Source organism: Podarcis raffonei, chromosome 10 (genome assembly GCF_027172205.1).
Source record: "Podarcis raffonei isolate rPodRaf1 chromosome 10, rPodRaf1.pri, whole genome shotgun sequence".
Lineage (NCBI taxonomy): Eukaryota > Metazoa > Chordata > Lepidosauria > Squamata > Lacertidae > Podarcis > Podarcis raffonei.
The window spans coordinates 58892032-59993373 of record NC_070611.1 but is presented as its reverse complement, the minus strand read 5'-3'; the positions used below and the strand labels follow the sequence as shown (position 1 = coordinate 59993373).

At 41.6% G+C, this 1101342-nt stretch overlaps 12 protein-coding genes and 7 long non-coding RNA genes across 87 annotated transcripts; 12 read left to right on the top strand and 7 right to left on the bottom strand.

The window, feature by feature from the left end:
* Positions 1 to 8903: 8903 nt before the first annotated feature.
* Positions 8904 to 196123, top strand: MICAL3 (microtubule associated monooxygenase, calponin and LIM domain containing 3). 13 transcript variants are annotated; one of them, XM_053405208.1, is made up of 44 exons: positions 8904 to 9272; positions 86304 to 86692; positions 89136 to 89343; positions 90285 to 90401; positions 90662 to 90763; positions 92281 to 92436; positions 94778 to 94878; positions 96108 to 96365; positions 97664 to 97779; positions 100009 to 100135; positions 101275 to 101368; positions 101771 to 101918; positions 102603 to 102799; positions 103428 to 103540; positions 103870 to 103932; positions 104741 to 104914; positions 106413 to 106505; positions 111190 to 111288; positions 114489 to 114545; positions 116335 to 116448; positions 117702 to 117809; positions 121478 to 121585; positions 122321 to 122507; positions 124229 to 124317; positions 125132 to 125219; positions 142443 to 142638; positions 145119 to 145354; positions 148570 to 148659; positions 150119 to 150256; positions 153881 to 153943; positions 156304 to 156396; positions 156991 to 157122; positions 158269 to 158360; positions 160932 to 162789; positions 164643 to 164737; positions 168781 to 168831; positions 171506 to 171613; positions 172744 to 172837; positions 177872 to 177922; positions 188215 to 188280; positions 188410 to 188460; positions 191162 to 191261; positions 191855 to 191928; positions 192022 to 196123. In XM_053405208.1, the coding sequence occupies exons 2-44, from the start codon at positions 86429 to 86431 to the stop codon at positions 192204 to 192206; spliced, it is 6954 nt and encodes a 2317-aa protein (XP_053261183.1). In that variant the 5' UTR covers positions 8904 to 9272; positions 86304 to 86428; the 3' UTR covers positions 192207 to 196123. The 13 variants fall into 13 exon arrangements, with proteins under 13 accessions (XP_053261183.1, XP_053261187.1, XP_053261188.1 ...); XM_053405210.1 differs by lacking the exon at positions 8904 to 9272 and adding an exon at positions 23990 to 24170; XM_053405209.1 differs by lacking the exon at positions 8904 to 9272 and adding an exon at positions 24318 to 24372.
* A 4929-nt stretch (positions 196124 to 201052) lies between these two features.
* BID (BH3 interacting domain death agonist) lies at positions 201053 to 214172 on the top strand. 3 transcript variants are annotated; one of them, XM_053406220.1, is made up of 6 exons: positions 201053 to 201195; positions 209198 to 209256; positions 210265 to 210451; positions 211325 to 211473; positions 213055 to 213290; positions 214126 to 214172. In XM_053406220.1, exons 2-5 carry the CDS (start codon positions 209248 to 209250, stop codon positions 213274 to 213276), a joined length of 567 nt encoding a protein of 188 aa, XP_053262195.1. In that variant the 5' UTR covers positions 201053 to 201195; positions 209198 to 209247; the 3' UTR covers positions 213277 to 213290; positions 214126 to 214172. The 3 variants fall into 3 exon arrangements, with proteins under 3 accessions (XP_053262195.1, XP_053262194.1, XP_053262196.1); XM_053406219.1 differs by having other exon boundaries at positions 209194 to 209256; XM_053406221.1 differs by having other exon boundaries at positions 201058 to 201195; positions 209194 to 209256; positions 213055 to 213267; positions 214124 to 214172.
* Positions 214173 to 216030: 1858 nt separating this feature from the next.
* Positions 216031 to 217395, bottom strand: LOC128422333 (uncharacterized). The gene is made up of 2 exons (XR_008332479.1): positions 216975 to 217395; positions 216031 to 216942 (listed from the first exon to the last, which is right to left on the bottom strand). It is a non-coding gene; the product is annotated as an uncharacterized LOC128422333 (long non-coding RNA).
* Positions 217396 to 220512: 3117 nt separating this feature from the next.
* Positions 220513 to 251271, bottom strand: BCL2L13 (BCL2 like 13). 4 transcript variants are annotated; one of them, XM_053406206.1, is made up of 7 exons: positions 251016 to 251271; positions 245312 to 245491; positions 239987 to 240094; positions 238284 to 238440; positions 233817 to 233886; positions 229827 to 229970; positions 220513 to 222835 (listed from the first exon to the last, which is right to left on the bottom strand). In XM_053406206.1, the coding sequence occupies exons 2-7, from the start codon at positions 245430 to 245432 to the stop codon at positions 222023 to 222025; spliced, it is 1413 nt and encodes a 470-aa protein (XP_053262181.1). In that variant the 5' UTR covers positions 245433 to 245491; positions 251016 to 251271; the 3' UTR covers positions 220513 to 222022. The 4 variants fall into 4 exon arrangements, with proteins under 4 accessions (XP_053262181.1, XP_053262184.1, XP_053262183.1 ...); XM_053406209.1 differs by lacking the exon at positions 251016 to 251271 and adding an exon at positions 250864 to 250967; XM_053406208.1 differs by lacking the exon at positions 251016 to 251271 and adding an exon at positions 250069 to 250857.
* A 3150-nt stretch (positions 251272 to 254421) lies between these two features.
* On the top strand, positions 254422 to 268639 carry ATP6V1E1 (ATPase H+ transporting V1 subunit E1). Its single transcript, XM_053406218.1, has 9 exons — positions 254422 to 254600; positions 260495 to 260560; positions 261294 to 261403; positions 262021 to 262087; positions 263900 to 263989; positions 264602 to 264670; positions 265567 to 265661; positions 267207 to 267294; positions 268032 to 268639. Exons 1-9 carry the CDS (start codon positions 254568 to 254570, stop codon positions 268092 to 268094), a joined length of 681 nt encoding a protein of 226 aa, XP_053262193.1. The 5' UTR covers positions 254422 to 254567; the 3' UTR covers positions 268095 to 268639.
* A 2137-nt stretch (positions 268640 to 270776) lies between these two features.
* SLC25A18 (solute carrier family 25 member 18) lies at positions 270777 to 288040 on the bottom strand. Of its 6 annotated transcripts, none has more exons than XM_053406213.1 (12): positions 286880 to 288040; positions 285848 to 286010; positions 284924 to 285072; positions 282564 to 282693; positions 280680 to 280802; positions 279862 to 279917; positions 277586 to 277676; positions 275836 to 275954; positions 274734 to 274926; positions 273298 to 273452; positions 272171 to 272246; positions 270777 to 271239 (listed from the first exon to the last, which is right to left on the bottom strand). In XM_053406213.1, exons 4-12 carry the CDS (start codon positions 282584 to 282586, stop codon positions 271098 to 271100), a joined length of 978 nt encoding a protein of 325 aa, XP_053262188.1. In that variant the 5' UTR covers positions 282587 to 282693; positions 284924 to 285072; positions 285848 to 286010; positions 286880 to 288040; the 3' UTR covers positions 270777 to 271097. The 6 variants fall into 6 exon arrangements, with proteins under 6 accessions (XP_053262188.1, XP_053262187.1, XP_053262191.1 ...); XM_053406212.1 differs by having other exon boundaries at positions 282564 to 282690; XM_053406216.1 differs by lacking the exon at positions 280680 to 280802 and having other exon boundaries at positions 282564 to 282690.
* A 5375-nt stretch (positions 288041 to 293415) lies between these two features.
* LOC128422327 (chromatin remodeling regulator CECR2) lies at positions 293416 to 417272 on the bottom strand. The gene is made up of 19 exons (XM_053406204.1): positions 416485 to 417272; positions 348417 to 348511; positions 332680 to 332863; positions 329854 to 329987; positions 329084 to 329188; positions 328463 to 328512; positions 327460 to 327629; positions 325876 to 325953; positions 309347 to 309503; positions 308635 to 308764; positions 308076 to 308113; positions 307881 to 307972; positions 307594 to 307720; positions 305243 to 305658; positions 303486 to 303614; positions 301654 to 302461; positions 299427 to 300834; positions 298004 to 298109; positions 293416 to 296323 (listed from the first exon to the last, which is right to left on the bottom strand). The coding sequence occupies exons 1-19, from the start codon at positions 416737 to 416739 to the stop codon at positions 296318 to 296320; spliced, it is 4488 nt and encodes a 1495-aa protein (XP_053262179.1). The 5' UTR covers positions 416740 to 417272; the 3' UTR covers positions 293416 to 296317.
* On the top strand, positions 351388 to 384736 carry LOC128422335 (uncharacterized). Its single transcript, XR_008332482.1, has 3 exons — positions 351388 to 351495; positions 352554 to 352692; positions 384517 to 384736. It is a non-coding gene; the product is annotated as an uncharacterized LOC128422335 (long non-coding RNA).
* A 336-nt stretch (positions 417273 to 417608) lies between the features above and the next one.
* Positions 417609 to 425662, top strand: LOC128422334 (uncharacterized). 2 transcript variants are annotated; one of them, XR_008332480.1, is made up of 2 exons: positions 417609 to 417903; positions 423972 to 425662. It is a non-coding gene; the product is annotated as an uncharacterized LOC128422334 (long non-coding RNA). The 2 variants fall into 2 exon arrangements; XR_008332481.1 differs by lacking the exon at positions 417609 to 417903 and adding an exon at positions 421041 to 421129.
* Positions 425663 to 432232: 6570 nt separating this feature from the next.
* Positions 432233 to 436058, top strand: LOC128422336 (uncharacterized). The gene is made up of 2 exons (XR_008332483.1): positions 432233 to 433235; positions 435687 to 436058. It is a non-coding gene; the product is annotated as an uncharacterized LOC128422336 (long non-coding RNA).
* A 7538-nt stretch (positions 436059 to 443596) lies between these two features.
* Positions 443597 to 470162, top strand: ADA2 (adenosine deaminase 2). Its single transcript, XM_053406205.1, has 10 exons — positions 443597 to 443711; positions 451274 to 451602; positions 453923 to 454148; positions 458208 to 458418; positions 460702 to 460829; positions 462758 to 462848; positions 463813 to 463921; positions 467133 to 467290; positions 468349 to 468551; positions 469622 to 470162. Exons 2-10 carry the CDS (start codon positions 451290 to 451292, stop codon positions 469716 to 469718), a joined length of 1536 nt encoding a protein of 511 aa, XP_053262180.1. The 5' UTR covers positions 443597 to 443711; positions 451274 to 451289; the 3' UTR covers positions 469719 to 470162.
* A 2842-nt stretch (positions 470163 to 473004) lies between these two features.
* Positions 473005 to 490089, top strand: HDHD5 (haloacid dehalogenase like hydrolase domain containing 5). 2 transcript variants are annotated; one of them, XM_053404772.1, is made up of 8 exons: positions 473005 to 473094; positions 482858 to 483064; positions 484074 to 484186; positions 485104 to 485197; positions 486033 to 486066; positions 487086 to 487260; positions 489151 to 489339; positions 489628 to 490089. In XM_053404772.1, the coding sequence occupies exons 1-8, from the start codon at positions 473065 to 473067 to the stop codon at positions 489986 to 489988; spliced, it is 1203 nt and encodes a 400-aa protein (XP_053260747.1). In that variant the 5' UTR covers positions 473005 to 473064; the 3' UTR covers positions 489989 to 490089. The 2 variants fall into 2 exon arrangements, with proteins under 2 accessions (XP_053260747.1, XP_053260746.1); XM_053404771.1 differs by lacking the exon at positions 473005 to 473094 and adding an exon at positions 480295 to 480490.
* Positions 490090 to 491978: 1889 nt separating this feature from the next.
* LOC128421687 (uncharacterized) lies at positions 491979 to 495897 on the bottom strand. Its single transcript, XR_008332364.1, has 2 exons — positions 495215 to 495897; positions 491979 to 493446 (listed from the first exon to the last, which is right to left on the bottom strand). It is a non-coding gene; the product is annotated as an uncharacterized LOC128421687 (long non-coding RNA).
* Positions 495898 to 496193: 296 nt separating this feature from the next.
* On the top strand, positions 496194 to 499813 carry TMEM121B (transmembrane protein 121B). Its single transcript, XM_053404770.1, has one exon. The coding sequence runs from the start codon at positions 497186 to 497188 to the stop codon at positions 498752 to 498754; it is 1569 nt and encodes a 522-aa protein (XP_053260745.1). The 5' UTR covers positions 496194 to 497185; the 3' UTR covers positions 498755 to 499813.
* Positions 499814 to 506713: 6900 nt separating this feature from the next.
* On the bottom strand, positions 506714 to 529311 carry IL17RA (interleukin 17 receptor A). Its single transcript, XM_053405834.1, has 13 exons — positions 529283 to 529311; positions 528980 to 529169; positions 522166 to 522190; positions 520596 to 520742; positions 519186 to 519313; positions 515399 to 515525; positions 513544 to 513591; positions 513299 to 513459; positions 512638 to 512715; positions 511811 to 511913; positions 510492 to 510593; positions 509596 to 509637; positions 506714 to 508864 (listed from the first exon to the last, which is right to left on the bottom strand). The coding sequence occupies exons 2-13, from the start codon at positions 529100 to 529102 to the stop codon at positions 507429 to 507431; spliced, it is 2520 nt and encodes an 839-aa protein (XP_053261809.1). The 5' UTR covers positions 529103 to 529169; positions 529283 to 529311; the 3' UTR covers positions 506714 to 507428.
* LOC128422172 (uncharacterized) lies at positions 529268 to 539305 on the top strand. Its single transcript, XR_008332440.1, has 3 exons — positions 529268 to 529732; positions 531774 to 531848; positions 538837 to 539305. It is a non-coding gene; the product is annotated as an uncharacterized LOC128422172 (long non-coding RNA).
* An 11094-nt stretch (positions 539306 to 550399) lies between these two features.
* Positions 550400 to 1073331, bottom strand: CACNA1C (calcium voltage-gated channel subunit alpha1 C). Of its 39 annotated transcripts, none has more exons than XM_053405792.1 (51): positions 1072848 to 1073331; positions 954552 to 954873; positions 949972 to 950077; positions 762493 to 762632; positions 751039 to 751178; positions 732549 to 732707; positions 728467 to 728663; positions 709823 to 709926; positions 706887 to 707059; positions 692870 to 692944; positions 686293 to 686383; positions 679485 to 679511; positions 677269 to 677429; positions 675677 to 675902; positions 673438 to 673645; positions 671323 to 671443; positions 668970 to 669084; positions 667831 to 667951; positions 667641 to 667710; positions 653855 to 653987; positions 650888 to 651017; positions 645725 to 645784; positions 645524 to 645583; positions 641910 to 642016; positions 637513 to 637600; positions 636493 to 636600; positions 633012 to 633064; positions 632762 to 632908; positions 632082 to 632283; positions 628785 to 628943; positions 627613 to 627723; positions 614024 to 614107; positions 613412 to 613495; positions 589517 to 589549; positions 585835 to 585963; positions 580996 to 581061; positions 574920 to 575011; positions 574137 to 574305; positions 573640 to 573767; positions 571253 to 571349; positions 569284 to 569386; positions 564845 to 564946; positions 564056 to 564183; positions 560245 to 560379; positions 558711 to 559063; positions 557938 to 557970; positions 556035 to 556166; positions 555607 to 555704; positions 554516 to 554619; positions 553576 to 553899; positions 550400 to 552430 (listed from the first exon to the last, which is right to left on the bottom strand). In XM_053405792.1, the coding sequence occupies exons 1-51, from the start codon at positions 1072984 to 1072986 to the stop codon at positions 552134 to 552136; spliced, it is 6744 nt and encodes a 2247-aa protein (XP_053261767.1). In that variant the 5' UTR covers positions 1072987 to 1073331; the 3' UTR covers positions 550400 to 552133. The 39 variants fall into 39 exon arrangements, with proteins under 39 accessions (XP_053261767.1, XP_053261766.1, XP_053261775.1 ...); XM_053405791.1 differs by lacking the exon at positions 709823 to 709926 and adding an exon at positions 710317 to 710420 and having other exon boundaries at positions 1072848 to 1073329; XM_053405800.1 differs by lacking the exons at positions 709823 to 709926; positions 1072848 to 1073331 and adding exons at positions 710317 to 710420; positions 1015938 to 1016752.
* LOC128422173 (uncharacterized) lies at positions 656507 to 677353 on the top strand. Of its 2 annotated transcripts, XR_008332441.1 has the most exons (6): positions 656507 to 656764; positions 668019 to 668092; positions 669019 to 669209; positions 671061 to 671133; positions 672208 to 672305; positions 677257 to 677353. It is a non-coding gene; the product is annotated as an uncharacterized LOC128422173 (long non-coding RNA). The 2 variants fall into 2 exon arrangements; XR_008332442.1 differs by lacking the exon at positions 668019 to 668092.
* Positions 1061170 to 1097596, top strand: DCP1B (decapping mRNA 1B). Of its 6 annotated transcripts, none has more exons than XM_053405840.1 (10): positions 1061170 to 1061384; positions 1063682 to 1063722; positions 1065744 to 1065871; positions 1066837 to 1066955; positions 1078349 to 1078415; positions 1082243 to 1082378; positions 1085079 to 1085207; positions 1087526 to 1088371; positions 1095238 to 1095483; positions 1096212 to 1097596. In XM_053405840.1, exons 4-10 carry the CDS (start codon positions 1066910 to 1066912, stop codon positions 1096290 to 1096292), a joined length of 1551 nt encoding a protein of 516 aa, XP_053261815.1. In that variant the 5' UTR covers positions 1061170 to 1061384; positions 1063682 to 1063722; positions 1065744 to 1065871; positions 1066837 to 1066909; the 3' UTR covers positions 1096293 to 1097596. The 6 variants fall into 6 exon arrangements, with proteins under 6 accessions (XP_053261815.1, XP_053261812.1, XP_053261811.1 ...); XM_053405837.1 differs by lacking the exon at positions 1066837 to 1066955 and adding an exon at positions 1062996 to 1063134; XM_053405836.1 differs by lacking the exon at positions 1066837 to 1066955 and adding an exon at positions 1062996 to 1063134 and having other exon boundaries at positions 1061170 to 1061388.
* The last annotated feature ends 3746 nt before the right edge of the window (positions 1097597 to 1101342 follow it).

Here is a 1101342-nt window from a genome sequence, read left to right as displayed (position 1 = left end):
CACGGACCGCAACCCAAAAACGTGCAACACGCAGCGTTCGTAACCCAAGGTATGCCTGTACGACCCCCGTGAAAGCTATTAATGAGATACAAGCTTCCATCTCCTGGTCCAGAAGGTGTATTTACACATTTAACAATAACTTTCTTTTCTCTGGCCCCAGGCATCAAATCCATATTAAGATTTAGTGAAATTCTAACAATGTCTACTCAGTAGTACTGAATTCAACGGGGCTTACTTTCAGGTAAGTTAGGGGTTAGGATTGCAACCTTGGTGTGCCATATGTATAATACTTGAGCTCAGCAAGGAAGATACTGTCTCCTTTGCTCGTTGTTCAACTTATTAGAGATTATTTTATTTTAGGCATCTATATACCACTTTTATAAGGGACGCAGGTGGCACTGTGGGTAAAAGCCTCAGCGCCTAGGGCTTGCCGATCGAAAGATCGGCTGTTCGAATCCCCGCAGCGGGGTGCGCTCCCGTTGTTCGGTCCCAGCGCCTGCCAACCTAGCAGTTCGAAAGCACCCCTGGGTGCAAGTAGATAAATAGGGACCGCTTACCAGCGGGAAGGTAAACGGCGTTTCCGTGTGCGGCTCTGGCTCGCCAGAGCAGCGATGTCACGCTGCCACGTAACCCGGAAGTGTCTCCGGACAGCGCTGGCCCCCGGCCTCTTGAGTGAGATGGGCGCACAACCCTAGAGTCTGTCAAGACTGGCCCGTATGGGCAGGGGTACCTTTACCTTTATACCACTTTTATCTTCCAAAGTGCTCAAGGTGGTGTACAATGCTTCTCCTCTCTATTTCCTCCTCACAACAACCCTATGAGGTAGGTTAGGCTGAGAGGCAGTGACTGGCCCAAGGTCACCCAATGAGCTTCATGGCTGGAGCAAATGTTGTAAGTAATCTTATTTAAATGGCTTCAGGAAACTGCAATGAAGCATTTGCTTGCCAGATTTGAATCTGTGTAACAAATGTGAACTTACACACTTCCCTGTACCCCTTCCCACCAACCCTACAGATAGCTCTTTCTGTTGCCAGCTGTTCCTGAGGATTTCCTCTCAGGAAAAAGGACTTCCACTTTCTACACATCTCATAGAGAATGTATGTGAGCATTCTTCTTTGGCGATCACTTGTAACCAAGTAAGATTGTCTTCCATGAACACAGTCTTAACAGTGAGTCTATAAGTGACTGTGGAGGCCAATTCTGGATCCACACGTCCTTCCACAGAGGGGATATACGTTTCCGGGTGGGAGTTGATCACGGTGGGGGTTTTCCAAACGTGCCTTCCTCTTAGCTCGTTTCTCCTTTTTGCCCTGCGTTTGTGCTTCTTCAAAGCCCATGACACCTTTGGTAAAGGCTGTTCTCCAATTGGAGCGCTCGAAGGCCAGTGTTTCCCAGTTGTCAGTGCTTTATACCCAGGCATCCCCAACCTTCGGCCCTCCAGATGTTTTGGACTACAATTCCCATCATCCCTGACCACTGGTCCTATTAGCTAGGGATCATGGGAGTTGTATGCCAAAACATCTGGAGGGCCGCAGGTTGGGGATGCCTGTTTATACCACTTTTTAATTATTTGCATTGAGAGCATCTTTAAACTGCTTTTGTTTATCCACTGGTATTTCGCTTTCCATTCTTAAGTTGGGAATAGAGTAGTTGCTTTGGAAGATGATAATCAGGCATCTGAACATGACCAGTCCAATGAAGTTGATGTTGAAGAATCATTGCTTCGACACTGGTGATCTTTGCTTCTTCCAGTAGACTCACATTTGTTTGTCTGTCTTCCCAAGTGATGTGTAAAAATTTTTTGAGACATCTTTGAGTGAATCTTTCAAGGAGTTGGAGATGGCGTTTATACCGTATTTTTCGCACGATTGGACGCACCGGACCATAGGGCGCACCTAGTTTTTTTGGGGGGAAATAAAGGGGAAAAAAATTCCCTTTATTTCCCCCCCAAAAGCAGGTCAGGGAAACCGAACCAGGTCGAGGAACAGCGGGATAGTGGCGCTGCGCCTCCCTGCTGTCCCCCGAGCTTGTGGGGCTGGCTGATGTCTGCCTGGCGCGAGGGGCGCTCTGCTTCAGGGTGCCTCACCCGCCGGGCGGCAGGCTGCTATCCGCAGCGTGGGGAGCCCTGCGGGGAACTCCTGCAAGGCTCCCCACGCTGCGGATGTGTTCCCGAAGCGCCGGGCGCTCTGCTTTCAGGGCACCCGACGCTCCAGGAAACAGGCTGCTATCCGCAGCGTGGGGAGCCCTGCGGGGAACTCCTGCAAGGGTCCCCACGCTGCGGATGTGTTCCCGAAGTGCCGGGCGCTCTGCTTTCAGGGCGCCCGACGCTCCGGGAAGCAGGCTGCTATCCGCAGCCTAGACACGGCAAGCGGAGCGCTAATCCCGAAGCTTGGGGCTGCGGAGCTCAGCGCGCCCCAAGCTTCTGGGTGCCGGCAAGGTCTAGACGGCTAGCGGAGACCTTGCCGGCACCCAGAAGCTTGGGGTGCGCTGAGCTCCGCACGCCCCAAGCTTCGGGATTAATGCAGCGCTCCGCTAGCCGTGGGAGAGCTGGGTCTCCCACAGCTAGCGGATAGCTTCCTGAAGCCTGGAGAGCGAGAGGGGTCGGTGCGCACCGACCCCTCTCACTCTCCAGGCTTCAGCGAAAGCCTGCATTCGCTCCATAGGACGCACACACATTTTCCCTTGCTTTTTAGGAGGGAAAAAGTGCGTCCTATGGTGCGAAAAATACGGTAAGTGGTCCATGTTTCACAAGTGTAGAGTAAAGTTGGTGATAGAAGCATTTTGGTTTCCCTGAGAATGTCCTGGTCCTCAAATACTCTGTGCTTCAATCAGGAGAAAGCTGCGCTCGCAGAGCTCAAGCAGTGCTGGAGATCCTATTAAGCGGGATTGCTTCCAAACTACTCCTAAGGACCATCTGCTTTCAGAGTTCCCTGATAACATCGAGGAACACTGGACAAAGCTAAAAACATCCATTATTGCAGCCTGTGAACAAACTATTGGATACCAAACCAAGAAACACCAGGACTGATTTGATGAGAATGACAGTGAGATTCAACGGATGATCAACAAGAAAAGGAAGACCTTTCAGATCTGGCAAAGAGATAGAAACTACGCCACTAAGGAAAAAAACCTATGCAAAAGCTGAAGTGCAAAGGGAAAAAATCCTATAGTATGTGAAAAGGGGAAAAAATGAAACTGGTTTCTACAGGCCTTGAAAGATACCCAATATCGGTAATAAATGCCCTGCTTCGGCTTTATTTTGCATCCAGAATAGCTGTCAGGATTACTTCATGCTGAGAGAGTTCAGCTCCCCCTGTTTTTTGTCATTATGCTGAGGCACAGACGGTCTCCACCTGTTGTTGGTCACCAAAGTGCAGATTCTGAAAACAGATACCTGCAGTAAAACTGGAACCTGAGCCTGGCAGCAGGAGGGAAATACTCTTAATTAGTATTGGGCAAGAGACCTTTTCATTTTGCAGCTTTCAAGCAGTTTTAAAAGATACTTTGCAATGCCAATGGAAGAGCAGGCCTTGAAAACTTCATCCATTGAGGTATTTCTAGGATCCCATCCAGTTGTTTAGTAAAAATAAAATTCTGGGCATTAATATATGAGGCTGCAATCCTATACACATTTACCTGGGACTAACTCCCACTGAACTAAATGGGGCTTACTTCTGAGTACAAATGTCTATGATTGCCCTGTTAAATTCCATTTCTTTCTCTGAGTCTTTATGGCTGTGAGCAAGTCAATTTAGCCCATCCTATTTATTTATCATTTGCACATCAAGTAGTTCTGGTGCTTGATAAATAATAATGAGACTTGCAGGACACTTGGCAAACTTTTGAGTAGTATTAAATGTACTCTGACCTGATTTTCTGGTACAAGCCCCTGATAAATTACAGCCCTTATTTTGCCAGTTGGGAAGCTTTTTGTTTCAACTCAGGTTGAATTGCTATAGTTGTCTGTTTGCAGGCTCCATCCCCAGCAATCAAATCTCTGGAAGTAACATATTAGACAAGGGCATGGATTACTATTCTTGTTTACAGCATATGTAAATATGATGCACACATGAGCGCTAGCCATGCAAACCATTGAGAAGCCCCACTGTGTCCACCAAGCCTTATTTGCACAGGTAAATATGCACAGGAATGCAGCTTACCATATTGTGTCAGCACACAGCTTGTCATTTCAGACACTGCAGCTGGTGAGATTCACCACGAACTACTCACAGCATTTATTATAAGGCCATTATAATTTTCTAGTGAATCTTTACCTAAAAAGACAACTGTCTTGTTTGCTCTTAAATCAGTGTAGACTGGGCTCTTGCAAAGCCCAATACAGTATATACGAGCAGGCAGAGAAGCATCTCCAGGCAAACAGCCAAACTATGTATGTATGTCTTGCAGACGTGTGACATTCTCCTGGTTTTTATTTATGTTTTAATTAAACTCTCACAAGTTAGAGAGGTTCATTGCACCCCTGCCCTGCTTATGGGTTTCCCACAGGTATCTGATTGGTCACTATGACAGAGAAGATAGTAAAGCCGTCTTTTTTAGCAGAACAACTGCTAACCGGGAAAGAGTTTAATAAGCAAGCACCAACAGATATTCCACAACTGAAGTTCCCAGAAGTTGCCTTTTGCAGCTTTCATAATGCACCAGGAGAATGTTACACTGGAGGACAACTTGCAATATTTACTTTATCCCTGAGTGTTTCTGATGCGATAACAGAAATGTTCAAAGTGTTCCAAAGAGTGCCTATTTTCATGTGTGATAGCTTGGATGATACTACATTTATCATTCTAATTAGCCAGACCAGATGAACTTGGCAACAGTGCTTTTTCCATATTTCGGGGAAATTTGAGGCTCCTGAGCTTGGTGCTGATTCAGCATCCCTTTAGAACTGGCCCTTCAAATTGCCTTCCAGGAAAAAAAGACCTTTTAAGCAGTACCAATACATGCAGATGGCGGTACAGATAGTGCCAACATTCCTGGATAACACAGCAGCATAACAAAGAGCTGGTTGTCCGGCCTATTGCCTTGCCTGCCACATCTCTCCTTGCTAGAGAGGGTGAGAACTCATTCCCTCCCTCACAGCAGACAGTTCTTGCAGCAAGAGCAAGAGCACTCAGCCCTGGCCAAACTCTGTTGGGGATGGAGGCTCTTGGCAGCTGGGTCTGATCCAGGCTTCTGCCTTTTGTTTCAGGGCATTTTCTCTCTTGGCACAGCTCAGAGGCTCTCAATGTTGTGCTTCAAGAGTCACGTGGTGAAATATTTGTACAGCTGTATGACGCTAGAGAGACACATCGGAGAGAAGAGATTGTCTCCTATTATTTAGCAGTACAAATCAGTGTTAACCCAAAGCAGAGCTCGCCTGTGCAGCCTCTCTGTACAAATCCAAAGCATCTCTGGCCCAACTGTTTACTGCACTCACCCATCCTCCCAGCGGAGCAAACGGTCACACATCTTGATGTCGTTATGGCCAGGCTAGTTCCAACATTAATAGTTCGGGAGCATCATCTTGCCTTTCCAGGCTTACTGACTCATTTAAGGTGGGCCCCAGGCAAGGGCAGCCTGAGAAATTATGCAGACTGGCTCAGGAGTGGAAGCTACTGTGAAAGTAGGGATTTGCAAGCACCCTGATGCTCAAGCCCCAAAAGGGTCAAACTTTTGTGAGCATTTGCAAAGGTTTAAGAAAGATACTTGAGGTGTCTGCAACCTTCCCTGGCAGCCTTCCCTTTCCCAACCTGAACAACTTCTATAAAGCATGGGATTCCCCTGTGTTTGCTGATACTTCTCTCTTTTGTATGGGTGGTGCAGTTTTGGCTGCATGAGGATTGGCAGTCACCCACCCAGCCAAATCACTACTGTACAGTCTTCAGAGAGGAGCTGGAAGGAGGGGGCAGAAAAAGGTCCTCCTTTCCTTCCACTTTGCAGTTTTAATCTGAAATCTTAGGCGCAGTACTGTGCCCAGAGTTCAGAAACTGCTCATGCTAATGAAATTCCCTGCTGCAAAATGTGCCTAGAATAATGGGAGTGCTTGAAACTGAAGCACCTTGTATTTTATGTGTTCCTAAATGTGTAGCTTCGGAGCATACAGGAAAAAAACCCGCTTGGTGATCTTCCCACGCACCTTCTTCAGAGTGACCCTAGGAGCCAATCCTCACCTCCGTTGACTCTGATTAGCTCCAATCAGCACAAAGGGTGAGAAGACTTCTCAGTGGCTAAAAAGCTCCCCTTTCCTGCTGATTGGGCAACTCTAGGACACTGAAGACAGGGTCCTTGCTGCAGAAATAGTAATGGGCCACTACACCTCTGGCTCCCTCTTCCACTGAGCTATGAGCTTTACAAACTGAGCTGTGCTGAGCCAGTGTGGTGTAGTGGTTAAGAGCGGTAGTCACCTAATCTGGGGAACCGGGTTCGCGTCTCTGCTCCTCCACATGCAGCTGCTGGGTGACCTTGGGCCAGTCACACTTCTTTGAAGTCTCTCAGCCCCACTTACCTCACAGAGTGTTTGTTGTGGGGGAAGAAGGGAAAGGAGATTGTTAGCCGCTTTGAGACTCCTGAAGGGGAGTGAAAGGCGGGATATCAAATCCAAACTCTTCTTCTTCTTCTTCTTTACCCTGATTCAGATTAAGCCCCCAGCATTTCGTTTTCTCCATGTGGGCAGAAGCTGAGGAAGCAGCAGAGGACTTGAGGAAGCAAGAAATATATATATATATATTTGGAAGCACCCCTGCTTTTCTGCTCTGTGGCTGCAAACACCTCTATATATGCACACATTTTCTCTCTGCTGCTGGCAAAGAGCCAGCCGCTTCAGTGATGCTTCTGCTCCTTCAGCCACCACAACCTTTTGCTTGGGAAATCGTGCTGATGAGGCAGTTGATGAGAATGTTGCCGGCCATTAGCGGCTGTCACTTTTATGTCCTCCTTTGTGAGTGACGGGGCAGATGAGGCCTCTTGATCCCATTAGCCACCTCCGCAAGGTCCTTGGGCCTGCTAAGGAGCTGTTGCTGCCAAGAAAACATCCACAGAGTGGTGGTGCATGTGGGAGGGAGCCACAGGCACCAGGCACCTGCTGGAGAACCCTGAGCATTTCTGGAGGCCCAAAGTGGTTCTAGGGACCATTGCAGAGCAACAAACCCCATGCTTGCTACTGCATGTACCACAAACAGAGCCGCAAGCAACCTTGGCTCTCCAATCAGTGTACGTGTATGTGATCAAGCGTACTTCCAAACACCTGTGGTTTTTTTAAATGATGTTATGAGTTTGGCTCGCCATAATCTCTACATTCAGAATCTGAGCGAACTCATACATTTATGAAGTAAGCAAAGTTTGGTTAATTAAAAAACTAAGCCAAGTGGTGTTGCTTTCAGTTTAGGACAGGGATCAGCAAAGTTTACCTCGCCTGGGCCAGTTCACTTCAGTGGAGGTCCCTCCATGGGCTGGATTGCACAGGCGCATGATCATGCGCGTCTGCGATTTCTGGCGTCTGCGTCGACACAATTTCTGTTTTGTTTTTTTTTTAATTTTTTATTAAAGGTTTTTTTTATAACAACAAAAACAAAACAAAACAATACAATACAATAAACACAACAAAAAAACAAAAAAACAAGTACAATTTCAGATCTTATTTTCTTGTACCTTACTTCCCCGACTTCCTCATGCCTCCCTTTTCTGTATTCCAATTTCTAATCATTTATTCAGCAAATCTTCCCTTATTTTAACTTAGTTTGATCTTACTTATTCTCCTTATCTTATCCATTACCAATAGTAACCATTTATTTTCTAATCCAACATCATTTTAACTTTCATTAATTTTATAATATTTCTTTAAATAGTCCTTAAATTTTTTCCATTCTTCTTCCGCTGCTTCTCTTCCCTGGTTTCGGATTCTGCTCGTCATCTCTGCCGTCGACACAATTTCTGGGGTCTGTGTCTGCGCAGACATAATTTCCAGCGTCTGAGCATGCACAGACGCGATTTCCGGCACCACAGAAGCGAGTTGCCACACTGTGTCGGTTTAGTGCAGCTCGCGGGGACTCACCGAGGCAGCTCAGTTTGGGGGTGGCTCGTGGGCCGGTTAAATGACCCCCAGGGGCTGCTTGTGGCCCGCGGGCCTTAGGTTGCCTACCCCTGGTTTAGGATCACAATCTCAGGCAGCTTCACATAGCTAGCTGGGGATAAGCCAAGCCCTTAATGAGACGAAAGGTGTTGATGGCCCATCTAAGAGGAATCCTTGGGCCTGGGCAGACAGAGGTTGCCAAGGTGATGGTGTGAGGTGACAGGAAAAGAGTGTCTTTAGGAAGGTGTGCTGGGAACATGACGGGGGATCAATGAGAGATGCCCCCAATCTTCCCTTTCTGTGACACACTGAGTGACATTTTGGAGTCATTTTGGATTCCGGCACCGTGCATGCATGCACAATCACATGTCTTTTGGACATGCATCAATTGGCCATTTCCTGTACTCAGAACAGAACAGAGAAGTAAGCCTCACTTATTTCTGTGGCTAATAGCCAAGTAACTGTGCATAGGATTGCTGCCTTATATTATTAATGTGTTAATAATACAGTAGTTCCTCTGCTCTGATGGGGATCTCCTCTCGCCCAGAAATATTTAGATTTATATTCTCAGATACCTGCAACATTCTCACAAAGAAAATGGAGAATTCGCTCAGGGTTCTGCCTGGTTTTCTGCATATCAAATGATAGTGGGTGCTCCAGAACCTCGAAAATAGGACACCTGGTATGAGGGGGGAAAGTAATTTATAGGGATTCATTTTTTTTAAAAAAAAGGATGTATGTCAATGGAAAGGTCTCTGGTGCCTTCCAAAAGGATGCTCAGCACATAATTTCTGTCCTACCTTTGCATCTGCGTTATTCTACCACAGGGGACTACATCTTGGTTGTCATGACAACAGTGACGGAATGGCAGCCTGCTGCATCATCGCACCATCTCCACAAGATGCTATGGTGAGATGCTCTGGGAGAAGCTTACCAAAGGAGATGCACGTCAAAAATACCGTTTCCCTTTCACCTCGATTTTCAGCATGCTTCACACCCACAAATAGAAGTGAAGGAAGGAAATGGTACCTGTAGGTTTTCACAAAAGGAACCTTTGCAGTGCTGGAGCCTGAGGACAAAAGGGCAATAGGGGAATTTATGGTTCTGGAGATTCACCAAGTCAGAGGTTGTTAACAATTGTGAGTGCTCTGCTTACTGACAAGGATTTTAACCTCTGAGAAAAAGAAATAGATTTCATCACTGTTCTGTGAGTATTGACCATATCACATGTATTTTGAAGCTGAAAATGTTTAATTGTCTTGTTCCATGTGTTGGTGACCTTAGAGGGAAAATAATTGGGCATAACGCCTTTTGTTGGAGGGATTCTGTGAATACACTGTAAGGGGCGGGTCAGGGCATACAGTCAGTGTTGTAAACAGAAGCTAGAGGTCTACGCTGGAGTTGGTTTGATAATGATAATTGACACTTACATGTGCATTGTGGTTTGCAGAGTTTCATAAGTAAATGTATGTTTTTTGGAGCTTGTATACAATCCACATTCAGCAGTGGATGAGAAAACATTAAAAAGGGAAGAGGTCTTGCAGGGACGGTCACTAGTTTTATGTGTGTGTATGTGTACACACACACACACACACACATGCATGATGCCTTAAATACTAATTTAAACTGAGACAGGTCCCTGCCCTAAGAACTTTGCAATCTAAATTTCAAGTAAACAGGGGACAGAGAGAGACAAAGGCAGCTATAACAGGGGAAATATTACGTATACACAAATGTGGTTATGGGGCAATGCAGTCCTGTGCATGCTTATTCAGAAACAGGTTCCATTGTGCTTAACAGGGCTTACTGTATAGTAAATGTGTTTAGGTTAAGGCCGCGATGCAAAACAAACTTATTAGGAGTAAGTCCTATTGCATACAGAGTAAACATGCAAATTATTGCAGTGTTGGGCTTAGTTTTCTTTATGCTGTGAGGACTAAAGACCACAGCTCTCCATTCCAGGGAAAGTTCGCTTCTGGAGCCCTGATGAGAGCAGACCCCAGCCCTAGGGGGTTTGCAGCAGTGTGTATACCAGACTCCAAAGTGTACTGGTGTCCACGCATCCAGCCTCAACTGTATGCATTTTATTTCCTTGGTGTCCTTTGAGATCAAAGAGACTGAAGCACAAAGGGTTGCAGTTGCTTCATACCAGCATGATAATGTTACAGTGAGCCTCAAGTGACTTGTGCCTTACAGACCCAGAGATGCCAGCATGGATCTATGCCAACTGTTCCTAGGAGGAGCACACTCAGTTCTTCTCATGTGCATATACACACACACATGCACAGAGAGAGGCATGGACTTGTAGCATGCACAGGCTCCAAAGTGATAGCACACCTGCTAAGAATTGTACTACCAGAGTTCAGTACAAAATGGGAGAGAGGTACAGGAGGGTAGACCAACCTTTGTACCATGGCTGGGCCTGGGGTGCTCTCCCTTCTGTGCTTAAGCAGTTGTGCCACGACCTTTTGTTCCATTTCAACACCCCTGGGTCATCTTCACTAAATGGATAGCTTATGTACTGAATTCTTTACCAAGGATGCGGTGATGTCCCGTGGCTGATGAGATGGCTTTAAAAAGAAGTTTGACCCATTGCTGAAGGATAGGTCTGTCAGTGGCTGTTAGATGCAAGAGCTAAATACATCCAGAGATAAGATGCCACTGGATACTAGTTGTTGAGAAGGGCTTGTTGCCTTCATGACATTCCTTTGGGTTCCCTGGAAGCATCTAGCTGTCCACTGTGAGAAATACGATACTGGACTTGCTAGATGGACCAATGGCCTGGCCCAGCTGTTATCACTTGATTAGGCAGGGTGGTGTTGCCCTGCCACCATCTGGAGGGCCTTCTTGTCCCTAACAGCTGTGCATGAAGGATGTTGCCCAACCCACTGGGAAGTAAAGGGAAAACACTGCGATCCAAAGCAGGATATGTCTATTTCCTGCCTGCAGTGGCTATGAAACTTGGAGCAAAGCTCATTGTGTATCATAATGTGAATTCTGAAAGACAGGAGGAGTTTTACATGTTTTACGCCTCGCATGTCTTCTTTGGAAGCAGTCTGACATGCAGGTGAGCTTTTTGACATTACATTTGTGCACTTTTTAAGGGGAAAGGTGTGCGAATAGTAAAACACAGTCAAGGCCTTCAAAGCAACGTGGGAAATATTCCAGCCCAAATAGTGTTGTGAAATGTCGTGACAGCGTCTGGCAGCAGCTCTCCAGCGTAAGGCAGATTTATTCCCATCACCTGCTATCTGGAGATGCCAGGGATTGAATGCATGCAAAACAGGTGTTCTGCCAGCAAGCTGTAGTCCCTTACTTCAGGTACAATTGCTGGCAGGTGATCATTCTAATTTTTGTGCCTTGAAAATGTTTACCTGCTACAAATCAAGGCACAAGAGCAAGTCAGGTGGCTGTTTTGTGGTCAGGTGGCAATCCTCCAAACGATATTCTCCCCGCACCCCCCCCCATATAACTCCAGAATAGCATAGCAAAAAAAAAAAACAGGACCTTTTCCCAATGAACTTAGAATCTTAATTGTAGAAGGCAAGGAGATACAAAGAGAAGACAGAGCCAAGGGTTGACTGTGAGCGAATGAGTATATATGCACCCATATATACATACACATATAAACACTGAAATATTTCATTTTCTTTGCGTGGTTTCCTCCCTCAAAAAAATTGTTAATAGATGCCCTTCACCAAATTTGGTTCCAAGGTGATTTGCAAAATATGCAGTGAAATCCTAAACGAGTTTGCTTAAAAATAAGCTGCATTGTATGAAATGGTTCTTTCTGCCTGGTATGTGTGTTTAGGGCCGCATCCCAAATATGCAGCAAAATAAAACTTTTTAAAAAATCAGATAACGAAACAGAGATTCTCAACTCATGGATGGACCATGTTTGATTCCATGACAGCTGAAAACCTCAGTGTTTGGCACAGATGAGACCTCAGATCAGCAAGGGAAAAAGGGGGTTGGCTAGCTCAACCCAGTCCATGGACAAAAGGGAAATGTATGCACATAACTCCTGTCAATGCTAATGGGAGTCACGAGATGAAATTCCCTAAGCACCAAGAGCCAAAGCCGCCCCCTCAATGTGCAAGCAGCATAAAGACGTGTCTGTGTGTGTGTTGGCATGGCCGAGGGCCTAATGTGGAAGAATAATAGACATCAGAAATGGACATGAATTATTTGTTCATCTTGCCCATCCCCATGGAAATTGCTCCAGAATTATTCTCTGCTTTGTGTTTTTGGGGAGTCCTGCCCGCTCAGTATTTAAACAAACATACATACAAAGCTGATCTTTCCCCAGTCTCTTTTTAGACAGCTCAGCAAATCCAGGCAACAGATACTCTTGCAAGTCAGTTCTTATTGAATCCAAGTCTCTTCTTGCATCATTCCCCAGCCCTGTTTGTTTTATTCATCACATCTTGTTTCCTGCTGTTCCAACCAAGGAGCTTAGCACAATGCACAAGGGGCTATGCCATTGTCTCATCACACCATGGCTGCTAGATAGCTTAGGCTGGCACAAGGCCATCCAGAGAACTTCAGCAGGGATCAGAACTTGTGTTCCAAGACTAACACTGTATCAATCCTATACACATTTACTTAAGCACCATTGAACTCAATGGGGCCTACTGCCGAATGGGTATGACAAGGGTTACGCTGTTATTGTAGCATAAGCTCTTGTGGACTAGAATCCCCTTCATCAGAATGCTATGTTAATTAAAGTGACCGTTTGCAGCAGCATTAATTGAAATGCAGAAAAAGAAAAAAACATGACTGTACTTTTCTAATTTTATATCTGCCAGCTGCAGATAACACTGCGTGCATCTGATGAAGGGGACTGTAGTTCACAAAAGCTTATGCTGAATGTATTGGTTTTTACGATACAGCATATATTTATGCAACAAGCACAAGGCTCTTTATCTGTTATTGCTGAATGTGTTTTGAGTCACACAGCTTCTATAATAAGTACAAGCAAGTACACTGTGGGACTGAGCTTCTGTTAAACATTCTTCCATTCTAAACAGAAGGAAACTGTTGTGTTCAGTTTACTAACATGCCCTGCTTCAGAAGAAGCCAGTGCTGTCCAAGTTACTGCCGGCTACAATTAATATAATGTACAACCATATTCAGCAATGTGTATTGGTGGTCGGTGCACATTAGGTGTGTTACATGATTGAGTGTGCTTATTCTCCTCCATGGAATTTGGAAGTACTTACAGTTTGTGACTTCTAATTTCCAGAACCAGAAACCCTTTTCTGTATTAAAGCAACCTTATTCAGCTTCTACAGGGATCCTATTTATTGGCTCCTTCTTAAAAGGGGTGGAGTCTTCCTAACCCCTTGGTGAGTCCCCACCCCCTTAGAGAGTAGCAGCTTGTATGGATCAATTAAAAGGGCAAAAGGAAGGAGTTCCCCTCCCCTTAGGAAGTTTGAGTGTGCTAGTTTTGATAACTAAAATAGCAGGGGTTGCCTTTACATATTTTTATGTTAGTAGTTTTAGACTTTTTCCTTTCCTACAGGTAATGAGAATAAGAATTTGAATCCAAGTTGTAAAAAGAAAAATATATGAGAAGAGTATTTATTGCAAATCAGCATCTGTTTCACCCCAAAGGATATGTTTCAAAGGTAGATTCTTTTCGCTTAAAAAAAGGTAAACAAAAACAATGTTTGCTTTTCCTGCTTGTATTTCTGAAGCGGTGGTGGTATTATTCTGTGGTTATTGATTGTCTTGTTTGCCACTGATAATATATTTTGGCTCGGCATTGTATAATTTAGCTATCTAGGTTTTGTATCTTTAACTTGAGGTTGATTCAAGGGTTGGTATGCTTTTGCTGTGGCCCTACACAGCAGTAGGGGCTAGTGGACCTGCAGCAATGAGGCAGTGGACACACACACTGAGGAAAGAGGAGTCCATGGAGGGGGTCTTGTATTGGACCCTCCAAAATCTGGAACTTTAGGTAGTTAAATTTTAATTTTGTTTTTGGACCGATGGTCTGTGATAAAGGATGTGTTCTTCTGTTGTTTGTTTCTCTGGCTTCTGTATGCTTTATATCCTTTAGTGCAGCTCCTGTATATAGTACGTTCTCTTTCTGTCTTTCTGGTGGCAACACAACTCATCTGACCATATATTTTTTATTGCTTGCTAGAAGTTAACCTTGTGCTCTTTCAAAATGGGCAGCATTCATGCAAATCTTTAATGCAGAAAGGGAGCAAGTTTGCAATCATTTCCCCCTGCCGCATTCGTTAGACAGTCAAATTGGGAATAATCTTTCCTGGCTATAACACACCAAGTATTGTTCTGCTAGTTGGATCAAAACTGCCGGGTTGCACAAAAGAAGTATTCTACACAGGACTTTAACAGTTATGCTAAGGAGTTCTCTTTCCATCATGGTGGGCTGTAAGAGAGAAGTGTTATGTGTAATAGGTTGGAGTGGGTGGGGAAAGGGAGAGTGGCTATTTGAAGGGAAGGGTAATGGGTCAAATTGAACCTCTTTTGTGTTGGGTTGAAATCTAACACAGAATTGAGATTTAATTTTTCCACACATAAGAAATTCAAAACTGTTAAAGCTAAGAAAATGTTGACCTAAATGGTCTTAAATGCTAAACTGAATTTAGACCTGAAGCATTCTTGCTGCAGAAACTGGAGATATTTGATGCTAAAAATAAAATTAAAATCCAGTTCTGTTGACGTATCAGATGTGTACAGTTGTCGTGCTTTGTGTCAACTTCTCCTCTTCCTTTTTCTCTACAAAGGTAATCTTAGTCAGGGGGGATTCCTTATTGTAGTCTGGGGCATGCATCCTACAATTTAATCATTCAGTATTTTCCTGTTATTGAACATGAATTAGGGTATGATGAGTCACTGTATTTGTAACAAAGAAAGATTTATCACAGAAAGCTATTTTAAGGCCTCACTCACTTAAAAAAAACAACAACCCAGAAAAAAGCTATGTGTCTGCCAGTTTCAGAAGTCTTATTCCAGGGAGACAAAATGTTTAAAATATATTTCCATGATCATCTAATGTTATAAAATCCATCAGGTAGTGATTGGTGCAATCTGCTGTGCCTCTACCTAAACCTAACTAAAAAGTCTAAACCCCATTATCTGTACACACACACACACACATTTTGGGAGTGGAGAGTACAAACTTCTTTGGTTCAAAATTATGTAATTATTTTAGAGAGAGCCATTAGTCAAGAGAGCTCCCTGCCTTGAACTTAAAATCCAAAATTTGACAAAGAAGAAACAAGGGGAAGGAAGAGTAAACAATGAAAAGCATGCAGTTATTTTAATAGCATATACTTATGATACTTATGCTTGGTTACAGGCTTAATGTCCTGGGACCTGGGGGGCTGTGACAAAGGTTTGTTTTGCCTCTCCCTCCTAGAAAGAATACATATAAGAACTTGGTAACTAAGAATTTTCCCCATCTCCCTCCCAATCATTTTTGTTTTCCTGCAAACCTGAGTGTTTTAGTTTATTGTATTGCTTTGAACCGTATTGGTTTTTAAGATTATAGATTGCTGTGTGGGTGCCTTTGCTCAGAGAAGTGACCCTTCAGTCCACAAGACAAGTGTGCAACAAGCCTGACATCCACAGTGAGAAACTGGGTCCTCCCTTAAAGAGGGCACGTATTGCAGTGAGACCTGGAAACTGACACCCTGTGTTGTGGGTGGGTACAATTGGTCAGCCACAACACCCGATTGGTAGGTCCCTCGTAGCTGGGTGCAATCTGGACAATGGGATGCAGTCCAAATGGTTCAAGGGACCTATTTATACCCATGCACGTAACCCAGAGCTTCCTCTTTCGGTGCATGCATTCGGAACACCCACCCACCTCTCCCTATTTTTAGGGCTTTGCGCTTGACCTTGCTATGCTATTCCTGCATGGCAGGAATTTCCCCCACTTGGCTGATTGGCTGTTGCCATTTGGGTTTCGCCTGCCGCATAGCAAATTGTCACAACTTGTAAGGTTGCGGATAGGCTCTGGTTCAGGTGATAGGGATGGGAGAATGCTCTCGCCATCCCTATGTGAATGGAATTTCATTAAAGGAATCCAGGGACCCAATGGTTTGGTCAACCCCTGAGAGGGGGTTGTGCCCGTCCCTGAATCCAGGGGAACATTTGGGTGGCAGAGAGAGCCTGTTCCCGGCTTTCCGCTTATCCAGGTGTTCACCCTTGGCTGACCTATGCTGGAACCCTGGGTCAGCGCTACCTGCATGGCAGGGAGCTAGTCGAACCAGAGCCTATGCAACCATTCACTTTCTGTAATCAATACAGTTGTGGCCTAAATTCTGCCAAAAAGAAAAACTAAAATTTGAGTCAAGTGTGAATTTATTTAGGGGGATGGTTTCTGGGTCTGAACACGCAAAAATGGGTACTAGTGATCTGTTATGGCAATGTGATGGCTTGAGATAATGGGTGGGTATGGAACAGAAAGGTTGAGGGTGGCAATTAACACGGGAAAACAAGAAAATAAAACGTTAAATTATAATAGGAATTTAGTGTTTTGGTATAGTGTGCTGTATATTTCTTCACTTTTCTGGCTTTTAAAAAATTCATCTTTTGAAGTGTAGTAGCAGTGAGAAGGCTGAGCAGTGGGGAAACAGCCTAGAATGTAGGTATTATTCTTAATGTTCTTCTCTGTTTACTTTGGCGTGGTCCAGTCTATAGAGATGTTTCAATAGTAGTTAAGTACAAGGCCCCAATAATTCACCTCTACAACCTCCTCCTTGTCAAGGGCAACCTTCATAGGCCTCCTTCATTTGGCCGGCAGCAGGGGTCAGCAAACTTTTTCAGCAGGGGGCTGGTCTACTGTCCCTCAGACCTTGTGGGGGGCCGGACAATATTTTGAAAAAAATTAATGAATGAATTCCTATGCCCCACAAATAACCCAGAGATGCATTTTAAATAAAAGGAAACATTCTACTCATGTAAAAACATGCTGATTCCCAGACTGTCTGCGGGCCAGATTTAGAAGGCGATTGGGCCGGATTCGGCTCCCAGGCCTTAGCTTGCCTACCCATGGCCTACAATTAGTCAGCTACAGCTGGTTGTTCCTCAGACAGAATGATAATGCCTTGGTGATAGCTTCTTCTTTCCCTTCCTGTTTTAAAAATATAAAGGTGCCCTTATAGAGTTTTTAAATTAATAGATATTCCCTTATATTGGACAGTTGTCAGCAACCTATAGTGTACAGAGACATGCCCTAACATGTCACATGCGGCTGCTAGAGGCGGTAGCTTAAAACTCTTATGAGGAGGTTCTGTGGAATCTTAAAACTGTGTTTTCCTAATTCCTGTTTACCTTTATTTCTGGGTCCAGGGATGTTATACTTGTCCTTGCTTCCTTTTAATTACACACATGGAAACTCTTAATATTTAAGTTGATATCTGGAAATAACGGGGATTTATTGTTTTGCTGAAATTCCACACTTCCTCCAGAAATGTGGCATACAACGTTGCATTGTCAAAGATGCAACTCCAGATTTTTGTTTTCTCCTTTGGTTCTATGGATTAACCTTCCTATTATTCCAGTAAAGTACCTGTAGGGAACTGACATCGGAGCCAGGAGTGGAGGCAAGGCTCCCAAGCGATGCCGGAGAAGGGCCCAGCAGGGAGAGAGGGGACTCATCGGCTGGGGAAGGAAATCAGCGTAACACCAGGGATAAAGGGGGGCGGATGGGGGAATCGGTGAGGGGGCTCCAGGACTCTTCGCCGGAGACCAGCGGGGAGAGCACAGGTCCTCCGCTACCCACACCCACCCTGCGCAGAAGACTTCCGCGCAGGGAAAGTAGGCGTAGACTTGGCGTCAAAGAACTTCTTTGCTGGAAGAAGTTCAAGAAACGCCCACTGACGGATTCTGCTAGCGACTGAAACAGCCACGAAGTGAAGGGCTGTCCAGCCAGGAAAAGGTTTAACCAGGCAACCTCGCCAAGAGTGGCGGCAACTTACGCACGAGCAACCCCATATAACCATTACAGTACCATATAGTAATTAATGTCAATATTTGATTGGGCTTCAGAAGCTGACAATGCTGCTAACTCGCGTTCTAATTTATTTATTTATTTATTTATTTTTTACAAATATGGACACTTGCCCTTCAGAATTAAGAGCTGCCCTGTCAAATGTGACCAGCTTCAAAAGGAAGTTTATGATAGTAGATGACAAGAGAGGGCTTTCCCAAATAACTCTGTAAGTGTTTGCCATCAAAGGATCCCTTGTTATTGCTAACACAATGATGCATTATGCTGGGTGTTTAGAATTTGACAGCAGTGCTCCCCCCCCCCCCGTAGTAAGTTTGCATCACTTATGAACTTGGCTACTGTTCTTCCAATTCTGTGTATCTCTTGCTGTATGTTGTTGTTTACTGTAGTGAGACAAGTCAAGGGAGCTGAATGAGGACACCATGTTGCCAGTCCTGTTGAACTTGGAATAGGTTGTGTGGATGCAACTGCTAACAGCTTTGGTTTTAATTACATAGTTTGTGTAAAATATTTCTTGGTGGTAGTAGGCAGTGGATTATATTAATCACTCCTTGTGTTCTGACAAATTCCAGAAGAACAGCCTAGTTAGGACATAGCAGCTCATGCCACAATAAAGCATAAGCTGTGTAGGGATGATAACATTAAGAACTATGGCAGAATTATGTATATCTATAATGTACATACACAAATGCTCTCCTCTAGTGCTCTTACTGCTCAGCAACTAGATACCTCTGGGCCAAATCCTTACCTCTTAAGGAACATCAGTGGGCCCAGTATACAGGAAGGGTCTAGTAGTTGTTTGGCAACATGGGTTGGGTTGCAGTGTACTCTGAAGAATAGTGCTGGTGGAAAACCTAATCCTCCGTCACATTCTCAAAATGACCTCTCTACAATTTTTATATTATTATTTTCTTGATACTTTTTATCCTGACAAAGTGCTCAAAGGGCATACAGTGTCAGGCTTCGTGGAATTGGCTTCCTCTCCTGTGGCAGTAAATGAGCAGATCAAACGAAAGGGAATTCTTACCAGTTAGTTTCTTTAATAAACACGGCGAAGGACAAAAGAAAGCATCTAAACAGAGTGGTGGTGCTCCCAATTAAGGTCACTCCTCGCTCCATTCCTTTTAATCCATGTCACTCCTACATTTTGTAATCCGTGTTTGTACCCTCTGCACTTTCTGTTCTGACGCTTTCTGAGCTCTCCGAGACTTTGGGGAAGGGGTGTGTGTGGATACTATCCAGAGACTGTGAATCTGTTAACTCACTCTCTCCTAGTGTTTCTTCTGCAAGATGTTCCCCATCCAGTATTTCCCAGCTTCTGCCTTCTGAACTGTGCCCCTCTGCAAACCACTGCTCCAAATCTATACTGTCCTCCTGCTCCTGGGAAGATTCAGGATCAGGAGGAGGGGGTGGCTCCCACCATTCTTCCTCAGTGTAGCCCACCTCAGCACCGTCCCTGACATACAGTGGTGCAGCAAATTGGAAGGGAGACTGCGTGTTGAGATTCCTGCATGGCAGGGGCTGGACTAGATGAACCCTGTGAGTTAGGTAAGGCTGGGATAGTGGTGGGCCCAAGGTAAACCAATGTGCTTTATGGTTGAACTGGGGATTTGGAGTTGGGTTTCCATAGGCCTAGTCCAATACCCTAACCAGTACCTCACACTGAGCTTTAGACCAGGGTTTCCCATTTGAGATGGTTCAAAATTACTGAAACCCGCCAAAATAATAATAATAATAAATAAATTTATTATTTATTTAAAAAATAAATAAATAAATAAATAAATAAATAAAATAGTAGTATGGTGCCAAAGCGAGTCACAAAACAATGGCAGTTTTTCACAATCATCTGGCAGTTAATTAAGATCATAGTCTACTAATTAACTTGCCTTCCTTTGGAAGTTACAAAATTCTTTGCTGTAGGGTTTTCCTTGTGACAAAGAGTTCCAAAGCCCTGTGACTCATGCTAAGTACAGGCACTTATTGTAGAGAAAGGTGGGGAACCGCTGACTCACAGGCCAGACTTGGCCCACTAGGCATTGTCACTTGGCTTGCAAAGCTGTTTGGGGCAAGCCACACTCGCCCCGATGTCAGACATGATGTCAGGTGTTGACAGGTAAGAGCAGAGCTCCAAAGAAACAATCAGAAGCTTAAAGTGAGCTGCTGAATTTTCCTTTGTTATTAATTAATTATATTTCCTTCAATACTTTCTCTGGCACTTTCCCCTGAGAACTTCCTCCCCTCTTCCAAACTTCTGCCCACTTTTGTTCAGCAACCAAGGAGTTGCTGCTAAGGGCATTGGTCCAACCAAACAGCTATGGCAGGGCTTGGGACAGGCAAGTGAGGTGTATATGTGAAGCCCTCGAAAAATGGGGGTAGGTGGGACATTTCACCCCAGGCTTTCGCATCTCTAGTGAGGAGGCCCTGGGCAGGCTGTGGCACTGATATCCATCTGAAAGTGGCACAATTCTCACTCGTGGGTCCTGGCTCACTATTTGAGAAACAGCCTTAGACCATTCTAAGAGATGCAACATTACATGGGCTTCACTGATAGATTGGGTTAAAGATATTAGATTTTGTTGTATGAAAAGGGAATGCAGGGGGGAAATGTGCATCATATTTTATTGTAGATTTGGCCAGGGCCTCCCTTGTACTATAATGCAACGTCACAGTATCTATGGAAATTCAGACAAAATGTTGATGTGAATAATCCTGCTGTAGGATTAAAACCAGAGAATAAAGTCCTCTTCAAAGAGCTTGACTGGAGTGTAAGGTTCCTCTAGACTTTAATTGTCAGCTTCAGGCTGACATTTGCTGTGGTTTCTTATTCCTCTAGTGGGAATTGCTTTGGCCATTATTAGCACTTTATTATGATTGCTGATAGGCTGGGGAGGAGGGTGGGCATGTTGGAACAAAGCCCTGCTTCCATAGCTGTGGCAGTACAAAGCTTGCATCTCTCATTCAGTAATGCGAGCATCTGCTTTTGAAAGCATTATTAATTTTTTATTTGGTCTCCCCCCGCCCCCCATGTGTGATTTCCATCTTTTTTCTCCAGCGCTAGTCTTTTAAACAATCTGGCATTTCACAGCAGGGGGTCAAGAACTTGAAGGCTAACCCCCTTAATCCTGGGATTAATTACACAATTATGCAGCAGTCTAGTCACAAACGACTTAAACTGGAGTATAGTAGGAGTTAAGCTAATTTAGTACCACTCTGAGAAAGAATTGAAGCACTGGTCTATAAAGTACAATTGTGCTTAAAGGCTGCTGGTGGCATCCTCTGGGTAATTGCTTTGTGTAAAGACTATAATATGCAGAATAGCTTGCCATGACTGTGTGGAAAACATCTGTACCCCTATGACCAATAGGAACTTCTGTTGGTGTCATTAGATTGCTCATGCAATGTAAACAAGTCATATGGCAAGACACTCTACTTACAACGGCTGTGACACAACAAGGGGAGATATGGCCACATGCAGGGTCCCCCTTCCCGCCATGGCTTCCATGTGGCAGTTCTAGAGTATAGACTTGCCATAGAAGGTGAGAGAGAGAAATAAGACACCTGTTTTAATTCCCACTCTGGGGAAACAAGATTTTAAATTTTATTTCTTGATTTCATTTTTAAACCACCCCTCATCAAGCCAGTGATCCTAGTACAGAATGCATCAAATACAAAATCAAACTAATAATACAACAAATCCAGTAAAAACATTAAAAGCAGTGGGCACAAGTACTCCTCTTGCTTAATTCAAAAGTCAGTTTCCTAACACGCGAAAAATCTACACAATTAAAAAACTGGCTAAAGAGATAAAGTTTTAATTGGCACTAAAAGCCCTCCAGTGCTGTGTTCTAGATTTTTCTCTTTACCCCCCCCCCCATGTTCAATTTACTGTTCCTTTAGTCTAGCAGACTTTCAGTTTTCTGAAGGGTTAAGAAACATTAAGTGGTGCGTTTTTAAAAAATTAACTTTAAGGTACAGGTTTATTTTTGATTACAAATATTGACAGCATGGGATTCCAAAGGGGTCACAGCTGTAGCTCTGAAAGCTGTACCTCCACTTCAGCTAATTGCAGACCCCATTTCTCTTCTGTTTCTCTGTCTACCGTGACTAGCTAGAGAGCATGCCAGTTAGGTACCAGGCTAAGTTCTGGTGTATAAAGCCCTATATAGCCTGGAATACTAGGATGCCGAAAACCTATAAAGAGGTCCATTCTACACAGTGTAGGAATCGGGCCTTGTGGCACCTACTCTTGAGAATTGCTTCACCTTGAATATTAGACAAGGTGCCATCTCTGTTTCTGGCACCCGCCAGATCTTCCCCTTTAAACAAGCCTTTTGAGTTGACATCTTTCCTGGTCTACATCTGTACTGTATTGGAATTGTTTTTAAGAATGCTTTGTTTTGTCACTTGTTGTTTGCTGCCCTGGGTATTTTGGGAGGAAGTATAACTAAATAACTAACCAACCAACCTTCCAAATGTGGCATTGCATACCACAGGATGTAGAGGAGTTCCCAACTATCAAGGCACATTACTGTACTTTGGAAAAATCTCTAGTACAGTAGTCCTAATCAGTTCAGTTCCTCTCATAACACTACTATTTTAATGCTTTAGCTGTGTCAAGCACACATATTGGCAGCTGCCTGAGGCTGTCACCTCACCTTACCTCATGGGTTTGCCAGCCCTGTTAACTAGTGTACCATATCTGGGCTTTTCGCATGGAACTCTTCAGATTTTTTTTTTTTGGGGGGGGGGAGGCATCTAACACAGAATGATCAACCCCTGCAAAACTACATTTCCCATAGTCCCTTGGAGAAAGAAAGCTGACTTCTAGGTTTGTTTTTCCTGTAACACCTCTGTGGAAACGAGCTGCTTGCAAGTTACCACAGTAAGGCAGCAGTCCTATGCTTCTTGAGGAGTAAACTTCTTTGGGATTTGCTTTTGAATGTGTGCACAGGATCGGGCCGCAAGAGGAACTAATGCACCAGCGTAAACGGGGTGGGGGGAGGGTGAGCGAGACTCTTTAGCTGTTTGTATATTGAGAACTCTTTCAAAGCCGTGTTAGTCTGTAGCAGCAGTCAACAGGAGTCTTACGGCACATGAAAGACGGGAAGATTTATTGTAACGTAGGCTTTTGCGAATAACGCTTCATGTACAGTATCTGATTAAGCGGCTTCTAGTGCACACAAGCTTAAGGTAGAATAAAGCTGCAATCCCATTCACACGAAAACTTGATGGAACTCAAACCCAGGGAACTCAGGGCTTTGCTTCTGAAAAGACCGGTATAGCATTGCACACTGGAAGCATTTAGCTTTCGAAGTGCTACAACATTCTCTCTTTCTCTCTGTGTGTATATATATGTTTTGACCCTAATTTCTAACGTTCCCCCCCCCCCGAAGCGCGGTGGTTCAAGGGCACTGCGTATATTCGAAAATCCTTCCTTAAACTTTTAGCCGTTCCTGATACAAAGCGCCCAACGGCTCTCGCAAGCAGAGCCGTTGCCGGCGCAATAATTCCGAGCCCGCTTCCTACAGCCGCCGCCTCTCCTACTCCCTCTTGTGCTTTTTTGGCTGGTGTTGCTGTACTGTATTGAAATGGCATTGAAAATTATTGGATAGCTGGAGGTCAAGGTTGCTCTCTTCCCACGTAAGAGGCTGTGACGTGAACAGGGTGTGTGCTGCTTTCTCTCTTTCTTTCTCCCTCTCCCCCCTTTTCTTTCCTCTCCTCCTTTCCTTGGGACTCCTCCAGACACCTGAACCGCCCTCCTCCGTTAGCCTCTGCCGCTTTAAATGCATTGCGCCTTGGCCCTGCTGCAGTCCCTTGAGCGGCTTCCCATTGGCCGCTTTGCTTCGCGTCTCCGCGCGGCGGCCAACCGCCGCCTTTGCTTTTTGTATCACAATTCGGACCGCACCACCGCCTCTCCCGGCGGAGGGGTGTGCGAGCGGACGCGACCAACCCCGAGACGCCGCTCCCTGTCCCCATTGGCCGCCGTTGGCTAATTCCCGCTCCATAAACCTCGGAGCGGAGCGGCGCGCGTGCTTCTTTAAGAAGCGGGGAGGACGAGCTGGCCCCGTCCGCGTCCCTCGTGCCCAGCAGCAGCAGCGGGCAACGGCTGCCAAGGTGTGTGCGAGCCTGTCGCTGTTCCTTCCCTCGCCTGCCCGGCGAGGAGAGAGCCTGGAGCGCGTGCAACGCGGAGCGCAGCCGGCCGGAGACCAGAAGCCCCAGGGAACCGGGCGACGGTGCAGCGGGGCTCGCCCTGTGGCTTAACGCGCGCTGCGCGAACTTCTTCTTCCCCCAGCAAGCGGGCACCGGTCATGAGCAAGTACGGGAGGCTGCAATGCACCGGCCGGAGGGAAGGAGGGGGGCAGATCGTTTTCCCGCGGCTGGATTCCAGCTCCAGGGTTGAGGATCGGGGCTGGCGGAATAGTGGGGAGGGGTCTCTGCCGGGCTGGCTGTCGCTTTTTCTGCACCGAATTCCCAGGGATCGAGGGCTTTAGTGGGGTGGCCTGCTCCTCCATTGTTGGGGAAGGTGATGCCTTTGGGAAGGGTGTTTTCTGCATGAAGGTTTCTGGTTCTGCTGGCTGCAGAAGAGCGTGGTTGCCGCTCTTTTTTTAAGGGAGGGGACGCGGAGGCGGTTTATTGGGGTTCCTTTTTTACAAAAGAAAGAAATGGGAGCAAGGAATCCTCTTCTCCCCACAACCTTAGATAATAGCAGGAGGAGCGCCCTCCTCAGTTCTGCTCAGAGCAGAGAGCTTCCCTGCTGTGATGTGTGTTGCTGCGGGTAAAGGGGGGGGAGGAGTGGGTTTTTAGGACGTTCGTGCATTCTCTATTATGAAAACATTCCTCCGCTCTCTGCATTAATTAATGCAAAAAAAACCCACCCGCAGTCTTTTGGGATTCCCTACGTGTGCGATCAATAAAAGTGGACCGGAAACCTCTGCTTCACACACAGAGTATCGGAGACAAGCCAATCCTTTCCGTAGTGTCGGGATAGTATTGCGTATCACTGGTAGCTGGCAGATAAAGAGTAACAGATCCGCATTAACACCGCGGCAAAACATGTGTCTGATTGCCCTGCCTAAAGCGCAACGGCAAAGCCGAAGCCCTGATCTAGGCACGTCTCCAAGCGTGTCCTGTGTTTGAGGATTGTGTGGGATAAGATGCATATGCAGAAATTCTCAGCCTTTTGTGCCTGACTGCTTTCCATGTACTGGCATTCACCAGCATGGGAAGGGCTCTGATGTACTTAGTAAGGAGTGTTGGATTTCTAAAACGAGCCAGCTTTAAGCTTGCCAGATTGTTGCACTTCTTCTCTGCAAAAGCTCTAAATCTGGGTTTTGCAAAGGCTGGTTATGGGATACTCTGACTGTCTTCAAAGGCAGTTTCAATCTCTGTTACTTACTATACGTTCTTTGTGGATGAACCGTGGGGTCGGGTGCATCAGAAGTTTCCTGGGCAATGAACTCTTCTTGAAACTGAACCCTAATATTTTGCCGTCCAGGCTTGGAGGGACAAGATTAGGCCATTTAGTGGTCTCAAGGGCAAATTGGTCTTGAAGAAATCCTGTTCAAGTGAGCTCTTTGTCTGAGAGATTTGACAGAGGTGCAGAGTTTTGAAACAGGGCCCTGTGCTATTGGTGAAGAGCTTCGTCTGGTACCAAGGGGATGTTATTCAGCAAGAGCAACCCTTTGTTATTTTATCTGTGCAAAATGTGCGAACATTTCTAAAGTCCCAAAGGCTGCAGAAAACCCTTGTTGGTTACTTGTGTGGATAAAGCCAAGGTGTATTTGAATGGGAGGAAATAATCACTTGTAGACCATATATCAGCCACAGCATAGTGGAAGATGTGTTTGGGGAAGATTAATCTCTCCCCCCCCCCCCTTTGAGGAAAAGTTCTATGTGTGCCCTTTACTTGGGAGCACAGCAAGTCAGAGAAGAAGGGAAGCAGATTTTTAGAACTGGAAAGAGGCAAGCTTTTTGTAACTTCTTGTAGGTGAATTTATTTTTGCATGGCTGCTTGATGGGGTTGTATTGTTTCGAATGAAGTAAGGATTTATAAGGAATGACATTTGTTGAATTTGTAAACAATAAAACTTCCCTTATCTGGTGTATGCTCCCCTTCCCCGATTGTTGAGTGTACTGTGTTCCACTATTTACTCCAGACAGTTTTATATTGCACAGAAACACTTTTGTGTGGGACTAGGCATGCATGTGTCCACGTGCTATATTTCAAACAGTTAATATTTGGAAGATAATCTTATTTGCCTTGCATATCTTGTCTAGATGTGTTTACAGGAGGTATCTTACGATGCCCTTCATTCTGGGCAGAGAACAATGCAACCAGTTATGATTGATTGCCTTTTTACAGAGTCTAATGTGATAGCTATCCATTAACTATGGGAGAGACAGAAGGGACAGATCCTTGCCAATTCTATTGTGTGGGAAACTACAAAGAGATATTAGTACTGAAAGCAGTGAATTATGCCAAATACCTACTTAAATCCTGGAGTGTGCCAGATGAATTTTCAAGCACTGTCTTGTTTTGGAACTGCTACATCTAGGGGTTTTATGGTTAAAATTCAGATTGGGGGCGGGGCTAGGTTTTTCTCTATCTCTCTCTGCGGAATTTGAGGTTCTGAGATCTCCATACTATGAGGGTTGTCAATCAGTGTGTTCTAGTTGGGATTGACTGTTTCAAGATGTAATTTGGTTATGTATGGAAAAATGCAGTTTTACAAAGGTGCCTATCCCTAACCCCATAATGTATAGCTAGATTTACCAGGTGCTCTGTAATCTCCGAAACGACTTTAGGCTCCTGCTGCACTCCTATGAATGAAAGAGCAACCTGAGGGAATTCAGGAAGCCTGGTAGAAGCACTGGGTGGTATTCAACTAAGTTTTACTCAGGGTAGACTTCTTGAATTTATTGAACTGAATTTAGGCATCTTCATTAATTTCAGTGCATCTACACAGCAAAACTTGGTGAAATAGCAACCATTGTTCTTTGTGTACCCTGTGCTTTCCTCACCATACAGTCTTTACTCAGTGAAGACATCTGAAAATGCTCTCCATTCTGAGTGACCTTGAGACAGTCACTATCTCTCAGTGTAAACTACCTCACAGGGTTGTTGTGTGTTTATGTTGACTGCAAGACCAAACCATTTATGCTTCGTTGAGGGCAAGATGAAAAATTTAGTTAAGTGCACCTGTTACATATATATGGGCCCATTCACACATGTAATATTACCATGCTGGTGGGCTATTAATAGGTGGCATTCTAACATTAACACATTCATGGGCCAGTGTGTACAGTAAGTGTGTGCATGCAGAAAATTTACACAGGTCAGGGCTTTCACCTTCACTTGCATCCATGGAGGTTCATGGGAATTTTTCCGGCATGGAAGAGTAAACCACTGAAATGGGGGATCAGGTGGATTTCTTTTTTAAAAAATGAGAAGAGGAATGTCTGCTATACATGTTGTCACTTACCTCAGGTTTCACAAATGCTAGAAACAAAAGTTGGGAATTGGAGTTATGGTTCATCTGGAGTGGATCTGCCTCCCCCCCCCCCCCAATTTTACATTGGGCCCAACTCTTATGCACTGAATGTAAAACAGGAGTGAGTGTTTAGGATTTGTCAAATAGAAGCAACTGATTGTATGGGCATAACAATCTTTCATGGTCTTTTGGAAGTCATACTACCAGATCTCATAGAGGGCATGTTTACTGTTAAATAGAACACCTTTCTGCATAGGCAGAATTGGGAAGGCCCAATGCTTTCTCATTTCTGTCAGTAACAATTCTCATCTATTGTAGTTGTGTTTGTATTTTAAATTGTTGCAACCTGTCCTGACACCTTAGGGTGAAAGGCAGGTAATAAATTAAATTAAATTAATGGTGATAATAATAATGTTGAAGACATCATTCCTCCTTCCTGGACTTGTAGCTGCCAGCTGCAATGAAGGCTGTGAAGCAGGGATAGTGAAAGAAAGGAAGTAGTAATTTATTTTAATTACTTTTGTTTCCTGCTCTTTCTCCAGTGGCATTTTAGCCTCATGGCATCCCTGGAAGTGAGGTTAGGAAGAGAGTTTTTTCATCCAATGGTACCCTTTACATCTGAGCAGGGATATTTGAATCCAGGATTCTCATATCCAGGTCAGCACCTAGCTACAGTACAACATGGTGGTTTTGTGGCTGTTTTCGTTTCCTCCCGCAAGTGTGGGCTCACGCTGTTAAATGCTTTTCTATACGAAAACATTCTGTATGTACAGAAAAGTGGCAGGCTGGGAAGAGGGGTACCTTCTTCCTCATATGCTACTTGTCTATATGCAGGGGATGTTCAGTCACTTGTGGTGTGAAGTGATAAAATCTAGAAAATCGGGTCCTCCCTTAAAGAGGGCACGTATTGCGGTGAGACCTGGAAAACCGACACCCTGTGTTGTGGGTGGGTACGATTGGTCAGCCACAACACCCGATTGGTAGGTCCCTCGAAACTGGGTGCAATCTGGCCAATGGGAAACAGTCCAAACAGTTCGAGGGACCTATTTATGCCCATGCACGTGACCCAGAGCTTCCTCTTCTAGCACGTGCACTCGGAACACCCGCCCACCTTTCCCTACTTTTAGGGCTTTGCGCTTGACCTTGCTATGCCATTGTGTATTGTCTGTCATTGGGACAGGGGCATGGCAGGAATCCACTTGGCTGATTGGCTGTTGTCATTTGCATTTTGCCTGCCGCGTAGCAAATTGTCACAACTTGTAAGGTTGCGGATGGGCTCTGGTTCAGGTGATAGGGATGGGAGAACGCTCTCGCCATCCCTATTGGAAGGGTATTCCATTAAAGGAATCCAGGGACTCGATGGTTTGGTCAGCCCCTAAGAGGAGATTGTGCCTGTGCCTGAGTCGAGGGCGACATTTGGGTGGTGGAGTTAGCCCGTTCCCAGCTTTCTGCTTATTCAGGTGTTCACCCTTGGCTGACCTATGCTGGAACCCTGGGTCAGCGCTACCTGCATGGCAGGAAGCTAGTCGAACAGAGCCTATGCAACCAGTCACTTTCTGTAATCAATAAAGTTGTGGCCTAAATTCTGCCAAAATCCAAAACCAAAATTTGAGTCAAGTGTGAATTTATTTAGGGGGAAGGTTTCTGGGTCTGAACACGCAATAGGTTTAACCACCTGCTGATCATAAGAACTAGGCCCAAAGAGACAGCTTGAGGTAGCCAAAACAGTTTCCTTTGTAAAAGAACAGCTGTTAGGTCTAGCAGGTTGCAGCCTACTGGATTTCCTTTCCACTTGAGATATGCCTAGCAAGAAACTTGGGAGGTTGCTATTAATAGATTGCAGGGGGAGTTGTTCTGCTGCACAACACCTGTAGGGACATTGATTCTGCATTCTGTCTTTCTGGGCAGGAGCACATTTAAAGGGCATTTGAAGAATGGAGGGTTAAACTCCCCTCTTAACATGCAGGGGGAAGGGGTCTCGTTCACTTACAGCCCAACCCTTTGCATGTTTTGTCCAGAAGGAAATCCCACCATGTTCAATTATTCTTGCTTCCAAGTAAGTGTACAGTGGTACCTCTGGTTGCGAATGGGATCCGTTCCGGAGGCCCGTTCGCAACATGAAAAGAGTGCAAACCTCAGTGGCGCGTCTGCATATGCGCGGGTTGCAATTTGCCACTTCTGCGCTCGCGCATTATGTCATTTTTTGCGCTTCTGCGCATGTGCGAGCAGCGAAACCCAGAAGTAACCCTTTCTGGTACTTCCGGGTCGCCGCGGGATGTAACCTGAAAGAACGTAACATGAAGCAAAGGTAACATGAGGTATGACTGTACAGTGGTACCTCGGGATGCAAACGGGATCCGTTCCGGAGCCCCGTTCACATCCTGAATGGAACGTAGGGTGCGTCGGTGCATGCACGGGTCGCGTTTTGCTGCTTCCGTGCATGGGCGTGATGTCATTTTGAGCATCTGCGCATGTGCGAGCGGCGAAAGCCGGAAGTAACGCGCTCCGTTACTTCCGGGTTGCCGCAGAGTGCAACCCAAAAGCGCTCAACCTGAAGCACATTCAACCCGAGGTATGACTGTACTGTACATAGAATTGGAACTCATGCTTCCCTTGCTGGCACACTCTTCTTTACAACCCACATTACAGATACACTTAAATGTTGTGGTTTCAAGCTGCAGCAAGCAGGCAACTGTCTGGTTATATGGACGTCATAAAAGTAATTTCAGACTTTCCATTGTAAAATCTGGGCATAGAATAGCTGGAGGGTGAAGATGTCATTAGTAAATACGTACTTTTACCTAGGCACACATATGTGTTTTGTGTTAATTACGTTAATCCTCTCAATCTGTTCTTCAGGATTTTAATCAGGTATGTCCTGGCTCCTAGGTCTTAGCCAAAGTGTTTAGTGTGAACTTGTGCACAGATACCTGAGCATAGCTTCTGGGCATGTAGCTTTAATTTTAAACATTATGCCCCTCCAGTGTATCAGTTCTCTTACTCTTCTGATGAAGGTTGCAACTCTTAGCTCATTCAATTAATAGATGGCATCTTACCATGAATATGGAACAATTTTCTCCCGTTTTCCTGCCCCATGAGACTATAAAATGAGTTTATCTAACCCAAGGATAATAAACTCTGCCTCCTATTTCCCGAGGTTTATTGATAATATATAAAGACCTGTAGCTAGTTATTTGACAAGTTATTGCTAGTCGGTAAGTGATCTGTTTTCTATTTTATTTATTAAGAAAATATATACCCCCCCCCCATCCTTCCATTGCTCTGGGTGGCTTATAACGGTAACACCAAGCAATGGTACAAGGCTGGCATAGGCAAACTCGGCCCTCCAGATGTTTTGGGACTACATCTCCCATCATCCCTAGCTAACAGGACCAATGGTCAGGGATGGTGGGAGTTGTAGTCCCAAAACATCTGGAGATTACCAGAAAAAGTGAAAACAGGGGTAGATGGATTTCATGAGGTCAGGTGTTCTATAAAATAAATATAAGATGTTCTATAATCTGGCCACAGAGGAGGCCTTTTCTCACAGCTTCTTACTCTGCCTGTGTTCAAATGTCTATTTAGACTGTTCTTTTTCCTAGTTTTTCTCCCCATTCCTCCAGTTTTCTTAGCTAATGCTCTGCTGCTTCCCTCTCCTTTCCTAGACATTTCAGTCAGTTGTGCCTCTCTCTAGAACAGGGATGGAGAACTTGTGGCCCTGCTGATGTTGTTGGACTCCAACTCCCAGAAGCCCCAGCCATCATGGCCAGGGATGATGGGAGTTGTAGTCCAGCAACATATGATCTCCATCCCTACTGTAGAAAAAATGACTCCTCTACCTGCCCACCCCTTCTTCTGTGACAGTTGGGCAGCTCCGTCAAAAACTTTGAGGCTTCTACATAGATTTTTTCATAGACATGGTCAATGTTGTTTATCTGCGGTAGTGATTACAGAACTATGCGTTGGAAAGAAGCCACTGACTTCACTAACATAAGAATGCTGCTGATTATGGTTTAGGTAACATGGCAGATGTAACCACTGTCTGGAACGAAATTTGTGAACAAGTCCTGAATAGTTACTCAATTAGAAAAGCAAGTGAGAAGACGGTATCTGACACAGACTTAAGGTTAATCACCAGCCAACCACAGTTCTTAAGAAAAGAAGGTTATTGAATCTCTATGAATTTTTTCAGCTTCCAAGCTAATCTCGACACTAAAATGGTGAACATCTGGAGACTTAGCTTTATATTAGCTGGCTTTGTTAGTCTTAAACATGAAAATCAATGCTTTGACTCACTGTTGGCTCCTTTTGCTTTTCACCTACTTCTGCATAGCTGCTAAGAGTTGCAAAATGTCAACACGCACACTCGTTACGAATCTCTCCCTTAGGGTTCAAAATGTAAGGTTAAAATAGTAGGCACTATGGGGTCTTACATAATCAAGGCACTTGTTTTCAAAAGCTAAATGTGGAACAGAATAGGAGTTGGCAGAGTCTCCTTCAAACAGTATATAAATCAGCTGGGTTCAGTGATGGATCTAAAGGTTCTTCGTACTTCAAAGTAAGTTTGTGGAAAATTACACTGCTTCAGGAGTGCAGATTCAATCCTTGTGCTAATATTTCTGTGTTGGTTTTGAAGATGCATAGACATTGAAATATATTTACTTTCTCTTAAGATAGTAACCAATGTAACTAGGTACAATAGAATCACCTTATTTGGATATTTTGGGCCAAGTTCGGTTGAAGGCATGAGGTCAGGAAGTGCTTACAAAACCTTTTCTTGATCAGGTCCCTGTGTCCGTACACTCCTCTCATAATTAGCAACTGTAGGAGCAGAAATATCCACCGTATTATGTAAGATTTGTTTGTCATAACACACTTGACTCATTGTTTTGGAGAATTTATGGCTATAGTGGTGTCATTCTAATAGGTTTTGGCGATTGTTTGTAAACACTGCAAAAAAAAAAGCTAAATTATATGGATTAATCACATTTGTTAGACAGTTCTGACAAATGCTTTATGCTTTGGAATTGTTTATGGAGAGGGAATATTGTCAAGAAAAAGGTTATACAGAATTTATTTTTGAATTAGGGTTTGCATTCAAGCTTACTTGTAAATACCAGCTTTTCACTTCCTTCTTAATATGGGTCTATAATTTTAGGTGATGTGCATCTTGGCATAACTCAGTGAATTCAGCAGGACTTTTATCCTTGCTTTATGTGGCTTTCAAATATTCTACTGCATGCATAATCTGGAAAACATTAATGTTTAGTACAGTATATGAGTATTCTTTAGGCTGCACTTTGAAATTATATTTTACACTCATCTGCCACACCATCTGCCTACAATTTTCTTGGCTAATATAGGACACTGGAACTGTAGAAGAAAATTTGATTGTTGACCAGAGGTATGCGAGGTAGACACCCTGAACATCTGCACAGATTTCAAGCTTCCTTTAAGAAAGGAGAGTGTTACTTGACTGCTGCTCTGTATAGAGATAAGCTCAGAAGAAGAAAAGCACAAAACCTGCAATTATGTTGAACATTGGCTCTTAGCCTTGTGGGCAGTAGTGAGCCTATCAAAATACAGGCTTATGTTGATTTGGGAGATCTTCTAGAAGTACAGCAGAAATAAGCAATGAAGATACTCATTAAGATTCAGAGCTGCAAAAACAAGTGATGGAGTATATGTCAGTGGGTGCTTCACTGCTATCTTCTTTCTTTTTCTACAATTGTTTATGCAAAAGTGTCTGAACATGAAAGCGTGAGGAAGGGACTCTGGGGATTCTGCTTGCAGCAAGGTCTGTGTCACTAATGAGTTTAGGATTTACATGAAAAATATTTTCTCTTTCCCTTCCAGTTGCTGCTGAGGACAATCTGTAAGTGCATGTGTTAGACCCTCCCCACTTACATAATATAGACTTCTGTATATAAAAATGATCAGATTTATATTTTGCCTTTTTCTTTTCTGCCATTCCAAACTGTTTGGTTCTTCCCCTGGCAAACCAGTTCAGAGAGACATCTAATGTTGAAAAGTCTATTAAAATAACCACATGGACTTAAGCAAATTGCCTTTCCAGGTGGAAATGTCACCTGTGGAAGACCCTCTGGCTTTGATTTTGATGGGACTCCAGGGGAGAGGGAGTTGGTGTGGAGCAGCGGTTAGTGGGCTCAACTAGGAAGCTGCTCGGGGTGAGGAAGAGAAATGTGGAACCGAAGCTGAGCCAGAGTCAAAATCTCTGTACAGAACCCAAATGAACTGTCACCAACTCAACAGTGTGACGATTGTGTTGTTCTTAAAAAGCTGCTCTTGCGTACCTGGGCGTGTGAAAATTAATGGCAACAGGGAACTGCGTACCAATTTTATTTAAGGTGATCGACAATGAACTGAATTGATTTCTAGCAGGGATCTCTTCCAGCCCTACATGGAGTTGCTGGGGATTGGAATTTGGGACTTTCTCCATGCAAAGCAGATGCTGTACCAGTGAACTACTGCCCCTCCTTGATTCAGTGCGATTTACTGCTGTGTAAGTGTAGGATTGCAATCTGAGACAAGTTGCCCGTAAAATACATTGGTAGGGAAAATTAGAATGTTTTGTGGTGGGGTCTTTTCGCACAATAGCATCCTCAGTTGTTGTTTTTTAAGTGCAAATTCACCCTGTTTATCTGCTGAATATGAATGCTCTGGTTTCTGTTTCTGAGGATGGATCCATTGAGTTCCAAATCTATAGAATTCAGAATTGAGATAGCTCAGTCAGTAGAGCATGAGACTCTTAACCTCAGGGTTGTTTGTTCAAGCCACACATTGGGCAAAAGATTCCTGCATTGCAGGGGGTTGGACTAGATGACCCTCGTGGTCCCTTCCAACTCTACAATTCTATGGTTCTGTGATTAAAAAGGCATGAAGTTTAACCGAAGCAGTTCAGAACTGCAGGTTTAGAACTCCAAGTTTAGAGCAGGGAGTGTGCTTATTTCTGAGAATGCACCAGTCTTCTCTCAGCCAGTAAGAGATCCCATCTGGCTCTCGGTGCCAAAATCTTGGGACTGATGAGGACAGCAGCACTTCAATTTCTTCATTAGCTGTAGAGGGAGCTCCATGGGGAGATACTACTTGAAATGAGTAGTGGGTGACAGCCTGTACCTCTGAGTTCTTCTTACTAATGGGAAAGTCAGAGGTGCGGAGGTGACTGTCTGAGAACAAGGAGGTTTGGAGCTGCAAAGATTTAAAATAAAAGCGGCAGAATTTGCCTGAGGGTGACTTTCATGCAGCACAGAGGATGAGTTAGCACTGTATTCAAATTCACTTAACACAAATGAGCTAGCTTTTTCTGTACTCTTGTATATTTTAAGTCCACAAAAGTTACTAACATACAATGTTTTTACTAGCCTAAGAGATTAGCAGCCTGTGTTTTCTTGCTAGCCATGAGAAAGGGAAGTCTTGGCAGGCTAGTTAAAACCCTGGGTTGTATCCTGTGAAGCTATCCTGTCTGCACAAGGCCTTTGCTTGTGCAATGGAACTTCCTTTCAATCCCCAAGCTTCTGGGGCAGATTTGGGGAGTGCAGGAAGGAGGGAAAGGCTCTGTTGCACTTGTACGAATAGACACCTTCATTGGGAACAACCCTTTTGTCTTTTATCAAACGGGATGACAGAGAAGGAATAGAGCTGAATGATAGTTTTTCCTCTCTCCAAAGACAGCAAGTAAACCAGGAGAACTGCCTGAGCTGGTGGTTGTTGTTTAGTCGTGTCCGACTCTTCGTGACCCCATGGACCAGAGCACGCCAGGCACTCCTGTCTTCCACTGCCTCCCACAGTTTGGTCAAGCTCATGCTGGTAGCTTTGAGAACACTATCCAACCATCTTGTCCTCTGTCGTCCCCTTCTCCTTGTGCCCTCCATCTTTCCCAACATCAGGGTCTTTTCTAGGGAGTCTTCTCTTCTCATGAGGTGGCCAAAGTATTGGAGCCTCAGCTTCAGGATCTGTCCTTCTAGTGAGCACTCAGGGCTGATTTCCTTAAGAATGGATAGGTTTGATCTTCTTGCAGTCCATGGGACTCTCAAGAGTCTCCTCCAGCACCATAATTCAAAAGCATCAATTCTTTGGCGATCAGCCTTCTTTATGGTCCAGCTCTCACTTCCATACATCACTACTGGGAAAACCATAGCTTTAACTATACGGACCTTTGTTGGCAAAGTGATGTATCTGCTTTTTAAGATGCTGTCTAGGTTTGTCATGGCTTCTAGGCTGGTTGTGAGATATATTCAGGAGAAGGCTAAGGAGTAAAGCTTACAGCTATCTGGAGTCCCTAAGACTCCATAGTGCTTTGTATACCTCCTTCCAGCAACTCCTGCAGCCAAACTGGTGCCAGACATATTGCTCTGCTTTCCTTTGGACCACGTCAGTGAAGCTGAGAGAGGGGTCTTGTCATCTGGGCAGCCCAGGACCTCCATACACACTGCTCAGGGTTGCACCCCAGGAAGGTCACTTTGGTGCTGCTAACACAGTGCTTTGACTTCACCTTCGGAGGCACACTCTATTGAGACAGACGGATGCCAACAACAACAAGCCTAGTTGCTAATACAAGGCTGCGTTATTACCTTCTAATCATTTGTGTTAAGCTCACAGCTGAAGTCACTATAAAAGAGTGGATTTTCTCCAGTGCCTTCAGTGCATGCCTGTGGCTGCAAACTTACACACACTTGCTTGGGAAATAATCCCTCTGAAACCAGTGGGACTTGGTTCTGACTGTAAGCATGCGTAAGATTAGGTTGAATGTGTGGGAAAGGATTTCTGATCTTTGTGAGTGATTGAATGTCTGGAACTGACTGCTAGCTTGTTTAGATAGCATTAATGCAGTGTTTAATGATATGGTCATCATGGGTATAATATCAGAAGAACAGAAAGTCCCCATGATGTAAAACCTTTTAGTATCCCAGTACAGCCAGTAGGCAATCTGTGTGTATTGCAGGTCACAGGTACAAAGTACAAAATTTGGTATCCTGAGAATGTATATATATTAAAAAGAAAGCAGTTTGCTTATGATTTCAGTGGCAGAATGTGGGCAATTCTAATTGAAATCCCTAAAGCAGGTTGGTATCTAGGAATTCAAAATATTTTCCCAGCACTGTCTGGGAGAGGCTCCTTTGACTTTGCTTAGCACAATGGCTAATCTATACAGATTTATTAGAGACTCCATGTGAATGAGCAATAGGATCACTCTCTGCCTTAGAATAAATGTGCATTTCCTTCCAGGTGAACGGCATGAAGTGAGTTCTAATTGAATTCACTAGTATATTTCCTGAAGTGGGTTTAACCTGGATTAACCAAAATAGCTAGTCTGTTGTACTGTATGACCAGGAGACGAGTTCTGTTTGCTTTGAAATGCTGTTCTCAGCTGTAATCTGCATGGACAGTGTCATTCAAGGCCTTTGTTCTGTGTGGGAGGGTTATTCTGGCAAAATGTGTCATCTTGTGGGAGATGGTTCAGCCCCAAAGGGGATGACTTTGGATTGTGTTAGGTAGGGAAATATGAGGAAATTGGATCCCCCCTTTTTATGCTGTTGATGTCCAGTGTGTAGATAGAACAGCCTTCTCAAAAGAGCTTCTCTTCCTGACTTTTGCTGCTTCAGCTCTACATAGCTCTCTCCTTACAGTAACAATCTTTGTTACTCATTTTTTTGGCTATTGAATTTCATCACCCACACATTTTAAATGTGTTAAAAGATATTTATAGTGAAGTCGCTCAACAATATAGTAGAAAAGTTGTTGCAGTGGAATGCAGGCTGTGGCTTTCCGAACAGAAACAAGGAACCAGTAGCATCCAGAAGGTCAGTTCTGATTATTTTGCCTTTAAATCTCTGGAAGGGAAAAAGTTCAATTCAACTCACCCACCTGCCCATTGAATGGGAGGGAAGGAAATAAAGTAAGAAGGTGGGAGACAGGGATTTTTGTTGTTGAGGTTGAGCTGGTTTGTGAATGACCTTCACAATTTGGATAAACATTCTCCTTACTGGTGTGTGCAGGAATTTGTTGTGTGATATTGAAAAACTTTTACTGGTTTGTTTAATTGGAGTTTCACAATAGAAACACTTCTTTTTTTATTTTCATTTGAGGTGGTTTATTTTACAGTATTCATTTTATTATTAATCTTTAAATCTAAGCTTCCCTGAGTATCATTTTATAGGGTTGAAGGATACCAGTTTTTTAAATCACAAATGCTAATTTTTTTTTGCGCATAGGAGGACCAAAGTTTCTGTATTTCAAAAGTTCTCCACACCTGTAGTATGAATAAAGTAGATGTGTTTACATTTGAGATACTTCATCCTGGATACAAAATTTATGGTTTGGCAGCATCTAGTATTTGTAGGGGGTGTTGAGGACTGAGGTGACAGGGGGTGTAACTTTGGGTTTGGAAGTTTTTAAGGTGGTGCTATGTGAGGGCAGGAACTGTATGCAGAATGACAGTTTTACAAACCAATTAGAAGCATAATTCATATTCCTCTGCACTCTCCCCCGCCCCCATTGCTGATCATTGAGCAGAACCTTTCTGTAATCATTTGGACTCCCCCCCCCCAAATATATGAATTATGAGGTTCAACAACCTTTGTGGCTTTTTAAATCTGATATTCCTGGAGCAGAAGTAAAAACAGGGAAAACAAGTTCCACCAAATAGGTCTTTTAAACATTTAATCTTCATTTATCTGTAAAGCATGTCTTCAAGAAAGAGTAAGCTGCGTTGTTCTAAATATAATTTTAGATACAGATGCCTTTTTAATTGTCCTTTAATTCCTAATTGAAACAAATTGGATAGTTTTTAATTGCTCAGTTCAACACATAGTCTGGACTAGTCAGACATCCTAAACTAAGTGATTGCTTCAATGTCAGTGTAAACTCCAGGTTGGAATTTTGTATTGCAAGTTCATGCTTCAGGTAAATTGAGTATGATTTCATTGCAAACAGTGAATATTGCTTGTTTGAGCGTACAAAGAAGCATGTTAGGCCTTTTAAATCTCTATCAGTCGCTGAACTAACACTGAGTGATCTGTCTTGTATGATATTTGTTTTATATACAGGCCCTTTTCTATACATTTGTTGCTTGTGGGCTTTAAAATAAAAATAATGGTTTGTTTGTGCCATTCTGAGTAATTGCAGTGCTACTTGGTTTACAGTGGTTTACAGTGGTTATGTGGCAGGGAGAGAACGTGTGTGAATTCATCTTTGTTGCCAGCAGCCAGGTTAATGGAGGATGTTATCTAATTGTGTTCCTGGCTTCAGACAAGCCAATTCAGGTTTGGCTCTGGTGGGAAGAGGGCTGGGGATAATGGAGCCCTGCTTGGAAGCGTGTATATGTCCTTAAAATATGCATTTGAAACCCATTGTGTAGGGGTGGGAGCGCCATTTGGGGAGGGATTATGAATTAAGACCCCCCACAGCATTTCTGTTCTTGAATGCCCCACCAGAAGCAGTTTTTCTTAAAAAAGCCATCAGGTCTTCATTACATGCAGTTGTACAGAACACATTGCTTGCACCTGAGAAAGAAACAAGACCAAGTGAGTTGACCTGCCTGCTATGTGATTCTGGGGGGAAATTAATCATACCCCATGCACAATGTTTGGTAAATGGGTGAGATGCAGAACAATTGAGTACTATCATCGCAGAACCAGGATTGGTTCCAGTACATGGTTGAATGTGTACCGGTGGCAAAGTCAAGATTTGCTGTTATGCAATATGTGCCGTGATCTTCGATGTTAGTCTCCTTGCTTAAAACAAAAACTCAATACTGACTTCATAGGGTTAAGGCAGGAATAAAGAGTCCGGACTTCTAGTATGCAATTCCCACTTAGCCTCTCTTGATTCTTTGGCTTGCTCTCAGTTTCATCTGTTTTCCTTTTATGGTGACAGGACTGCCAACATTTTATCTCCTCACTTGTCCCCTTGCCCTCTTAGCACATCACAAAGGCTTTCTTATCACTTCAATAGGTGCAGACTGCTCTGAATGTTGAGTGTGCTAGTTTTGCAGCATGTCTGTGTGCTGATACCATAATATGGGACTGTAGGTGCTGCCTGATCATCTGGGGTACTCTAGCTTTCCAGACCTGGGATCCACTTTTAGTCCAAATACGCACTTGGAGATCCACTTCTTCGTCATTTATCTTGTCTGGTAGTGCTACTCTTGAGACCCAACCTAGGTTCCAGCCCACCAGTTGAAGGTTGGTGCTGTAGGTAAACATACACAATGAACGTAGAACATGAACAAAGCAGCTCAGCTTGGTTGAGGAATAAGGCAGTTGTTGCTCTTGCTCCTTAGTTGGCAAAAATGGATATCTGAGCATCATCAGTTGTAGTTTGTTGACAACTAATGGATAGCATTAAAGGAGCTTTGGTGTCGATTTGACAGGAGCGGGTGCCAGGAGCAGGTTATCAGTAGCTTACATGGCTTTGGTGAAGTTAATTTTTTTATAAGAAACAAGACAGCTCAGGAAGCTAGGCCTAGAGGGTACAGCCTTCACACAGCTCCCGAAGTCTCCCTCTGTTCCTTTCCAGGCAATCTGAGGCTCCTTTGTCTTGCCCGTCTTTGCTCTGCCTATTTCATGCCTCTCCTTGTTCTGGGAGTCATGATCACTTGGTGTTAAAGGTAAAGGAACGCCTGACCATTAGGTCCAGTCATGACCAACTCTGGGGTTATGGCGCTCATCTTGCTTTATTGGCCGAGGGAGCCGGTGTACAGCTCATGTGGCCAGCATGACTAAGCCGCTTTTGGCGAACCAGAGCAGCGCATGGAAACGCCGTTTACCTTCCCACCAGAGCGGTACCTATTTATCTACTTGCACTTTGACGTGCTTTCGAACTGCTAGGTTGGCAGGAGCTGGGACTGAGCATCGGGCGCTCACCCCGTCGCGGGGATTCGAACCGCCAACCTTCTGATCGGCAAGTCCTAGGCTCTGTGGTTTAACCCACAGCGCCACCCGCGTCCCTCCACTCAGTGTTGTCCCCCCACTAATTCCCGGGGTTTGAGCTGCCTTTCCTTGGGGGTTCCCTAACTGCTGCCTCACACCGCTTCTCTGTATCCAGCCAGTCCATGACATCTATACATCAGATCAAGTTTTCTTCTGCAGTAAAGTGAGTTTGGTGGGTTCGCCTGTTCTTTCTTGCTGTTTCAGGACAGAGCTTCATCGGGCTGTAAATGTTTCTTTCCATTGTTTGCAAAAAACGCTCCTAGAAACAAGCAAACAAAATTCCTTTTGTGGCATTTCCTTGTTTTTCACAAACTGACCATCCTTAAGTCACCTGATAACACAGCATTGCCAGGACCAGATAAAGAGAGTGTAGTCTTCTATGGATTTGTGTTTAGTATCCACGTTGTGTGTGTGCTTTTTTTTTAAAAAAAATGCAACCTATTCTGTGCAGGCCTTTGTTACTGGATAAGAATGGTGTCTTTTTTTAAAAAAAATAACAACTGACCTCTGGCTTTCTAAAACATATATTTCAGTAGTTATTGTGAAATAAATAGTTGCATGATATCTTGAAGAAATTCCATTAGGAGCTCAGTTTTTTAGAATATGAATTCTTTATTTTTTTAAAGTGTTGTTGTTGCTTACCTTTTGACTTTCCTTTGCTTTCTGAAAGCATATGAAGTACCATGATAACAAAAGCAGTGTTGGGATTGCTACCCTGCAATGTTAATTGAGCCCAAGAGTAATGTGCTACAGGAGCAAAATTTGCAGTGCAAAACCGGTACTCAGATTGCAATAACATATGCTGGAAATGATTATAAACGGTGGTTTTTCACTTAAATATTGTAAGACATTTTTCAAGTCTCTTATGCATTGTCGTAAGAGCAATTTGGGGCAACCATTGTTCTCATTTTGCAGACATGGAAGAGTTACTTGTTCAAAACCACCCGCTGAGTTAATAGCTGAGGTTGGGATTTGAACCCAAGCCTCTGTCCACAAGATAACCTTGGCTGGATTTACACCCAGACATATTCATCTAAACTAATCTGGAGTAATCTGAGCCTTAGCCACAGCCATCTGTGGGGAAGTGGTTGCCTAGTAAAAGGTCTGTGGTTTGCTCTTCTTAAATACCCCACTCCCTGCCAATAATAGTTCCAGTTCTTCATCTGACCCTTGTTGTGTTTTGCCATTTAAGTTACATTTATGAAATTAAAGTAAATTGTCTGCAGTTACATTAGATAAACCTAGCAAACTGGTCGAAATGTGAGCTGCATGCAGTTGGTATTCCTCACTGTACAGCATGGCAGACCTACCCCACCCCACCCCCGCTCTGTGGATCTACTTTTTGTAGCCTACAGTATAGGCAGTGCTTTTTTATGGGGGGACGCAGGGGTACACATACCCCTAAACATTTTGTGAATCTAAGTTTGACCTCATTGAGGGGCAGTATTTCAATATGAGTAGGAAAATGAGAGTGCCCCTAAACTTTTTTTTAGGAAAAAAAAGCATTGGCTATAGGCAGTGCCATAATTATGCCAATCACTTGCATATTGCTCTTGAGTGTTAAAAGCACTTCATGTGTCACTCTGTAGGTAATCCTTGCAACAACTCTGGAAAGTTAGTAGTATCCTCATACAGTGGTACCTCGGGTTAAGTACTTAATTCGTTCCGGAGGTCGTTTCTTAACCTGAAACTGTTCTTAACCTGAAGCACCACTTTAGCTAATGGGGCCTCCTGCTGCCGCCTCGCCGCCAGAGCACGATTTCTGTTCTCATCCTGAAGCAAAGTTCTTAACCCGAGGTACTATTTCTGGGTTAGCAGAGTCTGTAACCTGAAGCGTATGTAACCTGAAGCGTATGTAACCCGAGGTACCACTGTATTTTGAGGATCTGAGGCTTAGGGAATAGTTTTGTCTAAGAACACCTTGTGAGTCAAGGCAAGATTTGAACTGTGGACATCCTGATTTCATAAACCAGCTCAAGGGAGTCTTGTTTGAAATCACAGAACAATGATGTGCATTAAGCTTCTGGGGACTCTTTAAATCATGTCCTGTTGTCTAGTATGTCTGTTGCTAGTGTACAGGGTTCCTGGTTTGTCACTGCTGAACTGCAATTTAGAATTCAGGATTTATACTAAGTGCCGGTCTGGGTACATGGAAGAACCAGTTTGCAGGGGCATTATGCAAGTTCCATGCTCTCTGCCTTTGTCCCCCCCCCCCTTTTTTTAAAAGGCACTATAATGACCTACCTTTATAGGAGTCATGTAGAGATGATGAAGTCAAGTGATAAATGATTAACACACTTCTGTTTACCTGTGATCAGGGGCTTTGGCTTTTTACAGTCTGCTGCTGTCAAGGTGGATTGTAACACAAGTGGCTGAAAGGTAGCTTTTCAAAATGACCATTTCATTGTGTTGTGTGTAATTGGTTCTAAAAAACTGTTTATTGCCTTCCCAGGCAATAAAGGTTAAATATTTAGGGATTTAAATACTTGAAAAGGAAGCTGGAGTCTCTTAGAAAAGCAGTTTTTGACTATAGTCAGAGTAACTGGTTTCTAAAAGTTAAATGGCTCTTTCTCCCGTCTATTTTTTAAAACTAATTATAGAATTCGTTTACTAGTAGTTCAAGTGTTTAGCATTAAATATTATGTGAAAGCCTGGCAGGCTATACTTTATTAAGGGAGTTTGTCAAAGTGATTTGTCAGTTTCTTTTTCTCTTTGATTTTTGTAATTTTTAAAAAATGAACTAAATCAGTTTGCAATGTTAAATTTTGTGGGCACTACCTAATGAGATGTCAGTTTAGATGGGAACTGAGCAGGATGTCCAGGGGCTCCCACAAAAACATTTAAAAGGCCATAGAATGTTAAATCAGCCAAAGGCTTGGTTATAGATAGAGAAAAGTTTTTGCCTTGCACCTAAAGATATGATGATGTATGTGTAATACTACCTTGTTCATTACTGGGTCATTCAGAAGCCTTCCTTCCCGGCATGTCTCTCTGCTAGGAGATTAAGAGTTGGCTCAGATTTGGGAGAGGGCCACTTTGGTGCTAACATCCAAATCATAGAACTTTCTCCAAAACATCTTTACTTGGCACCTTTTTTGCTCTTGTTTTTTAGGTGCACAGCAAAGACCATCTGGTCCTTTCACACTTTTTGTAGTATGGAGTTCCTTTTACAGTGGTATGTCAGGTTAAGAACTTAATTCGTTCCGGAGGTCCGTTCTTAACCTGAAGCTGTTCTTAACCTGAAGCACCACTTTAGCTAATGGGGCCTCCTGCTGCTGCTGCACCACCGCTGCACGATTTCTGTTCTCATCCTGAAGCAAAGTTCTTAACCCGAGGTAATATTTCTGGGTTAGCAGAGTCTGTAACCTGAAGCGTATGTAACCCGAGGTCCCACTGTAATTGCCTTCATTCTCTTTATTTGGGCTTTTAATTCCTGCCTCTGATGTTTTGCCATGTTGATTTTATTAAATTTTAGTATGTAACCTTGTAAATCACCTTGAAGTTATCTGGCTAAAGGTGTGATGGAAATGCCATAAGTTAACAGAACTCTGTTTTTATCCCTATCTATTTTAAACAGTAGGCTAATCTCCCTCTGGCAGTCTGATAACGGGATATAAACCTCTGCTGTTATGCTCAAGTGTACATCATTGCCTTCTCCACTTCACACAGAGAGTCCTCTTGCATTCTGTCCTAGGATGCAGTGGCTAGGATAGCACTTCTTCTGAACTGAAGGTGCGACTTGATTCATACTTTAAACACTGCAATTTAAAAATAACACAGTCAGCCCAGTTTTTCACAATAGAATGCATCCCTCCAGCACCATAAGGCAAGTAACCCCAGCTGTTAATATTTAGTGAAGAATCCGTTCAGTGTTCTATCAGACAAATGTTGGAAACTGGAGAACTGAAGCACATTAAGTACATTGGAACACTTGAGCTAGTTTGTTAAAAGGATTACCCAGCACTTGCAAATCTTAAGAACTAGAATAAAGCAAACTGTATGGATATATTATTACTTAAATCATTTATTCCTTTTGGATGTGTGCAGAACATTTGCCTCTTCAGGGTGAGTAGTTTGTTATCCTAGTATCTGTATGTTTGTTTCTGAAATCAAAGCTAGAATTGGACATCTTCTGGTGTAGTGTACATTCTGTCGACATAGAATAAAGTTGCAGGCTGCTTAATCTAGTACCTCGTTCATCAGAAGGTGGTGGATTATCCTTCTTCGTAGGTTTATAAACAGAGGTTTGATGGCCAGTGTTCAAGGTTTCCTTAGCTGTGATCCTGCATTGAAGGGGGTTGGGCTAGATGACCCTTTAGCATCAATTCCAGCTCTGCCATTTTATGATTCTATACAGCTCTGCAGAAGAATAGTGGGTTTGCCCAATCTCTCCCTGCCACCATCAAATAAACTGAGCAACAGAAGAAAAAACTTGGATAAATACTAGTTGGAAGCTTTTGATCCCCCTCCTTCACCACTGTTAGTGTGAGAGCGCTAGCTTCAGTACAGGACATAGAAATGAGACATCTCAAGACTTTAACTTCGTTGCTGAGGTGTTATGGCTTATTCATGAAACATTCCAACTGCTGAACAACTCTACCACCACCAAATATGTTGGGGCACTCGGGCTAGAGACAGAAGGAAGTAGGCAGCACTAGTTGGATTTAACAGTAAACTATGGTTTAGGGTTACAGTGGTACCTCTGGTTACGAACTTAATTCGTTCTGGAGGTCTGTTCTTTCTTAACCTGAAACCGTTCTTAACCTGAGGTACCACTTTAGCTAATGGGGCCTCCCGCTGCCGCCGTGCGATTTCTGTTCTCATCCTGAGGTAAAGTTCTTAACCCGAAGTACTACTTCCGGGTTAGCGGGGTCTGTAACCTGAAGTGTTTGTAACCTGAGGTATTTGTAACCCGAGGTACCACTGTATATGCACAAGTCTTGAACTCGTGCATCCTTCCCTCTCCTCCAGAATGGCAATGAGGAGGAGGTTTGATGCTTGTGCTTCTGTTTTTTTGAAAATGCAGTTCTTAATTTGCTCCAGTGGGTAAGAGCATAATGACCAAACAGGACTCCTCGTTTTCATTTTTAATTCACCATGGTTTATTATATTGTCTGAACCTAGACACATTGTGGCTAATCTTAACTACAGTTTGGGTAAAGGTGAGGAACCTCTGGTTTTCCAGGTGTTTGATTCCAGCTCCCATCATGGGCAATGGTCAGCCCAGCCATGTCCAAGAGGACACAGGTTCTTCACTCCCAGCTTAGAAATATCTTTACTTTTTTTGACCTTTGTTGCTGTCAGCTAGAACCAGATTGAGGCTCGGAGCCTTCAAGCATCCAGCAAGTAAACATAATCAAAGAGCCCTTTCATTTGGCCTGTTTTAAATTTAAACTTAGACTCTAATCTGGTCATATCTTGGATGCAAATAGGTTAGCAAATTTGGCTGTGATGTGGATGGAATTCATTTTAAGCTCTCCAAAGTAACCACACTCTGAACGTATACTGCTAGACTGTGGTATCTTAAAGGAACACAATTGTCTTCTCAACTTGGTAAACAAAGACTTGGCCTGAGGGATTGTCAAGAGCTAGACAGTAACTGCAACCTGGGGGTGGAGGGCTCAGACATTTGATTGCCCTTCAGTTAGGGACAAATGGGAATGCAACAAAATAATGCAGTGTGAAATACTGAATCAAGATACGAGCCAGCCATGCCAGCTTTTAGTATATCCCATTTCCTTCCATCCCTCCAGAGTTTTGTGTTTCTTCTGTTCTAGCAATCACTGAGCATGCTCAGACACCATTGGACTATTTGTGGTGGGGTACTCTCCCCCACTAAATTTTCAGCAAATCATGGGGTTTGATTATATGGTACATTCTTGTCAAGACACATTATACTGTTGAAGAAGTGTAGTTGCTGTGGGAAAAGAGAGTACCCTTCATACCCCCACTGTAGAAAACATTATGTTGGGCTACACATCCTTAGTCTGACCCATTAGGGTGATTCTTGACATTTTATCCTTACCCATCTCTGTTTCATTGCTAGCAGCCATCTGCTGTTGATAGGCGTTCCACATGCAAACCTGTTGCCTTTCATATAGCCTTTTTGCTTCTCTCTGTTCTTACCCTATGAACTGAGTTGAATGGTCATGGCTTCTATTATGTGGGGGATTATTAAATATTATTAGTCTCTACTTAAACAATTAAAATTTAGGTAGGTAGTCAGCTTATTATGGCTTGCAACTGTCACCCAGTAAATACAACCAGCAAGATAACAGTGTACCTCGCAACTTACAAGTGAGTTATTGTGTTATATAATATTCTAATTTACTTGAATTATTTAACTCTGCAGATATGTAATTTGCATGTTTTATTTAGCTTCCTTCTTACTGCAGGAAAGCTCTACCTAGTTACTATCTGGTCCCTGAGCTTGTAGCCGAATCAGTTGCCAATATTTCCAGGCTTTGCACCATCACCATGAGGTTTGGAAACATATTTTTAAGTATGAATGACAGCACAGTGTTTGGGGGTTCCATATATGGTTACCAACTGTAGGCTTGGAAGCCATGATCAGTACTTAGTGTATAATCACAGCTACTGGTATTTCAACTCTGTTATTTAGTACCTCTGTGGTGGGAAAGAGCCATAGCTCAGTGGTAGACCATGTGGCTTGCAATGAAAAGCGGCCCAGGGTCACTCCCTGGTAGCTTTACTCTGAAGATCCACTGCCAGGGATCCACTTGGATGCAAACTGTTTTTGTGCACTGATCCTATCCCAGTCTCTTTCAACTTGTGGAGAGTTGCAGTCAGAAGGAACCTGTCTACTTAAACTGTAGGCCAGAAGCAGCAGAACAGCATTTCAGAACTTCACAGTAAAAAAGGTGTCCAGAAAGTGCTTTAGCTTCTCTTTGCCTGAAAACGATTTTTTCAAATGAACGCTGGTATAATTACTCATAACAAAATATTGTAAAAGTGTTTTTGTGCTGAATCATGAGTACAGTGCTACCTCAGGTTACAGACGCTTCAGGTTACAGACTCCGCTAACCCAGAAATATTACCTCAGGTTAAGAACTTTGCTTCAGGATGAGAACAGAAATTGCGTGGCGGCAGCAGGAGGTCCCATTAGCTAAAGTGGTACCTCAGGTTAAGAACAGTTTCAGGTTAAGAACAGACCTCCAGAAAGAATTCAGTTCTTAACCCGAGGTACCACTGTAGACAATCCCAGCTCTCTTCCTCCATGTAGGTGGATCAGTTGCATATGTAGTTTAAGCAATAGAAGCTGGAGCAAGAGATTTAGTTCTCTACATAGGTTGGAATATGTTAAGAAGGTCTAATCTGCCCTGCATATTTCCTGTGTGGAAGGAATGGCTTAATTTAGTGTGCTGGGTTTAAAAGGAGATAGCCAGATGAAAGAAAATGCTTCTGTTGAGAAATATTGCACAAGCATGATTTTAGGAAGTATCCAGCCAACTTCAAGTGTCTCCAAGTTTACTATACAGTAATCCTGGGTACTGTTTATTCTCTGTTCAAGTTGGTTTTTCTTTTCCTTGCTGAAAAAAATGCTTTGGTGCTTTATACAGAGGCAGGTGGGGGTTTGCTTATAAGTAAACTTGTATAGGTTTTGTAGGTTCTGTTAAAAAGACTGAAAGATGGAATTGCTTGGAAATGCAGATGCTACATGGATCAAAGGGGTCCTTTTGAAGTTTCTGCATGGCATCTGAGATGAAAGAGATTTTGATTGTGCTGCTGCTTTTTTCTGTCCTCTGTAGAGCTGCTGCAATTTCCTTTTAGTTTATGAAAATGTTAAATGATTTGCCGAAGGATATTTGTAGTAGCAGTTGGAAATGGGGCACACAGTTGTAGCTTTCTTTTTTACTTGCGTAAACCAAAATTGCCATCTTTGTTCGCATCATAAACATACAGTTAATGGCTGACATTTTTTGGCACTTAGCACGATTAACACACTGAGACAGAATTTAGTTTGCCAGTATGTCACAGCACTGTTAAAAATTCAGTAATAAAGTTGTGTCATTCCTGATAGTATTTGGAAGCTGCAGAAAGAAGCATGTTCAGGATTTGAAATGGTTTGTAGGTTGAGGAGTTTGTAGGCTGAAATTTTTAGGTGTAGCAGGGCCAGTCCACTTTTCAGACAAAGCACCTGGCTCCAAAGGTGTTTTCATTCCTAGCACCTGTTCTTTGGGCTAAGTGAAATTTTGCAGAGAAGCACTGCTGTAATTAATTCAGAAAAGGTGCTGTGGCTCAGCCAGCCTGGAAATGATGATACCATTTGTCCTCGTTGTCTTGCTTCTTCAGCCTGTATTTGTGAGATCAGGCTGAAACTGCTTTGTGAGTAGGGAAGCCATTCTGCACATGCTCAGAGGCACATATTCCAGGTCTCATATTTTGTGTTTAAAGCTAATTATGGTGCCAGACTCTGGCACAAACGAAGCCCTGTGAGATTAAAGCACTGGTGGGAATGTGAAGAATGACTTTCCCTTTTGTGCTGGTCATCCCTGGGGTTAGCAGGAAGGGTTGAAATGGCAGAAGAATAGATTTCTGTGCATTTTTCTCTGGTATTTCTCTCTCTCTACATATAGAGTGGCTTTCTGTGCCCCAGCGATCTCCCTCCACATGGGCTATTATCCTGCTTTTGTAAAAAGCTGTTTTTCCATTCAGATTTCTTTCCTATTGACTCCTTTTTATGTAGGTAAAGTTGGAAGACATTGACTGGTTAAAAGGTTCATAGTGAACAACAATTTGAATTTAAGTTGTCTTGATCTGTTCCAAGTACTTTAGCCCATTGATGCGAAAAACTTTTGGGACAGCATGCCAGAATGCTATAGTTGGACTGTAGCACAGCGGTGCAGACTTCCCTTCATTTATTCAGCCTCTTGTGCCTTGGGGTGGCTTTGCTTCTATATTACAGATTGGTGGACCAGACAGGTGTATTAGTTTGATCCTTTCATAGCTAGACCCATAGGGCCTACCTGTTCCTGCCTAAGGTTGACACGAAATCAAGGTGCCTTGCGGTGCCACAGGTTGACCACCCATGCTTTAACCACTGTAGTCCTCTGGGTGCATGCCTAATGCTGCCATCTTTTCCCCCTCCTCATTCTATTCCAGGATCTGAAAATACAAATCTGCACAGCTAATGGGGATAAAATTCAGACAAGTACACTGTCTAGTGTATTCCATAATTTTCTTTTGCTTTGCAATCTTTGGAACATTTTGGGTGTCAGAGGTTGTATGCCTGTGTAAGAAAACAAATTAAAAAATAATTCAGACTGTTTCAACATACAGGCAACTGGGCTTAATATAAACAAATAAAACACAACCACCGTGTTAATTTGAACTGTGCCCTATCAGTTTGGATATTCTTTTTTGTGTACTCTTTTAAAATAACTCCGGAAGCTTTGCTTGCTTGCTGCTGTTTAGCTAGCTAGCTAGTTCACGAGTTGTGGAGATCTGAACAACTGGAACCTTTTGAATGGAAGTATAGCTTACCCCTTTAATGTTAGTTCTTTGAAGACTGTTGTTGGGCAAAGTGTGGTGGTTATCTGGCTTGCTAATGCTGAAAAAGAGCAGCAGCCTGGCATACGCCCCAAACATCTGCTGCTTTGCATCTCACTCATTAGTGTGTGTGTGTGTGTATTGGGCGGTCGCCATTTTTGGAGGAGACACAAAGCTTGTCTCTGTGTCAGGAAGATAACTCCAGGGTTGGGTGTTTTATGAGGAGTGTTTTCTTCTGTTGCTGGCTGCCGCTACCCTGTTTGGAGCTGGTGGTTGTTGCAGGACTGATAATGCACACAAGGAGCTCATTCTTTGGGCAAAAGATGTCTGCTGCCTGACTAGGCACTGATGGTTTTGCAAAGAGGGTGTCCTCCCTTTATCTCTCTTATTAAGCGCAGTTTGTTGGTTTGGACAAAATAACAAACTGGTAAACTAAAGCAGAGGTGAACGTTTCCAAAGTTCTCCTCATGGCAATGCTGGAGGAAGAAGTGGCCAAGCTTGAGGCTTTGGTGTGGTTTGCTCCAGCTCGTTCACATTGTGCTAAATTATGGTTAGTGCAGGGATTGGGACCTTGTGCCCTCCAGCTCTCCTCAGCCCCAGGAGTGATCGGAATTGAGCCACAGGCTTCCTGTCTCCAGTTCAGAATGATGCCCAAAGGTGGCCGTGTGAATCTTCACTCCTATGAGCTAGTAACATGATTTAAATTTAATGTAAGATGCTAAGTTCTGTTGTGAAATTGCATGCTGGCATGGCATGATTACTGATAATACAGTCTTGGCTTCAAGTCCATTGTCTTTAGATGGTTGGATCTGTTTAAATAACAGACAGTGCTAGGTTTTTGTTCTCCCGTAGGGCTTGTAGCAATTCTATAGATACAATTTGAGGTGCATTGCAGTAAAAGTTCACTCTGTGGAGTCTGTCTTGCACTTTGCTCAAACTGGCTACAGTACAGATCTGATGAATAAATCTGCAACTGGAGCACCAGCACCCAGTTGTTCATACAGTGAAACTACCTTCTCTGCCAAGGATTATGTAGTGGCACAATTGTGGTGCCAGCTTCGCAGAGAGATTATTAGTTGACAGAAGAGAACACTAAACTTTTCTGCTTCCAGTAATAAGGCAGCATTGCAAGATAGCATGGAAATAATTCCAGAGAGGAATTGGAAAGTTTGGGTGTTTTTTCTTTCTGTTCAGGCGCTTAATTGGCGGTCTGGGTTGGGATGCTGTGTCTCTCTGCAACTTCCCTGACTGTTCATCCCTGCGTACGGCATTTCCTCTCTGTTGCTGAGACCATATCCTGTGGGTTGCTGCCAAATGTTCTTGACAGTTGCATCCTCTTCAGTGATTCAGGAGACAAAGGGATAAAGCTTCCCAGAGAGGGAGATGTAGGGAGCAGAAGAGTGTTTGCTAAAACAGAAATCTTGCTGTTAGCAGCACATTTATAGCCCCCAAATGGAAATTTTTAGAGGAACTGGATGTGGATTTATAGTATCAAACTGCTTGAAGAATAGCAGTTGCAGGGAAAATTGAACAAATGAGGATTATAAAGGGCGGGGGGCAGACTGGAGGTTTTGCCTGCCATTCCAGCATTATTTTAATTCATTCACAAATTGAGCTGGCATACTTTATCCTCCATCATCTGCAGCTTTAGAGATATGGATCTCATAACAAGTGTTTATCAGTGATAGTTCTTTCTTTTCTTTTTTCAGAATTATGCTTGTTACAAGTCCTGTCACCTTTCGCTTACTATGTGATATTGTGATACCAGAAAGACAGAAATATGTATGTTGTTCTTACTGGAACTATGGGTAACAAAATATGTCTTCTGATGTACTGTACCCAAGAACTGTAAGACTTGAACTTCTGTTTTATTTTACTTTTGTTATTTAATGGTGCTTTATTAGTGTAAATTATACTATGAAAATGAAATTATACATAAAGAAAATATTGCTGTTAGTCCATACTTAAATTGCTTCCTTCCAGAATTTAGACTAGAGATGTGTGCTTTCAAAACATTTACCTCCCATCCCCCTTGCAGATAAGTTTATGAAAGTTACCAGCCCACAGATATGTTCTGCTAGCCCAAGTGCCATCTTAATTATTTGTGACCCTTTGACAGCTAGGGTTGTGTGTGTGTGTGTGTGTGTGTGTGTGTGTGTGTGTGTGTGTATCAATTATTTTCTCCACTTTACAAAAGCTTTCCTCTTTTGTAAACAATTGTAACTTTTCCCAGATTTTAACCAGCAAGGCCATTTCCACCCCTAGGATCTGAAACTTGACATTGAGCAATCCTTCTCTTCTACCAAACCTTGTCCATATAGCTCGCTTCTCTGAGCATCCATATGCATTGGCTTCAAAACAGAACGGGCAGCCTTCCTGCCTGAGGAAACACCTTGACATAAGGAATCCTGTAGCAGTCAATTTGGAGGTAGTAGCTGCGTGGGAGGGAGCATATTCACTGGGTGGGGGAAATTGCAGCTACTCATCTGCATATTTAAGCCAAAACTTTATATCTTCATCAAGTCCCAGCCGTGAAGACACGTGTCCTTTTCTGCATTATTCTAACAATTTGCTTAAAGGTGTAAATTAGTTGCAGTCCTTGCTATAGTTCTAATGTTGTGACCCTTGACGTACAAACTGCAAAGATCATATTTTCTGATTACATTAATCCATTGCAGACATGTATGTTCCTGCTATCCACAGGGAAATTTCTTTTCTTTTAAAAAAAACCCCACCTTTAAATTGTAAATTCTTGGCTTCCAACACATCCTGTAGCAGCACACTCCATACTCTAATTGCATGTGGTGTGAGCAAAGTATTTCCTTTCTATCAGTTTTAGAATCCCCATATGGAGAAACCATGACATCCAAGAGAGTGAGGCTATGTTTGTGGGGCTTTTAAGTTGCTCTGCTAGTGCTTGAATAAATGGAGCAGATAAAATGTTTTCCTTTAAAAGTGCCTTTCAGTGTGCAGTAAAAAGAGCAATGAATGTGGGATCCAAATGTTGATTATTTCTGCAGCAGTATTTTTTATGATACAGAGGGTTTCATAATTCTCAGCTAAATTTTCCTTTTAACTAGGGACAAAGTACTTTGTTCAAGGCAAGTAGCACATTAAACCACACATTAAACATACTAAATCTGCTTCTGCTGATACAAATGGAATTAATTTTTTTCACTCCTGTGATGTGGAGTCACCCTTCCCAGGGGTATGTCTCTTTAAGGCCGACAATTTATCTCATTTCCCATTTCTTCCAACTGGGGGTGTCACATATCTTCCCCAGTATTTTGAATCCAGAAATCAAGACGCTTAATGCAAGATGCTCTCTAAGCAAGGAAGCTGAGCAACTTCTGTGTCTATTAATACATTGTTTTCTGCTGCTAGCAATGTGCTCTGGTCACTTTCAGTTTTGTTTCATAACCACCCCATGAAGTCAGGTAGACCCAAAGATAGTAACCGTCTGAACTTCATGACTGAACAGGAGTTTCAACCTAGGCCTTCCCCCATTTAGGGCTGGGTGCTATATTGATATATCATTCAAAACCACTTTGAAGTCCATATCATAATAGTTTCATAATTTTTGACCTGGCAATAAATCGTGAATCATGATGTGTGTTAGGGCTGGGCAATATATCACCCCAAACTAGTTTGAAGTCCATATCATGGCATCAGTTTCCTAAGTTTTTGACCTGGCACTATATCGAGAATCGTGTGTGTGTGTGTGTGTGTGCGCGTGCGCTATGCAAAAATCACAATGTGGGAAAAACCATGAAGCCAACCAATGCTTCTCTTGATTCCTGCAGCCCCTGTTAACTCTGCAGGCTCTGCTCTTCCTGCCTCTAGGAGGGAACAGCGAATCACAAGAGCAGGCGCCTGCAAAAATCACGATGTGGGAAAAACTGTCAAACCAGCCACTGCCTCTATATAGTTCCATCCTTACTGCAGGCATCATGATAAATTGGTATATTGTGATGTTTAGCTGCTGATATATCACAATGTTGAAGACCAGATATCACCCAATCCCACCCCATTCCAGGTTAGTGCTGTGTCTTCTAAACCACATGTTGCATGTTATAGTGTGGCATATTCTGGGAACCATGAATCTGTCTCATATGCCTCTGTCCTACTGACTTCTGCATTCAGCATCTTAGGGAAAGTAGTCTGGGGAGCTTTATGCAGGCCTAGATCTGCTTAGCAATGTCATGACCCTCTCCTCTGCCCCGCCCTCACCAGTCACTTGTTGAGGACTATAGATTGCGGTTCTTGCCCAGAGAGCTTACACTCCTGTGTGCTAAGTAAAGTTGATTTAAGATACCGTTAAGAAGAAACAACTAGTTTTAAGACTGCATTTCTTCACTCCAGGTAGGGAACCACTATCTCTCCATATTTAAAATGATAAAAAACATATTTCCACCTGGCTTTAGTGTATTGTAGCTCAGAGAAAACTCCCCACGTAATGGCATATGATGAAAAGAAAAAGATTGGGACTTGGCCGAACCTGTTTGTGTTGGAAATGTCGCTGTGTTTCCGTGTCCAACTTTCCAAGCTGCCAGTGTGAGTAATGCAAAAGTGAGATGGGTGGATTTTTACATAAACATCTGGTCCTGGAAGCATATGGGGATTGGTACTCAAAGCAGTTAAAGATAATGCGGCACTTTGCAAGCCCTGACGCAGACTGGGATGAGAGTGCAAAGTATTCTCCGGAGAGAGAGAGAGTTGTACAGCCTTTATTCAGCCCTACTTAAATAAGCTATGTCGCATTATCCCTGATACAGTTGTGTTTCTTGTTTTGCCTGAGATGGGTAAGATATGGCTTAATAAAGTAGGTTTCCTATAGCAGAGTAAAAATGGAAGCCTTGGTATATTTATATTAGCAGCAGTTGCCCATTCTTCATTCACATTCATTCTGAAAATGTGTGCCATGAGAGAGCTTTAGTGTGGCTAGAGAAATATATTCAAAATTAAAGTCTCTTGTGAGCCTTTTTATCCACTTGGTTGCAGAGGAGGTTGCACACTGCATCCCTGCATGATGTGGCTACTTTTGCCTTGCTTCTATAATAGGCAGTCTTTGCTGGAAGCAAAATTCTATTTTGCATGTGCATTAGGTATGACTAGGGACTGCAGGGTTTCAACAGGGACTGCCCTGAGACTGGAGAGCTTGATGAGGAGCACAAGTACTTGTCCTATCTGTCAACCAGGAGACTAAGGTCTTCAGGGTTATCTGTGTGTGTATGTGGTGTGTGTGGTGTGTGTGTGTGTGTGTGTGTGTGTACAGACACACACAATCTGTGGTAAGTCTCCTTGGGATCATTCGGTCAAAATAAATCCTATAAATTTTCTAAATAAACTTTTAGATTAAATGAAACTACCTGTTCACAGTTGAGACATGCTCAGAACAGGGACTCTTTCAAACTGTGTGCCTCAGCTACTGGAGAAATGCTGAGGGAGAGCTTTTTCTATATGGACTGCTGATATCTGAGACTTAAAAAGAAACACCAGAAATTCAGTCCTGTTTCTCATCTGTCCACACAGAAAAATATATTTTGGATGTCCTGCATTCTGTTTGGAGAAATGGTCATTAGATTCTTTGTTCAAACTTGTTGTCAGCATCTCTGTTCAGAAAAGTTGGTGTGGAGGTTGCTATGCATTTTACGGCCTTTCCAACAGGTACTGGGCAGCTTCTCCAAGCTGGTGCCTGGAGAACTACAACTCCCATCAGCCCCAGCCAGCACAGCTGTCTGCAGGGCACCAGTTTGGGGAAGGCTGCTGTAGATGCGAGAGAAAGAAGAACGTGGCAGTCCATCCTAGATGAAAATCTGGTGGCTTCTGGCTGATTTCTGCAAGTGCATTTATATGAAACAGATCTCAGGCACGTCTGCCTATGTAAGGAATGTTGGCTTGAATAATAAGGCTGTGATCTAGAGAGCTGCATGGGTTAGTTTCTGCATACAGCATGGCTCTGAACTTGCTGCTGTGTGTGCTGCACTGCTTGACAAACTGCTGTTGAAATGAGGGAGTTTTATTTGTATGCCACCTTCCAAGAAATTCAAGGCACCATACAGCATTCCCTTCCCATTCCCCATTGTGTCCTTGTAACAATCCTGCAAGGTAGGTGGGTGCAAGAGGAGGAGGAGGAGTTTGGATTTGATATCCTGCTTTATCACTACCCTAAGGAGTCTCAAAGCGGCTAACAATCTCCTTTCCCTTCCTCCCCCACAACAAACACTCTGTGAGGTGAGTGGGGCTGAGAGACTTCAGAGAAGTGTGACTGGCCCAAGGTCACCCAGCAGCTGCATGTGGAGGAGCGGAGACGCGAACCAGGTTCACCAGATTACGAGTCTAGCACTCTTAACCACTACACCACACTGGCTCCCAGTCAACGTCATGGCTTGAGTGGTGATTTAAACCTGGGTCTCAACCAGCGGTGTGGGCTGCTGCATTTAGAGTTGAGGAAGATACAAAGAAAATAAGCGGATTGTGTGAAAAACCATGCTGCAGAGGTATACAGGGTTCTGGGGATTACATCCCAAAGGGGCCCCTGTAGAATATGATGGCATCACTTAATCAAGTGCCACAGCCTAGAATCTCCCTGATAGTTGTGTGACAGGAGAGAGCCCATGTGGTGCCACTGTCTGCTGTAAAAGATCATTCAGGAGACTGTTAGGTTATCACCTTGTATGGTTGAACAATTTGGTCACCTGCATGCCTTCTCTAGGTGATCACCAACATTTGGACCTGAATGGCTGAGGTGTCTAAGTTCTTCTCGTCACCTCTTCCTTCCCTCTTCATGCATTGCAAAAGCACCCTAAATGCTGTGGGTGAGCGACGGAAAGAAACACAGGGTGAGGCCACCATGGCTTGTCCTGGCCACACAACCTTTGCTGACTTTCAGTGACACTTTGGCTGCTTAATAACCCAACAGATGAATGAGCCTTTCACCCCCCCCCTTTTCACTTTAATTTCCTGGCTTGTTTGGAAGCTGTTAAACAAAGTTTCCCAGTTGGGGAGGTGGGAACACTATAGCTGGTTGATTTGTCTCCTCCTGCACGGTGACAGGTGAAAGGCCTAGATGTGCCGCCGCTCATTCGTAGTTTGACTTAACCTGAGATACAATTGTCCAAACCTGCCCAATCTGGATCTTTGAATTCATCACAGAATTACATGGGTCATAGTATCATAGAATTGTGGAGTTGGAAACAGTGTTAGAAACGGAGATATGAAAGCTAGGAGCTAAATGGCACCTTAAACCTAGGTTATGGGCACAACAACAGAATGTGTAGGCACGCTTTTTTTATAACAAGAATACAAAGCTGAAAATTAATGAACTGCAGCTAAAATATTATGTTCATTTTTCACATGGTCTAGTCCTTCTCCTGCCCACCCCCCTAATATTCTTAAGAGGGTCTCATCTCCAGTCTTCAGAGTGTAGCTGGAAGTGGGAAGGCAGAAAAAGGTCCTCCTTTCCTTCCACTCCGTAGTTTTAATCTGAAATCTTAGGCGCAGTACTGTGCCCAGAGTTCAGAAACTGCCCGCGTTAATGAAATTCCCTGTCGCAAAATGCGCCTAGAACAGTGGGAATTTCAAACATTGGTTGGAAGGGATCCTGATGATGCCTTAAACATTGGTTTTGTGCCTTCTTCCAGGTAGGCTGAACTACGAGTGTGTAGGTTATGGGAATCAGATGTATCACAGGAGTGCCTCCCAAGATACCTCCATGCAGATGGATCTCAAGATAAAAATATCTTTCATTCCTTTTTTCCTTGCTCCAGTCCCTTCCTCCCTCACCAAACATAATATTAGGGTGCTGACAGCAATTGATTGTCTCCTTGCCTGTTTTAGCATATTGATTTCAAGTCCCTCACCCCAGACCGAGAGCCTAAAAGTATTTCAGTTGAAAAATGTGGAAGTATGTTAGCCTACAGTTTTTGTCCTGTCAAAGTTTGTAACGTAGCTGCTCTGCAGAAAGCAAAATGAGTGTTTTGTTTGTTCTTGAAGGGATCTTTCATTGAGGCAATCAGTACGATAAGCTTAGAATGCTATTAAAAAGTTGCTTCTCTGCTGCCCTTTTTCAGTATGAGTAATCTTTCCATTTACTTTTTGTACAGGAGTGTCAGTGCCAAAGTACATAGCATACCCATATAGCAGTCTTCATGGTCCTGACGTCTTCTGGATGGGTTGCACAATGATGGGCTTTTTGTTTTTCATTTTGAATGTTGTTGTTTTCTTTTACCAGGCTCAACATTACCTACTGTTGTTCTCTGTCCCTTTTAAGAAACAGCTTTGTTCCATCACCACACTTTGCACTTAAATTTCGTCCCAGCACTTGTTGCTGATATATACATTAATAACTGGGTTGTGGGGGAGGGGAAATAACAATGTATTGTTAACCGCTGATGTGATGTTTTTACATTCTGCTGTAGAGGGAGATACAGGGCCTGAAATGTAGAGTTATTTTGCAGGTGGGTCCTATTCCAAAGTGTTTGAAACCCTGCCATATAGCATGCATGCATGCAAGAGAAATATTTTCCTACGCAAAGGTAGCAAGTCTGTGTAGGAAAATAGGAGTTGCTTGTATTGGCTGCCTGCATGCACTCAGAGGCAAGAAACATGCCGCTTGCACATTAAGTACACTTGTATTTTCCTGTGTGAAGATTATATCTAGAGCTCCTGTATCAATCAGGGAGCTGAACAAGAGATTTGACCTGCTCGCAAACCATATGTTTAAAGCACCACCCCCAAATATGGGAACTGTAGTTTAAGGGTTTGGGGAATTGTAGCTTTTTGAGGAAGGAATCAGTTTCAAGGATTCTTTGTGCTTTAAATGCATGGTGTGTATGCAGCCTTATAAAAAGCCCTCTTCCAACTCATATGATTCCATGTATAGCAGGCATAGGCAAACTCAGCCCTCCAGATATTTTGAGACTACAATTCCCATCATCCCTGGCCACTCGTCCTGTTAGCTAGGGATCATGGGAGTTGTAGGCCAAAAACATCTGGAGGGCTGAGTTTGCCTATGCCTGATGTATAGGATAGCAGTACTGTGTGCAGGTGTCACAGGAAGCTATCTTATGCCGAGTTAGACCACTGGCTCATCTAGCTCTGCATTGGCTACACTGACTGGTTCCAGCTCTCTGGGGTTTCAGCCAGGGGTTTCTCCCGACCTTAACTGCGATGTCAGGCCTTGAATATGAAACCTTCTGCATGCACAATGTGCTCTTTAATTTTACCTTTTCTTCCTTTTGGCTTACCCTTCTGGTCAGTCTAACCCAGTGTTGCCTGTCTCTAGGGCAGGGGCAGCTACTCTGCAGCCCTCCAGATGTTGCTGGACCACAACTTGAATCATCCCATGCTGACTAGACCTGATGGGTGATGAGTTTCAGGCAGGAATCTTAAAACCTTTGTTGGATTGGCCCAAGAGCTTAAAAACCTAATATGGGAGGAGATCCTGCATCTGTAGTTTCCCTCTGCTTTCCTTTGTTTTCAAGACTGGTCTTGGGGCAAGACAAACTAGGGGCTAGAGGTCCTGTGCATTGAGAGAGGCCTTTGGTGTAGGAAAGGTGAAGGAGCTTGCAGCAGCTTCTACTGAGCTAATGTCTCTCTCTGCTATGTAATAGTTGTGGAGGCCCGTTGAGAGAATCCGTTAGATACCCAGGGCAGGGCATGAGTGGAGTGTGCAGCAGTAAAGTTCTAAAAGCAACTGGTGAGTTGCTTCCACCCCGCCCCACTGCCAATAATTTTCAATGTGATTTGGCCGCCCAGAAATAGTCAGCTGTGCCAAGGCAGAAGCTCGGAGGCCTCTGTTGCTTTGGCTACTGTGCTCATATACTTAGCCTGAAATCCTGGCCCTCTTCCAGTCAGCAAAACTATGGAGGATGAGGTGACACCATTCTCCATCCTGCCCCCATTCCTGCCTTATTGTTTGGGATTTGTTCGAGCATAACATGAAATTAGGTTGCATTAGCCTGGCTCAGCCTCTGTAAACAATATTTGCTCTGTCGCTTCCCTTTTGTGGGCTCCCCTCTTCACCATCCTTTGCTTTCCCCTCCTCCTCCATGTATTGCGAATCTAGTTGAGATGGCTCCATTCATTCCACCCCAGTCACAAAAGGAATGCAGGTTAATGATTTCTGAAGTAATGAACTTTGAGGGTGGAAATGAGGTGGAAGTGGGAACTGGAGGCTGGTACTTTGAGATTTGGTTTGCCTTCCACATTACTGATCTAGTGTGCATGAGATATTCTTCTACTCTTGCAGAAACGAGGCATTTTGAAAAGCTGTAGTAGGCTCAGAGGTTTATCTCAGTAGGTTTTGAACTTTCTGCTTTCATGGGTTGCTGTTTCCATTAACGTGCCTGCCACAAAACCACTGCTCATTACAAAAGATTCTAGCTGTACATAGGAATATAGGAAGCTGCCTTATACTGAATCAGACCATTGATCCATCCACCTTAGTCCACACTGACGGGCAGCTGCTCTCTCCCTGTCCTACCCAGGGGTGCTGAGAATTGAACTTTGAATGTACGTAGAGATAGTTTCTGCATGTAAAGTTCTGTGTTTTGGAATGGTCTGAGTAAGTGTTCCACGCACTTGTACTTACTTGACATTTGACTGCCGGGAAAGTGTTTCATTCTCTGCTTTTCAGCAAACATACAATCACTGGGCTATCTTTAGTCAGCTTGTGGCTTAACTTTACCTCAGGGGAGACAGAACATTGCAAGTGGTTTATATTTTCCTGTGAGGAACACACTCCTCGAAGAAAGTAACTCATCTCTCTCATTCATCATCGCAACCACTTAGCGCAGGAAAAAAAGAGCATTGTTCAGTCAGCTGATGTTTGCTTAAAAAAAATCATCTGGAATGGTAGGCTACGTGGATGTTTGGCTGAGTAAGAGTCGGAAATGAAACTTCGGTGGCTTAAGTATTTTGTTGACTTATTTTCCTTCCTTTTACAGCATCGTGTCCCACCTTCTTTCAAGTTGATGCTCCTGATATATAAGCAGAAAATGTAGTTCATGACTGACCAGAAACGAGACCTTGGCATCATAGTGAATAGCTCAGTGTAGATGTTGACCAGGATGCTGGACTAGATGGGCCATTGGTCTGATCCAGCAGGCTCCTCTTACGTTTTTATGTTCTTAGAGACATAACAGTATCCAAACTGCAAATAATAACAAAGAAAAACCAGTCAAAGAAAGCACAGAATCAGACTCTCATCCACAGGCCATCTTGTTAATTCAGGAGGCCTTCTAGGACTTAGTTTATTTCTAGGCCTTTTGTTTACTTCTGCCTTTTGAACACACCTTGGGTTGTCATTAGTGAGTTTCAAAAGCTTGCTGGGAGTGCTCATATTTACCACACCAATTCCAATTGTATCATTCACCCATCACCAGTACTGGTTCACAGCTTACTTTCATTAGCCCCTATGCTACTTTAGTTTATATCAAGAAGAATACAATAAATAAGTCTCTGAATCCTCATGTTTTTAATTTTAATATGCAGAACATTTGTTTCCCCTGGTTTGTGTTACTTTAAACAAAGAGATGACAAAGGTTGAGTTGCTTGCCCTTCTGAATTTTTCATATCAAAATGTCTGAAATGTCCTTGAGGCAAAAAAAAATCTGACAATCTACTTGCACACATCATACTGAGATCTATCTGTCTGTAAGATGAATGGTATTGAATTATAGCTCTTTGGGTGAAAGAACTTGCTGCATTTTATCTAAAGATCAAATCCCATGAGTCCGATAATGATTTAAACCTCCTTTGTATTGAATAAAGCCTGTAGCTTAACAAGTATAGATCTGAAGCCAAAGTCTTACAGATTCAAAATTTAGTTTTGAACAAAACTGAAGGCCCTGCTTCCATTTAATCAAAGTTTTTATATAAAAAAGGCCCATGCTGTAGAAAAATGCCCCACTTCTGGAATATAGCTTTGGGCTGTTGCAGACACTGCGAGAATTCATGTCCATGCAGCAGATTTATTTAGTGTGCAACTATTAAGTGTTTTTATCTACTCATTGGCATCTTACTTGGAATGATGCAGGTAGTTCAGGTTTGTACGATTAGACATCCAACTGCTGATGTCTCTGAAATGTATATTTTGCTCACCCCTCATAGTGGCTTGCAGTGAAGCTCTCTCATACTTCCATCCTGTTAGAGTTCCTTCCTTTCTGTCCCCCCCCTCCTCCTTTGTTTTTTAAAGGTTTGTTTTCCTCTTTCTACCCAGGTTCTAAACAATTGTGAAAGTATTTTATTTGATAAAAATAAAAATTTTAAAAACCTCTTCTGGTTGTATGGCTTGATCTGAGAACAAACCAATAAGACAGAGATGTCCAGACTTTTTTCAAAGAGGGCCAGATTTGATGACGGGCCAACCAAAGTTGTTGACGTTTTTTGGCTTGAAGTTGTTGATCTTTTTTAAGGATTTTACCTCAGGAAATAAACTGCCACAGGGGCCGGATCAGACCCTGAAATGGACTTTGGACATGCCTGCAATAAGACTTCTACACTCTCTGTGTGTGTCATGTGCATATGTGCATGTATGTCTTGCTCTCTAAAATCAGAAATTACTTTCACTTACTTTCCAGAACAGTAACTGGGTTGCTCTCCTGCACTAAAAATAAAAATTTAAACCCTCTGTTTACTTATGTGAGAGTAATCCTATCAAGCACAGTTGAGATTACTTGTGAGTTGAACTTCATAGGATTGAGAGTTCTGCTCTGAGGCAGCTGTGATGAAAATTGAAACAGGGGGTGATCTTTATTCCAGATTAGTCAACCCAGATCGGTTTTGTCTCTGACTCCGCTCACCATTGACTCTACTGACTACTAGCATGCAGCTCATGACAGATTACTCATGAGGGCATGCAGGACTCAATAGAGGAAGGATTGGCCATCCCTAGTTTGCATCCTAAAACCTGTTGGGAACATTATCACAGCCCAACAAAGCATTTCTTAATAGGAAGTTCTTAATCCAGAAGCCTCCCTGGGCAAGGAATTATACGACCAGATTTGTAGAACAGTATCTCTGTTAAGATAAGACAGGCATCCACCCTCTGTACTTTGTGGAAACAATTGAAGACATTTTTGTTTTTTCAAGCTTTTCCAGCTGTGTGGAAAGGTCTCTGCCTTAGGTGTTTATTTTTGTATTGTTTTAAAACCTATAATTAGATTTTGTACTATTAAAAAAAAGTTTTTAGTGTTTTTAGTGTATGTTTGTAAATCACCTTGAGGCTCACGTGAAAGGTGATTCCTAAATTAAGATAATAAATAACAAATACAAGTAACAGACAGTGCCACAACTGTGCATCTATAAGTATCTATTGAATTCTAGTGCCGGGGGTACCCAAAGCAGGTACCTGGCTTAAGGTACAGTGAGAGAGCTGGAAGCAAAAGGACTATTTTTTCAAGAAAGAGGTAGTGACTGGAATATTTACCCTTAACTTTGGGTTCTCGTAATGATGCAGCATGGCTTTTTATGCCCTTTGCCAGAAGTATACAGCTAAAACTGACTTCCCAACAGCTGTTTCGGTAGCTAAGCTGACACCTCCCCTTTTCCATTCCATCACAGTAGGTGGTAAAGCAGCCTTTTGCAGTAAAACCGCATGGTTCTCTTTAACAGCATCCCCCTCCCCACCCTAATCTAATAGATGCATTTAGAGGCCAAACTGGAAACGACATAGTAAGCAAACACATCAGTTCTCACTCCCCATTGCTTTGCCCAGGACCACAGTTGGCTTGGACAGAAATGACTCCTTCTATATTTATCTTTGGTAGTAGGGGCTTATAAGTGGGAGGGGGGAATTCTTGGCAGGAAGTACAGCCCTATCCCCCAGCCCACCCGTAACAGGGCTGTGTATTGTTGTCTGCTTCTTCCCCCTCTCTGGAAAATGATGTCACTGATGCCCTGATCAGCCCTTTATGGCTATTGTCCAAGGGTCATTAAGGAGGCAGGGCACACTGTTTGTTTGCATTCTCCAGCTCCCTCTTTTGAGTTGAGAGTGGTGAGCTTTGACTCTTCTTAACTTAGGCAGAGATAAGACTAATTCTTTCCAACTCAAAGGCCCATTATTTAGAATCGAGATTGTTATTAATTTCATTTCTATACTTCTTTATCTTCATGCTTTGATTAGTTGCTTTCTGTCTTACCAAAGAATAGAGATTGGAGGGAGCAATTCAGTTGATAACTTATTTAGAGACGCGCTTAATTTTCACTTCCTAAATCAATATGTGAACTGAAATGCAGCCGTTGGCATCTATCTGTCTCGGAAGACAATGGAGGAGTGCACTTTTGCAGGTGAAGACTACTGTGACTGTAGAGACGGATGCAGGAGAGACATGTTTTGTTGCAGCTGGGGCTGATGAAATTTGCACATGTCTGAATTTTGCAATGCCATTCTTCAGCCATGTGTACAAAGGTGAACTTAACTAGAGTAAAATCATCCTCAAATGGCATATATTGGTGAAAGTAGCATTAGAGAAAATGTTTTGTCAAAATATATATAAGGCAAAAAATGTGTTCAAATATGTATATTAGAAGAAATTGACACTAAAAATGTCCACGAGGACTTAAGAAAATCGGAGACTGATGTGGAAAAGCAAACTTAATATTGGAAGAAAGGGAAATGGAGATGAATCAAAATGGACAGATTCACCCATAATTAGGATAGTCAGTTCTGAAAGGGCTGCAAGAATTAATCCACTAAGTACATGAAACTCTTAACTCTTGCTGAAACTCCAATTTACTGTAAGCTGTATTCTTCGTTTGGGTAATTCTCTTTGACCCTTGTTGATTGTTCCATTGTTCTGAGAAGCTTAGGGTGGCGGCAGGACAACACATTATCTGTATCAGCCCCTAAGTTTTTGAACTCCTTCCTCACAGAGGTGTGTCTGGCAGCATCTTCCTTCTACATCTTTGCAGGACTGCTGAAGACACACACACCTCTTTTGATGCCTGTTTGCCTGTGGGTCCCTGTTCTGAGAGAATAGAAGTTGTCAGAAGAGTTCCTCACCCAGAAGTCTCAGTTACACTGGCAAAACAGGGATTGAGCTGGGAGGCACCTGAATCCAAGATTCCTGTTTAGATTTCAGCCCCACCCAGGTCTGCTTTTAGATTTATTTTAATTTACAGCATTTGGCAAGTGTAACAAAGTGGGTGTTTCTGTGTAGTAAACTCGTAAACGTAAATATATAATTTATATAAATATAAATCTGGCTAAATTAAGCTAATTCAGAGATGCGAGCATGCTGTGTGTTGCTTTTAAAAGACAGAACAACCATATAAACTAGTAGGGAAGTAAGTGCCCTGAATATTCAATATCAACCTCAGGTTCCTTTTTTTGATTTTCAAGTACTGTTTGTACTTATCACTAAATAGAACTTCACATGGGGGCTGGTATGTTTTGCCTTGTAGGGCCAAGAGCGGGAGGGGGGGCAATTTTAATCAGAGAAAATGACAAAGGTCAAAGGTCCCAAACCAAATCTCCACTCCCCGAGACTGCTATTAATAATTGAAAAAGAACTAACACTGGAGATCTGTGTTCACAGATCCCCCACATCATGCCTTTAAATCTTCATGAAACAGGTAGCTGGTCTGCTCTCCAATAATTTTGCTATTTACAGCAATTGGAATGCAGAACTGCGGTTAGTGGGACTTTTGTAATAAAGTTGCATTATAATTTAACAGACGTTACCCTTATATTTTACAATATTTCCCCCCTGAGAGGCCTAGTCTTACTACGCATGATTGGTATGTATAAATATATTTATAGTATATCTTCACTGTCCATTTCTAGTCTATGAACCTTCAATTTATGGTGTGTATGTGCGCTTGTTTGTGAGCAGCCCTGCTCATCCTACCTTTTCCTATTTAAGTTAAAAGCTTCCAAAATTGGCACAAACTCTGGATACATGCCAGAGTTTTCCTCTTGTCGCTTCAAGATTTCCTCATGCAAAAGAAATGATGCATGACCTAAATATTTCCTTTGTTTTATTCAGTAATCTGACATTGCATATCTTTTAGAGCAGGCTTCAATTATGCTTGGTTGGTCTGGACGAGGGAGAGTGCTTGCTAACTCCCTCATCGGAAGCTGAAAAGAAAACAGGAGCTGGCTGTAGAAACTCAGAGCAGATTAGATGTAAATTGCCAACTGCAATTGAAAGTCTCTGCATTTAGGAAAGAAGACCTGCTTTTAAGTTGGCAATGTTCACAAAACGTTTTGCTGTGTTCTTCTTTGCCTGTTTTTCCTCTCTCCTTTTGGACTTGACATTACTGCTCCCATGTGAAGACTTCTGAAAACTTATTCCACATAGTGGCCACGTCATGCTGATGTGTAGGATGGGTACATGAAATCACCTCTCCACATGGATATTCCTTGTGTCCAAGCTTGGCGGTCCTTTCAGTAGAAAAGATCTTAAGCAATATATTGTTCTTTGGTTCTAATCAGTGGCCTTTTTTTTTTAACCAATACCTTATCAGCGGTGACTCTATCCAGTCTAGACCTGTTAATATGGAGACATCATAGAAACAAATGTTCCCTAACACTTGCTTACTGTAGTAGTCAATCAAGGCACAATTTATTGCTTAATTTTCTTGGAAGGTCCACTGTGGGAAGGGTGTGGCGTTCGATTATAAAGTGGCCTGGTGACAAGTTCTGCATGAACACTTTCTCCAGATTTTGAGGGGCAACTAATTGAGCAACTTTGGAGACAGGCAGCACTTCAGTTACTGACCAATGCAGTTGTTTCTGATTTTGTAGGTTTGATCAGAGGATGCTTACAATCACCATGCCATTCTTTTATTTGGGAACTTGTCCTCTTCCTATTTTTTTTTAAAAAAACCAAGTTCCTCCATTTTTGCATTAGTTGATTTAGGCACCAGCATAACCACGTGATGTTGATCACTGCAGCAGGCTTTTTGGCGTACGTACTGGCCTCATAATTCCACTACATTTCCACTATAGTTTTCTGCACAAGACTAGTAAACATGTAATGGAACTGAAAGCATGCTATCTATGTATGGTGATGCTTGGTCTTTTTCAAGGGGAGTGTTTGTTCTGTTTACCTTGATTTGCGAAAGCCAATGTGTTCTCCCCCTCGACCCCCTGGCATGCTTCATAAATTACTTTTAAATCTTATTGTTCTCTACTATCCTGATTGATTTGTTGTCCTGTTTTAAAACTTTATGTAGACCTTTGACTGTAAAGCTGCTTGCTACTATGCAGGGTGCACAGATCATTTGAAAGCAGAATATGGGATGTTCTTTGAAAAATAAAGATGATTGTACTTTAGCTTTTAATAGTTGCTACTGTTGCATGATTACATTGCATGATTACCTTGTGTGGTTCAGGCTCTGCTTTTGCAGAACAAACCTAATTTCTGAGGCACTAATTCATATCCAGTCTTGATCGATGATCACTAAAAGAAACCATTGGCTGTTGCTGATAAAGTTGCAAAACTAGTTTTTGCTTTGTTCCTCCCAAAACATGAAATGCTCTCTGAACATGTATAATTTGTAATTTACTACTATCTGTGTTTGTATGAATGTTTCCTCCTTTCTTTCTTATTTGTTTGTTTCATAAAACGTTCATAGTGCTTGATAGTTGTTGGTTGTTTGGGGTTTGTTTTTTTAAAAAAATAAAAAACGCCTCAAAATAGTTTACAAAACAAAGTTCTGTTCCTAAGTGCTTCAGGTTGGGTTCCTGTGGTCTTGGTTATTTCCCCTGAGGATTTCAGTTCAGTCCTTGTAACAAATGTACCTCAAAATACTCCCTTTATAAACCTCCCTTTATAACCAACTGGACCTATTTATAATTGTTTTACAGATTGGTGTAAGCATTTCCACGTGTTCCAGCAGCTGCCCACCATACTTCCTCCCCAAGAGTTGTTTATTTGTGTAGAAAAAGGCTATACTACTCTTCAGTAAAAATTCCCATGGTGGCACACATTAAAATAATAAAAACAGTAAATATATATGCCAGGCTACAGGAATCAAATGGCACAAGAAGCAGTTAAGATATAGCCGCATATAAATTCACAACTTAAGTTTCATGCTGAGATGCTCTGGCAGGCTTTCTGGGTGATGGCTGTACCAAGTAACACCAAGATGAATTTTTAGGGGGAACGTCTTTCTTAATTCCCCAAATGCCCATGATATAGCATCACTCCAGGGTTAAACATGGCACCTCCCCCAGGCCCAGAAGGGTACTCATTACATTGGAGCACCTGGTTTTTTAATTTTTGATTTTTAATTAAAAAGGGGAGGTTAGGGCATGCAGGTTGGTAATGACAACAACAACAACAACTTATTTATTATTTGTACCCCGCCCATCTGGCTGGGTTTCCCCAGCCACTCTGGGCAGCTTCCAACAAAACACTAAAATACAATAACCTATTAAACATTAAAAGCTCCCCTAAACAGGGCTGCCTTCAGATGTCTTCTAAAAGTTTGGTAGTTGTTTTTCTCTTTGACATCTGGTGGGAGGGCGTTCCACAGGGTGGGTGCCACTACTGAGAAGGCCCTCTGCCTGGTGCATTAAAATACATTAAAATGTCATGCATTAAAAACTTCTCTAAACAGGGCTGCCTTCAGATGTCTTCTGAATGTCAGGTAGTTGTTTATCTCTTTGACATCTGGTGGGAGGACATTGCATAGGGCGGGCGCCACTACTGAGAAGGCCCTCTGCCTGGTTCCTTGTAACCTCACTTCTTGTAGTGAGGGAACCGCCAGAAGGCCCTTGGCGCTGGTCCTCAGTGTCTGGGCTGAACGATGGGGGTGGAGATGCTCCTTCAAGTATACTGGGCCCAAGACCTTTTAGGGCTTTAAAGATCAGCACCAACACTTTGAATTGTGCTCGAAAACATACTGGGAGCCAATGTAGGTCTTGCAGGAGCGGTGTTATGTGGTCTCGGCGGCTGCTCCCAGTCACCAGTGTCAGTGGTAGGCTGTGCAGGGGCCTTGAGGGTATCTGGTGCTGATGCCAGACCTGCTAAAGCAAATGTGGAAGCTGACCAGGGACTGACTGAGATACTTCAGTAACCTAGTGTCAGTGTTGGTGACGGAGGCAAATGAAACTTGATCTACTCACCTGTTCCCATTTGTATCAATTTTCTTTGCGCAGCAGGTTGCTATATGGCCTGGTATTTATTGGTGTAGCAGTTAAGGGGTTTACAATTTTGCAGTAAGTGCAGTAATTTTAGAAAGTCTTTGCAACAGATCAGTTCAATGGAAGAACATTGTAAGGAGGTGGAGAAAGGGAGTTGTTTACAGCTGCTTACTTCTTATCAACCAAAAAGCACCATAGATGTTTATACTTTCCAGAAGGGAAGCTGCATTAGTCTGTTTCTGCTGCTGCTGCTTAGATTTTTTAAAAGTGTGTTCTTGCTTGGATTTTCATTTTAGTACAGGCAGTTCCCTTTCTCAGTGAAATAGTTTCATTGGCATACACATAACTTGAATAAAGAGATTAATACAAACTTCTGCACAATTACTTTTTGTGTTCCTTTACTGTCCAGAATTCCCCAAATCAGTATTTTGTTAGTAAGTCCCAACGGGCGTTCCCTGACAAGTCCATCTTAATGTGTTTTTAGAAATTCTCTTCTCATTTGAAATGTGGAGGTGTGTGTTGAAAACTTTTAATTACTAAAGTTTGTCTCCTTGCCGGTATGTGTAGCATAACTAGCTTATTAATAGAGTTCTTTACACCTCCCTGGTAGGAAAGGGGGAAAGGTAGAGTCTAGAGGCTAAATTGTGCTTAAATGGACAGTGCATGGTCCATTCTCAGAGATTTTACTGTTCGTTCATTTCATTGCAAGTGATCAATACAGCAGACCTGATTCCCGAGAGGGCACTTGCTCAGCCTGAAAAACAGAGGTGAACTTCAAATGGTGCTAAAGAGTTGTCAGTTTCTGGTTATGGCTAATGTTTTCAAGTTTGCTATTGTTGGCATTCATCTGACTCGAGAGGCAATGGAGTGCATCTCCAAGGGTGAAGTCAAACTGCTGCATTAGCAGCACTAAAGTGGGGCACAAGTCTGGGGAGTGTGTGTTGGGGTCCTGGACTGCCCAGACAATGACCCCGCTTTTGGCCTTGCTGATGTGGTCCAAAGGTAAGCAAAGCAATATGCTTGACACCAGCTTGATTTCAGGTGATCTTTTAATATTTGTTGCTGTAAGATCAGTAACATCTATATGTTTCAATTCCATTTCTGTTGTATAATGATGGGAGCAAGTGCTTGAAACAATGGAACAAAATATACCCAGCCTTCATTGGTCTTCTAATGTTCCTATTTTTAAAGCACTCACAATCTATTACGTACAGAAATAAATTAGAGTGCTTCTGCAAATAAATAAAACAAGACTTGCCTCTTTGACTTTGGATCTGAAATATGGTGCTTCCCTTTTGCCAATTCCCCCCCCCCGGCCCCCGCCGTCACACATTAACCAAGACCCCAAGAGCAACTAAGGTGTCACTGGCCCTTTGTGCTCCACCACTTTGCACAGAACAGCCAAGGTAGTAAGAAATAACATGATGGAATCCATCATTTGCATGCCCCACACTTAATGGGGCGAAGGGGGTCTTACCATGAGTGCATTGCCAAAGAACTGACACTAGGTAGTGGCTCCATGAATGACTTGCAGCCTAGTATACATTTGGGAGAGAAGAATTGCCTATTTTCTTGAATCCCTCCTTCCTTTTTCTTCAGGCCTCTACATAATCAGTCATCAGCCGTACAGCATGCAGGGAACTCGGTGTACAGATGAAACATTTCACTTCTGTGTTATACTGCCCACAGCATAACAAACCTTTGCCCTCGGGTATGTTTCACACTAACAAGTAGGGAATTACACTACAGCACAATCTGGTTTTGAACTATTTAAAGCACTGAAGTGTTTTGGTTTTTTTTTGCTTGATTGCTGAATTACTGTTTGCTCTGGTTCTTCTACCAGGAACTGCTTTCTAAATTATGGGTGGACTCCCTGTTATGGCTGATGATTCTTTCGCTGTTGAGGCTAGTAACAACCCCTTCGGTCTAATGGTCTGGAAGGTTACTTGAGTGCAGGAAGTCACATCTCTTACACAGACTCATTCCATGCTTAATTTCTCATTCTAAGTGATAGCCTGTACTTGGTGATAGGGTGTGTTTTGCATTCCTGGCATAACTAGGTAAAACAGGTCTTGGGAACCTGTGGCCCTGTTGTTGGACTCCCAACGAGGGCATCAAGGTTTCCCACCCTTGAGTTAAAAAGATCAGGTAGCAGATGATGGGGAAGATTAGGAAAACGTTAGGAAGAAATTTTCAATGGCAAGAGCTTTTTGACAGTGGAGCAGTCCACCTCGGAAGGCGGTGTGGACTCTTCTTCATTGGTGGTTTTCAAACAGAGATTGGATGGTCGTTTGTTAAGGATGGTCTGTCATTTCTGCATCATAGGGACTTGGACTAGACGATCCTTTGGGTCCCTTTCAAATCTACAATACAGTGGTACCTCGGGTTAAGTACTTAATTCGTTCCGGAGGTCTGTTCTTAACCTGAAACTGTTCTTAACTTGAAGCACCACTTTAGCCAATGGGGCCTCCTGCTGCCGCCAGAGCCCGATTTCTGTTCTCATCCTGAAACAAAGTTCTTAACCTGAAGCACTGTTTCTGGGTTAGCGGAGTCTGTAACCTGAAGCGTATGTAACCCGAGGTGCCACTGTACTGATTCTATGACTTCTTGAGAGAAAAAGGAGCTTCTTGTGTTCCATACCATGTGTGTGTGTGTATTGCACTTTGGAAGGGAGGCATGTAGAAAAACAGGAAACTTGCCATAAAATAGGGAAGGCCTCATGCTGTCTGGACATACATTCTAGGCACTGGACTGCTTCAGTGGTTCCTGCTAGTATTTATATATTTATTTATATATTTACTTTATTTAATTTATTACATTTCTGCAGTTCTCTTCATCCAAGGATCACAGAAATGCTTATAGTTCAAAAACACAAAAATATATAACATAGTAACAAACAACACACACATACACACCCCAGTTTAGAAGGGCATACTGTCTTTGCCTGGCACCTCAAAATATGTAACAAAGGTGCCAGGCGAGTTTCTTGAGGATAGCACTTGACAAGCAGGAAGTTGCCACTTGTGTTGCTATGCTCTGGACCTCTCATGGAGGTTGTCTTTGTGTTTTGCCGCCGCTGCCCAAGCAACTCTGCTCAAAAGCAGAATTTCCTGATTTGTGAGCATTTGAACCCGCATTATACCGAAACAGACTACTGGCCTATCTGACTTAATTTTTTCTGCTCTAATTAGCAACAGCTTATCATGGTCTCAGGAAGAGGTTTTTTCCCATGTACTTGAGATCCTTTAGTTGGAATTGCCAGGATTGAACCTGGAATCTCTTGTATGCAAAACAGTAACTCTCTTACGGTGCTGTGGGTTTTCCTCAGCTTGAGTAGGGTTGTTTGCAATGTAGACAGCCACAAAAGACCTCTGTATAGAAGGGAGTTCCAAAGAGTGGAAAAGAACGAAAGTCTCCTTTGTCTTCTCTGTCTTCTTCCATGTATTTTTACACACAAATGGTTAGTAGTACATATTTCAACTTTACAGTATGTTTACATTTTTTAAAGGAATGACAGTGTTCTAAGTTTGTTTGTTTACTGGTACCTGTCTTTCCTTGATACCCAAGAGCTATAGCATATAAGCTTGTTAATAGTCTTGAATTGCTTTTTCACGAACCTGCTGACTCAAATCTTTTTAGAGTTCACTGTAGCTGGTTGCTTTTTCTTCTTAGTCTTCCATGGGCATTTGGGCAGGCAGGTTAGTCACTTGAAAAATGTGACATGAACCAGTCTCTAACAGATGTCACCCTAAGCTTAAAGAACTAGCCGGCACACTGAAGCACAGGCATCTTGAGCCAAATGCGGTGCTGATTAGACAACAGAGTAATCCCCTACAAAATGATTGCACTGCCAGCAAATAAAATCTTGTGGTTTTACATCCACTTTTCTTCTTAAACTGCTCTTAATCACATCTTTTGAATTTGTGGCCCTGGAAGCGTGTATATCTGCTACGTTCAATCCCTTACGCTGGCTTTGCCCATGATGTCGATGTGGACCAGATATTCTTCAGCTTCTCCAGGCGCTGTCATGTTAGAGCGCTAGTCCTGGTTCCTTGTGCTGAACTTCGCTTACCTCTGATGTAATGTGCCTCTTTTAGGATGTGTTTGACTTCCCAATATTTAATCCAGAGGACTTAAGACCAGCCCTCAGATTTTCCTATTTGCACTAACTACCAAAGCATGTTGGCGTGGCATGCTGCCAGTTCATGCCAGCCTTTTGCTGCTCCAACTGACGCGTTGCTGAGCTGTGGCCCAACCTGGAGACAGGCTAGCGGTGGGTGTTAATGAATTGCATTCACTTTTTCTTTTTTCACTTTCAAGAAGGAACTAAAGATAGGGGGGTACATGGTGTAAGCTGGAAGCTGCCTCTCTGTGCTACATACTTTGTTCTAGCTGCCGTGAGGCATTTTGAGAGGTGGAGGGGTTTGTGTTTTGTCCATGTCAATTCATGGATCATCAGCTCGTCTGCAAGAACGACTGGTACTTTTGGCATAATGCAGCTGTGGAAGCTTATTTACTTTGGCTTTGAAAATGGTTTGGCGCAGCCTTCCTTATGCGAAACCTGCTTTGCTCAGAACAGAATCCAGTACAGCAGTTTGCTTTCATTTCCCCCTCACCATTTATTTTTTAGCAATTCCTAACTCTCGTGGTTATCAAGAAATCTTTAAAATGTGCTGGGAATGTGTATAAAGGGGAGGCTTTGGGATAAGGGTTGTTTGCCCAAGTATTCTGCTTTGTCTCCCTAGGGTTCCTCAGTTATCCTTGCTCTGTTCTAAACGGACTTCTTATCTCCTTCCATCAACTCATGCAGTTTCTCTCCATTGTCAATTTCACGTAAAGGTGCTAAATATTGCAACTTGAACAGAGTACGTTCGTTTTAAGGCAGGGTTGAGGAACCAGATGACCTCCAGGTATCAGCTCTCAAGGTATTGTTGGGCTCCCAACTCCCTTCAGCCCCAGCCAACATGTCTAATGTCAGAGGCCATGGAAGTTGTAGTTCAGCTACACCTGCAGGACCACAGTTGCCTACCCCTAGTTTAAGCCAAATTAACTGGTATTTCCCTTGGTATAGAACTAGGTTTTTTATTCTGAAAGCACATGGATCTTAATCGGGCATTTTGAAGCTCCACTAAAGAGAAGATTCATGGTGTGACTGTGTAAGTCTGACAGGCCCATGGTGCCCTCCCCCCGCCATCTTAGCCCTCCGAAGCTCAAGGCAAGTCTACCCAGCTGCGCCCCACATCCTCTGCACAGGCCTGAAGAGGGATAAGGGTCTTTGGTCATCTGGAAACTGAACTGGGCAGCGACCAGAGGGAAGTTGCAAAGCGCTATCATATTTTACATCTTACTAGGAAGCAGATGTTGCTTTAAAACTCTTGGTCCACAACACTCAGATCACTTCCACCAATTCCTTTCACAGCCTCTGGAGCAACCTTCTTCAGCCTTGAGTCCCCAGATGTCGTTGGACTACAACTCCCATCATACCTGACCACTGGGGCCGCTAGCTAGGGTGATGGGAGATGTAGTCCAACATTTGGGTTGAGAAAGGCTGCTGTGGAGTGTAGCAGAACCTTGAGCACATGACTGCTGATGCCTCTGGAAGTGGTGGGTGAGGCATTTCTTGAGAGGCTACATTGCCTTGGAGGACACCGCCAATCGCATCCACATGCCACCAATGCCACTGCCTTTTGATAAAACTGATTTCTTAGGAGGACTTTACTTGATCCATGTACTGAACTTGGTATCCTTTTTGGCTTGAGACATTTCCACATACTTGGTGTCTTCAGGCAAATTGCTTTACTAAATGCTAGTTCCAGCCTCAAGTGGGAGTCAGGTGTCCAACCAGAGAGGGGAGCGTGCTGCCCAGTTGCTATTTTTAAGTGCTTGAACAGTGCACAAACGCTGTTCGCTTGGAAGATGGAAGCTCACCCCTGAAGGCAGAAGCTCCGGTCCTAACCAGCTGTTTGTGCTGCAGAATCCAGGTCATTGGTCCTGTAGAGAGCTGCTTGCTTGAGACTCTTTGCCCAGGAAACAGAAATTGCCCAGTCCCTGCCATCCTTCATGGGAAAGCAATTTGTTTAGCTTAGCTGTGCTAACAAAAGTTTTATAATCTCCTTCTGAATGGGGAATGTTGGTACAGCATCCACCTAACAGGAGCAGGCTTTGTTTTCTGGAGCTGGTGGTTTCTCCCATCACTAAGGAGATATGGTAAGGTGTGGTTGGTTAGGGTGTGAAGCTTCTAATGGGACAGTGTGGGAAGTCTAGCTAATTTGTTTCTAATTGCTTTGCTTCTGGTTTAAATTATGTGGTATGGCATGTTAGTTTTCGAAGAGTAATGGAAACTGGGATCGGTTGAAGTTTAGAGAACTGGTCTGGTGTAGCTTGTATTTAGGAATTCAAAACTGGAGTGAAAGGGTGTTATTTCTTCACAGAGTATGGAAATGAACAAACAAAAAACCACAGTGCCTTCAGGATCCATTTTTCAAGATCACTTAATGTAGGTTGCAGTATGAATTCTAATCCATAAGAAGTTCTTTTTAAAAAAATAAGGAATGAAGAAATGGTAGTTTTCAAGATCAGTGCAGAATGCAAGGGTGTGATCCTTGTTGCATGTGCAGCTGGGGATGCACATTTTGGCAGATGTGCTGTACTTGTTTTCCATAGATCTTGCCTCTCCGTAATTAGACTAATCAGCTGGCTTCAGGCAAATCGGTATCTGTTGACCTCAGCCCCCACCAGTTGCAGTATTGGATTAAAACAGACTAGTTGGACAGGGTTGCTGCTTTTGTTGTTAGGATTAAATATGTGTTCTGAGCGCTCTGAAATGTTCTCTCTATGCCATCTTCAGTGAATGTAGCCACCCCATTTCAATCATGCAGTTCTAGATCCCTTGACAACGCAAGAACCAGCCGTGTCATCCTGTCCTTAGAACCTTTTTGCCCAAATTAAAAGATGTGCCCTAATTTCTGACCTGTTATTTATGAGCACAGTTGTCTAGTTCACAGTGTGCTGGATGCAGCTGGGCTGTCTTCATCCTTCATACTCTGATGTTGCTGTTATGCTGGCAAAATCAACAACTTGCAGATTTGTGTATGTATGTGCTGCCGCCCTCTACTGGATGGAATCACATTCATTAAAGCATTTGGTGCCTTCCTTTCAACTCTTGACATATATATAATTTTTTACAGTAGCACCCAGGAGTTACGATAGAATTATGTATCTTTGAGGAGTGGGCATAAAGAAGTGACAGAATAACTTGTTGCAAGAGCAAAGGCTGTAATACATAGGCAATAGAAGAAAATGTCAGAATCAGTCCAAGGTGACAGCAGAAAAGTTAGGCTTCTTGTGGATGTAGTAGAAAAGTTCTCAGACAAGAACACCAGACCCTTGTTTCCTAATTTTCATCCCCATTAGAACATGATTCCTGTCTAGCTTGGGTGTCGTCATGCTATTTCTTTTAAAAAGCTCCATTGTTTGGCTTATGTTGCTCTGCATTTCTGCAGTGGGTAAGCTGTGTGATAACCAGTTTTATGGGCAAAGATAAGAAAAGTGGCTTTTGGAAGCTGGATATGTGAGTTGACTGTAATGCTGATTTGCAGTGGAACTGAATTCAACAGTTATTTCTGCTTTGGGAATTCAGAGAGGTGGTTCTTGGGGAAGAGCCATAACTCAGTGGTAGAGCTCATTCATGTTTTGCATTCAGAATACCCTGGGTTTGGTCCCCATGTCTTATGTCTGGGATTTTTTATTTTTTATTTTGCCACTAATCAGATCTCTCTGAGATTGAAAGGAAATAAAACAGTCTATTTCCAGGATGAGGATTTGTTGAATGAGCACTTGCCTGCAGTACTGTATATCAGAAAAACACATTTAAATGGCATGCATTTCACTGTGTTTAGATCTGTTGCTGCTCTGCCCCGTGCCAAAATACAGCAGGGAAATGTACAAAGTTCGAAATACATAGAACAATATCATCCGTTGTGTTCAGACAGCACCTTTGATCCAGGTGAGGATGACTTCAGCCTTATCTGGACCACATCATATTATAGTTAGTGGTCTCTGCCAAGATGAGGATGTGAGAGAGACAGGGTTGTGCTAGGGAGTAATTGAAACAGTACTTAGCTTTTACTCTGTTGTGGTTGAGAGATATGATTTTAAAATACCCATTGTGATTGATATATATACGGACGTCTTGACTCCAGTCTAGTGTATCTATGGTGTCTAAGCCAAAGCTGTGCTGAAGCAGATTATTGGCAAGTCTTCTAGTCTGCCAGACATACCTCTGAGCATTTTCTCGTTCTCTGGTGTTGATTCTTCAGGTTTTTTAATTTCTGCTGCTCCACCTGCAATAGAGCGTTTCTCTCATGTATCAATTTCTACAGACACAGCAGGCGCTGCAACTCTCCAATGGTTTGATTTGACTCTCAAAGGCACACTCTTTCATTGTCTCTTAAGACAGACAAGTGCCAACAACAGGTGGCTACAACAGCCGGGTAAATAAGCCCCCACATTTACTAGCCTTCCAAAATAATTACTAGCCTGCTGAGGGCTGGCAGAGGAGGAACTAGCAGCTTGCTTGGTTTTCTATATTGGCCTCAGAGGAGGAACTGCGTGTTCCATTGCTCTATCACCAGCCTGCTCACTCGGGTGTGTGATGTTCCATCTGCCTGCAGCTCTTGGTTCCTGTGGTCACCAGGTTCGTGCTTAAATACAAGTCTATAAGTTCCTTATAGACACCCCCTGATAAGCTTCTTCCCCATGGGACTCGGGAAGAAGCTCCCCTTCCCCCAAGTTTGCAATTCAAATTACATAATTCTGTAATGGCATTATGCTTGAGACATTTCCCTCCCCCCTCCATTAGCAGCAGAGGGTATGTTTGCTCGAGAGGCAGCAAAATGGAAAATCGTTTCTTGAATTGTGTTTACCATATGGTGATATATATTATTTTTGCTGAGACAGCAAACCTATCTGGGCTGTACCATTGCAAACTTCAGACGAGGGCTTGCATTTTGGAATTTTTCTGATAGGCCAGCATGGGTACTTATACTTCTTGTAGAATCTGAATACTTCTCTATTTGAAAAAATAAAATAAAATCCCTGCATATAGATCAAGTGGTGGACAACATGGTGTCCCTAGGCATTGTTGGGCTGCAACTTTCATGGTGTCTGACCATTTGCCATGGTGCCTGGGGTGGACGAGGTTATACATTTCCCATATTTGGCATAAGGCACCCGGATGACAGATGAGATTCAATTAAAACGTTCCTAGTTTACAGCTTAGTTCTTTGCCTACTCCACTGTTAAGAGTTTCAGACTCAGGGCCAAACCTGGCATTTGGTATACTGTTGGGTGCTGACTTTTTTTCTGTATTTATTTTTGGTTTCCTAACTGATTCCCATCTGTTCTTATAAGGCAACGTCCAGCAGCAAGAGATGTCCGAACCCTCAGGCAGCTTTTTCCATTCTTTTTGGATGGATCAGTGCACTCTTTGAGCACGCTGTGGTTATGACTACTTAATACATGACTCACTCGAGCCGGTGAAAGTGAGCCCTAAAGCACAAAATACACAGGAGGGTTGGTCAAGTTCACCTGCTCTCCGCAGAACTGGAGGGAAAACTTGACACACAGCCCAGGTTTTGATGTTCCTTCTGCATAAATGGAACAAGCATAAGCCGGCCACACCTGTGTTGTCAGCCTGTTTTTAACTGGACATAAACTACAGGAACTTCACATATCTTTGCCATCCAAGAGCTCGGAAAAGCTGCCAAATTGGCATCTTGGTTGCATCTGTGGAGGTAATGAGTTGCTGAGGAAAGACGCTCACTTTTCACTTCATTCCTCAGATTCCCTGCTTTTTTTTCCAATGATGCTGGCTGGCCAAGTCACACATGCTGAAAACCACATGGGATATTGGCTTAGAATGGAGTGATGAACCTTTATCTCTTATCAAGGGCCATATTCCCATAACCTGCAGGAGGGTTGCATGCCAGTGGTCTGTGGGGCTGAAGTAAAAAGGGGGCAGTGAGAGCCAAAAGTAAGTGGGGCACCCCTTCTCTCCCATCTTTCTCCAATTTCTCTGCTTTCCCCCTTTCCCCTTCTTGTTACCAACATGAAATTAAGATGAGGGATACAGGCATAGAATAACACAAACCTTTCGGTTTAGGACACTGAATTTAGGCCAGCTCTTGTGTCCTCTTAAAGTAGGAGGTGGGGGTCCTTTTGAGGAATTCTAAGTCCATAGCGAGCAATTACCAAGTCGTTAACAACCACTTTATCTGTTGTTTTTTTGGTTTGTTTGTTTTTGCTGCAGGTCACATTTTTAGTTAAACAGTTGGGCATGCTCAGACATTGCTTTTCTCCTATGGGTGTTCCCTGTTGGGAAGTGTCCCACTTTCTCCCCAAGTTCAGGTACAGAACACTGGTATCATCAGTTCTCCATTATTCTTAGATTAAATTGTCCTGAAGCTGAGAGCCAGGATCTTTGCAAAAACAGGGATTTCTCACCCCTTTATTCTTTATTCCTAAGTCTTATTCTTAAGACACATTGACTCTGAATGCTGGCAAACTTCATGAGCTGTGTGTGTGCATGCAATTAAGCTTTCTCTGCCAGGCTGCTACATTTTGCCACCCATGACTATGTGTGTGTGTATGTTTTAAACTGTGTGTTCCTTTTTCTACCCTGGTAATTATAGGTGGTGCATCTACCGTATTTGCTTTGTGTAATTCACAAAGCTGTCATAGAGATGGCATTGGATGTGGAAAAATATAGCCCTTCTCTTCTTGGTAACCCTGGGGCCTTGCCCTGTGCAAGTAGACACCAACTGGAAAATTTGTGTAGCTTGGCGCCTACTAACACACACCACTGGATGTAAAATGACATTTCAGCAGCTATCCAAAGCAAGATGAATGATGTGGGTTAGATTGGTAGAAGGTTGACAGTGTGGATGTTTTTGCCTTGCTATGGAGCAAATGGATGGGGGCCATCCTTTTGATCCCTGCCAGCTTCTGTTAAATTACCTCACTTGAATACTATGGGCCTGTTAGGCTGCTGCTATGCCCTGGGATAGAAACAGTCCAGCCCACACTGCTAAGACCTGAGTGTTGATCCTGTTGCCTTTTAGTGGGGTTTTCACACCTTATGCAGCAGCAATCTAAGCCTGCTATGAAGTCTACACTAAACGGGGAACCACAACCAACCTCAACTCCCTAAGAAGAATGCCTGCATGATCTCTGTATTTGTGTTTCACATGTTTGTATTCATGCTTCACATGCTTAGGTGTGTAAGCATGTTAGGTCTGCATCTGTGGACATAATGGGTGAAGAGACCCTCTATTCTTGAGTTGGAGTTGGGGGGGAAGCAGCACTCTGCAGTTTTGTTACAGTTGTTGGCATTTGTCTTTCTCGAGAGAGAACGGGGTGCTCCTCTGGCGGTCAAGTCAAACTGCTAGAGAACCACAGTGCCTTCCACGGCTGCAGAGACCGGGAACTCTTAACTGCTGCCTCCCATTTTGTTTTTGCTGAAGTCCCCAGTGGAAACCCCAATATCTTTCTCATGAGTTTGTTTTGTTGGGCTCCTAGTTCTGATTTGATACCACTTCCCCATATCTCGGCCCCATAAAGCATTTGTGCAATGATCTTTTACATGTAGATCTTGATGGCTGGGTTGATTATCTGCCCTTCCAGTGGGAGAACCTGTATAGCTGTCCAGTAGAGCGGGCAGATAATAGCTTGATTGCATCCAGATGGGGTTTCCATGAAACAGTGGCGTAGCTAGCTGTTCGGTGTGCATGCCCTGCGCCTGGGGGTGGGGCAAGCTGAGGCAGGGTGTGCTGCACGAAACCTTCAAGAAGTCTTCCCACCACTTCCCCCTCAGCTGTAGGGTGGCTGAGGGGGAGGCAGCGGGCAGATGCAAGCCCCACGCTGCCATTTCCCCATGCCGCAGGCCCCATAGTAAGTGCCGCCCCCCCCCCCCCGCGGTGTGGCGCCCAATGAGCCCCTCCCCAGCTATGCCTCTGCCATGAAAGCTTTTCATTAATAAGTAATCCTAGGTATTTAAATCCATGTATTTGCTTGAGTGTATGACCATCTAATGTCTACTTGGACTGAGTCAGCATTGACTGCCTCAAGACAAAAACATGCAAGGTCCTGCTGGCTGAAAGGCACAGGCAGGGAAAGCAATACCTTGGAAACTTGGCAGGCACCTCTGCCTTCCCTTGTAGTTCTCTGGCTTGCTGCCTCCAGAATTCAAGAGCTTTAGGGGTCCAAATATTCCCGGCAGGAGTTAGTGGATGGAAATCACTGAAGCTCCAAGCAGAAGGAAGTTTTGAATGCTGTTAATGTGGCTGTGCCTCTGCCCCCTTTCCCCTGTGTCAGGAAGAGGATTGCACCCACCTACTTTTTAATGTTGCACCCCTGCTGTTAAGAGGCATCCTAAGATTGAGGCAGCGCATGTAAACGATTGCATCACACAAAGACTGAAAGCTCTACAATACAAGCAAGGGTTTCTTGTGGCACCTCACAGGCTAGCAGATTTATTTATGGCAGGAGCTTTTGTAGACTAGATCCCACTTCAACAAATGCCTGAATTGTTATCCTTGGGTGAGCAGATAAATCTGCAGGCCCACAAGTTCATTGTAGACGGTTGTAAACGGTGGGGTCAAAAGGCCATGCACTCGATTCCTGGAGATGACATGGCTCTTGGATTTTCTTTGTTTTAAACTCCCTTCCCCTAGTTCCCCAGACACTACATAAGATTCTCTTGCGGCATTCCTGTGTCTGGCAAAGTGGAAAAACAAGAGGAGGACATTCGATGAGCTAAGTTTAGCTTCAGCCTTGCTCCGTGGACCTCTGCTGGCACTAAACCGTAGTGTGTTCTTTGCTTTATGCTCTCTGTTGCTATAAAAAGCATTTTGTCAGCAACTGAGGGGGGCGCAAGTGTAACTTGATACACTGAAGTGATTTGGGGATATGTACAGAGAGTCTCGCTGGGAGGACACAAGGCTCTGTGTGCAGGTAGAATGTCTTCAGAGGGCGCTGTCTTTATTCTAGAGTGGCTGATCAGGGAATAATGACTGGTCACTCACTACTTACGTTCGCCGGTCATTTCTCCTGAAAGAGTAATGTTGCCTTTAGCCCAAATCAGCAGCATGAGTGGGAAAAATGACTCTCACACTTGTGATGGTGCTAATGTTGCTCACATTGTGTCACTTTTACCATCGTTGTATATGTTGTGATGCAGAATAATATACAAAAGAGACAGGTCATTTTTCTCAAAAATGCATTAACATCTGCCCAAAGTGGTACTTCAGACCATAATGAATAAAGAAGCCACCCATTAAAAAACGTGGGAGGTGTTCAACACTAGTCCTGCTCAGAGTAGACCCACTGAAATTAATGAACCTAAGTTATGTCCATTAATTTCAATAGGTCTGCTTTGAGCAGGACCAGTGTTGAATGCCACCACTTGAGTTAATTGCCCTTCACAACCTTTATTTGCATCTGTTTTTGAGGCTAGATTTACCATGGTCATTCAGACTACTCTTAATTCTTTTGTCAATGGTTCATACATGATAGCAGCCACCATACGGTAACCGTGGAGAGTGCGCAGGGCTGCCTCTGGGCTTCTGGTTAGGTCCATGGAAGTGCTATTTGTGTTGATTGTTTCTCTGTGCCAGCCTTTCTCAAGCTAGTGCCCTCCAGCTGTGCTGGCTGGGGCTGATGGGAGTTGTAGTCCAAAACACTGGGAGGTCATCATGTCTGCTGTATGCAGATAGTGTCCATAGGGCAACAGGTTGCTGTGGTGATGGTGACCCTGTTTTGATCCATCACTGTGTAAACTGCAGCATGGAATGGTGGTATTTCACACAAATAGGGCTTCCTTCTGAGTCAGCCTGTCTGTTCCCCCTACGCCTTGGGTAGAGATTTTATGGCGCCTGTCATCCTGTGTGAATGTGCCCTTATCGTATAAGTAAGCCCCAAGGGGAGATGCCTGCTTATTGCTTCAACTCCTAAATAATGTCACTTGACATAGTGTTGGCAAATGTGCAACAAGCAAAACACTCCAGAGAGAACTGACACATTGGAATGGCAAGAAGCATAATTTGTGAAGATTTGCCTTGGCTTACTCACTGCCAGGGGGTGAGAAAACAAGAATATGAAGTTGAATTTGAGTTAAAGCCATATCTCCATTCCAGCAAAAATGCATTTTATTTTTAAAAATTATATTAGCTTGTAGGAGCTGTGCCACTTAGAAGCATACTTTCTATCTATCTTCCTTTTTATCTAGAGATTGGATGTGTTGCTCTGGTGTGGATAGGAATATCAGCCTATGGTAGCAAAGACAAGGCCTGCTAATGGAGGTAGATGGATGTGTCGGCCGATGAAAACAGTTGCTCTGGAATGCTGGTCCTATTTATGGTGTTGTAATATGATAAGTGTGACATCCAGATTTCAGCGTTTTACTTATTTAAATAAGTCTTTTAATTCCAAACCATCACACTTGGGGAGGAAACCTCCATTCTTATTTGGGCAAATTGTGCATGAAACTCCTCCTGGTAACAAGATTGTGACCCTTTATATCGGATACAATCCTCTCTGCAAAACCTAAGGGTAGGCAACCAGTTCCATGTGGTTTGACAATTGGAGCAGAATGCAGTGGTCAGGGTGCTGGCTGGGCACATATTACACCACATCTTACAGACCAACACTGGTTGCCCAGTTCAAGGTGCATATATTGACACTGAAAACTCTAAAGGATTTGGGCCCCAGATATCTCAAGGACTTCTGCCTCGCACATAGTTTTGCCTGAGTGTTGACAGGGGAGGCCCTGCTGCCAAGTTCAAGAGAGGATCTTTTCTGTGGTGGCTTTCAGATGGTAGAATGCCTAGGTGCAGCTGGCATTGTCACTGTTCAAAGTTGGGTGAAGATTTACTTTTTTTGCACAGGCCTTTAGGGATGAAATGTATTACATGGCTATTGTACTCAGCAGTATGTAACCTACCTCGGGACCACGTGGTGAAGGGTGGCCTATAATTTCCTTTGAATAAGTAATCCTCCTACTATCTGTGAAGGGCATTAAATCATTCTCTCCCCTGATTATTGCAAGTTCTACTCATAGTTTCTGATTTCTGAGACTTACATTCACTTTCAGTTATATCTTTGCAGCCTTCAGGACTTAGGAACATAAGAAGACCCTGCCAGGTCAGGCCAGTGGTCCATCTAGCCCAGCATCCTCTTCCCACAGTGGCCAACCAGATGCGTGTGGGAAGCCCTCTAGGAGGACCCGAATGCAAGAGCTCTTTCCTCTCTTAGAGTTTTTAGCACCTGGTATTCAGAAGCATTCCTGCCTCTTGACTGTGGAGGTAGAACATAGCCAATCATGGCTAGTAGCCATTGACCTTTATCTATGTGAATTTGTCTAATCCTCTTCTTAAGTTGTTCCAAGTTGGTGGACATCACTGCCTGTTGTGGGAGGAAATTCCATAGTTTAACTGTGCAATTCTTACATTTTAAAAATATAAATACAAGTAATTCTCTTGGGTCATGATGTACATGGTATATTCATACCCCTGCCCATTGTGAATAGCCGCCTTTGTAGTTGGGTCACTAGGCCATGGCGTATTAGTTTTGGCAACATACCTGAAGAGTTCTCTCTTCAGTAGTTCTCTTCTTATGTGTATTCTTTGTCCTTCTCCAGGTGCTGTAGCTTGTGTTGAATGAGTGTTAAATCAGTGGTGTGCCAACATTCCCATCTTATTAAATCTGAGCACTACTGCGTTCCTGGGGCATTGTGCTTGTTGGTTTCACATTACAATTATGAGATTTATTTATTTTTAATCTCTGCTTTAAGGCCTACTAGTCTTCTCTGTTCCATAGAAAACTGAAAGGGCATAGGGATGTATCGTGTCTTGTGATACACTGGGAATTTACTCGGTCTTAAACACTTGTAAACAGATAAAATTAATTGTTTATCAGCTTTCTTAGCATAAACGATCCCTTTTTTTGCTGGGGGAGGTGTCAAAGAATACTACATGTTTTGAATGTTTTTGTGGGCTTGGAGTTCGGAGTGGGAATGGGATTGCTTTAATGACTTGTGCTGAAACCCCAGAGTCGTCTGCAACTGGACTAACTGTCAGGGGTCCTTTACCTGTACCTTTTTATTGTGTAACTATTATTGCACATTGTTTTATTTCAGAGCCATTTTGCAGGGTAGACCTCAATGGCAAACTTGCCCACATCAGAGCCATTTGGGGCCCTGGATAGGACAAAGCCGACCCCATGGGCTCTGTCTCCAGCATTTGCTTTATAGAGTCTGATGATTCTTAACCAGATGTTCCCTTGATAGGGAAATTAACTATGAGCTCACTTATGGATCCTTGTAGGAAAACTGTTCAATTTTCACTCCTAAGCTGAATTTGCATGATAAAATCTTGGCTTATTAAAACAGAATATGAGCAAGCTTTCTTCTGTACTTGGTTCATTTGCCCCTGCTTTGTTTCTCTCTTCACGTGAGTGGAGAAACAAGCCAGGAAGCCAAAGTTAATTATACCCTCCCATTGTATGGAAATTAGGTTTTTGTTTTGGGGCTGTATAAATAATAATAATAATAATAATAATAATAATAATAATAATAATAATAATAATAATGTTTATACCTGCCCACCTGGCTGGATTTCCCCAGCCACTCTGGGTGGCTTCCAGCACATATAAAAACATAATAAAACCTCACAGATTAAAAACTTCCTGATACTGGGGAGCCTCCATGGATACGATACAAAAGGCTTCCTGATTCAGACAGTCTTCTTCCATGAGTTGGAAGGCAACAGAAATAGCAACAAGGGACAGTGGAGCTTGGCCACTTGACCCCCAAGACCCCTTTTGCTTTTCACCCTTGTTACACAGAAAATGTTAAACCTTTCACCCTTTCAGAGTAATTGAGAGGGGGGGGAATGCTGTTAGACTGTGAGCACAGAGGATTATAGCTAACCCTTTATGGTTTTGAAGATAGGCTTGAAAAGTTGTATGGATAATGGATTGTGAAACCCAGGAATGGGGCCTCAGTGGTTGTTCAGTTCCATGGAGCTCTCTGCATCGGACCGAGTTAAGCAGATCTATGTCAACTGGCATAAGCTGCCCCACTATTTACATGCCATTGACATGTGTTTGTGTGGATTCACTGACCTGTCTTTTGCTTTTCTAGGTTAATAATGTATGTGGATTAAAACAAGCGACTGTTGATGAGTGAAATAGCTGACAAGAAGGCAGGCAGACTGGAAGGGGGCAGCTGCCAATGCGCCAAGGAGGGCCAGTGGCTCAGCTGGAAGCATGGAGGAAAGGAGTAATGAGAAGATGAACCAGGCCCATGTCCTCTTTGACCGATTTGTCCAGGCCTCGACCTGCAAAGGGACTCTCAAAGCCTTCCAGGAGCTCTGCGATTTTCTAGAGCTGAAGCCCAAAGACTATCGTACTTTCTACCACAAGCTCAAGTCCAAGCTTAATTACTGGAAAGCCAAAGCCCTTTGGGCCAAGTTGGATAAGAGAGGCTGCCACAAGGACTACAAGAAGGGGAAAGTATGCGCCAACACGAAGGTGGGCATTGACAAGCAGGGTTGCATTAGGTTTACCTGTACAGTATATATGAAAATGGCCTTTAGCTGTGTGCAGTTACATGTAGATGAGCCTGTGATGCTGGCTAGTATTTTCCATGTGGCTCTTGCTGTTTATCCCTGCTAAGCTGAACAATAATCTCAATGCAATGTGCAGCTGGGCTACACAGAGTGCTGCAGCTGGTACGATTATACTACATGTTTAAGCAAGATTACTTGTTGCTTTGTGTGGAAGTCTTAGGAATCCCCTCCTAAAACATTATCACTAAAAAATTACAACCATCATTTAAAACCTACAGAAAATTAAAACTGCAATACAATAGACTAAAGCAAATTAGAACTCATACAGACTTTTAAAACACCTGGGTAGGCTTTTCTAAATAAGAATGCCTTTAGCAGGTGCTGCAGAGAGTATAGTGAAGGCACCTGCCTGATATAAAAAAACTGATTCTGATCCTCATGAAAAACTCTTCAAGTTCAAATGACCAGATTTTATTTATGAAAAGTATAAACTTCAGTTAGAATCTATTTAAATTTCCAGTTAGTTTCTTAAAATTGCTGATCACCTTGTTCTAAAAGTCCCGATTTTGTCAGCTAAAATCGCCTGCTAACCCTTGGTGGTTTTTCAAAACAAACAGATACCACCAATAAATAATCTACTTAAAACTTGTATTTAGCAGTATGATGTAAGGCTGGGAAGCTGCTGGCAGCTGTGTTTAGTTGGGCTGTTTCATCTGCAGAAACGGCATGTTCCCAAAGATCAACACTGTTCACAGTGTGCTTTGCAGCCTCCATCTCTTGTTAACACTGCCTGTGCTTCATCTTTGTTACCCTGGCTTTGACCTTATCTTTTCTGTCCTGGCTGTTTGGTGGCTTAGCGATATCGCTTCCTAATATAATTCTTGGAGTAGGCAAGAATTCCCATTGCAGCTTCTGAGTGATTTCCCCATTTGCTATGCCAGTGACAGGATTCCAACAGTCACCAGCACTCAGTTGTTACTTGTGTGAATATTCATTTGTATTCTGCTCTTCCTCCAAAGGTCTTGGGGATGAACATGTGGGTGTTCTGGTTTTGTTGGTTTGTTGGTTTTGTTTCGTATCATTCTTGCAACACTGTGAGCTAGGTGAGGACAGAGGGACTTACAGTGGGCAACCCACTTAGTCTGCAAATGCAACTGAAAGAGGAGGTAGACCTTTGAGGCAGTTGTACCATTTCAGGTTGCATGCACAGATCACATTTCTTAATACTTCGCTTTATGAAAATTTGCTGTAAATAGAAACTAGCACAGTAGGGAATGAAGTTGGCATAGAATCTCTGCAGGTGCAGCGACATGACTATCTTCCCCTCCCAAACACAGCTCAGAATGTGGGCATGGATTCCAGAGTGGCCGTTCATGGAAGTTACTGTGGCTTCTTGATGGTGTCAGGAACTATAGCAGCAGCTTAGTGCAGGCATCCCCAACCTTCAGCCCTCCAGATGTTTTGGACTACAATTCCCATCATCCCTGACCACTGGTCCTGTTAGCTAGGGATCATGGGAGTTGTAGGCCAAAACATCTGGAGGGCTGCAGGTTGGGGATGCCTGGCTTGGTGTTTGTCTGCAACTGGGAAATCCAGTTTCAAATCCCCACTCAGCCATTAAGCTCACAAAGTGCGCTTCCCCTACTTTGCAGGGTTGTTTTGAGGATAAAGTGAAGGGACTGTGTACACACCAGCTTCAGCACCTAGAGGAAAAGTGGGGTGTACATGTAATGGCATTTTAATAAATCTGATTTGGGAATGGAGGGGAATTAGAAAGTGAACTTATTCTGAGATTTGAGCAGAACTTTGGTAGAGGTCTTACTCAGAACATGAGATAGTTTTAATTGGAGGTGGCAGGGGTTGAATTTGTGGCCTTCTGCACGCAGAGTGCATGCTCCACCCCTGAGTCATGCCCCTGTCCAAATATTATGATAGTGGAGTCAAATGCTGAAGTGGAGGAACTATTATGCGTAGGGAATCCAAGCACTGCTTTTGCTGAATCCTGTGTAGACAAAAGCTGCTTTGGAAAACTGTAAGCTGGTTTGTGTGTATTTTCTAAGGCATACCACCATGCAGGTAACCTGATTTGGTTCTGCGGAACCATTTCATATTAGGAAAAGACTGAAAACTTGACGTTGCCTGACACAAATCTGAAGTGATTCCTGATGAGGAAGGCTGGCTTTGTGTCACTCCTGTGTATTTCCACTGAAATTGTGGTGATCGTCCTATAGCCAGAAGTGTAGAAAGTGCACTTGAGTATCTTTCAATGTCTTCCTGGTTTTTGTTGCATTTCAGTGAACAAAGGCCATATAAACCTCCCCACCCCACCCCCGTCCAGACTTGGAAGTTTGAATTTTGAAATCATCTTTATACAACGACATGTAAAACTGTTGCCTCTCTTGCAGTGTCTCATCATTGGGGCTGGACCCTGCGGCCTTCGAACAGCCATTGACCTATCCTTTCTAGGAGCAAAGGTGGTGGTGATAGAAAAGCGTGATGCCTTCTCCCGCAACAATGTTCTGCATCTGTGGCCATTTACCATACATGACTTGCGGGGCCTTGGCGCCAAAAAATTCTATGGCAAATTCTGTGCAGGAGCCATCGACCATATCAGTAAGTGGTACCATTCTTGGTTATCACAAATTATATATATATCCTTAGATGGGGCTGAGGAGGGTGGTGTGTGTGTGTCTGAGATGGCTGCGATCCAGATAATTTTGACATAGAAAATTACTTGTCCGCCACAATAATATTTATTAGCTTTCTCATATTTAGGTTTGGGGTGGAGGAAGGAAGGGGGCTAGAGGTGAGGGAGCAACATGTCTCCTGCCAGATAGTGAGTTCTCCTTCTATAGCCCTTTAGATCCTTTCATGCACTTGTATTCTCAGAAATTCCACTGAGTTAATTCAGGCATACTTCCAAGAAAATCTGCATAGGATTTCTGTCCTTGAATTTTTTAATGTATTGATACAGCAGCAACTAATGTATGTAGCTGTACACAGATAACACATGTAAGTTCATTAAGAGCAGCAGCCTGTCTTTGTTGACAGATAATAATCACGAGTCTCTAGCAAACAGGTGGGTAGTTACTTGCATGGCTGTATAAATTGCCACAAGGTGAGTTGTTTTTTTCAATTGCTCCCTGTGGGGAGAGGTACTATTGCCACATGAGAGAAGAAATGTTTTAATGAGTCTCCCTGGTAAAAAAGCAGATAATACTAGATTGAGTACATTCAGCAAAGAAGTTCACCATAGCAAAATAATAGTTCTTCCTGTCTGATTTCTTATCCACTTTCTTTTTTACAGTCTCATTTGATCACTATCCAGACACTTTAATCTTTAGAGTTCCGCTGCTGATAGTCATCCGGGAGGGATCTAGGGTTGCTTTCAGTCACTTCATTGACTATTGGATTATATTTTTAGGTTACAAAGCTCTTTTGAGGGGATTGATGGTAACATTAGTGGCAGGCCTTGGTAATGCGTTAGTGCCAATCAGCAGGTTTCGTGTTAAGCACTTCTTGTCACTTTCATTGTCTGTCCCTCTGTCTTGCAGGTATTCGTCAGCTCCAGCTGATACTCTTGAAAGTCTCCTTAATCCTGGGTGTAGAGATCCATGTCAATGTGGAATTCCAGGGGCTGCTGTATCCTCCTGAGGACCAGGAGAATGAGAGTAAGTAGAGTTGGGATGAGCGGCAGGATCTGGAAGAGTAAAGATGAAGGCGTGTATTGTTCTGCTGGTGGCGTCTGAGAGCTGGTTCTTGCATTGTCATAGTGTCACGGGCTGCTTCAGTAATGCAAGTAATGGGGAAACCCCCGGGGGAGGCAAGTTAAGGCGCAATTAACTTTCCACACCAGTTTTGCTAGGCTCGGTGAAATGTTATCTGGTATCGTTGTGCTAAAATGTTATTAACATGCAGAATTTATTCATAGGAATAGGTTGGCGTGCACAAGTTCACCCGAAAACGCATCCTGTGTCGGAATACGAGTTTGATGTGATCATTGGAGGAGATGGAAGGAGGAACACATTGGAAGGTAGTTGTTACTGGTGTTTATAGCAGCGTGGAGTCAGCACCTCTAGTTTCTGCTCAGCTATGCACCCCCAACCACTGTCTTGCAAGTCTTCCAGGGGGACACATTATTGAAATAAATTATGTTGGATGTGGGGACCATGGTTGAGTGATGGAACGTGCACTTTTTATGCAGAAGCAGAGCTGGTCCAAAACCTTTTGCTGCCTGAGGCAGAGCAGCTAATGCTGCCCCTCGCTAATACCAGGTGCATAATACCCAAGAGTAGTCCAGTTGCTTGGCCACCTGAGGCAGGCAGTCCCACAAGCAGTTCTAAATATACTACAATAATGACACATTAAGTGATGAACAATTTGCTGCCCTTTCATGTCACCCCAAAATCATCTGCCTTAGGTGGCTGCCTCATCCTGTCTAATGAGAGGGCCGGCCCTATACAGAAGATGCCAGATTCCAGGACTGGAAAATATCTCTCCTCTTGACATCTCTTGAGAGCTGTTTTCAGTCCGCGTAGATGGCACTGGCTACATGGACTACTGGTTTGATTCAGTATAAGGAAGTGTTGTGTGTTCATGTGTGCTAAGTTGCTAGACCTGGATCATCCGGCTTGCCTTGTTTATGCTCTGGTGGAGCATTTTCATACTCAGCAGCTCCTAACCAGTCAAACTGCTGAAAAATACACTTTCACTCCCCGGACAAGATTTTTTTTTGGGGGGGGGGATTTGACCTAAGGAAGCTCCTGCCAACCAATGCTCCTGCCACCGTAAATTTGTTAATCTGTAAGATGCCTCTGTGATTTTTGTCTGTTGCAGCAGAAGCACAGCTTGGCTACTTTGATCAAGTTACCTCTTAATCACACTGGCCATGCAACAAGGTGTATCATACATTGTATTACGCCACGGGAAAAGAGTTTTATTTCACGGTTGCACCCAGTCAGAGATAGAGGGAAGACAGGGAGTGGAACCATCCTCCTCCTCATGCAGGCAGAGGATCCCCTTGCTTGTTCACGGTATTCCCACTGTACTAAGTTACTACTTGGTACATTTTCTGCAACTATAGTGGGGGAAAGTAACATAGGAAGCAACTTTGAGGACATACATTACATAGTTAGTAGGTGCTTTAGTTGAGATTCCTACATTGCAGGGGGCTGGACTAGATCACCCTCAGGCCTCCCTTCCAACTATACATTTTTATGGTTCTATACCCAGAATGGACTGTGAAAGGCCCATATACAAGTTTTATTGCACGCTTAGTGAAACGAATGTATCTGCCCCTAATTATAAGAAATACGTTAGATAGACTACTGTAGGTGCTGACTCTGGTGAATGAAACAACTCAGTCTTTGGGCAGCTGAGTAAAAGTCCAGGTCTCTTGTTTTAATCCAGTTTTTTCTACTACTCCATGCGGCTGCTGCTTCCATTGTCAACACTTCCATTATCAAGACACTCCTGAGCCTATTTAATTGGCACTTTTGTTGTCGCAGTGAGACCTTTGAACCGCATGCCTTTTTTTGTTGTCCCTTATAGGGTTTCGACGAAAAGAATTCCGTGGCAAGCTGGCAATTGCCATTACGGCAAACTTCATCAACCGCAATACAACAGCGGAAGCCAAAGTTGAAGAGATAAGTGGTGTGGCCTTTATATTCAACCAGAAATTCTTCCAGGATCTACGAGAAGCTACAGGTTTGTAGAAGTAGTCCAAAGACGAAAAAGGGGCATTTTCAATATGCATATTTGATCTCTTCACTTTTCACGATTTCTTTGTACTACTTGGAGGATGGCTGCTCGCCATTCGTGGTGCCACAAGGAACACGTGGGATTGTTTCAGTTGCCCAGTTTATAGAGCAGATAGTGTGGTTTCTGAGTCTTGGCTTATGTTCTCTGCCTGTTAAAGGGTGAAACAACAGTGGATTCCTATGGTATGTTTTCATTATGCTTGATTCTCATGACAATCTCGTTTCGATTTTGATACACTCTATGTGGGGCCATAATGCTTAAGTAACTACAGCGGTGATGTGCAGCCACTTAGGAGCTATGTTACCTGCATGTTTCCTAACTAGCATCGTAGCAACCCACTTGATGGAACACTTCAGGTGTTCTCTCCCAGTATGGGAACTTGCTCAATTACAAATTATTACAACTTATTACTAAACTGAAAACTATGGAAAGACCTGGTCTGAATAGAGATATTGGATTCTTGTCTCATTACACATGCTAAAGCTATTTTTGGTCATCTGCATACTGTCCCTTGCTTTTTCCTGAAGGACTAATTACAGTCGTTAACAGTTATCAACAGGTTTACCATACCCATTGAGCCAATCACCAATCTCTTACTACCCTTCTGAGAAAAACCCCACCCCACCCTCCCACTATATAAGGGTCTGGTGACTTCTATTTCAGTGTATCTGAAGAAGTGTGCATGCACACGAAAGCTTACCCAGAACAAACTTACCATATTTTTTGCACCATAACACTCACTTTTTTCCTCCTAGAAAGTAAGGGGAAATGTCTGTGCGTGTTATGGAGCGAATGCCTACGGATGGCGGGGGGATCTGCTGCAGTCGTGAGCAAAGGTTCCATGGTTCCCCTTCCTTCCCTCCTCCGTGGCTTGCTTTGAAACAGCAAAGCGGGAGAAGAGCCGCTGAGTGGGGAGGAGAGAGGGACAGAGAGCCTGCTTGCTTTAAAGGAGCAAAGCGGGAGAGGAGAGGAGCCGCTTACACGAGTCCGGAGCTGTTTTTTTCAGTGAGCCGGGGAGGAGGGAGAGAACCGCTAGCTAAATAGCAGCAAAGTTTTTCGCAAGCAGGCTCTCTGTACCTCTCTCCTCCCCACTCAGCTGGCTTAATAGCAGCAAAGTTTTTCAGCGAGACGGGGAGGAGGGAGAGAAGCAGAGCCTTTAAAGGAACAAAGCGGGAGCAGAGAGGAGCCTTCTCCTCTTATACCCCTCTTCTGCATTATTAACAGCATCCTTCTCCACCTACCCCATGCGTGTTCCTTGTCCCTTGAGTGCTTTTCCTTCCCTCCCCACTTAAAACGTGGTTACAAAGCACGGATCCACATGGATCCTCAGGATTTTTGCATTGGGCTACCCCAAACTCACCGTCAGATCACATGTCTGTGGCCACAGCGTGGACCACAAAAATCATACATACTGTTTTGTTTAGAATATTTTTTTCTTGTTTTCCTCCTCTAAAAACTATGTGTGTGCTATGGTCAGGTGCGTGTTATAGAGCGAAAAATACAGTAGTTGGTCTCTAAGGTGCGACTGGACTATTTATTAATTTTTTAGTATGGAAACAGCTGTGACAACTGCAGCCACCCCCACAGTGCTGTATGTACATGTAAAGTGGGTCTCTGCTTCGTGTTGTCTTGTGGGACGGTTTTCACTGTTTAGTTCCTTGTTGCCAAGGCTTCTGGAAAGGCCATTCACCCAGGACTACTTCTTCACTTAACAACTTGCAAGTTATGGGCTACATCTGTTTGCAGTGGGGGTTTAAGGGGTACTCAAGCATACGCAGCACTGGCACCACTGTTGTTGTTGTTGTTGTTAATAAGTGTGGCACTTACTGTAACAACTTCATGGTCAGTACCTGCACCTATTTTTCTAGAAAAAAAGCCCTGTCTGTTTGGATCAAAAGCATCATATGCCTTGCAGTCTGCTTGGCAGAAGTTTGCATCTTGGGCCTTTAGAGTTTCCATATCAACTAGATCTGTGTAATGGCATCACTCCCCTTCCCTTTTCCAGGCATTGTGCTGTTCTTATACCCCAATTATACCCCAGTTTTGGCACCAGCTCCAGGAAGAAGCTTGTTTCTTTTTCTTATTGGGCACCTTGTTGTAGCATGGGGAGTATCTTGTAGTCTGGGACTGGTTTTTCCCTATAGGTGTCTTCCTTAGACCATCTTACAAGGACATATAAGTTGAGATCACCGGGAGGGCCCCTTGCAATACATTCTGTATTCTGCCACATGCTCTTGTATTTACCCCTCCACTGCTTGATTCTGTGTCTGTTTTTCTTCCAACTTAGGCATTGATCTGGAGAACATTGTCTACTACAAAGATGACACCCACTACTTTGTTATGACTGCCAAAAAGCAGAGCTTACTGGAAAAAGGAGTGATATTGCATGTGAGTGTGCTGTTAAGTCTCTTTGAAACCTTTGTACACTGTGTGGAGTGCAGCACCATCATTCAAGCACTTTAAAGTTTGCTAACAATTCTGCTGACTTGCTGTTGGTTGTCACATCAATCTTCGAGGACAGGGTTTGACTCAGATTATTGATAGCGTCAATTTAAAGCAAAGAGGCCATTAGATTATTAAATGGGAAACTGACAAATAATGCAGTGGTCCAAGTGCCCCCAGAAGCAGTCACCAAAATTCCAAGAGCTAATTGCACCTTTTATAAATATGACCTTGAGTAATCTTGAAAGACAAGCATGATTGGTATCTTTAATTCTCAGTAGTGGCAGAGTTTGCTCTTGTGTTCTGACATATTTGTTTCACCACTGTAACTGAACTGACTCAGTAAATGAGCTGCTGGGAGCTGCTGTTTTGTGCATAAACATCTATCCACGAAAAATACATCTATGCTATTTGATATAAAGTGTGGCAGCAAAGGGTTGTTTTTAAACCACCAGAATTTAGATTGAGCAGTTGTCTTAGTACATATTGTTGTGTGAATAAGATGCTATGGAGCTGAAAATAAGTATTCCTTCCCGTTATTTTATTTAAAGTATTTTTTATCCTGATTTTCAGCTTCCCAGAGTGGCTTACAGCAATCAATAAGATGGTCCCAGTTCTCAGGCTTACAGTCTAAAGCACATAACACAATATTGTGGGGGAAGGGGGGGGATACGAACTTGGGATCTACTACTTGTTGAGTTATGAAGCTCTTACAAGTGTTATTTTTGGCAGGGACGGGTAGAGCAAGTTCCCTTCTGCTCCTTGGTCAACAGAAGTGGCCAGGTTCATCTCCGCCTTGCCATGATGTTCTTCCTAGGAGGCCAGGGGAGCATCTTCCCTGTGATCTTTATTCTCCTGGCTGATGGCAGAGGCCCAGGACATCTGCAATGGAAAAGTTCGCCATTTCACCGATGTACCAAAGTTCACCTTGAATATTGGCACACTGCGCTGAAAACTTGTCCACCTGCACAATTTTTCAACAAAGTCTGATTGTTATGCTTGGCTCTCCTGCTGAGGAAGTTAGAACAACTTAGAAGTGGTTCCTAGGGGGCTTGCTGTCTAGGCAGCTAGCTGGCAATGCCAGGCCTGTTTGGTTTCAGTGCTAGGGTTGCCTTATATGCCCTCAGAGCATTGCACAATCCCTGATCCTTTCTCTCTCTTTTATGGTCTTGCAGGACTATGCAGATACAGAGCTCCTTCTTTCACGGGAGAATGTGGATCAGGAAGCCTTGCTCAATTACGCCAGGGAAGCAGCTGACTTCTCAACCAATCAGCAACTGCCATCGCTGGACTTCGCTATCAACCACTATGGGCAGCCCGATGTGGCCATGTTTGACTTCACATGCATGTATGCCTCAGAGAACGCAGCCATGGTTCGAGAAGTAAATGGCCACCAGTTGCTAGTGGCATTGGTTGGGGACAGTCTATTAGAGGTTTGTTTCTTTTACATGGGTTGTTTCTTGTTTCAAATGGCTTTGTTTTTATTTACTTTCCCATCACAGATGTTCAGGGCGGTCAACAACGTTTTGTATTATTAATGTAATATCACTGATGTGCACAGCACTTTGCAACAGAAAGAGAAGTCCTTGCCCTCAAGACCTCACAATCAAATATGTAGTTGTTTCCGTGTTTGTTGAGGGGATTACCATTGAACAGAGCAGAAAAAATAATCTGGAGGAAAAAATAAATAGGTGGAGAAAAACGGAATTTGAAAACAATGGGTTATTTCAAACACTGTTGCTTAGCTGATGCTCTGTATCTGCTTCAGAGAGTTTGGGAGCCCTCCACTTCGGGATGCAGAGGCTGTAGGCAGGAGGGGAAATCACAGAAAGTTGCTCGCCTCCTATCCACTGACGGAGGGAGGCATCACCATCAGCTGTGTGACACCACTGGAGAAAATCCAACTCAGAGCAGACCCATTGAAATTAATGATGCTAACTTAGACATGTCCCTTAACTTTGGTGGGTCTACTCTGTAGGACTCGTGTTGAATACCACCCAGTGATCTTGTGGGGCAGGGGACTGTGCATAAAGAATAATCACTTTTTTTCTGTAAATGTGTGGAGGACAATCAAAAAGCAGCTTTCATCACTATCTAGTTCATTTGAATAGAGGTGGACTATTAATTGCTCTCTATCAACACACTGCTTTTTCTCCAGAATCCACATCAATTAAACAAACATATACTGAATAAATTTTAAAAATAACTTGCATGATGAAAGGAGGTGAGCCTTCTCACAGTTCAGAACGTTTTGATGCATGCTAGTGTTGCTTCTTTTGCAGCTCTCGTGCCTCTGGCTTCACATGGAAGTAGTGGAGTGTTGTTGTAGGTCTTACATATATATGCACATCCAGACGTGGGTGTGACTTGCAGGAGTGTCCTTGTGACTTGAAAAACGCAACATGCAAAAGAGACCAGATGAGAAACTGCTGGAAGTGCTCTGCTATGACTTAAAAAGAAGCGTGGTTTATAGAGCCTGTAATTGGGTAGCAAACAACAATTAGCAGTCTGTAATTGACTTAAATGGCATATCTGGCTTTGGAAAGCTACTGTGGCAGCTCAGGGGATAAGGGTGCATTGGAATTATTACATGTTGCTCCTACAGAGGCTTGGAGGGAGTCCGGGTCTTAAGGCAACATTGCAATATGTCGGCTTCTCCAGCTTTCTTAGGGAACTTATTCTCATCTTCTTCCTCCCCCCTCCCCCATTGCTTCTTGGTGGTTGCTTCTAGCCATTCTGGCCAATGGGAACTGGAATTGCCAGGGGCTTCCTTGCCGCCATGGATTCTGCCTGGATGGTACGAAGCTGGTCTCTGGGAACAAGTCCTTTGGAGGTTCTGGCAGAGAGGTAAAGAAATTTCTGTGTGTTTGGTGGTGGTGGGTAGAGAACAAACATGAATTCTCTCCAGATGAGAGAGTGGCCTGGTTCACATGTCACCTTAAACTGTAATTCCCTGCAGGCTACTGTACTGCAAATGAAATAAGCCAGAGTGTGGCTTGTTGTGTATCCCAAACACGGGCTTGTTTTCCCCAAAACAGGCCACAAGCAGTAGTCAAGTTTAGTTCTTGGTTTACGACTCATGGCTTGTTTGCAACAAGCAAACTTTGAGCCCTCATTCGGATGACATGGCAAGCTGGACGCTGGTTTGCTTCACCTGTGCAGCAGTAGCAGGAGTTAATAGAGGGGAAGCATTCAGGGAACTTCTGAGTATTGCAAACTAGCATGCTGCTTGTTCACATTAAACCACAGTTCGTTTTAAACTAGGGTTTAATGTGACATGCAAACTGGGCCATAATATAGAAGTGTCTGTGGCTCCTTAATATACCTGCAGAAATCATGTGATTTTTATGCAAGCACGAACCAACCTTAATTCTGCACCTTTTTTGTCCGATTGCATTTCAGTTTCCCCACTCTTTTTTGCTGTGCTTTTCTTTGTGTGTTTATCTGCTGAATTTGTGTAATTCCACCCAGACACATTAGGAAGTTTTTCTTTGTGTGCAGAATCAGGTTTAATGGTCATGTGGAGCAGTTTTCATACCATTGTCTTCCTGCAAGCAACACAGGGTTTTTTAAGTGGGATTATGTACACTTGCAATGGTTTTACAAGAGAGATTAGATGGAGAGAGAGAGAGACACCTGTCCAGTTGGACTCTCACTGCAGTCCTGTGCGTGTCTGCTCAGAAATAAGCCCCGGTGAGTACCTTGACACTTGCTCTGGGGTTAAGTGTGTTTAGAATTGCAGTCTTGGAGAATATAGGGATTTCATCCCACGTCTGATATTGGTGCTCTAATCACTAGTCCTCATTTCCTGAGTGAATAAGCATGAGGAGCCATGAACCAGGGACATTGTAAAAATTTATCCAAGCAACTTGCAGGAAGGTTCTCCTTAATGAGATGCAACCTTTCATGTGGGGATAGTGGGAAGAACTAGGGAGGAGAACACTAATTCAAGTGTAATTAGTAAATATAAGATTGAGGTCCAGACTCATCTTTTGCCAGCTTCTTCCAGTATTCTAAGGACAGATCAGTTGACAAATGAGCACTTCTGGGCCTACCTACCTTAAAAGGCTTTGAAGCCAAGCAGCAATGTAATTAAGATGAAAATTGTTCTTCTGAGTTCAAAATTGTTCTTTTCTGAGTCACATTTCATTCCTTATGCCGTTGCATAACAGCATTGTTAACCTCTGGTGTCATGCCCTGGCACAGGCAAAGGTTGTGGTAGAAGTTTACTTCATACACACACGAGAGAGACAAGTGAAATTGTAACAAATTAAACAGATGTTATCGTGCTAATCGCTAATTCCTTTATTCTCTGTCTAACCTTCTCATAAACTGTCCCCCCTCACTGCTCACCCTCACTCTTAATTCTCTCAACTCACTCTCCTAACTGATTTTTTCCAACTGCCTTTGAATGCTGCCATTACTCATCAGTCGGCTCCTCCTAGCATTCCAAAAATGCTCAGGCATTGCACAGGCCCCAAATATTGCATGGCAGGGTGAAGTTCATCAGGTAGCTGGGTTTGCTTTGTTTTGTTTGTTACTGCATGGCAAGGCTCCAGCGAATAGGTGCATCTGTCGAAGGCTTTCCACATACTTGTGGTCAGGCAAACACAGATTAGGTGAATCAGAAACCCCGGCTGCTTTTGTACTATCCTACTTAAAACGAGGTAAATATTTCTGGTTCTTTTAATTGAATGGAAAAAGTGAGTCTTGAGTTTCTGGGCTCAGGCCAACCGTGTCATAAGGGATTGCTTGAAACCTAAATATAATCAGTTAAATGACAGAGTGCCTTGAAATATTTACAGAAAGGACATCACATTTACAAATCAGTTAAAATGAACAGAGCGCCACACTTTTAGCTTTTCACATGTGCATGGGACAGTTAGGTATTGTCCTAAGCAGCAACAAATGATAACTGTTTGCCATAGATGGCAAAGAGAAACAATTGCTAAGTGGGGTGAAATAATTTTGTTCAGTGATGACTGCTGGAAAAGGCGTTGACTGGGCAACGTTTTATGTCATTGAAGGCACTCTTTTACGTCACCGGTACTAATGCCATTGTCTTCTTTCTCCTAGGGAGAGCATCTATAGATTATTGCCTCAGACCACCCCTGAGAATGTGAGCAAAAACTTTAGCCAGTACTGCATTGACCCTGTCACACGGTATCCAAACATCAATGTCAACTTCCTGCGACCAGCCCAGGTAATTGCTTTAATCCTGGGCTCTTCCAGTGTGCTTAAATGCACTTTGAGTCCCGTGTCTCCTTGATGTGGCTGTCTTTATCTCTTCTTGTCTGTGTACTGTACCTTGAGTCAGATGTAAGAGGAATTGTTGGGAAGAGCAGGCTGCTCATGGTTTGGAATGGGTGAAAGGTGGGAGCGGGTGTCTGATCTGAAATATGCGATGGTAGGGCATGGGACTCCAATCTCTCTGTGTAGAATTGCATCTCATTTTTTTAAATTGCTAAGTTGAAAAGGAGATGGCTTTAAGTCTTTGAGGATAGTGAAACAAGTAGATTTTATCTGTCTATCCATCTGTATATCATTAATCAACAGACAGGACGAGTGGAGCAGGCAGAAATCCATTGTCCAAAGTTACCCTAACTTTGTAACTTAGTATTCATTTATTTTACATATTTATATTTATTTATTTATTGCTTTTTTGGATTGCGGAGAAGAACAAAATACAAAGCCAGTATAAAACAAAATCAATATACAACATGAAAGTAATGAATCATAGAATAGAATCATAGAGTTGGAAGAGACCACAAGGGCCATCGAGTCCAACCCCCTGCCAAGCAAGAAACACCATCAGAGCACTCCTGACATATGGTTGTCAAGCCTCTGCTTAAAGACCTCCAAAGAAGGAGACTCCACCACACTCCTTGGCAGCAAATTCCACTGTCGAACAGCTCTTACTGTCAGGAAGTTCTTCCTAATGTTTAGGTGGAATCTTCTTTCTTGTAGTTTGAAAGCATTGCTCCGTGTCCGCTTCTCTAATGGCTACAAGACAGAAGCTTGCCATGAAATAGAAGTTATACAGCCTTTGAATCCCATCAGGGATGTTGATTTCTTTCGTTCTCTCTCTCTCTCTATCTTAAAGGATGTTGATTTCTGCATTTTGTTGGGTATATTTTAAAATTAGGGTGTTGAAGCTGGGGCTGAAGTTTGACTCCAGCATTTGGAAGGCTACAGGGTGCTCATCCCTGCTGTCATGAGAGTGACTATTCTGCAGATACTTACATAGTTCACTCGCACCTGGGTCATTCAAGGAATGCTTAACTTTTTTGCATTCTTCTTTGAAGCTTGAGATAATAATCAAATCTTTTTGAACTGGTGCAGGTACGTCATTTGTATGATACAGGAGACTTGAAAGACATTCACCTGGAAATAGAGAATTTGGTGAACTCCAGGACACCAAAGTTGTCGCGGAATGGTAAGCTCCCAGTCTTCCCCGTTCCTTTTGTAGCACTTTCTTCTCTCCCCTCTCATGAGTTTCAAAACCACAGTCTATGTCAGTGGCAATCAGAAGTCAGGTTCTCAGATGATACATTTTAGAAGAGTATTGCCTGGATATTTTCTTAAAAGCCACGTTCAGTGTCCCTTAGTGACTTCAAAGTCCCTTTGACAACTCGCAGTCTTTGATAAACACAAGCTGTATTATTCAACTTTTGTGTACAGGCATGATAATGGAAAATGTTATTGGAAGTTGTGTGTATGTGTATGGTAGAAGGATATATTCCTTTTTACTTCATCAGGACGCTTTTTATCTATTTATTCTGGACAACAGTGCTGAGCACCTGGAACAACAGTTGCATATCTGTGTGTTTGTATTTAGAGTCGGTGGCTCGCTCTAGCAAACTCCTGGGCTGGTGTCAGAGGCAGACGGATGGATATGCCGGTGTAAACGTAACAGATCTTACAATGTCTTGGAAGAGCGGCCTAGCGCTGTGTGCCATTATCCACCGATATCGCCCTGACCTCATGTAAGAAACTGAATGTTAAGTTGAAGAGGGCATCCTGACGCTAGATGGTCTGAATGGTGTGGGGGTCGGGAGAGGAGTAAGAATTGGTGGATGAGGCCAATGACCCATCTAGTCAGCATTCTCTTGTCATAGTGGCCAACCAGATGCACAGCGGAAGCCTGCAAGCAGGAAACGAGCAAAGATCACTCCCCTCCAGAAGGAAACTGCTTCCAGCTATGGAGGCAAAGCATAGCCCTCATGGCCAGTAGCTGTTGATAGCCTCGTCCTCCATAGAAATGAGAGGGGATAATGAGATAAGATCTGGAGGCTGCTAGTGGGAGGATTTTGTAGTTTCCTAATGGGTCGGCAGTTCGAATCCCCGCAACGGGGTGAGCTCCCATTTCTCGGTCCCTGCTCCTGCCCACCTAGCCGTTCGAAAGCACGTCAAAGTGCAAGTAGATAAATAGGTACTCCGGCGGGAAGGTAAACGGCGTTTCCGTGTGCTGCTCTGGTTTGCCAGAAGCGGCTTAGTCATGCTGGCCACATGACCCGGAAGCTGTACACTGGCTCCCTCAGCCAATAAAGTGAGATGAGCGCCGAAACCGTCGGCCACGACTGGACGTAATGGTCAGGGGTCCCTTTACCTTTAATGATTAGTGGGTATAGAGAAATTAACCTTTAGGCAACACATTTTCTTCCCTCCAGAGACTTTGACTCTCTAGATGAACACAATGTAGAGAAGAATAACCAGCTGGCATTTGACGTTGCTGAGAAAGAGTTTGGGATCTCTCCCATCATGACTGGCAAAGATATGGCATCAGTTGGTGAACCAGACAAGCTGTCCATGGTCATGTATCTCACCCAGTTCTACGAAATGTTCAAGGACTCCCTTCCTTCTGGTGGTAAGAAAACTAGGATATATCTGCTAGAAATAGTTCTTGAACGCTGTATGCCAAGCTGGGGATTTTTTCTTTCTTTCAGGGGCCATTGACTCATTAGTGGTGGGCAATCTACAGCTACACACAGTTATTAATTTATTGATTCATTGTGCGTTTTTAATTGTATTACAAATGCCACAAATATTTAAAAATTGTAACGCCTAGGAAGGCATTTGGGGTGTTTGCTGCTTCCTGAAGCTCCAGGTAAGGATCCAGCAGCAATGTTGTAATCTATCCCTGAAGTGGAGATGAAGAAACATGCCTTCTCCTCCTATTGGGAATATTTATGATGGAACAGAGAAAGCAGATAGGGAAAGGTTGTATGCCTCTCCTAAAAAGAGTTCTGAACAACTTTAAGCAAAAATATCTTAAATGGTCAGTCCTTTTCTAGAACGGATAAGAGATTGAATAAAATATTGATTTGGGTGTTTTGCGGCATAAAGTTTAGGCAAAGAAAAAGTGAGAGGGCAGAGAGAAAAAGAAGGATATAGAATGCTAATGCTCTTATATGAGAAGAAATGGAACTCTCTTTAGGGTGTTTAGTCTCAGATTTTGCTATGTCTCAACTAATCGTATTTGTTTCTGCTCACAGATAACCTGGAACTGAATGCAGAAGAAAAAGCTGCATTAATTGCTACTGCTAAATCTCCAATCTCCTTCTTCAGTAAATTGGGGCAGAGCATCTCTCGGAAACGGACACCAAAGGTAGCCACAGTTGCTTTGGGAATAAATTTATAGAAAGAGTGCTTATGTTTATGGCCAGTTCAGGGACACCCTGATCCACCTTGAGATGCTTTGTTGATGGTGTCATCTAACTTGGAAACATGGGAACCTTCCCCAAATCACTTGTAATTCTGGTTACACAGAGATAATGCGTACCCTTAGGACATGCCATCAGCTATTCAGGCACCTGCTTATTTTAGATGAGAAGGTTAGGTATGACTTTGACTTAAAATGCAAAGTAGATTTATTATAGGCATTACTATAGGCTGAGAAAATATGGGCTCAGTGTTTTTTCCCCTTTCTCTGCCCAGGATAAAAAGGAGAAGGACCTGGATGGTGCAGGAAAGAGGAGGAAGACAAGCCAGTCAGAAGATGTAAGTAAGAGAGTAATCTGTTTTGTTTTGTTTTCCGTTTTGCCTTCCTCTTCACAGGAGGTTCCTTCCAAAAGCAACTGTTCAATTTTCTGTGTGCAAGGGAGGGGATTCAGTCATGTGACCCCGCCTCTATTTTAGCTCAGAAACATGCCCCCCTCCAGGTGTTTGTAAAACCAAATCATCTGCCCAAACTGTCAGAGAGGTGTAATTGTTTTGAATACAAAAGGCTCTGATTATGGTCACTGTTTTGCTTACTGCAAGATGTTTCCAGCTAAACCTGAGCAATGTTGCTTTGATATGTTTGGAGGTGAGCTTTCAGGAATATATGAAGATATGCAGTGCATCCTGATAGAGAGATGTACAGTACATTAGCATTTGTGATCTTGAGTAATGGGATTTTCCTCTTTGAATTCCTCTTAGTACTATGGCATGCAGGGGAGGGAGTCAATTAGCTCAGATGGGCAAGTTCCGGTTAGCTTTACTGAACTTTTGGAACTCTCGGGACCTCTGGCAAATGTCTTTCCCATCTTTCAGCTCGAAGATGGAGATTGAACCTGGGGACCTCCTGCATGCAAAGATTGTGCTGTATCACTGAGCTATGGCCCCTTCCTTCTGTTTATCTTAATTTCATTACACATTCTCATAGCAGGAACAATTTAGCAGGTAGATGGGCATATAGTGAGCAGGGTAAACCGGCGAGAAGGAAGATGTTTTTTGAAAATTAGGAGTGATGCACAAAATTGGAGATACGCGGAAAGTGGCTCTGGAAAGGGAATCCATTAGTGTATAATCCATTTCAATTTGCCAGGAGGACTCTTCCCGAAGCTACCGAGAAGAGAGGCCCACTCTGGTGAGCGCCCTGACAGAGAGGAGAATTGATGCCGCCATTGGGAATCAGAATAAAGTGAAGTCCATGGCAACACAGCTGCTGGCCAAATTTGAGGAGAATGCCCCCGCACAGTCCACAGGCATCCGGAGACAGGTAGGAAGAGGCTTTCCAGCTTGAATGTCATTTGCATCTCAGCTAAATGGCTTAGCTAGCAGGATGTTTTGCGTTTTTCTGGCAGGGAGAATCTGGAGGCTTGTTGGCTTTGACCAGGGTACCTCCTTGTTCTCAAATAAGTCATATAGGTGAAACATCTTAAGGATAGAGAGGCAACTCCATCCTTGGTAATTACTGTTCTTGCACTTATGGGTTTTGTACTATTTTGATAGAGGGCAGCTTTTCTAACGCAAAGAGCTGCTTGCATGTTGCTCCATCTTTGCCCCAAGGATTAGAACGGTTCTTCAATTCTGGAGGTTTAATCAGGCTTTCGATTCATGCAGATTTCTGCGTGACGATACTGTTGGCTTCTGCCACCCCCATTGGTTCATATGCATGTTTTATGCCCCATCCTGGGAAATGCAGCTACATGAGTTGTGTGTGTCAAGTGAGTCATCTATGAGCTAATCTTTGGTGCGTTGCCATCAGTTGAACATATGAGAAAAGGCTCCCCATCGTTTGCCCTGTGAATCACTCCATACATAACCAGATTTCCTGTTTAGGAAAGCAGATCCTCCTAGCTGGAGTGCTGCACTCGTCACCTTGGCACCCCGTGTAATTTTAACCTGCTTGAGCGTAGCTGGGAAAGTTAAATAATAAAATAAATCTGCGAGCATAGAAAATCCGTTTTATAATATACTGCAAGCGGAATCATGTTTTCACTTGCAATTCTGTCATAGGAATGTCTTCAGGGCGAGGGAGTACACATGGACTAAACCAAATTCATATCGCTGAGGCAAGCATGCTGTCCTGCATATCCCAGGAGAAGATCCAAAACACCAAATGGGCCATAGGAAAACTTTTTTCTGTCACTTTAATATGGCGTTTTCTGAGTGTGAAAGTAAAAGAAAGCGAAGAGGCTTTCAAAAAGAATGTTTTAGCCCTCTAGCAAAGTGCCTGTTCTTTTACCCCTCCTTAAATTGTGTCCATTTCGGTTCTTCAGGAAGGTGGGTAGAAAAACCCATAAAAGCCTAGCAGTAGAGAATCCTTCCTGAAGCCAATTATCTCGGTTAAGATGCAAGATTTTGGAGCCTTATCCATCCCGGTTTGAGAATGAATGTGCAGCTGCTTCACTCTCAATTCTTGAAAGAATTCCAGGAATTTTTGGTTCTCTAATAGTTTAAACCCCTTTCAGCTGCAACCTAACATTATTAAAATAAACCATTCCAAAATAAATAAAATGCAGCCCTCTATATCTTAAGTTCGCATCTTCCTTTTTTCTTTACTTTTCTCCATTTTCATACGATTTTATTTGCCAACTAATTTTTCCTTACTCCGTTGTTTTTTTTCTTCTTCTCCTAAATGTCTGTCTGCTGACCACCCTATCCCAACATTTACCTCATCCCCTTGTGGGTTTCTTTGTGAGTTTCGTTTTGCGTTTGGTGTTAATGCCCTCTGTGGCCTCCATCCTGCTTATTCTATGACCTGCATGCAACAGTCTGCCCAGCCTTATCAAGACCGTGCTCTCACCCAGCCAGCCTACCGACAGCGAGAGCAGGGCCGCTTTGCCCCCATGCCTCAGTGGAAACAGGTAAAACGAAACCGAATGAATGACTGTGATGCTCAATCCATGTAAGCTACCACCCCATTGGCTGCTGCTTTTCCATACCAAATTTCCAGGTTATTCCTGTGGACTGGCACTGTTTTAAAAGGGAAATCCTGTATGTAATTTGACAGTAGGTGTGGCTCACATTAAAGGGCTATGTCATTTTTTCACTGTCTCCCTGTTCCTGACCATTGGTGAATATTTGAGCAGAAGTTGTGCTTGCTTGTCCAGCTAGGGGCTTACTCTTGTAAATGAGCCTTAGGAAACTCAGTCTATGTTTGCTTACCTGTTAATTTGTGTAATCCAGATTTGATTTCTGGAGGGTTCAAGAGCGGGTTGAGTAATCAGTTAGTGTGTTTCGACAACATTGTTCTGGTATCCATGAAGATCACTCAAAGGGGAGATCCTAAACATTGGAAAACAGAATGGGAGAATCAGCCATTTGTCTGAAGTAAGAGATAGAGAAGAGAGATGTTCCTTGTTATTATACTGTACCTCCTCTGCTTGTGATTTCTCACTGGCTCATATTAGCAGGTTGAGGTCATTGTGTACTGATCACATTTGTTACTGCCTATGATAGAACCCTGAACTATCCATTTTCATTGAAACTGGTAAGGCTTTTGTCATTCTTGCCATGGACTTTGGTCTTCATCTTCAGAGGCATTGCTTTCTTTGAAATAACTATTCCACTTGTAACAGACAAGATATTGACAGCTGTTTTTGTATTTAATTTTTAAAAGCTCTAATATTCTCCATCCCTCTCAACTGAGGGATTTTATTTTACTTTTTAAATTGGAATTGAATGGTAGTGTCAGTAAAAAAACCACACCAATCCAACCCAAGTTTGCCTGATTGGAATAGATAATTTAGGAAACAGATTTTATCACCTTCTGCTCTGGCTTGTGGTTGCTATACTAGCATTATTTAAAACATATTTTGTATATAGATTCTTTGTAATGTAATGATGGCAGGGCTTTCTCATCCCATGATGCATTAGCATGAGCAAATAGAAATCATTTCAGAAAATAAATGCAGGAATAGCTTGTGCGTCAATACGCTTTTTGTAAATACTCTTTCTATATTCAAGAGATCTGAAAAAGGGATGATTGACAGTGATACAGCTTCTGATATTATTTCCTCCCTTCAAATGTGCTTAACACATAAGATGGAAGAAGGGGTAGAAATGAATTAAGGTCACCAGCCTGCAACTCCAGTAAGCTCATGTTGCTGACCATTTTCTTTTCATCCATCATCATCTGCTATTCATCGCACTCCATTCCATGGAGTGTCCACAAATATGCTTTTACTTTGGCTGGCCACCATTGGGCCAGAAGACACAGGCCTCCACCCTTTTCTGGCTAAAGTTGTGCATGCCTTTTGAAGGCAGTGGAGGTGAGGGCACTTCATCCAAGCCAGTTAGATACTTTTGAATGTAGCAGAGATTCAGCTCAAGCTGTCCAGTAACTAGGAAACATGAGCTGGGTTCAGTACCATGAACCACGGAAATTATTTGCTGGAAAATAGATTTTTCAAAAGGGCAGGATGACTTTCTATTTAGCATGTCATTAAAATCTAAGACTCTTGCAACAGTCCCATGCATGTTTAATTGGTTGTATTGAACTGAACTGTTCTTACTGCCAAGTAGGTACACCTAAGATCACAAACCTACATCCACATAACCCATACACATGTGACTTTCTACTTTCTGTTTGTCTAGACTGGTATTTTCCAGACTTGTCTTTTTGGCCTAAATTCATAGCCATAGCCTAGATTCAAATTTTCATAGCTTCACTGGGATATTGTTATCCACATAAATCCCATGGTTATTACTATTGTATTTGATGAGAGAGTGCTTTTGGCCTTGCCAGAGATTTTAGGGTATAGGCAAACCTGCTTTGGCTGGGCATGTTCTTGAGGCATTTCACTCTTGCCTGATTTTCCAAGTGCAGTTAATTTGGGTACATTCTGTTAAGATTCTTCAGGCTTTTTTGAAGGCAGATAGACGGGTTTTTCCAAACTTCAGTTTAAGACACTTAGATGTGGTGAATCAAATCCAACAATTCAGATGGAAAGCACCTGTCTCTCTTGCCTAGAAGGTTCCAGCATGTCAGATGTAGCATCCTATGTTTTCTTTCTTGAGAAGACATGGCAGAACTGGTATTTAAGAATTCTAGGAGACACTTGAATGAAAACATGGTCCGGGTCGTAGGGAAAGATGTGGCCGGCAAACCCTGTTCTCTCTTGCTTTCCATCTGACCCTGATTTTTGCACCTGATGAACTGGCCCCTCAGTTTGCTACTGTTTATACAGGTAACCAGCTTGATCCATGAGTCCTGTTTACCCCCATTGATTTAAGAAATGCAGTCAAGTGTGTTCACTGCCTCTGTACTAGTTCCTGTTGCCTAATTTTTCTTTTAGCGCTACAGAGAAAGTATACAGCACAATGAGAAGTACCTGCACAATGCAAAGTGGCTCTGGAAAGTCATGGGTATGTGCATTAAGGAAGGGACTCTTAAAATAATTCCTGAGTCAATGTGTTTTTTTGTTTTTACTGCTCCACCAACACTTAGGTCAACACATCCACCGTTTTTTGCAAGAAAATATCCATGATATCCATGATCATGCTACGAGTTGTTAAGCTCTTAAAGAAATGGGATTGAATTACCTGCAGGAGTTATGTGCATGATTATAAAATATCCTTGCCTCTGATGGTTACTCTTTGAGGATTTCTTGATTGGTGTCTTATTAAAAAGAGCTGAATCTGCTGTGCTGCTAGAGGTCGTGGAAACCCATGCTATTACGTGCCATAGGAATAATTGTGTCTTTTTGTTAATTCCAATGAACTTCATCTCATTCTCTTAACTTCATCATTCATTTGCATAGTGACATCACTTGAGGGTGTGTGTGTGTGTGTGTAAAACAAAGGAAGCTTGTGAAACTGGAAGTTGCTTGTTTGAAGTCTGGGGTCAGAGGGTGGTAAGATCAAGGTGTTGTTGTCAAGGAATATATCTGTCTCGGGTTTTTCTTGGAAGGATATATGGATATGCAGTAAACACACTCTTTTTGGTAATGATAACACCCAAAGATCCATTTGAGTTGAAGTGACCAGAGCCAGCCATTGAGATGGAATAGAACTATGCCAGCCAACCTGTTTCTGTCAAGTGGAATCTTCCTCCATTTTATACTTACTAATGTGAGCATCATTTACTACGGGCCTTTTCTGAACTCAGAAATGCATCCTACTTGAAGATGGAATACAATGTTCTAATTATAGGAAGGCCAGCAGGTGTGACTGCCACCTTAACGAAAAAACAACGAACATTATTCTCTTAGCTAATTTTTTTTTAGAAGGCTATATGAGGTGGACATGATCTGGCTAAAATTGGTGGGAGACAGTCAATGACGTCCTGGATTTTATTAAGGGTCCGCATTAGCTTTCTGCTTTCCCCTCAATTTGAGCAGGGATGGAAAACATTCCTAATGTGCCTTATGGATGTTGACAGCTCTTGACCTGCAGGAACAATACACAAATCTTTCCCTTTAGGCTTTAGATTTACCAGAGTTAAAAGTGCTTAAGATTCATCTTTTAAGAAGGGCTTTTGGATTTGCATAGCAAAAAAATCAAAAAATCCAAAGTGGACCAATATTTTCAAAATAAGGAACATTAGTGGTGGTGGTGTTTATATACTGCTTTTTGAAATAGAGCACCACCACCCCGGGAGGGCATTTTATACAACAAAATACACAGTCAAGTGCAATTTTAAAAATCACTGCACTTTGGCTTTTGGCTGGACTAGAAGGGGGTACCAACCCCCAACCCCCAGTACACATAAATATGAGCACCAGGAATGAACGAAGATTTGCACATTTTTGTTATGTTAACATTTAGCTTCCAGCATTTAATTTGCAGCAAATAAAAGTTTGGTACAATTTCTTTATTTTATGCCCTGCACCTTTTGGTGTGTGTTACATTTGAAAGGAATAGGATATTCTGTAGCTCAACAGCAGCTGCATAAAAAATGCCCTTTTTAGACATGGGCCAATTTGATGCCTTTGATATTCCAAACAGAACTACTTATATTTGAATCCCTGTTACCTGAATTTCATTTATATATGCCTCATGTCACCTGTTGGTTGAGCCATTCAGATAAATGAGGCCAGCTATGCTTGTAGTGACACGGGGACTTCAAATGACATTGTCCACCTCATGAGGAAATGCAGCTCACTTGCATTGATGCGCAACAATGCTGGTTCCTAGTTGTCAACTGAGAAAGATCAACATCCTCCGCACGATGCATTTCTGAGGCCTTGCTCACATACAGACACAGTGGTAGTGGTAAAATTATTCCTGGACAACTTTAGATAGGCAGCCATATGGTTGAATGAAAAATTCCCTGCTCCTATGCCAGCTTTCTGTTAGGCTGTGCTACTTGGTAGTACTTAGTTTTTGTGTGTGCTGAGGGACCATTCAGAGCCCTTCCACTCCCGGGTAACCTGAACTGGTATAATCCAGAGAGAATTTTAATATTTCATCTGCTGTTTGGGGAAACTTTAGTCTGTGGCCTTGCCACAACTAATAACCATCATCATTGACCATGTTTCTTCTTGTTCTATTATTATTATTATTATTATTATTATTCTCTTTTTTCTCCCTTGTTTGTAAACAAAGATGAGGAAAAAGGAGCGTTCTCGGACCTGCCCCAAAAAAGTGATCATGCTCTCTTCTTCCTCCATTTACACTTCCTCTCCATCGTACCCCAGTCAGCAGGTGATTTCATTCTGCATGCTCTGTCCTCCTTTCCCTCTCTTCCTGCTTCCACAAGTAGACCACATACCCTTTCTGTTTTGAGTTTTCTCCTAAAACTGAATAGTGTCAGCAGACCTCTTGATCTTCCCTTCCCCCAAACCAGTAACACAAGCAAACCCAGAATTCCTTTTATCATTGTTTGATTTAAGGTAACCCCAGAGTCGGTCATGACTGGACCTAATGGTCAGGGGTCCCTTTACCTTTTACCTTTACACATATAACTTCTTACATTCTGTTGTTATGGTTACGTTGTGTAGTAGGTTGGTGTACCAAACAAAAACCTGGGATCTTAGTAAAGGTTGCTGTTGATAGCGCCCAGTTGTTATACTGGATGCTGTAAGAGGAGTGACACACTGGTTTCTGGATCTAAAATGAGCAGTCTAGGTGGCCTTCAGCTTGGTTTTGCATTGCAATGAGAAGAGAAGCATAATGTATTGCTTCTGTGGGCTTCCCATTCATTGCTGAGATTACAGGCACATCCTTTATCCATCTGTTTATTTGAAGTACTTGCATGTTACCTTTCAGAGAAAAGCCACTCACTCCCAAGGCGGCTTACAAAAGATATTTCAGGACAATTTAGCGGTTTAGGATATTTTCTCTCCCCTGCCCCCATTAAATACCACTGAAAGGGGTGTCCTATCTCAGGATCAGAGCTTATCCTGGACCTTCCTTTCACTCTAATGAAAATAAGAGAGATAATGTGCCTAAACCCGCCCTCTCTGGCCTGTTCTAATACAACTCTCATTACCCAAGACCGTTGGCCATGTTGGGTAGGGTTGATGGAAGTTGGGGGTCCAACAACATCCTCAGGGCACCAGACTGGAAATGTTAGCTTTGAAGCAGATTCTTAAATTTGGCCTGTGATGTGGGAACTGCTGCAACGCTTCTCCCACAGCACCAGGGTGACTTTGTTTAACTATGTCAAATAAAGGGGTCGTGCAGACATCCTGCGATTTGCTAGAATGTAAACCCATTAATGGGACGTGGGTGGCGCTGTGGGTTAAACCACAGAGCCTAGGACTTGCCGATCAGAAGGTCGGTGGTTCAAATCCCCGCGACGGGGTGAGCTTCCGTTGCTCGGTCCCTGCTCCTGCCCACCTAGCAGTTTGAAAGCACATCAAAGTGCAGGTAGATAAATAGGTACCGCTCCAGCAGGAAGGTAAACAGCGTTTCCGTGCGCTGCTCTGGTTTGCCAGAAGTGGCTTAGTCATGCTGGCCACATGACCCGGAAGCTGTACGCCGGCTCCCTCGGCCAATAAAGCGAGATGAGTGCTGCAACCCCAGAGTTGGCCACAACTGGACCTAATGGTCCGGGGTCCCTTTACCTTTAAAAGCAGTCATGAGGATTTACACAGATTCATGGGGGTTATGGATCTTTCAAAATGTGTAGATCTATCAGCAATTAGCTGTAATTTGAAATACCGTATCAGTTGAAAGTCCTGTTGACTTCAGGGGTCCCTTTACCTTTAATTTAAACCCATTGATGTACCTACATTACTTAGAAGTTGGGTGAGGCCAGGGTGCTCCCCACTTCATGAGAATGACAAGGAATTCCAAAACATAGCCCCCCAAAGTCCTCCAGGTTTTACCAATTCTAGCCTGCTGCGGTTTCCCTTACTTTCCTAGTGTGTTGTGCTGCTCTTACTTACCTCCACCAACTGACCATAGTACCACTAATCAGCATGGCAGTCGTCTAGAATGCCTGGGCCCAGCTGTGTTACCTGGCTTTGGGACCTTGGGAAGCCTCCCCCATTTCCAGGTCACCCTCCCTCACTGACGTTGCTAAAACATTCCTCCAAAGTAGTTTATTGTTGAATGCTTTGTTCAAATCAGGCACCCCAGTTACATGATTGTGTAAAAAATGTGGGGGCCTTGAGTCAATTTATAATAAATGGTTTTATTTGAGTTTTTATAATAAAATTAGATAACAGTGCAAAATACACTGATACAATACGGGGCAGTCGTACAGTTCATCTCAACATCAATTACATATTTTATTGGTATCGCGCCATGTTGAATGTTCCGTTAGTGCAAGCATTGCAACTTGCCGAGAAGAATAATTCCTTCTCTCTTCTCCTCCCCAGCGTGCTACTGTTGGGGTTCTCCTGGCCCCCACTCCTTAGCCAATTTCAGGGGGAGCAGGGGGTGGAGAGGAGGGGAAACCCATTGCACAAGGGGAAGTCCTTGTGCAGGACATTCACTAACTGGGTTGTTTTGTTAGGTGAATCATGGTACATATTTTACCCCAGGAGTTCCCTCCATAATGTCAGGGCCAAAATAGTATTAGTCACAAAGGCACACTTATTCTGATGTCCGCAACGTAGAAAATGATTTACTTACAGTTGGAAAAACTGGGTCAGCTTCTCTTGCTTGATTTGCAAGAAGAGTTAGCTTCTAAATGGGAAACTTACCACTCAGTCTTGTAAACTATTTGTTTTTAAGGTGTTTTATATTTCATATATAGTTGCATTGACTCACAAAACTGGAAAGTTGCAGGACACACACACACACACCTATTTTGTCTTATGAAGTATGAGCAGGTTTGTGAGTTTCTGGGAGCTACATTTTTATAAAACTATACCTGTGTGAATAGAGGATAATCAAAGCTGCCTCCAGATGTCTGCATTCTTGGGGCAGGGATTACAGTCTGTCTTATCGTAGGATACCACTGTGGATTTCGCAGGCCAGGGAGCCTTGTTTCTTGTTCACGTTGAGGGGAGCCCAGGCTCTTCAAAATAACCTTTGAATTAAAAACAGACTTGGTGATTACTTAAGCTCAATGGACATATCTCACTTTGCCTCTAAAGTTCTCTAAAGTTTATTCCTCATATTACTTTTAAAACTAAACTAGGATTTTCCAAGGAACAATTTATGGTTTCTTGGGAGCATTTCCTTCTTCTGCCACCACCACGTGTATCACTGTGTGGATATTTATTGCTGTTGTCACCATTTACTAACACAGTTTGTATAAAGTATTCTTTTTAACTGCTCTGCACAAAACCTCTTTCTTCACAGCAGCCACATGATCTTTGCAAACCTCCTATGGCTTTTCCAGGACTGTGGTTTTAATGTTTCTCTTGTAGGGTGACTCCTAACTGAATGATGCTATCTTTCTGTGAGTGTGTATGTGGGATTTGTCAAGGTCATTATTTTGCCTGCAGGCAAACAGGGAACCTCATGGAGAACCAGCTGGAGAGCAGAGTCCCAGACAGCAGCGGGTAAAATAGCATGAGCAAAAGCAGCATGAAGAGGGTGTGTGCACTCTTGGGAGAATGTGCAAGCTGGGGGTGGGTAGGAGAAGGCTGGAGAGCTATTCATATGCCAGCATAATACTAATAGCCAGGCTCTACTGAAAATGCTTCGTAAAAATAGTGGTTTTGTGTCTGTGTGGCCTTTGCAGAATTACTTGCTTGACAGGCTTTTGATCACTTTGAGCATCATGCAGTATGTTTTGTTTTTTTCTGTTGGGCACATATTAGCACTTTGAATTTGGCATTCCCCATTTTTCTCTATAATAGGAGATACTATAGTGGAGTAGAAAGGGCCTGCTGATGTGTCGGAAAATATCTATCCATCTATCCGAATCATTATTACCTCGTTCTTCAGCCAAAAAAGCTCCCAGAGCAGCTTACAGATCAATAAAAAGCTAGACAGTCCTAGCCCTCAGGCTCACACTTTAAAAGGAATGACACAAAATGAAAAAGGGATGGGGTAGAAAGAGGAAAACAAGACAATGCAGGAACCAGTTCTTTGTTAGTTCTTTTTGTAAATAATAAAACTATTGTTAGTTCCTGTGGAACACCCTTCCATCCGATGTCAAGGAGATAAAGAACTACACAACTTTTAGAAGACATCTGAAGGCAGCCCTGTATTGGGAAGTTTTTGTTGTTTGGCGTTTTATCGTGGTTTTTTGTGGGCTGGAAACTGTCCAGAGTGGTTGGACAGCCCGATGGGTGGAGTAATAATAATAATAATAATAATAATAATAATAATAGCTGGGATAGAAACAGTTCACATAGCCTGATGGAATGCACAAATAAATCTTCATGACAGTAGGGAGAAAGGGACATTTTTAAGCACCCCTCCACAAAAGCATACAAAACTAAATTAACTGGAATAAGCTTGGACCAATGTAGAACATACAAGGAAAGAGAATGAATTGACATAATAAAGGCATGGATCGATGCTGCAGTCTGCCTGCTCAATATATTTCTAAAAGCTGCTCATCACAGAAAATAATTTTGAAAAGGAACCCTACACAATACAGTTTTGAGGATACTGAGAATTTTGTGCTAAACATCACTAGCCCCTCAGAGAATTATGCCTTTGCCATGACCCTTTCCCTTCCATGACCCTTCTCTTCACCACTAGCTTGGTATTGCATCTAGTCTCCAAAACAACCAGGTTAAAAAGTTGGAGCGAGGGAAGTGAGGAAGGAAAACCCAGAGGTTTTGTCCCTGTGTCGATATTGCATCTGCCTGGCTTCCCTGCCTCTATTCACTCCCTACCTCTCAGTAGTGTGCGTCACTACAGACAGCAAGTGCCCTTCTCCAGATCCCTGTGACACACCTGTATTTCACAGCAACTAAACTATGATGCTGCTTTGGCGGCACAATCTTGGCTCCTTTTCCTGCTGCTGTAGGATTCATAAACCACAGCTTCCAAAGGTCACAGCACCTCTGCATGCCTACTGAGCAGTAAACCTATTTAAATCCGTGACTTCCAGAGTAGACCTAATTTGGATTCGGCTACCGTAAATGGTTTGTGTTGTATGTATGTCACATCTGCGGTGTGTGTGTGTGTGTGTGCAACCTTCATCCAAAGGATTTTGAGCTCTTGTTCCCCTCCTTACCCCTTGTCCCACTTTTTTTTTAATGCACAAGCATTTAATTAACTGCCTCTGACCTTATTTTCAGCTTTGTTTCTTTTCCTACTGCCATGCTCTTTCCATGAATATTTTTTCCCCTGTGCTCTCTTGTTCATTTTCCCTCACTCATTATTCTGCAGAGACCTCACCAGTTCTTTTCAGATGACCGTGTGCCAGAGCGCACGCTTACCATTGAGCAGAGGGCAAGCCAGCTGGCTGCCCTCCTGGAGCAAAGGCCCGCAACCAGGCATCAGGTGACTGCCTTCCTGTCTGTCTGGCACTTTGTGTCTGCTTGCCGTTCCGTAGAATGGGAAATGAAAGGTTGCTTGGGCTGTAACATGGCTGGCATCAGATGTCCTGTTTTAATGGCTGATGAGTACACTATCACATTGTAGCAGAACACTTTCAAGCACTCTAGGGTAAAACAACAAGATCCAAACTCATTATTCCGTCTTTCCTGTTAACTTACTATTCCTGCTTGCTGAATCAACACTTAATCTTGCATAGATGCATCTAGCACTAATAAAAGATGTGTGGCATATGTGGGGAGGGAGCTCCTAACTTAAAGGGGCTTTTGAGAGTTTGCACTTCCATAGAGTAGGGTAGAATCTGTATAGAAAGACTCTGCTAGATTCAAGAAGTGTTGGTGGAGCATTGCTTAGCCAGTCTGGAGAAGAAGAGGGTCTGCGGTACGTAACTAGGTTTCAGAAGCAAGGTTCTATAAAATTAGCTTGCTGAAGAGTAACCCAAAACAAATGAAACCAGGAAGTTAACTAACCCCAGAACAGCCTTTATATATAAACCAAATGGGCTTTGAAAACTTGTTTATTTCTTTAAGCAATATACACATTCTTTCTATATGTGCTCTAATTTTTAAACATGTATGTCAGTGCCAATATTCAATCATATATCATCAGTTGCTGATCAGAATTTATTTTCTGACCCTGTGTGGGCTGTTATAATGTATTTCATCTCGTTAAACTCTGGAAGGTCTAATATCAATTGCTTTTAGTCATTTTGCCAAACAAAATATTGATGGGGTAAAAAGAGACTATTGAATGCAAGCACATGCATTTTGACATATGTCTTGCTTAACAGTCTTGCAGTCACTTTTACCTTGCAGAAATTTTAGAAAGTTGTTTCTTTCAACCTTCTTACTAGGAATTTTTGGTATTGCTTCATGATTGGAATAGAATTCCTTGTATTTTATTCAGGAACCATCTAGCTCACAGTTCTTTATAAATCCATTCATTTCTAAAACTTGAAAGACAGGCATCAGGAAGGTCATTCACAGCTGAAATTAGTACATGGATTTGGTGTTCCACCATTCCCCCAAATATCAATGTTCTGAACTTTGGCTGGGGAGTTTAAAAGTGGTAGAGCATGCCCACAGTTTTCCTACGTCACTTGCAAGCTACAAGATCTCTGCTGCCTGTCTCACCCGCCCCTTCCCAAAAGCTCCTATTTTGAAATGCCGTCTTCTGACTTTCTCATCTTTATTTTGTAGCCAGAGATTGAGCGATCTCGTCGATCTGTTGTTGAGCAGTGGGAGCTCTCCCGCAACCTCCGCTCTTCCAGTCGCCCTTCTTCTCCCTCTTCTGACTCCCTCAGACAGGTAGCATGGTGTGGGGCTTGAGGCTGCACCCGGTTGCACATCTTGGGCCTATTCCATCTCCTGCCACTTGAGAATGCCGCACTGGATAAAGCTAGGCTAATAAGTTCTCTTTGCCTTGGGCGTGGCTGAGCTTAGCCTGTGTGCCTGCAGAAAGGCTTGGGATTCCTCTCTATCCTGGTTATTCCAAGGCTTGTGAGTTTGGAAATGGTGCCTATCCTTTACACCTCAGAGTTACTGATTGTCTGGTAGGAGAGAGAGCAATGGCTAGCAAACGTTTCACAAAGAATATTGTATGTCTCATCCAGAACTGGCTTGTTCTGCCTTCAGATAAATAAAGACATACCCTGGAATGCACTCACCCAGTTGTCCGAATCACCAAGCCATAGTTTGATCATCAGAAGTCCTTTGTGGGCTGAAATGCTTCTTCCTCTGCTTTCTCCTGCATCTTCCTTGGGCTTCTTCACTTCAGTTTCATTTCCTCAGTAGCTATATCTTGGTTTTATTATAATGTTTTGAACAGGTGCTGCCATAATCACTTCTCACTATAATTCGTTCTCAAGTTGGCAATTAAAGCCAAGTTCAAATTGTGGTTTGAGTCACTCAAATGAAAACAAAATTAGGCTAGCAGTAATTATGACCTGCTAGTTTAACCATGGCTTCCCAGTATATCTTTTGCTATGCGGGGAAGGGAAGTGGAATAATGCAGACTGCTACTGACCACCAAACCATGGTGATGTTGGAACTGGACCATTGTGTCAAACGGCCATTTCTGACTACTAAGGATCCACCAATAAGGCTTCATTGTTGCCAAGAGTGGGATTCACTGTGTTGTCTGTCTCTTAACAGCTGTTTCTAGCACTGGATTTTCTGTGGCCATTGAACATCTACATGATGAATAAATGCTTGTTTGCTGCTTCACTTTGAGGATGTGATTCAAACCACTATATTGCTTTGTGTGTCTTCTAATATAACAGATTAGTTGTGGTTTGATTTTTGAACAGCGTAGTGAATACTGAAATGCTTGCTGCTTGCCTCATCTAGATTAAGGTTTAAGGGATTTCTGATTGTTCTATAGGAAGAGCTATACTGTATTGGTCATTGTGTCACTAAATGTTGTCTAATTCTTCAAGATGGGCATGGGGAATGTGGACACCTGTCTGTTGTAGAACTAATATTTCATTTTAAACAATGTAGTCTTGCTCTGAGAATTCTGTAGGGTTTTTATGGGAGAGGTGGATTAGATTCAAATCGATGTTAGGCAAATGTAATAATCTTTAGCATGGGCAAGAAGCACAATCCTTTAGAGCAGATAGTCCCCTCTGTCTGCTTGTAGAGTGGGGAAGAGAAGGACTCACCAACCAAGGCCTTCCCTTCAAAAGAAAACTTGTGGATGACAATAGACCTGTTTCTGACAAAGCAACCACATTGCCTCTCATTTGGTTTCCCATATTGTCCCCTCTACTCATACATAAACAAGACCTAGGGTAGAAATAGGCTAAAAATTCTCACAATTGTTGGAAATAGGTCATGGAATCCCCCAAAGATCTGTATTGGGACAGTCTATGAGGAAGTCTGTAGCTGAAGAGATTTGTTTTGCACACAGTCCACACACAAAATAAAAAAATAGAAGAGGCTGTCTTAGAGACAATAAGACTGTGTAACTTGCCCACAAATGATCTGGAAGTGATCAGTGAAAGCCAACTTTGCAGATGGCACCAATTTATAGAGCATGATGAAAACCTGAGCAGACTGTGAAGAGTTCCAAAAGAACATCTCCAAATGAGGTGAAGGGGCAAAAAATGTGCTAATAAGTGTAAAGTGATATATATTGGAACAAAACATTCCAATGCTGATTGAGTCTAAACTGGCTGAAACTGTCCAAGAATGACAACTTGGAGCTGCGGTGGAGAGCTCAGTCAAAACTTGGTGCAGCAGCTGTGGAAAGACAAATTCCAATATGGTAGAGATGGATAAGTGGTGCAGAAGAGGCACCAAAATACCAGTCAAGAAGTTAGGAGGGCATTCCAGGCAAGGCTTGTATGTTTGGGGTCTTTTAATTTAGAGAAGAACTACTAAGGGAGACACAATATAGGGTTATAAGGTTATTATATACTTTTCAATATCTACATGGCTTCTAAGTGGTTTACAAAACATTAAAACCAGTTGCACAACCTTGTTGAAATACAGAATAATAAAGAACGTACCATAATTGAAATACACAATAAATCCATCCCATTAAAATGTTAAAATAGAAACATGTGATTAAAATATGGAATAAAACTATCGCATTAAAACCCCACAGCAATTAAAACAGGAGACTTGGGTCAAGAGATGAAAGCAATGCCTGTATAAACAGGTGTGCCTTCAGAAGCTGGTAGAATACCAATACAGATGTGGAATGCACTGCCCCAACACCTGTGCCATCAATAATACATGATGCGGGGAAAATGAGGGAATGTTTTTCCCTCTCACAAAACTAGAACTCACTTAATGAAATTGTCAGTAACAGATGAAATAAAGCATTTTTTTCACACAATATGTAATAAACTTATGGAATTCACTGGTGTCATAAGATGTGGTAGTCAATGGCTCAGATTGGTTTTTTTAGTGACTTGTTCATTTTTTAATTAAATTTATATATCACACATCATACGAAGATCACAGGACAGTTTACAACATAAAAACACAAAATGCATAACACAATCATAATAAAAACAACAAACACACACCACCTTTAAAAGGCCATAGGTTGTTTAACAGAAGGCCTGGTTGAAGAGAAATGTTTTTGCCTAGGTCTAAAAGCAGTCATGGACGCGGGTGGTGCTGTGGGTTAAACCACAGAGCCTAGGACTTGCCGATCAGAAGGTCGGCGGTTCGAATCCCCGCGACGGGGTGAGCTCCCGTTGCTCGGTCCCTTCTCCTGCCCACCTAGCAGTTCGAAAGCACGTCAGAGTGCAAGTAGATAAATAGGTACTGCTCCGGCGGGAAGGTAAATGGCGTTTCCGTGCGCTGAAGTGACATAGTCATGCTGGCCACATGACCTGGAAACCGTACGTCAGCTCCCTCAGCCAATAAAGCGAGATGAGCACTGCAACCCCAGAGTCGGCCACGACTGGACCTAATGGTCAGGGGTCCCTTTACCTTTAAACACAGTCATGAGAATTTACACAGATTCATGGGGGTTATGGATCTTTCAAAATGTGTAGATCTATCGGCAATTAGCTGCAATTTGAAATACCATATCAGTTGAGAGTCCTGTTGACTTCAGGCCCTTCAGGCTGCCAATCTAGAGATAAGCATGGTGTTTGGAAAGAACATGGCAGCTGTTATGGGAAACCTTTGTGGGAGATGGGGTTAGAAACACCTTTCATCTCCAATGACTATCTGGCAAAAGAAAGTCTCTGACCAGGGTCTTAGAGTGGCTGATTACAAACTGCTAATAATTTTATTTAGTGCTGCCCACACCAATGGTTTCTGAGATCACTTGTTTTGCTGGTGCCACACACGCTTGTGTTGTCCACTGTCTTGGCATGGTTTCACCCCTTTCTGCACCTTTTTTGCCATTTTTTTCTTTCGTAGTTTTCATCCTGAATTTATACTGTTTCTCTTTTCCCTCATTTTCCCCATCCATCTTACCTCCCCCCACCCTCATTACCTTCATCTGGTAGAAGTATATAAAGATGTATACAGGTGGCGTGAGCTCATTGGCTGAGCAAATAGCCAATCAGCTTCAAAGGAAAGACCAACCCAAAACCCTTCTAGACAAGAAGGAACTGGTAAGAGAATGATGTTCAGAAGGTGATGAGTATTTGTGATTAGAAGTTAGACAGCTCTTCCTTAGATCCTCAGTAATATGGAGCCTTTAGTTTTCCCTCAGTGTTTAGTTAAAGGTAGCTGATGTAAGCACTTCCTTGCCTGTTCCTCCACTTCCCTTTGTGGGTTCTTGAATTCTTGCTGTAAAGAAAATGGATAGTACTCAAAAGATCTGTGGCTGAAAGCTTTGGTGTCTTTGGAGTAAATGTGTGGAGATATCATTTGACAGTGGTTGTTTGGAGCTTAACTTCAGTGGTAATGTGGGAGGAGGATTATTACTATCATAATAGTGTGACCATTTTCACAATTCGTTAGTTGTGTACACCTGGTGTCTCTAATCAACTTTGTGAGGTATGTCATCATTATACCCATTTTAGAGGCAGGATGTGTGGGAAAGCTAAAGCTGAGAGAATTAAAGAATTTTTAGATCCTTCAGTTCTTCCATATTCCGCCAGACTCTTTATTTTCAGGTGGTTGGATGCTACACCTTACGGAGTGAGTTCCTTGGCTGACCTTTTCTTCCTCATGTTGGGGCCTTGGAATTATCCCTAGGTGCCTGCTTAGTGTTTTTGCTGAAACGTCCTCTGTTTCCCATTGAAGGATTCCAAAACAATCTAATGAATACATATGGCACGACAGTGGAAGTAAAAGTAAGCTTGTGACTCAGTCTAGACCTTTCCTTGTTCTTGCTGCTTTAGGGTTCCTTGAAAAAAGAATTCCCTCCGAATGTGGGAGGCAGTGATGTCTGCTACTTCTGCCACAAGCGTGTCTACGTGATGGAAAGACTGAGCGCTGAAGGCAAATTCTTCCACCGCAGCTGCTTCAAATGCGAATACTGTGCTACAACCCTGCGCTTGTCCTCTTATGCCTATGACCTGGTGGATGGTAAGTGAAGTTTACCTTTGTCAGCATCACCCTTGAGCCAGTGTCACCAACTGGACTCATCCACTCAGCCCCGACTGGGCTAGGCGAGCTGGGTAGCACTTCCAGGGACCACCTTCTGCACAGGAACAGGTCAAAGTGCTGTGGACTCACAGCTTAGAGTTGTGAGCACCGGATTCAATTCCACAAGAAGATAGTCGTCGCACAGCAGAGTATAGCAGAGTCTAGCAGAGCATATAAACGACTCGGAGAGCAGCTCTGTAGAATATCTTCTTTATTCTATAACTACAACTATAATACACATCTATATACAGAGCTAAATAGGTCTAAGCATAAATGAATGCTGCACTGCACTGAGTGTCTGCAGCTGCTCTTAGCAGCAACCTTATCTATACACACGATCTCTAACACTCAGTCTCTCTCTCTCTCTCTCTCCGACACACTGACTGACTGACTCTTTGATGTGGTGCTGGAGCAGAATAAGTAGAGAGCAGAACATGCCTCCTCCTCTCTGGAGAATCACCAGACTCATCAGGAGATTCTTGGATATGGGAGGGGTGAAATCTCCTCAACCTTTTGCCTTAGGAGGGGATGGGCAAGAGCTTCAACTGATGGGTTGCATTCAGCAAAATTGTTGTGCAGGTGACTTCTACTTGCATAACATAACTTCCCTTCCTCCTCCTCCTCCTTCCCCCCACTTGTGTCCCCATACCCAAATCTTCTCTGGGGGTTCCCACAGGCTTCTGGGACAGAGGTTTTTTTGGGGGGGGGAACTCAGGGAGTAGAAGAAGGAGAGGGAGTTCCATTGTGCAAGCAGAAGTCATTGAGATCACAACATGACTTTTATTGGATTCAGCCCTTTGACTTAGATATAACCTTCAGGATTCCATATATCTTTAGTATGCTCAGGAAATTATTACATCACTGTTTGGCCCACTTCAGATACATCATCCAAAATTATTATTGTGCAAGAGGTATTTGTAGAAACTAAAACGCACATTGTAAATACTGCAGTCTGAAGCTGTTTGAACTGGGAGTTGAACTCCTCTCCATGCTCAGGATTTTGTGTGCTGCCAGAGATTATGGAAAACTCCGAGTTATGGAAGCCATTACTCTTGCATTTGCACTCATGGCTAGACAACTGCAGCATCATGTAAACAGGGCTCTCCTTGAATACTGTTTAGAAGGTTCAGCAACACTTTGGAAGTTCTTGCAACATCATACCACTGGCTATTTGCATCTGTGAGATGATAACTTTTGAATATTTGTAGTTAGAAATCACCTGGGTGACCATAGTACATAGATTTCTGTTTGGATTGGTCAATTCTTGGTAAGCAGTGGTCTGTTTGGAGTTAATGCCCAGCCCTTTCCTCTTTGCATTCATTCTTGCCTTTTCCACAGCACTTCTGCCAGATTTCCATGTGATGCAGCCTTTGTTCCTCATACAGTGCTGCTTTGTGTGCGATACCACGCAAGTTCCCCTGGGATGTTCTGGCTATTGGTTGGGTGCTGGGTAAATGGCTATCAGGCACCCTATGGAAAATCCATTTGTTTTCAGGAAAGGAGGAAATTAACGTGAATGAAATCTTTGAGGCATAATTGTCTCCATGTATTTTGTATGTGACAGGGCAGAGGAGATACAGAGGAACTGTGGCATTGCACAGCATTACCAGACTGTAGTTTTTGTCTTTCTCATTACCATTTTCCCCTTGCTCTGTTTGCAGGAAAATTCTACTGCAAGCCTCACTACTGTTACAGACTTTCAGGTTATGCACAGAGGAAGAGACCGGCAGTGGGCCCTCTGTCAGGAAAGGTAGGCTGTTTCCTTGCATTTCCCAGATGAGACTGCTTTGCCATTTTATGTTGGGAAGTGGCTTTGGGTTGTTTGGAAAAGGGAGAGCAGTGTTGCAGAATCTTTCTGAATCCTATGTGCATTGATCTTGCCTACCTTTATTAGCTGTAAACTCTTAAACAGAACACATAATGGAAACTTTTTATCAGTTGTTGTTTTTATAAATTTGTTGGCTTACCAAAACCAAGACAACAGCATGTCTGGAGAGAGAAGATGAAAAGCTGTGCCAGTGGTGTGCAAATAGGCACGTCGCCATTCATATTTACTTCTGTCTATCCAAAATCCAATTTATGGTGTTGGATAATAAAAATACCCAAAGAGTGGGAATTTAAGAATTAAAACATGGATATGCATTAAAGTAAATCCTGGCTTGAGAATATATGTAATAGCTGATCTACTGGACAACGATTACATTTACAAAGTAACATGAAATAATTTTACTTATGCAGTTAATTTTTTGGCAGTTGGTTTTATGGCAAGTAGTTCTTCAAGGCAATACTATGGAAAAACGATACGTGTGATACTATTATTTTTTGTTAAAATCAGCTAACCCCAGGCATGCCCTCCATATGGCTTTACTTGAAGAAGCAGTTAGATAAATAACAAAGATATACTGAGAATGTGTGTCCAGATCTGGAATATGCCTGAATAAACTAGGGTTATTGTTTCTCCTGGATCTAAAACCATAAAACCACCTTTTGTCTGTTTGCATTTGCTCACTTTTAAATTACATAAATGTAATAACTGCATCCTTCCTTGCCTGTTTCCCCCCCAGGACAGCAAAGGGACCCAGCAGGACAACATGGCGGCTGACGGTGCAGGACGTGCAAACTCCATCTCAACTTCGTCAGAGAGGACTCCAGGTAGCTCTGCTTCCTTGTTTGGCAGGGTGATGCAGTACTCGCTCCACCTCTTTGACAGAGTTAGGGTGGCAAGCCAGCTCCTGCAAAACACAGTTTCCTCAGTTGGGCAACACGTAGCTCAAAATCCTTTGGACTCCTTTTTCATGTGCCAGCTGATGGCTTTTGGAGTCCCCTTTATCTATGTCCAGTCAGAGGTTCTTGTGCAGATAATGGGGGAGTTTTTATCAGCACTAGGATATTAATACAGTAATAACAACTTTTGTAACACTGTGTAACGTGTGCAGGAGGAAATTAGGGGTTATGTGGTGGTGGGGTTACATTATGGTTTGTAAGACAAAGCTGCTGTTCTGAATGCTGTCCAGGTAAACACAGACACCCAGTTCAAGATTTCTTGGGTAGGTTCAAATAAATTAAAAATTGCTAGTCATACCCAGAACAGACCAATTGAAATTAATGGACACGACTAACTTAGCTTAATTAATTTCATCAGGTCTACTCTGAGTAGAACGTAGCTGGATGCAACCCTTAGTCTGCAAAATCTACATTGCTGAGCGAATTAAATTTGGCATTAGCATGGTATGAAGAAGTCCATTGACTGGATTTCTGTGTTCACCTGCAAAACTATCTTCTAGTTCCCACTGACATGGTGTCTGAATAGCAAAACATCAAAACCTTGTTGATACATTTTGAACCATGCCTGCTATACATTCCTTGTTGTCTTTCACAGCCTTTAACTCTGGGTGATCTTGGTGTTGGCAGGTTGTGGAAATTTCTCCCAAAATATATGCTTTGCTGTTCTGGACTGGGGCTGACAAACCAAGCTGTATGCTGTTGAGGGCATTCTGGTTAATCTTAAACTTGATTCCTGTCTCTGTGTGAGAGTGAGTGATAGACTCAATTTGTGCCACAAACTCTTGTTTGTACGGACTTTTACTTTGACCTTTTGGTGATTAAATTTGAATCACACTTGATAAGAGGCCAGACTGGATTCTAGTTGTGGAATCTTCCAAGCCAAACAGGTTTAGATTTTATTTTTTTATGTAGAATTAAATTATATAGCCGTAGTCGTGCGTAGGAACTAAACCGTTGCTCTTCCATTGGCTAAACGTTTCGAAATAGTATGAAAAAATCCAATTGAAGGATCATTCAAGATACGTTTTTTCATTTATTTATTTTTAGTTGTGTGCACTCAATAGCATTGTACAGTTTCTGTATTTGTGTGACATTTCCCACCCAGAAGCAAAATGAAAGAGATTTAAGATTTAGGTAAGCTCTGAAAAACATTTTGTATTAAGCAAGTCTTTCAAATGTGAAAACACAGCTTCTTGTAACTATTGGATAGGAGTCATTTGGCTGTGGAAACAAAGAGTTCTGGAATTTTGCACTGATTAAATTGCTTGATCAGAGATTGGATGTGGTTGTTCAGATAACTTTTAAGAGTTCAGACTCTGAATACTGCTTATGTTGAGCTTCTGCCTCTGTTGTCTTGAGACTGATAATCTTGCAGAAGTTGATTGCAGTTGGAGTTGCCAACTTGGTCTAGCATATTTCACCAGCTCTTTACCTTGTTAATTTCAGTTTAGCAATAATTATTCTTGGCCTAATATTGTAGTGAAACCTGTCCTACATTCCCTGCAAGCCATCTAACTTTTAGTTCTAGTTCCCTGCTGGCCAGGGCAAAAAGCAGACAATTTTTGGCTCTCTGCTGAGTTCAAAATTAACTTGAATGTATAAGTTTGCTAATCACTCAAAGAATATGGGAAATTAATGTGTATTTTCATAGGAGGCTGCTGGAGGAATCTCTATATGTTTAAAGTTTAAGATCAGGACTCTTTCATGTGTCTTTGTTTACATATACCTATTTATGTGTCTATAGATATTGTAATCTCTACAAAGTAGAATCCAGCAATAATGAATTGAATAATTAATTCTGGCCTTTGTGTTATATAAGCACCATGAACTATGATAATAGTTAAAGACAGTGCTGGGGGAAAATATTTCAAATAATCAGAAGCCAGCATTTTATGTGTTCAGAGCTGATAAAAACGTTTCAGTCCCTAAATTCCAGCTGAAGTATCCTAATCAGAGAAGTTTCAGACTTTGGCAGTCCTCTGCGAGGCTGGTCTGTCCTCATGCAAACTCTGAATTGCCATTGAGGTAGAGATATAATTCTATTAACTGCATGTTTCGGACACTGGAATTCATGCAGAGATTGGCATTTCATAATGTGGAAAATGATGGTGATTTGAAAAGGGGGAAAAGTGATTTTAATAGAATGTAATTGGATGGTAGTGGGGGAAGCAGAGAAGTGCAGTCTTGGAACGAATAGAAATCTGCACCTCCCATTGACCTGTGTTCATGGTCAGCAGCCCATTCCAAGCTGACCCTTGGTTCCCGTGGAATAGGTAAATGCATGCTAGTGGAGCCGTGCTTACTCTATTTGCATGTTTCAAACAAATCTGCAATCAGTATTTGCTTGGTTACTATGAAATTTTATGTCGCCTCCCTTCCCTACTTGTTGGCTAACTTGAATAGTAGAGAAGAGAGCTCTTCTGTACTGAGGCATTAGAATAATGGTCAGAAAACAATAAGCACTTTTTATTGTGAGATAATTTTGCTCTCTGGCATGTGTGGCTTTCATTATAGGTGTTTTGTGACTCCCCCTATTCTGTTACAAAGGGGGAAGTTAACTGATCTCAAAGCTCAGTATTTAGCCATTAGGGTAGGCCAAATCTTCTCTTGATGTCCACCTCCTGGTCTGCCCAGGAGTGTGTGCGGCACATGTGAGTGCTTTAAGTGAGTTAGCTTTTGATGTTTGCTGCTATCCGGTTACACTTCTTGCACACTGTCTCCCAAACGTGCAACCCTTTCTGCTGGTGCAGGGGTGGTGAAAGCTGTGACAGGCGCTTTCTTGTGCTGAACTCTGGCATGCTTCTGGCAAACTCTGTATTACGCCTTTTTCTTGTACTGTCTTCCTGGGATTTTGTGTCAAGCACTCTCTGCATTTGCCTTTGTGACACAATGCTGCTGGTGCCAATAAAAGGAGTGGGGGTGGGAAAAAATCCCTTGCTTTTCAATGGTTGTATTCTGTAATAGTTGTATGTCTCTTGTATTTTGGAATGTTTTACAGTGAGTGTCATTTTTTATACATGTCTTTTTTTTTTAACACGGAAGTATTGTTCTTTCTGCACTTCGTTGTAAATGTCTGTAAAATATTTTTGAATGTATTAATCCTCCTGTGGGTCCAGTGGGCTTGGAACAGTCTCTTTGCATTTTGCCCTTACAATTTTATATAAAGGCGGTTGGTTTTCACTCAATAACTTTTAGGGGTAATGAAATTAAGGTAATTCACCATGAGCTAGGTCACTGGAATGTTACACACATAGTCAAAAGCATTCTAATTAAAAAAAGAAAAGAAAAGAAATATAGGAAATTGAGAGAATTTGTACTAATATTCTCCTTTGAAAGAGGGGAAGTAAATAGTATTATCAGTGGAGTATATCTGTCCTTAACGGTATATTCCAGTGAAGTAAGCTAATTGCACTATAGTGAGGTGGCTGGAATGTGGCAAGTAATCATGAAATACTAGGACTTAAATATGACCTTTTTTCAGACTAACAGTCAAATCTTGGAACACATAGTTGCTGTTTTTAGTGGAGGCCAGCACTTCACTATGGAATTTGCAGCATTTCACATGGACAGAAAGTTGGGTTGTAGGACTTCAGTTGCTCTTTCATATACTTGAAGGAGCTTTTGATGGGTTTCTAGTAGCATGCACCCATATCTGCAGAATGCAAGCTGAATTTGCTTGTGTATTTGTTTTTAAAACACGGGAAGAGGAAGAGAGGGTGTAATCTTTGATCAGTGATTAGAGGTGCTCTATGCTCTTCTTTTATCAGTGATTAGAGGAGCTGCATCTTCTATCCCCTTTGATGCCATTTTGGCAGACTCTTCTTTCCTACATAAAAAGGTGTATCAGTAAATTTGTCCCTTTCCTCAATAGAGCACTGAATAATTTTGTTTAAAAAAACAACAGAAATTATATTGTTGGTTGTAACAAACTTATTGTTGAATCCTGAAACTGCATTGGTTCATCCAATGTATACCAATGAGAAGCAGGAATTGCCATGGAATTGCACAGGGAGAAGTTAAGACATATTTCTGTGGGCCATGATTCAGTATAAGCATGGTTAAGCTCTGTGTTAAATTGTGCTAATGGTAATGTTACAACAACATACCTGCAGTATAGAATCAGTGAAGAATGTCCGTATATATGTAATTTAATAAGATTATATAATGTCTCCTGGACACAAATTTTAAAATATTAGCATACTACCTTTAGTCTCAACAAACCGTGATCTGAATGAATATAATTCTTTATTTTTTGACATAATAACTAGTGTATAAGTATTTTTTTGATTCAGCATATGCTTTACAAACTATAAATTGTGCTAAACTTGATCTCAGTTAATATAGTTCCTTAAATTATTATTAGCTGTCACCCTGGTTTAAAAATGCACTTGATAGGTAATGCAAAATTCACTTGCCCCAAATTTGGCATGAACTCTGCCACTACTCAAACAGCACCAATTTCTGTTTTAACAGAACATGTTCTTTACAGAATTAATCGTAGGTTAGCAAACATTTGGGCTGATGTGATACAATTTTCCACCTGTGACAGAATACTTTTTAGGAAGTCTAGAGACGGTCTTGGTAACCTTGCACAATGAAGGCAGCATTTGAGAAGTTTTTTTGAAATGTTTTTTGAAATGTTGCTTGGTTTTTACTGTGTCCACTGCAGCAAGATAGCAACCATTTTTTTAAAAACTCTGCAGGCCAATCAAAACTGTGTGCAGTGGATTCTGAACAAGTAGGAATAAGGATACAGTTCTTTTTCTAAATGTTACTGTGGACCTGAAGCTGGGTAGAACAGTGGGACTCCAGGATTTATGCCACATTATGTGCAGAGAGACCCAAGCAAGGTCTGTCTCTTCAAAGAGGTTAGGATTATTTTATATATTAAAGCAGCCACCTGGAGTTTGATGGCTGCTCCACAAGAGGCCCTAATCAGCATTAATTGCACAATAATAGATTGGCTCTATTGTGTAGTCTGTAAACAGTGTTTCCATGCGCTCTGGCTTCTGACACAGTGTTCCGCTGTGCCAGAAGCGGTTTAGTCATCTCCTGTACAGAATACCAGTGTATGGTTGCATTTCTTGTGGCCTGCACTGAACTACCATAATGTATGGAATCACTTTTAGTATGAAATCAAAGGTCCCGTGTAGCTGGAAGTTAACTGTTAAGCATGCATGTTGAATGGCTGAAGATAGTGTCCCTACCCTGTGAAAAATAGCCTTCCAGAGCTTAGCTTGGAAGCTTTCTTGAGAGACTGTTCCTAGACCCCGTTGCATTCCCCTTCAGTGTTCTTACTAGGTTTTTATGGTGGGATTGATGTGGAGGAAAGAATGTGTGCAACCACAGGGCACATGAGGAGTCTGGACATGGTACATCAAGGGAAAACGATGCACATAGGAAAATGCAGTGTTATGTGCTTTCAAAGTGAACATTACTTTTGAATAGCTACAGGGAAGAAATGAAATGTAAAATTTATACAATTGTTGGGGATCCACCATAAAATCCTGTTGAGAACACTTTTTTCCTGGGAGAGATGAAATTCCTTTCTCTTGTCCTTTCATCCCTTCTCAAACCTTGTAGATCATAGTGACTTGTATTGTTATTTGTGTATATATGCTTTTCTTGAGGGATGATGTGAGTTATTCTGAGTATTTTCTTAAACAGAATGCAATATTACTTGTGTGTCAGCGAAAAATACCTTAAATCTCGTAAGAAATGGGTTTTGTTTTTTCCCCTCCCAGCAATTAAACTGGGGTGTGCTTAAATGCCCCCTATTTTGAAATGCAAAATCCGAGGGGAAAAACATCCCCTGCTTTGAGATTTAAGCTGTGGCTCAGGGAAGAATGGGAAATGTGCTCTGAAAAGCCTCACATCTCAAACTTGAGATGTTGTACCCTTTTTTATTTTTGTTTTCTTGCCCTTACTGTGGTGGTGCAGAGTGTGCATTTGTGTTCAAATTCTGTAACTTTGGAACTCTTGTTGCTGTGAAAACAATACGTTTTTGTGCAAATGTTACCTCTTCACGTTAAAAAGGGAATAAATTCCAAACAATCTTTCTGAGGTTTCAAAAGTTTCTGAGTTTTTCTTTTCTACTCCATTGTTTATCTCCTTTGATTCAAGCCTAAAGAGGTGGGGGATGAAGACTTCCTGGAGATGGAGTTTCTGCAGTTGGAGTTGGTCCATTAGATTGAAATTAAGTGTTGGCTAGTGCTAAGAAAAATATACTTTAGAGTAAGATTTGGCAGGACAAGGATTTGCTTAACATAATTCAGAGCTTGCATTTCCAGTTTATGGTTCTATAGTATGCATGGAGCCCCGAGGCAATAAGATGCCTTAAAGTAATACATTGGTTCTTCTTAGAGGAAAAATGAGAACTTTGACCAGCAGCCAAAAATTTGTCCAGTGATTTCAAGTCAATATATAAAATTCAGCCTCTGTCCCTGTTCTCTTCGACTCCTTGCACCCTGCTTCCCAATATCATGTCTTTAGGTCCCTTGCCTGCTGCCAACAACACATGTATTTTCCTGTCATCAAGGCCCAAGATTGAGAGGTTTTTTCCTACGGTAACTATCTCTCTCTTTTCTGCTAAAGTGCATTGCTGCTAATATTCTCATTGTTGCTAACAACATTCTTCTAAACAATCAGAATGTTTATGAACATCCTATTACCTCACAAGCTCAGCAAGTTTCTTACAGGAGAAGGTAGTGATAGCTGCTCATGCTCTAGCCCTCATACTGAGAAACAGAACCTAGTATGTAACTATACAGAAAGGGACAATCTTTATTCTAAATAAATGGAGCAAGGATAGCAAACGTGGTACAATCCAGATATTGTTGCACTACGACTCGCAGTATTTTTGACCAATGGTCATGCTGGCTGGGGCTATTGGGGGTTAGAGTCTTAACAATATCAGGAAGACACTGTTGGCTAACCCTGAACTCCATCAAAGGTGTGGAGCAGATTTAACCTCTTCCTCGGTGTTCCCTGAGTGAACCCCCTTAATTCTAAATAAGTATGTAAGAGCCATTCACTGCTATTGAGAGAAGTAAAGCACTGCACTAAGGGAGCCAAACTTGTCTTCCACTATTGATATCTAATGAGCTGTTCCTCTAAAACTGGGGTTTTTCATGCAAGCCAAGTGTGGATTTGTGCACAAAGTACACAACAATGTTTGTGCATGCACATGTACACAAATACACAATCCTTCCAGTGCACAAGCCCTCCCGTCATACTACTAAAGAGCTGGGACATGGAGACAGGTGAAAGAGAACGCAAACTGTTAAATCCATATCAAAAAAGTTTCCAGGGGTTTATTTTCAACTTTAAGAATATCCCACAGAAATAAATATGCATCCACTGTATTTTATTAATACCTGATCAATGAGAATGATGTGTAGCCCTCTTGCTTGTGGTATATTTCTAATGTTGCTTCTGTTCTGAATCTGTTGTCCCACCTTTATTCTACAAAACAGATAATAATTTTATCACGGTGGCAACACTTTCTATTTCTCAAACATGGCAAGGCTGCCGGAGTTCAGGAATGAACTGGTTTTGGCAGTAGTCAGCTTTGGAAGGGGTTTCTTTAAAATATTATTGGTTCAGCTCACTCTTGAGACAGTGGGAGAATTTCATAGTCCTAGTTTTTCTTTGCAAATTTGCAAACTAATTAAATGAACACTGGAAATCTTTTCTCTTTGTCATGCACTCCTTGCCATTGAAAGTAATAGCAATAAAAGGCACGTGGGAGGCCTTGAGAACACTGAACTCCTAAAACACCTCTGGTCCTGGATGGTAAAATAGTTTGCACCTTGAATAAATAGCATTACTTTGCCAAATGCTACAGAAGCCAGCAATAAAGCCAGATGCTTTCTTCCTTCACTTCATCTGAAGTGCCAGAGCACAATTTCTGTTCTCATCCTGAAGCAAAGTTCTTAACCCGAGGTACTATTTCTGGGTTAGCAGAGTCTGTAACTTGAAGCGTATGTAACCTGAAGCGTATGTAACCCGAGGTACCACTGTAATCCTTTTCCTCGGAGCTGCATCCCTTGCTGCCACCATAAAATTTGAAATACAAACACCACTTTCTCACCTCCTTAATGTGCTCTTCTGCAGTAAAGTGTGCAAGGAGCCCTATACATTCAAATCAAAATGCACCCCACCATGAGGCAATGGCTTTATTTTATGTTTATAACATACTTCTCCTGCTTTGACGACATTTCGAAACACCTCGCCAGAAATATCAGCTTCACCTAAAATAAAATGCAACCCAAAACCCACCATGAAACATGCAAAACGAGGATAAATAAAATCAGCAGCGTGAGCAAAGCACGTATTAGCCGCAAGTAACCTCTACCTCATCTGCAAACCCCCTGAAATAAAAGTTTTTACAGAATAGCAAGAGATCAAGAGTCAGGGGGCCAAATGAACATCTGGGAAAGAGAATTCCAAAGTCTGACTTCAGTGGCCCTTCCCTACATACACACCCATCTAACCTCAGAAAAACATATATGAAGCTGCCTCATACTGAGTCAGACCATTCTTAGCTCCATCTAGCTCAGAATTTTCTGGCAATGCTACTGTATGGTTGTGGATGGGGGTCTTTCCCAATCTTACATATAAATGCCAAGGATTGAACTTGTAACCTTCTGTATGCCAGAGCTATGGCTGAGCCTATGGCCTCTCTGAAAAGGCAGCAGGACACAGAGCTTGGGACTCAGCTGAAGACCTAAGTGAGAAAGTAGGTTTCATATGTGCAAAGGCAGTTCTTAATGTATCTTCCACCCCAGGTCATGTAAGGTTTCTAATGCACTTGGAATTGGGTTTATGTAAGGTTTATCAGCACTTGGAATTGGGCCCAGAAGCAATTATAGAGCCAGTTAAGTTAGTTTTGGAGTCCACATTCCTCCTATAGACAAGGCTGTTTTGATAACCTGCGCCAGTATCAAAAATACATCCTGTGAATTAATACAGCAAAATGAATTAATACAGTGAATTAAAACAACGAAGAAACAGCCATAGATAAAGATTGTATTTATCTAGATTATAGCAACTTCCCCGTGTTTCTAGTTTGTTACAAGTATGTGTGTGAACAGTCATATATGTACTGTAGTTAATGAAGTAACACACACACACAGTCTCAAGGATATAGATATGTATTATGGTGCAGTATATTTACTTTAAACTCTTTTAATATTTTAAAAAACTCATAAATATAAATATAAAATATAACTCAATATAAATATAAATATAAAAAAAAACTCAGTATCATAAAAAACGGATGCAAACATATAAACAGCAAAACAGTGCTAATGGCTTCCACTTCTCATAGTCTACTGAGGCTAAAAGGCTTGTGCCTGTGACTAGGCCAGAGGGTGAGAGCTGAACCAGCATAAGGTAGTTGCTAGGCAACTGGTGACATTCATTCTCTAGTACTCCTCCCATGCTTTGTAAACAGGCCTTGTGCGAAACCGTTTTGGGGAGACAAGGAATAGATAGGATAAGATGGGGCAGAATGTAAAGGTTGCCAAGTACCTGGATATTTTTTTTTTTAAATCTGGTGTCTAGAAACTCAACTCATCAATTTAAAGGTACAGACACTAGATTTCAAACTCTGCTTAAAGTAACTAATTGACTCTGCAATCCTACATACATTTAACTGGGAATGAGCCAGATTTGACTCAGTGGAACTTACTTCTGAGTAGACGTACATAGGGCTAAGCCGTTAGTATTACAACTGCTGAATGCCCTTCTGAATGCCAGAAGTTGAGACTTTTGACACACCTTTCTCCATCTGGGGTAAGTGATAATGTAAACCAGGGGCATCCATTTTATTCTGTTGAGCATGGCCTCTCATTCTGCAAAGGTTGGTCTGCAGGGGCCAGAGAGGTGTATAGCCACACACAGGAGCCAGGATGAATAATATAATTGCTGTCTTCTAGCACAGCGGTGGGCAGAATTATCTACTGGTAGATCTCTGGGTAATTTCAATCCGATCTTACTTCAACAACAAAAATGCTACCCCCTGCTAAATTATACTGGTGAAATGAAGGAACTGTGTTGCAGGAGAGGGGATACTTTTGGGTGGAACGACTTATGACTCAGTCCAATTCTATCATCATCACTATCATTTTATGTTATTAGGAAGTATTTACCAAAATAAAAGCAATTACTGGAGAAAACATCTCTAAATGTCCAGAGTCTATGCAGCTCAGTCTTTTCATGGGAGAAAATATTAACTTACAGCTCAAACCTCTAATAAGTTCTCTTTTACTAGCATAGCAGACAGACTCATAATAACGAGATACTGGAAAAACTGACTAACAAAATAAAATTGTACAAGGTTTGAAGCTCAAAGACTCATTTGCAACTGAATGGTACAGCTTTGTTATGTACATGTCTCCCCTCGCATTATAAAACCTTCCAGTTAACATAAATTATTTATCACCTTCTATACAAATGGTAGTCTGGAATAAGAACTTATTATGTCATTTGGATGTTATTTTGCACGTATTGCCTATACACCATCTTCTGGACTCAGTCCAGTTCAAAACAAATTCCTGGGTTCAACATTTTTATTACAGTATTATTTTATTTTAGTGTATATATTTCACACGAGGCTTGGTGGATCTTGGGGTTCAAATAAAAATACAAAATATATAATGCAAGCCTGACATCAGCCTACCCCTAGCAAATAGGGGACTTTATGGTAGTCAAAGAGAGGATGATGACATAGCAAAGCAGTGCTGCACATAGACCCTCTTCAGATGTTCCTAAAATCTATCCATGTGGTGATGTGTGTGCTTCCCCTCCACAAACACCTACTTACACTGAGTGGGAAGAAGAATTTCAGGAGAATTGTAAGTGTATTCAACTAAATGTGGTTGTTCCTCATTGTGATCAGGAACCCTGTGCCATCAGGATTCCCAATCACAGGGGCACAGTGGGATAAGGCCGCTGCCTGTAGCCCCTTTACCAAGAATGGAGGACTTGTGGCTCTCCAAATGATGTTAGACTACACCTTCCACTATCCATTACCACTGGGGCTAATGCGAGTTGTAGTACAACGAAATCTGGAGGCCACAAGTTCTCCTTCCCTGCACTACACAGATAGGCTTCAAGAAGACCCGAATAAGACTTACGTGAAACGCACATGGCATCTCACATGTTCTGACAATCTTGCTCCTGGATGATTCTGTGGGTACCTGAAAATAAAAGTGGTGTTTGTGTACACTAGGGGTTGGGGGACATTTTTCAGCCCAAGTGTTACTTATCCTTCTAGTCAACCTTCTGCAAGTTACATGCCGGTGACCGGTGGAATCAGAAGCAAAAATGGACAGAATAATTTTAACTAGACTAGGCAGCTAGACTGGTGACTGGGAGTGGCTGCCGAAACCATATAACACCAGTCCTGAAAGATCTACATTGGCTCCTAGTACGTTTCCGAGCACAATTCAAAGTGTTGGTGTTGACCTTTAAAGCTCTAAACAGCCTCGGCCCAGTATACCTGAAGGAGCGTCTCCACCCGCATCATTCTGCCCAGACACTGAGGTCCAGCTCCAAGGGCCTTCTGGTGGTTCCCTCACTGCGAGATGTGAGGTTACAGGGAACCAGGCAAAGGGCCTTCATGGTGGTGGTGCCCACCCTGTGGAATACCCTCCCACCAGATGTCAAGGAAATAAACAACTATCTGACTTTTAGAAGACATCTGAAGGCAGTCCTATTTAGGGAAGTTTTTAATGTGTGATATTTTATTCTGTTTTTAATCTGTTGGCAGCTGCCCAGAGTGGCTGGGGAAACCCAGCCAGATGGGCAGGGTATAAATAAACAACAACAACAACAACTTGGCACAGTAGTGTAGTTTTACACACATCAAACACTCTTCTTCTCCATCCAGGCAAATGAGTCATTTTTAGAGTTTAACATACCAGCCAGGTAAAAACATCCAAGAAAATTAAGTGAGTTACAGGTGTGGTCCAGGGTGGGGGGGAGGAGGAGGAGGAGAGAATGACTGGAGAAGAGATGGTAGGCTGGTTAGAGTTCCAAGAGCTAGAGCCAGGCCCAAACTTCCCACCCCTGGTATACACTTACTATCTCTTTGTATTGTACCTTCGTTGGGATTTGGCTCAGTTTTTTGAAATCACAAGATGATGAAGGTGACCTTTCTCAACAAAGCTTTGTTGATTTTTATGGAATTCAATATTTTCTGGATGCCTCTGGCAACCTTACAGAATAGAATTGTGCACACTGATATTTACTTAGCTGCTATGTGTTTAAAAAGTACAATGTATTCCTGACATCTATTGACCTTTTTTAAAAAAAAGAATGCCTTATGTATTCTAATTAATCAAGGGATTGGAAGCTTCTATAATGCTTCTGATGTAAATGCAGCCATTGATAGTTTTATTTGGCAGCGGCCCTGATTGAATGCATTAGATTGGACACTCGTTGAAGCCAATGACTTGAAAGCAACATAACTTGACTGGAGTTTATCAGGTTATGATTTAGGAACACATGTGGCTCCTTTGCTAGATCATTGGTCCCTTTTGCTTAGCACTGTCTCCTCTGACAGCATCTCTTCATGGTCACAGGCAAAAAACTTTCCCATCTCACCTGCTTTCTGATCCTGTAACTGAGGATGCCAGAGATTGACCCTGGAACCATCTGCATGTGAAGCATGTGTTTTATCACAGTTGTAGTCCTTGTCAGCCATGGTAGAAACTGAAAAATGCTAGCCAGTTATGTTTTGAGAGGAAGGAATGGGGGAACAATCATATTGTTAATTGATGATTACAGCCAAGCAATGGATCACCAAGGAAAAATATGAAAGTTCCCTCTAACCCAAAGTATTTGTCCCCATCCCAATGGGTGGAAAGTAGTCAATACCAGAATTGTTTAGCACAGAACTGAACAATTTACTTCCAGCAAAACCTTTTGGGCTTCAAAGTATATGGGGAAATGAACAGTGCTTGTAAAATATTGGATTCCAGAGGTGGGACTGAGAAGGATGCCCTGTGGTCAGTATTGTGGGGCTTCCGTTCCTGCGCCCAGCAGCACAAACAAATAATTCAAAAGAAGGCAATATATGCAAACTAATTGTGTTTGTGCATTGTTTTGCTCAGCATGGTACAAAATGGTCCTTTTTTAAAATCCCTGATAGGTCTGATGTGGGGAAAATATCTAAGAAAATTCATTTAAGAATTCTCTTAATAGCTTTTCTTGCATTCCTGTGACCAATCTTCTATCAAACACAGTGGCCTGGTCTGAAGCTGCAAAGATGCAGTTTGACCTGTTCACTTTGCAGTTCTGTGGTTAGATTCTTTGTGGGCTTGTTCTCTCTCTACTAAGGCTTGTCTCAGTGGCTTCCACGTCAGATACCAAATGCTGATTTCTACTTCTGAGTCCCAGACTATAATGTATTCCCAGATTCCAAATATAATGGCTAAAAGATTGAGCTGTGAAAAAGAATGTCCCTGATTCCACCATGCAAGCCGCTACCTTTTCAGATCTAGCCCCTACCCCACCTCCATGTCAACAATATATAGATAACACTGGCATTTGTTGTAAGGATTACAGAATGGCTAGGGTTAAAAGAAAGAAACACTTCAACCAAGCATGGGAAGTCTTATGAGATCTACTTTAAAACCCCCCTGAAATGCTGAGTTCTGTCAACTGGAGCCAGGCACAAAATAATCACTGAAGGGCAGAGCTAGAAACAAAATGGCAGAGCCAATTACCTACTTACCCACCCCAGACACTGGGGTAATTTGCATATGCAATTGACAATATACTTCTGAGTACAGGTCAGGGATTCTACTTGCCACCTCTAATTGCTGTGGGGTGGGAACTTTTTGCTGTGGTTATTGAACAACTGGGAGTCATAAGCTCTTGCTGATCTACAGCAAATTATCCAGTATTCCTCTTCCTACACTGTCGAAAACCATGTAGACTTCATTGTTTTTTTAAACAGCAATTTTTTTTGCCATATTGCAAATTGCTTTTGAGTTTATTGTGTTTCACATTCTACTGCTGTTTGTGAACACAGGTAAAGTCTACTTGGTATTGACAAAATTAGCTTCTCCGCCCTTAAGATCCTGGACAAAGTACATGAGGCCTCTAACACCGACTTCCCTAACCTGGCACTCTCCAGCTATTTTGGACTACAACTCCCGTCAGCTTCAGCCAGCATAAAGTGTAGTATAAATGCTTATGTATGTTCAGAGTTTCTGCCCATCCTAATCCACGCACCTCACAGAAGCAGTAGTTGCTGAGTAGCTTCCTACCCTCACTGCAGAACCATTGCAAAGGAGGCAACAACCTAGTCAGTCCCTGATTTGTTTTGTCAAAATTGCAATGGGGAATGATGGTTGACTTTATGGGCGGGGGTGGTGTTCAGACAAATAGCTGTCAGTTTGCTTAATTTTTTAAAACGTCACAGAAAATGGAGACTATTTTAGGAACATTCTATACAAGGGAAAAAGCCAAAGGACACGTCAGAGGAGTGATGTTATCTCTGTCCCTGGCATTCCTTCTACCAAGAAGTTGGCTCGGTCAAGGATTGAAATAAATAAATCTTCTGTCAGCTTTCACAAAACAGCTAAGCGGGCTGCACACTTATGAAAAACAGCTCCTTTTGGTTGATCTGTGTACTGCTCATCGCCAAATGCTTCCAAAACATAGAACTGTTGAGGAATAAAACACTTGTCTATTTAAGGATGTTTACATCTTACAACCTGATTTTTTTAACCACCATATTAGCACATTTACCCATAAAATAACGCAGCAGGATAATAGAACTTTTATGTGACGCATCTGTGTGCAATACTGGTGTAGTAGTGGTACTGTATCTGCTTGACTTTAATAGTAAATATGGCAATTATTTAACTTCCTCTGGTGGTGGGTGGATGGCTGGATGGATAGTGAGGTTGTATACTGAATACTTTTTCATATAAAACTACTAAATACTGTCTTCTCAGTTTGCCTTTGCATCAACCCTGATAGGATGATTGCTGTTGTAACTTGCCCAGAGTGCAAAATGTAGTCACTGGTATAAGACACATATAAATCTGTTTTACAACTAATCAGATTGTTTGGTCCATCTAGGCCAGAGTTGCCCACTCAAACTAGCAGGATCTCTCCCAAGTTATTGGGCCTTTCAGAAATCTGTTACAGTGATCCTTTTAACTGGACATGTAGATTAAAACTGGAATCTTCAGCAAGCACAGCATATGTTCTACCAGTGAGCTATGCCCTTCCCATTGAGTGTGTCACACTTTTAAACCATAAATGTCTTTTGGAATCAACTACACTATTCAGTATTCAAAGATTTATGTAAATCATAACTGGGTTATTTGGTATATGTTTGTTGTGGTAACAGAGCCTGAGTAAGATATAAGTGTCTACTGTGTTGACATCAAAAATAAATTCATATATTATGAAATTATTTTTTAACACACACAAAAATAGCCATATATTATAATATAAAAAGATCAACGTACAGACTAAGCCATCTTAAACAATCATGTTACCATATTATAGAAATGTGATCCTAACTATAAGTATTTAACTCCAGTTATCAACAGTTAAACTTACCTTTATCATATGAACATTAACAGGACTATTTATCCAGTTTGTTTCTAAAATTAACCTCATTTCTTGCTAACCATCGTTGTGTTATGAATGTCTTAAACTTGAACTAATTATTGCTTCTTCCTGGAATGGTAAAAATACTCCAGTAACTACATATCCTGCCAACAGTCCCCTTTTTATGTGCTCTGGAAACAGGCACATAATTGCAGTGGGGTCATTGCAGTGCAATACAGTTTTGCCTAACACTTAACAAAATCTTGTATCATGTCCTATGCCTGTTGTCTTCCTGCTCTGAATTTTATAGTCCTGTTGCTAGAAACATGGAACAGATCAAAACAGAAGCAGTTGTTAAAATTTATATGCTAGTGCAAATGTGAACTTGGTCATTATGCAGTCTGTTTTGAAATGTCACATTAATATTAAGCCCCTGAAAATTTGGGGACAGGAGTCGATATTCACTGACTTTTAAATCTTGGTTCTGCATCACCCAATGCTCTTTCATTACCCAAAATTCATTTTGCATTTGCTGTGTAAGCCAAGATTGATAGACCACATTTCCAGACTAGGCCTCCTGGTTCTATAAGTTTGTGGTTGGGAGATGACAAAACTCGATTTTGGCAGAGTCTAGTTACGGTGATGGTGGTTTTTATCATCGTTATGAGAGGTGGTGGACTCTCCTTTCTTAGAGTTTTTTAAAGCAGAGGTTAGATTACTATCTATCATGTATGATCTAGTTGAGATTCCTGCATAGTAGGGGGTTGGACTAGATGACTCTCATGGTCCCTTATAATTCTGCAGTTCTATGGTGCTATGATTTTATTATTATTTACCCTTCATAGCTCTGGTCCAAATACCTAAGAAAATGGAGAAAAATATGAATAAGCTTTAATCGGTCATCTTTTTCATAGTCAGGGTAGTTAATGGATTCACTCAGTAATCTGTTTAGAGTTGAAAAGGGGATTCTGATCCATGTTAATAAGTGAGAAATGAGGGAAGAAGTGATAGCAGTTCCGTATTTATTATCCCAAACCAATGAGCATAAACATGTATATGTATGCAACAGACTGAGATGGGAGAACAGACTTGTATACCATTTTTGAATGCTCCCCTAGGTTTAAAAAATACAGCAACAACAATTGAACTCTAGTAGGAAGAAATGTAGCATAGCAAAGAAAGGGGTTCTTCTTCAGTTTTCTCCTTGGAGGTGGTTGCTCTACCCATCAGTCCCCTCACTGGGCAACATGTGTAAGTTAAGCCTACACCTCTTACGTTGCATTACTTGTCAATATAAAGTAGACATTTTCCAGAAACAAAGCAGAAATTCCCTCTTATTAGTTCTTTTTCAAACCCTGCTTTTTAGTAGCAGTTTTCATGGTCAAATCTCTTATTAGGAGAATCAACCAGAATCAAATTTGGCTCATTGATGGAAACAAATACAATGCTTTCACAGTCCGGATCAATGTTCATAATGCTCTTTTCCCCCTGTTATTTTTTGTTCCCCAGTTCCCAGTGTAAATGGCGTAGAGGAACCCAGCATTGCAAAGAGACTGCGTGGCACACCAGAGCGGATTGAACTGGAGAATTACCGTCTCTCGGTACAACGGGAAGAGGAGTTGGAAGAAGTCCCTGAGGAGACCTTGGCAGAGCACAACCTGAGCAGCGTGCTAGACAAAGGAACAGAAGAGGATGTACCCAGCAGGTTATTTTTCTTTTTCAAAAAGCCTTAATTTATTTAAAATATGACTTGGCTGCCTTTCTAAAGAATGCCTGTTCAAGGTGGCTTGAAAAAGCAGAAGTTTTAAAAAATGTCAATAATACAAAAAGGCTTAGAGTTTCCCCCTTTAAAACCAATAAGGTTTGTATCAAATGCAGTACAACGCTGAATAAGGTTTCTCACATGCGCAACAGAATTTTCTCCCCTCTTTTCTCCACCTGCATATGCCGTATGCCCTCTCCAAATCTACTCTGGAGGGTTGGGGGAACCCCTAGAACAGATTTATGGGGTGCAGAGGAAAGAGGGGAGGAAGTCCCATTGCGCTAGGGTTGCCATATTTCAAAAAGTGAAAATCTGGACACAAAAGTTGTTGAGCTTTTTCTTTTCCTTTTTTGGCAGAGTTGTTCAGTTTGGTTTTTTTTGCCAGAGTTTCTGAGGAACTTTTAATGAAATTCAGAAAAATCTGCACTTCCAACATAGGCTGCCATATATCCAGATTTTCACGGACGTTTCAGCGATTTCCTGCCCAAATGCTGTTTAAGAGAGCCGAATACCGGCTATTGTCTGGGAAATTCTGGAGGTATGGCCGCCCTACATTGCGCAAGCAGGAATTCTTGTGCTTATGGGGCACTTACCACTACATTAGACAGAAGCCGAAACATTCTCAGCCAACTAGTTAAAATACATTTCACAGTTCTAACAACCACAAGCCAAGCCAAAAAGCACTAAGCAGGAATAGGCCAGTTAGAGAACAGATGACTTTCAAGCGTTTTGAAAAACTTGAAGTAAAACTTGCAGTAATACAGAACCAAAAAAAGTTACTATTGAAATAACAACCATATCCTTGCAAAACAATCATATAAGACAAATTGCATCATAAGCCAGTTTACAGGCCAAAGTTTGCTTGAAGGTGCCCAGTCCTGAGAGATGTGACTGGCTGGGCCTTGTTCTCTCCCCCTCCATCCACTGCAAGTAGAAAAGGGGAATATGATTTTTAGCTGAAGAATGACACAAAGGGAAACTTTAGTTTATCTTTTTTAAAGGCATTTACAGATCATCTTTCTGGACAAAGTCCTCTCAAGGTGGAAAAGGGTTAAGCAGCTTCACCTCACTTTTCTTCCACTTGAACACAGCTTGCACTAGGATCCTTTCTGCTTTAAAAGAAATATTTTAGAAGAAAGAACCTGAATTCCACTTTTTTTGTAATTTGAGCATGCGTTCTGCACTTTGACAGGGAGTTGCATATTATTTTTAAGTGTCAGTAAACATAAAACTGATTTTTTTTCTTCTTCCAACAAAGCAAAGCCAACATTCCTCCTTGAGAGCCTAGCTATCTGTCAGGCAATGTACTAAAATAAAAAGCTGTTTTTAAAAAATAATTCTTAACGCAAATGTTAGGAAAAACACATTCTTAGGAGTTGAGAAAATCACAACGAACATTTCTTTGTCTAGATAAAATTCCCCAAAGGATTATGCTTTTCTGAAGTTTGCCCATAATTTCACTTAACAGCCTTGTTTTAAAGTCGTGAAAAACCTGTTCCCCCATCTTTTGTGAAAATAGATGGCTAAGCAACAAATGGAAGGTTTCGCAGTTTGTGTGAATAAAGACAGAATCCCACTGTTATTCTTAATTGTAACAGAAGTAACAACATTTTTTCCCAGGAACAAACAAAACAAAAACGAGATAAATTTAGTGTATACTTTTGCTGCTACAGTTCTAAGTGATATGAGTTGGAGATATGTACCTCGTAATCTTTTCAAATATTTTTTGTACTGGAGAATTTCCTGCTGGATTTTGTCCAATAAAAATGGATAGGGGGAAAGGGTAAAACATATGACAAAGAAAAGAAGGGTGAATTCCTGTTGATTTAGCCTCCAGGAGAGGAGGAGCTTGCTTTTCTAAGAGGAATATGTAACAGGCCTATAAAGATTAAATGTTGTTTTCTTCTTCTAATGGGATCATTCCTCAGTAAGGCGTGTGCTGAAATGAAAGAGGCTGTCATTCCATTGATGCTGGTTGTGTCTGAGTGGTTACCTTCCTCTCATGACTGGCTCTTTTTGACTTTTTGGAATAAGGGACCACAGAGACCTCAAACTGGCTTCAAACTGGGAGTGGGGAATATAACCCCTTGACAATTGGCATGTAGGTTGTGTTTCAGTGCTAAATTCTGATTCAATTCTGTTTTGAATGGCCGTGATCTGTCATAGTCAAGAGCAGGGGTGGGGAACATCTGGCAATGGTTGTGGAAAAGTGGCCTCATGGACTCGCTTGCAGGCCAAGATTGGTCTATGGGCCGAAAGTTCCCCACTCCTGGAATAGATGGACAAATATTCTGACCTGGTTTGAGGCAGTTTGTTTTGTTTTGTTGGCTATGATTATTTTAAAACAATCATCTGCTTGTACGCACAGGGGAAAAAACCCTGTTGAAGTATCATCTACTAACTTTCCTGATTTTCCTCTGCAGTAGTTCAGAATCTGAGATGGAAGAAGAAGAGGAGGAGGAGGAAGAACAGCCACAGCAGCCCACTTCTGACCTGGGTGGTGTGCCTTGGAAAGAGGCTGTGCGGATACATGCCATGCTGAAGGGCAAGAGTGAGGAAGAGCTGGACACAGAGAAAAATCATGACAATGAACCAGAGGAGGAAGAGGAAGAAGAGGAGGAGGAGGAGGGGGAAGAAGAGGAAGAAGTCTCTAGTGAAGGTTAGTAGATAGTTTCAATTGCTTCTCATGATATGGATTCGGATATGTATATTAATTTTATTTTTTCAATGCTATTCAATTTATATCTTGCCATTGATCTTGAAGGAGCCCAGGCTGGCATATTGATTACAGATTGCCATCATACAGAATAGATAATCAAATATAAAGCGCATCTCCCATTTCTTTTGGAAAACTTGGGAGTCAGTGCAAAGACTACGAACCTGCTGGAGACTCATGTTTACGGACTACTGGGAAGTCCCATGAAAAAGCTTTAGAAGAAGCATTTGGGGCCAAGGTGGTGGTCTTCATCAAGTTGGCAGTTATTAAATTTGTATTTTCTCTAACCTATCTTGCTCTCTCTCTCTTTGGTTTTCATCTCTGTAACACTGTTCCAGGTTTTCATTTTTCAGTCTGCAAATTTACGTCTGGGAATCAACATAGAATTGGAAGGAACCCCAAGGGTCATCCGGCCCAGCCCCCTGCAATGCAGGAATTTCAGCTAGATCGTACATGACAGATTGCCATCCAACCTCTGTTTAAACACCTCCAAGGAATAACAGTCCACCACCTCTTGTGAGAGTCTATTCCACTGTCGAACAGCTCTTAACTGTCAGAAAGATCTTCCTGATGTTTAGTCAAAATCTCCTTTCTTGTAACTTGAATCCATTGGTTCAGGTCCTGTCCTCCTGAGGAGAAGAAAACAAGCTTGCTCCATCCTCCATGTGACAGCCCTTTGGATATTTGAAGATGGTTATCATATCTCCTCTCAGTCTCTCTTTAGCAAGCTAAACATACCACATTTCCTCAATCGTTCCTTATAAGGCTTGGTTTCCAGACCCTTGATCACCTTAGTCACCATTTTCTGCACACGTTCCAACTTGTCAATATCCTTCTTAAATTGTGGTGCCTAGAACTGGGCACGGTATTTCAGGTGTGATCTGACCAAAGCAGAATAGAGCAGGACTAGTGACTTCCCTTGATCGGGGCACTGTGCTTCTGTTGATGCAGCCTAGAATAGAAGTAGCTTTCTTCCTTTTTTGCTGCTGCATGTTGACTCCTACGAAACTTGTGGTCTACTAAAACCCCTAGATCCTTTTCACATGTAGTATTTGCAATTCAGGTATCGCCTATCTTACATTTGTGCACCTGGATCTTCCTGCCCAGGTGTAGAACTTTACATTTGTCCCTGCTGAAATTCATTTTGTTAGTTTTGGCCCAGTTCTGCAATCTGTTGAGGTCATCTGGAATCCCCATTCTGTCTTCTGCAGCATTGGCTGCCCCTCCCAGTTTGGTGTCATCTGCAAATTGGATGAGTATCTCCTCCATACCTACATCCAAGTCATTCATAAAGATATTGAACAACACTGGGCCCAAGACAGAACTTTGCAGCATCCCAGTTGTCACATGTTGCATTCAGGTTTAAAATAGAGTTATAATTTGAGGAGCCGGTTCAACAGGCAGGTACTCCTCCATAACAAAAGGCTTGGGGAAGAGCCAAAGCTTAATTGTACAATGCACGTTTTGCATGCAAAAACACTCTGGGCTCAATCCCCGGCAGTTTTGGGTAGGGCTGGGTGAGACCTGACTGAAACCCTGGAGAGCTACCACCAGACAATGTAGGCTATACTGAGCTAGATGGATAAATGCTCTATAGGTGGCTTTTTATGATCCTACATGATGGCAGCTGATCAAAGGTCCATTGCCAGGGTTACAGAAGTTACAGAAGTAATGAAAGATTGATTTGCCTGCAGGCCAAGGAAGTAGTTCAGTAGCAGGGTGAAGAGGCAAGTCAGGGCTGGAACTGTGATTCAGTAAATAGGTTAAGTGAAAAGTTTGGCATGCTGCTGTGGCTGTTGGTGATGAAATGTTTAGAGGCAGTATTTATTTGGCTTGGATGTGTTTGCATAGGTTTAGAGTCCGTCACAGCTCAGAACTAGGAGCCAGCAGCAAAGGCCTGTGAACAGCAGAAAGGTTAGACAAAGCTTTGCTTCCAGACCAGAAGGACCCCTGCTTTTAGTTATATAGGGGTCTGCACTTGAATCAAAGATTGGATTTTTTTCCTCCTCAGCTCCTTTATGACTGCTTAAGACATGGATTAATTGGGGGTGGAAAACCACATGTCTGAACTAGGGATTACCACCTAAGGTAGTTGGGAAATAAAGAGTGAGTCACAAAAAGTGTTATGTGTAGATATTCATGCTTGCATCTAATGGGAGCAGTTCTGCATTAACTGCTTAAGGGAGTATCAGTTACAGATCAGAACAGGCAGGTGTCTCAGTTATTGAAAGGTTTGGGAACCATAAATCTGCATAATATTCAGTCTTTAGGGATTTATAGGGTGTTAGCATTTTAAATTACTTTTGAGGATTGTTTGTGGAGATAGAAAGCCTTGCTGCTCAAGTCACTTTTTTGTCGTGGTGGCTGGTACCTGATCAGTTTCATCAGACATATATCTTTGGGGGGTGGGGCTCTTCCAAATGAGGAGTCCAGCTTTCAAAATGGGCCTCCTTTGCCAGAGAACTCACACATCTCTTGCAGCACCTGTTTAAGAACAAAGTGCCTTTTCAGTAAAGGCCATTGATGAGTTAAAGACAACAGAGATCAAGGCAGCTTCAATTGTGCTATTAAACAGACCAAGGAACTTGCTGTTGGAGCTATCACTACAAAATATTTCTGTACCTGAATATTGTAAAGTTGCATCTTGGAGACAGATAATCTGGCACCTTCTGCTTCAAGCAGGCTTACAAATGTGAAGTTCTCAGAATTCCTTTACCACCAGCTCACTTAAATTTGCACGTCAGAAAGAAATTTAGTTGATGAATGCCTTGGAACAGAAGAGCACTTTCAAGCATGATTTTTTTTTCTGAACAGATATTGCTTTTTGGCAAGGAAATTACTTGTAACCCTATATACAGCTGTGATTAATTTATATATACCTGTCATGAAGAAGGAAAGAGTTTTTTGCAACAAGCACACACAACAAAGTAGACAGGTGTTCATCATATGGGGCGCTGTTCCTACACATTGCATTTAATTCTGTACACGTAAGTGAAATCTGTGTAAGGTTTCTTATAGGCGAAGCAGTCCTGAACCTTTCTGGATTTCCCTAAAACATCACTGTGTTCTTTCTGATTCTCTGTCCTTCTCTTTTTCTTTGTTCTGCTCTAATTTCTGTATCAATGCTATTTGTTGATGTGTGACTCCCCCTGCTGTAGAGGGAGAGTATTACCCTTGGGAGAGAGAACTTCAGCAAGGCCTCTGGCTTCAACGTCTCTCAAATGAAGAGGACACGGGTACATTTAAAGGTACCCTCACATTGTCATCACCTCCCCTAAAGAGGGGGGCATTTTACAAAGAGCAGGCTTCACATGAAGCAACATATTATTTTTTAAAGTTGTTTCACCAAATTGGTTGTAATTGAGAATTACTGTTAGCTTCCAGATAAGGAGCGAACAAAACCTGTAAATTTACAGCTCATATTCTGTTTGTTTGCTTTCTTGCCTCAAATACAATATCTCTGTGTCTGATTAAAGACTTCTGTGATCAAAGAGAGGGTGCCTCTGCCCATCTTCTGTTCCTATTTCTGCTTTGATTCTCTGGGAAGAGAGGTCAAGCCTGTGAAGGGTGCTGAGATGCCTACTTTATCTCATGAACCATATTTCTTTTGTTCCTTTTTTGCAGAATACATGATACACTGAAACAAAAAGCTTCAGTGCTTTATATGCAGTTTCAGTTATTATTGTACAAATCGGGTAAAGGACACAGGAGTAATGACTGTTAACAAGGCCAATTAGCTGCCCTCAGATAAAAATCTGTAACACACACACACACAAATTCCCATCGGAGAAATGTTCATTTAAGGTCTCTTAAATGGCCAAGTGAAATTGGGAATGGTGAAATGCATTCAGAATAAGAAGGTACAGTTTGGGATGATAGGGTGAGGCCTGCTCTTTGGAAGCCTTGCTAGGTTTCTATAAATTTCCCTTCTACTCTCAATTCTTGCTGGTTGAAACTCACCCTTCTAACTCCTAATGCTGTGTGATGTGGTATAAACACTAACTCTACTTACCCAAGGACTTGCATCAAGGGGACTTGACAGCACGAGGTGCCACGTGGCCACCAGGATTCATCACTCACTTCTGAACAGCATTTTTCCTTCCACAGTTCAGTTTTATAACTCAATTTGTGTCAAATTAGAAAGGCATTAATTAAAAATAGGACAGTCATGTTACTTTTTGAAATGCTTTTGTCTGGAAAAGAAGGGGAACACAGAAGTCACTTTTTATATATAAATCATTCTGTAATGTCATCTTCCTGGGTTTTCTTAGTATTAAGCAAAGAATGCTAAAAAGTACAGGTTTGTGTACTTTTTCTGTGCACATGGATACCCAGTTACTAGCAGACTGTGACTTTTTCCTATAATAATACTTAAAAGGAAAACTTAGAGATGGTGACTTCTTCATTAATAAAAGGCATCATTGAACCATTTTTGGCATGAAGTGGAATTTCCAAACTGCAATCCTGTCTGTGCATGTGTGGGAGAGGGCGAGTGAGTCTGGAGGGGAGCATATGCATGCATGATGCTGAATTTTACCTGTCTTCTTTTGCCAGCTGATCTCAGCAAGTAACTACTTTCATTTTTCCCTCCCTTTCCCTGCATTTCTTTCCTATTGTGTGTGCTCCTTTTCCTTCCCTCTCTTTTTCCTCCCTTTTATCCCTTGCCACTCCATCAACATGATCCACCATTGGCCTCTTGTCTGCTAGCTGGAAACCTGAGGCTGCAGCAGATAGTAAATCCGATTGATCCACTGGAGATCTTGGCAGATGTGCATTGGACACACATCCGTCAGAAAGAGGAGGAGGAAAAACTGGGCCCTACTTCTAAGTCCTCCACCTCCAGAGGTAAACGTGTCTGCTGCGTTGACCCCTTACATCACAAGGACATTTGTTCCCTATTGATTGTATCTCCAGAAAGGACAACTCTCGAATGTCTTAATGTCACTTTTAGCAATGTTCATTTCAGGTTGGTCTCTGTTTGTTGTTGCTTACAAAAGGGAATCTTCCAGGCTTACATCCCTGGTTACATTTACGTTCTGATGCTCTCCTACTTATAAGGATCTAATTGTAGCAGGAGAAAGTTCTGAATACAGGACTTGATAGACCCTTGGCATGGTTTAGCAGGAGGTCTTAGCGGAATTTTATTTAACTCTGAAAACAAATTGTTATTCTTTGTGTCCACAACTTAGAGCTGTGTGGATCCCAAATTTTGTCTAAAAGCAGGAAGCGCCAATTTTCTTAAGATAGTACAATGTTCTCTGGATTAAATTTGGCAGCTCCTTTTGTGACAATACAGTTGGTATCTAATACGGTTTTGCTTAACATTAGGTAGGAAGGAGAAGAGTAACCCTACTAGGTGCTAAGTGCCCTACTAGGCTCCAGGTACAGAGGGGGATTTGAGAGCAGGAATTGTCTTGGTTTCCTCTTTCAACCAGCTTCAATATGAGCAGAAGTGTCTTAATCTTAAAGTAGATGGAAGATAACAAGGGTGATTCCACCCTTGCTGAGGCTGAGTGGAAGAGAGGCTCGTGGCACTTCCTGCTGTGTCTTACTTTCCCCTGTGCTTAACAAGGATATCATAGCCACAGATGGTCCTCTCTCTGAGAAGCTTGTTCAAGGAAGTTTTGGCACCTAGGCTTAGGAAGTGGCTTTTAACGAGCCTGGAAATATGCCATGGAATGGTGAAAAAGTATGAGAACAGAATTGCAATGATTGATGTCTGTTAGTATGCCTATGTGGGGTATAGTGGAAGGCAGTCCTTTGAGCAGGCCTTTACGTGTTCTGGGCTTCCTAAAGGAGATAGAAGCAGTTCTATACTAGTGAGAGCTTGTGGTGGCGGCTAATGCAAGACAGAAATGTGAAAGCAAGTAAGTCCCTAAATATCAGGAGCAGAGAGGTGTAGAAAGTTACATAGAAAGGCTAATCCATTTTAAAAAAAAGCCTCAGTACTGTGGAGACCTCAGTTGGAATTTGGGATCCAGAGTAGAGTAACAAGAACGATGAATGGCTTAGAAGCCAAATTATGTCTGGAGAATCTGAAAGAGTTGAGTATATTCGTTGTGAAGAGGAAAGTATTACTTTTGCATTTATTTAAATATATTTATATCTACTGCATGACTGAGAAATGTTTGAAGAAGAATAGAGAATGCAGTGCTAAATAATTAAGTTTCAAGAAGGTTGCTCTTTCTTAAACGTTAGGGGAAATTCCCTAAGTATAAGACAAATATTGCCTATGACAGTTCTGGATTCTTCTTCCTTGGATAATTTCTTTTAAAAGCTGAAACTGAATGCTTTTAAGTATCTTGCCTGTAGCTAAAGAGGTGTTGCTCAATGCTCCTTCTTCTATGCAGGATTTGCGGGGAAATCCATACAAAGCATTCTCTGTGGGCCTCGTTAACCAGAAAAAAGCAGGGCATGGAAACTTGAACATTCTCTTGCGTTGCCTCTGACTTTCTGTGCGAAGTAAACCTGTTGCTGTTGAGATAGTGGGCCCTTTCCTATGCTCAGAGCTCCCAGGAAATGCCTGCCTTTGCCATTGCCTGGAGCTGATGTTTGTTATGTCATTCCAGGTCTGTGTTGATAAGGTACTTCCCATAAAGTAATTCCTTTGCACAATAACTGTGCAGCTTGTTACTTTCCTCTTGCAGTGGGTTCCAGACTTCTCTCTAGGTAATTCTTCAGCTGCAGGGATTCATCATGTGCCTAGTATTCAGATAGCAGTATATTGCTGCTACAAAGCTGTCAGGGTCTGTAGTCCGTTTAGGTTCAGTTTTGGTTATATTCTCCAAATGATTTGCAGTGTCTCGTCTTCCCTGTAATATAGAACTAACTTTTAATGGATGTTCTGTGTTTGATTAATATTGAAAATAAATTCTAAGTAGAGCAGGTCATGTGGACACTCTTTGCAAGAGAAAGGTTATCTTTTCACTCTACACACATTTCAGATGTCAGGAAATGCCTAACCTTCAACCTCTGGCTGCATAATTTTCCCAGCCAGAATTCTCCTGTTTTTTGGAAGCCTCACATAGGTGCTGTTAGTTTTCAGCCATGCCTTTCATCATCTAACTACATATTCGATCTGTCTGTCTCAGGAAGTCTCAAACTTTTTTTATAGCAAACCTCTTTAGGTCAAGGGAATTGTTCTTTCCTGGTTCTAAAGTTACAGGGCCAAAACTGAGAAGGCCCAGTCCCAAACACTGAGATCTTATTTTTCAAAGTAAAATAAAATTAAAAATTGAACTTGGAATGCCAGTAAATCTCGGGACCTAGGAAATTTTATAACAGAAGTAGATGTTTGTTTTTGCTTTATTCCACATGAGTGTGTTACATAATCTTTCACTGGTGACCTAGAATCTGAATCTGTGTGCCCTTCTTGGAATCTTCTGAGTTTTCTTTCCTCTTATCCTATTCACCATCTTGATTTTTAAGCTGCTTTTCTGTCCACAGATTAGTATAAAAGCACTCTTCCTTGTCACATAAATAACAAATACAAGATAATGGTGAAAAGAGACTAGGGCTTGCTGAAGGAGTACCATACAGAAGATGTTAAATTAGACATAAAGTCACTCCTTTGTATTGTCTACAGTTCTACAGGAAAGGCTTTGTCAGGTGTGAGAAGTAAGAACCTGATGACTTTGAAGGGCTATTAGGAAATAGGGAACAGCACTCTGGGTAATGCAGGCATCAAATGAGTCTGTAACAGATGAGCTTGGCAGAAGACACAGAGAACTGAAGAGCCTTTGGTGTAAGGACACTGTTCTAAACCCAACAGTTAGGCATACATAAACACAATGAAATCCTTGAGTTTAAGTAAGCCAAACTCTGTGCTGGACTTAGACCATTGACTACCTGACTGCACCTGGCACCCTCTAGCTACAAGTCCCACAAACACTGGCCATTTGCCACTGTGATGGAGCTGGTGGAAGTTGTAATCCAAAATATTTGAAGGCACCAGTTTGGGAAAAGCTGATACAGCACTTCACACACTTTAATGCATTAAATGTGTGGGAATTGAAGAATCAGTTCAACCATCCAAAGGGAGGCGGGGACATAATACATATAGGGAAAGGGATACATTTTGCAGGACTGTTGTGATTTGAATGAAAAGAAATGGCCAGCAGTAGTCTAAGTGAGGCTTGATTGATCCAGAGGTTGGACAAGGATTCATCTGCTATCAGAAACGAACATCTTTGCACCACCTTTCCTTGCAGGTGGGTAGCAAAAACCACTGCAGCAATTACTCATGTTTCAAGGATTCATGCTTCATCTTTCTCCCCCCACCCCCCCGCCTTTTGGAGCGGGGGACAACGACTTTTGAGTCTGGTCTTCCCTGTGTTTGGTGTCTCCTTGGTCTGTCTGCACTTCTTGAAGTTTCCCTCCCTTGATGTTTCCGTTTCAGATGTTTTCACCTTCAAAGTATTTGTTTCGTTGCTTTGAAATTTATTATTATTTTATTTTATTTTAATTCAGCATCGGACCTTCCCTCCATACGCCACGAGGCAGTGCAGGCGTGGCTGGAAGCAGTCCCAGGAGGTAGTTTTGCTGATGTTCTGTTTTACAGCTCACAAGTAACCCTGCTGGTGCTCCCACCTGCCCGGAATTTTAGTGTTCCAGCTGCTGGCCCTTTTTTAACCATGGAGCTATCTGTGCCTTTGGTGCTACTGCATGCTGGGTTGGGGAGGAAGGAGAAGGGAGGAGGCTGCATGTCTCACTGAGATGGTTAATTCTTGCATGAACTAGGCTTCCACCTTAACCTCTCCCAAGGCAGGCCAAACAAAAAAGAGGTCCGGGTGTATTATGAAGGAACTGCAGCTGTTGTTGAGGAGGAAACAGATTTTTCATTTGTGCAGTAGGAAATTAGGACCAATTTAAATCTAACGTTTCTTGTATGTGGCACTTCAAAGAAGCTATGCAGATGCCTCTATGTTTTGAAGGTTGTTTTATGCAAATAATAATAATAAGGCCATTTATATAGAACTATATAGCATTATACAGCAAAGGGTTCAAGTTACTTCACATTTTTCTATCATTAATCTTTTTCTCATTAATCCTGTAAAATAGGTTAAGATTATTCCCACATTGTAGATGTCAGCTCATTTTAAGAGATGATAGCTTGCCTTATAGCTTCCTCTGAATTCATAGCAGAGGTGACATTTGGAATAGAGCCATTTTCTTCACAGCCACTATGCTACAATAGCCCATGTGCATATGGCAGACATGAGCAGTGTGTAGTCCCAGGCACCTGGCTGGAAGATATCACAGCGACTTGGAAGCATCATGTTTACAGCGGCCCCTAGTTGTGAATTTCTAAGTTCTTCTATTCCTGAGAGAGACCTGGGCACCCCCTGAATTTTGCATCATTTCAAAGAGGAGAAAATGCTTTAACAAACCGAAGCTTGTTGTAACCCTAAAATCTGAGAGAAAGGTGGAATATGTTAGCTGTTCTTGCCAGACCATCTTCTGGATCAGGGGTAGCCAACATGGCACTCTCCAGATGTTGTGGCCATTTAGCATGCTGCCTGGGACTGAAGGAAGCTGCAGTCTAAAACATCTGGAAAATGCCCTACTCCCCCCCCTGCACTTATTATTCAGAATAACCCCCGTCACTGAGGGCATTTTAGGAAAGAAGAACCAGGTTTTTACAAGCTAGAAACTTAATTTTGCATAATAGAAAAGTGATGACTTGAGATTTGGCACCTGAGTTTTGCATGAATGTAGTTAGTGCATTTCTAAAACCTTTTGCTTCTGACAGCAGAGCTTACAGGACGGCTGCATACCGCCTTACCCAGTTGTGGCTGCTGACCAACTTGGACAAAATGTTGGCTCCATTCGTTTCTGGCTATAGTAGTGCATAGCTCACAAATTTTGGTGTGACAGCTTTTATCCCTTTGCACTTCATCTTTAACTGCCTAGTGTGTGTAAATGCATACTTGTACAATAACTGTGAATAGGTACGTCTTTCCACCACACCAATATATGTTTGCACCAACGTGTTCCCAATTTGTATCTCCATTAAACATGTCACTGACTTCTGAGGTCTTTATTTTTATTCTGCGAATCGGCCTGAGATTATTATGTGAACTGCCCTTAGACCTCCGGGCATAAGGCGGTATATAAATTCAATAAATAAATAAAATCAGTATATCTTGATAATGTTAACAGGGCAGTCATGGGAAATTGCATGATAGCTTGGGCAATTACAAAAATTCATTTTTTAAAGAGGCTGTTCCAAAATGTTGCATCACTTAGCGCCAATTCTTTTCGTCTCTGAGATGCTATATTCCAGCTTACCCAACCAGTGGTTGCTTTGGATAGTTGCACAGACCAGCCAAAGTCTGGTAAACATATGCCAGATATAACTGTGCTTTGAAACTACTGCTTTGCAAGACAAAATGCACCCAACAGAAAACAAATCTGGTGTCATAGACTTTCAAATATGATATAAGAGGTCACCCAGGCGATTTCAGGGCAGAGATGGGTAAAGTGAACCTATTAAAAGTATCTGTGAGCTGAGCTACATGATCAGTAGTGTAATATAGTGCAAGTCATGGTTGCCTTTACCATTTCAAATGCAAACAGGTTTGAATGCTTCCATGTTTTCTTTAGGTTTTTTTTAAAAAAATGTTCTATATAGTTTTCTCTCTGACATGCTAGGTTTAATATGCAACGTGTGGTTTTATGGGGGCAGCATACAAACATACAGCACACCTCACTTTTAACTAGTCGTATAGTTCAGCAAAGTCTGCATCACATGATATTACTGTTTCTGGTGCTTAGATCTTCACACACAAAAGTGGACTTCTGAAGAGACCACAGTACAACTTAGAACTTGAACTTACATGGATCTGTTTTCTTCCCTACCCCCGTTTCTTTATGTATCATATTTATTCTAGCCCTATGTGAGGAGAACGACTATGAAGATGAGGCAGGCACCGAGCCTGCAGAAGCTATTGAAGATGGGGACACAGGTGCAGAGTTGGATGATGGTATGGGACCATGAACTCCCTAGTGTGTCGTCAGACATAGTTTCTGTAGTACAAAGTCATGTCTCAAACGGGTGCAGTGGTGGTATTTTGTGCAAGACTTAGCAAACCCCAAAACCTTTGAGCTCAGAGCATGTGCTGTTTTAGCAGCATGTGAATATGTGTGGAGACGGTTGTAATTACAATTGTAATGTTTTATTCATTTGAGGATTAGCGGTGCTCAAGAAAGCTTCTGAAATGAGTGGAGAGAACCTATTGCTATCAATATTGACCTAGAGCTAGCCATATGCTAAATGGGTATACAAAAGTAATAAAGGATATGTTAATTATTCAGAGAATGTGCCAAGTCCTCCGCCAGCAGATTGTTTTAATGGGGGGCCATTTTGAGAATCAGATACAGAAGGTGAGCCAGCCACCCTCCGTCCATCTGATTGCCTTCAAATCTTACTGTCACAGCCACCATTTCCCTTCACTCATCTCTCTTGACTCTGGGTTGGCAAGGTGAAATCTTACCACAAAGACACTCTAGATTTGCATGTCAGATCCTTTAGTTTTTGTTCTTCTTCTCCTTTCCTTGCAAAAAACAATGGGGAGCAGATGACATCCCATCTGATGCAGAAGCAGAGTGCCGCTTGCATCAAGAAGAGGCAGAAGAACTGGAGCTGAAAGTCTCTGAAAAAGAAGAAGCAGAAGAAGAAGAGACAGCTGCCCCTTCTGTTGAGACAGAAGGTACCAAAATTTAATCATCAAGTCTGACACCCCAAGCAGTTTTGAGCAGTCTGCACTGCAGGCAGTACAGTATTCTCACACAATACATGGTTCTCATTATCATTAAGTAAATCTGTGGCCAAATTGCCAGAGAACATTTCCTGCTCAGGGAATGCTTGCAGGTGGCTGCCATGAAGGTGTACACATGGAAAATGTTGTGTCAGGTTATGGGAATGATAGTCTTGCTTAAGTCTAGGCTGCTTTTTTAAAACCTGATTGGTCAAAAGCCCTAAAAGAAGAAGAATAAAAGGCCAAGGAATAATACTTGACATCTGACATTTTTATGGCAGCTGATCTTACTTGGATATTCAGGCTTCATAAGGGCGTACTAGCTGGAGCTATGTTCATATTGGGGAGTCTTCTCAGTATGGGATACCTCTGTGGTGCTAGTTTCAGTGGCTTCCTTTTGGCTCTATAGAAGGAGGACTCCACGACTTACAGCCAACCATCTTAGACTGGCATGAGTCTTGTGGAAGCTGCTTCTGCTGTCTTGCCTTTGGGGTTTGTTAGTATCTTCCCTGGAAACGAAGGTTTCTCTTGTCATCTTCTGGCTTAATTTCCATCCTGCCCTTCCAGAATTTATGGAATTTGCTAATGCAAAATGTAGTGGTGACCACTAGCTTACGTAGCTTTGAAGCAATTAGGCAAATGCATGGAAGACAGGGATATCAATGACTATAAGCTACAATTAGTCTCTGAATCCTTCTTGTCCACTTCTCAGAGGCATCTCAGAGGCCACTATGGGAAGCAGAATAGACTAGGATTGACCTTGTGTCTGGTCCAACTACCCTTTACTGCTAAACATATTTCTTTTTGACCTGTAATGAGCCACACCTCTACAAGCAGTGTAATATTTTAGCATCTAAAGCTACAATCCTGTCCATACCTATTTGTGAGTAATCTCCACTCATTTTAATAGTACTTGCTGCCAAGTAATATGCATCACATCAGGTTGCACCGATCATAGCACTGTGAGTGTCTTGTATGGTAGTGTTCAAGTTAAGTACCAAGTTGACTATCTGGCAATAAGCAAAGAGGCGGCGGTAAACTCAGTGCACTTCATTTGGTTTAAAATAGTTATGGACTTTTTTGTTGGTTTTCCTTCAGACCCTTGCAAGCTCTGTCTGCCTGATCAGTCACCGTGTGAGAGGACTGCTCTGCCTACTCCAGCTGAAAACCACAAGGAAGAAGAAAAAGAAGTAAGAAAAGGGATTGTGATTTTCTTAATAGCTAATGGTTGCGTACCCAGCTGAGTAAAATGTTAAAAGAGAAACTTGATCATAACCCCTGATTCCATACACAAAATATTTGTAAGCTTATTTTAAATTTTTATTTTAATATTTATAATAGATTGGCTTGCAACATAAATGCACGTGGAAGTGCTTCTCTCATTGAAACAGGACCGGCAAATAATTGGTTTGGAATCTCTGTATAAAAACAAGTTCTAAACATTCTGCCATGAATATGCTTAGAACAAAAATTGGTGAAGAATAAATGGGAATGCATTTTAAGAAATTAATTGAGATAGCTGAAGCCACTGAATTTGTGAGAGTGCTGCCTACGTTATATTTGGTACTTGGGGGGAAAAATCCAGAATACAAAACAGAGACATCATTTGTGAACACTGTACTTTTGTACAAATAGTGGCTTTTAATAACAATATTTATTATTCATAAAGTTGCTCAGCAGTCTAAAGCATATTTCAAAAATCAAGACAGGCCCTTCCCACACACTTAGAGTCCTAGGAACACAAACCTACCTATGGAGAAGGTGTGATCTCATTCCTGTTGGTGCTCTCATTTTTGCTGTTTTTGCAAGCAAAGCCCACAGTGCATCCATATAGTATTCTGTAAGGACACAGTACATATGCATTTAGAAAACACTACTCTTCATTTGATTCACAAAAAATTATTTATTGAAATATTTATGTCCCATCCATCAGCTAAATGTCTATAGAACAACAGAAAATACACATCTTTCAAATGACTGCCCCGTCCCCACTGTAAATGCCTGAGTAAATAAAATCATTTTAAGCTAATGAAAGAAGGTCCAGTGCAAGACAAGAGGCCAGCTGGGACACCATCACAGAGAAGGCTCTCGCGTCATGGGTACAATTTGTGAGGCCGCTGACACCTTAGGTGAAGCCATGTTTTACTTTTGTACCTCATGCTCTGGAGTTTTCTTAGCTTTTTGAAAAGCTGATTTACTTTGGACATTAAGAAACAGCTTGCTAGTATCAAGCAGTACTTTTAATTGGCTATATTCTGTGACAAGCGGGGTGGGCGGTGGCAGAATGAGACTTTCTCCTTATTCTTTCCCATAGATTTGTAGGTAAAAGACTCATTTCCCAGAATCTTCTTTACTTCAGTCTGTTGCAGGACAATTTTCCAACTTATTCAGAGCTGAGTCAGTCATTCCTTAAGGATGTGTCAGAAGTCACCCAACAATCATCTTTGCTGGCACTTCGTGTGACTTGAACTAGTGTTATGAAATACAATCCATGTGCCTTGTGGTTTTTTTTAGCACAACTTAAATGCTTAAATTCAAAAAAATACAGAACAAGAATGACAATCGTTAGTGACACAATGTCCAAAAAGTACACAGTGATCTAAATAGATATAAAAGTAATGCTGTCATAATGCCTGAAGAAGGAATAACTCATATTGGCTAGTACTGTAGTCCTTATTCATGGTCCTTATTCACCAGCTGTCTGTCTGTTCTGCCCTTAGATCTGCATCATATTACTGAATCTGTTGAGAGCTAGGGTTGTGAATTAAATTCTGACAGTGGAAAGTACCCAATGTTGCATGGGAATTCTTAGAAACAAAATCCACCCTGATATGTATAACTGGAAAATGTGATTTGTTACAAGGGCTGTGTATGCTCCCCAGTCCTGCCCCAAATCAATTCAGGAGGCTGGGTTAATATTTTGGTTCTTTTAGATCCTATGCAACTTGGACAGGGAAGGAGAAATTGTTTCTTCTTTCTTGCTCCCCCAACTGCACTGCAGAATGCAGAAGGGTTCAGTCTTGCTGGGTTTTCCTTCACCAGCGTGCTTCTTGCTAGGTACAGATCACTGTAGTCAGCGGAACTTCACCCTTGGTGGACGACTAGTGTATGTGCCAGGTCTGTTTGCCACCTTCCCCCTCCCATGTCAATGCCCCCAACGTGTCTTAGCTCAGTTTAGACCCAGGCGTCCCTGCTGCCAGCGCCACCACCAACGATGCCACACCACTTTACTCTATTACTCTTACTCAGCTATTGTTGCTGTTGCCACCACCAGTATATTGCTGGCAGCGGCTGCCTGAGCTGGACCCACATCACTACCACCCCCACAAACAAACTTCTGCATCAGCCATCACCATGGGGGCAATAACCAAGTATGAGAAACCAACCTGCAACATGGGGACAGTTCTTCTGTCCTCCTCTCCCCCACGGTTAGGTTCTCTTCCCGCTTAGGACCTTTGCAGTCTTGGCCACCCATTTTTCAATCCTGCTTGGGTCTACTTGCCCAGTACTTTCCCTGTAGGTGACACACTGGCAATCCAGATCCCTGCAGCCAGCAATATTGCATCCTCTGGCCAGTGCCTCATATGAGGAGAGTGTGCACTCTAGAATATTTTCCAGAATTGCTCGTAACAATCTAGGGGTCTGTGGCAAACATGGAGCAGCTGGTATATGTACAAAGTTTGGAACTCCTTGGTCTAGAACCTGCTGATGGGTGTTTTGTTCCATTGATGATGCTCTGTGTTTTATATCTGTCTGTGTAGGACTCAAAGGAGCTTCTTGCAACAGCGCCCTGCAAAGATGAATCCCCCGATGTACGGTTTTTCCCTGAACCGTTCCTCCCAGGAGAGGAGGCGCAAGTCAAGATCTGTGATGACCAAAAAGTCCAAAGCCCACCTGTACCACTCTCTCCAATACGGTCCCAGCCAGTTGCAATGCCTGAGACCATCACACCAACATCACCTGTGAAATCGCAGCCAGCAACTCCTGCAGCACCTGCATCTCCACCTGCCACCCCCTTGCCTATTTGTTCACAGCCTTTACCCTCTGGTGAAGCATCCATTCAATCTCCAGGGGAACCTGTGTGTTTCCAACCAGTCCCAGCCTTAACCTCCACTCCTTTGGCCAAGCTTGCCCTAAAAAATCAAGATGGAGAGATGGAAAAATTGGGGAGCCCTACCACAGCAGAAGAAGCTTTGAAAAGGAATAATCTTGTGGAGGAGTTCTGGATGAAGAGTGCTGAAATCCGGAGGAGTTTGGGTCTCACCCCTGTGAACAGAAGCAGGGGACCAGAGCCAAGCTTTACCATTTCCCCCCTTGAGTCTGCCCCCCTGAAAACATACACCCCTGAGCGTATTTCAGAAGAGAAGGGGATCCACATTGTAAAACCTCAGTCAGCCCCAAAGAAGCCAGTCACAGCGAAGCTAGACAGTGAGCAGTTTTCTTTGCTGACTCCAAAATCCCCATCAGAGAGAGAGCTGAAAAATTTGAGTGATGTTAAGAGAGAGCTGTCCAGCAGTTCTGGACTGGGTCTTCAGGGCAGTTCATCAAACATGAGAACATTGGCCAGCCAGAGTTTCAACACTTCTGATTCCACCATGCTCACTCCTCCATCCAGCCCTCCGCCTCCACCACCTCAAAACGAAGAGCCAGCAACACTGCGGAGAAAAAGGCACCAGGCAACTTGGCAGAACGAGGCTGAGTCTAAGCCGGCTTCTATGCAAACACCTCACCCGCCACCGGCAGCGAATGAAAGGATCCGGCCGGCCAGGGAGCCATCCCAGCCCTCCAGAGAGGAGGTACGGAAATCATTTGTGGAGAGTGTGGATGAGATACCATTTGCCGATGACGTGGAGGACACTTACGATGAGAGGACTGAGGATTCGAGCATCCATGAAAAATATTACACGCCCCCCAGTAGACCGAGGCCAGAGAAGTCTCTTCACCTACATTTTGTTAAAGAGAATGGTGGGCCACCATCAATGGAAGGGGGGAGCCAGCAAATGAGAGGCCTCCCTCAAGTCTCTGCAGAAGCGAAGGAGCTAGCAGAGGAAAGAATGAGAGCCAGAGAGAAGTCCATCAAGAGCCAGGCCTTACGCGATGCCATGGCTAAGCAGCTATGCAAGATGAAAGAGCTGGAGATGGCCAATGCTGCTGGTGCTGCCAAGTTGCACAAGGCATCTACCATGCCTTCGAAGACCAAAGAGCTGTATTTTGAATCCCAGAAGCATTTGGGTATGAAAGCTGGCGAAGGCCCCACGCTGAAACACGAGGCTAGTAGTGACAGGTTCTTTTCACCCTTTGCAGACACCAGTGGGCGTGATGGGTCAGTCACATCCTCAGAAGGCTCTGGAGGGAAGAGTAAGAAAAGGACTTCTCTCTTCTCCCCCCGCAAGAACAAAAAGGAGAAGAAGTCCAAGAATGACAGCAAGCTCTCTGACAAATCCAGCAGTGCGGCTGAGGAAGCCACGAAGCCCAAATCACTGTGGAAGTCTGTGTTCTCTGGCTATAAGAAAGACAAGAAGAAAAAGACAGATGACAAATCCTGCCCTAGTACACCTTCCAGTGGGGCCACAGTGGATTCTGGGAAGCATAAGGCGTCTCCAATAGTTAGAGCAGCAGGTATAGTGTTACTGACTGCATTCTTTAGTGTACCTGAAAATCTTTTGCAAATTTCTTCCATGCACAGAATATGAGCCCAAGAGATATTTGAGCAATGTAACCTGTGATTTGGGAGGTGATTAAGGGGGGAAGGAAGAGATAAGCATAAAAAAGCAGAAGAGGAACAAGGAAAGCATGAAAAAATAGTATTTTACAAAAGCATGGGATTTCTAGTTTTAGCTTGAGGAATAGGAATATGTGTTCCTCTGGATGTTCATGTGCCACAGTTCCAAGCAGTCATGGATGGTATCTGGCGAACAACACACCACACGTTCCCTTTGAAGTGATGTATGCAAGGCACATGTATATTTTCTGTGGGTGCTTTCAGGGACTCCTTCAATTCTTGCAACCTCTTTCTCTTTTAAAAATGAAATTGTTGAAACAGCTTTCTTGTGGGAGGCCGGATTGGGGGGGCAGTTGCTCTGATGATGATTGAGAATTAGCCCCCTACTCCTAAGCAGCATATTCACAGACATGCACATTTGGGGGAGGGGTACACAGCTACCCAGTGGTATCGCTGTTCCCTGCCTAACTGGGAGCAGCTGTTTTATCCAAGTGCCCCAAATGGGCTACAAAAGATCCCATGCGTGGCCTAGTTTTGTGAGGCATGACTGGACACATCCATGAGTTTCCATTTTGCTGCAACACCCAGACTCTGGGGATATTTGTATCAGCAGCAGTGTTAGGCTTGATGTATGAGTCATCGCTTTCTCCCCCCAGTTCCCATCTCAAGCCTGGTGAAGTCAGTATGAACAGTCTGCTTCATTGTCAACCAGGCTTGGGAGTTTAGGATTAGATGCATCTGGTTCTGTGCCCTGCTCTTATTTTAAGCCACTTGGACAAATCCGTTTGAAGGATAGTGTTCTGAGTGATCTGATGGTTTTCTTTCTCATATATTGTCTGACTCAGTTTATAACTTTTAAAATAGCAGGTTGATTATCTGGAGAATAAGTAATAAAGGTGCCTCAGACGAAATCAGAAATATTCAGCAACTTGCAGCTTGAGGCCCAGCTCATAAACTTCCATTCCAGTTGCAATAGTATTGGCCTAATTGGTAGCATACCTTCCAGATAACTTGCTTGGCATGGAAAGAATAAGTCCCAGCTGTTCTTCAAGGAACATCTACACTGCTTTTTGAAGAAAAGTATTGAAGAAGTATAAATCAAGGCATCTGAGAAAGTTACTACTGGAGGTGCAAAAAGGCCACACTCTTAGATCTTCCGCAGATTATTATAATTAATACCAGCAGCACGCTATCTCTTTCCCATGTCATAGAAGAGGAGGGATGTAGTCTTACTGTAGGTAAAACAGGGACAGATAAACCTGGTGTGTATTTGCTTTCTTCCACCGAACTCATAGATGCATAAACACACACTCCTTTTTATCTTCACAACAACAACCCTGTGAGATAGGCTAGGTGAGTACCTCAAGGTCACCCAGTGAACTTCATGACCAAGTGAGGATTTGAACCTGAGTCTCCCCAGTTCCTGCCCAACACTGTAACCACTGCACCACCATGGCTCTCAGTGACGTGGTTAGAAATAAATTAGTAGGGACCAGGGAGGAGAAATGTGTCCTTCAACATTAAAGAAATTGAGCACACAGATGTCAAAGAACATCATTAAAAATGGGGAGGGGGAATCACAAACGGCCAGGGCATTGCTCCGGAAGAAAGGGGTAGCTGCTCTAGTCAATGTAGCACAGTGGGTGGCATGTTCTTTTTTTCAGACTTCAAGAGACTCATCATCTAAGTTCATTATGATGCCAGCTGCTCCTCTGGCTGTGTCATCTGATTTGTTTCTTTACCATCGCAGATTTGCAACTACGTCGACACTTAAGCTTCTCTGAGGACTCTGACCTCTCCAACGATGACGTCTTAGAGCGCTCTTCACAGAGATCCAAGCGAGAGGTAAGATTAAACTGGGTGGGAAATGTTGAGCTAGCTGTGCTCTTTCATAGCCAAGATAAATAATAAAACCTTAGGAAAGCTGAAGTGATTAATGTTTCATATTTCCTATTAATTTATTTATCTGGGCTGGAAGAAACCTGCAGACAAAAGCCCACTTTTGGATATATCTGGGATTATACTGTAAAAACTCAGTGTTTATGAAGAACATTGCTTTTCACATCTATTAATAACTATATATGGTATCTACACAGGTCAAATGATCTGCCTATCTATACAAACACACTTTTAGCAAATGTAGGAACTGTGACATGCATATTTAGCACACTGACCACTTAATTGCTTTATATCAGTTGTCCATTGGGGTATAGAACAAACATTGATCCAGAAATATAGGTCCTCCTGAGGAATCCTCATGTATGGCCTGAAATGCTGGATCTCTTTCCTAAATGATTCCACTGGCTATGTCTCAACCTCAGTTGTGTGATCTGTAGCATCAGTTTATCATCTCACATTGCTCCTGTTGAGAAAGAGATGCAGCTTGCAAAGCTGGTATGTTTGTTCCAGTTGTTGTTCCTTCGATGTGTACTGGGAATGGCTTGTGCGGTTTACACCTCATGACAAACATATCACTGGTTTAGGACTCAGTTTCCAAGCTTTATGGGAAAGTCACTACCTCATCAAAGAGGTGCTAAGTTCCTTGCACTGTTCAGTTTTATGACAGTGAAGAACGCCCTACAAGCGCTGTTTCAAATGGCAAGATGGAGGTCTTATTTGCAAGTATGATTATTTGCATGTCGAGCAAATAATCTATAGTTCTTCCGGCTAAAAGATCTGCTTGTGAGTAAGCACTCCAACTGGCCACTTTTATCTTGGATGATAAATTACAGCTCAGGCAGCTGTCCAAGGATGATGATGTAAGCTTGTAAATGTGACTATCTTTCATACTCAGACGCTGAGTTTCTTCCCATGTTTAACATACCTATATTTGAGCTGTTGTTTTTTATTGGACCCTTCCCTGCCCCCCAACTTCCCAAATGCTTGCCTTCAGGATTTTCCTGGCAGGTTCCACATTACATCTGGGATGCAAAGGAATGAGGAGGTACCTGGGGATGCTGGAAACAGCATCATGGGAGAGGGTAGTAGTAACAATGTGGTGGGTTCTGATAAGTCATGAAGCAGTTACTTATTCATGTCTGCATAGACCAGATGTTGTGGGATTCCCACTTCTACCTTCCCCAGCCAACATAGGCAATAGACAGGGAGGGTGGGAGTTGCAGCCCAGCAACATCTGTAGGGCCTTGGTACCCAATCCCTAGCTTAGAGTCCTGAAGCTGCCTTAATGTTCATATAGCTGCTTAGCAGGGATTGGTTAGCACTTCTACCACATCTGATTCACACAGGTGGCCAACATGTGATGAAGAGTGAGAATTACTTCACCTCTAAATAGCCATTGGAGTGCTTAATGGTTGTTTTGTTGTGTATTTTGAATATTGCAGACATTCCAGGTATCTTAATCAACAGCAAAGAACTGTTATTAATATGCATTGAGAGTTGCATCAAGAAGGAATATGTACTGAAAGAGTAGAAGTAATTGGTCATTTTACCAATCTTGACTCCTCCAGTTACATGAATGAAAGGATGGTTAAACATTCCATGGACTAACTAATCCTCTCCAGTTCTGATATTGAGCTGGGATGCATAAAACAAAGCAGCTCCCTTACCTCAGTAGAGAGATCAGGAGCAGGCTGCAGGATTGTTGTGTCAGTGACAATACATGGCTTGACTTCAGTGAAGGAGAGAGGGGAGCAGCTGTGAGGAAGAAATACACAATTGCAGTCTGTTCCCCATTGCTTAGTTGTAGTTCATAGAGCCACCTTTGCTCTTCACTGCCCCAGTGTGATGTCTTCCATGCTGGTGAGTTGTGAGAACAGAAATGGCAGGGTGTTGTGGGATGGTCTTAATTTGATTACTAATCTGGAATACAAGGGCATGGTCTTGTGTGTACCTCCTGAGCCAGTATTTTCTTCTTTCTGCTACATGACCGATCATGAACTGCTTATAGACCAAAACCCAGCAGCTAGCGCTCTTGTTGCAATACCATATCCTCTTCCCAAAGGTTGCCTGTTTGATGTGGTTTACTGTAATGTTTGCGATTAGCTCTTTAGTTTTGTCTGCTGTCTAACACTAGAAGCAGCTTCTAAATAAATGCTGGTATAGCTTGCTGTGGGATATGTGCTTCTTGGAGCTTTGGTCAGTGTATGTGTGTATGTGCTGATGTTGTAAAATATTTGATATACTTAGTATCTGACTGTTTGTTCAAGAGTATATTTCCTTCTCTGGTAGCCTGCTGAAGGCTGAGGTTTTGTCTAAAGCAGGGGTCCGCAACTGTCATAGCTGTTATGGTTATAGAGGACCCCTCCTAGTTACAAAACAGATCAACCTTTGGCCTGATCCATCAGGCTTTTCTTATGCTCTTATGCTAAGGGGGATGTTTGACACTGTGGGTGTCACATTGGAGGTCTCAAAGTCTAAACTCTGGTTGCACTTCAGTTTTCCCTTTGTGTTTATGCATTTATTTAATGAAGATTAAGTGCACTATGAAAGTACTGAAAGGCAGAGTGACATGTGTGTTTTTAAGCAATTCAATAAAAGATACTATGCAACTGCAAAAAAAAACACCAAAAAAAAACCTGGGCACAAAATTCAGTGTTCTGAAAAATCACATTTCATTTAAAAAAGAGTCACATTTATAGCCTATGAAACAGAGATGGGGAAACTCTGGTTTACTAGCTGCTGCTGGACACCATTCATCCCTGTCCTTTGGCTGAGCTGCCTGGGACTGATGGGAGTTGTAGTCCAACAATTTCTGGAGGGCTGTAGTTCCCCCATTCCTGCTATAACACTTCTGAGATGGGTAATGCCTTGGGGAGGAGCAAGGTTTTCCAGGGTAATTGACCGGGCTTCAGTGGCCTGTTTGGCTCTTTGCCCTGCACAACTAAGCAAAGCAGCACCATGTTCAAATTTTCATTTGCAAAATTGTTTAACTGAGTGCTTTCCAGTGAAAACAGGGTGGAAGGATGCCTAGGTGCCCTGTGGAAAACCATAACGTCTGTAAAGGTAAATCTCAATTCAAGTAGAAGATTGGCGTCAGAATTGAATGCCAGACTAGGCATTCATACACAGTTTCATTAGACAAGAAATAGTTATGTGACTATTCCTCGGGGAAGAAGCACAGATACACATATGGGGGGTGGGTATGATCAGCTGCTGTCTCCCATGTGAACTCTGTCACTGCCATAGTTGTCTTTAAACTCCTTCCTTCCACTATTCCTTCTGAATAGTGACAGAAGCTTTGCAGAACCCTTTTCTTCCAATCCACCTGCATTGCAAACTTCCATTTGCTTCTGCCTTGGCCCAGGCAAGGATGCAAGCAACAGAAGAGTGAAACAAGGAGAGGGCTCTGTGTAATCCTCTTTTTACTGTTCATGCAGGAACCAAAGGAGTTAAGCTTCTGCATGCATTTAAGCTTATGATAGTGAATCAGTAGGCTGAGCAACAGTAATAACGTCTCTTAATTAAAAACAGCTGCTTTGTTGCTATGTTGTACCTAAATTGGTCTGGCCTGGACTTCCACAAGTTGTGATCTCCCAAGCTGAACAGTGCTCCCAAGCCATGTATATTAGTGCACCAAGAGTTTGATGAACCAAACTCTTTCTGTTGCCTGTGACTACCAAAATGGGCAGTGGGGGTTGGGTAGGGGGTACGGTTGTACATCTGACAGGCTACAATACATGGCTTGTAGGTTGCATTTGGGTTTGGGTCACAGGCAGTGCAGGCCTGGTCAAGTATTTGTTTCCTGATTCTGAAGCATTCACCCTCATACATAGTGCCATGTTGCACTTCGAGCAACCTTTATGTTTGTTACTGTTCATTTTGTTTTCAGCGTATTAATGTTTAACTGACTGTGCTCCATTTTATGTGTGTGGGTTTTATTATTTATTTATTTTTGCCTTTGCCATTCCTTCCCCCTCCCCCTTTTAAAGTCGATTTACGTCCCACACGCCTTGGCATTCAAGAGATCATACGCATCAAAGGTAGTGTCTCCATTCTCATTGACTGGCCACAGTTGCATGCATTCCCATCATTAACCTTCCAGAACTATAGTCTATGTCCCATCTCCCTGCCTTTGTTTGTACTAATGTAATTCCTGACTGTGCATGTATGAAATGGTTAAAAAAAATAAGGGCAACCTGATCAAGGAAATGTCAAATCCTAAAACTTCGTGCTCACTTGAAATGCATGCAGTATGTGCATCAAGGATCAACCAGAGAGAGAAAACCTCTTGATCTTGGTTTGTTGCTTTTTAAAAAGGTTTTAAAGGGTATTTTGCTGGACATATTAGGTACTTACTTATATCTGGTATAAATTGAAATTATTTTACTTTATTATTTATTGCATTTTTATTCTGCTCATCCTCCAAGGAGATCAAGGTGGCTTACAAGATTTCCCCATTTTATCCTCACAACAACCCTGATAGGTAGGGTAAGCTGAGAGGAAGAGATCAGCTGAAGGTCACCCAGTGAGCTGAATGGAGATTTGAGCTTGGATCTCCCCAATTGTAGTCCTCTGCTCTAATCACCATGCCACACAGTAGCCTTGGCCATTATAATTTATTGATATGTTTCTGTACACTCCATATAAGTCACTGTAAAAATATAAGTATACACATAGGTAGAGTGCACAAAACAAGCATCATTTTAATAATAATAATAACAACAACAACTTTTGCAAATACTTGTGTTCATTCCCACCGTTCTCCAAATCATTTGGTTAATTCTGAATTATTGATGAAAGCTGGTTCCAAATTGCAGCCCAAGTAACATATTGTTTTAGGGGGTATCACAATATCACCTCAGTTGCCCCTCTTCCCATTCTAAGCACATTCACATCAGTGGTTGTAATTGGTTTTGTACCTGTTCCATTTCCCTAAGGAACTCTTGAGTTCTATGTGAGTATGACCTAGATATGTCAAACTGACTTCTCAGCAAGCTACAGTTCTCATGATTCTTGGGAGAAACAAGTATCAAGTTTGTTGTGCAGCGATGCCTTCCAACTCTGCTCACAGGTTATATTCTCATGTTACCATTTTGTGTGTCGAAATCTACACATCTATGAAGGCGTGCGCATTGTAATGTGAGAGTTGTCATCCAGGTGTGTTTTCTTCTTTTGGCCTAGTATATGCTTCAACTTCTTGATGCATACATTGGGCCAAATGGGAAAGAAATGTGCAAGCATTCTCATCTTAGGAAATGGAGGTTTTCCTGCTGAAGTGTGGATTTTAACATATAAAAATGTAATATGAGAAGTAGCACTTGATTTGAGGTTGCAGTCATGAATAAGAAAACACTGAAAGAGGCAATTCACGGATTTGCTTTTCTCAGGGCAAACACATCACTTTTACACATTCTGTGGCCAAATACTTACATAAGCTAGCAGTGAAACTGTTAGGTATGGGCTTAGTGGGGATCCAAAGTGATCTTCCTGTGATTTAGCATCTTTTTAGCACTAATAAACTCTGGTAATGCTAATGACTTCCAATCTCTAATCTGACCAGGATTTCAGCCACCCAAATCTTGTTGACTTGATTTTTTAAAATGGCATGAAGGTAATAGGGGATGCTGGGATATTTGCGTCAATGGAGGGCTTCTCTGAATTGTCAAGGGAGGATGATATGTTAGGAAAACACATGCTCCACACATCTTGTTACAACATAGATGTGAATTTTCAGCCCCAAAGCAACTCTGTAAGGTGCATGTTTATCTTGAAACTAGTTGTGTATATTAATGATTTTGACAAGATGTTTAAAAGACACTGGAGCATGTGTCCATAAAACTGGAAGACATAGGCAGCTTATAACCCCATAGAGCTAGTTCACACCACAAATTTATAGTTAAGTTGTATGATCAGCAGGCCCATGTGACACAACTGCTACTTGACCATTTAAGACTGCTGTTAGGGTGCTCTCACAGTTGTATGCTTGCCTAGAATGTTTTTATGTTAGCTGGAAGGATATTTGCATAGCTTTCCTCATCGCATTCTAGTTTTGTATGTGCTAAGAATTGACTTTTTAATATGGAATTCATATCGCCATTATTCCCAATTGCAGGTTGAAGTGATTACATAGGCCTTTAGTGCATTACATAGGCCTTTAGATCATGAGTTTCCTTTATTGTTGCATTGAAAATGCAGGTTGAGTGGTTCCATGCCCTGCTGATTAAGTGATTGGGAGGAGTTGCAAATATGGTAGAAGTTGCAGCCTGGACTCATGGGAGCACAAGGAAATAGGCAGCATACCATGTGCTATAATATACAACGAACTCTTAGCCTACTTCGTAAGATGATTTGGTCATGGGTTTATTTTTTTTACTTTGCCTAGGTCAAAAAGTAATACAATAGGCTCCCTTCTTTGTAAGAAAGTTGATGAAATCAGGGACACCTCCTATCTTTAGGGCAAGCCACAAGGAGAATTGAAGAGGATGCAGCTGTAACTGGAAGCTCTCTGTTAAATCACTGCTTTGCACCTGATTCATGCCTTTCTTTCACACCTTACTTCTGCACCAAGGCCCACGCACTGCACTGTTAGCACTCAAATTGACAGTTTGCCCACTGAGAAGAAAGCCCAGCAAGTAGCACCTTCTGTTCCTACTTATTGAGGCTGACAGTTTTGTTGTAAGGGACTGAAATGCATTCCTCTCTTTATTGCTGCAGAAAGCATACACGGAGGATGAGCTCAACGCCAAACTGACCAGGCGGGTGCAGAAAGCTGCTCGCCGTCAAGCCAAGCAGGAGGAGCTGAAGAGGTTACACAGGGCTCAGGTAAAGCCATAATTTTCATCCATAATTTCCAGGAAGAAAAAATCATGAGCCTTTAAGAAGATAACCTTCTTTGTGCACATCTTTGCAGTGTGCATCAGAAAACTGCATGTCTCAAGGAAGGTCACATTACATTGACCTGTCTGGTGGTATTATCCTGATGTTTTCCCATAATTTAACTGCACTTCCTACATGTAAGGTTTGACAATGGTACATATTACTCTCTTGTTGCTGCCTGAAGTGCTGCTTTTGTAAGACACCTGTATGAGCAGCTGCAAGCAATATACTTATGTACACTTCTGCCTTGTACGGATCCAAAACAGTAACTGGAGAATGTGTGACTTACCAATATCCTGAAGACACTTCACACAGCAGCACAAACAAAAAGGCATATCCCGGCCCTGAGGAGCTTTCAGTCTAGATTTTGACCAAATGGAGACAAAGGAGAGGAAGGTGGACCCTGGGGCAAGAGGAAGAATATACACAAATTCATACTACTCAAATATAGTAGGGGGTTATGGTTAAGAGATGTTGTGGAAGAAAGATTCCAAAATTATTTGAAGGTATTTTTGGGAAAGGTGTGTGAGTACTTCCCACGTATCTAGGGCTTGTCCACACTTTGCTTGTCCCATGCCTAGAAAGCATGAGTCTGAGAAGTTTTCTGTTTGCCCCGCTGCTTGCCGCATGAAAACCTACTCTTTGGCACTGAATCGGAGCAAAGTCAATCCATGGGAAACCTGATTGACGTTTGCTCTGATTCAGTGCTAAAGAGTAGATTTCCCTGTGGGAAAGCAAATGTGTAGACGAGCCCCTGGTCCCCATAGTGTCCACACACTGGATACTTCACCCACCATTTTTAAGGACACATGGAAAGCATGTTGCCAAACCAGGTACTTGGGGGGGGGGGAATTCCCAGATGGGCCACTGTTTGGAAAACATCAGTGCTCTCTTTTCCCCCAGGAGTTGATCGTCAGTTACAAAACCTTAAGGCCCCTCTGGTTTTTGCTTCTGGAACAGCTCTTAGGTGGCGCTGGTCTGCTTTGGAAGCACTGGAGATTCTTGAAATTAGTATCCTGCCATTTGAACACAGGAGAATGAGGACCTATGTGTCTGTTTTCCCTCTTTTCCCATAGATTATCCAACGACAGCTGGAGCAAGTAGAAGAGAAGCAAAGGCAGCTGGAGGAGAGGGGAGTCGCTGTTGAGAAGGCTCTTAGGGGAGAAGCAGGTACCTTCCAGTCTTCCATCTTGTGTTTTTCTTTTTTTATTACATTTTTATGCAAAGATTCATAACAACCTGTGTGCTAGCTATACAGACTGGTCCCTTCCTAAGCTGCAAGTTCTTTTATTAAATTATCTTTTTAAACAAATGAATTAAAATTCATCATTTCCCTTCTCTATCAGATCTTGGGCTTCTCTGCCTGTGAAGCTACCTAAATGGCAAGATCCCTTAGCTGGGTTTCATTTGCTCTGAAAATACGTCTCACTTCTTCAGGACAAAGTTTTGTCCAATTATTAGTTGCATTTTGCAAAAAGGTGGTAATGCATATAGGTTACCCATCTGCTAGCTTTCCTTTAGGAAATAAAACTTGGTTGTGGCAAGGAAGCCTCCACTTTGCCCAGCAAAATGAAAAAGAGAAGAGAATAATTGATATAAGTTTGTGTTTTTTAATTCACTGTGCCTTGAAACAGCATTAGCACCCTCATAAGGGACCATCACAGAACAGCCCCAGCAAGTACCACATGCTCTCTGCAAAATCATGCACAGCTTCAAGGCGTGTGGAACAGAAGTTCAATACAACATGTGAAACAGTTGTCATCGTCATCTGCTGTTAATGGAATGAACCTCTACACTTGATGGCCTGGTCTAATGAATGGTACTTGGAATTAACATAGATGAAAGACATTAAGAGCAGAACTAGATGTTACTGCACACACAGGATTGCTACTGAAAACCCAAAACTCTGCATGTAGTCTTCTGCCCACACACCCTTCTTAATGCCCAGTGAAATTTGCTATGCAACGTGATGTTGTCACTCTTGACTTTCCCTGCCTCCCTCCATCTTCATTGGGTGCCGAGGTGAGAGAATTCACTGCAAGATATTGCATGGTGAGTTTCACTAGACCTTACGAGGGAGGATGAAGTATTAATGAGAATACTGTTTTACCTGTAGCCCTGTGTCTGCCATAATGTCTAGTTTATCCATGGGAGAGAACATAGTTAGATGATGATTTCCTCACTTGACATATTCTACCACTCCTTCCTTGAGAAACGAGTAGAGGCAAACACACAAAGACCCAGGTTATTTCACATGATCCATTTACCAGAGGTGTAAGAGGCAACCTGCTTGGTGAAAATGAATTTAACTTAATTTTGAGATATGTAAAGACGAGTAACCTTTTGTTATACTGGCCTTAAGTTTGGGAGGGAAATGTAACTAAATTGACTTTCCTCAAAACAGCCTGGAAGAATTGTTTTTCTGCTTTGTTTGAAGCTTGGATTGACACACTGAAATTTCCAATAGGAATGCGGTAGGATTATCAGTGACTGGACAATCAGTGCACTAAGAACAGATACTACCTGAACATTACACTTAATTATTACAATGTATTTCTTTTTATTGGGCAGGGGTACCTTTACCTTTTTATTTCTTTTTATTACGATGTATATCCTGCCCTGTTCTGAAATCTCCTGGTAAATAACAGCCTATTTGAGACAGATTTAACAATATCAAAGGCAACACAGGATGAATTAAATTTTAATCCCTTGTTTGCTGTCCTTGACCACCAAATGCCACCCCAGTTACAGGAGACTTTCCCTACCTGTGTTAGATACCCAGGTTTTGGCAAATCTTAAAAGATTAGGAATTCCATAATTGTGGATTAGCCCTCGGGAAGTCTCATGTCCTTATAGTTGAAAATTACTTTGCAGAGAGTGGCCTACAGTGATCTTGGCAGCTGCAAGGGAGCCCCAGGGAGGGAACTCTGTGGGACTCAATCTCTTTAAGATTGAAACCAGCAACATCTAGTGCACCACAATCACAAACTGAGCATCATACCTTCTCCTTGTTTTCAAAGGCAGTCTTCCCTAAAGCTACATATAGATATTAATATTTTTGAGTTAATGAGTACATTTTGATAGTGCCATCACCACTAGCTGCCCAAACTTACGGTACTTATTTTATCCTGCAGTTGACTCTGGTTTAAAATGCTTTTTTCAGGCTTTCAGAGTCATTCTTGTTGCATCAGAGAGAATTTGATTGCCTCCAACTTGAAAGGGAGAGAATCTATAGAGAATATGTTTTGGTAGGACTGCAGAGTGCAGCTTTTTGCTAGTGGTAAATCACAGCATCAGCTGGGGCCAAATCATGTACTCAGTCGAACTTAATCCCTGGAATACTTTTACAACTATTTAAATATTGTTGTTTAAATTGTTTCATAAAATGAATGCAGGTATATAGTTTTAAAAGAATAGAAAGAATTATGCACCTCTACATTCAACAGTCTACAGCCATCTCAAACTCTTTTTTTGTCACCTGACATTCATTTCCTTGTCCCCCGGCATCCTTATAGGTGGTGTCATCAGAATTTGAGGAGCTTTGCAAACAACTGAGGGCTTTACTTGCCACACTTCATGGGCAGTGGTGGTGCTTTGGCAAGCAGACAATTATTAGAGATGGCTTTAGATATCTAAAATGTGATGGGGAAGTGGAGAGGGAGAGACAAATGAAAAGGTTGGCTTATTTTGGGGGCTCACAGGTGTGCCTATGAGTATTAATAATTGCCTTTTGAATTCAGGATTTATAGCTGAAAGATGTCCATATTCAGTAATCCCATGAAAAATGGACTGTTAATGGGATAATGTTTCATGAGATGAGAGAATTTTTAATTTTTTAGATTTTCATGTGCCTTAAAACCTCTTTTTCCTTACACACCTTCAATATCAGCAGTAACTTATTTCTGTATACTGTCCAAACAACCTTGACTGCCTTATGCAGTGTATATAGTATTGGCCAAACTGATATGCCTTGCAGACTACAATTACAAAGCCTTATTCTCTTAATGGCTAGTAACAGGTTTGCTGGAAAAGGAGCTTCTGCTTTGGTAATGCAGATGGGAAGAGAACACCTTCCCCAAACTACCCATTCTTTATTGTTAAAACAGCTTCCTTGTGTATGAGTTAATTAGAATTTTGTGTCCATTTCACGCAAGACTTATTCTACATTGATACTGCTTCTATTGTTAGGAGCATTGCATGCACACTTTAACATGGGACAAATACACAAAAGCTCTCCTACTATGTGCACTTGTGGTGAAACAGACATGGTATGTGCTTATCATGTTGTAATAAACACACAGCATACATGCCCTTGCCGTATGTAGACATTGTGTTTACATAGGAAGTGATTTTCTGCCTGGAGCACTTTTGTACACTTTCTATGCTACTTTATATATTGAAAACTGAAGTTCATCTTATTGTGTGATGTGTCAAGGGAACATACTTTGTGCATTCCATAAACAGCCCAATGCACTTTGGTATTCCAGGCAGAAAATCCAAGTACAGTCGTACCTTGGAAGTCGAATGGAATCTGTTCCAGAAGTCTGTACAACTTCCAAAACATTTGGAAACCAACTTGCAGCTGCTGATTGGCTGCAGGAAGCTCCTGCAGCCAATCAGAAGCTGTGGAAGCCCCATCAGACGTTTGGATTCCAAAAGAACGTTTGCAAACCGGAACAATCACTTCTGAGTTTGCGGCATTCGGGAGCCAAAACGTCTGAGTTCCAGGGCATTCAGGATCCAAGGTACGACTGTGGTGCCCTTTACTACTTGGTAGTAATAATAATTAATTATAGTTCGGTGGCCTTTAATGGTGTTCCCCAAAATATCTGGCACCTGAGGCCAACTGTCTCAGCTTGCATAACAGAAGGTCCAAACCTATCTTGACCCAAGTGAAATTTTTGAGCATTGGACCAACTCTGACACCAATTTTCTTGAGTCTGTCATGTTGCTTCCTTCTTAGGGGTTGAAACTAAAGTAACAATTGACATTTTATTTCTGATTAGAAATAAATTAATTTGAAAAGTGTCATCCTGGAAACACAAGGAAACCCTTTATGATGAGCAGTTCAGAGGATTTAAGTCTTCCATACATATTTTTGTTCTCTTGAGTTAAGTGACCCTAAAGTCTGTTGCATACATCATTATGCTTTAAGAAGGCTCTTCATAGTTTACCAGAATGTATAAAGATTTCCAAATGTTATATACTCCCAGCAGACATTGACATGATTATTAGGCATACTGGATGCCCTATTTAAACTGGAGGGGTTTTCGTTTGGGTCAGAATGGAGACTCTTTGTAGAACATAGTTATTTTAGGGGAAGAACCCTTACATTCTGCAGAAGGGGCATGGCAACTGCTTAGTTTTTCTTAGCTATATGGTGTTGAGTTCCTTGCCCAAATCCACACACCCCCGGCCCATGTGGCCATTTCATGTTTCCTACTTCTCACAACACATCCTATAAAACAGTATCTGCCATTTATGGAAAGTGATTGCAGGAATGTAGATGTGTGAGAAAAGTTACCAAAGAATTGCCTATGCCCTTAGCCTTCCCAAGGCCAATCTTACATGCAAGATCCCAGATTCCATTGGGCTTGTTTATGGATTTACCCCGTAGGTGAAAAAACTTACCAAAAAGAAGCTGCAAGAGTGAAGACCCTAGTACATTTCTGGTTGCTTAGCCAACACAAAACGATGTAGCTGAATAAAAAGGATGAAATGAGAAGACCCAGCCCAACTCCTTTCCCTGCTTTCTTGAATGGAGATGTATCTTTCCCCAAATTCCCTCCCTACTGGAGAATGTTTGTGGGTCCTTCCTTAATGTCCCCCAAAATAACAGTGCAGTGTCTCATCTTGAAACAAACCAGTATAGGTGACAAATCCTCATACAGAATCCAGCCTGCTCTCCTTCTCTGCCTGGAAATCCATGCCTGCCTGTCCTCCCTGCCTATTTACCAGGGAATACTTTATCCTCCCCCTGTCTTTACAGTATATACCGTATATATGTATGTGTATATATTTATTATAGAGTTGCATGATTTCTTGTTTCTTCTGTTTCTGTCTCTCTCTTTCCCTGTCTTGCTTCTCTTATGTATGCAATTTCTCTTACAGAGTGCTTTGAATCCTGGGCAGGGAGTGGGGAGGGCTAGCAGGGGTGGGTACTTGAACCAATAACTCTCTCTCTTCACCGATTCCTTGTTGTAGACTATTGGGGAGAGTCTTATTACAGTGACCTCATCGACTTGCACCTGGGTGGTATGTATGGCAGAACCTCTTTGCTGGCACTAACCCTGCTGACACCTGCTCCCGCCACCCTCTCCCTCCACCTACTTCTTTCCATCCCTGGCTCCTCACAAGCAATGAGAAGAAACCAGTCTTGCACCTAATTGATTGGCTAGGGCACAACCCCTTTTCCAGCTCGGAGGAGAACTAGCAGTCCTTAATGAGCAGTGTTTTGGAAACGTAGAATCTCACAACTGCAGAGTTGGCAGGAATCCTGCTCACAGCCTTCCCAGGGTGGGCTCGCACCACCAGCTGTCTAGTTAACAGTCAGGTGCACAATTGGGCAATGTCACATGAAGTCTAGGCTTTTTGCAAAACACCCCAGTGACAGGGGGCGGTGGGAATGGTTTCCATTGTGGTTTCCTGTAGGAAAACAACCAGGAATGAAAGTGGAAGAGATGTGCAGAAGTGCAGAGAATTTATTTCTCATCACTTTTTGAATATTAAACCCCTTCTCAAGGGTTGATTTTTTTACTCTTTTTTCCACCAGGATAAACCTCTGCACCAACTTAAAATAACCTTTCCTGAGAAAGAATTTTAATACTCAAAATTTGTTCGGCAACAAATTGTCTTTTGTACGCATTTTGAATTTTTTCCTTTTTTATTCTGGGATTCACTGGAGGCCTGATCCAAAGTGTCACGTGCTGAGTTCTGTGCATGCACAGGGGACTCTCTTCTAAGCTGGGTGCCTTCTTTTTCCTCCAACACAATAATACTGGAGAAACCATTTCTGAAACATGGAGGTAAAAAACCCTGAGTCATCTCCTCCTCCTCTCTCCGTTGGTGACACTTAAGAATTTTAGTCCATGAAAGGTTATGCCATAAAAATGTGTTGGTATTTAAGGTGGCGCAAGACTATGTTTTTGCCGCAGTGTACTAATTTGACTATCCTTCTGGCATTTAAAAATGTGTAGTGCCACATTATTGCAGTCTTGTGGCAGCCAATGCAATGGAGGGGGACAAGGAAGTGCAATATTATATGTTGCATGTTTTTAATTTCTAAGCATTACAGGGCATCCAGGAAGAGGAGAAAGAGAGACGTGGGATTGCTGCTCTTGCCAGTGGTCAGTGTTTGCTGTGAAAAGTAGTTGTAGCTTGAATGTAGTTTCAGGTGGTGGTGCTGTAATGAAAAACAGAGGGACCTCTGGGGTACATGTACAAGACTTTAGCTAAAGGAGCTCTCTGGATCATGGCCTCTTTTCAAACTTCATCATTTAACCTGGGGTAGCTAACCTTTGAGATGTTGTTGAACTACAGCTCTCATTAGCCCTGACTGTTGGCCGTGCTGTTTGGGACTGATTGAGGGCCATAGGTTAGCCACCTCCAGTTTAGACCCTAAACTTAGTTGTGCTATGCATTTTGTTGATAAGTAAATCCAAACTATTGATTAGATTTTCTTCCCAAAGATAATCTAGCACTTACTTATTTTATTCTCCCTCAAGGATTGTTCCCAACCCTCAAATCAGTGACAGCTGCCCCCTCAACACACTTTGTTACACTTTATAAGGACTATATTTTCTTTTGTACAGATTATCACACTTAATCCGCACTGCCAAATTACAATTTGAGTGCTAGAGTTCCTACAACTGGATGGGTGGCCAGGAGAGTACACAAATGTTGCACATGCCCTGTCATTTCTGAAATTAAAAAAGAGTTTGAACAAGCCCTCAGATGGTATTCACAGGCTCTTTCTCTTTCCTTGTGTAAAGTTCATCCTTAAAGATCACCCCAACATGATATAGTTCCTATTCTTTTATCTTTTTTGTCTTTCTTCCCCCCACCCTCATGTATAGTGACTTTTTTATGAATAACACCCCCCACTCTGCAGTAATATCACAACTTTAGCACAGGCCAGCACAAATTGTGTCCCATCAAGCTCACTGGTCATGTACTATGACATTGCAGGTACTTGATAGCCTTCCTGTTTTTGCAATCTGGGGCAAAACAAAACATCAGATGTTGCTTGAAACCCTGGTGGGCTACATTTGACATGGTGGGTTACCAGTCATGCAGGACTGATTCAACACATCTTTGGTACTACAGCTGTTTTCCAAGGTGTCTTAAATTCTGGTCCTTCCTCCTTGGGAGTTGGTGACAGAAGGATGTATTGCCAAGTCTCCTTAAGGTGACTTTTGTATATCACTAATGTTTTTGAGGGGACGCGGGTGGCGCTGTGGGTAAAACCTCAGTGCCTAGGACTTGCCGATCGGATGGTCGGCGGTTCGAATCCCCGCAGCAGGGTGAGCCCCCGTCGTTCGGTCCCAGCTCCTACCCACCTAGCAGTTCGAAAGCAACCTTAAGTGCAAGTAGATAAATAGGTACCGCTTTATAGCGGGAACGTAAACGGCGTTTCCGTGTGCTGCGCTGGTGCAGGCTCGCCAGAGCAGCTTCGTCACGCTGGCCACGTGACCCGGAAGTGTCTTCGGACAGCGCTGGCCCCCGGCCTCTTAAGCGAGATGGGCGCGCAACCCCAGAGTCGGTCACGACTGGCCCGTACGGGCAGGGGTACCTTTACCTTAATGTTTTTGAACTATTGCTGCGTCACTTCCATAAAAATCAAGCAAGCTACCCGTGTTCTTCAGACTGGCAGTTTGCAGGTTAAGGAGATCAGCAGTGTTTTGTGGTTTCAACCCTCATAGTTTAGAAATAGGTAAGTGGTAGCCCAGGAAGTTATAGGCCCCCAGGAATTTCCCAACCTGGCCCTATCATAGTCCCAAATCTCAAAGGGTCCCCCTTTCATTATTTTGCACCTTTCCTCCATGCAAAGGAGACATAGACCCTTTCTTCCCCATTGTGAGCAGCAAAATGCTCTGCCAGTTTTCTCCCTCCATACTTCAGCAGCCAAATACAGAGGTCAGTTTGGAGAGTTAAGTGCCTGAGGTCCTCGGCCACCAAACTATTTCTTGTTTTAACATGTTGTGGGAGATAACAGAAAGATTCAGGTCCTTTCTCCATGCCTCCACTCACCTGGAGTCAATCAGTGGGTGGAGCAAATGCTGTTGGCTCTCCAGCCCTGGCTCAAAGCAAAATGACACATCCCTGCTAGAAAGAGTTGCTGGCTCCTCTCTGGAGACCAGTGCTCTGCCTATGTGGGGTTTCTTTCCAAGTGTGCCGCTAGGGGGCATTGTGTGCCCACAGACAGAGCTGTAAAAGGGTTAATGCAAAGTTACACCTAACAGGTCCTGCTCCTAGCTGATGCAGCTCCCACACTTCCTTCTCCTCCCCCCCTTCCCTTCCTAATTCCCTCTTGAAGGCAGCAGTCTTGTCATTTTTGCTAACAGTGGCTTTAAAAAGTAGTCATTGGAGTCATTTAAAGGGACACTGTCGTTTTTCACGTTAACTAACCTCACTTTCTGTCATAAAGAACTAGCATAAGTAAATTAATAAATCTCATTTGCTTCTCACGATTATATCCTTTTGTTCCCTACATTTCCTGTTTGGATAAATGTGCGCAATATTAGCCATGGTTACTTCTTCCCTACACTTTTGGGGTTTTAAAGGCATTTTTTTTTTCTAGTTTCAACTCCAGCCCAGATAGCGGTAATAATTCACAATTCCAAATGGAAGATCATTATTATTTTAATCTGTCTTGATTTCTTTCTTTCTTTTTTAATCCCCAGCAGAAAACTTCACTACTTGGCAGTATCCCTTTAAATAAAATGCAGTGTTGTGTGCAGAAAAAGACACACGTGGCTTTGTAGTGTTAGTTCTTTTTATACTCCTCTGTGACTGGTGTTTGTTCAGTACTTCCTCACAGGGCTGCCAGAGTGCTCAAGAGTCACTGTAGCATAGGGGCTAAGAGGCTGAACTGTGAGCTAGGGAATCCCTGGTTCAAACCTCACCTCTGCTGTTCTCACTGAGCCACCTTGGGGAAGTATGGGCTTAATAATGGCTGCCTTAAATGGTTGCATATAATACGTTTCTATGCCTGTTGTAATAGATATAATAGGATGATTGGTTTGAATAGCCAAGGCACTTCACAAAGCACCGTATAAATGCTAAAATTTATATATACTTCTAAAGGCGCTGACAGAAAGTCCTCTCCTTCCTCTTGCCAGTAAATGTAACCAATGGGTCTCAACCTGAATTGACTTCTGCATTCACAATGGGTTCTGCTCAAGATAAAGGAGGAAACATGTTCCAACCACGTTCTTGCTATTCCCTGGGCATATGTTCCTTTGTGAACTGGCTACTAAATGCTCTTGCTTTGATACGAGAGAGATTCAGTGTGCAGATGTATTCTTACGACCCCTACAGAAACAGTTGCTGTATATGGCAGAGATATATGCCACACCCGTGAATGCCTGCGCATGTTCTTGTATGGCATATGCATGGCCTAAGAAATGCTCAGCAGTCATGGCTCAATCACCTGGTGAGTACAGGAGAAGGATGTTGTGCTGAGAAGGGGCTCAGTTCAGGCATTTCCTTCTCATCACTTTAGGTGTTCAGTGCCAGCAGCAATTTCGGGTGCTGGCATGAAGGTGTCTCCCATTATTCTTGGTTTGGACTCTAATATCCATAATTGGAAGTGAAATTCCAGTGGTTTACATTCAGGGCTATCGGTGCTAAGCTCCAAACCCTTTGGTCAGACTCATACTCCAGCTGGGTCAGTGGGTTAGATGGAGGCAGATTGCACAATAAAGGCCAGCCATGGCGTCACCAGACCCTAGCAAGGGGAGTCCGGAAAGCTGTGCCAGGATCAAACCAAGGTCAGAAGGGATCCGTCTAGTCTAAAAGTAATCCAGGACAGCATTGGTAAGCTTGGGGTCCAGGGTTCAGCGACTGATGAGCTCTAAGAAGGAAGCAGGGGGAGGCAAATGAGTCAGGTTCAGAAGTAAGGAGCTAGATGGTGGATTGTCTTCAACAAGCAACAGACTCCAACTGAAGCCTGATATAGCCTGGACTCCCAAACCATGCCATCATCAGCTTCAGGTGCTTAAGTCTGCTGTAAGAGCCTTTGCTCTTGAGTTTTGTTAGTTACAATGAGCCTTTGACTCAATAATTACACAGCAACACTGCACTCCCAAGTGTGCATTCTCTCACTGACTAGCTGCCTGGGCTGGATCTTCTGGCCCCAATGTCTTTGAAGCCTGAGGGGTTGATTCAGCCTCCCCCTTTGACTTTGCCTGGGCTTCTCTGCCAGGGGTGGCTCAGGAACACACTGCAAGGTCCTTTCAGCATCCCCTAGTAGTAAGCCTAGGCAGAGGCCTTCTGGTATACCAGGGGCTTCAGAACTGTTATTATAGAGGTGGGGGAAAATATTTCACCTTGGGTCAACGATCAGGAGGTCTTGATGATATTGGGTTGAATGCATGTTGTTTTTATCCTTAGCTTGTACAGCAAATTAATTTTTAATTTTATTGTGTAATAGTAAAATGTATCCAGTATCCAGAATCTTTTTGGATGTCTCTAAGTGATATTGGAATAATTATTTTTAAGCACTAGCAAACCAGGGCAAAAGAAGGCAGTGGTGTAGCCAACAGTATCAAGGAGTATAGAGGCAGTACTGGTCTCTTGGCATGTAAGGAGTCAGTTCCAAGGACTCTGTAGCAGGTGGAAAACATGGTTATCAGCATTTGATGCCAATGCCAGGCTTATGGCTGAGTAATCCTGCACTGGAAGAAAGGGGAGATATAATTGATTATAAAACAGAGTTGATCAGAGATGGAGGGGCAGGTCTGACAGATGTTCACAAGAGAGATGTTCAGACTAAAATGCAGAGAGTCAAACACGGCTCAAATAGAAATTTATACTTCCCCACTTCTCTCTCGATTCACCTTACCCAGATGGGCGGGGTACAAATAAATTATTATTATTATTATTATTATTATTATTATTATTATTATTATTATTCAATGGTTCAGCAGTCACCCTTGCTTCAGTTCCCTGACTTGACTTTTTTGCCTGGTGATGCATAATGCAGGACACCCTTCTCCAGCTCTTGAGTGAATTCTTGAGTTTTGGAACATCTGATGCCAAGCTTAAGTGATCATATGATGCCATTATGCATGCTGATTTGAATACATCACACTTATTGGCTGATTATAAATATCCAGTGAAAAGGAGGGAAGGGGTGTTTCATATTTATTATATATCGCATACGGTATCATATGCAGAAGACTAACTGCAGGCAAATGTATGGAATTTGGGTTTGTATCCAGTGTTAGCATCCAGTGCACATATGTGTGCATGCATTTGTACAGTGGGTTTATCTGTTTTAAAGTTATTTTAGTGCTGTAATAATCTAGGGTTACCATATTTCAAAAACCAGGAGCTGGTTACAAAAATGCCAAAACAACGTGGTGTCCATGAAATCCAGACATATGGAACCCTACAATAATCCACTGTAAGCTGTAGATGTACCTGTACCTAGTGCTTAAACAAAAGGGAGACATTTATAGTAATAAAGTAACATCTTTGGGTCTCATGCGTCTTACTGTTAACTTTTTTTGCAATAGTAATACAGTTGTACCTTGGATCCCAAACACCCTGGAACTCAGATGTTTTGGCTTCCGAATGCCACAAACCTGGAAGTGATTGTTTCGAATGTTCTTTTGGAACCCAAATGTCCGACAGGGGTTCCGCAACTTCTGATTGGCTGCAGGAGCTTCCTGCAGCCAATCAGAAGCTGCACTTTGGTTTTGGAAGTTGAACAGACTTCTAGAATGGATTCCATTCAACTTCCAAGATACAACTGTAGTTCAGTTAATGCAAGATGACTGTGCATTGCATCAGAACTTAGGCACCTGTACTTCCAAGCAAACATGCATAGAACTGGATTCCAAGATTCACTTAGCTTGGGCGTGTTTGGGAAACATAAACTAAATAATGATCTTTTGCTGGATGTATTCTTTGTGTTGGAACTCTGCAAGTATCTGAGCTACATAAGATCTATTTCAGTTCATGTCCTAAGCAAAACAAAAAGGATGGTGTGATCATGTTCAAGTTTGATGCCTTGCTGCATGGTACTTGAAGGCATTTCTTGACCAAACCCAAAGTGAGTTGAGTTGCCGCTTGATCCTAGTTGGCCTAGCAAAAAGTTGATCAGGATCAGTCTAGTTTTTCAATAAGATATGTATTTCATAAATTGCTGCAGGCTTTTAAATAGTCTCTCACTAGTCAGTTACCAGTGGTGAATCATCATCTGTTGGCGATGGGAGCTTTTATAAATTGTTAGACATTTTGTTCTGAGTGTACTTTCAGGCGGTCTGTGTGCTACACATAACTTGCTAATATAGGCATTTGCTGACGAGCAATAGAAATGTTTGCTGTCTAGTAGCCTTTGTGATCTTTTTTTGCTTTAAGTTCAGTGATGCGGAGAAAGGATTTATTCATTTATATTACTGAATTATCTGTATACATAATGGACTATTCAACACATCTTTACTAATCAGATGCTATGAATATTCTCTGAGGATTATCCACGGAGTTGGATAAGACATTCTATTAATGGTCCAGCTTCTGCTGCAGGTACTGTTGGGAAAAACATTGTAGCTATTGGATATAGGTTTATTGACAATAGTAGCAAGAGGCCTGCCTATGTGGTGGAATAAGCCCAAGAATCTCCACCCTCCATAGTTGATATTTCAGTCTGCCTTATCTCTTGAAACCCGTCTCTGCTTACCCCCTTATCAGACTCTGAGAGCAAGGGTATCCTGTGGTTCCAACTGACGTAGTTACACCATAGATGGAGGGGATTGTCGGAAGGCTCCATGGAGACACTTAAGATATTATGTCAAACCATGGTTTGCACTAGCAGTGGTTTTGCCTCCAAGCTTAATTTACTCTTATCTCACCTTCCCTGGAAATCTTCAGGTGAGAGCCCATGCAATGGCATTCAAAAGTGTGAGGTGGTTTGTGCTTGCATAGAGGTACTGTTATGTGAACTGGCATCTGCATGTGGGGCAGGAATGGGAAACCTGTGGCCTTCCAGATCTTGTGGGATTACACATCCCATCAGCCCTAGCTAGCATGTGTAGTGGTCAGGAGTAATGGGAATTGCAGCCCAACATCATCTGGCGGGCCACAAGTTCCCACCACTCATTCGGGATCTGTATCACTGAGTGTGGCAGCTAGAACTAGGCTGCTGCAACCATGGAAGTGGTAGTAGCTCCATATATAGCCTTGATACACACTGAATCTGCATAGAAGCCTGGTCTAGTAGCAGCCCAGTACGCCAGTTCAAAGCAAAACATAAAGGTCATCTTAACCTTAATTATGACTGAGGAAGAACTTCAGCAGATGCGAGAATATTCAGATAGTATTTCCCTTGGTGTACAGCTTGACTGTGCATTTTAGAACCATTTAATCCAAGCACCCCACTTGTATTCTTGTATTTTTTACACATACTAAGAATGGAATACATATCTATCCAAGACTAGGCCTTGAAGGAGACCTGTGTAGTAAAACCAAAGCACCATTGCATTGCCACTTTAAAGAAAAACCTGTGTGCATTGTTACACTACATGGATTTTCATGGATCTCTTTCCCAAAAATACTTTTAAGGCATTCAATTTGTTGGTTGTTTGGTTTTTTGGGTAGTGGGGGGGGAGAGAGAAAAGTTGTCTGGGGATACTATGGAATATCTTCAAACAAGATGAGTCTTCATGTACAGATGGGCACCATGTAACATGTATATGTGATGTACTTTTAACCCTTTTCACACTGAGTATACATGTTTCTTCCTGTTGAGAGATTCACATTGCTCATTCACACACTATTTGCAAACTGATGTGCCTCCTCCCTTTTAACTTTGGTCTGTCCTGTGTGTTACTGCTCTAGTTCTGTGATGGTCCCTTCTAAAAGCTGTTCCCTTCCCAGACCTTATCTTCGTAAATGAGAACTGAGGCTTTCCCTCTCCATTATATGTGCATGTAGATCTGATTCCAGTGGGTTATGAATGTCCTCTTTTTTATAAATTCAGTCGCTCCTTATTACACAGTGGCATTTTTCTTTCACTTCCATTCTACTCACAGATTAGTCAATGGGCCACAGGTCTTTTTGTAATATATAGATCACTGGGGGTTAACAAAGCACCATGGACTGCACTACTCAAGCCCCAATGATCAGCTGGTTGCTGGGGCTTCTGTACACAGCAGCACCCAGATCCTCATCCCTATTCTGTAAGATTATTCATCTCTTTTTGTATAATCTACCGCAATAATTCCCAAACCGAGGAATTCATTGGATAATTGATGGTTCCCATAAGTGCCAACCCATAGGAAGAGGCTATTCTCTGCATCAGAGTGTGTAAGTTTAAGAAGTATTCCTCCCATTTTATTATTTTTTAAAACAAACTACCTCTTTTATCAGAAATTTGGGAAATGTTAATTTACTGTGTTATATCTAATTAATTGCCACATACTCAAACTTCTCCCCCCCATCAAACAAACAAACATATCAGTGGGGCATAGTCCTCAACTTTCTGTCTACCCTTGATATTGGCAGGGCCAGAAATACAAACTATGCATGAATATGTGTAAAATACCGGTCAAGGCTTTGGTTAGACCCATGATAGGGGAACATTTGGCCTTCCAGAAGTTGCTGGACTACAGCTCTCATCACCCTGACTGTTGGCCATGTTGACTGGGGTGAATGAGAATCCAAAAACCTTTGGGTCAGGGGGACAACAGTTTCTGTATCCCTGGTTTAGTCTAGGTTTGTTTGCCCATCATAGGCAGTCATTCCTGTTTTGTGCCATGATCTGCCTTTGTTTACTAAACACATAATACTTGCCACTGTCAACCCACTTCCTTGGACAATGTCAAAAAAACCCCACATGGAATGTGCCAAGCTAATTTTAAAGATGGCCTTTTAAAACCTATTTGCTCTCCTGGTCTTTTAGAAACTTAATGTTCTCCACCCTCCTCTTAGTGCTTTTATCTCTTAACTGCACCACGTGACCTGGAGGGTGAAAAGTCACCAAGCACAAGAAATGTCAAATGCTGGCATTTCTCCATTATCCCAGTAACTTTGTGGCCCACACTGTTCCCCTCCCAGTGCCACAGTCTGCTCTTCTCCATTATTCGTGTTGACAAAGGATGTTCCATCTGTAGACTGTTCCCCTTGTTTCTGCTTCTCCATTTCTTGTATTATTATTTTCTTTTCTACTTCTTCTTGTTGTTTCCTTTCTTTCTCACTCTTGTGCTTTTTTGTCCTTTTGCTTGTCTGTTTATTTTCACCCTGTTTCTCCTCCTCTCTTCCTCTCCACTTCCAACTTCCTCTTCCCTTCCTTTCTTCCTCTCCCATCTTTGGTTCTATTGAAGTTGAGCCCAATGCCGGGACACCACGCCGTAGACCTCTCTCCTTCTGCCCTTGCTGTGCCCATGAAGGTAATGTAATTTCTTGCATCCCCTCCATTCCGTTCCCAAACTGCCATTGGATTGGTGTAGAGACACTAGTGAGCTAGCAACAATATCAAGTGGCTCACCGCCAAACTCTTCTTTCCTTCAATCTCAAAGAAACCCTCTATAACAACCTTGTTATGAAGTGTGTCTGGCAGGATCGTAAAGGTACAGTATCCTTTTATCAGCTGTGCATTGTGGGGATAAGGATAGTCTTGAAGTTTATTGGCGCAATTGATCAGAAATGACTGAGGTGGCATCAGTTTCATGCCTTAAGGGTTCTGTTTGGCATGTTGGATGATCTTGCAGGGGAGTGGGGTGTGAGTCTACTTCCTTTAAAAAAAAAATACACATGGGTTAAAGGCATACTGTCTTTTGTAATGACTGGTTTCCCCAACAACCCTTGACTTTGAAAAGGCACCCTCCTGATCTGCCATAATCGAGACTGGTCTCCTGCAGTCCGTATCTTGCTAAGCATCTTCTTTATCCCAAGTGGAACCAGATTCCCACTGAAGTGTTTCCGTTTCCCAAGGCATGGGGGAAAAGGGGTGGAATGTGACCGCCATGTATAACTTCGGCTAACCACTCTCTCTGCTTTTCATGGTGTGCTTTCATCAAGTGTTCATCTTTCCTCCCCACCCCTGCCTCTCCCTCTGCTCATTGGCTGTCTAAAAATAATAATAATAAATATATCTACATCCCACAAATGAACAAAAGTTTCCATAGGTCAGTGTTGACATGTATTTGGCTGTTTTGTGCAGAAGTTTCTTTTCTGATTATCCTCACAGTGGAAAGGGTGGGGAGATTCCCCAGTGCTTCTCATGGCTCCAATGCACTGGGCATCTGCATGTGTAAGCTGCTTCTCTCTTTCCACCATGGCTATGAGGGCACCTTGTGCAGAGATGCTCAGAGAGGCTTAATTGGGACCAAGCAATGGATAGGTATAGCCATCCACAGCCATGATTGGCTAGGGTGAGATTTTCGTACTGTGTATGTTTGCTTCTTGTGTTGTGGAGCTGTGTTGGTGGTTTTGGAAGAGGAGGAGAATTCTCGTTACCTGAGAATAAGTGGTAGGATCAGGGCCACCAAGAACCTCTGGACCACTTTGTTTTCTTGACTGTGATGGGAAATAATGTCTTGCTGCATAAAGGCATCCTCAGTTACAAATGACGCATTAGTCAGTGCCATCCAATACTGACAAGCACTACCAGGAACAGATAATAATGCTTTGGTAGCTGGATCTGACTTGGTAGCTGACCATCCCCATTCTAGAGTGTCTCCATAACCCCATAAGAGTCTGCCTTTTTTAATAATTAGAATAGTGTCTAATACAAACATTTTGCCATTTGCACATAAGTAGGCACAAATTTTGCATCATATTTTCCTTAGACTAGATGTTCCCTTTAGTTTTATATGAGATGAGAACTCATCTATGGTGTGGATGAGAAACAGGAGTTAACCCTGTGGTGGTCTGCAACTTGACTGTGTTCTTTCCATATACCAGTTTCCTAAACTATCAACACCTCTGAAAGGATGGTAAAATCTGATAGGTACAGGAAACAGCTAGAATCCCTCTGGGCCTACAGTGGTTAGGCCAAGACCCTGATCATCTGGAGCACATAAACAGGGCTTCACTTGCTTCCAAACTGATTTTTAGGATCTGAATCCAAACAGCTACCCATAAAGAGCTGCATATTTCATTACTAGATATGGGTTGTGGATGTAGCTCTCTAAAAAAACATAAAATGGCTATGCTGTTTATTTCATATCAGGCTTTGCTACTGGGTCTACTAGCTTGGTTTTCATTGATTAAGCTTTTATTGAAAAACAGTCATACCTTGGGTTGTGAGCACTGCGGGTTGCGTGTTTTCGGGTTGCGGACGGCGCCAAACCCGGAAGTACCGGAGCGGGTTACTTCCAGGTTTCAGTGCATGCACAGAAGTGCTGAATTGCTTTACATGCGTGCGCAGATGCGGCATTGTGGGTTGCAAACGTGCCTCCCGCACAGATCACGTTCACAACCCGAGGTATGACTATACCTGGGAAGGTACCATGCTTCCTCTTCCTTTTTATGTGAACAGATTTTCTTCTTGTGCTTTTCTACCATGAACTAGTGGTCTTGAGCTGGTGAACTTCAACTGATTGAACCTGTATTTATGCCACACATTATGTGTTTTTTGTTTAAGTGAGGGATCTCTAGCAGACACATTGAGGCAGATCTGCCTGGTGTGACTGATAAAGCCAAGAGGAAGGGAAATTATTGATAGCAGTGATCAGGAACTGGTTGCTTTCAGTCATTAAGTTAATGCAGGTGGCTTGAAAAGGAGAGAGCACAGCATGTAAGACTACAATACTGGTAGGAGCCAGAATCAACTCTGAAACAGTCCACCAAGGAACTGTTCACTAATCGCTCTATAGTTATATGTAAAGTGGACAAATGGGTGTTGAGTAAGGTGTGAGTGAGAAAACATGGCTTGAAACAGGTAGGCTTTGTTGGAAAGTGTTGGAAAGTGTCAGACCTATGTTTGAAAGTGTCCAAATTGAAAAGGACAACAGAAGAAAAATACTGAAAAGTGACTGTAATTATGGCTATTGGTTTGGCGGGAGATGTGATGGGGAAGGTAGATTCAGGGCACATGGATCCAGTGGGGGGTTTTTTTTGTTTCTTTTACTGGAGGTGACCCTCCTTCCTGTGTGCCATAGACAAACTAAACAAGCAGATCTGACAAGAGTGCTCTGGCAGCATCTAGCTCAGCTTTCTTTGCACATTTTGCCCCACTCCCATTTTTGTTCCTGCCTGCCTGCCTGCTGGATTTATGGAAATGGCGGGAATCTTTCTCCAAGCTGACCTAAACTGTTCTCTTGGCAGGCATGGGGAAGAAGGACGACCCCAAGCTGATGCAGGAGTGGTTCAAGCTGGTGCAAGAGAAGAATGCCTTAGTGCGCTATGAGTCGGAGCTCATGATATTGTGAGTAAGGAGAGAGATTTCTGCATGCTTGGTCCACGCAGAGAAGGGGAAAGACGAGGCAACTATCCCCAGGCAGAGATATGTTATGGAACCTGTTTCTGTCTTCACCTTTGCTGTGATGACAATGTACAGATGGGAATCCTGTTGCTCTGGAGACCCATAGGCGCCCCAAGTAAAATAAAATTTTGTAAGATTGATGATCTGCTGCTGAGACCTGGTTCTCTTAGCATTTCCTTCGCATTCATGATTCCAAATAAGGTCAATGTAAGAAGGAAGATCTTGTCCCTTGCAGCTCAGCCCTGATGTGCAGTGGGCAGTAGGGGCCAGATGGAGTGACTTGGCATTTTCCTGTTACTTTCTCATCTGCCTTTGTGACCATTCCACAACATGGGTTTAGGTGAAAAACCAACATGTATGTTCATCAAAGGAGGTTGTTCTGAACAAGGTTCTTAGTACAACTGAAGGGTTGCCTTACAATCAGTACTGAAAGGGAACACTTTACTACCTGAGCATGTTAGATTTTTAAGCCAGTAGCTTAGACTGCTGCTGAAACAACCCAAACCAGACATTTGCCTATTCTTCTCTCCTTGCAGCGCTCGGGAGTTGGAGCTGGAGGACAGGCAAAGCCGACTACAGCAAGAACTTCGGGAGAGGATGGCAGTGGAAGGTAAGTCTCATCGACGTACTCTGGTTCCCAGTAGAAAGCCCCAGCTACTTCCTTGGCTAGTTTGACAAGCCTGCTTGCCCCTTTCTTTCCTAGATCACCTAAAGACAGATGAAGAGTTGTCAGAAGAGAAAAGGATCCTGAATGAAATGCTAGAGGTGGTGGAACAGAGAGATTCTCTTGTGGCCCTCCTCGAAGAGCAGCGACTCCGGGAGAAGGAAGAAGACAAGGACCTAGAGGCAGTCATGCTGTCCAAGGGATTCAACTTAAACTGGTCCTGAGCTTAGCAGCGCACTCGTCTGCCGATCTGCGTTGTCCAGTTGGCATGTGCCAAGTTGGCTGGAGCTGCCTGGATGGAGGAGATACCTTGGCATAGAAACCTCTTGAGGGTTCTTGCAGCGCCTGAGTGCTTCTTCCTGAGAGGGGGTTGGATCAAAAAGTGCTGAGGCCTGTATGAGGCCTGCAAACCCCAAGCCTGAGGTGGTCAGCTGAGGTTGTGTGCCTTCCTCAAGGACCTGTGCAAAGAGGCCATTGAGTTTTTGCGATCTCTGAGAGAGGCTAAAAAATGAGATGAAAACATTTTATTAAAAAAAAAAATACACCACAACTTTAACCAATTCAGGTGGGCCGTAGCTTGTCCGTTTCATATTTACTTAGCTGGTTGTGTTCTTGTTTTTGTTTTGAAATACAAAGGCGAGAAGTGGCTACTCTCTTCTGAAGCATCACCCTGCAGCAGCCCACGGGAGAGCAAACCACTCTGTACCCCAGAGCACACTGTCTGTATGTTTAAGGTTCTCCTCACCAAAGAAGCCTGAAGCTGCCATTATTGTCTGGGTATGGAGGAACCCTGAATTCAGAGAGGACTGGAGACTTGGAAGGCTGGCTGACATGAAATACTTGCCCTGTGTGGTTTCTACAGAAGATACAGGCTCCAGGGGACTAGCTCTCTTTGCTGCAGCCTCCACAAGTTGCCATTGTTCTAAGAGGGGAAGAGTGTGTAATCCACCCCCTTTCTGCCATGCAGTGCTCTGGACTGAAAGTCACAGTTTTTCCTGTCTCCATTGACAGTAGACTCCTCTGTTGTGAACCTTGTGACAATTTTGACACTGGAAAGTGCTGATTTTGAAAATGGGTTACTTATGAAGCAGTTTGCAGGAGCTCTTGGATGAAACCCCTTGCTTCGAATCCCCCAAGAATGGACTCTCAATGGGTTTTTGTTTTTTGCGTATATATCTATATAGATATATATATCTTTATTATTTTTTGCACGTTGGAAATGAAGCAAAAGACCTACCCGGGCCCTTTAGTCACTTTAGACCCTTTAATGTCTATTAACTTATTTTTTAATACTTGAAAGATTTGGGTTTTATACCTTTTTAAGAAGTGAGCAAATGTTTGAGTGGTGAATCTGTGTGCCTGCTGCATTCCCCAACCTTTTTCTTTTGTTGTTCTTATTTTTAATTTGCTGTTCTCCCTTTCCCTGTACCTATTTATTAGAGTTCTATTAATGCTGTTACAGTTACACGCTACTTTTGATGTGGAGAGGAGATGCTTTTATGTACTTTGGACTTTTCCCTGCACCACGTTGAGGGGCAACCCTAGGAAATATGCAGGCAGGGTTCCCAGGTAGGGTGTCTTCTCAATTAAGCTGCATCCTCACAAAGAGAGCTCACAAAGCTGAGCGGTGATGGCAGACTTTGCTCCTGCACTCCATATCCTCTGTTCCTGAATGGCAAACCTGTGCTTATTTTAACTACTGCTGTTTAAGGTTTTTGTACTTATAATTGTGGCATTGCCACTTTACCCCATGTATTTAAAAAAAACCCACACATGCTGGCTCTGTAAAAATCTGCCTCCCAATGGAAGGATTAGCACAAGCCCCACTGGTTTTGTCCTAGGCCTTCATTCAGTTGGCTCAGAAAAAGGTCTTACAGTGCAGTAGCAAATAGGAAATAACACAGAATAGACTCTTGTCTATAACCAGCTGAGAGGTTCCATAAGCACACCATGTCTTTCACAATAACTTTCTCAAAAGTGCCGACCTGCCACATACAGAATTTTCCATTCGCATTTTTTAGCTCCAGTTGGGCTTAGTTTAAAGAAAGAAAGCTGTAGTTCTAGTCTCCAAACAAAGTGCAGATTATTTTTTTAATGAACTTTTTTTTAGGGAAGCAGTCGTCCCAAGAAATAGGCATGTCCTTTAAAGCAGCCACCATCTTATCTCTGGGTTTCAAAACAGGAAATGCTGTGTTTTCAAAACAGGAAAGCTAGAGAGAGAAAATGGGGAAAGGTTTTAAAACACCCATCCACTTCCTTGTTTAATAAAATGTCAGTACTGATGACGCTGAACAGAAAGCTGTTGAAACAACAGCATGTGTTGAAATGTAGTGTCAGAAGATTTTGTGCCAAAGGGGTACCATGCCTGGCATTTGTTGAATATTAAGATATTGAAAGATTGTGATGCTACACTGGCAAAATTGATACCACATATAGTCCCAGAACAAGCAGGACTTGTGTGTTAATGGTTCATGAGACTTTGGGGGGAGGTGTTCACTAGGAATGGTGTTTATTTGTAGCTTTCAAAACAGAGGGGACTAATCTCTGGCTTTCCTAATATTACTGGACTACAATTCTCATAATCCCTGGCTACTGAGCATGCTGGATGGGGCTGATGGGAGTCCAACGGGAGTAAAAGGTTAGCCACCCCTAATTGAGGAAGAAAAAGAACATATAACTTCAGTTGTCTCAGACATCTTTGACATCCATAGAGACCAACAGGGGAGTGTATGGCAAAATGGAAGTTAAGCTCCCCTTCGTTTAGGATGGAGCTAGAATTCAGTTGTTAAAATTTGGTGTCTAGCCACATGAAAGACTCAAATCAGAATTTGCATTATTTTGCTGTGCCTGGTGCAATTTATAATGGAACTGAGAAAATGGATTGTTCTGTAAAGTGGTCATAATTTAACTCACTTCTATCTGTTCTTTGAATTTTTCACTGTAGGAAAACGTTGACACGCTAAGCTTCTTCCTAAGCTGCCTATAGCTGCATGTGGAATGAGAGTAGAACAGTCTGTCTGAGAAAGTGGAAGGGAAAGTTCTTTCCAGCTCCAGTGCAGCTGTGTAGCTCTGCCTCTAGTTAGCCCAGACTTCTTTGGCGCAGCTAAGACTCCCTTGCAGAGAGAGGAGAGGGGTTTTAGAGCCCATGACAGCACCAGCAGCATTAATCATATTTCCTCTTCCACTCTTAACATTTCCTGTAATATGTTGTGTTGATTGTGCTTGATCCTGCTGTCAGTCAAGAGGTTTCTTTAAATGCAGTGTCTGGTCCTCCTTTTATGACACGGTGCTAATGCAGAAGTAACAAGCACACCTGCTGCATCCTCTGGGTTTTTAATCTGTTTTTTAAAATACATCCAGGTCAAAGGCATTTTAGAGCATCGACAAATATATCCAGAGTTGCATGACCCAGTAGCACAAATTCTTTTTATGGCCAAAAAAAAAAAGTTGACACCCTCCCCGCAAGGTTTTAAGAAAATGTATTTAACAGAATGTTTACATTTGGGCCCTGAGACGAAAGTGGTGTATTAGTTTTCCAACCTCATGTTTAAAAAAGAAAATGCTGTGATTGTTTGCAATAAAAATGTACCACGAAACAGTCTGTTTGATATGAAGAGGTAGAGGAGGGTATTTCTCTCTCGGTGCATGATAAGAGGACAGAAGGCTTCCAAAGAACTGCTGCCTTCAAGAGCACTAGCAGTGGCGCTTCATAAGCAAGGAAGGTAGATGAGAATGTCACTAAAACTATTGGAGGAAGGGATGTCATGTTTTGATGGCATTGCAGTAATTTAATTTTATACATACATACATATATATATATATATATATAAAGAAGTATGTATGTGAAACAACCCTGTCCCAAGGAACTGTGGTATCTTCCCCTTGGGACAGGTGGGAACTCTGATATTCAGACTGTTTTATTGTTGGCGTGTGTGCAGTGTAACAGGAAATTGTGTACCGTACCTGTTTTCATGTCTAAAACATCCCAACCCCTGTTCTACTTCCTATTTTTGGTTGCATTTCATTCTGTACGTTCTTATGCACACTTGCTTTGTTGGTGTTGAGAGTTTAGCACCTCAGGTCACCAACGTAACTAAAAAAAAATAAAAAAAAAATAAATAAAGTCATTAATTTTTTCTTACTTCATTGGAATTTGATTTTGCTTCACGGTTCCCGCCAACAGCAAATTGTTGGCGGCCCTATTCTGCACCATTTCCAGTTCTACACTATGCTTTTTGAGATGTACTAACCAGAGCAGTAAACACAGTTGTGTACAATGCTGCCATTTTGCTCCTGCAAGTCTTACACTTGTGCAACAGAACTTCCCCTTCTTCTCTCCCCTTAAAAATCTGTTCTAGGGGGTTGGCGGACCATCTGGAACAGTTTTCATTTAGGGGGGGCAGGGATAGGAGAGGAATTAGAAGTCCTATTGCATGAGCAGAATGTCAATAGCACCACTATAGCACAAACCCAGTATTACAAGTTTGAGAGCACCATAGACTTTTTATCAAGACACTATACCATATTGGCAATTTTATTTTCTATTGCTTTCCTAATTATCCACCACAACTCGTATGATGTGTTTCCAGTGTTTCATTGGTGGCTTAAGTTCTATAACATGGTGGACGTGTCATTTATATATATAATACCCCAAAGCAAAAGAGGATGTATCTCAAGATGCTGAAAAATTTGATTTTGTTTTCAGAGCAGCCCAACATGCTATGGCCAATTTTTTACTTAAAAGCTGCCTTCAGAGCATATCAAAACAAATATAATAAATCATGTAAATAGCATATACACGCAACTCCTGCTTAACCATCACAATGTGTCCCCTGGAAGTTGTTCACATAATGAACCCACAATTTCCATTATTTCTTATGGGAACACTTGTTAGCTATGTCTCTCCTCAACCCCATCCCTCTGTCCATGGTTTCTTCCTGAAATCACTACAGCCAATCAGCAAAAGAGAGACAAAGTAAAAACAAAAAAACCCAAACTGATTTGTCTGATTTCTCCTGCTCCCTGTTTTGTCTGATTCCCCCCCCCCCCGCTCTCTGATTTGTCCACTATCACTCCCCTCTTCCATAGTTGTTGCCTGAAAATGGCCACCACTGACCAGCACAGCAGAAACAACCAAGAAAGTAAGAAAGCCAGATATTCGGATAAGTGAATCTACGGAGCCAGGGCTTTTTTTCAGCTGGAACTCTCCAGAACTCAGTTTCCTGCACCTCAGTTGTGGAACCTACCCTTGGAATCCCTTCCGCTTGAATAGTGAAGTCCTTCCTCTTCCAACAAGCCTTTGAAGTTGAGATCTTTCACTGTCTGCATCTGTACTGGAATGGGCTGTAAGATGTTTTTATGGCTTTATCGCTTGTTTTTGCTTCCCTGGTCTCTGGTAGGAAGGACAGAATAACTATTTAATAAATAAAATTAAAACATTGGCATATGCATATATATATATATATATATATATATATATATATATATATATATATATATGCATGCATTTATATACTGCCAGTTCAGGCAATATGACATTGGCACTAAGTATTGAAGGAGACCCAAGTTCAGATTCGTAGATAGATAGCCCTGATGCTTCCTGGGTGACCTTGAGACACAGCCTATGTGGCAGGGCAGTTGTGAGTACTGTTATCAGATAGGAGTTGGAGTGAAGCATACATACATAGTTCATAACTTCTCAGTTCAGACATGCTAAAAACAGCTGTCAGTTTCACTTTCTATTGCTAGGAAAGAGGAAGTTCAGAAGACAGAGTTGGGAAGATTTTGAAATGTATGAATCTGCAGTTCGAGTCTGCCGCATTCTCGCCCCACCCCTTTCTATTTCAAGCAAATGAACCCTTTGAACTACATGCTGATAAAACTGGCACAGTCCCTTGTCTTAAAGTTGCTATGTCACAGTGTTATGAAGAAGCATTCCTAAGAAGGAGCAGTTTTTATATTTTTATCATGATTTATTAAACTAGGGGGTATATTTGAAAGACCTACTTTTTCTCCTCAGCAGAGATAAGAAACCATTAGGGCAACTGCTTTGAATGCCAGATCTAGAACCTGCCTAAAAGGACTCATTCCCCCCCCCCGATCCTTTTATAATTACATATGCAGTATCGGGATGCTTTCAGATGGGGGCTTAATACTGCAAATTGTTCATTTAGATATCATAAATAAGTTGCTAGCAGCAGGGTTGTTGTTTTTTAACTTACTGGATTCCCCCATTCCCACCCTGGGAAGAGTAAATTCAGATTAAATGTGGGGGTGGGGAGTACAGGCTGTCATTTTGATGGCAGGTAGGCACTGCAAAAAACTTTATATGTCACTTTATTAGTTCTTCAGAAAAGGGGCTTCCTTTGATAAAAGCAGAAAGACAAGCAGAAACCTATTATCGGTAAGCGGAACTCTTTTCCTGCTTTTGTTTTCTGTCCCTGCCTTTGTTGCCTTGGGGTCCATCTTGCACTTCTTGCACACTTTGACAACTGTGACTTTAGAGAAGAGGTGGCAACTCTCTCTCCCCACCTCTCCAGAGGCACACAGCCATCGATAGCACCTTCGTTTTTTCATGTGCGGCAGTCTTGGGAACGCAGCATAACAACAGCACCACGAGACATAGTATGAGTCAGTGAGGAAAGCACCTCATTGCATTACTTTTTAAAGACGTTTCATTCTTTCAGTTGGGCAGAAACAGAGGATTCCCCCAGTGTCCCAGCTCACCTGTTCAGCAGGGGAATTCCCAAATTCTTCCCCACTGAGCCCACACCTGCCCGTCTTCAGGAAGGGGAAACGGCATTGGCTAAAACAGCTGAGCCCACAGCCAATGCACCCATTATAAGGAAGCACCAGACTCTCACTCTGCATGTGTTCTCTAGAGAACATCTGCAGGGCTTCTTCATTTCCTTAGCAATCACATGAACAGAGATCAGGTCTAACTTACTCCCGTCTGCACAGGGTTGCAAACTGAACAAACCAAATCAAATCTCTTATCTGCCATCAACTCAACAGGTCACTTTAAGCAATCTGCTTCTTCTCAGCCTCACAACGTATTTTGCTATTTTCCATGTACAATACCCAACTGGAGAGACATTTAAATCCTAGCTCCACATTGGTGATGCCAGTGTTGCCACTGTCACCTGAGAGCAGGAGGCTAGCCGAAGAAGAAGAAGAAGAGTTTGGACTTGATATCCCGCCTTTCACTCCCCTTAAGGAGCTTCAAAGCGGCTAACACTCTCCTTTCCCTTCCTCCCCCACAACAAACACTCTGTGAGGTGAGTGGGGCTGAGAGACTTCAGAGAAGTGTGACTAGCCCAAAGTCACCCAGCAGCTGCATGTGGAGGAGCAGAGACGCGAACCCAGTTCCCCAGATTACGAGTCCACCGCTCTGAGGATGCACAAGCAGATTTCACATACAGTGGTACCTCGGGTTACATATGCTTCATGTTACATACGCTTCAGGTTACACACTCCGCTAACCCAGAAATAGTGCTTCAGGTTAAGAACTTTGCTTCAGGTTGAGAACAGAAATCATGCTCCGGCGGCGGGAGGCCCCATTAGCTAAAGTGGTGCTTCAGGTTAAGTACAGTTTCAGATTAAGAGTGGCCCTCCAGAACAAATTAAGTACTTAACCCGAGGTACCACTGTACACTCCTTCCTTCCCTACCACTTCCTGCCTCCAAAACACCGGCTGCCTCATCCTTTTGCAGATTAGCACTCCCACCTTGCTTGCCTGCTGCAATGATTCAGGCAGTTTCATTGCAGTTTTTAGAACTGTTTTCAAACTAAGTTTCCAGAGCAGATAGCGTTAAATAAAGTATAAGGCATGGCAGGCCAACTTTGGGCATTTTTAAAGTAACTTGCTGCTACTTTGAAGTCTGTGGGTGACAGCTGTTGCATTAGAAGAGTTTCATTATTATTACCGTATGTCACACCTTGGAGGGAATGCCTCTTCCAATATATTGCTTTATGTGAACATTCATTTATTTTCAAAGTATTTATTTATGCCATTTTTATTCTGTCCATCAACTAAGTCCTTCAGGCAGTTTATAAAACTTATAAATCAATAAAATGCAATCCACTGACAAAAAGGGGGGAAGTTTACCCCACCCACCCAGTCATTAGCCATTTACTTCCTGTGCCCCCTCCAAGAAGCGGAAGATGGTATATGTGAGTCTCCTCCCCATTTTATCCTCACAACAGCCCTGTAAGGTAGGTTAGGCTGAAAGATGGCATCTGGCCCAAAGTCTTCAAGTTGGCTTCATGGCTTTGTGGGGATTTTAACCTGGGTCTCCTTAGGCCTAGTCTAACCCAGACTTCCCCATGTCTTGGTGCCCACTGGATGTTGCTGGACTACAGCTCCCATTCTCCTTGACCACTGGCCATGTTGGCTGCAGAGTCCAAAACTTTTGGATAGCGTCAAGTTCAGGAAGGCTGCTCTAACCATTACACCACACTGGCCATAACTGTGAGTGTGACACCTAAAAACGGGTATTCTGGCTCACCTCACCATTACTGCAATAAACTATGCAAACTGATGCAGAATTATCTGATTAATCATATGTTTGGTCATCTATTTATTTATTTTAAAAATTATATACCTCTGTATCATTTAAAAATATAGCAAGGCAGTTTACAACAATAAAACATAGAAACCGTTGGGAAGTTAAAAGCAGACATCAGTTAAGCACTGTGGAAGGACGGATTCTTAATTGACTGCAGAGGCCTGGCGGAGCAGGAAAGTTTTCAGCAGGCATTTAAAACTTGGCCCAGAAGTTCAAAGCTCCCGCGATCAGAAGGCTGCCTTGAAGCGCGTCATAGTCCGAATAACCCGGCGCATTGGACGGGAGGCGGCGGGCAAATCGCTTCTTGGAAAGCTTGTTCTCAGAAGCGCCGAGCAGCGCCTTGGCTGGACGTCGCTGAATCAGAAATGTGTAATCCCCGACGCCGCCCCGCTGCCAGCACTTCTTCTCTAGACCAAGGTACAACTCGTGGGAAAAGCCCGCTCGCGAAAAGGGCCCGTGCCGCTTTAAAAAGCGGGATTTGGAGGGGAGGAGCGCACCACGAAAAGCGGCGCGAGGAGGAAGTGAAGTCAGTCTCGCGGTGGCGAATCCGCTGCTCGGAGCGGAGCGGACGAAAAAAGAAAGAGAGCGAGCGAGCAAGCAGGCGGCGGGGCTGCGGGACCTGAGCTGGGCAGAGCCGCTTTGCATGGTGAGTGGCTTCGGAGAAGCGGGGTTTCCCGCCTCTCCCGCGCCCCGCTTTGGAGAGCCCCTCTTTCCCCGACGCGCGCGCGAGGGTGTGGTCGCAATGGGGGGCTTTGCTGGCGGCCGGTTGGCAGCGCCCCCTCCCTCACCCCCCACCCCTCGCCGAAAAATCTCCGGCCTCAAAAGAGAGTCAAAAATGCTTGGGAATGTTGAGAAGGCACTGACTGGAATCCCCCTCCTCCCCGCGCTTCCCCCACTAGTTCAGCCATAGGCGAGACCCGCTTGCTTGATGTTCTGGAGGCGCTTCCTCGTGGCTTTTCCCCCTCTCTCTGTGCGCAACCCAATTCTGTGGCAGTAGCATATAGTTGTTCCAAATGTTGCTCTTCGTTTTCAATAGCCGTGGCAAGACTATTAGCCCGCAGCTACGCTTGGAAAGTATTGCCGAAGGGAACGCGCCGTTTTCTTAAAGCATTCGCTCCTTGTCTAGTCTTCCCTTCCTGAGGGCTTTTGTGTGCGCGCTTTTGAGGGAGACTCCTCGAAGAGCCATGAAAAGACAGAGGACAGCCGATTAATTCTGTTTATTATTCTGTTTTTAGCATTGGGTGGGTGCGGTTGCTCTTTCTGGGTTTCCGCCTCGTGTTTTGTTGCGCGGTTTTCCTATTTTTACTCCCATTTGGAGGTATTTGCAGGACACGCGCACGTCCCAGGCAGACGTTGCCCAAAAAATTCCCCACTGGGGGTGTCCGGAAATAACCGTGGTTGTGAATGGTGGTCAGGGGTAGGGGAGGCCTCGGGGCGCCTTGTCGGCTCCTTGACTGGGCAGGCCGAGCTGGGGGAACAAGAGGCCTCTTTGGCTGCTTGCGAGATGCCCACAGTGGCATGTTCAGCCAGGACCTTGGGCTTTGGGGGCTCCCTTCATGGGGCAAAGTTCCCTGCTGCCAGTACCCCTCTCCCTGCAAGCATGCATGGAGCAGGAAAGTCAGCAGCCAGGAGATGCAGAAACAGCAGCTGCCGCAACTTGTTTACTTTCCTTGGTTGGGTCCAGAGGGAGAACCCTGTATGGCTGTGGTGCCCTGGCTGCATTTGCCAGATGCAGACAGGAGGATGTACTGCAGGTCCTGTAGATCTGGGGTCCCCAATCTTTCTAGCCCAAAAGCACTTTTGGAAATCTAAGAAACAGACATGAGCATGAAAAAAATACCCATTTCACATAAACTGCCAAAACAAGCAAAAACATTTGCACTGCCTCAAAATAAATAAAACCTCCCCCTTTAATATGTATTTATATATAAAATAGGGAGTTGCAGGGGGCCATGGCAAGTGCTATCAGGGGTGTCTTTTGGGTGCCCATGGGAACCCCAGCTCTAGACATCGTTGAACTGTATTTTTTTTACAATAATTTTTATTAGTTTCCAAATCCAAAATACACCTCATTATATCTATATCAAATCACAATACCAAATCAAATACCCAATTGTATAATTTTGGTGCCCCCACCCCCCGCGTGCTAGAATTACAGGGTTTTTAAAAAAAAAAACTGCTTCCAAAGTCTGTCTTAATCCAGTTGTTTTCCAATCGTAATTACTCTATAATCCATTCAGCAGCTGCAACGTTTATAACTTCTATTTGTATTAACACATTCAATAATTTATTAGTCCATAAATGAAGATCTATATCCTTTTGCTACTGCGTGTAGTAATTACTTGTCCATAATTTTTCTTCTTTCTTTGCCAAATGTTAATCCATTTGTCCAGAAAGTCCCATGTCGCTCCAGTTGTTCTCTCTCCTTTCTTTTCTCAATTGTAGTTGCAATATAAATACATCAGCCTAGAAATTAGGTTTTGTTTATATAACTTTTAAAAAAAATATTATTGTGGCAGGCAATGTGTGTGTGTAGGAAGAGCTTGAATATTGGAAGCACAGTTCATCTCAGGCATCCTCTCACCTTCTGTTCCCACCTGCCCCAGATTCCTAGTGGTGCAAGGCCACCTTGTATCATCAAGAGTGGAATGGGGTGAGACATTACATCACAATCACATTCCTGAATGCAGTGTTATACTTTACCCATAGGGTTGAATGGCAACAATTGACTCACTTTACCTTAGGATAAAATGGGACACAGCTGGAGGGAGGTGACACTGAGCTTTTTCTCCAAATCAAGCTTCATCTTAATGTTTAGGCCCAAGCTTGATCTTAATGTTCATGTCCTCAGTCACACCTAAATGTGACAACGTTGGGAACGAGCATTTCTGTAGCTAAAGTACCTCAGAGCCTGCCAAGATTACTGGGAGGCAAGGGAGTTCTAGGCATTTTCCCAGCTTCACTTGCTACCAATGCATGTGTCATATTCAGTCCCTGCTTCTCATAACAACAGCTGCAGAAGCCTCAGTGATGAATAGGTTTGTCAAGGAAATAGGAAGAGTGGCCCTGCAACTGCCTTTCTTTCCCATCCACCATAGAGGCCATAAGTGGTTGCTTGGGGTCTGAAGTGTGTGATATGGCGCTTGTTTCTCTAAAATGCAGGTAAGCAGCGTTAGGAAAGGATTTCTTCCACCTTGCTAATATTTTAAAGGGGTAAGTGCCGAAGAATACACACAAGTGTTTTGGACCTGATTCAGGTTGCATGTTTTCTACTTTTGTGTTACAATTTTGAACAGTGCTGAGTTTGCTCACTTTTCAGAGCGTGGTAATACTCTTGTATGCGTTCGGATTTGATAGTGGGTTTCACAGAAGTATAGCTTGCATGCAGAAGTACATCATTTTTGCAGCCAGTCTGCGGTGGAAGTATCCTCACTATATTTTGGTTGGAGGAAACCAGTAGTTTTCAGCAGAAGCCAGATTTTTACCACTTTGATAGTCTGGCCTTTGTATTAGTCACAAAGCCACATTTTCTTCCTCTACCCACCCCCCCACCCCCCAAAATTTTTTTAAAGCATGAAACAAACATGCACATAAGGCACTTGAAATAAAAAACCAATGTAGACAGCATGCCTGATGCACTAGAGAGGGAGCTGTTGTGTTTGATTTGGAGACTGTATGTTTCATTACAAGAGCAAATGTGAGGAAAATCGAGCTCACCCCTGCAGCAGAACCTCCTCACGTTTGCTCATGATTGGAGGAAATGGCCTCCTTTTCCAAAGTGAATTTGGGTCTAACTTCAACCTTGGAATATTATTCCTTTTATTAATAATAATCTTTTTGGCCAGTGACCCATTGAGTAAATTGAGAAGCCTCAATTATATTTCCCTTTTGCCACTGTGGTTGGAGGCAGGTGTGTCTTGCAAGAAGCTTCTTCTGGAGCCAGGGTGTGAGAATAGAGGCCATAACCCATAGGATAAGGTTGCCAGACGTCCCCGTTTCCCAGGGACAGTCCCCAGATTTACAAATCAGTCCCCATACAAAATCCGTTGAAGTCCCTGGATTCATTGGAAAAAATCTGGTAACCTTACCATAGGAACTTCGTGCTTGTGTGAATTATTTGCACACATGTGTGCTCCTGTTACCCTCTGAATATCTGGAGTCTCCTGTGGGTTTGGATAAGATTGGTCTCTGTGACATTTGGAACAGTGAGACTTTTTTCAGCATCTACTTTCTATATCTCTTATCTCTTTCTCCACCACCACCTATCTTTAGGTGCGCAGCTGACAATTAAACTACCTGAGGGAAAAAAGAAACGTTTTGCAAGTTGGCAACACGTGAGCTGTTCAGGCTGTCTGTCCACTGCGCAGACACCTCCCCGCATTTGGCAGGCTTCACTCAATGGTTCACATGGGTAGGTCTCTTTCCTGTGAGCAATTAACTCTGTGCTATTGAGCGTGTGAGTAGACACTGTGAATGTAATCATAAATGAAAACAACACTGCAAGCCCCCTAAATCACACTCTAGAGTCAGTGTTAGAAACTCATATATAAGGACCCAGGTGGGTCCTTAAACCAGGGTTACAGTTGCCAAAATGGAATGTTTAGTCCCACTTAGGGGCCAGATAGCTCAAAAGCATATTTTTCAATACAGTGGTACCTCGGGTTAAGTACTTAATTCGTTCTGGAGGTCCGTTCTTAACCTGAAACTGTTCTTAACCTGAAGCACCACTTTAGCTAATGGGGCGTCCTGCTGCTGCCACGCCATCGGAGCACGATTTCTGTTCTCATCCTGAAGCAAAGTTCTTAACCTGAAGCACTATTTCTGGGTTAGCGGAGTCTGTAACCTGAAGCGTATGTAACCCGAGGTACCACTGTACAACTCTTGGGTTCCTGGATTTCATTCTCATTGTGCAGATAAAATATCACTGACGGAATTCTACAGGATGTGTTGTTAGTGTGTGAAAACAGGCAAGATCCAAGGATCCTCAGACATGCGCCTCCAGATGGTGGAGACGTCAGACGCCATGCTGGCTCCTAGCTTCACTTGGTCACAAGTGACCGATACCCAGGTGAAAAATGAGCCTGGCATATGGGAAATTTGAAACTCTGCTAGAGGTGCAAGATAATTCCCACAAGCAACAGGAATAAAAAGGGCTCTTGTCAAACCTACATCCCAGATACTTAGCAGCTGGAAACGTGAACAGACAATGAGAACTGCTAAAAATAAAATAAAATAATCATACCCAACTAAAGGAATTAAGGGGTTTTATCACCAAAGACCTCATTCTTACTATTGGAGTTTGAGGTGAGCAAGCAATCAGTGTAAATAATTGCCCACAAAGCAAAAAAAATTAAAAGGGAGCACATCCAATATTAATAGATGCCAGCTAGTATTCTGCTTTTCATCTTGACCAAAAAAGTCCACCTAGAGAACTACTGTCATTCACTCCTGCTTCCGGAAGTACAATGTTTTGTGTTTCCTGGAACTTGGGAGCTGAGAATTTGATGTTGACAGCTACTTCCTTAATAAATATGACCTTTACAACATGAGTCATTTTTTTAGGTTGTTGACTTGAACATATGTTTTTTTCATGGCTGTGACGATGATATTATGATGACTGTTGTCCTTATATAATTGACACCCTTCATATCTTTACTTGGCGATTCAAGCGCGTACCAGAAAGTTTAGGGTGAGATTCACCTAATGTGTCCCATCAGCAGAAGCCCCCCCCCCCGCCCAGGATTTCTGCTTTCACAGTGGGACTTCTCCCCTCTCTCCTCTCCTTGCCCACCCCCTGAAATTACCGTATTCCATCTGACAGGCTGAACTGCTTGTGCTGATGGAACATTTCTCTTAAAATAGTGTTGAATTCTTTCCTGAGGTTTCAGCAGTTAAAGTAGTCGCCCTAGTGCAACAGGTCTACTTTTAAAAAAGGAAGTGACTTTTTGTGGTTAGGAAAGTGATGGAGCAGTGTAGTCAAAAGTATGGGATGAATGAATCAGTAATGCAAAGGCATTTATCTTCCCTTGCATTTTGAAAATTCAGTTTCTTTGGCATCTTTCTTTGGAGCCTTATATAAATTTGATTTCTGAGTGTTTATTGTGCCTTCTCTCCCCCCACAAAAAAGTTGGGGTTTTTTGTATCCCCTTGCCAATCTATGAATTACCGTATTTTTCGCCCTATAGGACACACTTTTCCCCCTCCAAAAATGAAGGGGAAATGTGTGTGCATCCTATGGGGCGAATGCAGGCTTTCGCTGAAGCCTGGAGAGCAAGAGGGGTCGGTGTGCACCGACCCCTCTCGCTCTCCAGGCTTCAGGAGAACCCCAGCGCCAGCCCCACAAGGTCAGGGGACAGAGGGAGGCGGAACGCCGCCATCCCGCTGTCTCCCGAAGTGGTTTGGAGGCTGATGGCGGGGAGACCCCACCGCCAGCCCCGCAAGCTCCGGGGACAGAGGGGAGGCGCAGCGCGTCTTCCCGCTGTCCCCGGACCTGATCTGAAGGCGGGCGGCAGGGAGAAGAGCGCTTCTCCCCGCTGCCTGCCCCACAAGCTCCGGGGACAGCTGGGAGGCGCAGCGCGTCTTCCTGCTGTCCCCGGACCTGGTCTGAAGGTGGGCTGCGGGGAGAAGAGCGCTTCTCCCCGCTGCCGGCCCCACAAGCGCCTGGGGGGGGGGGATTTTTTTTCTCTTTATTTCCCCCCCAAAAAACTTGGTGCGTCCTATGGGCCGGTGCGTCCTATGGGGCGAAAAATACGGTAAATACTTTGGTGTATTTTGCAACCTTTGCAACTAAAGCTATTTCACTTTCCCAGTTCTGACAAATGTCTGCACTGTTTTGTATTGGAAGTTTGGTGGCAATCCCTAGGTGGCACCAGTAAACATTGCAATCATTTTATAGTTCGGTTACAGAGGTTCTGTTATCTCCATTTAACCAATTAAGCTTTTTTCTCATACTCGACCAACATTTTCTCTGCACACATTGCATTCAGTATAGGATTGCTCCTAATTTTTGTACAACATAATACGTTTTGTGATTGCCCCCGCATGCAAAAATTAAAACAAACAGATTGCCCAAAGCTTTGAACTTTAAGGCTTCATTTAAAGTTCACTGCAGGCTCTGTGAAGCATAGAATCTACAATATTGCCACAGATTAATATATGCAGCCTGGGATTTGGACTGGGAACTCAGAGTAGGAGTAGGAGTAATAATTCATTTATAATAGCTTCCCCTGGAGTATCCCAAAGGGATTTACAGTATATTAAAAGCATGTATAAAACAGTCACACAGATTGCGTGGCAGCCATACCTTAGCCAACAGTCCTGCAGCTTGCTTTGCTTAAGGCAGGTGTGGAGAGGCTGTAGCCCTCCAGGTGATGTTGGTTTCCACCTCCCATCAAGCTCGGCCACCATGGCTGATAGTTGTGCATCAGGGCAGCCACTGGTCTCTTGCAGTAGGTGATAAGTGACACACCTCTCTCCTTGGCTTTTGACACCTGAGATGTATGCTTTTTGGACCCACCTTCTGTGGTTGTAAGTGGCTTTAAACTGTATTTAACATGGTGCTTTAGTTGTTGCAACCCAAGCTGGGACTTGGAGTGGTGGGCAGGCAAGTCATAAACTGGTTATAATAAGAAGAATACATTTCCAGTCGTTAGTGGATAATTGGAGCCTGAGCCGCAGACCGATACTTATTTCCTGTGGTTTTTATTGCCAAGTTAAAACAATTTGGTCTGCCTTAGTGATTTCCTATTCCTTTGAGGTTTCCCCTTTGGAGTTTATTGTTCAGCGTCCCCACTTCCTTCATACTCTGCTTTCATTCTCCTTGTCTGAGCTAGGCTTAATTGTGCTTAAACTGCTTAGGCAAAGAGCAGCAAGATTTGCAGCGGAGTGTGCAGGCAGACATTGAGGGATGGTAAAAGAAAAAAGAAAGTGCAATAATCCAGTGTGGAAGTTACCACCTACCTGGGTAGTAAATATACACAGGAATGCCCTGCATATATATTTAAATTAAATTCAAACAAACTTGAGTGTTTATTGGAAATTATTTTAATTTGAGTACATGGAAGTAGTTAAGCTAATGACAGCTTGACTGCAAGCATTGATTTTCATTGTTACAATTTAAGTGGGGAGAAAAGGAAAGCGCTGAGGCCTCCTAACACTAATTTTAGCTTGTGAAAAAGCTGTTTATTTCAGGCATAGGCAAACTTGGCTCTCCAGATGTTTTGAGACTACAACTCCCTAGCTAACAGGACCTGTGGCCAGGGATGATGGGAATTGTAATCCCAAAACATCTGTAGGGCCAAGTTTGCCTGTGGCTGGTTTATTTGTTACGTTGGCATACATCCCCAGCAGTAATCAACCTGAAAAAATAATTTTATGGATAATAATAATTCAAGGTATTTTCCATTAAAGAAATAAAACCCATTCATCATCAGTGAAAACACCAGCAGATATATGCAAATAAAATATCTTGAGAAGTTCTGACCTTTCCCCCAGTCCGCAGAAATATATAAAATTCTGGTGTGAAATAGCTGTCAAGGAGGCCTCTTCAGATGGTAATTGCTGGGCATATACTGGCCAGCTTGAGCTGCAGAGAGAGAATTTACCAAGAGATGAAAAGAAATCACATGCAATTCTTCTTTTGCAGGTAGAAGCCCTGTGATTTCCGAAGATTACGAGTAACCTGGCTTCAGCATCAACGATGGACCAGGTTGGATCAAAAATTATTTTCAAATAATTGTATCGTCTGAAGAAACGTTGAGTTGTTTGTCCAAGAAAAGTTATTTTTGAGTCACCTTTTCTAGAAGCCCCTACCCCCTTTCCCCCTAAAAGTGTTCAGCAGAACAAAGCTAGGAGCAGCCTGTGGCTCTCACTCACCCCTGAGCCATGTAGAGACATAGGGAATCCCTGCTTAGGAGTGGAGGTCCCCGTCTCTTCCAAGTTCTCAAAGTTTACAAATTGCTGCAGTGCACAAGCACAGATCCCATATGTTTAGATAAGTGTTTTCTTGTGGAAAGCACTGACCTTGTAAGGTAGCTCAGAATCACTTGAGAATTCAGTCCCGATAGCTGGCTTTGATTGTGCATGCACAACTAAGCGGGGCCATTTCCAGAAGAGTAGCTGTGTTAATCTGTTGCAACAAAAAACAGCAAAGAGGCTTGTGGCACCTTAAAAGACTGGCCGGTTTATTATGGCATAAGCTTCCACAGACATCGCCTGATGAAATGGACTGTAGTCCACGAAAACTAATGCTGGCACAAGGCTCAGTCAGGCTGGTCCTTAATCTCATTTTTCAGACATCAAGTGTGAATTAAAAGATGCCAAGATCACCTTATTAGCAATGGTGTGATGGTGATTCGAAGACAAGGGCAGAGTTGAAAAAGAAATGCACTACAACAGAGTTACAAAATAACTGCCCCTGGGACACAAGATACCATACTTGGCTCTCACTCTGGAGAGTTTGACAGTGCCTGGTATTTTTAGTATCTTAAGAGCTGCTAACTTCCCCTTTTTTGTATTTAAATATAAACTGATATTCTCCGGTTTCACAGGGTAAGATTATAGATATGCATAACCCCTGGATCAAGATGATAAATGATTTCATGCACTAGAACTGCTATTATAAATATTTTTAAATAAGCATTAAATGAAGTTGGCTGCATGCTTGTCTATCATAAATAATACCTGTTCTGTTTCTCTCTCCCCCCCCCCATTATAGGGTGATTATAATAGCCCCTTTCAGGAGGCACAGCTAACCAAGATTCTCCTCTACTCCTTCCTGGAGAAGTCTTCCGACTGTGCTTTTGCTTCAGAGCTTTGTGCTTTGAAAAACCAGTTGGTTTCAGAGCAGGACGATGATGACGAGCTTCAGACAGATGGCAACAGATTTGGGCAACCTGAGGACAGTAGGTATTTTATCTTGAGCAAACAAGATAAAATTTGTTTGTTTGTTTGTTTGATACCCTGGCTTTTCCCTCAGTGCAGGACCCAAGGCTGCTGACAGCATGAATTCAAACAGACAAAACTACAAATATGCAATAAATATAAATATTTTAAGAACAGTTAAATAAATAAAACTATTAAAAATAGCTCTGCTGACAGTTATGGCCATTTAAAAGCACACATGCAAAAACATACATTATTATCCTTTCTTTTCTGCAAGCAGCTCAGAGCAGTGTACCCCTTGCACACACAATTCTCTCAGTAGCCCTGTGATGTAGATTAGGCTGAGAGGCAGTGGCTGCCCTAAGGTTTCCTAGCAAGCTCTGTGGCAGGGATTTGAACCCTGGCCATAAATTCAGTGCTGTAACCACCATGCTACGGTGGACACTTGTAGCAAATCCTCTGTGCTGTCCTCCTCAGCTGTCTGTTTGGAACCTAACTTCAACCTTGGGCACATCCAGTGCATTTTTAAAACACATGACTTCCCCCAAAGAATCTAGGGAACTGTAGTTTGTAAAGGGCCCTGTGAGTGGGAAACTACGGTTCTCAGGATTCTTTCGGGGAAGTCCTGCTTTAAATGAGTGCTGGGTAGTGCTTTACCTATGTGGTGTGGATATGCCCCTTATTTATTTGAACAATTTATATACCACTTAGCTACAGTAGTCTTTCAGTGATTTTTTTCCCAAAGGTGCAATACAAAGAATAACAACCAGTTTTCACCAAAAAACGAAACATCAGTTAAAATGCCTGCTGGAATAAAAAAGCCTTCAGTAGGCCCTGGAAGTTCAGAGAGGAAGAGTGAGCAGAGAATTCCATTCTGTTTAATCTTTTTTCAGTCATATATCCAAATTCAGATGAAGAGGAAATTTTCCGGATTATTGGAGCTCAGCTGGCTGAAATCGGAGATCAGCTGGCTGCCGAGATTGACCCATCGCTCATACAGAATCTTGTGCGGCAGTTTATGGCGAAGAACATGTCCAAAGAGGTGATTGAGAGGAATGAAATCTAAGGCTTACTTCAGAGTTTCATCTACCATGATAAGTGAAATCCTAGATCCAAATAACTGCTGTGCGGTTTTTCTGGGAACCCTTGCAAAGTCCATGCTTCTGTTGCAGAGGTGACTTGGTGAATGGGATGTATAATAATTACTTCAGCTTTACTGTTGGGACTGAGGAACATAAAATTGGAGTTGGGAGAGAGAGTTCAGGCATGTTTTGCTGTGGATTCTCTTACAATCTCGTGAGCTAAAAGGCAGTGATTTCTACTTCAGGAACGCAGGGATATGTCTTCTTCTTGGACAGAGGACAACAAGGCATTCAGCTTCATTTCCATAGCTGAAATTTCTGTCCACCAGCAACAGGCTAGACTTGTAGTCTTGCAGCCAACTTAGCTGCAAAATTGGCATTGGGGCACAAGAGTGTTCCACGAAGCAGGCGAGTCCAAGGCTTGCTCCCACTGCTTCCCTTGGGGTGATTTTTTAAAAGTCCCTCCCCCTAAAAGATAGAATCATAGAATTATAGAGTTGGGAGGGACCATGAGGATATCTAGCCCAACCCCCTGCAAAGCAGGAATCTTTTTATCCAACATGGGGCTTGAATCTACATCCCTGAGATGAAAAGTCTCATGCTCTGCCAACTGAGCTATGTCACCAGACTTCCATTATTTATGTCAAGGGTGTTCTCATAAAAGCAGCCTCCCCATATGTGTGATGAAGCAGGCACAACCTTACAAACAGAACATCATTTTTCACTGGAGGAGAATCTTGATTCTATGACTGTAATCTGTAATAGTACTTCTGTTGTGGTGGGAGCATGTTTTAAAGAAAATTTAAAACATGGAAGAGGTACAGCCGTTGTTTTTTCATCTATTGGTGAAAATTGTTTTAAAGGGAATTACTTGTCCGTTAAGCAAAGGAGTGCCTACTAACTACGGATGTTGGAGGTGTGGAGCGAGCAAAGCAAAATTGACCCATGTTGTGGTTCATTTGGCCGGGGGCGGGGTTGGTTGTTTTCATTTATGTAGAAGGTGTATTTCCATTTTGATCTCCCCCACAATAAATTGTATTAGGTTACTCACCAGAAATATGGCTATAAATGGAGAAGGCTGCCATTATTTTAAAGTGGGTGGCCAATGCATGATTATAAAAAAGTAGAATGCAACTTAATGCCACTCAAGCTTCAGTGGTAAAGGCCTATAAACAGTTGACACCTGCAAATTATAATCTAAAAGTATTTTGTCTTCTTTGAGGAGTTACTTTGCTATTGACATATTATTGGATTGTTGAATTTTGAAATCCGTACATAAATGAACCCATGTATAATTTAGAAAAAAATTTTTTAATTAATCTATCGTTGGTGGATGTTAATGATTGTTACACTGATCTTTGATGTTTGGAACTATTGTAATATAAACAGCAAAGGAGCAAAACAAAGATCCGCCAAATGCCTTGCGGTGTGTGGGGACGAGGGGGAAGAGAAAATAGGTTTTATTTGTGAGGGATTGGAGTAGAGAGGAACAGAAGGGCAGCATTTCAAAGAGGTACATTTTTCCCCTCTCTGTTTTTTAGGCAATAACCAATCACCTGTCTCAAGTAGTGAAGGAAGTTGTGCGAAGGATGCCTTTGGAAATGGAGCAGGAGAGAGCCATGCTAGTGGTAGCTATGGTTTTAGCCAAAAAAGTAGCAAACACTGTGCCATCTCTTCTACAACAAGTGTTCAGCACAACCGTGAACTACATCAACCAGAACCTCCGTGATTATGTGAACAACTTGGAACCTGAGGTGATATAAAATAAAATCCAGATGTTGCTATTTAATTATCTCCATGCCCAGTGAATAATTCAGCCCTACTTTGGAAGCTAGGGGGAAAAGGAGTGGTTATTCAGGCCGTGTGAAATGTTATAGGAAAGGAGTTTGTTGGGTCCCTGATTTTACATCATGTGTGAATAGGATGCACAACGGGCCCATGCACAAGTGGTGCTGCTTGTGGCCAGAGACAAAACAATGGGGCATGACTTCTGTACAGTCTCCCCATCTTGCATCCTCACATGCAAGAGGCAGTCACTGCAGTTCAAGTGACACATTCCAGCCAGACAGAAGGACTTGAGGGTGCCCACGGGGGAAATCCTGAGGGCCTGAAGTTCCATATGTTTCCTCTGTTAGGATGAGGAAATTGAGCATTTTTTACTCTGTTTGGTGTGTTAGCCTTTCCAAGATCACCAAATTTTGGGGGCTTGCAAACCAGAGAAAACATTGTTAGCAACACACAGAGAGGCCCCTGAAGCTTGTTTCATCAACTGCAAGATTTCAGTTGTAGCAGGGAGGAGTCAGGGAAGGCTGCTGCAGGCACATGTGTGTCCAGAGATGCCATGTTGGCAGTATGTATTCTGACTTGTGAACCTGCCTTCAGTTGGACCCTAAAGGATGGGCTGGGGAAACCCAGCCAGATGGGCGGGGTATAAAGAATAAATTATTATTATTATTATTATTTTATTATTATTATTATTCATACATGCAGGGCATGTATGAAAAAAAAAGCCTTTTGGCGTTCACTTGTTTGGGAAATACCTAAATATGTGGACCATTGAATATAACTGTAGTGGACTGAACATAACTCCCTCTTTTCTTTCTCTTCTAGAGGTGAATGAAGGGAACACAACATGTCTACCTTTAAGAAATCTTTTTTTTTTTTTAAACCAGGAAACAGTTATAAGGAACTGTTTTAAGCTTTGCTTGCAATTTTTACCAATAGTAATTAGTTCCATTGTGCTGCTTACCTTGCTTTAAAGTATGAATTATGAATGACATTTTTTTTCTACTTGAAATACTTGGTCCTGCTCTACATCTCAGGAGGCAAGTGGCTATTTTTCTTGGGGTCATGGCGGGAGCAGTCCGTCATTCCTTGCAAATGACAAGCTTGGAGCAAAGGGTAGATGTTCTGTTCTGCCAGTTGCCAACTGGATTGGAGTGTTTGGGATCACTTATAAAACTACAAAGCCTTAATGAGCAATAGCAGGTGCTCCAACCCATCTAAGGACATCACTCTTGGGCATCAGTGAAAGGAATTGCACTAATGTGAAAAAAACCTTAGCTGGGGGAACAGTGCTGGCTATGTATGCTGCTATTGCCCCATGGTACCTAGCCTTGGAGCAGCTTCATCTTTCCAGTTGTCTTGGAAACTGGCTCTAAAGAGCCAGGTGTTGTCCAGTTTTTAGCAGATCATTGTTAATTCAAGTAGTTGATATATGTAGTTGTGTTGCTGTTTGTAAAATTTCAAAAATGAAAATTGTTTCCTGTTTTCTTTTTACATTAGGCAGCAAATTTTACAGCAGAGGTGGTTAACCTGTTGCCCTGGTAGCATGTGTTTCTGGACTCATCAGTGCCACCCAACAAGCCCAAATGAGTAGGAATGCTGTGGCCACAGGTCACCCACTCTTGCTTTAAACGAAGCTGCCTTGTGATGTCCAATAAAAATCCCTTAAGGTTGCTTGATTGGTGGGTTCTGCTCTGTCATGCAAGTGTTTTATTTGCACTTGGGAATTTCCAGCTCATAATAGATGAGGTAGCCCTGGGCTCTTTCTTTGTAAACTTGCCAGCTGTTGGTATCGCTTTATAAATCTCTTGACATAGTTGCAAGCGGGGGGGGGGGGTGTCTTTATGTGTGTGGATTGCTGGCCTTCTCCTTACACCACCAGCTAAATTTGAAAAGGTGTGTCCCCCCCACCCTATTGGACCACACCCTATAATTCTGAATAAAATGTTGATTCAGCATTAAGGGTTGAGAAAGTGTACACAGGGTGTATGTGGGAGTACTGCCTTAATAGTTCTCAATTTTAGCCAAATTTACTTGACTTGGAAAAAAGTAAAATGTAGTTCAACTATGGACTAATTTGGAATTTTGGAAATGTGTATTCCACATGAGGAGTTCCAAGAAGTCCAACAGTAAAACATGGCTCTTTTTATTAAGGAAAGGAAAGGTTAGCCTATGGAGCTAAAATTGCTTTTTTATTTCTTTCACTTCAGCTCTTTATGGCAGCACAGAAAGAATATTTTGAGAGCTGGGATTTTATGCTGACCCTTTCATTGTCAAAACTTGAGTGCTAGGGAATGTGGTTTTGATAAAATACTGAGATGAAAGGTTAAGATCTAAAAATTGATCCTGTATTCCTAATCCCTTTTCTTTCTAGTTGCAGTTCTTCTGTTTCAGAATTTAAAGGGAAGCCATTACCAGCAGCCAGAGTGTTAATATTGGTGTTAGAGGAAAAGTGGGTGGAATAACAGATGCAACTCCTGTGGCTCGAACACAGCTACCGTACTACAGAAAAATCAAAAGTTTTATACCACCACCCCTCCATCCAGACAAGCAAAAAGCATCATGTGACACTTTCCAGACTGGCAAAAGCAGTAGTGGGCATGTATGGGGCGGGGGTTAGAGCCTGAAAAGAGCCGTGTGTGTCAGATGGAGAGCTGTGCATGCCCATATTCAATCCTCAGGCCCACCAGCTTTCCCACACCCGCACTAAACAGAAGGAAATACCACACATCTTTTCTTCAAAACTGACTTTATTAAAGTGCAACTGAGGGCTAGGGGCATGGGTCTTACAACAAAGCGCCATCAGCAGAGGAAAAATAAACATACCCCTTCAATTTATAAACAGTAGATGAGGGAGCTGGTAACTCCTTTTTAACACTGGAAATAGCAAGTTTTTTTAATTCATCAAATGGCACAAAAGGCTTCAGACAGTAATTTTGAAAATGCTGTACTTGCATAAGGAATTAGAAAAATACAGTTCCTTGAACACTTAATGATTTGCATGTCACATCAGTATTTCAGAATGCAAATTTGCTTATTATTGAAAATCAACCAATTGTTTTAGGAATTCACTAGAAGCAAACACAATTTTTTTCTAAAACCTCTAGTTATAACTCAAATCCTCTATGCTTTTGTATGAACAGGATTGAAATAGGCTTTTAACCCATATGCTGATGAGTTGCTTTTACAGTTTTGGAGCTCTACAGAGGGGATAAATTGTGGTTTGTTATATAGCCTTTCGTTTATCTCATCTCTTTTGCTCTCACAATCAAAATCCACAATCTTTTAGAGTGCAACCAAGCTTCAATCTCTTCCAACATAACTTAAAGCATTATCAGAGGTAAAATAGGTTCTACTTAATGAGCAATGTCTGAAAGTCTGCATTGGTTTGTAACAGTTTACACTGCTAGGACACTTCCTAGACAAAATTTGCTTTAAGTCCTCATAATCAGTAGTTAGAGGGCATCACTTAAGGAATAACAATGCAATCAAACTCAGCTTTCTAGCTGTGGAAATAAAGAGTTCTGGGGGTTGATATATGAAGTATTACAAGTCAAACCCACACAAACCTGCTTTCCTTTAACCACAAATTAAGAGAAGTACTGCAGCAGCTGCAGGAATAGCCTCCCCCCTGTTGCAACTAGCTTCTGGGAAACATAGTTTTTCCAGTAGCTACTGCAGTTTTAGTATGCAGCATATCAAACATGTCTCCCTGAAGCTTCCCATCTGCTGCCAAACAAGATTGCTACAGCACCAGAAATCAGTGCAGGAGTGGGTGAGAGAGTTAGGGAATCAATTTTAGATTTACTGAGATAAAAGCCCAGCTACTTCCTGCTTTTGTTTTGTTCTTAAATAAGTAGCTGGGCTTATTTCAGCCAACTCTAATACAAGCCACAGGGAGCAACACACCTATCACCCCTAAGAGAGGTGGCCAAATTAGACTTAAGCTGCTGCTTCTTGCCTTGTTGCTTGCCTGGACAGGAAAGAGGTTTTCAATGGCAACCACCTGCCCATTGGATTTTTTTGGGGGGGGAGGCTGAGAGAGGATGGCAGCCACACTGTTGTCTGAATGTGCATTTGTGGCTTGGTTTGTATGGTACAGCAGTGGCGTAGCGTGGGGGGTGCAGGGGGGGCCGGCCGCACCGGGCACAACATCTGGGGGTTAGGGTTAGGGGGCGCAAATTACTTGCCTTGCCCCGGCTGCTGACAACCACGCTACGCCACTGTGGTACAGTCTAATAATTTTAGGTGTTCCAATGCAGAATTGTAGACCACCCTGCTCATAGATCGTACAGTATATAAATGGGTACCTCTAGGTGACACAATTTCACATGCAATACATTTCTAAAAGTCCACCTATATGCATGTTACTGCTAACACAATAACACATATGTTCATGATTTCTCCTAAATATTTTATTGTTTGCAGCTCCAAAAACCATATAGACTCCAGCCTGTTGCCTGTGCTATATGAACATTAACCCTGAGAGGTAGTTGCCAGAGTATAGAATGTTAGTTGTTAATTTATAAACAGACTAGCCCTTCTCTAGTGATGCTTCAAGAAAAGCTGTGAAATAACACTGCTTCAAAGCATCCATCTCACTGCTAAAAACAGACATTCATCTGAACCAACTAAATAAATGTATGACTATATATCACAGAATAAGAGAAATTATAGTATGAGACACCTTTACCAAGTCCTATTTCATCTTGAAGCCCTAATATCTTCAGGAAAAGACTACCCCCCCCACTTATTTCAGAAATCTACAGAAAATAGAACAGATTATTACTGGTCAATGGTTGAAAGTGGCAGTTCACAGTTCTACACCCTTTAATCTTTCATCTAACGTTCTTTTTAGCATTTTGAAACTAGCGAAATTAACAGGTGAAGAATACCAATCTACAGTTGCCCATTGTCTCTCTTGCCCACCCCCGGGCCAAACACATGACCTTAGTATTGGAAAAAGAAAAACAGTACCGGTTTATCCTAATTAATTTGTAGTGCCTGCTAGAAAAATGAGAATTTGTATTGGCAATAGCCCTAGCAGATAAGGACGGGGCTTATTTCAAAGCATGCATAACTCATATTTAAGAGGGTATGTAGTGGAGAAAGAAGAGTTTTGCAAATATTCACGCAGAGGAAACAACATCCATTTCAAACCATCAAATTTATTGAGAGCTATAGACCATTCCCATCTATTATCGGTTGAATTGGTCTAATACTAGTGCATCTCTAAATACTGAGAACCCAAAATGGTACTATTGAGCTATATATTGTCTTGCAACAATGCTAATATCTAATGACATAGCAGCTATGATTTATTTTACCTTCCTCCAGCATGGGAGGTTTTTCCCCAAAGGCTTTTGGAGCTATAGCTCAAGAATACTCACTATTGGACAATAGGGCTACAAAATAGAAAGCAGGCAAATATAAAAAAGGAAAACTGTTAAAGCCCACTGGAATACACTGAGGCACTTTATTCTGGAAAATGGGTAACAAAGACAGCACTAGAAAAAAGCATTGGAAATTACCTAACCAGCAACTCCCAACCTCCATGGCAAAGTTCCCATCCTGCTGAATCAAAAAGCAAAAATTCCCATATGGTTAGAGGACACTTCACATACAACATTTGTAGGTGTGCATGTAATGTGGGAAGATAACACCTTGTGTGCACAAACTATGTATTATACATGCATACTCACCAGGGAGGCGAGACTGGCAGTGGCTTCCTCTCAAATAGCCAACCGATAGTAAACCCAGGCTTTCTACCACAACGTGTGTAAGGATACTTCCTCCCAACTTCACAATCATTAGAGCCAAACCCTCATCAACTTGGCTACTGTGCTAAAACTACTGCTGACTGCAATTACTTTTGCCATCAGACATCCTGGATGCTCCAAACAATCAAGTGACCATTATAGTAAGATGGAAGACAGTTTTATGGTAAACAGGAATGCAGACTGTCATAGTGGCAACTATCACTCATTAAATGTAAATCAAAACTACACTGAATAAGGGCCTGCCCAGTGAAGTTTCAGGAGTAAATAGCAATTACAACAATATGAAATAAGTAATAATAAATTTGAGATTTTGAAAGGTGAATGGATTAAAGATGAAACTAGGCTAAAGCTCAAAGACTCTTAAGAGTGTCTTTCACCTCCTTACTTTCCCTTTAAATTGCATCTAATTAAGAGCCTAGGGCTTGCCGATTAGAAGGTCGGCAGTTCGAATCCCCACAACGGGATGAGCGCCCGTTCTTCGGTCCTAGTTCCTGCCTGCCTAGCAAGTAAAGTCAAAGTCAAAGTGCAAGTAAATAGGTACCACTCCGGCGGGAAGGTAAACGGTGTTTCCGTGCGCTGCTCTGGTTTGCCAGAAGCGGCTTAGTCATGCTGGCCACATGACCCAGAAGCTGTCTGCGGACAAATGCCGGCTCCCTTGGCCTACAGAGCGAGATGAGCGCCGCAACCCCACAGTCGTCCACGACTGGACCTAACGGTCAGAGGTACCTTTACTTTTACTTGCATCACATACACTGAGACCTGTAGCAATTTGCTACATAGTCTGTCTATGAATTCTAGGAATGGCTATAGGATGCTTCCTGTGGCAAAAGAGCATATTCTATTTACTATCACACCCCTAAAATGAATTGAAATTGTTGTTGTTTTTTTGTTAAGAAGCAATTGAGCCTTAAGAATTTTTGCAACAAAAAAATTCAACACAGGTCATAATGAATAGGCCACATGTTGCCAAGACACTGCCTCCAAAATGTAACGTGTTAACACAAGCACTGGAGAAGAAGAAAATCACCACTGCCACATGATGAGTATACATGTGTTAATTTGAGATGATGATTCTTTTATTTACAGAGAAGTTCTGTATTTACTTATGGAGAAGTTCAGCCTACAAATGTGGTGAAGGGAATCTTAGGAATTTCCTGATCATCTGTTCTGCAGAGGGTAACTGGAAAAGGCAGCTATGGCAAGGAACTAGAGAAAACCACTACTCAACACTTTCACATTCCTAAATAGCACTATAGTAAAGAGGTACCTGATTGCCAGACAGGTAATCATATCCAATTAGTACACCAGGAGAGGGGGGAGGGGTTCATTCGGCATCCTTTGGTTAGCAGAATAACAAGGGGGAAAGTTTGTATATGTCTACTATGGTGGAGCTTGGATATTTTAAAAAGTTTGAAAAAGGTCTTTTTTTTAAACTTTTGATTTATACACATCTCAGCAGCCCAAACAAGCTGCAGCAATCGCTTGAAGGACATGAGAGCTTCCACTCCATAGAGCCAGCAAACACCAACAGAGTAATATTTAAATTTTGTTTCCATCACACACACAGCACCAAACACTGATAAGACATATCTTATTTCATTCCTCTTGGGTAGAAATCATACCTGGCTGGATTAAAAATAAACTTTCCACAGGTAGCTATTATCTGGCAGGTTTACGTGACTTACTGGCTTTCAGGTCACCATTCACTCTACAGCCAAAACCAGGCAAACAACTGGGAGGGACAGCACAATGCTGCTTCGGTTGAACTACATGACTTCATTTCTTTGAAGACCTTGTGCTTGGCTTTTTATCAGTGGTCAAGGTCAATTTAAGGCTAAGCATCTTTCACTCTTGAATTTGTGCAAACACAACAGGGAAAAGATGTCCAAAGCAGGTGCTTATATTTTGACTTTGCAAGTGATGCCAGTTCAGCTTACAACTGCTGAACATTTCTCCTTTTTATTCATCAGAATGATAAAAGGGTCTCTTTGATAACTAAACAGATATAAAAAACAGGATGCATTAAAAGGGCAAAGGGAGAGGGAAAACACAAAAGTAGCAGAGATCAGATACACATGAGGGATCAAAGAATACGTCTTCCCACCAAACTCTTATAATTTCATCCCTGCATGGGAGACTATTGCTTTACCCACCCAACATTAAAGAGCTTTAAGAATTTCATTAAATATATATGAGGGGGTAGAAAAGGTATAAAGCAAAGAGGTACAGTGGTACCTCGGGTTACAGACGCTTCAGGTTACAGACTCCGATAACCCAGAAATAGTACCTCAGGTTAAGAACTTTGCTTCAGGATGAGAACAGAAATCGCGCAGCAGCGGCGCAGCGGGAGGCCCCATCAGCTAAAGTGGTACCTCAGGTTAAGAACAGTTTCAGGTTAAGAATGGACCTCCAGAAAGAAAGAAGTTCTTAACCCGAGGTACCACTGTATTGAAGAAGCACTAACCCACTGGGGTTTAAAAGAGATCTGGGAGGTCAAGAGGAGCTGTGCAATACCTGAGGAAGCCGAGACAAAAGAGCTACCAACCTCATGCTACACTGAGCCTCTCATTCAAGAGGTTAAAGGGGAACCAAGAAGCTGCAAGAGCAGCTTATGGAAGGGAAATCTCCAGGGATAACAACAAACTTTCCTTTTCCCCTGGAATGTTCTGTGCCGGTTTCCAGTGTATAAGCATCCCCATTTCTCAGTTATACATACATATTAAATGTGCAGGGGTTTTCAAAATGACACCCCTATATGTTAAACAGGAAGATCCGATACCAGTCCACTAAAAACATGATTGTCCCCAGGCTTAGCTTTATAGTGTACCCTTGCCCCATCACCCTTTTTGCTACATGAATTTCCCATTAACAGCAGGCACCACAACCCTCAGCCAATGCAACTAAGTGTAGATTCAGGCGCTACTTCCTTGAGGAGAGGCATTCACTACTTCTTCCTCAATGCTAGTGCTACACCTACTGCCACAGCTAGGATGGCCACTGCAGCTGCCCCACCATATAGTAGAATTGATTTGCCTTCTGGTAAGAGGATGGGTTTCTCCTCCCCAGCAGGAGTCTTCTCTTCCTTTTCTTCAGAATAGCTTCCCTTTCTGGCCTTTATTTCTTCTTCTGGAGGCAGTATTCTTTCAGGTTTGGGGGTAGCTTTTTCTTCTGACTGAGTTAATTGCTGGACAGGTTTACTCAAGGCTGGAGCTTCAGGTTCTGGCAGCAGCACCTCTTTCCCCTCTTTCTGGTGTTCCTTATGTGAAGGTGCAGAGGGGCCTGGCTTTTTAAGAGACACAATTTCAGCTTCTGGCTCCAGCAATGCAGTTGGAGGTTCTGGGGAAGCAGACTTTGCAGGGTCAGCCTGCAGGACCACTTCTGACACCACTGTTTCCTCAACCCCCTCTGGTATCTCCTCCTTTTCAACATGAACAATATCAGAGTTTGAAGAGTTATTTTCACTCCTTTCTTCCCCACCTCCATTGCTGTCCAAACTCTTCACTTCTTCAGGATCCATAGCCACTTGCTGCCAAGACTCAGGCCCCAACGAGACAGGTAAGCTCTCAGTATGCCAACTCTGACTAGCTGACAAAGAAACTGGCAAGCTCTCCGACTGCCAAGATGTTGTCACTGTAGGTGACTCAGGAGGGCTCACCTGGCCTGAGTTGTCACTAGTTAGGATGTAGATGTCATTGCTATCTTCGGCAATTATTCCGTGGTACTCCTCTTCTTCAGAATCCAAACTAAAAACAGTACCCTAGAAGAAAAATGCACATAATCAACAAAGTTAGCAGCACTTAATTTTACATGATACAACCACATTACAGAAGAATGGTAGCCTTAATTCAGAACGACCCAGAGAACGTATAATTGCTACATATAGTTGAACAGCCAATGGATACAACAGGTTTCCATCAGAGTGCAGTTGCATGCAATTATTGTGGGGGGCGGGGAGGCAACAAAACTTTAATATTTAAAGAGGTTTGCATATTGTCAAAACTAAGTATTGAACAGTAATTGTTTTCTGTCTGGTTTGAGACAAAAGTATTGTACTTGGATATGGGAAAGAGACCTGGATTCAGTTCTCTACTATTATGAAATTCTATGTGTGTGCATGCACACAAAAGTCAGGATCACTCACCCTAACCTATTTCCCAGGACTGTTATGAGCATAACACATGAATCTGATGTACATTATTTCACAATACACATGCAGTCAATCGGAAGCTGTGCCTTGGCTCCCGAACGTTTTGGAAGTTGAACGGACTTCCAGGACGGATTCCGTTTGACTTCCGAAGTACAACTGTAGTTCTGTAGCAATCTCTCACATACTCTATGGTGAGTGTTGATTCTATTAGGAAAGTGCCTCAACTGAAATTGTACTACATAGGAGTTACTTTTTTATTTCTAGAAATCTATTCCTCAGGAGTCACCCATACACATATCACAATTTCTTCATAACTTATAAAAATTCAAAGCCTATTTGAATTAATTGAACTTTTAAAAAAATAATAATAATCTGGTATCTGTATAGAGAGATAATGTTATAATACAAAGAATATTGAAGCATTGCTAACCAGAACCACTCAGGCATCCTTCAAGCAAAGCTCTCAGAGCTTCTGTTGATGGCTGCCTTTCACAACTATCCATCTGTGCTAATGGAATGTGGCACATGCAGAAAGCTGCATCAGGGGCTGGACTGCCGCCACACAGAAAGTAATTACTCAGTAAATCCCCATCCACCCTCTTTCCGTGCTGATCAAGCTGTCTCATGAGCTCAGGAGCTTTATGGTGAAGAGTACATGTTATTCTGCTATGAATTGTTCCCACTCCTCTGCCCTCTTCATAGCTCCAGGCTAGCTTGCACTATTCACCCTTGCTTCAGCACCACAGTCATGTAAAACAAAAATCAGAACACAGAGCACTATAATGCAGACAGGCCCTCCCATCAGATGTTTGTGATATTCTAATCAAGAATGACCCTGCATCAGAAAACCAAAGGAATATTGAGAAGAGATCTGCACAGGTAGCAGCAAAGAAGTTTTGCCAACAAAGATATTTTAGTAGGTTTTTTTTTTAAAAAACAACAACAAGTAGAGTATGTTTTAAAATAAATCAATACTAAGAAAGAATAAAAAATGTGTTAGGCACCAGAGGCCTAACTTCTGAAATATTAGTTCTAGAGAGTCGAGTTCAATTAATATTACTCCCAGTGTCATTCCGCTTATATTGTTTCATACAACTTAACCTTTTTGGCCCCGTATTTTACTTAATTGAGGACACAAAACTTGCCCAGAGAAGATCATTCTACAATTACTAAGTTTCTGCAAAAAATTTTGGCTAATTTTTGAAGACAGACACTCTGATGCAATTACCTAGGCAGTTTCATTAAATAATCTAGTATCTGAACTGAAAGATTATGCCCCAAGATGAATAACATTAAGCTGTGTGTACTACAAATGAGAACATTGTAAGTTGCCTTATAACAAGTCAGATCATTGGGTCCATCTTTCTTAGTACTGTTGACACTGACTCACTTTTACACGCAGAACATGTGCTCTACCACTGAGCTACAGCCCTTCCCCAACAATGAGTGAGGAATTCTCAGTTACATCTAGCCAGCAATACTACTCAAATAGATTTCTTAGCTTCATAAAGGAAAGTTGTTGTTACCTCCATTTCAGCACAAACTGCACCACAGGCTACAGAATCCTTTTATCTGTACCACATGATCCACAGAACAGGCTATTTTATGCCACTTGAGGTGTTATACTTAATCTTCGTACATCAACAGTGCTGTTCTTATCTGAAGGTCACACAAAGGTCTTCAGAGTGCAGTTTAACAGCTTTCAAATGTGCCAGGAATTTGTAGTTAAAAAAGAAATAATGGAAAAGATAGAGCCATGGAATATTAAGTAGCAATGAAGGAAAATACATCTTAGACAATCTCAAATTTGAGAGTGCAGGCTCCTGAAGAGGTTGGCTTTCCAGGCTTGGGGGTGGTGGGGAGAAGAATAGGTTAAGAGGCTGCTCCCCTAGGTGTCAGCTGAAGGAGTAGGAACAACCTCAATAAGAGGGAGAAATAGACACTATGGAAGGGGTTGAGACACAGAAGAGTGTAAGCGTGTGGGATAGGAGGCACCGAGGAAGGTGGGTGAAGCTGTCTCTAGTATGCAGTGAAGCAAGAGAGTGCTGAAGGTTATGGAGTCTTCTCTAAGCCCAACTTTATTTTGTCCTAATAGGATTCTTATGCTTTTCATTCACTGTCCTGAGACTCTGGACATAGGAACAGGTTACAAATATAAACAAATTTAAACTGCATATGCAGGATCCCAATGATTTGTTTTAGTATTTCAAAACAGTCAAGAGTAAAAATGCTAAGTAGCAGGTAGATCTAAAATTAATCAGTCACGCTACCCATGCTGCTAAAAACAAACACTTGCTCATTTCACTTAGAAAAGCATACAAAAAGACACAGGAACTCTCCTTCCAGGAGCAGTTAGTCTGTACAAGCAACACTAACCTATTAAATAGGACCTCCCCTTGTCAAATACAGTGTTATGTACTACATATTACAGTCCACAATATTCCATTTTCAAGCAGAGAGGAGAAACTAAGTCAAGAGGTAAGTCATCTAAAACAGGAATTGTTATCTGATACTGAAATCTGCAGTAGAATCCTTTATAAAAGTCAATAATGTCTCACAAGCCTACAAATCTCCAGCTAGCATTTATTGATATATCCCTTCCAGCAATTATTATTTTTAAATTACACCATCCATTATGTTATCCTGGATTCCATTATCTCACTTCTATAAGCAAGTGAAGTCTGAATAAAGGTACATTCTTTTACTCTCTTACAAAACGCACTCTCCAATGAAGCATGCTGCTATTTTAATACATTGCCTAAAGATTTCTCCCTTGTCATCCAGAGTCAAATCTTGGAATAAAGAACCAGACAATTTTGTTTTTTCACTGAAAGTATGCCACTATTAATAGTCTGAAGAACAAGATGCTTAGAGGTTTTACTACACTGAAGCAGAATATAATTTTGTTAAGCAAACAAACCTTGGTGCAAGATCCTGGTTGTCTTTCTAATAAGAATGAAATTATCAAGTTCAAAACGGAAATGAAGTTTGTTCTTATACCACTACCATCAGAGTATAAAACACAGCTACTTACCACCAACTTCAGTTTTAGAAACTGAACGACTACTTTACACTTCTAAAGACAACAACAATGCCAAGACTGAAAATAAAACCCAGAGTCAAGCACTAGGGGAAGTAGCCTGCTTTCCGTATCATTCTATAAACTCAATCACAATTGCAATGGCAAGGAAAGCAATACTTTAGACTTTAATTGTGCATTGCAGCTTCTAGTTCGCTTTTTACAAGTCAAATGGATGTGCAAGTTTCCAAAGGCACTTAATTATACTTTCATGCAGAGATTATTAAAGCAGAGCAAGCCACAAGCATGTAAACTGGTGACAAAGCAGAATAACAACTTTTAAGCAAAAATAGTTAGTCATCTCTATTCTTCTCAGATCTCCCACAAGTCCTTTTCAATGTGGATGAAACACTGGAAATTAGGACAAGGTTGACACTTTTAAAGCATAATTATACTACTTCAGTAGTAAAGTCTTACCCAAACTGACTGTTCTTACTCTGCACTTTTCCAAGAGAAGTTTCTGATGCAGCAGACACAGCAAACAGAGGGAGACTGAACAGAGAAAGGGGAGGGAGTATGCGCACTGCACATCAATTTGTTTGTGCCCTAATACAGCTTCAGGGCAAGCTGTAGAGCTAAGCTGCTGCCAAATTAGAATGAACGTTTTTTGTTTTGACCCAGTGGAAAACATGGAACCTTTCTGTGACTCTTCTGGTTTCCATCAACAATGTCTAGAGAGCAAGCTATGTCTACAAAAATGCTCAGAGCTAGATCTCTGCCTCTTATGATTAAAGAAGTACACTGCTACCTTGAAAATGAATTCAAAGCAAACCAATCTATTGCCTTACAAGAAGAGAAGTAAAGCAAAAGTATATATTCTGCATTGTTCTTATAATCCTTTTCAAGTTCAGTAACCAACAACATTGCATGACTCTGTTTCTTTTAGGTCAGAAGCTATTGCTTACATATGCAAAACTTTATGAGAACTTAGAAACTGCAACTGCATTTTGATTCTTCCTGATATTGAAATTACTACAAAAGCAGACTTAATGCAGATTTCACTGAAGAACGTTACTCGTTACTCACTGCTCACACTCAAAATGTGTGCAACACAACTTCTCATTAGAAAAGGAAAAGCAACATAGAAAAAATGTCTGGAAACCATCAGAACAATGAAAAGGAGGACATTACCTTTTTAAATGTGCTACATTTAACTTTTATAGTCTTGCAGCATAATCCTATGCAGGTCTATTTAGAAACAAGCCCAGCTGAGTTCTATGGGACTTATTCCCAGAACCAATCTTCTTCTTAAAGGTTGCCATTTCTGCAAAAATCCTCCAAATATCAGGAAATCTACTCTTGACTGACGTTCCATTACACAATGATGGCACTGGGTGATGAATCCAATATTAAGTTTCTATATATTCAGTTTGTAGTATCTTATTGCTCCAAGTGTGTTCCATGTTGCATGACTATTTTTTACTTCAGTCTAATTATTTTCCTAGTCTACAAAATAGCTCATTCGGTCTGGATTATTTCCACTTACTAAAGCTCCTGAGGTTGTACCGTTTTTGCCACTGCTTCCTCTGTAGAAAGACCTGATGTTTTCACAAAGCTCTAAATCTATAGAAAGACTATTTGTGACTTTCGTGCAAGGAATTGGGAGACCCTCATGACTTACTCTTTAATGACTAATGGAACACAGACAGTTAAGACACTCTTAACTAATCCATTCCTTGCCTCTGCTGGAGTAGATGAATATTTAAGTGATTTTAGTCTTTAAACAGCTTTTAAGCTATCTCCTACCCCCCAATACACATTGTTGTTTCTTCTTCCTTGGACAGGTTCACCATGACTGGAAATTTAGGAGGTCTAGCTTACACATTGGGATTAAGCAGCTCAGGGGCAGAACCACAGCTAATTCTCCAATTCTGCTGTACTACCATTAGTGAAGACCAGCAAGAACATTTGCTGTGCATTCTGAGCTTCCAAACAGAGCAATTAATTTGAAGTTTCCCTGTTCAAGTATTTAAACACGACCAAAAAGCATTGCTTAATGGTAGTACCATGTTTCAGGAAAACTTGAAATACTGCAGTCTCAGTTTCTTAAAACACAAATTTGTTAAACCAAATCAAAATAAGACTAGGTACCAGCCACAAAACTGAACCTTGTGCATAATGACATGAAGATCAAGATCAAAATACCCAAGATCTTACTCTTAACCACAGAGTAGTTAATCATGGCAACTTTTAATCAGTTTAAAAATTATCACCATTTCAATTCTTTCTTCACCTTTCCTGCACCATTTCAAAAATAGCTCTGCCCTGTTGGTTATGCAGCTTCTGTCAGTCCAATTTTATGCCTGGCTAGAGGTGAATAGATAAGTGCATGGTTCATGGAACTGCCAAGTCAACTACAAACAGTCACACAGTGAACATTCCCTCCCTCTTAGACACAGCTAGGCTGCTGTGTGTTTTCAGAAGCAACTATGCATTGTGACACGCATGTTTATAAAAGGCTTTACAGAAGTCGTTGAGGTATGGAACACAGTCTTCTGAGGGTACCAAAACATCAAAAGAAACAGGAGGGCACAATGCAAGAAGTTATCTACTGGCCAAAAACAAAAAATCTAAGACATTTCATTAAATCAAGGCCCAAAGCATAACCAGATGTAAGAGTCATTGTTTATTCTGCAGGAAGTGGAAGTCATAAAGGCATAATCTAAACACCAGCTCTTGCACCAGGCAAATATGCAATTTGTACAGTCAAGAAACATATTTATTCTTATGAGAAAATAAGGGCACAAAGGAGATGAGGGCGAGGGGAAAGCCCCTGGTAAAACCACTGTTTGCACCTTCCTAGTACACTTTACAAAATCAAAATATGAAATATATATAATTTTAAAGGTTATTAGTATGTTTTTGCTATTTAGATTTTCTAACCACTGAAAAGCTTTACTTTTAGAATAAAAACAACTTGGGAGTCATTTCACTAATCCCAGATTAATTCTGTTTAAATCTGGCAGTGTTCTATCTCCCAGAGAGGAATAATCTGTATGCTCACTGTGCTCCAGTTCAACTATCAAGTTGTAAGAAACAGATGGGAGGGAGGGGGCCTGGATATTCTTAGAGGGTTTCATTGTACCTTCAAAACACAATTTTCAAATAGCACTTTAAGTAGAACCCATTTTTTCTTAACCCATTTCACACAGGAATCTAGAGAAATACAACTTAAAGCACTCTGAGAAATTCAATAAAATTAAAGCAAGCTCAATCTAAATGCATAACCTGAATTTGTTCATGACTGTGAGGTAGCTCAAGTCTGCTGCCCCACGAAAACAGAACTAAACTCATATGAAGACCAATGCATTTTAATTAAGATCAATTTAAAAATAATGCTGTTACCTTTGTTCTTGTTCATTATCCTAAATAATATCTATATGTTCTGCTATGGACAAAAAAATCAACACTGCTTTCCTTTGAACCATTAGTAAATCTTAAATACAACTGTTGTACAGAGAGATGCACATATCTGTTCATCAACTCTGGAGGAAGATACAGTTGGACATTTAACTTCCTTACCCATCCACCTTGCTGGATGATATAGTCTGCAACATAGTCTTCCAGGTAGGTCACTCCAAAATTCAGCAGTGCCCCAAGTGGTTCTTTGCCCTGTCTTGTCAGTTCCATCAGGAATCGCTGAAGGATCACCAGAGGCACTAAAACCTTGGGAGTAAAGAGTGAAGAAAGGGTAGGCGAGGAAGAGACATGATCAGGAATTGCAGTAGTTTGGAAGAAAATCCTGCCACTGCGCCAAAGAGTGCTAAATACATTTATTGCGTAAGTACTTTAATTTTGCATGCATGGACATGAGATACAAGCATGGTGGGAGGGCAGCTTTGAAGGAGGCAACATTAAGCCCATATAAATATAAATATTAATAATCTTTTTCAAGTACTCAGTTAAGAAAGAGAATACATAGAACACAGAACCCTGGCCAAAAAGCAGATTAGTCAGTGGGTCAATCTAGTCTCAAGAATCAGGCAATGAGTTCTCAACTCATCATTCCCTACCTCTCACTACTTCTTGGGCAGGTAAATGAGTTGCTGCTACTGTTGCAGGGTCTCCACTGTTTAAAATGAACAGGCAGTCAGGATGGTAACAGCAGTTTGAAAGGGAGGAGAATAATGGACCTAGGTATCCCTTCTTCAAGTGACCCAATGTAAAGTGGACTGGAAAGTTTTGCTGCTGTGCAACATTATAATCTTCAAACACTCCATACAACACCAAGAAAAACAATTTCAGTATCAGCTTCAAGGACTTTCAAATGCAAAGAATGCATTACTGGCAACAGGGTAACATTCTGTACCTTCTTTAACAGTGACTTTTCAATTAAATCACCACTATCTGATCAAATTTCTGGAATTACCAAACAATACCACTCTCTATTTTTGACTTTATCCCAAAGAAGAGTCAATACTGATTTATCTTCTCTTGCAAGATATTCCAATAGACTTGAAAAGAAATTAGCTAGCACCTAAAAGGGTATTTTTATGTGAATATCTATGATGAGAGAAAGTCAATGCTGTCTTGGAGTCTTGAAGCTTCAACCCAGAGAGATCCACTTTACTCCAAATAAGCTCCCTAACATGAGTGGTAACTATGGCTCTCTCCCATAGGGCCACCAAGATACTAAGCCCTTTCATTATGGGCTTTTAGCAAGCATAGCACCAAGTGACAGTATCTTTTCCATTCAATCATAAAATAGAATTGGAACAATTAGTACCTGAAATAAATATCTGATGGGCTGAAAAGAATCTATTTGAAAACATTCATTAAAAACTAATTGATGTACTATATGTCTAACCCTTTAAGAACCTGGCAGCTTCTATGAGATTGAAATGTCTATGAGTGCTTCACAAGGAAAAAGATGGGCTTATTTCTGTTAACAGAAAACTGGATACAACTGGCTCCTTCTGTGCTATGCATTTAGAGTGAAACAGTCATGCTTTGTTCTCTCTGAATGCATTTGGAATCCATGTCTTCAGGAAAGTTGTCATCCTGTATACATTTACATGGGTGTAACCCCCATAGAATACCCCAGGGCTGACTTCTATGGAAATACACACCATGTTGGACTGTAACCGTGACCTGAAGGATTATAGGGAGAGGAAGGAAACCACAGCAACAACACTAAATGCTTGGCAAAGGGAGATCCATCTGGATATGGGACATGGATAAAGTTGTAAAAGTCTGTGCTGGGGTGGGAAGAAAAATGCTACTGAAAATGCAATTTGAGCACTAATAGAGATACACCCATCAGCCCCATTACTATACCAATGGAGAACCCTATCCCCTACAAAGGAAAGAATGAAAACCATCTGCATCTCTGCCTCCTCCTGCTCAGTCTGAGGTTTGTCTCTCACCCATACACCAAATTTCCTTTTCCTTAATGCAAAATGTCACGTTCAATTTCTGTTGTGGATGCTGTATAAAAGAATTATACAGTACTTACAAAAAATATAAAACATTCAGATAAAGTGCCTTCCTCACCTTCATCCTGTTCAGCAACAATAATTATTTCCCTTTCCCTTTGTCATTTGGACAAATTATATTTATACAAAAGAAGTTCAGAGCCACAAGAGCAGTTTGAGTTTCCTAGGCCAGGTTCCAAAGAACCGTAAACCAGTTCCATGAGTCCGAAAGTGCTTTCAGGCCCGATTTGTTTCCTTAAACAATAGCTCCCTATACCAAGTGACCTTATTTTGAAACTCAGGAGAGTTTGTAAGCTACTCTGATGTGTTACGGGTATCAGATGCTGAAAGTGAAAAATTCCACTGGACTAACACAACCCTTTCTGTGAGCCAAAGTATTTTTTTGGATTCCAGCTCTGGTATCAAAAAGTTGTAACTCAGTAGGAAAAGATTTTATCAGAATGAAGTGTTTTTTGTTGTTTTGAAAAAAGAGGAACATTTGCCACCTTCCAACTATAGCTGTTTTACTTCCTGTCAACCTAGAAGACACTCAATAAAAAAATCCAATCAACATTTGGTTTGCAAGAAAGCAAATGACATTTTTAGCTCCTTGAAGGTAAGTTCACAACTTTTTAAGATTTCTCATGGTGACCTTTGTATTCTCCTTTAGTTTATCAGTTTAGAAACTGTATAGGATGGAAGGATTCTTAATTCTTTTCATTTCCCTTCAAAATCCTCTGTTAAAGGGCAGGTTTTCAAGAAAAATAGCCACTGGGTAAAAGTGGTAATTCCAATAAAGATTGTTTTCAACGCAACCTGTTTTGCAAGCTTTATCTGCATCAGCAATCATATTGTTAGAGTATGTAGTCAAAAAGATGTTACAGAAAAGTCTATAAATTGCAGACACTGCATTTTCTAAAAAGACTGGTAGAGGTATGGTGTGATCACATTTGGAATACTGTGTACAGTTCTGGTCACCTCAAAAAGGATATTGTAGTATTAGAAAAGGTTCAGAAAAGAGCAACCAAAATGATCAAAGGGACGAAGCAACTCCCATATGAAGAAAGGTTGCAGCATTTTAGGACTTTTTAGTTAGAAAAAAGGTGACTACGGAGTGGTAAGACAGAAGTTTGTACAATTATCCATGGCATGGAGAAAGTGAGTAAAGAAATGTTTTTCTTCTTTTCTCCTAACACTAGAATGGACATCCAATAAAGCTGATCAAGAAGAGCAAGGGACCTTATACAGGAGGAAATGTTCTTGGAGTCAAGAGACAGCCAATAAAGTACATGGCACACTGGCATCACCCTAAAGTCTGCAGGCAACCATGTTGCAGTGTCAACTTCTTTCAGTGGAAGCCCAACATCAAGAACATGGCTTAAGCTGATCCCAGAGACCCAAAAAGACATGAAGATGAAAAGCCATTGTTTTCTAGGAAGGAATGTGGCCTAGCCTATCAGATGTAAACAGATAAAGTGCTCCAAGTCACTACTACTATTATTTGAGCTTTCAAAAGTAATTCTGCCTGTAAATCTGTCCTACAAGAGAGACCATGGTCACTCTCTATTCAAAGTAAAGCAAGTTTTGCCAGAAAGTAACTCAGATCCGCTATTATGAAAAGAAATTTGAATAACTAAATTCAGTATGTGCATATATTTGCTTATTTTATTTATTCTGGTTCTAATGATTATGGAAGAAAGTCCAATAAACAAAACTGAGGTATTACCCATCATCACTACCTGAAATGTTGCTCAGCCTCCCCTCTCATGATGTTTCGCTACATAGATGACACACAATCATACCACCAAATTCTAGCTCTTTATCACCAAAAAGGGCTAGAATTTTGCTTTTTTAAAAAGAGAAAGAGGAGAACCTCCATATACTGACTTTCTGTTTGCTGTTTGACTGCAGAATCATATTAAATATCATAGTAGTAATGTACCAACTACACTTACTCCTATACTTAAGTGCTAATAAAACCTGGAACATGCAGTACGGTACAGATGAGGCAGATAAAACAGAGTACTGATTCCTTAAATTGGCACAGGTCTATAATGGATATCTAGTCAATTCAAAGTGAGGGTGATTTGGCAAGTACCTTGCTCCATCCACTGGCATGAGCTGATGCTTCCTGTGTCCTCTCCTTGTATTCCTTGTAAGTTACTGGTCTGTACAAATAAAACCAGAACACAAGATTTTAAAAAGCAAAGCAAAGGCAAAACAAGAAGGCATAACTTCCTTTTCAACAGTTTCTGCACAGTCTTGAAATGGTAATAGTAACACAGAGAGATATGTCAATTCTAGTAATATTAGATTACAGAGTTGGTGAAATGATTTGTGCAATTTTTGTTGAATCAGCTCATGCAGACAACTGACAAAAAACTTAATACTAGAATACTACAACTGAACTCCTTGAGGAGTTGCCACCTTAGTACTACTTTTATTGTGGTCAGTGACTTCCATGGGATGGCTGCAAGCAGGAAACCTGTTGAGGCACAGCCAAAACCAGAGCCAGTGGTGTCTGAGCAGGGGCTTCCACTGCAACTGCAAGGCCCAATTTCTGTGGGGATGGCTCAGCAAGATATTTGCAGCTGAAGGGGAGAACTGGGAGTCCACTTAGAATGCACTCCCAATTGTTATTTTCAAATCTGAATTATTCTGCGTCATAAAATGTCAGGTGATTAACAGGTGGGCAAGATCTAGGTCTGGTCTGCTGACTGGATACTAAGATATAGTAACAATTCTTGCTTGCCCACCTACTGAACATGTGACTGAATGCAAAATCTGAGAGGAGAAACTCCCATTACTGTGTGTATATGTCACAATTCTATGTACACTTACCTGGAAGTAGCCCCACTAAACACATCTAAATAAGCACAGGATCAAGCTGCTTAAACTATGTAAGAGTGATATTACCTTTAAATCACAGTTAAGCTTAAGGATGTTTTAAAAGTAAAACATGCAGTATGCTGGTACATGGAGCAAAAATTGTGGTCAGTTTGTTCTTCCACTGCTTCTGGGAGCTAAGCCATGGTTTGGCATAGTGTTACCTCAAAACCCAGACTCAAGATTTGTCTCTCTCCATACAAACCACAGGCTGAAACCAAATGCTTGTGATTTGTTTGGGAAAAACAAACCATGAACCAGGGTTTGGGTACAACACTAAGCCAAAACATGGTTTAGGCCCCTGCAGTGCAGCAGAAGTGGGGAAGAAGTGAACTGGCCACTATTTTCACCCAGTGCATCACAGCCTAAAGTGACAGGTTAACCAGCTCATCCCAGGTGATTGGAAAGTTTCCATATGTATATGTATATATAGTTTTACCTCTAACATGCAGGTGGAGGACAGAAGTGAAATTTTTAGTCCTACATAGGACTAAATTGTTCCAGCACTGGCTGCATGAGATGCTACTGGATATATTTCCTTCTGATTGACCTTTGTATGTTGTTTTTCAACAAACAGAACACTCCATGCTTAGCAGGTTTTTTTCTCTAATCCGCATTTTCCTACTTCTTTCATGAGGATGTCCTGAGCAAGGGTTAAATGCATTTATTGAGTAGCTTAAGGACAGCTGGTCTGCTACATCTGTCTACTGTACTCAGTATACGAGGGCTGGAAACCTTCATATCACCATGTCCACAATATAAATGACTTACAGTTTCAATAGAAGACTATATTGCAGATTTTTGAAAGCATCTACATGTTCACAGAACAACCACGTGTATGACAATTAAATAACTTTCCCACATCATTTGGTATAGATTTTGATCAATCTGCTAGATAATTAAATTTACCAAATACAGAAGCTTCCACTTGTGCTGCAATTTCTTAACTCAAAGATCTTAAAAGAATCAAAACATCAGCGATGAGCTGCATGTGTAGAACAGCCATCACAAATCTAGCTCCAGAGACAGGTTTTTCACTCTCCAGCAGAAACCAAGAACAAACCTTGGTTACAACCCCCAGTTTGTTTGGAGAGAAACAAACCACAAGCCCAGGTTCAGACATAACAAGGTGCCAGACTCTGGCTCATTTCACAGCAGTATGTGCATTATAGTTATCTGGGAGCGAATCCTAGCTAAAAAGCAAAGTATAAACATAATAAAATAGTGGCCTGGGAGTTGGGCATTTTGATCCTTTTCACAATTGTTTTCTAATCTTTGAGACTTCCTTCTATCTCAATACTGCACATATAAGGCAATGTATAATTAAGAATCTATAACCCATCCATTCAAAATAACATCTAAAAGCCAACCTAACACAAATTACATTTAAGGCACAACTCCCAAATTCAGCACGTTTCAACAAATTGCTCTAAGGAAATGAAACACTTTCAGCTGACAACAAAACCTTTTTATTTAAGGCATCAGCTTGATCTTGGGAGGGAGCCAATAAAAAGTATTAAATTGGGACTGTTGCAAAAAAAAAAAAAACCCCAATGCTGAAAACAAACGCTTTCATACAACTTCAATCAAAGTCTCCATCTTTCTCCAAGCTATTGGGAACCAGTAAGTCATCTGTGGAAGTAGGTATGCATATAGCAAAAGCTATGCAATATAATAATTTAATAATAATTTATTATTTATACCCCACCCATCTGCCTGGGTTTCCCCAGCCACTCCTTGCATGCTGAGTAAAGATGGCTGGAAGACAGAAGTTCATGGCAGGTCTCCCTTCTCTAAGAGGAAGAGTCAGAGGTGTTGTTAAAGGAATTTAGATGAGAAAAGATATATTTATTATTAAGAATAATTCAATGGGGAATACAACAGAATGGGCTAAGAGAGAAAAACTATTAGCATAAATAAGTGAAGGTAGTAAAAAGAACCAGGGAGGAGGGATGAAAACAGCTGGCAGGTTTCAGAGCGGGGGGCGGGGATAAGATCTAACAAGGAGAAATGACAAGATGGATAAAAATACTATAGAGACACATGCAAGGGTGGGAGAGGAAAATATAAAGGAAAAAGCCTTCTCCACTTAGAACCTCTGGATCAGCAAATTCTTCCTAACTTGGGGGTCTGTCACAATACCTCAAGATCAAACATCTGTACTTAAGCTTGAGGAAAGCTGAGCTGTGGAAATCCTTGCCACAAGAAAAATACAGTGGGAAAGAATTTTGTAATTTCCAAATATGTATTAGGTATCTGTAGAAGGTGATGCCAGTAATTGCCTGCTGATTATGCCAAACTCTGCCTCCATCTATCACCATGTTATGACTGGCTCTGCCTCTGCACCATCTTTTTTGACTGGTGAGGCTCAGTAATTTTCACCCATGTCAAGTGGGCCCCGTGGGGAGAAAGTTGAGAACCCCTGATTTAGGCAAAGCAATCTTAAAGTGTTCCTGTGATTTTCTGTATCTTAACTTAAAATGAACAGAGCCTGATACTGGTAGAGATGTGTAATGAAGTCAAATTTATACCAAATGTTTGTGACAGTTTTAGAAGAAGAATAATTCAAGGAACTGCTTGTATACAGTATCTCAATACCTTTCAATATTGACTTATGTAAGAAGGGCTTATAAATACTGGCAAAAAGCTCTGTTTCCCTTTTTTACTCTGCAACTGCTTTTCTGAATGGTATGGACTGTCTACACAAGGAGAACTGTTGTAAATAAAGATGTGATAGTTTGTATTATTAACATGAATGGTTCAACTTTCAGATCAGGCATAGTAGAATATAGAAAGTTTTCTATTGTGTTTTATTTTCAAACTATAAAAAAGTTGCTTTTCACACCTGAACTTCTATACATTGCCACTACATGCAGCAGAGTGAGGTAAAAAGTGCTGGCTGTAATCAATATGGCAAAATCCTATGCAGCTTTACAATAGACAGGAACTGCCAAATTTATTAAGCTATTGTGGAATCAATTATCTTATCCCTCCGATACTTGTATTACTAACATAATCAAATGTCAGTACTTTTGTTTTATAATATACCAGCTCTACATATTCATTTGGAATAATTCAATGAAATGACCTACTCCCTATCTCATGTCAACATTGAGGGTCTACCCTGCTATATGGAAAAAAAAGCAGACTGACTTACATGAAACACGTGTCTGTGCTACCTCAACGCAATTTCTCTATTACTTCCTACTTGTCCCTCTTATTAAAGGCCAGAAGCGCTCCCACTATGAGAATGGGGAAGTAGTTCCAATAGCAGAAGTGCACCCAATATATGTTTGGCAACATCTGGGGTACCTAAAATATAGAGATATCAGTATTAGCCCCATGGCATTGTAGTACAGCATCCAGATTTTAAACACTTAGGAGGAAGGACTCTACCCTGACTACTGTCTAATAAGGAAAACATTCGGGCATTTACAGCTATCAGAATAAGCAGTGGCTTTGAAGGAAGTTGTTTTCATTGTAGTGTACTGATGTTCGTAAGTTTAAATGATGGGAAATTGTTAGCTCACTTCATATCAAGTGCATAATTAAGGAAGGAAAGTGAATCAGGTTTAGAAATAGTTGTGCCAAAATATAGTCAGATAATCAATATTACTGTATTTGTGAGAATTTTAAGAGCAAGTACCTTCCCTGCTGAGCAAAGCAAATGAGAACTCACTTGCTAAGTAGGGTCTCTAATGCCTTTTGAAGAGGTTCTTTCAATTCTTGGAATACTTTCTCTCCCAGATGAGCTAAGCAATCTTCTATTGAAGTCTCTGGGTTGGCAGGACTGAATACTGGAGATGTGTGGCAATCAAAGCCTGTGCTGGTAAAAGCTGAAATTAAAAAAGAGAGAGAGATTTCATACTGTTAGTGAAATTGAAATAAGTCATACTTGCAGCAGATCCACTGTAATCAATTGACTAACTTAATCAGTCATGACTAACTTAAGTCAACTGATTTCACTGGGTCTGCTCCAAATATGACTTAGCTGGTTAAGAACATAAGAGCTTGCTGCACCAGGCCAATTGCCCATCTAGTCCAGCATCCTGTTCTCAGAGTGGCCAACTAAATGCCTGTGTGAAACCTACAAGCAGAATTCAAAAACAAAAGGACTCTTTCCCTTCTGTTTTTCAGCAATTGGTAACTAGTACAATCTTACATTGTACCAGAGTGCCAATTAATAAGGTATATAATCCAAGATGTGTGCAGAGGAGGGCAGTCAAGATGTTCAAGGGTCTGGAAACCAAGCTTTATGAAAACGTTTGAGGGAGTTGGGTATATTTAGCCTGCAAGAGAGGAGACTGAGATAGCCATCTTCAAATATCTAAAGAGCTATCACATGGCTGATGGAGCAAGCTTATTTTCTTCTGCTCTGGAGGATAGGACCCATGCTAATGGATCAAGCTACAAGGAGATTCCGACTAAGTGCCATTAAGACAGGGGAACAGACTCCCTCAGGAGGTGATGGCCTCTACTTCTTTGAAGGTTTTTAACCAGAGGTTGGATGGCCATCTGTCATGGCTGCTTTAGCTGACATTCCTGCATTGTAAGCAGTTGGACTAAATTACCCTTGGGGGTCCCCTCCAACTCTACAGTTCTGTGATCCTATGATTAATATGTAGATGAGCCAAATATATCCCACTGCAATCACCAGGGCTTAAAAGTACACATTTATGATGTGCATAGCTCCTTTCAATATAATAATTATCAGGCTGGTGTAAAACAAAAGATAAAATCATCGATGCACTTAACTTGGCTGAACAATATTTAAATCAAGGATGAAGAGCCTGCATCTCTCCAAATGCTTTTGGACCCCCAAATCTCTTTAGTCCCACCTGGTATGGCCAGTAGTAAGGGATGATGAGATTGTAGTCCAACAACTGAAATAGGATCCCCATCCTTGCCTTTAGTGTATGATTAAAATTACAAATGCTGAGGTTAGAGAGAGGAATGCCCTAATACCCTTCCTGGTGGGACAGAAAATATAAAATAAACATTTCTAAGGTAGAATTTGCACTTAAGCATACAGAAACAATAAAAATAACTATTCTGTAATTTTGCACGAACATAATTATGTCTCATCTAAGGCAGCTATTGCAAAAAGAAAATAAAACTTCAATAGCAATCTTACTTAAGTTGGAACTGTGTATTTATTATATTGGGTTATAATACATCTTTCTGAAGAACCTGCACTAATCTTTGACTGCATTTTCCCTTTGAAAATACAGCTGTTTTCACTTACAGTTTGAAATGTGTATTACATTGGCTTATAATACATGAATTAATATTCCCTCTGAAAATATGGCTGTAGGAAAATTTAATTCTTGGAACATAACAACATAAGCAACCAAGAAAATAAGTCCACCAACTTGCACAGACCTTCCAAAATTTCTTCATCAAGACGTTTCAATTCTTCCTCAATTTCTGCTTTAACTTTCTCCAGGACTTCCTTATCTAAAGCTTGTGAGACCGCAGATGGATCAGTCACTGAAACAAGCAAAAAAGTTCAGCTAAAAAGGTAGATTCTTAGGATATGCATATAATGGCAGAGGAGCGACAAATATTCATCAATTACAAACACTTGCAGTTCTATCAAAGCAAAAGAACTTCCGTTCACTATAAAAATAAGTAGGAATTAGTGTTTATGGCACAAGAGCATCCAGGTCAATTTCTCACATAACAAATCCTTTCTAGTGAGTAAAAAATTCCCTAAGAAAAATAAACAAGGTTTCAATCCCATGCGCATTTAGCTAAGGCCCCCTCAGCATGGCAAATGAAAAGGGATGACAGAGTTGTGTTCAATGGGACTTACTTCTAAATAGACATATATATTAGTGCTATAAATTTGTATTTATGAAAGTGGAAGAAATTTGATAAAGAAAATGACTTTTCCCAACAAATATATGACATGCCGAATTGATGAAGTTCTAATCTCCCCAGCAGTATAAATTGCTGAGAGTGTTTCAACAGAAAGGCAGAAACATCCAAACATTAGTGATCCAGCATTACAAAACGTTAACACAGTCTCCTTGAAATGTAAGAATCTACTTTGTTCTAAACAGCAAAATCTGTTGAAAGAAAGTTGTCTTCTAATTTTGGAGATGTTTTCCTATACTTAGTGGCCTTGTTTGCATTTATCTATGGTTTAAACATGAATTTGTGTCCCCCGCCATGCAGGTCCCCACATGACTCCCCCACCCACCATATGGTGCCTGCATGGCTCAAACAAGCCATAGTATGGTTTGATATAGGATTCAAACCTAGACCATGTTCTGTTTCAAACAAACTACAAGAAGTAAGCCAGAAATAAACCAAAGTTACCACATGGTTTGCTTGAAGAAATTATTAAAGCAAGGTTTAAGGTAAACTGTGGCTTATTTTAATGTCCACACCATGCAAAAATGTTTGCAGGCCATTTGTTTAATTATTTCAGAACTCCACTTCAAGTTAATACATGAAAAAATGTTTTTCTTTCATTTTTATGGATGCTGGAGTTTTTGCTACTAGACTCACAAAACAAATAGTTTAATCAGACAAATAAAACTGTATGCACTCACTCCCTCTTCACTAGAGAAACCCAGATACTTAAGTGTCTTTATTTGAATACCATATTCTTCTAACAGATTTTAATATTGATATTACAGAATTTAGATGGCCTCTAATGAGCTTCTCTTCCCGTTTCCAGAAATGATTTTGTGGAATGTGACAGGAGAATTAGTATAGCACACACGTTACCACAGGGACAGATTCACTTGCTCAATTTATATGCCAAGAGTCAACCAAACTGACAAATCATGTGATGCTTAAGAGGCAAGCTTCCGGGACAACACATCCCTTCTCCCTACTCCTATAAGTATATCATGCCAATATATTTGTCCTTCAAGAAGAAATACATTTCCCCCTGCAAACGGAAGTTTTCTAACAGCCACATCTCATTTTACCCACTTGAAATTTTTTATTCCATTAACTCTTTTTGCCCCAGTTTTAGAAATGTTACTCCCCTCTTCCTAAAAAAATGGAGATGGAAAATTGAGAAATAAAAATTGCTGACTGCTCTCCAGGGCACTTAATTAGTTGCTGCTAGGGAGAGGAACAAACAATAACAGCAGTGGCAAGAGCAGTAAGTAGAATCAATTCTATTCCCTTTAAGTTATACCACACTTATCTGATCACATCAACTTGCAATTCCTGCTGTACTTGCACAAACAACGTATGAAAAAGCATAAACACCCCCGTGAACAACCACCAAAATGTCCTGTGTCCAAATGATGATATAGGATGGGATGAGACAAGAAATGATTCCTAGGTGTTGTTAGTGATGTGCCTCTGGAGTTCTGACCTGGAGGTAAGTAGGCTTCTATCAGAAGTACCACAATTATAAAATCACATTAAAGAAAGAGTTTCGTCTGGAAAGCAGAGAAACTTACTTTGACAGTTTAACTAGTTGTATAATACCTCCCATCAGGAAAGACTGAATTACAGTTACATAAAGAAAACTCAAATCTAGACTTCTCAGTTAAGGCTTGCCCTGCCCAAATGAGAAGGAATCCATTGAGAAGAGCACCTGTTTCCCACAGAACTTGAGTGATGGTGATCACTCATGGCAAGCTGTCATACTTGATAAGAAACCATGCTGAGAAAATGACTAGGAATTTCAATCCTTTAAAGTACACAGGAGTACTATTTAGATACCTAATGTTGTATCCTCAGTGCTTTCACATTCAACCATTCAGTATTGCCAATGAATAAAAAACAGCCACTATTCAGAGGCTCTAAAGGAGACAATACAGCAAATATTAACTGATTTGACAGACAACAACAGGAAACCTGTCTAATTCCTGACACTATTTAACTAAGTTATTCATAAATAGAAAAGTAGTTTTATCCTTCTCTTTATTTCCACAGCTCTTTGTAAATAATCAGAAGAAAACAATTTAAATGTCTGCCCCTTCCAGAGAAACAAAGCACAATATATTGTTCTCAAGTGATGATTTCTGGCTGGTCCAAAAGCAACACTGCCAGACTGTACAGGAAGCAAAATTCAGCTGTACTTTGTGGGCAGGGAAGGGAAGACATTGATGGTTTCTCAGAACAGTTCTCCTAAGCTCCACGGACTGCAAATTACTGTATTCTTGTTATTAGTGGTTCTGACAAGTACATTACGGGAAGGTATCTCAGTGGTAATCTGTAAAACAATGTGCCCCATTTCAACGGTATACAGTACTGTGAATAAAGCACAAAAGAGAATCATTTTCCTCTTATAGGATGGTAAAGGTAAAGGTAAAGGGACCCTGACCATTAGGTCCAGTCGTGACCGACTCTGGGATTGCGACGCTCATCTCGCTTTATTGGCCGAGGGAGCCGGTGTACAGCTTCCGGGTTATGTGGCCAGCATGACTAAGCCACTTCTGGCGAACCAGAGCAGCGCACAGAAACGCCGTTTACCTTCCCGCCGGAGCAGTACCTATTTATCTACTTGCACTTTGACGTGCTTTCGAACTGCTAGGTTGGCAGGAGCAGGGACCGAGCAAAGGGAGCTCACCCTGTCGCGGGGATTCGAACTGCCGACCTTCTGATCAGCAAGTCCTAGGCTCTGTGGTTTAACCCACAGCGCCACCCGCGTCCTTATAGGATAGTAGTGCATACTAATTTAAATAAAATATTTTCTTTACTAGATATAATATTGAATTGGAATAATACTGAATTTCCAGTGGTAATACAAAACCCCTTAATAGAACTGGGGAGTTCAAAACAAAGGCCACTACAATCAAGAACCCAAAACTGAATTCAGATTGAGACAAGAGGTTGATTGGAGATCTAAGGAACACTGGCTTTTGCCAGACTACACCAGCCCAAATCACACACTGCATCTGAAGAATCAGGTTCACAATTCGATAGTACTCCTAAATTAATATTGCCTTGCTCCCCTATGACTTTGTCAAAAAATCAAAGCGGATGCCAAAATGAATGAGTGTTTCGAGAGGCAACTGAAACGGTGGGGGAGGGGGGAGACTGGCTGTAAGGTGGATGTAATCAGTGCTGTATACAAACATTAGCACAGTGGAACCTCGGTTGTCAAACATAATCCATTCCGGAAGACTGTTCGACTTCCAAAACATTTGACAACTGAGGCTGTCGGAGAATTCAATTGAGAATTCAATTGAAAAAACAGAGAAACGAGCCTTGGCAGCCATTCCGAGGTGCATTCGAAAACAGAAGCATTCACTTCCAGGTTTTTGGTGTTTGGCTTCTGAAATGTTCGGCAGCTGAGATGTTTGAAAACCGAGGTTTGACTGTATTTGTAAAAGGTTAGAGAGTAAAAATATATTTTATCAAATTGAAGATGCAGAAAATCAACACTTGAACATTGAATTGGCAATGTTATAGTTACCTCAGAGAAACCTACTTATGTTTCAATTGCAGCCACTTCTTTGCGGCGCTGACTAGGGCAAACCTACTATTCAAGCTAAGTTGTTTTCCCCCACTGAATCAAAAATGCCCTGAGAATTTTATTACAGGGTAGAATGCAAATACCAACAAGACATAAGCAATAACTGTGAGGCGGCAGGTAAGCAACAAGCTCTCTGTGCTGCTTCTGCCACTGTTTGTTGACAGCTAATGGTAGAAGTTCTTCCAGCCTCAAAAAATACACATAGATCTCCTACACACAGAACTTGGGGACACAACTCAGAGGAAAAGAGAGAGGGTAGGCAATGACTTTATTCTGCTGGCCCACTTGTTTATAAATTGGGAGGCAAGCATATGTTACCATAAACCCCTTAAGTTCTAAACCTTAATTAAAATATTGCACAGAATGATATAGAAAGTGAACCAACTAACAATTAAAGAGCAAATAGATGCAAGTTATTTGGGGGGAATACTGAAATGATCCTAATATTTATATAGGAATCAGATTCCATTGAAAAAGTTATAATATCAAGAGTTTTCACACAGAAGTAATAGATCAATTATATAGTAGTGTACAGTGGTACCTCGGGTTACATACGCTTCAGGTTGCAGACTCCGCTAACCCAGAAATATTACCTCAGGTTAAGAACTTTGCTTCAGGATGAGAACAGAAATTGTGCTCCGGTGGCACGGCAGCAGCGGGAGGCCCCATTAGCTAAAGTGGGGCTTCAGGTTAAGAACAGTTTCAGATTTCCGGAACAAATTAAGTACGTAACCAGAGGTAGCACTGTATATAAAAAGCTAATAATTGGGACAAAGCTGGAAAAAGCTCTGGAAATTATTTTCCAGAGCAAATTGGTAGCTAAAAAGATGCTGAAGTTTAGTATTACTTAAAAATAAATTACTTGTATGATTTATTTTCTATTGTTAAAGCCAATTCTTGCTTTTACTGCAACCTACTTGACAAGTTAGGTGTGACCTGTGGACTTAACTACACTTATTTTGAGGATCAAAGACCAGTCTGAATGTGCATGAATTGTATCATACTAATCAGATTATTCAGAAAAGTTAAGTACACTGAAATAAAAACAATATCATTTAATAAGTTAAAAACTGTGTTATTTCATTATTCTCCAGAGCATGTTGTGTTTTTGGTGTGTTATTTTATCATTTGACAAAAAAAAACCAAAACCCCTCATGTGCATTCACATTTTTAAATATTAATAATACATAATACCAAATTGTTTACAATTGTATACAAGAGTACTGTGTACAAGAGTAGAATGAAAGCATTACCTTGAGTTGGCAGAGAGAGCTGCTCCTGAGGCTTTTCTTGTGACAAGAGACCCAAATAGCTGAGGACAACATACTTTGTTTCATAGTGAAAACCTACAGGCACAGTAGTAGAAGATGCCATTTGGTTGGCTTCCAATGCCCCACAGGATTATGAGCTATGTAATTTTCTCTGTTTAAGATCTGAAAAATGAAGAATCAAAATGAAAAAAACGTAATTAGAATCATATTCAGATTATGTACACACATGCAAGGCAGACAAAATACAAAATGCAATTGTGCCAGAACTTATCAGCACCGGCCAGACAGAGCATCATTTGAGAGGGTACATAGGTGGCAGGTTAAATCCATATCTCTTCCTCCCACTGAAAGTAGCCCATTGACAAGTTGCTTTTCAAACATCCCTATGGTATGTCAAACAACAGTTGCACAAACTACGGAAACACATAGCAGATGAAATAAATATTCTACTTCTTCCCCAGAGAGAAAGAAGAGGAAGATCCAGAACACTGCTACATAACTGTACTATATTCAAAATTACTAATGTTCAGAAATAATCATATCAGTAGTTCTTTTGAAAGTTTATGCACATTTCTGCAGGTTTATTTGATCATAGCAGAACTGAATTAATTCTGGTTGAATTCCCACAACGTCTTTAATTCAGTGACACTACTTTGGACTCACTGAGGGAAATTTAAATAGTAGCTCCCAGACAGTTTTTTAAAGAGATGTTTCAGAATTCAATGACAAACTAAAATGTGACTTCCCTCTTTTGTCATGTCAAATGCTCTTCAGAGACACTACTTGAAAACAATTGTTCAGATGCAGTCATCACTGCCATATCTTGTAGTGTAAAATTTAACAGATATAATTCATTCAGCGTCTCTATAAGTAAAAGGTAAAGCTGTTTATTGGGCAGCATCAGTTTCTAACATTTAGAATTAATTCATTTTTGTAAGTAGAACACTACCACTTTTAGACAACTCAGGAAGCCTCACCTCTTTTCATATTATTTAGTATACCTGGAATCCTTTGCAGGCTATTTCCCATGCCTGAAGCCCTTGCTGCGTAATTTTTTTAATAGCTATGAATCATGTTAAAAATAGCAAGGAAAAGATTTGAAAAAAACAATATTATTGTAGTTATGCAACAAATGTAACATCTTTTGCGGCAAAATGCTGTCAACTCCTACTGCATGCACCACTATACAGTGCTACCTTGGGTTACATACGCTTCAGGTTACATACACTTCAGGTTACAGACTCCACTAACCCAGAAATAGTAACTCAGGTTAAGAACTTTGCTTCAGGATGAGAACAGAAATCGTGTGGCGGCAGCGGGAGGCCCCATTAGCTAAAGTGGTGCTTCAGGTTAAGAACAGTTTCAGGTTAAGAACGGACCTCCAGAACAAATTAAGTTCTTAACCCGAGGTACCACTGTAATACTACTTCTGGGACGGAAGAACAGAATTACAGTAGATGTGGCAATGGGACTTGCCAATAGGCTACTTTCAGTGGGGGGAGGAGATAAGAATGTAGTCTGCCACCTATGTGCCCTCTCAAATGTTGCTCTGGCCAGGGCTGATAAGAAAACGGAAATGTAGTAAAACACAGTCAGTGTATATTCTGCAAAGTGCAAGAGAAAACCATAATGTTTAAAACAAGTTAATATACCCTTGAACTGGAAGAAGCAAGCACCTAAAACGTGTTTCTGGTACCTAAGAATTTGCAAGAGCCACAATAGGGTAGTATCTGAAATTGAATCAACTAAAATGTAATGAAGTAGTGGCACTTCATTTTAAATCCAAATGAAGATATTTTTCAACTGTGGCTTTTGGATTTCTGCTAAAAGATCAACAGGTATCTATGCTATTAAGAAGAATTTGCATTATATGTTCAGCCCTGACCTTAGACAAAGCAATTAAGATTGCTACCTCCCCATTTCAACCATGGAATCCATTCCAAGACATTGAAGTAAGCTAAGTAAAATTTACAATATATAAGTGAATTTTTGGGCAGCATCTCCTTGCACACCACATCAAACACTAAAATCTTTCATTATCCATTTGACTTTGAGCTGCTTGGAAAAATCGAGTCAGTCAGATGGGTATCTCCAGATGCTTGGAGTGATCCTAATCCACAAATGGATTACATATCAATTATACAGAAAAGCAATGGTTAACAATGAATAAACAGTTATAATCCTCTTATAAAAAGGGCTTTGCTATGTTTGCACTTACCACAAAAATATTTCAACCCCAAAGGAGTAACCATGTTAGTCTGTGATAGCAAAAGCAACTAAGAGTCTTGTGGCATCTTAAAGACTAGCAAATTTATGAAGGCATAAGCTTTCATAGGCTACAGTTCACTCCATTGGATACATGGAATGTTTTTCCAAGTTGGCAGGTATAATAAACATGGGTGTACTTGCTAACTTGGGATAGCATTCCATGCATCTGATGAAGTGGACTGTAGTTCCCAAAAGTTTATACCATAAACAAGTTTGTTGGTCTTTAAAGAGCCACAAGACTTTATTGTTTCATAAGAATTAAATCTGCCATGAAGCTTACTGATTAATCTTCAGCCAGTCTGTCTCTCAGACTGACCTACTGCACAGGGTTGTTGTATGGATTAAAAAAAGAGAACCATGTATGCCACTTAGGCTCCTTGGAAGAAAGGTGGAACACAAATGTAATAAAAAAAATTTATAAATATGTAATATGCAATTGCTTCAAAACTGTAATACTCTTAAGATTGTTTACATTTCACCATATAATTTTATAGATGTATAATTTGATTCAATTGGATTCAAGCACTGCTACTTACACTTTTAATGCTTTTTTATTGTCTAGAATATGGCTTATCAGAGACCCTGAAGCATTATGCAAGACTTCCTAAGACACAGCTTTGAAGTCTATTCTGTTTTACAATTAGGCAGAATATAAATCATCCAAATCATTCACCATAATTTTAAAAAGTCACAATAGCAAACTTAGTTTGCAACAAGTTGCCCCCTTTTGTGTACCTGTCACTGACATGGTTCACAATCCGGGTTCAATCCTCAATTCCAGGTGGAGCAGGGAGTGACCCCAGTCTGAAATCTGGAAAAGCTTCTGCTAGTTAATGTAGACAATAGCAAACTTGAAGGCTCAATGGCCTGACTCAGTATAAGGCAGTTTCCTACATTCCTAATATGAAAAAGCAGTGTTCTCAAAGTGTGTTTGATACCTGGGATGCCTGGGATAGCTAAGTTGGTAGAGCACGAGACTCTTAATCTCAGGGTTGTGGGTTTGAGCCCCCATTGGGCAAAAGATTCCTTCACTGCAGAGAGTTAGACTACATGACCCTCATGGTCCCTTCCAACTCTACAATTCTCTGGTGCAAAGAAACAAACCATAAGCCTGGATTTAGATGACAAGCCAGATCATGCCTTGTTTCCTCTGTCAGTGTGGCAGCAGCAGGAGCAGGGAAGGAACAAAGCTCTTGCTACTTCAGTAGCATGTGCTATCATACTGCTCTTCCACATTCAACAACAGCAGTTAAACTATGGTTCAGTCTGATGTGCAAAGAAGGCCAGTTCTCATCCATTTGAGTCTTCCAATCCAGAACTAAACCACATGATAGCTATTTAGCGTTGTGGCTTAACATGACTTACACACTTGACATTAGATTACAAAGTTAGTTTGATTAGGTGAGCTTTGAGCTTGTTGGGAATTTTCCACAAGGATATGTATATATTGAAAACACCTATTTCAAAAACAACTTATCTGCATTGCATATCTAGCTCCCCCCCCCCGTGCAGTTCACCTTCCAAATTTTATTTCATTTTAAAGTTTTACCTCTGCACACTACATATCAGGGAAAAATTATAGGCAGAAGTTTGTAAAATACTATCCATGTTTACTGGCAGCATTGCAGTAACTGACATTCAAGAATTACCTCATTTATCTATGAACATCTGGTTCTGTGGAATTTTGAAAATTGAAGTGTATCTATCATAGTTACACCATTTTCTCAAAAGACTGAAACAGTGGGGTGGGGTGGGGTGGTGGAACAAAAGCCTTAGTACTTTATCTGAGCTGTGGTTTTAGTTTAACTTTATACTGCCACAATAAACAAGAGACGCTTTCAATGGATTTAACTGAATTATCTCCCACGAAGGTTTCATGTTTTCCATACTTTGAACTCTCCTTTCCATACATCTAACCCGCATCAATTTAATAATGTTTCCATATGCCGTGAAAGTACATTTCTTAATATGAGCAATTAAAATGTTAAAGAATAAAAGTCCTATTTTCAAAGTCTCCCACACAAATGCAAAGTAAGCAGAAAGACTGAGCAAACCTCTGAGAACAATACTCTCAAGATAACTACAGTGATGAGCAATGTTAGAAGCACACCTAGCTAGGTATGTGTGGTGGTTGTTTTTTTTAAAAAATCAAAGCAAAATGTTGATCAACAATATCCATCCAAAAGAAATGTGTCACAACAGTACATATAAGCAAACATACCAATGAAAGATTATATCACTTTTCAGAAAGTTTCAGCAAGTGCAGACAACTCTGGAGTTCTAAGCAGGTACTGTACTGTACTTCTGAATGTGAAGGTTTGCCAGCTCACAAACAATAGCAGTAGACACTAAATTGGGCCAGGGTTTAAGCACAGCCTTCTCTTGTAAGGATAAATTTGAAAGAGCACCAAGCACCGGTGCTGCCTTCCCCCCTCCCATCATCACACCCATGCAAAGAACGCCATTCTTACCAACTGTTGAGGAAATGCAGCTGTAAAGCAGGGAGATGCTAGCGAGAAGAAAAAGCAGCACAAGTGCACGCAAGCACGAGCACGTTCACACACCCCTCCTCCTCCAGCAGCAGCAGCAGCAGCAATCAGCAGCAGCTCTCTCTGGGAGCAGAAGAGATCTGGCAGCTGACAGGGCACACCATTGTCAACAACGCTGACCCTGCTCAGTCCCCGGGAGGAGGGGCCTGTCCTTCAACCGCTTCAAACACAGGGAAGATAACCAGGATTTCACGCCACGCATGGGGGGGGGGCGCTCCTACTGACCGCCAACAGCCAACCTACATTTTTATAACTATTTAAAAGAGGGGGGTGGGGAGAGGGCTGGCACTGCATTCCCTGACCACCTTATTAAAAACTCGAGAGCGACGGGAAAGAACATGGGGAGAAACAACCCACACCACAAACACAACACGCAACACTCCCCCCACCTCAGCCGGTCCCCCCTTTCCTTGACGGGAGGAAGGGGAAATAGTTTGCCCTTCAAAAGAGAAACCGCCCGAAGGCGCAAGTGCCGGGAAAAGTCCCGCCTTTCACGCACGTGAACCGTGGATAAGGGACGCGGCTGAGGAGACCAAAGGCCATGAGGGAAACACCAACCTCAAGTAGGGGGCGGTGGGGAGCCTATAAAGCAGACTCTACACAGGACGAGGGTGGGGTGGGCAGAAACCACCACAGTGAATATTTTGTGTGTGTTTTAAAGGAGAAGCCAGGCGGTGGTAGGGAAGGGGTGGAAGAAGCGACCGCCTCCCCACCCACCTCATAAGGGGCTGCCGCCAACCGCCCGGAGCGCGCGCCCAAAGCAGGTCGCCCAACCGCCCACACGGTGACCTCGCGCGCGAGGAGACTGAGGCGCTCGGCTCTTTCCCCCTCCGCCCCGCCCCTCCGGAGTGTGTTTTTGTTTTGCTTACCCGAGTCTCACGAGGACGGCGGGGAAGAGCGCTGGGTCAAAGCCAAGAGGAATATGTCCGTGCCGCGGGGCCGCGTTAGGATATATACATGCACGCGCTTGGATGAAGGTTTATATATGTATATATGCGTGTTTGTGCAAATGTAGGTATATGCGTGCGTGTGTGTGCGCGCGCGCGCAACGCTTTTCCAGTCAGCCCTTAAATGAAAGCCTCCATCGCCGCCATGATAGAGGAGGGCAGAAAAAAAAAAGAGCAGCGGCTGTCGGAGGCCCGCCTCAGACGCTGCGGGCGTCGTGACGCCATCGCGACGGAACGGCGCCTGGGCGTGCTCGTTCGCTCCCAGCTCGGCCGCCTGTGCCGTCGCCGAGGCCTTTGAAATAGGAAAAAGGGTAGAGCGGTACACAACGTGGACTTCCGGTCAAAAAGCGAACGGTAGCAAACTCAATACAGTATACGATTTCCACTGGCAGGAACGAGCTGATTTCATGCTTATAGAATCTACTTCAATAGAAACCGCCCACCCCTCAAGTCCACCTGCTGGAGTCAGGTGCAAGTAAATAAATAGGTACCACTTCGGAGGGAAGGTTGACCAGAAGTGGCTTAGTCATGCTGGCCACATGATCCCAAAGCTGTACGCCGGCTTGCTCGGCCAGTAAAGCGAGATGGTCAGGGGTCCCTTTACTTTTACCTAAGCTTTAGCATAATTTGGCCCAGCCTGTTTTCTTTGTGTTTAATTCCCTTTGGGCCTCATTGTTTTCTTGTCTTTGTGCCTACACTGTTGATTGTTGCTAACCGAAGATTGAATTAATTACTTTTTAGTTAATAATAATAGGTCCACACATTCTTGAATTTACAGAGAGGCCTTGCACAAGTTACTTATCTCTCAGCATTAGTTTCTAATCAGTAACAGAATAATACCTAGTTATTTCAACAAGTAAAAGAGTCGGGACCACTCAAAACGTCACAAAACAGCAAGCAAGCTTCTGAATTTTGCATAAGTTATCATTTGACTGGAGGCTGAGCAATAGGGTTTGGGAGAGCTATCTTGTTGCTAAAGCTACAAAGTCTGCATCCACTCAGTCTTAAAATGTAGTGTGTGTAGGCGGAGATAGCAGACTTAATACGATTAGGCTCTTACAACACTATGCGGGTTTCATGTTACAGCTTGAGCTGCTGTGACAAAGAAAAAGACACATTGACTGACCCAACCCCTATTCCCATTTCTAGCCTAACCTCCAGCCTGTAATAGTGTTTCAGGGAGCAGACATGGAACTTGCAAATAACAACAACAACAACAACAACAATTTATTTATATCCCGCCCTCCCCAGCCAAAGCTGGGCTCAGAGCGGCTAACAACAGTAAAATAATACAGCTTTCTAAAATCAATTCATTATAAAACCATTTCAAATCAAATTGATGGCAACCATTGGGCTAGAGTTCTGTGAAGAAATTACCAAAGGCTGTGCCTTGGCCAAAGGCGTGGTGGAACAGCTCTGTCTTGCAGGCCCTGCAGAAAGATGTCAGGTCCTGCAAAGCCCTAGTCTCTTGTGACAGAGTGTTCCACCATGTCGGAGCCCCAGCCGAAAAAGCCCTGGCTCTGGTTGAGGCCAGCCTAACCTCTCTGTGGCCCGGGACCTCCAAGATGTTTTTGTTTGCAGACTGTAAGGTCCTCCGTGGGACATACCAGGAGAGTCAGTCCCGTAGGTACGAGGGTCCTAGGCTGTATAGGGCTTTAAAGGTTAAAATTACATGCTCAACCTAGGAATATGTTTTCCAAACCAGAACTGCAATCTGAATTGCTACACTTGAAAATCTACTCCTGGTTTTCTTTCAACAGCCTAATTAAGGAGTAAGCTCTTGCTGTTGCTGAAACGTTAAGGAATTAGAAACATTTGCTGGTCTACTGCAAATAATTCAGAGACCCATGAACAGAGTTCCACCCTACTTGTAAGCACTGTCAGACTCATCCCTGCCCTCAACTGCTGCCCTGGGCTTCTTTGGGAGGACTGACTGCTTTTAATTAAAGAGCTGATGTTGTAATGTTTTTATTGTAATTACTTGTATAGTTTAATTTATTTTTTATTGTTACACTCCACCCCAATTTCCACAGCAGTGCAAGATGCCAGGAGTCCAAGCACTTACCCAGAGTTTGTGTTCCCTCCAGAAATGAGGCACAGTGGAGACAGTGATGTTTTTTATGATACATGGTTTATTCATATGCACTGCTCAGGCTTGCAACCCAGAGTCACTTCAGTGCTGCAAACAACCTGAGTCTAGATGGATTGCTGCAGCCTCAGATTCCAAGAGACCCCAGACATTATGTCTGACCCCTCTCTGCAGCATAAAACAGATTAACTTCCTCCTGCTCTACTCCACACCTCACCCCACCCTGCAAAAGTGACTTACCTCTTTGCCCACTACAATTCTGCCCTTCCCTCCTGAACCACTGGCCTTTTGTCTCTGCTAACTGTCTCCTAATGGGTTAATGGCTAGACCAACTGTTTGGCACAGTTTAGTCAAACCATGAGGAATTAAAACTTTACTGAATTTAAGAATTATGGGCGACTTGCACCCACAAACACTGGTACCCCAAACTTATAACTATAGCGTTTATTTCTATTGGTGTTTGTTGTTTAATGATTATTTTTTCCTAGCTGTTCTTATTTTTATCTGTAAGCCGCCTTGAGTCGCTGTCAGGGAAAAAGGCAAAGTATTATTATTAACAACAATATACTGAATAAGTAATAAATATCACAGCTGTTTTAAGTATATAACATGGAACTACACTGCAGGCTTACTGCAATCCGTACTCTGCTACAGATCCTCACCCACTCACCCGAAAAAAACCCTTGCAATAAACGATGAAGTTGGTTACTAGTACTCAGTTTCTAATATTTGCGCGAAAGTTAGAAACCCAAGGAGAGCACTATTTGAGAAGTCCAAGCAGAAAACTCAATTGAGATATGGAACATGAAGCTTGCGTTGGCACTACTATTTTAAAATAATATTTTTTTTAAAAAACACCTCGAAATGAAACCTAAAAGTTAGAATGACAAAGCGCTACTCCCTTTCCTGACACCTTTCATTTCGAGGAGGCCTTCCTAACCATAAACGCAGGAACATGTCGGGGTTGCTCTACAAATTTCTCCGGGCGGTTCCTTAGGTGGCGATTTGGGAAACTCTTTGCTCAACGCGAGCCTGGAAGTTCTCTACACCAAGGCTGAGAAGGGGCACTCTATATTCTTTTATTTATCGCTGCGATAGCCGTGCCTTCAGAGCCGGGATACGAAACGTCATCACGCAAGCGCGGGCGCACTTGGCGGCGTCGGGACGGACCCTGCCTCCCCATTGGCGCATTGCCAGGGTAAGGGGCGGGGACACGGTGACGAAGAAAGGGTGGGCGGAGACTTGCGTCAGCTGCTGAGTGACCCGAACCGGATTTGATCCCATTCCCTTACAGCCTTCCAAGGAGCTCGGCCCGAGCGGACGCCTTGCCTTGCCTAGATTGTCCTGTCCGTCTGGGTCCGCTTTCTCCTCCGCTCGCTCTCACAATGGCGCTCAGCGATGACGACGTCAAGAAGCAGGTACTGTGAGACCCTCCTTATCAACCCCACGCGGCCTCTCCCTTCCCTCGCGGCCCTGAGCCCCCTGGGCCGGGCTGTCATGTGACGTGCGTCCTTTTCTCTAAGCCGTGGAAAAGGGAATTCAGCGGTTGAAATGATTGGGGCGGGGGCTCCTACTCCTAGGGAAATACCTTTTGCACCCTGAGAGTCTGAAGAGCCGCTCTGTGGATGGGTTGAGAGAATGTGTTAGGGACCTGGGTTTTGCTTTGCTTTCTGCATTCGTTTCTGTTCTCAAATAATTGCATCTTGTTTCCTTATGGTTAAGTGTTCTTTGGATACTGCCCTGCTGTATCTTAGGCAGTGAAACACTGGCTGGACGCGCTTTCCTTGGAGGTTTTTAAGCAGAGGTCGGATGGCCCTCTGTCATGTATGACCTCGTTGAGATTCCTGCATTGCAGGGGGGCTGGACTCGATGACCTGTGAGGTCCCTTCCAAGTCTACAATTCTGTGATTTCTAAGGGTAACGGGTTACCTGATTATTTTTTTCTTAAAAAAACCCAAATGTTTAATAGAGAGCCAGTGTGGTGTAGCGCTAAGTGTGCTTGGCCTGTGACCCGGTTCAAATCCTCACTCAGGCATGAAGCTGGTCACGGCCTAACCTACCCTCCTGGGGATGTCAAAAGGACAAAATTAGGAGGAGAGAGCCAGGTGTTCCACCTTGAGCTTCTTGGAGGAGAAGGTGGTAATACAACGGTAATCAATAAAACAATAACTGTTTGGCTTTGTCCTATGTATGCTCAGTTTCGGTGTTAACCCCTTCTACTCCTAAATCCCACTGGGAAAGTCTACCTTGACTTTCTTCTGAATCAACATGCATAGGCTGAAGCTGTAGAAGTGTACATGCATGACAATTTCAACACAATCCTTGTGAGGTTTTTTCAGAAGCAAGCTTCACTGTGTTCAATGAAACATCCTCCTAAACACCTTTTTGAATATCTGCCGTGTTATTTATGTGCACAGGAAAATAGTTAATGCGCTATAAAAAGGGGAAGAGATCCACTTTATAATCCAGTACCCCTGGCAGTAAGTGACCAGAGCAGGAAAGTCCTTTTGTACATTTACTTGGTAGTAAATTCCCACTTAGTTCATTGGGGTTTCTTCTCAAGTAAATTTGCATGAGGTTGGGCAGAATACCTGTTGAATTTGGGACTTCCAAGTAAATATGGTTACGACTGTGCTGCAATGGGATTTAACCTTGAAGCTGAAATTCATGTGTGTATTTTTTGTTGAGGGGGGCATGAGGTAAGAAGAAAAGCTTGTTACATTAGAAATGTTCACCACCTCATATGCAAGATTACATGGTTGTGTTCTCAATGAATAAACGTGAAAAGTTATCCCCTCCCCAGTTCTTTGTGCCCAAACACGAACACACTGTTGCACACATTTTGAGGTTTTTGAGATGTACTGAGAAGGTGCGGAAAGCTACTTTTTATTACCATGGTTATGGTTATCGCAGCATCATGTCCTACCTTGTCCTTGAGTATGTGTCCTTGAACCGAAGTGTTTGCAGTAAAAATGACTAAGTATATCTCAAGCAGTAGAGAGATGGAAAATGTTTGCTGTTCACAAACAGCAAACATTTGTACCCAAATGTTTGTACCCATTCCTATCTTCCTTTTTTTCCATATTCACAACTATCAATACATAGTGTTATTACCAGTGTAAGATTAATGGTTTGTTCATGGATAGGTTAGAAATGAGTGAGGATTTGCTGTTTAGTAGAAGATGCTCAATGCGGGGTTGCAAAATCATTTGTAAAGTAAAAATTGGCTGAGTTTGATGGGAGGATGACTATTGGGTGGAAAAGTTGGATATAAATGGATTTAGACAGGAAGCTAAAGTGTCTTACTATTGAATTAGACACAATAAAGGAAAGACAAATATTTGTATTTTAGCTATTTTTTAAATGGGCTTTGAGAGAGTCCAGCTAGAACCAATTTGTAGCCAAGGGTTCTTGTGGCATTAATGATAGACCTTGGGTGCTCACAAGCCATAATATGGTGCCACTGCTACTTGTTACTTGCACTTGTATACCAAGGGGCACTAAAAATGGGATAAAAAAATTTCTTTAAAAGACAAGCTTGCTTTGAAGTGTGACTGCTCAGCCATTGACCAAAGACATATAAATTCTCTGCTTATACTGCTTACTTCTGGACTATATGCCTATCAGTAAGACGTGTTTATCCCAACATGATGGTTTGATTGTAAACAGAGGATATCTTTTGGAACTCTCTTGTAAGAGGGCAGAGGAATGTTTCATCTTCAGACTATGTTAAACTAGAAGTGAGTGAAGTAAGCCTTGTAGCTTCATGTTTGAAATAATTTAGAAGAGAGAAGCAGGTGTGAAATTTATTATAAAGGGACAGCGGGGTTATTTTCACATTGTGTATGTGTGGGGAAAGATCTGGAAAAAACCATTATTAAGACTCACATTAACTGATGAAAATAGGAAGTTCTGGTCCCAGTAACTGAACCTTTGGAGCATGTGGAACTTGGGGATTTGTAACATTTAATTCTAATTGGTTCCTTTGAAGCACCTTCTAGTAATTATATTCTTATCATTGCTAATGTATTTTATCTATAGGAGTGACAATTAAACTTATGTTTGTTCAAGAACCTAAATGCATGACAGATACATTTCACTATTCAGTTGGGAACAAAGATTAGGAATACAGTGCAAGGCCTGAATGCTATTGGTTGGAAGGGGATCTTTTTCTTTTCTACTATATGAGTAAACTTGAAGTATCTTCCAAAAATTCCTAATACACATTTAAAAAACATTGTGGCTTTTTAAATACCAAATACCACTTTGAGGGCTTCTACAGAAAATTAATATTATTGATCTTCGGGAGTTTTATATATATATGAAAATAGCAGCAACACCCAGTTAAAATAGTCATTTTCCTGAAGGAACATTTGCACAATGGAATTTTTTGATATACAGTGCATGTGATTTGGCTGTCCTTTAGAGCTTGTCCTGTTGACTGTAAATAGTGCCCTTCCTAGTAGAACTGCCCTGAGCTAGGTTTGGGGTGGAATATTGTGCTGAACTCTGCATAGATCCAGCCAGTGCTGGTAAAACATTGTCCCCTCACAGCTGACAGGCAGAGTACATAAGTTTTACTTAGTCTTTAACACCCATGAGCTGAGTGAGCCTTTCTTCACATAAGTGACTACTGTATGCTTCTTACTGTTATTAAGAGGTTTACTTTGGGAGCAGGTCAATTTTTTGTTTGAGCCCAGATACCAGTTCTCCAGTATCTCAGGAAGAGAGCTTTCCCATCACCTATCTTCCAGCCAGAGATGTTGGATACCAGGGCTTCTCCAATGCCAGGAAAAGGGCCATAGCTCAGTGGTCATTGTATCACCACTGGAGACATACAGAAGTTTACAAACAGTGTTCAAAACTCCCATTGTTCTATGCACATTTTGTGACATGGAAGTTCATTAGCACAAGCAGTTTCTGAGCTCTGGGTCCAGTACTATGCCAAAGATTTCAGGTTAAAACTGCAGTATGGAAGGAAAGGAGGACCTTTTTCTGCCTCCCCACTTCCAGCTACTCTCCGAAGACTGGAGAAGGGACTCTCTTATGAATATTAGTGGGCAGGGGAAGGACTAGATCATGAGAAAAATGAACACAGTATTTTAGCTGCAGCTCATTCATTTTCAGCTTTGTACTCTTATAAAAAAAGCACGCCTAGAATTTCCATTATTGCACCCATAACCTAGGTTTAAGGTGCCATTTAGCTCCAAGCTTTCATATCTCAGTTTCTAACACTGTTTACAAATTATATGCTCTGCCACTGAGCTATGGTCTATTGCCTGGCATTGCACGCCCAGGATGAAAATTGAATATTATCCTACACATTTGGTAAAACTGCTTAACATCTTGAAGTAGAAATCCTTTGGTCCCCTGGAAGTAGAGTGATATTATGAAGTCTTTATAATACTAGAGCTCTGGGCCAGCCAATAAAGCTGAATGTTAGAAGATTGAGGGAAGAGAAAATAAAGCACTTCTTTGCCCAGTGCGTAAACTATGGAACTCAGTCCCACAAGAGGCAGTGATGGCTTGAATGGCTTTAAAAGAGGATAAACAGATCCATGGAGGATAAAGCTATTAAGTGTGGCAAGCTACGGGACGCGGGTGGGGCTGTGGGTTAAACCACAGAGCCTAGGACTTGCCGATCAAAAGGTTGGCGGTTTGAATCCCCGCGACGGGGTGAGCTCCTGTTGCTCAGTCCCAGCTCCTGCCAACCTAGCATTTCGAAAGCACGTCAAAGTGCAAGTAGATAAATGGGCGTTTCTGTGCGCTGCTCTGGTTCGCCAGAAGCAGCTTAGTCATGCTGGCCACATGACCCGGAAGCTGTACGCCGGCTCCCTCGGCCAATAAAGCGAGATGAGCGCTGCAACCCCAGAGTCGTCCGCGACTGGACCTAATCGTCAGGGGTCCCTTTACCTTTACCTTTACCATGGCTATGTTCCACCTCCACTGTCAGGCAGTGCATAGCAGTTACTGTGAATTGCAAGTGGACAGAGTGCTGTTGCTCTCTGGTTCTGGTTTGTTTGTTACAGGTATGTGCAACCTTTCATCCATGGAGCTCAAGGTAGCACACACAATTATCCTTCTCCCAGTTTTATCCTCACAACAACCCTGTGAGTTAAGTTAGGATTTAGGATGAAAGTCAGTGACTGGTCCAAGGTCACCCAATGAGCTTTATGGCCAAGTGGGTATTTAAACCCCCATTTCCAAAGTTCTCCTCCAGCACTCTAACCACTACACTACACTGGCTCTCAGGCTTTCAGTAAACATCTGGCTTGCCACTGTGAGAACAGGATGCTGGACCAGATGGGGCCATTGGGTTGACCCAGACAGGCACTTGTGATCTGCACGCATTAACCACAAATCATCCAGCAGAGAGTTGCACTGAGATAAATGGAGATTGAACACACCTAACCATATACAGCTTTATCATCATCATCTTTTATAACATTTGCACAGGGGTACCTGTCCCGTGTCCCTACACCATTTGTATTTTGAATGTGTTTAACTTCATAAGGGTTTGAATATTTGTCCATGAGCACAATGTCCCATAATGTACTTATGAAATCCAAGCTTCAAAAAGATTTGCATTTAAAGTTGTCTATTTCTTTGCTATCACTAATCTAGATGCAGTTAATAAATGAAGGATTATATTTTTATTAATTGTATTCTTAATATGAGGAGTAAAATAAGTTAAAGGGCTAGTTTTGGTTTGGGTTGTAGTGGCTGTCCTCTCATCTGATTATTTGAAAGATTTCCCCCCGAAAGGGAATAATTTGTGGGCAAAAACCACCACATGTATATTAGAGAACCAAGGAAATTTCATTGCCGCCAGCAGAGTTTGGATGTATTGTGGTTAATTTTATTAAGTCTCAAAAAAGTGGCATCAATCGGGGGGGGGGAGGACTCACACCTTCTATACTACATGGTATCCTTTTATTGACTATGTTAGGACAGTTGAATGTGGTATTCACCCTTCATTGAAACATGAAGTCCTTCATTTGACGGCCTACACTGGAACATTTAAGATCACAACTATCAGCTGATATTTTTCTTTCTTTCCCAAACAACTGTTAAGCTCTGTATTCCGTTTGTGGGTATGTTCTGTTAACTGAAACTAAGAATTGGTAAACAATTTTTTTAAAAAAACAATTTTTTTTAAAAAACGAGCTTGAATATTTGGAAGTTCATTTTTCAGTCTTGGTGGCAAAAAAAACCACTTGTAACACATAGGTTGTGAGAAATCCTGGGTGTTGAAAAGCAGAAATGTTCCTGCAGGCTTTCATGGTAAATATAACTCTCCTTTCTGTTACAGATCAAGCACATGATGGCTTTCATTGAACAGGAAGCCAACGAGAAGGCAGAAGAAATAGATGCTAAGGTAAACAAAAAGTATCTGTATCATTCCTGCATGTGGAACTTCCATAAAAGATGTTGGCTTCTTTAGATAACTAAAAGCGCATTTGTGGCAAACTGAATGTTTGCCAGTCCTCCTCCTGAAATGTCTCAATGAGCCCTATGTGTGGATGCACAAATCTTTTTAACACTGTATCACCAACAAAGAAGGTGAGGGGTTATGGTTGGTGTCTAAAGTGAACATAAAAGCATGATCTGTGCATCTGTACTTGGATGTAAATCCCACTGAATTCAGTGGTGCTTCCTCCCAGGTAAGTGTGCATAGGATTGCAGCCTAACATTCCTCTCTAGTTTAGTAGTCTTGAATACAGAAATCAGTTTTCATGTATACATACTCTAGTAGTTAGAATTTAGTAAAAGTTTTAAAAGGGAACGGAAGTGTAGGATGCTGGGACCAAATTAAGTTTCAGTTGCCAATGAAGACATTCATTAGCTATGAGAGCAATAGATTTTTCCAAGATACCCCCATGTATAATACACCCCCTATTTTGGCAGACTCTGATTTAAGAAAATAGGGGGAGATCTATCCATGTAAAAGACACCCCCAAATTTTGGACATTATGGGTTTTTTGGGGGGGGGGACCTAGGCTTATGCATGGAAAAATACGGTAATTGGATTTTGCAGTGTTTTGCAAAACACCCTATTTTAGTAGAAAAAGCAGCATATATCCCAGATGGAGTCTTATTCTTCCTAACAGGCGGAAGAAGAATTCAACATTGAGAAAGGTCGTCTTGTTCAGACACAGAGACTGAAAATAATGGAATACTATGAAAAGAAAGAAAAACAAATTGAACAGCAGAAGAAAATGTAAGTAGTCTGCTGTGACCCTTAACTTATTCTTGGTTGCAAGTAGCCAACATGGTATGCAGTTCAACCAGAACTAGAGGAGAGGTAATTCCACAGACAACATGTCATTTCCTGAGGGAAGCAATGAGACCCTGAATAAGTTCTCCCCTCCTTAAATAAATAAATAAAATCCTGAAGGAAGAGTATGATGTGTTGATGAAAAGTACCTCTGTTCCAGCCACCTTAATTTCTGCATCCACTTGTGTCCCATCAAAATGAATTGCAGTCATGGTCCTGCGCACTGGTAAATTGTAATAAAAATTTAGTAAGTAGAGGTCTTTAATGTAAGAAACAATGCCACTCCATATAAAGTGATCTCAAATAAATAGCTGCATATTGCTGTTTAAGCAAAGATTTGTGTGTGATCATCTGAGTAAGTCTTGGTGGTGGGTTAACGAGATTCCAGAAGTGGACTGACATTATGAGAGTTGGGGAAAGGGTGTATACAAAGAGCTTTACTTTGGGCCTGTCTGGATCCAATAAGGGGTATGATGGGGGGGGAGTGTGTAATAAATGACTGCTGGTTAGACTGTCTGAAGCTTATGGCACTCAGTTCTGTTTTTCCATCTGACTTGCAGTCAGATGTCCAACCTGATGAATCAGGCAAGACTGAAGGTTCTCAAAGCAAGGGATGATCTGATTGCCGTAAGTATATACTTCCCTTTATAAAAGAATATAGATTCTTGCCATCTGTCTGACTCACAACTGGTGTTTTAAAAAAAGCAAAACTTTCAGGTTTCACTCTTGGGGCCTATTTGATGTAGAAAATACTTGGGTTTGGAACTTGTATGTTGTTGTAAGTCCATATATACTATAAATGGAAGGTAATACTGATCTTACTTTCTGCTATACTGGAGAATAAATAAGAAGTAAAGGATGCATCCTGCTTATTCTCTGCTTTCAGCCTGCTCATTGCTCCCCTCCCCCCCAGCTAGCATTTAACTCTTGCACAATACAACAGTGTGGGGAAAGAGAAAGTAATTGTACTCAGTGGCATGTTAATGGGGAGGAATTCCTCCTAAAATGGTAGAATGGGTGAGCCTGTTCTTGTTCTTAAGGTTGCACTACTTCAGGTGAGGGCTTATGTGAGTTAATGGTCCTCTGTACAGAGCAACCTCCTGAATACAGAAAATTAGCAAGTCAGGGGAAAGTTTCCATATTTTCTCTTGATGCATTAGTATTGTTTTTGCTGGATTCTGATTTTGTTTGATGTTTAATAAGGAACACTTCCAGCATTGCCTTCTTGCCTAATTCTGCTTTTAACAGGCATGACAGTATAAAACATAGTTACAAAACATTCCCCTTCTTTCTGCTGGTTATTCGGGTTAGAAATACATTGGCTTAAATTAAAAATGAGCTGGAGGGCTACAGTCAATGTGTGTGTCACTACAAAATGCCTTTTGCTCACTCCACAGTTAGGGGAGAGTGGTATAATGATACCCCATAAACAGAGCTCACTGCAGTAGAAATTTCATTGTTTAATTCCTGTTTCCCGTAACAATTCAGAATACTGTATCACTTTTTAGAGAGAAAGTTGTCCCTTTTGCAATTTGACTCTGATATAAGAATTGATTCTGGCAGGATGTGCTAACACTTGCTGTACTTGTTGTAGAGAGGTCTGGAGGAAATAGGCTAAGAAACATGAATTCTTTCACAATCAACTCAAATAGCTCAGTCACATGCTTGTGATGCATGAAACGCTCCAACTTCCTCTTTATATCATAACTTTATATTTGTACTAGATAAGTGACCAGGGTTGGAAGGAAATTTCAGGAATTCAGTCCAAAATGAAAAACTATAATATAGTGTTCAACTGTAGTATGACTGAATAACAGAACCCAGAACGGGTTCTGTAGAATAAAGTAAATTGACTGCAGTCTGGGATATATTACAATGGAAGGGAGCCTTATTCAAAATACTGGTATTGTTAGGTGCAGACCTAGACCCCCCATGGTGTCCTCAAATGCCCCCTTTTGCTTGCTTCTATATATGTGGGTGCTGCTCACTTATAGGGGGGGAAATAAATCACTATACTTGGGGACAAGATTTTTGTGCAGAATTACTTTTCCTCCACCCATGGCAGTGTGGCCTGGTCTCTGTCAGGTTTCTGCATATGCGTGTTGGACCAACGGTTGCACAGTCCTTTAGTCTTTCTATGAATCATAATGGTCATTTCACTAATGACTATATAAAATGGCCCTGTTACAAGTTAAATGTTCACAGTGGTAGTAAGACTTAATTTTTCCACCCCAGATTATGTTTAAAGGATTGTCTCTGGAAAGGCTATTTGTTGCTTGTGTTCTTAAAGCTGAGGGGTGCGTCAATTACAATTAAATGCCTTAACTGAACCTGTGCATTGGGAACTGGGGTTGGGGCAGAGGGAGTCTGCCTGAGGTTTGGTGTTTGACTGAAGGACATGGTGTGATCTTTTCTATCCGCATTTTTCTCTCATTGTAGGATTTGCTGAATGATGCCAAGCAGAGACTGGCTAAAGTAGTAAAGGATACTGGCAGGTACCAGAGTCTGTTGGATGGATTAGTTCTACAGGTAAACATATTCCATGCTTCCCACAGACACTTCCCTGTAAAATAACTTGCATCTTTATGGTCTCCTTTTAGTTGTGGATATAGACCTCTTAAATCCACACTATCAACTCTCCTTTGTATTTCTTAGGATGTTTCCCAGTTAAATTCCCTACCTCTGGTTTCTCTAAGCTTGAGACAGCACTCCAGCATGTATATAGTATGTAATCTACTTACTCCAATGTGACATGAAATGGTCAAGTTCTTATCTTCGCTAAAATTTCTACCTTTGCCACTTGTCTCCCTAAACGTGCTTGTATCCATTAAGTTCAGCAGAGAAAAACCACTTCCATTTCTCCATTCAGAATGTTAAACTGCTAAAGCAGAACTTTTTACATTTTGGGCCATCAACTCTGGAAGCTGTTACCCAGAGAGGCCTACCCAACCCAAGTTTTGTACTCCTTTTTGGCAAACCTTCCGCATTAGGCTAATTAAGTCCAGTATTGTGTGAATTTAAATTAAATATGTTTTAATTGTCCTGGGGTTTGTAAAGGTGTTCATTAAACTTAAGGGATTTGTCAACTCGGATTGTATAAATTTTGCAAGCCACATTAAGCTCTTGTTCTATTTTTAAAAGGGGTTTTATCAGTTACTTGAGCCTTCAATGACTGTCCGATGCCGGAAACAGGATCTTCAGTTGGTTAAGGTAAGTTGTGTTTTTTTACTAAATGGTCATAAAGTAGTGTCTGGTGGCTGATAAGCTCCTTGGTGTAAAACCACACAATAAATGTATAGTTAAAGTAGCGGGGGGGGGGGGACAGAACCCAAATTTGATCAGAGATGTGGCATGAGGTAGATGTGTTATCCCATACAGTTTTCCTGGTCTAAATAACTATTTTCCCTTCCCTACCTCTTTGGTTCTGCCACTGAGCTGTCACCCCTCCCTCCATGCACATCCAGTTTGTGCAGGGCCCTTGTCAACAACAGATGTACGCAATTTATCTGCATTGTTCTGCAAACTGAATAGCACACCCTCAAGGAAGTGCCTGAATTGCACATGGAAAGCTGCCTTTCATGTGCTGAATGAAACCACCTTGGTCCATCTAGCTCAGTTCCAATTCACTAGACTTGCAGTGAAACAACATGAGTTCTTCAATTGAAATCTGAATGTAATACCATAAGGGACAAATCAGAGCTTGTGTTCTACCAGCGATAGGCTTGCCATATTTCAAAATTCATGACACCCACAAAGTTGTTGAGCTCTTTTCAAAAACCCATCAAAATTGTTGAGCTTTTAATCTTTTGGAGCTGTTTCCACTGCTTTTTCAATCACCTTGCCATACATCCAGGTTTCCCCTCATATTTTACCAATTCAGCAAAATTCCCCCGATGTCATTTTTACACCCGAAAACCAGGACACGGCAGGAATTTTCCTGAAGTATGGCAAGCCTAACCAATGACCTGTGAGGGGCACGAATTCTTATGCAACCTGAGAAGCTAATGAAGTGGTGGTATTATTTTGGGACTGTAAATGGAATTGAGCAAATTATTATTTTCCTTTGTGAACATATAACATATATGTCCATATAAATCCTTTTTCAGGCTGCTGTCCAGAAGAGCATCCCAGTCTACAAAGCTACCACTAAAAAAGAAGTTGATATTCATATTGACCAAGAATCATTTCTCCCTGATGACATGTAAGAAAGATACACAACTGAAAAGGGGTTATTGGTACTACATAACATGGTAGAGGCAGAGTGTTATACATAGAACTTTCATGTGGAGAGCAGGGGTTAAAAATATAATAACTTTCTAACATCTAACAGTATACAGTCGACCCTCCAGATACAAACTTAATTTGTTCCGGGGGGTCCTTATGTACCCCGAAAAGTCCACAACATAAGGCGCCGCTTCTGTGTGTGGCGCGATAGAGCGCTTCTGCAATGCACGCGCAGCGAAACGCGGAAGTATACACATCCGGGTTTGCCGCGTTCACAACTCAAAGTTACGCTACCCGAAGGTAATGTAACCCAAGAGTCTGCTGTATAATGGAAATTAGCACTGTCACATGCTCAGTAACATATCCAATATATCATAAACCTTTCACATACACCCAGAAAACAGCAGATCATCCAGTTGTAGCTCCAAAAGGGATGGAATTTGATATTTCTTCATTATTGTGTTTTTAAAATGCCATCTTGTTCTATCACACCAGACTAATTGAAGAGCCAGTTCACTCAAAAGCTTCACAGTGCAGCAACAGATTAGGATGGGAGGACTACTTCTAGCTCCAAGGCTGGGATTGTTTAATAGTCCCCTCCCCCTTGGGCACGTTTATGCGGAAGTCCCATTGTACTCTATGGAATTTATTTTCAGGTAAATGTGTTAGTCTGTGATCTTATGTACACTATATCTTAATCTTGCTTCTCCGTAAGATGATCAGGAACCTAGGCTTTGTTAGAAACAAATATCCAAATGCCCCTAGCTACAACTGTCAAAGATCATTGTAAAACATGCATATTCATTAAAACTTTTCCTTACAAGTGAAAATTGTGAGGGAAATGTCTACCATGCTCTGATTTAACTTTGGTACAGACACCCATGCTCAAGCACAATTAGTGAGCTAGTGACTCATGGGCCACATCCATCCTCCCAAAGCAATTTTATTTGGCCCACTGGTGTTCCACTAAAATGTAACCAGGGTGCAGTGCACATTTTGCTTCATTTCCTGTTTTAAGTAAAAATAGCAATGAATTTTGTGTGTGTGTTTCACACAGTAATTGTATTGTGTCATGCATAGCCTGAAAAGGCAATGAACTGCTGTCAGCAGAGGATCTTGCAGAAAGCAATTAGTTTTTTAAGCAACCCTGTTGATGACTTGGAACTGCCTGATTACACACAGTCAAACCTATCAAGCGTTTACTCTTAGACGATGCTACAATTTATTAAAGATTATGATCCTCTCATTCTCCAGAATGGCCTTGCGCAGTGGTTCCAAAAATCCAGAAGTGGCTATTCTTGCCCGAGCATGTACAGAAAAAGATCCTAACATTTTAAAAAGACTATGAAGACACACTATGTAGGGGCACATGTTGTTGGATTGAATAAATTACAGTTGCAGTGAAATGTAAGGGTTGTTTAGGTGACACTGATTCATCCCTCTGTCACATGACTTAAAACAGTAGTTTTGTTGGTTTTGTGTCATTCAATTAGACATTGTTTATCTTGTTTGTGTCTTCTAGAGCTGGAGGTGTTGAAATCTATAACAATGACAATAAAATCAAGGTTTCCAATACTCTGGAAAGCCGGCTGGATCTAATCGCCCAGCAAGTAAGCCTGAGAAAAAGCTTCCATTTTCTCTCCAGCCCCACCATCCTTGAACCCCCAATTCCTTCCAATCTTAATATCCTTGGCAAATGATTTGTACACCACTAATTATTTTGATGTGTATCCCATCTTTCAATCCAATGATTCTCAAGGCATCTTACAGTAGTCCCAAGCCCCACACAACTCAGCAGCCTGTAAGCTCCTGGCTGATGCATGGGGGCCTCCCTTCACTTCTGCTGTCCTGGGGCAACTGGTAGTTGAATATTTCTGGCAGTGAGAGGGGAAGCAAGCTCCCTGCTCTTTCTCTCTGGCCATTCATTGATGCCACATCTTTGCCATCATGTTCTACCTGGAAGGCAGGGACTACAGTGTCCCAGTGGCCCCCTGGCCAATAGCGAAGGTCAGAATGTTTCCTTTCGGCTTTTCAGTCCCAGTGCAGCCCAGTGTGGCTACAGGTGCTTGCTCTGAGGTCATAGACTCATTTTGATGGTACCAGTCCTCATTACCAGCATTTTGTTGAAGGAGAGGATCATGCATCATGGGGAAGGGACTGCTTCCATTGGTATTGTGCAGTCTTGCACAGTTTGTGTGATGTGTCCCTCCAGCCCTTTATCTTGCCAGTTCAGGGCTGATGTCTGCGCCTGCAATATCGAACAAGGTGCTTGGTGCATGTTGCATTCCTGTTCTTCTGTGCCATTACCAAACACATTGTAACTGCTTCTCTTTTTTTCCTTCAACAGATGATGCCAGACATTCGAACGGCACTTTTTGGTGCCAACAGCAATAGGAAGTTCATGGACTAAATTTCTTCAAGTAACAGTGGAAATTATTCCACTGCCATAGTGAAGGGAATGCTGGAGCATCCCTAATAAAACAACACCCCTCTTAAAATGTAATACTCAGTGCTATATTGTGTTGCCCTGTGTATGTTCTTTGGTTAAGTTATACTTCTTTTTTTGCATACCTGCTATGCTTAGCCTGACTTGAAGAGAGGCTGGAAGACCTCTGTCCACAGAACAGTGGTATGTAAAACAGAAATTGAGACGTATAGGTCCCTTGAGACAGATTCCTTGGGGGTCGATCTCTGCTTTGACTACTTCCCTCAAAGCATGTCGCCAACCTGTGTTGTTTATCCATGGTTTCCTTATTTAAAAGCTGTCTGATATTATGTTAAATAGGGGGCATATGTTTCTTTTGAGGGCCACTGTAACTTATGCTAATTTGTTCAACCCCAGATTCTTGTTCTGTATATGTGGTTTCAGAAATTATATATATATATATGTATACACACACTTGACTTGTACACATGCACAGCGTATACATCATTAAAATAAAAAGGTGTGTGAAACGTTGTTTTTCCTTTGCTTCTGCTCCCAAAGGAATAAGTATGTATGGGGTTATCAAGCAACCATGTTACTGAGCTTTACAGCAACACCTTCCCTCCAAGTAGTTTCAGTTAGGGAGTGTAAAAAAAAAGAACTGAGAATCAATGGTACCATTTATCAGAAGGGAGTTTTAGACTCAAATTTAGTTCACTATAAAGTTGGAAGCTTCAAGATTGGTATTGGGGAAATAAACTATGCAAACTGTAAGCAATCTGATTTATTAAGAGACAAGCTGCTTTTTAAGGTCAGAAGCAGCCATTTTACCACCCTGCCAAGATTAACATATAACATTTTTTAATACTATCCTTTAACAGAGTTCCCTGGGTAGGTTGCAAAAAGTTATGTGGTCATGTTGTAGAAGGTAAGGCAGAACAGGAGTGTCAGCAGGTAGTAGCATGAGGGTTGGTAATTACAACTGGCTTTTTTTAGGGGTTCCAAGCATAACAAACCATAAATTCTACATTTTTTTAAAGCTATATCAGTCTAATGAAGCAAAACTACTTTATCTAAAATTTTATTTCTCCTTGCATCAAGGAACAGGTTTACAGTAAGATTCTTTTGTTTGAGGTTGGATGGGTACTACTTTTCTGCTAGTTTCTCCATGGAAAGGGGGTAGAAACTTGGTCTTGCTGGCCAATCAAAGCACCATTGCACACACCAACTAGGGTAATCCTTGGCCCCTTTTTGCTATTGCCACTTTTAGGGTTTTCTGTGCAGTGGTGAAAGCTACACATTCTAACCAAAAAATGAAGTCTCATATTATCAAGAACTGAGTGGAAGAGAGACATGGTGGTTGCTATTAACTATAGTAGTAGTGCTAAAGAACATAAAAGACCCTGTCTGATCAGACCTACCTAATTCAGCACCCTGTTCACACAGTGGCCAAATGCTTGTGGGGAAATGCAAGCAGGACCTGAGCACAAAAGCAGTCTCTCCTGTGGTTTCTAGCCATTGGTATTCAGAAATATACTGCCTCTGGACCTTGTGGTTATGAGTAAACAAGGGGGCGGGAAGCTTTTGTCAGCCCAAGAGCTGCATTCCTTTGGTAGTCACCTGAGAATCACATGGCAGAACTGGGTGAGGCTAGAGGCAACAGTAGGCAGAGCAATGGATGCAGTTCTCACCTTTGCACAGTAGACTGCATCTCAGCCATCAAAAAGACATTTCCACATGCAGTCCAGGCAAGCAGCGTTATCAAAGCTCAAAGACAATTTGCAGGCAGCAAGAGAACTTGGGAGGGCACAGACCATGACCAGTGAGAGGTGTGGTCTAGGAAAAGTCATATGGGCCAGAGACAGAGGCCTGGAAACTTCATTTGCTTTCTGTCTTCCATTTAAAGTAGGTGAGGAAGATGGTTCCTGACCATCCATTTGCATTGCTGAACAGTCACTAAGGTGCAGCATGCTTTAGGGTTAGGCAAACACAAATATTTCCTTTGTGTATGTATCTGTGTTGTCTAAACACAGCTCTGGGTTATATGCACAAACAGCAAATGGGAAAGTTCGTATCTCCCCCACCCACCTCAAGCTGAACAGCAGTTGGCAGACTGTCATCAGATGCTGTAACTAACACTATCCATTACAGATGCACAAGTGACTTAATAGAAACCTGCTGAGCTCAGATGGTCACATTAGAAACATAATACACAATTAAGAACGGCCATTCATTTATGTGTACAAATACATGCACTGGAAGAGAAGAGGGTGGCAATGATGAGACTGCTTCTAAAATGAAAGATCAGAAAGGGTTCTGTAGTGAAATGTATACAGCAGTGCAGGATCACCAAATAAAATGTACAGGAAAATATTTCCAGCATGAGATCAGGGCAGCAAGGGTGAAATTAATCTCCACTAAACTGCTATCCTTGATCCAACTTCAAAGCATTGAAGAAATGACATAAAAATATGAAGTCGTGATATTTATAAATGCACTTGTAATGGAGAAGAACAAGCATCAGGCAGCGCTGCGAAGGACCCCATAGATCCCTAGTAAAGTGTAAGCTTTGTAAGTAGATGGATCCAGATTCAATCTCTGGCCATACATACTGGAGAAAGAGCACCACTCCTGGTCTGCAGTGGTGTGTGATAGTCCTACTGTTAGATCAGCTTGAAAAGTGTTAGCCAACGTTTGGTGCAAGTAAGAAATGACACTTGCAATCCATTCCTTTTCATAGCACAACCTTTGGCATGTTAACTTTTAGGTCCCAGAAATCTGCCCAGTGCAGAGGATTGTTTTAGAAAATGAAGCAACGGCAAACCTGGAAGTGGTGTTTTTTAGGCCGTCTTCCTGGATAGTGATAGACTGGGTAGTTGTTCACAGCCATTCAAGTATTTACAGGGTGCTTCCATTTCTCTTCAAGTAGCTAGTGTCACAGAACTCTTGCAATCTTAATTCATGATCCAGTGTGTTTTAGAATGGGTACTACTTGAAATATTCCATGATATGTTCTCCAATGCCAATGAAATACATTCCTTGGGCTATGCCAAAGAGAGGAGCTATAACCAGTGCACGGCATCCTGCCCCTTTCATGAAGGCAGCAGGGCCCTCATGAATCCAGACCTTCCTGGAGAGAAGAGAAACAGAGTGGGTTGGTAAAACAGCTCCTGAAGTTATTGTTACTATCAATTAGAGGGGTTTTTTTTTCTATTTAGGGTTCTCTGAGTACAAGGCAAGGTGGCAGAGATGAGTCTCCTGATTACTTACATAGCTTCCTCTCAAGGCAGGAAGTGAGAGCTGCCTTCCCAAATCAAGTAACAGCTGGGGAGCTGGAGGCAAAGGTGGCCAGGACCACAGCATGAGAGGAAAAAGAAACCAAGATTTCCATCCAAAAGTCACTGAACCCCAACTCACCTCACCTCCAACCAGCACAGCCAAAGGTCAGAGATCTTGTGAGTTGCAGTCTAGCAACATAAAGAATCAGAGAGTTCCTCATCTCTGACACCCCACTTCTTTTTAAAGTTAAAAGCACCCAAGAGTAAGCTGTGTTTAACTTAATATGTCAGCAACAGCCACGGCAAGAATTGGGAACCGTCATATTTGTGTTCCGCTGCCCCTTGTGGTCAGTTACTCAGAGCTGCTGCCTTTGAATATTTATTTCCTTTGCTGGCTGCTCATTTTCAATGTCTTATTTAAATGCTGTTGCAAGGGGGGAAGCTAGCTTATACTCAGAAATACTATGTTTTTCCAGTATACAATGGGAAATCATGCATCAGCTTGCTCAGTTACCAGCTTTTTCCTTCTAAGAAAAATGAATGAAGCAGAAACTGGAAAGCCACAAAGTGGTGTAGAATGCTGCTTTTAAGGGTGCCAGCAACTCTACTCCATTCCATCCTCTGTGGGGTTCCTCCAAGCCTGCTGCCATCTTTCTCTTTTGAGTGGATGGTGCCATTTCAGAAAGATGTGACAACTTACATTGCAAAATGTACACTGCAGAACATTGTTAACATAGAGCAGTGACCTGAGTACCAGTAAAACAAGAGTTCAGGTCTGCTTACCTGGCACAGTCAACAATCCCATTGTAGGTGTCCTCTCCCAGTCCTTTCTTGAGAGTTTGAATTCGGGTCTTTAGAACTAAAACAAGCAGTAACTGATATAAATCTTTGCAAAGTTGCATGCTTTACAGACTTCTTAGTGCAAAATTGGGATTTTTATTTATTTGTTCATTTCATTCCTGGCATGAATACATGCTCCTGGTACTGGTCAGAAATGCAGTGTTGTTATCTCACATCGGTTCTTCATCAATCATCATTCATCACCATAATAGTAAACACATGGTGCCTCACTAAAGCACTTCACATATATAAGTTCTGTTGTCCTCACAACAGTGTTGCAGTATGAAAACATGGATTTGCCTAAGGGATGTACTATTTATTTTAAAATTTCTACATTTAAGCTTTCCTAGGCTATTCGGTGGTGTGACTTGAAGATTTCTAGCATATAAGCTTATCATTAATTTTTCAGTTTTTATGTTTTTTTTCATGGCAATCTTATCTGAAATAGATATATCAAAATAAATCTGTCCTTTCTCCAATGAGTTCATGGTTCTCCACTAGCAGTTGGTTAGATGAAGGGGCTGTGCCTTGTCCCAGGATCACCACTGAGCTTTCTATCCAAGCAGCAACTGAAACCCAGGTTCAACAGATGCGAGTCTGTTCACTGCATTAATATTGTTTCTCTAGTAAGGTTCACTTAATCATTAAGCTGCCCCAGCTAATCTGTTGGTCAGCGCTGTTCCAGACAAGGCTCGCTCATCATTGATTATAAGAAATAGCTCCCTCAATTTTCCTGGAATAAATAGTCTGCCTGATACAGTAAGTACTCTTAGTTGCTAACAGCCAGTTCATGTGGTTGGGTAAGAAAAAGCTTCTATATACTCATGTGCGAAGTGCAGATTATTTTGCAGAGAATGTAAAACATTATGGACAATGCAACTTAGAAAGCAGCCTTATAAGGAGCTTAATTAATCTTGGGTCTGCATTGGCAAGGTCTTAATAGTTCACTTGAAGCACTACTGCGGCCTCTTGGGAGGGAATAAAATTCATAAACACACACACACACACACACACACACACACGTAAGCAAAAGTCACTGCCTTTTGATAGTTGCACCATCTAATACCTACCATCCAATGGGGTCACGGCCACTGCAGCCACAGATCCTGCAATACAGCCAGAGATGAATGAATGGAAGAAGGAGGCTTTTTCATCAAGATTCGCCTGCCCCAGCTTGTTGATGTTGGCAAAAAGTGGGAAATATATAATAGAAAAGGGTACATCCCTGTTGAGAGTAGAAGTGAGACATTTTAGGTAAACAATACAATCAGCTAATCTCTTGTTGAAGCTGTTTTTCTCAACCAATTTTCACCTTCCCCTTTCACAGCTCAACTGTTCCTCCCATTTGGACTGCCATACTTATTACCCTTGCAGTTGTTACAGGCTTTTATGTTTTCACACAAGTGTACTTTCCCCACGGTTGCAATGTATCATGGAATTTTAAAACTTTAGGTTTGTGCTTACGTTTAGCTTTGATCCCAGCACTACCCTGAACAAACCCACCCTTGTGCAACTGAGAGCAAAGTCCCTATGTCCAGAGAACAGTCTGAAGATGTGACACATTCCAGCAGCTAAAACTATTTTATTTATTATCCCTATCATATTATCCCTATCAATTATATCAAGGCAGCTTACAACATAAAATACAGTATTATTTAACTCTAAATATCTGTAAAACATAATTAAAAGCATCAATAAAACATTAGTTGATACTGTTTGGTTAATATGAGAAAATCATATTGTGAATGCCTGTCCCTAAGGTATTTTGAGCACAAGTTGATGAGGACTTTGTGAATTAACACAAGATGTTGAACCTGGCCCACTAGCAAATTGGCAACCAGTGTCTCTCAGCAGTGGAGTAACATGTTGCTAGTAATCTGCCTCTGTGAGCAGTCTGGCTGCTGCATCCTGCATTAGATGAAGCTTCCAAAGCGGAAGCATCCTGACCTTTTATAAGTTGCTTGAGTGGGAGACCACCGGTGAATATAAAGTACTTTGAGGTCTTTGGTTAGTATATGGGTTAGCAACCCTTAGTTTCTTATACCCCACAATGAGGAAAAGGGGGCTGTAGACTCAATATAGATCATAGCAATTGCTTTGGATCCAGATTTCCATGCACAATATGAAGCTCCCACTAATTCTCTCCCACCCCTGGTTAGCTTTAAATGCTCAGGCAGCCATGTAAACAACCAGTAGGGACTTACGTGTGGAGCTCATGAGTATGGAGTTCCTGGATCCAAGTGATGGTTTAAAAGCAAAAGACCCTCCTTTAGAATGGGAAGTCAAGCCTTCTAGGACATGAAGGGCATTTATAGAAATTGAAGCATTCTTCTCTGCCTCTCCAGGTGCAGACCAACACTGAGAAGATATCTCCTTGTTCTGGGACCAGCACATCTCAGCCTGCCTTAGGTAGCCTGAATGCTAAATGTCCTTTCTCAAGACCTCTAGACTAAAGCAGCTTGCCATCCTATAATGAACAGGACGGAACAGTTCACTCTCTTCTAACCTGAGCAAGGTGGCTCCCAGCCCTTTATACAGGCCTGCAACTCCCTGGGTGCACAGGAGATCTCTGGCAATCATGAAAGCAGAGGGGCGTTTAGAGGCTGCTGTGGACCCAGCTGTGTAAGGCTGTCCTGGTGGTGAATGGGAGGTGGCAGCAGCTGGTCGATCCTGTCCCAAGGCCTTCTGCTGATGAGCAGCTAAAAGAAAACAAGCAATAAAACTCCTAACTTTCCATTGTCACTCCATGGGTTCCTTGCATTGCAGTCTCAGGAACATCATAGCACCCCATCTCCAGCAACAATTACCCCAATCCCAATATATTCTAGTACTACTACTGTGGGGGAGAACACCTCCAGTTTGGGGGCAATCTTGGCCCACCATGAGGTTCAAGTTGGTCCGTGAAGCCATTTTCCACAAACCATGGCTACCTGTCCATTAGCTGACATAACTGGCCAATGTCAGCAGATGAGTGGGATTCAATTCTGCCGGGGAATGCAGGGAATGTGCTGGTGAAACAGACCCTTGCAGCCAGCAGGATTGAACCCTTTGATCACCAGCTGGTGAGTGGAGGGTTCAATCCTGGTCAGTCTGGCTGTGCATCTCTGTTCCCCTAGTAGGAACAGGTGTTTGCAGCAAGAGCGTGGTGTGGAGCTGTTTGAAAGCACTTTTGCAAACAGTTCCACAATGCTCTTTAAATGTATGAAAACCATAGGTTTAAAGAGTCGTGTAGAGCTATCTGCAAAAGGGCATTTAAACTGCCCCACTCTGCACTTTGAAGTGCCAACAATTAGAGTTTCAAGCATAGCAGCAACAGGAGATAAGGGGAGATTAGGACCTAGCTCACTGGACAGAAAAGGTTCTCCACACCTATACTCTAAGTAACTCAGACATTAATTTGCTTATTTGCCCAGTAAAAGCACATTTTGGCAAGTAATCACTATTAGGCAACAGCAAAATATGGACAGAAGTATAACAGAGACAAGTAATGGGAATTAGGGGCTGTCTCTGAGAAATAGAGATAGTTGGAGTTCATTTAATTCAAGACTTTGCTTTCACCATCATTCCACACACGCCCCCCTAAAAAGGGGGGTGGAATGGGAACTTACCTAGCCGCCCAGCATCCTGGAGCTGGATTTTCAACATTTCCATTGGAGATGTGACCACTACCTGGCAAGTCCCAGCTCCACAGCCAGCAAGCATCTCTCTCACCAATGACAATTCTTTTCTGTCAAAAGAAGCATAGATGCAAAATAAATGCACTTCCACAACTATAGGCTTGCCAAACTATCATGAGAGTGGCATGGTCTGGGCTATTTCTGTGCCTTCCATAGAGTGAAGCTTTTCACAGCCTGGAGATCAACAGGGATCCACACTTCCACTCCCATGGTTAGCCCCAGCTTTTCTGTCTAGCTTGGAGATGGAGAGAGAGAGAAAGACCCAGCTGTGCAATGTGCTTTGCTGCCAAGGACAAAAAGGGGAAAGATACCCATTTATTCTCCAGCTCCTGTCAAGAGATAAAGGTTGAGCTGGTTCTTTTGATGGTGGGTGGCTGAAGTGCCTTGGCTTCCTGCCATCAGAATGGTGAGTCCTTGGGTGGAATTTAGTGTTGCACTGTGATAATCATTCCAACAGCACAAGCATTTTTGCTTGCCAGACAGAACAATCTTCTCCCATACTGTTCTGAGGGTTTTCCCGATCCTCCAGAGCAGATTTGGGTGACGCTTGAGTGGGTGGAGGAACTCCCATTGTGCTACCAGAACTCTTTACGATAATTTCTACTAGCACACCAGGTTAGTTGAATCCAGCCCCTAAAGTTTCACTGCAGGCCATTTTACAGAGGAACTCAGAGCACCTTGGGTGATTCGTACTAAGACAAGCCTCTGCTCCCCTCCCACAAGTCAGGGACAAAGGTTGCATTCTTATATATGTTCGGATGGGAGTAAGCCCTATTGAACACAGTGAAGCTCTCCTCTGTGTAAACATGCATAGGGTTGTACTGGAGAGGAATGGCAAGGACCTAGTAGTCAAAAGTTTTGGCCTGGCTACCGGGGCTAGATGAAATTAGTGGACCTGTGGAGATGAGCATTGTCTGCCAAAAGAAGTCACTGTTAAAGGTGCAAAAGCAGAAGCTCTATGAGACACAAACACACAAAATTATAACATCTTCCTCAAAGATCTTAGGATCCATGTGTAAATGTCTCCTCCTCTCTCTACAGGTACATAAGCCTCTTGGCTCACCTGAGATATGAGCTGTCTAAATTTCGTAGCCTGCAAGTACAGACTACACCAAAGAACACTGGCAGGAGTCAGGTAGCGGCTCTCCACTTTGAACAGTGAAAGTGGCTATTTTAGCTCAAGCCTGCTGTGCCTCTGTTAGTGGGAATTTCAGGAGTGAATACTGTCAGAGGAACACCGAGGGAGGACTACAGATTCATCACACACACACACACACACACACACACACACACACACACACGTGCCTCTACACTGCCACTGTGACCTAAAGCCAGGACATTGGTAGGAGGCTTACAAATTGACTGTGGTGTGATATACTAGAGGGTGGGGGGAATGGGCCCACTATCAGGATTTGATTATGTTAGGCTGACTGTTATTATTCTCATACTATTTATTTTCACATGCTGCTCGGATGGTGTTTAGCTTTAAAAAAATAAATCTATAATTTATTCATGATGAGATTCTGGTGTTTCATTGTATCCTCTGAACTGTTTTATAGGAGGACTTTTTGGTTTTGAAGAGCATCCCACAAATGGCAAAATGACAATAAAGAAAGATAGATGAATAGATCAATAATAAAAACAAAGAAACTGGAATTATTGAATGCTTTTTACCCCATACCCATCTTGGGAGAGAAACTGTCGGAAGAAATCATTGGCTGCCAACTTGATTGCTTTTTCAGGAGTGACAAGAGTCAGGTTTACAGCAGCCCCTGTGAGAAGATGGGAGAGGCAATAAGGCACCCAGTTTTATGGTACATTAATACATTACTCCTCTTGTAATATAATAATAATAATAATAATAATAATAATAATAATAATAATAATTTATTTATATCCCGCCCTCCCCAGCTGAAGTCAGGGTCAGGGTGGCTAACAACAATAAAATAATATGTACTAAACACACTCCTGCAGGGTTCCGGAAGGTAGCAAATTAAAATATTAATGATATCCCAATTAAAATGATATTAAACTGGATGAAACACTAGCACTAGAAATATTTCCCCAATTTAACATGGAGTGCCAAATGTCAGAAAAAGTTGCTTATAAAGTCTTGCAGTTTCCAGAAGACACTCCTTGCTCTCTGGACTTGGTGCATGAAAAATGAACTCCAGAGGGCACTGTTGGTCAATTTTAAAGATTGTGATGGGACAACAGGAAAATGGTAGTCTCTTAGCTAGTTAAACAAAAGTAACTGTGAAATACGAATTAATTTGTTACAGGATGCTCAGACATCCATTTTAGTGCCCTAATAGCCTCCTGTGAGAAATAACAGGAAATCTGGGTTTCTCAAAAAAGCACCCCTGAACTCTCCAAAAGTTCCTTTTTGATCCGTCACTGGCCACCTGAAATTGTGAAATCCAAGAGGGACTGTACCACCACAGGCGCCGGGTTGCCCCCAAGATTGGAGGGGCTGGCGCACATGTGACATCATACACGTGCCACACATCATGTGACCTCACACACATCTTCCAATGCCGTGCAGACTGGACCGGTGCGGCCTAGTGTTGGGAGGTGCTGTGGGGACCAGCATGGCCTGGTGCAAGGCCTAGCAGAAGCCTGCACTGGCTTGTGTAGTGTTGGGAGACACTGAGGGTACTGCCCTGGTCTGCACAGCATCTCTCAATACTGTGGGGACTGGTGCGGCCTAGCAGAAGGCTATCCATTTTTACACACACAGAGATTTGCAGTTCCTTGAAGTACAAAAAATATGCATTATGAGAATCCTCCCACATTTTATTAAAATATGCTCTCTCTTTTATTGGGTCTTATAAACAAGAATACATACATACATACAATACATACAAGTATACCAAGTTTTCTCATGTCATTTGTACATCACAAAAATAACATAATAAATGTGGAAAAATATCTACAACATATGTTTGATTATTAGTGGTCAATGTACAGGTTCATTAATTGGTTTAAACAAGAAAGAAAGAAAGAAAGAAAGAAAGAAAGAAAGAAAGAAAGAAAGAAAGAAAGAAAGGAAGGAAGGAAGGGAGGGAGGGAGGGAGGGAGGAATGGTGAGTGGGTTGCGGTCGGGTGGTTATGCTTCTATTCTTCTACTGGGGGGGTGTTGTGTCAGCATTACTTGTATGGGTTCTCTTACTATTCATATTAAGTAGTCGGTTGACAAAGCAGACGACACAGAGATTTCTCCAAGTGGTTCTTTATAGTAAGCTGGAACTGAACTGAACTGAACAGCAAACAGCTCAGCCGGCCTGCTTTTATAGGCAACCGGCTGTCAACATTGTAACAACAGCAACCCAGAGTTTCCCGCGTAAAGTAACTGACGTGGACCTGAGTGAAAACTATATACACAATACTCCTGGTGGCCAGGGTGAGTACTTCAATACATAACAATTCACTTGTCATATTTCCTTGGTGGTGAGAGAGGTTGAGGGTGGCTTAGGGTGTGGTTGGGTCATCTTTGGTTGGTTGTAGTGAGAGTTGTTTTTGTGTGTGAGTGGGGTATGAGTGTGTATTTTTTAATCAGGTTAGCCAGATTGATTCATATGCTGTTGGTGGACTCTTGTTGTCTTGTTGGGCTGTGTATGTGATAAAGGGGAACCAAAGAGGGGGGAAGGTGTCTTCCTCTATATTTCCCCATGTCACTTTCAGTTTAATGGTTAGTTTTTCTAATAAGGCTGTTTCCCATACTATTTGATACCATTGGTCCATGCTTACTCCTGACAGGTCTCTCCAGTGTCTGACTATGTTGTTAAATATGTTCTTCTGATACCAATATTTAAAATTTTATTTCAAACATCCCTCCCGATTATCTCTGTTGTTCAACTGAGATAATTTAAACAACAGCAAAAGCATTTTGCCCATTGCGCTTTGCCATTGCAGTTCAGACAAAAAGGATGACCTTTCCATTTTTATAAGCATTACCTCGATACACGCCAAAGAACCCCTCTGATTTAATTGTCTTCACCAAACAATCCCTCCTAGAATAAGAGAGGAATAGAGAGAAACAAGAGTTAGCAACATGTATTTCAAGACTGCGACTGACTTTTGTGACTCTGACCAGTTCCCCCAACTGTCTGATGTTCAGTAGGTGCTTACTTGGGGCACAGTGTTCTCAGCTATAGCACCAAAACTTTGGAACTCCTTTCCCAAATACATTTGCTCTCCCCAATCTCTGCTGGTCTTTGGGCAACAAGAAAAGGTGGTGGTGTTTTTCAGGACACTTTCTGAATTTAATTTGTGGTTGATATATTCCTGCTGCTTGGTTGGTTGTGACTACTGCATTTTATATTTGCAACAATTTTTAGCTACTTTTCAGAATGTAAATTAAAAATACCCAGAATACATATGTTTGAGTGAGTTCAAGCACCTCTTTTTCTAGAAAAATAGTAATTGTCATGTCCATACATTGCAATGGGTCTACTCTGAGAATTAGGGGTATGGGTAGAATGAGTAGAAAAGAGAAACCTTGGAAGGAGTTCAACCATCCCCAACTTCTTTCTTTCTTTCTTTGTTAAACTTATATCCCACCTTTTTCTTCCAAGAACTCAAGGTGGCATACATGATTATCTCCCTTCTCATTTAATCCCCACAATAACCCTGTGAGGTAGATTAGACTGAGAGGCAGTGAGGGTTCAAAGATACATCATTCAAAGCAGATTGGACTCTAATACCCATCTTAGAGCCTAATACCCCATGCCACACTACACATATCACACTAAACAAAGCCTTGCAAGACATACATTCCAGTGTAGATGGCTTGTCCTTGCTGGTTCTGGAGACGGGTTTTGGCCAAATCAATGGGGAAAACACAAGTCACCCCCACAAGTCCTGCTATACCTCCGTTGATTAACTTAGCTGGAAGGCTGTAAAGTATAAGATAAATTACAATGGTATTCATTGGTACAGGGATTCTAGCAGATTATTATTATTATTATTATTATTATTATTAGTCACCACCACACTTATACCCACCCTTTTCTCCAAGGAGCTCAAGGCAGCAGACATACATGCATACCCTGATAGCTTTCCACCACAGCTATACAGCCCTTGGTCCAAAAAGTTTCCCCACCCCTGGTTTAAAGCAATTCCATGAGCTGTGATAGGAGCCTCCGTGACCTTCACCTTTGTTATCTTCTCTTGTGCTCATCCTGGCCCTCACATTCAGTTGCAATGCACATAGGGGCTTTTTTTTTTTTAAGAACTTTGCTGGATCTGGTTCATCTAGTGCAGGATGAACAGCTGCTGAGTTGATGTGTGCAGGAAGCCAACAAAGAAGGCATGGAAACAACAGTCTATCCATATAGCTTCACACACACACACACACACCCTCTAGTCACTAGTTTTTAGAAGCAAACTTCTTCTGAACACGAAGGCTCCATTTAGCTACAAGCCATTCATAGACATAGCATTAATTTTTCTAAGCCTCTTTGAAAAGCCCCTAAACTAACACATATCACTGCATCTCATGGCAGCAGATTCTGTAAGCAAATTATGCCTTATGCCTTTTGTAAAGAAGTGTTTTTCCTATCTGTCTTGAATCAGCTTCCCTTCAACTTTCATTAGGTCACTTTAAGTACAGTAGTACCTTGGGTTACAGACGCTTCAGGTTACAGACGCTTCAGGTTACAGACTCCGCTAACCCAGAAACAGTACCTCGGGTTAAGAACTTTGCTTCAGGATGAGAACAGAAATTGTGCAGCGGTGGTACAGTGGCAGTGGGAGGCCCCATTAGCTAAAGTGGTGCTTCAGGTTAAGAACAGTTTCAGGTTAAGAACAGACCTTCAGAACGAATTAAGTTCTTAACCCGAGGTACCACTGTACTAGTAATGTGGACTAGCAGAGTCACTGTTTCTGCACCATGATTTCTGTTCATGCCCATAATCACAAGTAAACATTTTTGTCAGGACCAGAAGCATCAGGGCATCAAAATCATGCATAACGTAGAGAAAGTTTTCTTTCTTTCTTTCTTTCATCTCCTAATCTCATAATACACTAGAACCCATGATCATCCAATGAAGCTGAATAGTAGAATATTCAGGGAAGAGAAGAGGAAGGGCTTCCTCACACAGCAGCATAATTAAACTCTGGAAATCACTACCACAATATAAGGTGATGGCCACCAACTCAGACAACTTTAGAGGAGGATTAGACAACTGCAGGGAGGACAAGGTCTCCAATGGCTACTATTCGCAATGACTGTATACAGCCTCCAGGATCTACCAGTCACGGGGAAACAACAGCAGGGGAGGGCTATTGTCCTGATGTCCTGCCTATGGGCTTCCCATTGGCATCTAGCTGGCTAGTGTAAGCTAGACTGCTCTTTGATCTGATTCAGCAGGGCTCTTCTTAGGTTCCTAGTCAACATTGAAAGCATCAGGCTCACAGGGTACATGACATACACAAGCAGCAAGCTTAGAGATGGCTCTGGGCTATTTTACAACATGAACACTGAGCCAGGTTATTCAGCCTTTCAGGCAGAATTAAAACTAGCAAAAAATGTCTGAAAAATAGAGGACATTTTGCCTGTCCACCAGTTCTCACAGATAAGCTAAGCATCCTTTATATCACTGGAGCATAGAATTCCCCACTTTCAAAAGGCAAGGAGCAAAAAGGACAGGGCTGACCTAATCTTCTTCTTGTCCCTCATTGTTCCTTGGGGATGTTGTTTCTTGGTGACAGCAGCAGCTGCTTATGCTGCTGACACAGGAAAATTCTTTCAAATATCGAGGCGCATTCCTCTTTGTCTTTGTTCTGCTGGGGAAGAGAACACCATTAGTGTTTTGACATGCTGCTTACCAGGGGTATATTACAGGTAACAAATGACAGTGTCAGTTCTAAAACATAGAGGCAGTTTATCACTTAATCAGCTCCTGGAGAATAGTGAAGTCAGATGAATAGCTTCCCAGAGGCCACCAAACACAAAAGAGGGTTTTTTGTCTCAAATGCAACCCAACCTGGGCACTTTTAAGCCACTATTTTGTAAAAGAAGTGCCAAGGAAACGCCTACCATTCTGGACCCAGAGAGGCCAAAGAATCTCCAGAGGAGGAGAGAAGGGGATGTGGGCACATGCCTCACCAAGGGGGATGAGACAAGGGTTAGAGAACATTAACCAGACATTGCCCCCTGAAGTCTATAATACTGATCACAGAATTTGGTGTGGAAATGATGACTAAAATCACTAGGATATGCATAGAACTGTGACATAATTCTATTAATCTCTGAAGTGGGAAATTAGTGGGTACTGAAGGTACCAAAAAGTGAGGTTCTGGAGTTCCATGAAAGATTGCCCAGAAGTGTGCTGTGAGTGGGGAGTTGGCTTGGATGGACAAATAGGAACTACTGCAGATTATTTGTTAAGTATCTCATTCTTTGAGATCAGCAATAAAGAGATCAATGTTGCATCTCTGTGAAATTTAGAAGACTAACTGCTGAATCTGGGTCTTTTTCTGGCAGTGAGATGAGAGTAGGATAATCTTGTTGGCTTTACTTCACCTGAAGGCGGCAGCAAAAGACTTCTGAAATCCTGGAGGATGACAACAACAGGGAAGCATGAAAGGCATGACATGTTCAAACAATTTCCATGCTTTTGAAGGGGTTGGGAGTGTCTTGATGTTGCCTTAGCGGCTATCATTGAACAAAAGACTGTGTGCATTCATGGTCATCATTATGCTGTTTGTGTGTTATATAACTTACTTGCCCAGCCATGCCAAAAGAAGTCAAGCAACAATTTTTCAAGGCCAATGAGTCACATATAAACAATTAGTCATAGACAACCAGCTAGAATTATTTAATAATATTGTTGCTACAAAATATCTTTCTGGTTCAGCTTATTACCAAAATACTACTAGTGACTTTTGCTGTTAGTCATCATTCACATGCATGCACTAAATTTATTTTCTCACATTTATCCCATACTGTATTTCTTCCAAGGTGGTGCACATTTGGTTTTCAGGCTGACACCCATCCGCTTACTTACTCTCAGCAAGGTAGTGACCTCATGTGCCTTCAGACCTAACCCTGGGGCATATTTGCATGAGTTATACCACAAGTGCCAAAAGCAGCATCTGAAATGTGGTAGCAGTTTGCACAGATAGTGTCATTCCAGCATTCCACTCTAGAACAGGGGCTAACAACTCTCATATAAGCTAGCTAGGGTAAAGGTAAAGGTAAAGGGACCCCTGACCGTTAGGTCCAGTCACAGACGACTCTGGGGTTGCGGTGCTCATCTCACTTTACTGGCCAAGGGAGCCGGCGTACAGCTTCCAGGTCATGTGGCCAGTATGGCTAAGCCACCTCTGGCGAACCAGAGCAGCACATGGAAACACTGTTTACCTTCCCGCTGGAGCGATATCTATTTATCTACTTGCAGTTTGTGTTTTCGAACTGCTAGGTTGGCAGGAGCAGGGTAGAATATCATTTTTAAAAGAAAAGAAAAAGAAGAAACATATAGACCTTCCCTTCTTGCTGCTCTGATGTGCATTTAATGAAAGGAACAGTTGTAACCACAGGAACAATGGAAGGTGTGGCATAGGATAATCTTAGAATCATAGAATTGTAAAGTTGATAGCGACCCTAAGCATCATCTAGTATCCAATCCCCTGCAATGCAGGAATATGTAGCTGTCCCATTTGAACCTGCAACCTTGGTGTTATCAGCACTGTGCTCTAACCAACTAAGCTATCAGGAAGCTCACAAACAACACTACACATTTGAACCTTTGTCTCTAAATTACTGTGTGTGAGGCATGTAGGTCCCTGACAGTATAAGAACATCTTTGTAAGAAATAGCTAAACAGAACAAAATAATTTCTGTCCTTCATCTATAACTATTAGGAATCTGAAAGAAGTTCCTCCTCAGAGTTAGGACTTCATAAAGAAAAGCATGCATTGTAGACTGTCTCTGAAATATGAAGTTTTAGAATATATCCCTGTGAGTGAAACACATGCAAATTCAGAAGTCAGGAAAGATGGGAAGCTAGCTTACCTTCCTTATTTGCAAGCAGCCGGTTCCCTCCCTTCCTTCCTTCTCTCAGTTTTTAGCCTCTGACTCACATCTGGATTCCTCCAACAAGCAAACCCTATCCAATGTTTAAGGGGTGGTTCACAAATTCCCAGTGATTTTGTGTAAATACACTGTAAATGGGAGACGAAAAAACACACACATCTCTATGCCAGTTACTCATCAAGCCTCTCCTTTTTTGGGCCTGGCAAAGGAAGTGCCCCAAGCCCTACCCAGGAGAACAAGCACACCTTTAAAATGTGATTTTAACCTTAAAACCGGTTTTTAGACAAACACTGTTTGCATTTCAGCCTGCTTAGGCAAGTGCTGTTTCCACAAGTGCCCATGTAATTTTGCTGGTTGTTAACAGCAACACTTTCTTTGCTGTTAACTGGGGAAGTGAGGTATAATGGCAAAGCAGTGTTGCTGCTGACCCCTGACATCAGTCAATTAAAGTGTAACCTCAACTATGAACTCACTACACGGCCATAGGACAAGATAGTGTTTCCCAAAGCTCTGTTCTCTATTTTCATTGTAAGAATGACAACCCTGTGTCCTATGCTTCAGGAGGATTACTGAAACAACGTGCAAAAAGTTTAATTCCTGCCAGGGACAGCATTGCCCGCTGCTGTGGTGGCAGCGATGGCTGCAGCGCACTCCTTGGAGGCCGGATCAGCTGCCTTCCTGGCAGCCCCCCATGCCACCTCCACAATGGCCTCTTCGGAAAGAGGAGGCACTGCTGGTCTCCTCACACCCCTAGGGAAGAAATGGCAGCAGCTGCCCTCTGGGGTCTACTGGGCTCTGCACCCCACCCCCCTGCCCCATGGTGTCTGATTCCTACTTAAACCATCAGGCAAGGTTAATTTGATTCCCACCCACCCCTTGTTCTCAATATAGATCCTCATTCACCCCTTCTTCCCCAACCAAGAGTGGTGGTGCCATTTTGTGGTTCGCCTCAGGTGCCAAAATGTCTTCAGCCGGCCCAGATTCCTGCAGCAAGTTTTTCTTTGTGTGGAATAGCTAGGCCAAAATGCATTGAGCTTCAGGGATCCCACTTATCCAAGGGTGTATTCTTAACAACCAAAAAATATACACAAGTTCTATAAGGATAACCATGTTTGTTTTTACAGACTAAATACTAGCAAATCTACTGTCATGAAAGCTCGTGTGGTAAAACATTTAGTCACAGAATTCTTTGTGGTTTAGATGTCCTATTAATACTTAAGGGTATATATAAGATATTTTAACTACTTCCTTTCTGCTTTTACATAGATTCAGGGCCAAACTAGGCCAGAAATTAAATACTTTGAACCACTATCTACACTGGGAGGAAATTCCCTACTGCTGCCAATAGGGGATTTCCTACAAACCCAAATACTGGTTAAATCCCCCTCCACACCTGTTGTGTAGAAATTTTGTTTTCGTTTTTTCCCCTGTGTAATTTTTTTGCAATATGTGAGTCTCTAGTGTTGAATGTCAACATGCCACATTGAGATTTAAGTGGAAAATAATAATTAAAGCAAGCATCATGTCCCTTAAAATCCAGGACATTTCAGTCAAATTCCTAGGCAAACACAGGAGATTTGTAACAGGAGATTTGCTCCCTTTTCTTTCGTTGACACCCCACCCCCACTTCTGAAACACACTTTTCAGACACATTTCACTTCAGTTCATTCCTTCAGGAAACTCTAGGCCATCAATCCTGATGTTACCACAGGGAAATGTGTTTCTTGTGCAGTTTATGTCTCTGAGACATTTGCTCGAGGGCCATTGGTGTGTAGAGAAACAAGATATGCATTAATTTCCTCAATGATTTTACCTGGGGCAAAATGGACACTAATATGTTGCCTTCTGCTGTACTAAGTTTTGTTCTTCCTTCTGCACTGGTAGAGAAACAAACAAAACAAAAAAAAAGAAAAAGAAAAAGAAAGCAATACCTACCTCAGCAAGCTGGTGCTTTATGTTCAGTCATGTTCCAGTACATTCTGTTAGCCATCAGCCTTGCAAGACTCCAGATTATTTCTGGAATCCATTAATGTCTGTTGTTGCCAAACTTCTTAGATATCAGCAAACTAGGGGCCCTTCAGGCATAAATGACCTTTAGGCAACATCATCTGTTCCCTGCCTCAGTAGTAACCGTGGCAACTGAAATATGTAGAGGACAGGCAGCGGCCATGGCTATGAGGCTCTCCAGCAGTCTGTAGACTGGGGGTGGGGGTGGGGCCTGTTGGTCTGTGCAGATCCCTCCCTTTACCAAATGGTCAAATAGGAATGTTCCACTTATGTCTATCTGCACAGTGCTCTGTCCCCAGTGCCACCCCTTGCTTTCAATAGTGGGCCGGAAATTGCAGGGTCAAAGAGGCTGTAATTGTAGAACAGCCTAGCTTGTACGTTACATTCTTTACCATGTAATTGTAGAGTTGGAAGGTAGACTGGGGGTCAACTAGTCCAAGCCCTGGCAATGCAGCAGTATGCTATGGTTAGGTTGGTAGGAAAAGAGTGTGTAAAACCAAGACTCTTCTCTGCTGTCACTGAATTACTTTTTATTATATATGGGAAATATGTGACTAGGCCTTGAGCAATGCAGGTACAGCTCAGCTAAGTTCTCTTAATGTGATCCTGCAAAGGAGTGAGTGTGAAGTTTGAAATGCTCCAAGCAAAAACTTCCTTCCTGATATTTTGCCTTTTCTGACCTTGTAAATTGTGTTGTCAGTGCTTAATCCCACTGGTACACCCCCATGGATATTGAAGGAGGAATTAATATGTTTCAGTTTCAGGCAACATGTGAAATGTTCCCATCTCAGTTTTAGCATTAGGCACGGAAAGCTAAACCCTGATATTTAATTTAGGTCAATGAACAACTATTATTTTCTCCACAAATTGTTAAGATTTCAAGTGCATAGGGCAAGGGAATCCCCAGGCTTCCACTTGTGAATCCACCAAAGTTCCTAGTCTCTCAAGTACACATACACCTTCTCACCAATGATTGGTCTGAGGTCTGTTCAGGGGCTGATGATGCTGAATCAGAGATGAGTGATGCTTGTTGGTGTGGCCTGAAAGCATGCAGCTGCCTTAATCACTCCTTTAACAGGTCTGAAAGAGTAACCCCTTTGTAGAGGAGGGGCAGAGATGACAGCTCATTTTAGGCTACCAGTGCCTGATTTAAGCACATGACAAAACCTTCTGGTATCACACAACCTGGAAAGCAGATTTTGTATAAAAAACTTTAAAGGCGTTCTTTATTGAATGCACAGATACAGGGAAAGGCCAGATGTTGTCACGAGATCAATTTCCAGGCAGGGAGCAATTGGAACAGCAAAGTCTGAGTGAGGATGTCTATGAAATCTCTGGAAGCTCTTACTGCCCACATATGGAGAAATTCCAAAAAGGAGCCTGTATTAATATCTTCAAGTGGGACTGCTGCACTGGAGACACAGCGGGTCATTTGGAAAGGCTTCAGTTGCAAAATCTCACTTCTGGAAAATGACCCTGCTTGTTTCCCATGCCTTGAAGCCTGACATCAACTAAATAAAAGCGATTGATCTGATCTTCCAGCACTCCAGGCACAGAAGTACTGGTGCACTGACAAAAAGAGTTGTGAACTTTTTACAATCCGTAAGCACCCATAACTTGTTATGGAAAACAAAACGTTGGCAGAGAACATGTGGTTGCTGGCTGGGCTGGTGAAGGGGGAGTAGATGTTACTCCACCCAACAGGAAAGGTGGCACTTCTGCAGGCAACTATGTGCAAAACCAGAAATTACATTACAAGCTTCTGCCACCCTCTACATTGGTTCATGTATTCTTAAAGAATGGTGCTAGGACTCCCCTGACCTTGAAGTCTCTGCCCCCCCCCCATAATTTTAGACAGAAGGATGTTAGTTATGCTTTTTTCAGTGGTGAGAAAAGTGTGCTCTACTCATTTTCAACGGCTTTTATATATCCATTGCATACTTTCAGTATGCATTATGCTTACTGATTCGTACATTAAATGACATTATTGACCTCAGCCATGCCTATTTTTTATTGAAAAACCCATTTTGCTTTCTCTTACCCCTGCAAACTAGAAGTAAGCTAAAAACCTTAAAGCTGTCATTATTTATTTCATGGCGGAGGGGGGAGTTGAGACTAGTGACGTGTGCATTGCATCACAGCTGAAATGTGAGATCCTATGTGCTGAAGCATAGATCTTGATGCAGCGCTTGCTTGAAGGACACCAAATCTGACAAAAGAACATATACACACTCATCCTAGATTTTATTGTTCTGAATTCCCCCGTGTGGCTCAGTTGCTTGGCCCAGTTGCTTTAGTCACCTGGAGCTATTTGTTTTGCACATTCCTTGTTCATAGTTCCTTTCTGGATGCGGCAAACTATGATACAGATTATGTGGATCCATCTGCAACATGACTGATAAGTGGCAACTCATGGAGTTGGCATTTTGGTCTCTTCCAGCTTAATGACTCATCAGTCTTTTTCAATAGCATTTGTACAGGAAATTTGCTTCAGGTGGCAATATAGTGATTTTTTTTTCTAACTTAAATTCTTGTGCTGAATTAAGGATCCTACACAAGACACCAGAAGTGTAGTTCTACTCCATTCCATAATTATTATCACTAGACCTTCTAAATATCACAGAACAGAGAGTGGTAATCTATCTGTGTTTCAACAGGACTTTATCACTCAACTACCACCACTGATCAAATATGAATCATTCAGGATGAAAGACCTATAGCTCAGTGGTAGAGATTACAGCTTTGTATGTAAAAGAATATTAGGGAGCAGGTGAAGTAAAAATCCCTGTCTGAGACCTTGGACAGCTGTTGCCAGTCATATCAGCAGCATTGGGATATGTGGATGAATGGTCTAACTCAGTATGACGCAGCTTCCATGAGCAATTAGAGGTGAAGAAATACACACAGACCAAGACCAGCTACTATTTTAAGAACATACTTTATACAAAATAACAAATTCTTATGGAAATAAAATCTACAGATCTCCAAGGATCAAGCTTATTTTTTTAAAAAAGGATCCTTAAAAAAATTACCCAAACACAGAAAATTAAACTAACTATTGAGGTAACTGTCGCTCTCAGGGAATCGGTAGACCAAGACGAAATATACACAATATAAAAATAAATAGCATTCCCCTTTCCAGTATTGACCAGGAGAGTTCAAACCCAGCTCTTTGCAGCAGCAAAAGAGTAGAGGAAAGGATCCCTGATGCTGTGCTCCATGGGCAAGGAAAGTGATCAGGATTTTTTCAGGAGCAGTGGAAAAGGCAGCCAAGTGAGGTACCTGAGTCCCAGTTGGGGAAAATAGAAGAGCACACGAGGAGGAATTCACAGTCAGTCAGTCAGTCAGTCAGTCAGTCAGTCTTATATCAGGTGTTACCTCTCCAATTAACGGGCCCTCTTGACAGTAGCTTCCTGCCACACTAATAAGTTCAGTCTGCTATGGCGTGGAAGACTCATGCCGGCTCCCTTTCAAAACTAGTTGAGAAATTAATTTATCCAGCCAGACACTGCCATGTGCAGTCCAAACCATGTCAGATTCCTCCCAGAGTTTGTCAATAATATATTTTCACAGCTTGATGGTGAGAGGACACTTGCAGCCACAGCTCGTAGTCCTGTTGACCAGAAGATATTTCAGCTGTTTGACAGAGACCAGGATCCAGCTTGCAAGTCAAACATCAGACTTCATCCAGAGGAACGTTCTCTCTTCTCCTTTTGCCCCCAAATAGGCAAATTACATTCTTTACAATCTTAATTACAATAATACAGTCCCTCCCATCCCACCCACCAAATGACCCAGAAAACATTTCAGGAATGATGGAGATTGGCAAAAAATTGTCAAAGCTCAACCACTTCAAATTAAAAACCAAAAGTATTGTTAGAAATTCTCAGATCACTAAGAAATATATTCTCTAGCAACCAAGCCTGTTGTTTTGTGTCTCTAGTTAGAAAACTTCTTTCTTGCTGTCCTTCCTAACCATGGGGAAAATATCTCATTCTACTTAGACAAAATGCAGTAGTGCAGGAAAAAGGTGAGCAGTAGAAAAAAGTACTCAAACATTGAGCAAGATACGATTTTTGTATGTGTAAAATCAGGAGCCAGACTAAAAAACTAACTTCCTATTACTAACAGTAATTCAAGTTCCAGTCACTAGTCCCAATTTTTAGGCACCAGTGATCTCTGGATTTTTTTACTTCCCTGCAGTGGACTCCTATGATATACTTAACTTTTCTAACGGGGGAACCTGGAGAAAGCGCAATAACTGCTCTGCTTTTATTGCTAAATAGTCAGGCTGTAGTGTGCACTGAACTATTATGGAAGAACAAAGCATTAGTAGATGCCAGGATGCATAAAATCTGAACTATAACTTGCATTTATATCCAAAGGAGAATTCAGCACCATGACACATGGAAGCCCCTGTTCAATGTCAGTGAAGTCAGTTGCAGAGGGATTTAAATTCATTGTATAACAGTGACACCTTGTGGTCAGTAGAGAATGTGGCTAAACCCAAAGAATCACTGACATTAGTGGTAGCACTGATCACCTAGAGCTAAGAGGAATTCCCCACCAGGATTCATTGGATCCTTCAATGCTCTGACTACAGAAAGTATGCAGCAATTTGGCAGCTGTTAATATTGCAATAAGCACCTGGTATACTGCCAATGCTAAACAAGTACCTAGTAGAAATAGTTACACAGTTTGAAAATTTTCACAGAAATCCTGTAGATGCTTGCCGGAAGACATAGGAATTAAAAACAGGGCCTGCCAACTACATTTAGCTCCCCATTGATAACAGTCAATATTCCTACTGTGTTGTTGCTCATCAGCACCTGAACCTTATCAAAGAAACATTCACGTTATAGTAAAGCAAATTTCTGATATGTGTTAATCAGCAAGAACCTCTTTTGTTACTCTGTTGTCAGCCAAGTTATATTTTCGATTCCTCCAACCCAAACATTCATCAACAGCATCCAAAATTTTGTCTGGTCATTGTAGTTAGTCAAATTCTGTAGCTGACTGCCACTCACTCTGACTCTCCAATCTGGAGAGGGGCAAGATCATATTTCAGATGTGCCATGTTGTGGCGGTATTCTAACTTTGTGAAAAATCTTGCCACTTCAGAGTGCCTCTGAAACTCACATGGCTGCAAAGGTAACCCCTAGAGAAAATGGAAGGACTTGTGGCTAGATTTCTGAAGTCTCCAACCCCCAAAACTGAGTGGGAATGCAAGGGCAAGCCTCTCCACTCTCCTCCCATTTTGAGCTCAGCAACTTAAAAATATGCTCACCACTGGTAAGTGCATTTTGGAGCCCTGCTCACCACCATCTCCCACAATCAACCTTTGGAGTCTCTTTCAAAATCTCATCTGTTTCATTTCCACATTCATAACAGGATTAATTTAGGTCTGCTGCTGTCTGCTTCTATGTATCTATTCCTACTTGTTTTCAGAACACTTGACTATTTCAACATTATGAAATCTCACATCTGGCACTCCTCACTGTAAACATAGGCACCAGTATTGGAAAAGGTATGCCAGAATCAGTCCTTATTTTCTTAGGTATGTTTCCCTAACATATAGCAGTGAAGAAAAACATGTTCTTTAAAAAATATTTAATTCAGTGGTAAATGTGGGCACTAAAGGAGATGCTCCACACAATGCTTCAATTACTGGGGTGTGGGGGAGGAGAGGGGACCTTCTTATAGTTTATTATAGAATAGATTAGGAAATATTGCTTCAGGATAGCATGTGTCTGGCTGCTGGGAGGGAATAGAAGAGCAGCTGCATCTCACACAAAAGTGGAATCTATTCTCATGGAGAAAAGGCCTTATATAATCAGAGGCATCTTTGTTTTTCAGTCAACATACATATAGGATAATGTTACACTTAAATAAATGGGAAATAAACCACTTCCTTTCACTGAGAAAAAACCAGCATCTTGCATATTCTCCTCATACAAAGATACAAACTATGTTTTCTGGTTTCTAGGCCCTGTACATCATCTCCTGCTTCTAGTTGGGACATATGATGACATAAAGGAATGGCCAGAGAACTCTGTGATCAAATAGTGCTAACTTATTGATAAAGGCTATATTGGAATGCTACCAAATGAAGAAAGCACTGTGCACCGCCAGGGAGCCTACTGAACTGTCATGTCTGTCAGATCCTTATTTTCAGTTCCACCAACACATTGCCTTCACTCTCCAAACACAGGAAAATGCAAACCAACTTCAGATCTAGAACTGAGACATCAACTGAAATACACAACTACTTTTTACAATAGGCACACTATTGATGTACTGCTGATATTTTATGTTTTGTTTGAATTAGAAGTATTTCATATATCCAAGCACCGTAGCATTCACCAGTATCAGTAATACCTCTGTTTGAGGATCATAGACCATTATTGATAACGAGACACTATAAGGAGTAAAACAATTCATCCAACTAGGAGGATTTAATTACCAATATTGGTAATTAATACCAGTCAATAGTGGTTTTTTAATGCCTAGGTAATTATTTCAATGAAGGAAACTCACCCTCCCCAAAAAACTCATATATTATTTACATGATTAACATTTACCATTAACACTTCCTCTTTATTTTTAGTGTGTCTGCTTTAGGAAAGGATTTATTCTTCCCTTCCTGCTTCAGAGAGAAGTATGCAGGGGTCATTATGTGCCTCTTTAAAAAAGGTTTCTTCCACATGGAAGGCAGGGGTCCTGCAGGGCCAGAATGTGTGGCACCCCATCTGTATCTTAAACAGATACAGATGGGTAAAAGTGGGGAGGTTATTGCTTGAGATAGTTCTTTCATTACAAGAAGCACAAGCTTTGAAGCCCATTATCAGTCCATCTGCAGCTGTGCCACTCATCTATCTTAGCCATCCAAAAGGCTCACACACTTATTATTCAACCACTCATGCCAAAATTACGATAGAACAGGAACTGGGAAATAGCAAAAGCTTCCCATCAACTTTTAAAAGAAATAACACCACTATCCTATTACAATGCCTTCCTAGGAGCCACTAACATCCATATGTTTACAGATACTGAGTAGCAGTTTGTGGGGCTCTGCTAATCTTCTGGCTTCCCAGCAGCAGAGCTAATCTGCTGCTCCTGCCACCATAAATCACACTAAGTTCTCCACACCTCACACCTCCCCTCTCAGCAAGTGCCAGAGACCTGCTCTTGTTGGGAAACCAGGAGAGCAACAGAGTCCTACCCTCACCGGACATTACTGTAGATACTAGAAGCTATCTCATAACTCCAATGTGCTAATAAGCTCATGTAGATCATTTAAGCCCAACCTAACAAGCTCATTGCACACACAAGATTTCACATGCAATAACCTGCTTCACAGTTCTAATGAAAGTGTGCTCATTGCTCTCTAAAGTATATCTCACGACAAACCAGTGAATCTATAAGGTGCCACAACATTATTCTTTTGTTTGTTTGTTACACAGACTAAAATGACTATAGATTTGGAATGTATTCCTGATTTTTTGGGGGGAGGGAAGAGAATACTATGCTAACTTGTGGCCCACCAGATGTTGTTGGGACTACAGCTTCCACCATCCTTGAATGTTGGCCATGTTGACTGGGACTGATGGGAGGTAGTGGAACAACTTCTGCAAAGCCAGTAGCCAGCCACATCTGCTATACAAGGAATGGAAATTTTTCTTCTCTAGTTTATGAAGTTATCAGGCAACAGACTAGAAGAGATTAAAGGGAAGAGGCAGAAACTCAAGTAATATTTAGTGATAGACATAGGTAGAGCCCCTTTAAAGCTTGCACCATATCGTAACTGCTCTGCAATGAGGCTATGACTCTGGGCTAGAGTTCTATTTAAAAAAACACAACTAATATAAATTCATTCATGGGAGGGGGAAAATCAGTAGGGGAAATGTTGTTTGAAACAAAAAACTTAAGTTAAAAAAATTATTTCAGGGCCTAGGTGCCAGCGCCTGTTTCTTTTCTTTGAAAATGACTGTCCATGAGCTGTGTACTCTAATTGTATTAGGTTAGCTGGAACTGCCACTGGAGATGTGGCCGTGGTCCTTTTTTACTTGCTACTTGTACTAGACATGAGACTGAGAATAGATTTCTGGCTCACATGCTCCTTTCTCTGCTTTCCATGGGCACAGAGGAGCTCAAATAAACATGGAATTTTCCCTGTTCAGTCACTAACTTCTACACACAGTGAAACGAGGGAGTGAGCACTTAGGATATACATTGAAGCTCACTCCAGGCACAATCCAAGTAAACAAATGGGCAGACCTATGGCATCCATCAACAGAATATAGTAGTGCCTAGTAAAAATTTCCACACTCTGACTGAATGTGTGTCCAGGCCTGGCGAGAGCCACATACTTAAGACAAATCAGAGCGCCATATTATATTGTATTCTAGGTGCCACTGAAAGCATCACAGATGCTGCATAAGAAACCCTTCTGTAATATTCTCACAGGCTTTTGTCTCCGGTTCTAGCATCTTTAAAGAGATCTTTGAAAACATTGGCATTACATGTAACAACATTCTCTTTTCTTATCCCCATAATCTCAGCTTGGGTGTATGACAGGGTAACTATTATTCCCAGTCAGAAATGTTTGCGAAAAGGCTGCTACAATTCTAAACAAGATTTCCAAATTTCTGGAAATTCTAGTTTGCTGGTTTCCTAGTTCCAATAGTGGCAAGAACTAGCAGTGCATACAATTCAAGGGCAAGATTGGGGAACACTGATTTCTCCTGAGCAACACCTGTGGCCAGTTGCCAGGCAATGCCTTAGCCCCAGGTAACCAATAGGTGGTGTTGATTAAAAAAATCAGAAAAAACAATTATTTCCTGCATCTAACCCACTCCTGAAGGATTTCAATGTGACATGATTGTAAACATATTATGATCATCCCAGTGCTATGCCCACAACATTTGAGGCCTACCACTCCCACCCTAATAATGTACAATACATTCACCAACAGAAATATTTTTCTTTTAAAAGGCAACAGGTTAAAAAAAAATCTGTAAACTGGATTCCATTCCAAACACACATATTAATACAAGTACTTTCCATAGCCTCCTGTCTTTCACCCTGAAAAATATACCTGAGTTTTAGCAGTTCATGAAAGTTTCAAGCTCCTCAAACAGAGCCCCTTTAAACTCTTAAAGAAACCTAAGTCTCTGGTGAGAAATATGTCATTAGATCAAGTTGCTCCCTCTGTGTCATTGTGACAGTCCTATGAGGTGCTCTAATCCACCAGACCTTGGAAAGAGATGCTTCTGGGAAAGAAGATGAGTGTAGAAAGTATATTTCCCTTTGTCCTCATCCACTCATATGTGGCTCTTGTCTCCATCAAATCCTTCCAGCCTTAGACTAACTCTGAAAAGGGACAAACAAAAAAGTGATGATTATTTGTTTCAGAAGTAGTTTTCTAAATAAATAATAAAGATCAAGCTTTGACTAAGAGCTTCAACACTATATTAAATGTGTAGAAACCACAATTTTGGTTTTAAATAGAGGCTGTAAAAGGAGGGGGGAAATTGGGATAGCAACAAACAACTTTACTTCCTGGAGGAGGGACAGCAGATTTTCTTGGGGGGTGAGGGGGATGATCTTCTCCAGGACTGTGCAGTTTATTTATTTTTTTAAAATTTTTATATCATGCTTTTCACCATCTAGGTCTCAAATAGGTTTATAACAATAAAAAATGCAAAATTTAAAATTTAAAACATAAACATCACAAAATTAAAACCTCTGAAATTTAAAATATCAATTATTTAAACAAGAACATGAGAAAAAAATTAAAATACCAGAGAATCATTCATGAGGCAAAGTCCTCCTGAAGTAAGATGGTTTTAACAACACCTGAAACTCAGCAGGGAGGTGCCTGTCAGACTTCTAATTGGGAAAGAGTTCCATAGAGTTTGGCCAACAATATCAAAGGTGCAACTTCTTGGTGTGAGTCATGCTTCTGGTCCATGGGGGACCACTAGTGATTGGGATGTACAGAGAAAGGTGTTTCTTAAGGTATCTTAGACCAAAAACATTCATGTTTTGTGCACTAATACAAGAACCTTTACCTTGGCCTGGTAGCAGAGGAGAATCCAGTACAAGTCTTTCAACAATGGTATCAAGTGTAGGTGATCCATTCAAGGTAGGCAACATGGGGGGGGGGGGGGAGGGCAGGCAGATGGTGTGTGGGAAGAGTGGCTTAACTCTCCCTGCCCCTTCACTCACTCAATCCCAATCGTGCCAAATACCACCCCCCACTAAAAGCTGCTTTTCCTCCAAAGGGGAACTGTGACTGCTACTCGCACCATCTCCTCCTCCCCACAGCTATTTTTAAAAACAAACACACATGCACATGTAATGTATCATTATTCTGGCCACCAGGTGGCACAATATCAGAGCAGCCTAACAAGAAACTGATTTTACACCCTGTGAAAGCAAAGACTGAGAAATACACCGCAGTTATTTCATCAACCTAGGACAGAAATCATTTTTCATTTTTAGAAGGACTTAATAAACAGCCATGTCTAATGAATTAAGAGCAATAACTTGGTGTATTGGCCCAAAAGGAGTGCTGGAAATCCCCAGTTCAAATTTTGCTGCAGTCATGAACTTACTACATAGAAGGTTATGCTCTTCCACTTGCAGTTTTCTACCAACTGCAATAAGAAGATTGTAATGCATGCCTGACATAATAAGGTTGTTGTATGTATCACTGAGAAGGGCTTTGGTCCAATCCAAAATGCAATATGAATGCAGCATTGTTTGTTATTTGTTTGTTGTTGTTGCTGCTGCTGCTGTTGTTGTTAGCAGTTGGCTTAGTATGATTCCTTTCTTACCATCAAAAAAATCTAAGCCTAAGCAAAAGCGTGCACAATATTAAAGCAATCCCAAGAATAAATATCACTCACCAAATTATAATAAAAAGTATGGCCTGCCATTGGTTCTGCTTTCTCCCTTCCCACAAAAGCTACTAATACTCACATATTTCATGCATCATGGTGCAACACAAACATCATTCTCTATAATCTGTCCTTTATTTGTACTTACTTGATCCAGAGGCAATGCTGGTGTTTCTTGTGCTGGAGGGTCTTCCCGGGCTGGTGTTGTGGTAGGCACCTTTAGGAATGGGGCTTGTGGCTGGTGCATGTGCATTCTGGAATCATACACAATGGAAATGGCAACCTTAGCAATGGCATAAACACATAGTTTATGCAAAGACGTATGTTCCTACAATGGGAAATTCATTTGGTGGAGATTCACCATGGGTAGGCAAACTAAGGCCCGGGGGCCGGATCCGGCCCAATTGCCTTCTAAATCCGGCCCATGGACGGTCCGGGAATCAGCGTGTCTTTACATAAGTAAAATGTGTGCTTTTATTTAAAATGCATCTCTGGGTTATTTGTGGGGCATAGGAATTCATTCATTTCCCCCCAAAATTAAAGTCCGGCCCCTCTCAAGGTCTGAGGGACAGTGGACCGGCCCCCTGCTGAAAAAGTTTGCTGACCCCTGTGACATATACGGTTAGATCTACATCATATCCCAAATTCTCTGTATCTGATTTTATCTGGTTGCTGAACATAAATTAGATGTACGTCCCTTAACTGTCCTTCACTATAAAAAAGAGAGAACAATGAATTAATCTAAATTTTCCCGCACAAAATCTATGGAGAATAAGATTGGATAGTCTACAAAAAGAAGTGATGTTAGTATTGTAAGCAACCTTCAACCTTTACTACTTAATTGTTATCTCAATCAATATGAAGTAGATCAATAGCTTTTTCCCTAAAAAAAATACAAGAAACCTTATTGATAACTTCAACAAATGAAAATAAATTCATGGTTTAGTAGTATAATTCAGGAAAAACACTGCCCTAGGATCCACTGAGATGAAGGGTCAGCTATTCAATCAATCAATCAATCAATCAATCAATCAATCAATCAGAAAGTCAGTTCTCCCCTCTTCTACCCATGGTGTGTATGCACTGCCAGCTCCTGTTAACAACTGAACAAAAATATAAGGAACTAGAATTTCCATAAAACAGGAAATTCTGTGTGAGATTGCAGCAGTCACTTCTAAATAATTTCAGGTTGTCAGTAAGAGTAAAAACTTAAAATATGAGCCAAGATTGTGGGGACAAGAACTGTAAATGTTGCTCCATGTGATGTTAATGTGCTGGAAGATCTATATAAGGATACCAAAACTACGGATAAGGGCCTGTGAGGGCATTACAGGTATGGACAGAATCAAAACTATCAGATCAATCCCTTCTCTCATTGCAAGGTGACTTGTGAAGCTCTATCACACATGGTAGTGATGTGTACTGTTCATTGCTGCTCTTTAGAATCTCACCTTTATGACAGCAACTATCATTCAGCACTCTTCCCCACCCCCTGGCATTCTTCCCCCACCTCATTGTCCCATGAAGAACATTCTTCCCCCACCTCATTGTCCCATGAAGAACAGTCTTACCCTGCTGTTCTATACATATCTGGAGACAGTCCCCCCATGCCACCTCCACGTCCTGTCTGTTCCATCATTAAGGCCTGAAAGTGCCCCACATTCTCTTCCTGGCAGCGGTACAGAGGTCCCTCATGAGCAAGACCATTGGCTTGATTGGTGGCTGGAAGATGTGCTAAGTGAGCATTCACAGGGGACCCATAAGCTCTGGACTGGAAGTGACCGGTGGGATGTCGTGGTGCATAAGGTGACCCTGTCTGCAGCATGACACTGTGCGGTGGGAAAGCAGAGGGACCAAACCCAAGCCCAGAAGAACTCATGGGTGGTGGAGGTGAACTATACAGGTATTCTCCTGCTGCAACTGATCTTTGTCTCTTGGTGGCTGCATTGTGGTTGTCCAAATCAAGAAACTCTTTGGGACTCTCAGGCCTCTCTTGGGATTCATCCGTTTTCTCAGCCTCAGGTGGCAGCTCTTGCCCACTGCTGGGAACCTCTTTGGTGCTTGCCATGTCCATTCGGTTTGGGGAAGCCAAAGAAGTGGTAAGCACTTCACAGCCCTGCATGCCGCTGCCCATGGTTGCTCTGTCTGAGAAAGGAGGCCTGGCCAGAGGTGATGGACCAGGTGGATGACCAGTGGGACTGGACTGGGGAGGGAAAGGCCTCTGCCAGTCTGAATAGCCCTGTGGACAAGGATAGTAAGGAGGCTGCTGGTAGTGGTGATAGGAAGGAGGAGGTTGAGGCTGGTAAGGGTATGGCATGCCCTGGTGGGAACGGTAACGAGGGAAAACCCCATGGGGACTGTTACTAGGTTGAAAGCCTCGGGCAGAAAAATGTTGAGAATGGGCTACTGGGTGGGGTTTCCCTCCCATCATAGGATTAAATCCCTGCAGTCCTGGATTGATGTGATAGCGTGCTGCTGAATTTGGATATTCCAAATTGGGCATGTAGAGAGGGGCAAACTGGCCAGAGGTGCCTCCTGCCGGACTGCTACCCATGGCAGCAGGAGTATTGGTGCTCTGTCCCACGCAAGGCACAGTTGCTTCCAGCACGTTTTTCCCCCCAGTGCAACGTGACTTCTCCATTATATTAGCAGCCACTGTTTTCCCTTCAGTGCCAGTGGATGGTCCATCACCTACAGCACCATTTTCAGGCACAGGCCCTCTTTCTGTCGCTGTTACAATGTCCTGCGCACATCCTTGGGCTGCTGAACTTGTATAGTTACTCTCCGCTGACCATGTGCTCTTGCTCTGTGTTGCTTTTGGATCATTTTTAGTTCCAGAATCAACACCCTCCCCTTCCTGGGTCTGCCTGGAGCAATCCATTTGCAAGGGAAGCTTGGAATGAGGTAGCAGCTTGGGGTATGCCCCCTCTGGAAGGCCAATACACTGGGCTTTCTCTTCCACTCCTGGTGGAGGGTTCACTGTGCAAAATGAAGCAAAGAGAAGTTAAATCTTTTTCATCACATGAACTGACAACATCCAGAAAAATTACAGTGAACTCTAAGGTCCAGTATAGACATAATATTAACTTGGTTTTTACAAAATGGGAGTTTAGAGCACCCCTATAGTTATTTTTATCAGGCTTAGCAACAATAACATGCAATGCTGAGCCATGTTAAAAGGGAGTGGGACAATTTAGTGTGATTGAGCATGTGTGTCAGAAAGGAGTGTGTGATCCTGCAGCCTGCTCCCAATCTCTGAACCCAGTTAACATCACATTTACACAAGGCCTGAGTGAAACTCCACCACCTATTAACTTCACAATTTTAAGTACAGCAGGAACAGTGAAGAAATGTAAATGAAGTCAGTCCCCCCCCCCCCAGATTTGCTTCACAATTAAAATGGTGCTAGAAGAAGACTGTTAACATTCTACAAACATCACATAAACATGGGATGTGGAGACATGCTAACCATGATGCAGGTATGCAGCTCCGGTTAATTTCAAAGGGCTTGAATGGGGAAAACTTACAATATACTTGTATCAAAACAAATTCTTACTCCGCTGCTCTTAATGGTGTCCAATAAAATCTACTAGTCACTTTACTTTCTCCCATGGCCACCTATGTGTGGACATGCCATAGTAAAGTATCAAACAGACAGCCCCCCTAAAAACCCCATTCACCAATGACAACAGCAGTCCCTAACTCTTTACAGATCCTTGGGGCAAATGGACATAAATCAGTTGCTCAACTGATGAAGCCACCATATTTTGCCTTAGCAGATCAAGAACATGCAATTACCTTGGTTGTTCTCTGAATCAACTGTCTGGCTGGTGTCCTGAGAGTTCCCATTCCCTAAAACTGTTTTTGGAGGTTGAATGTTCATAGATGCCACATGGGCCAGTTGTGGAAATGGTCCAGGCAAGTGGGGGGGAGGAGGCTGACGGGGATGGTAAGGCACACCAGGTGGGCATACCCGGGAGGACAGCTGTTGCATGGCAATCATCTCTGGACTGTCCATCATGGAATCCCCACCTTGGGTTCCTCTTGGCATTTGTGTGGGAGGCCCAAATAATGAGGCTGGTAGCTGCTGCTGCATTCTCTGACCAGGGCCTTTTCCTGGTTGTCGGATATATCCTGAGGGTGGAGCTCCATGAGGTAGGAAATTGGATTGCTCAGTCCACTGATTAGGTGGCAAAGGTGGTCTCAGTACCTGAGGGTCCATCATGTGGCTCAACGCACGAGGCGGACCCATTGAGGGTCGCTTGTCTACTCCCAAGGTCATCTGGTTTACTGTATCATGGCTTCCATTCCACACAGCAGGATGTGCACGGTTTAGGTATTTATAGGGCCTGTAAACATGTCCAGGGGGAACCTCTGAGGTCTCTGTTTGTCTTGTAGGGGGTCCATTGTGCCTTGGAGAAGGGAATCCTTGCTGAAATTGTGCAGGGGAATACATACTGGCATCTGAGGGAGGACCTGTCATCCGACCAAGCTGAAGGGATCCAGGCTGTGGTCCTATTGTGGAGACGTGCATTGGTCCTGCACATACCTGCTTCTCTGGAGCAGGAAGCCGATGTCCTCTGGGATCATTCAATCCAACTGTAGGCTGTGGAAGGAAACATAATGAGGCAGGTTCAATGTGGACATAGGAAAATCAAAGTCATTAGTAACGGATCTATAACAGCAAGAATCGAGACTACACTTTAACCAAGAATCTAGAACATCATCATCATCATCATCATCATCATCATCATTATTATTATTATTATTATTATTACCCCTCCATCCATAGATCTCAGGGCAGTTCACAACATAAAAATACAAGAATAAAAAAAATATATAATAAAAACAAAAACACCCTCACCCCCTCCCACAACACATTTCAAAAGGTATCAGATTGATTACGTTCTCCTGGCACCTAAAGGTGTATAATGAAGCTGCAAGCTGAGCCTTCCTGGGGAGAGAATTTCACAAATGGGGAGCCTCCACAGAGAAGTCTGTTTTCATGTTACCACCCTCTGAACATCTCGCGGAGGAGGCACATGAAGAAGAGCATCTGATGATTATCATAGGATCTGGGTAAGTTCATCTGGAGAGAGGCGATCCTTGAGGTATTGCAGTCCTGAGCCATTTAAGGCATTATAGGTCAAAACCAACACTTTGAATTGGGCCCAGAAACTAAATGACAGCCAGCACAGTTGGGCCAGGATTGGTGCTATATGCTCAAACCATGTTGCCCCAGTGAGCAGCCTGGCTGCTGAATTCTGCCCCAATCAAAGTTTCTGAACCATCTTCGGAGGCAGCCCTATGTATAGCACATTGCAGTTATCTAACCTAGAGGGTACCAGAGCATAGAAACAATAGATGTTAGGTTATCCCTGCACAGATATGGGCACAGATGGTCCACCAGCTGAAGCTGATGGAAGGTACTCTGCATCACTGAGGCTACCTGAGGCTCAAGTGACAGCAAAAGATCCAGGAGTACCCCCAACCTGCCCCAACAGCAATAGTAATAAGACCATGAATAAGTAATTGTAATTTGTAAGACAGAATCAAGGTTTCCTTACTGCAGACTTGCATGCAGTTCTTAAATATGCAGGTGGCAGCTCCTTTCAGATTATGTTTCCTACCTGCATGACAAAGTGCTGATGCTGCTGACCTGGCTCACCAGGGTGTGGTTCTGGTACTCGTGGTGACCCATATGGTTTTGCTGGATCAGACCCATGCAAAGAGCCAAATGGTCCTGGCACTGCTGGTCTCTGTACAGGAAAACAAAAGTCACCTATGCAACTTAGTAGGAGATGGAATTTCTACAGTCACAAACTTCAGTCATTTCAGATTGAGGAGCCACCTTTCACTTTAAACTGCAAGATGAGGGAGACCCAGATTCATTACCTCACTCAGCTATGATGTTTTTGAAGTGACACTGAACCAATCACCCATTCTTAGCCAACAGAGCTGCATTGGTGAGATTTTTTAGAGAGAAAATTAAGAATGCTGCCCTTGAGGGATGGATGGGTAATGAAATAAATAATTACATTTTTAACAAAGCTAGTGTCATTGTTTCACAACAGCTTTCTAATCGGTTTTTCATAATTGGTATAAGTACCAATCTGTTTATTAATATCTTCTTTGTTGTTACCATAACATTAATGCCCTTAAAAGATTTTGCTCTTCTTCTTCTTCTTCTTCTTCTTCTTCTTCTTCTTCTTCTTCTTCTTCTTCTTCTAGTAAAATGCTCATTCTTAGTCAAGACCCATCCACTGAATATCAATGCACTAGTGAAGCTGATAAATTCACCAGTTAGGAGAACCAAATATGCCTGTGAGAGGAAGAGCATGCGTTTCTACTTCCTGCCTAGCCTCTTGTTTGTTCTCCTGGGAGGTAAATCTGATAGATAAATCATGTCACTGCCTCTGATTCTCCACAGATGCATCACAGCAGAAGCACACAGGCTGCACATAGCACTACAACAATCAAATTCACAAATGCTGGCAATTCTAATAAGAACAGTATTTTCACCACTTCCTACCCCTTTCCCTCCCACGATTTTAAATGGCAATAACCCAGCTTTCCCCTACTAAGCATGTACAGCAGATGCGGTCTGCAGCAGCTTTGCTGCAAACCTGGGAAGTCAAATGCAAATGTGAAATTTAACTAGCACAGCTATAAAACTCTGGAATTGTCTCTCTGGAACAGTTTTGAAAGAAACAAATCCTACTGTGGTTGAGTCAGGGCCAAGCAATTTTATGAATCCAACCTTAAGGTTATTTATTCCTGGGAACACTTGGTCGCTTTTGCTGAGGGTGTGATTGATTGCCACATTTGAGGTTGGGTAGGAAATTCCTCCCCCATCATATTAACCATTGACCCAGGAAAATCATTAGGGAGAGGCTGGGAAGTGTGCACTCTCCCTTGCTTGCGGAACCATCCGGAGCAAAATGCTCCATTGCCAAACTTTTGAATATACCACCTCTCCGACAGTGAGCATAATAATGCCTGTGAAGTGAGACTAAGAGGGAAGATGGCTGCACTAGATTTTTTCTTTCTTTTTCAAATTCTGATTCTATTAGTAGAAATTCAGACTTTCTTTGTAGTTAATTTTTTAAAAAAGTGGTTACATGGAAAACAATCCTTCCACACCTTTTATCTTCCAGACAAAGTCTAGCACCCCCCCACACATCTGGGTTCGTTCAAATCCAGTGTAAACTGCACCAAGGAGGAAGGAATAGGAGAAGGAAAGAAAACATGAAGTTTGTTATAAAAAGGGAAAGAGGTGTGTATTAGCTTGGATACTTAATGCTACTTCCTCCCATTTGCTGGTGTTCCTTTTGTAATTCCCGCCAAATAATATTTTTTCCAGTTGGTCCACTGGAGTGGGACTCACCATCTGCCCTGGATGGGATACACGGTTGGACATTCCACCATAGCTATGTGAGCTCAGGAAACCTCGGCCATTGGAAGAGGCCACTTCTCCAGAGGGATGAAGAGAACTACCACTTGGACCCTCGGCAGAGAAGAAGGAAGAAGAGGAAGAAGTAGGCACTCTATGTTTCGCCTTGTGAGGTGGAAGTTTTCCTCCATTTTGCACATGCTGTTGTCTCTTCCCAGGTCCTTCAGAGTCTCTGGATCGAGTCCAAACATTCCCTGTGCTGGAACGTATAGTCCGACGGCTTCTTTTCTCTCGCTTCCCATCTTCTCTGATCCAGAACTCATCATCTGTGTCCCCATCTTCTCCAGGGAAGTGCTTCATCATTGCCCGGTGGAAGCATCTTTCTAAGTTATAAGCCATTTTAGTGTATTCTGTGTTGAAAGAAGAAAATCAAAGAAAGTGAGTTTTATGGGTAGTTACATTTTTCCTCTGCTGAGAACTGCCCTTGGAATGTAGGTTATTCTCTCTCTCTGCTTTTACTATGTTTTTAAAAAGGAAATAAAATACAATCAGAGCTGGAAAACTGGAAGCTATAACATGGATTTCAATGCATCCCTTCAGTAACATTCCTTATTTTAAATTATCAATATAATGCAAACTGTAATACAGACAGATGCCTCTGTGGTGTGTTTATTAAACACATACAGTGGTACCTCTGGTTACGAACTTAATTCATTCCAGAGGTTCGTTCTTAACCTGAAGCAGTTCTTAACCTGAGGTACCACTTTAGCTAATGGGGCCTCCCGCTGCTGACGCGCAATTTCTGTTCTCATTCTGAGGTAAAGTTCTTAACCCGAGGTACTACTTCCGGGTTAGCGGAGTCTGTAAACCAAAGTGTTTGTAACCCGAGGTGTTTGTAACCCGAGGTACCACTGTAATGGGATGACTCCAGTTTCACATATCAAGTCTTGCATTGGGCATAGATGGTCTTAAAAATGAGTTAAAGTAAGTGTTCTGTTTGCTTCAGAAATGTCTGCAACTGGTAGACCCAAGTAAAAGAATGGAATTCAGCAGTGCCCCATGTCTGTCAGCTTGCCAGAAGGAATGATTCATCCTTCCATGTGCTGTTCTGGTGTTCTCCTAATACTCCCCAAGTCAACTGGGGGGCAGGGGGCAGTGTGAGGGGAAACCCTCAGACACAAGCAGAAGTCCTTGTGAAGGGCTTCCACCGACAGGGCTCTTTGAGTGAATACCATCCACAATATTTTAGTAAATGATTCATAATGTTGCCCAATAGTGTAAGGTCACCCAAATTCAGAAGACCACACTCATCTTTTTCTCTCTTTTTTAGTGTGCAGCTGCTACACAGAGCTTAATACAGAAATGCTAGCCACACAACTGGAACTCTGTACATGAAGGAACTATGCTTCAACTATATGCACATGACAATCCTACGGATTATGTCAACAGTTAAGCACATTTCTCTGGGCTTTGTGTACTGTTACATTTTGTGTCTGTGGGGAATCCAGCCTCTTTAACAAGGTTAGGATTCTGAGAGCCACTACTTTTTGAAAGATGATGCCTCTGGTCTAACAGTAGCACAGAATAGCATGAGGACATAAAGACTGTGGAAGGAAAGAAGATCATAAAAAGAGCAGTTTTTCCTAATGCCAGCTGATATAAATTCAGCTGACAGCACAGTTCCCAATCCTTTCCCTATAACTAACACTCCATGTTCCCCTGCTTATACAAGCTTATTAACTTTCTGCCACTCTAGTCCATGCTGCATAGTTGAATTAAATAATAATAATCTGACTCCTGCAAGCAGAATAGACTCTGCCAATTACACTGTTGTTGGCATCCATCTGTCTTGAGAGACAATGGAGTGCACCTCCTCTCTGGTGAGCAAGCCTGGGCAGTATGTATGGAGGTCCTGGGCTACCCAGACAACAATACCCCACTCTCAGCCCTGCTGATGTGGTCCAAAGGAAAGAAGAGCAATACTATAGGCACCAGCTTGGCTGCAGGAGTTGTTGGAAGGAGACATACAAGATGCCATCCAACAATCTTAGGAACTGGAATTGTGTCAGATTTACTCCTTAGTCTTTTCTTCTCCTGAAGATGTCCCATAAACCAATTTGTACATATTTTTCCTCAGGGTTTACTCCAGAAGCCTTTCATGTGAATGAATATAGCCACAAGGCACATTTATTTAATTTTTCAAATGTTTGTAGTGAATTAAGAATTACGGGCTTAACCTCTTCATCCATTTCCTGTCCAATCCAGCTATGGGAGGCTAGAAAAGACTTGGGCTGTTTTCCATGTATATGTACACAATAAATAGAACTCAGGTTCCAAATTCTTACCACTATTTTCACCGTTGTATTTAAGGCAGTTCCTGAACATGGTCTTCATGTCACCCACAAATTCCTCCTTGGTGTAGTATTGGCCTCCATTTAGCTTCTTCTCCATGCTAGATATATCCATGGGAGCCTGAAAAATACCCCAGTTTGCTTCAGGCTTACAGACCTTGAAAGCTACAATCATCCTTTTAAAAGATGTATTCTTATTCTGCCTGCTAAATTATGCAGATTCCATTGCATCAACTATGACACAATGTTCAGAATGCAAAAAAGGGCTTCATACTGCTTACCTTAACAATTTGGTAGTAATTTGGGGCATAGGATTCATCAACTGGCTCCAGGAATGGCCAGGAGTCCTTGTGAGCCTTCACTACATCGAGAACTGTCAGCAGCAAAAAGATGATAAACTGTTACACATACAAATGGATGCTAATACTTTAAAAACCAACCAACCTGCAAAGCTAGTGTCTGGAGTGGGGACTGACCTTTGTACATGGCAGTGAACTCATCATCCAATTCAAAACTGCAAAGAGGAAATGTAAAATTAATGCAAAGTTTCTCCAGCCTCATTTCCTCCCCAACTCTGTCTCTGGTATGTTATCCTTATCACTTAACGTTCAATTCCAGCAACTGCAATGCTTTACAAGGCCTGCATTCACACTCTTTTTAATACAAATTTTTTTTCCCCTTCCAGTAGCATCTTAAAGACCAACTAAGTTAGTTCTTGGTATGAGCTTTCGTGTGCATGCACACTTCTTCAGATACACAGAAGTGTGTATCTGAAGAAGTGTGCATGCACACGAAAGCTCATACCAAGAACTAACTTAGTTGGTCTTTAAGGTGCTACTGGAAGGGAAATTTTTTTTGTTTTGACTATGGCAGACCAACACGGCTACCTATCTGTAACTGGAACTCTTTTTAATGCCACAGAATATAATTCCTCCATAGCCTTTTCTCCGGCCATCACCATTAACAGTGACAATCAATTGTTTTGGGTGTGATTGTTTTTCTGTATTTATAGGCCACTCACTGCAATTTACTTACAGGTCCTTGGTCTTCCTCTCCTCCCTAGCAGGTGAACTGGGATCCAAGTGAGAAAGCTCTGGGGGAAGTTCCTTTCCCTGGGCAAGCAGCCATGCCCGCTCTTCTCGGAGCTTCCTCCTCTTGGCTCGTTCTGCAGATAGGGAAGGAAAACTGTTACGTTCTTGAGAAGTTTTCTTGCACAATGCCCAGGGTTTCAGGAGGTCATTCACACTCCTGTGTGTCACCAGTGGAATTAACATGGGGTTGGAGCAACTCCTCTTTGAGGAAAGGTTATAATGTTTGGACCTTTTTAGTTTAGAAAAGGTGAGAAAGTGAGGATATGATAAAAGTGTATAAAATTATGTGTGGTGCAGAGGAAGTAGGTAGAAAGATGTTTTGCTCTCTCTAATATTAGAACTGGAGTCATTCAATGAAACTAAATGGTTAGGGATTCGTGAAATACAAAAACATACTTCTTTATGCACTGCATGAAATTCACTGCCACAAAATGTAGAGATTAGACAAATACAAGCAGAATAAGGATATCAATGAAGCTACCAGCCATGACGACTATATTACTTCTGTCAGACTAAGACAAGCAATCATTGCCATTAAACAACTAAACAGAGTGACATGCTGGTGTACAATGCTTGTGAAGTGGATATCATGCATATAAAAATAAACTGTAGACCAAGAGCAACTAAAAAACCTTCCGTAAAGCTGATCCGCCTACCTTCCACTGCCTTGACTTTCTCCTCCATTTCTCGTTTCCTTTCTTCCTTCAACATTTGTTCTTGCTCCTTCTTCTGAACTGCCAGAAGGATTTGACGTTCCTCCTCCTCTTCCCGTCGTCTCTGCTTCTCCATTCTGCTGAGCACCACAGGAGTCACCTGCAAAAAGAAACACAACTATTTACTTATTATTTATTATATTTATATCCCATAATTTATGTCAGGTAGGTCAGACTGAGATACAGTGACTTGCCAAAAGTTAACCAGTGAGCTTCAAGGTTGAGTGGAACTTTGAAGACCAGCATCCACAGCCCTAGTCATTACAGCATACTGGGTTTCAGCTTATGATTGCCTTACATGAAATTATTGCAATAGCTGATATACCTTTGTAGCCCTTTTATAGCCTTTAGAAACAGACTTGACTCTGAATGAAAGATTGGATCATTTGTACATTTTTAAAACAAGATACTATCATCATAGGAAAGCACCTCCTGTAATTTTTCTCTTGGTCATATAAATGTACATCCACGTGATTAAATCAAGGCATAACTGCAGGAAATGTATTGTTTGTTTTCAGTGACTGCATTTCACATGTATGCAGCTTGATTTCAGAACATACAACCACATAAGAATGAATAGTCAGGGAAGGAACATGTGATAATTGCAAAAGGTGCATTAGATGCGCACACACTGTCACATAATGTATACTGGCCTGAAATGGGAAAATAAAGCTATTCTTTACAATGCCACTGCTGCAGCAAAGAAGAACCACCCCAATCCCAAGCATGAGTGCCTCTTTACCAGGCCAATCTTTGGGGGGGGGGGAACATATGTGCTCCCACCAAAAGATTGCCAGAATCTTGTTCAGAGTATGTAAATTATTTGATTGCCTTAAAAGAGCCACTTTATAAGAAGGTAACCATACCACAAGTTTTAGGATGGTCTTTTATCTTCTTTTGGAAAGTGCTTTGCCAAGAAAAGGGATTGGATGACATTTTTACAGCAAAAGGTATCTCTCCCCCCCCCCCGGATGTGTTGAACTTTCACAGAATGCTTCATGTCCCCGAAATGGCACCTTTTGTGTTGTGTGTGTGTGTGTGTGTGTGTGTGTGTGTGTGTGTGTGTGTATGAGCTCCAAGAAAATTCAGCACAGCCCTATTATTTATTTATTTAAAATGTTCTATATCTCACCTAACAATTCCAAGTAATTACTTATATTCTGAAAACTTGCTCTGTGCCTGTAACTTCAATCAAGATTTAAAAACCAGAAAAAAATCACAAGCATTAATTAAAACACTATGTAACTTCATAATATACTAAAAAAAAAAATAGCTAACATAAATTATCCCCCCCCCCAGTATTTCACATTAAAAGCATATTTAAAATCAATCCTTTCATCTTCTTCTTAAATATGTGAAGGTTCTGCTGGGCAGCTGGATCCAGAGGTCACAGCCACAACAGGAAAGTCACTCTTCTATCGTTATTTCCTGCCTAGATAGGATCACAATCAGGCCCTCTTCAGTAGATCTTAATGGCCATCTGCCCTTGGCCATTAACAGATTTCAAAGCATCAGAAGCTAACATGCAGTCAGTTTGTGTTGCAGAATTAGCCAGCTATGTTCTGGTCTTCTTGTTCATATTAGGAGTTGGCAGTTGCATTGTGTGCCAATATAGTTTTTAAGAGCCATCCTATATACTAGGAATGGCTTACCATTTTGTCCTGATGACCATTTCCACGTTTAGCTAATCCTCCACAGAACGCATGCCAGTAAGTGAGTGTGTTCACTCCACACTCTTGTACACACATTCACACACCACACAGGACAAACGTGTGCAAGACATGGGAAACACACACAGAGGAACAAAGCTCCCCTTTTCAGTTGATCCATATTGATTGGTCAATGAGAAGTTTTGCCTCTTTTCTGCTTATCAAATAACCACCCTGATGCATAATCAAATTGTTTAAACTTCATTGTTCACCCCAGCACTCTTTCTATTTTTTTAACTGGTAGGGTCTTGGGAGAGGGGAGATAGGGGTTAGCAAGCCCTGCTATGTAGGGAGCATCATGGAAATTGATTCTACAGACAAAGTTGATAGTTGCCAGAACTCTACAATGCAGGAAATGTTAGTGTTTGTATGCAGCAGAGGAAGTTAACTTTAGTTAAACGAATTCTTGCTTGGAGCACACCTTTAGTTGAAAGGCATTCAGACTGAGACATGGTTTAAATAAGAAAGCTTATTGTAAGGAAGTACATTCTAGTTGGAGAAACAAAGAAGCAAAGCTATGCTTGCCCCTTTGTTCCCTGAAGGAAAGCTTCGCTTCTGCATATGATGCTGCGCAAACCGTTCTAAGCTGAAACATTCCTAGAATGTTCAGTTCACATTGAGTTCGTACCTGACCTGTTCTTAATGCATAGTTGACCACATCTACGGATGAATGCTATATCAATCACTAGTAAAAGTTTAATATGGAGGTTTTCACGCCTGTCCAATTCTGTGTCCCCTTTCCCACCCTTTAATCTATTGGTGATTAATGCCTATATGCAACCTTTGCTTTGTACTTGTGTTAACCAATCAGCAATAAGCACATACGTGGCAATGCTGTAATATTCAATAAAAGAGGCTCCTCGAGACTTGCTCAGGAGATGCCTCCCAGATGACACTCGCTACCTGTCTGTCGTTATTTCAACCCAACAGTTCCCAGAAGATTGATCCAAGATGACCTCTTGCCTTGAGGTCCAAATAAAGTGTATGAGGAGGAGCAGGAAGTTGTAAATGAAATGCAATACCACTGTAAACATCAAAGAGATAGAGAGAAGTCAGCATAGATACAAAGGTACAGTACTACAGGGATAGACTGGGAAGCTGGAGGTCTCTTGCTCTATCTGTCTTAACCCATGCAAATCCCTCTCAGAAAGCTGAGATGCACCCAAACTTTTCTCCTGGTCTCCTGAGAATATAGGATCAGACAAACTAATTTAAATAAAACATAAACCAGAAACCTTGTTTCAATCCCATTTTTGGAGAGTGGGTTAAAAACCCAATATATATTGGACACAACATGTCTAGTGAGAATGTCAGTTTAGAATTTCAAAAGACAGCTTTAGCTTTTAGCTCAGTGCATGCTTCAGCTTTTTAGCCTAAAGAAAGTGGCATATACGGTAAGTCACTTTAGGGTGGCTGAATGACTGGATGACATTGGAGAATCCACATATCTTAGATTTAGAGGGTCATGATAATATTGGAAGCTGGCACACCTATGAAAAGGTGAAAGTACACAAAGGATTTACAAATCACATAATTAGGAAATATTTGTAGAGAGTATGGGATAAATACAAAAAATTATTGGAGATAAAAACACCACTTTGACTCTCATCATTGGAAGCCATGGTGGTAAAGAAAAAGAATATGATAGGTTGGACAACTTGTAGAAATTTATTAAAACAAGAGGGAGAAGAGTTTAAATTAAAATAATTTAATGATTTATCAGGAAAGTTAACAACATGGATACAATATCATTTGAATAAAGTATTTAAGAAAGATAGGAAACGAGGGTTTGGGGAACAAATATCACAACTGGAGAGAGGTCTATTGGAATGCAATGTTAAAGTGCTGTCTAAAACGTATAAGATATTACTGGAATGGGAGACAAAGGATGGGCAAGTAAAATCTTCAATGATACATTAGGCAATAGATATTGTTATAATATAGATATGGAAGTGTGGGAACGATTGTGGAATATGGATATAAAATTTACAGCATGCTATGGTTTAAGAGAAAACTACATGAAAAAGTTATATAAATGGTATCTAACACCGAGGAAACTGGCAAAAATGTATAACTCAAATAGAAAGAAGGTACAGTCGCACCTTGGTTAATGAACACCTTCCGAGTCGAACGTTTTGGCTCCTGAATGCCACAAACCCAGAAGTGAGTGTTCCGGTTTACAAACATTATTTGGAACCCAAACATCCGATGCGGCTTCCGCTCCTGCAGCCAATCAGAAGCCACGCCTTGGTTTCCAAACGTTTTGGAAGTCGAACAGACTTCTGGAATGGATTCTGTTCAACTTCCGAGGTACCACTGTACTTTCTATAATATGTGGTGGCCTTGTAGTAAGGTTAAATAAAGCTTACTGTGAAGCTTTTCTTCTGGGAATTATAGGGACAAAACTACCTAAACCGTATAGAAATTTATTCATGTATGCAACTACAGCAGCAAGAATGTTATTTGCCCAAAAATGGAAATAAGTCGTCCAGACAAAAGAAGAATGGATACAAAAACTTATGACTATGTAGAAATGGTGAAACTTACCAGAAAAATAATAAATTAAGATAACAGACTTTTTATAAAAGAATAGAAATGGTTTATTGAATATTTACAAACAAATTGTAAACATATAAGGTCATTGGCAGGATTACTGTAATAACCTGCAGTTTCATAAGAGTATATAATTGAAAGGACTTCCGGGTTAGCGCCATTGGCGAATGGCAGAGTTCCTCCGATCGGGGGAACGGGCTCCGTGGAAATTGGGTCTGCCCACCGCGGCGAAGGTGGGGACCCGCTAGAAATCCCAGGCGGACGGAGCCTGGGAACGTGGGGTTCAGCAGAGCACCAGGAGCGCCTCCCCTACTCGCGGGGAACCCCAATTTGGGGCTCCGGAGTGAAGTGGGGTGAGCAGCGCGGTGCTGCGAACTGATTGCTATTTTCACGGAGGGAAGCCGCACAGCCATCGCCGGAGAGCGCTGACTTTTTCCTGTTGACAATTGGACTCTAAACAAGTACCCGTGAGTAAAAACGGAAAATTGGATCAAGAAATACTTGAATTAGGCTCCGAAGCGGGAAGGTTCAAAACAGGAAGTCCGCCTCCCGCTTTTTGTAAATAGACTGATGCAAAAACCTTACAATCTAATAGCCTGGAAAGTTGTCTTATAGGTTGGAATTTCCTGCATTTACAACTAATAAAACCCCCTTGGAAGCAGGTGAAAAAGGGGGGGGGAATCTGACTGTTTAAGCCTGCAGGAGAGGGAGTAAAGGAAAATAAGTTTCCATCGCCTCAAACCTGGGAATGGGGTGTCAGGACAGAAATTGCCGGAGACGTCCATTGATTGTACGTGGAGCATTTTGACAGATAGTTAAAAAAGAGAACCAAACTGACTTCAGTGCTGCCTTCTGCATTTTAAAGAAACAAAGTATTTGAAAATTGAAAATTGAAAGTAACTTTCTTTTGTTGGACATGTTTCAAAAAGATGGATACAAATAGAAATTGTGTCCCCTAGAGGGAGCTTGTCAATTTGTTGCTGCAGTTTACTTGGGAGACCTCACAGCTGCGAGATTGGGATCGTGGGACCAGCCGTTTGACCTTGAATAGAAATGTGTGGGGAGGAAGTTTTGGTGTCTGCTTTTTGCAAGACAAATGCTTTGCTGGAGCAGTTGCATGAGAAGATGGGTTTGATGAAGAAGTTGGACTTGATGACTGCTGTAGCCAGTGAATATGGATTAACAGGAAACATAGAAATTATGCAGCGACCAACTCAGGAAATTGGTTCGACTGGGCAAGTGCAAGGGCAGATGAAGATGGAGGAGGCTGCGATCGCACCCCAAGCAACACAAATGGAGAGATCCGAAGCCCTGCAGGAGCATAAGCCGCTGTTTTGGAAGACTGAATTTGGAGTGGGCCTGGGAGAGCCTGGAGTTAAGGAGGCTCTTAACTTTGGGGGGACTTGGAAATATGCTGACAACTATTTTTTGGATAGTTACTTTTTGGATTACAATGATGATGGCAGGGAGTGGGACTGTGGGGAATGGGCTAGTCTGATGAAGGAAGATGGATATAACTATCGGTTGGAATCCCCCAGAGACCTACTCCTCAAGGAGAAAGGGAAGAAATTAAGAAAGAAACCAACAAAAGATAAACAAGAAGAAGAAAATATGCAGAAGAGGCATAGAAGAGACTTAAGGGCCTCGGACATAAGATCACCAGGTTGATGGACTGGATGGAATGGACAGTAAGGACTGACATAACCCGAGACCAGGAAGAAGGGACGTTAGATAAAAATTTTTTTTTAAAGCCTATAAAAGGAAAATTTTCTTTTTATTTTTGGAATTAGTGTAAAACTAATGAAATATTAGGGAAAATGTTGGAATGGAATTATCTGGCTTTAGTAGAAAGGATATAAGGAGTTATGCATAAATATGTTTTAAATTTTGAACATTAAGGTTTTCTTTTTATGGTAAGACAAGGTTAAATAAATCAAGGTAAATTGAATAACAGAATATGCCAAAAGATGGAAAGGATTTGTTGAGTTAACTAATAGGTTAGACTATCTAAATAAGAATTGAGAAAGACGGAAAGAATTTGCTGAAATAACGAATTAAATTAGAATACAAAAAGGGAGGTGTGAGGAGGTCAAAGAATTAAGCAAATGAAAAGATGTAATATGGGATTTGTCTTTTTTTCTTTTTATTTTTTTGTTGTTGTGATGTATTTGTTCCTTTTTTTCTTATTTTTTGTCCTTTTTCTTGTACTTTTGAAACTCTGAATAAATATAATTAAAAAAAAGAGTATATAATTGAAAGTAGATGAATATAAGTTAAGTTAATTTAGGAAATGATAAAAATAATTTTAAGGAACCGCAGTAAGGAAATCTTGTTTTGAAATGTTAAAATGACTGTAAAAGTATTGAAATGTATATAACTGAAAATCACAATTTTTTTTAAAAAAAAGACAAAGAGAAAGAAAGGGTGTGACAACTAATTTTTCAGTTTACACTTCAGTTTTCAAACTGAGGGGATCCAGGTCCTTTAGCTTAACTTCTGTTCCAGGAAAACTGGAAGCAAGCATTATTAAAAGCAGAATTACTAAGCACATAGAAGAATAAGTCTTGCTGAACCAGCAAGGGTAACATCTGTTTCACTAACCCTTTAGAATTCTTTGACAGTTTCATTAAGCATATGGAGGCAATCCAGATGACAAACTAACTTACCCCCCCCAAAAAAAAATCAGATAAAGTCCCTCAAAATGAAAAGGATTGAAAATAAAACTGACAGTATCATAATGCTGTTATGCAAATCCATGGTGTGACTTCAATTGGAATACTATGCACAGATTTGCTTGCCTCACCTCAGAAAGGATATCGCAGAGCTGGAAAAGGTTCAGAAAAGGGCAACCAAAATGACCAGAGGGCTGGAACAATTCCCAAATAAGGAAAGGTTACAACATCTGCACCTTTTAGTTTAGAAAAAAGTGAGCAAAAGGGAGGGGGGTATGATTATTTAAACCAGTTATGGTCCAGTAAGTATCTAAATGCCTCTATTAGTAGGACACACTTGAGACTTTACTGCAATGGCTTACAATTTTTGCTTATAGAATCATACTACTATTTCAGCTTATAAAGCCAATTATACTATTCACAACTACCAGATTATTGATATTTGCACCATCTGGCAACTTTTCTACCTCGTTTGTAAAGTTTCATGGCACAGATACATCTTAAATACCACAAGAAAGAAGAAGTTTATTGCTTCCTTCCCTCTATAGGTTATAAATTATCACTGAGGCCTACTGCTTGCTGAGGAGAGTAGCTGAACAATATAACACAATATAACAATCTGTTTATGGATTGCTGAGGAGAGTAAGCCTGTTTCTGGGTTCAGATGATAGAATGGTCCTCTACACAATAAATCCCTATATGCAGAACAGTGACCCCCTGGCTGGTCACTGGAACTCTCCCCAGGCCACAACCCCCAGTGCCTCTGCTTTACACCCAAAGTGTTTTGCCCTGGATGGGACTGTGCATTTGAACTTTGATAATGCCTCTTGCTTGTCTGGATGGAGGACAGAGACGGGTGTGAGTGTGCACAAGCAAGCCTACAGTACAAAGGTGACATGTTTGCCAGTGGTATATGTGGCCCCAGGAAGGTTGCCAAGAAGGGAATGCAGTCCTTAGGCTGGAAATGAATTCCCTGCCATGGCTATAGAAGAGCTTCTATAACTATAACCCTTCTCCCCAACAATGCCACTTTAGATGCCAGATGGAAATTCCCATGGTTGAATGAACCTTCTACAAAGAAAACTCGGTAAGTGGAAGGAACAGTCAGTCATGGGAACCTTTATCTGCAACCAGAAGTGGCATAGCCCAGATATAGGTTCACCACTGCATTGAAAACTGGGTCTTCAATGCAATCTATTTCCTGAGAATTAATGATCAGCTGGAGCCTCCTCACTGCCCTTCAGGCCTTAGCCCATCATTAATTCAGACAAAAGCCTGCACCTTAGCCATTATTGCTTCATTTTTTTTCACCTGCCTGCAAATGGGACCTGAGGGGGCACTGATAAATTGCTAGAAAGGCAAGCTAGCTTCCACCCTAGATACCCTAAGTGCCTCTATATTTGTGTTGTTACAGAAATGCTATTTAGTCATTTCCTTCAGTAATGCTTCCTTGGAGAATTGTCTGACATCATCTCCCATCCTTGCCACCAGCAACAACAATGCATTAAGCAAGGTCCCTAGGCCCCTGCTTTGTCCTTTAATAGAAGAATGCTACAGTTAGACAAGAGTAAAAAAATCATAAGACATGGGCTACTTTACAAAATGAAAGCAAGGCAGAGAACTGGATACAAACACCTGTTCCTCACATCAGAATGCAGGGTGTCCTTTGCGTGCAACCCAGCCCACCAAAGTGAGCTTGTGTATTTGAACTAGTGTTGCCAGTGTATCCAATTAATCCCAAGATAATAATTTAAAGAGAATCAGAACAATTAGACCTTTTATGTTATTTAGTCCATTTCATCTGACCACTCACAGGATTGTCCCTATAGAATTTATTCAGATACAATAGTGCCTGAATACTTATGCTTATGTGAGGATTAAAATACTAAAAGATAATCTCCCAAAATACACAAACTATTTAACTGATTTTTCTAGAGAGTTATTTACCAGGACTTTCATATTTTACTGACAGTTACGGAGCTAGTGTCAACAAATAAGAATTTCAAAGGGCAGTGTACATCTCTAACAACGCTCCAGCCCAAAATTCTACAGAAAAAACAAAAGTCAAAATTGGGAGCTAACTACATTATTCAATACAATCTGATTCTTTTGCTAACAATAAGTATTTCTCTTACAGAACTATTATACAGGTGGGTTTCTTTTATACAACTTACACACTTACCACTGAGCACCCTCTAGATCAGGGTTGCTAACCTGGTGCCCTGCTTTGGATTGCAACTCCCACCAGCCCCTGCCAGCATGGCCATGATCAGAGATGAAAGGTGTTGAGACCACAACATCAGGAAGGTACCATGTTGGCTATGTCCAAATAGTTTACGGCATGGCAGGCTTGGAGAGCGGGGGGCGGGGGGAATAAAACCTATGATTGGATTTATAGGGAAATATACTGTGAGTTCACTTTAGATATTATTTAATAAATGTTCTAATTCATGTATAGGTTAAATTGTATTTTTAAAAGTCTTTAAAAGTGTTGTATTCTGTCATTAGGCTACAGCATCCAATGCTAAATTAGAATGGGGGGGTAGGGCTGCATTCCATGAATATTTAATTCTACCACAAAATAAGCAGTTTTATTATGGGTGCTATAGAGAGATGAAGTGTTCCTCATGCAATTAAGACATGGTCTTCAGGCTGCAGAAGTGTGAGCCTCTATGTAGTGCAGATGGGCTGCAGTTTCAGTATCATTTCTTTGCTCAAAATAGGACTTCTTCCCTTGTCGTGGTACTGTCATCATGCACCAATCTGAGAGCAAAAATGGCCCTGAGGTTGCAGCTGTTTAGGGCCACAAACAGCAGCAGATTGTTGCAGAAAAATGGAAGTATGGGGGGAAATTAAGTTTGGGGAAAACATTTCAGATGGATGCCAGAGCCCCTTTTCATACAAAAAAATATGTGCTAGAGAGCTTTCTACTATATTCTAGTTAAAAAATGCAAGGTCTATTCACAAATGCTGTGTTATGTGTAGCTTTTTGCATAAACCCGTTTTGTTACCCCAAGCTAAATCAAAACCTATGCACACATAATTGCATTTGCAAAGATCCACCACATTGTTCTGCCTCCCTCCCTCTGCTAACTCTTCTCTGCCAAAATTTAATTTGTTATCTCTTAAGACTTTGGACCTGTCTTACTTTATTTTGTTTTGCAAACCATCATGAAAACCAATTATGTTATATGGGGATCCAAACCATTCACTTTTTAAAACTTAGTTTGCGCTCAGCTATAACTGAAGTTGTGTTGGTTCAAGCCAATGAAGGTTCAGGAACTGATTCAGTTCAGTTTAAGTCCCAGCACACCCCATTCCCAACAAAATGCCACAGAAAAACTTTTTTGAGGAAACAGAAAAATTGTTGGGTGATAAATTGTGTGAAAGTGAAAATGCCTTTGGAGTCATGAAAGCATGTCTGCTGCTTTGCTGAAGCACCACTCACATGCTTGCAGCAGAGGGCACTGTGGACTAATCAGAACAACAGACTCCAAGGACTTCTGCTCTCTGTTCTGATAGTCCCCCAAAAAGAAATTCTCTCTCAGAGTTCAACACAAGATGTGCAGTCCCACATGCCTTGGTCTTGCCTCAAACACAGCCCTTGCTCCTTCCTCTCTCCCCCTATGTGATACCTACTAGAATTTCTGCAGCTTCTTCTTAATGAAGGTGCTGCTCAGAAGGTTTTTTTAATGAGAAGCTAATCTGAACCACCTGTTTGAGAAATATTGCAAAGGATTAGAAGCCTACAGAGCAGTTACACATTTAAGCAGCATCTACATCCTTGGAACCAGACGGAAGGGGCAACTCTACAGATGCCATACATGGTCAGAAACAAAGAGATTTGTGTGCTCTGACTACAGTCTTAACAACTTCCCTGCATCATGTGCTGGAAAGCCTTCCAATTTAAAAAGAAACAAATACAATTCAATGAGACAAAACACTTGGCATTGTGTTTCCCTGGAAATGGGTATGTCCAGAGACTTGCATCCAGAATAACTGCTACCCCTCCCCTCCCTGCCTCCGCTCCTCAGGTGAAAAATTAAAAGAGACTTGGGAGCTTATGGGAGTGATGGAACACACTGGCCCATAGGCAGCAATTACCGTATTTTTCGCACGATTGGACGCACCGGACCATAGGACGCACGTAGTTTTCAGGGGGGGAAATCAAGGAAAAAATATGATTCCCCCCCCCCCAGCTCTGGGAGCAGTGGACAGGCTGCACGCAGCCTGTGCGCTACTCCAAGACCTTCTCCCTGCTTTTGCGGGAGGTGGCAGAATTCCCCCACCTCCCGCAAAAGCCCACAGGAGCCCCGCGTGACTCCTGCGGGCTTTTCGACCAGGAGGGAGAAGGGACTGAAACGGCCCGTCAGTCCCTTCTCCCTCCTTGGGGAAAAGCCCCCAAGAACCGCTCGCTCTTTAAAGGCTGTGCGGCTCCTGCGGGCTTTTCTAGGAGGTGGGGGAATTCCTAGAAAAGCCAGCAAAGCCGTGCAGCCCCTTTAAAGAGCGCACGGCTTTTGCCTGCTTTTGCGGGAGGTGGGGGAATTCCCCCATCTCCCGCAAAAGCCCGCAGGAGGGAGAAGGGACTGACTCGGCCAGTCAGTCCCTTCTCCCTCCTTGGGGAAAAGCCCCCAAGAGCCGCTCGCTCTTTAAAGGGTGCGCGGCTCCTGCGGGCTTTTCTAGGAGGTGGGGGAATTCCCCCACCTCCTAGAAAAGCCAGCAGAAGCCACGGAGCCCCTTTAAAGAGCGCCTGGCTTTTGCCTGCTTTTGCGGGAGGTGGGGGAATTCCCCCATCTCCCCCAAAAGCCCACAGGAGGGTTGGAGAGTAGCGGGAAGGTGTCGTACGCCTTCCCGCTGCCCCCCAATCTCTGGGGCTGGCGATGGGGGAAGCGCTTTTTTCCCCACCGCCAGCCTCGAAGCCGGGTTGGAGAGTAGCGGGAAGGCGTTGCGCGCCTTCCTGCTGCCCCCCATCCTCTGGGGCTGGCGATGGGGGAAGCCCTGCTTTCCCCACCGCCAGCCTCAAACCCGGGTTGGAGAGTAGCGGGAAGGCGTTGCGCGCCTTCCTGCTGCCCCCCATCCTCTGGGGCTGGCGATGGGGGAAGCGCTGCTTTCCCCACCGCCAGCCTCCAACCCGGGTTGGAGAGTAGCGGGAAGGCATCGCTGCCTTCCCGCTGCCCCCCAATCTCTGGGGCTGGCGATGGGGGAAGCGCTGCTTTCCCCACCGCCAGCCTCCAACCCGGGTTGGAGAGTAGCGGGAAGGCATCGCTGCCTTCCCGCTGCCCCCCAATCTCTGGGGCTGGCGATGGGGGAAGCGCTGCTTTCCCCACCGCCAGCCTCCAACCCGGGTTGGAGAGTAGCGGGAAGGCATCGCTGCCTTCCCGCTGCCCCCCAATCTCTGGGGCTGGCGATGGGGGAAGCGCTGCTTTCCCCACCGCCAGCCTCCAACCCGGGTTGGAGAGTAGCGGGAAGGCATCGCTGCCTTCCCGCTGCCCCCCAATCTCTGGGGCTGGCGATGGGGGAAGCGCTGCTTTCCCCACCGCCAGCCTCCAACCCGGGTTGGAGAGTAGCGGGAAGGCATCGCTGCCTTCCCGCTGCCCCCCAATCTCTGGGGCTGGCGATGGGGGAAGCGCTGCTTTCCCCACCGCCAGCCTCCAACCCGGGTTGGAGAGTAGCGGGAAGGCATCGCTGCCTTCCCGCTGCCCCCCAATCTCTGGGGCTGGCGATGGGGGAAGCGCTGCTTTCCCCACCGCCAGCCTCCAACCCGGGTTGGAGAGTAGCGGGAAGGCATCGCTGCCTTCCCGCTGCCCCCCAATCTCTGGGGCTGGCGATGGGGGAAGCGCTGCTTTCCCCACTGCCAGCCTCCAACCCGGGTTGGAGAGTAGCGGGAAGGCATCGCTGCCTTCCCGCTGCCCCCCAATCTCTGGGGCTGGCGATGGGGGAAGCGCTGCTTTCCCCACCGCCAGCCTCCAACCCGGGTTGGAGAGTAGCGGGAAGGCATCGCTGCCTTCCCGCTGCCCCCCAATCTCTGGGGCTGGCGATGGGGGAAGCGCTTTTTTCCCCACCGCCAGCCTCGAACCCGGGTTGGAGAGTAGCGGGAAGGCGTCGCACGCCTTCCTGCTGCCCCCCATCCTCTGGGGCTGGCGATGGGGGAAGCGCTGCTTTCCCCACCGCCAGCCTCGAAGCCGGGTTGGAGAGTAGCGGGAAGGCGTTGCGCGCCTTCCTGCTGCCCCCCATCCTCTGGGGCTGGCGATGGGGGAAGCGCTGCTTTCCCCACCGCCAGCCTCAAAGAGCAGACTCTCCTGGCTTCAGCGGAAGCAACGCAAAGCCTCCGGAGCGCAGGCTTCGGAGGCTTTGCCTTGCTATCGCTGAAGCCAGGGAGCCTGCATTCGCTCCATAGGACGCACACACATTTCCCCTTCATTTTTGGAGGGGAAAAAGTGCGTCCTATAGAGCGAAAAATACGGTAGCTTATGCTAAGCACCATAGGTCCTACAGCAAACCTCTTACTGATTAGCACCCATTTGTTTCTCTACATCCAAATTTGCAAAACTTTCCTGCCTGTACATAAATATGCACCTTCTTATTTCCTGGATGATGATTTTTGTTGTAGTACTTCTTGCACCTAAAAATGAAAATAATGCAGCAGTGCACACTCCACTCCTGGGGCTGCTCTGCTAAACAAGAGCAGGGGCTCCCAGGATGAAGAAGTGTCACTTTTTTCTCATTAATTAAGCTGAAAATATTAATACTCCTTGGCTCCACAATTGTCACAGGGTGTGCCAGCCAGTTCAAAGTTGATCTTTATTAGCAAAAACACAATCTCCATAGACCAGGCTGAGTGTCAGACCTAATGAGCACATCAGTGCATTCCCTATGGATCTTATTCTATGAAATTAGTTGCTGATACTAAAGGTTCCCTCCTCCCCACAGCTGTCTATGCCTCCTCCTCTGCAGGGCATTCCCCAAGCAACTGGAGACTGTGTCTACATGCAGCCAATTTCTCCTCCAACCTTTTCATGCCTCTCCTGGTTCTGGGTGACAGGGAGGGAGGGGAGCTTGTCACAGCAGGAGGGGGAGACACCCATGCCTCTTCACCAGCCTCTTGATCTCCCTCCTCCCATTCGCCAGCTCAGCTTCTGATTCTTGACTTCTCTCTGCCACAGACTCTCCTAGCTCACTAAGCCTTGTTAGCCTTTCAGCTTCCGACACCTCATCTCACCAGCTTTCTCCCTCTGACCAGTTTCATCATCAGTACATAACTATTCTTTCCTTTTCACTTCTGTATAGCAAGAAAGGCAAACGGCTACTTCAAATATGTACCGTATTTTTCGCTCTATAGGACGCACTTTTTCCCCTCCAAAAATGAAGGGGAAATGTGTGTGCGTCCTATGGAGCGAATGCAGGCTCCTTGGCTTCGCCGCGACGCGCCTGTCCTGGAAGCCGGAGGAGGAACAGAAGGGTCTCCTGTTCCTCCTCCCGCTTCGCAGCGACGCGCCTGTCCAGCGAAGCCGGAGGAGGAACAGAAGGGTCTCCTTCTGTTCCTTCTCCAGCTTCGCTGAAGGGCGCTGCACCTTCTCCCTCTCTGCGCAGCGCCTCTCCTGTGAAGGAGAGGCGCTGCGCAGAGAGAGAGAGAAGGCGCAGCGCCCCTTGAGCAACGCGCCTGTCCAGCGAAGCCGGAGGAGGAACAGAAGGGTCTCCTTCTGTTCCTTCTCCAGCTTCGCTGAAGGGCGCTGCCCCTTCTCCCTCTCTGTGCAGCGCCTCTCCTGTGAAGGAGGGGCACTGTGCCTTCTCTCTCTCTGTCTGTCCTGGCTTCTGCTTTAGCCCTGCGCAGCCTCTTTGGGCAGGGGGAGCCTTCATCCCGCTGCCCTGAAGAGGCTTGGCGCGGTTACCCCAGAAGCCAGAACAGCCACACGGTATCCCAGAAGCCAGATCCCTCTTGCTGTTCTGGCTTCTGGGGTTCAGAATAATTTTTTCTTGTTTTCCGCCTCCCAAAACTAGGTGCGCCCTATGGTCCGGTGCGCCCTATGGTGCGAAAAATACGGTAACTGCAATTTTCAGCAAGGCAAAAAACAACTTCAGGTATAACTTGGTGTGAAACACAGATTTTGGAACGCACTGATTTGTGGTGATATAGTTCAGGTGCTGACACTACGTACCATCTCATTTCCCAGATGTTGAAGTAATGGATGAGTCTGCCATTCAATGCTTTGAAATGCTTCAACAGAGACCTTTGTTTCTGGATTAGATTGAAGGCTGGAAGTTCTGTGCTGATGACAACCAGATGGCTATCTGGGAGGTAGGCATTTAGCCAAAAATTCTTTCCAACCCACCTCTATATTAAATGAAGACATTTCAAGAGCTTTATCTATATTTCAAAATTTCTTCATAACTGATAAAATGAAGTTGTCATCTATTTAAGAACAAATCTTGGCTTAACAGTAAGCTTTGTTTGAAGCAAAACAAACCACAATCACTGGTTTGGGCATAATGTTATGGCAGAGATCATGGCTTCCTGCTGCTACTCATGCTAGAGAAAGAGAATTGAAGCAAGAGCAATCTTCATGGTTCATGTCTGTGGAATGCCGTCTCCTAACATATTTTGTTGACACCAGACCTGATGGGTTTCACACAAGCTTTCAAAGACATTTTTATTTACTCAGACATTTGGTTGTTGACTGGAGGAAATTTTGGTCATGTTTATGCTTCTGCCATGTCAATTTGATTTATTGTGGTTTAATTTTTTATATTGCTTTATTTTAGGATTGTATTATATATTTTATGTTGTACCCCACTTTGGGATTGATTTTCATGCAGAATTGGTTATACATTACCTGAATAAGTAAAACTAATAATTAAGGTTACTATGATGTGCCAACTGTGTTATAGTATGTGTGATGAGCTTCCAGAAAGAAAACAAAGGTGCTGGCTGATGGCAATCAGGCATAAGTTTCCTTAAACGTAGGCCTGAGATCTGTATTGTATGTATAAATAATAAATATACCAATATATCCAAATGAAGTTGCCTTACCTGAAGTTCTGTTTCTATGACCTAATTTTCTACTTGTTACTGAGGTGAGCACATTCAGTGATAATGCTGATGGATGGCACTGTATAGCTAATTTGTGCTAACCTATTCTGCTATTAAAGGTAAGGTAAAGGACCCCTGTATGGTTAAGTCCAGTCAAAGGTGACTATGGGGTTGCGGTGCTCATCTCGCTTTCAGGCTGAGGGAGCCGGTGTTTGTCCAGAGACGGCTTTCTGGGTCATTTGGCCAGCATGACTAAACCGCTTCTGGTGCAACGGGACACCGTGACAGAAACCACCGTTTACCTTCCTGCTACAGCGGTATCTATTTATCTACTCGCACAGGTATGCTTTCAAACTGCTAGGTTGGCAGGAGCTGGGACAGAGCAATGGGAGCTCACTCCGTTGCGGGGATTCGAACTGCCGACCTTCCAATCGGCAAGCCCAAGAGGTTCAGTAGTTTAGACCACAGCGCCACCCGCGTCCTCTATTATGCTATTACATAACACATTACCTCTTGCCTTATTGGCTTTATGTGCTGACGATCAGACATCCACCTAGGAGAAAACTCCATTCGCTGCAGACGTTTCTCCTAAAAAGTGGTGAAAGAAATCAACATGGATCAGCATTGGTACAAAGGCTTCGTATTTGGATGTATGTCATTTATTAGTAACAATTTCTGTAATATTTTTCAATGTACAGAGCGCTTAGCAATTCATTTCTCATTTATCATCCCTCACAGATGAAGTCATAGAAGCTATATTAAGATACAAAATTACTCAAAGACCAGGCCTGGATAATGAATTACAGGAGTTGATTTTTCAAATGATATCAAGAACAAAAGCAAAGGAAACAAACAAACTACAAAAGACTGAGTGCTGCTGAGATTGACAAGTATCCTCCAGATTCAAATATCAAAGAATTAGAGTGCTGAAATGGACTAAAATACCATCCAATGCAACCTTCTGCCACAAAACAGGACCAATCAACCTTCTATTCACTAGTCCATCTCCCTACATTATTCTTCATAATGTTTTAAAACCAGAGAGTAAGTAATCTCACACATATGAGTCAAGCCAAATGCTGCAAATGAAAGGATACCGTATTTTTCGCCCTATAGGGCACACCGGCCCATAGGGCGCATCTAGTTTTCAGGGTGGGAAATCAAGGGGAAAATATGACACACACACCCCCGCAGCTCTGGGAGCAGCCTGTGCGCTACTCCAAGACCCTCTTCCTGCTTTTGCGGGAGGTGGCGGAATTCCCCCACCTCCCGCAAAAGCCCACAGGAGCTGCGCGCGACTCCTGCGGGCTTTTCGACCAGGAGGGAGGAGGGCGAAAAATACGGTACTTCCCCTTCCAGATCGCTGTCAATCTGAACTGAGGTAGTGAAGGGGATGGGGGGGGGAGAACATAGCTATCCACTACAATGCTCTTAAGAGAAATACAATTAAATTCTTCTCCATTCTACTCAATAGCCCACTTCTGAGCACAGAGATTACAAATTCTCCCAAAACTGAACAAAATGGTTCTTATCTACTGCAAAGAATGCACTTGGAACTCTACAGCAGTTCTAGATAGCCAAACTTCTTCACTTTCTCCCCTTGATTACTGGCTATCTGAATTTAACCATGGTACAATAATGCAATTTAGATCAATCTTCTGACTTTTATTTCATTGTGAAGAAAATCTCGAGCACATATTGTTAGCATATGCAGATGCCTCAAATATTCAATGAGTTCGTGTGAATGATCTAGAAGTCAAATGTTTTCTATTATACATTGTCCAGTTGCCTTTTTTCTCTACAACTATTGCCTCTCCAGCATTACCTATGTGTATCCTCCTTTTTTGCTCCACTAATTTGTGCATGTTTTAAAAAAAGAAACAGCAAAAAAAATCCAGATGTTACAAGGCACATAAGTATGTTTGAGGAAAATTTTATCATTTTTTCGAGGGGGGTGGGGGAATTCCAACAAAATAACTTTGGTTATCTGGTCACAGAATCTGGGCCCTATCATTTTCTTCTTCATATAAACAAAAAACAAACCTGCTCTCAACTCTTGAGGCTGTCTCAAATTATTCAAATACTCCTTCTTACCTTCTGTGCAATCATGTTGCAGATCTCTGGCAGGAAATCTTCACTCAGAAGCTTGTAAAGCTGCCTCTCTCTTAAAGATGTTCTCTCTCGGAAGCTCTCTGTGACCTGCTTCCACTCCTCTTCTGTCTGACATAGCAGCCACCATGTTCCATGACCTGGTCCTTGAGAACCTTTGATAAAATAAAATAAAAATGCTAAGCAATGAGAGCATAGGCACTAATATGACAGGTATCACATGACCTAACATGTACCAATAAGCCACAAGTAACACAAGTGTGTTCCTTCTGTATGAAGAATGGGGTGGTGGCTTCCTAGGACAGATGACCAAACATTCAAAAAGGAGAGATGATTAGTCATGAGAGACTTCAACTACACTGATATCTGTTTGAACCCAAACTCTGCCATGATATCATAGATATCATAAGGTCCAACAAATTCCTCCATTGCCTTGCTGACTATTTCATTTTCCAGAAGGTAGAAGAAGCAACAAAGGGATCATTTATTTTGGACCTGGTCCTCACCAACAGGAAGGAACTGATCAATGAGGCAGAAGTACTGCGAACCTTGGGAGAAAGTGGCCATCTCCTCTTGGGTTTCATTATACAGAGGCAAGGGAACGCTGAGTGTATTTACATATGCACTCTGCACTGATTTCAAAAGGCTTAAGAAACTACTGGATGAAATCCCATGGTTAGAAATACTCAAAGAGAAGAGAAGCCAAGAAGGGTGTGAGTTTCTTGCAGGTGAAATATGAAAAGCATAAATACAGACAATTCCAACAAGAAAGAAAAGTGGGAAGCATCTAAAGAAACCATTCAGACTCGACTGCCATTACTTTAAATACAGAGAGAACTGCACAAATGAAGTTCTAATTAATACAAGCAGGCCTCTTGTTCCCTATCTGTTTAGAATGAATTTGACAAAAGAGAAAGGATTATCAGGAAGCCCTCCATCCTGAAACACTGTATTTAAAAATTAACTATGGTCCATAATTTCCCCTTACCATTTCTCATCTGTGACTCACACACAAGTGCGTTTTCTTCTACCTTCTCTCTATGAGCAACAAATAAAATAAACAGTATTGTTAGGAAATGATATAGAATCATAGAATTGTATAGTTGTAGAGGTGGAAGGGACCACAAGGGCCATCTACTCCAACCCCCTGCAATGCAGGAATCTTTTGTCCAACATGGGGCTTGAACACACAACCCTGAGATTAGGAGTCTCATGCTGTACCGGCTAAGCTATAAAGCATATTTAAGCAAAGTAATACATTCACTGCTAGAATGAAACAAATACTGCCACTGAAATGTCACAGCACTTGGTAGATATTGATGTAGCTCAGTTTTAGCATTAGAAGGCAAATCATAGGCTACATAGGGTCATAAAGTTCAATTTGAATTCAGGTCCCCTTCAGAAGGCTTTATATTGAACAAGACCTGTTCACATTCATCCCCTGTTACTTATGCCACAACCTTTTCATCATCCCCTTCATTTTCATTACTGTCAACATTTAGATTGTAAGCTCCTCTACTCTGTAAAGCATCATGTACTCAGATGACACTACACAAACACATGCATTTGATTATCTTTGGTTAATATTTCAAACATGGCATTTCTTTACCTTAAGAGATTCTCCTCCAGTAGTTTCTTTCGTTTTGGAGGTCGCCCTCGTCTTTTTACTATTTTTCCAGGAATGTTTTGAGTGCTTGTCTGTATCCCACATCCCCTGGAACACATTGAAAAGTTACAGAATAGCTACAGAACATGATAGTAGCAGTTGGCAAGAGCAGGAGGGTAACAAGAGAGCAGTGACCATAAGAAGCACTGAAACAGCTGCTAGGAGTCAAGCTAGGAAAGACATTTGTTCTAAGGAGGGTAACAGAAGAGAAGGGCACAGCTACTTGGGAAATTAATTCAACAGTGGGCATGACTCTTTTTCCAGCAGGGAGTAAGTAAGTGTGGCAAAATGTGTCTCAAGTGGCAGAATTCTTAAGATCTGCAAGGCTGTACTTGGTTTTAGCTGCCCTATACAAGAACTACTCTGGTATAATGCCTAGAGTAGAATTTTCTCCAATTTCCAAGTACCATCTTTGTAATGGATTCCTTGTGAGACCTTGAAGCAGTCACTTTCTTAGCTTCACTTCCCAGCCTGTAAAATGGGAACAACAGCCGCCTATCTCAGAAGGCTTTTGAAGGGGCTTTTGAAGGCAAACAGAATAAAAACAAGAAAATACTCTGAAAACTCTGCATATTTTGTAATTAAGAGGAAATAAGTAAACTTGTTGATTTTGTAGCCCTTGCAGTGGTCCTCCAATCACTATTCCTTTCATAAATTTGCTCCTTTGTGGCACTCTCATCCACCTTCTCCTTGCTACAAAGGTAAGTTTGTACCTGTCTGAAGGCATTTCTCCATTTGGTTTCATGGGTTCCTCTTTGTACATACGAGTGCCGTAGAAATACCAGTAGAGGGCACCGTTGCCATCCTCACCCAGCGGTTCCACCCGAAGACTATCCGCATCCAAACCCTGTATTTGAAAGCAAATATACAAAAAGACAACGTTGGAAAACCAACCACCAACACTTGTCCACTAATATTGTTTAAAGTGCAGGCATTTCTGGGGTTCTAGACAGCATATAACGTGTTTGAAAAAATAAACCATCCTTTCTTGGCTAAATAGAAGTTCTTCATGGTCACTTCATTTTGACAATGCCCTCTTTTGTGCTCCTAACAAAGATGGACAAATAACACTGAGTAGCTTTTTATGCAGCATGAGACAATCATATAACAGTTTTGCACACAACATTTGATTCAACCAATATATCCAACTTCTGTTGATCCAGCACATTTTTCTGCTGTTCAGTATCACTGCTGCATTTGTTGAACCCATCTTAAAACCCTGACTGTACCCACCAGAGGTGGTGTACACAGTCAAACTTCATCTTGCCAAAAAATGGTCAGATGCGTCAATTCACTCTGAGATTTGTGCGCTACAAATATATTCACGAGAAAGGCTAATTAAAGCTTGCTAAAGCCAAACCCAAAGTGGCCTCTTATACCTTTCATAGCAAAACAGCAGGTGGCCTCTCCCTCCTCAAATGCCAAAATTCTAAAGTTCCACAAAGACCATACTTGGCTTCAGCTGCAAGCAGGTGCATCTTCTACCACAGTATTGCAGTAACAAGAGAAGTCACACCTGCTGAACGTCTCCCTTCAAGCAGCAATGAAAGGACCTTGTCTGATATAATGGTTGCCTGCACAACACTGTTCCGGGGATTATTTCTAAAGCGGCATTATGCATGAAACTGGTCATCCTTAAACTTTTTTGGGAAACAACCTGATTGCAACACTGAATTCCTGATAACTCTTGGTCATAGATACTTACTGAAAAAATGACATGAGATAATTTATTCCAGTGTAATGACATTCAAATGGATTAATTGAGTGGGATACTTATAAAAATGTTTTCACCTGTGGTTATGATGGTTGGCTGATAAACTCACCCTCTATCTGCGGTAACGAGCCATGTGGTGAGGCAGGCTTTACAGCTCCTCTACCACCTCACATATATGTACATTTCACACTGTGTTGCAAATCCACACTGGCTACATTCAGACAATCCTACAAACCACTGTTTGGATCATGGCTTAGTGTTGTACATGCTCATTTTGCGGGGGCAAAACTAGGCTTTATTTCACCCGTGTCAAAAACCCCAGTTTGGCCCCCCCCATTTGTGTGTGTGTACACACACACACACACACACACACACAGAGGGATCCTCAATGGTGCCCCTCTTGACGCTTCACCCAGGTCAAAAAACCCCCAGCTACATCTGATCTGACAAAGTGTGATTTTAGTCAGTCTCTCAGACCAGGATCAAACAACGGTTTCTGACATCACAATTTATAGAAAAAACTGGCTTATCATTTTAAAAGAAAAATAAATAAGCCTGCACATGGAGGAACACATTAATATAATGCTTATTTCACGATCCCCCAAATCATGGTCTGGATTTAGTCACTATGAGATTATAAGCAGACACCTCACAGTAAATGGCCATCCGTAAGCCTCAGCAATGTCAATAAAACATTTTAAAATATCAACAAATAGGTTACATACATTGAGTAACAGAAATGATACAATTTTGTTGAATGTGGCATCCTTAAAAAAAATACTTTACTGATAACCCTGAAAAATGGAAAGCAATGAAATCACAGATTGGATTTTGGCAAACTTAAATAGGCTTAAATAGGCTGGAAGGAGGGCGTAACCCTCCCTTTTGTAATTGTTATATATTGGAAATCAATAAAACTATATTTATTTTTAAAAGACAACAAGAAAAAGCATCTGGGCCAAATGCCCAGAAGCACTTTTCAAGAAAAGATATTAACTTTCCTTAAAATGCAATGCCTTCCTTACAGTTATTTTAATTATGATTAACACTTGCAACTTGAGGGCCACATTTTATGCAAAGAACAATAAAAATACCTAGCCTCTCTTAACTAGTAACACAACACAGCTGCTGTTGGCATTCACAATAACCACTGTATCTAACAAAGGCTGGGTTCTATGACCACATGCACATACCAATGCCTATTGACCAAGCATAGTAAGGGAACAGCCTCTCCAAAACAACTCAGATTTTACTACTACCTGTGGTTTTCAAAATTAGCAAATGCCTTGTGAAGACACTATGCAGAAGTGTGTGTAAATAACTCCCAACAACAACAAAAAAGGAACTAAAAATAAATTACAGCTAGAGACAGTATAGTGTTGCAAACGAAAAGTTCCCACGTGTTGATGCTTAGTCTGGCAATCAAACAACAACAAGGGAATGCATGAAGCTGTAGTCCAGAATACTTCCTACCTGACATTAATCTATTAAAACTCATATAGCTTCTCAATATTTCCACAACCACCAATGAGCCTTATTTAACACAGAACACTGATTCACTGAAAAAATACACACGAGGCATCAGTAAATCAAAGATACCAGAGAGCAATATCCAATTTCACACACTTGTTTCTTCAGGTTGTCCAGTTTGGGAAGACTAAAGACATCAAACAATCTAACAAATTAAGCCACCTTTTAAATGAGCTTAGTAACAAAAAGTGATATAGAATGTACCTATGAACACAAAGTGTTAACTTCTTAGTGGAAAGTGTGTACCATTCCACTTTCCAGTTCCCTATCCAACATCTGTCACCACCCAACACACCTTGAGTAGGTCAAAGACATCATCAGCATCAAGTCGGTAATCACAAAGGCGGTGCAGGATCTCCACACGAGTGCGCAAGGGTAGCTCTTGGAAAGTAGATTCTCGTAAGGGATTGGGCTTCCCTTCCTCCAGTTCCCAGCGATAGTTGATGATGTCTTCCAGGTAGCCATGAAATGTCTGAGATCTAATAAAAAGAATATATGTTCATAAAGTACCTTACACAACCTGATGAGGAATTCATCTTTAAATAGCTGACATATATAAAAATTCTGTTTTGGCAAACAGGCACTTCAAAACTGGTCCAGTTCCTTGCATGTGGTTAGGCTTACATGCTCTGCTCGTCTCACAAAACAATTTATATCAAATAGGACAATAGTTAGGAGTTATCCTTTCGTATAATTTTTTTTTACAATGATTTTTTAAAATAATGATTCCCATAAAGGCATACATGTAGAAAATTCTGTAAGATTGGTAAACATTTGTTGTTGTAAAAGAACAGCTTTTTTAAAAGTGGAACAAGGGTAATGGACTACATTTATCAGACTGCTAGAGTATTTATCCTTAAAAGAAGCAACTAAGAGAGGGTAGTCTAGCAGCCCCCATGAATTTTCCATTAATATATTGAATCAGAAAGTTTTATATGTAAATCAAATTTAAATCGAATTCAGCATTTATTGGCATAGTTTAGACAACAATGCCATAAAAGATAAATAAATAAAACATCCATAAAACATTGGCAATCCAGACATATAGTGTAGTGCTATATGTATCAGAACAGGAGTAGGAAACCTTTTTGGTCCAGCAAGTCACATCTTTATCTCCTTCCACCCTTTGGGCCAACTTTGACAAGTGGGCAGGGCCAGTCACTTGTTAATCATCTGACAGACACCTGACAAAGCTGGTCTGCAGGTATGGGGAAGATCAAAAGGCTTGCTCAACTTTGTGCTCATTGCTTCCCAAATACCCCCAAACCAGCTGATTATTGGGCATTTGAGAAGTACAGTGGTACCTCTGGTTACGTACTTAATTTGTTCTGGAGGTCCGTTCTTAACCTGAAACTGTTCTTAACCTGAAGCACCACTTTAGCTAATGGGGCCTCCCGCTGCTGCTGCGCTGCCGCCGCACAATTTCTGTTCTCATCCTGAAGCAAAGTTCTTAACCCGAGGTACTATTTCTGGGTTAGTGGAGTCTGTAACCTGAAGCGTATGTAACCCGAGGTACCACTGTACCGCATAATGGTCTGAGGAAACCCTGTGCTTGGCTTATGGTTATATGATGTGACATACAATGTCAGGTGAAGGCTTGCCCAAAACATCCAGCCAAGTCATGTCAGGCCAAATAAGTTGTTTTAAAATTTAAAAAACCCCATAATGTGTAATACTCTGTTTTAATATTAATGTTGTACTAATTGTTGTAACCAATCCTGGGAACTTGGGGTGAAGGTGGTTAATAAACTGTAACAACAACTGACTAGTTTTGTACCACACATTTACCCTACAGCTAACAGGTTACTGGTAATTAAGAATCCAGAGGAATAAATGAAATAAGCATGTTGGTGGTAGTAGGGTTTAGGTTTATTATTACAGAGAAGGCAAGAAAACACACCCTTCCTTCCATAATTTTTAATATGCTGCACACTGCTTGGTTTTTTTTAGTATTAGCAGTCTATAAAAATAATATAAATAAAAAAATTCTGAGATTTTTTCCCCCACTCAAACAATCTCAAGTAACTAAAAACTGAACCAAGTACAGTGGTAACTCTGGTTACAAACTTAATTCATTCCAGAGGTCCGTTCATAACCTGAAACTGTTCTTAACCTGAGGTACCACTTTAGCTAATGGGGCCTCCTGCTGCCACCGGCGCACAATTTCTGTTCTCATCCTGAGGTAAAGTTCTTAACCCAAGGTACTACTTCTGGGTTAGCGGAGTCTGTAACCCGAAGTGTTTGTAACCCAAGGTGTTTGTAACCCGAGACACCACTGTACAGTTATGTAAAGGAGACAGGTGAATTACATGATTACCTATGTAGTTAACCCAAAGAATTCAAAAAGTGTTTTATTTTCTTTGCATTTTCTTCCATCCTGCTAAGTATCATCACACCAAGAATGAAATTCTGGATATAATAGCTTTATAAGAAACAATTAAGAACATCTTCCCTTGAGGCAGCTCAGCAGATGTTCATACTTAGAATCTGATGTTCACTGTACTAGCATTTCCTCTCAACTAGAAACTTCCCTCAGCCCATTGCTCAGCCCTTAGAAACAATGCAAACCTTTTCGTCACAGAAAATGGCATGGTTCACTTGCGGATAGGGTTGGCAATAATTTTACTGATTCCCTGTGCCTTTAACAGCACCTTGATCTACAGACAGAAGCAGGCGACAATGTCCTTTCTCAAGGCATGAAAAGCTTGACAGATTTCTGCAGATCAAACTGCTGTTATAGACTAGACTTTTTGTGGAGGTTAGTTGGCAACCACATTTGCTGAACTCTGCATATCCTTCAGGATACTGCAGATATGCACCCTAAGTGATCCTGTAAGCTGTGGTGACAGTGTGGCTGCAGCAGTGGCTGTATTCATCAGGACTGGGCTGGGGGGTGAGGTTGTGGTGCAAGGCAATCACCACCAACCTGACCCATCCCCGTCTCATGCAACAGCACCAGCAGGACAGCATAGTGATGTCTGCCCCCTCTCACTATTGGCTATTTTTTGCTTTTTTAAGAAAGATCTTGGTACTTGGAGACTTAGTGAAACAGGAAAAAGACTTTTTTCAAAAATAATAATTTTGCAACAAAACAGGTAAAGCAAAAGATGTGTCTGGAGATAGAATTCTTTCAAGAAACAGTACATTTATATATATTAAATTCAGTGGATGTTACAAGCTTTTAAACAAGATGATAAATATGTAGCTAATATTTGCTTTGTTCCTTAATGAACTAATTGCAGAGATGTTATAGCTGAGGTGCTAATACTTTGGTTCTGAAACGAGTTGGTACTCTTTGTCAGTTTCCTTTCTATAAATCTCGCTTCTGAGGCTCCTCTATTAGTATAATAGACTATGCGATCACCACACCATTCCCAACTGGTTTCGGAATATTTGTCTCACTCTCTGGAAGATCTATCCCCTGCATACTTAATTTAGACCCAAGTAGAGTGTTCCCTTACAGCTCCACTTCTCCCTTCTCCAGTTCAGCTTTCCAGTTCTCACTTGTATGTATATTTGTAAATGACATTAGTCAGTGTCTTTTAATCTATCACCTAAGTTCAGAGACTTCCTTCTCTGGCTGTAGACATTTTCCACAGGGTGGGTGCTACACACAGTGTAGAGGCTATACCAGTGGCAGAACGTGTCTTCATAGTGCCTGAGGTGGGTGGCATGGGCACACCAAGGGCGCAGAGAGCAATGTGAGGAGGCTGCAACAGGGCAGGCATGCACCCTCCTTTCAATGAGTCTGATCGGATTGATTGGAAGGGCGTGTGACTTTTGTGTCCTCCTCATGTTGCCCTGCCACTGCCCTCCCAGAAAAATGTGCCCGGGGCCATCGCCCCAGCAGCCCCCCCCCCAGCGCTATGCCCCTGGGCTATACTCCTATCCAGCTGAATGCCAGGAAACCAATTTACACCTGCTCTCCACCCCCCACCAAGAGCTGCCTCCAGCAGTCTGGCTAGCTGTACCCACAGCCAATCAGAGTGAGTCTCCAGCGCAGTACTCTGGAAGCCACACCACTCGGGTGGAATTTGACAGCACAGCATCACCAAATCTCTGGTCTACCTGAGCTTTCTGCCACAATAGGTAATGCTCTCTCACTCACACACCACTGCTGCTAAATTGAGCACAACCCACAAGTTAAGAATATTGCAAATTGACAAGTAATTGACAAGTTCAACTGACAAGTCACCACCCCAAGGCCCCAAGTTATGCAAACTTAGAAATATCTGAAACATTAGTCTTGCTTCAGTCCTGTGGTACAAACAACCAGGACCAGACTATTTCGGCATTACACCTGAAAGCAGTTATGGCTGGAGATATAACTCTTAAGATTAAATATTCAAATTCAAAGTTCCATGTTTAGAATCTCCTTTAGCAAAATAAAATGTGGATTTAGAGTACTTAATTTTAAACCTTAGTACTAAATATAACAATCCATTTCTCTGTACCTGTTGGCAAGCAGCACAGATAACCAACTACAGTCCGTTCTTAACCTGAAACTGTTCTTAACCTGAAGTACCACTTTAGCTAATGGGGCCTCCCACTGCGCCGCCAGAGAATGATTTCTATTCTCATCCTGAAGCAAAGTTCTTAACCCGAGGTACTATTTCTGGGTTAGCAGAGTCTGTAACCTGAAGCGTATGTAACCCGAGGTACCACTGTACTGAACAAAGCACCACAAAAAAACCCAAACACCACAGACATGCTTGTGGAGTCAAACAATTACTTTTATGACTGGCTCACATATAAACATTCAATGATTTATCATTCCCTGAAACTGCTGACATCAACAATCCTATTAAGAGACTCCTGGCCCGGATTTCCTCCAAGTTCCAATCACTAAATGATTGATGACACACACCCCTCTCAGAAACCATTGACCATTTAGGATTATCATTAACATTCAGTAAGACTGTCATAATGGAAACCTAACTAAGAAATAATTCTTCAGCCTGTTTTGTTTGTTTTTCTCTGTCATAATTGAGAACTGGATTTGAAATGCATTATCTGAGCATATATTTTTTTTCCAGTTCTACATTAAGAACATGTTTGGAAAGAAGCAAAGTTTATCAAGTTGTGAACTGTTAGCTTGTGTTTGGGCTGATGAAAAGATTTATTTAAAAAAGAGTCTAGCTTTTAAAACTTAATTAAACACATGTTATAAAACCCATCAAGGGGCTTTTTTGAAGACTCTGAAGGGGGAAATATGAATTACTTTACAGTCTGGCACAACTTTTTGCTAATTTTTGACAGAAACTGAAAGAAAATCCATTATTAAGATGAATCAATCAAATCTGGTGCAAACTGAGTAGTGCATACTTCACAGCAGTAAGGTATTTCCAAGAATTTTTCACCAACATCAACCAATTGAAGAAGAGGTAACTGATTAAAACTTTAATTTTTAGAGCCAATTAACATATTTCACATTGTATGCCTAAAAATCACTATGTATGCATACCTAATATGTTTTCAGTGAGAGGGATCACATAGTAATTATAGGGATCCATGGTTGGCATCATTCCTTATGTATATATGCAATATCAAAAGTGTTTATACTGCTATGTAATGTGTGTGTGAATCTGCTTTGGCTGATCAATTAAAGCAGCCTCCCCCAACTTGGTGATAATTAGTACCACTTGAAACAGTGCCCTCAAGAGTTTCAGATACCCATCAACCCCAGCCAGCAAAGCTATGATCGATAGGCATTGTAATACAATATTTGTAAGGCACTAGGTTGTGAAAGGTTGAGTTAAACCTCCCAGTGCTAAACAATATGGTTGTTGAGAAACGAATAGAAATGGGTGTCCTCAGCAAATTATTAACACTTGAATCCTAATGAATCAGAGCATTTCAGACTGGCTAACAGGAGCAAAATTCATATGCTCCTTGTATGTGCAGCAGCAAATATCTGAGAATGTGTGTGTTGGGTGACATGATTGAAAATAGGCAAGAAAACCTCAGTGGTTGTTCTTTTCTTTTTTTCCATTTATTCTTGCTGTTGAAACAAACATATTGAGCCATGAAATTTCCCATTTCCGGAAGATGGCTAGGATTTGAGCATTTAATTCCCATTTCCCCCAGGGAGAAGAGTCTGTTGACTCAACCAATCATCTTGGGCATTTCAGTTTGACTTTTACATAAGTGGTTAAAACCAGAAGCTTCCGCCCTTCTGCCCCACATAAGCCGCAATGAGCCTCTGTTCTTAGCAGAGCACTCCAGGTTCTCTTGTCAATTTGTGTAGACTACCACTGAATGGTTGTTGCTTTGATTCAGGCTATAATGAGAACCTGAAATGGGAACCAGATGTTTGACAGAATTTCCAGCTACCCTCAAACTTCAACTTTATCTTTCCTTCTGTGGTAAGTCATTTTCCCAAACGAGCCTAACCATTTGCTTTCCCAAACAAATATTATTTTTTATCCTTGCTTTTGAATATCACTATTAAGATTTTTTAAGAAAGAAAGAAAGAAAGAAAGAAAGAAAGAAAGAAAGAAAGAAAGAAATTGCATTACACGAAAGCAATGGTGTAAATAAGCAGAAGCACCATGACTCTTTCATAAATTGATAGGGAGCGGGGCATCATACTGGAAGAAAAAGAGGGTTGTTCTTCACTTTGTTTACACTGTGAAAAGAAAGGCAAATACATTCAGGAATCTTGTAGAGGTTACCTGGCTAAAGCTATCAGCATTCTGGAAGAACGCTTGCTAGCTGACATTTTAAAAGTAAAACTGGCAAGACTATTTCTATTAAATAATTTCATACACAAGGCCTATTCTGAACACATTTATTTATTGACTTTAGAAAAGTTATTTCAATAAAATATTCCCAAGGTGGGGAAAAATAACAGTAATAAAATCAGTGAAAACAACTATCAAAGTAAGTAGGTATTTTCAACTGTAATGGCAAAGAAGCAATTGTAGTGTTGATAGATTCAGCAACTAAAACTACAACTACCCAGAAACTACAACTAATCCAGAATGCAGCAGCTAGACTGGTGACTGGGAGCGGCCGTCGAGACCACATAACACCGGTCTTGAAAGACCTACATTGGCTCCCAGTATGTTTCCAAGCACATTTCAAAGTGTTGGTGCTGACCTTTAAAGCCCTAAAAGGCCTAGGTCCAGTATACCCGAAGGAGCAGGGCCTTCTGGCAGTTCCCTCGCTTGAGAAGCCAAGTTACAGGGAACCAGGCAGAGGGCCTTCTTGGTAGCGGCACCCACCCTGTGGAACACCCTCCCACCAGATGTCAAAGAGAAAAACAACTACCAGACTTTTAGAAGACATCTGAAGGCAGCCCTGTTTAGGGAAGCTTTTAATGTTTAATAGACTATTGTATTTTAATATTCTGTTGGAAGCCACCCAGAGTGGCTGGGGAAACCCAGCCAGATGGGTGGGGTATAAATAATAAATTATTATTACTACTACTACTACTACTACTACTACTATTATTATTATTACTACTACTACTACTAAAAGCTAATCTGAATTTTTAAAAAAGTCTTCAAGGTTCACTTAAACTTGCCAAGTCTCTTGACAATGGTAACAGATTTCTTATGGGAGAAAAGTTCCATTATCTTAGAACTATAACAGAAAAAGTCCTATTCGGTGTTGGCACTTATTTTACGGTAATAGGCACTTGAAATAAATTGTTGCAACTGGATTGCAGTATGTGGAATGGGAAAAGGCACTCTATCAAGTATCCCAGCCACAGGCAGCATGGGATTTTAAAAGTACCAGCATGTTGAATTTGGCACTCAGTGGAGTTTACAAAGAGTTCTTGTAGCCCATATATGATATAACTATCTTGGCTGCTATATTCTGTAAGAGATGGGTTTTCCAAACCTTTCTCAAATGTGCCACACAGAGCACATAATAGTAGTGTAGGCTGAAGGTTACCAGAATGTGCGCCAACAGTCAAATCCCCCTCTTCAAGGGATTTGGCTGGCATATCCAAATTGACACAAGGTGCTTCTAGCCATTGCCACAACCTGTGAATTGAAGGAAGCCATTGTTTTGCGGGGAGCATGACTCCATCTAGAATTTCCAACACATAATAAAAAACTGGCATTTCCCAGCATAATAAGCTGTTTTGTATGGCTTAAACTTTGATTTTTATCTGCCCTAATGTTACTGACCCCAGACAAATGTTCAAGGATGAAAAACCTCCATAGCCGATTCAAGTAGAAAGGAGAAATAGCATCAAGTATCATCAGCATACTGCTGGCAACTCACTCCAAAATTTCGGACAATGTTCCCCAGCAATTTCATGCAATGGTGAACAGAACAGATCTCTGTGGGATCCGATGTGATCTAATGCAGACAGTCCTCCAAGCACCATTTTCTGAAACCTCCCAAAGACGTTGGAGTAGAAGAATACCATGGCTGATGGCATGGATAAAACTGCTGAGATCAGGGGAATTAAGATTACTACTTGCAAAGCATCATGTGAACAATGCTTTCAGAGGAGATATGTTTCTGTCCCCAAAGCTTTCAAAGTTAATTTGCACAGGAGAGATAATAAAGACTAGAATAACACGAAGGAATTCTTTTCAGTGCCTGCTAAAAACATTCTTATTTAGACAAGCCTACCCAGATGCTTAGAAAGTTGAGGGAATTTTAATCTGTTCTGGTATTTTAATTTTTGTATGCTTCTAAGTATGGTTGTAAATTTTTCTTGATTTCATTGTTTTACATTTTTGTAAACCACTTTGAGGCTTTTTACAATGAAATGGTGAGTGTACATAAGGTGTACATAAGGTAAGTGTAAACAGGGAAAGAACTGCGTGTTAAGTTCCACGTGGCAAAGCAGTAAAATGATTCCTAAAGAACTACCGTATTTTTCGCCCTATAGGACGCACTTTTCCCCCTCCAAAAATGAAGGGGAAATGTGTGTGCGTCCTATGGGACGAATGCAGGCTTTCGCTGAAGCTATCTGCTAGTTGTGGGAGACGCAGCTCTCCCACGGCTAGCGGAGAGCTTGCCTGCACCCAGAAGCTTGGGGCGCACTGAGCTCAGCACGCCCCAAGCTTCTGGGTGCCGGCAAGCCCTCCGCTAGCCATGGGAGAGCCGCGCGGCCTGTTCTGGGGGCTGGGGTCGGGGGTAGCTTGGGCTTCCCCCGCCCCAGCCCCGCACCTGGGGGGGAAATAATTTTTTTTCTTTATTTCCCCCCCCCCCAAAAAAAAACTAGGTGCGTCCTATGGGCCGGTGCGTCCTATGGGGCGAAAAATACGGTAAATGGAAGCGAGCAAGTGGGTGGGAAGCTGGGCTGGGAGAGAACATGCAAATTTGCAACCCTTCCCAATTTACCACCTAAACCAAAGGTCAGGCCAGCTAATGGGGGTCAGTGCTGACCATAGTTGAATAGATATGCAAACAAATTAATTTGACACCATTTTTTCCCAGTACCGGGGTAGCATGATTATCCATGCAGCATCATATGATTAGGGGTGGGGTCATTCTAGTGCACTCATAAATGTACTGAGTAGGGAGTAGTTGCTGTCCATAAAAAGACAAAACTGTTCACTGGCACTTACCTTTATAACAACCAAAAAAAAAGAAAAGCCTGCTTCCATAGGGATGTCTGCTTATATAGTTTCTTCTAGGCTGGGAGAGGGCAATCTAAGTTCAGGAAGATGAAAGGGCAAGATGTGTAATGTTTCTCTCTTTGCAGCAGAAGGGAGCATTTTTCCAGTGACACCCAAGGTCATTAATGCTTTATTCTAAATTACTTGGCAATATTTTCTTCACAAATGCAACTTGTCTAGAAATAAATGAAGACTATGGGGAGGAGTCTAATGTGTGTTTGGATGACCTCATTCAGACATCATTAGTAGGGTCAGAAGAAGCAAAGAGTGTATCAAGAGAAAGAGAAAAACCTACGGGATAACTAATGTTCTCTCCCCTACAGCAATCTATCTATCATGACTTGTCAAAAAAGGGCTTGTTTCTGATTAAGGTCAACCTAATCTGAGTTACAGCTGCAGGCCTGACCCCAGACAGCCACAACGGAGCTCTTTGCTTATCTTTACTGGGAGGAGGAAGTCCAAAGGAGAAGCCTTCTGGCTAGTTCTAACAGCTTGTGAACCTATGAAGAAGTTAAGTCAAGCAAGGTAATGCAGCATACTTTTTCCACTAAGGACCTGTGCCTATCTATAGTCAGCTCCCATAGACAGTGCAGAAAAGGAACCTTGTCTACTTTCCCTAGAAAGAATTATGGACAGTAAATTTACTAACTGCTATTAGCCATGGTAGCTATTATTCATATTCAAAAAAGTACAATACAGGCAACTCCCCACTTACATGGGGTTACATTCTGGCGCCTCACACATATGTAAAAACCTCATAAGTAGGGAGCAACCTCTGAAACCTCTGAATACCCTTCTTTGCCACTCTCTCTCTAATTCAATCAAAAATACTGTTGCAAAAATATCCCTAAGTGGAAATGAAGCTCTGGGGCCGGCAGGAAGCTGGAGGACACATATGAAAACGGCCACGGCTGCGCTACCGTGCGCATCAAGTGTTAGGCAGGGGGGCTAAGCAACCTAAGCAAAGCGCCACAGCACCGTCAGCCTCTTCTTGGCCCTCACTGAAATCCTATTTGGGCTCTGAGGAGGGTCTCCTCGTGAGCCACGGGGACTCTCCAGCTCTCTCCCTCCTTTTGAATTACCGTATTTTTCGCCCCATAGGGCACACCGGCCCATAGGGCGCACCTAGTTTTTTGGGGGGGGAAATAAAGAAAAAAATATATTTCCCCCCCAGGTGCAGGAACAGGCTGCTATCTGCAAGCCTAGGGAGCCCGGCGGGAACTCCCGCTGGTCTCCCCAGGCTTGCAGATATCTGCCCAAAGCCCGGGAGCACTGCTCAGCGTGCCCCAGGCTTCAGGATGCAGGCTGCTGCCCGCAAACCTTGGGAGCCCAGCGGGAAGTCGCGCCGGGCTCCCAAGGCTTGCGGAGAGCTTCCTGAAGCCTAGAGAGTGAGAGGGGAAAGCCTGCATTCGCCCCATGGGACGCACACATATTTCCCCTTCATTTTTGGAGGGGGGAAAAGTGCGTCCTATAGGGCGAAAAATATGGTGACTTATTTGATTTGATTATGTCTCGGTGCTGCACGTATACACAGTCACACGAGTCGATTGCGCGCAAGTGGGGGGATGCCTATATCTTGAAATATCAAGATGCTTTTAGCATTTTTATTGTAAGCTGCCTTCTGAAGAGGATTTGTCCTAAATTAATGTGGTTTCATTAAAAGAAAGAAAGAAAGAAAACAAAAGATGCTAAGCAACAGCAAGCTTGTGGGCCTCCTAGAGGCAGCTGGCTTGCCATTTTTGGAAACAGGGTGCTGTACTAGAATGACTTTTTGTCTGATCAAGCAGGATTATTCTTATGTGTGATTCCCAAGCCTGACTTAAATCTTGGGTAGGGACAAAAGCCTTGTGAGTAAGTTGTAAGTTATCAGCACTAGATGCAACACAAAAAACAAGAATTTCACATAAGATCATCGTGGTTTTTTTCAGCCACTTCATCATAACTTGGTTGGGTTTTCTCAAATATGAAGTTGTAAAATTGGGGCAAAAAATCTGTTAGGAAGATAATTTAACCTTTGCCTAAGTCCCATCTGTTTCACTGCAATGCTTGATTTGAAATTAATTTTTTGAGCAAAACCAGTTCTAGCAATGCAATCAGGAAGTGTTGTGCAATCTAGTGGCTTATGAAAAGTACTCAGCTCTTAAATAGTCCACTCGGGGGCATTTCTTACAACCCAGGTAAGAATTCTACATTCAAGTACAAAATATACATATATTGTACTATAAGTGTGCTTTTTCCTTCCATGCATATTCAAGCAGAGGGCAGGTATGTTCACAGTCACATCTCACAGGTTTCAGACACAAGACATATTTTATGAGAGTGCATGTATAGTTTGTGAGAAGTAATCCTTAAGTAAGGGAAGGTGCTAGATAGTTTAAGCCAAAAATAGATGCTTTAACTGAGATTCCTGCATTGCAGGGGGTTGGACTAGATGGCCCTCAGGGTCTCTTCCAACTCTACAATGCTATTATTCTAAGAACTATTCAGTTAGCAAGGTAAGAGGCACACTTAAAAATATTCCCCTCCCCCCATCTATTCTCAACTAGACTTTAGTAACTAAAATCTCACAGCCAAGCAAGTTAGCTGTTGATACAAGGACTCCAACAGCACTCCCACAGATAGAATTGGAATAAAGTTGAAACAGCACAAAATCCCTTGGGAAGCTGGGGGAATGGAGAGCCGATGGGAGCCGTCTAATCTAATAACAGATCACATCGCAGACACATGTACGAGCTTGACAGAAGCAAATGCAGCCACTTAACCTAGAGATGACAGCTGAAGCAGGCTAGTTTCACTGCTACCTAAAAGGAGGAGACTGGAAAGGAGGAAGAGCTGCAAGGTCATTGCTAAAGCACACAGCCCGAAGAGGCCTTGATTATATGGGACTGCTTTCCACACCCACAGCAGAAGTATCTGACAATAGGGAACTGCTTTATTTCTCAGCCACAATGATACTCTCACACTACATTCACCCTAAGAAAAACACTATTACAAGTAGAGGGCCAGACAAATGTCTTAAGTTCTAGAGCAGGGTGCTCCAAAACGCAGCCCAAGGCCTGCATATGACCCTCGAGGCCCTTTTTGGCTGCCTTCAGCAACATTTTATGCCCCCTCAGCCCTTGCGCTGCCTTCCCATAGCCGTTAATTGAGGCGCTGAGCTTTGGGAAGGAGGGGTGAGGGCTCTGCCAGGGCCCTAGTCCTCTTGCCTCCTTGGCTAAGACTAGGTAGCGCTTTTGCAGCTTTGAGGAGGAGGTACAAGGGCTCTAGTACTCTTCCAGAACTTTGTGTCTCCTTCCCAAAGCCCAGCACCTCGCTTAGCTGACTTTGGGAAAGCAGCATGAAGGCTGGAGGGAGCATCAAATTTTGGCCTCATCCACCCCTACACCGGCAATAAGGCAGTGTGCGGCCCACAGTTTCCATGTCAAAGTACTCTTGCAGCCCACTTGGTTTGAAAAGTTGAGCGTACAATGCTACTGAGGTGGAGTTTGAAAGAGAAGTGGGCACGAAGATGGTTACCCTCTTCTCTAGGCATGTGCCTAGCACATGGGCTCCCCGCTTGAGGGGAGTAGTACACCTTCAGAGCAGTTTCTTAATTCTAGAAGACTCTGAAATGCTGCTCTACCCAGGAGCAGATCTCATAAATGTGCCAGCATAGAGACCATGAAGAAGAAAGGACTGTTTGCCCCCCAGAGACAGGATGCATTACATTGGCCTCACTATATTAACTATATCCTGCCAATATCTATCTATCAATCCATTCATCCAGTCAGCCCACCGTCTAACAAAATTTATATACCATTTGAATGTCATAAAACCTCTATGTAGTTTTACAAGAAATATTAAAATTATGAATAAACGTTAAAAACAAGTAATTAAAACATTAAAAGATAATTAAAAGGAACAGTATACTAAAAAGAGATTAAAACACGTCAAAATCTATGTGTCTGGATAAGGTAAAGGTAAAGGGACCCCTGGATAGGCTTGCCTAAATAAGTTTTTAAGCAGGAACTGAAAAGGGTCCAGTGCCTGATGTCAATAGGATAAAAAGGATAAAACAATAAAATTATTGGTAAAAACAGTTAATCCTCCCTCTCTCTCATTCATAAAGTTTTTACAACTTTGGCCAAACCAAGCAGCCAGGATAGTGCCTGCTGAAATCTTTAATTGAGCCCTACTACTAGGCAAAGATAGCTCCAGCAAGAAAAGTCACACATATCTGTGACATTGTATTGTCATATTAGTCTCCGTGAGTGTGGAGCTTTTCTGTTTGCATTAAACAGAACAGAAGCTGAACAATAGTAGAACATTTTTAAATAGAGACAGGATAAGTAGGCATTTCACTTCTAACCACTAGGTAGTGGACATTTCTAAGGCACACTCTGTAGTAATCTTTTCAGACGCCTCAAAACGCTACCGGAAGAAAAAGTTGTTTCAGATTATAAAATACAGTTGCCTTGTGGTATACCCATTAAAAAGACTGTTTTAATCATCCTCACACATACACATACACTCTTTCTTTCTTTCTTTCTTTCTCTGTATAACAAAACAGGACAATTTTTAAAGCCAGAATCGGAAGGCTCCCAATGCCATGTGGCACAGACTTGACACATGTTTTCGCTTCAAGACAAATAAGCAAATTAACCCAAAGTACTTTTAAATTGTGCACCAGAATGGTTCTCAGCTAGGCCTCCATTTCTAAAATTACTTTAGAGTACATTATAATTAGCAGAAGTACTTTAATCATGCTGCATACAGAAAACAATAGCCAAGCAGTTCCAGCCCAGTCAACAATTTTTACATGCTGTGCAAGAAAATATAAATAAATAATGAGACACATGTTATAGATGTAAATCGCTACATAAAAATTAAACCATTCTCAGACGGGCAGACAGTATTTATGGCAGGGAAAGCAGACACAGTTAAGACACTGCCATGTTGATGAGAGCTCACACAGCCTTGGCTTAAAGTCTTTAGTGCAATCTTCTTGATTGAGCCCCCTTTATACTCCCAATTTCTGCCAGAAATTGCCCTTCAAAGGGGAGTGTGACTTAGAATATAGAGCCCTAGTCCCACACATTTGAGAATAACAACAAATCCTTGAATGGAAATTGCTGAGAACTCAGGGGTTTGAATGTTCTGGATGAACTGTTATTTTCTTTTCCTAAACCCCACGACCAAGTAAAATGCCCATCATCTTGGTTATTACCAATTCCATTTAGTGCTAAATTTCTGTCCCATGTTGCATAACAGGACATCGTGATGAAATGCATTCCATCTACCAGAAGCAGGTAGGCTATCAGCAAATGCACTAAGGGTCCTATACAATTACATTATTAAAGCCACAAGAAGAGGTGTCTGCTAGGCTTACCTAGGAAGAACACAGGAGCATAAGGAATTGACTTATGCACTGAGTCAGATTATTAGCCCATCTAGTTCAGTGTATGCACTGACTAGCAACAGCTCTCTTTGGACCTTCCCAAACATAGCACCTCTGTATGCAGCAGCGGACCATCCCATTTCGCCGCCCAAGGTGGCTTCACTTTGCCTCATGGGCAGGCAACCCTGAGCTCTGTATAACACTGCAAAATTTCACTGCATTCTAGAATAGTTACAAGTAAGCATCTAATGGGAACATTTTATCATGTACACAATGGCCATCAGTGTACTATTAGACATTTTACTTTTACTTTACTCATTTAACACATCTCTAAAGTCTTTCTAAAAGGGAAGCAAAGTGAAGAAGAAAATCAGGAGTCACAAATCACAGATCAGTGTGAATGCTGTGCTCTCTGGACCACGTTGTCCTCAAGCATCATTTAGGTGGTGGATGCATGTCTACGAAATTGTGGTTGAAGACAGGAGATGGCATATGCTTTGCATTAAATATTCATATTGATTTTAATTGATTTTAAATGCTTTATTTCTTATATTGTGTTTTTTTATTGCATTGCAATTTGAATTCTGTGGAATCCACAAAAGGTAAAAATAATAATAAAGTTGTCCACTAAGACCCTCAGCAATTTTCAAATAGTCTGTGAAGGGGTAAGTTTGGGAGCTACTGCTTTAGATCATCCGAAATGCCTATGTTTCACAACCTCTGTTTGTTTAAATGGAATTGCACAGTGCTTCAGTAACAGCCCTTGGATTTTCTCATGCAGGGTTTTAAGCAGGATCAAATGAGAGGTCCACATTTAACCAATCATACTAACAACATACAAATATTTGAGGCATAAATTATGAATCCGAATATGATAGTTGGGCTATGAATAAAATAGTAATAGCCACTTTAGAATAGAAAGCTGTTAGAATTCATTTGACACTTATTCAGGACTCAGGTTTGGCATCTATCTCTTCAGCACTCCACAGAAGTTGTATCACACCTCAACTGGGTTAATTCTCTTTATTTCAAAAAACATTTAAACCATGGAATGAGACTACTCACGTAATGTCACTGCGCTGGTAACAACCCTGAAGAAGACAGGCAATCAGATCACTGATGAACTCCACATCATCACTGTAAAGAGCTGCTTCAAGTTCCTAATGAGAGAAAGAACATTTAAAAACACTTCTCCAAAATCCTTTCCTTCCAGACTGGTGGTGGGAGCATTGAAAACATGTGATCTTACCAACAGTGAACTCTAGCAGAACAAATATAATTTGCATTGTTATCATTTGTATGGAATTTCCAGCATGCTAACTGCTTTATAATCTGTATTTCACTGTCCTGAAACAAATGGTATGTAGTTATTATTATTGATTTACACACAGAAACTGACACTATGCCCAAAGATAGCAAGAGTAAGGCAATTGTTGAGCTAGGAATGAAAAATGGCTTCCAGCTGAGTCTAAAATAACATGTGCAACATACTTTGGCAACAACTCCCCCCCCCCCCGCAGCTAACACTGGGTGGGTGGGTGATTAATAATTTGCATTATTATGTAGGCATGCCTATATCTGTTTCCATTTCCTGATCTTTAGATGTCTAAATTCACTGCAAAACAAAGAAACAAAAAACACCTGTAAGCAAAGGTTAAACAGCTCAAAACTTCATGGCCATCACTCCTGACACACCAGGCAGGGCACAACCTTGATGTAATCAATAAAGGTTCTTTTTTTGGGGGGGGGGCAAAATCACGCCTACCATGTGGCACTGTGGGCTGCAAAAAAGGCTCATTCTGCAGCTAGCACAGCATCCTCTGGTAGCCAGCTGATTGAGTTATTTTGGATGTTCCAGAGATTACAGACTCCCAGTATGACCAACTGGATATGCATTTTGAGGGTAAAGTTGTTCAGTTTTGGAGGATCATGACTCTGTACTTGTCGCAGCTCCAGCTGAAGTATCCACTGCTAATCTTGAAGATGTTCTGTGGGATCAGTTTCACCTTATACAATCAGCTGGTGTGGACAACGTGGTGGCAGTAGTGCATCCGGCTATGTGCCCCTTGACCTCTATCCCTTCTGGCTTTTTAAATCTAGCAGAGCAGGGCTGACTGGTTGAGGCCAGAGTGCAAAAATAGCTTTTGGGGGAAGGTGGTGGAAAGAACCATGGTAGGGCAGTACAAGCATTATTGGAGGATACAGATTGTTTAGATCCATTCCAATCTAGGTTCAGGCCTTGGCATGGAACTGAGTTGGCCCTTGTTGCCCTGATGGATGAACTCCGCAGAGTGCAGGACATGGGAAGTGCAACCTTGCTCTTGCTTACTGAACTCATTGGTTTTTGATAGCATCAACTATGGTATCCTCCTGAATCAGCTCTGGGAAATGGGAATTAGGGCACTCCTAGTAGAGCAGCAAATAAAACTTGATAAATGTAGCACTAAGCACATTATACAGTCTCATGGGGATCTGATTTTTAAAAAGCACAAGTTTCTAGTCCATTGTAAAGTCTGTAAAAATGTTCTTGAAACTGGATGGACTGAAGCCTCAGAGGAGCCCTCTGCTTCTATGAAAGATAAATTAACACGTGCTAGTTTACTGTTAATCTTCATTGCATGATCTTAGGTATGCACATTAAATATGGCACAGAGTACAGCCTGGTCCATTTCATTATGCTCTTATTTCCTGGTACATTTTGGGCAGCCAGCAAGTATTGGGATATATCCACATAAGCATAAATGGTTATGGGTCTGTGAGTAGGTCTTTCCAGATACAATTCAAAGAGTTAGCATACACAGTACACAAATAACAAAAACCTTTTCATGTTTAATTAATACAGTGGTACCTCTGGTTGCAAACTGGATTTGTTCTGGAGGCCCATTCGCAACATGAAAAGAACGCAACCTGCAGCGGCGCATCTTGCGCATGCGCAGGTTGCGATTTGGCATTTCTGCGCATGCGTGTGACGTCATTTTGCGCTTCTGCGCATGCACGAGTGGTGAAACCTGGAAGTAACCCTTTCCGGTACTTCTGGGTCGCCGCGGGACGTAACCTGAAAGAACGTAACCTGAAGCAAACGTAACATGAGGTATGACTGTACTCTTAAAATTTATTTATTTATTTCATTTATAGTCTTCCTTTCCTCCAGGGAGCTCAAAGCACTATACTATTTTTAATATATGGATCTTTGTTATTTGGTTATTGTGCCTCTTAGTTCTTTGAATATGCCAATTTCTTTTTCCTTTTAAGCATCAGTTGTATCAATTCAAACAGCTTTTTGAACATGGAAAACAATGTTTGGGTTAAAGAACAATTTGGAGTAGTATGTATGGGTGTGAGCGCTCTTCTATTACATATCCAAAGAATCAAACTTACAGTTTCTGCTGTACATAACTCACATACACTCCTAGTATGGGAAATGAGATAATATCTTTGTTGGATTAATTTCTATTGATAAAAGCATATGTTGAAGAAATGAGTTTTTAGGAAAATAAATATAATATTTAAACTTTCAAGCCCTAATGATGAAGGCCAATGTGGGACAGTAGCTAGCATGAGTGTTTAAAGCAGATGATAAAACCACTTATAGCAACCATTAATTTTCAGAGATTTGCTGGCAAATGAAGAAAGGAGCAGGATTCTCACTAGCTCTACTGCACAGTGCAGAGTCTTGAGATAGGGCAATAAGTGACTCTCCCTCCACATCCCCCTCAGTCCTTTGTTTTTCTCTTTTCTCCTTGAGCATTGAGCTGTGAGCACAGAAATCTGAACCTTGCCAAAATGCATTGGGGACAGAGCAAAAAGGAAACGGAGGAGGCAGCAAATCAGCACAGTGTGTGTACTGGACCGGTGGGAGGAGGTACAAAATGGAGACACACAGTTCCTCCTCCACCCCCTCTATACAGTCACAGAACACTGGACAGGAGAGAAAAGCCATATTCTCCCCCTCTCCAGCTGGCGTCACAGCTCATTAGGGAAAAGCCTGTTTAACATCTCTCCCTCCCCCCTCACGACTAAATCCCTTGGAGTCCTGCAATGGTCGTTGGGAAAACACACTCTGCATACAGCATGGATATCCACCTCACCAAGCAGCAGCAGCAGCCGCCGCCTGGAGAAGGGCAAGGATGGAGATAGGAAGAAGGTAGATACAGACCCCCAAGACACTAGGGTTGAGGAATCATGTAGAGCTCTGTTTTAGAAAACTTGTATTTTCTATAAGGCAAATATTCCCCTTGTTTAGACACCACCCAAGAGGAATCCCAATCAGATATAAACAGTTCGATAGTTGGCTGGAAATACTTAAGATCATCTGCTACACAATCAAGAAAACTTAAAAGACAATCAAATCAGACTGGATACACATGTTTGATCTAGAAAAGAAGAAGTTTGAAAGGCATTATTATTGAATTTCAAATATTTCTATCTGCACCATCATTTACTGAGTGTGTGGGGGAAATTAAAAGGAAGGTAAAGTTATTTTCCTTAATTTTAAAAAAGTTAACATATAAAAAGGGGGAAATTACAGTACAATTGAAAACAAATCTTAAGTATACAGTGGACCCTCTAGTTACGTACCGCTCTGGATACGAAACTTTTGGGTTACGAAAGCGGCAAACCCGGAAGTGTATACTTCCAGGTTTTGCCGTGCGCGCATGTGCAAAAGCGCTCTGTGTGCCCCGCGTGTGCACAGAAGCAGCACCTCTGCCTACGGACATTTTGGGTTGTGAACGGACCCCCAGAACGAATTTAATTCGTATCCAGAGGGTCCACTGTACATTGCAATGTCCTTAGAATTTAAATATTTAATGAAATAACAAAAATTCTTATTTAAATAGAATATAATCAGTTATTCCTTCGTATTTTGAATCAAGACAGTGTATCATACTATACTTAACATTTTAAAAATCTATTCACTAATTTCAAATCCTTCACTGAAAAAAGATGCCAAAATTTGTCTTCTGCACAATAAATACCTCTTAACATTTTCATAATTAGTCCTCTTATTCTAGTACCACATAAAACTATGCTTCTAATTCAGAGTGATTTTTGTATTTCACCCAGAGTCTCTTATAACAGGTCAACTTTTATATTAGAATACTATGCCATATGTTTTGTTTCTATTCCTTGATAATCAAAGTTTCTTTCAATACTGGGCCACTAACAAATGGGATATAGTCAATATCTTCCCCTTATTTTTAGAGCTGGCCTCAGAGGCTGTGTTGAGGACTCCCCGACTGCTGGCTCTGGGGAACTTCAAAATCTATGCCGAGGCAACTGGCTCTGAGGTGGCTCAAGACTGGATTCTTTTGATGGGGTTACACTCCCTCTGAAGGAGCAGGTACGTAACTTGGGGGTACTCCTGGATCCTCGACCGTTTGAGGCTCAGATGGCCTCAGAAGCTCGGAGTGTCTTCCATCAGCTTTAGCTGGTGGTCCAATGACACCCCCTATATGGGCAGGGATAGCCTAACTTCTGTTGACTAACTTCTGGTAATCTCTAGGTTTAATTACTGCAATGCGCTATACATAGGGCTGCCTCTGAAGATGGTTTGGAAACTTCAGTTGGTGCAGAATTTAGTGGCCAGGCAAGATGGTTTGAGTATATAATGCCAATTCTGACCCAATTGTACTGGCTGCCAATTAGTTTCCAGGCTCAATTCAAAGTGATGGTTTTGACCTATAAAACCTTAAACTGCTCAGGACTGCAGTACTTTTAGGACTGCCTCTCTCCATATGAACTGATCCATACACTGTGATAATCATCTGAGGCGTTTGTTTTTGTGCCTCTTCCATGAGAGGTCTGAAGGGTGGCAACATAAGAACAAGCCATTTCTGCAGTGGGTCTCTGTGGAATGCTCTCCCCAGGAAGCAGAGGCACCAAGCCTAGGGGGCACTGTAGGGCATCACTATGTAGTGAACTGAGCAGAACTCCCCTGAAATTTGAAATATCAAAGTCTACCCTTGCAGGGAGGCTCAGCTAGAACCTTCATTACATATCTTTAGGTAGCACGCAAAAATATTTTTCTATAACCGGACCTTTGGCTGATTAACAGCCTATGACCTTTTAAATGTGTTTGTGTAAGGGCGTTTACTGGTTTGTTTTTGTTTTATTATGTACTTTGCGTTGTCATTTTGCATTTTTATTTTGTGAACCATGCTGTGATCTTCAGATGAAGGGATGTATACAAATTTAATATTAACAATAAAGCAATAAGAAAGCTAATAGAGTTATCCCATACAGAATTCTGCTTCGTGGGATAGATGCCACAACTACATTGGTACAAAGCCATTTGTGGCATAAAAAGTCAGATGTATTTACCATCCCTGGAATCAGGGACTGTCCTGGTAATGAGGCCCACATGCTGCTCATGTACCGAGGGAGCCACTGAACTTGCAATCACAAGGATACACACTCAACAAACCCGGTTTCAATGTGTTCACCAAACAAAATGTTGCTTGAGTGCCTCTACTTCATCAACCCCACCCAGCAACAACCTTTGCTACTGGCATCCCTGCAAGACAGGGGTTCAAATACCCTCTTGCTGATCACCACCTGGCACACAAAGGGAAGGAAAGAGAAGACACACAGAACTGTACCCACATAGCTCTTTGGGCAGGACGTCTGCAGAGTGTACAGCACTGCTGAGGACAAGTTCAAAACCTTTCCATAGAAGAAAATACTCTTTTGGCAAGCAGCCAAAGAAAGGCAACATGGGAAGCCACAAGTCCTCCTTGACAGCAGCAGGTTAGAATTATAACTTCCAGTGGCGGGCTCCATAGGGTGTGGGAGTTAAGAAATAGGTGGTGGGAGTTTTGAGCTCCCCATTCACCTTTGGGGGGCCTGACAATACAGGTTCCAAGGAGAAGTTTCCTAACTATTAAAACACAGCACCAGAAAAGAAGCAGACACATCATGTGGCATTTATCTTCTCCCAGTCAAGGCTCAGTCATAGACGCCAGGAGCATATCAAAGCAGTTCCACCAGTGTGTATGTTGTGCCAGCAGTATGTCTCAGGTTTCGCCAGCAGCTTCTGACAGATTCTAAAGTACCTCAGCTGGGGAACTTAAGTATAGGGTTGTGCCCTAAGGGAGTGATTTTATTTATTTAAAATGTTCGTAACTTGTCTTTTAGGGCAAATGCCCTCACAAGTCAGCTTCCATAAGAAATTGAAATATAATTATAAACAAAAACAAAGATCACCATAAAAATATACAGCCATTAAAATCAACCACAGCTATAAAAACAGTATCAACCAGCATATAATTTAAAACCAGCTAAGCCATAAAACTATTGAAATCCCATTTAAACACCAAGACCATTCAAATGCTAGTAAATCATCATCATCATCATCAAAAGAATCACAGTCCTGTTTAAAAATAACAACAACCTGAAACAAAGAAATATTTACAGCCTGCCTGAAGGCCTGCAAAGAAGGAGTCATCTATGTCCCATTTGGGATCCACTATTTAACATACAATCTCTCTCATGCCTGCCAACCTAACTGATCTCACTGGCAGAACTCCAGGAAGGGCTTGCAAAACTGATCACAAAACACGAGCAGGCTGCTACAGGTGAAGGTGGTCCTTCAAATAACCTTGCCCTGCACTATTTAAGAGTCAGTACCAGCAGCTTTCAATTTGGACTGGAAATGCACCAGCAACCAGTATGACTCCTACCATGACCACCTCACCTCCAACGAAACTGGGTGGCTTTAATCTGTACCAGTTGAAGCCTTTGGATCATCTTTTTGAGCAGGTCCACGTAGAGCATATTTACTTATTTACTGAAAGCATTTTTATCCCAGTCCTCAGCCAAGAAAGGGCCTTATAAATGTCAATATTAAGGCGTTAACAGTAGTCTATCAGGGCCTTCACTACTGCATGGATAACCAAGAATGGATTACAGCTGGTGCGGCAGTCTAAACTGCCCTTGCCTCTGCCATCCTCAACCTTGCACTTCCACAGATAGCACTGAGCACTTCCGGCGGGAAGGTAAACAGCATTTCCATGTGCTGCTCTGGTTCGCCACATGACCTGGAAGCTGTACGCCGGCTCCTTCTGCCAATAAAGCGAGATGAGCGCCGCAACCCCAGAGTCGGTCACGACTGGACCTAATGGTCAGGGGTCCCTTTACCTTTACCTTATATCACCTTCACTTATGGTTTCATGTAGATGTTAAACAACTTATTAAACAATCTTGCAGTGGGTCAGCCTTATTTATTTAGAGCCAGCGTGGTGTAGTGGTTAAGAGCGGTAGACTCGTAATCTGGTGAACCGGGTTTGTGTCCCCGCTCCTCCACATACAGCTGCTGGGTGACCTTGAGTAGTCACACTTCTTTGAAGTCTCTCAGCCCCACTCACCTCGCAGAGTGTTTGTTGTGGGGGAGGAAGGGAAAGGAGATTGTTAGCCGCTTTGAGACTCCTAGGGGTAGCGATAAAGCGGGATATCAAATCCAAACTCTTCTTCTTCTTCTTCCTCTTTCGTGTCTTCTGGGGTTAAGCAATTCCAGTCCCTTGTATAAACCAACCCCCCAATTTGTAGTATGATCTCCAATTCCACCTGTCTTTCTTTTCTTGCATTTTTTCCCCAAAACCACTAGGATCTGTGTGTCATTCCCCTGTCACAGCTGCAGTTAAAGAAACTCTTCCCTAATTTCCCATCATCTTCACTTCTGTGAAGCCCTGTAGGCAATTGAACAGCAAAAGGGCTGTATATTGCCGACTTTCAATTAGATGCTCAAGTGCTTTATGGCTTCCTGAATTGAAAACCCTTCCACTGGAACCTCCACCCCCAATTCTGTATTTGAACTGCCTCTACAGTAAAGACAAAAGACTATACGGAGTTAGGAGTCAAAACACACACACACCCCTTCTCCCAAGCAACAGAAACCAAATCGACAGCTCTCTTCACAGAGATCGCTTTCTTGGCACTTCAATCATTAGGAATAGGAACGGTTAACTCTGAAGGAGTCAGACATTGTCCCCTTTGCTGCCACTTTCTCAAAGAAAAGGGAGAAGAGCTTTAGTAACACTTAACAATTTTCAATAGGACCAAATGATGATCCTTTGTACCCTTCCTGGATTCCTTATCACTTCAGCCAAGAGCTAAATATGAGTAAGGGAAGAAGAGGTCTGCTTCTCTTTGGGTTTGCTCTTAATGATACTGCTATTTCCAGACTTCACAGGTTTGGTCCCTCCCCCAACCTTTTTATAACTACATATGGGAGGCTGTTTGGAAAGCATTAGAACAAGGGGATAATGTTACAATGGTGGCTTAGCACAGGTGTGAAGTGATAGCTTTGTTACAAAGCAGAGGGTTATAAACTGAAAGCCACAAAGTAATTGTAGCATTTCTTTCACATTGGCCAGGCAAATCCAACAGTAACAGCAAACTGTCTCTGGCAAAAGAAAGGGGAAAAGCGAATATTGCCCCCTGTCATTAGAAATGGAAGGAATGGAAGGTTTGTGCTTGTACTCTTTTCCCAGCATGGTTGTCTCAATTTAATTGGGTACTGCAACTTTTAAAACAACAATCTTAACACTGCAACAGATGAAACAAAGCCTTGCCTATGTAAGCTAATGCTACATTAAATGTACTGATCTTTAAGATGCATGGGGCAGTTTGCTCTTTCAACCCTAATACTACAGGCAACTTATGACCATTAAAAAAAACCCTTGAGGGTTTTGTTCTTTAACATTGAGCTGCCTGAGGACCACTAAAAGGGGCATATTCAGTATCTACTATAACACTACCACAGGCAAGTCACAGTTTCTCCAAGGAAGCCATGTTTCAGGCTCACATGCTCCCTCCTCTCATCACGATTCCTCCTCCACGTACCCAATTTCTTCCCTCATTTTATTGGTTTGCAGTAACTAAGGCTTATTGTTATGTCTGAATGGTCAAACCATGGTTACTATAACTAAGTGAAGCATAGAGGTGAGAGTGTTTGACTAGGGCTGAGGAGAACTGGGTTCCAATCCCTGCTTAGCCATGAAATTCACTGAGTAATCTTGAGCCAGTCGCAATCTCTCAGCCTAACCTACTTCACAGGGTTGCAGTGAGAATAAAGTGGGAGGTGGATAACTATGCCTGTGAGCTTTATGGAGCAAACAAACATATAAATAAATAAATAAATAACAGAACTGGAATCCATGCTTTCATATCCAATGATATTTTTTATTTCACCTAAAATTTAATTTCACCTAAAGTTTTCTTTATACCTGATCAGAATATATTAAATATGTTGGTTCTGGTTTCCACTAGATTTCCAGTTCTGATTTGAAAACGAAGTATGGTTTGTGGTAACCATAGTTTTTGTAATTTAAATTGAACAAAAACCAAACAAACCTATAGTTACTGTGAGAAGACACCTGCCATTGGCTCAAGCCTCTGTCAGTATTTACAGGAAGCTTCCCTGGCAACCAAGACCAGGCTGGAGGGCATGCCTCCCCACTCAGTGTATATAGAAAAACAGAAACGGAAAAAGCTCTACAGTGTGTTGTGCTTTCAGCTGGAACACAGTCAGGCAAGGAAGAAGGTGACTTTTTCTGCCTCGGTTACAGATAACCCAAGTGCTGCAAGGCTAAGTAGGAGGTACTAACATCAATTCCCAGGGAGCCAAAGGGAAGGTTGCTGGAGGGAGGAAAGAAGCTGAAGTACTGCCTGTGTTAACTATGTACAGGGGGCAGCCTATGAGAAGGAAGGGAGGGGCATGGCAGAAGGAAGAAAAGGAGAGGCCATAGGAGGGTCCTCTGATGAGCCAGGCTCCTGAGTTCTGAGAACAAAGGATTCCCCAGGTCTACTCTATAGCAAGAGTGGCCTGACATTCTGAGAAACATGGGGGGGGGGCTGTTTGAGATTGAACGCCATCCCAATGCAAAGTGTATCCGTTACTATTACCAGGGAGGTGGGACAGCGCAAACCCAGGGAGCCAAAGGTAGGGACTCAAACCTCAAATTTGGCTAATACATCTAAACTGAACCACATTTAAACTGAACTACAGTGTGCTGAATGTCACTCCCTCAATTGCTGGATGTTGTTATCCAAGACAGGAAGTCTGAAGATAACTAGATTGGCGTGCATACACACATACACACACAATATCAGTATAGAGATTCAAACAGACATACAGAAACTAAAGAAAGGAGACTGCATCCCCTACTTCATTAATGATGAAAAGTGTTCCCAGACACTAGTGTGCCAAGAACTAGAGATATACCGGTAATATGGTAAGCACTACACTGCATTTAGAAGCAAAACTCTTGCACTAAGATAGCCCAAATTCTGCAACCTCTATAAAATATTCAAATCAATCACATGTCTGCATGGTTAATTCTGCTTTTGTTAAGCAGTAGGGAGGCATAAAAAGCTATGCAGGTCACTTTGGCTCTCTGGGCACTGTACAACTCCACTAGTACCTCTGAATACCCAGCAGTCAGTCTGACACAGCAGGACAGGAAGTAAGCTGGCTGCTTCTTTAATGGCTGACACTCATGAGTAGGCAGGCCAGGGCAGGTGGAAGCAACCATGGAGGTCCAAGAAGCAGACTGGAAGTTAGGTCGAACTTGGACAGAAGGTCCAGGGCTCACTGCTTCCTCTCCTCCATGTGTTGTGAGTGCTACATATGTACCTAGCATCTGGGGCTCAGCTACTCAAGGGAACCAAACAGCAGCTCAAACTGTGAAGGCAGCTGCTGAAGAGCAAAACTGCTACCCCATGACTCCCTACTCTCCTCTGGTAACACCACTGTGCTGAGAAGAAAGCAGCAGTGGATTTTCAGATTTGATAAGCCTTCCTGCCAGCACTGTGCCATGTACAATGCATTGCACCATGCCTGTACTGACTGCCTTACTAGGGCAATAGAGCAGCAACAAAATCTGTAGACTTCATTAGTATTTATGTATTTTCCCACACTTTATCTAAGAATATCAGAGCTGTATACACTGTGTCCTCATTCTTTATCCTCAGAGCAGACCTGTGAGATTTAGCAAGTTGTCTGCAATCACACTGAAATGTACCCGATGAGGAATCAAGCATCTGAGTTCCATGTTGAACCAACCCACAAGCTATATTTTGCTTACACCTACCATGCGCCATGAACAATCACATCTAGTATTCTCAAGCTATCCCTGTGACATGAATAGAGGGGGAAAATGTTTAAGCTACTCAACAATGACAGAAAAGGAAAAGGAAATAAATGTACCACAAGGAACATGGGCTTTGAAGAGTGACCCTCAGGAAAGCACTTCAATAAAAAGGAATTCCTCCACTTGCATCTTGCACCATAAATTAATGCAACCAGTGAGCCACAGCTGCCCATTTTACTCTGATGGCCTATACACATGTTGAGCAAACACCATGGAGGTTTGTAAAGTGATTTTTAAAAATCTAACAACTATTTCCAGCTTTTTCTCTGTATAAAACCTGTTTGCGTTAAACACAAATGTACTTTTTGCTCTCCCACTGCTTTTCCATACATTTAAATATATTTCACAACACATATCTCCCATTTCCTTTAGGTCTTAGAAAAGAGACATTTATTTAGTAGCAGAGTTTGAGAATCCTTGAGTTCAGTATCTCTATATTCTAGTCAGTTTGGTGTTACTGCTGTTAGCAGACAAAGCATCTGGAGGCCATGCTGCTCTCCCTCTGCAGCTAAGAGTCCCGCCCATCCCTTCAAATAATCCCTTTTCCTCTAAAGCAGAGTATATATCCTGCTTAACCCATGTCTGTTTTACTAACTGAAAGGGTATCAGTTCATGCTGCAAATGGGAGAGGATAGGAATAGCATATGCTTCCCACTGTGCACACTATGTTCAAGGTACGGTAACTGTGGCATTCCAGTAGGAAAACAGGTGAAGGCCATCAGAAACATACAGGGGAAGTTTGCTTTCTACCCAAAAAACAAAATGTGATCGTGAAGAAATAAATAAATTCGATATAATAAAGGTTTATAAAATAAACAGCTGATAAATGTACAATAGATATGAACTGAACTACATTCAGGTACAGTGAATTAACTATGCAATGTCCCTGTGCATATAGACTCCCTCCTCCATCTTACTGCAGGCCTTTATTTAGAGTTTTGCTGGATACATGTTTAATAAACTTCTTAATAAACTTGTTTAATAAACTTTACATTGACAACACTTGTGCACAGCCTGAGTGAGTCACTGAAGTTCAACATACAATACACCCACCACACTTTAAAATCCAACAAAAATTTGGAACAATATCTTCCTAGCTCCAAGCTTGAATTACCACCATGCCAGTGTGCATAAAGGAGCTATTGGTATGTATATAGGGGATGGAGTAACTCCACTTTGAGGGAAGGTTGCAGCATTTGAAACTGTTTGGAGAATGTGGCATTACACAAGTTTACAGAATAATGCATGGCAAAGTGGATACAGAAAAGTAAGTACAGTACTTCTTCATGCAGACCACAGTTAACTATGGAACTTGCCCCAAGGGGTGACAGTGGCAGCCACCAACTTAAAGGGCTTTAAAAGAGAATTAGACAAATTCTTGGAGGACAAGGCTATCAACAGTTGCTAGCCACAACTACTAGCTATGTTCTATCTTCATTGTCAGAGGCAGTTTGTATCTAAACACTAGTTGCTGGGAATCACAAGTGGGCAAAATACTCTTGTGCTCAAATCCTGCTTGCTGGTTTCCCATAGGTCAGTCACGGTGAGAACAGGATGCTGGATTAGATTGGCCACTGGCCGATCAGGCATGCTCTTCTTATGTTCTTATATAATAAAGGCTGAATGAATTGGAAGTTATTTTAAGTGGGTGCATAGCATTGGGAAGCCAGGACAACAGTACAGCCCCACCTGTGCCATCCCACCATCTGCTACCACCTACCTGCACCCTAATATCTTCTTTGGAGACCATTCTCAAGGTAACCACATCAAATGATATATGGCTGGTGGCTACCAGAAAAGGTTTTTCCCCCCAGAATGGCATCCTGATTGCAGAATGACCTCTCCAGAGATGCTTACCTGGCAACTATATTATACTCATTTTACTACCAGATGAAGACCTTTTAATTTTATTAGGCATCTTAAGATCATTAATAAATGTTTTGATGATACAGACTTTACTTAGTTAATAATGTAGTTGGTTTTATTCTGTATGTTTTTATGGTTTTTATTTTTAAGTTTTATTGTGAACAGCCTGCAGGATATTAATTTTATTATTTTTAAGTTTTATTGTGAACAGCCTGCAGGATGTTGTTAATTGGGCAGTGTAAAAAAAGATGCAAAAGCATCTGACCGGATTTAGCAAAATCTTGGGTGTATGTTAGAAAATCCTAGGTCATGTAGTCAAAAATACAAAGAATTAACCCACATTAACCCACATTCACACTGTTAAAAGAAATGCCCAGCATTCCAACCACCAAAAAGCAGGTACAAATTTGTGCATACAGTATTAGGGTGAGGTTCTCTGCAAAGAGAGTCAGCGTACACACATGCTGAGAATGTGTATACCTTCCAACAGGTAAACAAGTTCAGTGTTTTCAGTTACCCTGCTTTGCATAGCCCTTAAGTGAGTGCAATCACAGACTTACAAATAGCATCAGCAAGACTATCTGCTAACAAACCAGTTTGTTCTTGATGCTATTCCCAGAAGCATCATGGCTTTAGCTACATGCTAACTCAAGCTATACTGCAAAGAGATAAAAACAGAACAGCTGATCATACAATGTTGCCAACTTCTACATTAAGAGGCTTCCTGGTACCTACTGGGAGTTCTCTTAAGCCTTTAAGCCCATTGGCAACGTGGTGAACAGGCTGCAGCTCCAAAGCTAGGGGCTCAAAGCTATAATCCTATTTCAAAATGCCACCTCCCCGGCCAACAAGCAAAGAAATAGGACGAGGATACTCTCCATTTTAGGTACGGACTGGCTCTGGGCTGTGGCTTCCATCTCATGAGCATGGGGATGAAAGGCCAGGCATTAAAAACACCCTCATCTGAATTCAAATGCAGAAATTTATTCTCCAGAAACTCATTTCAACAGCCTACACCCAAACCAGTCTATATTAATCAATCAGCCAATTCAGCAGCCCTACTAGAACTTAAAGGTAAAGGAAAAGAACCCCTGACAGTTAAGTACAGTTACGAACGACTCTGGGGTTGCGGTGCTCATCTTGCTTTACTGGCCGAGGGAGCCAATGTTTGTCCACAGACAGTTTTTCTGGGTCATGTGGCCATCATGACTAAGCCGCTTCTGGCGAAACCAGAGCAGCGCACGAAACGCCGTTTACCTTCCCGCCGGAGCGGTACCTACCGTATTTTTCGCACGATAGGACACACCGGTCCATAGGACGCACCTAGATTTGGGGGGGGGGGGGAATAAAGGGGAAAAAATTTATCCCCCCCCGCCAGGCGCGGGGCTGGGGCGGGGGAAGCCCGAGCTTCCCCCTCCCCCAGAACGGGACCCAGAGCCATGCCGAAGCTGCGCACAGCTTTGGCATCGCTCTGGGAGCTTGCGGGGCTGGGGGAGGAGGAAGCCCTCCGCCAGCCTCCAAACCATGTCGGGAGACAGCGGGATGGCGCGCTGCGCCTCTCCCGCTGTCCCCCGAGTTTGCGGGGCTGGCGACGGGGAGGAGCAGGCTTCTCCCCGTCGCCAGCCTTCTAGCCAAGTCGGGGGACAGCAAGAAGGGCGCGCTGCGCCTCTCCCGCTGTCCCCCGAGTTTGCAGGGCTGGCGACGGGGAGGAGCAGGCTTCTCCCCCCCGCCAGCCTTCTAGCCAAGTCGGGGGACAGCAAGAAGGGCGCGCTGCGCCTCTCCCGCTGTCCCCCGAGTTTGCAGGGCTGGCGACGGGGAGGAGCAGGCTTCTCCCCCCCGCCACCCTTCTAGCCAAGTCGGGGGACAGCGGGAAGGGCGCGCTGCGCCTCTCCCGCTGTCCCCTGAGTTTGCAGGGCTGGCGACGGGGAGGAGCAGCCTTCTCCCCCCCGCCAGCCTTCTAGCCAAGTCGGGGGACAGCGGGAAGGGCGCGCTGCGCCTCTCCCGCTGTCCCCCGAGTTTGCAGGGCTGGCGACGGGGAGGAGCAGGCTTCTCCCCCCCGCCAGCCTTCTAGCCAAGTCGGGGGACAGCAAGAAGGGCGCGCTGCGCCTCTCCCGCTGTCCCCCGAGTTTGCAGGGCTGGCGACGGGGAGGAGCAGGCTTCTCCCCCCCGCCACCCTTCTAGCCAAGTCGGGGGACAGCGGGAAGGGCGCGCTGCGCCTCTCCCGCTGTCCCCTGAGTTTGCAGGGCTGGCGACGGGGAGGAGCAGGCTTCTCCCCCCCGCCAGCCTTCTAGCCAAGTCGGGGGACAGCGGGAAGGGCGCGCTGCGCCTCTCCCGCTGTCCCCCGAGTTTGCAGGGCTGGCGACGGGGAGGAGCAGGCTTCTCCCCCCCGCCAGCCTTCTAGCCAAGTCGGGGGAGAGCGGGAAGGGCGCGCTGCGCCTCTCCCGCTGTCCCCCGAGTTTGCGGGGCTGGCGACGGGGAGGAGCAGGCTTCTCCCCCCCGCCAGCCTTCTAGCCAAGTCGGGGGACAGCGGGAAGGGCGCGCTGCGCCTCTCCCGCTATCTCCCGAGTTTGCGGGGCTGGCGACGGGGAGGAGCCGGCTTCTCCCCCCCCCGCCAGCCTTCTAGCCAAGTTGGGGGACAGAGGGCGGGGCGCGCTGCGCCTCTCCCGCTGTCCCCCGAGTTTGCGGGGCTGGCGACGGGGAGGAGCCGGCTTCTCCCCCCCCCCCGCCAGCCTTCTAGCCAAGTCGGGGGACAGCGGGAAGGGTGCACTGCGCCTCTCCCTCTGTCCCCCGAGTTTGCGGGGCTAGGACGGGGAGGAGCCGGCTTCTCCCCCCCCCCAGCCTTCTAGCCAAGTCGGGGGACAGCGGGATGGCGGCGTTCCGCCTCCCCGCTGTTCCCCTGAGCTTGTGGGGCTGGCGGTGGGGCTCTCCTGAAGCCTGGAGAGCTAGAGGGGTCGGTGCGCACCGACCCCTCTCGCTCTCCAGGCTTCAGTGAAAGCCTGCATTCGCACCATAGGACGCACACACATTTCCCCTTCATTTTTTGGGGGGGAAAAGTGCGTCCTATAGTGCGAAAAATACGGTATTTATCTACTTGCACTTTGACGTGCTTTTGAACTGCTAGGTTGGCAGGAGCTGGGACCGAACAACGGGAGCTCACCCTGTCACAAGGATTCGAACTGCTGACCTTCCGATCCGCAAGCCCAAGGCTCAGTGATTTACACCACAGCACCACCCGCGTCCCTATTGGAACTTAAGGTTGAAATAAATATTCACCTATGACTAAAAATCTGTAGGTATATTTCATACATACCATTCATTGCAGGAATAGTAACCATTTTTATTCTGTTTGTTACCGTGCTAACCCCCAAGCAAATTTTGCCCCACCCCATTTCTGCTGACTTTGGTGGCAGAAGCAAAAAGAAAGCATTTAAAGTAGACATGGCATTGGGATAGGTGGAGCGATTTAAATCACTCTACCTAGCCCAGCATTCTTCCCTAGTATTCAGATCTATCGTCTGATAAGCAGAGAGGGGGCAATAACCCTCCCACACACCTGATCTTCATGGATCAGCTGAAGAGCAGCATTGTGCACCTGTATGTACACACATCTCTGCTATGACCCATACCTGTGTGTATTGTGTTTGACTATGCATGTGCACACACATATAGCGTGGGTAGCCCACTGCCGGCATGAACGTATTAGAGGGGGGTTTGTCAAGCGCTCCTAGTCAATACTTTCTGCTACTGCTTTTGTGCAGCTTTTTTGATCCTAGAAAATGTGGTCCCAACTAATCAAGAATCATGCAATCCAAGAATGGGGAAGCTGTGGCCCGCCAGGGGTGAACGAACTTCAATTCCATCAGCCCCAGATAGTGCGGCCAATAGTCAAACATAGTGAAAACTGTAGTCCAACGACATTTTAAGCACCATAGCTCCCCCCATCCTTGATATAATCAATGTGATATGTCACAATGCTATATAGCCTACTGCAAAGGTTCCCAAACGGTGGTCAGTAGACCACCAGTGGTACACAAGCTTCGTTCAGATGGTTCACAGCATATCAGTGAAGAACAGTCACAATTTGAATCTTGTGGAACTCAAATTGTAATTTTAAAAAAATACATTATAAAAATTAAAAGTAGCAACAAAAATGAAATTAAAAATAATAATTATCTAGCACAGTGCAATACAACTGCTACAAGAAGCAGAAAAATGTAAGTGCTCCATCAAGTCACTCAGCAATTTTCAAGTGGTCTGTGGGCGGAAAGGTTTGGGAACCACAAGAAAATTGAATTTGAGTACATGATGGCATAACAAAGAAAAGCAACAAAGGTGGTAACCAAGGCTTCCTAGATGAGCCACATGGGTGACCCCAGCCAGCTGGAGACTATGTACTAAGTGTGATATCATTATGCTATGTAGCAACTGAGTTTTGGTTCCCAGTTGTGAAAGAGCTGTACTGGCTGGCATCATGGCTTTGGTAGTGATGAGCAATAGCTAAAACAATGTTAAAGAAGCAATTGCTTTTTTTTTTAACAGAATAGAGTGAATGTAAAATCAATGTGCTGCAGAATTCACAAGAAATGTACAGGAATAGAGAGGAATAAAGATTTGTATCGAAAATGCCAAAGATATTTCAAGAGAACACCTCTAATTTATGTTACATATTAAGGCACAAAGCAAAACCTGAGTATTAAACTACAAAAGTAAAATTAACTTTTTATACATGCACAGCAGAATGTTCAGCTCCATTCAATAATTAAACTACATCAAGAAGATGAACAGTTAAGACTTTCAGACTTTGATAGAAACTATTCAAGCATCCTTTAGAGACTTGACATAGCTAGCTAATATTCCCAGGCTGGCCTCTTAATTCCAATTGGAATTCCACTTTTCCTTAGCTTTCCTGATGTCCACACAGTACTGCTTTGCTCCACTGAGCCGTCATCTTACACAGGATGCTAATAAAACAAAACCAAACAGGACCGAACACTGTTGCTTAGTGACCAGCACTGCTGCTTTCATGGCAGCTGACAGAAGAACCAGGGTCCTCACAGGAATTCACATTCCACTAATCACAGCTGGGAGAAAAAAGATGCTGGTAAGAAACAAGATTACAGTTTGGAAACTGTAATGTAAAACAAAATCCTACTGTAGACTTCAATAATAAAACTGTGCTATGTAGTTTGCAATATCAGTAGCAGGGCACTACTTCAAGTACAAAAATGCAAACAGACTTTAAGAGAGGAACGATAACTGAATGAAAGAGGCTTACAACTTGAGGGTGATTGTCTTGTTTGACTGCTTCCCTTACATTCAAAACAGGGCAGTCTAATAGGGCAGCAAGAGTACTTTTGACACAGAAACCGTGGACTGCACATTGCCTTATCGCACAGGATGTGGGGAGCAAGGCCAAAATATGACACCTGCTCACCCCCACCCCGGCTCTCAGAAAGTCTTCCCAAAGCTGGCTAAGCATGACACTGGACTCCTAGAGCCCTCTCACCTCCTTTCTAAAGCTGGGAAAGCACTAACTAGGCTTTGGGAAGGACGAAGGACTCTAGGACCCTATCAGAGCCCTCATGTCTGCTGCCCAAAGGACAGCACCTCACTTACCAGCTTTGGGAAGGCCCTGTGAGGGCTGTGGGCAGGAGTCATCAAATGTTGCCAAGGGCCACCAAAAATGGCCTTGAGGCCGCATGCAGTAATTGGGCCACATGATAACCCACCCTGGTTTAAAAGAAAATATCTGCAAACAAAAAACCCACACACACATCTGAGAGAAAGTTTCTAGCCTGGACATTTCCCTGCTGTGTTCATTTTCTATTTTCAAGGAATTGTTCGTGTAGTACAGAATTCAAAAATATTATGCCTTACATTGCAGCCTGAACTGGTTACTATCTCAAATAGTGGTAGCCGATGTGGTGCCCCTTCAAGTTGTTGTTGAACTCCAACTCTCATCACCCCTAGTTATTGGGCGTGCTGGCAGGGACTGATGAGAGCTGGAGTCCAACAACATTTGGAGGGCATTACATTAGTTACCACATTATTCTACCAGCATGCATAGACCAGGCCTAGCAGTTCCAAGAATTTCCCTCTACATGCCAACTGGATGCAGAAATTGTGACAGGATACAGAAGCAAGTGCGAGAATGTTCTAAGTTATGTAAGGGCAGCCTTCCAATTTCATCTACAAAAACATTAATAGTCTCAAACATTATCACTAGCTCATCCACCTAATCCTTAGTTAGTTATTTGTGATACATCAATAGCCTGGAAGAAGTCATTTCCCATTCACAGGAGCTTTCCTGCCTAGTCTCCTAGAGGAACTCTCAGGGTCTTCACCCTTACAGGAAGGGCTATTATCTTTTTTGAACAAGTTTATCAAATGAGCTTTAAGTGAATTAACACCATTCTTTAAAATGTTTCCAGAGACAAATATTATTCAGTCACAGTTCTGAGTAATTTTGCTTTTGCTAACTGAAGATTACTATGGTTAGAGACTCACTTGCTCCCCATCAGAAGTCATCTTTCTGACACCACCCTGTTCTGCTTTGTCCCAAGCACCCATGACTTATGTGTGTCTCATGCATCAGATCAAGTATTTCTTCAGATATTTTGTTGCCATGATAGCCAACGTTTTTCCCTGCCAAAGCTGCTATACCTTTAACAATTGGGTGACATGTGCTACTTCAACACGGGAAGCTTTCCTATGCATGCAGGTGTAGGGATGGTAAAAGCGTCACTTACTGAATCAACTCATCTAACAACTATTACAGGTGCATGAGTTTTGCTATAAAAATATGACTACCTGTCAGGGAACTGCCATCGGAGCTAGAGGCGGAGGCAAGGCTCCACAGCGATGCTGGAGAAGGGCACAGCAGGGAGAGAGGCAGCTCTTCGGCTGGGGAAGGAAATCAGCGTAACACCAGGGATAAAGGGGGGCCGATGGGGGAAGTGGAGAGGGGGCTCCAGGACTCCTCGCAGGAGACCAGCGAGGAGAGCACGGGTCCTCCACTGCCCACACCCACCCTGCGCAGAAGACTTCCACGCAGGGAGAGTAGGCGGCGACTTGGCGTCCAAGAACTTCTTTGCTGGAAGAGGTTCAAGAAATGCCCACTGACGGATTCTGCTAGCGACTGAAACCGCCACGAAGTGAAGGGCTGTCCGGACAGAAAAGGTTTAACCAGGCAACCTAGCCAGGAGTGGCGGCAACTTACGCACGAGCAACCCCTATAACCATTACATTACCCTAACGTAAACTGCTTGAAGGAAATGAGGTGGTGGTTGTGAAAATTACAAGAACTACATGGCACGTTCCTAACTACATGGATGAGTCTTCACTAGATAGAAAGTTTCCAGTTGACCATCACCATGCTCTTCACAGAAAAGAACCTTGTGCTGAAAAGGAATTTGTTTAACACACATGAGCATGTGAACTAAAATTTATAGTTCTGCTGAACATCTAAGTTTGTAACAGATGTATTGAAAATCACTTAGAATGTGGGCAATAGTGTATGAGGTTACAACAGGTGAGCTGCGTTATCTGAAACAGAAAACGGGAACATCCTGTTTAGAAACCAGAAAAAAATGAATCTGCACCAGACCTGTCTTCTTTCATGAATTTAGGAACACACAGGTGGCAAAATAGAATGATGGTTCATAATTTGTCAAAGAGCTTCATTGTATTGATACAAGAAGAACCTTTTTATTTTAGCTATCTAGGTTCATCAGAGAGCAGTTGTAAATGAAGCATTAATTACTATCAGACCTTGGAAACAAAGCATTATGTTGCCTTTGTTCATATGCCAATACCTCCTTTTAAGCTGGTTTGTGATATTATAATAAACACTATGCTTACATTTTCTGTTGCATATCCTGTTGTGAATGCCACTATATATGAATAAACAATAATATTGCTACCAATTACAAAACTACAAAAACAGTAGTACCCTTCCCTCAGTTTGGAAAAACTGATTATTGCCACATCTAATACAGCTTTGAGAGATGATAAAACTATTTTACCAATATTCATGTTACAAATTTCAGAAGAAGTGTTTGCTACAGTGCATTAAAGGCATTCAAATTTGGCATTGGTGATTCATATCCTAAGCAATGTCACTTCCAGGTCAGATGTGGAGCCACTTTATGTGAAGCTGCCTTTGAAGAGAGTTTAGAAGCTTCAATTGGTTCAAAATGTGGCTGCCAGAATTCTGACTAGAGCCGGTGGACTGTATCGCATTACACTGCTCTTTTACCAGCTACAATGGTTACTAGTTTGTTTCCAAGCTCAATCCAAGGTGCTTTTTTGACCTTTAGAGTCATAAATAGCTTGAGACCAGAGTATCTCAAGAATCTCCTTCTCCCATAGGAAGCTGCCCAAGCACTATGATCAATTTCTGAGGCCGTTTGTTAAGTCCAACAGCCCCTCCCCCATCCTTAGCTGTACAGTGAAGGGGCAAAAGAGGTGGCACTCAGAATTTGGAATAGCCTTCCAAGGCAGGTTTGCCTGACTTCAAACCTTGCTAAGCTTTGGGTAGATATCAAAGGCAGTTAAATGTCAGTAGGCTGCTCCAGTTGCTGCTTTTAAGATTTACTTGGGCTGGTTTGTTTTTGCTTTTTGTTTGTGCATTTTTTGCTATTTTCATGAAAATGTTAAACAATGGGGTGTGTATATTTAGCATAGGCATCCACTTAAATATTGGGGGGGGGGGACAAAGGAAATACTCAAAAACACATCCAATTAGCATCAGAGATCAGATCAATCATTTCTAGTATACCTGGTAGCTGAGCAATGGTTTGAGGCCTGATAGGTTCAGTCTCTGACACAGTATATTCCAGGTCTACCCCTCCATTGGTTCTCATGGGTAGACCTGGCATCCAAACATATTTGGTCCACTATTTAAACCTCATGTCTTTCTATTTCCTTTCATTTCCTCCAGCCTCAATTAATTGCACTACTGCTACAATTTCACAGCCTCCATCCCAATGTATTTCCCTAACCCCCCCCCCCAAAAAACCAGAAACCCAGTTAACAACACAGGACTACACTTCAGGATTGTCATACACTAATTCACCCAGTCCCTGAAGCAAAATGAATATAACAACACTGGGTTAGCGGGGCTGACATAATCCACACACACACTCGTGCTGTCGCCTGCAATATGGATATAATAGTCAGCCTATTTGCATTGCCATTAACAGAGTAAATTTTTAAAATATTGAGAAATTCAGAAGGAAGCCTTTTTTTTTTTGTATGAAGTAAGAGCACAGTTCAACAGATTGTGAGGTCCTATCTTTCCTGTTACCTCTTTTTTTGTTAATACACTACCCATTCCAAGCGTCACTAAAAAAGAAAGGGGGGTGTTAAAAGCAAACCAAATATCTATATAATGGGTGTTCCACTCTAGGGATTTGCACAAAAAAAAAAAAACTATTAAGTAAAAAAGATATATTTATTATAGAAAAAGAGACACACACTGTCTACAGTTGCCTGCTCCCTTGCTCTTTCTTTCTAGTAAGCTCATAAAGCAAATACAAAACAAAACAAAATCACCTCAGAGCAGGAAACACTCCTTATTGCTTCTCTGGTTACCAGAACATACTAAAAACTAGCCTCCAGGGAAACAGCTCTGCATATGCTCAGAACATATCTCATTTGATAGGGCTGGAATGGCCTCAATCCTCCCCAGTCAAAGTAGTCAATGTAGAGTGCCCTCATAACAAAAAAGGGAGCAGGAAGCTTCTCAAACGGGATAAAAGTTGACACATGTGATGGATCGCTTTAGCACAGCAATACAGGTGCCCGCACCCCTACACAGGGGTCTGCGTGGAACCAGTGCACACAGTGGATGTTGGCTATGGAAGCAAGGGCTGAGAAGTGTGCGCAGCAGAATTGATTGGCCAGTGAACAGAATATTGCCGGGGGGGGGCGGGCGGGGAGAGAAATGCATCCGCAAGTTATTCACAAGTTATTCACAAGTTATTCAAGTTATTCACAGAAGAATAAAATACATGTACAGGAAAGAGTGTGGTTTTGAAATGGGGGTTAAATTTACTTGACATTATCATTGGGAGGGTTGTGCTCCAGCAGCCCTACTAGGAGAGCCTCCACTGTGTAGAGCTGCCATACGTCCAGAATTTCCCAGATATAGCTGGGATTTGTCTGCCAAAAATAGCATCCGGGCGGAATTTTAAAAAATTGGTAAGCCAAGGATTGTGGTTTGTTCCTCCCAGCACAGCCAAAAGTGAGGGAGGGGCAAAGCAGGGACTTTAGAGCAATGTGCACCAGCACAATATTTATTTGCATTAATTCATAGTTAAAACATTAATTTTGGTTTAACACAGGAAATGGGAAACCCTTTTCAGCCTAATAACATTGGCCACATTCCCTTATGGTGAGTGGGCCCAGAGGCAAACACAGACAAAACAATGATTGCGTGGCGAGGCCCTGGGCCCCGCAACTCCCCCAGAAATAAACACACAGACACGCATATGTTGGGTTAATGGGATAAGTAAGGCCACAACTTTATTGGTTACAGATGTGAGAGGTTTGGCTTATGCAAACCTGACTCCTGCCCGTCTGCAGAAAGTCTCAACGGGTCAACCACAGATAGGGGGAGCCCTATGATATACATCAATTAAGACAGGGGGCCGGTCCACTGTCCCTCAGACCTTGTGGGGGGGGCTTTATTTTTTTGGGGGGGTGAACGAATTCCTGTGCTCCACAAATAACCCAGAGATGCATTTTAAATAAAAGGACACATTCTACTCATGTAAAAACACACTGATTCCTAGACTGTCCGCAGGCTGGATTTAGAAGGTGATTGGGCATGATCCGGCCCCCACACCTTAGTTTGCCTACCCATGAATTAAGAGCACCCCCAGGGTCACCGATGGGGTTGTGGCATGGCCCTAGCCTACACCCAAGCTTTGGACAGGAACCACACCCCTGGATCCCTTTAATGGGATACCCTTAACGTGGAGGGGCAGGCCAGAGGCAAGAACCGCCCCCTCATTACAAGGCTTACCCAATGCCTAACCTTACAAAGTTGTGATGATTGCTACTAGGTGGCGAAAAGCAAATGGCTAGTGTCAATTTGCCAAGTGGAACAATTCCTACCCGGCCCCAACAACCTGGCGACCGACATTAGTCATAGCAAGGCCACAGTCAAGCAACGCAAGCAAAGAGGGTGGGTGGGCTGGGTGATCGGACGAAAGGGGACGAATGGAGGCTGCCCCAAAGTTGTGCCGCTGTTTAAACAGCAGAAGGCCATGGTCCCCAGCTAACCTGACTGGTGACACGGCAGGGCGTCATACTGACATGGGCAGCATACTGACCTCCCACTGCCAGGTAACTGGGAGGTCCCGTAATCCCTCCCGCAATGCGGCCCCTTGGAAAAAGGGAGCTGTCATGTGAATGTTATCTTTATACAGTAGGCTAATTTCTATACACATTCATCCAAGCAAGCAAGCAAGAAGCCTCATCAGAGTTCAGAAACACTCTAACCTAGCAAAAAGACTCCAGGAGGGTGCAAAGCAGACCCTGAGGAGTGGGGTGTGACCAGGGAGAGGTATGTGTTCTACAGGCAAACAGAGTGGCCTGCAGGATAAAACTTGGCCTCTGGGCTTGAGGTTCTCTATCCCCAGTTCAACATGACAAGTGAATTTATGTTCATTTCAAATGGGAAACTTGATTTAAATTAATTATTTAAATCAGTCTTCGTCCTGGTAAATCAAAAAAACTAATTAAATCAGCTTGGTTTAAAATCAATCTACCACACTATCAAGAGGAAATTCTTATTAACCTTAATGCCACTCTAATGTTTATGGCCAACCAAGTAAAATTTGAAGTCTAGAAAAACAGGTTGTGGGGATTGAATAGACAGTTACCCTTCATTCCAGATTGCTTAATAATGATTGTGTCATTAGTTAGTTTCTAAGGTTAATAATGGAAAGGCAGCCAGATATTTTTAACAAGTACATAGCAATCATCATTGCAAAAGATTATTACACATATCTGCTCAAAAACAAGTCCCACTGAATTGAATAAGGGCTATTTCCAAGTAACTGATAAAGGATTGCAGTCAAAAACACAACAAACATACAAAGCATGATTTGGCTATTTTAGCTTGCATGGTTTTAGATCTTGGATGGGGAACCTATGGTTGTCACTATGTTATTGATCTGTAACTTCCATCATTCCTGACCAGTGACCATGCTGGCTAAGGCTCATGGAAGTCCTACAACATTGGTTCCCCATCCAGAGTTTAGGCCAATAGTTTGATGTAGTATGACATTCTTCAAATGTTTCTGTACATCTAGAGAAGAAAAATCAAGCAAGAAAATAGCAGATGCACTTTGTAGACAATATCATTTATTGTAAGATAAAGATCATTAACTGGCTTTAGATTTTATTTGACATTTTTGTCATTACTTCCCTCTAAGGAATTGTAAGAACTGCAGTTCTGTGATAGAAGATACCTAATAAAATTAGCCACAAGAAACCAGAGTTTCACTTCTTTTTCCTGAAGCTCAAACTCAAGAAAAACACACAGTGATGGAACAGCAAAATTCCTTAAACATCAACCCCAATGATCTGTTTGTAACTTTTATAGAGCCGGAGTTCAGGGGCCTTGTTCACACATGCATTAAAGCCATTTCCTACTACAACCATACCATGTGCGTCACTAAGCCATCTTGTCCCCACCTGTCTCATATTGAAAGAGCCATTCTTCACAGTATGCATTCTGATTTTCAGGTGAAATGAGGTCTGCTAGTTATTTCACTAAAGGAAAAAAAATTTCTTCCTGCAGCATTGCTGAAGAGAGCTGGAATATAGCCTGAACCACAGCATTAATTCTTAAAATATATATGCCCAACATTTCAGGCAAAAAGTGTCCTTCTGCACAAACATTAACACTCATCACTGACTACACTGTGGAGAAAGGGTGAAGAATTATCCACAACAGTAAAGAAACAGTTGCCACACACATTATAATGGGATAATAGGATGGGTCATTGCCTTCTTTTGCAAAAGCACATTGGCATGCTTTTGTTAGGATATTTCCGTTCCACCTTAAAAGGGAGCAGGATGTTTGTATAACAGCCTGCGTAAGTTCCTGTCTCACAGGATGTTTATGTTGTAAGTTCGTTTCGTTTTTGGCTGTTTTTGCCTGAGCAGTCGGAGGAGACGGTCATGATTTCTTTGTTCTGACCAATGCCTAATAAACTGTAAATATGCATGTTCTGCTCTCTGCTTGTGCAACTTCCTGCTGTGTGAATTCTGCTGATATAGTGTGCACTAAGCCTGAGGCTTAGTGTCGCTGAATTGCTGATATTGCCTGACTACGGGAGGTCGATGGATCGTCCGGCACCGAGCTTGGGGGCCAAGATGGACTTTATCTCCCTGGCAGTATCCCAACAACAGGTTATGGGCCCAGATTCATGGCACTTGCAGGAGAGTAAGACTGCGACAGACTGCTGAGGTATGTGTGGGAAAAGCGAAAGCAGAGGCTTTTCTGTTGCCGCGGCAGCCTCTTTGATGTCCGGCTGGCCTAATTGGCCTGGGAACCGAGCCAAGCAGGCTTCGTGATTTATGGGTGCCAAGATAAGGAGTCTCTGAAGTGAAGAAGACTCACGGCTGGCGTTAAGAGCTGGAATGGAGTTTTTCCAAGCCTCTGAAGCTGCTGAGTGTCCTAAATTAAATCGGGACAATTATGAGACCTGGGCAAGATGGTGTGAGGGTTTGCTGCGTCAGTTTGGAGTCTGGCATACTGTCAGTGAAGCCCCTCCAGTTCCTCTGACAGGGAGATGGAAGGCTCAGAATTCGAGAGCCATAGACGTAATAGTCTTGTCCGTCTCTCTGGAGGAAATTGCTACGCTAGCTGGCAACACGACTGCACGTCAGATGTGGAATGCTTTGAAGATAGCCCATCTGCCAGTCATCCCAGCCCAGAGTTTGACTGCGTCGGAGGTCCTGGCTGTTTCCCAGAATGCGAGTGAATGCAGAGATGCCGAGGGCACCGGTTGCAAGCTGCAGGGGGAGCTGACTGTGATGTCATCCCAGGCAGCATTCCAGCCTCCAGAGGGAGCCAAGGAGTCGGCAGCTGAGAGCTCTGTTTCTCGTGAGAACCAAGGTCAGAGCCTTTGCAGAGGCCGGAAGACCAGATGTAAACAGAGCAAGATGCTTGCAGGTGGCCAGGAGCGGGGGGGCAAGTTGCAACAGCCCACGCCAGTGGAAAACAAGGCTATGTTTGCTGGCACAGCTCCACCAAAGGCTAAAGGCACGTCTGATGGCCAGGAGCAGGGGGGCAAGTTGCAAAAGCCCTCGCCAGTGGAAAACACGGCTATGTTTGCTGGCACAGCTTCACCAAAGGCTAAAGGCAAGCTGCAAAAGCCCACGCTGGTGGAAAACAAGGTTTTGTTTGCCAGCAAATCTGCTTCGAAGGGGAAGGCCAGGTTTATTGTTGACTCTGCGGCCACGCGCCATCTCACCAAAGACCGCCATCTGTTCATCTCCTTCACACCTCAAGATGGAGAGGTCCAGCTGGCTGATGGAAGGACTTTGCAAGCTACAGGAGTTGGGACTGTGAAACTTGAAAGTCTGCATACTACGATTAGTAATGTTCTTTTTGTTCCAGGAGCTGTGGACAATTTGATAAGTGTACCACAGCTGACTGGGCGTGGTTTTGAGGTATCCTTCAAGAAGACTATCTGTGTCATCAGAAAAGGCAAAGAGGACATGTGGCATGCAAAGTTGATGGATGGTTTGTTCTGTCTAACTTATGATGACAATGCTGTTATGTCTAATGCTGATACTTGTTGTGTTGCACAAACTAACAAGGTTCTTCATGCAGGTTGCATTCATGATGCACATCGAAGGTTTTGTCACCTCTCTTGGCAAGCGCTAGCCAAGATGCCTGGGTTGGTTGAAGGTTTGGACATCAAACCTTGCAAATTTCACATGAAATGTGTATCTTGTGCAGAGAACAAGGTGAAGGTTGCTCCAAAAGGCAAGGAGTCTAGCAGGCAGGCTTCCAAACCCTACCAGCTAGTTCACGCAGACCTGGTAGGCCCTCTAGCGCCCTCTTTGGGAGGAGCAAGGTACTTCATGGTACTAATTGATTCTTTTTCCAGGTACATTCATGTGTTTATGCTCGAGCAGAAATCGCAAGCATTTCCTAAGTTCAAGGCATTCTGTGCTTGGTTGGAGAATGCTCATGGTAAACGTATTGGCTGTCTGTTTACTGATCGAGGCGGGGAGTTCACTTCTCAGCAGTTTGAAGCTTTCCTGACTGAGAAGGGAATCCAGCATGACTTGTCAACGCCTAGATCGCCATGGATGAATGGGCTTGCGGAGAGAGCAAATCAAACGTTGCTGCAAGGGATAAAAACCTTGTTGCATGATGCCAATCTCCCTGAGAAGTTTTGGGGGGAGGCTCTGGCGAATTTTGTTTATTCTTTTAACAGGAGACTGTCATCATCTATTGGCTGCACTCCCTATGAGAAGATGTTTGGTAAGAAACCTAATGTCAAACACATGAGAATCTTTGGTTCTGACATGTGGGTACACACCCCACAAAGCAACAAGCTTGGGAAGCGTGGGGCACATGGTTTGTTCATGGGGTACGAAAAAGGTGCATACAGGGTATGGATGACTAACTCTAATTCCATTAAGTTCACAAGGAGTGTTGAGTACGATCCTAAGTGGGGGGAAAATGTGGGAATTTTCCAGAGTTACCCAGAGGAGGATGAAGGTGATGTGAAGAAAGCAGATCATGCTGAGAAAGCTGAGGAAACTGAGGATGATGATGATGATGATGATCAGAGTTCGGATTCCAGTTCAGTGGGCGGCGCTGCTGCTGCTGTCAGTGACAGTGATGACACAGCAGACTACAAGAGCGCAAAGGCCTCAGTCAGACCATCTGATGAGTCTGACAATGAACTGGAAGAACCACTGTTCACCATTGGTCACTTTTCTCCTAAGAAGGAGGAGATGAGTCCAGAAGACTTGCGTCTGGTTCGCAGGTCTGAAAGGGCGACCAAAGGCAAACCTCCAAAGAGATTTGCTGATGAGTTTGCTAAGACGGCAACTGCTGTTCTTAGTAGCTCAGAGAAGGTGTGGGAACCTTCAAGCTTCAAAGAGGTCCAGGAGTTAACCTCTAAAGATGCTGAGCCTTGGCTTAATGCCATGAAGGCTGAAGTTGATTCCTTGAATAGGAACCAAACTTGGGAGCTGGTACCGGTAGTCCCAGGAATGAGACTGGTTGGCAGCAAATGGGTCTTCAAGGCCAAGACAGACCAGAATGGCAAGGTTGTCAGACACAAAGCCAGATTGGTTGCCAGAGGTTTTTCACAGGTACCAGGGCAGGATTACCACGAGACCTACTCACCCACGGTCAAATATGAGAGCATTCGGCTGATGCTCAAGATCGCTGCGGAGGAGAAACTGCGTGTTTCCCATCATGACATAAATACAGCTTTTTTGTACGGGATTTTGGGGGAGGAGCTGTACATGCTTCCACCTGACGGGATGCAGATACAGAAGGGAATGGTCTGTAAACTGCGGAAATCCTTATATGGTCTCAAGCAGAGTGCCAGGTGTTGGAACACAAAACTCACTGAAACGTTGCTTTCTCTAGGTTTTCACCAGGGCAAAGCTGATCCGTGTGTGTTTGTCAAGGAGGAGGGGCAAAACAAACTGTATTGTTTATGTTTTGTTGATGATCTTCTGATGTTTTGGAAGAATCAGGCTTTTTACCAAAGCACCCTAGCTCAGCTGAAGGAGCACTTTGACATGAAGGATCTTGGTGAGGTATCCAACTATCTTTCTCTGCAGGTGCAGAGGGACCAAGCAGGTAGTTTTCTGGTACACCAAACACAGAAAATTACTGATGTATTAACCAGGTTGAATTTGGTTGATGCAAACCCAGCAGACACACCGATGGTGACAGGTTACCAGGTAGACAGTACTGCTGAAGCGTTTTCTGACACAACGCTGTACAGATGCATTCTAGGCAAGTTGAATTTCATTGCTAGATGTTCGAGACCTGACATTGCTGTAAGCACTAACCTGCTTAGCAGACATGCTAACAATCCTACTGTTCAGGATTGGAAAGCTCTGAAGCGCATAGCCCGGTATTTGAAAGGGACTATGCACTACAGGCTGAGGTTCACCAGTCAGAAGACTGGAGGTCTTGAAATCTTTGCAGATGCAAGTTTTGGAAGTGACACCACGGATGGTACAAGCACTTCTGGAGTATGCTACATGTACAACCACTGCCTGTTTGACTGGTTGTGCAAAAAGCAGACAACAGTTAGCCTAAGTTCCTGTGAAGCAGAACTCAATGCTCTGTCATTTTCACTCATGGATTGTGAATGGTTGATGCAACTGTTTAAGGACATTGGGGTTTCTGTAAAATGTCCTATACAAGTGTATCAAGACAATAGATCTTGTTTGGCTTTGCTGAACTCGGAGAGTTGCAAGCAAAGGACCAAGTACTTGCAGATTAAGCTACATCGTGCAAGAGAGTGTATTCAGAAAGGACTCATTCAGGTGTCCTACATGCCAGGAAATGAAATTCCTGCTGATCTGTTGTCTAAGGTTGTTAACAGAGAACAACTGAAGGTTTACGCACAAAGGTTGCAATTGGGTTGAACCACAGGTACTACTGGTTACACGGAAAGGGGGAGGATGTTAGGATATTTCCGTTCCACCTTAAAAGGGAGCAGGATGTTTGTATAACAGCCTGCGTAAGTTCCTGTCTCACAGGATGTTTATGTTGTAAGTTCGTTTCGTTTTTGGCTGTTTTTGCCTGAGCAGTCGGAGGAGACGGTCATGATTTCTTTGTTCTGACCAATGCCTAATAAACTGTAAATATGCATGTTCTGCTCTCTGCTTGTGCAACTTCCTGCTGTGTGAATTCTGCTGATATAGTGTGCACTAAGCCTGAGGCTTAGTGTCGCTGAATTGCTGATATTGCCTGACTACGGGAGGTCGATGGATCGTCCGGCACCGAGCTTGGGGGCCAAGATGGACTTTATCTCCCTGGCAGTATCCCAACAGCTTTTACTAAATAGTGCTTCAAGTATGCTGTACAATACCTGAGTAGGAGGGAAAGCATGTTAATTTCCTCCTAGTTTTTCTTAAAATTACTGTAAGGATAGGCAACATAGGCACACACACACATACAGCATTTTATGCCAATGTATTACACACAGTCATGATTAAGAAACTAGAAGGCTGCATGATTCTTGCTCCTTCCTATTGCCCAGGATGAAACCTCTCCATCTTCTTCAACTGCAGTTTGTGCTTTTATCCCTCTTATAATGAACATAACATATCACTTTGGAAGCAAAGCAGGATTACCCTGGGGAAGCCCAGCCAGGTGGGCAGGGCATGCATGCATGCATAAATAAATAAATATTCAAAAATAGTATGATTGTTTTTACACATTTTTAAGTATGCAGAAGCATTAAAATTCTTTTTAAAAATAAGCTTCTTAATTTAAAAAATGTTGTCTGACCAGAACCTGTGAACTTAAGATGTGAGCAACTTTGCATATAACACTAAATCATTTTCAACCAGTGTGCCGTGACACCCTGGGGTGCAGTGGGCAACACTGGCCTCTGTCCCCCTTTCGTTCCCTCCCTCCTCTGATTTTCTCGCCTCTCAGAGGCTTGCACAGATGTTTATTGCAGTAGCCCTAGCTATAAGCTCAGCAGGCGAGTGGTGCCTCTGGGAGGCACCTCTCTATGGGAGAACTCACAAGGAGAGGGGAGAAGAGAGGGAGGGAACACTCTACAAGGGAGAATGTTCAAAGAAGGGTAAGTGTCTGCCAACACTGCAAGGGGTGACATATCTGGGCTCATGAGCCCCATAGTGGCGCTGCAGAAAGAATGTAGTTGGTTAAGCGAGCCGTGGACTCGAAAAGGTTGCAAACCTCTGATTTAGTAGTATGTTGACAGACTTCAGTATGCCTGAGCAAAGCATCACGTTCACATGCTCCCCTTCCCTCTTCCTACATGGCTGGAGGATTTCTGCTGAAATTACTCAATTTACATCAATGATCCCTAACTGGCACCCTTCATATGTTTTGAACTACAACTTGGGAAATAATGGATTGTTTAAATGACAGCTTGTTTATAAGACAGGATGTCAAACCAGGAGGATCCTGGTTTCCAAACATCTGCCTAGCATGACTAACTTTTCTGTGTGAGAAAACCCTGCAACTCTTTGCAAAGTTTTATTTATTTGCACAGATACTAAATTAGAAACGGCAGTTAAGGACTGTGATGAGCACTATCGGGAGACAAATGGGACTTTCAACAGCAGGCTGCAGTGTGAAATGTTACTGTTCTGGGTGCCAGACCACTAGCCATGCCCTCTTCAAGAAGACTCCATTCTATTTCCCTCTCCCTTTGTTTCCTGTAACACACACCCCCACCCCCAATAATCAATCAGCATTATATAGGCATAGAGCATGCTCAGTCTGCATTGGGCTGTTTTGGGTTTCTCCCCTTAAGATTTCTACAAATTTTCACAAACCAACTGATAGCTCCCTCTTGTGCATTGAAGGCTCAACCCTGAGAGAATAATTTCATACACAGGATGATGAAGCCAAACAAAATACATTAGGGCTTGTTCTTATTATGCCACAATGACTGCAGAGTGTTTACACAAAGTTCTGCCTGCCTCCTGTGGCAACTTTCCAGTTACTGTGGGGTAAACATATGCAACTGAATGAGGGGTAGCCATTGTGCACTGTAGCATAGTGCTCTTTTGAATGCATGCCGGGGTAAGTTACACCAGAGTGCCTTAATTTTCTTGGTTCTTTGAGCAAATCCTCACATAGAGACAAAGGGAGAAGCTGCTCCTTTAAAAGGGCTGCAAGAAAAAAGGAACAGATGTGAGGATGAGACTGAAGGGTCTGACCAAGGGCATGGAAAGACATGGCAGAGTAGACACAGGAAGAGCAGGATTTTGATGTCATGGCGACTAGGTGCACAAAATTTTGCCAAGAGACAGTTTGAGCAAATGTGAAATGAAAATATTTCTGAATGGCTCTTTGGAAAACAATATCTAGTTCTTCACAGGAATGGTGAAAAGAGGAAACAAACTGCAGATTTAGCACTGAAAACAGATTGTTCTGCTTTGATATGTAGCTGTACAGAAATGTCATAAATAAGAGAATACCAGCAAACTGTTCTTTTTTAAAGCATAAAAGGAAGCAACCAGTGTAAGCAAAAAGCAAATTGACATTGAGGAGAAAGTATGGTAGTGTGTAGTTAATGACTGGTATTCAGAGACCAAAGGTAAGAAGCATTTATAATGACAAAAAAATAGGTAATGGGTGCTCAGCTCCATCCCAAATATGTTTACCCAAACAACATGTGCTAATATCACTAGAACTGAAGCAAAACATTCCTTATAACGAACATAAATATGTTTCAGATTTTTATTCCTAGATTATTCACCGAGAAAATTTTCAGCATCCTGTCTCCTGAATTTAGGAGACAGAGGTTTAAGTTCCTAATGTAGCTCTGTTTCCTCTTCTTTCTGGTGTGGATCTTCACTCACTCCTTTTTTGATAGAGGGGGAAGGCACCATTTTGTGGTTCACCTCAGGTGCCAAAATGTCTTGGGCTGGCCCTGCAACCTATACATGTCTACTTTAAGTAAGTACCATTATGATCAGTGGGGATTACTTCTCAGTAAGTGTGGCCTTGGCTTCAATCTTATATACACTTACTTGAGGGAAGTCCTAATGAGCTCACTGGGATTGCACTACACATTACACATTTCTTCTCAAGCGCATGCAGCCCCACAAACATTGCAATAATTGAAACTGGAGATTGGATAAACCCAATCCCCTTTCTCTGCAAGAAAGGAGGAATTTAAGAGAATGTAGTTATTTTATTGTATGCCATGAATTACATTTAAATACTTTTATATTTCAAGTTTTTTTTATTCTTTATTCGGTTTATATACCACCATTTATCAGAAGATCCCAGGGTGGTGTACAACTTAAATTCTTCTTAACACCAGTTTGAAAGAAAAAGTCAATATAATCTCAGCCATCACAAAAGCCAAATAAAAGTTAGAAAACACACTCAAGTTTCATTCCCCACCCTGCCCATAGATGTTACAAGAAAATTACCCTTCTATCACTATCAATCTCTCCCTGCATTTACAGGGAAAGATTTGGAGTCATTAGGGTACACACCACATGGAAAGGCAACAAGCCCCTACAGGTATGGATAATACCCTGCATGAATGAGGTGCATATTCTAGCAGGTATGTCCAATAGGTGGATTGTGATCGACCGGTTGATGACAGCGGTGTCCCAGGTGGATCGTGGTAGTGATCGCCTTAGTGTTCTTTTTAGATCCCCCCAACAAAAAGCTCAACAACTTCTGGCAATGACAATTGGTAGATCACAACCGGTCTTTCTATACTGTGAGTAGATCTCAGTCTCTTGGGAGTTGGACGTGCCTGTTCTAAAGTGACTATTTCACAGAGGGCACAGGGGTTCTATTGCTAATGTTTCTCAGCAGATAACTCAATATGAAAAGGGTTCCTTGAAGTTAAGGAGTTCAAAGACCACTGCCATATATCTAAAGTTTCCATAACAGATTTCTGCCCTCTTGAACATATCCAATAAACAAGTTTCTGCATCCCCAGGTAAATGTGGAATAACTATCACCCCCAGTTCTGGTCTCACCTATCATTAATGGGAAACAGAGCAGCAACTCAATAAATAAAATGTTCTCGAGCACTGTTTTTCACTGCCCTAATGCTATAACAAAAAGCTTGAAACAAATGTGATAAAACAATGTACTATAAATCTGTCTCTCTAGCGTATTCCATTTATTATACTGGTTGAAAAACTGGACTTGGTTTCAGGCTATCTTGCAAAATTAGCAGCCTATCAAAATAGAGTTTTGGTGAGAACATTTTGAGAGTAACCACCAAATTCACTTCTTTCAGCACCATCCAATAAAAGAAATATTACAACCAAAATGGGAAGTCACCTCAAACTCCAGTCAGTGACCTACAAGTGTGTAAAACTAAGTCTGGCTAGCCTGTTAAAACAGATCACCAGAAGCTTCATTTGCAGAAACCCAGTGATGAAGCAGACTAAAGGCGGATTTGGTTGCATCCTAATTGGTACTGCTCCCTGCAACTGCTACACAGTAAATCAAAGTACTGGGGGTTTTGTTGTGCGGAACATTCTGCCTTTGGAAACCTTCCATGCCTGCTTTGAAATGCCTAAAACCCAGAGTTAGCAACATCATCCTGTAAAACCCTATGGGGGGGGGAGTGTCCTGTGGGTCCAATAGCAATTGCGTACGAGGAGAGATTGCATAAATAGCTGGTGTGTTCACTCTAGAGAGGCAGTGGAAAAGGGAGGAAGGGGAATTTGCAGTGTTGGGCCCCAGCTGTGAACTCCTCTTGTTTTTGTTTTAGGGTAATTAATGTTCCGTTGAATAGAGCCAGGCTATGGACTCCATTTCTGTAGCTTTTTTATTCTGAATTGGAAGCTTTATTGGTTGAGCTGAAAGCGGTGGTAAGAGAGATGTGCACTGCCTGCCACTGTGAGGGTTATGCAATTCTGTTTGTTCTCCTATATATCCAGATAGAAGGTGAGAAAGTAGGTTGGTGGAGCAGAAATATAGCCTCCCGTCTATAAATGGGAAATTAAACCCCAGACACAATCAGGAGAATAGTCAGGAGAAAACAGATTCATTTTCATTTCAGAGTACGATGTGGGAGAAATGATGGTGGGCTAAAACTAATTTGCAAACCCTTGTTCCAATGTGCAACCCTCTCAAGCTCCTATCACTACCTTCTCTCAACCCATCAACTTGCCACAATCTTCGAATTAGATACATTCCCCCTTGCGCTCCCAGACATCTCCATCTCCACAGTTCCTTGACAGAGCAATCATTTATCAAGTTGTTTCATGCATTCTTGGGGAGGGGGATCCAGGGGTGAGAGTTTTCTTCGTCCCTTTGTTGGAACTCCACAGGATCATCCCGAATAGTCTCCAGCCAACTGCTGAGAAATGCTGGACTTAAGGAGCAAATGTTAAAGGGGCTGCCTTTCATCTACTTGCTGATCCTGCTGCCTTTTTATTTTATTCTCCAGTGTAAAAAAGAAAAGAAAACTACACACACCATCATCATTCTGCATGCATGGTTTTGAAGGAGCTGCTATTATTTCTACCAATTGCTTCTGCAATAAGCCCTACTCATCCACCAAACATTTTAGAAACAGGGGTTGCCACTAGCAGTTCTCTCCTCCTCCAATTTCAGATATGGGACACTGGAAGGTCTGGCTCTAGCAATTCATGGGGAGTGCATACAAACTTTGAGGAGGAGGAGGAGGAGGAGGAGGAGGGGAAGAAGAAGAAGAAGAAGAAGCCTAATATGTTTATATAAATTACCTACATAAAATATAAAAACATTTTTCATTTCATTTTATTTAGTTTTGTTTAGCAAATGTTACATACTACTTGACTGCAGCAAAACCTCTATAGTTTACAAGAATTTAAATTATCAATAAAATTTAAGAGCAATTAGGAACATTTAAAAATGAGAGAGAGAGAGAGGGAGGGAGGGAGGGAGAGAGAGAGAGAGAGAGAGAGATATTGGTTTGAAAAGGACACTAACCATCAGTGGACTTTGGCCTGGATTTGAATTACAGATTCAATGGCAAGCTTCCAACAGCAAAACAAAAATAATCAGCAGTTTATTTCACAACATTATTATGGATAAGATATGTTAAATACTTTTACATGTGTGTGAGAGAGAACACACTCCTTTAAAGCAGATTGAGAGTAAGAAAGACTAGGCTTTAAGCATCATATTTCTATGTAAGAAAGAATACCACTGTTGTCAAAGTATGAATTCCAACCCAGGTAGAAACCTTTCAGGGGGGGGGCGGCCTGCTGCACATTCTATCTATTTGGGTAGATGAGAAATAGGAAGACATTTTATGGTACATTGGCATCTAGGCTGTATTGTAACTTACACTATAAACATCCTATTATCAATTTATAAAGTGCATTTCATGGTGACCCTTAGCAGAATCTTCTTAGTTGATTTTTACAAGAATATACTCCCTATATACACTTTGGCTCTGTCCACAGAGCAATCTCACCCAAGCCAATCCTTCTTTTCAGCTCCTACATTAGTATCACCAAGAATCTCTCTCTCACACACACATTTATTGTGTATGCTTTCTTCAACTTATGTGTCCACTATCAAACTATTTTTTTAAAAACCTACACCAATGCAACTAGCATCCTGCTCACTGAAAGATATGCAAGTGATACATATGGCACAACTTTCATTAATTCCTGATAAATTATTTTCAATTAAATTCTGAGTAAAACCTGCATTCAATGAGCATTCTCTATATTTCAGGAAAACTAGTCATCCTGACTAATTTCATTACTTACATCATTCTGAACAATCTGATATGCAAGAGTCAGGATGATAATCGGAGGACCGTCATTTCTACTTAAAGCCTTATCCATAGTATCTTCTTTACAGAGGAACTAGGTTTATCTGCAATCAGTGCTAAGAAGCCAGGCTTACAGGCCAGCCAAAAGAATAAGAAGCAAAACAATACCCTCCGGCCCTTAAGAACTGATTAAGTGGTCTCAAACTTCAACAGGCTGAAAATAAATCTTTTAACAGCACCCAATCAGGAACAGGATCATCAGTTTTGAAGCACCTTCTTGTAAATGTACTACAAGCTTTCAGCATAGCTCAATTTTATCACTGAAGCAGGCTGACTATGCAGCATACTAACTGACTCATACCTTTGATAGCACACATATACACACTCCCAGAGTTATTTTGCAACTTTAAAAAGTTTTCATTTTTAAGTTAAGGTGAAAGATGGACTGACAAAAGAGTAAATTAAATTTTAAAAGGCAGAGAGCTGCTCAGAAGCATGAGGAGAAAGTTAAGAACTTATAATTTAACCGCATTGACTATTTATATATATATATACTACATCTCTCACAGAAATTATGAGTGATATCCAACATTTGTCAATGGGTCTGTTACAAGTATGACTAATTTTGGAAATCACCTTGTGAAGCCCACCCAGCTTCAACTCAAGGGAAGATCCCACTATAGCTGCTTTTCAAATTATGTATTTGTTTTCACCCTAAATTACAGCTGGCCAGACACTAAGAAGTGCTAGACTCTGTCTAAAGGTAAAGGTAAAGGACCCCTGACAGTTAAGTCCAGTCGCGAACGACTCTGGGGTTGCGGCGCTCATCTCGCTTTACTGGCTGAGGGAGCCGCTGTTTGTCCGCAGACAGTTTTTCCGGGTCATGTGGCCAGCATGACTAAGCTGCTTCTAGCAAAACCAGAGCAGCGCACGGAAACGCCATTTACCTTCCTGCTGGAGCGGAACCTATTTATCTACTTGCATTTTGATGTGCTTTCAAACTGCTAGGTTGGCAGAAGCTGGGAGCGAGCAACAGGAGCTCACCCCGTTGCAGGGATTTAAACCGCTGACCTTCCGATCGGCAAGCCCTAGGCTCTGTGGTTTAGACCACAGCGCCACCTGCATCCCCTTAGACTCTGTCTACAAAACCCTTAATGTTCTGCATAATTAATATAGCAAGAACTATGAAATCCTTTCATCATTTATCATCTCATATGTGATCCATTTAAAAGCTAGATTGGTGTAGTGGCTAGTGTTGAGTTAGGACTTGGGATGCCAGGGCCCAAATTCTTGCTGAGCCATAAAACTCATCGGGTAACCTTGAGCTAATCACAGTCTTTCAGCATAACCTACCTCACAGGGTTGTTGTGAGGATAAAATGGGGAGGAAGAGAATCATGTGCATCACCTTGAGCTCCTTGCAGGAAAGGTGAGATAGAAATGAAATGAAATGAAATGAATAAATAAATAAATAAATAACTTGCATGGCCTTCCCCAAAAACATTTTTCTAACTGTGCATGGCCTGTACAGGTACATACTCGGGGATTAGTTTACCTTGTCACATAGAATTAGGAATATACCAAAGTTGTCAGCGTGCAGTGTGTAATGTATTAAGTACCATATATATTCGAGTATAAGCCGACTTTTTCAGCATATTTTTTATGCTGAAAAAGCCCCCCCGGCTTATACTCGAGTGAGGTGGGCGGTGGCAACGGCAGAACAAGCAGCCCGAAAGCAGCCCTTTGGGGCTGCTTGTTTTTCGTCCTCCGCTGCCGCCACCACCAGGTTTGTGGTGTGGTGAACCAGCTTTACTTGAGTCAATAAGTTTTCCCAATTTTTTGTGCTAAAATTAGGTCCCTTGGCTTATATTCGGGTCAGCTTATACTCGAGTATAAAGGTAAAGGAACCCCTGACCATTAGGTCCAGTCGCGGACGACTCTGGGGTTGCGGCGCTCATCTCGCTTTATTGGCTGAGGGAGCAGGCGTATGTATATAAATGCATCTGAATTGTGTGTTGCGCTATAAGTCAAGGCTGAACTTACCTTGTCCTATATTATTCATTGGGGACAATATCCTCTGGGTTTTGCTCAAATTCAAACTGCCTCTGTTAGGGTAATTAAGATTCAATGGAGGAACCATCTACCTTCTTTCAATACCTAATTTCCTCAACCTAATTCCCAGGCAAGTTTTCCTATAAGTAAAAAGCCATGGCTGCTATCTTAAATCTGAGCTAGCAACAGCTATGCTCAGTGAATTTAATGCTGTGCCTTCTACCAAAGAGGCAGAGAAGGGCTTCGATTTCTAAGTATACCTTGCTATGGATCTTCCGTAACTTAGCAAGTTAAACATTTCCTACCTATTACTTCATCTAAAGCATGTACTATTAAAACAAACTTTCCTTCTTTATTGCTTTGGGCTGTATCCAATGCTAGAGGCTCATTAAAATTAATGACCTTCACTAACTTAGGTCCGTTAATTTCAGTGGAACTACTCTAAGCAGAAGTTAGCGGGATACAGAAGTTAGTGGGAAGCTAACTATGTTAGTTCTTTTGGGTGGTATTCAACTAAGTTTTACTCAGAGTAAACCCACTGAAATTAATGGAACTAACTTAGCCATGCTCATGAATTTCAGTGGGTCTTCTCTAAGTAAACCTTAGGTGAATAACTTTATGCTATTTACATGTATTATAATAAATTTCAGGCAGTGTTCACACTAGTGGCTTGAAACCCTGTGAGGTTGGCCTTTTCTTTCTTGCATCTGCACACTTACAAAAGCTGTCTGAACTGTTCCCAGTACAATGGAACAGCAACATCTGTTCTCAAATCACAGGGAAGCCAGTTTCAGAAAAAAATACTTCAAAGAAAAATATTCTCTAAAAGCAACAGGGTAGATGCATTGTGGTGAATACCATGTGATATTGGTTTAAATAACCAGCAGTGACTGTGCTAGATCAACAGTAAACAGTAATGTGAACACACCATAACTTCTTAGTTAAATTAATTTGGCCTATCTAACCTACATTCATTCCTTCGTCCATATCACTAAAAAAAAATAAATCAGAAAAGGGTTTGGAGGTGGAGCATTATCCCTGTCAGACAGTAAGGTAGACTGTAGACTGCCTTGCCACACCTGAAACTGGTATTTGACTATGCACATGCCACTCCACCTGCAACACTAGCAAACTAGCTACGACTGATGGTTTATAAAAACAATTATGAGGTAAAAGCTCTGCAGATAGAGAATCCACTAAGGCTTCCTTAATGATTCTGCATAGTAGTAGCAGGGATGGATATCAGACCCACTAGGCAAACAGACCCACTACTGCCCCATAACATGATTATCCATCCCAGAAAGGGGGGTGGCAGCTCTTAAAAGTCATAAAAGTCATTCTCCTCATAGGAGTAACGGGGAGAAACCATAAGCTGCCCAGTTGCAGAAGTATCAAGCATATATTGCACCTCAGTCAGGTGGCTGTTCCGTGGGCTCCTAGTTGGAATAGGAGAACCCAGTGGGTGGGGTGTGATTCTGCTTCTCCATTGCATGTGGGTCTTTTTTCAATCCCTGAGCTGTGTGTGTGTGTGTGTGTGTGTGTGTGTGAGAGAGAGAGAGAGAGAGAGAGAGAGAGAGAGAGAGAGAGAGCTACATGCATGCATGTAAGCAAGAGATAGAAAAAGAATGTAATATAATGTGTTTAAATGTGAGTATAAATTTGAAATAAATGATCTCAACAATCATGACAGCTAGAATCTCTATAAAAAACACTCCTATTTTCAGGTATTCACAACATAACTGAGTTGGAGGTTCCCTCAAGCAGCTTTCAAATAAGATATTCCACACATAAGTTACTATTATCAATCCATAGTGGCAAGTCAAGATAAAAATACCAAATGGATTTAAGGGTACCAGCTCTTAATCAATTAAAAGTTTTTACAAAGTTTGCAAACATGTATGCTGCTACCCTTCTCTCTTTGGCAAGAGTACCACAATCTCAGGAACCCAATAACTCACAAACAATCCTCTTCCCCAAACCCACCTCAATTTGGTTTCCAGAACATTCTCCATTTCACTCAAAGCATGCCAGCTACTGAAGGGTTAATTTAATTAGCCCTGTGTGTGCTCAAGGAATTAAAAGCAACTTTATTTCATTATTAAATAGTCAATCAAGTAATCTCTGTATCTGATTAGGACTATAATGAAATGAAGTCTTCCAGGTCAAAGCTGTCATTCCAATCAGGAGGCAGCCCATTTTCAGGAAGGAAAAGCAGGCAGGGTTTTTATAAGCTCCAGCTTTGGATCAGGATGAAGGAACAAGGAGCAGACAAACTCACTTGTTTTCATAGCACATGTGTCTACATTACATTAATAATGGAACAGCATCAACACCACCCTTTTCCTCATTCCGCATAGATGTATCCTTTGCCCTTAACTGTTTGGCTACGTTTTGGGTGGTCCTACAAGACTAACTCCAGACCAAACCAACTGTATAAAAGTGTGTTCCACATTCTACAGATTGATGAGAACCCTGGACTGTAGAATACAGTGTTTGTCAACATAATATGGCACTTTCTGTGGAATCTTCCAAAGGAAAATATGGAGACCTTTTGCTAAAAGTTTACTAATCAATGTGAGATGGAGCAAACTCTAATTCAATATGGGTCAAAGTCCCTAGCTCCAGGGTATTACAAACCAATTGCAACCATAGAATCATAAATCTGTAGAGTTGGAAGGGATCCCAACAGCAATCTAGTCTAACACTCTGCAATGAGGGAACAAAAGCATCCATGACAGAAGGCCATTCAACCTGTGTTTTAAAAACCTCCAGTCCATCACCTTCCAAGAGAATCTGTTCCACTGCTGAACAGCACTTAATGTCAGAAAGTTCTTCCTGATGTTTAGTCAAAATCTCTCCTTTCAGGTAACTTGAAGCCATTGATTTGGGTACTAGCCTCTGGAGCGGGAGAAAACAAGCTTGCTCCATCTTCCATGTGTGATGGAAAAGTTTGTTTCCCCATGCCGGAAAATGGTTAGTGTATGGCAGCCTCTGATTGGCTGAGGTTCCAGGAGGGGGAGTTGAAAAGGAGATGATTTGGAGAGACAGTTAGTGAGTTTTGGAGGGAGTGTTGGGAGGAGGTTTTGGAGAAGGTTGGGATTGAGGTTGGGAGAATAGGTAGGAAGATAGGGAGTGAGAATTGGTTCTGGGTAGAAACATCCACTCTGAGTAAAATATCACAAGCTAGAGAAAGGAGTCTCTGAGCTTGGTGTGAAGGATGTGTAAGAGTAATTAGGCCAGGAATTACCACATTTTTCGCTCCATAAGACGAACCTGACCATAAGATGCACCTAGTTTTTAGAGGGGGAATGCAAGGAAAAAAATATTCTTTAAAGGGAGCACTGAGCAGAGCCTGTATGCATCCCAGGCTCTGCTCAGCGCTCCCTTTCACGAGCCGCGTGGAGCGTGTGTGCGGCGCTTGCAGGCTTTACCCCGAGGAGGGAGAAAGGCACTCTTTAAAGGGAGCACTGAGCAGAGCCTCCCGCCTGTCTTGGCTCCATAAGACGCACACACATTCCCCCTTACTTTTTAGGAGGGGGAAGTGCATCTTATAGAGCGAAAAATACGGTAAGTGGGAGGCTGAGGCTGAGACAAGAGAAGTAGAAGCTGTACAGTTTACTTAGGTCTCATCCCAGTCAGGAGGGGAGAGATTCTTTTAGTAAGAGAAGACTCCCAAACCAGTGAAACCTTGGGTCTATTACTTGGAGTACCTCAGGAGTAGGGTAGTCAAAGGGGTGTGTAACTGACAGAAAGTACCACCTTTAAGAACCAAAGTATTAAGTTAAGAACCAAAGTATTAAGTGTGAAACAACTGAGAAAACCTTGAAGTGAACTAACATTGTAAACTGAAGTATCCTAAGTTTTATCCACTCATGTCATAAAGTTCCTTGTTAAATAAAATAGTTATTGTTTATTAGAGCAAATCCTGCCTGAAACTCCTAATTATTAAGTTTTACCTCACGCAAGTCCCCCACAAGATAATCTGGGGTAGTATGCAGGAATTCATGGGATTGGTATTCAGTGAGTTGGGTGAACACTCTATTTTTAAGAGAGAGGATGGGCCCAACGGCACCAGGGGGGAAAGTGCCATTGCGCCATGTGACAGTTCTTCAGATATTTGAAGATGGCTTTCATATCTCCCTATCCTTGGTTTCCAGACCTTTTATCATCTTGGTTGCCCTCCTCTGCACACGTTTCAGCTTGTTGGTATCCTTCTTAAACTGTGGCACCCTGAACAGGATACAGTACACCAGGTGTGGTCTGACCAAGGCAGAAAAGAACGAGACTATTACTTCCCTTAATTGAGACACTATACTTCCGTTGCAGCCTAGAATAGCATTAGCTTTCTTTGCTGCTAAATCACACTGTTGACTTGTGTGAAGCTTGAGGTCTACGAAGACCCCTAGATCCTTTTCGTATGTATTACTGACAAACCAGGTGTCCCATCTTGTGCAGCTGGTTCTTCCTGTCCAAGTTTTGAACTTTACACTTGTCCCTATTGAAATTCATCTTGTTAGTTTTGGCCCACTTATTCAATCTGTTAATATCATATTGAATCCTGATTCTGTATTCTGAAGCAGTAGTTACCCCTCCCAGTTTGGTGTTATCTGCAGATTTGATAAGCTTCCCCTCAATTCCTTCTTCCAAGTTGTTTATAAAGACATTGAGCAACCACAGGCCCAGGGCAGAACTCTGTGGCACCCCACTTGTCACTTTTTTCCAGGATGATGAGGAACCGTTAGTGAGCACTCTTTGGGTCCAGCTACAAATCCACCTAACAGTGACCTTGTCCTGCCCACATTTTACCAGCTTCTCTGCAAGAATAGCATGGGGGACTTTATTGTTGTTGTTGTTGTTGTTGTTAATAATAATAATATTTCTCCAATCTCAATCTATGATAAAAAACTTAATAAATCATGGGCATTTGGAGCAGGGGAATCCCCACATACTTAAGGCAAACAAATGCATGCATAATTTGCCTAATTTATTCCAGTCACAGAATTGGAGTTGTCTAGGTGCAGAACTATAATCTACTATCTCATTCCTCCCTCTTCTTGCATAGCATAATTCCCAAACCTAGGGCGAAGCCAGTGAATAAACCTATTAAGTATATGGGGCATGACTGCCACCCATGTGGGAAAGGAGTTATACAAAGCCATTATAGCACTCAGAAGGAAGCCAGAAAACAGACCTCTCCACGCCCCCTGCCCCGCATGCCATTCGCTCTCTCATGTCATACAGTGTTATTTCCAGCCTGAGGGAAAGTGCAAATCAGCAGCTGTCACACTGAGGCAGGGTCTCAGTGTGCCCTCCTCCTCTGTCTTTCACCAGGGATTTTGGATCTAAATGACCCATTACAGTTTTAACACAGCTGCAAGAAGTGGGACACTTCTACACAGCATGACTGAGTGGTTGGGGGTGGGGAGCGGAGGAAGGGGAAGGGGAAGAAGAGAAAAAGACTACGCTTCATCTTCTCCGGAGACACTAGTTCTATACAGCTTATCTTGCTGACTGATATTTCCCAGCCTTGTCCCTAACATTTACATCAAAAAAGTAAATGTGATCAGTTCATGTAAACAGCTTAGGTTCCTAGTAATACTAGGTTATCAATCCATATTTTACAAACAGTATTTCTAAATAATGCCTCTCAACATCTCATGCCAAATACTTGGTGGGCCTCAATCCTAAAATCACTGACCCACAAGTCAGCCCCCAAAAGCTCAATAGTCTCGATCCAAATAACTCACTTCAAAAGCAGAAACCACTTCTGTTCACAAATCAGGGACAAGGGGCTACTATTTCCCCCCAAATGCAGCACCTGTGCCCCTCAACATCCAACAGTTCCTCAACTCTGATTTGCATTTTTAAGAGGGCATGGAAGGATTAGATGGGGGCAACAGCTCATGCAGCAGGAACTATGGTATTCGGATCCATGCCACATACCAGTGTTAAACTTCTTCCTCCACTACTGCTCAGAAATGTAGGGTGCTGAGGAGCAATTAACTCTGGGCTTAACTGCATGTTCGGAGGCTACAAATAACTGACTGTCCTTGCAGACTCAGGCCACATCATGCAAAGCTTTTAAGCAGCTAGCTATCACATAGCTAGGCTATTTGTCATGTGAATCCAACCAGCAATACGCTGAACAAGGCTAAATGAGATCTAAGGAAGCAACATTCTCATTAATTCAGAAAAGGAAATACACACACACTAATATTTCATCCCTTAAATTGTGCTATCCAAGTAGATGTTATTAAGTATATAGACTGACATAGCCTATTACTGATGTCTAAGAAATTCAAAAGACATCCATATTAGGACAGCACAATAAAAGCCATAAAATCACAGCTCAGTGTTAGTAAGTTCATCCTTCTCACTTACCAAAGCGTTTCATTTTCACATATCTATTATGGAAACAATGAGGATTAATCAGCAAAATTCTGTCCCTGAGGTCCTTCACACATGACCCTGATGTATGCGTTTGTGGGTCACAATATTGACAGAAGTGAACTATAAGCTGGTGTGCCTTTCTCACAACACACAGAACCTTCAATGGCCTGTTTTGCACATAACACTAAGCACGGTTTGTTTAACAAACCAAGTTAACCATGAGTTGTCTCAAAGATGACAAACCATGGCTTGTCTTTCCAAAATTGTATTTGTTTTCTAGCTGCTCTTACTTTGGGCCTTTGTAGCTTAGTGAGTGTCAGGGGTGGCGAAACCATGGCTAAGGAAGGGTGTTGGGAGACACACATAATGCCAAACCAAACCACCAAAGTTCATAAGCCAACAACAAACCTTGGCTTCAGATCATGGATTGTTGGCAATAAACAAAGAATACTTAAACTACTTGGCAAGAGTCTGCACATAACTCTAAGACAGAGTTTAATAAAGCATGACTTAGCAATATGCGTGAACCAAGCCGATACAAGCATTGACTAATAATAATAATAATTTTTTATTTATACCCCGCCCTCCCCAGCCAAGGCCGGGCTCAGAGCGGCTTACAAGCAATAATAAAAACAAGATGAATGATTACAACTTAAAAACAAAAATAAAATACAACATTAAAATAATGGAACATTAAAATATTAAAATGTAGCCTCATCGCAGGAGAAGGAAAAGAAAAAAGAGAGGGAGGGAGGGAGGGAATCAAATTGGCTCCAAGCCAAAGGCCAGGCGGAACAACTCTGTCTTACAGGCCCTGCGGAAAGAAATCAGATCCTGCAGGGCCCTGGTCTCATGAGGCAGAGCGTTCCACCAGGCCGGAGCCAGAGTTGAAAAGGCCCTGGCTCTGGTTGAAGCCAATCTAACTTCCTTAGGGCCTGGGACCACTAGGGTGTTGTTATTTATGGACCTTGAGGCTCTCCGTGGGGCATACCAGGAGAGGCGGTCCCATAGGTACGAGGGTCGTAGGCCGTGAAGGGCTTTAAAGGTCAAAAGCAGAACCTTAAATCTGATCCTGTACACCGGGAGCCAGTCCAGCTTGAAAAGCACTGGGTGAATATGCTCCCATGGCAGAGACCCCGTGAGGAGCCTCGCTGCAGCATTCTGTACCTGCTGGAGTTTCTGGGACAGCTTCAAGGGCAGCCCCGCGTAGAGCGAATTACAGTAGTCAAGCCTGGAGATGACCGTTGCATGGATCACTGTCGCCAGGTCGGGGCGGGAAAGGTAAGGGACCAACTGCTTGATGCGGCAAAGGTGGAAAAATGTTGCCTTGGCTGTTGCTGTAACTTGCGCCTCCATGGAAAGGGAGGAGTCAAGGATTACACCCAAACTCTTAACGGAAGGCAATGGCACTAATTGGGCCCCTGCAAGAGAAGGGAGTTGGCCTCTCATCCCCATGCCATCCCGACCTAGCCATAGGACCTCTGTCTTCGAAGGATTTAGTTTCAATCGGCTCCCACGAAACCATCCAGCCACAGCTTCCAAGCATCTGGTCAGTGTGTCTGGGGCCGAGTCGGTGTGGCCATCCATCAGCAGATAGAGCTGAGTGTCATCAGCATATTGGTGACAGCCCAGCCCAAAGCTCCGGATATTCTGGGCAAGGGGGCGCATAAAGATGTTAAAAAGCATCGGGGAGAGAATTGCGCCCTGCGGCACTCCACACACCAAGGAGTGGCGCGACGACATTTCCCTCCCTAGTGCCACCCTCTGTCCCCGACCAGAGATAAAAGAGCACAACCAGTTACGGGCTACACAAGTAAGCCTCAATGCATAATCCATCCACTATTAAAAAGGGGTGGTGGGCCTTGTATTATTATAAGACTTTTATGTGTAGTTAGAGAGACCATCAGCATTACACACCTGGCCTCTCTAAATAAACCTGTCCCCTCTGTATAGCACCCTCTATTCAGAAAGTTTACAAAAAAAACCTTAGCCTTCCTTGTAAAACAGCAACAAATACCACAAAGTAAGGCTCACAGTGCCTTTAGATTTCATACGCAAACTAGTCTGTCAACAAACACCTCTGTATTTCCTTCGATGAGTGGCAATGCTGTTTTATTCTCAGCTATGAAATTCAAGGGGACACGGGTGGCGCTGTGGATTACATCACAGAGCCTAGGACTTGCTGATCAGAAGGTTGGCGGTTCGAATCCCCGCAACGGGGTGAGCTTCCGTTGTTCGGTCCCTGCTCCTGCCAACCTAGCAGTTCGAAAGCACGTCAAAAGTGCAAGTAGATAAATAGGTACCACTCCGGTGGGAAGGTAAACGGCATTTCTGTGCGCTGCTCTGGTTTGCCAGAAGTGGCTTAGTCATGCTGGCGACATGACCCGGAAGCTGTACGCCGGCTCCCTCAGCAAGATGAGCGCCGCAACCCTAGAGTCGGTCACGACTGGACCTAATGGTCAGGGGTCCCTTTACCTTACCTTTACCTTTATGAAATTAAAATAGGCTATTTCATTATCAGCTTACCTAGTCTCAGACTTCCTATGTGTGGATATGCTAGAAGGCTAATTCACCATTTTTATTTTAGAAAACTTTTCAAAACACAAGTCTGCTTCTAGAGGGGAAGCAGGAAACAAATGTAACCAACAAATAAAAGTTACACTGCAAGGCTGGGAAAACAGTTGCCATTAATTCCTCTATTGTCTTTTAACAATATTCGCATAAGGAGGTAATGGGAAAACTACTGTAGATTATCTCTACTCATCAGACAATAGGCACAAATAAATGTGATACATGAATAAAACATGGAAGAGAGGCAACAGCATTTATTTCACACTCACAGACACCTTGGCACTACAAACGGATAACAGAGGAACTTCTATCACCTTTTCTTCAACACAGAGAGTTTGAGGGCCCATCCATGAACAAGATCAATAGCAAACAACTAACCTCATAGTTACAAACTTTGTGGATTTGTCTTTTGATTCATGTCTACTTTACAAGTATCAGAGACTAATTGGTGCTTTATAATATATATTTTATTCACACATATATACAGGCTGGCCATAGGTGGAGGTTTCACAGTTTAAACCAATTCAAACAGAAATTCTCTCCAATCCGGTTTCACTGGGGTGGGGTGGGTGCAGCAGCAGCATCCAGCCCCCAAGAAATCCTACAGCTCTGATCTTTTTCTCAGTGTAACCTTCAGCTTCTTCATAAACAGCTGGATAATATCTTCCTGTGCAGGGAGGGGGAAGCAAGGAAGAAAGACATATCCCCATCCAGGATGATGGGGATATGAGAACTGCTGGAGAAAGACATGCAAATAAAGCTAAATTATGATTTAGGATTACATTCAAACATGTTATTTGGCCAACCAAATATGAATTATCAGGTTTACAATGCCTCAAAGTATCGTCAATTAGCTAAGAACATGATCAACAGCAACCACTATTACACTGCTCCTCAATATGCAACTGGTACTAGCAATAGTAAAGCTGAGGACTTCAGACTGCATATTTAGAGACAAGGTACCACTAAAGCCAATGTGACAAAACAAAAAAACAAGTAAAAAATATACAACATTAGGAAATGAAAGACGGATACAAGAATCTTGGAAACAAAATGATTTATTCTTCTAAAGATTCCCACTATAGCTCCCAACAGCATAATTTATCCAATATATAAATTAAAAGATAATATGACACTAATACATTGTTACAACTGTCCATGAAGAAAACACATTTAAAAATAAGAGATCTCCAAGCTCCTTTGATCCTTTCCAAATGTCAATTATTTTAAATGTAAAACATCCTGCAATGCACTGCAATTAAAACAGACAAACCCAGATCATTAGTCTCAAGGTTTATTTAATTAACATTCAGCAGCACAAACAAACTACGGTTTCCTACTGATGTATGGGATTCCATCCTATCCAATTACTTGATTCTATATCCTGTTGCATAACTAAGGAATACCTAGATAACATAAAAGTAAATGAAAAAGGAACTCCTGAAAGTCTAATATTGTTCATCCTGGGAATACCAGGTAATACAAACAACAATACATCAAGTTAAAAATATTATGTTTTTTTAACCAACTTGTACCATTTATTTCTGGGAAAAACCAGATCTACACATATAGAAGAATAAGATGGTATAATGGTCTATCATATAGTCCTTGCCTGCACAATGTGACCAAAGCAAAATACACCACATCATGCATGTATGATGCCAAACCTTTAAGAACCTGCTGGTTGTGACAGTTCAGCAGGTAGCAAAAACAAGCATGATTTACAGCACCATCATGTACATATTATCAGCTTAGAAACAAGTCCCATCAAGCACAATGAAGCTTACTCTCAAGTAAGTGGGTATGGAATTGTAGCCTGATTCTTTAGGCTGTGTTAAGCTATTATAAGGCTGCTACTTTATCCCTTTCTTTTAGTAAACACATATCTTGTCCCAACCAAACCCTACACAAAGAATGGTCAAATACCAGAACAGCATACAGATCTGGACAGCCAGTGTAGCAAAAAATAATCAGAGATGAAGGAAAAACTTTAGTTTCCAGATGCCACAGACACTGTTGTCACAACTTTTTGGTTCATTGTGAAATGTTAACTATCTCCAACATTCTCATTTCCCTTACAAATTGAATTATTACATTGGGGGGGGGGGTCAGAGAAAAGATCTGCGCAATCTTGCAGGGTGTTTTTTTTTTAAAAAGAAACTTATTGGCCTTAACCTTGATTTTTCAATCAGAGCTTCTACATAGAATGGCCAAAAGCACATGCATTTTTACGGAGGTAATCTCTCTAACAAACATATACCCCTACAGTTTCTCAAGCTATGAAATCCAAAAAGAGACTACATTCTTCACTGTTTCTTATGCAACTGTTATACACAGGATACCATTAATTGTTCAGGTCATTCTGACAATTTGAAATAAAATCAACTCCTCAGTAGAATTCTAACTCTTCTTAAATCCAGTTGTTCCAAAGTACAATTTCTACCATATCTTGTTAAAGTAACTTTACTTTTGAAAAGTAAAACTGAATGAAAAATGCACAACTTCAGAATGGTGTTTGTATTCTGGCAACTTTGAGTAACAAACAAGATCCGGTAATAATCATCAATTTGCTTAGCAAGTGTTCTGTCTCTTTAAACAAGGGATTTAAGGAAAATGCCTAATTACAGAGGTACCCCACCTAGCATAATCTGCTAACTTACCCACTTTGCAAAGGAACCAAAAAGGAACTGGCCACAATAGAAAGGAGACTTGCTACAGTGAATAGATCTGTTAAATTAACACATTTTCTGTCAACCAAATCAGCTGCCTCTAGTGCCATTGTTACTGAAACAATGGAGACCCCAGGAATGGGCAGCCATTAAAAGGAACAAGTCTACTGAAAAGGATACACTCTAAGGCAAAGGGTTTGTGTGTTTAACTGGATTCTGTACTGTAGGGAAGAAGGCTAGGCTGCATTTGCATTGTTCTCACACTCAAAAGCAGATGCAAGTGATGGTGCTGTTAATGAGGAAATTAAAAAAAATTCTATCCTTCAAATGCCTTTTATAACAAAACTTTAAATCTGTATTTCTAATACAGTTATTGCTCGTTATTTGGCAGGTATTATTTCCTATTTTTTCAAAGCTATTTCCTCTTAACTATGAAAGCATCTAAAGACATCATGAAGGGTAGATTTCCCCCCTCCTCTATACCCCACCATACAGGGACTGAACAGATGCCAGGCGTGGAGTGGCACCAATACACAATGCCATGTGGGGAAGAAGAGAAAGCCTAAGTATTAGGCTTGCTCAGTACACAAAGTTGGACTGCTTTAACCCAATACATTATTTTTGCATTGAATTAGGGCTTGTCCAGAGTTTTGCTGCAGCAGTTGCTTAATGCTTATAATGGAACCAAAACACACACATCGTTTTGCTGAAAAATATTTCCACAAGTAATACTAATTCACAATATTACATTTTACATTTCAGCTTATTAAACTTGAGATTCTTTGCCATGGCTTGAATTTCATTCTGAAATTTGAGTAATGGCACCCATCATCTCTCCCTACCAAATCCAAAGAGTTTCCCCTCAGCCATTGCAGCTACTACTATTAAATTAAGACTCAGATTGAAAGGAAAACTCACCTCACAACAGTGCAGCACATAACACAGATATCATTTGTTTATTTGATATATTGCCCATCCTTCATTGTAAGTGCTTAAAAGTCTAAAAGCCTTAGGCCTGCAAATAATTGAAATGCCTCTTCCTTCCCTATCGGCCCTCCTAGGTGTTAAGGTTAGCAGAGGTGTAGTTTCACCTCCCTCAAAAGTTGTGGGGTGGCTCAGGAGAGGGCATGCCCTATGGCAGCCCCCTAAGCTGTGCAATTCCCTCCCAACAGAGGTGTGTCTGGGTTCTTTACTATACCATTTTCAATTAATGATGAAGACACACCACTTTTACCCTAACATAATGTGTGTTCTCAGGCCACACCCTACTACTGTGACTATTCTGTTTTAACTGTTTTAATTCTGCATTTTAAATTCTTGTAATGCACTCTGTGACTTGCTGCTGAAGGGCAGGTAATAAATAAATAATAATAATAAGATCCTAGGGTAGGTCACAACAATTTAAAAGACAACATTAAAAACAGTTTAAAACCAATTTCAATCATGATAGAGTATGCCCTAAAATGCATATATCTGAAATGTCAAAGGCCAGATAAAGAAACGCATCTTTAGCATAAAATGAAAACTGTATAATGAAGGTGTAATTTCACCTGTCATCTGAAAACAACTAATGTGGAGGTTTATTGTATTTGTTGTATAAGGAGGGAGTTCCATAAATGGGGTGCTGCCACAGAGAATGCCCTGTCTCATGTCACTATCTTGCCCGCCACACCAGCTGACAGGATCAGATATCAAGAAAAGTATCCAGGCACTAGGTCACTTGGGCTTTGTACTAGCAACTCCTTGAATTGGGCCTGGGAGCTTATTGGCAGCCAGACAATGAATGCTATGGGACTGAAATAATCTCCAAACACCACCTTCTGAAATCATCTCTCCAGACTGGTGTGGAAGAACTGAAAAACAGTACTTCTAAGCAAGTTCCATTGTGTTCAGCAGTGATTACTCCCTGATAAATGTGTGTTAAGATTGCAGCCACAAACACTTTTCCAAACAATGCAGATCAAACACATAACCCATCTCAGAATGCCATAAACTACTATCGTGTTCCACAATTGCACAAAATACTCCCAACTTAAAACAAGACTCACTACATTTTCTCTGCACCACTCACCACTCAGTTTGATTTCCCCACCAACACCACCACTCTCCTTTCCACCTAACCTATCTTCTCCTTCACAGAAACCTACTGTGATGGTGGGAAGACTCTTGGGTTTATATGTGAAAACCCAAGTTCATATCAATACTCAGCCAAGAGGAAAATATATAAAACAGTGGTTTTCAACCAGTGTGCCATGGTACCCTGGAGTGCCTTGAATGATGGTCAGGGGTGGCGCGGGCAAGAATGGCCTCTGTCCATCTTTCCTTCCCTCCCTCCTTTGATGCCCTCCTGCATCTCTGCCTCCCAAAGACTTGAGCAGCTTTTTATTGCAGCAGCCCCAGCTACAAGCTCTGTAGGCAAACAGTTTGTAAACTGCAGCTGGTGCAGAATTCTGTGGCTCAGATGCTCACAGGGGCAAAAATGTTTGAGCAAATTACACCGATCCTGGCCCAACTGCACTGGCTGCCAGTTAGTTTCCAGGCAAAATTCAAAGTGCTGGTTTTGACTATAAAGCCTTAAACAACTCAGGACCGCAAATACCACAAGGATCACCTCCCCTCATATGAACCAACTCGGACCCTGCAATAATCATCTGAGGTCCTTTTTGTGTGTGTCCACTTCATGAGAGGTCCGGAGAGTGTCAACATGAGAATGGGCTTTTTCTGCAGTGGCTCTCCATTGGTAGAATGCTCTCGCCAGGAGGCTCACCTGGTGTCTTCATTACAAATATTTAGGTGCCAGACGATAACATACCTCTGTAACCAGGACTCTGGCTGATTAAACAATCTGTTTGTGAGAGGGGAGTTACTGGTTTTGTTTTGTTATATATTTTGTATTTCCATTTTGCTTCTTTATGCTGTAAACCACACTGTGATCTTCGCTTGAAGGATGGTATACAAATAGATAATAAATAAAGCCTCCAGTCCAAACTGGCCACTACTCCAAGCACTTTCAATATAGGAAGATGGCGGAGAGCCCCTAAAAGTGGGCAGCATCATGGACGAAAGTGAAGTTAGTGTCTGCAATGTGTACATTCCCTTATTCCAATTCCCCCTGCCCCACCACACTTCTTCCATGCATCAAAGTGAGGGAATGGTAACTACCCATCTGTAAAACTGTGCCACTCAGGTTTTGAGCTAGATTAGAAGCTTGCTGTTCACCTTGCTCCAAACCTCAGTGATCTAAGCTCAGTATTATGGGGTGGAAATTTCCCAAATGTGTACTCTTGCACACATCTTGTACCAAGATATACATGGCCGACTTGGAACAATGCTACCTATATTTCTGTCCTCAGAGGCCTCTCCGCTACCTAACATCTTCATCATTTTAACCCATGGAAACCTGGCTCCTAAGAAATTCAATTAAATCTTAAATTTCTTCAACCCCATTATCAACCAAAGCCTAGATTAGACATTGGTAGAAGTTCACTTTCTAGCTATCACAGAGCAACTTATACCAAAAACCCATCAATCGCAACACATATCTGCATGCTTCCAGCTCCTTCTCCAGAGAGAACCACACAAATCCATCATCTACAGCCAAGCCCTATCATATAGCCATATTTGTTCCACTTCCTAATACAGATCCATGCCCAAATTATTTCTGTCAGACATACTTAAAACTACAATGCTTACCCATATAAAGAGATAGTTTGGCAAAACCAGACTGGTATCCAGGAATCATCTCCTTCAGGACATTTCCCAGGAGAGAGAGAGAGAGAGAGAGAGAGAGAGAGAGAGAGAACACCCCTCCTTGTTACTACCCCGTTAAAATATTTTCAAAATATCACCAGTGAACTACAGCCCAAATATGACAATAATAATAATAATAATAATAATAATAATAATAATAATAATAATAATTTATTATTTATACCCCGCCCATCTGGCTGGGCCTCCCCAGCCACTCTGGGCGGCTTCCATAAAAACCAAAAATACAGTAAAATATCACACGTTAAAAACTTCCCTGAACAGGGCTGCCTTAAGATGTCTTCTGAATGTCAGGTAGTTGTTTATCTCTTTGACATCTGCTGGAAGGGCGTTCCACAGGGCGGGCGCCACTACCGAGAAGGCCCTCTGCCTGGTTCCCTGTAGCTTTGCTTCTCGCAATGAGGGAACCGCCAGAAGGCCCTCGGCGCTGGACCTCAGCGTCCGGGCAGAATGATGGGGGTGGAGACGCTCCTTCAGGTATACTGGACCGAGGCCGTTTAGGGCTTTAAAGGTCAGCACCAACACTTTGAATTGTGCTCGGAAACGTACTGGGAGCCAATGTAGGTCTTTCAAGACCGGTGTTATATGGTCTCGGCAGCCGCCCCCAGTCACCAGTCTAGCTGCTGCATTCTGGATTAGTTGTAGTTTCCGAGTCACCTTCAAAGGTAGCCCCACGTAGAGCGCATTGCAGTAGTCCAAGCGGGAGATAACCAGAGCATGCACCACTCCGGCGAGACAGTCCGCAGGCAGATAGGGTCTCAGCCTACGTACCAGATGGAGCTGGTAAACAGCTGCCCTGGACACAGATTTGACCTATACTATCCTCACTATCCTCACTATCCTCACACAGGCTTTGGGTGCTAGGCATGTATGTTCTCTCTTACCACCAGCCTCCAGATAAAGGTTATTTACCAGCAAGAAGCCTATCTAACACCAACACAGACCCAAGTTGCAAACTCAGTGATGCAGCTGCTGCAAGCTCAATGATGCAGCTCTGTCCCTGCTACAAGACTAATATTATCAGGGGTTCATTCACCTTCTCATTCTCCAATGAGATATATGCCAACAGTGTCTTTCTGCTGCCAACACAGACACAAGCTTAACACAAAAATTGGTTTCCCAGAAACCAGTGGAAAAACATTTCATTAGCCTGGGCACTCTGCTGCTGACCTCAAATTTACCATAATTAAACAAAAAGAGGTAAATGGGAGGCACTAGTGTGAAGCTGTGGAATTAGATTTCATCAGCAGATTTGATTCCATTCAATTTGAACTTTACCAGAACTCTTTCTTCCCAAATACAAATATTACATTAGCACAGCAAAGAATGCTTAGCAGCAGAAGTCTCCTGCCCGTCCCACCTCCTCTTGCCAATTTCAGGCAAGATTGTGTCCATTTGGGGCAATATCACAACTGAAATTGATGCAATCCTGCCTGAAATCACCACATATGGTGGCAGCGCTTCTCCACCAGTGGCAGAAGTGGCAAGGCACACAGCGGAGGTAGGTGGTATCAGCAGGGGTAGGTATGATGCTGGTGGGGCAGCAGCAGCAGTGACAGCAGCAGGGCAGGGTGACTTTTCATTTTCATTTCAACCTGCAGTAGGTGCTTAGCCATTCCATTAGGTCAGGCATGTCCAACAGGTCGATCATTATCTACTGATTGATCAGGGGGCATCCCTGGTCGATCCTTGAACCCCCCGTTACTTTTCTAAGAAAAAAGGGGGGAAAGCTCAACAATTCTGGTCAGTCCTCCAATGACAATGGGTGGATCACTGCCAGATTTTTTTTACTGTGAGTAGATTGCAGTCTCTTGGGAGTTGGGCATGCCTGCATTAGGTTATAGGAGAGGGAGAGAGATGGGCCTGCAGTTCTCTATCAGCTCTGTTGAGAAACCAACAACTTATTGTAAGCCAGAGGGACAGAACTGTCTTATAACTGACATTTGATTTTTCAATGACTTTCAGAGCCATTTTCAGTTGAAGAGAGGAATAAAAATGCTTCAAATAAATAAATTTTATTATCACAGAGACTACTATTGTGAATGAGTGGCTTTATTCTTATCTTGCATACATTTGAGCTCTGCATAGAAATGTCATAGACACAATTTCATGGCCTTTTCACCCATTGTTTATACCCCCCCAATATATATGTCTGGCAACCAAGGATAACACTTTATGCTTCTGATAAACTCTAGTCCATGAAAGCATATGTCATAATAAATCTGTTCATATTGAAAGTGCTATAACTCTCTGTTGTTTATATTGACATAAGAACCATCAAAATGGTTGAGGATTGAAGTCGTACAAGCTGGAGAAAGAGTAGAATAGGCAAGAGCAATGGGTCAGCAAAGTTTTATGGTAAAAATATGCCGTGTTTCAATATTGATACTGGAGGGGACAGGTAGAAGGAACTAGTTGGGAAGGAGACATTACCACCAAAGGCAATCCACAAGTGATATTGTTTTCACTGGAGACCAAGACTTAACTTGTGTTCCCCAGAAGACAGACTGCTGACACAGTCTTGGATATCATTTCCAGTTTCTCAGCTAGATTAATAGGCTGTTCATATCTTTTCAATATTCTGGTACTTTGAAGTGTTCAGTTACTGGAGCTGCCTCAGAGATATACATATATGAAAAATAAATGTATATTATTGCACATGCAACTCCCTCATGTCCCACTGAACTTTTGACCTGGTCAATACTGAGCCACCTCCTCCCCTCCAAACCACAGCTGCGAAGTCTTGAAAAGAAGAACCCTGAGCCTTGTCAGGCAGCTGCCTCTGCTGAAGCCAGCATGGGGGCTTGGCTGTTCAACACTCTCTTCTCATAACAATGCCCAGAGCCTGGCCTGATGGATGCACTGCTTTATCTGAGCCAAACGGCTCTGTAAATCCACTCCCCTTCTTCAGCCTCTCATTACGCAATGATCCAAGAAAAAGAAAAAGAAACATCTGCTTCCCAGATTCTGAGGCATACAGCTGTTGGTGGCACCCCACATCTGGAAGCATCACTTTCTTCCAGTCTAGTAAGCACAAGGTTGTAGACTGACAATGAAAAAGAGAGTTCAGGTTGCAGTGCTGAAAATCAAAGTTTTTTTCAAGTAACTTCCATGAAGAGATCTATAAAAGTTCAGACCACAGTAAAGTTCTCTTCTGTTCTTTTAGCACCACTAATTACCCCAATTCAAGCAGAGCTTATAGGCTTGCATAGATTCAGGTCTGGTAAAAATTCCAAGTGCCCTGGATATTAAGGCACCTAAAAAATGGAAATATTTACTCAGTGCCATGCAAGGCCATCATTTAAAAATGTGATGTTGATATTCAGGCATTTGAAATATTTTACCAACTCTGTTAGACATTCCCATTATTTTGGCATGTACAGTTTTTAAAAATTCAGACGGAAAGTTTTTACACCAAATTCCAATTGCTTATGCACTACCAAGGATCTCTAGCTGATGTGAAATACAGAACTTTTGTGAAATACAGAATATTTCCTTCTCTTTAGGACTTGTTTTCTGAAGGACTGTAAGATCCCAGTGAACACCAAGCATATGGGCCACTCCAAGGTTTAGGATGGTGACATTCTAATACCTTCATTTCTCTTATTTATAAATAGCACTGGAAACAAATCAGTTTCTTGCACCATTACTCAATAATCTTCAACTAGCAGTTGTTCCACCCAACTATAGCAGAGATAGAGATGAGACTGCATGGCCCACTCCCATCAATTTCGCTAGGACCAATATTATTTGGTTCTCAGCTCCCAGGACTGACTCTTCTCTCTCACTGGCCACTGAAACAGTAATTTAAATGTGGATAATTTGTACTCTTTTTCTTTTGCAGCACATCTATTAGATTAAAAACTTGAAGGCAGAGGTTCTATTGTTTTCCTAACTTTGTACAACAACTGGCAAACTTTCTTTTTTTAAAAAAACAAACACCTCTCTGTTAAGTATTTGTTATGTTCTAGATTCTATGTTATTAAGCACTTTATAAATAGTAATAACACATTCTTTTCCCTTCTGACAGTACTCATCATTAGCATTATTTATTGATTAAAAAACACAAAACTGCACAATGGGGTGCAGTACAAATATGTTATATTATTTCTGGATCCAGATATGACTCAATGCCGGGCTGAAAACCATACATGGCAACTCTCACTATGAAGAGAGAACCTGGGAAATCATTAGCTAATTGTTTTGTGGACATATCAAAACTCAGGCTGACCTGGAAAAAGAAATGTGCATTGTGGGCCAAAAAAGGATCATGAAGGTTTCTCCAGCAATGTTAGCTAAAAGATAATGTCAAGTTCTTGCTTTTCTTGCTGCAGCTCATAGAGCTCAGGAAGCTTGGCCCTTAGAAACATCTGGGACTTGGCAAGGCCATTAACCAAATTAGGTTTGCAATAATGAGGCAGATATTGTCCATCATTTATTTTATTATTAATATTTAAAGGTATTAAGAAATCTTGTCATCTCATAAAACATCGGGGAAATGTACAGCAATACATACACTCACAACTTACACACATTTAACTTTTGTGCATTCAGGTTTATGAGCCTGGCCAAAAAAAGGGGGGGTTAAATGGCAGCGGAAAGGAGGTAGGCATTTGGGGGGGGCACTTTGGCAATCCCATCTGCCATTGCAGCCAGTGCATTTTGACTATACACAATTTTTGTTTTCGGTGCTATCCCCAGAACATAATCCCCAAATAAGTTGCATGCTTACTGTATGTAATCAATAAAAATGAGAATAATAAATAAAAACAGTACAAAATACGGTAATCATTAACTGATTTTAAACAGCTTGCATAGGCCTATCAGCAGTGAAAAATAAAAAATAAAGGGTCTTCAAGAGATACCTGAATGTCAAAGGCCAGGATGCTTGCCAAATCCCTACTGGAAGAGCATTCCATAGCATGGGACAGGTGACACTAAATGCCCAGCTTCTGGTTGAGACCAATCAGGCCTCTGTAACATGGAAGACAATTAACAGTGCTCCTCTGAATGATCTCAGTAATTGAACTGGGATAGAAAGGCTCTGGTGGTCCTTAAGGTATCCTGGACAAGTTGTTCAGGGCTTTATATATCAACACAATAACCTTGAACCTTGTGTGGTAGCTTTTGAGCAGCTAGTAAAGGTATGTTACCAGAGGTGGCCACCTGCCTCCATCAGCAATCTAGTCACTATCTAGTGAATTCTGTACTAGCTGGAGCTTCAGGCCCAGGCCAAAGGGCAGCCACACAGATTACATTACAGCCTCAAGGTTACCAATGCATGGACTATGATGACCAAGATATCCCAATCAAGATACAGCTGGCATACCAGACAAAGCTGGTAAAAGGCAGTCCTAGTCACTGGTCAGTTAGGCAGCTAATGACACATATGTATCCAGGAGTATCCACTCTTCAGAGGGAGTGCAACCTGAACAGGCTACTTACTGACCTATCTTCGAGACATGGGAAGCACAGAGTTTCTGCTTTCCCAAGAATGAAACTCAGTTTACTGGCCCTCATCTAATCTACCACTGCATTAAGGCACTGATCCAGAGCTTGCACAGCCTCTCCTGATCCAGATATTATGGAGAGACAGAGCTGTATGTCAGGCATAGACAAACTCGGCCCTCCAGATGTTTTGGGACTACAACTCCCATCAGCCCTAACCACTGGTCCTGTTAGCTAGGGCTGATGGGAGTTGTAGTTCCAAAACATCTGGCGGGCCGAGTTTGCCTATGCCTGCTGTATGTCATCAGTGTACTGATGGCACCATGCTTCAAAACCTTTAATGACCACCTTCATACAAATGCTAGAGAGCATTGCGGACAAAATGGTGCCCTGCAGAAACCCATCCCATACAGTTGATCTAGGAGTAGTCAATGGTATCAAAGGCCACTGAGAGATCAAGTAAGTATAATAGTGTCATTTGATATTGTTATCCATCAGGGTGATCAAATTTGATGCAGTTTCCAAACCAGGCCTAAAGACAAATATAAATAATCAGTGTCATCCAGAAGCACTTGCAGTTGCTCCACACATTCCTTTTCCACCTCCCTCCCAAAGGAGAATATATTTAATTTCTGACAAAAGAAATACATAGGGCTGCAATGTAAATTACATTGGTCAAATAATTTCAACTGAACACCTAATAAAGGTAAAGGTACCCCTGCCCGTACGGGCCAGTCTTGACAGACTCTAGGGTTGTGCGCTCATCTCACTCTATAGGCCGGGAGCCAGCGCTGTCCGCAGACACTTCCGGGTCACGTGGCCAGCGTGACGAAGCTACCCTGGCGAGGCAGAGCCACACACGGAAACGCCGTTTACCTTCCCGCTAGTAAGCGGTCCCTATTTATCTACTTGCACCCGGGGGTGCTTTCGAACTGCTAGGTTGGCAGGCGCTGGGACCGAGCAACAGGAGCGCACCCCGCCGCGGGGATTCGAACCGCCGACCATACGATCGGCAAGTCCTAGGAGCTGAGGTTTTACCCACAGCGCCACCCGCATTTTATAACAACTGTTAAACTAATGCCTCCCCTCTTGCTCGCTCTTCTAGTGATGATGTACATCCAGCAACTCAATTTCCTGTGTAACTCATACTGAAAGCAGAAGTAACTCCAAGCATGGCATTTGGAATACACAGTACATTATCTCTGTGTATCAACAGACAGAATATGAGGAGGAAAAGGAACAAACCCGGCCAAAATATATCCTTCCTTCCTGTTCGTTATTCTTGTTAATCAGCTTTTTATCCTCAACATGTACCTGTGCCCTGTTCTTCCTGGAAAGGGGGATCAGGATCTTGGCCGTGATTTTTAAAATAATAGTTTAAGTCTCTTCAACTACGTCAATAGTGATAATTACTGTCTATCGTTTTACAAGTCTATTGCCTAATCTTCAAGATGTATACTTCTAACAACATAAAAGTCAGAATTAATCCAATAAATTGTTGATGTGCCAAGGCATATGATAGTTTCAAGACTGCCATCCAGACTGAAGGGGCTAAAGCTTCAGTTAAAAGCACACTTACCAGGAAGTAAGTTTTACTGAATACAGAGAAGCTTACTCTTGAATAAAATGCACAGGATCAGACTGTCTGTAACACATGCTGCCTATGCTCTTTTGCATTTTCAGCACTGAAATTACCTAGAAGAGAAGGAATAATGGCTGTGCCAATAAGGGCCACAGAAATTTTCTGTCTATCTGCTGTATCAGAAATGCCAAAGTATCCACAAAGACAAGACTGTTAAGGAGTTTGTCATCTGAAAAACCGTAGAAGCAGAAACAGTCCAAGTTCAGGAGCAAGTGTATGTTACTCATTTGTGCTGCCCAAGCTCTATGTGAAGCTTCATTATTTTTTTAGCTGTGGCATCTGAAGCAAGGTGGTGAGGAACTGTTTCCATGGGGCCTGGAAAGACCATACGCATCCATCAGGCCTGCTGGTCCTGTGACAGGACCATCTTCCAGGTAAGTAGATGGGTTTGAGTGATGTCAGCTTCTGCCATTGACTCAATAAATTTACAGGGTTAAAACAAATGTGTTTCTTGTGTTTGTTACACAACACTGAAAAGACAGGCATCAACAGAAGGCTGAAATTCAAGTTACTAAAAAAAGAACATGGCAGACACAATTAGTAGTCTAGAGATGATTTTGTAGAATGGGTTCTTGCTCTTCCACACACACATCATCCCCTATTTCTGAGAATACAGTTTGACCTCAAGTATGACAAGCTTCAGGTAGAATGGGGACATATATCCTGTGCCCCAAGCCTGATGTGGTCATGGAACTGCCACTTAGATGGAGGCATAACTGCTGGTACTATGGACTGCCATTCAATGGAAAATCCATAGTGACACTAAGGTGGGTCCTCTAGGGGGGAAATCTGCATGTCAAAAGAGAAACAAAAGAAGAGGAGAATGCCAAAAACACTAAAGAGACCATCATGCTAAGCCTTTAGATATAAAGTGCTCAGAAATTATATGAACAAGATATGATGTGGAAACACCAAGATAAGACTGGATAGAATTATGAACTTTGTTTGGACTGAATGGGACTGATTTGGACATTAATGCAGTAATAAGAAGATGATCTGAATCCCCCTTTGGATCTTGAAGTATGGGTCCCCCCAACAAAATTTAAAATTTGGCTTTGTAATTTGGAATTTATACGATGTGATTTAATTTGATGTGATTGGCCAGTTAATAAAAATTATTTTTTTAAAAAAATAGATATAAAGTGCTCAGCATCCAAAGCTGGTGTAAATGGTTGGGTTATCACCCAAACATTGATCATTCTATTTAACTCTGCTTCTGTCTGTCAAATGTTCATAATCTCTTGTATTATAGAAATCTCTAAGGACCAATTCATATAACTGTGGCACCACAACAAATAGAAAAGCTACTGAACTCATGGATAGTTGCTGAACATAACAAATATACAAAGGACAAGTTCTGTTTCATCAATTCAGTGAGTGAATCCACTATCAGCTTCACATGTTCATTATGGTTAAGTCATTGGAGCTTACAAGTCCTTGTAAAGTGATAAAATGTTTGAGTATATAATCAATAAAATCACTCTTTGCCAATATTTTCAATGTCTTTAATAAACACCACATTTAATATAAATATTCCTATGAATAAAAAAGTGCTTCATTCAAATGTTGTTTAACATAAATGGGGTGGGGGAGAGATTTCAGAAAAAAGAGCTGTTTTTATTGACATCCCTCTTCCTATGATGGAGAAAATCATACAAATTGCTCTGTGCAAAATGCTTCTCTCCTGACACCTGTAGCCATAGTAGAGAGTTGCAAAAGGGGAAAGTGCTGTCCACAGCTGTAATCCCTGTGGTAGATTAAAACAATGCTGAAGATATTCCAGACTTTTTATCACTTTACTGGCCCTTTGTTCCTGTCCAACTATAGCACAAAAGTACAAATGGTTGCACCCTCAGCAGTCCATGTTGTGAAGGGTCACAAGAGATTCAATGTACAAGCAATGATGTCAAGTAGAAGCGTTGACATTTATTTTGTCAGCCTCCTTTCTGAAGTTTGAACCCATATGGGACTCCCATGTTTAGAGGGGAAATGGAATTCACCAACCTACCCTGCAGTGTTTCTCTGCCTTCCATCTATCTTTTTACCATCTGTCCTGTCTATAGATTTTCCAGGAAGGGGGGGGGGCTGCACATTCCCAAAAGGCTCTTCCTACCCCTTCCTACTCTTCCATTTCCCCCAGATGTGACCCCATTTAGAAGCCATTGCATAAAGTTTATGCAATTGTGCCTCTGTCTCACTTATTTTCAGCGATAACAAACTTCTATTTTATGTCCCACCAAAAAAAGAAAAGAGATTCTTATACCCTTTTTTACTTCTTGCCAAATAATAGTCTACTCTAAATGAACACGTTAAAAATATAGAGGGAGGAGTTTGGGGAGGGAAAATCAAACACAGCATGACACAAAATCAGAACTTCTTCCCCATCCCCCAAAAGAGGAGGCAGTTGCTCCTCCAGACCATATTAAATGTTTACATTTGACAAGCACCTTCTAGAAACTGAAGTCCAAACTCACTTTTGAAGCAAACCAGATGCTAATTTGGGCTTCCAAAGGTGAAAGGCTAGTGCAATTGCCCTTTATCATTGTAAATTCAAGATCTTTCCCCCTTGCTTCATGTGCTTGGCAAGAGAACCTCCTCTTGAGAGTCTACATCAATAGGTGGGGGAGGGGCCCTCTTTGATAAGGAACTCCATCACTGGGAGATCCTTCCTCCTTTCAAAAATTTAGCACTGCATAAAGGATTCTCTCCAAAATTAACATCCTTCAAAGAGTTTTAAGAATTCTCACATGCTGTTGAACTGAACATCTTTAGAAAGGTGGCTTGCTAACCTTTGAAAATCAGAGGCATCTCATTGCAATTCCTAACCCTCCTAGAATGAATCTAGCTAAAGGGAAGATTTAAAGACACATAAATATAATCTTGACGTGCCTCCTCCCATTTGTACCATTCACATCCAAAATATTCAGCACAGTACTGTGGTGACAATTATTCAAAATAATAGCAGGCACACTTAAGCACATTCGTAGGAAAGACCTGTGAATGTCTAACTGTTGGGCTGTGATTGGTGGTCAGTCACACCTACAAAATGTATTAGATCAGAAGATGGAATGCATTGTGAAAATTAGTCACAAGATTCTGCTACAGTGAATAGGTGTTAGTGGCAGTGCAAATTCATCCCAAATTTATATTGTGCTCCCTACAAAAGGATTTAGAAACTGAGTCACTAATAGTATATACCTCTTAAAGGGTTGCTTTCAACCAGCAATTCTCAAAATTTCAGTACAGAATTATGAATACATGCATGCTTCCGTCAGTAGGTTGCAGAATCGCATCCCCTGCCTTATAAATGGCCAGTGTCCAACAAGACACAGCAATTAACAACCTGAGGGCAAGTGACATTTTAAAAGGGGGAAAAAGTGAACAGATTCTTTATTATTCCTTCAGGGAGCAATGTAACTTATACTGATTTCTGTCTAGCTAGCTTCCACCCGGCTTTCCTCAAGTTTTCAGTCAAGAATGATACTTGTATAGGTCACAAAAGACCAAACTCCTCCTAGCACTGCCACCATTTTGAGTAGTGAATGTGTTTTCTATAATTACAAAGTGCTGTCCATTACATACATATTTTATAGAATCATAGAATCGTACAGGATCATCTAGTCCAACCACCTCTGATGCAAGAATCTCAACTAAAAGCATCCATGTCAGAGGGCCATCCAACTTCTGCTTAAAAATCAACAGTGAAGGAGTGTCCACCACCTTCTGAAGTATTATAATACTTAGTAGGTTAGTAAATGCTTCAGCTGATATGACAGTCTGCAATGTTAAAGTAGCAATATCCCAGTTTCTAATAGGCTTCTAAAGATCTTTACATGTCGACACACACATCCTTTTCATTTGTCTTCCAAATCCTGCATTGCAGTAATAATTGAACAGCAGTACCAACCCACCCTTTTAGACATCACACCCCAACTTCTTAATATTTCATTTTTGCAATTTCCCTTAGACTCTCTTAGACTGGAAATCAACCTCTGGTTCTTGGCAAGAACAGTCTTTGATGTACAGTTTAAAGTTTGAAAGAGCATCAGAGGCACCAAAGTTGTTACATCTGCTATAAACAGATGGCAAACCCCAGGTTTAATCACATTGGCCTAAGCTGCTTAGGATCTTGGGAGTATGAGCCAGAGCCTCTGGGAGGTCTGTTGTGGGTACAATCTCTCTTTCTCTTTCTCTCTCTCACTCACACACCCCGTTCTTCCATCTGATCTCATTAACCATATTTATTGAATTCTACAACACACCACAAGAAGGAGTAAGGTCACCGCCTCAAGTTGCTGCACTTTTATCTGTAACATTCAACACTGAAAAAGTACATAGAATTGTATTTTAAGGGTGTGCACTGAAACAAACGGGTGAGCAACTACTTCAAAAAACTCATTGTAATACTGAACTGATTGACAAAATACCCCAAATTCCAGAAAAGGGTCACTAAAAACTATAAAACTGAGAGACAAGTGTAGCTTTCTAATTGTAGCAATATAGTAGTATCAAAGTATTTTTCTGCCACTTGCATGATTATCCGTTTACTGAACCTGAGCCCTATGAACTAAGCAGATTTCCGAACTTTATTTGAATTAATTTAAACTTGCTGCCACTCTTTAAACAGAATAGATCCAAACTCCTGAGAATACTGAAAATGAGTGGAGAATGGGGGGGCTGAACACACACACACTCTTCTGGATTGTCACAAAGCTCAGAGCTCGATTGTCACAAAGCCCCAGGGCAGCATGTGGCACCTCCATCACAAGCAGGCAGAAGTAAAACTCCATTCTCTCCTACTCATCCTTTCCCTGAAGGGATAATGGCAGCAAAACAACAAACTCTTCCAAGCTATCAGTCAGGGCCACCAAAGGAGGGGGGAGGGAGAGGAAGGACAGAGATCAGCACTGTCCTTTCCTACGGGGACTGGGGGATCTAACAGTCTCTTTCCTTCCTCCCTTGACCAATATGGGAGCTTGGGGGAAGGAAGAGGGCAACAAAAGGGGTGTTTTTAGAATTAGGAACAGCCTCCCCCCAGTTTACTGGTGAGTAGGCGGGTAAAACAATACGTTCGAGGTAATAGACTGACGGAGCCCGTTTCGGTTTAGCAGTGTTTGTAGCAATTCAGATCGGTCTTGATTCAGTCCTCCACCGGTCTCGCACACTTCGGGTCCTGGTGGAACAGGCAAGGACAGATCCAGACCAACCCACCCACCCCTCATTCCTTGGATTTGCAAAGACTCTCCTAATCACGGCTGTTATCTCACTAGGGGAAAAGATTGTGAAGGCTGGTGTGGTCATCATCCCCATCCCCGCCACTCATTTGTTAGATACCCTCGAAACGTACAAAAATTAAGAGGTGAAAAACAAAACAAACATGTACTTTGTCGCAGTTCTCCATCTATGTGTAACGAATTCTGCCGCCACCCCTTGCCCTCCAGGAACTGCACGTCCTTCGATTCATCAATCGCTAAAAGTACTTTGGAGACCAAGCATGCATCAGCCATTTCAGTGCAACCGTGCATATTTACTCAGAAGTAAGTCCTACTAGTTTCAACGGGGCTTACTCCAAGATAAGTGAGAGAAGGGTGGCAAAGCCACCCAGGAAGAGTTAAGAGCATGATTGCCGGCACTTTTAAAAATGAAATTAATAATATATTTTTTTTTAAGAAATCCGGGAGAACGGGTGAAAACATTCAGCCAACATCCCTTTCTGGAGAAGGATCAATATCGAACTCGCCGAACAAAACTCTCTTGTCTTAAAAGAAAATTGGGCAGACAATAACAAGTAGGGGGTGGGCGGGTCGCAGTTGTTTTTTCTCCCTCTCTCTCTCTCTCTCTCTCTCTCTCTCACACACACACACACACACACACACACACAGCCCACTGACCCTAAAAGCCTTCCGGCTAAGGAGAGAGGGAGAGAAGGCAGGCAAAACAGAGGCGAGCGGAGTTATTGTCCCGTCCCATCCCTTCTCCTCCTCGAGGGGGAGGCGGGGCCGCCGGATCGATCGGCCGGTCCCATTTATCGACCGAGCGGGTCCCTCTCTCTTTTCCACTTCATCTTTTAATGTTATTATTATTATTATTATTTCGGAGCGCGACTCACCTCGATCTCGAAGTCGGGCAGTCGGAAAGCGGTCCTGAAGAGGGAGCAGAAGTGAGCGATGGCCGGCACTTCCCACCAAGAGCGCAGCTCGCTCAAGAGACCGGCCGCCGCCGCCGTCGCTGCCGCCGAAGTCCCCTCCGGATCTCCGCTCGCGGCTGCCGAAGCGGCAGAAGCAGCAGTAGCAGCCGCCGAGACCACCACCACTCCTCCTCCTCCTCCTCCGCCACCACAACCACCGTCCTCCTCCGGGCACATCGCCCCTTTCCCCAGCGCCCCTCAGAGACCGCTGCTTTGCCGGTGTCCGCCGCGAGAGAGACGGGGGTGGGTCTCCTCCTTTTCCTCCCCACCCCGACCGAAAGGACTCTCTTTTTTTCTCTCTCTCGCCCTCAGCCTCTCTCAGCAGCCGCAGCTGCCCCCTCCGCGCCGACTCCTCCGCATGGGGCTTGTCCGGGCTGGCGCCTCCTCAGCCGCCGCCTCCTGCTCCTCCTCCCTCGCTTGCTCGCGGGTCTCTAAGGCAGGCGGGGGCGGCGCTGCTGCTGGAGGCTGCCGCCACACGGACCCATCTTCCACCTTCACCTCAGGTCGCCGCTACTGCCCCGTCCATACAATGTATATTTATAGATATTATTTTATATATATATATTTAAAAGGAGGAGAAGAAACTGGGCTTCAACCAGCCGGGGAAACAGATGGGGCTTAGGAAGGGGGGGGAAAGGGCGCTGGGGGCGGGTGAGAGCGACTCGTGCGGACGCGATGCGAGGAGGGTGGCGACGACGGGGGGACGGTTGTCGAGCGCGCGACGGTGAGAGGCGGGGTCCGAAAGATAAGGAAGGCGTGTCTGCGCGAGCAGGGGGCGGGGTCTGGCCGGCAGGGCGCGCGGGGGAGGAGGAGCAGTATTTGTATGGAAGGAGGGATCAAACTCCTCTCATGCGTTGGGACAGAGGGGGGGGGGAGGCGGGAGTATAGCCCAGAGAGGCAGGAGGAGGAGCCTATGGGCGAACTTTTTAGGCGAGCGGAGGAGCCCGCGCGCGAGTCGTGGGAGGAAGGGGCGGAGCTTCGACAGCGAATCGTGTGGAGAAAATGGGCTTCTGGAGAGCCGTTAAAAGGCTGGTGAGCGCAAGTTAAAAAAAAAAAAACCGGGAGGAGGAGGAGCCGGCATTGGAAAGCTCTCCGCGCACGAGGCGTAGGCGGGGCTGCTCTTTATCATAACAACACCTTCGCCCCGCCTTTTTTCCTACGGGCAGCCAATTGGGGACCTCGCGCTGGGCGGGGCTCTTGATTAAAGCGTTCCCTGTGGCTGTGAGGAAAGAAGGGGGGGCTCTCTTTTTGTAGGCGAAGGAGGTTGGCGGAGGCGGGGTTTTCTCTCTTCGAAATTTAGTTACGCTCTGAGCACCGCAGTAGTTCAGAGCTGCTTACCCGGTGGGTTCTCTGCTGAAGGCGGGAGGGAGGCCCTGTTTTTTTTTGCATTCTCAGAGGATTTTGAGTCAGCAATTCAGTTAGTGGAGTTTTTATTTTATTTTTATTTCTCGGATTCCGTGAGATAATATATTTTTTTAGGGCTTCTTTCTGTGAAGATGTTTAGCCTTCGCAAATTATGCCTTGAGGTCTTTTTGTAACTTGGATGCTCAGCGATCCTGTTACTCAGTGGTTGTGATACCATTCTTCGCTTCCTTTTGTTTTGTTTTTTACTTGGTTATTGTTCATCTCTGATTTTTAGACGAACGAAACGTGAAATTATAAAAGGGTTAAAATGACTCTGCTACGCAGCCTGTGCTACAAAACTAAATTGCTTAGGCTTCAAGTGGTTTTATTTCCCAGATTGTGTATAGGATTTTAAGCCTCGACGCGTATGTAGTAACTGGTAGTGCGCAAGTCTTTGCGTGGCTAAAAGGAACGTCTTGCTGGGCGTATTTGATCCAAGGGTTTCCTTCTCTCTGCTTGGAGGCGGAGATTTCTGACAAATACTGTACTGCAAGGAGTAAATGGTGTGTGTATTGCAGTTTTGGCAAACTTGCCGTTCATATACAGGATTGATTTAGTATTCCTCACTGTTGTACTTTCAATTGGGGGAACTAGTTATAGGGGAGAGTGTCCCGTTTCCCCCACTTCAAAACGTGCTTGTGGTTTATAACCCATTTTTGGTGATTTCGAATACAGAACTCTAGGATTATAAATTTCTCTGCAGTCGTTACATGAAATCTTTGGGTTTACAGAGTTTAAATGGGAACTAAGCACACCCCTTTTTTTGAAAAAATCCAGAACAGAATTGGGAGTGATTAAAACCCGCTTGTTTATTTAAGTGAACGTCTTGGATTGTATCACTCAACTTTTAAACGTGAAAACAGTTCTTGTGTACTTGAAAACTAACAAATTTATTGTGGCGCAATTTAGTGTTTGCAGACTACAAGCCACTTCATCAGATATAAGAAATAAAGTTTCACTGTGTTTTTATGTTTTGTTTGCGGAAGAGTCTGAGCTCTGCCTTCTTTGTGGAGATGCTGCGTTGATGCTTCCTACTTCAAACTAGCAGCCTCTGTTAATGAATGTTTCTCTCCTGAAAGCTATTTACACTCCTCCATCAGGAAGTAATAATAATTCGTTGTAAACTAGCAGCTGTTTTCCAGCCAGAATGTGTTATCAAGTGGAAAATAAACTATAAACAAATCTGAGTTTCTAGAATTTTAGGAGTTTTCAGTTGTTGCTTCAAAACTTGTACAGTTATTTGTAGTTTACTTTAAAAACTTAAATTACTGACAATCCAGAAAAAAGTATGTCTGTTTCTCCATTGAACATCTGCATCTAGATCTCAGGCAGCTGCTCAGCTAGATATATTTATAACCGTTTTGAACAACCAACAAATCCTCAAACCTAACTGTACACACACACACACACACCTGGCGTTGTTGAAAGCAGTGTGAATAAAGAAAATATGAATTGGAATTTTAGAAAGCAAATCTGTGCAGAAAGTAAATTCGGTGTTATAGCAATCCAAAGCAGATACCGACCCCTCCATAAAGACAGAGGTTATACTGCTTAAGAAAGTACCACTTGTTACAAAAGGGCTAGACTAGCTTTTGTGCTCAATAATAATTTTACACTGTTGACACCTTTTTCAATTTAAGTGTTGGCTGTTGTTTTGAATAAGGCATTTCATTCATCTCCCATAAAAACACCAAAAAGAACAGACACCCCAAACCTTAGAATACAAAAGTTCCCAAAATAAATTCATTGCAAGAACAAGAAAACAGTCTGCTTTAAAATGTCCCAAGCCTGTGCAATAACACTGGATTTGGATAAGAGTTGATGGGCAGGTTTCTTCTGCTCTTCAAGAAGAGGAGTATCTAAGAATAATACTAAGATTAATACTTCTGCCTTCCAAAACAGAAGCAAAGTCATTGTCATAGCGATCTGATACTATACCATTGTTGATAGCACCACTGAAATCTGTGGAGTTTCACTTCCAAATTGAAGAGCATAAGTGCAACTTCACTGGGAGGAAGGATGGAATAAAAATAAATTGAATAATACTTAGAAGTATTGAATTCAGAGGGACTTAAATTCCTTGTAGGGGTGCATAATATTTCAGATGTAATCACTGAATGGACTGCATAATGCAGGAAGTGTCTTCCTCACACATTATGCAGTCTGATCCTACACAACTTTTTTAGTGAATAGCCACATTGTTTACATGCAACTTTTTCCAGGTTAGTATGCATAGATTTAAAGCTTGAGAATGGGAGAAAGCCCCATGGCTGTGCAGTTCAATGGGGCTTCCTTCATCAGGTTTGGTGGCATTCCTTTCCAAGCAAACCACTCCCTCTAATAAATAATTCAAGTGGTCAATGGAACACATTTTTTTTCTTAAGGAACCTAAGGGACAAACATTTCCTGGTCCCTCCTACACAAAATCCCCATTCAGTTATGAGCATGCTTAGTAGCCATGGTGTAATCTGGATCACATGGAAAAGAAAAATGGAAAATGAGGGACTAAACTGAGTGTCCTGGAAGAGGATGTAGTTAGCTGGAACCCTGAACAGGAGCTCTGTTGTGGATGTAAGAACTCTGGAATGCTAAAAATACTTCTGGTAATTTAAACTGTTATTCCAGAATTAAAATGAAATTGGAGTGCAGTTAAGTTAAAATTCAAGTTACTTACCAAAGCTGCATCTGACTGCCCTTTTAAACTGAGTAAGGAACTAGGAACAAACTTCAGCCTCATGAGAAGTCCCAGACTCTCCTCAGACTTCAATGTCACTTTTATTATATTAACAAATTTACTCTTGGAGTGAGAGCCAATGTGATGGTGAAATACATGAGCTACAACCTGAAAAGCTCCTGTTTCAAAGTTCATTTCAGCTGTCGGCAGCCTTAGAGAAGCTGGTTTTGTTTTTTAAAAAAAGTGTTGAGTCACACTTAATTTTGTTACAGGACACCAACTATAACATGTATTTCAAACAGCCAGGTTTTCAAGCAACACAGTGGCACCTCCAGTTATGAACTGAATTTGTTCCAGAGGTCCGTTCCTAACCTGAAAATGTTCTTAACCTGAGGCTAATGGGGCGCATCCCGGGGCAAAGTTCGCTACCAGGAGCACCTACTTCTGGGTTAGCGGAGCTCGTTACCTGAAGTGTTTGTAAGGAGGACGGTACGTAACCCAAGGTTCCACTGTATTTTCCTGTTCACAACTTCTGTATAAGTTGCATGGAAACCTGAGCACTTAAAACTTGTGTCATGTGTTTGGGCCATATTTTGTACTTTGGTATCTGTACCCAAGTACAAAAACTCTGAATCTGGTCCTCAGTATCCCCCAATGCCAGCTTACATTGTCTTTTTTTTGTATGTCTTTATTTAAAAAAAAAAGGAAACGTGAAATTGTAGCTCATTACATATGCTTCCTCATTTGTCATAGAAACTGTGAGTTCTAAGTGTCCTTTACTTCAGAACAATATTGTTCCTTGGGGCATAATTGCCCCTTATCTCATACACCAACATTTCACTTTATTGCCATAAGTGGTTCTTAAAGCAATATTACAAAATATTCACAAAATAAAATTGCATTCAGATACAGTACAGGAACTAGAATTCAATACAGTGTTTGAAACTTCCATTGTTCTAAGCGCATTTTGTGATAGGGAATTTCTGAATTCCAGGCATAGTACTACGCCTAAGATTTCAGATTAAAACTTCAGAGTGGAAGGAAAGGAGGACCTTTTTCTGCCCTCCTCCCTTCCAGCTACTCTCTGAAAACTGTATAAGAGACCCTCTTAAGAATATTAGGGGGGTGGGCAAGGGAAGGACTAGTCCATGTGAAAAATAAGCATAATATTTTAGCTGCAGTTCATTCATTTTCATTCCTGTTGTTAAAAAAAGTGTGCCTAGACATTCCATTGTTGTGCCCATAACCTAGGTTTAAAGTGCCATTTAGCTCCTAGCTTTCATATCTGTTTCTAACACTGATTGCATGGTGTCCAAAAAGAACCAGGATTTTTTTAGGTGGCATTTTCTGCCATCATCCTTGAATCATTCTAGGCACTGGCTCCCACCAAAGTTCTCTGTGGCAAAGGAGTGGGGCTGAGAAGCTGGAACTTGTTTCAGCCTATGATGGAAGCAGCCTTCCCTTGCTGGCAGTTGCCAGGTAACAGCTCCCACCAAGGTCCTCTGAGACTATTGAGTGTGGCTGAGCTAGCAACAGCCTTTTGGGGCAAGGAAGTGAACCTAAGCAGCTGGATCTTGCTCAGCCCCTGGTGGAAGCAATCTTCCCTTGCTGCTGCTTCCCTTCTTCATGTTATTGTATTGTACAATAAGTGATGATCAGAAGTAAACATTTTGAACTGTCTTCTATAGTGTTTAACAAATAGAACGTCATTATCCACCAAATTTAAGCACTTAGTGACTTCAGTTAACAATTTAAGCACATAACACCCAGTGAAATAAAAATGCTTAAATTTTGACTGGATCATGCCCATAGATGTTTTTCTTCTTAATGGTCACTACTTTTGTGGCTCAGTAATGTTGGCATCTACAACAGGTGAGCTTCTGTAGAAGAAAGTTTTGGCTTGACAGAGGAATCAGTATCTTATACTATCAAGCTTTGCAAATGCCAGAGAAATAGTATGTTGGATATCATGCGGAGATGGAATGAACTGGGAAATACAATTTTGGCAGTAACATTTAAAATAAAAAATGATGTGTACAAGTGAGACAGGAGCTCTTGTTTACCCCTTCTCATAACACAGGATTAAGAGGCCATCTACTGCTATTGAAAGGCAACAAATTTAAAATGATAAAAGGAAATACTTCACACAGTGCACAATTAACATGTGGAATTCATTATCCTAAGATATTGCTAAGGCCAAGAGTTTAGTAGGTTTGAAAAAAGGAGCAGACATTTATATGGCTATTGAGACCATCTGTGGCTACATTAGATGGGATGAAAAACATTTTTTTTTCTAAGGGATATAAAAATCCTCCTGCTTTAAGGCATAGAATAACAACTTACTGATGGTGGGGATTAGAGAGCAACTTCCCTTTTTGTGCAGGTTCTTTGGTAATTGTCCATTCTAGGATTTTATGCACTTTTCTTTGAATCATGTGGTCCTGGCAGCTGGCAGCAAAGGGATTCTAAATTAGCAGACCTACCATCCATCGTTATAGTGTTCCTAGTATGATGGGAATTACAAGGGCTGCTATACTGCTGTGGATAAACACTACTATGCGTACTGCGCTGTAACATAAGAGTAAATGACAGCATTCCTGAGACTCAAGTCTGGCTGACTTATAAATGTTACACCTCCAATAGAGATCCAGCAATTCTGCTCTCTTCTCAAAGTGTCCACTTCAATATATGCAGGGGGGTGGAGGTTATTATTTACCTGTAACCATTGTTGTGTTGTTTCTCCCCAATTATGCACATGATTTGCTTTTTTGAAAAACCCAGCCTGAGAGAGCTGATTCACATGCACACAAAATGTCAGGCTGAAATGATCATGTCCCTATTTGGAGAAACACTGACTGACATTCAGCTCTGCAATGGGAGGCAGCTGCTCTCTTGAGTATTGTATCAGCCTGTGCTGGATTAAACCAGCTCCAACTACAGTAAGCAAAGTGCACAGGAGGAGACTAAAGACAAGGGAATGATGGTTTATATGAGAAATCTCAAGATCTTTGGAATGTAGGTAAGCTCTCCTGGCAGTAATGCGTGGTGCAATCCTATGCATGCCTACTCAAAAATAAATCCTATTGCTTTAACAAGACTTGCTCATCAGTAACGTGTACCTAGGATTGCAGCCTTAAGAGTACTGTATTAAAAGCATTTCACCCTAAATTATCTGGTAATCCTTATTTCAATCTGAAAGGTAGGTTAGTTTCATTAGCTTTCCTGCTGCAATTTGGTGCTGGGGTGGAGGCTGAGGCAGAGCAAGTTGCTTGCCTGAGGTCACCTAGTAAATTCCTGTCGGAAGTAAAATTCACAATATCTTGTTTTACAGATCGATTTCTGTGATCATACCGGACCATCTCTCATCATCTACAGTAACTTCTTGTTGTTTAGTCGTGTCCAACTGTTCGTGAGCCCATGAACTAGAACACGCCAGGCACTATCTACAGTAATAGCAAACTGTATTTTAAGTGTATTTTGGCAGCATTTACTGGTACTCCTCTGTTACTAGTTTTTAACTTCCTCTCTGTAGGACTTCAGATCCATGGCTCAAAGTCCTGGGTAAGAATGCAAGTTATTGCCTGGCTCCTAAAAATAGATGGTCCCACATAAGCCTCCCTGGGGAGAGTATTCCACAAGAGGGAAGCCTGTAAGGGTCTATTCATGTTGCTACCCTCCTAACCGCTTGTGAATGGGGCACACAGGGAAGACCTCAGGTGATAATTTCATGGTTTGGGTCTTTTCGTATAGGGAGAGGTGGTTCTTGAAGTATTGGGGTCCTGAGCTGTGTTGGGCTTTATGGGTCAAAGCTAGCACTCTGAATTGAAGCTGGAAACTAATTGGAGGTCAGTGCAAATGCGGCCAGAATTGGTGTTACATGTTCAGACCACCCTGCCCTGGTCAACAATCTGGCTGCAGAATTCTGCACTAGCTGAGGTTTCCAATCTGTTTTCAGTGGCAGCCCCATGTACCACACATTTCAGTGATCCAGCCTAGAGGTCAGCGGAGCATAGGCAACAGAAGTTTGGTTATCCATACAAGGGTGCAGTTGAGCCACCAGTCAAAGCTGATTGAAAGCACTTCATGCCACTGAGGCTACTTCAGCCTCAATCAACAGTACTGCATCCAGAAGTACTGTCAAGCTGTATACATGATACTTCAGGGAGAGTAGGCCACAGCCCATCCATCCAGTCTAGGGAACCAGCTAGTAACAGTGTCTCAGTCTTGCTGGATTAATCTTCAGTTTATTGGCTCTCATCCAGTTCTTTACTAAGACAAGACACTCATCTTCCACATCTACTGCCACACCTGCAGATGTAAAATAGAAGTTTCCAAGGCAGTTTCGATGCCAAAACTAGGCCTAAGCCCTGATTGAACTGGATCTAGAAAAATTAGTTTCAACCAAGAGCCTGGATCTAGCCCACACTATCCACTCAAAACACATTCCCTAGTAAGGAAAGATTATCAATCAATCAGTAATTCATTAGATTTTCTGAATCCAGGGAGGGTTTTCCAAAGCAGTGTCTTACCACCACCACCACCTTTAAGTAGGCAGGGACCACCCCTTATCATGAGGAAGCATTAATCAGCTCCCTAGCCCAACTGTCCGTCCCCTGCTAGTTTTTATCAGTTATGAGGGACAAGGTTCATGGTCACAGGTGGTCGCCCATTCTGAACCAAGCACCTTGTCCACATCCCCAAGCCTTATTAACTGAAACACAAAGAGCACAACAAGGCTAGACAGTGTTCTAGGCACCTCTCAATAAAGACTAAGCATGCTTAGTGGCCATGGAAGATTGACAGACTGTTGTTGGTTAATTTGTTTATGTATGCAACAACGGCCGCACGGACTTTATTAGCACAATATTGGAAAGAAGAAGGTGTCCCAACTAAAGAAGACTGGCAAGTTAAACTAATGGAATATGCTGAAATGGCAAAATTGATGATGAAATTAAGAGGAAGAGATGACAATGGATTTAAGGAAAAATGGAAGATGTTTATTGCATATATACAGAAGCAATGTACACAGGTTAATACATTAGCAGGGTTTTAAGATTACTTGTAATTTTATTATGAATTGATAATAGGTGATTTAAATATGTTACAAATTTAACAATGGACATGCAGTATCTTGATAAATAATAGAACCAAGGAAGGGATTAGAGGGAAGTCAATTTGTTTTGTTTTTGCATTGTTGTTTATTTTTGTTATTTTTGGAAAATCAATAAAATGTTATTTAAAAAAAGACCGACTGTTGTTGTGGGTGGGAGTGGATAATGGGAGAGACACAGTGGAGTATTGTGGAAGAGGGTGTGGCTGCCTAGAAACTTCAACAGGAGCACTCTGCACTATGATGTTTTGTTGAAGGTCCCACTTGAGTTTACTATTTCCTTTTGAAAAGAGAAGTATTAACAGAAGTGCTTCTAATTGTGTTTATACACTGAAAATAAAAAAAACCTTAATAATAAAAAAGAACCACCAGAAGTGCTTCTGTGGCTGAGGTTTTGTGCTGATGTAGCAAATAAAATCTAGGAAATGTCTTTTTGTAACTGCTACAAATCAGGCTCCAAAGTAGAAAATGGTTTGTGAGTATTAGTAGTAAAGCTGTAGGTATAAATTAAAAGTAGGAAGCTTAGAGGGATTTTGGGTGGATTGTGTTTGTCTGATTCATGGTGAAAAGGGACTCAGCTCTGGTTCCATGGGGAAGAGTAGTGACTAATCTGTTTAATCATCTCCAGACTCTTCCTGGAATAGTCTTCTTTGTAATGAAGGAGTTGCAGGAAATCCAGGTCTTGTTAACCAAGCAAACAATTAATAGTGGCACTATGTTGGGCTACATGTTGCTAGTTTGATCTGGGTGCGTGGGAATCTCCTTAACTCTGCAACCCTCAACAATATATTTGCTTTGGTCATTTGCATATAATACTATCTCTATTTTATTGGGAGTGAGTCTCATTGAAATAACTGGAATTTACTTCTGAGTAAACATATAATTGGAGGTGTAAATTTATTTACAATGAATGTTGCCTTCCTTTGTCCCAACTCTTTAACCTTCCTCCTAATTTCTTACCCATCCTTCCAGGAAAGAAACTGTAGATTTGGGTGAGTCTGGCCATTGCAACAGAACAGCAGCTGATCTGGTCTCATAGAACACACTATCCGTTTCTTGTGTTGATGGAAAAAGAAGATGAGTAACAGGAAAGCAAAACTGGTTAATTTATATATATAAATCCATACATTTCAGTTGCAGCCTCTTGTTACATTTAAGGTAATGTTTTATTTTACAGTTAGCAGACAGAATTGAGCATTAGAATGTAAGTTGAAGTGCCCTAACAATTAACCTTCTAATTTAAAAGTAATGGCCACTAAATTATGGGGCATGTCTCCTTCTTCCTTCTCCCTGTAATGGTCCTTTGAAGATGATACTAGCCTGCTATGTGAACAAGCAATAAGGTGTAATTAATCCTTCTCTGAAAACGTAAATCAGAGCTTGGCCTAGGGGACGAGAATGGGTGGTGGCATAGCATTAAAGAAGTAAACTATCTGATGAAAATAATATCCAAACCTACTGTACTTCTGTCCACAAAATAATTATGGCTTATCTCTTGCCATAATGTGTGTGTGTTATGTGGGTGAGTAGTAGTAATAAACTAGTGGAGACCAACAAATGCTTGCGGTGCATGGAAAGATGGGGCATGAGGGAAATGGGGACACTGTGCTTGCACACCCAATTTTGGCATTTTCTCATTATAAATCATGTCCATGCATGTTTCTCCATTAGCCTTTCGCATACCTACAGTACATGCACACCTCCATAGGCAAAGAGTGCTCACACCTATTGACTCTTTCCTCAGTTTTATTCCGACTTTCCTTCCCCCCCCCCCACTCATCTCTAACTTTTTATTTGTTCTCCTGTTGTCCCAGCATCTCTCTTGCCGTTCCTCTTGTCTATCCCTGCCTAACCATCACTGTCTACTTCCTTCCAGGTTATGCTCACACTTTGCAAAAGTGCCTCCAAGATGTTTTCCGTGACCAATTTTAGAACTAATGTTAAAAGCTAGTGTGGGAATACTGGCTGGGGAAGCCTGTGAGATGCTTACAGTGGTAGCAGAAGTGAAAAGGGAGCTGTTTGGACAGAACAGCTGGCTAGCAAGTAACGTCCCCCCTTCTTCTTCAAACAGGCTCTCAAGAGTGTCCATGAGACCATCTGAGACCACCATCCTGCCTATGAGACGACCTATGCCTCTCAAAATGATCCACATTATTTGTGCAGTTTGGCAAGATATATAGCCAAAGTTTAAGCTTGGTAACTATGTGGCCAGTCCTGATACAGTGTATCTGAATATATTTCAACACAGAAATAAATGCAAATTAGTATTGTTTCCTCCAGCCCCTCTGGGAGGCAGAACAGTCTGGTGCAGCAACTTGAGGTACCAATTTGCTATGATCTTATTAAGTCACATAAACAGGGTTTGAGGCCTCCTGTCTAAATACTCAGACAGGAGGCCTCAAAGGAAAACGCGAGATAGTTGCAGGCAATGACTCGATAGATGACAGCCTTCATGCTCCACCATAACTACAGCGTTAACAGTAGGGTGTCTTTCTTTTGTGTACATGCTGTATTCCAATTCATGAGATCTAAAATTAATACCCTGGTCATCTATGGCAGTGTTATTTGCAGTGCAGTCTGCGGGTCACATAGTGAATTCTATTGCCTTTGTAGGGTGCATTTTTAAAAATCACCACACCTTCTGTTGAAAGTAATTAAATGACCCTAAATATCTTTACTTGATTCTTCTCTGTAGGGTAGAGTGGTGTCATTGTGATTTTTCTGTTCTCTTTCATCCAGACTGTGTTTTCCTTCGTTTTCTCCCTCCAGCATTACTCTCAGAGCAACACACATAATCTCTCTCACCATTCTTGGCTAGCTTTTAGCATCTCCTTTCTTCTCATCCCATGTATCTGCTACTCTGTGCAACAGTACAATAAAAAAAGTGCCCATGGCATCCAAATTTTGTCCCAACAGAAGCTGCATTTTGTACCCTGAGTACAATTAACAGATAAAATAATTAAAACAGCAATGCAATTAACCAGAAGAAGAAACCACAAGCAATTCAAATAAATTGTAAATACCGGTAAGTACGTACAATCAAAAACCAAATCCTTACCAAAAGCTCAAGTAAAGAGAGCAAACTGCCAAAAATATAACAAATGGAACCTGGTGAGCGTCCCTGAAGCCAATGTTCCATAAATATGGTGCATGCAGAGAAAAGCCCCCAGTCATGGTGGGAGAAGAGCCTCAGATTAAGATATTGGCCAGACATAGGCAAACTCGGCCATCCAGATGTTTTAAGACTACAACTCCCATCCTCCCTAGCTAATAGGACCAGTGGTCAGGGATGATGGGAGTTATAGTCCCAAAACATCTGGAGGGCCGAGTTTGCCTATGCCTGATCTTGGCTGTTGGGCAGGTTTGTGTGGATGAAGACAGTCTTCCAGATACTGTTGTCTCAGACTGGGACAAGGGTAGGTTTCCAGGTGTTATAGGGCTGACATCAGCCCTATCCTGCATTTCCAGTAATTAGGGCTGATGGAAACTAGTGCTGCAACATCTGGAAAACCATAGGTTTCCCATTGCTAATTTATTACTTGATAGGTCAAACTAGCACCTTGAATTATTTTGCAAAACAAATTGGAAGACAATGTAGATCTTAAAATACAAATTAAATATGCTTATCGGTGTGTATTGATAAATATGGCAGTCTGATTGCCATATTCAGAAACAGATACAGTTTCAAAAAATGCTACTTAATAGGTATTAATGCATAACGTTACCTGGGTGGTTATTCAAGAATGGAAAGTTATGCCAAAATTTCTTTCTAGAAGGAAATCCATCAGGCTCAAGAAAACAGATGTGCCTAAGTTATTTAAAATAACTTTCTCCATTTAAAATGCTCTAGGTGGCATGCTATTTTAAAATCAAAATAATACTAAAACAGGAAATACACAAAACTCTAAAAACAGTATGAAAAACCCAGAAATAACCTAAATTAAATAAAAATTCAAGAAAACAAGTTTTTCACCCGGTACCTAAATGTTAGCATAGGCACCAAGACTATGTTCCAGAGAAATGGTGTCACTATAGAAAAGGGCCTGTCTCTGGTTGCCACCCATGTAACTTCAGAAGGCAGGTTTGTATCATCACAAGCAAAGAATTATATACAGTGGTACCTCTGGTTACGTACTTAATTCGTTCCGGAGGTCTGTTCTTAACCTGAAACTGTTCTTAACCTGAAGCACCACTTTAGCTAATTGGGCCTCCCGCTACTGCTCCGCCACCGCCGCACAATTTCTGTTTTCATCCTGAAGCAAAGTTCTTAACCCAAGGTACTATTTCTGGGTTAGCAGAGTCTGTAACCTGAAGCGTATGTAACCCAAGGTACCACTGTAACATGAAACCTTAGTAGTGACTTCACAAAGAATAGCTGGAAAGACTGTGCCACAAGTGATGCTATCCCTGTAGTGAAATATCATCACACACTTCATCACCATAATGAATATTTTTTCTGAAATTAAAGTTGCCAACATGATATAGTAATGTACAAGAATACCTGTAACACTGCAAGGGTGTTACTGTTATGTTACCCCAACTGGCATGCATGGCCCATAAGTTCCCAGCATAGGCTTGCTGCCTCCTTTGAAAGACTATAGCTTCAGTTACTAATGACTGAGCATTGCATTGGTGGTCGTGGGGGGGAGGGGGGATAAACAGAGAAAGTGCTACATATGGAGTCAGAAGTTGTAAGACATTTCTCCCCCCCCCTTTTTTTTTGCAAGTGTATTGGGGTAGAGATTATAAGGTAGTTGGGTGTTTTTTTCATGTAACTAGACTCCCTCCTTTTTATTTTATATGCTTTTTAAAATCACAAATTGGCCTATACATGAAACACAAAGTTGTATCATGTATTTTGAATTTTTAAAATGTCTTAATTCCAGAAGGACAAGCTGCTTCCAGGTTAACATACAGTTATGTTCCTATAATACTCAGATATGCAAAACGGATGGCTGAAATTTGAAAAGAAGATGAAGGAAGTGAGAGTTTTTTTAGATCTGAGGCATAATGAACTCATAATCCATGCAATTTAGAACCAATTTAAAAAGCATTTATTCCTCATTACATTAATCTTGAAGTTAATCATATTGCAGAAAGGAGATGACCGTTATTCAGCAGGTAATGGTTAGTGATTATTAGGTAGCATCCTAGGAGTGCCATCCTAGTCAACTCACTTGAATAACTGTAGAATTAATATAGTACATTCTACCAAAGGCTGGCGTTTGAGAGGCCTTGCTCACTCCGAATTGTTTTGGGGTGTGGGTGTTGGGTACAATTAAATAGGACTTCCTAGTGAAGTTAAATAGACAATCCCCTTCTCTTATACTTAGGGATGGCTAACTTGTGACCCTCCAGATCTTGTCTGACTACAACAACCATCATCACTTTCCCCATATGAACCAACCTGGATCTTTCTTCATGTACCTCCTCTATAAGAGGTTGGCAACACAAGAAAGGGCCTTTTCTGCAGTGGCTCCTCGCTTGTGGAATACCCTCGCCAAGGAGGGTCACCTGGTGCCTTTAGGTGCAAGGCAAAAACAATCCTCTTCTCACAGGTCTTTGGCTAATTAAGACCTCCGGGGGGGGTTGTTTTTGATTATTATATGCATTTTTGTGTTTTATGTTGTAAACCACTCTGTGATCTTCAGATGAAGGGCAGTATAGAAATGTTAATCATCATCATCACTGACCACTGGCCTTGCTGGCTGGGAATAATGGAGGGCTTCAGATTCCTCAGAGCTATCTTACTGAAACACAGGAGGGTAAACGACTTTTATATGCTAACCCCTGCAGCAATACATATTTGCATCTTAAAACAAAACACAGGTGCAAATTTTATTCAGACTTACATTTTTAAAAATCAAGTAAAACTCATACAAGCAATCATTAAGAGGACAACTAGATGAGATGGCAGGAGATCCATAATCAGATCTCCTGCACTTTTCTAAAAGCTTAAAAGCAGCCGCAGAGACCAGGGAGCAAATCGGGTTGGGGTCATGAGGCTGAGGGGGAAGTGATTAACCCTTTTTCAAATGCTGTTTTTCTTCTCTAAATCCCCCACCCCTGAAGCTATTATTTGCTTCTCAGGGACAAACATGCAAGTACCATATGGGTCCATTGGATGTTGAAGAAGAATCCACCTACTCTTAGACTCCAATTTCACAGGCTATTTAGAAAAGATACTCTGTGCACTGCCTACCATCAGTTGAACCCTGGCAGGTTGGAACAAGGACCCATCTAATCCAACATCCTGTTTCCTACGTGACCTACTACAGTGGTACCTCAGGTTACATATGCTTCAGGTTACATACACTTCAGGTTACAGACTCCGCTAACCCAGAAATATTGTTTCAGGTTAAGAACTTTGCTTCAGGATGAGAACAGAAATCATGCTCCGGCGGCACAACAGCAGCAGGAGGCCCCATTAGCTAAAGTGGTGCTTCAGGTTAAGAACAGTTTCAGGTTAAGTACAGACCTTCGGAACGAATTAAGTACGTAACTTTAGTTACCACGGTAGATGCCTTTGGGAAGCCCACAAGCAGGACATAAGGCAGCAGTGCTCTCTAAACACAACCCAACTCGTTGCAACTGGTATTCCGTAGCATACTGCCTATGAACATAGAAGAGTGATATGTTGGGCAGTGTGTGAAACTTGTAGAAACTCAAATTGGCCAAACAGTTGCAATTTCTGTAATGAAATCTGTACACACATGCTCATAGTAGTAGTAATTAGAAAACACTACAGAGCTTTCATTTTATGGCCCAAAGGGACCTGGCAATATTATGCAAGCTGGTCTTCTGAAAGTTGGGTCTTTCAATACCTGGTATTTGCTGGTTTTCTTTTTCCCATTCCAAATAGCATTTTGCATCAGCTCTGTGCACAAGCCATAGCACAATAACTGCTGACCATAACTAGCTTCAGTAGCAGGCTCCTGCTTAGCATATCTTTTATTCGGATGCTTGGTCCACAGAAAAGTTGAGGATTTAAGCCTCCCTTTTCTCTGCCTGCTTGTCCATCCCTTATTAATTAACTCTTCAGTCTACAGTCTTTTCCCAGCATGCTTGCCTTGCCTCTCCTTTAAGTCAGAGAGACAAAACCAGCTGCAGCCCCAAGGTGGTCTCCGACTGTTACAATCTGTGCTCCTTTCTGGCAGTTATTTAGTGCCCCTTTTGGGTTGTTCCCCCTCCCTGCTTTGCCTTTTCCTTTGTCTCGTTTTCTATAAGGTTCCATCTAGGTTTTCCCTAGAGTTCTCTTACCCCATGTCATTACTTAGCCTGTAAGATCTGCAAGGATCTCTGCTTGCAAGCCTCAGGATCTGTGATTGGGGCGGGGGTTGCAAAAAGAGAGAGGAGCTAATCAATTCAGAAAATCATTTGGGTGGCAACCTCACTTGACAGCCTATTTTCTTCCTTTCCACTTAGATATCAAGCTGGCTGAGAAGGGCTCTGGGGAACAAGGGAGGCAGCAAGAGCTGCTTCTCTGTAAGCACATCTGTGTCTTTCATCAGCTGGGCTCAGGGAATAACCACTATGGGGGGGGGGGCAGGGAGTGGAGAGAATCTTTGGAATGGATAGGCTAAAGCTGTTCCCTATGTTTAAGTCTGATGAGTTCCTGCCCAGTAGGGGGGTGGTTATGATAGGCTTTTCTCCAACTTATATTGGTGGAAAAGTCAATGTATTATCAATCATCAGTATTTTATTAAAATTTTGTCCTGTTCTCCGCCCCCCATGAACTCAAGGCAATGTGCAAGGGCATTGCTAGGTATTGACAATATTATTTATTTAGCAAAATTTATATACCATGGGATTGCTCTTAAGAGGTTTATAAAAATAAAGGATAGGATTAAAATTCTCGATAAAAAGCAGTTAAATAAAAACATTCAAATCAGCAGTAGCTAAAAAGAGAGAAAACACAAGTAACTTCTACATGTCTGGACACACTTGCCTACATAACAATGTTTTAAGTGAGGGCCAAAAGCAAATTAAGGAGGTGGGAGGGTGTCTCACTGGCACTGTGTTTTCCCATTTAAGCAAAGCTTTCAAATAATTGAGGATTAAAAAGGGGGGAGACGATCCAGGACCTGGTGCAAAAGATGGAGGCATTGGGTCCCATGGACAACCTTCTAACAACTGTCCTGGCACTATTCATGCTTTCTCCAATAGACCATGACAGTAAGCTCTGTGGTAGAGCAGGGGTTGTCCTGTTCTCACTAGTGTAAGTACCGTATTTTTTGCACCATAACACTCACTTTTTTCCTCCTAAAAAGTAAGGGGAAATGTCTGTGCGTGTTATGGAGGGAATGCCTACGGGTGGCATGCCTACAGATTTTCCTCCTCTAAAAACTATGTGCGTGTTATGGTCGGGTGCGTGTTATAGAGCGAAAAATACGGTACTTTTAATCAGCACACTATACTGGCTCTCACTGCTTGTGCAACACACTTACATCCTAAACTTTCAACTGAAACGGCCCTTACAGCAACAGTTAAAATGCAACTTACCATAAGAACTAAAGATGATTTTGAGGAAACTTGGTATATTGTTAGTTCAGTACATTAGAAGAGAGAGTACAATTATCAAAGCACCAGCAATTCAGGTCTCTCTCTCGAAATAAATGTTAAGATAAGAATAGACAACAATGCTCAACAATCAACTATCCAAAATTCAGCACATGAACTTCACTATTACTTACCTTTTTTTTTTGGAGCTAAATATATGCACATGGAATATTTTGGAGAGAGGGAAGAGATGGGAATTTTTGTTACACATTGTATATACTTGTGCTTTTGTAATTTTTTAAAATAAAAAATAAATATGATTTCAAAATGCAATTTAACATAAATTAATACCGTAATACAAGAGAGCATACAGCCACAAAATGGAGTCAGAAATAGGATGAAATTTAAAAGCCTGTTTTAAAAACTCAAGTTAAAGGTCAGCAAAGAAGTGGTCAAGTGGGCTTCTCTAGGGAGCAAATTGCACAACAGTGTTGCGGCCATACATTAAGCGTGTATACATTAAGCTCTGTTAACACCTGCTATTGGGGAAAGAAGAAGACAAAAGGTAAACAGATTAAAGTACCCTCATGTTTGTTAATATAGGACTGAAAATAACTAAGGTTGCAATTCTTACTTGAGAGTAAGCCACACTGAAATTAGTGGCATAGGCTTCTGAGTAAACACACATAGGATCAGGCTGCATGAGTACATAGCATGTATCTGTTAATATGGCAGTGTCTGTTATGTACTAGATTGGACAAAATATCCTTCTGCAAAACTAAAAGCGATCCTCTTTTTATTTTGGCTTGGAGGCTACTTTAATTCATATTTAGGCATGTAAAAGCAGTAGAATGTTGTGATGCTACAGCCCATGGGAACAAACAATTCCGTCACATCTGGAGAACCTTGTGCCTTGCATTAATTGCTCCCTTTGGAGACTAGGAGCCTATATGCATACGAGGTCATCATTTGGCTGACTGACAGGGAAGTGTCAAGTTTATGTGGGCTAAGCCTTTTCTGCTTTGCGCAGATGAGGCGTTGAATGTGTCATTTTAACGATATTGGTTTGAGTGCTCTGCTGGGTGCAAGCACCATTTGTTTCAATGAGGCTGGACGCTGCAAAGTATTTTGAGGATCAGGCTGGCCATCTGTTCTCCAAAATCTACTTGGTAATAATGTAATCCTTACCATGTGCTACATAAACGAAGGGCATATCTACACCATAAATTTCAGTAGATTTCACTGTTATTCCTTCCAACACACACTGGATACTCTGGGAATTATAGTTCTGTGAGAGAAAGCTAACCCAGTATTCTCAGCACCTCAGCAAACTATAATTTCTTTGATTATTTTTATAATTAATGAGGAATCAAACCAATATTGGTCTGCAGGATAGATATACCTGTGTGGATAAAGTCTATTCTATCATTTATCTAGGTAGATATTTGCAAGACACCTCAACAGAAGTACAACCACTAGACCTGCTACTGAAATCCACTGCATCCTGGTTTGGGGGAGCAGTTAAGGAGGCTGCCTTTACAAAGATATATATTACAATTTTACAGTGCCAACAGGCCCCCCAGTGGTTAGCAGAAAATGCAAACAGATATGGATTAGGTAGAGTACAGAAAATACATTTCATCAAATCCAAATTGTTACTCATGGAGATCCAGAATTTGAAGCTTACAAAATACCAGAGATGACCAGAAAGTGCTTTACTAACCACTGAGTGAATTAGAAGGCCTAATAATGAACGGTTGTATCACAAACTATGTAATAGACAATACAGCTCAATTTAAGGCAGCTGAATTTCTGCCACATCACCACTAGTCCATTTTTTCCTTCAAACAAGCAGAGAGGCAAAGAGGGCAGTAAGGACTGCAAATAAAATCTTGAGATAGAACGACTCACATATTGCTCTTTTAAGCTACAGGCCAACATCACTAATAGCCAGGAGAGTGCTATATTAAGGAGAAAACTTAGAAATGAATCTTATTTCAGAATGACCTGACCTGGAATAAGTACCTTTCCAATTATCAAACTAAACTAAAGTAGGATTTCTGTAACTGGCAATTCAGTGAGAACTACCGCATTTAGAGCCAGGAGAGAGCACAGCTGTCAACCTTCCCTTTTTTTGCGGGAAATTCCCTTATTCCAGCGCCATTTCCCGCTGCTTCCCACTGCTATCCCGGATTGTTAGATATCCCATAGACTGTCCCCAGGACAGGTGAGACTGCTGATCCCTTATTTTCAAATCTGAAAATTGACAGCTATGGGGGGGGGGGAGAGAGAGAGAATATCAAATTTGGTGGAAATAGGACTGGTAAATTCCAGCTTTTAGCACAAGGGAAAAATGAAACAGAGATAATATTTTGCACAGGTAAAATCTGGAATACTTAACAGAAATGATTACATCATTTTCCTATTCCTGAGAAAGTACCATCACCAAGTGGTACCTGAAAAACTAAGCTCAGTTACTAAGATTCTGCCAGTTATTTTACTAGTCAGATTATCACTTGCATTGCTTGAGTTATTTGGAAGCCTTTGAGATTTAGAGATGTATGACTGAAAACACATATTTCAATAGTGCTGATATATGTAATTCTTTTCTTAACGAAAGGGTAATGTGCGGATAGTTCCACTGTATGTTTTTTCCACTAGATGGCAGTTGTATTGGGTTGGAGTTGAGAGTTTCCTGCAGGTGTTCCATTCTTGTCAGGGAGAGACATTAAAAATTACTGCCTAGCTTCTCAATCATGTGTCTAAGAATTGTACACTCTGGGGACCTTATGGTGATGTGTGGGTAAGAAATCTTATAAATAAGTAAGCTTTACATGACAGTGCTCTAATTCTCAGAGTTCATGAACTTCTCTAGATATAAATTTCACTCATATCTTTCTGTTATCCATTCCCAATTGGAGACTGTTTTCATGGAACTATAATATAATTTGCTGCTGGATTTCTAAATAGGTTTGGATCAAGGGCAATGATTCTGTTCAAAAGGCTGCCAGAATAGCAACTTATCCAACTCTTTGACATTCCAAAATCCTCGTTGGTAGCAGCTTTACACCTGCCACTGAAACTAAATTCATTATATAGTAGCTGGAGCAGTTCAGAAATGCAGAATAACATCTAGTCCAGCATGGGGCTGCCAGATGTTCCAGATTTTTTAGGACATTACTGGGATTTAAAGGGCAGAATTGATGTCCGGGGGGAAGCAAGCAGGACATAAGTGCAACAGCACTCTGCCCACGTGTGATACCCAGCAACTGGCATTCAGAAGCAGATTGTCTCTGACAGTGGAGGTAGAACATATCGAGTATGGATAGTATATAACCTCATCATTCATCAATTTATCTTTTTTTCCCCCAGGGAAAACAATGGGGAACCCAATTTATTTCTGCACCAGTACCCAAGCCATCAAGACACCCGCAATTTGGTCTCCAAATGTACCTAATAAAAAGTAGTCATTGCGATTTTCCACTCTTTTCCCATAAGGTGAGAGTGCAGCTTCCACCAGCTTTCACTTTGTCATAGGCAGCTATAACTATCAGCGACTCTAGCGCTGATGGAATCTGTAGTCTGCCATCCCTCCCTGTGTTTCATGTCGGTCTTCGGTATGCAGGAGGAAGAGAGTTCGGGAATTCCAGTGGGTTTGCTTTCCTTGGAATGAAGGTCACTTGAGACTATGATGTGATATAAGGTTTATTTCCAATGGCATGGGACTGCATTTACACATCATCTTTCCAACTGAGTTCCAAAAATCACTCATTCATCAATTTATCTAATTCTCTTTTAAAGCCATCACTGCCTCCTGTGGCAGTGAGTTCCATAGTTCAGCTATGCACTGCATGAAGAAGTACTTTCTTTTATCTGCCCCAAATCTCCCAACATTCAGCTTCAGGGGATGCCCACAAGTTCCTGTGTTAGGAGAGAGGCAGGAAAGCCTCTTTCTCCATTCTGTGCATCATTTCATAAACTTCTTATGATGCCGCCTCTTACTCACAGAGTCTCTAAACTAACAAATGCTGCTCCATCCCCTTGATCATTTTTGTTGCCTTTTCTGAGGTAGATTAGGCTGAAAGATAGTGACTTTAACTAGTTAGGTTAGTCTAGCTATATGGCTGTGGGAAGACTGGGTCTCTCCACACTGCTGATCTGATACTTTAACTACTATAAGCACACAGTTTTCTTAACTGTTTATTTAAATTGAACGCACTCTGTTTTCTGGTCTTGGAGTGGGCAACACTCTACTTAAAAACAAATAAAAATACAAACTAGAAATGCAGGAAGTCATCCCATAGAGCAGGTGTAGGCAGACTTCAGGCTTTCAGGTTCTCCTTTCTTTTTAAACTAGGAATTCCAAGATCTACAGACCTGAACCAGGTGCAAATAGTAGCTGGAGTGGTAGAACACCTTGCATTTAAACGCTAGCCTGGTAGCTGTAGGCAATTCCATGCAGGTGAAGAAGTAGGCGAGTTAAAGAGGGATGTAGAATTCTCTTCCTACTCTGAGCCTATCATAGAACCCTGTAGTCTGCCAAAGAAAAAACGCCACCTCCTCTGTGCCCAGCAACAAAATGCCACAGACTGCTGCAGGAGGGATAGAACTCTCTGTCCCTCTTCTGCCAGCCCCAGCAGGTTAGCATTTTTTATTTTTTGCAGGCTGCTAACTTTTGGAGCCTTGTTTACAAGGTTGTTGGAACTGATCAACTGTATCCCATTACCCAAACACTGGGAGGAGCTGCATATCTATCTATCATCTATATTGTCTATCTATCTGTGTTATTACAGGGACTCTAATAATTCTAATAGGGTGGGCTTTGTGTCATTGTTCAAACCACTGGAAGCCACCAACTATTGCAGAGTGCCCTGTGATCTATTAGAATAACAATCTGATTTCTGCCCATCTTTGCCATAGAACCCTGAAACCCAGCACGTATGGTGGTATGAGCTGCAGTAGGCTGCAGCTTCCTTCATTTAATTCATACTAAACATATATGCAAAATTGAAATCACTTCATCAAGATCCATGAAAATACCTTAATCTTAGTAAAACCATTTCCCCTCCAGTATTGTCTCTTTTGACTGCCAGCAACTGCCTGTGCTGCTGGGCAGAGGTCTTTTCCAGCCCTTATGAAGAAACCAAAGATGAAAGTAAACACGGTGCTGGAGCTCAGTGAATAGGACTGCCTACGTTTTCAAAAGAGCCTTAGTAGCAGGTGCAAGGAGGGGACTTGGATTGGGACGCTGGCGAAGGTGCAAACCTTTGCTGCCTCTGCACCATTTCCCAATTAAAATTGCTTTCCCAAAGCTGCTGTTTGCCCTGTAGCACAAAACAAACAATACAGGTATTTGCATTAGATTTGTATGCTTTGTCCCATAGAGCAAATAGCAGTTGGAGATTTTTTCACTGGGGAAATGGCTCTAGCAGGAATGTGGAGTTATACCCATCTTCCTGTAATGCTATGTCCCAATTCATTTCCCCTTTATTTTATTTATTTCATAAAAATGTATACGCTGCTTGATTGTAAAAACACCTCCCCCTCAAAAGTGGTTTACAAAAGATAAAACAATAACTTCCGGGTTAGCGCCATCGGCTAATGGCAGATTCCCTCCGAGCTCCGGAGGGAATCGGCTCCGCAGGATCCGGGTCTTGCCGCTGCGGCGACGCGGGGACCTTCAGAAATCACAGGCGCTGAAGCCTGTGAACCTGGTGACTCGGCGGGCACCATTTGCGCCCCCCGACCCGCGAAGGAGCCTTTTTAAAGGCTTCGGAACGGGGGACGGGGTGAGCGGCGCGGTGCTGAGAGTCGACTGCTTCTCCTGCGGAGAGAAGCCGCATGCCATGGTTGGAGAGCGCTGACTTCTTCTTGTGAACAATTGGGCTCTAAAAGCAACAACCCGTGAGTAATACGGAAATTGGATTTGTAAAGGAAAAAATCTTTTTTTTTAATTAGGCACGATCGGGGAAGGCGCAAACAGGAAGTCTGTCTCCCCGTCTTATAAATAATCTAAAGCAAGGACTAGCTAACTAAGGTCGAGAGAATTTTTTCTTCTTTATTGGGTAAAAGACATTAATTTCACGATTTGGCAGTATAAGTAATTTCACTGGAGGATAAGAGCTAATTTTGAGAGCTGAAGTGCCGCCCCCCCCCAGACCCGGGAGTGAGAGAGCCTGTTGAGGAGATATAGAAGAGTTCGACAGCTGTCAAATTAGCTGTCAAGAAGGAAAAAGAGAACTTTGTTTTTGCTATCTCTGCTGGATATATTTGCTACAATTTGGTTATATTTTGTTGAAAACAAGGAAGAACTGATACAAACTAACTTGATTATTGGATTTGAACTGGAAGGAACATAAAGTAACCAAAATCCCTCTAGAGGGGATTTTGGGACATTACAAGAATGGCTGAAGGAGGAAAAATTCAAGCTAAATTGGACAGAGTGTTTCTTCTCTTGGGAAAGTTACAAGGCCAAATTGATGTTTTGGCTACAAATGTTGCAACTCTGGACTTAACAGTAAACAAATTCATTGAATTTGATAAGGACTTGATCCAGGAAGTTCATGCAGCTGGACAAGAGGAGAAATTTGAGAGCTTTGAGAGTGTGGAGAAAGAGATACACGTTGTTTCTGAGGAAAAGGAAGGAGGAGATGTAATGTTGCAGATGACAAAGGAGAGCCAGAGGCCTGACATGATGGCTATAAAGGAAAATAAGAACTTGATGATGAAAATCTGGTCTGAATTGGAGATTGAAGAATGGAGAGATCTCCTTATGTGGAGATCTGAAGACCTACGGATTACAAATTTGATTAAGGTGAAAGTTGGAGCTTTTGGGACATTTGGACTTAAAAGGAGTAAGAAACAAGATTCAGGCTCCACTTTTAAGTATGGAGGTCTGGCTGGAAGAAATATGGACCCTATCAGGATAGAGCTTCTCCGAGATCTGGTGTTTAATATTAAGGACTACCAAAAAAACCGGCAGAGAGAGAATTAAGAGCCTCGGACGTGAGGTCTCCAGGCTGATAGTAAACTAAGACTGATGGACATTTGTTGGGGATTGAAACTGGGAAAGGGTGGGGTGGGGTTTGGGAATCCAAAGGGTGCAGAATAATAATCTGGTTTTTTTTAATTTTGTTTTGTTATTAGTATGAAATTTGGGGAATTCGTGGAAGGGAAGTTGGGTCGACTTTAGAAAAAAGTTTTAAGAATGAGCACTGATGTTTAAATATTGATGTTTATAAGTTAAAATTGGTTTTGTTTTTTTAAAAATGAATTAAATATAAAAAGGTCAAAAATTGGGGACAATAACTTGTTGAATTAACAATTTGAATTGGAATATAAGAAGGGGAGGTGTGGGGAAGTCAGGGAAATATGTTATTGAAAATAAGGATTGTAAACCTTATGTGTTTTTAACTTTTTTGTTTTTTTCTTTTTGAATTTTTAATGTATAAAGGTGGAAAAACTCAATAAATATCTTTTAAAAAACAAAAGATAAAACAAGAAAATCAAGAAAAAAATCACAACCATACTTTAAAACATACAGAACTTAAAATACTAAAACAGATTAAAACTACCTCAACTTTCTATTCATTTTATTGCAGCAGTTATTAATGCTTTAAAAATCAGCAACATACTGGAGCTGCACTTGCCATTAAAAATAAATAAATAAACTACTGGAGAGCTTTTGTAATGCATGTATTGCATTATATATCTTGCTTAGCCGCAAGACTCCAGATCTGAGAATTTCCAGCTTAGCATTCTCTGTTCCTTTTTCATTTCATTGCTTGCTTGGTTTTGGTAATCACAATTTGACATTCCAACCAAGTACTGTATGCTTGTGTTATGTACTGAGTTGAATACAGTCTGATTGGTCCTAGAACAATAGGAATCAGACTGCTGCATTCTGAATCCTATTGTTCTAGGACCAATCAGACTGCTGCATTTTGGATCCTATTGTTCTAGGACCAATCAGACTGCTGCAGTTTGGATCCTATTCAACTCACTACATAACACCCCTCCCCTCTAAGTTCCAGTCCTGCCCGGGAGGTTGCATTCATAGTCCTCAAGGTATGCTGGCGGCCTACGTGTGCGTTGCGGCCTGGGGTGTTCCCTGGTCCGGGCTCCAGGTTCTGGCTCGTGTTCCAAGGATGCTGGCTGTGATGGGGCTGTTTGGTCTGGCACAACCGGCTCGCTCAGTCGTGGTTCTGGTTCCGGTGTCCTTTCGGCCTCGCGGGTCCTCTCTGTATTTACTGATTCTGCCTCTCCTGCTGGCCCCTCCTGCTCTATGGGCCTCACTGCCCCTCTGTTCCCTTGGGACTCCTCTGACCTGTCCTCCTCCCGGTTTTCTCCCAGTAATCGTCGCCGTATCTGGTCGCAGTGGCAGCGCCAGCATTGCCCACCATCTGTTAGCATCTCGTACGACACAGGGCCAATGACCCTGGTGACTGTGGCAGGTACCCATGCTGGGCCTGCCCCAAAATTCTTTGCGTACACTGGGTCCTGGGCCTCGAAGGTCCGGGGGCTCCTGCCTTCCCCCACCACTACCTCATCCTGAGCTCTAGCGGGGTGAAGGCGGTCCAATCTGATTGCAAGGCGCCGACCCATTAGTAGTTCAGTGGGGCTCTGGCCAGTCGTTGAGCTGGGGGTGCTGTGCTATGCTAGAAGGAATGTGGCAAGGCGGTACTCCCAATCCCCTTGGCCATGCGGCGAAGGGTGTCCTTGGTGGTCCGCACCATGCGTTTTGCTTGGCCATTGGTGGCAGGGTGGAACGGCGCCGAACGGATGTGGCGGATGGCGTTCTGCGCTGTGAAGGCACCCAATCATGCTCCAGATAGAAGTGAATCCACAACCTGATTGGCTTACAGTAGAATTCCGGAATTAGCCAGTCATGTGCAGCCCATTGTGTAAATAATGTATATAAAGCAGATCATGTGAGGGGACTTTCATTCATTCCTCCTCACCACTATGAGCTGAATAAAGAGCATGAAATCACTTTGCGACTCTGAGTATATTTCACCTTGTTTTGCAAAAACGGACAATTCTGCCTAGATCTGATCTTTTGAATAGTCTTCCTCAAGTAAGTTTCACTTGCTCAAATGAGAGAGCATTTCCACAACCAAAATGCCACGTCAACATTGAACCACATCAGCAAAATGAACTTCAATTTCAGCAGCTGATTTTACAGCCATCAGACAACAGATCTACAACCTCTGATAGCATGAAGTCTCGACAGAGAAATTGTTGCGGCAGAAGACTTTTTGCAGGAGAGGAGGGGGAAAGGGCTGGGCTTTGGGTGAATGGGTGGAGAAATGTATCCGATTTAGAGGGGAGGCGGGGTTGGAGGTGGGAGCAGGTGGCAAGTTGTTTATCTGCTCAGCTGTTGTGCATGGCCTGACAGAGACAGACAAAAGCAGCTGAGAGGAGGAAGGAAATAAAAGGTCTCCCTCACACTCTACCTTAAAGGTTTGTAACCATACTATGAACAGCACCCAGAGAGTAATTTGCTTGGAGCAGAGGCCTCGACAGAGCCCTGGGGTGTGTGTGGCTGACTTAGTCTCTGCAAGGGCCCTGGGAATGCCCTCGGCATGTGTTAGAGCAGTATATTATCCTACAGGGTTTCTGAAGTGCTTTAATGGAGCCACACAATGTTTGCTGATATATATACTCATGCAAGTGCCCTGCTGTGTGCCAGCAGGAGCTTTGGCAATGGTCTCTAAGACATTAGTCGCTGCACATGCTAATGTGCAGGCAGCATCCCCTAGGATGGGGCAGCTGTGCCCCTGCCACTGCTCATGATAGTAAGCCTTGTGATGTGCCTGTCTTCTAAGTGCCTTGGCAAAACCCTTCGGGGACTTGCTAGCAGGCTAGGGAGCCTGGTTCAGGCTGGAAGGAGCTTTATTATTGGCCTGAGTTTTGCCAACCGCAGGTTATCTTTCCAAGACTAAATATTTCTACTTTACCCAGAGCCAGGAACTGTTGTAGGTGTTTTTGTATATTTATTATTATAATTATAATAATAATTATTATTATTATCAGTAATGATTAGTTTGATGTGCAAGCTGAAATAATAAACACAGAAAGGGAAATACTAAGATGAGGCTTAATTTGCTCAAATGGCTTTAGACAAGGTTAATGCAAATGCATCAATATCAGTCAGTTTTTATTTTGTTTTCATTCTCATGTTGTTTCAGCGGAAGAGGTTTATACCTACCTAACTGGCACAGCGGGTGGCGCTGTGGGTAAAAGCCTCAGCGCCTAGGGCTTGCCGATCGAAAGGTCGGCGGTTCGAATCCCCGCGGCGGGGTGCGCTCCCGCTGCTCAGTCCCAGCGCCTGCCAACCTAGCAGTTCGAAAGCACCCCCGGGTGCAAGTAGATAAATAGGGACCGCTTACCAACGGGAAGGTAAACGGCGTTCTGTGTGCTGCGCTGGCTCGCCAGATGCAGCTTGTCATGCTGGCCACGTGACCCGGAAGTGTCTGCGGACAGCGCTGCCCCCGGCCTCTTGAGTGAGATGGGCGCACAACCCCAGAGTCTGTCAAGACTGGCCCGTACGGGCAGGGGTACCTTTACCTTTACCTTTAACTGGCAGGCAGGAGGTTTCAGGTTCTACAGCAGGGGCAGAAGGGGGGTGGTTAAACTAATAGATCACAGGGTGATCACAGAGTTTCTGATGTGAGAGGAGATTCTTACACCTTAATTGTTATTGACTGAGAACTGTTTTCAGGCAGCCACTGAGAACATAGTAGGCACTTACATAAATGCTTGTCTAATGGTACCTCCAACTGGAGGGGGTGGGAAGCGCTGACAGCCTCAGGGAGCTGACAGAGGACTGGATGTTGTTCGTGGTTTGGGCAAGCGTTAAGGGGGTTGAGGGAAGCTGGGTGAGCTGTAATGGGGGGGAGAGGTTGGTGAGCAGTTGGGCACAGGCCCTAGTAATTCTCTCTCTCTCTCTCTCTCTCTCTCTCTCTCTCTCTCTCTCTCTTTCTTTCTGAGAATCAAGGCAAACATTTTTAAATTATACATAATGGGATGCAGAGCATGGGGAAAGAAATTATGCCCCTCATCTCCAGTAGTATGCCAGGCACTCACATAGTCAGTCCATGCAGCACTCATATATAGCTAATGCAAGTGCAAGCAAAGGGTGATGTGAGGGGAGGGGACCTCAGCAATAAAACGCTGCAGGAAATGTGGTTTCTCTGCCACAAAAACTACCATAATGGAATACAGTGGTACCTCGGGTTACAGATGCTTCAGGTTACAGACTCCACTAACCCAGAAATAGTATCTCAGGTTAAGAACTTTGCTTCAGGATGAGAACAGAAATCGCGTGGCGGCGCAGCGGCAGCAGGAAGCCCCATTAGCTAAAGTGGTACCTCAGGTTAAGAACAGTTTCAGGTTAAGAACGGACCTCCAGAACGAATTAAGTTCTTAACTTGAGGTACCACTGTACATGCAACAGTCTGCACCATTTTTCTTTACAACAAGCCAGTTGTCTGGAAGGTCGCTAACTTTAAGCTCTATCCGTATCTAGAAACAGACCCACTTTCCGGGATGCTTTCTGGCTTGTGTGTGCAAAAACCTTATGGGGGGCAGGAATCACCAAGTGAAACAATGAGGGGCTCAGAGCAGTGGCAGAGCACACAGTGGCTATAATGTGCTCACAAGCCAGAAGTGATCAAAATAGATCTGTACTGTGCAATCTGCAGCTTTCCTATAATTATCAGAGCAACAAGCAACAAGGGCATGCAATCCTTGCAGATCTTGGCAAAAAAAAGCTCAACAACTTTGTGCAAAATTTTGTATCCGGATTTTCACTTTTGGAAATAGGGCAACTACAGTGAGTAGTTCTGGTTCTGGGAGAGTGGGACATTGCTGGTTTTATTTAAGAACCTAACATATAACTTGCTAGGTACCAGCCAGCAAGGAACATATGAAGCTACCTTATACAGAATCAGATCATTGATCCAGCTAACTCAGCATTGTCCACAAAGAGGTTTTCCAGAGTCTCGCACAGGCGTCTTCTCCCAGCCCTTCCTGGAGATTGAACGAAATTGTTGCTTTTGCAGCTACGCCACTGAGCTTCTCTATCTTTTTATTAGTAGAGTGCGTGCTTTGTACGTTTCAGGTCCTAAATCAAAACATCTCAGCAGAGTTGAACTGCCTGTGCTTAAAGCTTTTGAGGAACAGCCTGCACTTAACTTTTTGGAAGCAGAGTTTCCTGTCAGGCAGAGTAGCCAATTCAGCAAGGTCCAAATTGCTTGAATACATTCAGTGTTAAATAGAAAAAAAAACTAATGAAAAACCAACCCAACAACCTAGAAACATTTAAGAGCACTGAGTGTATTTTTTGAAAACACCTCATGTGCTTTTTTAAATGATTGATCAGAAATATGACATCATTATGAACAAGGAACAAACAGGTATCACAAAACTACTTCCTCATTCTGTGCACCTGCATTAAAAATCCCTGCTCATCTATAAAGTTCCTCAGGTGCCTAGGATAAGCTATAATAGCCCTTTTCAGGCTTTCAAAATTACTTTCCCCAATATGGCTTACAAACATCAAGCTATATTTAAGCTTGTTGGTGTCTCTGTCATCTTTTCTCTCTTACATCATGGATGTAGGCTTATATTAGGAATCTATTTTCTTTATTATCTTATAAATGCTATTGCAACAAGTTAGTCATGGCTTTGGCTAGAACAATAAACTTATGAACCTGAACTTGACTTTTGGAGTGCTCTACCGTTTCCAGAAGACGAGCAGGAAGCAATTGTGGGATGCAACTAATCTGCTCTACCTTTCCCACCCCCAGGTCTAAGGACCTGTTTTCACTTATACCCATTTTACAGTCATGGATTTCATCAGGAGATCATGGTAATTGCTGAATGTGTTCTAAAGTGTTCTCTTCTAGAACTGGCTTGCATCTCAGAACTACAGCTCCTAGGGTTCCCAGGGACAGCGAATGGCTGTTAAACCAGTTTATGTCTCCTGTGCAGAGTTGGGGATCACCTGTGGCCCTTCTGATGTTGGAGTCTAACTCCCATCATCCCTGATCATTGGCCATGGTGGCTGGGACTGATAGAAGTTGGGAAGTTCCTCATACCTGTGTGAAGGTAAAGGTAAAGGGACCCCTGACCATTAGGTCCAGTCATGGATGACTCTGGGGTTGCGGCGCTCATCTTGCTTTATTGGCCGAGGGAGCTGGCGTACAGCTTCTGGGTCATGTGGCCAGCATGACTAAGCCACTTCTGGCGAACCAGAGCAGTGCACGGAAATGCCGTTTACCTTCCCGCACTTTGATGTGCTTTCAAACTGCTAAGTTGACAGAGCAGGGACCAAGCAACGGGAGCTCGCCCCGTCGACCTTCTGATCGGCAAGCCCTAGGCTCTGTAGATATACCCAGTGAGGCTATAGCTTACATTTCCTTTCCTTTCCTTACCAGATGTGGGGAACCCATGGGCCATCAGATGTTTGACTCCCACCAGCCTTCTAGTCTGGCAACATCTAGTGATCCAGTTCCCCCACCCTTGTTATATGCTAATTTGCCTAGCTCAAAGGTGCTGCATGTTGACCCCTCTACCTATCTTCTGTTACTAGTTTGGTATCCCCCAGGCCCTTTGGCTTTCACTAGTATTTATGAGAACACATGCTTCCCTTAATGCCAAACTGGTAACCAGGTGATGGCAGGTAGGAGGATGGAGGATACAGAGTAGAAGCTGCAGGGTATGGAAGATTTCCAACTGATTGTGTTGACTTTGATTGAAATGCAAGGCAGGAAGATTGGAAAGGGGGGGGCACTATTCACTCAGCCTCCTCCAGGCCTGGCTGCTCTAGGGCAAGCTCATCATGTGAAAGAGGTCTTTGTGTCAAGCTCCCTTGGCCCTCTTGTGTTGCATGCCAGCAGGTAGCAATTGTTAAGATCCTCTGAGCGGGGTCAGAGTGGAAGGAGGCAAAAAATGGCTTCTGTTGTCATATAGAACAGGGATCTTCAGAGGTCTTGTCTATAGCAACAATGCTGCAACCCTGCCCAGCCTAGCCTTGCCAACTTCAAAAGGACTTTTTTTGCTCTTTGTTAGCTTATTCTGGGTGGGTGAGATTCCTGTGTCAGCAGCAGAGAAGCTTAGCAAAATAAAGCACAGCTTAGAATAAGAAAGGGAGCGGGGGCTGATCTAGTCCTGACTGTTGTTCTCAAGCAATAAATGATATGCCTAAAGTGCTCATTATCAACCCTGTTTAGCACAAATAAGCCCCTGGAAATGCATCCTGAGATGGAATGTCCCAGGTTTTGTCTACCTGCAGATGAAGTTCCATTCCATAAATGGGAACATGCTACAGGAAACATATTTCTAGGAGCATCTGATAGAACCTAGTTGAAGGATTATTAATTGCAGGGATTTGGGGTTTTTTTAATTTAGCGATTAGAACCTCTGGATGAGTAAATCCATAAAAATATTTACTATATTAGTTTAAGAATTCCTGCCTGGTTTGTCCAGGCTCCAACCGCAATCATATATTTGTATTGTTTATTCTTCCTGGAACTTCTTTAGGAGTGTATTACAAATCAGTGTAAAATAGGCAGACTGTGATAGTGATTAACAAGTCAGAATATAATGTTCATGGCAGGCCTTTACTATAGCCTGCTCAGAACACTTATGGGAAATCACAACTTCTGAAAGTTCAAGTACATGGAGATCATTTTATATAATGACTTGTTTTAACAAACAAAATTTAAGTGGTGTAAACTACTCTGACGGCCCATGGCTCATATATATGATGCAATAGTCTGTGCAGTTTGGACTCTGGTTGTGTAAGTGCCATTATGGATGCCTATTGGCTAGTGCCCATAACATCATTGGTGATGGTGACTGACATAACTCTGCCCTCTGTTTGCACCTTGTTTACTTCTTTAGACAAAACATAGAATCATAGAAATGTAGAGTGGGAAGGGACTCCAAGGGTCATTTAGTCCAGCCCCATGCAATGCAGGAATCCTGCCAACAAGCATCCCCCTAGGTAGGTTCAATCACCAAACCTCTGGTTAACAGCCAGACACATTGAGGGATTCCATGAAATCCTTACAAAATAAAAGCAACAGCAGCATAAACCAAAATATAAAATATCCTTTGTTTATTAATCCTTTATTTTTCTACCCCACTTTTACTCTCTCTCGATTCCTAGGAGAGTGAGGGTGCACCCATGTTTCCCTTTTTTAAGACAGAAAAGTGCCAGAGACTAGCAAGGCATTTCTTCCTGCACTGGATTGGGACTGATGTGCCCATAGCACTAAGGCCCCGTCCCCACTACACATTTAAAGCAGAATTATGCCACTTTAAACAGTCATAGCTTCCCCTAAAGAATCTTGGGAAATGTACTTTGTTAAAGGAACTGAGAGCTGTTAGGAAACACTTATTTCCCCTCACAAAGCTACAGTTTGAAGAGTAGTTTAGCAATCAATCTCTCTTCCTTGGGAGCTGTGATAATTGTAGCTCTGCGACGGGAACCGGGGACTCCTAAGAACTCTCAGCATCTTTAATAAATTGCAGTTCCTAGGATTCTTTGGGTGCAGCCATGACTGTTTGAAGTGATGTTTCCATACATCCTAATTTTGTACATGTAAGTAAGTCTCACTGCATTTAATAGGACTCTTACATAAGCGTATATGTAAACAGTAGTTCCTCTTTGCCCTAACTCTTCATAAACACCACACCTTTAAAACATGCCCCCCCTCGAAATCTAGGAACTGCAGTTTGTTAAGGGCGCTGGAAATTGTAGTTCCCATGATACTTTGGAGAGTGTGCTTTAAATATATGGTGTGTACACTGTCTTCCCTTGCTTGAGCAGTGGTGTGTGTCTTAAATACAGGGACAATTAACTATTTACAGTGGAATTAGAATAGGTTCTGTTTCATTTGTCCCGTATTAGAACAGTTTTGTAGCACCAACCTGCTTTTCTATTTGCTGACTGGGCTCTGACTTTCTGCTTGTGAAAGCCTTTTGCATGCTATATGCAAGGAAAAGTCAACAGTAAGTGAATTGCAGGTGTGTTTTTGTGTGAGGCTATCATGTAATCTTTCACTACAAGCAGAGTGAGTTTTCTATAAATGCAGTGTGCTTGCTCCTGACTGAGTCAGTTTTCCCAAGGCTCTTTGCCACAAGATCAGGTTGCTGCTCTCTAGACTGTAGGGTGGGCAGAGGATAGCAGAATGTTGTTGCAATAAGTAGTAGCCATGAGATACATTAAGAAGGAGCCCAAATATTGAAGTATATGTGAGGACACAATAGACGATGAGGGGGAAATGTACTTAAATCCCAAGCCCTCTCACATGTGGTTAACACTACTCTGCCAGACCACAACCCTACAGGGCTTTCAGAAAGATATTGAAGATACATCCTTTTTGCCAACTTTCCCTTGATGTTTTTTTAATTCATTATTGTTACCTTGCTCTTGCTATTGGTTTTGATTACATTTTAGCAATGTTTGGTGGGCTGCCTGTTTTATTAGTTGCTGACTTTCCAGTATTTTATTTTCATTGTATCTTTTGTATTCATTGCTTTTAAATTTTTATTGCATTTCTGTATTTTATTGTAAAAGGTAAAGGACCCCTGAACAGTTAAGACCGGTCAAAGGCAACTATGGGGTTGCAGCGCTCATTTCGCTTTCAGGCCAAGGGAGCCAGCATTTGTCCACAGACAGCTTTCTGGGTCATGTGGGCAGCATGACTAAGCCACTTCCGGCACAAACTGCCTTGAAAGAGTTTACTCTAAAAAATGGGATATATATCTTCTAATTACCTAAATACTGAGTATTAAATCCAGATTTGTTACCCATGGCATTGTGTGTATTGTAATCAATGCACCGCTTAAAGGCAGGTTTGGTGAACGTGAGGCAGGGTTCCAAATATGGCCTTCCTGGCCTCTCTGTGTGGTCCCTTGAACTCTTCTCAGGCAATACCTCTCATTGGCCCTATTTTGCACCTATAGTGTGTTTAATTTTTATCATTTATTTTTGCATCTGTGTTTTCTAGGTGCATCCCTCAAGTGATGTCTCAAGTAGCTCAGAGAACTAAATGGCCAGTGATCATCGTTTTCAGTTGGGTTTCTCTTTGTGTATCCATGCCATTATGGAATGAGCGGGACTTACTAATTGAAAAGGAGAATGCCAGTCGTGTAGGTGGAAACCTTGTGCTAACAGAACTTGAAGAAGATGCCAATAAGAAGCTCATGCATCTCAAAGAGAAGGAAGTAGCTGAAGCTATGAAAACAGGACTGTTTCCACCCAGCATGCATTTCTTCAAAGCCAAACACCTCATTGATCAAAGTAATGTTTTCAGCATCTTACAAAAGATGCCCAAAGGTAGTAATTCCAACTTGCATTCTTATGGCATCTCTCCGGGTGTTGTATTAAGTGAACTTTTACAGAGGCTCATGTGATTATACTGGAAGATTCTGTATAACAGGAGTGGGGAACCTGTGGCTGTTAGGTCTTATTACGCCTGTCAGGTCTCTGATTTGGCCTGTGAGACCATGTTGGGCAAACCACACCCACTAGTCGGTCGCCTGACATCATACATTGTCAAGCACAGAGATATGCTTGCTCCTTAAAAGACAGCAGGCGGAAGCTTACTTCTCATGTTAGTGCTGTGGAATCATTTTTCAAGTCTTTTAAAGTAGGGTACAGTGGTACCTCGGGTTACATATGCTTCAGGTTACATACACTTCAGGTTACATACTCCGCTAACCCAGAAATAGTGCTTCAGGTTAAGAACTTTGCTTCAGGATAAGAACAGAAATCGGGCTCTGGCGGCACGGCGGCAGCAGGAGGCCCCATTAGCTAAAGTGGTGCTTCAGGTTAAGAACAGTTTCAGGTTAAGTAGGGACCTCTGGAACGAATTAAGTACTTAACCCGAGGTACCACTGTATTGGAAAATATGCAAATGATAGCTTTCTATTTCTCTTATATTGGAGCTTCAGACCTATTAAAATCTTTAATGGATATTGGGGCACATAGTCTGTGTGAATGCTGCATAAAAACAAAGTTCATCTCCAACCATAGTTTAGGTGAGCAATTTACTTACAAGAACATTGCCACAGCAATGTTTCAAGTAGAAATCTCTTCCAAGCCTTACCTGGAGATGCTGGGGATTGAACCTAGGACCTTCTGCATATAAAGCATCAGCTCTACCACTGAGCTACAGCCGCTTCCTGTGGCCTATGAGTCCATTTGGAGCACAATCCATCTGTGTAGCATATATATATATATATATATATATATATATATATATAGTCAATGACCAGGAGAGAAGATAAGAAGAAAACAAAGCACATAAAACACAATAAAAGTATACTATTACATATACAGTTAAAAACAATGTAAAGTATTACCGTAATTTTAAAATTATTAATACTTTGCCTTGTTTTTTACCATTTTAATATAATTATTTAATATTTTCCTTTTTTTAATATGGCCAAAATTATTTACACACACACACACACACACACCTACCTGTGTAGCAGTACAATATTCCCAAGGGCTACCAGTCAATTTCTATTCAAGCATCAGCATGGGCTGAGCTTTTGCCAAAGCCCATCAGCTTCACTCAAATGTTGGTATTGCCTGTGAGACTGAACTGGATCATCTTCTTTTGTCATTTTTGACTGTTTGAAATTCTTTCCAGCACTCTGCAAAACTTTTTATTTCGATGGTTACTTGTGCTGGAGGATGCAGTCCATTCACCAGTGTTGAAGTAAGATTCATGTCAGTAAATGTGCTTCCTGTATGTGGAATGGGATTGGGGGATATTCTTGTCTTGTCTCAGGCAGGAAAATGTATTGTTGACCTGGCTTATCCCATCACAGTCACATCATCACTAATACCATGACAATATAGATAACTTCAGTTTTTCCAAGTGTAGGCTTAGGCCCTTTACTTTGCCAGAGAATTGCTTACCCGCGTCCCCAGGACCGAGAAGAGAATAAAAAATTCCAGGAAAGTTTCTTCTTTGGAGAAAAGAGTTTTATTGCAAATCTGTGCACAGAGACAGTCAGCAGAATATAGTTTCTGAAATCTGACTGTGTTGTTACCATGTTCAGCAAGCATTTTTATACCTGAAAGCATTCACCCTCCTCCCATACCTCCCCCCGAAACTTCCCCAATCAGCTTGGCAAGTTTTCAACTCATTCCCTTTTAGGGCATATCAATATTTGCTGGCTAAGGCTGCTAGCTAAGCACTTCCTCTGCTGGTTAAGCATTTTCTCTGCTCAGTAAGCACCCCCTCCCACCTTCTTGTACACGTGTCTTTCTTTTGCTAGCTAAGCATTCCCTTCGTATCTCTTCTTATCTTGCATTACTTAAAGCAGAAGCAAAGCAGGAAACATCTTGCTAGTGGTTTTTAGTTGACAGCAGTTTTTGGCTAGGCAGGAAACGACCTTCTGACCTGTAGCTAGCATCAGCAGTTTCAGATAGCTGGTTAGACAGGAAACGGCCTCCTGACCTGTCTGATTTAGGCTTTGCAAATAACTGCATTTTTGAGTTTGAGCTTGTGTAGCCATCCTAGCAGAGTGCCGGAATTTACTATGTGTAGATAATATTAATGATTAACCGTTCCCCTCTCCCTTCACAAGTACTATTCAAGCACTGTCTTGTTTTGTTACACTTGTCTCCTCCATTTCCACAGGTGGTGTTTTACACTTGCATGACTATGCTATATTGAGTGTTGACTGGCTAGTGTACAATGCCAGCTACCTGCCAAACTGTTACATCTGCTTCACCCCTTTATGGGATGTCCGCTTCAAGTTCTCCAGTCCTCTTCCTCCCAAGGATCTGCCTCCTGATTGCTCTGAGTGGGTGCTGTTAGAGACCTACCGTAATAACCTGAAGGATATAACTGGATTTGATAAGAGGTAGGTGAAAGCTTGTGATTAGTCACAAATGAAATCCACTGTTATTCTGCCTATTCAACTGGAGCAAGAGTTGGTTGCTATTTAAATACTTTATACTGTACATGCTACAATTTTATTCCATCTGAATATCCACTTTGCTCTGTTAATGCAAGGCCTTCTTTATACCAATTGGACTCTTGGATGACAAGGGAGTAAAAGGTGTGCTATAGGAGGATAATGAGACTGCAGAGAAGTAACAACTTTTCTGCATCTATCTTCACAGCAGAAGATACAGGGCAGTTACCTGCACCTGAACTAACTTTCACAGGAAGGAGTCTGAGGAACTGAGGCAAATAGTGGTGGTGAGAGACCAAGTTCCAGGCCTAACAGACAAATAAACAACAACAAATTGTTGAGTCCAGATAGCACCCACTCAAGGGCTCTCAAAGAACTCAGATGTGAAGTTGCTGGTCTTCTAACAGAAATATGCAACTTGCCCCTAAAATAAGCCTCTGTATCTGAGGACTGTAAAGAAGCCAATATGACACCATTTTTTTAAAAGGGGATCCTGAAAATTACAGGCCTGTTGGCTCAACTTCTGTCCCCGGGATACTCTTGTTAAAGATAAAGCAACCAAGCATATGAAAGAACAACTCCTGTCTCATGAGAGTATCAACAAGCATATAAATAGTGATTACCTAGATGACATTGTGTACCTGACCTTTTAACAAAGTACATCATCAAAGACTCCTGAGTAAGTTTAGCAGTCATAGAATAAGAGATGAGTTCTTCTTGTAGATCAAGAACTAGTTAATTAACAGGGAACAGAGAGCAGGAATAAATGAACCGCTCTCCTGATGGAGGGAGGTTGAAAGTAGAATCCCCAATAAAGAGTTCTACCATAAAGTATAGGTGTACCTGAAAGATTTTTGAATTAATTCAGTGAATTAATTAATCTGAAATCGTTCCAAGACCTGGCAGACAGCCATGTTTAAATCATATTTTACATACATTTTGCATTCTGCTTACAGGAGATGAAGGTTGGAGGCAGGAAAATAGCGCCTCTCTCTGGAATGTGCTAGCCATAGCAACTGCTTTGCATCCTCTTACTTACAAAGCAGCAGCAGCCAATTAATTCAAATGGGGTTGGGGGCTTGTTTTATTTTTTATCTCAAATGTACTCTTACTTTCCTCATGTTTGCTGTATATGGTGAAGGAGGAGAAAACCAGGGCAGCTTGAGTTACAAAAACTTTAGTGCCAGAACACTGCAGACTTTAGAAGTTAACTCAAAAGCTAACAGTGAGTGTATACTTAACACATATTGGTGCTATAGTAAAGCTGAAGTTTTATGCTCACTTATCAGGGAGTAAGTCCTGTTGATTATGGCGAGATCTGAGTAAACATGCATAGGATCAAACTTCTGCCCTCTCTGCCCCACAGAGGACCATGCTGCCCAAGGCTTGTGAAAAAGACATTACATAGTATCTTCCTGCCTCCCAATTTACCATGAGATCTTTCTCATCCTCCCCTCCCCCTACCTTGCTCTGTCCCCTGAGCTTGAGGAGATTCTGTCTTTTAAAATTCCCATTATTTGGCTCTTGCACTTCAGATAAGTTTGCAAAAGATGCCTCTGGCACTTCATTGATTCCTGGTTTTGAGGGTCACCTGGTTGCTATGTCACCACATAAGCAGTTCTCCTCTGAATAGGCCTGAAATGCCTGTTGCTGCCAGATATATAAACTAGTTGAAAATGCTGCTCTGTGTCCCCTTCTCTAGCTATGGTCCATTTCCTTTCCATTATGTGGCATTGTTTACAGAGTACTTTCTTGCCTTGCCCGATCTTTTGTGTGATAATGTAACGAAAGACCCCCATTGTCATGCAGAAAAGGGCAGAGTTAATGTTGCTGTGGAAACTTAACTCTGAATTCCTCAACTGGTGGGCAGTTGTTATTTTTTTTGGGGGGGGGAAATCACCCTGGATGAGGTAGGCCTACTGGATTTCTTTGTTTATACATAAGACACCCCCCCCGAAAAATGTGTTTAATAAAAGTAATAAACTACCAAATGGAGTGAAAAATAGCTGCAGCCCAGCACAGGAAGGAACTCCTTAGGTAGGATAACAGCAGCTGGCATATTAAATGTGTGGCAAGCAGACTCCATTTTGTGATCTCCCATCCCATCTGCTGACCAGGCCCAATGCTACTTTGTTTTATGGCAATTGGCAACTCAGCCACTTGCAAGCTGTAGGAACACAATTTTCCTGATGAACGATAAAGATTTTTAGACAAAGATAATAAGTATGAATTCAATCCAGATCTCACATGTGTGATGATGTGTACTTTTAATTCCTTAGGCTGAGATTAGGCAAAGCACCAAACATAAACTGCTCTTTGGAAGTGGCCACTGTTGTCATAGCAAAGGAATGAGGGAAGCCTAGGCCAGAAGCAAGCAACTTGTTCATTATTAAGGGTCCTGATGGAGAAACAGCACGAGCCAGTGTCTCTCAGACATAATTTGCATATTTTGTGGCATACAATGAGCATATTTGCATATTATTCACATGGGTGTGTGATATATGCCAAGCCACAGCTGACAGGCATGTTGTTCTTACTCTGAACTAGGCAGAGAAAAAGCCGCAAATGAGAAAACGCTTGTTTTATAGTCCCTCTCAAGCAACAACAGCAATGTTCAGTGAACACAGAAATCATTAGATACAAAACAGGATCTATATTAGGTTGTTAAAAATATTTTCTGAGTGTTTGGTATAAATAGGGAAGTGTTCAAACTCGTTTCTGTAATAATTAACAAGAATCAGTTAGCAGGAAAACTGGAATTATTAGGCTGGGATGCACTTAATAGATGTGTCCATGTATGATAGACAATATATGCCCCACAACAGGACTAGGCAACCCTTAAATAGAAGACATTTTCAAATAAAGGACAGCCTTTCAAAATAGAAGACTGTCCTCTCTAAAGTTGGGCCCACGGCCTTATTATAGACACAGCACTCTGTTAAGTTTAATCACTTGTTCTTTTCCTTCTCATGCTGTCCTTCACAGTGTATGGCATTGGCGAATTATTCATGTGGACTCTAGCTAAGTATTATATTTTTATTGTCACTGTAGGCAGATCCACACTGTACTCTTAAAGCACATCCCATGCACATTAAAAACTCATAACTTTCCCCAAAGAATCCTAGGAACTGTAGTTGCCTCCTCACAGATGTACCATACCCAGCATCCTTAACTAACTGCAATTCCCAGGATTCTCTGGGGGAAGTCATGTACTTTAAATGTGCATTGGCTGTCCTTAAAATGTATGGTGTAGATCTCCATTTGCCACACATATGATCAAGCAGGTGCACTCAACAAGGGCTTGGGAGAGTTTGCACTGCTGTAGGAAAACAGTAGACTGTGAGATTCCTTGAAGAGGTTGAACGGGCAAAAAGAAAAGAAAAAAGTCCGCTTTCTCAGTTGGGCTTGGGTCTGCTAAATTCTGAGCCCAAAGCCCATCACACACTTTCATACTGGCCTGGGCTTATCAAACACATCCTACATGGCAATGCATTACTGCACATTGGAGTTGTGTGGTGGTGTTTCGTTATTCTGGTTTGGTGGTGTTTATTTTATTATTTTAATTGTATATTATACATATTTTTATTGTTGTATTTTTGTAAGCTATTCTGAGACCACTTGGTGGAAGGTGGGCTATAAATAAATATTCATTCAAAACTGCCAGCAAACACTTTAGCCTGCAAACCTGTGCGCACTTTACCTGGGAGTAAGCTTCACTGAACACAGTAAACATGCACAGGATTATGCTCTTAAGGCTACAATTTTAAACACACTTGAATAAGCCCCATTAAATTATGTGGAATTGATTTCTAAAAAAATTCACACCCATTAGGATTGTACCACACATGTGTTAGGGTAAATAATATTTTTTTTGTATGAATACTGTTAGCCTTGAGGTTGTAGTCAGTAGAAACTGTTTTAGGTTTCTGTCAATTGAGATCACAGACACAAAAGTCTTACAACTCTCTCTCTTTTTCTTTCCCTCTCCGCCCCACCCACCTCCAGTTTGTTGAGCAACCTCACTCTAGTAACAGATATTCCAGAGGTGACCTACCCTTCTCAGACTATCATCTGGAAGAGATTTGAAAATGCCTTCATCGCTGCTTCTGGCCTTATCAGCTATGCACCTGTGTTCAAGGCCTATTTCTACCAGGGGCTGTTGGAGCTCTATGAAGATAACGTACAATATGCTGAGATAAGGGCTATGCTGCCACCGGTAATCTTCTTCCTTCCTTCCTTCCTTCCTTCCTTCCTTCCTTCCTTCTTTCCTGGGGCTCCTCTTCCCATCCAGGGAGATACTTGGTGACCAATACCTGAGTAAACCTGTTGTACTACTTTAAAAATATTATTATAATGGGTACCTAAAATGTCTTGTTTCCCAGACTGGTAACTATGACACTAACATCTGCCCATTAGCTCTGCTCCAACCTTGTCTAGAGATAATTTAAACTAATGTCAGTTAAACAAAAAGTAGTTAACTCTTATGCCTAAATAAACCCAGTATCTTTCAGGAATATGTAGAATTCTAATTGTTTTGAGATGATAGAAGATAGTAGCCCAAAACCTCATTATATGATCTCTCAGCACAGATTCAGCTACTAGTTATTCTTATGCCCACAACCTTCCACACATCCCTCTTGCCACTGGGTTGGTAACTAGGGGAAAGGGGGCAAGTAATACTCCACAGGATTTGGTCTATGTTATTAGCTGCTGATAATTAATATAGTCAATTCTGAGAGTATGACCTATAGGATTTTGCACATATTAATAGATAGTTGATTACAATGCTAAAGACCACTATCAGGACATTACTTAGACAAGGATATTAATCTAGGGCAGATTATCATACTTTAACATTTAAAATAGGGTCGGGGAACCGTTTTCAGACAGAGGGCTGCATTCCCATCTAGGTAACCTTCTGGGGGCGTCAGAGGTGGGCAGGGCCAGAGGCAAAAGTAGTTACTGAAACTACTAGTGTAAATTTTACCTTTGTACAGTAGGCTAGTTCCTACACACATTCCCACACCCGCCTCTGTTATCTGCCCAGGCATCCAAGATGTATTATCAGAGTTCAAAGGCATTCATGTCAGATATGAAGTATTCTTCTAAGGATGTGACCATAGGAGAAGGTGTGTGGCAAGTCCTAAGGGCTAGATAGAAGTTCCTCAGCCCAATGAATAATTTCCAATATGTCATACAACGTCTAGAGCAGTGTTTCCCAACCGGGAGCCATATGGCCCCCTGGGGCCCCCCAGGATATTCCAAGAGGAACCCGGTAAAAAATGTGTAAATGGGGGGGCACGAGGCTAGGGGGCCACAGAGGGAAATGAGATGTGAAGGGGGGAAATCGTTTGTTTTTTTTAAAAAAAATAATCCTGAGTGGCTACCTATCCATTTAGTGAATCACAAGCATGTAAGGGGGCAGCCCACCAGGGCCTAGCACTCCTTTTTGCCACATGTGTTTTATTGGAGCAGTTCTGGTTTGTTGCCGGTGGGAGAGGGCAGCCTGGACCTGACTCTGCAAGGCGCAGGATGCAATCCACACCAGAGCCTAGCTGAGCAGGGTCATCTGGTGCTGCTGACTTGCATCGCATAAATAACTGTCTACTCAGAAGAAAGCCACACTGAGTTCAGTGGACCTTACTCCCAGGTAAGGGTGTGTGGGACTATAGTGTTTTATCTAGGCATCCAGGGCTCCTCCCTTTGACAATATCTTTTTGCACCTGGTCAGTGAGGACCACTTTTTTAAAAAAATTATCCCCTATATACAGAACTCTGTGTGCGCCTTTTGGACTGTCTCTGTAGGTTCCCCCCTCCTTGTCAAATAAGTGGGCTCAAATAAGTGTTGTTTACTTTTTTATAATACATGGAAGATGGTTCTCCCTTGGAAGGTTCTGGACTCTGGTTTCTAAGCAAAGGTTGGATGGCCATCTGTCATGGATGATTTAGCAGAGTTTCCTACATTGCAGGCGGTTGCACTAGAAATATGACCCTTGGGGTCCCTTCCAGTTCCATGATTCTATGTTTTTCTGCTTCAACAATACTTCATTACGTTCCTATCATTTTATGTAATTGTATTTTGTATAAATTATACAAATTATAAATAAAAGACTTTCTAGGCACTAGTCTGAGCAATCCCCCCTTCCTTTCCCAGTGAAAAACCACTGTTTAGTTCTAAATCGGAACATACAGAAAACCCTGGGGGAAAGCAGGGGGACAAGGGGAAGTGTGGATAAACTCTCTGCTTGAATGTGCAGGTTCCTTGAGGGGAGTTTGCAGCCACTTTGCTCCTCCTCAGTTGTTTTTATTCATGTACTGAGCTAAAGCAAGGTTTGGCTTAGCTTATTGTCCAAAGCTGGACTCATGGTTGAACCTGGGCTTGAAACTGCAGTCAGGAACAAAACTTGAGGAGTTCTGGTACCGATTGTTCTTTTCTTGTTTTATGACAGACTGCCCTCTCATTTGCCTTTACCTTTATGTTTGCTTATTCTGCCCACAGGTATATGAGTTGGATGGTACCATGCATGACAAATCCTGGTCTATGGCAGTTTATCAAAGCACAACCCAACAGTTTGTAAAGGACCACCCAGACTTTGTTAGTGCAAAGATTATATACACAGCACACAGGTAAGGAATATCTAGATGACTTTGCCAGAACACATATATTTGAACTTATCTAATTCACATTTTATTGTTGAAAGAAACTGCAGGTCATTATAGATGAGAAAAATACATTCAGTTTAGAAAAATTAACAAAAACATATTCGGAAAATTGAATGAAAAGAAGCCCACCTCATTTGTGCTCATTGAAAAAATCTATGATATTAGTGCCTTGTGATGATGCCAATACTTGTATCCTCTGGCTCAGAAACATGAACCTTGGAGAGTTGTATTGTTTGCTTCAAATATGAGGTGAACATTACGATTCTATAATTATTCTCTGGCTCAGATTTTAATGCATAGCAGCACATCATGTTCCAGAAGGGGGAAGCAATTTCCCTCCCTCTATTCTATTTCCTCTATTCTACTTATTGCTGCTATAGGAGCCACAGTCAACTGTGTGGATGGATAGGAGTTTGGCTGGGAGAGAAGAGGGAGGGATTTGGAGACTCAGAGGTAGGTGTGTAGGAGGGTGGGTGTTTGGAAGCTCATGAGGGGGAGTGGGGTAGAGGCTTGATGTTAGCACAGGGTGCATGGGATATTAATCTACTTGGATTGGCTCAAACTAAGATGAGATGTTGCCCCATTTTGTGGAAGAATACTTTGACTTATTTTAAAGCAGTTACATTCACACCTTGTTGTCCGCTGCCTTTAGTATTTGATAATCTCTGACACAGCTTAGGTACAGCAACTTCAAAATGAACCCCTTTTAGCTTTGGACCTCTATGAACATCAACAGGTTACAGATATATTTTCTGCTGGTGACACTGTAGTCAAACTCTCAGCTAAATTTCCCCTTGCTTATGAAAGTAAGGACAGCTGAACAAATAGTGGAGGAGAGCCTCAGCAACGTTACGCTATCATATACAACATATTGTCATATACTCATTTCCCCATCCACTATTACCCACGCAGAAGAGTTTAAGTTCTTCTGAGGGGAATTTAATTTAATCAATATAAAAACATAATTTCCATACCTATGATTGTATTAAAAACAAAACTGTGTGCTTTCGGCATGCAAAGAGCTCTATTTGACAGTAGTCTAATAAAAAAATTGAAAAGTCTCCGTATTACATCTTTTGTTGACTCAGATGGTTAGTGGCTAGTACTGAGCTTCTGCTCTGTCCATCAGAAATAGCACTTTTAAAAAATCCTCCTAACTCAACTGTTTTAATGAGAAATATTTAGGTTCTGTACAGATCAGCTAATTTAGGGAGCTTGCAAAACACCTTTCACAGTGCTAATGAAGTGGCACCAATCAGCTGTAAATCCCCTTTTGGTTCAGCTGTGTCTTTACCTGCCCCACACCTGACATCATATAAGATGCCAGGGTTAGGCTAAGTGGGCGTGGTTTGGCCAAAATAGCATTGCGGGCAGAATGGGGAGGCCTGGGCACTGGAGGTTCCTCACCACTGATGTAAGACCTCTGATTCAAATGCAGATTGCCCCATCCTCTTTGCTCTTTGCTTTTCTTTTGTGCTCTAAGTCAGCTGGCCATGTTATGTACTTATTTCTTTCTGAAACAACTTGCAAATTTTGGTCAGAGAATTTTAAACTCTTTAAAAATAAGCTGCTCTGAAAATGGGAGAAGTCAGCTTTGTGGTTGGCACAAGGACTACACAATTAGTGCTGTGCAAATTCAACTCTGAAGCAAATGGGAAGTACAGATTTCCTGTGAGTTTGATCAGGAGAAGTTTGTATCTGTGCACAAAAGATGGTGAATGTGGTGTGCTTTCAGAGTGGACTCATTGCTAGAATTATGTACACACCAATGCATGTAACAGAAAACATCTAAATATCCAGTGGCTAATTCATAATCTGAAAATAGCCTTTTTAGACAGTACCTAGTTTTTTTCTCCCTCTCTTGGTACTCTTCTCTTCCTGTTAATTTTCAGAAATGAGAATGTCGCCCAAATTGAAGAAGCTGTCTGTGCAGCTGTGGCACTCAGAGCAGAGTTCCCGGAAACTATGGCAGGCTTTGATTTGGTAATCTCCTATATTTCTTACTTGGTTTTGTTTTTTGTGTTAGAAGGAAAGCAGGGCACAATAAGATGATATTTATGGTGGTGGACACAGGTTTCCTTGGGCTACAATCCTATCAAAACTCTCTTACATGCGATGTAATGTACCTTTTGACCATATAGCTGAGGCCATGACAAATTGCTGCAGCATCTGAGGTGAAATATATTTGATGTATGGCATTCCTTGGAAATACTTCCTACTAATCCTTGTGAAGTAAGAAATGGAATCATGGAATTCAAGAACTGGAAGGGATCTGAAATTTGTCCAGAGCTCTATAACCCTGCCATGATCTTAAGGCAGACAGGCATGGCATCTCTACAGGGTGGAAGGATACCAACAGCAATGCAGCTCCCTGGTTATGGCTTTCAGCCACATCTTCTGTTTACCCAAAGCTGAGTTAGAAGCTGCTGCCGAGGGCAGATCGGGATTTCCCACCCCTGTGCAACATGCTGCCTGAGGTGGGCCATCTCATGTTGCCTCATTGGCGCAACAGCCATGTTGCGGCAGCAAGCTAGCTTAGGGGCTGCAGGACAGACCACCCGGCATACCTTTCTAGCCACTTTCTACCTCTCAGAATTTGCCGCCTGAGGCAGCTACCTCACTCTGCTTCATGGTAGGGCTGTTCAGAGCAGTTCAATGAGAAATGTTTCACTTGTGCAGTGTAACATGGGTAAGCAGGTCTCCTTACCTATGTTTCAGTGCCTTGTGTAGTTCTGTCCACTTAAGAAACAAAGGAAATAAAAAAAGATGCTTGTTGCCGCAAAGTTATGGCTGCAGATTATTTTTACCTTATTTCACAAATTGAACATCGGGTTGAAATGATTTTTAAAATAAAAACATAAGTTATGACATTTCAGTGCAGGTTCTTCTTCCTGATCTATAGAAGATCTAAGCATTAAATGCTTATTGAGAACAATTTCCTTCTCAGGTTGGCTGGGAAGATGGAGGAAAGGCCCTCTGGGAACTCAAGGATGCCTTGACCCTTCCGGAAACTCTGGGAGATAAATTGCCATATTTCTTTCATGCTGGTGAGACAAGTAAGTACGGGCACATCCCACTAATGATTTGAGGTCTTCTGTCAAGTAAGCATATATAAATTTTGTTAAACGAAATAAATAAGAGTAAGGGGTAACTAGAAGATGAGGACTGAAATCCTACAAACACTTATCTGTGAGTAAGTCCTATTGAAAACAGTGTTGAAACTGTCACCACACACATTGAATGGATATTCAAATTGTAATAAAGATTTGTATATAGAAGCATAAGAGTTGGAAGGAACCCTAAAGCCCATCAAGTTCAGCCTCTTGCCAACACAGGAAGTCTGTTGCTACATGTCCATGGTAGGTGGTCATCCAGCCTCTACTTTAAAAAAATCTTAACAAAGGAGAGTCCATCACCTTCCAAAGTAGTGCCATCAGGAAGTTCTTTAAAAGCCTTCAAATCCTATCTATGTCTGCAAAGCACGTGTGTGTGTGTGTGTGTGTGTGTGTGTGTACGCGCACACATTTTGTAACCGACCAAAATGCATGCATCAATTTCCTTCACTGCCTTACTGTTTGTGACTCTTATATGAGTAGGGGGCCATAGGCTTGCAAGAGACAAATAGATCATCTGATCCAAGCTTTTCTATTCAACCCTACATGCTGCTGTGGCGGTGGCGGCTGCTATTTATCTACTACCAATGATAGCTATGTTCTACCTCCACTGTTAGAGCCAGTATGCTTCTGAATGCCAATTGCTCGGTATAACAGGTGGGGAGAGTGCAGTTGCACTCAGGTTTTGCCAGGCCTGTGCAGAGCTTATCTGAGGAGTCTTGTTAGAATAAAGGTATAAACTAAAACAGAAAAGCAGCCAGCCCTTGGGAGCCCTCCAAGGCCCAGGCCAGGTGTACCTGGCTGCCACCCCCCGACCTGGGTTTTGTTTGTTGGCTTCCCCTATACATCTGGTTGGCCACTGTAAAAACAGGATGCTGTACTAGATGGCCCCTTGTCCTGATCCTTCAGGGCCCTTCTCATACCCTCCAGCATTTCTCCGATGAAAATAGGGATGTCCCATTCCACAATGATAATTTTACTATTTATACCCCACACTCTGGGCAGCTTCCAACATATATAAAAACATAATAAAACATTAAACATTAAAAAAAAAACCTTCCCTATACAGGATTACCTTCAGACAGCTCAGGGATCAGATAACTCCATACCCTCTAAAATTTCTCCAATGAAAATAGGGACATCCTAAGGAAAAGTGCAGTTCTAAAGCACCCCTAAGTGCAAGTAGATAAATAGGTACCGCTTTATAGCGGGAAGGTAAATGGCGTTTCCGTGTGCGGCGCTGGTGCTGGCTCGCCAGCTGCCGCTTAGTCACGCTGGCCACGTGACCCGGAAGTGTCTCCGGACAGCGCTGGCTCCCGGCCTATAGAGTGAGATGAGCGCACAACCCTAGAGTCTGGCAAGACTGGCCCGTACGGGCAGGGGTACCTTTACCTTTTATCTTTAAGGAAAAGTGGGACATTCCAGGATCAAATAAAAAACTGGGATGGCTTCTCTAAATCAGGGATGTCCCTGGAAAATAGGGACACTTTGGAGGGTCTGTCTTCTTATGTTCTTAAGAGAATCAAGACTGAGCCTTAAGGTAGGGCTGCCGTATGCCCAGGATTTCAAAGGCGAAATTTATGTCTTGAGGGAATTTTCAAAAGGTGGATCTTAGGCAAGTCAATCGAAAATCGGGGGGGGGGGGTTTGGCCATTTTATAAAAGAAAGCTCAACAATTTCATGGTCATCCTAAAAATAGCTCAACAGCTTTCAGGGTGTCCTGGTTTGTACTTTTCAAAATATGGCAATCCCACAGCAAGGAGAAGTACAGGTGGAAAGAGTGTTGTTATACTCAGGCCTTGTCTGTGAATTTCCTATAGTCACCTAGTTGGCCACTTTGAGAACAGGAAGTGGGACTAGTTGGGTCTGTGGTCTGATTCAGCAGGGCTTTTCTTAAATCATTATGTTCAGAACTTTCTGATGACCTTTTTGATGAAATTAGATAAACAGTATTCTGCTTTGGGTGTGTGTCTTGGCATGTGTGTGTCAGTGGACCAATCTAATATTACAGCTGCAATTCTAGGCACAACATACATAGAAGAAAGACCTATTGAACTCAGCTGGACTTATCTTTGATCACGCATGCATAGGATTGTGCTTATACCAGTCATCTGAAATGTACTGGCAAACCCCCTCGTGATAGGCATGTTGAGTAGCAAATAACATTTTGCCAAAGCCTGTGGCGTCTGCCAGAGTTCACGTGGATTACTGTTTTGCATAAGCAGTCCTAGAATGCTTTGCCACATAGGAGCCTCTGCTCACAGAGTCTTAGCAGGGTGGCAATCTGCTGCTCCATCTGTGCTGCAACAAAACAGAAAACGCCGACTCAGACAGTAGTGTCGGCTGAGCTATTACTAAGATGTCAGAGGAGTTTTCGGGGAGGAGGATTGGGTCACATGGTCATGTTTGCCAACTTTCTGCAATATAGTTACAGTGAAACATGATTGTCGGAAATCGAAAGGTTTTTCTAGTACCATGGCAATAAAGGCTTGAAACATTGATAACAGAAAGAAGGCACCCTTTCCATTCATCGGGGTGGTTAAGGGTTTGCTGTTGGTTGATCCTAGGTATTGGATGAAATCTGAGTGGCTAATTTGCATTAAAAGCTCAATACGGAAACCGTGTGGCATGTTCAACTTCCGAAAAGTGTTCAAAAACCGAAGCAGTTACTTCCGGGTTTTCGGCATTCGAAAACCAAAGCATTTGACTTCCAAGACGTTCAAAAACCAAGGTACCACTGGACTTTGCTTTACCAAGCACAGAATGGTTTGCCATTTTGAGTGGAGTGGGCCACTTTAAACATGGTATTGATGTGCAAGGGAGGCATTAAATCCTCAAGAGTGCCAGATGCAAAAGCAGGATTTTGGGATGCATGGCATGAATCCACTTGGCCGCTTTAGGCATGTGATTTAACTTGACTCACATGGTTGGTAAAATGAGATGTGGCAGAAAGAAAACAAAAAACCAACAAGGCAAGTAATGAAAAAACATCAAACTAGACCACAGAAAAGTTCTGGCAGTCCCTTTTTAGGCCTCACATAACATTACTCTTTCAGAAGACAACTTAACTGGGTTTTCCCTCTATGTATTTGGGACCATTGTGACAACCATTTTGTGGTTTTATATTGATGTAAGAATTCTCTTTATCACTCAGACTGGGAAGGCACCTCTGTAGATAGAAATTTGTTCGATGCTCTGCTGTTGAACACCAGCAGGATTGGCCATGGATTTGCCATCACCAAGCACCCAGAAGCTAAGAATCTGGCTTTGAAGATGGATATTCCTATAGAAGTCTGCCCTATTTCTAACCAGGTACTGTTCACACAGAAGGGAGCCTAGCCCTGTAATCTGTCTTTGATAGCAGGATTAATCCTGAGGTGTGTTTACATGTGTAAGTGTTTAAGCAAGGATGATGCTACTGATAAAAATAATAATGATGCATGATAGATAGATATATAATTGCAGGGTATATACATTATTGTAAAGCTTGGGGGAGAGGAGTAAATAATTATACTTCATATATTTGATGAAGTAGACTGTAATCCTCAAAAGCTTATGCTGTAACAAAATGTACTAGTATTTTAAGGTATCACAAGACTCTTTGTCAGGACATCTGTGTACAGTCTTCAACAGTTTGAAATCCTGCTGATTTTAGTTGGAGAAAGATGCTGCCCAGTGTGCCAGTGTCGTGTAGTGGTTAAAAGCGGTGGACTCGCAATCTGGTGAACTGGGTTTGATTCCTTGCTCCTCCACATGCAGCTGCTGGTGACCTTGGGCCAGTCACACTTCTCTGAAGTCTCTCAGTCTCACTCACCTCAGAGAGTGTTTGTTGTGGGAGAGGAAGGGAAAGGAGATTGTTAGCCGCTTTGAGATTCCTTAGGGTAGTGATAAAGTGGGATATCAAGTCCAAACTCTTCTATTTACTTGGGACAGTCTCCTTCATTTAAGAGTGCATACAATTAAAGGCTATGTACACTTGTGTGGAAGAAGTTCCATTGGACTCAATGGACTTACTTGCAAGTATGCATGCACAGGATTGAGCCACAGAAGTGTTGTACTTTTCTAGAGTGCAACCTATGAGGCAGGATTTATTGTTATTTTGTTGTTGTTTAAATTTCTATACCACCCTTCATCTGAAGATCACAGAACTGCTTACAATATAAAAACAAAAAATACATACCATAACAACAACAACAAAATGCCCTTTGAGGCCCCCTCCTCAGTTTAGAAGGCAATAGATTGTTTAATTAGCCAAAGACTTGGGAGAAGAGGAATGTTTTTGCTTGGTGCCTAAAGATATGTAACACACACACACACACACACGGATAAAATGGCAGTATTTACTTATCTCAGTTATGTACCTCTTCAAGGTCCTGATGTTAGTATCAGATCTCAGGAACCATCCTGCTGCAGTCCTGATGGCAGAGGGTCACCACATCGTGGTTTCCTCTGATGATCCATCCATCTTTGGAGCAAAGGGTCTGTCATATGACCTTTATGAGATGTTCATGGGCATTGGAGGGATGAGTGCTGATCTGAGGACTTTGAAACAACTAGCACTAAACTCTCTAAAGTAAGTATTGTTATTATTAATTAATTAATTAAATTTGTATACTGTCTGTCATCTGTAGATCTCAGGGTGGTTTACAGCATATAATTACAATATAAAAACCACAAAATACATAATAAAAGTAAGAACAACAACTAACCAAAAATCCCTCCACAACACATTTAAAAGGGCATCGGATGTCAACCACCCAAAGGCTTGGTTGAAAAGGAACGTTTTGGCCGGGCGTCTAAAGGTGTATAATGAGGGTGTCAGCCAGACCTCACTGTGGAGAGCATTCCACATACGGAAAACCACTGCAGGAAACAATAAACAATGTATGGAATATGCACCAAATATTTAAAATGTACCAATAACCAGGTCAGGAAAAGCCTGAGCAAACAAATCAGGTTTTAACAGTCTTTGGTAGCACCCTGCTGTGGGTGCCTCCCATATAGCAAGGGAGGGGGAGTGTTTAAAGAGTGGGTCTCACCACAGAGCAGACCCTTTTCTGTGTTGCTGTTAGGTGACATACTGTAAAATGCAGCACCACAAGACCTCCTTGTTAGCAGGTCTGTATGGGGCTAGGTGACTTTTTAGGTACCCTGGTCACAACTTATTTATAGCTTTTTAGGTTAGCAAAAGTTAATTGAAACTGGCTTAGAAGCTAATGGGCAAATCAGTGCAGTGCTTCTTAACGCCTATGCACCACAGAATACTCCACTTATTACCCTTACTGCTGTTGTGCTCTGTACTACTTGCCCACATTGGTAAATAAGTTTATATGATGGTTAGGTGAGAGGTCTATCAAACATGGACCTGGTAAGTGGTAAAACAGCTCCAACCATGATTGGCTTATCCTTCTCTGAGCTTGAGACCACAGCCATGACAACTGTAATTCTAAGCACACTTACCTGACAGCAAGTCCTGTAAATTCAGTGAGATTTTCTTCCTAGGCTGCACTTATATACCCAGTGCAGCATAGACAGTCAATTTGCTGAGTTTTTATTTCCTCTTCTTTTCTGGCTTTTGACCTGATCATCCAGCTTTTAAAGCAGTTTCTCCTCCTCTGACCTGGACTTCTTTTCTTTTCACAGCTACAGCAGTATGCAACCTGGTCAAAAGAAAAAGGCCCTGGAGATCTGGCAAAAAAAGTGGGACCAGTTCATAGCTTCAGTCTGTGCAGCAAGCTAGACACAGAGGCACAAAAGACTTCTTCGCTTTAAGCATGGTACTCTGATCAGATGACAGCTAATGTCAATATAAATTTGTCTTGTCTCTTGTACATTTCAGTACCTGAGCAAAGTGCCCTTTTAATTATGCTGCAAATGCTCCAAATCAATGACTGATCAAAATGCACTCCTTAAAGGTGGAACTAGGTGTGCTTCAACTCCATCAGCTATTGTTGTCCTGAACCCTTCTTGTCATCCCTAGATATTTAGCACAAATTAGGCCTTTTAGCCCTAGCTAGCCACTGCCTCTGGTAATATTTTGTCATAAAATGTGCCTTAGGAGCTTGAAGAAGCCCCTTCCCCTCAAGGTAGAAAGGTAGTATTCTAGTTTTACCATGCAACTACAGGAAAAGGTATAACTGGGCTACTTCCTTTGGAATTCTGAAATTCTCAGGTTTTATTTTAAATGACATCTTCTGGCAGCCCAAACTTATATAAGATTTAGCTGCACAAACCCATTGAAATCAATGGCCTTAATAAGTACCGTATTTTTTGCTCCATAGGGTGCACTGGACCATAGGGCACACCTAGTTTTAGGGGGGGAAATAAAGAAAAAAAATTTATCCCCCCCCCCGGTCCAGGAGCGGTGGCAAGATTGCGCCCAACCTCGCCGCCGCTCCCAGAGCTTGCGGGGCTAGGGACAGGGGAAGCCCAAGCTTCCCCAGCCCCCAGAACAGGTCCAGGAGCGGTGGCAAGATTGCACGCAACCTCGGTGCCACTTGCGGGGCTGGGGGCGGGGGAAGCCCGAGCTTTCCCCGACCCCAGCCCCCAGAACAGGCAGCTATCTGCAAGCCTTTCGAGCGCAGTGGGAACTCCCGCCGCGCTCTGAAGGCTTGCGGACAGCTGCCTGAAGCCTGGAGAGCGAGAGCGGTCGGTGCGCACCAACCCCTCTCGCTTTCCAGGCTTCAGCGAAATCCTGCATTTGCTCCATAGGATGCACACACATTTCCCCTTCATTTCTGGAGGGGAAAAAGTGCGTCCTATAGAGCGAAAAATACGGTATACCATAGGATTGAGCTATGGAATCTCAACTACCTTGGCAGAACTTCCAGTACAGGAATAAGGAAACTGTGGCATTTCAGATATTGTTGGACTTTAACTGCCTCAGCCCAAGAGGTGGTGGAAGTTGGAAGACCACAGATTTGCTTTGGTGCCATGCTTCACTCTTTGCCCTTTTCCATAACTAGTAGAAACGAAACAGATTATGCAAACTATTCCTTTAATATGCATTGTTTATCAGTTGCAGAATTCAACCCCCCCCCCTGCACAGGATGCTAATCTGAAACAAACAAATAAACATCCTTGATAATTGTAAGCTATCCAATTAAAAACATCTTAATCAGTTAATCTATGACTTGTATTTAATTAATTGATTTAAGTCTGCTTATATTTGCACACGAATAAAACACCCAATCTGAAGAAAAATAACTTTGTTTTATGCAGTGTTTTCACATATTGTTGCAGGTAACTGACTTAGAAGAGACATTATTTCCTGTTTGTCAAAAAATGAAGAATCTCTCTTCTAAGACGACCCTGTCATCTTGGACTTAGTCACATTGTTAACATTTATTAAAGATTGGAAACCTCTCATAGACTTTGCATGAAAAAGAAAAAGAAATAATGACATTTGGATCTGAGGACTGAAGATGATGTTTTATATAGAGTGGCTTTATTAGGTGTTTATTAGGTATACTGAAGTGGATGAAATGAATAATATTTATATAGTGGAGAGATGAAGAATCAGAAATTCTTTAGCTTCTGATCTTTTTTCTCTCTTCTCTCGCTCTTTTTTCTCATTTTTTCCTTTAATTCCTTTTCTATTCCTTTTTCATTATCCCTTCCTCTCTCTCTCTTTCTTTCTTTCTTCTCTTTCTCTTTTTTTTGACTCTGGATTAAGGTTTTAGTTTGGACCAAAAAAAGAAATATGTGGCAATAATCTTAGTATTTTTATTTATAAACTCTAATAAATTTTATTTTTTAAAAAAGGAATTACTGGTAGCCACATTGAGCTGAGTTGCCTTTACTTCTGAGTAGACCTACATAGGATTGCATTGTAAAATAATAATAATAAATTGCTAGTTGTTTAACTGGGCACACTTTATCACTCAATAGGTTTTAAAACACTTAATTTTATAATCTAATAAATGTTGCCATTGCTAATTGTGAGCTGTTTTGAAGTTTGTAACATAATCATCTACACAAATCTGTTCACACACAAAAACTGCATCTAAATATTTCCCAGTGAGGATGATCTTCTTCTTCTTCTTCTTCTTCTTCTTCTTCTTCTTCTTCCAACATTGAATCCTTTCTAGGACTATTGCAACTATCACTAAGCAAAATCCACCAAAATCAACAAAAATAGGAGTGTTTTGACTTTGAAAACGATGTGACATACAAATGTAGAAACTCTTCAGATAAACTGACACATTTTGTTTACAGCAGTAATGGTCGTTGCACAGATTTGTTCAAGAGTTTTGGCATTTCAGGTCATGCAAGGAAGGAAATGCAAGCTACATGAGCAAATATAAATAGCCTTTTCCAAAATACAGAAACCTACCTACATAATTCAGAAATTTGGGACGGGAGCCTCTCTGTGTGCTGCCAACATCAGAGATATGTGGCGGAACACAAGAGAGGGCCTTCTCAGTGGCTGCATCCAGGCTCTGCAAACCTAGGGAAATCCGTCTCCTCTCTTTAATGATGCTCCTCTGCCAGGCAAATACCTTCTTGTTTAGACAGGTCTCTGGCCTATTGGGTGGAATATCTGTTCTTTGTACATGTTTTTAGTATATTTTTTTATTATCTTGTTGTTTGATTGCATTAAATTTTATGCTAGCTGCCTTGGATGTGTAGTGTGGAAAGGCAGGACAGAAATTTAAGTATTCATAAATAAATGAAGCAGTGCATATTACACATATTTTTGAAGGGAAAATGTCAATGCACATTCTAAAATCATAACTATGCTTACGTCTGAAATTTAAATACTTGCTCCAAACCTATGTTAGTAAACTTCTTTTTCTTTGGCATAATAAGTGAGTTTATTACAAATTTATGCGTGTGAATGATGGTACGGTCAGCAAGGTGACAATCTGATGTTCTGTGATTTTGATACTACTTCTCCAGAAAAAGCACTAAGGGTATGTATGTAAGTCATTCTGGTAACTAATGCACATGATTGTTACACAAATAATCCTTCTTTAAAAAAAACCAAACCCAAATCACTGTTCCATACAACCAATCAAAATGTGTTATGCAAATCAGCCAGGCAGGGCAGGAAGAGGAATGGCTGATTCACATCTCAGAATAGCATGGAAGGGGAGAGTGAGTTAGACCATAAGGTAAGATGGAGCTACAGATTTAGTAGTATATATGTGGCAGTGGGCATGGAATTATGACTTAGTGGATCTGCTAAAGTGCAAACAAAGCAGATGGGATTAGGCAAATTGACGTAACTTGGTCCTGGTCTTGGCATGTAAACAGTGTAATCTCAAGACCCGTAAGGCAGTGAAATCAAACTTTTGTCACTGTAGACATCCCCAGATCAAGAAAACAACTATACACCACTTCTCTTTATAAGACAGGCAAGCAGAGAGTTTCCTTTGGTGGTAGGAAAATCACTGCTGGTGTGGACCAAGGCTCATCTAACTCCATTTCCATCAGTGGCAGGCCAAATTGTGTCTCCAGGCAGTACACAAACAGGACATTGAGATCCTGCCTTCCCCACTTATTCACCCCTAAGGTAAAGGTAAAGGGACCCCTGACCATTAGGTCCAGTCATGACCGACTCTGGGCTTGCGGCGCTCATCTCGCTTTATTGGCAGAGGGAGCTGGCGTACAGCTTCCAGGTTATGTGGCCAGCATGACTAAGCCACTTCTGGCAAACCAGAGCAGTGCATGGAAACACCGTTTACCTTCCCACCGGAGCGGTACCTATTTATCTACTTGCACTTTGATGTGCTTTCAAACTGCTAGGTTGGCAGGAGCAGGGACTGAGCAATGGGAGCTCACCCCGTCACGGAGATTCTGACCGCCGAACTTCTGATCAGCAAGTCCCAGGCTCTGTGGTTTAACCCACAGCGCCACTAGCACCTGTTAATTAGCAGCATGCTTCTTTGGAACACAGGGGCTCTATCTGGCCATCATTGCTACTAGATAAACCTATATTTGGTGGATTTCCCTTAATCTTCTAAAAAGCCATCTTATCTAATGCCCATCACAAAACATTGTGTTTGTACATAAAAGTTTCTTACACGTAGCTATGGGGTAAGCAGATTCAATGGGAAGGAAAAGAGAGCAGAGGTACAGGGGTCCACAGGATGCACTAATACACCAAATAAAAAGCCCCTGGAAAAGGAAACAAAGTTGGGTGGTAACTCTGATCATTAATAATTTGTTTGCATCAATCTCTTTCAGTGTGCACACATTTGAAGTTGCTCTCTGCCTTATAAACTGAGGTTGTGCTTGGGAGAGACAAAAAATTTGGGGGGCAAGTGTTTATTTTAATTTATTATTCATCTCCCACCTTTTTTGTCCAAGGAGCTCAAGGTGGTGGGCATGGTTCTTCCCCTCCCCATTTAGTCCCCACAACAACCCTGTGAGGTAAGTTAGGCTAAGTGGCAGTAACCAGTCCAAGGTAACCCAACAGGTTCAAGGCTGAGTGGTGATATGAACCCTGGTCTCCCAGGTCCTAGTTCAACACCCTGAGCACTACTCCACACTGTCTCTCTATAACAGGCAGGGTGGCTCTTACATAATAATACCAGCCACTATACCTGAGCAAATTAGATTACTGAGTGGGTCACCACTGGTTACTGAATGGGGTCTGTGACTCACCAATCCCATTTCTATGGAAACAACCAGTTCAGTGTCAGGGCTGCAGTGCCTTATGAGGTAACTCAGTAGTAGTAGAAGGGCTTTAAAGCAGGCATAGGCAGACTCCGGCCCTCCAGATGTTTGGGACTACAATTCCCATCATCCCTGAGCACTGGTCCTGTTAGCTAGGGATGATGGAAATTGTAGTCCCAAACATCTGGAGGGCCGGAGTTTGCCTATGCCTGCTTTAAAGAGCCTACAATTTCTGGTTAAGAGTAACAAGGAAAGGCAAAAGGGTGGGGGACTGACTCTGCCCTTGCCCCTATCTGTTTACTGTCACTCCACTTGAACTCTTTTTACTATATACAAAGTATCTCGCTCCAAAGCTTCTTTCCTTACATTCCCTGATAATTAGTGAGTAATGTGGTAGCGTTGTTGTTTAATCCTGATTGTAAACTGTATTGGTTACTGTACTGACAGTTGGGGTATAAACCTTGAAAATAAGTAACTAATAAATGATTGACCTTTCTGAAACCACAAACCACACTAAAGCAAGTTCCTGCTGTAGATTTGGGAAACAAGTTATGTGTAATTGACTGTTGTGCTGCTTCATTTGCACCAAAAAGATACATCCAGCTAGTGCCATAGGAATCAGCTGAGCATCATGATGGAGAGATGGCAAATACTTCCAGATTGACATTGGCAGTGCTTGTGGGCAGCTGCTTATGGGTGCAGTTTGTTCTTGCTGAATTGGAGCAGCTGTGCATGAATGTAACATAATAGAGGGAGAAATAGAGCAGGAACCGGTGTTTTCTCTTTTTATCCCAAATCTCAGAAGAATTGGAGGAATTAATTGAAAGCTGTTTCACCTATACACACCAATCTCAAGGAACTGCAGAAAATCTATATAAAAACGAGTTGTTGGTAGGTCTATATTTATAACATTAGCAAGGAAAACGTGGAATTATCCTTGGACCTGATCCAAAATCTCCAGCTGGTGCAAAATGCTATGGCTAGACTTTTGGTGGGGACACCTACTGCCAACACGACTCCGGTGATTAAAAGTTTGTTGTGGCTGCTCACGTGTTACCAGGCCAAGTTCAATGGTCTATTATGATTATGATCATTAATTAATTAATTTTCAAAACCCTTAACAATTTGACTCCAGGATACCTCAAGGATTCTTTATATCCCTGCCCAATCACTAAGATCTTTAGGGGAGTCTTTTTTAGAGGTCACCCATGGTTCAGAGGCATGACTCGTATCTACCAGCAGCTGTGCATTTAGTATTGTAGTCCTGATTCTGTGGAACTCCTTCTTAGGTGAATCAGATAGGTTCCCTCCATGTTGAACCTCAGGCACTTGCTTTTATTCACTGTATGTTTTTGCAGTCTTAATGTACATCACTTAGAAATTAAGGATAACTGGCAATCAGAACCCCACTGATTTTAGTTGGAGTTAAGCATGTTTTTTCATTGAAATCAATGGGTAGAAAAGAGCTTTTGTCTAGCCCATCTAAAGTGCAGGGTCTTCCACCCACATACACCAACCTAACACACACCCAGCTCTCTGGCCCAATCTAAGAACTGGGGTTCTATGTATGTGTATAATCAATTGGGTAAACAAAACTAGACTTGTGTCCATTAGCTGTTGGGATATAGCCTTATGTGGGAGGGTTATATTTTGTCTTCCTCTACCTTTCCTTCCATGCCAAACTCCTGATTGGTTGGGATCTTAGCTTCTTTTTATAGAGCAGCATGACTACTACTTACATACTATCTCAACTTTAGCTGGATTTGTTTTCATTGAGACAGACTTCTTTTCAGAACCAAAGATGCCGTGCTTTGGGATAGTGAAATGTGGATTTGTTTTATTCGTTCCTTGTTTACATTTTGTCTGTATCTTTATGTTGAAATGCTCAAAACTGAGCAAGGAAGACAGAACTGATTGATTGAACCTACTAGCATCCACTTTTATTTCAGAACATTCCTGGTGCATTGAAAAGGTACCTGTAGGTCTTTAAAGTTAGGGTTGCCATATGTTGAGCTTTTTTAGGGGGGGGACACGACCAGATTTGTTGAGCTTCTTTTTTACTTTTGTCCAAATTTGTGGAGCTTTTAAGGCTACTTTTAAGGAAATAAGACAAGCGCATTTAAAGCTCATTTCCCCCCCTCAAAGAATTCTGGACACTGTTTTTTCCCTTCCCTGAGTTACACTTCCAAGCAATCCCTAACAAACTCCAAGGTCCAGAATTCTGAGAGGGGGGAAATTGCTTTGAACATGCTTTAAAAGTACATGTAGTGCATTCACAGCCCAAGATAGACTGGGTGAATTATATGCTTAATCCCCCACTCCCCACCTTCTGGTTCCCATCCTTTCTTCCATGAGAGATTACCATGTAATCCCACTTGGTTCCCAGCTACAGATGATTCCACTGTAGTGTAAAAATCTGGTCATGCAGAAGTGGAAACCACAGCACAATGGTTTGTGGGAACTGACACCCTGGACTCAGTGAAGTGTTGCTTCATTTGGATGTTTCTAGAATGCTGTGTGTCCTTTGCTATTTCTTTCTCCTCAAGGCACTTTGTCCCCGTTAGTCAATAATTTTGGAGCCCAGCAAGGTTGAGAGTTATATTGTCAAGTACACCCGCGGGGTTTTGCCAGCAATATTGTATTAAGCCACTCTACCGCGAGAATGGTGATCGCCTGACTGCTTATCTTCCTCGGCTGTGTTTTCAAAATGATATCTTGCCTCACTGGGTCAGGTTATTTTTGAAAATAAATAAATACAATCTCCTTTTCCCCGGCATTACAGGGAGGCAGTTCTGTGATCAGGTACAGAATGCCCATGATTTGTGAGAGCTCCTCCAAATGCAATCACTCTGCAGAGAATGATGCTCCTTCTCTCAGTGGCCCCGACCTCCATTACTGAGAAGGCTGAACTCCACATTAGTCATGTGGAGTAATGGGAATGAAATCAGCCTGACCCTTCGAGTATAGCATGAGCCACCCCCACCCCCGCCGCTTCTTCAGACATCAAAGGAGCCATTCCAGATCAGCATTTTAGGAGCCTCAGAGGAGAGTTACCCCATGCCAATTCCATTTCTTTTTATTGATGTGATCCATGAGCAGTAAATGCTCAAGACAGTGTGTGCTGAATTGAATGCTTCAGTAACAACAAGGAAAATATATGCAACTCAATAGGGTTACCAAGTCTTGGGCTGCATCTTAATTTCACAGTGTTTCCTAGTCTGAAGACCTGACATTGTGATGGTACTGATGAAAGCCACCCCCCCTTAATGGCTTGCAATAAAAGTAGGAATTTCTTACCATATATATATTTTTTCTTGAACACAGGTCGGGAACTCTACCCCACCCCTACCCCATTAAAGGAAAAAAAAACTTTTGGAGGGGAGAGAAGAAGTGCCACTGGTGGGCAGAGGTTGCCCAAAACAAAGGTGGGCAGGAATAGAGGCAAAGGTGTGTAGACACTGCCTTTTCTCTTTTTCTGTCATTCCCTGTCCCTGCATTTCCCCTTCTTTGGCACCCCAATGATATTCAGCAGAGGGCTACATGGAATTAAGCCAAGCTGAATATGCTAACCACCACCCCCTGTTCTAAATGAACTGGGATCAAATGACAGGTTGAAATAACCTTACTGTGGACAAGGAAGAAGAAAGTAAGGATCAGAATTCTAGTTCAATTTGAGGTAGGAAGTGGTTAATCTAGAACCCCTGGAGCTGGGAACCCTTCAGGTGTGAAATTAATCTACTTGGAAATTCTATATTTTTTTTGTAATCAGCATATTTGTCCACAATTAAAACTTTTAAACCCAGGGCACTTTCCAGCCAAAGTTAAGAAATGTTTGAGCCTCTTTCATTTTAATCCTATGCATGTTTATTAAGAAGCAAGTCTTACTCATTCTATAAAGAAACACGTGGAACTCAGTGAGGCTCACTCCTAAGTAGACATGTATAGGATTGTACCATGAAACAATTAAATCACTGCTGCTGAAATGAACAGCATTTTTAAGGAGCTGGACTTTGTCCCCAGTTTACTAAATGTTTGTCTGAAAAAGAGCACAATAGAAAAACATTATTACAGTATATACCTCTTAGCATTTTTGTTTTGGAATAAAAGCAGGCTTATCTATTTTTAAAACAAATAACAAATAAAAATAATTATTTTAAAAAATGTAAAATCAACAACTTTGCCTATGGCCAGTTCCCACCATTCTTTCTGGACTGATACCCTTTTCATAGCATATCAATTGCATCCATGTAAAATTTACTGGGGACTGTAAAGGAAGTTTATGTGTGGTGGTGGAATTAGTACATTTTAGCATTTTAAAGCCAAATAGCACCAGCAAAGAGCTCATCAGAGCTGTTGTAATGGATAGTTGGCTCATTGTTTTCCTGTAGTACAAAAGTGACCTCTTCTGGTAGGCTAGAAGAATACTGGAATTGAACGTCTGAAAAGTGAATCTGGTAGAGGCAAGAGCTATCTACAGTGCATTCACATCAGCTTCTCCATGATATCCTGGGAGACTTTGTGAAAAGCTTTACTGAAATCAATATACACCATGCCCACAATATTCCCACAGTGCTCTTTTCTAAGCGCTCCCAGACTGACTGTTCAATTATCTGTTCTAGGACCTTTCCTCGTATTGATGACAAGCTGACCAGTCAATAGTTGTCTGGGCCTTCTTTTCCCCCACCTTCGACCTGCAGGGTCCTCACCTGTTCTCTAATAATTCTCAAAGATTACAGACACAGGCTCTGAGATTACATCCACAAACTCCTTTAGTACCCTTGGGTGCAGCTCATCAGGCCCTGAAGATCTGAATTCATTTAAAGTAGCTAGGTGTTCCCATACCACTTATTTTCCTATCTGGGCTGCTGCTCCCTCCTTTAAAGTATTAAAGTATTACCACTAGGTTGGGCGCTGCTTTCCTTTTGGGTTAAGACATAGGCAATGTAGGTATTGAGCAGTTCTGCTTTCTGCAACCCCAAAGCACTTTTCCAACTTCTCAGCGCAAGGGAACCTATTACTTTGCTTATTTCTCTTGCTTTGAATATAGCAAAATCATTTTTTTAACTTCTCTTGCAAGCCTGAACTCATTCTGAGCCCACCTGACCTTCATCCTGCAACTGTTAGCTACTCCTATATACTCGTCCTTCCATCCTTTGTAAGATGAGATGGGAAAGCACCTAATCTTTGGGAACTCCCTGCCACTTGAGGTAAAGCAGGCACCTTCGCTGTGCTCTTTTCGCCACCTGCTAAAAATATCCTTGTTCAGACAAGCTCACCCAGATGCTTGGGAAAGTTGCTGCGAATTTGTAATCTATTTAACTTCTGTATGCTTTCAAAGTGTGGTTTTAAAAGAAATGAAATGCCTTAAAAGAAATGCCTTGATTTTATTGTTTTATCTTTTTTACGCTCAAGCAGTGTGATAAACGGTTAAGAAATAAATAGTGAATAAAATAAACAGGCGCGCTGGAGCTCCTGCCTATCTTCCCAGCGGCCACAGGCAAGGCTCCCCGCAGCCTCGGCGGACGCAGCACGCGCGCTAGCGTCTCCCTCCGCGCCGGAACTGGGAACTGCACAGTAGTTCCTTCCACCTCCGACCCGGGTCCCATCTCTCACCGCCGTCCCATGTGACCGGCAGGCTTGGTGCTCCGATTGGCAGGGCGGAGGAAGCAAGGGGAGGAAGGCGGGGATTCGTCCGTCGCCTTGATTGGAGGAGGCGCCCCAGCCGGAGCAGGCGTCGGCGGGCGGATGGCTGTGTGCTGCTCGCTCCATGTGAGCAGAGCGGCGCTGAGGGGGTGGCTGCCCTCGGCGCGCACGGGGGGCGCCGCCAGCCGCCCCTGCAGGAGCAGCAGCCAAGGCCGTCCCGTGGGGAGAGCCTGCGGGGCGCGGCAGGTGAGAGAGGACCCCCTCCCGATCTCCTCCCTGTGTGTGCACGCGCGCCCTTCGGTGTCCTCCCGTCACTTTCTCTTGTCTTGTGACACCCCCGGGAGGAGATCGAGCCGGGCAACTGCGCCGGGCTTACCTGTCCCTTGGCCTGCTTTTCTCACGCGCGTCTCCTCTCATCCAGGCTGCCTTTGTTGCTGTTGTGCTGGGGGCCTCGGCAGATGTGGAAGGCATAGGAAGAAAAAAGCGGCGGCGGGGAGTGGGGGGAATACTAGTTTTTAGCATATGGCGGAGTTGTTTGTGCTGGCAACTCTCAGACCTTAGTGAAGAAAGTTGCCTGGTTAATAGCCAACCTACGTGTTCGATTTTCGATTCGTCAGCTGGTTTTTCCACGTTAACAAAAAGTTAAGAAGTCGCTCTTTCACAGACACTCTTCAGAGTGTTGCTTTACATCAGTGCAGCTTGCTGATAGTACATCTAAGTTAAAGCAGTGGACGAAGCAGCGTGGAGTGTTTTGATTGTGCTGATTATATGTCCCAAGCAATAACCACATCCCTAATAACTACATCTTCCCTCGTTAAATGCGATGGGTTCTACAGGTTAGCTGTAATGCGCAACATTGTGAGATCCAAACATTGGCAACTTGCAAGTTAGGCTGCAAGCAGTGTGTTGGGTGTGAGGCTGCCTGTGAAGACAGTGTGAAAGGTGGCTAGATTGCTGACTGAATTTCATAGAAATCATCAGATCTCCGGTGCTTATTGAACTTCATTGATCATCAGTTTATCGACACATATGCAACTAAAAAGGCTAATTATTACCTTTCAATAATTGCAAGAGACAGGACTTCCTTAGTGGTGGCTCTAGGTTATGGAATTCTCAGGTTGGTGCCTGCATTATTCACATTTAGGCAATTATTAAATGCTTTAAAAATTCACACGGGTCTTTGGTAGCCTCTGAATTTCTCTTGCTTGTTGCTCTGCTTGTTTGCAGATATGTTGGAATTTGAATTCTGTGGAATGTAAATACAAGAAATAAAAGAAGCAATTAAAACACAATTTACGGTCACATAGTACAGCACATTACAATTGCTATATGAGACATAAAAATAGTTAAGCCCACCAAGCCCATCTGTAATGTTCAAGTGTTCCATGGTGAAGAAAGTTTAGTTACCACTGCTGTCGATGTTTGCCTGGCAGTCAGACTCATTGAACTCTGTAGGGCTTGAGTAGAAGTGCATTTCTCTTCTTAACTTATGGTGTTCCTAATAATACTGTTCTTGTTAATAGTACATACAACTCCTGCAATACTTCCAGACTGGCAACATCAGCATGAATTACACTGATTCAAAGATGCTATGCAGTAGTGTTTGTGTTTGTAGTAGTTGGTGGGTGTAGATGACCATTCTGTAAAATTCAGCTGCCAGATTTGTTGACCTTGATATCACAGATGCCTCTTTCTCCATATGAGACCACCTTTGAGGGCTCTGTCTGGAGCAGTGTCCTTTCAGTGGTCCCCTTGCAATTGTGGAATGATTTCCCTCAGGAGCTTATTATATCACCCCTCTCCTTTAAGGCAGCCCTGTATAGGGAAGTTTTTAATGTGTGATGTTTTACTGTGGTTTTATAATTTGTTGGAAGCCTCCCAACTAATTTGTTGGAAGCTGGGGCAACACAGTCAGCTGGGCAACATTATATATATAATATAGTTGTAGTAGTAGTAGTAGTAGTAGTAGTAGTAGTAGTAGTAGTAGTAGTAAAAAGTCAAGTAAAGCCTACTTTTGGAGAAAGGTATTTGGGAAGTAATGACTACAGATTATTGAAAATTTCCTGACATAAAATGGGGGGTGTTGTTGTATTACTTGTACATTTTAAAGCTTTTTATTGTTATATTTAGGGATGCGGGTGATGCTGTGGTCTAAACCACTGAGCCTAGGGCTTGCCGATCGGAAGGTCGGCGGTTCGAATCCCCACGATGGGGTGCGCTCCTGTTGCTCGGTCCCAGCTCCTGCCAACCTAGTAGTTCAAAAGCACGTCAAACTGCAAGTAGATAAATAGGTACCGCTCCGGCAGACCCGGAAAAACTGTCTGCAGACAAACGTCGGCTTCCTCGGCCAATAAAGCGAGATGAGCGCCGCAACCCCAGAGTCGTTCGTGACTGGACTTGACCGTCAGGGGTCCTTTACCTTTTTATTGTTATGTTTAAGCAATGTTCTTACATACTGTCTTGAGCATATGGTGAGGTGAGATGAAAATACGTTACATAACTAAATTATTGCAAAATGCCAACACAGAGATGGTCCTTTTAGAGCTGTTATTGTTTGTTCCTCCTCACCCTTGTTATTCCTAAATAGCATCATTAAATCTTTCTCCACTACAGACAACTTCTCCCTCCTTTGGGTTCCTCTTTGATATTGATGGAGTGCTTTTACGGGGCCGGCTAGTCATTCCTGCTGCTAAGAAGGCCTTCCAGAAACTAACAGATTCAAAAGGTCGGTTCCATGTGCCGGTTGCATTTGTAACCAATGCTGGAAACTGCTCTCGCAACAGCAAGGCTGAGGAACTGTCTGATGCACTTGGATTTAAGGTACTGAAGGCACCTGTGTTCTATATTGGGTTACTGGCTGCTAGTGTGTGTAAATTGTGAGTTTATGATCACATTCAGCCACACCTTACATTTAAAGCACTGTTAGGCCACATTAACAGAATTGGCTTTCCATAAACAATCCTGGGATTTGTAGTTTGTTAAGGGTGCTGTAAATTATAACTCTGAGGCATCTCCTAATACCTCCCAGCTCCCTTGACAAACTACAGTTCCCAGGATTCTTTTGGGAAAGCAGGCACTTAAAGTGGTATAAGGTTGCTTTCATGTATGCTGTGACCTTACATGATGTGACCCTGAATCCAGATTTTGTGGGGGATCCTCACAGAAAGAAAGTTTGTAGGGCTTAGACTCTTTCCACAAGTTGCTACCCATTTGTTAGAAGTAAGGCTTTACCTGACAAGGTGAATAGAAGTTTATTAAATAGAGCATTTGTTTGGATCTGGCTGTAAGTTCTTGGACAGAGGTTTTCCCCAGCCTGACTACCTTTAACATTGGGATGGGGAGCCTGCTCACCCCTCCATGCTTGTCGCTTGATGACTATAGCCTTCAGTGATGACTCTGCAGATCAAACAGGACACACGGAGCTTTAACGTTTCTTGACATCACTTAGAACGCTTTCTAATGAAGGCAAATCACACATTCATGCAATGTTAAATAATAAGGTGAGTGTCATTTTTGTGTGGACATTACTTAGGGGTATGAATATGGGTTGTGTATGTTCTTGCACACTCATATTTCCAGTCCATTGTATTTTTATTGTGGACAAGCTTAAATATATTCTTCTGACATGTCCCAAGGTAACTTTCAAGAGATCTGATTGGTATTTAATGTCTGAGAAGGACGACGGATGTTGATGTTCCTGCCAGATTAATCTAGTGGTGTCACCTATGCTAGCGGCTTTGGCAGCTTAGAGGATAAAGGGCCTGGCATACGGAATACTGCATGTGGAAAGGCTAAGCTAACTGTCCTGCTGACCTTTCTCTTTTTTCAGGTTTCTCCCGAATGGGTGATCCTGTCCCACAGTCCTCTGCGTCTTTTCCATCAGTTCCATGACAAATGTGTGCTTGTGTGTGGTCAGGGTCCTGTGGAGGAAAATGCCAGAGAGTATCCTTTGCTGCCTTCAGATTTATTTTTTTAATCTTCCTTTCTCTTTCTTAGCAATGTGTTAAGAACCAGTGTTGTGTAGTGGATGGACTGAGGAGACCTGGGTTCGAACCTTGTGAAGCGCACTTGGTGACCCTGGGCAAAAGCTTGTTTGTGCAGCTCAGCTGGGGATTGGGAAGGTTCCTGTTCCCCAGCTGAGTCAGTCCCGGCATGAGCAGGCAGAGCATCAAGGCTCCTTTAACTGCGCCCCCCTCAGCTGAGTAGTTTCACAGAGCCTCCACCCTGCCAGCAGCTCATGGGAGCCAGTGCTGGGCTGTGGGCTCCTGGCTCTTTTAACTGCTCAGCTGAGGTTGGGGCTGTTGCACACTCCTGAGTCAAGCAGTTTAAAGATGCAGAGGGAGGAGCAAGCTGTATTGATGCCTAGCTGATACAGCTTGTTTGTCATTGCATCTCATGAGGGCAGAGTGCGATGGCAGTTTCACACAGCGCTCCAGAGTCCCTCTAGCAGCACTGCTGGAGGAAGGAACTCTAGTGGACGCTGCTAGCAGAGAGACTCAGGATTGGTGGTGTTTTCACCATCGATATACTGCTGAGTGAAGCCGACATCGCGGTCTGTTCCTCATACCAGTCCTGGGCGATCTATCAATATATCGCCCAGGCCTAGCAATACCTTAAGTTCATTGGAGGAAAGGTGGGTTATAAACATAAACATAATAATAATAATATAGTGCTGTTTTTTGCTCTGCCTTTGACCTTCTGATCAGGACAGGGAAGTGGGGAATCTATCAAGATGTGATTGCTTCCCAACAGTAGGGATTTGGCGGGTTCCTGTTACTAAGTTCCTGGGTTAGTTCTGACAATTTACCCTTAAGTCTGTAGAGCTCTTGACAACTTTCTTCCTTAGCCATTTGAAACAGCCTGGGATTCCATCACGTTGTTACCATTGAAGATGTGAGGAAGGCATTTCCCTTGCTGGATATGGTTGATCAAAGTCGGAGGCCAAAAGAGCTGGCAAGTATTAACCTGAGCATTGCAAAGAGTGACTGAAAGAGAGCATTTGTGTGCTGTGTCCCCTGGCAGAACTAAGTGTTCTCTTGCCTACTTTCAACTTTTCCATAGTTGCTCTGGTAGTAAAGTTCCTGTACAACAAGGGTGAAACACCTCTTTTAGCCCAAGCACCTCTGTTCCATCTAGGCCACCTTCCTGGAGTCACAGGCCAGTGATAGGCAGGGCCAGAGGCAGCAGTTGGCAAAACAATTAATGTAAATATTACCTTTGTCGTTAGTTTCTTCACATACTCCTTTCCATCCTCCATCCAGGCAAACGAGTCATTACCAAGGGCATATTCCACCCAGGAAGAAACACAAGGGCATGATGTGAAGCTGGTGAGGGGCATGGTTGGGTGGGGTATGTGCCTTGAGAATCCCAAGGGACAGACAGAGAGGCATTTGGCCCCCTAGGCTGAGCTTCTCCAGCTCTCTAGTACTACAAATATTTTGCATAGTACCCCCACCAAGATATCTCATGAAAACGGCAATATAGAACTCTTGTCAGTAGGATTTTCTTCCTGCGCAAAGTTGCCCTTTGCTGCATGTAGGTTAAAAAGCAAAGACGAATTCTACAAGGTTGCAAATTAGCAGAATAAAACAGTTGGGGGAAATTATTTTAAAGGTTTTGTAATTGACAGACATTCAATTTTGTTTTCCTTTTCCTAAAAACAAACAAACCCCTTATGATATTACAGTTGGATAACATACCAAGTATCATTGAACTCTTGAGAAACTTCACCCATTTTCTGACACTGCAAATTGACTAATATCTCTTCCCCTTCCCTCCCTTTTGACAGCCTCCTGCACCTGCTGACTTCCCCACCATAGAAGGTAAGTGCATTGTTTTCTTTCTGAAGAGTGTTTCATTGTGAGCTCACCTGGGCTTAGGTGGGGTTTCTCTTGGCAGATGCACGTTTTCAAACTGATGTGAAGGCAGAGCAGGCAGGGTGAAAAGATGCTTGACCCTTCACATCTGCCGGTGCAAATTTTCCATCCCCAAGTTGCTTTCCCCCCTTAGCTAAGCTCATTTCCACTTCTGGTGTCTGGCAGGGGGCAAATCAATTATAAGCGCACAGAAATAATGCAGAACAATGTTAGTTTGTTTGGTTAAATATATTTATCAACTTTGAAAAAAGAAGAAATATGACAGAATGCAAAAATAAGTAATTCTGCATATCCTAGAATCCACTGTATTGCAAAGGATTGTTAGCATGATGACTTTGGTAATGCTTTCATGCTCCCCAATTGTTGTTGTTTTGAGAAAGAACATCAGGGGGCGAAACAGAGTTGTCCCTTGTAATGTGGAGTAGAGTTGTGAAGGCCGGGGGGGGCACAGAAAAATGGGGGTTTCCTGCAATATTGGGGGGGTGTCCTGCCCTCCCATTTTTCTTGGCTTTCACATATCTAATGCAGACCCTGCTCTTTTTAGTCACATCTATAGGAATATGTGGCAAATAAATGGAAGCCCCATTCAATTTGCTCTAAGTTTTATATGAGAGCTCCTTTGTAATCTTGGCTGGACTGCCCAGAGTAGATCATTCTGTCTGTCTATTTATTTATTTATAGATCTGTCTGTCTATATGAATTCTATACTGCTCAATATATATAAATATATCTAAGTGGTGTACAGAAAACTAAAGTGACAACAGACAACTTAAAACAAAAAATATTGCAAAAATACAGCTAAAATGTCCTAGTCCTGGACCCAAGTAGATGGGGATAGGTTTGCAAAGGATGTTTACTCAGATGTAACCCACTATGAGTTCATTCTTATATGGGGTTATTATGTCATATGATGTACAGGCACATACTACTGTTTTGAAAATGCACTGCCTTTTTTTAATCTCTAGCTGTGATTCTGTTTGGGGAGCCAGTCAGGTGGGAGACCTGCCTGCAACTGATCATTGATGTACTCCTGAGCAATGGGAACCTAGGGGTAGAGCTGACTTCTGTTCCATACCCACATCTACCTATCCTCGCCTGCAACATGGATCTCTTGTGGATGGCAGAAGCCAAGATGCCAAGGTGATATAAAGGTTCTATTGTGATCTCTTGCTGGCATTCTGTATTTTCTCTCTCTCTCTCTCTCTCTCTCTCTCTCTCTCTCTCTCCCCCTCCCTCCCTCCCCCTCCCTCCCCCCCCCCCCCGGTATTTGCAGGAAACCTCACTGGACAATATGCTCCTTGCTCAGTTGCCTCGGATGAGCTTGATCAGGTGCACGGAACCTTTGGCTATCCAGATGTTGTTGAACTACTATTGCCATCAGTCCCAGCAAGCATGGTCAATTGCATTTTTATTGCTTCTTTCTTGTATTGCATTTTATGATTGTATTGTATATAGCATTCTGTGGAATTCAAATTGTAGAATGATACAATGCAGTATAAGATATAAAAGAAGCAATAAAAATGGAGTTAAAGATCATATAGCATCTAGCACAATCCATTACAACAGTTGTAACAGTCAGATAAACGATTAAGTGGTCCACCAAGACACAGTGATTTCCAAGTGGACGTGGGGGTTGGTTAAAATTTGGGAGCCAATGTTCTAGGTACATTACTTAACTTGCTGCGCTTAGCTTCCTGGCAGCTGGGTCGCTGCTACTTACCAAGGAGAGAGTGAGAGGTAAACTTGTGGGAAGGCCTGTGCAGTGTAAATGTGTCAGTAAGAGTGCTGGATTGACTCCTCCAGTGCCTTTGCATTGTTCCAACCTTCCTGCAAACTCGCCTCTCACCTTCCTGGTACTCAACTACAACCCACTTGCCAAGAAGCTAAAAGCCATCGAGTGAGCCACTTCTGTAAGAACATCTTATATAAATAAAGCTGTTACTCTGTTTGTTACTCTCTGTGGGGCTACCTTTGAAGGTGACCCGGAAACTACAACTAATCCAGAATGCAGCAGCTAGACTGGTGACTGGGAGCGGCCGCCGAGACCATATACCACTGGTCTTGAAAGACCTACATTGGCTCCCAGTACATTTCCGAGCACAATTCAAAGTGTTGGTGCTGACCTTTAAAGCCCTAAACGGCCTCGGCCCAGTATATCTGAAGGAGCGTCTCCACCCCCATCATTCTACCCGGACACTGAGGTCCAGTGCCAAGGGCCTTCTGGCGATTCCCTCACTGTGAGAAGCCAAGTTACAGGGAACCAGGCAGAGGGCCTTCTTGGTGGTGGCACCGCCCTGTGGAACACCCTCCCATCAGATGTCAAAGAGAACAACTACTAACAGACTTTTAGAAGACACCTGAAGGCAGCCCTGTTTAGGGAAGCTTTTAATGTTTGATGCATTATTGTATTTTAATATTTTGTTGGTGACCACCCAGAGTGGCTGGGGAAGCCCAGCCAGATGGGCTGGGTATTAATAATAATAATAATAATAATAATAATAATAATAATAATTGCAGACTAAGAAAATTGACTATTTCTGGAAACTAAAAGGAACTGAGAAGAAATTCTTAAGTGTGGAGTCTTGCTCCAGTCCATAACAAGAGGTTCTAAATGTAACCTCACAAAGGTCAAATTACTACAGGTTAGGGCTAGCTTGGCTTTGTTTTGTATAATGTGAGAAAACCTTTTTGAAACCCCATTAACATTAGGAACACACTTTTAAGACTCTGGGGCCAGATTATCCAAACACTTCCCTCAACAAAGGGTCAGGAATTGGTGCAGCAGTCCATGGAGGGATAGGCCTTTCTTCCATAGCAGCAGAGCAGAGCAGTAACAAGGGGTGATGCAAAAGCGATCATAGAATTCTGCAGTCATGTCTGCATTATTTGATTAAAGGACATACTTGAGGAATAGCCATCTTACCCACATTTCCTATTGGGTACTTTTATCCTCTGTATTCACCCAGTGCCACCACATGTTCCTAGGAGTATGCATGCTGACTTTTTGCACTTTTCTTTCTTTGTGGTCAGATTTGGCCACGGCACCTTTCTTGTGTGCTTGGAGAACATCTACAAGAAAATGACTGGCAAGGAGCTGAAGTATGAGGCCTTGATAGGCAAGCCCAGCACTGTCACCTACCGCTATGCTGAACATGTGATCAAGCAGCAGATGGAGAGTTGGGGCTGGACATCCCCTCTCCGCCAGCTGTACGCTATTGGGTAAGCAACTCTTCTTCCTTGAGCTTGGGAGAGGAAGACCTTGGCCTTAGCAGCTGCACATTGGCACGGAGCAGGATGAAAGATTCATATAACTTACTGAACTGTTTTCCCTGCTAAGGGGAGGCTAGAGTGTCATCCCTTTGCTGGCAAATGGGAGTGGAGGTACCGCATGGATGCTGTTACTAGATGGGTCTAAATTCTCAAAATTTAAGTTCTGCCCAAATTTAACTATATAACCTTGACTCTTACTCTGTTTTCTCCTCCCTTGTCCTTTGGGTCTACTTACAGAGACAACCCAATGGCTGACATTTATGGTGCAAACCTCTACAACCGTTACCTCCAGGCTCAGGCTGAAGTAAGTGTCACTGCAATGGCAGCAGAGAGCGAGGAACATGTTGAGATGCAAAGAGATCACAGTGTGTCCATCACCTCTGCAGAGAGCTGCCAGTCCATACTGGTCTGCACTGGGGTCTACAATCCCCAGGGAGATGTGCCTGCTGACCACAACGAGAACATGTTGGAGACTGTATTCCATGGGCACCGGGACTTCCATTTTGATCCAACCTTGGTGGAGGCCTCTCACGTTGTGCACGATGTGAATGATGCTGTGGAGCTCGTCTTTCAGAAGGAGAACTGGAAACTGGAATGATAAGTCCGGTGTTGCCAGCATCTCATGGGGGCAGAAGGGCAGAGGCAGATCTGAGCACTGTCTTGTTCAACCCATGCCAAAGTAAAGGAAAGTTCTCCCAACTTTTTTTTTTTGGTAGGGATTTCACCCATCTCCCAAATCTTTGTCAATATGGGCCTCTAGCACATTTGCCAACTTGAAATTCTGCATTGTTGCTAAAATGAGTGTGGCCAAAGAGCAGTCTTCACCAACCAGGGTGCCACCCAGATGTCCTGAAATAACAGTTTCCATCACTGCTGACCATTGGCTGTGCTGGCTGGGGCTGATGGAAGTTGTAGTCCAAAACATCTGGAGAGGACAGGTTGGGAAAGGTTGCCATGGAGAAGGCAGAAAGGGTCACTAACTTGCCCCACCCATTTCACATCTGTGCAGCTTCCATGTTCTTTCCTATATCTACAACTACTGTGTAATCCCAATTTTGTGCTGAAATGGTCTCCTTTGCCAAAGGCCAGTGCGTCTTAAATCTCTCCACCCAATCCTATCTAAATAATTGTGACCAGCATCATGAGGTCTGCTACAGTTTTTGGCTCTTGCTTCTGTTCCAGATGTGCCTGAAGGTGCTTGAAAAGTTCAAAATATTAAATGTGTATCTGTGTTGATTTATGGCGCATGATCTGCCTGGAGGAACAGACCCTCTTGCCAGAGCAGGAATAGAAATAGAAGCAAGATGGTTGCAGTAATGACTAAATTTCACTCTCCTGGCTATTTCACAACCTTTGACTAGTTGTCCCTGAAATATAAATATTTGCTTAGGCACTACCCCTTTTACTATTCCTGTGAGTGTTCCATGCCTTTGGTAGGCAGAGTTCTGATTGCAAACAATGGTCCTTGACCTGAACCAGAATGGACTCTGCTGTGCAGAGTTTAGGATACCAGATAATGAAAACTGGAGAAGGGGCGGGGGAGTTTTACCTAGTTGTAAAAGAAATGGCTTTAGCCTTCACAAACTGTCAAGGGCAAGACTGTGATTTGTGTTTTGTTGCTGTGTTTCCCTCTACCACCTTCTCACAGAAATAGCAATCTTGATCCTCTCCAAACAGATCTTTCCCTTGCATTAATTTCATATTGTGTTTTAGCACCCTGCCCCAGGGCTGTTCGTCGCTTAGAAATCATTAGCCTGGATCCAGACATGCATGTGGCCTTGCCTGTATATTGTTGCAGAGATGTGCATGCTTCAACAGAAGATGGTTATGCAGAAGCATGCTTCTCTGTCTACAACTGGGCTGAGGAACCTGGCCTGCCAGTTGTTCTTGACATCAACATCCATCATCTCTACCCATGCTGGCCAGGGCTCATGGGAGTCCAAAAACACCTGAAGGGCTGCGAATTCCCCAGAGTTTTGAACCTGTGCCATGTATGTCTCCAAACCTCTTTAATGCAGAATTTTCAGGCCACCCTTTGTGTAAGCCACATCCTGGAAACATCCCCATGTCCCATGTGCAAATGCAAAAAGGCAATCGTAGATTTTTGTGCCACAGTAATTGGTGATGTTAGTGGGTAAATAGCAAGTTGGTCCTGTTCCTCTTACGAATCTGGACATAATTCTAAGTTCCCTTTTTCTGTAGGACAGATTACTACTACTTTGTAGCGTGAGCAATAACCTTATTTTCTTATATTAATATAATTGTTTGCCTGTGTTTTAAATAACTTCGTTATGATGGTGAATCTCTTGCAGGGGTAGGGTTGGGCTCCAATTCCTGCTTCTCCTATGCTACTCTCCAGTTGAATCATTTGTGCTGTCTGGAGATTGGTTGGCTTTAGCACATGGATGGTTTACATTTTAAGGGGAAAATGTCAGTCTCAACTGCAGTGAAAGCCAAACAGTTGGTTCCGTTGACTGTACTTCTTTTTTCAGTAAATCACCAAGTATCTTTTTTAAAATAAAAAAATCATTACCTTTTTTATTAAAAAATGGATTTGTATAACAAAATGCAAATGCTAAAATAAATAATAATTAAGACATGCCTTGTATTAAATACAAAAATGACATCCAAATGAAATATATAGCAAACAAGTGTGAACAAATCTAGGAGTAGACAAAGTGAAACACAGTGTCCTGTATTTAGGAAGTACCGGCTTCTAATTAAGCTTATACTATGGCAACCTTCAAGCAACTATACTTTTCTTCTTTTAAAATGCTCCGAGTTTTACAAAAATCTTCATAGTTTTATTTAATTATATCCTCTCTTCTTCCTCCTTCAGCAGTCCATGGTCTGTCCCCTTTTATCCTTGCAACATCACTGTGAGGTAGGCAAGGATGAGAGATGGTAACTGGCTCAAGGTCACTCAGTAACCTTTATGTCTGAGCAGAGATTTGCATCTGATTTGTAGTCCCTCTACTGTATGCACACTAGATATCCTGTGCTGCATAATGTGGCTCAGAACCGGAGTTGTCAAGGGGAAGAGCTGTAGTTCAGTAGCAGAGCATCCGCTTTGCAACTCTGGAGATCCACTGCTGGTCAGTGTAGACAAGTCCTGAGCTAGATGCACCATTGACCTGGCAGTATAAGGCAGCATCTTATGTTCCAAGGGGCACGAGCTAAGTGTCCTACAAAGTTATAAATACCCATTATTTTCTGGGTGGGAGGCGGAGTTAGTCTTGGTACTTTATCCATTGTTTTGAGAACTGCAGTGGTGTGTGTCAAGTTAATTGTGGCAACCGTGCAATTAACTAGAAGCTGGAGGGGATGAAAGGAACTAGGGGATGAATTGAAGGTTTCAGATGTGGGGTGAAAAGAGAGCAGGATTATTCACTGGAAAAATAGCAGGGAAGGAGATCTTTTGAGTTTCTCAGAGGGCAGGTCTACCTAGTTCAGTACACCTGGTGTGCAGGTCACGGATCTCTAATAGCTGACCTGTTTTTTGGTGCTAGTTAGGTAAGGATACATTGCTCCCCACATGGAAAACATTGCTCATGTAGCTTCCTATGTTCACATGGTAAAGGAAGGGAGCCAGTGAAGAGAAGCTGGAAGGGATGTGAGCATTCTGAAATGAGATGCAGATTAACCAATGAGCCATGGGATGCAAAGTAGGAATAAGAGGTTGGAGATGGGCAAATGAAAGATCAGAGAGAACTGTCTTACAGTAATTGAGGTGAGAGAGAATCAGCTGAATTAACTTGATCCCTCATTTTCAGCATCTTGGCATGTTAATTTGAGTTTGCTAAGCTGCTTAGCACCTCAAGTATAAGTCATCCATCCTCCCCCGTTCAAGGAGCAATTTGCACTTTTTTAAAATAAAAAAAGCCACAGCATAAAACCGACTTATCCTCCTCCTGTCTTTCCCTGCTGCAGCTGTCGACTCATGACAGCCCCTGCAAGACATAATTAAGGCTCTTCACTCCTGTGCTTTATTTTGAGCATCCTTCCACCCTCAGACGCTCTCCAGGCTTCTTTATTTCTTCCTTCTTGCAATCTGTGCTGTAAGGGACAGACCTTTCTTACTGATTTCAGGGGCAAAACAGTCCTTTGCCCCCTGTTTCTTCAAGTAGCATTTAAATGCATGCATTTTAAGTCCAATTGATTTAAAATCCCCTTTAAAACTACCATCATCTTGACTTCATTATGAATTTTATTCTCTGTTACCACCACCACCAAACACCAGATTTGTCTTTGATGGGCTGATGGATGTTAGTACAATAATATCTGTGGGCTTTGCCAAATGGTAAGGGAAGCCTTGTGATTTACAGGCAACTCCCCATTTACATGTTCCAAGGCACCGTGCGCGTAAGTGAAATTGTGTATATTGAGAAAGCCTGAAAACATCCTCTAAACCTCAGGAAACCCTTGGAAACCCCTTTTTAAAACCAGCAGCACTTACCAGACTCCCTCCAAACCTCCTTTCTTAAACTCCAGCTCTTCACAGACCTCAAAGCTCCATGCAAACCCTCTAGGGATTGCACTTGAAAAGGCTTGTGGGACTGCTGTTTTTGCACCATTTTTGCTGTTTTTGCACTCTGGGGGGCCTTTGCCCCCCTTTAACTGCTACTTCCAGGTTCATAGCAAGAGTGCAGTGTGTATGCACAGTCACGGGTGACTTGTATGTGTGTAAACAGGGAGTTGCTTGTACTGTAATTTGATTCATGTGTGCTGGCTAAGCATGCAATCCTGACAGTGCTGGACAGAGGCCTAGAACCTGTTTTGTTTCTATTGACGGGGGCTCAGCCCTGAAGTATTTGAAGTACCAATCGTGATGAACACAGAATTGGGTCCCACAAAATTTAGTGGGCCTTAATCCCAAGTTAAGTGCATGTCATTTCAGCTGTGGTCTGAGATCTTGAAATATAGGAAAGGCTGTGGCTCATGCTTTGCAAGCAGAAGGTACTAGGTTCAATCCATGGCATCAGCAGGTAGGGCTTGGGATGTCCCTGCCTGAAGCCTGAGAGCCATTGATAGAGCAGGCAGATTGATCTAGATCACGGGTGTCAAACACAAGGCCCGCGGGCCGAATCCGGCCCACCAGACCTCGTCATGTGGCCCGTGTAGCCGCCGCCGACCGCCAGCCTTCACCTTTTATTCTCGCTTTCTTTTCTCTCGCTTTTTTCCACTTGTTTTTATATTGAGCGCATGCCATCCTGTAATGTGACAGATCCAACGGCTGCCTGAACCCTTCTATCCTGTACTGTAAGTCTGTACATATGGCAATATTTGTATGTTAAAAAAAAAAATTTACTGTCTGTTACCAAAAATCATTTTTCAATAAATTGTACAATAATTGTACATTTGAATATCTACTTGCCATTCTTCTGACTTCTGCTTTCAGAGCTAGTTATTACTTTATGATAATAAAGAGTGGACACATAGTCCTACAGATACAACCGGCCCTTTGAGGGTGACCAAACTGCTGATGCGGCCCCCGATGAATTTGAGTTTGACACCCCTGATCTAGATGGATAATCTAAGATGCGAAGGCTCAGAATAAAGCTTGGGGGAAATGGAGAAAGACAGGATTGCTGCAGTTTTTTTGTTGGGCCTTCATATCTCTAGTCCAACTAGTATAAGACACCTTCCTATGTCCCATGAATGCTAGGTATTTAGACTTAACACGTATAAACTAGAATCTAGGAAATGGGTAAATTAAAGCCATAGGAAATTCCAGACAAATAGATAATAGCAGAGCTTCTACAAAGAGAGGATTAAAAACTCATTTCTATGTTAATGCTATAAAAGTACAGGGTTTCCTGTTTACCATGAAAGCGGCAGAGACTCACTTGGTTTCCTCCTCCATGGCTCCATTTGACAAGCTGAAAGCATCTCCTACTGAGCTGTCACTATCTCTGCTTCAGCTCCTCCTGTTGGCAAAGTGTCTGTTCTGAAGTTTCTGATGGATACCTAAGGACTTAAGGATGTTATGCCTCGTGAAGGAATTGCACCAAGGACACCAAACCGATAAAAAAAGAAGCAAATATATATTTAAGAGGACTATATATTGTGGCCAAGCAGAAAAGTGTACATAACAATAAATCTAACATTTATATTATGGTTTTCCCCCCATACAGCCTTTTTCCGCTTTTCTGAAGCTTAGCAGATTGTCCCTTTAAAAAATCATTTCTTTTTATTCCTGTTGGGCTCCTTAGTGCTTAGCCTTTTGCACTGTCCTAACTTGATGACTGTTGCAGCAGTATTCAAAGAGCCAAGCTACTAAGTCAGTCGGAGCCAACCTCAGCCTGCAGGTGTGATGTCACAGCTTTGAATGTCCCTCCTGCCCCAGATTTAAAACTCAACATGGAAAAAGTAGGCTTCCTTTTAACTGGAGATTGTCTTGGATTTGTGAAGTTGCTGGTATTATGTCTTATGCATAGATGCTGGCCTGCCTTGTGTATGTGTTACAGAGTAAGGCTAAAAGTGTTTTATGCTGCAAAAAAGTGCTCATGCCAGTGCATGACGCACGAAATATGGTGAAGCTAAGCCACTCCTGATGTGGTCAGTGCTTGGAGAGGAGGCACCCTCCCACACAAGTCCATGCTGGAACTTAAGGTGGGATATAAACGTAATATACATACAAATGACACCCTATTATTCTGGATTGAATTATTAACCTTGGCACCACCACCCCTGCCCCGTCCTTGAAATGGCCTTCTGAGATCTGTCAGGGCTCATGTTTACTGATCTTCAAAAGGCAAAAGATTTTTAGTAACGTCTAATGCCATTTTTAGCAGCTTTTTTTTTTTTGGTGTTGCCTTCCAGTGTATTGTTTATTGAGGTTTCGTTCTTTGCAAACTAACTCTTGGAATCTTTGTAAGCTGCTCTGAACTTTGCACCATAATGGGATAGGAAAAAAAAGAACATTCATTAGTATAAAAATAATACCAAGCAAAGGGAATGCTACTTTTCCAATTATAAAAGCCCGCTTCAACTGTAACTATTCAATGCCCACCCTCCTCTTCCCATCATTTATGCCTGTGCTTAAGTAGGTAGTTAAGGAAACCAGTTCCCGAGCCACCCTCCCTTTGCAGCCTCCGAGGCGCACTGTGGCACGAGCTTTCCCCCCTAGGCGACAGCTTCCCCCTTCCTGAGGCAAGTGACTCATTTGCTGCTGCATCAGGCCGCCCACCCAGTTGCCATGAAGCTCGCTGCGAGGGGGTGGGCAACAAAAGCAGCTGCCGCTCCCAGGTATCCTCCTGGCTCGCAAGCGATCCGCGCCCCCGTCCCTCCGCTGCCTTGGCAGGCGCTTCTGGAGAAGAGCATCAGCCAGGAGGCGCGCGCGCTGGCTTTCTTTTGGCAGCCTCTCGCCTTGCATCTCTGTCTTTGTCCGCATCCCCAAACCCGCCCCTCCTTCACCTGCCTTTCTCCGCGCAGCATCTGCTTTAGGGGTTCTCTCCTTTCTTCCATCAAGCGTCCGTCTCTGCGACTGGATCCACTCCCGGATTCCCCGCTTCTCTCTCTTTCGTCCACGGCAGGATCCGCTCCGGGTTTCTACTGATTCCGACGGCGGAGAAAGGGAAGATCCAGGCCGGGTCTCGGCTTTCGCTCAGAGCCTGCCCACCGCCCTCCTCCTTCTCCCTTTTGCCCATCACTACCATCCCCACCATCCCCATCGCTCGGCGCTCCCCGGGGCTGGATCGTGCCGGGCAGGTTACTCGCCGGGTCCCCGGCCGGGAGGGCTGTGACCCGCCCGCCCATCTCTGTGGGGCGCGGGTGGGGGGCGGGGAGGACGACCATGCACCGAGTCGTCTCCAACCAGCGCTCGGTCTCCTCCTCCTCGGGCTCCTTCCAGGCTCCCCCGCCGCCTCCCCCCGCCGCGGACCTGCAGCCCCTTTTCCTGGGCGGCGGCATCAGCAGCACCAGCAGCTCGAGCGGCGGCACCCGGAGGGGCAGGCGAGGCTCCGTGTCCAGCTCGGCCTCCACCCGCACTCGCAGCAGGAGCAGCAGCAGCGGCGGCCGCAGCAGTGAGGAAGAGGAGGAGGAGGAAGAGGGCGAGGAGGAGGAAGCCAAGCCCCTCGTGCCGGTTCAGGAGCCCGCCTCGCCGCCCGCCCCGCCCGCCGCCTGCGCCTCCCCGGGGTCCAGCAGCACCTCCACGTCGGGCTGCAGCATGACAGCCGCCGAGCTGTACGGGGCTCCGGCCGCCGGGCCCGGGACGGCGGCGGCGGCGAGCGCGGCCGCGGGGCTGCTGTGGGCAGGGGGCTCGGGCGGGTCTCGCTGGGGCTACAAGGCGCTGTCCCTGGTGCTGCTGCTGGGCCAGGGCGCGCTGCTGGACCTCTACCTGATCGCCGTCACCGACCTGTACTGGTGCAGCTGGATCGCCACCGACCTGGTGCTGGCCGCCGGCTGGAGCATCTTCTTCTGCCGCAACAGCCGCGCTCGTCGCCGGGAGCGCCCGTCCGGCGTCGGAGGGGGACACCCGCCGCCGCCGCCGCCCTTGCACCCGCTGCTGGGCCACCCGCCCCACGGCGGCCGAGGCGCCTGCGCTGCGTCGGGCGGGAAGGCAGGGGGCGCTCCGCGGGGCGGGGACTTCGCCTACGCCCACTTGGCCTGGCTGATCTACGCCATCGCCTTCACGCCCAAGGCGGCGCTCATCCTGGGCACGTCCATCCTGGAGCTGGTGGAGCTGCGCCTGCCGCTGGGCGCCACGGGCTTCCGGATCACGCTGGCGCTCTCGGCCCCGCTCCTGTATTGCCTCTTGCGGGCCATCGGCGCCGAAGGCGGCTCCGGCTCCGGCTCCGGCCAGCTCCTCTTGCCGCCCCAGCCGCCCCCGCAGCACCGCGCCGCCGCCGCTTTCCTGGCCACGTGCTTGGACCTGCTGGACAGCTTCACTCTCCTGGAGCTGCTGCTCCTGCAGCCCGGCCGGCCGGCCTTGCCGCTGCCGCCGCCGCTCCGCTACGTGCTCATCGCCGTCTACTTCCTGTGCCTGGCCTCGCCGGTGCTGTGGCTGTACGAGCTGAGCGCCCCGCGGGCCCCCGGCGCCGCCCGCCTGGCCTTGCACTGGCTGCTGCCCGCCGGGCTCCTGGACGCGCCTCTGCTGGCGCTGCGCTGCCTCCTGCTGGTGCGCTACCAGCAGCCCCTCTCCATCTTCATGCTCAAGAACCTCTTCTTCCTGGCCTGCCGGGGCCTGGAGGCCCTGGAGACCTGCTGCCTCCTGCACTCCGCCGGCGGGCTGGCTGGCAACGGCAAGAACGCGCCAGCCCCCTCCGCCGGGGTCGGGGCCGGCCAGCTCAGCCACTGCATCTCCGAGAACGACATGGGGCCCCACGGCTATGTCAACACACTGGCCGTCACCGCGCAGAGCTGAGGGGGGCCGCGCCCATGCCAGTGCCCCACTGCAGTTACCCCACCTTGTATTCCATGCCAGTTCAGCTTAGGTACCCACCCCGCTGTAGTTACTTTCCCTTTTACATGTCTCCGATTTTCAGATTGGCCCAGTCGCCCAAACCCAGGCCCCTTAGGAGACAGCAGTTGTGCATCTGACCCAGCTAACTCAGGGCACTGTAACTTTCTGAGCAGTTGTCCTGAATAACTTTGACCTACCTAGTCTGACCCTTCCCTGGAAAGTTCATTGTCCATGGCAAACCTAGGGATTCTGACCTGTACCTGTTTTAGTTCCCCCTGTCCACTTTTATCTCTGCCGATCTCAACCAGATTAAGGCCCATTTAATTAGCCAATGATATGGTCTCACCTGGGAACTCAGTGGAGTACAGTAATGCTAATTTTTTGAGTGAAGCAGTGGCCATTGGTTTAAACCAGCTGCACCCATGAAAGTATTGCCCTGGCATGGTTCAATGTTGTCTAAAATATGTAGTCCACTGCATCACCCTAGTGGCTGTGTGGTGAGGTGGTGCCCATATAGTTTAGAGTCTTGGCAGTAGCTACACCTCAATGGTAATGTGAAGCAGCCTAATTTTCCCATCCTAATTAGTCAGGCTGTCTTCTGTGGCAATATCTGAGCTGCTCTTGCCTTAAATCACTTTCCTTCATGTACTACTTTAATCATGAAAACTTTTAATATTGTTAGATATTCTGTCATTCCAGAGCAGCTAGACACACATAAATACACAACATAATGAATGCTGCAGCACTAGTCAAACCACCTATTGGGCCAAAATGATGGCAGCATCATTTTTTAATCCTTTCACCCAAGTTCTTACAAACTATTCCAAATCCTTTACTTCCACCCCATCCCCATAACCCCCAATCATTCCTATTTATTCTGTAGGTTCCTTCTAATGACAACTTAATGTGCTGTGGCTACAGACCCCTCACCTCTTTTGCTTCTATTTATAGAAATCAAGATGGAAGAGGTCTGTTGTTTAACTGCCTAACTGCACATTCCAGATTATATATTTCACGTCGGGTTCAGTTTCTCAAGTTTTTGGATTTTTGCTCTCTGACCTGTGGGTTTTTTCTCTTTTCTGAGGTGCCTCCTACCACCACTGCCTATAGGAGAGCAGAGAGAGGGCAGCATCCACTTGGAATGCCTGGAAAACATATTACTGTAAGCTGTCCAGGTTCTTCATATCCTATGTTGGGCTCCTCCTCCATGCAGTGGAGAGCCACCCAGCCATAATGCCAATGCTGAACAAAGAGAGAGGAGCGCTATTGCTGGTGCTAAGTTAGGCTTAGTTCTGCTCACAGGCTCTACCACTTCAAACTGCAGGTGGGAACTCACATGATCAGATGCTTACTCATTCAAAATTTCCTTCCATGTGGCAAGCTAGAGGTCAGCATCAAGGGTTCTAGCCTACCTTCTTGACACATCCAATTTATGTATACGGCAAATACATATGTATATATGTGTGTGTGTGTGTGGTAGAACATTTAGTAATGTGCACTCCCACTTGCAGGCTGAGGTGGTACAGCCCAGAACAACTTTGGCCATTCAAAAATCTGTGCCTCTCTTTAGCACAGTTGCTCAAGGTGCTATAGGCATGCTAGCTGCTCTAGGGCACCATTTTACTGAACAAAAGATGAAAACCATTTTAAGGACAAATAAATCAGCAGGAGCTGCCTTTCTCAGGAAAGGGCGCCTGTTTCATCTGCAGGTTCCTTTTAAAATATGGCGTCTCAGTGCATTCAGCCACACCTGCACCTTTGTGGGGCAAATCGTATTTTCAGCATGACCACATGTTATTTGTTTCATTTTGCCCATAGCACTCCTCTGCTGTGGGACAATGCAATTTGGCTTGTGTGATACTTGAGTTCCCAATGGCTTTCATTTAGGAAGACTGACATAGACAAGTCTTCCACATGTTAGGCCTTGGAATACATGACTATTCCTGCCCTCAAGGAAAATGAACCTTCTTGTACATTGTACAAAAGTTCATCACCACTCCCTCACTCTGGGGATAAACTAATTTCTGCCTTGGGGGTTTCTGGGATTAGGGTGGTACCTGCAATCTTTTAAGACGAAAGGAGCCATCTTTCTCCTTGCTGAAAATTTCTACCTCTTGAACCTCATTGCATCATGTGCCGACCTTGCACATAAGGGAGTTATGTCTGATTCCCCCTCCCCCGAGGGGCCAAACTCTCTTCTTCATTGGGACATTTTACTCACCGGTGATAACAGGGTCTTATCAACAGCCTCTGCTTATGGGGGCTCTCGTTTTCTAGCTCTTGGGAATAGACCTGCACGATTTTAATAATTGGTGCTCTGTTTTGAGGACAGCTTTCACTTGCTTAATTAAGTAGGGACTTAAATAAAGTGAAAAGGAGGAGGGAACTATGCCATCCTCTTATTTCTAGATATTTATTGGTGCTGCTTGTTATGCGCTAAATAGTAAACTCGTTGACACGGAATGGAAACAGGCAGAAAGGGGTCACATTATCAATGGTCTTGTTGCCTGGATATTTTGGAAAGATCCCCAATCCCTTCCTTACATGCCTATGCTTCTTCTTTGTATTGCCCAGATTTTTTTTGTGTGGGGAGGGGGAAAGGACATATAATTTGAAAGCAACCTGTCCTGGTGGACACCAGCTGCCTTTGATCTTAAAATCCCCAAGCTGCCTAGGTAGGAAAGAGGACAGATTACTAACAACCACTATATAAAACCTGTGGTATGCGATTGGGAGATGTTTTTCTCCACTTAGTAACCACTCATATAGGCAGTCAAGTTACTGTGCTATGGAGAAATGATACAAAAGCCAGAGGTGGTGATAAATAACCTGGTTCTCATGCACTCTTATAATACTACATTTATATACCCAGCCTTTTCTCTCTATAGTTGCTTATAGAATTGGGATTTTCATTGGGTGGTTAACTCCATAGGAAGCTGCCTTATACCAAGTCATAAAGTTGGTCCATCTAACTCAGTACTGTCTACACTGACTGGCAGTGGCTCTCCATGATTCAGGCAGGAGTCTCTCACAGCCCTACCTGGATACACCAGGAACTGAACATGGGACTTTCTGCATACATAGATGTTCTACCTGAGCTTCAGCCCTGGAGTTGCTTTGAGATACCTGCTTACTGACCTCAAGCTAACCCATTGCTGTTGCAGGAACGAGAACTAAGGTTTAATTTTTTCACCAGTGATTTTATCCTGTCCGGTCTCCAAAGCAGATCTTCTGAAAGACTGTGTGGAATTCTGGCCAGAGGCCTTCCCTTCAGTAACTCCTTTCTATTTGTCTGGACAATCTTGGTGCTGTGACTGTGATTGTAAAACTTAAGTACTGTGGACTTTCCCTCTGAGCTCTAAGATACTTTTAGTGGGGATGCTAATTTCCTGACAGAAAGAACAGGCGTGCATACAAATACTTCACTTCCTCCCAGAGAGAATCTGCTACAGAACAAGCTGCTGTGCAGTAATCAAATGCTATAAGCCATTACAGCTGTTATTTGCATTCAAATAACACTGAAATTTAAAATTGCACACTTAAGTATATTGTGGTTGCCATGAAGTAGGTGGGCAAGAGCACCTACCATTTGTAAAAACAGTTCAGTAATGGAACAGATTTGTGTGGCACAAATATTGGTAAAAATAAGGAATCTTGGTGGTTTAGAGCAGCAACAAGGTCTGACAGCTCTTGTAATGCCATGAAATCAAAACCAATTCAGTTGTGACTGTGTTGCATTTACTGTACATCAGTCCTAACCCAATTTCAGTACTTTTGTCTCAATCTGGGTAAGGAATTATAAACATAGGAGAACAGGCTTCTGCACAGCAGTTCTAGTGCCATGAGGAACTCTGCACACAAATGGAAGTGGAATGGTTACAAACCACACTACATACAAGCTTAAGGAAGAAGTATGCAAGTTTTGGCTCAGAATCCCTCTATTTAAAGAAGCTGTGATATTTATTTTTTTAGGGCAAGCCCCTAACGTATGAGGACAGCGTCCCAAGGAGAAGAAAATTAAAAGAGACAGGCAGGAAACAAGGCAAGGAAACTTAGCATCCCCACAAATTTAGAGCTTTTTTAAAAAATAAAACAATTTGTTTTTAAAATAAAACCTAGGAACTGATTTCTTTGTTGATGATGTCTGGTGGTTTAATTCTTTGCAGGACAGATCTGTGATAACAATTGTGCTTTCAGAAATTGTAAAGGAGAAAAGCAAACAAATTTAGACTTTAGGTCTGGACATGTAGCAGAATAAGGTGATGAAGTGCTGAAGTGGTAAAATAAGCTGTGCCACTTCAGACTCAGGTGATCACATTTCTCCATCCTTCCTATAGGCACAAATCCAAACTAGGCCAGATATAGAAGTTTTCGTCTTTCTGTGCTAGTTTTCTATCTGCAGGAAGTTTTTTATTTTGACAAGCATTCAGAACTGGATTCTCTCACCTGCATTATGAAGTGGTGCTGTTCAGTCTATTATCTCAGCATCCTACCAGCTCAAATTGAATGACTTGGTAGTAGCTGTACTCTAGAAAATACTCTAGAGTATACTCTTTCTGTACTCTAGAAAATATCTGGACTGAAGGCATGCTGGTTATTCTCCTCTTGCTAGGTGTGCAGTGTACCCATATCCAGGCTGGCCTCTTGAGTGCAACTAGGTAGCTTGCCATTAGTTAAGTACAGTAAACCCGCAACTTACATGGGGGTTACATTCTGGGGATCACACCTAAAACCAAAATCGTGTATATTCAAAACCATTGGGTTCAATGGTGGGTGGGATTGCCAAAGTCTTCTTTCCTGGATGCTCACCCCGTTTCCATTTACTTTTTATTTTTTTGCGAAGTGAATAAAGCTGAGTACACAAAAGTTAAATGTGCACAGGTTGGGAGCTCACTGTACTGCAAGAGGAGGCAATTACACTCCTCCATAAAAGCCTTATTCTGCAGGAAAAGTTAGCCAGTCTCTTATCTCCCTGCCCCCCTAACATCCAGCCTCTACCTGTCCTTATGTGAAGTGAAAAACAGAACAAATGCCACTTAATTGATGCTCTGGATACCTAACATATCATTTTCTTTAGTAACAAATATTTAGCAAAGAGCCAGAGATATGCAAAATACAATATATTTTAATCAAGTTATTACCAATGAAAAAGGCATAGCAAAAAAGCAATTTTTAAAAAAATACTGTACAGCTGTAATTTGCTATTGGACCATGTACATTGAAGGAAACTGCTGAGTGGTCTCTAAAACGGGCTAAGAAGTCATGCAGTGGAACAGGCACCAAGTGCACTTTTTCATTTTAATACACTGGCACAATTTTCAAGGCAATCGGCCTGATGGGCCATGGAGAACTGATGCTTGGGGATCACTTTCCTCTACCTCACCACAGGTGCTCTTGTGCTTTGGCTGAATTGGTTACCCATATACATGGATGCTTTTACAGCCTGTAATGACTTATCTTGCAGAGTCGCAATGTAGAGAAGTGCACTTTGAATAACCTTATTCAGTCACTAACATTAATACACTAAGCCAATATAGGGACTTTCCAATGAACAGTGCAGCTCACCGTTTACAGTGTCTTGGTTCCACACTGCAGAAACTGTTTGCTGCATTTTGATGGTATCTGATGCAACACTTCCTTACACCTAGGTATGCAACTAAGTTTTACCTGGATTAGACCCACTGAAATTAATGTAATAAAATAGCCTGGGCTATTGATTTCAATGGATCTACACATGAACAGGACTAGCATTGAATAAAACCCCTAGTTTTTGCTGGCTGTAATCCCCTCCCCTCTTTCTCCTGGGCAATACTTATATATGTTGCAATTTTCCTTTGTCCCAGGTCTATGGCAAATTTTATACAGAGCCATATTTTGAACAGAGTAACAGCTGAAAGAACAACATTGGTTCTGCCCACGGCCATTGGCAAAAAGTTCTGCCAAGCATGTACTCTCCCCTTACACACTACAACTGCTTGCTTCCATTTGCCTGTCTTGGATTGTGTAGGGAGACAGCAGATGTGGCGCATAATGGGAAATCGACAGAGCAGCTAAAGTGCGGGTACATATTAAAGAGCCCCTTGCCTGTGATTCAGAGGCTGCACACTCATTACTTTTGACATGGTGATGCTTCTGCAAACAGCATCCCTGTGGTGAGTTCAAAGTCATATTGTGGATGGAATCAGAAGGCTTCACACACTAGCTATGTTGAGTATAACCACATAATCCTCTGCTTCTGCATCTTCCTAAAATACCCCCTTCTAAATTAGGTTTGCCTAGATTCTTCTGGTATATCATGAAGAAGTATCCATTACCAAAATTAAGTGCATTCTGAAGATTGCTTCAGCAGTTTTGATTATCCATAATTCAAAGACTGCATAAGGAAGCTGCCAACACATTCGCAAGAAAATCCCTAAACTCAGGCAACTCTGCTGGGACTATTTGTGACATGAAAAGAAATTAATTACTGCAGCATTTAAAACTGGGCAGAGCAATTACTTAATGCAGGGCTTCAAATCAATACAACAGCATTTTACCTTATTGACCGTAAGATTAATATAGAGTAAGAGTACAGTGCTTGCTGAGGAAGATGGCCTGAAATATTTGTCTTGATGTGAAACATTTTGTCCTAATCATTTGTAAAATGATTTGGAGTTCATTAGTTTTCTGGAGAAGAGGGTCAGCAGCAAGGCAGTGCCACATTATGCAGGAGGGTGTAAACCTAACTGGATTGCAAAGAGCTCTGAAAGTACAATTCCAAACAGGGTGAAGGGGTAACAAAATGGCAATTGAGATTCAATGTAAGGGATATATATTGGGGCAAAAAAATCCTAACCACATATGTATTAATAGGACCAGAACTGGTGGTGACTATTCAGGAAAGATATTAGGTTTATGCTGTTTTGATCAATGTAGGTGTCACTTCAGTGTGCTGTGGCAGTGAAAGAGAGGTATTTCATGCAAGGAATTATTAGAAAAGGAACTGAAAAAGCGGGCAGTATTGAAATGCTTTTTATGTAAGTGTGACGCACTATGAATATTGTGTACATATCCTAGAGCTGGAAAACTATAGGAAAATGTAATACAAATAACCAAGGGGTTACAGCACAGCTAAAGGAGTACTGGGTTGTTGTTTTTAGCAGGTGACCACAGTGCCTGGAGACAAACAAGTTGTGTATTCACAGCAGTGAACAGAGGAGAAATGACCACTGGGAGGAGTGCAGAGAGAAGAAATGCCATGGTGCATCTGTAATAGCAAAACTGGATGCCTTTATCTGCCCCAGCTACAATAAAACATGTATCTCCTGTACTGGCCTCTACAGGCACAGCATGCATTGTAACTCTCCCAACAGTTTGACTTTACGCCTGAGGACATACTCTTCCACTGTCTCTTGAAGCAGACAGATGCCAACAATTAAAAAAAAGACTGAGGAGAGACCTAAGGAGAAGTTCATAAAATTATGCAACGATTAGAAAGAAGTTCTTCCTCTCAATACTACATTTGCAGATCAATCAATCAGCAGCAGATTCAAGACAGGCAATGGAAAGTACTTCATACAATGAAATTATAGAATTCACTGCTAAAAGATGTAGCAATAGCTATGGAGTGTCAACCCATCAATGGCTATTAGCCATCATAGCCGCGTAGAACTTCTAGGTCCAGAGGCAATATGTTACTGACTACTATTTCTACTAATTCTAAGTATTGGTGCTGACCTTTAAAGCCCTAAATGACCTCGGTCCAGTATATCTGAAGGAGCGTCTCCACCCCCATCGTTCAGCCTGGACACTGAGGTCCAGCGCCGAGGGCCTTCTGGCAGTTCCCTCCCTGCGAGAAGCCAAGTTACAGGGAACCAGGCAGAGGGGCTTCTCATGGTGGCACCCTCCCCGTAGAATGCCCTCCCACCAGATGTCAAAGAGAACAACAACTACCAGACTTTTAGACGACATCTGAAGGCAGCCTTGTTTAGGGAAGCTTTTAATGTTTGAGGCATTACTGTATTTTAATATTTGGTTGGAAGCCACACAGAATGGCTGGGGAAGCCCAGCCAGATGGGCGGGGTATAAATAATAAATTATTATTATTATTATTATTCTGGGGCAACAGCAGCAGGTTAGGGCTGTTGCTTGTGGGCTTCCATGTAGCATCTGGTCATTCACTATGGAAACAGGATGCTGCCTGGACACATCTTTTATCTCATAAAACAGAGCTCTTGTGATGTTTCCATCACAATCATTTTATATTGGCTTGTTACCGGGAACTTACTGAGCTGTCTGGTCCATTTCATCTGATCCTCTGAGGCCACTTGTATGCTATCTGCTTGTAGCATTAATTTGAAAAAAATGCATTATTTATAGGTTTGGTATCTACCTTCATTTACAGGCAGATTACTGGAGCACAAGAATGCTCAAGTATATGCAGCAGGATGGCTGGGCAGACAGGTAAGCCAAGCTGCCAAATTTCTGCTGTCAGCTCTTCTACACATTAGACTTCACAAAAATGTGTGCACAAGATTGCCTGAGGGAGGATGTCTGAAGTGTTTGCATTCTAACCAACAGCCACTTCTTTTTTGGCAAAACAGAACAGGTTCTGTGTGGAAGTATGGGGCAAAGTTAGCCATCCTATCATGTGATCCTAACTGAAGTGCTGCTGAATATTCTGAAAAAGCAGCTGCTGCTGAAGACTTTTTAGACTGTCCAAGACATCTGGGGAGAGGTGTTGAGCAGACCCATGTCCTTCCTGCCCTTGTTCCTCTTCTTCCTCCAGGGGGCCGTCAGAAGGCAAAGGGGAACATCTGGAAATGTAACCCTGGTCTGACTGCACCGATTGTCTTTGATCTTTGCAAGACTCATAAAAAACCAGCTGCTGTTGCTCATTAACATCTTCTTGGCAGAGAGGTGTTTCAGAGGGCAAAATGCTTTGTTGATAGAGAGAGTACATTAAGCTCTCCAGCTGCTGCTTCACATCAACTGGCAAGGGGTTGGGGTTTGAGGACAGATCTTCTTGAAGGATGACATTGTTTCTCCTGGGCGTGCTACTTTGCATCATGGGCATTCTTTCTAGCCAATCTTCATTGGTCAGCAGTTGATGGCTAAGTATCTCTGTCTCTTCTGTAAGGGCAACTGGCATTACTACCTGAACCTGGGAGCAGTCATCAGCAGGAACAACCAGGGTCTGGAATGCTAGATCCTCTTGTGGTAGTAGCTGGGGTAACAGCCTACAAGCTCCCGACTCATCTTCATTGACTAAGAGGTTGACCAAGCAACAGCTATTGGGATCAGGTTCCTGTGGAAGCAGTTGCCATTTCAGAATTTCTCCCTCAGTCGGGATTAATTCCTCAGAAAGATCCCCATTCAGAGACTGAAGGTCATCTTCATACTCAGGGCAGGCATTCTCTCTCTTAAACCAATCAGGGTGCTCAGTCTGCCATTTCTGGAATTTCTGCACTGCCTCCTTCAGTTGTCTCCCACTGAAGCTTTCAGCATAGTTCTCAGGTGAGATCTCTGGAATCTGATGTATTCTCCCTGGTTCAAATTTCTCCAGATCCTGAATCAGGAAGTAAACTTCCTCAAACTTGTCCATCAGTTGGTACTTGGAGGTGACGTTGAATGGATCTGGAATATCTCTTTCGCTGCTTATGCCCTCAAAGTAACAGACTAGGTACATGCCAAAACAAGCTGGCTGTTTAAAGTCTGGTAGGATCAGATTCAATGCTGGAGTGAACATATCCCCTATTGGTAGCAGGTTATCTTGCTTGAGAGATACAGTTAACTCCTCACGCCCAAGCATGGCCTGCCACTTGGCTCGAGTACCCCGGGAACACAAGATGATGATCTTTGAAGAGAGTGCTTCCATTTCCTGTTTTTGCCGTGTCAGCCAGCGCACAGCCCCCATCTCTGATATTTGACGTTCATCCAGCAAGTCTAGGACCACCTCAGTACCACAGACTGTGATCATGAACTGAGCAAACTTCATCACAATGTCTACATAGAGCTTGTGATCAGCAGAATACACAATCCAAACCTTACGAGTCTTCAGGGGTGGAGGAGACTGTGACATGCGCAGCAGTTCTGGAAAATTGAGATTTTTTGTTAAAAAAGAAAACCACCATGAGTTGCTGCACTGCACATGTGGAAAGCCAGAATGCAAAAATTTGGAACCAAACATGCTTTCTAAGCTGTACAGAATACAGGCATGTGTGTTCAAGACCTTTTAGTACATGTAAGCCATGCCTTATCACCATTTAACCACCAAAATATAATCATAATACATAAAAATAGTAAAAGAGCTAACTTTCCCTGCCACCATCTCAATTCATTTCTGTACATAAAGCCACTAATTAAGATTTGTATTGGTGATGGTGATCACAAAAGTAGAGATGATGCTAGTCTTAAAGAGTTGTTGGAACTTATGTATGCACATTCAGATTTGTTTTAGAATATGGACTAGCATTAGCTGTTAAAATTTTATGTACGCCACACACTAAAGAAAATGACTTATTATGCAAGAGAGGTGACAGAAAACTAGAAGAGACAATGCAGAGTCTTTAAGTCACTAAGAATAAGATTTGCACGCTCCTTGCTACTTCATGCCTTCATCTCCCCCCAGGCCCCTTTTCAAGTTCACCTCCACAGATTTCCCCCAAAAACATTCCAAATATTTTATTGCCACAAATTTCTATTTGTACCTGGTACATGTGCCATCCTAATAGTACATACAACAATACAAGTCCAAATTCTCTCATCCCAGGTTCCCAGATTGCAAATTGCACTGACTCAATAGAAATAAAATGTTCTCTTACCATGGTGGGTACTATCACTACTGCTTGTTCCTGAATGTGTTACTAATAGGGAAAAAAAACAATAGACACATCTAAGAAGATCTGATAGAATATACATTTGATCTAGGAATGACAGTATCTTTTGAAGACTAAGCTGAGACAGCGGTTCTAAGACCCAACATCTATGCCTAAAAATAACTGATGTCTATAAAAATGAATAAAGGTGCTCTGACACCCTTATTCATTTTTATAGACATCAGTTATTTTTGGAGTGTCTTGCACTGTTAATGAATTATTTCCTGTTTGTTTGGAACATAGCCTTTCCCTGCCTCAGAGCCTGGGAAGAAGTTTCAGCAGCCACATGGGAGTCTTGAGGATGCTTGTGATGCCTGTCCACCCTGTAGTAAGGCCACTCTAACAACTAGGGAAATACAAAACAGCAGGTGGATATTTCAACTTTTAGTATGTTATGCTAGCCTGATTGTTGTTCCGACCTCTCCCCACCAAAAAAATACCCCCAAACCCTTGGCAATTAAAGTTTGTATGGAGTTTTTGCTGGACTACTTTTGCATGCTATCTACTACTGAGCTATGTTTCTTCTCTAAAGTGTAATGCAAAAATTATTTATCAGGCTAGACCAACAAACCATAGGTATTTTACTGCCCCACACAACATACTAGGAACTTGGGATATCCATACAACTAAATGCTGAAATACTGACTTCTGCACAGGCTCAACATGTAACCATAGGTAACACTATGTAAGGAGCAATGGGCTGGATAAGACATTCTAATTGGGTCACTTCATCTCTCTGTGTTGCATGCTAAAGGCCAAGTATCCAGAAAGGTACGAGTGGAGCGACAATGTGGGAAACAAGCTGGCAAACCTTCCCATTACATTTCTGACATTTTTCATACCTTTTTGCCTTCGAGCAAGCCAAATTACTGAAGCGACAGCTGATCCAACTATTAAAATGCAGATGAGAGTGAGGCCCCAGGGCAACACCACAGAAAGATTATCTGCAACATAGGAAGAGCATAATGTAAGGAACATTTCCACTGCTGCAGTAATTAGACCATGCAAAACTACCAAACCACTTGGGAGTGAGGTGGATGCAACCTCCCCCCCCCCAGCTATTAGCAATAAGCAGCAGAATTACTTTGCATTTGCTCAGGTCCAAAAAATAACAGGGTATTTCTTGCTTACATCTTTACTGAGCCAAGAATTATTGGCAGAAACAGCCCAATATATCTGAAGCCACATATGCTTTCAACAGAAAGAGAATTGATCTTCTTGATAGCTCAGTTGGTTAGAGCGTGGTGCTGATAACGTCAAGGTCGCAGTTTCGATCCCCACACAGGACAGCTGCACATTCCTGCATTGTAGGGATTTGGAGTAGATGATCCTCAGGGTCCCTTACAACTCTACAATTCTATGGTTCTAAGTGAAATTATCTTCCTTCTCCAGCTCCTTTCAAGAGGGGTAGAACAGGCCCAGCTGCTTTTTGACTTTCTCATAAGGTTTGCTCCCTTCACCCGACCCAAGATTTTTTGCAGTTGGTTCCTGTTTGAGTTTTGGATTGAAACTACTGTTTTGAACACTACTTTTCATTTCTGGGTTAGGCATTATTCTCTCTCCTGCTTAGTTTTAGGCTGTTAAATTAGATGGTGCAAAACAATGCAAATAAACCAAATTTGATTAGATTTATCTTTTGGGGTGTTTTTATTGATATTATTTCAAGTTGTTTCTAATGTTTTAAAAATTGTTATATTGATTGTCCACTTGATATGTAGTGAGCCACATTGGACACAATTTTGTGGAAAAGTGGCATTACAAGTTAGAAGATAATGATGATGACAATGATGGATACTGAGTAAGTCATTCAGCCCCTAATCTATAACTTCATCATACAAAGGCAGCAGCAGAGCCACATCTGCTCCTCTTGTGAGGAACGATGATTTCTGCCTTATTTCCATTGTTATCCTGCAGATGATGCTTACATGGTTCTTAGACTAAAGTACCATCTTTAAGAGGGAGGGGACAGCTGCCAACCTTTGGTATCTTAATTCCTTTGTACCCACCTTTGTCTTCCTTATTTATTTTTTGCTGCTTTATGTTAATTGCAACATTTGCGTAGATATTAGTGGGGACTCTACAGGTCTTAAACTCTGGCTTGTTTTGTAACAAATTCTTGCAACAGTTAATTAGCTACACAAATTCAAAATGAAGACCGTACCAACTTCTTTTGTTGGCGTGTAAGGCAAGGTAGTAGGGAGACATGGGATGGAAATGGAATGCCTTATACAATCTGTGGCACAACGTGCAAAGAATGGTTGAATCTGGAAAGAAAAAGACAGGAGAGAACAACTTTAGCAGTGTCTTTGATACTCTAACACTTGGTGTTTCTGGAGCAAATTGCATATTGTGTGGAATTAAATGCTCGCTTTTGTAATGGACACACCTTTTAGAAAGGAGAGCAAGTCAACAGTACCATATTTACTTGTGGCCCCTTGATTAGGCATTTTGTTTTGTCATCTTCAGACTGTGTCATACTAAATGTAGGGAGAGTGAAGAAGTGTCTGAAAATAAAACCTACAAATGGATACAGTTTTGGACATAAAGTGGTATGCGTTCATGTTAAGCAGATATTTTAGTAGGATGGGGTGCAAAATTCACAGCAAGAAGGCAGGAAATATTATTGCAGTGTGCCTCATGTGGGGCTGTCCTTGAAGACGACTGAGAAACTTTGACCGGTCCAAAATGCAGCAGCCAGATTACTGGCCAGGGTTCCATTTAGAACTCATGTAACTCGTTTTAAAACAGTTGCATTGGTTGCCAGTTCATTTCCAGGCACAATTTAAGATACTCTTGTGAAGATGAAATGGTGAGGTATCAGCACTGTTAAAATAATTCATTATGGTTACGTTGTATAACTTGTAATAACCAGAGATAAGATGATCTCTGGAGAAATAATTGTGTTTGGTTTGAAGCACAGACAAGGTGATGTAGAATTGGCATGGCCACTCCCTTCTTTATTCAAATAAGAAAAGCAGCTCACCATACCTGCACCGTGTATTCGCAACAAATCTTCAAGTTTCTCTCTAGTTTGACTGTGACGTTCATTGGCTGCAGCAACTCCTTCTGCAGAAACCAAGAGACAAAGTGCAATTCCAAGGTAAAAATCACAAAGAGCTTGAATGAACTCAGGATAAAGAATGAGTAGCAGCACAGGAAAAAAAATGAGAAGCATTTGTCATCTCAAATACATTGTGCCTCAAATATCCCAGTGATGCCTCCTGAGCACAGGTGGGTTCAGAGTAAGAAATCAGAGTTAAGGAAGAACTTATCACGAACTTCAGGATAGTTGCCAGGTCCAGTGTGTTCCTAGATGGCCAGGTAGCTGCTCTGGCTAGGAGTGCCTCTGGCTAGGATGTGTGCATGCTCTGGTGCATGGTGGTATGTGCATGTGTGTGTGAGAATGTGCTGTGGCAATACCCACTTTTTGACCACATTCATTATTGCCATGCAGCTCTTGAAATTGACACAATGAGGCAATCAAGTCCTTGGGCTGAAAACAGCTGCCTCTAATCTAGAGGCACTGAAGGGCAGACATAAGTAGAATAAATAAGTAGTAATTTAGTAATTGTTGAGGTGGGATTAAATACAAGCACTTTCTAAAATAAGTGTCTCAAGTGGGGAGGAAGATGGAGAACAGCTTTATTACCTCTGAGATTTTCTGTGTGGCCTTTTTACATTCTGCTCCATCTTCTTCAAAGCTGGTCACATGGATGAAGTAATTGGTTGACTCCATTGCTGGGTTGAAGCTCACCAAGAGTGTCTCATCATCTAGGCTTTGTCCAACCAGGCTGGGTTCCCATCCACTGCCTGCATATATCAATATCATCATGAACTGTGAGTACTTTAAACAGATTTCCTACACTTCTACCCATACTTAAAAACAAACATTACCTAATTGCAGACATGGGGCTGTTGTTTTCATGATAGGGTCTGTGCAATCTGCAACAAAAAGACAGAAGGATTGCATTTATGTCCAGAAAGACAGAGTACAATAGGCAAGAATTTCTAGCTAAGTACCACAAATATATACAAGTGGAAGAACACTTGCTGGGTATGTTAAGAGAGGGGGCACTAAGTTACATTTGATGGGCTCCAGGGTGAGCAGACAAGAAATTTAAGTTAGGATAATTTGCTTTATCTAAGGTACCCTTAATCCAAATGGCTCCTAGGGCAGTGTATGATAACAATCATAAAATACAATAAGCCATCATAAAACTTTATCCAGAACTTTACCAGCTTATACACTGAAACTCGTTTGCTTGAATTCAGGCTAAGTCTCAGAAACAGTGAAATTGACAAAAGAAATACAAGTGCTCAGCATTGACACAAAGTAATTTCAATACTGCTAAAAGAGAGAGAGAGAATATTTTTGGGGAAATAAAAGTCCAGCCTACATTATGAAACCAAGGTCAGAGTCTAGTTGAAAAACGGCAACAAGTAGTGCTGACCACTTGAGTTTGTAGGCAGCCTAAAGAATGTTAATTATGTTTTGATCACTGGGCTACTGAGGTTAAACACTATATTGTTTAGAAAATACTACAATGGTAATGAATATAAAGATCATGTTCTTTAGATACTACAATTCATGTAAACACACCCCTCCAGGCTTACAATGCAACACGCAGCTTATTTATATGATTTAGTTGTTTTTCTGTGGTTTACCTTTATATGTGTCCTCAATTTTCCAAATTGCAAATCAACAGCAGGAACAGCATCACCATTATTATGATGATGCGTGTGTTCCTTTTAAGTTCTTCAAAACTGATTTGCCAATATTTGCCCATTATAGTTCCTGTTTATCTTCCATCTCTCTTTTTTTTGTTCACACCACTTGCATCAGTTTCTTTCTGCTGGGTCTATGTTATTTTGCAAGCCCAGAATTTCTTCACCTATTTCCTGTTTTTGCCCTTTCAGTTCCTTTTCTTTGAAATTCTCTCCCATCTGACATTTGAATGGTCACACTGCTTCCTGTATATTCTTTAAAATGCCCATCCCATCTTAGTAGGTCTTTCCTCCAGCCCCTCCAGAGCTGGTGCCCTCCAGATACTGTAGACTACCGTTCCCATCTCCCTGACCATTGGCCATGCTGGCTTGGGGTGGGAGTTGTACTCCAAAACGTCCCAGCGCACCACATTGGCTATTCTTGCTTTAGTCTTCTTTCCATTTCTTATTTTTCTTTATATACAGACTGGAGACCTGCAGGTAGGGCCAGTCACTTAAACAACTTTTTGTATAGCACTATAATATCCGTATCAGCAGCATCACAAAGTCATATCTGCATCTGAACCCAGTCCTGCCTCATGATGGAGAAATTCATTTGATCTGCATTTTAAAGTAAACCTGATTTAATTCACTAGTCCCAGACTTATATATGAATTGGAATGCACTATTCCTAAATTTGCGATGCAAAAATGAACCTTGTGGTTCAAGAAAGTAAAGAATGCATACTTTATGGCAAAGAATATGTACAAAATGTGTGTTTTCCTATAAAAAGCACCAAAAAGCAAAAAAGTGCATGTTTTGTAGGAAGAATGTGTGTAAAATTCCTGCAATTTAAATTCAAAATTTTCATGCATTTAAAAAACAACAACTGCAAAAAATTGAATGGACCTACAGCTGATTATATGCAAAAGACAGTGAATGGAAAATAGCTCTTCTATCTATCCCTAATCTAGCAACATGATTTTACAACCTGATAAGCCCAATACTAAATCTCATCGTTACCATTATAAAGAGGGTCCTTTACCTGGTACTGTGAATGGCACAGATTTCCGATTATAGTCTCCTGGAGTACTTAATTTGGGCAAATGATGAACAGTTACTTGGTATGTTTGACCTGGTTCTACCTCGAAACGATTGAAAGAGAAGCTCCACTGAAACAACAAAAAGAGGAAAGATCTGTCAACCAATACCAGTGTGCTGAAGTTAAAAACCAAGATTGCACGGAACTGCAACACTGGAGTTATAGTAGAAAAATGAAATAAATAATACAAAACCAAGATTGCACGGAACTGCAACACCGGAGTTATAGTAGAAAAATGAAATAAATAATACAAAATCCACAGGCATGATACAGGAGGGAGAGAGGGGAGATCTGAACATCAAGGTTCAAGTTCAATCAACTAGTCTCAAACCCATGAAACCATTGTGGATGGAAGAACTCACTCCTTCCTCTCCTCCAAATGCCTTCTAGAATAGTATTGCCTTGTTAGGTCAACAGAGTATCATTTGGGGCATTCTTCTGCCTACTCTGCTTTCTGATAAAGACCCCTCTCTCCTGCTGTTCTGATGAAGGAGGGATGTACTTTTGAAGTCTTGCAGGCAGGGCTGCTGGCACTAAATGAACATTTTTAATAGCAGCCTTGGAAATACATCATTTTAGAATGGTTGTCCTCTTCATGCTCTGCTAGTGTCCCCCCCCCCACTCCTGCTATAAGGTAGTGAGTAAGCTGGCAGCGGGGAGGCCAGAGAGACAGGGGCTATAGGGTGACAAAAACAGTGGGTTATGTCCAAGAGAGCTGATAGTGCATACATCCACTGGGGCAGACAAAACCTGTGGTGCTCCTTTCTCTTTTCCCTTGCAGTTTTTCCAACCTCTGGTCCCACTCACTCAGATAAAACAACAATGTTTACAATGTTTACAGGCAGGCAGTGCTACAGACCTGCCGAAGCAGCAGAAATGTCAGCAGCAAATGTTATACATCTTACTCTTCACTGCCTTCTGGGTTTTACAAAATTTAAATATTGCTGCTTTCTCCCGTTGAGCAGTTTAAGATGACTTCTGTTACCAACAGAAAAAGCAAAGGAGTTGGGAGCAGCAACTCTTCTTACTTTGGCAGTAACCAGTGGGACCGATTCGGATGGTCCGCCCCCGCCACTTAATGGATCCAATTGGCTTCCAGAGAGTGGTAGGGGATGCTTTATCCCAAGTTGATGGCCTTTCAGCTGATTCCCTGGTGGCACGCTGGAATGCGGAGTTAACCAGGGCTATTGACTGTCTGGCTCCGAAGCGCCCTCTCCGATTGCATGGAGCCCGGACAGCCCCGTGGTTTTCCCCGGAGCTGAGGGTGATGAAACAATCGTTGAGACGGCTAGAGCGCCGGTGGCGGAAAACTCATTCTGAATCAGACCGGACACGGGTTAGAGCTCAACGTCGAGCCTACCAAGTGGCAATGGCGACGGCGAAGAGGGCCTTCTTCGCCGCCTCCATTGCATCTGCAGAAAACAGCAGCAGGAGACTTTTTCAGGTGGTTCACAATTTAGCGGAACCACCTGCAACATCGGGGCCCAGTACGGGCCACATGTTCTCCTGCAATGAATTTGCAAAGTTTTTTGCAGATAAAATCGCTCAGATTCGGGAAGAAGTAGGCTCCACCGTGGGAGCAGGGCCGGGGCGGGAGAGTGCTAGAGTTCTGTCTAGTCAAGTTGAGTGGGATCAATTCCAATCTGTTACCTCCGAGGATGTGGACAGGCTGCTTGGACAAGTGAAACCGACCACCTGTCTCCTTGATCCTTGCCCATCCTGGCTGATAAAAGCGAGCCGGGAAGGGCTGGGCGATGGGCTCTGCGGGGTGGTGAATGCTTCCCTCTGTGAGGGAGCCTTCCCAGACCCGCTGAAAGAGGCGGTCATTAAACCGCTTCTTAAAAAAACATCTTTAGACCCGGCCAATTTGGCCAACTATTGCCCAGTCTCAAATCTGCCATTCTTGGGCAAGGTGATTGAGCGGGTGGTTGCTGAACAACTCCAAGCACGCCTGGAGGAAACGGACCATTTGGATCCCTTCCAATTGGGATTCAGGCCTCACCATGGGACTGAAACTGCCTTGGTCGTGCTGGTTGATGATCTCCGGCGGGCTAGGGACAAAGGTGAGAGCTGTTTCCTAGTTCTGCTGGATCTCTCAGCGGCCTTTGACACCATCAACCATAACATCCTTCTGGACCGTCTAGAGGGGCTGGGAGCTGGGGGCACTGTCATACAGTGGTTCCGCTCCTTCCTCCTGGGCCGTGTCCAGAAAGTGGTGGTGGGGGATGAGTGTTCAGACCCCTGGGCTCTCACTTGTGGGGTGCCTCAGGGTTCTGTCCTCTCCCCCATGCTTTTTAATATCTATATGAAGCCGCTGGGAGAGATCATCAGGGGGTTTGGACTGGGTGTTCATCAGTATGCAGATGACACCCAGCTCTACCTCTCCTTTAAATCAGAACCAGTGAAGGCGGTGAAGGTCCCGTGTGAGTGCCTGGAGGCGGTTGGAGGATGGATGGCGGCTAACAGATTGAGGTTGAATCCTGACAAGACAGAAGTACTGTTTTTGGGGGACAGGGAGCGGGTTGGTGTGGGGGATTCCCTGGTCTTGAATGGGGTAACTGTGCCCCTGAAGGACCAGGTGCGCAGCCTGGGAGTCATTTTGGACTCACAGCTGTCCATGGAGGCGCAGGTTAACTCTGTGTCCAGGGCAGCTGTCTACCAGCTCCACCTGGTACGCAGGCTAAGACCCTACCTGCCCGCGAACTGTCTCGCCAGAGTGGTGCATGCTCTAGTTATCTCACGCTTGGACTACTGCAACGCGCTCTACGTGGGGCTACCTTTGAAGGTGACCCGGAAACTGCAATTAATCCAGAATGCGGCAGCTAGACTGGTGACTGGGAGTGGCCGCCGGGACCACATAACACCGGTTCTGAGAGATCTGCATTGGCTCCCAGTACGTTTCCGAGCACGATTCAAAGTGTTGGTGCTGACCTTTAAAGCCCTAAACGGCCTCGGTCCTGTATACCTGAAGGAGCGTCTCCACCCCCATCGTTCAGCCCGGACACTGAGATCCAGCGCCGAGGGCCTTCTGGCGGTTCCCTCATTGCGAGAAGTGAGGCTACAGGGAACCAGACAGAGGGCCTTCTCGGTAGTGGCGCCCGCCCTGTGGAACGCCCTCCCATCAGATGTCAAAGAGATAAATAATTACCTGTCATTCAGAAGACATCTTAAGGCAGCCCTGTTCAGGGAAGTTTTTAATATGTAACGCTGTACTGTTTTTAACACTGATTGGGAGCCGCCCAGAGTGGCTGGGGAAACTCAGCCAGATGGGCGGGGTATAAATAATAAATTATTATTATTATTATTACTCCTCCTCTCTCCTGTTTTATGCTGTGGGTGCTCCCAGTCTGAGCTCTCCCTTGTCTCTCTCTCTCTCTCTCTCTCTCTCTCTCTCTCTCTCTCTCTCTCACACACACACACACACACACACACACACACTTTAGTTCAGGGACAGAGAAAAATCATACTGCTCCACTGCACTTCCCCAGGTGAGAAACAGAGTGGATCCCCGTGGCTTCTGTCCAGGTAATGCACACGCAGCAGGGGCTGTGTAGGAGTCATTTTTATTTGCTGCAGGCAACCAGGCATATTCTTACACTACAAGGCTGTTCTTATGCACAAAGCTGCCCTGTTGCTTTGGGAATGTTATATCTTCTGCAGGCAACAAGCCAAGAGATTCTGAGAAGAGGAAAAGAAGCAGAACATTTGTAATACCTCCATGATCACTTACCCGACCTCCACCATTTGGACGGACTTGGAACAACAAATTGTTCTGAAGATCAAACTGAGCACAGACCTGCTGGTTAGTGCTCACCTGAAGCACAGCCAATTCTGCCCCTCTGAGGTTCTGAACACTTCCTGGTTGGTGTATGTCCGAGGTGGGAGGGAAGGAAAAGAGGAGGATTTGTAAGGAAACAACTTATTTCTGTTTGTGACCTCTAGAGGAAAATAAGTGTTCATACTGCAGCCTGAGCATCTGACTGCAGAGGTGGAAAAAGTAAATCCTTGCTTAGAAAAAGAAATGAAGGGGCAGGCCCAGGCTTTTCTTAAAATGACTACATCAGCCTGTAGAAGATGCACTAAGGAATAGTTTATTTATTGGAGGGGAAACAGAGAATATGATTAGCATGCAGAAGGTCTCTGATTTAATCCGTTTCCTCCAGTTAGGGATCTCAGGTGAGGAATACCTCCAGGAAGAGTAGACAATATTGATCAATATGGATCAATGATTTGATTCTGTGTAAGGCAACTTCATTAACTTTCCAAGCTATCTTTTTATACTTTCAGCACTCAGGACTTAATTTATCCTGCAAATTCCAGTGTTTAAAGTGATCGACAGGGTCCATGAATACTACAACTGTACTACTGCCTTCCCTGCCTGAAGTGAAATACCACCACTTTAACAGTCAATCTGCTCTGAATTTCTTACATTTTTTGTTTCTGAAAAGGTGTCCAAGGGAGGAATTTCTGTATTACTAGATTGTTCTCAAGTCTACCTGTGTCCCAAAACATATATTACACTTTAACATGAATGTAACCAGGTGTGATATCTGAATGCAGGTGTGATATCTGGAGATTTTGGGAATAAATGTATTATTCCAAAACACAAATAAAACAGTGCCACTTGAATCATCAAAATGGAATAACCACAGAGAGTAAAATGGTTATAGTAAAAATGAGACATAGGCTTTACCTCTCCCAACAGCTGATACTTTACTTTTTTCTGTGATACATTGTGTGTGTGTGTGTGTGTGTGTGTGTGTGTGTGTGTGAGAGAGAGGGGGGGGGAATGTTACAATTATTGGCAGTTGACGGATTAAGCTGTATAGTCAAGTATTTGCATTTTTCTGTAGCTTTTTCCACCTAAACACTGAGGTTAAGTGTGACTCCTGTTAATTCAGATAGTCAGCATGTGCCAAGGTTTGCTTCCTCTGTCGTGTCTGTAAGAGCCTGCACTCTGCACAATAACCTAAGTTCTTCATCATGGCATCATGCAATGGTCAAGCCATCCACAAAAACTTTTAAATGGCAGCTCTGGGTACTACTGCTGGGCCAAACGGACAGTGCTACATGCTACAGAACCCTATTTATCATTAAATGCCAGCCCACTCAAGTCTATATTAAATTGCCCTTTGCTTACCATCAGTAGCCACCTTCCATTCTATCTTCAGCACAGGGAGCAGTTTTTCCTCATTATCCAAGAAAGTATCAATATGAACATCAAGGGAACTTGGGGCTGACGGAGTCCACTTTGAAGCTGTGAGCCAGCTCTGATCCATGCAGGTACCTGCCAGTTAAACAAAAATAAACTTAAGGACCATTTTTGATGTGGCCATTGATTTTTTTTTTGGATGATACCAACCCTTTGGCCTTACTTGCACCCTCCCATACTATTATGTTTAGCAAATTTTAGGATGCTACCCAATTTCTTACAGGAACAAAAAAGAAGAAGAGGTGCTTTCTTGGGTCAGACCAAAGACCCATCTAGCCCAGCATTCTGTTCTCACAGTGGTCAATAAGATGCCAATGGAAGGGCCACCCACATGACCTGATCACAATAGCACTTGCTGTGTTACACTGGCCTTTGAAAGAAAGCTAGGAAAAACTTAAAGGAGTGAATCCATTGGAGCTCACCCATCATTAGGGTCAACAGTGAACATATACATAAGCCTCTTGGCTAAGTATTTCTCTATAAACACACTTTCTAGGAGAAGCCACAGCAGGGGGCAAATATGCACAAGTTGTGCTTTGAGACACACATGATTGGACAAACTGTACAGGTCAATAAATTTGTTTATAACAGTCTGAATATGGATAGTTTTTGAATTACCTTTATATTTCAGTTTACTTAGAATGTCAGTTCTCTAAGAAGATAACATGTCTCTACATCTCTGACTGTTTCCATGAAATATGGAACTGGGGATCTCAAGGAGTCTCTCTGCCCCCTTTTACCTACAGTTCCAACACTTCTCAACCTGACATAGGCTAGGTCTACCCATACAGCAAAAATGAGTTGGGAATAAGATGGCAGTATCCTGAAAATGTGGAGCAGCATGTCCCAGATGATTACCAAGTGGAGGAATCCTATTTCTGAATATTCCTCCATGTAAGGAAACAAAAATCTTCCTTGTAAGTAGAAAACTTGCACAGCAAGAGTTGACTGGGCTAAAGCCAGTTACTGTGGGTTAAAAAGATTATTATGGGGGACTTCGTACATGTGATAGAATCCAAAGAAGTACTCCACCTACAAGCTGAATTTCACTTGTACAGTCCACCCAACCATCTCATTCTGCTGCATGTGAAGATCTGACTATTTTCAACATGGAAAAAGAACTACTAGTGAATGCATCATGAGGAAAAAGTTCAATATATAAATGAGGAATTGAAGCTGGAATTCAACACATTCATGGTGGTTATTGCTTCCAAGTAAATATGAATGAATGAATCAATTTATTTTGGTCACTGACCAGAGTGCCAACATATACAACAACAGAGAGCAAGTAAACATGCACAGGATTGCTCCACATGCTGCCTATTTGATATTTTCCCTCACTTTCCACAATGAAGTAGTGGTTTCTTGGATTTCTAAGCTGACATACATAAACACACACTTCACTGATTTTCATCCTGTAAAATTACAGTAAGGAAACAAAGATTGAAGTACAAACCATCTAAAAAGACTTTAAAAAAAAGATAACCAATATACTTACTGTTTCGCACAAGGCAATTTAAACCCTGCAGGAGAGAACACAAATATATTATTGAGAGGAACAATTCCTATTCTCAGAGCCTGATGAAGCCAGGTGCAAAAAGACAATGATCATTTATAGTTAGAATTCAGTTTGGTTAAACCAGTCAAGGATATGGTGGGAATGGGAATGTGTTTAAGTATTTATGGTGCTAACAGTTGTTTTTTAAACAACCAACCAACCAGACAACTAGTTCATATATAACATGACTGATCTAAAAGTTTGCTTTGGTTAACAGCCATGACTTCTGCACTTTGATTATATGACTAGTGCTAATGAATTTAAACTCTACTGTTTAATATACCCTTGTGTGTAAACAGTGATCAGTTGTTTAAAAAATACTACCATCTGCTTTAATCAGGCTGGTTCTCCTTAACAACCAATAAACTAGGCACTCTCTGAACGCAGACCAAGTACTGTACATCAAGATCTCTTGTTTGAGAAATCCCAACGAAAGAACAGTGGCAAGAAAAACTGATGAGCTATGCGGAACTGGCCAAGTTGACATATAAATTGCGTGACAAGGACAATTGTGAGTTCAAGGAAGAATGGGAACTTTTTACAAATTATTTAAAAAGACAACAAAATGATTTGGACTCCTTGGCAGGTTTTGAATAAATATCCACAAATTTATTAGTTGAATACATGACAGATAAGGCAATGATATGTACAATTTTATAACATGCAGAGAATAATATGTGCAAAGAAACCAGAGAGGGGAACGGAGGGAAGTTCTGAGGGGGGGGGCGAGCGGGAGGGAGAAAAAAAAGGGGGAATGTAAATGGTTATACTGATTGATGGATAATTGTTTGTCAAAATTGTTCAATAAAGATTTTTTTTTTAAGTCTCTTGTTTGAGAACATAACATGACTAGTCACCCAAATATGGTCATACAAGACATGGAACAACATAGCAACCTAATAATTAAAGAGGGTACTACAGTCAAAGGCTGTGTTTGGAAGTCATAATTAGCCATGGTTTAAAACACAGGGAATTAATTTAGCACCCCCTCTGTGCTTGCATGTCCCACCTCTTTTTCTCTGGTGTGGCCACAAGGAGTTTGGAGGTGTTCACTTCCAATTTTGACTAACCACAGTTTTGTGTGTCATCTGAGCCCTAAGAATGTGGCTAATCTTAACATCAGTTTGTTGAAAAAAGTCAACTTCATATCCCACAATTATAACAAATGGTTTGAAGTTGCCTTGTTTCAAACAAACCATAGCCAATATTAAACCGTTTGTCAGGTTGGCAACTAGAAGGATACTGTTGACAAAGATGACCCACCAGCACTAGTGGTAGGATTCACTGTGAATATTATATTCAAAAATAACTGAAAAAGAACCTTTCTAACACCTAAGATACAAATGTTTTTACCTTATCCAGAATATTTATTTTAACCATGCATCACAACAAGGATAAAGGGTCAATACACTGAAATGATAGAAGTAATAACTGTGGACATGGTATTGTGTAGCTCATATTCCTTTCAGTACTTCTTGATTGAACACACTTGAAGGAAATATTACCAGATGTTTGTTCACTACCGTTAAGAAGATAGGCTAATCTGCTGCACTGCAGTACAGTTAAAAATAAAAGTATGCATCATCTCTAATCTGTGAGAACAATCAGAACAAGTTCCATAAACCACAATTTTGTTAAAAAAATTGATTTAATGATATTAAGTGATGACTCACAGAACTGTATGACTGGATTGTTTTCAAAAAGTGTCATCTACGCACAGAATGGATTCCCTATAGCCAAATCATCTGTAGCATATAAAGCTACGTAGAAGGAGAATTTCTCATAAGAAAATGAAAAAGAAGGAGGGTAAAATGAGCAAGATATCTAGCATAGCAGGGTGGCTAAGATGATGTGCTGGAAACTCCCTAGTTCAAGTATCACCTCAGCCATGAACACACTAGGTGTCCTTAGCAAGCTACTCTCTCTCAGCCTTTAACTTTAATTTAATTTATTTACGGCTATTAGCCCATAAAATATGTACAAACATAAAAACACAGAGACATAAAAACCGATATATCCGACAACAGAAGGTGAACACCACGATGCAAGGGTGGGTCATTGAGCAGAGCCAAATGACAGCTTGGGGCCAGGAGAGCTCCAAGGGACGGATCACAGAAAAAGGAAAACTGAAGACGAAATCCAACATGCACTCTCATCATAACAGTCCGATTAGTTTTGATGTTGTTGTTGTTTTCTGGTGGTTTTTGAGTGTGAGATAACCGCATTCAGGAATCTCGCCACCTGCAGAGTTACAGAAGGATCTGTATCCTGCAAAAGCAGTGCGGCGTGTGACTCAACAGGCCTGCCAACCAAGTGCAGTAAAGCAGGACCCAGGAATTTAGTCCTGGCTATGCTATGTAGGGGACAGTTGAACATTATATGTGAAAGAGATTCAACAGTTTCCCCGTCACACACGCATAGCGGAGACACCAAACCCTTGGAAAATCTGTGGCTCAGCTGGTTCGATGGAAGGACATTGAACCTTGCCCGAATAAATGCAAGTCGGTGTGGTACTGATGAAAGAGATGACATGTATGATGGAAGGCCAAGTGGTGGGGTTATTCCGTGATACCTGGGGGAGCAAACACCCCCACCCCTGGCGAGGTTGTGTTGATTTTCAATGTCCGCTAATCTTTGCTCAATAAGGCTTTTGGCTGAGCGTAAGTTCATCTTTAAGGAGTCCGCTGGGGAAATTCCGATGCTCAGAAGTTTGGCATGGATTTTTCCTACCCACGGGTTGACAAAGACGTCCCGCCAGAGGCACTGAAAAAGGTAATGGTCGGGAAGCCTATGCCAGCTGGACAGCCAATAGCCAAAGACTCGCTTCCAGATGACAGTCTCCAATGATGCAATCCTTAACTCCAGACGTATGGCTGCGTTGCTCACACACATGGGGAGTTTCAGAAGGCGACGGAGAAACTGATTCTGCAATGTCCCCAGCGATGTTAAATTGGACTCTGGGGCCCAGAGCGGGGCAGCATAACAGAGGGTGGAGACCACTTTTGCGTGGTATACCTTCAATGCAGAAGGGATGTGAGAGGCTCCGTCGGCCGCAAAAAATTGGAGTAGAGTATAAAGTATTGTTTTCCCTTTGTTTAGTAAATACTGTATCTGTGGCTTCCAGCTTAGATTGTAATGAAAAAAGACTCCCAGGTATTTAAATTTGAAAACCTGTTCTAATTGGACTCCATCTAACTTCCAGCTGTAAGTTTTCCGAGACCTGGAAAAGACCAGGACTTTAGATTTCCCATGATTAATTGTCAGATGGTTAAGTTTGCAATAAGCCGCAAAAATCTTTAGAGCTCTGCATAAACCAACTCTAGAGTAGGAAAGGATCGCTGCATCATCGGCATATAGGAGCAGAGGGCAGCGAAAATCAGCTAGGCGGGGGGCATGAATGTTGGCTTGAGACTCATTCAGAAAGAGCTTCATATCGCTAATAAACAAGTTGAAGAGGAGTGGGGCCAAAATGCAGCCTTGGCGCACACCTCTATTTATTGGGACCTCGTTGGATAGGTTTCCCGCCGGTGTGAGTCTCACTCTAGCTGACGACCCATGGTGTAATTGGGTTATAAGCCATAACAGCCTTCTATCTATGCCCCATCTCTCTAATTTCTTCCATAGGCAGTTTCTTGGGATACTGTCGAAGGCAGCCTTTAGGTCTATAAAAGCGACACATAGGCGTCCCCGACTCGGGGCAGAATATTTTCTGGCAAGATGATACATGATTACCATATGGTCAGAGGTCGAATAATTGTTCCTAAAGCCCGCTTGCTCATAGCCAATCAAATTTGAGTCGTTTGCCCAATGGGACAGCTTAGACAGCAAAAATTTTGCATAGATTTTCCCGATGATAGACAAAAGGCTGATGTTCCGATAGTTCTCCGGGTCAGCAGGGGGACCCTTTTTATGGACTGGCACGATCACGGCCTCCTTCCATGACCTAGGGATAAGCCCCGTAGAATTAATTGCATCAAAGACTTTGGCCAGAATTTCAGCCCACCACCTCGGTTGCGCAACAATAGCCTCAGCAGGGACTAGATCCGGCCCGGGGGCTTTGCCCGTTTTCAGATCTAATATCAAGTCCATTATCAGGTCTGGGTCGGTGGAGGGCCACAAAGGTAGATGGTCGGCTCGGAATTCCGTGGGTGAGTTGGATTCCTCTGCCAAGGAGAAATATTTACTCAAGAATTGTTCCCATGTGGGCGCAGCCTTAGTGCCCCATCCTTAACACTCCAGTGGTCTGGTATGATGCGAGTTCTAATCAAACAATATCCAAAGGGCAACAGGCAATCCACTTCTATCATAAAGTACAGTGGTACCTCAGGTTAAGAACTTAATTCGTTCTGGAAGTCCGTTCTTAACCTGAAACTGTTCTTAACCTGAAGCACCACTTTAGCTAATGGGGCCTCCCGCTGCCGCCAGAGCACAATTTCTGTTCTCATCCTGAAGTAAAGTTCTTAACCTGAGGTACTATTTATGGGTTAGTGGAGTCTGTAACCTGAAGTGTCTGTAACCTAAAGCGTCTGTAACCCGTGGTACCACTGTATAGTTTTTGGTAGAGCATGTTAAGGTGTTTACTGAAATGTTACAGTTCTCAGTTGACAAATACTTCTTGAACATTGCCTCAGCTTCTCCAGTCTGTAACCAAGGGAAGCTTCTGAAATTTGCGTAGCTTGGCTTAAGCCACTTGTATCATCAGCTGTGGTTTCCGCAAGAGTTATGAAAAATAAAATTTCTGATAAAGAGCCTGTTTTGTAACTTCCGACCTTATAAAAGATTTCACGAGCTGCTATTTTGGTGCCAGTGACAGCTAAAGAGAAGCTGGTAGACCTATGATTTTTAAAAAACTTCTGAAGAAGTATTTAAAAGAGCCAGCTATATCAGAGCAGATTGTCTAAAGATCCTAATACAGGAGACTCTTAGAATGTGTTTAAGTTAAGCATGTGTCTACCAAGGAGGGCAATTAACAATGTAGGATAGTAAAGGCAATAGAGACCTGCTCTACCACTGTTAATGTTGTTCACTGCAGGAGATGTGGGAAAGGAGATGGCAAAAGGATGGTGGGAAGACTAGCAACACTGAGTTAGACTTTAGTCAGCATCAATAGGAGTAGGAAGCCCTTGTCATATATACAATGTACAGTGTCATATATACAAGCAGGGTTCTACAATTTTTTATTAGTCTTGCTGGCTGAGCTAAATTAAGTAAGTAAGTACCATAGTTGCCTATTCACGTCTCTCTGGGCAAACCTTCCAAGTCTTTACCAAGGAAACAGACTGCTGCTGCTGCTTAAAGGCAGGAAAAGCTAGAAGGGGTGTGTGGCGTTTGCCCACTCATTATGGAGATGTCATACTGGGGTGGGGGAGAGAAAGGGTTAATAGGCTGACTAATAAGAAAGCCCAGGGGCGGAGCCTAACTGTGTTTAAGGCTCAGCACAGGGGTTTGGGCAGTTAGTTGGGTTGGTTTCTTGTGGGTGGGAGGCATAGGAGTCTGAGTTAGAGACAGAGGGGAGACAGAGAATGAATCGGATTACAGTGTTTCAAAGTATTTAAAGCTTGTTTGCGTTCACAATTAACTGGAATCTTTGTTAATACGTTACAACCTGACTGAGTCTGAATAAATTACTGGGAAACCTGGTTGGTGGTAGAGGAAGAGATAAGCCGTGGTGGTGCAGGGTCTTACTAGTTTGGCCTTGCATAGGCAAGACCCTCAAATCATTTTGGCCATGCAGGTGCCAAACAGTCCCTATTCTTTCTCCTATCTGCAAAGCTTAGGAGGTGGTGAGAATCACTAGGCAACTGAAGAGATGTCTCCACCAAATTTCCCAGGTTCAAAGTTGGGAGGAAGGCTGGTTGCTCATCAGTTACCAGAAGGTTAACCATGTTCAGTGTTGTTGAAGCATGCATGACTGTATACAAATGTATGCTAATTAAGAAAAGAATGCTAATACAGCATTAATCTTTTACACACACACATAGAATAGGGCTTTAATGAAAAGCGAAGCATGGAAGTTTCTGACTGAATTATCACTATTGGTAAAAGAGTACACAATCCTTTAGTCAGAGATCACTTGCAGAGGTAAATTAAAATACAAATACTACTTCAGGAAGATAATGTTGTCATCGCAGCACACTCAATGCTTTGATTTTAGACACCTGTAATTCCTCCAGAGAAGCTCTTTATTTAAGCCATTAATCTGTGAACCAACTAAGGCTAGATATTCTTCCCTAAACAGATACAGTAGTACCATGCAAGGGAAAAAAATGTACAAACACCACCACCATTTTCAAAAAAAACCACCACGTTTTACTTTGCTCTTCTCACAGAGGTGGGGAACCTGCAGTCATCCAGATGGCTAAGGTGCTGAGAGCTAAGTCCAACAACACATGGAGGGACACACACATTATTATTCAGATTAATTTGTTTCTACAGCACCATCCAGGTATCTGGAACTTTACAAAGGCAGCTCCTTAAATAAACACAAAGAACAGAGAAGCGGGGAGGGAGAGAATGAAGGCGCGGGCAGGCAATCCTCGGAACAACCCTGCGAAGTAGGTCAAGACAGCAACCTTTACATTAACGAACTGGCGACGGCTCGGAGCGAGAGACGGGCTTGTCAAAAGCAACCTCGTGAGTTCCTGACAAGTAGCAAGAAGCCGAACCGAGAACTTCCGCAACCGCAGCCTCGAGTTAACTACGACGCCGCTTTCGAAAGAGCCGGAAAAATGAACTTTGGCCCCGAGAGACTTACCGGCTGGGAACAATTGAAAACTGGCGGGTCTTCGAGGAGCCTCAGCCCTGAAGCAGCGGGCAAAAGTCCCAGAAGAAGTGTAAGGGGAAGCGAAGCGGCGGCGACGGCTCCCATCCTCGCCATAGCCGCTGTCGAAGCGAGGCCACCGGCTATACTCGCTTCGTCCGCCCCCAGTTTCCGGGACGAGAACCTGAAAAGGGAGAACAAGGGCGGAGCTTAGGAAACGCACCTAAGGAGGAGCGAAGAGGGAGGGGCGTGGCTAAGTTCTTCAAAAGGCGGGCAGGAGCAGAAGTGCGGCTTTACCTGAGGCGGCGCGAGGAGCTGAGCTCGGTGACGGGAGAAGGAGGCGTGGCTTCAGCGCCATGGGCGCGAGAGCGGGCGGTTAGGAGAAGCAACTGCCAAAGGCGTGGCCTCGCTTCTTCGCCCGCTTTCGTGTGCCTGTTGTTACTGCTATTTATTCGCTTCCCCGTGGCCCCTGACGCCTTGCAGTTTTAGCTGCCTTAGTACATAGGTCCCTAACGTGTGCTTGTTCCGTTGAGGTTGCTTTTAGGCGCGTTTATGAATTTAAACAGGTTAGCTGCCGACGTCCTCATAGAATCTCTTGTCACAGACCTGCGGCGCGTTCCTATACATTGCCTACTCAGAAGTAAGCCCCCCAGCGAGGCCTGGGCCTCTTCCAGACTTTGAGGCCCTTAGCCTCTGCTCCCCGCCCCCAGACGAAAAGGAGCCCGTACTCACCATGAAGTTGTTACAGTAAGTGCCACACTTTCAACATTTGGGGATAAAAAGGTGCTGATACTCCCCCCGCCCCCCTCAAAAAACAACAACACTGCAAGCCATATATATATATATATATATATATATATATATATATATAACACCACTAAAATCTAATAAGGCACATTCCTGTCTGATACACATAAAAACAAGGCACGAAACTTACCAAACGCCGAAAAATAAACAGCGTCTAAATTCTGAGCCCTGCTTTTGAACTAGGCCAAATCCCCTGCCCGCCGTCCTCGTCCGTGAGGATGTGAGTGACTTCTGTCAGGGTTGTTGAACAAAATGTATATACTGTATTGTAAAGTGCTTTACACAATGACTACTAGCCTTGTTGGCCAAATCAAACAGTTGTACTTGTGGAGCTCCCTCATCTCTCAAGCCCCTTTCCTTTTCTGACGAGGGGCCCCGGGATGAGTGTATCCTGTTGGGCATTGCTGCAGTTGCACCCCTTCCCCCACTGGCTCAGAAGCAGGAGAAGCTGCCATGGGGTGCCAGTTTGGTGCTGCTGGGGAAGCTGTTCTCTGGGCACTGCCACTCAGTTGCCAAACAAATCTCTAGCCTTCCTACCATTGTAGATTGCTGAGGAGCTGCTGGGATGATCTCCACTCACTTCTGCAGCTTCAAAGTTGTGGGGAAGGCTGACCACTTGCCAAGGTGAACTCGGCAAATGGAATTGTTGAACTTACACAGTATGATAGTTGTTCGGTTACAATTTTAATTTTAACAGTTGTGAATGGGGGATGGATATGTGCCTTTTGGCACAGGCCTTTGTTTGTTTTTAAGCATACAATAGAATAAAACAAGATAAGGCTTAAAAGCCAGCAGAATGGAAAAGCCCTGTGCATGTGTTACTCAGATGTAGGGCATTATTATGTTGAGTGCAGATTAGACCATAGTGTTATTCTCCCCATGATTGTGTGCAGTTGTCTTTAGGGAAATTCCGAAGCTCAAGCATCTGGCTGTATAGGGGCTTTGTACTATCAGGATACCTAGTGTCCGTATCGTGCAGTGCTTGTGCATTGGCATTTCCCTACAGACAACTGTGAACAACACATAGTTATAGGAAGAAATTATAGCACAGGGCAGGTTAAATACATGGTCACTCTCTATAGTCAATGTAGCTATGCCCTGTATGTGAGAGAAATGTGAATATGGCTGCAGTCAAACTAAAAGCTTACAAAGTCCAGGCAAATAGCAACAATACCTGGTGCTGAAAAGATAATGGGAGATGGTACCAGGGAAGCCTACCTGAGGAACGAGTTCTGAAGGCAGGACAACACAACCAAAAAGATGCCTCAGGTGGAAAGTAGAAAGCCCTCTGATAGGTATCCTAGTTCTAAGCTTTTTAAGGCTTCAAAAGTTAAAACAAGTACATGGAATTGGGACCAGAAAATTAGTTCAAAAGTGCAATTCTATGCATACTCCAAATCAGTGCAGACAGGATTGTACTAAGCCCCTTTTGACGCAGTGTGGGATTTACAAGTGAACATGCATAGCAATGGGTTACAATCTGAAGGAAGCTAAACTCTAAAAGTACACTGAGGATCTTAAATTATCATGCTAGATTTTAAGAATAAGGAATGAACAGACTTTTGGGGGTTAATTTACCAGGCTATGGCTTTTTATTATCAACTACCGGTACTTCTTGATATGCCATGAGCTTATCTTCAGTTAGTGTGCTTCTTTTTCTTATTGGTTAGGGCACATTTGAGCTTGGTTGTTCTGAATTTATTTGTTTCTGAATCTGACTTGCATTTTTAGTGTTGTTTGCTTACATTCTTATTTGCCAGAGCATTCATATTCCTCAAAGTTGTCTTTCCTAGAAGATGCACTCCGAATTTTTAGAAAGTATTTTGGGAGAAATGTACAATTGCACATCCCTACCTTATTTGTGTTAGTTGCAGAACAGATTTGTAATTGTCAAATTTGTGCTGCAAATAATAAGTAGAATATCAAAATATAACCAAAACTGGTGGAAAGTATGTTTATTGTTCTATATCTTCTTTGACAGGTGAATAGACAATGAGAGGGAAAGCAAGAGAGGTACAGGGACAATAAACTCAGCCAACTCATAACAACATGATGGGTGAGTATTAATGTATTTATTGTTTCTGTTTCTGTTTTATGTAATATTAGTGTAATATTGCTTGGATAACAGTTTTATGTTGTGGTGGTAGTATAGCCATATTTCCCATTCATAAGATGTGTACTGGTTCAGAAAGTATGAGGACTGGGCTGTTAGCCATGCAGATAGCCACTACTATTGTAAAGGTATGGTTAGGATTCTAAATACCGCTTGGCACTGATAGAACTGTAATACAAATCCAAGTATAAATGTTAGGAATGTATAAGTTGACAGTGGCTGGCAGATTGGCCTGTTTGTAGCAGATGTCATGAGGAAGGTATAAGTGTAAAAGGAGTTAGGATAAACCAATCAAGACATTGTTAAAAAATTTATTAGCAATTTTTAAAATAACATAATTCCTCAGATAAAAATGCAATCTTACAGGAATATACATTTGTCTCACACCAAGGCAATTCTCTAGCTCACTTTGTGGGTCATTCATTCTGTTTATTTAAAATGTGTGAGAAGAGGGCAAGACTGGTTGTTTGTTTTTAACCTATGGCAGGCTTACATTATGGTTACAAACTGTACAGCTTTATTTTACAAGGGCAATTTTAGCCTTCTTGATTTCAGTTGGTTCATGAAAACTGGGTCTTAAAACAGCGGGACCTGCTCAACAGCTCTGTCTGGAACATCTTTAAGTTAGATAGTATGAGCATTTTGGATTAGGGAGGAGGAAAAGTGGAGGAATTTACATCTTGACAGACATAACAGCTTTTAAGAGCTCAGTTCATTCATGGATCTAAGCAATTAGAAAGAAAGTTACATGCAGAAATCTGTATCATATCAAACTAAACATTTATAGCTGATGGTCAGGAGAAATGAAGTTCCTTGGATGGTCAGAGGAAGTGAAAGTTGTGCATGAGCCCACTGCACACTGAAATTAATAAGATGGATAGTTTTGTCAGGATGAACCCCTCAGTTCAATGAAATAAGGAGAAACATATACTGAAGCTATACTTGGTTTGCCTGTTCCTGTAATGTGATTGCAGACATCAATAAGAATGTAGCCTAAAAAACGTGGAATCATACCCTAAATTATATTTGCTTCCGAGCTGGATTACAGTAGGTATTCTTTTCTTTAAAAAAAATTATCCTTGACTTGCTAAGCTTCACTATTTTAGGAAGGAATTCTTCCTTTCTTTCTATATATATATATATATATCTATCTATCTCCAAGAAAGGCACAGTGTGGCCTCTTTCATCCAGACACTTTTAAGAAATCAAATTTGTCTGTAGTAGAGGCATCTTTGACAGAGAGACAGCATTGTATAAAACATAGCAATATTTATTGGTAGGGACATGCAACTTGTTTTTTCATGGAAGGATGATTATGTGGAAGCTCTAGGTACATGAGGTTATGAGGTGCAGCATCTTATCTTGCAATGCTCTTTGTGTGTGTGTGCATTTGAATTAGAGATTTACCTAAAAACATAGAAATCATTTCTTGTTCAGATGTTTAGAGCTTTTAAGACACTTCTTATCCATTCATGTTGCAAGAGCTGTAGAAACTCTTAGTAGGTTCCTAAACGTACAGGATTGAGACAATAAATGATTGAAGTGATTTTTTTAAAATATAAATTTGGTTCTGCTGACAGAAATTTCTCAAATAATAGCCCATGGTTAAAACTAGGCCAGAAACATCAAATAGTTTGAATGTGCCACCACACTATTTGTTTGCCTTGATTAATATGGTGCAAGGATACAGTTTTGCTGCTGAGAGCCTGCTTACATTGATAAGATGCATGGAATGGACTGTGGAGGAGGCTGACATCTATTTTGTATTGTGCTTGCAATGGTGAAGCCTCTGACACTGGTTGACTAAGTAAGTCAGTATTAATACACTAACTCATGAACACGTGCCCCCAAATCAGTGTTGTAGGCAATGGTCAACTGAGACAAGAATGATCTGTAAAGTAACCTTAGCACTTCAGGATAAAAAGAGGGATTGTGTACGCTGCCTTAAGCTCCTTAGAGGAACAGAAGGGCTAAAATATTATAAGTAAAATAAATAATAAAGGTCAGAAGGGGTTGTATGCTGTGTAGGGAGGGTAGGAGGTCGGCTGCCTAAAGGACTTGGGTCATTCCATGTCATTTCAACAAGGTCATGTCACCCTCCATCTCGGATGTTTATGAAATTTGGTGTACACCCATCCCTTATGATTGAAAGAAACCCCCTTAAATTTCCCCCCTCTATCTCAAACGGTTTTAATTTTATAGCACTTTAAATTTTTGTTAAATCTGCGTTGTCAGTCCCCTTTGAGACCTTTGGCACAATAAACCCTTGTGTACATTTTATTTATTTTTCTTCATAACAATTGATCAGATCTATTTGAAATTTTACACAGAGCTCAATAACATGATGAGGATTTCAGAAAAAAAACACACCAGCACTCAAAAGATTTTATAAATGCCTACAAAAAATTATAAATGCACTTGAAGCCTAGTTTTTTTGGTGGAAAACCTAGGTTTAGAAAACCTGAATTTACAGCATGTGGGCATGGTATAACCAAAAGTTTTTGATGTAGAAAATTATTGCAAAGACATGCTCTTTCTTGAGAAAGAATAAAATTTATGGGTTTTTATTCCTTGTAATGAAAATTTTACGTTTTTTTGGACATCGTAGGAAAAAAATGGCTACCATTTTGTACAACTCTTCTACAATCTATAGCAGTAGTAGAAAAAATTACTGAAACAAAGTTGTTCATCTTAAAAATTACAATAATATTGGTTATTATAGATTTTTTTGAAAGTGCAGACTTGTTTCTAGTTTTGGGGTATTTAAAATTATGAAAATTGGCTATTGTGAAATCAATAATAATAATAATAAATTCGGTCAGAATCTTTAAATGCTGACATGTAAGGTAATAAGACCTAGCAAGAAAAAGATTAAAAGAATTTAAAATTATTAAATTCAATTATGCAATATTACATGATCCCCAATTTGTTTTTCAGAATATTATTGCATACAAAGACAAGTCTATCTTACAAAAGAAATGAAAAAGAGAATGATGTTTGTGTGCCATCTTGAAATAATGGATGCATGGAGACTTTTTAACATTTATGTTAAATATATTGAGGCGTAATTCACAATGAGGCTGTTTTATGACAGCAGATACATTAATAACAGTAAAGACAACAGTTAAACTAAAGTAAAAAATTACCATAACAGATTATGCTATTATCACAGTTGATTACCTTACAAGTTCAATGCTCCTCAGTTTCTTTGCTGTAGCCTCAGTATCACCTGTAAGTATTTCATTTTTTCTTCCATCAACACCAGTGGCTTGCATGACTCATCTGCATTGCATCACCCAACTTCAGCTATCCATGATTCATCCACAAACTGAACAATAGCATACACAACTAGCAAGACTTCTCTGAACTGCAATCTGAGAAAACATTTTAAAATGTCTAATATTTTAAATATTTCTGAGATGAATAATTATTTTTTAAATAATTGATGTACTCATATTTTTATATAATACTCAATTTTTAATTTTTTGGAATATTTTTCTTGCTAGGTCTTACTTCCTTACATGTCAGCATTTAATGTTCTACTGACTGTAAATTCTTTTTTTCTTTTTTTATATTCCTGATAGCCAATTTTCATAACTTCAAAATCCCAAAATTAAAACAAGTCTGCACTTTTGAAAAAAACCTATAATAATATTATTTTAATTTTTAAGATGAACAACTTTGTTTCATTAATGTTTTCTATTACAGCTATGGATTGTAGGAAAGTTGTACAAAATGGCTACCCAGTAGCCATTTTCCCCCACGATGTCCAAAAAACGTAAAATTTTCATTACAAGGAATAAAAAATCAAAAATTTTATTCTTTGTCAAGAAAGAGCATGTCTTTGCAATAATTTTCAACATCAAAAACTTTTGGTTACATCATGCCCATACACTGTAAATTCAGGTTTTCTAACCCTAGTTTTTCCATAAAAAAACTAGGCTACAAGTGCATTTATAATTTTTTGTAGGCATTTATAAAATCTTTTGAGTGCTGATGTATTTTTTTCTGAAATCCTCATCATTTTATTGAGCTCTGTGTAAAATTTCAAAGAGATCTGATAATTGTTTATGGAGGGGAAAAAAACCCCAGAATGTACACAAGGGTATCTTGTGCCGAGGGTCTCAAGAGGGACAGACAACGCAGATTTAACGAAACTTCGAAGTGCTTTAAAAATAAAATCGTTTGAGATAGAGGGGAAAAAATTAAGGGGGTTTCTTTCAATCATAAGTGAAGGGTGTACACCAAGTTTCATCAAAATCTGAAATGGTGGGTGAGAAAACCCTTGGTTATTTTGCATTGATTTGATGTGGAATGATCCATTTGGGATAAATAGGAACCTGAGGAAGCTTGTGTGATGCAAAGATGGAGAAAGGGGGACTGAGGCAAAGCCTCCCAGGGGGCTCAGTGCAGGAAGGAGGTGGATAGGCAAAGGGAGGATAAGAGGGTTAGAGGCTGTGACCAGGGAGCCAAGAGGACATAAGCTGCTAGGACACTAACAAGAGTAGCACAGAAGGAGGATTTTGTCTGATGTGGTTTCTCCCGTCACTGTAACATTGTGGCCTACAACAACCCTGAGGTTGTAATTTTGGGATTTTTAAAATTTTCACAGCACATAAGCTACCTTCTCTACTAATGTGCAAGATACTGACATGAATTCTTATTAAGTAATTGGTGATCATGAGCCAGATAATATGCCTAGAGCAGCTTCTGTGTTCATTTTACTGTTCATGAAAACACAGAATTGTTTTTGTTTTTTATGTGACGGCTTACTTTGTAAGCAGACTTTAGAAAATAGTTTATGAAAAGCAGGCCATAAATAATTAAAGAAATTACTTATGATGCTAAAGGTTAATATAGATTAGCATAGTCCACTAAAAGTAGATCCCTAAATGATTTGTTTAAGAGCATAATAAAAGCATTACATTCAGACCGATAGGATACCAATGGTATTATACTATCTCTGTCAGTGGTGAATACAAGATGCTACAATAATACGTACACCACTACAAGGCAATAATACAGGAACTGTGTTGAAATTCATACTTTCAGAAACTGAGATGAACTAAGATCAAACTGGGTTTATTTCCTCTTATTTCATATCTCTTTCTGATAGTATAAAATGTAGCTCAAGGATATATGCCCCAAATATGTACAGCACAATTAATCAGGATTCCGCCCGCCCCCCTTGCACAAATCCTCACATTAAACGGAGTTTGGGCAGAAGACTGATTGATTGAACCACCTGTCACCAGTGGACTTCAGCTAGGATACCAGAGAGAAAATGTTCTGATAAAATAATTGCAGAATAATATCACTGATGGCTGTTTCATCATTAACACTCCTTCTAATACTAAACTTATGTAGTGAGTGTTTTGTCTGGAATGTCTCTGGATGTCGCAGCATGCTTGGGGGACCCCTAATGTTTGCAGAAGTATAAAAAGGCTTCTTTAAAAACAAAAACACACAAAGCCCCCCCCCCCCCGAACAATGAGGACTGAACATGCGCGATAGCTACAGAATATTGTGTGATAGCTGGAAAAGGAAAATGGAGATCAAGATGGAGGAGTGGAATGCCCTGCTTGGAAGGAGGGGCTGGCTGGAACCCAAACTGTGAAGGTATACGACAGTATTTTTTACAGGTCCTGCCAGGTCCCACTTGTCCTAACGGCAATCTGACACATAGGACATAAAACTGGGGCACCCATGGGCAAAGTAAGGGTTTCTGTGCATTCCCCATGTATTCAGAAAAAATATTATTTTGTAAAAAAGAAAAGAGGGGAAGGGACAGAAAAGAACCCATCTTCCAACAAGAACTGCATATGAGCAAAGCTCTCCTGTAATAATGGTACGTTAAGACATGTATAAAATCTCTGACAGTGATGAACGCTGGAGGGCTGGATTGGCTTTTCAACAAGGAAAAAGAGGAGCTCTACCAGACAACACAGGGAATAGGGATTTAAAAAAATAGCCCTCCCCTGCTATAGTTTTCAGTTCGGGAGCTGTGGCAATTCCAAAACATATCTGCATTGATTTACAATGCAATAGCACTCAGAATTGAGGATGATGGTGGCAGCCCCCAGGCCTGAACAATCTGAAATAAGTTCAAGGTCCCCTGACTCATGTCAGGATAATGCTCCTATCCCTGCAAAGTACTGCTGAGGTTTAGGTCTAGCTGAACAAACCCCACCCCCACCCCACCAGGTATTATAGTTTTCAAGTTTGTGGCTGCTGAGTATGTATAGGTTAAAGCACTATCCTCCTGTTGTACCACTCTGGTTGGAGGCCATTCCCACTACTGTCCCTCAATCATTTCTGTCCTCTCAGCAGCAATAAGTTCTAGCGGACAAAGGAGTCTGAATTCTTCCCCGCCCCCAAGTCCTAATAGGCCTTCAATATTTAGGATAGTACTTCCTGCATGGAATGTATATTGTATACCTGTATGAACTGCATATTGTTAATACATGGTGTGGATCTGATTAAATCCCACACTTCATTGCAAGTAAAGGACCAGTCTCCACCTAGGAAACTACAATAAATGAGACAACCCTGTCTCTCTATTCTGGAGTCACATTTTTTCTTATGTAGTCACTACTATCTCAGGGCCCTTATCCTTGTGTGATCCAGTCTACTTAGTAAAAATGTCATATGGTATTCCTTATCCCTTTGCTGCCCGCCTCCCCCCATTTACTTATGTGAAATTAGCAATATTAAGCTGGAGGACATAGGAGGTTCCTTTCAGCCATATATTCTATTAATTTCAGTTCTCTTTGTGTGGTCTCACTAGCTTCAAATCAGTTAATTTCCCATGCTTGTTAAGTTGAAAATGATTAAGAATCTCCTGTATACATGGCATAGTTCTCTTCATATATATATATATATATATATATGTCTGTTATTAAATCTCACATTTTTTCTTTTTCTGTGTTAGAATTTTGATGGCCTGGCAAATGTTACTGTTTTGATCTTTTATCAGGTAAAGAACAGTTTTGCCCAAATAATTTCCATGTAAGAAACTGTAACATATAAAACAACCCTCTCTTTCTAGTGTGAAGTCAGAACCCAACCCAGGATTTTGATTAATCTTCTAGAGATTAATTGGACACAACTGTCCATTCATCTATCCAACCTCACAGTTCCTTGATTCATATTCCATTCCATTTATATTATATCAGAACTGTAATGTTTAATACAAATCGATGTACAATTATACCAAATATGGTTCAAATGTGGGCTCTTCCTGTAAAGGATGAGTTTATTTTTAAATGTTATTAAGAAGCGCACAAATTGCAATTGTTACTAAGAGAATAATCTCAGCAACTGAACAGTTAGCGAGCTGTGTGTATTCTTGAAAAGTTGTCTCCATGGTTGTCAAATCATAACTTGCCTTTAAGTAAGAATGTTTCACAGAATGATCTCAAACTCTTCAGTCAGAAAAAGACACAGAAGCCTGGCTGAGACCCATACAACTCTTATATTGGCATCAGTCTAAAGAAAGCAATGATACATTGCTTTAGAAATTATCAAGAAATGTAAAAAATGCATTTGCCCTTTTTGTTGTTGTCATAGTCATCAACGGGGTGGGACTAGGGTTAGAAAACAAAGCAGAAATAGATGTGGTCCTGTACATAGTGCTCCTTTGGCTGTCCCTTCAGACTCCGGTGCAGTGGGGGGGTGGGGTAATAAAACAGGTTGGATCCCTTGCAGTAGCAGCAACATCTGCATCATTGTAATCATCAACATCTTCATCATACATGTTCACTTGAAGAGGCAGACGATGCAGAAAAGTTCTCGGGCTAAGGGAACTCCAGCTCTGGATCATTAAGCCCAGCTTTCCTCCCATAATCTAAATCATACAGAATAAGGAAGGGGGGGATCCAATATAACCGGCCTGGTAGAATGACCAAGGGTGATGGGGGAAGATGGAAGTCTTGGTACTTGCAATAAATGTCTTTAGTCTGCAGTGTAGACAGTTGTCGAGCTGCAGGAGTGAACAAACTCAAAAGAGTGATGGTTGGCTTTTTCCCCTTGTAGAAAACAACCCAGTCTTTAGCTTCTGTAAAGCTTCCATCAGCAGTGCAGTGATTGTATCCAACATGTAAGCCCAATACAAAGGGAAAAGAAAGGACATTTTATGGAACCAAAGCTTTTCCCCTTTCCCCTACCATGCCCCAGACTGCCCCACTTAAAGGAGGCAGTAGCTCTTTGCTCAGACCCATTTAAGTATCTCTTTCTATGCTTATATTATAGCCACTTGAAGTAAAATAGCAGCCACTCATAATCTAAACTGTGCTGGCAGCAGCAAGCTCTGGCCATGGTCCACCAAAATCTCTGTTAAAATATCTGCAAAGTACCTTTCATTCATTGGTGATTGATACGAAATAGGGTATAGACAGACTATGACAAATATATTAAAGAACTAAGATCTTTCATCCGGTGCTTGAAATTTGGATAGAAACTCCTTCCTCTAATACCCAAATGCACAATGATGGCAGAAGAACCTACTTTGAGTAAATTGCATCTTCAGTCTAACTTTCTATAGAAACAAAAGATGCTCCATACCATAGGTAAATGATTTCATTAATACCTAAACTCAGAAGGTTCTATATATAAGAGTTTGTTTTGACAGAAATTGTAGCACCAGTATATACTTAGAAAACATTGTTAATTCCTGTCAAGTGTATATATATCGTGGTTAATATAAATTCAGTGAATAATTTGCATAAATATGCAATTTTGCACACTCACATGAAGGCATAGAGAATGTGTTTAAATAGGCAGTGTAAACAGGGGGTTTTGTAAAATGCCTGCACAGTATGCATAGTCTCCAAATAATATCAGTAAATATATAAAACTGGATAATATAAACAGATTAGATAATACACTGCCTGGTCAACATGCATAATTTTTGTGTTAAGACTATTCATTTTGATAAGGACATGTATGAATCTAAAATCACTTTTTCAACATCACTTGGATACCCCTGACAATGTGCAAAATTAATTACTTATGCTATCACTTTGTATTTGTTCTCTGTGCCTTTCTGTAAATTTGCAAAGTCACAATTTAACTCTAAGTAACCTCAATAAATGCATGTCAAAGCAGTACAGTACTTATGATGGCTGGATGCATGAAATATCAGTTCTCTGACAAATACCACAGGAGGTAAAGGAATAGCACCATATACAACCAGTTATGGCTGGTATTTTACTACCTGTGGAATTTACACTTTTATGGGAACTCATAGGGTGATATCCAAGGTTAGTCAGAGTAGACATATTGAAATCAATGGACTTAAGTCTGATTATCATTGGTAGTATACGACTAGTGATAAGTTTGCAATTGCATGTAACTGTCTTCATCTATTCCCTTGGAATGCTGTCATAATCAGTGAAGAATAATGCAGCCACCTAATTCCCCATTCCCAAACGTGCAGTGCATGCTTACGTTGGGAGTGGGCAATTCTAAATGAATTTAGGATTGGTTTACATGCATATGTGTATCATTTAATTTCACTTGATTACTAAATGGCTTACAGTTGTGAACCAATTCAACTGAAAAGCTTTAAGCCCCTTCTGATGTTTATTTAAGTAGCATGAGAGCTGCTGCAGTTCAGCTGTTTCCTATGCTGCTTGAGTGGCATCAGAAGCCCTAATATGGGAGGAGTCCACAGTGTGCCATCCCACACCATCATCACTATTCCTAAAGTTGAGGTATCATAGGCATGGGAAGGAGCCATTCTGCCATCTCCATCCATGTGTCCATCCTGTGGTGCAGGATTTACACTGATGCAGCTCCCATTTTATGAAGTTAATGTCAGAACGGATCCTTTGAATTTTAGGTGATCTGAAGTTATATGAAAAGTATTTCTGTTGTATTTGCTCTGTTTTGGCTTGTTGAGAAATGAAATTAATATCTTGATATTAGTCATTAGCAACATAATCCTATACACATCTACTCAGAAATAAGTCTCATTGAGGTTAATGGGACTTAGGTATACTTATGGGTATAGGATTGCAGTCTTTTTGATATAAATTAAAAAATTAAAAATTGTCCAGTAGCACCTTAGAGACTATGCACACGAAAGCTTATACCCACAACAAACTTAGTTGGTCTCTAAGGTGCTACTGGACAATTTTTTTACAGTGGTACCTCGGGTTAAGAACTTAATTCGTTCTGGAGGTCCATTCTTAACCTGAAACTGTTCTTAACCTGAGGTACCACTTCAGCTAATGGGGCCTCCCGCTGCTGCCGCGCGATTTCTGTTCTCATCCTGAAACAAAGTTCTTAACCTGAGGCACTATTTCTGGGTTAGCGGAGTCTGTAAGCTGAAGCATCTGTAACCTGAAGCGTATGTAACCCGAGGTACCACTGTATTTATTTCAACTGCGTCAGACCAACATGGCTACCTACCTGAATCTAGAGTCTTTTTGATGAATACTGTATGCAGGTGTGGACTGGCCCTAGTAATTATGAATATGATATTGAGGAATGACAGCTATTCTGGATTAATAAAAAATGAATGAAATTGTTTGATCTAATGCATACATGGTTGGAAACAGTTAATGAGGATTCTTAAGCGCAAACAAAACTAAAAAAAGCAAGTTGTTTCCAGGCAGATTCTGGCTCTCTGCTCTCATTGCAGCATGGTTATTAATTGTTGGCCAGGATGTGATTTTGGAAAACATGCTATATAAATTGTGTGCACAGTTGTCAGGGCTGGCTCAGGACATTTTGCCATTAGAGGCAAAACAGAAAATCTTGACCCCTCATCCGCTGTGTGTCTGCTGCTGTATGTCTGCCCACTTGCTGGATCTGCTGCCTCTCCCAGCTTTCTGGAGCTTGTTGCCCTGAGGCGACTGCCACACCTCACCTCATGGGTGGGCTTGGCCCTGACAGTTGTATAATGCCTCTCTAAGAATGGATATTATCATACTTTGCAAAATTTGATTGATTTTTCATAGATAGTTCAACCTATTTAATAAGTCTTCTTGTTGGAGCCTTCTATAAGTGAATGCATGGTTTAATAAAATCTGGAGCATGATGGTTATGAGCAAAGTAGAAAAAAAATAGTAAAATTAAGAGAAGGACAAAAAAGAGGTTTTTTTTTAACTTTTCAGTATGTTATTACAAATATTAACACTAGAGGGAAAATATATACTCATCTTTGATCTTTTTGTTAGCCCCTTTGAGTATGGTTTCAGAGAAGAGAGGGAAACACATTCGTTTATGTAATAGATGAAGTATAGTGACTTATAACCATCAATCTACAACCTAGTACTTCTCTGTTAAATGCAAAGTATTAAATGTATAGTAGTTCTCCACAAGCACACGGTTAAAAATATAATTTGCTACCACAAGATATAGTAACGACTGCCAGCTTGGATGGCTTTAAAGGGGGGTTGACAAAGTCATGGAGGATAATGCTCTCAATGCTATTAACCAGGATAGTTGTGTACTGCCTCCAGTAAGGGAGGTGGTATGCCTCTGAATACCAGTTTCTGGGGAGCACCAGTGGGGAGAGTGCTCATGTCCTGCTTGTTGGTCACTATCAGAGCAGGAGATGCTTGACTAGATAGGCCTTAGGAGCAAACATTCCAGCTCCAGAAGACATGCTTTGAAGACCTTCCAGCTTTGGATGGCCTTTTGCCTTGCTTCAGCTAATTTCTATTTTAAATGCTGTTGGTTGTATTGTTTTCTATACTGAAATTTTATTGTTTTAAATTTATACCAATTTAATAATGTAATCTGTTTTATAAATAATATATTGGTTTGGAAAATGCGGTATAAATACCTGGTGGCAATGTTGCAGCACAGAAGCATACTTGAGACCGCTGATTTTCATGAGCTTAACAGTTCTCAGTTCTGTGTTAGATTATATTATTATTATTACTATTATTATTATTATTATTATTATTATTATTATTATTATTATTATTATTATTAAATTTGTATACCAATTATAGCCAATAAGACAGTACTTATTTTTAAAAGAAAGGAATGGGTAGGGGTTTCATTTGCTGAAGTAGGGACACAGGTGGCGCTGTGGTCTAAACCACCGAGCCTATTGAGTTTGCATATCATAAGGTTGGCAGTTTGAATCTGCCTGGCAGGGTGAGCTCCTGTTGCTTTGTCCCAGCTCTTGCCAACATAGCAGTTCGAAAGCATACCAGTGTGAATAGATAAATAGGTACCACTGTGGTAGGAAGGTAAATGACATTTTTGTGCACTCTGGCACTTGTCACGGTATTCCATGTGCCAGAGGGGTTAGTCATGCTGGCCACATGACCCGGAAAGCTGTCTGCGGTAAATGCTGACTCCCTCAGCCTGAAAGCGGAGATGAACGCTACACCCCATAGCCAAATTCGACTGGACTTAACCACCCAGGGGTTGTTTACCTTGTTAACTTCATTTGCTGAAAATAATGGGGCATTAGCTCCAGGATAGAAACTTTATTTGTACTGCTGAAGCAAATGCAGATCAGGACCAGGCTGATAAGACAGTTTTTTTCTGAGGAAGTGGCCAGAATTAGTTAACTATTGGATGCTGGTGAAACAAAAAGTATATAAGAACCCTTAGCCAGAGAATATGACATTTTCTGCAGATTTATGATTGGACTGCCTGACATTTAGATGTTGGGGGCTTATATAATATGATACACAAGCCATATATTCCAGAACAGAATTTACTTGATTTGGAAGACTTCTGAGTAAGTGGCTTCGATAGTCATAAAATCTGAGTGTTAAAAGTCATGCCATATAACTGCTGAGCCTCAGGCCTTGAGACAAGATAACTAAAGCAACCTCAGGAAATAACTGTCCAGATTTTTTGCCTTTAAAAAGGCATTTTTATAGCCTCCATAGATATCTTATTTGAATCTCTGAAATTTTGGGGTTAATTTGTTTCTGTCCTACCTGTGATGGAAATGCAATTTCCCCTCATTTCTGTTCAATATGCCCCATTATGTATGTGCATATATTTCTGAAACACGTGTATTCAAATCACTATTGAATATATAATTCCAAGGAGCTTGCAGGGCAGCGGCGCGCGCAGTTTGATCCATCTTTTAGATTTAGGGGAGCTAGTCTCAAACGTTTGTTGGGGGAGACCTAGGTTTTTTGGGGGGGATTTATTTGTCCTGTCTTCATGCTTTTTATGATGGAGGACCGCTGTAGTCACCCCCAACGACACGTTCTCAAGATGGAGGGTGAGGGAACAGCTGCAGTCGCCTGCGGTTCCTGCGCAATGTTTGCCATCTTGCCAAAGGTTGCAGGCAGCTTCACTTGCAGCAATTGCATGTTGATTGGCCTCTTAAAAGACAAAGTCCAGCAACTGAAGGAACGTGTAGCTACGCTCCAAAGAATTAGAGAGCTGGAGCTTTTCTTGGAAGCAACAGAGCACACCGTCTCCACCAAGGAGGAGACAGGGGACTCCCCTGAGAAGGAGGCTAGTTCACCAACACAGGAGCCAGATATATGGAGAAACGTGACTCAAAGAAGTAGGAGGCCCAGGGTTCGCTCTGATTGTTTAGAAATACACAATCGCTTTGAGGTCCTCTCCCCTAGCATGGAAGACGAAGAGCAGACTCCATTTGAGGATCTCTCCCTCATTACAGTCGATCAGGTATATGAAGACGAGCAGCAAAGTCAGTCCTCAGGGAATGTGCAGGCGACCTTGGAACGGACAGTTCACGGAAGAACCCCGACCAGACCTAAGAGGAGGCGTGTAGTGGTGATAGGGGATTCCCTACTGAGGGGAACAGAAGCAGTGATCTGTGGGCCTGACAAGATGTCTCGGGAAGTGTGCTGTCTCCCCGGGGCTAAGATCCAAGATGTAACTGAATGACTGCAAGGAATCATAAAACCCACTGACAAATACCCCTTCCTCTTGGTTCATGTGGGAACCAATGACACTGCAAGCAATAGCCTCCAGAAGATCAAAAGAGATTACGAGGCTCTGGGCAGGAAATTGAAGCAATTAAATGCACAAATTGTCATCTCATCTGTCCTCCCAGTTGAACGACGAGGCCCAGGGAGAGAGGGAAAAATAGTGGAAGTGAACAACTGGCTTCGCAAATGGTGTAAACAGGAACGGTTTGGATTCTTAGATCACGGAATGCAGTTTCTTGAAGATGGACTTCTGGCAAGCGATGGGCTGCACCTCACAACGGTTGGGAGGAATGTTTTTGCAAAAAATCTCAGAAACCTCATCAGGAGGGCTTTAAACTGACTAATGTGGGGGAGGGAGACAGTGCTCCTGAAGGTAGGAGTCTATCAATTGATGAAGATGATCATCCAAATGTCATAGACCAAATGGAGCAAACAGCACGCAGACCTAGTGGTGGGAGGAAAAAATCCTTAAATAAGAGACACGGGGGAATGATTAATGGACTTCAATGTCTGTATACACTAATGCGCAAAGCATGGGAAATAAACAAGATGAGCTTGAGCTCTTGGTACAGCAAACTAAATATGACATAATAGGCATCACTGAAACCTGGTGGGATAAGTCCCACGATTGGAATGTAATAATGGAGGGATACAATCTATTTCAGAGAAACAGACCAGACAAGAAAGGAGGAGGAGTGGCATTATATGTCAGGGATGTGTATACCTGTGAAGAGATCCAAGATTTAGAACCTCAAAGCCAAAGTGAGAGCATTTGGGTCAAAATTAAGGGAGAGAAGAATAACAGTGACCTCATTGTGGGAGTTTACTATAGATCCCCAAGCCAAACGGAGGACATAGATGATGCCTTCCTGGAACAGATGGCCAAGCATGCAAAAGGAAGGGAGATAGCAGTAATGGGGGACTTCAATTACCCGGATATTTGTTGGATGTCAAACTCAGCCAAGAGCATAAGGTCAAACAGATTCCTCACTGGCCTTGCAGACAACTTCATTGTCCAGAAAGTGGGAGAAGCAACAAGAGGAACAGCCATTTTAGATCTGGTCCTAACCAATGTTGATGACCTGGTTAGTGGGGTAGAAGTGGAAGGATCATTAGGCACGAGTGATCATGCTCTTCTGAAGTTTACTGTACAGCGGAAAGGAGCAGCCAAGCATACTAGGACTCAATTTCTTGACTTTAAGAAAGCCGACTTCATAAAACTTAGGGAAGTGCTGGGTAAGATCCCATGGTCAGTAATACTAAAAGGAAAGGGAATTCATGATGGCTGGGAGTTTGTTAAGAGGGAGATAGTAAAAGCACAACTTCAGGCAATACCAATGAGACGGAAACATGGAAGGTGCCTAAAGAAGCCAGGGTGGCTATCTAAAGAACTTTTAACTGAGTTAAAAAAGGATGTGTACAAAAAATGGAAAAGGGGGGAAACCACCAAAGAGGAATTCAAACAAATAGCCAGCACGTGTAGACACAAAGTCAGAAAAGCTAAAGCACAGAATGAACTCAGGCTTGCTAGAGAGGTTAAAAGCAACAAAAAAGGCTTTTATGGGTATGTTCGTAGCAAAAGGAAGAACAAAGAAACAGTGGGGTCACTCAGAGGAGAAGATGGTGAAATGCAAACAGGGGACACAGAAAAGGCTGAACTCCTCAATGCCTTCTTTGCCTCAGTCTTCTCCGATAAAGAAAACAATGCCCGACCTGAAGAATTTGGAGCAAATGATTCAGCAGAGGAAACACAGCCCAGAATAACTAAGGAGATAGTACAAGAATACTTGGCTAGTTTAGATGTATTCAAGTCTCCAGGGCCAGATGAACTGCATCCAAGAGTATTAAAAGAACTGGCAGGTGTGATTTCAGAACCACTGGCAGTCATCTTTGAGAATTCCTGGAGAACAGGCGAAGTCCCGGCAGACTGGAGGAGGGCAAATGTTGTCCCTATTTTCAAAAAGGGGAAAAGAGAGGACCCAAATAATTACCGCCCAGTCAGTCTGACATCAATACCAGGGAAGATTCTGGAGCAGATCATTAAGCAAACAGTCTGTGAGCACCTAGAAAGGAATGCTGGGATCACCAATAGTCAGCATGGATTTCTGAAAAATAAGTCATGTCAGACTAACCTGATCTCGTTTTTTGACAGAATTACAAGCTTGGTAGATGAAGGGAACGCAGTGGATGTAGCCTACCTTGATTTCAGCAAGGCATTTGACAAGGTGCCCCATGATATTCTTGTAAAGAAGCTGGTAAAATGCGGTCTTGACTATGCTACCACTCAGTGGATTTGTAACTGGCTGACTGACCGAACCCAAAGGGTGCTCATCAATGGTTCCTCTTCATCCTGGAGAAGAGTGACTAGTGGGGTGCCACAGGGTTCTGTCTTGGGGCCGGTCTTATTCAACATCTTTATCAATGACTTGGATGATGGACTCAAGGGCATCCTGATCAAATTTGCAGATGACACCAAACTGGGAGGGGTGGCTAACACCCCAGAGGACAGGATCACGCTTCAAAACGACCTTGACAGATTAGAGAACTGGGCCAAAACAAACAAGATGAATTTTAACAGGGAGAAATGTAAAGTATTGCACTTGGGCAAAAAAAAATGAGAGGCACAAATACAAGATGGGTGACACCTGGCTTGAGAGCAGTACATGTGAAAAGGATCTAGGAGTCTTGGTGGACCACAAACTTGACATGAGCCAACAGTGTGACGCGGCAGCTAAAAAAGCCAATGCAATTCTGGGCTGCATCAATAGGAGTATAGCATCTAGATCAAGGGAAGTAATAGTGCCACTGTATTCTGCTCTGGTCAGACCTCACCTGGAGTACTGTGTCCAGTTCTGGGCACCACAGTTCAAGAAGGACACTGACAAACTGGAACGTGTCCAGAGGAGGGCAACCAAAATGGTCAAAGGCCTGGAAACGATGTCTTATGAGGAACGGCTAAGGGAGCTGGGCATGTTTAGCCTGGAGAAGAGGAGGTTAAGGGGTGATATGATAGCCATGTTCAAATATATAAAAGGATGTCACATAGAGGAGGGAGAAAGGTTGTTTTCTGCTGCTCCAGAGAAGCGGACACGGAGCAATGGATCCAAACTACAAGAAAGAAGATTCCACCTAAACATTAGGAAGAACTTCCTGACAGTAAGAGCTGTTCGACAGTGGAATTTGCTGCCAAGGAGTGTGGTGGAGTCTCCTTCTTTGGAGGTCTTTAAGCAGAGGCTTGACAACCATATGTCAGGAGTGCTCTGATGGTGTTTCCTGCTTGGCAGGGGGTTGGACTCGATGGCCCTTGTGGTCTCTTCCAACTCTATGATTCTATGATTCTATATTAGTCCACTGAGCAGGTGTATTTCTGATACTGAACTGCAGATTATGCTCACAGTCCTAATCAGTTATAATAGTGCTCATCGTGACTGATAGTCACTCATTGTGACTGAATTCAGCCCCCCCCAATGAACAAGTGATTGGGTGTTGAAAGAGGTCATAGTGCCAACCATATGATCAGGTGGTAGATGGTAGCAGATGTGCTTGGACACATGCATACAAGCAATTTGTGAGTATCACATAGCTGCATGGACATATTTTTGGACTGGGGTTATGTTGAACAATTGCCATCTTGCCAACATGTTCCCCCTGGCCCATTAGTCCTCCTCTCCCTGCCCTTATTTCCCATTATTGTTTTATGCTCTTAACATTATTTTGCATTGTGTTCTTTTATCATCTTGTGATCTTTTCCAATGTAAAGTGGTTCTAAAAACTAATAATTACTACCTGTGTTTCATACAGTTCTTCAATTAATCAGGCTAAAGGCAAATGCCATTTTATCAGATTGTATTCAGATTCTTATTCATAATACTCTTTAAATGCTTCTCAGAGTGCTACAATTTAGTGAGTCGTTCTCCATCTTACACTTGTGCATTTTGTTCTTTGTTCCTATGAATAACAAGTTATATTTATTGATGTTTAACTTCATGTTTTGGTATTTTTTGTCATCCTAATAATTTTTTTAATTACTTTTTCCTTTAAAGTAATTGTAGTCCCTTTAAATGTGCAAATTTGGTGAAGGGTGCTTTGCACTCAGCTTGATATAAATCTGCAACTGAAACCGTGACTAACTCATGAAGAGCATTAATTTGATGTTGTTACATTCATTATTCTTCTAGTATTTTCTCTATAGTAAAATAAATTATTCCCCTTCCTGGAGTTGCTGATGCCAGCTCAGTTTATAGGAAAGGATCAACTGGACTATCTTTGTATAGTGAAATTTGCCACCCTTTAGTGAGGAGAATCATTTTAACTGTGCAAAGGGGTTAAACCTGGATAAAAATTCTCAGCTCCAGAAAGCAAGGTACTCTTCCCATCTCAATTCATTACTGTGCATGTTCAAGGGAGTGCAGAAAAAAGAAAGTGAACACAAGATATGCAAAATCAGTTAATGATCAACCTGCCAGTGGGTTGCAGACTAGTTACTTAACACCAGGTACACTTTGTTCATTGTACAAATTAAAAAAGGGAAAAATTGTATACCCTTTCCCCCCAACCACATGTAGAAAAGCACTTAAAAGTTCAAAGGTAAAGCTTGGCACACTCCAAATACGAAATGATTTACTTTACATGCAGCAAAATATACAAGAATTGTTATTTTCCCCTTAAACAAACTTAATTCATCATATTTGCTTGGCACAATTGCAATTCATTTTAAAAAAATAGTTGAAAAATACTGAAACTGACCTGAATTCAAGTATTACGGTTTCTTCAACAGAAACATCATCAATGCAATAAAACATCACACAGAATATATCGAAACGTAACTCCTTCTCACTTGTGTGGTTTTTTTGTTTTCTTTAATTCCCTTGTTTTGTTTTTCTATACAGTTTTAATGCCAACACAATTCACAAATTGTATTCAAAATTAATATTATTGCATTGTTTTTGCATATCTTGTGGAACAGAAAATGCAAAGAGTTACTGATTCCCCTTTCAAAAGCAGAGACAGTGGTATATTTTTACACTCACATGACCCCAGATACAGCTCTCCTGCAGTTATACCAGGAAGTGGAGAACTGTATGAACTTACAAACTTTCAGGCATGCATTCACTCTCTCATTCAGTCCTGTTCACTCATTCACACACCCGCAAATATACCTACCACTATAAAGAATCCAAATCGATCACTCATATGTGCAAGACTATATCAAGTGCATTGCCTACTATCTTTAAATTATAAAACAACAACAAAAAGGAGTTTTCCATTACTTCAAATAAAATTACAAATTCTGGTGTACATAATGGTTGGCAAAACTCTTCTAATATCATTATTAGTTTCTACCCAAATTTCAATGGAGGGAAACAAAAAAAAATTAAATAGTACAACATAATCAAATCAAACCAATTTTAAACATTTGCAAAGGTGAGAAAGAAAACAAAAAGTTAGGTGATTACAAAACTTTGTAAACACTCCGTTCACCCCCTCCCTCAAAAAAAAATACCATAAAATAAAGTATTCAAAAATAAAAATTAGAACATGCTTTCAATAAAATATCAAACAGCAAAAACAAGGAGAGATCTACATTAGCCCATCACCACATCTCTTTGAAATGGGCGGGTTGCCTGAACTCCGGTTTGACAGAGCTGGCTTCCTGCTCCTTGAGCAGTTGGCACAGCTAGCTGTCTGAGCTCTGATTGGTTGGCAGAGTAGACTGCCTGAGCTCTGATTGACTGGCAGAGAAGTCTGCCTAGGAGTCTCCGCATTTCCATTAATAAGCATCTGCAATATTGCCATCTACATCTCCTGTACCATTGCCACTTTGCTTCCTCCTCCAACTCCTCTTCCTCAGCAAAGTGTGGGGATCTGTTGCTGAAGTCTTCTATTCCACTTGCAGATCAAAAGGGCCTTGGCTTTATGGAGATGGTGAGGCTCATACAGAATATGTGCAAAATGATTCTTTTTTGTACAAGCAAAGTTGAAAGACACCCGTTTGATGCAGTGTCCTTTTGGCTAGGGCCATTCACAGGAAGCTGAGGTTTTCCATCACATTCAGGAAGCAGCTGTTGTTCCTTGTGCAGGGACTGAGAAAAGGAGGGATCTGACTCTCCTCCTTTTACTTGTCATCATTCTTCCTTCATGGACACATGCTGGGGTTGTATATTCACTCCTGAAAAGCTCTTTTACACCACCCAACTCTGCAATTCTTCCTGACGGAAATGAATGAAGAACGCTGTTCTGGTTACTCCAGGTCACGAGAACAGTGAGGCACTTCTGAAACAAACCCATTAGGAACATTGAAACAAATTAAAAAACCAGCATCACTTTCAGCCTTGGCAACTACAGGCTGCTGATATAAATCCTGCTGTCCTTAGGCTCCTCTTGACTTTTTCTACAATCTGGGTTTTGGGCTGTTTCCTCTTTCTCTCCCATACAGTCCTGCCCTGGGTCCCTGCAGTTAACAAAAGGCAAGAGGTTGCCATTGTGGCTTGGCTTGCTGTTACCATTGAGAATGTTGTCAGCAGCATTCTCCATTTCTTCTATCGTCAAGTCACAAGCATCAGCCAGCTCTTGGGTTGTGACCTCAATGAACTTTGGATCTTGAGCAAACTGCACCAGGCCTTCCGAAATCAAGACCTTTAAAGAGCCAGGAGATCAAACACAAGAAAGAAAAGCAGAAATCAATTTTAATATAATAACAAGAGGCAAAGCAATCTGTGGAAATAACAGACAGTAATAATTTGATGGGTAAACCTGGCTTTATAGGACAATGGCTTGGGCCCTATCTTTCCTTCTATGAATGGAGCAGTTAATGTAATAAGGCTTTCCCATTATCCCCTTCCTCTTCAGTCTGCAGCACCCCTGAAAATCTGATTGTAGGGATTGGGAATGGTATTGAATATGGTGTTGTGGGGTTGCTGAATTGACAAAAATATCCCCCCCCCAACATAAACTGAACAGCAATTTAGGATCAAAGGCTGCAATCCTAACCCACTTACTTGGGAGTAAGTCCCATTGAATTCATTTGGGCTTACTTTTGAGGAGACATGGTTAGGATTGCACTTTGAGCCAATTTTGTTTTATTCACTTGCTAGTATAGATAAATAAAGTGAAATACTCACAGTATTTAGAAAAAAAATTTTTTGGGTTTCTCTTGCTTCAAACCTACACTACTGGCCATTTCTGCCAGAGATGCTACATGCTAACGTATCTCCTGACAGCTTCCTGCCTACAGTACAAATGCAGTTTAGTTCATTTAATAACTGTAATTTTATTAAACTACACTTCTGTATATTTGTGCTAGCAGATAAAGCTTTTGCTTTATAGAACATTATGGTTATAGGAATAGAATAACAATCTTGATCAAGAGGGCAGGCTATAATAGTGGGGATATTAACGGCCTTGGACAATTACGTAAACATTTTAATAAACCCCTGCCCTCAGGCCCAACCTCCCTGTTTCTATTTGACAAACTTTATATCCTACATAAGGAATTATTTTCCTTTCATACATTTACTGTTAATTACTTTTGTAAAAGGCAAAGAATTCACAGGGATCTCAAAAACTGCATGACTGGGATAAAAACTGGTGGTCTTGTTCAGATTAATGGTCTATCTAAGAACTGTAAGAGTTTTGGATTCATCTAAAGGAAAAGTAAGCTTAACCTCCTATATTTGTGTCCATGAAATATAATGTATTGCATAGAATACATGTAACTTTGGGGCCTGATCTCCATAAGTGTCATGATTGTTACATCAGTTACCAATACCACATCAACTTACCGCTTCAACAAGGCTGTTAGCGCTGCCGTGAAATTGTCTGCCACACTCTCTGGTCTGACTGGGAACTGTGAGGGAAACCGGCCTGGCTTTTCGAGTGCTGCTAGAGCTGGGGCTATCAGAATACAAGGAGCTGCAATGTATTGATGGGAAGCTATTATTGAGTTTCTCATTGGATTCCTCTCCTTCAAGCCGCAAGGTTTTAATAGGCTGCTGTAACCAATCTTGTATACAGGGTGTGGCAGGGGGTGTGGCACATGACCGAGATGATCTTAGGGGCGAATGGCTTCTTTGAAGAAGAGGACTCAGGCCTGCAACTGCTAGTGCCTATAGATAGAGAGAAAGGAGAACATTGTACATGATGATGGCTGCAAGTTGAATCATAATATGAGAAAAGAAACTGTACAAGCTGACTTAGAAAAAAGGTTTCTTAAGGTAAATAGAGGAGTATATGGTAGAGTTGTATGAAATTATGCATATGGTAGAAATGGACAGGGAGAAAAACCCTTCTCCCTTTCTCATAATACTGTAACCTGGGGTCATCCAATGAAGCTGAATGTAGGGGGATTCAAGAGAGACAAAAGAAAATACTTCTTTACTCTGCATATACAGTTGTACCTTGGTTTTCGAACAGCATAGTTCTCGAACATTTTGGCTCCCAAACGCCACAAACCCAGAAGTGACTGTTCGGGTTTGCAAACTATTTTGGAAGCCAAACGTCCGACAGGGCTTCTGGTTGGCTGGTGAACTGAAAGATCACCAAGGCAACAGTAATTGCTAAACTCTTGTTTTTCAGGAAGGTACAGGTGGCATATAAGACGTAATTGATAAATCAGCATTTCTGGCCATTGCTGTCTGTCCCCAATCCAGAAACAGCTGAGTTCAGAAGCATACCTAGTGAGAGTGTGATCCCATAGTTAGATGTTCACTGATGAATGCTTACCTGATGATGTACCACATGCAAGGGCACTGCTGTCTTCTGTGGGACTTCCGTACCCTGATTTTTCTGTCTCTTAAGACACTCCAGATGAAAGGATGCTCTTCGACCTGCAAAGCCAGTTGCACAGAAGTGTGATAATATTTTCATAGAATCATAGAATCATAGAGTTGGAAGAGACCACAAGGGCCATCGAGTCCAACCCCCTGCCAAGCAGGAAAACTGCTTTCATAACACAATTAGGGGTGGAACTTCATGTAACATTTTATGATGCAAACATAGGTTCTTATTTGTATATTTGCCTTGTATCACTAATAAAGGGGTAGGGTATTTGCAGAGGAGAACAGGCAGGTAGAGGCAGATGCACAATATTTTCCTGCACACCACTGATCTCTTGCAACTCTTTTTGTTTTTAGCATCCTTTTACCCCAGTTAGAATCCGAGACTGGAAATAAGCCTGATTGGACAGAAAAAGGGGGTGGATTTGCAGGAGAAAATCAGCAAATACAGAAAAGGTTAAGCATTTTCAGTTGGTTCCTTCCTGCTGCCACATTCAGATACAGGTTGGAGACTGATCACATGTCTTTTATATGAGATGTGATTTTTGGCCTGCATCGCACTGAGATGGCAAACCTGTGTCTGGACTGTACTACATCAAAATGCAGGTGGAGGCTGACATAATGTTTGGATGGGGAATCACTGAAGAAAGAAAACATGCTGTCTGATAGAAGGGTTCCAATCTATCTTTCTCCCTAGCGTGCCTAGTTTTAAATTTGTCAGAATTTTTAAAAGGTATTTTGGGGGGTAGTGAAATATTCTGTCATTGGACTATATACCTGTTGTATAAGTAGTACAGTTGAGAAAGGTTTACAACCCCATTTGCTATTTGAGAGAATCAGAACTATTCTGCTTTGAAAAAGTTAAAACAGGCAGCCTAACAATTCCCACAGCTGCAGAATATTTTTTGTAGGTGCCAATGTTTTTCAAATTGGCTAAACCCCAGTATTCCCAACACGCCCATGTAGTAAAAATGCTTGCGGTTAGAAAATCTGAAGAGATATCGTTTCATGTTTGTCATATGAAGCTGGAATTATTACTTAGTGATGAGGAATGCAGGAACCCACTCTTTGGAGAGTATCTAATGTTGTTTTCAGGTGGAGTTAACTGTCTGTGTTCATCATCTTTACATGAGAGCCTGTAATGGAAAAGGACAAGTTAGCTTCAAATGAGGACATGGCTCCTATTTGAGGTATGAGTTAGTACAGATTGGAAATATATTGTCCCATCCTGCAACACGTAGGATGATTTGTGCTATTAGGACTGGAAGCTAGGATAAGAGTCTAGGGTCAAACTGTGCTATGGTTGGATGGAGAAAAATGGCAGTGTAAGTATACTCTTAGCCTCACTCCCTTGCTTGAAATACATGGGAACTCTGGGATTTTTGCTTTATGAGTTTGGAGTTGCAGGACGCCCCCCTCCCACAAACCTAACAACCCCTACTTGGCTGCAATAGCAAAATACTCACATATCAGTTGGTACCAGCTTTGGTTCACCACAGTACTCAATTTCTTCATTCAGTTGCTCATCATATTTCTCTTCCTCTTGACAAGTCTCCTCCTCACAAACAATAGCCACCTGACTGTCTCTGGAACAGGATCTAATGAATATAAGAGAAATAGAAATAGTGAAGGCAATGTAGAAACACATATTCCTTTTGCATTATTTTATAACACATCCATTCAAAGAAAACACACAAAACATAAATTATGAGGAAAAGTGTGATGCAGTCCTTACGTATAGCCCTTAACTTTGTCAGAATTAACATGGAAATTTTGAGATGGATGAGGGTGGGGACAAAAAGCATGTACTTTAGGCTTCATGTTCTTGATGCTTGTCCATACTTCTGAGATAGAACTTTTGCGTCACTTCCCAAAAGCACGCTAAAGTGATAACTTTTTAAACCACAACTTAGGAACTTAGGAAGTGGTATATAAATAAATATATTAAATAAATAAACTCCAAGATACAACACTGCAATCTTAACTGTAGAAGCTTGGAGAAACAGACCTGAGATACAAACTGATTGATCAAGCAAATATTTATGTAGCTTATTCAGGGCTTATATATGAACATATGACACTTTCCCCTGTTGATGCTATACTGAGATATAACTGCTGAAGAACTTGCCTATAAACTGTAATTGGTGTCCACAACCTATATTGATTACTTAAGCCGTTTCCTATTACTGTTACTTTACATTTATCAGTTATCAGTATTTGGTGGAAAAATAAAATCTTTCTACGTTAATGTGAAATAACAGCATTATTTTGAACTCATCACCACTGAATCAGACTGGACTAATCATTTCATACTTAAAAATGCATCGAAAGAGCAGAAGAAAAAGACTTGGGGGGACCAGATTATATGGTGTGCTGGAGATTCATGATAGGTCTCCCAGTTTTAAAAGAACAAGACCTTAAATGAAGTCACAGGAGACCACAAATTGTTCAGAGCAGTAGTGGGGCAGGAGGGATTTGTAATATTCCTACACTGTTTTGAATGCCCCTCAAACCTACTATTTGCCCTTTGTGGTGTAAAGTATAAGTCACTATTTGTCTCCACAAGGCAAATTACAGCTCTCTCTCTCTGGGTGTTATTCTAGAAAACAGCACAGGTGACAGGTCAAACATTTATTCCAGCTCTGGTGCCACTCTGAATAGATGAGGAGTTCCCCACAACTACTATTCAATATTTTTTAAAAAGGAATTTAATTTGAATTTGCCTGCCTGTGAAATTGGCGAATCACAGACAGGCTTTGGGAAGCATCACTTGAGCAGCAGAGCCAACTGGAGACTGCCTGCAGTCTCCACTTAGGTTTGCTTCCCAGGGTTAAAAAGGGGACACATCCTCATCCAGCACAGCATTCTGCTGACTGCCACCAGGTGGGCTGATTGAACTGATAATCACCCAATGCCCAGGCCAAAGTCCACTTAGATCTGTAATCAATAAAGTTGTGGCCTGTTTTGATCCAAGAACGTAGTCCTGTGTATGGTATTTCTTTCATGTTCATAAGGCACCAGGCAGCAGATTCACTGCGCTTGAACATACAAGCACATTTCTGTAATTTTTCAAAGAAAGTTGGAAGATCAGTCAGGGCTCTCCCACATAGTTTGTAGTTTGACCTGAGCACGCAGAATTAGTTACAAAATGACTTATAAGTGCTCTGCATAACTCATTCAAATTAATTTATTGTAAGTCTATGCCCTACATTACAACAAATTACGGTAATCATTTATTTGTTCAGTGATGTGATCTCTTGTTCTCTCACTAGGTCTGTCAGTACTGAAAATAAATAGTTTATATTTAATATCAGTCTATAAAGTAACTTATATCCCAAGTATGTTAAGAGCAGGAAGAGAAAGACCTACCGCCCCAGTGTTTCATAGTAATGTGTCCTAGTTCTTCAGGGAAGTATAGGAAGGAAAAGAAGATCAAATCAGGAATATAGATGGAAAGGAAAAATAAATAAAATATATTTGGATTTCTTTTGGATTTGCAGGAAAAAGTAGAAAAATAGAACAATACTAGTTCTTGCAAAAGCATTTGTCTTGCAAAAGAAACTTGACTGCTCTAGACTTAGTTACATTTATGTAAATGGATGTAAACTCATCTGAAAATCAAAGAATGAGTTATATTATGAATGATAACTACCATTTCTTAAATGTTCTCTAAAATTAACCAAGGACTTTATTGCTAAGCACTGAGATTTTTAAAAATATTAGTTTGAAACACATTGCATTTGCCAAAATGTTGCCCAGTGTACTATGACAGGGCTATGTTAGCAACAGGGCTATGTTAGCAAGCTCACTTTCCATCAATTCAAAGCAGAGGTGTCAAATCATCTTTACAGCAGATGCTTAGTTGTTGTACTAATACTTTTCTACTAGACAATAATGTTCATTTCATCTCTATTTGAGAAACACCAACTCTCTCAAGTCTTGTTCCCTATGGTTATTATTTCATTCCCCAGATCATATATTAGGCTGGGACACTTACTCATAACTAATTCCTGTGTGGCTCTTCACATATATGGATGGCCTACAAATGTGCAAAGAGCAAAGGAGGGGCAAGAATGCAAAATATAAATATCCCTATATTTATAGGAAATAATAGAACTACTGCTATAGTTACTGCTCTTTACCTTCTGCAGCCAAGCTTCCAAGGAACTTCTTGGATCCGTGCAGTGGGTGATAGAGGGGTGCCATGGCCTTCCACAGTACTGACAGTGCTGGGGTAGCTTGGTGGGCTGGGGAAGCGACTCAAGGCAGTGTTGTTGGCATTGTTGATGTTAGCATTGGAGCCGGATGATGAGTAGCTGCTTGGAGTGAAAGTGGAATCCACAAGCTTCTCATGGGATGGGGATTCAGTGTCTCCCTGATTGCTGCTAGATTTATTGATGTGCAAAGGGCGCTGAGTGGTGAATGTCTGAGGGAATGAACTTCTGCCATCACTTTGGTAGTAACCGACATGATTTCCAAACAAGCCACCTGCTCTCTGTGAACAAAATCAAAAACATATTCTTAGTGAGTGGGTCAAATAGACACTTCCAATGTATTTATTTTATGCATGCATGCAGTATTGTTTGAAATGAGGCATGGTCATTATTTTCACCAATATTTCAAGCAGGACATGAAGGGAACCACTCTCCCATTTATGATTCTCAGCAGCTGGTGTTCAGAGGCATACTGCCCCTAGCAGTGGAGGTCGAACATAAGCTATCATGGCTAATAGCTATTGATAGCTTAATTCTCCATGAATTTGTTTAATCCCATTTTAAGGCTGTCCCAAGATGCACCACAAAGCCCTGGCCTACTTCTGGAACATCCAAATGGCTCGTGCCAGAGCTAGTCATCAATCCAGGTGCTTTTTAACAGACACTGAGTAGACTTCCTTCACTGATATACCTCCTGAAGCATAACTATATCAGGGCGCATCCTCTTCAGGGCAGTGGCAACTTGTGCAGGCTTTATAGGGTCCCTAAGGCCATTTACATTAAGCAAGACAAATTTTAAGCCTCCATAATTAACTGCCATCTAAGGAGAGAAGTGAATGAGGTTTCATCTTGTTGACACCAATCTAGGGAGAGAGAGAAGTGCAGACAAGCTGCTCCCTAAAGGTAAAGGTACCCCTGCCCATCAGGGCCAGTTGTGACCGACTCTAGGGTTGCGCGCTCATCTCGCTCAAAAGGCCGGGAGCTGGCGCTTGTCCGCAGACAGCTTCCGGGTCACATGGCCAGCGTGACTAAGCCGCAGCTGGCGAACCAGCGCAGCACACGGAAACGCCGTTTACCTTCCCACTGGATAGCGGTCCCTATTTATCTACTTGCACTTTTTGGGGTGCTTTCGAACTGCTAGGTTGGCAGGAGCTGGGACCGAACGACGGGAGCTCACCCCGCCGCGGGGATTCGAACCGCCAACCTTTCGATCAGGTTAGGGTCCTAGGCTCTGTGGTTTAACCCACAGTGCCACCCGCGTCCCCCAGCTGCTCCCTAGTACATTGTTAAACCTAAAGAAGCAATCCACCCCCCAAACAACCAACCTTAATTATTGATCTGACAGAATCAGGGGACATTGCTTCTTGTTGGATATAACAGACTTATTTGATTTTTGTGATTTGATATGTTAGAATATGATCTAATTCCATAGGCCAATGGAGGTTTTTAGAAAAGTACTTACTCTGAAAATATCATCTTCAGAGGCAGCAGAAACAGCTTCTTTCATGGCCTTGTCTAATTCTTCTTCAGCTGTTAAGTCTCCAGAGATTGCCCGTCGAATTTCTGGTCCAATATCATGTAATGTGCGCAAACCAGCCTGTAAAATAGTATAATTTAGCACATCAGTAGGTTAGAGAAAAAATAGTGAAACTTACTTGGAACTGGGCACCTAAGAGCTACTGAGCCTCAATGAAATGGGATGTTGTGGTGGTGGGGTGACCAGCCTCATATAGCCAATGGACTTACTGTATTTTTTGCCCTATAGGACACACTTTTTCCCCTCCAAAAGTGAAGGGGAAATGTGTGTGCGTCCTATGGGGCGAATGCAGGCTTTCGCTGAAGCCTGGAGAGCGAGAGGGGTCGGTGCGCACCGACCCCTCTCGCTCTCCAGACTTCGCGCAGCTCTCCACAAGGCGCGGGAGCCCGGTGCTGGGCTCCCGCGGCTTGCGGAGAGTTGCCTGCATGCTGAAGCCTGGGCGCACTGGGCTCAGCGCACCCTGACTTTGCGCAGCTCTCCGCAAGGCACGGGAGCCCGGCGCTAGGCTCCCGCGGCTTGCGGAGAGTTGCCTGTTCTAGGGGCTGGGGTCGGGGGAAGCTCAGGCTTCCCCAGCCCCACGCCTGGGGGGGGGGAATAAAATTTTTCCCCTTTATTCCCCCCCCCAAAAAACTAGGTGTGCCTTATGGGACAGTGTGTCCTATAGGGCGAAAAATGCGGTTAGTCTAATTAATGTGTGAAGGAGTCAATGTCATAGAGTAAGCTGTCCTGTCAGGCTTAGCTATGTCACTTCCCCTTACCTTAGGAGGAAATAAGCCTATTCTAGCTCAGAAACTCAGCAGGTTTGAGCTGGTAGCTCCAGCTCAGCTGCATGTCTCTCACCAGCTACTCTTGAGGTCCTATACCAAAAATCTATATAAAAAATCCAATATGGAACTTGAATTTTAACCTAGTTATTTCTCCTTAGTAAGTAAGACATGTGGAGAAAAGCTCTGCTCTCTTGCCCTACATTTTGCTTGAATGAACCAGGCATAACCACCTACCAGTACAAAAGCACACACCAAGTTCAGTCTTGGCAACAACATCAAGAAATATCAGTTCCTCAGATAGGCACTTCCCCATATTCCCAGGAGATGACTACCATCTCCCCCAACTTCCCTAAAGGTGTTTGCAGATGTGACCTGTGCTCTGGCTAAAAAAGTGCCAGCTGTCACTCAACCCAATATGGAAAGGAAAACCTTAAAACATGGACTGTGCCCATGCAGGTTTTGGCCACTCATATCGGGATCCTTCACATCAGAGTCTCTTGTCCCTCATTGACCATCATAACACTGCAGCTGGCATCTACACTGCATTGTTCACTAGAACAGAAGCCTTTTTTGTAAGTCACATAATTAGGTTAGATAGCTTTGAACCAACAAGTTCCTGTTATTTTAAATATTCTGCTTTATCTGTTTTCCCTCTTCCTTCTTTGTTATTCTTAACTAGCGGTTGCGTCCTTGCTTGCTCCACTTGCCAACCCCACTGCCACTTCCTCCACATTATACCCCTACAGGATCCCCTTCCCACCCCATGCAACTACAGGTAGCAACCATTTTGAGTGAGTTATTCACTGCTGGAGGAGGAGGAGGATGAAGGAGGTTACCATGGTCTGTGCAAGCAGTGTGGACAAGCGGAGGAGGGAAGGGAAAGGAGAGGGAGGGAAATGGGTGCAAAGCGAGGGTACAGAATGGAAGACAAAATTATATTCTGTTAGTGAGGAATTCTCTGCTGGAGAATAAGTTGGATACTGAGTCCGCATCTCTTTTGTCATGGTTATGCAGATGCTGGCGCCCACTCACAGAAGTTCCTCATTGCCTACCCAGAGGAGAAATGCCTGTCTTTTGCCATGCTAAGGCTTGCTCCCATCCTGCTTTTCAAAAGGAAGAGGCAGGGTTGTAGAGTTTATTGGATCAACATTTCAATTCATGCGTAGCCATTTCTATATATAATAGATTTGTGCATTATGTAGTTTGGAAGAAACAGAAATCCAAGTTTGAGTTCTTAATCTGGCAGGAAGGGCCAGGACAGTGTCCCTTTAGAAGCAATTTATCTGACCTCCCAGATTTCACCTAACCTGGGACTTATAGCTGTTAATAGGGAGTGTGGTGGCAGCAACCAGACAGTTGGGGATGCAACTGGCATACATTGAAAAACTGTTGTGCAAGGAAGGGGATAAGTAGCCTCTTCTTGCCTCTCCATTGCTAGAAGCTAGTTTCAGTTTTCACTTTTAAGCAAAAACTGGCAAACTACATGACTGCAGAAGCTTATTCTAATATTGGAGTAGATAAAGGTAAAAAAGGTAAAAGACCCCTGGATAGTTAAGTCCAGTCAAAGGCGACTATGGGGTGCGGTGCTCATCTCGCTTTTCAGGCTGAGGGAGCCAGCATTTGCTTTTCAGGTCATGTGGCCAGCATGACTAAATCGCTACTGGTGCATGGAGGAATGTGACAAGTGCCAGAGCACACAGAACACCATTTACTTTCCCACTGCAGCGGTACCTATTTATCTACTTGCACTGGTATGCTTTCAAACTGCTAGGTTGGCAGAAGCTGGGACAAAGCAACAGTTGTGCGGATTCGAACCGCAGTGGCGTCGCAACGGGGGGGGGCAGTGTGCCTTGAGTGCCATGTCGGGGGGGGTGACAAGAAGGCACCCCGCGGGGGCTCAAGCAGCCATCGCGCCACCGCATGTGGAGGATCCTCTGTTCGCGGCTGCAAGCAGAGGATCCTGGCGCTTGCAGCAAACCACTATGTACAGTGCATGTGTGGTGCCACATGCATGCGCTGTATGTAATGCCGCCACACAAGCGCTGTACATAGCGGTTTGCCGCCGGCGCTGCACGGACGGCAGGTGGGATCCTTCCATCGCCACTACACTCTGTCACAAGAGACTAGGGCCCTGCGGGACTTGACATCTTTCCGCAGGGCCTGCAAGACAGAGCTGTTCCGCCAGGCCTTTGACCAGGGCACAGCCTGACTCCCTCCCTCGGCAATCTTCGCGGAGCTCTGGCCCAATGGTGGCCAGTGGCTTGAATTTAATTAATTTTATAATGAATGATTTTAGAGTGTTGTTTGTGTTGTACTTTTGTATTGTTTTATTGTTGTTAGCCGCCCTGAGCCCGGCTTCGGCTGGGGAGGGCGGGATATAAATAAAATTTATTATTATTATTATTATTACCGCCACGAATGGAGGATTCTCCATTTGCAGCTGCAAGCAGAGGATCCCGGCACCGTCCGTACGGCACTGGAGCACTGCCACCAGCAACCCACTATGTACGGTGTATGTAGCAACGCCACACATGCACCGCACATAGCGGTTTGCCGCCCCAGGTGTCATGACACCTTTGTTCGCCCCTGTCGAACTGCCAGCCTTCTGATCGGCAAGCCCAAGAGGCTCAGTGGTTTAGATAAATGGGAGTGTCTATTAAGGTATCATAGAAATGAAAAGCCTGTGAAAAATCAAAGCTTGTTCTGCAGGAGCTGAGCACAATCAATAAAAAGTACACAAAAGGATACCTGGTATAGGCATGTCTTGGAGGGGCATAAAGCTGGCATTCAATGGGGTTTTAGTCAGAATACATTTAAAATTAGGTCTGGGACTCATCAAATAGGATGTTGTACCTCCCCAATGTTCCCCCAGTTTGAGATTCGTTGGTTTATATCTTTGGTGGAAAGACTGTGGAAATGGTGCATGTGGTGGATCAGTAGCATAATATTAAGCAATATCTGTTTCTTACCTGGAGGGAAAGAGCATTCCTCTGTGAAGGTTTGCCAACAAGGCCCTGTTCTTTGCGTTTCTTGAATTTTCGGAAATACTCTTGAATCAGGAATGTAGCATAAAACTTTCCAACTGTTACCTCATCATCTAAGTTTAAAAGCATAGAAGAAGCTGAAAACAATTATATTTATTTGTTGATTTCACATTCACCAGGGCATAGTTATTTACTGGTGGTAATGTCCAGCCAGGCAAGTAGTTATTCTCATATACTGTAAAGAGAAGCTAAGCTTCTCTTTTCCAAGTAATTACAGAGCGTGTTACAGAGTATAAAAAAAATATATTTTATTGTTCCATGTTTAACATGTAAGCAGAATAGAAAGAGGAACAAATAATGGTAGGTAGAAAGGGAGATTGTATACATATCAGTGTACTTATTTAAGTGTATAACTGATAACAATAGGGAGTAGCTTTTCATATATCTTATCTTAAAATGCACATCAGAGTTTGTCATGTGTATCTAAATGCCTTACATAGTGTTCTTCTTTTGTTTCCAAAAGTAGTAAGAAAAATACATTTTTTCAATAAAGTTGTCTATATCTGTTTGGCTGCTCTCAACTGTTTTGTAATTTTTTCTGTTAATGCAGATTTCTACTCACTAATACCCATGTACCAGAGGTTCAGCTTGTCATTTCCCGTTCTTGGCTATAACAGTACTTGTCTAGCCATCACCATCATAAATAATATTTCTTTGCATGGAAAAATATTGATTTGTCCTTCAGTATTAAATACAGAAAAAAGGTGTGCTCACCACCTGCTGGGGGCACAACCTGATCCAACAGCTTCATGCTGGTGCGCTTCCAAATCTTTTTAATTATTGCACGCAGCTCTTCATTTGCTTGCTCCAAGTTACCTGCCAGAAGAAACAGTAGCCCGAGAAGTAATTTTAAGACAAGTCTCTCAGAAACATCTTTGATTCTAGCAAACACAATTAAGCCTGTACAAAAAAATGAAGGAAAAAAAACCTTTTTTGCTGGCTTTTATGACCTGCATAGCATGGTGTGAGAGACTGCATGTGGATAAAGCAGAAGGGCATGCATTTTATTTATTTATTTATTGGTGAATATACAAGATGTACATAATAATACAGTGGTACCTCTGGTTACGTACTTAATTCGTTCCAGAGGTCCGTACTTAACCTGAAGCACCACTTTAGCTAATGGGGCCTCCTGCTGCCGTCGCGCTGCTGGAGCACGATTTCTGTTCTCATCCTGAAGCAAAGTTCTTAACCCGAGGTAATATTTCTAGGTTAGCGGAGTCTGTAACCTGAAGCGTATGTAACCCGAGGTACCACTGTGTATGCAGTTATGTAACCATATATTGCAAAGCTTGCAGTATTAATTGCAAAAGCAAAGTTCACAGAACACAAGCACTGTTGCTTAAATCCACCTTAAAACATGGTAAAGAAACTCTATTTATCAATAAATACACATTTTGCTGTCTCCCTTATCTAATTGTTATCATATTAGTCAGTTTGACTGAGTAAGCCATATCTGATACCTTCAGACACCGCTAATCAATGAAAGCAGGGTTGTCTTTTTCTACTGCTGCTATTGAAAGGTGAGTTACCATTTTCACATTCAATCCAAACAGAATAAAGAACAGGTCAAATGGAAGGTCAGTACCTATGATTTTATTGATTTCTGCCATAACAGAGTCCAAACCGCTTAATGTTAGGGGAGGACAAAAAAAGATGATACAGGCAACACCACACTCGCGTGAGTTCAAGTCACATGTGACTGCACACACACAGAGTTTTTGGCATCGAAAGGGGGCGGAACAGGCTGGAATGGGGTGGGGGCAGAATGCGGCAGGGAAATCCCCACTTGCGTACATCCTAGTAAGGAACCCCCAACTCCTTTCTTCAGATTGGGGATAGATTTGACTGAAATGGTGTAGTATTAAATACTACCTACTCACTGGACCATAAAGAAGGCTGATCGCTGAAGAATTTATGCTTTTGAATTATGGTGCTGGAGGAGACTCTTGAGAGTCCCATGGATTGCAGGAAGATCAAACCTATCCATTCTTAAGGAAATCAGCCCTGAGTGCTCACTGGAAGGACAGATCCTGAAGCTGAGGCTCCAAGACTTTGGCCACCTCATGAGAAGAGAAGACTCCCTGGAAAAGACCCTGATGTTGGGAAAGATGGCGGGCACAAGGAGAAGGGGACGACAGAGGACAAGATGTTTGGACAGTGTTCTCGAAGCTACCAGCATGAGTTTGACCAAACTGCGGGAGACAGTGGAAGACAGGAGTGCCTGGCGTGCTCTGGTCCATGGGGTCACGAAGAGTCGGACACGACTAAACGACTAAACAACAACTCACTGACTTACAAATGTTCTCCCTTCTGGTTATGCACAGAGCAGATTTTGGGATCTGCACTCATAAAAAAATCCTAAAACTTCTGTGAGATTATCTTTTCAAAATCAGGTTTCCAAGTTGCTTGATACAAATTACTACAGCCACCCAACACTGCTGTGAGCTTGTGCATTTTACCATTAAAAAATACTTTTGAGGAAACAATACATATGTGCTAAGGATTACTCCTCTCTCATTTCCCAGAAACTGAGAGAGCAGTATTCCTTAGCACATATGTATTGTTTCCTCAAAAGTATTTGTTTTTCGGGGAAATGATTTATAATGAATTGAAAAAAAATTTCAAAATGTCTTTTGTTAAAAAAACCAGAAGCTTTCTTAATAGGATTAATAGGGGCTGAACTACCCAAAGAACAGAAGAGGATATTTATGTACGCCATAACAGCAGCCCAGATCCTGTTAGCTCAAAGATGGAAGGAAGAAATGATACCAACAAAAGAAGAATGGCAAATCAAACTTATGGACTATGCAGAGATGGCAAAACTGACAGCAAAGCTCAGAGACCATGATAATGAGAAGTTTAAAAAAGAGTGGGAAACATTTATTGTATATGTGCAAAAATATTATAAACAAGCTGAAACATTAACAGGCTTCAACTAAATTCTTGCAATTACCAGAAATTTGGATAATTAAGGATATAATAATGGGTTAAGCATAGATATGGAAATGCAGAAGAATTTGGTATATATAAAGAACCAGAAGTGGAAATGGAGGGAAGTAGCGAGATAAAATACAGCGAGGCTGTATTTTATCTCCCTGCTTATTTAATTTATATGCAGAATACATCATGCGAAAGGCTGGGCTGGATGAATCCCAAGCTGGAATTAAGATTGCCGGAAGAAATATCAACAACCTCAGATATGCAGATGACACAACCTTGATGGCAGAAAGTGAGGAGGAATTAAAGAACCTTTTAATGAGGGTGAAAGAGGAGAGCGCAAAATATGGTCTGAAGCTCAACATCAAAAAAACGAAGATCATGGCCACTGGTCCCATCACCTCCTGGCAAATAGAAGGGGAAGAAATGGAGGCAGTGAGAGATTTTACTTTCTTGGGCTCCATGATCACTGCAGATGGTGACAGCAGCCACGAAATTAAAAGACGCCTGCTTCTTGGGAGAAGGGCAATGACAGGCCTAGATAGCATCTTGAGAAGTAGAGATGTCACCTTGACAACAAAGGTCCGTATAGTTAAAGCCATGGTTTTCCCAGTAGTGATGTATGGAAGTGAGAGCTGGACCATAAAGAAGGCTGATCGCCGAAGAATTGATGCTTTTGAATTATGGTGCTGGAGAAGACTCTTGAGAGTCCCATGGACTGCAAGAAGATCAAACGCATCCATTCTTAAGGAAATCAGCCCTGAGTGCTCACTGGAAGGACAGATCGTGAAGCTGAGGCTCCAGTACTTTGGCCACCTCATGAGAAGAGAAGACTCCCTGGAGAAGACACTGATGCTGGGAAAGATGGAGGGCACAAGGAGAAGGGGGCGACAGAGGACGAGATGGTTGGATAGTGTTTTCGAGGTTACCAGCATGAGTTTGACCAAACTGCGGGAGGTAGTGCAGGACAGAGGTGCCTGGCGTGCTCTGGTCCATGGGGTCACGAAGAGTCGGACACGACTAAACGACTAAACAACAAAGCGAGATTTTAAGAATCTCGCAAGAGATAGTGTTGAAAGGATAAATGTATATATGGGGAAAGGGAGGAAAACCTGTTTTTGATGTTATTTGTGGAATTATCACTTATTGTGGAAAGAAGAAATCAATAAAAATTTATTTACTCTCCCCCCCAAAAAAGGAATACTCCTCTCTCATTGGAAAGGTTGTGTGAAGACAATCTAGGGATTCTTAGAGTGAGAAATACAGGGGAAATAACCCTAGAAATAATACACCCCTGTATAATGATAAAGCCAGGTCTAACATAGTTATAATGTTGAATACAGATACATCCAGGAAGAAAAACTGTAGTGCAAATAAAGACTCCATTCAGCGGGAGGAAGTTTCAAGAGCAGCAAAAACACTAGCAATTAGGGTCAACTTGACCCTTTTCAAGTAAAACTCAAGGCTACTATTAACACATTTGTATAATGTGATTCTTATATAGCTAGAGATTTAAGGCTTTCATGTAACAACAATTGTAGCTATGGATGAACTTTAAATAGATCTAGATTGATGATAATACTTTATTATTTGTACCCCGCCCATCTGACTGGGTTGCCACAGCCACTCTGGGCAGCTTCCAGCAAATATAAAACCATAATAAAACATTATCACAGTCATAATGAAGTATGATGAATTAACTGTGTACTCAGTTCTAGTTTTCTGTATTATGAGCTTAGCTTTACTACATCACTATATTAATCCTGAAAGTTAGTTGACAGCCACTTTGTAAATGTTAATTTGAACAGGGTAAAAGCAAAGTCATATTTGTCACATTTGACCCATGTATTCTGACATACTGACATGGATGTGTGAACAGCCTTCAGAAAAGTCATATATCTCTGCCAGCCACAAAAGAATGGTGTTATAATAAGGTAATTTTGTACATGACTGCACACCTGCCTAAACTGAAGAATTAATTAATTTGTTATGAATTAAATTATAAGTCATTATAGGTGTAAAAACCATACCTTAAAAATGTGACTAAACTGCTTACCCCAGTCACTAGATGTCTGTCTAAATATAAATGGCACTTTGGTCTGTATTTGTCTTTAGTCCTGACTCCCGGTTCCTGACTCACTCCAGACGGCTGCTGTCCATGGCCCAGCCTTGATAGTATCCCACACAATCATACTGCACCTTAAGGGTCTTACCTTCTGTTTTGATCCTCAGTGCTGTTCTGACCAGTGCAAACAAAGTTGCATTAAACATGACAGTCCCATCACTATTTAGTGGCATATTCATGGACACAAGGCGCTATGAGGATTGAAAAAATAGAGAAAATATTATGCTGAATGAACTATATTTATTCATATGCTTTTCTCTTATCATGTTCAAGATTAACTCAAATACTGCTATACCCCTCACCCCCTGGTTCTTTCTTTTTTGACTTTTGAATCTTCCTGGACAAACTTGGTATATTGCATCCAAAAGTGACCATTTCCAGAAGTTTTCATGGAAAATGCTGCATTGTTGTCCAGCTACCAACAGACTAAATCAGAAGTTCTCAAACTTTCTATTCCAGGGTTCATGTGAGAGGGCTGTAAATTACTGAGGCTTACCAGTCACTAAAGGATGGAGGAGGCAGAGTTTGACAAGGGAGATATGTCTCTGTTAATTCTTCTCAACCTCTCAGCAGCTTTCGATACCATCGACCATGGTATCCTTCTGGAGCGACTGTCTGAACTGGGGGAGGGGTGTGTGGCACTGCTTTGCAGTGATTCCAGTCCTACCTGGGTGGTCATTCCCAGAGGGTATTGCTTGGGGAATGCTTTTCAGCCCTGTGGAACCTTCAATGTGGGGTTCCACAGGGCTCGGTCCTTACATGCTGCAGTCACCTCTCTCATCTTGCTCTCTGGCACATTCTCACACCCACATGGGCCTGTGCAGACACATGCAGGCAGCTGCTGAAGCTGACAGTAGTCCAACCAAAAAGTCTAGACAGGAGATGGCTGCAGCACTGAGGCCTACCTAAAATTGGGATCAGGGTTTGGGATTTATTTATTTACTACATTTATTTGCAATCTGAAAAATATGGTACCAAAGGAAAGGGGTTGGAGGAGGAAAAAGATAAAGGTTGGTGTCCTTTATATTTCTGAAGGAGTGCCTCCTCCCATATCAAACTTTCTGTGTATTAAGATCATCAGAGGAGGCCTTCTCTGTGTACTACCTTTAGGAGAAATACATTGTATATGTTCAAAACAGTGCCTTCTCTGTATTGGAACCCCCATTCCCCAAGGAAGGCATTTTAAATTGCTGTGGATTTTAATTTTTTATATACACTGCCCTGATACACATTTTTGGACAAAGGTGTGATATACCGTATTGGCCCGAATACAAGCCGCACATTTAAAATTGGAGGGAGAAAAAGAAAAAATACCCAAATATAAGCCGCTCCATTCTTTGCTACTCCTGGCTGCATACTGGGAGTGGGGGAGCCGTGCTCTCTCCCTTCCCAGCCTTGGGAAGCTTTTAATGTTTGATGTATTATAGTATTTTAATATTTTTTTGGAAGCCGCCCAGAGTGGCTGGGGAGGCCCAGCCAGATGGGTGGGGTATAAATAATAAAATTATTATTATTATTATTATTATTAGGCGGGTGCCGCTTTGCTGTGCTCCTGGCACTGTTTGCCCCACACTCCTGGCTGCATACCATAAGGTTGCAAATATAAGTGTAACTTTTCACAGTCAGAATTTGGGGGAAAAGTGAGGCTTATATTCAGGCCAATACGAGATATATTCTTAAAGCAAATCGACATCAGTTCACATTCCCTCCCCATAGTGGGTAGGTCTGATCAGAACACAGCAGCTAGGGGACATGTTGACATTAAATTGGAGAGGCAACATTATCCAAGTTTTGCCATATCCTAAACACCAGTTGCTATGAGAGCCATAGAATGCTTAGTAGGGACTAATGTCTGGATCTAGTGAGAGGTCTCAAACAAACAGGGCTTTTTTCATTTGGAACTCACTTCCAGCACCTATCAGATGGGTGCCATTGCCATAATAAGAGAACAAGGGAGGTGAGTTCTGGCACCTCTTTTTTCTAGAAAAACAGCACTGCAAACAAAGATTAGATTCTGTTAATGTGATCTCCTTTGTAAAAAGAAAGAAGTGTCATACCTTGCAAGCTACTCGGTGAGGACAGAGTTTCCCAAAACCCAGTGGAGGCTGTATCCGACGGAGCAGTGTCACCACATCTAGGTGTTTGATACGTCCTCTATAGGAGAAAGTGCAAAAGGGACTTGTCACTTAGTTAGGAATACAGGACCATATATAACTAACTCATTGTGCTAGTGAGAACCAGTGCAAGGACTCCTGCTAGTGCAGTGGGGCTTTTCTCCTCTCCTTGCCCCTGCACCTTCCCCTCATCTCCTCTAAGAGAGTTGAGAGAACCCCCAAAATAGCATGCAGGGGAAGGATTGGAGAAATTGTTGTGTCTGGCAGTCAGAAATGCATGTGCAGATGGAACAATCATCATAACATGACACTGAATTCCACCTACACTATATGAGTTTATCTGAGTCAAATACAATCCTGTGAGCCTGAGTGCCTTCATTGCTAAGGGCCCAAGTTGCATGCCAGTTCCCTACTACTGGTTTTTGATTAACCCAGACAATTTTTTTAAAAAGTATCTCAAATATGCTGTGCATTCTGTGTTGGGAATGAAATACTAAATCTGAGAATTGTTCATCTTGAGTTTTGAGAAGTTCATATTGAAGAATTGGGATCTCGGGCTCTCTGGCCTATTGCTTTGCCTTCTGGTATCACCTTATATTTTCAGGATATTTTCCAGCTGTCTCTGTATGTGTATAGCAAATTCTGTTGTTATTTTTATTCTGGAGCTAGTGCAAGCTGTAACAATTGAATTCTATGCTGTGTCTGTTGCAAAGGAAGCAGATACAGGCTTTGATTTAGGGCCTATACCTTATGACGTTAGTTTTAACAAAAACCAGGGCATTGCAACTAACTCTTGCTTTTAAGTTGCAGTGATGCAAAACACATACAATAATATGGGTTTTTATTGAATTGGTAGGATTTTACAACAAAACGTACTTAAATCAGTTATCTCTTAATTCAGAAAAACCAATGATTTGTGCATCTGCCTCTTTCTAAGACTATAGCAGTGTAGTATACTCCCTCTGACTCTCTAAGGGACTTTATCCCATGATGTAGCAGCATGCACTGTGACACTGAAAATAAACCTGCTTTCCTAGTCTAGTGAAACTAGGACTATAAATTTACTCCTGAAAAACTCACTTTCTCTAATTCAATAAAAGCCTCTATGGTGAGGGATGGGCAATGTTGTGCCTTCCAAGTGTTGGTGATTCCAACTCACATCAGCCCAGCCAGCAAGGCCAATGGTCAGAGATGATGGGAGTTGGAGTTCAGCAACATCTGGAAGGCACCACATTGGCTACCCCTGCTCTACAGAATACCCTTTATAAAGGAATAATGCATTTCAGGTTCTAAACACATTTAGTAAGAAAAACAAAAGAGAAGTTAACTAACACTAGAATGCAATTGTGCAAATATATGCAATTATGAGTACAAGACTTCCACCTGCATTCTGTATTCTTAAATAATCTGGCTATGTTTTGTTTATGCACTGTAAAGGGTAAAGGTAAAGGACCCCTGGACGGTTAAATCCAGTCAAAGGCATCTATGGGGTTGTGGCACTCCTCTCGCTTCAGGCTAAGGGAGCTGGCCACAGACAGCTTTCTGGGTCATGTGGCCAGCATCACTAAACTGCTTCTGGCACTACGGGACACCGTGACAGAAACCAGAGCGCACAGAAACGCTGTTTACCTTCCTGCCACAGCCGTACCTATTTATCTACTTGCATTGGCATGCTTTTGAACTGCTAGGTTGGCAGAAGCTGGGACAGAGCAATGGGAGCTCACCCCATCGCGGAGATTCGAACCGCTAACCTTCTGATCAGCAAGCCCAAGAGGCTCAGTGTTTTAGACGATAGCACCACCTGCGTATACACTGTAAAAGCAGTTCTGATCAGGTATACCTTCCTTATAACTGCTCTGTGGTGTTGGATATAGAGGTTGACACTTTGGTCCAGATCTTTTGGGTTTTGAGTCCTCATGGTCCTAAATTCAGCTAAAAATAGTGGTCTTTTGTAAAACATTTTTTACATTCTCAAAACAAAAGGATGTTATTCAGCTACAGTTTCTGCTCTCTAGAGCATTCTCCAAAATTACTTATGCTGCATTCTGGTCAACAATTTATTTTAAGTAAACAACTCTGTCTCTCCTACCTGTAATACGGAGGTTAATAATACAACTCATTTTACTGAGCTATTATAAGAACGACAATTAGATAATGCATGTGAAGCACTTTCAACACTTGAAAATGCTTTACAAAAGTGTAGTTGCTGTTGTTACTTTTAGATATGCCACAATCATGGTTTTAGAATAATAAATTCAGTGGTGAATAGACAGAATTTAGGGCAACTATTCTCCTAAAAAATGTATCTGGAACATGGTCCTGGGACTTACTTGGCTTCAGGATCATATTCAGCCCAGATCCGTTTAAACTCATCCAGATGATGAGGACCCAGAATAGACCAATCCCGTGTTAAGTAATCAAAATTATCCATGATAACAGCTACAAAAAGGTTAATGATCTGCAAGGAAGATCAGAAACAACAATAATAGTCAGTATTTCATGCTAGAACATCCACAATTGAAGTTCCTTTCCATGCACAATTCAGAATTTGAGTTTTTGAAGAAGAAAACTCTGTAAAACATTTAACTGAAAAGGAACCTAGACTTCATTGCTTTGTTTTGAAAAGGAACAAGTAGTAGGTGATGGAAAAGGCACCACTAGCTTGATCGAGTTTAAGGCAGCATCTTATGTATATAATCTATTATATAGTTACAAACCAGCATACTCTGTTTAATACAACAAATACTAGTATGGATAAAATAAAGTATGTTTCCAAGTTAAGTGCACGTTAATCACCAACACTCATAAGCTGCTGACATATACTTACTAGGAAGGCACACAGCATGTAGAAACTGATGAAATAAAAGATAGCAAAGCTGCTCCCACAGGAATGATCACCTTCAGTAGAGTTGTTTGATTCCAAGGATTCAGGGTCACACTTCTTATCTGGGAGGCATGCCAGCATGATTTCCTGCCAAGCTTCGCCAGTAGCACATCTATTGAAAAGGGGTTGATGGGAAGAAGGTAATTCGTCATTACCACGGAATAATCTAGAGCAGAGCTTTCCAAACTTTTCATGTTGGTGACACACTTTTTTAGACATGCATCATTTTGTGACACAATAATTCAGTTTTACTAGCAAACTGGAGATTAACCTAACCCCTTTCCAGCCCCGGGAGGAGCACAGGGAGTATTCACGCGACACACCTACACACTGCAGACGACACACTATCGTGTCACAACATACAGTTTGGAAAGCTCTGATCTAGAGATTAAAAGCTCAGCTAGTCATGTCATGTCTGCTCCACCACCTAATGGGAACTAACTATCCTGCAGCACAGTGTAACTCATGGTTCAAAAGCAGCCACAATGTTTGCAATATTGGACTGTCAACCTATTCTTCAGTTAGCTAGTCATGGCAAAGAACTTTGAGCAGATGCATTTTAGGAGATTTTGGATGTATCAGATCTTAACAATCATTGGACATTTATTGTTGGGCAGGGTATCAAATTGATTGGATCGCAGCCCAAGTGTAAGGTGGCTTCTCTTAGACACAGTGACTAACTTCTCCATGATATAGTTGAACCAGGGAAACAAGTGTGAAACCCACCTGAAAAGCAGTAGTACTGCCTGGGGGAAGGTCTGAAAGTTGTTGTTCCGGTTTATGTCTGTGGTATCATTCAGGGCAATCTTACCAAACACCTAGTAGAAAAAAGGAGCTTGTAAGATTATACTTCATGCTAGCTATCACATTAATATTCTTATTTATTTTAAATTAATAAATAAAATATGGATGCACCCTCCACATTTCAGATATTCAAACTCATTTGTTTCACATCTTTCCCCAGCAGTGTTAGAAACTAAGATAGATAGATAATTTATTATGGTCGGAGACCAGCTTATAAAACATACTTGGGGGTACAATCCCAGAAGGAAAACAAATATTTAAAACAATGTACAACAATAAACTTAAAATTTATAAATGTGATAAGTGTATAGACACTTAAAACTTTAAGATAAGCTACCGCAGAGAGATGACCCAGAGTCACCCATAGAATCGAGTTTGGGGATTTTCTTAACGAACTAGTTTGGGTTGGGGGATAGTCTGTGCCTACAGATCTGTAAACAGAATCTCGCAACCATCCGGGTCATCTTATGATCTTTGCCTGACAGGAAAAGGTCAAATTTTTGCTTTTCCGGGAGGTCAGCGAGCCTCACCAGCAGGGGATCAATGGTCTCACTACGTGCCTCTTCATAAAAGGGACATCTAAAGAACAAGTGCTCTGGGCTTCCTATATCCCCACATGAACAGGCACAAAGTCTCTGAGCATATGGGACTTTTTAAAAGGATCCTTCCAGGACCGGTGAGGGCAGAGCCGAGCTGCTGGCAAGTGTAAAAGCCCTTCTTGCATTTTTGGATACGAGAAAGAAGAGATATGCTGCCGGTGCGGCTATATATCTCTCGATTTCTCCAATTTTACAGTCAGGTTGCACCTTGAGCAGTCCTGTTGTCTCTCAGTGTCTATGATTCTTTGCCTGACCGTAGCTTTTGCCTGGCCCAGCCCCAGACTTAGAAGGGCTTGAGGGGCAACACCCAGTTTCTGAAGGGTGTTCAGGACTGCTGTCTGCCAGCCTGACTTGAACTGGTCGCAGAGGATCAGTGGGGCTTTTCCTCGGGAGAGCAGATTCAACGTCAGCCTACTAAGATATGAAAGTTAGGAGCTAAATGGCACCTTAAACCTAGGTTATGGATGCAATGCCGGAATGTCTAGGCAAACTTTTAAAATAACAATAACACAATGCTGAAAATTAATGAACTGCAGCTGAAATATTATGTTCATTTTTCACATGGTCTATTCCTTCCCCTGCCCACCCACCTAATATTCTTAAGATGGCCTCTTCTCCAGTCTCTTCTCTTCTCAGAGAGTAGCTGGAAGTGGGGAGGCAGAAAAAATTTCTTCTTTTCTTTCACTCCGCAGTTTTAATCTGAAATCTTAGGTGCAGTACTGTGGCCAGAGCTCCGAAACTGCTCACGCTCATGAAATCCCTTGTCACAAAATGTACCTAGAGCAATGGGAGTTTTGAACACTCTTCCCCAGTACTGTGTAGATATTTGATTGAACTCTATTTTTCCTTTTCTGTAACTGAATCTTTGAATTTTAAGGCCAACTCTAAAATTATTCAGAATTGTGTTAAATTCTAATCTGTTCTAAAGCTTCTGTAGCCCTTCAGTTTTTCTTTATCCATATAACTCAATGTGTGTTTTCTCTCAATTTACAAATGACATTAATACAAATATTTTTCAAAAATAAGTACAGAGGATTACAGTGGTTTAGTTACAAAATTTGAGCACAAGATTACACATTGTGTATGTAAAATTACAGGGTTATTCTGTTGGCCACATCACACACAATCCTTGGAGAGCTTAGGCAGGCTAGGAGAGATTTGCCAAGAAATCCTTTCCCTTCATTTGACAGCTATAAGTACTTTAGCTTCAGTATAACAAGTGAAGAAGATGTCATGTAAAGATGAATTTACATTTAAATTTAAAGAACATTCTTCTGTTATTTAAGAACCAGTACAGAAATAATTAATTCTGTGACATATGCTTGAACCCAGCACTTTAGTTCAGTATCATGTTACAATTCATAGTAGGGCTACATCTTGCAATTCTCTGTGTCTTGTGAGATATATTTTCCTTGTTTTCATGTGCAAGTGCTGCAGAATCTGGTTGATTTTTGCACATGTGGTGGTTCTAGAAAATCCTGCTGGTAGGCTTAGTAAAGGTAAAGGGACCCCTGACGATTAGGTCCAGTCGCGGACGACTCTGGGGTTGCAGCGCTCATCTCGCTTTATTGGCCAAGGGAGCCGGCGTACAGCTTCCGGGTCATGTGGCCAGCATGACTAAGCCATTTCTGGAGAACCAGAGCAGCGCATGGAAACGCCGTTTACCTTCCCACCGGAGCGGTACCTATTTACCTACTTGCACTTTGAGGTGCTTTCGAACTGCTAGGTTGGCAGGAGCTGGGACCAAGCAACGGAAGCTCACCCCATCGCGGGGATTTGAACTGCTGACCTTCTGATCAGCAAGTTCTAGAATCTGTAGTTTAACCCACAGCGCCACCCGCGTCCCTTGCTGGTAGGCTTAAGTGTTGCAATATCCTTCTGAGCATCATGCTTTTTAAAGAGAAAGAAATACAGGAATGTTCTAAAAAAATTAGCATGAGAGGCAGAAAATTGCTTTTAAAATGAAGTTATTCTAAGTTAGTTGCCTTAGGAGTACTCTGAAATGCTCTAGGCTCAGACTCCCCCAGGCTCAGACTCACTATTTTAGTAATGACAGTTGCAGCTGTTCTGAGGGGGTGTTGGGAGTTACCGTTGCAGGAGGACAGATTAAATACTCTGAGGCAGGCCATATTTTTCATCTCAGGAAAGAAGAGTATGAGGCAATGTTTCCATGAGATATTTCATTTGTTCTTTTAAGCTCTTCATATAACAGACTAAATGAGGGGCAATGGTTAGGCTAAAATCAGCATTTCATCTTACTCATTAGCAAAGTACAGTATGTAGAAATGATTGCAATGCAGAAGACGACAGAAAAGAAGATTCTTCCTCTAAGCACACTTGTTGAGCCTTCAGCTGGGCAACGTCATCCATCATAATCAATTTGTGTTTTTGCACTTGGTCACATAAGTTGGTGAAGCTTAAGCATTGTGATGCTTAGTATCAGAAGAGACAGCTAAGATAGATTCTTTCTTTCTTTCCTTAAATAGGAAAGTCTCATGTCACTGTCAGTTCTGGTGCATCCAAACTGATGACTCAATAGTAATGTCTCAAGGGCATTTTTTTTAAAAAAAGGGAACTCTTGCATCAAGTGGATTCAAACAACTCTCACCAGGCTTTTTCACTGCAAGGGATTTGGCAAAACCCTTCATGCCCATCAAGAGTTGAGTAGCTGAGGAAATGGGACTTTGCAGAGTTGAGGAGGATATAATTATTGTCTTCCAAAGCAACTACTCTATTCCAAACTCAAAAATGGAAAGCAAAAGGGGTTTAAAGACACTCTCAAGGCAAATCTAAACAAATGTAGTATAAGTACTGATAACTGGGCCTGCGAGCGCTCCAACTGGAGAACAGCCTTTACCAAAGGTGTCATGGACTTTGAAGAAGCACAAACTCGGGGCGAAAAGGAGAAAGGAGCTAAGAGGAAGGCACATGCGACAAACCTTCACCATGATCAACTCCTGTCCGGAAACCTATGTCCCCACTGTGGAAGGACATGTGGATCCAGAATTGGCCTCCACAGTCACATACAGGCTCACTGTTAAGACAGTGTTCGTGCAAGACAATCTTACTCGGCTACGAGTGATCGCCAAAGAGAAGAGACACAATAAAAAATACTTAGCACCTAATATTTATTAATTATTTATTAAAATATGAATGTGAGTTAGAATTGCCTGAACCTTTTCTAATTATTTCTTCATTATGGCAAATTCAAAATATAGATTAATGCAAGAACTTTGTTTGTGACAAAGATACACATTTTAATGCAGATATATCTCCTTTTGCAGAAACATTGGTTTTGCAATATAATAAGATTAGATTGTTAAAATCTTGAATGAGGCAAAGTGTCCCAACACTCATCTGGGATAATTAAATATTGTGTACAAATTAGGTGCATTTCTGCCTTGTCATAGATTAAAAGGAAGCTCTGTGGGTTCTGTCCCTATTACATTAGCAACTATATTATACTATGACCAAGACAGGAGTAGGTTTAATCTGCATGGAGGAAGATGGGTTGCAATAAACAATGGTGTTGGGAGAGTTGCAAACCCAGGGGTAGTTTAGCTCCCACCTCAGTTCCGCCCCTGAGTACACACTTTTTATTCCCTCCCCCCCCCCCATGTAAGTGAATGGCTGCTATCCATGCATATGGGTGGAATTAAGATATTGTGTTTGACAGACTATGGTGTGGTGTGGGCAAAATCCACCCACCACCACTGACACTGACAGATTAACACTGCCAGGTACACCATGTTGTAGCAGAAGGAAAAAGTGTGTTTCTAAAGCTTCACTTCTTCTCTGCAACATACACGCATACCAAGAACTTGATTTCATGTTACTACCTCTTCTCCATATTGAACCAAGGATTTTCTGGTCCAGTCCACTTTGTGGATTGGGCTCTCCACCCCCACTGGAAAAGAAGGCACACATATGTATAAAATTTGCTTTGTGTGTATGTGAGTTTCATACACAATTTTGTGCCCTCTTTTGTGGGTGGGGTGGAAGGCCCAATAATAAATCAGTAGCTATCCACAAGTTGTAGGGTGTCTGACTGACAAAATGCTATCAGGCGAAGCTTTTCCTATAATTGTAACCTATTGAATTTCTACCTGCTACACAGCTGTTGAAGTCACAGGTGGCATGCTCTTCCCCAATGCCAGCCCCAAATTATGACACAAACTGAAGTTCCACGAGTTGTAAACCAATTGTGTCAATGTAGCTCTTTCATCAATTGATTTTAGACTGGCAGTGCAAAACCAGATGGTGAAGGGTGATAGCTAAATCTGCCCTTACATGCAGAAGCAGAGGCATTACTTAGGGGTTGGCAAAAGCAGCCTCTCCTGGGGGTGCAAAAGCACCTGTTTTGCCCGCAGAAGGAATCCTCTGAGATCTCCAGAAGGAAAAGCTGCAGCTGCTGTTGCAGGAGGGAGCGGAAAGGGATCCTTGGAGCGGCTTCCAGGCAGAAAGCAATATCCAGCCACAAGGAAGCATGTTCCTCCTGTCCAAGCAATCTCACCTGCTTCTCAGATTCTTTTCTGGGTGGGTCGTCAATACAGCTCCTGGCCAAGAGCACAAAGGACCTAGGTATGCCTATGTTCAGACGGTCCCAGGTTCACTCCCCAGCATCTCCAGGTAGGGCTGGGAAGGTCTCCTTCCTGAAACCTTACAGAGTAGCTGCCAGTTACTGTAGGCAATATGGAGCTATGTGGCCCAATAGTCTGACCTGGTGTAAGGCAGACTCCTATGTTCTTATGATATTTCAGATAAGGCTGCTGGTCAAAAGAGATGTAAGATTTACTGCAACTAAGATTCATATGCCAATGTTTAGATAAATTTTAGATTAAACTGCTAAAAAGCAGGTACTATATTCTAAGAGCATTTGGTGTGGTTTTTCACCTGTACTTCAAAGCAACTGTAGCAATCTTCTCAACACAGGTCAAAGTCATCCTTTTACAGGGGTTTTGAGCAAAAAGCATTTGATCCTTTGACGTGACTATATTCATTTAAGTATTTATATTAGCTGGGAAAGCAATTAATCTTCTCTAATGTTGCCCCACCCATGGTGAACAACCTCTGTAAAAAATTAATAAATAAAATGAAGAAAGCAGCAGGGGCTTGCTCCTCGTTCCTTGACCATACATTTCCAGACCCCCAAACAACTTCAAAATGAACCAGGAAGCCCCTTCTCCATTGTCTCCACCAAATTGTTTGAACTGAAATAACAAATATGAACATTAAAGTCCTATTGGCACATCTATTTCAAGATACAGTTTTTGATGCTACTCTATTTTTGTGCACCTTGTCAAAATCTTTGGGTCAATCAAATCATTTTCCTACAAGTGTTTGTTGACTTCCATATATACTTTTGTATGTGAAAACACTAATTTTAGGAAATTACCTACCTGCATCCCGATCACAGCATAGATAAAAAACAGCATCACTATTAAAAGAGCCACATAGGGAAGAGCCTGGAGGGGAAAAAACCCAAAATAGATCATGGTGTGCCACTTAATAAGACAGTTTGACTTGCTGAAGAAAGGGGTATTTCAGCAAGCCCCTATATGTTATTACAACAGCCTGAAGGGATGAGACAGAAGGCAAAAGTGGCTTTGCCTATTCATTGTGCAGCAAAGCACATGAAAATGCATTTATACTTGCTGTTTCCCTCACATGTTGTCACATTCCAAATGGAAATTCATATATCCCTTGGAGACCTACCATGTTGAAATGGTTAGAATGTTGAACAAGGATTGGGGAAACAGGTTCAAATTGCTGCCCAGCCATGACATTCACTGGAAAATCTTGGGTCTCATATCTCTCATACTAGCTTACCTCAAAAGATTGTTGTTAGGACAGACTTTCACCGCTGAATAAGTCTCTGCCTTAGGTGTGCCTAGTTGGTTATTGTTTTTGAGCTTATCTGAGGTTATTTTCCATGTTGTTTTCAACAAGATTTATTTGTTTGAATGGAATTTTGTATATCACCTTGAGATATGTGTGTGGAAGACAAATAATAACAATAAATGTGCGTGTTGTGGGGGGGCGGGAATGACCATGTAGAGTACCTTAAAGTCTTTGGAGGAATGGCAGGCTATAAATGTTAAGCAACAGCAGCAGCAATAGTCGTCCACCCCATCCCTGAAGCTGTACAAGTGGCAAGTCATATAAGGCAGAAAGTGGAAACATGGATGCACTTGTGCATCTAATTTTTTTTCAATGCATGTACAGTATTATGCAAAATCACTGCAAGAACAACTAATTGTTGTAATGTGTCTTTTTTTCCACTAGGTGCCTCTACTGATCCATCTTTGACTTCGCCTGATCTTTGACTAAACTTGCTATCAACACACAGAACCATAATTATATTGTCAATAAGTCTTGCACTGAAATTATTATTATTATTTGTGTCAGAAAAAATGTGTGAAGTGGGTTTTGCTTTCAGCAAACATTATCTGTAGTACTGCAGTTGAACATAAGCAAACATTGGCTAATGCCCAGTATTTCCTTTTATCTTGGGTATAGTAAATACGTTACCATCATCTCAATGCAGGCAGGTGTATACTGTATCTTGTGGATTTTTTTTGAAAAGGTTACATTTTTCTGTGCAATAACCAATATACGACAACATCTATCAGCATAAACTACTCTTCCCTACTTTAAAATTAAGTATTTCTGCCACTGCTTTTATAAGCTTCATAAGTAATTTAATTCCAAGTATTGTTTCCTGTTTGTTAGTGGAAGTTGGGGTGAAATGTTTTTAAATTATTCTATGGAGAAATATGGTGATAAAGCATTTTTGAAACAAGGTCATTCATTACTTTTTTATGCAACTATGAGGAAAATAGGGTGTCTTAATTCATCTAATAAGTAATGACGTTGGGTTTCAATGAATATTGTTGTTCTTATATTTAGTAACTATTTAGCACTGTCAACATGTATGTTCCTGTGCAGAGTAGAATTTTGTTAGACTTCGTGGACATCTTTTTGAAACACTAGAAAATATTGCTGAAATCACAATGACAATGGAATTCATTCCTTTTTGGGATCCATTTGCAGTGTACATGTTTTGTAAATTTCCATTTTCTGTCATTTATTGACTCCAAAAAATTAACACTCTTGTTATGTTTGTCTGAATAACCTCTAAGCACGCAATTCTTGCTCTCGTTGACAACTGACTTTCTACTTGTTTATGATACTGTCCATATGGGTAAATTATAAAGGATCATGGAAGACAGAACTAAGAACCAAACAGTGACTCCGTGAGAGGCACAGCGTTAATAAAGATGTGAAGGGAATGAGAGATGGAGCAATTTGTTGTGCTGAGAAATAGGACTGATATTGACAGACTACAGAAGGACAGAGCTATGTCCTTTGTTTGGGGCCTGTTTTTAAAGTTCTGTCAGGAAACTCCTTGGCTGTAAACTTGCTGATAATAATTTTTTAAAGTGCATTTTTTTAAAAAATGGTGCTTGTTGACACCCATGGGTTATTTCTGCTTAGCTCATGGGGCTCGTCAGCCCGAAAGGTAGCCCATCTAAGAGAAGGAAAACTGATCCTAAACCTCCACTGCCTTGAGGCTTTTATTTATTTGTGAGAAAGGCTTCGGGAGTAAACCCTGATGAAAAATCCATACCTGAGCCTTGAGGGACATCTTTGGGGGAAGAAAAGGCTAAGGAGTAAACCCTACAGACAAATCCAGAGTGGAGACACTAAGATGGTAGGATGGAGTCTTGTACACTTCCTTCTAGCAGCTCCTGCAGCCAAGCTGATGCCAAATGTACTGCTCTGCATTCCTTTGGATCACATCAGCAAGGCTGAGGGGTGTGTGTCTTATAATCTGGGCAGCCCAGGACCTCTATATACACTGCACAGGCCTGTGCCCTGGGGAGTTAATTTTGGTGCTGCTAACACAGCAAAAACAATGCAGGAGGCAGCAGTTACAAGTTGCTGGTCTCTGCAGCCACAGCAGGCACTGTGATTCTCCCCTTGGAGGCACACTCCATTGTCTCTCGAGACGGACAGAATGCCAACAAAAATTATGTGAGCTCACATTGTCTTGTGACCATTGCCATGGATTTAGTACTGGTGTCTGTTATTAAGATACATCAGCTTATGCCCAAAACATGCATAGGGGTTGGAGCTGTTGCCATTACAGGACAAAGCCAAATTTCTGGTTGTGACCACAGATGCATAAATCATCAGTGCAAAAAGATAGTGCTTGTTCGCAGGCTGACCTGATGGGACAAAGTATAACACCATACTTTTAATATAAAATAATAAAAATACAAACTAGGGCTGTGAAACCTTGGGGAAAATATGACTACAGTGGTGCCTCGCAAGACGAAATTAATTCGTTCTGCAAGTTTTTTCTTCTTGCGAGTTTTTCGTCTTGCGAAGCACGGTTTCCCATAGGAATGCATTGAAAATCAATCAATGCGTTCCTATGGAAACCGCCTTCAGACCAGGTCCGGGGACAGTCTGTCCCCCGACCTCTTCTGAAGGCTGGGGGGGGGGACAAGGGCTTTTCTTCCCACCGCCAGCCTTCAGAAGGCTGTTCTGAAGGCTGGCGGTGGGAAGAAAAGCCCTTCTCCCCACCTCCCACCCCGCAAGCTCCAGGAACAGGAGGGCTTTCCTCCCGACCGCCAGCATTTTAAAAGCCCCCGGGACAGCGGAGACTTCTCCGCTGTCCCAGGGAGATTTTAAAATGCTGGCGGGCGGCAGCGAAGGCTTCGCTGCCGCCCGCCAGCATTTTAAGATCGCCCCGGGACAGCGGAGAAGTCTCCGCTGTCCCGGGGGGCTTTTAAAATGCTGGGGGTCGGCAGCGAAGGCTTCACTGCCGCCCGCCAGCATTTTAAGATCGCCCCGGGACAGCGGAGAAGTCTCCGCTGTCCCGGGGGCTTTTAAAATGCTGGGGGTCAGCAGCGAAGGGTTCGCTGCCGCCCGCCAGCATTTTAAGATCGCCCCAGGACAGCAGAGAAGTCTCCGCTGTCCCGGGAAGGCAGGCGGGGGGGGGGGAGCAAAGACTTTAGCCCCCCGCCGGCCTTCAGAAGAGGTCCAGGACCTCTTCTGAAGGCCGGCGGTGGGCCAAAGTCTTTGCTCCCCCCCGCCTGCCTTCAAAAGCCGTCAGGATAGCGGAGAAACGCGCTGCGCTTCTCCGCTATCCCGGGAAGGCAGGCGGGGGGGGAGCAAAGACTTTCGCCCCCCACCGGCCTTCAGAAGAGGTCCAGGACCTCTTCTGAAGGCCGACAGTGGGTGAAAGTCTTTGCTCCCCCCCGCCTGCCTTCAAAAGCCGTCGGGATAGCGGAGAAACACGCTGTGCTTCTCCGCTATCCCGGGAAGGCAGGCGGGGGGGAGCAAAGACTTTTGCCCCCCGCCGGCCTCTTCTGAAGGCCGGCGGTGGGCGAAAGTCTTTGCTCCCGATGGCTAGCATTTTAAAAGCGGTCCGGGATAGCGGGAAAGCGCAGCACGCTTCCCTGCTATCCCGGACCGCTTTTAAAATGCTGGCGGTGGGGAGCAAAGCCTTTCGGCCCCCGCCGGCCTTCCTGGACCTCTTCTGAAGGCCGGAGGGGGGCGAAAGGCTTTGCTCCCCACTGCCAGCATTTAAAAGAGGTCCCCGGAGATTTCCCTATGGGCTTTCTTCTTGCAAAGCAAGCCCATAGGGAAATTCGTCTTGCGGAACGACTCAAAAACGGAAAACTCTTTCGTCTTGCAAGTTTTTCGTTTTGTGAGGCGTTTGTCTTGCGAGGCACCACTGTATATCAATCATTTTGTCTTAGCATGTTTATCAGAGGAGGATCCAACAATCCCAATTCAATGTCCAGTATTAACTTAAAACTCAGCACTGGGGAAAGAAGGTCTTGTGGCACCTTAGCCGCTAATAAATGTATTATGCCATAATAAATGTGTTAACTTTAAAGATGTGACAATACTTGGGTGTTTTTCTTGCAACACACTTACATGGTTACCCCTCTGGAAACTACACTATAAGGGGAGTTTATGAAACATAAAAATCAGCTAGTTTACTAAACAATTCCACACCTCCACATGGTTTACAGATCTGGGTTTAGATTTTGAAATCCTTTACCTCATCACATTCACCCTAATGCTGGGAGACCTGTGACTGGAAAAAACTATCCATTCAGGGATCATTGCTGATCTATATAAAAATGTTCAATGTAGAGGTGGCAAACACATCAGTATTGTCCCAAGGCAAAGGCATAGAAGAAGAAATAAAGAATTACCTGGAAGGACTTGATGAAGGTCCATAGCAGTGTGCGGATGCCCTCGCCTCGGCTCAAGAGCTTCACCAGACGCATCACGCGGAAGAGTCGGAAAAAGGTGATTGAGATGCGAGAGTTTTCCTCTGCGTTCTGGAACCCATTGGCACAGAGGGCAGTAGTTACAACAGAAGATGAGGAACACAGACCCTGGGCCACAGAAAATGCTACTTCACAGGAAGAGCTCACTGCACTGTTCCCCTGCCTTATAGACCTCTAATCTTTCACTAGTCCCAGAAGTTCAGACAGATGAATGCAGATATATAATCTGTCTTCTAGCACCAAATTGTTAGCCTATTTTTTTCTTCCTCATTCCTCAACAGTTCCCCATGGTTCTTCAGTGGCATTATCCAAAATCTCTCTCCCTCACACCCCAATTTTAACAATAAATATTTTTCAAGGGCCTTGCTGGTAGGGTAAGGCACAGTTTCTGCCATTCCTTTGGTTGATATATCATAACTTGTGAGACAAGAAAGCTATTTTGTTTTGGATTTGTATGGATTGAGAAACTGCCCCATATGTAATTTGATCAACAGGTGTAACTGGCAAGACCACCATTTTGCTCACAACTTCCTGCTGCTTGGTCATGGTGACAAGCAGGAGGAAATGGAAACAAAGTACTTCATGCCTCAGGCAATAAGTATTACTCAGCACAGGAGGACACTACAGAAACTGTCTCCTTATGCCCTGCTTGCTCATTCAGACTGCTCCAGTCTGCTACTTTGATTATCTAGCTTGAATATATAACCAACCCGCCTTGTGGTGCATGCCCTGTGGCTCCGCTGAGCACTGATGTTCAATCTATGTTCAATTTTCTCACTGATTTAAATGGGTGCATACACAGCCATGGCCTTTGCTCCTCATAAGTGTTCTGTTCCACTTGGCCAGAAGAAAGAAAAATAGCTATCTGAAGACCACCTGGTCTTCTGGGAACATTCTTTGGCCAGCATACAGAGATGCCTCTTCAGGTTTCTGCAAGGACTTTTTCATGCTCACTGAAGGATATATTCATAAAGCTTGGAGCTGAGCATGCAGTTAACGGAAACCTAATTGCTACGGCCCAGCCGGCACAACATCTGCAGAACAGTGTGCTTTACTTTGCTTCCCTTGTGACAGACCCCATGGAAGAAATAGTAGGAGAAAGCAGCCCACCAAAAAAGGAGGTAGCTGATCAGTCTTCAGTTGTAAGCAACAGCAAAATAGCAAGATGCAGACAGTGCTAAGTTGAGATGAGGGGCTTAATGGTCAATTCTGATGAAATTTATATTCCTTGAAGAAATACTCATGAGAGCAGATGCATGAATTATACTGGAAAGCAATATAATATCCACATGTGTTTTCCCATGAATTTTCTCCTCTACAGGAAAAAAGTTAACCTTAAAGATACCAAGGTTTACTGAAACTTTACCCAATATATACTTAATTCATGTTATTTGAGGAACAACAGCAATTCCAAAGTTTCCTTCTGAATGGGGAATCCCTTTCAAAGAGGCCTGCACTGCATAAACCAAACTAAGCTAGAATGATTTCTTCAGGATCTGATGATCTTCCCACTTCTTGATTTTTTTAAAAATAGCTTTGTACTACATGCTCACTGTTCTCACTGTTCTCAGTTATATTTCTCATGACCCCTAGGTATTTCCCATAGCCTGTGCCTTGCTCTGATAAAGCAGTTATTTGGCCTGACTGCTACTGTTTAACAGTCCCTAGAGTTTAAATTAGATATCCCCCCCAACTGGCCTTTTCTGTTCTCACAGCTCCTGCCTTGTCCCTCAGTATTCATCTCCCCCACCCAATTCCCCAAGGGGAATGTGACTAGCTTGAACATTCCTTGTTCTGCACTTATGTTATGCCAAGGCAAGAGTTTCCTGAACAAGTGGGATCAACTAGTTTGCCTTGGCTTTTGTGAGAAGACTCCCTGCCAGGAAGACTGCTGGTGGGTGTGGTGGGAAATGAAGCTCCCAAACCATGCTAAGTAGAACAACAAAGGGTTGTTTCCTCTAGTGCCCTAAGAAACTCTTCTGCTCTTCTACTAGATGTGCTATGGAAGCACTGCCTGATGCTGTGGGAGGAAATAACATTTCCCCCTCTGAGTACATATTGTGCCCACATTCTCTTCCGTTGCTGCAGAGCGAAAAATTTGATCCCAAATAATGAAGAAGTACATAACCAGGAAACAGTGCAGATCACCCCCCAAAAACACACACACCCCAATCTGATCTTACTCACCACTGTGTATACCAGGAGAGAACAGACCCCTTTGATTTCCTGTTAAGAGCTCAAAATTAGCACTTTTGGTGTGTGTGTGTGTGTGTACACCCACACCCAAGACACAGAACAAAGTTCTCTCTTTAAATAATTTAGTTTACATAAAATACCTGCAACCTTTTCTATTAAAATAAGGTATTGTTAAGATGCTATAACCATAATCCATGCTTTACTGTCAAGTCCATTTCGCCTTGAAAGCATTTGTTTTCAGTAGGCTTGTGGCCTGCATAACAGTAGTTAGTTTTGACACTTTCTAGAATTGATTCTGCATGAAAACACTTCTGTTACAGCCAGTGGGAGAGGGGAATATTTGTTGTTCAAGGGCAGACAATTCAGCTGAGATTCCAAGGGGGTGCCCTAAACAACACTGTTGGCTTGTTTTGCTCAACATATCCTACTTGCAGAATTAAGAAAATAGAGGCCAAGGGGAAAGACTCTGTATTTGTGGAGTAAACCCAATGAGCATGATGAAATTTGGACTGAGAGAAGGAAGGAATTCCATTATTTCTTAAGAGTTACCAATCCCTTCCTCAAAGTCCCATTATTACCAGCTTCACCAAGAAGTGCGGAAATTTATGCCAATGGGATGCGGGTGGTGCTGTGGGTTAAACTACAGAGCCTAGGGCTTGCCAATCAGAAGGTCCGCGGTTTGAATCCCTGCAACGGGATGAGCTCCCGTTGCTCGGTCCCTGCTCCTGCCAATCTAGCAGTTTGAAAGCATGAAGTGCAAGTAGATAAATAGGTACCGCTCTGGCGGGAAGGTAAACAGCGTTTCCGTGGATAGCAGGAACAGGGCCACATGACAGGAGCTAGAGGGTTGTTGCTGAATGACTTCAAGCCTGGATAGGTTAGATGCTTGAAGAGTGTTATCAGACACTCAGGACTGGACTCTAGAGCAAATGCACAGTGCCTTTCTCTTTGCCACACCTTATTCTATTTGTGCTATTTGTTCATTGTATGGGTAATTTTCACACACAAAAATAACAATGTGGACCTTGTTCATAGTTTCAATTCATTTTGCAAGTCAATTCCATTGCATCAAAGAGCTCATGACTTAACAAACAGAAAATCTGAAAAGGATTCTAATTCTCTCTTGGTAATTATTCATTAGAACGTAGGACAACAGTTAACTTGACTAAAGGAAAGCTCAAGGATGCCCAGTAAATACACATCATGTGCAGCATAATCAACAGCTCATGTGAACACCAGACTCAACAAACAGAAACACAACATGGTGGCTTCATGCAGAGATAACTAGGCTAAGCTTTGAGACAGAAACCTAGATGGTCAGGGTAGAGAGAATAGGGAGTGTATTAGGAGATTAAGAAGTGTGTCACAGAAGCAGCTGGGGGGGGGGCAGGGTTCTGTTAGATCTTACCATAGAGGAAGAGCATTGGGTATGTTCAGCTGGCTTTAAAGAAAGGCAGACAGAGATAAACTGTAATAAGTCTCCAACGAAGTAGCCCAATAGGCTATGTCTTGGATAACACAGGAATAACAGAACACCACAGCAATGGAGGAGAGTAATGGGGGGGGGGGGGATAGGACGGCACAATAGAGACACTATGCTGATTTTCTAGAATGTAATGGATCCAATTCAACCTGGGTGAAGGAAATTATGTTCCCCCACCGCCAATGCAACAAAATGCATTTTCATACCAAACGTATGGAGGGTATGAATCTGCATCAGTTGGCTTATAGACCAATAGAAAAAAAAAGTTGTGATCTACTGAGAAGAGGTCTGGTAGCTTCACACTGCAAGTCTGGAACTATTTACTTGGAATAGTTCAGTAATATAAATAATACTACTCTAGAGTAAGTGGCACCATTTTTCTCCTCAGTATCCCACAGCTAGGATTTCAACTTTTTAAATTATTCTTTACTACTGAGTTCATATTCAGTACTGGTATTTCCAGTACTAAAAAGAGTTGGTTAACATCTTAAACCATGCTGCAACAAGAAAGTATACATTTAAACAGACTTTTAGGGAAATAGTTATATAACGATTTAAGAAACAATGGAAATGTCTTAAACAGACAGGCCAGTGACCAGCCCAAAGGTAGAATTGCTTCTACTCTGTCTTTTAGGCACTCCCATGGCCTCAGCCAGGTCTTTTCCAAACTAGTGCTTATTAAACATTTAATTTGAGATGCTATGAATGGAACCTGAAGTTCTATGCATGCTGTTGAGTCTGGTTCTGCTTCAGAAACACAGAGACAGAAATTTAACCAGATGCTTTTATAAGTCTGCCTGTACCACGAGTCAATCCTTTGCATGCTTTATCCAAATGCTAAAACTGAAAGTAGACATTTATATATAGCAGCTGTTTTCTGCTGATGGAATGCTAATCCAATGCAGATACAGGGTGGTAAAAAAACAAATTAATTTTATCATACTACTTCCTGACCAGATCTCCATCAGCTCAATACTGGCTATTGACATTAACCAAGTAGGGAATTGCAGGGAAGCCACAAATGACATTTATGGCATCTGGTTTGGGGCTGATATGATCCATGTTTCAGCCACACTCGCAAAAGCACTATTCCAAATCCATTTTCCCTCAATTGCCTTATAGAATATGCCATGCAAGGGCATTGGCTCTTGTGTTACTGCTGACTACATTCTGGAACTCTTATAGGCTGTTCATGCTATAAGGAAAACTCAAAGACTATTTCACATGTTTGCACTCTGTACTATTTTAAACAGACATTACACTTATGCTTAAAGCATACACCATACAAGTAAATTATTTCTACTTTTTTGAAAAGGGGAGGGGATTTGTTGAACCTTGAAAAAATTACCTCAATTAGTGATAGGTATCTGTTTCTTGGATTCTGCTTCTAGCAGCTTGTGATTTCAGCAAAAGTTTTAAGATTATTAAAATATAACACACTTTTTCATATCTTTTTCTCTTTCTGATATGTATGTCCTTTGACCATTATTGCTAATATTTTATTTAACTTTATTTTTCAGAACTTCATAGCATTTATTGTATGTGTGTGTATTCTGAATTTCAGTATTTTCTTCTAGTTTCTAAAATTAAACAGGATGATGTAATACACTTTAGCAATACCATGCATAACTAGAAAAATACTGAAATTCAGAATATATGCCAGTCAGAAGTCTCTGGGAAATTCACAAGCAAGGCATGGTGGTTGTAGCCATTCCTGCCGTTTGCCTCTAGCATCTGGTAGTAAAAAGTATATTGCCTTTGAAATTATCATTGCTAATTGCCATTGTTAAATTTATCCTCCATTAATTTGTCTGATCCTTTAAAAAACAAAACATTCATACCATTATCACCTCTTCAAATCCTTTTGTGCATCTTCCATTTCTTCACATCTTTTTTGTGATGAGACAACAGTTACAAATGGTATATAGTATCCTAAATGGGGATGCACCTCAGATCTCTATAAAGGCATTGTGATATTTGCTATTTTATTTGTAGTATTAAGTTAATTACATTCATGTCAAGAAAGGGAGAACAAACCTTTCCATCTATCATATATTCATAATGCCTGAAGAATCAATCACATATGAGTTCTTCTGCGTATGATCTGCAAAATGCACATCTCAAAGTTTTTCTGTATTATACAAGCAGTACAAAATTGTGTCCTCCCCCCAATGAGGCATGAATAGATAAAAGTAATATCTCAAAACTGTACCAGCCATCTTTTATAGTGAACAGAATTAATTTGTGAAAATTGTTAAGGATTTCTTAGCACTAATAAATACAGTAGCATAATATATTGAAGGCTGCACATTGTGGATCTGCTGATGAGAGTGTTGAAGTTGGACTTCTAAGTGAAAATACCTTCACTTGAGGTTCAAGTGACAGAACACAATATGACAGACATCAGTTCAAGTGTACAGGAGAAAAGTCAATGAGAAGGCCATTTCCTGAAATGTTTGCAAACACAAACATATCTGATATTGTCAAGGCTGGAATTCAAGCACTGATCTCAGGAGACCCATTTGTCAAGCATAGTAATTTCCACCAATTAATTTGTAGGTTATTGCATTTTCTCCTGGTTGGAGATAAATACCATGGTCACCTAACCTTCAGCACCTACCACTGCTGCTGCAAATATATAATTTCAGTTCTCTAGTTAGAATCTCACTGTGGATCACATTCACACTATATATTTAAATTACATGACTCTCCCTCCAAATCCTGGGAACTGCAGTTTATTAGAGTGCTAGGAATTGTAACTCTGTAGGGTGTAAACTATAGCTCCTAGGTTTTTATGGGGGGGGGAGCATATGCTTTTAATATATGGTGTGGATGTGACAAGCTTCAATCCAGAATAAAAACAAATGGAAACCCACCATACCATTCTAGGTCCCAGCCTGATCCAGGACTCGCTTTTTCTGGAAGTCAGCTATTGGAAAGTGGTATGTACTTCTGTACCTTATTTTATTGATTACCCCAGGACATAAGGTTTGATGGGAGGGGAGTTTCTCATCAGGCATACATATATCCAACAGGGTTTTAGGCTAAAAGGTATCTTGTTCCCTGTTTCAGTTCTGCTTCCTCTTGTTGCTTTCAGACCTTTTTCTATAGCCTTTGTAACTATTGTGAATTTTGATTCTTAAACTCTAGATGCTGTAAGTCCAGAAACACTAAGTCTTCCTGGAGCCAGTTGACCATCAGTGTCTTGACTCTCTAGGTCTAATTATGATGCTACACTTGTAGAGGCCCTAATTATGATTATGTCTGGAGTTCTGATTATGTATCTAACAGTCAGTGCTGACACTATCGTAGCCACCTTATTTGTGTGAGCGGTGTATCATAGGAAGAGGGCACTCAGTGTGAAGTCACAGAAAAAGAATTATTAACCTATGGGACTTCTGCATTTAGCTGTGCATTCAATACCACTTAAACAAGAAGTTGCCTGCACAGGTAAACCAGCTGCAAAAACACCTGCCTTATGTCTTAAATTCTAATGCTGAGTCAGATTTTTGTGTCATATACTTGTTAAGAGCTGAACCCTGGTTCTGATCCCTCAAGGGCTATCACTTGCCTTTTCTTTAACCATGGCATCAGGAGTCAGCTGCCCGATTTTAATATGGAACAGGCCCTTTGGCAATGCCCTTTATATCAACCATGCAAGTAAGGACAAAAACCAAACCCTAGATAAGTTCTAGATGAGAAGAACCAACAGAATAGGAACATTTTATCAACATCCATTCTATTTTCAAGGTTCAAAGTTGAGTGTGGATCCTTATGTAGCCAAAAGATGCACAAGGCAGCATATGCCAGTAAGCATATAGATTGAGGTGATCTGGTTGATGTAATATAGTGATGGAGTTTCAAAAAACTTTCTGACTCCTAAGTAATATGTAATAAGTAATATGTAATAAGAGGAGAGGTCCTTATGCAGATTAGAAATTGATTAAGTTGTAGGGAACAGAGAATAATAATAAATGGATAGTTCTCTGAATAGAAAGATGTAGAAGATGTTCTCCGAGGATCTGTACTGGGACATGCACTTTTTAACTTGTGCATAAATGATCTAGAGTTAAGAGTGAGCAGTCCTGATGCTAAAAAATTATTCAGGGTTGTTCAAACAAAAAGAGATTATGAAGAGCTCCAAAAAGACCTTTCCAAACTGAGCGAATAGGAGGCAAAATGGCAAATGCAATTCAATGTAAACAAGTGTAAAGTGATGCATGGCAGCACAAAATAAATATTAATTCCACATATATGCACATGGGGTCTGAACTGGTGGTGACTGACCAGTAATGAAACCTTGGCATCCAAGTGGATAGCTTGATGAAGAGGTTGACCCGATGTGTGGCAGCTGTGAAAAAGGGAAACTTCATGCCAGGGACCATTAGGAAGAGAATTCAGAATTAAACTACTAATATCATAAGGTCATTATACATATCTATGATGCAATCCCATTTGGAATTTTGTGTACCATAGTGGTCTCCTCACCAAAAAAGGATATTATAGAGTTGGAGAAAGTTCAGCAATGGGCAACCAATATGATCAAGGGGATGGAGAACTCCCCTATGAAGAAAGGTTGCAGCATTTGAGACTTTTAGTTCAGAGAAATGGTGAGTAAGAGGTGACATGATGGAAGTTTATAAAATTATGCATGGCATGGAGAAAGTGGATAGAGAAATGTTTTTTCTCCATTTCTCATAATACCAGAACTCATGAACATCCAGTGAAGCTGAATATGGGAAGATTCATGCAGTGCGTAGTTAAACTATGGAACTCGCTAGCTCAGGAGGCAGTGATGAGACCAACTTGGACAGCTTTAAAGGGAGACTGGACAAATCCATGAAGGATAAGATTACCAGTGGCTACTAGCCATGATGCCTGTGCTCTGCCTCCATGGTTGGAAGCAGTAATCAGTTGCTAGAAACCACAGGAGGGGAGGGTGCTCTGGTGCTCAGGTTCTGCTTATGGGTTGGCCATGGGGGAGAAAAGAATGCTGGCCTAGATGGGCCATTGGCTTGATCCAGAAAACTCTTATGTTCTTAATTAAAGTCTGATAATTGGATGTAAAGCTGTGCCTTGCAATTTCAACAAAAAGATACACCAGAATCAAAATGGCTTAAATCAATATCTCCATGTAAATGGTATATATTTGCAGTATTAGTCAAGATTACTGGACGGATCTTGACTGTGAATTGCTATTTATAGAGGAAGAAGAGCAGAATCCCTACAGTTAAGGGAGGAGGTAGAGAGAGAGAAAACAAATAAAGGCCAAGAAATAAAACACAATAAAAAATGGCACGAAAGATGAATAACAGCAAACATACCAGTATAAATGCTCAAGGAATCAAATGTGCCCACTGCACTGTGAATGCAAGTCTGTCAATAGTTCACCATTTAAATTTGACATGAGGATTGGCCTTGACATACAACCAATTCCAGGGGGTTATATTTGCAGTAAGCTTTTAAAATGTTATTTCTGTCATTAGCAATGCCTAATTAAATCCTTTTTATTAGAACAGATAGTTCTCTAGTTATAGCAGACAATGTAGTATGTAATAGGTTGGTCATATGTACAAGAGCTCCAGTCTAACTGTATGTGTATGCAACAGCCTGGATTAGGATTCTACCAACAGCCCCGATCTCGGAAGAGGAGAAGGGATGAATCCTGTGCCTCGTTTCCCCTTTTTGTTCTGATTGGCAGTGATGATCTGACCAGGTCCATGTGTATATAACAGCCCTCTGAATGACATGTTGTAGTTGTCAGGGGCTGTTTGCTAAGTACTTATTTCCATGCACAGGTCCTCATTGAGGTAGGGGTTTGTGGATTCCACATATTATACAAACATCAAAACACTCATAAAGTAACATTTCTCATGCTATTTTGACCATGAATACATATATACCTATACACACAATTAGGTTTGAAACAATACACTCTATGAGTGGTATTCAACTAACATAGAGGACACCCATTGAAATTAATAAACATGGCTGCACTAGGTCCATTAATTTCAGTGGGTCTACTCTGAGTACAGGTTTGTTGAATGCCACCCTATGTTCATTTCTATGCATTTTAGGAAGCTGCACAATAAAAATAGGTGCCAGAATTCACCATGAAGTTGTTACAGTAAGTAGCCAGGCAACTCAGGGCAGCCCTGAACAGCTGTGTTCACAACCCACGGAAGCACTAAACACTATGGTAATCTCTCCCTAGCTGGTTTGGGAGTCTCCCCTGGTTCTGGTGCAGGTCAAATAAGTGTGCCCCTGCCTCCTTTGTTCTCTTAGATTCAGGCAGATGGCTAGGGCAGCTCAAAAGAGCCCTTGTGCAAACGCAAGTGCATGCAATGGCAGAAGTCTGGCTGGAAAGCCCACTGCTGCTACACAGGAGACAGATTGAAGAAAAGGAAATATGAATTGGCCACACCCTGTAGCTTGAGGAATCATGACTAGAAGCAGCTAGGAGCTAGGTGGAGTCATAGATCTAAAACAAAGTATAGACTCACACATGCTGGCCAGCTTCTGCTTTGACTTGAAATGTTCGTTTTGGGCTTCTCAGAAGTACGTAAAGGGAAGAAACAGCGCCAGCCCACAATGCTGCCCACTTGAGAGGTGCTGGAGCTGTGCTCTGGCGTGCTCCAGCTGAAAAAAAGCACTGCACATGGGGGGAAATGCTAAGTAGTTCAGCAGTTGTTGTTTTTAAAACTTCTTAAAATTCACAGAAATGGGCATAGAATGAATGGTTTCAAACATCATTTGAGTATATGAACTAGCATATATTTACAGTGAATCTTACCATTCCAAGTGCTGGCAATTATAATGAAAAGTCAAATACTTTAATCTGTTTATGCAAATGATTTACAACAATGTCACATACTGATTTGCAGGGCTAGTCCACCCATGAAGCAGAGTGAGGCAACTGCCTCAGGTAGGAGCCACAGTGGGAGCAAATCCAGCCTCACAGGAATGCATCGCCACCTGCTGTTGCTTCTGTGGTGGCTGCGACAGTTGTGGTGTATTCCTTGGCAGCTGGTCCTGCTGCCTCCTCAGCAGCCCTCTGCCTCAATTCTGCCTCCACTGTGGACACTCAGCAAATAGGCATTGCTGGTCTTCTCCCATCCCTAGGGAGGAAATGGCAGGGGCTGCCTCCTGGGCTCTCCTGGGCTCCACCAGCCCAGAGTTGGTCCCTTTCTCCCCTGTGACGGCCTTTACTTCCCACATCAACCATCAGGTTGATTTGATCCCCTGACACTGTTCGCAATGTAGATCTTCACTTACTACTTACAACTTGGGGTGGTGGTGCCATTTTTGAGGTTTGCCTCAGGTACCAAAATGTCTTGGGCCAGCCCTGTTAATTTGGGTTATTCCTCCCCTGAGGTGGGGAGGAAGCAGCAGCTGAGATACATTCCAGACATAGTGATATATCAGCATATACCGGTATTTAGCTGCTGATAAATGACAATGTTGATATTGCCCAGCCATCCTTGGATTGCATAGTTATGGTGTTGAGAGATATGTCCATTTCTTGACATGTGGTCAGGGACCAGTATTTGGTGATGGGAAGAGTGTAGCAGGACTTTAGCTTATTGGAAGATACTGCTTTTACTTCAAGTAGCTATCTTCCATTGTTTAAGAATTTAAGCCTACTATCTTAATTGACCTGGTAATTATTTGTTAATAGTTGGGAATGTTTTTGAGGGCAGCATGCACATAGCACAGCAATACCTGTGGAATATAATACCCCCTTTGTGTAGTAATACTTGACTCTGATATCTGCATAGAATTTCCTAGAATTTCTCTCTCTCTCTCTCTCTCTCTCTCTTCCTTCCTTCCTTCCTTCCTTCCTTCCTTTCTTGTACAATAGCTTTGTAAACAAGCATTTTGGTTTCCATGTGAATGTCCTGGTCCTCAAACACTCTGCACTTCAATCAGGAGAAAGCCGTACCTGCAGAGCTCAGGCGATGCTGGATTTCAGCATCAATGTTGGCCCTTGTGGAAAGATAACTGCCTAGGTAGGAGAAGTGATTGACATTTTCCAATGTTACACCATTGAGTTGGATTTGTGGCACTGCAAAGGGTTATTTTGTACTTGTTGGTGCAGCACTTTGGTTTTTTGGATCATCCTAAATATCTTTGCAGACGCTTACGAAAAGCTTGGCCTATCACTCAACAGAAAGAATCACATACTAAAAGCAGTAATGAAATCATTCATACCTTGAGTTTTGATGAGGTGAAAAGATCTGAGACCATAGTAGAAAATTCACTTAAGGAAAAATCATGATTAGGAATTATTACTAAAGAGATGGAAATAAAATAGCAGGTATCACAATGCCATTATAGAAACCTTATTATATTTCCACTTAAGAATACAATGTGCTGCTCTGGTCACCCCATTTCAACAAACATATCTAGGCAGGCTGGAATGGAGTGGGGAGATATGACAAGTGATTGAAGATATATTCATGCTTGTTTCTGAAATTACTAGACTCCAGAGTCATCTAGTTCAGTTTTCTGGCAATAGGTTAAAAACAGAGAAAACCACATAGTTAACTAATGATGATGATTGTTCATCATAAAACAATGGCCTTTAGTTTATATAGCTTCAGAAGAGGATTAGATAAATTCATGGAGGACTGGTAAATTCATAGCCATTATAATTGCTTATACATACTATCTATGTGCATGGCATATGACAAAAAATATATTTGACAAATCTTTGGCCTAAGGGGCTTAAAATCTGAAAACAGATACAAGAGAAACAACAGCGTGAGAGGAGGGAAACAGAAGTAAAACTAACAGGAAAGGTATATGCCATTCTTTCAATTATACATACTTCAGGTTAATTATAATAGTGTATGGAGAGTAAGGGGTTGCTCCAGAGAAAAATATTAATTTGATGAGCAACCTGAAGGAAATATGGGAGGAGAAATAATAGAGGCATTCTGGGGGGCAGTTCCAGGCATAAGGGGCATATGGGACAAAGGGTGGACTTGTTTCAGAGAAGAGCATGCTGGATGGATGGAAGTGTACCAAGATGAGACAATGAAAGACTAGCTGAAATATGACTGCAGTAATCAGCATGGGAGATAACTGAAACATAGACCAGGTTTCTTCTGAAGGCCATTAGCCATAATAGGTAAAAACTGAATTACTGTATTCAGGATCTTATTAACCAGTGCTATGAATGACTATCAGGTTATGACTATTTCCATGATGCCTTATTTGAGAGCTTCTTGGTGCATCTGACTGGCAATTGTTAGAGTATGCTGGGCTGACCTGGCAAGACAATGTTTATATGCTTAGGAAAAGAGACAAACTATGATTCTTCTGTTTATTTGGATGGACATTGGGTTCCAATTAATGTCTTTAGCTACATGGTAGACATATTTCAGTACAGTGGTACCTCGGGTTAAGAACTTAATTTGTTGTGGAGGTCTGTTCTTAACCTGAAACTGTTCTTAACCTGAAGCTCCACTTTAGCTAATGGGGCCTGCCACTGCACCGCCACCGCACGATTTCTGTTCTTATCCTGAAGCAAAGTTCTTAACCTGAGGTACTATTTCTGGGTTAGCTGAGTCTGTAACCTGAAGCATCTGTAACCCGAGGTACCACTGTACTTCACATTAGCACAGCTTCCAAGGTTCAGATATGCTAGGTAAGTTTCCTAGTGTATTGCAACTTATAGGTCCTTTTAGGGAAGGCTTTATAGCAGTTCACATTATTTGCATGTCAACTGAAGCATTCCCAGGTACGGTCTGGAAAGACTCCTGCCTAAACCCCTGAAGAGCTCTTGCCAGTCAGTGTCAACAATATTGAGCTAGATGGACAGTTGGTCTGCCTTAGTATGGCAGTTTCCTATCCATAAGGCTGCTTCATTTGATTTAATAAGGTCAGCATTAGACCATGTATCAATCAGATTTTTATTCAGTCTACCTTGAGGTACACTGTTTTCAATACACAGCACTTAGTGATAAAAGCCCAAAGTCAAAAATACACAGTGATTAGCTGAAATATTGAATATGCTCAAGACCTTTCTTCCTAGTATTTATTGAGTCTGAACGTGAACTACATATCCAAAAGAAACTATACATGAAGGCTGATTAGTTGCCCCCCAAGTAGCAGAGTTGTTTCACAGTAAAATGCTTCAGTTCAAATATGTGGGTAGGCAGGAAGAAATAATTTGCTGCCAGTTAATTTTTATTTGAAAAGTAGTACACCTAACTTTTAATTCATTTTCTGTGTCTTTTTACTGCTTATTTAATTAGGATATGATTCAGGTCCAAGCTGGCAGTGCATGGCAGATGTAATGGCCTCCTGGTTTTTGTTTTAAATAAAAAGCAGCTGCAGGATACTGCAAAGAGGAATAGTACTGTGTGTGAGAAACTTAACCTTTTCTCCTCCAGCCATTTTTGCTGAAGGTCATTTACCCCCCAAGCGGTTTTTCATCTTTTCTCCACAGGTGAAAAAGCAGCTTGTGGTGGTGGGGAAGGGTGTTAAATGCCAAAATTGTTGAATGATTTTGTTCCCTAAGCGTAACTGAAATTATTTTCAGCAGCGGCTCTCCGCTTGCAGAATGCTCTCCCCAGAAAGCATGCTTGACACTATAGTTGTTGTTGCTGTTTTTATATTTGGTTTTGATGTTTTTTGTTATTTCTATTTTTATTATGTAAGTTGCTTTGAAACACTTTGGTGTAAAACACAACAAATAAATACTACTAATAATGATTATTTATGACATAAATAAATACCGGTAATTGCATTTGGGGCCACTATTATGATAGGGACAAAAGTTCTTTCAACTCCTGGATGGTTTGGCCTTCACTATTCAGCATCCCAATGGGAAGGGATTATTTTTCTGCACATAAACAATATAGAATTGCATTGAATCCCCTGTCTCTATGTTTCATGTGTCCTTTCTCTTTTCTCAGGTCATATTGGCCATGTTTTACTTTTACAACCAAGAGCATAATGGATATAGAAATTAAGTGCTGCATAGTTTTCCAGGGTCTGCAACTCAGCAGGGAGCCCCATTGAGAAACAATTGCTTCTCCTCTTCACCACTGCTTGCTTGTTCCCCTGCCTCCTACTTGAGTCTAGGCAGCAGCGGTGGTGAATGGAGGAACAGAAAATGACATGACCTGTTTGTTCATTGGCTCTCTGCTTCAAGTTGGTAGTAGCAGTGCTGAGAAAGAAGAGCTGTAGGAGCTGATGATAATGGCAGTGTAGAGGTAGACTCCCTAAGGGAGGTGCCCCCAGGGAGTGTGCATTGTCCATGGACCCTTCAAAACCAGGAGCCACCACATTCCCTTCAAATAATTTTCTTGCTTCAAGACAATGTATTTTCTATCTGTTTAGGGTCAGGCAATATTGATCCACAAACTGGTTAAACCATAGTTCTTGATATAACTAACAGTGTAATCTTATACATATCCACTCAGAAGTCTTTATGAGTCTAGTGGGTCTTACTCCCAGGTAAGTGTGGGATAACCAGCCTCATAAAACAAACATGCTTAAGTCTAATTAATGCATGAAGGGGTTAAGACCATACAGTAAGTTGTCATGCCATGCTTAGTTCACCTGGGGAGGGACTAGGTAATCAAGCCTTTGTTCTCTCAGTCTATCAGAGAAGCTTAACACGTAAAGAGGTTTTGAGCTGGTTACGACAACTTAGACTGCATGGCTCTCATGAGCCATTCTTGTGTTCCTATACCAATAATTTTGAAACTATACCAGTGTAACTAAGCCAAGTTTTTCTGCTTGTGCAACTTTTTCTGAAGGATGTATGAAAAAGCACATGAATCTGACCTTTGGAGGGTTTGTAAGTAAACCATTTAAAACTTATTAAACATGTGGTCTTTTTATATGACAGGGAAAAAGGAAGTTTTGGAGCTCACAAGGACATATTTTAAAGGTCTAGCAACCTATATTTCCACACTTTACTTTGCTGCATACTTAGTGATTTTAAATATCTACTAGGGTTCTCTCACCAAAGAGTACTTGCCCCAAACTTGGATCTTGGCTTCCAGGAATTTTCCTTTTATACCAGTTTTTACTTGCTACCAAGAGTAAGTGGATATAAGATTGCAGCCTTAATCAGCCTACTTTAAATCCTAGCATAGTACCGTAACTATCTAAGAAACTGGAATGTTGTTCCATATCAAAATTACTGAATGGAGTTATGCATTATAGCAACAGCTTAGAGTTTTTTTTTAATCTCTCATATTTTTAGCACTAATAATAATAATTAATTTTATTTATATCCCGCCCTCCCCGGCCAAGACCAGGCTCAGGGCAGCTAACATCAAATAAATAATACATTAAAACATAAGATCAAAGGATCGGTTGAAATACAGCTTAAAATCAGAATAAAATCTGATGGCAACCCACAAATTATAACTATAACTATGGGGTGGGAACATTAAGTGCTCACCAGGCCCAGCTATTTGTGCTGGTCTCATATGAGCTGGTGAGAAAGGGTTAGAGGGGCCCCTTACATTCGAGGTCTTGAAAAGAAAAAGGGGGGTCAGACTGGACCCAGACCAAAGGCCTGGTGGAACAGCTCTGTCCTGCAGGCCCTGTGAAAAGATGTCAAATTCCGCAGGGCCCTGGTCTTTTGTGACAGAGTGTTCCACCAGGCTGAGTGTTCCACAAATTGCTCAATAGTTAACATAATATTATTTTCTCCTGTACATCACTTCTAAACTGGATATTGAAGTATTTCATAAAAAGGTTAAGTATCAGACCTGTGGAATATCTTTAAATGATTTTAAATATTTTTGTATTTAAATTTTGTGGGGAGAAAGTTTTTTTCCATTGTTTCCATTGGTTACAAATCTTAAAAAACAAAACAAAAGCCCCCGCCTTGGGCTCTTTTGGGAGGAAGAGTGGGGTATAAATTTAATAAATAATAAATTGAAACTGCTAACATCTACTCTAGAGTAACCTAATTGCATACTATGGCCTAACTTTAGCTGTATGTAACAAAGGAAAAGTCTCTTAGACGTCTGATTTTACTTGTGTTTTCAAGAACATCAACACTTATAGCAATGGGCAGGTTCAAAATCTAAGTATTTCTCAGGCTGCTTGCTGAAACTGAAATATATTGAATATGCTTGGTGGTAATAACATAGGCAAGCAATTTCTATAAAATAAAAATTTCTTTATATATACACATTTGATAAGGACACTGGGTTTGCTGTTGCATAGTGCTAACTATTATTTAGCAATCATAATGTATCTGCAGGGAAGCAAATATGATTTACTTTACATCCTTTAAAAAATATATCAAAAAATATTTAATTTGCTTATAGAATACTTTCCTGGAATGAGGTAATTGTTAATTTTAACAAATGTGAATTAAAATAGTTATTACAACCCCCCCCCTTTGAATGACTCCACATGAAAATGCTGTAGACATGATACTGTCTAATAATTCTCCTCTTCTTACTACTATACAAAACAAAAACTGAAAAAGCCTGCAGCCATGTTCTTGAAACATATTGTTTACATGTTTAATGCCTAAATACTAGAATACTTTAAGCTGCAATTTATATTATTTTTAAAGAAAATATGGGTGCACTCTTCAAGAGTCATGTCTGTTTCTTAAGATTCTTGAAAGTAAAATGTTAGATACAGTGATCTGTACCAAAGAATTACTGTATCTAAAGTTACACTCCAATCACAACTTTGGAATCTGCTCAAGAAATTTCACTTTCTGTTCAGATAAGTGCCTAATTATTATTATTATTATCACCAACAGTTTAGAATAAATAAGATTTCCTCCACAGAGGAAATGTGAACTCCCAAACCACATACCAGCCCTTATTTGCATACACATTCTTTTATTTAAGTGCATTTAGATTTAGAATTGTCATTAACTAGAACTGTCAAAGATTTAAAAATAGGGCTGGTTTGGTTTACTAGCTAGGTGGAGATGCTAAGAACCAAATCTCACATTCTTACAAATATATATATATTACAGTTTAAAGCCACCTCAGCATAATTCTTTTCTTTCATAAGGCAAAGCTTTCTTTTTCTAAAGTGCCCTCCTACTATAAAGTCTGCAATTCCAGGTCTTGAGGAAATGGTGCTAATGCAGTACAGTAGATATACATACATGATTAATGAAATAGTAACAATAATAATTATTATTATCAGATTTTAAAATGCTGGAGGAAGATTAGAAGAAAGGTCCACCATGACAGGAAAGAGCCACCTCATGGCTTCACCGTATGAAAACCAGACCTAATGTTTGTTAATTAAATAATAGTGACTTAAAGAGTCTAACGTGGCAAGTCCCTCATTCTGAATTACAAAATGATTTGATCAGATGCTAGATCCTTAGTGTGTCAAACCAAATCATTTCATAGTTAGTAGGGGAAACTTCACTTCAGTGATTTATCTTTCAGAGTCACTTTTACTAAAAATATTTTTTTTGTCTAAAATAAAAATCTGAATTCTGCAATCTGTATAAGTTATGAAAGAAGCAAATTTTCATCTTTTGCTTCTTTTGTATAATTGAATGGCCATGGAGTGAGGCAAACAGCTATAGAAGGTACTGACTGCCTCACTCATGGATCACTGGAAGTCTCGCTCAGATCTCCCAGGTATGTTGCTAGGTAAGGCTCACACATTTGCAAGCCCTAAAAGGTTAGAAAGTTGACTTGAAAAAATTAAAAGCAAGATTCTCAGCATGTTGAATTTTGCACTTAATATAAATAGTTTTGCTTGAACAGTGTGTATACAAAATGCACATAGCTCCAGTTGTTTTGAAAAAACAGCAACACTGAACAATTTCCCCAATAAACAGTTCTCAGTATAAAAACTGAACATGCATACACCAACACAAATATTGGTAAATATCAGAAATATATAACAACCATTACAATGGTGACACTTAAGAGTGGGATAATGTAGGATGTAAAAAAAAAAGTTATAAAGAAATAAAAAAGCTGGTCACATTTTTCCTGCCCTTTGCTAGCTGTATATTGGAGGACTTCACTGTCCACATACTAATCTTGGAAGAGTGGAAAAAAACCTTTAAAAACATTTCCATGTTCCAAGTTGTTGCTTGTGGAACATTGCAGTCCTAAAATGATTGTATGTATGCACAAAACAAAGATTTGTTTCCAATATCAGCAGAACAGCAAATGACTGGAAAGTTTAGAAGATCAGACAGAGAGCAACAAAGAGGCAAACAGACCAGAACAGCAACAGAGATGGACACAGAATTTGAAACAAAGGCCAAGGCTATGTGCATGCCGTCCTTCCACCCATCTTTGTTTCATTGCAAGGGCGGGGATTATTTTAGATCACAATCCTCAATCCACTTACACTGGACTAGCAAAACAAGCTTCAGTTCAGTCAATGCAATTACTCTAGAAATACTTTTGGGTAGGTGGGTCAAGGATTGTACCTGCAGTAACAGGGTAAAGTTTCAAATAGCCTTAAAACAGATTGACGAATCTGTCAATCCTGAAGTGATTTTAATGGAAGCATATTCTATCGAGTTCAATGGACTCTACTTCCAAGTAGCATTGTAGCCAGAATCCCACTAAACAGAGGTTTGAGAAACATTAAGATTTTGACATTTTTACACACAGGGCCATCCTCCAGCTCTTGACTGACAATTTGCCTTTGCTAAAGTGAAACCATAGCTATCTGCTTTCAGTCACATTTTAATTTTGTGAAAACTAGCTGGTAAGAGGTTTGGCCTGGCTAGAAGGACAAAGGTGAAGAGTTGGGAAGAGCATAAAAGTTGGGAATGAAGAAAGGGAGGAACAGAGTTAAAAAGAAAGTGCACCACTGAGGATAAAAGGGAAACTGGAATATTCCAAGGAATGTGAACAGGAGGCATGCCATTTGCATGGAGCCTGTTGGAGTTAAAATGGAGATTCTCCAAAATGGGAGGATACCTATTTGCCTGGCCCAACACCTTTTGCTAAGGCTCAAAGGAGAATCCCCCCCCCACTCATTTGAAGATAGGCCTAGAGAAAGGCCCTAAACAGTATGCTTCTCTCACAGTTCTTACTGCTTTTGGCTTCAGAATATTCTAAGAAGCCATTTTTTTTAAATCTAAAAAATTCTCCATGCAATGTCCCCAGACTCTTAATAGGATAGAGTGTTGTCTGGGACATCCTACAAATTCAGCTGTAGTTTCCTGGAAGTGATTTCCATGACTGTGAAAGTAAGTTTGTCAGCTTTTGTCATCACAAGAATCACTTGAGAAACTGCAGCTATATTTGTGGGTTGGTAAAACACTTTTTCTAGGGATGAGAAAGGTTAGAGTGCATTACATGGAGGTATTTTGGAATCTCTGAACTGACCCAGTCATAAACATTAAATCAGCAAGCTGATTCTTCAAGAGGTCCTGAGCATTTGAAAACACCTACTTTTTGGAATCATATAAAGGTACATGATTTTCTAGGAGCAAAAGGAGAGCTTGTGGAATTTTCTGAATGTTGGGCAAGGCTTGTCTCTAAGAAATGTCTGAATGGGCATGTCCAGAGCCCAAATAAGAAATTTGGGGAGTGTTATATACACATATATCCTCTTCTTCTATCATTACCCTATTATTATTCTAGTATTCTATTCATGGAAACTATAACAATTCACTGCTTATTCAAGTTAAACTTTTACAGTTCAGTGTCTGGGTCCTAAATATTATTTTTCAGATATGATATCCATCTTCAGATAACTAAAGGGCCATCACATGGAAGATGAAGTAAGCTTATTTTCTCCTGCTCCAGAGAGTAGGACTTGAATCAATGGATTCAAGTTACAAGAAAGGAAATTCCAACTACACATCAGGAAGAACTTTCTGACAGTAAGAGCTGTTTGACAGTGGAACAGAGTCCATCAGGAGGTTGTGGACTCTCCTTCACTGGAGGTTTTAAGGCAGAATTTGGATGGCCATCTGTCATGGATGCTTTAGTTGAGATTCCTGCATGGCAGGGTGTTGGACTAGAAGACCCTCAGGGTCCCTTCCAACTCTACAGTTCTATGATTCTATGAAATACTTCACTGAAACAACACTTTGTATCCCCTTCCATCATTCCTTTCAGTACACACAGGCACACTCATACATGCAAACACTTTCATAGTAAACATGGACAAAGGTTTGAGATTAGGACCCAAATGCTCAAAGCCTCAGTCTCCTGATGTGCTTGTAAGTATTATATATAAGAAATACCCTTTGAAACTCCTTGTTAGGACATAGACACACAGACAAACATTGCTAGCCATGCATAGATGAAAGAACTCTCAGTTGCTTTTCAGGGAATATAATTGCACCCATACCTTGTTTACTGTTAATTTTAATTCTTTTTAAATGTTTTTAATTGTTTGTAACTGTTTTTTATAGATAATGTTAATATTTCTTGTATACATTCTAGAGGTTTTATGACAATAAACAGTATATAATTTTTGTAAAATAAATAAAAAATATACCTATGTGAATATAGGGACACAAAATCCTTAAAATATCTACACAGCTTTGTGTGTACCTATTATATGCAAACAAAGAGCAGCGGTACTTGTTTTGCCCCATACATCCCAGAAATGCTTTAAGACTGGCATCTATGGAAAGCGAGGGTTCAGACAGCCTATATATATATATGAAGGATGATAACAGGGTTAAGGTTTATTAAAGACTAGAGATCTATTGGCTGGACTTTTTATTGAATTCCAGGGGGAGGTGCATATTCTGTTAGTATTCTGAAGACCATTTGTCTTCTCCTGTTACACTAGTCATACAGGTAAAGATCACACATCAAATTATTCTTCTACTTGGTTTTTTTTTTTAAGAGTAATGAAATCCTTCTGCCATACAAGGAGGGATACTGATTTATTAAGTTACATTATGGGCTAAAAGAAACAAGTACCATCATGTATGTATCAATATAGACAGTAAGTTGTTTTCAACCCCTATGATCAAGTCCCTTTTTGAAGAACATATTTCAAGTCTCATTTTTCACTTTTTATAACATTGTCTCAGCAGTTGCATTCAAAAGAACAAAGGTTCATATTATTAAGGCTTTCAAATGGAAATGTACAGGACTAGGTATTTCACTGCTGCACTGTTTACCCACATGAGATCAGCTTCTCAAAAATGATTGAAAAAGAGTAAAGATTCTCCTGTTCTATGGAAAATGGGAGACCAAAGTGGAGCAAGTTAAGGTCATGCTGTATCCATAGTTAACACCAATAATTCTTAGTTATATATGTTTATCTCCATAGGTTTTTGAAACATATTTGTTGCATTTATTAAGATTGGGAATTTTTACTATTAATAGGCAGAGGTTTCACAGTGGGAATCTGGGCATTTACAGTGGAATTTTGAAAAGCTTACACCTGGTGTAGAAGCATAGAGGGTAAAAACTGCAGAGAAGCATACTCATGACTCATACATAGATAGTTTTAGGGATGGTCTCAACTATGAATACATAAACTTGCATATGCCTCTCATTAAAAAAAGAGAGGGTATTTGTGCATGAGGGGTAGGCTGGTGAATATATGTTTGTTTTTTGACAGGCCAGACTTCCTTCCAGATTTTATTTAGGGGGAATTAGAATTATGATGCAGGGCAGCAACAGCATATTTTGGCTTTAAAACAGTATTTGTATTTGGGGCTAGCTTTTGTTTACTAGCAGTTTTTATGCTGTTTTCTGTCAATCTCTTGATCATTATCAACATTTGAAGGCAGTGAACAGATACAAAAACTGGTTAGAAACTTGAAGAAGTGGCTGTATGTGATCAGATGCAGGATAGTAAAATGAAACCAGCAAACCAAGGGCTAAGTGTCAAGGAACGTTTGGGCATGTAGTTGTACAACATACAAGAACATTGAGGTATGTAGTTGTACAATTCTTGCTATTGCTGAGGAGACGTAACAGTGTGATCTTGTATACGCTTACTTGGAAGGAACTCCCAGTGGGTTCATTGGGACACCCAAATAAGGGTGCATAGGATCAGACTGTAAATTTTGTATGCAAGCCCCTGAAAAATAATAATAAATGAGGCAGGCTTGAAAGCAAGCCATTTTAAAAACGGATTTGGTAGAAAATATGCCATGGCTTTTAATGCAAAAAATAAAATAAAAATACAAGATTGTTAAACTGAGATGTCTGATGTGTCCAGTTATTAAAGACATGTATCACTAAAGTTCTGAGAGGTGCAAATAAGATGGCACACCCTCTAGTGAGTGCTACAGTTTACTCAGAGAACTACACCTTGAAAAATAGTACATCATAACCTAGTGTTGAAATAATCGTGACACTGCAGTGATTTCAGTGGAATTTTGTTATTATGGGGACAGTGTTATGTTAAGGTAGCCTTAGGAGTGGTCCCATGTGTTCACACCTTGGCACTGCCAAGCACAATCACAGAAACATGCTAGTCAACATGCACATAGCATGCATACACATGCATTTCCATCTCTTAAGCAAGCAGAGATACATGCCAAGATATTTAGGCACTTGGGTGTATGCATCCACACACAAGCTCAATGATCCTTTTAAGGCTTGTGCACACAATATCTACCCAGGGTAGATGCCACCTGTCCCATGTAGCCTGTATTTCCCCTGATGGATCCACACTTACCTCTAGTGAATTAGCTCTAGGCACTGCTTAGAGCTAGCCTGCTGCTACCTAGAGGTAAACAAAACAGTTACCCTCTTGGTACAGCAACCAAGGGGTAAAAGTTAATGTGTGCACAAGCCCTAAGAGATACACCTGCACTTAGATATATAGAAAAGTGTGTGACTGGGTAAATGGGTTCAAACTCTAAAACATCCTGAAAAGCACAATGGATAAAATGTGCTAAAGTCATTCACGCACAAACGCACAAACCACCACCAATCAGTAATACAAAAACTGACTCACTACAAACACACACAGTAAATTCAACTCTAAACCTATGCAACTATGATAAAAAAATGCATTTCCAAAAAAGCTCATAAATTTCAGTAGTTGATATTATCTGGTACAGTTTTATGCTGTGGTCAGAAAACCTTCTGTGCTTAAAAAGGAACACAAATTTCCACCCCACCCCCAGTAACTAGCAACTTTCTATTTTCACAAAAAAACCCCTATGTGGTAGGATTTCTTGTCAGTCTTCCAGATAATTTTGTAATGTTCATTTCTTTTAGTAGTTCATATTTGTTTCCTTTGTGTCACATCCATATTTCAAGGAATACATGGAGTTCCTAGACAATCTATCATCCAGATTCTGGCCAGACATTGCTTAGCTTCATAGCCCAGCACCTTTGCATTGTTTTCTGCACCTGCTGCTATGGACTACTAATTTTTTGTTTTCCTTCTTTTGCAGTCTCATCCATATTTCATTTTGGATAATATTCTTCCTACTCAGTTGTTCCATAGCAAATTGCCATCAATGGAGGATTTTCCTTGTCAGCACCTTGTAATCTTCAAATTGTGCTTTCTGACTTTCAGTCTCTTAGAGGACTGCAGTTGTCCTGATATTTCCCAAATTCTGACTTTGTGCTTCAGGAGCTGAAAGCTGTAGTTATTGCAGAATGATCTCCATTCTTGACTGATGTTCTTTTAGTACTGCATCAAATACTGATCAGACAAACAACTTTCAATCGGCATTGGAACTTGACTGGAGAAAGGAGTCAGAACCATGAAACAGGTTACATTCCTTATTTTGCTTTGTCTTCAGACTTAGTTTTATATCCAGTGAATTCTATATAGTTTCCTACAGAGATTACATAAGTCAGGATTGTTGTGGCTATATCTCCATGCATGAAATAATTAACACACTACTGAATTTGAGATGAGAGAAATATTAAGCTTCATGAGGATTTGGAGCTAAATTCTCCCCTTTCCTCGACTCTTCCCAATCAGTATTGCTTTTTGTTCCCAGGCTTCAGAATGGATGACTTCTCTTGCTCAGAAGTATTGGACGCTTCTACAAAAAAACCTGCTATGTAGAAGCATCCATTATATCCTTCATGGCCCTCCTATGCTATATATTTTTAGTTAAGAAAATAAATCCAGCTTATACCATACAGATAAGTGCTCTTTCTCTCTCTGTCACACAACACACATGCGCGTGCGCACACATACACACACAAGCTAACATAATATATTTGTGTTTTCATTATCGCCTTGTATTGCTTTGGTGACCAAATGCTTCCTAGGCAGATTAGATCAGCATGGCAAAGTCCCAGCTGGACTTCACAGAATGTTCCTGTTTAATGCATCCATCACCTTTTATGACAAAGTAACTCATGCCAAAAAAGATTCACCTTCAATAGAGAACAAATCTCAGCATTACGATTTGTTCTTAGTGTAGCAGCCACTGGTTGTCTACAGCAAACTCATTTTTCCAATTGCTTTGGATCTGGATTCTACCATATGATGCCTGGTTTTGGAGTCATTTTAAAATCTACCATCACATAGAGCTTGTGGGAAGTTTTATTCCTCTTCTCTCCCTGCCATGCTTCCAGATCAGTTGATGTAACATGAGACAGCATACAGGCACACAAGGCAGATTTTGTCAGGCTCACAAACAGTGAGCAAAGCAATGAAGCTCCCATGGTAGGGAGGGTGAAGTGGAGGTGCAACTGATCCACAAACCATTTTGTGCTGCCTGGGAAGAGGAAAATATTTCAATTTGAGCTGCAATGATTAATGCCTGCCTGCTGGGGGTGGGAGTGGAGGTTGCAGGATTTCATACCAAATGTCGCAAGCAGCAAGGGTATTTTAAAGGAATAAATTGATGTACGGTACCATTCATTCTCTTAGTTAACAGAATTATGTGCAAGAGGATTTCAAACAATTCAAAACAAACTCCATCCTTAACTGATTTTCAATTATCAGTGCATCAGATATTGTGCAAAAAAAAAATTAAAAAGGAAAGAAAAATCAAAACCAATTAATTTCTTAATAACAAATGTTAGGAATTAATAGCAAAGATTAAAAAGAGAAGAGTCAAACATGCCAGGTAATAAAAAGACATGTGCAGAATTTTGAAGGGACTATATAGTAGGAGGGTAATCTTTAGAGGGGATTCAGAGAACCACCAATGCCACCTTTAAATTTTTGGGAGAATCTCTGCAGAGGACAGCTCTAGGCAGTTCTTCAACTATATATAAATAACTGCTGAACTTAAAGTTTTACTGAGATCGATCCTATTTAATCACATTATTTCAATTCTCAGTATCAGCCAATTAATATTGAGAACAGAATTAACCATAACCTGAAAGTCCTGTTTTCCTGATAAACAACAGAGCTGACCAATGGAAAGTGGAAGATGTGGTTGGTGAATCTTACTTATCTGATCTCAATTCCTGATCAGAATTTGATCTGGAACTGAGATCAGCTTAATGAAAATTACCAAAAATGTCTTCCACTCCCTGAATATCAACTCCACAATTTACTGGGAAAGTAGTATAGTTGTGAGATACACCCCAAAGAAATCTATCTAACATAGTTACCTGTATATAATGTATGCAATCACACCCGCTTATGATGTGTCACCACATAGAATCCTTCAGCATCTTTGGTGAAGATCTCCAAGACCACATGTCAAACCAGTGGTTTACATCATCCCTCTTATTGGTGCACTAATCCTCCCTTGGATGTGATAGGGAGAAAGGCCCCGTGGATCCCTAAAAATACTTAGCTTGAAGCAAACTAACCATGCCAACCAGCGGCTGATGGATGCATGCATTCCTCCAGTCTAGCATGGATGATCGTGTGTGGCCTAGGTTCTAGAAGTGAGATTTTTAAATCTCATGCTACACATACACCAATTCAGAGGGCTATTTATCAGCAAAATCCATAAGATTATTGCCTTTAATGGACTGGGATTTTCTCTCTATCCAATGTTATTTACTTAAATGCCCAGTACAAATTCTTCTCCAAATACCAGATATTTACTTTGTGTATATTTTTTTTTTCCTTTTTAAAAACCATGAACTTAACTTCAGTCTTTTGTATTTAGAAAGCAATACCAATCCATGATGGCAGGTATTGAAATGCCAAAATTAATCAAACCTATTGGATGTAATGGTTTTTATGCAATGTTCCTCTCTACACTACCCTGGCAGCTTTCCCACAAATAATAGGGAGATAAAACTGCATCAGTTAACATGATACACAGGGTTTGATCCAGGCTAAATTGGTCACATTTAGTCAATTTGAAATCAGTGAGATGAATTGGTAACAATAACATGTCAAGCCTCATTGATTTCAGTCAGACTAAAGCATCACTAAATTACTCTGGATCCAACCCACCAAATATATCATAGAATGTGAGCAGACTTGTAAGAATTTGTGGTTTTTGAATAAAAAGTTGGGAATATAAAGGCCTAGCAGAAAACAGATGACATTTGGCTCCCATTATTCCACCTCGAAAGAGTTGCCCTGTAGATCTCTGTGAAGTGGCAAGTATCCCAGTGCCATGGAAAGTTTAACTCAACTTTGACAAATCAGGAGTCCTAAACTTGGACTACTTCTCCAACTTCCTAGGACACAAACCTGCTCTTTGTGCATTTACTTCACATAGTTCTCATCGGTTTTCCTACTATACAGTTTTTATTCATGCCAGGCTGGTTATGGGGGAAAGAAAATGATGCAACAGTCAGAAAGTCCTCAAAGTTGTTCCAAATTTAAAGAAACAAGCAAAAACAAAATATCCAGAACAACAGAACAAAAGCAATCCTTAAAAAAAAAACTTCAAATAAAAAGGGAGGGGAAAAGAAGGGAGAGAATAAAAGAAGAAGAGATTAAAAAAACTGGAAGAGACAAATGAATGTTAAGAGCAGGCACATTCATGGACAGATGCCAGCTACTTACGTTCACCTCGGTGATTGCTATATCAACAATGCTACCCACAACAATCAAGGCGTCAAATGTATTCCATGCATCACAGAAATAGTGCTGCATGTGGCAGAGAAGCCGAGGAAAAAGAGAAAGAAACAAAGAGAAGAGAAAGGGAGAGAGAGAGATATAAAAATAAACAAACAAAATAAATAAACAAAGCATGAAAGAGGGAGAGAAGAGAAAAAAATAAGAAAAGAAAGAGGTTACGCGGGCATATTAAAGAGTCTCTTACCACTCTACAGTATTGGCTGCTCATACCTCTGTAACATGATGGAGGGTATCAACAAAAGCCTGGTTAGTTAGAACGTTTCACTCAAACATGTCTGAATTTTTTTGGAGGGAAAAAAAGCACACGTACCCCAAGCTTTGTGTGCTTTCACCGGTCACAGCTGTGACAAGTGAAAAAGAAGGAGGTATGCAACCCCCCTCCTTTTTTTCCCCCTGGGAGAAGGACGACGGCAAGTTCAATAAAAGCATGACTAGAGGGAAGAAAACATAAACCAGAAATAATAAAAAAGAAGGAAACAGGAGGAGGAAGTAGAGGAGGATTTGGTGGCATCCTAGGGAGGGTAGAGTAATACTCACATTAGTTTCACTGAGAATGACGTCTATTATGCTGCCAATTACGATGAGGAAGTCAAAAACATTCCAAGGATCACTAAAGTAACCCTACATAAGGAAGGGGCAGGCAGGATGGGGATTAAAAAGGAATGTTAGACAGACAAAAAAAACAGTTCAAAAATCGGCATTAGAATTACTGCCCTGGTGTCCTCAAGTGGTTATAGAAGAGTAGCTAGAGAATAAGTTTTCTTACGCAACCACACATGTTGGCATTACTCAAATAAGCAATCCCATTGAAATCAAAGGTATTGAGTGTTTATGTAAGGACTACCTGCATGTGTGTTTGTTGTAGGATGAATAGTTCTTGGGTTCTGAATTGCATGAAGTAGCCCTTCCCTCTAGTTCTGCTGCATCTTCCCTTGTTCTGCCATTTTTTCCCCTTCAGACTTCATTATAAATTCATTTTGTACACACAGCCAACAGGTCTGTACAGTAGTTAAAATTTCAGTGGAACATGGTAGAACTAAGACAAGAGCAGATGTAGCTTAGCAACATGAAAAGAGAGACATGCCTTGGTTCTTTTTAAGCCAGGTGCTGCATTCTGGTGAGACTAAGGTTTATCTACATTTAGACACTATAGTGTGGGACCTGCTTACTCTCTGAAGAGATGCCAGCTGGATGAAGTTTGAATGGGAAGGAACTACATGTGATACCTTCATACACATATTCTGGTATACTTATTGCACTATGGGGAAAATGGCTCCCACATAGTAGCTAACATACAAGAAAACTTTTTAGTGAAACACTTCTAATTTTGACCCTTCCTTATTCTGTGCCCTCCACTGACTTTCACTGTCATAGCAGACTGTTCATAGCAGACAGATATGCTCCCACAGCTATATGTATACAGCTCTAAAATAATCCTTTCAGCATGTAGAACCTGAGTGGTAGTATTCCTTGTTTTTAAAATAGGAGCTTAGCAATGGAGGCCAAGGTTAGTTAACAGCTGATAAGCATCAGGATCACATTAGGGTAAAAGAGAATACATAAGACAGATATGGTTGACACAAATCATCCATCTCCTGGAGATAGAGCAGGCTGGACTGGATAAAGAGCCAAGGTAATTATGCAAAAATAGCATAATTGCCAACTGCAGATAGGCCTTCAAAAGCCCTATCCAGCTCATGTTTCCCCCCTGAACAGCTATCATCATTCAACCAAATATGTTACATAATGAATGTGTATTTTAACCTATCTATTACTCTACTGAGTGATCCTCACTCTTCTTGTGGCAATTTATAAATAAGTTGGTTAAAGCTGGGTTGTAAATTTAAGATTGTGTCCCTTCTGTGTCCTGAGAGTTGGTTTGCCTCCTTTCAAAAAAATCAAAAACATGGTAATTGATTGCAAATTATTTCCCAAGACTTTTGCAGGGCTTGCAAAAATCCTTTCCTCACTTATCTGTTCCACAAAGATATTTAGACTTTTTAATAGTCTTAATAAATCTAACCTCTGGTTGTTTATATCTGTTTGTGCTAATCTGGCTTCCATGTTTCTCCAGCTGTGGGGTGTTTTCAAAGAGACTGAACCTAAGTGGCACAGTGGTTACTATTCTTAGCACTGGGAAGATCAGGTCATGAGTAAAATGTGAAGTTGAGTTCCCAGGAAACTTAAAAGAAAGGAGGGGAAAGGGTTGAGGAATAGCAATAGATTCTACCACTGGCAATAACCAGACCAGGTTTGGGACTCTTAAGAGAAAAGTGGGTAAGACCCATATCTGGGCCAAACAATGACCAAGGATTCCCTTCTGTAGTGTACTCCAGCTACAGATCTTGGGACTGAAAATCTTTCTATCTGATTTATATGTCAAAATATTGGGATGTGCTGGTTGGGTGTCTTTTGGCGGGGGGGAAAGGAAGAGGATGTGGAGTTAGAACAACATAAATACATTTTTGAAGTACACAAGGGAAATTCCATGCACACTATGGAACACAGGCTTATTTGACAACTGGATGCTTAAAACATGGAGGGGAAACTTTCCACGTTATCCCATTAGCAGAGAGCCTAGTACATTTAGAAAGGAAGAAAGAGTACAGGAAGTCAAAACTGGGTGATATCAGTCAATACCGGCCCCACAAGATTCACAGTGAAACATTAAAATGAGTGTTATGGTGGTCTCCAGCGTTTCTAGGAACCAAATGGACCTGGAATAAATCTGTAATTAAAGGTTGACACCACAGAGAAGGAGGAAAATAGTAGATTAAAATGAAAAGGCACAAGTAGTTTGAGTAATAACATGGTCATACCTTGGATGCATACATAGGTTAGTAAAAATATGTTCACGATGACCTCTGAACTGACAAGAACTTGAAATTTCAATAGAGCAAGCTAGAAACAAGTCAACTCATTCATAGGACCTTTCTGTTTTGACTAAGCAGACACACATGTCTGTATTCATTTTCAGTCTTTCTGGGATCTATCAAATGTATTTAAGGGCCAAATAAGGCACCTTATTCTTAAATGGGTGATTTTTAAAAAACCAAATAGCTGGGATTTGGGGAGAGCCAGATCAGGTCCATGGGTGGGAATTAAGCCTTTGCCCCGGCCACTGTCCCAATCAGCCATCCTCCACTGATTATCTCTCCACACCTGCTATTCACAGTTGCAGGAAAGTTGCTATTGGCATCAAATAAATAAACAGGAGATTTTATCCCACTATGAAGTATAGGTATGGAGAGGGTCTGAGGATAAGGACTGCTGTGGGGTAAAGGGTTAAAAACTGTTTCCCACCCCACTATGGTCCAGATATGGCTTGGCGCTCCCAGACGTTCCTGCTTTTGTTTTGTTTTGAAAAAATAGCCTAATAAGAGCAAAACACATGGCAAATGCCACCTCAAATTTGGTCCTCAGGCTGTGTACAAACTTAACATTTTCATGACCTCAGAAATGATACTGTAGAGTGGCCATAGCTAATAGCTTATACATTCATCTTTTGTATCCCATCATAGACTCTTGTAGAACCAGTTTTGTAGCACAAAGCTGTACCCTGGAAACCCAAAGCAAGCCAGAATGAGTCAAAAGCACTGGCGACATGCTATGCCGCGCACGAAAGCTCAGAATTTGTTAAGCCATTCAAAATGTATATGAAAGAGAAGGATCATTGCCACGTGTACTAAAAGCAGTAATAATAATGTCTATCAATTTCAACAGTCCACAGATTTGTAAGGAATCAGAAGAAGCATTTGCTTATAAGGAAAAGAAGGGAATGGGATTCATTCTGCTGCACAAACAGAGAGCAAGACTCTTCCCCCTTCTTTATTATATGTGTACATTTATCAAGCTATTGAAACTGCTTAGATGTTTTATTACAATCAAATGGTATATTATTATTTTTTGTTAAATAAAAATAAAATACTGATGCCTGATGAGAGCTACAACACTGTGATGGTAAAGTTGCTTCTGTTGCTCCATAGAAATAATTTTACTTAGATAAATGAAGTGCAAAAAGATCAGAAAGTAGGGTTTTAAAAACTGGTTTTGGTATTGTACTTGAAGGTGGGAAGTCCATGTATATTGCTTGTTTCAAGAATCTATGTGCAACCATGACATAACAGTTTGTCCTTCCAAATCCTTAATAATGGGCAGGGAGATATGCCTTCAACCAAGTTGCACTAACTTTAGAAAAGAACGAATTTCGTAATTCAAAGTCTTTCCATCACATATTCTTCTCATTGCCAACTAGGATTACCAACAAAGCTAGCAATAGCTAGCAATAAGCAGAGTTTGCACCAGAGCCGAATGTTTCCCTCTAGTGCACAATGAAGTCAAAGCACCAAATTCTAGCCTAAGTGAAAGTAATGAACTCACTAGGACTGAAGTTCTATTCTATTAAAATTAATGGGAATTTTGCCATCAATTGCTACTGGAGTAGGATTGCATCCTAGGAAGATGAGAATTGTACTACTGGGAATGTACCGTAGATGCTCACTTGAGTGTCTTTGAAACTGAGAGCAGAATATGGTGGTCACAGTAGGAAAATGCATTTTTTCACATACTAGTAACTAGACTGTCTTAGGCATAATTTTTACCCACAGATGGTGCAGAATTGCTTCCTGAACTTTCAACAAGCAACTCTGCTTTCACTGCAGTTACCTAATGGTCCTGAGCTTGTTGAGTTTCAAATATTTCAACTTTGTGCCTTTGACATCAGTGGTTCACATCGTGAAGCCTACCTTTGGTACATATCACTAGCCAGGAACATAATGAAAGAATTTCCTCATTTATCTCATTTTATTATAGATGGGATTATGTAACTTTTTTGCAATTCTCTCCAGTTCTCCAGCTTACTATAGACTCATTTAAAAAAGCACATATCCTATATAAGGTAAAAGAGGGGCTTAAAATATTATTATTATGTATTCTGTACATGCCAAATAAATGAGGCCCTATAATTTCAGAAACACCCTACAAATTTACCTCACCTGTACAGATATCCTTCCTCAAAAAGCCAACCTTTTTTTCTTTCTTTTGGCTTATTGAGAGCAAATTGCTGTCAATAGTCACCATTACATATTGAAAAAGAATTATTCCAATGTCTAGAAATTGTTTGGTATGCCCCCACAGACTTTAAAGTCATATTTATTGTTGTATGAACAGAAAACCTAATCAAGGGGTATTTCAATCTTAGTTTTCAATCTAAGAAGGAGGATGCATTTTCCTACCAGAAAGTTTCTTGTGGGATCTTTTTCTCCCAGGAGAGTGAGTTAGGATCTAACGAAGAGTAAACTGATGGCACTCTTTATTTTTTAAAGTGAAAAGTTTGGTGTGTGACAGCAAATCTCTTGTCCAGTGGAAGTCTTTTTGCTTTCATGTCAGAGATATGGTCATGTTATCATTATACTGAAGCTTCCCAATTTATTCATGACTTTCTGGTGGCAATTTCTTTCAGAAACACAATACCCTGAAGGTTTTTAAGGGAGGAGGACAGGAGGTTGAACTGTTTTCTCGTGAAGTATAGCTTTGTCCCACCATTACAGTTTAGTACTTGCTTTTTCCCAGTCAAAAGAAAATGAATCATCCCATGATCAGTTAGTTAATGAAAGCACTGATATAAATATGCAGTAGTTGGCTGGTGTGGAATCTCATTTGTGCAAGGAAAGCAGGCTACTTTTAACTGTTCTAAGTGTACTTGCCAATCGGCTTTTGGTTTCCTTGCCTGCTAAGTTCAAGTTAGTAAGAAAGCCCTGGTTTGCTTCTGCAGTAATGGAACCATTATGTTCTCTAGAGATCACTGCTTTTACATCCCAGGAAACAGCTCAAAATGTGATGTCAGGCAAGCCTTGTTGACAACAGGGGAAATTACCCACTGGAGCCTATATCAAGTTCTAAGAAGAGAGCCCCTTTGGAATAGTACTAAAGATCTGTAAGAAAAAGCAATTTTATAACACCAGTATTAACAAAAGTGTACTGGCTGCATATATGTTTCCAATCCCAATTCAAGGTGCTGATTTTCATCTATAGAAGCTTATAAAGCTCAGAACCACAATGCCCAACTGACCACCTCTCCTGCCAAGAATATATCCAAACCTTAGACATGTAATCTGAGGTGTCCCTCTGTGTGCCTCCTCCAAGAAAGGCTTAGACGTGGCAAAAAGGGAGAGGGCCTTTTTTGGTTGTGGCCCCCTGTTATGCAATTCCTTTCTTCATGAGTCCTCCTGGCACCTGAACTGATATTTTTTGGCACCAGGTTAAAGGTTTCCATGTCACCTGGCATTTAATGGAATTTGAAAAGGTTTAAAACTTGGTTGTAAGCCTGGATACTACCCTGTATTAGACTGCTAAACAATTCAATTAGTGACTATCATCATCACCACCACCACCACTAACTATTGTGGCCTCTGCACAGAGACCCAGTAGAACCTTACCTACAAAGGTGTTCATTGATTCAAACTAGACGATGCTCCGTTACCTCAAACCTCAATAGAAATAATTTATTAGCCACAACAATTCATCTAGCTGGGGCTGAAGGGAATTGGAATCTAACAACATCTGGAGGGCCAAAAGTTCCTCATTCCTGGGCTAAATAGTTCAGTGATCTGACTCAGTATAAAGCAGCTTCATACGTTCATGCATATTCAAGAAAGAAGACTGTGTCCAGTCAGGGTACCCAAAGCAGGTAAACTCATCTCTGTGGGGGGCAGGGAGGCTGTGTATAACTGGATGTAACCAGACAAGAAATTTATATCACAAGACTAATTCAGATCTGCGTTTTCTGTGTATGCATTTGGCAAGTTAGCTTCCACACATTCCCAATTTTTCAGTCATGTATATTTATTGCTATTCTGCTGCTTGCTGTTCACACCAGTGGGTATAGTTTCATGTAATAGAGGATTTTTCGGTCCCTCCTCTTAAGGATACCACAGTCGTTTTCCATTCTGGGTATGCATAAAGGTATTTCAGTATTTGTGCACATTCAGTTCCTATGATGCGTGCAAGAGTGCAGTAACAAGCATTACCAGCTTTGGTTAATGTTTCATAATGGGAAAAATGGAAGCTTGTGCTTTTTGAGAGGGACAATACTCAGTTCCATTTCTTTTGTTTTTTAATTTTTAATAATGAAGTATTGTACAAGAGTGATTGAGCGCGTACAAGAGTAATAAAAATGTATTATGCAAAACCATTGTATTTTTATTACTATTTTTTAAGAAGCCTAATTTATTAGGCTACATCCTCTGAAGTAAACTCACACATGTACTGTGGGGAGATCTTCAGAAAATAGCTGCACCTAACCAGTTTTTTAAATTAAAATAATAGTAATAAAAAAGCAAAACAATAATTGAATACAACAAAATGGTGCATAATACATGCCATTTACATATTCAAAACATCAATGGGAGATATACTTTTGATATCTAAATACAGACAAGTGACTAAAATAGCAATGAGAATTGAAATGCTACGGTATTGAATCTTCCCAGAAATACATCTGAGATTCTGGAGGTATTTAATTGCTACCTTGTCTAATAATATTATAAAAGGTCCCCCACATTGCTGTAAAATTATCACATCTCACAACTTCTGTACACACTCTCCTTTGCTGCATAAGCTTCTCAGCTACTGCAATTACCCACACTTTTGCCCACCAGCCTTGCATTGTGGTGACATTCAATCACATACCAACAAATCCAGGTTCCACAATTAGAGCTCCAAATCAGCTCTAATTGTACAACCTGAATTTGCTGGTCTGTGATTGAATGCCACCTAAAAATAGTGACAGTCTGGAGATACTCAGTGTAACTTTACATGACCTTGAATGGGAGGGGAAAATTTAAAAATAGCCACCTGCAAATTAACAACCACTCTACCCACATCACCATTGCAAAGCGTAAGATATCATGTGGTATAAATCAGCACCCAATCACAGCAAATCGCAACTGGGATGTAAACCCCACACATGGAGACCATAAGACAGATACTCAGATGTATTGCATGGTGCTCAATCTCTCTGGCACCAGGTCATGCACACCTAGAGCTCACAAGAATGAACTCTGGTGATGGGAAACTATGTGAAAGGGTACTTTGCACACAATTGAACACTTTGCACAAAACAGCCTGACTTCCTACAAAGAGGGGAACATGAGTGTATTTCTAACGCTTCCTCTGCCTAGAACCCTAACAGATATCTTGCCCTGGGGCTCTAGATTAGATGGTATTCTCATTTGTGTGCCCATTAGTATTTTCTCACAGAGTCCTTGTGTAAACTTGGCTCATTTTCATCTACAGCTCATGAAACACATCTCAGTTGAGCCCACTCTTGCATTTTGCAAAAACTCTCCAGGCTGTGTTGTGAGAACTTATTGTGCAATGGATTGTGTGCAGTTCTGCTACTGTTAATCATTGCCCACTATCACCTAGAATCCATTTGTGTGCCCCCAGGGGTATTGTAATTTGTTTTTCTAGTGGTGTCTTTGTTCTCATCTTCGTGCAATATCAACAGAACAACAGTTTTGTCTCTTTTAAATCACACCTGTAAATGGGTTTTCTTTCTTTCTTTCATAATTTGGTCTCTATGTAAACAATATAATGGTGAAGAGGAGTGGGGTACAGAGTTGGCTACATTTTTCTGTGATACTTACTTAGTGATAGTGTTGTTTTTTTAAAGAGTGTGTTAAGGGTGGGATCCTAATATAACTTACTTAAGAGTAAGCACTATTTATTTAAATGGGACTTAAGTGTTGAATAGACATGGTTAGAAATAGATTTCTGCTTAATCTGGCAATGTACATAATTTGTATTATTTTTAATTATAGTCTATTAGCAAGAGCAATGACACTGCCATGGCAATAGCATCTTGTACTGTACAGCAAACTGTGTACCTGTGTGTATGGTTGCTAACAACAAAAACAAAAGAGCTGCCCAGAAAGTACCATTAAGCATTACTACCTCCCACTACTTCACATACAATGATGGTAGGATACAGGATTAGAAACATAACAATGAATGTTAATGGCTACTGTCATCTTCTCAATTAAGCAGTTCTAGGGAATATACCTTTTTGCACCACAACAGATCTGATATCGAAATGAGTTGCAGTTATAATGGCCTGGTTCAGTAAGTTGCCAGGCAGTTCATTTTTTCATGACTGAAGAAATTTGGTCTGCTAAATATTGCTAACACTCACATGAAACCTGATCAGCTGGCAAGCAAGCAAATGGGCCTCAGCTAGAGTGCAAGCTTGATTATTGCAAAAATTATCACAGTTCCTACTTCAGACACAAATACTCCATTCCAAACTCCACTCCAGCTGGGGTTACTAAGACAGTATGGCCCACAGAGGTAAGTAAGGGAAGGGAGAGCCTGTACTGTAATGACTAACTACTGCAACTGTCTCCCATGTGCGTTTACACTTTTTGTAATTGGTTACATACTGCTTAGAAGCTACTTCGGCAATTAAGTGGAATATAAATTAATGAACAATAATGAACAGCAGCAGTTGTGAAGAATGATGAATAATACTGAGCTATTTGTAATTGGGCTGCTGTTAGCAAGAATATAATTATTTGCTATGGAGCCCACACATGGCTTCCATATACACTGGAAAAGGGGCCAGTGTTGGATCCATTGCCACCAATTGTTCTACTATGGCTGATACTTTGTGAAATATCCTTTGCCAAACAGGTTCTACTTAGCTGATTGCAGCTTCTGGAAGCTCATTATCTCTGCTTGGTGTCCATTGCTATTGATGCCCAGTAACATTCCACAGGATTTGTCTATTTGAGTCTGGCAGGCACATTTTTTCAGGATGTGTTGATAGCATATGATTCCATACAATTCTCTTTGGTGGAAATGAAGAGGTTCTATTTGTTTTGCCATTCTACCATGAGTTTGTCTTTGATAAAAGCTCAGAGACCAGCCCACACTTTAAATAATCCAGGGGGGAAGGGCAGTTATAGAGAGCATGATCATGGTGAGAATTTGTATGCATTACAGAAAGAGCAAGCAGCTCAGATACTGCAGGTTATCAACAAGATTTGATTGGACACTTTTGCTTACCCATGTGGAACTTTTTGCTTATCTAATTACTGTTTAAAATATTGATGTAAGCTTGTGTGTTACACAAAATTCTTATTCACACACTCAGATAAAAATTAAAATAGATATTCCAGTATAATACTGATGGTTAGCAGTTTTTGAAAACTATAAGGAGTTATCAGCTGTTTATCTTCTACCTTAGAAATCTTGCCTAAGAGTCAAATAGCAGGTCAATCTTTTTGAGGTGTTGCAGATGCACTGCTCTGTTCAACATCTGCATATGCTGTAAAATGTAATTTAAGTGGTGTGTACTTGACTCTCTTGTAGAAAGATCTGTGGAAGGGTTGGGGTTTTAAGATTGAGATAAGTACGTAGTATTTATTATTCATGAAGATCAGAGAGGAAGATGCTTACACTGAAAACGATCATGTTCTTGGGTCCCTGCCAGACAAGGGGCAAATATCTCATTGTATGTTGGAGACATATATGTTGGAGATCTTATGACAGGAAATGGAAAAGGGATAATAGAATCAGGGTGTCATCTCTTTTTCTTGTAACTCAACAGCTTTAGTAACATGATATTGTCTTGTATAGTAGCTTAAGTGTGTAGGTGCTTTAGAGATTTTGAAGAGAAGCAGAGGTTGGAGTTTTGCTTTGTTACAGTGTGACAGCTTATCTCAAGCAGTGAGGACTCTGTTCATAAAATCATAGAACTGTAGAGTTGGAAGGGACCCTGAGGGTCATCTAGTCCAACACCCTGCCATGCAGGAATCTCAACTAAAGCATCCATGACAGATGGCCATCCAACCTCTGCTTAAAAACCTCCAAGGAAGTAAAGTCCACCACCTTCTGAGAGAGTTCGTTCCACTAACAGCTCTTACCATCAGAAAGTTCTTCCTGATGTTTAGTTGTTAGTTTATTCATCCCATGTCCAGAACAGAAATCAATCCAGCTAATACAGTCAGTATTTGCTGTTGTTTTCAGTCCATAAAAGGTACATAGTTGACAATATTTTTTCCATTTCTATTGTGTTTCCTTTGCATTTAAAGGAATGCCCTTTGCGCTGAAATAAATGGTATGGAATAACATAATAATGTATGTATGTATGTATGTATGTATGTATGTAAGATTCTGCCACAGTAAATAGTGAGAGAGATAATGCTGTGTCTGTCAGAAGCTGACTGTAGTGAAAAAGAAAAACAGTGCTGCATGCAATAAACATGGGCTGGAATGGAATTCAAATGCCTTCTTACATCCCCATCAGAAGGCACCTTACAAATCATGAAACAATAAACACTGAAACATCAGAATAAACTAAAACTAAAACCCTAAACAGAAGCTGCTAAAATGCTAAAAGCAGCTGCTGATAAAACAAGAAGTTGAGTTAAAACACCTAGACAAACATAAGTTATTACCGGCACTATTTAGGCAAAGAGAACACATTTCAAAGCTGGGGTGCCACAACTGAAAACTCCACATCTACAGTAACCAACCACCTGGCTCCAGCTGGTGTAAGTATCCATAGAAGAAACTCCCCAAACTAGGCTGGTTCATATAGAAACTTGCAATCAATCCTTGAGATATTCTTGTTCCAAGGCTTATAGATTAGAATCAGTTAACCTCAACTGAAACATATTCAACTGTTTCTCACTGTTTGAGTGCATTTTCATACTGTGGGGATGAGGGTTTTCCTTTGATGAATGAAATACCTTTCCTCTAGGATTATTCATTTTTTGTGCAGCTGCTGTTCCTGCAGGCACAGTTGTGCAGGCACCATCCCACTGGGCTTTTTAAACACTGTGTGAATAATTTTCTATATTAAATAAATAATTAAGCATAATAGCTAATCTGGTGCTTCCCACACCACCACATTGTGCTCAGTCATATAATTTTTTAAAAAATAATTCATAATGACATTGTTAAAATTTCAAGTTCTAGTCTTGAAATAAATCTGTCACAATGTTGCAGTAACATGCAAATTCCCTGGATACATTTGCTGAGAAAGTAATGGTCCCTGTTCCATGAAGCTCCTGCCCGTTTCTTTGCACCAGATTTTCCCTGCCAGATTAATTATCTATCTGCTGTGGAATTGGTTAGCCATGTTGCACAATTTCTTTTCAATAAGGTCAAAAAGTAAAGAAGGGGATGGCACATCTCCCGAAACTAACCCAAGAAATGTAGCACCATGTGACACATTAAAGCTCATTGATGATAAACTGTGCAGCTGCCTACTGAGCAATCATGCTGAAAAGATTAGATGTCCCTCTCCATATATATATATGTATGGTTTGGAAGCTCTGTCACCATTTCATAGAGTTATAGCATTGGAAGGTTCCCATAGGATCATCTAGTCCAACCCTCTGCAATGCAGGAATCACAGTTAAATAATCCGTGATTTGTATCTCACCATCCTTCTCTCACTCTTCTGTCTCATCCTACAACCCCCTCCCTCTGGCCATTGTCTACTCTATTCCCCTTCTTTTGCATCTTCTCACTCAGCTTCTCAGTCATCATGTTCTTTGCCTCTGTAACCTCCATAAGAATGGAGGACCAATTTCATCAGTCTGCCTCCTGCAAGCAGATGAATACGAAAGGTTTTATGCAGCCCTAGGGGATTTTTCTGGAGCCTTATCCAGTATCCCTGTTGAGGTCCTGTTCCTTGCCTGTAACAAGGAGATAACCCAGGCTATAGATATGATCACTCCCAAGAATCTCAGTCAAACTGAAGAGTCCTTTAAGCTTCTTGGTACTCTGTAGAGTTGAGAGAAATTGTAAAACTGGGTCTGTGATAGGGCTTATTCTGTTGTAGTGATGGTAGCAAATAAATTTTACTCCTATGCTACTATTGTATCCACACAATGCTGGTCTGTGGAGTTACTTCAGGTAGTGAAAGGCCTTTTCCATAGGAATCCAATGGATCAGGTAGTGGACTCCTTGAAAACTGGCCCAAGACACTTTGTCGCCTGAGGCAAACCAGAAAATGGTGTCCCAGCCCCTGGGAATATTAGTTGGTTAAGGGTGCTGAGTTAGAGCACGGATATAGAGAATACAGTATCAGGTTCAGTTATGTATTTAAAAATATATTTAATAACAGGCACACTCCTCTCAATAGTCCCAGGACCTCACACCCACAGTTTCTTCTTATCTGCAGTATCCTATGAAATAGTAGGATATTCACTCTCACACAAACTTGGATGTCAGTCTTACAGAACATGATGAACCATAAGTGTATATGAAAAGTGAAATCCAGCTCCATAACAATCTATAAAAACCTGTTACTGACTGTAATTTAAAATCTACTATTAAATGCAAATGAAGAGCTTCCTGTTTATCAATTCATAGACAAAACACATTTCTACTGGTGTAGTACAAAAAGGCTTCCCAAAATCAGGGACGAAATACTTACAAGTAGAAACCTTTCAAATGCATAAAGACAAAATATATTATGTTTATGGGCCTGACGTATAACCTTCTCTGACCAGTACCAGCTATGCAACAAACTTCAGAGTCTAGGGGCTAAGTCACACATTCATTTTGGAGCTGGATAAATGAGAATGAGGCAGTAGTTTCCTTCAGCATTCATGTGGAAGACTGGTCTTTAAAGAGACCCACACTCAGTAGGACCCCGTGTAAACAAACAAACGTCTTGGGGGAAAAATGTTTCCCAGATGTAGTTATTTTAGCATGTTGCAGGCATTCTCAAAAAAACATTTTAAAAATTATATGGGAAATGTCACCTTGTGGGGGCTCTCTGCCTCAAAGACGGTACTGTATGATATGTAGATGTGAAAATACTGAATTACTGCCCAGCTCTAGAGTAAATACTATGAATAATTGCTGGAATTTTGTATTCCTAAGGTGCATGGCTATTCTATCCCTATGCTTAACACAAGAATGAAAGGCTCCTCCAAGCACAGATTGAGACTCCAGTCCAGACAACAACTGCACAAGTCCATCTCCTGAACAGATGATGGAACAGTGGGAGATAATTCCAGGTTTATTACCTCATTCCAAATCCTCCTGTCCTCCCTTTGACCCCATAGGACAATGAACAGAGAGAAAACCTGAGAGGCAATAGCTACCTTGGGTTTGAAGGCAATTAATTTCAGAACCATCTCGACGGTGAAGAGACCAGTGAAGAGCATGTTGAGGATGTTCATTGCTTCTTTGAAGATGCAACTCTGACCATAGTGCTGAAAAACAAGTCACCTCATTTTTCATTTTTGAAAAGCATATTGTTTGGATTGTACACATATTCACCTTTGCCTTTCTATCTGTTTGCTAAAGAGGTTCTCATTGCCAATAGTTTGTGATTCCTTTATCTTTTAATTAATTCACAGCACAGAGTATGGCTTTCTACTGCAATATGATGATCTCTTTAGAAGCCTGAAGGTTTTTTTTCTTCTTTCTTGCCTTCATGGTGAGAAAGCCAATGCACTGTCTGAGTGGTACTTCCAGCAACCATGGGCAGAGTATGTATGTATGTATGTATGTATGTATGTATGTATAAATAAATAAATAAATTATCCTCAGCCTTTTCTCCTGACAGGGACTCTAGGTGGCTTAAGGAGAAAATTAAGAACAGCTAAAAACACAGAAATATATAATTAATAAACAATTAAACATTGATAGAATTTGAACTATACGTATATACATTTAAAATCTATTAAAACCACACCAATACTTACAATACAACTCATTTCAAATGTATAAAACACTTTTCATCTCAGTTAACTTTAGAACAACCCATTGACTCCATGCAGTAGGGTAGTATTATTATCCTCATATTATAGTGAGAGGGCTATGGTTGAAAGAATAGTAGTTTGCTGAAAGTTACTTCCTGAGTTTAAACTGGGTAAAATTTGACCTGAGGTTTTTCCAGCCTATGTACTACATCACTCATGGGGAACCTCGTTCTTGATTATTGTTCTCCAGCATTATACTCAACTCTCCACCCTCAAATACCTATACCACCTTGTTGCCCACAATTATATATCTAGTAGACAACACTATAGTTATGTTTAAAAAAACACATACCTCAGTTATCAGAATATGTGACAACTGCTAATGTCATAGCCAATAAGTGTCATTTCTAATTACAGCTCTAATCCATAGCAAGCAACAAGTTAAAACAACTTTTACAGGAGATTCTAAATATTCCCCATTTCCAGCAAGCTATTCAAGTCAGGGAGAATGTTTTCCTGCACAATGAATATTCCAACCACAATGCAATTCCTTTTGACTTCAGACCTACCTGCATGGCCAGGCAGATGGTGTTCAGCAGGATGAGGATGAACATCAAATATTCAAAATAGGTGGAATTCACCACATACCACACTTTGTACTGGTACTGGTTTTTGGGGATATATCTCCGAAGGGGGCGGGCCTTCAGGGCATATTCGACACACTGGCGCTGTTAAGAAAGAACAGTGGGTTAGATGATACTTGTGTGACAAAAAAGTTTCTGGACAATTCAACTCAATCTTTTAGATCATAAATTTTCAAAACAGAGGCTCCTGTCCTCTAGGGTAGGTGATAGCAAAAGACCATTGCAAGTTGGTGTTTTTGTAAATATAGCACAATTTAATAATAACAGAGCCTTGTGGTGTCGTAGATAATAACATGACTTACCGTGGCTAAGTTCATTGTGCCAGATGTAACCAATGAGATTGCTACTCAGAATTCCACAAGAAGTTATGCTATAATTTTTTTTGGGGGGGGGTTACCATGTGTCCTCTTTTTCCAGGACACGTCCCTTCTTTCAGGGGTAAAATTTGAGACAGATTGCATGTCTTTGCTGTGAATGGCTGTCATAGTGTCCTCTTTTTTGCTCTTCAAAACATGGCAACCCTAGATAAATTGTCAGTCTTTAAGGAGTCATAAGATGTACTGTTATTTTTGCTACAACTGACTAATGCTATTCTTCTGGAAATTATCACTGGTGGTAATCAGTTTCTCACACTAAAAAAATCAAGCTGTGACAAGAACTTGTATGCATCATATGTAAGAATCCAGGAGATACCTCTTTAGGAGTTGGAGGAATTTGGGGGTGCTCTATCCACAGTTTTAAACACCAGCTGCCACTATCCATAGGTTACATCATATAAATTTTGAAAAACAAATATGAAAAACCAGTGGGTTGTATTTAACTCAAAATGGGACAAAAGGGGAGGAGGTGGTAAAAAAAGAAAGAAAAACAAAATATTTCCAAGATAGCTCAGATAAAATCACAGTCTGCCGATAGATCTGATTGATCAAAAGGCTTTAAAATGCAAATTAGAAAATACTCTGTGTGGCACCCCCTCTCCAATCTCGCTGTAGCCTCCCCAAGGATGGGGCAGGGGAGAAGCAATCAGGGACAATTTGCCAGTTTTTAACTCTTGGTCTTGCCAGTAAGAAAGTATATCAATTGTGCACTAAAACAGTATTTATCAAAGTTTTATCAAAATAGCAGTCCACTTCAATACAAAAAATAAAAGAGAAAACTTAAAATAAAGCAAACTCCATCCTCCATTATATCGGGGACGGGTGGAATTAATTTACAAAAAGGTCCACTTAGCAGGGAAAGTTTAAAAGTAACTTTAAGATTTATAGAAAAGCTCCAAGCAAATTATGTCTCAGCACAGCTGGGGAGGATTTCCTTTTTTCATCCCATCTCACACCGAATATTTTCCAAATCAATCCAAATCATTCAAAATTTAAATCTTCTGTTTAAATTTCAGCCTTTTATGTTCTGAAAAGCCTGCCGCTAAATCCACTCAGAGCCAGAGACTTCACTTTGTGGAGATAGTGATGGATCCCAGCACTTGCACCTCAATCCTGTCTTTCTTCTTCACTCTTTACAGAGCGATCCAGGAGACAGGAGAGATCGCCCAGAGCGCAGCCAGATCCTGTGCACCCAAAACAAATCCTTTTGGGGGTTTTGAGGTCCACAGCGACTTGTGTGACCTCTATCCCCCCGCAAAGCTCATATCTTCCCCAGAGGGCTAGATCTGTGCTCCGTCGTAGTCAGCGACAAACCAGGAAGATGACAATTAATTTCAATGGGTCTCCTCTAAGTACAGTGGTACCTCGGGTTACATACACTTCAGGTTACAGACTCCGCTAACCCAGAAAGAGTACCTTGGGTTAAGAACTTTGCTTCAGAATGAAAACAGAAATTGTGCTCCTGCGGCGTAGCAGCAGCAGGAGGCCCCATTAGCTAAAGTGGTGCTTCAGATTAAGAACAGTTTCAGGTTAAGAACGGACCTCCGGAACGAATTAAGTACTTAACCCGAGGTACCACTGTAACAGGTAGTTGACTACAACCCAGTATGTGTCTACAATAAGTTGGTGGTGGCTCAAATATGTTTGCATTTGGGACCTGCAACAAGATGATGCATTGTATATTCACATTCTAACAGGAATATTTCTATACAGCATTCCAGTCAGTCAGCCAGCCATACTCCAGGATACTCCATTCCACTCTTTATTAGCTTTATTATACACCTGCAATCCTCAGGGTTCCTCCACCATGCTCTTGTTTCTCAGTGGCTGTTTTGACTCGAATCCTGTTGGCACTCATCAGCTGAGTTTGTTATAAGAATATATTTCCATAAACACACTTGTGAGCTACAAAAATGCTATTTTCTCCCAAGAAGACAGTCAATGAAAGAAGGCTGAAGTGCAACATGGAATCTCTTGGATCTCTAAGTTGCAGAATGCAGGTGGTGTAGAATGCAGCTGATAGGCTGGTAAGGGGGGGGCAGCCTGATGGGACCATGTGTCACCAGTCCTCAAAGCTACACTGGCTGCCACTTAGCTACTATGCCCAACTCAAGGTATTAGCATATAAAGCCCTAAATGACTTAGGACCCAAGTACCTTAAGGACCATATCAGACCCTATAAATGGCAACTGAAAGGGTTTCCATATTTCAAAAAGTGAAAATCTGGACACAAAAGTTGTTGAGAGAGTTTTGAGCTATTTTAAAGGATATCTATACTTCTGTCATGGGTTGCCATACATCCGGATTTTCCCGGACATTTAAGCAATTTCCGCCTGAGTTGGTCAAATCCAAGGGTGAAATTCTGGCTATGTCCGGAAAATTCTAGATGTAGGGCAACCCTAAGAACTGAGGCCTTGTTGGAGATGCTGCCACTGAAGGTGAGGGCTACCTGGTTGGTGTTGATTTGTCATAGATATTGACCCATAACAGGACCTTTTTACTGGCCATTTCCCATTTGTGGAATGCCCTCCCTAGTGAGATGAGTCTGTTCCGTCATTACTGACTTTCAGGAAAATTTCAAAAACATGTGTTAACTGCCCTGGGCTCCTTTGGGAGGAAGGGCAGGGTATAAAATCAAATATATCTCTTCACCTTCCAACCAAAATTTCCCACAAGGAACTTTCTTTCCTCAGTGAACAGAACCATCAACTTGTTTAAAGATATGTGGCATCAGAATTAGGCTTGTACATTAGCTTCTATAAAAAACATTACGTATTAGAAGAATTTTACCTACTAAAGGAATGTATTTTATTTCTTTGGCCACACCATGGAGTACTTAAATTACCTGGTTCTTGTCCAGCTCACAGTTCTTGTACTCCTGCTCTCCTTGCTCCTGAAAAGTGACGATGACGAAACCAACGAAGATGTTCATCATGAAGAAAGCGATGATGATGATGTAGATAATGAAGAAAATAGAGATCTCCACCCTGTGGTTATAAATGGGCCCCACATCTTCCATATGGGAATCAATGGATCGGTACAGCAGTCTAAAAAAAGGAGAGAACCCAAGACAGACACTAAGGGCACTTCCAGGAGCCCCTAGCTGCAGGGATTGGGTACACTGATCTGAGGAGTGCTTCTGTCCACACTAGACTCTGCAAATCACAAGGCTGACAGCAACGAGTATAGGAGTACCTTGAACTGTACAGTCTGTGTCACCAGTTTCAGACAACAAATACGGAAGCATCCCAAGATAAAAGAATGATCCCTGCTGTCATCCAGGATACTTCCTGAGCTGCTAGAAGCATGCACAAGAAGGCAATATCTGAACATAGAAAGTTTCCAGTTTTTGGCATATTGAACCTGTCTTATGAATGCTTCATTAAGTGTCAAAAATGAAAGTCATAATCTCTTGTAGAGCTTTTGAAAAAGGGGGTTGAACTAAGACGATATAATTTGTTCATGCTGATGCATTCTCAATGCTCCAAATAAAAATGGTTTTATGAATTAGCCTTATGTACTCACTCTGGCCAGCCTTCAAATGTTGAAACAGTGAAGAGGGCCATCATGGCAGTGAGGACATTGTCAAAATCAAATTTGCTGTTCTCCCAACTTCGAGCCTGGATAATTGGTTGAGACACTTCTCCATCCTTGTAGGTGATAAAATTGCCCCTGTTAGGAGAAGGAAGGAAAAGGGAGAAACAAATATACAGCAATGAGTTTTTTGCATTAGGCCCAGTTAATATGGAATGCTGATCAGAGATGATGTGCTCACCTGCACTCTGCTTCTGTTTGCTTGGAGCTATCAGTGCAACTATATAGTTTGCCCTGGACGAGGATAAAAACAGAAAAATCACCATTAATTACTGATTACTGATTTTTAGTGTCACATGAAAAAATAATTGCTTTGTGTTTTCTTTATCTATTAGCATTTTAAATATATGTAGCTATTGCCCTGCCCACCACATTGTTTGGACCAAGGCCATATCTCTTTCCTTATATTGATTTCCTTGCATTTGATCTTTGAACTAAGTCACAGAGCCTGTATGTGGGACATCACAACACAGATGGGTTAGAGTAGAGTCTAGTTAAGTTGGCGGTGGTAGTAGTTGTTGGCACCAGTCTGTCTCAGAAGACAATGAAAGGGTGTGCCTTTAGGGGTAAAGTCAAACCGTTTGAGAATTACAAGTGCCTGCTGTGGCTTAGAGACCAATATGGGAGAGACAGGTTTTATTACAGGTGGGGCAGAAGGAGGTATCCAGTTTTTCTGCTACAGGTGCACCATGGTGTTTCTACTCTCTGCACTCCTCCCAGTGGTCATTCCTCATCTGGTCACTGCTGTGGATACACAACCTGACTGTCTGTCTCCAGGCACTGTGATCATCTACAAGTGTTTCCCATACGGCAAGGTTATTGTTGCCAGGATTCCTGTTACGTTTGCAAACACCTTCGTAACACAGAGTTAGTCTGCCAACAGGCCTAGTACCGGAAGCCAGCTCCCCACAGAGCATGTGCTTGGGGATGCTGCAATCTTCCATTCTGTGTACATGACCAAACCAGTGTAGCTGTCACTGAGACGTTAAGTGTGAATATGCTGGAATGTGGATTTGATAGAGCACTTTTTTGTTTGAGATTTTGACCTGTCATGTTGTGCCAAAATCTTTCTGACACAGTGCATTTGGAAGGCACTGAGGCATCACTCTTGGTGGGTATAAGTTCCCAGTGACTCACTTCCATAAAGCAGCAGGCTCAACATGTAAGCCTGGTAGACCTTCATCTTAGGTATTGGTCATTAGCATCACATTGTGAGTCGAGGACCCGCCACCCACATAGGATTATAATAAGTCACAAAGACACATTATTTTAGGTTAATGGGCTAAATTAGGCCACAACTTTATTGGTTACAGCATGTGAGTGGTATTGGCTTTGGATAAAACAGCAATAAATGACTCCACCCCGCTCAGCAGGGAGCCATTTCAGGGGTTAACAACCAATGGAAGGAGCTTGTTGATGCAAATACAACTGGAAGCTTCCCCATGACAACACCGGGGGTCATGTCACCACCAGCAGGGCATCGGACAGGATCCACAACCGCCGGATTCCTTTAACGGAATACCCAAAAGAGGAGGGGTAGATGATGGCCATACCCAATCCTCCAACACAGTATACATATTCCAATGCCTAACCGCCAATACCAAAAAAGTTGTGACGAGTTGCTACAAGGTAGGCGAAAAAACCAAGAGGCTGGTATCAATTTGCCAAATGGATAAAAAAGTCAACCAACTGAAGTCCATAGCAAGGTCAATACGAAGAGAAAGCTGACCTAAAAGGGAGGGAGGGCGGGAGATCCGATGCAAGTAGGAACCGACTGGGGTCAGAGTGCTGCCGTGGCTGCTTAAATGCAGCTAAACCCCGCTCACCAGCTGGCCTTATTGGTCGGCTAAAAGGTTTGGCCACGGCAGCAGAGGCAATCAGAGGTAGGGAGCCAAATACACCTCCCTGCCGCTGCGGGAAGCTGCTCCCGCTCACAACTCCTCCCCTCTAGGAGGAGGAGATGCCTTCTCCCATACCATTATGGAGAGGTAAGCCTTTGCTGTAGCTGCCTTGCTAATACACTTGTTCAGCAGTAGTTACTGCAAGTTTGAGAAGGTTTTTTTATATTGTTCTTTAAAACAAAAATGTGCCCATATTGAAAACAAACTTGACCTTTCCTTTGCATCTTTAAGAAATCAACTTTTTAAAATGGTTGAGCTCATGCTCCCATCACGGATCAACATATCCTATAGAAATACATTGTGTTTACATTGACTTAATTTTTTGCATTTACTAATTGGTCAAGGAATATATTCTTTAGGTTTGTTTTATTCCCAAACTTGAAGATGGCATAAGACTCAATATCTTTTATTCCAAAGGCAAATCATTCTAAATTATGTGGTGCACCTCCTGTTTCAGAGACCCTTCCCTGAATTCATAACTTTTACACATCCTTTGTTGAGGATACCATATTACATGCTCTCCCCCCTGCCTCTATTTGTCTGAAGGAATATCCTATGAAGTGGAACTGTTGCAGGGGGCACAGTGATGGTGGAGAAAACATGCACATCTCTATTCCCCCCTCCCCCAGTATGTTCAAATAATGTACGTAGATGTTTCTGAAAACAATAGGGGCATTTGAAACATGATAAAAATGTTTCCTGGAAAATGGCTGCAAAAGGGAAGGAATCAAAGCTAGGGTTCACCAACCTTTTTGGAACAGTGGGCACATTTTGAATTCTGAGAAAGTCCTGTGAGTGCCAGTCACAAAATGGCTACTGTGGGGGGCATGGCATAACTAAAAATTAGAGAGTGTACAGCAACTGCTTCTACACACACACACACACACACACACACACACACACAGTCAGACAACCTCATGCTTGCCATGGGAAGTCACCTATGTCCTTCTGGTCATATCAATGGAGATCTCATGTTAATTCCACCCCCCTCCACACACAAACTAATGCTGTTGTTCTCCAGTAACAATAGGAAGCATTCCTCAGTACCAGGAAAAGTAAACAACACATACTGTCTCTCTTGCGTATTCTGACTACACACAGGTCACAGACACATGCATCTCTCCCACACACTAATACACTTCACATATACACATCCACCTCTCCCTTTCTGCCCAAGTGTATCTTTCCCTCCCTCTCTAACGGATCACACACCACACACACCTCTCTCCCTCTCCCACACCCACACACTGTATACATCTCTCACAGACCACATAAGCCTACATATCTCTCCCTGTCCCCCACACACAGGCCACACACACCTCTGCCTCACTCTCTGCCCAAGTCCATCTCTTTTAATCGCACACACAGAGAGAGCATACTTGGGCACTCCCTCCTGGCAATCAGAAAAATCCCTCCACAGGTGATGGAAGTGCCCACCATTTAAAAAAAAGAAATACAAAGGGGCCACTAGTCTGGCACAAATGAACCCTGGATTGGCAATCCCTGGTCTAAGATAACAGGAAAGGGAATAATTTGGGCTTGACCCTAATTCTAAATCTTGATCCAAAGATGAACATCCAGACACTCTACTTTACCAAGTTTAAGGTAACCAGGTAAGTCACTTTAATATTCCTGTGAGGCAGTACTGAATATATGTAGAGTACCAGGCTATGCTTCACCTCCGCCCCCACCCCAACATCTGCAACTTGTTTTCCAATAACTAATGAGGAAAAAGTGAGAAATAGGTTCCAGGGCATATACCTTGAACAACTGGACTCCAATGCAGGCAAACATGAACTGCAACAGCGTGGTGACAATCACAATGTTCCCTATGGTACGTATGGCTACAAACACGCACTGAACCACATGCTGTAAAGAAAGACAGAAACGAGTGAGTTAAATGGTTGCTTTTTAAATGGTATTAGGATTTGATGTAAATAAATGAATGAATGTAATCTTGTTATATTGCCATCTTCCTGTAAGTCCACATGGTATCTCTATGAAATAGAAAAGGAAATCCATGGTCTGTAGACTGTGCACTTGCAAACAAAAAGCAAGTGTCGTTATCCTCGCTATGCCACAATAGGTAGAATTGTCTGTCTTTCCTACAGCTGGATGACACTATGTCTCCAAAGCAGTGGTAGTTGTGGCAAATTGAACCCATGAGCTGCATCAGACCCCAAAGTGGGCGGGAGGAACAGTTTTGCCCCATCACAGGATGGCCAAGTCCACACTGGCTGGGATCCTGAGCAGTACACAGGAATACACAAATCCTTGCAATACACAGATTCTCCCCTCTTCTGTCACACTGCTGGACATGCTGCTACTCAAAAGCCAGTTTCCAAGGTTCTGCCATATTCCAGGATCATAATGAAATGGAACCAGAGTAGAATAGCTCTCACTGAATTCTTTGAGACAAAGTAAGTAGATTGAAATCTTGGAAAGATGTTAAGATGGAGCAAAACCAAACTTTTACCCCAGCAGCTAGTGTTAAACCCACTTTAGTGATGCCCTTAAATGTGCCCTCTGCTTTCTGCAATAAAAATGGCAGGCTGTCATTAATGCTTGTGAAGAAATGAAAAATACAATCTTGCCTTGAGGGCAAAATCAGCTTTCACCCACAACAAACCCTTGGTCGTTGTCTATGCACAGCAAAGATATGCATTATATCCCACTAAAATCAGGAGAATGGAAAACCAATTTATTCATCTACTTGCTCTAGAGTAGTGATGTAAAGCCACATAAAGCAAGTTAACATCTAATCTTTATATGTCTTCTAACCTTTAATCCTTTGGCTCTGTTGATAGCCCTCAGTGGTCTGAGAACTCGCAAGACTCGTAGTATCTTCACTACGTTGATGGCACTAGACCTGGAAAAGAACAGCAGTAGGAGATCAAGCTTTACAATTCTTGTGGGAATAATCTATGGACTAATAGTGGCCTTTAGTTGAAGTTCAATGTGCATTACAACTTGTAATTTATGTCTGCGCAGAACTCGAACCCAGATCTCACTGATCAATGCTACCCCACTATCTGCTACATCATACTACCTTTCTTCTAGGTTGTTCTCTTCAGAGAAATGTTTGCAGAATATATGACTAGCATTAACATAAGACACAAAACTTTCCCCATAGCATTTCCATTGACTAGCTAAATACTGTACTATAGAGACAAAAAAATGTGGCCACATGGTATACCTATTTAAATAACCTAAAATACAAGCAATTCAATTTGTGATAAAAGAATTATATGCTTTGGTATACTTATGTTTTTTAATAATTCATAAACCTTGAATGTGACATCTTATTATTTAATAGTTTATGGGTCCTGGCAACAGTCTTTGTTCATTTGATTGCTGCAAGGCAGATGTACTATGGTGGCTAATGAAGGTGGGAATATTTCACAGTAGCATTAACTTATTCTTTTGACATTTATATTGTCCCAAGCCTTAATTTTTAACGGAATTGTGCACTTTCTTTTTCTGCAATTTAGTAGTCTACTAGTTTAGATACTGAATTTATGAGTAAGTCACTGGGAGGTAGGGGAAGTAACTGTTGGCTACTCTGTTGTTGAACTGAATACAGAATATTGTGTTGACAAAAAGGGGGAAATAGGGACTCCTTTAGACGGAACAGGCTGCCAAATGCAATACAGACATATTACAAAAATGGTGCCAAGCTACAGTCATCGCAGGGCAGTGTAAGATAATGGTGCTATGAAGCACTTCACCAAAATGCCAATTCAGAGAAAGCAGCATGTCAGTTAACTCTCCAGTGACTTGTGCTTTCAAAGGCACTTCACTCAGCCTACAGCTTGCTTCTACCTAGAACTAAGTACTACAGAACCAGTATAGACACAGCTTAGTCCCTGCTCACTTCAAGAGGCTGATAGAGAGAGCTAGGTCAGTATGTTGAAGAGGCAACTTTCTTGCTGTTCTATAATCCACTTTCTCTTGTGTCCTTGTTCCCTCCCTCATCTTGCATTTCCATGCCCTCTCTGTCATCTCAGCAAAAACTATGATCCATGAATAATAATAATAATAATAATAATAATAACAATAATTTATTTGAACCCCGACCATCTGCCTGGGTTTTCCCAGCCACCCTGGGCAGCTTCCAACAAAGACCAAAAATACACTAAGATGTCACGCATTAAAAACTTCCCTGAACAGGGCAGCCTTCAGATGTCTTCTGAATGTCAGGTAGTTGTTTATCTCTTTGACATCTGATGGGAGGGCATTCCACAGGGCGGGCGCCACTACTGAGAAGGCCCTCTGCCTGGTTCCCTGTAGCTTTGCTTCTCGCAGTGAGGGAACCGCCAGAAGGCCCTTGGTACTGGACCTCAGCGTCCGGGCAGAATGATGGGGGTGGAGACGCTCCTTCAGGTATACTGGGCCGAGGCCGTTTAGGGCTTTAAACATCAACACCAACACTTTGAATTGTGCTCAGAAACGTACTGGGAGCCAATGTAGGTCTTTCAAGACCGGTGTTATGTGGTCTTGGCGGCTGCCCCCAGTCACCAGTCTAGCTGCCACATTGTGGATTAGTTGCAGTTTCTGGGTCACCTTCAAAGGTAGCCCCACATAGAGTGCATTGCAGTAGTCCAAGCGGGAGATAACCAGAGCATGCACCACTCTGGCGAGACAGTCCACGGGCAGGTAGGGTCTCAGCCTGCGTACCAGGTGGAGCTGGTAGACAGCTGCCCTGGATACAGAATTGACCTGCGCCTCCATGGACAGCTGAGAGTCCAAAATGACTTCCAGGCTGCGCACCTGGTCCTTCAGGGGCACAGTTACATAGCAATCTCTTACCAAGAATATTCCAATCTTCTCCTTTCTGGTGTTTCTCATCATCTCATCTTGGTCCCCTAATATCTATCCAGCATTATGCTGAAAAATCATTCATCTCTCTCATTACTCTAAACACTAGACAGCCCTTCTTAAATCCTTACAGTTTTCCTGTCTGCTACCAGATCCAGCACAAGCTACTGGTCCTTACCTTAAAAGCCCTTTATAGTCTTGTTCCCCCTTCTCATTCTGATTTATTTTCCTGATATGTTCCTGTCCATGACCTTTGCTCCTCCACTTCCATTACCTTCAGATGTCTGCAAGTCTCTTGTTCCCTCAAAAGACTTTCCCCTTTGTCACCTGGTGTCCTGTATGCTTGAACTGCCTCCCAGAGTATCTGCATGAATCCTATTTCTGTCATTTCCTTCAGGTTCGAAACACAAACTGATAAGGTCTGAGTGAAACCCTCCTCAACACCCACATTTTCCATGAAGCTTTTGGTCCAACCCCCTAGTTTGCAAGTCTTATTGCAGCTAAGTGTGCTTTCAGATGGGGTTTTAATATTGCAAATGGGTCATGAAGGTCTGGTTTTTCTGTGTGCACATTTGATATGTTAGCTTCCACACATTCCCATTTTTTTTCAGTCATGGATATGCATTGGTATTTTGCCACTTGCTGTCCACACCAGTGGAAGGAGCTAGACAGAATGTTATCTGGAATGTGGGTTCCCCCACTCCCCTCAGTCACTCCTCCCATGCTCTCCAGTGGCTTCTTCTGTTCTGAGCATGCATGCAGGTGTACATGCATAAGGCTGTACAGCTTTTTAAAAAATTCACAAAAACACAAAAAGGAAATATAAGCCTTAGTTGCCATTTTGCACAATGAAAAAAATGGAGAAGGGGGTAATATCTATTTCCATTTTATAATAAAATAAATAAATAAATAAATAAATAAATAAATAAGACGACATTGCTCATCTGTCTGGGTTTCCCAAGCCACTCTGTATGGCTTCCAACTCTGTATGGCTTCCCAAGCCACTCTGTATGGCTTCCAACACATATAAAAACATAATACTGAGGTCTTGCATAAGTGTGTTATTTAGCTGATTTGGGACCTTTGCCAGACATCCTTTTTATTGTGCATTTATAATTATTTGCACTCTCAAAATATTTTGCCATGACCACATGGCAAAAGAAGCAATCTGTGTGTTGTCTGAAGCTTCCAGCAGCTATCCCAAAACTGTTCATATAAGGAATGTTCCTCCGCTGCCCCACTATCACCTTCAATACACTATGGCACTATGGCAATGTGCTTCACTGATGTCACTTATTCCCACATACTTTCTGCTTATGCTGTTTTTGTGGAATTGAGCAAAGGTTTAGCACAGCAATCACAGCCTGAACCTTAAAACTGCAAAAATATGAAAGTATTGTGAAGTCCTGGTGTCACAGTACAAATAACCTATGCTTAAATAAATAGGAAGAGATAAAATTGCTGTGCACCTGCTTTCTTTTGATGCCTAGTGCTGGCTACACTGCTACACACACACACACACACACACACACACACACACAAACAGAGCAATTCAACATCTAGGTGTCATACAGTGATTTGGAGCATGGTGCCATACATAAACTGATGACAAGGAACTCTTATATGCCCATTTCATCAGAATCAGGAGAGGCTATGAAGGTGTCGGACAGGTGTCTGGAAACAGTGATGGACTGGATAGTGGCCAAAAAAATGAGGCTGAATCCTGGTAAGGCAGAAGTGCTTTGTGTAAGTGGTTCTCATGTCTGATGTAAAACTGTTCTGGGAAGGGTTGAACTTCCCTTTAAGAAACAGGTTTGCACTCTGGGAATACTCCTGTATTCCAGATTGCCAATGGAGTCTCAAGCAGCTTCTGTGGCTAGGTATGCTTTTGTCCAGCTTAGGCAGATTTGCCAACTAAGTCTGTTCCTGGATGATGATAGCTTGACCTCGGTTATCCATGCTCTGGTGACCTCCTGCCTGGACTACTGTAATGCACTCTACTTAGGGTTGTCCTTGAAGATTAGAGGCTGCAGCTACTGCAGCATTTGGTGCTAGGTTGGTAATTGGGGCAACATGATGGGACCATGTGTCACCTGTCCTAAAAGCTCTGCTACTGAGCTACTGGGTCATATTCAAGGAACTAGACAGCTTGGGACTCAAGTACCTAAAAGAGTACTGCCTGGGGGCTGCCTGGTTGGTGTTGCCCCGAGACAGGCCCTTTTCAGTGATGCAGTTGTAGAACATCCTCCCTAGTGAGGTGTGTCTGTTTCCTTTTTTTATTGACTTTCCCCTTCGTTCCATATCCTCTTCCCCACTCTTTATAAACACTAGATTTTCCCAGCTGAAAATAGCTCACTCACTGGATCCCAAAGGAGATGAGAGAAACGCTAACCACCAGCAGGTCCAGGATGTTGAAGTAGTTCCTGCAGAAGGAGCCTTTGTGAAGGAAAGCTCCATAAGCAGTCATCTGCAGGCAATCACATGGAGACACAAACAAACTTTGCTGTTAGCGCTTGCCACAAGTTCTTGCTTAGAGCAGGCAGAGGAAGGAGTAATGTAACACTGCAGAACAGTGCAAGGTTTTAAGTGCAAAGTTTCATTAAAAAAGAGGTGAAAAGAAGAGATAGTTTTTTTTGGGGGGGAACATAGGTAAGGAAAGGTTGCAAATAGTGTCCAGCCCTTGGTTGTTACATTGCATATTGGAAATTACATAGACTGGAAATTACATTCTCCCATGTAAGCAGCTCCACATATTATCATTTACTTTTATCTTCCTCTATGTACTTTCTTTGGTGGAAGTTAGACTAATGATAGCAAGATGAAGGGGTTTTTTTCATAGTGGCCCCGTCACTGTGAAACTCTTTCCCAAGAGAGGCCTACTAGATCTAAGACCTAGCAGTTTTTAGCAAGGCTGTCATTTTTTTTAAGCATTACTCATTCAGGCTGAATTGAGTATTAAATCCCTGCTCCTGTCTTACTATTATAGTTTTGTCAATATAGTTCAATACAAATTAGATTACTTCTCTTAATACTAGTATCACAAAGGCTACCACCTGCCTGCAAAAAAAAAGGATCTCCACACTGGAATTTACAAACAGTGATAACTGAGGTGGGTCTGAAGCAAAATTTGCAACCTGTCCCAGTTTTGAAACACTTAAAATAGTGGTTGAGAAGTGTTATCTAGATCATATCAGAACTGAGCTCTCCAATGATAGCTTTTTCAAGTAACATTTTCCTCTAGAGAGCAAAAAGTCAAATGCCAATACATACTCTTCCTTATGTATGCTTCAGCAGGTAAAGACATGCACATAATCTATAACTGTAGCAATTATATTCACTGAGTCCCCTCTTCATTTTTAGATCATCCATTTGGTAATTGGAAGTAGCTGTATCCCTGGCTTTTTTGTCTGATTATTTTGCATTTATCTATTGGACCATGGCAAACCCAAAAGACCCAACAGTTAATTTGTTGGGAATGTTTATTGTTCATATATAAAGATATAGCTAGAAATATATAGAAAGCCATGACTGATTGCAATAAGGAAAACATTACCTGCAAAACAGACTTCAGTGTGACCCCCTTATGTTTGAATATACACATCAGAAATAAGAATGGTCATACAAGAACACTCATTGGAATGTGAAGAACCAACCACTTTTGCTGCATTCCTGAATTCCTGCAACAAACCCAGGGTATTTTCAGGCCAGAAAGCCTAGCAATTTCCAGCCAGTTCTTATCAAAGTTGTGCTGATGGGGTAGGAAATAAATTAAATATAAAGTCATCAAAAACCAAATTACATCAGGAAGAACTGACTACTGATCTATCAGACAGAAATTAGAAAGGAAGTATAAAATCTGCTCTTTGAGTAGAATTTATACAAAAATATATAGTTGGTTGGGGGAAGGGGGGTTCTTGCCATAACAAAGGTAGTAAAGATGCTTCTTAGGGCTTGGTTTTGCATGGCAATCTTAAAGGAAAGGAGGAGACACCATTGAAATCAGGATGGGAAGCTCTGCTGAGTTTCAGTACCATACAAGGTGTGTTTATCTATCCCTGCCAAGAAATTCATTGGCATAGCAAATTGCTGCATAACTTGGTTGCAGCTTTTGTTTAAGGCAGTATTGCCATTGGAATTTTTCTTTACAATTAACGGGTATCTTTAGAGTAAAGCATGGAAGTTGATAATCTAATCCCTGTGGGATAAATAGGCAACTTGCAACTGGGGGATGTGTTTTGTACACTTATGACCTTTCCATAGTTAATTGTGTTTGTATAGTCAGTACTGACACAGTGAATGTACATATGTGATAGGAGAAGGCCTAACGACACAATTCAATTCGTTAATTGTATCGGGTACTGTGTCATCTCAAGTTTTTTAATCAATACAAAGTGGCAAGGGGATTTTCAGCACATGGGGTGGGAAGGTTTAACCTTTTCCTTCCCAGTCATGATTTGCATTTAATATTAACAATTAATGTGTAGTTATGCCCAGACTAGTAAGTGTTTGAACAGTGCCTATGTAAATTAGTGGAAGGAATGAGGAGTATGATATTCTTCTTTGCTGTTTGTAGATCTATGTCCAAATTTAATGGGTACACCTATACATTAAGAAAGACAAAGTGTCCCTTAGTTATTCTTTAAAATATTAAATGAATGCAAAGTGTAAGAGAGCTTATATTTATTTTCTCTGCAGTCTACTTTGTATCTGAATGTTTTGGTGTATTGTCAAGTAGCCTCTTGGGTTAGGTGTCACCCTGCGGGAAATCACACAGGTGCAATTATTAACTGAAATGAGGCAGAATAGACTTGAAAAGTAAATTATGCATTTAAGGAACAGGTCTTTTTTGAGAAGCAGACTCTGAAGTTAAGTTCCAACTTCACAATTTAACCAGTAGGTACTAAAATGTCTGAGTGGATTAGGGAATTGTCACATACAGTGAGTGGCAACAGAAGCAATTCAATGCTATTTTCTCTAAGTTTAAAGGTTCCATACATAGGACAGGAGCACATCTAACATCATAGAGGAGTCTTAGGTGAATTACTGCAGAGAAACTGTGGTGGTGGGTGGGGAAGGAGTAGTTAACCAGTGCAACACTCCAAACCACTTCACCCTCATGCAAGGACCCAAATGAGTTTTTGCAAGGATATATATATCGTACATTGCAGTAGAAAAGTAGCAGGCAGGGTAAGGATTAAATGCCCCCTTCCTGCTTTTCTGTGGAAAATTCCCCATTCCTGAAGGTGTTTTCCCTAGGAAAAGCAATTGGGGATGTAATGTGTAATTTGACTATTAGTGACCAGCTTTCTAGTGACCAGCTTTCCTCTGTTCCTCCATTAAGGGCCTGACCAATCTAGAACTGAATGCAGCTCACTAGCCATTAACTGGCTTGCCAGGAACTTGGTAATTCCTCCCTCCCATTTTTGCAGTTCCAGGCAAACATTAGTGGATCACCATTCATTTGAGGTGCACAAATTTTGGCTAGGAATGCGATACATTGGTAGGCCTATAGTGTTGTGTAGATATTCTGCTACCTATTCCCACTTAAAACAGAAGAGCACAAAATAGTACGGATGCCAAATAGTCTGCAGTGAGAGAAGGGACTATTTATGGCCTATACAGTATGTTTCTTGTAAGACATATTGTTTTGTGTAAGTTCTGCACAAGGAAGACTCACCAGAAAAATTCATCTTTTTCCACTGGGATAAGCAGGTATTACTGCCAAGAGTGGTGAATACATATTGTGTTCCATGCCATAAGACCTTTTTGGGGTTAATTATACATGGCAAGGGACTAAACAATTATATGAACCAATGGGACTTTAATATTAAAATGGAACCATTTTTGAAAGCACATACAGTTACTGCTGAGCTAGGAAATATGACCTGTCTGTGGAGGTCACACTAGGGATTTAAAGCGGTACAAAAGACAAAGCAAAAGCAAGAGAGAGAAGTGTATTGCTCAGATTGGTTACCTTAAGAATAATTTCTAATGTAAAGATACTAGTGAAGACATAATCTGCATTGCCTAGGATCTGAAAAATAAGCACAGTTGGGTTAGTGGTTACTGAGCGTGGCCAAGACAAAAACAGGCGTGTGTGTTAGCGACAAATAGCAGCAGAGAACTAGTGGGCTCATGAGTGAGAAGATAATGGAAGAGAAGATGGGGACTTTACCTTCAGAGCAATTTCAATGGTGAAAATGACAGTAAAAAATATATCAAAATAAAAGAGAATCTGTAAAACAAAAGGGAATAAGGGGCAGGGGGAGTGGAGATCTGTGAGTGACCACTGCAAAAGCAAAACACAATTCAAAATCAGAAAGCACAACTGTTTCAGTTGGAGGGGAGGAAGGGGGCACAGGGAGGAGCTGGCTTACAAACACTTCTTGGTGAAGGCAATGATCAGGCTACAAGCAGCACATTTAAATGGCATGTTTCTTTTTTCACTATTTTGCCTGTCAAACAACAGAAATTTATAACATTTCCCAAATTAAACTCCAATCAGAAAATATAAATATACTTGATTTCTGGCAGAACATGTGCAACTCCTTTCCCTATTAACACTTTTTGCTCAAGTTTCGATCAAGTACCTATTACAGTAGGAGTACCTATTGCAGATAAATAGGAAATGTGTTTTCAAACTGCTTTGCAGAGTCTGCTAGTTCATTTATTCAATTGTATCATGTTCTCAGGGTCAATAAGAAGAGTATAGTAAGTACTTTATGTTTCACCTCTGTAGAACAAAAAAGCCCAAGAGTTATTGATCGAGCCTATGTTGCTGTAAGACAATGTTCAGAGAACCATCTCTTGAAATATTTTCTTTCATTTTATCAGGTTTACAATCCCAAGCATACTTGCCATTCAAACCAGTGAGACTCACTTCTGAGTAAACATGGGTAAGACTGGGCTGCAAGATTCATCCTCACTCCATCTGAACTGACCAGGAGTTATAGTGGGGCTGCTACTCAACATTATGCAAATGAGAATGCCAAAAGAGCTCTATGTTAGAGTAAAATCTTCTGTTCCCTGAATGCTGTTAACTACATTGTTAGAAGTACAGTTTGTGATTGTGTTCCTCATGGCCTAACTCCACTGTTAAGCCTTATAGAGTTATCGTCTCTAGAAAAGTACAGAAACTTCATCACTTCACAAATGAAAAACCCATTGGACAAAACATGTGTAAAGGTACTTTAGGGAGTCATTGTTAACCAAGGCAGAAAGAAAGGTTGGGTCACTCAATTGATCTCTCATCCCAAATTATGTGCCCATTTCTGTGCCAATGCAATTAAAGATGAGTGAATTGAGGTTCAGTTTAGTATAGTGCCATGTAAGTCTGAAGCTACTTTGTTAAACTAATAGAATAGTTATTAATTTAGGGCTGCCATATTTCAAAAAGTAAAAACCAGTTGTTGAGTGTTTTTTAAGAAGACCCCAAAAGACCGTGATTTTTCGATTGACATGCCTAAACAAATGTATGGAAGCCCTTTATTAATTACTGTCTCTAAATAAGATAAAAAGCTAGCCTGTTTTGTTCCTTCACTGAATGTGCAAAAGGTAAAAAGTTAAATGCCTGACAATGCAAATAATTTACAACATTTTAAAAAGTTTACGTTTATAGGATGAAAATCTCTAGTCAGTCTAATTCACCAGCATTGCAATCTGTATTACTCCTATGGCATGTGATGCAGTACTACTTCAAAACAACTCCATATTAAGAACTTGGGGAATGGAGCCCAAGTGGAACTCCTTGCTTGTTTGTAATTTAAAAAATGTGAATAATCTTTCAAAGGACAAGATGTTTTCTAATGCAATTTTGATTTACTTCCAATAATTGAATTGGAAGGTTTTTTGTGTGGGTGTTAGGTAATGCTGATTGTACAATTGGATTCCTATGGGCCACATTCACTGATGACCTCTAACAACTGTACCCAGATCCAGTAATCCCAATGCGTCCAGTTTAACACTCTGGTCATATTTGGTTCACAGCTGTTTTCTATCCCCTGGACTGGTATGACAATTAATGCATCTCTTTTTCTTCTTTCACTTTTTTCTTTTATTCTTCAGTTCTGTATTTTGTACTTTCATAAAGGGATTGCTGAAGTGGGGTAGGGGTATTTCATACAAATTTTGGGGAGGATCCAAATATTTTGTGAAAACATGTTTTGTTCCCTCATCTCCAGCTCTGATAGCCCTGTTAAGAGATATGTTTCCTTTAACCTAAAGTTTATTATTTTGAATGCAGCTTCTATGTAACACAAAAACACTGGGAGCTTTTTAGTTTACAACCTGGCTTATTTAGCAATACAGTTACCCAAACATCATACAGTGGTGCCTCACAAGACGAAAAGAATCCGTTCTGCGAGTCTCTTCGTCTAGCGGTTTTTTCGTCTTGCGAAGCAAGCCCATTGACGGATTAGCGGATTAGCACTAATAGCGCTATTAGCGGCTTTTAGCGGCTTATCGGCTTAGCGGATAAGTGGCTTAGCGGCTTAGAAAAAGGGGGGGGGGAGGAAAAAAAACCCGCAGGAACTTGCAAGACATTTTCGTCTTGCGAAGCAAGCCCATAGGAAATTCGTTTTGCGAAGCACCTCCAAAACGGAAAACTCTTTCGTCTAGCGAGTTTTCCGTCTTGCGAGGCATTCGTCTTGCGGGGCACCACTGTATTGTGCTATTCTACTTTTAAAAGATAGTTTTTAAGTTTGCGTCAGTGGAGAGCACTATGCTTAATGGTGAGGAAAATCTTGCAGCCTGTTCTTATGCATATTTATTCAGATGTCCCACTGAGTTAGGTTTACTCCCAAGCAAGTGGGAATAGAATTGATGTTTTAAATGCTTACATTTATTAAGCTATGTTCATGATTGTATCTGCAGTTTCTGAGCACTAATATTAGGCCACTAAATAACATTTCTTAGGCTTTTACCATTTTATTCAAAATTCCCTAATAATGTAGCATATGATATATCAAATGCAAAAAAACCTATCTTCATGTTATGCCTCCCAAAGCCCAGTTAGAGAAACATTAACACACCGTATACTTCCTGAATCATATTGATTACATTTTTTTTTGCAGACTGAACTCAAAGCAGGCTTTTTTGAATCTCATGTCTGACTCCCCACTGTAAATAGTGTAAACTCATTTTTTTTTTTTTTTTTTTGGACCTTAAGTAAGGTCCTGCATAACTCAGAAAGAACACTCCAATGAAGATAAAAGCAATATCTTGGAATATACTTTTGAAGGTACTTCCCTATCCTAATGTCCCTTTTCCTTATTTGCAATATACATCAAGGTTTGATATACATACCCCCCCCCCCGAGTCAAACAGCAAAAAGAAAATATAGTCAGAGCAGTGGGCATTCTGCCTACCAGCAAGCCCATTATAAATTTTTGTGTCCAGCATTTAACTTTGTAACTTGAGCATTATTATTATTATTATTATTATTATTATTATTATTATTATTTATAACCCGCCCTCCCCAGCCAAGACCGGGCTCAGGGTGGCTACCTCCAGATATATAGTGCATTAAAAACACAAAATCAAATGATTAGATTTAAAATACAATTCAAAATCACATTTAAAATCAGAATAAAATTAAGTGGGAACCCGCAAATTGTAACCATAGGAGTAAGGAATTAAATTAAATGTTCACCAGGCCCAGGCACCTGGGCTGGTCCCATATGGGCCAATTGAAAGAGCCAAGGAGGCCACTTACATACAGGGTCCCATAGAAAGAAGAGGGTCAGACTGGTCCCAGACCAAAGGCCCAGCAGAATAGCTCTGTCTTGCAGGCCCTGCAGAAAAATGTCAAATCCCGCAGGGCCCTGGTCTCTTGTGACAGAGCGTTCCACCAGACTGGGGCCAGGGCTGAAAAGGCTCTGGCCCTGGTCAAGGCCAGTCTAACCTCCTTGAGGTTTATTTGTCCCTCCCCACACCCTACAAACAAATTACTAGGTCTCATGACCTAGAAATGCTTTGGGGATATCTACATCACAAACTCAAAATGATGTAATAGTCTCTACTAAGATCCTCAGAACCATCAGTCAACAACAGTTTCCAGAATTATTAATTTTTTTGGGGGGGGGAACATGGCAGTATAAAACCAAAAGAAATCTGTAATGTAGTTACGGATTTATGAGGACATTAACAAAATTGTTTAAGATTATTCCATTCATTTGTACTTTTTCCTCTTGCATTTAATCTGCTTACAAAAAAATAGATATTAACAAGGTGACTGGATCAATAGGTGACATGGAGATGGCACAAATTCACCATTTATTTAAAAACAAAAACAAAAATGAAGAAGGGGCAGGGGAAAAATATATACAGACCAGTCACAGAAAAGTTTTTCAACCTGAAAACTCTTAAATGGCAGATTAACCAGGAATTGCTATAAGCAGGTTATGAGTGTTAATTTGGATGCACCCTTAAAGAAATATGTAGTAAGCAGGGGTGCCAGCTATAGGGGGAGGAAGGGGCTTCAGCCCCTCCCCCCAGCGTTGGGCCCAACTTAGCGTGCCTGGTAGTAAGTATATACTGAAGTATCTGAATTAAGTAGCACAGCTTCTAGTAACCAGAATATGGGTACCGTACTTTTCCGTGTATAAAACTATGTTTTTTTATTCCAAAATCATGTTCAAAATTAGGGGTCCTCTTATACATGGGTAGTGCATTGTGGGGCCGTGGGATAGCTTGCTGCCGCGAGTTGGAGATTGTCATTGGTGTCTGCTGCAAGGGCTGTTGATTTGTTGTCTCTGCGGCAATTGGGCGTTCCATTTGCTGCTGTTTTCAGTGATGAGACAGAGGAAAGGTTGCTGTGTATATTTCTGTGCAATCCTCCCCCAAAAAAGCTCAACAACTTTTGGGAAGCACCCCCATTTTCTTAATTTTGAGTCCCCCAAAATAGGGGGCATGTTGTACACGGGAGCGTATTATACACAGAAAAGTATGGTATTTAGTGCCTTCACAATTTGCTATAGTGCTCTACAAAATTCCTGCACTGCTTGCCATCTCTGTGCCATTTGTTCATTCATTCATTTCCTTGCTTCCCTTCCACCACATAAATCTTGCCCAAACAAACTCCAAATGCCAGAAGCCACATAAAATCATGGCGAGTCAAAATGTGATAGCTTCAACTGTGTAATTCAATCTAAATGTAGAGATTTATCAATGAATTTGGGGTGCAGTCTGCAATAGCATGGACTGATATAGCTATATTTATCTGTACCAACATGAAGCTAGTGGGCAGGCAGGGGTGGGGATTGGATAGGTTTTCCTCAACTGGCTGCTGAACATCATTCTCAACAAGCTGTGAAGGCTCAAGGAAAGGTGGGAGGCATACTTGATTCCGAACGGAGGTATGTCGGACAGGGTCCTCAGCTGCCAGAGAGATGCTGCTGAGTAAGATGAAAAAGAGGATCAAGTTGGTGAAAACGTTATCATTAACAATGCGGTGGCAGTGGACCCGAAACCTGCAAAGAGAGAGAGAATCTTTTTTGTATTATTTTTTATTTCAAATATAGAAATAAATACATAGATAACAGACACATGCATTAATAACCACTACATAAATCAAATAATATCACTTAATAACCTTACATCTCTACATATAAAAAAAGAAATAAGAAACAGACAAAGACAAAACAAAGACAATGACAAAAACAATATAGGTTTCTTCCATTCGATACTATTCAATGAGATTCAATCCTATAGTAGCATTTCTCATATATGATACCTTTCCATATGGACTGAATCTCTTTGCGTATTTTAATTGTTGTGGACTTCCATCTACCTCATAACAGTTGATTTTGATTGAATTCCCCCCCTGTATTTAATATTTTCTCCTCATCTTGGTATGAGAGAGCAATGTATCTCTATGTACGGAATTATTCCAAACACAATCAAATCTTAGAGGTAGAACCTGGTTTCATCAAATAATTCTGAAGCATTCCCACTCTTTTTTCACATTATCTACTAACTTATTTCTTACTGATTCTGTCGTTTTTGCGAGTTCCAAGTATTCACAGAATTTTAGTTGCCATTCCTTTCTTGGTGGAATACGCTCACTCTTCCAATACTTTGCCACTAACACCTAAGCTGCTGTTACTGCATAGAGAAATATTCTTCTTTTCACATGGAATGTTATTTGTTAGAATCCCTAGTAGGAATGCTTCTGGGTTTTTATTGAATGTAAACTTTAATATTTTTTTCTTCTCCTTGTAGACCGTGTCCCAGATTTTTTTGATTTCTGGACACGTCCACCACATGTGGAAAAAACTCCTTCATGACCTTTGCATCTCCAACATTTATTGTTGTAACTTATATTTATTTTGGCCATTTTTGAGGGGGTTAAATACCATCTAAATTGCATTTTCATGAAATTTTCTTTGATTAAATAAAATCCCGTAAATTTTAGATTTCTTTTCCACAACTCATCCCATTTTTGTAATTCTATGTGGTGGCCTAGATCTTGTGCCCACTTTATCATTACTTCTTTTATTTCTTCATCTTTAAAATTCCAATCTAAAAGTAACCTACACATTTTTTATAGTGTCTTCCTTTTATCTTGTAGTATGCCCTTCTCTTGTGCTGATATTTTACTTTCAAAGCCATTCATTTTTTTTATCTTTTTCAAAAGTTGTGTTTAGCTGATGGTATTGTAGCCAGGTTATTCCAATCTTTTAAAGTTATTCATATTTTTTCATTTTTAATTGATTATTTTGTTCTTCTAATAAGTCTTTATACACTGGCCAATTATCACCCATATTCTTCTTGTGGATGGCAATTGCCTACACTGGTGAAAGGCACCATGGAGTTTTGGGGTTCTAAAATTATTTTGTATGTTTCCCAAACTTTGTATAAGGCCTTCCTTACTATATGATTAAGGAACCCTCTGTGGTTTTTCACTTTATTCTGTCCCAAATAACCGTGCCATCCAAAGACGTTATCCCACCCTTTTATGTCAAGTATTTTGGTATTTTTTAATATTATCCATTCTTTGAGCCAAACAAAGCATGTTGCTTCATAATATAATTTAAGATGTGGGACCGCAAAACCTCCTTTGTCTCTGATTTCTGTTAATATTTTGAATTTTATTCTCAGTTTTTTACTTTGCCAGATGAATTTAGCCAGATCTTTTTGCCAATCTTTGAAACATTTGATTCCACAAATTATTGGTAAGGTTTGGAATAAGAATAACATCTTTGGCAGCACGGTCATTTTAATTACAGTGGTACCTCGGGTTACATACACTTCAGGTTACATACACTTCAGGTTACAGACTCCACTAACCCAGAAATAGTGCTTCAGGTTAAGAACTTTGCTTCAGGATGAGAACAGAAATTGTGCTCCAGTGGCGCGGGAGCAGCAGGAGGCCCCATTAGCTAAAGTGGTGCTTCAGGTTAAGAACAGTTTCAGGTTAAGTACAGACCTCCGGAACGAATTAAGTACCGTATTTTTCGCTCTATAACACGCACCCGACCATAACACGCACATAGTTTTTAGAGGAGGAAAATCCGTAGGCATGCCACCCGTAGGCATTCCCTCCATAACACGCACAGACATTTCCCCTTACTTTTTAGGAGGAAAAAAGTGAGTGTTTTGGTGCAAAAAATACGGTACTTAACCCGAGGTACCACTGTATTGACATCCTGCCCCACACTGACAGATTCAAACCCCCCCCAAATCTCCAAATCTTTTTTTATTTCTCTCAATTTTTTTACAAAGTTATCGTTGTATAAGTTTATATTTTTATTCGTAATCCAAATGCCCAGGTAATTAACTTTATTTGTTATTTTTAATTCGATTTTAATTTCTAATTCTCTCTTTTCTTTTCACCCATGTTTTTCACTATTAATTTGGATTTTTCTTTATTTAATTTAAAGCCTGAGACTTTCCCAAAATCATTCATTTTTAATGATGTTTCTAAAATACTCTTAGTTGGGTTTTCGGTACAGGGCAGGTAACAACAACAACAACAATAATAAATGCTTTTCCATGCAACATATTCCCACCATGTAGAAAACTAGCATGTCCAGTTCCTATTAACTAGTAAGTTTGTTTTTTCTTTTACATATTTCCAAAATCTTCCTCATGATTTGCTTCTTATAAAAAGTCTTCCAGGCTCATGCAAGTGAAAGACATTTCTCTACAGCATGAAGATTTCCAGTGGGTTTGCATGGAAAATATTTATCCTAAAGAATAAGGACACCACAAAACACATGCTCTCCCAGACTACTACAGAAGTATGACTTTGGATCTGCTATTCATGGTTAGCAAATGTAACAACAAAACAGCCACCTCAAAATACCTGTTGCTGGGGCTGAAGATGAAAAAAGCACTGGCTTCTGGCATTGGCACAGCTTTCTCCTTGAGGTGCAATTCGGACATTGGGCGTGGACGAGGCCCAACAGGCATCTCAGGCTCTTCCTCCTCCTCTTCTCCTGAAAGGCAAAGTTTATACTTTTTAAATACTATTAATCAGAAAAAGGTTTCTGATTTCCCTCATAAAATCTAGGCTAAGTCTGTTGTTAATTATGCTGTAGACTCTAAAGAAGAGAATAAATAATCAGGGAACAGGAATTTTCTTCTGCGTTGATCAGGATGCTATTAAATCCTTCTACATAGAGCTGTAGAATCGTAGAGTTGAAAGGGACTCCGAGGATCTTCTTTTTTTAAAAAATAGTTTTTATTAAGTTTTACAATTTTATATTCAATACAATCATTATTCCCAACACTTATTGGAGCTTGTTCTATACATTTTTGTCATTTTTACAGGGACAATATACCATCGGTACATCATTTTCATATAATTCTGTTTCAAAGTTATACAATCCATAAATTTTAAATTGACTTTCCATAATTTCTTTCCATCTTCCATTTGTATATTATGTCCTAAATTTTTACCTCCTCGTCTTTAGTTTCCCACTCTAATAATATATTGTACACCTTCTTCAGTAATTTAGTATTATCACCTATGATTTCTCTTTGAAATCTGGATAAAGTGCAACTAAATCCTTTCTTTTTATCCTCTTTAAATACTTAATTTAATTGATGATACTGCAGCCAATCATTTACATGTTCTCAAAACTCTTCAAATTCTTTCAATTTTAATTTCCCTTCTATTTCTATTAAGAGATCTCTATATGTGAACCATTTTTATTTCCTTTTTTTTTTTTATTTATAAAATATTTATTGAGATTTTACAAGAACATAAGTTTACAAAATAGAAAAGAGTCATATAGAAAGAAAAAGATACAAAAAAGAGAACATACAAAAATACATAAAAAAGAGAAAAGAAGAATAAAAATACAAAATACAAAAAACAAATAGATGAAAAAGAATTAAAAACAAATCCGTTTTTTGTAACTTTAAACTCATTAGATATCACTTGGGGAGGGCTCCCAAGATGGCGACTGTAACAACTTCTCCTTCGTGAACCCTCCGGATTACAAACCTTTATTAGCCTTTTATAGCTTTTTACAGCCGTCTTTATAGCTGTTTTTATTAGACTTTTAAATTATTTTACCTCTGTTAGAAGTTTTAATCGTTTTACTTCTATGGTTGGCTTGTTTCCTTGGCCTCCTCACACCTCCCCTTTTTGTATTCCCATTTAAATAATCAAATCAGCAAATCCTTACCCTCTTTCGTTTATCTTAACTCTATATCTTAACATATTATAACTCTATATTTTCATCCATTATCAATTCATTTTTGCATATTCTTATTAACTTTGTTGCTAATGCCACTTATTTTCAATCCAACTTCATTTTAACATTCATTAATTTTACAGTGTTTCTGCAGATAGTCTTTAAATTTCTTCCAGTCTTCTTCCACCAACTCTTCTCCCAGGTCTCGGATTCTGCCAGTCATTTCCGCCAATTCCATATAGTCCATCACTTTCATCTGCCACTCTTCCAGGGTGGGTAACTCTTGTGTCTTCCAATACTTTGCAATAAGTATTCTTGCTGCTGTTGTTGCATACATAAAGAAAGTTCTATCCTTCTTTGGCACCAATTGGCCGACTATGCCCAGGAGAAAGGCCTCTGGTTTCTTCAGGAAGGTATATTTAAATACCTTTTTCATTTCATTATATATCATCTCCCAGAAAGCCTTAATCTTTGGGCACGTCCACCAAAGGTGAAAGAATGTACCTTCATTTTCTCTACATTTCCAACATTTATTATCGGGCAAATGATATATTTTTGCAAGCTTGACTGGTGTCATGTACCACCTGTAAATCATTTTCATAATATTCTCTCTTAAGGCATTACATGCCGTAAATTTCATACCGGTGGTCCACAACTGTTCCCAGTCAGCAAACATAATGTTGTGACCAATATCTTGTGCCCATTTGATCATAGCAGATTTAACCGTTTCATCCTGCGTATTCCATTTTAACAGCAAGTTATACATTCTTGAAAGTATCTTAGTTTTGGGATCTAACAGTTCTGTTTCCAATTTTGATTTTTCCACCTGGAAGCCAATTTTTTTATCCAAATTATAGGCCCCTCTTATTTGATAATAATGAAGCCAGTCTCGTACTTTATCTTTTAATTTCTCAAAACTCAGCAATTTCAGTTTGTCTCCTTCTTGTTCCAATATTTCCCAATATTTCGACCATTTGACCTCCATATTGAGCTTTTTCTGAGCCTTTGCTTCCATTGGTGACAACCACCTTGGGGTTTTATTTTCCAGTAAATCTTTGTATCTTATCCAGACATTGAACAATGCTTTCCTGACAACATGGTTTTTAAATGCTTTATGTGCTTTAACCTTGTCGTACCACAAATATGCATGCCATCCAAAAACGTTGTTAAAACCTTCTAGGTCCAAAATGTCTGTGTTCTCAAGAAGCAGCCAGTCTTTCAACCAGCAGAATGCTGCTGATTCATAGTAAAGTTTCCTATTTATTTTTTTAATAGGTTGAGGTTGCTTCTGTTGGAGACAGCCACCAGGGGGCTTTTGTTCTAGTAAATCTTTATATCTTTCCCATACTTTTAAAAGTGATCTCCTAATTATGTGGTTATAGAATCTTTTGCGTACTTTCCCTTTATCATACCACAAGTACGCATGCCATCCAAATCTGTTGTCATGTCCTTCAAGATCTAACATATCCATATTTTCTAATTTAATCCAATCCCAGATCCAAGTAACACAAGCAGCCTCATAGGATAATTTAAAGTCTGGAAGGGAAAATCCTCCTCTATCTTTAATGTCAGTAAGTAGTTTATATTTTATCCTTGGTTTCTTCCCTTGCCATATAAATTTTGAGATATCCTTTTGCCATTTCTTGAAGCACGCTGTGTTACTTATTACCGGCACTGACTGAAACAAAAACAAAAATTTTGGCAATATGTTCATCTTAATCCCTGTAATTCTTCCTAATAATGATAAATTCATTCTAACCCATATTTCTAGATTCCTTTTTATTTCATTTCAAATCTTTTCATAGTTATCTTTAAAGATATTAATGTTCTTGGTTGTAAGGCAGATTCCTAAATATTTAACTTTTTTATGAATTTCTATTCCTATGATTTGATATAATTCTTTTTTATCCGATTGTGATAGGTTTTTGACTAGCAGCTTTGTCTTATTTTTATTTAATTTAAAACCTGCTACTTACCCAAATTCCTGTATTTTTTCTAATACTTTCAGAAGAGAGTTCTTAGGATCTTCAACTGTAATTTTTAAACTGTTTTTAATGTTCTACTTTAAATTGTTGTAACTTACCCTGGAATCTTAGGGTGAAGCATAGGTAATCATTTGATAATAATAATGAGAAGAAAATATAATAATAATGCTGTGAAGAATGCTTTGGGGCAAATTGGGCATTGGTTTTTCCCACCTCTGTGAATCTATGCATGGAGTTAACACCTGACCTGGTCTCTACCCCCTGCCCTTAAATGTGAATAGGGCACACAACACCAGGTGGAATGGCCATTTTTCCCTAAAAAGAGATGGAAATAAATTCTTCATTTTGTTGCTTGTTTAGAATTCAGGCAAGGCAGAAGAATTAAAAACTAAAACTCTTGAAACAAATTCTTAAAAATGAGAGCTCCAGGCACTGTGGAGATCTGAGACTATCCTTCAAGGAAGAAATTGCAAGAAGGGGCCCTGGATGGCCTGTGGGAATACAGGGAGGGTTCGGAAAAATACTTTGAGGATTTCAAGCACCTCCAGAAGTCTAATGTGTTTGTGAACAGAACAACAGTAATATGCTTAAAAACTTGCACACGCACACACTCCACAGGTGCCATTAAGGTAATTATCTAGATAAACAGAAAAACTAAAAGATGATACAAAACAATAGCTGTGTTTAATTGTTTGAACTGACATCCTAACAGCAATCCTTAAGCAAGCTTTCCTTTACTATCTCATTTTTATGATTATTCTGTGTTCATATATTGTCTCTTCTTTAAAAGCCAAGTGTCCAAAAACAGCTGGAGACAAAAGTTTGGATAACCCTGCCCTAAAGGATCAAGCGCATAGTTGGGAGCATTCATTGATTCCACCTTGTTACCAGAACCTTAGATAGCTAGTGGGGTGCAGAGTGCCTGTTGCCTGCTCTGGCTGCTGCTGGACAGGAATAGCCTAGCCACCATAATCCATGGCCTAGTAACTTCCTGGCTTGATTACTGCTATGTGCTCTACAGAGAGCTACCCTTGAATTTGGTTTGGAGACTGGAAGACAGATGCAAAGGTGCTGACAAGGATGGCAGCCCAAGCACATATAAATCAATTTTGAAGCACATGCACTGGGTGCCTATATGTCACAGAGGCTAATCCCAGAAGTTGGCTTTGATATATAATGCCCCAAATGACTCGGAACACAACTACCTGAAAGAGTGCCTCTCTCAAAATTGGCCTACCCATTTGTTGATATCTGCAAGGGAGGCCCTGTTGATAGAACCACCATTAACAGGTACCTACTGACTAGAAAGGGGGGGGAAGCACACAGAAACGCCGTTTACCTTCCCGCCAGAGCGGTACCTATTTATCTACTTGCATTTTGACGTGCTTTCAAACTGCTAGGTTGGTAGGAGCAGGGACCGAGCAACGGGAGCTCACTCCGTCGCGGGGATTCGAACCGCCGACCTTCTGATCAGCAAGTCCTAGGCTCTGTGGTTTAACCCATGGCGTTTCCGTGTGCTGCTCTGGTTCGCCAGAAGCGGCTTAGTCATGCTGGCCACATGACCCAGAAGCTGTACGCCGTCTCCCTTGGCCAATAAAGCGAGATGAGCACTGCAGCCCCAGAGTCGGCCACAACTGGACCTAATGGTCAGGGGTCCCTTTACCTTTACTGACTAGAACCAAGAACAGTCTCTTCCCATGGTAGTGATCCAGCTTTGAAACTCTCTTGTCCTTGAGATCAGATAGACACCAATGCCAAATGGGTTCCAATATCAGGGGCAGACATTTTTCTTTTGTTGAGCCCCTGAACAACAGTAATTAAATGGTCTTTATCAAATAAAGGGATTTTTAAATGATTTTTTAAAAGTAAGTGCACAGTAAGGTGTTATTGGAACCTGCCTTGAGAACATGTGGTAGATGGCAATATAAAAATTTCCTTCACAAATAAATGAGCCTTGGATACCTACGGTTAATCTTTATTCAACCCAGAATCTACTCTCTCTGATGATTCCTATATATTAAAAACACAATTGCCTTCCTTAAATAAAGGAGAACAAGGGAAAGCCTGGAAAGCCCTTTGGAACTTAGAAGTGCAGTACATTTGACTAATAATGATGATAATGATATTGATGGAGCCTTTTCAATGTTTACTTTTGCTCTGAGTTTATCTTCCAGGTTTTCGCATCATTCTGGCTTTCATCCTCATTGTATGTACTTATAGAGCTTAAACTCTTTAATTTGCCTGTAAACTAGATTGTAAAATTAGTACTCTGTCTACTCCAATTGAATACATCATCATCATCATGATTCTCTTGCTGAAAAGAAGCTTGTCAGCATAGCAGATCTCTTTAGTGGCGGTTGCAAGAGCCAAGAGGCAGGTTGAAGAGTTGCATAATGAGTGCCTGGAGGGCCAGCCGCTGGGGGATGCCTGGAGCAGCATTGCAGTCTGAAGCTGAGACATCAAAGGTAGCGCAAAGAAGATTAATGTGAAAACTGGGGCAACGTGAGCTTATAAAAAACTGAATGAAGTGCATGATGGGTCTGGACCTGCTCAGCCTCATCCCAATCCTGGAGGTATGAGAGGTGGGTGCTGATAAGATGCAAGTGGAGAAACTTCTAGGCAAGCAGCAGCTACCATGGAGAGCTCAACTGTGGCTGCATTTACATACCTAAGCCCTGAAGACATGTCATAAATTGGCCAATGATACAAATGCCCACTGCACTCCTCTTAGATTCTCAGTGGGTAAGCTTTACGTCAGAGCTGGCAGTCTTGAGAAAAGCAAGTATTGATCTGATAGATAGTTGAGCCTGGAAACTGGTAGGCAGTCTTGAAGGTGGGTGAAAACTCCAACACAAGTAGTGTGAGAACTGTTCAGCCTATACCTGAGCAATGAGTTACTCGGATGGAGGAGCCAGAGTCAGAAGATTGGTAAGAATTAGTGGAAATCAAATAGTGCCTTGTGTCATCAGCTCTCTGCTGTGCTGGTGAGTTGATATACCACCTTCAAGCCACCTGCAGTGAAATGTTACAATGGGAGAAGCTGACAGTCAAGCCAGCAGTTACATTATCTAAGCAAGCTGTAGCGCTGGTTGAGAGAGCAGCATGCCAGAGGTTCTACTGCAAAAGTCCTTAGTTTAAGTATCCTGCTTTTAAGAATAAGTTCTCCCAAGGAAGTTTTACAAATAAAAGAAGAAAACAACAATAAAATTACAATAAAATAAATATCAGTTAAAATGCAGCAAATAATTAAAATATAGATCTAAATTAAAATCAATCCCAAAATGCTTTTCAACCACCTCTAAAAGCTGATGGGGGTGGAGGGTGGGGGTGAGGCTGGCAAAGCTCAATGGGAAGTGAATTCAACAACTGTGGAGCTACATTCTCCTAGTATATACTCCAAAATCGACAAGTCAATGACCAGCACCTTTGAAGCAGATCTTAACACTCAGGGAGGTTTTACCAACAGCCTTTACCAAAGGTGTCATGGACTTTGAAGAAGCACAAACTCAGGGTGAAAAGGAGAAACGAGCTAAGAGGAAGGTATGTTTGACAAACCCTCACCGTGATCAACTCTCATCCAAAAGCCTATGTCCCCACTGTGGAAGGACATGTGGATCCAGAATTGGCCTCCACTGTTGACACAGTGTTCATGGAAGACAACCTTATTCAGCCACGAGTGATTGCGAAAGAAGAAGATATTGCAACAGCAAAGCACCCATAATTGACCATGGCAAGCAAGCATGTCATGCAGCATCTGTCCTGTTGCTGAACTATGAATATCAGCTGAGAAACACCTTCCTGGACATAATTTAGATGGGGAAACCTGCTCAAAAGCTTGCAGATGGGCAAGGTAGTTATAGTCAAAGACTGTCTAGTTACCTATTTGTAAGGATTCCCATTACCACAAAACCCCCCAAAAGGACTCCAGTGAACCAAACTTGTCTATCCACAACTTCAGCAGGGCAGGTAAAAGGCAAAGGACCCCGGATGGTTAAGTCCAGGCAGACTTGACTATGGGGTGCGGCACTCATCTCACTTCAGGCCAAAGGAGCTGGTGTTTGTCGGCAGACAGCTTTTCAGGTTATGTGATCAGCATGACTAAACAGCTTCTGGCACAACGGGACACCGTGATGGAAGCCAGAGTGCACAGAAACACCGTTTACCTTCCTGCCACAGTAGTACCTATTTATCTACTCACACTGGAATGTTTTCAAACTGCTAGATTGGCAGGAGCTGGGACAGAGCAACAGGAGTTCACCCTCTTGGGTGGACTTGAACTGCCAACCTTCCGATAGGCAAGCCCAAGAGTGCTTTGAGTACTCTTTCCATCTGGTTGGGCAGGCTGAAAAACATTGTTGAAGAAAGGAATTGATCTCATTGAAGCAGCAGATAAAATAACAGTTTTGAGGGATTTGGTGACTATGAGAGATTTCTAGAAGATTGGCTGGTGGTATCTGGAAAAGAATCTTTGGTAATAAGACTTGAGATTTTAAAAAATGCTTTGAAATAGCTGATGCAGGATAAAAATAATGATATCCAGAGTTGTCTGGATGTAGCAAAAGCCTGGCTTAACAAGAGCACCTGCATGCAGACAGAGTACAAGAAGAGGTCTAAAGTCAGATGCTGTTCCAGATGGGTGATATGAGAAAACATTATTCACATCTGCAGTGCCACAGGTTTGGTTTGCTAATAAGGAGTCCAACATGTTCAATGATCACAGAGCAGCTGATACGCAAACAGGAATAAATATACATGATTGGGGAAATTACATGCAAATATATAGGGCAACCCCCCAGATGCTGTGCCTCAGAAGCAAATATCTTAGGGACACACTACAAAGCAGCCTTGGTGTTTAACGCCACCCCCACCCCCTAAATCATTTACAAGAAAGGAGATCCTGACTAAACACCAGGAAAAACTTTCTGATGGTAAGAGCTGTTCGACAGTGGAACATCTCCCTCAGGAGGTTGTAGACTCTCCTTCCTTAGAGGTTTTTAAGCAGAGGTTGAAAAGCCATCAGTCACGGGTGCTTTAGCTGAGATTCCTGTATTGCAAGGGTTTGGACTAGATGACTCTTGGGGACCCTTCTAACTCTACAATTCTTTGGTTCTATATTTTCCAGCTCCAAACCACCCATTATGTTTTTCCTTGCAGGGGAAGCTGTGGCCTAGAGAGATTATTTTAAGCTGGAAAATTGAAGTTAGAGGAGAAAAGGTTAGAGTACCTCTCCATTCCCTGCTGTTTTCCAGACTTCCACCATAGTTTTGTTAACAGCAAAAATAAGCAAGAAAAATGCGGAAGGAAATAACTCAGAATTGCATGTAACACCTAGTTTGGTCCTGAGACAAATATTTCATGCATGGCAGACTTAGAATATGTTTTGGTAACTATTGAGGTTTTCTTTAAAGCTTTTAAGAGGTGAAAATACATAATGTACAAAGACAAGATTCATACTTAAAACTCCCCTACAAAGCAAGCCACTCTCATTCTCATTTCAGAGATGGAGTCAGAAGTACTGAGACATATAGTGAGTAGCGGTCAGAGGTAATGGGCCAAAATGTGTTTGTTTGTTTTTTGCTTCCCAGTGCTATGGTTGCAGCCTGCTATCGAGTGGGGAAGGGAGTGAGGAAGTCGGTGAGGTGTAGACACAGTGCTTCCACTGCTGTGCCTGCACCACACCAGCCTCCCTGTTGCCTTGCTTCTCTCCTTCTTGATAACCAGCAGTAACACTGATAATGAGAAGCCAGAGAAATAGCACAGCCCACCCTATCCTACCAACTGCTACTGCAGACAGTGGTTTATCCAAGGCCACCAAACAAGTTCATAGTTGCGTATGTTTCCGAGTCAAACGTCCTGCCCACGAAACCATACTGATTCAGGAATGATTCATACAACTTCCGTACACAGTGGCTGAATTAATCCACTGGCTGGCACACCAGTGTTTAGGTAGCACTAAAATGGCACCTTTGAAAAAACGCTGAAAGCCATTAAATCCTGCAACTGAGCAATATCAGGCATGTACAACGAGCTCATCGCAGAAAGGGAGTCATGGTATATAACGCAATTCACATTATCTTCCCACAAACCCAACTGAGTAGACCCCCAGTTGCCTTTCCAGTGGGTAGGCAGCAAGGTTTTTGCTCCATCCCCTTGGCTATGAGAAACAAGAAAAGACATGTAAATTAAGCAGATATATACAGACCTGCTTAATTTTCAGCTGGTGAGGCTGTAAAACCTGACATACCAGTGGCTGCTCACAGCTGTAACACAGATTGCATATAGCCGCGACTATAACATACAATACTGTATAATAAAAATGGAAATTTGTCTTACCATGAATTTCTTAAGATCCTGATGGAAGACATTCTTAGACTCAGATGACGTCTCCTACAGGAGTATCAGGAAGGGTCCTTTCAAGCATTTTGCCTCCTCTCCAGGGGGAGGAGTCACCTCTCTAGAAAGCATAGACAACTCCTCAACCCCAAATCGACTGTTCGACTGGCAAACCACAAACCCTGAGCCTAACTGAAAAAGACTCACAGGAAAAAACAGAAAAACCCAGACATAGACAAAGAACAGAAACTGAACTGCCAGAAACAACACAGGAACCCCTTACTCCACCACCCCCAGAAGATAATGCCCTAAGATGGAAAAGGAAGCCCTAACAGTATGTGACAAAGCAGGCAAATCCATAACCTAGTTCCCTCCCTGCCAAATGCAAGCAGGGGAAGGAGAGGTGTGCATAATGTCTTCCATCTGGATCTTCAAACAGAAATTTATTCCCCCAACAGAGAAGCCCAAATAAGACAGAAACAGCTACTCACACTTCCTGAAATTGAATGACCTCTTGAGTTAAAAATGGGAAAAGTATGCTATTCACATTATTGGGAGTAGGAAGGATTCTTACCAAACAAAGATAAGTTCACTTCCTGTGACTTAAGAAAAATGGAGTTCACCTTAGGCGTGAGAGCTAGGTCTGTGCAAAGAACCACTTTATCAGGACGTAAAATAAAATGGAGGGGTCAGCTTCCAGCTCCAATACATCTGGCTGAGGTGATAGCCACCCAAAATATGACTTTAAGGGTCAACCATTTCAGAGTGCAAGTGGCCATCATCTCAAAGAGGTCCCATAAGAACTGAGAGCACCGAATTCAATTTTCAAGAAAAAAATCTATGGACAAGTGGAGGAGCAACAAGTGCCACACCTTTAATAAATCTTTTACAAAGAGGGTGAGCAGACAAAGGTGGGCCTTCAAGATTAGCCAGTACACTGCTCAGTCCTCCCAAACTGGCAATATTAAAGGATCCTGCACTGCCAAATTCACCAGGTGCAGAAACCAAGGCCTTCTTGGCCAGTAAGTGGCCGTCAGGATCACCTTAGCCTACACAGATGATCCTTCTTAAGCATTTTCTGCATTAAACAGTGCAAAGGCATATAGCAACCCCAGAGGTCACTCAATCTCTAAAGCATCCACACCCCATGGTCCCAGAGATTGAAAACAAGAGAAAGGTATCGAGCTGGGCATTGCTCTATGAAGCAAACTGATCTGTTATTGACTGATCCAAACAGTGCACTACTAAACAAAACACCAGGGGTTTTAACTGCCACTTGGCCTCCCTTGTTGATACCTGGCTCAACCAGTCTGCTGTCTGGTTGTCCACTCTGGCTAAATGTTCTACCTTCAAGCTGAGTAAATGCTGCTCTACTCATCTCAGAAGTGTATCCGTCTCCACCATCAATCTCACATCTCACTGATAACTGATGTGAGCTTTGGCAGATGGCTTATCCATCCTGACCATAAGGCGATGGCCCCAGATGTCCATCTCCAGTTGCTTGGGTCCAACTCCATTGATACTGAACTGTGTTTATTCAGTGGTCCACACCTCTTGAGTAGCCTTATTAACTAGAGAAGTTCCTCAACTGCAGATATACAAGTCATGAGCGCCAATTGGGAAGGCTCCTCCAGAGACACATCCACAGTTAGGTGCCATGGAGTCAGTCATTAGACCAGTTCTTTCTTCACTGTCAATAGGATTTCCACCTGCAAATGATGCCTCACTGCAGTGAGGTTCTGTTAATGGTCTTTGCAGTAACCGAGTGTGCAACTGAGTCCATGACACAAAGTCAAAACATGACACCAAGCTATCAGATCCACTAAAGCAGTGCCCAGGGCAAGATGAAGTGCTGCCACTCACTCTAATGTCAGACACATGGAGAACTAGTTTGTGTCCAGACAAACCCCAAGGTGTGCCCAATACTAAGTGGGAGAGAGGGCACTCTTCTTCACATTAATCACAAACCCTAGGTCATGCAGGCAGGAGACTGTTGCCATGGTCACTTGAAGAACCTGTCCCCTAGATGGAGTATAGATCAGAATGTTGACCAGATATGGATGACTGCAAATGCCTCTGGTGTGGAAATGGGCCCAGTGCTATCAATACCTTGGTGAAGATTCTCATTGCCAAATGAGACTAAAAGGCAATGCCCAGTAATGGTAGAGATCCTGACTGTAGGTGAACTGGAGAAACCACCAGTGGAAGGTTGGATTGAGACATGGAGACATCAGTTAAGGTCATCCAGTCTCCCCTTCTTGGTGCTGCCATGATGGACCTCAAAGTCTTCATTTTGAAGCATTTCTTCTCCACACATTTGCTGAGCCTGCTGAGGTCTAAGATGGCTCTGGTGTCTGTTTTTCTTGGATACATGCAGGAGCTTGTTCAAAGAAGTAGGGAAGACCCTCTTTGTACCCACATCCAAGGACTGAGAGGAGAAAGACTGCACATGAAGATCTTCCTAAGTCAGTTCTAGGACCCTGTGAGCCTTGGCCAAAAGGGCCAGAAAAACATCAGAAGCAAATACTTTCAGACTGAACTACTTCCAGCCCTTCCTCACCTACCCTTCCTCTCAGGGGGGCAGGGGGAATGGGGGGGATCCATATAAGAAAAAGGGGCTTCAGAGCTCACCACCAGAGTTGCCTGCTGATACTTCCTTCTAGCCTCAGGACCAGCAGCTCCTGACTCTCTTATGCCAGCTGTCCCAGCAACTACAGCCTCAGTCTCCAACACACATTTCCTAGCATGAGACCTGGACTGACTTCAAGAAACAGCCCTAGAAGAAAGGGGAGGAGGAGGGGATCCCACAGAACTAGAATTTGCTGCCCCCTGCTCTTCTTATGGTGCTTGTAAGACTTTGTAGAAGGGGTCCTTCCTCTCCCCTCCCTCAGAACTAAACTGCAAGGAATACTCAACCTCTCTGAATCTCCTGGAAAGTAAACTTCCTGACCCAGGAGAAAAAACAAGGGAATTCTCCCTTCCCAAGAAAAGACACCAGGAGTTTCTGTAGTAATGATGTATGCATTGCTGGTCTAAAGCTACAAAGATGGGTTCAAACACAGAGACCTCTTAGCCAAGGAAGTTCTACAGTCAGACAAGTCCACTGTTGGGAAACCATAATAGCAGGAGCCCACATAAAGTAGAGATAAAGCCATAAAAAATACAGTTTCCCATAACCTCAGGGGAAAAAAATGGGAAACAATTTCAGCATGCTAAACCACTTGTCAACAGTGTGCAGTAAGAACCCTACTTCCAGGCACTAGTGTACCTGCTAGTTATATAGCTGGGATCACAACAATGCCAGGAACCACCAAATGACTGGGCAATCACCAGCCTGACAGTGGGAGTAGTCTTAACACTGATGGCCATGCTGGTTGATTATTGTAGACCATCCGGGGAAAAAGGCACAGAGGAAAACAGCTGCTTCAAGCAACAAGAGAAAACAAAACGGCATTCCTGCTTGTTAGTGGACATGCCACCGCACTCCAGTGCCCAAAGACTGCCCCATCAGAGGTACAACGCCTTCCAGGATCTAGTAAGACCCACCAGATCCAAAGAAATTCTCCCCTTCCTCCACACCACTCAGAAAGGACAACAATGAGGAGAGGAGGGAAAGCACAACAACCAGGGAAGGAAAAGACAGAAACAGAAACAAAAAAGTCAAGGGAAAAATAAACACAGAGAGGAGAAAACACCAAAACCAAAACACTCATAGATCCAAGTAATAGCACCACAAGAAAAGGAGAGACGTTAGGGACAGAAAAAACTGGCTGACAGCAAGAGTACACAAGAACCTAGCCTTCACCAACCACAGGCAGGGTTGGTCTGGCTAGAAAGATGACCCCTCCCTTTGGAGAGGAGGCAACAGGCTTGAAATGACCCTGTCTGATCCTCCAGTAGGAGGCATCATCTCAATCTAGGAATGTCTCCCATCTGGATCTGGCAAATGCCTGTTATTTCCATAGAACTAAAGAGATGATTCCATCCTGTCAAGTACAATTATCAGCTGGTTATCTTTTATTGGGTGATATGGATCTATCTGTGATGCAGCTGGAACTGCCTTCGGTGTTTTAAGTTTCAGCTTCTTGTGCTAGTGGGAGGGAAAAAAGTGAGCACAGCAGTGAATTACCTGGTGTCTCTGTAGTAGGATAAGGATTCTTTTCTTCATTTTCATTAGGCTGATATTCATCTACATTGCTCTGACAAAAAGAAGGGAAAACCATAATAGAGCTTGCTTTATTCATCCATCCCATTTTATTGATTCAGTCATTCATAAATATGATTCGGCAAAGCAAGTTGGAAGGTAACAAGCAGCAGACCTTATTAGAAGGTGGAGATTCTCCATCGGCAGTGATCGATTTCAGTTCAATTTTCTCCTCCTTTGTCTCCCCCTCCACAGCTGGCTTCTCAGGCTCCTGTTTCTTTTCAGGACTAGCAGTCCTAATAATTCAGCAAAAAAGAGAAATGCAAATGTTCGCAAAATATGGAATGGTGTTTTCTGTTACAGACTCCCATGACTAGTGCATAGCTTATCATGTCAACAAGCACTTGGTACAATTCTGACAGGAACGTGAGGCAGAGGTGTTCCCCTATCTCCTTTATTATCGCTGCCCCCCCCCAAATCTTGAAACTCCAATGAACAATGTCTGTTTCATGTTCATGGAGAAGAATTTGGTATTGTGAGAAGAAAAGAATGCCTTCTCATAGGAGGTCATTAAAGTATGAAAAGGGATGGCTTTGAGGACCCTCCTAGGCAACCTGCTGAACCATTTCATTTCTATTTTAACACAGACCTCGCCTCTCATTAAGATGAGCTGGCGAGATGCCATTAACTATATAATAAGAGAATTTCAAAAATACAGTGGTTTGCAGCCTAAGGTAATTTAAGGAAGTTCATGGAAGAAAAGCTTCTCATGCTCCCCTCCCCTCTGCAGCTCCCATGCCCCACCCCACGTAGTTCAGAATGGCCCCCATTTTCCAGAGGGGCTTTTCAGGGAGTAGAGGAGGAAAGAAACTTATTTTCATTCTTTTTCTCTCTCTCCACCCCCTTTATGGATGCTTTTTCATTGATGGAAGCTTCCACAGAATTTGAAAGATTAATAGATGCTGACTGAATAACATATAACAACCAAAACCACCAAATTTTGAGACACACATGCACAGAAGCATTAATTTTGGGCACTGAGTGGTTTCTGCCTCTCTGATGTTTAAAACCAAGCCACAGGAAGCACTAGTCTCTAGTGAGCCAACATGGTTGACCAGTACCAGTGTCAACTCTGCCATTTGAATATTTGGCTTATCAGAATGAACACAGAAGGGAAAGATAATCTACTTTTATCCTACCTGTAAGTTACAATACTAAACCAGGGATATAAAATGTGGCTGATTGGACATGCCTTTACTCTCAAGAACCATCTAGGGGCATTGTTTTATACCAAACTAGAAACAAAGGGTTTACCTAGCTAGTTTTTTCCTTTCTTTTTCCTCTTCTTCCTCTTTTTGAGCAGATGTCAGGCTCTCAGCATCAGCAAGGTTGTCCACAGCAATGGCCAAAAAGACATTCAGCAAGATGTCTGTTTGCATGTTTTATTAAAGAAAACATGGTTAGATGCAGCCACAACTACAGAGGTTGGAAACCAGATCTGACCAGTGGGAATGATGCTTAGCTCCACACAGACCAGCATGCCAAGTTTGACATGTGAGTGGGACCACCTACCTGTCCATCACCTGATGTCAGGGGGTCCATTTTTCCCTGCAGAGGTTGAAATCAAACTGCAGGCCAGAAAAGTGTGCAGCACTTCCTAAGCATTGATAATCAACTGAGTGTTGGCATGGGGGAAGCTCTGCACAAATGGCTTTACAGGCACCATTGATCAGCTGACCTGCAGTGGCTTCAAAGCCCCTTTTGTTCAAGCCCCGCCTTTATCTGTCCCACACCTGATCCTTATATGATGTCAGGTGTAAGACTGGTGGCCGTGGCTTGGATGAAATGACCTTGTGAGTCTAATGAGGAGGCCTGATGGGCCTAATCAGGCCCATAGCCCAGAGGTTCCTTACCCCTGACCTACAACATGCCATTGCATTCACTTTCCTGTTTTTGTTCTGGCCATATTGTTCTGAGAGTTGGCTAGATAGTGTCAGGGCAGGTGTCAGGAACAGGTCAACAATAACTAATATCATGTCAGTAAAGCTAACTCTCTTTATTCAAAGAAACAAAACAGCACAGGAGGCCAGGGCCAGTGAGTATAGCAACCCTTCCCAGTAGTTCTTGCCCCAATGAGGCAGTTGCAAGGGCTGAAGGTCCCCACCTTCTCACAGCTTCCTAAGTTTCCTCTTCCCCTGGCCCTTTCCAAGCAATCTGAGACCCTTGATGCCCTTTCTGTTTCTGCTCCATCCTTTTCATACCTTTTCTGGTTCTAGAAGACCAGAGGGGAGAAAAACTGGTCACAGGAGGAGGGGGAGCCCCCCCCAGCTTCTTCAGTAGGCTGACTCATCTCTGCCTCTTGGCTCCCCTCTCTAGCCTCCTCTTCTGCCTCTGTTCTGGACTGCTCTCTGCCACAGACTCTTCCTGCTCACTAAACCCTGTCACCTCCTCAGCTTCTGATACCCCCCACCCCGTCTCCTCCCTCTTTTCCCTCTGACCACTCATTGTCATGCCACTACCAATCCCTGGATCAGAGCCTTCTTTCCTTGGGGGTTCCTTGGCAGGTGCCTCCCACCACTCCTCTGCATCCAGCCAGTCCATGCCATCTTAGTGGGTCCATAACCAAATTTTGATCTATTAGAAAATTGTCCACAGAAATATGGCCCACCCACCCCTGTACAATATCACATGCTCCAGATCTGCAAATGATTCTTGTAAATTTGGCACATCAATGGAAATGTGCACAATTGTTTAACAACTCATCATGTGTTATTAATATTCAAATATTCAAATATTAAATCAGCTGCATATGGAACACATGCACAATCTTACACACCATATCTGAAAATCATCATGTGTTAGTCCACATATGGTGCTAATTTGGTGCTTTTCGGAAGACGTGTGTGATCAGTGTAAGAAAGCTGAACGCTATGCTGCCATACTAGTTAGAAATACATAGAATGCTGCAATTCTTCATATTATTTCTTATAGTTTAAGATAGATTTCTTTTAAAAGAAATTTCCATTTTTTAAAATACCCACTTTTGTAAGAAAAACTTCACTTTTTCAGTATATTAATGTAAGCATACTCAGTAAAACAATTATAACATGGTTCTTTTTTTGTACTTCAAAAATCTTCCTTTCCTTTCCTTTTGCTATTTTTTAAATTGTAGTAAGTGGCAGGGTCTTACTACTTAAGTGCCAGCTTCAGGATTTGAATTAGTAAGATCCTGCAATATGCCCTCAGTGAGGTCACCTGCTCATTGCTATCATTACTGTGGGCTGCACCTGCTTTCGATTCTTTTAACTGCATATCTTCAGCTCTGCTCCTCAACATTACTTGCATCAGAAAAAGTGAGTACTGATCCATGAAAATTTAGGTAACAAAAATGTATTTCTCTTTAAGGTACCAAATATCTCTTTGCTGTCCTCCCTATTGTCTCTACTCACTCATCCGTCTATCCCTCCTGAAGAAGCAGGTGAGAGAATGACATACTCAGTCAAAATGAAAAGTTAGGTGAGGAAGCAGGTGCAGGTAGTGAGGGAGAAGAGCACTAGGGGCCAAGAAGCTTGTTAGCAGTAGTCATGGACCTCAGCATGTGCCCAACCATATCAACCTCTAATGCTGTCCAGTTGTCAAAGAACACAAAGGTAGTAGCAAAGGATACAGTTTCCACAGATGAAGAGGATTATGAAGTAAATACAGACCAACATTCCTGGAAAAGAGGGGCCGCCATAAGCCATGATCCCATCATACATCACCGAATTCCAGTCCTCCCCAGTCAGGATCTAAATGACACATTCCCACCAATAGGGGGACACACAATGTTAGACAGCCTGCAGAAAACCTGCAAAAAAATCTGTTAGAGAGAACACAAAATTCTATCTTAAAGAAGCCCTCCCTAACATGTGCTGCAACTGCCATTCTTAATGTGGGTTATGGAGGGGAAGTGCCTTGGCATTTGCCATGCAGGAACGGGCATCTTTATCCATCATCTGTACAGTAGCTTGTCTTTGCATATTAATTCACATTACAAATGTCTTGTAGGCTCTCTGTGACACCTGTGACATAGATATCACACACTAAGGACTCGTTTAAAATTTGACTGGGAACACAGCTGAAAAGTAGATTTAATGTTAACATCTGATGTGCTCTTATAGGCATAATGAGCACAGTCTAGAACAGGCACATTAGCAGCACCGTACCAAGACTCTCTTTCCTGGGGCAATATAAAATATGATGGGGAGGAGAAGTAGGAAAATACTGCAGTGTGAATAATCATATTGCAGGTGTTTGTGGCATCCCCAGTGAGAGTGTGATGTTCTAATAGCAATTTCTGAATCATCTCTGAAACTGTCCCTGTACTGGTGGATAGCTGTAACTATCTGAAAATCAAAAAGCCTTAGTATGCCCCACAACAAAAGCACAGAACTCACAGTGATTTGCAAACTAAGTTCTGGTGTGCCTGTTTTACATTAGCTAGCTAGCTGAACAGGAAGGATGCAACCAGTATAGTATAGTAACATTGAAATCACTTTTTTTTTTTACACAGGAGGCTTCACAGAGATCCTGGTTGCACAGGGCAAGTTCACCCCACCCCCAGTCCCCTGATTCAACTTAGGGTTCATCTGAAGCTGCTGCATATCCCTAGTAAGAACTGTACTACTTCAGGTTGGGAACTGCAGATTTGAATACTTCTACATGTTATCTCCTTTCTACACCAGAAATCTATGCTTGAATGCATCTCTTGTGCAGATTATTAACAACAGGGAGTCTTTTATGAGATCTCACAGCATTAGTCTAAAATGGTACAGCCCTCCAAAATTGTATCACATGCTGCTTCTATAGGTTTGAAGTAGCCCCAACAACGTTGTTACCGTATTTTTCGTCCCATAGGATGCACCGGCTCATAGGACGCACCTAGTTTTTTCGGGGGGGGGGGGAATAAAGGGGGGAAAAAATTCCTTTATTTCCCTCCCAAAACCAGGTTGGGGAATCCAAACCAGGTCGGGGAACAGCGGGATGGCGGTGCTCTGCCTCCCCGCTGTCCCCAGAGCTTGTGGGGCTGCTCGATGTCTGCCCGAAGCGCGGGGCGCTCTGCTTCCAGCACGCCCCGCGCTCCGGGAAGCAGGCTGCTATCCGCAGCCTAGGGAGCCCTGTGGGAACTCCCACAGGGCTCCCTAGGCTGCAGATGTCTTCCCGAAGCGCCGGGCGCTCTGCTTCCAGCACGCCCCGCGCTCTGGGAAGCAGGCTGCTATCCGCAGCCTAGGGAGCCCTGTGGGAACTCCCGCGCGCTCCCCAGGCTTGCTGATAGCTTCCTGAAGCCTGGAGAGCGAGAGGGGTCGGTGCGCACCGACCCTCTCGCTCTCCAAGCTTCAGCGAAAGCCTGCATTCGCCCCATAGGACACACACAGATTTCCCCTTCATTTTTGGAGGGGAAAAAGTGCGTCCTATAGGGCGAAAAATACGGTAACTAAATAACTTGACCTCAGCATCTCCCAAGAGTGCTTCTCCCTATAACAAGCCCATTCCTATATTAAGATCTCCATGAGATGTTAAGCTATAGAACCTCTCAGAGGTGGCCTCTTTGTTATGAAAAGCATGTCCCCAAGAAGGCCCACCTTTGGCTTTTAGAAAATGCTGCAAAATTATTATTTTTAACTCCAACTGGCTTTTAATGAATGTTTATTATCATTTTTATCGGCACAAGAGCTTTATTCACCATGTTACACTGTCATTGAATCTACCGCCATTTACGTAAATAAATCAAATAAAGCCATACCTGAAACACAGTGAGCAGCGACTGGGGAAAGTTGTCAAATGTGCTTCTCCTGGTTTGCATCTCATCAAAGTTAAACTTGCCCCCAAAGAGCTGCATCCCTAGGAGGGAGAAGATGATGATGAAGAGGAAGAGAAGTAGCAGCAGGGAGGCGATGGAGCGCACAGAGTTGAGCAGGGAAGCCACCAAATTACTCAAAGAGTTCCAATACCTGAAGAGCCAAAAGAAAGGTGGTTACATTTCTTCTGTCCAAAGCAGATACTGCTCATCTGCATCAGGTATCACCTTCAGGCAGGCTGTATGGTGTCTATAAACATGCCTTTTCCAAACAGCCTGTGAAGAAATGAACCATTCATGAGCTTCCCTACGATAATGTGACCTACGGCAGTTAATGAGCATTTTTATGGCCACATGTGAAAAACACACAAGTCCTCCACCACTTCTGCACCTAGCATGCCGGGAAGATTACTTTTCAAAAAGTGTTATAAATATACAGCAATTAGTAGGTGCTGCTTCAGTAAGTTACATTCTAGCCAACCTCATTACAACACTCACAGCTGTTCAAAGCAAGCCAGAATACCTCACTGAAGAGATCAGCTCAGTGAAAACCAACAAGAACAGATGGGAAAACAGTTTGGAATCAAAGCCAGATTGGTTGAAAATCTGGTTTGTGTGTGCTCATTCTTGGATGAAGGGGACCAGACTTCTTGGTTTCTGGGGAATTGCGGTGGGGTCATCATAATGTTTATACTAGGCCAATCCCACAAAGCAGAATTCAAATTTATCTTGATAACTTTCAGCCCTTGTGCAATTTATTTATATGTTTTAAACACTTACACCACGCTTTTCAATTAAAATTTGCAAGGCAGCTAACAATAAAAGAAGAGTGCAAAATATATAAGAACCCTAATGACAGCTAATAAAACACCACTAGAACTACAAGATAAAACACCACAATAAAATTCAACAGAATCTAAAAGAGAAGGCAGGTAAAAACTCATCAATAATTTTCATTAAAAGTCTGGTTTAAAATAAATCTTTAACCTGGTGCAGCAATAATAATGAGAGCACCCGGAGACAGCCCTCTAGTGGTGAACTTAAAATAGACAGGTTCCTAAGGAAAGAGTCATATAATGAAGATAGAGTTGAGCCGCGCAAATGGTTACGAGAATCTTCATCATTGTCATGAGAATCTTCATCAAAATATCTTATGATTATGAAATGCTGGAGGGAAAGAGGACTACTGCAATGCACTGTATGCGGGATCATTATAGAAAATGGTCTGGAAATATCAGTCAGTTCAGAATACGTCTGCAAGATGGCTAACTGGGACCAGGCAATACAAGTACGGTATATCACAACAGTGCTTCACTGACTCTCAGTCCATTTCTGAGCCTGATTCAATTCAAGGTGCTGGTTTTGATCTTAAAGGCACTTTATGACTAGGAATCAGAGTACAGTCATACCTTGGTTCTCAAACACCTTGTGACTCAAACATTTTGCCTCCTAAACGCCACAAACCCGGAAGTGAGTGTTCCAGTTTGTGAACTTTTTTTGGAAGCCAAATGTCCGATGTGGCTTCTGTGGCTTTCGATTGAGTGCAGGAAGCTTCTGCACTCAATCGGAAGCCGTATCTTAGTTTTCGAATGTTTTCGGAAGTCAGACTTCCGGAACGGATTCCATTTGAGAACCAAGGTACGACTGTAGTTAGATGGATACCTCTCTTCAGAAGAACCTACCTGAAACCTGAGATCTTCAGAGGCCCTTCTCCAAATGCCCCACACCAAGTGAAGTGTAGCTATGGGAGAGGGGGCCTTTTTGAGTGAAGGTGCCTCAACTATGGATTGTCTTCCCCAGAAATGCTCACTTAGTGCCTACCATAATGCCATTTTGGCACCAGGAGAAGACTTTGTTCTGACTCTCTGCACCTGTTTTTATGCTGTACTTTATAATTTATTAGCTTTCTTGTTACTAGCTATTTTTATTATTATTTGGGAACTTTGTTATACGACAGTCTGTAAACAAAACAAATAATGATATATATTATCTAAACTGCCACATACACATGGCAAGAAGGGAGAGTCAGGGATGGAATAACTGGTAAAAAATGATTCCAGAAAGTTATATTTGCCTAAGACATTATTGCACACAAGTTTTCCACACAGAAATGAGCAATTTCCCTTTGGCTGCATGAACTCCATTAAATATAAAAATTAAGGGGGTGGGGTGGGGAGAGAAATACCTTGTGATTTTAAAAATTCTTAGCAGTCGCACACATCTCAGCACTGAGATACCCAGTGGTGACATGATCTTTGTTTCCACCAAGATGGTCTCTAGGATTCCACCACACACAATAAAACAGTCAAAGCGGTTGAAGAGAGAGACAAAGTAGGCTTGAAGACCCAGGCTGTACATCTTCAGGAGCATCTCAGCCGTGAAAAGAGCCAGCAGTACCTTATTGGCAGTGTCTCATAAAAATAAATAGACAAATAATGATCATTATAGTGGCACTAAAAGACAAATATAACAGAAAGACTGTAAGAAGATCAGAAATCTTCAAATTAGGTTTTATCCCTTGCAACTGCTGTCTTCAGCAATTCATTACTGTGAACTTTTAACCTGTGTTTTGTTTTTACAGACATTTTGGACAACTTTTCAAATGTTGATAACAAATCCTAGGGTTGTAGCCAATGTTAGTTAGACAGAGGGCACACCCATAGAAATTAATGGATATGACTAGCTTAGGCCCATTAATTTCAGTGGGTCTAAATCTGAAAAGAACAGAACAAGATGTAACCCTTGATGTCCAAACTCAATATTTGAATTTTAGAATAATTGTGTTTAATCTCTATTCTTGTTTCCCTTTTCTGATTACTCAGAAAAATTCAGCAGCTGAATTCTACCACACATCTGATGCTGCATTCCAATACCCTGCTGCATTCCAATACCCCACATTCTCTTACACACCAACCCACACCCCATTGAAATTTCCACTGGTGAAAAACCACTACTGGAAACAGTAGTTGTTTCCCTCCCAAATGCAAATAGCTTTTAACATGACTTTTAACAGATCATTTTGGGCAATGAAAATTACAGGCACAAGGGCCTGACCTGGATCAGAGACCACAGTTAGGGGGAAAGGGTTAAAGTCTCTTTACTCTCATACCAGACACCCATCCAGATCAGGCACCCAGCATCTGCAATTTGCTGCTTTCCCCTCTCCTGCCACAATCGGGAGATAAGTCCAGAATCAGGGAGCTGGTTCAAGGAGCAAGAGCCCTGGGGGCCTTATGGGAAGCCTCTGAGGTGACATGAAGCCCAAAGGTCAGAGGTTCCCCATCCCCGTATTACATAGTTGTGATGTTTCAACATAGTCTGCCTCTTTTGTTTGTATTGTTGCACAGAGCACTGGGGACCCGATTATTTGATTAGTTTAATGGATTAATTATACTATTATGCTCTTGGAACATGGGGCTGCATATAGAGGCACCTTAGTGCCTGTTCATATTCTCCCTTCCCTATGCTAGCTGGCCAGAAAATAATCATAAGAACCATGGAGCAGAATAGAGAATATTTTGAGAAGGTAGTTTTTAATATTTTGTATTTTTCCCTGGCCTGGTAAAAAGGTAAAGGTAAAGGGACCCCTGACCTTTAGGTCCAGTCATGGCCGACTGGGGTTGCGGTGCTGCTTATACAATTAAATGGTTTTACTTTTTGAACACTAAGTTCAGTTTATCTGCACACATAAATAAAATTTCAATTAACTATAATATTATGTACACTCTCATAAATAAAACACAGCATTATTTTTTAACAAAACAGAATCCTCCATACCTTGGACTTCAGTGAGCCATTCTGACTGGTTATAATGTTCAGAGGCAATTGTGAGGGTGTTAAGAAACACAAGGAAGATCACGAGCCAGTAGAACACATTGGATTTGACAGCAGCTCGACATTTCCGTCTGCAGAACCGATTCCATCTACGCCAGTAGCGGCTTGAAAAATGGAAAGAAACCTGTAATTATTATTGCTGTGTGCACCAAACAAGTTGTTTACAAAACCCTTTGACCTCCAATTATTAATTTGTATTTACTAGCCTAGCTTCCTAGAGGAGTGTTTTCTATGTTTGCCTGGACATGGAATGAAAGAAGCAAAAGACAACATATTTGCACATTGTTCAGTATAGTTGTCCAGTGGTCCAGTGAAGCCTACAGAGCCTTGATAGTATTCCTACAAGAGGCCCTCTTGGGCATGGACTGCTTATGAAAACAGGCAGACTATGTCTCTTGAATAGTGCAGCCTGTGTTGCACTGACTTCATGGCACAATGTGCACACATTTGTAGCAAGCTACAAATCATAGTGCAAGCTCTGTTTTCATTCTTCCTTATAATCTTTAAATTTCATTTTACTAGTTGTGAATAGCAAGATTTTATACAAAATGGACACTTACATAGGGATGCAAAGGGATGCAAATTCTTTACTGCAGTTGCACACACACATACCCCTTTTAATCAGCAGTAGCTTGGGCCCAAATCTAAAAAAGAATATTCTCTTGGATAAGGGTAAAAGGAGCTGTTTATTGCTTCCTATTTTGCTTTCTCTTCATATGGAAGTCAGGACCACACAAGGCCAGTGACCCAAACACCAAGTTCAACCTCTGCTGTTCAGTTTGAAACCAATTTATGAAGATGAGCTCTAAAAACCCCAAAGTGGGTAGTCAGTGTTGGTGGCTAGGATGCTATATCTCCATCTACCAGCAGCTACAGATGTTCCCCTGGCTCTTTTACATAAAACATTAATCTCTCAATTACCAAATAACTACAGGCATAATCTTTGCCTTTAGAAGTCAATGGAAAAGTTGTCCCTTTCCTGTCTCTCTAATACAAATTGAAACTATTCAGAATTTCATTGCAGAGGTTAACAGCCATCAAGATCCCACCAACAACAGAAACTGCCTTGCCAGAATTATTTTCAGAAACTGTGTTAGCAAGGTCTAGCATTTTGTCCTTTGAACCCAAAGCCAGGGCTACTATTTGCTGAGACAGAGTGTTAGTACAATGCTATGTTATGTTTCCTGGAACACGTAGCCCCTCACGAGTGTCACAGTGATTTCTGGGAGTAATTACTAACCACACCAAGTATTTAAAGCTAATTATACAGCCCCTACTCTTCACAATTTAGCTTGCCTAGCAACCAGTTTCCAAGCAACACTTGGCTCCTGGATAATAAACGCAACGGTTTGTGTGTTTAAAGCTCATATAAAGTGGCATGTGCATCTTCCTTGGCCATGCCTATCTCTCTCAATCTCTTGCTATGGATAAGCACAAAATACATTATAAATCAGCAACCAATAAAATAACATGCTATAAACACATGCGAATCTTACAGCAACACTTTATGAGACAAACAGGTGCTCCTCTACAATTCTTATTAAAGAACAACATCTTATGGTAGACTTCTCCAATCTTGCCCCTACCCACCCAATTCCTAGCCAACATGGCCAATTATTAGGGACAATGGGGGTTTGTAGTACAACAATAAGATTGGGGAAGGTTGCCTTATGACATTACTAAATATATGAACACATTTGACACCTACCCACAACACAATTAGAAGTTCTCATGAGGGAGCAGCAAATCACTGAAGAACTACCTTTTCAGTGAAAGCTGCATATTCAAGGAAAGGCCTGGAGAAGCTCTGGGAGACCAGCCCCATACAGGCCTCTTGCACCTATTGCCCTGACTCTTAGTCTCCTCTAATTACCTACTTCCTTTTCTTTCTTAATGGGTTTTCGCTTCATCATGGCTTCAATGGTCATAGGGGCGCCAATGTGGAAGCTAGTCTTGTTAACCACTCCAATCTTAATTAGATTTCCTCTTCATCAGAGTGGTAAAGGAAGTAACTCAGCAGCCTACTAATCAAAATCTTTAGCTGGCACTATATCATTGCCATTACTAGTTACAACAGGAGCAACAAGAAGATAGATGGAATGTTCATTCAAAGCTTCAGTAAAGATGTTTTTTTTTTTTTAAGCTATTGCAGTGCTTACCTAAACTTAGATTTAGATATCCGGTGCCTGAAAGAGAAAAAAAAGATTAACTGTATCTTAAGCATATGATCTGTTCTCTTAATTTCCATGCAAAGAGAAAGAACAAAATAAGAAATAGTTGCAGATTCTATACAGATTTTAATTTATTTTTTACAGGATGATGATATATAGCAGCAAACCACCTAAACTGCGTCATTCTAAATGTTTTGAGGATTATATCCACAATCTAGTGGGAAGGAACTGTTGAAGGCTTATCCGCTGTCCATTATAGCCAAACATGGGGGAAGGAGTATAAATGTGATGGTGGTAGGAATCAGATAGATATGACTGATGGCTTATTTAAGTGCTAAGATTCCAAAAGCACCATGTCCCACTGCCACCACCCCTCTTTTCAAGGAGCCCGTCCATTGAGTAATTAATAGGTTCTTCCTGAATTGCATAGATTTAGTTCCTTTAAGGCTCAGTCTAATAATAATAATAATAATAATAATAATATTTTTTATTTATACCCTGCCCTAGTTTCTAGTCTAGAAACTGATTCACATGATCACTGTGAAAACTGCTTATAAATCTTCTTAAAGCAGGGTTTTTTTCCTGTGGCCAGCAAGATAAGTGGAACTGCTAGTATACATGGCATTAAACTCTTTGCCAGACTTCCAGACAGTGGCAGCTACATGCATCCAGCTGGCATCAGCGACAGCATGGGCAGGATTTTCAAATAGGCATCTTGTGGCCAATAGTCATGCAGACAGTGCTAAGAAGGTAACATATATCTTATAACAGTTAATAACAGTCTTAAACTCGCTTGAAAAAGACACAAATTTATATCATTGGTATAGATGTGGCAAACAGCAAACAGCAACTATACAACCTAGTTCCCCAGAGTGGCTGGGGGAACCCAGCCAGATGGGTGGGGTGATGATGATGATGATGATGATAATAATAATAATAATAATAATAATAATAATAATAATAATGCTGTCCCAAATCGTGCTGCAAAATGTTCTTGTCCCCATATAGACAACCATTCTTATCTGTTTCCACATGAAGAAAATATTTAAGAGATAGGAAGATACCAGCAAAAGATGCTCCAAACAGAGTGCACCTCTCTTTTGTAGTGTTATAAGTAATACATGGGCAGATAGCTGCCACCCAGGAGGACTCCCCTGCTCAGCGGCTGAGGGCCCCGGTCCTGCCACTCACCACCTGGCCCAGGGCGAGGCCTGATGGGCTCTATAAAGGACTGCTGCCGCCGCTGCTGCTAGGCAGAACGGGCTCCGTTTTGTTTTGTTTTTGTTTGTTTAAATTGCTGGTATTTTTTACCTATGTCATTTTAAACTGTGATATAATGCTGTATTCTTAGTTTTAGATTTTGATTTATGTGGAAATTGTTTCCCATTTGGTTGTGTATTTTTTTGATGTGGTTTATTTGTTTATGACTTTTGTAATTATGTAAATCTTGTTATGCTGTAAGCCGCCTTGAGGATTGTTTTTTAACTGTGGAAAGGCAGCATACAAATAAAAAATGATGATGATGATGATGATGATGATGATGATGACAGTAGGATTAGAACAGGAGTGCGACCTGTTGCCTTGATGGACTCTTGTGCAATGATGGCACTTGCATTGCAAATGGGTACAAAAATGTTCTTGCTTGACAGTGCCAGGGCCGGTGAACTTATAACAATGCTATGAACATGATGCGAATAATCTTGACAATAGCACAGAAGCTCAAAGATGCACCAAGAAAAAACCTACCAGCCAGATAACATGCACACCATTTGAGGAACAAAGGGAGTGTACGAGGATAGAAGTTAGATGTTTCCAAAACAAAATGTGAAGCAAATTGGGAGAGGTGCACATCTCACCACTGACTGGTTAATAGTGTTATCATCCCACTATGGTGGTCCCATGTCTGACTAGAACCAAAGTACAAAATTATTCATTTTTGCTTAATATTCACCTTTGCTTATTCATTTCTCATTATTTGCTAGAACTAAGGGATCCAAGTAACCACTTGGCTAAGCTTTCTTCTGACTTGCAGACTTGGAATTAACTTTGAACTTAAGAGTTATTTTAGTTAAAAAGGTAAAGGGACCCCTGACTGTTAGGTCCAGCCATGGACGACTCTGGGGTTGTGGCGCTCATCTTGCTTTACTGGCCGAGGGAGCCAGCGTACAGCTTCCGGGTCATGTGGCCAGCCTGACTAAGACGCTTCTGGCGAACCAGAGCAGCACACAGAAATGCCATTTACCTTCCCGCCGTAGCGGTACCTATTTATCTATTTGCACTTTGACGTGCTTTTGAACTGCTAGGTTATTTTAGTTACTTAAGTTTATATTTGGGTTAAGTTCAGAGTAGATACATGAGTAGATACATTTCCACTATAGTCATGATGCTTAAAAGGTGACCTTGGGCCAAGCACTAACTCTTGGCCTAACCTAATTTATCCACTGAGGTGCTGTGATGATAAAATGAGGGTGGTAGTGGGAGGAGGTACAGTGGTATCTCTGGTTAAGAACTTAATTCATTCTGGAGGTCCGTTCTTAACCTGAAACTCTTCTTAACCTGAAGCACCACTTTAGCTAATGGGGCCTCCCACTGCCGCTGGAGCCCGATTTCTGTTCTTATCCTGAAGCAAAGTTCTTAATCCGAGATACTATTTCTTTTTTTTTTTTTTGTAATTAATTTTTATTCAAATTTACAATAACCAATCCAGTTACAATTTAACATCCAATTTAACTTATACATCTTATAGACTTCCGTCAGCCTATCTGACAATTTCCATATTTTTCACAACTTTTCACATTCCTTAAATTTGTGTTGCACTTTAACAATCCTTATTTTATCTTTTCGTTTAAACAACATTCCTTACTATTCTCTTCACAAAGCTTCCTGAAATCCAACAAGCGTTATTTCCTGATCACACACAGTTTTGATATACTCTGTAAATTTGTTCCAGTCCTCGGTGAACCTCTGATCGCGTTGGTCTCGAATTTTACATGTTAATTTGTCCATTTCTGCGTATTCCATCAGTTTCATTCTCCATTCCTAATCCGAGATACTATTTCTGGGTTAGCGGAGTCTGTAACCTGAGGCGTATGTAACCCAAGGTACCACTGTATACGTATGCTTCTTGAAGGAAATATGAGATGTAAATGTAATGAATAAATAAAATGATGGAGTAGAGATAATTACCATAAAGAAGATAATTGATTTACTCAATTTGTTGTTGTTTAATACTTAATAATTTTGGGAAGGGAACAGGGTGATGGTGAGGGAACAGGGCACTGTTGGTGTCTTGTTAGATCTGTAAGTATATGGATGGGAAACAGAAAAGGTGTGGAGATGGAACAGTAACTTTAGTAGAAACTCCCATTTGTTTTAAAATGTTTGTCAGACATCACAAAGGTCAAAATGTTTCTGATTTGGGGGGATAAGAAAACAAAAGAAAAGCATCTCAGGATTGTGAAAAAGCAACATATTACAGCCTTTACAGAGGGAAAACTGGGGAGTAGGAAGAAAAGAGGTCAAAGAGAAAAGTTAACAAAGGAAGAAAATGGAACAATTGTCTAGGGAGAAAGGCAGTTAGGAGCAAAACACTGAGAAGCAGAATCAATGTTAGATTCATCCTTGAATTTAATTTTAGGGATCCCTGTTTTCACTGGCTATTCCTTACAACACAGTTAAGAAAAACCATACTTCTACCAGCTCAAGAAATAACCATACTATACTTTGGTGGGTGGGGGCGAGGTTAATGTGGTTTAGTTAACTGGACTGTATTCTGAATATTACACCTGATATGTTAATGTCTCTGGAGGAAATGGAAAGTTGTTTTAACTGTTGCACTGACTGTGCATATAAATAAAAGTAAAAAAGTAGGTTTGTTTAACTGGAGCAAGGGTTCCACTTGGTATCCTTGCACTGCAACAGGGGGCAGATCAACAATGAACATTAATGGGTCTGCAAATTATCAGCGCTTAGGGACACCTTAAAATGTTAAACTGGCCCTCACTGGGAAAATGAATTTAAAATTGCTCAAAATCCCACTGGGTAAATTCAGTGTTATCTCTTTACTTTTCACCAAAGGGGCTGAGTGGCATTTTGAATAACATTTTATTTAATTAAGCTAACAGATGTGGCAGTTCTTCCACACATCATGCATGTGATAATTGTATCTCTGGTGCATTAGACGCTGCAGTTAAGCATCTCTACCATGCCAACAGGTTACCTAATAACATCCACCCACCCTTCACTAGTTTGCATCTGTTGCTCTCCCTGACAATTTTGTGTATGTGTGTGACAGAAAGTGTGTGTGCTTTTCTAGCTGAAATGACTTTAAAAACTATTGGAGACAACTAAGATCTCTCAAAAGAACAGTGACGGAAATTCACACCATTTTTTGTTATTCAGCATTTTCATAGACCTACATTCTACCTCAAACCAACAATCCTACTGATTCTCTTTGAAGGTATTTATTCACACAACAGATGGTTAATTTACTGAATTTACTACTATGTAGATTACATTAAAGGGAGATTAGACAAATTCATGGAAGATATAGTCCTTCAATGTATTTTAGTCATGATGGTTCTGTAGAAACTACAGGGTCAGAAGCAGTATGTCCTTTAATACTATGTGCTAGAGGGCAGGCCTGTACAGACAGCGGGGGCACCACAGAAGCAAATATTCAATTATATATTTATTTACATATAGGAAGCTACTTGTTACTGCAAAAAGTAATCCTGAGCTCATACATTGAATATTTCCATAGAGAGTGTCCATACTTTTCAGAAGATAGCCTAATTTCCCCCAAGCAATTCTTACAAAGATATGATGAAGACATATTTTCTCCACTGCTCAACTCTTCCTGTCAACGTCATGGATTTTAAGGCAACAAAAAGTAATTCTAAAATGACCCAAAAAATTATGTTCTTTGTTTAGTTTTGCTGCTGTCATGGGATTTAACACAACAGCAGAATTGAGTCACCAAAACTTATTTGGAAATGAACCTAGGAGAGAGAGGATTCTGGGCCATGTTCTTGATGGCAGAAGTCCTGTCTGGTGATATATTTAGGGCAAACTCATGGAAAATATTGAGTTTTCAGGACCTCCCCTAGCCACCACAAATATCAATACTAGGGGCTGGTGTCCCTGTTTGCTTTGCTCACCAACCCACCACCGCCCTGCCAACACCACATTGCCAAACCTGCTTCCTTTATACCTAACCAAACCCTCCTCCTTTTACACCTTGCCCAAGTCTCCTGTGTAACTCGCATAGACGAGTTATCAAACAAAATATCCTCATCTGGAGGATACCCGTGGAGAGTCAATAACCTGGTTTTGAACTGCTCTTCATTTTGGTATGCTAGAGCTAACAGAAAACATGGTGCAGACTTCAAAATAACACTTCCTTTCATGCCCATAGGCAGTGCCAGAAAGGAAATGGGAGCGGGGGCAAGCACCCTTCAGACAAACAGCTCACACTTATATATTTAATATGAAATATACCATTATTTTTCTTCCAGAAATATTAGACATGAGACACAGACTTTTAGAAGACATCTGAAGGCAGCCCTGTTTAGGGAAGCTTTTAATGTTTGATGCATTACTGTATTTTAATATTTTGTTGGAAGCCGCCCAGAGTGGCTGGGGAGGCCCAGCCAGATGGGTGGGGTATAAATAATAAATTATTATTATTATTATATTATTATTATAATAGCCTGTCCCCTCACCCCAAACCACACCTTGCCCCTTCATTGACCCAAATATACTGTTCTGGTGCCACCATTGTTTGAATTTTACATTGCTCAATAAAAGACACTATGGGACGTGGGACAGAAAAGTGAGGCTTGGCATTCAGTGTCCTTTTAATTTTTCCTACAGTGTCAAAAGCAATCTGAAAGGCGTCTTGATATTTATTAAGTCTTAAGCTTTAAGGTATTTTATGGTAAGATAAGGTTAAAATAAATTAAGGTAAATTGAATGACAGAATATAGTGAAAGATGGAAAGGATTTGCTGAGCTAACTAATAGGTTAGATTGTTAAGATAAATTACTCAATAAAAATTGAGAAAGATGGAAAGAATTTGCTGAAACAAATAACTAAACTAGAATACAAAAAGGGAGGTGTGAGGAGGTCGATGAAACAAGTAAATGAAAGATAAAGATATGGAATATTGGATGTGTGTGTTTTTTTATTGTTATTGTTGTATTCGTTTCTATGTTTTTCCCCCTTTTTTATGTATTGTTATGTATGTTTTGTTAAATTTTTTGTTGTCTTTTTCCTTTCTTTTTTCTGTAATTTTTGAAACTTCTAATAAATATCATTAAAAAAAAAAAAGAAAGGCGTCTTGAAAGCACCCTGCAGAGTGAGCTGTGTGGGAAATTTATCACAGGAAAAGCACTCTCAGAAGCCATAATCTCACACAGCTCTTCTCAGAGTCCATATTTATGTATTTCAAATAAAAAACAAGTATAAATGGAAGACAATGAAAGTTGGACTCTGTTCTATGCAAAGTAGCAGCTATTTTGTGATACAAATAATGTTCTATGGGAAGCTCTGAAGTTCTAGAACAAGGGAATATCTACAGTAATTCCAGAACACCAGTGTGACACAGTGATTAGAGTGCTGGACTAGGACCTGGAAGGGAATATCTAATTCAAAATGTTCTCTCATTCTAATTTAAGAAGAATCAGTCTCTGGCAATGCAAATTCTGAAGAAAGTCTTTAAGGTTTACTCTTTAACTATCCGTCAGACTCCATGGTGGAATAAGGAAGACACAAGCATAAACATGGTTAAACTCACGCCAGCCGTGCTCCACAGTTTTCTCCTTCAATATCTCCTCCAGCCACATTGTCAGTGTTCACAGATTCTGTCTCACTGGTGGGCATGCTCACTACATGGATCAGAGGAATGAAAATAGAAGGTCAGTAATTGGTCTGCAATACACAAATGTGCAGTTCCTGGCAGTGAAGGTGCTTGCTTAGCAAAAAAGCATAAATTAATAAGGAAAATGAATTGTCACCAGAGGAAAAGCCCTAAGATAACATTTTCCTGAAGTTTAACCTGTTTGTTTCAAACAATGTGATACAAATTTCCTGAACTATTTTTACATCCCACAAAGATACCTCTTATTGACATTTCCATCTGGCACAGCCCCCTAAATTTTAAACTTCCACAAAATAAAGTCACACAGACACACACCCCATTCTGCTTTCCTTGGTCTGTTTTTGTGCACAACTGTCTTTCCATATATAAGCTTTTTATTTTTATTTTTTAAAATCCTGATTTAAAGAACAGTGCACAGTCCAAACAGGAATATGCTTTATGGGCAGGAAATGAGCAAAAAATGAAAGAACTTTGTTGAGGAAAAGCCAGAGACAAGGTAATTAAAAAGTGATTGTGAATAACTACAATGCTAGAGCTCTAGGGCAATGTTGTCCTAACATTCTAGGATGCAAAATTAGGAACAATCCACATGACCATCCTGGCATACTGAGATGTTAGTTAAATAAATGCACACATAGCTTTGCATGTGGAATAGCAAGTTATATTATTGTTTCATTGGGTAATTTAGTCAACATGTACCATACTATCACTCTACCGTCTATGGAAGCTTTGTGGTTGCCTTACACGCTGGGCATTTTGTAAAACAATCACACTTATGGCTCAAGCAATTCACCCTAAATATAGACAGAAAGTAAATACAGTATAAAGCTTTTGCTTCTATTCAACACTTGATGATTTGGACAGGGCAGGTAACATCCAAAGCATGTCATCTAGGTTCAGAGCACAAATGTGAAAAAGGAGATTTAGAGTAGATTCATACAATAGTCTAGCTAGGATGCAGGTGAACATGGTTGTACACACATTATGAATCAACTCACTACCTGGATAGTCACTAGTCAGCCAGTGATAAGCCAGTGAGGTTTCTTCCCCTTTTGAGTTTGTCACAAAGTTTGCGTGTAATTTATATGCATAGAGAAGAAAAAGTTGGCCATTTCACCATACACCCATTTTAACACAGGTTGAAATATTCTGGAAGGATTGTATGAATTAGTTCACTTACACAAGCTGTTTCTTGCTCATTTTGCAACCCACCTCAGGTCAGGGAGTAACCCATTAGCAAGTGCTATAACACAAGATTTGTTCTCTATACATTACAGTTACATAAGTTTGGGAGTGTAAAACATACATGAAATTTAACAGGCTGACAGCCACTGACTATTTCTAATACATCAAAAGAGGACAGTTAAGAAGCTAAGCAGAAGTAATGTTTTCTCCTACACTCCACATCAGTGTGTCATCATTCTGAATCTTAAGGCTTCTTGACACTTTGAACAATTCAGATGAGTTAACATAATAAAGTTGAATGATATGAGTCCCACAAATACTTTTCTAGAAGAATGTTTTCTAGAAGAATGTTTCAGAATAGGCTATTTGGTGCATTTCCAGGCCCTGTATAACTTGAATAGAAGACAACGAAACACAACATCCTGATGTGGAGGATGCAGAGGGTATTCGCAGAATCCTCAAGATACCTGCAGGGAAGTGAACTTCTGTAGGTCACTTGAATATATTTTGAAAGATAAATTATATATGTGAAAGATTATGAAGTACAGAAATAATGTTAAAGCAGAATTATGATACCAAGGCATTACTCCATATTATTTTATCTTTCAGAATAGTGAGCTTGTCAGGGATCTGTGACCTTTACAACCAATTGTTTGTCCATGGCAGGTCTTTTTATGTTGCTCTTTTAGAAGCACCAAATCTTTAATACTGTCTTTCTGCAGTAAGGAATGACTACTGTTTCTGAGGGGTGATTCAGCCACTAGAGCCTAGCATCTTCCCCATAGACACAAAAATCTACTTATTCCATGATGCACCTCTCCCACACTAGTCATAAGGTACAGGCAATGGGCTCTTTAAACCAAACCAGGAAAGAGAGCAGTAACGAGCCCTCAGCCCATAATATTTTGACTTGTGAAGTGAGTGTGTGAGTGCAAAAAAATGTGGTTGCCCTTAAGCCCTTGCTTAATTAAAAATATGGGTCCTGATGAAAATTACAGACTTTAGTAGAGCACTTAGATAGCCAGCATAGCATAAATTTAACTGTTATTATGCATATTATCTCCTAGGTGTTTGGATAATAAAGCAATTTATGGCCTTTTAAGCTGCGGGGGAAGGGGGTTTACTGATTTTGTTTACTATACTATGCATTTTGTGTTTTTATATTGCAAACCACCCTGTGATCCTTGGATGAAGGGCAGTATGGAAATCTAATAAATAAATAAATAATCGTAAACATACTAAGCAAATGTTGGCATCTGTCTCGAGAGACAATGAAGTGTGCCTCCGGGGTCCAAACAGCTGCATTAGCAGCACTGAAGTGACCTCCCCAGATTGTCACAGGTCCTGGCCTGTCCAAACAACAATATTCCCTCTCGGTCTCGTTGATATGGTCCAAAGGAAAGCAGAGAATACATTTGGCACCAGCTTGGCTGTAGGAGTTGCTGGAAGGATGCATACAATGTGTCATCCAGCACTGGTCATAGAACAGGATAAGAATTTATTTATTTATTGAATTTATATACCACCCTATATCTGCAGCTCTCAGGGTGGTTCACAGAATAAAATCAAAATATAAAACCTCAAAATAAAAGCAGCAACAACCCAACAACCCCTCCCCCACCTTATAAGATAATAAGAGGAGCCCTTATGGATAAGCCCAAAGGCCTATAATATTCAGCATTCTTTCTCACTGTGGCCAACCTGATCCCTAGTGCAAAAGCACTCCCATTCCTGATTCACAGCAACTTCAGAAACACTTCCTCTGATACTGGAGGTAATATAGCTATCATTGCTTTGTAATCATTGATAACCTTATCCTCCATGGATTTGTCTAATTCCTTTCAAGAGCTGTCCAGGTTGATGGTCATCTTGTGATAGCAAATCTCATAGTTTTAACTGTGTGCTGTGTGAGGAAGTGCTTACTTACTCCTGTCTGTCCTGAATCTTCCACTATTTCAATTAACCATATTCAATCTATATCCATAGTGCTGCAATTTTCTCACCTAATATTTTTCTGCTCTCCAAATAAAGTACACAAAATGAACTAAATACAATAAAATGACTACTCAGGGGTTACACAATGTGTTTGGACAGATGATTTGGCAGCCCCTCAGACCACAGAACTTTATACAACTTTATGAGGTTTTATGGCATGCCCTGTATTATTGAAAGATATCCAAGATAATGAAAACATTATTTTATTCTAATAATTCATCCACACAATCACCTTCTTGCACAACAGGGAGAAAAGTAGAACTGTCACCTTTTGTTTCTGGTCCAACTGAAAAGTTGGGCTTTAGAAAGTCTGATATTTCCTTCAAAACTTTTTTTTAAAATGTCAGTACACTGAAAATATTTTGAAACATTTTTATCTACCACTTTTGAAGAAGACTGTCAAAAACATAACTGAAATGTTTTGCATCATTCATCAGGTTCTATTGTTTTCTTTTGATGGTAGTCAGAAATTATTTAATAAGAGACTGTATAAAAATATATTAATGACTTTAATTAGCTGAATGCAATAATCTTCTTTGTGGTTAAAATGATATAAGTCCCACCCCACCCCGCCAGCAACACATGGTAAGATATTCAGCTTTTAAAAACAGTATGTCTACCTGTGTAAATGTAAACAGAGCTCATCCATAAATCTGTTTGTGATTACTAGTCACGAGTCCAAGAGGTTCTTTTTTTGTCCTGCCACTTTCCCTGGGAAAAGCCAATGTTTACTGCTGAATCTGCAGAAAAGCCAATCAACATTTACCCAAGTTCAGCAGTAAACCACAGGTTTTCCCAGGGAAAGTGGTAGGATAACATAACAAAACAAAACAAAACAAAAGGAAAAAGGGAACTTATTGGAACTATGACTAGAAATCACAGCACAAACGAAGTGTGGTTGAGCCTAAAGAGTGTAGGCTGTGCAACACCCTGGGAGAAGGAGGGTGAATCCTATAAAACTGAATGTAGGTTATATAGCAGAAAAGCTTGGTCACTGGGCAACAATTTTTTACTTTTTGAATGTTGTCTAGATTTCTACAACTGATTTAGGGTATTTTTGCACTGCTGAATCAGGAAATGGCATCCATTTCTCTCCATCAGGTCAGGTTTACTGTAAACTGAATGGTGGGCATTGATAAAGGTAAGTACACGTAAATTGCATGTTGCTTCACCATTTTTCAAACTTCAGGGCTTGAACTTCTGTTTCTTGGAACTCCTGGAATGCTCAGCGGCAGGGAGGTCTCTCTTCAGAGTCCAACAGTTGTTGTTGTTTAGTTGTTTAGTTGTTTAGTCGTGTCCGACTCTTCGTGACCCCATGCACCAGAGCACGCCAGGCACTCCTGTCTTCCACTGCCTCCTGCAGTTTGGTCAGACTCATGTTTGTAGCTTCGAGAACACTGTCCAACCATCTCGTCCTCTGTCGTCCCCTTCTCCTTGTGCCCTCTATCTTTCCCTACATCAGGGTCTTTTCCAGGGAGTCTTCTTGTCTCATGAGGTGGCCAAAGTATTGGAGCCTCAGCTTCACGATCTGTCCTTCCAGTGAGCACTCAGGGCTGATTTCCTTAAGAATGGATACGTTTGATCTTCTTGCAGTCTATGGGACTCTCAAGAGTCTCCTCCAGCACCATAATTCAAAAGCATCAATTCTTCGGCGATCAGCCTTCTTTATGGTCCAGCTCTCACTTCCATACATCACTACTGGGAAGACCATGGCTTTAACTATACGGACCTTTGTTGGCAAGGTGATGTCTCTGCTTTTTAAGACGCTGTCCAGGTTTGTCATCGCCTTTCTCCCAAGGAGCAGGCGTCTTTTAATTTCGTGACTGCTGTCACCATCTGCAGTGATCATGGAGTCCAACGGTAGTCAGCCATTATGACTGCGTCCCAGTGACCCTGATACCTGGTCTCCATCTCTTTCATGTCCTGATGGAATCTCTCCCCCTGCTTGTCACTCATTGAACCCAGGTTCTCAGGAAACCAGTTCATATGTGAAAATAGGAAGTGCATCTTGACACTCATGTTGCAGCCCAGGTTTCTGAAAGCAGTCAGCATGTTGTTGACAAGTTCTGCGTAGTTTCTGGCCTTATTGTTGCCAAGAAAGTTCTTCACTGCCAGAACAAATGCCTTCCACGCTTCCGGTTCCACTTCGTTCATTGACTTTCCGAACTCTGGATCTCTGATGAGCTGACGGATCTGAGGACCGTCAAAGATGCCAGCTTTCAACTTCTCCATGGTCAATCCTGGAAAAGCCTGGCACAAGTAAGTGAAGCAGTCACCATCCTTGTCCAGAGCCTTGGTGAACTGCTTGATTAAGACGAGCTTGATGTGCAGCGGTCGGAAGAGGATTCTGTCTCTGTCCACCAGAGGGTCGTTGATGATGTTCCTTTTTTTGCAAGGCACCAATTTCTCCCGCACAGGCCAGTCCTTCTTTGTGTAATTCTGAGCACGCACCAATTTATGGAAGATTTCGAGGTTTTATGACTTCAAACTGATCCCTTTTCGACATAATCACCCAGAACTATCGGACCTGAATACTTCTTGTCATTAAAATAATCATTTCCAATCAAAACAATTATTCGACATGGCATTTTACCCTCACCAACTTCTTCTAAAATACTCCACACCAGCGTACATGTGAACAAAAACGTAAAAAAAGACATGTGGCCATAGCTCAAAAACTTGACCTGATTGAGCAAAACCAATGTGATTTTTGGATTCAGTGCATCAGATTCGTCCTAAATCAACTGAAAAAACACAGACAACAAATTTGTTGTTGACCAGTGTTATATATCAGCAGCCTTTACTCCTCCAACAAAACTGATAATAGTGCCTTCGCTTTTTATATTTAATATAATTTTGTACAATCTTCTTTTTAAGAAAAAATTAAACATCTAGAACATTGTAGCTTGCTATTAACTCCCTATTCCAATACCTTCCAATAAGTTTATTTTACCTGTCTGCTCAAATAAGTCACCTAAGGAATAATGAAATATTCACTTGCTGTGGGAGAAGCATTCAAAGAAAAATATTCTCAGGTTAGCATTTTATCACATGGTTGCCCCAGGGACACAAAATGAAATTATTTGGGGATGTAAGACATTAGATGGAGCTCTTGGCGGCAGCATGGGATACAATTCTGATGACATCAGGAAGAAAAGGTTGATCCAAAAAATAATTACCACCTTATACACAAGTGCACAATGCTGCAGAAGCTATAGAAAGACACAGACATGCACCAACGGACTACACAGTTACTACACAGAAACATACACGTACACATAAAGGATGGACACAGAGTACATTGGAACGTTACCATGAGTTTCTGTGGAGTGACTAAACCAAGCAAACTTTCCTTTCTTCTTATCAGGCAAGCCAGCTGGAGCGTTTTCTTTCACAGACAAGATGGTCAAGTACCAGGAACAAGACATCAACAGAGAACATGCAGCCGGGAACGGTCAAAAGAAAAAGAAACAAGGAACTCAGCTTACATGTAGGACAGCCACCTCTTATCTCTCATCATGGGAATTAAGAATGCAGAATGAAAACAAAGGAATATGGAAGAGTGAAACATTACAACAGAAGGGGTCGTCAGTATCTGCTAAACATCCTCTTCAGTGTTCTCATATGCATTACACCTGAAGCCAGGGAATGCCAGAAACACTGGTTGAACTGAAGCCACAAAGACACCAAGATAATAAACTACTGAGTATGCAGCTGCTGCTTCTGGAAGCATCTCTAAAACTTACATTAAACTTGCTTATGTCACCCAATTTAGGGAATATCTAATGTGTTTTAGCTTATTTTGACTTTTGCTACACAACACTGGCTTTCTGTGGATGGTATCCAACTAAGTCATACTCAGATTATACCAACTGAAATCAGTAGGCTTAAATTAGCCATGACTAACATAACTCCATTGATTTCAGTTAGTTTGCTAAGAATGACATAGTCAGCTTTTATGGTTTCATGAGGTTTAAATGTTTATATTGTTCAGTGCTGATTGTTATGAGCTTGTAATGCAACTACATAAAGGTAGTCTTTATGTGAGTATATTGTATTCAATTATGGGGTATCAGAGTTTTTAGGGGCTAACCAGGTTGGGATAGCTGGGATAGCAGGCGTGTGGGATTTTTAATGTCTGATGTAGATTTTTTTCAATTTCGTTGTTCTGTATGGGACAATGACAATAAAGATTATCGTATAAGTTTTTCTTGAAGGGCTAAATTCCATACATTGTTCCATCTGTTCATATTGTTGATATCAGATAAAGTGTTCCATTTTTGAACTCTGTATGATGAACAGCTATTAATAAAACTATTAACAGATCTTTTGCTTTAAATTCTTCATTTACTCCCTTGAGTAAATAAAGAAAAACCATGTTCTTATGATAACTGAATCTGGTCCCTGATGATCTTACTTTTTTCTGCAAAACTCATTAACCAAAATTGCACCACCAGTGGGCACTCCCACCACAAATGGAAAAAGGTACCCTAACCCTTGTTCCTGCATCCCCTCCAGCATAAAGGAAAGGATCTGGAAGTAAAGTGGCAAAGCATTATAGAAGAATAATATCATCTACGGTGCATTTTTAAAGCCAATTCGCTAGTAGAGATAGTCTAAAAAGACTCACTCACCATAGCCATTCCCATTTTTCTTTATCAATACTCCCCGCTCCCAACCATCTTCTTCAATTTCCCAAAAGTAATATTGACAAAGGCTTTGTACATAGCTGCTACAAACCCTTTTCCTGTGGGGCTTATATTAAAAAATACATTATCTACTTGTGTAAGAGTACACATACTGTGTAGAATTGTGGAGAATACCACCCTTAGAGTTTAACATTCCTAAGAATAGAAAACTGAAAAACAAAACAAAACACAGCAGCATTGTTTAGGAGTAAAATCAAATCATTAAAATATAATGGTTGTGCAAATATTGCTGTTATTTTTTATTGCTCTTCTGCAACTGCTGTGCAGTTCCTGGTTTTTATTGTTTGCTTTTAAGTGTCATATTTGGGTCTGCATTTAAAAATGCTTTCTGCTTTTATATTGTAACATGCCTTTAAGTATTTCTGGAGGAACTGCGTCTAATGTAAAAAAACATGATTTCTTGATAGTCATGTTTTATTAGGGGCACACTTTCTGGAGACGTGTATCAGCAGTTAATTGGAACCAGCTGTTTCCTTCCTAAAAATATGATACAATAAAAATCTCAGCTACTACAGTAACATTGGCTCAAAAACCCTGCACATCAGTCCTATGATAATCTCATCACCAAACATTTTACAGGATATTTTAGTTGTGAAATCGCAAGCACTACCAGTAACATGTGGCTATACATATTTGCTGGAGCTCTTGTGGAACAGAATAGAGCCAGTAAGTGAACTGCACAGAGGACAGATTTGACAATCAAAATTGGACACCTTCTATTCAGAGGTCCCTTATGTTCATATACATTTTTCAACATAAATTTCTTCTTCCCACCCCTGCTTTCCTGGTGTTTGTTTTTTGCTACTTTTTATTAACTGCTTTACAATACATGTGTTTTATTATCTGAACTTCACTTTTATTAGTTCTTTCAGTAATCCACTGCTTATATTTCAAATCCTGCCCATGACCCACCCAGCCAATTTTATAGTGTCAGCCTTATTTATATTCAACAGTAAAACCACACCATGTGTCATCATCAGAACACTCCCTTCAACCAGATCCATGTGTAAGACAGCTACTTCAGGGCAGGCTAGGCTCCATCTCTACCACCTCCCCACACATCATTGTGTACCGGTAGCTCTTTGGAATAATGCCATCCTTGGCTTTATTCCTCCTGCCTGGCTTTACATCTTCTCCACAATGGATGGTACTCCTTACACATACTGTAGCCATACCAACCAGCTGCAAGAGCCTCAATGCATGTCTCTTCTCCATGCCACTCAAGTAATGTTATTTTCATATTCTAGCAAGGCAACAATTTTCCTGCTTGGACTCTACACAACAAAGAAACAGCCCTGGCATTATTCAAAGTAGGAAACATAATTTACTTTCCAGTTGTTCACAATACAGAACCAGGTTTTCGTGTTCAGTTGTGAAGCAATTTCCTTAAATCAAGTTACATTTTGTGATCAGCTTCATCACCAGAAAGACTTTCTGTTTCATCTCAGGACCCTAGTTTCATTATCTTCCTTGGTTTATGGAGACGCTGTCCTCATTTGTTTTATCAATTAATCTATATGAAAGGATACTTTCTTTGTACCACATTTATTAGCAGTGGCATAGTGCCCTGGAAACAATCAAATACTCTACATTTATTTATACCGAGTATGCAGAAAGCTGCACCAGTGTGGAAGTCACATATGATTTTCCTCTTTTCTGCCCATGTGAATGAACCTCAGGACTTGACATCTTTCCGCAGGGCCTGCAAGACAGAGCTGTTCCGCCAGGCCTTTGGCCAGGGCACAGCCTGACTCCCTCCCTCGGCAATCTTCGCGGAGCTCTGGCCCAATAGTGGCCAGTGGCTTGAATTTAATTAATTTTATAATGAATGATTTTAGAGTGTTGTTTGTGTTGTACTTTTGTATTGTTTTATTGTTGTTAGCCGCCCTGAGCCCAGCTTCGGCTGGGGAGGGCGGGATATAAATAAAATTTATTATTATTTATTATTATTATTACTGAACACTAGAGTCTATATAGAACTGTATGCTGACAATTCGTAATGGCATTTCTTACAGAGTGTAAAATGATACTTTGTAGAAGAATTTAAAAAGGTTCAAAACTCCTGTTACATTTCACTAGCATAAACTGCTACAAAAAGATGGTATGACCTTTTCAACCGAGTCCAAAATTGACTTATGGAATTAACTTATGGAATTCATTGCCACAAGATGTGGTGATGTTCACTGCTGCTAAGACCTATTCACTGGTAAGTTTGTTAAGTTTCCTCTTCTGAAATTAAAAGTGTCTGTATTGAATTTTCTTTGCACTTACAGATGTTATGTTTGATAGCACTGTGATCACTGTTTGCAATCCATTCAACAAGGCTTACATCTCACACCAGAACCTGGTCACAATTTAAGATTAAAGTTTGACTTCCCTCTGGTCAGTTCCATTGCCAACTATTCTATAGTGCACTGTAATTTCTAGGAAATCTAGAAATCTTACCTCTTTGTCATGACTGGAACACACACTTACTTAGTCTGTGTGAGGTAACTGAGGACCTCAACAGTTTGAATTACCTCAACATTTTCTTGTTTAGATGCCACCTTCCATTCTTCATCTCAAGATCACTCTGAAACCCCTTTCAGTTCTTCATGCTAAATGCATAAGCTTGCATGCACACCCTGCCCCCTAGGCACTTATAACTCTCACATGTTCAGACAAAAGCCCAAAGAAGGTTTTAAATAATTTCTGAATCATCATACTGAACATCCTTTCACAAGAAGAAAAATGAAAGGGGAGGGGGAAACACATGTTTCCTCAAGAGCCCTCAGTTACAAAAAATAATAATAATCAAAAATCAGAGTTCCAAGAAATGACTGAGTTTATACATTCAGCAGTCTTAAAACCTAAAAAGCTGTTTCTATACTGTACCATGCCTGACTCCTCTAAAAACAAAACAAAACCTCCCTGCACATGTGGTGGAACAGGAAGCTAAACTGAATCTTTCTCCCTAATATGCAAATTTTGTACATTTTTTTGGAAAAGGGAACATTTAAATATGCATTCTCCCACCTGCAGGCTGAACTAGTGCAATCCCAAAAAAGCATAACTATACTGAATTTATTTTCTGGCCCAAAGGCAGTTCCCAAGTGCATATAATTACCAGGTAATATAACATTTCACTAATTTTTTAACATTAAGTTTTTAAATTGAGACTGTAGGCTGCCTGCTACTAGTCTGAAATGATAATAAAATACCTTTCAGCATTCTTAACATCCAGCTAACATAATGTTATGTCTACTAAATATATTTGTAATTTTGAACACAGCACACCTCAGGAGTGTGCCTTCAGGCAGTTTTACTAACAGGTTTGCCATTATCATAAAATCTTATAGGGCAGAAAAATGCAACAGGCACTGTTTTCAGCTTGGAATCAAGAGGTTAAACAATGCTTTTTCGAGTTAAAGAGATTTCCTCTTAAAGCAAGCTTTTCAAGTATGTAATTTTAACTTCTGCAACTCTTCAGACAGTGAAAATGGATAAATTGCAGCAAACGGAATTAAAAAACAGGCATATTTGATAGGTTTGCAGTAGTCGCTTTTTGTAGTCTGTGAATACTTTTTGGAGCATTCATAGAAGCGAGGAACTGTTAATATTACCTTGAATTAGGCCTTGTGTGGGCAGGTGTTATGCAAGCTTCCCTCACACAGCTGTCAAAGTAACTAATTTATAACCTTCTATATCTCCTGCTATTCTCATCATGATTCTTCAAATATTTTTGTCACTAGACTGATTTAATCTGGACAAACTCTCTGAGAAAGAGGTGTATACGTTTAAAGTCCTGGTTGGGGAAAACAGAATTATACAAGAAAGGTACAGTCCAACATTTGTCTGGTTATTTCATGAATATCAGCCCTCCTTATCTCTGCAGCTCCCGGCATACCCATCTCTCCTCCCTGCTCATTTGCTCTGCTTTTCTTCCCCATGGCTTTTCTCTTCGTCCATGCCCATGTCCTCTTCCTTTCCTTCCTGTGTACCACTCTTCCAACTTTTTTATTATCACATCATACATTTAAAGCACATGACTTCCACTAAAGAACTATGGGAACTGTAGTTTGTTAAGGGTGCTGGGGATTGCAGCTCTGGGAGCTGCAGTTCCCAGGATTCCTTGGGAGAAGCCATGTATGGTAAGGCTGTTTTATCATTCTCTTCTCCTAGTAAATATGACTTGGGATTGGGGGTTTTATTAAACAGCTTCTTTCAAGATTCTCTCTGGAAACACAAAGGCTAGGATTTTGCTTTTTACTGCCAGGACTCTGTTCTTTGTGAGTTGATCATGATGATACTATATTTTAGATTCCTAAGCAATAGTTTCAAAGGATAGATTTGCATGGTATTCATTCATGGATGGTTTAAGAGAGCAAAGTTTCTATTTGTAAAATCTGTGAAATCACCTTGTGAGGTGGTGGTGGGGACACAGTCCAAAAGCTGAAGCTGATGCAAAAGATGGCCACAGGCAGGGGTGCCAGCTTTAATAAGATATGGGGGGAGGCAGGTAAGTACCGCCCCACATAATCAATCACATGACACGGTGCATGCACATGATTTGAATGGCAATGTACATTCAAAGTGGAACAGACTCCCACAAGAGGTGATGGACTCTCCTTCCTTGGAGGTTTATAAGCAGAGGTTAGATGGCTATCTGTCATGGATGTTTCAGTTGAGATTCCTGCATTGCAGGGGCTTGGACTAGATGATCCTAGGTCCCTTCTGGCTCTAAGATGCTATGTTTCTATGATCAACTTGGGGGGGGGCTTGGCCCCCTCAAATATTTTAGGGGGGCAAAGCCTCCTCAGCTCCTAGGAGGTGGCTCCTATGGCCACAGGAGTGTTGAACAGTGCACCAAGAAAAGATCACATAAAACGAATTATTTGAGAATTGCACATTCTTCCTGTTTGCTGCTGGGCCCAATGTAAGGTGTTATGTTTAGCTTACAAAGCCCTGAATGAATTGGGACCCAGTTACATGAAGGAGTGCCTCTCCCTGTATTTGCTACCCCAGGTCTTACAGTCTGCAGAAAAGGCCGTTCTTGTGGTCCTGTAGTGGTCTGCTGAGTGTGGAAGTTTTGTCTTCTCCTATGATCACCCCACAGATGGTGACAGCAGCCACGAAATTAAGAGACGCCTGCTTCTTGGGAGGAAAGCAATGACCAACCTAGACAGCATCTTAAAAAGTAGAGACATCACCTTGCCAACAAAGGTCTGTATAGTAAAAGCTATGGTTTTCCCAGTAGTGATGTATGGAAGTGAGAGCTGGACCATAAAGAAGGCTGATCGCCGAAGAATTGATGCTTTTGAACTATGGTGCTGGAGGAGACTCTTGAGAGTCCCATGGACTGCAAGAAGATCCATTCTGAAGGAAATCAGCCCTGAGTGCTCACTGGAAGGACAGATCGTGAAGCTGAGGCTCCAATACTTTGGCCACCTCATGAGAAGAGAAGACTCCCTGGAAAAGACCCTGATGTTGGGAAAGATGGAGGGCACAAGGAGAAGGGGACAGCAGAGGACGAGATGGTTGGATAGTGTCTTCGAAGCTACAAACATGAGTCTTATCAAACTAAGGGGGGCAGTGGAAGACAGAAGTGCCTGGCGTGCTCTGGTCCATGGTGTCACGAAGAGTCGGACACAACTAAACGACTAAACAACAACATGATCACCCCATGCAGTCCTGATCCCCTCTGGGAAGAAGGTTTGGATATAAATTTAATTTTTACTTTTTTAAACCACATTACCCACTTTGGAAATCAGCTGATGACACTATGGTACTAGAATGAGAAGTATGGCTGAGATCTGTATTTTATTTCTGCTGCAGGGGTACAGTAGACTCCAGTGCTGTGGTAATGTTAATATGAATAAAAAACAGTTCAGGTGTATGGGTAGGTGCTCTTCTTTAACCAAAGGCTTCTACTTCCACTCCCTTCCTACTTTAAAATTGTGCACTATCCCACTGTCATGTGTTATGTGTGGGTATTGCTATGAATCAGGATGCAGTTTACGTCTTAATTTTTTATTAAGGAACTGGAACAAAATATATCCTTTCACTAAGGACAGCTCCTTCAGCCTGAGGCATAATTCCCCATGTGGCCCTACACGACTGATTTCAGAGGCAGATCACAATGTGCTTGTAACAAATCTAAATCATGTGGCTATATTAACTGATTTTTATTTCCATTGTATTGAGATTTTTGTGCACTGCTTAGAGACAATTGGAGTTAAATAATATATGAGTTTGAGAAATTAAATAAAAAAATAAACTATCAAATAGACTTGGTACGTTGTAAACCAACTTATACTTTTATTTCTAAGGTGGGATTAGGAAATGGTTTCTCACTCTGCAATCTTTCTCCTTCCCTGCAGAAGAAGAAGAGGTGTAGCACCAATTTTCTTTTTTAAAAAATAAAGGCAGGTTGGAGCTTCTGGGTAGTTCTCTAAAATTAAAGTTTATTGTGATGCACAGGCCTGATATGCTTTGAAAATTTGTACTTTTTGAATGGCAAGAGAATCTTGCAGCATGTGATGGTAACCACTCAGCCAGTTTACTTGGAGAGTTTATTGGTTTATCAAAGGTTACCATGCTATTGGGATAATATGTGAACTATCCCACAATAAAAGAATAGAGGAGTTAAATGCTACAAATTTTTGGAGCCAAAGTCCAGGCAATGAGATTCCTTAGAATTAGAATCTTATAATATTAATACAGGTTTGTTTTTAAGCATTTTATTATCATCCCAAATGCATTGGACCCTGACTCTCAAGCCAATGACTCTTTCTTCTCTCCCTCCTCCTTTTGTCCTCGTCGTGATTATCCTTGGGTGCACTTGTTGGTTCTATTTTGCATTCAACTAGCAACTACGAGAAGACAATGAAAGGCTGGTGATAAGTTTTTATTTTTTATTTTAAAATTGTTGCTTTCTTTTTCAACTTCCATTTTGTTTCATGATCACAGGTTCCTTTGAAACAGAGAGAGAAGAAGAGGAACACGGAGGCAATGAAAACTATGGAACAATGAAGCAATGTTACTGCTGCCCGAGAGATGCACCAGAAACATAAAATATGCTCCTAATTATTTTGAAAACTTGTTGAATCCCTCTCTAAGTAAGAAGAGTTGCTCACATATTGCAGAAGCTATAAAACTATTAATTAAAGTGAAACACTGGGAATTTCAGTAATGTTAACATTAGTGACTGTTGTTTCCATTGCTTATTGTTAATTTTTCCAAACCATGGCGGGATCCAGATTGTGCACATACCCAGGCTGTGCACATTTAAAGCACATGACTTCCTCCAATGAATCCTGGGAACTGCAATTTGTTAAGGGTGTTTGGAATTGCAGTTCTATAAGAGTTAAATGCCAGCTCCCATGATTCGCTGAGGGAAGTTTTAAATGAATGGTGTGTATGCAGCCCCAAGCAATGTAGGACCAACAATATTGGTTTAGTTGTCCTTTGACAAATCCTTTGACCAGGAAGACACATTCCCTAATCCCAGATAAAATTGGTGCCAGCTGCAGCATTTACTTTCAAGTCAGCATGCATGAGATAAATTATGGATCCTTAAGTAATGACATAGTGACAAGTAATGACAATAGTTTCTTCTCTGTGAAAGATCTGGCATGTGTCTAATTCTCCCCCTGTTCCCCCAAGACACACACAGTGTATTCCACCACCACAGTAACTGCTGTTCCTGTGGCGCTTTAGTCAGGCTCTCTTGCATAATGCCTACAATTGTTAGAATTTGCAGCTAATCTTTCCTTGGTTACTGAATGATTATTTTCCACTTCAGTGGCAAAAGATAAAAGTAGACACTGTTGCACTCTCTCCTTTGATCAATTTTTGATGGCAGATAATAAATCATTCCATGACGTTGTATTTTGTTTTGTGGTATTTGTGCTTGAGGAGCAAAAGGAATTGGTCTGGATGGCCCTGCTCTCCAGATGCTAAATTGGTGAGCTAAGGAGATGAACTGATAAACAGCTTGGCTCCCAACCTCTGCTATTTTATGATTTTCACTTAGGCAAATTCTGCTGCCGCTGTGCCTTGGCTGTTATTTTTTAATACAAGAAGAGCTCCCCAAATATCACAGCTATATAGGATAGCCAAAATATTCTAACTCCTTTCCATCAGGCTATGTGCCTAGTAATACAGAGGGGGAATAATGTGGGTTTGAGAAGATATGTATTTTGAACTTCCATTCCAAAAGGAAGCTGACTTTTCCTTGACACTTCCTGTACATCTATTAGTGAACAAAAACCAAGAAGCAAAGTAGCTGTCTACTTAATGACTACGCTACTGAACTGGATGCACACGTGCACACACTCATACATACCATGTTTCAGCAACTAAAATTAAACTATGGGACTGCCCATGAACAATATAATGTGGGCTGTTTTAGTAAGCAGCCCTTTTATTTTTCATATAACCTCTTAAGGCACCAGCATTTGGAAAAAGCAGCATAACCCCATTGAAGCTCCCTGGCTTCCACAAATGAATGCAGAAAGAGCAAGCCTGGTGGGTGTTCTACCCGTCTGCTCCCAAATCATTTTATGTCAAGGTGACCAAAAAGGTCAATAACATCCTATAAAACCATCCAAGAAAATTGTTGTTGCTTTTGAATACATATCTGTTTTTCCTGTGAAAGTTTGAACCATTTATCAGTCTCCTTCTTTCCATCAGATGCCCCAGTCTGTTTTTCTAACCTCTGTCTTTTTCATACAGACTCACTTACATCATATTCCCATTGAGATTCAGACAGCACTGATATACAACCAAAACCCTTGTAGCTGTCACCACCACATGAACTGTCTTAGCCACTTCTACATAGTTAAGATGGGAGATACATAGATTTCCATTGTTTTTCTAGCTTAACTACATGAGGATCTGAGTGATTCTGGGCATCAGTCCTGTTAAAGTCTTGCTAGTTTTCAACTGCATCCTATAAGAGGAGGAGTTTCTTTTACATCCCTATAGGTCTAAGCAATGGCATAGTGGTAAATATGATGTGCAGGTGCTCATCAGGATAACCCCAACAGCCATGTTCCCAAATAGTCCACAACTATGCCCACGTTACACTATTTATTAGAATTAGCATGAATGCAGTCCTATACACAATTCCCTTCAACTAAGCTCTATTGAACTCAGTGATGCCTATTTCTGGATGTGTAGGTTCAGGTTGTAAAACTCACCAAGCTTTAACAAAAGATAATCCAACATCTGAAATACACCTTGAACTATTAATTACAAATGAAAACAATATTGCAAATAAGAGGTACCATTTAAACGGCAAACATGAAGCAAGTAAGAACCCCATCAAAGATGTATCCAACTTCTGCTTGATTGTTTTCTTCATCGTCTGACTTCTGTGCCAATCTGACATGAACAAATGGTCTCGTCCCCATCATATATTTAAAGTGTATGACTTCTCCCAAAGAATCCTGTAATTAAGTTACAGTTCCCATGATTCTTTGCGGGAAGATATGTGGTTTTAATGTATGGTGTGGTATGGAACTGAAGCCTCATTATCACATCATTCCCTTGCCAGAACCAAGTGGTCCATCAGTTAATCTAGCGCTTCTTAATATGATGTTGCTGTCCCTACTCAGTTTTGGTGGTGGTCCGACATGCGCTCTGGACTTCAAGATTGATTTCAAACAACTTAAGGAACTACTGTGTGATTTTGTGGCATTGATTCAGCAGACAAAGTAGGAGTCAAGTTTGCATTTAGGTAGTAAGTAAGCAAACCTGAAAGTTGAAATTCAGGCACCAACATTATAGTATTTAAAGTAATATCTCTTCCAGAAACAAAACATACCACTGGTTACTTTTTGAGATTAATGACCAATAAATGACATTAAGCCCTGAATTTCAATGGTAGATCTTATATCACTGATTATCTGTATATCCAGCAGGCATAAATACTGTCTGTCATCCAATAACTGTCTTCAGAATGCATTCCTTTTTCAATCTTCAATATGCATCTATCATAAGCCTTCTAGGATTTGAGTAACACTCTGAAACTGGGTGCTTGGTATACATGGTTTAACATAATGGGTTCCCATTTTTAATATTATACATTCCATATGTAGTTATAGTCAGGCTATTGGCTATTATAGTCAGACTATTGGCCCATCTAGTTCAATATTGTTTACAGTTTACACTGACTAGTGATGGCTCTCCAGTTTCAGACATACAGATTTTCCCTGTACTACCTAGACATGCAACAAGTTGAACCTGGGACCTATGCATGCATATGTCTTCCTTTTATATAACTAGCTAATTCCCACCATTATGTGGAGAGACAATAGCATATTGTAGGTATGCTTGAGAGCTATAGTGCATAACATAGAGCACATAGACAAGTTGTACACTTCTGTGCAGACTCTTTCAGTTAAGGCTGGTTGGTAGATCTTTTCTACAAGTTGGGAGTGTCTCCAATACAATGCTTTGCTTTTTTCCATATGACTGAAAAGCAACAACTTATTTGTATGCGGAAAGGAAATGGATACACTTTGATGCACCACTATGATGTGAGTGAAACCTGCTACCTTCCCTGACTACCCTTGTATCTGTGGTGAAGGGCATATCTAATCCTTATTCAATTGCATCTTTTCCTTTGTGCACACCAGCCACTCAGTGGGGTGATTCAGCGGTAATTTAGGAAAATCTATTCAGAATCTCTCTTAATAGTATTAAAGCACTCTTTTTAAAAGTAGGATAGAAGTCTGATACACAAATACATTTCTCTGATTTAATATCTTAATTCCTTTTCATAATTAATAACTCTATAGTCATATTAAATAAATTATAATAAATTTGGTTGATTTCAGAAATGCAAGCATTTAGCTAAAGAGCTAACACCATTCTCCAAGGCTTATCTCTTGAGTTTTTACTCAAGCAAAAGTTTTAATGAAGGTGCCTGCACAAAGACAGGATATAGTTTTAATGAAAATCTATGCTTGTTTGGCCATATAAAGAATTTATCAGGTATTATTTATTTGGTATTTGACAGGGATAGCAGAGTATATCTATGGAAATATTTTGGGTTTTCCCTGTCCAAAAGAATATAGCTGATAATGAACATTTCAACAATGAATGTTAAGAACAAAAGAACTGTCTGTTAATTGGCGAATAGTATGAAAGGTTTAAGAATTGGTATTTCAAGATAAATGAAAGAAAAATATCCCCAGGAGTTAATAAAGAGTAGAGGTTTTCTGTGCCGATTAAAAAAGAGCATGAAAGGGTAAGATTCTCTGTATCCCATTATATTATCTGAAACACTGCCAAATACCAGTGCCCATGGGTGGACAGATTTCTCTTCCACAGTCTTCTGCCTTGCCTGTCTTCCAATTATTCAAAATGAAATTTTCTAATTAATTTCAGAAATGGTGAATGCACTGTTGGTTCTTGTTGCAGCCCTTCATTTCTCCCATTCATCATGGGGTCACCCCCACCCCCAGCTATGCCATTTGCAGGACACATTAAAGCATCACAGACTTATTTTAGCACCCAGTTGTACTCACCATTACATTAAGATACATATATTTTAATACGGAAAAAGTTATGGGCATGGGGGGGGTTATGTGTGCACTCAGTGTGATATTAATGTGATGTCATGATTACAAATTTTGAAAACACAGTGACAGAAAGCAAAAACATTGATGCCACCATGTGACCAGGACAAGGCATTATGACACTAATAAAATCCAGAGAGAAATAAAGAAGGATGGATTTTAGAAACATTCTTACTAACCCCCCTAATCAGTGCTTTTTCTGGGGGGACGCAGGGGGATGCATACCCCTAAACATTTGCGAATCTAAGTTTGGCCTCATTGAGGGGGCGGTATTTCAATATGAGTAGGAAAGTGAGAGCACCCGTAAACATTTTTTTAAAACAAAAAGCACTGCCCCTAATACTGGTGAGTATCAATCTCTCAGTGGAGGTAAGAGAAACGAACAGGCGAGTAGCATTCACAAATTGGTTGCCTGTTTGTTTCTGAGCCCAATTTAAAGTACTCATGATAGTGTTTAAAGCCCTAAACAACTCAAGTCCCAAATATCTGAAAGACTGTCTGCTTCCCAACAGCTCCTCTTGGGTATTAAGCGGGAACCCTCTTGGTAGATCTGTTGTCCTCTGAAGCTCAGTGTGTGTGTAATGCAGGAGAGGGCATTTTCTGTGGCAGTCCCAAGGTTTTGTAATTCCTTACCACAGATGTGTGTCTGGCAACTTCACCATATAGTTTTTGGTGACTGGAAGATGCATCGCTTTATCCTGGCTGGCACTGCGGGGTGGGTGTGTCAGGGGACCAAGAATAAATGGGATCCTATGGATCCACAGCCTCCCCCAACATGCCCCCAAGCACCCTTGGAGTACCTGGTTTTGTTTTCCACCATGGACAGTGTTTTTATTTTTTCTGCCGCCACACGACACCTCTGGTGGTGGACCTTCCATTCCCTTCACCAGTTTTATGTAGGAAACATTGATAGTGTTGCAGTATGGCAAAATTTATCTTAGCAAGGCTTGGGTGCGCCCTTCTAAGTTCCTGAGCATAGGTTCATTAATGCAGCCCATAAAGAACATTAATTGCTGGCTAGACACCCTAGGACAAACAGAGGAGAGTTGCTTACTGTTTCGGGGCTTCTCTTCATCCATGCCCTCATCTTCATTTTCTGGGTCAATATCTTCTGCTTGAGTTATCCAGTCCAGATATCCCTTCAAGTCCTCCTCCAGCTGTTGTTTCTCTCGCAACTTCTGAAAGTCACCTCGAGCTTTTGCTTTCTCTCTCTCTTTAGAAAACTCCCTGGCAAGAGGGAGGGGATTAAAGGATGAGAACAGGACACCAAAAGAAAGATAGAAAAGAATTAGCTTGAATTGCACTGGAGATTATAAATTTCCTGCTATGGTAACTTGGCTGTCCATATTAATTTCAACCCATATTAATACATGCGATTCTTCTGTTTTATACACAATGACTTATCTTTAAGATGGTAATGTCAGCTACTTGTTCTGTATCTCAAATCATTTCTCAAAGAGAATTAATGATTATTTTTGTTATTATTTCTTATAAAATGCTTGCAGGAAAATATTATTCTGAATAATCTTGAGCAAACTATTATCTGTACTGCAGTAACATAAGGACAGTCTTTTCTCAACTCAAGGCAAAACTCCAAGCTTCTGTATGTGCCGATGTATATCTGTCATCATGCCAGGCTTTGCTCCATCTTCTCTTAAGAATTTCATAATAAAGACTTTAAAGTGGAGGATTGCAAGAAGCTCCACTTAACCCTCAGGAAGATCAGAAACAGCTCAGTAGATCAGTTCTAGAAGACAGCTTTGCCATAAGGTAGATGGATACATCACAAATATGACAAATGTGGAAAAAACGAAGTGCTTCTACTAGAAGCTGAAGCTCTGTGGCATGGAACTGTAGACAAAAGATGGGTAGTGAGAAATCCAATGCCTTTCTCCTTCCAAGCACTGTATAAACATTATTGCACATTGAAGGCTTGTTGAATATTGTTAACACTCTTTAATGTATGGGGAACCAGGAAGTGGAAAAATTAGTGTTCATATTTGTCTGATGCCTTTTTAGATAGTCTGATCATTTTCAAAGCTGCTGTGTACCAACTGCTCCCAAAGTATCAACTAGAAATAATGATTCCCATCCTTATTTCCCATCCTGCTCCCTGTAAACTTTTTAATTAGGGATCTGACAACTGAACCTGAGACTTTCTGCTTGCAAATAATGAATTTTTAAAAAAATAATTCTAGCCCATGGGTAGGTAAACTAAGGCCCGGGGGCCGGATTTGGCCCAATCACCGTCTAAATCCGGCCCGCGGATGGTCCGGGAATCAGCGTGCTTTTATATGAGTAAGATAGACTTTATTCGCATTAGCCAATGGCCATAGCAACATAAAACAAGCAATATATACAAATAAAATATATACAAATAAAAAAGACAGCAATGGGTGAAAAGGGCAATCAAATGGCCAATATTATTGGCAAATAAGAAATTCTACTATTGAGTTATTGCAAGGATAATATTGGAAAAATTAGTGTTTTTGAAAAATCATTCCACAGCAACAACAGCAAAGTAGTACAAAAACCAGTATCTTAAAATCTGATCTATGAAGGCCTGCTGTCTCTGGGAATATCAAATGAAATTCTTTAAAAAATTCCATCTATGGTGCTAATTTGAATCTATTCAGTATCAATATATGACCAAGAATGACCTCCAAATGATTCCTATTTGGCATTATTCTGTGAAATGACTGCAATTTCCATTCAGTTCCACATCTTACAATGGGCATAAATTATTTATGCTTGTTAGCTGTCATACCAAGAAAGCAAATTATCAAAAGGCTTGTTGACTGAACTACCCTTTCATTCATGTGGGCAATTTCCTCAGAACAAATCCGCAATCTGCTAAGTGTGTATGGTAACAAATGTTTATACAGCTAATGGGCAACCTGCATTTTTCAATTGATATGTATAAAATGTAAAAATTGAAATCTTTCCTATTTTACCACCATTTTTTTTGTTTGTTTCTGACCCCCATTTTTCAGAAAGCTAGAAACAAAAACAAACAAAAAACCTGCCCTGTCCTTCAATGATTAAATGGAGTTACAATGGAGAGTTGTTAGCCAAGAAAAATAATAATCTGAGAAGCACCTTCCAGAGGAAGGATGGGATATAAATTGAATAAATAATCATAATAGGTTAAAATTTGTTTCATATACTTCCATTCATTTTTTACCAATTCTTTACCATGATGCCACACGCATAGGGTGATATCCAACGTTAGTCATTCTCAGAATAATCCCATTGAAATTAATGGAAATCACCCAATAAGCAATAGGTATTATTTTTCTCTCTATGGTCAACATTTCATTAAACGGTTATGAAACTGCTTCACTAATGTAATAACAAGAAAAGACCTATGGCATATAGACAACTTATGTGCTTTAATCACTCAGGGGTCTGGTCTTAGAATTCAAATTCTAAAATTTCGAAAATCCTCTGTGACACACAAGTACATAGCCAACATTTGCCAGTTCTGCTGTGATGTCAGTTTATCAAGCCAATAATAATCAAAGTAATTAGACCTGTGCTTCCCAATCCCTCTGAGACCCCATGTAAACCACTCATAAATTCTAGTTATAAGCTCATGAGTTATGATAATGTTATTTACTATATTCATTACTTCCACCAGGGGCAACTGTTTGCATATCGGGGTGAAGTTTCAATCCCAACAATGTTATATATAAGGGTGGGGAGTGTTTTCCACACCTAGCACTGCTAGCTTTTGGCAGTGCTGGCTTTCAACCCCCACCCCACTACTTTAGGCTGCTTAATGCCATACTTTTAATTTAGACTTTCACTGTCCATTTATAAGGTAAAGTTGATCCAAATCCCACTGACATTAGCAGATGACATTGGGAATATGTTGGATCAGGGCCCATATCTTCAACCCAAGAGAAAGAACATAAAGAATAATACAGAAGCATGTGTAATTAAACAACAACAATAGTAATTCCAAACATTTTTCCAGGTACTGCTTACCCGCTAAGTACACCGAGAACCAAGTTAAGTACAAAAAATGACCCTATGATGATTAGTGTAACAAAATAGATCCAGGGCCAGCCCCTTCCTATGGCATCATTGACCTGGAAGAGTGGAATGATAATTAGTGTGGAAAGTTCCATTCCTGAGCATTACAAGGCTCCAGTTGAAGGGAACTTGAGTCACCAGTGCTGAATTTGTTGTGCGGTTCAATCAAGCAGGAAGTAAATTTTCTACCTACTTTAGTATAGATTGAGTTAAGTATTTGGTCACCTTACCAAGTGAATTTCCTACCACTGTATACTGTGCTGTAACTTGCCTGTCAGACACAGGCAAGACAAAGTCTGGGGAATCAATGTAGAAATCATAACAAATATAACCCTTGGTTTTGCTTGTGACAATTAAAGGATTCTGGTGACACAGAAGTACCCTGATTCTGGAGTCTTGCCCTGCAGCATGAGGGGGAAAAAATAACACCAAAACCAGCAGCTTACCCGCTCAACACACCAAGAACCAGATTAAGAACGAAAAAGGATCCAAAGATGACCAGACTGACAAAGTACACCCAGGGTAACTCATAGCCCATAGCGTCCTGCATCTGGAAAGATGGAGGATAGTTAGAAGATAGAGACAGAAAGCAGAATGGATTAGGGAAAGAAGACAGAAAGGTTTGCAAATAAGGCCTGTGGATAAAACAGATAGTTGGACATATTTTAGCTAATACCTAATTTTAGCTGTTTTGAAGAGCCTTTGATTAAAATACCATGTGAAAACAGAATGTGTCCATGAGAGTGAAATTAAACCAGATATATTGGGAACCACCTATTTTACTCATTGATATAAGAGAAGCATAACATTTTTATTACCGGTATGTGCTAGGTGATGAACAGAACTTCAGTTACTCCAGTGACCCTTTGTTTAGATGATTATTTATAGCCTTCAGCATATTAAAATATAGAGGAAGAAGGGGGGAAGAAACCCTCAGTTACAAAATATAGACGTAATATATTTGTGAACAATTGGATAGAGATTACATTTTTAAAATAATAACAACAAAAAAGTTAAGAAACACCCTTTCCTCTGTGTGTGTCCCCACCCCCATTTGCTGCTCTATCAAAGCAGATGGTCACACTGAATACAGTTTGGGTGGTGCATCAGCAACCATCTAGTTTTGTTTAGAGATTCAAACGTTTATTTTTATTGTTTTCGGAGTAACCATTTGTACTGAACTACCCAAATTGGAGACCAGGGTTAAGGAAATGTGCTGTGATTACCACTGTTTTTATACTAAAGTACATTATGTACATATATTTCAGTAAATATATGCAAGTCTTTACCATGTTTCCTTCCGCTTTGGGATAAACAAGGCATATATGCACTTTGTAAAAAAGCAGCCTTCCCATTGGCACAGCAAGGCTGAACCACAGCATTTTAAAAAATATTATCCAGGAATTCATACTGGGGAAGGTAAAACTGCCCATATAGCTACAATCAAATCCTCTGCTCTTGATTTTTACTCATAAATGTATTCTGCATCAAGCCCAGCATTCTTATGAAATAGTCTGAAGCAATGGCTTCAAGTAGCACATTCCTAAAGCAGAACAATTTTCCTGCCTCCAGGTTCCATCTCTGTTATTAAAAAAAAGCAGGGAAAGAAGTATAATTTTGACATTTCATAACTAAGACTTCCACTTTTTACTATAGCATCATGATACCTGAACTTCCTTGTGGCAACTGAACAGGTTGTCCCCTCAATTTCAAATGATTACAAAAGATTTAAAGCCATTGTATTCAAAGCAAACCTGTACACTATAAGCCCAGGGAGGTAGCCATAGCTCAATTATAGACCATCTGGTTTGCATGCAGAAGGTCCCAGTTCAGTCCCTGGTATCTCCAGAAAGAGCTGGGAATGTGCCCCCCCCCGAAATCCTGAAGAAGCACTGCCAGTCAGTGCACAGAATTCTGAGCTACGTGGACTGAGTCTGACTCAGTATGTCAGTTTCCTCTGTTCCTATTAGGAACAATGAATGCTGACACCATGAGGACATTTCTACACTGTGTAGAGTCACTTGAGTGGCAAAAGGAAAATGGAGGGAAGAGTCTCTGTCCTTGGGTGTTGGACAAATGAATATAGGTAACCCTTCCAACTGCTGTACTATAAAGGCATCCCTGTTAGGTCAAACTAATGATGTGCACATCCTGTTTCTTGCATTAACCTATAAAACATATCATAGATGGAATAAAATTGGGGCATGCTTTTGCTTTGCTTTTGTGAATGTTTTACAAGCCCTGTTTGGTATTTGTTCATTATCTAGTCCCCATGCAAAGGACAAAGTGGTTGCTAAAATTTCACAAATCCTTTTGCCTGCCACTGCCAAAGCTGCTGCCTCTCTGAAAATGGGGAGCTGCTGTTTGCTCATCAAAGAGGGATGTGAATATACTAATACTGCAGTGCAATGAAATATTTTAATTTTTCAAAGAATATTATGAAGGGTTCCTAAAACTTCTCAGTTGTGGAAAAACCTCTCCCTATGCTGCCAGCTGTAAAGAAAAGTAGCCCTCTTCAGACTCAGTGATGCCTGTCCTATCTCTGCTGCCACTATGGTTGTTACCCTGAGGATTATTTTCTGTAGAGTTGAGAAAGGGGTAGGCCAAAAGCTTTAGGCTGCTCCTAGAGCTATAATCACTGTTCTTCCATTTTAAGCTACAAATGCAAATTGCAGCTGATTTTCTACCCTCTTGGGAATATTGTGATTTTTCTGCGGGTGCATCCTGACACATTCTGTTCACTCTAGTGGACATGACAAAGTCATGTGGGCAGGGAAGGGTACAATTCACCTGAGCAGCCACTGCTTAAATCAATTGTTTAATCTGCACCATAGTACTTACTGAAGCTGTTTATGGCTGATTTCTGCTATGTCTTGTTACAAAGTGCTGCATTACTGGAACAGACGTGTTTTACATCAGAAGTTTCTAACTGAAAACAACAGACACGTTGCTAAAATGGCTGGAGTTGGAAAGGAAGCAGTTTTTTAAAACAATTTTTAAATTGGCATGATAAAACTCCTTATTTTAAGTGCGCTCTGTGTGTGTGTGTGTGTGTGTGTGTGTGTGTGTGTGTACATGAGCCATTCAGTGCCAATTTAAATATAAATTAAAGAACAGGGTGGTAAAATGCTCCCCAGGAGGAGGGCCACCAGCAATAGCTTCCCAGCCACTCAGAGCAGAGCCCCCTCCTTCATCAGTGGCACTCCTCTCTGCTGATGGAGGCCTGCAATTCATTTTAATACTCTCTCATAGTCATCAACATCAGGATGGTTAGACTGCAGCCTTAGTGAGCAAATTGTGTCAACTTATTCTGATTCAGTGTTGAACAATGGGTTTTCTCAGGAAAGCAGTGGGATAAAACAAAACCTGTGTGGCCTACAAAACGTGGACCTGTGCCTGGAAAGTGTGGTGCAAAATCAAGTCTGGATTAGCCCTTAAGCGTGGCAGCACCTACCATGGTGCTATGTCAGTCGCTTTGTAGCTTTCTGTTTTTTATTTAATCTTGTTGCACAATTTACTTATCCTCCAACTCAGCTAACATCATTAATGATGTTAATGATTAATAACACAAATTAAATACATTTAAAAACACAAAAGGAAACAGCAGCAGAACAACAACAGTATCAAGAAAGAGCAGAAATGCAGCCACTGATCAGTGCAAAAAACAAACAGGTCTTTTGTGAGTGTTGGAAGACCAATAAAGACGAGAGCAGAGGATCTCCCAGAGCAGGAGTTTCACACAGTGGGTTCCTTTCCTGAGTCCCCAGCAATAATAACAACAGTTGTAGTCACCATAATTGTCTCAAGGCAATGTGCAACAAAAACTACTAAAAAAAAATGAAGAAAACAGCAGAATTAAACAACAGATTTAAAACAAAACTAAAACAATACCAAACAGACAGTGATGGAAAAGCCCCAGTTATCCATCTGGAAAAGTCTGGAACAGGAATATTGCTAATTGTTTCTGGAAAATGCCTGTCATATCATGAAAGGACTGTTTTTTACAGAATAGGAGCAGCCATGCTAACAGCTCTGCTATGAGTGACTGTGGAGCAGGTTTCTGAGATATTTGGAGACTGCAGACTGTAGGGATCTACTAGGTATATACGGGAATCAAGTAGGGACACCAATCTCAGTAGACTTTGGTGGTAGTTCCAATCGGGGCTTCCTCTTTGGGCCTCAGTGGACAAGGAGGATTACACAGAAGGAGCTAGCCCTTTAGGTATGGAACTTGCATAGGGCTAAGAAAAGCTGCTAAAATTAGGAAAAACAGAGCAAGCAGACTTGCTATCCTGCAGATAGAGTCCCTCTGTTCAACTGTGTTTGTACAATTATCAAGCTATCAGAACTGGAGCAGAGCTACTGCCAGAGAAGCAGTAAATGGGAAATCAGTCCTGCTGCACCACAGAAATGTTTCTTTGCAGTTTAGTTCTTTGTATATTTGTAGTGCAGATAAACAATGCCAAATTCCTGTACTTATCTGATACTGACATAATGTCTCCGTCACCCTGGTGTGGGGCAGGGATGGACCAATTATAGGATATGTGACAAAAGACATAAAAATATATTTTATAGAGCTACAGTTGCTATTTCATGGACACTTGGCCTCTACACAAACTGCTGGCTATGAAGGACGTATGATTTCTTGTAAGGAGGACTTGTTTCTAAAGTCTCATGAAACTATCAGCAGAACATTATTTTTCTATTATGAAAAGGAGCACCCTGACTCTATGTTTGGGTTTTTAAAAAATTCTTGGCAATTTGCCAAAGCACATTGACTATGCAGCCATTAATCACAAACCCAAATCCTTGACAGCAGATGTAGGCTTTTCTTGCAGAACTTTTTTTACTGATCAGGGTAGAATCTACACACATATAAAAACCTTTTTTAAAATACATTGAATTTCCATAAGGTTCACCATCGCCATCTAGTGTCACAATGTATATTGCACTTAAAACACACTTAAAATGTTTTATAGTGGTACCTTGGATTAAGAACTTAATTCGTTCTGGAGGTCCGTTCTTAACCTGAAACTGTTCTTAACCTGAGGTACCACTTTAGCTAATGGGGTCTCCCGTTGCCGGAGCACGATTTCTGTTCTCATCCTGAAGCAAAGTTCTTATCCCGAGGTACTATTTCTGGGTTAGCGGAGTCTGTAACCTGAAGCGTATGTAACCTGAAGCGTATGTAACCTGAGGTACCACTGTATTTGCAGCTTTATAGCTGAGTCTCTGGTTCATGGGCTCATGGAGAGTCGAACAGGACTAAGACGACTAAACAACAACAAGCTGAGTCCAAAGCCTAGTCTTTCGTAGTTTCTCTACTGAGATGAAAAACTTGCACACAGTAATACTTGATGCAGTCACGCACTGCCAAACCAGACCGTGAAATCTGCCAGGATGTTTTCAATACTGTTCATTTAAAAAAACACCACACACACACACACACACATTAAGGTATTTATTATAACTGTTCCATCATAAAAAGTTTTTTGGTCCTTAATAGTGCATTTGGTTCTATGTGAATTTCTTATTTATGAGTTGCATAAACTGCACCAAGAAAAGATGTTCATCTACCAGCTTCTTAGTTCTATTATGAGATAATCTGTGGTACATACAGAAACATGGAACTGCATTTGGTGAAACTTAATATTGTCAACAGTGCCCCAAACTTCCACATCTGAATTTTAAAACTTGAAAACTCGACAAAAGAAACTGATCTCATCTTGTGGTAAAAGTAAATATAGAAATCAGTAGAAGCAGGGTGTCCTGATAGGGTGCAAGGTGTTGGGGGCACTCAAACCAGCAATTCAGAAAGCAGAGCCCATGACCACTAGAGCAGCTCTCACTCTGAAGGTGTTCCTGCCTCAGTCTCTGCTATGCTGCAGCATCACTTCACATGGTGGCTAAAGCAGGAAAAGCCACCTTTAATTTCAGCTAAGAACATGGGCCTGCCTAGCTCTATATAACACCTGTTCCAAGTTGTGTTCCACACAGGGCATTTTATTATTATGAATAGTAGCAGTAGAAAACTTGCCTTATATCATTTGGTAGCTGACCGCCAGCCCTTTCATTGTTGTCTGCACCATCTGGCACCAATCATCAACCTATTAGTATTATTATTCACATTTGTTTGTCACTTTATTTTTAAAAAGTCTCAAAGCAACTTAAGATAAAATACAAACCTGTAAAATCAATTAAAAAGCAAAGGAAAAAACAACAATGTACAAAACAACTAAAAGGACAAATTCTACCCCACCCCACTAGAAAATGAGCACCACACATAGGTGCCATCTCCTCAGGGCTCTGGGTGCCCGAGCAACCACAAAATTTCCCATAATAGGGACCGGACACCTACAAAATGCACCACGCCCTGTGGAAAGAGCGCAGAGTTCAGGCAGGAGGGGAAGAGAAAGCACAGAGTTGTGGGGGAGACAGTGTGTGCAGAGTTTGGGCGCGAAGGGAAGAGAAAAATAGGTGCCGGTACTCACCATGAAGTTGTTACAGTGTCACACTTTTTAACAACAAAAGAGGTGCCGGTACTGCGTAACCTTGCATACCCCCTGAAAAAAATGCACTGACTAGGACTGCAATCTAAACACACTTACTGTGATGAAATACACCCCAATGACACCCAACTGGATTTCTGAGTAAACATGCATAGCATTGTGCTATTAACTCCCAAATAAATTTGCCTAGGGTCAGGGTGCCACTTAAAGACAAAGCAAACAGAACATTTTGCTCTGTGGTTATAGTAGCCCAGAATAGAAATGAGGAAGAACATGTTTTAGAAAGAAAGAAAGAAAATGTCCAGATTTCCAGGTAGAAAATATTTTAATGATATACAATATGAGCTCCAATCCTTTGCAAAACTTGCTCTGCTTTTTATTTGCTCAAAATATTAGGGGTTGTTTTTTATCATATAAAGTCTCATTTTTATTTCCTTCATGATGAGTCAGTTAAATCTTTGCAGGATAAAACTAATGAATGCAAAAGCAATTAGCAATTCAGTGCAATTCAACTGCCTCTATTAAGGAGGGAGGTGCCACTTTGTGTAATATATTGTCCAGCAATGAAATTCATTGTTATTCACTGTATAAGGAATGGACACATACATGGAAATATTTGTACTGGCATCCCATCTATATATCTGGCAATACAAGTAAATAAACTGGGCAACATCTAAAGTAATGCTTTTTGATACAGAAACCTGTCTTTTTATTTTTACAGATGCAGTCTGAGTCTCCTCTCTGAGAACAAAATATTAAAAGCAAGGAGTCACCTAGCAGTGAGCCAGGCTGTTAGCAAGCTATTCTGGCTCTCTGCCAGTAATAACAGCAGAGGTGGAGGGGAACTATCTTTTCAACCAACATATTTACTTCTCTCCCAAAGTGCAATGAGCCAAGAGAAAGCAAGGCATTGCCAGAGACCCTTATCTAACTGCAGAGAAGCATCCCCAGGAGCCTGCAACTAATCCATTGATTTGTAATGGTTCCTGATGAACTAACCTAAACAATACTCCACCCCAGAGGGATACAGTTGCTTAGTTAGACGTCTGATAAGGATTTGTGAAAGGATTAAGTCTTAGATCTACTATACAACCTAAACATTGAGTGATTTGCCAGGGAAAAAGAGAATAAGTACTTGTCTAACTTTTTTGCATTCAACAATAATACATTTCCAATTACAATCCTCTTGCCTTGCCCCAACTATCTCGAAACCAAGCATTTTCTGTTAAGGGTGGGAACTATTCATCCTTCACAAAGCAACAACATGGGAATGAATTATAGGAACTTTCTGGTGGCGTGGCCTTAACATGCAGGCAAGGAGGGACAGATTTCTTATTTATTAAGGGCAGTCATCTTCTGCCTCCCCCAAGAAATGTTGCTACTTTATTAACATAGCATCAGTCCCTTTGGACAAATATAGCAAACACTACTGAGTTGTTCAGGGCAGCCATTGTGTGAAGCAACAACAAAGTTTATTTATTTGGTTCGTGTGTTTTCTGGACATTGTAGATCTGTCTTAGTCTGGACATTGTAGATCTGTCTTATTTATTGGGGGGGGACAGGATCCTTTGCCACTTTAAGGTAAGCCCATCCCAACCAAAAGGTTCTTAGATTTCATCTAATTCCAAGGATCAATCCAATTTTTAGGGACATCCCTCCCCCCCAGGTAATAGGCTGAATATTCTATGATGCAACTATGGGGGTACGTTTTGTTCCTTAGAGATCTTTAACTGGGGCCTCTAGTGTTGCAGGTAAAATCTGTGCAAGGTCATTGCTTCTGAAGCAAAACTGTGGGCTAGCAACTCAGCTATCACCTAGCAGCAGGCACTCCATCAGGCTCCAGCCGAAGGAGAAAAGAGACTCAAGGCCAGGCATAGGCAACCTCTGGCCCTCCAGATGTTTGGGACTACAATTCCCATCATCCTTGACCACTAGTCCTGTTAGCTAGGGATGGTGGGAATTGCAGTCCCAAACATCTGGAGGGCCAGAGGTTGCCTATGCCTGCTCAAGGCTATTCTAACAGCTCTTCTGAGAGACCAGCTGGCTCTGCCTATCTTTCAGTGTCTTCTAGCTGCAACCATTCCATCAAACTACCTGAACTATTTCCATCTCAGCTTCAGACCTGAGAACTGTAACTTTAAGAATTGATACCTGAGTGTGGTTCCCCCACCTCTCTCCTATTTCTCTCCCTGTCTCTATTAATCATTTTGTTTTGTTTTTTGTTTTTTTAATGTATTTTTTATTAAATATTTCTTGGTTTACAAAAATATGTGCAATGTCTATTTTTTCAAGTTACATTTTCTACAGGTCAGTTTCATTTGTTGAGACATTAGTGTTACATTAGGAAGAAAGGGGGGGAAGAGGTGGATGGAGCCATGGTAGGTGGGGGTGGGGTCAGGTGGCAAAGTTTCTATTTTATTTAATGTATGTGTGTGGGGGGTTTTGTGTCAGCATCGCTTGTGCAGGTTCTTTTTGCTATTTGCTTGTGTACCTTTGGTGGTGAGAGAAGCTGGGGTTAGCCTAGAGTGTGGTTGCTTGTTTGTGATTGGCTGTGGTGAACTTTGTTTTCATGTGTGAGTGGTGTGGGTGGGTGTTTTTGAATCAGGTTAGCCATATTGAAGCAGGGTAAAAATTCTTTAAATAAATAGCATACAACAGGTCTCAGGGCATAGTCTGAAACCACATGATTCAGCCACCTTGTTAAAACAAAGCAGATCTGAATCTGAATGGGGGACCACATAAATAATTTCCCTCTACTGCCAGCCCATTCTGTTCATAGTAGCCTACACTTCATATATTTTCTGAATCAATCAATCAATCAATAGATTTTTATTGTTTATAGTGGCCATCACAATACAATATAAGCACAAATCAAATAACTACAGAATGACAGACTTTACATGCACTAGACTAAAACAGATGTCCAATGTCCAGAAAAACACACACACACCAAAAAACCATTTCTTTTGGTCAGCATCCCTAGGGTCTGGCACTTGCATTATCCATAAAGGCTGTCCTTATCTTTCTTGCTGCTAGTACAAATAGTGCCACCCTATCAACTTCTGCCAATAGCCTTTTAATTTTAAAGACATCTGGTTGAACGTCTAAGGCGGTCTAAGGCGGTCTGAAAAGGGGAGATTAAATTTGGCTCTAGGTGAATCATATATAATATAATATACAAGATCCTCAATAGACCCTGATCCACATATACAGAGGTGCTCTTTTGCAGGTCTGCTAGTATATCTCCCAGCCATCATTTCTACATTTTCTAGAAATGATGTTTGATTGTTTTCAATAATTTCCTATTTAAAGTTTGCCCAGTGAAACTTGTATTTTAATCCAGTGCTTGGAATAGACAACATATTCATCAAACACTCCCAGGAGACACAGTGAGGAAATGTGGCCATACATTTAAGTAACTGGTAGTTTGGCAATAACACTAGAAACAAAGCAAAAGTGGATATCACTAAAAACATTAAGGCCAACAATATACTTTATGAAACACATCAGAAGCAGAAAAGTAGCTAGGGAGGTGGTTGGACCATTAGTCCAGAAAGGAGCTACATGTTTGTTAAAAGAGGATAAGGAGGTTGTAGTAAAACTGAATGAATTCTTTGCATATGTCTGCACGCTGTGGAAGACGTAGGACACAACCCTGTGCCTGAATTGACCTTTTCAGGAAGGACATTTGAAGAAGTAAGCTAAATAGGCCTCATTAAGAAATTTAAAAGTAACAAATCATCAGGTGCAGATGGCATCTATCCAAGAGTTCTTATAGAACTCAAATATCAAATAGCTGATCTTCTAACATGTATTGTGGCACTCTGGTCAGTGACCGAAATAAATTCATTCAACACATAACGTGTCCCTGAGCTTGGCCTCCATACCAGTTCTTTAAAGGGGATTCAGAAAATTACAGGCCACTTGGCTTAACGTCTGTCCAGGTAAATTGGTGGAAAGTATTATTTAGGATAAAATGATCAAGCATATAAAAGGACAAGTCTTGCTGAGGAATCAACATGGCTTCTGCAAATGTAAAACTCTCTTGCTCTCTAATATTTTAGAGATCTTAACGGCTTCCTGTCTTCTCAGTTCTAGCTCCTGCTCTCTCTGGCCAGCTATGAGGTTACCTCCTTGGACTTTAATACCTGCTTCCATCCACTGAGCATATGGTTTTGTCTAATATTTAAAATACATAGTATTGGGCTTGACTGTTTTACATGGGTTCTATATCCTATGATAAGAACCTGCCATCCTCATTTTGCATAATGCATTTTGTGATAGTCAATAATAAATAAGACTGTGTAATTTGAGTTGTGTCATCAGATCCCTGTAAATCTACAATCTCATAAGGAGTCAGATTCTTTTTTAAAAAAACCCTGGGTGAAGTCCCTGGCCCAGTCAGATATGCCAATCTATTTTATTTTAGCACTGATTATGTGTGACCTATACAAACTCCCTAAAGGACCTTCAAAATGACTTTGATCACAGTGTATTTGCTAGTGGGTCACCTTGGCCAGCAGCGTAAATGTGTTCTTTTTTAAAAAAATTAAGACCGCTTCTTTTCCCAAATGGATTTTTTTAAAAGTACCCATAAGGCTCAAAGGCTATTTACACAGGAGGGTTGATTATTATTTCATTGCAAATTCTACAGCATTACGAAGTATCCATCTATTCCTCTGGTACTTAGAAACCTTAGTTATTTAAAAGTCTTTTCATCTTTTACAAGCTTTGGAAATTCACTCTGAAAAGGATAAAGCCCTGACTGTAAGCATGAACATATTCTTCAGGACACTAGGTCTCCAAATGTTAGAGCTGATTTCAGTTCAAATTCTAGGGGCTTTCCCCTTCTGCTTATGTTTATTTTGTATTTACATTTACAAGGCTGATTATCATGAAAGAGATTTACAGTATTGCTTCAAATCTCCAAGCTCATCCAATGTATTGCCAAAAATGTTATTTTTGTTTCAATCATTGCAAATATTGGACAAGATGGACTGTTTCAAGAAGTGGCAGAGAGACATTTCCAGATTTGTCTGGCAGGGCAAGAAGCCCAGAATAAAATTTAAAATATTAACTGACGCAAAGGAAAGAGGTGGATTTGCCCTGCCAGACCTTAAGCTTTACTATGAATCAGCAGCATTCTGCTGGTTGAAAGAATGGCTGCTTCTTGAGAACACAGACATTTTGGACTTAGAAGGTTTTAACAACGTTTTTGGTTGGCATGCATATTTGTGGTACGACAAGGTTAAAGCACATAAAGCATTTAAAAACCATATTGTCAGGAAAGCATTGTTCAATGTCTGGATAAGATACAAAGATTTACTGGAAAATAAAACCCCAAGGTGGTTGTCACCAATGGAAGCGAAGGCTCAGAAAAAGCTCAATATGGAGGTCAAATGGCCGAAATATTGGGAAATATTGGAACAAGAAGGAGACAAACTGAAATTGCAGAGTTTTGAGAAATTAAAAGATAAAGTGCGAGACTGGTTTCATTATTATTAGGCGATGGCGCTAACCTGGAAGTCTCCCCTAAATGGGCACAAGATATTGGTCATAACATTATGTTTGCTGACTGGGAACAGTTGTGGACCACCGGTATGAAATTTACGGCATGTAATGCCTTAAGAGAGAATATTATGAAAATGATATACAGGTGGTACATGACACCAGTCAAGCTTGCAAAAATATATCATTTGCCTGATAACAAATGTTGGAAATGTAAAGAAAATGAAGGTACATTCTTTCACCTTTGGTGGACGTGCCCAAAGATTAAGGCTTTCTGGGAGATGATATATAATGAAATGAAAAAGGTATTTAAATATACCTTCCTGAAGAAACCAGAGGCCTTTCTCCTGGGCATAGTCGGCCAATTGGTGCCAAAGAAGGACAGAACTTTCTTTATGTACGCAACAACAGCAGCAAGAATACTGATCGCAAAGTATTGGAAGACACAAGAGTTACCCACCCTGGAAGAGTGGCAGATGAAGGTGATGGACTATATGGAATTGGCGGAAATGACTGGCAGAATCCGAGACCTGGGAGAAGAGTTGGTGGAAGAAGACTGGAAGAAATTTAAAGACTATCTGCAGAAACACTGTAAAATTAATGAATGTTAAAATGATGTTGGATTGAAAATAAGTGGCATTAGCAACAAAGTTAATAAGAATATGCAAAAATGAATTGATAATGGATGAAAATATAGAGTTAGAATATGTTAAGATACAGAGTTAAGATAAATGAAAGAGGGTAAGGATTTGCTGATTTGATTATTTAAATGGGAATACAAAAAGGGGAGGTGTGAGGAGGCCAAGGAAACAAGCTAATGAGTTTAAAGTTACAAAAAACGGATTTGTTTTTAATTCTTCTTCATCTATTTGTTTTTTGTATTTTGTATTTTTATTCTTCTTTTTTCTCTTTTATGTATTTTTGTATGTTCTCTTTTTTTATCTTTTTCTTTCTATATGACTTTTTTCTATTTTGTAAACTTATGTTTTTGTAAAATCTCAATAAATATCTTATATATATAAAAAAAAAATCTCCAAGCTCAGGGTTTTCCATTTCCCAACAGAGAGATGTAAGATTCCTTTGTGTGAGTGTGTGTACAGCATAAAATGCATAAAATGTTGTGTGATGATTTACATAGTCAACTAAATGCTTGAAAAGAAAGATAGTAAGAAATATAATAAGATATAAATTCTCCATGCTCTTTAGTAATGTTTTCATACTTCACGCTTCAAGGTAGAAAATGCTGGGCATCTATTAATTTACAGCTTTCTGAAGAATATTAGTATCTTCAATACCAAATGGAACATACTGATCACAAGTAGAACACTCAGGTCTTTTGTAAATTCACATTCTGGACATGTTCTGCCCTACACTTTGTAAACTAAAATTTTCCAGCTCCGTCAAAGTTTCCCCCCCAAAATTCTTCCTGTTGGTTGTTTGGTGCATAATAGCCACTGATCCTGCAATGTGCCCCTGATAAACAAGTAACGTAGATCAGGATCACTAAGGGTTTGTTCAGGTTTAAATTCTGATTTATCCGTAACACATGTTGCTACCCCACAAGCATTAGATGTTCCCTGAGAGGCAAACCACTGTCCCCCAGAGGAGGGGAGGGGAGGGGAGACATACTCATTGTAGTCCCCCTCCTCCTCTGGTGAGTCTCCTGGACCAGAATCAAGTCTGGTCTCCCTTTTCTTAATTCCTTCCAAACCTATCTCCATTTTATGGCTGATCCCATAAAAATGTGATTATTTTTAAATTATCCATACTTGTTCCAGGATGATTAGTACGTTATAGGAGCGTGTGGAAAACATTATATCTAAAAGACAATTGCTGGCAACTTGCAATAGTTTAACAGCTGGACGGTGAACAAACCCCAAACTTCCCCTCCCCCCCTTTCCCCTCCCACCTACAACAATAAAATTCCCTCCTACTGTTGGAACCATTGTGGTATCCACAGAGTAGTAAATTCTACTCTTTCAGTAGTATTAACAATAGGGGATGACCAAAATCACCGCTTCCCCCCCTCCCAAGAACATTCTATGATAGTAAAGTTACAAAGCAAGTCATAAAAACCAATACAAAACGATCTCATGCAGAGCAGAAGCCATATTGTGGGATTCTCTGTCCATTTTTCTTCTGCATTGGATTTTTCTGCTTGGGTTACCTTGATGTAAGTTGCAGCATTGTATCAAAGTATTATGAAACTCCAAGCAACACTAACTCTGTATTCTGAGATATTGTATGGGGGATTCAGTTCAGCTAAGGATGACTGGTGGGCTACAATTGCTAGTATTGTAAGTCCTAAATTAGAAAACTTCCTGGAAATAATAAACTGACAGTCCATAACTGGCCCGTAACTCAGCTACTAATAAATTAATTCACATATTTATATATCACTGTTTTGCAGAATTTCCAGCAAAAACAACATTTTAGCCTTAACCAGCCTGTTCTTGTCTTTCCATATCAGCCACTATGTATATGCAGGCAAAAAACAATATATGACAAGAGAGAAGGTAGAAAAGGTCTGGCTTCTCACTCTTGTTCTTTGCCATAATTTCCTTATAGATTTTTGTACTCACAGAGGCCTGGCAGTAACTGTTTCTTAACCAGAGGTACCACTGTACTGATTTTGGAAGAAAAGTCAGTAAAATTAAATCCTATATCCTGAACTGAATTCTGTTTCAAAAATGACAGTTCCCTCTGACACTGAACTATGACACTTCCCCTAGTCAACACCTTTGAAATTTTATTTCAAAAGACTGCTGCTGATATTATCTCCCAGTGTTCCAAACAATTGATTGAGAAATAGGATTTGGTGATGGTGAAAGAGTCAGCTAGGGAAAGAATAAGAAAAGAGCAAAACAATGAAGAAAGTGATTAAAAAAAGGTCAAGAGAAAGGTGGGAATGTGAAATATATCCTTCCCGAGCAGGACATTGGACAGAGGCCTCCTCTTTTCTAGTTCCCAGCAAATTCTCAATTGGTTCAAATGTAATACCAACCCACAGTTTGCAGCTAAGAAGCCTCAGCCTCACGAGCTCCTTCCTCTCCATCTCCTTATGCACAGCAATACCCACTAAATCCCATGCCCATGCTATAGTTTGTGGGAAACCATAGTTCACTGTTATATCTAAATTCTATCAACCCTGGTTTCCAATTCTAGTTTGCAAGGAATCATAAACTATAATTAATCAAGTGTCTTCCATATTGTACAGGTGGGATGATCACAGAGAGACTGTGAGTAGCCTGTGCCTTTTGCATTCACTTAAAGGATAGTTTATTTGGTGTTTTTTGTTTTGTTTTTGTTTTTTGATGTGGTCACCAATCCATTTTTAGTTCTCTCCTAATAATAGCTATATCCTGAAGAAGAACTTATATCCATTTTATTCATGAAAAGTGCTATGATAGCCTGGCTAATGTTACATTATCCTGGCTACATGGTGACTTAGAAAGCAAGATAATGGACAATCTGAAATCAGAACAAATTAAAATGAAGTAGTATACACAAGTGACAGCAATCCAGGGTTTTATATGCCCTCTGGAATTGGCAGCAATTGTCTTGGCATCATGGCTCCTCACTGGCACAAAACATGAACACCCAATACCTGTCATCTTTTTTTCTTTTTTCGGCAAAGAGATACTTGGAATTAATTAGCGATGATTGGATTTTTTTAATTCCCAGGGCTTATTCTTTGTTATATTTCACAACCCTGCCAAAATCTGCTGTGTTTATTGTTTCCCCCTTCTAAACAAACCAATCTAAAAAGAAAGCAGTAGTTCTTTCTTGGAGAAAAAATATGTACAGGAAACATGCAGAGAGGTGCATTCAGCAAAACAGATTATTCTCTTGTGTGGAAAGGCCATGCTAATTCAAGCCTATGCACCCTTAAAAATAAAGGGTGAGAAAGCACAAACACAGCTGCTGAAAATTGTGGGGTGGTGGTTCTGTTTATAACATTTAAAAAAATTGTGGCAATATCACTGTGTTCCTCATCACCACATCTCCCTCAATGGGCTTCAACAGGCTGCAGAGGGATAAGCAAAGCTCACAAAACATGTCAAGGCTGTCAGCAAAGTAAATTATATCTATTGCCTGGTTTCTTCCCCAATTTGATTTCCTGACAGGAGTTTCCAGGGCAACTGTGAGCTTCTGTTTCAAGCTTTTTCATCAAAGCTCAAGAGTGCAATTTCAGAGATGCTGGAGGTTGGAAGGGAGTTTTACAAGTCAGCATGTCTAAACCAGCTGCATCAGACTTGCAGGCTTCCTACCTTGTTCCCTTGGGTTGTTATAATCCACTCAGCAAGGGGGCCAACCCAATTGTGCAAGCAATCAACCCAGGCAGCTGCTTTAGATACCAACACTTTTAGAGAAGGCCCAATCTAGGGAGCATGCTGCAGAATTCCTTACAATGTCAAAAAAAAGATCCACATACTATTGGAAAATGGAATTTCCTTTCCTGTAAATTCACAAAAGCCTTGGTGGGGGGAAGGAGAAATGGCAGAAGTTTGAAAACCTTTTGCATTTGGGCCAGATTTTGGTGGCTAGAATTAAGCTTTTTATGGCATGACGGTTTTTTGTTTCAAATAAACCCTGCAATACGTATAAGCATTATTTTTAAATTACACCCCATGCCAAGTCATAGAGAGGAGATAGGACAGAAACATATAAATAAAATTAAGTTGATTCTTGCTCTCAAAGCTATCTATGCCAGTCTGACGAAGAACCATGTCAGATTAACAATTTTGCTTGATATTTAAAAAACTGGTCTAATATAAGACACAATTTTGCCTATTATATGTGTCCTGTGCTGATGATAACTCAGATGGTAACCCTATGTCTCATGATGGTGTTCCCCACTGGACTGCTGGACTGCTACTTTTAGATTTTTTTAAAAAGTTTTAAATACACATAAGAGGATGGATTCAAACAAGTTTAAGCCTGTGCCACAATGAAGTGATTCCCTGTGGCTTCAAGGGCTCCACTGTATACATGGTGCTCCACTGTCCACATAGCCTTCCTCTTTCACTTCAACAGAGTAGGTAGTTTGCTAACCAGAATTCAAGTCACATGTAGAGTCACACAATCACTGAACTGAATGCCAATTCCTATGAGTGAAAATGCTTCGCAGGATCATGAAAGCACCCCTGGAATTCTAACCTTTATGTTTTAACCCTGTCTATGAGCTAATTCTGGCTAAACTTTATCATGTTAATGACAACTGAAACTCAGTGTGCCTTGTTCAGCTTTGTTTTCTGTGAACTTGCAGTTCTGACTTATTAATACAGGATCTGTGCTAGAGAAGTGCATGGATAGCACCAGAGAGGAACTGGGGGGAAGGGGCAAACCTGGCCCCTAACCCTTGCTCTCATTGCTGGACTCCTATTGTTAACATATTGCATATTTTTCATTCAGAGAACAACTTGACCACCTAGAAATAAGCTGTGCCCCTTCTGTGACTGCCCCTGTAATTTTTTCCCCTGTTTCTGACACTGGAAGTGATGGAGATTCAGTCACAGAGACACTTCACTCAAGAAACCAGAGGAGTTTACTAAGAGTATATGAAACCATAAATCTTGTCTGTGATGCAAGCTGTAATTTCTAACATTACTACAGATTTCTTCAGTCTAAGAATGTTTTAGACAAGAGGATAGGTTGCTCAGGAAAGTAGTAGAACTTCCTTCTCTGGAACAATTTAAGGAATATTAGACAAACTTATTTATGGAAGGTTTAGATTTGGACAACCCTGCTTCCATAGGCCCAGACATGGTCATCGTTTAGCTCTGTGACTCCTATACTAATACTAGTAACTACAGTTTGTATTCTGTCACCAAAGATTTCTGGCTGCCCTCATCTGTGCTTTGACTTACACTGTAGTGGAATGTTGGCTGTTATTATGAGGAAGACTCCATGGCCTAAGTTTCAAGGAACAGAGATAGATATGTTGGGTTGTCGCCATCTAAATTTTACTTAAGAGTAGACCCATTGAAATTAATGGACCTAAAATAGTTACTCTGAGGATGACTACCGTTGGATTCATCCCATTCTGTTTCTAGATTTCTTTTTCTTTTAGTAATCAGGGTGACATAGATTATTACACACTAAATTTCAGTTCTTGTGTGTTGGAAATAGCTTAACAATTTAGATATTCCTATAAGTATGACCCAAGAGTCTTCATTTATATAGATATCTAGAGGCTGGTGCTTCCAGTGATAGTAAGATGGTTAAATGAAGTGTAATTATTTGGTTAGCAAGAAATTGTGCTGCTTTATTAATCTGGAGCAGTATGAAACATTTCTCATGCAAGAAAACACTGGTCAGTAAAAGCATAGTGAAAATCTTGATAAATAAATGTAAATTGAAAGATAACACTGAAAGCTAAGAACAAACAGTGGAGGGCTGTCATACTGCCCCTTTAATGCACTACATCAATCTGAGGTATCAGTTCAGTAGTTATCCCATTTGCATGACATACAGAGCAAGCAGTATAACAAAATAGCAATGACAGCCCCATGTTTTGAGCATGACATAAGAAGAGTGCTGTATCCACATTGTCACAGATTGATTTCACATACATACCCAGTATAGCACATCTGTCCAGCCCTCCATGGTGATGCACTGAAACACAGTTAACATGGCAAAGGCAAAATTGTCGAAGTTGGTAATGCCATGCTTAGGTCCTTCCCATCCTGGTCTGCATTCAGTACCATTCTGACATTGCCGCCCATGCGCAAATACAGGTGCACAAGGAGAGGGTTCCTCTTCTGCTGGTGTATCTTAAACAACAGGGATAAAGAATTGTTAAAATCCATGCAATTGAATGGTGAGGCAAAGAGTTATTTGCTTGTAATGGTGGCAAGGTATCTGAAGACATTAATTGTAATTAACTTTTTATATATTCATGCTGTGCTTGTGCTTCATAGAAATCGGGGCAGTTTACATACTGCCTTTGATCCAAAGATACCAATGTGTGCCTGGAATGTGCTTCTACTTGTGTGTGGCAGTTGGAGGAAAGGTCCTGATTTCTGCAGGTTCCCTCTTCCTGCTATAGCTCCTCATGCCATACCCCATGCCAGTATGGAAGGCACCTCAAACCTCAGGAGCAACCTTTCAAGAAGTATTTTAACTTCCCCTTTACTTTATAAAATTCTAGAAAGATGGATATAAACAAATAGAATAGTTCCCCTATCTTGACATCTATAGCCATTGTGCTTGTAAAAAATGTTATAATCTGCATTACTTTCATATGGTTCTTGGATTTGTTACAAATAATAAAAAAACCTAATTCAGAAAACAAAACAAAACAAAACAAAAATCATAAAACTGATTTGGTCCAAAAGATCATCTGCTGTAAATGCTTCTATTTTCCAATAGATCAGGCCATATGTAATCCAGAACATAGTGTACCACAGGTAGATAAGATGTACAGAGCAGAAAGGCAAACAGTTCCAGGAATTAGTTCTTTGATGGCACAAACAAACAAGGGGAAGAGAGAAGCCTCCCAAAGTCAACAGGCAATTCCTGAGATTTGTTCTTGTTGTTACAATCCCAAATATGTTATACAGGTTATGAGTTGATCTCAAAACAACCTAAAAGGCACTTTGACATCATCAAGTATTATGCATCCACATAACATGGATGGAAAAAATTTTTACTGACTCATGTGACTCACAAGTGCAATGCCAGAATTTATTTGTACTCTTCTTTTCACATGACTCTTCTATTGCCTTCTCTGTAAGTGCACATATAAAACATCTCTAGACCAGACTTAAATAGCCACTCATGCTGTGCAGTTTTATACTTATTCCTGAACAATTTGGAAACATCACTGAATTTATTCTCATTTGCCCTACAGTTTACAGTCCACAATCACTGTTGCTACCTTTCCCCTCAGAATCAGGAAAGGCAAGGACAGGGGCAGGTGGGAAAGATAGAGAAAAGATCAAGCAGCTGCTTAGTGAGCAAGGTGAAATGTTGGTGGTAGCAGATAAAAAAATCTATCTCCATCTTTCTCTCTATGCAGCTGGTTGGCAGGGTTTTAAAATATCTTTGCAAGTAAACAAAGTATATATTCTTTTTAAAAAGAACTGTGCATCTCTTTCTGTGTGTGCTGTGTTGCACTGTGACCTGCTGTGTGTATGTGTGCTGTGACGGGCATGAAGTGCATGTCTGTGGGAGACTGAGGGGGGTTCACACCCATTTTCTTGGCCACACTCATCACTGCCATGTGCCCCTTGTAGGGGTTGCACCAGGCAGTGTGGTCCTCAGCCTGAAAAGCTTTGCCATCTCTGTCTTATATGACTACTTGAAAAGACTCAAGGGATGGTTTGTCTGAGTTTGTAAATGGAAAGAGTATGAGAAAGTAAAACAAACCAAGAAGCTTTGTCTAGAACTAGAGTCACTGAGTCAGACTACACATTATTAACATTTACAACAGTTTATATTTGGGAACTGTACTGATAATAGGATATGACAGTTGTTGCTCTTAACATTGCCAGCTCATATCCAGATCAATGAGCTAATGACAAAAGTCAAAACCATTTTGTTGTGGCATGTGATGAACTTGGGACACTAAATTCTACTGCAACAGTTCAGCTCTGGAAAATACCCCTCTCCATGCAGACTGAAAGCTCTACCATAATGTTAAACCATGAAGTCAATGATTGGATAGGCTAAACAATAAATTATTGATCCAAATAGGGTGCTGTGTGGGAGAGGCAGAGAGGAGGGTGATGCTACTTTTGCTGGCATCAGATTTGATTAAACGAAAGTTTCATTCAGGAGCAACAAAAAGGATTATTTACACACACACACACATACCTGCCTGCCTGCCTGCCTGCCTGCCTGCCTGCCTGCCAAAACCTCAGAATTTGACTATACCAGCTTGATTTTAGCTTGGGAATTAAGATAATAATGATACTGTATCAGGTTCAAACTGCAATTACTAGATAGGTTCACAAAATTTAGGGAGGGTGGAAATTTGGGCCTTGAATCCCTGTTGTTGGGTCCCAGAGGAGGATAAGTGAAACTACAGTTGTTGAGCTGCCTGTGAGCATAAGTTCTCAGTAATTAGTCACTCTGTGACTCAGTTTGACATAATATTAAATTTGCTTTCTAACATCTACATAGAGCTTCTGACTGAGGTCATTTTGGGATTCAGAATGAGGTGCCACCAGTATGCTGCTGACATTCTACTCCTCAATGTCATCTGAGTCAGGTGAGGCTGTATAGTCATTGAACGGGTACCTGGACTCAGTAATGGGCTGGATGAGGGCCAGCAAACTGAGACTGAATCCTGAGAAGACAGAGGCACTGTGGGTATATTGTTCTCAGGTTCAGAAAATTAGTGTTCAACCTGTTCTGGACAGTGTGGCACTCTGCTTGAGAGAACAAGTTTGTAGTTTGGGAATAGTCCAAGATCCAGTGTTGCCACTAGAGTCAAGGCAACCTTAGTAGCCTGGAGTGCCTTTTACTGGCTTCAGGTGGTTTCTCCACTAACAACATTTCTAGATAGGAATTGTTTGGCCATGGAAACCCATGCTAGTAAACAAATAAAAAACAAAGATTAATGCTTAATCTCAGAAGGACATGTGCTGCTCAAGGAAAGAAAATGAAAGGAAAGGAAAGGAAAGGAAAGGAAAGGAAAGGAAAGGAAAGGAAAGGAAAGGAAAGGAAAGGAAAGGAAGATGAATGTGGAAGAAATTAAGTAGCAGTGACTAAGAGTCAGTGCTCCATAATTTTTTTATCAGAGCAGTTGTTTATTCCTGGTGGCTCCTTCCTTTGATATGTGGATCATCTGAATCATTTCTCACAAGAGCCTTAATTTCCTATGCCACTGATCAGTCCACATTTAGGTTTCCATCTCCTAAATGTTGACATTTTCACATAGCAAATTATTTATATGGGAGGAGCTGCATCCATGAGAAAAGTGGTTATGCTTCCTTTACATCTGCAATCTGAATGGTCATTTCTGTATTTGTCAAGTTTCTTCATTATGGTTCAGCTACATGGTAAAGCAGGATCCACATGTTTAGCAACAATCACCTCCTGACAACCACATTTCAAGTGTGGCACATATTTTATTTAAGATAATTTTATTCTCCCTTTTGATTTTATAAAAGCTGTCAAGGTGGTTTGCAAACAAATCCATGAGATACATTGGTTTGTCTGGAAATGAGAGCAACTTATGGAACAATGTCATACTTTAATTATATGAACCCATGGCTCTTTCAGTCTTTAATAGGCTACAGAAGAAGCAAGAAGAGCCTTGTATATGCCCTTCATTACGTTATGCTGTTTGACAGGGGACTGCACCGAGAAAATGCACAAATGGCTTCTCATTCGCCCCTTCCAGTCTTATGGTGATTTGCTCCTGAATTAGAAGAATATGTTGGAGATGTTGTTTATAGCATTGCTCTATTTAAAACTATCTACAGAGATTGCATGATAGAGCTTTCTTAGCTTCTTTCTTATCCTTTGAGCTTTTGGCTCTTAGTGCAGGGCAGGCAAGGCAAGCAGAACAGGTGTTATTTGATCATCACTGGAGCTTTCACATTCACTAAGCTGATATTAAGTACTGTTAAATCCAATCACATCATAGCCACTTTCCACTGATAATAAAAGGTGTTACACAATGTGGGATTACATAGCATATTTCTTACCTGATAAGCTCTCTGTTACATAACAAGTCTTGTGCATCTTCCCCATGAAGAGCTCCAATCCAATGATAGCATAGATAATTATGACAAACAGCACCAGCAGGGCAATGTGCAGCAAAGGGACCATGGCCTTGATAATGGAATTTAAAACCACCTGGAGGCCTGCAATGAGAAAGACAACACTGTAGCAAGAAGTGAATGCTGAATAATCTACTGAAGACAAGGGTATGCAGGAAAATGCTTCATTTAATAAATATACAAATATACAAATTATTTTGCTATTTCTTTCACATTTGCTATCTGATCAAGAAAATGACTAACATATTACATCAGCGGTTATAAAATGGTGCTTCCTTGACGTCATCATTATGCTTACATAGCTTTAACAGTGGAACCTAATCTCAAAATTAAAACCCCTGAGTGTAAGGATTTGTGCACTTGCGTTACTATATAAAGTATTATTTCACGGCAACAGGATGACAAGTCTTGTAGGAGGTGCTATTGGAAGGATATTAAGCAATACTTCAGCTTGTATTTTACCATTCAGCTCTGAACAAAGGTAAGAACTACAGGTCCAAAGTAATAGGAAGATCAACCACACCCATCCATGGAAGACTGCTTGAAGCAAGAGGCCAGAATGAACGAGCTAATGTGGTTGGACAGTGTTCTCGAAGCTATGAGCATGAGTTTGACCAAACTGTGGGAGCCAGTGGAAGACAGGAGTGCCTGGCGTGCTCTGGTCCATGGGGTCATGAAGAGTTGGACACGACTAAACAACAACAACAATATATAAAAACAAGGGTCAGGCTTGCTTATTGCTTTGAGCAATTAAAATTCATTCTAGTTGGATACACACTGTTGGATACACCCTAACCTGACTGTCCCCACCTTCACAAAGCCAGGTCTGACAGATTGTTATTGATAGTAAATTTTAGCATAACTGGATTAGGACACTACAAAGGGACCACTTCACTTGAAACACAGTCTTTTCTGGAGTGCAATGCAGATGCTGTTTTTTCTGGTTCTGGAAAACCAGCTCAGAAGTGCTCTTTGGGGAATAACTCTACAGATTTTGTTGTGCTGTAGTAAATGCACTCATGTTTGCAAAGGCTTTAAAGATTCACAGATGGAAATGCTATTGTAATAAACATTACCATATTAGTAAGTCATTAGTGTAAGGAAAGCTAAGAGGGCATCAATTTAAGCACCCTAATAGCTTCAGAAATGGCCAACAATTACAAGCTCTCTTAGTTTTTCTGAAGACTCTGCAGATATATTGGACCTGTATTTAACCCCTGAATTACTAATAAATTAACTTGGAAAGATAACTTTTACAATGATATGAGCACCAATAATTTGGACAACTGTCAGTTGTATAAAACTTTATATGATTTACAGGGAACAAGAAAAACAATGTATTTTTAATATATTAATATTGTAACTTTAGTATATTAAAATTCCATTTATTTAAATTGCCATCCTTTGTTCTCTAATATTTTATGAAGCATCTATAATATGTCTCTGTTATGCCATTGCATTCCAATGTTTAATTATCCTGTGTTTTTAGACTTATTTGTGGCAAATATTTTTGGTGATAAAACACAACTGTACAAGCTTGTTTAGTGTAGACTGGCAACGTGCCACTAAGACGTTTCAGCAGGGGTGGAGAACCTCAAGCTCAGGGACTGAATGCAGCCCTCCAAGGCTGGATCTGCACAGATATAAAAAACGCTATGGAAAAAAAACTATTTAAAAAATACAGCTCCCAATGGAAATTTTCATTTACTTCAGATTGCTGCTCTACAGCACCATCTGGTGTCACATTTTTATAATGCATTTATAACATTATAAATTGACCTGTGTAGATGAGTCCCAAGGCTCTCTATTGCCTGGACAGAGGTGTGTATAGAAAATAGAGTAACCAATTAACTTAGGATGGTGAGACTGGGCAAGCAACATTGCACTATGCCAGGAAGGCTGAGCCTTTACTGTTTGTTCACACCTGTGTTAGCACCTCTGTGAGCTGAGTGATGGAGGTGGCATTACTGCCTCTTTTGAAGCAGGTGGGGCAGGTGAGAAACCTCCCTTCCTTTGAAAGGCAGTGCTAGACATGGTTTCTAACAATGTCATAGACTAGCTGGATGCAGAGGGAGTGGCGGGAGGCACCAGCTGGAGAACCCCAAAGGGAAGCCCCAGGAGAAGAAGACACAGAGCCAAGGGAGTGGTGGTGGGGCAACAATGAGTGGTCAGAGGGAGAAGAAGCAAACTGGAAGGAGGAGATGTCAGAAGCAGAAGATGTAATAGGGTGTACTGAGCAGGAAGAGGCTGTGGCAGAGAGCAGTACAGTCTCTGAGGCTTAATTGGACTTTGGCTAAGAAGCAGAATTGAAGCAGAATTGAAACAAGCTGCTAAAGAATCTAGGGAGTCTCACTTTCCTGTTGCGACCAGCTCCCTGCCCTCCTGGTCTCCTAGCATGCAGAGAAATGAAAAGAGCAGAGCAGATATTGGTTGTGCACAGACGCAGTTTGCAACTGCTTGGGAAACCTTAGAGAGTAGTGGAAAAGTGGCACCTTTCATCCTTGCAACTGTCTCATTGGGGGCAAGACCTATTGGAAAGAATTGCTGGGATCACTAGGCCTGCACTGTTTTGAATAAAGAGTTTACTTCACTGACACCATATTTTTAATTGCTGACCTACATCTGATCCTGGTTCCTGAGAGACAACCATGGAGACAGAGTTGGTGGCACAATAGGCAAAATGGATGATCCAGAACCTGTCCTTGACTGCTCTGGATGTGGAGCCCATGCCTTGTTCTGCAGGGACTGGAGGGGAGAAGGGATGAGGCAACTTTCACCTGTTCTTTATTTTTCCTTCTTGTTCCCTTGCCATCTTGCTTATCTTTAGACTATACACTTGTGAATCTAGAACATGACACCATAAGTATTAAGAACACTGGTGGTGCATTATGAACAGTTTTAATGCTCGATATATTGCCGTATGGCATTTCAAACTGATTATTGTCAAATGATCTGCTGTTAAGTGAAAAATTAGCTGAGATATGCTGCATAAGCTACAGAATGAGCCTGTTTTGACATACAGCTCATGTAAAGGCTGATGTGTTCACAAGTGTAAGCCAACACATGAATACTAAGATCAGTACTGATAATGCCATGACAGCAAAAATATGTGTTTCAACTTTTTTTATCATACCATCACATAAAATCCAAGTGAGTCATTTAGAACAATCCACTTTCTTGGTTTCTTTATTTTCAACACAATTTTCACACATTGTATTTAAACAGATTGAGTGCATACATGTCTAACTTAAATAGCACCTCCAGTGGTGCCCAGAGATTTAATAGCCTTCAAAGAGGATTTTACAAATTCATGGAGGATAAGTCTATCAAAGCCACAAGTCATGCTGGATGGCCAAGGGAGCATGCTTCTGAATACAAGTCATTGAGGAATAACAGTGGGAGAGGGATTTCACTCTCCTATTGTGCTTGTGGACTTCCCATACACAACTAATTGCTGGACTAGATTGGTGGTATACATACTTCTCCTCTCTCATTTTTATCTTCACAACAACCTTTTGAGGTAGATTATGCTGAGACAGTAAGTGGTCCAAAGTCACAAGTGGCCTTTATGGTCGAGTGAACCTTGGTCTCCCAGGTCCTAGTCCAGCACACTTAACTATTACTCCACATTGGTTCTCAAAGGCCACTGCACCTGGTTGCATGAAAGTATGAAAACTAGCTAAAAAGGTCAAATTCACATATAGTTCTTTGGCTAACCTCTAGTACATGCATCAACTGTTGTTATTTACAGAGATCAGGACTAGATACCATTAGAGATAGGTTCTCTGTTGACTCTGCTCCTTTTTGATACATCTACTTTAGCCTGCCTGTCAACAGCCCCCTGCACATTTCTGAAGCTATACAAAAACCTTAAGAATGAAAGAAGAGCCCTGCAGGATCTGACTCATCTAGCCCAGAATTCTCTTCTCACAGTGGCCAACCAGATGCCTATGGAAGTTAACAGCTAGGACTTTCACCACAATAGCACTTTCACCACTTGTGTTCAACTACTAGTATTCAGAGGCATATCACATCTGATACTAGAGGTAAGACAGCTATCATAGTTAGTGGTCATAGATCTCCATGGTTTTTTGTGAACCTCTTTTGAACCCATCCAAGTTAGCACTATTACATCTTGTGGTAGTGAATTCCAGAGTTCAACTATATACTGTGTGAATAAGTACTTCCATTTGTCTGTCCTGAATCTTCCAGGAGTTCTAGAATTATGGGGGAGGGAGAAAAGCTTCTGTCCACTTTGTTGACACCATGCACCAACTTATACAACTATATCATGTCTCCTCCTCCTCCTCCTCCTCCTCCTCACCTTTTAAAGCTAAAAAGTATCCAAATCATGAAACTCTTCTTTACAGGCAACTTGCTCCTTGACCATTTTTGTTGCCTTTTTCTGAAACTTTCCCAATATAGCGGTTGGCTCCACCCCATCCACTGAGTTCCTTCTGGGTGAATAGAAGACTGGAGGAGGCATTTTTTATCCAGCACAGGAGACAAAGATTATTCTTTTTGATGTGTGGTAACCTGAACTGTATACGGTATTGAAAGTGTGGTAGCACCATAGATTCACATAACGGCATTATGATATTAGCAGTTTTATTTTCAAACTCTTTTTGGATTACAGTTTTTCAGCAATGGCGCTCAAAACCAGGGCAACAAATCTAATAAGAGTAAATATAACAGCCTGGGAAACACCTGATGGGCATGTAGGGCTTTGCAAAGCCAGTGAGGTACTGTGTTAGGACAGTGCCAGAGATGTGAGTGGCCAAACATGAATCTAGAGCTGGAGGGTATGTTTTCCTTGAAGTGAGTCTACTGGAGCTGGAGCTTTAGTTGAAGAAAGCACTACTAGGTGGACCAGGGAAGAGGACTAAGGTCCTAGAATATTAAACCTGGCCAAACTAGAGGCTTCATACTGCCTGCTGGGATGCCCCCGAATCCTTGATCTCACACAAATCCCTGATCTCACACTTCAAATGATTCTTCTATCCTATATGAGTTATATTTCATAGGTAGGGGACACTTGGGAGACATTTTGTGTCAATATGAGATGCTTGAAATAAACAAAGAAAGTCTTTTATTTTCAAAGTGTTTTAGAGAACTCATAAATCTTAGATGCAGCCATAACACAGAGATCAAGCATCCCAAGGGCTTAGTTTCATGATTAATTGATTTAGTATTTATGATCAGATCTTCTCACAGCATTTGAGAGGATATTAAGGAATCCAGAAAAACACTTTGCCATTCAGACATACACATATGTTCATTATTAACCACTCCATTAACGTACTCAAGTGTACTACACAAGCACAAGGCAGACACAGGCAGCTCACAACTGCAGTCCCCAGAGCTTACAAACCTGAGGTTGTACAAGTCAAAAGCTTTCGCTGTTAACTGAAGATGGGATTGCAGACAAAACATCATGAAGTGATTTATGGGATTCTGGGGGGTTAATTGGAATAGCTTCCTAAAGATCAAGAACCAGATTTGAAGAGGAGAAGGGACAAGGAAGAAATTAGTTTTGGTTAACACTTTAATATGAACCAGAGCAACTGACCACTGGGAGAACAGAATGTTGGACTAGATGGGCCTTGGCCTGATCTTGAAGTACTCTTCTTACATTCTTAATTTGTACTTCTCAAAGCAATGCACAAACTAAAATACAGTAATCCTTCAAAATCTGTACTTCTATGAATTTCACAATGTAGTTATTTAACCAACATAAAAAGGTGCATAAGAACACATATATTGGAGAAAATAACATACAAAAATTGCTTGCAGAAACATGTATCTTAGGAGAAATGCACACTAAAGTTCTGATTATTTTTTGTAAAGACTTTTTTTTAAAATGGAAACTGATACAAAAATGTGGCAAACTAAATAAGATAGCACTGCCCTCTTCAGACTCCATCTCAAAGGCCATAGTAGAACCATGGCTACCCCTGTACTTCTAGAATCCATGGCTTCTAAAACAGGTTAGTCCCCTTTAAGAGTAGAGACATCACACACTGGGGATAGAGCCAGCTGCTTAAAAGAAGCTGCAGGCTAGACTGATTGCTGAAGCAATGTTTAAACATGCTTGACAGCCTAGATGCTATGTAGAGCTATAGGTGCTACTGCCCTTGTCACTTGGACTTCGATCTCAGTTTGTCTGATTTTTCTTACCTGGACTTACCTTCTGCTATGTTTGGCCTTACCTCCATAGAAACTAAGATATACTTGACCTTATCCTGCAAACTTGGATTTGAAAATGGTGCCTGCACTATATGATTTAGGATACTTGGACTCTGCCCAGAACAAGCCCCACTAGGTTAGAACCTTGTCCCATTGCTGAGACTACTGCTTGAGATGCCACATCAGGATGGTGGGCGGGATCAATTTTTTTTGCTGCAATGGCACCTGGCTGGTGCAGCAGAGAGGACCAGATTAGACTTATTGCCACTTCTTGCTGTTGCTGGATTTGATTAGGATCCAGTGGATCCTATCTTCCTATACCCCAAATACCCTAGCATTAACTTCTGCCTGCCTCCAGCTTAGGTGGGTACAGTTAAAAGCTTTGCTGCAGTGGACCCCCTGCTGGTAGAGCCTTGCACAGGTTGGCAGAGTTGATGGGAGAGACACCTCTTTCTCATCTGGAATCCCTGCAATGTGTCAGATTGGGGGTTTGGATTGCTCTGTTAAGGGGCTCCAGTGCAGCAAATATGCCAAACTTTTTTGCAAGAGGGAATAAAAACTATCACATCTGTGGCAGAGAAAAAGTGCACTGAGGGGAAGAAATTGACTAATAAGTGTAGTTAAGTGTAGGCAAAATAAAGGTGTCAATCCAAGTCTCCATTTTACCATAGTTGAAATGTGAGACTAGCTATTCTTAATAGGTAAAGCTATTGATCTTTCTCCACCAATTATTGATAATATGAATGATCACTGTGCTAATTTTGCATACCTTTAAGCTTTAATTAAATTGTCGTGTATTTTGCTCTTGCATTTCATTGCATCTTGACCCAACTGTTTAGAGTTTCTATCTCTCCAACCATGCATAGATGACGAATTGGGGATAACACTGCATGCATCTGATAGACTCTACTCCACAAAACATCATGCCAAAACAAATATGTTAGTCTTTAAGGTGTCAAAAGACTGTTGTTTTTGCTGCAACTGACTAACCTTCTGGAATTAATGATAATAATTTTTCTAACTGCTACATCCTAAAACTTTTAAGAATTCAACACTACATGAAAGAACAAGTCGAGAGAGCAAAACAATCAGCAGAAAAATGAAAATGATCATTTCAAGTAATAACACCCTTGGTATAGATAACACAACTAAGAATCAGACTTGAAAATCCATAAACCATCATATTTTATACATGAATGTTGTATTACCAAGTTCAAGATTATTCAAGATAGACATGTGAATAGAAACTGAGAAAACAAAGCCCTCAAGAAGCATTGCTTACAATGGTATAGCCGACTCTTTTCTACTGTTAATAATTTAGAATCTTAAACAATTTTCAACAATTATTTTAAAAGCATATCAATTCACCTTAAAAGAAAGAATGAAAATAGCTGTGACTGCCTGTTGCTGGCTGAAATGGTCTCCATAAATGTTTCAGTAAGCAAAATGTGTTAACTTCCTTCACAGGGCTCATAGGCTACAGTACTTATTTACATTGATAACATGCATACAATATTTATTCTGTGGAAGCATCAGCATTTTTTGTGACCCTTCTATCCATAGACTAAACACAAAGAAGGAAAGCCAAAACTGTTTGTCCCCCTCCCCTGGTCCCAGTGGGTTCATTCTCCGCAGGTGCCTCAGAAGTAGCTGCTTGACATATTATGATAGAAATTCAGAAAGTTTTTTGTGTGTGAATGCAATAGTATCACCCACCAGTCATTTACCTTTGTGATGACACCTTTCTGTTCTTTATGTTTTGTATTAGGGTGTAAATGCTGAAAAGGATGTACATGTCGAACAGCCAGGATATAAATGCTAAAGACAGTAGGCAGTCACAAAAAGATGACAGAATTCAATTTAGTATAGGTGCAACCCTGTAAGATACTGTGCACTTTTGTCACTGATCCTGCAAAAAAGTGGACACTGCAATTTTGCTTACAAAAACAAAAGATAATACCACAGCGTAAAGCTCAAGCTTTCTTTTTCAAACAGCCGCTGCCTCCATACAGTATTTATTTACTTAATGTGTTAGGGTACAATCCATCTGCCCTTTGCACTCAGCACTGCCAGCCTCCACCAGCGGAGTGACCCCAGCATCTCTCTGCCAGCACAGACTTCCCTATTTAACCTTTTTTAATTGGTGAGCAGAAGGCCACCAAGGGGTGGGGCACTGGCAGCAGCTGGTAGAAAGGCCTGAAATGTAAAGAAGTCAAGACAATCAGAACTTTCTGAGCAAAGGGCTGGTGGAGTTCTGATAGGAGAACTACAGAGGAGATGATTCACATGTAGTCATACTACTGTAGGACTTAACTGTATTTTTAAGAGGCACGAAGCCACATAATATCAAAATCTGAGATAAACTTTCTGAGGGAGCACAGACAGTTGTATTTTCCATACACACAGAGATAAGAAATTTTAAAAGGTCAGCTCAAATAATTTCAATTGCACTTGTAATTAGTGATGGGTAAGTTCCTTCTCTCCATCCTCATCTACCGGCCTCCTAGTAAGTTTTCTTTCCCACTTTTGCTTACAGAATTCTAAAAGAACCCTCAGCCTTTGCAAGATCCTTCTAAGAAACACTGGGAAAATTATTACTTTGAGAACTTGCCTTCCGGTCTTCTTTTCCAGCCTCTCTTCCCTCTACCTGTGGAAAGTGCTGTGTTTGTGTGTGTGTGTACCAGTGGTGGTGATAGCTACAGTAGGCTAGGAACCCAAGAGGCCTTAATAGGCTTTATCTTTAAGCTCAGTAATACATTTTCCTACTGGGATGCATTTGAGTTATAATTTCTTCCAGATGACTCTCCTCCTCACAGTTCAAAAACAGGCCTCAGTGGGTTTCCAATAAATAACTTTCTTGTAAGTAGCTGTCTGCCTTTAATCTTGTTGATTAATTTTTATGTTTTCTTTTACAATGCATTCATATGATATCTGAATGGTTTTATTCACACATTTGTACTCTGGAATCTTTTGAAAAAATATATCTATATCTATATCTATATCTATATCTATATACAATAATTATTTGTCTTGCTGCTGGCTCCTTCTCTTCCTCCTCACAGGACACTTGGTTCCTGAAAAACTTTCACAAAAGAATTCTTCACTTCCCCTGTAACACAGTGAATTTTTAATTGACCTCTGTTTTTAAGAGATGTTCTAGAGCAGCCTTTCCCACCCACTTCTTCCCAGATGTTCTTGGTCTACAAATCCCATCAGTCTTAGCCAACAAGGACAATGGTCAGTGAAGATGAGAGTTGCTGTCTAACAGCACCTGGAGAATTCCAGTTTGGGGAAGGTTGATTTAGAGAACTGGAAAGCACTTACATGTATGCTTCCTCATATTCATGGTGAATTCCCTACAGATACAGAAGCTCAAGAAAGGAAGTCATTCTCTGCATTTCTGGTAATAAGTATAGTAATATCACACCAATGAAAAGCACCCTACAGAATGTTATTAACAGTGACCAACCCCACTTGCATGTGCATCTGCTTTGGTGGTATGGAAGCATCTCATATAGTATACTATCAATAAATATATGATTACTGCATGTGTAAACTCTTATCAGATAAGGGAGATCTTTATTTCTGTAAATCCTGGCTACTGTTTTAAAAACATTAGTTCCATTGCTTTTTTCAGTGCACAGTCTTAAGACATTTGATATATAATTACCTATTTGAGGGTACAAGATCAAGGAATATTATCCTGTACTGATGCCTTTAGTAAAAATATAGGTCAGCAAGAATATTCTACATACATATAGCACAAGGCCCTGATATTTGCTCTATTTTTAATATTGACCTCATAGTTTAGATTAGATATTGATTTAGTGTTTCAGGAACATATATTACTCACTTTCCTATCTGTTTTCTCTTTTGCATCAGTTACCTTTCAGACCATTTTCTGGGTTTTCATACTTTATACTTTTACCTATACTACAAAACCAAAGATGTGATATATAGGGGAATTCTTTTATGACCCCCCTCTGTGTGTGCTGATTTTACACTAACTGTTCAATTTAAAACCATATGAAAAGAATAGGAGAATAAAGTTATCACACATATTGAATGCAAGGCAATGTTTCAAACTGGCAAGGCACAGAGAATCAAAAGTAACTCCATACAACAATTCAATTAAGCTCATTTCCACTTAACCTTACATCAAGTTACAATCAAGACCATTTCTATTGTAACTCAGATAATCAAATAACAGTTTAACTAAATTAGCTACAGATAAAGATTTGTTTCTTTTGTGCCTTTAGAAAATGTTGTCTTTTTGATAACCACCAAGTTATCATTACTTAATACTCAACTCACTTCCTTATCATAAAGACGAGGAAAATTTTCAAATGTTCTCTCCAAAAACCTATTGAGGCAGAGAAAGCTCAAACAAGAAGTTTTTTAGTTATGTATTATATTGCAGAAGTTAATGGAAGGCACTTTAGAAAAAGCTTCAACAAAATTAAGACTGAGCTACTACCTAGAAACTATGATTTTATAGGGTTGGATCCAGAATAATGTAGTTCCCAAAAATCAGGGTGAAAAATTAGCCATGACTAACTTAGGTTTCAGTGGGAAATGAATAATTAATTCTGGATCCAACTCTATGTGTCTGATATGTGGGATGCCCCAAAGACAGACATTTCAGGGAAATCATTTATATAATCACTCACTGAAGTAATAAAGCTCCATCACCTCTATTTTTATGTGTGGATGTGTCTGTCTGAAAACATACCCCACTTCAAAAGTTACTGACCTATAATAAAAAAGCTAGTGCTTTCTGAAAATTTTCTGGAAAAGCTGTATTACAGACATAACATTAACTATGGTTTGTTACAGAAATGAATCTATGCAAGATTTGGGGTTATATTTATGCCCTCCTCTCTCCTTTAATGCACCTGCAAGGAGAGTGGAGTCGTTAACTTCTATTATAGTGGTATCTCCAGTTATGAACTTAATTCGTTCCGGAGGTCTGCTCTCAACCCGAAACAACTCATAACATGAGGCGCGCTTTTGCTAATGGCGCCTCCTGCTCTCCCGCTCTCTCTCTTAATTTCTGGTGCTTTCACTAATAGCCATATAGCCAAAGGCTAAGGTCTAGCCTAGTAAGCTACTTTAGGCCTTAGACTCTGCAGCCTCTAGTACCTTACTAAGGTCCAAGCGTAGGCTCTATGGCTTAGCACCTATGCTTAAAAGCCTAATTCTACGTGAAATGATCTTGCAAGTGTAAAGGTGCATCCTGGGATCAGTATATTATTTTCTGAGAAAAGATTGCACGATTTATTGACATGTTTTAACAAAATACAGAAATAGATCTTTATAAGGGACTCTTCGGTGTATAAACTATGGGCCCAGTACCAAAAGAACTGCATCAGCTGCTGCCATGTTTTGGCCCCCTTCACATAGAATTATATAATTAGTGCTGGCTAAATTGCAAAATATATTTTATAGGCAAGGAAACCTCACAACAAAACCACAGCACGTGAATTCATGGATGAGTATATGATCAAGAAACAAAATCCAGTAAAATCCAATTTGCCACCTAGCATGTCTATACCACCCACACTGACAACTTGCAACAAATGAAAAAATAACCTAGCTCAAAACATTTTTCTTCCAGTTACCTAATTCCTAGCTCTTCTCATAAGGTATCTTCTTATCAAGAACACTGCAAAGCATTTTGGAGCAACAGTAAGTGAGAAACCTCAAAAGAAGTACAGTGCAATTCTATTGAATTTTTCTCTCTGAAGCAAGTATGTTCACAGGGCTTTACTTCCAGGTACGTAATTTGTATAGGATTGCAGCTTTAAAGTACATGTTTAAGGCTGTAATCATAAACGGAAATATTAGAAAGTAAGCCACAATGAACTTGTTTCTTTTGAATAAACAAGCCCAGAATCGTGCTATAAATCCCTGCAGTTGCTATTAATGGCTTTTATTGTATTTTATGTTGAGAACTTTCAATAAAAAATATTTTAAAAAGAGAGAGAAAAGTGATATCCCCAATTACAACAAATTTCAGCAAGGAATGTGATTTTGTAGCTTTCCTGGGCTATTTTTTTGTAATAGCTGAAAAGCCACCTTCATTCTACACTCATTACACATTGATGTAGGCTTCCTGTGATGCACTTATATAAGTTGTTTATGTTTATTGTGAGTATATTCTGCACACATTAATCAACTGTTGTGTGGGTGGAGAGAGATTTCAAAATTTGCTGTGGAAGAAGAAGAAACTACAGGAGCATCTTTCCCTATATCAAGGAAGGTTAGACTAGAATTATCTCTATTCACTTTCAGGTGAGCTGCAAAGACATTTCCATCTCACACAGTTTTTAGTTTTTAATGTCTTCTTTTTGTATACTGCCTTGGGGGCCTTGTTAGGGCTGAAAAGCAGTTTATAAATATTTATTTATGTTATTATTTATGCACCTCTCTTCTGATCTTTCTCCAAAGATATCAGGCTGGTGAACAATACATGGTTCTACTCTCCCTATACTCAGAACAACTGCATGAGGTACGTTGGGCTAAAAGACAGTTGCCATGTCTGCATGCAACCATGGTTTAGTGCTATGCATATAAGCCTGAATAAGCTGAGCAAATCATCAAGCTTGCATGCTCTCCCCCCATGACTAGTTTCACTTTTAAATAATCCCAGTTTAGTGTTACATTCAAGCTAGGGATCCCCATTCAAACTGAACTTTGCTAAGTTCCATAACACATCAGCTTTAAACCATGAGAGGAGGAAGGGGAGTGGGAAGGACACAAACCTGGAACTTTGCTCAGCCAATCCACAGTTTTAAAGTTCAAAACTGGTTCAGCTGTGAAGGAGATCAAAGAGTGGCTCAGGGTCACCAGGATAACCAGTCTCCTCAGAATAGTTCTAAGTCTTGGATGAAGGAATTTAGGTGGTGCTCATCAAATTTGCAGATGACACCAAACTGGGAGGGGTAGCTAATACTGCAGAAGACAGAATCAGAATTCAAAATGACCTTAACAGATTGGAGAACTGGGCCCAAGCTAACAAAATGAATTTCAGCAGAGACAAATGTAAGCTTCTGCACTTAGGCAGGAAGAACAAGATATGCAACTATAAGATGGGGATCTAGAGGTCTGGGTGGACCACAAACTTAACATAAGTCAACAGTGTAATGCAGCAGCTGAAAATGCTAATGCCTGCATCAACAGAAGTATAGTGTCCAGATCAGGAGAAGTTATAGTCTGCTCTATTCTGCCTTGGTCAGACCACACTTTGAATACTGTGTCCAGTTTCGCTTGTCACACTGTAAGAAGGATATTGATAAGCTAAAATATGTGCAGAGGTGGTTAACCAAGATGATCAAGGATATGGCAACCAAGCCTTATGAGGTTGAAGGAGCTGTTTAGTCGGGAAAAGAGGAGACTGAGAGGAGATATGATAGCCATCTTCAAATATCTCAAGGGCTGCCACATGGAAGAGGGAACAAGTTTGGTTTTTTCCTACTCCGGAGGGTAGAATTTGAACTGATGGCTTCAAGTTACAAGAAAGGAGATTCCAACTAAACATATGGAAAAAACTTTCTGATAGTAAGAGCTGTTCAACATTGGAATGGTTTCCCTCTGGAGGTTGTGGATTCTCCTTCCTTGGAGGTTTTAAAGCAAAGATTGGATGGCCATCTGTCATGGATGCTTTAGCTGAGAATCCTGCATTGCAGGGGGTTGGACTAGATGACCCCTGGGTCCCTTCCAACTCTACAATTCTATAATTCTGTCTTTCATTCATAAAAGCAAATGCTCTTTTAATGTCCTCTTTTTCATTTCCTCTTAAGAGTAACACACCAGCACCAAAGAAAAATCCACTCAGAGCCCTAAATTAAACTTGTCCATTACCAAGTAAATCAACTAAATTTTAAATTGATAAATAAATCAACTAATTAAGGTACAGCTAATAATACCGTATAGTCAGTAAATGATAATAATATTGTATATAAGCTACCTAATTTAAGATCGACTGCAGTCCTAGATATCTGTGCTGCAATGCAAACTGTCTCTTAGACTTTGTCATGTTTATCTTTACCTCCCCTAAGTAATTGCCTACTTCAGTTTATTCATTTATATAAACCTATATTATGATATTACATTTTTATTTTTATGGTGTTACTGCAGATTGTTTTATTTTATATTCAATTGTCACATGGTTCCCCCCACCCCGAGAACGCTTGTTGAAGGGTGGTCTACAAATACATTATTTTATTTTAATCATTTCTATCCACTTTTTCCATTCTGGAGCCCTCAAGGTGTTTCATGATAAAATGAGATCTCTGCAGTTTGCACACAGCAAAATGCATACTGAAACAGTAATATCTTTGCTATGTGAGAAAATACACGAACTATATGTTTAAGTAGGCCACATTTGGGATGATGCCCCATAGTTTAGCTGTTATAATCAAAAGGCCCTGTCTCTTGTGCCCATTCAGCTCATTCCATATACTAAAATTCCATGTACATTCCATGTACTAACAAAGTACAAAGCCAAGGTAGCATCATCCACATTTAAGTTCTGATCCCTCTGTCTGAAAGCAGCTGTGTCATAAGGGCCAGGTGAATCAACTACATCAGGCAGTAGACAGTGGTGGATTTAGAGCCATGGTGGCACACAATGCATGGGGAGACTTTATTGCACAAGCCCCATTGAAATTAATGAGAGATGAACAAGATCACTGCAGATGATTGTGTACCATGTTAATTATATATGAGCATATGCGCTTCATTGAAAAAATCCTATGGGGAGTAGGAGGATTCCACTTTAGGTAGCAAAATGTTATGGGCCAGCGTGATGCCCATCAAGTTACACTGTCAAGGGAGGTTTACTTCTGGAACAATTCTTGACCTCATATGGATGGTAGAAAAGCACACTAGAATCCCACATGTTGAAATATGTTGTAAAATTGCTCAGGAGTTTCATCAAAATATGGAGCTGTGTATAAGTTAGCTTAATAATGATCTCAATATATTTTTTTTATTAAATATTTATTGGTATTTTCAAGAAACATGTAACAAACAAAAACAAAAAATAAACAAAATAAAAACAACACAAAAATACATAAAATTCAAAACTTAACAGAAAAATAGAAAAAACACATAAAGTTTCAGATACTTGTTTTCCTTAACCTTATTTCTCAGACCTCCTCACACCTCCCCTTCTTGTATTCCAATTTAAATTGTCAATTCAGCAAGTCCTTAACTTATTTCTTCACCCTAACTTAAACATTTATTCTAACATACTATTATTTTACTTTGCTTCTTTTTTCCATTTCCTCAATTTATTTTTACCAGCCTTATTTTCATTTAATTTAAAAAAGAAAAGAAAAACCAATTTTACCTTATCAAAATTACACATCAATACTTATACCTCCTTAATTATTCTTAAACCTTTTTCCTAAAGTCGACCAAAATTTCCCTTCCACGATTTTCCCAATTTCCATACAGCTAACAAAAAATATATATAAAAAAAAACAAGGCAGATTATACTTATATACCCTTTGGATTCCCAACTTCCACCCACCCTTTTCCCGGTTCCAGTCCCCAACCAATATCCATCAGTCTTTATGTTATTTAGCCTGGAGATCTCACGTCCGAGGCCCTTATATCTCTCTCAGTTCCTTTCTGCCGGTCTCTTTGATAGTCCTTGATGTTAGACCCCAAGTCTCGGAGAGGCTCCGGCCCAACAGGATCCATGTTGCTTCCAGCCCGTCCTCCACACTTAAAAGCGAAGCCTATGGGGTATTCCAACTCTTGTTTCAAATTTCTTACAAATCCATATGTCCCCAAAGCTCCAACTTTCACCTTCAGCAATTTTGTAATCCTCAGGTCTTCAGATCTCCTCCAAAGGGGATCTCTCCATTTTTCAGACTCCCATTCAGACCGGGCTTTCCACATCCAATTTTTATTGTCCTTTTTTATCATCATGTCAGGCCTCATATTGCAACTCTCCTTTGACTCCTGCAGAATTCCAGCTCCTCCTTCAGTTTCTTCAAAAGCAACATATTGTTCCATCGTGTCTACACTTTCAGTTTCATTTATTTGTTCAGTTGAATGGGCTTCCTGTTTCAAATCCTTATCAGGCTCAAGACTGTTGTTTACTGTCAAGTATAGTACTGAAACCTCTGTAGACAAAGCAATGTACTCATCTTGTAACTTTCCCAGGAGAACAAATGCTCTGTCCAATTCTGCTTGAATTTTACATGCTCCAGCCATTTTTGTAATGTAATGTCCCTATTACCCCTCTAGGGGGATTTTAGTTCCTTAATATTCCTTTCAGCTCAAAACCAAAAGTCCAGTTATTTTGTATCAGCCCTCCTTATTTTCAACAAGTTATACCGAATGAGCCAGCAGAAACAGCAGAAACAATGTTCTCTTTTTCCAGCTGACAGCTAGCTGACTGACAGCTAACTTGACAGCTGTCAAACTCTTCAATACAGCAGGCTTTCTCATAGGACGTTCCCGGGTCTAGGGGGGGGTGAAACTTCAGCTTCCAAAAAATTCTTTTAATCCTCCAGTAAATCTTCTTATAATGTTAAAACCGTGAAATCAAGATCTTTTATTAACAAGCAAGAAACAGATTCTCTCGACCTTAGCTGCTCGGTCCTTCTGGAACAATTCTTGACCTCATATGGATGGTAGAAAAGCACACTGGAATCCCACATGTTGAAATATGTTGTAAAATTGCTCAGGAGTTTCATCAAAATATGGAGCTGTGTATAAGTTAGCTTAATAATGATCTCAATATAGCCCTTCTGTTAAGCTGTAACTTACCAGATCCAGGAAGAACAAATGTTCCTGTACCCTAGAAGTTCATTAAGGTACAAATAAGTTCCTTTATCAAATGATAGACTTGCTCTTCCTCCATTGATGCCTCATCAAACTTCCCTAATTTTTTGCCTGCTGCAGCATGCAAAGCTCTAGCTGCCTCAATAATTCTCCCCCTGCAGAAGCATTTCAATGAGGCCCACAGTCTAACTTATTTAGTTGCTAATCTTAAAATTCTATAAAAACATGCAGTTTTAATAATCACCCATGTGCACATGAGATGTGATAATGCTAGCTGATTAAAAAGATACATCTGCGGAAGGCTGAATAATTGTTTTTCTTGGCATTCCTCAAATATCAAAGTTATGACAGGAAGTCCATCATAGTGTCACCTTCAAAAAATGAATTCATACTCTCATATATGTGGATCCTCTTACCTACAAAGCACATTAGACATGCTGTTTGCACATAACAACGACATGAACTGGCTACACCACATAGTAATCCCTCATGCCAGTCCCAGGAATCCCAGTGGGGGGGGGGGAGAACACGTACATTTAACATAATGTCAGAGGATTGTGTAAAATTTAAAGATGCAGGTGGATTCCCAGACCCAGCTGCTGTCATCAGATAAACCTGCATCCAGGGGAACCGATGCATAGGAGGACCAAACATCAGCATCGGTGCACCGTTCTGGATACTGACACCATCCTAGATGGAGGCATTATTTCTCACAATGAGTACACAGCTCTGGTCACAGGTTTATGGAGTTATTGCAGTGTTTCTCCCCCCATCCATTGTTTGGCATGGCATGGAACTAGGACAAAAAAAACAAAGTGTGCACACCACAGGAAATGATATCTCTATCATATTACTTCATTACAAAAGATTGTCCAGATGTGATCAGAATCCTAGCCCTCTGAGAAACGCAGGGGAATACAATTGCCATTCAAGAGAACAGGCATTTAAGTCACTGTGAGAGCTTCTTCATCAAGCCAGCCATATGTGAGATTATTAACAGACATCTATTTCAGAGTCAGCAATCCAGTTCTTATATTGACTTAATTCATACTAGTTTCAATACATTGATTATGTATTCATTTCTTGTTGTTTTAAACTGATCTATTACCTCATATTATTTAGCGATAGCTCAATCACATATGGCCTGTGCAAAAACTACTCTCTCATAAAACCTGCCTGTATCTTTCCCTCTCTGTTATCTCACACTGGATTCTATTCTTTATAAGTGTTAAGGGTAACCAGAAGCATGGGCAGTATATTCCTTGCCCCTTCTTTTATCTTCCACCCTGAAATCCATTATCATGTCAAGTGCTTGGACATCTTAGTACACATCTCTTTCAGCAACAGCAGCATCTCACAATATTTACATCTTCTATTGAAAAAACCCAACAACAATGAGAGAGAGAAGTTGGATTTAGTTACTTACTAGGAACTCCAGATACCAGCCGTAAGGGACGCAATACTCGGAAAGCCCGAAGTGCTTTGACGTCAAACCCGGCGCCTTTGCCTCCTATTGAATTTACCCCATCTGCTTTGGTTGCTTGTTCTAAAATTGCACTAAAAAGCCTTGGGTGTGAGAAAATGGAAAGAGGAAACAAATGATTAGTAGACAGCATGGATAAAAATAAAAGGAAGAAAAATTACTGCAGCTTTTTAATATATTGCATATATTGCAAAGAACACAAGAGAAAAAGGGGGGGGGAATGAATCTGCCTATAAAATGCACATAAATGCAACCATTTGCTCTTTACTTTTCACCTTTTTCACATTTCAGTTTACAGATAGATAATCTGGAATAGCTGAATACTTAATTGAAGTATTATGTATGCTATATTTTTGTGTTACTATTGATTTTTATGTAAGGGGCCTTGTGAGTGCTTTGCCCTAAAAGGGACCTAAAAATACCATATTTACTCAAATGTAATGTGCCATCAAGTCTAATGTGCACCTCAGTTTTCAAAACCTTGAAACCAAAAAAGTATTTGCTGGTGAATATAATGTGCATCAGCAAAAAGTCTCTCAGTCCAGAGCAATTAATGGAATAGTGTTCAAAGTTAAACATTAAATACCGTATTTACTCAAATGCAATGAACTATCAAATTTAATGCACACACTAATTTTCATGACGTTATTTGGCCAAAAATTGCATGCATTACATTTGAGTAAATGTAAATATGTACTTAAATATAATTAGGTATAAATCAGATAATAAATTAGTTAATAGCAACCCACAACTGCTCTTTGGGCTCCAAAGTGGCTTAAGGATTGCAGGGCTTCACAGCCACCTTCAGAAGAAGAAGAGTTTGGATTTGATATCCCGCTTTATCACTACCCGAAGGAGTCTCAAAGCGGCTAACATTCTCCTTTCCCTTCCTCCCCCACAACAAACACTCTGTGAGGTGAGTGGGGCTGATAGACTTCAAAGAAGTGTGACTAGCCCAAGGTCACCCAGCAGCTGCATGTGGAAGAGCGGAGGCACAAACCCGGTTCACCAGATTACGAGTCTGTGCTTTTAACCACTACACCACACTGGTAACTCTCTGGTGTTACTAGCATATTAATTAATGTAAATACATTGGGCTGTAATAGTGTATGAGAAGGAAGACTTGAATACACACAGAAAGTAGATGGGCACATATGCTTAGACACTACAGGCTCTCAAAACCAGGGAGTAAAATGTATAAAATACCTTTAAGGAATTGGTTCAGTTACTTGCTCAGTTTACTAAAGAGTTTTATAGTAATTTGCTCACCCTTAGATTAATCCCAAACATACTTATCAGCAAACAAGTCCCACTTAGTGGATTTTCTGCCAAGTAAATGTATTTAGAATTATCTAATATCTAAAAGGGAAATAATAATGGCATACACCACAGGGTTGTTGTAAGGACAAAAGGCATAAAGCTTTTAAAGCACCTTTAAAGTTATAAATCTCCTTCATGAATTATTAGAATAATCTTGCACAAAAATTTTGGGTTTTTTGTTTTGTAATTAGATGGTGCTCAAAAAGACAGCAGATGCCAAATTTGGCTCTGCATATTTCTTACAGTCCAGTGAACAAGCATTAGGAACGTGTTCTGTTTCCTATTCAAATATTTCTGCTCCTCTGCTAAACATAATCCTCTCACCAGATGATGAGTGATGTGTCTGCAGTCATCCCAGTCCTCTGGGAGCCTGTGAAGGAGAGTTCACTGCAAAAGGTTTCTCTGATAGTGTTTTACAGCTTTACTAAAATCTCTCCAAAACCAGAATCTTGCCCGCAAATTCATAGAAGGAAGCTTGCCAAGCCCAGGGTGGTATTAGCTATTATGCTCATGTTAACATGTAATGTGGACTGTCAAATGGAAGATCTTTGCTATAGTCCAATTATGGTTGGAGACATCCCTTCTCATCTGCTCTGTGCAGTCTCTGCATCACATGAAAATACTATAGAAAGCTTGTTCCCAGCCATGCAAGTGTACCCATCTTACACTTTGCACAGCATTCTTTCAAAATTTCCTGCAGTAAAAATCATGGTGACTGTTCCCTCACTAGGCATATCATGAAAAAAGAGTAGAAGCCTCATTTTCAGTCATACATCTCAATCGTCTCTCGTTGTGAAGACATGCTGCTTTCCATTTTCCTTAAGATGATCCATCTTCCATTGTTGTATTTTGAAAGGAACTCATTCTCCTCCACACATGGAAAACAAATGAGCTAAATATGGGATGTCACTCACAATATCTCCTAGGTATATTTCCAGTGGCTTTTCCTTTATTTCCCTCCCCCCGCAATGATCAGTCATCCCATAACTTGTGATAGAGGAGAAATTCAATTCAGTTTGCATTTAAAAGCAAAGCTAACTAATTTGCACTTTCCAAAACAACATGTGAACTGAAACACAGCCATCCTTTGAAATTTGCAATCTCCAAATTTTACAGTGCAATTCTTCAGCCAATATGTATAACATATACTGAGGCATACACTGAGGTAAAGTGTGCATAAAAATGCATTTAGTAGTGAAAATAGACTAAACAAATGCATTATATAACAGGAAACTGCTTTTTAAAAATGTGTATATTTGTCTGAAATTCGTATCTAAATGCAGAAATATTTTCATGAAGACTTTTTAAAAAATGCTAAATATATGTGGAAATGCAGAGAACTTAAGACTGGAAAAATGAGAAACAAAGAGAGTGAAACTGAGTTCCTCTTATGCCTACCCATAACCTAGGCAACGAACAATTACAAAAAATTAAAGGTTGTATTCTATAGAGCCACTCAGCTGATGGTAAAGTGGAACAGGAGAGCAACAATTTTCAGTGATTCTTCTCTCTCTCCCCGTCCCACTCTCACTCACCTCAAATCTGCTTCAGGGGGTTGGGGGACCCCCTAGAGAAGATTTAGGGCTACAGAGGTAGTGGAAATTGTGGACAAAGTCTTCCCTCCTCGTTTCAATGATGGAAGCCATACCATCAGCTGAGTGACACTGTTGTCAAAGCCCTAAAACCCCAATCCAATAAAACCAATCAAATAGCAGCCCCCAGATTCTGTAAAACAAAACAATAACAGACCAGAGGGAAACACAATTTCAGCCACAAGCATAAAATGTAATACAGAGTCACAAAATTCTCTTCACAGAGCTAAAACAACATCCTAAAACCACAGTGAAATGTTAATAGAATTATTTTTAAAGGCCTGGGAAAATAAACAAGGTCATTGCCCGAAGCTGAAAGTAAATCAATGGACATGTGATAGGCTCGCTGATGAGGTCTTTCTAAAACTGGGGAGCTGTTGCCCAAAATACATTCTTTTATGCCTGAAATTCCTAGGTGCTGTACAAAAATCTTAAATAAGTCTCTGCTCTCAGTTATAATCTTCACATTAGGAAAAAGGGAATAAAAGTGAAGATGAATCAATGAGGCGAAACCAAGGTGATTACTAAACAAATAATAGAACAATAGGAGGGTATAATTCTCTGTCAACATCCCATACTATGCAAAGTGATGGAGTCTGAGAGAGGAAAGGCGGTTGGGGCTAGGCAGGCCAATGGAAAGGGCTGGCCATTGATGGGGCTGAGGGTAAAAGAGTCAGGTTGCATTTATCAGACATAATTAGATTACACAGATAACTACAGATGCCACACACACACACACACACACACACACACACACACACCCCTTATTTATATATGTATCAACATGTATATGCCATCCCATAAAGTTAAGGTAAAGGACCCCTGAACGGTTAAGTCCAGTCAAAGCTGACTATGGGGTTGCAGTGCTCATCTCGCTTTTCAGGCTGAGGGAGCTGGCATTTGTCCGCAGACAGTTTTCTGGATCATGTGGCCATCATGAATAAACGGCTTCTGGTGCAATGGAACACCGTGACGGAAGCCAGAGCACATGGAAATACTGTTTACTTTCCCACCGCAGCAGTACCTAAAGCACTGGTATGCTTTTGAACTGCTAGGTTGGCAGCAGTTGGGACAGAGCAACAGGAGCTTACCCCGTCATGTGGATTTAAACCTCCAACCTTCTGATCGGCAAGCCCAAGAGGCTCAGTGGTTTAGACCACAGCGCCACCTGCCCCATAACATACAGTTATTTGGGTAGATCACAATAAAGAAGTATAAAAACAATGTAAAAAAAATAATAAGAAGAAAACAAAACTTACAACAACCCAATTTTACCAGCATATGAATGAATCCCACCCGCAAAATAGAACCAGCTTGAAATGACTTTTTGCTATCTTACAAAGTTTATTAAGATTTAAACTCTACTATTGGGGCCCGGGTGACGCGGGTGGCGCTGTGGGTAAAACCTCAGCGCCTAGGACTTGCTGATCGTCAGGTCGTCGGTTCGAATCCCCGTGGCGGGGTGCGCTCCTGTTGCTCGGTCCCAGCGCCTGCCAACCTAGCAGTTCGAAAGCACCCCCGGGTGCAAGTAGATAAATAGGGACCGCTTTCTAGCAGGAAGGTAAACGGTGTTTCTGTGTGCTGCGCTGGCTCGCCAGATGCAGCTTGTCACGCTGGCCACGTGACCCGGAAGTGTCTGCGGACAGCGCTGGCCCCCGGCCTCTTAAGTGAGATGGGCGCACAACCCTAGAGTCAGACACGACTGGCCCGTACAGGCAGGGGTACCTTTACCTTTATTGGGGCCCTTTATCTACAAGCCCTACAGACTCCACACACAAGGATCTCTAGAGGATCGGCTATAATTAACAATTATTTTACTAATACCCCTGAGTTAGTGGGTGAATAACTGTCTCTGCTGTATTTCTCTGTTGTTAAATGTATGGCTAATCATCTTTCCAAAAACATTGTATTAGTTTTGTCTATACTGTAATATTAAGTCCATGCTTGCACCGAACAGTATCAGTCTGTTTTCTTACAAGTAAATTGTGTCCTCTTAAGATCTTAAATCTACAGTTTAATGTTATCCATTTTCGAGAAGAAAAGAAAAACAAACTTTAGAAGTAAAGCAGTGTTTTGACTATGATAACCAGTTCAAGATTTTCTGTCTCATTAGACCGACGTCTGATCCCTTCGCTCAGCTAGTAACACTTATATACAGCTTAATGACAGAAACCTGTGCAAAGGGACTTTTTCCTCAAAGCAGTATTTAATGGTTCAATTGTAAAAAGGCCATATATTATCTGAGGTTAAATCCATTTTTTAAAAAAGCAGCTACTAAAAAAGCAGCATTTGTCCCAGTGCAAGGATAATTGTTACAAAACTACAAATCTTCCTTCAGATTCCCCTGTGTGAGTGCCTGAGGGCCCTGCTCTTGCCACTTACCACCTGGCCTGGGGCGGGGCCTGAAGCCTCACAAGGACTGCTTGCTGCTTGCTGCCGCTGCCCAGGAGGACTCCCCTGAGTGAGTGCCTGAGGGCCCTGCTCCTTCCTGCCACTTACCATCTGGCCTGGGGCGGGGCCTGAAGCCTCACAAGGACTGCGTGCTGCTTGCTGCTGCTGCCCAGGACTCCCCTGAGTGAGTGCCTGAGGGCCCTGCTCTTGCCACTTACCACCTGGCCCAGGGCGGGGCCTGACAGGCCTCACTAGGACAGTTGTTACTACCGGAGGGGCACAGAGTGTTTTTAAAATGTTTTAAAAATTTTCTTTTGGATTTTTTGTATGTGGGGGGTGGGGGTGGGATGGATGTTTGGCTGGGCTTGGGGAATTATTTTTTTATTTTGATGTTTTTGTAATTTTTACATTTTTTTGTTTGTACTGTTTTATTGGTTTTGTTTGTTTGTTTAAGGTGTTATTTTGTTCTTAGGGGGAGGGGTCAGGGCTGCCGGGGAGTGAGCCCCCGCCCACAAAATAGCTGGGGCATGTTCCACAGGGGGGGATGCACTGGGACAACCGATCTCAGTGATCACGGGTAGGAGGAGGAGTTATGCTAAGACTAGACCATGTCATTATAGAGGGGGCAGGTTTAGTCGTTGTCTGAGGACTATTCCTGCCTCCGGGTCTGGTCCTGACCGGATGGATACTAGAATCAGCAAGGGATACCCACATGACTTGAAGGTGCTGCTGTGCAATGCCAGGTCAATGATTCATAAGACCACTGCCATCCATGACTTGATCATAGATGGAGGACTTGACCTGGCATGTGTAACAGAGACTTGGTTGGATGAAGCAGATGGGCCTGTCCTTGCCGCTGCTTGTCCACAGGTTTCTCTTACGCACAGCAACCCAGGTCATGTGGGCGGGGAGGGGGGGTTGCAGTGATTTTTAGGAAGTCATTAGTTTGCACCAGGCGTCCTATTGGGAAGACCCAGTTTTCCGAGTGCATGTTCTGGAAGTTGGGCAATAGGGGGAGTACAGGATTCCTTTTGGTGTACCGACCTCCCTGCTACACCAAGGATTCCCTGCCCGAGCTGCTTCAGGTCGTGGCGGATGTTCTCCTGGAGACACCTAGCTTGATCGTCCTAGGGGATTTTAACATCCATGCCGACACGACCTTACAAGGGGCCGCTCGGGACTTCGTGGAAAGCATGGCCTCCATGGGGCTGTCCCTGAATAAGTCTGGCCCAACCCATAGCTGCGGACATGCCTTGGACCTGGTGTTTACCTCTATGGATGTTGGTGATCTGACACTAAGTAAAAGCGAAACGAAAGAAGTGCCATGGTCAGATCACTTCCTGGTGCAACTGGACTTCTCTGCGACCCACCCCCTCTGCAGGGAGGTGGGACCAATTCGGATGGTCCGCCCCCGCCACTTAATGGATCCAAATGGTTTCCAGAGAGTGGTAGGGGATGCTTTATCCCATGTTGATGGCCTTTCAGCTGATTCCCTGGTGGCCCGCTGGAATGTGGAGTTAACCAGGGCTATTGACTGTTTGGCTCCGAAGCGCCCTCTCCGATTGCATGGAGCCCAGAGAGCCCCGTGGTTTTCCACGGATCTGAGGGCAATGAAACAATCGTTGAGACGGCTAGAGCGCCGGTGGCGGATAACTCATTCCAAATCTGACCGGACACAGGTTAGAGCTCAACGTCGAGCCTACCAAGTGGCGATAGCGACGGCGAAGAAGAATTTCTTCACCGCCTCTATTGCATCTGCAGAAAACAGCAGCAGGAGACTTTTTCAGGTGGTTCACAATTTAGTGGAACCACCTGCAACATCGGGGCCCAGTACGGGCCACATGTTCTCCTGCAATGATTTTGCAAAGTTTTTTGCAGATAAAATCGCTCAGATTCGGGAAGAAGTAGACTCCACCGTGGGAGCAGGGCCGGGGCGGGAGAGTGCTAGAGTTCTGTCTGGTCAAGTTGAGTGGGATCAATTCCAATCTGTTACCTCCGAGGATGTGGACAGGCTGCTTGGACGAGTGAAACCAACCACCTGTCTCCTGGATCCTTGCCCATCCTGGCTTATAAAAGCTAGCCGGGAAGGACTGGGCGATGGGCTTCGTGGGGTGGTGAATGCTTCCCTCCGTGAGGGAGTCTTCCCAGATGCGCTGAAAGAGGCGGTTATTAAACCGCTTCTTAAAAAACCATCTTTAGATGCGGCCACGATGGCCAACTATCGCCCAGTCTCAAATCCTCCATTCTTGGGCAAGGTGATTGAGCGAGCGGTTGCCGAACAACTCCAGGCACGCCTGGAAGAAGTGGACCATTTGGATCCCTTCCAGTCGGGATTCAGGCCTCATCATGGGACTGAAACTGCCTTGGTCGCACTGGTTGATGATCTCCGGCGGGCTAGGGACAAAGGTGAGAGCTGTTTCCTAGTTCTGCTGGATCTCTCAGCAGCGTTTGATACCATCGACCATAACATCCTTCTGGACCGTCTTGAGGGGCTGGGAGCTGGGGGCACTGTCATACAGTGGTTCCGCTCCTTCCTCCTGGGCCGTGTTCAGAAAGTGGTGGGGGGGGATGAGTGTTCAGACCCCTGGGCTCTCACTTGTGGGGTGCCTCAGGGTTCTGTCCTCTCCCCCATGCTTTTCAACATTTACATGCAGCCGCTGGGAGAGATCATCAGGAGGTTTGGGCTGGGTGTTCATCAATATGCGGATGATACCCAGCTCTACCTCTCTTTTAAATCAGAACCAGTGAAGGCGGTGAAGGTCCTGTGTGAGTGTCTGGAGGCGGTTGGAGGATGGATGGCGGCTAACAGACTGAGGTTGAATCCTGACAAGACAGAAGTACTGTTTTTGGGGGACAGGAGGCGGGCAGGTGTGGAGGATTCCCTGGTCCTGAATGGGGTAACTGTGCCCCTGAAGGACCAGGTGCGCAGCCTGGGAGTCATTTTGGACTCACAGCTGTCCATGGAGGCACAGATCAAATCTGTGTCCAGGCAGCTGTTTACCAGCTCCATCTGGTATGTAGGCTGAGACCCTATCTGCCTGCGGACTGTCTCGCCAGAGTGGTGCATGCTCTGGTTATCTCCCGCTTGGACTACTGCAATGCACTCTACGTGGGGCTACCTTTGAAGGTGACTCGGAAACTACAACTAATCCAGAATGCGGCAGCTAGACTGGTGACTGGGAGCGGCCACCAAGACCATATAACACCAGTCTTGAAAGACCTACACTGGCTCCCAGTACGTTTCCGAGCACAATTCAAAGTGTTGGTGTTGACCTTTAAAGCCCTAAACGGCCTCGGTCCAGTATACCTGAAGGAGCGTCTCCACCCCCATCATTCAGCCCGGACGCTGAGGTCCAGTACCGAGGGCCTTCTGGCGGTTCCCTCATTGCGAGAAGCAAAGCTACAGGGAACCAGGCAGAGGGCCTTCTCGGTAGTGGCGCCCGCCCTGTGGAACGCCCTTCCAGCAGATGTCAAAGCGATAAACAACTACCTGACATTCAGAAGACATCTTAAGGCAGCCCTGTTCAGGGAAGTTTTTAACGTGTGATATTTTACTGTATTTTTTGTTTCTATGGAAGCCGCCCAGAGTGGCTGGGGAGGCCCAGCCAGATGGGCGGGGTATAAATAATAAATTATTATTATTATTATTATTATTATTATTATTATTATTATTATTATTATTTTCAGAAGGGTATAATTGGGTCTGGATCCATTTCTTGCATTTCTTACTCTTCCTTTTTCTCGGTATAGTTTCATATTGCTAACGCAAGCAAACAAGTCTCTTCTTTCTGAAACAGAACTTGAAGTAAAGCATCCCTGCTAGGCAGGCTCATTGATGGAACAATGTTTTTACTGCTGTGAGTGGCACCAACAGCTGGTAATACTGGTCAATAGCTGAGGTCCAGAAAGGCTGAGATCAGAAGCAGTGTGATAATTGTATTGGGCCTTCAATCAGGCCAGGCCCTAAGGAAACTATGCAAATGTGTTCCTGTTATTGAGTTATTGTGACCCTTATTGGGTGGTGCACCAAATAGTATCCTGTTTGGTGACCATAATGTCAGGGAATTCTCTAGGACAGTGTAGGTCAGGGGTTGCCAACCTTTTTGGACTGGTGAGCACATTTTAAATTTTAAGAGAGTACTAGGGACACCAGCCACAAAAGAGCTGTTATGGATGTGTGTGGCATAACATAAAATGGCTGCCATGGAGAGCATGGCATAACACAAAATGAGAAAGACACATATACTCCAACAACCCTTATGCTTACCACGGACAATCAGTTATGTTCTGCTCATCCTGATTGTGGAGATCATAAAATATTTATTTTACACATGCACACACAAATGCTGCTGCTGCCATTTCACAGAGATCACTTAGAAGTTCAGTGTTTGGGTCGCCTGCCCAAGGGCACCTAAAAAGCCTTCCATGTGCCATGGTTCCCACGTGTGTCAGATAGAATAATAGAGTTATAGCATATAATAGTTGGAAATCCAACCCCTTGCAATGCAGGAATATGCACCTATTCTGTAGGGGAATCAAACCAGCAACCTTGGTGCTATCAGCACCATGCTCTAACCAACTGAGCTATACAGCAATTGGCATCTCATGTGTGGGAGCTGACAAGAAAGGGTCAATTTGCAAACAATCACCTCTTTCTCCTTCTATTCATGGAAGAAGTTGATTGACCAAATAGCCTTTAATGAACAGAAGGACAACACTGGATACAACCCATTGGAAGCTCATTAAAATGCCCTACTTTAGTGATAAGCATGCATGCTCAGTGAGATTATCTGTCACCTAAAACAGCTAGTGAATTGGTTTCAGGGTGTTTCTGATTCCATGATTATTTCAAATTAATTAACACTGCAAAGCTGTGATGCTGTTTATACTGCACATAACTAATCCCTTTTAGAGATTCCACAGCATACTGGAAAGTAGTAGGAATCAATTATTGTTTGGAAATCTTGATATCAGTCAGCTGGCATCAACATGAAAAAGGGCAGGAGTATGTGGGCAAACTCACCAAGACAATATCCCTAAAATACAAATTAGCACAGGTGGCACATCAATGTACCCTAGCTACCATACTGCCAAGCCATGTATTGTCAAATAATCCCTATTTGAGGTTCATCCTGTGCTGGAGCTAGAGGAACTACTATCTGGAATTGCCTACACAGTAATAGGGGACAAAAGTTCTATAGTAGCTATGCAGTAATCATTACTCATTAGTATGACTGAAGAGACCCACTTATAGCAGAAGAGGCACTTATGCCAAGATTGTGATCAGTCTTTCATTTAATAGCTCCACATAGATTTACTGCTGTCATTATTACCCTATCTTCTCTCTTAGAAATAATGTATTTTGAAAACTGGCTTTGAAAGTTAGGTGCTATTTAATTTACTTTTACCTAATTTAAGCTAAATCTGTGCAAATTATAATACAAAATGTGGTTTCATCACATGATCGCTTGGCTATGGCTGGTTTCCATATCACTTGAAAACATGGTTATTGTTTAACTAAGATTTAGTGTGAATGAGCAGTGTACTAGTAGTGCATGCTGCTCAAAGATCTTCACTTCACTGCACTGGGAACAACAAACCAAAAGCCTTGGTATGCCATGTCACCCAAAGTGGTGCTCGTGATTTTTTTTCTTTCCAAACAAATCAGAAGCAATAGCCAAAGTTTACTCTAAATCAGGGAAAGGTTGGAAGAAAAGTTTGAGCCACTTTTCAGAGCTGAAACCCCAATCAGAAACCACAACCTCCTCTGAACAAATAAAACATTGTTAGGGAAGTCCTGTCACTCATCTTCCATGTCATGTGAATTGTGGCCTCAAAGAAGGCTTATTTCAGCCAATAAAACTTAAGTTTATCCTTAATGTTGATAACTTTGATGATTCTAAAAGCCACCTCAACAACCTCTGTATTGGAAAAGATTTTTCTGCCAGATTTCTGTATATGCAGCACTTGTTAAAGGTACCACAGCCCTGCCCGAAAAGTTAGGATGTATTCAATTTCATCATACAGCCACAATATCTCGTTCCCATTTTGTGTTTAAATAGAGGAAACACATACATAAACCATGAATACTCACCCTACTACCACAATTATAAAATCTAGTAAATTCCAGCCATTGCGGAGGTAAGCGTTAGGGTGAAAGAGAAGTCCATATGCTATTACTTTTAAAAATGCTTCCACTGTAAAAATTATGAGAAAGAGATATTCCACTCGTTCCTGCAGAAAAGACAAAAGAAAACAAGAAACAGTGTTGTTAATTCCATGTAGTATAGAAATTGCAGTAATACAACCATTATGAGAAATGGACCTGGGACTCCAAGATGGAGATGACTATCTTTTTTCACAGGACAACCATTTGGTGTGATCCTAAACTCACTAGGTACTACACTGGAATCTCCAGTGTGCTGCTTTCTTCCAGATTACACTACAGGTCTGGGCCTAGTGACAATGAAGCAGCATCTCAGTCAATCAATGGGCCAGTCTGTTTTGTTCCCCTTCTCCTTTCTATCTTCTTGCAATGGATTTGAAATTCTGTTCTGTATCAGGAAAACACTGGTCAGACTAGTGTGAGGACTCTGACTTTCCCCATTTTAGATATGCTCACAAGCTACACACATTGGAATCACCACAGAAAAACAGTATCTATACCCTTTAAACTATTCTAACTTCAAATAATGAAACAAGCTCAAAGAACAATTGTAAATTAAACTGAATATCTAACATTTGGCATCCAGATCCAGCTAAACATGTTTTTTAGCTAAATAGGATTTGTCATTTTATTTGTTTTTATCATCAACCAAACCAAAAACAAACCATTATTACATACACATTAAAATCAGAATCCACCCCAAAATCTCATTGGATCCATTTTGCTTTCTTTTTTAACCAGCCAACTATGAAAAACCTGATGCTGAAAAACTATGTTCTGAAATTCTTTGTGTTCAATTTCCATTAATGCATTCATGTAGAGTTGTGAATAAGAGATTTGAATTGTAAACCACAGAGTCTCCATTTCAAAGTTCACTTTAGCTACTAATTCAGTAGTGGCTTTTGGCAAGCCACTTCCTCTGGTTTAAAGCCCTCCCCACATCTGTAACTCTGGAGATAATAATACTGATCTACCTAATAGATAGGTACAAGGGAAGAACATCAGTGCCCACTAATAATCAACTAGCCATATCTCCACAAAGGCCTTTTTAAAAGCAATGTATCATTAACCAGGAAAGGCTAAACAATGAAGAAGTCAGGCAGGCCTCTCTGGGGAGAACACTCAATAACATCGGTGCCATTATAACAATAAAGGATTTTTTTCACATAGCTGCCTGCCTAACTTCAGACTGTAGAAAGAACAATGCAGCAGGGCCCTCTCTGATGTTAATCCGAGCATGTTGGCATGTAGCACAATGTACAGCCACTAAAGTTAAACTGTAAACTGTAATTTTGGGTCAGCATTGTTATGTAACTGGTATTTAGGTGAATGTATTATAAAGTTGTGTGTGGTTTATAAAATTGACATTTAACTGATAATATATTATCTGTTGTGAGGTAACTTGGAATCCTTCTCAGGCTTCTGAGAAGAGGTGGCCCTGCACTGAGTGAGGGAAACCCCTTTTGGAACCTCGGGAAGAAAGCAGGTGCTGCTGACAGAGGCCCCTTAGAAATGACAGTTAGGAATTCATTTGAGAGCCTTCTGAGGGAAAATAGGAAGAGAGATTGGTGACCAGAGGTTCAGATAGAAAACAGATATTTATCTCTAAAGGAAAGGTCATAATTAAAATGGTTATAATGAGGACTATGGTGACAGTGTAACAAACACTGCAATAGTAGAACACTTTGGGGGAAAGAAAAGAAAAGAACATTTTAACTAGCTGCTTCAATCCCAAAGCTAGGATTTATTTGCTAGGATTTATTTTACATCAGGATGTTTTGAATGTTTATTTGGTTTTCTTATAAAAATTTCCCATTTTTAAATAAACCAGTTTAAGGATCTTGCTAACCTCACATGTCTAACTACCACCTGCTAGTAAGTCATGTTTGATGGGAAGCTGTTTATTGACCCATAGTCCCTCAGAGAAGCTTGTTCACTACTACTAATCTTTTAATTTAGGAACCCCTCATGAGAACAGCCCAATAGACTGATCTAATAATGGATTTAATTTTTAAAAATCACATTCATCACTTTAGCCTCTATAGTTAGAAACACATAGTTAAACCTTTGGCTAAGTCAGATACTCTTCAGGCCCAGTAGAAAAGCTGCCATATTATGCATCTGTGTTCCAGTTTTAAATTGGAACAAGTGAAGGCGGGGAAGGTCCTGTGTGAGGGTCTGGAGGCAGTTGGAGGATGGATGGCGGCTATCAGATTGAGATTGAATCCTGGCAAGACAGAAGTACTGTTTGGGGGGGAACAGGGGGTGGGTATGGAGGACTCTCTGGTCCTGAATGGGGTAACTGTGCCCCTGAAGGACCAGGTGTGCAGCCTGGGAGTCATTTTGGACTCACAGCTATCCATACAGGGGAAGGTCAATTCTGCGTCCAGGGCAGCTGTCTACCAGCTCCATTTGGTACTCAGGCTGAGACCCTACCTGCCCATGGACTGTCTTGCCAGAGTGGTTCATGCTCTGGTTATCTCCTGCTTGGACTACTGCAATGTGCTCTACGTGGGGCTACTTTTGAAGGTGACCTGGAAACTACAATTAATCCAGAATGCGGCAGCTAGACTGGTGACTGGGAGTGGCCGCCGAGACCACATAACACCAGTCCTGAAAGACCTACATTGGCTCCCAGTACGTTTCCGGGCACAATTCAAAGTGTTGGTGCTGACCTTTAAAGCCCTAAATGGCCTCGGCCCAGTATACCTGAAGGAGCATCTCCACCCCCATCGTTCAGCCTGGACACTGAGGTCCAGGGCCGAGGGCCTTCTGGCGGTTCCCTCACTGTGAAAAGTGAAGTTACAGGGAACCAGGCAGAGGGCCTTCTTGGTAGTGGCACCCACCCTATGGAATGCCCTCCCACCAGATGTCAAAGAAATAAACAAGTATCTGACTTTTAGAAGACGTCTGAAGGCAGTCCTGTTTAGGGAAGCTTTTAATATTTGATGAATTATTATATTTTAATATTTTGCTGGAAGCTGCCCAGAGTGTCTGGGGAAACCCAGCCAGATGGGCAGGGTATAAATAATAGATGATGATGATGATGATGATGATGCTACAATTATCCGTGGCTGAGTGCCACTCTGTAGGCATACAGTGCTACTTTCTTTATCTGAAATAATATGAAAACAAGAAGCCATTACCTCAACTTATGTCATACATCTAAGGTTAAAACTCTTTCTAAGCAGAACAATGCAAGCTAACAAAATTCCCATTATGTTCCAGAAAAAAGGCATGAGGCTATCCTTATTGTCCACCCAATTATACTATAATTTTAGCAAGATTCCCCAGAAGTAGATTGGGAGCATGTTCAGTTTGATAACTAACTCTCAGGAAGCATTTAGCTCCAGGTGGTAAAATTCTTCAACTTGCAATGATCCCTGGAAATACTTCAAACACTATATAATTAATGTACAAATGCTGAGACCTAAGTACAAACATTTGGACATTTCTGAGGGCTGGTTTACAATTATGATAAAATTTCTTGCAAGATTAATAATTTTACCACCCATCACCTGGAGCTTAATACTTCCTAAAAGCTACTTTTCTAAATTAACGTGCATGCAATCTACTTCTAGGGAATCCTGCTAAAATGAACTGAAGTTGTATACCTGCAATGTATTCTTACTAGAGGCCTGCAAGAAATAGATGGTTATTTAAAATTAATACATGAAGTTCAGCCTTTCATATTCAATATTCCAAATTCAATATTCCTTTTTTGAGAAAGACAATCCCAAAACTGTAAGAGCCAAGACTGAGCCCCTGTACCTCCATTATTCAGTTTGTGTTAGCTTTCCTTCCTTGTTCATTGTCCAATTGCTCTGTTCCACTATCATATCAAGAACACAACTGATATTAATATATTCAAATACATAATGAATCTAGGAGGATGGACTAAATGTGTGTGGGTGCAATGGATGAAAATGCCAAATCAATATACATTATAATAATTTCCAGGAAATTTACGTGTTCTACAGCATCAGATGTCACTCAGTCCATTTTGCCTGTTCAATCTGGCAAAGATTATAAGGATTCAGCTCAGGGTTGGCCCTATATTTAGGCAAAGTGAGGCAACTGCTTCAGGCTGCAAATGTTGGGGGGCGGTTTGAGGTGTTGGAGGGCAGTCTGCCCTGCGCCTCCTAAACTAGCCTATTGCTCTCAGGAAGAAACTGTCACATCCCAGTGTCAAATTATGATTCAAGCACCAGTCCAATCAACTTCAGTATATGAAATGGGATACCGTAAGCATCAAAATGTTTTGGGTCAGTCTTGATTCTGCTTTACTGTAAGAACTTTCCAAGCCTTAACAGCCAAACCCTATAATTCTCTCCCCTATGTAGTACCATATTTCCCCCCCACACCATCTTTTTAGGGACATAATAATCATCTCATCCACTGGCACATAAATTCTTCTCAGGGTTAGGAAGCACAACCATTAAAATCTGTTTCCAGTGGCTTGACCCTGTAAAAATTATCACACAGATGGTATAACACTACTTTGCAAATGTCAAAAATGTTTTCTTCTATATCACCTAATTGTTGGAGGGGTTGTAATAAACTTGGTACATATTATAATTTATGGTGGGAATGTCAGCTGGTGCAAGATTATTGGAATTTAATTTTGACAGAAATAAATATTACCAAAGAAAATATTGTCCAAAATTAATGTTAGGTTTTTGATTATACCAATGTCAAAAGGCTTGGTCTTATATATTATGTTGGCAGCATAAATAATAATTGCAGCTCACTGGAAAACAGCCCCAAATATTACACTGGATGTTTGGTACCACTCACTCTGGAATATAGCTATAATTGAGAAGATTACACACAATTTAAGATTCTGACATGGGCTAGAATCTCCAGACACCTTTTATATACAGTGGAACCTTCATTTTCAAGACAACCCTTGTCACAAGCCTGGCAAATCTGGAACAATACTTGATGATCTGATAAAGCTGTTAGTCTTTACCTGGACTTTGTTATTTTAACTCATGTGCAACTACTCATTCTATGTATGTATTTTACAGTTTAGTTTTTCATCTTTAAATATTTTTCTATTATAATTGTTTTCTCTGTTTTATATACATTATAAAAGGAAATAATAATAAAAAACATTACAAAAAAACCAATCTAATCCCATTTTTGCTAATCCCATTTTCAGTGCATTTTTAAGCAGTAATCTAAACCACAGAGGTTAAAAGCTGGCATGAAAATTGATTTTCTTCCCCTGAATTGGGTAATGTATGTAGGATTATAAATTTAGAGAAATATACCCTTTGACACCTATTTCCACTATAGTGATATTAAAAATCTGTGACCTCCTGACCTAAAGCTAATAGTTTCTCATATATTCTGGTGGGTTTCTGGAGAATTCTGCACACAATGTCTACTGTCTGTCATGTTCATTGTTTACTTAAATTGGAGGTTGCAAAAAGTAGACAAGATCTTATTCTCTAGTGAAGAGAGAACCAAGGGTCTTGTAACACCTTGACAGATGTACTATGCCATAAGCTTTCATGGACCAGAGTCTGCTTCATCAGATATTGAAAAGAGATTATTCTAACTGTTCTTTCAAAAACTGCTAATCTAATCTGATTGAGAAGCTGGGCAATTTCCTGAAAAACCACTGCATTCGAAGTTCCTATTGACAGGATTAAACTGGGAGCACTGTTATGAAAGCTGTTTCTCTCAATTTTGAAACAGCTTGTTTAAAATGGTGTGTGTACAACTCTTGCTCAAGAGTGTGCTAATTAATGAAACATATTTGCTAATCATTGTTCTTTGAGTTTTTTAGATTTTAATGCATAACCTGAAAGTTGATTCATGTACTCCAAACAGAATCCAGCCTCCAGTTCATCCAAATAGCCTTGCTCTTTACCAGCATTTCACAAAATGCACAGAGGGAATATTGCAAATAATCAAGCCCACTGGCAACTTGTATCAGCAGCCAATTTTTCTTTTTTTAAAGAAATGAATGGCAGGCAGTGTAGCATTTTCTCCTCAGAGATAATAATCTGTAAATGGAGGAAACTGTGATATGAAAAACCTATGAAAAACATAAGTGGAAGGCTGTTTCTGGATTATGGTTATCAACAAATCCATGACATGGATATCCTTACTGTGTGAATATGTTAACCCAAGGCTGCAGTTAGCATTAATAACATTGACCTTTAGCACTATGGAGCCAGAAGTGCATACTTATAGGATCAACTCTATAAAGCAGATGTTGAGACAGATTTGTTGATATTGGGTTACTTCCAGAACATACTTCGTTGCTAAGGAGACATTTTCATTTGTGCATATACCAGCACGAGGCAGAATCTTTTATTATTTTTTATTTTAAATTGAGAGAGAATTCAGCATGTTTTCCTTTTTCTAACTAGGAAATAATTGCTATCTAATTACACATTTAGCATCACATCTAGCTGGCCCTTAGAATTAAGGAACAGGGTAGGGTGTCTCTGAGCATATTCTCACCCATGGGATTTCTTTTCTTAACACACTGTATAAAGTTACATACAACTACATATAGCTTGTTCCTTAGCTGAGTCAGCTCAGAAGAGACAATCCTTTGAGTTATTACTGTTTTTCCTGAAACGGCTACGGCTACACACACACACACACACACACACACACACACACACACAGTAAGTGTGATTACATGACACCCACATTCTCAATTGTCCTAGTAAGCCAAACCAGTGGTATGGGAAGATCCCATGAATAAATGCTTTAATGCCTCTTGTTAAAGGCTGCTGTCAAAGCCCTGCAAGAATTTGCCAAGGTTAGAACAACCATTTTCAGCCCTATCGAGATCACCTGCCACATCTACCATTGTTTATGGGATAGAATGTCAGATGAATTTGTTTAAATCAAATCTGCCTTGGTATGACAGCCACATCTAATAGATCATCATGGAGTGTATCATGTTTCATTCACCTCCCTAAATGACTCAAATGAGTTTGCTGCTCCTCATGCAGAGGTATTTGGGTTCACTGATGCAGTCAAATGAGATAAGCATACAAGACATAAAACATTCTGGCTCATCATTTTTATTAATTAAACTTTTAAACAACAACAAAAGTGCCCTGTGCTTTCATCTTTTCTTATTTCTGTTCTGGATGTGTGAAGAGAATTCTGATAGAACCATTAAGTAATCTGTCCTCCTCAAAGTCTTGGTACTACTACATACATTATATATTTTAGGCATGCATCTAAGATGTTTTAAATATACACACAAAAACACAAAGTTATGATTATGCTAAACAAACGTTTGCAAATATGTGTATCATATAGTATGACTCTGAATAGTTCCTGAATTACAAGGAGAATAAGGGTGATGCAGATGAGGTTTTCACATGCCTGAGTCAGACTGAGCCATTAACAGAGTGCCTCCAGTTGGATCAGAGATTCCATAAATCCCTGCATCACTCTGTGGGCTCCAGTGCCCACCACCCTGAATACTGCATGTTAAAGAGTCAGCTGCATTTAAAAACATACCAGTAACACAAAATCAAGCTCCAGAGAAGAGGTGGTGTGCAAGAGCTTTCATTGCGACTTATAGGTGTAGGCCTTAATCAGAATGATTTCCCCTGGACACTACAATCACAGTGATTTGGAAGAAGGATTGTGCTTGTTTTTCACATGGATCTAAGCTGTGTACTCCATCACCACCCCTTCCCGACGTAAGTCAATGGAGAGATCATGCTCCCAGGGAAACTACTGTATATCCGCAAGAGCCCATGGGGGGAGGGGCAGATGCCTGTCCCACCACCAATGACCCTCTGGGTAACAATAATTTTGCTAGAGGGTTAAATCCCACCCCTAGTCTTTCCTGGGGATCCATACTCTTTTTCTCCAGCCCCTTATGATTTCTGTTGTACCAACCTGAAAAGGATAACATCTCTCAAATATCAACTCTGTGTTCAAGATTCCCTCAGCCACCCAGCTACAGTATATATTTTTCCAAAATTCCATATGAATCAGTATATGTGAATGCTCTGCTTTTTATACAGTGGTACCTCGGGTTAAGAACTTAATTCATTCTGGAGGTCCGTTCTTAACCTGAAACTGTTCTTAACCTGACGTACCACTTTAGCTAATGGTGCTTCCCGTTGCTGCCGCACCGCCGCGGTGCGATTTCTGTTCATATCCTGAAGCAAAGTTCTTAACCCGAGGTACTATTTCTGGGTTAGTGGATTCTGTAACCTGAAGCGTCTGTGACCTGAAGCATCTGTAACCTGAAGTACCACTGTATTCTCTCTGTCTTTTCTCAGTTATAGTGCTACTCTTCCCAGGAGTAGGACAACTAACCCTATGAGTCTACAATGTATGAACTCACACTGTTAGAATTACAAAAAAATTGTAAATATGTTTCTAACATAGTAGGTTCACAGTAGGCTCAATTGGAACCATCAAATTGAAGCTTGGAATACCAAGTAGCAATCAAGAGCTGTTGTATCAGAAATTACATGGTAGTTCAGTGGTAGATCATATGCTTTGTATCCAGAAGGTCTCAGGTTTGATCTCTGGCACTGAGGCTGAGAAAGACCCTTGTCTGAAATCTTGCAGTCAGTGTACACAATACTGAGCTAGAAAGACCATGAGTCTGACTCAGTAAAAGGCAGCTGGTTCCTGTGTTCCTAGCATAAATATCACAGCAAGGTCACAATGCGATTGTAAGCCCACCTTCCTACATGACCTTCAGCTGATTTAAAAACCTGATACAAGCACATTTAAAACTGTCTTTCTAACTGTTGCTATGGCTGTCTGAAAGTGGCTTAAAATGGGCACATGTGAAACTGGTCAGAGTCTTTGTGCCAGAAGGCTTACCCTACTGGGTTTGCAACTCAATCCATTCCTTTATTGATAATTCAGAAGTAGTTTTATTTATCATGTTCATGTGTATTTTATATTTTAATTTATGATTTTAATCTGTAGAGATTTTTCCCTAGCGATTGTCTCTGTGGAGCAGAGCAACTGTCTTGGCAAGGGGTTATTTATAAATAAAATGTAATTTATGTTGGTTTTGGTAACCTCTCCCCTCTTGAAATCTCTAGGTTATCTTAGAACCCTAAAGCTTCATTCATTCACCCTGTACCAGGGGCATGGGTCTTTTTTTCCTCATTCCAGTGACCTTTCCATTCCATGAGTAATATAAGGACATATTTAGCATTCTGTTCATGCTGTTCGTTGCAGACGGGGGGGGGGGGACAGAACTAGAAGGAGTGAAAAATGAGATGTCCTAACAGATTCACCATCACAGTACCAGCAGTACCAGCCTCCCTTTCACTTGCAAGACCATTTATTTTTCATAGAATTGAAGAGTTGGAAGGGAACCTGAGGGTCACCTAGTCCGACCCCCTGCAATGGAGGAATCTCAGCTAAAGCATCCATGACTGATGGCTATCCAGCCTCTGCTACAAACCACCAATGAAGGAGAGTCCACCACCTTCTGAGGAAGTCCATTCCAAGTTCCCAGCATGTCAAAACATGGGAACCATTCACCCAACTGCTTATGTATGATAGAAGGGGGTGGGGGAGAGAATTGGTAAACTGAATTAGGAATTGATTAAAACTGTTCCTCCCCCCTTTATGTTATTACCCTCATATATTCCACCTTTCCTTCAAGAGACTTGGGGTGACATACATTATTTCTCTCCCGCTTCACTGCCAACATACATAATTTTATTTTCATGAAAACACCATGAACAGATATAAGTCATCCAGTGAGCTTCAGGCTAACAGCACACTTCTGACCATGTCTGCACAGAAGTAAGTTTTATTGTAATTGCTGGGTCCCAAGTAAATGGGGGTTTTATTGCAGTCTAAGTGGAAATTGGAATCTGGGTCCCTGTAATTCTAGTCTGCCCCTCTAGCCATGCTTATTCTCATTTTGAAATTAAGAAGCAGGGAGTAGTGTTGTGCTGCTATGTTAACTCCTGCCTTCAGATGTGAGGCATCTGATGATTTTAGACAATGCATGAGATAAGATAAGAACAGCAAAAAGTCAAGGGGAAGCAAGACAGGCAGGGTTGTGGATGCTTCATCATGGACAACAATATTGCCTGTGAATATTTAAGCAATACAATTTAATTTAGCCAAATGGTGCTTTATAGGAAGGTTAAGAAGATTTCATTGACACAAGACCACCATATTAATTCATATAGTTAATAGTTCAGGATAACGAGAGATTCTAATGCTTTTCTCTTTGCTAGCTATCACAAGTCTCTTTTTACCATTGGAAAAAGTCAAATATAAACAAAAGCACATTGCTTTATTAGTTTAGTAATGTTGCTGATCAGACAAGCGATATTTCCTTAAGTGATTTCCAAATTATGAATCAAATCACCTAATTATCTTCAGGCTTATTTGCAGGGCACTTCCTTCCTTACCCACATAAAGCTTTAGTACTATTTCCCTTCTATTGTATAAGCTCTGAGTTATTAAAAATTTGATTTCAGAAAGCTGATCTGCACATTCTAAACAATCAGTGTTAATTGGCAAAGTTGCAAGCCAACCAGCGATTATGCTTGAGTGTGAAGAGGTCACTCCCGGATGGGGAAACATTCGCTAAGAATGTTGGCAGATTTCCTTCATGACAAACTGAAACAACACAACAGCTCCAGGCTGACAAATGCTTTGGCAAAGGGAGTGGGGTTTAAAAGGCCTCACCTCACATTCACTTGAAGAACATTAGAGGCCATATTCTGTGTTTTCACTTACACTGTCCTAAACTCCCATCCTACCCCTCCAACTAAATCCAGTCAGAATCCACAGCAATCAATTATTTTCATTTACAAATCAGCAGAACTAAGAAAAATCTCGGCTATTGTATGAGCATCTGAGGACAGAAGTACTAAATTACATGCCTTGAGCAGAAGAGTACTCAACAATACTTTCTTACTACAATTTGAGTAAGAGAGCATGGGAAGTAGGACAAAAATAAAGAGTAAAATTCAACATTATGCTCTTCCTATCATTTCAACTGTTGAAGCATTTCAACTTGCTAGATGGAACAACCCCTAATCTCCTCCTCCCATGTGCTGACCCCTCCCTCAAGCCAATTTAAGGAGGAATGGGGGCGCACAGGAAAGAGGGGGAAAGCCTCATTGTGCAAGAAGATCCTTGCACAGACTTTTGTTGGTGGGGCTTCTTAGGGGAATCCCACTCCTAGTTATTTGTTTTTGTATTTAGGCTTCTTATGTGGCACACTGAATTAGTATTGCAGAAGAAGAAACTACAGCAGATAATCTGATTTTGTATGTGTGTAAAAATCTTGCAGGAAAATCAGCATAAAAAATGCACCCTCTTGGACATTTTTCCCATACATATCTCCAGTTCATTCTATGGCTTTTTCACACTGTACATTTTAGGTCATGTACAAATCTAGTTGTCTTGTTGCCAGTACAAGACAAATGTTTTTTTATCATACTGTTATCTCCCAGTCAAACACACAATGGTTATTATATTTCGAACTCTGACTCCTTGCAATAGATTAGGAGGATCAGACAAATGTAATACCTTTACTTAATCCCATTGGTGTAGCAAGTAAAGCTGTTATATTTATTGTGCCTTTGGGGCACTTTGAGGACATAGAAGCCAAAGACATGTACATTCTTTTTTTAGTTTTTGATAAATGTTTTATAAGCTACAATTCAACCAAGTTTTGAAGACCTTCAGGAACTTCAGTGAAAATTATGCATGTAGAAGAAATGGCTCACAACTGTGGAAAATGGTAGAGATTTGCTAAGAAACAGATAGAATTCAGTGGCTATTCCAAAATGAAGAAATTAAACCTTTTGGTCAGGTATATGGAGCATCCTGTGTGTATGCTACATGCCTAAAGAACATGACAAAAATGCAAGCAGAGTACACACACCCCTTGTTTCTGCATAGACGAGGCGAAATATTGTATTAGAGATAGTATCAATATCAAGGCTGTATGTGTGTAAAAATTTGCACCATAGTTGGTAAAGATGGTTATTGAGGACATAATTTTAAGATGTTAATTCTCTGATTTTCACTAGGAAAATTGAAACTTATCACAAGTTAGAAGGGAACTGAACAAGTTGTTAGTTTCAGGGTGGCATGGGAGGGATGTAAATAAACAGAATCAGGGTTTCCACTAGACAAATCAAAGATTTTAGGCTTGAAGACCTGGAAGGAAGGGACCAGTCAGGTAGAGGTCTTCCCCCTGTTATACCAAACCACTTATAGGTTGGATTTGAGCAGAGAAACCTGGGTCCAAATGCTAGCTAGCTATGAAGACTGCTGGCTGATTTGGGGCTACTCAAGAATACCTCTCAGCCTAACCTACTTCACATGGCTCCTATGCGAACAAACTGGAATAACACCTCCTTTTACCACCCTCAGCTTCTCAGCTTCTCAGACACAGAAAAAGATATTACACATATTAATGATGATTAAACTAAATGGAAAGCTGTCGTGCCACAGAAAAGTGGCAGATATATAGTGGAATAACCCTGAGTGAGAGGCAGTGAAGGTGTCTCACAGTTAGAGACTGAGAGAGGAAAAGGAAAGCTCTGAGGTAACAGCTGAGAGGGTGTGCATTTTATTGTATAATATTATTTCTTATTACTGTATATAAATACAATTATAACTACTTTGGTTTTTATATTGTATAGATACTATGCATTGGCATTTGTGCTCTATATTGTAAATTACCCTGTGATCTTTTGATGAAGGGTGGCATATAAGTTAAATGTATGTATGTTTCTTTTTTGGGGAGAAAACTATTAATCTTTAGTACACATGCCCAAATATCTGCTGTCTCTCCTGTTCTGTTTCCCACACATTTGGTCTCTCTCTCTCTCTCTCTCTCTCTCTCTCTCTCTCTCTCTCTCTCTCTCTTCCTGCCTCCCTGTTCAGTGCTGAGATGCTGACGCACGATAAACAATTTAGACTGTCATTCAATTGGCCTTCAACAACAAGACGATAAAACAGAGCAACCAGACAAATTTCTTTAATTCTAATTAGTTTTTCTTTCTGCAATCATTCCTTTAATAAAAAGTTCAATTACACATAATGGATGCCATTAGCTGTGTTGTATTAGAGACTCAGTTTAGCTAGGGTTGTCATATGGAAAACAGAAAGCAAAAGAACAGCCTAGTATTTTACATTGATGATTAGAGAGAGACTAAATTCATTCCAGATGTTGATGAGTATATAAATGTCATCTGGAATGGTCTGGCTCATTGCTCTCATGTTCTTTTGAGTACAGGTCTCCTGGATGCTCCCATATGATGCAAAATTGGGGGTTAATCTACCTAACCTTTTTAATGAGCTCATATGTTCCATTTAAACTACTATAGTGAATCATAAGGGCATCCTATCTTTAAGAACGTCAGCCTTAGAGAAGCCAGCAATAGGTGGAAGACACATATCCAAACTGAACCTACCACTCACAGGCAATCAAAGTACTGCAGAACACCATCATTAAGGAAGGAAACCCTAGAATAAATCTAAGTAAAATGCTATTCTTTTACTTAAGTAAAAGACCACTAGCAAGGGGGTGGGGAAATAAATCGTACACCAGTCCAGATCACATGTCAAACTATGGTTTAATGAACTGGAGCAGCATACTGCTCAACACTTCCACAAGCCCGTCTGCTACTGTTGCACCACTGGGTAGACAAAACAAGAAAATAAACCATTGTTTATTTTCAACTATGGTTTAATGTGATGCGCAAACCAGGTCACTTGTTTTACCTTAGACCATCCATGGTAATTAATAAAGCAATGGCTGTTAGTGATGATTGCTATATATTATCTCCAATATCAGAGCATACCTCAGGAATTCCTATCACACAAGGAAACCTCTAGGTCCATGCAATGCCCGATTCACATGTTTGCCAAGGAAGAGATGATGTGGGCACACTGTCAGTAATTTTTGTGCAGCAGGAGGCCCATGAACTACTTCTCTACCCTTCCATCCTAACTGGCAATTTCATATGAATCCCCGGGAATTATCTGCAGTTTCTGTGTGTTGAGATAGAAGGAAAACAGGCAGGAAGAAGCAGGCTGTTCATACACAACTGTCTTTATCACTACATAACATGCCTGAAATAAACTCCACCTATAAAATGCTGTGTCAAGCAAACTACAGGACCTCAATAGGTCTAAAAACCATTAACAATGAGCCACATGGTAATCTGGCATGCATAACAATTTCCACATTAGACTAACATTGTAGAAATAATTGGCAAGACTGCTGCAGTATTATTGAACTTATTTCTAAGTTTCTATGTGCAGGTGTTTGGCTCCAATTTCAGAACATTAACAAGGTAAAAGCACTTGACAGCTGCAATTTTGGTGCTTGTAGCTCTAAATACACGTTCTATTTGTACACATAAAGGAGGGCATTGGAGAACCTTGCCATACAGTGGCTACAGTAGAAATGCAGCATAGCATTTATCAAACCTGACCTAGATCTAGAAAAGCTGCCGCATCCTCCACTGCAAAGCATCCCAGCGCAATTGAGAGTCAGGCCTCATGTGCCGGCCAGCAACCCCCCTCAAGTCTCCTGCTGTACTTTTATGCCATCAAAGCTTCTTCCAAGCTTTTATCACAATTGAAAAAATCTAAAATATGAACTCCAGTGGAGCAGCATTAATAAAAGGCTTAAAGACCGCTAGAAGGAAACGAAAGCTGGTTTGCACCTGTTTATTCTGTCTGTAAATGTATCAAGAGTTCCATGCCTGTGTAAAGTACAAGGCTTGACAGTTTGCTCAGTGTTGAGCATCCCTAGCCAATGTAAGCTGTGAGCTTGAGGATTTAAGCCTAGCTACCTGACTTGCTGTCAACTCTTCCTTCACTGGGTTCCTCAATATAAGCACCACTGCACGAAGCTAATGGAAATAATAAAAAACCTCCCTCCAGCCAGTGCAGATTTCCTAGTGCTCAGAGAGTGAAGTTTAATCAGGCAGTCTTCACAATGTGCCCTGTGCTGTCTGTCAAACCTCGGCCACTAATTTAGACACTACTAGAGGGGTAGTTTTTAGACACTACTAGAGGGGTAACATAACAGTTTGCTAACAGATTCATTGACAGAGTTTTTAATACACACATGCAGCTGGGAATCACAAGTGGGGAAAGTGCTGTTGTGCTTAACATCTGCTTTCAAGCTTCCCATAGGTATCTAGCTGGCCACTGTGAGAATAGAATGCTGGACTAGATGGGCAACGAGCCTGATCCAGTAGGCCCAGTTCTCTTAGTTCAAGTGATAGGATGGGATTCAGGATTCTTGAATGTATTTCCTGGTATGCCCCACGGTTCTTTACTGACTAGGCTAATCATTGGATTCCCTCAGCAGAAAAGGTATAAAGGGCTTACTGTTTGGGCTAGGCCTTTACCTTGAGTAACAACTTTCTTCCTAGTTCTGGTGTGAATCGTTGGTTTGGTTGCTTTTCTCTCAGTTATCTGGTGTACCCTCTGTATTAATTTCACAGAAACAGTTGGCCTCCCTTCTCCATAGCAGCATTTCAACATACGAGTTGTACTTGCACATCCCCTGCAAAATTGTACCTAGCATTTTTAGTGCCAGAAGCAAAGCTGAAGCTTAATGTAGCATTTGGATTGCTTCCAGCATTAATAGTGCCCTGTTTGAGTCCAGAAACATGCAAGTCCAGTCTTCATGTTGCAAGTCCTCATTGTGGCTCTGCTGCTTCCACCAATCAGACATGTGACACAGAAAAGCAGGCTCAGCACAACTCTCTCTACAGTCTCTCTCCAGTTATTGTCTTGGCATACACGAACACACAAACAAGCATACACACACACATTGGCAGATCTACAAACTGTTGTGCACATTAAGACATTGAGAACTTTGACTCAATAGATGTGGAGTAATTTCAGCAGATAACCAAAAAGTTCATTTCAAGCCTGCAATTATGTCTCTAAATTCTGTACCAGAAAGATCCAGTTAGCCAAACGGAATGTGTGCTGGGAAGCAAAAACAAACAAACAAACAACCCACAGAATTCTCCAGCAGCTATCATGAAAGCCTCACCAAATCATGAAACCTCACCCAAAATTCAATACTGCTTTTGCGAGGCTGTAAAAGAAAAAGAGAACATTGTCGTGGTTTAATTGATGAGAAGCACACGATGTTGTGACACCATAACTAGCTGGAAGACAGAAGGGAGTATAAAAATAGTCCTTCTTCCTCCACATTCCCTATGTCTCTCTCTTCTTTTCCCCCTGAGAAACAGCATGCCGGTCTCACAAATTTCAAAGCTAAGGGACATTACAGAGCTGTTGTGTTGATTGTCTGGTGTCCTATTGCTGAAATGAGAGATGTCTGTAATGACCAGTAACACTGCAATGTACTAGGGCATGGGACAACTCTCCAAAAGAAGATAAATGATACACACACACTACAGCCTGGCTTGTAGTCCTCCTTCTTCTCCATTTTCCTAGGGAAAATGTTTATGTTACTGTAAATGGAAAGGCCACTTTTGGCAGATGTGTGCCTTGAATTGCTAGACATAGTAGGGTTATAACTCGGAAAGGGAAGGGAAACTTTATCTCACAACTTCTTTGCTCTAAATTCTCCCTCCTGTAAGTGCCTTTCCATTTTATAAAAATAAGATCAGCTGCAAATATAGGCATGCGGTGTGTAGCCCTTCATGCTCTCCAACATTTCAAAGGAAAACAGGGATACACTTGTAGCATTCTTAATTCCAAGGCTGACTATTCAAGGACTCTCCACCACAGCACAGTGGCAAAGGCAACCTGTGGCCCATCCATTACTGCTAGACTTCAACTTCAACCCTGACAATTACCCATGTCAGCTGAAGCTGATGGGAGTTGGTTCCTCACCCCTGCTGTACTCCATCACCTGTATTCTATATTTCTTTACTATGCAATAGCTTGTCCTGTGTTGACTTAAAAGGAGTGCTCATTCTTTAAGTTTAAGATGTACTAGAAATACATCATTATCCCATTAACCTCCCCAGCAGCAGAACAAAGAATGTCTTACAGTTCCTGCATGTGTATTTATAATCATGCATGCATGTTGAGAGATAAGATGGTTCACCTCCCTCCTCCATTTACTTTAATTCTAAAGCAGTGGTTCCCAAACTTTTTTTTTTACTATTTTAATATTGCTGAGGGTCTTGGTGGCCCACTAAATGATTTTCCACCCCGGTTGTAGCAATTCAAACTGTAATACAACAAAATACAATACAAGAAATTAAAGAATGAATCAAAAAGTAATTGAAAGTTTATATGAATATTCAATGCGATGAATGTGTCATCTCCAATTTTCAACCACAAACCCAGACATGCTACAGACCAGCTAAATGAAGCTTTGCAGTTCAGAAAACCCCGTTTTAGGGAATGGGGAGTAGGCTGAACCCTGAAGAAAAACAACTCTAGCAACTCACACCTGTGAAACATTAATAAGTCATTCCCAGAGAGAGGCAAAACAGTGACGGTGCTTTATCAGAGACAGGGACCTAAACAGGGAATATTCTTAATAAACAGAGACAGGTGAACTCCGTACAGTCTCTTTAGATGCAATAGAGTATCTATAGCACCTCATTCTGGCTCTAGCCAATTGAAAACCAAAGATGGTTTGAAAAACAGCTGAACATTCTCCTTCACACCCAGCCTCCTGATAACTAAACAAAAGCAGTGGGTTTGGTGTAACAGACGTTGTTGAGCTAATTGCTGCTCTTTTCCTTATAATCTTCCACAAGTTGTTTCTTCTGGAACAACTCATTACCTAAGAAAGCGACGTCTGTGCATATAACAATTCACTTCTTTTGCTTCCCTCCCATCCCCTCGATCTGCTTTTATTCTGAATAATCATTTATGTGGTGGTTTAATTAGCTAACTATGAACGTGTTTGGCTGTTTCAAGGGAGAAGAATCACTATGTTTATCTACTAGTAATTAAGTGGGTTGCATTTTAACTTCAGTTTAGAGACATTTATGAATATATTATACTCCTAAGCAGCATATCTGAAATATTACAGACCAATCATTGGCCTGCCACAGTACACTGAATGAAAACAAGCAACTGGCTTTAAGAGAACATTCAGTCTGCTGTTTAGCCAAAAGGTGGTAAGAACAGGTACTGTAATTAAATAAGTTTTCTGAAACTGGATTTAGGAAGCTCCTATCTACATTACATCAAGACTTACTATTTTTCTCAAACCCAGTTCATATGCTGAGTCCTTCATTGTGCTGTCCTCACAAAGCAATCTGCAGCACTCCAGATACAAGCGGAGAGGCCAGGTTCACATTACTCTTTCCCTTCAAATATGTGTTCGAAAGTGTGTGTTGTTAGGCATGACATTCCCAGGGCCCCTCGCCTATGAAAATGTGACCATTCAGATGTTGTTAGATTACAGTCCCAATCATCCTTGGTCATTAGGCACGCTGGCTGGAGTTGATGGGATTTGGTGTCCAACACATAGCTGTCAACCTTCCCTTTTTTGTGGGAAATTCCCTTATTCCAGCGCCGTTTCCCATTGCTTCCCGCTGCTATCCCGGATTGTTAGATATCCCATAGACTGTCCCCGGGACACGTGAGGCTGCTGATCCCTTATTTTCAAATCTGAAAGTTGATAGCTATGGTCCAACAACATCTGGAGGACCACATGTTCCCTATCCCTGATCTAGTCCACCAGTGGTTAGCACAATGTCCCACAGAAGTCAGGCATGATGAAGACAGCCATCTCCTGATGTTTGTCCCCATTATATGATCAAAAATTATAATTGTTTTGGAGACTGAGAGCAAAGCAGTGAGCCACTCCTAATTTATATCCTGCCACAGGTTTTAGGAATATAAACTTCCCAGATTACACTGTCTCTGAACATGTCAATTCCCTTTTAGTTATGATGACTAATAAACTTCCATAGAACAATCTTTCATAATAAGCATCCAAACACTCATCTACATATGTATTTATGCAGACTAGAGAGGTATAGCTAGATGGAAAATAAACATCAACATCAAATCATTTTCTTTAAATAGACACAGCATTACACATAATCAATGCCAAACTAATTCAGAGGGCCTTTTATTAACAAAAAACAAGAGTGTCCCAGCTCTTTCTAGAAATAAAATTTTATTTAATTTAGATATTTAACAGACTGATGTACCGGCAAATTAGTGCTCAGAATGAAGTGTAACAACTCCTGTGGCAATGGAATGTAACTACAGTATCTATGGCATTTTGCTGGCATCACAAGCTTACTCCAGATGCTGGCCAAGCTCTGCTATGGCTTCAACACCCACTACTGGCAGATATTAAAAAGCTGCCAGAGTAAAACATCTTCATTTATTTTTGTCTTATAATACCAGTCTTGAAAGCAGACTTCATAGTAGTGTTTGAAATTCCCATTAAAAACAGTGTTACAGAGCAGGTGCCAAATAACCTAGGCCAGGATTAATAGAAAGAACACAGAAGAGAGCATCACACACAACCAAAGCTTTTCTTGCTGTTTGTGCCACAATACAGAATATCAAGGAAGTAAACTGTTTTTAAAATGTGCAATGGTAATCTCATAGAGCAAAGTGTTATGGTTGAAAGAGTGGATGAAACTCATGTTACACAGACAGACTTCTCCCATGCACATATCTTTCTAGACTTAACTCCCATTCACGGTCAAACTTTCCTTTTCAAGGTTTTCCAGTATTCATTCTGAAATCCATTGACACTTGTTCTTTATACTTCCATCAACTAGTATAAATTGGAATTAACGTGTGTGAGTTTGGTTTCCACCCAGCATAGTTTTGTCAGTCAGAATTCTCTTTGGCAACAGGACTAGCTCAAATGATATAGGAGCCTGGGTTTCCAGATACAGCATTAGCGGTTAGAATTAATATGGATCCCATCTTTCCCCCAGAGTACATTAGAGCTAAATAAATGGTAACGCCAAACATTTATTTAAACTTAACCTATCCATGTGTCCTAAGAGCAATTTTTTTAAATGCCTTTGTTTCCTCTTTCAGCCACAACAACCTCCCCCCAACTTGCTGAAGGGGGTTAGATAAGAAAGATGAAACCCTTGTTTGTATTTGTATTCAAGCCTTTCTGCAGGAAGCTTTCCTCCGCCACAGTTTCATCCTCATCTCTGACAGGTAGGCTAGTGTGACAGTCAGGCTCAAGACTTAGTCCCAATGACTTTAAACCCAGGTCTCCCTTGTCCAAGCCCAACATTCTGGTGTGGATTTAGGCCAGGCATCCCCAACCTGCGGCCCTCCAGATGTTTTGGCCTACAACTCCCATGATCCCTAGCTAACAGGACCAGTGGTCAGGGATGATGGGAATTGTAGTCCAAAACATCTGGAGGGCCAAAGCTTGGGGGATGCCTGATTTAGGCTTAGGCATTACAAACTTGAGTCCCATGGATTTCAATGGGTCTAGTGTAGGCATGGTAGTGTAGTCTAGTACAGGGTCAGATTTAAGGTGCTGCTTTTAACCTTTAAAGCCCTTCACGGCCTAGGACCCTCATACCTACGGGACCGCCTCTCCTGGTATGCCCCACGGAGAGCCTCAAGGTCCATAAATAACAACACTCTAGTGGTCCCAGGCCCTAAGGAAGTTAGATTGGCCTCAACCAGAGCCAGGGCCTTTTCAACTCTGGCTCCGGCCTGGTGGAACACCCTGCCTCATGAGACCAGGGCCCTGCAGGATCTGATTTCTTTCTGCAGGGCCTGTAAGACAGAGTTGTTCCGCCTGGCCTTTGGCTTGGAGCCAATTTGATTCCCTCCCTCCCTCTCTTTCTTTTTTCTTTTCCTTCTCCTCCTGCGATGAGGCTACATTTTAATATTTTAATGTTCCATTATTTTAATGTTGTATTTTATTTTTGTTTTTAAGTTGTAATCATTCATCTTGTTTTTATTATTGCTTGTAAGCTGCTCTGAGCCCGGCCTTGGCTGGGGAGGGCGGGGTATAAATAAAAAATTATTATTATTATTATTATTATTATTATTATTATTATTATTATTATTATGTCTGTATTCAACCCTCTGTCCAGGACACCACACTGCTCACTTCTGTATTCATCCTAGTGGGTAGTCAAGAGCAGCAAGAATTATTATGGAGAGGGCCAGACAAAATTAGACTGGAGCCCACAGTTACGTCCAGGTCAAGTATGACTAGAATCCAGAATAGGCTGCTAGGGGTCAGGACCCTGGGCAGGTCATTGTGACTGCAACTTGGGGCTTATCCACACTGACATTATGCCCTGGTCTTTCCAGGCACAGGTTTCTTTATCTAAGCACCCCAAGCTCTGTATCTGAGTACCCCCTTTTTTTTGCTCTGGAGCTTTCCACGCAAAAACCCACCCTTTAATGCTGAATCAGAGCAAATGACAATTTGGGTTTTCCACAGATTACTGTTTGTTCTGATTGAGCATTAAAGAGCAGCTTTTCACGGGGAAAGCTCCAGAGGAAAAAAAGTGGGGTGCTTGGACTCAGAGCTTTAAAACTCAGACCTGTGCCTGGAAAGTGCAGAGAAAATGTAAGTATGGACAAGCCCTTACGGAGTCACGTTAGCTATAAGGCAAGACAACCAGTAGAACGTTTTGAGCATTCTTCTTGAAATAGTCAGGAGTCAACTGTAAGTTTATGTAGTTTTGCAGCCAGACAAATGCCTCAAATGCCATCTATTCCAGAAGGCTTGGAAAGCTTCTTAATCTGCCTGGATGTGGAATAGTAGCAGAGGGATTTTGTCCCAAGGATAAGCTTTCTGAGTTAGAGAAGGAGAGCAGGGCTACTTCCTTAGGTAGACAAAATGTTGGCTTAATTGGCTCCTGGTGCTCCCTTTTGTAGCGGTTTGTGGCAAGATGTCTCCTGGTTTGTCTGTGAATTCAGTCTTCTCCTCCTCTGTTAAGGGGTGCTGAGACCTAGGCTGGATGTTTCGCATGAGCCATCAGCAGTCAGTCTTATACTGGCTGGTTATTCCCAATCACTTCTGTAGTTCTCAGCCTAATACTGTATGTCTTTCCTAAACCCTCTTGTGTACTTTTTGTTCAGGTGGAGGTTGCTGGGTCCATAATGTTGTTGGTCCGTATATTACTGGAGGCCATGGGGGAAGATGGTAACAGGATCTAACTGGCCCATTTTTTTTATTGATTTAATACTTTGCTTTGTTTTCTGATTATAGATTATTTCTCTTTGTTTTTGTCTGCAATATCAAACGCAGACAAACAAATGCAAGACCACTTAGTATGAAGATGGTACGTTTCCTATACCCTGTGCATCAAATGAAACCATGTTATCACACAAGATTAGCCATTTGTATCTCTAAATTAAAAAGCATTTGGATAGCACATGCATCTGATACAGAGGCTGGAAAAGGAGAGAAAGAAATTGGTGCCAAACATTTCCAAATAAAAAGCTTTGGTTTCATTAAAATGGCTTGTTGTACCGCCTAATGAATGGGCTGGTGATGTCTCTTATGTTTCTCTACAGCTGTCTCAATCATTAGAATCGGGCCTTGAGGTCTACAGATTTTCTCAAGACCTAATCTCTCACCTGTATTAACAGTGACAGCTGTGAGAGCGTGAAGAGGCAAGCAAGAGGAAGTGAGAGACACCATGTACACGCACGCGCACACACACATGCAATGGGCAAAGGCAATTCCACGCGATGAAAGCAGCAGGTCTGACTCCTGATTGCAATAAAGGTTAAAAACACAAGCCAGAAACAACAGGTTTTATTGACGATCTATGTATGCATGTATCACATTCCCCTCTCACACTCTCATATTGGGTGCAATCCAATGCATATGTATGAGGAAAGTTGTACAGTGGTACCTTGGGTTACATACGCTTCAGGTTACAGACTCCGTTAACCCAGAAATAGTACCTCGGGTTAAGAACTTTGCTTCAGGATGAGAACAGAAATCATGCAGCGGCGGCAGCAGGAGGCCCCATTAGCTAAAGTGGTGCTTCAGGTTAAGAACAGTTTCAGGTTAAGAACGGACATCTTGAACGAATTAAGTACTTAACCCGAGGTACAACTGTACTGCAAAGGCTGCAAAGTTGTAATGACACCAGTCTCCAGCAAGCCATAGGCATTTAACCTCACACTCTAAAAGTGCGACAGATCTTTTGGGGTGTCAGTATTATTCTTATTAAATTTATATACACTGATACCTTGGTTTAAGAACAGCTTAGTTTATGAACAACTTGGGTTAAGAACACCACAAACCCAGAAGTAGGTGTTTTGGTTTGTGAACTTCGCCTTGGAATAAGAACTTGTTCCGCTTCCTGTTGAGTGTGTTCCATTTGTAAATTGAGTCCCCTGCTGCTATGGGAAAGCACACCTTGGTTTAAGAACGCTTTGGTTTAAGAACAAACTTCTGGAACAGATTAAGTTCGTAAACCAAGTTACCGCTGTACCATCCTTCATCTGAAGATCACAGGGTAGTTTACAGTATAAAAAAAAATGCATAACATAATAACAACAACAAAATCCCAAAAACAATATGACTGGTATCTTGGAGGATGAGCAATGGGGTATTCGCAGACAGACATGTGTGTGCGCGCACACACACACACATACTACATTCCAAGTTTAAGTCGCAATAACAGTACTGAACAGGAAGACAGGAAATTTGCTTTCCTACAATAGAGAGTGAGTTCTACCACTGGGGTGTAATCACGGGTACCCAGTTGTACTGGTTTTAAGTGAACTATTAAATATGAAGCTGGTGCCTCTCAGTAACCATATTGTTCAATGTTCAAAATATGAAAATAGGGACATGGCTGTAATACCCCCCAATTCTCATACCAAGGAATAATGTCCCATTCTACATTGCTGAAAGCGCCACTTTGTCTGCTTCATTTAGCCTTCCTTGACTCTGCAATAGCATGCCCTCCATTAATTTAAAAGCCAAGGGAGTGTTTGTTCTTTCCATTTAAGATATATTAGACAAACAAAGGAGTCTGACAATATACTATCACAGTACAAAGCATGTAGTGTGTGAAATGGCAAGCTGTGCACTGCATGATGCCTTAGTGGTCCTCATAAATCTAACTTCTAAAGACCCTGGATGGGGAAGGCAGATTCTGAACCCTGAAGAATGACAACCCTAGCAAGTAGCTCTAGCATTCTTTATACAAAGTGATCCCAAATGGAAAAAAGGGAACGGAAATATGCACAGTGATTTGTCAGAGACTGGTAACAAAAAATGGGTACTATTACTTGTAAATAGGGCCACAGGAAGTCACTAATGCCTAATGGTCATTATAGGGTCTTATTGTCCTACACAGCAATTCAGTTTTCAGTTGGGATGAAAAATAAATTTAATCCTTCAGATTATCTACAAAAAACCCCCTACACTTAAATATTCATTTAAAAAATATACCATCTCTTGTCCTCTGTGCTTGCATTAACCCTATTTTCACAAACTCATAGGCCACAACTGAACATAGACTTCATTTAGGCTGAAATCCTTTGAACGTGTATTTGGGAATAAGATCCATTTAACTCAGCGGGCTTATTTATGAGTAAATAGATATAGGATTGGATTGCACAGTCCACAATATTTTACTTTCCCATGAATTATGGGCAAACTCTGTCCAGAATATGTTTCTATTCCTGAATAGCTTCCAAAGCTATTAGGCAAACCATTTTCTGATTTTCTATTTAATTTATAATAGTAGAGAAAAAAGATTCTAAAAATATACTATTCGATTGGCATAAAACCAACCTCTGCGCTAAAATGTGTAGCAGTATACTGGGTGAAAAATTTAACACCACTCTCAAAAGCTTATTCTGAGCAATTCCTACAACTTTCGGATCAACTTCCAAGGGACAGAACTGCTGAAATATGAATAGTCTGTAAATACTGTACACTACTGGCAACTCTATATGTCTATAGCAGAAAGAGGGACATGAGTGAAAACTGTCACAGTGATTAATCCAGCTGGACCTTCTCTCCCCACCCCTCTCAGGACCACCTACCATCAAGTTTCAGGAGTGAGAAGGACTTGGGCAGACTAAACCTCAGATCCTACTCCACCTGAACTTTCCCACTCTTGCCCCACCAGGGTCATGTACAACCAAATGTTCTGTGGGAAGGATCCCAGAAGACAAAGTTTGGGAAACTTGTGATCCTCCATAAGTTGCTGGACCCTGACCCCCATCATTTCGGCCATTGGCCATGCTGGTTTGGGTTGGAGTTCAACAATATCTGACTATTCCCACCACATCACAGGGCCATCTACCATCAACTGTCCTGTGGGAAGGAGCCTAATAACTTTTTATATGTTGACATTGCGTATTATGGCTTTAAAAATGTGGTTGAATGATACTTGGAAGGACTGTATCATGTACGGTTGATATAAATATTTTAAATAAGCAAACAAATTAATACATAATCTGCAAATGGCACAATTCTCCAGTCATCAATTCATTTTTTCAGTTTCAAATTCTACTTCTTTGTGGAAAACAGGAACTACCAAAATAGCATACGGCATCACAGATTGATTAAGTCAGAAGTAGAGCAGAGGGATCAGATTATACCCCTTCGAGAATGGAAAGGACAATCAAGACTAAAAAATGAATTAAGCTCCAAACAAATTCATATTTGCTCAATTGCACATGGTAACAACATTACTTTGTGAGATCAGTTCCGTTCAGCTTTGTCTTAATTTATAATTGCATGCAGTACAAACATAGCAGTTTTCCTTGCAATGTAGACTCTAGGAACTCATATAGCAAATAGCTCACCTGTAAGACAGCATTTTTTTTTTTGCATGCCAGACCACTTGAGGGGGAAAAACAGATCATTTATCAAATGCAGAGTTGTCATTCCTCATCTGGTGTGTGGCAGGGCTCCAAAACTAATCCTAAAACCAGCTCACTTGGAAGCCAGAAGACTGAGGCTGGATTCATGTTTATTGGAATCATGACAAAGTACTGTATAGTAGGACTGCACTCCTAATCTCCCCCCCCTAAAAACTGTTCACGTCCTAGTCATTTGCCATTCACCTATTTGACTATTTCCACAAAAGATTAACATCCCAAGCTACTTTTCCAACAGCAGAAGTCAGTATCTTTATAGGCTGCTATTTTTCCCTTCATGGATGGAAAAGGGGGAGGGAGCTGATTAGAAAAGTGGTAGAAGGCAAACACGTTAAACAGCTCCTCCTGCCTTCAATGGATTAAGCACGCCTTCTGTCTGTTCATGATGAAAGTCTCTTTCAGCTGCTTCTCTTGAAAAAAAAATATGTAGGGAGACGTACACATTTTCCCTGGGTAAAGTCTGCTTTGTGCTTAAGTGTGTGTAACTGTATTTTCACACATTATATTCCATCACCCCTTGTTTTACTCCATGTCCATGTCATAAAGAGCCAGTATAGTCCTTATTCCCCCCCCTTAATTGAATAAAAGAGGCAGCACATGTTGAAAACCTCTTTGTCGCGTTTGTTTCATTAAATAATTAGAATAACTGGCGAGGAGTGGGTGTCATTTCTGCTTACATCTCTGTAAAAGCTTTGCTTTTGCACATGAAAGTCAAAGAACAGGAATCAGCGAATGTATATGACACCCAATTGATAATTAAATTATTGTTTAGCTAGAAGGGTTCCTATACCTCCATGGGCTGCCTGATGACAAGTAGGTCTCATTTTGTTAATGCCCTTAATGCTTTAGGGAGACAAGGACTGTTGGCAATGATGGAGGCCAGGCTGCTGAATTAGTGTGAGATCTGCAGCTCTGAAAATCTCTTTTAAATGCCTAATGATTAATCAGTTATTTGCTTCCGAAATAAATAACCTTAGGAGTTAGGGCAGGCTGATGAGAAAATGCCTAGATCTCCTTGGAATTAATTAACAGGGAGGAAAGGATTATATCAACAGAAGAAATGCAACACAGAAAAGGCTGGCAATACATCATGCAGTCACTATCCTGTAGCAAACCCATGCAATGATTGCATCCTCACTGAAAACTGCAATTTCTGGGGCATAAATTCTACAGGTGTTCAGTGGGAACATGAGAGCTGGGCAAGGATAGCTCAGCTTGTGGTAGCAGAAGCTCAGATGTCACAATGGAAAAGGTGTCACTTACCACTTAAGACTCTGTGATCTCTGTCTGAATGACAAATGTGCTTCGCACCACTTTTTGCATTGTGGGCACTGACTAGCCTCTCTTTGCATTGGGTTCTGCAGCTATGTGTAGGGGTCAGATTTGCTCTGTGGCTAAACAGTGGCAAAATGTCTCATGGGATTCCAGTGCCATACTTTAAATTAGTTCAAGAACTATGTCATAGTCAATCTTTTTGGTAACTGTCCCACATGCATCACCATTACCAAAACGAGGCAGCGCATCACCAAATAAAAAGAGAACTAAACTTTACGTGTGCTAAATTGTATGTATAAACAAAAATTTAGAAATAGTTGCTATAATTTAAACAGAAATATAATACATCTGACCTAGACTGTGAGCAGGTGGTGTGTGTGCCTGCTCAGCCAGCTGAGCACATGCTTTAAAGCAGATTTTGACCAGAAAGCCTTTCAAGCTAGAGAACTCTTTCAGGTAGCCCTTCAAATAGGGAATTGTCCTCTGTAAAGTTGGAAATATGGCCTGCTAACCGAGTCTTAAAGTATTAGGTAGTATCATTCTAGGGTAAACTCTACTACGTATGTAGTGTGGTTTTGTGAGAGAAGGAAACAATACACTTTAAGGGGGGTCATGACAGCATAGGTCTAGTGCAACATTCACCAACCTAGTGCTATCCAAATGTTTTGGACTACAACTCCCATCAGCCTCAACTAGCATTGTGGGAGTTGTAGTCCAAAACATCTGGATGGCATCAGGTTGGTGAACACAGGTATACTTTTCAGGTATAGTAGATCAACTGTAGATTATTCCCTTAAGGTGGAAACATAGGAAGCTGCCTTATACCATGTTACACCATTGGTCCATCCAGCTCTGTATTATCTGCACTAAGCATCCTGAGACAGTATTGTCTCAGTGACTGGTTGCAGCTCTCCAAGATTTCAGGTATCTCTACTTAGAGATACTGAGGACTGAATCTGGAAGCTTTTGCATGGAAAACAGATGTTCTGCCATCGGGATATAGCCCTTCCCAATAGCAGGGCTAAGTTTCCCAATTCCTCCTTCCCTCTCTTCCCTTGGCTTAAAAAAAATCCCATGGCGTGCTTATCAAACAAGCCATATTCAGAAGGTGTGTTGAATGAAGGAGAAGGGGAATGCTTGCCTTGGAAAATGTAGGATACCAAATCACATATACTGCTTGTACGTGTGTAAGTTCTGCACGCACAGGAAAGCCGGGGCAGGGGCAGGAGCAGCAGATAACATGGAGCTCAGGAACAGGAAGCGTGATCATGCTTACTTTTTAATGTGTTCATTGTACACACTTTCTGAACATCGTAATATGGCTACTGTTGGTACTAAAGGAATGCTTATAATATTAAGTAGGGTTATTTAATTTCTTTGTCACATTTTTCTGCTTTCCTATCAATGAGTACAAGGGAATAGTGTGTATACATGAGGTTATCTCATAATATCTTTTTATTGAGAGGTTCGTTTAATCTGCTAATGGGAATACAGCTGTTTCCCAGTGACAGAATGCCCCTTAGGAAGTGGGAGTAGCATTCTCTTATGAAGAGTGTTCAAAGGAGGGAGTGAAGGAGGAGCTGCCATTGTCCTTTTAGCACCTGGCTGGAAGCAAGAACTTCTCACTTCCAGGAATGCATTTAATTATTCATTGAACTGTAGGCTAGACTTAAGTAATAGCCGCCAACAATGCATGAAGGTAAATCAATTTTAAAAGCACACCTGCAGAATGGAGAGAAAATACTGGCAGATTTTAATTGTAATGCATTCTCACAAACTATAGTGGGGATTAAACTAGGTCCAGTTTTCGTGAACATACATTCTGATTATTATTTTTTTGTGAGGTTATAAAACAATCAGCATTCGTCCTGATTTCATCTTGAATTGCATGCATGGTGGCTACCCATTAATCAATCATTTATCCCACATGTTTAGTGCATATCCTTGTCACTTTCCTAACCCACAAAAGTCTCTTGTGCAACCTCTTCAATTGTGAAAGCCTAAATTTCTGGTATGTAATTGAATTCCTTCCACAAAATAGTTACAGTCTGGAAGCAACTCAAATGTGTGCTGTATTCCTACAGTGACATGAAGAGACTACAAGGGGATATGCATTCTGGTGACTGTTTATGCATTTTCTGTGATTGCATAAGGCTGGAGAGAATTATAGGTAGTTTCAAAGAGGGAGCCCCGCTCACAATGTATGCATTTTTGTCTCCAGTAAACAGGTTATGAAGCCGTTTTCTTTCAAGATACAACAAGACATATTGTCAGGAGCAGGTGTCAAGAATGAATCACATGGTGAAGTGAAGTTAACTCTTTATAAAAAGAAACAAAGTCAGCTCAAGAGTGCCGGGCTTAATGAGCACAGCAACTCTTCTCAGTAGGTCTTGGCACTGTGAGGCAGTTGTCAATGCTGAAGGTCCCCGCCTTCCGACAGCTGCCTAAATCTCCTCCTTCCCTGGGTTCTTCCCAAGCAATCTGAGACTACAATGACAAGTTTGTCTCTGCTCCTGCCTCTGCATACCTCTTCTAGTCCTGGGAGACCCGGGGAGAAGAGAACTTGTTGCAGCAGGAGGGGGAGACACCCTGGCTTCTTCACCAGCCTAATACATCTCTGCCTCTGACCACTCACTGTTGTCCCACCACCAATCCCCCGGCTCTGAGCCGTCTTCTCTTGGGAGTTCTGCAGCTGGTGCCTTCCACCATTCCTCTGTGTACAGCCATTATGAATGAATGCCATTATGTCATCAAAATAATTTATGCAACATCATGACACTAAACTGATAGCCTAGTAAGGTGATCCTGAAACTGCAGGAAAACACATGATTCCTGTGTAACTTCACCAATTTAAAACTGCTGGTTGTACCCCACTAAGAAGTGCAGATTGCTTTCTAACAGATCTGCTTCTGACCTTGGGTTGTTTTACAAAATTAAAATTAAAACCCTCTATGAAGTCTGCTTTGTCCTTTAGCCCTCAAACTCCATAGGGGAGCTTTCTAAAGAAAAACAGAAGTTCTGCTTACAACCAATCCAAGGAGCGCAGCTAATCTTTTCAAGCCATTAACACAGTAGGATTCAGAGGCTGAAATGGTTGTGTCATACGCTGGTCAGATGGAATAATCGCATGTGATGTTGCTTCCGAAGGCAAGCTTTATTTGATCAGGGAAACCATTTGGTGAGATTTTAGGATGGATTTATGAATGTGAAAGCCATGGGCATAAACATCTAAGCACCTTGACTTTCTTTTTAAATGAAAGTATCCAGGATGATTTGTGATGAACTGTATCTATATTTTATTTGTTTATTTATTTGTAGCTCACTCCTTAGCTTTGAAGCTTAGCTGGTAGCTTAAATCTTTAAAATAATGCAAACCAGAGAACATTAAAACAAAGCACCAGAACAAATCCATTTAGCAAGTAAAAATTATGAATAAACAACTTAAAGACCTGGCAGAATAAGAAGGTTTTGGCTGGCTGGCTACAAGTCATCAGTGAAGGTACTAACTGAATCTCTGACAGGAAGGAATTGCAGAGTTGGGGTGCCACAAGCAATAAGACCCTGTTAGCCATCTCAGCTAACTGTATGCCTGCTGGTGACAGCATCTAGATGCATAGTCTCACCATGTAGGTAGAAAGAATGCATGTTCAGGCAGAATGCAGGACATGATTCAATTTCGAGGCAGGAGGACAAGCCTAGAAAACTGAACCCCAAGAGGCGCTCCATTCAAGGACGTATTTCAATAAACTATTTCCTACCACCAACTGAGGGTCCTTCTTCTTCCCCCTCCCATTTTTGATGCTGCCTCCATATTTTTTTTTTTTAATAGTACCATATTTTACCCAATTTATGCATCTCTGTTTAAGAAGAATTATGGTGATTCCTTTAGGGGCAAACAGAATTTGGAATCATTCTTTGTTTCTCACTTTTTCTATTTTATACTGTAGTATTTAACTTGGGAATTTTTATTTATTTATTTATTTTTCATTTGAAGAGCTTTGTCTTTGGTCAAACTGAGAAAACAAACACAAATTTTCTATTACAGAGAAATCTGTTACTGAGTCTGAATGTTACTTTTAGTAAGCAGAGCAGCATGAGCCTTGGGCCGGAAATACCAGGCCGTAAGACCAGAGCCCCAATATGGTTGATTTATTACTAATGTATTTAATCCAGTTTGGAGTGTGTCCTTTTAAAGAAGCTGTACAATTGAACCCTCACCTATAACATGCTTGGAAATTACCTCTGAATAAACTGAAAAGGGGTAAACTTCCCCCAGGTACGAAAACCCAAGTGGAGTGCAGTGATAGGTGCATGTGTGGCTCAGTTTGCCTCAGGCTAGAGAAAACAACAGAATTGTATAGATATGTCCTCTATTTTGAGTTCAAAAGACAGGGGAAAAGAGACAGACTAGCATCCATCATGCTGCAGCATTGTATTTCTCTGGCTTCAACACACAGAGGGCACCTCCAGACTATCAGCATTTTGCAGGAGGGATTCAAGCACGTACTGGGAAATCTGGGTTTGCTCAATAACAGTGGATTAAACTGTTTGGTTGCCCAAGGCAACAAATTCTCTTTCTTTCTTTCTTTCTTTCTTTCTTTCTTTCTTTCTTTCTTTCTTCCTTCCTTCCTTCCTTCCTTCCTTTTAAAAATGACTTTTTGCAGTTTGGAAAGTGACAGGGAAATACTTTGAAAAGTGTGGGATGAATGAATAACAGGAAGACATATAAACACCTCAAAAACAAATCAGGATGAATGCTCACTGTGGTATAGGTAAAGATAAAGGGAACCCTGACCATTAGGCCAACTCTGGGGTTGCGGCGCTCATCTCGCTTTATTGGTCAAGGGAGCCGGCGTACAGCTTCTGGGTCATGTTGCCAGCAAGACTAAGCTACTTCTGGAGAACCAGAGCAGCGCACAGAAACGCTGTTTACCGTCCCGCCAGAGTGGTACCTATTTATTTACTTGCACTTTGACATGCTTTTAAACTGCTAGGTTGGCAGGACACTGTGGTATAACTTACCTGCAAATACATCTGAAGAAAAGCTCTACGAAGAACGGATATAATTTAACCTATGTATAAGTTTGTGCAAGCATATCAGGATGAATGCTTAATAAACAGGTGGTCTGAACAGTCCAGAATTAATATAAAAGCCATGTACTTCATCTAATTTTCCCTGACATTATACCTTGAAAAGGGAGTCCCATGACTGACAATTGCACCTCATTGCATTTCCCCATCTGTGGATTAGGATGGCCACTTATGTATCACACCAACTGAGGATATGCATCACTTTTTTAAAAAAGTGCAAAGTACAGTACGGTAGGGATTTGGCTAATATTTGCACATGCTGATTTATACATATAGAGGCAAATTTAGAAATAGCTACTATAATTTAAATAGAAACACAATACATCTCACCATACTGAAAAAGACTGTATGCAGGTAATTTGTCTGCCTGCTCAGTCGACAGTCCAAGTGCTAGTCATTGATGGGCAACTTCAAGCCCCCTATTCTCCCTTCTTTATCTTTGCACTGGCTGAGCAGCCCTTCCAATAGAAGTCTCCTTCAAATAGAGAGCTGCTCTCTGACAACCCTTCTCATAGACTCTACCATAGGACGCATGTCTAAGCATCTCATTGCATTTTCCAAAACAGGGGATGGAAAGGTAGCCTTGTGAATGTGAAGCAGCGGAGAAGTATATGGATAGGAAGGCACAGTAGAGACGAGCTGTCCCAAAACACTTATTTACATGGGTAATTGAAAAGTTCCCTTTTTCATTAGATCAAATTAAAAACATGAAGTATGGATGGGGAGCAGGAAACATGAAGTATGGAAGGGGAGCAGGAAAAAGGCAGCCAGAAGGCAACTTTAAGCCCTACAACAATGCAATGTGTTGACACTGACACATTTTATGGCAACTTGAGTTTCTTTGGGGGACACAATATTGTGAGCTAGGCACATATGCTGTAAAGCAATGATTAGGATCACAATTGCTGAGCCCTGGCTAATCAGCAAGAAAAAAGGGGGGCCTGCATACATCTCTGCCTGGCTACAGAAGAGAGAGCATAAGAATCCAAATTGCAAAAAGGGGCCCGATTGAAAAAGTTGCGCATGTCTAGTCTGCAAACAGTGAACTCCAGAGAGCAATTCACTTACTCATACACTGCAATTCCGTTATAATTCTAACCCTACAGGGTTTAGGATTTATAGTCTCCAAAACAGCTTCTCTTAATACACCCACATTCTCCTTCCAGGCATGGCTGCTCCCAAGGCTGCCTGCTTCAAATCAACACATTCAGCAGCAGCAGCAGCAGCAGCAGAAGCCTGCCAAAGAGACTTAACTTGAAAATAAATTCCTTCTTCCACCTGCAGCTCTTTTTAATACAATGCATCTTTTAGGGTCTGGCCAGTTAAATGATAAGCCTAGAGATGAGTGCAAGTAAGATATATAGTAGATATTTGCAGTGCTTTTTTTCTTTAAAAAATGTTTAGGGGTACTCTCATTTTGATTCAAGAAAATAACCATTTTATAGTTCAAATTGGACAAAAGTACAAAGATTCACAAAACGTTTAGGGGGATGTGTACCCCTGCATACCCCCAGAAAAAAGCACTGGATATTTGTCTTATCTAGTGTCAGGGACTGGCAGGGCTCTTACAAGTATGCGACAGATGGAGACAAAGGGGGTGGAAGCTGACCCAGGAGAAGGGGCTAGTGATTCAGATTGTGTGCATGCACTCCGTCAATCAAGAGTGCATACGTTGGAGGGAGGGGATGGTCCCACTGTTGCTTCAAGTGCTCTGCTGGGCACGAAGCTGGAAGAGTTAAGGCCAGCTACGTAGACCAGAGCTTTCCAAACTTTTCATGTTGGTGTCACCCTTTTTAGACTTGCATCATTTTGCGACACGATAGTTCAGTTTCATTAGCAAACCGGAAGGTTAAGCTAACCCCTTTCCAGCCCCAGGAGGAGCGCAGGGAGCGATCGAGCAAGATGCCTAAACACTGCAGCTGACACACAGTTTTGAAAGCTCTGATGCAGACATTAGAAGCATGTGTGCGTGTGTATCCGACACACCTTAGGAGCTGCTGCAAGTGTGCACTTTTTTCAATAAAGAATTAACTATCTGCCATTCTTGGCTGGGTGTGTGTAGGACACCTAGCTAGGACTTAAATAGAGCCTAAATTACACGGGCGTGGAACGAAATGCACCTTTCCAAACACTTATGCTTGCACAAACACCATGTTCATAGTTTAATATGTTGCCAATATTCCCATGATTGCCTGCAAAAAATTCAGTGGTCTTTGCACATTTTTTTAATTGAACGAATCTTTCAAGCATGTTTTGCACCAGCTAGTTTTAGCGTTGTTTTATAATTTTGCTGGATTTTAGAGGATTTTGTTATTGTTATTAGTAGAACTATTATTTATTTGATTTATTACCTGCCCTTCACCATGCAGTCTCAAGGAGTTGCAACTATTTAAAATACTATCTAAAATCACTTTAAAATGAATTACAGTTAAGAGAATAAGCGGGTGCTAACATATATACCTCAGGTGTCAAAGGCCATATTATGGAAACAGCGTAATGAAGATGCTAGATGCACCTCTGTGTGGAAGGAGTTTCTTATGGAAAATGCCCTCGCCTAGGCCACTCCTTCCTTGAGCTTCTGAGAGGGATGGAACTACCAAGAGGGCCCCCTCTGCTGATCTGAGAGGGTGTGTAGGGAAGGTGTCAGGTTCTCGGATATTTGTGATTTTATTGCATCTGTTTTTCAATTGTACAACACTGTAAGTGTCCTGTTACTGAAAAGTACCTTAAAAACTGAATAAAAATAAAAGAAGCTACCTTATGTGGAACAAGACCAATGCTGTATCCCAACACTGTCTATGCAGGTTTCAGGCATACGTCTTTCCAAACTCTGCCACCTGGTAAGATTTTTAACTGAGGTCTGCATCTGAGACGCAGTACAGGGAAGCCAAGTGCTCTACTGAGCTATACTGTACTCCTTTCTGAAAGGGGATGTGACAGATTGAAAGAAGAATTCCTCCCTGAGTTTGCAATGTACTGAACCCTATTGTGAGCAATAGTTTCTCTAGTTCTTCATGAGCACAAATGCGTTCCCTCTATTACTGTTGGGAAGGAAGTCAAGCTCCAAGGTTCACATCCACTGAAGTGGTTCCTATGTTGCACATGATTTGTTGCAAATTAACTGTGCCCAGAGACTCCTCACAGAATCTTGGTGAAGCTCACACTTAACAAGAGAGGCATTCCTTAGCTGTAACTGGGATCAGAGTCAAGGCCAGAGTATTTATACATATGACACATTTCACACCAACAATGATTGCCTGGTGTTAATTAGAACACCAGGAAGGGAACTATTATTCTTTCATTTCCCCATTGCTCTCATGAACTGTGCAGTTATATATTTTTAAAACAGGGATCATCATATTGCTGAACAGGAATGAAGCTATGTGTCTGAAATACAGGGGTACATATACAATTCTATTTTGTGTGTGGGCTACTATGACCCTTGTGAGACATTTCTGGGTGATTGTGTACATGCACATTTAATATATTTTGATAGAAATGGAACAGAAGAGAAGTAGAATGTGTTTTTTTGTATTACTTATCCTATTTTTTATTTTTGAAAATTTAATTTATAAAATACCAACAGCTACTAAAAGAAAAGGGACAAAGCCTTCTACAGAACAGTTCTGAAGTTTTCCACAAGCATCGCACGCATCAAGTCGAATAAAGTTTTAGTTGTTTGTGTTTAACATGGTGTACCAATTTGGATGGTGTGAGCCATCTCATCCAAGTTGCTTCAATTAAATAAATCACTCTAAGGCTCTTTAACACTGGTCATAGTCTTTCTAAACAAAAAGATTTTAAAATGAACAAAATGAAGGTAGCCCTGTTCACTGAGGACAGCTCATTCTTCCCATGCTGATATTTAAACTCCAGCTATGAACACTTATAAAAAAAATTCCTCCTCTCAATTTCTCCCAACATGGAACCAGCGCAGCAACAATTATTTACTGTTCCTATCATCATCATCATCATCATCACCACCATCAATACTACTACTACTACTACAGAATATTGTGCAGGGGCACTGTTAATGCACAGTGTGTCAGATAATTTGGTTCCTTAATGTTATCACTGTCCCCCTTTGCATTACCAAAAAACATAAGGCAACCATAAATCATCCTAAGTTTCCTTTTTTGTTTTACCAAAGAGAACATGTACATTGGTTACAAATATGGGATTGAATCCAAAGGATCTGAAGGAAATGAAAGCTCCACCAAACTGCATGTGTTCCAATTATGAAATTAAACAATTTAATTTGAATTCTATTTCCTTCTATTTAAACTGGATTCTGGAGGAGTAAAAGGCAGGGCAAAGTGAACTTGAGCAATAAAGGAAGAGCCATAACTCAGTAGCAGAACTTGTGCATTGCATGCATAAGGTTTCCAGTTCAACCCCAGCATTTCCAAGTAGATGTCTGATCCCAGACAGTTGTTCCCAGACCATACTAAGCTAAGTGATATAAAGCAGCTTCCTCTTTTCCTTTGTAACAAAAAAGGGACATTTGCTTATTCTTACTGCAGGCAGGTATCTGTATATAATGTGCAATGGAGGTTTAACTTTTAAAAGATAAATCGAAATGCAGGATTCTGTGGCCAAATGAACTCTCACAAGACCAGTTTTCAGTGCCACATAACGATTAGCTGATATTCAGGGCTTCAAAACACAGCACAGAGCTCTTTGGGAGGGGCCCTCAATGCCATATTCCTTTGTAATTTAGGAGACTGGTTAACCACACAACAATTAAAAAACAACAACTCTTCTTACAAAACGATCAGCTTAAGCAAATAATTTGGAGAGGACACAATAAGTTTTTCTGTTATTTACTGTGCTTATTCCAACTGGATGATGACAAAGCATCTATAAATTATCTTGTCACATAATGTCTACCCAGAGTGATAAAAAGCTGTCATTTCTATTAAAAAGTCATGCCAGAATATTCTACCACTTTGGCAGCTTCTTCCTCTCTTAATCCCAATGGTGGATATGAAGGAGGTAGGAAATTTTCAAGGCAATTTCAAAATAATTTGTCAAGCAACTCAGTACACAGCCTAAGAATGGTCTTCTAGACTCTTCAAGAATCTTGTGCAAATTCCACCTCCCTGAATAGTTCAGCTTCAAATAGAATCACGCTTTTCCACTTTCTCTCTCATTTTAGAGGCAATGTTCTGCACTGTTAAACAAGTGTTGCATTTCACCACAGTTAGAGCCTTCATTTTTGAAGCAGCCAAATATCACAGTCATCTAGTTACTGCATCCACTGTAAAGGGATTTGGGATGCTTAGGTATTAAGGTTGCTGAAAAAATAAATACTCAGGGCAGCCCCTAATTGATGCAGTTAATTTTGCCATCTCCCCAAGCAAAAAATTAAGAGAGAGTGGGAGTGTGTAGAGATATATATGAAAAAATATGGATATGGAAATTAAGTTTAACATAAACATGAAAGGAAAGACTTGCAATGATACAAGATAAGATTATAAAGGATATGACTATTAAGTATAAATAACTGCTAACACAACAAGAAACAATAATACAAATGCCAATAAGATTTCAAATGGGTGAGGGGAAGTTGGGAGGGGGGGAGGGAAGTAGAGGGTGGTACTTGGAAAATTATTGAGAATATGATATAAAAGCAAAATGATTGTGTTTGTAATTTGAATTATTTTGAATGATTGTGGTCGTAAGTTTCCCCCCTAGTTTTTACTTCTTTTTCTGTCCCAAAAACTTTAAATAAAATTTAAAAAGAAAAAAGAAAAAGAAGTACTTATTATATTTAGCATACTGACAGGTTAAAGCATCTTGATCAGTTTGTCTGAAGGCAGCCCTGTATCAAGAAGTTTTAAAGGTTTAGTGTTTTATTGTGTTTTATATTTTGCTAGAAGCCACCAGGATGGGTGGAAAATAATTAATAATAATAATAATAGAAGAAGAAGAACACATAGGGCTGAAAGAGGAAGCAGTAAATAATGTCATTCTTTCAACTTCCTTATTCAGTTCTCTGTACTTTTAAATGGAGAACAGGTAACTATTCTCACCACCTGATGACCAAGGGGGTAGTGAGTGGGGGAGTGCAGAGGCATTGTGGGCTCTGGTAAATACCTCAAGCGTGCCATTGTGCCCATGGCACTATGCTGGCAATCTTTGGTCTACAATGTGTACAAAACCCAGGGATCACTTGCTAGGAGTAATAGATAGTGAGTCTGAACACACTTTCTGCAACTAAAACACTCATTCCCAAACTGTATAACAGGCCACAGAAGTTTACTTGGGGAGAATTCCAAGTGCGTCACAAGAAATAAATAAATTTAATAATAGAAGTGCCTGTCCTGGAGCCCAAAGAAAGCAGCCACAGTTGCAGAGAAGGCTGGTCATCACATTGCTGCTGCTCAGTATTTTGTAACTGTGCTGCATCTCATTTGTTTAACAAATAGAGGGGAGGGGGGCATGATGGTGCCAGCAGACTGTATGCCATTCTTTGTTCAACTGTGCTTTGGGCATGGAAGATGTGATGCAAAGGATGAAAATAAATGACCCATAATTCCTTTATGTGTCCCTTAAAGGTAAAGGTAAAGGTACCCCTGACTGATAGGTCCAGTCGCGGACGACTCTGGGGTTGCAGCGCTCATCTCGCTCTATAGGCTGAGGGAGCCGGCATTTGTCTGCAGACAGCTTCCAGGTCATGTGGCCAGCATGACTAAGCCGCTTCTGGTGAAACCAGAGCAGCGCATGGAAACGCCGTTTACCTTCCCACCGGAGCGGTACCTATTTATCGACTTGCACTTTGACATGCTAGGTTGGCAGGAACTGGGACAGAGCAACGGGAGCTCACCCCGTCACTGGGATTCGAACCGCCGACCTTCCGATCGGCAAGCCCTAGGCTCAGTAGTTTAGACCACAGCGCCAGCCACACACGTGTCCCTTAAAGCCCTCAATTAATTAATTAATTAATTAATTAAAGCCCTACAATTCCATGATTCTATAGCAGTACAAACAATCTCTCTTTACAGCTAAAATAATGTATTTACATGCTAAATACATGATTAATTCTCTAATTTAACAGTGTGATAAAGCATGTATTTGAACCTTCCACATACACCATGCTACCCTGCATTACAGTTTTGGTTCTTGACATATGCATTTATTAATCAGTTCCCCATCTTTTTTTGTTTCCTTCAGAATTTGCATCTAAGGAGCTGACTCTTCAAGATCTGTCTCCAGTTTGTTTTCCATCTCTTGTAACAAACCAGACCCAAATCCTCACTTTTTGTCTTCCTAATAATCGTCACTGTAATTTTGCTTTTTTATCTCCTTTTGGTTCAAGTGTTCAAGATACTGCAACCTTTTCTAATCATGTAAAGCAAGTACTGTATGCCTTGCCAAGGTGTTACATAAATAACCCTTCTTGTTTCCTCTGGTATGTGTCATATGGCCACATCACCAGCAAACACTACAAAAGAGACTGTTCACTGGAGCCAAACAGCCCATGAAAAATCTGTTATCTGCTCTCTCCTTCCTGAGGTGTCACCAATAACAAACAACATGGCATCTGCTATTTGTTCTTTACTTATTAATGATGAATGATAGACAAGCAAGCTATGAGGTAATAAGGTACTTCCATTCAGACAGATTAGCTTTCCTCATAAACACCCTTCTGCCATTAGTCTCCATACAACTGACATCATACTGAGAGGAAAAGTGACTGAACTAGTGGAGTGGGAGTTACTTGATTCCTTACACAAATTGAGCTCAGGAAAAGGCACCCATGTGGGTCCTGGCTTGGGTTTCACAGGCTCCTGACAACTAGTTTCAGATTCAGGATCAAGAACCACATCCAGATGGCCAGTCAGTGATACTACAGCTATGGACTTGGCCAGTTCAGTCTCCTCTGGCTCTAAGGTCAAGGCCTATTGCAGTGACAGCAGAGGGTGGTTGGGAGTGACTACGTCAGCTGCGTGGATCATTTCTTATTCCAGAGATTGACCAGCAGCAAAATTCCCCAGAACAGTCAGGAAACAATCAGGATCAATGTACAAACAGTCTTAATTGGCCCTTTACCTACGCAGCAGTTAGGAACCCTAGTAAGTCTAAACCCTATCAGGTACCATTATGTTCATGACAACCAAACTTTTGCTAATTTCCTCACCTCAGATTATCTGTGGATCCAGGAAGACCTGTCTGATCTCCAACAAAATGGAATGGCCAAGTCTCAGGAGATTCCTACCCTCAAGCACCTGCCAACTAAGGTGGTTGCCAAACTGCCTATTGGTAGGCCTGGCATGGTAAGGAAGGGGGAGCTTTGTTATGAATGCTGGAAACCCCCATGATTATTACCCAGGAGAAGCCAATATCACTCAAATTTTTGATCTCTGGCAGAGGTTTTCCCTGCCAATATATATGTTTTCTCTGGGCCCTGACTTTATAGTGCCAAGCCACCCACACTGCAGGATGTCCACTACAACTTCCTGCCCAGAGAACCCAAAGGTTTATGCCTTAGCAACCACCAGGCACGTCAATCCCTGACACATCTGTCACTCAAACTGTGCTCCAAATCAACATCACAGTTAGGTAACATGTATGCAAACTGGTTTTCAATTAATGAAAGAGCAAATACATTTTTCTCTAATAAACGTTGGCAGAAATCAGAGCCTACCAAAATATTTATGCTTAATTGGATGAAAACAATGATCAGAGAACATTGTCAAAAGTCAACATTGTTCATTTGATTCTGGCAACAATATACCACATGCAAATGCACAAAGGTTCTCTCGCTACAAGAGCTGTGTATCAGATTTAGATCTAAATGCAAAGCCTTTCCCCATAGCAATTAGAAACACAGGGTGCCACTCCAGTACTCGTTACAAAAGTGAAAAGGCAGAATCAATTTCTGAGAAGCTCACAGCTCTATGTAAAGGCAGTGCTTTTGAAACTGCAGAGGAAAACCAGAAAGCTGGGAGAGTGCAAACAATATTGTGAATCTTGCTAGTAATGGGCCTTACAAGCCATGACGGAGATGGGAGTGGGGCTCCAGGAAAATACAGGAATCATGCAAGGGTTCAAGCAATTCAGGAAGGTGCAGAAAGTAGGTACACAAGGAAGAAGTGGCACAAGAGTTGAGATTAATTTAATGAGATGTATATGGATATGGATAATTAAATGTTTACTGATATTGACATTAAATTTTTATTTTAAGCACAGTAGGCACAAAACTCTGCACAATTATGTTCACTACTTACCGCCTGCCCTCTACCCTCATACCTCTGCTGACTGACACACCCACCCCTCCAGGTTTTGGGAGGCTCTTATGCAATACACTCTCAGTGTGCCTACCTCCTCACTTGCTCGCTCTTCCTCCAGGTCCAAGCCACACAGCCAGGCAGAAGGAGATGATGAGGAAAGTAGAGACTGTTCCTCCTCCTGCAACACCTGTCACTGTTCTCACAGTCAGAAAGGACAAAGGAACAGACAAGTTGGAGCAGCAGCACATCCAGAGGACTCCAGGGATTGCAAGTGGAACTGCTGCCATGGCACCGAGCGATGGTGACCCCGAGTGCTGGCCCTGCCTACACATCCTCCTTGCCTCTAGTCCTTGCCTATTGTCACCGCTGCTACTTTCTCAACTTTCCTGTTACCCATTCTCACTGCTTGTCCCAATTAAAGTCAGGCCATGCAGCTACATGATGCCTTTTTCCAGGAAAGTAAAGGGAGCACAGTCCTACGGTTGCCGTGTGTACTCTCTCATGCTCCTTAAGGCTCTGAAATGCTGAAAGAGGCAGCTGAGATTGCCCCACAGTTCTTCCTCTCCCCCACCTCCAAGGTTCTGATAATGTTCACAAATAACAGCACACTGTCTCAACTCAAGGTGCTCCTGAGCCTTTACAGTAGACATTTAATGTGCTATTAAAAGGCAAGTTGTTACTGTGCATGCATGACAGCTAATTAACAGAAGGAAACAGCATTGATAATATAGTTGTGTACAGACAATTGTCAGTCATAAATAATTTCTGGCATTTATCATGGTTGTTTAAAGTTGCTCGGTGTATAGCTTGGATTAATGGGTGCTTCCAAAATGTCATATTTGAATTGAGAGATTTGTAGTGTCTCTGATGAAGACATTATGCACCTTCATTTAAGCAGCAGGCTTGCCTGCCAGAAAACAAGCCAGGAGGATTAATAATCAGGGTATGTTTTCTTTGTAAATTCCAAAATGGTAAAACCTCCTTTCCTGTTTCTTTCTCAAAACAATCTTAATTTGGTCTCTAGCCTGGGAACAGTGAGAACCAAGAACAGAAGGGCTAGGCTGCTGAGTGCAGCGGCACAAGGGATTTTGAAGGGGCAAAAGGTAATGCAAGATTCCTTCCAATACACTTTGTTGTATTATTCCTTCCTCCCCTTTCCCAGAAAGCCCTAGCTGATCTGTCATACTTCACAAATAAACACCCGTGGTTATCACTATTGACGACAGGAGTATGAACTCAGCAATGTCAGCCCCTAACAATATATTAGATAGAAGAGACTTCAGTAAAGCTTCACTCCTAAATTCACTTCGTAGGAAGTAAGTCCCATTGGATTCTCTGGGATTTACTTCTGAATTGAGATGAGCAGGCAACTTCCTCCAATCCCTGCCTTAACTCTGGTCTAGAAACAATGAAAAAGGGCTGAGTTTGGTGACTGTTGCAAATAATGTGATCTTCAAACCAGGTTCAGAACTGATCAAACCTCTGTTGAGAGTCCACTACAGTACTGTCTTCTTTCCCTAACTTTCATTGAAGCCCAGAGAACTACATTGCCCATGGTCCTCCATGCTGCTTCACATGACCATGGCAAGCTTCCAGGGCTTAAAATAGATCCTTCCTGTCCGGATATGCTGGGTAGAAGGAACACTCACATCAGGTTCGATGGCAGGCACAGCAGAAATAGATCCAGTTATGGTTGGGCCCTGACTCTGAAGCAGTCTGGGCCCAATACTAATTGGATTTGGTGCCCCAACCCTCCCTTTTTAGGATTCAGTCCTATCATTATTTCTGAGCAAATATACTTGAATAGCATCACTGTCAGTTAATTAAAGGGAAAGGACACAGGACAAACATAAACATAGATTTTCTTTCCACTCAGTATGGAGCTACAGCCACTTCTGGGTCCTTGCTGAAAGCAAGGAATGGGAGACTCCTGTCTGAAACCCTGGAAAGCTGCTGCGAGTCATTATGTACAACACTAAGATAGATAGTCTGACTCAATATGTCAGATTCCCATGCTCCTATTATAATGTGGGTAAGAACTAAAGTGATTCAGAAATGGCTGTATGGGAGAAATCAGTTCTGGGGAGACCAGCAGAGGAGTCTGGCTAGTTTCAGTTTTGTAGTTTTGTAGCAGCAGACTGCTAAGTAAAATTTGCTCCTTAATCCTTAATTTGCTCCTTAATCCTCCTTTGCTCCTTAATCTCTGTGGATCATTTATAATCTTGCAGATACTACACCTGTGTTCCTAATGCACCTAAAGGATGTATATATTTGCAAACAACTAAGAAGGTCAGCTTCTCATCCAGCCCCTGCTGATTATACCATGCCCTGGTGCAGACGGAAACTCCTGTTGCGTTGGGACAGAGCAGAGTTTATGTGCCAGGATGAAAAAGATGCTCATGTAGGGTTCACTATATTACATCACTCCTGTTCAAAAGCAATAGCTTGTGCTAAGCAAGGACATGAGAGATTGGGAAGTCTGCCAGTGCAGACATACACAAAGTGTCGCATTATGTATTCAGAAAAAAACTATTTTCCACTTCTTGCAAAGCATCTGTTGCTGCATAAGAACAGAACGTGACAGAAATGTTCCATGTTACAATGCTGAAATGCCAAAAGGTTTGAATAACAGTTCAGGTAATACAAGAAAATAACTCTTAGCACCCTTCCCCCATACTGCCTCTCCTACTCCCAAATGTTAGCCTATAAGCTCCTTGAAGCAGAATTCTTCTTACGTTACTCTGGAAAGTGACCATGTGCAATAATAATACGTTGTTTGCTTTGCAAGTGATGGGGTGTGCTCCTACAATCAGGTTCAGAATTGGGCTTGGCAAACTGAACTACTGTATTATCCTCCAAACTTGAAAATAGCTTAGTTCATTCCAGGTTTAATTCTGAGCCAAACTGATGATGTAATTAGAAGCATGATGGAGCCTGATGGTCCCTCCCCTCCCCCGGCTTGTTGCTTAAGTGGTGGAAGGATGAAGGGAGAGAGGCATCTTTTTCCTTCCTTTGGTGCCTAGCACACTGCCGCAGCTGTAAGCTGGCAACAAGGGCACTGGGAAATGTGTTCCCAGTATTACTATCAATAGTCAGTTTCCCTTGGAAAATTACATTCCCCAGTACTCCTGAGAGTTGGTGTGCAGTCCTAGCAGCATGTCCATTTTGTGTGTGTGTAGGAGGGAGGGAGGGGAAGAGAGAGAAAAATGAGCAGAAGAGAAAGGCATTTGCAGATATACTAGGTGCTCCAGAGTAGCTAAAGCCTGCCACATTATAGGCAAGTATAGGGTTCCCAAAAAGTGAACATCTGGACAGAGTTGTTAAGCTTTTTTTGGGGGGCGGGAACCTCTCCTCCAAAAAGTCTACAGGCTGAAATTTCAGACAATGTAACTCCTTGTGAGAGTGTGAGAATATACCAAATATCAGAAGCATAGTGTCTATAGTATTATTATTATTTTCATGTAAGGGTAAATATTACAGATTTAAGGTGGGAATCACTGAATCTTTCCTAATGTTTTATGGGCAATTCATCTACGCGAGAGAGAGGTGCCCCTGGTTAAGACCTGCTAAATTTCAGACAAATAGGACTCCATGTCCAAGACATAAAGTATTGCATCTTGGAGCACAATGAAAATGCACAGTAATTTATCAGAATATAGAAAATTGTACGGTGAATCTACTTCCCAGAGCTCCACTACGTCTTCTGAAAGGGATGCTCTTTATGCATTGTAGCAACAGTATATACAGCCTTCGTTTGTTTGAACAAACACAGGACTGAGCAACTGTAACATATTATACAATAAGAAAAACAATTACATATGGATTTAACTTTCAATGGTTTTGCAGGCAATGGTTTTCTACATATCCGTGGTGGCTTCAGCTATTTCCCTCAAAGCCCACATTGCACCCAAGATTCTTGACCTCAGCACGATGATTCTCAATTAATTCAAGTTTGCTGTTTGTCTACACATGTATGAGGATTGCCCTTGTTTGGGGAGTGCTTCTGAACTTCATATGCATATACCAAAGGAAGAAAGTTATAATAAAGAAGAGTAATTTTTTTCCAGGAAGGTCCATATGGGAGATTTAAAAATTCCAGTCCTGTTATGAATTATTGTGCCTGTGACTATTGGGGACTTTCTAATGGCTCCTCTTCCTACACCCCTTAGTAATGAACAGATTTTCCAGGCATTCCCCCCCCCCTTGCTTCATACCCTTTACAAATACTGTAGTTAGAAACGATAACTGTTGGTTTTAATGACAGCACATTTAATTCTCTCTTTTGTTTAGCTTTGTTTCAATTTTCCCCTCCCCCTTCTGCCTGCACCCACCCACACACCCCTTTAACACTAAACCAGCTGTGAAGTTATGCCACCCCTAATTATTCTGAGCAGCGCCAAAATGGAGGCTCTTCTGTCAAGGGGGGTGGCAGCCTTGTGCAGAAACATGACAGCATCATCAGTAGGTGGGCACAGCCGAAAAGGCCAGCGTACTGTCTCTGTGATTACTGTCATCCATCTCAATTCGGGCAGAAAACCAAGCATGCTCCATCTTTGCTTCCTCTTTTCCTTTCGCTCTTGCGGCTGCACACACTTCTCCAAATGCAGCATGTACTCAGATGTAGGTCTGTGTAAAGTCCTCTTTTAGCCACTTAAAGGCTGTCATCTCCAATCAAATACAGTAGCTGGCCTTTTAAATCAGCTGTCTTCAAGCAGGTCTATTGCAAAACACTGCATAAGAAAGCCATCACTTCGTGGCATTGTTCAGCAAGGCAGTAGCTTCTAGATCTTTATGGGAAGAAACTCCCAAATGTTGGTTTTTCACTCAGAATTCAGCCAATGCACACACATACACAGAGGTTAGACTAGGTGAGGGTTTATCTCCAGCCAATAGATGCAATACCTGTTGCAGCACTTTTACTGGTGTGAGAGGCTGGTTATGCCAGGAGTTACTGCACCCCTTGCTGGTGTGTGTGTGTGTGTGTGTGTGTGTGTGTGAGAGAGAGAGAGAGAGAGAGAGAGAGAGAGAGAGAGAGAGAGAAGCATTTCCGTATAATTGCAGAGGCTGCCTCAGTACAGCAATCAGGGAACTTTTACAGGCCTAGAAGGCCACTGTGCAGTTAATGAACTCCACTGGCGATGGAAGAGGAGCGTGGGGGGAGCGCCCCTGGCAGCGCGATCCCCAGGGTGCCATCGCGGCTGCCCCCTTGCCTGCGCTGGGAGCCCTGCCCCCACCTGCTCTCCGTCCCGTCCCCATCCCCCAGTGCCGGAGCATGAAGCTCCACCACTGATGAACTCAGCCCTTTTCAGCTTGGCCTCCTGTTCCCACCCAGCATCCCACATGGTCAACTTGTTCACAAACTCCAATCTACCGGTAGTTTTTCTGCCAGCTGATGGATTTCTAAACCCCCTTAAGTCAGCATCCTTGATAAGCTATGGCATCCAATGAGACGAATTAACTTTTCTTGTGCAGTGCAGCCCCACTGCTTTCCTCTGGGAAAAACCACTGTTTACTGCTAAATTGGAGCAAACATCAATCGGGTTTCCTCTGATTCAGTGCTAAAGAGCCATCACTATTGTCTTCCTCCACCACCAGGCCCCGTCTGCCCCTCATTTCTGCCCCTGGCAGAAATAAATAGGAGGAGGGGAGAGGCCACCAGCAAGGGGACATTAGAGGGCCCTGAAAGCTGGAGCTAGCCCTGACTGGTGAGACTTTACTCAGCATTATATCATTTACTATAGCAAGAGAGTACAGAAAAGGGTCTTTGCTGTGATGGTACCCACCCTGTAAAGTTACCGTATCTCTTGAAAGATTATTAGATTTGCCCAGTGCTTTTTTTAAAAAAAATGTTTAGGGGTACTCTCATTTTGACTCAAGAAAATCAAGAAAATAGTTCAAATTGGGGGAAATAACTACAGTAAATGGACAAAAGTACAAAGATTCACAAAATGTTTAGGGGTATGTGTACCCCTGCATCCCCCCAGGAAAAAAGCACTAGGTTTGCCCCTTCATAATAAGCTTCTATCAGCATGAGAGAACACTTTTATTTGAAAAGGCCTTACTTGGTTTTTGCTAATGTTCTGTGTTCTAACTGCTGTGTTTAGTTTTAGTGGTTTTAATTGTTTTAGAATGTTTTTGGTCACTTTAGGGCACTGAAATGTTGGAAAGACAACTAAGAAATGTTAGGACTAAATTTAATTAACTATAGTGATCCATTTTAATCAGAAGCAAGGAAGGTTATTTCCAAGTATCTCTTGCATTTTTGTTCTGCATAGCAAAGATATTAACCTAGAGAAATTAATATGGCTTACCTGGGTCATAACAAGCAGACCTAATTGATTTCAAAAGGTTATTAGGATACAAGCTGTCTTTAAAAACCCTGCATATTCCTCTGTCCTCATTCAAAAACGAAACAAGAAACAATTTAGAAGGCAAAATGTTTTGTAGCATTGTGAAATGTAATTATTTTGTATAATTAATTACCCTCCAGGCATTAAGATCTTCCAATGAAGTCTTCCTATGAATGCAAGGCTCGCTTCAACAAGGTGCAGAGCTTTTTCTATGCTGGCCCCTGTTTTTTGGAACTTCCCACTGGAATTTTTGCAGTTTCCTTTTAGAGGGGAATGAAAGTTTACATTTTTCACTGTACCTTTTATGACTAGATTAAAAAGGTTGTTTTTGCTTCATTTAGTTTCATGCTCTATTTTGATTATCTGGATGCTGCTGTTATTAGGGCTTCTGACTGTTGGACTTTGGTTTTTTTAGACCTGAAATGTTTTAACTTTGTATTGCAAGCCAACTTAGAAGCTGATATGAATGAAAGACAGCCTATAAATATAATAAGTTGGTAAATAAACAAATAAAAGGAGAGCTACAGAGATCCAGAAGGGATCATTGTGCTATTAGAAGGGCAATCTACAGCAAAAGAAAATAAGTGTGTGTGTATAATGTAGTGGTTAGAGTTTTGAAGTAGGGAGGCCAGGGTTGAAATCTCCACTCAGCCATGATGCTTGCTGGGTAAGCTTGGGCCAGTCAATATATCTAGCCTAACCTACCTCACAGGATTGTTGTGAAGATAAAATATGGGGGAAGGCGAAAGAACCATGTATGCCACTTTCAGCTCTTTGGATGGAACGTGGGGTGTAAATGAAATAAACAAATTAAGTAAACAAACACTGTATGTACTGAGGAAAACTCAGGTTCATATCTTTTCTCAGCTATCTATTTCTCATGTTACATTGTAGGGTTGTGAGCATAAATGAAAATAGCTACATGCGCACTGCCCTAAGATTCTTCAGAGAGGTGTGGTACTAGTATGACAGGGATAGTAAAAACCATTATTTGGCAAGGGAGAAAGAAGGGCAAAAAGTAATGAATGAATTTATGGAACACATTTTTGAATTTATAGGATGGCAATTTTAAACATAAATCTTATTGTGAAATATTAATATGTTGATAACAATATATTGCACAACAATAGAACAAAAGGAGAATGTGTCATGTGCAATGTAGATATATTGGGGGCTAATAACACACACACACACACACACACACACACCACCAAACAAATAAACAGAGCTTCAAACTGGGTTCTCTCCAACTAGCTAAAAAGAAGGCATTTCTGCCTCAGCTGTGCTCCACTTTTTACTATGGCTGTCATGCTATAAACATGAGTAGTAATAATTATAAGACGGGAATTTCTTTCTTCAAGGTGTTTCGAAGTAAACATTTCTCCCAACTTTCACATTAACACAAGATAAAAACAAGCTGCTGCTTTCTGTCTGCATAAGATTTAAGGTGTGACAAGTTGACCTAATGTTGCTATAGAGACTTTTTTTAAAAAAAAAATCTTTTGCAATGCCATGGTAACTGACTCCAGTATGTGCTATGAAAAGCCTTTTGCACACTCTACAGTGGAGGGTTTTCGTGTTTTGCTTTGTTGTTGTTTTTATAACCAATTAACTCAGAATTCAGTTAAATTATTTTCTGTTTAAATAGAAGCACTGTCAGGACAGAGAATGCTTGCATAGATACTTCCCCTCCCTTTACAAAGAGATCATTCTAGAGCTCCATTTCATCATTTTCTGAAATAAACTTTTCTGTTTAGTCTTTTTATAAAAACTTTGCATTATTATATAGATTTGTATAGCATTTCTGTATAAAGCCTTTACTTCCGCAAAGGTAGTAAACATTTTCACTAGTCAATAAGCAGGTTTGCATGTAATACTAAGCCAAACATTGGCTTAGTGTGAACGTGCTGGTATGAGGGGTATGGTGCTCCCTGTACAGGAATGACAGTTCTCAGTTCATGCTGACAGTCTGCTCCTATCTCCACAGCCCCATCTCCATCCACACTGCCCCAATTTCAGATCACCTGCTTACTGTTCAGTTGAGAAAACAAGGTTCAGACATGTTGGAACAGCCTCGTGGCAGCCATGAAGTCCTGAGCTACCCTACAGCCAGTTGCCTCCACATGGATGGTGAAGTCCCCTCAAACCAGAAGTCTGGGTGTCCTCAGAACACCTCTGAGACCAGCTCAGGCAGGGAGACTGCTGGGCAGCAGGGCTGGTGGTAAACCAGCAGAATCCCTAATTTGTTATGATTGTCCAATGCCAGGAACACACACTCTAGATCCCCACCCCTCAAATGGACTGAGAGCCTGAAGAGAGAGATGGGATCTCAGTGATACAGACCTGATCAGCCTCCTCATCCATAATCAAATCATGGATGAAGGAAGTCTTACTCGGAGCCGACCTAGCATTCAGCAACAGCCACAGACCTGAGGGCTGATAGGGCAACTGCAATTCCCCAGGTTGCAAGGAGGGACTGGCACATGGCACAGTTGCTAACTGCCTACGCGGTGTGCCCCTTACCCAGCCTGCCACACCCCACAAACCATATCTCCCCTTGCCCAGAAGCACTGCAATTGGGGTCACCCCTGATCTCCCCAGCGCCTCTCTTCCCACACACATCTTAAATCTCTATACAACAAAAATTCCATATTAAAAAACAGACAGGTTAAAAAGCAGTTAAAACTATTTAAAACATTTAAACTCATATATTTCAGGAATATGGGATGTTCTACAGTAGGATACATTTAAAAAGTAGTGTCCCTCACAATAAGGATTTGGAAATTGTATTTGTGAGCAAAACATGGTTTGTGTGATTTAGGCTCTGGGGTTAAATTCAATGGAATCTACTTCTGACACACACATAGGATTGAATTCTTAGTCACTAACATAACATTATAGTCTCTTCCTCTGAAAGAAGTAGCCTTTTATGATAACTGAACAGTAAAAAAAATGCAGAAGTTGGGTTTTGATGTTTAATTAACTTTCACATTAATGCCAGAAATCACCTACTTGCCTGTGGATGGCACCTCAGGCCTAGTTTTAAAATGAAGAGAGAGAAAAACCCACTTGGCTGTCAGGTAGTTTCTCTTTGCAGTTCTAAAGACACACTGAAAGAAGAAAAGCTTAAAGCCACGGACAGCCTGTGTTTCTATGACAAACGGAAGGTTCTGTGCATTTAGCTATGACACAACACCTCTTGCCTGACCAGATGTTCTTCTTGTCATCAAGACATTTCACGTGCTATTTCTAGACAAAGTTATGGTTCAGTGCCTTTCTGAGCATCAAAAACTGTGGGTCTGCCTCTGGATCACGAATGGAATTGCTTTTCAAGGATTGGGCGAGTATCCTACCCCTATTGTTGTCCTTCTCTCAGCTTCTGTTTTTGAAGAAGTGAGGGAGGGTACAGCAGAGCCTCTCACATACTCTTCCTTGCCCAACTGCAACACAACGGCTCTGCAGTGCTGCCAGCTAGGTCTGACTCTCTGGTAGCTGCCAGCACTCTCCCTTTGTTTACTCACCCACAGCCCCAGAACCAAAGTGGGGAAACTAGGGATGCACTAACGCAATTGTTAAATCCTGGGATCCCGAACCACCCCAGTCAATCCCTCGCAACCCCACCTCACAACCCCAGTCACAAACACCTCACAACCCCAGTCAATCCCTCGCAATTTATGCAGAGCATAAAGCCAGCTCTCTAGCCCTCTGGTATTAGACTTCCAATACCATGGCATGCAAAGTAGTCTAGGCATGTGGGGGTTCCCAAATCACAAGACTGGCAAACACATACAAACACTTTCCAGGAGCCTGCACACTCACACAGTCCTACTAAGCCATAGCTTGGCTTAACATGTTCTGAAAAAAACAGAACAATGCATGAGTGACTTGTAGGCTGGTCAACTTCTTAAATAAATAAATACAAAATCCTGGATGGATGGATGAGGCCTAGGTGAAGCCCGCTGAGACAGAAGGCAGAATGACAGGTGTGTACTGTGTAGGGCCCAGTGGTTTTTGACACACAGCAGGAAAGAGACCAAAACAAAAGCTGTCTACAGATTTAAGGGTTACAAACAAAAACAAAGCCCCCTTAAACACACACACACACACACACACACACACACACACACACAAACGGAGAGAGGGGGGGGAGGAATCTGCAAGCCTCTCTTGTTGCTTCCTTGCAATGTCTCAAGTTGCTGCGAACTGGCAGACTGTGGGCTTTGTGGGTTTTGTAAGTGTGATTGTCTGGTAAATGTGAAGCAGCTATCACAGATAAATGCCCTTGGGTCAAAGCCTTTTTTGTCCAGTGAATGCAGTACTTGTCAATGGGAAGCAAAATGGGACATGATAAGCTTATCATCTAGGAATTACTACTACAAGTGGTCACATGAAACTGGTCCTGCAAGTTGCTGTGCATAACTATGTAAAAGAAGGCTTGCAGTACTCAAGGACAGAGAGAGGAGGAAGGGCATGGAGGAGACTTAATATGGGGGCGGGGGGGGGGGGAATCCTCAGCAACGTGATCCATGGCCTAAAAACCTTTAAGCTTCCTGTTAGTGACATTTGACTGAGGGTATGAAAGCCCTGTAAGACTACAACTTCAATAATTTTATATCTAAAATAAGTCATGAGTTTTAACCCAAAGATCATAACAGAAGTAGTAGAAAAGGCAAGGTTTTAAAGCCTTTCTTCTTCTTAGATAATGGAGAAGGCAAGGTACTAGTACCAACAGTCTGTATCCCTCCTCCCTTGAATTTGGACTGCAATAGAAAGAGCCCCCAGATCATTCCCCTCAGAGTCAGCCCTGGTCTCTGCCATTCAGCCCCTAACCCTCCAGTAGCCTTTGCTTCAGCTACTCAGCCTCTTAGCCTTCCACTTCAATTGATATAATCACAAACATTTCCTCCCCACTATGGGAGAGTATAGCCATGCATTCTTCCACAGGTTTGAGGGAACATGCATTCTCTCCCTTAAAATAAATACAACTGATTGCAGTGAATATGTGTTCAAAACACTTTCCCCTCACTTTAGAATGTATGATTTGTCCGGTGACAACAATCATTACTTGGCACCTGCTGAATCCCAATGTCCTGATCCTAACTCAGCACCTAAGAATGGTAGAAGCATACTGCTTCTACCAGTGGAGTGCGAAGATAGCCAGAGTGACTAGTAGCCATTGATATTCCCAAGTTGGTGGTAATCAATACATCCAAATTCCATAGCTTAACCTACCTATTTACAGTATGTCCTCCCTATTGTCAACACGCAATGCAGTTATGCCATTTAATGTAGAAATAATTCCACACACACCCCGTTCCATACTTCTGCCTAGCTTTACCAAATGCCTCTTTAAGTTGCAGCCCATAGTTACCCGAGATGCCCTATCTACATATTCTGGCACACAATTCCAATAATAATTTCCACTCAATGCGCCCACTATTGCTCACAGAGAAAATGCTCAAAGAGTGGTGGTCAGGAAGCTTGAAATCTAGAGTAAATATTGACTTCACTCTGAATGGGTGTTATCGTACCTCTGTTTTTAGTCCTACAATTCCTCACATGGGGAAAGGAAGTTTCACAGGGGTGAAAATGTTGGCAGAGCATGCCTTACATTGAACTCAGCTCTATAGCCCAAATGTTAACATTTACTGAAAAGTATCACTGAGTTCAATGTTCAGCAAACTTGATATTTCAGCTTCTATCAAATGGGAGCTTGTGTAAAAGTTAAAAATGGAAGAATTGGCCTAAATTATCAGTCTCACAGCTCCTCTACTAACTCTCTAGTTCTTTCTAAATAACCTTAAAATTTCTCTCTCTTTGTGTTCCTTTGTAACAAGTAATATTATTTTCCTGAATTGTGTTAATGATTTTCTCACAAATGTCCTTCCATTATTCAGGACAACTAAACTCCTCTGGTTATAAACATATTCAGCTTGAAAGCATACCAGACTGTAGCGAGTCAGATGTGATTCACAATGTGAGTTACTGAAATATATTGAGCCCAAGTAACATGACTGTTTACATCTAGCAGAATGCCCCCCCCCCGTCCTGCTGACATTACACCTTGTATATAATGAACAGGTTGTCTGAATTGTTTGCATTACCACAAGATACAATCCTTCATGTCACGCAGCAAATCTGAGGTAAGTGCTAGCATACACATTTGCTTATTGTGCTTGTGGTGACAAGTTCAGCAAGTGCATGGTTTAATGCAGACAAGAAAAGAAGGGCCTGTCCATGAACAGAGCAACTGTGTGGTTCTGCACTTCTGAAAAGAACAGGACAGCAGATGGATTTTGCTACTAAACTCTGAAGACTCTAAAATAATGAGTTGAAAGCTGAAAGCTTCAATCAGTTAACTGGGGCATTAATAAAATTTTAGGAGATTAATCAGTGAGGACCAATCGGTGAGGGCAATTTTTAATCAGTGCACATGAGAGTTAAGGGCACACTTCATTTTGGGAGGCTGTTTTGGCTCTGATGTGTTACTAAGGATGGCTGAATCTGTCAATTCCAGATTCTCTGTTTCTCATTTTTTTCAGTTAAAAAAAAAAGGTTCTTGTGGAAATTCATCCGCGCTCTGATGCAAATTTCTCATAACATAATACATTTTTGTAAGTTTCACTAATACGTGTATTGTTATGGATATTTTACCCTAGTATATACATTTAGATATCCTTCAAAATTTGCACTCCTCCAAATTTTGCAATGCCATTCTCCAGCCAAGTAATGTCTATAAGTATTTCTATTCAAGTATTATTTCAAAAAGTGTAAATTAGGTAGGATCACATTTAAATGTAAGATGAATCAATTCCCCCACAATTCTGTGTATTTCTGGAACAGAATGAAACAAAAAATTAAGTCTTTTTTCTCTGCTGTTTGTTGAACCTTGATGAGGATGCAGGCGTCACACAAGTGCTGGTAATTAAGCCAGCACTATAAAACTCTCTGGTAGGGTTTTTAATACATGCTTGCAGCAGGTTTTCTCCTTGATTACTGGAATCTAGCTTCAGACTCTACATATGTTGTTGGACCACAGTTCCCATCATTCCTGATCACTGGCCATGATGGCTGGGACTGATGGGAGTTTAAGACAGGTTAGTCACCTCTTTCCTGGGTCCAGGGAAGAGAGGTGTGGGGAGCTGTGTTTATAAGGACAGTGCATGTTAATTCACTCTGCCTGAATACCACACACCTTCTAACAATGAGTGTTAGCTTTTTATTAATGAGAAATTTCACACTTCCTCACCTATACTGAGCTTTTCAAAACATGCAAACCAGGTAGGTTTAATTAATGAATATAAGTACAGTCCCCTAAAACCATTTAATCATTTCACCGCCCTAGCTGGAAAGACTTCATTAGGATCTGAGTCAACAATTAAATGGACTGTAGGTCATATAAGGCCCCCCTTTTAGCAGCTTTCATTATTATTTTTTCCTCCTGGGGAAAGTCCCAATAGGATGTGGCATAATAATTGTTTAAAATGTAGGTGCTCCATCATATTCTGATCTTGTGCTCTCCTATAAAATCTTACTGTAGAGAGAAAGACTGGGGGAAAGACTGTAGAATACAATATTGCACTGTCAGTGGTCTTCCTCTGAAAACAGTGAAAAGGTTCTGCTTGGCAGGGGGTTGGACTCGATGGCCCTTGTGGTCTCTTCCAACTCTATGATTCTATGATTCTATGAAACAGAAGCTACCAAGTTTCTATATAAGGCACTTACAGCATCAGGAGAAGATGTACTGTGCTAGTCTAAAAAATAACACACCCTGCAGCCTGTTCTTGTTCAAAAAGCAATCTTTCTCTCTTTCTCACACACATACATACTGTAGTTGTTTAGCTTCTCAAGATTTAAAAAGAATATCACTTGCCCTGAATGCACAGACACGTTATTTCATCAGAATTAATTTAATAGCACTACAGAGGACAGGCAAAGGAGAACAGTGGCTCTAGTATATACAAAGCCTAAGACAGGGACCACAGTAAACACCCTGCTGTCACTATGGCAACACACAGAGAAAGTTTTTTGGTATGTGTTTTAAAAATAGCAAATCAAGAACCTTTTGGAATAAGGTGTCCACTGATTAATATAGAATTTTGATAGTTTATATATGCAGATGCCTCACTAAGATCACCCTAGATAGCACATGAACACAGAGGTGGAGACAGAGACATGGGGAGAAAAATATTGATGAGAGAGAAGGATGGCTGAAATTTGGATGCTTGAAACGTCAGGTGATCAGATGCAAGATTCCATTTCAGAGTTTTTCAAGAGATGCTAAAAATACTCACAAGAATACACGAGATGCCAAGGCAGCCAGTTAGTCATGAGGAATGGGGAAGAAAGGAGGGAAAAATACTAACATGACATGTAAAAGGCAGAAAAGGGAGAGAAAGACAAAAAGAACCTGGGGGTGGGATCAGTACAAACATTCTGTGCGTGATTTGTTTTGCGTAGTGAGCGTTGCACAATTGTTGCATGGGAAGAATTAGAGAAAAAATGTTCATGGAAGAATAAGGAAATAGGCACCCAAGCAACTGTGAAAACTCAGAAACATCCTATGATAATTACAAGAGCTTTGATGCTTCAAAAACAAACAACCAGTTGTGTGGAAAACAAGCTCATTTCTCTTCTAACATCCCAGCCCTAGCAATACCCATGATTACTTATTTCAGTGTAGCTTTTCTCAGAAAACAATTTTTTTTTAACCTGTAGATGTCAGTGACCATAAAAACTGTGTAGCAGAAATGCTAAACTTATCACTTTGGGTTTGACTTGATACATATAAAGCTGTCTACTGCCCCACCTTATGTAAAAGATCCATGCTTCTATGGGCCTGTCAGCCAGCTCCTAAAGCTAACTAAAAACCAATCATCCCATTTTTGGAAACCTGGATTATGCATTTGTGAGGGTTGGGCAACATCCATATAATTAGCAGTAATCAGAAAGTCTTTTATCTAAATGCAAAGATAACTTGGGAAGCACTGTTGATCATCAGTCAGAAGATGTGGGATGGTGTAGGTGCTAGCAGCTAACCAACAACATTAATTAAAGTGTTATCTTTTCCATACTTCCAAAGAACCATCTTTAATCAAGTTGTTCAACCAAATGACTAATAAGAGATTAAAGCACATGTCAGACCAAAATACAGAATGAAATATTGGCCAGCAGAATGGATCTGTGCTTTACTAATGAATCTATGGAAAGCAAGTCTCATTTTGTGCTGAGGATAATATTTCTCAAAATACAGAATTAAATAACAGACAGTGATAGATTAAATATTACTGTCCTTGGGAATAACTCCTCATCCTTCTTTATCTTATTAAAATGTTCAGCATGCAGTTCTGAAACTCTTGCCTACATCTTTATTGTTACTGAGGCTGAGCAGTTAACTGTGACTTCTTTGTTGGAATAGACTAACTGTTTTGGATATGCCATTTTTCTGTACAAGTACAAATTTAAAAAAACAAAAACAAACAAAAACAAACCAACCAACCAATTTTCCACTTCTAGTAAACTACATTGCAACATAAATTTTAATTATATTTCTTTCCCTCCTTGTCTGCTAAGTAGTAATTGAGAATAGTTGAGGGAAAGTTCATCTTGAGGTACTGAAACTCTGAAGCAAAATAAACGAATAACCATATTCTGCTTGAAATTGTAGCTACCTCACAGCCCTTCCATTTAAAGAAGGGTGAGAAAATGAATTTTTCTGACCAAGTATTAGGTTAGTATCTAGCTAAACAGTTCTGCAAGCACAATACTCATTACTGCACAATGAAATTTCCTCTCCCTCTCCTCTCCTCATGCACCCCCTAAATCTGTTCTGAGTTTTCTCCCAACCCTCTGTTTCAGAGGAAGTGCAGGAGGAGAGGAGGGGAGGGGAGGGAAAGTTCCATTGTGCAGTCAAGAGTGATTTCACTAGCAGAACTGTTTAGTTGGATACTATCCTAAGATAAGGGACGCAGGTGGGGCTGTGTGTTAAACCACAGAGCCTAGGGCTTGCCAATCAGAAGGTCGGCGGTTTGAATCCCCGCGACGGGGAGAGCTCCCGTTGCTCGGTCCCTGCTCCTGCCAACCTGGCAGTTCGAAAGCATGAAATGCAAGTAGATAAATAGGTACCGTTCCGGCAGGAAGGTAAATGGCGTTTCCATGTACTGCTCTGGTTCGCCAGAAGCAGCTTAGTCATGCTGGCCACATGACCCGGAAGCTGTACGCCGGCTCCCTCGGCCAGTAAAACGAGATGAGTCGTCCACGACTGGACCTAATGGTCAGGGGTCCCTTTACCTTTATCCTAAGATAACACCCTTTTTTTTTTAGATCTTGTATGCACTTCTTTCCTGTACCTAAACTCTTTAAAATGATGCCTTCTTTACTGCACTTTTTCTACCAGATTATTGAGGCTGTACAGTGAGGATCCAAGGCAGGACCAACATCTGGAGTGTGCATTGTCCAACCCAGGCTCCCTCTAGTCAGGTAGTGGAGATAAGTGCTGGAGAACCTTGACTGACAAAGGCATGATAAAAGGCCAAGCTGCTAGTATTTAAACCTGGCTTGTTAAATCTAGAGTCCTTATATGACTTGGCTTGCCATTCACAGGACAGTATGTTGCACCTCCCCATTATTTTCTGTGCCTGAAAAGGGCTCTGTTCTGGGATCCAGCAGTACATGGAACAATGTCAGCTCCCTAGGCTTAGTACCTGCCTTAATAGATTACCTGCTGTGAATGAAGAAGATCCCAAGTTGAATCCCTAGCATCTTCAATGAAAAAAAGGATTTTGTATTTACAGTGGTACCTCGGGTTAAGAACTTAATTTGTTCCAGAGGTCCGTTCTTAACCTGAAACAGTTCTTAACCTGAGGCGCGCTTTCGCTAATGGGGCCTCCTGCTGCCGCTGTGCCGCTGGCACACGATTTCTGTTCTTATCCTGGGGCAAAGTTCTTAACCTGCAGCAACCACTTCCTGGTTAGTGGAGTTTGTAACCGAAAGCATCTGTAACCCGAGGTACCACTGTATCACATGACATGTATAACTTCCTCCAGAGGCTCTGGTGAACTATTGGACAATACTGGGATAGGTTTACTGAGAAGTCCTACTATGTTCAATGGGGCTTATTCCCAGGAGAATATGCATAGGATTTAAGCTTTAGCTGTAAAACACAATTTAAGTTTGCACCTCAGCCATGGCCATGCTGCATTTTGTAGCCTCAGCTTCCTGTCTTCAAAATGAGTGTAATAATAACACCCTATAGTGAGCACGAATGAGGATTGCAACAGTATTTTGCATATTAAAGGACTACTATAAAGGAGTGTAATTAAGGATAAATTTGAATGTGATATTGAAGAAATGCCTTTACACGTTCAAGGAGGGAGGAAAGAGAAGGAAAATGGCTTTAGCATTTTTTTTCTGGGAATGAAAAAGTTGGAACTGAAATGTAAAACTTACAAACAGGATTAAAGCCCCAGGGCTCCACCTTTTTGAACTTTCAGCATAGAACTTTTTGGACTAGCTGACATCCTGCGAAGTTTAAAAAGATTTAGAACTGTTTGTGGGCTTCTCATTCCAGGGACTAGTACACCAAGTCCTTATGAATCAAATTTAAAATTAAAAGCCCAACTAAGGAAAATGGGAGGCAGAGAGAAGACTATTTTGTATATGTAAAAGATTTGCCACATGTAGTTGAGAGTTCTGGGTAAGCCTCTTACTTTGCTTTTTCAAAAAAGAAGAAAATGGTGTGAAAAACATACATCTCTCTGCAAGACCAGGACTAATGAAATGTACTCTACAACCATATTTGTTCAAATAAACACTTAGTTATTTGCTGTTCTGCTGTGGGGAGAGGTACTACAGAACAACAGGCAAAAAGTTTTCTGCTCTTTCTACTGTATCTTTGCCATTTTACTTTTTTAATTCCCATGTGTAGTTTGATCTGCGGTGGTTAATACATGCCACTTTTAATGTGTGTATAACTTCTACCTCTGCACAGGGCTCTGTTTTAATACTGTGTTTCACTATCTGTGGACTAAATAAATAAAAAAATTAAAAAATTGTCCAGTAGCACCTTAGAGACCAACTAAGTTTGTTCTGGGTATAAGCTTTCATGTGCATGCATACTTCTTCAAATACACTGAAACAGAAGGCACCAAACCCTTATACATAGTGGGAGGGTGGGGTGGGGTTTTTCTCAGAAGGGTAGTAGGAGATGGGTGATGACTCAATGAGTATCATAAACCTGTTGACGACTGTTACAACTGCAATTAGTCTAGGAGATGTTGCAAATCTCTGATGATGTGTTGAATTGTTTTAACTTGGGAGCTGAAGAAGTGCGCATGCACATGAAAGCTTATACCCAGAACAAACTTTGTTGGTCTCTACGGTGCTACTGGACAATTTTTTAATTACCGTATTTTTCGCTCCATAACACGCACCCGACCATAACACGCACATAGTTTTTAGAGGAGGAAAACAAGGGGGGAAAATTCTAAACGAAACAGTGGGTGTATGATTTTTGTGGTTCATGCTGTGGCCACAGACATGTGATCTGACAGTGAGTTTGGAGTAGCCCAATGCAAAAATCCTGAGGATCCATGTGGATCCATGCTTTGTAACCACGTTTTTGCACCACTGCGGCCCCAGGCAACAGCGGGTGCGTGATTTTTTTGGTGCAAGATGTAGCCATGGACATGCTATGTGATCTGATGGTGAATTTGGGGTGACCCAGTGCAAAAATCCTGAGGATCCATGTGGATCCGTGCTTTGTAACCACGTTTTAAGTGGGGAGGGAAGGAAAAGCACTCAAGGGACAAGGAGCACGCGTGGGGTGGATGGAGAAGGATGCTGCTAATAATGAAGAAGAAGAAGAGGGGTATAAGGGGAGGAGGCTCCTCTCCTCTCCCACTTTGCTCCTTTAAAGCAAGCAGGCTCTGCTTTTCTTCCTCCTCCCCGCTCATCCCCGGCTTAGCGAGCTGAAAAACTTTGCTGCTATGTAGCGAGCTGAGTGGGGAGGAGAGAGGGACAGAGAGCCTGCTTGCTTTAAAGGAACCAACTGGACAGGAGCCGCTTACACTCGTGTAAGCGGCTCCTCTTCTCTCCCGCTTTGCTCCTTTAAAGAAGCAGGCTCTCTGTCCCTCTCTCCTCCCCACTCAGCGGCTCTTCTCCCGCTTTGCTGTTTCAAAGCGAGCCACGGAGGAGGGAAGGAAGGGGAACCATGGATCCTCTGCTCACAACTGCAGCAGATCCCCCCCGCCACCCGTAGGCATTCCCTCCATAACACGCACAGACATTTCCCCTTACTTTCTAGGAGGAAAAAAGTGCGTGTTATGGTGCAAAAAATACGGTAATTTCGACTGCGTCAGACCAACACGGCTACCTACCTGGATCTATGTGTGGACTGGCTATTTTGTCTTTCAGACCAAATTAAAAAATGTTAAAACATCTGCTTTCAATCCCGGCCCTACAAGCTCGATGTGACAAAAATTCTAGAACCAGGCATTAAAGGCCATTGACTATGATCCTAACATCTACTTTAATTTGCCAGACTATACAAAAACCTTCAGAAGGGAGCTTTTGCTTCACCAGTGAGTCTACAATATATAGCTACTATACAGTGGTACCTCGGGTTACAGACGCTTCAGGTTACAGATGCTTCAGGTTACAGACTCCGATAACCCAGAAATATTACCTCGGGTTAAGAACTTTGCTTCAGGATGAGAACAGAAATCACGCGGCGGCGGCAGGAGACTCCATTAGCCTAATTAGTGGTACCTCAGGTTAAGAACAGTTTCAGGTTAAGAACGGACCTCCAGAACGAATTAAGTTCTTAACCAGAGGTACCACTGTACTTTGAGGTGGTTTGAGGGATCCACTAAATAGAAAGCATGACAGTCAATACAATATATTGCATGCATATTTTTTTTTCTAAACCAGAGATAGGGAACCTGTGCCCTCCAGATGTTCCTGGATTACAATTCCCATCGCTCCTAAACACTGGCCGCTTTCACTGGAGCTGCTGGCAGTTAGCATATACAGTAACATCATTTGGTGGGCCACAAGGTATCAACCAGTGAGCCAAATAAACCTAGGTCACAGTCTTTCCCTTTGTGAGTAAGAGGGGTACAGGCTATTCTTTATTCAAGAAGAGTTACAAGCTTTAGAAATGGTCTCAGCTATTGGGAGATCTATGTTGACATAGCTTGAAAATCCTTACATAATGTAACAGAAAACCACAGAGCAGTTTGCATTGCATTGTTCTGTAACTCTCACCCTTGCTTTCTTGCTCCGTTCTACTTTCTTGAAAAAGGGACTACACAAATATAACATAAGGCACTGGGGAAATGAAGCACTACAGAGCAATGGGAGGTTTCAGATAGTTGTCAGATCAGCATATTCCCCTTTGCAAACTTTGCTAGCTTGCAGAATCAGAAAGGAGAGAGGCCAAAAAAAAGGGGGGGGAGAACTGTGCATTTATCTCATAATTTTCAGCACTATTTAATTTGACATTTACAATCTTATTGTTTCTACTTTCTTTGAAGAAGTAACTGTTTCTTCAGTTGTGGTCTACAAAATGAGCTAAGGACTATGCAAGCTATAATTTCTCACACTCTGAACAATTTAAGTAGGGCATTCAAATAACAAAAGAATCAGTTCCTCTAGTAATTCATGTAGCCTCCCACGAATTAAACAAGCAACACTAGCAGCCATCTTAAATACCAAAGATCAATTTTACAGAGAGAGCATACCTGGCCCAGTTGGTAGCATGCCCAACTTGGATGTTAACCAGTGCTAAAATCTTGGTGGAGCCATTGGCTTCTTGGGGGCTTTAGCCTTTGTTTCCAAATTGTAAAACAGATATATGGGAAGTGGTTTAAAGAGCATGGGAAGGTCACCTTCCACCTCATCTTTTACACTGCATGTGATTATTCCTAAGGACTCTCTCTCTCTCTCTCTCTCTCTCTCTCTATATATATATATATATATACCAGTCAATTCATGGGATAGCTCAGTTGGTAGAACATGAGTCAAGGGTTTGAGCCCCACATTATAGGACAAAGAGATTCCTGCATTGCAGGGGGTTGAACTAAATGACATTCATGGTCCTAACTCTACAATTCTACGATTCAGCTCAAAGACTCTTGTGGTACCATAAAAGCTTATTGTGGCATGAATTTTCATAGGCAGCTACCTGCTTTTTATCATATGCATTAAGGGGATTTTCTCATTAAAAAAATAATAATTTTATGTACACCCAACTGGAAGCTTCTAAAACTTGCTGCGGATTTTACCCCTTTCTACTGTTGTGGGAATCTTGACTATTGTATTCAGGCTTTAGCTGGATCTACTGTATATGAAAAAAGCCTCAAAGAAGAAAAGTGAAGGCAAACATGAGGATTCTCTCATCAGGTTTTTAAAAAATAAAAATAAAGAAAGAAGTAGTAGTTGGATTCTATATTTCTTATTGGAGTGCCATAGAAGAGGAAAGTGGAATTCTACAGTTCATTTTTTAAAAAGCAACACAAAGGCTCAAAGTCGGTATCCCTCTCTTATCAATTATGTGTCATGTTTCAGTCCTTGACTAGCCTGTTTATTTAAATAGCACTGAAAATGGTATAGCATTTCCCTTCTACATTACCAGTCCACAGGCAACTGGCTGGTGTGCACACCATACATTTAAAGCACCCTCCTCCCCAAAAACCCCAACCCTAGGATCTGTAGTTTGTTAAGGGTGCTGGGAATTGTAGCTCTGTGAGGAATAAACTATTGATTCTTTGGGGAAGAGGTACTTTAAATGCTATATTTGCAGCCTTTGATGCTTCTAAGAATTGAATTCTGTTCAGCAATGAAAATCAGCCAAGCTGAAAGCTTTCCTCTGCATTGTGCATAGTCAAAAAGTCCTTAATAGAGGCTGATTTATATTTATTTATTTAAACATATTTTAGACAACTTTGTATTTAAAAACACCACCACCAAATTGGAATATAACATGAAATGATAAAATTACAATATAACAAAGATAATAAATCAATATAAAACAATAAAACAGTGATGCATACATAACAGAAGATGACAGCGTGTGTGAAGGCAACAAAGACTAGGGAACACAATAAAAATATTATTTACTGTGGGAATAGCCCAGAAAATAAGTATTGGTAAACTCTGGGGGCATGCATTTCACAGGTATTAATTGCCCAGATCCAGCTAAAGTTAGATATGAGTATTAGTTTGAAACTTCTGTGTTGAATCCAGACTTGCAGCACTATCCTAACTATGTCTACTCAGAAGTAAGTCCTGTTGAGCAAGATTAAGGCTGTAGTCTTAAATAGTACATAGCAGACTCACTGAAATCAATGAGATTTAAGCAAGCCATGTATCTGAAGAAGTGTGCATGCACATGAAAGCTTATACCCAGAGCAAACTTAGTTGGTCTCTAAGGTGGTACTGGACAATTTTTTAGTTTGAACAAGAGTCAGTCTTCCTTTTTATCTTGAGATTTTAACATGAAACTCAAAGCCCTTTTACAGTTACAGTATATCAAGAAAATAGCACTGTCAAATACCACATAGAAATGCAATAGAACTGCAAGTAAAACATATATGAATAATTCCATTGCCTGCTGACAGATTAACCTCTTAGCATTACTCAGCATTATTTGGCTGCAATCCTGCACACACTTAGGCTAATTAAATCAGTAAGTCAGTAAGATTTAAGCTGCCAATGTACAAGGCAAAAGTATCTTATTCTATGCTCCCTATGAAGGATTTTAAATGCAGGCAGTGGCTTTTTCTGCATGGCTTCTGCCATGTGGGGAAATATAGATGGAAGGATCAGTCAGCAGTTCACCTAAAGCAGCTTGGGATTTGAATACTGAAACAAAGGGAAAGGATGCAATTTAAAAAACAAAAACACAAAAACACAGAAGTTTGTGGGTTGAAAAGGGGGCTATTCAAAGGACCCTCTCTAAAAAAGAAATACTGTAATCCTGAAGTAGGACCCACAACATGTTGCAGTGTGGAGGGCTCCTGCTGAGGGTCCCAGCCAACAAACCACAATTCCTTCCAGAATAATCCATTTCCTTCTCCCTCACATCCATAAGAGCCAATTCCTAAGGACTTAGGTCTCTTTGGCTCCCCCAATAAAATATTTGAGGGGGTTGGGCTCCCCCAAGTTGATGGGCATTGCCATTCAAATTGTGTATGTGCACCATGTCATGTGATTGATTATGTGGGGCGGGACTCCCCCCCCCCCCGGATTTTATTCCAGTTAGCACCCCTGCTCACATCCGTACAGCCAGATAGATGAGAAACTAGAAAGCAACAGCATCAATCTGCCTTGAGAAAAAGCCGGACTTTTGCTTGATGGTGAAAGGCTGTCAAAGATGCAGCTAGATGCACTTCAGTGGGCAAAGCATTCCAAAGCTCCATCATAATGCATAAGGCGTGATTGCATGCTCCTACAAGTTCTAACATCAGCAAAAGACAAAACTAAGAGCCAAGTTTTCTCTACATGAAAATAACTCTGCAGATGCCTGCCTGTACGGTATGCCCAAAATCCACTGCAAGACAAGCCAGTAAGAACTTCACTGTTCACCAATCTCCAGTAGTTTATGCTTAAACTAAATGCAGAAGATCTGTCTTTGTGGTTGCCTGAGGCTGAAGAAAATAAATAATGAATTCATAGCAACTGGGCTCGAGGTATCATGGTAATATCAGTAGTAAGATAGCCCAAGCCTTTGGGCTGCAGATGCAGGTATTGGAACAGGCTCAGCCATGTCCACCAACCAACAAAGCTTTGATCACTATCTTTTAAACTCAGCAAACTCCCATACCCAATCAGGCAGTGAAGAGGTTGAGCAGCAGGCAGTCCCAGAAGGTTCTTACTATGAGCTAGTCTACAGCAAACTCCTTCACTTGTAGCAGTTGGGGAAATATTTGGCCCTCCAGATGATGCTGAACTGCAACTCCCATCATCCCTGGTTCTGCTTGCTGAAGCTGATGGGAGTTCTGGTCCAGCAACTTCAGGAGGACCAAAGGTTCGCCACACCTGACTGATTAGCATCTGCTGCCAATCACACATTTGTAAAGCTCTGCCCAATCCATAACTACAACAGCAAAGAAATAACCATCCCCCATCTCTCACCTGTGTAAGAAACCTGCCAGTCCTTGTTGGTCCAATACTGAACACTTGGCTCTTCAACCTACCTGAAAACACAACTCCAGGTTGCTCAGTTTATCAATATGTAATTTACAGTGATGTTGTTATTTTAACATCCTAGACAGAGAGCGTACGCCGATACTTATAAAGCATTGCAGCCACAGCTTCATAGTTAAATCTGCATGATATTTATCTTTATTTCTTGGGAACTAAATAAATGACAAGAGATTGGATCCATTCCTTCTGCTTTACTTCACAGTAGGGGTGGTCGCATCAATTTGTATTGCATAAATGTCAGTTTTCCAATGTCTTTGCCTCACCTTTTAGGAACATGCACGTACCACAGTTTTAGCTCTGTTATTTCCTCTCCCTGGGGGTGAGACGTTATTAATATTAAGCCTTTCCTGATTTCCTGCAGCCTCCACTCTGATCTCTCCAGGTCACTTCACGGTTGAATAAATTTTAGTCATCATTTCTATCAATATACAGAGTACATTTGCAAAGAAATTAACAAAGACCAAAACAAGGACTTCCAGCTATAAACAGCAGTTCAAACCCACTTTTATCACAACCATCAGATGCCCCACAGGTTTCCTCCAATGGCCAGAGGCTATCAGCTAAAGTGGCCTACATTGGGTTGACCATCAATTGTGCCGTATATCTTACAGACTTTGCTCACTCATCATCCCCAAGTGGAACTCAAATTAAATTATAAAGAAGCTAGTACATACTTGGCAGGCAAAAACAGTGGATATCCTAGCCATAATTTCATAATATTAAAAGCAAGCTGCTAGCTTCCAGAACAGACTAGTACTAGTCGGTTGTAAAGTTCTATCTTTTCTAATGCATAACTCAAGCTAAGAATTTGTGTAAAATAACTAGCTTAATAATTAAGAGTAACTTGGTACTTTGGCAGTCCCAAAATATGCAAAAATAAATTTTTCCTGATTTAGCCTATCTAACCAAATCATTCAAGAAATCCTGACCAGCATATTTAAGAACAAAAAAAATGTTTTAAGAATATGTCAGTTGTGACTAAAGCATGCACTACAAAGTCCTAGAAAGTTTTCTTAAACAGCGTACTACTATTATTGAGTTCTGATAGTTATGTGTAAATGTGGTATCAATGGCAGGGTTAGAAATGCAATTTGAATAAAATTTAACAATTATCTTTAAGTTGCAGATTGTCAGCTTGATGGACTAAAGAAAAGAAATCTTAACATAATAATTAACCTGAAGGATTGCTCCACTTATCTTGCATTAGAAAGTCTTATAAGTCTGTCTTTAAAGTTACTTGCTGCCCCCCATTGTCATCATTCTTCCTCTGTGGATTGATTTCTATGGCTTTCAATTGCAGTAAGGGGTTGTGGTTATGGTATATCTCTATACTTTGACATGGGAAAAATGGTATTTGCAATTCAAACTACAGTATTGGTTCTTGAAGTCGAAGATGAGCTTCTCTAAGGAGGTGTAACTAGGACAGGCAGAATGTCTTCCCTGATCCCTCCTATTTTTCACTTTGGTTGGATTAGAAGTTTGAGTGCCAGTGCACATCCAAGCCCTTCTCAGTCACAAAGCAAAGCCATACAGAGCAACTCTCTTGTTTTGTGTCAGGTTCTTCCTTATGTACTGATGAAGTTAGGTATCTTAGTTATCAGGGGCAGGATTTTCCCCCACAATATTTTTTCCCACACTTCTGCAAACCTTAGGGTTCCTGTATGCTTGCAAATGACTCCCTCTTATTACTTAGTACACTATCCCTGTTTGAGCTATACAACTTGCTATTACTACATATGCAAAATGTTGCAGCGTTGAATGTGGCTGTTCAGGATTCCAGTCACTCCAGTCTACACTCCTGGTGTCCCCCCCCTCACAAAAAAATATATAATTATGTGGCCACTGAGCATGCTGTATCTAGAGTCCCTCCTTTAAGTTCTCCCCCACTAAATATTTTTAGTGTATTTCTTAAAACCTTGTAGATTCCCCTGAACCTGCTGATTTTTCCCTCTTCTGTGTGGATGATGCCACACACACTAATAATAATAATAATAATAATAATAATAATAATAATAATAATAATTTATTATTTGTACCCCGCCCATCTGGCTGGGTTTCCCCAGCCACTCTGGGCGGCTTCCATAGAAACAAAAAATACACTAAATTATTACAGATTAAAAACTTCCCTGAACAGGGCTGCCTTAAGATGTCTTCTGAATGTCAGGTAGTTATTTATTGCTTTGACATCTGATGGGAGGGCGTTCCACAGGGCAGGCGCCACTACCGAGAAGGCCCTCTGCCTGATTCCCTGTAGCTTTGCTTCTCACAATGAGGGAACCGCCAGAAGGCCCTCGGCGCTGGACCAGAAAGAGGTTTGCACTGGAGAATCAGCATGGGAGGGTGGAAAGATTAAACCTGTGCCTCCTTGCACAATGACCCCAACTGGGAGTTCCACTGTTGCTTTTAGGAATGGAAATGGAGATGCTGGAAGGTCCAATCAGGGATTGCCATTGCCACACATGGTTTGGTCATAGGTTTATGTACTTTACCAAAATGAAAATAGTACAGCCACAATAAAATATAACAAAACTGGCCATCATATTGTTCAGCATTTTACCATCATCCTGTTAGACTGCAGAATAGTCGAAAAAGCACCAGAAACATAGAATTTATAGAAACCATCACTATAATCGTTTCAAAACTATATAGCCCTGCTGAATAATTAGGGAGAGGTTGGTAAATGTTAATATTGAATTAGGGAAGACCTCAAAAACAATTTTTTGCAGACACAGCCTGAGCCAGGCTTGGTATTCATTTGAGAGACAAGATTTCCTACAAAAGAACTGAATGTTCAGGATCCAAATGACATTGATCAATGGAGGAAAGTGATATTTTCTAACCCTTTTGCCAAGAGCGGGTCTGTACACTGTCCTGTTCTGTTTATCATCTACTTCATTTTTTCGCAAATGAAGCAAGGGAGCAAGCGGGTGAGGATTAATGATGCTGTCCTGAGTCAGGTGCAAAGTACTCCCCTTTCTTCATAATTCTGTCAAACACTCTCATCATAATCCTCAACAACTCTCTGTTTATTTAGACTAGGAGTTCTCAAACTTTGTCATGGTGGATCTCCCCAACTCAATAAACTATTCAAGCTACCTCAGGGATTTCATCTTTAAAGCTCAGCTATATCTTCAATTTATGGAACTATTTCTCAGCTTTTAAAAACTATGGCAGTGCCCCCTCCCAGTTTAATATTAAACTAGGATTGGTCAGCCTAGTTCATTTCCCCTCAATGGACAATCTGTGATCAGTTTGAACTGTAATCAGCCTTGTCCATGCTTTTTAGGTTTTTGCTCAGCACTAGTCATACAAGGAATGGTTTCAGTCTTCAAACAGAATTGCCTAAACTTTGTAAAGTATAACAGATGTATTGGGTGAGACAGACCTTCCCTGAAGGGTGTCATGAATTGATTTAATTAGCAGCAGACACACAATTTTAACATTGCTGAGAATACGTAACTCTATTTTAATATAAAAAGTATTAATGTAAAAAAAAGCTTTGAGATAGATACAAAATGAATAACCTATCTGACACAACTGTATAGCATGTATAGCATGACCTTGATGTGATTGATCTACATTGTCATGCCCTTAGTGACACCTTGCCCTACAAACCATTGACTCTACCATCCAAAACACAGCTTTAAAAATTGGTTTCAAATCATGCTCTTTGTTAGGAGTATTCAATTTAGAGCTTCTGTTGAGGAAAAGTGGAAATCTCAGTTGAGTTGTGTCCAGGACTCCACATGCATGCTATTATTGTATGATTAAAAATAAGATTTGGCTAACCAGATCATAATATGTGATGCCAACCACACAGCATTAATATGGTTTGATCAATCCAGCACCATATCCTTATTTAGGCAACCTTTCCATTTTAAACATGTATGTCAAATGGACTCATTGTGATGGCATAATGGCAAACCTGACCGGCCAAGGTATAAATAAGTAGAGCTGTAACCAAGGCAATATCCATTTTCCCTTTGGACTACTACCACACCCAACACAAATAGCTACACAACTGTGAGAATATAAAAATGGTTTAAGGGAGCAATCTTATTTCTGTTTCTTTGGAGTAAGCCTCACTGGACTAAACTCCAAGCAGACTTGTATAATAAGCTTTCACTGTAGATCATTTAGCATCAACACTTCACAACTGGTTCACATTAATATGTAAATTGGAGAAAAATATTTTACCAAGGGTATATAAAGTGAATCACTATACTTTTATCAAAGTAATATATTATTAGAAAGGGAAATAAGAGGAATGATATAGTTAAACAGGACAAAGACAGAACTTTGAGTCAACAGTCAATTGCAGGAATAGCCAATGTGGCACCCTCCTGATTTTCTTGGATTACAATTCCTACCACCCCTGACAACTGGCCATGTTGGCTGGGGACCATGGGCGTTGTAGTCCAACATCATCTGGTGGGAACTATGGTATCCACCCCTAGTGAACTAAACAATTGTAGCAGGTTGTGATGTCTCAGTTGCCCCATGTGTTATATATGCAGGGCTCTTAGATAACTTCCCCTTGGCAACCCTGCCCAAGGAGTATAAGATTTTCAGACAGCTGCAACAGCAGGGATAGGGCATCAATGGCTCTTCAGATATTGCTGGACTATTGCTAGGACTACAAGTTCCATAATCACCAACCATTGACCATGCTGGTTGGGGCTGATGGGAGTTGTAGTCCAACCACTTCTGGAGGGCCAAAGGTTCCACATCCCTGTCCTACAGCTATGACCTCATTTTGGAGACTGTGGAAAAGTTAAGAGTGCTTTTACAAATATTGGCAAATTTGTCTCTGTCATCTCTATCATCTCTGATCCCAATCCATTTTTCTTTCCACATTTATATATCAGGCCTGCCACAGGTGATTCACTGATGTCACCTTGTGATTATTCACAGAGGCCTCTAGTATGTAAGCTCTAAATATAGAGGGGTATGAGAGTGGGTCTCATCCTCCTATGTGAATGTTACCCAGGTCATATGTATGTACTTTTGCACATGCAGGTGCTCTGCCTACGCAATCTGTCCACTTCCTTTATGTGACTGAATGAATGTGGACATATGAACATATGTAGGGTATATGCTGAATAAATAAAAATCGTATCCTGGGGGGAAAAACTGTATAGGGGCATCCTTTCATAAGCAAAATGCTAGGTAGAAAATGTGTGCTAATGAGAATGAGAACAGCATTTCCACTGGACATTTCTGCTTGTGCCACAACAAATTAAATGAGCACCCTATGCCAGGCAAATAAGGAAGAGCTACCCTTTCAGCTCTTAATCTCCCACCCCTTCCCAGGGCAAAGTCATGCCTGTGCTCCAGGGTACCAGGCATCTTTAATACCAGTTAGGATGCTGTGCTAAAGTTGTGAATTGGTCTACGTTTCTGTTCCTGTGTATTAAGTGGCTGTCACTGTCCCATGTCAAAGGGCAGAGGTGCTATTTCCTTGCAACAATCCTATGAATCCAATAAATCTCAAGGAGGTTTCCTTGGGAAGACAAATTAATGAATCACAAGTGTGTCAAGTGTATCAGTGTATCAATGTTGAAAAAACACCCAGAACCGAAGTCCCCTGTTAGATTCCAGGAATCTTTAAGCTACTTTATCTTGATACTTCATTCCAACGTACCTTTCCAAACAGTAGAAAACATAGCAGCTAAGATACAGCTGAGTGAAAGCTCTGCTTTGTGAAGGGAAATTTAAAACATGACTGATTTGGGACAATTGCTCATTAAATCAGGCTAGCTGGGCTCTGTCCCCGCCACCTCTTCTTCCATACCACAGGGATAGATTATGTCACAATGAGAAGAGAAGGTGACATGACCTAGCTTTTCATTACCTAACAGCCAAGGGAAAAGAATGCCAAGAGACAGGTGACATGTCAGTCTTTGTCACACACATAGAAAGTAATGCGTAATCATTTTGGTGCAATAATTTCCAGTGTGTGTGCATATGCACACACGCATGATCTACTTAAAGGTTATGGAGATTTGTATTGATACAAGACAGTTTCTTTTGTATACCTTGCTGAGAGTCGAGCCTCTTTAAATCTCTGCATCCCTTGGTGCTTTGAAGAAGAACAGACTATTCCTGCCTCTCTGACTCACGTATCTCTGGGCAGTCAGACCTTCTGACTCACTAGATAGTCAAAGTTTCAGATTAGGAATACTGCATAGCTTCTAAAAATAGGAATTGTACACCCTAGGCTGGAAAAAATGGGGAGAAATAAATGATTTTCCTCAGATTCTGCATGATCAGGAGAACATGTGGCTAAAAATGGAGCCATTCTTCTCTTGTTCTGTTTAGAGGGTTCTTTCTTTCTTTCTTTCTTTCTTTCTTTCTTTCTTTCTTTCTCAGCATAAAGATGTGTGAAACCTCCCTGGGAAAACCTCACCTGTTCTGTCAGTAAGAGTCTTTTGACTCCCCTTGAACTTTCTACAGTTGCCCCATCTGAGTTGGGCCCTGAGCAGGGAAATTCAGCGGCAACACTAAACTCCGAAAAGATCAACAGCTCTGGATAATTTTTCACTAGGATACACCTGATCATGAAATCAAATGGTACCCAGCTGTAATAGGCTCATTTGCATTAATCATTTTACTCCTTTTCATATGATACCTGGGAATAGAAGCAGGATCGCTCTCACTGTGGCTCCTCTCAGCCACCAAGGCATTTGCTCAGTGTTCTTTTTTTTTTATAAATATTTATTAATTTTTCACAGATTATAAAAACACAAATCACAGCAAAACAAAAGCATAAACACACACAAAACACAAAAAAACACCACATGTATAATTTCAAACCCCTTTTTCATAAAAGATTTTCCCGACCTCCTCATACCTCCCCTTACTGCATTCCAATCCTTAATTAATTATGATCAACAAATCCTTCCCTATTTTCTAGTAAATAAATTTTAAGCTTTCTTTTCATATAACATAATGGTTACAGCATTCAACCTCATATTTTCCAAATCCACAAACGTCTCAGCATTCCACAATTTTACAATGTTTCTTAAGATAGTCTTTAAATTTCTTCCAATCTTCTTCCGCCGTCTCTTTTCCCTGGTCTCGGATTCTGCCGGTCATCTCTGCCAGTCTCATATAGTCTATAACTTTCATCTGCCATTCTTCCACGGTGGGTAGTTCTTCTGTCTTCCAATACTTCGCGATGAGTATTCTTGCTGCTGTTGTAGCATACATAAAGAATGTCCTGTCCTTCTTTAGCACCAACTGGCCGACCATCCCCAAGAGAAAGGCCTCTGGTTTCTTCAGAAAGGTATATTTAAATACCTTTTTTATTTCATTATAAATCTTCTCCCAGAAAGCCTTAATCTTTGGGCACGTCCACCAGAGGTGAAAGAATGTACCTTCATTCTCTTTACATTTCCAACACTTATTGTCAGCCAAGTGGTAAATCTTAGCAAGTTTGACTGGGGTCATGTACCACCTATAAATCATTTTCATAATATTTTCTTTTAAGGCGTTACACGCCATGAACTTTATGCTCAGTGTTCTTTTGCTAAAAGAGACACTTGTGCTGGTGTTCTTACCACCTTGAAGCTTTAGAGTACAGTTTTATTTTGGATATGGATTTTTTTAAAAAACAACAACACCTGCAAAAGTGTACAGTGCAAATGTTTTCCATATATATATATTTAAAGAACATTATTTAATCTGAAAATGAGAGCAGCAGCATTCCTCACCCCCTTGTGTATTCTGTCACCATGCCTCAAATGGTCAGTTCAAGCATTTTCCCAGTTCATCCAGATATGAAGGTTTCTTTAGGAGAAGTCCAGCCCAATGATAAACCATCCCTCTTTCAATCACATTAGATATTAATATTTGATTAAATACCTTTATATATAAATGAAATTGAGTGGGAATAAGGGGAGAGGGGGCTGCTTTTCAAGTGGAACCTTTCTGTCCACAGACAGGAAAGAGCTCGCCTTAATAAATAAAAAATGCAGTAAACATGATACGTGTAGTTCCAGTGTCGTCTGTAAGGGTACGTCTAATGCAGAGGGAGGTTTGACTCTCTGTACTCCTTCTGCTGCTGTGCTCATTACAGTTTCTATTTGGAGATCTGATGTCTCTGCAGGGATCCTCAAACTGCCTCATTAAGGGAGGTGTTCCGGTCACAGTGGTGACAAGCGATTACCCTGAAAATCATGCAACCCGCAGCTTAATGTCTGTGGTATTAATTGTCTTTGCAAACAGAACAAGATTTAGAGTGCTCAAAGTGGGACTGTGGGACTTTGGGTTGTGTTGGCTACTTCAGGTGGGCAAGGCAGCATGAATCCCACCAAAAACATCCTATGCATCTAATCACAGCACTGTGGCAGTTACAATATGTTAAATGCTGCCTCATTTGAACCAAAGACTTATGGATTTCCTATTTCTATGTTGATAAAAGTCAACAGAGAAAAACAGGCATATGGCTATTTCATTGTATAGTAGCCGTAGAAAGAGATAGCTGCAGTTTTTCATGGACATGACAGCAATTGGGCAAGCTATTTTGCCTACAGCTACTAATGTTTCCATTTCTGATGTGAGCTGCTGCTGAACCTCTTATCACATTAGGTATGTATAGGACTCCAGTTGGTAGGCATTTAAAGTATTGGAAAGATCCGAGTTTTACAGCCTCTAATCACATATTTACAGTGCTTTATTGCTCTAAATTAAAGGTGTGGTATCCAACGCAACAGCCACTTTCTACTGAAGCCAAGGAAGTCTGCCCACCTGGGTTCCGCAAGTAGTTTATATATATTCAAAAACAAAAGGCTGCAGGTGTCTTTGTTTTGGCTGCTGGAGGAAGGTAAAAAATTACTGCAGCGAAGAAAGAGAAAACATGAAAGTGGTTGCCGATGTATCAACATTAGCTTCTTATAGTCATCAAGAGGTAACTGCAATTTACCTAATGTGGGAACTCCCCCTGGCTCTGATTATGCCCCGACTTCTTCCATATTTTACTAGTGCAAGTAAAATAGCAGCAGATCAGAGGTAGTTCACATTCATAACATTCTGGAACAAACTTAAACTAGAATAAGTGGAATAACTCAATAGAACCAGAAGAAACTCAGTATTAAATGTAATAATAATAATAATAATAATAATAATAATAATAATAATAATAATAATAAATTTATTTATACCCCGCCCTTTCCGGCCAAGACCGGGCTCAGGGCGGCTAACATCAGGTATAAAAACAATTGATTAAAATACAACTTAAAATGCAGCCTAATTTCAGTGGAAGCCCAGATCAAAAACTGTTTGGGGGGAGAAAACGTCAAATCTTCACCAAGGCCAACTATCCAGACTGGTCCTAGGTGAGCCAGAAAAAAACCAGGGAAGTCCCCAAATAGGGGTTTCATCACAGAAGGAAAAGGAAAGAGGGGGAGGGGATCAGGCTGATTCCAAGCCAATGGCTAGGCGGAACAACTCTGTCTTACAGGCCCTGCGGAAAGAAATCAGATCCCACAGGGCCCTGGTCTCAGGAGACAGAGCGTTCCACCAGGCCAGAGCCAGTGTTCAAAAGGCCCTGGCCCTGGTTGAGGCTAATCTGACTTCCTTAGGGCCCGGCGATCTCTAGAGTGTTGCTGTTTATGGACCTTAGGGTTCTCCACAGGGCTTACCAGAAAATATCCTATCAGCTAAAGAAGGTACTCATCATATAAATTTGAAAGAAGCAAAGAAAAATAACATGATATTGGCGTTGCTATTTCCATTTCTGTATTTAAGAATTAGAAGGTATTTACATATTACAGCCTCCTAAGCATATGTGCCATCAACTAGTCCATGCTAAAGCACATACTCTTGCATGCAGCAGACCCGTTTCAAGCCCTGGAATCTCCAGTTCAAAAGGATGATAGCAGGTGATGGGAAATAAAATTGCATGGGACCCTAAAGAGCTGCCGCTGCTTAGGAACTCTAAGGAACTCCATGCAGTGCCGGATTTATGTATAAGCTAAACAAACTATAGCTTAGGGCCCCACTGTCTTGGGGCCCCCAAAAAAATTTATAGGAAAAAACCTGAATGTACATTTCCAAAATATAAGATGAAAAATAAAATAAAACCTACATACAGCAACCGTGGCAAATGGCATTAGATACCTATTAGGTCCATAAATTACCATATAGCATATATTCAACATGAAAAACAGTGACAATTTGTTGTTGACAAAGGACAGCTGGACATACAAAGGACAGGTGGACATACAAAGGGCCCCATTACCTTCAGTAGCTTAGGGCCTCATCAAACCTAAATCCAGCCCTGGCTCCACGGAGAAAGTCTGACCTACTATAAGGCACCTTCTTATGCCTTATGCAAGTTCTCTACATCTCTTTGCTATCATGCCTGGATACAGTTCCAGCTGAGAGCCCTTCTCCCACCAGCCACCAGTTGGGGCCATCAAAGTAGTGCAGCGGAGGCCTTGCTCTGCATCCACTGTCCTATTATCTGCACCATAGCACACACCCAGCCAGCCAGCTTATAAGCAGGATGCACCTCCATGTCCACATTCCTCTCCAACTGACTCATCATTTTGCTGCCCAGGGCATGTGCCTCCTTTTGCCCCCCACTCCCCAGTCCTCGATCCGACCCTGCACCAGGAGAGGAGGCAGTAGCCCTTCCATTGTGCTTAGATCTAGGTCCAAGATCTGCTGAATTTTGAAACTATGGATTAGTGTTGATATTGGGGTTTCTTTAAGCTCCTCATACCAATCCCTTTTCCTTTTGTTACATGTGTTAAATATAGTATTTAGGATGTTTGTGCTCTGGGACCCTTTTTTGGATGAATTATGGGATTAAAATGCTGTAATTAAACAAACACATATAGGGAAAAGGTCTTATATTTTATCCCGTAGATGTCTACAGGAACTAGATTTGATAACAGTCTAGAAGTTAGGCAGAAGCATTACATTTCTCTTCAGAGTACTGAGAAGCAATAGCAGAATTGGAGAATTCAAAACCCCCAGTGTACTCTTTCTAAAACATCCTTGCAAAGGGGGGGGGGACAGATTGGGAAAAGGGGGTCCATAGAGACTCTGTCTTTAAGGTACCCAGGGAGTATTCAGCCTCATAGTGTTATACAGTACAGAAGACACTTTGGAATTCATTGTAACCATGTGCAATAAAGCTGTTGTTTTATTGTTTACAGAATAAGCAATTTAAAATGTTATAGTATACCTAGTCACTGCCCTCAAGGGAATGGCAGTTAAGCCTGAATCACTAAGTTGATGCTTAGTATCCCAGAGGTTTCCCAAGTGCTTAAAGCTTAGCTCCTGACAGGATAATATTTTTTTACAGAGCAATAACTTAAGGGAAAGAAGAAATGAAGGCCCGTGAATGAAGGACTGAGCATGTGCAGCTTTAGTTCACATCCGAAATGCCAATCTGTTTGCAGCATAGCTGTGCAGGAAAGTGGCATATTCATGACTGATTCATGGTTATTACATAAAAGCCTTCTGCTTTTCCGAATGGGTCTTGTGAGCGGATTTGAATAATACATAGTGACCTCAACTGGGGTGGATTTGCAGTGTTATTAATATACCAAGACACAAACATATTTCATGTTTTTCATAATGCAAAGTATCAGCTTAGTAACAGTTTTACAGAGCTGACACAGGAGTATATTATTGTTTTATTACTAATGAACACATAGCACTGTATGAAAGTCTTCTTACCACCATTTTCTAGTGACTCTCTTTGAAATGTGAAATTATTTTCAGATTAAGGTAATCTTACATAGATATTTGGTCAATCAGTATAGGGTTATTATAGATACTGTGCACTGACTTCTGAAATAGGCTGTGTTAAGAATGGTTGTGAGCTTTAATCAGAGATGATCATGTTCAGTAATATAGATCCCGATATGCATTGCAGACTGCACAGTGTCCAAATCCAAACACAAAGTATGCTTTAAAAAGATTGTGGCTCCACAATGAACAATAAATTTAAGAATTTATTAGAATCAGCAAAGCAAACAAGCTGCTTGTTTCATTGTAGGTTAAATTTCATTGCTCGGAACTTAAGTTATCCAATTTCAACCAGCTGTTACTTTGCTGGAGGATATCATTGCAGCTTCAGTTTATCTGGAAAATTTCAGAACAAAAACAGCTTGGATTGTAAATTTCACAGCAATTGTCACTTTGCTGATCAACTTTACTGCATATTCAGGGAATTGCTAATACTTTTTGAAACTTTGTGAGAATAGTTTGAGTAGCTATTCAAAAAGATTCTGAAACATTTGCTCAAAATATTTCAATTTTCTACCTTGTGGCATAAGCACCTAAGCATTTGAACTTGCTTCCTGGGTTTTATCTCAATTGAAAAATATAAACTATTATTAGTGATTGGACATTTCCAATAAAACTGAATAAATGCAAGATCATTCTCTTCAAGATGTAAATATCTGATGGATTTAGTGCCCCCCAGGGGGCCCTCAGCATCTTACAAATACAGATCCTCATAGTCCATTGATTTTTTGAGCATTTCTTGCATTGGAATTTCTGTCATGTTGGGTAAATTCCACTATGTAACAAGATGTTCCAACAAAACCAATGTCCCCTTCACAGAGGATAGGACAAATATTGAAATGATGAGACAGGTAGACTTCTTTTTTCAATGGAAAAAACTATAGGTGGCGGGAGAGCAGAGAAAACACACCCAGTAGTTTAATCTTTTCAAGGTAAACAAGGAATACAGTCTGTCTTTTTGAATGATTTGGTTTGTTGATTGCTTTGTATTCCTGTCCTGTATCAGAAATAATGTTCATGGCCTTGGTATCTCAGCTTCTCTTTGGTGTTTAATCACCCACAAAAAAACATTTTATTGCCTCATATAGCCTCTCAGACAGGGCCATTATCCCTTAAGTACATTTTAAAAATGGCTTCTGAAGGCAAAAAGGCAAAACTATTCCACTGTAAACTGTATGAACAATAGAATAAACCACTGATGGACCTCGTATCCAGTGACCATCAGATGCATCAAGTCTAGACTCCCAGGGTTACTTAGCAAAATCTCTGATTTAATGGCAGGCCAGAAGTGATATTTAGCGGAGCTAGTGAGCAGTAAAATTACTGACATCTGCAAAGCTGTTGAGCCTTCCCCCAAAATGGTAATTGTAAGCTTTAGGAGCTGTTTCCACTGCTTTTTTCCATTGCATTGCCATACATTTGGGTTTTCCCTGACATTTTGACATTTTTACATGCAAAAACCAGGACATGTCAGGAATTTTCCTGACGTATGGCAAGCCCAAGTTGAGTGAATGGCTTGATAAGTAGTACAGTACTAGTCATGGTTGCTTAGCAACAAAGTAGGACTTTTGCTTCCTCTTCCCTGTATGGACTGGAGTATAGCTACCCATGAGCCAAAGCAGTATTGAAAGGCAGGCAGCCAATAGGAAATTTAACACCCCCCGCACACACTCCCGTACACAAAAACAGCAGGTCCCCATGCCATGATACAGAAACTACTTTTAAGAATCACCTCAGCTGCAAAAGTAGTTTTTCAATAGTCTTTGTGGGAGGGGCTATTGTTCTGGAATTACAAGGCTAAAGCTTCCTTGTTTCACACTAAACTAGTTGCCAACCTATTTCTCTGAATTACCTGTCATTTTCTGTTTTATATGTTTTATTACTACTTAAAAGAAAAAAGAAAAAAAAGAAATATTGCACTCTTTAGATTGTTGTGGCTTTCAGAGCCTCAGAGGCAGTCGTGGTTAGAAATCAAAGTTCATTTTAGTGTTTAGCTTTAAAGACAAACAAACAAAAACTTCGATACTGTACAATTACTAAATTTATCATATGCATCACACACATGGATGTTCTTCTTTGGAAATCCACACGGTATATGTCTCTGTGCTCCACAGCTACAGAATGTAGCCTTTCTACTACAGATAAACGAGAGAGGATTTTTAGCTGGCATAAGAGGGATCCAGAATTTTTGCTAATGGTTTATGGATAATGAAGGTCCTTTCTTTTGAGAGTTACAATATATACTGTATTTTTCCGTCTATAAGATGCCCACATGTATAAGATGCCCCCTATTTTGGGGGACTCAGATTTAAGAAAATGGGGGGAGATACATCGATGTATAAGATGCCCCCTAATTTTTTACATACGGTGTGTGTGTGTGTGTGTGTGTGTGTGTGTGTGTGTGTAACACCAGCACATCTAATCCTGGTACAAAATAACACCAATGACTTGGTTTGAATTTCAGGAGTCTGAATATTATAGATTCTCTGCTTTGCTGTAGATCCCAGTCTTGAAATGCCACTTCAGTTGTAGCATCGCAGTGATTCACACTGCCTAAGCCAAAGCAATATCGCTTTCTAGCTTCATGACGCAGAGCTATCTTTTTCCCTCTGTGTTAAGAAACAAGCTCAGATATGCACCAAAAGTCTTGGCTTTTGGAGTTCTGAACAGCCTTCAAAATACCCTCCAGGGATATTGTGAACCTTTCTTCCAAGGCAGCAAAGTATATTTGTCACAGCATAATCATAATCATAATCGCAAAAAGGGCACCTTTGACCATGTCAGGAGATTTTTTTTATTTTGTTATTTGACTGGCTCAACAGAGCACTGAATTCACACAGGAAGATGACAATCATGTGCTGCAAAGACTTTGGGATCCACTCTGAAAAATAGAGATGAAATCTAGTCCTCTAATCTCTCCCATTTTAAATGATTTTCCTCATGTCAATCTACATCCATTTCTGTTAAACTTCATTTTTATTTATTTTCCCTTAGTAGTCACATGATGTTTCATAAACAAAGGTACTTTAAACAAGTCAAGTACAGATGCATTTTTCATTAAATAAAAAATTAAGACTTTACCAAAACACAATGAACCAATAAAAATGCAAAAGAAACAAAACATTTCTATCTTCACATATATAACACAAGGGGGGGGGGCACAAAATCATGGTTTCTTAAGCTTGGCTATAGCTTATAATTTTGTAATATTAATATAGACAAATTGCTTTGTACAGCTTGTTTATTTCCCACATGGTTTATAAATTGAATCAGTACTTTTCATTTTTATAGCAAATTTAAAAGAAAAAAGGGCTAGGAACCCCACCCCAACATCAGCTCACATTCAAAACACAATAATCGTGATGCTCCCATCTTAGATTAAACTATGGGATAGCTCAGTCGGTAAAGCATGAGACATTTAATCTCAGGGTGGTGGGTTTGAGCCCCACGTTGGGCAAAAAGATTCTTGCATTTGCAGGTGGCTGGACTAGTTGACCACCATGGTCCCTTCCAACCAACCGTTCAATTCTGTGATTCTATGATATAAATCAATATATGGCATTCAAATGTCGAAAAACGTATCAACACAAAGTTGACATTTGTAAAAAGAAAAAAAGAAAAGACTTCAAATGAAGCAAGAATGGTAAATTCCTCAGACTCTTGTGTAACAGATAGTGGGTATTTGTCCTTCAAAGCTCAGAGCGTATCTTGATGACTTTAAAGGCTGGCAAAATCCACTTTTGTTGTCCTCGCAACTGGACCCATGTTACTATTAAACTATCCTGCTTTTCTATCATTATGTGATATGTGAAAGAACCAAAGAGGTTTATTCTTATCTAAGAATGTAGAAACAGAAGAAAAGCCATATAACTCCATCAGACCAAGGCTCCATCTACTCCACCATCCTGTTTCCCACAGTGGCCAGCCAGATGCTTCTGGGAAGCCCACCCACAGGGCATGAAGGCAACAGTTCTCCTCTACTGTTTCCCCAAGCAAGTGATATCTAGGGGTATACTGCTTCTGAACTTGAAGGCTCCATTTAGCTATCCTGGCTAATAGCCATGATAGGAATAGTTTCAATAGCTTACATTCATGTACGCTAGCAATCATCTGCAAAACTTAGGGCAGTGAAATCCATAGATTAATGATGTGTGAAGAAATACCCTCTTTAGTTTGTCCTGAATCTACTGCAAATCAATTTATTTGGATGCTCTCAAGAGTGAGTGTCATGGGAGAAGCAAGGTTATTATCTACATATCCACTTTCTCCACACCATATATAATTGTATAAGCCTCAAACTTAGTTGCTTTTTTATCTAACCTAAAGCCCCAAACACTTCAGTATTTCCATGTATTTCTGTGCCTTTTCCAGCTCTATGACCTAGCTTCAAATAAGCCCTCTCCTCTATCTAGTTTGGTGATCATCATTGCCTCCTGTGGGAGCCTGTCCCACAGTTTAACAATGGACTGTGTGAAAAAGTATTTATTTTATATTTCCTGAATCTTCCAACATTCACTGGATTCCTACAAGTTCTAGTGCTATGAAAAAGGGATCAAAGCCTTCTCTGTCCACTTTCTCCATGCCAAGCATAATTTTATAAACTTCTATCATGTCACAATTCATAGAATCATAGAATCATAGAGTTGGAAGAGACCACAAGGGCCATCAAGTCCAACCCCCTGCCAAGCAGGAAACACCATCAGAGCACTCCTGACATATGGTTGTCAAGCCTCTGCTTAAAGACCTCCAAAGAAGGAGACTCCACCACACTCCTTGGCAGCAAATTCCACTGTCGAACAGCTTTTACTGTCAGGAAGTTCTTCCTAATGTTTAGGTGGAATCTTCTTTCTTGTAGTTTGGATCCATTGCTCCGTGTCCGCTTCTCTGGAGCAGCAGAAAACAACCTTTCTCCCTCCTCTATGTGACATCCTTTTATAAATTTGAACATGGCTATCATATCACCCCTTAACCTCCTCTTCTCCAGGCTAAACATGCCCAGCTCCCTTAGCCGTTCCTCATAAGGCATCGTTTCCAGGCCTTTGACAATTTCCCACGTATACTACAAAGAAAAAATAATCATTATGTTGTATCAAAGCCATGATCTTGTGTTGAAACCAATGTCCTTTATCATAACATATCTTCGCCGCCACCCCCAATGGGCAGAAAGAGAGACAAGTCCAGCCAGACACTAGCTTTTAAGTAGCCAGAAAGTCTGTTTTCTAACTAGCTAAAAGCCTGCGTTCTTCTTCTTGGTGACTTCCATGTACCGTATGTCTATTAAAATGAGATGCAAGCTTACCAGTCTTTGCAATGGCCAAGCACAGCAAGACCAAGTAACAGTTATCACTCTTTATGCACCCACTATAGAAATCTACCCTTAAATGCTTCCAGGCCCTATTTTAAAACGTGAAAGACAGAAACAAAATGGACTTTAAAATATAATTCCTTCATATGTGGGGCTATTTACTGAATATATAGTGAATGAATGTTATGTAACAGCCAACATGTTCAAGCTGCTAAAAATAGATCTGAATACATTTTGTTAAGACTGTTTTGAGACTTCGTTAAGTCTTTACAAAATACGAATATGTATAAGGGATGCACTTGATGAAGCATTTACTTGCGGGGGTGATAACTACAGACCTTGTGGCCAGGTTTGTTCCAGGGGGAAAGTATGGACAAAGGCAATCATTTTTGTTAGTCTAGGACGATGGAAAGAGTCAAGTCACTTGGATTCACCTTTGCGTGCCATAATATGTAGTAAATCTCATACTCAGGGCAGTGAGTAAGCCATGCAAGACCAGAAAAACTGCAGAATGCAGTGCATGTTACAAATGGCAACTCCTCCAAGTTCAGCATCCCTAGAAATACATAAGTAAAGTTCCTGGCTGGTTCACCCCAAACATTTTCACAGGTCAAACTGGAAGGCTTGATAGGCCCAAACAGCAGCAATGAGACTGTGGAGTGGGGTGCCACTGCTCACATGACTTCCAGTCAGATATGTCTCTCCTGCTGGGGTGTTTGAACTGCATCATCCTCCCTGCCACTTCATCCTTCACTTTCTATCTCCCAGTAGCAGCAGCAGCATGACCAATTGGAGATCAGCTCAGGTGAGCTGCAGTGCCTTATCATGGCATCTGTTACTGCTAAATAGGCCTGGCCCTATGGGCCACAGGTTCCCCACCACTGCCTTGTGCACATGCCAATGCAAGCTGCTGTAACCTAGCAAACATGGGAGCTAGTAAACCTATAGCCTGGCAGCTTTGCAATAACTGATAGAATGGCTGTGTGACTATACCAGGCAGTTGTAACCACCCCCATTCAAGCAATAAGGTCTAATGGAATTATAGCTTTTTATTAGGCATTTTGTGGTCACTCTCATCCATAGTGTTACTTGTTGTTGCATGGCTGTTTGGCTGTATGGATCTCAGGTATGCCAGGGATTTACCAAGGCTCTGTGAATGTAAGTGCAGCACCCTGCAGGAGAGTTGAAAATCAGGACCATAATGGTTATACGTGAGTGTTTCCAGCATTACAGAGCAATAGAATTGTAGAGTTGGAAGGGGCCACAAGTGTCATCTAGTCCAACCCCCTGCAATGCAGGAATCTTTTTGCCCAAGTGGGGCTCAAACCCATGACCCTGAGATTAAGAGTCTCATGCTCTATCAACTGATCTGGACTAGGAACACTTCAGGACAGAAGGGTCTGCATGTGTTAGGCATGTTGAACACTCTAATTTAGCTTGCAAGCCACATGCAGCCTGCCTTAACTAGCAGTGATCAACCTAGGTAGCAGTAACCATAGCCCCAAAAGTCCTGTGTTAGTAGGTATCTCTATTCAGAGGCACAGTCCTCAAATTTCTGTTTAATGTTACAGTCACTGTCCTGGTTGCTAGGGGAAGCACAACCTGGAAGTACCCTTCAGAGATCAGGAATTGTGCACAGACTGAGCCATTTATTTATATTATCCCACCTAGTGTGTTAAGCAATATGAATTTGTAATCTTTCACTTGCTTCCTCCCTGCGACGCATAAAAGACACATTTCATCCCTGCCCAGTGTTTTCTATTCCATTTGGCAAATATTGATTGACTCCCTGCATCCCTGATGACGCACAAACCAACATGGCTCTGCACTGTCCTGCCTCCTGTACTCTTATCCACAGCATCAGTGATCCCATTCCTAAGCTCATTTCAATTTCAAGAGCGTGTCTGCTTTGCTGGTTAATTTGAGTGCTGTCTGTTGACTAAGCAGCTGCCACTCTATAAAGCTGCAACATACTCATGAAGAGTGAGCAATTTTAAGTGACAGAGGAGAGAGTTTTCTTCAGTCAAATTCCCTTTTGCAAAGCACTGGTTCTTGAAGCAGAAGTGTATGCATTATCTATAGGCAGAGAGAGATTTAGATTTATAACAAACCCCTATATGCTTGAATGAGGAGCCTGTGGCTGGGCAGAGAAGTAGAGAGTGACTCTGATCTCTGGACCCAATAGAGGAGACAGAAAATACTGCTTCCCTCCCTGGTTAAAAAACATCCGGGGTGTTTGCCTTCATAGGAGTACAATGATATTTGGAAGGGAAGAAGCATCCACGATTTGCTCTCAAGAGGGTTCTGAATTTTCCAAACTATAAAATATAAACAAGTGAACATATGCAAATAAGTAAATAATACTAATTACTATTTATATAGCACTTTCCCTAAGTGCTCAAAGCACTTCAGACATATTATCTCAGTAATCATTACATATTATCTCAGTAATCATTACAATCATTGGTATGGTGAAGCCAGATACCCTCCAAGATTTCACAAATGAAAATAAGAAGGAGCTCCGAAGATCAGTGCCTGAGATCCACCACTGACTTATTAGTACACATAGCTGAAGTGAACAGTATTCAACTGCACTGTAACAAGCATCAATATAAAAGCCAAAGATACACATTTTTGTTAAATCATTTCTATTAAAAAATCCTAAAAGAGACTATCAACAGCTTATAATATACCTCCAAAGCTGCATTGTGTGACATGACAGGCTGTGAACTAGTTGGAGCCTTAGTGTTCATGCGTATACGTTGATCCTAGAGACAATGCATCCACTTGCATCCTACTTTGTATCCAACAAAGTAGTTCTGTTAGTGCAAGGATTTCCATTTGTGCAATGGAATTTTCCCTCCCTCTACTCTCCCTGTATGTCCTCCAAAAATCTGTTCCAGTGACATGAACTAGCAGAACTACTTCATTAGATATTGCCCTGAATCCTGAATAATTACAGCTTTAACAGCCCACACCAAAATTTATAACAAGACAGTCCCAAGAAAGAAAGAAAGAAAGAAAGAAAGAAAGAAAGAAAGAAAGAGGAATAAAATGGGGCAGTGACATGCCCTATGTTGCAGGGAACAGACCCTTTTTGAAAGAATCTTCTGCTTAAATGGCTGTCTGATCCATGACCAGTTGAAAGGCAAAGAACCAGAGTGCAGGGACCTTGAAGTTTCCCATCAACAGTCAACACCTGGACAACAGACTGAGCAGTCACACACGTCACCTGATCACAGTGTTCCCCACTATGCTTGAGAATTGTATTGCTATTGTTTCAAAATTTGCCTCTCTCTCTCTCTCTCTCTCTCTCTCTCTCTCTCTCTCGTGTGTGTGTGTGTGTGTGTGTGTGTGTGTGTGTGTGTAAACTAGCATGTGCAAATTTTTATGAAAGTCTGTATCCCCCTTTGCCCTCTTTGTTTGGTGATATATATTCTTCTTGTGTAGCAATGTGTGAGTGGCCACCCACCCAGCTGATGTACCAGAGCTAGGTCCAGGAAACATGGACTCCCTCAGCAAAAAACAGGGCATTTGGAACCAGTATTTTTGTTCATATAATGTTTAGCATGTATGTGCGTACTTGAGGCTGAGAGAGTATTTTGCTTATGACCAGCTAACACATATAAATCAGATATATTTCTAAAATTTACCTCCTTACACTAAACAGACACAGAACAAATTGTATTTTCCCCTTGATATGTCCTGGCCAAACTCTGGCAATCAGTCTTGACCATTCACATCTGACATACTTAATTCAACCAACATTAAAAATGGTTAGCTCTCTAACATCACACTGAAAATGCCAAACCTTTAACCTCATTTCATACTAACTGTTAATGTTCACTTCCTTTGTCTTATTATTTCAGATGTAGGTTAAAAGGAGGTTAGAAATCCAGCTCTCTGCATACTCTTCAATGCTGTACAAGTCTGCAGCCAAATCCTCTATTGCTTTTATTATTTTAATCATCCTTAATTGCCATTTACTCCACAATTGGGAGATCCCCCCTCCAGCTGCAAATAACCAGTGTCACAAAATAATTTTCCAAAATAGTTTTTTTAAAAAATGTTTTCCTCCTTGCTTTTGGAGACACTGTGGAAAAGAAATTATTGGTACACAACTAAGTAGGTTACACAACAGGTTATCTAAATCAGTTGTGAAACAGTTATAAAATGACTTCACAATCATGTACTGTGAAAGTTCTCCAAGGATAATTTCCTATGATGTTTCCATATAGTGCTTCAGAAATCTGTCCCTCTTTTATTTGGTAAAGGAAAGGTAAAGGAAATACTAGTGTCAGTATCTATTTCTTACTGCACAGATCTAAGATTTGGCAGTAGCTGGAGGCAGACTGACAGGGAGATGGAAGCCAGGGTAGCAGCAGCAGCAGACTGACAAGTCAGGTTAAACAACATAGAGGGATAGCCTGGTAACCTCCCAAAGCCATAAGTGACAGCACATGTATAAATTAGCAATAAATCTGGCATTCAATTTGCTCTCTGATGTCACCAACAGGACACCACCTTTGAGTCTTATGGGGCCTTACAAACACATTACTCCACAAAACAGCTGGACAGGAAGATAGGAAAATGGGCTGCTTTAGACTAGGCCAGACTACTTTTCCATCTAATTCAGTATTCCGTTGACTGGGTGTGGCTCTCCAGAGTCTCAAGCAATTTTGCTACTGGATACTTTAAAAAAAATAACTGGAGACCTTCTGCAAGCAAAGTGCATGTTCTGCTACCAAGATAGGGTCCTCCCCGCAAATTCTGACATTTCCATTGCTTTAATGTTGTTTCAATCTTATTTGATGGTTGCTTTAGAATTGTTTCAACAATTCCATGCTACTAGTCCTGAGCTAGCCTTCCCCATTCCCTTTCCCCATGTCAGCTGCTGTTTCAAACCAGTGGACAACATCACATAGATTCATCCTGTGCAAGATGAAAACAGAATTTACCTCCTTTAGTGTTGCTGCTACAGCTACAAGGAGGTGCGAAGCAAGACCATTGAGCAGTGTGGCCTGTGGAGAATGGGTGTGGCTTAGGAGGGTGTGTGGCCTTCCGGATTCCCATTCCCCAGAACACCTAGGTGTTCTATATCACCAAGAAACTTCTCTCCTAGCCTCCACCAATCTGTTGCCCTTCAGACAGTTTGGACTACAGCTCCATGCTGGCTGGCTGTACCTGATGGAGCTGTAGTCCACATCATCTGGAAGGTAGCTCTTTCCCTATGTATCCCTCCTTGCAAAACTTTCTTATGCTCACGTTTTAATATGTATGTAATGCCTGCACAAGTGTAGTACATATCAGGTGGCATAGCATTTTGCTGCTGTTTTCCCTGCTCTCCCAGGTATCTCTCTCAGGTATCTCTCTTGAGTGAAGACCCAATTCTGTTTGCATCTTGCACAGGATGAATCTGTGTGATGTTCCCTACTGGTCTGAAACAATTTTAAGAGAGGTCAAACTTGCTCTCTGTGCTACAGCAGCTAACATTGTGCCTTGAATAATCGTCTTGATGCAGTAGCAATTTCTGTTTAGTTTCTAAGGTCACTGACCTGTACAGAAACAGAAAGGTTCTTATGAAGTTTGAAGGTCAAGGCAGACAGGCATTGTGTGATGGAAGTGGTTCTGACACACTTCTGCTATATTTCAAGGCACCTGGATCCAGGGTAGAGAACATATGCTCACACCACTTCCATGTCAGGCCACCCTCGGCTTCAAATTGTGTTGTGAGGCAGAATCAAAATATGCAAGTCCAGAATAACTAAATTTAGGTACCTAAAGGTACATTTAATAATTACCCTACTTGGTATATACCCCATATTAACTTACCCTGTAGTGAGAGCCATGGAGTCATGTTAGTTATCAAGATGAATTTAATATATGAATATTAAATTCCAAATGTTAGGATGATAACAAAACTGGTCGTCTATATCAAGAAGCATCCTGATATGGCTTTAAAGTGGGGGAAGGGGGTGAACTCAGGCCTGGGGGCTGAATGCCTTTCTATCTGAATCTTGGCACTCTCCCCAGGCCACCCATCCACCTAAGCCACACCCCTTCTTCCTAGACCACTTACCCTCAATGGCCCTGCTCTCTCCTTTAGTGTTGCTGTTACAAGAGAATTTGCTTAATGTCCAGTATCCAAAACTTCTCTCTTCATTGCTATTTCTCCTCCTTACAAGATAAATTTGGGTGCTAGACATCAGGTTATATTCTATCCCTGCACCATTGGAGCATGTAAGATTTGGGATCTTGCCTCAGAATCATGCTGTTTATATTCAAAGCAACAGTCCAATCAAGCCAGTACATATTTGTTGAGCACACCCCTCAGACTGCTTTCAACTCCCGTGGTAAAAGTCTGCATCCTTTTATTACTGGCCATACTAAGATGCTGTATTGCAGCAAAGTGTAGGCACATGTGAAAGTTGCAACTTTCCTGCCTAACCCAAGTTGTGAATTATCTAAGACCTAACTTATCTAAGATCCGATAACAAAGATGAAATTTGAGGTTATGTCTTATTTATGTGTCTTTTGCTTCAGGCATTTCTGGGTGTATTTTTGCATGCTAGCTTTAAGATGTATGGCACAAATAATCTCTTCTTATGACATCTAATAGTCACTTATTTTTCCTGACCTGTTGGCAGATGCAATGCTTCTACCCACTTTTCCTTCCCTTATGTTCAGATTCAGCAGTGATAGAAGACACACACAACAGGAATATATAAACAGCCCTCCAATTTTGCAGTATCACTCAAAGCACATCAAACAAATGCCAGGCAGTGTAGACAATACCGTGCCTGATAGACCAATGGATCTGACAGTATAACCTGTAGCTGTGTGGAACACTGGTAGGAAAGAGTGCTGCACAGGCAATGTATCTTCTCCAGCTGGGGCTGGGAGTTAGACTGATATATCTCTTTAAGCTGGAACCTAAAAAGGGAGACAGTTGGGAAAATACTTTTCTCTTGTGAGCCCAGTTTGATTCCTCCCCTGGGGGGCTGACACTTGGCAGCTTAAACGACCATTTGATATGGTGGGAAATCGGCCTTGAAGTCCCATACTCTGAGGCACATTTTTCCCAAACCCAATCCTCCTCCTACACACAGTGACTTCTTGGGTCAAAGGGGAGAAGGGGCAAACTCTCCCACCTCAGCCCTGATTGCATCAAGTTGGCTGAATACTTGCATCCCATGGAATGCACCCAACTTGCATTACTGTACCCAGATCCCTGCTCCCACAAAACCCTTTGACACTAAATGCTAATGTGGAGTGTCAAAAGCCATCCTCTGCACACCTGCTGTTCTAAGTGGTAGCCCTCCTGTTGTAACAGAGCTCTATAGATGTTCCCAGTCAGATGCCAACTTCTAATGAAGAAAAGAAATGGTGTTTACTTAACACCGCAGAAGTCCAAGTCCTCCAGCTACAGCAGGTATGAAGAACTTTGGCCCTCCAGATGCTGCTAAACTACAACTGCTGTTATCCCTGACCACTGGCCATGCTTGCTATGACTACTGGGAGTTGTAGGTCAGCAACATCTGGAAGGCTAAAGATTCCCCATGCATGTGCAAAGGTAACTTTGGTTGACGGGAGTTACAATTTTTTAAAATACTCTTAAAGTTTATTCCTTCCCACACTGCATTAAGATGCTAATGGGGCCTTTCCTCCAAATATTAACTCTCTATAACAGTATTTCTTTATACTCTTTACAGCAACCACCACCCAGTAAGAAAAAGATAGGTACAGAATACAAAAAGCACAGAAACATTTAAATAATAAAGAGATGCCTGGATATATTTGGAATGATGCTTCTTTGACATTGATATGTGCTGTGTCCCACATGGGATATAGGAGTACCTCTGAAGCTACTGCTCCATATTTGTGTTCTGAAAACTGCTAATAGCTGTAGGCACACACTTTGCTTATGTAGAGGGGAAACTTCCTAATCTTGAAATAAAATTCAACAAAGGAACAAACTGCCTGAGGGAAATTATGAATCTCCTTCCTTGAAGGCACTCAAAAATATTGGAAAGTGATTTATCACTAATGGACAGAGTGCTAGGCCCCACATGCACTGCTCATTTAAAGCAGTTTCATACTGCTTTAAAAATCTTGGGTTCTCTTAAAGAATTCTGGGAATTGTAGGTTAAGGGTGGTGAGGGTTGTCTGGGGACCCCTATTTCCCTCACAGTATCGCACTTTCCAAAGTGGTTTCAAAGTCAAACCCTCTTCCCACAAAACTCTAGAAACCGTAGCTCTGTAGGGGGAATGAGGGTCACCTAGCAATTTTCAGCACCCTTAATGAACTACAGTTCCCAGAATTCTGTGAAGGAAACCATAACCACCCTTCGTTTGAAGGGCTGTATTCTAATACTAATAATAATAATATACAGTGGTACCTCGGGTTAAGTACTTAATTCGTTCCGGAGGTCCGTTCTTAACCTGAAGCACCACTTTAGCTAATGGGGCCTCCTGCTGCCACCGCGCTGCCGGAGCATGATTTCTGTTCTCATCCTGAAGCAAAGTTCTTAACCCGAGGTACTCTTTCTGGGTTAGCGGAGTCTGTAACCTGAAGCATATGTAACCTGATGCGTATGTAAACCGAGGTACCACTGTACTATGATACTTCTTTAAATGTATAGTGCGGATGGCACCTTAGAATGGAACTCTACAAGAAACTCTACAGCAGCCTTGAGTTAATTTCCCCCTCTCCATAATGTGCCATACAATGTCATTGACAAGTCTCAGCTTTAGCAAGCTGTCAGAGGGAAGGTATCAGGCCTCCCACATACACAGCTAATACTCTCTTACCCATAGTCATAAAGCCATAATACTATAAAGTGCCATCTGTGAAAAGATGTGGGTTCAAGAACATACCAGATCCCTGGGCTGATGAACCCTGAACATTGGCAACCAATATTTCAGTAATGCATATGAACAGCAAGAGGCAGGAGTGGTGGCCTGGAAGAGGGCATTCTCTGTGGCAGCCCATAAATTTTGGTATTACCTCCCAACACAGGTGTGTCTGGCAGTTTCCATCATTTGCTAAAGGGGTACCTCTTTACCCTGGCCTTTGACATCTGAGATGCATGTTTTTGGGATGCACCCTGAAGCCTATTTTAGACTGTTTCAATATTGTAATTTAAATTGTTGCAGCCTATCCTGGGATCACTAAGGTGGTGAAACGTAGAAAATATTGAGGTGGTTTATATTGTTATTGTTACAGTTTCTCCTTACTGATTTTAGGATTCCATACCTTTCACCTTAGCTGTCTAGTCTAAGATTGACCATGCCCTCTGTGACATCAGAACAGCTAAGCCAATGGCAGCAGGAGAGCTGTGACCCTTTCATAACTTAAAAAAGCTCAGAACTGGTTGTGTGCTAAAAACAAACTAGTTACTAGAATATTTTTTATTGAGATGGCAGAAGAGATTGTAGGAAAACAAAAATAGTATGTCTAAAATAATTATTCTTTCTTCTTTGGGGATCACTCATAGCCGAGTAAGATTGTCTGCCATGAACAGTCTTAACAGTGAGTCCATAAGTGACAGTGGAGGCCAATTCTGGATCCACACATCCTTCCACAATGGGGACATAGGTTTTGGGAAGGGGTACATTTTGGTTTTGGTGATTTGTTTTAAGTGTTTACTTGTGTTTTCACCTTGTAATTTATCCTGTAAACCACCCTGAGATCTTGTGATGAATGTGTGTGCCCCAATTCTGAAATAGATTTATTTATATGCCATTTAATTGCCAAAATGAAGTTCAAATTTCTTACCAATACAAGTCAGCATTTGCATTATATAGTCCAGCAGGTGGTGCTAGAATTTTCACAGCCCTTAATGTTCTTGCAAAACATGTTGTAAAGCTACCTTTTAAGATGTTCTGTAAATATAGTAGTATTCCCGGCTTCCAATTATCTGGACCATAGTTATTCATCTAGACTTTAGTTATTAGTAATTTAAAGTAGCACCCTGCCCATCTAAATGCACCAGGTATTTATTTAACCCATTTATAACCCATCCTTCATCTATATAGATATCAGAGTGGGGTAGAAAACATAGCATTTTTTATCATCATCATCATCATCATCATCATCCCACCTTTTTCCCCTGAGAGGGAATTAAAAAGAACAGATTGTAAAATAAACATGTTCCCATGTTGACAAACTTTTCTTATAATTCCACTGAATTTCAGACTACACATAAGGGGGTGAAAGAGGAATTTTCAGGGGGCAAGATTTCACACACAAAACCATATCTACATGCCTAGTCACAGCTACAGCTTTGATCCCGTTGTTTGTTTTTTTTTATGCACTGAGACAACCTCATCCAATCAGGGTTAAACTAGGCAATGTAGTGATGTGGTGTTTTTATTCAGCCGCTCATATTTTGCTACATTATAACAACAAGGTTTCCAATCAGAGTTAGGGTAAGAAGCACTACCCTTACTCTGAACTGGCTTCTTGACAGCATTGCATAGCCAATCAGATTTTCTAAGTCTGAATGGACCAGTACTTTGCCATCTTTCAAATATATATATGAAATTTGATGTCACATTTCACAGGGGGAAAAGTTTTCTGAGAAATGCAACCCACAAATTTCATCTCATCCCTAACATTTTAAGAAACAGCATTTTTTAAAAATCATCAGTACCATGAGTACCTGAAAATTCTCAAATGCAGAAGACTTTGCAGTAATATAGCTAGGATGAGAAGTAGATCCTGGGTAGAGAGTACCAATAATATATAATTGGTTCACTGTCTGTAGCATATGCTTGGGTCACAGTGGGGACCACTGACACAATCTCATTTCGTGCTGCATGTACATTCACTAATGCACTAGCAAAAGGGACACAGAACACCAGCTGCATTGTGTTACTTTGGTGCTTAATCAAAATTTTATAAGCAAGCCCTACATGTTGGTGATTTCTGAAGCTACAAGTGAACAGGCAACAATTTGAAACTTAACAGCAATTTCCTAAAAGAGCATCCTTATGTTCATTTATTTCATAAGTGATTTCAGTGCTAGTTACTTATAACACTTTATAATGCACTAATAAAAGTTTCCAGGCACCTTTCAGAAATGTAATGAAGTCATTGTAATCCGAGAACTCGTTTGAGTGTTCTGCTATTAAATTATAGTTGAGAAATGGAGGATGGAAGAAAAGGATGTTTTTCCCTGTACAAAGTAGAGAAAATGCACACTAGTAAGATTTCTTTTGTCCTTTTATAGCACTTAGCATTTTTATCATGGTACTCAAAATTCAAGAGCACTCATATCTCAGAAGGTATAATGGGATCTCCTATAAAAATACAAGCACTCACTCCTGTCTTATTGCAAATGTATCCATATCTGAGCTGGGACACATTGTGTTTTGTTTATTTTGTCTATATAGCATAATCAACGCATATGTTGCTTTACAAAGAACAGGCATGGGCTGGTTCCCTACCCCAATAAGTTTATAATCTGAAACAGAGAAAGGGGAACAGAGAAAGTGGGGAATGGAGGCATGAGTAGGAAGGGAAAGAATATGAGACTATACACTTTGGCTTTGTTACAATATGGAATATATGCTCAAAGTATAAGAAATGATGGCTATATCTAATGAAAAGATGCCACAGCTGCCACATGGAAGCCATTTCACATAACTGCCTCTATTGGCCATCTCTATGCTGCCATTTAAATAATGTATATAGTCTGATTTCTGCAACAGTGGTATCTGCAATTTTCTGAATAGGATGCTTGTTAGCAGAGACACTTGAGTAATCCAGATGGAGTCCAGAGAGAAAAGAAACTGATAATTCTTTACTGGATAAACTGAACAAAAACAGTGCATAGTATAAGGAATAGAGAAGCTGTTTCCTTCATGCTGGGTTCAGTCTTAGTTCAGAACTTTAAGATATTCAGCAACTAGTTATGCAGAGGGAAACACCCTCAGAACTACACAGCTGATCAGCACATGCCTTACCACAGTGAACATCATGCCATTCAGACTGGCTGCTATGCAACACTTCCACCAACACCCTCTTGGTTGGCTGTCTAGCTGTCAACAGATGGGAAATGCAGCAGTATGGCCAAAAGGTTCCCAGGCGGAAATAGTAATGAAAGCAAGGTCACATATGACCACCCTGATAGCATTTAGATCACAAACCTCCAGGAATGCACAATAAAAAGGGTATGTGGAGGACCCTGTGCAATCAGTGAAATCACCAAGTCCTTCTGACAGTGCTATACATAGATGGGCTCATGTCTGAACCAGTTCTATAATTTGGCATTTGTATAACATTTATAGAATCTTTGCACAGATTCTTTTCTTCTTCTTTTTTTGAAAATATTTTTTATTAAAGATTTTCATGAAACTACAAAGAACGTGCACCGTCTCTCACTTTTTTCTTCTTGATCAGATTATAAAGTCTTTTGGTTATGTTCAATGTAAAATGTGGAACAATATGATATCCAAAGGTAGGGGAAGAGGGTAGAGGGGGAGAGGTAAAGTTACACACTATCTTGTTTTGTCAATTTGGTACATACATGGGGGTTTTATGTCAGTGTCAATTGAGTAGGGTGTCTTTCTGTATATTTATTGGTTTACATTGACAATGAGAGAAGACTGAGGGGCAGGGCATGTTTATTTGCCTTTAACTGCCTCTGATGAATTGTAGTGAGATTTGTTTGCGGTTGCAGAAGGGGGGAAATGAAATATTAGGTCAGGTATAGGCAAACTCGGCCCTCCAGATGTTTTGGGACTACAACAACCATCATCCCTGACCACTGGTCCTGTTAGCTAGGGATGATGGGAGTTGTAGTCCCAAAACATCTGGAGGGCCGAGTTTGCCTATGCCTGCATTAGGTCAAGTTAATCATATTGATCTGTATGCTGTTGGCAGATCCCTGCTACCTCTGTTGTCAGTTTGAGCTGTGTAAAAGAGAGCCATACTGGGGTGAAGGTGTCCTCTTTCTTTTGCCCTTGTGTCAGTTTTAGTTTGTCGATTAACTCTTCTAATGAGGCCATTTCCCATACAATTTGGTACCAATGGTCCATGCTTACTCCAGTGTCTAACTATGACATTTCTGGCTGCTGAGAGTAGGTGGGTTATAAGCTCTTTATGGTGAACATTATTGTATTGGAAAATATTTAATAGGGCCAATTCTGGAGTGGGTTCCAATACCTGCTTAGTGATGTTACATATTTTTTGTAGGACTGCTATCCAAAAGGGTTGGATTCAGGGACACTCCCACCACATGTGAAGGTATGTGCCTGTAGAGTTACAGCCTCTCCAGCATTTTGGTAAGGTTCCTGGATGTATTAACGCCAATTTCCTCGGTGTCAGATGCCATCTATACATAAGTTTCAAAGTGAGTTCTCTTCCTTTGGCTGAGATGGATTTAAAGGGAGGTTTGGACCAAACTGTAGTCCATTGGGTATAGTTTATTTCGTAATCTATGTCATGTGTTGAGTGAGATTGTGGGGTTGTGAAGTAGTATTTTGTATATTGGAGGTACCATCCCCCTACCATGTCCCTCTGCTGACAAAAGAAGGCTTTCATAGGTGGTCAAGGGCCTAGTGGTTGGTTGCTGCTTTTACTGCTGGGTTGTTTAGGAAGGTGTGTAACTGATGGTGTGTTAACCAGGGTACCTGAATGTCTCCTAATTTATCATGTAATTCCAGTGTTGATATGGTTGTTGTTGGTTTTGTTTTTTAAAAAATCTGCTAGATGGTATAGATCTTTGGTTTGCCATGTTTCTATGTGAAAGGTTTGGGCTACATGACAGAATAATGGATGATGAGCCAAGGGAATTTGTGGGGATGGGGTTGCTGACAATGTACCTACTTTTCATTTCCAAGTCTTAACCATGGATAGTGTGAATCTATTTAGTGTTGAGGGGAGTCTTCTCAACTTGTGTTGGAGGAATGGGTATGCAGTAGTGGGAGTGTTTTCCAATGTGTCCTTCTCTAAACATACCCATTGCTTGGTCTCATCTTCCAAAATGTATGGGATTATATGGTGCACATGATTTGCGATGTAATACAATTCTGTGTTGGGAATTCCCAAACCCCCTTCTGGTGGAGGGGGAGGTGCACAGATTTGTTTCTGTATCTAAAAGGAATGCTTCAGAAAATGTAAGGAAGACCAAAACTTTCCTGTTGAATGGCCTATAAAATTCCTAAAGAGAAGAGATTTTAAATATTAGTAAAACTAGAGATGATTGGATGGAATCAGGGCTGCTGCCAGCCCTTGACACTCTCAAACAACTGCCAGGGTGAGTGGCCATTTTAATTGCCAGCACACTGCCTGTAATGTAGTATTGCTCTGAGGCACTGTGAAAATCAAAATGGAAGCAATACCCTGACTCCTGGTGCTATTTAGAGTACTGTTGCCCTCCGCTGCCAGATAAACTGACCAAGGAGGGAACTTGCCCTAGGCCTCTTCAAACTTCAAAGAGCTCGGTTGGTAGCATTCACAGTGCAGCCTATACAAATGAGAACCTGCAATGGAATACAATGGAGGAAACAAGTAATTATTTTTCAGAGTGCCAAGCATGAACAGAAGTACCAAGAGGCCTTTAAGCACAAAAAGGAAAGGAAAAGAAAACAGCTATGGATTTTTAAAGGTCAATTTGCACTTTACATTTGGAGATGACTCTATGTTTAGGTAGTGAGGCAACTACCAAAGACAGCAAATGCTATAGGATGGGAAACAGCAGTGTTGGAGGATAGGGCTGTGTGTACCACAGCACCCTCGATGCTAAGTTGTTGCCCTCAGGTGCAATGCAAGGTGCTGTCCTGTTGTTGGTGCTGAAATAACTGCCAGTTCCTTCAGCTTCTTGTGGAAATGGAAGCAGCAGCCATTTTTACCTACTCCTCAAGCAGGAAAATGTATTTGACTGCCCTGATTACATGTTCCTACATGCAAGTCCATATTCATGTACAAGAATTGATGCATTTTTGTAACTCAGTACTGGCCTTTATATGGAAAGCAGTGATGGTTGGGGGATGGTGAGAAAGAGGGAGAAGGGTGTAACACATACAGAGAAATATTTTTTTTGTTCCTTGCCACAGAACACTTTAAGAGTATGATGCTCCAAACATTTACTGTTTGGAGCATAAACTCTATGGAGCTTTTATGAGTCAGTTTATTTCAAAGTCTTAATCTACTTCATATTGTTCTGTGATATTTACAGATTTTGTATTAGAATATCCATGTTCCCTGCCAATGATTGCCTGAGCCCTTATATCCCAACTTGATCACTGAGATCATCTGCAGGGACATTGCTGGTCATTTCCCATGCTGGTCATTTCCCATGTTTGTGAGGCTTGTTTGGCAACAACAAGTAACTGAACCTTTAGTGTCATCAGCCCAGTCCTGTGGAATACTCTGCTAATAGACACTCAGCGGGCGCCTTCTGTGCCAACTTTTAAATGCCTGATTTTTTATTCCACCAGGCATATGCAGACAATTAAGAGTACAACTCCCACAATGGTTTATAGATGTTTGTTTTTAACTTTTAAAATTGTTTTTATGCTTTTATTGCATGGTTTCTATATTTTTGATGTTGTAAACTGCTTTGATATGTTTTGTGATTTTGTGGTATTTAAATACTTTTATAAATAAATAAGATATAAACAACCCTAATTTCATTAATAGCTGAAAATAATTATGAGTGGAAATGTGGGGCCATTTTTAAAACTAATGGGTAAAATTATTATCCATGGCTGATGAGGAAACATCAAAATATATGCTTGTTGGGACAGCCTCAATCAAGCTTTGCCAAGCTAACTTTCCACTGGTACAAAAAAATTAGCAGCAGTGATTCAGGTATCTGGACTTTTGTTCAGGTGGTTTATTAGTACTGAGTCACTTCCGGCTGAACTGGTAGACCTGTCCGCCATGGTCTGAGGCACCTAAGCTTGTGGCAGTGTATTCCATAAATTAATACTGTATGTAAAGAAGTACAGGCAATCAAATTCTTTGGTTAAGCCTCTATATGGTGACTTAAACTAAACTGGCCTAGAGAAGTAGTAATGTTCTTTTCTCCAAACATATCCTATAAAAAACACAAAAAAGAAATAGCCAAGCAAGTTTAAAACTGGCCAGGTAGCTGGCATCCTTCTTTCATTTTGTTTTGTTACAATTGCATTTTCAAAGCTGTCAATTAATTCTAACAACAATTTGACCTCTGTGTCTCTGAAAATCCAAGTCTGGGAAGGGAGTCTGTTTAATTTCATCCGCCTCATCAGATGTGTTTTCTTGTTCAGTTGAATTCTCAAGAAACCTTTGTTTGTTTAAAGTACAAGAAGTGCTATTAACTCAGCGTCTGCAACTAGTTGAAACACACACATAAAAGCTAGGGAGTCCAGGTCCTCCTCAATCTGGAAAAAGATAGGATGAACATATTCTCTCTCAAATTCTATTTCTGAAGAAAGCTTAAGTCATCCCTTCAGTGTAGGCAGTAGCTCTCACAAAGAACATATAAAAGCATTTATTTGTATTAACACTCAGTCTTCCTTTTTACTTTTTTAATTGTTTTAAGGTGATTGGTTTGGGATTTCTCCACTGTTTTTTAAAAAAATACACAGAGTCTAGTGCCAAAGTTTGTGCTATAGAAAATAGTTAATCTTTAAAGTGCCACAATATTCTTTGTTGTTTTTACTGCAACGGACATGGCTACCCCCTCTGGAAACTGTTTACTGATGTAAGATGTAGAAGGATAATTGCTGATGCAAATTCTAGAATCACTGGTCCATGTATAAGGGCTGCTTTCCACATACTTCCTACATAGCCCAAAGCAAAAATATTGCTAGATTACAACTTCCACCATCCTTGACCACTGGCCATGCCAGATGGGGTTGATGGGGACTGCAATCCAACAGCATCTGGTTGTTGCGATGCTGCGTATGAACACTCATGCCTTGAGCAAGAAGACATTGTACTGTTTTTGCTGCAAGAAAAACTAGCTAGTTACTAAATTACAGAAGCAATTATAAAAACAGATCTCCTTTCCTATTCATATAGTGTGTTTGTTTAAGTCAGGGAGGGGGTACCTGTGACTACGACAACCACCACCATCTTTGACCACTGGACATTGTTGCTGGGGTTGATGGGAGTTAGAATTCAACAGCAGATTCCCCATCCCTGGCCTAGTTCATAATGCCTGGAAGCAGGACAATTTGAACATTATTTCTGGCAGATTTCTTCTACAGCTCAAAATAAAAAGGGAGGATTCTGCACATTTGCAGAGAGAAGTACTTGACTTAAGTCTGTTTTTTAATCCAAGCTGACACACATTTGCTGCTCATACAGAGCTCAGCAACTGCACTGGAGGGAGTGGGATGGGTTAAGACTGCATGAGCCATTGCTGAGCAAGCCGAAGGCCTGGAGTTAGTCCACCCAAGCTAGGTGGAGATCTCCCATCACTTCTTGGTCACAAGCAATCCAAGGCTTGGGTGAAGGTAAAAGAACTGGAAATAGAAAATGCTCTGATAATTTCACTGATCATCTTGAGAAAAACCCAAAGCAAATACAGACCATACACTTCCTAAACTAGTTAAAATGGGATCAGTGATCTTAAGCCACCACTTTTTCAGAAATGTATAAAACATAAACACAAGTCTGACCTTAGACCCAAAAGAAATATACCTGAAGATGGCAAAATAGTATGAGGTAGCAAATACCATACATATCAATCATTATTTGGACAGAGAAGTTTAATAGATTCTTCCTGCTGGCTTTCCAATTTAGGGTGTAGAACAAGAACTTCACATCAGCCTGCAGCAACCACACTGGAAGATTAAATAATTTAGAACCATTAATGAATAAAGAACACAAATAGCCTCTACAAGCATTTTGGGAAAGAGAGAATTCCCAAGAGCTTCCAACCATTAAAGCTGACCACAGAAATCAATAAACAACATCATTGATAGTCCTCAGGCACTGAGGCTAACCTGTTGAGCTGGCAGAATCTCACCCCAATCTAACTCTAGTTGTAGACTGAATAGATATGGGAGTGCAACTAGCTGAGCCAAAATTGGGATGCATTTGTTGAAAATAATGCAGTAGAGATGCATTATCAGAATGTCTACATTCAAATGTGCGTTAGATTTATACTCATTGTTCCTGATCCAGAAAGTGATACAAACATGGAAACCTGCTTAAGCGTGTAGATCTCCTTAATCAGGGAAGTACTTGAATGGAGCCAGCCTGTTTGCTTTTTTATCATTTATGCAGTTTGTTCCATATTATTCTGTGTTTGTGGTGTTATGGTATGTGTTATCAGATAAAATAAAAATTCTCAAGAGTTAATTACCACCTGTAAGCAAGTAAGCATAGGATGTGATTCAACAATTACCGTGCTTCCAAACAGGGATGGGGAAAGCTAGTCCTGTTCTAACTTAAATTTTTGACGTGTTTTTCACAGCATCCATGAAATCTAATCACTTATCTATTCAGTCCATATGAAAGTAGTGGTGGCAAGGAGGAAATGGGTATAAAAAGATACCAACATAGCAGATTTCTTGGCTGCAAAATGTATTTGCATAGGGTTTGAAGACTAAAGAATTGTTTAGTCCAATCCTCCCTTCATAAAATTATTTATTCATTTCATTTATGAATCACTCACAAAGCATTAGAACCAACAAGTGTGTAGAATCAAGAAACAGAGGCTGGGAATGGAGGCACAGTGAGCAACTAACTAGGAATGAAGCAGACTGAAGACATCTGACTACTGGAAGCTCCAATAGCCTCCCTCTGGATTTTAATAACATCTTCTTACTTTGCACTGTACACCATGGGGCTGATTCCCCATGCAATACATGCAAAGTATAGCTCTTTTCATGTGATCTTCCAATCATGTGGTCTTAATGCATGGGGGGGGGGAGAGCAGGATTTCACTATTACTCTTGCCCTCAACTTCCACATGCTTATTATAGGCCTGTGTGCAACAGAGCCTGGATGCTTGCAAGTTGTATGCATGTAGACCCTCCTCACACAATTGTGGGGTTTACTTTATATAGAGTTTCCAACTGTGTGGAGCTGTCCTATGCAAATATAATTTGAACTCTTGTAGGCTCCTTGCATAAAAGCATAGTTAATGTTTGGATGTCAGGAATATGGACAATGGCATGATGCAGTTTTTTTTCTCTAAGCATTCGGTTGAGATGGTTGGAAGTCCATGTGAAAAAGGCTATTCTTATGTGCAAATGGCACACATGCGTTGTGTCCAATGCTAGTCCAACTCAGAGTAGTCCCACTGAAATGAATAATCATAACTAACTTCAGTTCATTAATTCCAATGGGTCTCCTCTGAGTAAAACTTAGCTGGACACAATCCCATGTTTATAAACGCTAGCTAGATATGCACAAGCAGTGGCATGGGAAGGATCAGGCTACCAGTTGCAAGTCTTTTGCTATCAGTTGCAATTTATACACACGTGCTGCATTCATAAATGATGCTGTTTGCATTTACTTTGTACCTGGAAATTGGCAGACAAATATAAAAAGCATTATAGCAAACTGTCATAAATATTTAATAAAATCTACTCAGAAGTATTCATACTTTCCTCAGAATCCATAAGAGCAAAGAATAATAATAAAAATATTCCTTTTTAAGCTATGAATGCTCCCAGATTCTCCCTTACCTGAACATAGTCATATAGGTTCCCCCCTTTTAATAACAAAATTTAATTGTAAAAGAAAATTTAAAATATAGGCAATAAAAATAGATGTTTATTCTGTGAATATTCAGCATCTGGTATGGTTATGGTCATAGCCTGTTGTAGTTTCTTGTGACATCCTTTCTCCAAGGTTGATTCATGCTTTAAAATTAATTAAACCAAGGGGTGTTTATTTTATGCTTAAATGTTCAGAATTCCTCCTTACTCTTGCTTTGCATGATGTGTCATCTCTGTTTGTTCTGTTTAGCCCTCTTGTCGTGAGGAAGCATCTAATGGCTCGAAAACTATTCCTATTTAAAGCTGCTATTTGCAGCCATGAGAAATTTTCTGGATGATTAAAACACTGCTTGAAAAAAATTGTTTTCCTTGGGCTAAGTTCAACTTAAGAGTCTATTTCCATTCCCTTCTTGTAGAAAGCACACAAAACATCTCAGGCCTCAAGGCTGAATCACAGAAAGATTCCCAAATAAAGCTTGAACCCCTACCCCGCATACACACCATCTCCAGTCATGTCAACCATTCTTAAGTACACACATTTCCATAAAGATCAAAGCAGAGATGATAATAAAACCCATAATAAAGCATTAAGTAATAATGTTATCAACAAATTAATGTTTGATGATGCATTCAGTTGTATATACACACTTGTCCCTTCACTCTTCTCTCTTTCAGAGCTGAGGTAATATGATAATTTTGGTAATTGAAACGTTAATATGCCACAGAGGAGAAGAACTAACAAAACAAATCCATTTTGGGACTTCACATAAAATCCATCATTGAATACAATTAAAATGGAGGAAATATAAAGCCAACTTTAATAGGACGGTGGTGAAAACATAAAGCTGAAGAGTTGCTTGTACCCAGTCCTGCACAGGAAGTTGAACGGATAAATTCAGTATGGGTTCAGTTCAGTATGGGTTAGCTATGATTAGCATTCATTCAAATTTAGTTCTAGTTTAGTACCCTTTCTTCCAAGCTGGATATCTATAGCAACAATGTCCCGGGTGTCTTTCTGGCCTCCATACCCTCCTCCTGAACTGTTTTATTATCATAGGTTGGATAATGTCGGATGAGAAAAAATATATATTAAGTCTGATGAAAATATGTGGCCTTTCACCAGGAAGAAACCTCCCAAAATGTGTTGCTTAATAAAAACCAAGCTCTCAGTGCAGGAAAAGTGGCAGCTGTATCATTACCACCCAACAGCTCTCCCTACTCTGTTTGGACAGTTGTGTCATCAGCAGCCAATAGAACAGTCTTCTCTCTCTCTATTATCCAATAAGAATGAGCTCAAATGCTATTGGGTATGCATGTTTCGTGAATATTTTCTCCCCCATGAAATCTCTCCATTTACAGGAACTTCACAGGGGACGGCAACAAAGATGAAAACTGTTTTGTATTGCAAGATCATTTTGATGCCCCTGGTCCTTGGCATTCAGATAGCTGCACTCCAGAGCAGGATATATCACCTGCAAAAGAGGGTATGCATCACAAAAGGCACCCACAATTTTTCATATGTTGATTTAAATGTTTATGTACAAATTTTGAAATAACTGCCCTAATTTAATTGGAATCACATCTCAGCCTTGTGGAGAAGACTGTGTTCCAGGTGCTGTCAGGAGCTGGAGTCAGGCATAGGTCAGCAATAAAACAATGAAGCACCCAATGCCAGTGAAGTTAACTCATTATTCAAATAAACAAAACCACTCAGTCCTAGTGGTCACAGCAACCCTTCCCAGTAGGTCTTGCCTCAATGAAGCAATTGTGAAGACTGAAGGTTCCTGCCTTCCTATTGCTCTCTACGGCAGATTTTTGCAAAGGTGATGGCTGGCGTGGGATACTTACAACACCAAATTAATTTCAAGTGTTGCCAGGAATGTGGTTTATGCCACATTCATACCCCTGTCAATAACTCATGTTAGAAATCAGTCACTCCCATATATTTTCTGAGCAGGTGGGCTATTTGTTGTTTGGCTCTGACTCTAGCTTCCCTGTTATTCACCACCAGGCCCTACCAACATTTGTTGTCTTCCTGCCTTACACCATGCAACACCTTCCTAAATATTGACACCTAATTGGCTTCTTGAGGAAAACGTGTGCTTATTCCTTACAGTCAACAACAGAAATAGAAAAATGGACTTTCCAATATTGCTGAAACCCTGGCATCAGAGTATATTTCCATTTGACAGGTACATACATCACCCACAGGGGAAATCCTCAGAATTCAGTGGTTGTTTGAGGAATGGTATTCGTAATAATAATATTGACTTGGATGTAAATTGCACAATTGCATGTTCACTTAGAGTAAGAGAATATGGCTTTACTACAAATACATACATTTGTATAATGTATTTTACTAGAAGCTTTTAAAGAAATGGTTTCAGAGACCAACAGTTTGGAGAATAATAATAATATTCCCAGAATGGTGCCAGCACTCAATGTGGTTTCCTCCCCTACTTAAAAACATGCTTTTAGCAAGATAATTGCACCAGACTCTCCTGTGAAAGGTTGCAAAAAACTGCTAAAAATCCAAATACAGACGCCACTTTTTTCTGGGAAGGCACCTGTGCAGTTTATACTGTCTGATAGGCAAAAGTACTATAATATAAGGCACATCTTCCTGTCATTGTGGCATAGGGGCCCCACTAGAAAAGAAGTCGCAACTCAGTTCTAAGACAAAGATTACAGAGGGGGGAAACATGTCATTCTGTGAGTCTAAGGGAAACATGCATTATGGCATTTCATTAAACGCAACATTTTCAGGTATACTATCAACGGAAAGGCAAAATGTATTTTTCTCATGTTGTATGTTGCCTTCAGAACATCAGTATTTTATGAGAGCAATTCGATCACATACTGGAAATTTAGGTTTTTGCAATTAAATTTGATTAAAGTGCTATGCTGCTTGGGAACAAGAAATCCACTTTAAAAAATGACTTTTTGTCATCAGGAAAATGATGGGGGAATGAACTAAAAAGTGTAGAATAAATGACTGATTAACGGGAAGTTCGTTTAACTTTGCAGCAGGGCTGTGTTGCAGGCTGGCGAATGACTCTTTTCACATATGATCTGACTAGATATTTTTCTGATGTTTCCTCCTGTTTATTGTATGGTTTTATAACGTCATTTTTTAAAAAAAGAATGAGCTAAGATTCCATGCAATTTCCATAAAACAACACACATCTGCCCAGGTACACTTGGTGGGGATGAGGGAAAGGGCCTTCTCAGTGGCTGCTCCCAGAATATGGGGAGTGTTCACTATCATCACAGCAGAGGAGGATCCATATTCTTTAATAGAATATTGATGTTTTGCACCACACAAGGCGTAAGATGAGCATGAAGCCTCATTGTGGAATTGATGGGACTGAAAAAAGCATGCTTATGTTTCTCTAAGGCTGACCCTGTATGCTTCTTTAAGTGTAAGCATGTGAAAAACATGGCATGTGAGTCAGAATAATCCAGGACTCCACCGCAGAGTTGCTCTCTCTTTTTGCTAACCAGGTCTCCTGTGATTTTAAAATTGCATGCCATGAAGAAAGTCATCAGCTGAATTTTTTATCCACCCCTGTAGCTTTATGACAACAAAAACAAAAAATATCTGTCCTGCCCAGGTCAGTGTTGCATTACTGCAGCAGTCGGTGTTCAACCTGCCATTATATGTGGACAAGTAGCAACCAGGACATAAACTGGCATGTGATGCTACTTTAGAGCACCTTACTCCTACATGCCCTTTAATCTACTAGTGCCCTACCATGAGGAGTGTTTGAACCCAGTTTAGCTGTAGTGCAACAACTTGTGGGTAAGTATTTGCACTGAAAAACTAATCCAGTCAGCTTAATAGGGCTTAATTCAATGAATACTGCAATGCAGGTGTGAGTTAGCCTCCAGGTACACACTGGTATCCTATGAGAGTGGGTTTCTGCTTCTGCATCCAGATATCCCTTGCCAGATTGAAATGCCTGTTTTGGTTTTGCAAAGTATTTTATAGACCCTAACTGTCTCGCTCTTGCTCGATAAGCAAAGCAATGAGTTAGAGAAGTGGTTCCCAATTGGTGGTCCACGGACTCCAGGGGGTCCCTGTAACCCACCCAGGGGTCCGTGGGACCATTCACATAACAAATACTACCATAGAGATATCAAAATAGGGGGTTTGCATTACTTAGCCAATTGGGAACCACTGAATTATAGCATTAGCATCAATGAGAAAATAATGTTCAGCAATTGAAACTTGCTGCCAAAGGCCTTTTAGTGACTTTATGGCCCTCCAGTGACTTGAACTGGGTTCTCCTACTGTACATACTTTGAATCATGTTGATAGTTCCACCACTCAACTACACATCAGTGCCTATAGTAATCAGACACCACAAGTTCCAGATTTCTAAGTTCAATAGAGAGGGTAACAAACCTGCTCTTCTCTCTCTCTCTTTTGTTCCATCCAAGTGGTAATATTTTTCACAGGCTATTCAACCCTTGCACCAATATTGCAGAAAGCCTTAGAACTTATTTCTTTGCCGAGGTTTCCAAGCCAATTTTCTGTGCCAAGAGTTACTCAAGACTACAATAATAATACAGGAATCTTTACAGAACAATAGTCTTCATGCACAGCCAGAAATAAAGAAATATTATCTCTGAAAGGAAGCTGGGATTGTTGTCACCTTAGCCCGATTCTCTTTAAGGATCTAGTATATCAGCTATTTAAACAGAGCAGAATATTCATTAAACCAAGAGAGGAGAGGAGCTCAAGTTGATTCCTTTTTGGGATAAAATATACATTGGCGCAATGTTTCCTGAATTCTTAGGAGCCATCAGGCATTTACAGATGTCCAGCTATTGACCAGGATTATGATGCACTGTTTATGGCAAATTGTAATCCATGCAGTTGCTGTGTGATAACCAGATAGGAATATTTGCTAAATCAGGTTTCTGGACCTGAACCATAATATTTCCTAAGGAACTTCAAACTTCCTCTGTGAACCTCTGAGCAAAATTCACATCTTCCAAAGATAACTAGGCCAAAATGACAAAATTAATTTCAGCTGAGATATATGTAAACATGTGCATTTAGATAGGAAGAAGCCAGTGCACAAATACACGGGCGACACTTGGCTCAAAAGTAACTCATGGGAAAAGAATATAGGAGTTGAACTTTAGTGGACCCACAAGCTAAACATGAGCCAGCAATGTGATGCAGTGGGGGAAAAGGCATATCCTGATTGCATCAAGAGACGTATACTGTCCATATTGTGAGAAGCAGTGGTACTGCTCTAATCTGATTTGGTTAGACCTCACCTGGTGCAATGCATCCAGTTCTGGGTACCATAGTTTAAGAAAAATATTGACAAACTGCAATGTGCCCAGAGAATGGCAGCAAACATGGTGAAGGCACCTGGAGATCCAGTCCTATGAGGAACTGGTAAAGGAGTTGGGAATATTATGCCTGGAGAAGAGATGTTTTTAGGACCTATGATTGTAAGTTGTTTTAAATTGTATTTAATATTGCGTTTTAATGCTGTAACCTACCCTGGGGCCTTAGGGTGAAGGGCAGTTAATAAATAATTGAGTCTTCCCTATTTGAAGAGGGTTCACATTTTCAAGCCCCATTTTTCAAAAATTCACCCCATCCCAAGTGAAAACTGGCCAAAATATATGGACGCTGTTAGATGTGAGAGGTTACGACAATAACAAACTGCAAAGAGAAGCCTATAGGTGATCTGGATTTAAAATGCTCACCTATTGTTTTATTTTTAAACGAAAATCTGATTTCAGTCCTTTGATCTTCATTTCATGGGTTAATAGGGAACAATGTCACTATTCAGTGTGACTTCAGTTTTTCCTTAAATCAGAAACACCTTACCCACCGATATGTAAATAAAGCCACACATATGGAAGAATTTGTTATTCTTAGAGATAATTAAAGTTGTTTCCTACAACAGATGGCTGTTCATCGAAAACATATTGAGTTTGGAGCCCCCCCCCCAAAAAAATACTAAGTTCCAGTTATAAGGCTGCTGAACTGATTACTTATTCCTGAACAAGCTTCTCTGCTTCTTTTGTATATACAAGGAAGAGGATAAAGATAAAAGAATATCCCTGGCTGTCTGTTCTAGTTTATTTGACACATGCACAACATTTATTTGGCTGCAACTGTCTCAGCTGCAAGTCAGTGTAGGCAATATTGAGTTAGTGGATCAATATTCTGACTACATAAAAGGTCTTGTTCCCAAGTTCTGCCTGCTACTCTAGTATTGTGCTCACACAGGTTCAAAATATGACACAAATGCCAGCATTTAACTGCATATAAAGATGTACCGATACTTTGTTTTGTGATGTCACTTATATCCCAATATAAGGTACATTTTTTAAAAAATGCTCCTTATTCTTCTGATTAAGCTAGATTTGGTGCAGTTCTCAGATCAAAATAAGATAATCCCTAGAGCACTTAATATGCTCCTGCTCTCCCACCTCCTGACACAGCTACATTTCAGCACTAGCTAGAAAGCTCGTCTGAGCTTCTGGCACCAATACACGGAGGGCTCAGAGCCCAATTCTCTTGGCTATGTCAGGTATTAGAAATGGGGTGTCAGCAAGATGCAATGAGATCTAATGGTACTAAGGAAAATAGCTTGTTGGAGAGAAGAAATAGTAAATCACGTTTCAAGAGCCATGATGTAAGGTAATCATGTCTGGATGATTGTTTGGCTGTTGACTTGTCAAACAGATTGTTCACAGCACTACCAAAATTGCAGTACATGGATAGTTAATACCACAGCTGCCTACCTAATAAAACCCCACATTACACAGTTGTGAATAATGGCCCCTTTACAGTGAGGGCACCACTTTGGCTCCCAAGTCCTCTTTGGTTTGGGGGAACACCAGTATCGTTCATGGTTTTATCTCAGCTGCTGCAGTAAAGTTTGAAATGTTTGAAATGTTCAGTTCTCCTAGCACAATATTGACTGAAACAACAATGAATTGCTGCAATAATATTTGGATGTGGCTACCCACAATTGTTTTAATAGCCAGAAAGTTCTTTTATATAGTCTGAGCAAGGGCCTGACATGATATGAATATGTGGTTGAATGTTTGGGTGTCAATAGGTGTGGGACAGTGCCTTATTACAGTGGTACCTTGGGTTAAGAACTTAATTTGTTCTGGAGGTCTGTTCTTAACCTGAAACTGTTCTTAACCTGAGGTACTACTTTAGCTAATGGGGCCTCCCGCTGCCGCCGCGCCACCGCGTGATTTCTGTTCTCATCCTGAAGCTAAGTTCTTAACCCGAGGTACTATTTCTGGGTTAGCGGAATCTGTAACCTGAAGCGTCTGTAACCCGAGGTACCACTGTATATTTAGGGAATTGGTAAAATTAATGGATTGTGGCCTTGGCAGTTGTTAATCATGCTTTGGGTAAATGATTCATCATTGCCTTCTACCTGATCATAATGTCATAGAGATAATGTGGGCTGAGCCAAAATAGGGGAACCTGTTTCAGAAGGAACCCATCTTCATCCAAATCAAAAGAAAACCCATTTTCCAATGATTTTTCAGAGATGGTTGAAAAGAGGCTATAAAAATGTTTGTTTGTTTATTTAATTTATATCTCACCATTCCTCCCAAAGGAGCCAAGGGTGGCCAACATACAAGCAATAAAACAATCAAAACTCTAAAAACATTTCCAAGTCAGAGGAAGAATGGGAAAGAGCTCTACTTTAAAAGACTTGCTGAAAGAAGAAAAGTTTTCTGTAGGCACTGGAAAGACTACAGAGATGTTATGATCTCTGATAGTTAAAAAAAAATAAATAAATCTCAGATTGCTTTGGACTTCCATGCAACTTGCACTACCCTCACTCTAAATAAGTTTTATTTGCCCTTAATGGCATCAGCAAATAGTCGCATCTGATTAGGCTGCATAGCATAATCCTGAGATTATATCTGATATGTGATCATAGTTTTACTGGGAGCTACTGAGGAGAAATAAAGCAGAATAAGAAAAATGGCCACCAAAGAACATGAAAGCAGAGGGAGAAAGTGGTTATGGACAGTACTGAAAAATGACAAAGATGGAACAAGGGTGTTTTCAAAGTTTTAGAAGTTACCCCAGAACTGGCTCTACTAAACATCTTCCAAGACAATAATGCCCACTCACATCACAAAGAGCTCATAACCCACCTACTCTCAGCAGCCAGAAACATCATAGCCAGACACTGGAGAGACCTGTCAGGAGTAAGCATGGACCAATGGTACCAAATAGTATGGGAAACAGCCTTATTAGAAAAACTAACAAATGGAAGAAGACGCCTTCACCCCGGTATGGCTCCCTTTTATCACATACACAGCCCAACAAGACAACGACAAGATTCCACCAACGGCATACAAATCAATTTGGCTAACCTGATTCAAAAACACACACACACCCCACTCACACATGAAAACAAAGTTCACCACAGCGAATCACAACCAACCAACCACAACCTAGGCCAGCCCCAACCTCTCTCACCACCAAAGGAACACAAGTGAATAGTAAAGAGAACCAGCACAAGTGATGCTGACACAAAACCCCACACATACATTAAGTAAAATAGAAACGTCACCACCCAATCCCACCCCTACTCACCATGGCCCCCACCTCTTCCCCCCTTTTCTTCCTAATGTAACACTAATGTCTGAACAAATGAAACTGATCTGTAGAAAATGTAACTTGAAAAAAGAGACATTGCACATACTTTTGTAAACTTAGAAATTTTTAATAAAAAAAATACGTTAAAGGGGGTGTTTTCAGAGGTGGTCTTTTGCTGTCCTAAAACCACTAATTTTGAACTGAAGTGAACCTGGTAAACATCTGGATCAACCCTAAACAACACCTGCTTACTGTGATTTCTCTCCTTCCAAAGATAAGGACTAACTAATGCTGAATAAGAGCAATATTCCCTTTTGCACAGTACAATCTACTCTGACTGGAAGCAATCCCATGGCAGATGTTTTCAGCTAGCTTTGCATTTCCTTAGCCAGTGATTCTGGACTGAGCCTGAGACCATCTACATGCAAATCACCATGCTCTACCATTGTGCTGTATGCATATACACACAGGCAAGCAGAAAAATATGCCAGTTGAACATAAGCACAATGTGATTTGTTTCACAGACATGCCTTAAGTTTGCCAACATTTGAAGTTCAGGTATGGTACTAAAAGCAGAGACCACGAATTGGTCTTGGATGCTGTCAGCCTAAATGCATAAGCCAACCTATATTTGTGCTTAAGGTTTATTTCATACTCTGATATTTACTCATTCAAAACAAGTGTTTTAACTACTACTCATGATCCAGTAATGCATTAGTATAAATAGCACTCTTTAGCCACAAACTCTAATTATCTACAGCAAAAGTTATAACTATAACAGTAGCAATAGCTGTGCTGACTCAATTTGTGCAAGGGGGTTTCAACTCTGACTGGAAAAGGAATAATGCTTGAACTGACAGGGGGCAAATTGCTCAATCTCATTCATTGCAAAGTAATAAGACCTACCCACTTGCCTAGCAAAAGGCTAAGGCACAAGATGGCCTCTTGCTTTTGTGAATTGCCACAGGCATTCTGTGTAGTTCTGCTCAGCTAAGGATAAATGCCCAAGAAGAAAAGTGCTTAAGGCTGCCTGGAAACCAGATTTTATGAGGAGCAAGAGCAGATTTGTGGAACTGTGATAAGGAAGAGCAAAAGATACTCTGAATATGCTCAGTGGCAATCCAGGTTTTATTATTTTATACACTCAGAATTGGATTCTGGTTTCTGGGGCTGAGTCTGAGTGCAACCAAGCTCAAATTAAATGCCATGCAAAGGACTTGTTTTGTTCCCAACAATAAAAAGTCAGTCCTGTATAAAATTAAGATGCTGACATTACTGACACCATTCATTGCTCTCAGGATATATCTAAGAACACATATTTCAGTGTTGCCAACATTTGCCATTGCACTATGGGCCAAACCACATATTGGTCACAACAGCAGATTCTCTCCTACTATGAACAGCAAGTGTATAAATACTGTGATGCAGAAAGGAAAGGGTTAAAAACCTCACTTGATGCCACGGTTTTGATCTTGATCTCCCTTGCTGCTATTTAACAACAACAAAGAATGCCAATATCAACAGATGTTAAATGTGATTATGTACTTAATGTCAGGCCCTAAGTTGAACGGAAAGAAGGAACACACAAGGACACACAGCCAAGCATCACCCTCAGCTCTTTGTTCTTGTTCATTTCCTGCTCAGAATAAAACCTTGGTTTAAAACAGACAGTGACAGGGCTGACTCTACCATTTGGTAGGCTGTGTGAGCCATCTTTGACATCAGATGCTGAGGGGCAAAGAGAGGATAGAGCTGTGTGCCAAGCGGCCCACCCTGCATTCCCTAAACTAGCTTGCTATCTTCAGGGACAGTGGAGGCCTCTGTCCCATCAAGAGTGTTGAAGTAAGATTCAGCTGTCAATCCTATCAGCTTTTGTATATGGAATGAGAAAGGTGCCATCTTGTCTCCCTCAGGTAGTAAAATGTATTGGGCGAGTTCTGGACAGTGTAGCGTCATTGCCTCACCAAGCCTCAGTCCTACCAGATGTTTCGAACATGGTGTGGCAGTCATGTTTGCTGCAGATATACATGTGTTTCCTACTCATGCAGTGAACCCTCATTAAGGAGCTTTGATTCCTCAGTAAATCTTTTAAGCAACATGTGTCTGTCCTTCACCTTTTATATATTTACTGTGGCAAATGCAGTCATAGTCACACTAAAGACAATTGCTACATTAGTTTGAAGCAGATGATAATGACAGCAGCAGCAGATGATTTGTAGCCTTCATGAGGCTACAAATGCCACTTTGGCAAAGGACCAAGCACTCAACACCTCTGTTTATTACATTTCTCCAGTTGTTTTATTATATGTGAATTGCATTGGGGGCATTACTGTAAAGCAGATGTGGGAAACCTTTGGCCCTCCAAAGTGCTGAACTACAAGTCCCATTGGCCCTAGCAACCATAGCCATGGATGGTGAGAATTGTAGTTCAGCAATATTTATAGGGCCCACAGCTGCTGTAAAGGATGGTCTAGAAATGTAGCAAGTACTGTAATTGAAATAAAATAAAGCTGTAAGCAACCAGCAATTGGACATGGGGCTGTGGATTTCAGTGCTACTACCTTGTTCTCAAGGCAAGGTGTCTGCTTATTCAGAAGGTGGGGGGATAGGGTTGCCATATTTCAAAAAGTAAAATAGATTGCAAGATCTCAAAAAAAAAGTTTTTGAGCTATTTTAAAGGAAATTTCGCAAAATATACACTTTAGACATGGGTTGCCATATGTCTGGATTTTCCTGGACATTTAAGCACTTTCTGCCTGGACACTGTTTCCGACGGCCAAATCCTGACAATGTCCTGAAGTATGGCAACCCTAGTGCAAAGTCAAACACAAATACTAGCATCAATGACAGCCTCCTTTTTCATTTCCACTGAAGCATTGGGTTATCAAAAAGTGTATGCAGAACTGCGGCCCTTGCATTATATATAGCAGAAGAAACATTTTTTCATGAGTTGTCCTTGTAGTGAGGAAATGTTCCTTGGAAACATATCAGAGGGATTCCAAACATTCCACCAACAGCATCAAAACCAGGCCTGTTCTTTCTTTTACGTAGGAATGATCAATGGGTGAAGGTGAGGGCCACAAGCTAGATTTGTCATTTCTACTAAAGAAACATGCCACATAGTTGTTGGGGAAGAATGAGGACCTGCAGCATAGATAGGAATGTGCAACATGATGGGGAATGAATTAGGCAGAGCTCCTAAGTGTTCTGTTCCATCTTGATATTTTATTGTTAAAGAAAAAAACTTGAAAGGGATGAGTAGAGAATGACCATAGCTCATTGGCTGAGCACATATTTTGTAGACAGAAAGATCTGGATTCAATCCTTGACATATTCAGTTAGAAGGATCAAGTAAATAGATGCTGGGAAAGACCTTTGCTGGAGATCTTGGACAGCCACTAGGCAACACTAGTCTAATCTGGTATAAGGCAGGGTTCTATGAGTGCCTTTGAGAAAAAGGAATATCCTCTCAAAAGGTGAGAAAAGATGGAAAAGGATGGGGGGCAGGCAGTGGCAGAGCTTCATGCTCCGGCACTGGGGGGCGGAGAGCAGGCAGGGGCGTGGCTGGCGTGCGTCCCAGGGGGCGTGGTGTGCCCTGGGGGCATGGCACGGCACCTGTGGGGGCGTGACACCCAGCACTGGGGGGGCAGCCATGATGGCACCCCACCAGGATTGTGCTGCCAGGGGTGTGCGCTCCCCCTGCACCCCTCTTCATCCGCCAGTGGGGGTGGGGAGTTGGAAGTGTTAAAAAGAAATTAATTGAGAAGTAGCTTACAATGACATTAGGCAACACAAGGACCACCAATGGCAAATGGGTCTTTAGTGCTGCTGTGTAACAACTCAACTGAGAAGCAGCAATTCTGTTGCAAAGGAGACAACGAAGAGAGCTTTTGAGGGGAAAGGCTTGGTGTGACATATGGATATTACACCTTTGCTCTCCTTGGTTAACACAATCACTTGCCCTGAGACAACAAGCAGCTATAATTTCTTCATCCTGGTTCCTTAGTATAAATCAGTGTTTGAATCAAACTAAAATCTGGCAAGCCCTATAGATCAGACACTGGTTTCTACGTAGGATTGATCAATTGCTGGTTAGAGGAAGGAAATATAGGCCATTCTGGGGAGCATTCAAACCACAGCACACAATCCTCCCAGTTTGGAAAGTCAGGAGACAGTAGAGGGCCAATCTGATGTCGCTCTCTGATATTAAAGCTCCCAGATCCACTGCCTTCCATCTGAATGAGCAATTTGTTTCTGATCAGCCATGGCAGAACCGAGGACACTTCTAGAATACCATTTTATTGAACATACATTCTGATTTCTTTTCATGGAGATTAGAGCATTTATTCTGATTTGTTTGCTGGGAGGTTACATTAAAGCAAATGTTATCCCATACTTCCTGGTCCATTTTCCCATCCTTATTGCAAAAAGTCAGATATTTTGGGGGATCGGATTTGTTGCCCAGTACCTCCCAACATATAATAATTGTACAATATGAGTTTGCCGCTATATGAAGGGTGACCATATTTTGAAGAGCAAAAAAGAGAACATATTTGTCAACTTCTACTTTTAAGTATAGATCGCTATGACAACTCTACCCATGATAAAGAGAATGTGTCCTGGAAAAAGAGGACATATGGCAACCTTAGACGTGACTGAGTCCAACCAGAAATTAGCTACAGCCTGTAAGCACCCTGAGACTTTGCAATAAGCAGCAAAGAAAGTGGCCAAATTTACTGAGAAAAGGAACTTGATAATGGGGTGGTCTATGTTTGATTAACACATGGCAAAAAAGTGTGCTGGTTTTGGAATATAACATTGATTTAATGCCCCTTGCCATGAAAAGAAGCCCAGCACAAGGAGCAAATGCGTTAAAAATAATAAGCAGATTATTTTATTCTTCATCATGCTAGTCATACTTAAACACTTGAAGCCTAACTTCACAGAATAGCTAAAGTTTTCTAATACCTCATAGTACTACTGCTGTACTTGGAGCTATTTGGTTTCTTTTCTCTTATTCTGGTCATTTCCCCCCACCCAAAGTGAATCTTTTCTCCTCTGAGGAACTGAAAGAGATGGTAAAGGTAAAGGGACCTCTGACTGTTAGGTCCAGTTGCGGACGACTCTGGGGTTTACTCATCTCGCTTTACTGGCCGAGGGAGCCAGCGTACAGCTTCCGGGTCATGTGGCCAGCATGACTAAGCCGCTTCTGGTGAACCAGAGCAGCACACAGAAACACAATTTACCTTCCCGCCAGAGCAGTACCTATTTATCTACTTGCACTGCATGCTTTCAAACTGCTAGGTTGGCAGGAGCAGGGACCAAGCAACGGGAGCTCGCCCCGTCGCAGGGATTCAAACCGCCGACCTTCCGATCGGCAAGCCCTAGGCTTTGTGGTTTAGACCACAGCACCACCCATAGGGAAAGTCAAAAAGAAAGGGAGAGAAAGGAAAAAAGCTTTACAATAATTCTCATATCAGCACAGCTCCTCACTCCAGTATTCGTGGCATGCACTTAGCTTGAACACAGAATCTATTTCTAAATTGCAGAAACTGACAGGTATTAACTCTGTCTCTTTTCTGTCAAATATGGGGCTGAGAAGATGAATCCTCTTTTTTATTTGGATTATCTGACCACAGCTTTCATGGGGCAGCTTTCACTAGTCAGAACAATGACACATTTCAAGGTTGCAATATTGCAGCATTATTGTTTCCTAAAAATATAGCTTCCATTCTTATGCATTTGCTTTAAAAAAACCTGAAAGGGTTGTTGTTGTTGTTGTTTAGTCATTTCTGACTCTTCGTGACCCCATGAACCAGAGCACGCCAGGCGTACCTTTTAGGCTGTGTGCACACCCTCCATTTAAAGCACACAGCTTCCCCCAAAGGATTCTGGAAAGTGTGATTTACCACCACAGATCTACAGTTCCCACACCTTAACAAATTACATTTCCCAGGATCAAAGGAAGTTATTTTCATAATTTATGAATTTGTATACATGATGGTGTATATATACATTGGTATATATGATGGTGTTGAGAGTATTCCTTGGAAAGGTTAAGGGGATAGTACTGCTTATAATAGGAGGTAGGGTTTTCTATCTGAAATCTCTGCTACCTCATAGCATGGCCACCTATCACAACTTGGGGTGGAGGAGTATATGAAGCCACAACAACATTTTGCACAGGATATACTTACTGTTAGGCAATAGCCTAGCAACTATAACAATGCAATCTCACTGAATTCCTCAAATTAAGCTTATCTGGAAAGTAACATCATATCTAGTCTACTTTAATGGAAGGTTTGAGTCATTTGGGTTAGTGACAGGGCTTTTCTGGTTATATGGAGAAGATTTGTCAACATACCAAGTACTGCTTTTTAAAAATTTCCAGGAATTTTTTTATTTATTTCCCTGTCTATAAATATGTCTGGCTGCAGCACTGGCACACACTCTGAATGGCATTATGCTCCTTCTATTTTCCCCAGGCCACAAGTCCAACTTCCTTCAGAAGGTCCCAGCAAGGGCTAAGAAAGATTCCCCGCCTGGGACCCAGGAGATTTGCTGCTTCCTATACTCGGATGAATCCTGTCTATTTATATCTGACTTTAATTTTACATCTTGCTGATCTGTTGTAAGTGTCCATAAGACAGCCTGTCCTTTTATTATATAGTTTGTAGGATCCCTAGGGGCCTCTAGTGAAAAGCCTGAAAATCCAAGTGTCCTATGTCCAAGGAAAGAGCTCTGATTTTCATCTTTGTTGATATACTTAAAAAATCAGTTGGTAAGGGAGCATAAAGTTCACTCTTCTTCGGCATGGCATGTTCAGTGACAAACTTAACAGTTCTGGCTTTAATAATGTGTTCTATTTGGTGCTTCAGGGAAAGGTTAGATTTGACAGGCCATTCATTCTCTGAATTCTATTTTAAAAATTGGTGTTATATTGGCCAGTCTCCAGTCATCAGGTAAAGAGGAAGATTTTAATAAGTAATGTATTTTGGTTAATAGTTCTTCAATTTCATGTTTGAGTTTCTTAAGAACTGTACTCTCAGAATTGAAACTCTCTGACCCCAGTGACTCTTTACTGTTGAGTCTGTTGATTAAGTCCAAAACCTCTTTGCTAACACTACCATATTTTTCGCCCTATAGGACGCACTTTTTCCCCTCCAAAAATGAAGGGGAAATGTGTGTGCGTCCTATGGAGCGAATGCAGGCTTACGCTGAAGCCTGGAGAGCGAGAGGCGTCGGTGCGCACCGACACCTCTCGCTCTCCAGGCTCCAGGAAGCTATCCGCAAGCCTTGCACGCCAGGGGGGAGTTCCCCCGGGCACGCAAGGCTTGCAGACGGCAGCCTGCAGCAGGGAGCACGGGGCGCCCTCCGGAGGACGCCCCGTGCTTCACGCATGTGTCGGCAAGCCTTGCGCACCCGGGGGATCTCCCCCCGGGAGCGCAAGGCTTGCGGGCGGCAGCCTGCAGCGCGGAGCACGGGGCGCCCTCCGGAGGACGCCCCGTGCTTCGCGCAGGTGTCGGCAAGCCTTGCACGCCCGGGGGAACTCCCCTCTGGCACGCACGGCTTGCGGGCGGCAGCCGGCAGCGCAGAGCACGGGGTGCCCTTCGGAGGATGCCCCGTGCTTCGCGCAGGTGTCGGCAAGCCTTGCGCGCCAGGGGGAACTCCTTCCTGGCGTGCACGGCTTGTGGGCGGCAGCCTGCAGCGCGGAGCACGGGGCGCCCTTCGGAGGACGCCCCGTGCTTCGCGCAGGTGTCCGCAGCCTGCCACCCGGTGCGTGGGGCGCCCTGAAGCAGAGCGCCCCTCACGCCGGGCAGACATCGGCCAGCCCCACAAGCTCGGGGGACAGCGGGGAGGCGCAGTGCCGCCATCCCACTGTTCCCCGACCTGGTTTGGGGGGGGGGAATAAAGGGGGGGAAATTCCTTTATTCCCCCCCCCAAAAAAAGTAGGTGCGTCCTATGGGACAGAGCGTCCTATGGGACGAAAAATACAGATTGATATGGCTCTTCTCTTATTAGAGGGGAGTGCGGAGTTCAAGGTACAAGGATCTCTCTGGCAAATTTTATTTCAATATATGTGTACTGGTTTTAACCACCATATTTTAAAGAGGCTTTAAAGCTGTTATGAAAATTCAATAATTTACTATTTTAAATATTATATTATTATTATAAGCTGCCCTGAGATCTGAGATTGGATGACAGATATAAATCATGCATGTAAAGGGTAAAGGGTAAAGGGACCCCTGACCATTAGGTCCAGTCATGGCCGACTCTGGGGTTGCGGCGCTCATCTTGCTTTATTGGCCGAGGGAGCCGGGGTACAGCTTCCGGTCATGTGGCCAGCATGACTAAGCCACTTCTGGCGAACCAGAGCAGCGCACGGAAATGCTGTTTACCTTCCCGCCGGAGCGGTACCTATTTATCTACTTGCACTTTGACGTGCTTTCGAACTGCTAGGTTGGCAGGAGCTGGGACTGAGCAATGGGAGCTCACCCCGTAGCGGGGATTTGAACCGCCGACCTTCTGATCGGCAAGTCCTAGTCTCTGTGGTTTAACCCACAGCGCCACCCGCGTCCCATAATCAGGCATGTAGTAGTTCCAAAATCTCCATCTTTACTGAAAGCTTCTTTCTCACTTCTCCTACTTAACACCCTGCTGAATATAAGATTGTGGTTGCACACACTTATTACAGAATAAGCGCCACTGAACTTAGTGGGACTTACATATGAACAAATATGCATAGGATTGGCTGCAATCCTATATGAACTTCTTTAGGAATAAGTCCAATGACTTTTGAGTAGACATGTAGCAGATTGCACTGCCATGTAGTCTTCCATGTGACAGGGGTATTGTATCTTTAACAGCGGCATGGGAAGCAGAAATTCAACAAGTACTGCTTTCCCCAGGACACTTCCAGATGACCTGTTTATTGAGCATCAAAGCAAGTCTTCTCCCACACTTCCCGATACATCTTCCCATCATTTTCCTTATTTCAAAAAGACAAATCTTTTGGTGAAGCAGGTTTTCTGCACCAGACTTCCCAATCAACTATATATTGGGCAACTTGAATTTACCAGTTTGTGATTGAATTCCACCCGCAACAGTCCGGAAGCATCTCCATTATTTTCACCAGTTCTGTGTTCCCAGTGCCAAAGCTTGTTTCTGCGTGTATCGTGATGGGGGGATATTTTGTGGATTAGAAATTAGCTTGCTACAGTGTATAAACCTACCATTCCTTACTTTATTGTTGTTTGACTTAATCAAAATGTTGTTCTGTGTGTGCATTTTCACTCACTGTCACACTGCACCTTAATTTTTGTACTATTAAAAATTCTGCTCTTCTGACTTCTAAAAGTTAACACAGCAGCCCAGTCATTAAGTGGGTCAATGCAACAAGGCAGCCTTTGATAGTTACCTATTTAATCTTTTAAATTAAGCTGGGCTAAGAATGTGATAGAATAAGGATTGGTGTGCTAGTTCATAGGCTATGAATTTTTAAAATATGACATTTAACTTGGACTATTTGCTTCCTGTATTTGGGTATGGTATCCCTCTCTACTACCGGCATTTAAGTTACTTAAAGCAAAACACCACATTATACTGGTGCTTTGCTTCCTCTCAGAAGCTGTTAGCAGCAGTGAGAATATTTCATTTACCATTCACTTGCCTTCTATGCTTGTGCTGTGGTCCTGCCACTATGTTTCCCCTACCTGCTCTGTCTTCCCCTTCTCTGCAGACCACATCCTTTTCATGTAGACCATTTTGATGAGCACCCACAGTGCCATACAGCATTTGGTGACCACTCATTTGGTGCATTGATGTGGAGCAGAAATATTGGAAGGGCAGGAAGAGGAAAATGCATTTTACAAACCTCCCAGCTGATGCAGACAAACAGCCCAGAAAGGTTGTGGCAGAACTGGTCTTGTGAATACAAAACAGTACAGTGAAAGGAAAGGTGGAGAGGAAAGTAGCTGTACTGGTGCATTCTGCCCATGAAATTACATTAACGTTCCAGCCTCAGAAGGTGCTCTCCAGTCCCTTGCTGGCTCCAAGCCCTTTCACTCATTAATCTCCTTAATGCATTGAACAAAGTTTAGAATCACAAAACAGGCAGTGGGCTCTGTCATTCCTCTGACCTATTTTTTTAAGGCTTCATGCAACTCACCAAATGACTGTATGCATACACACAGACACACACACGCTTGTTCAAACATCTTCAAACCTTCCACTGGTGCAGAAAAGGGTCACCTTGATAGAAAGTGATCTCATGACACACAATGAGCTTCCTATGATAAGGAGGGGGGAATTGGGAGGTGAGGTGGGGGGACACATAACAATTTAACAGTTTCTACCTTTGCACTGGAAAAGAAGGTGAGATATTTTATTATGAATAAGTACACAAGAAATAGGCAGTGGCTTTACATTGTAATTGTGCCACTATTGCAGGCAGAAAAGTGATAATTTCTAACATTATGAACTGGAGCTGTTGAGTTCACTATGCTTATTCTGCTGCCCCTGCTGTGGGTGGATCAGTGAAATCAGAGTGGTTATTTATATCTGGAATTCTCTCCCCAAACTCCTGCATTATGGCAACTCTTTCCCTCTCACTTTCATTTCAAATCTCTTCTCAAATGTCATCATATTTTCTTTGTAACCCTTATTTAAGTCTCTTTCCCAATCATCATCCCCAACTCCAGTCAAGTCTGATAAATCCTTCAGACCGTGTGCATGGGTGGGTGGGGTATTCTGCAACTTGTCACTGACCCAATAATAGTGGGGGTTTTATACTGGGCTGACCCCCATGTTATTGCATTATTGCTATCTGGAGGGGCACTTATGTAGATGGCTGTAAAGTAGTCACAATGGCTATAATCTACCACCACTGTCAGAGGCAATATGTCTCTGAATACAAGTTGCTGGAATCATGAGTGGAGAGAGAGTGCTACTGCACTCAGGTTCTGCTTTCAGGCTTCCCATAGGCATCTGGCTGGCCACTGTGAGATACTGGACTAGACCGGCCTTTGGCTGGATCCAACAGGGCTCTTCTTAAGTTTTTATGTACTGTTGTTAGATGTTCTTAAAGCACAGCTTGAGATGTTCCTTCAGGCACTGGTACCACATTCTTTTCCCTGTCATAAGAAATAAAAGGAATCTCTCCTCTCTGTATCCCTACTTTTGAAACAGGTAAGTAATTCTGAGTAAGTGGTTGGATATCTGTGCATATGTGGAATCTAGTGAGAAGCTGAAGCTAAATCCTGACTATCCAATTAAAAAACACAACCTTTATCATGCCCTTCTGCACACACTGAGATGCTAGCACTTTATGTTGCCTTTGCTGGAACATAATTAATGCTGTAAAGGTTGACGTGCTGTGGAGACATGACCTCTCAACCTTACGCCCAGCAGACTAAAGGTTATCTCTGTGTGCAAAAAAGCTGAAAATCATATATGTATTAGTGAATAAAAAAGAATGCTATAATTACTTTGCATCTCAGCTGATAACAGATTCAAACACATAATGGCTGAAGTGGTAGAGTTTCCTCGTGGAGTTGCGTCGCCTCCTTTTTTGCCTTGGAACCCCACCCCACCCCAATTTGAAAAAAATGCACCACATGAGAAGTGAGAAGGGTAGCTTTAAGAAATATGACTCCCTAAAAGGCCCCATCTGCATTACACATTTAAAGCAGTATCATACCACTTTCAACATTCATGGCTCCCTGCAAAGAATCCTGGGAACTGTGGTTTGCCAAGGGCCCTGGGAGTTGTTAAGAGACTCTGTTCCCCTCAAAAAGTTACCATCCTCAGAGTGATTTAACAGTCAGCCCCTCTTCCCAGGAAACTCTGGGAATGGTAGCTCGGGGGGGGGGGTCTCCTCACAGTTAGAATGCTGAAAAGATGCCTCAGCAGCTCTAACCAGCTACAATGTAGAAGCAGGTCTTGTATAGACACTGGACAGATTTTCTTTAGGGACAAGGACAAAGACCATCACTACTGAAGGTGCTCAACTGCATTAATAAACTGATGGAAAGAAAGAAAAACAGAGGCCACCACAGTCAGAATAAAGGATGCTTTTAGACCAATCATCACTTAAGCAATGTGGTTGTTACAAAGGAACACAAGAAGCCGCCTTGTACCATGGGTCAACCTAATTTTCTACTCTGTCTGGCAGTGGCCTTCCAGAATTCCAGGCAGGAGCCACTCCCAGCCCTGTCTGGAGATGCCAGCACTTGAACTTGGGACCCTCTGCATACAAAGTGGATGCTCTAACATTGAGCCCTCTTGGGAGTATACTTTAAAAAGGAGACTGCAGCTAAAGCCAAGAATAGAGTTATCATCCTCAGCAATTTGTGTTGTGTGTAATATCACCCTTAAGATCCAGTTAGCATTGATTTTTCAACTGCAACAAAAAAAATCCTTTGATCCAGTAATTTAGCGCTCACTGTCGATCGACACAATTCCTGTGAATAATAAAGCAGTTTCGAAAGAAGAAAAAAATCTTCCAGTCGTTCACTTTTAAGAAAGTTTTCTTATCACTAGCATCACTAGTCATCCTTAAAGATTTTAGACATTGAGGTAGTGTTGCTCAGAAGTGTGGAAGGAATTTGTGGAAGTGGAATTCATACGAATTCATGAACGCCTTTTCCCTACATGGCAAAGTATTCTGCATCCTCCTGTGTTTTAGGGCTTTGTTGCACCACACACCGCTGAGTCTAAATTCCCAAGTGATTGCTGTATAACATAGCAGCTTGATTACTCCTCCAGTAAGTATAGTTACGCATTGCTATACCCTTACAAAAAGGGGTTGGGAAGGGTCGTGTTCAACAAAGCTACAGCCTACATGTTCAGACCCTGGATCCTTCTCTCATTCCACACCTGGAGAACCGGGGGCTTGAAGCTGAGAGCAACAATGTGATGCCTAATTGATCAATATGTTGGTTGAAGTGCGACTACAGTATCGGGGGGGGGGTATGATATGTCAAGGAAAGAACCCAGCTGTGGGTGGTGGTTCAGAATGGGGCCTGATGAACATGGAACAGAGCTAAAAGGGGGGTGGGGTGTCAAGTCAAAAATAAAATAGCTCTGTCTCTTGCCTCTGTCCCCTCGCCCTAGGATTCCAGTTCTGCCCCTGGAGACCTGAAGAAGGAAGCTAAAACACTGACCCTGTAGACCCACTCCTCAATGTATTTCCCCTCTTTCCTTTCTCTATGTCCCATCTTTATCCTTCTATTTTCTCCTCTTGAAATATGGTGGTGGTAGTACAAGTGTACTGCTGCTTGGGAGAAGGTGTACAAGGCAACTCTGTTGTGTAGATCACAACCCATCAGTTCAAAGCCATATAGCAGCACACTTTTCAGTGATATCTTTGGAAGGACTTGTGTTCCCTCCCTCCCTCTCCTTTTATGGTCCTTATCTATTTGTCCTAAAGCTGGATTAGGGTGAGCTGAAGCCCTATGTCAAGTTTAATACGTCCCACAGCATAACAAATAAATGTGTATTATTCTAACAGAAAAGACAATGAAAACAGAAACAATAAACTTACATAGGCAAGGATGCTAGTAAAAGCTTACAATCTAACACAAGCAAGTATCCTGCAATAAACCTATTTGCATATGAAATACTTTCAATGGAAAATAATTTATGATTTCTTTCTTAGCTTATATGAAACTGTATCATAGTTATTTCTGGACAGATTTATAAATACAATATAACAAGTAATAGTATAGCCATTTATGCTTTTTCATATCAGAATGATGTCTGTTTTCCCTCTTTTTTATTTTTTAACCACTTATGTAAAACTTGAAATTAGGAGTTGTTTTCAAGTAAGTTCTACTCACAGTATATATATATAAAAAAGGTAAAGGTCCTTTGGACGGTTAAGTCCAGTCAAACTTGGCTATGGGGTCCAGCGCTCATATTGAGTATTCACATTTAAATTAATATTAAACATTAGTAATTTAGGTTCAAGTTCAAAGTGTCTAATCTGAGGAGGGCTAATATTGGGTACGATCCTACATTTTTTTGTTGTTGTTTTTTTGGGGGGGTTGTATTTATAGGCCTCTCATAATGTGAGGCCTTACACCACAGCCCACTTAGCCTGTGCATAAATCTGGCACTGTTTTGGCCAAATGAGTACAGCCACAAGGGATCATCCATAATAGCAGGTAAATTTAAGAATGACTCATTCCAAATATTAGAACTTGAAATCCCAAACTCAGGTTGCCAAAAAAAGGCAAGGGGGACCCCCCCCCGACACACATTGCCTTATATGCCAGAAGGAAGGGAAAGTGGCTTTTGCTTTCATTGGATCTGAACAAAAGTTCCCAACTGGAATTTGAAAACGAAACTAGATCTTGCCCACTTACTTTTAATTTGTATTATTTATATATCTAGGTCATTTAATTAAAATATCTCTAGGGCAGGCCCTTATATTAAGAAAATGAATTGAGGTATTCTTTTTTCATGCTTTCGACAATCCTTGCAAAGTACAGAATCATATAATTACTGATGAAGCAGCTGCCACCTAAGCAGTACAGTATTTCTGTCATGCATGGAATGGAATGAAAAGAAATGATAACCCGATTCAGAAAGAATGCAAAGGATTGGGCAGGTGGGGGGAGAGATAAGCTTGAGTTTGGCTCCCTTTTCTAAGAAATAAATGATGAGCAACTTCCTTCTCAACTTTCACAACCTCTCACTCCTGTAACAGGTTTGATCCAGTTTTGTATGAAAAAGTCAGTAGCACAGAGTTGCCAATGAGGCAACCATGAACACCTTCAGACCTTGCCCTGGCAATGATTAAAAGTCTGATCCCCTGCCCCAGTCACCAACCCCTTGGTCATGAGGTGGCAAAGTTGGTTACGTACCCACGTGCAGAATGTGCGTAGAGTTGAAATAGGAAGTTGGAAAAGGGTCATTCTTTCCCACTTCCACTTTCAGCTCTATGGGCTTTTCAAGGCTTCGATCAATTCTACCGGGTTCAACTTTTACCCAAATCCCCTGCAAAAGTGATGCATGTGCACCTGTTTTTTTTTTTTTGGAAAGAGCGGAGTGGCAAGAGAAGTGAGCAGAGAGAAGGGTCCCAACACCCTTGTTCAAAAATCCAAATGTGCCTAACCTGAAAGGGTTGACAACCACTAGACACCTTGAAGTTATTTAGTGGTATTTCATCAGTGGTATTTCAGAATGGGCAACCAACCAGAAGGCTTGGACTACTGTGAACACTCACTCCATACCAGGTATAGTGTGTTTGTGTGTGTGTGTGTGTGTGTGTGTGTGTGTGTGTCAGTCAGAGTATATGTTCTGTTGAGCAAAAAAAAAAAAGACTTCCGGGTTAGCGCCATCGGCAATGGCGGAATTCCTCTGATCAAGAGGAATCCGCTCCGCGAAAATCGGGTCTTGCCGCCGCGGCGAAGGTGGAGACCCTTTAAAAATCCCAGGCGGAGGAAGCCTGGGAATGTGGGATTCGGCTGACACCAGGAGCGCCCCCCTACTCGCAAGGAAACCCCTTTTTCGGGGATCCGAAGCGACGTGGGGTGAGCGGCGCGGTGTTTTGAATCGACCGCTATTTTTACGGAGTGAAGCCGCACAGCCGTTGCCGGAGAGCGCTGACTTTTTCCTGTGGACAATTGGACTCTAAACAAATACCCGTGAGTAGAACGGAAAATTGGATTAAGAAACATTTTAATTTGGCACTGAAGCGGGAAGGTTCTAAACAGGAAGTCCGCCTTCCGCTTTTGTAAATAGACTGAAGCAAAAATTGTGCAAGCTAAAGTCAGGAAAGTCGTATATAAAGGTTTAAAATTCCTCCAGTTTTAACCACCAAAACCCCTCTTGGAAGCAGGAGTAAAGAGGGGGAATGCTGATTGTTTAAGCCTGCAGGAGAGAGAGTAAAGAAAGAAAAATTTCCACCGTCTCAAACCTGGGAACGGGGTGTCAGAGACAGATTTTTGGGGAAGTTAATTGACTGTGAATGGAACACCTTTTGACAGATAGTTAAAGAAGAGAAACAAATTGATTCCAATGTTTCCTTTTGCATTTAAAAGGAACAAAGAATTTGAAAAATGAAAGTAATTCTCTTTTGTTGGACCTGCTTTCAAAAGATGGATACAAATAGAAATTGTCTCCTCTAGAGGAAGCTTGTTAAATTGTTGCTGGAGTCGAGCTGGGGATTTCACAGCTGTGGAGATTAAGATCGTGGGACCAGATTTGACCTTGAATAAAAATGTGTTTGGAAGAAGTTTTGGTGCTTGCTTTTTGCAAGACAAGCGCTTTGTTGGAGCAGATGCATGAGAAGATGGATTTGATGACTGTTGCAGTCAAGAATTTTGGACAAACAGTGAATATTTATACAGAAACCATTCAGGAGCCAACGCAGGAACCTGTTTTGACAGGGCAAGTGCAAATGCAGAATATAATGGAGGAGGTTGCTGTTGAACCTCAAGTAACACAAATGGAGAGACCTGAGGCCCTGCAGGAGCATAAGCCGCTGTCCTTAAAGACTGAATTTGGAGTGGGCCAGGGGGGGTCTGGAGATGTGGGGACCCTTAATTTCGGAGGGACTTTGAAACATGCTTTTAAATATTTTCTGGACTACACAGCCGACTGTGGGGAATGGGACTGTGGGGAATAGGCTGATCTGTTGAAGAGAGACGGAGTTATTTTTGAGTTGGAGTATCCCCAAGACCTACTCCTCAACGAGAAAGAAAAGAAATTAAGAAAGAGATCAACAAAAGACAAGGTAAAGTGCAGGTACAAACAAGATCTGCAGAAGGGACATGGAAAAGACTTAAGAGCCTCGTGCATAAGATTACCAGGTTGATGGACTAGATGGAATGGACAGTAAGGACTGACATAACCCGAGACCAGGAAGAAGAGACGTTGGAGGAAGATTGGAAGAATTTTTTTAAAAAAAAATTATTTTGGGAATTAGTGCAAAATTAATGAGCATTAGGAAAAATGTTGGAATGAAAATATTTGGCTTTCATAGAAATGATATAAGGAATTATGTACAAATAAATATTAAGTTTTAAGCTTTAAGGTATTTTATGGTAAGATAAGGTTAAAATAAATTAAGGTAAATTGAAGGACAGAATATAGTGAAAGGTGGAAAGGATTTGCTGAGTTAATTAATAGGTTAGACTGTTAAGACAAATTACTCAATAAAAATTGAGAAAGATGGAAAGAATTTGCTGAAACAAATAACTAAACTAGAATACAAAAAGGGAGGTGTGAGGAGGTCGATGAAACAAGTAAATGAAAGATAAAGATATGGAATATTGGATGTCTTTTATTTTTTGATGTACTGTTATGTATGTTTTGTTAAATTTTTTGTTGTGTTCTTTTTTTTCTTTTTTCTGTAATTTTTTAAACTCTAATAAATATGATTTAAAAAAAAGAAAAGAAAAAGTTAGTTGCTCTTTTCTGTTACTCATCTCTGGAAGTGGACAGTATGAAAAATTGGGACTCTGCAGCAAAGTGGAAGAAGGCATCAGTTATCCTTTCATGCACTACACAGAGCCAAGTTGCTATTAAATGTATACTCAGGGTGCTGCAGCCTGCCTCAGTTCCCCAACTTGCACATCTGTATGATACACATATTTGCAAATGCATGTATGTTGCATTCACAATGGACTTTTCAAATGCCTTAGTAATAACATCTGTCAATCAATAGACAGAAAGATGTCCTTAGTCAACATTTATCCTTGCCTCTCTCCATCACTTTTTCAACGATTTTTTAAAAAATTCTATTTTCTACTTGCTATCCTTCCCCATTGTGGGTACATTTTTGAGTGAAATAAACAAAGATATCTCACCCTCCTTTTGAAGACCTTGGCACAGATCCACTTTAATACAGAAGAAAACAGAACAAACTCCTATCAGACTAAAATTCAATTTAAAAATCCCACACCAACATGCACACAGCTAGCTTAACCCTTACCCCCCAAATGCCAGACCCTGTAACTTGCTCGAGCTCTGCAACAACCAATATATCCCTTTTGCATCTCAAGGCTAAGCTCAGAGAGCGAGGCCAAACTCAATAACATAAAGCATGTTTCTCAGGAAGCACCTATTGCTTTCATCAGCCTTGTGATTACAGCTCTCTGCTCCAGCTGTCTGTACTGTTCTCTGCAGGTCCTTCCAGTAGGGTGCTGATTGCCACTTAAATCAATGGAAATTGAGGGTGCTAAGGACTTTCCAGACTGTGTTCTTGCAGATTAGAAATAAATTGAAAACATTACCAGGAGTGTCCTTTTCCAACCATTAAAAAGGAATGCTTTTAAAAATCCGGATTTACTATTGACTAAATTTGGGCCTGGAGGATTGGAGCATTCTTTATTAAGTGTAGTGAGACTGTTAATACCCCTGGGCCGCTTTCACCAAAGTGGAAATGCAATATCATGGGCCTTGAATCCTGCTCTGCCTACCTCCATGCAAAACAGCACTGCCTAAAAGCACTGATTTTCAGGGCTTTTCAAAATCCACCATTTGCAGATTTTGAAACAGAGTTTTCCACGTGAATGAAAAACACCAAAATTACAAGCAGGGTGATACTGGCTGAGTCTCCCATTTAAATCAACAGCAAACAAAACTAAATGGGAATAAAGAGAACGAATGAACTAGTACCAAATCAGTTGAAAACAAATTAACAAAACAAATGCATGTTTTGATGATGAAAATGGGTTAAATAAATTATTCTTTTTCTTGAATACACCTAGAACTCTTCCAGTTATTCCTCCCCTCCCCCCTTATCAGAAATGATAGAATTTTTTTAAAAAATCCAGCAGATGTTTTAGATGTACAAGTTAACTGTTGGATAACACTGAGTCTCTACTTTGGCATATTTTCTTACAACCCCATAATTTGCTATTGCACATTTTTGTGCATTTATCCACAGGAGAGAAAATAAGGAAAAAGTTGAAACTAATAATTTTTTTAAGAGTGGGGGATAATTTTCTCTCTCTTTTGCATTTGAGAAAGGAGAATGAATTGATGCAATATTTTTCTGTGGATTCATTGTTCCATGATATAACATACCGCAAACATGTGGCATATGAACTGTATAGAGGCATGCCAAAATAAATAGTTTTATTTGTATGAACTGAAGTTAGAGACAGACTTCATGAGAACAGCAACCTGTTGCTAGAAATGTATGAACTGAAGTTAGAGACAGACTTCATGAGAACAGCAACCTGTTGCTAGAAATAATGTGGACAGCCTGTTTGCAAGACGTTCTACGCTTTCATAGCAATCTCTTGCAGACACAGGCACAATGAGACGCCATGGAGAAATAACAAGAAAAGAGACCTGGATGGATGAAAACAAGGCCATAACTTTTATTGGTTAACAGCAGCTGAAAAGAGCTTGGCTTGGTAGGGCAAGGTGTACAGCTTGCTTGCTGTGTAATAAGCCTGTGTGCTGAGAAGCCACTGTGGAGAGTTGTCCCAAAAATAGCCCCCCCCCCCGCCATGGGGTGTAACCGTTTTTAGGAAGGCCCCCCAGAGCCAACATGGGGCACACAGCTTCCCCTTGCTTCTACATTCCAAGAGGTTCCCCAATATAGTAATGGGAAGCTGGGAACCAGCCCTGCTTTCCCAGTCAGAGATCCTGTCCTTTGCCAATTCTCACCAAAAAGCTGTGACTAATAAAAGGGAAAATAATCCTTATCTAAGGATGGGGGGGAACCCTGTAGGACCAGAGCAATCATCCTATATGCAAAAACAGCCTTCCTAGCCCTGACAACAGTGACTAATGAATGTCCACAGCAAGGATAGGAGAACCAAGAACAAAGTATCAACGCATCTAAGCTAGGCTGTAGGAGGAAGTGTGAGAAAGGAGGAAGGGGCGGGGTTGCTTAAACAACTTGCCGATGGATACTGCAAAGCCAGTCTTCCTTTCTAGTCTGCCTGCAGACCCTGCCCTCCATGGAACCCAATGTGCATGCTGATTGGTTCCCCCAGAAGCAGCTCATCCCCTTCCCATCTCCCCTCGTGCCAGCATTGCCATGCCACCTTGACTCAACTGCTGATTTAGCCATGCACAAGATAAAGTATTCCTATATCTTCACCCTTCACCTCCCCACTAAGCCCCAAAGTGGGTCCCAGTTTAGTCCACGAGTTTGGACTTGAAGCTTGACCTGACAGCTATTGAAATAGGTAATCCTTCAAGTATTTGGGTGCAAATTCGTTCAGGATGAAAGTCAACACCCTGAATTGGACACCATAGCATATAGGAAGCTGGTGCGGCTCTTTAAGAATCAGTGTGATCTGATCTCATTTTGCTGTACCAGGTAGAAGCTTGGCAGCTGCATTGAACACAAACTGCGACTTCTGGACCATCTTTAAGAATACATAGAGTGCATAGTCTTAGTCTAATCAGAAGATACAGAGTGTGGATTACTGTGGCCAGGCCATCCCAAATAGTGAGTGAAAAATCTTTTAAGACATCATAAAGACCTTGTTTGGCTACTGCGTGTTTTCTGACAATATAAATTTCAGTCAGAATTCCAAATTAGCCCTAATGGATGGCAGGAATTAAGAAATATGTTTTGTTTTTCTTATTAAGTTAGAATAACTATTCCAGACCAATCAGAATCTGGCTGACAATTCAAACGGCAGAGAATGTGGATATATTTTAATTTAAACATGTATGTGGATCGTGTTTTAAAAAGAAGCAGAAAACAGATATGATGACAATAATGAAAGCAACTATTGTTGGACACAGGCAACAAAACCTTCTGAACTTGTACTGAGTCTGCCTGTGTTGTTCAAAATTTCTGCATTTTCTTTTGGGGCAGAAATTTTTACAGTAAAAGGCATGGATTGTGCATCTATCTATCTATCTATCTATCAATCATCTATCTATCTATCATCTATCCAACCAACCAACCATACATCCATACACACAGAGAGATTTACATAGTTTGATATTATACTAAGTTATCAGTAAAGAAGGAACTTCTCAATGTCAGTTGTATTTAGCTAGAGCAAGTAATATATACTATGTTGATTTATTCACTCGGTATACTACAGCAAACATCTATTTCATTAAGGTTTAAACATGAACACAGGAATGCCTGTATTTGGCTATGCTCTGGTGGGGAACATTTGGAGTGGGGAATAAAAGCCTAACATGCAGCCATTTATCCCCTTGGTGGCAGGAAGATGCACGTGACATAGATAGATTAGACAGGGAGGCATGAACACGCACACATATGGATTTTTTTTACAGAATCCAGGCAGCTGACACTTTTCATTCATGCTCTTTGCTGCCACCTGCCATTCCAGAAGAGCAAGACTTAGCATTGATTTAAAGGGATGCCACATACGGCTGTTTAGCAGACACTGACTAATTACAGCACTGGCAGTGGCTGGCGGAGAGCCAGCCGTCCATGCTCATGCGCAGCACTGCTGTTTCATAAATCAATGTGCTTTCTTTGCCTGGATTTTAAATATGTGGATAAGCCTTCGGAGCTGCAGGAAGATCACATCGATATATTTGCCCCACAGCCTTTGCCCTCCCCCCTCCCCCGTCATTCTGTTATGTGTCTGTCAAAGGTCTGTTGTGAAACAGCCCTCAAATGCCTGTTCTTTTACTATCGTGAGCTCCGCTCTTCAAACTAAGAAACACTCAGCAGCTAACTATTCAACTATCTCAAATGCAATTTAAAAATAAATAAATAAAATCTTCTGTTGCAGAGGTGCATTTAGATGCTTGCCTAGAAGCAATGTTAATTGCTCCTGGGTGAGGAGGCAGGAGGATAATCCTCTTCTTGGAGAACTGTCTGATCCAAGTCTTTTTGAAAGAGAGCAGCAAAAGCCTTAAAGTTGCTCAACAAAATTTAGCAGACCAAGCAGACACACAGGCTACATTTCAACAAGCTACATCAGGTTGCTCAGGAGTGCCCATGTGACCAACGCACAGGAATAGCTGTGGGACTTAGAAGGAACATATGGGGAATGCTGCTGCTGACCCTAGTATCTGCCATCTGAGGCAAGCCACACTCTGCCTAATGGCAGGGCCGAACCTGGGTATGCCCAGTGCTCCAAGATTTATACAGATGTGATGGAGGACAGTGTAGCATGGAAATGGAGCCATACCACACACAACACTAGTCAGAAAATTGTTTCACATTTAACCAGTGATGCCTTGTCTTAGACTAAGGTTCTCCTGAACTGAAAGGCTACACTGGCAGCCTTCACTAACCTTCAGCCAATTTTGCCTGCTTCCTCTAATCCCTGGAGCTGCGTGTGCTACTTCTGGCCTTACGGTGATGTGCTGGCATAGCGTTCGGTATACACTAAGCGGTTGTGAGTTTTAAGATGAGTGCATTAGATTTCTACCTTTCCCAAGTACTTTATAGGCATTAACTAAATTCACTTTCACAACCTCTGTAAGATAAGAGCTAAATACACTTTTTATCTCCAGCACACAAAAGGGCAAACAAGTTAAAAGATATGTCCAAAATCCACAAAGGAAGTTGGAGTTGGAGCCAGGAGGAGAGGAGGGAACACTCTGCTCCAGTCGCCAGAGGCAAAGCTTTATTCTAGCAATGACAGCTAGTGATGAAAACAGGAGCATTACTGAATCAAATAAACAGAGCTCTAAAGGAAGCTCCCTTAACCTTTTATAGCTGGTGAATAGTTGTGGTGAAGCTAAACTTCATGACGTATTTGAGGAAGCTTAAAAATACAGAGAGGAAGGAACAAAAAGAGCTGAGAAGACCCTTAGTATATAACCCAGTGATGGAAAATTTGGCCAAAGTGATGACCAAAGAGGCATAGGTTTTCCGTGGGGCATTTCCCCTTAGTCCGCTGAGATAACAATAGTATTTAAAAGAAAGGTTTACTGGTCCTAGCCAGACAAGATGGAGAGAAGCCAAATCAAATTATTTTGACAACATATGTGCTTGTCTTGATAATGTTATACTGCATATTTAGGGTTTGTCCCGTTCCCCCACTTCCAATTATCTTGTTCCTTTTCCTGAAAGTATGCGTGGAAGTTCATTGTTATTCTCACTGTACAACATGGCAACTTGAGGCTGGAACTAATGTATAATTATAAGAAACAAGTTTGATGAGAGGATGTTTCTTCTATAGTTTTCTGTGAATGACTCAAAATGGATTACAGACCCAAACATCCCAGGGTTACATGGGCTGATCATTTTAGACAGCTGTTCTATTATTTTATTTTGATGTTTTTTTAAGTATTGTTCCAGTGTTCTTATTCTCGCTAGGTAAAAGGGTCTAGCTGGCTTCAACAAGTGAGAAAAAAATTGTCATGAACACTCCCTTCTTCATGAGTGTACTTTGTTTTCTTCAAATATACAAACTGGGAGCCTTCAACTCAGCGTAACTTTTTAATATGGCCTTTGCTCCCTTCTTCTCAGGGATTCCATATGGCAACCCAGAGATTAGCATTACTATATACCAAAGTAAGAGATGCAGCAGCCATAGCTTTTCCATCACTTTTTCTTTCTAGCTCTCTTGATCATTCCTCTGTTTTACCTGCTGTAGAGAGTAGGACACCAGGTTTGCCACCCAGCAGCCAAGAAAGAGGACTGGTCATCAATAAACTGGGAAACAGAAGCCATGGACCTCTTATCCCTTTGCCTCAGATGGGGTTCTTAAAAGAAGAGCATTAATACCTTAGTAAACTTAAGAACATAAGAGCCTGCTGGATCAAGCCAATGGCCCATCTAGTCCAGCATCCTGTTCCTGCAGTGGCCAACCAGATGATAAACCCTCAAGCAGGCCCCAAGCACCAGAGCACTCACCTACTGCAGTTTCCAGCAACTGGCATTCAGAAGCATCACCGGCTTGGACTGTGAAGGCAGAGCATAGCCATTGGGGGCTAGTAGCCATTGATAGCCAGGGCTGGATTTAGGTTTGATGAGGCCCTAAGCTACTGAAGATAATGGAGCCCTTTATATGTCCAGCTGTCCTTTGTCAACAACAAATTGTCGCTGTTTTTTGTGTTGAATATATGCTATTTGGTAATTTATGGACCTAATAGGTATCTAAAGCCATTTGAACATAACAAAATATGCATTTTATCAAAGTAATTATTGAACTGAAATACAATTAAGAAGAAGTATATTAACAGTGGAAAAAAATTGGGGGCCCCCAAGAGAGTGGGGCCCTAAGCTATAGCTTGTTTAGCTTATCTGACACCGTTGATAGCTTTTATATTCCATGAGATTGTCCAATTTTCTTTTAAAGCCACCCAAAGGTTGGAAACGGGGAACATAACCTGCATGGTATGACAGATTCCACTTCTCCGTATTCCACATAAGAAGAGCCCTACTGGATCAAGCCATCTTGTCCAACATCCTGTTCTCACAGTGGCCAACCATATACGTAAAACAGCACTCTCCCCACTTCTAATTCCCAGCAACTGGTATGTAGAGACATACTGCCTCCAACAGTTGCAGTAGAACAGATATCATGGCTAGTAGCTGTTGATAACTTTATCCTTCATGGAATTTGAAAGGCAGAGAGTGAAACCTACATACAAAGTAATAAAAATCCTCCATGTCCTTAGTATTTTTTCCTCAGGCAGTCTCTTAGGCCTAAACAATATATGCAATAAAGGCTGCAAAGTATGCCTACTGATTTTCAACAGCCTTAAAGCCACTTATGATATTTCATCCATCTGTTCAGTTGTTCTATTTGTGTGCATGTTTTAATAACCAAATATGGTTACAGTTCGGATCCTAAGTCCTGCAGCCTATAAAAACCTCATGTGCTCCTGTTAGAAAAAAAACCCCATTCCCTTGCGGGTCCTCTTCTCTGCTGGAAACATTTGCCACACATCGTTTTGTTAGATTCATTTCTGATGGATTTATTTAATAGTTCAGCTTGGCAATATATCAAAGAGACTCACAGCAGCCATCTTCGCTGATGATGAGGGGGCATTTCTTTTACAGTTTCCTATGAATGAAAAAGCACTTCTAATCCCAGATGCTATCAGTTTACTAAGAATAATCTAATCTTTATGTAAGATCAGGTTGCTCTCAGATTTCAATGCATGGCTGTGAATGCTTATCTAAGTACAAGCAAAATGATTTGTTTTACAAGGCCAGAAATTCCTCATGCATAAATATATACACACAGAGCACACTCACACATACACTCACAGGAAACAATTGATAAACTGTAAAACACCTTGACAAAGTAGTTTAATATTCACCTGTGATAATATCACCTGCCTCCCACTCAGCAATTGATCTCTGAATGATTTACAATAAAATATCCAAAGCTTTGGAAGTTGTTTACATGGTACAGTTCATTTTACAAGTTACAAACTCAATCAAGGAGAATACGTGGCAATTGGTGTTCACAGTGAGGTCCTCTCAGAGGTCTAGAAAGGCCCGGGTCATTCAATCTTTTGAGGCCTCTAGCCAAACAGGATGCAGCACATACAGCTCTGTCATCCAACAGAAGGTTTGGAATAGGGGGCTGTCCTCACTGCCCCACAGCATTTGCCATCTGAGGCAGTTGCCTCGCTCTGTCTCATGGTAGGGCTGACCCTGTGTTGTTGGACTTCCCACCATCACTAAACATTGGTTGTTCTGGCAGGAACTGATGGGAGTTGGAGTCAAACAATGTATGAGTGGCCACAGGTTCCTCACCCTTGATCTTTATAGTATGCATGAGGCAAATCTGGTACTTGAAACTATTTGTTTTTCTTCCAGTTGGATAAGAATGCACAACCATGAATAGAAATAACAGAGGAACCTGATCCAAGAAGAATTCAGCAGCACATAAAATGGCAAGTTTTTATACTTTTGTTCAGTCCTAACACTTCCCATGTAAACTGCATTCCCATTTTATCTGCATTCCCACATGGGGAAGGGTTGTGGCAGAAGGTCCCAGGTTCAGTCCCCAAGATCTTCTGGTAGTGTTGAGAATTCCCCATCTGAAATCCTGGAGCACTGTCAATTGCTTTAGATTTAGAAACTGACCTATGCAATCAGTAGTAGGCCAGTTGGTGTGGGATGTAATCCACTGGAGCAGTCAAGTACAACACTTCCTGTTTGCCTAGAGTGGACATGCAGGGGAATGTTGGCCAGCCAGTTGAACTTCCTGTTACACCTGGTCTGCAGAATCCTTTCCTTTGCATTGATGAGTAGGTGGGCGTGACCTTTCCAGAACTGGTGAAAGGCCAAGTCAAGTAGCCACCTCCCTTCTTTTTTGTCCTGCCTGCTTCCTGTTTCACCTAGACTGCAATGCTAGCCAGCAGTCCCTAGGTTATCTCCCATATGGGGTAAACCTGTTTGTACATATTCCATATGAGGTAAACCTGTTTGTACATATTCATAACTTTAAGCCTAAAGCCTGCCTTCAGGGATCACACTGTGCTCTGCCTGATCGTGAGTAGAACTACTTTTTGTTACTTATGAATAAGACTGTTGTGTATTTTTTTAGGAGGGATCAAAGGGGTCTTAGCAGGAATAATAGAACATCTCTCAATCTGGGCAAGCCAGATTGAATTGTTTATTGTCTTTAAGAGACTCACACGAGTCTACAACCAGCTTCCTGCTGTGCAATACGGGAATGCACTCTGCTGTATGAAGAAACTTGCTAACGTGAGTTAGGAAGGATAATATTAATCAATATATCCTCTCCTGTTACCCACAACATTCCCACAGTTAGATACCAGTCATGCACCAATGTGCATCTAGGCTGTAGGATCCATGCCACAGAGGAACATGATAATAATTGAAATTATTTTGCCAAATCTTCAATGTCAGCTCACATATGTCTATGCCATCGATTGTTTAAGAGATGCAAATGATGCACATTATGTAAATTATGTGTAAAGTATTTACTTCACTTATTCCAGTGCCTTATTTACTCTGACTACTTATGAGAATGATTGGGAGAAGTGGCAGCCTTGCTTCTAAAAGAAAGTAGAGTGCAACCTGTTAATGATCTAAAGAAGAAGGGAATATGCATAGACCAATTTGTATGCCTTAATAAAAAAATAAAAAAGATACAAAACAAAAACATAGTTTTAAGCATGCAAAATCTAGCAGATCATAATGGTATCATCTAGGCTAAGAATAGTTCACATTTTGCCATGGCTATTTATTTCATTAGATTTATGATCAGATATCAGCATTTATGATTAATACAGCCAGCAATCACAAGTAGCTTTTATCAACATCAAAGCAGGCAGATGCTATAGTTTGTGCCTGAGCAGAGAGTTAAACATTTGTGCTTTTGTGTATCTAGATGGCTTCATGTTAGTATTGACTATTATTTCAGATGCAGAATTGTCGTACAAGCCTTAACATTGATCTTCCTGCCATATATCTGATAGCAGTAAAAACCCTGCTTGCTTGTTCTCTTTAATGAAACTCATTAGACTGTTTCTCCACTGAAAGAGATCAGTGGATCTACTTAACTCTATTAGTGAAATTGCCAAGCCTTTTAATTACCTGGTTCAGAATCCAAATTTGACAAGCTAATAATGCACACCTGTGTTCCAAACCAAGCCCAATCCTCCCTCTTTCAAATTACAATTCAAGATGGGGGCAGGGATGGGTGGAAGGAGATGGGTTTGCCACCCTCTAGCCCATATTTACTGACCGTATTCTAGCAGCTGCAGTTGTGGCAACACGGGAAAGGGTCTCTTTCTATCCCCACTGCTACTCCTAGTTCCCCTCCCGCTTCAACAGGGAAAACTATACTCCCCAGGAAGGAAAGAAGATGGAGCTAAGTGAAAGAGAGGCACCCTGGAGAAATGTGGACAATACCATTGTGAAGATGAGCCTATCCTGTTTTCCTCACATTTTAAGGCCACAGGGGAAGTGGTAGCAATTACCAGAGCAGCTTCTAGTCTGTTCCAGGTAAGCCAAAGCAAATCAGGGCCCTGGGCAGCTGCCACAGACCCTGCTGGCTGAGATATGAAAAAATGTTGGTCTCAAACCAAGGACCAGAGTCATTTGATGGCTGGTAGGGCCTTTCATTCCAGTGGCTTAAGAAAATGGTGTGCAATATTTAAAGGGCTTGTAGCTGATTTGGCTGTCACATTCTCCTAAGTGGTCATGGAGCAGGAGAAGCTGCAGGGGAGTCTGTGGGTAATTGGAAAGCCATGTCCTCGGGGTGGTGTAGAAAATGCTGCTCACAGATCCCTCAGAAGTGAAGTGACTGGTGAGTTGTCTGAATCTGAGACTTCCTCTAGCCAACGCTGGGACCCTCAGGGGACATGACAGGATAAAAAGCAGGCTGAATGCCCATACCCAATGAGTGCTTATTAATGGCTCTGAATCAACCTGGACCGATATCTCAAGTGAACTGCCATGGAGCACTGCCCTAGTCTCTGTGCTGTTCAACGTTTTCACAAATGACTTGGATGAGGGTGTAGAGGGAATACTTATCAAATTTGAAGATGACACAAAGCTGGAAAGGATAGAATCAAGATTCAAAATTATCTTGACAGGCTGAAACAGTGGGCCAAACCCAGCAGATAAATGTACAGTCTTGCATTCAGGTGAAAAATGTCAAAGGCACAAGTACAAGATAGGAGAGCCCTGGTTTGGCAGCAGTAAGTGTGAAAAGGATATTAGTTGATCTTAGCTGATCACAAGCTGAACGTCAGCAATAACTGAGGTCAATTCATCAGCATTATAATCACCACAATCTAATATTTATATAGCACATAAGCCTCATATCTTTATTTCAAACAGGTTGGTTTTCATTCCCAAGGACAGTGATATACTAAACTAAAGATCAAATACCAACATTTTATAATGTGAGAGATCCCCGCAAGTCATCAATAAACAGGATCCCCTTTGCAGGCAAAAGGTAGAAGTTTGGGTCCTATACATAATGCTTGCATGGACATCATTAGGTTCTCTTCTGTTCCTTCCAGATATAATACTGTTCACCTTTACTAACATGATCACAACCATTCACATGAGCCTATTATTCCTGTTCTCTTTTTTCTTGAAACACACAGCAGCCTAGGTATTACTGTTGTTTTCCTTTAAATAAAATAATAGCTTCACCTTATCAAAAAATTGTTAGACAGCTGGCATACTAATATTCTAACCCTGTCCACATTTAGTTGGAAATATCTGGCACTGATTTAAGTGGAACTCCAAGGTAAGATGACAAACTTTTCTACTGTCCACTGTAACTATGCCTTTAATAGAGGCTCAATATGCAGAATGGAGTTAGCAGCTTGATTTTTTAAGACAGCATGGAGATAAACCTCATCACTGGCAAGCTTCAGTAGATGAAGCTGATATTGAAGTCATAGTTGCAGAGGCCAGTTGAAAATGTGGCAGCCCAACTCCCAAGTACAAAGGCACTGGACTGAAGCTTTACTCATATTTCTAGAAAATATACACATAAAAATACATGTGCAAACTGTCATATCATGATATTCCTCTCCCTTACCACCACTCACTGCATTTTACCTAATTGAAAGTTTCAGACTTCCTGTATACTGGCATGTCATTTTGTTATTCCATAGAATGGCATAAACAGCCAACATCTCCCTCTGTACAAATGAAATAATTACAAAGGGCACTGGTGCCTCATACTTAGGATGACTTTATCACTTTCACTTCTTAATTCATTTAATTCTTCAGAGAAGATTATTGCAGACAGTGAAATCTTGGATATTGCTGAGAGAAGGGGGGGATGTACTGTAGAGCAATTCATTTTGGTCCTCTACAGCTATTGACGTGCTCCATAATATCTTCAATGTGTTTCTTCAGCTCTTTCTGGTGTTTAACAACCTTATCTTGAGGGCTTTTGTGTAACTGAGTGATGTGGAAAGCCCCTCTCTACTGAAAATAAAGGCAGGGGGAAGAAACCTGAATACTAGGCAAATAGTATTAGTTGGCTCCTATTAAGGTCCCCACCCCACACCCGCTGCCTTTATTTTCAGTAAAGATGTTCAATGTAAAGGAACAGGAAAAACTTTCAAAAACAATAGCAAGGTATGGTTTTGGATACTGCCAAAGGTGTCCTTTTAAAAGATAGTGCTTTTGTCTTAGCTTAATTTGTGAAAGAAAAGGGTTCTAGCTGCAACACTGTGCACAGCTGGAATAATTAATTGTATTGTGCATGGGGCAATACAGAACTCACATACAGGCTTTAGAGTTGCTTTTACAGGTTCTTGTGCTCCTTGATTTCAGTTGCAATAGTCAAAGAAGATCAAATGCCACATGCACACTCAAACCTCACAGGCATTCTTTACTCGTCTTATTATTTCATACAGTGTTGCATAAACAATGAACAGGTGAGGCCATATTAAACAGAAGATTGAGCAACTTGAAACCTTGCATCCTGCTAGTATAAATATAACATATTTGGTGTATTTCTTGGACTGGCATAGCTATTTTTTGATCTCTAAAGATAGGCTTTGAGCAAATTAATAGTGTGCTGGGCACAAACCTATGAGTCAAACTCAGTTCTCAGACAGCAATCCACAATCCATCTGAGCTGGAGTGCTGGGAATGAAGGTAGCATTATTTTATTTTACTTATTTGTTAAGCAATTTCTATACCACCCTTAACAAACATCCACAGGGTGGCTTACAAATTAAAAACATTGTAAATGCATAATATAAAACATTTAGAAACAGAAACAACAAATTAAAATTGCAACAACAGTATCAGCAGACCAGCAGCAGTTCCAACAATTATATAATTCCACAATACCTGTATCTGTATCATACTTGCTCTCCATCAAAGGCCTGGGGGAAGGCAAGAATTGCAACCTATCTCCGAGATGAAAGCAGTGATGGAGGAAGACACACCTCCATGGAAAGGTCATGCCAGACTTGTGGAGCTGCCAGTGAGAGGGCTCTACTGCAGGCCCCTGCACTCAATATATCCTTGATTGGGGGGAGGGGCACCAAAAGCCTTTCCTGGTGATGTTAAAGAACAGGCAATATAGCCTGGCTGGCAGACCACACACTGCACTCATCACATCAAAGTTATCATGACTAAGTCAAGCTCTGAATTGTGAGACTTCTGAACCGGGACACAGCCAAACATTAGAGGCTGGATGGGATCATAAAAAGGAATCGCACAGGGAAGCAGGTGGTGTTGGCCACCTTTCTCTGCCCTATTAACCTCTGCTTATCTTATTTCTCTTTTGGCAGCTAATTGCCCCAAAGGGTTGAAAGGGGGAGGGAAGGGGCCAATTAGCTCCTAAAGGATACAACACAGACAAATGATTGATGCAGCCCCTGGTTTCTGCTTCCCTGTGCCAGATGATCCTAGATTACATTTCACTGCTTTTGACATGATGGTGTTGTCAGGATCTTCAAGGTAGTCTACACAAACAGAAGTTCATATGCTAAAAGTGTTTCAGGACTGTACTACTTGAGTTTGCAAGATGGGGGTCACATATGGGAATTATTATCCCATATCAAAATAGAGAAAGATAGCTGCACACACAGAGAGAGAAATGCATGTGTTGGAGAAGGACCTTCTCCTTGGCACAAGAATTGTCTACACACAAAGGTTGGTTTTTTGCCTATGGTACAGCATTCAAACCTGCAGTCTGCACTCTAACCCCATATTCTAAAGCAGAACAGAACTGCTAATTGTGTCACCCAGCCCTTAACCCCACTTGAGTCAAAGATCCATCTGTTGTAACTGATTTGAGATTTGGGCTGCAATCCTACACATACATAATAATATTTTGCTTCCAAGTAAATGCGGCTTGTTTAGCATCTGGCCTGTAAATCCATCCTACTTTCAATTGGAATAAATGCACTTAATAAATGCTTCCCCATGCTTTAATCTATGCTTTTTATTTTGTTATGTATTTATCTAACGGGAGGAGGGGGGTGCAGCAGAATGTACAAGCCTTTTCTAATAGAGAGATTTGATTAGGCAGTCAAAGGTGAAAACCTGTGCCATTCCCCAGCAGCTGGAAGAACAATTGCAGCAGACCATTTTCACCAACTGCTGAATGGAAGAGAGAGTATTGTCAAAAGGGGAACTATGACTGTGATGTCACCATATTTTTTGCCATCTGGCAGAAAACAGCATATGGGACCTTTTCCTGAAGTAAAATCATGCAGTATGGCTGCTGGGTATGCGAGCTTATTAATAGAAAGCCGTGGTAGTCAGACCAGTAATACTAGGGCAGCTAGTTTAACAAGTATTTGGCACCACCAACATTCTAGATTATGTAAAGTAACATGACAATTAGAGAGGATTATGCAAGTAAAATATGGAGGTGAGAATGAAGGAAATTAAATCATAGAATAATAGAATTGTAGAGTTGGATCACCTAGTCCAACCACCTGCAATGCAGGGATCTTTTGCCCAACATGAGGTTTGAACCCATGACCTGAGATTAAGAATCTCATGCTGTACCAACTGAGCTATCTCCTAGGTACTATAGCAAAGAGAACAGTTCAGGGCAGATAATTATTGTAATCCCTGCAAAGAAAAAAAAGTGAGTAAAGAATGGGTCGTGGATGGGTCTTGTCTCTAGCGCAGGGGCAAGCATAAGGTTGATCACAATCTGCTGCTAGATTGGTTTGGTGGGGAAAGCATCAAGATGCAGCATTTCATAAGAAATGACAGGGTAAATACAAGATAGATATAGGTGGTGGCTAAAGTTGTGTGTGCACTATTTCCCAAATCAGTGGATGCAGAATAAACAGGAATGCATACACAGTCTAAGAAGGCATGCAGTGCACAGTATGATGTTTCACGAACTGCAGCTGCTGAGGTATATTCTGAACTGTTGATAACATAATACAGACAGTTATGGTTTTTAAGCATGCCTTTAGGCAAAAGAATAAGCATCCTCTTTTGACTTTTATAACTGCGGGGGATAGGCTACTGCAGAGTAAACAAATACAGCATATAGCAGAACAGAGTCTTCAGCAATGCATAAAAGTGGTGGGGGTGGTGGTGGAGGAGGAGGTTTGGACAATGATCCTGGCTAGGCATGTGCGGATGTTACAAGCATTTCCTTATTTTCATCTGTAAATTGTGCAGTGTTGAAGACTATGGTATGTGGTATCTGCTGAACATGTTTCAGTGTGCTGACTTCTTCACAGATATGAAAAGAGGATGTATCTTTTTACTTACAAAACAATTCTTATTCCAATACCATGTGGCAGTTCTCTTAGAACATTCATGGGGAACCTCTGGCCCATGGGCCTAATTAGGCTTGACATGGGTCTGAATTTGGCCTTGAAACATGGCCACCTGCCCCTCACATGACATCATATATGAGGGGCAGGTTGTCAGTGCACAAACAGGAGCCACAAAGTGCATTTCCAATTGAGCACTGGCAAGGGAGGCTTGCTGTCACTGCCAATGAGCTGATTGGTGGTAAGAGCAAGCTAGCTGGGATTGGCTACACTACTAAGTTTCCCATGGTGAATTCCACAGAGCAGCCAATCACAACAAATAGCAGAACCTGAAGTCATTGTCTATCAGCTGATAGGCACTTCTTGCAATGTCACTGGGATCAGCTGCACTACTGACTTCCCCATAGGGCACTTCATTGAGCAGCTGCCCTCTGCAGAAAGCAGATTGGCACCAATCAGCTGATTGGTGATTACTTCTGACTGTGGTTGGATGGTCTTGATTTTTACCTTGTAGCATGGCTTGCTACACTACAAATAATAAAAAAGAGTTACTGACATCATTGTGGCATCAGGTGACTAAGAAGTGGGCAAGCCACCAAAACATATACACCTTCTATTCCTTCTTTTCTTGTTCCTTTGTATATTTTTGCACTGCAAGCTGGTTTAGATACACCTGAGCATGTGCAGGTTTCCAGACTGAGGCTTAGATAAGCAGCCAACTGTAAATAGTTTTTGTAGTCCTATCATGAGCATAGAGCACAAATCTTGCCATAAAACATTGTTCACTTGATGTGTAATTGCAAATCAGAAAGCCGAGTGATTTCCCCCACCATATTCTACACTATCTGAGAGACAGGAAATGATTGGGTGATTTTACCTACTTTGCTGTGCTCATTCTCTACAACATGGCAACAAAACTCCAGAATAGCCTTCATGAACCATGGCTGAGGCTGATGGGAGTTGTAGTCCAAAACATCTAGAGGGCAAAAGGTTCATGAAGGCTGCTGTATAGACTAAGCACACTGCAGTATGACAAATCTGTGCAAGAGATCAAGGTCCAAAAAATCAGCTTTCAAAAGGAAAAAAGGATAAAAACCCGAGTACAATACTGATATTGTACAACAAAACTGTATCTAAACCTCGCGTACAAAAAAAGTGATTGTTAATACGTTCACACTTCCTTCATCAGCCACTCCTTGCCTGCCCTAGCCTCAAAGTTCTGCCTGTAGGTCTCCACAGAGAAACTCAAAATGTGCTTATGGCCTGTGATGGCCACAAAGATACATAATGGCTTTGTATCTATATCACAAAGAGCCAGATAAAACAGAGACACCGAGCGCTTCACTCATTAACATTTGTGTTGCCATGACAGTAAGCTGTTGCCAGGTAGCAGGGAACTAGGAGAAGAGTGAGAATTAACAAAGCCTAAAAATAAAACTAGCAGCTTAAAAAAAACAAAAAAACCCCCACCACCCATATAGATGTCCCTGTATAACAAGAAAAATAATTATTGCCTCCCTCTCCTTTCCCTCCCCACTCTAAAGGAAAGTTTCTGTACTATTGCTCCAGCCATCTATGAAGGAGAGTCATGGCCCTTCCAAAAATAAATGCCAGTGGGGGAATTGGGAGGAATTTGCAGGAGGGAAAGCAGGGACATTTCACTAGTCTCTCATCTGGTCCTTCATGCCTGTGGATGGCCTCTACAGTGTTCCCTATAGGAGAGGCCTTACAGGTCCATAAAAATTGGCATGTGAAGGTACCCTAAGGATTCTAGTGCGATGTCCTTAGAGGACTCTGTTACTGGGCTTCTAGAAGTCTTCTTGCCTAGCCCTCACAGTAAGTCAGGGTAGAAGAGCAGGGCAAGCTTGTTCCATTGACCCCCCTTGTGGTAGCTTTCCCTGGACTCGGGGATCGATACAAATCAAGCCACACACATAGTCTGAATTTAAAGTCCTGAGTCCAGGACAGAGGAATGGATAGTAGTCACTTACACAACACCAAAAAAGTGGTCAAAGGAGGACACATATTTGCATAAACTGTACCCAATACATTTCCCCATAGTTGAGAAGATTGGGGTCAAGAGACCTATATGCTTGCTATGTCTGCTGTCCTGTGCTAACTGCTGGTGATGAGCAAGTTCAAGGCACAGTATAATCCTTCTAATAGATGACAGTCATTGGTAAAGTAGGACATGTGCCCTCTCTAAAGAGCGAGGAGCAAGCTCAATCCCTCTTCAGCTTCAAATCCATCACAGAGGAAGTAGTAGTAGTAGTAGTAGTAGTAGTAGTAGTAATAGACAAATTGCTTCCTTTCAACCACCCTTTTTGGCTTTGGACCTTTGCACAGCTTTTTTTGTTGCCATGGCCTCAAGCCACAGCATTTGGGGGAATTCGGGAAAGAGATAGTTTGCTGTTCTGACTCCTTGCATCTTGGGAGCAAATGTCAGGGGTCCCTACCATTACAATCCTTCCCCCACAGTGCTTCCTTATCCACCCTTTCCCATGCCTCATCTACAACAGCTCCATTTGGGGGTTAAAGTAGATAGATTACATCACCAAAGAAAATGGCAAGTTAGAAATATTTCTAAATTTGAGAAATCAGGAGATTAACAAGTCAGGAAAAAACAAACTGGTGCTGGTCAACATTTTTGTAGAAAATCACCATCTAGACACATTTTGAGCAACAACACCACAAGTTCTTCTTCAGGGATATAATAATAACAACCAATCTCAATTCTCTAGACATATGGATTCTAACAATAGAACTCTCTAAATTTCTTCTCAGAGCCAAAAAGAAAGAGTGATGGGTAAAAATATGAAAAAATATATATGTAAAGGAATGGTGTTGTTTGAACAGTTTGCTTTCCAATAAAGATGAGAAGGGTGCAAGTACATTAAGTTAAGCTATCTATTTTACACTATGGAAGTGACTTTGTGGTTAAGTTATGGATGCTGCTATAGAAATCCCAATAGCTATTACAGAACCAGGAAGCAAAGGCTGAGGTTGGGCTACACCACACAATTAGGGCCACATCTTTTAAAGCACTATGATACCACTTTTTGTGTTCTTATTTTGTATTTTTATGTTGTAAACTGCCCTGTGATCTTTGGATGAAGGGCGGTATACAAATTTAATTATAAAATAAAACAACAGCCATGGCTTCCCTCAAAGAACCCTGGAAAATTTAGTATGTTATGGATTCCGAAAGTGATTTGGTAACCCACCCACTCCATTCCGCCCACTGAGCTACAATTCCCAGAGGTCCATTGGAAGAGGGATTGGTTGTTAAACTGCTCTGGGAATTGTAGCTCAGTGGGGGGAATGGGGATCTCCTAACAACTCTCAGCATCTTAACATCTGCGGTTCCAAGGATTCTCTGGGGGAAGCCATGGCAATTAAAGTGGTATAACAGGGCTTTAAATATATGGTGTGGATGTGACCTACAAGGCACTTAAGTGTTCTTTTGGATATCTAGGAGGAAAAAATGATTATTGAATTTACTTACTTATTTACTCACAACATTTCTTATTCTGCTATTTAGCCCGGAGGACTCCCAGAGCAGCTTACAAAAATCAGTAGTAAGGCAGTCCTTGCTCACAGACTCACAGTCTAAAATATATGGCACTTTGGAGCAGCTGAGTGGAGCTAATTCCCAAAGAAAGAAGAGGGGCCTGTATTCAGTGTAGAATTTAAATTCAGTGCCTAATGCAAACCCCATTGGGATCATACTTGCCGAAAGCAACAGGGTTTGCATTCTTTAGGGATCTTCTCCAGTCAGAACCTCTGACTCGAAGTTCCCAAAGGGAAACAATCTCAACATGGGTTGCATTTGACACCAAACTTGAGCAGTACCAAATGCAAGTCCAGCTGCCACACAGCAGTCAGAAGCACATGGCCAAGAGTATGCTCCCAATTGTTCCTTTGTGATGGGGTTTGCATAGGATGCGAATTGAATTCAGCACCTAATGCAAGGCCTACTGCATTTACCTGATGTCAAACAACGTCAACTGATAACAGGTGGGCAAGCCCATCCACCTGTCAAAGGTGGCCTACAGAGGGTTAGCCACTTTGAGATCCAGTCCATCAGACCAAATTGGTTCTCCCTTTCTGTTCTGGTGACATTTGAGAAGACTCAAAAACAGTCAGTCTCAATCAGTTTAAATCTAGTACAAGTTTGAATTTTCTAAAGTATATTCAGATTACCGTTTTGGAATTTTGTGATTTCAGTCCTATATTTTGCATAGTAAATTGGAAGAAAGACCCAATGACATTGGTCCATTAGGGCTGTTAGTTTACTTCTTTCCCTATCAATCTTAGGTATTTAAGATATCCTGAGTAGTTTGCTTCTCTTGCAGAGGGGGAAATCTTATTTCAGTGAGTACCACATGGTGAGGCCAAAGCTGAACAACATTGTGACTTCAATATATTTAGGGTTTGCAAGCTCCTTGAGAGGATGTTTGTGTCAATATTAATAGGGCCCAATCCCTGTGATCAAGGCTCTGTTTCATGATGCTTCATTATGATAACTACTCTGAGGGCTCTTGTGGCTGAAAAATGGCCTATAAATAAACTAACTGCATATTTGCTTCTGTAAACTTTATATATGATGTAAACAGAAGTCGGGAGTGTATGACAAATGAGCTTTTCTCAAAGAGTACAACTCTTAACAATGATATGAAATGGCCACTGCCCTAGGTTTTTGTTATTTCCTTAGTGTTCCTCAAGACAGCTTCCTCCATATAACCATTTGTGGAATGCTTTGGTTCCTACCATCAGTCAATGTAATTACGCCTAAGAACACATATTACTCCTTCTCGGAGCCCTCCCCGGAATGTTTCCCTTCCAACCAGCCTTCCTGGGGAGAAAATAGAAAACAACTAATCTTTTCTGTCACCTTTCAGCATCCTTTCAAAGAGCCTAGCTTTCAAAGAGGGCTGGATGTGACCCTCTGCAGAGGCTGAGCCTTCAAATCCTTTGCTTCCACTCCCTAGACACTCATGGCTAATGGATTTCCATGAACTGTTACCTCATAGATGCAGTGGTGTAGCGTGGGGGGTGCAGGGGGGGCCGGCCGCACTGGGCGCAACATCTGGGGGTTAGGGTTAGGGGGCGCAAATCCACGGGTTAGGGGGCGCAAATTACTTCCCTTGCCCCGGGTGCTGACAACCCACGCTACGCCACTGCATAGATGTCTGGGAATGAACTGAGAGAAGAAATATATCCATAGGTGAAAGGGGTCTCGCATGGTGTTGCTTTCTGTTCTGTGTTTATATTTCATGTTTCAGCTCTGCTTAAATTCAACCTGACCTTTTCCTCAATTATGTTTTGAAAGAAATATTTCTGAACTGTTCTCTGTCTCTGGCCTGCAGATGGTATTCAGCCCTTGGCCACTCTGCATGCAGCCCACCATGCAGTGGGGGGGTTCACCCATTTCACACCAGACAATTGGCCCTTTAAGGGCTTTTAGCTATCCAAATGGGAGACGTGGATTGGAGGCAGAGCCTCAGAAAGTCTTGGTTCACTTCCAATCCTACTGAGCAAGTTACTCAGTAGGACAGCTGTGGGGAACCTTTGGCCCTCCAGATGTTGCTAAACTACAGGTGACTGACCTACAGAGCAATTACACATTGCTGAATGTGTACAGAGGAGTGCAACCAAGGTGATCAAGGGTGTGGAAACCAAGCCTTATGAGGAATGGTTGAGGGAGTCGGGTATGTTTAGCCTGAAAGATATGTTCAACAGTGGAACAGTCTTCCTTGAGAGGTTGTGGATTCCCCTTCATTGGAGGGTTTTCTGCAGAGGTTGGATGACCATCTGTCATGGATGCTTTAGCTGGGATCCCTGCATTGCAGGGGGTTGGACTAGAGGACCTTCTGTGTCTCTTCCAACTTTACAGTTCCATGATTCTAGGATTCTAACTCCCATCAGCCCAAGCAAGCATGTTCAATGGCCAGGGATGATGGGAGTTGTAATTCCGTGACATCTGGCAGAGCAAAGTTTCCCCACGCTTGCACTAGGAGCTCCTCATGATGCTGTGACCTTTCTTGCTGCCTTGTTCTGGCCACTCCTCTGAGGTATCAGAATTGTGTGAGAGAAAGAATGGATAAGAATGTGTGTTTAAGTGTGAGAGGAAATAACAAGGGGGATCACCACGTGTTCTGTTCCCCCTTAAAGGCATGCGGTCCAACTGCCCACATGTGGTTCTTGTGCCAAAAATGTTGCTCTCACTACTGAATATATCCACAGAGTTAAGCCCTCTCTGAGGCATTTCATGGGCAGCTATGGAAGATATATACTTTAGAAAGACTAATGTTATGATAAGATCTTAATGCATGCCCCGATGAAATGGAAACACCATTCTTGTGCCCAAAGATGTCTATCTCCTTATAACACCAGTTCAGTGATACTGAAGCTCTGTCCAAGGGATCTTTTCTGCAAAATAGATTGAGGCAGGTTGTATCAAAAAGACACTAGTTAGATGTGGGTTTGGGAGTAAAATTAAATTGAAGATTACTAAAGAAAACAACACTCCACCACAACTGCTTATGCCTGCTGACTTGAGGAACAACTTTAAAAAGTAGAGCTTTTCCTTTAACTCACCTCCCACTTTGGCATTTATCACTCTCTGGCATTATCCTGATTTGCCAAGGAAAGCTTCTTTATTTATTTTGATTACTTATACCTCACTTTTCAATCTAATAAATCTCAAGATGGCTTACAAACAACAGGCAATAATTCAGTTCCCCAACCCATCATGCTCTGTCTCTCACACACACAACCCTGCAACTCTAAGTCCACCGGGTGAGGGTTATGGTCAGAGTATGCTATCTTTCAGCTCTACAATCCAACTAGCAGTTCAAGCATACTGCTCTTTATGCCAGGGAGGGGAGAAACAAAGCCTTTGCAACTGCTCCTTCTCTGGCCAGTGGAGGAGGGCAGGCTGCTTATCTTTCTGCCATAAAGGTGTTGCTTCCCCCCTCCCCCCGGAAGGCAGGGGGTGCAATGTCTCCATGGCCCTTGCTCCCCTGGCTGGTGGCAGAGGCCAGAGTATGCTTCCCTTCTGCTCTTGAACCCCAGGACAGCTAGAACCAACTGTTTTTCTTTGCCAGGAATGGAGAAGGCAAACACCTTGCAGCTGCTCATTATCTGACCAACGGTTGGAGCCAAGCTGGCCTTCTACTTGCCATTATGTTTTCCCCGGAAGGCGTGGGAAGAAACCTCCCAGTGGCCCTTGGTGCCCTTGCTGGTAGCAGAGGACAGAGTGTGTTTCATAAGTATCGGACAAGAGTACTTTAAACAATAATAGTTAAATCAAACAAAACTTAGAATAGCTGCCATTTCTGATTTCAGTCTGGAGTCTGATTTTTGTCTTTCTGCAGGCAGAAGGCAGCGGGTGGCATTTTCGAATAACAAGGATTGCCTTAAAAGAAGCCATGGTCTCAAAACACTAAAAATACCTGATGTTCCTTTTCTCCTTGCTGGATCCCCTTGGGAAATAGAAATATCCATCTAGTAGATGGTTTCCAGAGATACAATGTTTGCTGAAGTTTGAAGAGGGTTATTTTAGACTGCACTTTCCAAATTGTATTTCTAAAACATAATTAGGGCCTCTTTAGCTTCAGCCAAATAACTGCATATATGGTGGTGCCAGTTAGCAACTCCCATAAAGATGTGCAAAAAGTAAAATGGAATGCCTTTATAAAGACATTCTGTTCTTTGTGCCATACATGAGACTCCCATTTGTCTTCATAAAATATGACTAGTTAGAAGGAAATGAGTCCTCTGAATGAGTTTCCTGTTGCAAATTATTCTGCACTACCGAGACAGAAGGATCGGGGCATGGGATGATAACAGAAAAATTTAAAATATAAACATACAACTCACAGGGCTTGTACACATGGTCATTACAGCCACTGATTCCGTCCCCTGCCCCCCCCCCGTCTTCTCCTTACCCTTCGCTACCCTTCCAGTCCTTTTGGCTGCCTCCCCACCCCCACCAGCTGTAACAAACAGGATCTAATTTGTACCATAATAATAGGGTGTAGTGGAAACTGCAGAAGAAGCAGGAGCAGCCACTGCTCATCTTCAAACTCAGTGACAAATGAAGGGGGAGATTCTGGGTTGCACACTTGCAGCCCTATGCAGATATTACTACAAGTGCCTGAATTAGGTATCATATTTTGTAGCAAAGTTCTTAACCCAAGGTAATATTTCTGAGTTAGCGGAGTCTGTAACCTGAAGCGTATGTAACCTGAAGCATATGTAACCCTAGGTACCACTGTATACATTTTCTGGGGTAGAGGTTCCACACAACTCTACCATGTATAAACCATCAGTGCAGGTGTGTCAGTCAAATATGGCCATTTGCTTTCCAATAAGAATCCTACCAGATGAGACCAAAGGCCTATATTGTACCGCATAACAGGTCAGACGCTTTCTGGAGGCCCAGAAGCAGGGAGCAAAGGCAATGAACGTCCCCATTGTCTATCTCCTACTGACTGACATTCAAAGGTGCACTTCCTCTACATAAGGAGCTTCTACCAGGATCAGATATTCCCCTGGAAATATAGGGCTGATGAAGAAACTTCACAGAAAGAGGCAAATACTTGGTATCACCTGGAATAAAGTCGCTACCAAATTTTATTAAAGGCAACTTTCCCCAATCTGGTGCTTCAGTGTTTTATTCTACTCCCTTTATTTATTGGATTTTTTCACCTGTTCTTCACCGGAGGGTCCCAGGGTGGGTTAAAACACTATGACCACAATGACAAGATTTCAAGGAGAAAAAACTGGCTGAACACAATTTGGTGAGGTAACCCTCAGCCAATATAAGGACAAAGAAATCAGTGAGGCAAAATTCTATCAGCAAATGAAATAAGTCTTTCCAAAATATCCTTTATGTTTACCAGGCATAAGCCTAAGTCATACATGAATGCATCCACAATGATCTTCTATTTTACCAGCCTCCATCAAGTGGATGACACTTCTAATCCTTTTCATTTATTTTAGCATCTTGTACCTTTTTACAAGTAAGTGGGAGACAGGATCAAAGCAATTCCTCAAACAGCCTCCAAGTGTCTCTTTCCATTTAACTGTGGCCTGGCTTCAGTTACGCATCATTTTCTTTGAAGACAATAATGCTACTCTCACAGCCAATAGAAGATTTGAATTTCTAATACTGCCTGCCATTTTTCTTTGAATAAAACTTAGTTACCTGCATCTTTCGAATACATTTTTTCTGGAGTAGCGCTATTCAGCAATGCAAGTGACTTGAGAATTGCCACCATTTTAAACCAGTATTTTCTCTTGTATACAGTTAGGCATAAAGGCCATAATCCCAAACCGTAGCTTACAGAAACATGGTATAGAACAAGGGCTTTCTTTATAGTTTGTACTATTTTAACAGCTCCCAAAACCAATGAGAAAATATACATTTATAGCAGGTCAGCAACTTCCAAAACTGAACAATTGATTGTGAGAGCTGTGTTAAACTTAAGAACTACTATAGCTTTATGAGGAAAAAGAGCTTAAAATGTTATGTTTTTGTACACCCTACATCAAGGGTGGAAAAGCTGGGGCTCTCCTGATGTTGCTGGACTCCTCACTCTGATCCGTACCAGTCAGCACAGCTAATGGTCAGAGATAATGGCAGACATAGTCCAGCAATATCAGCCTCACATGGTAAATCCCATTTGTAAAGAGGGGGACCTAAAAGTGTATTCATACCACATATGTTTACACATTTTCAAGGGGCTTGTGAAGATCACAAGTATTCATTGTTTGTGGGTCCTCCATTCATTCTACTGACATGTAGTTTATAGCTGCTGACATATTTGATTTAAACTATATGTAGTATAGTTACATCTTCAAGTGGAGAGTGTGGTTGCCTTGAAATTCATAGAGATACAAGTTCAGAGTTCCTTGGTTGGGACTCAATGACATAAAACCAAGTATGAAACTGGGATGAATTGGCAGTGTGAGTATGTCCTGAGGCTGACAGGAGTTATTGCCCAAGAGATCTTTAGACCCTTTGGGAATTACATGCCCCAAATGCCCTGCTTGGGAGCCACTGATAGATAAACAGGTTTGAAATTGATTTAAATGAGTTGCAATGAAAGACAGCGCTTGCCCAAGGCCACCCAGTGGGCTGATGATGGAGCAGGACTTTGAAACCCTCTCCAAATCTAAGATCTGGATAACATTCACTCTCAGTGCAAGCTTGCAGCTTCAACAAAAGGCATATCATGCTGGAAGAAGCATCTTCAAAGTGAAATCTTTTTGCTTTTGCCACTTTGCGTAGCAATGGATAGACTGCAATTCTTTGCTGTGTAATGAGAGTTTTCTGGACCTTCCACATATCTCCACAACACAGTCCTGCAGCCAGCATATTAAATCCTACACTGCTTGTGGCTGATACAAACTATTAAAAGCGACAAGCTGGGATACTGTGTACTATCAATTGCAAAGGAAGCATTTCTCCTGCTAGTACCCCTGTTATAAAGGCATGTTTGGGTGTAAAATCAGTAATGGGTTTATAAATTTCACATAAAGACAAGGACTGTTTCCACCAAGGAATGCCTAATTCTGAAAATGCATTACATAAAAAGAGCTGCTGGTACAGAGAGCAGGTTTCCAGGGTGAAACTGATCTTGGCAAGACAAGTAGAGCATTACAAACCAGGCAATTAAAGTTTGAGTCCCACCGGAAGGGAGTGTCAATTGAAACCTGAATCTCCAGAACAGATTTCTCTGCAACTCATAGGGAAGGTAAGAAAAGAGAAATTATGCTTCTTTCACAGGGTGCCAGACCTCAAAAAGAAGGCTAAATGTGAGACTTCTTCCAGCCTTTGAAAATAAGAAGAGCCCTGTTACATCAAAGCAAAGCTCTACCTATTCCAGGATCCTTTCCCCCAAAGTGGACATCTAGCTGCCTGTGGGAAGCCCAGAAGCAAGTTATGAGAGCAATAGCTTTCTCCGAGACTAATATTCAGATGGATGCCGCCTATGATCCTGGAGGTGGTATATAGCCATCATTACTAGTAGTAATTTGGCAGTGATTCATACACTGGTAACCTCAAGACATTATTATTGTGATGTGCTCTGTGTGGGACTCCCCTTGATTTGAACTCTCCAGATGGTGCAAAATGCTGCAGGTTGACTGTTGATGGGGACAGACTGCTGCCAGCTGATAGCTCCAGTTTTCAAAAGCTTGCACTGGCTGTCCATACAGTACCAGGCTGCCCATACATTTTTAGTTGAGGTCAGACAGGCACCCTTCCTGTTGAACTTCTGGCAACTTCTTCCAATAGGCATTTTCACTGAATTCTGATTGTTTTAACTGAGTTTTATTTTCCTTCTGAACGTAACTGAGTGTTATGTTCCTTCTACACCGTTTAGACACTATTGTAATTGGTGTATGAACTGTCTATATATTAAAAATAGCCTTGTCCTTCATGGGGTTGCTTAATCCCATTTTATTTATTCATTACATTTATATACCACTTTTATCTTCCAAGGTGGTATACATGGTTCTCTTCCTCCCCATTTCAACCTCACAACAACCCTGTGAGGTAGATTAGGCTCAGAGATGGCTACTGACCCAAGGTCACCCAGTGAGCTTCGTGGCTGAGTAGGGATTTGAAACATGGTCTCTCATATCCTAGTCAAACACTCTAACCATTAGGTGATCATAACCACATCTTGCAGTCCAAGAAATTCCACACTATTATTGTACTGTGTATTTTGGGTCTATGGATCGCAATAAAGCTGTGTGGGAGAGAGATAAGAAAAATATGTGCTGTGTGACGTATTTTCTTTTGCCTATCTAGAATCCACCAACATTCAGCTCTATTCACTTTCTCTACACTAGGCATAAGCAGAGGTATCTGAAAAGGTTGTAGTCACATTTGCTGTTGTGCCAAAGGAGAGGAGCCAAGATGGAAATGAAATGAAAATCTTTTAGGCAAACCAAATCCAAATTGTATGCTGGGGTGCCACACAAGAATGGTTACCATGCCAGTTTGCCAAAATTAATTAATTTATGACTGTTGTGTGAGCCCAAAGTGCATGCCTATAGGGAAGCCTTTCCAATATGTTTCTGCATGGTTACTACACTGACATTGCCTCCAGTCCATCTCATCAGCCTCCGCAAATGCTAAGGAATTTGGATGCATTAGATGTGATTTGACCTGTCAATTGCATTTCTGCAACCCCACCCTTAGGGGAGGCTGCCCATTGCAAGAGTCACTGCTCTTCGCTTGCCATCTCACCTCAAGGTGAGATCTTCGTAATCAAGCCTGGTTATCAGTCCATGGGCTCAACACAGTTGTCCTTTTTCATAGTCCAAGTGCATGTGAATCTCTATCATAAGGCAAGTACTCACTCTTTCTCTGTCTTGCTCTCTCTCATGATTTAGTCTATAGATTGGTCTCCAACAACTCCCTACTCTTCTCTGTCTCCTGTAATATTTTTTTAGGCCAGAATAAATCTGCATCCTCTTTAATCCGCTTAATGTAGTTGTTTCTAAGCCTTGTTCTTGCTCTTTCTTCTCTGAGGACTGCCTCTGCCCCAGTGATGCCCAGCCAAATCTGGTTGGCTACATAGTTCCGTTAAGCTATCATATTCACTTCACGATCCCTGACTGGTTGGGAACATCTAGTGAAGAAAGTGCTTTGAACTTTAAGGAACAGCACAGCAGTAGATGTGGGGAACTGGTTCCAAAATACATGTGCAAGAATGCAGAGTAGATGTTTCTTGAACCCTTCTGCACCCTCAAAATGGCAAATTTCACATAAAAATAAACACCATGAAAATGCAGCTAACAAGCCCTGAATAGTTTAGCTTACTGTTGTTAATATAGGTTATCTGTGCAACTTAATAACGGCAAGGTCTGACAGAAATTTGATACAAATAACAAATGAACAACCTGATATACACCAATATGAGAACAGAGCCTCTCTGGGTAACATAAAGGAAAGAGCGAGCTTCTGACTACTTTGCTCTCCCTTTACCCTTATTGTCAAGACTTACACTGCAAACTACAGGGCAGAGCCTTGTCTCTCTCTCTCCCCCCCCCCCCCACTTACACTGTTTTGCAAAGCAGCATCTACAGTGATGGTGCTATATGCATAAATAATAAATAAACAGACACGCAAAGCAAAGGGAGTGCAGTAACGATTATCAAATTAATGAATGCAATGTTTCATTTAGGCCTTTTCTTTTTAATGTGTTTTAACCCGGCTGGCTGCCTACCTGTCTTGCCATACAAAATTAAAGCCTGGGGAGGAGAGTGGGGATTTCAGCATACCTCTAAAACGGAACACAGCCAATTAGAACAAATTGGAAGCCTGTTCAGCCTCCATCTTTCTCTCACAGATGGATGTAATTCAGAACAGATTTTACATGCACAGGAAACCAGATTGCAACATTTTTCTATGTAAGGCTTTTCAGGCTGAATACACAAACGCCTTATGAGTCTCATGAGGCGACGCTGATTTGCGACTGCAGCTACTGGCTCTGCCATGACGCTGTTTCACTGAGCACTAAACACCACCGTCCTTTAATGTGGCTCATCTTCCAAATACAGTGGCATTCACATAGTTCCCGTCACTGACCAACAATGCATCTGTGGTTCTGCATCTGTGCTCTTGCTGCTTTTGACACCCCTGAAAATATTAATGAGTTTAATAGAGCACTCCTATGCTTGTTTACTTGGATCTAAGTCTCACTGTGTTCAGTGGAGTTTACTCCTAGGCAAGTATGCACAGGATACAACGTCAGACAGACGTAGTAGGATGGGGAGACAATCTGTTTTGCCTAAACAGGAGACAAAAGTCAGGGCATGCCAAGGCACTATATTTAGAATCATGTCTCTGCCTTCAGTTACAGGGTTATTGTCCGTGGACTTTGGCATCTAAATAGTTGCAGATTCAGGTAGGTAGACGTGTTGGTCTGATGCAGTCAAAATAAATTTAAAAATTGTCCAGTAGCACCTAAGAGACCAACTAAGTTTGTTCTGGGTATAAGCTTTCGTGTGCATGTAACTGAAGAAGTGTGCATGTTCATGAAAGCTTATACCCAGAACAAACTTAGTTGGTCTCTAAGGAACTACTGGTCAATTTTTTTATTTTTTTAATATAGTTGCAATTATGGGTTGCATAATTATGGACTTTTCATCCAAATGGCCTTTTGTTTTTCTCTGCATTGGCCTCATTTAGGGTGATGGGAGCTGAGATCCAACAGCATCTGGAGGGCACCACACTGACCACCCTTGCTTAGAGCATTGCATTTGAACTTGTGTCCTTGAGCTCCATTGGCAGAAGCTTGCCTAGTCAGGACATTCCATAGGAGAGGCAATGGAAAGGATCCTTCTTCAGGACTCTTAACAGTAAGAAAGGCTACAGTGTTGACCCATCGTGCTAGGTTGCAAGCAAAAGATATTCTGATTGGCCCAATGTTATTTTATCTTATTCATTTATGGAGGTATCCAATGAAGTATATCTGTTAGTGCAAGGATGTCCACTTGCACAATGGCACTTCTACTCCCTGTCCTGTGCTATCCCCAAATCTGCTCCAGAACAAATATAGGAGGCTCACCAGAAAGTAGAGAGGAGAAGTTCTGTTGCATAGCCAAAAGTCCTTGTGATAATGGAACTACTTTGTTGGATACTGCCCTCAAGAAAGTGGAAATTCTGGAGACTGATGCTGTGCAGGTAATTATGAGGGTGGCAGTTGAGTCCATGATTTGTTTTACTCGTTTGTAATACGTATTTTACAAAAACACAACTTAGGGGAGCCCTGCTCCTCCCTCTGAAAGTGCATGCGGACAAACATAGAGCAATTATTTCTCAACCAAGAAAAGGGTGCTTCCTTAACTGTTTTGCCACTGCTCATTCATTAAGAGTTTCATCTTGCTGTGTGCAGTCACCTTGGTGGAATCACTGCTCACAAGTTAACAGTCTCATTACACAGAAAAGGCTTCATTTCCCCACCTCCAGCAACATAATAACAGATATAAAATAGCACAAGAGTGGAAAATCTTCACAACTTCATCCAGTCCTTTAGCAGTGACTCATTCCTCAGATCGGTTCTCCCTAGTGACCTGCTCTTTCGGTCTGACATTCGTCTGCTGAAATAAAAAGGGGGTTACACAAAATCTGGCGAGCACGGGAGACCTGCTGGATCTGCCAGGCACTGCTTTGCTATGTGTGCCTCTCTGGCTGCCAGTGCAACTTAATTAGTGCTCACCATCACCACCACCCCACAGACAAAAAAGTTAGCATTTTGTTTCCCTTGGCAACCCAGATTCACAGAGTTTCAGTGGTGTCATAACAAGCTCTCTTATGTGCTGTGAGTATGCAGTTTCTGTATATGCCAACTTTTTTCCTGTTTCTTCAGCACTTTGTGAGCAAGGTGTGTGAGAGTAATGACTTGTAGGAATTGTCGGCATCAAGACTGTAACAGGGATTGGCAAGGTCCAGGAATCGGTTGAATGGGTTAACAGCTCAAAGGGGCAAACCAACTGTCACCAGAGTTCAACATGGGGTGTACAGTCCCCTCCAAGGGAAGCTGGGAACATGAAGTATGGATGGATATCGTAAGGACCACTATATGAACCTGCCCAAGTCCTGAAATTGGCATTGGAGACTCTAGCAGGGCCGGCCCACCCATGAAGCAAGGTGAGGTGATTGCCTTGGGTGGCAAAATCCACAGGGGCAGCAGATCCAGCCTCCAAGGAATGCTTCGCCCCGCTGCTGCTGCCCCTGCCACAGCGGAAGCAACAGCTGTGGTGAGCTCCTTGGAGACCGGATCTGCTGCCTCCTTGGGATCCCCCTCCTTGGCATCTGCCTCTTGGTGGATAGGAGACCTGGCAGGAGGACACCATTTTGTGGCTTGCCTCAGGTGCTGTGTGGGCAGGGCCTGCTCTCTGCTCTGTCTCTATTGGACAGTGTGGAACAGAGCAAGTCTATTTCTCTTACTCAATTTCTCAATGGCTTTTGATACCACTTACCATGATAGCCACCTGGAGTGACTGTTCAGGATGGGCACTGAAGGCACTTTATTACAGTGGGCACTACTTGTGCAGGCAAGTCCAGACAGCAGCACTGGGGAAGTGCTCTTTAGCCCCCTAGCACTTGTGCCATGGAGTTCCATGGGGCACATTTTGTCCCCAGTTTTACTTCTGCATGAAGCCATTGAGAAGAGTCACTGGGTGTTTCAGAGAATAGTGTTATCAATTTGTTGGTGATACACATCTCTGTTTCTCCATAACATTTGAATCAGGAGTGGCTGTGCAAGCCCTGGACCAGAGCCTGGATAAGCGGAGCTTGAATGTGGAAAGATAGAGGCTTGGTGGACAAGAGGCTCCCATATCCAGAAGATAGACAATTGCTTGTTCTGGGCATGGTCACACTCCCTTTAAAGGAGCAGGAACATAACTTGGGGTACTGCTTGATAAACCTTTGTCATTAGAGGCTCATGGTACCTCTGGGTCTAAGATATATTTTACCAGTTTTATCTGTAACATGGGATACAGGGAAGTGAGTGGCACACAGGTCGAGAGCTGGCAAACAAACACAGGCTGGCATCAATACAGCAAAAGGAGAACCAGAAAAGCAAGACAAGGTGAAGATCTAGGTACAAATATGTATTTACCAGGTCAGATTAGGTCATGGAGCACCAATGACCTATGTTTGATCGAAGGGAGAATATTATTTCTCCCCTAGATTCTGCAACCACCGAAGCCCCCAGTGTGTGGATATGAAGCTTCCAGCCTTGCTTACTCTGGCAGTGCTATGTTGCTAAGGTAAAGCTGACTACAAACCATTTATAGGAACCAATCAGAGCACTCAGAGGTAGAGTTAGCTGAGAAGCTTCTTCAGAGAATACTGTCTTCTGCAAGCCATGCCTTGCAGTATATGAATTCTTGTCTATGGACCCAGGATTCTGGTTTTTAAGCTACCTCATACTGACACAATGATACTACTTGTAAATTGTATTTCTTTCCACGGCTGTCCCTCACTGTCAGGACAAGTATCCACAGTGGGTCCTGAACCTGGGATGCCAGGCATCAATTCAGCCTAGAAATATAGGAATGTGTCTAATATCAAGTCAGACCATAGGTCCATCTGACTGGCAGTGGCTTCCCAGGGTTTCAGTCAGTGATCTTTCCCAGCCCGTAACTACTGATGCCTGAGATTGAACCTGGGACCTTTTGCATGCAAAGCATGTGCTCTGCCACTGAGCTATGACAGTAAGACCACATAGAGAAACGAAGACCCCTGTTAACAACAAGAGGGCACAGCTGGTCATGCAATATTTTCTGGCTCCTATAAAAGCTTTGAAATCAGGATGGCTCAGTAACTGAGTAAGGGCCTACGCTGGTGTATTTCCAGAGGAAGCTGTGCGCCTCAAAAAATGATAGCAGCAATTACGTAGTAGGTTTTTAAGCTTCTGTAAGCACAGAAGAGCACGCACATTGACTGTGATAACATAAAACAATAATAATGAAATTAACAAGCTGTCTAGATCAATGAATGCCGAGACACAAATTGACTGAGAACACTAAATATTGAATAGTAAAGGAGAAAGAGTAGGATATGGAAGACTGGCCCTAGACCAAGTGCTGTCCTAGGCAGAGAGAATTCTACAATTCTGAAAACATTCAACCTTTGAAAACCGGGTTTTTGGTTGCATTTTAGCTCTTTTCATGACTTTGATGCATAATTTGCATGCATGACTGATCTCCTGTCAAACAAATATAATAAATTTGAATGCTGGATCGTGATCACTCACATGCACACGTTGAATCGGCTCTGATGTTGCAAATTTTTCCATGAATTTAAAACAAAAGCAAACAGAACTTAAACATTAGCACAATGCTGGTTGTGCAGATCCATGTTGCCAGCTTTACAAGTTAAGAGGGTTTCTTTTATTTTAGCTGCTGAGCCAAGCACTCCCCCCCTCAAAAAAAATGGTCACAGAGGGGAGATAGCAAAGCGAGTGGAATAAACTGCTCCATCTTCTCACTTTGTCACTGCTTGCGTGCTCTGAAAGGGTAGGTGAACAGCCAGCAACAAGCAGGAGGAGAAGAAGGCCAAGAGGCTTAACACTGCTCCTCCCCACGCTGCAGGAGTGTGAGCCTTGGCAAGTACCCAACAATGCCTGCTCCTGACAACACCCCCAAATGTGGGCTAAAAGTGATTTGAGAGTGGGCATGTAAAAAAATCTCTGCGCAAGCAGGTTACTGCTGTTTTGATACGGAACTGTTATTTTGATTGTACCATTTCAACAGTAGATCTTTGGCCTCTGCCCAATAAAATCTGAGTGCTTGCTCCCATCTTCCTCCTCCTCCGCTTCTTTCTTCTCAGTTGGCATTGGGGAACAGAAGACTTGGGAGAAAGAACAGAGGTGGGGTTTCTTCCATCCAATCTGCTTCTTCCTTCTTCCCCAGGGCTGAATGGCTGACCAGCAGCCTTAATATGCAAAGCAGCGGCACAATGTTCTATCCATCTAGGCATGCTAGGGAACTGGGAAGTCTTTATTATTATTATTTATTTATTTCAAAAAAAATGATTGTAAAAAACAACAACCTCAAAGCAGCTTACAAAAGTTAAAACATTAAAATCAAGAAAAAATCACAACCATACTTTAAAAAATGCAAGAGATAAAATACTACAACAGATTAAAACTACCCCAACTTTCTCAGCATCTGGGTAGGCTTGTCTAAACAATAATGTTTTTAGCAGGTGCCAGAAAGAGTATAGTGAAGGAGCTTGCTTGATCTCAATAAGCAGGGAGTTCCAAAGTGTAGGTGCTGCCACTCTAAATGATCAAGTTCTTACAAATGCAGAACAGGTATCACATAGCATGGTAGTAGTGCCAATACTGCTGATCAAAGCAGTCAAGTGAGCACATGTGGGGTAAGGCAATTTCACAGGCAAGATGGCCCCAAGTTGTTATGGGCTTTATATACCAATAGTAACACCTTGGATTTGGCCAAGAAGTCTTACATAGAGAAAATCACAGCCATTTCCCACTTTAAGTAAATTATTTAACTAAATAAGTAATTCCGGTAATATCCAGGACATCTGCACTAATATTGCAGGTTTTCTTGGCATTTGCTTTCAATATGCATTTTAATTTTACAGAGTAAGTGCCAAGAGTGCTTGATAGGCATGAAGAAGGGGGGAGCACAGGGGAATGAGGGGAAAGAAGAGTATCTCATCTGCCCATTTAGGGTAATGAACGCACACTTAATGCTTTCATGTGTCATCTCAGGTCAGGCTGCTATGGCTATGAGCATAAGACAGATAAACACAGCAATAAAGTAGACACAAACATACATGAAGATGGCAGACTTAGCTCTGGCTTTGAGCTCTGTATATAATGTTCAGATGGGAAGAAAGGGAATATGCTAAATGCAGACTGTCTCCACTCCCAGGGGGGATCTAATGATACTTGCTTAAAAAAAAAAAAAGCCACATGCCCTCTGATGAGTGCAAGACCAGGACAGCAGGTAGAACCAAACAAACAGCAGGGGAAAGAGGGTAAGGACAGAGAAAAACATATCTGGCCTCTAATCCTCCCATCCCTACCAGCCTTTTTTCTGAGGGTTCATATGGGTCTTTCCACTTACTTTGCCAACTGCCATCTTGCTGCACCCTAAGTCCTATCCTTTGTAGTTCAGCAGCATCTGGAAGGCCAAAGGTTCCCCACATCTAGGCCAAGATGCTGCTACAACATAAAATCCCTACTCTGCTTGCCTACCCTTCCCAAAATAAATCATTTCGTATTGATAGTGAGAGTGCATAGCAAATGCAGAATCATTCAACGTCCAGCATCACTAACAAGAGAAGCAAACTGATAGTGTTGCTTAGCAGTGTGACATACCCTACAACATTCCTGAAATGGAAATAGGGACATATTCTACATTCCCCCACTCACCGCTTTCATTATGAGAGACTGACTGACTGGGGAGTCAGTCTTAGGGGCATTCAAGCAACTCAGATCTTGTTTTCATAAAAACAGGAAGTAACGCTGTTTTAAGTGGGGGAGCGGGAGAGGAAGGCATAGATCTAAGCAACGTATTAGAGGGGTGCATGAATCTGAACTTCCAGTAACACGTTGAAACGCTGTACTGAAGTGATGGCCCCTTGGGAATTAGGGACTCTGTGTGAAAAAGTGAGAAGCCATGATAGCTTAAGGGTTTCCGTGATGATTCCGGTATTTTCGGGGCAGTTGGAAGGTATGGTGTGAGCATTAACTAATGTCCAAGACTTGGGTGGAGGAGGTTAAAAGCATTCTCTGCACATGTGTAGGAACTATTCTCAGCTGGAGAACTTCCAGACCACAGTGCTTGTCTTGCATTTGATGATAGCATTAGAAGCTGTCAGGGTGAAATTTCCAAGCCAAGAAACTAGAAACTCAGTGACATATTTAACCAGGAATAATACTGTACAAGACTAGAATTTAAAGAAGCACATTCTGTTCACAAGCTCCCTGATAGTCAAGACACATTCTTTGATAGTATCGTACAATTCAATTTGGAAAGTAAAGGGCCTTTAATTTTTGTTATGCTTCCTTCTATCTTGAAAATAGTCTACAACTTGTGTACAAGTTGAGTTATAGAGCAGAAAGGTCATCAAGCACATGTAAAGAATTCCTAAGGAGAATTCAAAGTTTTGAATATTAACAAATTGTGATTAAAGAGCTTCGAATGGAATAGACTTCTCCTAAGGTATGAAAAAATCAGGCAGCATTTTATACAGAGGTTTGCAATTCTCCAGCTGTTTTTGCTTCAAATACTAGTAAAAAGAAGCATTAAAAGAACTATCTGGAATGAAAGGATGGGAACACTAGACTCTGCTCACTGTTGCTAGGCACCAAGTGATGTGCAGAGGCCTGCGATGAGCCAGGCTTGAAGGGAGATGCATATATTTGTCCTAATGAACACAGAATCTCATTAAAATCAAGAGACGGGTTGAACTATTAGGACAGCTTTGTCCAAGTTGTTCAAAATGCAATGTGAGCTTTGGATTCCTCCCCTTTTGAGGGGTCACGAGAATTTAATCTTGTCTCAGTTTCATTATCTGCAGATGTCCCTTTTCAGGATAATGCACTGCCACTTTTTAACACAATAGGCTCCCTTGTCACAGTTATGCGGCATAGAAGTTGCCTAAAGCAGCTCAGTGGTGGTTCAAATAAAATGGTTTGTGTCTGTGTGTGGGTACCATTTGGCAAAGTGTCAAACTCTGGTTAAAGCACATTTAGCTACCAGCAGATTTGGAGAGGCTCTCTCCCACTGGACAATTGGATGTAATTTATTTCAAGTAGCACTTTATTAAGGTACATGCTCCTGTTTTCTTAATTGCTCTGCAACTGTGTTGTTCAGTTGCACCTTGTTGGGGGAGGGGAGAGAAATTAACAGTGTGTCTTTATACTCTGATGAGTCACTGGAAGAGGCACTGCTCATTGGAGGAGACAGGACTTTGCGCCATGATGAGTGACTGGAAGCACTAGCATCTTGTCTACGGAATGTGGGCCTGGAGAGCATACATAGAACCATCCATATTGCTGCAGCCAAATTAACAGAGAATATCATCATACTGAATTTCTGGACTTGAAACAAGATAAATATGTTTGTGCATGTGCAATTGAATCTCAGAATAAGCAAATAGGCTCTAGTCTTTGACTAAATTTTGAAGTCTCCAGCCTGATATTCCTCTGAATTGTTGGTATTTTGTGTATGTTTCATATATCACTGTACTCTGGATGGTTAAAAAAGAAACATTTATAACGTCAACTTTTTTTTTCTTTACCACAGCTAAATGCTTCCATTATTGATCCTGATGATTGCAGCACATAGAGTATTTAGCCACTAAATCATGCAAAAGGTGTTCCCTCTTATGTTGGCATCAACTACAAGCTGTCTGCATTCAGCCAATTAATTTTACCTAGCATTGGTGGAAGTGTGCCAGATCTTCCAAGGAGAAAGATGTGCTCATGTCCCTTCTCTGCCAGCTATACAGCTCTTCCAGATGACTCCTTGTGCATGAAGAAAAGACAGAGGAGTCTCTCTGCCCTGATCCACTGCTCTGACAGAACAGAAAGTCTTTGGGACAATGACTCACCAGTGTTGGGAGGTGACTTATTGGTTTTTTGATCTACTTTGAATCACTCTTCTGCCTGTTTGAGGCTTCCCATTCTGGCCCCTCCTCATTTTATTTTTTTTATCAGCATTGTGTAATGCAAATTAAGCAGCAGCATTGCAGCACTGTTTTCTCTGCTATGAGTTTTGTGTGTCTTTCTTTCTAAATAAGTGCATCCAAGGCTCCAAAGTGCATCAAACGGGGCCTATGGGATTCCTTCTGTACATCACAGCATCAGTTTCGTTCATCCATTCTGCACTCAGAGTAAGATAGTTTCCATCTTCATTTAGGTTAGGGCTGAGATCAATGTATACTTGTGATTGGAGTAAGACAAGGAACAGACAATGAAGGATGGGAGTTGAGCAAACATGAAAGTTTTCCACACTGAAGGTTCTGGTTTTCCTGGCCATGGTTCACAGCCAGCATGCCCAGGAACAAGAGAAAATTCTGGCCATCCATGCAATAACAACAAGCTGAAAATGTCCTAATGTGTCCCTGGTAGGTTTCCCCAGCCACTCTGGGTGGCTCCCAACCGAATATTAAAAACACAATACAGCATCAAACATTAAAAACTTCCCTAAACAGGGCTGCCTTCAGATGTCTTCATCTGAAGTTATCATTCAGATGTTATCTTAACTTGTGCACTGCCTTGATACAGACTATAATAGGTGGACTATACAGATTTTTTTATAAAACAGTGGATAGTATCCCTACCTGGAGCATTCTACTAAGGGTGGAATTCATGAACAGTGTGGAAGTTCCCTTGGAAGCTTGGGAGGGCAAACACCCCAATGCTCCCCAAGCCCATTCCCACATCTAGCCCAATCAGGAGCAGAAGCAGAAGGCTGTCTAAGCCACTGGTCTTAAACTGGTGGGTTGGGACTCACTAGTGCAAGTAGATATATAGGTACTGCTCTGGCAGGAAGGTAAACGGCGTTTCCGTGCACTGCTCTGGTTGCGCCAGAAGTGGCTTAGTCATGCTGGCCACATGACCCGGAAAAACTGTGGACAAACGTCATCTACCACAGCCAATAAAGCGAGATGAGCGCCGCAACCCCAGAGTCGTTAATGACTGGACTTAACTGTCAGGGGTCCTTTACCTTTTTTTTTTTGTGGGTTATGGCCTGATCCAAGGTGGGTTGCAACAGGAGCACTACCACCATGCAAATATATGGTAAAAGATTAAGAAATTCATCCCCAATTGCATGTTTGGGTTAAAAGTTGGTCCTGGGACTGAAAAGGTTGTAGATACATGGTTGAAACCAACCCATGCAAAGCCATCATCCATGCTCCACCCAGAGGCCAACCATGGTAGTGAAGAACAGAACTGAAGGGAAGAAGTTCTGGATTCCTGGTACCTCTATTTAGGACTAATAATTATTATTTTTATTTATTTACATTGGACTAATATGGAGGAGCAGTGAGTGAATAGGTTGTTCCATGGCTTTCTGAACAGCCTGTAATGGAAAGGGAGAGGGAAGGAATTATGCTTTCCTTGGCGGTGGTCTGAATGTCCTCTAAGGAAGCCAACCTCACACTTTGAAATTTGTTGGGTTTATTTCTAACAAGATGGTAGCTAATGCTCAACCATTCATTCTCATCACATAAGCAGCCTTATTTACATAATTCTGTTTAAAATGCAATAGTTTACACTTGATTTATTTGTTCCAGCAATAGGCAGGACAGGTCTATTGAATCACTCACGGGAAACCTACAACTCCGGGGAGTCAATCAATGCTTTCGTGAGTCTCTCTCTGTCCCATAAATTATGAAAGATTATTAAAACACTGTCAAGTGCCTAATTAGTACCTTTAGTGTTCTTATTAGAACTCAATAGCTTTTCTTCAAACCGTTAACGCTGATTATTATGAAAACGATAGAGGCATTGTTGCAAACCATAAATGAAAATTCATTACAATTTGGTAAATATGAAAAAGAGGTGTTTTCCCCCTTTCTGGCTTTTGCCTTCCCCACAATCTGCCACAGGTCCTTCTTTCCGACAGTGGTAGGTTCCACTTGGGCAAACACAACTGTTAAACAAGGGGTGACATGCTTAATCAGTTTGGCCTATTCTGACAATAGGAATGGAGGCAAGCGATATAAAACAATTAGCATTTTGCCTATCTTTCTTACTATGATTTATGACTGCACAATTATTTTTCTTGCTTTTCCATGATTAAAGCCAAAATAGATTGTTTTTCCTGCCTCCATGAGATGAAATTGGCTGCTCATTACTCAGATAAATTGAAAAATAAAATGTGAATGATTATTCCATTTGGGATATACAGGGGTATCATGAAATTACAGCTTGCTGTAGGAATCATATTCTCAATGTTATATGGGATCCTGAATCTCCTGTTTAAGGGCTCATATTTCATAGCTCTTGCCCACAGCTGCTGACAGAAAGAAAACAGGATTGTGTACTCTGAAATCAGACTTGGCTTAATTCACCTGACATACAGAGCAGAATTGTTCCACTAAATTGTGCCTCCCCCAATTTCTCCTTTGTTTTGTTCAACCATTTATCTCCTCTTATTTTAATCTCTTTAATCACATTTGTTAGTCATTAGTTCCCCCAGTCCATCATCACCCAAAGTTACATACAACATTTTTTAAAAAGCATAAAACACTATATCACAATTTGGGATGGGCAAATCTATCAATTTCAGTTTGTCATTTTTCCAGGCTTAAGTTTAGTTCTCCGCATCTCCACAACAGTTTCTTTCTTTAAAAATCCTCATGAAAAATCATCAGCATTTGAGTGAGAATTTGTCCTAATTACACATTTTTCCTATGCAATTTTGCCAAATATACACATTTTTGCAAACCAATTTTCCCTAATAGAATTCATCTTTCTATGTTATTTTCATTAATATGTACATTTTTCTGCACACTTTATCCTAGGATATGCACTGTTGCTTTGTGCATTGTTTCAGAAAGTGTGAATAAGATGGTTTTGCCTTTAAATACAAACTGAATCAAATTTATGCCCTTTCCCTAAGCACAATACAATTTCATTCCATCACATCTCCCTTTCTTGCAGCATTCAGCTGCTGTCCTCTGAGTGTCTCTTCAATCTTTTGCAGTATTCAACCTTTGCCTTAAATTTAAATCCTCCTTGGTCCCTTTGCCTATCCTTTCCATGCCGGAAACTTTACTCTCATTCCATACAGACACTTATTTTCCTTTGCTGCTCTACAGTCCTGGAATACTCCCCCATCTGACAGACACATGGTTCCTCCTGTTGTTTTATTTTCCGAAAATTGCTTTTGTGGAAAAATAAAATAAAAATCTCAGGCTTTCTGATCTCATCTCTTCCTCCTTTTGTATCATGTTGCATCTTTAGACTGAGCTTGAAGGTAGAGCCTGACTACAAATCTAATTCTGTGTAGTACATAACTGGTGTATATGCACTCAAAATAGATCTGTTGTTGTTAGGGTTCCAAAAGCAACACCACAGTGCACATTCAATTTTTTTATTTTTTATTTTGCCATAAGCAGATACCATTTTATGTAGAATGGCAAACTAGAGGCAAACTGAATGTACACAGTGGTCAGTGTAGGTTTTGCATTGATGTTAGCAACCAGCTTAGTACAAAGTCAGTTTTAAATCTAAAGGGTGAAAATTCCTGAAGAAATTGCAATAATCAGCAAGAGTTTTCTGAAACCATATTAGGTCATTTCTGAGCAGATCTTTGTTTAAAAAAGAAAAGAATTATTTAGCTTTCACTATTTGTATTGGGCCAATGTTTTCATGTCCTTTGCCAGTCTGTACTACAGACAGAAGTGAGACCAGTCACCAGCAGCTGCATGCTGAATGAAGTCAGGAGAAGTGATGTTTGATCAAGGTTCTCCCATGCCTCATTGTTAAGTTTCTGGAACTGTTTCTTGTGCTCCCACTTCTGTGAGAAAACACACATACATGACCACAGGAAGTTATCATTCCAGATCCTCATTCAGTGCACTTCCAAATGTGGAATATTCATGCATTTGGGCTTTGTCTTTTTTATTCCAAGCACTTTGATTCAGCACACCTGAAACCCTTTTGGCAATGCAGGTGAGGAAACAGAAAGTGCATTAGCAAGAACTTGATTAAGGATGCACTTCACCTTGAGAAAATATCATTAGTGTTTCGGTACAACAGTAGCTCTTTCCGCTATGCTAGGTTCTACAAGTTTATGGGAGCTAGTGATTAGAGCGGCGATAATCACATGGAGTGTGTGGCTTACTGGTGGTCAGCTCTCTTGATTTCAAGTGGGTTTTACACACACATTCCTTGCAGGAGTACATATAGGATGCTCTCCGCTGTAAAAAATAAAATAAACCCACAAAACTTTAGAATAACAAGAGCCTTATATGTTTTGTGTATCTGAAATGATAGACTAAAGAATTAGTGGGATCACCATAAGTGATAGAGTCAAAATGACAGGTGTTGATAGGATCAAAATCCGGTCAACCACACCAGACCTTTTGCATGTGAGGTTTGCTTCCTTTCCTTTGAGTATAACATTACATTATGCAACCAGAAGTGTGGGAAGCTGCCATCTGGAGTCACCCGTAATCTTTTGACTAGGTCATTGAGCTCTGATCCTGAATAACTTTTTGATGCATCCCCAAAATGCAATGCACAAAGCATTTTTCCAGTTTTGAGATTCAGCATCAGGCTTCAGTTCTATGCCAGCAAAGATTCACTTAGCTTCCAGAGACATTCTCTTTCCTTGGCTTCCAAGCCTGGAACATTTTCTCTCTAAAGTCACTGCAGACAGACAACACTGTTATCTTTAAAAAATAAAACAAAAATAAAAATAAAAGATTCTGACTTTGGGGGGGGGATAGTTAAAATAATTTGGAAGTTTTGATTAGTCATCACCATAATCTGGAAGGAAGTTGAATGAGGAAGGGACACTTGAAAGCAGGCAAGCAGTTTAAAGGGGCTGGGGTGGCACATCAGTATCTAATTTTTGCCCCTTAAGCCTCTAACTTTGTAGCAGCTAGGGTTTCTGATGCTGACTCTTGTACTGGCTGATAACTTAAGGAGTTTCTGGTCATAATCCTGTCTCTCTAAAGTGAAATAGCCTCAACAGCAAAGCAGTGATTTGTTTGTTTTGTTGCTTCACTTTTCATTCCCAATAAACTTTTTGCTGACCTGGAGGTGGGGGGAAGGTTTGCTCCCTTTAAAACAGGGTCTCTTGACTGGCTGTTCCTGACATGCTTGCAAAGGTCTGCTTTTTGTCAGAGTGTTTCTGAAACTATGCAATCTTCACCCTCCATCCCCACCCCCAGCAAGTATACTAGAAACTCTATATCTCCATTTCAATGTGTTTTCCATATTCTTGAGCTAGTGATCTGTTCCAAATGAGAAGGATTTGGCAGAATTCGATATGAAACTGCCTTTTGCTGTTGACTCTGAATTACAGCAGCACCCTAGTCCTGTGTTTAAACTTGTTCATAAATGACCAGGACTTAAGGGTGAGCAGGGAAGTGACCAAGTGATGATGCCAGGTTGCTCAGGGTGGATGCATTGTGAGGAGCTCCAAAAGGATCTCTCCAAACTAGGTGAATGAGCATTAAGCAAACAAATTCTGGTTCAGTATAAAGTGATACACATTGGGGTAGAAGATCCTTACTGCATATACAGTATATGCTACTGGGGTCTGAAGTGGTAGTGAGTGACCAGGAATAAGACCTTGGGGTCATAGTGGATAACTTGATGAAGATGTTGACCAGTATGAGGCAGCTCTGAAAAGGGGGAATACTGTGTACAGTTCTAGTCACTGCATCATTGAAAGGATATTGCACAGCTGGAAAGGATGCTGAAAAGGGCTTAAAGCCATATCCCTGCTGTCCTTACTCTTCAGTATCACACTTCCAGAAGACCTGGATGGAAATATTAATCTGTGGACAAATGTGTATATGTATATATTGTGAAGAGTGCAGGAGTGAGAAGGCGAGAGAGAGAACAGGTAGGAAGAAAGAACAACCTTGCTGTTTCCAAAACCACTGCTTAGGTTATCTACTCCCCTCCTCTTTTGAGGAGTGTTTAGAAAGCATCTAAGCAGAGTTCAATCTCAGTACCGTTCTTCTTTTGTATACTGGTTTTCCCCCACCCACCTCAAATTAAGATAAGGTTTTTCACAACAAATTGCTTTAAAATGTGTGAAGATGAGAAGATGCATGACATAATGATCTGGCTTTTTTAAAAAGGGTACATAAAGGAGAAAATTGGAGGTAGGAGTTGAATGGCAATGAGATACAGATAATACAGTTAGTGATAATTACAGCTTAAATAGGTATTCAGTGGGTACACCTTTTACAGTAGCAAATGGGTACTTCTTACACAGTCAGACTTTTGATTCATCTAGGTCATGGATGTCCAACTTCCAACAGACTGCGATCTACTCACAGTATTAAAAAACTGGCAGTGATCTACCCATTGTTGTTGGAGGAACCAAAGTTGTTGAGTTTTTTTAGGAAGCCACAGTTGTCCGTCCCCCCCAAAGATCTACCAGAATACCCCACGATCTACCAGTAGATCACGATCTACCTGTTGGACATGCCTGATCTAGGTCAGCACTGTCTACACTGACTGACAGGAGTTCTCCAGGGTTTGAAACACAAAATATTCCTGGTTCTACTTGGAAAAGCCAGGGATTGGCCTGTGACCTTTTCCATGCAAAGCTGATACTCTGCCATTGGACATGCTCTAAGTTCTATGTCTCTTACATTCTACCTCTGGCAGTGCAATTCTATATGTAACTCAGTTATAGAGCACCTGCTTTGCAGGCAGAAGATCTCAAGTTTAATTCCCAACATCTTCAGGTAGGAGAGCAGGAAAAGACCGCTACCTGAAACCATAGAGAGGTGCTGCTAGCCCGTGTGGTCAATACTGAGCTAGATGGACCTCATGCCTGATGGTCCATAAGACAACTTCCTATGTTCCTGACTCCTGTATTCCTAATGTCTGCTTTACCCCTGCAAATCCCTATAAGGTCATACAGAACATAGGCTATGTCTAGGATCACAGAGAGAGGGTGAAAAGCCAATGAAGGAAATAGTAACATTTGTTTTAATTTAAATATGTGGGGTCAGGAGGAAGGGTTGTGGCTTGAGAAGTAAAATGAGGGGCATGATACTCTGTTCCCAAGGGTCCCCAGAAACCTGGAGCTGGCCCTGCTCAACGCATTTTATTTTGAAGCGACTCATTACATATTTGTGCAAGTTTGGGATCACTACTGTGCATGTATATGAAAAGGACTTGAACATCTCCCAAGATAGACTGGAGCCAACTAAACTCTAAACACTCGGGAGGTCTGACCTTTCAAGTGGCAAGTGGCAAGTGCTGGATGGGAACTCTGAAAAGAACAGGCATTCTTCTTAGACATGAATTAAGGGTATTCCATCACAGCATGAATTTAGAATTAACTGTTTTAAAATGAAAGCATTTTAAAGGAATATACTGTAACATGTTTCCTCAGATAAATTCTGATACATTACTGTTATTGTTGTTGTTAATACTTATGCTCAGGGTATCTCTAAAATATTAAATGTTTTCCCTTATGACTGGAGCTGTAGTTTTTGTTTGTTGCAAAATATTTGCTACAGGTAAGCCACATTTACGTTTGTTACTATTCCTTATTTGCTACCAGTAATCCATGTTTCCTGCAAGATGGCACTTCCATTGCAAGAGTTGCATTTTCCAAGCATTCCAAGCACTGTGCATTTGATAAACTAGCATTCATCTCCAAGACACCATAGCCTTTACTGATGGGTTTTTCTTTCCATGGAAAGTGTTTTGTACAAGTGGTCACAGGCAGCTGTTGGATACTGACTGTGACTGAGATACTGTAAATGGTGATGACGAACTGACCTTGCACACGTCTCCCCTGGTCCATTTTAAAATATCTTAGTTTCATATATTTTTAATGCTTTAGAGAGGCTGATCGCTCCCTTGTTGGACTTTTCCTGAGTGAGAGCATTTATCTAGCCTTTTAAAAGAAAGCCAGTGTAGGCACATATATCCTTACTCAACCATGAAACTCAAGGGGTGGCCGTGGGCAAGTCACTACTTCATAGGGCTACTGTTAGGCTGAAATATTTTCCTGGACTCCTTAACAGAAGGGCAGGATATAAATAAATTGTTTCACCAAATTAAGACCACTTAGCTGTCTTTCTTGCATACAGGGACATAGTATTGAGAAAAGGCTGGAATCCCTTATTTGTTTATTCTTACCAAGGAGAGAATATATATATATATATATATATATATATATATATATATATATATATATATATGATGGTGAACAGATTTTTTTTTAACTCAAATGTCCCTATAAGGATATTTCACTTCATTTTTGTTTTCCATTTTTATTTCTTGGCACTCATTAAGATGAAAGCAAAAGACAAGCATAAATCTTGAGGCAGCCCTCAATGCAAAAACTGTCCCTGAGTTCCTGGCATCTAGCCCAGCTTTCAGACTCACTTTGTGACAAGTGGTGCTTTCCTGAGCTAGAATTTATCCGTCTACCTTAGATCTGTGGTCTGGTGATGGAAGGAAAGAGATTAGATTGCCTCAAAATACTTTTACTCTGTGTATGTGTGACTCACAGGAGTCATTTTCTGACCAATGGCAGCAAACAAGACAACATCCCAAGAATTTTTAGACTCAGAGATCTGGAGCTGAGATATTACAATCAACAGTCACACATCACTCAGCTCCAACTAGGCTAAAAAGTTTGCCTCCCTCACACTTCAGTTTTCTGTGTACGTGGAAATTCATGCATCCATGGGAAACAGAAACATTCTGGATTTGACCATATTTAGATGACTGCATTTAGAACCAGTGTGGTTTAGACTTCAAGTTTTGGATTAGGACCTTGGCGCACAGGGTCCCTACACAGCCATGGTGCTTATTGGGAGACTTTGGGCCAGTTATGGTCTCTCACCCCAGTGTACTCCAACAGGGTTGTTGCAAGGACAAAACGGGGAGGGGGAAATTGTGTATAGTACCTTAAGCTCCTTTGAGGATATAAATGTAATAATAAATAAAATCAAGGACAAAAACAGTACTCTTCACACATTTTTTTTTCTCCTTTTATGTTTCCCCAAGTTTTTTATATTCTGTAGGAGATAGCCAACATTCATACTCAAAGTAAATCCATTAAAAGCGATGAACTTAAGTCTATTGACTTCAATGGATCTACAATGAGTATGACTAATGCTGAATATCACTCATTATGTTGATTAGATTATGGTCCTTTCGGTGACACTAATCAGCCACAATAAAATCCACCAATCATCTTTCTTTTGGATGTAATTGCTGTAATCTACTCAGAGCATGTGGGAAAGGTTAAATAACTATACATAGGTTTTTTGTGGTGGCAGACTTTGGAATGCCTTGCCCAAGGAAGTCAGGAAAGGAAGATCTCAATTCTATTGTTTTTCTTCAAGTTTTCCTACCATCTGGATTATTTTATTATTTTATTGCTGTTGCTGCTTGCTAATTTGCTCGTGTTATGCAATGGTTTAAATCTTGCATTTGTTTTTCTATTTTCTTTGCATACATTTGTTATTGTGAATTTATTCATTTATTTAGGCATTTCCATATCACCCATCAATCACGTCCCCTGGATAGTTCACAATTTAAAAGTTAAACAAATACAATAAATAGTACTATAGTATACTACATTATATCTTGAGTATAGGGGTTTTCCCTGTAAATAGGTGATCAATATATTAAATTAATGCTAATAAACAAATATACCAATCTACGCACAATGAAAACATTAATGTGCATATTGTGGGTGGGTGGTAATATGATTTAGAGCATCTAGCACTGGAAAGACCCATTGATTTAGTATCCATTCCTGGAATGGTTATTCTTTTGAGGATGGGTTTCATGGTACTACAAGAATTTGTTCAACAAAACCCCTCTTTGCATCCCGCACACACTAATGGTCATGGTCAGACAACCATGTTAGCTCAGGTTTGAGTGCTGGTGGGGGATTGGTAGGGGATCAGCCACAATAAAACCCACCCACTGACTGAAACATGCTCTTCCAAATTCACACCACGACCTGACAATGTCATCTCCACCTGGTTCCAAGAAGGGCTTGTAATAATATGAATAGAGCAGATAAAGAAACATGGGTTGCTTTTCAGCCATGGCAGCCTGAATGCAAACGGCAAACACTCCTTCCATGCAAGTGGCTTCAATAGCTCTGTGGTATCCCTTTTCAAGGCAACATTTTCATCCAAAAGTAAAAGGTAAACATTTCTAAAAGGAATTGTCAGTGCACAGTGAATTTACCCTAGTGCAACTGCTGCTGTATTTCCACAGCTGTCAAAGGATATTCTACCATAAACTATTGTATTTTGTTCCAAGGTTCAATCTTTAACATATGCCGTTAATAAGGTACTTGATATTTTACAAATCAGTTGTTTGAATTAAGGAACAAGTGTCACTCAATGCTGAGCATATTCTGTGCATGCAAAAGGTTCCAGTTTCAATCCCTGGCATCTCCTAGAATGGTTGAGCATGACTTGCTGCTTTCTTAAAACAGGATTGCTTTCCTAGGCTGTAGCTATGATGAGGTCAAGAGCTGCTTTTTAGAATAAGGTATCCATAAGGAAGGGACATGGGTGGTGCTGTGGTCTAAACCACAGAGCCTAGGGCTTGCTGATCAGAAGGTCGGCAGTTTGAATCCCCACAACGGGGTGAGCTCCCATTGTTCAGTCCCAGCTCCTGCCCACCTAGCAGTTCAAAAGCACATCAAGTGCAAGTAGATCAATAGGTACCGCTCCAGCGGGAAGGTAAACGGCATTTCCATGCGCTGCTCTGGTTTGCCAGAAGCGGCTTAGTCATGCTGGCCACTAGACCCGGAAGCTGTCTGCGGACATACGCCGGCTCCCTCAGCTTATAGAGCGAGATGAGTGTGCAACGCCAGAGTCGTCCGCAACTGGACCTAATGGTCAGGGTTACCTTTACCTTTACCTTTATCCATAAGGAAATACATTTTTCTCAAAGAACTGGGGATGTAACTACTCCATGGTGGGTTTGAGAGGGTAGGATGTGCCACTTTTCCAAGTCCTATACTCAAAACCTTATAATTCTACTCAGTGTTACTGAATTCCGAAAAACCACTTCCTTTGTTTATGATCGTAATGAAGATTAGGATCCCCACTTCAGCCATAAATGTTCATTGGAAGAAGGTGGAAGTGCTAAGCTTTGCGAGCACAGCAAAGTTGGTGAAGGGTATTATAGAAACATAGAATTGTAGAGTTGGAAGGAACCCCGAGAGTCAGCTAGTCCAACCCCCTGCCATGCAGGAATCTCAACACATGGTTCCCCCATCCAATTTGAAACCATGCCAGACCCTGCTTTGCTTTGCAAATGAGCTAGCAGAATGAATTAATCTATCTGGTGAACTTGGGTATGCATCTTAAGAGTATTTTACCCACTCATCTGCAATGAAGACTGATAACCAAGGAATCACCCAGCTAGACAATCACCAAGTACTTGCTCCCAGTGGTAGTTGATGCCCATTGGGACTGGAAAAATTGAAGGCAGTGAATTCAAGTAAATGAAACCAGAGTCAACTAATTCTAATTTTGTTCCCATCCTCCTCCCCACTGAGTTCTATAAGGGTGACACTGAGATCAAGGAAGAGGAATCTGACAACCACTGCCACTCTTTTGACTGGTTGGACGGAGGTGAAGTCTGGCTGAGGGCAGTCTGAGATTGGAGAGGCAGTGCTCCACTCACCATAATAGAGTAGCCTCCATTGCTTTTTTCCTCTCTGTTTCACACTATGCCAAAATAACCAAAACCCCTCAGTCCTACAGTGTGGATACTGCTGGACAGGTTTGTAACTATTCCTTTCCAGCTCTGTAGCCTTTAGTAGCTGCTCAAATTATTGTAGCTCACCAGCCACTCTAAGTAAAAAATAAATAAATTCCTGAGTAAGAAGATCTATTCACAAGCCTGAAAACTACACTAGTCTTATGCACTGAATTCAATATGAACTGCATCACAACCAAGCAGTTGCCTGTTTTGTATACTATACATCAAAATTGATTTTCAGACCTTGTGTACAACACTTCATTGTGGGCTGAAAATCAATCTGGCAATGCAGTAGAGCAATCAGATGATTGCCTGGTCATGTAGCAGTTATAATGTACATTGAACTTGCCATGAGACTAGGAGCAATTTTTAGTCAGACAACTACAGTTTTAAACTGTAAGCATAAAAACAGAATTTATCCACTCAGTTTCCTTTTTCATAGAGTATTTTCTAGGATTTTTTTCACATGTCCACTCAATATTTTCTTCCAGTCCTGATGACTATGCACATAAGAGGTCACTATAAAAAGGGGAAAGAGAGAAACTATGTTTGCCATCAGTAGATGTCTGCTTTCATTTGTTATGCCCCACCCTTTGGATACTTCATATGGGAGCAAAAACTGCCAGAACTGAATGCCAGTTTCTGGCCTTTTGAGTATAAAAGGTGTATGGTGTGAGGAGAGAAACTAAGGCTTTAAGGCTGCTTGGGAATATTAACAAGCCTTTGGTAAGCTTTATGTTCACTGAATGTTCTTTGACATATTTTAAATGTTAGTGGTGCAGTGATATAAAATATATATTATTATTGTGATGAGGCTGGAAGGGACACTGAGGCAATTTGCCTCTATGCCCATGCCGGCTGGTATGACATCATGCTCAGATGTACAAAAGCAAGCATGTTTATGCTTTATAAGCAACAGTGGTGGAGAGAAGGAAAAAAGATGAAGGAAAGTAGAAAAAAATCTCAAAAGATGGTTTGTAAGACTGAGGAGGGAAGAAAAGACTATGCTTCTTTATGATGAGTTGGCAGGGGTGACCCAAAACATTTTAGCACCTGAGGCAAACCTCAAAATGCCCCTCTCCCTGCTGGGAAAGAAGGGGTGAGTGAAGTTCTACATCAGGAACAAGAGAGGAGTAAAGGTCCAAATCAGGAACAAGGGAGGGGGAATCAAATGAGCCTCATTAGACAGCTGAAGTGTAAATTAAAGGTCATCGCAGGGGTAAAACCAGCCTGCTCTCAATCATGCCAGGTGGATGCAGAGCCCAGGATGCAGAGGGCAGCCCCCACCATGGTAGCAATGGATGATGCATTCCTTGGAGGCAGGATCTGCTGCCCCTGTGGAACCTGGTGCCTCAAGTGGTCGCCTCATCTTGCTTCATGGGTGGGCCAGCACTGTGAGTTGGGTCCAAGCCCTGCGCACTGGTGTAGGAGAGGGCTGAGAACATCCTGATGGTTGTGATCTTGTGGAGAATACCACAATTATGTATTATGCTTATTCAAACACTATGCATTGATTGCATCTTGTGCACAAAGCCTATACATTGTCTAGTATGCCTGTCCACAGTATACTATACCACACATTGCATGGACAGAGACTATCTGTGCCCTGCAAACATGCAGGGTACAGACCAATGTGTCTGCAGGCTGAAATGTACAAAGACAGAAATAGGAAAAGACAAAGAACATATAAGAAAAATAAAATATAACATAATGGTAATTGGGGGAAGAATGGTGTCAAGTAACAAATGGTGCATAAAAGAAAATGTTGCACCTTTTACAAGTCGTTTTGCACAACATGATTCATTCCCGATAAAGTGCAATGACTTATTGCTTATTATCATAACAGCTGAAAAATCCAACATGTAATATTTAATCCTATAAATAAAATGACTTAAGATCTTATAATATGACTACAAAAGCTAAGTTGAAATGCACCTCTCATTGTATCAGGTCTGAAAGTACTGTAACTACAAACCCGCCAAGCTTTCATTAGGTAAAGTAACAGTTAAAAAAAATCAGGATTGCAATTTTGGCACATCAGATAAAGACTATCACACACAGATGGTCTCCACTTCAGCTCCCTCCACCCTCCTGCATGCAAGCCTTGCAGCCACTGAGCTAGTGGCAGCCAGGCAGGAAATCTTCCAAAATCCCAACGTTTTCCATCAGTGCAAGTTTAACAAGGCAGATCAAAAAGCAGCTGCAGAGGTGCCAACACAACTAACTGGGGAATCACAGAAATGCTGTAGTTGGAAAACGCACACAGTAGGAATCAGGCATCTGGACCTTGCAAATGCCAAATATAGTCCATGTGGCAAAAGGTGTTGACATCGCAGTTGGAGGGAACAGAAAGCTACAATCAGAAGCATTAAGTTCAGCAACCACAAGAAGTGACCCAGATACCACATCTGAGTTGTATACCTGCTGTGTGGGGTCAGGTTGTAACGCATCAGAGTCCAAAGTTGGATAGGCTCAGCATGTACATGTACATAAATTAAAATTCTAGAAACATAGATACAACAATCGAAAATAAAATGTGAAAAGCAATATGAAACAACTTACAAATGTAGGGTTGGTCCTAAAAGTACACTAGATAAATTTGTTGCTAGATGTCCCCTTATAGCATCATTCAGATTCTCAAGTCAAGGCTGGGCAGAAAAGACGTTGCCTACTAGTAGAACATTCTTACTTTATACTTCAACACAGAAAGAAGCTCTGAGGTCAAGAATGCAATGTCACTTTTGTATCTACTTGCTTCTACTCCTGTTAATTCGTGAATTGGCTTTATATGCACTATCAAATGCCATTTTTTGAGCATATGGTGATAGGCATTCACATAACACTAAGCCTTTCAATTGCTCAGGTATGGAAAACTTATGTGGATATGAGGATAGGATAACCCACAAGCTGGCGGTCTGATCCTTACCTTTCCATCCTGAAAGGTAATGACAGGACAAACCATATTATGGATTATGTTGTCTTTACATCCAAGTATGTTTTCCATTTGTACCTTTCTGGAATATCCCACCACCCTTTTTATTTTTTATTTTAAATCTCATGCTCTTTACTTTCTGGGAATGTGTCTTGATTTTACCAATGAGGAGGAGCATGTGGGAAAGAGATGAAGGATAATAAAAGCTTCCACAGTTGCAGCCTTTGACAGAATTATGTTTTAAAAATTGCACTGTATTGTTCTTGCTGTTTTAATCAATAACAGCAGACAACACCCAGAAGAGAGAAAGCAAACCAGTACCAGTAACAAGATGGAGGGCAGTGCTCTGTCACGCTATCACGAGTGCCAGATCATGTGAAATTAAGGCAATGCATATATATCCTAAGACTGCAGGACCAGATCAACTTCCAGAAGTTCACAGTGCCTAGTTCTTTCCCAGAGCCTCTCAGGGTATATTTATTATAATATATTTTTAAAACAACCTTTCTATTCCCAAGTGGCCAATGGCTAAGATATTCACTTTGCTGAACCAATTCCTCACTCCTTGCTAATATATGCATGTGGCATAATTGTTGGTTTACTATAATTATTTAGGCTTTAAGACTACATTAAAAGAGCCACTAAAGTCCCTCTGAATAACTCATCACCATTAAATCCTCTACATCTATGTTTGGCTTGTAACACAGATAAAGCAGTTTGCAAAAGAATAGGGGGGGGGGGGAGTTAAAATGATGAAAATGCTGAGTAAGATGTAATGTAATCATGTTTGTTATAAATTCTGAATTAAATGCCATGTCTTTGCCAGTTCATAGATTTTGCTATATATTAATGTAACACCAAAATCCACTCCTTCTTTGCCAATGTGGACCAGGCACCTTTTCAGCTGGCCACAAAACTAATCACTAGTTACCAAGCCAGACAGACAGTTATGCTCTCTCTCTCATAGGCATCCAGAGATGGGAAGCAAGTAAGCACAGTCTTTCGCAGAGACATAACAATTCCATCTTCCTTGCTTCAGAAAGCACAGTTCAATTTTCAGAGAATGAATGAAAAGAAGTAACTCTCATCCACCTGTAAAGATGTACAAATGTGAATGCAGAATATGACATTTCAAATTCAAGTTTTGCAAACAGATGGTTTTTCTGCTATTGCTACGGGAAGGAAAGGAAGGTCGAGCTATTCAAACAGCAGTAGGAATTTCCCTCCTGCCTCAAAAGGCATAAACAATCAACCTAACAGTATGCTTCAAGATGTGTCCTAACCTCATTATGTTATCAACATGGTGTGACACTGACCAGGCTCAAGCCATTTTGTGAATGTCACTCAGACGAGACAGAAGCATTTCCCTCTCAACTTCCTATCTTAGGCTGCTATAGTTCCATTATTGTGGAGGCACATTATCTCTGTTTTTAACACATAATTGCAGGGAAAACAAGTAGAAAGACTCCATATCAATTATGGCCCTCTCTTGCAAGGCTGGCTTCAATTCCCTTCAAACTAGCTCCAATTTTCCCAGCTACATCAAGAGAATGTGCATCACTGTTCTTTGTACAAGGTCACACACATGTGTGCAAGCTTTCTTCATTTCTGCAATTTCGCCAAAGCCTCAGTGGAGTTCATTAGTTCCAAAATGGCTCTGTGTTTAATAAAATCCCCTTCCATTTGTGTGCATAATAGGTTTTTAGTGGGGATGAAACAGATATAAAGACGGCAGAAACGGCTGCTTTCAAATTTCTGTTACAAAAGGACAAGAAGGGATTGACCTTGCCCTTACTGAAGTTAATGGATAACCTCGCAGGACAGCATGATTGCCATCAAAGGCCATAAGCCATAAATAAGTTGCTTCAGAGTAATTTCACTTATGGCACTGAGACTCCTGTAAGTGTTTTAAGAAACACAGCTGAAATTGAGGCAATGGATAAACAATTCTTGATTTCCAAGTTAGGACTAGGGGAAATGTTTTGGCTGATGTGCCCGATTCAGTGGAGCTGAAGCTCAATGACAGAGCACATGGAATGCATCTTCAGACCAGATTCAATCCTCAGGATCTGCAGTAATGTCGGGGAAATATCCCTTTCAGAAATTCAGGAGAGCTGCTTCCAGCCAGTGTACTGAGCTACATGGACCAAAGATCTGACTCATTTTAACAGCAGCTTTCTGTGCAAATAAATTCTTAGCAATAACCAGCGGGTACCATTTTGCCTCAGCCCCTTGATCTTTTTGGTTGAAGGCTAAGAGATAGTGAGTAGCCATAGGCCATAGCTAAACAGAGGATTAAACCCATGTCTCCCAAGTTCTAAGTCTGTACCCTTGCTGTACCACACTGACTCTGCATTACCCTACAGTGGCTCTCATTATTTTAAAATCCTGCACAATTTTTTATTCCACATTCTGCTGGCTGAGTTTCAGAATCCAAGAGGCATGTTATCAGCTTATAAACACATATTTTTCTCCTTCAAACCTTAAAAGAAAAGAAAAAAAGCATTACACATCATATATTGGATAATGCGCTTCTTGAAGAAGGTTCTCCATGTCTCTGGAAATCAGGACGGTAGAAGTTGCTATGGCAACTCCTTTTTCCTCCTTTCAGAATTAAATTACAAAGTGAATGTGAAGCCAGACTTGTTATTGTTACCCAAGTGAAGGCTTCCCCTGAGCAGCTGGACAAATCTGGTTTTCCAGAGCTGGACCAACTCCACCTTCCTCTCCCTCTTCTCAAAAAACCCCCAACAACCCACCACCCACCCAACTGGCTATAGAAGATATCAAGACAAGAAATGATTCATGCTAATTAGGACTTAGCTAAAGAGCATCTTCAAACAGAGGATGGTTCTGAGTCCTTCTACAAGACTCTCTCAGAGCTATACCAAATGACCCACAGTAAAGGATTGTAGATGATAGGGGAAGAATGCCTTGCTGAGGAGCTTTATAAATTTAAGAGCATTGCTTTCAAAGGCAGGGAAGTGAACTGCACAAGTAACTTCTTCATCTGGAAAGATTGTTCTTTGGGTAGAAATGCGGGAGCGCTCATACTTTAAAAATCTGATTTTTTAAAAACTGCATTGTTATTCTGATACAGTGGTAGCTCTATTAGTGTCATAGGCCTGTTTTGCATGCAACATGAAGGCATAGTTTGTTTTGCTTAACTGTGGTTTGTCTGTGATCCTGAACTCATCTCTGACTGCCAAGAAAAACCTTGGCTTCTGGTAAGTAAGAAGAGAACTTAATCATAAGTCCGGGTTCAGATAACATGCTAAGCTAGTTTCTGTTTGGCTTACCAGTGCACAGCAGGTTTTCCCCATTCTTTTCTGTCCTGTACTGCAAGCAACCCCTTAAAAAGGACTTGTGATACTGTGAGACACAAAACAGGGTTGCTGCTGTTTAGAAGAGAAATGAAAAAGTCCTCTTACACGCATAAATCTACAGATCTAGATTGGAGCCATACTATTTTGCCCCTTGGTTGTTGTAGCAAGCACAACTTGCTGCATTTCGTAATGGCTGGAGGCAATTTTCTCCAATAAAATGGCTCTCTTTTCTAAGTGCATCCGATTTCCATCTCTGCAGGATGTGCTGTTTTCTGAAGCAGCCTTTTCTATCTCAACCCACCGTCTCATCCAATGTTTTCCAAAAACAAACTAATCACTTTGATACTCAGCTAACTAGAGCTCTAGTAGAAAGCAACTGCAGCCTCTCTCTGCTATAACAAGGCAACAGATCTGAGGGCAAGGCTAAATTACAACAGGATGGATGCCACAAAACTTTGACAAGTGTACAAATCTTAAGAATGAATAAGTCAATGCAATTCCACACAGACAGACAGACAGACAGACAGACCATTTGTCAGGGCTGGAAAAATATTTTAATCCCTTGGAAATTTAAGTCAGTATCAAATGCATTACTGCCTGGCAAAAGGCATGTTCCCCTGTTACATTTAACTCAGTCTGCTTTTTCTCCCTCTGATTCCCTCTGTTGTCTTTGTTGAAATTACACTGTAAGCTTCTTGGGGCAGGGACTTGTGGTTTTGCTTATGATACTCTAAATAGCACCATGTACATTAACTTACCCACAACTACCAACTTTTAGTGAGATAAATTATTGCCCATGACAAACCCATCAGCATAAAAATGTATTGCTACCAGCTATCTGCATATGCAGTCTAGGTACAAATATATTTTGTCAGTTATGAATTATCTGCATATCCAACCTAAATATTGGTATAGAAATCAAAATACACAAAAGTCATGCACCACCAATTCAACAGATTATTGCTTTTCTTTAGTACTTGCCTGGAGGAATCCCATTTCTATAACATTGTGCTGTATGTGTGTGTTTAATACTGGGTTTATTGTCAGGAGCAAATATCTACACCAACATCACTTCTAAATAGCCTATACCTCAGTTCCAGCCTTTCACTTTTGTAGGTGGAAAACAGCAACATGTCAGATGCACCAGTTCACTAACATCTTTCCTGCACATGCTTCACCTGACGGTAAAACCCTTCAAATCTCTAAAAAGGATTCCAAACCAGCCCCAGTTTTCTCTCTATCAAACTGCAAAGCAACAAAGAAAAACTTACAACTTGCTAGGCAATAATTCCCCCAAAGATGCATTCCAAAGCCTTTGTTTTTCCTTCCACACACTCAAAGCTGCTTCATGAAAATACTTCATCATGGTGGCCGAGGCCTGAAGAATGGTTATACATGCTCATCTGTCTCTGTTTTGGAAAGGCAATTATTATTTTTCCAGCTCCATCCCTCTGCAAGTTTTCATTCCACACACAACCCCCCCTCTTTCATGCCAGTGATTCTTCTTTGGGGGCAAGTAAAAGAATAGCCACATTCTGGTCTTTCAAAAAACTCAATTGGTTAATTCTGAATACTGGAATGAATGCAGACTCAGGCTTTCAGGCTTTCCCATTCACAGCTCTGGGAGTTCTGAGCTCAGTCAACCTCTCAGGAAAGAACAGGGGAAATAGCTTGTCCTGTTGTTATGGATTGCATTCCATTTGTCCAACTCTAAGTTTTGTTTCTTTCATATATTTGCTATGACTTCATGCTAAGCCAAATATAAACACATTTCCCTTTCTCCCCCCCTGCCCCACACCCCAGCACCAGACAAGCTTATGCTGAAACACAGGCATTGCCATTTGCGTTTAGTAGAAACACTAATCATTCCAGGCAAGAATAGAAAAAAGTCACCATCTTTCAAAGGGCAAATTTATAATGAGAACACCTGCCAAGGTGCCCTAGAACATAGCCCTGAAACTGTTCATCACCCAAAAGGAAGGCTTGATCAATTAAATAATATCCCTTCATAAAACAGACACAGCAGAAAAAGCTCAGGAATGAAACAATTAACACCTACTAAGATGATAGATAGATAGATAGATAGATAGATAGATGATAGATAGATGATAGATAGATAGATAGATAGATAGATAGATAGATATCACTTTCACAATATACTCTGGCATTTTGTTAACAAAAGGGGGGGGGGAAAGCCAACAGCAAAAAGTCATAACTATAAATTCAAAAAACTCAAGGCATTATCTGCACTACAGACTTAAACCAGTTTAACTACCATTCCTTCTTATTGGGAAAGCCTGGGAATTGTAACTGGAGGGAATGGGAATGGGATTTTCTAGCACTAGGTAGTCAGTGAGGTGTCCTATCTTCATTCCAGATCCTTGGCCATGCCAGTTGGGGATGATGGGAGCTACAGTCCAAGAGCATCTGTAGGGCACGACATTGGCTACCTTTGTTCTAGCAGAATGTTCAACATTCCACCAATCTGCAGTTCCCATGATTCTTTGGGGGAAGAGGTATAAAACTGATATCCATATGCAGTGCTGATAATGCCCACGTTTTCCCCCCTAGAAGTAATCCTGATAAAACAAGTGCCAGCCTAAAGCCATGAAACCCAAACATCTTGGCTGCCATCTGATGTGACCATGTGATTTTTTTCTCCGGACTTCCTAAAAGCCACTGTGCTGAGTTTCAAACAACCTACCTATAAGTAAGTAGTAAAAGGTGTAACAACAAATAATGGTGAAAGTAAAGGACTTACCAGATTGGAATTAGTAGCATTGGAATCATCTTCTGGAAAGGGGATATAGATAGCTAAGGCCACACAATTGGCAAAAATAGTCAGTAAAATAATAATTTCAAATGGTCTGAGGAATGGAGTTAAGGAAGGTTGATTTTTAAATATATATATATATACATGCATACATTATATTGGAAGAGGGGGAAGGATTTCAAAGAATTCTGTTTAATGAAGGCATTCCTAATCCCTTGTATTTTGAAAAGAAACATATGCCTTTTAAAGTGCTTTTCAACCCTCCCAGCCAAGTTTCTTCCTAATATGTCAAAAGCACAGTAGGCCAGTCGCGTGCCAGAGTAAACATAGATTTCTTAAAAGTTTTTTTTCTTTATTTAGATTTAATTTCAAGTTTATTTTACCCTCTCAGGCTGTGCTGTTATTTGACAGACAGCCCACCAAATTCTCTGTCTTTCTTATTGCATTTGCAATACAGCTGCAAACTGCCTATTACTGTATTGCTGTCATTTAAGAAAATATCTCCCAAATCTTAATACACGATGGTTCAGCATTTTTCAACCCTCTTTTGCCAGCTTTTGAAAAGAAATTTAAGAGAGCAGTATTCAAAGAAGCACAAGGGGTTTAAAAGTTATGTAAGAGTTTATTTTTAACATTATTTTTAACATTCAGCGTCTCTTCATTCTAATCTCTGAGGGTGTGTGTGTGTGTGTATAACACAAGGTTGTTAAAGGGCATTATTAAAATAAGTTGTGGCTTATTTTGCATACTTTCATACCAGAAATATGCCAAACAGTGGTGTCTATTTGAAAATGCATGTATTTGTTCAGAATACATTTCACCACTTAACTGTTCTCAAAGTGAATTCCCCATCATCAGTTTTTCACCTTAATTGGGTTGGGCAGAAAATGACTGAAACCTCATTTATTATTGGTTCCCCCTAATATCAATATCAGTACACCCACACTCTTGCTGAGCTGATGGACAGCACAGAGGTCTAATAGGACTGTACTCTCATTTCCTCCTAAGTTGTTCCCTGTGATTATTCTATTGGGCAAATAAAGGAACCACATGAAGACACCCAATTTGCAAAAACTTTTCCTAAGAATGCTATGTGTCAGTAGAAGGTAAGGTTTTTGCAGGACAGTGGTGACACCCAGGGCGACCTGCACCCACCGCACCCCCCTTCATCCACCCCTGCGAGGGGGAATTAGTGTCATTGCATATGGAGGCTTTCCATGTGTAGCTGACCCCATGTTGTTGTGTTTTTAGGCCATCGTTTACCTATATGGATTAAGCCTTAGAAAGGGACTCTATTGGTCAGCCAAGGCAATTGTTGCCTTGCTGCCCACAAAGAATAAGAAACAAAAAATAGACCCCTCCTTGCATATGACTATGCAAGTTTTAATTTGTGCTGGATAGTTCATGATCAGACTGAAATATTGAAAAGTAGGTCATTCTCAACTATAGAGAAAGCAATTAGCATCTGGTTACAGATGCACATTTTGTCCTCGTTGTTTCTGACAGCTAATGCCCTGTTTACAATTTTATGTTGACCTGTATAAGCTATTGTAAAGACACAAGAGTTCATAATCTCTTTTAATTTCTCATACGCACAACTTTTAAAGTTTTGTAGGTTTCCTTTTAGTACAAATTATGGAAGGTAAGAGAGTGAATGGTCAGAGGTAGGAGAATTTGTTATGCACAGCTGAAATGTTTCATTATGACCTGGCTTGAAAACCATTAATTAAGATATATTAAGCTCTATTTAATGGAGCTTTTTAGTGCAGTTTCACATTAGTTTTATACCAAGACTTGGTATATAGGGCAATAACAGCTGGAGAGAGCTGTTGTCCCTCATTGTCCTGCTTGCGGGCTTCCCAAAAGCACCTAGTTGGCTAATGTGGGAACCTCATGGGCCTTTTGTTCTGATCCAGCAGGGCTTTTCTTGCATTCACATCCTCTTGGGTGTGCAACAGAAATAGGCTGAAACTGTATTTTCAGTATGCGAAATGATTATAGCAACATGTTTCCCCCTCTCCTCTCTTCTTTCAGTAGAAAATGTATTAGTCTGCAGAAGAGTCCCAGTTTTGTGCATTAAATGTTATCCTTTCCCCCAAAAAAGGTGCACCTTAGCACAAACTATGTTGCTTACCAATGTTTTGAATTATCAAGACACATTAAGAACATTAGAATAGCCCTGTTTGAACATAAAACTAAACCACTGGTTATTAACTATGGTTATAGACTGCTCATTAACCAAGGTTTGTAGTTCGTTTCTAAACCTTAGCTAATATTAACTATTACTTAACTTTATGTGCAAGCCCAGACCTTATCCTTAATTATGGTTAAAGAGCTGCCACAGCCCAAAAGCTACAGAGCTGCAAGTGAAGAACAGCAATTCCTGGCTTGTGTTTCCTTTAACAGGGGGAGGACAAGAATGCAACAAGCCAAGGTTCACATTATGGTCTGCCAGACACACTAGCTTCCATTATCGTGTGTTAACTATGGTTAGCATTAACTATGGTTAATGTTAACCATAGCGTAGCATTATTTACAAACTAGGCCAATATGTTGTTACATAAGTGGAGTTGGTGGACTCACCAAAGAGATGCTGTTTTTCAGCAACAAGTCCATAGTGGCCATAAGTATGTGCTCTGCTCAGGAACCTGGTATTTGAGGTGAGTCATTGAGAGGATTTCAACTGTTTATTTGTTATGTGTTTTCAGTAAGACCATTATCTCTCAAGAGATGACTACATTGCTCGGTCATTTTCAGCCTCTTACTTTACAACACATCAATCTGTTCAACCAGCTCTGATTTCATACTTTATATCAGGCCTCCCCTTGTGGGCTCTGCCTAAATATGTATGGTTGGCAAGGTGCCAAGCAAGTAACCAATATAGGTTTGCCGCCACCATCCCACTACCCATCCCAAATTAGCCATCCGTCATGGTTTTGAGTGTCTATGTTGGGAAGGATAACAAATAAAACTGCTTGAGAGGATTAAAAAACTATCACCTGAAAAACAGGGGAAAAAATGAGTTGATGGAGAATATCTGTGAACCCTTTCTTGACCCATTTTTATCTTCACCCAAAATCCTGAAAGCAAAAGTTGATTTCGCAGCATCTAATAAGATTATGGTACTTTGATAATATTTTTCTTAAGATTATGGTACTTTGGGTTTTTTAAATCCATCTTTCTGTTTGCTCCTCGAAGTTTCATTGGGAACAGTCTGTGCACCAGAGATTTAATCTCAGGCCCAAATTAGATAGAACAGTGCCAGAATCTGTGTGTTTAAGCCCAGCTTTGTGTGCCAGCTTTGGCATTTTATTCCTGACTTGTTATGTCCAAAGTGGATTACATCCTGGCTTATTATCTGATATCAAACTAGACTTTCCCAGTTTGAATGTAATGAAAATGTCTGTCTTAACACAAGTCACAAATGAAGTGCCAATGCCAGCATACAAGAGAAGGGAGGGAGGAGAGAAGGGCAGGGCACTTTCTCCAACATGCATTCCAAGATTCATAGACCAAGCATTTTTTTAAAAAGCCACCATCACCAAATACTTAGCATCATTGCCATCAGGTCCTGCTACCAGATCAGCTGTAATAGTAGCCAGTTGCAAGATGGTGTTTTAGTGTAATAATCTTAAATACTTCTACTTGTAATGGACCCCGCTCCCAAGTGAATGTACTTCAGACTGCAACCTACACCTTCCTATTACTATCAGCCTATTCTACATGGACTTTGCCAAATAAAAGTTGCACAACTGAGCAATATAGGTCAAGGTAAAACCATGGCTGCATCAGAAAATCTGGATTAAGGGGAAAAAATCCAAGTGGATTTTAAAGGCTTGGGTTCTTGAATACTTGGCCATTTGAAATTGGGTTTATTTTTCAGGTCTAGAACCAATATTTAATTGTTGAAAGATTATAGACAATGGATCTATTGGTACCCATCAACATAATTTACACAGAATCCAAAAACCATCCATTTTGTGCATAGGACGGCCCATGAATGCTCCTGCATTCTGCAGCAATTTCATGTTGCCACAAGTAGGCGTCCTTATGCTTTAAGAGTCTAGACCTAGGTCCCGATGCATCTCCCCCCACCAAAACCCCACCAATTTGGGCCCTGGCAAAAAACTAAGTGGGCACACCACTGGGGTTTAAACCCCTCTGTTCCTACCCCTGGTGGGGGGGTGTAAATTGGCCATTCCTTCCTCATCAAAATGGTCATTTGATGAGGATGGAGGAGGTGATTCACCCCTTACTCAGCTTATCTGCAGAAATAAGCTGAAGAGGAAGGGCTTGTGTGCTGTTTGTGTGTGTGCGCGCGTGCATGCACAAGTGTTTAGGTGAGCTGGTCACAGTCACTTTGGGTCACACCCACCACCAGCATGCAGCCCCCAGAAGATTGACCAAGGTCATAAAAGATCTACCCCCGCTGATCTAGACGGAGACCAATCATATGTTGTTGCTCATGTAGTTCCTTCTAGTGCTCCCTTCAACCTTATGCACATGCTTAGTCATATTTGTAAATCACATTTGCATACTGACTCATATCACTCCATCAAAAAGGATATTTCCATTCAACAATACTGATGCATGCCCTCCGGATGGGATTTTTCAGTGTTAGACACAGCAGTGCCCGGGGAGGACGTGTAGCTGTGGTGGTACCCTGTTTTTTCTGTTTCCCATACTGCTGCCGTTTCCTCTGTGTGGAGCTGGCGGTGGATATTGTTGCATTGCCGGCTGCACCCATCAATTTGGCCTGCCTGGCAGCATCGATAGCAGCCTGCCAGGAAAGGGCTGCACCTGGAGTAGCGATATGCTCAGGTGCAAGCCCTGCAGCTGCATTGGCATTCATGTTGGCATGAGCTGGACGGGGACTCGCATAGTTGGAACCTAGGAGAAAGAGGAGCAAAGATTAAATATATACGAATAGAACAGAGTTTGCAACAGCGACAAAATTTTTGATAAACATAATAGAATGATTCGTATATGCACATATCATAGCCAGTTACCAACATCCAGTCACACCCTAGTAGTGCGACCAAGAAACATGCCCTCCAATGCTGAAAATAGTGACATGCTTGAAATAAGTTTACTGGAGATCACCACTTGAACTTTCTGCACTTATGTATTGTTGAAGGCTCTATTATTTCGTATGCTGCATTCAATTACTCTGCTATAACCTGTATCCCACTCAAGTCATAACAGGGTTAGTGTTTTTTATTAAAACTATGTGGAAAAAAGAAAGGGGTGGACTATGTCAAGCAAGGTAGCCTTGAAAAGATCTGCAACACCTGGCAAGATTTCCTAGCCCTCTTTAGTGACAAGGTGCAGAATACAAGGATGACTGGTGCACAGCTTTGCCTGGTAACTAAGCTGCCCTTCCATTTTTATTCCTTCTCCTCATTTCTTATTTTGGCTTTTATTTTGGCTCATGTTGTTACTGTTTGGCTTGTAATTAGATGGGAGGAGGCACATGGGAGATTAGGTGGGAGGAGGGACATAAAGACTGGGGGTGGCTGGGGTAAGTGGTGGGAAGGAGAGAAATGGCACATGTTGTTTAGTATTTTGAGCACTACCAGCTTAGTGCTTGTTAAATCTCAAACAATAAAAATAATTGCTAACAAAAAAGTCAGTGAAGAAAAACAAAAAAAATGTATGGTTAATGCTAATCCAATGGCCGCTCACCGGTTTCCCAGTGGGTGACAATTGCGGCCCCTCACTCTCAGCTTGCTTCCCCACCAGCCTGGGCACACATGTTTGCTGGCTGTTGGAAGGGAATTCCCCTTGGTCAGAGAGATCTTGGTGGGTGGTCTTCCTGCCCCCAAAGGTAATTTCAAATGAACCAATCTGTGGCCCCTCCTGGAGGGCAGTGACTTTAAATTTCTGGTGTATTCTGGGTGCCCCGTTAGAGAGGTCTCGGTGGATGTCCCTGTCCAGAAGTCAAGTGTGGGGCAGATGAACCATAGGGCTTCCAGCGGTGGCTTTAGGGCGGCTAACTCAATAGATCAACGTCTTGGGGACGCCACAATCCTTGGCATGAGCCTGAAGCAGTTCCAGCCCTACTGATTACACCTACACCTTTAATCCGTAAAACTGTGGCCATTTTTAATCCAGATCATTATTTTCCTGAGTTTGTACTGTCACACTTCACCATAGTATTAGTCCATGGTGGTGGGGAGGCACTGCGACTGGGATTGCCATTCAAAATCTAACTGAGCAGCTGAACGCGTGAAATGGCAGACCATGCACTGCATTCTGCCTTAGTGCTCATGTGCAAGTGCTCTAGAGACAAAAATGCATCCAGCACCATCCCTCCAATATTTAAGTTCTAGAGATCCAGGGGAGGAAGCTGAACCCTGAAAAATGACAGCTGCAAAAAGCTACAGTAACAAGATATTAACAAGGTATCACCACACCCCCAAAAAGCAAAACATGAACAAAATAGGAATAGTAGTTTAGAGGTAACAAAAACAGGCTGTGAGCAATGAATGAAAATTGGCAATGAACAGGGTAGTTTTGTGTCGTTGCAATGTGGGGAATCTCATACACCAGAGCAAGTTACTTGTTTTCCTTCCATCGTAATGATGGCCCTGAGTGAACGCTTTTAAAACGCTCGTATGGGGGGGGGACCACTGCACTTGGGGCTATGCAGCTATGGGGCTAAACCAACCCACTCCTGACATTGGGTGGCCTGTGGCCCCTGGGGGCCTTCTGTAGGCCTTCCACACATACCCTGATTGTCATTGTAGTATTTTGCTAGTACACTTAATAAAAGCCCTTTGTCGCCAAGAGAGCTTGTGTTACAAGGCAAATGACATATCCAAATAAGTAAATTTGCTTCAGTTTAGCCTTTCATTTGACAGTTAAACACCACGTCCTTCACCCCTTGCATGTAAACTGCCTATCAACCTAGCATACTCTTAAATTGTTACAACCTCCAGCCACTTGACACTGTTCTTTCTACCTGCTCATTTGGACCTACTTAGGAAATATGAAAGTTCACAAAGGGGAGCATAGATATTGGTCCTCCAAAAGCTAAACCTATTTTAGCACTTGATCAATTTGAAAAACACTATAAACCAAGATAGAGTGGCAGAGAAAATCTGACCTGACGTGTTCAGTGAAAAAATGGAGGTGAGAAGATGAGAGGTTTTATTCCTCAATCCTGCCTCCCCACACCCCAGCGATACAACCATTACAGCTAGCTATCAAAAGCCAACAATTTAGCTAAAAACAAAATAAATATTTAAAAAAATGGGAAGACGGGGGGGGGGAGATTATAAAAACTACCTCAATAGGAAATATATGTTAAAAGCAAGCTAAATGAATAAAAATGTGGGAGCTTATTTAAAGGGGGTTTTTTCATACCATGCTGTGCTTGACCAATGGAATTTCCATATTAGTTGTACTGCAATGAAGCAAACAGAAGGCCCACCCAATAGTAGAAAAGTGTGGAGAAAGGTGTGTGAGGAGATGCTGCCACAAAGATAATGATGATTTAATTTATATATCAATATGCCAAAATAGGCTTCTATATGATCAACAGCTAAGTGAGTGAATAAATATTGGTTGCTGCTCACTTCTGTATGCCCACATTTGTTCATGACTCTTTTCCTCCAAGCCTGTTGGCCATTACATTCTTTGTCCATTTGGTTGTTATCCTAGTACAAGCACTGGGTGTTAACTCAATATAAACATTCATTCTTGGATAGCTTTATCCATTAAGCATGTTTCCATTTGAAACCCTATTAAAAATGAAAGACCATGCTGTGACATGTTAATTTGGAGCCAAATATATCAGTGTAGCCAGTGCATTCAGATATTTTACTATGTCCTATAATAAAGTCCAACAGAATAACAAAAACCACATGCACTCCATTTTAAATATTCAGGCAGAACTAGACTACTGGTAGCCATTGTGGTATACTCCAGATGTTGCCTGACTACAGCTCCCATCATCCCTGACCATTGACCATGCTGGCTAGAGCTGATAGGAGTTGGATTTCAACAACATCTGGAAGGTACCACATTGGCTGCCCCTATTCCTAGACAAAGGCAGATTCTGTATTAGTTTTCTAGCTCATCAAGGTAGAAGTACTAGTTATCCATAGCAAATCTTTGAGCAAAGTTTTTTATGTGTAATAAAGTTCACCATAGCATTAGTCCAGCAAAGAGGAAGTTCGTATTGAATGCATTTAAAGCTACCACTGCTATTTGGATGCAATGGTTTAGACTTACAACGGTAGGAAGAAGATTGCTTATGGAGAAATACTTTAATACGGAATGACATTCATGTGATCAAATAGTAGCATCTTAGCACCAACATTTGATAATCATATCCAGCAATTATTTTGATGGTTATATCATAGAACTGTATAGAATTACTAAAAGAAACTATGGATATCATTTCCATTTGAACACTTGGCCTTTTTAATAAGTTATATAATGGGACTAGTAACTGAAGATGCTGAACTGGTAATACACATATTAAAACTAGGAAAAATATAAATTGCATCAATATGGAAAATGCCAGATGTTCAAACAAAAATGGAATAAAGAAGAAATTAAAAGCATAAAGAAATTATAGAATGTGTCTCGGCTAATGAAAGTGGCATTGATACTGTCTAGAAACAATTGAAAGATAAACAATAACTTTGTAAATAACTTGGAATAATATCTATTTTTTAGATTCAATATAGTGTTAACCAATGTTCTATAATATTCTTTGTGCATCCTCAAATTATTTTTTCTTGTTAAGTAAATAGTGATATAAATATTTGTTTTAACAGTAAGTATCGGAAGTGTACGTTTCAGCCATGGCATTGAACTTGTGGAATGTACCTTCTGAGGAAGGCACACCTGGCTCTTCTCACACTTGTTTCAGGCTAGAATAATTTTAAGCCTGTCTTACTTTTACTGATATCGGTGTTGGAGGTTTCAGGGTGGGTAAAAATGTAAAGTAAGAGTTAAAAACAAAAACAAAAACTATCTCTCATGGGCAAAACCGTGTGCAACATTACATGCACATAGGTTCTATTGGTTTCATTGGGAATTTTCTGTGTTTAACTGCTACCCAATTTGCAGCCAGTTATTTGAATGTTTCTCAAATCAGTTGAAATTTACTGTATATGTTTTTATATAATGCAAAGCAGGCATCAATGCCATAGCAAAATTGAACACTCTCTGCAAAGAGGATTAAGGTAAACCACCCAACAAAAACGAACAAACCTACCCCTCAACCCACAGATGCTATGGGTAGTTTTAGACATGTGTTGTTCAAGGTCAGAAGCCAAGCACCACACACATGCATAGCTATGACTAATACATCACTGAAAACGTGTATGATTATTCAGTTAACAAAGACCCAATTACATGAAATTATTTAAAAACCCAACACAAAACTACAACTTGCTAAGCTTATATGATTCTTCAGATTAAGCAAATCAAAACTGGCGATTTATCAAACGGTTGGAAAGAAATCCTTCTCATTGTGCAAATACGATTTGTAGATCATACATTTACATCCATTTATTAATTTACAGAATGTAGTTTGTAATTAGATTTCAAAGTGCTTTAGAAAACAACATCTTAATTACAGAGGTAAGAATGGGTGTGTGTGAATAATTGGGTTTTTCATCAGGCAAAGCAATGCCTCCTCACAAACAAATTTAATGCAAGATGTATGAAGAAGGCACCCTGCCAATCTCTCACAACAGGAATGTTTGGATTCTGCGCGTTACACATAAAATGCATGTTTGAAGTTAGGTAGCAGAGCAAGAAAGTGCTCCTCTGAATTCCCTTGCATGACTTGTTAGAGCCAACTCATTTCAGTCCCAGCAAGTACCATCTCCATCCCTACAGACCTGCCCAGGGTTAAGATCCGCAGAGAGTTTAGGGCTTTACACACCAATGTGAGCAGCTTGTATTAGGCGTCCAAAATTAACAGCAGACTTGTTTTTGTTCTGGTGTATGCAATGCTTTTTTTCTGTTTTGCAGCTGTGCAGTATGTGTTCACATTGTATTGTAATGGCCACTGGCTACAAACAACAAAACTGAATCCCAAATCATGAAGGAGGGAGCATATATAGCAAACTTCGCTATCCAGGTGTTTCCCCTCACCTTCATGCAGGGTTGCCATATGTCCAGCAATGACTTTGACTCCCTCCCAAAAAAACCCAACAACTTTTGTGTGTCTGAACCTTATGCCCGAGAAGGGAAGAATAATGTGAGTGGGAGTGGTAATTAGTATTGTGAAGGGTATATGTATGTTTCTTGTGTGTATCTGGTATTTCTATTGTTTTTAATTAAAAAAAACTTGAGTTTCCTGTGCATCTGGATTTTTTTAATTGAAATTTTTGTGTGTGTGTATCATGGTCAATTAAAATTTCACATTCAAACAAATATAAACACATAGGTCCAGTGCTAGTCCTAGTTAGACTTCGTAATCAATAAAAAGGCCACATAAAGTTCACACTGACTTTACAAGACTAGAGAAAATGGAAGGATATTCTAGAGGTCGTACAGCATCACCTCAGCTGTGTTAGCAAACACTTTTCACAGCAGGGAATAGAGCATGTACTTGAAAAGAACAATTTTCAAATTACAAGGCCTACCTAGTTATACCAATCAGCCACTAGCTGAGAAAACAACTTGCCAACAGCCCTACTTTAGAATTCCTCTGTCACATGTCCTGAAAATTCTATTAGAGATGTTTTCTTTATCTGTGACCAGCCTGTGGCCCCTGTTGTGGTATATTGGCAATAATTATATTAAGAAGCTAGATTGCCCTATAGCTGTGTAGATATGAAACAGCTGTAATTATTCCTTCACAGCACATAAGAAATTTATTCCATTTGTCTGAGCACTGACTGTCCTTGAGAGACTGCAGCTCCTTTCACCTCAGAAAAGGTGTTGTGTATTTTGAAAAGGCAGGATACAGTAGAAGGAAGTTCCCATATAGGAGGCAGAGGAGCTGGGTCATCCCTCATAGAAAAATGAACTTGCAGGTTTGCACAGATTGTGCCCTGATTTTCAAAAGGATTACTACCCAAACACAGTGAAGTCATTTTATGCAGAGAGATTAATTGCAGCCCTGTGAGTCAATATACAACGGGAAAGAGACCAAATCCAGGAAAACAACTTGAGAGGAGATTAATATGTATTGAAGGAAAATGAACAGAGTGTCTAGTTCTTCTTAGATGACTGTTGCTTTCATATTGTTCATCCAAAACTAGAAGTAAATCAAAGAGCACAGTATCTAATTGGGAGTAGAGGAGTGTGATCTAGGTGTACTCAGATAGCTCAGACTAAATCCATTGTAAAGAAATCCCTTCAGTGAAGCACTTTTCACAGGTGCTCACAAATTACTGGCTGGGCTTGCATTTAAAACTCATATAACCACTGTTCTAAAACAACTGCATTGGCTGCCAGCGACTTAGGCCTCAAAAAACTATCTTCCTTCCCTTCAAACCCTCCCAGGTATTAAGAACAACAGAGGGGCCCATCTTGGCAGTTCCACCTTCCTCATAAGTTCAAGTTGAACTGTTTTTAATTCTGAATTTTAATTTGTTGAAACCCACCCTGGGACCTGTTAGTGAAGGGTGAGCAGAAGAGGAGGAGGAGGAGGAGGAGGAAGATGTTTGGATCATGAGCAACAACTCATTTGCTGCACTATAAAACTAACCAGATCATCTGTAAGACAATTAGATCATTTTCTGGTTTGGGAGTGCAGCTACAAGGATTCTGCAAAATTAAGAAACCTGTGCAGCCATAATTACTGTGTCCCTAACATGCTGGGCCAGGACTTGGTTGTCATACAAATAAACAGCTACATGATTCTACATTTTTTTAAAGTGTTCTGCAATTTTGAAAATTTGTCTCTCCCTTATTACTACTTATTAGTTGCATTGAACCGGGGCCTTTTATTTTCTAGACACTGTACTTTCCAAGGGGATTGCAAACGTATCACTGTCTATCTAGACAAAATTGCCCTGGCAAGTACTTCCAACATGGGGGAATAGTACTATTTCCCTGCACAATCCACTAAATTTAGTTTCTGTCAACAATGATTCTCAAGTCTCTTTTTCTCTAGCGATGTTACAGCACATCCACCATGGTCACATACTGATAGTGCTATAACGTCACTGGAATCTATGTCCCTATTAACTACTGCTGCACCATTTTTAATGTATCTCTATTGCCTATGGCACAGAAAGGTCCATTATAAGTGCCTCCTGACTAGCCATCCTGAAATGAAACCTCCCTGTTTTTGCTTCTCCTACCTTTGTCCAAAGTTTGAGTGCGGTACATTTCTCTAGCAATTTGGGAGGTGGAGATCCCTTCCATACAGTATTATCCCCAGGCTGCAAAGCTCCTTTTTATTATGTGGGGATATGGACATCCCCTTGCTGTGGCTTGAATAAGGAAAATAGATGCAAATGAGAGCAATACCCTCCCGGAAAAAGGCTCCAATGATTGCATGCTTGAAACTTAAGAATGCCACTTCCATTGGGCTTCTTTGTTTCTACTATTATAACATGCACCATAATGGAGTCCTCTGGCTTGAATTAATTTCAAATGATCACTCTCTAATGGCAGATTTATATGAGCAAATATTGCAGGTATTGATTACTGATAAGGACCTGTCTCTTTTATGAGACTCCAAGTCTGCAGACATTAACCATACTAAATAACTATAGGCAGTAACAAATGACTTGATCTCCAGGCAGTTTATAGAAACAGCTTCAATTAGAAACACTAGCACTCAACGAAAGCTGGAAGAAAGCTAGCCAATTCCAAAAGCAGAGTTATTTCCAAAGGTTGTAGAGAACTACAGGCAGAGTGCTAGAAACCCAACAGAGCTGTTGATAATGGCTATTTGAATAGCCAAGTGTTTGAGATTTTTATCTATCCAAATTGGGGTCCTTTCATTTTCAAGGCATGAAAGTTAATTTCAAGATTTAACGGTATCATCGAAATCCTAAACAAAGATTCCAAATACAGATTTGTAAAGCATCCTTAATGCAGCCTGTCAAACGAGACTGGAATGTGAGTCAAATACATGCAACGACCAATTTAGCTCATCCAAATGACATGCAATTGCACACATGTGCAAGGCGCTGGTCCCAGAAGTAGTCCCCAAACATCATAAAGACATCATGACAAGGAGCAGGGCAGGGGGTCCAGAATGGGCAGGGGTCCAGAACAGAACCCCCATGCAAAACCAGTATTGCCTATATTGAAGCGCCAAATTTTATTTGTTTGTTTATTTATTTATCAAAATTTATACACCTCTTAGTTGTAAAAAAAAAACCCTCAAAGCAGTTTACAAAAGGATAAAACAATAAAAATCCATTTTAAAATTGCCTCCATACTTTAAAACATACAAAAGTCAAAATACTAAAACAGATTAAAATTATCTCAACTATCTAAGCATCTAGGTAGGCTTGTCTACATCGAAATGTTCTTAGCAGGTGCCAGAAAGAGTACAGGCACCTGCTTAATATCAATAGGTAGGGAGTTGCCATGGTTGCTGTCACACTAAATGATGCAGTTCTTACAAATGCGGAATGGGTACCACGTGGCACCTGTAGTAGTGCCAATTCTACCATGGGCGCATGTGGGGTAAGGCAATCTCATAGGTAAACTGGTCCCAAGTTGTTAACAGCTTTCTATACAAATAGTAATACCTTGAACTTGGCCCAGTAGCAGATCTGCAACCAGTGCAGATCCCTGAACACAAGTGGTATGTGCTGGCAAGGTGCCACTCTTGTCAGCAATCATGTTGCAGCATTTGCACTAACTGTAGCTTCCAGATCAAGCATGAGGGAAGCCCCACACAAAGTGCATTGTAGTAATCCAGTCTTGGAGTAACCAGCACATGAAATACCGTGGCAAGGCTTTTCAGGAATGGTCATAGCTGCTGAACCAGTTGCAGTTAGTAAAAGATACTTCTAGCCAGTGAGGCTACCTGAGCCTCCCTTGACAGAGCTGGTTCAAGAAACACCCCCGAACAGTGAACCTGCTCTTTCCAAGGTAGGCCACTGACCAACTTCTCAGACCCACAGTGCCTCTATCTTACTGGGATTAAAGCTCAGATTGTTTTTCTTTATCCGTTTCACTACCGTGTCCAGGTAATGGCCCAGGGACTACACAGCCTCTCCTGATTCAGATGTTGTAGAGAAATAGAGATGAGTGTCATCAGAATACTGATTCTACCATGCTCTGAAACTCCTAATGACCTCTTCCAAAGGCTTTATGTAGGTATTAATTAGCAATGGAGATAAAATAATCCCTTGTGACACCCCATTACGTAGCCACCAGTGGGCTGGAAGGCACTCTCCCAATGCTACTCTCTGGACGTGGTGCTGAAGGTAGGATTTGGAACCACAGTGCCTCAAATTTCCATTCCCTGGAGCAGTCCAGGAGGCTACTATTGTTGATGGTATCAAAGGCTGACTAGAGATCAAGAACAGAAGCAAGGTTGCATTCCCTCTGTCCTGCTCTCTGCAAAGTTCATCCATCAGGGTGATAAAAGCCAACTCAGTTCCACAGCCAGATTGGAATGGATCTAAATCATTTGTGTCCTCCAAAAATGTCTGCTCCTGCCCCATCACAGCTCTCTATACAACCCTCCCCCGAAGGTGGGAATATGCAACTCCAACAAGTGCAGAGTCAAGAGCACTTTGAAGCTGAGCAAATTTATCCTCAGAATGCATAGCCAGTTGATCAGAGCAGGAGAACAGGTCTTTGAGTGCTCCAGAGGTCCCCACCAGCACCACACACACCCAGTCAGTAACCTCCAAACCATCCAAAATAACTCTGTTGGTCAGCTATTAGAGGACACAAGGCAAGCTGCAAAATGAGCCTTCTTCACAGCACACACTGCCACACAGTAGGCATGATTATGTGTTCTTACCAGTGTTTGATCAGCTTCATAGTGAAACTTGTACTTGTCAGAGTACTAAGGAGCTGCTCGGGCTTCAAAATGCCAGAGAAGATGCTCAGCAGCAATAATGTCAACAGCCTGTTTCATCTCACCATTCCATAGCGAGATGAGGGCTTCAACAGGATCACAAGCTTTTTCCACTGCTTCAGTAACATATCAGGTTCCACCAGTCTCTGAGGGCTTTACTTCTGTATCCTGACTGGGGCACCTCTGCCCCTATGTAACCTGCAAGTGGCAACCCAGTGACCCAAATATTGTCAGTTGGCTGCTATAATTCCATGATTCTATTATTTAAAGTTGTTTGACCATAGCAAAATATTCCAAAGCAGAATGGCCTACTTCTTAATTGCATTATGGCGTCATCTGAGGTACTTTGCTTCTTAGCCATGCAAGGGTCTGGACACATAAGCATGGAAACACAACACACATGTTGAAATGTAAAAGCAGAGGTCCCCCACAACAAAATGTAACATTGACTACATTTTAAAATGAACTTTTGTCTTTGGATAGACAAAAGGCATGTGTCCTCTTTGCTTCAATTCATTTTAAACAACATTTGTGATTGTTTGGTCTGTCTCCCAGGTTCCAAATAAAAGCCAAGAACAGTTCATTCTTTCAAACATCAATGGCATATGTTTATATCTGCATAACATTTTTCAGTTATAAATAACGGGTGGTATCCAACATTAGTCATAATCAAAGTAAACCCATTGAAATTAATGAACATAACTAACATATGTACATTAATTTCAGTAGGTTTACTCTGGGTAGAATTTGGTTGGATTCAACCCCACAGTTTTATTTGTTGACAAATTAATGGACATTATCAAAAGGCTAATATGGACATTATCCATATAACATAACTTTATACATTATAACTGAGCATTATCAAAAGGGTAATATGAGGACTACCATGTGTACACTGAGATTGTCTATGGGTTTCTTCCCACTGCAGCCCATTGTTGTACCCTCCCCACCAAAAAAAAAAAAAAATATCTTGTGAGAATTGACTCACCAGTAGGTGTGAAGAACCTTTGGTTCTCCAGATGTTGCTGAGTTACAACTCCGGTTGGACCCAGCAAGCATGGCCAATGACAAGAGGTGGTGGGAGCTGTAGTTCAGCAACATCTGGAGAACCAAAGATTTACCATACACGGTTCAGAGCAAGAATCAAAAGCATCAGGAAGGGATGCAGCTAGAAATAAATATCATCCAACCTCCTTCACCTATGTATGTGGGAAAGCATGCACCCAAGGGTGAGGGATGCTGGCCATAACTTAATAAAAACAGTTAAATTACTTGATTTAATTAGGTAAGAAAGTAAGGTAAAGGACCCCTAGACAGTTAAGTGCAGTCAAATGCGACTATGGGATGAAGTGTTCATCTTCACTTGCAAGCTGAGGGAGATGGCGTTTGTCTGCAGACAGCTTTTCTGGGTCATGTGGCCAGCATGACTAAACCGCTTCTGGTGCAAGAGAACACCGTGACGGAAGCCAGAGCACACAGAAACGTCGTTTAATTTAATTATTTGATTTAATTATTCAAATTGGATTCATTAGACAGATTTATCTAGAATGGAAGTAATGTGAATGTGGCCCAAAGAACTTGACGCAGGGGAGATGGGAGTACCTAGCAGACTGGATGACCAGATTTTCCCTTCCCCCAGCCCATGTGACATGGAGGATGGAGCAAGCTTGTTTTCTCCTGCTCTAGAAGCTATTTGAAGATGGCTATCATATCTCATTTTGGTCTCCTCTTCTCCAGGCTAAACATACCCAATTGCATCAAACATTCCTCACTAGGTTTGCTTTCCAGACCCTTGGTCATTTTGGTCGCCCTCCTCTGCACACATTACACCTTGTCAATATCATTCTTAAATTGTAGCGCCCAGAACTAGACACAGTATTCCAGATGTGGTCTGACCAAAGTGGAATAATGTGGTGCTATTACTTCCCTTGATCAGGACACTATACTTCTGTTGATGCAGCCTAGAATAGCATTAGCTAGGAGCAGAACCAATGGTTTCAAATTACACGAATGGGCATTCCGACGAAACATCAGGGTGAACTTTCTGACAGTAAAAGCTGTTTGACAGTGCAACAAACTCAAGGTGATGGACTCTCCTTCATTGGAGGTTTTTTAACAATGAAGAAGATGGATGGCCATCTGTGACAGATGCTTTAGTTGAGATTCCTGCATTGCAGGTGGTTGGACTAGATGACTCACAAGGTCCCTTCTAACTGTACAATCCTATGACTCTATGATACTATAAAGTACATTGATTTAAGCTATTTTCTTCAGGTAAATTGATAGGCTGAGTCTAAGGCTCAGTGTTACAGCTAATAAAAATTCTTAAAGAGTATAGAAAGTTACTGTGTTGTTGCAGCCTGGTGGCCAGTGCAGAATTATAGTTCTGAGATTCCAGTTGGCTTAAACTCAAGAGCTGGCCTTCAGCTTAACTGTATCATGAATCCAGATGTTAAATGGTAGTCTCTCTGGGAAAAAGATTTATTTTTGTTTCGGTAACATTGTAGAACTTGTAATATATTTTTAAATATAACATACTGGCAGAGCTTTAACAGTTAAAACTAAATGTCAGAAAATGTAAAAGTTCAGCTGCTTCTTACAATAGGAATTAAGCCACACAGCAGAAACTCCTTATTATAGTATACGTTTTACAGCCAAGTCATCCAAAATCCTGCATACACTGGCTATAAAATCTTTACAATAGCTTTTTTTACAAATAATTAATGTAGCATAAGCTACATTAATTATATTAAATCCAGTATCACAGCGGTTAAAAAACTACATTCAACCACTGCAAACTAATGCTACCATGAGGACTGTAATTTTTATATTTCCTGACTTTATTTCATTATTTTCAACATAAATGTTCTCTAGTGCCTCAGCAATTTGCATCCAGTTAACTTTTAAAGAGAGAGAATATAAAACAGCTGTAGTACTGTAGAATACATAACCAAGTTACAGAACTTTTTCTGAAAAATGTAACACCACAATCCTATTCCTGTTACTTAGAACAAAATCCCATTGTGATCAATGAGGCTTACGCTCAGGTAAGTATGCATTGAACTGCAACCTTTTGTTACAAGCTTTCATGGACCACAGCCCACTTCATCAGATGCATGGCGTATGAACTGAAAATCCCACGCCATCCAGGCATTTGATGAAGGGGTCTCTAGTCCAGTAAAGCTGATGCCACAATAAAATGTGTTAGTCTTCAAGGTGTCAGAAGACACTTTGTTGGTTTTGGTGACAAAAACTAACATACTCCTCTGTAAACCTTTGTTATATATCTTAAAAATATAAAACCAAAACATGTCTGCCACATTCTCCCTTGATTATTGTCTTTTAACCTTACCTCAGTAGAAACAATCAGCTTCTGAGAGCTACCCAGTTTACAATTTCATTTGTGCTTTTTTCGCTAATCAATCAACTAGAGCGGGGGATGGGGGGACAGAGCTCACTCAAGGCCTGCAAAATGAATATTGGGCCTACAGTATCAAGTCTTCCTTGTTGTTGTTGTTGTTTAGTCGTTTAGTCGTGTCCAACTCTTCGTGACCCCATGGACCAGAGCACGCCAGGCACTCCTGTCTTCCACTGCCTCCCGCAGTTTGGTCAGACTCTCTTCTGACCAAACTCCTGCAGTTTAGTCAGAAGAGACCCCAACTCTTCCTAAAATAGGTCAAATCTGAAGATTTTGTGACATCAATTGGTTTGTACCAAAACGAACTGCAGCCTAAAGTAGAGTATTATAGTATAGACACTCTTTGTTTAAGAATGACAACAGACATTTCTGACAGAAAATGAGAGGGGAAGTCATATGCATTATAAATTTAAATTATTCATCTAAGCTAACTACTCTAACAAAGGAATCTTGGGAAATATATTTCTCTGGAAGGACTAGGAATTCTCAGCATCTACACAACATTACAACGGAGTCTAGCTGACTACATTTCACATTGTTATATATATGAAAAGATGAGAATTTCATGAAGAGAAAACTCCTGAAGAAAGAATAACTGAATCCACTGGATGAAAGTAGCAAGATTACCTCAAAGACCAGCAGGGCCTAACAAACGTATTTTATAAGGTTTGTTATCTTTCTATCTCAGAGGACTATGATGAAAATGAAAATTAATCAGAAACACAGTAAAATTAGTTGTCTGCTTTGACAAGTAACATACAGTCTATACTAAACAACATTGTCTGATAGGTTAAGTTGGGAAATGTTATTATGTAATTATCTATTTAGAGTTTAGAGTTCCTCTTGTAATGCTAAATGAATATGCAGTTGGTTCCTTTTAAAGGATTACTTCTGTATATTTGTAAATTGTTTTAAGCCACTTTGATTATTGTCATTGCAGCAGAAGAACAGGATATAAATCTTTTAACTATATAATATCAAATGTCACATAATTGTGCAATTGCTAACAATTTTAATGTCTTACGCTGCCTCTACTTTGAGCCCTTGGAATGGCAGAATCCTGTCAGCTGAGGAAAGCAGCAAGAGTGCCTCAGAAATCAGTAGAACTAATGAATATGATTTAAAAATATTTGTTATAGCCTTAGATGATTTGTTTATATATCACATTTTCCACCAATACATTTGTGTTCAAGGTGGTTCATCTATTCTCCTCAGATTTCTTTACCAAGGAAATCCAAACTCAGCAACAACAGCACAAATTTGCATGAGGAAAGAACTGCCAACTAACATTTACTGTTTGGAACTTAACACTCAACCCACATATCATTTTCACCTGGACAATACAGGAACTGAAAATCTATGTTCAGAGTAACGTTTGACTCAAATCCTCAAAATCCAGGAATGGCTGGGGAACATAGAAGATGGGTTTGAGCAATATTTTCCTTTCTCTATCCAGACCCCTTCTCTATGGCTTGGCTGACTCATGCTTGTTCTGATTGGCTCCACCAGAAAGCATGAAGGAGGAGAGAGGTAGATGGGAAAGAAAGAAGCAGTCCTTGCTTCAGGGCTGGCTGCCAAGTTAAAAACATTAAAAGAACCCTGCTAGTCCACCTAGTGAGCCCAGGATCTTGTTTGCAATGGCAGCCAGCCTGATGCCTCTGGGAAGTTTATAAGAAGAGCATGAAAGCAAACACCAGCACCTGTTTCCCCCCCCCCCTGGTATTTGGTATTCACTGCGTTTAGACTTGGAGGATACATTAAGTGATCTTAGCTAATAGGCACTGGAAGACCACTACCTCTGTAAATGTATATAAAACCCATCAAAACTGGCTACATGTTAATGTGCTAATTGTGTAAAAAACAAAAAAAACACCAATTGTTGCTTCTGAAGGGTTGCTTTTCAGGAAAGATTCAATGCAAGTTGGGGGATTATGTACTTAGCAACGTTATCCCATTTACTTTTCCGCTACAAGTCCACAGAGTTTCATTTCCTGATGTCCAGAAAGCCTGGATTCAAATGTTGCAACCTTAATTAGACTCACCTGTAATATCTAGAGCAAATGCAGAACTTAATTGAGAAGATCAATAATAAAATATGTCAATTTATTTTATCATAAATATATGTGCATGTTGCATTTATTTGTATTGTTTATCCATTTCTCCCCAGTCCATCCTCTCTCCAGAACGTATCAAGCTGTCAAAGACAGAAGAACTCACTCCTTTAGGGAGGTTTCAGGAGTGGGCAATAGTGCAACCACAACTGGAGGGTTACATAAGGGCACAATCCACAGGGAAGGTCTCTTTTGTGAATCCCATTGAAACAAATGTGGGTTGTGCAACAGCACTATCGTGGATTATGGGCAGATAGATAGATATTAAGAGACTGAAAACATGCACAATAGCCTTTCAATGATGGAAAAATGAACACACGGAACAGCAAATAATCAGCACACAGTACAGACTGTGTAATTCCCAGTAACAATAAAAGATGCACTTTCTTTATGGATTTTCTTCTAATCCTGAAAAAGCAACAGTGCCATGTTTTCTGTTAGTATTTAATTATTTAGCTTAGGAAGCAGAAAAACACAGAGATTAACATCACCAAAAACGTTGCTGCATCCCTGATTTCTTACACACAGCATGATTAGCCAATGTTGCATTCATTGCCTCTCCCATAATAGATTTCTTTTTCTAAAAAAGATCTGCTCGTACAAACAAAACCAGCAACCAGTCAGGCAGTGTCACAGTGGGAAGAAGAAGCTATAACAGACCCGAGATTTCTTCCCTGTCTGTTTCAGATTAGATGGCTCTGGAAGGCAGCATTTCAGTTTAAACACAAACACACACACACATACAGCATTTTCCTGAATTACCACAGCATCTATGCTTTAATTATTCAGTGAACGGGGTCCTGATACCCTGCTAGCAGTAAAGGCAAATGATCTTCTCACTTACCGGCTAATTTAGCTTTCTGCGGCTCAAGCTGCAACATCGCAGGTGCTGTGATCCCCCTCCTCACTGGCTTTGATAGGCAGATTAGTGGCCAATCACTATCCAGGATTTCCCCTCACTCACCCTTCCCTCCGTTATCACTATTCTTTTTATATGGACCTTTCCAGACTGTAATTAACCTTTTAGCCCGCTCTACCCAACTCAAAACACAGGTAACACCTTGTCTGAGAGAGTTCTCTCAGTGGGGGGAAAGCCAGGGCTTCCTCAACAGACCCACCTGAGGCAAAGAAGCAAGTTCAAAGAGGGGGCTTTGGTGAGCAACAAGCATGCTGAATCAATGTGCCTGATACCTTTAATCTGCATAGAAACTGCCATCCTTGTGTTTATAGCTATAGGGAACAAACTGAGTCAGCGTCGAGCAAAAATAGCAGTGATAGCCGCAGATGACCATGCTAGTACTTTTTACCCATTTGTCAATCTTATTTCTTCTCAAAGGGAAAGCTATCTGGAAGCATATTAATAAAGGCATGTTGGCTTCAGTAGAAAACACCTATAGCAGGAAGGGAAAGGGTCGACTTCTGTGCCAAGTGGGTACAGCAACTAGCCACACTGATTGAGCTAATCTCTCCACCTCACTGAAAATGTCCAAAAGAATTTGGAAGAAACTACTTAGCCGACACCCTTCTGAAGTACCCCCACAGGCTCCCAAAGTGCTCCCGGGCACAATTCAAGGCACTAGTTATGACCTACAAACAGTTTAAGTCCTGCATGCATACCTTCATAAATTCCTTACTTTATGAGCCCGTGAGATTCCTTCTTTCTTTTTAGAATGCCCTATTAAAATGCTCCATATGCGCTCCAAATTTACTCAGTTAAAGCACACTTCCACCTGGCTTATAGAGAGCTCTCTGAGGGTCTCTTCAAACAGGCCTCCCAGGATGCAGTCTCTATATATGGTGAGGCATGAGAGCTAATCTCAGACTGTGCTATAATACAGAGAATATACTCTCTGAGTCAAGACATGTGTGTACAAATATAAGCCCTGTACATACAACCCACTCATCACAAAAAGTGGATTGGGTGGGTAGAATGTAAACATGTACAGAAGTGCGTAGATATACCTCAGCCTGTACATACTGTTCTATATGTGGCTACTCCGCGTTGATTTATAGTTTTATTAGTATTTATCAGCTCTTCTAAATTTTTAACTGAGCTTAGCAGTTTTAAATTATCACTCTTTTTTATTAACTGCCAAAGGCCTATTTTTATCCAAAAGGGGCTCAGCAAGCCGCCCTATCTTCACGGAGCTGGTAATTAGCAGACGGGGGAGGTCAGTTACTCCTTCGGAAGGACGCCGAGCTTTTATCTATAAAAAAAAGGAAGGAATTGAAGCTGCTATAACCCCAAGAAACACAAGGCAAGTTCAACCCGATAATTATTCCAAGGGACTTTTGTTTTCTTTTCTTCTGCTTCGTTATACTGCCTAGCTACTTTATTGGTCACGCCGTGAGGCTGTTGAATGAGGGAGAAAGACCTAGTTGAATTTTAAACGAAACAAGGCACAGTGTGAAAGCTTAAGACCAGTAATATTTTCTAACATTTTAAATGACTGATACCTCACAAGCCCTGATGTAAATTGCTGGAGAAACTAACAAGTTGGAGAGGTTGGAGAGGTTTAGGAGGCAACTTCCACAAATCGGCACTTCTGCTACTGTTTACTCCAGCTTAGAACAAGAGATAAGCCGTCGTTAAGCAAGCACCCCCTACCATACACCCATATATACCCATATACCCACTATGGTCCTCACTAGGAAAAAATACAAGGACCAAGGAATTTTGCCTAATTCACCGCAGAGCCCGATGGAGCGACGAAGGAGACAAAGTAAAATTACCAGCTACTTTCCTCAAAAAGACTCGAGCAAGAGAACTCAGAATGAGAGTATCCTAGATGTTGCTATGCCTTTGCCACTCACAGTGTTGGATTGGTCAACACAGCTAAAGGATTTGCAAACAGACAACAAGAGGACAAACCACCCAACAAATCTGGCCCAAGAACTTGCCATAGCAGAGAATGCTACAAAGGCTAACACAGCCAACACACCTGATGCCAATCCTCATTTGTCACCGCTGGAACTTGGAGGTAATCTTTCAACCCATTGGCTGAAAGCCAATGACTGCGGAACAAAAATGTGGGGTGATTATCCTCAGGAGCAGATATACCAGATTTCTAAGGATCTCCTTAACGTTAAAAATTTCTTAGCGATAACAAACGGGCTGCTCCTGACCCTAGTGGATAATTTCAAACAACATGTGAGCGCTTCAGTCCAGAATACAAATCCCCTAGCCAGCCCGGATCCACCTCTCCCCAGCAAACCCCGGAGGAAAAAAGCCAAGCCTAAGATGAAGAAAAGCAAAAACATGAAAAACCCAAGGCGGCTTAAGACAACTCACCGCACCTGTAAAAAATATTGGCAGAAGCTCTTTAACCTTCTTCCATCTCTTTCCACAAGTGGAACAAACAAATCCAACTCGAGTGCCATCAAAGAGACACGTAAAGTAGATACACCCATAAAAGAATCCAAATCAAGCTTTGAAGAATCAACACCGAGCTGGGACAAAGGAACTAATCCATCTGCAGTTATACCGCCCCAGAGTCCTCTTATGGCCAGCACAGAATCTGCAGACAGAGGTGAGCAGGCGACCCAAACTATTGAGGGGAACCACTCCTCCCAAGTTCGACAGATGTTGTGTCCCAAAAGAGAATGGAGTTTAGTCCTAATCCCACAAAAGCTTGTCTTTGCTAACTACCCTAAACCGCATAGATTTTATGCAGGGTTGGACCGTATAGACCACTTTTTGTCCATTATAAGTGGCATTCTACCGGGGGTAGTAAAAGCAATTGACATAGCCGCTATAGAGTATCTACATCAAGATGATTGCTCGGTACGAGCATTGATTACTTTTTTAGATCATAATCTGGCCAGTTTCATCTTTAGAGCTAAAAACCTATTCAAAAAAGAAAGAATAGTCCTATTAAGAATATTTGAAAATAGAGCACCTGCAACCTCTCTGATGGGGCCCAAGAGCATAGGAATGGAAGTTCACAAAGGGGAAAAAACCAACCACCAAAACCATCGAAATAGAAAGCATAAGCTCCAGCAGGATCATCCCCACCAAACAGCACCAAATGAAAAAAAGGAAGCCTCTCATCCAACTAGCGTCGGGCCTCTCACGTGGGATAGTGAGGACTCCGCTTGGGAAGAAGAACTTTCGCTGATAAAGCGATTTTGGTCACTGCATTCCCCAGCTCAAACTGAGATCCTGAAAAGACTTGATCTACTTCGAAGCAGACTAGAAAAAAAGGATGATCAAGGTGAGACAATGAAGGACCCTTATGTGCAACCCATATCTCCCAAATGTCTGGTGGATAAGAAGACAGTGGGAGGCACCTTTAAATGTGTAGACGTGGAATTACAATCTGAGCCCCCTGTGATGTACAATAAAGTAAGACCAAATCAAGGTGTGAAACCTCAAAGCTCCTGGCACAGCTATCTTAAATTGTCTCCGAGTGAATTAGCTTCCCCTTCAACTCCAAAAACTAGCCCCAAATCACCAAGAAAAGAGGACCACTACACTCTCTCCAAGCAGTCAGCCCCGAAAAGAGCCAACGGGTGTGTTTTTTTAGACACCAAAGAATTGCTGGACATGGTGGTGTCATAGATCCAGCTCCCCGAAGGGCCCGGGGCCTAAAAGTGCTGTCTTGGAACATCGCGGGTTGGCACGCCAAGAAAAATAACCAACAATTTTTGTGTTACCTTAAGCAATTTGACATCATCTTCTTTCAGGAGACATGGCAGAATGACCCTATATTTCTTAATGGGTATAACTGCCACTACCTGCCTGCCTCTCCATCTCTGAGGGGCGGCAGATCTAGTGGTGGCTTAGCTTGCTTCATTTCCACGGAGCTGGCGCATTCTCTAACAGCCCTACCTAGCTGCAATTCTGTAGCAACAGCCGCTCTACTTAGCTTCAAGAGAACTACTCTCTTGCTGGTCAATGTCTATATTCCCCCAGGCCAAAAAAACCCCGTTGTCAAGGCTACATGGGCTGAGCTAGAGGCGTTTTTAGAGCCTCTCGAATCTACTTACCCGTCTGCCCTGACCATTGTGTGCGGAGACTTCAACGCTCGCATAGGAACAGATGACAACAGTCTATACACTCATTTCAACCAATTTATGGACCCCGAAGAACTGACGGATATTGGCGTGACACGACTGTCCAAAGATAGCAGAAGTAATTTCTCAGGTCTCTGCTTGGTGCAGGCTGCCAGACGGAGGGAACTGCTGATATTAAACGGCAATATAGAGGGGGACCGCCCCGGGGAATATACCCATTTCTCCAAGGCTGGGGGAAGCGTTATAGATTATATCTTAATCTCAAGATTTGCTCACAGCTTTGTAAGGAAGTTCCAAGTGGGCCACAATATTCTGAGTGATCACCTGCCTCTAATTTTAGAGCTTGCAGGTCGGCCTTTTGACTATTCTATTGCCGAGCCACAATATATACCTTCTGCAAATTTGGTTATACCTGCCCCCAAAAGACTTAAATGGTCCCCAATACTGAATGAAAATCTAACCCTCCTTCTTCAGTCAGTGGAGTTAAAGCGTATTCGCTCCGCTATCGTATCAGGCAATTCAGTAGCTGCGATCATGGAACGCTTTAAATTACTTTTGGAAAGATTGAAACCCCATTTAACAACAGTGATACATTGCTCCGCTACAAAGAGGGCAAAGGACGGAGCTAGCTGGTTTGACCTGGAGTGCAGGCAAACAAGGAGACAAACGAGAACAGCTTACTGGAGATACAGGAAATCAGGGACTGCCCCACTACTTAACGCTTATATTTATCTGAGACGGTCTTACAAACAATTACTAAGGAGAAAGAAATTGGAAGCTGAAAGAGCCGCTTGGCACAGTTTGGTTAAGGCATCGCACGAGAAAGATACTACTTGTTTTTGGCGAACCATATCTGGTCTACTGGACCAGGAGCGTACTAATTCCATCTGTACAGTGGAACCAATGGAGTGGTTGCGCCATTTTCAATCTTTGTTCTATGACCAGGAAGCCCAACATTACAAACTATGCATCCAATTGGAGGACCTACCTCATTGGCCACCAGTAACTGCGAAGGAAGTTGAGAATTTAATCGCACAACTAAAGAACAACAAGGCCCCAGGGAATGATTACATCCCTGCTGAACTTCTGAAGTCCAACATTGGCTGGTGGGCCCCCCTGCTGGCGTCTTTATTTTCTTGGATCGACTCAACGGGTTTACTCCCAGATGGTTGGTCTGAGGCAATAATTATCCCAATCTATAAAAAAGGACCCATGACAGACCCGGCAAGTTATAGACCAATCAGCCTTCTGCCTATACCGAGCAAACTATATGCCAAACATCTTTATACCAAGCTAACTAGCTGGCTGGAAACTGAAGCCATTCTAGCGGAAGAGCAAGCGGGTTTCAGGCAAGGCAGATCCACCATAGACCATTGCTTCATCTTAGCCTATCTAATTGACAAATATGCCAAAAAATCCCGTGGGGTGCTATATGCAGCCTTTATCGATCTAAAGGCTGCTTTCGATTCAATTCCACGTGTAAGACTCTGGGATAAATTGAGCACATCAAGTATAGACAAAAGACTATTATTTCTGATGAGCTGTTTGTATAAAGACACGGTGCTGCATGTAAGAACTTCGTTAAACGGCCATCTTATAGGACCAGTTTCTGTCAGTAAGGGGGTCAAGCAAGGTTGCATCCTGGCCCCAGCTCTATTCAACATCTACATCAACGATATGGTTAACTGTTTGTCATCTCCGGACTTCCACGCCCCCAAACTGGCTGACAAAGCAATATCAGTGCTTTTGTACGCTGACGATGCGATACTCCTATCCCGAACAAGAATAGGCTTAAATAGGCTCATAGGTGAATTCTCAGCATACTGTAGGAGAGAGCAACTTGCAATAAACTATCAGAAAACCAAAACTATGGTTTTTGCAAGGAAACACAGACAGTATAGCTGGAGGATGGATAACCAGACAATTGAACAAGTCAAAGCCTTCAAATATCTGGGTATCGTTTTCCAGTCGACTGGGTCCTGGGATGTCCATCAAAAATGTGCCAAAGAAAAAGCAGCTCAAAGTATCAAGATGCTGTCCCGCTTCTTCTACACGAAGGGGGGCAGATACATCCCAGCAGCCCTTGAAGTTTATCAAGCAAAACCTCTGGCGCAGTTACTGTATGGGGCCCAAATCTGGACGGGGAACCACTGCTCCAGTCTTGAGTCTGTCCAGTCTAAATTTCTAAGGCAGATTCTCGGTGTCCCCCCCTGTGTTCCCAACGCAGCATTAAGACTCGAGGCCTGCCTTCCATCTGTGGAAACTCGGACTTGGCAGAGAACATTCAACTATTGGCTTCGTCTTAATCTGAATCCACCTGGTCTACTGCCTTTAGTAATGCAAGACTCTCACAAAAGCAAGTGGTTCAAAACCGTGCATCAAAAACTCCTTACATGCGGTCTGCACTCACAGTCCCTATTATCAATGGGCCTCATCAAAGCAAAGAGTCTAATAGGCCAGCGCCTGAAAGACATCGAACGACAAAACAACCTGACCATCTTAAAGAAACTGTGCCCATGGTATACCTACTTTCCCCCTTCTCATTTTGACTCTCCAGCTTCATACTTGTCTAAACTAACCATCCCGAAATACAGACGTGCCTTTACATTGGCTAGATGGGATGTTCTTCCCTCTGCTGTACTCGAAGGTCGTTACCAAAAGACTCCATTTGAAAAACGACTCTGCCCATGTGGAGATGGTAACACGGAAACAGTGTCTCACGTCCTTCTTTCTTGCCCCCTCTACAAAGACCTAAGGAATGAGATTATTACTCCACTCATTCTCTCCAACCCCGGCCGTTCATCAGACATTACACTGTATTTTCTATTATCTGATACGGAAAGTCAGATAACAGAGAAGGTCGCGAGGTACATCGAGAGAGCTGCGAAATTGAGGGCCACCATCTGAGTGACAGACTTGTTCATCCGACGGACCATCTTTTGCCTGTTCTTTTCCTCCTTTTATCTCTATTTTTATTTTTAACTCTTGTACAGCTGTGGCCTGTTGGCTTTGCTAATAAAGTTTTGTTGTTGTTGTTGTATGTGGCTGTGGGGTGAGCCTCAAGTATACATATGTGAACTGGTCTGTGGTTAAAAAAAGTCTTTCTTAGTCTGAACCACTGGGGTTTAAAAAAAGGATAGGCCACTTCTAAATTTCCCCCTAAATGTAGGGTGACAGTTTGTAAGGTGGAGCAGAAAGTAAAACACGGGGGGCTCAGAAACTGTTCTACATATGCAAAACTCACCTCAGAGCTTTCTGGATTAAACTCTTGATTTTGGAATGTCCATCATCTTCACCCCCACAAAATATGGGAGAGTCATCTTCTGGATTTCATTTAAAAAAATATTTGTATTTGAAACTGGTAGAGATGAGGGCAGAATCTAGACGTGTGTGTAATAGCTTTTAAAGAAAGTCACGGCAGCAGGTGCGTTGTATGTGCACATTTTTTTGCTGAGGCGCTGCATGTCGAAAAATATTTTGTCACCTTCAAAGTTTTCTTTACAAATGTTTAGACCTCAGACTTCCCACAGATCTTAGGAGCTTTTATAAACTACAGGAAACTTGGACAGCTTAAACTCTTGTTGATGGACTGAGTATAATTCAAAGGATTTATAGACACAAGGGTGAGTCTAGAACAGATCCTTAAAATGTTGAACAATAGGAAGCTAAAAGTGTTATATCTGGTCTTTTGGACTCAACCACTGCTCCTTATATTATAGTGTGCTGTTTGTATTTTGGGCTGTCAACTGATTAAAATTTTTTCACTGGCCCATTATTTGGCTTTTAGCAAGTTAATGTAAAGGCAATTCCATACTCAGCAGGAATATTCCATTTTCTGGTCCCTGGTAAATCACTGTCCCTATTTTGCCATTTGGAATGCCTTATTAAAAAGAAGGCAGCATTTTTTCCTGCGCAGAAATAATGACATTATCTGCTGGAACACCAGGGTAATTGACAGACTTTCCTTCCTCTGGCAAGTGAACCCGATGATAAAGCTTTCAAGTTTGTTATAGATTAGCAAAGGAGACATCAGAGAACAAAGAAAATAATCAAGTCAAGAGGCTAGATGCTTCTTTCCTTTTCTTTGTTCAGGTTCTTACTTCATCCTAAGAGGTTACATGGTAATGCTTCTCTGCAATGTTGTTTGCATTTCTAATTAAAAGCTAAAGATTGCAGTAATGCTTTCAACAAACTCCCCCATGATATTCTTGCGGAGAAGCTGGGCTAGACAATCCTACCAATCTATTTTATCCTTACAACAACCCTGTGAAGTAGTTTAGGCTAAGAGATAATAACTGGCCCACTGTCAATAATAATAATAATAATAATAATAATAATAATAATAATAATAATAAATTATTTATACCCTGCCCTCCCCGGCCAGGACTCAGGGCGGCTAACACCAAATACAAATTACAATAAAACGTAATAGAAAAAAACAAAAACAGTTAATTAAAATACGGCTTAAACTACAGCTTAAAATACAGTTTAAAATGCAGCCTCATTTTAGTAGTAGCCCATTAATCAAGACCATAAAGGGAGGAAACATCAGATATTCACCTGAGCCAGCTATTCATGCTGCTGCTCAGCAAAAAAGCCAAGGGAAAATTTATATGCCAAACAGAGCGTTCCACCAAGTTGGGGCCAGTGCTGAAATGACCCTGGCCCTAGTTGAGACCAATCTAACCTCCTTGAGGCTTGGGACCTCCAAAGTGTTGTTATTTATGGACCTTAAGGTCCTCCATTGGGCATACCAGGAAAGGCAGTCCCGTAGGTACGAGGGCCCTAGGCTGCATAGTGCTTTAAAGGTGAAAACCAGCACCTTAAACCTGACCCTGTACTCCACCAGGAGCCAGTGCAGCTGGTAAAGCACTGGATGAATGTGATCCCACAGCAAGGACCCTGTAAGGAGCCTCACAGCGGCATTCTGCACCCGCTGGAGTTTCTGGGGCAGCTTCAAGGGCAGACCTGCGTAGAGCGAGTTACAATAATTAAGCCTGGAGGTGACCGTCGCATGGATCACTGTGGCCAGATATGGGCAAGAAAGGTAAGGGATCAACTGCTTAATACAGCGGAGATGGAAAAATGCCACCTTTGCTGTGGCTGCAACCTGTGCCTCCATAGAAAGGGAGGCGTCAAAGGTTACACCCAAACTCTTGACAGAAGGCACTGTCACTAATTGAGCCCCCGCAAGAGATGGGAGTTGGCCCCTCAACCCCATGTCGTCCCAACCCAGCCACAGCACCTCTGTCTTCGAATGATTTAGCTTCAACCGGCTCCTATGCAGCCATCTAGCCACAGCTTCCAACCATCTGGTCAGTGTGTTCGGGGCTGAGTCAGGGCGGCCGTCCATCAACAGATAAAGCTGGGTGAAGCTTATTGACTGTGTCAGGATTTGAATCCTAGTCTCCCATGACCTAGTCAGATTCTGCAAGCTCTACCACATTTGACTTAATACCCATTGGTATGAGGAAAAGCCATGTAATCAGTTTGGGAATGGTGGAATATACATGCTTCCTTTTTAAAGTACTACACAACCCAAAATGGCTTCCGAAAAGAAAAGGAAAAAAAAGGGAGGGGGGAGCCAGTTCAAACCCAACCAGTATTTTGAAAGATGCAGACTAAAACAATTTATTGACATTGATTTCAGCTTAGCACTGTCAGTTTCAATTGTCTACAGCTCTTCTTACTAGAAGAAAGTTAGCCTCAGAGGTTTCACCCTGAAATGCAAAATTTAATTGTACATCTACACTACATTGAATACTGCTGTAGAAGTGCCATTATGAAAGTGTTATAATGTGTACATGTGGGCAAGCAAACATATATACTAATTTTGGATACAGACTACGAGAAAATGCAACCTTTTAAATTTCCTTCTTCATCAAATTTGGCATAAGCAGAAGGTAGAGTACATTTGCATGACCTGATTGGCTGAAGTGTCCTTCAATTTCATTATCAATTAATTGACAATTTGCATTTAAAATGCAAATAAACCTCCTGCTTCTAGGCAAGATTACTCTTATATACAGTATACATGTTCTGATGTGGGTAGGTGAAAATATAAGCCCCATTTTCTTCAAAAGAACTTACTCCCAAGTAAATGTTCATAGAATTGCTGTCTTCCGCTGCAATCCTTTGCATGCTTACTCCCAAATAAGTTCCACTGCCTTCAAGGGGGCTTTCTCTAAGGAAAGTGTGCATAAGAATGTGCCAAGACTACAATTATGAACAGTGTATATTAGTATTCACTCTCACCTAGGAGTACAGTAAGCCCCAGTGAAATCAATGTGATTTACTTCTGAGTAAATATGGATAGGATTTTGCTGATAGACACTTTACAGATAACTTGTTTATCAAATCTTGATGCTGTAGTGTTTAAATAACCAGATCACAGGCAGCTACAAATGCAATCTTTCGTAAGAATATACAGTGGTGCCTCGGGTTACAGACACTTCAGGTTACAGATGCTTCAGGTTACACACTCCACTAACCCAGAAATAGTACCTCAGGTTAAGAACTTTGCTTCAGGATGAGAACAGAAATCATGTGCCAGCGGCAGCGGGAGGCCCCATTAGCTAAAGTGGTACCTCGGTTTAAGAACAGTTTCAGTTTAGAAAGGACCTCCAGAATGAATTAAGTTCTTAACCTGAGGTACCACTGCATTCCATACACAAAACCCTACTTTTGCACATGAACATTGCCCAGTTTTATATTCTTAGTATTATTTAATTTGCCTGCTTTTACTGAAGGCCTGTAGTGTAGGGTTACCAGATGTCCCCATTTCCCGGGGACAGTCCCTGGATTTGCGAATCTGTCCCTGGACAAATTCCATCGCCAGAATGTCCCCGGATTTCATCTAATGTCTCTGGGAAACATGGCAGCGGCAGTGGCAGTCTTAGCAGCCCGGAGCCAGCCTGGTAGTGCAGTTGGCTCTGGCTGGCTTAGGGAGCTGCTCGCTTCCATGGCACCCGCCATTTTGTCTCACCAGAAGTCCCCATATGATGGCGGTGCAGGGGCTCTAAGATGCAGCTTCCGGGCTGCCTCCACTCTCCCTGACCCCAGCAACTAAGCTGTGAAGGGAGGCTTCATGCTGCCTATCGGAGCAGCGCTGATCCCAACTCCTACTTGCATACAAGCAGGAGCAGGGCGGGGATCTCTCAGCTGTGAAGGGAGGCTTCACGCTGCCTATGGAGTTTGTGTGCAAGCAGGAGGGGGCAGGTTTCTCTCAGTTAGGCAATGGGAAGCCTCCCTTCCCAGCTGAGGGATCCCTGCCCCCTCCTGCTTGCATGCAAGTAGGAATGGGATTGGGGCTGCTCCGATGGGAAGGGAAGTATCACGCTGCCCGAGCCTCACCACCGCCGCTCTTGGCCCTCCTTCTCCGACTTCCATGCCTGACCCACCGCGCACCGCTTCCCCACCACCACCAAAAAACCAACAACTCAGTGGCTGCCCAGGCTCATGGAGATGGAAGCCTCAGAGGAAGGGGAAATGTGGTGGTTGAGGTCAAGGCGGCGGCCGCCCCTCTGCCACCACCATCTCTGCAGCATCAACGTCCCAAACGTGTAGTATGTATTTGTTTTGTTTGTTTGTTTAAAGTGTCCCCGGATTCATTGAAAAAAATCTGGTAAACTTACTGTAGTGGTGGTGGGATGCAGTAGAGCTGGCCTAACCATCAGATAGGGTGATCAAATTTGTGCGACATCTTGCAGATTGTGCAAGATCTCACATGATTTTCAGCAAGATCTCACCCAAAATGGCAGGACACACAGCAGTGGCAGAGTAGGTAGTGGCGGTAGCAGGAATGGTGGTGGTGGGAACAGCAGCAGTGCCAGCACACTGTATAGCCTTTAAAAGACAATGGTGCCTTTAGATTCCAAGTTAGTTCTACTGGATTTTATTGAATTTGTCATGCAGGTTGGGGGGGCGGAAACCGCTCAAGAAAAAAATAAAGAAATAAACCCCAGTTGTTACAGAAATTCAAAGACAAAACAATCAGTCTATTTTATATTGCCATAGATTTCATGTACGCTGTTCTTAAAGGTTATTTATTCTGCCCCTTTTGCACTGAGAGATTTCTGGGCTTGATTTTCCCAGGCAATGGATTATAAAGTGCAGTCTGGATGTCCCTGGCCTCCTTTCAGGTAGTACTGCTGTCTGTGAAGATCAGAAAAAAATCAAAACAGCAACCATCTAGTTTGGTGTCCCTTGTGGCGAGACACTCAAAGCTGCCCAGTGGAGGAATATGGACAGAACTGCTCTCTCAACATGGCTTCCACTCCCATGCAATCTATTAGTTTCTCCTAGGAATGAACAAATATATCCTTCAGTTTTTCTCTAATTTTTGCAATCATAAGTTCAGCTCTTACATTTTCACATCAGTTTGTGGGGATTTTTTTAAAGTCATCAGAACTTTAATGAAAATTTCTCTCTATAAACATGTTTGCATGCAATTATAGTTCACAAATATAAACATTTTTAGGCATGTCTACATGCTTTTTTGTAGACATTACTTGCCTAGAAAACGGCACTGCAAAATTCAGAGAAGTGTGAATTTCACTCTCCTATCCTGCTTCCCTACTCCCTGCAACATCATTCATGGAGCTTGAGGAGAGCACGTTCCCTGGAGATAAACTGTTTCCATATGAACTGGTCTTAGCCTCACTCTGGACGCAGCTTTTAATAAACTGAGAGGGAGGCTAGGAACTGCACCTTTGGAAACAACTTGTAAACAGAGGACTTGCTTAGCTTAAGTTCAGTTCCATTAATATGGTGATTCTCTTCACCCAGCCTAGTAACTTTTCTGTCTGCTTGCTTGCTCTTCTTTCCTTCTTCCTGTTCATATACTTACTGCAGGAACTGCCTTTGCCTTTGGATGAACTTGTCAGCTAATATCCTAGCCTATAATTGGTCCTCCTGAGCACCTGTCCAGGTACTTCATCCAGCTCCATTCCGAGTTCTACCTGGGCATACACTTTTGCTTCCTACATTCTTGGGTTAGCTCTGACAGATCCCTAATACTATAAGCAAAATAACTGAGCCATGGGCCAAATCATACAGTACTTTCTTTTGGCTATGTGCAAATAGGCACATTCTCATGTGGAGAAGAACAACTATTTAAAGCATTAAAAAAATAAAAATCAATGATAAACAAATTAAAAAGCATAGCAACCTTCTACATATTGGGATAACATGAACCAACAGACGCAGATGACATCCAACATTCATTCTTAAGTTACCAGTGACCTGAGAAAGTGCTGCTACAATCCAATTGTGGCTGTCTGTATGGAAATATCAAGTTCACACACCACACTTCTCAGCCTGAGCAGATGCACAAGGACAATAGCACACAGAGAGGGGCCAGGGGGCAGGGGACTCATTATATATATAAGAAAAAAGTACTATGTGAACAATCCTGGTGTATTCTTTCCACTCATTAGTAAAAGGAAATCTATGGAGGACTCTTCAGAAGTATTATCTTATTTAGAGGTTAATTGCCATGCTGATCCCAGAGGATCACATGCACAAAGTAGGTAAGGTGATAATTTTATCTCTCTGCCTCCCCCCTGCCCCCCCCAGTTTCCTCCAGAGGCCAATACAGAAAGAGGTAGATAGATATACAATCTCTCAAAGTATTTGCTGCCCCTTCACTTTGCCCAGCACAGCCCTAGGGATTAGCTAGATTTATTGGCTTTGCTTAACTACTGGGAAAGAGGTGGGGTCTGTTCCTCTTTTGACTTAAGATCACCCACCTCCAGAGAAAGCAAGCTACACAACAAAGGGATGGTATACTACCTTGCTGTTTTATATTATTTGTCCTGTAAGTTTGTGCTTTGCAGGGCCATCCCTACCATTAGGCAGAGGTGACCTCAGGCAGCAGAGGTTAGCAATCGTTGAGATGTTGAAGAACAGAGTTGTGTATACCACATGGACTACCCTGTGCCCTCAGCTGCCCTTGTTTGCAATAGAAGATTCTGTCCTGTCACCACTGCTGAAGTAAGAATCAACTGCCCGCTTCAGTATATGGAATGGGTCACCATCTTGTTGTACTTTGCCTCAGGCAGCATGATGTCATGGGTCAGCTGTGGTGCTTTGTCTCCTCCTCCAGATACTAGTGCATCAATTGCTTCATTATTTCTTCTACATCTTTTTAACTTTGTACCCAGCAGAGTATTTGGTTTTTTAAAAAGGTTGTAGTACTAATATATTAATAAAAGTGTAATGGATGCCAGCACAAAATGGCTGCCACAAACCACCCCCCAAAAGAAGTGCCAGTTCTCCATACCAGTGAGCACTGTCACAAAAAAGTATTGCTTGTACCAGTCCTAGTCTAAATATAGAGTTTTTAAAAAGCAAGACCTTGCTGGGAGGACTTAGCCTTAGAAAGGCTCAAAGGCTGTCATTGCCTGCATTGGATGTTGCAGGATGGAAGAGAGGAGGGAAATAAAATGAATAACCCTATGTGGAAAGCTGTTTACAACTGTGCAAGTTGAAAACTGAAATAGCTGTCAGCCTCCTTCTTTTTAACCTTCGCAACAATCAGTATAAAAACCTCACTTTGGATGGGTGGGGGATCCTTACCTTTCTGAGGCAGCAGTAACTTCCAGAAAAGCCCATTCTAATTTGGCTGGTGATGACTTCCAGAAAAGCATTCTGCTAGGCAGCATAGTCAAGAACTGTATTTATATATTTTTTAAATCCTGCTACAGCTGACTGTTCCCTATTTGTTAGAAGAGTGAAAGTGTCCTGGTGTCACAGAGGAACCCACAGAGCAAGACATTAAGGGCAGCTGCTAGCAAACAAGTTGTTCCAAAAGAAGTGAACTGAGGCTTTGAACCATCTCCCTCTAGCCAACCTCTCCTATGCTCCTCCTCCTTCTAGAGAATGGATAGGCAAACTAAGGCCCGGGGGCCAGTTCCGGCCCAATCGCCATCTAAATCTGGCCCAAGGATGGTCCGGGAATCAGCGTGTTTTTACGTGAGTAGAATGTGTGCTTTTATTTAAAATGTATCTCTGGGTTATTTGTGGAGCATAGGAATTTGTTCATTTTTATTTCTTTTTCAAAATATAGTCCACCCCCCCCCCCAAGGTCTGAAGGACAGTGGGCCGACCCCCTACTGAAAAAGTTTGCTGACCCCTCTTCTAGAGAACAAGGATATTAAAGGGCCAGTCTTCTTGCCTGAAGATGGGGACCTCTCTTCTAATTTATGGCTTCCCTCCTGGTGTGTTCCCTGTGCAGTTGGACTGGTGGGGTGGTGCGTTAAGGGCTCGGTTCCTGAGACTCAAGGGAAGGCTCCCATGAGGGTCCTGCCTCAAGTTCTATGGGCAGTGAGATCTGGTTTAGCAAACTCATGTGCATCAGCCTTGGATTCGGAGGTCCCCTGATCACCAGCAGCAATATCAGTGTGAGTTAGAAAGCTAGTGCAGCTGCTTAGTCTTAGTAGCCTCCATCTTGGTGTCCCAGTCACTGCTGGACTCCAGGGTCATGATAGAAAGAAACTTATCAGCAAGCATGCCTGACTTCCCATTAACTAGCAATGAGAACCTAGGCATCATTCTGCAGTGCAGGGCTAAATCCTGGAAATGTCTGAATTGGTAGTACACATCTGGTAACTGCAAACTCACTCCCCCAAGCCGGTACTCACAAGCACTTCCTAAATAATTTGGAAGTGCTAGCATGTTTTTCTCCACAAATTCTAAATACATTATTAGCTGTTTGTGACTTCAAGTATAAAGCTTTTTATTACGATGATGATATATAATGCCAACAACAGGTTGCACTGCTACACATTCCTTAAGGAAATAATTAATTCACTATGAAATTAGCTCTACTGCAGACCGGTACACAATCATAACAGGAGATTTTCTCCAAGCAGTGTCCAGGGAATGCAACCTGGAAATTGAAATTAGGGAACAAAAGTACAAAGCAAATGACAATTCTAAGGAGAAGAAAGTGAAGCAGAGAAACATTTTCTACTCCAGCATGCTACAGGAAAGAGCTGGGGAGTTGTGGGTGAGAGAGAATTCAATAGCTAGGTTTTTAAAGAGCCAACTAATATGGTATATGCACAAATAACTGCTCATGTAAATGGTCTACTCACACAAGCATAACATACGTATAACATGTGAAGAGAGAATATGTGAGATCATGGCTCCTCTTTCCACAAACAGGGAGCCACCACAGAAAAGGCCTGTTCTCCTCTTGCTGCCCTCTGGGTCTCTCATGGAAAGACATGAAGAAGGGTCTGAGTTAGTTCATATGGAAAGAGGTGGTCCTTGAGGTATTTCAGTCCTGGGCTGTTTAAGGCTTTCTACGTCAAAACCAGCACTTTGAATTGGGCCCGGAAACTAATTGGCAGCCAGTGCAGTCAGGCCAGGATTGGTGTAGTATGGTCCAACTGTCGTGCCTCAGCGAGCAATCTGGCCACTGAATTTTGCACCAGCTTTAAGAGAGTTAGTTTAAGTGAGGTAGTAAGCTCTATCTATGGGACGCGGGTGGTGCTGTGGGTTAAACCACAGAGCCTAGGACTTGTTGATCAAAAGGTCGGCGGTTCGAATCCCCGTGGCGGGGTGAGCTCTCGTCGTTCGGTCCCAGCTCCTGCCCACCCCTAAGTGCAAGTAGATAAATAGGGACTGCTTTCTAGCAGGAAGGTAAACGGCGTTTCCGTGTGCGTCACTGGTGCTGGCTCGCCAGATGCAGCTTCGTCACGCTGGCCACGTGACCTGGAAGTGTCTTCGGACAGCGCCGGCTCCTGGCCTCTTGAGCGAGATGAGCGCACAACCCTAGAGTCAGTCACGACTGGCCCTGACGGGCAGGGCTACCTTTAAGCTCTATCTAGCTTCCTGACTAGTGTTTCCTCAAAGCACTCCATTATAATATTTACATATCATATGTGGAGGTGGGGGAATGGAGGCAAATGTCAATGAAGTACAAAAAGTGCTGTCTGTGATAATTCTACACAAAGCATTGTGGTTGTGGTGGTTGTTTTTTAAACAACTTATTTATTTATTTAAAAGACCCCAAAAGCAGCTTCAGTTTAAATGAGCTCCAATGTAACTGATAAAATACCATTTTTATATAAAAAGTATTATTACAACAACATCATTTTTTTTGTAAGCTAGCTATGACAGCAGACAGTCAGACAGTGAAGAGGAAGGGGAGTGTTAGAATCTCTTCCATGTTGGATTTTCAAAACAGACAGTTCTATTCTGCATTGCAGGGGGTTGGACTAAATGACACTTGGGGTACCTTCCAACTGTAGAATTATATGAATCTATGAAAATCCAGTGGGGATTTGTGCTTATTAGGACTGGTAGAGCAGAAGTCAGGGCAGCCAACAGTAGGTGGAATCATAGCAAATAGCTGGTAGAGCCAGCTAATTCTGCTTTTGTCCCCATCCTCCTCCCTGAGTTATCCAAAGGCAAAACTGAGTCTAAGGAACAGGAGGAGGAGGAGGAGGCTGACAGCCAGTGCCATCCCTGAGACTGGACGTAAGCAAGGAGTTAGGCAGGTGGAGGTTGATTGAAGCTAAACTATTATTGGCCTAAAAGACTCAGCTGCCCTGATTCTGTTAACAAAACTATATTGAAGAGAGAAAGAGAAAAGGAATACATCAATATTGCTATTTTGCTGACATGAAGTTGGAGAAATCCTTGGCCTGGACCTTTACAACATCCAAGCTCAACAGCTAAATACAGAAGCAGCTGAGAAGGATGCTGTTCAACAGGACTTAGGAATTATTATAATCCTCAGAAGAATGTCGTTTTTGAAAGAAACCAGTTCTTTTCTCATCCTCATTTAGCAGAAACCCAGATCAACAAATATGATTCATCACTGAGGCAGAAAGCAAGAAATTGGGAATTTGGGGACACTAAAGATTACATGCTCCAGGACAAAATTGTGTTGAATGTGACTGATAGAAGACTAAAGGAGCAATTGCTAAGGGAATTGGGGCTGAGTTTATAAAGGACAATAGACATCTGCAATGCCTCTGAAGTCACACAAGCACAAATTGAGCTTATGGCTGGGTCACATGGTGACAGGCTTCTGCAGGCTGTAACACAGAAGAGTATTGCAAACACCAGGAGCAAAGCCAAGACACAGGAGAGGGGAGAGCAATACTGCCATGCAAGTGACATACCCCCAAACAGCAAGACACATTCACCCAGAACCTGCCCTCCCCTCAGAATGCTGTCTAGAAAATTAAATACTTTTGCTTGTATACAGAGGGCAAACAACCCACACAGAAGACATAGCCAAAATCCCTGGCCTGGAGCCTGAACAATGCCTCTTTATGCAGTTCACCAGGTGGGGAAAAAAGCTAATTCTGCTCAAGCATGGTATTCCACCTTGACCATCAGGATGTTAACTACAAAGTTCACTCAGTGGCTGGTGCTGAAGGCAGCATTTTGCCTTCGTACAACATAGGAACACAACGAAGAGAGCCACATTGGGACCCATATGGAGAGCCACACTGGAGCCCAGGCCTGAGCTTCGCACCCCTGTTCTGCATAGGAGGTGAATTATCAGATCCTGAAGAATGTTGTGGATCATGCCCTGGTAGGGAATATTGCATTATGTCAAGACAAGAAACAGTTCATAGTAAAAAAACAAAAACAGGTTAAATATATGAGACCTATTATCTCAGAATAAGAGGTCAGACCAATGTCAGCAATAGCTAGTCAATACAATAGCCAGACAATAAGAGACAGTGTAAAGGTTTCTGGGAACGAATGGTCTTCTCACAAAATATATATGGTGCAAGTGAAGAATGCTTGCCTGCTCTAAGTGGTCAGGTGCAAAAGAGAGCAGGGCTCCTGCACCTTTAATGACAAGCATACTATCCCCTTGGATGGACTCTTTGAGATGGGTATTGTAGGCAGTGTTTTACAGTGGTTCCACTCCTATCTACAGTGTGTGTCCAGAGAGTAGCATTGGGAAACTGTGTTACAGTGCCATGATCTGTGCACCATGGTGTACTGCAGGGTACCAACTTGTCTTCAGTGCTGTTTAACATCTATATGGGAGTCAGTTTTAGCAGCCCCCCCATGACTTGGATACAAGGGTAATATCCACCAGGGGCCATGTGTTCAGTATTGTGGGCCCTATTTTATGGAACTCCCTTCTAGTTGAGGTCAAACAGCCTCCTTCTCTGCTGAACCTCCGGGGCCTTATGAACACATTTTAATTGAAGTCTCATTTTATCATTTTAACCAGTTTCTATCTTTTATGTATTGCATTTTTTGTATACCACTTAGTGATGATTGTAGTTGAGAAGCATATAAATTGTTGAAACAAATAGATCAAAAAGTAACTTATGCTAGCTACAATTTTAGGCTCCTATGGCACCTGAACTTTATACCTACCATCTTTCACATTAAAGCACCTACTGTAAATATGTCAGAACTCTTCATCAGCCTTAGCAAGTAAGATGATCATGAATGATTGATTGGTTGGTTTTAATTTTTTCCAGAGGGGACTAATGTTTTTGTATGCTCATTAGTATGAGGGAGGCTTATTTTTAAAGCTTAGTACTGTCTGAAAAGCAGGTCAAACTTAAGGTACCATATTAGGATGCAAGACACATTGATAATCAGCATGCAGGAGCAATGTTTCGTGCACTTGGCTACAAACACTGAAGGGGCTGAAAGGATACAGATCATTAGGAGATCCCAACTCATTTCCCTCCATTGTGAGAATTGCCTGTTTACTCCTACTCTCTGTTTCCTTGTTTAACCATTCACTGATCTAAGGATTAAGTAGGTAAACACTGACACATCTTAAAATAAATGGAAGTATGAAGTTGGATACCCCAAGGATCTGCATTTGGAGTGGTTTAATTAGTGCCTAAAAGATCTGGATGTAGGCAACAAACTTGCAAGGTTGTGGATGGCACCCAACTATTCTGGATGGTGATGCAAAAAGCTCCAGAAGAATCTCTCCAAACAAGGTCATCCCATGAAACTGGCAATAGATTCAGGTCAGACAAAACAAAGAACATATTTCACAACACCTAATTAAGTTATGGCATTTTGTGTCACAAGATGCAATGACGGCCCCTAGTTTAGATGCCTTTTAAATTCATGCCTCATTAGTCATGATGGCCATCTAGAACCTCCAGATTCAGAGGCAGCATGCCACTGGAGTCTCAGTATTAAACTCCCTTATTATTGAACACAGTGGTAATTACTTCTGAAAAAACAGGCAAAGAATTTTGCTTTCAGTATCATTTTCTGGGGAACAACACTGCAAAATGATTTTATGTTCTGAAAATGTGACATACTTTAAGCCCCAGTTTCAAATGATACTCATGTAACATTGTTAATTCTTTGCTTTATGTACACAGTCATAGAACTGTACAGTTGGAAGGGACCATGAGGGTCATCCAGTCCAGCCCTTGCAATACAGGGATCTACTTCTCAATGTGGGGCTCCAACCCACGACCCTGAGATTAGGAGTCTCATTTCTACCAATTGAGCCACCCAAGAACCGTTTATTTAAAACAATGGTAAATTTAGTATAGTAGCCCCCAACCTTGCTCCAACTCTGACTTAGTAAACCACTTTGTCAATGATATTGCACATGGTTGCTGTTTATAGGAGTGGAGCCATCCAGTAAGTAAACTGGAAATGATATCAAAAGCAACATATGTGTCTTCAGTAACTTTTCACATGTACAAAAGTTACTGTTAACTTTTTAGCTCATCTTGAGGGAGCACAACATTTCTCCAACCTGTGTTCTGTATTTAGTGTTATCTTCTTGGGCTGCCTGAAAACTAAGTAAGTGCGATCAGATATTCAGATGCAAAAACAGACACTGACAGCATTGCTCTGTAGATCCCTGACCTAAATTAGGCACTGCATTCAAAAGATTCTTCTGCAATTCAAAAAGTTTTTAAAAAGTCAAGGCAACACTGTCCGCTAACATAGATGTCCAAGGGCATTAAAAAAAAAGTGGGCGGGTGAAATGCTACGAGAAGAGCATTCAGGAGCATTGTTATGAGATAAAATGCCTGTGCCTGGCTTGCATCATAGCTCGGGAGCTGTAATGCACAGTCTTGAAATATGTTCTTATATCTCTGGAAAGCTATGCAAACATACTCTTTAACCAGTTTCTCTGTGACCTTTGCAGCACCGGGTGAACACAAATTCACGGGACAGGCTCTATAGATCCTTTCTAAAAATATAAATTCCGGTTTATACAAAAGCAGATTCATTGATCATTACTGGACACACATACATACACATGCCACACATACACTTCAAAAGAAAAACCATCACAGAGTATAGTCTTGAATGGGCTGTCTGTCAATTGACATTACAAAGTTACTCCATACCTTGACAAACATTAAGGGATCTCAGTAATCTGTATGAAGTGCTTAATATCTCCCATGATCAAATAGTGGCAATTGTGAAGTCATATGCTACAGCTGATTCTAGAATGTCAATATGGAAGTTGCGTTATCAGGATAATTGCCCATCTAGCTCAGAACTGTCTGCTCTGACTAGCAGTGACTGTCCAGGATTTGAAGGTCTTTTCTTTTATCTGCTACCTGGCCATTTTTAAGTGAGATGCCAGGAGAACCTCTTCTACGTGCAAATTCTTCATGTGAAAACAAAGAATACCCAACAAATATATTTGAAACAAATGTAAAATTGAAATAAATATTAATACATAATATAAAGCTGTACTTCCTGGATCAATCACAATATACACAATCTGACACATGATCAGGATATTTTAAATATGTCAAAGACTTCGTGGACTGCTGTAGGTTACACTCCCATTGTAAAGTTGACTAACAATGAAAGAGGAGCCAGAAGAAGCAACACACTAATAACAGGAGGATAGAGAGGATGGGGAGAGACTCAGAGAGATGAAATCTTAAGGATGCACAACAAACATTTTATGCAATATAAAAGAGTATCTGCATGTTTTTAGTGTCAATAGAAGCATTATAAATATGTTACTTTTTTATTGATATTCAAATGAGATTAGATCATTTAATTATAGTGTATAATGGCTTTGATTATATTATGTAAAGTGTTCTAACTCATTTATTGTCCCCCTGAAAAAGAAATGGGCCAATAAAAATATTTGGGTTGTATCCAATGATACTTCTACTCAGAGTAGATCCATTGGAATTTATGGACATCACTAACAGGTTCAGCAATTTCAATGGCTCCACCCTGAATATAACGTAGTTGGATGTATTTTTGTGCATTGGTTTTTTGCCTAATGTAATGACATTGCAATTTTCCATGTCTCTGCTAGTCATGTAACTCCTTAGCACGATGCAGGGGAATATTGCATGCCTCACTTAAGTACTCCTGCATGGACAGAGAGAACAGTGGATTATTCCTATGCACCCTGCATCAAACCCATTTACCTTTTTGAAACTGGCAATCTTTTTTTCTTTTTTAAAAAATCCTTTAAAAATTCTCTGGCATATAGGCTTGTTGATTTATTTGTAACGTTTTCTATATCACCAGCATTAAGGAAAAACATAACAGTGATGAACAGCATATAATTAACAATAAAATTTCCTTCATACAACAAATACAAAACACATCACAAAATATAACTGACCATTAATTATTCAGGTAGGTAGCCATGTTATAGAATCATAGAATCATAGAATCATAGAGTTGGAATAGACCACAAGGGCCATCGAGTCCAACCCCCTGCCAAGCAGGAAACACCATCAGAGCACTCCTGACATATGGTTGTCAAGCCTCTGCTTAAAGACCTCCAAAGAAGGAGACTCCACCACACTCCTTGGCAGCAAATTCCACTGTCGAACAGCTCTTACTGTCAGGATGTTGGTCTGACGCAGTTGAAATGAAAAATTAAAAAATAGTCCAGTAGCATCTTAGAGACCAACTAAGTTTGTTCTGGGTATAAGCTTTCGTGTGCATGCACACTTCTTCAGATACACTGAAACAGAAGTCACGAGACCCTTATATAGTGGGAGGGTGGGGTGGGGTTTTTCTTAGAAGGGTAGTAGGAGATGGGTGATTGACTCAATGGGTATGGTAAACCTGTTGACTGTTAACGACTGCAATTAGTCCTATAGGAAAAAGCAAGCGATAGTATGCAGATGACCAAAAATTGCTTTAGCATGTGTAATGAGTCTCATACTGTCCCTTGCTAGTCAAGCACAGCTTACAGAAATCAACTCATTACCAGCACAGTCCAAGCTGCTCCCAGGGTGATTGTGTTTACAAGCTGGGCTGAAAATACATTTGTCTTTTCATGGGACAATCCCCTAATCTTTATTGTGCACTACAGCAGAAATCTGGGAAATGGAGGGGAGGGATCGTAACTGAAAAAACTGAATTTAGGTGACTGAACTTTGTGTTGGATTGTGGCCTTCTGTTTTCTTCTAAAGCCTAAAAGTTCCATTATTTGTTTATTCAATGCAATGGTAGCATATGCCAGCCCATATAAAGTAAGACAGCACAACACCCAAGTCAAATTTACATCCCTCTGTTTCCAATGGCAACATGTTTTCTATCCTCCCAAAGCAAGTCAGGAACAAGGGTAGACCAGAACTCTTTCCCATGAGTTGCAGTGTTTTGCATGGAGGAAACATTCGTGTGCAGGGAGCATTCATTTCTATGAACCCCCATTTATAGTCTTGAATGGTACAGCCCAGAGGTTACTATTTTAGCAAGAACTAGACCCAAGGCTTACCATAATCTCCCAAGTGTGTGCTTCAAGTTCCAGGTATGTGCCCCAGAACTGCAGGTGTTGTATTCTCTACACTAAGTATGCAGATTGCAGATGTTTTCTGAAATGCTTTTGTGCCATACTGCAGTATGCAGATAACACAGTGCATTAAGATGGCGTGGTGATCTTTCCTGGCAATTTTACACATGTTATCTATCTCCTTAGCCCTCTCAAACTTTAAATATTTATATATATGCTCCTACATCACCACACACTCGTTTATTCAAGTGGGCCACATTCCAATCAAGGCAAAAGCTATTTACATGGAATTGCACCTCTGCGGGGTTACGCAGGGCATAGAGAAGGAACATGTACCTGAGTAGATTTTGATTAAATCTTGATCTAGGTACAAATGCCATTACATTTAACTGAATCAATGTGTTTAACTGGTACCTCATGCTGAGATAACTGCTCTGAAGGAGGAAAGTCCTGAAGGAAGCCAGGCAAAAGCAGGAAGCAAAGAGGACAAGGATGAGGAAAAACAGAGGACTCAAGAATGAAAGCACTGACAAAAGGACACATGAGTTCGGGGAGCACAGAATGGCGTAACCTGAGAAGGCTACAAAGGAACTGGAGGAGTAGGGGTGGGTGAAACTATCACTTTCAATTTCTCTCAATTTCTCTCTCCCCTCCCCCCAGCTTAAATTCAGTTCCCCACACTTCTGCATCAGTTTGCAATTTTTTAAAAAGTCAGGCCAGGATTGGTGTAGTATGGTCCAACTGTCGTGCCTCAGCGAGCAATCTGGCCACTGAATTTTGCACCAGCTTTAAGAGAGTTAGTTTAAGTGAGGTAGTAAGCTCTATCTATGGGACGCGGGTGGTGCTGTGGGTTAAACCACAGAGCCTAGGACTTGTTGATCAAAAGGTCGGCGGTTCGAATCCCCGTGGCGGGGTGAGCTCTCGTCGTTCGGTCCCAGCTCCTGCCCACCCCTAAGTGCAAGTAGATAAATAGGGACTGCTTTCTAGCAGGAAGGTAAACGGCGTTTCCGTGTGCGTCACTGGTGCTGGCTCGCCAGATGCAGCTTCGTCACGCTGGCCACGTGACCTGGAAGTGTCTTCGGACAGCGCCGGCTCCTGGCCTCTTGAGCGAGATGAGCGCACAACCCTAGAGTCAGTCACGACTGGCCCTGACGGGCAGGGCTACCTTTAAGCTCTATCTAGCTTCCTGACTAGTGTTTCCTCAAAGCACTCCATTATAATATTTACATATCATATGTGGAGGTGGGGGAATGGAGGCAAATGTCAATGAAGTACAAAAAGTGCTGTCTGTGATAATTCTACACAAAGCATTGTGGTTGTGGTGGTTGTTTTTTAAACAACTTATTTATTTATTTAAAAGACCCCAAAAGCAGCTTCAGTTTAAATGAGCTCCAATGTAACTGATAAAATACCATTTTTATATAAAAAGTATTATTACAACAACATCATTTTTTTTGTAAGCTAGCTATGACAGCAGACAGTCAGACAGTGAAGAGGAAGGGGAGTGTTAGAATCTCTTCCATGTTGGATTTTCAAAACAGACAGTTCTATTCTGCATTGCAGGGGGTTGGACTAAATGACACTTGGGGTACCTTCCAACTGTAGAATTATATGAATCTATGAAAATCCAGTGGGGATTTGTGCTTATTAGGACTGGTAGAGCAGAAGTCAGGGCAGCCAACAGTAGGTGGAATCATAGCAAATAGCTGGTAGAGCCAGCTAATTCTGCTTTTGTCCCCATCCTCCTCCCTGAGTTATCCAAAGGCAAAACTGAGTCTAAGGAACAGGAGGAGGAGGAGGAGGCTGACAGCCAGTGCCATCCCTGAGACTGGACGTAAGCAAGGAGTTAGGCAGGTGGAGGTTGATTGAAGCTAAACTATTATTGGCCTAAAAGACTCAGCTGCCCTGATTCTGTTAACAAAACTATATTGAAGAGAGAAAGAGAAAAGGAATACATCAATATTGCTATTTTGCTGACATGAAGTTGGAGAAATCCTTGGCCTGGACCTTTACAACATCCAAGCTCAACAGCTAAATACAGAAGCAGCTGAGAAGGATGCTGTTCAACAGGACTTAGGAATTATTATAATCCTCAGAAGAATGTCGTTTTTGAAAGAAACCAGTTCTTTTCTCATCCTCATTTAGCAGAAACCCAGATCAACAAATATGATTCATCACTGAGGCAGAAAGCAAGAAATTGGGAATTTGGGGACACTAAAGATTACATGCTCCAGGACAAAATTGTGTTGAATGTGACTGATAGAAGACTAAAGGAGCAATTGCTAAGGGAATTGGGGCTGAGTTTATAAAGGACAATAGACATCTGCAATGCCTCTGAAGTCACACAAGCACAAATTGAGCTTATGGCTGGGTCACATGGTGACAGGCTTCTGCAGGCTGTAACACAGAAGAGTATTGCAAACACCAGGAGCAAAGCCAAGACACAGGAGAGGGGAGAGCAATACTGCCATGCAAGTGACATACCCCCAAACAGCAAGACACATTCACCCAGAACCTGCCCTCCCCTCAGAATGCTGTCTAGAAAATTAAATACTTTTGCTTGTATACAGAGGGCAAACAACCCACACAGAAGACATAGCCAAAATCCCTGGCCTGGAGCCTGAACAATGCCTCTTTATGCAGTTCACCAGGTGGGGAAAAAAGCTAATTCTGCTCAAGCATGGTATTCCACCTTGACCATCAGGATGTTAACTACAAAGTTCACTCAGTGGCTGGTGCTGAAGGCAGCATTTTGCCTTCGTACAACATAGGAACACAACGAAGAGAGCCACATTGGGACCCATATGGAGAGCCACACTGGAGCCCAGGCCTGAGCTTCGCACCCCTGTTCTGCATAGGAGGTGAATTATCAGATCCTGAAGAATGTTGTGGATCATGCCCTGGTAGGGAATATTGCATTATGTCAAGACAAGAAACAGTTCATAGTAAAAAAACAAAAACAGGTTAAATATATGAGACCTATTATCTCAGAATAAGAGGTCAGACCAATGTCAGCAATAGCTAGTCAATACAATAGCCAGACAATAAGAGACAGTGTAAAGGTTTCTGGGAACGAATGGTCTTCTCACAAAATATATATGGTGCAAGTGAAGAATGCTTGCCTGCTCTAAGTGGTCAGGTGCAAAAGAGAGCAGGGCTCCTGCACCTTTAATGACAAGCATACTATCCCCTTGGATGGACTCTTTGAGATGGGTATTGTAGGCAGTGTTTTACAGTGGTTCCACTCCTATCTACAGTGTGTGTCCAGAGAGTAGCATTGGGAAACTGTGTTACAGTGCCATGATCTGTGCACCATGGTGTACTGCAGGGTACCAACTTGTCTTCAGTGCTGTTTAACATCTATATGGGAGTCAGTTTTAGCAGCCCCCCCATGACTTGGATACAAGGGTAATATCCACCAGGGGCCATGTGTTCAGTATTGTGGGCCCTATTTTATGGAACTCCCTTCTAGTTGAGGTCAAACAGCCTCCTTCTCTGCTGAACCTCCGGGGCCTTATGAACACATTTTAATTGAAGTCTCATTTTATCATTTTAACCAGTTTCTATCTTTTATGTATTGCATTTTTTGTATACCACTTAGTGATGATTGTAGTTGAGAAGCATATAAATTGTTGAAACAAATAGATCAAAAAGTAACTTATGCTAGCTACAATTTTAGGCTCCTATGGCACCTGAACTTTATACCTACCATCTTTCACATTAAAGCACCTACTGTAAATATGTCAGAACTCTTCATCAGCCTTAGCAAGTAAGATGATCATGAATGATTGATTGGTTGGTTTTAATTTTTTCCAGAGGGGACTAATGTTTTTGTATGCTCATTAGTATGAGGGAGGCTTATTTTTAAAGCTTAGTACTGTCTGAAAAGCAGGTCAAACTTAAGGTACCATATTAGGATGCAAGACACATTGATAATCAGCATGCAGGAGCAATGTTTCGTGCACTTGGCTACAAACACTGAAGGGGCTGAAAGGATACAGATCATTAGGAGATCCCAACTCATTTCCCTCCATTGTGAGAATTGCCTGTTTACTCCTACTCTCTGTTTCCTTGTTTAACCATTCACTGATCTAAGGATTAAGTAGGTAAACACTGACACATCTTAAAATAAATGGAAGTATGAAGTTGGATACCCCAAGGATCTGCATTTGGAGTGGTTTAATTAGTGCCTAAAAGATCTGGATGTAGGCAACAAACTTGCAAGGTTGTGGATGGCACCCAACTATTCTGGATGGTGATGCAAAAAGCTCCAGAAGAATCTCTCCAAACAAGGTCATCCCATGAAACTGGCAATAGATTCAGGTCAGACAAAACAAAGAACATATTTCACAACACCTAATTAAGTTATGGCATTTTGTGTCACAAGATGCAATGACGGCCCCTAGTTTAGATGCCTTTTAAATTCATGCCTCATTAGTCATGATGGCCATCTAGAACCTCCAGATTCAGAGGCAGCATGCCACTGGAGTCTCAGTATTAAACTCCCTTATTATTGAACACAGTGGTAATTACTTCTGAAAAAACAGGCAAAGAATTTTGCTTTCAGTATCATTTTCTGGGGAACAACACTGCAAAATGATTTTATGTTCTGAAAATGTGACATACTTTAAGCCCCAGTTTCAAATGATACTCATGTAACATTGTTAATTCTTTGCTTTATGTACACAGTCATAGAACTGTACAGTTGGAAGGGACCATGAGGGTCATCCAGTCCAGCCCTTGCAATACAGGGATCTACTTCTCAATGTGGGGCTCCAACCCACGACCCTGAGATTAGGAGTCTCATTTCTACCAATTGAGCCACCCAAGAACCGTTTATTTAAAACAATGGTAAATTTAGTATAGTAGCCCCCAACCTTGCTCCAACTCTGACTTAGTAAACCACTTTGTCAATGATATTGCACATGGTTGCTGTTTATAGGAGTGGAGCCATCCAGTAAGTAAACTGGAAATGATATCAAAAGCAACATATGTGTCTTCAGTAACTTTTCACATGTACAAAAGTTACTGTTAACTTTTTAGCTCATCTTGAGGGAGCACAACATTTCTCCAACCTGTGTTCTGTATTTAGTGTTATCTTCTTGGGCTGCCTGAAAACTAAGTAAGTGCGATCAGATATTCAGATGCAAAAACAGACACTGACAGCATTGCTCTGTAGATCCCTGACCTAAATTAGGCACTGCATTCAAAAGATTCTTCTGCAATTCAAAAAGTTTTTAAAAAGTCAAGGCAACACTGTCCGCTAACATAGATGTCCAAGGGCATTAAAAAAAAAGTGGGCGGGTGAAATGCTACGAGAAGAGCATTCAGGAGCATTGTTATGAGATAAAATGCCTGTGCCTGGCTTGCATCATAGCTCGGGAGCTGTAATGCACAGTCTTGAAATATGTTCTTATATCTCTGGAAAGCTATGCAAACATACTCTTTAACCAGTTTCTCTGTGACCTTTGCAGCACCGGGTGAACACAAATTCACGGGACAGGCTCTATAGATCCTTTCTAAAAATATAAATTCCGGTTTATACAAAAGCAGATTCATTGATCATTACTGGACACACATACATACACATGCCACACATACACTTCAAAAGAAAAACCATCACAGAGTATAGTCTTGAATGGGCTGTCTGTCAATTGACATTACAAAGTTACTCCATACCTTGACAAACATTAAGGGATCTCAGTAATCTGTATGAAGTGCTTAATATCTCCCATGATCAAATAGTGGCAATTGTGAAGTCATATGCTACAGCTGATTCTAGAATGTCAATATGGAAGTTGCGTTATCAGGATAATTGCCCATCTAGCTCAGAACTGTCTGCTCTGACTAGCAGTGACTGTCCAGGATTTGAAGGTCTTTTCTTTTATCTGCTACCTGGCCATTTTTAAGTGAGATGCCAGGAGAACCTCTTCTACGTGCAAATTCTTCATGTGAAAACAAAGAATACCCAACAAATATATTTGAAACAAATGTAAAATTGAAATAAATATTAATACATAATATAAAGCTGTACTTCCTGGATCAATCACAATATACACAATCTGACACATGATCAGGATATTTTAAATATGTCAAAGACTTCGTGGACTGCTGTAGGTTACACTCCCATTGTAAAGTTGACTAACAATGAAAGAGGAGCCAGAAGAAGCAACACACTAATAACAGGAGGATAGAGAGGATGGGGAGAGACTCAGAGAGATGAAATCTTAAGGATGCACAACAAACATTTTATGCAATATAAAAGAGTATCTGCATGTTTTTAGTGTCAATAGAAGCATTATAAATATGTTACTTTTTTATTGATATTCAAATGAGATTAGATCATTTAATTATAGTGTATAATGGCTTTGATTATATTATGTAAAGTGTTCTAACTCATTTATTGTCCCCCTGAAAAAGAAATGGGCCAATAAAAATATTTGGGTTGTATCCAATGATACTTCTACTCAGAGTAGATCCATTGGAATTTATGGACATCACTAACAGGTTCAGCAATTTCAATGGCTCCACCCTGAATATAACGTAGTTGGATGTATTTTTGTGCATTGGTTTTTTGCCTAATGTAATGACATTGCAATTTTCCATGTCTCTGCTAGTCATGTAACTCCTTAGCACGATGCAGGGGAATATTGCATGCCTCACTTAAGTACTCCTGCATGGACAGAGAGAACAGTGGATTATTCCTATGCACCCTGCATCAAACCCATTTACCTTTTTGAAACTGGCAATCTTTTTTTCTTTTTTAAAAAATCCTTTAAAAATTCTCTGGCATATAGGCTTGTTGATTTATTTGTAACGTTTTCTATATCACCAGCATTAAGGAAAAACATAACAGTGATGAACAGCATATAATTAACAATAAAATTTCCTTCATACAACAAATACAAAACACATCACAAAATATAACTGACCATTAATTATTCAGGTAGGTAGCCATGTTATAGAATCATAGAATCATAGAATCATAGAGTTGGAATAGACCACAAGGGCCATCGAGTCCAACCCCCTGCCAAGCAGGAAACACCATCAGAGCACTCCTGACATATGGTTGTCAAGCCTCTGCTTAAAGACCTCCAAAGAAGGAGACTCCACCACACTCCTTGGCAGCAAATTCCACTGTCGAACAGCTCTTACTGTCAGGATGTTGGTCTGACGCAGTTGAAATGAAAAATTAAAAAATAGTCCAGTAGCATCTTAGAGACCAACTAAGTTTGTTCTGGGTATAAGCTTTCGTGTGCATGCACACTTCTTCAGATACACTGAAACAGAAGTCACGAGACCCTTATATAGTGGGAGGGTGGGGTGGGGTTTTTCTTAGAAGGGTAGTAGGAGATGGGTGATTGACTCAATGGGTATGGTAAACCTGTTGACTGTTAACGACTGCAATTAGTCCTATAGGAAAAAGCAAGCGATAGTATGCAGATGACCAAAAATTGCTTTAGCATGTGTAATGAGTCTCATACTGTCCCTTGCTAGTCAAGCACAGCTTACAGAAATCAACTCATTACCAGCACAGTCCAAGCTGCTCCCAGGGTGATTGTGTTTACAAGCTGGGCTGAAAATACATTTGTCTTTTCATGGGACAATCCCCTAATCTTTATTGTGCACTACAGCAGAAATCTGGGAAATGGAGGGGAGGGATCGTAACTGAAAAAACTGAATTTAGGTGACTGAACTTTGTGTTGGATTGTGGCCTTCTGTTTTCTTCTAAAGCCTAAAAGTTCCATTATTTGTTTATTCAATGCAATGGTAGCATATGCCAGCCCATATAAAGTAAGACAGCACAACACCCAAGTCAAATTTACATCCCTCTGTTTCCAATGGCAACATGTTTTCTATCCTCCCAAAGCAAGTCAGGAACAAGGGTAGACCAGAACTCTTTCCCATGAGTTGCAGTGTTTTGCATGGAGGAAACATTCGTGTGCAGGGAGCATTCATTTCTATGAACCCCCATTTATAGTCTTGAATGGTACAGCCCAGAGGTTACTATTTTAGCAAGAACTAGACCCAAGGCTTACCATAATCTCCCAAGTGTGTGCTTCAAGTTCCAGGTATGTGCCCCAGAACTGCAGGTGTTGTATTCTCTACACTAAGTATGCAGATTGCAGATGTTTTCTGAAATGCTTTTGTGCCATACTGCAGTATGCAGATAACACAGTGCATTAAGATGGCGTGGTGATCTTTCCTGGCAATTTTACACATGTTATCTATCTCCTTAGCCCTCTCAAACTTTAAATATTTATATATATGCTCCTACATCACCACACACTCGTTTATTCAAGTGGGCCACATTCCAATCAAGGCAAAAGCTATTTACATGGAATTGCACCTCTGCGGGGTTACGCAGGGCATAGAGAAGGAACATGTACCTGAGTAGATTTTGATTAAATCTTGATCTAGGTACAAATGCCATTACATTTAACTGAATCAATGTGTTTAACTGGTACCTCATGCTGAGATAACTGCTCTGAAGGAGGAAAGTCCTGAAGGAAGCCAGGCAAAAGCAGGAAGCAAAGAGGACAAGGATGAGGAAAAACAGAGGACTCAAGAATGAAAGCACTGACAAAAGGACACATGAGTTCGGGGAGCACAGAATGGCGTAACCTGAGAAGGCTACAAAGGAACTGGAGGAGTAGGGGTGGGTGAAACTATCACTTTCAATTTCTCTCAATTTCTCTCTCCCCTCCCCCCAGCTTAAATTCAGTTCCCCACACTTCTGCATCAGTTTGCAATTTTTTAAAAAGACCTTGTGAAAATTCATCAGCATTTTAGTGCAAACTTCTCCTAATACACACACTTTGTAGGCAGTTTTGCCTAATACGCACAATTGTGCCAAGCAGTTGTTTCATAATATAATGTATTTTGCACATTATTTTCACTGCTATATATGCATTTCTATGCACACCTTAACCTACTACATGCATTTTTATACATGTTACTTGACTGGAAAACCTCATTGCAAAATTCAGTAAAGTGTGAATTTTGAAAAATGACAGTATTTCTATTTGCAAATTGTTTGGGGAAGTGAGAATTTGATAGGTTCACTTTTAAATGTGAAGTGAATCCATTTTCTCCCTCATCCCTACTGAAATGGCAAATGAAAGCACAGTATCTCCACCTTCACTTTCAGTGGTTATTTCCCCCATCAGACCTCCATTTCCAACTTAATCACTGCTCCGCATTGCTCTGCCTCCTACCCACCATCCAGTCTTCCCAGCCCAAGCCCTGAAACAATCTCTTTCCTTCCCATTTACTGCTTCTTTCTGTAGCACAGAAGTCTCTTACATTCTGGATCACATTTATGAGCTTCCAGTCACGCCCTTATATAGCTCTGGAATTTGAGCACATGAACAGCCACCACAGAAGTGTCAGTGGGTGTCACAGTGGAGCTCTCTTACATGTGTCATGCACTTAAACCTTTTACCACAGAGACTCCTGTGGTTTTGAAATAAATTTTATGTGAAGTCACATGAACTCCAGAATGAAAACCATTGCTCCTCCTTTATCTACAACACATGCATTGTGGTACTTGTAATGAGATAATTTAAGACAGGTTACAATTTCAGAATTAGTATTGTGGTCAATAATGCACGAAGGAGAGCAAATGCAGCTGGAATGTGATATGCCCAGACTGCCTTGCAGAGACAAACTCTGCAATTGTTACCCCATGTATCTTAAAAGCTTATTTTGTCTGACAAAATTGGACATGAAATCTGCAGAAGGGAACTTCACAAGTTCACCAATAAAGCATCACATTTTGAGAAGGCAGGCTTTGTAAATGCCCTTTTATATCCATCTGAGAAAAACAGACATCCCTTTTCTCTCTTTCTTCTCCTCCTCTTGAAAAAAAAATCTGAAATTTGATCAACAACATGAGGGTAGCCTGTTCCCTTGTAATGCTTATAGGAAGAAATGTTGGCTTAATTACTTTATTAGTCCACATTTATTTTATAATTATGGTGTCATGTTCAGTCTTTTCAACTGTTTTGTTTTCCAAAACACCCCAAGGCAAATGTTACATGCTGGGAACTAAATAATCTAGAAGCATGTTTCAGAATATGTTTTACGTTGAAAGACATTTACTAGGTAGCAACCCCTATTGAACATGGTGGAATCTTCTGCTGAGTAAAATGCATAAACAACCCATTTAGTGAGGATGAGTAAAAATGTTGGTGGTTGATGAGGGGAGTCCTCACTCCTTTTAAATGTTCCAACACCAAATTGCATTATTGCAGCTGCCACTGCCTCTGCAGCAGCGGTCGCCAGTGTGGCACATGCAGGCACCAATGTGCCTGCCAGTACCTTCTATGGTGCCTGTGAAAGTTCTCAGTATGTCCTCAAAACTCTCCAGTGTACAAGAGATGGCTATTCATGATCAGTTATTTTTTACACTGGCTCAGCCTCTCCTGTATGGAACAAGCCCCTTTAACATATTCACATTTCATTGGATGCCAAGACTGGACACCCACCCAAGAGGTGCAAAGAGCTTTTATCTGTGTGTCAGTGCAGCAGTGAATGGTCTAGGTGCCTTTTCCACATTGATGGGGGGCTGATAAGGGAACATATTCACCATTTTGTGGCCCTGTCAACTTTTCTGCCCTTTTAGATAAGGCAGAAATTCTGTGTTATGCCACGTGCCCAATGGAGCCATTTTGTGTTATGCACACTCCCATGGCAGCCATTTTGTGACTGGTGCTCATGACATTTTAAAAAAATTCCAAATGTGCCCACTGGCCCAAAAAGGTTGGTACCCATACTCTGCACCTTCTTTCACTTCTGGATTTGAAATTGAAAGACAGGTCATCACACCTTGTGGGGCACCTTTGGGACAGAAGGCTTAAAAATGCCAGCAAATGAGAGCTGATCAATGTAATATAGTGCATAGGATGTAGACTAGAGCAAAATATAAAAAAGAGCAAATAGGCTGCTCCCTGCCATTATGTTTGAGTCCTTGAACTTGTAACCTTTTTGCTTAGTCTTTCCCTTGCCTCAGATTGAAATATTAGATGCCTTTATAAAGAAGAAGGATTTTTTTATTGCCACTTCTATCGTGTAATCTTTTAGGGTATGAGAAAGTTGTGATTATTTTTTAGTTGATCCCATTCCCTGCAGATGAAATTTACTTCAGCACAACAGCTAAAAGCCAGCGCTCTTATAGTTCAAATCTCACATCTGCAGTGAAATTTGCAAACCACACTTCTGAGCCTCAACCCCAGACCCCCAAATCTGCATTATGTAGATAAAAATACTGCCTTATTGTCCAGGGTTGTTGTAAGATATAAAGTGGACCAAACCAGATAATATGTAAAATGCATGATTGCCTATAAATGTCTTTTTTATAATAATAAAAAGCAGCCACGAGGGTCCCCTATCTGGATCAGGGCCACAGCATGGGGAAAGGAAGTTAATTCTTTTCCCCTGAACTGTTTTTCCGACAGAAACATTGCACCCTGAAACTTCTATTTGCCCTAAGAGGGAAGCTCCTGTGTGAAATGCACCCTTTAAATGATTTAATGTCATTATTAACTTGAGTTAAACCAAAGTACATGGTCAGAATAATACACAGGGTTAGAATAAGTGTCTTGAATAATACTAATAATCAATGATAATAGTAATAAACCAAGGGTTGTATCCAATGTTAGTTTGACTCAGAGTAGTCCCATTGAAATTAATTGACATGGCTAACTTAAGTTCATTAATTTCAGCGGGTCAATTCTGAGCAAAGCATAGTTGGGTTCAGCCCAATGCCTAAATTAAATGGCCATTCATTGATTCCATCCTGCTGACAAATAATTTAATACTGGCACAATCCTAGGCATGCTTACTCAGAAAGAAGTCCCACTGTGTTCAAGGGAGGTTACTTCTTACTAGTAAGTCTGTTTTGAGTTTCAGCCTAATGCACTTTATTTCATAGTCAAATCAACCGTCATATTGTTACAGCAAGTTAATAAGAAATTGTCACAACATTCAGCACATGTAATAATTAAAGTATGGTTTAGTAATGAAACCCCAGTTAGTTTGCATTTTGCGTATGGTCACATTCGCATGAACAGTTGCTTAAGTGTAACAAACCCTCAACTGTTGTTAGTTCCTGTACTGGGCTAGTTCAAATATAATGAAAATGGACATATACCATTTCAGAGTTCAGGGACAGGGAAATGTTTTTCTTTTTTAAATGCTGCTCAGTGTAAAAAAACTGAACATGGAAATCAAGAGTATAAGGGAGAAGCCTAAAGACAGACTTTCCGAGCTACTAGCTTTCAAAATGCAGGAGAGTTTGATAAAGGGCACTATTTATTTTGTAGCTTTACACCCTTCAGTAAGCATTTCAAGGGGGGTTCATAAAGAAACAATCAACATAATAAAATAATTAAGCAACAATCAAAAGAACAGCAGTATGAAAATCAACACTATAAAAACCATCTTAGTAGGTGTTAAAGTCTCATCAGACCAAGACCAATATTATAGATAGATAGATAGATGATAGATAGATGATAGATAGATAGATAGATAGATAGATGATAGATAGATAGATAGATATGCCATTCCTTCATCCACATTCTGAAGTGCTGTAGCCCTGGGAGGACTTTACTATGTGAGTGCCCCCATCCCAATCGAAATATCTGAATTCAGATAGACTAAGAGAGGAATGAAAACAAGGAGGAAACAATACTGCTGGATCCCTTTTAAAGACAAGTACATATCCCTGTTCCTGAACCATAAAAATATATTTCAATTAGCCATTCTTCAATACAACCTGTGGTACTTGGGGGGGAAAGCACAGAAGGTGATTACTCATTTTGGGAACATCTGTATATATGTGGGGTTTGGGGGTTTTTTTAGCATTACAGAGCAATTTATTCGACCTTAAAGAGTTTAAACGGAGTTGCCACTAGAGGAAAAGCTCTGCTAGAACCAATTAAAGGAGCCCCTTAGACAGTTGCCTAACCTAAATAAAGCTTCTATCTCGAAGCTTGCCATCTTTTTTTAAAAAAAAATCCTTTTATGGTGAGTTGAGTGCAGAATGCCCCTGAATACATGCACGCATCAGTGTTACTATTCAGCCATGATTTCAGAAGGACCAAAATGAGCACAGAAGTACAGCTGCAGTTCACTTATAACTCCAGCATGGTTATAAAGCTGCTTTTTATGTAGGACACTTTGGGTCGGGGAACACATTTGTCATTTCCTTATGCTCCTGTCCCACAAGTGATCTTTGCATTTCGCCTTTTCCATTCTGTTGTGCGAAAACAGAAAAAGAAAGAAATACAATGACAGTAGCTAAGGGCGCTTCCAAACAACATATTTATTGAGCATTCATGCTGATTTGTTTGCAGGGAGATGAGGCAACGTTGGCTATTAAATGAGCACTTGTTCTGATTTGTGTGCCGGTTAAATGATGTTGCACCAAAGCTATATTATCCTACATTTTCTTATGCATTTCCCATCACTTTCCTTATTGTTCAATCTTTTGGGGAACTGGATTTGTTGAACAAGATCTCCCAAGCAACTATAATTCTGCAGCCTGAATTTGTGTTTGAATCCTACCCCCAGACAACCGCAGTCTGGAAACGTCTTATAGCACAAGACGACTTGACACTAGGGTATCCAGGTACACATTTCCAAAGAAGAGGACAATGATTTGCATAACAATTTGCACATGCTAATTTACATGTCTACATGTACATTTAGAAACAATTGCTATGATTTAAATAGAAACAGAATACATCTCACATAGCAGGGAACAAGACTGTGACCAGGTGACCTCTGTGTCTGCCTACTCAGTTCACTGCTCAAGTGGCAAACTGTGAGCAACTTCAAGACCCCTCCTGCTCTCCCTCCTTATGGTTCTTTATCTTTAAACCAGACTTGGACTGGACAGCCCTTCATATACACAGGATGGGTCTCTGTAAAGGCGGACACTCGACCAGATGAGGATGGGATTAACCCTTTTCTTTTGTGGTTCTCCAGCACCAAAGATCACAGCAATAATTTATACACAACCCCTCTTGTCCTTTCCCTGTCCATCAGCTGTTTGCCCACCATCACCTTCCTGGGAGTCTCAGTTATGCATTCTAATTTTTTAACTCCCAAATGCTAATGTTACAGTTTGAGGGTAAAGACTAAGTAATCATTGGCTATAGAATTATAGCAAAGACTGTTTGTTTGTTTTTGTTTGTTTGTTTGTCATTAAATTTATGTACCACCCTTCATCCAAGGATCACAGGGTGGTTTGCAATATAAAAACGCAGAAATACATAACATAGAAACAAACAAAATTGATAACTCCCCTACGCACACACAGTTTAAAAGACCATCAATTGTTTAATTAGCCAAAGGTTTGGGAGAAGAGGAATGTTTTTCTCCTGGAGTCTAAAGATATGGAATGAAGGAGTCAGGCAAGCCTTCCAGGAAAGAGCATTCAAAAAATGAGGAGCCACTGCAGAAAAGGCCCACTCTCGTACCTCCAACCTCCAGACCGTTCATGGAGGAGGCACACAAAGAAGGGCCTCAGATGATGATTGCAGGGTTTGAATCAGTTCCTATAAGAAGAGGCCATTCTTGAGGTATTGTGGTTCTGAGCCATTTAAGGCGCTATAGGTCAAAAGCAGTACGTTGAATTGGGCCTGGAAACTAATTGTCAGCCAGTGCAGTCAGGCCAGAATCGGTGTAACATGCTCAAACCGTCTTGCCCCAGTGAGCAACCTGGCCGCTGAATTCTGCACCAGCCTCAGTTTCCAAACTATCTTCAGAGGCAGCCCCACGTATAACGTGTTGCAGTAATTTTGTTCGCCAGCACATTTACACTCAGCAAGCAAACAAAACTCAAAGGGTTGCTTTTGGATATATATTCAAGATTAACTGCAACAAAAACAAAAAGCAGCACCTGTTGGTTATTACTTTTAATTCCTCCTTACAACCAGTGATAGAGGGGGACCTCTTAAATGGCTGCACCTGAGGGTACTTAGAAGTGCAACACAATCTTTACTCAAAACACACATATTTACTCAAAAGTAAAGCCCACTGTGTTCAATTGAGTTTACTCTGAGGTCAGTGTGCATATGAGCCCAGCATTTACAAAACTAAAAATATATGTCCTCACAATTAGATGCATAAACATAATCTAACTTCATAACCCTAACCTCAATCCAATAAATTCTTAAATTTAGGGGCAAATTTAATTTCGAATATATATCACACCGCATGATTTTTAATCACAGCAACTCAAAACAAAAACCACAATTTAAGATGAGAGATTATCAGCATAATTTCTGAGAAGTCACTTCCATCCCAAACACTAAACGCCTGCGATTAATACTGCAACAATGTCATAATGGTGCTTGGATACTGCTATGTCATAATATGCGATGTAATCAGAATGATGTAGCTGTACTTCACAAGCGAATAGCAGAAAACCTGCACAAGTGATGCTGACACGAAACCCCACACATATATTAAATAAAATAGAAACATCGCCACCCGACCCCACCCCCACTCGCCTTTCCCCCCTCTACCTCTCTCCCCATTTTCTTCCTAATGTAACACTAATGTCTCAACAAATGAAACTGATCTGTAAAAATGTTACTTGGAATATTTTTTTAAAAAAAGAATGATGTAGCTGTACTTATGCTCTACCCTAACAATTTTCATGCTGGTGAAGCACACTTTAAGACTGGATTGTAAAAATGTCCAACGTCAGGTTGTCGAGCTGAACATAGGAAAGAAATAGCGAGAGTGAATTAATGGGTAGATGGATTTCTAGTGAGCTTGTGTTGTAACAGGATGAAACAAAAGTCAACCATAAATTATGAACTTTGGGGAAATGCACTGGTAATTTTTACATATGAAATTAAGGCCTAAAATCTTTCACTCTTTAAATGCTGGCTTCTCCTCTGCTAGGAATATATTACCGGTACTTGTTTACAAAGACTTATAGAAGAGGGGAGAGTAACCTGATGTGTAGCATCCTGACTAAATCCCTTTATGTAACATAGTTAAGAAAGTTATTTGGGGACTGGGGCGCAGGGAAGACTGATGAGGAACAATTTCAATAAAAAGTGGGAGGGGGAAGAGACCACAAGATGACCTAGTTTCGAATACGTCCCAAAAAGCCCTAGTTCTGGTAGCATAAGAAACCAGTCGGAATCTGCTGAAATGGCATAACATAAGCAAAACCCAAAAGTGAACAGAAAGCATTCCGGGTGTTTTTGCATAAATCGTTTAGAGAATCTTGTTTATGAAGAACAGAGAGCCCTGCCTTTAGCGTAGATCATTTATTAATATAGGATGGGCAAGTATCGGTAAGCAATCTCTCCTGACAATCGGGACACATCTACACTGAAAATGTATGCAAGCTTTCTATCACTTTTAACTATCATTGCTCCCCATCATGACCAATGATTTCTGGAGCACATAGTTTGACGAGGTTGTTGATAATTTGTTTGGAGATCCCTTGTACCTATCGCCTCTCACAGAACTGCAGTCCCCAGGATTCCCAGGAGAGTGGTATATACATATGATCTGAGCTTTCCAATTACTTAGGATTTTTTTTACTCCTTAGCCCTGTAGCACCACCTTCTGGCAGAGGTAGAATCCCCACAGCACCATCCATCACCATGCCCCTCTTCATAATCCTGTCGTGAAATAGCTGAAAGGCTCATTGCTGAACTCTTGGGCCAGCATGTTTCCCCAGATAACAGCCCCTTTCTCTGTCAACATGATATAGCCAGCACCATGTACTAACAAGCTCTGAAGCACACCTGAAATCATAGTTTGTAACTCAAATGGGTCAGCTGACCTCCAGGCACTCCATACTGTGTATAGAGGATTGCAAATCAAGATCCCTCCTCCCTAATTAATCCACTCTGTAGTTTTACCAGTGCAAAGTGTTCAAAATAAAATACCTTACGGATACCTATCTGAGTTGATTCTGAATCCCACAACCACTTTAAATATGATGTAGCTGGTTGTAAAAAGCTTTTTCTTGTACGTCCTCAATCATCCAGCACAAAAAAACACATATATTCTAAAAAGACATATGCTCAACAGTCAAAAGTAATTATTTCCACACACACCCCTGAAAATATTGTTTATTAGGTGGGACAATTAAACATGCAGAAGGATTATTTTTATTTTTTAAAAATAGTAACAGACAACTCCTCTTTTTCCCTGCAATAAATGAGGAATAGAAATTGTACTGGGTCCTGCTAAATCCAAATATTAATAACATTTCTGTCTGTAAGCTATAGAATGAGAATGCTTTTTTAAGTTTTAGGGTCACAACTTTATTGTTTTATAATTGTATATTTTATTGTTGTAACCCATTCTGGGACCCTATGGTAAAGTGTAGGAAAGAAAAAAATATTAAATAAAAAGAACAATGTAAAAAGAACACATATTTTTATAATTAAGAAACTAAGTGGTGTGGATGGATCACAACAAAACCCTCCTGTTTGTATTATATAGTTTCCAGTGCCTTATCATGTGGCTTGCTGACTCCCTAAGTTCCAGTTCAGAAAGCCAGGTAAATTAGTTGGTTGGTATGAGCACAACAATAAAGGACAGGTGAGGCCTACTCCGATTCATCTTACCCAAAGTTATCACACAGGTTATCATGTGTGTGTGCATGTGTGCTAAGAATTCATTTCTGTGCTGGAAACTGCTGGGGAAATGTTACCTGAGAAATTCTAGTTCCCTGAAATTAGACTCTTCCAATGCGAAGATGGGCAGCCAGATTCTCCCTCTACAATAATCTTTCTAATCCTTTCCTTTCAACACTTTTGCTCTAATTATACCGCTCTATCCCAGGATTAGTGTGTTGTAAATTTTGTTCTTCGCCATCATCACCGCAAACCAATACATAGTTTGGGCTACAAAATCTATGGAGACCATCCTTATAAAACCTAGGGGCTGAGACCTTTGGAGGAAAAAGGTAGCAAACTTGTGACGAATAACTGTATTGTTTAAAATCAGGCAAAGGGTTATTAGTGAGGATGGAAGTTTTCAAAAAGACCTTCAAGAAATGAAACGTTTACAGATGGTTCTTTATTTGTTATCATTTTCGGGTTTAACCCTCATGTCATGTTATTGGGGGGGGTGTCAAATAAACACAAATTATTATAGTGTTCCTCCCGCCACAAAATGTGGAGTTTCACTGCAAAAGTGTTGCCTTTTGCCTGGGAGCAACAAGAAATTAATCTGCAGCAAGAAAGGAGGGATGGCAACCCTGCTCTCTCTATATTATATAATCACTGCAGCTGGTAAGCAGGGAGCTGGATTCAGGTTGCCATAGCATTTGGCATATTGCTATGGAGGCCGAGTTTTGGTCCACTTATCAGTAGCGATGTCAGCAGCAAAGCACAAAGCACACACATACTAGTGCGTGACAGAAGCACATGGCTAAGAGGACAAAAGCAAAACAGGGCACGAGATGCAACGGACCCAGCCTCTCACCTTTTTGGGGTACTTGTTATGATATGGTGATGACAAAAAAAAAATCTTTTCAGGTCGGTGTATTACAAGATTTTGACCACTGGAACTTTTTAAAAATCTACACACACATAAGTGTGCCACAATCAAATGCACACTTTTATATACGTAGATTTCACTCTCTCCTTAAGAATGGCCCAGGTGTAAAAGGGGCTAGGGCTTCTGCACTTTTAAGAAATGTGGAGAAGGAATGTAGGAGCTTTCTGGTATGTCACACCTGCTGAGATTCCTTGTTTAACACCATTATAAAAACGTGCAGGTGTCCTGAACTCTCTTTTTTTTCCCCCACCTGGACACCCTTGTGCCACTAACAGTGAAATCCCATATAAATCTACTCAAAACTAAGCCCAGCAAGTTGAATCAAGAGGGCCCCAAGTAAGCGGATATAGGATTGCAGCCTAAATCCCTTTAGGGCTAAGCAAAGAAAGAGTTCAAGCACATATATTTCCCACTTTGAAAGAATAAGTATCTGAGCCATTGGTTCAGTGCTGTCAACTCCAACTGCCTTTCCTATCTTTGGTACCTTGAGATCCCTATACTTGAAAAAAAACTAAACTGGAGATACTCTGGATTGATCTATTTCCACATGGAGATAACTGCTTGCTTCCTACCCTATGACACACAGTGCCAAGAATCTCAACACTCTGGTGCTACTGGGTGAGATGAGAGGAGCAATGACAGGTGGTAAGAGGAAAGGTAAGGGGCAGCCTGCCTTATCAGGGAGTGCAGAGAAGATGGAAAGAACAAGGGTCTTAAGGACATGCATGTGCACAAGCACACACACACACACACACACACAGCTGCCAGCAGACTTCTCTCTACTAAAACAATGATGATGGGTTTCTTTGGTACATCTATCTAAGCAAGAGGGGTGGGGTTGGAACCACCCAGTAGAAGCTAACCAGAAGGGTCCAAATCACAACCCCTTTGGAGGGGACTGCCAGGAGACAATAATAACTTGGAGAGTTAGAAGAAAAGGGAAAAAAAGTTATCTCCCGACCACCCTTGTTGATTTGGTCCCACAAGCTGCTCTTAAAAGCACCTCCAGGGATGTTTGGCTTGGATGGCCACAGAAAAGGAAGGGTCTTCCATATTTTCAATGTTTAAAAAGCAATCACCACCACAACAGGAGGTCTCCCTCTTTTGGGGTATATAACATGTACGTAACACGCATACTCAGCAGCCCTCCTGTGTCTGTCTGGCGTCAGGATTTGCCTTCTACCTATGAAAAGGAGGCCACAGTGCTCTGAGTGATGGGTGGCAGAGAATAGCAGAGGGAGGAGGTAACGAGTCTCCAACAGCGCAGTCATATATTTAAGTCTCATCGAGTTCAATGGGGCTTACTCACAAGTAACTGGGTTGGCAGCCTAGGCGGCCCTCTCTTGGGCAAGGAATTTCGAGACGTTGCAATTAGGTTCCAATTAATGAGGTGGGAAAGAGATCGATAGCTTTGCTTCCCAACTGTTGAGGCATTGCCACCCCAGATATCCCTAAGAATGTTCCACTTCCTCTACTAACAGCGCAAGGCTATGCGGACGTACTTGGAAGTAAACTCCACTGCATTCAATTGTGGGTAAGTGGGTACGTAGGACTGCAGACGGCCACCACACAGCCCTTTCCTTTGGAGTTGAACTTAGTGGAAGTTACTTCCGAGCAAACATGCACTGGATCGGGCTGCAAAATCCTGAAGGGAATGGGCATTGGGAGGGGCCCCGAAAATGACCCCAACTCCTCCATGCTTCCAAAAACATGGTAGTTTTTTTTTTTATGAGGAAGGTTAGCCCGCCCTGGAAGAAGCAACGATGACGAGAACTGAAGCAACAACCCTCGGTCTTGCAAACTCCTGGACGTCCCTCCTGCCAGCTCCACACGCTCTTCCACCACCAGAAAGCAACTTTGCCTTGCTTAATATTGCTGGCCAAGGATAAGGCTGGGGGAGAAAAAGCGTGGGGGGTTGCTTGGTGGGCTTGTTTTGTTTCCCGCGACCACCAGCCTTGACAAGATCACTGCATCAGATCTCTCCTCATGTCACCCGCGGTCCCATCTGCGTGGTGGCGGCGGAGGACCATCTCCCACCACCCTTTCCCCTCCCGCTCTTCACGTTGCTTTCTCCAGCATCTTCAGAAGAAGGAAAGGACAGTAAGGGGGAGAGTGGGGAGGAGAGGGAGACGGAGGGAGGGGGGAGACAACCTCTATCCAGAGACCCCCCAGTCTTACCTTGGTGGTTTTCTTCTGGGATGTACATCCTCTTGTTTTCATTGACCATTTAAGTAGAGGAACGAGGAGCACCCCCCAAAAAAACAACCCAAGCAGGAGTCCAGGGTTTTAATTCCTCCAAATCCAAAAGAAAAAAAAGAAAAGAAAAAGCAACAGCAGATGGGGTGAACAGTTCACGGAAGAAACCGGAGCTTCTGCGACGATTAAAATTCCCCCGTTCGGTTATTACCTGATTCCCATGATTGCATCAAAGCCCAAAAACTGATCCTTTCCACTACTGCCTCCTTTAGTGCAATTGCAAAGCATCCTCAGAGAACATCCGGGACCCTGCCAAAGAATTGAGCCCAGCACCTCTGGCCGCTGCTCACACCGTCGAGAAGCGGCAGAAGGAGAAGCGGCTCCTTTAGATCTTTATTGTTTGTTTGTTTTAAAAAGAGGAGACGGTGGGGGGAGAGGAGAAAAGATCAGCAAGGGAAAGGAAGGTGGGAGAAAACAGCCGAGGGCAGGGGAGGGGGGACACTCATACGCATCCAAGAAGAGTGCTGGAGCGGGGTGGGGGGTGGGGAGAGAGAATATCTCAGGAGGGTTCAAGTGTCTTTCTTGCTTAGATCCACCAACTAGGAGAGGGAAGCAAGCGGGGCTGAGAGAAAAAGGCGACCTCGAAGAGCTGTTCCAAGGCGGCTGCTTCTCCTCTTCGAAGCCAATTCCGCGCGCTCTGTTGGCAGGGAGCTGTTTCTGCAGAGAGAGCGAGAGAGCGCTAGTCCCAGCCCCTCACTCCCTCCCCTCCCTCAGCAGAAGACTCGCTCCCGCTTCTCTCCCCCTCCCCTCCTTCCTCCTTTAGACAGACAGACAGACACCATGAACACTTTCAGATGTTCCAGCTGCTGCGGCGGCGGCGGCAGCAAGCCCCTCCCCTCGCTTTTTTTAGGAGCCGGAGGACTTGATCTGAAAGTTTAACATGCCTCCCTCTGCCCCTCGCTCCCCTCCCCTCGGCTCACTGCGCCTGGCGGTGTGTTTTTGCCGCTGCCGCTGCTGAAACATTTTCTACAGACATGACGTCAAGAAGGCAAGCTGAATCTGGCTTGCATGGGGAAAAAAAGTGGGGAGGGGGGATCGTGGTAGGTAAAATGGGGGTTTACGTTTTTTTTCAAAAAAGTAACAGACGGTTAGCAGGTTCCCCAACGAAGCAGGTCGCCTCTCTTCTCCGCTCTAGCAACCCTGACACACACCAACCACATCGACCCCCTCCGTGCGATTTGTCAATATTGTGCTCTCTCTTTTAAAAAAAAAAAAAGCCTGCAATTTTCCAGCGCTGAAATTTATCTGTGATCTGCATGTTAAAGAAGGGACAAAATAATGTTGCTAGAATCTGTAGCAGCTTTATTAGAGCGGCGTGTTTTGTTTTGTTTTTAGGGGCGGGGTTGAACACACACACACGCACCCAATAACAATAAATCATCACAATAGCAATAAAAGGGTTGCTGGTGTGTTGCATTTGATCAGTTGTTGCCGAGAAGCTTGGTGTACACCTACACACAGAGAGAGAGAGAGAGAGAGAGCGCTAGCAGAGGCGAGAGAGGAGGCACAGATGTTGAAACGGATTAACTGAGCCGAGATTTTCCAAATCCACAGTAGACACACCGAAAAAAAATAATAAAAACCTGAGGTTGGAAGGAGAGATGGAGGGGACGTTCCTCCCCTCCACCCAGCGTTCCACCTCCATCCTGCCTGTCGCTGGGGTGGGAGTCCGCTCTCTTTAGGCGTCCCCACCTTTCCCAAAGCAGCCGAGATGCTGATGGCTCCTGGCCAGCCCGCTGGGAAGCCAGGCAGGCAGGCAGCGCGTGTGTGGCGCGCCTTATGTGGGGCTCTCGCAGGGCTGCCATGTTAAACAAGCGGTGCAGAGTGGATCGTGCCGTGTGTGTGTGTCTACGTACACTGCACGTCCCCCTTTATCCAGGCATGCCGCCACCTCTCCATCGCAGCGATCTGAGAAGCTAATCGGGTCTGAGTTGCGCACTTGGGGGGTTGCTGGCTAGCGGAGCGCCGCGATTCTCCGAGAAGCCGGCGAGGCGCGTCGAGCTCCCGGCTTTGATATGTGTTTACTCGGAAGCAAGACGCGCGGAACGCCCTGTTCCCTATGTTCCCAATACACGCGCGTTGCGTCCGGGCTGCGCGCTTACGCATGAGTAAGCCCCGCAGAATTCAGTGGGACTTGCACCCCAGCAGTGCGTAAGGGCAGGCCGCTAACCAACGGCTAAAATCCAGGCTTACAGAGCGCGATTCGTTGCTAGAGGCGCAGCAGGAGTAGCTCCTTGGTTCGCTCGCCTTTGCGAACAGATCCGCTCCTGACACGCTTATTCGCTGCACCGCGAGAGGGTCTGCAATGCGAATAAGGTTTAGGGTTGGAGGGTCTTCTCAGTCACTGGGCGGTGGGAGGCTGGGGGCGGGACAAGCGGGAGAACTGAGGGGCTCGTGGCGAAGGCGGCAACGCGCGAACTTTTCCCGGCGAAGTTTGCTAGAAAAAGTCCCTTTGCCTTGAATACTTCGCAGCAGACATCTTCGGGAACAGGGCGGCGACGGGAGAGCGAAGCAGTTTTAAAAGCGCAGCGGTACATTACTGTGAACGACACACAGCCAACAACAGGTTGGGGAAGAGGAGAAAACAAATCTCAAAAGGAAATTAACAGCACTTAGTTGTCCAAATGCCCCTCCTACCGCCGCCATTCGCGGTACAGCTGCTCAATTTTTAATCCCATCACAAGTGTGATCACAACACTTTCTCTGTCCTGTTGTCCTAGCAGGCTTTCCAAGTGTTAGCAATTGACCAGAAGGTAGTGCTTTTGAAATAGGCAGGCTCTTCTTGATATGAGCGAGAGATGGAGGATTAAAGCATTAACTGATTTGTCACTACCAGAATCTGGTACCTGCTGCTAAAAATCCATCTGCTCTGTTCGAAATCTGGAGGGTTACAAATTCCTGGATTTGACAAAAGAGTGTGAGTAGTCCAGGATATTTAGGGGATGTGTTTGAATGAGAGCTAAATGGTTAAAGAAAGGAATTCCTTGAGTGGAACAGAGTTAGACTTCCCACCATCCCAGACAATGAACATTTAATCTAGGTATGAAGGGGACAACAGAGGACAAGATGGTTGGACAATGTTCTCAAAACTACCAACATGAATTTGATGAAACTGCGGGAGGTAGTGGAAGACAGGAGTGCCTGGCATGCTCTGGTCCATGGGGTCACGAAGAATCGGACATGACTAAACAACAAAATCCCTGCCTGGACAGAAAAAAATAACATGTTTGGCATCTGCCTGGCTACTGTAAGCACAGGATGCTGGACTGAATGGGCCTTTGGTATGATCCAGCAGAGCTCTTCTTAAAGCTAAAGGTAAAGGGACCCTTGACCATTAAGTCCAGTTGTGGACGACTCTGGGGTTGCGGCACTCATCTCGCTTTATTGGCCGAGGGCGTACAGCTTCCGGGTCATGTGGCCAGAATGACTAAGCTGCTTCTGGCGAACCAGAGCAGTTACTGCAATTCTTACGTTATTCCACAATTGGCTTTAATCTTTGTTAAAACACCAGTTTCACTGCAGGTGCCATATTTAATATCATGTGTGGTTAATACTTTTAAGTCTGTAAATTAACAGCATTAAAGGATACACTTTGTGGAGCTCTGATGTGGGATGGCATATTTGGATGTATGATGGAGTGTTTAAACTGTGGCTTCATCCAGGGCTGGCCCTCCCATGGGGCAAGGTGAGGCTGTTGCCTCAGGTGGCAGGATCCACAGGGGCAGCAGATCCAGGTGTAGAACTTTCTCCCCCCCCCCTTGTTCCCAATGTAGATCTTCACTCACCCCTTTTTCCCTGGCGGGGAGGGAGGCACCATTTTGCATTTTTCCACAGGTGCAAAAATGTATTGGCCAGGCCTCTATCTATGCTCAACCTTTACCCATCTGTCTATATTGAAAACCCTCAAACATTACCCTCAAACAGTAATATGCCTTTCTTCCAAAGAAAGCAAACCTGTACCCCTGGAACATCTCGCTGCTTGGAGTGGGGGCAGGCATAACAATATGAAATGTGGGAAACTCTCCCCAGTTTCTTAGAGCTAGCTACATTCCCTGGCTCCCTGTTTTCTGGCTTCCACATTTATTCATTATGCACATACTTCCTACCAAGAACCCACCATTTCTTCCTGACCTTAAACCTTCTGCAGTAATTTATTCCAGCTCTTCATTCTTCCTGGCTTCCCCTTTCCGCAGATCCCTACTTCTTCTAAATCTCTTCCCTCAATCCTCTGCCTTTCCTCTTCCACCATTTATGCCATTTGAATTCATATGGTTTTTATCTGGAATGGAAGCTGCTCTGAAAAGGTTTTATATGTGAATAAAAGAATATGAAATACTACCCCCAAAAAAGCACCCTCACTTGGGTCTCTGCTTCTTAAACTGCTATTTATTCTGTTACTCCTGCCTGCTCTTCCCCATTGCTTCTTTGCTCAGCACTTCCACTCTTCCTATCCTTTCCTACCTACCCATCAAGGTATTTTGCCGCCCTGAATAGTTGCAATGTACACTCAGAAACCTCTCCCCAGGATCATGAACTTAAGCAGGATGGTAGTTGTAATGATGATCTGATGACAATTCTCTAAGGGTATACACATGGCCTTAGAGACAGAAAACTGTTACCATCCTGATCACTAAAAAGGCACAGCTTCCTATGAGGCAGTAACAGTCACATGGACAACATACATGCACATGCAGCATCCCACACGAGGAAAACTCAAGTGGAAAAGGCCCTTAACACTGCCCAGGGTCGCTATGGATAGAAGAGACGTGCATTTTGCTTAGAGCCAAAACATCTTTCTGTTCAAGCAATGTGGGCTGTTTCCAAGAAGAGATTATTGTTCTCATTGCTCGGAGATGCTGATAAACAGGAAGGAACAGGTAATTATGAGGACACTGACAGTGTCATCCTATGCATGTTTACTCAGTGGTGCTTATTCCCAGATAGAGGGGGATAACTTCCACAACACAATTTGAGTTACGTCACCACAATGTGATTTCCTCTCTCTTTGATATTCACATGGTCAAGTGGCCTATGACAGTAGCACCTTAAGGCAGGGGTGGCTAATGTGTTCTCCAGATGTTGTGGAATGTTAATTCTCATCAGCTCCGACCAGCACAGCCAATGGTCAGCGATGACCGGAGTTGTAGTCAAGCAATAACTAGAAGGCAACAAGGCAGCCACACCTGCCTTAAGGCTTATTCAGGTGGCCAAGAAGATATGTAAGCACAACTTGAGTATGACACTATTGTATATTATACATGACTTTCGTTCTCATTTTGTCGTGGAGATATACTTTTCTGTTGTTTTTTAAGAAACCTCATCTCCCCCAGATCTTTAACATGATTTTTTTAAAAAATGGAATAACAGGCTTTTGTGGTGTTTTTGTTTTTTAAAAAAATTCTCCCTATGTGGCTCAGGAAGCCACAAATTTATGGACTGCATTAGTCTGATGTCATCTTCCAGCCAAATCACATATGTACACAGGCACATGCGCAAGTTGTCCTTTCCATCTAGAAATCTCTCTCCTGTCCTCTTGCCTCTGCCTGCCAAAGTTCCCATCATGGGACACTATTCAGTCCAATTACTGCAAACAAGACTTGGTAGAAAAACAGCACAGAAAGCATATATATATATATATATATATATATATATATATATATATATGAATGAAGTTGGCACTAATTACTTTAGCCCAAGGAAATTTTTATCATAAAATTAAAGTTGCCTGATTCAGCATTTCTTCAGTCAGTAACTTACTACAATAAAAGAGTTACACAGTGGAGCCAAATGTGCATTCATGATGTGGTAAGAAAAAAAAGAAAAGAAACCTAGCCAGCAACCTTAAGAAATGAAACACATCAGCTTTCACTTCTATGACCTCATGCTAATTTTGATAATAGAAATAGGAACATGCTGCTGTGTGCTACCTCATATTGTGCTGTCTGGAGAGGGTATTATTGTGTGCACCTATTCATTTATGGGTACTTCCAGATGACCTGTTTATTGAGCATTCATCCTGATTTGTTTGCAGGGAGACATGGCAATATTTGCTGTTTAATGAGCATTCATTCTACTGTATTCTGTTTGCAGGGAGGTTAGATGACATGGTACCCCTGACATGGCACCCCTGTCAGGGAAGAAGGTGGGGTATGTATGTATGTATGTATGTATAAATAAATAAATAAATAAATCTCCCACACTTTCCAGTGCATTTTCCTGTCACTTTCCTTACTGCAAAAAAATGCAATTTGTGGGAGAAGCGGCTTTGTTGTGCAAGAACACTAACAGACTTTAATTGTGTAACCTGAATTGCCAGTACCTTACGGAATCCCACCCAAAAAGAACAGCAGTGTCCCTATGACCACTGACCTTTGACCTTCTACTTTGTCATGTTCATTATCTGAAGGCAGCCCTGTATAGGGAAGCTTTTAATGTTTAATAGACTATTGTAATATTCTGTTGGAAGCCGCCCAGGGTGGCTGGGGAAACCCAGCCAGATGGGCGGGGTATATTATTATTCTTATTATTATCCTTATTACTATTACTATTATTATTACTACTACTATTATTATTATTATTACTACTACTACTATTATTATTATGGCTGGCTGGTTGGGTCTATTAAAGTGTGGCAGAGATAGTTTGGTGTAGTTAACACAAGTGTTGGACATAGCTTAGGAGATAGGTATTCAAATTATTCCAGCTCTGAAGCAAACCGGGTGGCTTTGTGCAAGACACTCCCTCTTAGGCTAACCTGCCTCTCAGTTTTGTGGTGAAGGCAAGTGAGATAATAAGCCACAATATGCTGCTTGAAGGAAAGGTAGAATAAAAATGCTGTTAGTAATGCAATACTGTGTTGAATTGTTCACAATATATGCTTCTGAAAGATTTGTAACATTTCTTCTTATAGAATACAATGGAATTGTCTATTCCCACTAAAAAAAATTGCCACCTTGAACATAAGTATAGGCTTGCAAGTATCTTAACAAGTAAGTGTGAATGAATCAGTAATCATTAAAATGACACTTCCTGAAGTGGATGAAATGGAGAGAAAGGTCATTTTCCAACTATCACTATTTTATAGGGTGGGTCAATAGCAAGGTTTAATATGGTTTCAAATTGGATGGGGGACTACATGCTGAGATTCCCGCATTGCAAGGGGTTGGACTAGATGATCCTTGGAGTCCCTTCCAACTCTACAATTCTATGATAATTTTATGTTTGCATAATTAAAATGAATTAAAGAGCTTTGATGCTATGGTGCAACATACCCACTTAAAAAAAACATCAGGAACATGATGGGAAAATGCACTACAGTGTGGAATAATAATCAATTGAATCTATTTTCCAATACCTTGAACTTCAATGCTGTATTCAAACTAGCTGATGAGCAATGTCAGTCTCTCAGAGGTGATTCTGTCACGGTAAGGAAACTCAGTTTTGGGCAAGAATAGCCTAGATTTACCAAGCCATTAATTTAACAAAGATACAGCCACAGTCTTATTAATATGGGAATGAGCCCAAACTAGGCAGCAATCCTATACACAGGAATCCATCTTACTGTGCAATGTTTTACATGCCTGCTTAGAAGTACCAGTGGGGCTTACTTCTAAGCAGGCATGTAAAACCTCACTTTTATTCTTTTGAAATCAATGAGAGTTAAGTTAGTTTGACTCAATTCTCCCATTGGTTTCAACAGTAACTAGTTTTGTTTGGATCCAACTCATTATCTTTATCTAAATAGAAATGCAGTTTCTAATGTTCTGTATCCCATGCACTCAACGTTCTGTCACACTTCATAATGACTAAGGAAGATCTACCAGCAATTTCTTACTATTTTAAACTGTTATGTTAATTTTATTACCTTATAGTATATAAATACCAAATAATAAATCAATAAAATAAATTATTGGAGTACAATCCATTAGGAAACACTGCTTTGCAAACTCTGTTAGAACTACCATGGTCAACACTCATTCCTTTATTGTGGACTTGGTTGGAAGACCAATTTGAAACTTGTAACTGTAATATACGATAAATAAGCAGCAAGTTTATTTAGTTAGGTTACATTACCTGTCATTGACTTATCTTTGATTTTTTAAAATGTATTGTTTTTGAGTGCTGCTTAACATCTCTTTTTGATGTGTGATGGATGCTACTACTACTACTATTAGTAGTATTATGCTTTGCAACCACATGCTAGATAAGCAAGAAGTGGGGATGGAGGGAATGAATCAGAATTGTTAGAAGAGGAAGACAATCTTCTTGGTGGATTAAGTTTTACATTGAGTTCAGGGATTACTTGTGCTCACTGGAACTAGTAATGCAGAAGGCAGAGATGCCAACAGTAACTAGTGTTCTAAATCACAATGCCAATCACCCTAAAAGGACATCTTTCAGGGGTGTGTGTGATCATTTGTTATTCCACATGGGCTCAGCATGGAAGTCAGAGCTACCGTTATGCAAAATCAACAGTTACTCACCTTGCTTCCTGTTTCCTATACTAACATCTATCCAGGTGATAGGAGGAACCACCCATGTGATAGTTGGAGAAACAAGAAATGCAGATGCAAGGGAAGGATCTTCATCACAAAGTGTTTTTAAAAACAAGCATCATTTCGCTTCCTTAAATAGTCTTCTCCATAACAATTTTTCATATGGCTACTGCATATTTTATCTTCCTAGGCCTATTTTTAGTAGATTATCTTCACACTCTTTTGGGAAGTTATGCTTTATACTATAGCACCACAAGAGGATAAATGTTTCATACACACAGAAAGAGAAGACAAATTATGCATCCTGGGAAATAGATGGTAATGTCATTAAATTGGCCTTCTCTGTGTGTGTGTGTGTAGGAACAGAGAAGAACAGCCTGATCCTAACCATAGTTATTCAGAAGTAAATCCCACCGAACTCAATGGGATTTAGGCTGCAGTCTTACACCCACTGATCTGGGAGCGGTGGTGGATTGATGGTCTATGCAGCCCTGTGTAGTCCTTTTGGGGGCCCTTTGCAATCAGCTACATAAACATGGCTACGCCTGAAAATTTGATGGAACTAAATGCATAAGCATAAGTGAGTTAATAACTTTTAATGTACTATTATATTACTATACATTGGAATCTGCTGACCTGCTGGACTCTGCCACCTGAGGCAGTAGCCTCATGGCCCTGCTGCTGTAGCATGAGGACCTTCAAGGAAACAATTCTGAGGATGTTCTTGGGTCTACCAGAAAAGTAGACCTGCCAATGGGGCTGGATTGCCATTATACCAACAGGAGGGAGGGAAAACTGCACAACCAGGACTGAGAGCCAACAGCTTCATTAACATACAGATTTACTGTCACATTGTTTTTCTGCCTGGAGAGAGAAGCAACCTGCTGGCCATGGCAATACTTTGGGACTGAGATTGGCTGAATGGTGCCCCTCCCTCAACTCACAGTCAGAAGGCAAAGCTTTAGGCTTGGCTGTGATGTGACCTCAAGGGGGAAAAGGTTGCAGGTGAGTAAATGTGGCAAGCTGGAAGGTAAGCTAGAACCTTTCTTTCAGATGGACTAGGGTTATTTAGATTGCTTTACTTACTTGACTGAGCCTGGAAGTAAATCCACATCAAGGAACAGGGAGGGTGTATACATTTGTAATGCATTTGCTGAAAAGGTTGATGACTATGGAGCTAAATATGTTTATTCCTGATCAGTGCTGTGTGGTGGCTACTACTGAAACTTTAACCTAGTCCTGTTTAACCAGGGATGAGTACAGAAAAAGAACTGGTGACTGCATGGTTCCTCTAATTCAGCTCAGTGCAATGTTTGCCCTCTTTTCATTACAGCATAGAGCACCGTTAATTCAGACTCAGTATATAATTTACAATACCCCTTCTGTGATGCTATTCCTTAATCAGTATTCCTTCCCTCTACTACATTGATGCCTATGATTATTCTTCCCTGTGTGACCACGTTGTATCTACTTTAGATGAGTCATATTCTATTGATTCCAGTCAATTATTGTATGGCAACAAGACATGCTGGTTTCAATTATATCCTTCAGTCTAAAGTGAATTTTTCCCAGGGTCATATAACCTACAAGACTGATTACCAAACTCCAAAGCAACTTCCTAAATGTTGATCATAGTAAGATGATGTTTCTATTCAACCCGCACTTAGTGAATGAGGCTGGGAGAAAGAGGCTGTGTACACATACGCACACAGCCTTTGAAACACACAGGGGTTATCTTATGTACGTAACAGTTTACAACTGTTCTCGCATCTTTATAATCTAAAGCAGCAGCTACTATCTGTGTTGTCTGTACAGGTCAGCATGTTTTCAAACTAGTGCTCAACAATGTTCTCTATTACCCTCCTGTCAATTAGTGTTTCCACAGACCTTTTCTTTCTTATAAATATAATAAATAATAATAATAATAATAATAATAATAATAATAATTTTTTGCATTCTCTTAAAAGAGAGGGGCTAGAAATTGGTGTTTTGATATACAGTGGTACCTCGAGTTACAAATGCCTCAGGTTACAAACGTTTCAGGTTACAAACTCCGCTAATCTGGAACCTCGAGTTGAAAACTTTGCCCCAGGATGAGAATGGAAATTGTGTGCCGGTGGCGCAGCGGCAGCAAGAGGCCCCATTAGCGAAAGCACGCCTCTAGTTAAGAACAGTTTCAGGTTAAGAACAGACCTCCGGAATGAATTAAATTTGTAACTAGAGGTACCACGTACCTATAGACAGAGGATCTATATTGGTTTACAGAGGTGGCTAAGTTATTGTGCTGCTTCCTATTTTGTCCATTTCATTCATAGGCAAGTTAAATGTGGTGCGGGGAAGTAGTACAGCCCTACAGGTCAGTAGGTTTGCCCAATAGGAGATGACTTGAGAAAGTGCTCTCTGTGTACGCATGTATTCAGCAAGTGCTTGAGAAGTGCATTCTTGATGCAAAATGGATTACAACCTTTCCAGCAGAATGTACTTTAGAATGAGTACAGGGTGGGGACCAAAGGCAGACAAACTACCCCAGAAGGAGCACAACATGTCCCCCATCAGAGATACTCCCCCTCACCTAATACCTCATACACCCCTCAACCTGTATATTTCTAAATAAATGTACATATTACAAAACACATTAAGTTTCCTATGACCTCCTTCCAAAAGAAACCCATTACAGGCAAAAGCTTCACCCCTGTAACTTCTGACTGCTTAGGCAATTAATGTATGTGTATCAGTGCACTGTTTTGGCATAAAGAACACAGGCCAGACTATTTATCCATCAAGCCCAGAACTGGCTGCTCTGGTTTCCCCATCTCCTGTTATCTAGATTGAGTCTGGGACCTTCTGCATGCAAAGCATGTGCTCTCCCACTAACCTATGGATTCTGCCCTGAATAATGTAGCTGCCATTCAAAAGGTGCTTAAAGAGGCCTCTGATTGAAATAAATGAAGGTTGTGCTGCAGCAGTACTTGGCTTCTAACCACTGTGTGTCACTTTAGGCATGAGAATATCAGCTACTTAATGCTCTGAACCCCTGCCAGCATAAGATCAATTCAATGCCAGAGTAGTGCATGCCAGGATTTATAATACTGGATTGGCACCTGTGCTTTCTTTCTAACCTGTGACGTGCCAGGTGTCACGTATTTTGCTGTGGAAGACCTTCCAAATTATTCTCACTTAATGTTGACTTCAGGTATGATGATGACATATGCTTCAAACATCACTTTTTTAAAACCAGGGATGGTTTTTTTCTAGTACCAAATACTGCTATGGATGGACAAAACTATCAATTTTTTCAGCCAGTTCACTGCATTTCCACATCAGCTTGGAATTTAAACTAAAAAAATTTCACTAAAATTACCAACATTTTAATATACTTATAATATGCATTTAGTACACATTGCATATACTAGGAAAAATTACATTAAATAAATGTATTTTCACAAGCAAATTCCCTAATTTTATGCACTTTCCCCCTAATATATTCAGTTGTGTGCACATTATTTGGTTGGAGAATAGCATCACAAAATTTGGAGATGTGCAAATGTCAAAGGATAGCTGTGAGTCATTTCATGTATTGTTTGGGGAAGTGCAAGTTAGGTGTAAAAGTAAAGGGACCCCTGACCATTAGGTCCAGTCGTGGCTGACTCTGGGGTTGCGGCGCTCATCTCGCTTTATTGGCCAAGGGAGCCAGCGTACAGCTTCTGGGTCATGTCGCCAGCATGACTAAGCCGTTTCTGTTGAACCAGAGCAGCGCACGGAAACACCGTTTACCTTCCCGCCGGAGCAGTACCTATTTATCTACTTGCACTTTGACGTGCTTTCGAACTGCATGCTCACCTTAAAATGTGAATTGAACTACATTTGTCCTCCAAACATCCCAATTTAATCACAACCCTCAATTTGCTTTTTGGATATACCTTTTAAAGATTTCCATCATAGTAATTTTGGATTAGTGTCATAATAAATTCACATTGTTTCCACTTCAATCAATATTTGCCTTTAAAAAAGTGTTACCATTAGAAGTCTTAACAACCCCAACAACCCCCTATTCCTTTTGCCATACTATACAAATCCTCTTTGCTTTAAAATTACCAATTGCACTAAGATGAACAATGATTTCTTTGAAAAAAATTATATGAGGGTGTTCTGGTAAATGTGGCACGTATTTTTCATTTCAACCAGCAGGTTGCATTTTGCCATTGCAGCACTAAACATTTTTACCTAGAGTCATTCTTTTTAAATCGTTCACTGAAATAAAATTGCAATAAAGCTGCTCAGAATAACTCTTTTTGTTACCATTAAAAAATCATCATCAAAACACCACAAGCAGCTGCTACACAGTCCCTAATTGGACTGGTTAAATCATTGACTGTAAATCTGTACGTTTTATTACACTGCTACTTTGAATAATTGTTCTCTGAGGACATTCGAAGCCCCATTTACAGAGACTTTTGGAAAAAGTGTTATAGAAGTGTTGGAACATTGCAATAAGAAAAAAGAGCTGTTTTGTTCAAGAGACATAATGAGGCAACCCAAAATGTTGTTATGTACTAAATAAATCAAAATCCTCTCCCAACATACCATGCAAAAATTTCTATAAGACATTAATTTTAAAGCAATCACCGTGGCATGGGTGGTAGAAAAAGAACATGGTCTGAACTGTTTGGTGCTGTGGATGTGAACTCCAAGACCACAGTATGATCCAAGCAGTTATCCTTAACTAGTCACCTGCACCACAAATGCATTTCTAAACAGCCATAGTTTTTCTTACAGAATTCAAGTAATTGTAGTTGTGCAAGAGTGGTGGAAATCTCTAGACTCTTGCAGCTACTACTTCTATTGTTGAATAAGCTCCAAATTTGTTTAACAGTTGAGTAACAGGCAGAGCCACTCCATTCTATTCCCCTTCCTCCTAATTTTATGCCTCTTCCCCAACAGTAAAGCACTCTATGCCCACTGTACTATGTACTATTTTGTTTCTTAGGAGTTGGACAAGAGACACTGGTACTTCATCCAGCTACATTCAGATCTTGGGTCTCTCCATTGATTTCTACGGGCAGCTCTCACATCTGTCCATGGGGACATTTAAAAATAGTTTCTCTGTGTGAACAAGGAAATGATCTGTACAGACCACAAATGTATCTTCCTTTCACAGTCACCCCATTCAATTCATCTGCCTACTCAGTTTTTGTTGAGAAAAACTGGGGAACACCAGATAATCCTGAAGTCCCATGTGTGTGGGGAACTAACTATGAAAGAAAAATGACTAACTACCTGAATTCAAAAAGCTTGCAGGGCTTGACTCTCTTTGGCCAAAACAGCCCCCAGCAGAATTTAAAACACAGAACTATGCAACGTTTACAAAGCATGGGAAATATAGGTTGTCCCAGTATGAAGCACTTAAAATTGTGCTCCTCACCTCTACCCCCATCAGAGTGAATAGACCATCAACTTTTGTAAGTTTAAATGCTTTACTTACAATAATCACATGTCTCATTCATGCATCATTCAATACAACAGCAGAAACAACACAGATAATGTATTCTTGGTTGCAAACTTGGAGTCTGGGCATGGAGCACCAGTCTTACATGTCTGCTCAGTTTACATGATTCAACCAGAAGAAAAGGGGATGTGACACCATAGAGTCTAAGAATTTAGAACTCTGTGGTCCTTAACCCCTTCACATACTAACTAATATAGATATGTATTGTTACTGTAGGTTTGACTTCAAAAACTTCCACATTTTTCAGTTTTCTCTCTCTCTCAACAACAGCCAGACAGCATTCCATGGGGACTGAGCTTCTTCACTGGACTGTTTTTTGGGTAGTGTCTTCCACAGCAGCCCGGGTTTTCCGCGAAAAAATTTTGTACAGTCATACCTCAGGTTGCGAACATGATCTGTGCAGGAGGCACGTTTGCAACCCGCAGCGTTTGCAGCCTGAAGTGCTGCATCTGCGCACGTGTGTGACATGATTTGGCACTTCTGTGCATGACATCATTTTGTGTTAGTGGACATGTGCGAGCACTGAAACCCGGAAGTAACCCGTTCCGGTACTTCCGGGTTCGGCGCGGTCCGCAACCCAAAAACACACAACCCGCAGTGTTCGTAGCCCAAGGTATGACTGTATTTTGGTAAACTTCAGGGTTCCCCCAGAGTCTGATAATACCTCAACTCTTGTGAATGGCTTTTGCAGTTTATGGCTACATAAATGACACACTCAACTGAATTAGAGTACAGTATAAGCAGCCAAACACAAGGATGCAGAGGTGGCAATGCAGCTTCTACAGGGAGGAAACATGCTGGAGTCAACAGCACTGGGAGAAGCCAGAACCCTTGGCTCAGATCACCGCTCCAGTCGCTATGCCTCTATACCAGGGGTCAAACTTTTTCAGCAGGGGGCCGGTCCACTGTCCCTCAGACCTTGTGGGGGGCCGGACTATATTTTGACAAAAATAAAAATAAATGAATTCCTATGCCCCACAAATAACCCAGAGATGCATTTTAAATAAAAGCACACATTCTACTCATGTACAAACACGCTGATTCCTGGACCATCTGCGGGCCGGATTTAGAAGGCAATTGGGCCAGATCCAGCCTCCAGGCCTTAGTTTGCCTACCCATGCTCTATACCCACCTTGTCAGTTGGAAGCTGCCTTATATTAAGACAGACTATTGGTCCATCCAGCTCAATATAGTCTGCCCTGTCAGTGGCTCTCCAAGGTTCCAGCCAGGGAACATTCCCAGTCCTACTGGGAATTGAACCTGGGGCTTTTTATATGCAAGCAGATGTTCTGCCCCAAAAGAAGCTCCTCTCATTACTGCATCTCCAGAATGAGAAGAAAAGACTTACTGGTAGATGCAAAAAACATTATCTTCCCAGTATGGTCTGCTTGTCAGCTTCTCACCCATTTGCCATGAGCTTTGTTGGGCCTGAAAAAACCCACTTTTCACAAGCCATCAATCCAGGCAAGCCTTTTTTTCTGAGGTAAAATAAGTAGTGGGGAAAGAAAAGCCCCCAAAATACAAATAATAATAATAATAAAATTAAAACACAGGGACAGGCCACAGGTTTACAATCTAATAGATTTGATACAAAAATGGAGGGAGAAAGAGAAGATGAAAATTAGCAAATTCATATAACCACATAACTGTCATGACCAAGTGGAAAGGCCTATGACGGGAACAGTTCTGGGAGGGGAAGAACCAAATGGCACCTGACCCAGCAAGGCCAAGTAAGTGGGTCATGTTGTCTCGCCTGTTCCTGTAGTCACCTGTTCCTGTAACGCAGCTAGGTAGAATGAAAACTAACTTATTATCGTCTCAGCAAATTTTTGAGATAGCTCATTATTAATTCTCATTTTACAGATGAGGAATGGAAGGGGAGAGAGAAAGATAGAATTTCCCAAAGCAACTCTATGGCAGAAGTTACATTTTTAACTCAGCTCTCAACCACACATGATTTAAGGCAGCACTGCCACTATGGGTTCTTTTATTAGGAAGGGCGGGATATGATAGATAGATAGATAGATAGATAGATAGATAGATAGATAGATGATAGATAGATAGATAGATAGATAGATAGATAGATATAGATTACTGTACTACATCCACTCTCTGCTAATGGCTTATTCAAAGGATACTGACTATTATCCTACCATGCCTTTTGCCTCTGTGAAGGCTGCTCGAAATTTCCTACTGCTAGAGAAAGCCAAGCAATGGTATTTACTGGGCCAAATACTGAAAGTATTTAAAACTCAGGCTTCAAAGGCTTAAAATAAAATGTATTCCTTAGGGGAAAGTGCCGAAAACAGAATAAAATGGATCACAAACTTCTGCCATCCAAATGAAAAACAGACATATGCAAAAATGTTAGCCAACAGTTGAACAAATGGTGAGAAAGAGAAATGGATGCAACAATTATCTTTTGGCACCAGAAAATACAGAAAAACGAGAGGGAAGGAGAGAGAAGACACACATCTTCATTGTAGAGCTTCTCTTGTTTGTTGTTTGCCCTGACCTCTGACAGTTGTTTCTGTGGGACATACTTCTGTTTTGTTTGACCTATATGGCACTACTTTAGCTTGGAACTATTTTACTTGTTTTTATGATTGTATGATTTTTTTATGATTGTTGTAAATTGGGAAGGACTCTAGGTCCGTGGAGGAGCATCTGCTTTGCATGCAGAAGGTCCCAGGTTCAACCCCCAGTATCTCTAGATAGGGCTGGATGAGACCACTGTCTGAAATATTGGAGAGCTGCTGCCACTCACTGTGTAGACAAGCTTGATGGACCAATGATCTAACTCAGTAAAATGCAGCTTCCCATGGCCTGAGACCTTATAGTGAAGTAAGGGTATGAAATTTTATAAAAATCGCAGTCTGTTGAATTATGTATTTTCCAAATCAAACATTTTAAAGCTAGGTCTAAGAAAGAAACTCCATAGTCTACAAGAGAATGGAGTCGCATTAGGAGAATCCATATTGTAGTATAGTAAGTGATTTGGTGGAGGTATTGAAGTCCCTGACAGCGATTAGATGGGCTGTCCTGATGTAACAGAGAAGAGAGGAGCAGAAGGGTATCTGGTGATCATTGGCTGAGCTTCTTAGAGGGGGAACATTGGCAGAAGCAAGGTCCAGGATTTAACACACTGTGCCCACTAGACAATACACATAAGCTTGCAGCCGGTTTGACAAAAGGGAAGATTCATGAAGACAGATACTCTGAATTCATGCAGGATGAATAAATCAGCTGCATAGCATGCAGACTGAAACAGAAAGATTAAGTGTCTTGTCCTCCTTGATGCACAGTCTTCTTAGCACATATTTTAAGCACAATTAAGCATGATAATTTGTCAGGATAGAGTTGTTAATAATAACATGGTTTATCATGCTTCTACTTTTCTACCTTATTTGCCCTTGGAAAGCTTCCTGCTTTATCTCTTATTTCTTGCTAAGGCTCAAGGCTTACCTTGTCAAGAAACAAGGCAAAGCAATGTGCTTCAGACAACAGCACAACAGATGTGTTGGTGGGGAACTGATGAAATCAGGACTTGGTAGAATGGTACTGTAAGACCTTTTTAAAAAACAGTTTGCCCTGGCGGGGGTGGAAAAGCATACCACTTGGGCTCCATTTCAGGCAGCAAATTGTTTGTGGCTGTCACTATTAAGGCCCTTGTACAGAACATGACCAGATGTAGCTTCCTGACCTGCCCATTACATCTAGGAGTGGCACAGTAAAATATGAACTCACTTAATAACTGTATGATAATTTGGGTGGGAAATGAGTTTGCTTGCCTTACCCTCTCTGATATTTGAATTCTACATTTACATCAAAACATGTTAATTTATAAGATGCAGATTTGTATCTATGGAACCATGTGCAAAATATTTGGTGTGGCTTCTCAGCAACACAGGCCACAACTGGCTTAAACAGTACACCTGTGAGTTCACACATTTCTGTCTATACATATACAGTAATAAAAATGTTTTAGCGTCCTCACACTACAGTGGTGGTGCTGCAAACTACAGTATGAAGAGATTGCAGCAGCCCCCCAGGAGTTGCCCTTTTCTTCTTGCTCCTCTGCCTGCCACCCCTGCGGGCTCTGCCCCCTTGATCCAGATCCCCAGTACGTCTACTGCCCACTTATCCTTGGAGGAAGAATCAGATAAACTGTATTAATAATTTTATAAATACAAGGCATCCCTTGATTTCCAAAAATCAAATGCCTTTCCCCAAGAAACAAAGATGATTTCTCACTTTGCATAAGAGAGACATTTATATTAGCCAAACTTCTAAATATAATATTGCATGTCTACTTTGTGATTCAAACAATATTTTCTTTCTTGGCTCAGGAATATATTTTCTTATTGATAGAGGAAAAGTATGCCAGTGCTTAATTGTGTGTTAGAATTATTCTGAAACAAGGGATGAAACAATTAATCCCTACCACAGAAACAAGACATGCTCTATTTTTATATTTCAAAAGTGCTCTGTCTTATAATTTAACTAGACACGTCTTAATGGGGGTATGTGTGAGAATGTTTCTCTCATATTATCAGATTTGAAGTGCTTGCTGTAGGGGGGAAAATCCAAGGTTTTGTTTTTCAGACTGGAGTACTGCATCCAATCTTCTTTAGTACAGATTCTATTTTTGAAATGAAAGGGGGAAAGGAATCCTCCTTCCATAAGTGCCTGAGCTTTCACCACCCATAATTCATTCTTTTTCTGCCCAAATTTATGGCTGTAGTGGGGCCTAGGAAATGTTCACTACTATCCCACCTGCCAAAAACAAAAAGCCAAAGGACCGAATCACAAGTGTGACTAGCAGGTCCCTGTGATCAAAGGCGGCTGCCCATAATTCAGAGAAGAAGACAAGGTCGCTAATAAACAGCAGTGAACTGTGCCTGCTTTTGTAAGTTCTGTGTAAAATCAGGGACACCAAACAGTCATAATAGATGGGTCTAATTCTCACACTGAACATACCAGAGCAGCTGCAGGCAAACTCAAAAGCAGGGGACCATATTAGAGCCAGATCTGCCCCGTTCACAGTATGAAGTGAGGGACATGCAGCTAGCTGCACGTGCACCAGGCCCTCAGAACAAAAAGAGTGCATAGATGAGAAAGCTCACTCCTCTCTATAGCTCTCATCACCCCCCAAATGTTTTATTCTCTCTTGAGCCAGTATCAGAGCTCAGCTGAGGAGAACAGTTTTTTTGGGGGGGGGGGAGGACAGGGCCTTCTCTACTGTTAGGCAGCCATCTCAGGTGGTGTATGAGGGACCGCATCATGCTCCAGGTGATTCCCTCATGGACTAGGGTCCCAGCATCAGAAGATACAAGCATTCACCAAAGAGGACAAATCCAAATTAAACAAGGTCAAGCAAAGAGAATCAGTCTCTGTCCAAACATCATCCAGAGACAATCTCACAGGGCATTCAGGAAACAGAACATAAAGCCATCAGTACCTGTACTGTTTCCAGCAACTGGGAGACTCGGAAGGTAGGCCTTATATCCTCTGGCCTCCAAACCCACACATGCTAGCAGTGAAGGAGTATCAAGGATTGCTTACTCACAAATAGACTACTTACTCATACATAGGCCAACGACTCCTACAGTGACATCACTTTTCAGCCAGGATCTGAAGCCTGCGCTATCAAGGATTGCAGGGATTGCTCCACTCCTTCCTCAGAATGTCCCAGGGGAGTATCAGCACTGGATTCAGTCTCCTCCCCCGCCCCCAATTTCTCAAAGTCATCAACTTGGGGGAGTCATCTTCTGAGGGCTCCATGCCTGATACCAGGTCAGGCCTAGATTCCAGGGCAGAACAGGGTGGTAGCAGCAGTGAGGGGACGTGTAGGCCACGTCACCAACACCTCCTAAGCTAACTTGCTGTCCTCAGGTACAGCAGGGAACGCTGTTGAAGTAAAATACAACTGCCAGCTGGTCCCCGCCCACCTTTTTGTGTGACTGAGGTGGACTTCCTGTCTTGCATTTAAACAAATAGGTCTCTCTCTCTCTCTCTCTCTCTCTCTCTCTCTCTCTCTCACACACACACACACACACACTCACACACCAAGATGAAACTAACCATGCTTTTAATTGGCAGAGGTTTTGACTCAGTGACAACAATACAATAAGAACAAAATTTAGAAACAATCTAGTCAAATAGTTAGCTGACTTAACCAGTTGGAATTAAATTATTATCCCTTTCACTGCATGCTCTGATAGACATAAGGCCATACTGAGCCTTGGGTAACTGGGTATAATCCCACCTAAAATCAATGGAAATACATCTGATTAGCCCCAGTGCTACATTTAAGCCTATCATATCCCATTTCTCTTGTTAAACTATAATTAAACTGGATAGCTGGAGATATAAAATACATGTTAGAGGTAACTGGCAAGCCAAATTCTGGATGGGCTCTGCACCTAAAAGTCCACTAGAATACCAACAAAATAGAACAATATATTAGAAAGAACAATATAGAGCAATTTCATTCTAATTTGGCATCAACAACCTTACTTAAACTTGCTCTTACCATGACACTAGGGTGAAATAACATTAAAAAAAATACACATGAATGTTTATTTTTTATCCAAGGCTGAAGGCAGTTTGAAAGAGAGAAAGCAGTCAGAAGCTGATTGTTGTGTGTACCCTCATCTCACCCCACTTTTGTCTCCCGTAAACTGGTTTCATATTTCAAAGACCTGTACAAGCCGCTTGGCCAAACCATGCAAATGGGAGAAATTAAATCTGAGTAAATCTGGATGCTTCCCTCAACCTACTTTCAGCTGTCTTAAAATCTGAGGTCTCATCCACATTATACATTTAAAACTTCCTACAAAATATATTGGGAACTATAGTTTCCCCCCCACAGAGCTACAATTCCAAGCAGCCTTAACAAACTACCATCCCCAGTATTCTTTGAGGGAAGCCATGTGCTTTAAATGAATGGTGTGGATATGTTCTAATAGAAAGAAAAAAACCAAACCTGCTTTTGTGTATAGGGGGCATGTGACCAAACCAAAAAAAACATCAGGCACCTCCTCATAGTTTGCTCTTACTCTCCACTCAAATGAACTTTAGATGAATTGGCACCTTCTCCAAACTATATACAGTGGTACCTCGGGTTACATACGCTTCAGGTTACATACACTTCAGGATACAGACTCCGCTAACCCAGAAATAGTACCTCGGGTTAAGAACTTTGCTTCAGGATGAGAACAGAAATCGTGTTCCGGCGGTGCGGCGGCAGCAGGAGGCCCCATTAGCTAAAGTGGTGCTTCAGGTTAAGAACAGTTTAAGGTTAAGAATAGACCTCCGGAACAAATTAAGTACTTAACCTGAGGTCCCACTGTACAGGTAGCTGCTCCATCAAGTTAGAATTTGGAGATTATTTTCATATAGATGATGGAAAAAGCAGCAAGAGTAACTGAATTATGTGCTTCAATGCTGAGTTAATTTATCTGGCTACAAAGTTTAATTACTTTAAACCTGTGCATTCATAAATGAAAGCTTAATTGATTAATTAGTAAGGGCAAATTTGGGGACTGTTGTCATTCCAGTGTGTTGCTATAACAGGAAATGCAAAGAGGAAAATCCTGGCCATTTTTACATTGAGCAGTAGCTTTTATTAAGCTGTCAACTCAATTGTATGCTGTCCACATTTGAATGAATTTCTGCACACCCATCTCTACTTAGGACTGGGTTGTTTACACTTACCTTTGCTCTGCATTTCTAGGCACAGGTCCATGCTTTAAAACTCCTTGTCTGAGCACTTTTTATTTTTTGCCCTGGCACTTTCCCCACACAAACCCACTCTTTACTGCTGAATCAGAGCAAATGAAAATCCACAGAAAACCCAAATTGCCATTTGTTTCGACTCAGTATTCAAGAGCAAGTTTTGCAGGGCAAAAAAGTGCTTGGACACAGACCAGGACCTAAACCTGTGCCTATCAAGCATAGGGCAAAAGGTAAGTGTGGATGAACCCTGTTTTAAATTTCCTTCAATATCTCAAAAAAAATACTGATATTGAAAATGTTGCACTAAAGCACCTTTATTTAGATTTAATTGATTAACTAGTTACAAGCCAGGTGGCTAAGCAAATTATTTGGTCGACACTCAAACTTCAACAAGGGAGCAACTTGCATGTTTAAACCCTATTAATATCATCAGTAATAAAGTTTATTTGTATACTACTTTTTTGGTCGGAAGGCTCCCCAAGTAGTGAAAAGATACAAAATGCAATACAATAAATCAACTTGATTTATTCATTCTGAAATCCTTTTCTGCAGTTTTGTATATTCCATGTGCACTTACCTTACAGTCTCATTCTATGCACATCTAGAGTTGACATATTTCAAAAAGTAAAAACCAGGACACCCCGAAAGTTGTTGAGCTATTTTTTGGAAAACTCCAAAGCGATTTTTCGATTGACTACATTTACTCAAAGGTAATTCGCATGTGTTCAATTGATTTAAAACCCAACACATAAAGTTTTTACACTGGTGGCACCCTGCTTATAGAATGCTTTCCCAGGGACACTTAGATGGTGCTGACCTTGTCTTTTCAAATGCATTTCTGCTGTTTCTAGTCATAGAAGATTGCAAGCATACACTGCAATACTATGTTCTTTCAGAAGCAAGTCCTACTGCAGCTAAATGGGATTTAGGGTGCAATCCTAACCATGTCTACTCAAAAGTCTCACTGAATTCAATGGGACTTACTCACAGAGAAGAGGAGCTTGGATTGCAGCCTAAAATCCATATTCTATGCATATTTACTTGAGAGTAAGCCCACTAAGTTAAATGGGCCTTACTCCAAAGTAAGTGAACATACAGTTACAGCCTTAGGCTGCATTAAGTGCCATTTAACTTAGCAAGCATAGAATTACACAGTATGTCTCATAAATGCAGAAGTCACATGAAAAGCTAAAAGATCAATCTCTTCCTTTAAAAATATACTATTTGTACGCTTGTTATATAAATTCTGTTTTTTATTCCACCTTCGACTTTGAAGCCAACAGGCAAAGTAAATAAGGACATTTGTGCTCACATCTCTCCATGTCTTTCCTCCTCCATCTGTGAGACACTGTGCAAGCTGATATGTTCACAGCTGGGTGGAAATGAGGTTCATGGAGTGCAGGGTGATTTATTATTGAAACATGCAGAAATTAGCACATGAAACAGTGCCTGATGTCTAGTAGAGAACTGTATGTGCACACCATTAGTCTCTTTCTCTGATTATACTCTTTTAGCAGTCCCATCACCCATATATCTGGAGGTTTTCAAAAACAATGTTGCCTGCCTTTAAGAGTTATCAGTGTTTTTTCTGTCCTATCTTCTGTGTTTTCAAAAGCAGCCTGACACTTAGAAATTAAACAAGTGAAACTCATTGCAATCATATTATTTATTTCCATGCCAGAAAAAGTTTCACCTGCTAAATTTCTGCATCAACCTGTTCAGCAAAAGGCAATTCAATGCCTGCTGGAAAAAAATTCTAAAAAAGTTTTGCAAAAATCACCTATAAAATGGGAGAGAACCTGGCAAGCCTTAACCACTCAAAGTAGACAATATTGGGCTAAATAGACAAATAGTCCAGCTGTAACTGGCAGTCTCCAATGTACCGTTAGGACTAATTTGGCTGCCTTGCTTCTTTGATCCCTGCCTTCAACAAACTCTGCAAAAGGAAGAGGCTACTAATTGTCTGGTTAACATCTTTTACTCGAAACAAGCTGACTGTGTCTTATGGGAAGTGTGATTTCCTTTGTTTTGTCTTGCCTGCTTGCTTTTGAAACTTCATTTCTGCTTAGTTCCGCCTGCATCTTACTCTGTGAACTTTAGTCCTAAGCCAGCACCATTCCCTGAATTTCAGATCTTGATCTTCCCTTAGCCTGCCTGTCTGCTCTTGATGCTGTTTTCACCTATCCTCCATCCCAGACTTGATCCTGTGACAAGATGTGTTTTTTGGTGGGGTCGGGGGTGATAGTCAGTGGTAAAGCAGCACAGGAAATTAAATAAATAAACCATCCTCCTTTGACACTGTTGTCCCAGTCTAAATTGATGGTTCCTGTGACAGTTTTTGTTTTGGTAAATGCTTTGGGGCGGGGATCCCAAGCATTGGATCCAAACAAGCGATTCAACTTTAATGTAATATATTGATTTGGGGCAATCGTTTCATTCACAGGCATATGGGATCTGCTTCCCAGAGTATTCCATACTATTCTGATGTGCAAACATTCCAGACCCGTGGTCAGGGCTGATGGTACAAGTCTCTCCTACCTAACTGTCACCCTGTCAAGGACAGGAGACCCTGTCCTGCTCACATGCTGTAGTACAGTATTCACACAGTATTCACATAATGTGATTGTGTGGGATATCGCCACAGAAAAATGCTGCCCATTCAGCTCAGGGTGGCTTCTTGGGATGTTATATGTATTATACAGAGCAGGTGGACAGGAAGATTCAGCCTGTGCCACTGAGTACAAAGGAAGATGCAAAAGTTAAACTCTGGATAGAAAAAAGAAAAGAAAAGAAAAAAGTGAGCAGGGCGGTCATTTATCCTTCCTGTTCTTCCTACATTATGTAATAGCGCCTGAAAATTACTCTTACCTATCAAACTACCTTAAAAAAGATTGGTTCTCCTAGCTGAGTATTATCTTTTCAGACTGGAAGCAAGCACTCCAAGCCTTTTCTAGCCTTGCTAGTTGAGATAATAACATAAACCAGTCCTGCTGGATCATGCCAAAGGCATATCTTTTCCAGCATCCTGTTTCCCACATGGGCCAACCAGAAGAATCTTGCAAACCCACAATCAAGGGAACAGCTGCCTCCAGCTATTACTCCCCAGCAAATGATATTTAGAGGCATTCTCCATGTGCCAGGGATTGAACTTGGAACTTTATGTATGAATAAGCATGAGCTTCATAACTGGCTTGACACTCTTCCTTGACATTATGATGAAGCTGATAGCTGCTGACCAACTTGGCCCAGTAACAGTCATTAACAATGCCTGAACAGGCATTGCCCTCACTTGAGAATCAGATTGCCAGACTCTAGTTCTCCAGTTGTGTGCAAAGGCTCAGAAAGAGATGGGAGAAGCATTACAAGCAGAACTATGCATTCTCCATTGAAGGGTATTCTCAGAGTAGGGAAACCTTCATTAGGCCAGCTGTCTTCAACTTGTTGCCCTCCAGACATTTTAAACCACAACTCCCATGTTCCATAGCCAGCACAACTGCTTTAGGCCATGCATTTTTCTATTATCTGCATCTCCTACCCAACATGAATGAAGCATGCACCCAAACACTGAAAAGAATGGCTTCTGTTTACATTGCTGAGAATCAGTGCAGGAAGCTTTAATTATTAATTAAATATTAATTTTGGTTGTAGATTTTGTTTCTTCAGCTTGTACAGCACCCTTGGTGTAGCACTATAGAATGGTGGTATGCAAATAGAAGGGGAAGAAATGCAGGCAGTGAGAGATTTTACTTTCTTGGGCTCCATGATCACTGCAGATGATGACAGCAGTCATGAAATTAAAAGACGCCTGCTTCTTGGGAGAAAAGTGATGACAAACCTAGACAGCATCTTAAAAAGCAGAGACATCATCTTGCCGACAAAGGTCCGTATAGTTAAAGCTATGGTTTTCCCAGGAGTGATGTATGGAAGTGAGAGCTGGACCATAAGGAAGGCTGATCGCCGAAGAATTGATGCTTTTGAATTATGGTGCTGGAGGAGACTCTTGAGAGTCCCATGGACTGTAAATTATGCAGTAATAGGTGATTTGGAGGTAAGGATGCATTAATCTGTTAATCTGTTAATTTTGGTTTCTCTTAGTTTTCCCTTATCTTAATTTCAGTTCTTCAGATTTCCACATCAGTTTATTTATTTTATTTTAAAAGGCCTCAGGAAAATTCATTAGCATTTGCATGCAAATTTCTCCAAATATAAACATGGATATGTAATTTGGCCAAATACACACATTTTTGCAAGGCAATTCACCTAAAATAATGCATCTTTGTTATCTTCACTAATATGTGGATTTCAAGGAGTGCTTTATTGCAGTATAGGCATTTTTTGTTCACTTGGCTGGAGCACAGCATTGTATAACTTTGAGAAGTGTGAATTCTGAAGAATGGTTGTGTTCCAGTTCTCATATTGTTTCAGAAACTGCCAATTAGGAGGGTTCACCTCTAAATGCAAGTTGAATCTTAATTTCTCCGCTATCCCTGTTTCGTGGGCTTGGGCAACAACTTCACCTTCTCCCAAAGTTTGACTTTTTGCAATAAGGAAAGTGATGGAATAACACTTGATTGAGGCAAAATCCTTTAACTTCTCCACAAACAAATCAATGTGAATGTTCAATAAATAGATGATGTTGTCTAATCTCCCCTCAAACAAATCAGGATGAATGCTCAATAAACAGGTCAGAGTTCCTCATCAACTGTCCTGGACCTTGCCAGTTCACTTTCCTTGGTAACTTTCTTCAAGTCCTCCTTCTTTCTTGCTTCTGCACACCCCTTATATCCTGCAGCCATTGCCCTGCCCTGGCTGCTCCCACCTTCCTTCTTGATTAACTCCTTCCCAGACACCACCATTGGTTTACCTCAGTCTCACTCCTGTTGTACCCCATTCCAGAGCCTGCTTGCAGAGATCCCTTACCTCCAACCATCCCTGTCAGCCACAGGTGGCTATTTGGTTGAGGTTGAGTGAATGGAATATAAGAAATGAAACAGGAAATTATAGAAATGGCCTTTCTTTCCAACAGAGAGTGATAATCTTTGCTTATTAAATGTCAGGTTGTCACTCACAGTTTTACCATAACATATAAAGGCACAAATGTTGATAACACACTTATTTAAATATACCATAACTGATGACCGATTCACCGATTGGAGAGCAGATATATGATCAATTAAAATTATTTTAATCAGACAAAATTAATCTTTCTGTTTTTATTCATTTGAACTTGAACAGTGGCAATGGTTTTCTGTCCCACAACAGCTGTTACTATATTTAACCATGCAAAGATGTGTATTTTGCGTATTTAAGCTTGTGTTGAATGATTACAGACCGTCTTTTTTGCAAACACACTTTGCACTTCGACCTCAGTGTTTACAATGGGCTGTATCCAACTGAGGTCTGCTCAGAGTAAACCCACTGAAATTATTGGAATGGTGTTAGGCTTGGCTATTCATTTTAATGGGTCTACTCTGTGTAGGATTAGCCTTGGATACAACCCACTGTTCTATACTCTGCAACAGATATTGTTGAACTACAACTCCCATCATCCTTGGTCCTTGGCCATGCCTGCTGGGGCTGAGAGGAATGGTAGTTCAGCAACAGCTGGAATAACAAACGTTCCCCATACCTATACATCATGTGTAAGCTACTTCTAGCCCATGGGCTAAATGCAGCAATTCAGTCCCCCTGCCCAGCCCAGCCCTTGAGATACTTGCCAGACCTGCTCTGCACCCTAATTGAGGACTCTTGCTTGGCTGGAATGTGTCCTTGAACAGTGATAATGCCTGCTACCTGCCTACATGGAATATATAAATATTATGTGCAGGATCTCTGTGTGTAGAAACCTCTGGCTTTGATGTGGCTTGAATGTGTTGGTGCAAATATTATATACAGTGGTACCTCGAGTTAAGTACTTAATTCGTTCCAGAGGTCCATTCTTAACCTGAAACTGTTCTTAACCTGAAGCACCACTTTAGCTAATGGGGCCTCCTGCTGCTGCTGCTGCTGCTGCGCCGCCGGAGCACGATTTCTGTTCTCATCCTGAAGCAAAGTACTTACCCTGAGGTACTATTTCTGGGTTAGCGGAGTCTGTAACCTGAAGTGTAAGTAACCTGAAGCGTATGTAACCTGAAGCGTATGTAACCCGAGGTACCACTGTATAGGCTGTTATACCTATAAAATATGCCTTTTCATGTGAGTTCCAAAATGTTCCCTTAAAAAGTTTTTTGTCCAAAGTTTTGCTCTTCCCCTAGCATAGGAAAAAGGCCACATGTTTGGTAAGTTTAAAAAATCAGGTCCATGTGCTTCAGAAAAGTTGCACAAGCAGTAAAACTTAAGTTAGTTACAAAATGATGAAAGTTCCTAAAATTTTGGTATAGGAACTCAAGAATAGCTGACGAGAGCCATGCAATTGAGCTGGAGCAACCAGCTCAAACCTCCTCACACATTAAGCTTCTTAGGTAGACTGGGGAAAGAACAGAGTTGACTACCCTTTTCCTCCCAAGGTCAGGGGAAATGACCTAGGCTAAGTCTGCAGGATATAAGTGCAATAAACAAACCAACCAACCAACACACCTTTTCATGCATTAATTAGACTTTAGCATTGTTGGTTATATGAGGCTGGTTATCCCACAGAATGGAGCCTATTGTACTAAGGTAAGAGATACATCACTGCTTGCTTAAGGCTCTGCTCAGAACTGGCATGCTGCCCCTGCAGGCTGAAAAAAAGTTCCCCATGCCTGATATATATGAGAGTCAGTGTGATGTAATGCTTTAATGGTTAGTATATTGGACTAAGACCCTGGGAAAATGAGGTTCCATCCCCCACTCATTCAAGAAGCTTGTGGCATGGTCTCTGGCCAGTAATTCTGTCTCTACATAAACTATCTTACAAGGTAGTTGTGATGATAAAATTGAGGTAGGTACGGAATCATGTACACAACCTTGAGCATGATGGAGGAAAAGTGGAATATAAATGTAATAAACACACATCTCAATATGACACTCCATGCATCTGATGAGGTAGATTCTAGTCCTTGAAAGCTTATGCCATAATAAATCTGCTAGCTATTAAGAGGCTACAAGACTCTCTCTGTTGTTTTTGCTACAACAGATTAATACAGATAGTACTCTGGAAGTTTTTTCTTTTGTTTAAGTCCTCATAGCCCCCTAATGTTGCTTATGAGTAACAAAATCTTATGCATAACCTTATAAGTAACAAAAACAACTATTTATGGTATTTAAGGTTAACTTACAAAAACTCATCATTTATGAATGAGATATTAATATTTTACATCCATTGTTGGGTTTCATCTGGCACCAACAACATATCCAAACCATTGGGAACCAATGTATGAAACATCTCATATTTGACTTAAGTTGACAAGTCCGGGGAGAAACCATTGAGAAACAAAAGCTCAAAAGGCTTTTATTAAAAAATCAATCTGAAAATATAAATGATCAGCTGCAGAGACTCAGAAGCTCAGCAGGCATGCCAGGTATCTGCAGGCATCTGACCCCCTCCCAGGGTGACCCAATTAGCCAAACTGTTATTTTTCAGGAAGCTGCTGTTTTCCTCCGGTTCTTTAGATGAACAAATGTCCTACTTTGTGACAGTGGCTTTCCTTTGGAAAGCAACATACTCTGTCCATTAGGAAAGCAGGAAATGTTCAGCAGCAGGCATCTGTGCAGTGGAGGAGGGTACACTGTTGAAAACATTTGGGCAATGTTGTTTTCATCCATTTACAGAACTGGTTACTGTTTTATATAATCCACACAATCAATTTGGTCTTATTTAGACAATGCTCTCCTAGTGCCCTCAGAGATGTACTCGGAGAGCATGTCTTATAAAATGGAATGTCCATCGATTACACCACCAGCTCCTTAGCAACAATTTCCACAATCGCAGGCGCATATTTTTCTACTGCATGAAGCTGTAGCCATGGAATACATCCTTGCTGTATCTGACCAAAGGCCCAACTATCCTAGTATTCTATTACAAAAGTGGCCCATTGGATGTCCTTAGGGTAGACATAGGGAAGCTTTCGCTTGTCAAGAACCAAATTCCCTTGGTTCAGGGCCAAAACATACACACCATTCATTCACAACTACTTTTTTCTCATATGTGTGGGATATATCCAGCCTCATATAATCACATGCTTAACTCTAATTAATGCATGAAGGAGTTAAGGCCATAGAGTAAGCTGTCCTGCCAGGCTTTGCGTCCACTCCACCTGGGGAGGAAGGCCATTTGGCCTGGGGTCTCAAGCTCAAAGGGGTCCTCACATTTAGATACTAATTAGATCCAGGGCTAATTTAACTTGGAGTTTAATGCTTCAGCCCTGGTACCTATGGAATAATATTGGAAAAGGGCAGGTGTGAATGTGTTCAGTGTGTTTTTCTAACACCAATGAGTAACATAACAAGCCACACCACAGAGGGCTTCACTCAAGCAGGTTTGAACATGTCCTGTCGCTGCATCTCTCTGGGTTGCATCTCTTCTGGGTTTTGCCTTACCCTGTGTCCCCTTTGGGTGAGTCATTTATGACTGTCTGTGTGGTACTCTTCCAGTTATCTGCAAATCATCTGCTTGTGCCAAGAGCTGACTCTCCGTATTGGCAGTGAGGGAGCTGCTCTGCTCCCCACAAAACCATGACCTAGAATCAGGTTGTCTTGACAGTATTAACAAACATAGTGATTAGTAAGCTGCCTTGTAGAATAGATTCTTCCATGTCCCTTTAGCCTCAAATACACTCAGTGATGAAAACAGATGACACACTATTTTGGAAGTCCCATAACCAAGGCAAGTCGGACTTAATTTAATGGACTGTCCAGTGCCATACTTATAACATTATGGAGACTGTCTATATGTTCTGAAAAGGAGGAATGGTTGGTCTGAACATATTGCAGTTGCTGATGTCTTCAGTTTCAAAATAATTGTGTATTGGTGGCGAGAGGAAAGGAGGGCTTCTGTAGATGCAAATGACCTCTGGCAAGAGTGATCACTTCTTCCACTGGTAGCCTGATGAGCCGGCAGAAGGAAGAAGGCAGAAAAGAGAGAGAGATAAGTAGAAATTGGTAGAAAGTTGGGGGGGGGGGAGAGAGGAGATAGCAAAAAGAGGGTTGCCGAGAGAAAGAGAGAGAAAATGACCCACCACCACAAACAAATTACCCCTGAGGAAATGCAGCCCGTAATAGAAAAAAAGGTTACTCACTCCATCTCTAAATAATAGTACATTACATTGCCCTGCTTCTCTCTCCAAAAATAAAAGTTACATACAGTGGTACCTTGGATTACAAACTTAATCCATTCTGGAAGTCCATTCTTAAACTGAAACCGTTCTTAAACCAAGGCGAGCTTTCCCTAATGAGGCCTCCCACTGCCGGTGCCCTTTCACCATTCAGCTTCCGTTCTTAGACTGAGGTAAATTTTGCAAACCGGAACATTACTTCCGGTTTTGCAGAGTTAGTAAACAGAATAGTTTGTAAACAGGGCTGTTCTTAAACAGAGGTACCACTGTACTCATTTTGCCCCATGGTACACAGCTAGACTCTCCATTAGTTGCCAGATGCCAAACCCATCTATAGCTTTATGCAGACACTTCCTCTAAGGGCTCATCCACACTCCCACTTGACCCAGGCCCAAGCAGAACTTGCCTGAGGCTCAGGGCAGGAGTCTTCTTATAATAAAGTTATAAACTCAAACTAAAAAGCAGCTGGTCTTTCACTACCCACCCCTCAAGCTGGCTTAGCCCTCTGAGGCCCAGAGCAAATGTACCTGGCTATCCCCCGCCCTGTGCATGGGCCTGCCCATGCCTAGAAAGCACAGGTCTGAGCGTTTTTCTGTTTGCCCTTCCGCTTCCCCCTTACTGCTGAATCGGAGCAAACGTCAATGCGCACAATTAAACTAGTTAGGTAAATATTACTCTTCTGCAGAACCTCAGTATTAATTAAAAAAACAATCAAACTGGAAATGAATACCATCCCCTGATAAAAATTACAAGCCTCCACTTTACCAACTGGTAGTATTTGCTCTTGCACACTTTCTGGGATGTTATATTAAAGGTACACCCACTAAGGTACAGAAATAGTTGTGCACATGCCCAGAACAGTAAAAGTGAGTAGAGAGCGGGGGAAGAATGACACAAAACCACAGTGCAGATGCATTCTGCCAAGCTCCACCCGCTGATGTAGACAGTGGAATAGCGATGGATATCTATCAGTGAAAAAATGGGAATATGTGGAAGTCCTATACAGAAAAATTGGACCTTTATGACATGTTTGCAGTATAAGGCCCCCATGTCAAAGCACCCAGGCTGCTGCAAAATTGTCTATTTCTGGAAGCACCTTGATGAGGAATCCCTCCAATAAATTAGCGACATAGTATCATTCAACAGAAAAGAAATTTCTCAATCCAGATATAATGGCAAGTCTGTTTGCCTGAGAATCTTTATACAATATTATCCTAGTAATAGCTGGTTTTCCCAAAATAGCAAATTAGAGGGAAGATAAATCAATATGGATGTGCTTTTGTGGGTATTGATTTTCTCGCCCACAGTCAGCCAGGTGGCTATCATACCTAACAGTCATATAAAGAGTGGGGCAATCTCCAAATATTTGGCTTAGATAATTATTCATAAGAATGGGTGTTATCTAGAGGCCTTTTTGCCTGAAAGTTAAAGTGGGAATCTGGTGTAGCTGATACTGATCCTGTATACTATAAGCTATGTATCAGATATAAAGAATGAGCTGATTTTGCTCTATGGCTGAAAGTGTTTTTTATGCTATGAAATAGAAAAAGTTGGCATTTATCTAAACAGTTTATGTTCCTCTCCATATTGCAGACAGGTCCTGGCTGTCTTAGACAGACATGAGATTGATAAAAGTATGAAGCTGGCAAACTCCAAATGCTTCTTCCTTCAAACAGCAAAATGGATGTGCTAAATGAAGGTCAGGCTCCAGAAGAAAAGTCATTTCATTTATTTTAAATGGCCATAATATGGGAATACATTTAACAAAATGCTGAAGTATATTAGGCTACAAGAAAGTATTATTTCTTGTCCATTTTAGTTTCTAGGACAATGCAGTTTTCTGTTATTATTTTTCTTGACACTAGAGCAGGTTGAAAGTAGGGTTGTCAATTTATGGTTGTTTTCCTTCTTCTTTATTGAATTAATCATCTGGCTTTAACACACCCTCCAATATTTCATAGATGAACATAAGGACACATATTCATAATACCTATTTTTACTGCAAGAATCCCTGCTTGAACCCCACTGCCTGCCTCCAACACTGCAAGTTTATTCATTTTAAAGCGAGCAGTATTCATGGTTTCTTGGGCTCCATGATCACTGCAGATGGTGACAGCAGCCACAAAATTAAAAGATGCCTGCTTCTTGGGAGAAAAGCAATGACAAACCTAAACAGCATCTTAAAAAGTATAGACATCACCTTGCCAACAAAGGTTCGTATAGTAAAAGCTATGATTTTACCAGTAGTGATGTATGGAAGTGAGAGCTGGACCATAAAGAAGGCTGATCGCCGAAGAATTTATGCTTTTGAATTCTGGTGCTGGAGGAGACTCTTGAGAGTCCCATGGACTGCAAGAAGATCAAACCTCTCCATTCTTAAGGAAATCAGCCCTGAGTGCTCACTGGAAGGACAGACCGTGAAGCTGAGGCTCCAGTACTTTGGCCACCTCATGAGAAGAGAAGAGCCTGATGTTGGGAAAGATGGAGGGCGCAAGGAGAAGGGGACGACAGAGTATGAGATGGTTGGATAGTGTTCTCGAAGCTACCAGCATGAGTTTGACGAAACTGCGGGAGGCAGTGGAAGATAGGAGTGCCTGGCGTGCTCTGGTCCATGGGGTCACAAAGAGTCGGACACAAATAACGACTAAACAACAACAACAATTCATGGTTTGCCTCTTCTTTTTACCCTCATAACAACACTGTGAGGAAGGCTGGGCTGACTCTAGCCCAAGGTCACCCAGAGTTCTTTGTGGCCTGAGTGGAAATTTGAACCTGGGTTTTCCCAGACCCAGTCCAGTACTCTAACCACTACACCATATTGGTTCTTTCTCAGCCTAATCTACCACACAGAACTGTTGGGAAGAAAAATGGAGGATCAGGAAGAAGAACCATTTATGCTTTCTCAAACGTATTGGAATAAAAATATACTCTTCACTACTGCATGATAATATGCCCCCAGTTTCTTTAAAGAAATGGAATAGTCACAGATAGCAGGGTGTTGTGCTAAGTGGTCATGATTAAAATAAGAAGAGTGAGGCTGTCACGCTAAGGTGAACTGTACTGGTAAATTATTTCCTCCTCCATAACAATACTTATACTTACCATTTACTACTTAAGGAGCTGCCTTGAGGTGCTAAAATATTACTGAGCCTCATTATAATATTGGTTGTGCAACACCATTATACAGGGTCAAATCAAGAGGTACGATTAAAGGGCAGCCATTGTTTAGTTGATTATTATGCTTTTACCATTATTTGCCCCAGACTGGACAGAAGGTCAATCTAGCAGCTTGGAAGTTCTTGGTGATGGGCTGTTCAGAGCAGGAAAATTTGCCTTATACCATGTGTGAGGATTGGCTTGTAAGTACTGCAATAACTTAAGGTGAACCAGAAACTCCAGTACATTTTACAAGCTGCACTCCAAACTCTATTTGAATATAGCTACCATTGAAATTGGATGCAATAACTGTGTCAATATACCAAGTCAAATTTTAGCAGTCTGTCATCTTTTTCTACCAAGCAGGGTTCTACATCCAATAGCAGGGCTGCATTGAATAAATACAAAATACCAGTAATAAAGTTGTTCACTACCTGTTTATGTTTGTGCAATGATTCCATTTACTTTTGTTCCTTTCCTCTTCCTTTTTTCCTAGGGTCCAGCATTTACTCTCCAGATGTGTAAATACCAATGTATTGAACTAATTCCAGTTTGATTCCAAGACAAAAGCTATTTCCAGAAGAAGGTCATGATCACTGCTTTTTTTTCTGGGGGTATGCAGGGGTACGCATACCCCTAAACAATTTGTGAATCTAAGTTTGGCCTCATTGAGGGGCAGTATTTCAATATGAGTAGGAAAATGAGAGTACCCCTAAACATTTTTTTAGAAAAAAAAGCACTGGTCATGATAAAGACCTCCCCCCGCCCTGTGGGCATTTGACATATTAACATCTACACATTCATGCTTTTTCTGTCATGGATATTCATTGCCATTCTGCTGCTTACCATTCACATCAGTTGGTGGAGCTTGGTGGAAAGCAATTGTGCTGTGTTTTCATGTCTCCTTTCAGTCAGTTCCTCCACACACACACCTTTTCTGTTCTAGGCATGCATGCAAGTACTTTTGTACCTGTGTTTATGCACCTTTAAAAACAGCAACATTTTTTCTAGGAAACGTGCAAGAGCAAATGTTACCAGCCTCAGTTGTCATGCTCCACAAAAATGGGAGGCTTGTGGGTTTTTTTGTGGAGAGCAGTATCAATTCCTATTGGTTTTTCTTTTAAAAATTTAATATTGAGGTCTTATGGAAGAGTGATATTTAGCTGACATGTACAATAATGATAAAGAGGCCTTGGGCATGATCATCTTCATGAGCATGTACTCAATGCATGTACTGCGGTTACAGTCTCGGAGGTAATCCCTTTCATGTGCTGAGACAATTCCTCCAAACTGAATTGTTGAAATTTGGGTGTACCTTCAGCATGCAAACTGATGAAAAGATGCACACTCTTATGGTTTGGCCTGAAAACCGAATGGTATATAACCTTGATAGATAAATAATACATACTACTTTATGTGTGCTACGTTTAGCGTTGTTTTAAGATAGCTTTGAATTCCTGTTTTACTTGAAACATTTCCATGGCAACCAAGTTCATCATTGTACTGTGTCACAGTATTGTGGGAACTAGTGTTAACTTATCCATTTACAACTACAAAAATCCCAATAAAGCCAACTCTGCATTGACTTGAATAAGTTACCAGAGCATGGAATACCATGGCCAAGTCATCTCTGTCCCAAATGGTCCAGAGCTGGAAACAGGCATTCCTTGCCAGCAAGACTTTTCAGGATTCAGTTTCAATTTATTAGTCCACATCCAGCCCATTACTCTTTCAAACACCTGTGTAGCATCTCAGCTGCCTCTTCTGATTCAGGTGGACTAGAGAAACAGAGCAGGGTGTCATTTGCATATTGGTGATGCTACACTCTAAAAGTCCTGGTGACAGCTCCCAGTGAATTCATATAGAGGTTATGACAGTTAGACTTCCGGGTTAGCACCATCGGCTAATGGCGGATTCCCTCCGAGCTCCGGAGGGAATCGGCTCCGCAGGATTTGGGTCTTGCCGCTGCGGCAACGCGGGGACCCTCAAAAATCACAGGCGGTGAAGCCTGTGAACCTGGTGACTCGGCGGGCACCATTTGCGCCCCCCGACCCGCGAAGGAGCCTTTTTAAAGGCTTCGGAACGGGGGACGGGGTGAGTGGCGCGGTGCTGAGAGTCGACTGCTTCTCCTACGGAGTGAAGCTGCATGCCATGGTCGGAGAGCGCTGACTTCTTCTTGTGAACAATTGGATTTTAAAGCAGCAACCCGTGAGCAGTATGGAAATTGGATTTGTAAAGGAAATTTTTTTTTGAATTAGGCACGATCGGGGAAGGCGCAAACAGGAAGTCCGTCTCCCCGTCTTGTAAATAATCTAAAGCAAGGACAAGCTAACTAAGGTCGAGAGAATTTTTTCTTTTTTATTGGGTAAAAGACATTAATTTCACGACTTGGCAGTATAAGTAATCCTACTGGAGCTGAAGTGCCACCCCCCCGGACCCGGGAGTGATCCGCGAGAGAGCCTGTTGAAGAGATATTGAAGAGTTTGACAGCTGTCAAATTAGCTGTCAAGAAGGAAAAAGAGAACTTTGTTTCTGTTGTCTCTGCTGGTCATATTCGTTACAATTTGGCCACATTTTGTTGAAAACAAGGAAGAACTGATACAAACTAACTTGATTTTTGGATTTGAACTGGAAGGAATATTAAGTAACCAAAATCCCTCTAGAGGGGGTTTTGGGATATTACAAGAATGGCTGAAGGAGGGAAAATTCAAGCTAAATTGGACAGAGTGTTTCTTCTCTTGGGAAAGTTACAAGGCCAAATTGATGTTTTGGCTACCAATGTTGCAACTCTGGACTTAACAGTAAACAAACTCATTGAATTTGATAAGGACTTGATCCAGGAAGTTCATGCAGCTGGACAAGAGGAGAAATTTGAGAGCTTTGAGAGTGTGGAAAAAGAGATACATGTTGTTTCTGAGGAAAAGGAAGGAGGAGATGTAATGTTGCAGATGACAAAGGAGAGCCAGAGGCCTGACATGATGGCTATAAAGGAAAATAAGAACTTGATGATGAAAATCTGGTCTGAATTGGAGATTGAAGAACGGAGAGATCTCCTTATGTGGAGATCTGAAGACCCAAGGATTACAAATTTGATTAAGGTGGAAATTGGAGCTTTGGGGACATTTGGACTTGAAAGGATTAAGAAACAAGATTCGGGCTCCATTTTTAAGTATGGAGGTCTGGCTGGAAGAAACATTGACCCTATCGGGCCAGAGTGTCTCTGAGATCTGGTGTTTAATACTAAGGACTATCAAAAAAAACCGGCAGAGAGGAATTGAGAGAGAATTAAGAGCCTCGGACGTGAGATCTCCAGGCTGATAGTAGATTAAGACTGATGGACATTTGTTGGGGATTGAAACCGGGAAAGGGGAGGGGTGGGGTTTGGGAATCCAAAGGGTGCATAATTATAATCTGTTTTTGTCTTTTTATTCTGTTTTTTTATTAGTATGAAAAGTGGGGAATTCATGGAAGGGAATTTGGGTCGACTTTAGAAAAAGGGTTCAAGAATGAGCACTGATGTACAAATATTGATGTCTATAAGGCAAAATTGTTTTTTTAAAATGAACTAAATATAAAAAGGTTAAAAATTGGGGATAAGAACTTGTTGAACTAACAATTTGAATTGGAATATAAGAAGGGGAGGTGTGGGGAAGTCAGGGACATATGTTATAGAAAAATAAGGATTGTAAACTGTATATGTTTTTAATTTTTTTTGTTTCTTTCTTTTGACTTTTTAATGTATTAAAGTGGAAAATTCTCAATAAATATCTTTTTTAAAAAAAGACAGTTAAAACTCTATGCTTTGCACATAATTCACACATTTGGCTGATAGTCATCAGGTGATTTAGGAGCTAGCTATTTGAATTTATGAGTGAATGATCCCATAGTGACTACACAATGATTACATGGATATGAACCCAGATTCTAGTTCTCTGTGCACTGGACAGACCTGGCTCCCACTAAAGTGGTTTAGTTTTAAACAGCAGGAAACACCCCCCCCCCGAGTTTTTGTGTGATATGATCATGTAGATAACAAAACCAGCTCTCACTCTGATCTATGGTGAGGACTGCAAAGGAGAAAACATTCATAACTGGGGGTTTATACGATGCATGTTATGAGTGAGAGATTGCTGCGAAGAGTTTTGCACCTGCAAAGAGTTTGGGCAAAGCTAAACGGCTTCCAATCGGAGCTCGGAATGTCAGTTCTGTCCCTGGCGGGGGGGCAGGTAGTCATAACCAATGTCTAAACAACCACTCACTGATTTTGTATTTTAATAAAGTTGTGGCCAAAATCGTGCCCAAAAACCTAAACTAAAATTACGTGTGATGTGTGAAATTATTTGAGGGGTGGTCTGGGGACCTACACATGCAAAGCTAAAAGGCTCTATTCATTGTTCAGTGGTGGACCAAATAGCAGCCAGATTAGGCCCATTGGGCCTCTAGTTGCTACCAGTAATAAGGAAAAAGACTGCTGTAGTGATTCCAAATGTCAGCAATTCAATTTAAAATTAACTGAAATTTTAGCAAGAATTTGTAGGTGCCAATGAGACCTGCCATGCTGTTGTCCCCACTTATGTTGTCTAAAAACTGCATAAGTTTTCTTGAAGTTCAGAGAGTAGTAGGTTCTCTACAATTTCAGTTTGTTCTTGGTTTTTTGAAAGATTAAATTGCAGCGATAATGAAACTAATAGAATTGGGAACTTGCCAGAGAGTAGCCAAAAGAAATATGAGAAGCTTTATGCCCTTTGGGTGGAAGTTTCTTCTTAGGAGATCCTTGTTCCTTGCTATAGCTGTCAGGCAGGATAATGTGGCTGTAAATTCCATTTGACAGCAAACATATCACAGCAACAGCCTCACTTGAAAATGACAAAAAATCAGACAGTGGAGAAGGAGAAGTGACTGCCAAACATTCAAAGCACACCAGGGAAAACAAATTCACACAAATAGGTTAAGCCTAGACTTTTCTGTCAGCTGCCCACTGATATTTGGGGGCTGTTAATATCCTCAACTCTTAATCCAAAAAATATTTTCCCAAGTACTCAATTCTCTCACTGTCTGTTCACTGAATCTAATTCACTCACACACACACCCTACCCAGGAGTAGCTGGGTAGTGTAAACCTTACCCACATAGAAAATCATGAAGTGGTAGAAACTTCTGCAGAAGTTTCTGAATATGGGTAGTCATTACAAAATTTAATACTTTTGTGTGTGTGTGTGTACGCGCACATGTGTGCAATATAAACATATATAGCCATCCATTTGGAGAAAATGTCATGTATGGAGCAGCCTTCAAATCTAACTGAGATCGTGTTCAATTTTGAACCAGAACTTGCTGTGAAAATTCCTACACATAATTTTGTAGATTGAGATGTTATAATTCTGGAATGTATCAATCCAGACTTCAGGTTTGGATTATATTTATTGATGATCATATTTTATAATATAATAAGTTGATCCACATGTTATAAAGTTGAACATCAGTTAAACCTTCCCTGATGTGCTGGTTTATTACATAAGGATTTTTTTTTTTATGTGGGAAAGCATTCAAAAATAAAAGGTCACAACCCACACAATACATTAGAAGCACTACACTTTAACATGGCTTCCCCAAAGAATTATGGGGACTGTAGTTTGTTGAGGGTGATAAGAGTTGTTGGGAGACCCTGCAGAGATACCATTCCCAATAGTATAAGAAATTCTATCCACCTACTGTCTAAAATAGGGACGCGGGTGGGGCTGTGGGTTAAACCACAGAGCCTAGGGCTTGCCAATCAGAAGGTCAGCGGTTCAAATCCCCGTGATGGGGTGAGCTCCCATTGCTTGATCCCTGCTCCTGCCAACCTAGCAGTTTGAAAGCACGTCAAAGTACAAGTAGATAAATAGGTACTGCTCCAGCGGGAAGGTAAACGACATTTCCATGTGCTGCTCTGGTTCACCAGAAGCCGATTAGTCATGCTGGCCACATGACCCAGAAGCTGTACACCGGCTCCCTCGGCCAATAAAGCGAGATGAGTGCCGCAACCCCAGAGTCGGCCACAACTGGACCTAATGGTCAGGGGTCCCTTTACTGTCTAAAATAGTTTTGAACTGTACCACCTCCATCTTTATAATGTAAATCTGTCTCTGAATAGTGCTCAGTACCACTTCACACACTATACAAAAGCAAACATGTATTTGCCATGGTGTTACAAGGCTGAGCCATAAAAAAGAAGCCAAAGGTGAGCCAGAGTCAGGGCTGAGGAGCACACAGAAACATACCAGAGCCAGGAATACCAATATTGGACAATCTAAACAAGAATACTTGTATAGCCCTTGCTGTTGCCCAGGATGGACCAGTAGCCAGGTTGGATGAATGAGGTCTGTCCAGAATATTATTTCTCAAATTTCCAACTGCAGTTCTCATAGTTCACCATGCCGGTTCCCATTTCCCAGTTCTGTAGCTCCTGTCATTTTTGTGCAGGTAGTGAGGTTCTACAGTGTGTGCATGAATGTTGTAGGTGTACATGTAAAATATTTATGTCTACAGGTTAAAAGAAAACACAAGAAAGTAGTTTGTGAAGTAAATCTCAGGGTGTTCTACAACTCTTTCCTCTCTCCTTCAAAATTCAAGTGGCCCACAATTAAAACTCAAAAGGAGTTTACAGCAGATTACCCAGTTTTTATGGATTATTTTCATTAACTTATTGAGAGGATGCCTGCTGTTGCCTTATATTGTGGTTGTGTGTGGAGGTTTCAGTTGTTGGTTTGTGTGTGTTTGTGGTTATTGTTTTGTTAAGATAGATCAGGTGTGGTCCAATCTTTTTTTGCCTGGTCCCTTAACAAGGTAGTAACTTAAAACTCTTTGTCTGTGAAAAAATCTCAGGATTTTCAACATGCCATATCAGTATTCACAGCAAATACACAATTATGAATCACAGCTCCAACACTCATTGAGATGTAACAAAGTGTCCATTGTCAACTTGAAAAGGAAGTCAGGCTAAAAAAAGATAGCCTATTGATATTTTTAGTAAGGCTGCCAATTGATTAAAGATTGTTTTAGTTGATTTACTGTCTGCTTTGACTGATTAATGAATCAGTTAAAGTATCTGTAGGATGGGAGTTCTCACATGCTGTCACAACACAAGCCTTCCTAAATCAAGAGAGCAGGGACAATGATGGTAGCTGGTGTCTCCTCAATGAAGACTTGCTGCACCAGCACATAGGTGCTTTGAATGGATAATTTATCAACTCCTGCAGCAGGACAACATTTGAAACCAAATGTTACATTGTGAGACAAGTCTGGGTTGCATTGCTGGGAAATACACAAGTGTGTGGAGCTGAGATGCAAGGCCAAACAAAAGGCAGTTTGTCTAGCTGCTGTTTTGTTCTGATGATGTGGACTTCCCAGAAGCATCTAGTATTATCCGCTAGTGGAAACAGGGTGCTAGAATAGATGGATTCTTAGTCTTTTTATGTTATGCTTTAGTCTACACTGAGGGTCTCAATCCAATAGATGGAAGGATTGGGGCTACATTGAAAGCATCTGAGTTTCCAAAGGAGAGGTCATACACAATCCAAGTTTCTGTTTTAAAAAATGGTTGCTTGCTTTACCTGTTTCCATAACTGTTAGTTCATCTAGGAATTGACGTGGCCATAGGACCATTCCAGTTCTGCTGACCAGGAAATAAAAAAGATGATACTCCATCTCACTTTTAAAAAACTGCTCAGACAGAAAGATGTGTAGAAGTAGCAAGCTATTTGCATCTTCCCTAGCAGATGCCTACTCCACTTTTGGAAAGCTTTCCCTACATTTTGAGAGCTGTAGCTCAAGAACCCTGGTGTTTTTACTGAAGGACCACTCTGCCCTGTCTCATCCCTGAAATAGCCGGCTGTCAAGTTCCATTGTCATAGATACTGCTCATCCACACCCCTATTTTGACAACTGGGAACAGGACAGATAGGGGACAAAATTTGGTTTGAAGGCTGCCAACTCTAAGATGACTCAAAGCAATTATTTTAATATATTTTTCTTACCACAGCTATATCAACCGTGTTGAGGAGAAATATACTTTTCAAGTGAAATGTCACAGTCATGTCCTTACTGCTTGGTTATCATATTTAATTTGTCAAGAAACATAATGAATTCAGCATTGGGAGCAGATTGCAACAATTACCTTTTTGCCTGCATATATTCCCTTTGCCATCAGAAACAGCTCTGATGGTATTTCTTTTTCATTTCCTTTTCAGCACACTTGAGTAATGCAGCTCTATTTTTGCAATGGGCATAGTGGCCTTCATATTTACATGTTAAATCATTTTTACAAGGGAAGACTAGGAGGGTTTTGGAGGAAATTCTACCACTCAGGAACCCGAGGTCATGCACAGTTGTGGCACAATTAGATTCTGTCTTCAAAATGCAGTACATTTTTAAATTTTATTTTGTTACATTTATACCTTGCCTTTTTGCGACCATGGAACCCAAAGTGGCATATATGTGTGCTTCTCATGAGAACTCCAAACTAGGGACAGACAAGATGCAGACCTGTTTAGCAGCAGCAAAGTTGTAGCCTCATTTCCTTGAGACCAGACATCAAGATTGAGAAAGGTAAGTTTGTGGGAATCCTCTGTAGAAAGAGGATTTTTACACTAATCAGTACTGCCTCTAACAATAAAAAAGAATCTTACCCACCATATCAAGCCACATGTTGTGGCTTTTAAAGTGTTTATCAACCATATTTTCTGGCAACAAAAATGAGCCACCATTCATTGCTTGGCATGCCACAAGCTGTTCAGGCTTGCAAGACATTACTGCAAAATTACTGCAATAGTGTATCATTTCTTTGTCCCAGTACAGCCATAATTTTGTCAAATGGTTAAATTAACCTGTGGCAGGCAGTGTGTGGTTAACAACTGTATGAAAGTTTCATTCTGCTAGGGCCCTAAGCGTAAGACAGAATTCTTTTTATGTCAGAGTGGTTGAATGTATACGCCACTAGAGGGTACTGTTGCATATTTACATAAAAGATAAACTAATATATGCATTTTGTTTGAATTTAACAAAAACTCATTTAGCCAGAAACTTATTGATAAAATGTTTAATTCAAGTAATGAGAGAAGAGAGGAAAGGAAGGGTCTTGAATTCAAAATGGAAACCCAGGATTGAATCATGGTGCCAATTTGTCACATGTCAGCATCAGAGTTGAGACAATACCCACTGAAATAAACTACATGATCGATTGAGCTGTCATCTGACTGTTCTGCCAGTTACTCTGTTTGCTGCTCAGCACACAATGAGCAGGATGAGTGGAAAAGCAGGCAAATGAGAAAAATAAGGGAAAATACCAATAACAGGGTAGAATGGGGGGGGGGGGGTCACGAAATCTCAGTGGTATAAAGAATAAATATTTTATTGATCCAATACATTGTAAAATATATAGCTTCGTAAGGGACACACTTTGTTTTGTTACAGAACACACTAGAGAATACAGTAGTCTTGCTGTTAAGAGCCCCGAGGAAGAATATAAATTTTAAACACATTGGGCCCATAACACCTGAAAGATTTCATCTCTTTCGCCCCACTTTTTTCCCAAAGCAGGCAAATAAATCCTTTCAAATTCTTAAGCTAAAAAAATGATATTTCAAATCAATCTAGAGCCATCCCCTTCCCACAACCTTGATATTGTGGCTAGGCAATTAAAGAAAACTCACCTTTGCTATTAAAGCTGATGCTGCTTAATATTAAAAATAATTGTTTTGTGGAAGAGGTGTGGCCTACACAATACAGGGAAATGGCACTCCTGGAAGGGTGAGTCAATTAAGAGATCTGAATTTACGTAATTCTCAAAACTTTTGACACTTTCAGATCTAAAAATGCTATTAAAAATATTCACTCTAGATTATGGATGTTCTGTATTATTACTGTTAGAGCCATGTCACAGCAAGAAAGTTTGAAAATATGGCACCAGTTTATACCCTTCCCCCAAATCTCATTATCCGATACTGAAGGTATCTTAATCTGAAGGGTGTGTGTCAGGTTTCCTGTGGTTTTAACCACTGTATGAGAAGCAGACTTATGACAAGGGTTTTCCCCCCTCATAGTAGTAAGCATGTTCCCCTTTGAACTTGTGCATGTTATGCACCTGTTAACATCATGGAAGTCCCTCTAGAAAAAAGGTGGCAACCTGATTCCTCAATATTTTATGAATTTGCCTTGTAATTTTTAAAACTATTTGAATAAAAATAGTAACAATAGTGACTATGTGAAATATACTCAGAGTCGCAAAGTGATTTCATGCTCTTTATTCAGCTCATAGTGGTGAGGAGGAATGAATGAATGTCCCCTCAAAGTATCTGCTTTATATACATTATTTGCACAATGGGCTGCACATGATTGGCTAATTCCGGAATTCTACTGTAAGCCAATCAGGTTGTGGATTCACTTCTATCTGGTGCACGATTGGGTGGTTCCTGCCAACCAATCATACTGCTGCATTGTTCTAGGACCAATCAGACTGCTGCATTCTGAATCCTATTGTTCTAGGACCAATCAGACTGCTGCCTTTTGGATCCTATTGTTCTAGGACCAATCAGACTGCTGCAGTTTGGATCCTATTCAACTCAGTACATAACACTATGTTTCTCCTTATTTTGCTAAATGCTTTAATTTGGCAATGACTGGCAGATAATATGAAATACAATAACACAATTGTTGGTTTGTGGTTTCATTTCTTGTTTTACACAGAAGTATGAAAACAACTTCCTGGATTTAAAAAAAACAAAGGAAAAAAACCGTTGTTGAGTTTGGGTTTTATTTTAGCTTTTTGCAGGCAGCATCTTTGCTCTTCGCGTTTTCCCTTTCTTTTTAACGTGGGTCTTGCAAGGGATAAACCACAGGCCGAGGGTCTTTGAGATGACCTGTTGCCAGTGGCAACAATCTACCGCTCTCCGGACTCGGTGCTCGATCACCAGGACTGGGTTTTCCCCGGTCGTGGCGCTGAGGGAACAGGCCGGCGCGTTCCATCTCTCTCTTCTTCTCGGCTCTCGGCTAGTCGTGTCTGTCCCGCGCTCTAAGTGTTGTTTTCACGGAGGCAAGATGGCTGCGGCGGTGGCCGGGGCCGCCTTACTGGGCAAGGGGCTGGACATCAGCCTGGCGGCACTGCAGCGGCACGACCCCTACATCTGCAGCATCGTAGACGTGGCCAGCCAGGTGGCGCTCTACACTTTCGGGCACCGAGCCAATGAGTGGGTGAGGAACCGAGTGTCATCGCGGGGTGGTGGGTGGTGGTGGTGAAATGGGGCAGAGATGGAATAAAGCACCTGCCACTTTAAATCAACCAGCGCCATCCTTGCGCCGTAAATTCTGTAGTGCAGGGGCGGCTGGGCTGGCGAAATCGTTCTTAAAGCGTCTGCGCAGATGAAACTTGGTGGGAGACACTTTCCCTGGCTTTTTAACTTGTTCTTCCGCTCATGCGCTTTAAGCAGCTGATGCATGACTGCAGCCTGGGTAAACAGGGCGGAAGGGGAGGATGGACGAGTAAACTATGACATCTAGACATAGCTGCCAACTTTTTTTAGGGGAAATTCCCTTATTCCGAATAGGATTCCTCGCAAGAAAAGGGGAAAGTTGACAGCTATGCATCTAGAGCAGGTCGATACCGAGCTTGCTTGCATTTATAGGACTAACCTCATAATGAGTTTACCTGGAGAGGACAGTAATATTGGAGATGCTTGGGGAGAAACTAAGGCTGTAGTCCTGGTGTCCTATACTCACTTGGGATTAATTCCCGTTGAAATTAATGTGGCCTACTTCTGAGTACAGTGGTACCTCAGGTTACATACGCTTCCCGTTACATACGCTTCAGGTTACAGACTCTGCTAACCCAGAAATCTTGCTTCAGGTTAAGAACTTTGCTTCAGGATGAGCAGCTGGAGGCCCCATTAGCTAAAGTGGTGCTTCAGGTTAAGAACAGTTTCAGGTTAAGGACGGACCTCCGGAACAAATTAAGTATTTAACCTGAGGTACCACTGTACTGTATAGGCTTGTGATTAGCTGGGACTGTACCCCAGTGAACACAGTGGGGCTTACTTATGGGTATACAGTACATTGACAGGATTGCATTGTTTATCTACTTTTAATTAGTGTCTGACCAGATCTAAGAGAAACAGCTACTTGGGCCAGCATGCTCAAAATGCAGTGTGCAATGCTGCTGCTGCTTCTCCCCTGGGCTGGCTGCTTGGTTTGGTGCTAGTAGGTACTGGACTGAGACAAGCAGCTCCTTGAAGCAACAGCTCCTTGGGCCACTGTGCCCATCAAAGGGTGTGCAAAGCTGCAGTAGCTGCTTCCTTTGTCTCCTCAAACTGCCTGGCTATGATCGCCCAGTTTAGCACAGCAAAGACTAGACCCAGGTGCAGCTCCCTGGCCAGCATGCCCAACAAAAGCAGCTTGCAGTGGTGCCAGACAGGCCAGTGCAGAGGGCAGGGGGTAGCTGGGTACATTTGTTCTGAGCTTTGGAGGGCTACGCTGGCTTGGGCCTGCTGGACTTACACTGTCTTACCAAGAATGTGCCTCCCAGCCGACCGGGGACTTAATGGGTGAAACGGCCATGGGTGAAGCACCCATGCCTGTGGACCTGCGTTACTGCATACTAGTGTGTAGTGTCAGATCAGATTTGGTGCCCCTACTTCAGTGGCACATCTTATGAAAAAGGCTCTTTCCCTGGGCCTCAGACAAGCTTTGCATGGGCCTGGTGCCAGACGTCTCTTCATGCTCTGTGGACTGGCTGCTTAGTTTAGTGAAGGCACAGAAACACAGCTCTGGTTGTCCTGGAAGTTCAGAGTTTTCTTTTTTTAAAGGAGGTTGGCCAGAATGATGCCTGGGCAGTATACTGGACAGTAGCATATTACGTGTTGGCAGTGAGACCTTATGGAAGTGTGAGCCCTCAGCAATTTACTAGCCATGCAGACTCCTGATGCCAGCCCTGCTGTAGCCATGGTACAGTATATGTTTAGAGCCTAGCTTGCATGAAAATGGAGTTTCACATTATCCAAAAATACAGAGATAATCTTGCTTTATTTTCTACTCAGTGTCTGCTCTTGCTTCAGCCACAGTAGGGCAATTTGTATAAAGTGTCTAATATGACCCTGGCAAACAGGATTGTTAGTTTAGGAAAGGCGGCATTTTCTACCCCAAAATGGGAAAGCAGCTGTGTTATGACAAATGAGCTGGCATCTGGGCCTAATTCTTCATTGAAAAGGCTTGTTTCATATGTTATGTTTCTAGTGCATATATACAGAGCACATGTTAAAAGGGGGGGGGAGGAATACTGTAAATGTGTGCTTAGAAAAATGTATACAGTGATTTAAAGACATGTACATACCAGAAAGCCAGTGTTCAATTGATCCTTTAAAATCACATTTCATCACCTGTAACATTTGAAACAGCCCCCAATTTTGTCTGTTTGTCTGCTTATGCTTTGCACTAATTCACTTAGGTGGCTTTTATTCTGTCTTTAAAATTATGCATTTTTAATTGATTTTAGGAAAAGACTGATGTGGAAGGAACACTGTTTGTTTACACAAGGTGGGAATTTTATTAATTTTAATATCAGTGTTTTAAATTCACACCATTCTCATACTACAAAAAAGAAGCACAGAAAAGTGATATCATTGACTGGATCAAGAGGTACAAGTTTTTGAATTGCATGAAACTCTTCATCACTTATGAAGGTTGAAAACATATATTGGAAATTAAAGATACTTGGTCTGATGTTAACATGATAATTGTAGAATTATTATTTTTTTAAAATACTGCAGATTGATGAACCTTGATGAAGAGAATGACTCCCCATACCTTTCTCCTAAGATAATAAGGCAGTGAAAAACTTATAACAAGGTGTAAGGAGAACGTTTCTGTGCAGACTAAACAAAGTATCAGGCAAATATTTCCGATGTCAAAGTTTTATGATACCGCACCCTCTTTTAAACTTACTAGATCTTCCTTACAAATAATATTTAGAACCTTCTTATATATTTCTTATATTTTGAAAAAAAATGAACTAAATAATAATAAAAATAAGAACAATGTGAAACACAAGCTTGCTACTAATAGTAGTAATAAATTGTAAAGCGCTGAAAACCCTGTAAGGAAGGTCAGTACAGTCGTACCTTGGTTTTTGAACAGCTTAGTTCTTGAAAGTTTTGGCTCCCGCATTCCACAAACCCAGAAGTGACTGTTCTGATTTGCGAACTATTTTTGGAAGCCGAACGGCCAATGGGGCTTCCACAGCTTCCGATTGGCTGCAGGAGCTTCCTGCAGCCAATCAGAAGCCACACTTTGGTTTCCGAACATTTTGGAAGTCGAATGGACTTTATTGTGTTGTTATTCTTGTATAGCCTAAAGGCAGTTGAGACCAAGAAAACAGTGGCTTGCCTACAGAGTAATACCTGGCAAGTTGATTCCAGAGATTTGAACCGAATATTTTCCAGTTCAAATTCATACATTCCACAAATCAGACTGTTAAAAACCACTTCAGACTGTCAAAAAGTAAAATGAGGAAGAGAGATAAGAGAGTATTTTTCTGCATCTATTTCTGGAAACCATTTTATAAAGACAGTTTTATTTATAACCTGCTGGTGCTGCAAGTTAGGGGAGAAATAAGTGTGTTTTTTAAAATGTTGAAAGTAAACCTTCTGTTAGGAATAAAAGTAAAATGAACTGAACAAACGAATCTTATAATTCTCTGATTATCATCATGTTTGCTGCTTTCTATCACTTCCACCCTTTGTTTCATTTTCTGTCACCTCCCTTCCTGTAATGCACATTCCTTGTGGCTTCAGGGTACAGAGACCTCCTTAGAGGACTACCAAACTTGGAATGTCTCCCACACATTAAGCCAGTGTCTTTTCACTGGTATCAAACACAGTTCAAAATTGGAACATTCTACATGTACCCATTTTAATAACCATGTGTTGAAAAGGTTTAAAAAGGCAAAGGTTAAAAATGGGAATGAAGGCCCTCTGTGTAGCGAATTTCCTTAGTGTGCCCATTCTTGCCTCATCATGAAAAGGAAGTTATAATGTGAAGAGTCCAACTAATACAACACTGTTAAAGTGGAGCAGGCCTCTGATGGTTAAAGTGTACGTTTGGGCACAGTGCTTTGTATGCACAAGAGATTCAGATATTTTTTAAAACTGTTCTTTCATATATTAGTTTTTAACTAGCTGAGCTCTTGTTAGGAGCACTGTTGCTGAGCCCTCACAAACTGTTATCTTTTGTATTTAAATAATAAAAAGGTAACTGCAGGTAAACTGCAGAAGCAGTGAATTAAAATAAGATATGTAAATTTCTAAAGTAGTAGAGGAGGATATTGATTATAACAGTGAGAGGGTGCCATTCTAAGAGGAAGAGGTGTCTGACCTGTACTGAAGTTGGTAAAAAAATAAAAATGCTGGCCCCCCTCCCAAAGCCAAGTCTTTTCTTAGGCTTTCAGATACTTTAGTAAAAAATATAGCCATACCTGTAGAACAAAGTGTTTTAAAATATAATTTCATTCAGTTATTTTTCATTGACTGTGGAGGGCTTTATTTCTGATCATTTTTCAGATCAGCTTCACCGAAGTATGGATTCACTATTATGAATAGGCTGAGTATGGAAAATCGGACAGAACCCATAACTAAAGATCTGGATTTCCAGTTACAGGACCCTTTTCTGCTTTACAGAAATGCCAGATGTGAGTAACACTTTCGTGCATTAACTAAACTCATTATTGGGGTTGAAATATGCTTCTTCCAAGCCGCTTCTTGAAAATCTCTGTGAAAATTTTCAAAACTTGAAAAAGTAGTTTTAAAGTTTCTTACTTTTCAAGAAAGCAGTTGAAAATCCTGGATTGGCTGCACTAGTGAGTTCTCCAAGGAAAACTCCATATCCAGCTATTCCTTGAAGAGGCTTGCAAAGAGTCGATCAGTGGCACTTCAAAGCACTGCAGAGGGTTATTTGCAAGCACCCAGGATGGTGCTTTGGTTTCCTGACTTTTGCTAGGACTTCAAAGTGCTCCATCATTTGATGTCATTGTGATGTCAGGTGACTGCTGTGAGAGACAGGGTATATAAGGATACGGCCCGTAGCCAGATCCAGTTCTCCACCCCTGTTGTATAGCAAGTTCCTGGGTTCTCTAGCGCAAGCAAGAAATGGGTATGTTCATACAGGTGGGCTCAATAACTCCCATTAAGCTCATGTTTATAGCAGCAAGGGCTTAATCAGTGATGCTGATAGCTTTCTAGTGGTCTTAGTTTATAGGTACCGTATTTTTCGCACCATAGGGCGCACTGGACCATAGGGCGCACCCAGTTTTTAGGGGGGGAAATCAAGAAAAAAAATCTTCCCCCCCCCCCAGCCCCAAAGAGCAGTGTACAGGCTGCGCACAACCTCTCCCTGCCGGAGGGGTTGCGCACGGCTATGGCACAAGCCAAGGCAGCGAGCAGGATGGATCCTGGGAGACGCTGCGTGGGGCTAAAGAAGCCATAGCCCTGTGCAGTCTCTCTTTGCCAGAGGGGTTGCGTGCGGCTATGGCACAAGCCTGCATTCGCTCCATAGGACGCACACATATTTCCCCTCAATTTTTGGAGGGGAAAAACTGCGTCCAATATAGCAAAAAAATACGGTATTTGTTTGAAGGATTTTTACTCTGCTCTTCAGCTGATAAAGGTTCCCACTTCTCCTGAAGGATGACTGTGTTGCCTTGGCTGCCTTCTAACACTGACGAGGCTGGATGCCCCAGGCTGCTGATTTTAGATGTCACAAAAGGGTATCAAATTGTTAGTTATTCTAATTACTATTATTATTATCAGTAGTAGTAGTAGCCACATATTTTTACTGCCAGGAAAAGGTTCTAATGGGATTTTCTGCCTCGGGTGCCAAAATAACTTTGCTGGCCTTGGGTACTAGGCCCTCTGACTTGTCGGGGTGTATGGGGTGCAATTTATTCCTCCTCAGGGAGGAAAATGTCTTGAGCCAGCCTTTATCGTGACAATGAAATTTCGTTAGTATACCAGCCATGTGTCTTATCCAGCAACCCAACCTACAGAATAGTCTGCATGAGTCATGAGCAGGCTTGCCAAAATAATGAGACAAGCGCTAGTTTAGAACCCCATGGTGGAAAAAGCACTGACAGGGGCATTTGGGCAGAGAAGAAGCAGGGAGTGGAAAAAGTATATACTCTCTCCCCCCCCCCTTCAAATTTCCCTGTCCCATGCATGCTTGCCTGCCTGCCTGCCTGTCTTTTAATGTGGTATTAGGGCTCGTTTAAACAACATTTGCATGTAATTTGTAGTTAGTAGTTCTTTATGTAACACTAGCATCTAGCAACCCTGAACAGCTTGTAGTTCTGTTGTGCTTTCACAAATGCATATTAATAAACAATCCATCTGCATAAGAGATTACAGCATTCTCTAGGTTTTAAATACCAAATTAGACTCATAGGCATAACAAACACTTGAAGAGGATGAGAAAAGCTGAGTTGTTTTCTGTTGTGTTTGTACACATATGGGTTACCCACACCATATAGTGATACCAAGGACTGATTTTTCTCTTCCAGTTTACATGTTGGCCTTGAGGAAATGTGGTGTTCCAAGAACTCTTTAGAAAGCAGGGATTCTGTACACTTGGGAATCGGAGCACTTTTGGACATGGGACCAATGCAGATGCAATCTTTATGCTCCCTCTTTCCCATAATTGAATGCCCGTGGGAATGCATGATTTGCCCTCCACAAATCTCCTCTCCTCTCTTGGGCACAAATGCTACCCTTGCTCTTAATCATGGTTAAAGGAATTAAGCACTAATCATAAACAGGGATCAGCCTGGATTTGAAACCATACAGCGAAGGTAGTCATATAAATCAGCCCATAAGTTATTAACCTGTTGCAGCTGGCACAGGAAGGATGGAGAGCAGTAGCAGACAGCATGGTAGAACGGCACTTCTCATCCGACCAGTCAGTCGCATTGCTGCTGCTTACAGGAAGTAGAGGGGGAGGGACAAAGTCCATTGTTGGAGACAAATCTGGCATTCCTGCTGGTGAATTTGCAACACACTGAACTGGCTTCCACCTCGCCTCCTCGCCTCTACCTCCCTGTAAGCATTGGTGATGTGACCAACTGGAAGTCGAGTCAGTGACCATAACCATGCTGACCTCAACTGATGAAGAGCTCTGCCCCACTTGCAGTAGCTTGATGTGTGTGTCAAAGGGTAGTGCTTAAATACAAGGCTGTTTGTTTGTTTGTTGTTGTTTTGTTGTTGGAGTAGACGACAGCATATTAAAACAGCAAACTATTCAGCAAAATAAAGTGACATGCCTTAAGTCAATTAGTGAGCAAAATAATATAAGACAGCAACATTGCATCACAGGAGGGCCAGAGAAAATCCTCCTCCAAAGCTAGAGAATTAAAGGAATACTGTCACCAATTCTCTGTCTCGCGGTCTTAATGGGTAGAAACCTGACATACAATGAGAAATAAAAAATAAAGAAACAGAAAGCTAGTGTTCCCAAACTAGAATAATACAGAGTGCTCTTGACACCACCCCTTGCTAACTATTAGTATCACAACACAAAGACTCTTTAACTTTCTGCACTGCTTCCTGTCCCAGCCATCCCATATTTAAATAGCAAAAGGAAAAAGAGAGAAGTTTGTGCTTCTCTTTGTCTTTAGGGACGCCTGCAATGCATTCTGAACCATTACTTAACCTTCGTCTCCTCCTTACATCATGCCAGTGGCTATTGCAGCACTGTTGCTTCCTATGCTGCTGAACTAATGCGAGAATCCCTGGGCCACATCAGAAGAGCTTGTTTTGCACCTCCTCCCCATGCTAGTGTTATCCCAGATTCCAGGGAGTGCAGTTGCTTATGGTGTTTCCTCCCTCGCCCCTTTCTATGCAATGCTGGGCTTTGCCTGAAAACCAAAGGCCATAATGCCTCCATCACAAGTGAATTTATAAGATATTAACACCAATAGTTGAGAGCGATTGGGAAGGAAAGAGGAGTAATGTTTGCCAGCTTTGTAAAACAAGCCCTCAAAAGTTACTAGCCTTCAAACATTTTTACAAGTGTGCTGGGGGCTAACAGAGGCGGAAGAGAGAGACACATTTCTGCTGCGCTCTTTCAGCTGCCTGTTTCGTTTCACATTAAACGCAGAGAAGGACAGAGGGCTCCATCCCTCCTTTCCCAGTCTACTCACTTCCTTGTATGGAATTCCTGGTTGCCGATGGCTACCGCACTGATTCTTAAATGCAAAGCTGGGCTAAGGCATGTGAGACTTGGCTCAAATTAAGCTCTTATCTGCATAGCTTGACATTACTGTTGTTCTGACTAAGTGTGCACATGTGCTGTTGCCATGGATAATCTTGGTGTCTTTTTCTGGAGCATGCAAGATCAAGGCTGAGAACAAAATAACTGCTACAGTTGTTGAAGAACAAGAAGTAGAAAATTCCTTCCCCTCCTTGTTCAGTAAAAAGCATTCATTTCTGTTCCTCTTGCTTGCCATCCGGGTAGGAACCCTGGACATTGTGACACCCTTAACCAGCCAACATCAGCAGTGGTTTCTGTCTACCATGTCATCTGTTCCTCTCAAATCTTCAGTCTTCTCTAGATTTCGTTAGAGTGGACTATGAATAGTTGTTATAGCAAGTCTCGTTATAAAAAAATAGGAAACAAAATGTTTTGAAGTAAAAGTATGATCCATCTGAGCTGAACTACTTTTTAAAGTCCCATTTGATTTCAGTAGGACAAAACTAGCCATGCATTGAACTTCCCCCCTGAGATCAACGGGACTTGAAAGTGCTTGATTTTAGCTCAAAGTGCCCTGGGTGCAAAATGTGATTGATAATTGAACCTGTTCACATCTCCATACCCACTGGATACTTGCTAAAATATGCTGACTATTCTAGTTCATCCTCACATAATGGCCCAGTTCAGAATATATTATCTCAGCTCCTTTGCTCCTCCCTTCGTGGCATGAGCCAGGAAGTATCTAATTAACTACAGTGTTCATTTTTGTCTAAACCAGGGGTTGTCATCCTGGTCCCTACTGCCCACTAGTGGGCATTTCAGGATTCTGGGTGGGTGTTAGGGGGTTCTATGGCACAAGCTGAATCCTCCTTCCATTGAGCACTGGTGGACGTAAAGGAAATTTTACCATCAAGAAAGATGCACTAGTGGGCGGTAGGTATAAAAAGGTTGACTACCCCTAGTCTAAACTATGGCTGCCAGCTGTGTCTGAACTCTAAATTTCCAGCTTTGGAACAAGCTGGGATCTATAGTTGAAGATGCTGACTTATTCCAAAGCTGGCAACCATAGTTTCCCAGTATAGATGAAACGTGAAATTGTGGTTAATTGCAGACTTTCTGGGTAGATGGTTGGCACTGTGAAGGAGCAAAGGGGCTGTTTGCATGGGCAAAAGGCTTGTTCATATCTTGTCTTAATAAGCCACAATATGATGGTCCAAACACAACTCTGCTTTTAAATACTTAAAATAATTGTTTGCTATTTTTCTTAAACTGGGTGCTTTCCCCTCCCTACCCCTCCAGTTCAAAAGTAGTTCTATTCCAGGGGTAAATACACTTCATAACCTCAGCTGTAATCAGGCGTAGATTCAATAATAGTTATTTGCTTGGACTAGCTAACTATAGCCTAGAAGCAAAATTAGTGCTTACTGTAAGAAAATTACCTCTTTATGCCCTTCCATTAAATTGGCTAGTACTTATATTCTTCAAATAACATTTTTTCTGTTGTATATTATTTTGAATAACATATTTTTGTATACATTTTAGCCCTGGTTAAACTATTCTGTGTAATATAAAAATGAGCACTTGATATATTCAAGCATAATTCTAGCAATAACAAAACTTTGAAAGTCAAGTAGGAGGACTAAATGAAACCCTTTGAAGTGTGCTGATAACTTCAACTTTGCTTACGCAGTATTTGAGGTCAGTTTGGTTTCATTATACATGTGTATCTGTAGGTATCAAATGAAACAGAGATCTGTTAGTAATGGCAAGGGACAGAACTTTTGCTCCTGGGAAGTAAAATACTTCCATGCTGTAAAGAGAAATATTATTGTGTGGGTTACTAGTATATAATTTCCCTGAACAGGAACTTTACTTCAACTGTGTTGTGCAAACAATTACATATTGTTACAGTAGACTATCACAGAACTGTAAGTTGAAAAGTTCCAAAAGGTCTTCTAGATTAGTGGCTTACATATTCAGTAAAAATTACATTATGGGTCTTATGGGCAGAAATAAACTGAGATGACATTGCAAGGCAAATTGAATAATGTGACATCAAACTGTTACAACAGTGCGCTCAGCCTTTTCTATTATGCCGGTCTAAAAACCACAGTTTTGCTACTTGTTGGTCTGACAGCAAACTTTTTCCCCTGGTATAGAAACATAGATTTATAAATGTGTGCTTTTAGAGAAGGAAGACCTATTTCAGTTTTAAGTCATGCACCAGGTGTACTATGTATTTTTATGTATAGACCATCATATGACATATCATATTTCATAAGGTGGCTTAGCACTTGAAGAAGCTCCTGATAATCTTCTGAGGAGCCTATTTTCCCCTAGAACACATATTTAAAGCTGCTGGTATAGAACCACTTTCCTGCTCTGAGGTAGAACTGTATACAAAGCAAACAATATCCACATTATACTCATTGCCTATAGATTTCTTGGTACTCTAGTACAAGTCTTCTCCATTGGATGTCTTATCTAAACTTTCAGTACATTTTGACCTAGGCTCCCAGCACTTGTTGGAGAACCATTGATAGATCATTCTGATACACCAAAAATACCAATTCATTACAGTATCCATCTTCATTAATATTCACTATTGTATCAGAGCAAAACTATGCCATGTGAGAAGAGGTGGAATGAAGTGCTTAAGATAACAATGCTATGCAGATTGTCAACGGCTGGTGCTGATTTTGCAATGGTTCTCCACTCTCAGAGGTAAAATCTGAGGGGTGGTATGATAGGCACTTTTTGAGTTTTCTGCTAGTATGGATGGTTCCGAATTCGTAAAAAGACTAATGCAGTACACTGTACAGTGCCAGAGGTTCCCTTTCTGGATTTCAAAACATAGACAGTACAGTTTAGTCTGGACATACTTTGTTGAGAAAATATGGCCAACTGTGGCCATATTGGACATTTCTTTGAGATAAGATAGGCCTTTCCAAGTAGACTGGACAGTTTTATTTGAAAAAGGAGATATTTGAAGTGGCTTACTGTTCTTGTTCCATACTGTTATTATATACCCATTATGAGAGGTTCTGTATTCTGATTTTGTGCAAACATTTAAAAGTAATCAAAATTATTTGTGACCATGTACTGAGTAATTTTGAAAAATGAGAAATTAGAAAACAAAAATCTCTGACACAGTGAGCATTTGGAAACCAGTCTTGGTATCACAGTTTTAAGAAGCTAGACGTCAGTTCTCTGCCAAATTATGTAGGCATATTTATTTCTGAAACTGCCTATCTCTGTAAGTACTCTGGGAATTCTCAGTTCTAAAGACCTTTCTTATAAATTTAGAAATAGAATTTTAGAATATTTCACCTGCAGATACCAAAATATTCACTCTATTTTTTCAGATATCATAAAATACAGTTATCTTTTCATTGAGTTTTGTATATCATGTTGCTATGGGTCCTTACCTCCAGGTGTGATGTAGAAGCAACTGAGTTGGGTTTCATGGACCATCTTGCCAGTATACTTCACTCCAGGCTCCCCTGGGTGGTGTGTAGGAAGTGGACGATAAGCTGTAGTTGCTTGCCGAACAATGGTCTGAAACATCCTGTTCTTCAAAATGAATTTTCACAGTCCAAACGGATAGATGGCAAAAGTGAACTCTTTGCGTGGCAGTGACAATTTCATTAGAAGTATTCAAACCTAGTAGCTGGGAAATTTGCAAAAATTGTACATTTTTGTTAAAACTCCCAAAGGCAGCCCGAAGGAAACCACTTTACAATCTGAGCGATATCTTGTGTGTCGCTCCTTGTTTTTTTCAGTTCTTCCCAGTCTTTTTCTTGCGGTCTGTGCCTTGTGCTTGCTTAAAATCCTTCTCCTCTGTTAGTTTTACAGGGAAAACTTGGACTGAGAAGTGAGGATAATGGGCTCCATCTGCCTGTCAGTTCATCACCTCCCTGAGTCATAGAGGTCTCTGGTTTTCATACATCACCACCACTGTCTCTGATAATGTACCCTTGTATTTGGAGGAATATGTCTTTCTAAAGGGGTTCTTGGACTTTCTGGACTTCACCCAGAGAGAAATTTTCATCAAATGAATGAATTACATTTTTTTTAATGAGAACCAGGCCAACAGAGTTACAAAACGGTGATACACACAAGTCTTATGCAATGCATGTTTGATGCATATTTTGCAGTGCGTGTCTAGATCCTTTCATCTATATGCAATGTGATAAAGTGCCTGTTTCAGTGCCAGCCCTGAAAACTAGCCTTCTAACATTTTTCAGCAATTAAAAAATAACTCCCGGATAACATCTCCTTAAAAGGAAAGGAATGCAGTTTACCCCATAAGTATGCAACCTTTCCAGTGAAATTAATCTGAGATTGCAAATGGCTCCACAGACTGATGAGTGAATAAGCTTGTTTTTGTGTCTGGGATTGTAAATCATTCAGGGGCAGCATGCTTTAAATGATGGTGTTGCCTTAACTTTATATTCGGATACTATGCATGTGGTTAGTAGTCTGTCCCAGCCAGGAGACTGCCCTATTGTAAACATGCATTCCTTACTGGGTCACACAGTGCTCAAGATACTGTTGAAAACCCCACTCACTCCTATCTGTATTGCATTCATTTAAAGTGCTACTTTGCATTTCTGAGCCTGCAATCCTGTGGCATTTGAGCCATTTTTATTTTTTTTATGAAAGCAGCCAGGGCACTCTTAAGGGAACTTAAACACCATTATAGGATTGTAAATCCCTTTTCTTCCAAGCAGAAGTTAACCACAGATTTCTTGAGCTAAAGAGAGATTTGCACTCTTGGTAATAAATCTAATCCAATCCATAACTTGTCACAAGAGATGGATTTAATTTGTTTTGAGGCATCTGCTTTAGGCAATCATTTTTGGATTGTGATATTTAAGTATGTAACAACTCTTGCCCATATAACACGTGTGCAGGTACCACCAGATTCAATAAGCATGCATAAGTGTGGTGTCATATGGGAGTCCTAATGTGAAATAGAAGTGACGTGTGCTGCACTGGTGAACTTAACACTCCGTGAAGGAAAATGAAGAGCAAGCAGTTCAAAATGTATTCTTTTCTATTTAAATAAGAGAGGAATTGAGAACTGGTGCCATAAGGAGATGGCAGGTATATTTGGCCTATGCAACACTACTGCACTCTAGTCAAAGGGAGAATTGCAGGGAGACTCTCTGCCTTAGACAATAGGTCAGGAGTCCAGCAAATAAGTTGATATTCTCTGGCCTCTTTTACAGCTTCCAAGATGGGTTTTCTTGGTGGTCTGGACAAACTGCTATTGCTTTCTCGGGACTTGAGTCTGACACTGTTAGGAATGCATTCTGCTCCAGTCCTTTGCCCTTTGCAGGTTATGTGGGGTACCAGTTAATCAAATGTGATATCCATCACATTTATATTTTCAAGTGAAGAGACTTCTCATGTTGATTTTTCTAGTTCTGTGTACCTTAAGGCATTTTGCATTTGACACTTTATGTTATGATAAAAATAAACAAATTGATTCATGCTTTGTATGGTTTTAAACTGTTGTTGAAAAAGTTTGGGCTTAACGGAGTGCTTTAAAAAAACAAAAAAAAAACCAACTATCAAGTTGTGTAGGAATATTAAAATGTTTCCCCGGGGAGGGCTTTTGCTCAAAGTGCATTGGGATCCTTTCACTGAAGTCGTTCACTTGCACTATTTTGGACCCCACAACCACATTTTTTATTGTATTCATCTGTTTGTGCTATCCCGTTGCGATTCCTCAGGACTCGGTATTGTTCCCATATTACGGATGTAGGATGAGTAGGTGAGGCTGAGATATGGTGGCTTTCCAGAGACTGCGTAGTAAATTCATTTCTGAGGTGAGATTTGAACCAATGACTTCCTGAATTCCAGCTCAAGCTCTAGGCCTCTTTGTTATACTAGCATTCTTGCAGTTTTTAGTTAGAATTTATTGCTGAGCATAAAGAGGACTAATAAAGAATTGAGAATATTGTTGAACAGTTGTGCGAAGTGGATTCTTTGTAGGTCTGTTCATAGGAGCCAATTCCTAGGGACCAAGGTCCCTTCAGGGGCCCCTCCCCCATAAAATAAAATTTGAGGAGGCTGGGCCCCCCCAAATTTGATGTATATACCGTTCAAATGGTATGGTGTGCCACATCATCTGATCGGTTATGCAGGGCGGGGCTCCCCCCCCCCGTATTTTATTCAAGTTGGCATCCCTGGGTCTGTTCATATAATAGTCAAAGTGTAGCACAAGAAAAACTGCACTGGAATAGTTTGCAATTAAGTGATTTGTGCACAGATTACCATTTTGAAGCGATTAATCATCCAAGTAATTTTTCTGAAGATAAGAACAAGAATGCTGCAGAAATTTAGAATCGCATTGACAGACTGATACAGAAAATACTTCAGCCCCATGTAGAATTTCTGCTTAAGCACTCAGGCAATGCTTTTAAAAAGCCATTTCGCAAATTCCAAACATTATGTTAGAAATGACCCTAAAATGAAGCAATGTTAAATAGTGAAGGTATAGACTAAAAAAGAGAGAAGCAAAAACTGTTGGTGTATTTCACAGGTTAAGATGAATTGTTCTTGTCTGTAGTCTTCAGACTGCTCACTTGCACATTAATCCCATTGACTTCAGGGGAGATCCTTGACATTAAACAGTGTATTTTGCCCTAATCCATTGAACAGCATGTGCAGCTAAGGCTCTTCATAAACCATGGAAGGCAAGACAGTAAGCACAAGCTGTTCTGCAGTTTGTAACAAGAAAGGACCAATTGCACGTGACAGTACTCAGTTACTGGGTCTTGGGTCACATGACACAAGCTGCAGCGTAGTCTTTCAAAATAGGAGATTGAACCCTAGCCTTATTCACTGTCTTGTTCAAAGGCGAAATTGCATCCTTTCATTACTGAAAACTCATTTCTCAAGCTGCACTCTCATTTGTCAGCAAGTCTCTTCTTGGAAAAACATGTTGGCTATACACAGCAAGAGAAAATAAAGAATGCTTAGCTGGGGGAAAGTAGGAAACATTCTCTTTGTTGCTTGTTGAATTAAAAAATGTCACAGGAAACATTTATGGTGATAAAATATGATGATGTAAATAGAATAAAAAATTGTGATGTAAATATGAAGTGCAAATTAAAACAATCTTTAGGTAATTAAAAATAATGCTAGCCCTAAAATAACATCTCTGACTTGGCAAACAAGCTTAGGTTTATTGGGATGTGTTTGAATGCATTTGCACAAATTCAGCATTTAATATAGGCAAGTAAAGAATAGATGAAATCCAAATCTGCAATTTCCAGGAGGAGGAAGTTCAAATTGAGAACTCCCAAAGGAGCGCCATGACAGCAAATGACCAATTGATCTTGTCTGGATGTACACTTAATTTGAGGTGGTAGATTTCAGTTAGGGTCTCATATGTACAGCATATGATTTACTGCAAAGCTATAGCCTCCTTTGAGAATTAGAGCGAGTGTATTTAATAATATTTCCCTGTAATTCCTCCTGAGGTTGCTTTGCTTTATAAATTAGCCTGGGTGCTGAAACTAAGATAGAAATTACACTTTTGGAAATTGAATAGTGCATTGATGTAGTTGTATCTGGTTTTGATCTCATGAGGGCAATTTACAAATAGTGGAGACCATGCAAGAATTGTAGGGAAATATATTATGGTAATCTATGTGCCTGCAGGTGTGTTTCCACCATCAGTGGGGTGGAATTATTCCTTGTTTGGGCAGGAAGATGCTGCAGTTTAGCAGGCAATAACTCCGTGCAACTGAACTCCATGCCAATTTACTTCATAGCAAACATATAGCACAGCCACCTAATTGGAATTGAGTTCCAGTGAAGTAACCTTCAAGTTAATGTGCTTAGGCACTTGATGTTCAAAAACCTAACTTTAACTATTGAGTGCGCTTAAAATTGCATTGCAGACGGTGTGACATCACGTTCTGTATTCAGATGGTCTTGAGGACAAATGCTATTTTCACATTCAGCATGAAAATAAGTGCATATATCACTCCTTAATTTGGGACCTAAAATAGCTCTCATTATCACCTTTGATAGATTTTTCTGCTAAACACTTCTGGGGTGGGGCTTGTTGGCTTGTGCTTCAAGATTTAATTTCCTTTTTCTGTATAAAATGTGGACATATTGTCACAATGTAAAACTAACAGTACCTCCTGAATTATGTATACAGGCGTCCTGGACCCACTACAATCTATTGTGTTAAATGCTTTATTTAGACAAGTAAAACAAAAATCTGGGACATTAATGGAAAATGTTCTGTAAAAATGGGTGCAGTCTTTTAAACATTGCTGCTATTTATAGTGATTATTTACCCCCAAATGTTCAGAACAAATCTGTTAGCAGACTTCAATTTTCAGTTATTCCAGGATTTCCAGTTTTCCAAAGCGATGGTAGAAGGGGAGACTGTCTTTCACTCCAATAACAGAAGGTTTATTACATTGCATATACTTTGTTCTCTCTATCAACATTCCCCAACTAATCCTGTAGAAGACCACATAAGACCTGATCACTCTGAAAAGCACTCCAGAAAGTACCCCCAATTCCATTCCATGCAGATGGGTGAAAGTTGCCCATTCATTCAAGGCATTGGGGCTAGTTTCCAGCAGCCAAAGGACCAAATTATGTGGGTTTTCAAACGTTAATAAAAATAAATAAATGCAGACCTCATGGATGGGGCTGCGGACAGTGTTGCACAAGTAGAAGTTGGAAGGACCTGGTGTGTTGGTACGGAGCCAGAACAGAAACTGGAAGGTCTGGGGAGCAGCCAAATATTTGCATCATATAGCAACAGGGGGAAGGTAAAATGCAACTGTTTAAGGCTTACAAAATATTTTTGAAACCTTTACAATGCCAGAGGGTGCTGGAAAGCATTGTAATGTGTTGTTCATTGTTTGTGTTTGATGTGCATTTACAGTGTCCATTTATGGAATTTGGTTTTATGATAAGGAAGAATGCCAAAGAATTGCAGAGCTCATGAAAAAGTAAGTGCTGGTGGTCAAGGAAGCCCTTTGAGGATTTTATTTGTGTTCTTTTGCATGTTATAGCATTGTTCATTATATTGAAGCTGTTTAAGATTAACCCCCTTTATATTAACAACATAAATAGGCTCATTAAAGCAGAAAAGTCAACTGACACTGCAGTACTGTGGACACCTAAATAGCAGTAAGTCTTATTGAAATCAATGGGACTTACTTCTGAATAAAACTACATAAGATTGCACTGTGAAGCATATTTTAATTTGGACTAACGCATTTTGGAATTGTTCAGTGAAAATTTACTTCATTGGGAGGAAAGCTATTATTTGATAAAGACTGAGGAGGAAATAAATCACAGGCAAATGTCTGTAAATTGTAATTTATTTTTATACATTGCAATTTGTTTTGTATAGTCTATTCCTATTGATCTCACTTGCCCTGGTAATATGGAGAAGTATGCAACTTTATTCCCTACTTCTTTGAAATAGGACTGTTTGTAAGATTAACCTGCTGAAACAGGTTAGTGCCTTCAATAAAACTTGGATTATACAAATAAGCCAGGGACCATATACATTCAATAAATGTTATAAATGTGCTTACTATAGCATATAGAGATCAGTTCTTAGTATTTTTAATATATTTGTTTTATAATATCCAAGCACTGACAGATAGCATCTCTTTCTAAGTGCCCTGAATGATGAAATTCCACCACGGGGTGGATTCGCTAGGTACTGGTTTGAGGGATCCTATCTGGATTGCTGAGGTCAGAGGTCCTCCAGGCTATAATCTGAGATAGCAGTGGTTCTTTAGGGTGTCAGACAGGGTCTCTCCCAGTCCTACCTGGAGATAGCAGGGATCAAACCTGGGGTGTTCTACATACAAAGCAAATCCTGTACCACTGAGGTAAGGCCCTTCCCTTTCTCTCTTTGGTAATCCTGTAGCCATCTGTGTGGTAATGGTAGCTAGGCCACTTGCAGAGGCATTCCAGTTATTCTGGTTCCCGTGTTACTTTTACACTCGCTTTGTATCTAATGCCATGCTCTTGCAATTGGTCGTACATACGATGTTTGGGCTGTAACTTTCTAAAGATACCTGGGTGGAGTCTAGTGTAGAATCTGGTGCAGGTATATTCAATTTAACATCTAAATTCTAACCCTAACCAGATGCCTGCAGCTTAAAGGATTTATCAGGGGAGTTAAATTTGCCTGGGAATAACAATGGACCAGTCAACCTTTGTTTTTGCCCAGTTACATTACAGTGCGATTGCTGTGAAATGATCTACAGATTTACTTCTCTTGCTAGGCATTGATCAGGAAATTCTACAAGACCCGGAAATGGATGTTCAAAAGAGTCCATCTGCTGTAGAGAAAGATAGAAGATGTTTCACTCTAGGAAAGTCAGAGCTCCTCTTCCCCAGTATTATTATTTAGATTTTTACCACAAAGTTTCCTCCAGAGAAGCCAGAGGGCAGCAAAACATATCAATACTAATACAATTAAACTTCTAAAAATATTTAAATACTTCTAAAAACAATCACCAACTGTTTTATCCTATCCTGATTCACATTCACACAGAAGTGCAATAGAAAACCATAAGCTACACATTACTTACTAGACATTACAGAAGTATGCACAGATCACAAATTTAGTTAACATTTCCCTAACACAATTTAATTGCAGCTATAGTCTTTTTGAAAAAAGAAATAGGCATGTATCCCTCTTGTGTAGCAATTGAAAGGAGCAGAGTAATTATATTAACAATCTCTAATATCTCCCCTTAGTTGTATTCCTTACCCCACCGCATCAGAAGTGTGCAAATGCTTCCCTCATGGGGAAATTTCTGAACTTTTTCTAGTGCTGTGATACGATTTTTGAGATATACTGCACCTAATGTTCCAAATGTAGTCACACAGTAGATCTATATAAAAGTCATTGTGATATTGGTAGTTTTATTTTCCTTTCCTAATAATTCCCAATATTGACTTGTCTTTTTCACTTCCACTGCGCAGAAAGTTGACATTTTCAGTGAACCGCCTACCACAACTTAAAGTTCTGTTTCTTGGGTTAGTTGCGGTCAATTCAGATCCCACCTCCATATGTACAAAGTAGTTGTGTTTTGCCCCAGTGTGCATCACTTAGCCCTTGCGAACATTAAATGTTGTGTGAAGCTTTCTTATCATTCACTCGGTTTGGAGCTAGCTTCTTCTGGAACTCTTCAATTTGCTTTTGCATTTCACAGCCCAAATAACAAACTTGGCTATCTCACTGCTTACCCCTGACTTAAGAATGTTTATGAATAAAAGGTAGCATTCCCAGTATAGCCCCTTTGTGTAATTTATTGATAATTTTTCTCCTTATTCTAAACTGTTTAAAAGGTCTGCTTCCTTTTCTTAAGCAGTTATTGATCCATAAGAGGTTGATATGGCAACAGTCATCTAAAACAAATTTTAGCATAGCTAACATAGTGTGTAGCCTGCGCGGGGAGTGGAAGCATATTGAGCCATGACCAATACATGATCCAGAGGAATAGGTTTGTTTGATCTGCTATAGCAAAAAGAAAGAAAGAAAGAAAGAAAGAAAGAAAGAAAGAAAGAAAGATAATCGTGTGTCACCTTAAAGGCTAATAAGACTATAAAACAGGTTTTGTTGCTCCTTGCTTTTGGTGGCGTTTGGAGCCCCATTATTTACAGATCTTTCCCCCTCCTTTCTGCTAACATAGAATACCCATCAAATATCCAATCAAAAGTAGAGTCCAAAGACTTGAGGATAAGAGTTGTGAGCGCCTGGATCACTGACCTCTATGAAGGTGGATTTTACATAAATCTCTTGCTGCAATGCTGGAAGAAGCAACACATTAAGCTCTCTGTCATCAGTGACTCGGATATCTGTTGTCACATGCTGTATTCAGCCCACAGTGAAATATCCCCAATCTTGACTGTTTGGTGCCTGTCCTTAACTGCTTCCATGCCTGATCAGAAAACCTCTGTAAGCCTCAGCCTAGAACGGGAGACTGACAAAGTTGACTTGTAGCCCATGAAAGCATCTCATAGAATCATAGAATCATAGAATCATAGAATCATAGAGTTGGAAGAGACCACAAGGGCCACAATCTGAGGAAAGAGAGAGGAGTGCCTTATATTGACAATCCCTGTGTGGCAGTGGTGCCTTTGTTATGGTGAACAACACCACAATAGTTAATATCAGGAGCAAGAAAGAATTTATACAAGATTTCAGGAGAAGCAAGCTGTCATCTCAAACAACTGTCTGTTATTGAAAGATAACTGTGGCTAATCAGCTCTCCCTGCAGTTTTTGGTGATTAAATGTCTCTCAGACTGCTAATTTTCTTCAGTAAAAGACTAGTTTGTGAGGATTTGTATGATTGTAAACCATGTTTAGTGGGTTATAATAGCAGCATTTCATCTAGTTAAAACTGCACTGCAGTTCAGCCAAGTGACTGTGTGTTAGAATTATCAGCAGTTTGCAGTAATTATAAAACAGCTGGGGCAGGAAATTGGTCATTTACTAGCAGTTAAAGACTTGTTTGTGTATATTCGCCACCCTACCATCACCAGCAATCATAAAATGAGCTGTGGTTTAATGTACTTCCCGACCAGACGATCTGTGACTGTGTTAGGGATATTTAAGTCTTTTATGGCCCAGTGTGCACAAAATTTGAGAAATTACATTATCAACCCAGGCAAACCTTATGAGATAGCCCTCCTCCTCCAAAACAACAACCTTGGAACCATTCTTAATGTCTGCTAAATGATTTGAAGCAGTTGGAATTGAACTCCATTTTCTCACTCATTTTTAACTTCACCCTTCATTTCCAGTTTAACTCAGCAAGAACAACTGAAAGCACAGCAGGGGGCTGGCACTGGAATTTCCCCAGTAAGCCTGAATTTGGGTGACAGCAAAGAAGTGGATATCCTACGGATGCTCAACAAAGCCAAAGATGAATATACCAAGGTGAGGCCTATCCTATATAAAACAATACCTGCAAGTATTCTTGGATGAGACTAGATTTATCTAGATGCACTACTGTCTGGGTTCAGACTCAGTTTTGGAACTGAATCAGCGTTGGTTGCTCTGATGGATGACCTTCATTGTGAAAGAGATGGGGAGCACTACTGTGTTACTTCTGCTCAATCTCTTGGTGGCTTTTGACACTATTGCCCACAGTATCCTGCTGGACTGACTCAGAGGGATTAGTATTGGAGGCACCATATTATGATGGTTCCGTCCTTACCTTCATGGCTGTGTTCTTCATGGCACTGGATGAATACTCCCTGGCCCCTGTGCTGTGGGGTCCTGCATGGTCCAGTGCTATTAGCATTTATACGAAGCCACTGGGGGCAGTCAGTAGGGGTTTGAGGGCAAGATGTCATCGGTACACGGATGATACGTAGCTCCATTTCCCCATAACATCTGAATCAGGAGAGGCTGTGAAAGGTCTGGATCGGGTGTCTGAATGCAGTGGTGGGCTGATGAGGGCCAATGAACTGTGTTTGAATCTTGAGAAGGCAGAGTCTCTTTGGTTGGGTAGCTCCCACGTTCAGAAGATAGGCAAGTACTTGTTGCAGATAGGGTCACATTCCCTCCAAAGGAACAAAGAAAAACCCATTTTCATGACTGGTACTTAATTGTTTTTCCCCCTTTTATTGTATAGTAGAAAAGATTGTGTAGAAGACTACACTCATACTGAAGTGGTTTCATTTTTTCTCTCTTTGTTAGAAAACATTTGTTTGAAGGATGAGTCAGTCCATGTCTGCTTCTTATTCCACCCCATCCCTCTATTTCTTTATCATAATTGGTTGCTAAGAAAATAATCTATCATAGAGAATTTTATGTTCGGAAGCCCTTTGAGATACAGGAATAGCTGTCCTCTCAAAGCTGGAGATCATGTACATTAGGCTAAGCAAAGGTGACACATTTTACAGTTTTATTTGCATCAAAAGCCACGGCACATCAGGACCACCACGCTTCTCAAAATAGCTATTTTACATTTTATCATTTTGTGACTGAATTCCATGTGATGGAATCAGCTTTTGTATCCTGCATAGACCCTCTTTGCACTGCACTTTGGGATAATCACTAAGCAAAGAAACATGAAGTCCATTACTGGTTTTCTCAATTGCTGTTGTACTGATTATTGCTGCTGCTGCTTGTTTCAGTTGTGATAACTGCTTTTAATTTTTTTAACTTTTGTATTATTATGTAGCTTGTGCTTTTTATCACTTCACATTCTCTAGTGATGTTTAGTAGAACAGCAAATGAAAGTATAAAGTATTTATAATTCAAATAAATAAATAGTATCCACCAGTCTAACCTGAAGCTAGATACACTCCCTTCCTTACTGGTGTCAATGTCTTCCATCCAAAATCCTTTAAACCTGCTGCTAGTCAATGCACACAATTGTGAGTTGGTGGACCAATGGTCTAAAGCAGCTTCCAGAGAAAAGATAGTTATTCATACTAATAATGGTGCAGGCTCAGCAGCAGGCAATTAATCCAGAGGTCATGATTCCAAGGTACATGTGGAAGGCAAGAGATGCAAAAGTGAACAGAAGCAACAGAGATGTCCTGCGGTTGTCACACCACTCGTGCCTAGCTTTTAAATACGAGGCGGGGTGAGATCACTCTCCATACACTCTCACCTCCTGATACTGCATTCAGATATGTGCTTAGCCTGGGCGGGTGTGTCTGATCCCACCTACAGAGGTGGTGCCTTCTGCTCTGCGACAAGACCCTTCTGACTCCATCTTCCCCACTGAGTCCTCCTGCTCAGCCCCTCCCCCTGGCTGGTCAGGGTCCTTCTCACTCCCCAATGGGACTCTGCAGCAGGAGCAATGAAGAGAGCCAGAACATCTCTCCCCCACCTCAGTGCTACATCTGGAGTCACAAGGAGAGGACCTCCATCTTCCATTCCTGGGCACCAACCTACAAGGCCCCCTCCTTCTTCTTTCTCCTGATCCTCTACCGCATGGGGTTGCCCAGCCATACCAGATCCTGATGGAACTGAGAAGTTTGCCAATGCCAGCTTTAATTTCTTTTGTGGGCCAAGTGGTTGTTTTTAATTTACCCAGTCTTCTGTAGTTGGTTTTTAACTATGTTTTATTCTGTTGAATTTTACTGGTGGGTATGATTCTGGGTCCCCCCCTTTGCTATTCTACTATTTTATTATGTTACATTTCTTTTATTATGATTTTGAATATGTTTGATGTCTCAAGAGCCTTGTCAGGGACAAAAATCCACTGTTCTATCAAATGTCATGTGCTATCTGGATAACCTGAAGCCACTGCTGTTTTAGTTTTGTTTTTCTAATGTTTTTTACCCTTTTAAATCTAAGTCTAGCCTTTAGTCTGCATGAAATATAGGTTAAGAGCAGAGTGAAGAGACGATTAGAATAGAAGATGATCTGTATAAAATCCCTCGTATGGATATTTCCTGCACTTATATTGCATGTGGCTCATGTTCGAAGAAAATCCAATTGTCTTTCCTTCAGGTACCCTTGATCCTCATGGACATTTGTCAATTTGTCAGTTCTGTTTTCTCTTCTCAAGTTTAACTGTACTGTATTCTTTTTTTCACGGTGAGGGAGAGATTGAAAATAAAAATTGCTTTCTATAAAAAGAATTAATGTAGCATTATTTTTGTTTGTGTGTTGCAGTGTAAAATGTGCTCAGAGCCAAAACAGATAACCAGTTCTTCTGCTATATATGACAACCCCAACTTGATCAAACCAATCCCAGTGAAGCCTAGCGAAACTCAGCACCAGTGTATTCCTCAACAAGTCCAGGTATGCTATTGTATTTACTTTCTTAACCCTAAGCTTCTTAGTTTAGAAGGCTTATGAGTTTGTGTTAGGAGCCTTTCTGTGCAATTAAAAAAGATTACCTTGCTGGGTGAACCTCTGACATCACATCCAGTTTTGCTCTCAACCCAGCCATGATCCACAATTTCATTACCCTGGTGTGGTGGTGTGTATCTTTACCACAGGTAGTCATGCTGCTTTTTGCAACTCATTTTTAAATAAGTCTGGATGAGGGCTCCAGCATATTTGGCTATATGCATCAGTAGAGCACACAGCTTTCAGGAAACAATTACTACAAAATAAACAACATTTTTAAAGCAAAGGTTGTATTATTGGAATGGCTGAACAAAGAGGCGTGGGCAGCCCTTGGCCATGCTAGGCCAAATATCACCTCACCCCCTTGACAGGGCTATTCATCCCCTATAGAAAGGGGGATCATCAACAACTTTTGAGGACAGGTGAAATCAATTAATTTTGGGGTGAGGAATGGGCTTACTGGTAAAGTTTTTTCTATCTTTTATAAATAAGAACAAAACTTTACCACCACTTCAGTCAGTAGCTTAGTTCCCCTCAGCAGTCTGGTAGTATTCCATTTGAAATTTAGGACAGAAAGCCCATTGAGAATGAGGCTATGTAACATAATGCATATAATTCAGGGGCACTGGTGATTATGTTATATAACAATTTGTATTATAGTTTGTTTTTTTATTTGGATGTTGTTGTTCTTTCAGTGCCCCTGAAAAACATACTCATCTTATAAGACAACAAAATGCCCAATGCAGTTTAGTGAAGAACATCAAGCATTTCATTATAAGGGCATTTTACCATTTAATAAAATTTTATTTTCTCTCCCCCCACCTTTGTGTTTGATGCTGCCCTCTTTTTTCCCCCTTTACTATTTTGAGAGGGACACCATTTCTGTTGCTGCTCTTAAAACTCCTTCAGTAGTGACCGTCTATGATTTACAGACTTTGAATCCAAAGCATTAATAAGAGCACCTGTAGGCTCTAGTGATTGCTTTTCCCCTGTGTTGGCGTTAGGAGTTATGCCTGCATTTCATAGTACCCCTTTGATTCTTAAAACCTTTCAATTCTTCTTACAATGGATGCAATTTTAATGGAATTTTGTAATGCAATTCTGTTTACATTGGAATGAAATTTTATAGCCCATTGCAAAGTGTACGATATTCATGAACATTGGGCTGGGAGGACTAAGATACAGTTCATAATCACACATCGTGTTCAAAGCTGACAGATCTGTGCTGTCCAATTTTATGCCCTTAATCAGGAAACAACACACAGCACTGTTTGTGTGCAATATTTCAGAGATAGGTAGAAGGAAGACTGTGCTCCATCAGCAGGCCACCTCTTGCCTCTTGATTTGTAGGATTCTTTTAACAAATATTGGAAAAGTTTGATCTTGGTCTGATCCCTACCAAAGCACCTTACATTCTTAAACAAGGGTGTGTGCTCTTGATTACTGAGCCAGATCAGTTAACTGTTAAGAAATCCAGAGTGTGAACTCTTTTGTTTAAATTTAATTTCTTACATTTATGTCCCATCTTTCTTCTGCCGTGGAACTCCATGCATTGTGCATATGGCTGCCAAGAGTCACCCATCTAAGCACTGAGCAGACCCAGACCTGCTTAGCTTCAGTAAGGTGGTGACCTCATATATCTTCAGGCTGTACTCTAGGTATATCGCTTTGTAAAGCTAAGATGCGAAATTGGACCGAAATGATTCTAGCCATAGAAATAAAAAGTAAACTAAACAAAACTAAATTCAACCCGTTTCCTCCACCCACATAAAGATGCAAGAAAACTGTTGAAATGAAGCTTCATATACCAGGTGTGAGTTGTTAATAATAATTTAGTACATACAGCCAGCAAACAGGTAGATAAGCTCTGCTATACAGTGGTACCTTGGTTTTCGAACGTAATCTGTTCTGGAAGACCGTTTGAGTTCCGAAACTTTAGAAAACCAAGGCACAAAGGGCAGTCTGCAAATTTAATAGAGAAAAATAACATATACACTCAGTAGAAGCCGTTTGACTTCCAAGGCGTGTTCGAAAACGGAAGCATTTACTTCCGGGTTTACGGTGTTCGAAACCCAAATGTTCATCAATGGAGACGTTTGGAAACCGAGGTGCCACTGTATTGTGACCTTTTGTGCAGTGCTGTGTAATTTTACACCCTTTGCTACACTCAGATAAAGAATCATACAGTAAATAAAAGAAATCTTTATTTTGCCTTTATTTTTTTGAATTAAACTGGCTTTCTTTTCTCCTCCCCGCTCCCCCACCAGAACACAGACCCTGAACCACAACACTTATCTCTCACAACGCTCTTTGGAAAGCAGGAAAAGTCTAACGTATACCAAGATACCTCAGAGCAGTCACAAAAACTTCACCAAGAAAACTTTCCTCTGAGGCAAGGGGTGGTGCGCTCTCTGTCCTATGAGGAACCTGGAAGACACTCGCCCACAGCAGAGAAGCAGCTTTGCCCAGCCATTCAGAAACTGATGGTGCGTGGAGCAGAGCTTCACCCGGTCTCCGAACTCCCTGAGAACCGGATGTGTGAGAACGGCAGCGTCCCTTCGGTAGGGGAGGTTTTCACGGGACTCTTCAAGCCTGTGGCTTCTCATAGTATTCGGACATCTCATCCAGTCCAAGATGCCGCCAGCACACGTAGCCTGCTGCAACAGCTCCATAGTCAGTCAGGACAAATGAGAAAAATGGAGCCCAGCAATGTAGGACCAGTGAGTTCTGCTGCATCAGTCTTCACCAGGGCTCCTGCTGTCTCCTCAGGATCCCAGGTAAAGAATGTGACACAGCCTCATCTCATGTATTTCAATGGCTCTCTCCCAGGTCAGACTTTGGGACCTCCAGCCCTTGGTAAAGAACAATCCAAGCTTCCCGGACAGTCCCTTCCTCTCTCTGGGAACCAATCTGGAAATTCTGGAGTAATTTCACCACAAGAGTTATTAAAGAAACTTCAGATAGTGCAACAGGAGCAGCAGTTGCATGTATCCAGTCGGCCAACCTTGGCAGCCAAGTTTCCCGTGGTTACTCAGAGCAGCAGCACCCTAAAACCTCTGGATTCCTGGATGGACAAAGCTTCAAACACAGAAAAGCAGCCTCCTCTTTTTCAGGTAAACCAGCAATAGATTTGATAGATCCTAGAGTCCGAGAACCTTGGATCAACAGGCTGCTTGTTCTTCTACTTTCAACATTCAAAAACCAAAAGTACATCTCTCAGTTCTAGCATTGGGGAACTGTAGGCTAGTTCATGGTCCATACTAGTGGTGTCCAAACACTGCTCCTTAGTTCATTTTAACAACCCTTTGGGCTTAGCTTGAGTTTTTTCAAGCATGTAGATTTGAAAAATCCCAAGTGGTTTTTTTGTGTGCAGCTTCCTTTCACCAGCAAATGTCCCAACAAATCAAAAACCTTTTACCTTTGTGGGTGAACCTCATGTCAAGTCATCCCCAGATTCAAAAGTTCTTGAGTGGGGCATGCCTTTTCAAGGGGGGCAAGTGGACATTTTGTACCTGAATTTCCTCTGCATCATTAGACCATAGCCAGTACAGTCGTACCTTGGTTTTTGAACAGCTTAGTTCTCGAAGTGACTGTTCCAGTTTGCAAACTGTTTTTGGATGCCGAACGTCCAAGAAGGCTTCCTGCAGCCAATCAGAAGCCACACTTTGGCTTTTGAACGTTTTGGAAGTCAAACGGACTTCTGGAACGGATTCCATTTGACTTCCATGGTACGACTGTAATGGCTTTTCAGAGCTGTAATGAAGGATTGCTGGTCCACTCAGTTCCTTGGATGGCTTATTTGAGGCAGTGTGCTTTATATGCATAAAGGCAGAGGTATTGCTTGCTTTTGCCTCTGAGAACTTGTCTCTTATTGCAGGAACTGAAAGTTAACATCCAGCAAGTATTTGTGTGCACAGGAGCTCTGACAGGTATATGAAGATGCCATTCGCACAAGAGTTTCCCCATTCATTTCCAAAAGGAGTAGCTTTGCATCTGCATCCCATTGCAAGCATGGCACTGCTCCTGTGCATTTGTGAGAGTCCTGTGTGTTCACTGGAGATACTTCTGAATATTGTTAGAGTCATTTCAGACATTGGCGAATAGGGTAATATATGGGGTAGAGTGTGAGCCTCATTCTTGGGATATGTGCTTACCACCATGTATAGGAAGTAACACATGAACTAGGTGCAAACTTGCAGAAATGGATAAATAATTCACTCAGTTTCTGCAATCTTTTCACTTCCAAACTATGATGGAATAAAAGCAGAAATTGGACAAATTGCACATAGATATTGGGTCACAGGTAATTTGCATCATTGCATCAATGATACCTGGGACTCCACCCAACTGCATGTTAGCTATTTCTCCTTATGCCAACATTTGAGTGAAGCCTAATGGCAAAGGGTGGTAAGGAGGAATACAGCTGGGATGGGCAACTAGGCTAAAGATCCCTTGCCTGCACATCCACTGATACTACTGATCCCAAGTGAATCTAGGTTTCCATAGCTTTGTCCCTATGGAATATAGTTTTGCTTTCCCATTGACCTTCAGCACTTGATTTCTTGATTTGTTTATAAAGGGTTTTTCAGATATACTAGCATATTTTGCTGTTGTCAAGCTGCATCCAAGAAAAGGCATTTCTAAATTATAATACAAATCACTCCCACCACTTCCAAAGTTAAATGATCCCTTTAATAATCCTTGGAAATCCCTCACTTGGGCAAATGGGATCTGTGCAGCTGTGGGGGCTTGGCTTTTGGCTGCTGCTTTTGTTGTGCAGTCTGCCATTTCCTCCAGCCTCTCCTCCATAGACTGCAGCCAGGCACACTATTAAATAAAACTGGAAATTGAGCTTATTGTTAGGCTCTATAATTTTAACTAATAGAAAGTGTGAAAGTGCAGGAGGTGTCAAAACAAGAAAAGTTGGAATTTGATGATTCATTGACCCTGTGTCTGAGGATGATGCTTATGACATTTGGACTAAAATGAAATGGAAAAACAACCATTTGGGACAGAATTTGATAATGGCTTCATGATGTGATACTTTAATCAGCTTGCTGATCTTATGTTGAATGTGGACAGCAAAGTCTATCCATAGGAAGAGAATGTTTTATTGCACAGTATTGTGATGGAACTGAGAGATTGTCTGTCCATTGCAGGGGAGGTACTTTCTGGGCTGGGTTGCCCAGGGTTGGAAAACAGGTTTTATTTCCACCAATACAGTATCCCATAGTGCAGCTCTTAATGTTTTCTTACAGATGTCGATAGGGGCCATTCACTTACATAGGAGAAAATAAAGCAATATCCTCGGGAAAGTACTTGGTGGAGGCTAAACCTGCCCCCAGTGACACCAGTTTATTGGGTCTTGCCAACTGCAGCAGATTTAATTGGCTCTATAGTATAATGGGTATAACTAAGTTCTGAGCCTATGGCTGTCTCCATAGGCCTTGCTCAGGTCTTTATTTTGTGGTTGTGTTAAGGGTTTGAGATTTAAAAACGGGTGTCAAACACAAATGGACCAGGAGTTCAGATTTCCCAGGGGCTCACATTTTCATTGAAAAGCCATCAGTTTTGATGGAGACAGCAGCAGGAACAGAGATTAATTTTTAAAATTACCCCGGACAGCCAATTTCATTATGCCATCCTTTCACAACATATGTCAGCAGATTTCTTCACCGGCATGAACACTACCCCCAGTTGCTAGTTCACTTGTCCCAGGCCTAAGTGCTCCCTTGAAGCTTGAAACCCACTGGTTTTTAAAGCTTTTTCCTGTGTGCCGCTGCTTGCCAGCCATAACATTTTCACATGCAAAGACAGCTTTCCTCAGCCACTAACCTAACTGCCAGCTTGCATTGTGGTTGCCATGTTTCCTGGGTGCCATTTCTTGGTATGCCATTTTCCAGGTCTCCTTATATAGCTTATATGTTATGTTTTGTCTCTTTGCCACATTCTACTATAGAACTATAAAAGTACAGAAGCTTTGTCAGGGTTCAAGTGCCCATAAAAAAGCTGCTTAATGAAGGCTACAGTGGTAGAAAGGGCTGCTGCTTGTATGCTGAGCCAATAGCAAGCAAGCTCAAACTTCAGAGACGTTTGGCCTAAAAGTTCTAAGTGAGGAAGTTCTTGCTCCAGACTTTGGCAGTATCACCTGTGTCTATTCTACAGAAATATTTAAGTTTGTAAAGACTTCCGGATGAGCATTGCTGCTAATCTGTACTATAGTGTATTGCTGCCAGCTGAAGACTTATTTGTCACCATAACTAAGGACAGACATTTCAGTCAAATAGTATTGGCGCAGTCACACATGCAGATGCTCAGGCAAAGCGAATCAAAGCAGAACCTGACAATAAACGCACCCAAAAGTCTGTTCCCTAGAATTGCTTTTTGGCATTTTATCTGCTCCCACTGTCTTTCAAGTGGACCAAGTTTTATAGGGTCTGCTGGGTGCAGCTTGCCACCTAGACAACATCTTGACTATTGGTGGTGGGACTGAACAAATGTGCATTTAAAGGACTCGCCATAAGTTCCTTCAGTAACTGGAATCTGCAGTTTGTACTTCCTCAGCAGTGGGCTCGACATATTATTGGTCTCATTTCGATTTGGCTTGTGATGCATCTCCATCTGGCTTCAAAGCTGTAATCTGCAGTATAAGGTTCAGTGGAGGGGAAATACTTGTTACGAAAGCAATTAGGAAAAGCAGAACACAGTGGTACTTGAATCAACCCAAAGAAAACACAAGCTTGTTCAAGTCTGAGCTGCTCAAAGAGCATTCCTAGGCAGTCCGTTTCAACTATGCACAGAGAAAATGATTTTTCACAAAAAAAAAGTTGATAGGAAGGCTTTCCCAAAGCTGCATTGATTGTAAAGAGGTAAGAGGTGCAACCAAAATAAGAGGAAAGGACATAAAATTGGAGGAAGATCTTGAAAGTAGGGGTTTAAAGGTAGAATTCCTGCTTGTGGCATGCTCTGATAAAAAACCAGTTCAGACAGCAGGACTATGGTTTGGACCCAAAGAACCATTGGAGTTTTGTCTGTGCAATGGGGCTTTCCTCCCTTTTCTTGTTGTGGCCACTTATGCCCAGTGACTCCTGTGGGTCAGGGAAGTCAAACAACACCTCCACTTGTGGAAAAAAGAGTGCTTTCCATGCAGACAAGGGGTCCTTTTAATCAAAACCTATGGCTGTATTCAAATGTGACCTTCCCAATTACCAATAAATATGGTTTGTGGTTCGAGGACCTGAACCCCACGCAGTGGAATGAAACACAAGGACACGTGATATAAGGTTAATGGGCAAGAAAAGGCCACAACTTTATTGATTACAGCAAGTGAAAAGGTATTGGCTTAGGCATTGGATTACGTCAGCTGACTCCACCCACTCGGAGAGGGGTGAGTCTAAAAAACAAAGGGGGTTTATTCACCAGTAGGTGGAGCCTGTTGATGCTAATCCAACTATAAGCTCTCCCCTGATGTCACCGAGGGTCGTGCCATGGCCTCCCGCCAAGCAGGCATCGGACAGAATACACGACCGCCGGATTCCTTTAACGGAATACCCAAAAATTGAAGGCGCAGGCGATGGCCACACCTAGCCCTTCGACACCACAACACATTATTCCAATGCCTAACCTACCCACCAATACCACGAAAGTTGTGACGATTGCTACGAGGTAGGCGAAGAAACCAAAAAGCCTAATGCCAAATGGAAAAATTCCTACCAGCCCCCCCCCGGACAACCAGGGCGACCAACCTAAGGTCCATAGCAAGGCCAAAAGAAAACTGGAAACCCTGCTCTAAGGGAGTGGAGGGTGGGTGACTCGCGACGGGATGACGAAAAGTGAGGGCTGGAGGCTGGCACCGCAGCAATTTAGGCTGCTGTACACGCCCCCTTGAAGGCACCTGGTTGGGTGCTTGGCCGAGGGCGTGGGCGCCAGCCAGGTGAGTAGGAGGCAGGGGGCAAACGCCCCCTGCTTGAGGCGGAGTCCGGCTCCCGGCCACAACCACTCCCCTCTCTTGCAGGGAGGAGAGTCTTTGTTGGAGTAGAAATAAGGATGGGCTGAAGCACACCTTCTTCCTATCATGCCCAGCTGCAGATATTTCCTTAGTTGTAAGAATATAAGAAAAGCCCTATTTGGTCCAGCATCCTGTTCCTCACAGTGGCCAATCAAATTCCTGTGGGAAGCACATCACAGATTTGAGCCTGGTCTACAAGGAGTTTCCTGTGTCAGACATCATAGGAAAGCCCATTTAACAAACAAGGAAGTCTCCTTTGCTGGGGAAGGCTGTCTAATTTTTTTTGGAACAGGAACATTACATCTGCATCTGGGTTATGCATGTATGCTATTTCCAGTTTCTTTAAAATTATTACCTGCCTCCAGCCCAAGTTGTTATAATAAAGTGTTTCGTTCCGTGTCTGTTAGTCTCTTCAAGCATAATTAATGCCTAGGCCTTGAAGGAATTCCCTAAAAATAACATTCTGAAATATCTGCCTTGGGGCAGAGAAAGAGAGGCTTATCCAGCTATTTAAGCTGCATACAAGTATTACTTTCCTTTAAAAGCATGGCCATTGTCAACAGAAGCCTGCAAATCTGCTATACACGTGTGTGGGATTACACTTCGCCTTAGAGACTGAAGCCTTAGACCTTGCTGACCATGGTAATGTGGAGCAATATGCAATCTGCTCTTCAAAACAGGCTGCTTGTTCATAATGTATGGGGCTGCCAAAATGTATAACTACAGGTGATATATAGCTCTCCCAACCATTAGATAAAATGAATTAATGGTTTCTAATTAATCACCCTGCTTAGCAAAGACGAGATTCAGCAACTGGATCATCAGTGTACCGTCTCTTCCTGTCTGCCAGCATCTATTTAATTTAGCTTTAATGTTGGAATCTTGAACTCAAGCAACTGAAGGCATTAGTGCAGCAGCCTTTCACCGATTTGTAGCGCAGGCCCTGCTTAAAGCCTCACTTGGCTTTACATGAGCAGATAATGTCTTGTATAAACAAATAAAAACCTCATGGAATCATTAGAAGAGAAACATCAGGGTAGGGAGGGTGAATCTGGGTACAAATTTTAATTAAAGGGCTGGTGCCATGCTGTTTTTATTGTAATTATTGGTATGTTTTAAACAGATTTCATATATGTTAATAATTTTAATTCTATCAATGTTTCATTGTGTTTTGATGATTGAATTTTCTGTTTTGTGCAGTTCTTGTCTTTTACTGTAAGCTGCCTTGAATACCATCGGGGGGGAGGGGGAGAGAGACAGCGTATCTGTATACAAATAAATAAGGGGTCTTTTTTCAGGCAGAACCTGATAAGCCTCCTGACTTAAAGGGCTGCCCTCCACCCAAAGAATTAGTTGGCCAATTTCAGGTCTGCATGGGAAATTTTGCCACATACATACATACATACCCCAAGCATAGCTTTTTGGCCATTTAGGGCTGGCAGGTCATACCACTGCTGTGACAACAGAAGCCACAACTGGCGCAATTTTTCTGTCAGGCTGCAGCAACAATCCAGTTCTGACACATGGGTCTGCAACACTGAATCTATTTTGGCCCTTCTGGTTGAAACTGTTCAGGCTTTTCTGAATTCTAGCTGCCCACACTCTTACATCTAACCTATGTCTGAATGATTCGGTCTCCAAGAAGCAGCCTTTCTCCATTCGGGTGGTTTCTTTGGCTCTGAGTCCATTCCCAGAGCCATTCACAATGGCTATCCAGGTTCTCTGGACTGCAAGAGCCACCTTAACTCTCTGCTTGGTGGCACATCAAACCGAAAGTGACCCTATCACCCTCAACCCAAAGAGTATTTTTCTGCCTTGCTAGGATGACTGCCAGCTCCAGCAGGGTTGAGTTCACCTTCCAGAAAGGCAGTAAGCTGCTTGCCAGATAGTTTTTTAATGCCACCTCAGATTCCTTTGTATAGCTGTGGTTGACGTGTAATTTAATGTGATGTCCTTGTGTGTGATGAGCAGGTCATCTCACCGCAGCGAATTCCTGCTACTGTAGCTCCTTCACTACTGATGTCCCCGATGGTGTTCAGTCAGTCTGCCCCAGCACCGCCAAAGCCAAGTGAAGGTGGATGGCTGCCCGTCGTGAACCAAGAAGCTGTTTCTAGTTCCACTAACAGCCTGTCTGTGCAGAACCCAGAAGCAGCTGTTACAAACAGCAGCTCACTGACAAAGCTACAACTACAGGAAACGTTACTACATCTGATCCAGGTAAAGCGTCCATTACATTTCTCATCTGTCCTTGTCCTCTCTTAAAAACTATTTGCATCTGTCACCCTAGGAGATAAGTGCAAGCGGGGAGTTGGAATGAATTGTCACCAGTAAGCATACAGCATTGTTGTGTAGATAATCCTCAACTGAGTGTTTTGTTCTGTTTTGTTACACAGGTTACTTCTCCATTTTGCTAAGTTGGCTGATGGTCCAGTTTGGTTATTATGAAAGTAAGACTTACCATATTGTAAGTCTACAATTAGGCATCTGTGTGCCCTGGAAAAAAACAGCCCCCAATTTGCAGCTGTCTTGTCAGTAGCTAGAGCATTGACAGCACCTCTAGTTTCTCACAAGGTCTGAAACAGTTTAGATGCAACAAATCAGCTCCCTATGCACTGCAGTCAATTGGGAGTTGCTGATCTGTGCCCAAATGTTGTTCATTCTGACAGCCAGCAGTGGGGATCCTGCTTAGAGCTACCACTGACTGTAGAAGTAGTTTTATCCTGCCTTTGCTCCAAGTTGCTTAGAACAACATTTTAGCCTCAGTAAAAACCCAGGAAAATAATTAGAATGACAGTGGGTGGCATGCTCAAGACCACTCCGTGGGATCTAAATTTGCATTTCCCGGTGCATTAATGAACACAACGGTACAAAAAATGTGGAGTTTTAATTTCTCTGTGGTTTTAAAATTCGTATTATTAACAAAGTATATGCCTTTCCCCCTTCAGAATGACGACAACTTCCTAAACATCATCTATGACGCGTACCTTGTCAGCGTGAGAAAAGCAGCACTGAAAAAACCCATGTGAAACTTTGTTTTTTTTTAAATTAAAAAATGCATCTCATATCCTGAACTTGACTTTTTAAAATAACCGTCAAACAAAGCAAGGGGTTTGGGGCTTTCTGCATAGCTTTAAATGATGCTCTCTGGCAAGTCTGTGCTCTGCTGAGGAATGAGTGGGTGGGAACGGATAGTGCCTTCCAGAGGGTAGGGTGATGTCACAGTATGACAACAGACTTAAGATACCTTTATAGTGTTTTTCTTATGTAGGCTGGATACCAGCATGTATAAAGATTTATATTTTCTCTTCAATAATACATCTGTTTTTTGTGTTTTTTAAAAGAAGAATATTAGAGATTAGTTGCCTAGGTACTTTGCTGGAATCATTAGTTACCGTAGGTGGAAGTTACTACTCTACATTGTTTACAAAGGATGGTACTTGCTGGTGGCCACCAGGTGGCAGGCTTGGACTATAGTAGAAAACTTTGAAGCTATTGTGAAAGCTGTGGCTAGGGAAAGCTTTTCAAAGAGCTAAAAATAACATTGTGGTCATCATTGCCAGTGATTTGGACATCCATCCCTCTACTATCTCTGTTCACACAATCTGTATGTTGGTTTTTTGTTTTGTTTTTAAACCTGTTTGATGGCAAAGAAGTGAATGCGTATGCCGTGGACATCCATACCACCTCCAGTTCTACTGAGCACCACCCCCAAAAAGAAAAACCACAACAGAGGCTGTCATTATCCTTTGGAAGGAATGTTACTTGCCCACAGGAGACTGGTTTCTCATGTTACAATTTCCCCCTAAATGCCAGAGTTGTGTGAAAAAGATAACGTGGAAAGGGTCTGCATCCAAGAGTCAGCCGCTGCAAAACGACTTGTCTATGCCAAGAATTTGATAGGATTCTGTATTCCATTTCCTTTCTTGTTCTCTGCAACACACCCCAAGTTCTCTGCATGCAGACTACTATGTAGGAAAGAGGTGGTTTTCCTCTTTTTAAAAAACAAAAAACAAAACCTCATTTTGTAAGCAAATATTTTTCTATTTTGTGACCAGAACTTTCATAGCAAGGAGTAGATGATTACATTATAACTCTTTAGAGTCTTTTCTTTCTAGCTGTTTTTCCCCTTTGATGTAGATATAGGCCTTCATTAGACTGTGATAACTTCTGTGTGCTTTTCTCCGGGATGACTGCATTACTTTTAAGCATTTTGTTAAAACTAGCAATGTGAATGAATGAATAGTTTCATTTCCACTGTGTTGTTCAATCAGAAGATGGACAGTAGTTTCAATTACCCATTTGTAAAGAAAATAAAATGTATTTACACAGATTATGTGTTGGATTCATCTTATTATCACAGAGGCTAAAAGATTCTGGAATTGAAAACCTTACGGTTTTATGGTTTTTAAGTTTGAATCTAACTTTCCTCAAAAATGCGTTAGATTTTAAGTACAGCACAATGCACAAGATGTTCCGTAATTTAGTGCAAGGCACTAGAATTGCATGAAAAGGTGAGGTGAAGTGTGGCCTTTTTAGTTTAGATCTGTCAGATAGGATTATGCACCTGCTTTTGTCATGTAAGACCATTAGTATCACAACAGGTTTCTGGAATGCAGTTTCAGCCATAAGGGGCAAGAAAGAGAGAAAAAGCAAAATAGTTTGAGGCAGCAGGAGACCTTTGGATGGCTGAGGGTGGAGGAGCTGGCAGAGTGCAAAGTCCTAGGCATTTTGGGGGGTTACAAAAGTGGAGAGGTAATGAAGCAAGACTATGAAGGACTTTGATACAGCATGAGATTTTTAATCTCAGGGTTATGGGTTCAAGCCCCACATTGGACCAAATATTTCTGCATTGCAGGGGGTTGGACTAAACCAACGCTATGATTCTATGAAGGCAAGGACCTTGGCTGGGTCTTGGGTGATTTGGCCAGAGTAATTTTGAATATGATGAGGATGATACCTTACAAAGAGGTGTAATGCCAGTAATTTGTCAGCGGAAGGAACTAAGGGGTGTTTTGATCCAGCCAAAAGCTGCTTCTGAGGTTCTGGGATGTGCTACAGCAAAGCCAGAAAGTCGAGTGACCTGCAGGCTCCCATAATATCCCACTTCTTTATAAATAGCTTGCTGAATCTCTTCCATTCTTCAGCTAACTTCTCAAGCCAGTGGAGTCACACCATGCACTATAAAACATTTCCTTCCAAGCTAACACCTCCACCTGAGCAACTTGCTGCACTGAGTTGCAAAGCAGATTGCCTTGCTTACAGCCCGTCTTCTGCCCATTTAACTCTTGTCTGTTTCTCTTGGAATTGGACCCCATCTGCAGTCTTGGGCCCAACACATCTCTACGCTTGCCAAGGAAGTTGGTTGTCAGGTTTTCAAAACTGGGAAGTCTGGTGGCATGAAATTAATCTAATTTCAGATGACGGGATTTTGCTGCTTGGGTTGACAGGCATTATCTGGGAAAGTTTATTTGCTTAATGTCTTGGTTCTCACATTTAGTATCCGTTGCATTTCCTGTGAGGCTGTGTATGCATTAAACTATGAGGATGGCACTGAAATGTCAGTGAAGTGTTAAAGCAGCATCTCTGATTTTAGTGCATTTATGTCAGTATATTTACAATTCAAATATACATCATGAAAGCATCCTGGTTATTTTCCAGACTACCTTATTTATAAACTTCATTTTATAAATGTTATAAAACAGGCTTCATGGCTTTAAGTGTTTGCTTTATGGTGTTTTGACTAGTGCAATTTACTCACAATTTTTCTGCTTCCAATCATACGGATTCTGGATTTTGCACAAGGACATCTGAATTCAAATACAAGCACCTCTTGCTTTCTTGACGGCTGTCAACTTCAATTTTTAAATCCTCACATAGATGTAAAGAAAATAAACAAGGTAAGAATTTTAAAGTCCACTTTAAATTGTATATGTGATAATTTATGAAATCTATCTCACTGAATGAGTGTCTTAGAGGAAGGGTTAAGTATAAGTATACCAAAGAAATAAGTTGATTGTATGGTGTGCATAGATAGACACCCTATGCTCCACTAGGGGTTGTCCCAACCTTCCTTAACAAGATCTTAGCAAATTCTGAATGATTCAGAAATAGTGATCTTGCTGTGGCCAGATCATGCAAATACATTTCTGAATACACATTATCTATCGTTATTCAGGTTGACCTGGTTTGACAAGTTAATTATTTTCATTTGGCATCAATCTATTATTTCCTTAAGACCCTATTCTTTTTAGTCTACTGAGTTTGATTTTATTTATCATCCATCATGCCGTGTCCTGGTTTTAACATTTTGCTGTTCGAATCCTAAATATGTACTTTTTTGTTGTTGTGCCCAATGGCTGAAACAAACAAGTAAATCTGAATTTATTTATAGTGAAAGCCTTGTTTTAGGGGGTTGCCTGTCTAAATTATGCAAGCAGGAGCTCTCTGCTGGATAAAGCTTGTCTGTTTTCAGCCATTATTGCATTCTCCTTGATTTATTCTTCATTCCCTTACTGAACACAGCCTTTGAGAGTGAACAAGGAAGATCAGAGTTTTAAACACCTTTTGTAATTCTGCAGATCAGCGTTCTATCAAGATTATTATTTGTGCATAAAATGGATCAGCGCTGGGTTGCTCTGGCATCTTGGCTCCTCTGCAGATGTAAAGTAGCTTAGAAGTTGTCAGGCTGTAATATCCATTTTGTACAATACACCAGGGAAGACAGGTAACGCTTTTTATTCTTGTGGATTTTCAGATTTAGCAAGCAGAGTGGTTTTCAGTCAGTGGCAGGTGAAAAAGGGGGTTCGTTATGAAACATCCGGATACTTCTTGACATTGCCCAAGCAAGTTGAGCTTAAAGCTGTCACCCTATGCCATAGTCCAATGCATACATGTGCACAGGACAACTAGGCCTAATTTGACAGGTGGGTGGCGCTGCACACCTGCCATTTGTCTGACATCACCATGATGTCAGGGGACCAATTTTCGCCTGCATGGTTTGTGAAATCAAACCACATGTGCAAAGGCACAACACACAAGGCACCCGCGATCTGCTGATTGTCAGGTCTTGCAAAGCACTGTGAAGCCCTATACATAGCACACTTCAAGCCCTGTCAGTCAACTGCACAGCACATTGCAGGCTTCAACAATCAGAAGTGCAGAAGAAACCTCTGGCTCACATTCATGTTAACATCATCCTTGGGTGCTTCAGTGGGTTTCTAACCTTATGATTCCATGTTTTTCCAATGAACAGCAAAAAAGACTGCTACAATCCTTTAAGGGCATTTCAATGGGGCTCAAAAGAAGATGAGTAAATCTATGTGAACATTTTCCTTCAAAGTAGACATTGCCCCATGCAGAAAAAGATGGGTCGTGTATGAAAACTGGCAGCTGACTAAACTAATAAGGGATTTGAAGGAAAATGGAAAGTGTGACTAGAGATTGAGAGGAAGGAATGCTGATGTGCCTTTTCCTGAATATGTTCTTGGTTCTGAGCCAGGAGCTGCACGCCAAATAGTTAAAAAATTGCACTGCCTAATAATTTTTGAGAAATAACACCCTTTTACATTTGTTATAATTCACTATAGTTGGTCAGTGGAAGCTGCTCTGTTTCATAGAGGAAACAACAACTCCTGACACCATATACTATTAGCGTTTCAGTGTTTGCAGGCTTACAGCTCAGGGGTCCAACAACCCAGAAAAACCACCCACACCCACATATCTGACTAAAAATACAGTGTCTGACACAGACCTTGGCTTGTGTTTGTCCCAGCCAGCAAGGAACTGCAAGAAGTCCAGCAGCTACAGTTTTCCTCTGCCCTTTAGTGCCTTCTTGCTCAGCCCTTCAGACCTGATTCTGCTAAGTTCTTATAGTGATGATTCACTGTTCTCTCTCAGTTTAGAAAAATATCACAGGGCAGGCACAAAACTTTTTCTTTGGGGCCTGCAGGTTCCTTGCCCATCCTTCTCCATCTCTCCTCCGAATTAATAGCAGCTGCAACATAGGCTCACAGAGTCTCCCATACTAGGGCCCGACAGACTAAACTAGGTAAACTGAGGCAGCACACAAAGCCTTCA

Excerpts from the sequence above, each read along its gene's own strand:
- MICAL3 (XM_053405208.1), top strand. The coding sequence starts at position 86,429 with ATGGAGGAAAGGAGTAATGAGAAGATGAACCAGGCCCATGTCCTCTTT. Across the intron at positions 89,344-90,284 it reads AGGAGCCATCGACCATATCA|GTATTCGTCAGCTCCAGCTG; the intron begins GTAAGTGGTACC and ends TCTGTCTTGCAG. Across the intron at positions 96,366-97,663 it reads TTGGGGACAGTCTATTAGAG|CCATTCTGGCCAATGGGAAC; the intron begins GTTTGTTTCTTT and ends GGTTGCTTCTAG.
- BID (XM_053406220.1), top strand. Across the intron at positions 210,452-211,324 it reads ATTTGGGCAACCTGAGGACA|TCATATATCCAAATTCAGAT; the intron begins GTAGGTATTTTA and ends ATCTTTTTTCAG. Across the intron at positions 211,474-213,054 it reads CGAAGAACATGTCCAAAGAG|GCAATAACCAATCACCTGTC; the intron begins GTGATTGAGAGG and ends TCTGTTTTTTAG.
- BCL2L13 (XM_053406206.1), bottom strand. The coding sequence starts at position 245,432 with ATGGCATCTTCTACTACTGTGCCTGTAGGTTTTCACTATGAAACAAAG. Across the intron at positions 233,887-238,283 it reads TTAGAGACCCTACTTAGCAA|ACCAGTAACTTACAAGGAAT; the intron begins GTGAGTTCTCAT and ends TTATTTGTACAG. Across the intron at positions 222,836-229,826 it reads TCATCCAGCAAGGTGGATGG|GGTACTGTTTTTAGTTTGGA; the intron begins GTAAGGAAGTTA and ends TTTTTCTTCTAG.
- ATP6V1E1 (XM_053406218.1), top strand. The coding sequence starts at position 254,568 with ATGGCGCTCAGCGATGACGACGTCAAGAAGCAG. Across the intron at positions 263,990-264,601 it reads TGGATGGATTAGTTCTACAG|GGGTTTTATCAGTTACTTGA; the intron begins GTAAACATATTC and ends TATTTTTAAAAG. Across the intron at positions 264,671-265,566 it reads AGGATCTTCAGTTGGTTAAG|GCTGCTGTCCAGAAGAGCAT; the intron begins GTAAGTTGTGTT and ends ATCCTTTTTCAG.
- SLC25A18 (XM_053406211.1), bottom strand. The coding sequence starts at position 280,837 with ATGAATACCATTGTAATTTATCTTATACTTTACAGCCTTCCAGCTAAG. Across the intron at positions 273,453-274,733 it reads CTGGGAGCCACCTTGCTCAG|GGATGTACCCTTTTCTATTA; the intron begins GTTAGAAGAGAG and ends TACTCTCAACAG. Across the intron at positions 271,240-272,170 it reads GGGATTGTTGACTGTGCCAG|GAAGGTCTGGATTCATGAGG; the intron begins GTAAGCAGACCT and ends TCTTCTCTCCAG.
- LOC128422327 (XM_053406204.1), bottom strand. The coding sequence starts at position 416,739 with ATGTGCCCGGAGGAGGACGGTGGTTGTGGTGGCGGAGGAGGAGGAGGA. Across the intron at positions 332,864-348,416 it reads TACCAGCGCAGTGACATTAC|ATCTCAGACATTTCATGGCT; the intron begins GTGAGTAGTCTC and ends TCTTTTTATTAG. Across the intron at positions 327,630-328,462 it reads TGAGTCACAGATGAGAAATG|GTTCTCAAGGACCAGGTCAT; the intron begins GTAAGGGGAAAT and ends ATTTTATCAAAG.
- ADA2 (XM_053406205.1), top strand. The coding sequence starts at position 451,290 with ATGTCTCAAGTAGCTCAGAGAACTAAATGGCCAGTGATCATCGTTTTC. Across the intron at positions 460,830-462,757 it reads ATTATATACACAGCACACAG|AAATGAGAATGTCGCCCAAA; the intron begins GTAAGGAATATC and ends GTTAATTTTCAG. Across the intron at positions 467,291-468,348 it reads TCTGCCCTATTTCTAACCAG|GTCCTGATGTTAGTATCAGA; the intron begins GTACTGTTCACA and ends TACCTCTTCAAG.
- HDHD5 (XM_053404771.1), top strand. The coding sequence starts at position 480,347 with ATGGCTGTGTGCTGCTCGCTCCATGTGAGCAGAGCGGCGCTGAGGGGG. Across the intron at positions 483,065-484,073 it reads CTGATGCACTTGGATTTAAG|GTTTCTCCCGAATGGGTGAT; the intron begins GTACTGAAGGCA and ends CTCTTTTTTCAG. Across the intron at positions 487,261-489,150 it reads GCAGAAGCCAAGATGCCAAG|ATTTGGCCACGGCACCTTTC; the intron begins GTGATATAAAGG and ends CTTTGTGGTCAG.
- TMEM121B (XM_053404770.1), top strand. The coding sequence starts at position 497,186 with ATGCACCGAGTCGTCTCCAACCAGCGCTCGGTCTCCTCCTCCTCGGGC.
- IL17RA (XM_053405834.1), bottom strand. The coding sequence starts at position 529,102 with ATGGCGAGGATGGGAGCCGTCGCCGCCGCTTCGCTTCCCCTTACACTT. Across the intron at positions 519,314-520,595 it reads ATGGAAGGTGGCTACTGATG|GAAGTGTTCAGAACCTCAGA; the intron begins GTAAGCAAAGGG and ends TACACCAACCAG. Across the intron at positions 513,592-515,398 it reads TGTGCCATTCACAGTACCAG|ATTGCACAGACCCTATCATG; the intron begins GTAAAGGACCCT and ends TTTTTGTTGCAG.
- DCP1B (XM_053405835.1), top strand. The coding sequence starts at position 1,061,236 with ATGGCTGCGGCGGTGGCCGGGGCCGCCTTACTGGGCAAGGGGCTGGAC. Across the intron at positions 1,078,416-1,082,242 it reads ATTGCAGAGCTCATGAAAAA|TTTAACTCAGCAAGAACAAC; the intron begins GTAAGTGCTGGT and ends CTTCATTTCCAG. Across the intron at positions 1,095,484-1,096,211 it reads CGTTACTACATCTGATCCAG|AATGACGACAACTTCCTAAA; the intron begins GTAAAGCGTCCA and ends TTCCCCCTTCAG.
- CACNA1C (XM_053405792.1), bottom strand. The coding sequence starts at position 1,072,986 with ATGTTTCAGACCATTGTTCGGCAAGCAACTACAGCTTATCGTCCACTT. Across the intron at positions 709,927-728,466 it reads GGACAGATGTGCTATACTGG|GTCAATGATGCCATAGGAAG; the intron begins GTATGTATGTGA and ends CCACTCTTCCAG. Across the intron at positions 571,350-573,639 it reads GAATATGATCCTGAAGCCAA|AGGACGTATCAAACACCTAG; the intron begins GTAAGTCCCAGG and ends TTTCTCCTATAG.